Source organism: Camelus ferus, chromosome 1, assembly GCF_009834535.1.
Source record: "Camelus ferus isolate YT-003-E chromosome 1, BCGSAC_Cfer_1.0, whole genome shotgun sequence".
NCBI classification, from domain to species: Eukaryota; Metazoa; Chordata; class Mammalia; order Artiodactyla; family Camelidae; genus Camelus; species Camelus ferus.
Genome location: NC_045696.1, coordinates 83,040,147 through 84,048,095, shown reverse-complemented (window position 1 = coordinate 84,048,095; position 1,007,949 = coordinate 83,040,147). Strand labels below are relative to the sequence as shown.

Genomic DNA, 1,007,949 nt, shown 5'->3' with positions numbered 1-1,007,949 from the left:
GTGTGGAAAAAAGCGGAGTGGCTCCCAGCTTCGGAGTCTGCCCGGTAGATGGATGCCTTCTCTGTACCTTATTCTCGTCTCTGCAAAACTGAACGTTTGTCACTGGATATTCTCTCAGTGCTCCCCCGGCAATACCGTTCTGTGAGCTGGTGTTCACAGGCACATGGTGACACAAAGTACATCCCCTACAACACAGAGATGGAAGAGCCCCTCAGGCTTTCCTGTGCCAGTTTTGAAAAAAATGGAATATCATTCCTGCACCCATTAGTTCATCCATCTCTCCATGATTCATTCCAAAAGCCATTTACTCAGAACCTCCTGTACCTTGAGTCCCAAATTGGACCTCGGGTCTACCCCCAGGGGGTTTACAGTCTTGTTGGAGCAACTACCTGTTTGGTGCATCTTGCATGCCAGTTCCAACGTCTTGCTGTTTACGGTGCTGTGTGGGGAGGAAAGCTGAAGCTGCGTGTAGACACAGAGGAAACGAGTGGCATTGTAAATTACAGATGAATTATCACAGGCACAGGAGGGCCGATGGGGGCATGTTTACCACAAACTTGGTTTTCCTGGTTTAGCTCTGCATGTAAATTAGAAAAACTTCTTTAAGCCCTAATATGATAAATTCCCCTGAATTATCTCACACAGGAACAAAATTTGTCCCCTTACCATCCTAATTAGTGAATTAATAATAGTTTCGGTCAGCTGGAGCAGTCCCATAAATGTTTTATAGTGATACTCGGGAGAGCTGGGCTTAATTCCACAACCGACACTAATGAGGGAAGGAAGAGGAAACAGAAAGAACATTCTGTGGAGCTGCACCAGGAGAGGTAGGTGTCCCACTGGCTGACAATGCAAAATTCTCTAATTATTCTAAGACAGTCGAACCGCCTGGCCTACTTAACTTTCATAAAGAGGCAGCTCTAAATGTTCTCATTAGTCAAACCAGGAGAGGGTAATGAGTAGCTAACAAATTACTGAAGAAGTTAATCAATTGACACTGCTTTCTTTCTGTAAAATCATGACATTCAAAATCATTCTTGATCATAAAGTCTTCAATGCCTGTAACTTTCTTTGTAACCATGTGGTTAATTTTCAGGTAAAACTTCCACCGCTTTTTCTGTAAAGTCTGTATCTAGCCTCTTGCCTGTACTGAAATGTACCTTCTTGCTTGCCAGGAATTAATGATGATGTTGGGAAAATCTGCCACGTGCCCAGTCCCATACCAGGCTCTGTGGGGAACGGCGCAGCGATGAAGACGGTCTGTGCTTTCAAAAAGTAGAAGGTTGAGTCTGGAGAGAAAGCTGACTGACCCACCCTTGCTCCCCATCCTGTAGGGAACAGCAGACCGTTGCCAGCACAGTGGAGTGCCAGGTGCCCGAGGGGACAACAGAAGCCAGTAATGTCCTCTGGCTTTTCCCTTTTCTGGAACCTTGGAACTGAGACTTTTTCCTCCTGAACAGACATCACCATGGGTCCTTATCACAACTCCCAGTCCAACCCCAAAGCCCTGCTCTCTTCCTCCCACCAGCACAAATGCAGACCTCACCCTTCCTCTAAATTTCCCTTCCCTTTGTTTGCCCTCCCCTTACACTGAGGCCTATTCTTACTAACAGCCTTGACTTTACCTAGAATTCTCCTTCCACTTCCTCACTTTGACTAAAGCCAGCTCCCCACCACCACCACCACTAACCTGCATTTGCCACCAAACTATCTCAAGTTTGAGGCTGCTTCTTGTCCCAGCCCCCGTTCCCTGGGCCCAGTGGAAGGGTGTCTTCTCATGGTCTCCTTGCTTCTTGAATACACATCTTCCCAACAGGGTCCCAGAGGCCAGACACCAACCCCCTTGCAGCCTCCAGCTCGGTTTATACACCACCTCCTCCCAGAGCCTAAGAGGAAGCACCAGCCCTGCCTTTGGCACCTTTTAAACCCTCAGTAAGTATTGGTTTCTTTCCTTCCTTGTTCCGGATCCTCCTAGTTCAAATTAATTACCTCTTCCACTCTGCAACCACAGCATCTTGTTTATACTTTAACCGCAGCACTTTTTCTTTCTGCCTTGCAATATAGTTCCGTCCCTGTGTACCTCTCTCTCCCACTACATTAACTCCCTAAGAACAAGGACGGTACCTCGCTGACGTCCTACAGCTTTACGTCGCCCAAAATGGAGCTTCGTACAAGCTACACGGCAGTGCACATGTGCTCATTTGTAAACCCGGATGGGCTGAAAGTGAAATTCTACTATGGCTTTGAGTTTTCAGGGCAGAGTTCTGGAAATGGTGGCGTTGAGTCTGAAACAGAGTCAGAATTCCACACGCACACACACACACACACAAATGAATGAGGGAAACAAAACTTGGGATTGTGTCTTCAAGCCTCTTAGAAGAAACGTCAAGCAACGCTGAAACAAAGCATTTAGTTTTACACATGCAACTTCTATGTATATGTGTTGAGGCCCTACCCTGTCCCAAGCACTGCTTCAGGCACCAGAAAAGCAAAAATTAAAGAGACACAGCTCTGTGTCCACCATTGCTCGGAGACACACATAACAGTAAGTGTTGGTTTTAAATTAGCCCCATCTTTTGAGAAAGCAGGTCAGGTGCTTTGTTAACTCTTAGGCAACATAATGTTTGCCCTTTCTGATTTGCTGAACAATTTCCAAAGTAAGACAACTGTTTTCATAACAGCATTTCTCAGACTGTTCAAGTACTTGAACAGTGAGAATTCATAAAATAATGGTATCATGAAATAGCTAAATACACCATTTTGCAATTGTACGTCATCATATGTCAAGTTCTAGTCTAAGCAAGCAGTTGTAGCCAAATTTTAAAATATATGGAAGTGGAAGGTAAAATTGGGAAAATCCTAATAATTGACTCTAGCATTCCTATCCATTTGAAAAAAGCAATTGTGATTTTATCAGTAGGCACATAGGATCTATTGAACTGAATATTGAGAATCAGTGCTTAAAAATATTCTCAAGTTCAAACTTTTAATGCAAATTCTGGTAAGTCTTCTCAACAGTTAATCACCTTTTGAGCCCCTCTTTGCTTTAACAAAGCCTTGTCTTTGAAAACCAATGTCCATGTTCAAAGTCACGCCTGGGCTTGTTGTTTGTCAGCGGGGTTTTCACTAGGGAGCCACTTTCTAGGGCAATTACTCTGAACTAAGTTACCAAATTCCTTTCTGTTGCCTCTCTGAGAGAACACTGCATTTTATTCCACTCGGAGCTTGAGAACAGTTTGTCAAAGTCACCTTGATATTGAACACTTGCATTCATGTATAGAACCACTAAAAAGTAGTCATAAAATCATTGCACGAAAGGAGTCGCTGAAATTCCGGTAAACATCTATTGATTTCCTCCTTGAAGAAAGAAAGCAGGTAGGTGGTAAACTAACAATTACTGAGTCCCTATTATATGCCAAACACTGTCTAGGCACTTTCACAAGTGTAGTTTTATTAAGTCTCAGGATATCCCCACAAGATACTTAATAATTTCCCCCTTTTTTTAAATTGAATGTTGGTACTGTCGACTGAAATAAATGCACAGCCTGAAAGTTGAGAGTTATGTTTTATTTGGCGGACATTTCTAAGGACTCGAACCCCTTCGAGCCCGGATGACAGCCTCTCAGTTGGCTCTGAGGGACTGCTCCGAAGAGGTAGGGGAGGAGCTAGGATATATAGGAGATTTACGACAAAGACCAAGTAGTTGGAACAATAAACGATTGCTTGTTATCTAAAGAAAACCAGGCATCTCAAGTTAAAGAATTTAGTGCTTTTCTCTGTGTGGGAGGAAGCAAACATTTGGGCTCATTGAATTCATTCCTTTGACAAGCACCTAGCCATCTAGGGCCAGTATCCGGTCCTTTCTTATTCTGAGTCCCCTCAGGGTGCACCACTGTGAGTGGCTGCAGAGGCTGGGCTGCAGGCCTGTCTTCACTGGGGGGTGGCTGCAGAGGCTGATGACTTGATGGCTTCAGCATTCTTTGTTTACTGATGTGGTTTGCAGTATTTTTCGTTCACAGTACTAAACAAGATTAAGTATCTTGCCCAACTTCACACAACTTGTAAATTGTATAATAATACCATGCTATGTTCTCTGCTAAGACTTGACACTTACTGTTTCATTTAATTCTCTTTTGAAATCCTATGATGTGGGCACCATTATAGTCACCATTTTATATGTAAAGAAACTGAGGCTTACATAGATTAAGTAACTTGTCTAAGATCACCCAGCAAAACTGGAATTCAAAATTTAGATCCTCTGATGTACACCACAGTGTAAAACCTCCTACCGAGTAATCTGCTAAACACCATCGTAAATTCTAATCCAGTTTGGGTGCTGAGATGTTGAAAAGTGAGAAAATGAGAAAGCTTATACTAGGTAATAAAGACAAAGGAGCTTAGAATTTGGAGTCAGAAAACCAGGTTGAAGTCTTAATTCTTTTACTTTCCACCCTATTATCTTGGGCAAGTTGAATCGTTTCTCAAAATGAAGAGTCATATTGTTTACCTCATAGAATGGTTTTGAGGTTAAAATGAGGTAATACGGTGAAAGTTGTCCGTAAATTGTAAAAACATTATGCACATAAATTAGCAGTAATAATAGTACACAGGTAGAGGAAGGGAAATCCCTCATAAACTCAGGGAGAGCGGGTAGGAGTTTACAGAGAGACTGGAATATTGTAATTGTAAAACGGAATGAAGCAAAATTGTCTACATCATGACATTTCATATTGAAGCTGAGAATCTATAATCATTTTCATCGCTCATCGCTCCTAGGAAGTTCTTAACGTCTAAATCCATGCCCAGAGAGATCAACGCTATATCAGTATTTTCAAGGTTTGTTGTTAAATACAATGCCTATGAGGTGTGAGTGTGTGTGTGTTATATTTAACACTTTGAAAAAAAAGTTTTCTGCCTTAGGATTAGTTAGAGCTAACGGCAACTACAGAAGTGTCCTCTAATGGATCTGCTCTGTTTAGCACTGAATCTATTTTTTATAACACCGGGAATAGCTCTTTCCCGTAACCAAACTAGTATAACCACTATCTGTCATAACATGACCCTCTGATTGGTCAAGTGCCCAAATCCCCAGAGTCAGATGTTTTATTTATAAAGCATTGAAAACTCTGTTTTAGAAGGGAAGTGGATTTCTCTGGGTGGTTTAGCCTCAACAGAAGATACGTCTACATAAACATTCATGTATAGATATGCATATAGGCAGGGAAAGACAGGGAGAGGAGAGGAGACAGTAAGAATACAGGACTGGGAGCTTCTAGACAAGTTGCCTCACAAGCAAGGGAGGGCTGAGGGCAGCCCCAGTGCTTTGGGGGAGCCCTGATCACTAACTGGGGTGGCAGAGGTGTCATTTGGAGACAGAAATATCTCGAGAAGACGTAAAATACAATGGGACAAGAGATCTAAGGACAGAGTCAGGAGACCTGGATTTTAACATAGTCTCCCCCACTTGTCCATGAAACACTGGACATTTACCTTCTTTGGGCTTCAGTTTCCACAGTCATAAGTGGAAATACTAATTCCTACACGCCCACTTCAAATACTTTCCCTAAGGCTTAAAGGAGATCATGTGCATGAAAACATTTGCCAATCCAAAAGAGCTATGTAAATATTTGTTAATTGGTTCATTCCTTTCTTTTATGCTATTTTTATGTGACTTAACATGTTTCGGGCATCACCCTCATGATATCAATGGTTATTAGTCATGAATCTTGACAGTGAGGGACAAAAAAAATCTAAAAAATGAATCATATAGGTTAAAAAAAGTTATAGATTAAGTACCATGTGGATTTAGTTGAGAAAGAGATTGCTTAACTACACGTGAGTGGGCATGGTGAATGGAGCAAAGGTGGCTTTGGCAGAGGTAGCATTTGAGTTTGCGTTATGGCTTGTGTTATGTATCCCCAAATTCCTATGTTGAAGTCCTAAGCCCTGATTCCTCAGAATGTGACCTTATTTGAAATAGGGCCATTGCAGAGGTAATTAGTTAAATTAAGAGATGGTCATACTGGAGTAGGGTGGGCCCCTAATTCAATATGACTGATGTCCTTATACAAAGAAGAGATTTGTACACACACATACACACACAGAAGCTTGGTGTGAGATCTTTCCTTGGTGCCTGCAGAGGGAGCATGCCTGCCATCACCTTGATTTCTGATTTCCAGCCTCCAGAACTGTGAGATAATAATTCCTGTTGTTTAATTAAGCCACTCAGTCTTAGCACTTCGTTATGGTGGCCCTAGGAAATTGATACTGTTGGTTATATGGTAATACAAGAAAGATAGTTTAGGTATAGAAATGTATGTTATTAATATGTTTAATGTTATTATTGAAGTAATAAAAATATAAGTGCAATCATTGTAATCCAATAATATACCTATTATAGTACTAAGCACTTAGCACAGTACTTGTCACATAGTGAGCACCAAATAAGTATGTATTGACTTAATGTTTTAATAAACGAAAAGGAGATCACAGAAAGAGGAATGGGTTGGCATCAAATATATATTTTTTTATGTTTCATTCTTCTTTTTTCCCCTTGGGCCAGTCCATTACTTACCGTATACACAAGAAAAATCAGAAAAGTCCTCGCTCCTATGAAAAATGAGGCCATCTCACCTTTGTTTACTCTAAGAAATTCTGTCCAGGAAAGCAAAGGAATAAGAAAAAGGCAATAAAAAGGAATTCAAAACTTGTGAAAATCAAAGTTCTGAAACAAACTGCAATTTAAAAGATGGAAAGCTGTGGTCCCGAGAGAGGACACAGCCACAGCAAGTACTTCTCACTGAACAGAGGGCTCCTGGGCTCCGAGCTCTGACGAAAAGCCTTGGAGACCACGGGCCTCTCTTTGTCCCCGGCAGGAGCAGCAATTGTCAAATTAATATCAGAATCACACTCCTAAATCAAATTGTTGCAAGTGCGTGCATAGAGAAGGCATCTTACAAAATGCATATGGAGCTTTTGCAATCATTGCCTGGACCAAATGCTGTCAGAGAAAATGGATCTTAATTTACTCAGCATATTTTGGTTTCGTAATTTTCAAGATTAATTCTTGACAATGTTTGAAAAAAACATGAGGTCCTTTAAAGGCAAGCTTTAAAAATGCACTCTGGAATGAGATGGGGAGTAAGGCACGTTCAGAGCAGATGATAGGAGTGCTGGTTAACGTGTTCGTGTTCTCTGCAGATGTGTGTGTGTGAGCAGGGGGCCAGGCAGCGCAAGAAACGCTCACCCACCTATTGGGAAAATATAGCCTTGGTAATGGTCGGGAACACACACTTACCAAGTAGGAGGCTAAATTAGGGAAGTGAGTCAGATTTTCAACTAAGGAGAAAATGATACAAATCTAGGACAATAACCAGCTACGTGACCTTGGGGAAGTTACTCAGCCTCTCTGGTTTCAGAATTTTCATTGGTAAAATTAAAAGATTAAATCACACGATCTTTAAATTCCCTTCCAGCATTTAATTTTAAGAAGAGGGGAGGGGCAAGCATAAGAAGGCTGTGAGCTCCGCAGAAAAAGAAAACAGTCTACGTCCCAGGTAATATTACTGCATTCATGCCCACAGTACTCAGGAAACGCCCTTCCACATCTTCAATACTTCTTTGATGACAAATTAAATTATCATATGGACCAACTAATGGATCTGTCAGTCAAGCGTCTGCCCACCTGCCACACGCTGAGCCCAACACTACCTGCTTCTCTCACTGGATTAGTTAGCAGTGGGGATTTCAGCACTTGATTCTCACAAATGGATTCTCTCAAAAGAATACAGTGTAAATGGACTTGGTTATTCACCCAGTCATTCATTTCCCCATACCCTGGTTGATAGTATGGGCCACACATAGTGTTAAGCTCTGGTCATATAAAGTGACAAAGACAGACTGGCCCCTACGCTCATGAAGCTTACAATCTAGTTGGGTACGAGGTGGATTCAAGGAAGAACACACAGGGGCTTCTAATCTGGAGTTGGAATGATCAGGCAAGGAAGATGTGACTGAAAAAAGTTATTATGGACGTAATAAAACGGTTATTATGGACCCAAATGATGAGTAGGTATCAGCCAGAGGAATAACAGGATGTAGAGGGTTTAAATAGAAGAAGCAGTACGTGCAGAGGTCTGGAGATGACTGAGTTCATGGTGGATTCCTGAGGCTAAAAGTGATTTAGTCTGGATGGCTCATAAAGCAACTGGAAGGAGGGCCAGGAGAAGGGGCAGGAGTCTGGCGGAGAAGTTAGCTGGTCTAGATCATGACAGCTGTGTTGAGGTGTTCATGCCGAGGGCACTGGAGCCACAGAAAATTTTAAGCAGAGGATGTAACAAGAGGAGATGTGCATAATTTATGGAAGATAATTGATGCCCAGTGGTTCTCACCTACGCAGTTTTTAAGTGATGTAGGCAGCTTTTAAAAATCTAATACCCAGTCCCACTTCAGGACAATTATTTAAAATCCCTGGAGGTGAAATCCAGGCACTAGTAATTTTTCAGTTTCCTCAGATGATTCTATTGTACAACTAAGATTCAGAACTATTGTATCAAAAGGAGGCAGGACCAGCTAGGAAGCACCTGAGGTAACAGAGCTGACAGTGAATGAAGGCTTTTATTTACGCCAGAAAAGCATCAGAAATACAAGAGTATTTGCTAAGTGTGAAAGACAAAAAAATCCAGAATAAGAATCAGCACAATTCTGAAATCTCTTATTATATGATTTAGACTTTAAAACCATTTTAATATTTTAAATATTAAAAAATAAACATAATCAAATAGGATGGGGAAAAAACTAAAACTGAACACAAACAGAAACAAGCAAACCTAGCCAAATGCATAACATAACCCCAAGGAAAGAAAAAACAAAACAAGTCCAAGGAATGTTTGGACATAGGACCTTGACTACATAACTCCAGTTTAGCGACAAAAAGAACTACAAAGAATCTTGAACTCTAATCAAAGAGTTTTCTTGATTGCAGTGGCATGGATTTCAGTCATTTTGTGTGTTTTTGTAGGGTTGCACAAATAAATGAACGTTGATTTTGTTAGGGATCAGAGTTTTTGTTATAGCAGAAGGGAGATACAAATATGGAACGGGGAGAGGCAAGGAAGAACCCTATGCTGTTGCATTGGAATTATAAAGTATTAGTGTAAACCAAGTGCGTGTGTGCACGCATGTGCACGTACACACAGATTTCCTAGCTCTGACTGCTGGGACACTGCAAATGCAATCAGCACTTGCAGCCCAGGTCTTCATTTCTAAATACCATTCTCCTTGGAGAGATGGATGATTCCTGAGCCAGGGGAGGCAGGGTAGGAGTAATACAAGACAAACCTTGGATATCTTGCTTTGTTAGAAAGAAAGAAAGAAAAGCTTTAAAAATAATAGATACATGAAAAAAAAAAAAAAGGGGGGAGAAAGCACAAAGGAACTCACAGTGGCCAAACTGGGGTCAATCTGAACATCAGAATGAATAATGACAGGAATAGGTAACAGAGAGCTTTTAAGGAGGATCCATGACTCTATACTGATACAAAAATATATAAAGGAGGAAAGTGAAAAGAAGGAAACAAGGAAGAGGAAGGAAGGAAACAGAAAGAAGGAAGGATGGAGGGAAGGAAGGCGACAGGGAGGGAATCAAAAGAAATAAGTCTTGATAGAGTTAGAAAACTACTATTTTACAACCAGCTTTTACTAATACTGATTCAGGAAAAGAGCATCAATTGCAAGTTTCTTTAAAAATAAAATATTTACACAATTTCTAAGTATCTTCCCCACAGATTACTTATAATCACAGAAGGACAAGGGGCACCTTGCAGTCTGAGACTTGTCGGACCTAGGTTTCTGAGAACCAGCTAACTAGGGTGTCCAGTCAAGAAGTGACTCTAATTGCTGGACAGTTTTCTTGGGCGTTTTGTGTTTGGGGAGGAGAGAAGGAAGGAGATCAAGATGAGGGGTCAGGCGGATCCTAATGGATTCTGACCACTACTCATAGAAAAGTGGTGCCTGAAATCGTTTTCCTGTATTTCTCTGCTTTTTTGGTATCTTGAACACACAGTAGGCAAAGGAACAGGTAAAGATTGTGATTCCTCTGTGATTTTTTCCTGTTACCCAGGAGGTACCTGTTGCAAATGTGTTTTCTCTTAGGTATGAAAGAAAAGGGAAAAACAAACACATTTTAAAACTCAGTCTGTCTCTTATTAGCTAATGATGAGTAGAACTGAGGGGCCATTCGTTTCTAAATTATAAGGAAATTCTAATGAGCCAGGAGAATTCTGTGGCTGATGACTGTCCAGACCAGCAGAAAGAACAGTAGGTAATTACACTGCCTAGCTCCTTTTTCTCCCCCTCCTTTATTTCAGTGGTAACCTACCAGCAAGAAAAAAAAAGGGGGGGGGACATATATTGGGGAAATGGAGAAATTAAGAGAATAACAGAGTATTTTGGCATTAGGAAAATAAATATGACTACCTAAATATCAATATTCCACTAATAGAGCTACCCAAACACTACTGTTTGGCAATGCAGGTCAGGCTATTTTGGTCATAAAAGCCAAGCACACTCAGGTAGCCAAGTAATGGGGAATGTTACAGACTGTCGTTAAAAAGAGGGAAAGAGAATGACATATTGGGCACTCCTGGAGAAGTAAGGAAGTACAGGCATATCTTGTTTTTGTGCTTCGAAGACATTGCATATTTTATAAAATGAAGGCTTAGGGCAACTCTGCATTGAGCAAGTCTATTGGTGCCATTTTCCCAACAGCATTAGCTCCCTTCCTGTGTGTCTGTCACATTTTGATAATTCTTGCAGCATTTCTAGCTTTTTTCATTCTTATATTTGTTATGGTGATCTGTGATCAGTGATCAGTGATCTTTGACGTTACTGTTGTAAAGATTCCGACTCACTGAAGGCTCAGGTGATGGTTAGCATATTTTGGCAATAAAATATTTTTAATGAAGGGTATGGACATGTGTTTTTTAGACATAATGCTATTGCTTACTTAACAGACTACAGTATAGTGTAAACATAACTTTTATATGCATTGGGAAACCAAAATATTTGTGTGACCCGCTTTATTGTGATATTTGCTTTATTGCTGTGGTCTGGAACCAAACCTGCAGTATCTCTGAAGTGCGCCTGTGCAGAGCAGCCAAGTCTGATGCAGTACTGGAAGGTCATTCTGGAACCAAACCACGACTAGGAATTGAATTATCTTATCTCAATAGCAGTCAATTGAATTTTAATCTAAATGTAACTTGAGCAGCTCTCCTGCTGTTTGTTGTTGTGTTTCTACACTCTGCTTTTTCACTGCAAACTGACAACTTATCATCTGATCGATTTTCTCCACCTCATCCTTACTCATGGTTTCTGCTTCTTCCTAATGTTGGCTCATGTGTGCCTCTTCTGCTTTATAGCTTCATGGTATTACTGCAGTTTCCTCTCCCCCTGGCAATCAATTTTTAGAATTACCTAGCATAGAATTTGGAGCAAGAATCTGAAGTGGCCTGACTTACCATGGCTGAGCAGAGCTATACTACCAACTGGCTATCTCGAAGGCCATTCTCAGCAATTTTTGTCCTTGGATAAGGTTCTGCCTCTGTTCCAGCTGGGAAGGGTCACAAAGGGACAGGTAAGATCCCCCTCCTTCAGCAGTGGCCATGGAGGGGACTGTTTCTTTCAGATGGAGCTCTGGAAGAAACTATGTAACTCATCTAATGCTTGTGAGTACCATCAAAAAAAAAAGAAAAAAAAAAAAGAAAGGGGAAAGATAAGATATATGTGAGTATGTGGTATTCAGAGAATAACTTCCTATCTACACTTACAAAACCAGGCACTGTAGGATAATTGTAGATGAAATGAGATATTAAATACGTTTGTGAATAGCTGATTTGATTTAGAAAGATGACTGCTATTTCCCTGCAGGGGTATCAAATGACTGGGTTTATTTTCTCAAAGACCTTAGTAACACATGCTTGAAAAAGCTTAGCATTTAAAAAAAAAAGAAAAAGAAAAAGAAAGAAAAAGCTTAGCATTTTCACTTGGAATATAAATGTGACACTGTCGAAATCATAAAAACTCTCTAAAACAATTTTTGGAGAAAGCTTCATAGATGAGAGAAATGCATAAACATTATAAAGAGGTCAAATATAAATGCCAATCAAGAAAGTAGGTGAAATAGACCAGTATTTTTCCATCATAATTGTCCCCCCTCCTAAATCTTAATTTCATTTGGAATTCAATCTACGTAATTTCTTTTTCAAATTCCATTTAGAATAATATCCTGTTGGTAACGTGTAGCTTTTCATGCCCACTTGAAGAGAGATCTTTTCTGAAGCACTGTTTGCTCTCTTATTTAGCATCTTTACAAAATATGGGTATCTTGATTATTCCATGCTGAGTGAAACACTTTAGCACATTCACAAGGTAATGTTACTTAGAATCATCTTTCAGGATGTTTTCCTTCTTCCTCTAATTTCTTGCCTTGCGGCTGAAAGGCATGGTATGCAAATTCATTTTTACAATCTTGTATTTTTTTCATGGCTTTCCTCCCCTCTTTCTTTAGTATAAATTTCAGTAAGTGAGACCATCTATCTTAGGTCTGATGATAGCTGAAGGTTCAATAGTTTTTCCTAGCATTCTCTTCCCTGATTCTCTTTTCTGTTGCACTGCAAGTAAAAAAGAAACCAAACAAAACCTCCTGTCTTCATTTAACATTTTGTCTCTTAATCTTCTCCATAGATTTTTTTACACTTAATATACATTTGATTTTTTTTTTTTTAAGCAGTCTGATGGGTCATTCCTTCAATATTTACAATATTCCTACAATATTTACAAAGGCACTGTGCTGGCTGCTTCACCAGATATGTTGCCTTTTCTCTGCTGGTCTCTGATTGTCTTTCTGTGTATGTTTTAGGGACAACATGATGGTATTCTGTAACATTGTAATGTCAATAAAATAATTTAACAAATATCATTTATTATTTCTAGTTATTTTCCATCTAGAAAGAACAATATTTTATCTTTCTTTAGGCTTATCTGTTGGTAAGCTATAGATTGGACTTTATAGGGGAGAAGAGGAAGTCCAAAACATACCATTGATCTGCCAAATTCAAAAATTAAGGTCATTTTATATTCAGAACTCAAATTACTATAATGACTGTCTTTATAAGTGATGTTACCATCACATTTCAAATACGATGGAATATTTCACACATAAATTACATTTTAAATTCAATTTTTAAATTACCAGTCCTAGGTTGTTCTCTTATCTCTTTTCCCTTTACAATAAATCTTACCAATAGATCCCAGACTCTCTCCTTGCAGTCTGTGAGTTTTTTGTGTCTGCTTGACTGGGCCAGGGGGTGCCCAGATAATCAGTCAAATATTATTCTGGATGTTTCTGTGCAGGTGGTTTTGGATGAAATTAACACTGAAATCAGTAGACTGAATTGCCTCCACGGTGTGGGTGGGCCTTGTCCAATCAGTTGAAGGCCCGATTAGAACAAAAGGTGCGACCTTCCCTGAATAAAGGGAGGGGGTAGTGTGGAGGGAGAAGACTGTATTCTATAAAAGCACATCATCACGTCAGGGCCATAAAAGACAGAAGGCAGCCATGGAAATGATTCAGGGTAAAGGAGGTCAAGGGAAGGCAAACAGATAAATATTAAAATGAAAATGGTAAAATCTTAACAATAGGTGAATCTGGATAAAAGATGTGTTGATGCTCTTTGCAATATTCTTATTCTTGCCAAATTTTTGGTAAATTTGAAATCAGTTGAAATTATTTCCAGATAAAAAGTTAATAACCACCGAATACAATTATATCATTTTGTTTAAAAAAAGTTTGAGGAGGATCCATTTTAAACATCCAAAACACAGCAATGCTCTTCAAATAAAAGAATGGTCCTTTAAAATGAATAAATTTAGACTCATGAAAAATACTTACCACATTATTGTAACTGTTCTCATTTCCCTGTGGACCAAAGACAGCTGTGTCAGCTTGGGGTTGGGAATTAGCATTCTAAATGGCGCATTTTCAGTAATGGGGAAAGAGTATGGAGTCTGGAGACAAGTGCTGAATTCAAATCCTGGCTCCAGCATGTACCAGCTTTGTAACCTAAGCTCTCTTAGCCAATTTCCTCATTTGCAAGTGAAGTAGCTAAATCATGGGGCTGTCAAGAGAATTAAACTAATGTACTGAGAATAATGCTTGACATAAAGATGCTCAACAAATGTCTCCTCTGCCTTTTCTTGGGAGCCACCTTTGTGTTCTCTGGAGATGTACCTGACTGGAGCCACACTGGTCCTTTCCTCCTTGACCCAAAAACACAAACCCTCTAGGGTTATGTAAGAAACTGAATTATTCTGAGAATAAACCTCATTTCTGGAGGTAAATTTCATGAAAACAGAAGCTGGAGATACTGTATAGTAGAATAAAAAGATAGAAGACTTATAAAAACAGATGAATTGAGGCATGACTGGTAACTGATGAGTTCTATTAAAGAGGTAAAGACAAGAGGAAGGAAGATAGTACTGGTTTGTTAGAAAAGTCTGCTGATCAAGAAAAGAAAAACAGTATATATTATCTTCATACATTCAAAAGTCTATTTTGCAAATGACCACCCTTCTACTTCCAAGAGTGAATAATAATTTGTCAAAAATAAATAGTATTAAAATCACCAATTCTTTTTACCAGCTATGTACCTCTAAAGAAGAAAAGCCCATAAATTATGAGACTTCATCCAATTGTCTATTGTTTGTTTGCTTCTTTCAACATAGTTCCTGTTTATATCTAACAGAATGATTTCCTTTTATGTTGCTACTGACAGCAATTCTTTAAAGTCTATTTCTTAAAATGGGAGAAAACAATTTAAAAAATAAATTGCATTATAGCAAAAAAACCTATATTGCCAACAGAAATTTAGTTTAACATTTAAAATCTTTATAAAAGATAAGCAAATTCTAAATTTTTCCTTTATTTTTTATCATAATTGAAAAATGAAATCACTTAACATGAATACTTGATACATAATTAATTTTCCTTAAAACTTCTCTATGGTGAAACAAAACTGTACATATTTAAAGTGTATGTAAATCATGAACCCTCATGACAAGTTCAAACCAACTACCATTGGTATAGCTTGAAATTATTATTAGTTGTGGTTATTTATGGAAAAAAGGTGCAAAGCTTATTTGGGCCCAGCACACCAGAAAGACTTAACTTTACAATGTCATAGAGTTAAAGTGGCAGTATAGTGTTGAAGACACTATAAATTGCCACCTTCTCATAAGTCTCTTAAAACAAAAGTTGGAAAAATACTCAGTACCTCAAATATAATAACTAACAAAAATATTTCCGTTAACTACTTTTTGCCCAGAGTGATTAAGGACAAAAAAATAGGAATTCTTGTTTCTTTATTATCTGATAAACTGCTAATAAGCTCCGGTTAGAAGTTCTTTAGACATTACACCAAGTCGTCTTGGTCTTCTGATCATATATATATTCACATATATATATGCAGTTTTTCAAGTAAAGAAATTGTTTAACAGATGTAAACTATTTATTGAATATTTGCCACCAAATATTGTTAAATACATTATCTTGCAGCATATCGCTTTCAAGTTAAAATGTCAGAAACAAACACCAATATTTACAATTCTTTTAAGGAATGTTATATAATGACACATTAAGGCGTAAATTCTTTTGGCTTATAATTCTTAAAAGAATGATAATAGCAAAAGTGATGCAAAATCTTCAGTGTGAGATTATGAGTAAGCTACATTTTACAAAAATATGGTGTAAGATGGCAATAATCCCATTCAACATCCTGGATTAGATCCCTTCAGGAGGGACTGATAATTTATACAGTCAAACTTTAAAATTTACAGATAAAGGCAGTCCAATACTGCCACTGAGAAGTACATCTCTTAACATATACAACTTTCAGGCCACAGTTTTGAAGGTCTGAAGTATCAAGTTGGTTTGATGAATTAGTCGGTTGGCACTTATGAACACATTTATTGCCCTGTTTAAAAAAAAAAGAACAAGCATTAATTTTATCTAAAAAATTCATCGTTTAAAAATATTTATAGTTAAAATGCCCTACCAACAGTAGCAATAAAGTCAATTTAGGGGAAAAAAAAGGGGGGGGGCAAATTAGTATTGAGTATCCTAACTTTTACTCCAGCTTCAAACTGGATGGTCCTGCATCCATTTGAAACTATCTAGGAACTACTGCCCCCTGGTGGTTCTAGCTGGCAATAAAGTGTTGGTGGGCTGCTAATGATGGGTGGTGCCCCAACAACCAGAGTTTATTTACAGGTCGAACAAATAAGTGGACAATGAAAAGGATTCAAATGTGGTCTCCAGCTGTGGTTTCACAGAAGTTACCAAAATAAAATCTGCTAAAATATTAACTCAGTTTCAAAATCTGTATATCAATGGGCATGATGAATACTTAATGGGCATGATGAATACTTAAGACAAAGCTTATTATTTCTAATCTGATCCATTCCAATTTATTATCTTCTTTCAAAAAAAAAAATCTGAGAATTTTAAATCACTCTTAGAATTAATATACTTTTAGGGGGGAGCATATAGCTCAGTGGTAGGGTGCATATCTAGCATGCATGAGGTCCTGGGTTCAATCTTCAGCACCTCCATCAAAATAAGGAAAGAAAGAAACCTAATTACTTTTCCCCAGAAAATAAATAAATAAAAATAAACATGACAAAACCTTTAAAAAAAGAATTAATATTTTTAATGCAAAATAATCACATGGTTTCAAAATTTAGGAGCTGACAATATATAAAGATATGTTCTTAAATATTACTTTGTGCTGCACCACATTTCCTATCAGCCCATTTTCATGTGACTTGCACATGAAGCTGAAGCCCTAGGTATCCGAGAGAGACTGTTTCCAGGAATCAAAATCTGTGGATGCTCAAGTCCCTTATATAAAATGGTGCAGTATTTGTATATAATTTACACGCATCCTCCTGTGTACTTTTAACAATCTCTAGGTTACCTGTAATGCCTAATACAATGTAAATGGTATGCAAATAGTTGTAAATACAATATAAATGCTATGGAACTTTCTGGAATTTTTTGCCCCCAAGTATTTTCAATCTGCAGTTGGCTGAATCCAGGGATGCAGAACCTGTGGATACAAAGGGTCGACTATATCTTCATCCTAGACATTCCTCAAAAAGAGGAGACTAGAATGAATTAGCTGAATCAATACAAATGCATCCTCCTATTGCAAGATGGCTCAAAGATTAGGATCTATTAGTAATTTTCAGTTTTGAGGAAACAGGCACAAAACTTGTGGCACATTATTTAAACATAAATAATTGTAATTTAAAGAAGCTGCTGAATGGAGAAAAAGTAGTAGCAGGGAGCCTGAATAATCCATACACCTGTTTAAACTGTTAAAAATACCTTTGGGACCAAGGCACTGAACCCAAGTCATTTTAATGTACAAACAGGAATGAGAGTAAATAATTTCAGATTAATGAAAAGTAGGTTCTAAATGAAGGTCTACCTTTTAATATGCTTATTCCACGATAGTTCTTAATCAGAATTAGAAATAATCCCATCAGGTAATTTTTTTTTAATGTGTTTTGGGTATTAGGGTTTAGCAGAGGAGACCAAGAAAAACAGATGTAAGTTTATTTTCAGAACACACCTGCTAGTTTATCAAACTAAGTCAAGGAACATTTTCTCTAGACAACCTGAATAGTATGGAACAACACAAAATCATTAATAGTATTTAGCTCAATATCTTTAATTTATAATACAAATGTTAATATTTCAACCTGTTTGAACTATTAAAATAACTGAAAATTCATGAACCATTCTAATATATTTTTATTATTTTTTAATATTACTACAATAATATTGTAATAGTTTGCCATAGATTGAAGGATCTTAAAATTTCAATGGTGAGACAGATTGTTAGAGGTCCCTGTCAATCATAGCTGAAATAATCACTATTTATTTTTCTGACTTAAAGCACTATTAGAAAATGGCCTTATCCACAAAATTACCAGCTTTCTATTTAAGGTACACAGTATACTGAATACAGAAGTACACAACATATACAGTATACAAGGTACAATGAAGACAGCCTTTTATCAGCTTATACATCATATGTACGTGTGTATCATATGTACAAACACATACAATTTCTCGGTTTTCTAGAGTATTCTACAGCCAACTGTAAGTAAATTTAAAAAATAATGTCCAGTTTACCTTTTTAGTAAACTTCCTGTCTTACAGAAAGCCTCCCTCCTTCCAGGACAGTGGGTCACAACCATCTGCAGCAGTTTAAAATCGCATGAAGCACTGTGACAACACCTGAGCCCTGGCCCCCCTCCAAAGCAATGGAATCAGAATCTCTGAAGGTGGGGCCAAGATACTGGCATTTTAAACACTGAACCCAGGCGATTTTCACGTGCAAACAGGATTGAGAACCATTGTTCAAACTCCGGTGCAGCAGTTCTTAACAGACCTGCAGCATCCGCAACATCTGGAAACTTCTTAGAAATGCAAATTCTTGGGCCCGTCCTAGACCTACAGAAACAGAAACTCTGGGTGGCACCCACAATGACTGTCATAAACCCTTCACGTGATTCTGATGCTACTAAAGTTTGAGCATCACTGCTTTAGGGGTTGATAAAGCAGGCAGTAAGCCAAATCTCCCTTGCGGTAGTTCTGTATGGCCTGCAACCTAAGAATACCTTTACACTTTTAAATAGTTAAAATTAGAAAAAAAAAAAAATCAAAATATGTGACTACACAATTCAAATTTCAGTGTCCATAAATAAGGTTTTATTAGGACACATGCCCACTGGATTCCCTGTTGCCTATGGCTGCTTCTGCACTGCAACAGCTGAGGTCAAGCTGCAACAAGCCCACCAAGTCAAAAATACTTGCCGTCTGTTTCTTTTCAGAAAAAGTCTTGCCAACTCCTGCTTCAGACTAGAGTTATGGCTGGATTATCAACCACTAACTTTATATTTTTAATAGTCTACCTTAGTAGTTGACTTGAGTATTAGTAATACAGTCAAAGGGTTTAACTTATATAGTTTTAATATCATATAAAACAATATAATTTATCTAATTTTAGAAGAAAAGGGTGATAAATGACAATACTTACTTGCCATCTTTAAAATAGGTTTTCAGAGTATCACTGAAACTTTTGGAGTACTTTACAAATTCTTTCTTTTGGTGTTCAAGTGCCTACAGACATCAAATTAATAAAAAAAAAATACTAAGTAAGAAAAGAGAAATAACAAAAGCCAAAGTCAAAGACAGGATATTACACAGAATATGCATGGACCTTGTATTACAAATAAGCATTATAGCATATTTAAATTTAAGGACAAATCCAGTGGTTAATGATACAAAACTCTTCCCAATAATCAAACTGTCAGTATTTAATTCAATAAAGCAAGTAGGTGTAAACCAACACCAAGGGAGGCAGCTTGTAAGGTTTCTGCTGAACTTACCCTGCGGTTCTGGTACTGATATTTCTTGAAGACATTGTTCACTGTATCAAGAAGTTCTTTTATTGCACTAGCTATATCCCTGTTGGGTATGGAAAAAAAGAATCTTCTTAAAATCAGTTACATTTGAAAGAAGTTTGTATATGTATTTTTAAAAAATACTACACTGTTAATTAGCACATGAACACTGCTTCAAGCACAAATACTTGACTGGCTGGTTGAGTGGGGGTTTGGCCTGGGCCCTTCTGTGACACCATCTCTTGCATGGCTGACAAAACACTGCACAACTAACACTAACTCCCCCAAATCAGTAACACTTTATTCAGCATTGCTTACTCAAATTTGTAAGAAAATACCTCTGAGTCTCTTCTTTTCCTGCTATGATTTTTTCCTTTCTCTGGCTCATGCAGGTGAATTTAAGCAACTATATTATCCACTTTGGCTCTCTCATGAACAATTGCATGAAATTTTCCTATTACATGTCACTCATTTCTGTATTTAAATACTTCAAGTTATTTACCTGATAATTTCGATGTTTAAAATATTTCCTCGATGTTTAAAAGTTTCCTTGGATATTTCCTCGGATATAAAATATTCTCTAAGAAGACACATTTATCTACCTTCTAGCTGACAACTGTGTATCCTCCTCCTTCAAATCTTTGCTGCCCATCACTATTTCCTTTAGAAAATATATTTAAATTTCTGGGAGAGATAATATCAGAATATTCTTCTACTCGAAACTTCCCAACAATCCTTTGACTGTATGTGCCAGCACTCTCTCCCCTTTCTAAAGAGAGAGAAGAAACCAGTAGTTCTCATTCGGGATGACTATTCTCATCCATGAACCATTTTTTCTGAATTCTTCTGTCTTTTATATCTATGCCCTTTTCAATTTCCATGTTCTAACTTCACAGCAATTTTTTGGCAAACTGTACTTAATGCAATTCTGCATTGTCAAATAGCCTCTCATTCTCTAAGGCAAATCTTCTCTTTTTCACATCCATTCTCTTAGCTGTTATTTGCCACAAAAACTTGCTGCTCAGATGCAAAGCAAGTGGGAAGATACAAATTAGTGAAACATCAATCTGACCACACCAAACATAATCTTTTATTACCTACTTTTTAATCACAAATGTCAGATTTCAGTTATTTCGTACCTAAAACAGTTCAGCTTTCCTACTGAAAGAAAACCAAAGTGCTCCGCATCCAGACTCGTGTGTGTGTGTGTGTGTGTGTGTGTGTGTGTGTGTGTGTGTTTCATAGCTTATTTCTAGTAAATAAGTATATGGAAATTCTAAAAATTACAAATCTACAGGATTTTGGTATACCATTCTGAAGCAAAAATGACATTTTTACTAAATATTTCAATAAATATTTCTTTATTACTGCCTGTATGTCAAACATTGATAGCAGGCTAAAACATTAGAACATTAGATATTCAAACAAGGACAATAAATTTTACATGGAAATGACATCTCTTCATTCTTTTTTGTTTTTTTGTCTCTACTTCAGTACTAACAGTTTTAAATTAGATTAACTACTCCTTTCATTTATGTTTTCAAGAAAGTTGAATCCTTCACTATTCCCCTGATGGACATAAGTTCCCTAATGTTTTTAAAAAGCAGTGTCATATGACCATTCTATTATGTGAGAAAAATTTAAATTTCAACAAACAAAAATGTCAAATCTCTGAATACGAAAGATTCTTCAAACCCACAGGAAGCTTATTTAAAAGGAATATAATGAAGCAAATTCCAGTGACCAGACAGCTGTTTGTGCACAACCATACTTTGTGGTGTACTCTAATGAACATTAGGAACCTGTCCTTTAAAAAAAAAAGGGAAAAAAGCTCCCCAGTCACTGTAGTGATGAAACAGGTTTTGAAACCACTGTTTGGGAACCCAGAGCCCAGAGCTAAGCTTTGCTCCACTATCTGCCACAGAGTTTTATAACGACCAAGGCTACCTGTCCCTAGGCCCGGCCTTCTCTAAAACACGCTGCAGCCATTTACGTCAAGTATCATGTGACTTGTATACACACAGAACAGCACTTTCATTTATGACACCAGGGAAGTTAAATTTTTGTTCCTTACAAGAGAAAATACCAGCACGCACACACACACACACACACACACACACACACACACACACACACACACACACAAAATACATCAGACAATTAAACACCTAAAGAACTGGGGGAAACCTGGGGGTAAAATAACTAGAGTAATTACAGGCAGAGTGTGGAGTTAATGGATTCTGTGATAACGGACATGTAGCATGGGTACAGTAGGAAGGAATTCTAGCAACTTGCAGGTATTTAGTCGGGCAACTTTGGGGAAACATATACTGAAAGAGAGGATAACAGAAGGCAAAAGACACGTAACACATCTCATCAAAAAACTGCAAGAACAGCAGAGCGCCTAATCGTGTCAACCTGAATTTGTCTAATGTATGTTCATGCAAACACTCTACAGGAAGGTAATTCCTCTGCTGTATGTTTAGACTGGTCTAAACTGGACACCTCTGGAAAAGCTATTTTGAGGCCATGATTAAAACCAAACCCTGTAAATTTTCACCCAAGAATATGCAAATATAGATTATAAAGAGTAAATAAATAAATGCATAGCTTTCTGGTCTATTAAATCACCATTTTCCAATAGTCATGAACTGGAATGTATCATCCTTTTAAAAAAATCACATGAATTAATTTTATAAAATATTTGCATAAGCTCAAATGTAGCCAAACAAAAACATGCATTAATCAAAAGTACTTTAAAATATTTGTTTGCTGGATCATTTTCCTGATCAACTCTACAGAGGGGAAAAAACTTATTTTACAATACTTTATGTGCTGTGAGTGCATGCTAGGTTCTGTGCGAGGCACCTTATATGTATCATGTCTTTCAAATCTCACAACCACTATCCTCATCTTCACAGGCAGAAACCAGAGTCACAGAAGCTAATAAGCATCTTATCCAAGGTCACACAGCTAACTGTTGGAATGGACATTCAAACCTAGGTCTGCTCATATATACAAAAATACCTGGGATTTGTTAGCTGACAGGAATCTTCTCTACTTGAATATAATGTATAGTATTTTGTACAGTACTTGGTTTAGTAGGTATTTGATACATGCTTATTGAAAAATACTGTTGAAATAAATGAAAGAAGAGGGTATCTACCTTAAATATGAGAAAGTAAACTATTTTAAAGAAAAATAGTAACTGAATACTATGTTGTGGCTGAAGGATACACTGCTTTTTATTTGGTGCAATTTTATCCACCCTTTCATTAAGTAATTAACGGTGGCAACAACGTATCAGAATGTATCGATATCTATCAGTGCTGCACCTCAGCCATCCATGCTAGCATAAATGGCTGAATTTCAGTCTCAGAAACAATACGCATGACCAACAAACTTGCCATGACAAACTATCTGTCCCAAACTGGATAGAAATAAATTTAAATTGCCAACAATCTTAACTCGGCTGTGCTGAGTACACTCCAGAAGACAGAACTGAAATATTATTCCTGCCACCTCCCTAAACGAGACAAGACCCTGACTGAACCTCTGTCAATAACTAGGGACAAGACGCTGAGGCTCTTGACCTCAATTTCCTTATGATTAAAATGCGACTGTGAATAAAGTGGATTTCAAAGTGTATCTCTGTACAGCCACACTGGCTTTAGCAGAGGTGCCCTGGGACGTCCTCGAGTGGAAAGAGGGTATCAAAATGACAGGAAGAGGGCGCTGGGCCTACCATCTTCATTCCAGCTTCAACTGCCCTGCTGCTGTCCCTCCTGCCTGCTGGCACCCGATACGTGGGAATGTCCCTTATCACACTTCCTCCAGACAGCAGAAACTTTCTTCCTAGTCAGCAGATTAGATCAACATTATGAATCTATAGCTGGGAAGCTGCAGACAAGTCCCTGGAGTCTATAGCTTAGGTTCAAACCAAGCGATAGAAATGCAGCAGGTGACCATCAAAATAAATTAAACTTAAATTATTTGAAAGTTCTAGAAATAAAGTGTTTAAATGGCTGTGTTCGAGATCACTGACAATTGATCTTTTTATGGGCCAAACATGTTTATATATTAGTTTACATCAAACTAAAAATAAAAATCCATAAACAGTTAACTGTCTTCCTTCTTCACATTATAAAAATTGTTAAAGAAAGTTACTTACTTGATTGTCTGCAGAAACCTCACTCTGTCATTGATCTCATCTGGAATCTTACTGAGAATCTGTTTAAGTGCTCGTGCCTTTTCATTTAGGTCCTGGAATTCTGGCTCTGGTCGTTCAATCATATATTCTGATAAAATAAATACATAATAAAAAAAAATCATGCTCTACGAAAGTTAAAAAAAAAAAAACAAAACCCAAACCAAAAAAGCCCTCATTACTTTCAAACTGCTACTTGCACAAAGTCAAAACAAAATAAAATAATCATCCATCCCATAGAGCTTGTCTCTTGGTAAAACTAGAACTCATCAAACATATTAATAGGGAAAAAATTATAGCATGCACTATATACAAATGCTTTACTTGTGTAGTTCAATTTGACAAATACAAAACAAAAAGCAAGAACTACATTTCTATTTGACATAGTCCCCCCCCCCTTTCAAGACAATAATAATAGCAATAATAAGGAAGGGGGGGAGGAAAGAAAAGGGGAGGGGAGCAGAGGAAGGCCCTTTTATCAAATAGAATTTGGAGGAAGAGCATTTCAACAATGGTATGAAAACTAAAGAAGACTATTCCTGATTACCTTCTACATCATCAGCTGCCATTCGAAGAAGGGACTCTGTGAAGTTGACTTCTACACTTTTTTTCTCTAAAATTTTCATAATGATGTCTTGTGTGAGTCCTGGATTTTCTTTTTCAGCCTATAAGAAAGAGAAGGCTAGTTTTGAAATATAGAAACTAAGCCAGCATTTTAAAGCCAAAGCATAAGTTTAAAACCTGTTTGGCACCTTCTTAAACTGATCAACTTATATAAATAAGGGCAGGTGTTGTGATGGTATCTATTTATGTTTGGTTAGAGCTTGTGCATCTATGACCTTTTATTATAGCGAAGTATATTTCCCATTTGAACATAAAATACTTAACATTTCCTACTTCTCCTTTACATTCCTCCCATCAAACTGATAACAAAGATAGAAATAGAGTATACATATATTTGTAATTTTTCCATTACTTTTTTCAGGAGTTTAAAGACACTGAGTATTTGTAGCTTTTTTTTCATTAAGTAATAGTTCAACTTGAGAATCAAGCAATAATTCATCTCACCTTTTTTGGGGGCAGATTCTTTGCATTTAAATTAACAGAATATCAGGAAAAACAGGATTTCTTTTGGAGGTTTTACTGAAGCTATATGACTCCTTAAACACCTTCCCACACAATGATTTTCATTTCCCATTTTATTTTTGCAGCAAAAATACCTCCTTCACTAGTTTTCAGAACATCATTAATCCTTTTACTACCTCCTGAGCTCGTTTCACTAATGAGCCTGCATTGGTTCTATGTTACTTATACTCCCTGCGGCACTAAAATCTCCTAGTCATTTCAAGACTGAGCATAAAGAGCTTTGAGTTTACCATAGTTAATTTTCAAGATTTTGGTTTTCCCTAGTAATTCTGCCCCATTTTATTATTTAAAAAAATTTTGTAATCAGTCTTAGTTTCTTCTAGGATGCCTGCCAATTCTAATCATTATGCTGATAATTTCCTATCTGTTTTGCCTTGATACCAAACAGCAAATAGAAACACAATTTATGATCTATCGGATGGCAATCTATTTGCTTCCTTATGTGCCAAGTATGTTTAACTTCTGCCTCCTCAATTCCATTCTGGTATCACTGCAGATCCAGCTTCCTCTGTTCCTACTGCTCTTTCCATTATAACATCTTGTTTCTCATTAGATTTCAAGTATGAAAAACTGAAAAGTTGTGGAATGAAATGAGAAAAGAAAATACACACATTTATCTCAATCCTGGGATCATTTTAACTGCTGTCAAATGCTATACAGGAAAATCATTTTGATAGATGATTAATAACAATAGTGTCCTTCTGAATTCCATTTCTTTTATAACCTGTTTTGATTCTTCCTTCCATGAATACATTTAAGATAGAATCTATTTTAATAAATAAGAGTTGCCTTTAAAAAAAAACCTACACAAACATGGCTTTAGGTGGTGTCAATATTACTTGTTTGGCAAACTGCCACAAAATTATATACAGTACACTATTTAAACATGCTAGTATTTGGTGACAGTGGTTTATTCTCCCTAAGTAGCATTAAATCTACCTACATAATTAATTACCTTGGGAAGCAGGGGAGCACTCTCTACGTGATTCCAGAGAATGCCAACAACAACAAAAAAAGTGTCTTTGGTTAAGTTATAAGAAATGAAAGAATGAAAGCCTGAGAATAATGTTTTCAGTACCGAGTTCACTTGGAACCCCAAAATGCCCAAGCTGGAGCATTAGAGAAATCTCACCTTTCTCAGTTCACAGTGCTCTTACTGCCAAAAGAAATACCTAACAGTGCTGCGTATAAAGTTCAAACAATTTAGTAAGTAGTAAGTACTTATGTCCTAACGAAACAGTAGCCTTTAAAAATATATAAATTGCAAGAGAATATTTTATTTCATTCTTAAATAACCATCATGAGATGTGTGCGCCTGTGGGGCATTGCACAATTTCTCAAATGCTGGAATTAGATTGAAGCCTTTTACTCTTGTTTCCTATTGTACACTGATTTTCCCAACAGCAGTGGCCAAAAGTCTAGCTTCACAAAGACATGATATCATCGAAAGGAATGTAGCCCAACCCAGTATGTTCAACCTGCAAACTATCTCAAACTAGTAGTTTACTCAGTGTCAACCTGATGTTGAATATCACTGTGTTCCTTTAAATTTTAAAATATTTCATGACATCCCTCTGAGTTTGCTGAGGGGTTCCAGGGTACCTCAACACAAACTTTGGAAACAACAGTGCAGCATCTTCTGGTTGAAGTCCTAGTTAAGCTGTTTTTTCTTTTAAAGTCCATAAATTTAACCAACGACCCTGGTTGACAAAACATATATAACCATCCTTAAATCAGAGACTATCTATACCTCAAAGGTTTTCCTCAGAATACAACCTTAAACTCTGTGGATGTTCAACTTTTATGAAGAATCCAACAGTGAGAGAAAACTATCCCAAGGGCAGTAACATCCACTTGTCTCAACACTATCAGAACCGCCAGAGGGGAAAGGAATCAACAGCAAAATAGGTATCATAAAGGGTAATATTCACTAGTGTTTTATCTTGAGAAAAATTATTTTAATCCTTTTTTTCCAAATAAAAATAGATATTTAAGCTTGGTAAATATCACTGTTGTTGTGGATCAAGAACTGGAAATAAGGAGAAATATATGTGGCTGGGCAAGGCTTTCAAAATCTTTTTCAGATTAAAGTTGTAGTTGAAAAAACACAAAAATCTTCCTCTTTTTATTGCATACCCTCCTTTAAAATCATTTAAAATTTAATAAATTAAATACAGCAATTAAGAATAAATCAATGCAAAACTAATATGTTTTCCTCTGAATAACTTTCACTATCCTCAATTAAGAATCAGGGCCATGGATAAATTTATCCATTTATTAAACCAGATCTATCATAGTCACATACTTTAAACACACTGCTTGCTTTTTAACTATACTTTAGAGTTAAAACATCAGCTTATTTAAAAGGATATTACAAGAAAAAATTTCATGAAATTCATTATTTTGTCTCTTTTATGAATGTCACTGAGTATATACCATCTTCTACTTCAGAGAGGGTCCTCTTTATGAGGATACACAGGAGAACTTTTTCTGTTCTTGGTATCAGAAAAGCTGACTTTTGCCTTACTGATACTACATTGTGCAATAGATTACTTTTCCCTCTTTGGCCACAAAGACACTTAAAATAGTCCCCACCATGCCTCCCTAATGACCAAGTATACCATTCAGAACCACACTGATACTTAATGAAAAGAAGAAGAGGGAAAAAAAGAAAAACACTAATGATGGTGTTGCTTCACTGATTCTCTTCATTAACCCAATGATTTGGCCGGATGTATTTTAATGAAATTAGTATGTATGTGTAACACAGGCACTGCATTTTAGAGTATTAAACACATCAAAATAGCTCTTATCCAACACACACAATGTAATTTCTTATGGTGAAATAAGGCAGATGGCTAGTGACATTATTTATGCTACCAGTTAAGAGTGGTATCAATAAACTAATCTTTGCCATAAAAAGAAGTCAAGCTGGATGGGTTTATAGTTTCAACTCCAATGAAACTCAAGTATAAATTTATTCTAGACTTAAACATTAAAATATAAGCTGTTTTAGCTACTGATGGGAGCAAACATACAAAAAGCAAATAAAAATGAAAATTTGGGGCACCTTGATATGTATTTAGAATGGGGTGGATTAAGTTTTATATGAAAGACTGCACCCAACACACAGAGTAGGGGTGTCCAAAAGAAATACTATGTAAGAAACAATTACAAGCTTATGTAATGTTAAAATTTTTAGTAGCCACATTAAAAAAGCAAAAAGAAAAAACACATGAAATTATTTCAAGAGTATACCCAAAAAACTATCATTTCAACATGTAATCAACATAATATTTACTACTGTTTGCTTACATTTTTTTTTTTTTTGGTACTCATCTTCAAAATCTGGTGTGTATTTTATACTTGGAGTACAACTTAATTTGAACTTGCCATATTTTAAGTGGGCAACAGCAGCAAGTGGCTAGTGATTATCAACTGAACACCTTAGGTCTAAAGACAATAATTCATTATGAGTGATTCAGCTGTATATTCTCAAATATCCTTAATCTGACGTACAGAGTGGTCTTATTTTCCTGCTAAAAACACTATTTTATACTTATGTTATATACTTAAACAATACAAAGAAATTCTTTTGAGTTATAATTTTATTAAAGTTTTTAATAAATCAAATTAAAAAGAATTTAAAAATATACTCTAAAGCTAAAGAGAGAACTAAAGAAGTCAGTTTCAAAAGCACAAGGTGATGAAAAGCTGAATGCTAAGGAAAGCACTTGTTCTAGCTTGGAAGTGTTTTAAACTTTAAAGGGTACTCTAAAACAGGTACAAGATAGCGGAAAAGGTTTTCACTAGCCCAAAAAACAAAACAAAATGCAATTATCACATGGTAGTTAGATTTATACATAACATATATTTTAATCATCATAATAAATTATCTGTGCCTTACCTTGATGAAAGCTGCTCTCAGTGTCTGAGCTGCAGACAGATTTACTCGTTCTAGCTGCAATAAAAATTTTAAATCATTATTAATATAAATTTTCTTGGAGAAAGCATATTTCTGATATTCCATTCTGTAGTAATCACACTGATACATCCATCATTCAGTTAACCAAAATACTTGCTAATAATTCTAAAGCACTGTAATTCTTCAATAGACAAGCTACCTATAATTTTCATTAGAAACCATGAAAAACTGTTATCAGTCCTTTATTTATTCCTTTAAAAAAAAAGATACTCTACCTTAAAGATAGATTTATTTTCAGACAATCACAATACAAAGTAAGTCCCTACAGAAAAAATAAACATATTTACTTAAGTTTTTGAAAATAAGGAGGGTTCAAGATTAACTCTCAATGTTCTGTTGCAAATACATGGTAAATTATGTGTACTGAATATAAAATGATGGAACACAAAGAAAATATTTATTATTTAAGATTCTTTGTGGTATGTTTACTATCTTACTCCTTTTTAAATGCGTATTTACAATCCCCTCAGTCAGGGATTAAACTGAGATTAGTCTTTTTTATTAACTAGCAAATAGTACTGATAAAAGGTTTGATACTCAAATTGAAGACTGGATCACATGGATTTTAGAGATGCTTGTATCTGTCCTCTATTTTTCATCAGGATTAAAAAATGGTTACCTAAAATCCTGAATCAAAAGTTCAATCCAAATGCATTTAATTTTTATATCAAATGTGTAAGGTTTACAATTCTGAAAGATAAATGTCCTTATTAGACACCATTTAATTTGCTCTTCTATGAGCTACAGAAGGCATACAGTTTCACAGAAATAACTCCATTTATTAAAGAGTTAACTACCAGGCTTAAAATAATTAGCTTCAGTTAAAATTGGATTTCTATAGTCCCTAAGAATTAGGTCAGTTAACTTAATAAACCTCAACATACATATTTTCCATTTGGGACAATATTAAATGTTCAAAAACAATGTAACCTTCATAGATTTTTATGCAAATGGAATATTTCTACAAAAATCTTATAGTTATATATCACATTATGCAATAAATATTCCTTTCAATCCCTTAAGGCAGTGAAAATATAAATTTTCCTTTATAAATGACACACACACACACACACGTGTGTGTGTGTATGCATATATACACACACACATATATATGTATATATATATATAAAATAAATCTCCAACAGTTTAAATCAATTTATTTTCTAAACAAGACAGAAATGCCAGGAACCTTACCTCCCTAAGAGTTACTCACCTTAAGCAAAAGCCAACAAAATCTGCCAAGATAAATAATTTATCTCCAAAAATAAACAGTGGACCATTTAATTTAGTATTTAATTTGGCTTCTACAAATCTTGTAAAATCTAACATTGCCCTGGTAGGTAAAATGGAAGACACAAGGGGATCCAGGTAGGCAAAAATAGCAAAGAAGAAACTAAATAAGGAATTTATAAAATTAATGAAGGTGTATCTCCAAAAATTAAAACTTTCTTCTTCCACAGAATTCATTTAATCATAATGAATCCTTCTGAAGATTAAAATAACAACAGTGCTCCTCCGATCTCAAGTTCTTGTTGTGCAAGGGAGGCAGAGACAGACAGACAGGATGAATGTTTCCTCCCTGATAGGAACCCATTTCCTTGTTCGGGTTTACACCACACTCTGACCTCTTTCGACAAGTTAAAGGTCTGAGTCAGAGGTGTGCCTTCAAGTGTCAGCATTATTAACTCACTCTGTACTGCCCTGGCTGGTATGTAAAAGGGTCAAGGCAAGTAAAAGAGGCCCAGAAAGCCAGTGAAGAACTATAAAATCAGCCAAGATAGACAACAACATCTCTAGATTTCAGATTACACACGTGCACCCTAGGAAAAAAGGAAGGTCAGACCTAACTTACTAAATCGAAACTGTGAGCTGTGAAGTACCTGACCAGAACTCTGCTGAGAGTAGTTTTTGGGGTACAATATGTACCCACACACCTTGCAATAAACCCATCAGGCTTTATTACTCATGATATCCCCATTGCCCAGGGAGTAGCAGGTATATAGACACGTACGTATTTTTTGAGTGAAACTTAATCATTCACTCATAAATTTATCTAAATTGTTCTTGAATCTATAATTTTAGCCTGTAATACTTAGGTAGCAAGGTATATTTTTACTTTCCCTATTAAAACATGCTTCTATTTTAGGCTTTTCACATGTGATAGATGATTTCATAATAAAATCACGTTCACCTTATCTGTACCTTTCATGACAGCATCAAGTTCTGGTAATATCCTAGTAACAGTTACCACTTACTAATGAGCACATATACATTATGGACTTCACTTTATAGAATATCTCTAATCCTCATAATCTGTAACTAGCTACCATCATCTCCATTTTACAGAGAAAGAAACTCAGTTTGCATAAACATACCCAATGTAAAATAGGTAAAAAGTAAATACAGGATTCGTACCAGATGCGTCTGGCTCCAAAACCCATACACAAGCCACCAGAGCAACCCTGCCTCCCTGTACTCATCCTTCCAAACTGGAGACTACCCTATCACTCAATCTCTTCAACTACTTAAGAACCAACATATTTCTGAATTTCTACCATGTGAGAGAAGTCAATGTGAGAGAGACAAAGAAACAGACTCTAGTCCTGGAACCTCAGAAGATTAATTTAAGTAAGCAGCTAAAGGAAACTGATGGGATCACAGTCAGCTAAAGAAGAAAGTAAAAGTATAAAGATGAGATCTGACCTGGTCCTTGGAAGAGTGTGGCCCCTTAAAAATCATCTTCCTTGACAGTTCTCCCATTTAGGGCTTCTTCAGGGTTGGTAACATATGGTGGTATTATGTAAGCTTGGGGCAGACAGTAACTTCTACTTTGTTTCCAATACTTGTACTAATGAGTCCAGAATTTCTCTAGCTTTTGGGATAACGGTCTTTGGCTAGGCTGTGTTTAAAGAGCTAGTGCAATCATTTTTCAGTGGTACTTGATAGTGCATATACCATATTCTGAATGCAAAGAAAAAGGAAGGGACATATGATGACATTTTGCATTAACAGACACTGGGACATGGAGAGGTACCCTGGGCCTCCGCCATGTAGGAGTTCCATGTAACCATTTAAAGAGTACAAAGAACAGAATCAGAGTGAGAGAAAAGGGCACATAACATCTCATCTCACCTAAAAAAGAAGGCAGTGCAACTGGAGGGAAATGACAAGCTGGGTGAGCCTAGCGCTGAGGTCTCACCTCCAACCTCACATTCTGCCTACTTGCAGCTGTGTGAGCTCCTCCTGCAACTTACTCTTCATAGCTTTCGAGAGCATTTACTATTAACTAACTGCAAACTTGTCCAACTTAACTTTCTGGATCATTTATAAAAATATTTTAAAAGCTTATACATAATTTTGATTCCACAGAGAGCTCATTTATTGTATTGCTCCCTCTAGAAATGTCAGTTCATTCCTATACTTAATTTTCTAGTATCAAGCCCGTTTCTTAAACCCATAATTTAAAAATCCACTTAACCCCTTGGTTGCTCAAATTTTACAGAATCTTCCATAAAATCTTTTGAAAGTTTTTTTTAGGTCAAAATAGATACATTAGTTGGTTCGCAACTGTCTATAAATCCTGCTTCCTCAAAATCAGGCATGTTTTCCCCATGCTGACAGCCCTCTCCCTTCTTCTCAGCCTCCGTCCACGAAGATTCTTAATCATAGTCTTTAAAAGGAGTGAAACTGAATCAAGAATAAAAACTTCACACACACCTGCTATGATTCAAATGATAATGAGATGAGTTAGGTCAAAAAAAAAAAAAAAAAAGCCGGAAGTAGGTGGAATAAGAGTCCACCCGTCAACTTTTATGAAGCCACAAAGAGGGCAAAATGCAATCATCTGTTTTGGATGTACTAAGTCCAATAACTAGTTCTCAAAGAATCAGTTCCTGGAGTTGCCAAGCTGCGTGGCAAAAAGGTAAGCAGAGCTATCTAACTAGTATAAAAATATTCTACTAAAACATTGCCTACAAGTGTGCAAAACTCTTACGGTATGATCACAATTTTGTCAGAAAATCATGTGGAGAACTCCTTAATAATAAACAGCTAATATTATATAGTATTAGTACTATTCTATGCACTACAATATATCAACTCAATTATTTCACAGAGTTGTGAGAATTAAGTAAAATACTGATAATCCTCATTTTGCAGATAAAGAAACTAAGACAAGATTATACAGGGTAGTAAGTGGCAGAGGAGTAATTCAAATGCAAAATATTAACTTTGATCATCAGTGAAAGGTGGGATTGTAGGTAAAACCCAATGCCTTCGTTGTGCAGATGTATATATACTAAGCTCAAAATCTGAGGTTGATTCTTCTTTTCAATAGGAAAAATTATATTTCACCTTAAAAAATTCCTTTAAAAAGTCATAGGAAAAGAAGATACATGTCTTTTCCTGGAATATAGTACTGAATCATACATCTTTCCTCCTCCATATATATACAAAGAATCAGTAAAAAATAATACAGTACATGAGAACCTGATCTAAGACTTGGCATGAGGTTTCTATAAACTCATTATTCCACAATGCCACCAGGAGACCTATTTCACAGTACATTTACAACACATGCAATATACTTGGACTCTGAACTCTGCAGCAGCTGATTAAACAAGAAGCTTATTCCTTCTCAGCTATCTTGGCATAGCTTCATTAAGTTTAGCAAGCTTCTAGTTCCCAAAATGCCATAAATAACTTTCCCTTGTGAGCTGGAGTAACAGTACTAAAATTTCTCCAGGTGTAAGGATGTCCTACTATCTAAAAATCTGTTCTGCAAAATGTCTTCTAGACTACCAATGTTACTCTTATGAATGTAACATTAAGGTGAGAATACGTGAGCTCCTTAACTCTTACAATACACTCTGGACAAAATACAGTGAATCATTTAGCTTCAGATTAAAACGTCATCCCTACTATGGTGTTATTTTCTGTAAGATTAACTTGACATCTATTTTATCTTTAAATCTACAAAGCAGACAAAAACAGAGCCAAACTAAACTTAAATTTCCCCATTAGTAGATTATAGGAAAATCCATATTTGAACTAGTTAAATATTAATGTTTAACTGATTAGGTATCTTATTTAAGATACTACAATACACTGGAATGTTAGAGAACAATGCTAGTATTTTATTAAAAAAAAAAACTTGATGGCATGATGTTAGATCAGTAAATTCAATCTGAGAATTAGACTCTGACAGTTTGATACAGTATCTCTCAGTCTGCCATATCAGGCCATTTCATTTTCAAATTTCACATCTAACAATTAGTTCTTGAAACAACTATGAATCATTTGGCAATATGTTCTAATTCTGGGCCCATTAACTCACATATGTTTTTAGAGCTCAGTTTCTGGAAGAGATTTAGTAGTCCATTCATAGCCATTTCTTTTTCTTCCAGTTAATTTTTCTTACACATTACAAAATTAGAAAAGGTATATCACTATTAATTCCAACAGTTCATTTTACCAGAACCCCACATCCTATATAACTGTTTCCTAAAGTCAAGACTCAAATAAGATCATTTTATCATATGTAGGAAAAGGTCACCCAAATTGTTAGGAAAAAAGCTTCTCTAATATTCCTCCTTTATTAACTAAATGATCAAACTGAAGTTCTGTAATGTAAACTGCCCTCCCTTCAAGTAAAGACTTAAAATACTAGATAAATATGGAAAATGCCCCCAAACAACTTGGTCCAATAGCCTACAGAGTTAGTTAGCTACACAGACATGAAAAGAGGGAGCACCTGTGGGTGGAAATGGCATAATGGTTCTTGAAGAACCTGAGAAGTTCAAACACTAAATGTTAAGATAGGTCACTCACCTATCCTTCAGTGACTGTCTCCTTACCTCATACCTGGTACAAGGATAATTAGTTAATAATTTATTTGCTTAAACATCTATGTTCCCTATAACTCATGAGAGGAAGTATATTGCCTTTTTTCCTCCATATCTCTAGACGCTAGCAGACTACTCAACAAATAAATAGTTGGCATTTAGTAAATATTTACTAATCAGCAATGAAGCACTTGCTTCCAATAGAAACTGTACTAGTCTTACAATGACTGGGTAAAGTATTAGAACAAAAATGGTAAAATTAATTACTGACATGTTGGCTGTAGCTGCCAGAGATGGTACAACTACCCCTAAAAGAGCGCCTCCAATGCTACCAGGGTAGCAGGATAACAGGGACAGGTTTTTCAAAAGATGCCTCCTACTTGCTTCATCTTTAGTAAACTTCTAAATTTCCCAACCTCCTTGGCAGCTAGGTGTGGTTATAAATCTAAGTTCTTGCCAATGAGATGTAAATGGAAGTCTTGCGCAGGACTTTGAAAAAGGAGGCTGAATCAGCTGGAAGTAACACCCCACCCCTTGCTCCATTTTTGGCTCCTTCTAGACAACAACTCAGGACATAGGGATGGAGCTTCAGCAGCCATCTCACAAGCTGAAATGACCTTGACAATGGAAGACAAGCACTGGGATGATGAGACAGAAGACAGGAACCTGAGTTTCTGATGTTATTGGCCCTGAACCACTTACCTCCAGAATTTTTTATGTAAAGAAAGAAATTTTTTACCCAAGTCACTGTTTAGAATTTTCTTGTGCTCACTGAACCCAAAATGATTTGATAGACAGCATCTGAAATTCCAAAATGTATGTCTGAAATGGCAACTAAGTCTGTGGTTCTCAAGTTGAAGAAGATGAATCACTCTCTACTGTCCCCAAGACTTAAGACCATAAAATACATCAAATACATTATTAAACCTAATAATGTGGGAGAAATGGTTTTGAAACCCTGAAACTTACCCTAATATAAATACTTCACAAAAAGGGATGAAACGTCATAGCAAACGGTGAGAGCTTTCAGGAGTTAGTAGCAACAATAAGGTTAACTCCACTGATAGCTTTCATTAGAATAGTACAATAGCAAAACAAACCAACCAACCTAATTTAATAGACAAAAGGCTAAAGCCACTGAATTTGGAGTCCTAGACTTTATCCTAGGTATTTCAGAAAAATAATTTCACATATCAGGACCTCAGTCCACTATTAAAAAGAAGGGAGTAATTATCTCTAAAGAACTTCCAGTTCTAAAATTCTCTACATACTTTGGCATACGAATATTCACTTAAAAAAAAAAAAAACAACCTAAAATGTATTGATGTTATTATAAGTCCTAGAAAATCCCTCAAATTAAAAGCAACTACATCTTCTCTAGATACAAAGCAATGGTACTTTCCATTTATCCATAAAATTGTATTTAGTCACTACTGACTATACTCATTAGGATATTTTTGTGCCTGCTCTTCTGGCTACCTAAAATGTGCTAATCCCCAACCCTTCAACACTCTAACCCTTATTTATCTCTTTCAGATGTTAGCATATGTTTCTTTTTCCAGTGAGGCCTGTCTTGGCCCCTAAAATAGGTCCCACCTGCTATTTTAAACACACTTTTTATTTTTTTAAACTTCATAGCACTTATCACAACTTCTCATTTACATAATTACTTATATTCTTTTGTTCAATGTCCCTTTCTCCCACTATAGTGAAACCTCCAGAGGGGGAGCAGTACATTAGGGTTTTTTCCCCACTGTTTTATGTCTAACCCTGGCACAACGCCTAACACATAGATGGAATCCATTTATATAAGTATTTGCTATATGAAGGAACAAACAAACAAGTGAATAAATGAAGCAGACATTAAGGAATTGCAGAGACTGTATGAAGAAACATTTACCCACTGACCTCATTAAACACAGGATACATGACTGCATAGAGGGGCATAGAAACCATGGAAGTGGTCTCAGCTTCATTCTTCATCTCTTCCATTGTCATCCTCATTCAAAAGCCAACTACAGTAGAAAAAGCAGTGCTAAAATGCAGAAGAATCTTCATTCACTGCAGTCTTTCTTCTCTTTTTTGTGATAAAAGAATAGGGCACAAAACATATACTGACCTGGTTAAAGGGAAAGAAAGAACAGAGATTTACTATATTAAGGGGAAACTACTTTCTTTTCCAAATTAGAGTCCCTATCTTATAAAAAGCTCATTTGTTAATATACCTTACTTGTGAAAGCAACCCTCGTCAGTGAGACATCTCCTGTTTCCTCCTCGGACTCAAGAACTGCCCTTTCTTACAGCTAATCTCCCTCATTAGATACTACTTCAGTTCACAAAGTGGTGATTCACAAACCCACTCATCTTGAATTCAGACAGAGTACTCTATGAAGCACTATCCAATAACGACATATCTAATTTCATTATATATAACCTAGGAAAATGTATAACAAGATTTATAATATGAACTTATAACTATGAAATGTGTTATATAAATGTGCATAAAGAACCAAATTAAAGAATTAAGGATAAAAAATTAAGGTGTTTAACATTTTCATTAAAATCCTTTTGCTAACTGTTCATTGATTTGTCACCTAAAAAACAACAGCAAAAAAATAGCAAGCACCAAAGATTTAAGGCAAATTTTACAATTGGGAAAATTCTACCAAATGTGATCTATTTGGGGAAAAAAATTTACTTAGTCAATTTATTTAATATTATTTAATTTTGCCAATGGTAAAATTTTTTTTGAAACTTTCTGAATCTTTGTTCAAATCTGACACAAAAACTAAGAAGAAAAATCCACACTCATAGTTTGTAAATAAAGTATCAAGAATTCAACACTGTAAGAGAGAAATTTTGCCTTGAGGAGTTGAGGAAGTGTGTTGTTTTTTAACAGAAAGCAACTGTATTTAATTCCTTTGCTAGAGTGAAAAATGAGCCTAATTATAAAGAGTAATAGTAGCAATATACCTACGTATTAAATGATATATATTAATTTGTTAAATAAAAAGTCATCAATTTTGAATAATTCCTATCATTTGTGAAGTATTTTCAGATTATAAAACATCTTTCACATGCATTTAGTTCTTCCAATAAATTACTTTACAGTAACCGTTATTCTAATTTTACAGATGAAAAAGCAGACTCAGAGATGATAACTTGCCCAAGATCATACACGTAGAGGCCCAAGACTTGATCCCAGTGCGCTAAATCCAGATCTGATATTCCCAAATCAGAAAACAAAGTTTGAAGTGAAAACCAAGAACCCCAGCTCTCTACCCAAGAAAATACCCAGAAGTTATTCATTCACTGAATAAATGTATGCTTAGCACCCACTACATGCAAGATGCAGTGGGAGATGAAAAAGACGTGGTTCTAATCATCAAAAATTTATCTGAGCCAGACAGTGAAAGACCTAAGCAGTAGGAAAGATACAATCAAAGGGTAGTACTCAACAGCTTAAATAAACTCTAAGAACCTGTCCCATTTTAGAGCTGCTTACTACTCTTCCATACCCCTACCAGCAAAGGGGAATTCAACCCCTACTGCAACAGTTTAGTCCTATTTCTGAAAGTTTTTCCTGTTTAAGAGCTTAACTCTGCTTCCTGACTTCACAGAACCAAATAATTAAATAAAAAATAAATAAAAGGAAAAAAAGGCCAATTCCTAAATTTTATTCTATAGGACAAGACAAAGCCAATACCTGGTGAGACCATTCATATTTAAGTAGACTGTTTTGGTCATAGCAATAAGGATAGAGTGGAGGAACAGAGGCTGAAGGCAGGGAAGACTTAAGAGACCTCGTATATCTACATAAAAGATCAACAGGATCTGAATAATAAGCAAGAGGAAGCAGGTAAGTATCAATCGTGGCCTTGCAGTTCCTATTTGACTACTTAATAACCAACAGGCAATCTGCTTTTCCACTTAGAAATAAACTATGCATACCTTTTCATAATAAACTTGGAACAAGGAAGAGGGGCTGAAATGCTGTGATATTAGTCAAAAATGAAAATGATGGATACTGGATGTACAGTATAGGTAGTAATAAAAGGCACTGGTACCTATAAAAAAAAACAAGAGAAAAACAGCAGTACAGGGCCAACAACAGAACTTGAAGAACTATTTCACTGGATGACAGAAAAAAAATCTTTTATTTATTTAACAAATATTTATTGACTACCTATACGATATGAAGCCTAGTACTAAATACAGAGCGGTGAACAAAACAAGACCTCATGGAGCTTATACTGTGGAAGGACAGTGATGAATAATTGTGAATACATGTAAGGGAGAAGTCAGGTGCTACCCTACTATCAGAGAAATGGATGAGAGAACCAGCATCACAAAAACCAGGTGTTTCAAAGAGAAGACAGAAGGTTTAGATGCTCTGGAACCTGGACAACAACTTAAAAAAAATTACTTGATTTCCTGATGAGGTCAAAAGTAATGCTCAAAGAGTAATGTCACTTGCATACTGGGGGAGGGCACTACCTGAGAGGCTGAGATGGTGAGCTCGTGAGAGAGGAATCTCAGTTTTCAAGAATCTCAGCAAAAAGTAGGTGAAATATTAAAGGAGATAAAATACTGAAGTAGGCTCAATGGGATCATTTCTGTTTTTTACTCTTTTGAACCCAGGTGCCTATCCCTGCATATATAAAGGCAGAGTTGAAGGGACCAGTAAAATGGCTAGGGTCACCTTCAGAATTCCTGCTGACATCTACCTATCTCTACCCAACTAAACCTGCCCAAACACTTCATTTTCACCTTTTTAAATGCTGGCATTAAATTAAAAAAAAAATTTGCTTAATAAGTAGCATTGTACCATGTCAGGAAATATTCATTTAAAATATTTATGATTTAAATTAATTGTCTCTGTGTGTATATATATACATATATATTAATTTCTTGCCTCTAAAGCTAACTTTATAGTACTATCAGCTACTATTTACCATCAAAAAGACAATATTATAGCAACATTATGGGCTATATATAGGTGGTTGGGCCACTCCATACTTAACCACCTTTTAATATTGTTCCTATGGGAAAATATTCCAAAGAACCAATTTATATCTGAACTTTTCAGAACACATATTCACAAATTGGGCCCACACACAGTTTCATTAGTGTTTATATGAGATTTCAATATGGCTTTTTAAATATTAAATTATTCCGCCAATTTTAGTTCAACTTCAAGTTAAAATATGCTGTCATTCCTTCTACATGCTTCTTCATTTCAAACGGTTCAGTGGACAACCTGCAATTACTCCAAACCAGTCCAATGCCAAACTCTTAGTCTTAGGAGTTTCCACCCGGAACTGTCTAACAGGAGGTCTGTTCATTTAAAGAACTGCACCTCTGGTGTATCTCAGCGCTCAGAATCAGCACTTCCTGAAACAGTCTTCCTTTACTCCATCTGGGGGACAACAGAGCCAAACTATTTACTCACATATTCAATGAATAGACAAATGGAAATCTTGGTACTGATGTACACAGTTCTGGGGGAGAAACAGAAGCTTCAGAAGTAAAGTAAATTCTACACTTAAAAAAATGTTTGTACACAGGTCTATTTGTCCTGTTTTTCCCTATAGTCAAATCTAGTACTCAGCCCCCTTATATGGTCCTAAATTCTTATAATTCCTTTCATTTCCCTCCCTAAAGAGGAGTTCTATTTATTTTTGTTGGATCTCCAACCTGCCCACGATCTTTAGCTAAAAGACGTTTATTTATTCCAGCAGTAAGCAGAATCCGTGAGTTACAATTTATAAGTGTATTTCTTTTTCCTAATAGAGACAGTACAGTCAGCATAGCAGGTACATAGCAGACATGTAATAACTGTTTGCTGAATGAATAACTTAATGAGATAAGAGATGGACAATTTGAAAGTCGAATCAGTCTTGCTAATACTTTTCAAATATCAAGCCTAGCAAAACAAAATCTAAGGAATCTAATTAATTTTATTAACAAAGTCTGGACCCAGTTACATTTACCAGTTTTTACCTCTTTTTGCTACCTCAACCTCTTCCTACTATAATAAGCTAAGAGAATATAAGCACCAGATAACTCCAACAGACATTTACATGAAAACCAAAGAAAAATGAAAGTCAGAGATTATAAATTCCCATGTCTCAATTTCATTAAGGCTGCTAGGATGTGATCCCAGGGACACAACTGGTGCATAATTTAATAGTTCACAAAATCCTCAAAATGCAAGCATTTCCAACATCAGTTAACCTTGCTTTACACATAAGCAAAATCCAAAAATTTATCAAGCTTTAAGCAGAAAGCAAAACTTTCTCTATGACAAAGAGTGGAAGAGTGCTGCAGTTTCTAAATGCTCAATGACCTAAGCCATCACCACCACTTCAGGGCCTATTAAAAACACAAATTCCCAAGACTACTTAATCAGAATCTCTAAGGGTCAAGAAAGCTGTACTTTTAGCAGCAAGGCCAAATGATTTTTGTGAACAGGACAAGTTAGAAATCACTGGTATGAAAAGAACAAGGGCTAGAATCAGAAAAACTAGCTGCTAAGGCCAGTCTCAAAGACACGGGTAAAATTAAATTTTACTAAGCACCTGAGACAGGGGTTTTTGGTCCTAATTTTGTAGAAGTTATACTTAATCACTGGCCTTGTTTCCTCATCAGAAACAGAAAATGGGTAAAAATATCATCTTAAAGGCCATTTTAACTAAAATTCAGTGATGATAAAATTTTATTGCTAGTATCTACTATAGTTCCAAAGTAATGTTTTGGGAAATTAAAAAAAAAAAAGAAAAGAAAAAGGTCTCATCAGATCATAAAAACTATTTAAGATTTCTAACAAGGGGACCCTCTTCAATGACTGACAACCCCTTGCCTTTTCTCTCAAGCATATGACATCACTAATCAGACTCATCAGGCTTCTAGGGAAACTGAATTTGTTCCAAGGTGGGTTCAGATCAGTCTGGCCAATCCACATAGCTGGAAAGATGGATATCTGATATCACACCCTACCTTTTAGGGCCTTCCCATGTCAAAATGTTGTAGCCAATTCCAAACAAGAGACAAAAGGTTTAGAGGAAGCAGCTAGGAAAAGGACAGGCAGAGGAATAGGGCAGGAGATCCTACCTAGACCAAAATGAACTTGAAACCTTCATCTCTCTCCTTCTTCTGCAAGTTATATTTTTCTATAATTCAAGGTCCTCCATTCTATAGTTATTTTTTTTTTTAAGGTAATATGGAACTCAACTGCCCTGAACATGCACTACTGCCAGTTTAGTATCCATAGAAGTTTGCATTTAGGGACATCAAGAGACAATCTCTTCTTAATTGTAAGTGACAATTTGCTGCTGTATTTGTTTATATATATCAAATTTTTTCTAGGCTTCCCCAAAATAATAAGTGAACAATCTGTGCAGAGATACAAATAAAGAGCGTATAAGAATTAAGGTCTGAAAATATGGGCTCAAATCCTGGTACTGCCATTCTAAACCATCTTGTCTCAGAGCAAGTCACTTTATTCTTTAAGATGGACCAAAACTGAGCTGTATACTAGAAGGAGATATAATTAGATTAAAAGATGAGGTAATTTCTAAATCAAACCATAAAGCCCCTATGTTACATGACTTTAAGTTACTAAGCACTGTATTTTTGCACTTTTAAATAACTATTCAAAGAAAGTAAACATCCCACAATGAATTGTCACTTCTTTGGAAGATCTAAACTCCAATTTGTAAAGGCACCTCCCGTTTATACCACAATTTCCAAGAATATGACATCATCAGCTGTTTTTTTTTAAAACAAGGTAAAAAAGATATAATCTTCAATATCTCTGTAAACATGACTGACCAAACAAGCATTTGCAGAGTTATTAAGAAGTAACATAGGTTCTAACTAAAACACCATCTGAAAGTTGAGTTAGGATGTTTCTGAAAACAGTTAACAGTGGCAAATTAGAGTACAATGACCCATGAAGGAAAAATCCCTAAAATGTAAAAGGTCTCTAAATTGAACTCCAGTTATCATTCTTTGTTAAGCTCCATACATCTCTCACAGGTGTTTCTTAACTAATAAGCAGACTTGATTCTAAACATATATTTATAAATCAGTCATTTAAAACTTAGTTTATCTTTCTAGAGGATTAAAGTTCTAAGACAGACATCAAAATCCACAAGGTTACCTAAAAGGAAATGGGGATAGGACTGTTGTTAATTATAGTGTCCCCCCCCCCACTTATCCACAGTTGCATTTACTCTAGGTCAACCACGATCCAAAAACATTAAACGGAAAATTCCAGAAATTCATACGTTTTAAACTGCTCGCCATTCTGAGCAGCATGATGTGACCTCATACCCTCCACCCTGAGATCCTCAACCACAGACACGGTCTGCTCCTGACACCCACCTGTGGACATCATGGCTTGATAAACCAGGATCCGCAGAGGCAGATGAGTCTCCTGATGTATCGTCAGAAGGTCAACAGTAGCCTAACACTACATCACAATGCCTACATCATTTCACTTCATCTTATCATGTAGGCATTTTATTATCCCACAGCATCATAAGAAGGGTAAGTACAGTACAATAAGACACTTGGAGAGAGATCACATTCACATAACTTTATTAAAATGCATTGTTGTAATCGCTTTATTTTATTATTAGTGATTGCTAATCTCTTGCTAATTTGTAAGTTAAACTTTACCACAAATATGTATGTATAGGGAAAAAACGTGTACATGTGGGGTTCAGTACTATCTGTAGTTTCAGGCATTCACTAGGGGTCCTGGAACCTACCCCCATAGGCAAGCGGGGACCACTGTAGTTAGCCAACACTGCTAGCACTGTCATTAGAGAGATGAGGAAGAAGCATAGTGATTCTAGAACCAGTCTTGCTTGAACTCAATTCTGCATCTACCACGCATTAGTTGTGTGACCTGGGGTAAGTTATCTAATTTCTCTATTCAACAATCTTCTCATCTATGAAATGAGAATAATAACAGTATTTGTCTCTTAAGGTTGTGAAGATTAAACAAGTTATCACAGATAAAGCACTGAAAACAGTACATAGCACACAGTAACTATTTAATATTAGATATCAGATTAATTACATTTTAATCTAGGATGATAAGATCTCTTTCTATAAGTCAGGTCCTCTATACAATCATCTCGGCAGGGGGGTCAAGGACTCTTAAAAACCAGATAAATGGAGGAAGATAAGTGATTGTAAACCTCCTTAGAATGGCAGAACTCTGTTTTGTTTTTCAAATAAATTCTTTTATCAGATCCTAAATATGACATAAAACACACTAAACTGTTCATTAATCCACAAAATGTATTAAGTAATAACTACGGTTTATCAGCCCTTCCTCTCACAGGAGCCCTTAAACACCACTCTCCGCAATTTGAAAACCACTGCTCTAGGACAATCACTACACAGCATTATGAGCAAAGCACTGTGAGAACAAAGGTGAGTGGTCCACATAGTAAGGGTAAGGGCTGGCAAAAGACACCTGGACCTAAATTTTTTCCATAATTCAGAGTTTCGGATCTCAATCTCATACCGGTAACCTGATCTGTACTGTTGTCACATGCTTATGCATTTACGAGATCTACATGTTAAGGCCCTAAAACCCTAAAATTTTAAAGGGAAAATAGCCATTACTGTACATTACTATGTATTATCTAGTCCAATCTCCAAATTTCACAACTTAGAAATGAAAGTCCACAGAAGTTCACATTAAGAAACTAAACAAATAGTGACATATTTTAAAATATGCTACTGAGCTGCTGTAACCTACTGTACAGGACATGCGAGTCAGCCTGCCCAACTGATGTGCCTTTAGGCTCACCTGCCCTGCTCCTCATGTCCTCCACACTCGTGTCCTCCATGGGTCAGCCAGCTGACAGCCAAGACCCTCGCACCCCACGCAGAGTGTATGGAGGCTTACAAAGCCAGCATGGAACGTGGCTCTGGTTCAAGGTCGCCCTAGGGTTCTCAGTAGCACAAGTTGGTGGATCTTCCATTTGGTGTTGCCGAGACCTCTGACTCACTCACTTTAAAAGTTAACTGCATCACGTCAGTGTTAAGAACTTACATATTTTGGGGTGGTAGTTTCTTAATACAGAAATCATAAAATGGACAAGAAGTAATTAAGTTTTTCTACATACAGATGGACAGCATTAGGTAAGTGCTTAGATTTGAAACAAAGATCTAAGTTTGAATTTTGCTCAGGTGGGTGATATCATTTAAGTTATTTATCTCTCTAAACTCAGTGAGAAATCACTGGAAACACTGATTTAAGAACTCATCTCATGGGGTTATTAAGGGTACAAAATGCATATAAAGTACTTGTTACAGTATCTGATACAGTATCTGATAAACATTTAATTCATATTATTAGTTACTGATACTTTATCTAAGATTTGATGAATCTGACATGGCATCAGGACTGGAACTAGGGTGGGGCAAACCCAATGCCTAGAGCACAAAATTTAGTTCTTACTTGCATGACATAGCAAGTGTCTCCTTAAATTCTGTACCCTAGACCCTTCACTTGCCTCAGTCTAGTCCTGCCCCTGCATAGCATACACAAGGATAGCCTAACACTGAAATCACAATGTCATAAAGGCCACTTCCACAGTATATTTTTAAAAGTTTTTCTCCCCCACTTGCCAAAATGGAGGCATAAATAAATTACTTGTGCCACCCAAAAAGTTACATATATCACCCAAAGCAAATAACAGTTTAGGAATACTAAAAGAATGTGATAATCAAATTTACATTTTAAAACTATTTGCCAAGTCTGTGTTAAAATTACTTTTTATTCTCTTAATGTACATAGATTAATTTAATAAAGAACGCTGTGGCCCAGAAGCAGGCTGGGTAGCAGAGTGAAATCAAGATGTGATCAAAGACTTTCTCAAAATAATCCATAAAAGGGAGATAATCTACACAGGATAATTAAAAGATAACATAATCAAAAGGCTTGTTACCTCTGAATTAGCTGATGGGAAATGGGAACAACAGAAATAATAACTGGCTGGTAAGATATTTCTGCACAACAGGTTCAGAGGAAAAAAGTACACATCTCTTTAGTTGCGAAATCCTCACTTTTTTTTTTCCTATTCAAATGCCTAGATTTTTGTTAAATTCTGGCCTGAACAAAATTTAAATGAAAACAGTTGCCGGAAGGCAGGAAATAAATCTGTCCCCTTAAATATGCTCATCTTTTGCCCATAAAGTTCTTACTTAATCTAGTGGTTCATGAATTAAAGAATGCCTAACTGAACAGTCATTTAGTGTTTGAGGTACATCTTTGTATTTTCCTTTTTATTAGTATTTGTGATGTTTTAATTTTTCCAATATAATGCTAAAGCTTTCCTTTAAAACCCCTTAGAAATTCAACTAAACTTAAGCTCTCATGCTGTTCCTATGTTCTCTATGCTTGAAAGTACAAGTAAAGAGACTATACCACGTGGGTCAAGCTTACTTGCTCTGTATCACTTATAATCTTAAATGTCTACCATTTAACTTAATGACTCCTTATTGCCTAAAGTTCTCTACAGTATACAACGCGTATTTCCTTTACCTTATCAAATTTCTTTGCACCAAAACACTGCCACAAAGGCACTCAAATGTTGATAAAATTATTATCCCCAGATAATAAATGGACTCTGGCTCATTTGTTTAAGAGGAGGTGCTAATAAGGACAAGATTCTATGTTGATGATGACATTTAACTTCACCTTCAGCTCCCAACTGATCTCAAATAAAAATGCTATTAGTCACAAGAAAAAAATGAAGGAGATAGAGTGATAAAATTGCTTATATTGTATACATGATTCCTCTCCTGTAACCTTCATTTGTAAAACTGTAATTCATTTTTCAACAAAGCACACCAAAATTCAGACAGGACCTCAGAAATCTCTCAAGTTTTGATAGTATTGCCAAAATGCCAATTTTACTATAAAGGCATCCACAAGCATCTACTTTTGAGTAAAAGACCACAGCATTATTCAAAATCCTTTGGAATTAAATTAAGAAAGCCTTGCAACAACATGAACTCGTATAGGGAGCAGCTCCAGTCTGGAGGCCAGGTCTGACTCAGTTACCATTCCCAATTGCCTCTTTTTGCAGCAAACATATAAAGTCTAAGAAGGCAGCAGGGGTGTAACTAACGTCTTAGCGTTTTGTCCCTCCTTAACTCCAAACTCCACTGGAGTTCCAGTTCATCCTGAAGGCAGCATGGTTAATTAAGGCAGAGAGGCATGTTTCAGTGCCAGGGACCAGACATTAAGTTAGAGAAACTACCACTTTTCCCCCTTTCTATCAGCTCTGACCAAAATTATCAAATGAACTGATACATGTGCCAGTACTTAATAAATCAGAAAGGCTAAATGCCCATATGATGGCCTTTCCATTCCCTAATAGCCACTAAATTATAAACACTGTACAGAAGTTTTACTCTTTTCCGTTTTCTGGCGCCTAGCACAGTGCTCTGCACAGTCAAAGTCAGCAGCAGTGTTAGCTGGGAGATGCGGAGATGAAAAGTCAGATACAGTCCATGTCCCTGAGGGTGTGCAGTCTTGCAGGGAAGACAGACCATAAAGAAATACATGTCAAGCTGCCACTTCACATAACTCCAGGGAGCACAGCTGTATCACACTATACATACACTTACCCTACGCAAATTCAATGGCCATGCTTGACATTTTCTTCTAAGAAAACAAAAAAAGGAAAATAACTATTGAAATATACAGGTGATCATAATTCCATTCCATGTATACAAGCCCCAGAGTGAAAGAGATAAAACATATGGATCTGCTACTCCCCCCACCAGACTTAGAGCCACAGTGCCTCTCACGATGCCTCTCACCCACTGTGATTCCTGTATCATAATGTACATATTTCTTTTCCAACATGAGCTCTGAATAACAAGTTAAATACATGACCCAGCACTCCAAAGGAAAAGTAATTCTATTCTAATGCTAGAGGAAAAATAAGTTGTGTTGAAGCTGTATTAGTCTCCAATGTGGTAACTCCTAAGTGATTTTTTTTTTAAGAATAAGTTTGAATATAAGTAATTTTTGCCTGCCACGGTGATCTTTGCATCTAAGATACAACTTCTCTATATAATTTTAACTCTAAATCTAACTGCCCCCTAATGGAGCTCAATCACCAACATCATTTTTAATGTAATGATTAAAAATACGGTCTCTTGAGTTGCTCAGCATGGATTCAAATCCTAATTCCAAGCAGTAAGTGGTTTTGAGACCTTGAGAAAGTTACTTAACCTCCCTGTATTTTAGTTTTCTCATTTAAATTGGGGATAATAGTGCCTCTAACTCATAAGAGTTGGTGCAAGGATTATATGAGCTCATGCAAAATGTTTAGCATGATATCTGGCACTTAGTTACTGCTCAATAAATACTGGCTATCCTATTATAACCCAGCTCATTCCAAACAAGATTTAAGGCAATTTTATACATGATATATATTTAAGGAACATTTGATAAATGAACAAACCAACGTTTCATTATTATGCAAGCTAACTTACTTCTGGTAAGCTTATTTCCAAGAACTGGCCTGCATAAACAGTAGCAACTACCACTACTGTTCATATGTTCCAAATAATATGTTCTACTGCTGTTATCCAATAATTCATAAGCTGGCTGACAAAAATCCCCTCTTTATTTGATTCCAGGCAACTGCAGAGTGAGATTAAGATTGAATAGATTCATTTCACTTTTTAGGTGGTTAAAAAAAATTATGCATACCAAAAACATATGGGTGACCCTGAAAAATAAGATGGTAATATCACATTACATTCAAGACACAATTGTGTAGATAAAATAAGAAAACTGAATTTTTCACCTTCATACATTCAAAAATGGACCACCAAACTAAATTGTTTATCTTTCTGCAAATAAATTATTTCTGATTGTTACAATAAAGATGCTTTCATTTTTTACACTGTGTGTCCTATTAAAAAGTAAATCTCTAAAACTGCAACTTTCTATAACATTTCAAAAACAATAATATACACCATCAATCACACTATTTATCTTTGAAATCACTCCTGCAGTTTATATTATGGAGAAATAATTGTTTATCACGGAATTAGCTTAAAATTCTTAGTAACATTACCTATCATAATGACCTTAATAATCCAACAAGATATAAGAAGCAGTACTTTAGTTTTATCCTCCACATATTGGTATGCCAGGTCAATATGAATTTTTTACCCAAGATTCCAATAACACAGGAACCTACTGTCTAAAAAAGTAAGTTTAGGACTTCTCAAAGACTTATAAACTGGGAGCATTACTGGGCTTTCAAGCCAAATATCAGCAATCACTTTTGGACAGTATCTTGTGGGAGACTGAATTGGTAAATTCACAATGGCATTTAAGGTAACAGCAGCTAAGCCGCTGAATTTATTCTATGCCTTTATTATAGTACTGTGAAGGTTTAGAAAATTTGTTTTCAGAACCAAAGACTAACACAATTTATTCCTGAAATTCAGTTTGCATGTTTTGAAAATAATATTTTTACTCTCATAAGTATATAGGTTTAAAGCAAATAAGATATTACCTTAGGACCCTCTGATACATGAAAATTTCCAAGAAGCTCAAACTATAAGCTCCTCTGAAATAAGCATTACTCAATTTTACAGCCACCTTGTCTAAGGCAAGTTATATTAAAGGTAAAATTCAAATAAGATACCATGGTTAAAAAACAAAACAAAACAACAAAGAAAGGAGAAAAAAGCATGAATTTTGCTGAGGACAAAATGAGATAACAATAGGGAAGAAAAGAATCCACTGAAAGTTAGTTTCTTCTTTCTATATTTTATTATAATGAATGTTGCTTGCAAAAGCAGAATGGTGATAAGGTCTCCAAAATGCTCTGTTATACAGAAATTTTGTTGTAAGAGACCCTTTTGCCATTTCCACATAGAAAACTATCCTGATTATAAAGACCTCCAAGAAAAAACAAACATCTTTCTACAGTTTACACTTAACTTCTGTCAATGACTCCTTTTTATCCAAGGTAGGATTTTATTTTATATCTCTTTTATAAACATTTCTGTATTTCTGTCCGTAGCAGAGGCACTGTGCATGAATGCACTCATTCAATCACTTGTTCATAAATGCAGCAAGTAATTACTGAGCATTTATTTTGTGCCACATACTGTATAAGTAGTGAGGTAAGGCACATGACAGATGGGAGGGACCTGCCCAGGTAGCTTACAGTCTAGTGAGGGAGACATTTATCAATTAAACACTGAAATAATTAAGTTCCTATTGTGATGATGTTCAAAGAAGTACAGAGTATGGTGGAAACATAGTGGGAACCCACTCTGGTTTCAGGAATGAGGGGTCAAAGGTCAGAGAACATTCCCCTGAGGAATGACATTTAAACTGAGACTTGAAAATTAACTAGGAGTTGGCTAGACTTGGGAAGGGGAGGGGAAGCAGTCCAGGCAGGAGGATGGAACACGTACAAAGGCCCCCAAGTCAGGAAAAGCTTATGTAGGTAGTAACCGGATGGCACAGTAAATGAGAAAGCCTGGGAATGGAGAGCTAAATAGGAGACAAAAGATAAATTGTGAGCATTAAACAGAGTAAGATGGTAATAGTATTTGAATATTTAAGTAATTTAAGTCTTTTTCTCATGGAAAAGAATCTAAGGGAACTGAGTCTCTATTTCACAATATTAAAGATCTGTAGTCAGAAGACCTGGATTATGTCTTGGTTCCATCAGTTATTAGTTACAAGACACTGCACTTAACCAATATGAACCTCTTTATTTTATTCTCTTTGTAAACAGGTACTCAGTTACCTGTTTTACCTACTGGGAACACAATGATAATACAACAGTCCTGTTCTTAAACACCTCATATGCTCAAAGAAAAAGAGATATATGTATATGGGACACATCCTAAGCCCTGTCAGAGATCATGTTCAAAAGTTGACACAAGGCTCCTACAAAACCCAAAATGAGAACAAACGTGGACACTGGGGAACTGCAAACTACTATAGAAGTACAAGGATACACATCACTCTGTGAGCCCTGTTATTCAATATACAGAGATCCAAAATGATCACAGTACTCCAGCATATGACTGAAAGATGATAAATACAATAGAAACATTATTCCACCATTCTACTGCTCACCATTCCCCATGGGTGAAATATCAAAACTGTAATGGACCTCAGGGCTGTAGAGAAGCTAGCGGTAGAACTGAATCAAGGACAAAAACTAACACACATTAGACAAGTGCATTACATTAATTTTACTCATTTCCAAATTTTCCTGACTTTGGGTTTGAAAGCTCATTCCACAACCTCCCAGCTGCATGCCAAAAGTTAGAAGAACTCATTTCTCACTTCCTCCAACAAAATTTAATTCCTTAACACTGCCATATAGAAAATACTTTAACATTATTGCTTTACTATCACTGACTCATGTTCAGTTTATGATCAACTTAAACCACCGCACCTTCTAACTCAGCATAGAGCCAGTTAAACCCACATAATTTTCCATTTGTTTAGTCAGTCTTCCTTCCTTGTTGTACTGCTCCACTTACTCATGGTGCTAATTATTCCTGATTTTATTTCATTCAACAGTATCATACCTCTCTTCTATTTTAAAAAAGTCATATTAATTTTCACACCATCTTAACTTCAATCATAGGGGAATGTAATAGTACCTCTGGGTCCTAGAAATTTTGCTCTCACAAATCAAACACATTGTGGATAATTTTAATATCTGCAGAGTATATTCAAAATGCAGCATATTTCAATGGTCAATTTATATAGCTGTAAACCATAGTTGATTACGAGCTATCAGTAGATACCTGATTTTCAGATATAAACTTACGGAGAAAGTCTTCTTGTCAATGAACATACTCTTAAAATTCTATTAAAGAACTGTCTAGTAATTATGAACTGTAATTACAATTGGTCATAATAATTATAAAGGATAAGATTGGAACAAGCATACTGCTTTACATTCAATATAAAACACAAATGTCCTATTCTTCCACTCTTTAATGTAAAATAAGGATGAGTTAAAAGTCCCAGATGATGCTAAGAAAATTAAAGTACACTGGAGCCTGATGTTACTATTTACACACATACACATACACACACACACACACACACAACACCAAGTCAAGAAAATGAGGGGAAAAATAAATAAAAATCAACAGAAATGTGATGGTACCTCCAGGAAATGCAATGTATCTTCCCTCATAGTACGAGCACACTAGATACTCTCTTGGTGCTATATTGTTTGAAAAAGTGTAAAATAACTTTCGTGAAAGAATTCCAATCCCATTGCTTTCAGTTTTACAAAATGAGGATAAAAACACTAAGTTAGGAAGGGAAAAAGAGTATCTTTCACCTGTAAAGATGAAATATATTGTTACCTGATTTTCTCCTTTCCCACTAACTACCCTTTAAAACTGTAGCATGCCTCTAATATAAGGAAAAAAATAGGTTGAAACTGATTCTTCTTATTTTTCCAAACGGTTACAGTGTGTGCTGCATTTATTGAGGAATCTCTCCCCAGCTCAAAAAAACTCTTCACTTCACAGATGGCTTCTTAGAAATACCTAAAATGTATTACTTTGCAACATTCTCCACCCTCTTCAAAAAATACCACCTCCCTACTCTTTCTTTCTGGTGCAGCAACTCTGATTCAGAAGCTGAATTACAACTGGATTAGATTAAGATCTGAACCTACCTGTGTGACCTTGGGCACGTCACCTATCCCTACAGTTTCTTCATTAGCATCCCACTGTGAATGCTCTTTGAAAACAGCAAAGGTGTAAACACATCTTAGGAATTAACATCTTAAAGGGGTTAAGCTTCTCTGTTTAGGGTAAAATTACCTCTTTAGAGGGACCACATCATGAAACTGGAACTGAATCCGTAGATCTCTGTCAACATTTGCTGTTCCTTCTATAGTTCTCCTCTTCCCTCAAAGGGCATAACCGACTGACCTCAAAAGCAGCGCCTTCCTTCCTCCACTCCTTCCCAATCCCACTTCTACATCAAGGGGAAAACAGCAGCTTCATCTCCCCGCCCCAAGCCACACCTTCAGAGGACCCCACCCCAGGCACATCCGCCCTCTCCCTTCTCCGGGGGCACCAGAGGCCAACCTCGCCCTTCCCCTCCCGCCCCCACCTAGAGGAGACTTCCTGGAGGCGTTCAGGGCCGAGCAAGGCAGGCGGCATTTACAAACCCGCTTTACGCCACTCGCGTAGGGTAACCTCGCTTACGCCCATAGGGCCCCGTTCCCAGCCCCGTCCTCTCCGCCTGCCAGAGCCAAGCCCGAGTGCCTCAGCCACGGCCGCCGTGTGACCCCAGACCTCTTCTGCTCCGCGAGGGGCTATCAGGACTGGGACAGAACAGTCATACCTTACCGGCAACTGAGGCACTGACTTCACTTCCCACCTTTGGAGCCCTCTTCAACTCCCGGATCAATTCACTCCGGCGACGCCGGAAGGACCCGAGAGGAACCAGGCGTTGTCCGGAATCCTGCCCAGCCGGAGTCGCGCAGGGGCCTATGGGGACTCGTAGTCCCACTCGCCGGCGTCGTCGGCAATTCCTGCACGTAGGAGACTACAATTCCCGTCAGGCTGTGCGGTGAAGCCTAAGGCGATGGGTGGGGACACTTTCGGCCAATAGTAGGAGAGTTCCCTGCCTTTGCGGGAGGAGGTGAGAAGAAGAGAGAGGGTGCACGGAAAGAAGAGGAAGGGAGGGGTCAGCCCTCACCTGCGCCAATCAGGATGCAGGGTCGGCCCCGCAGGCAACTCACCCTTTGTGGGGGCGGGCTAGTGGAGCCGAGGAAGGAACGGGGGTGGGGGAAGAGCTCCGAGTGGGGAACGTGGGGCGGCTGAGCTGTGGACGCCGTACGGGCGGAGAGGAAGCAGCTGGGGAATCGCCAGGGCAGAGGGAGGCGTGGTGTGGGGATGCGCCCTGGCTGAAGAAGCAGTTTCCCCGATAGTGGCCAAGAACCAGGCCCACCGGGCGGCCAGACCTGCGGGTTGGGCAGGGGTAGGTTGCGCCTGGGCTTTTCGTGGAGGTGCCCGAATGGGGCGGGAGTCTGCTCCAGGTGTAAGGTCACACAGGGAAGAGGGGTCCCAACAGAAGGGAAGCAGCAGAGCAGCCGCAGAAGTGCGGGGAGCGCGAAGGTACCAGGAAAGCCGCTTCCCGCCGCCTCCAGCCGGGGCAGCAGCCGGAACAGCAGGGGGAGGAGCAACAGCTGCTGAATTCGCCAACTAGAGGAGGGGGAGGCGGAGCTTAGGTCCCTGTGGCAGCCAGAGGCGCACCCTGGGCTGTAGTTTCCCGGGAGAGAGGAGAGCAGGAACGGGAGCGGAGCGCAGTCCTCAGAGCCTCAGCTCCAGCATCCCGTCAGGGGTTGCAGGTGTGCGGGAGGTAAGCGTGGGTGTCTCTTCTGGGCGTCTGCTCTGCCCGGGAGAAAGCGTTTTCCAACTGGAATTATATCGAGGCACAGCGAAAAAGAGTCTCTGACTAGGGTTAGGGAACTGGTGCAAACCCTTTTAGGTGAAAGATGTACGTTTTTGGACTTTGAGGGGGAATAAAAAGCAGAATGTGGCTTGACTCGGTATAAAGGGCGTGGTTAGTGATTTTGGTTTGAGTTGTACCATTAAAACTGTTCTGGGAGATTTTAAGATTGAGGGAAACCCTGCTCGTTGAGGAAAAGGTGGATGATATTTGGATAGGTGCGTAGCTGGTAAAAAAAACAAAAATTTTGTCATTGTTATAGAATTACTTTAGTACTCTTTCACTAGGAAAATAACTTTGGAGTCTTCTTCACTATCTACCCTTTACGTTGTTTTTATCAGATTGTCCTGCTACTGACCTGTTTTCCAGGGTGGTTATACTGCAGGTTCATAGAATTGAAAGAGATCTCTATAAAAGAAGCAGATATAGGCGGGCAGTTATACTCAAGATGACTGAACCTATCCAAAGTATAACTTTTGCTAGCAATAATGTAAAGACGTATTTTAATAAATGGATACTTAGCTTTCCTTCCAGTGGCTCTGAAATATTGGAACAAAGACCAGGATTCAGCCTACAGTGGGAACATATGGTGTATTTCATTGCTGCTCCTTATTCTCTCATTTGTGTCTGGTAATATTTGTACATTTTTAAAAACAAAAGTACAAGAAAAGCTGTGCAGGGATCTTTTCTGTTCAGAGAGTATGTGCTAGGTGATTTTCCTTAGTATGTGTTATGATGGGTTCAGCTTTAAAACACATGTAATAGTATCATAAAATAATAGTTTATTCTTAGTATTAAACCAAGTGTGGTATCTTTGAATGTAGTTACATACCTATGGATGAAAATTTGTTTTAATACTAGATAAAGATGAAAGTCACATTTACCTTTGTGTGACTATGATAAAATTACAGGCTTTTCTCTTTAGAAAAGTCTGTAAAAAGCTATTTGCCTAGTTCTTTTTCTTTTTCTTTTTGTTACAGAGATTCCTCAGATTACATGGCTTTTAATCATAGTAGCATATTGCAGTACATGTTGCTCTGAAATGCTTTCATTGTGACAGTTGTATATTTCAGAGTCGGCTTGAATACTTTAATCTGTTTTTTTTGTTTTGTTTTGTTTTGATTTTTGAACTAGGATCAATAAAACGGAATAATTACCTTCTATTTTCTTGTTTTCATGGTTTGCTGATTTTCTCATGATTTTTTGGTTTTATTTCTGTAATGTACGCAAAATTCTTATTTGAAAAGAGATGGTTGGAAAGAATTCCCTTCATAGCTTAAAGTTCAGTCCTACTGAGTGTTACTACTGACAATCCTAAGTGACTTATCAATGTATATACTCCAACACCCCCTTCCATACCCTCATACCTGAGAAATATATGGAGGGACAGATCTTAGAAAAATAGCTGCTCTTAGATTGTCCTCAAGTAGACCAGGTACATATTAAAAACAGCAGAGCCTAGAAGAAAGAAAAAGCAACACTAACCACTAAACTTAGCAGCCATGGTAAGGGTGGGATTTTATCTTTGCTACATCATGGGAGAGTCTATTAATCTACACAGCTGATGTGACTCTGTGAAAATGATTTTAGGGGGAAAAATAGGTACTAGGGTGTAGTTGGGCTTGGAAAATATTGTGTTTGCCTTTGTTATTTCTGATTTAGTAGATTGTCCTGAATCAGAGTGTTAGATTCTCTCTCAGGCTCTGCTACTGATTCATCTGGTGAAACTGAATACTTAACTGTCACTGGGTTATTTCCCCTAGGTAATAATAATAATTAATAATAATACCAACAATGACGTTCTTTCGCAGTCTTTATCATAAGATCTGTTTGAAAGGATTTGGTTAAGAATCAGTTAATAATCAAGTAAATGAGAAAATAAATATCAAAACAGTTGAAATTCAGATGTACTTTGATTCCTATCTGTTGATGGGTCTTCTGCTTTGAAGTATCAAAAAGGGTAGAATCTTATTAGGAATGAATGAGTCTGGCATTAAAGTACTGGCTTTTTCACCTGTTTTCAAGATTTGGATTCTTTTAATTTTGTCAGTGAAAAAGATTGAGTTCCTGTATCATTGGGAGTAAGAAAACCATGTTTTTATACAGAAGAAAAATCACTGGCAATATGTGGCACTTGAGTATTTGTTACCTTGAACCCTTGAGACATTTTAAATTGGTGTTCACATTAAATCTCAGATAATCTGAAGACTTCTTGATTGTATGTTCCTGGCATTGAGAAGGTTCGTCATATGACTGTTTATAATTTTATGTAAAGCACTACCTACGTTAAAAGCATATTCTTCTGCTCTCGACTTTTACTATTTGTGTATGGCTATCAGAATGTTTATGTGGTGAGAGAGAAAAATCATTGGAGTGCTGCATGTCTCTTGAGTGGAAGGAGCTCATGGGATTAATGTCCTTTAGCCAAAAGACTTGGTTAATTTCAAATTACAATATACTTTGCACTTTCTTTTAATTTAAAATTCTAACTGTAACCCTATTATGTGAAAATAATTGAGTAGCATGGATTTTTTTTTTCTAGCAGGAGGATTCACTGATACATGAAGCACAAAAGAGCAAGATTTAAAGGAGGTTCAAGATCAAATGGTTTTGGTGCGGGTGGTGGAAGGGGGGGAAAGTGGAATACAAGGGGGAATAGATATGAAGAACACTGTCTTGAGAAACATACTCTTAGCAAGAGAAAAAAGAAATTTGATCTTTTTTTAGTTAAATGCCTATAAGTGATTTCATGGCCTTTTTCCACCAATTATTAATTTCTAGAGGTCGGTACCCATAGTGGGAGACCGTACTTTCCTACATTGTCATTTTAACTAGACTCACACTGTCATTAATTCATTAGGTTTTGAATGATCATGGGTTATTGAAGCAAAGCAGAGAAGATCCGGCATGAATACATTCACTTCTGAGTGAAACTTAGTATGATTTGAACATCATGTTAAAAAGTAAAAACTGATGTTTTCCTCCTTAATAACAGAGGTACTTGAACCAGACACCAAAGATGAACAAGACCCCCCCCCACACACACACCCACCCTATTTTAAAACAAACTCCTAAGGTGAAACACTGCTTTGAGGATCAGGATTAATTGTTATACGAAGGTAAAGATTTCTTTTTGTTTTATTTTCATCTTAACGTCTGTTGTTTTCCGCATTAGTCCCTGAAGTTTGGTTAAGTGTTTTTAAAGTAAGTTATTAGCTCCTGCTCATTCTCAGCAACTTAGATCATGCTCAGCACAAAGAGGTTGCCCTGTAACCACTTACCGCATTAGAAGTGTTGGCCGGTACTTCTTTAACGTACACATTGAGACATTTGCACTTTGACAGACAAGAGTCAGTTGACCTCACAGAATAATTATTATGCATTAGGCCGTCTGAGAGTGTCTTTGTGCTGGTTAGCCTTTGCAAAAGTGTTACTTGGGCCCAATATGATTCAGACTGGGTGAACTGCAGAGACTTACCTACAACTTTGTGTGCCAACATTTCTAAATTCATCCTAGAGACAGGGAGTTATAGGTAAGGAAAAAGGCTCTCCCCGGTGTCACTCAAGGCCTGCGTCTCACAGCCAGGGAAGCCTTGGCTCACCACTGTTTGTCTCAAGTGAAGTACCTTTGTTGAAGCTTATCTTTAAAAAGCATGTTTCATCCTATAAAAATTGAACTTGCTCCTCCATCTTTCTAATCATTCTTTCCAAAAAAAAGAAAAGAGTCAGACTGATTGTGTTTAAGCACATGTGGAATTGGGCATTTATTGTTTTTGCACTTGACCTTCCAGAAACAAATCAATCTGATTAGCATTAGAATTAAGAATTCAAATGTGATTTTTCTTTTATTATTATAAGACCTGGAGAATTCTTGTTAATTGTAAATAGTTATTTAATAGTAAATTTAATAATAGCAGATATTTGCCTGTCTTTTGTGTACTTTTTAATAAGCCTGTACTAGCATGCTATCAGCTATGTATCTATCAAGTACAAATTGGCTTAGAAATGATGATTAATCTTTTCATGTTTCATTGGCCTTACTCTTAATGCTTAGCATGGTCTCTTTTGTAGAGTTAACTGAGTTCCTGTTTTCCTCACCAGGTTCTTAGTATCTTCAGAACTTACCTTAGTATTTACTTTGAGAGCCTTATACATAGTCTGTATTTGGCAACAGTTTATTTAAATATTTGACAATCTATAATGAAGGATCTTTTTACATTTTTCACAAACAAGCAGAACTAGAAAAACAAATTTTTTTAGATATCTCTTTTAGCACTAAATTCAGCCCTCTGCCCACAAGAGTTGCTTATATTGAGCTAAATATAAATATCACTGTCTTTTGTTGGATTTCTGAATGAATAGAGCAAACATTGCTATTAACTACAACCTCGCACATGTGTAAATACATTAGATATAAAGTTTTCAATTCAGTGCCAGTTGGGAGTTGTGTGGTCTCTCCCTGCCTCTAGAACTTTTGTGACTTAAAGATGTACTTTTAAGTAACAGTCCCTACTACACATATATACACACATTCAGTGATTTTTTGCTGGACACTTGGAAATAGGGGCTTAGAGAAAAAGACATAAATGTCATATGAAGTTTTACCTTAACTAAAATGTAACTGCTCTTGAGTGTTTCATTTTCAGTGAAATGGTTACATTGGGAGACCTTACTCAGGCTTATAAAATCTAAATGGCACAGGTATTTATCATCGTTGAGCCAGCATGGGGAAGGGGTGAGTTCTGAGATCTGGCCTTGGCAGTGCTCAGCGCTGGCCTCGTGGACAGCATAGCTGCAGAAGTCTGCGTGGTACCTCCAGTTCTAGCCGCTGCTTCAATGCCCTATTCTGGTTCAGCCTAGGGAACGAGCCTTCTGAGCTCACAGCTCGTAATTTAGTGTGGGAAGGAAGTGCAGATGGAATTTACTTTGATTTAATAACCTCATTTTCCTAAGTGTATTGTTTTTCCTAGATATGCCAAAGTTCCCAGTAACAGTAACTCAAGTGTCAGAAAGTAGTTTCTCTAGCACAACCTAGCAATTTAGTGAGTACCTATCAACTTGTAGTCCATTTCCCCCATAGTGTCTTAGCTTCTTTTGAATGGACCCGGAAGAGCTCACTGAGATACTTTCGATATTTTCCCCACTTTGGATTGCTGCTGTCATTTTCTTAATAACCTAAATTTTGTTTTGAAAAGCTAAGTTTTATGTAAGGTCTTTCAACCCTGTGTAACTTGAAGAGTTAATCTGATTGTTTTTTCACCTTTTAATAGTGTGTACAGATACTGTATTATGATGTATAATTTTTGCCATTCACTTTTATTAAATCAGTTATTGGAGCATTTAATTGTTGTGTACTTCACAAAGCAATTTAAAATCATTGAAGCAGTTAATGTTTTTTAGATACACTCAGCCTTCCAGTTAAGAAACCTCCTCCTCTATGTAATAATCCTAAATCACTTGTTCTATATCTAAGGCAGGTTAAATTGTATTTTATATCGTATGTCACTTGACATACAATGCTAGATGAAACTTGTACGTGCCAGTATTCTCACAGCTGAGTAACAATGGTATAATTTTTGCCTTTGCTAAGTCAGGGAACTTTTAAAAATTATATTAAGAGATATTGCACAAGGTACATTCACTAAATCGAAGTCAGAAAAGTAACTTTTTCTGTTTCAAAGTTTTTGATTTGTTCTTTTAAAAAGAAAATGTCAATAACAAAAGAATAAAAGCCTAATAGTAACTATTCATTTTAATATAATAGCAGATTTTAGCTAATAATTAGTAATATGAAATTAAACATTTTGAAAGAGAAAGAAATCGTATTATCTAAGATTATCTTAAAAGCCAATTTTGGTCCCATTATGTGACCCAAAAGTAACTGACAATTTTAAAAGTTTTCAAGTATGTATCAATTAGAAATGCTTTCATCTGCAAGTTTTACACACAATGACCTTAAATAACAGGGGCTGGATTTTTTTTCCAGGACAAGAAGTTTAGAGGAAAGGAGTTGTTGTTGTTTTTGTTTAGAGGCTCGGTGTTGTCAGGGTTTTGTCCTCATGCTTCCTATGGTGCCTGATTCAAGATGGGTTCTTCTGCAGATCCAGATACCATGTTCTAGTTCTGGGCAGGAAGAATGAGGAATGTTTGTGCCTGTAGAGTCTTTCTCTTCTAATCAGGAAGTAAAATCTTTCCCAGTGACTTCTAGTGAATGTCCGTTGTGGACTCACTGGCCTGTGGCATGTAGCTGCCCCTAACTTTAAGGAATATTGAGATAACAAGGACTTTGGCCTTTGCGGTAGATGAAGCAGGGGAACAGTGGTTTGAATACGACTTTTGGGTTATCAGTCAATAGTGGCAGCCGTAGCCTGACCATTAAACCCATGCTAACTTTACACTGTATTCCTTCTCCTTCTGACTCAGCGTTTCCTGTTTGTTCATTTGTTTGTTTGTTTTTTCCCCAGATTAGAAAACTCTAACCTTCTTACACCAAGTTTTCACTTCTGTGGCTACCAAATTTCAAGTCTGTGGGCAAAAGCATTGTTCAGAGACTGACGGTATCTCTGGTTAAAAGACCATCTAGCTCATACCACATGTAATACTGTCCCGTGCTTTTCATTGGAGACATATTCAGTAACCCTTGAAAGGATGATGCTATTTTAAATCTCCTTTAAGCCTCAAAGTAAAAAAGAATCTTTATATAGATGGCATTAAAAAAAATGGATATAATGTAAATGAAAGAACAATTAAATAATAAACAAATCTTAAAACAAATCCTATCTGCTTGAAGAGGCAAAATAAGCCATTGTTTCTTTTTTTTTTTTTAACTTTTTGTATTGAGTTATAGTCATTTTACAATGTTGTGTCCATTTTTTCATAGAGAGGAACTTATACTAAAACTTTTTAATACTGGAAAATGGAGCTTTTACCCCTTTCTAAAAAGTGAAAAATATTATCAACATCTATATACCATGATTATGACTCATTCTTAACAATAATACTTCATGGGCTTACAGGTTTGATAAATTATGATTCCTTGAGATAGGGAAGTCTGAGGAGAAAATTGGAACTGAGAAAATGGAAACAAATCTTTTTTCTACATTAAAAAAACCCATAATTAAAGATGTTGACCATAGAACCTTGGCTATATTGCAGTTGTCTGCATTTCCATATCAACATCTTTATTATTGTCCAGTTTTTGCATTTCTATTATGTGACCTTAGGTGAGTGGCTTTATTGGGACAAAACTCTCCAGATATACTCCTATGAATTTCTAAACTACTACAATGTATAGCATGGGATTGGGTGCTATAGAGAGATAAAACTAAATACATAAAATCACTTACTCCTTGGCATAATCTTTTGTCAATATAGTTAATAAAAGAAGACATTGCAAGATATTTTCATGTAAACAAGGATATATGATTTAGGATGGTGATACAACAGTTGCTGTGGTAGATGTCCAGAAGCAGAAAAATTTGATCTATGTGGTAATCAAGGCAGCTTTGAGAAAGAACTAGGCCAGTGTGATGTGCTGGTTAAGAGCAGGGGACCACAAGCTGTGGCCTGTAGGCACACTACTTTTTTTTTTTTTTTTCTTTTGTAAATCAAATTTACTGGAACACAGCTATGCCCATTCATTTACATATTGTTCAAACCGCTTTCTTGCTACGACAGCAAAGTGGGGCCATTGTGGCAAAGACCATATGGCCCACAAACTTAAAATATTCCCTATCAGGCCCTTTCTTAAAAAAGTTGTCAACCACTGGTTAAGAATGTGGGCTCCGTAGTCATACAAAACTGGGTTCAAATTTGGTTTTATAATCTGCAACTTGACTCAAAGGATGTTTATGTTGGTGTAATGAGATTTCACGTAAAGTGTATTGCACAATACCTAGCATTTGGTATATGCTCGTTAAATGTTATTTTACTAAATATTAGATTTTATTTTATTATGATTTATTATTTTAAGTGAACTATAGCTTTTAATTCAAATGGGGATTTGAATATCTAAATTTCAGTACTCCCTACCCCTAAAATAAAAGTTCAGGAAAATGGGAAGGGTATCATTCAATTAAAAGAAATTTTCAGGAGTTGCACAAAATATTGTATAGGGACAATGATAATGATGTAAGAGTCAAACAACATAAATGTACAGAATAGTAAAGCCCAGACTTTAAAATATAATTAATAAAGACTGATTAGTATATTAAATATTGTGGGAAGCCATACCAGTCAGTTAAAAGAGGAATTAAGTTAGTTTACTAAAACTTAGGGGAAAATGATATTTAAAAATAATATAATAAAGAGGAGGCATTACTACCAATCTTACAGAAATTAAAGTCATCATTAGGGACTACAATGAATGATTAGATGCCAACAGATGACCTAGATGAAATGGACAAATTACTACAAAAACACAAACTGCCAAAACAAGAAGAAATAGAGAATCTGACTGTAGACTCAAAAATCCTCATATCAAACCTGGCAACAAATAAAAATCATATACCACAATTGGAATTTATTCCAGGAATGCAAGGTTGGTTTAACATGACAATCAATCAGTATAATATACTATAGCAATAGAACAGAATCTCAGTAGATGCAAAAAATCATCTGACAAATTCACATTTTCGTGATGAAAACACTCAACAAACTACTGATAGAAGGGAAACTTCTCAACTTATAAAGGACATCTGCAAAAACCCCACAGCTAACATCTTTCTTAATAGTGAAAGACTGAATATGTCTGCTTAAGAGCAGCAGAAATAGAAGGATGTTTCCTCTATAATCTTCTTCACCATTATACTAGAGGTTCTAGCATGGACAGTTGGCAAGGAAAAGGAATAAAAAGCATACAGATTGGAAAAAAAGAAGTAAATATATTTCTACTCACAGATGAATATATCTTTTATATGGAAAATTCTAAGGAATGCACACACATACACACACACACACAACTACTAGAACTAATAAGGAGCTGGGTTGCAAGATATAAGATCAAGATAAAGAAATCAATTGTATTTTATACACTATCCATTAACATTAAAAAACAAAATAAAAAACAATCCATTTCCAATAGCATCTCAAAGAAAATTATATACTTAGGAATAAGTTTAACAAAGGAAATATAGGACTTATACACCAAAAACACAAAAATGATGTACAAAACATCACTAAAAAAGATTAAAGAAGCAAAAATAAATTGGAAGATAGTTCATGTTCATGGATTAGAAGACAATATTGTTAAGATGGCAATATTCCCCCAAATTAATCTGCAGATTTAATGCATCAAAATATCAGCTACCTTTTTTGCAAAAATTCACAAGCTGATCTTGAAACTTATGTGGAAATGTAAAGGACCCAGACATATATGTATCAGTGGAATAGAATTGAGAGTTCAGAAACAAACCCTTGCATTTATGGTCAATTAAGTTGCAACAAGATAAAGGATAGTCATCAACAAATGATACTAAGACAATGATATCCACATGCAGAAGTATGAAATTGGATGCTACCTCACTCCATATCCAAAAATGTAACTTAAAATGGATCGTAGACCTAAACACAAGAGCTAAAACTGTAAAACTCTTAGAAGAAAACATAGGAGTAAATTGCCATCACCTTGCATTAGTCAACAGTTTCTTAGGTATGATTCTAAAAGCACAAGTGACAGAAGAAAATACAAATCAATTGGATTTCATCAAATTTAAAAGTTGAGTTTCAAAGGACACAAGAAAGTAAAAAACAAGCCATAGGATAGGAGAAAATATTTGCAAATCAAACAAACTTCTTCTCTTCTTGGGAAGAGACTTGTATTCACAGGGCATAAAGAACTATTACAAATCAAAAATAAAGACAACCCAGTTAAAATAGGGAAAGGATTTGAATAGACATTTCTTTCTCTAAACAAGATACACAAATGCCCTATAAGCAAATGAAAAGATACATATTAGTCACAAGGGAAATGCAAGTCAAAACCACAATGGGATACTACTTCACATGCACTAGATGGCTAAAATAAATAAGACTGACAATAACAAGTACTAATGAGGACATGGAGATAATTGAACCCTCATATATCCTTGGTGGCATTGTAAAATGGTGCAGCCACATTGAGAAATGTTAACTTTATATTTAGCATATGACCCAGCAATTCCACTCTAGACGTATGCCTAATAGAATTGGAAAAAAACTATGTCATTGTAAAACCTTGTACCCAAATGTTCATAGCAGTAGTATCCATAATAGCCAAAAAATAGAAACAGCTCAGTGTCATCAGTAAATGAATGGATAAACAAAATTTTGCATAGTCATGCAATGGAATATTATTTAGCCATGAAAAGGAATGAAGTACTAACGGCTGGAACAACATGGATGACTCTTGAAATTATTATGCTAAACAAAAAAAAAAGCCACACACAACAAACCACATTTTTTTCCTTTTTTAAAAACTTTTTTATTGATTTATAATCATTTTACAATGTATCAAAATTCCAGTGTAGAGCACAATTTTTCAGTTATACATGAACATATATATATTCATTGTCACCTTTTTCTCTCCGTGAGCTACCATAAGATCTTGTATATATTTCCCTGTGCTATTCAGTATAATCTTGTTTATCTATTCTACAATTTTGAAATCCCAGTCTATCCCTTACCACCCCCCACCCCCTTGGCAACCACAAGTTTGTATTCTATGTCTATGAGTCTATTTCTGTTTTGTATTTATGCTTTGTTTGTGTGTGTGTGTGTGTGTGTGTGTGTGTGTTTAGATTCCACATATGAGCGACCTCATATGGTATTTTTCTTTCTCTTTCTGGCTTACTTCACTTAGAATGACATTCTCCAGGAGCACCCATGTTGCTGCAAATGGTGTTATGAACAAACCACATTTTATATGAAATATCCAGAATAGCCAAATCCATAAAGACAAAGAGTAGATTAGTGTTAAGGGACAGGGAAATGAAGATGACTGCTAATGGTTATGTGGTTTCTTTCTGGGGTGAAATGTTCTAGAATTAGATAGTGGTGATGGTTGTACAACATTTAAAAACCACTAAATTGAACACTTTAAAAGTGTACATGTAAAAAGTCTAAGTGACTATAATAGAAAATGATTTTTAAAAGTAGGGAAGAATTAAAGAAGACTCAATTATAAGAAACCCAAATTAGCAGATAAAAATAAAAGGAATTACTGTTATTTAGCCTTATAACTTAAGGCAAAATTAATGAAGAGAGACCGAAATCTAGCCACATTTGAGTAAAGTTTTTTTTTTTTTAATTTTAAAGTGAAGGAGTAGAGGGGAACCTAAATAACTCCAAACAGATTAAAAATAAAGGGAGTAGAATTATCAGCTTGTGATCAGATTTTATTTTGTGGCAATAAATGATAGAATGTAATGGAATAATGTATACACAATTGCAGTGGAATAAGTTTCTGATTTGAAATTGCTTATCCAGCTGAGTTAGGATTCAGCGTGCATAAGAACAAAGGAATGATCTTTTCCAGCCATACAAGAGCAGACACACACACACACACCACCACCACCACCACCACCACCACCAACAACAACAACAACAACAATAGGAAATGCATACTTTGGTGGCCAAATTGGAATCAAGAATTCAAGATTGGAACTAAAAAATGATGACACAAATGACACTTAAGTAGTTGTTCCTATTTCATTTTTAAACAATTCAGACATTAAAAATCATTCTTATAAGGTAACTTTTATGGTAGAAAAAACAATAATCTTCTAGACCAAATACCCCAGATCACTTTAAAAACACAGAGAGGGATGTGTAAGAAAAAATATCAAATGCCTTATTTTACAAATCGTGGAGTCAGCTGATGTTGTTTTATTCTTCACATCTGTAGAAAATATATATTTAAGAACAAAGGAGAGAAATATGATTAAAACAAAAAGAATAAATAAGAAGCACGACAAAATACTAAACAAATACATTACAATTACCAATAGATTTAGTGTCTTATTGAAAGATAGGATCTGCCATTCTGGGTGGAAAACAAAAACAGTTTTTTTAAAGTGATAAAGCTAAACTAAATAATATCAGTTTAAAGTAAAAGGATGGCAATGCAATAATAGACAAAAATAAATTAAAAAATATAGGGTGGCCATATTTGTAAGATAAGACAATTCAAAGCAAAGATCTCGAATCTGACAGAAAGAGTAATTTATATTGGTAAAGATGTAATCCACAGTGAAGCTTTAATAACCATGAATCTATTTGTACTGGTCATGTAGAATTAAAATAAGTACAAGAATCTGAAAAAGGAAATATGGCCTTTGGTGTCAGATCTGGGTTCAAGGGAAACAAGTAAATTTACATGTGACATTATGAATAAGGGAGAAAAAAAGTGGACTGGGGAAGAAGAAGTGATGACAGTGACCCAGAGGTGGTAGCAATGATGATGTAGATGCAAGGACTACTTGGGATACAGAATCAACAGTGTTTGTCCCTTTATTGGCTACAGTGCAAGGAATACAGAACAAGTCAGACCTCAGCCCACAGGTAAGAGTGTGCGTGCGTGTGTGTGTGTGTGTGTGTGTGTGTTTACTGTGTTTAAATGCCAGTTTTCCACAATCACCACCATTCTCTATTGTCTTATATTGAGCTAGTTGGTGCCATTTACCTTGCCCCTAGCCCTGGCCGCCCCCAGCTCTGAGGTAAGAGGGTGGCTAAGGAAGCATGATTAAGAAAGTTGTGAGTCTGAGTAATAGGAGAATGAATCATTGTAGTAGTTCAAAAAGTAATAGTTGTATACATTTAAAAATGGTTAAGGTGGAATTTTTTTTGTTATTTGTTTACTACAATAAAAAATAAGTTTAGAAACCTAAAAAAAATAGTAACAATGATAAATCAGCTGAAGCATTCATATGTTTGTCTTTAGAGGATTGGGTTCATTGCTCTGCATTGTTTGCTTCATTTTATAAAAAGCAGTGGCTTTTTGAGACATTGATACATCGCTATGTAAAAATTGTCCCTTTGCCTTTAGGTGAAAGAAGTCAACTTTAATTAAAACACTGTCTCATTTCCTCTCTTTTCCACCTTCAAATTTCTGTTGTTGCTCTGGTTTACTCTCATATCACCTTCCTTTTTATGTCACCTAAATTGGAAAATTTTAGTTTTTGGTTTGACACCTGCTTCTTCACTGCTGCAAAACATTATTAATTATGCTTTTTACCATTATAGAAACATAATGTTCAGCTAGCTAACTAGCACGAATAATCCATCAGTAAGAATCATTAACCATAGCAATTGCTGTTTTTATATAAGTAAAGACAGTCATTTGATTATATGGCTGACAACTTAAAACCATAAACCCAATTTCACTTTAAATATAGTAGTGTACCAGCTGATACTTTAAGAAATGTTTTCTTCTTTTTCTCCTTTGTAATAACTTGTAAATGAAAACCTTTCACAGAAAGGTCTCATTTATCAAATGGATCCAGAATTCCTACCAAAACCTACCTTAGAACCCCGCTTTTCAGTTCAGCCAGATTTCTTGCTGTAAAAATTCACTTCATGCATTCATTAGCATTCTAAGTCCTTATTCAGAGCCCGTTTACTTTTAATAAACTGTTTAATTTACTATTTAATTTGTATATTTAGACAAATTAACAATGATTCAAATAATATAGCCCCTCTCTAAATAAATGAATAAATAAATATATATAAGCCCTCTCAAATTAATATAAACCCTCTCAAAATGAGAGAGAAAAAAACTGGGGAACTGAAAAAGTGTAGTCTGAAAGCACATGTCTTGACACCTCAGTGAAATCCAGTGACACATGGCCCCTAGGATGATGTGAAGTGCTCAGTAGGTATAAAACGGATGAGCAAAGAGCAGTAAGTTCAGAATGAGGACGCTCAGATGTGTCAGAAAGGATAGCTACATTTCCCATTTTCTGAAGGAAAAAAAATAGATTAGGTATCTTGAAAGTTTCATGCAGATGGTAAAAGAAATTTTGGTGCTTAAGTAGTAAATTCATAGCTATTGGCAAAACACATAGCCAGGATGACTTATTTTCAGAGAAATTAAGCAAACCAAAGTTTTGCTTTTTGCATGTCTAATTATATATATGTATTCATCCAAGTATCTAAAATAATGGTTGTTAATGTTGGTATGTTTACTTTAGAGATGTGCATATGAAATGACTAACTGTACATTATGTAGGCTGTCCCTTTCCCTGGTTGAGTTTAGAATGCTCTGAGAAGTATTACTGCATCAGTAGTTTCGTGTGGGAAAAGAAGAACAGCATGAACATGATGACCACACATAGAAATTAATGGAACAGAAAAGAACATTGAGCAATGGCTTTATATCATATATTCCTGACGCTTGTTTGCATTCACATGGAGACTATTATTAGTATGTGAAGACAAAGTGAAAGATTTTAAGGAGGCAGTTGGAGTGCAGAGGGAAATCTGGAGTACTTTACTGTTTTTAGACGCTGGACTTTTATCTCCACCTAAGAACTGTGCTGATATCTTTGTATACATACATTATCCCCTTTCATTTCTGTGGTAATCCTGTGAGACAAGTGTTATTTTAATCCCCATTTCACAGATGAGGAAAATGAGGCATGGAGTTACTTAGGTTACCTCGTGTATCATCACATAGGAACAAGTTTGCATTTGATTACTTCAGAAGTGATCAATATCCTCTGTGTATTTCTATAGAATGTCCCATAGTTACTATATACTGTTTGTGTAATGCATCTTGCATTCTGCAGTTATGAAGCCCTGCATTATTTTTAAAAAATAAGACATTTACAATTATAGATCTTACCCTTTAAATGATAATAACATTAATATTTTAAAATTCTAACTTCAGACAGAACTAGAGGTTGTCCAATGATAATACCAAAAAATCCATTGCCAGGTTCCTTTAAATCAGATATTTCAAATTGTCATCTGGGCAGGCTGAAATCCTCCTACCTCACCTCATTTCTACTGAGTTGTTCTTGCAAAGTTTATGTTTTAGAAAAAATTTTTTTCTTTAGGTGAGGAATACGCTCTTCATTTGCCACAGATGCCACTTCTCTATATTACACTGGCCTAATTCACACATCTACATCTAAGTTTGTAATCCTAACTTCAAATCATGAGTCCTTGGTAAATTTAAAATGTATTGAATTATTAACATCATTTTTTGGAATATGTGTTTGGTAAAATGAGGTAGACTTGTGATTATACAAAGTAACTCAAACGCCATGAAAACAGTTCTTCAAAGCATAGTCTTTACAAACTAAGATTAGGTTACAGAGCATTCAACCATGTCTGTTCATTTCCTTTACATGTTTTCGCCCTGTAGAAAGAAGTAGGAAGTCAGAGACTTTTCTTAAACCAGACAGAAGTTCAAGATGTATGAAATCACAAATGATTACCCTGCTGAATGTGTCGATTTATGAGGAGTAGTATCGTTGGGGTTGTCAACAGTCAGAATATGATGATAAACTGTCAACAGCATTTTCGGGCTGTCAGCTTGATTGCCAGGGTAAAATTAATTGGTAAGGCGTATGGAGCATGACCATGTATGGTTCGTTTTAATACCTTTTACAATATCTAGGGTAATAAAGAAGCCTCTAGTGTTAGCAAAAGATGACTCTCCATGTGTGAAAGGGCAGCGCTATAGAACTGTATACTGTCCCATGATATAGATTTTCTTCCACCTTGCATTCATATTAGGTCGACCTTGATGAAAACGTGGAAACTTGACTATTTTTGACCTACAAAAAAATAGACACTCACATGATTTAACATAATACATCAGCTGTTCCAACCTAGATAGTAGTGTTTCAAACCTGGAAAGTGTTTTTTCAACAGAAACTAAAAGATGATTTTGTTTCTAGGTTAATGATAAACCTAATGATAATGCATTGTGTCCCTGCTTTCTGCCAGGCCCTGTACTCACATGGACAATCATTTTCTCTCTTCATCCTCCTAAGTCTTGCAAGTTTTGGAATTTTCCAGAGCTTAGCCATAGGCGGGCTCTTCACCATACTCCCCAGAAAAATCTCATCCACCCTGACAGCCTTGAATGTGCTGACAACTCCCTTATGTCTCTCTGTCCCAGACCTGTACTCTGAACTCTAGCCTTGTTTATCTAATTAAACTTCCTTAACTCTCAAATAAATGTCTTACAGGCATCTCAGATTTACCTATCCAAAACAAAATTTCTGACTCCCCTCTCTCACCCCTCTCTGGTCTTGGTCCAGCCTTCTCCATTTCGGTGAAGGGCACCTCCACCAATCCAGTTGGTCAAGGACTCAGCCATCCTTCCTTTCCATTACCTATTTCCTCAGTCTGCCTCTTAAATATACTCAGAATCTCTCCACTTCTTGTCTGTCTCCTCTGTAACCACCTTCATCCAGCCGCTGTCTCCTTTCACCTAGACTGTTGCAATAACCACCCAATTTTTCCATAGGCTTCTACTTCTAGACTCCCTGGCAATCCATTCTGTAAATATCAGCTTCTGAAATTGTTCTGCATCTAGGAGAAAATGCAGCATCCTTGCTGCCCATAATGCCCTATAGGATCTGGTCCCTGCCTACTTAAACCAGTCTCTATTTTTCCTTAACCTGTAGTTATTCTTCAGCTCTCAGTTTAAACAACTCTTGCTCAGAAAGGACTTTCCTGGTCCTTTCCCCAAGCTAAAGTGGGCCCTGACATTTCTTTCATATAGCACAGTGTAGTTTTTTCTTCATTGCAGCTAACACAGTTTGCAGTTAGATATTCACATATGTGTTTATTTGGTTGATACAAGCTCCATAAGGCAGGCACCTTGGGTACTGTGTCCAGGGCCCAGGACGTGGTAGGTGCTATCAGTTTGAAGTGACAAACAGTCTATCTTGGATTTTTGTGCTTAAAGAAAACCAGATTGTTCAGAAGAGGATGTGATAATGAGGGGCCTCTGGAAGTGTGTTATACAGTATGTGAAACATGGGCTGTTCTCAAATCTCATCTTCATTTGGGGTTAGTTAACTCAACTTTTCTAAGCCCCTCGATTGTAAGCTTTCGAGAGCAGATGCTTTGTCTATTTTGTTGACTACTGTACCCTCAACACCTCGAAAAGTCTCTGGTGTATAATAGATGCTTAATAAATATTTACTGAGTGAATAAACTTCTCTTTCTGCTTTTGCAGAGTTCCTTTCTAGGGATGCTCCGAGGAGGTTAATGAAAGTAACCATAGGAAGTGCCTGGTACACAGCAGGTGCTCAATCAATCCTAGAAACGCTAATGCCTTTTTTCAAATCATAATTTTGATCTCTTTTTACACCAGTGATTCTCAAAAGCCTTGGGCACCCATTCAGATTGAGAATGGGGGCGGTGAGGTGGGTACATGAGAATAACCTCCATAGCTTTTCCCAGGCTGCTCACACATGCACCTCACCTCCACAGCCTACTGCAGAGTGGCTGTTTCGAGTGTATTATATTCTTCAGATGTGTTGAAGCAAAGGTTGGGAAACACTTGCCTAAATCTTCCCTACAACCAATGTCACTGGAATAACAACTGATAAAAGAAGGCTCTCTATCAAAGGACTGTCAAACAAATTTTCGCCAAGGCAAAACTACTTAAAAAAAAAAAAAAAAGAAACTGTGCAATGATTGTATAGTGATGCTACTTACTGTCTTTCTATAGGTCAGACATATCAGAATGTCCGCTTGTTAAAGTGTTCCTCTAGGTATCTTATTTTGGATTTAATTTTAAAAACAGTTGCTTGCCCATCAACTTTTTTGAAAGGAGGGGGAGGAGACAATAAATGTCTTAACTCTCCATAATCATGTGTTAACCTTACTTCAAGCTCCTTTTTCAAGGGAAATATTTATATTCTCAATGACTGGTTGGAAGAGACTCAGTCATGCCACATTTACCTTTGTGTTATTTCAGTTTAAGAATTTGTGAGCTCTGCAATCAATTTTATATCAGTTAATTAGGCATGAAATCCAGGAGGGAGAGAGGGATGAGGGTTAGAATCACCACAGGATGTCCACAAATCCCAGAAATAGGGGAAGTGAGAATTCATCAACCAATGGAATCACGTATTACCGCCAGACCTTGGGCTGTGGAGGGACGACTTGAGCAGTCAGAATAGATCAAAGTACCTCTTAAAGCCCTCTGCTGGTCTATGATTGTAAAATGTTTACAAGCATTTTGGATTGTTTATGCAATTGAAATATTAAGCAATTCTAAGTGCCCTACTTCTTTGGGGCATATATTTTCATAAGTTTCAGTTTCTAGCATAAAGCTGTGCTTTCTATAGTCTACGGAGGATGTTCAAATTTGAATCTTTTAAATGTCAACATAGAATAACATGAAAGTTTATGACCTGGCTTAAAGGAAACTACAGGGCAAAATCTGAATTTACACATCTTTGGGACACACTGGGAGTGTCACTAACCAGATTAGCCCATTAGAAGTAAAACTACTTCCAGCAGAGCTGCATTCAAGAAGGGACATTAATTGAACACAGCCTCACTCTTCGTTTAGTTACAGCAGAATTCATTTTGCAGCTGCTAAGCTGCAGTGCTCTCGGATTTGATTAGCTAAGTCCTTCCACTTCGTTCTACTTCAGGATTTCTCAATCTTCCATTGCTGGTCTGCGGGTCCAGTTTAGGTTAGAGCTAAGCTGAGCCTGGCCATGTCCCTGCAGCCCCGTCTGCTGCTGGCTTCCTGGGTTCCCACTAGCACTTTCTCTTTCCCTCTTACTGACCACCTAGTTGGCCTCCCCGAGTTACTTCTTTTCCTCCTTTCCTGCTGTTTACAAACACCTTTGAAAACCCTTCCCTACAGCTGCAGGCAGCTCAGCACGCCCATTCTGTGTCTGGACTGATATTCCCAAAACATATTCATTCAACAAATCCAATTCCCGCTCCACTTTTACTGTAGTCTTTCAACTCTCCCAGCAGGTTACTGGGCCACCCCTCTACCAGAAGCGTTACACGTACAACCCCACATCTGCTTTTCATAAGTTTATCTATAGCAGGGGAAATGGTACTTCTTAATCCACAATACATTTCAGGATGATAGCCTGGAAGTACTTTTCGATTAAGAAACAAAGAAAGCACATGGTACTAAGGTGATCGCTCTAACCTGACCTCTTTTATTCTAAAGTTCAGATTTTTATCTGCAACATACCTTCACCTCTGATTTAGGATTGGCAAGTAACCAAGGATACTGGTAAATTCAATATTTTAAAGTCTATTTGCAAGTGAAAATCAGTTCTTGTTTTTAAACAGTGAAATGACGGTCCTAGACTCCTTCAGATGATGCCCACTGCGGTATAGCCATGCTTCGTGAAAAGACCTGTTATTTTAGATTTAGAGGTTGGGGGAGAGGGAATCATAAGAGGCCGTAGTTAGTACTGAAACCTTGTACAGTCCAGACCGATATCACTGACTGTTCTTACTTGGAATTGCAGTAAATATAAAATGCAAATCTGATATTATGGTGTAAGCAGTCTTTTTAAAAAAAAAACTCTTGATTTTCGTCTATTTTTCTACCTCTCTGTATTCTCTCAGATTCTAGCGCTACTGTTGTAGTTTATATTTAGGTTAATAAACTTAAAGCCCATATTATTAGCTAATAAAACAAGCATGTGCTGCAGATTATCTAAAATTGTTTTCTTAATTAAACTTCCAAGTAAGTATATCTGGCTATCAGCCATAAGATAAGGCATTTTTCTTATTTTAGAAGATGTAGAGCAGCATATGCGCCTTGTAATTGATATGGCAGTCATAGCCGTGAAAGCAATTTCTATCCACCACTAAAATTATTTAGATTAGCTATTTGATTTCCATTAATCAAAAGACAAGAAAACTAAGTAACTGCAATATGCAACCAACTGTCTGCCTCCTACTTTAAAAAATAATGTATTCTGAGTCTCAGCTGACTCTTCATTATGTCCCAAGTCTAAGCCTCTGTGTGAAAAATAGAGTTGGTGACTGTATGTAAATGAGATTTTCTACCCGTAGGGAATCACCTCTGTGAGATTCAGTAAGTATTTAAACAGCTACAAAGGATTTATGAAAGAGTAAAGTGCATCTATTACTGATTAGGATATTTTGAGAGAAAGGCACATTAAGCAGTAATTTTTAAATAATCAAGTTCGTGAATTACAGTATCAAATGACTTTAGGGTGGGAAAAAGTCTTGAAGATCAAAGACCAACTCTCCCATTTTACTGATGAAGCCCCAAGCTTTTTCTAATACCACCTGGAACATTCCGCCTTTTTGAAAGGAACTCTTCCACTGAACTGCAAGGTCATTGAAGACAGTGTTTAATTGTTGCTTATAGCCGTGGTGTTTGCACAGTGCTAGGGACGTATTAAATGTTCAGAGTGTGAGTCTGTGTGATGAATTAATAAGTGCTTTTATGAACAAACATGATCACCTGTCTGTTGCACAGGGATTTGTGTTATACAAATCATATTCAAGGTTGATTTTACCTTTTTCAAAAAGTTCTCTCATTATAGTAGCCTAAACTGGTGATAGCTTAATTTCTTCCTGCCCCCAACACACACACACACACACACACACACACACAAGATACAGTTATTGAACTTTGTAATTATGCTTCTGGCTGGCCTCTCTATATTCAGATAACCCACAGATATAAATGTCTCTTAACACCCTTCATGCCAACTGCCAGATGGCCAAATCTCCAGCCGGAGTATAAATGTCAGGTATATTCAGCACAGTACCCTGAGCTTCGGTATTCTTATAACTCTTTTGTCTTCATTCTTGGAGCTGCCAGGATCTGGATGGATTCAGTACCCTGTGTCCTTCATACCCCAGACATTTTTTCTTCTCTAGCTATACATTTTAATTTTTTTCTCCTATGCCGCATCTGCAAACAGGAATTTCTTGGGGTGGACTGATTTTTAGCAAGACATTGATCTGTGTAAGTTGAACCATCTAAAAAGGCCATAACATACCTGGAACAATTTGAGAAATAAAACAAATGATAATGATAGCACTGGAGTATTATGCATAGAATGAAATAAATATCTCTGAGTCCATACTCATACAAATAAACAACTTGAATACATTAATAAAAACGAGACAAAGCATAGCTCTTCCTTACAGTACAAGTCTAGTTGGTGAATGTAGAGAGAGTGACAGAAGTAGGAAAATCACCATTTGGCAATAATCAATGAATGTTAAAATTAGTGGCCAAAAGTTTAGGATATTTGTATATTCTTAATATATTCACTGACAAAATGGCTTTTTTAAACTCTGGAGGAAGCTTAAGGGGACATGACCGCAAAATGCAATGTGGGAACCTGGATAGAATCCAGGATCAGGGAAAGGACATTGGTGGACTAATGGGAAAAACTTGAACAAGGTCTACAGGTCAGTTAATAGTATTACATCAGTGTTAATTTCCTGGTTTAGATCATTGTGCATCAGTCATAAGTAAGATGTTAACATTTGGGGAAAATAAGTGAAGAGTACATGGGAATACTTTCTACTTTTTTTCAGTTTCTAAGTCTAAAATTATTTCAAGACTAAAATTTCAAAATTAAAACTTTAAAAAACTAAATAAAAAGCCTCTAAAATTTTCTGATATTTGAATGGCCTTTTATAAAGACTGCTAAGAAATAGGAGAGTGTTTATGATCCTCACCTGACACAGGAAATAGATGCCTGTCATTTCTGTGATTTGCCCAAGGGCCACCATTATAGAGCCATGTATTCTGTTAGGTGCCGTTGTCCTTGCTACAGCAGCTTCTTTCTCATAGCTCCTTCACAAAGAAGAAGGAGAAGGCGTTATTACTCCCATTTTACAGACTTGGAAACAGAGTTCCAGCAAGAGTAAAAGATTTTCCATCAGTGAGGAGTGCAGTGAAAGCTCAAGTTCAAGACTTCTCACTCTTAATCCGGTTTTCATCCATATTCCATAAACATAGTTATCGCTCTCTTTATTCAACAAACATTTGTTTAGAATTTTCTGGTCAAGACCCCACACTGAACACTATGCATACAAAAATGAAAATTACTTTGCGGAGGCCACCTTCAATGAGAAGCTAGACAGGTAAAAAAAGGTAGGGACATCATTCTGAGCAGGGAGGGTGATAACCTGGCCTGTAAAGACGGCAGCAGAAGCGCACCAGAACTGGCCTTGGAGCCCAGCATCCTCGAGGCTCCTTCATTTACTTCTCTATAAACGTTTAGCAGCCATCACCAGTGAAAGGCTACTTCGAGATTGCTGTTTAAAAGTAAATTTTAACTTCACAGTAACTTTGCTTTGGGAATTGTTTTGGAATTTACCTGCATTCTGCTTCACTGGCAAGCTTAAATTAGTCTTGTTGCCCATCCGTCTCTGTGGTCCAGCTGACTGGCCTTATCAGTTCCTCTGTGTGGTGCCATAAGTCGGATCTTACCAAAGTTATAAGGATACCAGGGAAGCGTGGCTGGGTAACTCATGTCAAGAGAAGATGCACCTGCCTGGCTTTGGAATGCAGCATCCCACACTGTTCTGGCACCAGAGCAGCAGAAAGTAACTGACCAGAGAACAAGTGTGGCCTCTAATCCTATCACACCATGTCCCTGGGTTGAACATACTGTCTCAGCTTAAATTCTGCAGCTGGCAACAGGGAATTCTTCAGTTCTGGGAGCTTGGCTCCAAATTGTGCATGTGTGCATAGACTTGACTGCTTTACAACTTTTAACCTGCTAAACCCCTTAAGTGGAATATCTCTCTTGAATTTATCTAATCTGACCACACATTACACAGTTCAAATTATCTGAGTTTGCCTTTCCTTCGCTGGTTTCCCACACGTGTTCGGATTAGCCCACGAGGGGGATGAATGAACTCAGCATTGTGGGGATTTAAGGTATTCAAATCTAAGATTCATTCATCGCAATTCTGCAAATAACTGTAGCCAGGTTCAGGAAGAGTAAGGCCAGATGATGATTCTCTGTACGGTGGATGGTCTTGAATCTTTAGCTTGGAGTGTCATTGTTTTGGTGGCATATATAACATACGCATCTGTGTTTGAGCAAGATTTAATACTAGTGCAACAGCTACTACTGATGCACAGTTAGGGCAGTGGGACTCTTTGCTTATACAAGAACCTCTTCAACCTGACCTGGAAGGGGAGAAGACAGTGCCTTTTGTATGGTTTATGCAGTTGTGATCTTTTGTTCTGAGCCTGATTTCAGACATTCAAATAATAGACATTGGGGATCACAGGTTTTGTTAAGTTTATCAGTTGCAAGATTAGCTACTGAATTGCAAGAGCTTTGAGACTTTTAAGAATCCAAATAACAAGCTGAAATTCAGTGATGCCAATTTTAGTTTGTTAAACCATTCATTGGCTCCAGGTTGAAAACTTTATGGGCCTCTACTTTATGGCTGAGGAATTTGCCCAGATTCTCTGTTAATAAAACAAAATTCCCAAATGTGTGAATTTCCAGTTGTATCATCAGTTGCATTGGTATAAAAATTTCAGGCTGTGTCAGCCTTACAGATTTGATTGATATGGGAGGGTAGAGGAATGGTGAGTAATACCATTATTATCAGACTTATGTCTGTCTTTAAATAGTATGCTATCTTTCAGCCAAATTACTTGTTCTACATTAACTCTAACACTTGTGTATTCTACTGATGTCCTAATATCATAAGACATTAGAGTCATTTCTGTTGCATAAATGATAGCTTTCATTGCTTATAAAATGTTCTTTGACACTCAATAATGTCTTCTTCAAACACATATTGCATTGATTACATCTGGCAGCCCCATATGGTGAAACTTAGTTACGACCCTTCCGATTAAATTATGGTTGGAAACCCACTTCTGGGGTGCAGCTCAGCGATCTACTAAATTTCTCAGTGACATTCAGAACACGAAATAATTTGGGGAGAATAAATTTGCAATACAAATGGGAGCAGAGGAGAAGGTTTTCAGTCTGTATTAATTTATTTTTCAAAATTCATTACTTGCAGAGTTTACTTTCCAAGCTAATTCTCACCAAAGATGAGTAACACTGCGTTGGCAGGAGTACACACATAAGATATTTCCATATGTTTAAGCAGAAATACCAAGTGCAGTGCTTCTATATGAGTAGAATGCAGTGAAAAATGTTCTGAAGGCAGCTTCTTTAGCACCTGCTCCCAGCCTTGTTCTCAACTGATGACCTGCACCCTTTTTCATGGAGAAAAGGGAACCTATCCAAAGACTTGGACGCCCCCCCCCCCACCGGTCCCCACCAATAGCACCGTGTACTTCGCCTTTTCTCCTGTTCTGTCAATGAACTGTCTGTGCTTCTAAGGCCATCCCCCTTCCTGTGCCCGGTTCTCAGCCTTCTGTCCTCACAGCCCCACTCCTGCAGTGCTCCTCTCTCCTGAGTCACCCATCCCCCTCTCTCCTGATGCATTGCTACTGGAAAACAAGCATCCTGTTTTTTCTCCTACCTTAAGCAAACAAACAAAGAAAACCCTCTCGTGACCAACCCCTTCTTCACCCAGCTACTGCCCGATTTCTCTGTTCTTCCTAAGAGTTGTCTTTGTTCTGAATCCACTCTTCCCGTCCTCCGGTAACTCACTCTGATCAGGCTTTCACTCCCTTTCCTCCCCACCCTCTCATTCCAGCTGTGTTGGCTTCTCACTGATCTTTGGACTAAAAAGACACCCTCCTTCCTCAGACGTGTACTTTGCTGATCCCTGGCCTCTGACCCCAGTTATCAGTGGCTTGCTTCTTCCTTGCAGCCTGTGTTCAAAAAAATCACCTATTCAGTGAAGCCCTTCTTATCTTTTTATATAAAAATTGTGATAGTCCTTCATACTCCCTTACTCTCTTATCCCCTTATGCTGAGCTTTTTTTTTTTTTTCTGGGATATTAACACATTCTAAAACACCATGGAATTTATTTTATTTTCTAAGTAAACTCCATTACAGGGGTTTTTGAGGATTTGAGTGTTTAACAGGTAAAGTTAGTATAGGTCCCCTCTACCACCAAACTGAATGCCCCATGATGAGGGAAGGGGGCTGGGTTTGAAGCCAGCCCTGAAGGACCTTCCACTCACTATCATCTGAGAGGCCTTGGGCTGTCTACCCTCTCCACATCTCAGTTTGCTCACCTGTAAGCGGACATAATATACCTAAATCATCACTCAACAAATGTTCAGGGCAGATTTAGGCCAAGCAATGGGCCAAGCCCAGATGGTCCTGAGTGAGACAGATGTGATTCCTGCCTTCAATGGAGCTTAAGGTCTAGGGAGGAGGTGGATATTAAACAATAGTCCTAGAAACAAATGTAAAAATCACAGCCACTAGATTGTAGAGGAATAAATGAGCTGATGTGTGAAATGCCTTGTCTGTAATTAGTGCTCCATCCCCGTTCCTCTCACTCCACTGCTGCCTTGTTTTAACCTCAGTTTTACTGACAGGCGTCTTCTAGTTGGTATCGTAACAACTTGGTTTTCACACTTGATTGCGTCCTGAAATCTCTCTTAAAAACACAGGCAATCGGGGTTCGTGTCTAGAATTTCTGATTCAAGAGTTTGGTGATGTGGCCCCAACCTGCATTTTCACCACCTCCTAGGAAATTCTGATGCAGACCGCACAGTGACAAGTGCTGATTTAGAGAAATAGTTTTCTCGTCTTCCTTTTTAATAATAGGTTATAAAAACATTTTAAAGTCATGTCATTCTGAATAAATTATTCAGAAGCCATTTATTCTAGGACTTTTGCCTCACATTAATGATATTAATGATCCTTAGAGGCTACACACGCGCTATCTAATCATGCTAGAGTCTCAATCCTAAAATAACTCACCCCCCGAGGACACCTTTTGTTGCCTAGTAGCTTCATTGCAAAAAACACAGAGTTTTAAAATGTCATCCATTTACATGGCTAAAAAGTGAGGAACAGCAAAGAGCAACAACCAAAAAGGAAACTGACCACGGAGAGCCTTCCTGCCACAGACGCAAAGGAAAGCCATCAGCAGATGGTGCTGGCTGCTGCCATTACTAGGCCATGCAGATTCAGATATGCACATCATTTCATTCCGTTAACATCATGACACGAAGGCAAGTAATTTTGAAATATGACATGTGGCTGTGTTCTACGATCACATCATAAACCCACAAAACTATTCTTTTGTAAACGGTCGTAAGGTAGGTTAGAGACTACTCAGTTCAGAATGGTTGAAGGCTAGAAAACATGACTCGTGGGTTAAAAACAAAAGCACACCAATGATAACTGATTATTTGTCTTTTAACCTACAGTAATGTCATAGTTAGCTGTGTCCAAGGAGGAATTTGTTTTTATTATGCCTAGAAAAAGACAACTGCACTGTATCCTGGTAAATATCCTTGTGTTCTCTTTCCGATGGCTTAGGTAGTTTATCTAACATATGTTACATACACTCCTCCAGAATCCACCAAACAGAATAAATTAATATTTTTGAGATGGTTCAAGGGCACCATTATGAATATCCAACACGGAGCCCTGCAGTGATACCCTGACTTTCGTTAAGCAATGCACCTGTAGTAAGTGGTCCTAGACTTTAAGGCCTTATGTCAGGTTTGCGTCCTTTAGGCCTTAGTATGCCTTTCATCAGTCCGATAAATAAGTAACGGTACCTCAGGGTAATTTTACTATAATTAATATAATTAATAATTATAGAAAAGTTCAACCATATCTTTATGCGTTTAAGAGATATTTAAAATCCTTTTCGGTAAAATCCTTATTCATATTCTCTGCCTATTTTTCTACAGGATTTTTGTTGGGTTTATTGATTTATGGAGGTTTCATGTAGGGTAAAGAAATTATCCCTTAGACTGTAATTTAAGATTTTTCAGTTTGTCAGAAGGGTCATAACTTAAGTTTCACCCTATGACTTTACTCATATGGTTTTTGCTGTGCAGATTTTAAGTTTTTGTATAGTAAAATTTATTAATCTTTTCTTTAATGGCTCCTGGGTCTTTGTCACACTTGGGCCTTCTCCCTTTTAACACTGTGTGTCTAGTACATATGTGTGTATAATAGATATAGAAAAAGTATATAAATAATACACAATAACAATGTAAATATACATAACCTAGACATGTAGAATATATATATGTGTATACACAGATATGTTTGTATATATGAACCATATATATATATGCAAAAATATATTTACTTATGAATATGTTTCAAAATTCCTATGATTTCTACCTGGAATTAAAGTTTCAGCTTTCACTTTTAATCCATCTGGAACTTATTTTGATTTAAAGCACAAAGTATTCATCTTCTTTATTTTTTAATACATGGATACTCTGCTCTTCTAACACTAGTTACCACTTACTCAATAATCTTTTACTCCACGCATTTGATATGCTGTGATTTGATGTGATTTTATCATAAACCAGATTATATTTTTTCACCACCCTGTTCTAATTATTATAGCTTTTTAATGTATTTTAGAATCTCATCACTGTTTTTTCTTGCTATTCCTGCTTTCTAACTTTTTCTACATAAACTTTAAAATAGCTTCTCTAATTCTTAAGTTGTTATTTTTACTGAAATTGTATTAAATGTATAACGTAATATAGGGAGGACTGATATCTTTTGATATTGAATATTTCAAGTTAAGAATAAGATCAATTTCCATTTATCCTGATTTTTCCCCCGGTTGTCTCACAATACTATAAATGATTTTTACAGTTTGTTTACCTCAATCAGCATTCAGATAAAGTCCAAACATTGCAATTTGTTGATTGTCTCTCAAATCTTTTTAAAGCCATCTGTCTCCCTGCCTCTCACTGCCCTTTATTTCTACATTTTATTTGTTGAAGCTGAATCAGTTGTCCTGTGGAGTTTCCCACCATTCAGGTCTCGCTGATTGTACCCCCATGGTGTTGAACAAGTTCATCTGTCCTTATTTTAGGTAGACAATTACTACAATAGGAGATGAAATATTCTAGTCTTTTTTGGTGTCTTTCTTAGCAGCGTTTGAATTTTTCTTTTGCGTAGATCTTCCTTATTTCTTTCTGAGAGTGTTCCTTTGGATTTTTAATAATAGAATCTCTATGGAGAACAGTTTGGCAATATTTATCAAAATTACAAGTACTTGTACCTTTTGACCTAGCAATTTAATTTCTAGGAATTTACCCTGCAGGGATAATTGCACACCTGTGAAATGATGTATTTCTGAAATTACTCATTGCCTCATTATTTGTAATAGCCAAAGATTAGAATAATCTAAATTCCCATTGGTAGTAGACTAATTAAGTAAATTATGGCATATCCATGCAGTGAAATGCTGTGAAGATGATTAAAAAAAAATAAGTTCTTTATGTAATGATAGTTTCCCAGATATGTTGCTAAATGAAAAAATGAGGTTGCAAACCAGTGTGTGTATATTATGTTTTTATTTCTCTAAGACAAGGGGAACTATATATGTATAAGATATCTCCAGAAGATAATGTTGGTTGGTTTCACCAAGAGAAATTCACTGACTAAGGGACAAGAGAGTGTGGGAAAGAGAATCTTCACTATATGCCTTTTCATACTTTCTGAATTTGTACTCCAGGAAGGTTTTACCCATTTAACTTTCTTTAGTTAAAGAAGTTTAAGGATTATAATGCATTATATAACAGGTTAAGATCCCCACTGAGATCCTTTCTGTTTAAAGCCTGCTGTCACATTGTTTGGCGCACAGAATTCAAGCAGCGTCAGTCTTGTAGAGGGAATTCCTGCCCATCATGTGTAGCATGGCATAGTAAAAGTAACAAGAGACTGACGCCTTCAGGCAAAAGTCCAGATCCCCTTTCTACTTCTTAGTAAACTTATGAACATGGTAAACATGTCTTAAACTCACTAGGTTTCAGTTTCCTAACCTACAAAACGAGGTTACCTTCATTTACCTTCCAGCTTGTTATGAGAATTAGTAATGAATTGTAGCCTATCCAGATACCAGATCCATTATGTTGTTATTTCAGCTCTAGAATTCCATAAATTAATTGGTCCCTGGGGAGAAAATTGAGGTCAAAAGATGTATTTTACAGAAAGGAAGAATTTCCTTTTTCATTTTAAAACTTAGATATTCCTATCACATTCTTGAATTGTGGTAACAGTGCCCTAGTCTTCAAGCTCCCAGCCAAGCCATCACATGTAGACCCTCAAGCAACACCAGAAGTGAGAACATAGGCACCATATCCCATTCTGTTTGGGTGGCCCCTCGTGCACTTGTCTCGAGCTCAGCTTTGCCTCTCATTGTTTTTCTCACTGGGGCTATAAAACTGTATATTTAAAATGTAATTATACAGCTCTGTTATGGTGTAAAATCTGTGAGGCTCAGGATGCCCATCATTCAGTCATTCTCTGCAAGGTCAATTATCTGTATCTTTTAAAAATCTAAGTTGGGAGAATGATTTCATTCTATTCCAGTTTACTTTTAGACAAGTCTCATCTGCAGAATGGACTGCGACACATAGCTTGGAGTCAGAAAGGTATTCTCTGAAATTTCTCTGACACAACTAGCTTTAGCTTTTAACAATGCTTAAGATATATAAGAAGCAGCCCACAGGTTAACAAAACGAGAAGCCAGTATCCTTGCCTGCACTTCATCAGACTCTTCTGGTGCTTTCAGTAGTCCACTCAGAAGAGAGCTGCACCCTAACCAGGGCAGAGTGCCAGGGCAGTGAGCAATGATGCTCACGACATAAGACCCTTGAGATAGCCCTCCAATTTTACCCATCCAATGATGGGAAAAGCCTTAAGGTGCTATGTAAGGAGCTTGATAAGGGACACTTTCTTATAGTGAGGACTACTAGACTTGGAAGACATTCAGAAGAAAAGAATTAAACCCAGACCTCTACAGATCTCTGAAAATGAGAGGTTGATTACTGTTTGGAGTCGTTTAACTCTGTCTTGTGGCAAAAGTGGAAAAGTATACTATCTCCCTTAACTTTTATTTTTATTTTATTTTTTTGCCGATACAACAGTAACATTGGCTGATTTCCTTGATTCATCTTTCTACACACTTCCTGAAGCTGTTACTATATTGTAAATGTTGTTCTGAAAATTACAGGGAAGCGAAACCAGAATACTTTCATAGAGCCCTTTATGTCTACATACTTATGTTTTACTTGTTTGCCCACACTTGGCAGTAAAAATTACAAGTTGCTTTTTCAGTCATTCACAGTGATGAACAGGAAGAGGAAACCAAAGTGCTTTTAGAAATCCCCTATTACCGTGTGTGTGTGGCAGGTTTATAAATAGAGTTAACAGGTGGATATTTTCAAGTAGCATTAATATGTTAGTATCAGGGAAATTCTAACCTTTAGCCCAGCACACAATAAATGCTCAGTAAGTAGTAGGTTGAAGCATATGAAGTTACCAATATCTGACCACTTGGACTTACAAAAATGTCAGTTTCACAAGATTCGACCTAATATTAATATCCTTCCTTATTCACCTTGGTGCCAGAATCCCATAAGCCTAAACCATCTTACTAAAAAAGCAAGAAGATCTTGGGAATATTCTAGTTATTAACTGAGATAAGGAAGTAGATGGTGTGGTTTAATAGATACTGAGGCAAAGCGAACCTATGCATTTCACCTCAGGAGAGTTCAAGGATGTCCCCAAACCCTCAGATACGCCCTTATAGAATAAGGCAAGAGGGTAAAGCTAAAGGAGCAAAAAATAACAACAGCTGTGGGGACTGCAGTATAGTGGGGAGAGGCGGAGACTCAGAGGATTCCAAGGAAGGAAGGGAGGGATGGAGGGAGGGAAGAATGAAGAGAAAAAGGAAGAAAGGAAGAAAGATGGAACCACGGTGATTATAACCCAAATATAATGTAATAGAAATAAAAATGTAAATACTGAGTATCTGGGATCCTTTGGTGTGTCTGGCCAACAGCCCTAAGCACTACTGTCCTCTACTGAGACATCATCACTTACAATAGTGTATTTACACTTCTGACTCCATTATCAAGACAGGTTTAAGACTGGCTTTGAATGCTCTGAAAGCCTTTCCGTGAGAATTTTTTAAAATTAAAAAAATTTTTTTTTTATTGAAGTATAGTCAGTTTACAATGTCATGTCAATTTCTGGTGTACAGCATAATAGTTAAGTCATACATATACATATATTTGTTTTCATATTCTTTTTCATTATAGGTTACTACAAGATATTGAACATCATTCCCTGTGCTATACAGTGTAAACTTGTTGTTTATCTATTTTATATATAATAGTATCTGAAAATCTTGAATTTTTTCTTTAGGTTGGCACACCAAATAACTTCTCTGGATATTTTAGCTCATTTCTCAGCCTTTTAGGGTACACTCAAGTGTTAGTGAATGATCACAAGATGAGCCAGTCTACTACTCCCTCTGTGGGCAAATAAATTGAGACGAAACCTTACACGTGGGTATTTTTAGATTTTTTTCAGGGACACATCCAACTTTTAAAAACTTTATTACACAAGCAACATTTTCATATTGAAAAATTAGAAAATTCAGTATTTTGAAAGCTCTGAGTGAAAAGTGTAATATCTCTTCGAACAATGTACACCTAACACGTGAAGAAAAATTATCACAAAGACATCTCTGGTGTCACCCTGTTCTCCTCCGTATCCCTGGTAACTAGTGTAGAGCATGGCATGTAGTTGTCAAGGACAAGTATTTATTGAATGAATGAATGAATGAATGAGTGAATGAAATTCTGTATTCACATTTGAAGTTTTCTTGTTTGTTTTGTTTGTTTTTTATAGCATCTGTCATTAAACATCCCTTGTGTACAAAAAGGTGTTCAGTCCAAATGACTTAGTTTCCTCACTTATAAAATGAGGGGCTGGACAAAGTGTTTCTAGCAGGAACATTCTACAGTCTTGTAAACAGCTAACCTTGGGGCTGGGGAGGAGAGCAAGCATAGGGATTTCTTAAACCATCAATGGGTAAGCAAAGACCATTAATGTCTGGCTCAGTTCCAAAATGGCCTTGGGCCACACTTGACCTTGACTGATGATGACTTTTTAACCTGTCTCTCTGAAACTACTCACTGAATTTTGCCTCAGGGCTTGCGTGTCACTTGTTTAGCTTTCCTGACAGTGTTCCAAAGGAAGTCATTCGTTGGCAAGTACAACATCTCCCCAGTTGTGCCAAACAGAATTATTCATCGCCATTTTATAGAAAGCCCAAATCATATTTCCAGGAGGGCTGAGGGCCTGCCAGCTCACTGGTTCATATTGGCATTGACTGCTTTCCTCAATAGTCACCAGCATTAACCAAAAGCCTCTGAAATTCCAAATGGAGACTTTTTATCAGTTGAGATCTCCTGAAGAAAGGGAATATGTTTTTAAGAGACATGATTTATGAGGTGCATGCTACTAATTTCTCTGGTTTTGTTTTAAACACTTGTATTATGGTCAAGAACCAGTTTTATGAAGAGTAGATCCCTTTAGCCTACTTTTAGCTCTGCACTTTCAAATACGGTAGCTGCTAGTCACATGTGGCTGTTTAAATCACTCAAAATTAAATAAAATTAAAATTCTTGCTCCACTAATGTGGCAGTTGCATTAGGCACATTACAAGAACCCAATAATCACAAGGAGCAAAGGGCTACCTTATTGGACAAGAACACATATGTGATATGTTTATCATTGCAGAAAGCTCTGTTGGACCACATTTTCTAGCTTTTTGAATGATACAGAATAATCAATCATTTTGGCTTCTAATTTAAGAAATTTCTTATGGCCTAAGGTAGGAAAAGTTTTAGCCAGAGATTTATTTATTCAGCATCTATTTATTGAGTCAAAACAATTCCCTTAGGGGTTATCTTTGTTGTGAAATATCCGTACCTCCTAGTAGATAGATGATGTTTTGGCCCAGGGAGGTTACTGGGAAAACTTAAAAGCTCCTTGGAAGCCTCGAGTACTGCCAAAGGAAGGAATCTGCTTAGGCACAGTTCATTTTCATTCCAATTAGCCTCCTCTTGATGCTGAGAAATGTATATTAATTATATTAATACATGCCAAAGCACTTGAGAAATTCTGGGATGTTTTGGCACCATAGCTTCCCTTGGTTGTCTCTCAACATTTCCAGGACTAGTTAGTCCCTAAATAATCTTGCTACCATAAACTCTTCCAGGCCCAACTTTCTTCTTGGATGCATGCAAAATACTTGAGAACTTTAGATGTGTAGCAGAGCCAGCTCAGCACTAGCTGCCATGTGATCAGGAATTCCAAGCCAAAGAGTTCTACCAAGTCACTTGGAGGTGCCACTGGTACAGTACCAATTCAACCAATAATTAAAGAAATTTCAGGTATTATAAAAAGACTAATATTGCAGCTTTTTCCTATTCTGATTGTTGGAGTATCCCACGAAAATAAACATTTTTTAACAGAAAAATTTCTAGTTTTAAGGATTTAAAAAATTAGTTTAAGGAAAATTATTTTTTAAAAGGTTATAATCTTGATTTTCACACAAAAAGAAAATAAACAGATATCAAAGATTTTATTTAGCTCATTAATTAATGAGAGACCCTAAAATGTTACAGCCAATTCATAGAAGAACCCAAAAAGCAGATAAATACGTAAATCTATCAGGAATACTGAACTACATTTGCTTGATAGACACAAAACTGGTCAATATCCACAGGGCAATAATCAACTGCATTCCACCATACATATACACTGTGCATTTTTATAGACAAGAATCCTTTGCATAACTATCAATTCTCTGCAATTTAGAGAGTTGTAAAATCATTCAAAGACAGTGAAGTGTTCAAACCCACAGAGTCAGATAACCTGAAAGGGTATATGCTAGATAATGCATAGTTTTTCACTGAAGACACCCAGTAATCATCTTGGTCCATTTCCTAGCCTTTTATAATTTTTGTATGATAAATTAAATCTTTATAGGTTACTCTCTCCATAGTTCTGCTCCTTTGGTTTACCTGGCCATTTCCTCCTAGTTTGAGAGATACCTGATGAGCTTTCTTGATTCAGTAGAACAGGAAAAAGAACATAAAAGCGTGTATTATTGAAAACTCTTAAGTTAAGAGAGTATAGAAAAGGGTCAAAATGGGTGAAACAGCTGAAGAGAGAAGAAAAAGAAAGAACAAGATGAGAAGAGAAATCATTTATATCATAATTTCATAGATGTTGCAATTACAGAATTAAACCTCTTTGTTTCTTATTTCCTTGGCTCTGACCACTTGGTTTTAAGGCATGTCTCAATTTAATAACACCTTTTTTTTTTTTTAGGAGAAAGAACATTTTAAAAGGAAAAACTATACACTTGTTTTAAAAAATAGCACAGTGGAGTATGTTTATTTGTACCATAGCGTATTATTCCCTCAATAGCCAGAGTTTCAACCTAAGCCTTCTTATCGTTCTGAATTACATTGGACTATCATTTATCAGGCACATGATATGAACCTTTTCATAATGCATTTTCTGGTCAAAACCTTTTTTAGTGCTTTTATGATTGAAAATGTAATCTTAAGATATTTCAAAGAATCCTGGTGTATTCTCTAAATTTCCATTTATTTCCATTATTAGATTAGTCCATCCCCACACCCCTGACTTTCCACCCACGTGTACAGCAAATTTTGAAAGTTATCAGGAAGCTCTGACAGCTTAGCACTTGAACAATAGTCCATCACAAATCATGCGTGGGTCATTTACCTTTTCTTGTTTTAAAAACACTATGATTTATTCTGAGAGATCTGGCAAATTCTTCTGCCTTTAATTGTACTGCTTGGCATCCAACAGGCAGTTCTTTGTATATAGCTCAAGGACAAAAGATTTATCTACTAGCACAGATTAACCCAGTGCCTACTCATGAGGGAAAAAAAAATCATGAATTCAAATATATCCACTTTAAAGGACAATCTTTTTAAAAAATTTTTATTGAAGTGTAGTTGATTTACAATGTTAGCTTCAGATGTACAGCAAAATGATTCAGTTATACATATACATACATACATATATTTTCTTTTCAGATTCTTTTCCATTATGTTATTATAAGAAATTGAATATAGTTCCTTGTGCTCTACAGTAGGTCCTTATTGTTTATCTATTTTATATATAGTAATGTGTATCTGTTAATCCCCAACCCCTAATTTATCCCCACCTAAAGGACAGTCTAATTTTTATGTTGAGGTGTTCATTCTTTTATGTGATAGATGTGTTCATTCTTTCATGTGATTGTAAAAAGCATTATTTTTGTTCATTTTTTTGCTCCCATCCCAATGTATTTAGTTGGTAAAATAAAAATTTAGCAACCCTGTATGGTTCCCTCAATTAAAAGATTACTAGTCCTTTATATGCAAAAATCTGAGGATTAATAGTCCAGAGGGCTTTAAGACAGTGTTCTCTGCAGTAGGCATCCCTCCTTAGTTCCTTCCTATCACTGTTCCTTCGTGAAGAAAGGACCTTCTTCATCCATTTGTCTCATCATCTAAAGATCACCTCTCTTTTTCCCTCAGCTCACAACTGTGAAACCATTTTTTTTTAATGTCAAATAACTGGATTCTCAAAAAGCAACAAGTTGTATGTATGAATAATCAACCTCTCTCTAAATTAACTACTCAGGAAGTTTTTGAAAAATTATTCTTTTTATTGTGCTAGCTTTTAGTTCTGTGATTCCTCATACCTCAATTACAAGAAGATTTAGTTCTCTGATCTGTTTCAGTGAAGTGTTTTCTGAAGCAGGACACTCACATACACGTGCCCACAACATGGACCACTGGCAGCAGGAGGAGAAGGGCAAGAATTAATGGTAGTTTATTCATAGCTCGACTGCCTTTGCCTTTCCTAGCATCACAGCACTGTCTACTACTATTCTAGTACTGCGGCCCCTTATTTTTATGTAAAGGGATTTTATTCCATAGCTTGAAGATAATTAGTCTATAAAGTAATACTCCTTGTGAGAGTAACTCGTTTTAGAATGTGTTGATGATTGTGATTAATGGTGGGGCCCTGGCATTTTGTAGACTACTGTTAATACAGTAGCATTTGGGTACCACCTTTTGTGATTTCTCAAGGTGGTATACTTGTTTGTTAATGCATCCCATGTCCAGCCATTGCATTATGCCAGCTTTGGTGACAGTGCCACTTTGTCAGGCTGGAAAGAGAGTCTCAGACTCAATAAGGAAACACTTTATCAAAGGGGATAAAAAATGGAAATTAGCTACTGCCTGTGGGCTCAGATTAAATTAGCCTCGAGAATTCAGAAGCAGCAGCTTCTCTTGTTGTTCCTTCTTATGCAACATTGTGGGCCTGTACATCTCAGCTCTATCAATTCAGCAAATATTTATTTGGCTCCTACTATGTGTAAGGCATTAGGTGCTTATTGTGATTACTCTGGGATATAAAAGCTGAATGTGTTCCCATTTGTGCCTCCAAAACGCCTAGGAAAGCAGATGACACGTGTAGGGGATTATCTGTAATAGAAGGAAGCAGCGGTGTGTGCTATCGGAGAGGTAGAGATAAAATGTGCCAAGATTTCAGAAAAGGGAGAAATAGGTGTTTTAACTGAAAACCAAGAGGGTATGCATAAAGGAAAAGGAAATGGAGCAGAACCTTGAGGGGTGGGTAGGATTTGAACATATGGAACCAGGTTGAAGTAGTTCCAGAAAGAAAACTACACAAGCCAGCATCAGGAGAGGGAAATTCTGGGATATGTATTGCAAAAGGGATTCTGGCTAGAACTGTAGGATCCATGGAGGAGAGTAGTGGGTAGAAAGTAATACTGAATCGCAGCGCAGGGGGTTGTGTTCAAGACCGAAGATTTGGGGCTTTGGTCCCCAGGCACGAGGGAGAGCCTAAGGTTTTGTAAGTGTAGGAATACCTGCTCATAAAAGCACATCAAGACGGTTCATCTGGAGGATGCGCGGTGTCGGATTGAGAAGCGCGGTAACCCGGGTTCAGAGGATGGCGGAGAGGCGTTGGTGTAGTCCTTGGGGATGCAGGCAGGGGAAAACTGCCACCGTGGCCATGGGAAAGGACGCGGGACGATGGCTGGGAGAGGTGCCAGGGATGCAGGGTGGAGTAAGTGTTAACTGTTCGTTGGCCACAAGGGGAAAAGAGATGGGAAAGAGTCAAAGGCTTTGATGTTTTTAGGAAATAAAAAGGAGTGGGTTTGATTGATAAGACAAAGATTCCTGTTTGAGCCGCCTTGAATTTAAAGTGGTGGCAAGAGTTGAAGCCTAAATATCCCAAGAACAATTTGCGATGCACATCAGCAGTGAAGGTAAAAGTGAAGCTGGAGCTAGGATTTTATTTATTTGGGAATCATATGAATGGGGATAATAGTTGAAGTACCTTTTTGTTTGGAGAGAAGTTCAGGAGGAGGAGTGAGAAGAGCACCAGAGAGAGAGAGGAGGGCCAGGAGTAGACCCGTGGAGAAGGCTTCCCGTACCTAGAAGACAGAAGGGGGACAGGAAATCGTCCCCTCTCCTCCGGGAAACAAAACAAAACCACCCAGGAGAAGGGGTCAGAGGCCGCAGAGGTGAAGGGCCGGGGACCAGGGGTGGAATAGGTGGGATCAGCAAGGCTGGATCAGGTGAGCAGTGGGCATGTTGCTTCCATGCTGCAAATCTCGCCTTCAGAAGAAGGACAGATCACCTAGCTGTGGATACAATGTGTTTCTAGAGCAGAGTTCTTTCAATCCTTATCAAGGAGTTTCCTGATATGACCCCTCCCACCATTCACAGCCATACTGCTTCCAGTTTCCTAGCAGAATATGTAAGTCGGTGCCCCGCTGCTCACTCCCCTGGGAAGAGCCCTCTCTCACAAGCATATGGGTGTTCTTTCCAGGAATCCTCTAGAAGCTTGAAGAGACATTAGTGGTTTTGACATCTCTTTCCCCCTGTAAGGGACTGTGGCAGTGCTGTGGCTCCATCAAACATGGCTTCTTTCTGCACTGGACCCTCTGCTGTAGACCAGGGGTTCCCAACCTGAGGTCAGTAAATATGCTGGCCACTGAATGTACTGTTCTGTTCCATGCACGTACATTTTTTGAGATGATTTTCCCTTCGCCTGATTCTTAAAAGAATTCTCTTTTCTTAAAAAGATAAGAACCACTGTAATAGATCGAGTACTGCTGCACAGTGATGTGAGCTCCTTGAAGACAAGAGCCTGTCCTTATGAATTCTGGTGTCTTCCTGATACCTCTGTCGGTCTTGGCTGAGTGAATGGCTAATGGTGTTACATTCCATGGGCTGACAGGAATGAAGAAGTGCTCCTTTTGGCTCGGTCGCCTCTTGCTCCACTTTGAAAGTATACAAACCTAGGAAACATACTTTCTAATGATAATGTCCTTTATTAGTATAACTTATACCTTAAAGTGAGTGCTTCAAATAGACATGTTGTCTTTTATTTCTTTCATAATTGTTCAGTGTGGGGATTGGTATCTTCATTCCGTGAGTGAGGAAGCTAAGACTGAGAGGATGCACGTGACGTGTCACAGGTCATACATCGTATGTCAGCTATGATTATTATCTCATGGTACATGCATGTGTAAATAAAAATGTCTACAAACACAATAGACTTGGCCTTACTTTCTGAAATGCTTATTGGTTGGCAATAGTTTAGTTTTTGTTTTGTATGAATGAAATCTCTTTATTAGCTTAAAATTTAATACTTGTATAAAATGCAGTGCTTTCCCAAAAGTTGTGTTATTGAATGACAGATACTACTGGCATATGGTGACTTTAATTTCTTGGTCCTGTACCAGAAAACATTAAATGAAAGTAATGAGGCCCAGGATTGGGTCTTTGCTGGGTAAAATGTAAGATGGCACATCAGTCAGCAGTGTAGTGACATATGTAAGAGCATGGGCTTTTGAACCTGACTTGGATTTCAGAGTTCCCCTAAACACTATTACATCCTGAGTATTCAGTACTGAATACGTTTCAAGTTCTCTTTCAACCTAGAAGAGCACGTGCTGAATTTCTTCCATCCGAAACTAGAGAGAGGAAAATCATCTCTTCCACTTCTTCTCTCCCTGGAGAGGACGAAGGAAGAGGGAGTGTCACAGCAGCCTCTCATCGATGGCGGAAGCCGGTGGACCAGCAGGGCAGCTGCGCTCTGGCCCCGGGTTCTGTCCCGATGCTGCGTGCATGGTGGAGTCTGTAGCAGGGACTCCGTCCCCGACCAGCAGCCATTCTTGGCCTCCTCACAGCGTGGGTTGTGAGAGTTCATATTTACATGCAGGCTGGGCTTTACCTTCCTAAACAAGCAACAGTTATTTAAACCTTAATACTGAAGTAGGGGTGGGGGCAGGCAGAATGCAGGGGGAATTGGAACTTCTCAGACAAAAAACTAATACCTGAAGCAGAATCTTAAAATGTGAAGAACTTGCAAAGTGACCAGGCAAAGTTCTCTGAAATTAGAATTAGAAATATTTCAGGGCTGGTTAGGATGTTCTGACTCAAAAGCCTGTTGGAAACACGCTGCTCTTAGGTTAAATGTGTTTGCATTCTGTTAACGGGGTGATGGGGACTGTTAGTGCTTCGTGCTAATTAAAATGCAATTTTCCAAATGTGTTTGCTCAGTATCACTTTACCTGTTGTCTTAATGATGATTTTTTTTTTAAAAAGATCAAGAACAAGGAAGCAACTTAATTGTTCGAATAGGCAGTGTAGCTTTCAGTTGAAAAATGCCTACAGTGATAGACAGAGTATGAGAATACAGGAGGGAATCCTGTCCCCAGCGTGTACCAGTCAGACTGTTTGTGGGGAGAAGGGCGTGTGGAACGCTGGTGTGCCAAGAGGCAGGACTATTATTCTGCAGTAGCTGGGCACTGACACTGCTTTCTCTTCCCATGAGAAAACTGTTTGAGAACCAGATAAGCCTGACATTTAGAAACAGATATTTAAATAGAACCGGAGTTTATTCGTGTAAGCTGAGCTGGTAACATAAGGCTGAGTATGGAAGGACAGGGTTGTAGGAGGGAGGCTCCTCCCTGCACAGAGATTGTCACCAAGGGCAGCAGCCTCCTAGGGAACCAATGTGTAAGGGAAAAACCACACAAGGATGTGCTGAATCTGCTTTTTCTCTGGGTTACCACTTCCTGTGGATTCTGCAGCCTCGGCTGAATAAACTGGGGCTCCTGGCAGGTGTGTGTCTGATCCCTCCCCACTGTTGGTAACCCAGCTGCGTGGTGCATTCACTTTGTAAATTGCAGTAAATGGGTAAAGCGGTATTTTCAAATGCTTAACTTCACTCATTGATCTTAAACCCTGTAAATATCTTTTGGTTTTCATTTTAGTTGTCCTGAACCTACATAGTTTAGTGTAAGCTGGAGTAAACTGTTTCAAAGTCATGACCAAAATATATTTGGTGAGGCTATGAAAATTGATAAATTTGCCTCACCAAACATGACCTACAATTACTTGCTGAAAAGGCACCTGTATATATTCAACCCTGTGAAGGTAGGACCAGAGGTTTCTTGTTCCTGGGAGTATCCTCAGAGCTTAGCAGTGTTACTTGCTCATTTGACTATTAATAGACTTAATAGGACCTTCCAACAAGTCCTTTACTGGGGCCTTCATTATAGAGACACTAACACTGTGTATGTTTAAAGACTTTTGGTTTGCTTTACAACTTTGCCAAGAAATTTTTTTTTTTTACCTTTCACTCTATTTTTCTGAAATAATTAATAACTAATACATAAATTATCATTCTCCAGGCTTGAAACTATTCCAGTATGGCTTTCCTTGGACTCTTCTCTTTGCTCCTTCTGCAAAGTTTGGCTTTAGGGACTAGTTTCACTGATGAAACCATTGCTGAGTTGTCGGTGAATATGTATAACCATCTTCGAGCTGCTGGAGAAGATGAAAATATTCTTTTCTCTCCATTGAGTGTCACCCTTGCGATGGGAATGATGGAACTTGGAGCCCAAGGGTCTACCCTGAAAGAAATCCGTCATTCAATGGGATATGACAGCCTGAAAAATGGTAAGTGTGCTTAGGTTTGATTTCGCAAGATGATTTGACTTTAACTTTCAACTCAGTTATGTTGCCTTATGCCCGAGGCAGCAGTATGTACCCAGGGTAAAAAAACGATCTTACTGAAATGGTATGAATAAAAGAAGCATTAGGAAACCCAAGAAAGGTGAATTTCTAGCTGCATCCCTGGCTGAGTTAATTTAAAGGAATAATATCCATTATCATTCTTTAAATAAACTTCACTGTGACAATCAAAAGCAGACATGGTTCTTGCTCTGACAGAGTTTCCGGTTTTGAAGGAGAGGCATTAGTAATCAATTATCACATAAATAACAAGAAATTATAACTATGATGAGTGCTATAAAGAAAAGAACATTATTCTCCAAGAATATCAAAAAAATTTACTTAAAATCAACTGTATCTTGCTATGTTTATGTAGCATCCAATAATTTTCTCTAATGAAACATTTTTATATTGGAGCAAATTTCTGTTTTGTGATCACTTTGCCGTGATGCGCAATTTCTATTTTAATGTTTCTAATACACATGTGGATTAGCTCATTAAAAATTTGAGAGCGAAAACAATTTCTGTTTGATTTTTGAGTTATGAGGTTAAAAAAAGAAGTCTAATGAAAGCAAAACTTAAAGGACTCTTTTGATTTTTAAACTAGGTAATTAAACTTAATTCTTATTTCTGACAGTTATAAAATAAGACAAATTTAATTAAAGTAACATAAGGACTTTGAAAGGAAACAACCCAAATATCTCTACTCTGTAGATTCTACCAACATAATCAATTAAAATGAAAAATAATATCAGCTGATAATACTCAACTGCAGAAAATTAAATCGGACATCTAGAAGCAGCACAAACATTGGAATCTCCTTCCCACGTCCACGTGGGGAATAAGCCAGTGCTTTTCCTCTGGGCCTCTCTTCTCTTCACCCGCCTTGCTGTGTCTCAGTGCTCCTCCACTCTCCTTCATCTTTCACCATGTCTGTTCCACCACTAAACTTGTCCTTTGTCACTTTGCAGGGGAAGAATTTCCTTTCTTGAAGGATCTTTCTCACGTGGCGACTGCTGAAGACGGCCACTATGTAATGAAAATTGCCAATTCCCTCTTTGTGCAAAATGGATTTCATATCAGTGATGAGTTTGTGCAAATGCTGAAAAAGTACTTTAATGCGGAAGTAAATCATGTGGACTTCAGTCAAAATGTAGCCGTGGCCAACCGTATCAATAAGTGGGTGGAGAATCACACAAATAGTATGTCATTTGTTTCTTTTCTTTCTCTAATGTCTTAGTTTTACCTCTGTTTTACTTCTGAAATTATTTGCCCCCTCATTCCTTTTACAGTTTGAATATCAGATTGCATTTAGGTGAGTATCTACTAATTGTTTTGCATAGATTACAGTCTATTTTAGAAGCATTGTTTGTGAATAAACGTTTGAGAAAGGAGTTAAATCTTTTGGCATGTGGCAGATATTGGCACTGATGGTATGAAATCTGTGCTCTCCAGTTGGTGTGTTTTATCCCTATAGTAATCTTAACTGCTGTATGGAATTTTGCTTGAGCTGACTGTTTAATAAGTTAGATCTTGTTAGAATGGGAGTTGATGGCCCTCAACAATATGATTAGGATAGAATAAGAGAGAGTTTAAAAATCAGAGTTTAAAGATGTTTGTCAACTTTTGAACTACAGGCTTGGTAATCAAAAGGTTTATACAGGATTCCTTTAAAAAAGAGCAGCCCATTTTAAGCCCAAATAAATGGAGAGGAACTGGAAAAAGATGGACTTGTCTTAAACTGTGTTTCTAAATCATATTTTTAAAATGTATTTAAACTTTCCAAATGTTTCATATTTTACTATTTGACTTTTCCAATTTTACCAACAAAATAGTTGAAAGTAGAATCTAAAAAATGAGACCAAATTTCAAGTAGATTATTATGGCTGTTCATTAAATTATTTTATGTTGTCAAAACTCCCCAAATAAGTTAATCTAGTAAAGTTTATGTTGAAACAACAAAAGTCCCTGCTCCTATAGCTTTTGTCCTTTAATCCCCAAAACGCTAAGGCACCTCCTTAAGGACCTGAAGAAGGGCTATGACTAATAAAATGAGAGTATACAGAGCAAATGTTGGTCCTGTCTTGTCCACTATGAGATTACAATGTAAAATAAAAGAAACACAATTGTTTTATCAAAGAATAAATTAAGAATAATAGTTCACCTGCATTAAATTGAATTATTAAAAGCTATCTGTTTCCAAACTCTTTTTTAAACAATTTCAACAACCAGCAAAGTCCCAATGTCTTTCAAAGTAGATTTGGAAAGGAATATTTCAAGTGATAGAAAATAAGGTGTTATGAGTTAAACTAACTATTTACTCATCGTTTTCCACTAGTCAAAAGCAGTTGTTATATTTAGGAGAAAGATATCTAATGTACATGGGGGGAAAGGTTTGAATTGGATGACATTTTCATCATGTACATTGTTCAAGAATTAACTTAGAAATGTTTATTGAGTCCTTATTCTGTGTTAAAGAGTTTTACATGCATCATTGCAACTAGAAAGCAGTGAAGCCTGAGATTCTGTTGTATGTGTTTCTGTAGTTTGTGCAAATGTCAAAATGCTAGTAGTGTTATTTTGGGTGGTGTGGGTGTTTTAGATGCTCTGAGTCTGTGTGTGTAACATTTTTCCTTTGAAAACAAGATACTTGTAATTTTCATTGTGAATTTAGTAAGAGGATAAAGTTTCCTTGATCGTGCCATCAGATAGTAGCTTGATTATCTTTTGGCTCCCTTTCACCTTCCAATTTCATATGAATTTTCTACATTCATTTTTCTGCTGCATAGGTCTGTTGAAAGACTTGGTATCCCCAAGAGACTTCGATGCCGCCACTCACCTGGCCCTCATCAACGCTGTGTATTTCAAGGGGAGCTGGAAGTCGCAATTTAGACCTGAGAATACCAGGACTTTTTCCTTCACTAAAGATGATGAAAGCGAAGTCCAAATTCCAATGATGTATCAACAAGGAGAATTTTATTATGGTAAGACATTGTGGCTTTTATTTCTCTCTTCTTGCAGTGTACCCACAAATTTCTAAGAAAGAACATGAAATATTCATTACTCAGATTTCTTGTCAGTCTTGTTTGGGCTACAGTTCAGTTTTCTTGGCTCCATTTTCAAAGACCTCTTAATTAGATCCTTAGTGAATATTATATGTTTTGACAGTTTTCCAATATGTTTCTTTAACTTATAAAGTTGACCACACCCACAGAATGGCTTTAGTCACATGAAAGTATCTGATCTTGTGTAAGAACATTCTGATTGACTCCAGAAAATCATTCGCTTTGGGGTGGTTTTCCGTGAACCTTGTGCTCCACTCAGCTCTTGACTTGGACGCCTCACCACTTTTTGAAATATAAGCATTCTTTTAAAACTTTGCTTTCAGACTTGTGTATGTATGGTCACACATAATTATTCATTCATAGTTTCACTAATTGAGAGTCTATAATTTGTGACGCAAGTCAGCATCCTTGGCATTATTTTCCAGGGTAGTTCATTGGACTTTTCAGGAGTTTATGTTGCTCATCCTTTCTGCACACCATACTGAACTGTAATAACTTATTGTCATAAGCAGAAATGTAATTAGAAACTAAGTAAATGTTAGAACTAGTATTTTATTCTATTTAAAGATGATAGTAAAATTAAATGAATATAATCACAGTAAATCAAATTAACAGTCAAAATAAGAAAGGGAAATAAATACCCATTTATTTGAGAACCAAAATGTTTAATGTGATGTCTAAAGGACTGGGATCAATTATATGAAAATATTCAGAACAAAAGCATTATATATATATTTTTTGAAAATGGGGGAAATTTTTAAGTAGTGGCAGAACCATTTGTTTTAAAGACTTCTTTTTTTTTGTTTGTTTAATGAAATCCTGGTCAATTTAGCTAAGTTCATAGAACACAAAGCCAATTGCCTAATTTAACTAATTACCTATTTTGGAGGTTTTAATCACCGCAAATATCTAGGCAACTTTTGCAGAATGCAATAGATTTCATTTCAGCTGTGCTACCTTGGTGTCAAAATTTTTAGCTGTTGTAATAATAGAAGACCAGGTGTTACATGGTCAGGTTTTCCCTTCTTAGAAATCAGGGGGATATTGGTCAATGTGATTTACATCCAACTTGGATCCAGGGCTCTATTTTTCTAATCAGGACTTTTCATGGTTTCTAATGGTATCCTTTATATATATATATATTTCATTTGAAGCATCTCATTTAAAAATAAAAAGTAAATCTAGAAAGCATGCTATGACACATGTGAAATAATTCTGGGGATCCAAAAATCAAGTAAATTCTGTAGGGCTGAGGATTCACTTGAATTTCAGGGTCTACTTTAAAATAAACCCTCTTCTTCTCAGATGCCTGAATTTCTTATATTCTATACACTATTTTGGAAGAAAGTTATAACAAATTTAAACATTTTATTTAAGCTTTGTTCTGGGCTTTTTATCACCTTTCTTTTCTCTTTAGGGGAATTTAGTGATGGCTCCAATGAAGCTGGTGGTATCTACCAAGTCCTGGAAATACCCTATGAGGGAGATGAGATAAGTATGATGCTGGTATTGTCCAGACAGGAAGTTCCACTGGCCAGTCTGGAGCCATTGGTGAAAGCACAGCTGATTGAAGAATGGGCAAACTCTGTGAAGAAGCAAAAAGTGGAAGTGTACCTGCCCAGGTGAGAGGCTCCTGTGTGACTCCTTCTGATAGCAGGGAGCGAGGGCTATCAACGAAGGTTCTGACTCAGAGAAACTCTTGCCAGTGCTTTTGAATTTTGTCTTGTGTTACTCTCCTCCTTTTCCTTCTCCTTATTCCTCTTCTACTCCTTCTTTTTAAAAATCATTCTTTCATACTCATTCAGAGCTACCCAGAGACACAGGCTCACTAACCAATTCATTCAGAGCTACTTACCAAGACCTAGTTGCAGAAGTGAGTCAACCTTCTTAGCTTCATTTTAGAAGATTTTTCAAGATTGGCTTTGAATATCACTTGCGTTGACAGTCTTCTGAATGCCATTAATATTTAAAGTTGATAATAGCTGGAGAGAAAATCATCGTCAACTTTGATGGAAGAAGTGCAAGCAAGTCATGGGCTAGGGGCCAAGCAGCAACACTAAATCAGCAGGAAGAAGCTTCACATTCTCCCTGTGGCTGCAAATATAAAATCCAGGCAGGGTCTTGATGTTCTGGCTACCATCCACTTCCTCAACCCTACCTCTGGCTACCCGCCACATCAGACTTTTTGTAGCAGGTCCTATCCATGTGCCTGTAGTTACGCTACAGACGTCATGCTCTTCATGCCTCTGGATCTCTAGGCATGTTTTTGCAGTGGCCTGAAGTGCCTTCCTCACGTATCTTTACCAGGTATTGTTTACTTAGCCTTCAGGGTACAACTCCGGCACTACTTTTTCTTGGAAGCCTTCCATGAGCCACGTGATGGAGCAGGTGACCCTCACTTTGCCTCCCTTATGTATCTCCCTGTATGACAACACACTTATGCTACCACCCCACAGTAAGATGATCTTTTTCACAGGTCTTGCTTTCCTTCTGTGAGTTCTCCTAGGGTAAAGTCAGTTCTCTCTCCCATCCTAGAGACACAGAAAGTGTTTGTGAAGTCAAACCTAACTGAAGATATTATTCTGTCCTTGACTACCTTCTGTCCTTCAATACCTTAAACCCTGACAGCGGAGCTAGACCAGGAAACACAAACAACAAATTTATAAACATATGTGTAAATTCTGGGCTAGACAACAAGACACACAGTCAACAGCCACTAAATATGTCCATGTGTGCATGTGTGGAAGTACAGCTCCAATATTCATTCTGTATTAAGAAAATTGTACAAATATGATTAATTAATATGAATATTTAAGGGTGATAAATAAGATATTAGTATTAATATGGAATTACTGAAAACTCATTAACTCATTCATATTTATTCTAATCTTAGGAATTGTCAGTGAAAAGTTATATCTTATATAAGTGTATATTTTACAAAATCTTAGCCGACGTTTGCTTATATTAATGAAGGAGAGCTCTTGGAACTGTAAACATTTTTGGCTAGAAATATATATACACATTATGTTAATGTTGTATATTCATCATGTATAACCACATATAATATATAGTCATTTTTTTTAGCTTACATATAAAACTTAGGGTAAACATAACCCAATTTTTTTTTTTTGGCTAAGATATTTAGCTTGCATAACTTTTCCATGACAATACATTTATTTAGAAAGATTTCACTCTAAATCTTCTCAAGAAGAAGTAGCCAATGAATATCAAATAAAACCAAGATTTTAAAAAATATATGATAATTGACATTCACATATTTAATTTATGAACAATGTACCTTAACTCTAAAAGAATAATTTACTTTTAAATATTAATAATTAAGTTAAAATCACTAAATCAGATTTAAACTCTCATCTAGTGACCTTTTATCATTAATTTTGTATGTTTTCCTTGCATTTTATAAGAAATTCCTTTTGATAATATGAGAAATTCAGTACCTAGTTAATACTTCCCTTATTAAATTCTATGAATTAACTGCAGCATCTCCAAATGCTTTAATCCTGTGAGGATGCAAAGTTATTTAGGAATATTTTAAAAGAATTCTAAATGAATGCTTAATAAGTATTGCATATTGTAATTCAACCATATTCACTAGAAAATGTGGCCTCTGGGTCCTGTCCACTGAGAAATTGAATGTGGCAGCAGAAGAAAATTAAATTTTCATTTTCTAAGAGATACTCTTCAATTATGAAATAGTTTGGCTGGCTTGCTCATATTAATGCCTGTTACTAAACCCGGCACAGTTAATTACCATGTGTCCATTTCTCCAGGAGATCCATGAATTCTCCCTCTGCATGGCTAATGCATAGAGTGGGAGGCTAAATAGCTAGATAAGATAAATTTGGTTTCCGTTTTTAAGAGATTGACTGTTTTCAAAGACCAGTGTGTCAGTAATAAGCAATGGGAAACTGTCTACCTCTCCATTTCACAGCATTAGGACCCACTAAATGTTCAGTGAGGGTAATGATTTATGTGACTCAATGTTAGCAAAGGTAAAAATTTTCTAATAGTTGTGTTCCAGGTTTATTCAAGTGTCTGTCTTAACAGGTTTGTATAGTTTTATTCATACAGAGACATTACTCTGAAAATGCAAGTTTGCATTTCTGAATTTGACCACATTCTTGTCCTACTTGAAAGGCACTTTTATTTTCCATTATACTAGATTTTATACAAATTGCTTTAAAATGCTTTCCTTAGGAGGTATAGGGTATTTGGAGGTGGGGGAATGTGGGGAGGGGAAGTGGCAATAACTTTTGTATGATGTTTTTTCCCCTGAACAATAAATTCTACAGGAATCATATGCTGAATGGAAATTGTATTTTTATCCAATTTTGTTAATGTTGTATATTCATCATATATAACCATATATAATGTATAGCCATATATTTCTTAGTTTACATATAAAAATTAGGGTAATCATAACCCAAATATTCTTCCAATTTACCCATGGTAGCAAAAATAGTTTGGCTAATATATATTTTTATATATATATATATATGAAATATATGTAAAATATCTAAAAGGCACTTTAGAATAATGCCTGCCAGAGAGTAAGCATCATATAATTATTATCTATTATTACTATTATTGTATATTTTTAAGTCCCTATTTATCTGTTATCTATGGATAGCTTTATATATCCTTCTCTCTAAGTAGGATTTTTTAAAAACCCAGTTCTTATGAAATTATCCTCTTCATTGTCTATTCTTACTTTTCAGTCTTTAATGATATAGCTTAGGTGTAAAAAGATTTTTCTAAAATCAAAATCAAAATCAAATCTCTTACTACTTGGAATGCAGGTGGACCTGGCTGTAGTATCTTTCCACTCTCACTTTTGTAGTCTCAGATTTTTCATTTGTGATCAGAGTGCTAGAAGTCAAAGGATAAGTGGTTCTCTATTTTGTAACCAGGAACCATCCTTTTATTTTGAAATGACTGTCTACTAAAAAAGCACTTCAGTTTCATGTTTGTAAAATATAACCAGTGCACAAGCCATCTGATTTTGTTTTTTAACATGAGAGATTTTATTAGGTTTTTCTACAAAGGGTTTGATTAATTGCTTATTCATTTTGAAGTCTCCTTGTATGTAGTACATATTTGTTCTTTTCTAACACTTACTCTGCACATCTACTCATTCTCCAGGGCTTCTGCCCTCTGCCTTCTTCTCCAGTTCATTTAGGTGGGAAGTTACAAATGCAAGATGACATCACATGCCTTTATAAAATCAGCCATGTCTTTGGGTTGTAAAAAAGCAGTGTTAAGGCTTTTTACTTTTAAATTCAGTGGGTGAAATGTAAAATCTTCCTGTAGTTTGTTTGTTTGTTTTTAGATAAGCCATTGTTGGGATTATAGTGATTAGTGGTGGCGGTGCTTTGCAGTCAGAAAGATCTTAGTTCAGATCCTCATTTTACCACCTTCTCTCTAGGTAATTAGGGCAAGTTGCTTAGCTTTTGTGAACTTCAGTTTGTTATTCTGTGGAATAGAGGTAACAATACCTATCTCCTAGGATTTTGTGAGAGTATCATAGGGTTGATTAAATGAGATACTATACAAGAAAGGATTTGCATATTGCTAGGGACATACTAAACAGTATGTGGGAGATGAGAGTGATTATATAAATGTTAGTCTACATTAAGAAGAAAGGTAGTAAATGGATAATAGCTATTTTTAATAATTTGATAAGGAACAAAGACAAGGAATGGATATGTGGAAATTGTTTACATCTTGTCTTCAGCTTTGAACAAACACTGTCATGGATACTTAGATTTTATTTCACTTCAACTTACGTATTTTGCGCTATGCCAGATACTACAAATATTAGAATGAAAAAGACACTAGATTTGACTAATTTACAGTTAATGGAGCAGAGATTAGTACAGCTGTTTAATCAAATTACTCCCCCACGACTAAAATGCAAATACCCAGCACCTTAATTTTATAGTAGTGGGAACCGTATGTGTAGCTGTAATACAACAAGTACTGTTAACAGTATGTGCCCTTTACTGCCTGCCTCCTCCATGCCAGCACCGTCCTAAGACTTTTAGAAGCCGTATTTAATCCCCTCAACAATACCATGAAGTAGGCATTATTATTGCCATTTTCCACATGCCAAAACCAAGGTTTGGAAATTAGGGAGCGTCCCAAATTCAATTTGGCTAAATCACCATCCTCACCTGAACAGCCAGCCTCAGAAGTGTGAAACAAGCCAGGCTACTTTTCAGAAGTAGAAAGAATCCCCGACTGACACCTTCCTTCACTTCCCTGTTTTAGGTGAATCAGAATACTAGTAATATGACCTGGACCCTTAGCCGAGCTCCGCCACTGGTTAGCTGTATGACCTTGGTCAAGTTATTTCATCTCTCTGGCCCTCATGTCTTCTTCTGTTAACTGAGGATAATAATACCTACCTCAAAGGGCTGTGGTGATATTTAAATTAATCTGTTTTTATGCTGTTGGAGCAGTTCCTGGTATATAGCAAGCTCCATATAAATGATCAATAAACAAATAATAAAGCCCCCCCACAAAAACACCTTAAAGCATTCATTCAAGCCACTGAATGTATTCTGCAAGTATCTCATATTTACCTACTCATCCCCCTTTTCTGCTTTCACAGTCAATATCTGCTTTCTGTAAAAAACAAAATAAACAATGGTAAGTCCACGTGAAAGTGTAGGATATAGATAAAATTCAATACTTAGTTTAATATGTTTGCCAAACATTTACTCATCTGTTAATTGGCTTTTTCCTTAATCGTGGGCCTGCTTAAACTGTTTTCCACTGATTATTCCTCTCAGTGTCTGAGTCTTGTTTATAGCAATCATTCCCTTGTCATTCTTCTTAAATCATACATCAGAAATGGTGTTAATGTAACATTTAGTGACTACTACACTCTTAGCTCTTTGAAGGACACAGCCCACTGACTAAAAACTTACGTGTTGATTAGGAGGGAACATCTTTAAAAATAGGAAATATTTTGTTCTAACCAGTTGTTTCTACTTTTTACTTAAAAAGTAATAAAAGCCTTTGCTTTTAAAAAGTGCATTTGTTTGTTAATACAGCCATGTTTGGTCCGTATCTTTCACTAGAAAGATGGGCAATACAATTTGTCGGTTTGGGAGAGATTCCATATTACGACTAATCTGGCTTCCTCCTTAATAATCTAATACCGTTCTGTTATGTAACTCTCTTTGATGTCCCCTCTTTTTACAAGCACAATCAAGTAAGACCAGTTTTAGCATAACTTACCCTCTATAAGACAGACTTTAAATATCAGCACATCTATGTCTTGGCTATTGTAAACAGTGTTGCTATGAACATTGGGGTGCATGTAATTTGAAAAGATACAAGACATGGAAGCAACCTAAATGTCCATTAACAGATGATTGGATAAATAAGTTGTGCTACACACACACACACACACATACACACACACACACACACACACACACACACACACACACACACACACACACAGTGGAATACTACTAAGCCATAAAAAGAAAGAAAGAATGCCATTTGCAGCAACATGGATGAAATAAACCAAAAAGAGAAAGAAAAATACCATTGATAACACCTATATGAGGAATCTAAAAAAATGACACAAATGAGCTTATTTACAAAACAGAAATAGACTTACAGAAGATTGGAGGAATAAAAGGAGAGTTCAGGATTTGTGGATACTAACTACTATATATAAAATAGATAAACAACAAGGTCCTAGTGTATAGCACAGAGAACTATATTGAATACCTTGTAATAGCCTATAATGAAAAAGAATATGAAAAGGAATATCTCTATATATGTATAAATGAATCATTATGTTGTATATCAGAAATTAATGCAACATTGTAAACCGATTACAGTTCAATTAAAAAAGAAAATAAAATCAATAAATCTAACATTATATTCTTGTCCCAGGTAACAAGATGGTATAACTAAATATTTTTTTTCCCTCTGTTTTCTCCAGGTTCACAGTGGAACAGGAAGTTGATTTAAAAGATGCTTTGAAGGCTCTTGGAATAACTGAAATTTTCATCAAAAATGCAAATTTCACAGCCTTGTCTGGTAGGAAATAAAAACCCATTTTATTTATTTATTTTTTTTTAAATTTTATTGAGTTATAGTCAGTTTACAATGTTGTGTTATAAAAACCCATTTTAAAAATGTTTTTCCATAAGAGCTTTTTGAAATGATGATGTTGAATCCTCTATTTTATTATGGAGTTCTGAGGTAAAATATAGTTATCAGTTGCCAGATAAATATAACAAATATATTTAACTTTTATAAGCAAAACTATAAATACAGTCATAACATTATGTTTATATTATTCTGGTCCACGTCTTATCTTTGATAGTAGGTTATATTCGCTAAGACACCTGTCTTATATACATCTTTGAATTGCCCATCACAACTGACACAATGCCTTGTGGCACAGATAATCAATAAATGTGTTGATTGAATATCTCAATATGTCCAGTTATAAGTCATATAGGAAGGAAAGAAGAGAGGATACATAAGTGTCTGCTGTGAGAACTAAATGCTTTTAAGAAGAACACCTGTAAGATGATGTAAATATTATCCTAAGTTTTCAATAAAAAGCAGTGGTTTTGAAGAAGTAGCTTCAAAATACACCTGGCATATTAGGTGTTGAATAATTTACTTTAAATATCCCAAGGGGGAAAAATCCAGTTGAATTATCTGATTCAGGTGCCCTATTCTGGTCAAGATAAAAATCTTAACATATTAGTGACATTAAAGTACTTAGAAATGTAGAATCCTTTGGGTAATATTTTTAAGCAGCTAACCCCAAGACACTTATTGAAATAAGTTATCTGTGAGTGAAAGACTTAGCTTAGATAATGATGATTTTCTGTCATTTCTGTGGAACATAGGAAATTAAACAATCTGTTTCTGATGAGATTAAGACAGATATATATCAAGATAAAAGAAACTCAGTGTGTAAGGCCTTTTTATATGCAATTTATTGAACCCAGTTCTCCAGTTAGAGAGCTGGGATGACAGATTCCTGAGCAGTTCATGTGGTCCACAGGAGAGAAGTTAGCTTTCCTCTCTGGAAGCAGCAGCCTGTAAGAAAGATCTCCCACATTTAGGATCGGGAAGATTCTTTTCTAAACAGCATTCGGCTTCTAGCAATGAGATGACAGTGATGTATTTGACACCACAACTTCGACCCCTCATTCAGAGAGCCTACATCCCAAAGCACTAATAGAGCTTTTCTACGTGTCTACAACATAAATGTTTCTGTCCACATAAGGGAAATGAATGTTCCCTGAGGAAGGGTCTTCGTGGCTCACATCTGAGCTCCTCGGCCTCTGGGCTCTTGAGTGGGGTGGTCACGAGGGTAGGACTGGAGGAGATCCAAAAGGTAATGGGTACATTGTGCTGGAGTCAGAAATACATTCGTAGCTGAAGCAGAGGATACTTTAAAGTTCTTATGCTCCTTTCCTCAGGAACTCAAGAGAATCTGTCTACTATACTGGCCAAATTCCAACTGGATAATTACATTTTGCTTCTTACCATGGCTCTATTTTTGATTCGATTAGAGATTCCTCACTGTCTCACCTAAACATCGAGGCAGTTATTTCACACACGTAGAATATTTGCTGCTTTTCATTCCCGAGGGAGTTATCCTGCAGTGGCCAATCAGTTATTGTGGTCAGTGTAGGTGAAATATTTAGACATATCTGGAAGGCTTATAAGGTAATATTTAATTGTATTTACTATGTACAGAGACAGTAAAGCATAAATGTACACATGAGTAAAGATTTGAAATAACACTAGGATCTTTCAGAGTTGATACAGTCCACGTGGGAAGTCCCTGCTCTTTGATTAAACTTCCATCAGAACTGAATCCAGTCTCAGCATCCTGCTCACAGCTGTGTTCCCATCCCTGGCCCGGGCTGACACAGAGTTGGCGCACAGTAGATGTCAGCTAATGGAAAAAACGGGGGAGGGAAGGAGAGAAGAGTTTTATCTGGGGCCACTTTGTACGTTATATTTCTTGGAACATTTAACTCCTTAAAATATCAGTAAGAAATCCAAGATTGGTTACTCTCAAACACTACCCAATTCAGACCTTCAGGATAACTGATTGAAAGCCAACGTCTGAAGCTTTCAGTGAGGATTCTTTGATTCTTAAGTTCCTGGTTTTGCCAGCATCTTGGTAGTCCAGTCCCAGCATGCCAGCCACCCCAGGTAACATATTCTTAATTTTCTCTTCCTCTTGCTCTCTCTCGCTCACACACACACACAAATTCACACATTACTCATGAATCATTCATTTGAAAACTTTCTAGTGACACAACCATAAAGCTTACCTCTCTGCTTCCTCTAAACTCAGTAGCATTTATTCTCTGCATCTCTGTGTTTTGGGCACCACGTGCTCTGCCTTACATGGTTGGTATCCTTTTCACATGTTTAGTTTCTTGCCTCCCCAAATACATGAAAACCTTGATAATTAAAGTATTTATGACACTTAGTAACCTCCACAAGTACCCAGGGAAATTATTAGCATGTATTTGATTATTATTTTCTGCTTTAATGAGACTTTCATGGTGTTTAAGAATATGCGAATTAATTATATTCAACGCCATGTCCATTCCTTTCATTTACCAAGTCTTTGTGAGACAGATCATGTGAACAAGGTACTATACATAAAAATGAAGAAATGATTAAGGTATCATGTCTACTCTGAAGAAACACACAGACCTGAGGGAAAGACATAAACAGCTGGATTTAATAAAAGGAAGAGTGATAGGAATGACCATATTGCCTTTCAGAGAATATTTGACAATAGCTGGAGCTGGAGACCTTTCCAGTTGTCACAACTAGGAGGAGCTACTGGTGTCTAGTGGGCAGAGTCCAGGGCCGCTACATCCCTGGGATCCACACTAAACAGGACAGCTCCCAAACAAACAATTAAACCCCTCCCAAACGTCTATGATGATGAGCTGAGAAATCTTGTGCTAGAGAAAGCATTGTGGAAGCTGAGAGGGGGAAACATTAAAGGGCAGAATGGCAGCATGTTGGGTCAAAAGATGAAGGAGAAGACTGTATTGTTTTTCTCTCATTTTTTTTTCTTGAAGCAAAATTGGTACATAACATTATATTTATTTCAGGTGTACAACAGAATTTGATACTTGTGTACAACACAAAGTGATCACCACATCAAGGCTAGTTACCATCCGTCACCATACGGTTGACCTACCTCACCAATTTTGCCCACTCCCTTCCTCTGGTAACCTTCTGTGGCAACCACCAATCCGTTCTCTGTATCTCCACTTCAGGGGGTCTTTTTCTGAGGTTTTGTCTTGTTCTTTCATTTGGAACATACTCCTCTGTTCCCTCATTCTGCTTGACTCTTTCTGTTTGCTTCTATGTATTAAGCAAAACAGGTACTTCTCCCAGTCTTGAAGGAGCGGCCGTGTGTAGGAAATGAACCCTGTTGTTGAACTTTTCCCTAGCTCTTGGTTGACTCTTGAACCTTTGTGATTGACTAAGTAGCCTGGCTTATACTTGATAGATCCCAGTTTTTGATGGTGTGTGAAGACCTATGGGTGTTCCAGTAAAAGGGATCTCAGTCAGCACCTAGTTTTAGGCTGATTGGAAGCCACTTCTTGAGACAGCAGCTTTTTTTTTTTTTAATGGAGGTATTGACCTTGTGCATGCTAAGCATGTGCTCTACCACCGAGCTTGCCTAACCCCCTACTTCATGCAGCAGCTTTTAAAATATGCAAGTACATGCAGCCCTGTGGGATCACAGTTATAAACCCTGCTGGCCTCCAGACCAGATCTGAAGGTGTCCCTGGATGACAGTTGCAAAAATCAGGGCTTCAGATGAGTGAAAGAACTCTCTCTGGAGAGTTACTGGCAAGTTACAGCAAGTCCAAGGGAAGGCTCAAGGATGGTGTCTCCCTGCCCACGTTCCCCGAGCACTCCTCTGTAGCCTCTACACCTGTGGCAAACGTGCAGCCTGCCCCTCAGGTTGGAGCTTCAGGACAAGGAAGAGCGCCTGTCTCACAGGCAGACTGGGGATGGTTTTAGTCTGCTGTCTGTGCAGTGCCCTGGGGGCGGGAGCCTGCACAGAATCGTCTTTCCGATGATTACAGTCCTTTGGGGCCCAGAAATGCAAGCCCCGCTGGCCCCAGGGCCAGGCAATCAAGTGGTGTCCCCCGTGTGGACGGTGCTCCCCCACCAGCTTTAGGAACGCGGTGGAAGAGCGCTGGCCATGGCGCACAGACGCACCCAGCTTTTAGCAAAGCTGTGCCTGTGTGTACCCGCCCGCACTGGCCAGGTACAGGGAGGGGCAAAAATGGCATTCACCCATGCCTCTGCTCCCAAAGTCCCCACTGGTCCCCGCTTCTCTAGCCGATGCTTCAAGATTAGCAAATGAATCCCCTTCACGTCTAGTCCAGGCACTTCTCTAACTGCTGCCTTTGTGCTGGGTCCTGGGATAGGTGAGACTATGTGCCAGTCCTCTAAAAGGACTATCTCGGGTCTCCACAGCCCCCTGGGTCCCCTGGACACAAACTGCTTTGGTTTCCAAAGCCAGATGTTCAGGGGGCCTCTTCTCTCCAGGGCAGATGCCCTGGGGTGGAGTGCCCAATGCAGACCTCGAACCCCTCGCTCCTCAGGGAGTAGCTCCGGACTTGTGAGATCCCTCCCTGTTGTGCACAGGGGGTTTTTGGTGAGACTGACTCTGCCTCTCCTAGCTGTCCTCACGTGGCCCTTTTATTCCTTGTTGTGCCTCCAGTTGGTCAGCTAATCATTAGCTCTTTTTCAGCATTCTAGTTCCATATGTAACTTCAGACTCGGTGTGTCTGTGGGGGGGCGTGAGCTACAGATCTTGCTATTCCACCATCTTAGACCGCCCCTCACAAGTATGTATTTAAGCTTTTACACACGCAGAACGATTTTGAACAACATCTTAGAAAATGATAGCAGTGGTTTCCTCCAGAACCCTAGACAGAGGCTGTTAGATAAGAGAGGAGTTTTTGTTTCATATACCACTGTGCGCTGTTTTGAATGTGACCTTGTGTATGTATGACTTCTTTAATTAAAATTCTTACTTAAAAATTGGGAAAATCTTTTAAAAATAATATTATCAGTAGAGTTTGTCCATTCAAAAGAGCCCAGAAAACATTTCAGTACTCTTGGGACACTGCTACCAACTCTTGAATTATGTGATGAAATTTTTATCGTTGTTCAAAAATGTGATTTAGCAGAGGATAGAAAAGAAAAATACCCTGCTTTACATTCTCTTGCTTCTGGAAAAATCGAGTGACTTGAAAGCCTTTTGCTAAGGCCTCTTGAATCCACTGTTTCATTTTCTGTTCCACAGCATCTACTTTCATTTCAGACTCTCATTACTGTTGCCCTCGACGATTTCAATAGCCTCCTAAATGGTTTCCAATCTCTCTTCCATCTAATCTGTATTACCTACCACGGCCAAGACTAATCGCCTTAAAACTCGCTCTCGGTCATTCCAGTTCCTGTTCAAATCCTCCTTTCAGCCTGCAGTGCGCTGTCCACTGCCCGGCAGGGCGTTCAGACCTCAGCTCCCTCCAGCCTGAGCCCTGGCTGGTTCCTCACACGCAGCCAAACTGAACACTCGCTCTGCTCCTCACATCCCCCCAGATCCCCATCTTTCTGAAACCTCTCCCACCTGAAATCTCTTCTGAACTGAGCGTCAGGTCTAAGATCCCCAACTTCAGTAAGTCCCTGTGATGCCACCAACCAGAAGCAATCCTCCTTCCTAAATACTACAATAGTCGATTATTTTCCTTATGCCACATACCACATCTAATTTCATATTATCAGTGTTTATGCATTAGATATCCCCTGCCAGAATCTAAACCTCCCCCACATTGATCCTTGTGTATGTTTAAGAAGCACCCAGCACCGTGCTTTCTGCTTTGTACTCACTGAAGGAAGGGATGAAGAAGATGAGATACTCTGCATTTATTGTGTTTCTTTCTTCCAACCTCAATCTGATGTCCATTGCTTTTGACGCTAAATTCCATTAACATAAAACATAGTAAGGACTCATACAATAAACATGGAATCCAGAGAATGCTGAGAATCATTTTCTTCTCTGGCTCTATTTAAAATGCTCATCTATGTGCAGGGAGGATTCTGTTATATAGAGTAGGGCTATTTTTGTAATGGAAATGAATGACTGTCAGCATTTGGATTAATAGATAATCCTCTTGGAAGGTGTAAGGGGAAGGAGAAAGAGAGTACTAAATCCTTCAGCACAAAGTACAAGCTTTAATAAAGGAGCCAATAAAATAAAGGAATTAAGAAGACACAGCAAAAGCCGTATTCAGGTCAGACTCAAGTGATTAGATTTATGCTGGGCTGACTCTTACATCCTGCCCTTGTTTGTTCTCGTTCTCCTTCTACCTGTAAGCCAGAGGGCTGGGCTCTTTCTCGTCCAGCGCCCTAATTCCAGTTTCCCCCTACTTTCTTGCTTGGACGGTGGCCACGGCTAACAAAGTTGATCTTCCTGCCCCCAGCTGTTTGCTCATCCGATTCACGCTTTACAGCTGCTGCCACAGATACCTTCTAAAATCGAAGCAGACGTATCTTATTACTTGCGGACAAAGCCCAGGCTCTCTCGCATCATGGTCCAAGCTCTTAAAAGCAGGCAAACCCCCCGCCCCTCCCCTCCTGCTCACAGCCCAGGCTTCAGCTGGACCTTCAGGTCATCACCACTGCTTCTCTCACTTTGCAGATACAATTCTCAGCATGGAATCCTCTTGTCCCCACCTCTGACTTTCACTCTTCTACTTGTTCTCCAGGAACCAGCCCAAATGTCGCTCCTCTGAGAAGCTTCCGCTGACCTCTCTCCCTTCCTAGATGGTTTAATTTCTCTCATCTAAACTCCCACAGTGCAAGGCGCTTTCACACGTTTTACCTGTTCTTGGATTGTTTGTTCTCATACCTGCCACTGAGTTGGGAGCTCCTCAGGAGCCCGACTGTGTCACAGACGCCTTTCCGTCCTCAGAGCCCAGCATGGTGTGGGGAGCAGGCTACATGCTGGGTGGGTGTGTGCCCTGAGGAAATGGTGCTGGACCCCACCTTGCTGCACGTTGGGGGCTTCTCTCAAGCCTCTGGCCCTCCTCAGTCCCCACGCTCCAGCCACACAGACCTTTTTTGGGTCCTTGAGCACACCTGGCTTGTAGCTGCCACTGCACTAGCCTTTCCCTCTGCCGGAAACTACCTCCAGTCTGCCCTTGGCTGGCTCCTCTGTCTTCTTTAAGTCTCAGCTCAGATTAACCTTCTCAGACATGCCTTTCCTAACATCTGATGTCAAGGAGCTCCTCTTCCCTGCCCTAGCCACCAGCCAACACATCACTTTCTCTTCTTAGACTTACCATAGCCTGAAATTGCAGTCATCTATTGATTTTCTTCTTTATTGTCCCCGTTATTTAATGTCCCCTTTCTCCCATTAGGAAGGAACTATTTAGATCACCACAGTATACCCGGTGCATCAACCATGTCCGGCATATAGGAGGTGCTCAGTTACATGAATAAATGAATGAACAAAGAAATGAGAATTTACTGATCTATAACAAAATCTATCCAGAAAAACAAATAAACAAATGCTATTCCTACCTTGAAGGAGCTCAAATTCTAAAAACCTTTCTAAAGTTCATGGGTGGGGCTGAAGCTAAAAATATTTTCACAACTGAAGTAGAGACATATTTGGTATCCTAGGGTTCTGTTATGGAACTCTGTTGATTTTGTTATTTTAAGCATGTCCTTGGTGACGCAGATATCTATTTAAATTGGCTGTTTAGGAGCAGTGCCAGAGAGGAGGTAGGGGCATCCTCTTGCACCCTGGCCATCCTGCCCGCATTATGTTCACTGCAGATACTCAGAGCCTTTGGTGTCCTGCACAAGTCCTCATACAAGCAGGGTACTTGATAAACATTTGCTCAGTGACTGAATGAATGGTTTAGTATTTTGCCCTGTTTTTTTGCAGAAGAGCTTGAATTATTGCCCAGCTCTTCTCTGGGGAACCCAGGGTTTGCTGGCCCAGTTCCCATCTTATCCATTGTGAAAAGCTTTGCTCCATGCTGCCTGGAGGAAAATAGGGCCAGTCATTTGGCAGCAATGTAGGCTGTGGCCCGAAGGAGAAGACTGCTTAGGGCCAGTGGACGGTTTTTTTTTTTTTTGGGGGGGGGGTTATCTCTGTTTGCTACTGATTTATTTATTTTCAGTTTCAGACAATAGTTAACTTTTCTCTAACAAATAAGATGAACTCATCAGTGTAAATCTCTTTAATTCCACTCACATTATGATTCCTCAAATATCTGAGTGAGCCCTTGGTGCCTGGCCATCTGCAAGAACTTGGCAGGAGATGTTGAATAACTCAGGAAGGTCCAGGACCTTGCGGGGGCAAGTGCATGGCCTGGCAGGAAAGATGGCCTTGACCGACACACAACTACATGAGGATGGGCACTACTACGGGGCAAACGCAGAAGCTCTGATCTTACTTGTGTTCCTGCACGACCTAGTCTCCTCTAAGATGCGGTGGCAGCAGACACATTCATGCTTACACCCCCTTCAGCTTATATTTTATATCAGTGTGACTGCTTGAAACTTGTCCCAAGAGAAAAAGTTTTTTCTTTTGTTCCCTCAGTATTCATGATGTGATTTCCTGCTTGTTACATTTTCTCCTACTTGTATATCTAAAGGGGTGGTGTTTTTCTGAAGGTTAAGTTTCCTGAGCTCTCGTTTACAACTGCAGACACATGCTGTCCGTGGTGTAGCAGTTAATCACCCCTGGAAGCTGGAACATCGGTTTCGATCTTTATTGTGCTGTCTTTGAAATGTATATGATGACACTGGTCTGTGGGATCCCATCCCTTCTGCTCCTCTACTCAATTAGAGTATTAAGTTTTCTGGTGTGCGTGTGGTCTTGGTATTCTTTCTCTCTTTGGGGCAGTTCTCCATCAATCTTCCTAGACCATCTATTTTGGATTAGTGTCATATGTTTTATTTATTATAAGAATAAACTTTATAGCCATTAATTGTGAACAAAATTGTAGTCATGGTGCCTCTAGAGTGAAGACATCCAAAGTTTTACAACATGAAACAGCTAACCCCTTTCATTCAACAGTTACTAAATGTTGGGTTAAACCCTGGAAAAGTACGTATTATCAGGAAACTCCCTCTACTTAAGTCAGTTCATTCATTAGGCTCATTAAGTGCTAAAAGCCAGGGACACTAAAAGGAAAGACACAATCCTTGCCTGAAGGAAGCTGACAGTCCAGGAAGAGAGAGAGAGCTATGCTAATATGATATAGTGCAAAGGCTTAAATAGAGTTAGAGCCTGGGTTCAGCGGGAAAGAGTGGTCAGTTCTACTTTAGGGGTGTGGTTTAGGAATCAGGGGAGAACGGAAGAGTCCCAAAAGGTTTCAAAGCAGAGCCTCAAAAGTAGATTAGGTGTCTCACTGTACAAGGGTTCAGGGAGTTTGTGGGGAAGCAAAGACACAGAAGTGATAAAGTGTGGTGTGACCAGGCCCCTGCAGTTCAGATAACCTGGAGCACAGCGTGTGGAGGGAAGGATGCTGAGGGAAAGAGGTAGAGGCAACCTCATGGAGGTCCTCGTATTGCTGAGCTGTATGCAGGTGTGTTATATACTGAAGGCGAGGTGGGAGGTAGAGCAGGCAGGAAAGGGGAAAGGGTTTTAAGTAAGGTAGTGGCGTATTGGTTTGTATTGGCTAAGCTCATCCCAGAGGAAGCTTTAATGTGAATTGCAGGCAGCTAGACCAGTTCTTAACTGCTATGTCATGATCCACTGACTCCCTACAGACTCATTTTTAAAAATGCATTTATATATGTTGCTGGGTTTAATTTTCTGATTTAAAGAAACTTTACCTCCATGTTAACAGGTGAGTTTGGCATATGATTTTCTTTTCTTCAACAGCCTTTGTTCAATTTTAATAGCAAGCTAAGACTACCCAGAGATGAATTAGATTGCTTTTATTCTCTTTATAGAGCCTGGAATAGTGTTACAACAGAAAATTCTGTCTGTTTCTAGAAGGTTTGGTTAAAATCCCCTAGAAAACCATCTGCTTGGAATCTTTTATTTTGAGGAAGGGGAAAGATTTTCAACTACTTTAATGGTTACTGGACTATTCAGACATTCTATTTATTTCCTTGATTCAACTTTATAATTTATACATTTTAATAAAATTGTCCAGTTGATGGCAAATCTGTTCTTTTTCAAAGTTATCTGCATAAAGAAGCACAAGAAACTTTAGAAAGGGGAATGGAAATATTCTTAATCTTATTTGTGGAGCTGGGTTCACAGATAATACAACTTCCAAAATTTGCCAAATTGTGTACTGTAGATAGATACAGTTCATAGTTAATAAATTATACTCCTTAAAGTTGATTAACATTTATCTGCAGGAAATTATACGTAGTGGTTTTTTTGTGATTTTTAAAAATTCTCTTTATATCTTTAGTTCTGTTCTTTTTTTTAATCTTAATATTGTTTATTTGGGTACTCTCTCTTCTTTGTGAATCTTGTGAAAGGTTTGTCCGTTTCTTTATCTTTTAAATAACTAGCGTTCTGGGGAGAACCCTCAGTGTCCTTGCTTTCTTGCCCTTTCTGCCATGGTGCCTTGCAGCATCCCCCACCCCCACCCCCTTCTGTAGGTGTGAATGGGAGGTTAGAGGACTAGAGGAGGGCACATTCGGGGCAGAAGCCAAGGTTGAAGGGATGAGATTCCTTCTTTCGGGGTGCCTAGTACAGTCAGCAGATCAAGCTCAGGGGCTACTGGAGGCAGTTTCCTCTGTGAAACTGATGTGTCTAAATGATCACCTGGTGTCTTTGAGAACCCCCCTCAGAGTATCTGGACAGGGCTTGGCTGGCTGCGTGGACACCTCTTGCTCTTTAGGAACGGATGCTGTCAATTCTGGCTCCTAATGCATGACCCTGCATTGAAACGGGCAGCAGAATCTGAAAATAATAGAGCATTAGCTAACTGCTAAATAGTTAATATATTTTACTGTTTTGGAATTCACTGTTTTTGCCAACTAAATTATTTTGACTAGTTATTTAATGCAATTTATACTTTTCATTTGTTAAAAAAAAAAAAGCCAACTAGTCTAGATTTGAGGGAGCTAATTATACTTAATTGTTTTGTGTAAACCCTTTATTGCTTTTTATTTTTCTTCTTGTCATCAACTGCATCATAATATATGTGAGACGCACTGTTTCATAATGCAGTGCTTATATCTTAATGCTAAATATGAGCTGAGGAAAGAATATGCCTATTAAAAGTATAATCAGAGATGCCACCAGTTTGTCTTGGGGCTTATTCCAAATAAGCAGGTGCTTTTACTGAACGGTGGATGCTGGGTATCAACAGCAGAGTTACTAAGCTCAAATTTGAAGTAGACCTCCTGGAATTGGAAAAAAAAAAAGGTATAAATTTGAGTAATCCTTGATCTTGCTTCCTTGTACTTTTTTTGGATTTTTTTCCTTTAAAAAAATTTAATCTATTTATTTATTTATTGTGTGAGGGGGAATTAGGTTTACGTATTTATTTTTAGAGGAGGTACTGGGGATTGAACCCAGGACCCTGTGTATGCTAAGCACGTGCTCTACCGCTTGAGCTGTACCCTCCCACCCCTTTTACTGTTTTTTGCTTTATTCCCCCCCCCCCGCAAGTATCTTTTGTTTCTTTCATTTTAATCTTGGGGAAAAGCTGGAAACGCAAGACTGAAAGCTGTTGTACTGTATAGTTTGCTACGCCTGCCAGAACGAAGTTCCACAGACTGGCTTCAGCAACAGACATTTATTTTGTCATGGTTCTGGCCGCTGGAAGTCTGAGATTAAGGTGTCCTCGGGGTTGGTTTCTTCTTAGGCCTTTCTCCTTGGCTTACAGACGGCCATCTCCTCCCTGTGTCTTCACATGTTGTAGTAGTCAGGGTTCTTCAGATAAACAGAACCAACAGGACGAATAGATATACATATGTACATATAGTGAGAGATGTTACCAGGAAAAGGGAAATAAGAATTACCTCAGTTCTTAGTCACCTGGAAAAAAAGATTTTTGATGAGAGACAGAAAGCGTGATAGAAGCAAGATTTTCATTAGTGAAGTAAAAAAGGTAAAAGTCCACTCCCGAGAACTGGGAGCGGGCCAATCCAAGAGAGGAAAAAAGGCCACTGCGCCCTTAGTTTTCCTATTTTTATATCCTGGTTTTGTGATTGATTGATTGATTGACAACTCAGGTTCCTTGCCCTCTGGCTGACTGACAGCTCAGGTTTCTTGTGTTCTGGACCCTTCCTCTGCCCCCTGCCCAGTGCTCATTTCTACATAAACTACCTAACATTCCCCCCTCTAGTCTTAGGACCTCAAATCTTTGGGACGTAGAGGGCAAGGACAGAGGACAGTTCTAGCTACTTCCTGCTGATCTTGGGCAACGATGGAGCTCTTTGGGGTCCCAGACAAGGTGGCTGTCACTGGGCAGGTGGTGAACGAAGGGTCAGTGTCCATTGAGGGGCTTGTATAACAGCTGTCTTGGCTGATTTGTTGATTACCTTGTTATATAGCCATTTGAAGTTTGACTCTAGATAAGAAGAAACATTTTATAAGAAGGTTGAAAAGACAGAGGTCAAATATATAGAGCTAATCCTAGCCAAGGGATGAAGGGGACAAACAAGGGTGATGCCTACGTAAGTGGAAAAATTGTCTTAGGAAAAAATTTCTGTTGGTTTAGGTTTTAGAAAGCAGATGTTGGAGTGTTAGTCCAGTAAACTAAAGGAGGAATAAAAAGAGGGACCCTAATGTCAGGACATTTTAAGTTAGTATTAAAACAGTTTAGTGGGGGCCTAAAAAAGAAAAGATTAGAGCCAGTAGACATTTAAGAAAAAGGTTTATCTAATAGGGATCCATAGTCCCCTAGGGTGATGGAACAGTCTCACCAGAGTGTCGCTTGAAAAGCAGTTGCAGATCGCTAAGAGGTTCACAAGAATACGTGGAATTTGAGGTATCTTGGGTGCCAGAGTCCGAGTTTTTAACGGATTGGTCTTCTTGGGCCAATTTCTAAGGTTTGACTTGGGTATGATGTATCCAGCTGGCAATTCCAGGAACTTTTCCTGCAGTGGGGGAGGACAGAAGAACAGGGTAAGGCCCCTTCCATGCAGGTTGAAGCTGGGAGGCTGGGGAGCCATCCTTCCAAACTTTGATCAACACCTGAGTGCCAGGGGGATACAAAAGAGATGCTGTTGTCACTTGAGGTCCTGTTTTTAACCCAAATCCTCTCAAGGTGTTCTGGAATTGATTAAGAGCCTGGGCATATGCCCCTAAAGAGGTGACTTCATTATCTACCAGTATTTCTGCCTGAATAAATGGCCTTCCATAGAAAGCTTTGTAAGGACTAAGGCCCAGGGTCATCCTACGGGTGACCCTGGTTCGTAAAAGAGGCTTCTTGGATGAGCTTCCTAAGAGCAGCCTTAAGGAACTGATTGTCCTTTTCAACTTATCCTGAGGAGAGGCCTCCATGAGCAATGTAGATTATAATGGATTCCTAAGGCTTTAGAAACAGACTGGACCATCGAGGAGATAAATGAAGGCCCATTATCACTTTGTAGAGAAAGAGGGAGACAAACCTGGGAATTATTTCGTGTAATCGTTGTTTTGTTACCCTCTGATGCCTTTTCAGTTCTGATGGGATGTGCTCCTACCCATCCTGGGAATGTGTCAAAGATCAGTAGGTATTTGTAACCTTGATATGGGGGGATCTGAGTAAAACCAAGTTGCCAGTCCTCTCCTGGATAATACCCTCTATGTTGAGCAGGTCGAATTAATTGGGGTTTTTAAGGCTCCCTGTGGGTTGTTAACCGCACAGGTAGGGCAAGGGTTGATCACTCCGTCTATGGGCTTAGTCCCTTTCCTTTAAACACCCTTGAGATTAGCAAGGGAAAAGCATCCTTACCCAAGTGCGTAGCTTCACATAAGGCCTTTGAGACACCCCATTGGAGATCCTGTGGTAAAAGTAAAACTTCTTCCTGCTGTAACCAGCCTGAAGATCCAAGTAAAAATCCTTTCTGTTTGCCCCAAATCTCTTCTTCTTGAGTACAATGGGGGCTTGGTAAAGGCAGGGTAGGAACCAGTGCCCCTTGCAGGGAGGCTCCTGAATGGCAGCACTCGTGGCTGCAGCATCAGCTGTGCTGTTTCCTTTTGCTGTTTCTGAACCCCCTTTGTGATGGCCCTTACAGCGAACCACAGCCACTTGTCAGGGAAGCTGGAGGGCCTCAAGGAGGCCACGGATTTGGGACACATATTTTATGGGACTATTTTTGGCTGTTAGAAGTCCCCTTTCCTTCCAAATAGCTGCATGAGCATGTAAAACCAGGAAGGCATATTTTGAGTCTGTATAAATGGTGACCTTTCCCCTTCCACGAGCTCTAAGGCTCGTTTTAAGGTGATCAGTTCAGCCAGTTGTGCTGAGGTGCCAGTAGGCAGTGGCTTAGCTTCCTGTAACCTCATGGAGGGACAGAACTGAGTATCCAGCTCTATGTGTTCCCATCTGTGATAAAGCTGCTCCCACTGGTGAAACAAATCTCATCAGGGTTTCCAGGGGTTGGTCGGTGAGATCTGTTCTAGCTCCTAGAGAAATGGACAGGGTCTCGTGATATAGGCGAAAGGGAAGAGACTCGTCTGGTGATGGCAATAGTGTAGCAGGATTGAGTGTCCCACAAACAGAGACAGGGACATCTGGGTTTTCCAATAATAATGCCTGATATTTAAGAAGCCGAGCATCTGAGAGCCAGAAATGTCCCTTGCCTTTTAAAAGATCAGAAACTTGATGGTTAGCTTGTATAGGGGCCCCCAGAGATAGCTTAAAAGCTTCCTCCAGGAGAGTGGAAAGGGCTCCCAACACTCTTAGACAGGAAAGCCAGCCTCTAGCAGTGGGATGAAGCCACTTGGAGAGGTGTCCCATAGGCTGCTGGGTAGGACCCAGCCGTTGGGTGAGGACCCCCAAGGTCTCTCATGAACATATAACTGGAGGGGCCTTGTGGGATCTGGAAGCCCCAAGGCTGGGGATCTCACTAGGAGATTTTTTCATTCTTCCATTGCTTCCTGTTGGGAAGGACCCCACTGAAGAGGTACTGAGTCATCCTTACCCTTTAAACTGTCCCATAGAGGTTGGGCTATACACCCATAGTTAGGGATCCAAAGCCTACAGTAACCTGTTAGTCTGAGAAATGCCCTGAGCTGTTCTCAAGTAGTGGGATTAGGGAATTGTAAGATTCCCTGAAGTCATTCAGGGGAAAGGCTACAGTTTCCAGGAGTCAAGACAACTCCTAGATAAGTGACCTCTTGTTTGACCATTTTGGCCTTGGACCTGGAAACTTTATATCCTCGCTCGGCCAAGAAGTTAAGAGTTTGGACTGCATGCTGGATGGCCTGTTCTCAAGTAAGGGAGCAGATAAGTAGGTCATCTACATATTGGAGAATAGTTCCTTTTTCAAGCTGTAAGTCCTGTAAATCTGGGCCAAAGCTTGCCCAAAGAGGTGAGGACTCTCTAAACCCCTGTGGTAGTGCTATCCAGGTTTGGTGGTGTTGATACCCATTGGGTGAGTCCCACTGAAAGGCAAATAAATATTGGGACTGGGGACTAAGGGGTACACAGAAGAAAGCACCTTTTAGGTCTAAGGTCATGAACCACTGTGCTCCTGGAGGGACGTTCCCCAGTAACACACAGGGGTTCAGAGCCACTGGATGAAGAGGTACTGCTGCCTCATTTATGATTCATAAATCCTGGACCAGTCTAGGTTCCATTTTTTTAATGACCAGGATAGATGTGTTGCAGGGGGAGTTAACAGGAATTAAGAGTCCACACTGTAAGAACTTAGAAGTTGTTGGCTGAAGGCCCTTCCTTGCCTCAGGTTTTAAAGGATACTGTTTTCAATTAGGGAACCAGGTAGGATCTTTAAGGGAGATGACAACCGGAGGAGCCCTCCTTGCCCGCACTGCGATGCCTTGATCCCAGGCAGCGGGATTAATTTTATCTCCCAGGCCTCTGGGTGGGGAGGTCTCTCTCCTTCCCCAGGGAGCAGCAAGAGTTGTACAGAGGTGGAAGTTTGGGGATTTTCTCCCAGGGTAACTCGGGTTCCCAGTTTGTAAAGAAGATTTCATCCCAAAAGGGGGCTAGGACATTCTGGCATGCATAAGAAAGAATATGCGAATGAGCATTTGTCCCATAAACAACAAAGGGGGTGAGTAAGGAATCTTAAGGTCACTTTACCTGTGACTCCCATGACAGTACAGGATCTAGAGGAAAAGGGTCCAGAGAAAGAAGTTAGGACAGAGTAGGTGGCCCCAGTATCCAAAAGAAAATTTACCGTCCTACCTGCCACATCCACTCGTACCCACGGCTCCAGCCCAGTGATGGAGATCTCTTGCATTGGGGACACTGGAGGAGGCTTCTTCAGTCCTGGACAACCATCTGCAGGCCTTGGGCTGGTTTTCCCCCGCAAGCCATTTGGCTCGAAAGACAGAGGGCCGCCCAATGACCATGTTGGCTACACTGAAAGCAGGCAGGTCTTGGAGGTTTGTCCCTGTAGGGACATTCTTTGGCCCGGTGACCAGGTCGGCGGCAGATGCTGCATTTGTCGTTGGACTTACTTGCACTGTTGGGGGCCGGGTATGTAAGGACGGTGGCTGCCCTTGAAGGGCCGCTATCATCCGGGCAGTCATAGCCTCCTCCCTTCTTTCCTGCTCCTGAGCCCTGTCCTCTTGCCCCTGATTTCGATTATAAAAAACTGTGGCAGCAATGGTTAACACTTCATCAAGAGTTTCTCCAGGTTCCTGGATCACCTTTTGGAGTTTTCATCTAATATCAGGGGCAGACTGAGTGAGAAATTCATCCTTTAGGATAATGTGTCCCTCATATGAGCTGAGGTCTGAGTTAGTATACTTAGTAAGTGCCTCCTGGAGCTGCTCCAAAAAGGCAGTGTGTTTTTCTCTGGGCTCCTGACTAACAGCTAACACCTTAGAATAACTGATAACTTTCTGTCAGGCTGCCCGGAGTCCTGCCTTAACATAGATTAAAAAATGGTCTCTTTCCCATTTTTGGTTAAGGTCATTATAATCCCATCTGGGGTCCACTGGGGGAACAGCTGTTTCCCCTGTGGGGTACTTGTTGTTAGACAGATGTAGGCTGTCTGCATATTTTCTGGCTTCTCTAAGAACCCTTTCCCTTTCTACGTCAGATGGGGTTTGGCAAGGATAATATAAACATCTTTCCAGATGAGATCGTATGCCAGAGTGAGGTGTTGAAATGCCTCTATGTTTTTATCTGGGTTATCTGAATAGCTTCCCAGATCAGTCTTAATTTGTCTCAGTTCTACCAGAGAGAACGGCTTATGTGTGAATTGAGGACCAAATTCTCCACCTGTTTCTACCAGAGGGCAGGTCAAAGGTAATGGAGGAGCTGAAGGCAGTATCTTTCCTGAGTATGAGGGAAATGAGGGGTATGTGGTAGGGAGAGCAGGGCAGGGCGTCAGTTTAGGAGAGTCCCCCTCTCTAGGGGGTGTCAGGGACAGTAGGTTATTAGATGAAACTGTTACCTGAGTGGTTAACTTACATTCATATCTTTTACTTACTGAGGGACAGCAATGATCTCCCAGAGGATGTATGGTATTTCAGACCATTTGCCTTGTCTCTTACAGAAGCGATCAAGCTGGAACAAGATGGTTGACTTTATGTTCCCGTTTATAGGCCATGCTTCCTCACAGGGAAGTCGATATTGTGGCCAGGCAACATTACAAAGGAATATAAGTGTTTTTCTTTTAAAGGTTTGTAGAATAAAATGGTCCCAGTTGTCCAATATGCAGCCTAAAGGAGTCCCAGCAGGGATAGACTCTTGGTTTCCCATCTGAAAAACAAGGGTAGGATACAGGGGGAGGGTTTCAGAGCTTAGCATCCTAAGGTGAAAAGCCCACGGACTAGGCTGATGTCTCAGCCTCTGTCCACAACCAAATTCATCCTCGAGTGTAGCCATGGATCAGCAATGCCTGGCATCCTAGGGTCCTGATTCGGGGATGGAAGGTGATGTCTCAGCCTCCACTCCAGAAAGGGGGAAACGGCCACAGTCTCACTGGGTGCTGGGTGTCTCCGTGGTCTGATTGGAATGATCTCCTTTAGTTTAGCCAGTGGCTGGTCACCCCACCACGCCTTGTGTTCTCAGTTCAGCTGCCACAACTGGCCCCAGGAGCTTGTGCTCCGCTGGTTGGCTTCAGGGAGGGAGAGGGAAATGAAGGATTGGAAAGATTAAGTTTAAGCATGCCATCCGAGTCACAGCACCAAAATTAATGTTACCAGGAAAAGGGAAATAAGAATTACCTCGGTTCTTAGTCACACGAAAAAAATATTTTTGACAAGAAACAGAAAGCGTGATATAAGCAAGATTTTTATTAATGAAGTAAAAAAAAGTAAAAGATAGTACACTCCCAGGAATTGGGAATGAGCCAATCCAAGAGAGGAAAAATGGCACCGTTCCCTCATTTTTCCTGTTTTTATATCCTGGCTTCATGATTGATTGATTGATTGACTGACAACTCAGGTTCCCTGCGTTCTGGTTGACTGACAGCTCAGGTTCCTTGTGTTCTGGATCGTTCCTTTCCCCTTCCTCTCCCCCTGCCCAGTGCTTATTTCTATCTAAACTACCTAACAGATGGATATATGCATTTGTGTGTGTGTATGTATGTATATATATGTGTGTGTGTGTGTATAGAGAGACAGAGAAGGAGAGAGAGAGAGGGGTTAAGAGATTTATTTTAAAGAATTGGCTTGCACAATTGTGTAGGCTTTGGAAATGTAAAGTCTGCAAGGTAGGCCAGTAGGCCAGAGACTCAGGCATGAGTCCTAAGGCTATCAGCTGGCAGAATTCCTTCTTGCTTGAAGGAGGTCAATCTTTGTTCTATTAAAGTCTTCAGCTGATTGGATGAGGCCCACCCACATCATGAGGGTAATCTGGTTTAATTAAAGCCCACCAATTTTAATGTTAATCTCATCCCCAAAAATATTTGCAGAAACATCTAGAATGATGTTTGACCACATATCTGAGCACCACGGCCAAGCCAAGCTGACACAAAATTTAACTACCATGCATGGCCTTCCCTCTGTGCCTATCTGTGTCTAAATCTCCATATCTTATAAGGAGACCAGTTACACTGGATTAGGGCCTACCCTAACGACCTCATTTTAATTTAAGACTCCCAAATACAGTCACATTCTGAAGTCGTGGGGGGCTAGAGCTTACGAATTTTAGAGAACAAATTCAGCCCATAACAGCCATTAATTTAAAAGTAAGCATAAACAGAAAGACAATTCAAAGGGAAAAACGGTCTTCCTAATACTAAAAATGTGTATTTCATCCAACCTTGGGATAAAGCACATTTTTGAATCCTCAGATAAACCAATCAAATGGAGTGGGAAGTAACTTTTTTATATATTTACCTTTCTACAACCTAGAAGACAATTTTGTTTTTCTTTGCCAAGGATATTTATATTATCACAGTAATTGGAGTTTAGATTTTTTAAAAAAAATTTCTTATTCTGATTATATCTGGATATCTACAAGATATTTTGTGTTTTAAAATCATCTTGCGTTTTAAAATTTCAAACTAGAGAGCAATATGTAAAATGTCTTTATTTTGAATTATGAACTAATTTGAACTTGCTGTTAAAAACAGAGCCACGTTTCTGCTTTTTCTGGCAATGTAAGGAATAAATAATGGGAAAATTACCAATAAAAAATGAAGGGGAAAAATTAACAAGGGAATATAAAATAAGGACAAAACAGAAAAGACATCTTTAATGGTTCTCTCAAATCATAAATGTAATTTTGCAGCATTATCTCTTGTGTTTTGTATCAGTATCTTATGTCACTTACATTTCGCAAATCTGTTTAACTAAAGGGTAAAACCACTTCCCTATCTGATATCTCAGAAGCGCTTGTTTTTTTTTGTTTTTTTGGTTTTTTTGCAGATAACAAAGAGATTTTCCTTTCCAAAGCAATTCACAAGTCCTTCATAGAGGTTAACGAAGAAGGCTCAGAAGCTGCTGCCGCCTCAGGTGCCAAATGATTGTTTTCTAAGATCTCACTTTTTCTAGATTTGCATTTTAAAAGCAATCTTGAGTGGGGGATGGGAGTCATTTTTAGAACCCAGCCAAAAACTCCTGCTCTTAGAAGTCAAGTTAATGATGAAGCAGCTAGAATGTTCCAAATAGGATCTGAGGCGTGCACGCACCCCAGGGCCCCATACCGAGTAACTTCCATCTCTAATGAGAGGCGGGAGGGGACTGTCAGTTCTACAGAGTAGATTTTCCTGCTGTGCTGCCTGTTTAAATATGTTAAAGATTTCCCTGCTGCCCAGTTAAACATTTTTCTTTCTACCTAATTATTTGTGGAAGTCAGTTCTTAATTTTGGCAGTGAAGAGCTTCAATTTTTTAAAAGTATATGCACAAACAAGAGTGTTTGATAGCATGCAATAATTTTAAGTTAGGAATAAAATAATAATTTTAAATAAAGAATTTAAAAATTTTGACTTAAATTGTGAGTCCAAAGCAAAATGGTAAATGTCTTTGATTATTTTGAATGTTCTGACTTCCTTAGTTAAGTGAGAAGGATTTTTCTGTTGACATTTTTCTTCATTTATTTGTTTGGATTTGTTTCAATATCATGTTCAACAGCCATCATCAAAATTTAGCAGGATTTTTCCTTTCTCTGGTAAAATGTAACGTATCATATTTGCACACATTATTTTTAACTTCTGCATACATTTGTCCATTAAAAGGATCTCATCAGCTACAATGGTGTTTTCAGGAGGAGATAGATAGTCGTCTCAGGCATCGAGAAAGCTTAAAATCCTACGTAATTTAATCTCGGTCTTTCCCTGGCAACAAACCACCCTGCAGCGAGGATAAAATGATTATCCCACAAAAGGGATCTCAGGGGAATTCAGTTTCCCAGCTGTAGGAAACACCATTGCATCTCTCACTGCTATATTTTCTCTTTAATCATTGCCGTTCTGGCCACTTAAAAGCCTGTTGACTTGCTAGATAAAAACCCCCATTTCAGATAAAAGAAATAATGATTTGAGAATATAAAGAAACTGTATTTGTTTTTGGTTTGGGGTGCTTTTTGGTTCTTTTTTCCCCCTTCCCTTAACTCAAAGGTCATTTTAGGAAAGCAATAAGTATTTACCTGAGACAGAGAATAAAAATTTGTTAACAGGCAGAATAAACTGCCGTATAATTTTGGTGGGATGGTGGGAGGAAACTTGGTGAGTGTGTATTTGTTTCTTTTTTAAAGATCAAGTAGAAATGTTAACACCTTTACAGTTTCTCTCTCTCTTTCTCTCCTTTAAAATCTTGTTTTGTATAAATCGTTACCTTTGCATTAACATAGATGGTTTGGAGAAATTACTCATTAGTCCCTGCACATCCACAGACACGTAGTTACTTTCTCTCTGCACTACAGGAATGATTGCAATTAGCCGGATGGCTGTGCTGTATCCTCAAGTTATTGTCGACCATCCATTTTTCTTTCTTATCAGGAACAGGAGGACAGGTAAGAGAACAGAACTTTATTTAACAGACCAAGAAGAAACACTTTTTTCAAATTGAAAACATTTTCCTGCCTTATATATCAGATAATCTCTTGTGTTCAAATGATTTTTTAAATGAAAATAATTTATTCACATTTTTATCTTTAGATTATTGCTAATTGTAAGCAAGAAGGGAAAGAAATATCTTATTCTTTTGTTCACTTTCAACCCAATGCAGGTACAATCCTGTTCATGGGACGAGTCATGCATCCTGAAACCATGAACACAAGCGGACATGATTTTGAGGAACTTTAAATCGTTTTAATTGAATAACAAGGAAAATAGTAACTAAGCACATTATGTTTGCAACTGGTATATATTTGAGATTGGTGTTTTACAATAATATATCTTAAGATGATATTTAAAATATTTAAAATAGATCCCAATAAAAACAATGTATGTAAATTATAAGCCAACTTGGCAAGGAATGTTACCAGTATTATTGCAGTAATGGTCCTGTCATGTCTTTGTGTTTGTTGTGCTAGTATTTAAAATAAACGTACCTAGTGAACATGTGAACAGTTCTGTTTTTCATTTCAGAACTAGTAGTATAAAGGTACTTCTGGTTGAAACTTGGAAACAGTGATGTTTCTGGACATCTTAAGTCTTTCATAATCATGCAGAATCCAAGCACCAAAGTAAATTAGCATTGCACACTTATACATAACAAGCAAGAGGGAGGTGAAGACAAGCACTCCACAAAAATTTTAATTACTGTTTCTCTGAAGACGGTGTATAGTGTAATATAAAAACATGCAAACTGAACATCTTCTGTGTGGCTGCATGACAAAACTAGTTAGGAAAAAAAATAGGGTGATGCAAACCCATAGATTATAGCAATAGTTTATTTATTATGTCTTTAAAAACCCACTTGGCTTCAGATGGGTGATGGAGATCACAAGCCTGGTATATCACCATGTTTTGCTGCTACCAGTAAGACTGGAACTACAACATAGTTCCCCAAAGTCCCAAAATAATCCATATGAGCAAATTAATAATAAAAATATGCCCTCTGGTATGTCACTGGAGAGTTAACTAGAGAAACTGTGCTAGCACAGATACTGGAAACCAGCAGGTCATGGGCTGAAAGCTGCCCACAGGGATGTTCTTTTTTGTTCTATGTAGAAGGTTTTGAACTTGAGTGTCTGTAAGTGGAATATCACATTCCTTGTTTCTCCCATTGGTTAGCTGATGGCTCTGGGATGCATTTGTGTTTGAGACCTCCTGAGAGTTATAATAGATACTTTGCATAATATTTTGCTCTTATTTTCTAGTATGAGATGTAGTTGATTCCAATGGGAACAGTGTCAACTTCTTAAGTTCTCCAGTAAAATTATTTTGTTATCCTGTGGCTGAAATAATGGTATTCCTTTAGGAGGAAGGGGGCAGGGGGGAAAGAATGGATTCATCATGTTCCATAAATGCAGCCAGGTCCATTAATGCCAGATTCTGGATTCTATGATAATGATTTCAGAAGAAGTTTGAAACATTTCAAAATGTAACAGAAACCTTTGTATGTGCCTATCTTGTGTGTTAGATATTTTGCTATGATGATGATGATGATGATGATGATGATGATGATGATGATGATGATTAACTTTAATTCTCTTCAGGAGAGTTGTGGTTTGGAGCAACGAGGCCTGACCCTAGCCATATTGAATTCTAAACTCTGAGGAAAAACTTGAACATTTGCATTTTAAAACAAGTTCCCTTGGTGATTTTAATTCACACTAAATCTTGAATATTGCTAAATACAGGATACATGTGGAACACTTACTTGTATACTAGTTGTTTACATATGGTTAATTTATAGAAAATTAGATCAATCAATGAAGTATCCTAAATCAGTGCTTCTCATATTTATGTGTAATGGAGTCACCTGAGGATCTTATTTTTCAAATATTGCAGATCCTCATTTAGATCTGGCGTTGGATCTGAGATTCTACTTTTCCAACAAGTTCTCAGGTGATGCCATCGCTGTCGGCCCATGTATGTAAGTTGGCAGCAAAACTCCACTTAACACAGGTTTACATGTTTGATATTTTTATATATGGAAAAAGAAAAGCTGTATAATTTTCATACCACTTGGAGAGATTCAGGAGATAGGGCTGTAGTCTATATTAAAAGTGCAATGAACTTATACAAAAAGAAAAAAAATGGTTTTACTCTAAAGCTTTTTCCCCCCTAGTCTACACTATGGAAAGATACAGACTTTCTCTGCATATTAGAACACTTGAAATATAGTCTTTAAAAATATAGAGACATTTATAGGCAATGCTCACAAAAGAATTTCTGAGTACCCAACTCAAGGACACAATACTTAACACTGAATCTTTTGCCGCTTATATTTTCAGAAGACTCATAGTTTATTCATAAAGCTGAGGTTATTGTAGAACAGTGTTCTTGTTTTTATTTATAAGGCACACAGACTGGGGTAACTAATGTTGATTCAGTATTGATATTCTGAGTTTGTGATATTCTTTTTTACTTTATCACTACTTCTTAAGCACCTATACATACTACTATATCTGTGTAGTCATTAGTCAACTAAACAAGTCACTTATAAGGAAGAATAAACCTCATTAGAGAAGCATGTGGATTTTATAAAGTACAAAATGCAACTTTTATTAGCTGACATAGATTAAGCTTTACTATTCAGAATGTTTACCTTAAAATATTTCAATACAATTTAGATGTCCTTTAAATGAAAATGGATTCTGCCTTATTATTAGCATGTTTGTGGAATATTTAAAAGTTGAGTACTTGATAGTACCAAGTTTTTCCTATTGTTTGATTTTGTTTATAATTTCTTCAATATTTCCCTTTCTGTTGAAAAAGTAAATCTTTTTAAATTGAAGTCTAATTGATTTACAATGTTGTGTTGATTTCTGGTGTATAGCATAGTCATTCTTTTATACATACATATATTCCTTTTCATATTTTCCATTATAGGCCACTGTATGGTATTGAATATAGTTCCCTGTGCTTTGTTGTTTTATTTTATAATATAGTAGTTAGTATCTACAGATCCCCAGTTCCCAATTTATCCAATTTATCCCTCCCTACCCCCTTCCCTGCTGGTAACCATAAGTTTGTTTTCTATATCTGTGAGTCTGTCTCTGTTTTGTAAATAAGTTCAATTGTGTCTTTTTTTTTTTTTTTTTTTAGATTCCACATATGGTATCATATGGTATTTTTCTTTCTCTTTCTAGCTTACTTCACTTAGTATGATGATCTCTAGGTCCATCCATGTCACTGCAAATGGCATATTTTATTCTTTTTTATAGCTGATTAGTATTCCATTTTATATATATATATATATATATATATATATATATATATATATATATATATATAGCACAACATCTTTACCTATCATCTGTCAATGGACATTTAGTTTGCTTCCATGTCTTGGCTATTGTAAACACTGCTGCTATGAACACTGAGGTGAATGTATCTTTTTAAATTAGAGTTTCCTCTGGATATATGCCCAGGAGTGGAATTGCTGGATCAGAGGGTAAGTCTATTTTCGGTTTTTTTAAGAATCTCCATATAGTTTTCCATGATGGCTGCACTGAACTACAAATTACCCAGGATATTTTTCACAGAACTAGAACAAATAATGCTAAAATTTATATGGAATCACCGAGACCCAGAATTGCCAAAGCAATTGTGAAGAAAAAGAATGAGGCTGGAGGAATAACCCACTCAGACTTCAGACAACAGTACAGAGCTACAGTAATCAAAACAGCATGGTATTGGCACAAAAACAGATCTATGGATCAATGGAAAGGAATAAAGAGCCCAGAAATATACTTACACACCTACTGTCAATCAATCTTTGACAAAGGAGGCAAGAATATACAATGGAGAAAAGACAGTCTCTTCAACAAGTGATGTCAGGAAAGTTGCACAGCTGCATGTAAATCAGTGAAACTAGAACACTCCCTCACACCATACACAAAAATAAACTCAAAGTGGCTTAAAGCCTTAAACATAAAACAAGACACCATAAACCTCCTTGAAGGGAACATAAGTAAAACAGTCTCTGATATAAATTGTAGTAATGCTCTCCTAGGGAAATCTACCAAGGCAATAGAAATAAAAGCAAAAATAAACAAATGGGACCTAATTAACCTTAAAAGCTTTTTGCACAGCAAAGGACACCATAAATAAAATGAAAAGACAACATACAGAATGGAAGAAAATATTTGCAAGTGATGCAACTGACAGGGGCTTAATTTTCAGAATATATCAACAGCTCATACAACTCAACAAAAAAACAAACAACCCAATCCAAAAATGGGCAGAAGACCTAAACAAACATTTCTCCAATGAAGACATACAAATGGCCAATAAACACATGAAAAATGCTCAATATCACTAATTATCAGAGAAATGCAAATCAAAAGTAGTGAGGTATCACCTCACACCAGTCAGAATGGCCATCATTAAAAAGTCCACAAATGATAAATGCTGGAGTGGGTGTGGAGAAAAGGGAACCCTCCTACACTGTGGGCGGGAATGTAGCTTGGTGCAGCCATTATGAAAAAGTAAATCTTTTTTTAGCTTCTTTTTTTAAATTGAGGTATAGTTGATTTACAATATTATATTAGTTTCAAGTAGACAACATAGTGATTCAGAATTTTTATGGATCATACTCCATTTAAAGTTACCATAAAATACTGACTATAGTCCCTAGGCTGTACAACATATCCTTGTAGTTTATTTATTTTATACATAGTAGTTTGTACCTCTTTGTCTCTCTATCTTGCCCCTCCCCGCTTCCCTCTTCCCACTGGTAACCACTAGCTTGTTCTCTATAGCTGTGACTCTGTTTCTTTTTCTTTATATTCATTCATTTTATTTTTTAGGCTCCACATATAAGTGATAACATACAGTATTTGTCTCTTATTTCACTTATTCCACTTAGCAGAATACCCTCTACATCCATCCATGTTGTAGCAAATGGCAAAATTTCATTTTTTATGGCTGAGTAATAGTCCTATAATATACATGTATATGTATATATACAATGTATAACTTATACACACACACACACACGTATGTATTTATATAACTTAAAGATATATGTGTGTGTGTATATATATAATATATATAACTTCATATACATTTATCTGTTGATGAATACTTAGTTTGCTTCTGTATCTTGGCTATTATAAATAATGCTGCTGTGAACATTGGGGTGCATGTATCTTTTCAAATTAGTGTCTTCATTTTCTTTGGATATATATCCAGGAGTGGAATTACAAGATCATATGGTACTTATATTTTTAGTTTTTTGAGGCAAAAAATTAAAAAGTATAGTTCAGTTCTATTTCCTTTAACATGTATAAATTACCACACACACAGACACATACACACATGCAATGTGCACAGACAGTTTATGAAAACTTTTCTGTTTTTCTCATATTTTTGGGAGGAAATAAAAAACAATTATACATCTTTTGCTTTTGCTTTAAATCATTTTTTGCAGCTTCAGTGAGGTGTAACTGACAAAGAGAATTATATATATTTAAAGTTTACAACACAATGATTTGATATATATATAAACTGTGAAATGATTACCATGATCAAGTTGATGAAAACATCTATCACCTTACATAGTTATCTTTGTGTGTGTATCATGAGAATACTTATGATTTACTCTCAGCAAATTTCAAGCACACAATATAGTATTCTTAACTATAGTCACCATGCTGTACATTAAATCTCCCAAACTTACTCATTTTATAACTAAAATTTCGTATCCTTTTACCAGTACCTTCCGATTTCTCCCATCCCTCAGTCCTGGCAACTAACATTCTATTCTGTTTCTATGTTTTATATTTTTTATTTGATTTTTAGATTCCACATTATGAGTGAGATCATACAGTATTTGTCTTTCTCTGTCTGGCTTATTTCATTAGCATAGTGTCTTTCAGATTCATCCCCGTTGTCACAAATGGCGGGACTTCCATCTTTTTATAGCTGAATAATATTCCTTTGTGTGCATATACATTTGTGTTTATATATGCATATATATGTTACACAGGAATTATATATATTACATTTCTTTATCCATGCATTCATCTCTGGACACTTAGGTTGTTTCCGTGTCTTGCCTACTATGAATAATACTGCAATAAATGTGAGAGTACAGATGTATTTTCAAGATATTGATTTCTTTTCCTTTGGATATATATTTTAAATATTAACCCCTTGTCATATGTATGGTTTGCAAATATGTTCTCCCATTTTTTTGAAATTTCTGGGGTTTGTTTTTGGGGTGCTTTTTTTTGTCTATTTGGGGAAAAATAAAGTGTTTTTTTGTGACATATGGCATGTTCCAAAAAATGTTTCTTTGGCAGTCATCACAGCTACTAGCTGATACAGCAGTTTTTTCTCTTTTTCAGATAGGAGACACTGTTTCATCTCTCTCCTTTTCTGAAAGTTTTGTGATAATTCACAAACACATAAATCTGACATTTGTTCACATAATTGCTCTTTGTCTGTTATTCAAGAAAAATTGCTGATGGAGAGATTATCCTTTGAGTGACTTCATCTTCAAATATTTTCTGCTTAAATATTTATAACCAGATACTCATGGGAAAACATGGGCTGTGGAATGTGAGAGAACCAAGTTTAAACATCAGATCTGTCACTTACTAGATGTCTGTCCTTGGAACAAGTTGTTTAATTTTTATCTGTATATTCAGATAATAACATCTACATCACAGGATTATTTGAGGATTAAATGATATACTGTGGATGAGAAACAGAGTAAGTACTTGACACACAGCAGTCAGTCATGAAAGGCTAGCTATTAGCTTTAACATTACCTTATTTCAGCTCTTCTAAGGCACATCATTCTTCACATTTTAACATTTATGAAAATGGAGCGATCAGTGGTGTTTTACAACTGCTGGTAAAGGTAACAGTCATGACTTAGAATGGCATGGCCTGTGCATGCAGTAATCCTGTTGCATGATGCTTAACTGTAATCTCTTGGCTTCTCAGTCAACAAACCATTTGAGAAAGAATCATAATGACTATTTAAGGAAGCATTGTGAATCCCGGTTATTGTCTAAAAACCTCTCATTGATTTTTCTGTAAGATAAAGTGCCAGATTCAAAACTTGTGAAATTGGTGTCAATACCCTAGAAAAAAGTCTTAGAGACAAAAGTTGCGCCCTGGGCAAGACTGTGTCACCAGTGCTCTTAGTGGCTTAGAGGACAATGGACAGACACGGACATCAGTCACTGCACAGAAAGTCACTTGGACTAGACTCTGTATTTTAGAAACATTGTATTTTGCTTATATTTTCATTTTAAGATATACTTAAGTATGATATATAATAAAAAGTATTTAAATAAGTCTAAAAGACATGTTTCGAATGAGTTTGAAATAAACATTCTATTTAACGTGTCATAGTTGAACTGAAAGTGATTTTTTCTTTCTAAACAGTACATAAAACAAAGGAGTGTCTTATAATTGATGTCTTGAATTGGGTGAAATAGCATATTACTCACAGCAAGACTTGTTAAGGAATCATATTTATTACAGTACACAGCAAGTGGAACTGTTGTCACCTGATAATTTCCAAATGAGATTGCTTTCACTGGCTATCATAAAGGTTATTCAGAAGTTCAAATTCAAAAAGAGGGGAGGGAGGGAGTGTGTGAGAGAGGAAAGGAAAAGGGAGTAGAAAAGCAAATATTCACAAGCTACCTGCAGATGGTAACTACTTTCAGCAAAATGACTCTACAGTACCTGAAGTACAGTCATTAAGAAACATCTGAAAGAAGAATTTTTCTGACACCAATTGTGTAGAAGTGAATGCTAATGACTGGGATGTGTGTGATGAGGGCAGAGGGGGTGGGTGGGAATATTGAATCTAGTTTTTTTTTTTTAACTTATATCTCTTAATGTAGCTTCATACATTCTCACCTTACATACTGTACATGCTAATTAGAGGCAGTCCATGAGGAGGCTGATAATTATCAGATTAAATGGCAGAGGCTGAATTTTGCTCTAAACATTTTTCTCTTTCAATAAAAATCTTTCCTGCAATAAGACTGTTTTAATAACCTGGTCTTAACAACTCACAGAAGCGATAATCACACAATACTTCCTTAGCAATAGACTTCTAATTTTAATTACATTGTCTTTGCATAGATCAAATTGAAACCAATTTCTAGGGCATTTTCTATGTCATAATGGTGCCAATGGAAGAAAATTTAAAATACATGCTAAGGGTTGATTTTGAAAGAAAATATTTTTTCTAATTGAAATTATTCAGAAATATTTACTTGACCCAAATATGGTAAATGCATTTTGTTCATTAGGCTTCTACTTGTAGTTTCTGAGTTTTTTTCATGAATACCTATTATATTAATGAGGCTAAAATTCTTTAGCAAGAACTAGTGTTAGATTTTTCACCTGGGTAAGTTTCAAAAGGGAAAATGACATGCCACAAGATGTCACTGTAATCCTAATAAACTGATGAGGGTAGTGACCGCTTTTATTTCAACATTTAAAGAAGTTTGGTGAGAAAAAAATCCTCACAATAGGGACAAAGCAGTTGGTAATGTTACAGTCTATCTTTTGGAATCTGCACATAACTATACAAAGCGCACACTGGAATGAACCTCTGGCATTCAGTGGCAACTTCCATAGAACAGAATAAGAATCTTTCACTCTTTTGAAATAAAATCATCATCATTTTTATGACACAATTCTATCTAGCCTATTTCTGATTCAGATTTGAAGTGGAATAATACTTTTGACTCATTGGAAGTAAAAACTCCAAGTTAAAAGTCCAGTAAAAGCCCTTTATACCTATTCTATGATGTCTTTGATGTCTAGGGAAGAGTCCATTGTCAGCCAAGATGGAGATAAAACGGACAAAAACACAGTGTTGGCCATAAAAAAAAGTAAAAGAATTCTCTCTTGGTCAGATACTGGAGACAAAAATCATAAGTGAACTACCGATTCTTGTTAACTTCCCCATTGAAAGTCTCCTGATTTACACCCTATACTCAAAGTACATAGATTAAAGAGGAATCTATGAACCAGTTTCGACTTTAGTGACAAACTCATGGGGAAAAGTGCATTCCATTGGTTCTTTCAAGGTCATTTTTACCATGACCAGCTGAAAGAGTAACACGTCATTTATTAAAGAAAGCGCTTCTAAGTCTTTGAATGCGTAAAGTAATAGTATTTTCAGAATCTTTAGGTTGTAGTTACAAGGGACTAATTGTTTTTACATACATGAATTTGGAGGCGATTTTAAGTTGTCCCTAAAAGAGACTGTCTCAACTGAAACATTTCAAAAAGCAAATCCTTATAATTAGGTATAGGTAAGCCTTTGCCACAGTAACTTTGGTGGACACTTTTCTTTTTACTGAAGTTTTTTTCATATTTATTCACTTAATTACTAATTTATCATGCACCTGGTACAAAGATGAATTAGACACAGAGCCAAGAGGCTCTTAAGGCTCTTGAAATCCAGCTGAAGGAAGCAACTGGGACACAGATGAGATGGTGAGTACCCCAGGAGGCAGAGTAAAGAGGTCTGGTCCATATAAGTCTCAAACAGGAGGCAACAAAAACATTCAGATAATTGTTTTTTCACTTGATAGGCCGATTAATCTTCTCTACCGAAAAACACCTGCCAAAAGGCATGTTTTCATTTCAGCTTGATAAATTTACTTAACTGATCAGATCAATCACTTCATTGTTAGAGAAATGTAAGAAGTTACTTCCTTGAAGATAGAAAACATTTCTAAAGAGATGCTCGCTCAGGTAATACTCATGTAGCTGCATAGTCATCTTGAAGTCTATACTTGTTTGCTTCTGCACATAGCTTATTGCAAAAAAGTGCTTATCTATTGAATCCCTGGTCTGTGAAAAAGGAAAAGGTGAAAAAAATCACTTTAATGGAGAATAAAGATAGAGCAAAGCCTATGAGTTTATCTTGTCAGCTAGAAGTTCTCTCCCTATGAGTAGAGCATATTTTTGATCCTGAAACCTAGTCTCCGGCATTAGGAAAATGGCTTCTCGCCTGTGAGAGGCCAGGTGTAGACCTACCTGTGGGAAGCCTCAGGGTGGGCATACATGACAGACTCCTTGGCCCCGACATTCAGGCCCAGGTAACAGATTACTCCAGTGCTGACACAGAATTTCTATGGCTAGAACTTGTACGTTATACAAGGTGACAGAGTTCCTAATTGGGGGGTGTGAAGCCATGGACAGACATACAAGCTGTTTCTGGGCAGTGACCAGGAAGTAGCCAGGTTCACAGTCCTCACGGTCTTCCAGTCTTGGGGAGAGCTCCCTCCAAAAACATCACGAGGACCACCGATCCCTGGGCAGCCTCTATACGGGAGGCAGGGAGCACTGTGCCCACCCACCCACGTCTGCTGTTGTTTGTCTCTTTTGCACAGCTTCTCTGTTATTTGGGGAATAAACTGGCCACTAAACTAGGCCCAAGTCATTCCTGTACCCACCCTGCGATCCCAGCCATCTTCTTTGGTCTGGTCTAGGTCTAACACCTGCTATAGCTTCCTCCTGAAGTAAACATTTCAGCTACTATCAAACAGAAGATATTTTCTTCAGTGAATTCAATTTTTTAAAAATTTAAAACCAATTATTAGAACAAAAAGCCTCAATAGCAAAAAAAAAAAAAAAAAAAAAAAAAAATCCAAATAATCCGATTGTAAAATTGGCAGAGGAACCAAATAGACATTTTTCCAAAGAAGACAAACAGATGTCCAACAGTTATGTGAAAAAGCGCTTGACATTACTAATCATCAGGGAAATGCAAATCAAAACCTTTTAGAATGGCTGTCCTCAAAAGGACAAGTGATAACAAGCATTGGCAAGGATGTGGAGAAAAAGGAACACTTGTGCACTGTTGGTGGGAATGTAAACTGGTGCAGCCCGCATGGGAAACAGTGCGGAGGTTCCTCAAAAAATTAGAACTAGAATCATCATATGATACAGCAATTCCACTTCTGGGTATATATCAGAAAGAAATGAAATCACTATCTCAAAGAGATACCTGCACCTTTATATTCATCACAGCATTATCCACCATAGCCCAAAACAGAAACAACCTAAGTACTCATAGATGGATGAATGGATAAAGAAAAGGTGATGTACATATACAATGAAATAGTGTTATTCAGCCATAAAAAAAGCATGAAATCCTGCCATTTGCTACCACATGGATGGACCCTTACAGCATTATGCTAAGTGAGATACTATATGATCTTACTTAGATGTGGAATCTTAAAAAACAAACACATTGAAACAGAGAACAGATTGGCGGTTGTCAGAGGCCAGGAGGCAGGATGTTACTTTCAGGAAGAATTTTCAAGCGCGGGCGCTGTGTACAGCCCTCTTGCACAGGCCCAGGGTGTCAGCTAATAGGTACTGGTGGGAATGTCACTGCTTCTCCGCTCTGATTTCAAGAACCAAACATTTGCAACAGCTCTTTGTTTCCTGGACCAGGCAGGCCCAGGACACTGCATCTTTTGCCTGATTGTCTCTCTCTGAGAAACTCAAGTGCACTTAAGAGACTTGACTGAGACAGATCACCCTTTAACACCCCCAAGGCTGAGGCTGCCACAGGTATTGACAACCCTTATCCCCATCACTTCTTCCCAGGTCTGAGCCAGCAAGAAAGGCTGTCAGGCAGCATAATCAGATATCCTATTAATGAATGTTTATTCATTGATTAATTTATTCATTATTGACTGAGCACCTACCGGGCTCTATGGGGTCACAGAGAAGCCAGAAAGCTTGGCTCAGTCTCCACCTTCAGAGAGCTTACCCTCTTGTAGAAAGAGTTAGGGGGAGAGACAGACATGTACTAAGGCAATTAGGATCCTGCGCAGTGTGACAGAGGAAAGCTCAGGTGGGTATCAAATTAATCAAGCTGTGCAAACAAGATTTGTGCATTTTATTGTATGCAATATAATACATTTAAAAATATAGTTTATTTTTTCCATAAATGGAAAAAAAATTTTAAATTAAAAATATTGTTTTAAAGGGGGCCAGTTAAAGCTTTTTAAAAAATAGGATTTGTTATTAGCCTTCCCCCTCCTCTGCTGCAAGAATCACTTCTTTTAGACTCATTTTCATACTGCATTTATTTAAATATATTTAATTGTTATTCTGATTTTTAGTTTGGGTCTTTATTTTCTCTTGAAAATCAAGATGTTTACTGATCCTTTATAAACTAACCTACTTGGGGGTATTCACGGAATTCTCATTTCACAGGCATAACACAAATTAAAACAGTGCTAAGTTACTTTGAAAATACAACATGGAATGGAAGTTCTAAATAATAACAGAGCAGATGAGGAAAGACTTACAGGCAATTTAGCAGTTTTGTGTGCATTTCTCCACCAAGAGACAGAGTTCAAGCTATTAATATAGGAACTTGGCTCTGAGAGTCAGTTTCAAAATCAAAACAGAGCTGATAAAACTCCAAAACCCAAAATGTCAAGGAAAAACAAATAAAAGCAAGAGCCTAAATACTACAATGACGATGATTAAAAAAATAGAATAATTTTTAATAAAATAACAGGAAAATAACAGATCAAATGTGATCTTTGAAACATACATTTTTAATTGCTTTCCAAAAATAGATAGTTCTATTTTTTAGAGTTAAAATGCTGACACATTCAGTAAATACTGTGAGTAAAAGAGCAAGCAGTAATGTCTCTGGTATTATGACTGTGCATGTCTAGAGGCTGACCTTAAAATCTCTCTACGTGGAAAAACACAGAATCAGTGGTCCTGTAACGGTGACTATTCAGCTTTGACTCTAACCAAGATCACTTTTAAAAAATATTTTCGGGGGGGGGGTAATTAGATTGATTGATTGATTGATTGATTGATTTTTATTTATTTATTTTTAATGGAGGTACTGGGGATTGAACCCAGGACCTCATGCATGCTAAGCACGCACTCTACCACTGAGCTATACCCTCCCCCAAGATCACTTTTTATTTCACTATTTTAAAGGAGGTATGACCAATGTTAGGATTTGGCAATGTAAAGATTTTGGAAACTTAACCTGTGCACACCTCAGGAATGGAATATTTACCTCTGTGTATTTTGCACTTCTGACTAGCCGTTAAAGACATCCTGGGATGCCTAATTTATTCTAAGGTAATGGAAGTGCAAGAGTTTTCTGCTAGAAGCTCCCCTCGGCCCCCAAATAACCACTTATTTGCACTTAAAGAGAACCTGGTTCAAAGCTGCATTTTATAGTTGAAGAAACAGAGACCCAAGGAAGTGCAGCTCTTGTCCAATGTAAACATTTTTTTCAACTTCATCGTGTTGACACTAACTGTGCACTTTCTATGGGCTGGCCACTGTGCTTTACAAGGTGAACCATTTCATCCTCTTAATCCTGAGTGCTTTTCTCATTTCCTCTTATTGCCTGAAGCAGTTGTACACTGTGCTCAGGACCACACAGCTAAAATTTCAGTCGCGGGGGTTCCTTCCTCAGAGCCAGCATTCTGAATCGCTGCACCAAACTGCTTGTTGGTTGTGGAGTCATAGTTAGAACCCAGAGCTCGAGACTACCAAGCAGAGTCAGCAGGGTTATTAAACAACCTGTCACATTTTAGGCACTCAAAGATATTGCTGGGCAAATGAATGAATGAAAATGAAATGCACAGAGCATAGGGCTATGTCTTCACAAGTTTGTATGCAGCTAACTTTCATCAACACATTTTAAAGAGTGACTCCATCCATATAGTTAGACAACAGTTTCAAAATTACCTTTTGAAATTACCTTTACATTTCAAACACTATGTTAACGGAAAATAAAATATAAGGCAGTTCAGATAGTGAAAATGTGTATTATCTGTAAAAAGTTGTGACCTGGGAACATGGCTGAGATATATGAGTGTATACTGAAGAAAATAAGAATAAATGTAAACAACAAAGAAATAATCAATGATAATACTAAAACTATAACATTTTAAGGAATTAATGTCAATTTTTTGAAATTTCTAATAAAAATGATCTATATAGAGTATAATAATGTATATATGAACATATTTATATTTCCCTACATAAGAATTGATTTATATGCCAAAATACTGCCATCTGATACTTCACTGAAGCTTTAATATCATCTAGCAGGTACTGAGTGAAAGGGACAGCAAGTCAGACAAGAATCTATTGTAATCTACCATAATCACGTCTATGATTTTCCAGGAAAATACCAAGTTAAAGGAGATATTCTGCCCACATTCCTTATTATAAAACACCCAAGTGTTTCTGTAACGTCTACATTTTGACACCAACATGTCAGACTTCTCTCAAAGCCAAAAATCAATATATTCAATACCAATTTATTTAACAAATATTTACTGGCCATCTATTATATGCTGGGCCCCTAGGATAGAGGAGTGAGCATTGTCTTACCTTTTGGTTCAGAAAAATAAGTAGCTCTGTGTCAACTTGATGGGTGAATTGTACATTAAAATTCAGTTGACCTTTAAAAAAGGCTGAAACAGTCTTTTTCTGCTAGATGTGTGATTGCCTAGGAAACTTCCATTACAAAGAAGCTAAAATAGGTTTTTGTTTTCTCATTTACATTCTTCTTAGTATTTCAGAGAGTAAATGGTTTTTTAAAATTAAAGAAAAAATTTTAAGTTATTATGAGTTTAAACAGAATTTACCTCATATATATATAAGGGAAACTTAGCCATGAATATTTACATTTTAGTAGCAAAATGAGATAATCCCTGCAAGATATTATTTAACATATTATTTCAATCCCATCATGTAATATTTTTTACAGCTGTTCAATAATCTCAATAACTTTCATGATTTTGTAGAAGTAATATCTACTGTGTAAAACATGAACTAAATGTCCATCAAAACAGGAATGGATGAATAAATTATCATAGGTTCATAGAACTGAACATTATGTATCATTTTAAAAATAAAGTTTCAGAGATTAATGTAAAAAAATCTCAAAAACTTAGTTTTGAACAACATACCCATTTGTGTAAAATTTTAAGCCACACAAAACAGTACCATATAGTACTAAATGGATGTATATAGTAAACATATAAAAACCTGTGTGGATTGAGAAGACTAGAAATGAGATCAAGGATGGGTATCCAAGGGAGGAATATATCAAATGTATCTGTACTACAGTTCAGCAATGACCCCTAGCAGAAAAATCTAGGGGATTCTAGGGCTCATCTGCCTTTCCTCAAGCATCTCCATGCTGCCTTTAGTCTGATGTCAGAAAGTGGCTGTTTCCTATAATTTATTTTTAAAGTTGTTTAACCCTCTTATTTCCTTCTGGTTTAAAGTGCCAATATTATTTAATTCTGAAAAATAACAGAAAGAAAGAAAAGAAAGAAAGAAAAGAAAGAAAAAGAAAGGAAGAAAGAAAGAGAGAGAAAGAAAGAAAGAAAGAAAGAAAGCAAGAAAGCAAGAAAGAGAAAGAAAGAAAGGAAGAAAGAAAGAAGGAGAAAGGAAAGGAAAGGAAAGAAAAGGAAAGAAAAGAATGAAAAGGAAAGAAAGAAAGAGAGGGAGGGAGGGAGGAAGGAAGAGGGGTGGTGGGAGGGAAGGAGGGAAGGGGAAAAAACCCTCTGAAATTGACATAATGAAATATTGTTAAGACCTGACACTCTGAGTTTTCAGTTTTGTTATGTTACATTCTTTACTGCATGTTTGAACTATGTCATAATTTTATAGAGTAAATTATTGAAGACAGAAAGAAGAGAACATTTGAAAAAACATGAAGAGCCAAAAGGAAAAAAAGAATTTATCATTATTCTACCACCATAAGTCTACCATCTAGAAATAACCACTTCTACATTTTGTTGTGTATTCTACAGTCATATGGGTGGGAAATGGCACCACACTTTTTGTTCCCATTTTAAAAATTATCTTATGCACATATATTCAGAATATTAAATATTTATCCTCACATCCTTCCTGAATGGCATTTTATTGTATGTCTGTAACATGCTTTGTTTAATCAATCCTCCTTTCCTGGAAATGTAGGCTGTTTTAATTTTCATAATTTTAAATAATGCTTTAATGAATGTTCTTGTACATGTATTTTTTATACATAGCTATGATAATATCCTTGAGATACAGTCTTATAAATGAAATTTCTAGGTCAAAACTATATACAGTTTTTTGGTTTTAATCATGTTTTGAAATTGCTTTCCAAAAAGATTATATTGAGTTATATCAACAGAATATGACACAGTCCATGTTCTCAGAGTAGCATTTATTATTTTTAAAAATCTTTAATAGTTACATGAAATAGAATTTTACTCTTTAATTTGGGAAAATTTTTCATGCCTTTTGTCTATATTTTAACTAGACATTTGTTTTCTTACAGTTCTGTAAGATTTTTACATTAAATACATTAACCTTTTCTCATAGGTTGTGAGCATTTATTTCCTCTGGGTTGTATTTTGCCTTTTATTTTGGTTTAGAATGTTTTTAATGTCTTGAATTTTATAAAGTTAAATTTATCAATATTTTTCTTTATGTTCTCTGCTTATGTAATAATCACTTATGTATTCTTTAGCATTTCTGTTTCATTTTGCAGTTGGATATTCAACCCATATGGAGTTTATTTTAGCAAATTTAGTAAATTTAGAGCGTGCACTCTACCATTGAGCTATACCCTCTCCCCCCTCCCTCCTTTACTTCTGATAATATGCTTTCCTTATTTGTCTCTTATTTTTCTGGTGGCTCCTTCTCAGTCTTCTCTTTTCTTTAAACTATTAGTTTCCCCTTGAACTCAATCACCCCATGGCTTCATTTACCAACTCCTAAATTCATGTCTGTTTGGCTCAGATATCTTTTGGGCTTCGGAATGTCAAACTCAATGTGACTGAATGTAACATTATTATCGTTCAGATTTTCCTTAATCCAGCTCCTTCTATATCTCAAGAAATGATGGATCTGTTACCCCAAAATGGGAAGGGAAAAGACCCCAGTTCTTGTCATATCCGAAAGATAAGAATTCAGATGGGAGACAAAGCATTGCTTAGTGAAAGATTTTAAAGGATTTATTAGCAAAGGGAAAGTACACCTTCAAAAATGGGAAGCAGGCTGATCCAAGGGCAGATAGCAATGCTGGTCTTTGGTCCTCTGTCTTACACCTTCACTTAGAGGAGATCTCTTGACTGATTGATGGCTCTTGCCCCTGGAGAGCTTAGTCATGCTCATCCCCTTTTGCACATGTCTTTGCCCATGATGCACACAGAAAAACCCATGGTGGGGCCTAAAATCTGCAATGTTAATTACATTACAATGAGCGTTGGGTCATGTCCAGTTAGGTCCTTGTCGCTGCTGCGCAGTTGCTGCTGTTGGGTTTTAACCAGTTTCTTGCTGGCACTCGTTTAGAAAAAGTAAAGCCCCTTTATGCTGGAGGCAGGCATATTGCCATCTTCTGGATCATCCTTCCTCTCCTCCACCTTATCTGCCTGGTGCCCCAACTTAAATACCTACTTAACAGTTCCACCCTATTATTTATTCCAGAAATAGAGATATCATCTTGATAACCCTCTCTTTGACTAATCATCAAATTAGTCAATTTAGTCTCCTAAATACTTTTCAAATATGTCTACTTCTTTCTATCTCCACTGTCAATACAATGGTCAGCTCCGTCCAATAAAATACAATGTAATCCACACATGCAAGTCACACAGATAATTTTTACTTTTTAAGTAGCCATGTTAAAAAACTAAAAAGCAACAGGTGAAGTTAAATTTAATGAAATAATTATTTAACTCAATATATCCAAAATATTGTCATTTCATCATGTCATCAACATAAAATATTATTAATGTAATACTTAGATTTTTTTTTCTTACTAAGTCTTTGGAATCTGGTGTGTAATTTATACTTACAGCACCTATAATACCTTCTATGATCTGACCCCATTTAATATCTCGAATTTGTGTAATGTGCCAAGCTTCTTTTCATTTCATAGCCTTTATAAAAGGCTGAAATATTTTTGCTCCTATTCATCCTTAACTTTTTTTTTTTTTTGGTACAGGGAGGTAATTAGATTTATTTACTTATTTATTTTTAGAGGAGGTACTGGGGATTGAACCCAGGATCTTGTGCATGCTAAGCATGTGCTCTACCGCTTGAGCTATACCCTCCCCCACCCTTAATTTTCAACGTGCCACTTACTTACAGAATCCTGGATACCCTTTTCCTCTCGCTTCCCCCAGAACAGCTTAGAATTCCAATTATATAGTCTTACTGCACACAGTGCTTTTATTTCATGGTAAAAATTATTTGTGTTGTTATTTGCTCAGTTTAGGCCTCCCATTTTGAACTATTAGTCACCCTCATTCATCTTTATAGTCCGGCACCAAAAACAATGCTTAACGCTCAATAAGTCTATGTTGAATATACGAATTGGGCCCTCTTACCATTATTCATGTGAGAAAAAGCCAAGGTTACTAAGATGGACTAGACCGATTATGATTCACATCCCTGGGCTAGGGGAGAGGCTCTTCTTCCTTGAGCACTGAGCTATCTCACCCTTGAACAAAATTAATGTTTTGTTAATAAGAAAAAGGGAGAGATGGTTATTGGGTAGACCAGTATTTTCTACCAGAATTTCTAATTTATCATTCTGATAGACTGCTCACCTACTTTGGCTTATATCAGCCTCGAGAAAAGCAAGGCAGAGCCGACTGGTGATAAATTTGTGGATGAAGGAGTCTTGTTTTGTTTTGAACTATAAAAATAAAGAGGAAGAAATAACACTGTGTTTGTCAGGGTTCTCCAGAGAAACAGAACCGATAGGATATATATAAATATACATAAGAGGAGATTTATTATAGGAATTGGCTCACGTGGTCATGGAGGCTGAGAAGTCCTACAATCTGCCGTCTGCAAGCTGGAGAACCAGGGAAACTGATGACATAATTCAGGTTGAGTCTGAAGGCCTGAGAACCAGGAGCTGGGCTGTCCCAGCACAGAAGATGGATATCCTAGCTCAACAAGAGACTTTGATCTTCTTCTGCCTTTTTGTTCCATTAGGGCACACTCACGTTGGTGGGGGCAGATTTCTTTACTCCATTTACTGATTCAGATGCCAATCTCTTTTGGAAAGACCTTCATGAATGTACCCAGAAGTAGTGTTTTGTCAGCTATCTGGGCATCTCTTAGTCCAGTCAAGTGGACACATAAAGTTACCATCACACATGAATTATTAACCAATATTCACAAACATTTTCCTGCATCACTGCATTCAGTTGTCCCCAAAATTCTGGACTACCTTATTAAGTTGGCATTGTTACCATTATGTCTAATTTACTTAAGAGAAATGCCAAATCAGGAAGGTTAAGTGATTTGTCCAAGGGAATTTGGAAATTAAATATTATGACTTGGGGAGGGACACAGGTATTCTTATTCCCAAATCCAAACTCTTTTCCCTATACCAGTGGTTCTCAGTATCAGCCTCACCAAGGAACTTGTTAGAAAATCAAATCCTCGGGCCTCACTCCAGACCTAAAGAATCGGAAACTCTGGGAGTCCAGCCCAGCAAACTATGTTTTACCAGGTGATTCTGATGCACACTTAAGTTTGAGAACCACTGTACAACACCATACCACCCACATTACCTTCCTCTAAGTTGATCAAAATTTTTTCTGGTTATTTTATGATTTGGTAGAAAAAGAAAAACACTGCCTTGTCCTAAAGATCAACCTAGGAGATGTTGGTATGGGCACTCAAGTATATCATAAGAAGTCAAAGTTGTACTTATCTTAATTCCAGATTCACAGGGCTCTTGAAATTAAGAACCCACTCAATGGACTCCATTTCCAAAGTCACATTCCCGAATTAAATAAGTAGTGGCCAGTTACTCCCTGCACATAGCTCGAGTTACATTTCTATGTGAGCAGGCAAAGAGAGTTAGGGAAAGTCTATCTCGCAGAACTTATCTTCTTTTACTTAAAAATGAATTATACTAAACTTTCTCCTCTGCCAAAAGAAAGTTTACTTTCTGGTTTCCATACACTTCTGTGACCCAAACTTCTTATCACAAAACCTGCAATATTCTCTCTTTCTTAAAAAAAAAAAAAAAAAAAAAGACGTTTCAGAGGTTAATAATCATCTCTGAAAGATGCCCTAATTCTTGAACAAGATAGATTTGTCTTCCAATGTTTCCTCTGTCTTTAGCTATATTTTCAGGATTACAATAATTCTAACCCACAAATCATGGGCATATGCCCTGCTTACTATCTAATCTCCACATTTCTGGCATATTTGTGAGAATAAAAGGAACGATAGGCCCAGGGTCCATGTCAGGCCCAACTGATATGTTGGCAAAGCCAGTCCCTCCATCCTAGTTTTGGAGCCCTGGTTACTCTGCCAATAATCGTCTGACCAGCATCGTTATCCACCAGCTTTTGCTGCTGCTCGGTTTTCTCTGAGTTCTACTCCGTCATACTTTACCACACTGTCCTCCCCTAACAGCACATCTTATACCTCATTCCCTTAAGCTTTACCTCCACACAAGGAGGGAGCACGGTGCTGACTTTGAGGTCAGGCCAACTGTCTACAGCTGATGACCCTGAGCAAACTACTTAGTCCTTCAGTTCAGCTCCTCATCTATTAAATGGGCATATGCAGTGGCTCTCAAATTCTAGGGTAAATTAGAATTACCTGGAGGGCTTGAAAAAGAGAAAAGAGTGCTGGGCCCCTCCACAGATTCCGACGCCGTAGGTCTAGGGCGGGACCTGAGAATTTGCATTTTTAAAAAGGCCCAGTTGACGCTGACACTGCTTGTCTAGAGACCACACTGAGAACAGCTGAAATAATGTTATTAGGATGAGAAATGCTATTTATAAAGCATCCAATTCAAAGTAACCACCTAGTGAATGTGAGTCTCTTGCCCTCCACCTCTATTTTACACGTCCTCAAAGCAAAGGAAATAGATGATAAAAATGAATTAATGACATTGGATTTGAATGAAATTGAGCAAATGCAATTACCTTTGGGCAAGGACTTTCTGGAAGCAAACCAAAAGAGATATTTCAGTGGAAATACACCAAAGGAGATATTTTAAGTAAATGAATCTTTAGATGCTATTAATAAATATTGGCAAAGGCATCGAACAAAGGGCACTCTTATACATAGTTAGTAGAAAAATAAAAATACATATAATTTTAGAGGGAGATTTGGTTGTACCTACCAAAATGTGAAAGATACTTATCTTTTGACCTAGCATTTTACTTCTAGAAATATATTCTTCAGACATACACACAAATGCAGAGAAATATAGTGCAATATATTTGCACTGCAGTTCTTAAACTTAAGTAGGCAAGAAATGTAATTTTTTTCCTTTAAGTCAATTCATACATCAAGCCCATTGCACCAGGGGATAAAGATAGATCTAGTTCATTTCAGGATTCATTCCCTGACATTTTTCTGGAGTTGCATCTGAGAACCAGGAGGCATGTACACATACAGGGAGTATGTGTAGATAGGTGGTCTCATGTCATAATCCACCCAGGCTGTCATCTCCTGATGTGGCCATCATTCTGTTGGTACTTGGTAGATTTTATATACAGATTGCTGCTACCTTTGCACAAGATTTCCTTCTTGTGGTCCCATTCCTTCTACAACCCCATCCCATGCTGGGCAGCCAGACACTTCGAGAAGCTGAGACCCTCACTCCTTTGATGTCACTTTCAGTTGCCTGGGAGTGTTCTGATGTTTTTGTGTCCTGTAACTTCTGAGGTTGTCTAGGGCTCTAATCATCTACATAATTACTTATTTTAGTTCCACTAATAGAGTAGATTAATAAAGTTCAATCGCTAGGTTTGAAAGTGTCACAGGTTAACATTTGAAATCTTGTATTACTTTAGTTTTTGTCAAATATTGAAGAAAGGAAGATAACCATTTTGATGGTGAAAAATCTTGTTTTCAAGAAAGTCCCCAGATGCAAGCCACTCCTTAATCAGTGACTCAGTGATTATAACTTAGCAACATGCAAGTCTGTGTTAACTATATATAGCTCTATTTTTGTATGCATTGAAATGAGCCTCTGATGGTCAAAATAGTTTTATATTTTCAAAATCATAGCAGCTGTTTATCCTTAATTTTGAGAATAATTTGGGGAGCTATGTACTCTACTTTTTGTTCAAAAGACAGGAATGACTTCACTGTTTAGATGCAGAAAGAAATATGTTAAATCATTCAACCAATGCCACTTGGAATAGACTTCTTTAAAGCATATTTTGATTGTGTAACTGTTCTGAACTAAACATGGCTTGCCAAATCTCTGGTTGTTATATAACCTCTGAGAAAATACAAAAGTAAGAAATATAGAAAGACTTAAATAAAGGACAATAGGTTGAGGCATTTAGCATGTGTTTTTTAAGCACTCATAATGTGCCAGATGTTGTAGATCCAAAGATAGATTGAACACAGTTCTGTCAATGAGATCTTAGACTAGGTGGAGAGATAACTGAGTAATAGAAGGTTCCATCAAACCATAAATACAAAGTACAGAGCCAGATAGCTTTTATCCTATCCGAAGAAAAGCTTCGCATTGGAAGTAACATTTAAGCTATGGTAGAAGAGAAACATATTCAAGAAACAGGTACAGAATTACACCAAGGCAAAAAAAAAAACAAAAACAAAAACAAAAACAAAAAACTTATTAATTAGATTGTTAGCTCTGTGTTGAAAGGAAGAATGTCTAACTTACCCACTAGATCCTTAATGCCTAGAAGAGTGCCTTGATACATAAGAGATAACATATATTTGCTGAATGAGTGAAAGCATGACTTCAAGCAAAAGTAAGTAGTTGCTGGTGGTTCTATCTGGTTAAAGCACAGAAATATTGGAGCTAACAGATGAGAGGCTAGAATGCTAGATACAGACCAAATGTCATAACTATTATCTTCTAAGGAATTACAATTTTGTCTTGCAGAAAATGGGAAACCATTAATAGCCTTTGAGTAGGGCAGTGACACAAGCGAGGAAGTAGTAAGATGTTGGGACTAGAGCTAAGTGCTTGGGACCAGAGCTCATAGGTGAGGATCAATGCTAAGTGCTTATACTGTAAAAAGAATAGTCAATTATTCAGGCAACAGGCTTTACCTTGACCTCCATTGACCATCACCCTCCTTCCCACGCACACATACAAGCAGTACTGTGGAAAATGAAAACAGGGAGTACAGCATTCTTGGTGAGGTGGAATATCTCCTCACTTAGCCAGGATGCCTGGGCAACCCTATAGCCTCCGCACCCTCCTCCAAACCCTGTGTCCCTTCACAGGAAGCCAGGGGAATCAAAGCGGTCCTCTTCTGTTCTTTCAGAGGGCCACAGGACTTGGGAATGATGATCCTCCTCCCTTCGACTTGTCTTTATAGGAAAATTACAGAACAGTGCCTTTTGCTAGGCAAGCTATTATAGCAAGCCTCCTGTTTTCATGCATTTCTAGACTAGAAGGACAGATCAGTCTCCATGTTCCAGTTCAAGAGCCACATTCAAGCTTTCCCTATGATTCTCTCACCCCGTTCTCCACTGCACTCTGATGCCCTATCAGTGTGGTCCCAAGATCCTGCAACTCATTACACATTCAGCCAGGGATGGAAGCAAAATGCATAATTCCACCCTTTGGTGTGACACACACTCAAGTCCTTACTCCCAACTCCTGCCTCCAAGCCTCATCACTTGACTTGAAGGTGGATGAAATATACACTCAGGAAGGAGTGGGGGAAGTCTCTTTCTACAAACATTGCCCTTGGGAGTGCACTGTCTGGTTGAAGCTGGGATTGTAGAAGAAATAGTTCCTCCACATCTTAATTTAGAGGGTTGTTTAGCCCAATTTCTGACTGCTGTCTTTGGAATCTGGGGCTGACCAGCGTTTCTTGTCCTACCTGTAGGTCTGAGAAATCAGTTTTAGGGCAACAGGGAAAGTTTCACTCAATATTCAACACTGGTTCCCCAAAGAAATACAATGTAAGCCACACATGCAATTCTCAATTTTTCTAGTAGCCACATTAAAAAGGTAAAATAAAAGAATTAATTTTATCATATGCTTCACCCTAACTTATTCAAAATATATTTCAACATGTGATCAGTATAAAAAAAGATCAGCTGGATAATTTTCATTTCTTTTTTCATTCTGTCTTCAAAATCTAGCATGTATTTTATAATTACAGCACATCTCAATTTGGGCTAGAATCATTTCAAGTAACTGGGAGCCATTTTGGGCAATGTTGTTATAGATTATCTTGTGCTGAAAGTTAACAACGGTTTCTTATTGCTCATAGATTAATTCCAACTTTCTATTACAGATATATTTGTGTTTTAGACAGTTGTCCTGAAGGGTGAAGGGGAGGGCACCTTCTCTCACCACAGGCTTGGAGATTTCATTCTCTTAATATGTCCTCATTTATTAATCAATTATTCAGAAACTCAGTTGTTTTAAAATATCCTTTAAAAATGAAACTTTTTTCTAACTCAGGTTACTGCCTAATTAAATAGGGACAAATGTCTAGAATAACTTTGCTTTGAACTTTGTATCACAGCTTTTAAAAAATTGATGAAATTTATTATCTCTTAAAATACAAATCAAGTTTTTCTTCCATAAAGGCAGCTCAATATAGCCCTTTGCAGGTGGATGGGTCTACTTCAATGGCCTGGTAACTGAACACAGGCTGGATATGCCCCATCTGCTCTGTTTCAGCTTTATTTCTTCAGATTGAACAAGAAAAAATCAGGAATGAAGAGTAAAATTGAAGTCATTACTCTTTAGATTTTTTTTTTTTTTTGATTTGGCAGTTTGCCTCATTCCACAGAGACTTTACGAACTGCTATGTCTTAACTTTTTGAAGGTGAGAACTGTGATCTGATCTGTATTCTGTGGGTTACTTAGCACACTGAGGGTGCCCAATAAATATTAAACAGGAAGACTTTATTGAACCGCTCTGCACCATACACTTCCTAGTTCATCCGTCGTGCCAACTTCCAGTGCAGAACCATTACGAATAGATGGGTGGTTGGACAGATTAATGAGTGAATTTATTTGATAGTTTGCTGCCAAAATTTTGCTACCTATAATTAAATCACATTTCTTGGTCTTCACCCATGAATCACAAGGAGAATAGTCTCACTTACATTAATAAAAAGCCTAAGTCTGAACAAATACAGACTAAGCTCCTTGTCTCTGAAAATTTTAAAGTAGAGGTTAAAGCCCAGTAAACTCCATTTCCATCAACCCATAAAACCAGAACCCCCCAAGTGACCTTCTGGCACTTCAAAATCAAAGCACTTTAACAATATCAGGATATGTAGAAGTCAATACAATATTGACTTCAAATTATTCAACACTAAATGATATTCAGTATGGTTTTAATGCTAAAAGGGTTTTACTTCTTCAAAGCTATTAATTTATTAAACTCAGTGATTATAAAATATTTTATAGAGCACCTATTATGTTCCAGGCACTGTCTCCAGACCTGGAAAACAGGTCCTGCTTTAAGCAAGTTTACAATCTATTAGAATATTTAACTCAATAGGCTCTTGGTTAAAATATTTCAAATGTTTAATCAACTATTTTAATTTAACTTAAGTATTTAATGATTTAATTCATTTCTACTTAATAGAAAATCCAAAAAGTAGGTATTATAGCAGGACAATGGCCAAGATGATTTGATTATAAAACTAATGTTCTTTTCACAGCACTGTGACAAGCACTTGTCTATCTAGTCAATGTGTTCAGGATTAGGTTAAGAAAGTTTCAAGATCCCTTCCAACTTGAAGACTTTTTTTTTTCTGGCTCTGTAATAAAATATTGTAATCCAAATACAGTCTCAAGAAATATGAGTGTCAATTTGAAAATGAAGATAATAAGGCTAAAGATAATACTGAGAAAGCAACCAGTTCCTGAAGGGTTCTTACAAGTTTATGAAAAACTTGACCATAAAAATGCAGTATTATCATATCTCTATAAATATGATTAAGATGACAGAAATTATATGGTAAACTGAAAACTTTCCATTTTGTATTCAAATATATTAACCCCTACTCTTCCAGAATTGTTCTGAAATGTGTTTCCCACACTACTTAATATTTGATTGTTTCCCTATAAGTCATATGGTGCATTTCATGAATGCCTTTGACCTCCTCAAATAGCATGACCTTCTCCCTCCACCTGAAAACCTCCCACAGCTGAACTGCTTCACACTACTCTTGAAGCCTATTACAAATATATTTGTGTTTTAAAAGGCTTGACTCAAAAGGTGGTAAAGAGGGCAGGGAATGTGGGAGGCAAAAAAGAAGTTGGAAAAGACAATCTCTAAAAGTCAGGAGACCATTCAATTATTTAAAAAAATCACTTTTTTGGGGAAAATATTTGTTTAAAAAATTCTGAAAGACATATTATAGCTCCAGCCTCACTGCCTTACTTAAATAAAGGCTAGTTTCCAACATTAACTTGTCTTTGAAATTTGTATCTTAATTTGAAGAAAAGTAGGTAAATCTACTATCTCCAAAACCATCAATCAAATTTTTCTGTGTACTGAGGCAAGGCAAGCATCCCACTTGGAGATGAGAGGATGGATACCCTCAGCACCACCGCATTCTGAGCTCCTGGATCATCTCCTTAGTTCCATTCTGTACTGTAACCGCTTTCTCAAATTTTGGCTTCTTGAAGAAGCTGCTGATACCTCAAAATCAAAATGATACCTTCAAGTGCTTTTCCTGAACTTCTCTCAATTTCATATATCCCAGTAGCATTTATTCAATAATTTTATGTGCCAGATGCTGTTTCCCAGGGATGCAGAAATAGATGTTTTACTCCTCGCTCTCAATTTACTCCCAGTCTAGAAAAGAAGAGTGACACAGGAAAAGAAAAATGGAGTTAAGTGTAGTGATACAGACATGCATAGTCTAATGAAAGTATCATGAAAGGGTCTCTAGCCTTGACTAGGACTCAGAGAGAAGGTTTCCTGGGGAACATCATGCCCAAGGGAATGAAAAAGAGCAACTGGGATTCCTCAGTGAGGCACGGAGGCAAGTCGCCCCTGCGTTTTTCTGAATTTATACCCATCATGAAGCTCATTATTAGCACATCCCATATGCTCCTTCTCTCCCTTTCTGGAGAGTGAGTTCCATGAGTCAAGGCCCATACTTGGCACAAATTTCTCTCTTTCCCAGGGCCTAGAATAATGTCTTTCAGACATATATTCTGAGTCAAGCAGTCCCATTCTGCAGTACACAGGTGATTTGGGATTAAGAGATGTACAAGCCCAGTGAAAAAGTTATATATTAACTACATCAGAACTACATCTTGCAGGACTGGACATTTTTCTCACATTGAAGCAGATACAGACATCTGAAACCTTTAAAGAAATAACTGAGCAATTCCCCATTTCCATTTGCTTACTAAACCAAAGGCCATGAAACAACTCTAAGGCAATCATTTTGATTTTGTACCTCGAGCACACTTGTCAAACCTCACCTAAAACAGGGTAGACAACACAAGCGAATACTGAATGGTGCTAAAGAGGGCAGCTTTCCATACTATACATCAAAATGATAGCATTGAAAATCGGTGCAAGACAAAGCAACTTCAACCCCAAAAGACTAGTTGAATTGTAGCTTCCTTATTCCTCTTCTCTCTCTTCCACAGTCAGCCCCAGGAATTCACAGCAGGATACCAACACATGTGTTTATATTTGAGTATTAATGCACACAAAATCCTGGTAAAATCCAGTCCTAAATGCTTATAGCAATTGTCTCTGATTAATATATTAGAATCAAATAGCTTATTATTTTTCTCTATTTTCTTTTTTATTTATTTATTTTTTGCAGTGGGTATGTACTACATTGATAATCAGAGGATCTATTATACTATTAGAACTTGAAGCCCAGCTTCTTTCAGTCTGTGCGCATGTGATGTGCATCCTGATAGGGCCTGCGGGTTTCTTTCCATCCCCAGCCCCATGACTTGGACCCTGGCCTCTAAGCAGTGTATTTATCATAAGTAGGACATCCTCATGAAAATTTTAAGCTCAGGGAGAAAGAGGATATTTGAAATCAGAAAGAGCTGAAAAAGGCACTTGCTAGTTTATCTGCACACAAACTCTGGCTGACACCTAATTTTTTATTTCTATGCCTGCATTCACTGAAAAGCCCAGCTTTACGTGGAATGTTCAAGTCACGCATTAGGGATGCAGATTCCTATAGCAAGTGATGGGTTTTCTCTTCTTTGACCTTCAAGCAACACAGCACAATCATGAGATAATATGTAATTTTCTCAATTTTGTGGATGTGACTCTAGACTGTAAACTCTTTGAGAGAGGCCTTGTTTTTTCCTCTTTGTAACTCTACAGAGATAAGACTATAGGGTATAAAATAGAACACCCTACTCACCTTTTCAGTATCACAGTGAGAAAGTTGGGTGCCCTGGGGAATTTGAAAATGCAACATTTTAAAAGATACTTTCTGGTCCTTTTAAAAAATGGCCTCACCAAGCAGATGTATATAATAGATATTTGGAAATCTTCCTTGTGATGAGCGTACCAATCTCTACTTCACTCTAAACAAAATGATGGTGAAAGCATATGCTGTTATTGTAGAAATCAAGCCGTAGAAATATAATAGACTGTCTAAATCAAACCTAGAAACATAAGAAAATAAATAAAATTGCCTCTTTCTGAGTAATTTCTGCATTTTTGTTAAATATTGGCTTGCTTATAAAAGATTGTCGCCTTTGGAAGAAGGGAAATGAACAGGTCACATATCTGACAGGTCATTGTCATGTTGAAAACAGAAGTCCTGAGTGTGAAGCAGTGTTTCCTAATGAATTTAGAATATGGTATCATGACATTTTGTATGCTGAGAACTGATTCCAGTCTCTGAAAAGGATAAACTCATCAGGAATAAGTCCTTCGCTATCCAACTGAGTGGCATTTACATTACATTCTTCAAACAGCAGGGCCCCAGGGAACCTTGAGAACTCCAGAGGTTAGAATCAGATCCGGGGCCCCAGGCAGGAACAACACAAGCCACGCACACTAAGAGCAATTCTCAGTCATCCAAAGGACTTGGTGTTAAAGACTTTTTCAGGAACTTAAACCAGAGAAAAAAGTAGAGAGCTGGCAACCATACACCACTCAAAAGATGTTAGCTTTAAAACAATTTCATACTTTTTCTTGGCCTAATTCTAACTTGAACAGAAAGGAGATGGTCTGGTAGGTAGCGTTTCTCAAATCTGAACATGCACACCGATCACCTGGGGGGTCCTGTCTCCCAGGGGATACTGATGCTCCATGACTTAGGAGTGAGTAGCAAGTGCCTGGAATACCATAGAGCCCTGCATGGTACACTGAATCTGTTGGGTTCCGAAGGATTGGAAAAGCTCTGCCTTTTTTCAGAGCCAGCTGTTTAAACCAGCAGAGGTGGCACTGGGTCGGGTGTGTGCAGCCCCTGAGGTGACAGGAGGCTCCAGGCCCAACCTGGGCTCTGTCCTGTTGGTCAGTACCTGGCACATTTCAGCCACATCTGATGCATGTGATGCTCAAGGAGAGGCCAGCTGTGTTCCCTCTGGGCTGGAGACTGAGGGATGCCAGGAACATAGCTTGGACAGTGGAGACCAACCTCATACCTGCTGGCACAGCACAGTGACATAAAACATTGTGTTCTCTTTTAGAAAAAGCAAGGTGGAGTGCAGGAGGGAACGCTAAGCCCCTGTGGTTGTGGCTTCCTAGACTCCAACTTTTCAGAAGAATGTGTCCCTTCCTTCTGTCCCCACTTCTTTGCACAAGACGGAGCTAGCTCATTGCCTCAGTTCACCAGCCCATCACCTTCATGGCTTCCCAAACTCCTCTCTAGGATCAGAAAGGTGGTAGCCTCTGACTTGTCTGTACTGCAGTCTTTGACTACGACCTCTACATGCCGTTTTGGCTCAAGACACCTTTGTGCAGATCAGAAGGTGACTCTTCACGTGGGAATGAAGATGTGGGCAAACCCAGGCACAACTTGGCGGGTGGAGCCGGGCTGGGTGGAAGGTCCAGCTGGCCCCAGGCGGGCACTTGCACGAGGCACAGCCTGCACCGCTGCATCAGCGCCTTCCCTCCATGAGCACACGATCAGCTGCCAGTGAGCAGATGATGGTTTAGGGGCAAAAGTGCTTGGAGCTCCTCCAAAGTAACCTCATCCCCAAATCCTGGTGACATCTGGCCTTTCTTGGCTCACGTAGGGCTCCACCTGTGGGTGAGGCTGCTTCATCCAGAACCCTGTCTAACTACTTGCAAAGCTTGCAGGAGGCCCCGAGGAGAACTGGGAAGGGGCCTGGGGCTGCTGGTCATCCAGGAGCAGTCCGTGTAGGGTGATGCCCTAACAGCCCCCACACCGCACTGAGACACCGCTTTGCATCCTAGTGGGGACTCCGCCCTGGGCCCTGCAAGGCCAGAGCAGCCTGACTCATCGTGCTGCCTGCACCAGAAAAATCATCAAAAATAGGCAGGAATCCTTGCCAGGCCTGCCTCACCATGGATTCTGTGCAGTAAGCCCTTAAATACACTAGGCAAACCAGAAGCCTAAAACAGTTCAACTCAGAATAATAGAAGTTGGTCTTCTTCTCCTTCCTCAAGTTGAATTCTTAATTGTTAAATGTCAGGCTTTCTTTGTTGATATAAAAATGGTCAAGGCCAGAAATCTATAGATTTTGGAGTGAAGTGTTTATAAAATTAATTAATTTGCCATTAATGGCCATCTGATTTCTACTGTGATCTGGTGGTTGTTTAGAAGGGTATTTTCAGTTATTTATCCATGATTTTGTTGTTGGTGCCTAGTTTTATTAGACTGACTGAAGAATATGGTCTCTGTTGCTCTCTGTGAGATGAAGTATATGATTCACAATTGTATATACTCTGAAATATAGGAAAATAACACATAATTCTCTGCCAGTAAAACACAGATGTTGTAAATATATGCGTGTGTGTGTGTGTGTAAATGTCTGAAAAGGAGTCTGCTGACACTTTTTAATGCATTGCATCTTGATTAAATTACCTTTGCACTTCTGAAGAGTTCTGTTTTCTGTATTTTTGATGCTGTGTGCCTGGTGAATAAAGATATAAACTTTGCTTTGGACTTCAGCTTTTACCATGATGAAGTAACCCCTTTGTCTCATTTAGTGCACTGGTGGTGTAGCTTGCTTTACCTGCTATATGGATATTGTCATCCTTCTTGCATTTTTATTTGCATTTGCCTTTGTGATTCTGCACATCCTTTACAACTTTTGTCTTCATGTTATTTTGGGTGTGTACTGATAGAAAACATGTATTTGTGTCTCTTTGTAAATTCAACTGGTAGTCATTGTTTCACGATAGGGAATTTGGTTCATCTGAATGTACTGTGAAGATTAATATTTTTAGTCTCATCATATTTAATATTTACTATTTATTAATGTTTCTATTTTTACCCCTCCTATGTTCTTGCTCATCATATTAAGCTTTTTGCTAGTCCTCTTAAGTTTCTCTTCTATCCTTTCACTCTCTCATTTTTAAATTAATGTTATTTTCTGATTTCCCATGCCTCTAAGTATTACCTTATTAGTAATAAGGTTAATAAGAATAATATTATATGTGTCTTTACTAACATAAAATTAATAAGTAACTGTAAACAAAATATTTTATTTGCCATCATCACCTGGCCCCCTCTCCCCTCTTACTCCCTTGAAGAGGAGACATTTCCACCTGCCTCTGCCCCTCCATTCTGAGTGAATCCCCACCCTTGCCAACAGCCAATGCTTGGGTTTTGCAGCAATGGTTTCATATTTTTAATATTTCATATCCTGGTGAAATGTTCTGAGACAGCATTTTCTTCTGTTTAGGAATAAGTACTCAAAACTTAAATATATTCCACTCATCTCATCTTATCCATCTATTTTATCTCTGTATTTTAAAATCCATCTCATGGTTCAGCATTAGGAAATTCATCACTAGGATTCATTAAGTAAACAAATTAGAGGTGGAACATCATATTGCTTTTTATGCTTTTGGTTTTAGTAATATCCTTTCACATTCATAATCCAGATCATGAGATATGCGAGATTTTATTCACCAAGGCTCTCCTTCATTACTCTTCCAAACTGAAAAAAAACCACTGCTGCCATTTTAGTCAACAGTTAAACTTGACTATAAAGTATTCTGATACGAAAGGAACTGCAGCTCACATGATGATGACACTCAAATCCCACTTGGCAAGTCACCAAACTAGCAGATTCTGCAACATGGAGTCTCATGAGCTTTAGGGTGTGGATGTGTCCAAGTCCTCTATGAGAGCTGACATTAAATACTTCATAAATATTGTACCTTCCAGGAATTCACATTTCTTTATTAATGTATAAATGCAGAATTGTGAAATCTATAGGAAATAGCTGAATCATTATTTCATAAGTATCTCCTGCCTATTAAAGCAGGAACTATGAAATAGCTCAAAGGAAGCACTGAGAAATTTTCTTCCATTATATTCAGTAGTCTGTGTCTGTCCAAATTACATATGAAAGGATACAGACAAATATAAATTAAAGTTAAATTTTGTAGAAGAGGTTGAAAAACTCCCCCAGGATATATTAAATGTATAAACAGAAAATTGATGTAAGTCATGAGTTCAGTTCTAAATAGACTGAAGGATCACAGCAGTTTTGTGGACATTTTTCTTTTCTTCTCTTTCTACTTTCCCAGACTTCAATAAAGAGATTTGCTGGGAGTAATAAAAAGATAGATAAATTTTAGTGATGCTGAAGGCCTGTAAACAAATTCTCTTGTTTGGTAAGAATGTAATTTCACTAATGGTAAGGGTGTAAATTGGTATAGATTTTCAGGAAAACATTTTGAATGTGTATATACAGATCTTTCTCAACTTACGATGGGGTTATATCCTGATAAATCCATCTTAAGTTGAAAATATTCTAAGTTGAAAATGCATTTAATACACCAAACTTATCGAACATCATAGCTTAGTCTAGCCTTCCTTAAACTTGCTCAAAACACTTGCATTAGCCTATGGTTGGGCAAAATCATATAACACAAAGCCTATATTATAATAGAGTGTGGAATATTTCATGTAAGTTACCGAATACTGTACTGAAGGTGGAAAACAGAATGGTAGTATGGGTCTAGATGGCTGTAAGTATACAGGTTGTCTACCCTTATGCTCACGTGGCTGACTCGATGCGGCTCACTGCTGCTGTCTGACATCACAAGAGAGTATTACACTGCATGTGGCTAACCCAGGAGAAGATTAACATTCAAAAATCCAAAGTGCAGTTTCTACTAAACATGTATAAATTTCATACCACCAGAGAGTCAAAAAATCATTAACTTGAACCACTGTAAGTTGGGAACCACCTGTATTTTTTTTTTTAAGTGCATACATACACTTTTCAAAACTTAATGTCATTAAAATCTATCTTAAGGAAATATTTAGGTAATTGGGCAAAAATGTATGTAAAAGTAGATTCACTCACTGTTCTCAATGGAAAACAATTTGAAAAAATGTTATAAACATCTATTAAGAAGGACCTATGTATTGCATATTCATATATTCTGTAATTTAAAATGTTCATTTAGATCTCTATATATTGATACTAAATAATACCCACAACATACTATGTGAAAAAGCACAAACATATGGAGAACTATGCCTATGTCTAATTAGAGAATATCTACATATCTATTTATGAATACATGGAAAAATATCTGAAAGGCCATGGACTAACCTTATTGGTGGTGGTGACTTTCTGGAATGGGGAATAAGTTGACCATATTTGTTATGCTGTGGGTATTTCTTTATGAATGCCAGTATTCTTCCTCTTTCTTATTTTTTCCCCTTTATTGAGGTTGAGCTATTGACTCATTTGAAATGAATAAGACATTCATATTCTGATGAAAGAGAGAAGAGATTAAAATTAGGATAAACATGAAAAAAGATGGGAAAGGCATTTTAGAGTTTATAAAAATGTGGATACTGGCACTTTTTTGTTTAAAATAGAAAAAGAGAAGAAAAGAAAAAAGTCACTGACTTTTATGAATGCTACAGTTTTAAATTCATTCCCTTTTGAAGTAGCAACAAAACAAGGATGTTGGCTGTCACTACTGTTATGCAATATTTTCTGGTAAAATTATTTATTGCTCTTGTAATGAAAAAAAAAATCCTGTAAGTTTTCTAAGCCAACACATTACAATCAAGACTAGATTTTACATTAATGTGGTCAAAAGGTTAAGTAATTTCATTGCTAAAATCCTCAAAAAGTAGAATGATATAGATGACAAATTATGAAATAGTACTCTAATATTTAGTAGGAATACTGAACACTCTCTAGTAAGGGACAAAAGAGGGAGACACGAGGGAAGCTCCCAGAAACAAAAAACAGCATTACACTTGTTGATGAAAAATTAATCAGTCCATCTAATAAAGAAATGGAAAATTTTATTCAAGCCAAATTTGAGGATTATAACCTGGGAAGAGCATCTCAGACAGCTCTGAGAACTGTTCCGCTCATTAGAAGTCAAGGCACAGTTATAGAAGTTCTCTGAGATGGAGGGCTGTACATCAAATGATATATTGGTGACAGTTTACACAGTCTGGATCTAAGCGCCATGTGACCCCTTATGAGATCAAGAAGGAATGTTATCTTTAAGGAGTTGTCTTATGATGCTAAGAGAATGTTGCTTTTTACAGCTGAGCAGGTATTTCTGCCAATGGGGAAGGTCTGGCCCATGCACAATGTAGATACACAATGCACAGTGCGGGGAAAGAGGAGGCCAAACAGCACAGAAGATATTTTTTTGTTTATATTTTTATCTTGCCATAAAATATGAATTTTATTTCACACCCTAATTGTAAATATTTTTAACATATAAAAATGCAATCTCCATCTTTTTAGCTACACATATGATTGATTCAGGTGCACACCAATAAGTAAGATATACAGGGTACATCATAGTAAGACTTCTGGTACTTTCCTAACTTTTTTTGCATTTTTTTCTTATTTATTCACATGTAAATTATTCTTTTTACACATATATTCCTTTCTACTAAACTTGTAGTATTTAATTCAGTAAGTAATAGTTTTATTTTTGAGATTACTAATAAATTAAAATATTAGTGACAAACACAAATTTTTTTTTCAGCTTTACTGAGTAAACACGAATTCTTAAGTTTACGAACAGGTTAATGATTAAGAAGATACCAAATGTTAGCTGGAAAAATGCTTCATATACCCTGCTGGTTAGAGAAAAATTGTTAGACTCTCAATAAAATGACACGTCCTTAGTATTTCACTGGACAAAAAACAAAAATGGAACCTCTTTCAAATGTATACTCACAGCATACATTTCAAATAGCACTTTTGAAGTTTGCTAATTTATAAATATAAGTTCCTTCTCCCCCTTCCTGCTTCACAGCAGAAAGTCTCCTCTCCCCATCTAGAGCATCACAACTCTTGCCTGAGTCTTACAACTCTCACCTCTTCTCAGAGGTCACAAGACAAATATTGATCATTAAGATGCTTCAAGGAATTGAGGTTTGCAGGTCACCTAGCCTCAGGTGGTAAGACTCTCACCCTGCATTCTGTTCCTAAAAGCAGATATTTAGTAAATGACAAAGCTGTGTTTTGAGTTGTATTCTGTGGTGACTGCATAGCATAGAATTATTCAAACGTGTTATTTTAGCGACCAGGACAAGTAGATTTGATGTAGGCTCCCTTGTCACCAGAGAGCATAAATAATTCTGCAGTCAATGTGTCTACCCATATTACAGTTCAACAAATCCTTTGAATATTGCTTTCCTAAATTATTCTTGAATACAGTCAGTGTAAACTGCCTATGATTATGATATTCAATTATGGCAAAGTTTTAAAAATTTACAATTTAGGAAATGTTGAATTAACAAAAATAAAAAAAACCTTTTAATAAAAGCGATTTAAAAAATCGCTAATTAGTCTAGGTCAAAAAGATTTTTGCAAACTTTTCAAGTATCTTTTTTTCCCTAAACCCACATTTTGTTATTTTCTTTGGAAAAATCTGCAATCAACGACTGTCCCCAAGCTTCCTTGCCTTCCTTACACACATTCCTGCCTTCCTGTGCCTTTATTTCAGGAAGGATGGATTCAACAAGCCACGGGGAAAACAAGCAAGAACTCAAACTCGAGTTGAATTCCTAATGTAAAATAAAGACATGACTGAGATTGGATTAAAAAAATGTTTTTTCAAGTTCCAACTTTGTTTTTTGTCTCAGTCTCCTTGGTGGTTTCTCACCTGCCAGTCAGAGCTGAAAAGCCCCTTCCCTGTCAGTGTGGGCAGGGATCGCTAATATATCATCTGCCTTTGAAGTGGAACAAACATCCTTTACTAACACAACTGATCCAAAAAGAAAAAGAATATATTAGAGCAGACTGCGGTGGTTGTCAATAAAGATGTTTTCATCACAGCCATTCATTCACAACATCATGAACAGCTGCAGTGTTCTCTTATTCAAATAATAAATACCTTTCCCACTCAATCATGTCTTTATAAAGCTAGGAGGCCCTATTTAAACTTCGCACTACTTGACACTGAAGATACTTCTAATCACAATAAAACCTCATATACGCAATTATTAATCCAATTTGCATTTTTTTCCCTAAATTTTACCCCTTTAGGAACCCATGTGATGCTGATGATGGACATAATGATTAAGAATTTTGTTGATGAAGTCTTTTCACGCCTCAGTTAAATCATCAAAAGAACTGATATGATGAGACCCACCTAGTTCACAGAAGTTGTGAGAATAAAATAATACAGCTAAAGTGTTAAAAAAAAAAAAAAAAGGAACAACAAACTCAAAATGGAGTCACTTGCCCCAGGACAGCAAACCAAGACTTAATATCTAACCTAGTTGCAGTTTCAGCCATTCCCAGGAATGTGACCTTTATTAAAACTAGTCAATCTGGAATTACCTGCTTGGTAGACCCTGCCTTTCCCTAAAGGAAGGTGACCCTGCCTGATACAATCTACTCTTCATTAGAAATTTCCTTTTTTCACACCCTTCTGCCTATAAAAGCCTTCAATTTTGTACAGCTCCTTGGAGCTCCTTTCTACTTTCGGGATGGGATGCTACTGATTTGTGAATCATTGAGTAAAGCCAATTAGACCTTCAAATTTACTCAGCTGAGTTTTGTTTTTTTAACAATGGAGCATGGCAAAATAAACACTAGCTGATTTTCTAAAATCATAATTTAAATGTAGTATTTGTGTTACTTTATCAAAATAATTGAAAAATATTTTATTCGCTGTGAAATAAGCTTTGAGTACTCAAAGATTTCTGCACAAACAACTAGGTACTTAGCACCATTTTTTGAGATACTGTTCCATACTGCAATCTTACAGACAATTGTCTTTATAAAAATGTGTTAAAGTGGAAAAAATTAAGGAAAAACAAACTTTAAGAAATATTCTTCATTGAAAGTCCACCTTACATTGAAGAAGAAACTGTGATAAGCTGTCCTCTTGGGAGGGACTGCCCAAACAGAGCAAATTCCTGACTGTTCCCACTACTTGTCTGATGCTTAACACTGTTGACATTAAAATATGGCTAGCAAAACTTATTTCCATTTTCATTGACCCAGTCTTACAATTTGTTATAGATTCTAAAAATACTTAGACATTATTTTAGGAGACAATTCTTATTACACATGCTACTTGCATAACAGTATTTCAATATCAGAGACTTCTACCCCATGAACAAATATTTTTGATCCAAAAATTCAGCATAAATGACCTAACAAAGAATTATTTTTCTAATAATAGACATTATGGGCTGATCTGTTGCCGCCACTCTACAATAGTAACTACATTGTATTTTATTGTCCTGTGTTCAGGGAATGTTGCCTGCTGTTCTGGTAAACAAATAATAATGACTGCCATTCCAGTTTTATTAGGATCAAACTACCAGTCATCGCACACACCCCCCCCCCCCCCCCCCCGCCACCTTCCTGAGTGTGTACCCTGAGGGGAATTCAGGATGGAGAAAACAGGAAGCATTCTCCGGTTTGGGTACTAGCCTTAGGTAGTTAAGATGCACATCTAAGGAATAACTTCAACAAGCCCATATTCTTGCATCTTTCCATACATAAAAAAGCACTAAATTCATTAACTTGAGATGTCTGTTTTTTGTTATTAGCAGTAGTCTTCTGATGTTTGACTATATATATATATATATATATATATATTTTTTTTTTTTTTTTTCCAGCAAAAAACTCCTGTATATCCTGGCTACTCCCTTACCTCTTTGGAGCAATTCCTCAGAGCTATCTAAGAGGCTGTCTTCTGGGCTAAAGTCCTCAGCACAATCCCCAAACAAAACTTAACTCTCAACTTTTAGGTTGTGCTTTTTCAAAAGTTGATGTTTCTTACAGAATGTTGGGCATGGAAGGGTTAAACAGTAATCCTTCTGAGCCCGGTCAGCCAAGGAGAGAGAGGCTAATGATGTTACATATGCAGTGTCATGGCATTCTCATTTCTGTTCAATGAGGGAAATCTGCTTTCAATTCAAACTCCAATAAGAAAGCTGCTCTTCCAGACCAACTAGGCTAAATAACCCATCAAGACAGCAGAGAAGACAATGGGTAAGACTCAGAGGAAGCCTGCAAGAGAAGGCAGTACTACCAGCAGAGAGAGGCTGTAAGAGCTGCAGCATCATGCAAACACAGAGAAAAGACATGCCTTGTTAATAACAGCTCTTAACCCTGGCATTTTGTACAGAACAGATGGGGAGGGAAGCAAAGCTCCCCTAGAGGCACTCGGCTGTCCTCTCAGCAGTCAGTGCGTGACCACTCAAGGTGAGGGCAAAGGGGTAGGAAAGTCACAGCTCTGGAAATAAACGCGGTGCCCATAGCAGACAAGGTGCAACGGAACTTGGAGAGCAGAAGGAAGACAGAGACCAGTCTGGGCTGAACAGAGGTCAATATACAAATTGCACAAATCTAGCAATGCATTTTCACTTTAGGGAAGGGGCACTGAAAACTAACTGTCAATCTACATTCTTGTACATGTGCATGCTTATATCACATGTATTAAAACAAAAGTCATTCTTCAGCTATATTGTGAGTTCAGTCATTGTCAAAAAAATGCTCTTGTTGCCTTCTTAGAATTTAATCACAGTCTTTAATTATCTGATTTGTTTACGGTGTATGTTTCCTGGTTGTCTCTCTCCTGCACTAGGATGTCACTGCAGGCCAGGAGAGAGGGCTTCTCTGTTGTATTCACCTTGATGTCCCCAGAATCAAGAACGACGCCTGGCACAGAGCAGGCACGCAGTGAGTATCTGAACTACAACACGTGCCAGGTGCTCTTTTAAGTTCTTTAATCCTCGCATCAACTATATGATTTAGGGTCTGTTAACCCCATTTGGAGAGGAGTAAATTAAAGAATAGAGAAGTGAAGTCGTTTGCCCAAGCTTAGGTGCTAGTAAGTGGCAGAATCAGAATTTGAACTCAGGCAGCCAGTCCCTACCACTCACACTCCAGCTACTACCTCTACTGATTATGTATCTATTCATATGTGTATATATTCATTGCATGAATAAATGAAAGCTTATTTCTGCCTGGGTGCATAATACTTTAAATTGTAACTAAATCTTTTCGAATATAATTCAGACTTCTTCTGACCATAGACAAAGTAATGGCCTATAATAGACATAATGATTATCCCATCACACACCTTGTACTGCATCTGTTTTGTTTTTTTTCTTTTGCAACCTCAGTTACACTGCTTTTTTATTATCATGGTTTTATAAAACTATACGACTGGAAAGGTACTGCATTCATAAAGAGTTGTGCTTCATGTATGCTACACATTCAGGCATTTTCATGAGTAATCATAATTTTTTTAATGCAGCCAGATAGCCCCTGGTTTGTGAGCCCATGTCTTTTGTGTTGCATCGTATTTTGTGACTAGTTCATTTTGTAATGTTTCCTGACTTAATTCAGTCAGTTATTATTTTCTATAAACTAGGATTTAGGGATACTTCATGGAGTATCTAAAATCCAAAACTGAATATTTGAAATTGGAAGTATCTGGGAAAATCCATGGTGTTTGCACATCCTTGACATAAATTTTACAAAAAGTGACATATTTTCTTTCCTTGTCAAGTCATGCAAGCAGTGTCACACTACCACCAAAACTGACTGAAAAATTTAAACATTCATGCAATTGGTTTGGTGGATGCTTTACCAAATTTGCTAAACTACCAGTTACTTATTAATCCGTCACAGAATAGTCAATAGCGTAAAATGATCTATACATTGTTATTATCTAGAAGATCAAATAATCTTGCAGCCAGACAACACCAGGTGTGCCAGATTAACCTGCCCCTTCTTCCAAGACAGTCCTGAAGGGACTCGACAGCCTTGGAGCATTGTTGGACAAACGCTGAGGTAGACAGATTCTAAATTCCTTTTCAGTGCTGAAGTGCTACCGTGGTCTGAGAGCCCTCAAGCCTAGAACAGTAGGTGATAGAGATTAAATTTAAAGAGTAACATACTATAATTCATTGATAAGTGGCTATTGTTATTCATCTAATGCAAACAAGTTTTAGCCAAATTCATGCTTTTTGAATGGACTTTTGAACACATTAAAATATTTAACTCAATGGTTATATTCTTGCCTGATATGAGTAAATAATAAAATTCATTAAGCTTAACAATTTAATTAGTATGTTCCAAACTCCCCACCACTCACCAACTGGGTGGCGTTGGTCCAATTACTTAACCATTCTAAGCCACAGTTTCCTCAACCATAAAATGGGAAAGAAAATCATAACAATTTATTAGGTTGTTAAAAAGGATTAAATAAATGATGCCTGTGTCCTACCTGACATGTAGTAAATGCTCATTACATGTTCATTAATAGAAGTACCAGTAATAGTAGCTACCATATTTAGAGAGCCACCAATTCTGTTTTCCAAGAATTCTGTTAGAATTATGTTTTATTTTGTTTCAGTTGTATTGCTGTATTCAACATACAACTTCCATTTTTAAAATTATTTAATTAGTGAGCCAGGGAAAATAAACTTAAGTCAAGAGGTTGACTGAACTGACTGAGAACCTCTAAGGAAGATAAAACTGAATGTGGTCTTTTGGGTTGTTGTTGTTTAAATAGATTTTGGACAAGAGAAAGAAATGAAGAGATTCCTTTCAAAAGAAAGCCCAGTTTGGCAGTGAGAAGACGTTGGGGTCAGATGAGTAGAAGGAGAGTCAGCAACTAACTTTCTCATAGTGTGGAAGAAACACTAAGAGTCCTCCAGAGTTGAGGGACTGGACTGGGATATGGAGGGAACAACAAAGAAGAGACAAACAAGAGGTTGTCACCATTCATCACTTCTGTCCTGAATAACTTTGAAAATAAAGTTGTAGGAACAAGGAAGAGAGGAAAGTCACCAGTTTATTCCTCCCTTAAGATGCAATTAGAGGAAAGCATGCAGACTGTAATAACGCCAGGTTGGGTTCTCTTAGCAGCAAGTTTCGCTTAGTTTTATGGCTCTCCAAAGTTCTAGCCAGCTCCTGCTACTAGAAATTAAAACATGTGGCAACAGTAGCCCAAGCCCTGGAGACCTCTAAATGGCTTCTGAGAGGGTTCAGTATAAAGTTAGAAGAGTCTAGAGAATTCACATTTGAGCAAATACTGGGAAAGAATAAACTGGGTTAGATACCACTTATTCCTAGATTTTATGTTTGTCCAACCCTCAAATAAGATTTTCTTCCATATTAATAACAGGAATAATGGACATAATTTGTTTTGTACAACTTCCACATTCTAGGCATAGTATTAACCACTTTATTCCATTTTATCTTATTTAATACTCACAACCTTAATGGGCAGGTGGAATGAACTCCATTTTATAGCACAAGAAACCAAAGCTTAGAGAGACTAATTAACTCGCTCAAATTCACACAGCTGGTGACTGGCAGAAATGGGATTTGTACCTAATTGATGGCACATTTGATGGTGAGCATACACTTTTATATTTCACAGTAACTTCACTTTATTTTGAAAAATCCTTGAAATATATGTTCATTGTAATAAACAAAAAACACTATTAAGCAAAATAAATATATCTTTGCATTAAAGGGTTTAATTGCTTAAGAAAAGTTGTTTATTTCAAAATTCTACTCAGCAGGTTTGCACACTTCTCTTCCTATGGAGGGTTAACATCTTGAGGATTTTCTCTTGTCCATCCACTCTACCTAGAACAGATCTTTGCTGACATGGGCAATCAAATGTATGTGGACCAAATAAGTCCAAGAGAAAGCTGCTTGTTGGGGGTTACCACACCAGCGTGACATCACATTTCCTAACTGTAGTTCCCAGAGTTGTTCGCAGAGTTAGGTGGTAATTCTGGATACGGAACATTGTGATGCTGTAACAGCTTCCAGAAAATTTGGTTAAGAGTGAATGGAAGTGTTGCCTCCATTTTTTTCTGCTCTCAAAACACCTTTGAGCAGTAACTTATTTACAAGTAAGATTTTTTTTCTCTTCCATTTTTTCTTTACTTTTTGAATACTGTACTTGGTTTAGAGGGAAATACACTCAATGATCGAAAGAACAAAGAGAATATGGTTGACAAAGAATAAAATAATAAAATATATCAAACTTAGAAAGTTCAGGTTAGGGAATTTGACTCTTTAGGTAAATTCTTATTTAAAAAAAAATTAGAAAGGAGAAGCAAAAGGTGAAGATATCCAAATAAAATTCCTGATCAGCTGTTTCTTTTGATTGATAGATTTTATCACATATTTGAGCTGCAATATTTATTTATCAGGAATAAGAACGTTTTAATCGTAAAATTATGTAACATTTCTTCTAACATTTGATCTTATTTTCTTCACATGTATGCTTAAGAGTCATTCCTTTGTACATCCAGACAAGATCTTTGTTGTCTTGGGGAGCTACTCCTCTCTTATTCCAAAATAGGGTCCTCATGGGGGCTGTCAATCACATTTTCCCACCCCAAGGATGGGGCATGGGTGCCAGACTGGGGTCAATCTCATACTTCACCTTTCTAGTCATGGAAATTAGCTGAGGGACAGATGTAGGACTCAGGTCAATTGGACTACTTTCATGGAATTTTTCTAACTGACGCTGGCAGGAAATAGCTTTGTTCCTCGCTAGTTACTAGACTGTAATAATATAAGCCCAGAGCTATCTGCTACCAGTTCCTAAGATGGAGATCACAGGCCTAAGATGATGAAGACAGCAATCAGAAATGGGAAGGGGTGTGTGTGTGTGTGTGTGTATGTTTGTGTGTGTGTGAGAGAGAGAGAGAGAGAGAGAGACAAAGAGAGATCCACTGTCTCTGAGGCTAAATCTGCTTTTCAAGGTTTGTCTTTCAGAGCAAATAAACTGCCTATCTGTAGAGCTTGTTTAAGCTGAATCTTTGTTCTTTAACTAAGAGTCCTGACTAATAGCCAAAACTCAGAGTGCTAAGTAAACAAAATCTGCAAGACATCTATTTTCTAGCTTCTATTCCCCTTGACATCTGTCCTGAAAGATTTGTATAAGAAATGTTAAAGTCTTTTTGGCAAGTGCATAAAAATTATATGATTCAACAAATGTATCACATGCCTCTTCGGGCCAGGCATCGTGCTAAGTGCTGGAAATACAAAAGAAACTGGGGCAAGGAAGTGCCGTATATTCGTGGCAAAGGCACACGCGAGAGCCAGACACGACCAGCTTGTGTAAGAAGGGTTTTAATAGATGCCTCTGGAAAGTGTCATGGGAACTCAGAGGAGCAAGCAAGTTCAGATATGTGAACTTTGAGTATATTTTGAAGAACTGGCAGAATTTTGCCAAGCAGAGGACAGAGAAAAGGGCACTGTGGGTAGAGGAAATAGCATGTTGCAAGGGCAGGGACATACGAAAAATGACATGCCATGTTTGGGGACGAACAAAACTTTTGATGTGATCACAACATAATGTTGTGGAGTTGAGTAATGGTGAGGGATTTGGTGAAACAACTCAGCAGAACTGATTCTAAAAAGTCTTAAATGCCATGCTAAGAAGTTAGGACTTTATCCTATAGGCTGGGAGAAGTCACCTGAACTTCTTCATCAGACGAATTACATGATCAGATTTGGATACACACGTATGTAATGAACACTCATGTTTCCATCACCCAGTGAACAACTATCACCTCGTGGGTGAGGTTGGGCAATGCTTCATACAGTTTAGAGCAATTTGCATTTCTTTTTCTATGAATTTTCTGCAGATCAGTTCTTGGCCTTTTTCATCTCAGTTTTTAGAGGTTCTTTATGTATTAGAGATACCTTTGTATTATATATTAGCATTACTTTCTGGTATATACATTGCAAATATTTTTTTCCTCAGGCTGTCATTTGTATTTTTTACTGTGTGTATGGTATGCTATATTTTTACTGCAGAAAAAATGTTAATTTTATATAATATAATAAAATTTGTCAATCTTTTCTTTTATTGCTTCTAGATTTTGAGTCATATTTAAGAATGTTTCTATACCCTGATAATAAAGAAATTCACAAGCGGTTTTTCAAATATATGCATGGTTCTTTTTTATACCTTTGATTTAAATATATGATCTGTTGGGAATTTATCCTGGCTTATGGTATAAGAAATGGATCCAATTTAATTTTTCTCCATATGGCTACCCAGGCATCACAACAACATTTATTTAAAAGTCCATCTTTTACCCAGTGATGTGTGATGCCACCTATACTGAATTTCCATATGCAATTGGATCTATTTCTGGATTTTCTATTTTTCCGTTTGGTTTGTCTGCCTATTCAAGGGGTAATATCAAATTATTTGAAATATAGAGGTTTTATAGTACTGTAAACAAATCTGATACGATTATTTCTCCCATTCCTTAAGTTAGGGAGAAATGACATCTTTATGATACTGGTCTCTCTCTTCCCTTCCCAGATTGATATGTCTTTCCATTCATTAAGATCTAGTTTTTTTCAAAAGTAATTTCCAGTTTTGTTCATATAAGTTTTGGACATTTTTGTTAAGTTTATGTTAAAGCCTTTTTTCTCTTTTCTTATTTTCTATCACAAATGGGGTTTTCTCTTTAAATTTATATTGTTTTGTTTATACACATATGTTTATGTATGGGTTTATAAACATATATACATATATGCTATTAATTTTTATATCCTTATTTTAAAACTTTTTACATTATTCAAATTCCTTTATTGATTACTGTATTTTTACATGGATTCTTTGAATTTTCCAGGTATATAATCATATCTTCTCTTAATAAATATAGTTTTATCTCTTTGTTTCCTATTAATGTTCCAGAATTACTTCCTCATGTCTAATTGCATTGGTTAGTATCTGCAACATAACGCTAAATATTATAAATATGGTAGGTACCCTTGTTCTTGACTTTAGAGAAAAAACACTACAACATTAAATATTAAACATTAAAGTCTTCCCAGCTTTTGGGATGAGGCAAGTATATTGTAATACACTAAGGAAGTTTACTGAGTATTTTTAATCTGAATGGGTGTTACATTTTTGTTTAGTGTATCTACTGCTTCTATGGAGATAATCACATGATTTTTCTTCTTAGTTCATTAGTATAATGAGTTATAATAGTGGATTTCCTAATATTGGATCACTCTTACAGTCTTCAAATAAAACCAATTTAGTCATACCTATTTTTTAAAAACTGCTGTTGGATTATTTTGGTTAATATTTTAAGACACAGATTTGTGTTTTAAAGATAACTTCTGGCAAATTTTGATAGAAATTGTGGAGAGAAATCTAGGCAAGAAATTACTGATGTGATAGGAGTTAACTAAGATAGGAGTTACTTGTAATTTCTCTGTTTCATGTCAGCCTTCCCCAGTACTGTATACTACCCATCTTCTTCATTGCTCTGTCTGCAGATCCCATTACAGTTGACAATATATTTCCTCAGTGAATAAAAGAGGATGGATTAACCAGAGGGAATTAATCACCCCAGGTGATATTTACCAGGTAGAGGCAACAGGATATAGAGACTGAATAAAGGTGAAAGAATAGATTAGAGAGATAAAATTAGATAACATTATTGCTATTAATAACTTAAGCAGGGAATTTAAGAAAGAGAACTGATTTACGGGTGGTAATATATTGATTTGTAAGATTTAGATCTATCACTTTAAAGTTTCTTTAAAGACATCTGAGTGAGGACCTCCAGTGGATATCGCTCTATTTTCTGAGAAAAAGTCCTAGATGGAATCCTTATTAGGTCCTTACTTTTTGCTACACACTGTGCTAAGTACATTACATGAATCTAACTTAACTATATCTAAGGATTATTATCATTCTCAAATTCCAGGACAGAAAATTAAGAGAATGAGGTTACGTAATTGATTAATATCAGCTAACCATTAAGTGGTCAAACTAGTGTTTGAGCCCAGGCAGCCTAATGCCAGAACTTAAATATAATCCCTGTGTGATGTTTCTCCTGGGATTGGGAGAAAACCAATTATTCAATGTAGTTGGAACACTGGGAATAAATTAAATGCTAAAAAGTGGGTAGAGCAACAGTGAAGAGAGATAAGAAAAATGCTGAGAGCAAAAGAATTCAAGAAGGCAGAAGAGGAACCCAGGGGAGAGACTGAGAAGCGGCAGGCAGAGAGGTGGGAGGAAAACCAAGGAAAGAGTGCATATCATGGAATGACAAAGGAAAGAGTGTCTGGAGTGATGGAGCGTTCCAGTAGGGAATATGGTTTATTTTCTGACTCTGACTCTTTATTTTTAAATTCCGAAATTTCCCAATATATTAATTCCTATTTTTTCAGTATTTACCCTCCCCCAAAAAAGATGCTTGGTGTGAAATACTGCAGAATATCCACAGCTATCTTAATGAAATGTTCACAAAATTATCAAACGGAAAAATTCCCTTTATCGTAACTGAAGATTAGTATATTATCTTAGGAAAATTATAAATTTACAAAGGTTCGTATTTGCTTAAATGTATTTCAAGTTATCATTCAAAATGTAAGTAATATGCAATTCCACAAAAGGAATTTGGTTAATTAGAATTATAATCTCAGGATTCTGGAATTCAATTTTTATACTTGGGAGACAAAATTAAACACTGCCGTATTACATTATTCTAACAGCTCAGGTTTCTTCCTCCTCACTGTACTCTTCAATTGGAACTGCCATATAAGGAATAAATAACCAAAATAGTGATCAAATGAACAAATAATTTATCAAAGTTTTTTTTAACGTGATATAACAAGTTTAACATAGCAGTAAATATATTAGCTTTGCTTTGTGATCTTTAAGTCACATCCTTCTTTGTAAGATATAAGATGTAGAATCACTGTGGTTATCAGTTTGGCCTTGGTTGAAAACATTCCAGTACAACATTGCCATTCATCTTCATAGTCATTTAAGTGCAATTTGTTACTCAGTTTTGTGATTTAATTTTATATTATATGGAGTTGATTGCCTTCTGAATCATCCATCTTGTATACATATAGGGGAAAGCTTTAATCCTTCCATCTCCAGGCAAGGAAAATAGTCATAGAAATCAAGACCTCAGAATGAGTTCTTCAAGAGCAGTAAGGACGAAGAGGATGAATCAATAGGATTTTATGTTTCCACAACTTAAAATTTTAAATGACTTTATAACCAGTTTCCTTTCATGAAAGGCTTTGTTGACTACGGTAACATCTGCCATCTAGTGGCTGACTTAAGCTATTATATAATGAACTAGAAAATTTTATTTTTATGTAAATAATACAGGGGAGGGCAAAATGTTGGTCATTGTAGTTCATCTACATTTTTTATGTTGCCAGCAAAGTAGGAAACGTACAGATTTTTATTTAACAAACTATTTTTTAGGGTCAAATTTGATCTAATAATAAGTTACTCCGTTTAGTGTAGGTATCTTCAAAGTAAAGGAGAAAAATAAAAACAGAATGAAAAGAAAAAGAAGAAAGAAAAATAAAATAGTATTTTTTAACTTGCCCCAACAGAAGTTATAAACAGTATATAATTTAATTACATGTCTGAAATTGTTTCAGTTTTAGGTCAATTCCATTTTATCATTGAACAAATGCTAATTTACTCTTGAAACCTAATTAGAATAAATAAAGCTAATATATTTAAATAAAAACATCACATAAAAAAGAGTGTATAAATCTCCGCCTTTATTTATTACTATTGTTAAACTATTACATACATATACCTGAGCATCTAAACTGGCAGAGTTGACTTTAACTGGATAGTCTCCATGCCAAAGGTAGTGATTGATTTTCTGTCCTTATCTCTCTCAGTTCTCAGCAGCATTTGACATGGTTGACAGACCCTTCCCTCCTCCTGGAAGCGCTTTCTTCACTTGGCTTCCAGGATGCCATATTCCCCCAGCGGGACCAGCTACACAGTTTGCGGGCCCAGAGCAAGATGAAAATGTGGGCTCCCTGGTTCAAAATGCAAGGAAAACAATGCCCTAAGGTAGTAAATCACAAAGCTTTTTCCTTTCTTCCACTGTCTCTTCCTCAGCTTGTCATACTGTTTTTTTTATTTGCTTTCAATGTTGTTCATAAATAAAGAAAAATTTAGAATTTAAATCATCAACGTGAATTTTACCATTCAACTTTATATTATTCAATGCCAGATTTAATGAAAATGTGAGCATTTTAGTCATATGAATTACACAATTCATATTTTATAGCCCATGCATGCATATATATTTGATTCTTCTCAGAACAGTGAAAATGCTGCACAAGACTAATTCAATTATTTTTATTTCCCTTCTTGAAATGCATGCATTCTATCAATACTCTCTATCTTTGGCTAATAAATGAGAAAGGACTGAGAAAGGAAAAGGCTTTATGGGATCCTCTGTCTTTCCCTTTCCCTCTGTGTTACCGTTTTCAGTGTAAGTGGGTGGCTAATACAGGGAAGTAACAAGTAAGAAAGGATAGGATAGGGTTCTTCGGTTGCTCATATTTTAGATTATCATTGCCTTCTGTCTGCTCTGAAAGCAAATTCTGGTTTGAACAGAAAGCACAGCCTCTCGAGGCTGTCAGCACCAACACCACCCCTCATTCTGTTGTAGGTGGAATACGCTTACCTGTACTCGCTTTGAGTTTCACTGCACACCCAACCATCACTGGTCCCCTGGAACTCTGTGCTCACTGAGTATCAGGAATATGAATGGGGTATCAAGGAATGGTGGATACACATACTGTGTGTATCTTCTCTCCTCACTTGCACATTCCATTGTCCCAACAAATTTCATCTACAAAACACAAGTTCAAAGATAAAATTATTAAGAATTGGTGGCAGCTGGGCAACCAAGTATGGGGCCCTTCTGAGTGGGAGGCACAGGTCACATGCCCCTGAACCTGATCCGCTTCCTGGGTTTTCCCCTAGATCACTGGCCGCACCTTCTCAGTCTTCCTCATTGGCTCTAGAATGGTGACTTGGGTCAGCGCTCAGCCTTCTTCTTTTATTTATTTATTCCTCAGGCGATGCCATCTATCCCCTAGGCTTCAAACGTTATCTATGTGCAAATTACTCTCGAATTTGTACTTATAGCCCTCTGAGCTCCAGTTGTACATATCACAGTGTCCTCGGCCTTTCCACTTTGATGTGTAAGGGGCATCATATATCATCTCAATTTCCCCACAAACTTCTGCCTCCTCTGTCATCTTAACTCACTATACACTACTCACTTCATCATCTAAACACAGGACTCTTCTTTGATTATTCTAATTTCCTTACATCTAAATCAAACACAAATCCTATCAGCTTTACCTTTACAATATCTCTCCAATCCACCCACCTGTCTCTGCCTACATGGAGAGAAATCTGAGACATCACTATTTATTTCCAGAACTGCCATCATGGCCTTTTAACCAAACTCCTTGCTTCCATTTGTTTCTCTGCAGATCCTTCTCCACACAATAGAAGGAGTGATTTTTCTAAGAAGGGAATCATTTCACAAACTTTTCATGCTTAAATTTCTTGAATGGTTTCCCAGGATATTTTAAATAAAATCCAAACTCATCATACGACACTCAGATCCTGTCCCTTCCTGACCTTACGTCCTACTGCACTGTACCTGGTCCCTTGTGTTCCAGTTCACTTTGCCTTTTTCTTTGCTGTAAGCACTCCAAGCTCTGTCTCATCTTAGAGCTTCTCCATGTGCTGTGCTCTCTGCCTGGAATACCTCTCCCCACTCCTAACCTTTACATTGCTCACTTTTCCAGCCGCTTCAGCTCTCTGTTCAAATGTTGCCTTCTAGGGATTTTCCTGGCTATTCTACCTAAAATAGCATCCTAGCCCTGCTCCCTAATCTTATATACTCTGCCATTTCCCTGTCTTATCCTTTTCAGAGCACCTAACTCTAACTATACTCCTTACTCATTTGTCTGCTTCTCTGTCTCACGCACCAAGATATAAACTCCAAGAGCACAGGCACTTTGCCATTAAATGCTGTATCTCCAAGGCTTAAAACATGTAGAAAGTGCTGAATATTTGCAAAATGAATAAAGGAAGGGATGCTTTAATCTTTGTATTCCTGGAACGTAGCATAGCACAATGTTTCATTCAATGTAACAGCTCAATAAATATTATATATAATAATATAATAAATACTGTGGAAGGAAGACTTTCCATTTCTCACTTTATTAGTTTGTTAGTTCTATATAAAATCATAATTAGCTTACTTAGCACTGTGTAATTGGCATCTAAAATATTATTTCAATGTTAGATGAATCCTGCCAACATACTTATATTTAAATTAAAAATACATATCTTATTATTTTACTACTATGGCTAAAAACTGCTTTTTATTGGAGGATTAATGGGATTAGGGCTTAAACTGGAAGAATTTTTTTTTTCATGGTCCATGATAAGAATTGTTAGTCTTTTTGTTCTTTTACTCTGATCTACTCTACTAAAAAGGTACACAGAAAAAGTATTTAATTTTCTATTTAGTTGTAATAATCTCACAGGCAAAAGTCAAAATGAGATTTGAATTATGCTTTGTTGACAGATGACTGATTGCCCAATGAATAGCTAAATGACATTTCATTGCTTTTGTTGATAAATATGACATGGTGCTTTCATCTATCATGCACGAAAACTGGTAAAATATAATTGCTATAACTTTTGGAAAACAAGCACTTATAAGATCTCTTTAAGTGCAACAAAGGCAATATTACATCTCAATAAGACTAGCCCTGTTCTAACAGACACTCAGTAAATATATAGTGAGTGAATTTCCATGGCTTTTTCATTTGTAATTCAGAATACACATTTAATGAAATAGCTATTTTATTGTGAATAAATTCAGAGATCTGGAAAGTAAACATAAGAACTTAGAGTAGGTAGGTACAGCTAAATGAGCACAGCTAAAATAAAATTTGTGTTTACTTGTTTGCTTATCTAACAGCAATCTCTTACTGAACCACTACTCCACACTGAATTACACATCTTCAGAAACAGTCACCTTTTTTGGGGTTAAAGTTCAATAGGCGTTTATTAAATAGCTCGTATCTGCAATAAGAACTGTGCTACTACTTGGGAATGTAATCATGAATAAGATACATTTTCTGGTTTCTGAGATTCACAGCCTAGTGGGAAAACTAACAGACACCTTCTTATTTCAAAAAATTACAATATACGGATACAATGGAGATATTGCCAAAATAACAAGAAAGTAACTTGGACTAAATCATCTTGAAGGACAGATAGGACAGTTAGGCTATGAGTTAAGGTATGGGAGAATGTTACAGAAAGGGGTAACAGGATGAGACAAGACACATGTGGCCTGGAAATTTTCAAAATGTTCGTAATTGGTTACCATGCTAAAGGTCTTAGACATCACCCCATAAGCAACATGGAGCCACTGAAGGGTTTGAGACAAGGGGATGACATAGGATAAGGTTATCATAGCACATAAACTTAAAAGTTTATAAAAATTGCTTAGGGATCTTCTTAACTGTGAATTCTCATTTAATACATCTGGTGGGACCTGCATTTCCAACAAGCTTCCAAGTGGTGTGCTGGCTGCTTATTGGTCTGCAGACTACACTGCGAGTGTGAGCATTTTAGGCAACTGTCCTTTAGGAGTACCCCACAGGGGCAAAGATGATAGTATAGGTGAGAGATAATGAGTGTCTAGGCTAAAACAGTGGTAGTCACTAAAGATATTTTGAGGGCAAACTGGAAGAATTTTTTTCCTAACATATTTAATGAAAAAATTTTGAAACACACAAAAATGTTTAAAGTCTTTTACAGTGAGAACCCATATACCCACCACCTAATTCTACAATCGACATTCTATTATATTTGATTTATTCATTTCTCAATCCACTCATCTATCCATCTTTTTATGTATTTCAAGGTAAATTGCAGGTATCAGTATACTCGCCTGCAATAGAAACAATTTAACGTTGATTTAAAATAGAGGTGAAGGAGTGTGGGTTGTTTCTTAAGTTTATGCTTGATGAGGAAGAACGTAGAAATAAAAGGTTATGGGGAGAACTGGGAGATGCTGTGTTGAGTTCAACTCAGTAACACTGAACTAGCGATGGCAATTTAATATATGCGTTATGCATATATACATATAACGTCTATAACTCTAGTTAAATTTGTCAGTTAAAGATACGGACTGGGAATCATTAGCTGGTAGTTAAAATGAGAGGAGTAGAGAGTGCCCAGATGTAGAATGCAGAGACAGAAGAGAAGAGGATCAAGGATGATATTTTGGGGAAAATGACATTTAAGACATGCATAGGGGTAAAAAGATAAAATAAAGGCTAGAAGGGGATTAGGGATATCACTCATATGTGGCATCTAAAAAAGAAAAAGAAAAAAGAGGACACTAATTAATGAACTCATCTACAAAACAGAAACAGACTCGCAGACGTAGTGAACAATCTTATGGTTACCAGAGGAAAGAGGGTGGGAAGGGATAAATTTGGGAGTTTGAGATTTGCAAATGTTAACCACTATATATAAAAATAGATAAAAAGCAAATTTCTTCTGTATAGCACAGGGAACTATATTCAATATCTTGTAATAACTAATGAAAAAGAACATGAAAATGAATATATGTGTATATATGCATGACTGGGACATTATGCAGTACATCAGAAATTGACACATTGTAACTGACTGTACTTCAATTAAAAACAAAAGGATTAGGGAGACAAGAAAATCAGCAGAGAGAGGGACAGAAAATGTTTCCCTGTAAATCTCCTCACTGCTTGGGAATATTGTGGCTTTAAAAATGGTGATATTACACTTTATATTTATGATATGATATAATCTATGCCATATTATATTTATACATTTATAGTTCAAAATGCTGACATTATGCTTTTAGTTAATCTCAACTTCACACTGCTTTATGTACATACCAGCAGGAGTAAAGAGCTGTTCAAAGAAGATCATACTAAGTCACTTTCTCTATTCTCACTTACTGAAATGTGAACAAATGTTCCTTGTTTTGCCTGGAGTAGGGAAGGCAACTAACTGGTCCCCTGACTCTCATTTCTCAGGTAAAAGGCCCTTTTCTCTAAGGGTCATTGACCCACAGACATATGTTTACAGCATAGTGAAAAGTAACTTCCAAATTTAGACCCTTAGGATATTGGAGGTGGTGAGTATAAAGAAAATCTATTTTTACTTTAGATTTAAGAAGGACTCTAAAAATTCATTCAATAAATTATTTTTAAAATATTACATTTTGGTTCCACATTATGGCTATTTAATGGAGAAAGAAAGAGTTAAAGTGGGGAAAATATGAGAAAGAATTATGTATGGCAGGAAGGAAAAAAATGGGCTAAATCAAGCAAAAGAAACAGAAGGAAAAAATGGAGACAAGAAAAATAAAAAGTCTTCCCAAGAGAAATAAATTTGTGTTTCGTGGGAGAGCTATGTATTGTCTAAGAAGCCCTAACAAACTTTTCTTATCAAGGACCTGGGAGGCCCTGATACAGCTCTGCTCTGCCGAAATTACTAAATTCTATCATTGTAGCACAAAAGCAGCCAAAGGCAGTAAATTAAAAAAAAAAAGCACGTGGCTATATTTCAATAAAACCTTACTTATAAATCTCAGGCAGCCTTCTGAATTGGCCCACTGGCATATTTTGCTGACTTCTGCATTAGAGCAAAGGTCAACAAGGGGTTCCCTAAACTTCTATAAGGGCCACAGTTGACTCTGTAGCTTATTCTTCGTTGCTGTTCGGTTTTTTGTTTTGACTTTACAACCCTTTAAACATAAAAAAACATTATTAGCTACAGGCCCTACAAAAAGTAACTCTGGGCCAAATTTGGCCAGTGGTCAGGGGTTTGCCTGGCTGCTGTCTAGTGCACACACCTTTCTGTGTTACTTGATTCTAATTTGATGGGAGGTATTTTGCAAATCCATGCATTGTAAATAACTGATACAGTGCAGGATAATTTTTGTCTGTAGACATGACACAAAAGTTCTGTTCCATAGAGGTCCAACTGACTTCCCTCACTCACTGTAGAAGAAGCTAGTTTTGCTTCTATTTGCATGTTCATTTTAATAATCCTGATTTAGAAATATATCTGTTCTTTAGATTTCCCTTTGAATTGACTGTAACATCTTACCAGTTTCACCATTAATGTGTTAAAAAAATTTAAACACATGTTCATTTTAAAATCTGAATGAGAATCATGATTTTAATTTTTTTTTAATTACCCTTTGAACACCGGCATAACCCTTATTTCCCACAACACCTCCCAGGCTTCCACTAGAGGCCTCAGTAGTGGGAGTGGATTTCACCAGCTACCTTGAATCTCACCTTTTACAGCTCTATCCATTCCCTGACACCTTCCTCCCTGACTAATACCTGGTCACTCCTCCACAAGCCCCACCTCAATCCAAATTATTTGTTTGAAAAACCATCTCCTTCTAACCTTTGATTTAAGATGGCCTTTTCTTTTGTATATATGCACAAACTTACAAATTTCAATTTTGGGAGAGCAAAGATTATTGTGACAATTTTCAAAAATCTTGACAATGAAGTAAAATGGAACTTAAGACCCACTTTGACTTGGGAAGTGAGTAATCCCACCCCTGGGTCTATGTAATGACTTAAATGCCCATATACTTATGGACTATTATTCAGAAATAAAAAGGAACAATGGCCAGTACAGACAACAATATCAGTAAACCTCAAATGCATTGTAATAAGGGAAAGAATCCAGGTTCAAAAGTTACATACAGTATGGTTATATTTTAGTGACATTCTGGAACATGGAAGACTGTAGGTACGGAAAACAAATCACTATTCACTAGCAAATGGAGGTGGGGGGAAGAGGTTGGCTACAATGGTACACAAAGGAAATTTTGGGAATAATAGAACTGCTTTCCTCTTGACTGTGCTAGTGGTTACACGACAGTATGTGTTTTTCAAAATTCATATAGTAGTCAAAATACATGAAGTTATTATACAGAAATTATACCTCAATAACCTGACTAAAAATCTATCACTGTCTGTATATTTACTTTCCTGAAAAATGAAAATTTAACTTTTTAAGTTGGAAAGTGATACCTAAATATACAATTTACCACAAAAATAAAATACAATTTAAACTGATTTAAAGATTTAAGTTATAGCCAAAAGAAATACTCCACTGTCTTTTCCCTAGCTTACTGAGAGTTTTTTTTTTTTTCATCATGAATGCTGTTGGATTTTTTCAAATGTTTTTTCTGCATCTATTGATTTGACCATGTGACTTTTCTTCTTTATTGCTGGATTCAATTTGCTGATATTTTGAGAAATTTTGCATCTATGTTGCATCTATGTTTATGAGAAATACTGGTGTGTGGTTTTTTTCTTGTAGTGTCTTTGTCTGGTTTTGGCATTAAGGTTCATGCTGGCTTCATAGAATGAGTTATGAAGTACTCCCTCTGCTTCTGTCTTCTGAAAGAGATTGTCCAGATTTAGTAAAATTTTTTCCTTAAATGTTTAGTAGAATTCACCAGTGAACTATCTGGCCCCTGGTACTTTCTGTTTCAGAAGGTTATTAATTATTGATTAAATACCTTTAATAGATTTAGGCCTATTCAGATGGTTTATTTTCTTCTTTGTGTGACTTTTGGCAGATTATGTCTTTCAAGGAACTGATCCATTTTATATAGGTTATCAAGTCTGTGGGCATATAATTGTTCATATTCTTTTATTATCCTTTTAACATCCATGAGATCTATGGTGATGTCCCTTCTTTAACTTCAGACATCAGTAATTTGTGTCCTCTCTTTTTTTCTTAGTCTGGATAAAGGTTTATTAATTTTAATAATCTTTTCAAAGAAACAGCTTTTGGTTTTATTTTTTAACCACACTAAATTACCAAAGATGCCCAAATAACAATGCTTTCTCACCTCCAGTGTTTTGCCTTTGCTGTCTCTTCTCTGGAAACACTCCTGTCCTTTTCTTCGTCTACCTGACCCCTGCTGAACTCCCAGTGTTGGCCTACAGGCCAGCTCTTTCAGAAAGTCGTCTCTAACTCTCCACCATCCCAATGCACTGTGTCCCTTCTAAGTGATTCCATACTGTTCTATGGTTACTTTTGTTATAGCACTTTCCATGCTAATTAATAATTTCCTGTTACTTTTTTCACCTTTGCAATGTAAGTTTCTTCTTTAAAAAAATCTAACTTGTTTACTACTGTATTTCTGTCACTTAGCACAGTGCCCAGCATACACAGTAGAAGCTAAATGCATTTTATTAATGAACATGATAGAATTTTTGATCATCTGAAAAATAGTTTAAGTTTAGGTGAAAGCTGTTTATAACAATTGATTTATCCTATGATTTAATAATCGATGACCATTCAGCATTGTGGCCTTAGTCACCGTATTTACTGCTGTCAAACTTTGCCATTGGAATATGGGATGAACAATGAATCCTATTGAAGAAAATGAGAGTAAATATAATTTGATTTTTGTTTGGTATTTACTGTAATTCTTTTTAATCACTTCTCTCAGAGCTGTCAGGCTACATAGTGATTTCAGTTAATTAAAATGATTTCAAATTCAATGAAATTACTTGATGCTTTTAGACATTTCTACCAGGTATCTCACATTAAAACAAGAAAAATGAAACTTAAAAGCAAGGCATTCAACACAATAAAGCCAGAAATGGAGTCTTATTGTTAGGGATTGTCAATAAGCACTTAATAGTGATTTTACTTATAAAGAGAGGTGAATTGAATTCAAAAGGAAAGTAACAAAAACATTATGAGTTTTCAGGAATAAGCTGTTTTTTACAAGTATATGTGACATATGCCAACATCAGTATATTAACCAAAATTTGGAAATTAAAAACTAGAGTGCCATAACAGTATAGAGTATACAGTGGCTTCATTTAATGTTGAACATTTGTTAATATCCTTTCCCCTGAAGAAGCAACTCATTATGACTGGGAAACATCAGTAATTTTAACAGGCATCAGTAAAACAAAGGAGAATCCTTAGCACACATCATATATTTTTTGCAAATGAAAAATTTTAAAAGTGGGTTTCATTGACATTTGGCTGGCCGCCATTTCTACTGTAGAGAGTATAATCTTTAGAACTTACCAGTTAGCATGTGTTAGGCTAAAAAAGATGATGTATGTATGAGAAAGATTCTAATATTCCAAGAATCAGCAGTGCCATAACATCAGATTTGGGGCAACCCCAAATATTATTTAGTTCACTCTCTCACACCTTTTAACAGAACCATCCTGTACTCATATTTTAGGTCTCCAGAACTGAGCTGCTAACTTACCCCATTATTTATCTGAAAGCAAGAAAGCTTTTCTTCATATTTCACATAAATCCCTCGTTTACACATGATGTTATCACACCGTAACACGTGAGTTATATTGGTATGACATGCCCTATGGCCCTCTGTGAGTTTCAGGATGATAAATCTGCTAAATAAAGAGAATGTTCCTACTCCATTACACACACTGCAGCAGACTGTTTCCTTCTTAGAATGGACTCCAAAACAGTGACTCCCAAAGACCCAAAGATGGGTTAAAGTTAGTGTCAGCAAAGCCAAGGGTAAACTGGGAAAATATAGTAGAGTTTCATAAAGAGACATTTTTTTGAGACATTTTGTTAATTTAAAGGAATATTCTTTAAGATAGTGTTTTTCCTCTTTGGGTTACTTAATAGATCTTTTAATTTTAGAAATGATGATGAAAGTATATAGTATTTTTGTTGTTTTCAGTTACCATATTTGGGGAAAAATTATCAATTCAATGGCAATTCATTAATTAAAAATTTTTTTTCACGTTATAAAATACTCAAATTGGAAATTGCTGTTTTACAATATGACTTTGCAACATGAACTACTTTAAAGTAAGTTAATTTTTAGATTAAAAATTTGTATTTTATATATATAAACATACACATGCAAATATACATACATGTTTATATAATTACGACAGAAGATTCTTCATCAAGCAAAGATCATTTAAAAAGATCTAAAATGACAAAAACCTAACTCATCTCATACTTTCTATTAATCATTATTGTCTAATAACAATTTCTTCCAGTTTGAGTTTAGAACTCTCCTAGTCTGTTTTACAATGGGTGCTGCTCAAGTCCTCCGTCTGCCTATTTCTCTTTGGAGGTAAGATCTTATTCTCTCCTAACTAGAAAAGTCATCTCTCAAAGAACTTCCAATTCACTGGTTTCCTAGCACCACTGAGTACCTATTGTGTGCCAGACCCTGGCCAGGTCCTCAAAATTCTGTTACACTAAGCTTCACACCACGGGAAAAAGAAAGGGCAAAACTTTAATTTGTCTCCTATTTGATCTTACAAGGAAATGGATGCTTTTTCCATGATTATTTTCTCCCCAGGAGAAGAGAATGTGAGGCAGGATTCATACGTCTGTCTTAGAAATACACCATGAAATTTTCCTCAGCTTTTCCCTTGATTTCCGATCAGTTATTCATTACACAATTATAGGAAAATATACATTTCTTTTTCTGAAGATTACAGGTCAATCAGTGGGGAACGAAAGCGAATTCTCACTCAAAGAAGGCTCTTGAAATGCTTTCCGTAAGATGCCTGTGGAAATACACAGGCGTTTCCCAACGGTGACACTATGAAGTATTCTCCAGCTTAATGACCGCCTCCCAGCCGTGGACTGTCTCCATCTTCCGTATCAGAAGGATGACTTTACACCCTTGTACTGTTGCTCATTCATTTAACCAATACTTACTTCAAGCCCATGATATTCTAGTCACTGTGTTTGGCACAAGAGATAACAAGGAGTGAATGATATAGACAGGGAACTTACTGCAAAGATCAACATGCAGGAAAAAATAGAGGAAGGCTAGTTAGCTGGTCGTTTGTACATGTTTTTAAAATTTTGGTAGAGGTATTTAAGGTTGTCCCCAAGTAATCTTGTTTGGTGGGTACTCCTTATTAGGCACCGTCTTCAAATCTACCCTCTTCATCTCATGCTTCACGTCCCTGGTGCTTCTGCTCCTCCCGCTCTGGTTTTGGAAATCGGTCTGCCCTTTCCTGGTACCATATCCCGAGTTCATTTTCCCCACCAGGCCCTGGTTCCCATTTCCATGGAAACTGCTAATACCTAAGAAGCTTCTATCAATCCAAGTCTTACATGCAGAAATCTATTTATAAAATAGATAAAAGCACAACTCTGCCTGAAATGTTGAAGGGGGTGAGGGAGCTCGGGGGGATCACTTTGCCTATCGAGGGCTGCAAATCACCAGGAATTTCATGATAAAGTCTGATAAGTCAAAATACATCAGGAGGACCTCTAACAAATACACAGGTTCCTTTTAGAAGGGTTTTCTGAGTATCAAATACCCAGTGGTTTTTCAATATTTCTAAATAATGCATCCCTGTAAAGAAATAACGTATATGGAACTCCCATGTATATAACAGATTAAAGCAGCAGTCCATTCATTTAAGTTCATTTTAAAGCTCAAATATACATTACTTATAAAGACAATCAGTGAGAAAAGCAGGGCTGTCTCCATGAGCACAGGAATTTGAGACTGAGGCTTATAAATGGCTGCTGTAGTTTTATTCTACTTCTGCATCATTTTATTTCTCTTCTCTTTCTGCTTCCTTTCTCCTTATCCTCCTGCTCCTCCTTTTTTTTTTCTTCCTCTTTCTCTGTGACTCTCTCTCTCTCTCACACACTCTTTTTCTCTGTGTGTGTGTATGATTGACATATAATAAATTGCACACATTTGAGGTATATGATTTGGCAAGTTGTGACATACGTATACACCTGTGAAACCATCATCACAATTAAGATAATATACATGTCCATCATCCAGAAATGTTCTCTTGTACACCTTCATAATCCCATTCTTGCCCTTTCCCTATTCCCTGCCTCATTCCCAAAAAAACACCAATCTGCTTTCTGTCACTATAGATTACATTTTCATCATTAGTTAATTCCTTTTTATGCTGGGTAATATTCCATAACTTTTAATCCATTCACTTCTTCTGTTTAGACATTTGGTTTGTTTCCAGTTATTGACTATTGCAAGCAAAGCTAATTGGACATCAATGTATAGATATTTGTATGGCATATGCTTTTATTTCTCCTGGGTAAATAGTTAGGAGTCGAATGAATGGGTCTAAGGTTAGACATATGTTTGACTTTTAAAGAAACTGTCAACCTGCTTTCCAAGTTGTATCATTTTACATTCCCACCTGAAGTATAAGAGAGTTCCAATTTCTCTACACTTGGTATTTTAATTTTAACCATTCCAGTGGGTGTGCAATGGTGTCTTGTTGTGGTTTCAGTTTGCATTCCCTTAATGACTGATGAAGTTGAGCACCTTTTCATGTGCTTATTCACCATATGTACTTTGGTCAAATTTCTGTTCAAATATTTTGTCCATTTTTTTCTGTTCCTCTCTATCCTTTATTACTATTCAGAGTTTTAAAAAAGAAATTCTGGATATATTATATGTGTTATCTGCAAGTATTTTCTCCAAGTAGTTTTTGTCTTTTCGTTCTCTTACAAGTGTCTTTCAAAGAACGTAAGTTCTTAACTTTGATGACGTCTAGTTTATCAATTTTTTTCTTTTATGGATAACACTTTTTGCTAGCATTCCTTGGTGTGTGGCCTCTTTCCATCTTTCCAATGGCTGGCAAAGTCTTTCTCTGATACTGATTCTCTTTCCTCCCTCTTGTATTTAAAGACACTTGGGATTACATTGGGTCCACCTGGATAATCCAGAAAAACCTCGTTGTCTTGAAGTCAGCTGATTCACATCCTCAATTCCATCTGCTAACTACTTCCCTTTTTCCATGTGAGGTAACACAGCCCCATGTTCCAGGTATTAGGAGGTGGACATCTTTGAGGGACATACTATTCTCTGTAACACAGGAAGGATTGTGAATCCTTCCATTTAATGACTCTGCTTTGTTTTATAAGACCTTAAGATTTCCCTTTCTCTTCTTTTTCTCTCCATCTCCCAATTTCCCAAGGGAAGTTCTCACTTACATTTTGCCTTTTTTCTCTCCCAGAAGTTATGTGTTTCAAAGATTCCATTTTACATCATGCCTGTGTCTCTATATCTTGCATCTTTGAAGTCTTTTTCCTGTAGTCCTTGCTCTGATGTACCTGGATACTTTTACAATATTTTCTATTTAGACTGGAGTTAATCTTTTTAGTGACAGTTTTAGATCTACTTTGGACTCCGTCCCTTTTCTGCCCTTTCCACAATTTTTCTCAGACTGCCTTTGCTTGCCCTAAAATGTTTCTGTATAATTAGGCTGGGGCTGGCACATGAAAGACACACTCAACTTTTTTTTTATTCATAGCTATTTTGAAATTTTAATACTCTCTGTTCTCAAGTTCTGCTGAATACATGGTTTTTGTGTAGATATACTTCCCATTTTGTATCATTTTTGGAGGAAGTATTAGGGATCTGGTAACTAGTCTGTTGCCATCGTATTAAGTTACCCACAAATTCTATCTTTTGTTTTGATTTCACAATATTGAGAAAATACTTCATCAGACAGAGAAGTACTTGTAAATGGTAGTCTTTTTTTACTAGCTCACGTTCCAAATTTGGGATACTTTTTCTTTTAACTGGTCCTGAAGCTTAAGAAAAAATAGAAGGATTTTTTTTTTTTAAAGTGAATTTTTTGACAGCATGTACCAACTGTTTAGTTGTTCTTAGCTGATATTAGTCAACTTGGAAGTTGTCAAAAAACCTTAGCCAGTTTGAATCTTGACTGTTTTGGGGACGTTTCAAAAGTACTTTTAATTTTGAGATATTACTTCTTTTTTTCTAACATCAGATACATCAGTGCCTTGTAGTTCCTTGTAAAGGTGCTGATCCTTTGTTTGTGAGACAGGTAACCACTGAAATGTTTGATCAGAAGAATGATTTTTATATTAACAGAATCACTCTGGGTGCTGTGTTTGGGGATAAAATGTGGGAGGTATGGCCTGAAACAGAAGACCACTGAAGTATCTGTTGTAATGATACCATTAAAAGAAAATATGGGGTCTCATAATAGCTATGGAGTGGGTGGATGGTCAGATTCTAAATATATTTTGAAGACAGAGCTTACAGGATTTCACCTGAGATTGGATGTGATGTTTGAAAGATGTTAAGAATGATTCCATGATTTTTGGTTTGAATAGATGGAGAGTATTAAAGGGGCTAATCTGGATAGGAATTTATTTTTGGAATATTAAGACTGAGGTGACTATAAAACATCCAGAGGAATTCAAGTTGGCAGGTAAATATATAGATCTGGGATCTGAGAGAGAGAGAGGGGTCTAGGACGCAGTTATAAATACTGGAATCATTAGCATATAAATTGTTTTTAAAGCCATGAGACTGGGTAAGATCATTAATGTAGTGAGTTAAGAGATAAGGAAGTCTGAAGACTGAGCTGTGGTATTAAGAGATTGGGGAGATGAGTAGAGAATAGCAAAGGAGATCATAAAGTAGAAAGAAAACTAGTGGAGTGTGAGATCCTAGAAGCCAAATGAAGAGGGTGCTTCAGGGAGGAGACAGTAACTCGATGTTTCTAATGCGGTGGATAGATCAAGGAAATGACCATTGAATTTAGTGACCTGAAAGTCAATAGTGGCCTGTCAAATGTAGTTTCAGTAAAGCAGTGGAGTGAAAACATTACTTGAGTTGAAGAGAGACTGGGAAGAGAACTGGATGCAGCAAGCATAGACAATACTTGCAAAGCTTTTCCCACATGTTGTAATGGGTATAAAGCAATGGGATGAAGCTGGATGGAGAAGTGGACCAAAGGGTGTTTTTGGTTTTCTTTCTGCTTTAAATGAGGAATATTACAACATGTTTGTATCTCTGTGGGAATGATTCAGTAGAGAGAAACTGACGATGCAGAGGAATTTGTGGATCAATGGTCTTGAATAGAGATAAAGGAATAGGATCTAGTTCACAAATAAAGATAGAAGCACTGATGTCACCCCTGTTAATGAGGAGAAAGCAGAGCAAACAGGCAGGTAGATGAGAGTAGGTGGATAAACAGATGATGGTGCCCTGTAGAATTTCTTCTCTGATTGCTAAGTGAGAGTGAGGATGGGAGCAGAGATCTTGGAAGTCAAAAAAAAGAGGAGAAGGTGTGAGAATCATCTGGGACACTGCATCTGAGGATTCCAGCAAAGTGAGATTCGAGACACTGGAGTACGAACAGCTTTTGCCCAAGGGGGTGGAGGTATGGGATATAGTTGTTTTGGGCTAGAAAACTAAAAAGATATATTAAGACCAGATGTGATTTATTTATCTTATCTGATTCATTTTGGGATAATATTGGTCTATAATTTTTGGACTTGGGAAATCCTGAGGATGCTTAGAAAAGGCAGCGGGAAAAAAATGTCTAACGTTTGGCATCTCTACTCCTATCATGGGAGAAATAGTCAGAAAATTTGAGGTGTAATATTTTAGATATTTGATAGTTTTTTTAAACTTACACTAATCTGAAAAGAAACTAATCAATTTGTGGATCTTTATCAAATATGTCAAATTATATTTTTTTAGCATAGAAGGTTTTTATGCTAAGTTTCAGCCTCAAGCATTTTGAATGGAAAATTAAAGTTCTAAGAGGAACTTAATGTGAAGGAGAATATGTTTTCATTCTTTTGATATGAGATACATCTATAAGGTTACTGACAATTTTTAGTCTATGGATGGATTACCACTACACGGAAAAAGGAATGAAAAAAAAAAAATAATGCCTTTTCCAAGACATGCCAGATATCTTGTTTTGAATAAAATGGTTTCCCAAATGTCTTGTTCTCTGAAGCAGTAAAAACTATGAAAGTGTTTACTGTGCTTTTGGCAAACGACAAATTCTCAGTCCTCAAAAGCACAGCTAACATTTTTCCATTTGGGGGAAGTATGCATGCAAGCAGCAGGTTTAGAGAACTTTTGTTTTATCAGCTTATGAAGTTAAAAATTCACAACCCTATCTATACACACAGTAGGCATTCTGAGCAGACTTGTTGGACCAATAAGTGAGTATACAATACAATATAATATTCTCTCCCTTTTCTGTGACAGGTTGTAAAAATTTGCTTTGAAATGAAAATCTACTATTTCTTTTCTTGTGCTGAACAAGGCAGAATTCCTGATCTTCAAAGTGTTTTATTTGTACAAGGTTCAAACTGGAATTAAATAACTTCTCTTTTGCTCCATCTGCTTGCTCTGAAACTACAGAAGAGAAGCAAGAAACCAAATACTGAGGGATATATTGCAGGAGTATCACTTCAACTAAACCCAAGCCACATTGCAAACAATTCAAGAAATAATAGAGCTGAAGACAGGAAACTTTTCAGGGATGCTAGGGCCGTCTGTTCCCTCTGCTATAATTTATGGTTTATGTAGTCAAGGTTCAATTCTGCTATAGTTTAGGCAACTCCCTGGAAACAATGATCACCGTTACACTGCTCTAGGAGCACAGGAATTCCTTTGATGAGTGCTAAGAGATTGGTAACAATATCTCCTAAAGGGCCAGGTTGCTAGGTAACAGCTTGTTTCCTTGGTCACAGTGAATACATGGAAGACCCCCAAAAGAGGCTGCAGATTCTTGGTGGACAGCTCTCACTGCCCCTCCTGGGAGCAGGATGAAAAATGTCTTCAGAAAAATAGCTTTGTGAAGGCCAGGGGAACTTTACGCACCAGCAAGGCATGTCCGAAAGGTAAGCAAGTGAAATGTTAAAGGTAGCCTTAGTCATTTCTTAAGAAAAACAAACAAACATAGGTAGTGTTCCTGGATTAAATTTCATTTGAAAATGTGAAATCATGCAACCTGTGTTACTGATGATGATTGCCGGGAGAAAGAAGCCACTTTCCCCCCGATACCAGGCGATGCAATTCAGGCGATCATTGCTGTAACAGAGAACCGGACTTACTATCTAGCAGCAGTAAGCTTTATAACTACACCGGGCATGTAGTTTCAGAGAGCATGTGTGAATTTCAGGGGGAGAATAGATAAAACAGCCAAAAGGAAATGTCTGTTAGTTAATAGCCATTAGTTATGAGTTAATATTAGTTTGTATCTATTAGTTACATTTAAATGAAATTACTACCACAAAACAGGACTTTCACTAGCTCAATAAAGCCACAAAACAGATTAAATAAGAGGCCAAAACCCAATCCTTGTTTCCTCACTCCTAAATTTTACAGCTGTTTCATAAACGTTTCTCAGAGCATGTAGACAATATACAATTAGGGGAGTTGTAGGTTTTTTGAATTTTTTGTTCTGATATTGGTGTTTTAGTTGGCTCTCATCTTTAAAAAAGTGAGATTTTCACCTTCAGTTTTCAGGATGAAATACACTGTAGCTTCATGCGTATGTGAAACTTATTTATAGCTTCCTAAATTTACTGACTATAGTTAAAGATCGGAATCTTGCTTAGGGGTTTAGACACGAAGCAGTTCTGTAACAGAAGTTTTATTTTTGTTAGCAAAATGTGTACATCTCAAGCAGTGTCTGGGTGTTACATTGATTTTTATGTTAAAAACTGTGTCATAATTGGAAGTGGGAATGTGAAACAATAGTTTTTAAATGGGTGGAAGTTCTGTGAATAATTATAAGCTTTATTTTTTCCTACTTGCTGGCACTCTTTAAAACACTGTACCAAGAGGAAGTCTATTTGTCAGCTCTGTGAAAAGACGATCTTTATGATCAGTATTATTATTTTCAAACTAGTGCATTTTTATAAAACAATTTTAGAGACAATGTAAAAAAGGATGCCCAGGCTACGACTTAAATTTTAATCTTCAAATTTTGAAGGATGAAGGAAGGAAGGAAGGGAGGAGGCAAAAAAGGAGACAGGTATGGAAGAAAGAAAAAGAAAAGTTTTCTTAGTGCCAGTATTTGTTCAATCACATTTCTGTACAACATGAAACAAGAGTCTTTGTCATGCTACCTTCCTAACGGGCAATTTCATTTGGAGTTTTACAGTTTTATCTCTGTTCATAAGATCTGCCTAATCATATGTTATCCTTTAGCGTCTATATTCTTCATTTCCATAAGGGATAGTAAGACATTCCTCAAGTATTGAGAACCTTCTAAATACAAGCTATATATGTGGTTACAATAAAGTTCTAAATTTTCTAAATATAATTTTGTAAAGGGAACATAAAGGTATCTCAGGCTATCTTCATTGTTTCTGGTATTTGAATATACCTTTTGTTTCATATAAATGTTAGTGAGCCCACTAGTAGGTATTGAAGTTTCCAAGCTTTCCCTCTAGAGAAGTCTGATACATGTTTGTTCTTTTACTTTTGTTGTACCTTAATTTGGGGGAGTAATTGTGTTTATAAGAAAGCACATGGGGCTGAAGCAACAGGGACAAGCAAAATTTATAAGAATACAGGGTCACATAAAATTAAAATCTGACCTATTCAGGTAGAAGTAAAAAAATGACAATTTTAGTCATATATTTCACAAAATTACAATTTGTTGTTCTATGTTTTTAGCATCAATAATCTAAATGATTTCAGATACATCTGTTAAAATTCTAGGCTTTGGGTACTAAAATTTGGGGGATATCTGTAAAACATACAGTTTTTTTAGAACAGTTCATTGCTATATTACTATTTACTCAATTTATGGGTTTAGTTCTTAATTTAGAGCCATCAGAAATTTGAACGTAATAACTTGGTATACCAAATTTGCCATTTCAGAAACATACACAATATAGTATAGAACAGCTTCTTGATTTCATGAAATCACCTTTCTATTATCCTTCTATTTCTATCTTATCTAGTACTTTCTATTATCTCATCACCATCTCTAGCATGTAGACAGCACAATCAACACCTGTTTTACAAGAGGATAAAATACAGGCACAGACGGGACAGGAATTTTGGATTTTAAAAGATAAAAAGAATGGCCAAAGAAATCAGAGAGGCTAGACCCATATCTCCTTTCATTCAAATTTAATGCTCTAGAGTCCATGGTAATTTTCGTCTCATCAGTACCCTCAGAAGTGCCTGATTTGAACAAAATCCTACTAGACTTGAGAACCTAGCTCAAGATCTGGGGGGAAAAGAAGGATTTGAGGAATTAGGGTGTGTCCTTTGCTTACTGAAGAATACGACTGAGCTTTTCCTTCCTTCTAAATACAAAACTCTCATGATGCAGCACTGAATATAAACAGAACATCCAGAAATGGAGCCGTGCCACTCTGACAACGTGGGTGGGTGAAAGGAGCCCCCTGACCCTCTGGATGATGTGTGTCCAACCCAGCCTCCCTCACTCCCAGAGCTCCGCTTCACCTCGGAAACTAGGCCATCCACCACTTCCTCCTTCACTCTCCTTACAAAGCCATGTAATCACTAACTTGACATTTTAATTAAACAGCACCCGCTGCAGCCGACAATTTATAAGGCTTGCAGATTCGTGATTGTAAAGGACATTGTAATCTTCTGACAAAAGGGGCTCGTGAATGGACAAGTTACATTACTGTTGTTTTCATCCTGCAGTCTCAGCTCACCTGATTCCTTCCTGTTGGCCATTCAACACTTCTTTAAACCAAGGATAGATGGCCAATTCAGATAATGCCACCGATTTTAAGGACACCATAAATCACTCCTGACAAATGCTGTAGTTTTAGCCATGGACACCTCCTCTGTGGCAGTTTTATATTACGGCATTAATAAAATTAATCTCTCCTTCATAAGGGTTTAGATGTGTAATTTATGATAACTGTTTGTTTACTGCAGGCAGAAAGATTAAAAATGAGTAAGCCAATATACCAACTAAACTGCATGTCTCATTTTATTTTCTTTTTGGGAGGGGAGATAGACGGTTTTAAAAACAGTTTGATGTTATTGGGAATGGTGTTCTCATAGGCTCTACTAGTAAAGGCTTACCTTTTGTTTTCAGTAAATAGTCACTGCTCAGATTTACACGTTCTATTAACCACTAGTTAAGTGGAGCAATCAGAATAAGAAAAATCAATATTAATGATTTTCCTTAATAACAACTGCCCCTTAATAAATGATACAGATTTGCAGTTATTTAAAGAGTCACAGAAGCTTATCTGAATCTTATTTGAATCCTAGAAATTAAGAACACTTGGTCATTTACTCATGTGACTTGGACAAGTTATGCCACCTCTCTGTGCCTCAGTTTCCTCATCTATAAAATCAAAATAATACTGTTACTCACTGTTTGGTGATTGTAATGATTACATGAGTTAATCTATATAAAGTTGTTAGTACAATGCCTAGCACACAGCAAGGATTCAATAAATGTTATTATACAATTATTATATTGGTAATAGTAACATCATAGCAATAATGTTACAAAACAGAACAGAAAACCTTTTCACTCAGGCAGAGTCCACATTATCTTCTGAATGTTAAAGATAAGGAGCCACCCGAGGTGCTAAGTAACTTGCCTGAGGTCACAGCAGTAGCTGTTGTAGATTCCTAGGGCTCACAATTTTGACTTCAGTGATATGCACATTAAGGCAGATGGAGTAAAGTTTGGGTTAGTTATATAACCTGGAAGATGCCCTATTTTTTTCTCGTCTTTTTTGAACTAAAGGATCAGAAATGATCTTACTTTGTTGATCTTTCTCCCAAAGAAGCAGACCGAAGAAAAACTGCATATGGCATTATGATAGAAGTAACGGAACAAAGAAGATTTTGAGAAAGCCCCAAAGGTTTTACTAAAAGATCCCAGCACACTGCCTTTCAGCACTGCCCTCTGGTGTGGTGCTCAGGAGGAATATAAGAATGTGAGGGGGGGAACCCAGACTCTGGGGACCACAAAAAGATTCACATAGAAAGAGAGTTAGGATAATCATCCACTGGTTAGAATCTTCTGAGAACTTAGTTGAAACTCTAGACCAAATTCAGTTCATTCCATTCGGGGGGTGTGAAGGGGGAAGAACAGAGAGAAATGGTGGGGATGTTAGTTGCTTACTTACTTGTGTTACCCAAGTTTTAATTACCATCTGTTACTAATAAATGTCTAGTAGTAGTCAGGATAACAGCACAAATAGTTCTTCTAGTTTAAACCCCAAATCATCCAATATAAACTAAGATGATGAGATAATTTTCAGTTACTTGTAAACTTGACCTTGAAGCTGTTGCACTTAGTCTTCCAGCAATTCACAAGAAAGATATAGTGAAAACCCAGTCAACGGGACCTTCCTTATCAGATCTTTTGGTTACGTGAACTCACCTTTTCCCGTGCTATGCTCTGATGAGATTCTATAAGCAAAATAAGACCAGTTCTTACACTTAAGGTTAAAAAACGAGTGAGAGAGGGAGACTTCCAGGTTGTTCTATTGAGTCAGCCTCTCACTGTGTACACATCACTGGAGTTTAGAATCACAAAATCAGTCACTGAAGAAAGATTTAGTCATGTTCATTATCCTTATTTTCCCAACTTCATTTTCGCAGAAAACAGCCAGCATATTTTAATAGAGATAAATAAACCCAAAAAAGTCAGTTAGACTTTCAACCTTTGTTCATCTCCTGAAATACTATCCCATTTTGCCCATTTTTTTTCCCCTGATTTTTGGCCCAAACTCTTGCTATAGAAGGCAGAATTTACCTGCTCTGGGAATAATAAATTTTGCACAATGTAATGTTGTTCTTCTGATGTCTGTTAATTTGTTTCGATGGCAAGATATTCTTTGGCAAGTTCAAGAGACAATATCCAACCTATTAAGAGCTGCTCAAGTGGGAAAGATCAGAGAGGGATACATTCTTCTGACTTTTCCACACAACTGAGACCAAATTCTGGATTTGTTATTTAGTGGCAGGTGGAGAAATAATTTTCTCCTTGATAATAGGGCCTAGTTGTTTTATTTTCCCAATGGTACAGTGGTGCTATTTTTAGAATATGATATAATGGCCATGCTCTTCTACTGTAGCACATCAGTTAATAAATGAAAAATGAAAGACATTTCTATTGCACTTCATGAAGGAAATCTCAATATACAAGAGATGTGTCAGTTTCTTGTAAGCAAAATTGCTATAGAGCTACATAATAACTGTGCCATAAAATATAGAATGCTGTCTCAAGATTCTTGGAGCCTGAAAAATGATCTATCAAGAGGAAAAGGAGGCCAGAAATAGACATGATTTTTTATACTTTACATGAAAAACATCTTCAGGTGTTATTTTTAAATTGGCTTAAAACAATGTATAGAACCAATTAAAGAAAGAGAAACATAACTATTGCTGGAGAAAGGGAAAAGTGCAAGGATCACAATGAATAATAAACTGGAGAATTAGTCTAGGGGAGCAAAAATGACATTTTATATCTCAGTGGCATAACAACAGCAATAGAGACCTGAACCGTTGTTAAGTGAAATGTTTCTGTAGTATTTCAGAGAAGTAAAATTGATTAATGAACCTGACTTTTTGTTTGCCACCAATTTGAGGATACATAAGAGGTCTGGGGGAAATTTCAGGGAAAATTTAAGGTCTAGATTAATGGGGAGACCAGTAGGGAGTTTAAGGATGCTTGTTTGTGGCAGATCTGCAGTAGTACCTCTATTAGGAGTGATAATCTATTATTAGGGCTGACTTCCTCATTCATACCCTATAAGCATGTATTTGTGTGTGCCATTAGATTTACTCTTCTTAGCCATGCAGTCAATGCAGACACCCTTACTTTGGGGGGGAAATTTGTCTAAATGACTATTAGCCATGTAAATGTGCTTAGGACTACGACAGAATTCCTAGGGTATCGTTTATCTCTCCTCTAACTGGAAAAGTCGCTGCATATAATTTGTTGTTATTTTTGTTTTATACAATGGAATTTACATTTAAAGACTTTAAGTATTTTTTTTCACTCAGCTCCTCAGGTCAAAACACAAGCAGTCAGGAGATCTGTCCATCTAATTCATCCTACGGCTCCGATCTGAGTGAATCACACACTAGGTCGGCTCTCTCAAGGAACAGAACATTTTACTCACGTTCAGATTCTGGGATATCATCCCTGGTAAATATTTTTAATTAGCCCTTTACATAATGATAAGTTTAAAAAATATATTTTACTATACATTTTAACATTTTTTAATAAGTGTGTAAACTTTTAAAACCTATCTTTGTAATTGAGGGGAAAATGAAAGGGTGATTCTCTCAGTCCCACTCAGAGAGAAAATAGAAAGAAGCTGAGGTGGAGGAAGGAATATGAAGGCGATGAGATGAGTAGAAAAGATAATGACCAGAGAAACAAAAATGGCGCCCCTTCCTTTACCCCACTGATGTCTCCAGTCTAAGATTTATCTTCTTCCTTTCTGGGATGCCCTTTGTCCACAAGATAAAATTTTCTCCTCCAAAACTCATTACTTCCAAGACTTTTCTCTAACCCATCTAAGTGGAATCACATGCGCTTTTTCCTCTTTTCTTTCATTCAAAAATTTTCCACTTATCCTCCTGAATCAAGATGAGTTACTTATATGTCTGCCTCCCAAATTACAGAAAATGAGTTTTTCACGCACAAATGCCATATTTTACTTAACCTCATATCCTCAGTGTCTGACAGGATGCCTGACACATAGCAGGGGTACAATATATATTTTTGAACAAATGAATGAACTGAGATGAAGCACACTGGCTTCAAAAATATTTATTGAACCAATGGATTAATCAATTGGTCCATCGGAATTAAAGAGGAAGAAAGAACAGGGTAAGATACAAATATTCACAATTCCTTTAAGAAGAAAAAACAGTCACAACAGCAACACATTGACAGCCTTACATGGATAGAAACAAAGAAATGCAATGGTTCATTTTCCTACAGTGTCAGAAACTCTCAAATCAACTACATAACTCCTTAAAAAAAAAGGCAGATTTTGTACAAAATTAGATGTCAGTTGAAAGATGGAAACTTTGTTCTCAAATGCAGCTTTAGCTTAGATTCTCTTTTCCCCAGCAAGAGCCTCATTAAATAGCACAAAAAGGCAACGGGGTGTGGCAACTCCAGCGAATTTAACTTCTAAGAAATTTTTATTCTATGATAGAAGCAAGCAAAAAAATTCCAAAAGCACATAACAGGTTGGGAAAGAAGCTTCCATAAACATGTAAACTGAATAACCAAGAATAGGCCAGGGACTATATTTTTCAATAATCTAAAATGTACTGTGCTTCTTGTTTTTTTAAAAAACAGTTCTGAAGAACTCCTTGAAAGTACGTTAGCAAATCTCCAGATTATGTCAAAGAGCTGCTTAAGTGTTAATTAATATCCCTTTTTGTTTGTGTTAACCTTGAAACTATCACAAGCTATGTAAGATACTGAGAATTCTGACTGACTACAACTTCAGTAATAGTAAACAACATAAACTGCCCAGATGTGATCTTAGCACATATTCTGGTCAGTAATATACTGCCCAGAACAAGGAAGATGACCAGACCTGAAATATTTTATTCAATACTGGCTACATTTGTTTATTTGGTTGGTTGGTTGTTTTTTGCTGGCTACATATTTTAAGAGCAGTATCAAAAAATTGGAACTCTTCCCAAGGAGAACCACATTTTTCCTGGATATTTAATAATTTATAAATCATGATCTGTGAGTAATAATTAAGTGACAAAGAGGATGACAACTGTTATCAAACACTTAAAATAGCCACATGTGGAGGGCTCCTTCTGTGTAGCCTCAAAGGCAGAATTTGTACAATTGGAACAAGTTAGAGGGGATTATTTGGGGTCCATATAATGAAGAGCCTTTAACAACTACAACTATTTAAGATGGAATGAGATTCTTCAGGAGGTATTCTGTAAACACAAAGGACAGTTTATCAGAGGTGGTGTAAAGTGGATTTGTGAATGGATACGTTATTTCTGCTGTCATTTATCGTCAACTGTAGATCAGCTGCAGGTGTTGGAAATGCAAAGCTGAGTAAGAATATGTAATTTAGATTGGACTGAGATGACTTCTATGAGCACACTTGTAGGTACTTGGAGTGCAGTCTGGCTGAATGTTTGGTATGGGTTTGCATTACTTGTACACATTAAAGTAAATGACTGTATATTGTTAGATGATATTTCTCTTATCTCTCATTTTAAAGCTTCCATCAGATTCTTTTAAGTACCTCACTTGGCACAAAGTAGAACAAAATGACATTCAAGGAAGTCAACTGCGTTGCCCGAGAGTAAGAGAAGGTAAAGGAACAATCGTGTGTGGTCTCTGTGTACATGTTCTGAGTAGACTTCTTGTGGATTAAAAGACATTACCTGGGGGGGGGGGGGACGATACAACTTGGAAGTAGAAATATTTCCTTTTTCAAGACCATAGACTTGTTAATATAGTGAAACCACCTTTAAAAGCATATTCTTTTAGCTGATTATATAAATAATAAATGTTCAGAATTAAATACTGGAAAATTGAGACAGAAAGAAGAACCTATAATTCAATTATCCAGAGATGGTCACTGTGATTTTTATTTCCAGTCTTTTTTTTGAAAAGCACATAATTCTGTACAAAATCTTGTGAACAATTTTGAGTTTTTTCACTTATCTTGATATTGTGAGCCTTTCTTCCCTCCATGTTGTTAAACATTACCCAAAACAAGTTTTTTAGAAGTTGCATATCTTTCCATCATGAGGGTATTATTAAATTTATTTAACCAATGATCTTTGTTGGAATTTTATGATCATGAATAACCCTATCACTTCAATGGATGACTTTAAGCTGATTAATCCTACACTGGTTTTTCAGAAAGCATAAAAAGAGAATCTAAATAAACCAGGTAGTCTCATTTTATATTTTCACTAAGCATTTTAAATTTGGTAGAATAACCAATGTTTTACCAATCCTTTTTTATCCTATCAGATTTACAAGTGTACTAGTGTGACAGTCTGAGGAATTTTTATCTGTAGGCCTGATACACCTAATGCTTGATTTCTGTAAGTAGCTTCAGTAGATTATAAATTCTGTAAGAACAGAGAATGTGCATTTCTCTTTTGCAACCTCCATAAGCTGGTGAAATAATCTTAGACAGAATTCCTGCTGCAGTGGATATTTAGTCTTTATAACACATCAGCTGTCTTGGCTACCTTACATCCGAGGTGCAGTTACATTGTCTATCGTACAACTGTAATATTGATTTAAGAAAAGTTGCTTCAGATACATTCATCTACCTATTTCTCCCTCTTAATTGCATTCCGTTACCTATGCAATACCTTTCTTCTTTCACTGAAACTCAGTTGACGAAGTGATTAAAGTAACATCATTTTCTAAAGCTCTGAGTTAAATGTGTTATGTTTTAACTCTGTCAGATTTATTTACAGCTGAACAATGGCTCCTATTTTTAAAATATTATTAAATAGTACTACTAGAGGTAAATTAGAGCTTCCCTTTGGGGATTTTAGAGAGAATATTTTTCAAAGAGCAAGAAATTCTGAGGAATTAGGAAGGAAGGAGACCAGAGGAAGAAACAGCCATGTGTGTCACATGTACAAAGTTCACCAGCAAAAGAAAGAGAGGGCTACGTCAGGGACTACAGAAGGCAGAGTTTAGTTGGCTCTTAAACTTCCATTTGTGAACAAATTACCTGGAATTGTGTGGAAAATACAGATTCCCAGGCCACATGCCCAAAGACCCTGATGTAGTTAGCATGGAGTGGGGCCCAGGAATCTACATTTGTTAAAATTATCACATTAAATTCTGTTGCAGATGATCCGAGGGCCATCCTATGAGAAACACTGATTTAGGGGACTCGGGGAGACGCAGGGAAGGAACAAATTTGGATAGGAAGTGAAAAAATTGAGAAAAGAAGGGTGTTGGCATTTATGTGTGTGTGTGTGTGTGTGTGTGTGTGTGTGTGTGTGTGTGTGTGTGTGTGAAGGGAGTGGTCGATAACTGTGGCAGCCACAGCAAGGCAAAAAGAATTGTATTTGGAGCACAGGTAGAAAGTTGAGGTTTAGAGAGAACTGCAGAACTCAAGACACTGAAGGAGGTGACAGGAGAATAAAATGTAGCAGTAAACTGAGAATAAGCAGATGTAAAAAGAAGTCCAGTGGCCTCTCTCCTTCCCTGATTTAAGCAGCCAAGTCATGTGCTGAGTTGTCACTTGGTGAAACTGATCCCTCATGATGACCACAGCGGCCATTCATGCAGAGCTACCATTGCTCTGCAGAGATAAGGCACATTTTGCTTCCATAGATCATTATTAACACACTCAACCCCTCGCAAGTGACTGGTCACAGAAGGAATGGAGCATGATCCAGGGGATGAGAAGCAGCGGAAAATCCCATCACCTCAAACCACGAGGAAAACAGATGTCCCTTGCTCTTGCCCTACATTTCCTTTAAATGCTTTTGTGAGCTGGAGAACAAGTGCATTTCAAAAGCATTCTGATAAGAATGACCCTCCTTCAAAGATTAGATCCTGAAACACCCATCAAAACTACTTCAGTTGATCTCAATTGCCCCAACTGTATACCTAGGACAAGTTCCTAAGAAAAGAAAGGCTAGCTGGTGTGTGATAAACAGCAATTTCCCAAGGCTTTGATTGCCAGATCAAGACAGACTTAACTCCTCCCAATTAAATGAAGTGAAAGAGCAAACTGTTGGCAGAATTTTTTAAAGAATAGATTCCTTCTGTTTGAAAATCCCCCAGCAAGTTAATTCAGTCACTGCTGTTAGGAGTTACAAATCCAGTGAGGGGACAAAGGACACGCTGAGAGAGGGCCGGCGAAAGCCCATGTGCCTGGCTGTCAGGTATTACAGACCTTAGTTCTCGGCTGCTCAGAGGTATCTTCAATTACCAACCGAGCCTGAGTTTTGTTTTTCTTAGAGTCCAATTTAATACAACCCCTCGCAGTGGAAGTGACCTTTGGGTTCCAACTTCAAAGAAATCTTTGAAAGCTGCTTTAAAAAGAAATAATTGAAAGAGCAAAAGATCGATGGAACTCAAACAAACAATACAGGGCAGAGTTTAATAACTGGGGTATCTACTGCACAAAAAAGCTACCAACTTTAGCGGGGTTTAAAGACAATAGAGCCCAAGGTCTCCCCAGTCAATCAGATGATTGGATCCAGTTTTTCCAGTTCTGTAAGTTTTAACTTCCATCATCCTAATCAATGAAGAAGATAATTTCCCAGCACAAGGATATTTTATTTGTAGAGTTGTTGGGATACCACCACCTTCAGGGGTAAGTGATTTCTTGGGTGACAACACTGCAGTTTGTTATGAGAGAAACGCCTGAATGGGCAGGTTAGAGCCTTAGCTCCCACCTGCACCTGATGAAAGAACTGATGTTTTTGTCAAAATAATGAAATATTGGACTCCTTCTCTTATGGTCGTCCATAATTACTTCACAACTGGACTCATTATGTCCCATCACAGTTCAGACAAACTTTCTACGGAAGCTAAGTTTGTTACTTTCAAACTTTTCACCCTTGAAATGATGGGAATCATGAATTCCAGAAAAATAGAGCTGGGGGGGAGTGTGTACAAATGGTGCCAGGTATGACTCCTAGAAATGCAATTATGTTGGAGTCGGGAGGAAATTGAAATCATTTAGTTTAGGATTGTTGTCAGGGGCTTGGCTGGCGTCAGAACAGAGTGAAGATTGCCTGAGGTAGCATGGTAAGTGTAGGGGTCTGTGGCAATCAGAAAGCATATTTTGGTCTAAAAGTATCAGGAATCAGTGTTTTTATAAAGCATTATCTTCTCACCAAATTCAGCCCCTGATGGGCCCTTGATTCTAATCTTCCCCATATTTTTGCAGACATGGAACACTGAAGGTCAGAAAATTAAAATTAATCATCTAGAGTCACACAACTGCCTATTACTTAACTCCAGACTGGAAACAAGATGTTTTTTCCCTAGCCCTGGAAGTTTTGTGCAATCCTGATCTGGAGGACGATAGGGTTGGAAAATAATGGGAAATGAGTTTGAAAATGGAGATTGGGATAAGATCATAGAAAATGTTGCTTGACAAACAAGGCTTTTCCCCCTTTACTTAGTAATAAGCAATAAGAGATTTCTGAAATGTTCTGAATATGTGAGTCCTATGGTAAAAGCTGTGTTTTGGGAGAGCTGGATGGCAATTTGTGTCATTCACGTTGAAGAAGAGAAGATTACAAACCAGGAGATCCAAGAGAAAGTAGTTCCAGTTCAGGTAAGAAGATATGAAGGTCTGGACACTGAAAAGGAAGGCACAGATTCTCAAGGGGGAAACTGAAAGGTCTAGGGGGCTAATTGAATTGAGAGACAAAAGAGAAAGGAAATCAGGAGTGACTTCATGATCCCTAAAGAGAAAATTATATAAAGATTAAAGTCACTTTACTGCTGATTTTTCTCATTTGCCTGGGCTAGAAGTAACTGATGCAGGATTAAAGGTTAACTCTACATGTTGACTTTTTCTCACAGTTAATAGAGGTCAGTCCTCCCTTTTAATCACTCTAGAAAATTATCAAATTATCTCTGAACCTCAAAATATCTGCCCAGAATTCAAGAGAGGCTAATAAAAAAAATACAGATATTACATATTGTAACTATCACATTTTTCCTAGTAAAGTGCTAAACTGCATTTAAAAAGAAATCTGTAGGTGAGAATTTAAGCTAAAGTTGACTTTTGGTCACCTGTAGAGACCTAGACCACAGGCTGCAAAACTGTGAACGATTTAAGTTAAAATAATCTGCAAACTTAATTTTTTTCTAACTATATTCACTTTACTGTAAATTAAAAAAAAAGATAAAAAAGAAATAAAGTTGCTGATTTGTTTGCTATTTCCTCTCTTGTATAACTCATCTGGTGATGAGAAAGCCTAGGAAGTAAGCCCATCAGAGATGGCCACAAGGCTTCCTGAAGCAGGAAGAGAAACAAAGGAACTAAGTGGTTTAAATATTTAATAATCATCTTTTGATTAATTTATTATTGTCATACCTGCACCAAATAAAGCAAACGTTCAGCTTTATTTTGTTTGGAAGACGTGAGAGGAAATTCAGCAAATTTCAGGAAAAAATGATTTTCAACAATTAGTAAGTGTACAAAGTGGTCAGGTCCTGGATCCTTTTCAGTCCACGTCTCTCCCTCACCCCTGTTAGGTGGGCAGGAGTGTGTTAAATCATGTAAGTCATATTTTGTTTCTGCTCACACTGTTTGGGCATAAGAGTCCAAGCCTGTCTCCTTCAATCCTGATACTGAGTGGTAGTTTAAAACAACTGGCAAAGTATCCAGTGAGGATATCAGTCCTGTCCTAAACCTACTTCCAAGATCTCACTTTGTGATTTCTGACCAGGACCCTCTGCAGAAGAGTTGCTCTTCAGACAGGAGGAGTGTTCCTTGCCCCCACAGAAAAGATTCCTTGAAAAAAACAAATGGGAAACATGGTTGCAAGAAAACTGGGAGGACTGCACGGTGAGAGCTTAAAAATCAGAAAAAAAGCTTATTTCCTTCATTGATTAAATTTTGGCACTTAAAAAAATTTTTTTAAGGGCAGTTGCCAGTATAAACAGAACTTTAAGCACATCTTTAGAAGTTTCTCTGAAAATAGTGGTATTTGGGCTCTCCATCTCTTTCCCCACCCTTTCTCTTCATCATGACATCTTACTTATTTTCTAACCTTTATTTTATCCTGATATTGCTGAACTTTGGAAAAAGTTTAAAATAGTTGGGAATGAAACTGGGTTTTTTTTTTTTTAAATCAAATGTTGAGCCACAATCCTTATCAACAACTTTATGATGCAATCTAGAATACTTTGAACAATGCAGTAAGCCAAAAGTTTTGACGACCTGGGGCAGCAAGTTGGGTCTGAACAGAGCTATCTTGGAAAAAAACTTTCACCAGTGAAGGACATGAGCTGTGACTTCTTGGTGCTGAAAATGACTCAGCTGACTGAGCCACTGCATTGAAACAGTTCCTGCAATTAACCTGATCACTACCAATGTATGGGGCTGCCATTACTCTAGCTTCTGATTCCAACTGGAACAAGTCGTGTTTAGGCAGAGGACTGAAGGTTTAACTGCGAAGGATAAGCATTGGGAGCACTAAAAGAATAAATCAGCTGTTTTATAACAGAGTAAGATGCCGATATTTTTGTTTTTGAAGTGATCAAATTGTTTGCGAAGATTTCAGACAATCTTCCAAAAATGAGACTGAGTTTAAAACCTGTTTGTTGGGATCTCCTGATGCCTCTTTTGTTCCACAGATTGATCTTCTATGTCACAGAATGATAGAATTAGGGATGGGAAGGAGCTTCAGGGAGGGTCTGGTCCAAACTCCAAACTTTCAAAAAGGAAAGGGAAGTCCAGAAAGAGAAATAATTTGCCCAAGGTTATAACCTATTAGCGGAAGATAGGAAAATAGAAGATGGTTTCCCAGGATAGTGCTCTTTTTTTTTTTTAATTAATTTTAATTATTTATATATAATGATACATTCTACTCTTTAAAAATTTAAACAGTGCACTTATTTATTTGAAAAATTTAAACAATACAGCTAAAATTTTGACCTTCAAACCCAGAATTCTCTTTAGAGGTAATCACTGCAGTGTGTATATGCATTTGTTGTTTATAGCTGCCATTTAAAACGTGGATATACTGTAAAGGCCGATGGAACCTTGCTAATAAATTATCATAGAAAACTTAATTGGCCTTTAGGTAGATACTGTAAGAGAACAGCTAAATAAACTCTCAACTATCACAGAAATCCTCATTGGGAAGTAGTGGTCAAAAAAATCCTCTCTGAAATAAACTCTTGTCATGGAAAAGAATCTGAAAATATATGCATATATATACATGTATGTACATGTATAACTGAATCACTTTGCTATACACCTGAAACTAACATTGTAAATCAACTACACTTCAATTAAAAAATAAAATTAAAAAAAAAGAAATGGAAAAAAAAATCCTCTCTGAGAAGGTGACATTTAATGTAGAAATGATAGATATGATCTCTTATAATTTCTTTGGTTTTATCTTAAATTAAGACCTTTTATACTATGGGAAAATGAAACTTAAAGCATCAAATTTTATATTTAATATCTAAATATATCAAGACCATATCTTTTCAAAGCTAGAGATATCTGTTTTTCTTTAAAAATAGTAAATTATTTTGCTTCAAATTAAAAAAAAGGATTATCATTTTATTCAATAATTTCTACTGGCAGAAATTAATGGTAAAATTTTGGAGACAAAAAAGTTAAGTTGACTCTTAGGAATAGAGTTTAGAAGAACAATGCTACTACTGAGAGTGGTTTTGATTTCCTTGACATCAAAGTTGACTAACGTTAAAATATACAGTATCTCTGAAATATGCCAAGTCATTTTTATGCATGTATCCCTAGTTATTTTTAAACAAAATCATAGTTTTCATCTTTTGAATGATGGTGTCTTACTCTGAAATTTCTATAAATGTGATTTCTAAGTATTTCCAAGGAAGCTAAAGATAACTAATCATTCAAACCAGTCATTCCCAAACAAAGCTTTATCCCTTCCACTCTCTGCCCCACTAGAGAATTTCAGAATCTATTTGAGGGTCTTTCCCTTTCTCCCTGCCCCCCAACCACCTTGTATGTGATTCTAATCAGGATCCAGTCAAGACCTTCACTCTCCCTCTCTACCTTGAGAATCTCTGCAGTAATGTGAGTGTCTGAATATGTGAGTACTTTAGGAGACAAAAAGCTGAAAACTGCTGGTTTAAATAACATATACAACACATTTGAAATTAGTAACTATTTTTAATAGTTGACAAAGTACTTGCTCTTTCTGTTTGTTTTTTCCCTTCAGAATTTGAACCTTTCATTTCAGGATTTGGGGGACCCTTATCAAGTGGCAAATTTTAACAGGATTCTTAGAAGACTAATTCGAGTTGAAACCCTCTGGTTAGTGGATAACTCACTGGTGGATTTAAGTGCCATAAGATTGCCAAGGTACCTGCTCCCTAGCATGTCCAGTTACTAAGTTAAAGTCAAGTCGTTGCTATTCGGGTACATGTGACCATTGTCTGTACACTCTGTGGCTTGGCTCATGTGGTCAGGTCTTGAGAATGAGAGTGCTAAACGAGCTCCTTTTTGCAAGGCAAAAGGGGAAATTTATAAATCAAAATGTCACACTGTAGAAGGAAAAATCTATTCTTTTTCAAATTAATATTGTTATTATCAATTTTTAGGGGAGTAATTTGTAATCATAGAACAGGTTGGCAGAAAAGCTTGCCATGTTCCTAGGGTTGTAAACTGAAAATACAATTACATTATACATACATTATCATTGTAAGATAGTGATTTTTAGTCATATTTATTGCACACTTGTGGGGAAAGACTCTACAGGAAGCTGACAATAGTCTTGGCTTCAGGGTTGCATTCTAATGGAGGGGTGGGGGTTGCCAATCTGAACAGTGAAAGAAACAAACTAAAACAATTTTAAATTTATCTGGACTCCTTGATCTCCCAAGGATCCCAAGCTCCTGACATTACAGATAATCTGCGTCTTTGCTAGGGACTGCTTGAGAACTCTTTGTGCAGAGCTGCCCTTTGCTTCCCCAGGCAGATGGGTAGCTGGAGTGAGCTTTGGTAGCCATCAGAAGGGAAGACAGAGGCTCTCAGAAGAGAATTAAGAGATGAAGGAAATCAAGCAGCCACAAGAAGGAAGGAAAAATCTTAGAGCAGGTTAAAATACAACTCTGAGCTTGGACTGAGGCAGGGCAACAAAAGAGATCATCACAGCTGCACAGGATAGGGAAACACTCAGGCAGACAGAGGAAGTGGCAGACAGAATACACAGTGTGCTCTGGGTATCTTTTGTCATTTTCAAAGCCCCTTCCCATCTTTAGGTAGACTTGCACAGCATTTGATTTTACTTATGTTCTTTTTAAATGACACATTTAAAAATACTTAAATAAAAAACTTCCGTTGAAATTTAACATTACTATCACATTAATTTATTCAGTTACTTCATGTTGATTTGTTCAGTTTTTTTTTTCCCAGACTCTCTTCTAGGGATACGATACTGATGCATTAGTTATATTTTTCTAATACACATTTAAATAAACATAAAACGACAAAGGATTTGAATAGTCACATGGCATACTTTAGAAACACTGAACTAGAAGACCATTAATTTGGAGTATCTGAACTTGACTTGTTCCAGATCAATGAACTTCCAAATCTTTACTATCTTACATAAAAAAGAAGAGAGAGAGAAGCCCCCATCATTAAAGAAAAGACTTGACCCGATTTCAGTGTTCTCCAGATACACTCTTTTGGCCTTACTTTCTTTAGAAATAAGATGTATAATGTAAAATTCTATAATTGCAATGCAAACTTTACAACTGCCAAATCAATGTATCAAGAGAGAAGAAAACTGATGCATGTATATTCACGGCCTCCTTCCCTTCTGCCCCAGGGAAAAACCACTTGTCTCCCCTGACATATCTGACTGACTGATGATCTGTGGTAGGGTGAATCTGGGAGGCTGAGAGAGCGGCAGGATATACACTGAAAATGAGAGAATGACTAGCAGGTGAGAAAAGAACAGATTTCGGAGGAGGACAGAGAGAAGGGCAGAGAGACAGGAAGTGCTTGGGCTGGGTTTTCAATTAAAAATTGCAATAGCACTGCTGTGCATCTAAAAATTATGTGTAACCTGGGAAAGGATGGAAACCGAAAGTTATCAAAGATATGACTGACTACAAAACAGCCATATGGAGAGGGAATGGAAGAAAACAGGGAAGATGAAAATAATGGATGTGAAAAATTATAATTTTTCAAAGTAAAATTTGTGTTTTTCATGCTGCTTGTGGCCACCCTTTCTCTGTTTAGCACCATCTTCACCGCTATCAACAATTATTTACCAAGTGTCTTTGTGGGGTCTGAGGTTCATAAATAAGTACTCTGTGTTTCTCTCAGGGTATTAAATCCCAGCTTATGCATAAAGGAATTTTTCCTTAGGGCAAGTGATAGATTTGGAATTATTTTCTCTATTTGCACAGTTTTATACACTTACGGTTTTAAGGCAAAAATATTAAGAAGCATTATCTGTCAGGAAAGTGTATTCAACCTAAATGCCTAACACACATTTCTTTTCCCAAGGACAGCTTTTAGGTTTCTTTTATACAAAAAAGTCTCTTTTTTTCCTAATTTTAAATGCTATTTTCTCAATATAGCATTGATGTACAGAAAAGTAGAAAGAAAGGAAAATAACTATAATTTCACTACTTAGGGGCAATACTCTTCACAAGTTATTATGTTTCTTCGAGTGAACTTTTGTACTACTGGGATTATATGCAGCCATTCACTCCTTCATTCAGGACTTACTGAGAATACACCATGGACCAAATACTATGCCAGGTACAGAGAGTATACACTGGAAAAGGAAACAGATCCCTACCCTACGCAAGCTCACAGTCTTATATGTCCTGCTTGTTTTCTCTTAATATTTTAATATAAATATTTCTCTTTCCTTCGCAGCCAAGTTGGTAGGAAATATCACTGTCACACCTTTGAGGGGTTATGGTCTAGGTGAGACTATTAGTCCTATGCACGATTTGGTAGTTAACCATCCTCTTTAGGAGACAAATGACAAGATATTTATATTTTCTATCCAGCTGCAAAGTTTTAAATATGAACAAAAACCTTCTCACATCTTTCAAACAATTGCCAAAGATACCTCAGATACAGCATTTATTCTTGGCGGAAAACCACATCGAGACTCTGACTTGCCTCTCCAGTTTACGGTGCACTCCACTGAAATCCCTTACACTCAAGAGGAACCCTTGTGAATTTCACCAAAACTACCGGAAACGGTAAGGCCCCTAATGCCTTCAGTCACCTTTTATATTTCACTGAATATTATACTTTCAACAGTTATTCCCCTCTTGCTTAAATCTGATTGGCAAATATTTATCTTATCTACTATGTGTTGAACATTTCATGCTTCTAAATTCACCTAAAGAACTTTGAATTGATCTGTGTGTGTGTGTGAATGTTCAATCTTTAATACACTTTTCTCTTGGTTAATTTATGATTGCTCTATAAATTTTAGGCTCCTTTTGAAATTTGACTTTACATAGACTAAGATGCTTTACTTTAGACTTTCAAATCCTATGTACTTTCTCTTATAATATTTAATAGATATTGTGTCTTTTAAAAAATGTTTTAATATAGAATCTTATCAAGGTCCATGTGACTATCTTATAAATTGTTTATCCTCTGGCTTTATTTTCATCCCTTTGGGCCACAAGGGCACCATTAATTGAGTATAAAAAAGTAATTGATTTGATCTACTCTAGTGGCTGAAAGAGCTGGAGCACCTGCCAAGAATAAACCATTTTTATTTCTTTGTCACTATTGGGGACATTCTTAATGACAATAATGGAATCCAAACAACCTTAGAGCGTGCACCAAGTAATACACCCATCCATTTATCTCCAGCTAATTCCCAGCACCACTATTAGTGTACTTATGGGAATTAAAAGGGTAACAATGAGCAACTGAATTTTATTTGTATTTGCCCCTAGATGACCACAAGTCATTTTATCTCTCAGATTCAATCTGTCATACAAAGGAGTACATCATCTCTAGGCTCTGTTCCTGTTCTATGATTATAGTCCCTTCTCTGCATCCAATTTCAACAAAAGACAGTTCTCATACCTTCCTTTCTCACACTGCCACTTTCCCATGACAGCAGCTATATTCCAGAGGCTTCTATAATGTTAGACTCTTCAACTCGTGATGTACAATGAAAACTGTCAAAATAAAAATTCTAATCTCTGTGGGTACTATATAAATCTCATTACTGTGATTATCTTCCCTTTGTAGTCTGAAAGCAAAATTTCATGTTCTGTGATAATAAATTCTCAAATTGCTTTTACATAAGCAAAACCCAGCAGCACAGTTGCTTTAATATTGAAGTAATATTTAACCACTGTAATGTTCTGCAGTTTAAAATTCTGTTTCCTACAGTCAAAGGTTTAGCTGGACATTTCAACATCATTCATTAAAAAGCACATTTCTAGTCATAAAGATAATTTATTAGTGTTATATTTCAGTTTGGTTAATTTATATGTGGGATTTTAGAGAACACTTTGGTCCCAACTCAGTCACTTACCGCCCTTCAAAGAATGGCTTATAACAATACTGTTAGATTAATTGTCTGGAATCTGATATGCCCTGGGGTCTCACTATAAACCTGTCTTCAAAATTCATGATGTGATATAGAATTATGTGGGAATGGGGGATTTAATGAGGTTCTTCTATTTTTAGAGTATTCACTCTATTTGAGGTGGATATACACTGACACTCCGGCTATAAAAAAAAGCCTGTATTGTTTTGACTAAAGGTAGTGCAGGGCTCCTTTAAACAGAAAGATGTGGTCATTTTAAAGTATGAGTTCCTCCTGCTGAGGAACTAAGCTGAAATCTCAAGTTCATCCAAATTTGGGTTTAGTTTTCTAGCTAAAAATCCACACGAGGATTATAACAGCGTTCATTTTGTCACTGGGTATCTCTGTGTCGAGGATGTAGGCAAGACCTTCAATGACCCTTTACGTCATGATCAGAATTACTTAAATATAAGCTTTTCTTGATCATTGACACCTACAATCGTGACAGTCTTTCCCTTCCTCCTTTGTTTCAGATCCTCCAATAAGAAGACAGCACAGTTCAAAACAGAAAGGACTTAATGGCAGAGCTAATAATGTTAAGTCCCAGTAGGTAGAGGGCAGCCCCACTTCCTGGGACACCCACAGGCAAACTCTTCTACCATTCTTCAGAAGTCAATGTCATCTTAGTTCACCTTCATTTGACTTTTTAAAAAGAAGTAGTGACTAAGAGTTCCTGCCAGCTAAGCCTGAACATTGGAGCCAGAAGACTGAGATTTTAATCTTTGCTCTGTCACCTACAGGCTTTATAATCTTGGATAAATTGCTTAAAATGGGTGACAAAACCCAACCTGACAGAATTGTTGTGAGGATGAGATAACATGCAGAAAGCTAAGGAACTCATGCAGCCAGTGGGAGCATTTGAGGAGGTCAGCGCCATCATTAGCTGACCTGCCTCGTCTCCTGAGAGGTTTGTGTCTTTCATCTTGGGCAAATGCTGGTGGGCACATGTCTCTGGCCTAAGCCCCCAAAATCCTCTGAGCTAGAAAAGCTGTCCCTTGGAAAGAAAATGTTGCTTTATAACACTGCTAGGTATACGACTACTGTTTAACTGGGTTGACATGAAAGACCGCTTTCTGAATGTGGAAGTGACTGTCTAAATTTGAAATATGAACTTCATATATGCTTTCAAGAGAAAACAACTCAGCATGAAATTATTTTCCACCCCCTTTCTTATATCTCTCAGCTAGAATTCTTCCTTAACTATCACTAAACAACAAGGAATTGTTTTACTTTTACTTTTTTTTTTCAAATTTAACTTTGTAATATGTACATATATCACAATCTCATTCTTTCTTTCATGGTTAGATGGCTCAATCCACGCATTGATTTTTTTTTCTTTACAGGGCTTTGTAAAACTTGGAATGAAATTCTCTTATAAAAACAGACTGTATGCAGCCCCACTTCTTTGCTCAATACTTAGAATCTCTGAACTGTCTAATCGCTCCCTGTGAGGGCAGTCTGTGGCAGGGTCATCAGGACAATGAATAGTATTTTATTGTAACCTCATTGCAAAGATAAGGAAAACAGAATAAAGTGATAGCTACTTATCTTTCTTGTAACAATAGGCAAAGTGCACTCATTTATAGAGAGTAAGTGAAATACAATGCTTTTGTTCAATACAGTTACTTTTTTTTCTTTAACTTTTACTTTAGAGTGTTCTCCTGTTTGCCAAACTTAAAAATGCTGGATGGGATCCAGAAGCTACCAGAAGACTCTTCACCACCGGAAACCAATATTTTTTCAAAAATGTGTGTTGTGTCCTAATGAGAGCTATATAGAAAGAAAACAATCACATTGTCTTTAAAAGTTAATAAACAGGAAATGCACAACTAAATATTGCTACTTGTTATATATTTATGTATATTGCTTTCCTTTAAACCAGTGATCTTCAGTTTTTAAAATTTTATACCTTATCAGTAAATAAATTTTGAGCACACACATAAGATTATTAATTTTTATTTAGAAATTGTATACATAAAATACTAGGTAAACATGTAGTGTGTATTTAAAAACATAGAATAGTAGAGATCTTTAAATTAAGGTATAAAATTTAGCATGAATAAGGGCTCTAAGGTTTTTCCTATGCTCCAGGGGCTCATTTGATCCACCTTTCGGGCTATGAGCCCCTTTCTAGGAGAGTACTGCTTTAAATCTAACTAAAGGAAAAGGGACAATCAGAAGTAACTTGTATGATTTTAAGCTCTATGCATTAGATTCTTCATTTTAAACTTTCTGTCATCTGTTAGTGACATTCACACAATAGAAGTCTGGAGAGTTTCTAAGCCATTGCTATTCCTTAAATGCTTAGAAAATACACAATAATGATAAAGCTGCTTTTTATTCACAGAATTTCATAGAAAGTGATTTAAAAACTGCCTTCCCTCTATGTAAATGAGTAAGAACACAGTCAATTTAATTGCTTTCAAAATTTAGAGAAAGGTCAACGTCTAGATCAACTTATGACCTTATATTTTTTCATTACTTTTAAGATCAACTTAGTGGCAGAACTCAAATTTTCCCAAGATGGTTTATCAATTAACTGGAGATCCTAGCATGAAATAAGTGAAATATTTTCTGGATTATTTTGCCAAGATTGAATGCTCTTTGTAAAATTATATAACAAAGATTCTACTAAGACTAAGACATATTCCCTTCCCTCAAGAATCTTACGAATGATTGAAGACAGCACACACATAATACCTAAAATACAATGGAATACATTATGAACATGTATTTTATGAGTAAATCGAATACAGAGATTTAATTTTAAATTGTGGGAAACCATCTGAGATGGACACTGGAGAACAGAAGACTTCCACAGGTAGCTGGTAGTAGCAGGCTCTTGCAGTCACGTGACACAACATGAAGAGAGGCACAAAGACCAGAAGCTGTGTGTAAGTTAAGAATGGACCTGGCTGCAGAAGTCAGAAGTACATTGCTAATGATTTAAAAAGAGTAGTATTAGTAAAAATAGTGTAATTTTTGAATATCTACTATGTATCAGGCACAGAACAGATCCTATATATCTATTATTTAAATCCTCAAAAAACTAGGAGGTTCCAATGATTGTTATTTCATCCACTAGAATATCTGAGGCTCAGAGAGGTGTGACACAAGATAGGTCACACAACTGTCACGTGGCAGAGCCAAGATTAGACCCTGAACACTTTTCAACACTCTTGCTGCCTCTTCTAATAATTTGATTCCAATTATAAATTCAAGATGGTATTTTTGTGTTTCCAGGGACAGCTTCATCTTCCATCATTCATCATAAATCCTAGCATTTAATCACAATCAAGGATTCATTGTTCCTTGAACATACCTGAAAATTTCCTTGTTCAAGTTTTTCCTTCTTTCTGAAATACTTTTCCCTTGAAAGTACCCCTGAGAAAATTTTATTTTTCCTTTCAATGCTCACTTTGGATAGTATTTCATCCAAAAATCTTTCCTCTTCTTTTCAATCAGATCAGTTTCCTCTGCATTTCCATAGTACTTTTTAAAAAAAAATTGGTCTTATGGCATGTTTTCTTAATAATGGCTCAACTTCATTTAAAAAATTTTTTTAGATTTTGCCTGCTTCCAAAAAAGGGGGGCTTTAATCATGCAATAAATAAGAAAGAGGGACACACTTCATTTTAAATGTTTACAAATGTATTCTGCCTCTTTAAATCAGAGTGCAAAAACATTTTCTGTAAAGGACCAGAAAGTAAATATTTTAGACTTTGTTGGCCATACGGTCTCCATCCCAACCACTCAACTTTGCCATTTTTAGTGTAAAAGCAGCCGGAGGCCACATGTAAATGAATGGGTGTGACTGTGTCCCAACAAAACTTTAGTTTACAAAAGTCTGTGGCAGGCTAGTTTGCCGACCCGTTTTACATTTTAAAGTCATATGGTTGATGGCTTTACTCTTTATCAATATTCATTGCCCTCCCTGGAAGAAGTGTATACTAGACCTTTGCCATCAGTCTCTAAGATTCCGTTTGCTGCTGTACCATGGCCTAGGTTTCCCTAATTAATACAGCTCCTTAAAATCAGGGACTGCAATTTAACTTATTCAGTGATGTCTTTTCCTCCCAAAATAGCATAGTACACATGAAAAATGTTGACTGAATGGATAAATGCCCAGTATAGGAAACCATGAATGGGGTGGTAGAAATACTAGGCAGGGTACAATTACAATAGTGTAGGTGAAATGAGCAACAGTGTTAGAAATAGACACAACTTATGAGGGCATGAAAACCTGGGAAGTTATGACAGCCAACAAATTGTATTATCATTTAAACTAGCTTGAGTTGAGTTGTCTATTACCTGCAGGCAAAAACATTCTAACTGCAAGGAAAATCATGGGTTTCTTATATGGAGGAAAAGAGGTCCTGAGTACTGGATAGCTATGGGGAAGAATGGTTAAATGCACTGTAATTAAGGTTCTCAAGATATATATCACACTATTTCTTAGAGATAATCTGTGCTGAGCTGCAATCTGATGTTCTGATCTTTAGATAATCTGTGCTGAGTGGCAATCTGATGTTCTGATCACAGGTTCTATGAAAAGTGTGGCCAGAAAGGGTTAACATAAGTTGGTGATGCTTACCTCTGTCAGAGAGAATCTGACTGGACAGAACCCAATGGACTGAACAGGAGTTACACCCCAAATTGAGCTGTCTACTCATTGTGGTGGCAGCAGCTCTAATAGCTATCAGTGATGCCATGTCCAATAGTGGTATTACTATTATTTCAAATAAACCTGCTCACTTGACCTGTGTAATACTTCTTTGCATTCTTTATAATTCCCAAAGATCTGAGCCACTCTCTCCCATGGCCCAACCATATTAGCAGGCATACTGTGTTAGGAAATATGCAGGGATTTTTTCTTTATCAGCAACAGAGACATGTTTGTGGCAATGTGTGCATAGGTGCCAAAGATGGCTAACTTCTGTCCATATTCTATTTAATTCAACAGAACCATACCAAACATCCATTCTAAAAATTTTAGGTACATCCATCCCTGTGAAATATTCAGTGTCTCTCCAATACACTGGAGGTGATCAACATAAAAGGATTTCCTAAGGCCACTTAATATTTCACATCTAAGTTTGTGTCCCAATTTCATTCTCCTTCTGAATGGCACCTATATGTAGGTTCATGATTATCTAGCTGAGTTAGTTCAAAATAGTGGCAGGAATTTTTAAAATTTAATTTTATAACCATTTTTTTTTATAATTTCACATTTTTATTTTTATTATTCTTTAAATTCTTGTATGGGGAGATAATTAGGTATTTATTTATGCACTCTACCACTGAGCTATACCCTCCCCTCACTGTAGCAGGAATTGTGTAACTACCACAACTTTCTGAGACAAGGCACAGTGCAAGTAACTCCTTGGTTAGAAAATAATTTCAGGGACAGAAGCTCATGAAGAAACCTTACATATCAGCTACTCCAGCTCCTCACCAGCATCCAGTGAATGCTTGGATCAACTCTATATCACCCAATAAAGGATTTTCCAGTTCACGTTTGAACAGACTGAGGGATTAGAAACACTTGAGAAAACTATTTTGAATCCATCCTAATCTTTAGGAAGTTCCTCCTTCTATTGATCTGATATCTGCGTTCTGCAACCTCCAACTAACTGTTTAAATCTTTCAAATAAACGTAATTAATTCCATCTTGTAGGGAATTTTTCTCAGCTTCCTGGTTATTGAAAGTAACTTGGTATTTTCTCCTACATTACAATGGAAATGTAATTGGTTAAACTAGGATTTTGTGGAGTGATGAGGTGAAGGAAGGGTAGAAAAAAGCTAACTAGAGAGCCCGAAAGCAAGGAAAGGATTTTGTCTTCTTTAAGTCCCATATACACCCAAAGAGGAAGCTTACCAAAATGAATTCTCTGTGCCAAATTCTAAAAACTAAGTTATCAAGCTTCTTTTTCAATTCCTTTAGAAGTCATCTGCTTCCAATTGTTATTTCTTTCTAGACTAGAACAATTATAACTAATTGGTTGTCATCATACTACCAAACTGTGTTAATGGATGCCCATCTTTCTGAAAGCTAATTGCAGTCATGAAACAAAATTTCTAATTAGTTTCAGAGCTTTGGAGCAGATGCATCAAAATTTGAATCATGCAGGTGTATATTTGCTTACCTGGGTTTTTTTCTCTTCAAAAGAAACAGTCTATGAGTTCTGTTCAGAATTTCTAAAAGATTACTCCAAAACATTACAACGCATTATGAATGTCACAGTGAAATCTACTATTGCTAATAAAAAAAATTTTTTTCCTCCAAACTCTGTGTCTTTGAGCTGTAAATATTTTAAACCACTTTTCATTTTATAGTTTATCTTCTAGTTCTTTTTGGCAATGTCTAAAATGCAAGTTCCTTCAAGAGCAGGATTCATTTTAGTATCTCATTAGACCCCTCAAAACATAACTTTGTTCTCAATGAGTATTAAGTGGACGAGTGTGAAATTTGAATATATCCTCCTTGAAGTTAAATCTCTAGGGCTGGAAAAAACCTTTAAAAAATTATATCTAAAAAAAAACACTATAGAGCTGTAAAAATATTTTGTGAATACCAAAAGTCTCATGGAGACAAGAACTCCTCAGTGGGCCCAAGGTTAGCCTTGGGATTGCTCCAGGCTTCTTTCCTGCCCATCTCCTCACTCCTTCCGTGACCAAAGCAGCCCTCAAGTCAGCCTTTCTGCCTTCCCTCTTCCTCCAGCCCAAGGAAAGAGGGCCGGATTACTTGGACACTGGTAACTGACTCCACTGAGTTTTTTATGGGTGGGGCTTTCAAGGGGGCTTTGATTTTCCTTTTCCTAATTCTCTTCCTTCCACACTTGGAAAGTGGTAAGGGCACCAGCATTCTCTCCTCTCCTTAGGGCCTTTCCCTCCCCACCTCCTCTCCCTTCCCTTCCTCTCCCCTCCCCCTTTCTCTCTCTCTCTGTCACACACACACACACACACACACACACACACACACACACACACACACACACACACTTTTTCTCTCTCCTGCTCCCTGTCAGCAGGAGACTGCCCTGGTCTGGGCAGTATGCCCTTTCCCTGGTCTAGGTCTACTCAGCTGGGTTAATGAAGCAAACGCTCTTTTCCGCTTCTTGTCTCCACATTTTCCTGAGCTGGCAGGTATAGCTTTTTGTTTTATAGGAATGGTCATTTCCTAATATCAAATCTGGGCTCAGTAAGATGGCACCCACTTACATGTCTAGCTGGGGTGTAAGTTCTACTAAATCTCAGTGCAATTTACTAGACTTCGAAAATGGTTTTGGGGCAGAGACTAAGTTTATAATAAAATGTTATTCTATTTAACTGGTTATTGGTCTCTTCATTTATCACCTTCCAGAAAATGGTGGGAGGTATTTTTCTGGGGGAGGATTCTGCTATTCTTGAGTCCCATGGCCAAAGTACCATTTTAATAGCATGCCAATCTGACCCTACTCTCAGTATTAGAGTACGTGTTTGCATATATGCTGATAGATTTCATATGAAACATTAAGATGAGTTTTACTTAAGTAAAAATTTATAAACAAGGAAAACAATATCTTGACTAAATTCTACAGATTCCACTCTTACAGATTCTCACTCTATTGCCAATATGGTCAGAGTTAGTTAATGTCCTTCTCTCTGCCCATTGCACAACACAGTAAGCTAATAACACAGCAAAGCTTTGTTGTGTGAATTAATGATTAAAATAAGGAATCAATATGCATGTATATTTATTTCACACAGAGCTGTGAAATTCAAGCAGATAGCTGAATATTGCTCTGTATTATTCAGAAGAATTATGGTTTCTCTCTTTGGCTTTCTAAAATAAAAATAAAGACAAAGTAATTGATCACTGGGTAAAAAGATCTAGGATGCCTTTCAAATGAATTTATATTAACTATCCACAGGGTATACTGCCATCATTTTTTATAAGTAAAACCCATTTTGATGAAAAATTGTGTTTTAAAAGGTTCATTTATTTTCCTTTTGCCAATGCACACCTGTTCAATGACTAGATATATTTTCCCTGCTTTTAAAACCATTATCTGTCTACAACACATTTTTAAAAAGCTGTGTGTCATTTTCTCTCAGTAAATTATCGTGGATAAACATAGAAAATAGCCCACTGGTGAGAAGAAATAAATGTATGAAAAGCAAATGAATTTTATCATGCATTGTTGCCTTAATTCTCCAAATCTTGGGGGGAAGGTTTATGCACATCCCTGTCCTTGCATCTCCCATACTTAACTCTCCATGGCTCTGGACCTACACAAAAAAGCGTATGTGATCTAGCTCTGATTTAAAAGCTGTAACAGTGGACATTTCACTGGATAAAAATCTGATATATAATATTATAATATTAGGAGGGCAGCTAACATTTACTTAGAAGCCACAATATGCAAGACTCTGTGCCAGCATTTTTAGATCCCGTGCTATCACATGTGTAACTTCTGCCCCATCCTTTGTTTAAAATGTAATTCCAGCAGTACATAGGTTTGAGGATTTGAAAATCTCATACTGGCCCTTCAGTCTACAAATTGTCTCCCAGGAATTTTTTTTTTTTAATCATTTGAGACTTTAAATCCACCTAGGAGCAGGTATTTTTCTTTCCTGAGTCTTCATCAGGGCTGAGTGGAAAGGAGAGAGAAGGAGGCAGGTGTGGTATAAGCACAGCAGACATATCTCAGGTGTGATGATGGTTAATTTTATGTGTCAACTTGACTGGGTCATGGTGCCCAAAATTGTTGGCCAAACATTATTTTAGATGTTCCTGTGAGGGCTTTTTTTTTTTTGTCTGGATGAAATTAACATTTAAATCAGTGGACTTTAGTAAAGCAGAATGCAGGCTATAATGTAGGTGAGCCTCACCCAATCAGTTGAAGGCCTGAATGGAACAAAAGACCACCTCCTTTACTCTCTGCCATTCACCCCCACCCTAACCACCCACCTCCAAAAATTCTGCCAGCAGACAGGCTTCAGACTGTAACTGCAACTTTGGCTCTTCCCTGGGTCTCCAGCCTGCCAGTTCACCCTGCAGATTTTGAACTTGCCAGCCTCCATAATTGTGTGAGCCAATTCCTTAATTATAAATAAATACATACATAAAAACATAATAAATAAATAAACACACACACAAACACATCCTATTGGTTCTGTTTCTCTGAAGAACCCCGGCTAATACACCAAGTAACCAGCCTGTGTATCTCTTGTTTGCTTCCAGTTCTCTCTGAGCCCTCTACCCCTCAACCCTGGAGAGTGGTCCATCAGTGCTGCTTTGACTCTAATTTCTGTGTGGTCGGAAATGACTCAATATATCCTTAATCCTGCCTCTCCTGTGGTACACTTAAACACCACACCTGAATCCATCAGCCTCTAATTTTTGATACTTAAAGATTTTGGAATACAGAAAACTCTTTTCTCTCTCAAGTGCCTAGTCCTTGCCACTGAAAGTCTAGTTTTTAAAACTATTCTTTTTATTATATACTATTTGAAGTTTTATCTTGAAAATCAAAGCTGGACACTGATTTTTTTTTTTGTCCTTGTGTTTTATCTGCCCACCCTAAAGCAATGGACATTCCAACATCTATGCCTCCTAGGATGCAAAGGCAAAATGAGTCATGAAAAAAAATTAATTCATGGGCTTATATTTGTAAATATTTTCACTCTGCAAAAGAGGGGCATGAAATGTGATTCTTGGCCCTGGCTTTACTTTGGAATCACCCAGGGAGCTTCAAAACTATCAATGCCCTAGCTCCACCCACAGAGATTCTGACTGGGTCTAGGTGAGGTTCAGGTGCTATTTTTTGCTAAGCTCTTTGAGTAATTTTTAATGTGTACCCAGGGATGGGAACTGCTGGTGTCAAAGAAAGATCATGGGACTGGGCTCCAGTGCTTGCTTTGCCACAAACTAGTTCTGAGACCTGGAGGGATGAACTTCACCTGTCTGGTTCAGTTTGCTCATATGAAAAATGTGGAGTTGAGTTCAAGGACTTCCATGAACTTTCCAACACTAACATTCTATAAATCCATCACAGTGAGAACTGAAAGGGTGACCTTGTTCTGTGAGCAATTATAGTATCACAAAAAGAGTTAGTGCAGCCACACAGATAAGGTTTCTACTTTGCTTTGAAGTAACATATAACATCTAAAAGAACTCAGTGCTCCTTTCAATACAATGGTCTTCCCCTGCTGTAGACTGTTGGATTGTTTAGGTACCAACATCAATTTAGAAGCACTGCCTTATGCTGCTCTACATCCTCCATTGCTTAGCTAAGTCCAATGAGATAAGCCTCAAATATCTTCTATGTTGAAGTATGTGTCTCAAAAAAAAAAAAAAGTAAATAAATTGTTCTACTCTCACTAGTAAAGTATTTTGAAACTGTGAACTGTGTACAAGGAATTTCGTGTGCATTAAGTAACACTGAATTGTATGGTAAAAGCTTTCTCTTTTTAATTGTTTTATTTCTCTTGGTTATTCAAGTAAAAAAATCTTCAGTTTAGTGCTGGGATATCTTTATGACATTGCTAATACTTACTAATATATTTAAAGAGAGAGATGGTAAATTTCAGGCTCAGTTTCATGCAGGGAACAATATTTAGCTAATATTTAATATATGATTTATTTTTACTCTAAGATGACAGGTGGATTTCTGTTTAAATAGATAGAAAGCTTCCTTTTAAAGTTCTTTTATTCCAGTAAGGAAGAATTCACTTCACTGATATGCAAAGATAAAGATGAAATTATTGAAAAATACATATTTGGGAAAAGTTGGAGAAATGGAGGAGAGAGCAGAATATCCAGGGGCACCAGCAGTCAAGCAGGGATGAGGATCATGATGAGAGGCCTGAGTAAAGCCTGAGCTGGGCAGCCAGGAGCCGTGGGCATAAGCAACGAGTTCACAGCAAGAGCAGGTTCCTGGGCAAAGGAAAGGCAGATGCACTGGAAAACATTCCAGCTGAATTTGAAATGAGTCTTTTGGGGGAACCCAAAAAAAGAGAAAAGTCTAGAAAATTGTACAAACCTCAAGGAAGGTCATTTCTCATTGAAAGCTACTGATTAATGCAGCAACCTTAGAGGAAACAGCAAAATAAACTCATGGGTTAAATTTAGACTACTTATTACAATGAAGCAATATATCTGTATATACTGCAAAACATTTCTTCTTGTATTATTGTATGTAATCGTCATAACTTGTCCATGAGGTAATGTTATTCCCACCTTATGGCTCAGGAAACTGAGACTCAGAGAGGTTAGAGTGACTTCTTTAACATCACTCAGCTAGTTAAGTATTATTGCTGGCTCAATCCCAGGTCTTATGACTACCAAACCAATGGTCTTCCTACATCGCCTCCAGTCTTCACTCCTTTCAGTATAGATCTACCAGGCTTCATTTAACAGACATTCTCCAACCCAACTTGTGTTTTCATCAATCACAATGGACCTCACAAAAGGCTAGTAAAAAAAACTGGTCACATGCTGTCTGGAAGGCAAGATTACTTTCACCTGGAGTTTAGACCTAAAATTCATCCTTCTCATCCTAATATATGTAAAGACCAGACACCACCATTCCCTACTGGGCTATCATCTCAATAGCAGAAGTCTTTCAAACCTACAAAAGTGCGGTATCTGGAGAGACACACTTCACGTTAGGGCGACTAGAGGCAGGCAGGAGAGGAGGGTGCCTGTGTGGGGCTGGCATGACTCAAGATTAAATGTGGGGGAACAGATATTGTTATTCTCTGATTTACAGAACTGAATAAAAAATCAGAACTATGATTTGTTTCAGAATCTCTAAATGTTAGTATTTCTGCTCCAATATGGATCATTAAGCTAGGATCTTGCACCATATACCTGCACTAATCATCAGGACGGAGTGACTGTTCTTTTTTCAAGAGAGTAAGGATTAGAGAGAACTACCATGTCTGTTGCCAGAATAAACCTTCATAGGTTTTAAGGGTTTGTTAAATGAATAAATGAATCAGACATTTTTTTAATTGTAGAGACATTTACGGTTGGAGAACAAAAAAAAGTAAAAAGGGGTAATAATTTGTACATAACTATAGTTCTTCATAGAACATCATCCTCCACTAAAATGCCATTTTTAAAGCTTTTGTGGTATTTTACCAAGACATCTCAAAAGACTAAATACATCACTTTTGGTGACAGAGCGCCGAATGGTGAACTTGAATGTAAAACTCCAAAACTATTCCAAGAAGAAAACAAAAGAGACACATATTTTAGATTTTTAAAATTATAATCATCTACAGCAATATTATTAACATCACCACCACCACCACAACCACCACCATCATCATCATCAAGGGCTATCTAGACACACATGGCAGAGAGGAAGAAAATCAGATTTAAAAAAAAAAAAAAAAAGAACGCCAAAGAGGGAATGCTTTCAGCAAAATAATCAATACTAAATGACACGTTCTTTATTTATGCTATTTTAATCTTTCTAGAAATTAAACAAAGGTGAGCCAAGTAGGACAGAACAAAGGCCAAGGTGAATAGAAGAGTAACTGATAGATGTTTAGATGTACAGTGATAGATGTATTATCCATATCCTAAAACAATCATGCCCCAACCCTCATTTCCCACCTTTGGAAATAACCTATGGAAATTTCACTCGGCCGATGTGCTTCATCAAAGTCCTCACTTGCTTCACAGAAAATTGTTCAATGACAGGACATGTCATAATAATCTATAAAAACTCTATTGTTCTATACTTCTAGTTTCTATTTTGGGCTTTGATCTCATCTTCCATTGGAAAACATGTTGCATTAATTCCTTGCATGGAAACATTAAATATCATTAAAAATATCTCAGCTATCAGCCAAAGAAACAAGCCTGGCATCTTGTTGAAGGTCTGTGAAAAAATGAGACAGAACTGGTTTTTACATTGTGGAAACATTAAGAGTTTGTTTTATAACTCAAGCATTGTTGGTAGAATTCTCCCCCTGGATAACCATGGAGCATGTATAGTTGTTTACAATCAGCTTCCTTATTATCATATAATAAAGGGAGTAGTCTGGAATTTAACATAGTCACCTTTATGTTAGTCACATTTTTTTTTTTTTTACTAATTAGCTTGTTATTTAGTTCCACTGACTTTTTTTTCCCCTTGAGGTAAGACTTTATTAATGTTGGAAGCAGTGAGTTGATTTACATTCTGGCACAAATTTCTTAATCTGAGCAACTGCTCCAGATTATCTTCCTGTCATTACAGCTATGGTATCAGAATTTATTCCCAAACTAACATTAAACTCTGAACCACATTTGCTGACAGAATAATCACCATTATGTTCAAATCATATATGTAACTGAATTGCCAGGTTGGCAATATCTGTTCATTTATCAACTTACAGTGAAAAATAACTTTTCTAGCTTTATTTGTTCTGACTTGGCTTTCTATATCATTCGCCCATTCCTAAATAGGCTGTGGTGTCACTGGAAAGTACTTTAGCTACCTTCTTTGTGGCAGAGTCACCCAAAATTTCCAAACAAAAATCTTTATGTATTATTCTGCCTAAGCCTCAGCAATTGTATGTAGTGCTACATTATTAGTAACCCACAAAGCACAAATGTTTGCATGTGAAACATAATGTTTATATGTGAAATAGTGAACACACACTTGTCAGCTTTTCATCACAATATTGATTTCTACATACTTACAATCCCATTTTCTCTACTTTGTTGTATATTACATTGTTACAAGTCAGTTATCAACAGTTTGCACATCTGGCACTGAATTCAGAACCCACTTTTGACACTTAATTATCTATCTATCTATTATCCACCTATCTATAGAGAAAGAAAGTTTGAAAGATTTATTTTAAATGTCATCTGTATTTTAAATGTCACCTCTCATTATGTTTTCTCAAAAAACTCTGTATGAATCAGATTTTTTTTTAGCCATTTCCATTATTCAAACCCTAATATTCTCCCTTTTATTTCAGGAAGTATATACTGGTATAATTTTCAGGTAATCCTTGGCAAAGCCTCTAACCTCACCTCAAATTTTTTCTTTAGTAAAACTAAGGAAATTGCTTATTATAAAACGGTTTTTTAAATACAAAATCTGACTGTTTCAGCATCTCCTTTTCTCACCCAGCATGAGAGAGAATAACAGTACCTTCTTAAAGGCTTTTAAAAAGATCACACAGGACTCTTCCAGAAGGGAGAGGAAAAGGTGGTAGCAGCCCTTTGGGAAAACTGAGTCCCCTGAATTTCAAAGGGGAAGGTATTTGGGGGGTTTCGTGAGAATTGGCTCCAGCCTCACACTCCTGCAGCAACTGTGGAAGGGAGCAAAACTGCAAGAGGCATGATGCATCAATGAACCTAGGGAGTCTAGATCCAAGACACCAAGGCTCTAAACTTGGCAAAGTATCTGCTGGCAGAGCTTGGCAGAGATGCAGCCCCGCAGATTGCCTCCAAAGCAGCATGCAAGTCTACCAGGGATCACTCCAGGAGAAGAAACCAGAGAGCCCTTGCCAAATTTTCTGGACCTCATTAGATTCCCAGGGCCCTTACACATCCTGGCAAAGGAGAGGGAAACTCAGTGATAAATGATACTGAGTTTCCTACTGTTTTGGCCAGATAGGGACTCAGAGCAGAAACATAACTTAGAGAAAAGAAGAGCTATAGAATTTGCAGATTAATACCCACCACACATGCTATAGAATAACAGCTAGCAAACCAATTTCACATTCAGGAGATTTATAAAAGCTTTTTAATGCTATTGGGTTTGTAACAAGCAATCTCAACACATTTACCTCCTAGATAGATCTTCATAGTATTCATACAATTATTTGTTTATTATTGAATTTCTTCTATGTATTAGAAACTGTTCTAGATGCCATGGATATAGCTAGGAACAAAAGAGACAACAGTTGCTGTGCCCTGTGGAAATCCTTTTTAGTCATTTAGGCAATAAGTTACGAAAGCATGACCTGTAGTATGTTAGACAGTAATAAATCCTAAGGAGAAAAATAAAGCACCAAAAGGAACACAGATAGTGGAGTACAGTTTTCAATTTTAAGTGGAGCAATCAGGCAAGGAGTCTCTTAGAAGGAGACATTTGAACAAAGCCATGAAGGAGGTAAGGAGGTGACCAGTATTGACATGTGGAGGGAAAGTAATCCAGGCACAGGGAACAGCACAAATAAATTTCGTATTTGAGGAAATGCCTGCCATGCTGGAGGAAATGTGGAGGCCACAGTGATGGGAACAGAATGAATAAGGCATGAGAAATGGAAGATAAAACCCAATAGGCAATGTTAGTCCAGATCATGCAGGGCCTTGTAAGCCAATGTAAGGATTCTGGGTTTCACTTAGTGAGACAGGAGTGACTGGAGGAATTTGTATGGGGGAGTGACATGATTTGACATAGATTTTAAAGGGTCATTCTGGTGACTGCAAAAAGCATTTTTTCCAGCAAAATCCAGCTGCATGGATTAGTATTCAAGATGAAGTAGTCACATGTAAAAGGAAGTTTCACTATTTAATTCCTGTTCCTTTGTATTGTATTAAATTCTTTCTTCTTCCTATCTGATCCACCAATACTGTCATTATTAGTAGACACAAAAGCCATAATCTGTATTGTTGGCGGGAGTGAGCAATGAAAGGTTTCCTAAAAAGCAACTATATTTATCCTCTTTAACTGGTTTTTCAGGGCTTGGCTGTGAAAGAACTGCTGCTGTGGGACAACGACAACTGCAGCAATGCCTTGGAAGGAAATGTACTTCTAGGTTGCAGTGTTATCAGTACCCACTGATGCACGACAGTACTGCTCACTAATTCCTCCCCTCTTATTTGAACAGTAAAGTTACTAACTAAAAAGAGTAAATTATTCAAATAAATACGGTGTTTTTACTTCCCTTTTTTCTCTCTTTTGGTAGAGTCACAAATGTAGGTATTTAATTTCATTAACTGTATTTCTCAATAAAATTTCTCAAATTGTGGGTAGGAGGCAGCTAAAGGAGCGCTAAATGGAAATTCATTGCTTTAAGTGTGTTTAATAAAAAGGAAGAAAGCTCTAAAATCAATAATCTAAGCTTCCCAAAAAGCTAGGAAAATGTAAATTAAACATAAGGCAGATAGAACAAAGAGAATAGCCAAGATTAGAGCAGAAATCAATGATATAGAAAATAGAAAAACAATAAAGAGAAACAAAGAAACCAAAAATTTGGTTCTTTGAAATGTTCAACAAAATCGAGAAAGTTTTAGCTAGATTCACGAAGAATAAAAGTGAGAAGACATAAATTATCAAAGTCAGGAATGAAATGAATATATATATGTATATGCATGACTGGGACATTGTGCTGTACACCAGAGATTGACACCTTGTAATTGACTGTACTTCAATTAAAATAAAATCAGGAATGAAAGAAAATATATTACTGCAGACCTGCAAAAATTAAAAATAGTATAAGGTAATATTATGAACAACTTTATGAACTCGATTAAACAATTTTGATGAAATGGGTAAATTCCTCAAAGAGATACAAGTTACCGAAACATATTCAAGAAGAAATAGAGTATCAGAATAGATCTATAACAAGTAAGAAATTAAAATAGTAATTTAAAGTTTTTCTCACAAAGAAAATCCCAGGCCCAAATGATTTCACTGGTGACCTCTATCAAACATTTAAGGAAGAAATAATGCTAATCTTTCACAAGCTCTTTCTGAAAATAGAGGAGGAAAAAACAGTCTACTCAATGTGAGGATTGCTCAGTCAGGGTACATCTCAATTTTGACCCACAGACCACATCACTACTTAAGACATAAATGCCCTTCCTTTTGATCTCATCAGTGTCATGAAAGAAAACACACTTCCACAGAGGGAAGTGGCTTCCAAGTTTCAGCGATATGAATGTATCATCTGGGTGGATATAATTTCTGTCCACTCAATAATTACTTCTTGAAACAGAGTGACACAATACAACTTGTACGCCAGAATAGCTACAGTATCTCAAAGAGTAGTTCACAGTCATCAAATTCTGCCCATCTCTTCTGAAATTGTTTATTTCCTTGAAATTGCTCTACAATTTTTTGGATTCTGTTTCCTTTGACTTCAAGGAATTCTATAATAGGAAATCAGACATGTCCAGTATTTTTGCAGTAAACATCTTTGCCACAAGCAGTTTTGCTGCACAATGAATTGGCCCAAAGGCAATTAATTTCCCATTAAAGATAAAATAACTAGGTGACAGTTTGGTTTGACAGTTTGGTTCCAAATGGTTGATAGTCTGGTTTCATTTCTCCATTGATGCAGTACTCCCATTTTTGTATTATATAAATTATAGGCATCATAATGATCTATATAGCTGTGTGTAGACATGGTGGTTTTAAAATAGTGGGTGATAACAACAATCCACGTATATGGATTTGATAAAAAATTACAGTGATAAGTAAACTTACTGGAAGTGTGAAATGAGAGAATGTAAAACCAGGTTACATATTATACTAGAAAATAACTTATCAGTTTGCAAATCCTTCAGTGAGCACAGTCATCCCTCCCACCTGTAAAAACCAAAAGTTTACTAAGCTATGCAAATATAAAAGATGCCATTAGTAATTCACAATAGTCCTTGAGAGCATTAATTATCCATCCTTTAGCTACAACCTTCAACAACAGCTTGTTCTCTAATGCAGTCTTTCCCAAATTTATCACATAATGTTACAAGTTTAGGCAAAAGAAGAATCAAGCTCTATCTTGACTCTGATATAGACAGAAGTTTGGCACAGATTCTGGCTTAGACGATTTGGTGAAATATAAGAACAGGGCATGTGATGGAGTTATATACATTACATATATTGACAACAAACAGCAACTTCTTGATCTGTTTGTGTTACCTCAGATTTACATGTAAATCTCAAGAATCTTACAGACTTTTTTATATTATAAAGAACTTATCTCTAACTTAGATCCTGAATTCTTAATGATTGACTTTGAAAAAGGAAGTAGTATTGTTTTCTCCAGATATACTCGAATACAATTGTAATCAGGACTCCACACACATTTTAAATTAATCAAAATAGTTTTCGCATTTTCATTTTTCACAATAAAATTTTTGGGTTTTTTTTTAAGGTTTCATTATGTCCTTTTTAATGTCCCTCTTTCATTTTGTTATTTTATCTTTCATGGCAAAATTGTTATGGCCAATTAGTTGTGCAGAGAAACTATTTGCTGGAAATTGCTTGCAGTGAAGATTCTTACCATGAAAATACCTAGAACAGAAATGAGGTTCCTCTACAGTGGCTATTTGTATAATCTACATATAACCCATGCCTATTAGTCTGGTTTCTCCAGAGAAACTGAACCAATCTCTGTACAGATAAAGAGATTTGTTATAAGGAATCAGCTCATGTAATTATTGAGGTGAGAATTCCACCACCTGCAACTGGCAGGCTGGAGTCCCAGGAGAGCTCATGGCATAGTTTTAGTTCCAGTTCACATCCAAAGGCAGGAGAAAACCACTATCCTAGCTTGAAGACCATCAGGCAGAGAGAGTAAATTCTCTCCTGCTAAGCTTTTTTATTCTAATCAGGGATCCAACAAATTGGACAAGGCCCATCCATACTGGGAGAGCAATCTACTTTACTCAGTCAACTGATTCCAGTGGTACTCTTATCTAGATAAAGGGACACACCCAGAAAAATGTTTAATCAAATATCTGGGTACTCCAGTGGCTCAGTCAAGCTGACACATAACATTAAGAATTATACCATGTCTTATCAAACAATCTGCCCACGGTAGCAAATGAGATCACAATCATGCAACAAATATTTGTTAATTCTTATTATGTATTTGTTTCCAGTGCAGGCTCTGGAAAAACAGTAGTAATTAAAATAGACAAGACCTCTGCCTCATGGAGTCGACATTAAGAAGAATATTCCATAGTTCATAGGTAGTGGCTTTCAACTGTCTATTGAAGGGCCTCCAGGCTTCTGCAAAGTTACCCCACCCTACATTGTCCAAATATTCTAGAAATTTAGTCAGTTAGTCAGCAACTACTTGTTAAATGAATGAATGTCAGCCATTTCCTTTGTCTCTCACTTCCGGGGCCTGTGCTGTATCTGAGTCATCAGGTGCAGGTGCCTGACATCTGACATCCATGGGTCACAGCTGACTTAGCTCTTGATGGTCACCACTGTCACCCTCCCAGGTATGCCATCCCTGCCTAGGACTCTGAAGACGCCAAAGGGATCTTGGTTCCTTAGAGCCCTCAGCTCAGTGGGAACGGGCTAGGTTCCATGCAGAAGTAGTGGGGGTGGATGGACTTGAGGGCCCCATTATTCTCGCTCTCTGATGTTACACTATGACTCGTGGGTAAACAAAAAGGGCTGTTTGTACTCAAATCACTTAAAGAGCGGCTAAAACAAACACATTTGTGATTTAAAAAAAAGATTTATAGTCCCTTACACTTATTTGAATCTGAAGGAGGCAGTGAGCTAGGGAACCGAAACTGGGACCCATCGCAGAGACTTCTTTAAAGTTTAAAGTTAACCTATAGCTAGCCCCAGAAAATTCTTCTTGGGTAATGGAAAAAGCTACCTTGTGGAAACAAAGCCCTGACGTGATCTGATTAATATATCCATATTGTTTAAGAACCCCACTGGCTTGACTTGTTTGCTCAATTGAGCTTGACTACATTGTTTGAGGGTCTATAGTTAACCTGATCTTGTTTTTGCAGTGTTTGTTCCACAGAGCAGAACAAACTGGAAAGCAAGGAGGAAAAGAGCAAGCAACGAGAAGGAGACATGAAGCCACAAAGAAGACAGATAAAAGGACCTAGCCAGGACCCCAAAAGCCAGAGCTCATAAATCCAGCCACCTGGGCTTATAGCTCTTGGACTCGAGTGTCTTTTTCACACAAGCGTCTTTTCCTCTTTTCTCTTTTTTGAGCAATAAAGCAGCTTTCACTCTGACCCTTTGTCTCCACTGTGAATTCTTTCACAGCTGGAAGGCAACAACCCACTCTTTGGGGTCCTCTCCCTTTTAGGGGGCTCCCCAATCTGCTAACAAATCCCAGGAAATTGGAGGAAGGTTCGGGAGGAGGCTGAGAACCTAAGTAACGCAAGCCATGCTGTACACAAACTGCCTGTCGGCTGATGAGTCTTTGCCTTTGGATCAGCCCCATGCATCTGATGCCTCTTTCCCTTAGGATGATTTATCTCCTAAGAGGTGCTTCATTCCTGATACAAACAGATTTCTGGTGAACCACTGCCACTTGTCCTCCAGACATGCCTGGTCATGTTTTAGCCCCAGTAGCGCACACAGCTGCAGGTCAAACTGACACCCCCACTACTCACATAATCAGTTTGAATCTGAACTACCACCTCCTTGAACAAATCAATAACAAACTTGTTTGCCCTCCCTGAGGCTGTAAGACAAGTGTGTTTGATGTCTTGCCATCTCAGTAAAAAAATTCAATCTTGTGAGTCATGAGGGATCTGACAAGTTGATTCTATTTGAGGCCTTTAATCCCCAAAGTTCTTGATTTTAAAAAGTTCCTCTGCAAAAAGTTCCTGCTGTGTATCCTATGTGACTAAAATTTAAAAATTATATTTCTAGAATTTGCTTTATCTCCTTCCAATGAGCCCTTCAAATATTTATATGGTAACATTTGAAAGCCAAAACAAAGTTTCAAACTTGGTATCTCCTTTTCTGTTACACAATACAAAATCCGACTTTCCCAGTTCCCAGCACAGACTCTCCTAATGAATGATATAAAAGAGGCGTGACAGGCCAGCCTCCTCGCTGGCCTGGGCAAGCTGCTAAAATCTTGCCTTTTGTCTTTACATTACAGGTGTTCCATTTGTGATAAGTTAACTCAGCTCTTCCAGGTTTAGAACACATTTCTCAAATTCTTCACTGGCAAATGAGTTGATCCCTTGTAGTCTTTGTGTACCTGTATAATGAATTTTATTTTGCTTCGTTTTGGTATTGACTAGATTATCAACAACGACCACTTATTGAGAGCTAGGCATAGTTGTAAGACATTGTCTCCAATTTTTATAACAACCAGATATTATTCTTCACATACAGCAACTGAGGAAACAGTGGCTGAAAACATAACTTTACTTACTTGCCCAAGGTCACCAACCAGACACTGTAAACTGAGGTTTAAAAAGGTTTTGCTAAATATCTAGGTTCCCTGTGTGTCAGTGATACTTAATACAATAACGCGCGATGCCGTTACAACACAGCTATGGTTAGAAAGACAAGAGTGAAATTTTGTGGTTGAGTTAATGCTTAGGAAAGATGTTTTGAAAACCAACCTCCACACAGTTTCCTGTGTTCTTTTCACTGATAATGGCCTACATGAGGGAGAAACAATGTTCTTAGCTCTCTTCCATTAGAAATGCACAAGAACAACTTGCAGATGGAATTTTGCCCCATATTAACTCCAACTGAAGCCAACCCTATTTGTTCTCATTTGGCATCAAATTTTAAACATGGTCACGAATATGCTTTTATGTTTAGTAAAAATACAGATGATGTTATAGTGGAAGCAGTGGCACAATACTGAACACTGTACTTGGTGTTGCTATAGCAATATTAGAATATGTAAAAAAACAAAAACAAAACCAAAAGGGGGCATGTTCAAAGTTTTTAAATTGCAAAGACTTTACCCTTTACTAATATTTACCAGGTGGGAAGTCAATGATTAGGAGGAACAGGAAAAAAAACAAACAAACAGGAAAATGTACTAAAAAATTATTTAACTGGGAAATTAGACAAAACTGGCAGTATTACTACAGTTGGATTACTATGGGTTGTAAATTATTGATATTACTGCTGTAAAATTTCTCAGGGGTGAGAAATTGTTATCTTTCTGAATATTCAACCTATATTTCAACTAAAAGGATGATTAATATTTTGAGTAAACTTGACTCTGATGTGGTTTTAGACACATTTATTTCAGTGTCTTATCTCTCTTCTGCATACAACTTGTCACCAGTTAATCTTTCCAATAAGTTTTTCTGTTAAAAACAATTTTTTTTCTTTGCAAATATCAACCACATATAGCTCTTCAGGGAAGAAAGTGGTCATAAAAATGGGGAAATTAATTCGAAACAGGAAAAATATCAGAAATCATAGCTCTCAGTGTCAGCTGTTGACCCCCAGAAGAATCAAATACTAAAGCAAAGCTTATTTTATCAGATTTGCTGCAATGAGTGAGAATACCATCTTGCCAGAAATTTAAGTTTCCTAAGAAGAGGGAAGCCAGGGGAAAATATTTGAAGGGCTTTGTGGCATAGGCTGGGACATTTTAGGTGGATATTGACAAGGAAGAGGACTGACTGAGTTTGTGCAAAGCTTAGGACGTGCCAGCCTTGGAGTGGAAGGCACAGTGAGATGAGGCCTGAAAGTGCCGGTGAGTAAACCAGCAGTCCTGGTAAGTTAGTCGTTTCGGTTGTTTCACCATTTTAGCTTGCAGTAACAGTAATTTCCTGGAGCAAACGGCTAAGTTAATTTTGCTTGATCACACGATTACTTTGCACAGGGAAAGAAAGTATGTTGGTTTCTGGTGGACCTGCTTATTTAACTCTGAGGCCATCATTGCCACCAAGCTGATGGGTCCTTGGCTGTAGCACTACTTTGAGGATGTCTCGTCAGCCCCTGTTTCACCTACTCTAAGAACCACGTATAAGAATGGTCCCAGGGAAATAATCCCACTATGTGACCCTGCACCTACTCTCTCGCCTCATCCTCCCACCCCATCTAGCTGGGTTTTGGGTCTATTCCTAAGTAGTCTATTCCTGACCCAACTCTTCTGCCACAAGTATTTGAAATTGGAATTTGGAGTACTTTGAAAATCTATTCTCTTTTGTTGATCTGAATACACATAAACTCCTGAGTAGCTATATTTCATCATATAACCTGTTTCTTAATTACTCTCATTTCTGTATAAATATAATATTTAAAAAGTAACAGCCCCCAATGGAGCCATGTGGGACATCCCTTTCCTGGAGAACACTGGCTCTCTTGAATATATTTTGTCTGGAGTCCATAATCTTTTAGTCCCTTTTATTATTTAAATAGTCTCATTTTGTCATTTAAAGAGTCAGTACCAATTATTCTTAAAATTCAGCCTCATTAACTAATTTAATGCCTTTTTCCTTTCCCCCTTTGCAGGCTGTCTATTTCTCATGCAGCTTAAAGAAGAGGTTTAATCTACTCTTCCCACATTTCCCCCTCCACCTTCTCTTTTTCCTCTGGTGTTGGGGAGGAACAGAGTTAAGGGAGGGTATACACATATCTCAGAGCCAGATGGCAGCCCTCTTTTGTTCTTTATCACTGTTTCTTAACACTGTCTGGCCAACTAATTCCCACAAGATGCCGGTGTCTAAATATTGGCTTTATCCTGGGATGCAGGTTTCCTCCCTCTCTTCCTTGGTGTAGAAGTTCTGGCCTGGGTTTGACCTCTTCCTCAGTTCCTGCAAACTTTTTATCCTGCAACCTCTTGCTGCTGGGGTCCTAATAAATGACTCTCTAGGACAGGGGAGCTGGTAGAATTGATCAAGCCCATGATCTTTCGGTGTCCAGTCCCTAAGATGATTGTTAGAAAATGACAATGAGAAAATGATTAGAAAATTTTAAAAGACACATATTGACAAGGAAAAGCAAGACAGGAAACAGCAGTAGAAAAAGATAGCATGATTTTTTTTTGCCCAGAAACAAGATAATTTAAGCTGCAAAACCCCAGACAAGCACCAATTGGAGATGTCACTCGGATGGGAAGGGTGAAGGGGAGGGCTGAAAACAGGAGGACTTGTTGAAATATTTAGATGCGATGCTTAACCCTCCACATCCAACTCCACACCCTGCATTGCCAGGCAAATACTCCTTCCTTTCCTTGGCAGAAAACTCAAGATTCAGTTTTGCAGAGAAAAGAAAATGAATTCAAGAGCATTAGATTTAGCCAAGGTAACAGAAGAGGCACAAAAGCATCATATTAAACACAAGTTTTAACAGAAAGAGACACTCTATACTAGTCTGCATGGGCAGCCAGAACAAAACACTACGGACTGAGTAGCTTGGGCAGCAGAGATTTATTACCTCACAGGTAGAAGTCCAAGGTCACAGTCCGGCAGGGCCAGTCTCTGTGAGAGTTCTCTTCCTGGCTCGTAGACAGACGTCTTCTCACGGCAATGAGAGAGAGAAAGAGCTCTCATGTGTGTCTTTATAAAAACACGAATCCTATTAGATCAGGACTCCATATTACAGCCTTGTATAACCTTAATTATCTCCATAAAGGCTTTATCACCAAGTACGGTCACATTGAGGATCGGTGCTTCAACATGAATTCCCTCCAACACGTTTTACAGCTTGTCTCTCAAAATACTGGCAGCAGACTTTATCCTTGAGGGAAAGCAAGGTAGATTCTCTTCTGAGGAAACTGAGAAGCCAAAGGGAAAAATAGCTGTGGATACTCACATTTGGAGAACCTCTGAAGAGTACCTTACAAGAGGCTCACCAGTAGATGAGCCCCACCTGTGCATGGAGAATGAGGATTCTAGAGAATTTTTTCTTAAATACGAACAGGTATCAAAGAATTATCAGGTATTTGGGCCTCAGATAAAAAATAAAGAAGCCAAAATAAACAAACAATGAAACTCTAGGAAAGAGAGACAAATCAGGGAACATAAGAAAATGTAAAAAAAAAACAAAAAGGAATTGATCCCTCAGAGATATAAAATAAATCATAGTGTTTATGAAATAAGAGCAAGAAGTTATTTAAAAGAGATATTAAGGGAATAATAAAAGAGCTTTAGAAATTAAATCTGTGTCAGTCAAGGCTTGCCAGAGAAATATAAAGAATAGGAGATTATAATATATATATGTTTCCACAAGAAACTGGCTCATGTGAATATGGAGGCTGAGAAGTTCCAAGTCCTACTATGGGCACTGTTTAGTAACTGTGATTATAATAATTGATTCAGGAATGAATCATCAATAAGTTTTAAACCAACCAGATGAAAGTTTGCTGGGTAACAGTATGTACATACTTAGTAACTTTATAGCAGAGAAATTGGGTAGATATCACTCTACCAAAATTTTCAAAGTTAACATCCTGAGAAATGGGGCACAGCAACATCCCATGCCTCACTGAGAACACAAAACCATTTCTGCGGATTTCCTACCAAAAATCATTACTTGGATCCGATCATGAGAAAACATCAGACAGGTCCGTATTGAGGAACATTCTACTTAATGACTTGCCTGTACTCTTCAAAAATATCAGGGCAACAAAAGAAAATAAAACATTGAGGAAAAATCACCTGATTGGAGGTGAACTAATGAACTGTTATAGGTAAACACAGCACATAATCCTAAACTGAATCTTGGACCAGAAAGGAAAAAAATGCTTAATATAAAAGCGTTATTGGGAGTTTCTAGCCAGGTAAATTAGGCTTTTCTAGATGGAAACTAAGAAGTAAAACTATCTTTATTTGCATATGAAATCACCTTTTATGTAGAAAATCCTAAGAAATCTACCACAACCTACTAGAGCTAATACGTGAATCCAGCAAGGTTACAGTATACAAGATCAATATACAAAAATCAATTGCATTTCTATACACTAGTGGTAAACAATCTGAAAATTAAGAGAATAAATGCATTTATAATAGCATCAAAAAGTATAAAATACTTATGAATAAAGATAACAAAAAAAATGTAAGGCTTATACATTGAAAGCTACAAAACATTGTTGAAAAGAATCAAAGAGCACCTAAATAAATGGAAAGACATCCGTGTTCATGAACTGAAAGACTTTATGTTAAGATGGCAAAACTCTCCAATGATCTACCAATGGTTTAATGTAATCCCTTTCAAAATCCCAGCTGGCAGCTTTTTTGTGGAACTTGACAAGCTCATGTAAAATACAAGGGATTCAGACAGTCAACACAATCTTGAAAAAGAAGAAAGTTGGAGGATTCACATGCCCCAATTTGAAAACTTACCACAAAACTACAGTAATCAAGAACGTGTGGTAATGACATAAAGAGAGCCATATAGATCAATGGAATAGAATTTAGGGTCTAGAAATAAATCCTAACATTTATGAGCAATTGATTTTAAGCAAGAATACTTGCCAATTTATTGGGGAAAGAGCAATGTTTTTCAATATACAGTTCTGGACAACTGAATACTGCATGCAAAAGAATGAAGTTAGACTTCTACCTCACATGGTAAATATCAGAGCCTTAAATCTAAGAACTAAACCATAATAATCTTTGAAGATGTAAATCTTTATGACTTTGAATTAGGTGATGTTTTCCTGGATATGAGACCTAAAGCACAAGCCACTAAAAAAAGAAAATAGATAAAACTGGACTTGATCAAAATTTTAAAATGTTGTACTTCAAAGGACACTATTGTTACATAATAACTTTTGCATGTATAAAAAACTTACAGTTCAAAGACAGTATGCTTTTAAAATGGGAAATATTTGAATAGCCCATTCTACAAAGATATACAAATTTTCAATAAGAATATGAAAAGATACTCAGTATCATAGGTTATTAAGGAAATGCAAATCAAACCACAGTGAAATACACTTCACACACTCTAGGGAGACTATAATTAGAGACAGACAATAACAAGTGTTGACCAGAATGCGGAGAAACTGGAACCCTCATGTGTGGCTTGGTGGAAATGTAAAACAGTACAGCTGCTTTGAAAACCTGATTGTCAGCTCTTCAGAATGTTACATAGTGAGTTACCAGATGACCCTGAAATCCTACTGCTAGGTATCTACCCTCCAAAATGAAAACATATGTCCACAAAAAAACTTGTATACAAATGTTCATAGCATCGTTATTCATAATAACCAAAAGTAGAAACAATCCAACTGTCCATCAACTAAGGAATGAATAAACAAAATGTAGTGTATCTATAAAATAGAATATTATTTGATAAAATAGAATATTATTTGGCCATAAAAAGGAATTAAGTTTAGATAGGTCTTACAACTTGGATGAACCTCAAAAACAGTATGCCAAATGAAAAAAGCCTGCCACTACATTTTTTGAGCTTGTATTTTGATTAAATATTTATAATAAAGAATTGTTACATGGCATATATTTAAAGAGAAAATAAATAGAAAAGAAAATTGTCATCAATTCATGCTACATCTAAAAAAATAAAGGCTACTGAATCTCGAGGAAAGCCAAGTAAATTTAAAAAAAATATATATATATATAAAAATTTATTAAAACTTTGAAAGTATTTAACTATTTATTGAAGTCAGGGAAATAGGTAAATTCTTAATATGTCAACTCTAGAAAACAACTTCCAGGAATTAATATATCAAAGGATTAAGAAACAAATCTTTATAAAATATTTTAATATTACATTCTTTGTTAAACTGGGACTTAGACCACTTTTGGTATAATTGAACCAATGCTATGATAAATTAGTCAGCAGTAGCACATTCTTCTGTATGAAATGGCCAGAATCAGCAACTCTGTAGAGACAGAAAGTAGATTACTGGTTGGCTGGAGCTGAGTGGGAAAAGGAGGTAAATGGTAATGGATGTAAGGTTTCTTTGCGGGATAACAGAAGTATTCTAAAATTACACTACTCTATAAATAGACAAAAAGTTACTGAATTGTAGACTTATACCAGGAGAACTTTATGTCTTGTATCTCAATAGAGCTATTAAGAAATAATATGCACGTACAGAGACAGACTACACGGTAAATGTGGTAAAACGTTAACAGTTAGGGAACCTTAGTGGCAGGCATATGAAATTTTTAAATTTTGAAGCTTTTCTGTAAATTAGATTTATTTTAAAGTAAAAAATAAAAATAAACTTTATGGTGCTCTCTCACTTTTTAAACTAAATGCATGTATCATGGTGATAAAATTTAAAAATTATAAAACAGATATAAGTTTAGAATGAGGTAAGGGATAATATGGTCTAGTTAGGACCACTCCAGGACTCCAAGGGGCACCAATCATTAGCATGATAATGGCCAGACATTCTCCACTAATCTGTAGCTTTAAATTCAATAATCAGGTCTTATATGGCAAAATGGGCAAAACTCTAGAGTTGGACAGACGTGTGTTCAAATCCTGATATCACCAATTTTTAGCTGGTTACCTAGGAAAGTTATTTATGCTATCAGGTACAGTAGGCACCTACTACAATATTGCAATGACTCAACCCTTTTATAAGGCCCTCCTCCCTGACTGTGCACGTGAACTGTGATTATGCCAGGATAGCCACTCCCATGAGTGGTTTATGTCATATGGCATAGTGAGCTTTAACAAAGTTAATTTTAAGAAAGGATAGACCTAAACTGACTTTTACCTATCTTTTTATTTATTGAAGTATATAGTCTATTGATATGATGATTTCCAGTGTATAGCATAGTGATTCATTTATACATTTATGTATATTCTTTTTCATTATAGGCCATTACAAGGTATTGAATATAGTTCCCTGTGCCTTGTTTTTTTAATCTATTTCATATACAATAGTTAGTATCTACAAATCCTGAACTCCCAATTTATCACTTCCCACTACCTTTTCCCCTGGTAACCATGTTTGTTTTCTATGTTTCTGTTTTGTAAATAAGTTCATTTGTGTCTTTTTGTTTGTTTGTGTGTTTTAGATTCCCCATATAAGTGATATCATATGGTATTTTTCTTTCTCTTTCTGGCTTACTTCACTTAGGATGATCTCCAGGTCCAACAATGTTGCTACAAATGGCATTATTTTATTCGTTTTTTATGGCTGAGTACATCCGAGCCTTTTAAATGTGGGTCGTGAAGTCAGACAGAAAAAAGTCTAAGGTGTAACAGGAGACATTCCTGCTGCCAGCTTTAAAGATGGAGGGGCAGCACGACAAGATGGGGGCAGCCTCTGGGAGCTGAGAGGGACCCCAAATGACCCAGCAAGGAAACTGGGATATCAGTTGTACATTCTCATGAATTGGAATCTGCCAACGGGCTGAATGAGATTGGAGGTGGATTCTTCCCCAGAGGCTCAAGATGAGAAAGCAGTCCAGCCGACACCTTGGTGTTATTAGCGTTGTGAGATCCGGAGCAGAGAACCCAGTACTGTGAGCTAATAAATGCGTGTTGTTTTAACTTGCTAAATCCGTGATGTTATGTTATGAGGCAATATAAAACTAATACACAGAGTATCCATTTTCCTCACATATAAAATGAAAATAATAGCACCATCTACCTCATAACATGGTGTACTTTTGTCAAATGAAATGATCATATAAGACATTTCACAGACTTTCCTACAGTACATGCTTAATTTAGGTTAGCTCTCATTAGCATTAGCATTACTATTACTTTCATTACTGAGATCAGGTAAATCTCAAGAAGAAATTGGAATCTTCTTCAGTAAATGTGTAATAAGCTTTATTTATTCATTAATGTGCCAACCAAGATATTTTGGCATCCCCAGGATATGAATAGTATTTCTAATATCATCCATAATTAAAGCTGTGGCTTTTATTCAAAATCTGATTTATCCCAATGATGGCATTTCTTAGTGAAAGAGAAATTTCTGAGTCCTTTAAAGTTTTCATTCCAATGCTATCTCTGACGTTTGGATGATGGGTGGGAAATGATGGAGACAGCAGAGAACACTTATAAGTGTCCCCTGAATATGACATTTAAAATTTTATACGTTAACTGTAAAACTGAAATACTTCTTCCAACTAACATCCCATAGGTGGTATCCATGAAACGCACAAGCCAAACTACCCAAGTAAAGTCACACTTGTAAAATGTACTGAATAGTTTTGTGTCACCTAATCCCAGCTATGGGCTAACACTCAGTGTGGCTGATACCCATATTCTAAAATCAACTGATTGTGAATGTACACTTGTGCATGTGTGAAGACAAATAGTACTTACTCCCAGTGGCATTCGTCTTTAGCAATGAAGCAGAGCTACTACTGCTAACCCATATTTATGTTTCATAATATTACCAAGATTGCCATGGATTAATCCTCCTTATTACTGAGTAAGGGCTGCGTCCACTCCTTGATCCTCACTTCCTATCAAATTTAAAACTGTATCAGTATTTTAAGATCTCAAAATTAACAGAGGTGTAGCACTGAATAATCAGATCAATAGAGAATGGCATAGCTCACAAAAAGATCCACAGATCTGCAATAAAGTTCTACAAAAAATAAAAACACTAGAGTAATGAAGTTGGTACATATCTTCTCATCAAAGTAAGGCTTTCATTAAACTGTGTAACTGTTCTTGAGATTGAGACATAATTTTGAGAAAATCATTAATCAAGAGGCATTAAATACCTGCCTGTGATAAACAACTTTTGATAACTGACATCTCTAGCTAAGAAATTAATTTTAAAATTTATTTAAAGCCTTATTCAACTCTTCTCATCTTAGACATAAATCTATTCTAATGCATTGGAGTCATTTCATATTGCCTTCTGTATTTGGAATCTAAACAACATTCTTACTTTAATCATTCTTCAGACATAACTAATTTTTGGAATGAAGGTTTATTCATTATTTTTACAAAATATCTTAGCTTATCAAAAGGAATGCTGACTTACAAGATTATTTGTATGTAACTTGCATCTTGAAATTTACATGCATGTAACATTCAACATAAATTCCTAGTTGGACAGAATGGCATATCAATAAATCAAGTCCAGACTAAATCCTGATATCTGAATGATATAGGGTGCATTTCCATAACCAAAAGAGCAGGGGGTGTGATTTTCCACATTAAAAGACTCTGAATGACTTAGCCAAGATTTAGTAAACTTGTTAGACATGGATAGATATTTGAGAGTATATTCTTCAGATATAGAACAATAAATATAAATTTGACCTACATATTTTATTATTAAATATCACTTTAAATGGCCCTACTATAACATAAATAGAAAAGTTTGGGGATTTGTTTATCTGCTTTTAAAAAGAAAATTAGTCTCGCTACTTCATAGCAGTATTTCTAAACCAAATGTGCTTCAGACAATCAATTAATCCCTGTGGTTCCCTTTTAGTGTGTGTAGGCTTCTTGCTTTACATCAAAACTCAATATTGTTGAATCCCCAAAATTATAAGAACCATAAGATTATTTCATTGTCATTTGAGATTTAAATATTGAAAAGAAACCCAGTAAAGGGTAAAGGGTTAAAAATTATTTTATCTGAGTAGTGATAAAAACATAGTTTTATTTTTATTTAATTTGACAAATACAAAAAAAAAAAAAAAAAAAGAAAAGAAAAAGAAATCACTTATAAATGTACCGCAATGTTGCATAAACATTGACGTGTACTCTCTCACCCCCTACATCTCACACTGGAGCTGTTAAGTTATATGAACAGTTTGGGGCATGTCTTTGTCCCATGTTTTCCTAAATTTACACAGACATATTTCTGAATATTTACACACACGTTTGCACACATACATTTTTTTTTTCTAAAGGGGTCTGGATACACATGTATGAAACTTATGTTTATTTTTTAATTGCAAATACTCTATGAACATATCTTCAGGTCTATACATATATATCTACCTCATTCTTTTCATTGGTTGCATAACACTGCTCTCTTCCTACCACGCTATATAATTTACTAATTTATTATATTTATTGTCTATTTCTTCACTAAAACATAAGCTTCACTGGGTAAGAATTTATTTGTTTACTGCTATAATCAAATGCTTAGGACAATCTTAACATACGGTAGTTTCTCAATAAATATTTGTTGAATGACTCAAGTTCTAAATAATATAAATCCATAACTTGTTTTGCTCGACTCTTATTAATGAACTTTTTTTGTTTATATTCTTTGCTATTAACAGAAATGCTCCAAGGCTGTCTTTACAAATATTTCTTCCCTTGCTGAGACACTTATTTCTTAAATTCCCAGAAGGTGATTGCTAGGTTATACAGATTATATGCTTTGAAAAACAGGTATTTCCAAATTGCTCTCTAAAAATGTTAAATTGTTACATTCTTATCACAAGACATAAGTAGGCCATTTAGTTTTATTCTTCATAATTTTCTGCTTTTTATATTTTTTATACCCAGTAGTTATTTTCTTAATCAAAAGAAAGCATGATTAAAGAGAAAATTAGCTTTTATTTTCTCGATCATCCTAGAAAAATAATTTAACAGTCTAATACTTGAAAATGACAGATACCATTTGGACTGCAATACTCTTCTTTTCATTCACTTAAATTAGTCCAGCATTTAATTTTAAAAAATTGTTATTTCAATATCTGTCAATAACCTACTACCAAATAGGTATCTTATAATATGCTTACTGGAGTAGAGAAATTAGATAGAAAGGCTTAATGAATTTTTCAAAGTTGATGTTGCTTTACAATTTGCACAGAGTAGCATGAAATGTTTTTTACAATAAATAATTTTTGATTAATGATAAGTTATTAATAAATAAACATATTTGCATCTCATTTAATGCTTTTACTAAAAGTTCAGGAAGAAAAGAATCATATCAAAATTTTAAGAGTACACAAAATATATTTGTTTCCAGATCTGGAACACTTGTAAGCAGCCAGTAGACTAGAGGAGGTGGTAATTTTTTATTCAGCTTTAAACTTTACCCTATTGCTCAGTAAATATGACAATAGCTTTTGTAAAACCTTGTTCTTCTAGAAAAATGACACTATTAACCCAGAGTCATTAAACTGGAGTTGCTTATTCAGACTTGAAGATAAACTGCTCTGAACCACTCACATACATTTGCATCCCACCTACTTGGAAATAGAGTGCAGCTTATGTCAGGGTAGAAAAATTCCATGTATGAAGGGAAGACAAACCAATAACTAATGGGACTGGATCCTTTGTCATTGCTTCTGTCCTCTAACTGAACTCACTGATCAGGGACAAAGTTCTGTGTCTCCTAAGTAATTCAGAAGGTAACAAAATTTTATAACCACTGAACTTCTTTCTGACTTATATGATAACAGCTTATAAGTAATCAAATAGAATAGGAATAGAAAAAGATTCCACTTTTATCAACATCAAAGAATCTTCTAAATGCCCTGTGTGCTTGGCATGATTTTAGGCTTATATAAAGTAAGCAAGTCCTGGGTGGTGGAGTATAGCTCAGTAGTAGAGCACATGCTTAGCACGTGGGAGGTCCTGGGTTCGATCTCTAGCACCTCCTTTAAAGAAAAAAAACCACAAAAAACAGTAAGCAAGCCCTGCCCACAAGGAATCTGCATTTTGCCTAGCAGCCAAGGAGACTGAGAGAAAGAGGTAAGCAAGAAAAGATGGCAATTTGAGTAGGCAGTATATGTAGAGATGACTTTTTTGATGCTTCAAATCAGTATTATTTTAGAAATTATGACGAACCAGTACTCTTGTTAGGGCAAACACAATGAGATGATGAAAGAGCTGGCAGGTCTCAAGTAGGTTTCCTAGACAAATTAAATTCCCTGACATAGGGATCCAAGACCTAGGTCATCCTTTAGCATTCTGGTTTTTAGATTTCTCCTCAAAAACATATTTACACACTTTAGATTGTATCATTCAGAAGGGGGGAGGGTATAGCTCAGTGGTAGAGTGCATGCCCAGCATGTACAAGGTCCTGGGTTCAATCCCCAGCACCACCATTAAAAATAAATAAAACCCTTATTACCCCCCACCCCAAATAAATAAATAAAAATATTCTATCATTCATTTTTTTCATATTTTCATGAATAAAAAGTTACCTTTTCAACTTTCTAAAAATACTTCTTAACCTCAGGTACTTTCATGGATAGACTTCAAAAGGCCTATATGTTTCTTTAAAAAGGCTTTTGTGAAAGAACATTCTCTGAACGGTATTGTTTTCATCCTAACAAAGTCAGGGCACTAATCAAGTCCCTTGCTGGTTAAAATCAATATCCTCCTTGTGTTATTTAAAGGAATTCTACCAAAGATCTCAAAGGTATTAAGCTACTGTGAAATTTTTAGATGAATTCTTAAAAGATGTGTCCTTATATTTAACCATGCTCTCTGTACATTGTTGTCCCACCATTTACCTTAATATCTTTTTCTATGCAACTTCCATTTCTCATTCCTTTATTGGAAAGGTACTATCACATTGCCGAACCTGGTGGATAGTCAACCAAAGATTCACTAATGACTAAACTCTGCAGACAATGATTGAACACCTTCTGTGTGCAGAGTAAAATGGTAGCTGCTGGGGTAAATACAAAGATGAATTAATCACAGACCGAATTCTCCTAACATTCACAATCAAGTGGCAGAGATGGTGACAAGACATATCACTCAAGACATGCCTTGAGTGAGATATTGAGTAAAAAAAGGAGGAGGAGGAGAGAAGGCAATCTTTAGATACTGTAAGTTCCTAATTTACAGTTAGTACAGAACTTACATAATTATGAGTTCCACTGCAAAAAAGAACTCTGCGAACTTTCTTATTTAAACATTTAATACATCTCTCATTTATTTGTGCTTCATACCATTATTTACCGAGTGCCTCATGTGTGTACAATACTGCATATGGATATGCCAGAATAGAGAGATGTAGTATGTAAAAATAAAATATTAGAAACTTAAGGATTGCTATTTTCATAGAAGTACTTTTATAGCTTGACCCAGAATTTTCTACAGGATCAAAGCTTACTTTCATAGAAACTACCTGTTATATTTTATTTAACAATTTTTAAATCACTTTTTTATTTATCTTAATATTTAAATCTTAAAATTTACCTTTTGGGACTTTTCATTTCAAAAAGTCTTTGAATTAATGGGAGAAGCCAGGATTTCTGGCAGTAAACTTTTTTAAGCACAAAAAAGTCATCATAACACCAATGACTCTCAGTATTTATCTGGCAGATTTTGTTAGAAATGATAATATCCAAAACAGGGTTCTAATCCTCCTCGCTGGTAATACATACTAAGTCATAAGTCCAATTCTTACAGTTCACTAGATTTCCTTGGGCCCTGAAGAAGAGAATCAACATTGTTCACATTATTTTGATGATATCCAAAATAGTTCACAAACTTGACACTGTGAAATATTTAGCTCCTTTTAAAGGTGGCAAAGTATATTCAGATATGAAAATGCCCACCTAATGGGTGCAGACACCCATTATACTCACTTCAGTAGTGACTATGAGTTACAAATTAATTTGCATAAAATGACAATTAAAAAACAATTCTTTTTTATTAAAAGGAGAAGTGCTGCTCATAGAAAAATGCAATGGGAAAAAATACTCAATTTAATACCCAAAGGATCAAGTGTGAGGAGTGAACAGAGAATTTGCAAGAGTGCATGGATTCAAAATCCCAAATATCCGTTATCAGGAAGATTCTGTAAGATGTGCTTTAGCAAAATGTGACTGTAAAACAATAAAGAGGTAGGTTAGAGCCTAGAAAACAAAGGATCCAACACAAGAAAGCTACAAAATGGAGTCCTACCAGGACGCGTGCCTTAGGCTAGAAAGCAACCAGTACAGACTAAGGCAGTGAAGAGGGATCAGGTCTCCAAATTATCAGATTTATTTGAACATTTGAAAAAAATAGTAGTAATGGGTGTTTGAATGATCTGACAGAGAATTTTAAAAGATAGGTCAAAAATCAAACAAAACAAGGGGAGAGCAAGGTAATTATTAATTGCAGGAAAAGCAAAAGGCTAAAAGAAGTAAAATAAAATAATAGTACACTACTTGGCTTATTAATACATAGCATCTACAGAGTAAACACTGACCAATAATTGAAGCAAATATTTTATAAAAATAGAGAAGATATAGGAAGGGAAGAAAGGCGAATGTAAAAAAGACAAATCCATAGTCAATAGGTAATATCTAAATGTGATAAATAAAAAGTTATATACTCATATAATTTATATATGGAGAAGGGGAAAATACCAGATCAATCAACTAAGTTGTAGAAAGTGAATGTCTCTGGGTAAAGGGGCTGAAAAGGAAGAAAGATGGAAAGACGGCTCATGTTTATTATAATCTTTTTGTTTTTAAAAAATGTGTTATAGTATTTTGATAAAAAAACTTTAAATATTTTTAATTATCTTTGAAATACCATAATACATTCTGCCTAATCTAAGTAGAGAAATAATTTGTTAAAGGATATTAGGGAATGCATAGGTTCATTAAACAAGTTAGTGAAACAGGGTAGAGGTCAAGCATACAGGAACACACAGAGATTTGGCCAATAAAGAGACTTCTACTGTGAAAAGCTGCATATCCCAGTTACCATTCCAGAAAAAAAAAATGGATTTTACATACTCAGGTTGCTTACTTTTGACTGTCTTCCAGAGTGTAAATGACAGAATCTAGATTCTATGCCCCTAGCCTGGGGCAAAAGAGTCTAGAGAAGTGAGTTTTCTGGATTCTCCATCAGAGAAGCAAAGCTTCATAGTGTGGGAAATTATCAAAACATAAATAAGGCATTCAAAAGAAACCAGACAGCAGCCAACAAATGGCAATGTTTGCTACACCTAGATAAGTCAATTCCTTTCATTGAATGTATGCTTTTCTTCATTAATATCTGGCCATTTTAATATAAGCATCATTGATAATTTTGAAAAAAGTTCTAAGAAAATGTTATTATCCTGGATTGGTAACTTCTGGGAACTTATTATGTATCCTGGCAGGCTAGATTATCTGAGTACAAACTATACAAAGGATATGAGTATCGATTCTGGGCCTGATTATTAGAAGCAAGTTTGAACAGGCAGCTGAGTAGGAATAAGAAACATCTGGTTATACAGAAAGGTGTAGAAGATCAGATAAAAAACTCAGTATCTTGGGGACTAGTTACAAATTCTGTCATAAGAATGGCTTTCTACTGTTTTTGCTCCTACATACCACAGACTAAAGGCTATTTTTACTTTAGCTGGAAGTTGAGCAACTTAAATTTTGGTGACTGTATTCCTCGTTAGCTAAAATTATCATAAATTACTTCACTTACTATGTGATAGTCAACTATATTTAAAAGTAAACACATAGATTTGTCTCCAGGGTAATGTGCACAGTTAGAGACAGTGAAAACATAGATAACAATACAGATAATATAATAATATTATAATAATATAGTATAAAAATTGGAATTTTTATTTGATGAAATGAGAATTCAGGTTTTATTTACTAATTTGAGTCAACAAATGCCAAGATATCAGACTATCCCAGCAATCCTAAATTTTATATAGAAAACAACTCCCAGGAAAAGTATCATTCTAAAATTCTTCAGACATATCAGTCCTTCAAGATAGAATCATAAATGTAGATATTATCCCAGTAGTTATGCTCTGCCTCCAAAAAAATTATAACAGTCATTGATTCCCAAATGCACAGTGCAGAAGTAAATTTAGAGTTGATCTGGAATATAACACCCTTATTTTATAGACTATAAAAACAACTGGAAAAATTCATACCTTCATTTTATATAAGTGAAAAGAAAAGCTCAGAAAGTAACAGCAATCACATATGTATGGAAGAAAACATTTCAGAACCCAGATTTCTTGATATCAAATTAAAGTGGAGCCAGGATATCATTTTGGACATTTTTTGCATTCTTTTTTTTTTTTCTCACTCAGACATCCAAGGAAGGAAGCTGCCAATATCTTTCTTAGAGGACAAAGTACATTATCATGTCATACAATCAATGCAATCAAATTCATCATAGCTTTGTATGCATTCTTAATTGCTACATTATACTGCCACTTGACAAAGAAGAAATATTTATGATTATTGAACACAAAAAGGCCAATTTCAGGTATAGTACAAGATAAGTAAATTAAAATGAGAGGAAATCACAGTTCACAGTTATAAAGTCACTGTGAACACTGAATAAATGACTAGTGAGCCATTGTTCCTAGGGGAAACTCAGGATTAGGTTCCTGCAAGCTTTTGGTCACAACGTGCTCTTCAACTGATAAATATAAAACTTTGTTTAATCATATGCAGAACCGCTTTATAATAAGGCAGTAGCTGAGAACATTATCCTGACGATGGGTAAAGTGACCATAAATTTCCTCAGGCTTCAGCCTCAGAACAATGCTGTCTACTATGCTTTCTTTAAATCAGTCAACATCTTATGCATCCACAAATGTAGCTGCCTTTCTATCTTTTCCACAGCTTCATCATGAACTGTAGATGAGACTTTCGCATTATCCAGAGCAGCCTTACGTACAGATAAGTGAATTTCTTCTCCCTTTTTCTGGTTATATTGTACTGTTGATTCATTAGCATTGAACTCACAGCCAACAGCACTATAACTCACACCTGGATGAAGCTTACCTAACACATTTATTTTCTCCGGAAGGCACATCACAGTTTTATTACACATGGGAACTATAAACAGCACTTCAGCACAACACTAGGGGACCATTTAAGCAGCAAAATTACCAACAAAAAGCACAAAAATGTGGAAATTGTGGCACTAGATTGAGTGTGGAAAGACACTTGTTTACAGTATGAGAATTGAAACAAGAAAGCAGAGCGTGGCCTAGTTTGACCTCAACTGGGAATGTATGACTCATAATTCAACTCAGGAATCTGAGAGAACACAACAGAAACAACCTCTGGACATTGGCTGTTGGGACGTTCCCAATCTGTAGCCCTAATCCAAACCCTAACTAGGTTCTATCCTGGGCTTGTAATACTAGAATGGAGGGGCACAGATCAGACATGGGCTTTGCATTATTTGGTGCCATTGCCCAGGTGTCCCAGGAGAGAAAGAGACAGTATATAGTAAAAAGAACATGGATGTTGGCGTTAGAATTCCTACTCACGCACTTAATACTTCTGAGGCGGATTTTCCTCACCAGCAAAACACAGACTGTTCTATGTACTTCAAGTATTCTTGTGAATTCTAAATTTATTGAGGCAGTAAAACTGCATAGTACAGAATAGGCAGACACTTGAAAAAAAATAAGTAATTGTTCCTTTTGCTTCCTTGCACAGATGACACAATCTAGAATCAGGCTGATTCCAGGGAAAAGGGAAATAAGTTTTCTTTATAAGTATCCTAGAAGCTAGAGGTAATCTTGTGGTTCTACCTAATCATGACATTAGACAGTTGATAAATTATAGCTTACAATGAATTTGCTGTCATAGCAGTAAAAAAAAAAAAAAAAGCAAGTTAAGCAATTAAAGGCGGGAAACAAGGATTTAATTTTGGGATCCAATTTGGAACAGAATTAAGGTGATGCAGGAGCCTAATATTTCATTCATCTATAATATCTCCAGGCTTGGTAGTGATTAGATGCCAAGTCATTTCCTGGCCTCTGTAATAGATAATAGCTCTGACACTGTGTCCTTTAACAAAGTGCCAGAGGAACAGCTCAGTATACTCCACGAGGAAAACAAATCACACCTTGTCAGACCTATACAATTCCTGGATTCTGCCCACCAAAGCACTGACATGATCTGATCTTATTTTACTTAAGAATTCTCAGGGGATCTTAGGATAAGAGATTTTTGCTTTATCTTGAAGACTAATTATATTCTTTAGAAAGGGAGTCATGAAAACTCATGTTGATGCATAACTGGGAGCAAATTATGAGGCTTCTTGTGAACTCAGTGAATCTTAGTTTCTCACAGTTGAGGAAACCACTTGATTATCAAAGAGATGATCTTCTAAACGTTCTGTTCCCTGGTCCCATTCTGATTTTTGACTACCTCCTAATTCTCTAAAGCTGCAGTTCCCCCGACTGTATGCCATCTCACGGTGATGCAGGAAACTCACAGGGGAGCTGTGGAACTTTTACATTTTTAAAGGAAACACAGTGATATTTAGCATCTGTCAGCCCATGAATTACAAGCTTGAGGTAATTTTCAGACCACAAAACATTCCTTTGGGTAACACCATCTTTTAGAAGCTGGGTTTTCTGCCACAAGTACTACACAGAAAGTAATGAGGAACAGGAAGTAAGGATAGTGGGATCCAGTTTGACTCCAAGGTTTGAGAAGTTGTGCAGTGCACAACAGATGCACACGTCCCATTAGGAGGTAACTGTGGTTATTCAAGAATGATATATTTTTTCTTTCAATTTATGTGAATTAGTTTTTTCAAATGGCTACTAAGTTGCTAGCACAGAAATAGTTATGAAGTTGTTTGGATCTAATTACTTAAACACTGACCTGTCAGGTATTTCTTTGGGCCTAAGGATGCTGTGGGGAAAAATATGCTGAGACACAAAGGGTCCCATGAACAGAGGAAGTTTGGTAGCCTCTGCCCTGCAGCCCTGTTCCACCTTGTCAAATACAGCTCAGGTCAGTATTTTATCTTCAAAGGCTTATCTGTCACAATAAACTGCCTGAGGAGGTGGGTATTCCCTTTCATTGAAGCAGATAAAGTTAAAATAAATTTTAGGTCATTAAGATCTTTTCAACCTACTGAGCAATGCCTGCTATGGCTCATGTTAAATATTTATCACCTGAGGACAGCCATCTGTTCTTTCCAATTCTCATTGGCCTTAGCTTCCTCTCTTCTTGCCAAAAGTATTAGACGCTTGATGGTTTGATTTCCAAAATCACGATGTTTTGGGATTGCCTACTGTATGTGTTTATTTATCAATATTTATTCTATCTGACCTGCTTTCTGCATTTCTCAAAGCAAAACACCCACATCTCATAAATACGCTCTTAAATTTCTAATCATGTTGCAAGCTGCAAGTACTTTAATTATTTTCCTGTTCTGCTTACATTGGGAAGTAGGAAAATAAATATTCAGGCTTTATCAGCCACTCATATTAGAAATAAGGCATAGAAACTCAAAGTTGTAATTGCATATTAAAGATCCCTAGGAACCTGTTTGGAAGGAAAACTAGGAAGCTTTTCACTTTCTTCTCAATCTTCATTCTCTCTGGGAGAATTCCTCCCACTTTATTGCTATCACCGGATGGCTCCCAAATGTCTATCTCCTCCTTTATCCTCTCTTCTGAATTGAAGTCACACATTCCACACTGCCAAGATATGCCACAAGCCCCACAAGCATCCTGGGCCCCAAGTGTCCTCACCAACTCTCCTCTCACACTGCTCCCAACTCAGGCTCAAAATTTTCCTTCTTTCTTGTTCCCAACAACCAAAGGATCTCAAGTCTCAGCAATCTATCTCTTCATTCATCCTCTATTGTCATTGCAACTTCCCTGGTTTAGGCTTTTATTTCTTCTTACCCCAGTTCGTTCTTTACATAGCAGCTAGGTCATTTGCTAGACTGAAATAGGCCTATGCCAATTTGCCCCGGCTTTATTGAGATACAGATGACATGTAACAGTGTAGAAGTTTAAGATGTACAACATAATGATTTTATGTATGTACTTACTGCAAAATGACTACCACAGTAAGGCTAATCAACACATCCATCATCTCACATAGTTCCAATTTGATGTATGTGTGTGAGAATTTTTGAAATCTACTTTCTGAGCAACTTTCAATACAGTATTGTTAACTATGGTCACAATGCTATATGTATTACAACCCCAGGACTTAATCATCTTACAACTGGAAGTTTGTGCCCTTTGACCTTCACCCATTTTGCTCACCCTCAGCCCCTTACAACCACCAATCTGTTCTTCATTTCTATGAGTTCAGTTTTTTAGATTCATATATAAGTGATACCATGCAGTATTTATCTTTCTCTGTCTGACTTATTTTATTTAGCATAGTGCCCGCACACTTCATCCATGTTGTCACAAATGGCGGGATTTCCTTCTTTATATTGTGCAGAACTAGTTTTAACTCATTTTAACACAATGTGGCAACAACAGAAGAGGTGGCTTCCCCATACTGGGGTTAACTGGATGGTCAGTTTCTGTGGTTGTCTCTCGAGACATTTGGAAGCAAGGCTGTCTTCCTTAGATTGACTAAGCTCTTGGGGTTCATGGTTCTTTTAGGAAACAAAGAGGGATAATAAACTTCTTGAAAATCTATTATATGAGGGGTTCAGATGATTTCATTAGAAAAAAATACATGACCATACTTGTACCCTTAAGCTAGGGAAGAGTGCTTACTCTTCTCTAAGTAGAGAAGTATGGGTTGGAGAGGGGTTGGTTATGAGGGGGGGTGCAGGAGATGCCCTCTGGATTTCCTTTTCTCCCTTCCATGTGGAGTAAAAATTAATAACTTTGAGAAGGGGAAACAGTAATCAAGTACCAGGAAGTGTCACTCTTCAGGCCTAGAAATGGACTAGGAAATGCACAGGAAGCGGCTCCTTTGTGACTGACACACTAAAATAATTCTCTCCATTTCAGTAGGGATTGTTTACATGTCAAATGGACACTGATGAAAACTTACATAATTCAGTAAAGATGACATGACGTTAAATATTTTAAAACCAGAAATCCCAGAACCTTTTGAAAATTCTGCTCAGACTCATCTTTTTTTTTTTTCCAGCACTAATAATAATATTTGAAGTTTGGTGGAAAAATACCCAATTTTTTAAAGTTCATTACTCTTGTTCTTGCTATTACAAAGCCTTGGTTTTGATGTTCAAAATATCTGGTTACCAGATAACAAATAGTTCAGCATGAACACCTAGAATTTTACATTTTACTTACTTTTTTTTTGAGTAGATAATAAATTCACATAGTTTAAAATTCAGAAGGTGCAACATGGTAAAGAGTGAAAGGCAGGGTTGTCCTGGAGATGGTTCACACTAGCACAGAGGGCTGCTGTTGTAAGTATCTCTTCCCAACTCTCCATGTACATCATGGAGATCATGGAGATCATGGACATCACCTTGATATACCAAGTGGATGTGGTGGGAGTATTTATACTACAGAAACTGGCAAATACTACAAACCAAATCCCCCAACTCTACCAAGTTGTTGAACATTCACCAGAACACCAAGGTAAAAGATCTCCTCCCTCCTCAATTTTCCACCCAGCCATCTAATTTTGCTCCCCACTTACAACTACCATTACTTGCGATTATTTGGATGCCTTCCCAAACATATTTGGGGCATACCAGCAATAGATTACATGTAATAAATATGTACATTTACTTATTTCTCCCTTTGTAACGCACATAGTAACATTTCATATATGCTATTCTGCCCCTTGATTTTTCACTTAACAAAATACATTGGAATCATATTGTAGGGGTGCATACAGTGTTTCCACTCTTTTTTTTCATGCCAGCAGGGTAATCCATTCCATGAGTATACCATGATTTTTATTTAATCCAACATATTGCACCCAAAGGCATGTGTATTTTAAATTTTGATAGAGACTGCCAAATCCTCTTCCACAAATATTCCAACTTGCACTCCCCTCAGTGGTGTCTGAAGTAAACATTTATAATTAAAATGCATAACCATCCTATTATACAGTCACATAAAGGTGCTGTTCCATGTTAGAGAGAAATACTGTTTTCTATTATTCTGCAATAATTACCGGATTGATACAGGATGCTATTGTTTTGTTAAGTGAAAAGCCTTCTTTGACTAAAACTCTCTTCTGCAACTTCTTTCTTCTCACTTTGTGCAAAAAGGCTTCACTCAAACCCTTAGGAAAAGTAAGTTATAAGATCTGACAGAAGAGAGATCTTTTTTGTATTCACTTCTCCACGTTCCTTTTCCATCTCGTTACTGCCACACACACACACAAAGCACAAAATGATGTACAGAACTTAAGTTAGGCAGTGATTTATCAGAAAGAGCAGGAACATGCATTTAAAATGTTCATCTTGAAAGAAAAAGAAGGAACAAGTTTTTTTAAATGACTTTACTGTACTTCTAACAAAAGAATCGATATCTGGCTTTTGCAGGAGCAATCCCACAGTGAAAATAAAATCACTCACCCTTGTAGCTTTAAACAAGCTTCTATGTGTAGGGAGAAAAGTTCATTTTCTAAAGAAGCTTTAAAAAATAATGAGAAGTGGAAATCACTCATGTTCCATTCTTATAAAAGGCTTGTTTCTTGAAAATGAAATAATTAATGCACTATTCTTAACATCTGAGGCCTTAAATAATTATTCACAAAGTTTACTAAACACTCAAGACTAAAGTCGAGACATTAGCCAAGAAAATTAAGAAAGAGAGAGCGAGCAAGACTGCATTTCATAAAGTATTATTTAACTTGAAGGCTACATACAGGCAAAATGCTAGTGGAGTTGTTAGAATAAGCTTTTCAAAAGCTACAGGCAGGTAACCAAAGAAAAGACACAGGATATTTTCTTTAGATGAAATAAGGTGAAATGCAAAGAGAGAAAAGTCAACATTTCACAACCACTAGCAGCCTTCAGATCGTGTCCCCTAAGCCATGGATCCCACCACATCAGGTGCTGTGGCAGTCTGTGGTTATCTATTACAACGAAAAAGGAGACGATGATACTCACAGCATCAGCTAATATAAACTAACAGTACATACGCTATAATACATGCAGGTGAAGGCATTTGCATACATGCTTAAATGAAACCCTCTCTGTTGGTTCTCATGATCATGCTTTTTGGCACACTGACCCTAGAAACCTATGGTCCAGCCCTCAGGGCAAAGGTCCCCTTTACACGTGTATCTCATAAGATCATTCCTTTTACTGCAGCATGTGTTCACTTCTGGCCTTCCATGTATTAAAAATGTATTTATAAAAATTAATTTCGAGCCACCAAAAATAGTTCAGAAACAAGGAGTTGAAAATGCACATATGACTCAGGGTCACATACGTGTTAATGAAACTCTTCAAGGTCACTGTTAAAACATGTGGTGAGGCAGAATGAGGGGAAGAGAATAACGAAATAAAAATCACAAAGGAGAAGAAGCCAGTGAACAAATCAGGAGAGATCAAGGGGAACCCTGCTGGAGGGTCACTGCTACCCTGGAAAGCATCAGGGGAGGCAGCTGAGCGGGGGGCCACCTGCGGAACCTGAGCCAATCCCCCAGCCTCTCTCGGCTTCAGTTCCCCGATCTGTAAATTGGGGAGATGCAGGGCACTGTCTAGATCTGATACCCTATGGTCTCTGCTATTATACTTGTGCAGGTTTGTGAAAGGAGGAGAATGGGGCTGAAAGGCATGGCCAGGAATATTAACTCCCACCCTCCCCTCTGACATCATCTGAGCCATACATGATCTGTGAGCTCTCCTCTCCACGTCCCAGCCCTCTTGTACTAAGGTGGAGCCGTGGGCCAGATCCCGCCAGCGAGCTGCGAACAACCCCTGTATCATTTATAGGCTGAAGCATAGATGGCCCTCCAGTTGTCTCCCTCCCAAAACCAATTCCAAAGCCTGGGTCCCTGAATGATGAAGTCGGAGCAGAGGCCTCTACCGCCCTATATGGGGTGTGTAACATGAGTGAGAATAAATCTTTGCTGTTGGTTGTTACATACGTATCAGGAATACCTCATCTTACCATGCCTCACTCTACTGGGTTTTTTACAAATTGAAGGTTGTAGCAACTTTACACTGAGCAAGTCTACTGGCACCATTTCTCCAGCATCATTTGCCCACTTAATGTCTGTGTCATATTTTGCTAATTCTTGCAATACTCTGAACTTTTTCATTATTATCATATTTTTTACGGTGATCAGTGATCACTGATGTTACTACTAAGGCTCGCTGAAGGCTCAGATAATGGTTAGCATTTTTTAGCAATAAAGTATTTTTAATTAGGGTATGTACATTGTTTTTTTAGACATAATGCTATTACACACTTAATAGAGTACAGTATGTATAAACGTAACTTTCATATGCATTTGGGAAACCAAAATATTCATGTGACTTGCTTTATTAAGATATTGGCTTTACTTCAGTGGCCTGGAACTGAGCCCGCAATATCTCAGAGGTAGGCCTGGATATGTGTATATATGTTTATATCTAAAGTCTGATGCATAAGTAAAAACCAACAGCAAAGATTTATGTGCTTCTCTGGCTATCTCATCCTCTTTGCCCTCCACGCCCTTGCTCAGCCCGGAAGAAGACCTCCTAAAAGGCTCTCTGTCAGGTGCCCTTCCTGACTGGTGACCGGTAACAGCAGAGCTGGCCGTCACTGAGTGCATGAGCTCTGCCCTCCACAGCTACCTGGTCCAGATCCACTCCTCTTTCCTTTCCCTGCCCCTCTCAGCATTTCTGAGTCTTGTGTGGGTCCCAGAAACTCTCAGGGGCTTCTTTCATGCCTCACAGGTATGAAGGGGACCCTTCAAAGCAGCTCTCAGACCCAGAGCCCTGGAACCTCTGTTCAGCTACCTCCAGCATGCCATGTGCAATCCTGAGCATGAGAACTGGGAACTCCCTGGAGGCTCGTCACATCCCCAGGTAATGGCCGAGCAAGTGAGCACCAGCCTGGACATTCTGTTTGAATGATGATTCCATTGTCCCCTCCTCTTCCCTTTCTAGAATTTCAAATCAAGTTGGGGAAGCCAAAAACTGATGTCTGATGTAGACTGTCAGAAGTCTAGCTTGAAGAATCCTCATACATTTTCAGTTGGCATGTAAATCAGTACTGCCGCTATGGAGGATAACTGGGTGGCATTTAACAAAGTTTAATATACACGGCCTTGGACAGCAATGCTGCCTTTAGATTAAAACACTCCAGATAAAACCATGCTCTCATAAAACGACTTTTTCATGAAGTTATTCATTATGAGATTGTTTGTAATAGTGAAAGATCAGAAACAATGTAAATAACTATGAATATGACTGGTTAAATAAAAATTATGGTAAATTTATGCAATGGAATATAATGAAGGCATGAAAAATAATGAAGTGGGTTTTTATGTGCTGATTTGTGAAATCTCCGAGCTGTATCTGGAGGGTTACACCAAAACCAATAATATTGATTGACCAGGCAGACACAAAAGGGGGGAATAATATTCAGAAGGAGGGGAAACATTCACCAGATATTTTTTATATCTCTTGAATTTTGAATTATGTGACTTTAAAATCTATAAATACCTATAAATACATTTTTATCTTCAAAAATATTTAATTAAAAAATATACTTGTATCTTTTTTCCTTAAAAAAGTGTGCATAAAATTATGTAATTATATAAAAGACTGCCCCAAGATGAGCAATTATTTTAGAATATCTACCTTGCCCTAAAGCTATAATTGTTCCAGTTTTAATGCAAGAAGAGCCTCAGGGCAAAGAGAAGTGATTATGAATTCCTCAGAATAATCACTTACTGGTACCAGGTTAGTGTTTTTTTAAAAAAGTGCCATCTCTCTACGTACACTCAACAGTTGGGATTTGCACCATTCTTTACTCAGACTTTTGTGTGTTAAGTACTTCTCAGTTCCTCTCAATATTTTCATTAAAACTCATTCTAAACCTCTTATTCTGCCATTTTTGTGGATTACATAAAATTACATCACCTAGATATAAAATGACACCTGCAAGGCAATCTATTGGTGGTTCTCAGTCAACAGCAGCCAGCAGTTTTATAGAGAGCTAGCATATACCACGCATGCTCTAGGCTCTTTGCTGTATCTGTTTGCTCAGCCATCACTATAACCCTATTAAGTAGGTACTCTTAGTATCTTTTTACAGACGAGAAACTGAGGCACAGAGATGTTTACCAAGAGCACACAGATAAGAAGTGATGGAAGGAGGATTCAATCCATTTAATCCCTAGATCCTGCTCCAATGATGGTGATGATTATACTAATATCTATTGAGCAGTAAACGATGCATCAGGCACTGTCCTAAACTTTTCCACGGATCAATGAACTTTTGAGGCATTAGGCAACTTAATCCTTACACCAATTCTATGAGTAAGCATTGTTATCCTTCTATTAGACATGAGGGTATCTGTCTTAGTTCTGGCTGCTATAACAATACCATAGACCGAGTGGCTTAAACAACAGACAGTTATTTCTCAGCATTCTAGAGGCTGGGAAATCCGAGAGCAAGATTCAGGCAGATTCAGTGTCTAGTGAGAGCCTGCTGCTTGGTTCACAGACGAAGGTCTTTTCATTGTGTCCTTACATGGTGGGTGGGGTGGGGCATAAACATTCAGTCTATAGCAAATTCAATCCCTAGCAGGTATCAAGGCACAGAATGTTAAAGATCTTGATCACATTCTTAACCACTATAATAGAGTGTTTCATCACCAAACCAAACCATGAGGCAATAATTTTATGCCCATCTTTCAGTGAAATTCCCTAGTTCACAGTGTAATGAGAAATGGAGACAGAGTTTGAAACCAGCCTGTCTGCCTTCTACAACCTGGGCTCTTCCCGTGACGCAACTGTGCCCTCCCTAAAGAAGGATGCCTGGAGCCCACAGCAGACCACTGGGATCTGGCACTGTTTTGTCCAAGTTGTCTAACCTCTCTGAGCTTTCATGTGTGGTTTTGAAAGGAGAAAGGAGGACCACAAGGTCTCTACAAAGAACCCAGGAGGTTCTGCCACCCAGCCTTCCCACTCATGCCTTCTCTCAGTTTAGAAATTCTACACAAACGAGTCTCTATTAACTTCACATTCTGGCACTACAAGATTCCAGAAAAATACATTCTGAGCATTTAAGAGCAAGATTCGAAGTTACAGAAGAGAATCACCCCTGGGACCTGGTTCTCCAGGCTGTCTGGTGTATCACAGTACCTACTCAACACCGCTCCACCTCCACCTCCACCTCCACCACAGTCCTGCGCCTCTGCTCTTGCTGAGCCTTCTGCCTTCACTGCCTTGTCCTTCCCTTTCTACTTTGAGGGCCCACATCTGTAATATTCTTCAAGTCCCATTTGAATTGTCTTCCCTCCTGTGAATCTTCCCCATTCTGTTCTCTCCCCATATTAGAAGCAGTCTTTCTTGCATCCAGTTTCATTTTTTTCTCTAAATGGATGTCAAAAGCACAGAGATCACTGATATTTCATTTATTTTGTGCTATCATTCTAACAATTTTTCCAGTCAAAAAACTCATCATCATCTCAGGTCAATTTTGCCTGCTACCCTAGAAAACCCATCTTAATTTTTTACATGTGAAATCTATAAGGAGGTTATTTCTTTAACAAGAATCCCAGTTCCTCTGACTTTTTCTAAAAGGGTATTTTACACATATTAATATCTTGGTTGCTTTTCTCTGCCTCTCTCCAACTTTTCTCTCTCCCTCTCAACCCCCTTCTCAGTCTCCCTCCTTCCTGTCCCTCCTCCCTCCTGCCTTTTCTCTCTCTCTCCTTCTTCCTTTCTTTTTAAATCAGCACATTTAATTAAATTTAGCAAGTATTTATTGAAGTCCAGCTAGGTAGTGGACTCTATTATTGGTGTTATAAAGATTTAAAAACTCAGAAACCCCCTCTCTCCCCTCAAGGAATTTACAATCTATGGGGAAAGAAATATGCAAAAACTAATTATGACACAATACAGTCTAAGGCATGTTTGGGCACTGGAGATAAATTCTTTCAAAACAAATAATGCAATACACACACAAAAGCTATCTTAAAATCAAGCTAAATAAACTTATAAACATTTAAAAATTAGTTACTAGTTCTACTAAAAAAGAATCCAAGATACAAAATAGTTACAATTTTAAAGTTCTTCCAACTTTAGGAAAACAGAAAACAAGTCCATTGCCATTATTAGTTCAAAAACTAATCGGATAACTTTATATCTAAAAGATAAAGTGCCTTTATCCTACAGCTATTTATGCAAAAAATTAGTATAACTTGCATTTATGGTATAAAATTTATTTCATTTATTTTTTTAGGTTGAGTAGGTATTAAGTAGCATTTTAATGGACTCCAAGTACTCTGTGACAATAATCATAAGACAATGTTTGCTTTATATGGAGGAGCTTCGAAGTGGGGCAGTACAGTGAAATGTGAGAAGGTATTTAGCATCTCAGGAGACATTTTTCACGCTAACAGGCCTAGACTGGCTTATTTTACCCCTGGCTTATATTCTCACATTCTAGAACAGGCAGCTTTGGGATTTAAGCATTTGTACAGACTTCAGTGATCCATCTTGGCCAGACGTCTGCTCCTCATCTATCAGTTGAACCCCCACTGAGGCTATAGTTCCTTCCCTGGCAATGTTAACAACAATTTTATTCGTTTGTTTGTCTGTCTCAAATGAGGTCTTCCATATTTTATAACTACCACCATTGCACACAAAAAAATAGGTCTTCCTCCACCTGTTGACATTTTAAATTAATAACATAATCAATGGATTGATCTACTTTTGTTTTGAAGAAATACAAATAGTCAAAATGACACTGTCTAGGTAACACAGTACATTTCTAGCAATTGGTATTATAATACTTTTGTTGTTTCTTGTTACCAAGATCAGAGCATGTCTCAAACATGAGACAGTATGCTTAGCGAAATAAATCAAAACAATACAAAACTGTGGCTCAAGCACACATATGTAAACAGAAATAATTATACATATGTATATGTAAAGAAAGAAGAATCAGAAAAAAGAGGGGTTGTCATTCAACCCACCCCTTACTTTACAAACAAAATCCTACTATCTTGTTGGTTTACCTTTTTTTCCTTAGCATAACCAAAAGCCTACATTTTGAAATATCTTGTACATTGCAAAGTTACTTAATACAAAACTCAGTGAACAACTGCTCTACTGAAAACAATTTTGGATAATGATTGTCGCTACACTGGTGTTATTCATTTGTAGTATCAGTCACAGACATATTTATAATGTTCCAATTCATCAGCTTAAAAAATTCAAACAGCATTTAAGTGAAATGTACTAGAGCTTGTGTATTATTAATGACGACAGAAAACATAAATATAACTCCTTCTTTCACCCAGGGTGTCCTTAGAAAAATTTGCAATGCGTTTTATAATTATAGTCACATAAACTATGCAAAAGAAAATTTAAAGTAGAACACAGAGGTTTGATTTATTTGTATTCCTTTTCAACACTGTCTTCCGATGAGGCTTTGAAATAATGAGTACCATTATGTTTTAGTCAATAAAACCAATATTCTGTTTTTAAGAAATGAATTTTAGAAAATTTAAACATACTTTAACAATAGAAAAATAATATACTGGCTGGGATTCTGTGTGAGTTTCAAAAATTCTGTCAACAGCATAAATATATTTTGGAACAATGACGTATGAAGACTTTTATTTGGCCTATGAATTTATTTTTCTCTCTACATGTTCTATCTTGAGGAACACTGATAGAACAGTTTGCTTCAGCCAGAAATTTTTTTTAATCAAATAAAGTTTAGGGTTTTTTTTCTCTTTATAAATGTAAAAATTCTAGCCACAGAAATTTTGTATAATACAGAAGAGTAGAAAGAAACATAATTGCCCATAGAACTACTATTAGTAATATTTTTGGTTTAATTCTTTTTGGGTTTTTAATGCATAATTTTGAGTTTGGTGTTATTTTTCTCCCCTGGTTAGAATAATACAATTTGGTATCTCTTTTTTTCACTAGCTGAAGTGCAAGGAAAGGGACATCAGAATGATATTCAAACTCCCATCTCAGTTCTGTCTCTGATTTACTTTTGTCACCTTGACAGATCACTTATTTCTCAAAGCCTTAGGTTCTCATCTATAAAATGTGAGTAATACTGACATTTGTCTTTGTGATCTGACCTAACTGAATATATGTCCTCACAATTATTACATTCTTTTTGGTGACTACTGGTGATCTGCCATAATCAGGACTCCTCTGCAATTACCTGGCTGTCAGAGGACCTGCAGCAATGAGAGCAAAGCTCAGACTAATTTCTTTCAAACATAGGGACATTTCATGACACTCAGGAGCACCAGTTCTCTGTGTCTTTAGGTTACCTTTCAGTCGTTTTCTTAGAAGTTACACTCCAAGGCAAACATGTGAGCCCTATTTAAAGATAAGGATCAACTACCCATCTAGTTGGAATAGATGATGACATCTAAAACGCTACTCCAGAGATGTTAGGCTGCTGGACTTTCCAAATTTAATCCACCATTTAGGCGAATTTACAGGTGTCTATAAAGTATTTCTAACTGATCAACATAGTTAGAACATCATTCATTTCACCCACGAGAAATAACCACTAACATTCCTTATGTTAACTAATGAACTCTCTAATAAAAAATCACATAGTGATTATCTGAAACATGGTATAGATACCCCTAGGGTATAGATTCCTGATCAAAGTCTTTCAAATATTACCAATCACCTATGGAATGTATATTTCTGATCTGAATATTGAATTGTTGGCCAAATGTCTTTACATTAGAAATAAAAACTAACATACACACATTTATAGCCTACTATCTAGGATAAAGTACTTTAAAGAAATTTATGGACAATTAAAAACTCTTATATACTGTCATAAAGATTGAATGAAGTCATTCAAATACTTACTGAGCTCCTAACAATGCGCCAGGCACTATTCTAGGTTTTGAGAATATGGAAATAAAGAAGAAAAATTTTTGCTCTCTTGGATATTATATTGACAAGAGTGCCTAGGCACTGTGTTCTCAATAAACTTTTGTAGAATGGGTAAACGGTTGATATTTGGGGGTTTTTTTTGCTATCATGAACATGTTGATGATGATGATAATGATAATTTATTACATACCTACTGTATATATAGTGTGATATATGTATATAGATATATATATAGTAAAGATACATATATATTTTTATAGCATGAGCATTTTTTCTAAACATTATTGTTGATTACTACATAGTATCCCAAAGTTTGTAGGCAAAGCAATTTGCTTAACTATTCTCCTATCCTTGGCATAAAGCTGTTTTAAATTTTTTATAATGAAAATAGTATTGTGAGAAACACAATAGATTAACTGACTTTTGTGATGTAGCCTATGAAAAGCTACATAATAAAACTACTATAATTCTTCTTTCCTACTCTCACCTATATTTAAATTGATGCACTATTTGTCTCTGAGGGCCAAGCAGCTCACCTCTCTGGCAGCGTTGTCATGTGTCCATATTTGATACTGCAAATTTTAGTTTGTAAAAGGATAGCTTTGGCAAAGACATGGGGAGGAGTCACATGCTTGCATACTTAGATTAAAAAAAATATATATGTATATATATATATATATAGTGAGAAACATCTAAGTATAGGATTCTTTTCTTTCTCCTGTTGTTCTTCCTCCTCCCTTTCTTTCTCCTTCAACTCATTCTTTTTTTTTTAAAGAAGTGTTTCCTTGGAGAAGATTCCCAGAAACCCTATAGTCTTTTCCCACAGACGACCCCTCTAATATCGAAGCAGCCCTGGGTCACACAGCTCTAGCAGCGGACCTTTGAAACCACCGCCTGGCTCTGCTGCAGACAGCTTTACCACATGACATTTCACTCCACGCTCGCAGACTTTTGTGTCACTTGGTAAATGAGTCAGAATCAATTTCCAACCCTGGAATATACTGCCTCCAGATGCTACAGTGGCCACCAAGCATCACGATCCCTCCTAAGGGGTGGGAGGTGTGACATACAGCAATTTGTTCCTTCTTTCTGAAAGGATATCCCAACATGCCCCAGACCACAGGAGTCTTATAACCCACACTGATGAGGACAAGACCCTGAGCCTTCAGAGGGGTATTTCCTCCCTTTCTGGCCTTTAATTTATTTGCCAATTCTTGCTTATCGGTCTAATTAACATATCATTGGTAGAATGGACCAAAGTGACGCTCTGCACTTCATTTCAATAGTCCAGGTCCTTTGGACTTTATGATGACAGAAAAGGAAAGCTATTTCTGACTCTCTTCCTGACAGCTGGAAAAGAATGAATTCACCAGGTCAATGGCTGTGTTCTATATACCTTAGGTCAGGTATTCTGCTCTGGCCAGGATATGACATCTGGCACAGTTTACTCTCGTCCTTCAGGATTTGTCTGGTTTAATAGAATATGGTAGGGATCACCAATTCTGTGTCCTTTAATGCAAAGGCAATGATAATCTCTACCATTCCCTGTGGGACTTAAAACTGTTATGATTTCCTATTTTTGTAGGGGATAGGGGAGCAGTTTTAAAGGCTTCCACTTGGTCTTTTCCCTTTTAATAACTATTATTCCACAGACCAAGGAATCAATATGGAGGATCTGCCAACTCCTGAGTATGTCTATTACAATTATTTATTTAAAAAGTGGGAAGTGCCCATTGGTGGTTCTGTGACCACTATGAGAAGGACCTGGGCCAAGATTCCATTTATTATCTGACTCCACCCACCCTCACTATAACAGGGGAATTGCTACTTTATAGGACCCTTCCTGGAAGGACTGGGGAACATTACCATGCATCTTTCTCCTAGGAACTCAACCTCTATTTCATTAAGTGGTTTCTAAGTTTGAAAACTAGCTCTTTTCTGGAAGCTGGGCAAGGGATTATATTATATTATATTATATGAATATATGCCATTGACTTTAAGATCTCAAAGATTATAAAATGTATTATTATTCTATTTACCATTAAGAAAAAAATGAAAAATAACTATGTTACAATGCTTTCTAATCACATATGCTGTAAACTGCTTAATGATTTGAGAGATATTAAATTACGGAAAATACATATGCCTTAAAATCAATGAAATATGTATTTATTTATTGTCTGCCTTTCCCACCTAGAATAGATTCAGGAGGAAAACAGAAGTTTTGTCCTTGTTAATGATCAGTATGTGCCAAGCACCTAGAACAGTGTTTGGCACATAGGAGATATTCAATAAATATTTGCTGAATTAATACAGGAAAAAAACTGTAGACACTATATCCCTCCCTCTTCTATCACTCCCCACCCCCAGATGCGGTCTACAATAGTAGTTCTCAATTCTACCTACATACAGAATCATCTAGGGAGCTTTAGAAACACACAAAAGCCTGAGCCTTATCCGAACTAATTAAATCAGAATGTCCTGAAGCAAGATACAGACACAAGCATGTTGTAAAAGTCGTCCAGGTGAATCTAATGCACACTGAGACGCTCAGCATGATCCATGCTGCCCCAGTAGTAACATGGACACACGCAGCTGCCATGCACCTCCACACAGCATCTTCATCTCCATAGGTAGAGATCTGATCACTTGCTGAATGAAAAAAAAAAAAAAAAAAAAAAGCCTTCTAAAGGAAATCACAGATATTCCTTTAGAGTAATAATCCAATACATTCTATCAACTCTCTCATTTGATCTGCAGTCAGGTGGGAAAGGGAGCACAAATATTATCATTTCTAAAGTTAGAAAGAATCTGAATCTCAATGATTTATTCAAATGAAAAGGAAGGATGTGCACATTTTTTTCTTTTCTGTTTTATGATCTCAAAAAAATCAGAAACATTGCTCTCAATTATCATTTGTCTCTCTGTATTCAAACAGCATTTCTTTTTTTTTTTTAAATTGAAGTATAGTCAGTTTACAAAGTGTCAATTTCTGGTGTATAGCATACTGTTTCAGTCATACATATATATACATATATTTGTTTTCATATTCTTCAAACAGCATTTCTTAATGTGTTAGCCTTAGTGAAACACTAAGGGAAGATCTGATTACTGTGAGCCATTCATTCATGCAACAAATACTCACTGAATACTGTCCTGTTTGTTGGGTGCCTACAACGTCCCACCTGTTACTCTAAGGCAGCTGAGCTCCCCCTGTAACTTTTTTTCTCTCCAGCAACCTGTACCTTTTCCCAGCCTCTTGCCTCTCACCACCCTCATGACCTTCCTTTGCCTGCCCTGGCTCAAGCTGGTACTTTAGGGATAGCAAACAGCACAAGTCTATTCATAGGATTCTATTGTTTGGATGACTGTTAATTTCCTGTTATTACAGCATCCTACTCTCTTCATGCTTTACGTAATGATTCTCTCCTCTTTCCTTCCCCTTGTTAGTTTTTACTCAGTGAATTTGGGGCCCCATGAAAACAGAATGAAACATGCTAAGAATAATATCCAATTAACCACCGGAGGATTAAAGTTTGAGAATGGGGTCAATTTTGGTTTTCGTCTTTCCAGAGAAAGCAACTTAGATTGCTAATGTGCTAGAAATCATTTTTCCTCAAGGGTGAAGGGAGCCATTATATTCTCATTATTATTTTATAAAATTGGGAACATTTGCTAAAATTATAAGAGGGATACTTCCAGCAACAGGGAAATCTGCACTGAAATGATCTTATGTCCATAAATGAATGGGACTAACAATAAACCATTTTCCTGAAACAACGGTAGACGACTCTTAGAATCAAAAGTCACTGTGAAGGAAAAGCTGGGCTGGTCTAACAAGATAACTCACAGGTCTAGGAATGTGAAGGAGAGGCTGGGCTGGGCTAACAAGATAACTCACAAGTCTAAGTATTGAAATACTGATCTGAGTTCTGCTGGACTAACTTGTAAATCTAAGTTAATTAGGGTTGGTTTGCTGTTTATGTTTCTTTACTAGCCAGCTGGATTTTCAAAGATACATATCTGGCTTTGGAATGTTGGTTTGCTGCCTCCCCACCTCCACTTCTGTGATGATAATGCTGCTAAAGCTGTTCCATGCCTATTGGCCGAATACCCCAAGCTTGTACTTTACCCTATAAAACCTCATGCGCACGTCTTGGAGGTGCTCAGAGCTTCGGAGCAGAAGCCCCTCTAAGCCCGCCGGCGTAATACATCTGAGTACTCCAACCCTCCGAGTGGTGCTTGTTTCTTGACTGGCCTGTCGTTTCCGTAACATGACAAAAATGTAGGCAAAATAGGCAGACTGTCATAATGATCTTTAGGGACAGATTTGATTTCCTCCTGGGGTATTATAACATTATTAAAAAGTTAATAGGATATCAATTGTCATTAGAAATCTTTAATCCCAAGGATATGTATTACACAATTCTGGTCCTCATTAAAGAAATGAACATTATCCATAGGTATTTGCATTTATATAGAAACGACCATTCCCTCCTTTGGTTTTTATGTAGTTTCTTTTTAAATTTGAATGAGGATGGGGATGCAGAATCCATTGTTCCTAAGTACACATTTAAAACCATTACACAAACATATGGTTTGTTTCTTAAATATTTCACAAACACGGTCCACCTAGCCCTTCATGTTTTAAACATACTTTTTTGGAAATGTTATATACTATTTCCTTCCTAAGTAAATATTTATTATCACCCTAAAGGATCTAATATGACATGAGCTGGGTGACCATACATCCGTGTTTGCCGGGGACAATAAGGAACAATTTAGTCCTGTCCTTACCTTCATAGCAACTATAAGAAACACTTACAGGAAATAGGTGTGGTAGAAGAATATGAGGGTACAGTTAAGCATTCAGGAGAAGGATGCAGCGTGAAGCCTACCTTTTTCAGGTTGAGGCCATTGTTAACTTGCAGCTGTGGAACAGCTGGTCCACCATCCTCCAGTGAGTGGTACAAACAGATTTATCATGGGTTTCCAACTCAGTTGCACGGTAACAAATACATAGAGGATTACAGCTATAGCAGCAGGCTTTGCATGCCTTAACCACCTCATTTCACTGCCTCCCACTGTTTACCACCTATTATTTCCTTAAATATTGCTGGTCAAGCCAAAGAAATAAACAAAAAGCACTGTCCAAAAGCCAGTGGTGGAGTTGCACTCGTATAAAATTGTGGTCACCCAGCCTTCATTTCAGCTTCCCTACTAGCCTTGACTGGATTAGGGGAAGAAAACATTAAAATCAGGGTAATTCAGCTGCCGTAGTCTGGTATGTTTTCCTCCTAATGATCTGAGGTGGATACAAATACTACTGCCTTCATTTACAGATGAGGAAACTGAGATGCAGAGAAGCTTACCAACCTGGCTAGTAGTTGTGAACCAAAATACTGCAATGTGAATGAAAATACTGCAACCATATCAGTAAACAAAGAATGTTGAAACCAAGTCATCAGCAGCTGCCACCACCCCTCAGTGAGGACAGGCCTGCAGCCCGGCCTCTGCAGCCACTCACAATGGTGCTCTCTGAGCGGACTCAGAATAAGAAAGGACAGGATACTGGCCCTAGGTAGCTAGGTGCTTGTCAGAGGAATGAATTCAGTGAGCCCAAATGTTTGCTTCCTCCCATACATAGAAAAGCACTAAATTCTTTAACTTGAGATGCCTGTTTTTCTTAGATAATAAGCAATCTTTTATTGTTCCAACTACCTGGTCTTTGTTGTAAAGCTCCTGTATGTCCTAGCTCCTCCCCTACCTCTTTGGAGCAGTCCCTCAAAGCCATCTGAGAGGCTGTCATCCTGGCTCAAGTCCTCCCACCAAATAAAACATAACTCTTTTAACTTTTAGGCTGTGCATTTATTTCAGTCGGCATAGTAGCAGGCTGTAATGCCCTCACCAAACTGCCCCTCTCTCTTTATAATACAGTATATCTTTATTTAAGAGCTTTTGAAGAAAAGTACTGTATCTTTTTCATTTTCCTTTTCCCAATATTTCATGCTCTTCCTTATGTACTGCAAGCAATCAAGAAGAGATATGACAAATATTTTCATCAATAGTAATCACATTTTAGATAAATGAAAGCCAATATTCCACAGAAATGTGCTATGAGAATAGTAAAAGTTCAATAAACTTTCTTGCTTCTTCCTACATAAAATGTATGGAGATTATGCCAACATTTCCTAAGGAGAATAAGTACTATTAAGTTACTTCCTAATTCTTTAGTCTAATAAATTCAATAAAAACTAAACAACATACTTCCCAAATAGATTGTTTAACTGCCACCTCAAGCACATGAGTGTCAAAAATACATTCTGAAAAAACAAACAAACAAAAAACACATTCTAAGCCCCTTTTTTAAACTGTTGATTTTTTCTTTGTAATGGATAAGACATTGCACTGGGTTGAATAATTGAAGACTATCCCCCTAAAATTCATGTTTACCCAGACCCTCAGAATATGATCGTATTTGGAAATGTCCTTTGGAAATGTAATTAACTAAGATGAAGTCATGCCAGATTAGATTTGTTCTTATAAGAAGGTGATGTGCCTACATGGAGACAGAGACAATACAGGGAAAGCACCATGTAAAGACAGGGGTAGATTTTGTACTGATGTACCTACAAGCCAAAAAATGCCCAGGATTGCTAGAAGCCAGGAGGGAGGGATGGAGCAAATTCTCCCACAGACCCTCCAGAAGGAACCAACGTACACAGACCTTGATTACAAACTTCTAGCCTCCAGAACTATGAGAAAATACATTTCTATCATTTCAAACCACCCAGTTTGTGTTAATTTGTTATGGCAGCCCTAGGGAACTAACATAGACACTAAAGTCAAATTTTAGTGTTTGTTCATTATTAGATAGAAATTTGCCTCTGCTTCAATTGTTGAGGCATTAGCAAGAAAAACTATTTTACAAATATTACTGTTTTTATTTCTGTTGTAAACATTCATTGTTTTAATTTACCTAAAATGATCACTTTTCAAAGCAGTATTTAAATATCTTATTTAAGTTTCTGAATAAGCTTAATCTCTGACAGTTAATTATGTGTTGCTATGTAGTGATGTGAACTAGTCCTATATTTTCTCCATTAATATTAGCAATAGATTGCTTCATTCCTGCCTACCAGAGAAAGCTTTGGGCTTCTCATATTGTACAACTCACTTGACAGAACCTTGAGTCAAAGGCAAGTCAGATCTATACCAGTGTCTCTTCAAAATGATGATCTTTCCCTCTTGATTGCTTACAAAGATAACAAGAGCTTTGGAAATAATTTTAAGAGCTACATTTAATCCATGTATTAATTGGATATTAAATTACTGAATCATGAAGTTGCCAATTATTTTACTAAATTGACCAAAAATTGCTCAAGTCAGTTCTGACTGTATGAAGCCATTTATAATTATACAAAACACTTCAGCCATTTGTTTTATTTACTCACACAAATCCTCAGGAATATTTTCAGTTTCAAATAAGGACAAGGAAAAATTATTCATACTTAGAGTTTTACCTCTGATACCACTTGGCAACTGCATTAAATTCTGAAAATATAACCTAAATATACTTAAAAATAATGACAATGTTAATTGAAATCAAGAACTGATAATTTTTTTCTTAATTTAGCAATTTCTTGGCTTTCTAAGAAATACCACTTAAGAGGCTAAGTGCATTTCCAAGCAACAGGGAGAAATACATGACTTTTCAACCAGTATAAAAGTAGTATTTACAGTTGGAATTTGTTTTTCAAATTTTACATTTGTGACTTCAGTGTGTTTGAATCACTAGAAAAGCTTACTTGCTGTTGGCATCACCTATAGACTTAAAGATATACTGGCACTGTGTCCTTGGGGAAATATCACAGAAAGTTATGAGATAACAGTGTGATATGAAGGTGATAACTAGTTCTTTATTCTAGACATCAAAATATAAATGACAGTTCATTAATTTTTTATACATAAAGGAAGTATTAGACTAGTGGTACAATAATTGAATGGTTTGTCCTCAAATTGTGGGCTGGGGAATATATACAAGTAAATGTTGTAGTTCCTCTTAATTCATCAGTTATATATATGGACGAGGCTGCTGAGTTACCTCTTCATTAAAACAGACTATATGCTTGCTTATATCAGGCTGTCAAATACACACAAAATGAATGCTACGCTGTGAAGTTTTTATGGAATATATTTACTAACGTCTATGGCCATCTTAAATGGCTATTGAGAGTTATATTAAATGAGGATGCTCTCTAGAAATAGACATTATATAAAAAGTAGAACTGATCTCCAATCTTCGAATGTTTGCTTTTCTAAGCTGTCTAAAAACAAAAAGTATAGCATTAATATTCTTTCCAGAAGCCAGTTACTAGCTTAATGTAAATTTTGTCTTATTTGTTACTCTCATGATATCAAATTTTTAAAAATAATAAAAAGGTCAAGAAACCTTGGGATGTTGGCCAGGGGCCAGCTGGACCTTCACACTGAATCCTGGCTCACAGAATCTTGACCAGGCTACTAGTGTAAGAAGAATGGATGGTGGGGTGGAGAGGAAGGGGCCATGGCCAAGTTTGTCTATGAACAGGAAGCACAGCTCAATTCAAGAGCTGAGAACAGGAAATGCCAAAAAAGATTAAAGCCTGCATATTCTCCTTCTATGCTATATGTATATGCACAGGTATTTATTAATTCAGATATCTGCCCTCAAAACCAGAAATATTTATAGCTGTGGAGCCAAAGGAGTAAAAATTGGAATCATGGTCTCCGGTCCATTAGCCTTGACTGTGCCCAAGTGCTTTCCTACAGCTCTGAGGCAATGGAAGCCAAGACACGATGAAAAGGCAGAATAGAAGAGGCTCCCAGGGGCTGTTAAAACCCATTCAAAGTAGGGGTGCAGGACAAAAGTCCTAACCCAATTAAGAAATCAGGGTCAGCAACCTATTGGGGAAAAAGTACTATTCCTAGACTTTGCAAAGGTCAGAATCTTTGAACTTTAATGCAAAATAAGTATATTTTTTACTTTACTCACAACTAAAGACAAACAAGGCAATCAGGCTTTAGGCAAATCTGTCTGCCCTCTCCTTCTCTTTCTCCACCCCCGAGGCAGCCAGCATTCTCTGGCTCTTCACCCAGAAGCAGCCCAACCCCATGTCACCAGGATTCAGTGACATGCATTTAGCTACTTGAGATTCTGTGGGGGTGGATAATCTACTTCATTCAGACAGAACTCTGTACCAAATCACTCATTCCTCATTGAGGACTTGAAGCCTTCAAGTCCTTGTGTTCAGTTAAGGACATTTCAAATATTAGTCAAAAAAAAAAAAAAGAAAAAAAAAAAAAAAAAGAAGAAGAAGAAAACAAGAAGAAGAAGAAGAAAGAAAAAGAACAAGAAAGGAGTACCTGGGAGAGTTCATGGAAGTTACAGCAACCCTGTCAGATCTTGGACCAGAAAGACTCGGAGATGTCAGGAGAAGGTTCCCGGGGCTCTCAGACAGGGATGCTCCTGACCTGGGCTGTCCTGTCGTGTAGCCAGCTCGCAGTATGCAAAAGTCAAATGTGTACGCACACATTGCATTCAAGTGCATCTTCAAAGTGGGGAGCCAAGAAGTCGTCTTGCAGTCTCCTCCTGCGTGGTCCCATGCAGATTAAACCTGTCGCTTTCAGGTTCAGCATTGACGGTTCTCCCCTCTCTAAATGTATGTTATAGCTAATTTTCCTCCCAGTTCAGTTTCATTCTTCTTAAACGTGTTTTGCGCTCTTCGGCCCTTAGTAACTTAGTCGCACCTCAGATTACGTCGCGCTGCTGCTGTTGGAGGAGGCCGCGGCACGGATGCCATCGCCCTTTGACCCGGAAGCTGTGCCGCGCGCAGCCGCCGGAGGCGCCTTCTCACCCTCGTGTGCGTCCTCGGCGTGTACGTTCGCCCAGCATTGCCACAGCGGGTGCTGTTGCGAGGGCGCAGCTTCCGGGGAGCCTAGAGAGCAGTGTGATGTTGAGACCAACATCTGGACGGTATCCGGGACTGAATCCAGTTGAGGCCTCTGTATATGAACTTTTAGGATTCTGGCGGCGGGTGCGAAATTCTACACATCTTGCGACAGCCCGAGACCTTGTATGTAAGTTTCCTTGCTTATGAAAACCGCCACTTACCAAGCTGGAGTGGCTTGCTTCTTTCTTTTCTTTCTCTCTTTTTTTTTTTTTTTCTTTATTTTTTTGTGGGGGTCAGGTAATTAGGTTGGTTTGTTTGTTTATTGTTTGTTTATTTAATGGAACCCAGGAGCTCGCGCGTGCTAAGCACGCACGGTACCACTGAGCTATACCACCTTCCACCCCCGCCTCTTTCTTCCCTTTCTCCCTGCCCTCTGTGTCCAGGGGCCAGCTTCAGATTTCACTCTGGGGGCATTCCCAAAACTGGAAACCAACACCTACTTTTCTCTCAGGATTAGCAATCTTTCCCATAGCTTTTGCCAGTTTGGAGATTTAAATGTATTGAACTACCCTCACTTAAGCACAAAGTTTGCATCAGGGTCACTATGTTTTCCGCCAGGTCTTGGAAAAGTTTCTAGTCTCGGATTTAATAGACTAGGCTGAATAGCACATGTTAGTTAATTAGATCTGTTGTCCACGGTGTGAATAAAGAGCAGGACTGGCCACCTAAATCAACCACCACCTCCTACCCACCCAGCCCATGCCCAAAATAACAGAAGTGAGAGGCTGAACGAAGTAGTTGTGTTGCTTTGTGATTTCCTTCATTTGCATTTTGCCCGATTAATAGTTCTGTACATACAGCATATTTTCCCATGTCTCTAAAGCTTTAGGAAGTACCTTAGTGAGTATCTGAATAAACTCTGCTTAGTTGGCTAGGTTTTTTTTTTTTTTTTAAGTTTAAAAGGAAAGGCCTTTTTTATTAAACTTGTACATTTTACTTTCTTCTTTTCAGAACTCTAATAAAAACTTACGTTTCTGCTTACTTAAAAAAAAAACAAAAACAGAAAACAAACCAAGGAAACATCACTTTTGTGATGGGATAGGAGGCAATAAGATTTTTTTTTTTTCTAGTTGAAGAACGATTTTATTGCTTGAGTACACAGGCACATTTATGCAACCATGGCAGAGGCTGTGGATGGCTCGTATTTCCAGTTGTGGGGAAAAGTCATTTGGTCTTATAATATGGAGCCAGCCGGTGAATACAGCTCTCAGTCAGAATCATACCACATTTGGCATCTTTATCCTAGGTCTCCAGATGCCCTGGGATGCCTTGGAAGTGAGTGAATGGTGAAAGATTCAGCCAGACCTGTTTGTGTGGCCATGCCCTTCCACTGAGACTGTTCGCATAAATTTTTCCTTAGCTAAAGTAATCATCTCATTTTCCCTCATATACTGTTGATTTTCCATAAGGCAAATTCATAAAAGTGAAACAGTCCTGATTATTTTAAAGGAAGGATGTGGATGGGACATTCAACTTGGGTTATGACTCAGTCCTCTTTGGCCAGAACAACTGCTTAATTTATTCTTCTTCCTCCAACCGGAGTGTCTCAAATCACTGGAGACGAATTAATTCATACTGTTTTTTTTAGATCTGTGGATATTTCATATATTGAAATCTCTGATAAGACCTTGCTATCACCTAACAGTATCCAAAGGAAGAAGAGAATAAATTCAGGTTTAGTCTTCTGGCCTCCAAACTCAGAAAGAGTCCAGGGCTTCCATGTCCTGTCTCTTTCTCAGTGAGTCTAAAGTATATCGAGAGAGAAACTTAAGAGTCGGGCTCATCAGATGGTCAGAGGAAGGTTTAGTGATCCCAGCCACAACATGAAGGTTTCTGCCATTGTTCCCATTTTACCAGTGGGCAAATGGAGGCACACAAAGATCAAGAAACGTGTCTTGACTTCAGAAAGCTAGAGAATGGAGCAGGCAGGGGTCAAATTCATATCAGTCTCCTTGCCTCATGGCAGGAAGAAACATAGGCACCTGGTTATATTCTTCCAGAGTGTGGTAACTGTGATTTTCTCACCATTAGTGCATCATGATAGCAAGATATCGAGTCATGACCAACACCACCACAAAATAGAATAAAATAGGAGAAGCACGAGTTGTTCTTTGAAACTTTTGTTTCCTTTATGTAATGTAATCATACATTTTCATGCACACTGTTTTGTTTTATAAAATATATTTATTTCTTCCTGTGATCCTACTCGGAAATGAAACTAATTAAACTGCCAAGCTAGTCTCCTTTTGGGATTCTTTGTTATTCTATAAAAATCGGTTTATGGGTTGGGGAAACATTGTTTTGAGGCAAAGAAATTGCATTTTGAGTTTTTTTCCTCCAAGAGTAGAGATTAATAGAACTGTTGACTCATGCCATTCTCCACTGGAATATTCGAAATTCCCCCATGTGAATCTGTGAAAGATAGCTATAGCTTAGTATTAGAGTATTTATAATTTACTTTAAAATACTGCAGCAGAGGCAATGTGGTGAGCTTATACATGTGGATGTGTGCACGTGTGTGGTGAGGAGGTTTGGTAACTTAGGACGTTAACGCTGGTGGTGCCTTAGCTATGAACGCACGTCCCAGAGATGGTGGATCAGCCCTTGAAAGAATCTAATCCAGTGACTTCCAGCCCTGGTTGTTCATTAGACTCATCTGAGGCTTTTAAAAATAATTTTATAGTTATATTTTACTTTTAAAATTACCATACAATAAGATGGGCCTTTTCTTTTGTTGCTATTGTGCAGTTCTATGAGTGCTAATACAGGTACAGATTTGTATACAGCTCTCACAGTCAGAACACAGAAGAGTTTCACCACCTAAAAAACTCCCTTGTGTGTATTACATCCGTTTAGGATTGCGTCTCCCAGTCAATCTTGATTTGTTGAGCCGTTTTGAAAGAATACGAATGCCTAGGTTCTGCCCTTAGAGTTTCTGATCTGATTAGACTGGAGTTGGGGTTGGGGTCTCTTTGAAAAGTTTCTTTAGTGGCTCTCGTCTGCTTCCAGGGCTGAGAAATGAGTGCTCTCTCATCGGGGCCCACAATCTGGAGGCTGCTCTCACAAGAGCTTCTACTCGCTTCAGCTCACATCAGCACCATATGTTTTGTTAAATAGGATGGATATTAAAGACTTTTTTTTTTATTATTGTAGAAATGAACAGTGTTCAAAATATGCAGGTGAGCTGGAAGTTTTGCACAGGTACCTTCCCCTCCTACAAAAAGGCCTGGGCACCCGCTGAACCCAGCACCCATGGCAGAAGGTCATGGGCCTCGTGCGGGGAGACCATAAGGCACAGGATCTGACCAGATGGTGAGCTGAATCCTGTTCCTAGAATGTTACAGGATCTGCACAAGCAAATCCTTTATGCCTCATGCTTGTCTCAAGTACCTAAAAGGATAGGTACCTGGGACTTCACTGAGACCTCAGAAAAGTCTGATGTCTGTTTCTGCTTGCCTATACGTATTTGCTTTGCAAATTTGGTCTGAGTCTTGCTTTCATTGTAGTTTATCATCTGGTAAAGAGGTGTTGGAGAAAAACATTACTCTTCCCACCTTCTAACTCACAAAGCAGTCGTTCTCAGTCTTTGTTGTACATGAGAAACACCTGGGGAAATTTTTAAATCCCGATGCCCAGACTACAGCCTGGGAAAATTAATTCAGAGTCTCTGGAAGTGAGACCCCAGTATCATTACTTTAGAAATTCTCCTGGTGTGTAGCCAAGTCTGAGAACCACAATTTAGAGGCTGCTAATATCTGGCAAAAATAATCTACTTATTTTGAGGAAATAAGTTGGCTTAAATTTATCCAGCTCATTAGGTTGAACTCCCTCCTGCCTCCCTAGCACATGTGGGCCTGGCTTCCAGCAGAGCTACTGGTTAGATGCTCAGGTCCACCATACAGCTGCACATCTTCACCCCTGGCCTCTCCACTCAGTCATAAACACCCTTAGAAGATGTGTTTATTATCTACTGTTGTGTAACCAGTCACTCCAAAACCTAAAATAATAAGCATGTGTTATCTCATAGTTGTTTGTGCTTGGAATCTGGGAGTGACTTACCTGGGTAATTTTGGCTCAGGGTTTCTAAAGAGCTTGTTATCAAGTTGTAGTTTGAAGGCTTGACAGGGGCCAGAGGATCTACTCCAAACTCACATATGTGACTGTTGGCAGGAGGCCTTGGTTCTTCACTGGCTGTTGCCCAGAGGCCTCAATTTCTTGCCACATGGGTGTAGGTCTTGACATAATGCTGTTTGAATATCCTTTTGACATGGTAGCTGGTTTCCAAGAGACAGTGTGGAGGAGGCTGCATTGTCTTTTTGACCTAATTTCTGAGTCACACAACATCACCCTTTCCTAATTTTATTTGTTAGAGGCCAGTTATTAAGTCTAGCCCATGCTTAAGGAAAGAGAAACTGAACTCTACCTCTTGAAGGGAAGACTATCAAAGATTTTGTGGCTAAATCTTAAAACCACCACGCAAGATAATTGGATAGGGCTAAAAGAATATAAAAAGTGCTTGCATTGCCTGTATATTAAAAAAAATTGTCTAATTCCACTGGGATGCATCAGCTTAACAGTAATCAGATACTTAGTGAATGCAAAAGACTCTCAGAGTTGAGATCGCAAATCTGATTGTGAATGTACTAATGGACAGCTGTGGCAATTGATTCCCATTCCTTAAGTCTTCAAAAGGAGAAAGAACACATCAGACCAAAAGAAGGCTTGTCATCTTGCTCAAACCAGTTTTCCAATGAATCAGTTCTTTACAAGAGATATACTTTATAGGGAATGCCGTGCATGTGTTAACAGAGAAACAGAAATGACATTTAATTTCAAGCTCCACTGGAAACATACAGGAAATGGGGAGCACAAGATCAGCCAAGATGGTAAAGGACAAAAGTATTTCATTTCCAATTACTTAAAATAGTGTACAAATGCAGCAGCTAAGAAGATGTTGAGTGCCCACCAACTTAACAGAGAAGGGATTAGAGGAAAGAACTAGAGAGCCTTGGTACCTGAAGATCTCAAGATGCTCTGTCTTCTGTTGAAATAATTGTCTTCACAGCAAGCATTTGGATCATACAAACCAGGTGTCTACAGTGTGTAGGCTGCATCACCCTGCTCTCTGTTTATGTAAATGAAGTTTTATCAGAACACAGCCAGGCTCACTCCTTTGCACTTTGTCCCTGGCTGTTTTCACAGAACAACAGCAGAGTTGAATAGTTTCAAGTGAGGCTCTATGGCCCACAGGGACCAGAAGATTTCCTATTTTGCTCTTTAGGGGAGATGTTTGCCAGTCTTTGGTATAGACTAAAAATGGGGATATGGAAGTATTCTTAACTTCATGACAATACCCCCAAAGCTTTTAGGACAGATTCTCTGAGCCTAAAGACAGATCGAGGAGAAACAATGATGATCGAGAGATTGGCAAAAAGCATGCCATTGTTTATTAAAACTGGCTACATTTAGGGGACGATGATTAGAAGTTAATGAAGAGTACTTCCTCTCACCCTAATGCTGTTCCATCCCACAAATAAAACCTGATGTCGGAGTAAGTCAGGATTCTTCAGGTTGTAAGTGACAGAAAAGAACCTTAAACTAGCTTGAGGGGAGAAGGGGAGGGAAATTTATTGGCAAATAAAATCAAAGGAAGTCACAACCTGGGAATTTGAACACCATTCGCTTTATGACTCTGTCTCTTTCCCTTTCCTGCCTTCCCTCTGCTCCCCTACCCACACTCCAATCTTGTCCTTCTTTCTGTGTTGGCTTCATTTCTTCTGCTGCAACTGAGTTTTCTCCATGTCATGAGGAGTATGACTCCTGGAAGCTCCAAATATACGGATTCCTGTCATCACCAGAGCAGTCAGAGAGCATTTCTTTTATCTAGCCTCACTATAGAAATCCCAGAAGATCAAGTACCCTTTCTGGTTGGGGGCCCACTCCAGTGGCTGCAGGGTTAGGCCTTTCTACAGATGAAGAGCAGGAGAGGAAATGGTATGCAGGCAAAAGGACAACCAGGGATGAACACGTAGCCTACTCCATCATACCAGCTGGCCCTCCCACAAGAGCTGGTCACAGGACCCAAGGAAATCCCAAGAGGATATTGCATATACTCACTGGCTTAGGCTTGGCTCTTGTAAATCGTAATTATTTAATATATTCTGATTTGAAAACCTCTCTCAGTTTCACGACTCCATTCACCTGTTTCTCAATAAATTCTTTATTCTTCATGCTGCAATTGATGCTTCTTAGAAGACAGACATACAATGACAATTGACTCTGTCTTTTTTTAGGTCAAATAACTTCAGTTGTTTCCTCCTCAAAACCCTATGGCTGAGACTTCACTTATTTATTTATTTTTTTACTCCTATATTTGTTTTTGCAAAATTTAAAGCACTCCTTCTTTATACGTGAAACTCAAAATGTGACACTAGATAATGATCCATACAACCCTGGCTGTATTTGTAGTTAACGTTGGAATCAGATTCACCCGGGAAGAAATTCTAGCTCTGCCACTTATTTGTTGCATGACCTTGAAATCATCAATATTCTTGTTTTACAGATGAGGACAAGAAGATTTTATTTAGTAAATATTTATTGAAGGTATCAGTGCTTGGGATTCAGCAATGAACAAGAGAAATAAGCTCTCCACCCTCCCAGGACATGAATGTGAAGGAGAGTCTAGACAAGTTTACAGGCTGTTGCCATCCATGGTGGGAAGCACTGTGAAGTGACGTACAGGATTTGACAGGGGGACATAGAAGAGACATACACCCTAGACTGGGGAGGAGGGTGAGTAAGAGGTGGACCCTCCCAGAAGAATTGGTATTAAGGTGAGACCAAGAACAATGAGCTGGGTAAAGGAGAGGAGAGCAAATAGGGATTGAACTGTGTTTTGAGGGAGAGTAGGTAGAAAATTTATTGTGATGCAAGCGAGCATGATGATTTAAAGGAACTGAACGTTAGTCCAGTCTTAGTCAGGAATCTTCAGGTGGCAAGTGACAGAAATCCATTTCCAACTAGCTCAATTGGAAAAGTAGAATTTATTGGCTCATTAATCAACCTGTGGGTAGACTTGACTGGCATCAGGGATGGCAAGATATAGGGGCTAGAAAAAATGCCACAGCTCTCTTCATCTCTACCTCTGCATTTTGCTTGTCTTCATGGGCTAGGTTTGTTCTCTACTTCTGAAGACTATTTTCTCCACACAACTGAGAAAACAGACACCAGCTGTCCTGAAATTACAACACAGTAGCTTTGCTATTGGAAAGGAAAGAAAGAGGTGCTATCTTCCATTGGCTCCAGCATGCAAAAATGTCAATAATTGTGCAGGGGCTGGAATTTCATCCACCTTACAGGCTAAGAAGTTAGCCTGCCACAGTTATATGGATGCTGGTAGAAGACTCCAGACTGCTGGCTCAAAGACAAATATTCCTCATGGCACAGCAGGCAAGGTGAGCTGCATCAGTCCCCCTTCGATCCCCTAGTATCTGGGGACGATGTGGAGCATCCCAAATGGATGTTGCACACACAGTGGGCTGGTGTCACAGCTAAGGATCTCTGATCCGAGGAAACTTTCCATCTTATAAAGGGACTGCTAGCAAACCTGCCCAGATTCCACCCTGCAGGGACACAGTATCTTCATTGTTCTAGTCAGGGAACAAACATGCCCTCTGACCCAGAAGGAGATACTGTCTCTAGCATCTAGCTGTTTGATAGGCAAATATCCTTGACAAGGTAGTCTAGGATAAAAGCTGTCACAAGATGTGTAGAAACAACATGGAGAATTGCCCTCCAACAAAAAAACCCAGGGAAGGAATTGAGTTGGTGTGTCTTGAGTCATGTGCCTGTCTTGGAACAAGCACTTTGTCCTGAGATATGGGGTAGTATTATTGGCTCTGGTCAGATCAACTTCCCACCCAAGGACAGGAGTCAAGGTCGGTTACTGAGACATTAGTGCTTGACAAAGATGAGTCACACTTATTATGATTCAGCATTAGAGTGTAAAATTGTAAGGCTGAAAAGTTAAGATGGGTTATAAAGAATGATGTAGGTCATGTTAAGGAGTTTGGAATTTTTCTGATGTGCAGTAGTGATTTATTAAATAATACTATAATGGGGGGTAGTGTTAGTGTCATCTTTAGAAAGGTTTTAGGAATTGGTAGGAGAGGGTACTATTACAATAGTCCAGGTAAAAGATAACAAGGGCCTGAACCAGGACAGCAGGGTTGGAAAGAAATGGGCAAATATAAAGAGATTTTGGGAGCATCTATAGGGAGAGAAGAAAGAGTCAAGGACAAACTTTGTTTCTGTTTTGGGAAACTTAGTGAATTGAGACTCATAACCTAGAGAGACAAGTAGGCTTTAGGAAGGAAAGAAGGCAAATTTGGCTTTGAAAATGATAACTTTGAGGTAGGATGGCTCATAGAAAGCTAGGTCGAGGGGATGGATTGGGAGAGCAGTCTAAGGTGTGAGAGAGAAGAGGACTCGAGAGAAAAGGCTCCCAGACAGAAGTTGAAGAACACTAGTATTCTGGAGGCAGACATAGGAAAAGAAACCTGCAAAAAGAGGTTGGGGAAGAGTAACCAGAATGATAAGAAGGAAGCTAGGAACAGATAGTACAAGAGAAGCCAAGGTAAATCAAGAGTAGAAATAGACCTTATTTTTTTTTAATGGCTGTTCAACGTGCCATTGTATCATGTACCACAATGTAATGAGAACCAGAAAGAAAACAAAGAACTCAAAGCAGTTAAACTACATCAGATGTTCCAGGAGAACAAAATTGTTCCGTTGTAAGAAGGGAATTCCATCACCCTTAACGGGTGGGTCCTTTTCACACACTCCACACACTGTGAAGCCCTTCAGTCAGCGTCAGTCATTTTCCTTTAGCCCAGTGCATCGCTGTGACTTCCACGTGGCTCAGATTATACTCTTACTCCTAGATCTTTTTCAGTTCCTCTTACGAATATCCAGTCATTACATGTGTACTAATAGAGCTTTTTTGTGCTCCACTCTACTTGTCCCTAATAAACATGCCCCCCTTTCCCCCTTCTGATTATGTCACTGGTACCAAATCCTTTGACTTACGGGTTACACCAAAAGTCACAGATTAATTGGCAAGATGAATACAAGTGACATTTTATTTCTGCTCATCTCATCAATGTAGATCAGCTCTGGCTGATCAGTTCTCCAAACATTAGCTGAAATGGCCCTACAACTTATAGGATGGTTTGTGACTGTTGTATTCGCTTTCTGGGAAAGATTTAATAGTGTTTTGTTTATTTTGTATGTGTGCACACATGACACTCTTACCTCTCTCTTTCCTTCCCCCAGAACTAGCTCAAATAAAATAAAAAGTCTTAGCTCTTTCTTTAGAAAAGGGGAAAGAAACTCACGTGCCAGTCCAAGTAGAGAAAGAGATAAGGAAAATAAGAACAGACTGGGAAAAGCATTTTATAATTTCATTAATACACACTGGTGCCTCTTGAAATTTTTCCTTTTTTGAAAAAGAACTGAAAATGGTATAAGATCAGAAACTAATAAGGAATCACATACTTTAAAAGATTTACCACTTGCTTTTTATAGCTTTATTGATTATTACTAAGTTTCAATATGTTTCAAATAATTAAATACTGCAACTGAGACATTAAAAATACAAACTAATTTACCAAAATAATTGTATTCTGAATATTATATACAATATTATACATTTTACATTACATAAAGGGTTTTTATACATAAAGGTAAGATTTGATTTATGACTACTGAAAATCCAAAATACATTTGAATAAATTTTTATGCATACATACACAATCTCAGCTGGGATAATCAAAATCATATATGAGTGTGGTTACTAAAAAAAATTACATTCTTACAACAATGGTAGAAATTGAAATGCTTTTATTAATTTGAGAGTATTATTATGAAACCACACATATATGAATGATATAACCTAATTCCATATATTTAAAAATCTTTATGCTTGAGGCTGAAATTCATCTCTATCCCAAGGGAAATTTATGATTTTTAATTTCTTGACTGTAAGGGATTTTTATAATTCATAATCATGAAAGTCTCTATTCTTGGGCATAATGCAGACCCAGTCCCCTCAAATAGAAAGGTCATGAGGGTCAACCACATCCCATGTGTATTTCACCATAGTTTTCAAAAAAGATCCTACTCAGTTGTACAATTTGGTATGTCTCCATATTCATGTGTATCATCCGTGATTATATACCGAGGCACAGAGCTGACAGGGGAGGTATGTATTACTGTAGAGAACTAGATACTAACGGATACTGGGTGACTTCAGGAAGAAAAGGAGGGGTGCTCACATGGAAAACACTGCCCAGACACACTAAATTAATTACTAAACAAGGTGTCAGTCCTTCAGAAAGGTTAATAATACACTCATGTGTCATACCTTGTTTGAATACTGAAATATCCAAGTCCAGAAAACTTGTCAAGTGAGTTTTAGTGCTATCTCACTTTTAAATTTAATAAGAGCTGTGATTTTAAGTAAAGCCAAACATTTTTCCTAACTGATCTGAAAAGCTTGAAAAACAACATCTTTATAACAAAAATGTCTTTCCAACTGTATGTCACTGTCCATGGATCTTATCCCAGAGATACACAGACTGGTGAAAATTCTATCAGAACTACACACAAGAACCTTGGAAAGACAGCAGTTAGTAAACTGGCCATTCTCCTTAAGGTTTTGCACAGCATTTTTTAGTATTCCCTATTTTGAAATCCTGCATTTTATCAAAGGCAAACAACAGAACACTTGGAAACTGGAAGACAGAAAAGTAGCAAGTTGAAACATATACAAAAAATCAGTGTCCTTTTCAACATCCCATAATCTATGAAAAATGAGATTCAGAGCCTGTCTGCTTTATTGTTTTTCTTACTCGTTCATGTTTTGCTTGAATATAAAAAGAAGCTCTAAACTAGGTTATCAAAATATATTCATATAAATGTATGAGCATTTCTAATACAAAAGTTAAAAAAAGTCTAAATTCTTAATTTTTGTAATTAAATATCCTAGAGTTCAGTAGGCAGAGTTATGTCTGAGCAGCTTGAAAAGGCCGTGTGGGCTGAGCGCCGCCCGAGGCGCCGCACGGCTACATTTCCGCTCTGCGCTGTGACTTCTCAGCAGCTGGAGCCCCGTCCTCCTCCTCTTCTTCCTCCTCCTCCTCGTAGTGCTCCTCCCGGCCTTGGGGGCGGTTGTCCTCTCGAACCTCTTGCTCTTCTCCATCATTGTTTTTCTCATTGGCCTTAAAGTTAAAAGAGAAAAGAAAACTAAGAGATGGGGCATAGAGTTAGTGATATAAATGATTCCCTGTTTAAAAAGTGTGAAGTTATTCATTTTCGGAGAAAGGAAACAAGTGAAGAAAAATGTTCCAATAGGCAACGATGCAATGGTCTTTTCTAATCTTCACACTGTCACAAAGTCTTCTAATTCTCAGCTGGCCTATTAAAACTCTGTGGCATCTTCGATGTACCCAACTATTTGTATGTATCTGCTACACACACACACACGCACACACGCACGACAGAAATATATATCCCACACATACATTTTCATCATTTTCACCATAGGTCTCTTCAGCATTATGCTCCAATTCCCTTTTTTTCTCTTCGGTCAAATCTTCCTGAACCTGAAACAAACCAGAGATACCAGAGGACACTTTTACCATTTCAACACTTGCAACAACATTATTTTTATTTCCAAAAAGCTCATTCAAAGCAGCAAGGACAAAATTAAAACTAAGAATAAATTTGTAAAGAAAGCCAGAGTTCTGACCTGTCTGTTGGCCATGAAGAAATGTATAATATGCCTACTACAAAAAATTAATGTGATTCTGAATCTAGGACTTTTGTGTTTTGAGTCTATGATTTGTCTGAATAAGAGTTAACAGTCCAACCATAACCCCTGAAGAAATTCAGCTTATAAAATTTAAAAACTCCCCTTTTCCAAGTGGGAGAACTGTGGAAGTCTGAAGGCTTTGACAGAACGTAAGTTCTTGTAAAGACAGGAACCATCTGTCTTACTCAGCTAAGTGCCTTCAATACCTAGATGCATACGTGGTGCACTGTAATTGCTTAATAAATAATGTTGACCGAATGAGTCAATGAATGAATTAATGAATGAATGCAAAAATATCTGCTCTATAAAGGCACAGAAAAGGGGCACCTCTGCCTATACATGACATAGTAGAAAACTGAGGAAAAACTGTGTATATTCATTTCTATAATTACGGATAAACTTCCCTGGCTACAATATCTAGAATACAATCATTTCAGTTTCTTCATAAAATTGTTATTAAACCACCTTGAATCCATACATCTCCTTAGTGTTCCAACACATTTCTCTTTTAAGTAGTTTTCATTTGTGTATGTTACTACTATTATGTCATTGATTTTGACTATTTTTTTCAAAATGCAAACCAAAGAAAGCATCCAAATATTTTTGCTACATAATCTCAATTTACTTATTACATTCCAGAAAAATAGAGGGTAAAATATTTTCTATCTTAACTATTTTGAAAACCATACATATGCCAAAAGGTTTAAGTTATTTGAATACATTATAAAAAATCCCTGACTACCAATTCAGCATAACGCAGAGTCCTGGTACCAAAAAGAAACCCGATCTCTCCAAGGACAGTGGTACAAGAGTAAATCTTCTTGAATAACACACAAAATTACCTAATTTGGGGGGAAGGAGGTATTAAATACCCCAGAAATGGGCAAGGGAAGGAAATCATGCAGGTGTTATAATTAAGGAACAACAAATTAGTAAGGGCTGCCTCTAGGTGTCCAGTCCAGGTGCAACAGGATGAACCGCAACCCACCAGACACGCCTTGGAGGGACGCTGGCCTGTTAGGACCCTACAAAGACGACCCTTCTAAGATGCTCTAACAGAGCCCAGCCTTCATGAACCTCTTCTAACCCACCTGTTGTTGGCTGGACTCGTGGTCCCTACACCACACACTGGCACCAAATAAATACATCCGGGGGACAGGTATAGAGTATATTTTGCACTCACTGTCCTGGTAGGGTGAGCTAAAAAGAAGACACCCCTGTCTCACCGGCAGGCTCTGTGGTGAGACATCAGTGGCCCATGACATCTCTTCTGCCCTTAGTCACAGAATCTCATCACAACATTCCCGAGCGCATTGCGATGACAACAGTGAAGCACTTATTTCAGACTATACTGAGGTCTCACTAATTAAAAAAGTGTCCTGGACCATTTCAGTGAACACGTCTTCCATAGCCTTAATGATGAAGATATACTAGTGAACACTAAACATGGTTTAGTTGGGGTTGGGAGGGAACTGCCTTGAAACTGTGGCATGGTGAAAAGAATATATCAATCAGGGGTGAAAAACTTTTTTGGTAAAGGGCCAGGTAGTAAATACCCAGGCTTTCTTGGCTGTAAGGTCTCTGGAGCAACTACCCAACTCCACCGTTGCAGTGCAGAGGCGGCCTCAGACAACGTTTACAAAAAGGCACGGCTTGGGCTCCAGTAAGGCTTCACGTACAAAACAGGCCTGGGCTTGTAGTCTGCCAGCCCCTAACAGAAACGATGGAGTCAGACAGACCTGGATTACAGCCCTGGCCCCACAACTCTCCAGGATGTACACACAACAAGGTCATTTATGTTTACTATGACAATTTTCAAGGACATACAAAGACAATAACTCAATAAACTTCTTATCGCCATCACCAGGGTTCCAAAGTTATCTCGATGTTGCCACACTTGCCTCACCTATCACTTTTCTTTAGTTTTTGATGAATTATTCTTAAAAAGTCTGCATGTCATGTAATTTCCCCCCTACTCATCTCAGTAAATATCTCTAAAACAATGGGGTTTTCTTATATAACCATAATGTCATTATCATGTCTGATAAATAATTCCATGGTATCATCTACTGTCTAGTCCACGCTTACACTTTCCTAATTGTCTTAAAAACATCCACTTGTAGTTGGTTTCTTCTAAAAAACATCTACTTGTAGTTGGTTTCTTCTAATCATGATCCAGACAAAGGCCAAATTTAACACCAGTTCCACTCCCCTCTTTTTTCCTTAATGCTATATTGACTTGTTGTCCAGTAAAATTTCCTGCGTTCTGGATTTATTTGCTTCTTAACTCATTTCTGTAGCCTCCACATTTCTGATAAAAGGAAGTTAGCTTAAATGTATGAGTGAATTCAGATTCAATTTGCAAAGCAAGGGTTTTTCAGAGGTGATGTAGATTTCACATTTTCATCACATCAGGAGGCATATAATGTCTGTCCCAGTTTTAGTGAGGCTAAGGTTGGTCAGTGAGCTCCAATATTACAGCCTGATCTCTCCATGGTAAAATTCCCTGACCTGCATTCGTCTGGTAATATCCACTGATGACTGCTCCTAAATCAACTGGTGACCTTCAAATTCCCTCATTCCTTCTGTATTCACAAACTTATATAAAGAAAAACTTGCCCGTATCAACTATTTACTTACAGTGCCAGGTATACGGAATCATGATGGCTTTTAAAATTAGACCTGGGTGTGTCTAACATGGTTCTAACAATAACAAGCTGTGTTACCTTTGAAAATTTAGCTAACCTCTCTGAAGCTCAAATTTCTTATCTGTGAAATAAAAAGTTTAGATAAAGATCAGTGATTTTTAATTTTCTGTGTATGTTTGTGTGGTAGGGGGAATCATGGACCCTTTTAAGACTTCAGTGAGAAAGCCTTTAGCAAATGGGCACAGATACACATCAGTCTGCAGAGAAGTTTCAGACTCCTCGAAGTCCACCTGCAGGCCTGTCGCAGGACTGCTTCTCTAAACAGCATGTCCCTGGAGCATCAGCATCAGCTAAGGGGCTTGGAGAGAACTCTGACTCCGAGCCCCATCACATGGAAGATGGAAATCTCCAAGGGTGAGGTCTGATTCAGGAATCTGCACTTTTTTACACACTTTCCAAGGTAATTCTTAGCCACAGCAAATCCTGAGAGCCACTAGCTTGAATGACCATGAATGCTGGGTTAAGAATGTGGCTAGAGAGATAAGCACCCTTTCGTGAGTTCTTTTTTCCTCTTCTCTTGGGATCAACTGTAGAAAATTTAGGTTGTTTACCAGTTGTCAATATATTCTGTGGTGGAACCACTAATTTAAGTTACTTCTTAGTTTAGGGATTGTACAAATGAAAATTTTGTGATTTTTCAACTTTATAGATATACTTTTACTACTCTAGTAATATATTCATGTTTGGAGCAAAAGTAATTCAAACTCATCTTAAAGGCATTACTGAAATAGAACAAAATGATACGGAGTTTCCCATTTTAAAATATGCTTAGACTAAGAACCAGAAGCCAGATGTTACTCTTTTACAATGTAGGCATGCCAATTATGTCTCCTACACTTGACCCTCTTTAGTGTCCTGCTAAAGCTGACGCAGACAGTTTGTTAAAGATTTCCCAACACCACTCCTCATTACTCATTACTGAAACCTAATGTTTTAGGTATTTTAGAAATAGTTCCCTATGTGAAGTGGCAAAGTTTAATAAATAGTCTAAACAAAACAATAAAACAGGTCTCCTGAGTCTGAAATGGGCTTTGGCTAGCTACCCAGTCCCTGTATGTATGCGTGCCTTTCTCAGAAGGTTGCACCTTAAGTAGTCAGGAATGCTGAGATCCAAAGAGGTGGATGGGATGAGACAAAGAAAGGCCTTCAGCAATGCCCACTATTGTGATGGACATCCCTGCTTGCCGGGTAATGTTCAGCGGGAGAGCTTCTGCCATGTGGACAGCTTCCTGATGTGGTGGTTCACAGGCTGGCCTACCACTGATGGTAGCCAGATAACCTCGTACCTGCTCTTTCCTAAGTTTCAGATCAATCTGTTTTCAGTTACACTGGGGAAGCTGAGCATTTGGGTTTTTCAAGCAGTTGTTTAATCTCTGTATATTTTAAAACATTTAAATAATTTGAAAGCACACATAGCACTTTTTGGTCATAATTTGTCTGGTTTGCTCATAAAGAGATAAATCTGGAAAGGAAGCAACATGAGGATTCACCATGTGAATGTCTTTCATTCTAAAAAATCCCAAATAATCAACAATGGATGCCTGTTAACAGCCATCATTTTTAGGTCTTAGAAGGATAGGGCTGTTGCACTAAGAGAAGACAGGGGTAGTGCAAATTTCCTAAAATCACATTTGCTCTGGGTCCTCTACTCTCAGAGTTCAAGTCAGGAGTCTGATGGGCTGTACCTCCAAACAGGCAGAACCCTGGCAAGATGCAGTTTCTCCCTGGGGGGAAATGTGACAGAAGTCAGGTTGACCGTGGGCTGGAAGGGAGGGGAATCTATGGAAGGCAGCAATAAGCCTTACCCTGCTGTGGTCAGCTGAGGCACCTGAGAGACTCAGGCTGCAGGGAGATAAGATCGATGCACATCACACAGCACTTTAGGGTTTTCAGAGCGCCCCACAGATGCTGTCTCACACACACAGCACTTACGAACAGCACACTATGTATTCTCACACACTGCACCCCTCCTTCCTTCTCTCATTTTGTGGAAGTCTGCTGAGAACTGCGTCTCTATTTCTAGTCCTTGACTGGTATTTGGAAACTCTTCTCCCTCAAGAGAAGAACTGAGAACCATGGAAAGAGGTAGGAAATCCAGTAACTAATCATCTTAGGAACTACCAGAAAAATAAAACACAGGGAACCAGGGACCCTCGGGGGGCAGAGGGGAAAGTCACCCAGGGAGGAAGACATGGGCTTCCGCTGGGAGCTCATGAGAGGGTGCAGTGACCTGGAGCCTCTGTGACAGGGTTAGAAAGTGGGACAGAGGCACCAGAGCCGGGAGCTCTGGGCAGGGAACGAGGGGCCAGGCGCAGGGAGAAGAGATGGCTCTGGTCAATCAGCCCACCGGAGGGAGGAGCGGCAGTGGCCCGGGGAGCGGCTGCCCAGCAGGCTTGGCACCAGCCTCTGCCTTTCACCATCCCCCTTCCCTCCTCCTCCTCTCTGCCTTATTTTCTTTCTATCCGTGATCCTCTTGGATCACAGGATTGCTCTCTCCACTTTTAACTGATAGAATATAGATGTAAAAAAGTAATCAGTAAATACTGATTAAAATTTTATGTTGACCCTTCTGAATTTTTAAAAAGAAACCAAGGTGAACCCCTTCTCTTTTCATCCCTCAAAGATTCCTGGTATCTAACATAATGAAACAAAGCAGTATTAGTCTAGACATCCTGTTAACAGGAGAAGTCCAGATAAATATCTTTTTCTTGCCAAACATCTTAATACTCAAGGCTGCTGGTTTCTCTAACAGTCTCTTCTGATGACGGGGCTTGAGGTCTTGATAGGGATGAACAGCAGGATGAGAAAAGAGAGAGAAAAAGATCAGGCCAGGTAGAGTGCATGTCACTAGAGGTGTGTGTTGCCAGTGGCTGTAAAGAAGACATCCTTTTCTGTTCTCCTGATATAAGCACTAATTTTAGCATTAGCTCTGCAAAGCTGGCGAATGCAATACAAAGGAGACAGCAGACCTAGCCCAGGGAACTGTGCCTGTGAGCGCAGAGGCACGTGCTTTCTGGCTGAGAGGCGCCTCTAGACCAGCGCTTTAATAATTTGCTCGACCACCGACTGGTCGAGAGACCGTACGTGGGGCCTTGGCATCACCCATATCACATTCCTGAGAACTGAGCTTCAGCGGTCCACGCGGCAGAGTGCTGTGACTGACCAGCCATGGCAGCAGCCTCCATCCATCAATTATACGAATGTGGCGCCATGGCAGATGCCCTGTTAACCTAGGTAACAGTAGCATGCCAGGAGATTACAACAGAAAGCAAACTAAGATGAAACGTTAAGGAATTCCACCCAAATGCATTTTCTTCAGCTGTGCTCCTTGTGTATTTTTCCTTTTCTTTTGTTTGTTAAATTTAATTAAGACACTAAATTCTTAGGAGGGAAGAGTCTAAAAGTAGAGGCAGTAAACTTTTTTAAGTGTCTCGAGGGTGTTGTGTCTCCTCTGTTCTTCTTTTCTTATGAGGGGAAGGGAGGAGAAAATATTCCTGCAAAGATCACATAAGCCCAAGTCTGCCATTGCAGGAAGCCGAATGTCTTCTTAATTAAACATTTCTAGGGAAAACCAGAGAGGGGGATTCTATCTCCCCGTTTTGTTATCTTTTCATTGCCATGGTCCATTTCCCCTGGAAACCACCATTTCTTATCCAGCCCAGGGCTTTCTGAACATTTTTACACAAAGCCTCTCAAAGCCCACGCTGCAAAATTTGTTTCCTGCGAGTGTGAGGCTCCTGCACCCCACCTTCCTACCTCCTCTTCCCCCTCTTCCTGGTACTGCTCATCCACGTTGTCCTCCTGCTGGTCTGGATTTCCTGCCATCTGTTGAAACAAAAGGGGAGGCTCAGGTTACTGGACGTTGGAGATGCCTTTTCCTGTTATCTGGAACAAAGGACAGGCAGGCCCATGACAAGCACACTTTCACAGCATCAGTGGCTGGGAGATGAATGATCATTCCCACAACACAAAGCCCAGGATCCCATTTCCCTCTCTGAGTGTGGGCATGTCCTTTCACACGATGGACTAAAAACCAACCAGAAGCAAACCTCCTGTCCATACAGGTTGTGACCGACTGTTTATGTAAACCAGGCATTTATTGAAATATCTGGGTTAGAATCCTCCTCCTTTGTGGCATCGCTTACCACCAAATGCTCCTCCACCTCTGCATTCTCTTGCTTTTGATGACTCTGCTTTTGTTCTTCATTTTCATCTGGCAAATTTTCTTCCCTCACTTGCCCGGCTTCCTCGAATTCATCCTCGCCTTGGTTATTAGGGTCGTCTGCTGGGTTTATATCCTCTACAGCTGCCCTCTGTAAAATTGTAATGAAAAGCAAACCACCACTTGAAAATCCAGGATCAAGTTTAATTTCATTTGAAAGGCCACAGACTGGCAGAAAATGAAATTGTCCTTCACTAGAGTGTTCAGATCTATCCTTGCTAAGACTCACAAGTACCCATCCCACTGTCTAAAGATAAAACCCCGGCTGCATTTGTCAGAGGCTGATGAATCAGAATGAAGTTCAAACAGCACTTCTTTCCTGCAAGCGATTCCAAAACAGTTCTCAGAACTCTAATATCACAAGTAATATGAGTGTAAGTGGACAACAAGAAAAACAGTTAATAAAAGCCAAAGGACCAAGTAGGGGAAGTCATTAAAACAAGAGATTTAGACAGGCAAACTGACTTCTCTCCCTGGCATGTTGATTTTTACAGACTAGTTATCCTTTGTGAGTCAGCTGTCAATGTAAGTGGGTGAAAAGCATTTGAGAGAGGAAGCCCACACCAGAAAGGCCCCGAGAAGAGGGCCTGCGAGGAGACAAGAGAAGAGCTAATTTAAAAAGGGATGACCACTTTCTAGTGTGGAGTACATTTCTTTATAAACACTGTGAGGCTGAGAGATGTTGCACTGACAAGAGACGGGAGAAAAGGGACTGAGCTAACCCAACCTTTAGCAATCTATTTTGAAAAATCCCTCCCTGGCCCGTCCCACCCCCCCAAGTAGTTCTCAGCTATTGTGTTCAATGAATGCCCTTCATAATACCAACTCTCGAATTATCTCGATTTTGCCACTTATGCTCCCAAAGCACCTTTCAAAATAATACATGTCCTCACAAAGACTTAGATTTTGGAGCCTGAGCTGGACAGGAACGGTGACGCTTGCAGGAGCTTTGCTGGCTCATCAACAGGACACTCAACTGAGGCAGCAAAGCTTCCCAGAGCTGGTGGGGCCTCAGAGTAACGTGCAGTCTGTCAGTGTTCTCCAGACAGCCAGATTCTACTTCAGTTCACTTCAGAGCCCTGAACGTGTGCCAGAGCTCACTGCAGTCGCAGCTGACGTGCCATCCGCACACCCCCGGCTACGTACTCCATCCAAGAGCAAAATGACACTTTTCTTGGGAATATCGCGAGTGACAAATCATCATCTTCACGCTAGACTCCAATTACTCCACAATCTCTTGTCACATGGATTTCTTTTTGTGCATTGTCAATACATTGTGTGGAAATATAGAAAAAAATGTGTTACATTTTCTTGAGGAAAAAAAGTACCAAATGTCTTTGGCAAAAGTTCATAAAAATGTACACACTGGCTCCAACTCTAACCAAGTTTTAAAAAAAAAGTCTTAACAAGCACAGTTGTTCCATTCAAATAAAATAGATAATCAATAAAATCTCAGGCTGGACAAAAAACTTTTTTTAATTTAAAAATTAATAAATAAAATAGGTGAAGACAAAAAATAGGGACAAGCAGGCTAGTAATTTCAGTAGAAAGGCCAACGTTTCCCAATGTGTTATCTTGAACAAGTTGGCTGAAGAGAGGAGAATAAAGGATCATAGAGTCAGGTGGCCAGTCGAAGCACATAGCATGTCCCAAACATCAGTGACTGGACCATTCTCCCTGTCCCTATCCCCTCCATTGCTCTCAGGACACTCTCAGGCTTTTACATACTGGCTGTCTTGCTCTCTTATGAACCCTCTCCTTCTTGTCTTTACATCCTCTGGCTCTCTTGCACTCCCCTGTTATCTAAAGCTCTTGCTCCTTCTTGAAAATATTTCAGGGCTAGGGTTCCCTGGAACACACTTTCAGAAACGCTGACTTGGGCTGGTAGACAAATGTGTCTGCCACCTCTCCATGCAAGTTCCGTCAAACAGCTGTTTCCATCCAGGTGGCTTCAAGCAGCTCTCAGGAAGACTCTCTCAATGCTTATCAAGGAACAATACAGATCCTCCTACTGGTCCACTGGATCAACATAAACCTGGCCCACAGGATAGCACAGACTGAATTTTATCAACGTGATGGTTGATTTACTAGCACAAGATGACAAGCAAGCTAGTAAGTTGTAAAAATCATCTATACATAAGCACAAGGACACACTGACTTGTAGGAAAGGCCTAGGCCCTAGATCACCCAACCGAACTGGGAGGCCTGGTCTTTTTTGGATAAAAACAAAGAACATTTTGGGTTATTATATCTCTACCTACTAATATTCTAATTTTTCCGCAGCATCATTCTTCTTCATTTCTCAAACAATACATTCTTATCCATATATTTATTAAAATAGTCACTGGACTGCTGGGAGATTACAGAGAATCACATGACACCCACTTACAGACCGCTCACCATGCTGCATAACGGTTAACTCCTTTCTCTGGTTCTCGTTCCAAATCTCACACTTGCTTTTTTTTTTTTTTTCCCATCTTTCAGAATTACTACATATTTCAATGCCTCTTTTTGCTTTTCCGTTTTAATTTTATTAATCCAAAAGTCCCCAGAGGGAAACTCCTTGGATGTTTTCCCAGAGTAACCTTTAACCTATTTTCATCACAGTCCACCCCACCCCAAAGTTTACAGTTAACTACACTGCTCCTATCATAGAGCTCTGCAAGTCACCTTCCTTCTGTGCGGATGAAGTAACAGACAGACCTGGAGCCTGGCGTACGGTGTCAGGCAAACTTTCACGTTCCCTTTCCACCTTGTGAGTTCCCAAGTGTCATGAACGGAAGAGAGGATACTTACATCTGCCTCGGATTCTGGGTCAGCTTCGGGGGGCCCTTGTTCTTGAAGCTCATGTCCATTCTCTGGGTCTTCTGCCTCGTCTTGGTGCTGGTTGTCTCTCTCATAGGCTAGCAAATCAAAGGCCTCATATCAGTCCAAATGAACCAGGCAGGATTCTTCCCTTTCAAAGCTAAGGAGAGCCACCAGTAGGCTCTCCTACAGACCAGTTCATCCACTCACCTCTCTAGCTCAGTTAGCTCAATGTAAGGCTTTAGCTTTTTTGGAAAAGTCACGTCCTTTTTCCAGGCTGCGTGTCTACAGAAATCGTGTGAGTAAGTGACACCATTCTAACTCTCTAACTTCCATTTATAAACTTCTGTTTATAACAGAAGCTGCAATTTTTCCCCCATTATGCAAAAAACAACAATCAAAACTTTCTCAATAAAATAAAGCCCAGTCAACTGGACATCACTAAAATGATCAACTAATTCTTTAGTAATGTCAGAGAAAATGGCAAGGCACCAAAAGAAGAAACTGATGCTACTTCAGGAAATGACAGAGAGAACAACCCCATCTGTGGAGCTCAAACACAAATTCAGCCCATCTCGACCTCTCTGCGGTGGCAGCGATGATGACACCACGAACGTCGCACATCTATACTCACACACACGTTTACTTGCTAGTTTTTGAAAAAATATTTCAATAAAGAGAACTTAGATAAAAGCACACAGAAAGAAGAACAAATAACTTTTCCAGTCAGATATAAGAGAAAAGTTTAAATATATGGCGAGTATTTAGTCTGTGGAAAATAAAGATGCAGGTAACTTACCATCAGGTTTCAAGTGCACCAAGGGATCCATTAAATAGAGAACAAATCGTTCTCTAGTCTTACTGATAATGGGACAAAAAAGCTTTAAGTGCTGCATGGGGGGACATAAGGAAAACAATTTCTGACTACAAGGGCTGTAAAATACCAGAACGGCTACAGAGGGAGTTTGGGTAATCACCTTCCTTCAGCTGCTTTAGGAAAGGATACATGTCTAAGTGTCAGCGCTGCCAGAGAGACGGTTCCTGTTTACTTCTATTATCACAGCAAGCAGTATTTGATAAATGACATACTAGATGTGCACCATAAACGAAAGCTACTGTTGACTTAATTTGAAAAACTTTCAAGGCAATAATCTAAACACCTCCAAGGTAAGAAGATGTAGAAATTTCCCAAAGCATAACAGTCCTATGACAATGGGTCAGAAGTAAGTGTTTAGTATTCAAAAAGCTTAATCTACTATTTCCTCTCTACTCTAAAACATTAGAGAGGAAACAGGTTATCTTGTGTGATTTGGGCTACCAACGTGCTGTTTGGGAGGATTAAGAAAAACGTAACAACAACAACAAAAGATACATGGTACTCAAATCTTTGTATGTACAGGTATTCCTCACTTTCTGAAAGTTCGTTTTATGCCACTCTGCTTTTATGAAAGACTTACACTAGTACTTGTTTTGGTGAACCAAAAGAAATCAGAAGAGGATTTGTGATTCTATGAAAAAAAAGTGAAAAGCAAAAATAGTGTTCAGAGTTTGTTCTGCGAGCGAAAGCCTTTACAGAGGCAGCGCACACCCAGAGCAGAGCAGCAAGAGTGGAACCCCCCGCTCCTTCCCTGGGACCCACACTCAGCATCTCAGCTTCGCGCCCCCAGAGCTTTGAACTGTGCCTATGAGCACCCGGGCTCTATCTTGATTTATTCTGCATATCTGTTAGCAAGACGCTTGCTAAGGTAATTACTTCTTCCCTTTACACCATTCCTGCTTATGAAAGGTTTCACAGGAGTGTTTTACTTTCAGGTAGCAGAGGAAACCTGTATGTAGACGTGCATATAACTCTGAGTTGATATTATATATTGCCAAGCAGTTTTATTTAAACATTAATCATCTAAGAAGCCTCACCACCTCCTTCCTCTTCCTGGACGCCCTGGTCCTCTGCTCCCTGAACAATATCATTATCCACAGCATCGTAACGAGCTTGCTGCCTGCAAGGGAAACAAACATCATGCACTCAGCAACACAACTTAAATAGCACAGTTTGACAGTAAGTCATTTATCTTTAAAAACAGTTATCGACAAGTTTTTCAATAATTTTTTAAAAGCCATAAAATATTAAAGATTCCCAATACACTTTTGAAAGACACCTTAAAAACGATAAAATACCTTTCAAACGATAAAGCGAGCACACAACCTGCTAGGTTATTTTGAGACATAAGCTGTCATTTTGTAAGCCAAAAGAAAACGTTGATTACTTTGAAAATTAAGTATTTGGAATTTAACATTCAGGTGGTAGTTCTGCCCCAACGACAGGAGCCGCTCAAGTTCACGGGCAACAAATACACGAAGCTGTTTTTAATCTGCTTATAAGAACCAGAGGAGGGGCCGCCCAGGCCCAGGGGGAGGCTACCGTGGCTGCTCAGGGTGCTGCAGCCGGCCCTCCCCAGGCCCGGCCTGCCTCTGCCGGGCCGCCTCTCCGGCGAGGAGCTGGTGCTGGTGCTGGTGCTGCTGCTGCTGCTGCTGCTGCTGCTGCTGCTGCTGCTGCTGCTGCTGCTGCTGCTGCCAAGCACGTGCCCCTGCAGCCTCTGCTGGTGCAGAGCCGCCTGGTGCTCCCGCAGCCGCCGTGCCTCCTCTGCCCGCCGCGCTGCCAATCTCTGCTGTTCCAGCTGCTCCTCATACGGTGACTGGAACCTGGTAGCCGGCTTGGCAGAAGGATACACCTGGGGGACAGTGAGCCGGCGCTGAGCAAGAGCAGTGAGGCCCCCCGGGCCTCCCTTCACTGCTTCTCAGGACACACACGCAGAAGGCGGGGCTGGTTTATCACTGCCTGTCTATAGGGTGAACTGTCATCATACAGTAGGTCCACCGCCACCCAGCTGCTGGACCTTCTACTTCGCGACTCTCTGATCTCCCTTGGCTTCTTTTAGCAATTGATCCTCCCATTTGCTGGCATTAAGGCAGATTTTCAGTGTGCTCCCTTCTCAAATGGAAGAGGGCACAGCAGAAGAAATCAGTTTCCAACCTTAATTAAATTTATATTCAAAAGGCTCTGCCGTAAGTGGGCACTTACTAACCTCAAGACTAACTGGGGCAATTTATGAGCTGAAGCTGAGGTGAAGGCCTCTCCACAAAGAGCTGAAGACCTAGGAAGGCTGACTAACTCTAGCAATGTGCTCAGGCTAAGCACAGCCAAAAAGGGGGCAAATTTTAGATTAGGCTGGAAAAGCAGAGAACCGAATTCTCTTCAAAGAAACCAAAAATGGTTGAGAAGACAGGGCCTTCTGATTAAAGGAAAACCTGATATAGAAATTCTTAAACTCTGCTTCCATTAAGCAATCTGCATTCTCTCACCTACCCCTGCCAAAGTAACATGAGCATGTACAATTCTCACCAAAGGAAAGAGGGTGCATGGCTGAGGGCAGTTAAAGCCAGTGGGGAATGATCATTCATGAAAGCTATGAAGGACCCAAGACTGGGAGAGGCTTCTCCATGCTAAGTTTGCAATAGTACAAGAGTGCACCTACAGAGGCCTCCATACCAGCTCAGCCAAAGCCTCCAGCAGCCTGAAGTTGTGGAAAGTGTGAAGCCAAACAAAGCTTCAGGGCTATAAATAAAAGGTGCCCAGCATCCATGTAAAGGCCAGGTAGTCTATTGTCATGCATCACCTTAGAGGTTATGTAAGGTACCTCACCGCATTCAGTATTGCTTGCAGTTCTTTTAAGGTATCATTTATAATAATAATGGATGCTTTTCATAAATCGTACTTATGTGAGAGGAGAGTGCTCAGTAGGTGGAGCCTGAGCAGAGACTGGTAAAACACACTCACCCAGTGGCCTATCCTTAAGTGATAAGTTCAGCTTTTTGATGACTTAACCACCCGGAAGGTGAGTGTGCAAAAGCCAACATACGATTTGACAGTAAGTGAACAGGGAGGAAAGTACCTTTGAACACAGACAAGGAGTCACTTCTCAGCCTCAAGATGCCCATGGGACTTGAGCACAGACTGGGAAGGTGCCCAAGCAGGTGCGTGTCTAGTCTCCTGCTCGGTTAAAGGGGTGAGGCCCGGGTCTCCCTTACTCTGCAGCTATTGACAAAGATGATACATACACACATGGATACATACACACACCGTCTGCTCCTTCTCTGTTCCCCTATCATCTTTCTGAGGCCAGGTAGCTATGCTACCAGCACCACAATGGAATATTTAAATATGTGCATACACCACTTAGTGAAATCACCCAAACTTTACTGTAGAGATTGTCATACATGGGAGGGCATTTTCCTTAATAAAGCTGACCCTTGACCAATGTGGGGCTGGAGGAGCTGACCCTCTGTGCAGTGGAGAATCTTCCCAGCACTTTCAGTTAGCCCCTGTATACAGGGCTCCCCCACTGCCTCCCCATTGGGGCTCCCCTGTGTGCGCAGTGCTCCCTCTGCAGATCCAACCAACCAAGGAGCCTGGAGTATTCACCATGGCGAAAAACCGTGTGTAAGCGGAACTGCGAGGTTCAAACCTGCTCGGTTCTAGGGTCAGCTGTACGTAAAAACAAAGCCACGCCTGCATCCTGGCTGACTGGCGGCATGACCTCATACCTCCCGAGCGGGCCCTTCCAGAAGGTTGGCTTCTTTGTGTTCACGCTGTTCCTTCCACTCCCGGTCCTGCTCTTCCGGGGACGGATCGTGCTCCTCCTCGAGATGCTGGGCCTGCCCGACCTGCTCCATGGCCTCCTCTTCCAGGGCCTTCCTGTGCTCCTCTTCCACCTGCCGTGCCTCGGGCTCCCGGGGCCCGGCTTCTTGCCGGCTCAGCTCTGCGGGAGCCCGGGGTTCTGCCTCCTTCTGGGTGGGAGGGTAAGGTTTCGTTTCTTCTGCTCTTCCAGGGACCGCTTCATGGTTCCGCCACACTTCGCTATTCCGAGACACCTAGGCCAAGCACATCACTGGAAATGACACTCTTCTATTTCGAAAGTAGTGATAGAATTTCTTTATTACCATGTCTACGGGGTTACAACATAAGCAAAATCCTGGAGTCTAGAAAGAGAGTCCTGACTGAAAAGCATGGCTGCCATGGAGTCACTTAACTCTTCTCACTGTGTAATCTCACCTACAAAATAGAGATAACAAACAAAATTTCATCGTGGAAGGAATACCATAAATAACCTAAAAGGAAAGCCTGTAAGTGACCACAACTCAGTAGACCCTGCCCTCAAAAGCAGTCTAACTGCTGTTCTCCCTTAAAATAAATAGGGTAAAACCCTCACACTTCAAATCATCAAATATTTACATAATTTTCTTCAGTATAAATTTTGCTTTCAATAATTATTTGGAAAGAGAAGGATAAGATCAAATTGAGGATGTTAGGTTTGTTTTTGTTAGTTAATATTAAAAAAAAGAATGCATTACTAATGGACATCCATGTTAGCTAAACCAGTGCCCATTAAACCAGATACAATTTAACATTTTTAATGTATTAAAATAGTATTTCTTTGTAAACCAGTAGCATTTCTTTTGTAAATATTTTGTATTGTTAATACAAAACAGAAAGCTCTGAACAACAACAACAAAAAATACATGTCTGTTTACAGAGAATTCTTCTAAAAGTGGTTGATTTAAATCATTTTCCCGTCAAGTTTCAGAAATTTCTATATGGTCTTCATTACTTAGAAAAGAGGGGCAAAAGAGAGAGGATATAATATCAATAGAAGAATGTGTCACTACCCCCGACCCCAACCTTCTTTATCAGAAAGAATACCTTCTTTGGTCAGATTGCTCTCCCATAATTGAAATTAATGTGAAGCCTGCTTCTTAAATAAGCAGAAACATAAATAAGAAACTGGATTGTATAAATCAATTAATCAAGGAAAAAAAAGTCCCTTCTCAGACATCCGAGGGCAACATTTAGAGGTGTAATTTTACCAGCCTAGCAAGTTTGAACTGACACTGCCCTGGCCTGATAGGAAATATCTCTCCGAAGAGCCCTAAGTGCTTTCACACGCCTGCCATTGATCTCCAGGGCATCCTTGTGAGAAAGGTTAGAGCAGATAACTATTATCTCCGCCTCACAGACAGAAAAACTCAAAGTCTGAGTCATTAAAAGATTAATCCAGTAAACTGCTAGTGAAACGGGGACAGAGAACAGAACCGGTTCCCAGGCCGGGAAGCTGGCTGTTTCCTTAAGTTAGGAGCGACACACCGATGCAGACAAAGAACACCCACGATGGGACAGAAGCTGTCTGGGGAGGAATGCTCTTCATGGACTGAAGATTCACATGAAGTCCACTCACATCAACTTAATTTTTCCCGTAAGATGATAAGAAGGAGACTTGGAGCAAGTCTTCTCAAACATTCATTGTTAAAAACAACTGTGTTGGGGGGGGGGAAGATAACCATACTTGCCATTTTTACCACACGTGTGATGGCAAAAACAACCTCGTAAGAATTAATGACAAAGGTGACACTACTTTTGATGATCCACTTGTGAGACATTATTAAGCAACAAGGCTTAATTTCTACAAAGAACAGGAATACAAAAAAGCGTATTCAGAGACTAGTACGTGTACTCTTGGCAGTTTTACGAAGGGCTTTTAATATAAACTTCGACATAATTCTGTATGGACCAAGTACTTCATCAAGTTCAAATACATTAGCAACTTTAATACTTGAGTGAGCTGATTATCACATAATATCCTCATGATCACTTAAACTTCTTACTCTACCTCCTGCCCCGGGGGAAAAAAAAAGAAAAACAAAACCTTAAAAAACTCAGACATGACAGCTGTCTTCAAACAAATATACCCACATGAAGAAAGACAAAGCCAGTACAGTCTTTCCCAGAAAACCAGCAGTCCTCAAAGTGCACCTCCCCAGACAAGTTGACTCAGTTAGAAATGCAGATTCTCAGGCCTCACCCAAATTAACTGAACTACCAACTGTGGGCTGGGGCCCGGCTGTGTTTTAACAGCCCTGCTGGGGACTCTGATGTATGCTAAAATTTGAGAACCAGTGTTCTGCAGGAAGAGTTGGCAATTTTTAGAACAGTTCACCTGAGGACAGCTTGACAGTGAAAGCGACCCCAACCACAGACACCAATTCGTGCCTCTTACCTCCCGTGCCTCTCCGCGTGACTGGTCCCTTGCTGTGCTGTCACCTTGTGGAGAACGCACCTGGGTAAAATTTTGCTGCTCTGCTTGCTCTGGTTTTCGAAAGCTTGGAATCCTATTCAGGGTATCTTTCAGTTGTTTATATTCTGCAACTTGAGTCTGCATACAAATTGCACAATTGGATGCAAATTGCACAATTTGAGGAGGGAAAAGGGTATCATTCATAGATGGTTCGCTGCAAGACTAGACAAAAATATTACACCTAAATGCAAAGTAGGAAAAATATGCAGGTTGTTTCCATGCATTAGCTATACTTACTTCGACATGCTTAATCACTTTTCAGCACATGCAAATTAGAATTAGAGTTAAAGGGAATGGAAAAAAAAATCTCTAAGACAGATGTTAGTTTCCTACGCTACATTAAACTAAGCCAGAATTTTTATAACTTTCTAGTATAAATATCATTAAAAGTAAGACAGATATGCAATCGGTTTTATGACATTAAAATCTATTTTAAAATTCCACAGTTATATAAATATAAGTGCAGATATCTTTACCAACATGGTCTGAGTCTTTTCAGTGCAAAAGATGTATAAGTTTAAAATAAGTAATTGAAAATATATGTGTATAATCACTCAGGCCACCTACTTCTCCCAGTCAATTTGTGCTCAAAAAGGGTCCCTTCCTCTCCAGAACACTTAGACGATATTGTGCTCCGCAGTTTTGGAAAGCAGGAGCATAGGCATGAAATGAAGCTGGATTTTTATTTTTCAATTCTGAATACCCTTTTCTTCTAACGCGATAAAGGCACTAATGTAGGCATAGGACTAGAATATACTATATATGTGTATCTTTGTATATATGTGGTAGGGTGTGTGTGTGTGTGTGTAATATTTTTGATACAAGAAGCTAGAAAGACAGGAAAAATCAAGTACTTTAAGAATATCACTAGACTGTTTATACCTCGCTCATCATATGCACCAACATCATTATCCTAAAACAGAAATGCTGTGTGTGTGTAAACACCCACTTACATAAACATATACCAAGAACACAGAAATCGCTTCTGAACGAGCTTCCCCGGACAGGGCCGCCTCCCTCGGTGTGCACAGCAGAGCGAGAGTGGAGGCTGGAACCCAGTCGTGCTCCTGCTGCCCAGCTGTGCACCTGCATGGCACTCTCCCCCTCCAGGAAGACGTGCCTTTCTGTCTTTTTCTAGTTCACACAGAGGCGAAGAGGTCTGCTTGCTAAACTGTCTCAGGGGACTGTTGCTTTATAATTTATACGAAGGTGTGCCATATGGCTAACAGCGGCCCTTAGCCCACAGACCTATCAAAACATTTGCAAACCAACTTTAGAGGTCAAAGAAAAAAAAATGGCATCCACATTGTGATTAAAAAATAAGACACACATTCTACCCCATCTTCTTTTTCCTCCTCCCAGATATAGCATCTTTGAAAGCAGCCATGCCGTGGTTCTCAAATATTAGCATGCATTAAGAATCATGTTAAATCATGGAAGGAGCATATTACAAATGCAGGCTCCTGGACTCCCGCCCTAGGAATTATAAGTCAATAGGTCTGGGGCAAGGCCCAAGTAACTGTAATACAGGGCAGTGTCCACAAATCCCAGCTTAAGAGTTAAGTGTGACTTTGATGTCAGGGGGACCTAAGCTTCAAGCTTGGTTCTGGGCACTGATCTCGGGCCAGGTACGTACTCTGTTTGATCTCACTTTATTTACTTACAAAAATGATACAATATTATTTAACTCAAGAGGTTGTAAATATTAAGCAAAATTCTGTATATAAAATTATGATGATAATCCCTGACAAACTGTAAAGTCTCAAATTCTACTCTGTTCCTGCTTTCTCCATCAATTACATTTAAAAATCAGGTTATCAGGACAGAATCCCATAAGATGATTTATGTGAAAAATGAAGATGCCTGAAACAGCATTTGTTGTCTAAGGAGATTTGGCAAAAGTTTTAAAATGGGGGTAAAAGAGCAGGAGAAACTTGGAGGCCCCAACAAAAGGAGCCAAAAAGAGAAATAGAAAATTCTTAAGTTATCTGTATATATGTAAGTTAAATATGGGTTTTTTTCTATTACAAAACCTTGTCAGTAGTACTCTCAGTGTGCTTACAGCAAAATTTGTTTTGGGTCATCAACTGAACTATTTTACTTATATTTTTCTGAATTTTCAAATTGTTGCTTAGTGTAACATTTATGGCCATTATAGTACATAAAGTATTTAAATTGGTTGGTCACATTTTTCAGTGTCAAAAGTAGTTTCATGTAAAATACTACTACTTGGCAAAAACTTTATAAAGAAGGTTATGAATGTAATAACATCCTCTAAAGTCAGTTTAACTTACACACGTGTGAAGAATCACCACACAGCTACAGTTTTGTAAGGAGACACCCAGTCAATGACAGCTCTGAAAAGGGGTCCCACAGACACAGACACTGCAGCCTCTGAGACGGATCAGCGCGCAGCATATTACACTTTTAATAATTTTATAAAGACAAAAAATAACACATGGTCTCCTGGTAAGCACAGATAGTTGGTTTTTCTTTGCTCTTTCCTTTTAATTCTTCCAAGAGAAGAAAAGTGAAGACCAGTGATTAAGACATCACGGCGACTAAGGTGCCAGCCATTCCTATTCCTTTGCTTCGACTAGAAAGCTGTAAAGCATTCAGTGTGACGTTCCGTTAATAAGCTCTCCAACACTTGTATTTGTTTGTTTGTTCACTCAGAAAATATCTACTGAGGGCCAGCCTTGTGCCAAGGACTGTTCTAGGCTTTGAACAAATGAAGCTTACGACTTTTGTCTTTCCTTCTCTATTGACATGAGTTCTCTTCTGATTTTCTGTAATTTGACCAACAGCATATAAGCCTGTTCCCAAAAGCACTGTGTACAGGCTGGGAGCAAGGGAGGGAGGGGCAGAAGAGAAAGTCTGACAACAATTTATTTAGGTACCTAGCATCGTAAAATCCTACAGATCACATAGCAAGAGTCATCGCAGGTCAGGCAGTGGCAAAAGACCATGTATATGGGACAATCCCTGTGATTTAAGCAAATATTAAACTACTGCCTGTAGGAGCTGGTGGAGGGTAGAAACAGTCATATGCACCACACTGCCAGTGCCAAAAAAAAAAAATCGAAGGTTTATTTCATGTTTCTTGATTGAGTTTTGAAAGCATGCATGATCTTCAGGAAAGCTCTGTCTTAAGGAACTCAGTGAAGATTGGCTTGTAAGAGACTCCATGCAGAGAGGAATTCAGAAATGCTAAGCCGACTTTAAATAAAGAACCCAGAGGCTGCTACCCTTCTAACCTGTGCAGCAGCTAGCGCACTCTTGTGGTCTTCCAAAGTCACTACAAGTTGTTCATGCTCCGAGAGTAAATTCTTATGCTGTTGCTACACAAAAAAGAATTTTACATGTTGAGTTTTAACATTCTGGGACAAACTCCTCCTGGGCAGACAGTGGTACGGCCACCCAAACGTTGGTTGCTTGTTTGTTTGTAGCTGCAGCAGCATTTGTTAAGTTCAAAAATCTTTACAGAGGGAAGACTATGATGAATGCAATATTCCACAATCTGAAACGTGCTACCCAAATATCATAATCACATACAGTGAAATCAAAACAAAAAGGAAAATATCGTTCATTATTAACAAACCTTTGCAAAAATAAAAAGCTTACTAAAATGCAACCATCCAGCAAAAGAGTCATTCCAGTACTAATGGACATGTTGGGATTTCCAGATTATCATTTAGTTTACGATGCAGAAGTGGTACAAGTATTGGGCACGGTTTATGCAAAGCCCAAAATCACTGTGTGGACTGTCAAGCAGGTCAAGTGGGAGCGACTTTTAGAGTCACTCTATCAGTGGAGGTGGGGGCTCCGTGGTGTAAAGCAGGCAAACACTATTAAACCGTCAGGTGCTGGGTTTTCCTTTACCTTGACGTCCTGAAGCTGTGTGTGCATGTCCTGGTGTGCTCTCCTCAGCTGTCTGTTCTCTTCTCTCAGATTGTACACGGTTTCTATTTTAGAAAAAGGAAAATCATGCGTAAAGCCCTGGGACGTTCAGGCTCTTGATTCTATTCTTTTCACATCCAAATCCTCACATCACTTTTTCTAGGATTTGTTTTAAAGTTTGACTGTGCAGTATTTGGAAATTTTGTTCCAAATCAACGAAAACTGTAACGTTTGGGGATTGTGGCATGGATTCAGCTGGACAACCCACTGCAGTCTGGTTCAGTAGTTTAAATACTTTTAAATAAGCTACACGTTGTAGAAGAAGTTAAGGATTTTTTAATTACTCAGGAGTTAAAAGTGAAGTACTTATGTTAATACGCAAGCCTGCAGGAATAAAATGTAATGGGTAGGGTTCATCTAAGAATTTTAGTCTCTTCACAAATTAAAAACAGAGTTATGAAAAGCACAAACCGTATTTCTCAGAGCATGAATAATTTCCACAGTCCCCAAGAGGTATTTCAGTTACAAAGGCAACTCAAGAAATAAGAGACAGAGCAACACCCCATCTGCTGAAAAACTGTCAGTATATTTTCTTTCTCCTACCATTGAGTTCTTCATGAGTCCAAATTCTCCCTCCAAATGCTATAGGACAGATCTCTCCAGGGCTACGCTGTGAGACTGTAGCCATCAGAGTGAAGTCCTAAAATCTCCCCAGCCTCAAGCCCTACTGTTCTGGGAACAGCCTCAGCGACTAAAGATTCTAGACCCACTTCTCTTACCTTCCTGATAATTTTCTCACATGTTCTGTAATCGGACATCAGATGTTATGAACTGGCAGCCTTTGGGCCAAATATAAATTCACAAACTTTTTTTTTTTTTGGCCCCTTCAGTGTTGGCCTATATACAGTGTCTTTTGCATTTGAATAGCTGGCACCATTTAAAAATCAAGAATTTGCGTCTGGTAAGATCTGGCAACACTCAGACAATTCTCACATGACAGCACTCAGCAGAAGTTAAACGGTGGCTGGGGGGCCACAGAATTCATTTTCCAGTGGGAGATCCTTTCGAGAGTGAAAGGGGATGCTGTTGAGAATTGAGCGGGGACAGTAGCAGGAATGAGCCTAGACTGTGCTGGGCAAACCACCCCCAAAGTGGCAGCCACTCACTGCAGACAGGATTTTGAGTCTCCACAGAGGCTCTTGGCACTGAAGGAAAGTGCCAGTCACCATCTCTCCTCACATTTTCTGTCCGCTTTCACTTCATCATACTTCCTGCTTAGCCCCTGGGCAGTGGATTCGTGGCTGGGTTTGGGGAGAGATCAAGAATAAGGTGGGAAGTGTGGCCGGTGGTTGGGCTGCCCACCTCCATGTATTCATGGATTTTCTCAAAAGTCAAAACAGGACACCAGTGGCGATCCAAGAGGACCACTTGTGTGCCGCTGACTGGATGGGGCCCCAGTCTCCACACACGCACACATGCGCTTCAAACACCCAAACCTGGCTGACTTTTAAAGGAATTCAGTTTATAACCTTAATGGCAGTAGCTCCCGTGCCTTTGCTGTGTCACCTTGAGCAAGTTACTTAACTTTAGGAGGCCTCAGTTTCTTCATTTGTTAAATTAGACTCAATATAATGCCTACCTTATAGGCTGCTATGAGAATTAAGTAAGATAACTGTTTGAAGAGTTGCACCTGGTACTGGCACATGGAAAACATCTGCTGTGTCAGCTGTCATTGTAACAGGATTGAGAAGACTCACCATCAAAGCTTATGTGCTGTCAGCTCAGAGCTACGCGTGTCCTAAGTTCTCAATTCCCTCCCGTATCACATTCATCTACCAATGGCTATTCGGACTAAATACTGCATGGCTGACCGCTACAGACCCGTGTCTGTCACAGTGTGCTTTACCTCACTATCTTAAGCTTTTCTTAGGGATCGCAATCAAACAAAAGTGCTGATGTGAAAACTGCTTCCTTATCAAAGTGTCATCAAGGGCGGTGTCAAGTTAACTTGTCCAAAGTCTCTCTGAGAAACTTCTTCCAAAAAGTAATTGGTACCAGAAATACTGTTCTCCATCTCGCTCCTTCTCTTACTCTCTCTCTGATTCCATCTCTGTCTGTCTCTCCCTCACCCTCCCAGGTATTGGGAGATTCTCTCTTCTGATGACAAGAGCCCTCTAACTTACTGTATGTCCCCTTTATCCTGGTCCCAGGAAGCTCAGACCAGGCCACCAGGCTGGAGTTACCTGAGCATGCAGGACTCATATACAAGTGTCCTCCTATTTTCCATGGTTCTGATTTCTTGTTAAAATTTCACTATACATGTAACTTGGTTTCAAAGAAAGGAGTAAATACACAGTGGACATAAGAAAACATGCCCTTTAGGGCGACTGCTAAAATTAAATTAACTAAATTACCACTAAAATTAAATTAAATTATGTGAAGTATACTAAACATAGGTTAGGTACCTAGAAAATTTTATTGCTCACTCCTTAATATAGCTACTTAACATCGGTATAATTAAATGTATTTACTCAGCTTAGCTCAAGTTTATAAACAGTATGTCCAATAAGCCAAACGTCACCTCCCTCACCACACACAGGTGTCGCTGCCCCAGGGTGGCAAGTGCTGCCTGGACTCTGGACCTGGCTCTCTCTTCCCTTCTCCTACCTTTGCGAGGACTTCCGGTGTCCAGTCTTTCTCCCTTTCTCTCTTTCGTTATCTTGACTCATCACCACCTGCCACACCACCAACAAGCCAAGGCCCCGACATGTCTACGTCTCTTGGGGACCATCTGACATCGGGCCCAACTCCATTAAGACTGCCTGAGCCCTCTGTAAACTGCCTCAACGGCTACTTAACGCCCATGCGCCTTTTTGTTGTAACCTATTCTGGCGGGGTATACTTACAGATAAAACACTGCAAAAAAAAAGTACAGAAAGGTCCAAAGGACCCACACAGCTTCTTCCTATGATGACATTTTATATAAAACCAGGGAATCACTTGGCACAGTACAAGCAACTCGATTCCAGAAGACCTTACTTGTATTTCACCCTTGTTTTTGGAAGCACTGTGTAACTTTTTAAACCAAATCTCACACTTCAAACTTATTTAGAATCCGAATAAGTGACTATAGAAGGTGCTACTTCCCTTTTCTAGAACTCACACGTACTCAGAGGTGATATATTTTGTTCCACATGACTGTGAAAATACCTGCTGCCGCTGCCGGTTACCGTGTACTAAAGGTCTACCGTGTATCAGTAACTGTTCTCTACGAGGCCGATACGTTTTATCCCATTGTCACAGATGAGGACAATGAAGCCTGTGGTGACTTACACAACCTACCCAGGGTCACGTAAGTAGCCACTGAAGAGGCCAAGTCCGACCAGGGCAGGCGGATTCCAGAGCCTGAGCTCTTTGAAGCTACTACGAGTGACCCACAGGGAGTCTTTGGGCCGCGTGGTGACCTGCAGATGCATCGCTGTGAGGGGAGCACCGATGGCATTTCGTGGGTGGCATCAGAGATGCTAAATGTCTCGTAACACACGTACAAGGAGAACCGCCTTGCCCTGCATGGCCAACGTGCTCTGCTGAGAAACACTGAGTATTCTATTCTGTTTCCCCAAACAAACCCAAAGAGACAAGTATAAATGTGAAATGTCATAAAGAAGTAAGAAGTAGCTGGAAAGGACCACATGATAATATAAATCAATCACCAAGCAGCAACAACAACAAAAAACCCAAAAGTCTACTGTTCTACTCAAACATTAATAGGCTTATTCATTTCCATACAGACGGGCTAATTAGATTTCCAAACACCTTTTAGCTTAGAAAGCTCTTGTTCTTTCTCCTGCTGCAGCTGCAGGTATCTCTGCTTGTGGTCATTAAACGTCCTGCTGAAGTCCTCTCCTTGTTTGCGGTGTTCCTCCTCCAAGTCGCTGTGCTGCTTCTTCAGCTCCTCGTGTTGACTCTGCAAAGATGAAAACTTGAGCAAAGACGTACATGCTCTCAATGACACAGAATCTATCTCTAGATAGAGTAGCCTTTCTCTTGCAAGAAAGGATGTGCAAATGAAGAAGCAGGCTTCATTTTCCTCAGGTTGCTTCAAATTTGTGCAGCTCCCTTCCATTTCCCTTCCATTTCAAACAAATAGTCTGGGATCGTGGCCAAGGATAATTTTCTCCTTAATTTTTAACATTAATGTGAACAACAAGAAGTTGGAAGTTAGCATGAGAGATGAAAAAGGGTTGGCCCTGGAGAAAGTCCCAGGGACTCAAGTTACTGTGGAAACCAGATAAAGCCAATGGAAAAACTCCCCCTCTACGGGCATGCTAGACTGCCTCTTTCAATCTGATATTTTCCCAGCAACATTTTTTATTTCCCTTCTTTGATTTTCAGCCTTCCTGATAAACCAGTTTAAAGAACAGGGGAAAAAAGACTTTTTTTCCCTTTGGGGGAAATAATAAATCGACTGTTTATAAATGATTCTTACTTTAATTACTCCTGATTATAATACTAAGCTGTAATCACAATATAGATAAAGTCTACAGCCTCCAAATGCTTAATGTGAAAGGGTGGTCTCCTTTAATTCGTGTATTGCTCTCTTGATAATAGGAAAGACTCTGGTTTCAATAAAAAGCATATGCCCTACAGCAGGAAAGACAATATCGAACAAAAAGCTGGGGGCCGGGAGGTAAGCGGTGGAGAGGGTGCGTAGTTTTCCCGTTGTGTGGGGTGCACAAGGCTGCTGCTCATCTCTTCTGGCTGGACAGAGATAATGAATCTCTCTCTCTCTCTCCCCCTCTCCCCACCCCTCTCTCCCCCCCCCCACCCCCCTTGTCTCTCCTGACATAGAATGAGTTTTATCCAAGAACCAAGGAAGGAGAATCTTTAAATATAAACTGTGTTCCTCTGGTAGGTAAAAGGACACCAATTTTAAACATTAGTAACACGATGGAAGCATTTTAATCCTTCTACTGCCTCCAGTGTGTCTAAGATAAAAGACAGTATCTAAGGAAAACCACTCTGAGAAATGAGACAAAAAAACAAACAAAAATCCTTAAAAGATAAAGAACAAAATTAAACATTAGGTGATCAGAGAGCCCTGATTTATAAGAAAATACCATATTACAATACAAATCAACTTTCTGTTAACTTTCCTTACTGAGTTAATCCTTTCCTTCCTTCATGAAGAACAACTTTAAATTACTCACTTTCAACATCTGATGTTGGACATTCAATGCGCTGTATCTACTATTGGAATCTTGCTGTAAATTAAAAAGCAAATAGTTAACACAAAGATAACATATCTGGCTCTTTTGCTAAATAGAACTTAAAGCTCTTAATAGAAGAATTTCACTCATTTCACTTGTGTAAGCTAACATGAATTCTAAGCTTGAACCAGAATATTTCTAAGACCATCTCCTTACTTAACAGCAGAAATGAAGTTTCAACATTCCTGTAAGTCTGCTCGACTTTAGTAATGAAAAAGCTGGACATGGAACTATGAAACAGTGGCTTGACAGGGCCCTTAGAGGTGATTTACTCCCTCTCATACTCAGAAGAAAAACAGGCCCAGATGCACAGACACAGCACCACGTGTGGCTAACACACAGCGCTGGGTGGCCCAAGGGGAGGGGGAGATAACCCAACAATGGCCAGGCCTCACAAGCTGAGTATGGCTCCAGGGAGGGGAGAGAACAGGCGTTTTCCTCCCTTGAGATTCAGTGGGTAAGAAATTCTATGTATGTTACTTTACCCCAATTGGACTCCAGCTCCCAGTGAGAGACAGAAAGAGTAAGCAACAGGCCGAGAGCAGACACTTGCTTTAGTAGTGGAGCCAGGACTGAAACTTGAGCCCATGCCTGCGGCTGAACTCCGTGCCCCGGCAGCACGTCTCCGTGTGTCGGTACAGCATCCTCATGTCTGCACCTCACCGGTGTCCAGTGCAGTCCTGGGCAGCCGTAACCAGTCAGTATACAAACAACACCGGAAAGTGTTCTCTCCCCACACTGCTGTGTTCTCAGTGCCCCAGGCCTTGCTTCACCCCATCGCCAGCACGAGCGCAGCCTCGACTATTGCTTTCTTTCATGATCTTGCAACTTCTAAAGTGAACTGCATTTTTGCTTTATCACTTTATTTTATTGCTTTACTATTTTACTTTAATTTGTGGTAAGTTACGTTATAAAATGCACAACAGAATGCACACAGTTTTGGTTAGGGCTTTTAAAAGCAAGTAAGAGCTGAAAGCTGACAGCCTCCTACCTATTCAAAGAGCGGACTTCTCAGTTTTAATACTGCAAAGCGCCAGTGGTTTATATGCTTACATATTTTTCTTAGAGTAAGAGAAAAACTTGTTTTTCTCCAGTGAATCTGGACTTGAACATTTTTAAAATGCCAATATCATTTATTCACTTATTCATTCCAGAATTGTTTTTGAACATCTGAACATGTGAACTCTAGGCCTGGTAACTGTGCTGGACTTTACACAGTAATGCCTGTGCGAGTGACAGCAATGTCATGCAAAGGCAAGTCAAAATCGGTATCCCATTCTAGAGCAAAGAGAGACCACAAGTGAATAAGTAAGTAAAAACCACCTTCTCTTTATTGTTGAACATTAGGGCTATTTCCAGTTTACCACGATTGCCAAAGTATGATAAGCAAAGAAAGGTAGGTTTTAAAAACACAATTTTTAAGGGCTTTCCTCTCGGAATTTTTTGGCGGAAGGAAGGAAGGAAGAAATGTATTTCAGCCCTGTAATCCTAATCATCAACAGAGTAAAGGATTTTGTGACTATATTTCCCTCTCTTTCAAGTTTCATGAAATAAAAAATTAAGAGAGAAAAAAAACTCACCCTTCCCTTATTTAGTGTTTCTTGTGCTTCTAACTTATAAACCAGAAAATCTAGAAAATACAAAATGGAGAAAAAGAGCATAAGTTATTCCTTGTGGAATTTTTAGACATCGAAAAGAATAAAGGCAAATTTTATTCAGAATTTTAAAAATGTTTTAGGTTTAAGACAATCCACTTGGTGACTTATACACTTAACTTTGTCTTTTAAGGCTTTAGAAAGAATTGAAAAGAACTACTATACAGTCTTCCTCTTTACCTTAAAGCTGTGAATCTTGTATCAACAAAATCCACATCATAACCAACTGACTGAAAGTGCATTTAGAATGTGTACACTGTGACGAGCTCTCCTTGAGATCAAGGACGGAAAAACATCTAAGGACAGAGATAACTTACTGCTGGCCGCTAGGTGGCACATGGAAATCACCCAGGACCTGAAAAGTTTCACTCCGTGGAAACCATCCTTAATGCGCTTAAAGCTTTATTATCCACTAGATGGCTCTATAAAATCACTCTGCGATTGAAGACAAGGAAAAATCCAAATCCTGTCAAAGCATTTCAATGATCTTAAACTTCTCTTCTTCACACAGGCTTAATCCAAGGGTCAGCAAAACATCTTAGCCCATACTGCCCTCCCCTGTTCTCCCTCCTACCCGCACTGAGGTAGTCAGACGGAACACCTCACTTAAACCTCGAGACTTACCACAAAACATGAAGAAAGAAAAATAAGAATGCAGGTTACTTCAAATCACAAGCGATATGAAGTCCATGCTTTATTGAAAACTTCTAATAAAAATCAATAGCATTGCCTAATACTTGTGCTAAATGTTAATTTTTCAAACCAAACCAACTGGTTGGTGCCAATAAAGCCTTTATCACAAGACAGAAAAACAGGTGCACAACCTAAAAGGCATCATCATATGAGATCGATTCATTATGTATAAATGCAGTCATATGTACATGTATATACAATATTTGTCATATTCTGGACAGTGCATGCTGTTACTTTCCTGGGTATCTGTGGACAGAAGTTCTAGGTGTTAGCAACGTATGTAATATTCAAATGGAAAGGTGTGTGTTATTTTTGAAGTAATACATATAACCAATATATGAACAACCTCAAAGCAGCACAAACTGAATGAAAGATTCTAAATCCAATCCTGAGCAGGAATTATTTTGTTGCACAATGTATAGCATATTGCTTGATATCTCCTTCTCTGTCCACGTATGAAACAGACTTTGGGTGAGTTGAAAAATGTGTTAGACAAAAAATAGTAAAGCTAGTACATGTTACTTCAAAGAAGAGTATGATAAAAAAAAAACTTAGAACACCATTTATATTATTTATTTACCTTCCTTTGCTTTTTTATGTTCAAGTCTTTCCTTCTGCAAGGATTTCTCTAATCTTGATCTGTGTTCATACACAACTGGAAAAAAAAAAGTTAAAACTCATCTTCAAAGAATCAGAAATTCTAAAGTAAAATTAACATCAATTTTCAAAACAGGAAGAAGTCAGTTTAGAGTCCTTTCACAGTTAAAATTAAAATGCAGGCATTACTTAAGTTCCACTTCCGAGTAAAAAATAGACAGACTAATAGACATAATTCTGGGCCGACTCCTGTGCAGTCTGCGCCTCTTTATAGAACCAACGCTGTGGAAGAGGCTTCCACCTTCTTGGCAGCTCCTTGTCCTCTTGCTTCTGGAAGGTGAGTCTCTGAGGTTCTGTGTCTCTACTAGACAAGCATGTCCAGTCTCATGACTTCAGTTCCCATCAGCGCAGCATTTACCCCCACATCTGTATGTCTAGTTCCCACCTCTCTCCTAGGCAAGAGGAGAGCATTTCCACCCAGATATTCCATACGTACTACTGAGCCAACATGAGTGGAGTCTGAATTAAAGCTGCTTGAGTCAGTGAGGGAACGCGGGCAGCATACTGACGTTGGCTGAAAGAGGCCACAGAAACAAAGGCAGAAGGGACCGTCCCCATGAAAGAACCTATAGCAGCACCCACAAAAGAACAAGTTAGGCTTACATCGGTCATGGCAAGAAACCAAAGGCAAACTGATGTCAAGCTGTAGGACCTTCCCGAACTTCATCAACCCTACCTACCCAGGCTACTGAAGGAGACAGAGCTGCCCAGCGAGCGGGGGAGGGAGGGCAGATGTGTTCTGGGGAAAACAAGGAGAAGCCTATCCATCCCAACTCCCCCCCCCCCCCCCCGCAGGCCTCACGTCTGCAGCAAACAGGAGCTGCAAGAGAGGGGGAAGCTTTACCTCTAAATGAACAGAATACGTATCAGCACACAGGACTCGACCAGACACGATACTTACTAAACCAAGACTGTGCTTATGGATACACGTTATTGAAAGATTTTTTTTTTTTTTAATCTGAGAGAAGCTAAAAAGCAGTGAAGTCTGTCCTGGATGTCATGCAAGGACAGAAAAACTAGCCCTGGAGAGTGGTTGGAAAGGGAAGAGGAGGAGAGAATAAAGTAAGTTTCTAGTGTGCCCTTTAATCCTGTTTGTTCAGCATTATGGTCACATATGATCTCATTCCCTGGCAGGATAAGCCAAGCCGGTTATTTGGTTCTCTTACCATCCCTTGCTCCCCATGACCACCTACGATGGAATTTACTCGTCAATCACTGACTGACCTTGTACGGTACAGACAACTGCCCAACACTGCTGGCCGCCCAGAGTTGCCATGGTTGCAGCAACTCCCCTCCCTGACGTCTGCTTGCTGCTGAAGGACTCCCCTGTCCCTCCTCCACCCTTTCCCCACTGCCACCCCTGCCAGTTACCAGCCATTGCTGTCCTCCCTCCAACACGGCCATGTCTCCAGGGTAACTCCCCTTCTTCCCAGCACTGCAGCTCTCCTCTGGCCTTCCCACACAAACCCTCCATTCCCAGGTCCGCGTCTAGGACTACCGCAGTGCCCGCCTCTACTCACACCTCTGCTAACATCTCGCCCACAACCCCTGGAACGCCAGCCACCACCCAGACTGGTATGGCGTCGTCCCCTGATTGCTTTTCTGCCCCAACTCATCTTTCCCCTCATCTCAGCTTCCCTTTAATCACTGAAATAACCCTTGCCCCATTCCCTTTCTCCATTTGGGTTCCTATTCTATTCACCAGATGATCCCTCCCGCCACCCCCGTGCTGTTGCTATAAAGGAATTAACTGCACTCCTGTTAAGTACCTGGCTTTGCAGTATGAGTAGAAATGCAAAGTGAAGAGACACGGATCTTGGCCCCAAGACGCTCTAGTCCAACACAGGAGATAGGTAATTTTAAGTAATTAGAACTAAATGCATTTGGCATAATAGAAGTATATTTAAACCCAGGGAGAGAGAGGGGTAACCCTGCGTGGAGGAGGAGTGAGGGAGGATTCTCAGGGTGGCACTCTCTTAGCTGGCTTTGAGAGTGAAGAGCAATTTGGTAGATGGGAGCACTGAGGAGAAAGGCACTCCTGGAAGACATCACAGGGACAGAGGCAAAGAGGTACTGAAATTGGAGTGAAGGTAGTTTTGTTCCAAAAAGCCTGGTTCAAATCCATTATTGAGAAATGAGATTTTTTTTCAAACATATATGTGCACAGTATATGTCTCAGCCAATTTGTAAAAGCCTATTAAAATCAAGAGGCTCCTTGGATTGGTACTAATACTACCATCTTAAATGACATTTGGAAGGGGGGAGGCAAAATAAAGATTAGTGCTACAGAACCTCACTAAGCAAAGCCCTGAACTGTGTGCTCATAGCCTTTCAGAATTTCAGTCAGGTGGGGAAAACTTGCAGGGAAATAGATGAATTACAGAGTTATTATGATTCACAAAGGCAAGAAGAGGATGCCATGGGAACACCTAAGCTCCCCAGCTGGAAGGAGAAACATTCCCTCATCTCCAGACCACTGGCCAAAGTTCCCACGGTCTGGGTAGAGGGTCCCAGGAACATCACCGTGCTGGTTAATAGGAAATCTGGCTGCACTAATTGGACATCTTATGGACAATTTCAGCTAGCACGTGCCTTATTTTCAAAGAAAGGAAAACAGGTAAAGTAGTCAAGATCTTGCTCTAATGGAACCAAAGTGGCAGCAGAGGTCCCAAGTCTAGGGTGCTCCTGGGTGGAGGTCAGGACCATGAGGGGGAAACAGCTCCAGTCCAACAACACCCAAGATAAAAACAGAACAACAACAACAACAAAAACAGCAGCACAGCCTAGAAAACGTATGTGAGGGGCTGCTCACCACCCATCCCCAGCCACCTCTGACCCTAAATAAAACTAATATTGTGGAAGGGTAAGGATGGAGAGAAAACACTGCATTTACAAATTACAACCCTGTGAAATTCTTCTTGACTTATTAAAATACAGCAGCAATCACTGTAAACTCAGGGTCGTAAACTGAACATTATGTGGTACTCGGTCATCGGGTGATTATCTTTGGTTTAGGAAGCAGAGAACTCATCAGCACAACTTCATCTTGGAAAAGGGTGGGGGCTCCACCACCTACACCAGGCGGAGAGGGAGTGTGGGGCTGGGGGAGTGTGGGGGGAGCTGGTGCACGAGCTTTATTCTCTTCCCTGCGATTCAGTTAGGAAGAGAATGTGCCAACAGCTGGTCCAAAGTACACACTGACCAAACTGAATCACACAACTATCTTTGACAGTTTTCTGCACAATAGTTATTTATACGTTCAACATATTAATAGCAGTGTGTCTCAGGAGCCAGAAGATCCTAGAATATGTGGTTAGAAACTTTAATAAGACACCTGAAGAGATGCTATACAATGTCCACAAAGAGGCGATCAGGTTTATCGATTACAATCCACATTCAAAGGCCCTGGGACATCTGAGACGTATTCACCAACACATAAAATGGTATCACTAATAGCACGACCTAAGGCAAGAATAATATGGTTTTTGCAAATGCAGCAGAAAAAAAGATGTGGCAAACAGAAATAGAGGATATATGTAGAAACCATGAGGTAACTGTACAATTAATATGATCTGACTCAGAACTGGTCAAGTCATTATTAGAGTAACAGCTTCCAGTCCTGACGTATAACTTTAGAATTCAGAAATGCTGTGAGGGTTGGAGACCGTCGCCAAGGAGGGAGGTGCGGGAGCGGAGCAGCAGGGACCCATGGCAAGGTGGAGAAGAGCTGTTCTTCGTCAGGCTTAGGAAAAGGAAAACAAGCCGAAAAGGAGTCTTAAACTATAGGCTGAGGAAACCACATTCAGTAAAGTGAAGTGAGAGTAAAAATTAACCCTTAGAAAGGAAGGGAGAAGGAAAGAGGCTGGCGATAATGTCCCGGTTGAGGGTACAGACGTCCCAGATCATTCCTTACGGGGCGAGTGGCTGAACTTCTTTGTACTTCTGTTCCCTTACATGGTGCATGGGAGTAACACTAATGCCCATCTCTTTGGGTGGATGTCAGGGCTAAACGGGTTAATATACACCAAGTGCTTCAAACACTGCAGGGCACAGAGTAGATGCTAGAAAATACTAAAATATCTTTTCAACTATCTGTGATGGCTTAAAAGTGCCAGACAAGGAATCAGGTGATTCCCTGAACCCCTTCAACCCTGAAGTTAAAATCTAATAATAACAAAGTAATTATACACACACACAGATCTCGAGAGACACTTGAAACAGCAATGAAATATTGGTCTCAGTTTCCTTTTACTTAAAACAATTCCCCTAAAAAGAAGGATGTTGTGAATAATCATTCTAACAGCTTAGTAAAACCTATAAGCGTATTTTTAAATAAAAGTTCAAGGACAGTAAAACAGACCAGATAGAATTTTTGTGTTCTTACTATCTCTTCTAGAAAACTTCCCTATCGATGAGCACACACACAGACCTACACTACCCTTAATTTTTTAACATGCATTCTCCAGGTTTTTGAACTGGTGATTTATCTAGAGACGTTTGCTGTTTTGCTGAAAAGGAGGATTGCTAATCAATCCTTGTCCCTACCTCTATTTTTCTATTTCTATTCTGAAGTCAAGGGCATCAGTCAAGAAAAACTAACACTGCTAGAACCTCTGCAACAAAAAAGGTATATAATGAATATTTTCAAAGCACCAAGCAGGTTCAAGGGAAAAAAAGTATAAAAATAATGGTTCAATCTGGCCTTCAAGATCGTTAATGCAGACCAACACTGCAGCAGGGACAGGATGTGAATCACAAGAACTCGTGAGACAAAGATGAAAATCCATAACACTCAACATCTCCCCTGCTTACTGACAAAGAGCTTAATATTTTCCATTCAGTCAAGACTGGAAAGAGTTTTTATTTCCCCCTTAAAGCACTTGAGAGTTTAAAAACATGCCAGCTTCCCCCAGCAATTTTCCATTTTAACTCTTACTTCCATCCCTCTATCTGAAAGAAATTAGCTGTATACATCCACTTAGGAGTAAAATACACATCTATTACATTTCAGGGCAGACTCTTCCAATCCAGAAAGAAAGCAACACTCTAAATTTAGACAGAAAACACTGTAAAATGTTTTAACACCTTAAGCCAATAGAGGACAGCATTTCTTTGGCAGCCTGTGAAATTCTGCTTTCAGTCCTGACAATAACACTTTTATCTTTACTTAAAAACAAAAACAAACAACTGAGTCTTGGTATGAAAGACACCCAATTCAACTTGAGAAAACATTGATTTTTGAGGACCTTTATCATTTTACAGGTGATAAAAATTAAGATGAACAAATCTGTGCCTTTGATCACTGTGGCTGAAGATTTTAAGTAGGATAGCAACAGATGACAAAAAAGGAAAACAAACTGAAATCAATATAGTTCTCAGAACACAATACTTCAGAAGTTTTGTTTTATTTTTGTTTTTAGGCCTAAAATTGTAGACATTTATTACCTGTTTAAGAGCAGTTTTGGGTTGTGGTTCTAACTGGCTAGAAGAGGGGTGGAGGCCCACCACCCTCACCTCCGCTCAACAAAGAGTCAGAAATTAACACCAAGATACCATCACGGATACAGTTTCCCAATTATCCTTCCCTCCTTCTTTCATAATTTCACCTCCTAAGAAGTCTGAGAAAGAATAGCAAAGATCTTAGAAAACAACCCACATAAAGCAAGTAAAAAGACAGAAGAAGGGGGACAGTGATGACCGTTTTGAGGATCACACTGGATCCTCCCTCGGCCCTGGGAGTGAGCAAGGGCCCCCCTCAGGCTCTTCTTCAGTGTCTCGGCCGCCTCTTTCCACGAGGTCTCCCCTCGATCTCCGAGCATCGTATCCTCCTGACTCCAGTGGGACCTCTCACAGGTAACTCGGAAACCTCAGGTCCAGCTTTGGCTTCTCACCTCATCCCAGTTTTGCACCTTCCAGTTCAAGTCAACCTTGCCAGTCCTCTCGACAACTTATGGCTGCATTTCATTATTAATTAAGCCTGTCCTGTGGTTGGTTCCCTCTGCTAAATTATAGATTCACATCCCTGGCCTGGGGGCAAAACCTTCCAGAGGCTTCCCGCCACACCCTGAGTGAAACCCAAAGCCCTTGAGATGCCCTGCCCCACCGCCCACCCTGCTCCAGCCACAGCAGCCTGCGTGTGATCTCCTGAACAGGCCAGGCCAGCTTTCACCTCGGCACCTCCGCTGCTCCTTCTCCAGGTTCCTGCCTGACGAGCCCCCTCACTTCCCTCTGATCTTTACTAAGAAGATACCGTCTCCTCAAGTCCTTTCTTGGACAGTCGATCTAAGATTACAGCCTGCTTCCCACCCACACCACTTCCAGTCTCCTTCCCCACTTTATTTTTCTCCTTAGCACTTAACTTTCTTTACTAGATTTTTTTTCTTTGCTTTATTTATTGCCTTTCTATCCAACTAGAATATAAGCTCAATCAGGGCAAGAATTTCTGGTTTGACTTATTTCACTGCTGTATCCCTGGTATACTGAGTAGTAGGCATTTCGTAGATAATCAGTGAATGAACGAACTATACGTGCCAGGAAGGTGGCGAATGGCTACCTTTTCTTTCCTTCTCTTCTATAAGTACCACTACTTCAGTTCCAATCCCCCAGTTCCTAATATCTAGTATTCAGTAATACTTGTGCAATGAATGAATGCATTTAGGAGATACTTCATTCTCTCCTTCATTTGCCTGCCATCCTTCAAGTCGCAGCATTTTTTAACTGAATTTCTGTATCTGTTGGCTCATTAGTACTCATATTCCCAGAGAAGAGACAGACAACAGAACAGAGATGAAATATAAATTTTTCTGTTGATGTATATAGGCTCATATGATTAGCATTAGTTAAACCATAGCCCTGAAATATAGAAGCTTTCAGAATACTGAGAGAAAAGAAGGACAGTCTGACTAGGCATTTTTCTACTGCATGGCAATTGCAGTTTTTTGGGGGTTTTTTTTGCACAATAAAGTTCCTACAATAGTTCATGCAAGTGTCTATTTTAAGTTTGAGAATTCATACAGCTTATGAAGTCATTTAAATGGAAATTTTAACCATGGTTTGAATTGGTGCTTAACTACCTTTCCTATTTTGGATAAAACTATACCCAGGCTTTCCCTCATGACACTATCTAACTGAGATCTGGCTTTTTCAAACAAGTATTAACATTAGCTGACATAAGATGCATGTCTTCACACAAGTCTCTTTTTGGCATTTTTTCAAGTGGTGGGCTGCTAATAATCATTCTTCTTATTAGATGAAATCTACTCAATCACTTTTCTCTTAGCTGCTTCGAGCCCAGCAGCATTCCAGGCACCTTGGGAGAGCCTTCAGGGTAGGATTTACTCTCATAAAAGGTTCTGATCAATACATTTGGGTTGAGAGAGAAGGTTAGGACAGGTAAAGCGGTAAGAAGACAACTGGAGATCACCAAGGTGAGGGGAACCAGGCTGACGGGGCGCCCTGCTGAGCCCGCAGATTTTCACACACAGTCTCTCAGCAAACCAAGAGGAAATGTACCCCCCGTCCCATGAAAATGCGGGACTCTATAAAGTAGAAGTTACACTTCTCAAAGGAATGAATAAGCACATATGAGAACATATGGGAAACTTATGTGCTCACAGTAATAGAAGTAAACATTATTCTAAAATTGGATGTATAGAAATAGACCCTCTAGAGTAATATTCTTAGCTAGCAATCAGATTTCAGCTGGACAGCATCACAATATTTCAGGAAATAATGCATGAGGGAAGAAAAAGACGGTTAGGTTTCTGGTCATCCAAAATTGACGCAAGTGCTCTTCAGATGGGCTAGAATATGCAAAAGCACACTGGTTTTATAATGGGAGTAAAAATTTCTGCATAAACTTTTCAAAATCGATGTGCTTGAACCAAACATAGAAGACATTTAATTTTCTTAAGTTATCTGATTTTTTCTTGGGAATTCACCTCTATGGACACTTTGAGTAATGCCAGCAAAGAGGAAAAAACCTAAAATCCAGTACTCAAGTATCAACTCCTAAAAAGTTTTTATATGGTATAAACCTGTATCTCAGAGAATACCCACAACACAGGCAGGATGAGCTGGGCTGAACTGGCTTTTCCTTCAAATCATCACAGCAGTACACGAGCAACCCCATCTTCATCCAAACTCTCTGTATCAAGTTTTCACTCCAAAATGTGAAAATATGCAACATATTTTGGAAAAGGTTTCATAAAAATCTGGCTTATAAAGAGATGCTATATAAGGTCTCTTATCTGTTGCATCCTGAATATTTCATTTAACAAATCAAACAAGTATTTACTGAGCATTTAGTATATGCCAGGCATTGTTTTGATACTTGAGAATACATCGTGAGCACATAAAAAATATCTGCCTTTGGGGAGCTCATATTCTGCAGACAGATAGAAATGATAAACATAACTAATAGTATATTAGAAGTTAGTAAATGTCATGGGTGAAAAAAAGAAAAATGTGAAAGAGACTGGAGGTGTGGGAAGGATGGGTCAGGTTTCACTTTTAAACACGGTGGTCAAGTCAGGATTCACTAAGAAGGAGACACTGGAGCCAAGACTTGAAAAAAGTGAAGGAGTTACTCCAGATACCTCAGGTTAAGTGTTCCAGACAGAAGGAACGGGCAATGCAAAGGCCCGTTCTACTGTGCAAGCATACCTGGGATGTTCTAAGAAAAGGAGAGGGACTGGAAGAGTCGAGGTGGAGAGAGCCTAGAAGGTCAAGGGTGAAGGTGGGGACAGGGCAGATAGCGACAGGCCTTGTAAGACCTCATGAAGACTTGGCTTTTATTCTGAGAGAAATGGGGAGTCACTGGTGCATTCTGAGCAGTAACATGGGATACTGACTTTGAGTTTAGAATAATGATCAGTCTGACCACGTGGGTGCAGAATGCAAGCAGGAAAGCTAGTTAGTAGCAGGTGTCTGCAGTCATCCAGGCCCGAGTATGACAACAGAATAGGACCAAGTGCAAGTTGCAGCCAATTCTGTGGTTAAACTTCAGGTAAGCCCAGTGCGTGTAACCAGCTGAGATGGGGAAGGCCACCATGGACTAGGTCTGTGAGGAAGGTCAGGAGTAAGCCTTTACTGACTGCAGAGTAATTTACTCAGCCTGTAGGAGTCAATCTAGATTCCCAAAGGCAACATATGTAGGGATGTTTTCTTCCAATGGAGGCAGGAGAAAGAACAATCCAGAAAGTGGACAGAGAATGTGTAAGAGCACTGGGGCAAAAAACCAAAAACAAGGTATTTGTCATATTCCTCAGACTTCCCTGAAAGTAAGAACCACCTGGAGTGCTTGTTCATTGCATAGATTCCTTGGGCTCAACCTGAATCTACTGAGTCAGAACTTCCAGGGAAGAGGCTTGATTTTCTGAACATTTAACAAGTGTGCCCCGACTCCCCACTCCCCACCCCTCCCCTCAGCCCAACTCCTACTCCCCACGAACTTTCATAGGAGCGTTCTGGAAACAGAATGTTTAGCATAGGTTTGACATAAAAGTGGGTAATCTGGATGGGGAGAGAATGAATGGGATAGGGCTACAATGGACTTAATCAAATCTGCATATAAAAAATAACTTTATGAGTAGTGTAGAAGACATAGTGATCCAAGAGAGTAGAGGTTGACGGATTAGTTAAGAGGTAATTTCAATAACCTAAAATAAACTTCCATATTGCCCAAATGCAAGATGATCTCCAGTTTTGCCAGTAAGACAATCTCATAAAAAAAAGTGGATTTTTTTTCCAACTGGAATATACAAAATTTTAGAGAAGTAAAAATGAGTGGGGAGTGAAAAAGAAAATGAACAGGCACTTAAGGATATCCTAATGGCAACTAAATATTGAAAAAGTGGCCAACTAAATTAGTTATCAGGGAAATCAAATTAAAATCATAATGTAACACCACTGTCCTCTAAGCTGTATACTTATGATTCATGTACTTTTCTGAATGTATAGGTGTTTATATAAGATCTTGAGCCTTGTTATTTTCAGTTACTTAAGTGCAATTAGTAGTGAAATACAAAACATTTAGATAGGTCTCTTTTTTCTCCGTCTGCATCTCCCCCAATTTGATTCAAACTCTCCACAGGCATGTCCGACATGTGTGTCTGCATCACCTTGGGTCAGTTTTTTTTGTCCTCTGATAGTTCTCTGAGGCATACTCATCTTCACTGCCGCTACAGCACTGGTGCAATCTGTCTGACGCTATCATGGGAAATGTCCTAAGTCACAAATATTTTGTAAAAAGTAGGACAGGACATATTCACTTGTCTTGTAGGTGCAGATTCGTGCTTTCTGTAGCCCTAGCTCCTGAATGTATTGGGGGTGTTTTTTGCTTTGTTCTGTTTTTGCGGGGAGAGGGGTAGTGAAAAGGCTTATTTATAAAGATATTTTGCATTTGCAATTGTGAGGACACATTTCTGGGAATGAATATCCACACTATCTTAAATGCTGCCGCACCAAAAATCAAGATTTTGTCAGGTGCCCTCCATAAATATCTAACCTCATTAAACAAGGTCATTTTGGGCCAATGCGTCTTCCTCACACAGTGCTCTGCTGTTTAAAATAAAGCAGTTGGGAAAGCACCCAGAAATAGCAGAGGCTTTGTACTCACTCCAGTACAACGAGACCCCCTCTTTTCTGAGCAGCAATTTTGCAGGGTGAAGGAATCTTGCCTTAGAATAGTCAAGCATATGCAGTAATCACTGACAGAGGGAGAGGAATGCGTGGAAGTAAAATATATTTCAGAAATAAGTGCAAGATGCCTGAGTGACTGGCTCACAGTGCACTATGAAAGTGGATCCAAGGATGGTGTCGAGATTTCTGGTTTGTGCTACTACCGTGTGAAAGGAGATCCAGGACCAAGGAGGGCGGTGGGGGTTTGAGGGGAGAGGAGTCACGCATCCCATGTTGGACATGTTTCATGTTTGACAGGGATATCAAGACAGTACAGGGAGATACGCAGAGTAATGGAAGAGACACTTGAGTTGCTGGTAGCTGAAGGTCACTGCTGGGAAGGTCTATTTCACTGTCACTTACAAGTCTAAGAAGACCCAACACAAGGACCCCTGTGAGGTAAATCCCAGCTTCTCCTCCACAGCCACCTCTTACTCTTCCTGGCTTTTTTTTTTTTTTTTTGGTCCCACAACCAAACTGTTTAACCACGTATACAGGTTACCACTGAAGGAACTTAGAAAGAGACTGTAGGGACAAAGTCAACACCAAATGTCTAAAACCTGCTTCACCAGTTTGATTGGAATTCTTAAGTGATATCCTGCATTCTCTTTCCATTTTTGAACATTTTAAGTTCTCCTTTGAAATAGGAGCATAATTAACTACAATTTCTTTTCTTTTCTTATATTTGCTACAGAAAAAATGAGTATTTTCCTGTGGTTGGTTAAGAAGATCACATGTGGTCCTAAATAAGAGTATCTCCTGCACTGATGTACCAGGCACTGCCTGATTTGGTGAGGGGAACAGGGTGGGGGTTATATTTTAATCACTACTCACTGCACAGCATGTAAGAGCCCTTAAAAGCAGAAGGCAGAGATCAATGGGTGAGACCCTAAAGTTCAAATAAAAACATTATTCTTTCTTCATCCTTAAGAAAGGATGTATGGATTTTATAGGGATAGTGGGAGACTTCCCATGATGATGTGATGTGAGGAGGCTACAGAAAGTTTTGTGAAAGCTTATTCTGGTGAGTAGGCCCTGAGATACTTCCATCATACTGGCCTCTATCATGCAAACACAGTCACCCACGATGTGACACGCAACAGTGAGATAAGGGTCTGCCTTCACCGTGGTCCCTGGAGGAGTTCCCAGGCAGTCTGGACGACCCACGTCTGTTCTCCCATGGGGCCCTAAGCAAATCTCTATCCACAGTCTGATTAAAATACTTCACGTATAGATTTGTCACTCCTACTCCTTTGTGGAGTTACTTATGAGAGTCAGTGTTTTTACAATTTGTGCATATTGTCACTGAGCCTTGAGTCTGGTGCAAGCTGGGGACCCTCTGATTGTTTACTGAATGACTAAACCAAGACAATCAGCACATAATGTTAACAATGTACTCTTCATATCAATTTCATAAAATTTACATACAAAATGTGTAAGTGGTTACATACCAAGATAGATTTCTGAGACCAGCTTTAAGAAACTTTAAATTTGAAACAGCTGACTTATACCAACGTAAGCATAGGCATTCACTGGCAACCTCTAAAAGTTTCTTTATAAAAGGTAGAGACAACATATCTAATATCTATGTTGTTTAAATTAACAAAGTGCATGGGGATTTCTGGAAGCACAGTAAAAGCAATAGACAGCCCAGATCTTTAGAAAGGTGCATGACGGGACGTTAAAAGAAAGCAAACAAAATCTTTGATGTCATCAGCATTCTAATCAGAGTTCAGACTTCCAAGTTTTCTTTTCAGCCCATTCCATACTTAGTATTCATGTTAAATCCATTGAAAATAACTTAAGTAGGACTGAGATGGATTAGCCTAGAAGAAGAAAAAAAAGAGAGAGAAAGAAAAAAGAGACAGACTGACAGAGAAGTAGAAACAGATGGAGCCAAGAGATAATTTAATGAGAATTTTTCAAGTAATTTAGGGAAATAACACTGGCCTGAGCCAAGATTCCTGAGCTCCTTGCAAACCAAACACTAACCAGTTCTGGGCTCACATTTAAGAAACTTTACCTTTTGAATTCTATTTCCTCAGCAATAAAATGAAGCAGTTGGATGTTTGAGTCACCAAGGTTCTTCCAATGCTAAAATTCTAAATATGCATATTTGTTTGTTTATTTAAATGAAGTATAGTCAGCTACAATATCAATTTCTGATGCATAGCACAATGTCCCATCCATACGTATATATACATATATTCGTTTTCATATTCTTCTTCATTAAAGGTTTAAATATGCATATTTAAAGCAAAGGAGAAGAGTGGCATCAGCAATACACTATCATTTCCAATTGGTTTTGCATATTCTTAGTGAAATAAATCTGAATAAGATAGGAAAGACTCAGTTTTGCAGAAAGGCTCTGATTTTTTCAGTAAAGGTTTTTGATAAAAGAATGCTATTTTGGATTTCTTTGTCATCTATGATTTTCAGTAAGTTGAAAACTATTACATATAAACTAAGACCCTGTGTCACACGTAAGGGGTCCCAGAGTGGGGCTCTCTTTTTCTACAGGTATGACTCTAAAAAGTGCAAACACATTATCCTTCTTTGATACTGAATGAATTAAAAAAGCAGTAAAGTGCATACAAATCCAGTCGCTACTCTAATTGCAAACAAGTCTAAGGAGCATGTTTGCTCCTTTGTCTCCCTGCCTGATAAATGTTTCAATTTGCTCTCCCCATAACTGACTCTTCCACATCCTGAGAAATAACCAAGCATATCTGGTGAACAGCCTGAACATAGAGGTGGGAGAATGCAAAGGCCAGGTGTTCCTTGGAGATTTCTGCACGTGTCTACTCGTACATATCTGCAGGCAACATTTAATGGTAGAACAGGACAGATGCTAGAAGTCCAGAGATTTGGATTTAATTTTTAATCTGAAAAATATTTATTTTTATTTTAAATAAAAAGTACTCATTTTATTTTATATACATTTTATTTATATTTATTTTATGTCCTACTTTCCTTACTGGTCAAATAAAGGGGCTTAGCAACTGGTTTCTAAGGCTTCTTCCAGCTCTAAAATTCTCTGACTCTCTGATGTGGTTTAACAGGCAAGGATACAGAATCAGAACTGTGGAATGACCTGGATCTTGCAGCATAATAGTGATGTTCAGAAAGAATGCTGGCCTGACTGAAACAGGGGGACCCAGCAGGGCTATAAAAGAAGACAAGAGGTGGGGCAACATCTTTATTTGGCTAAAGGGCTTAAGTCCCTTTGCTTCTGCAAAGTATCTGAAAATGATTAAAATTATTTTGACAGCTGCAAGTAATTGGGAGGTGGGTAAAACAGGAAGTGCAGGCACACAATAACCTCACTGGTTCCAGATTCAACCAACTCAGTATTTATAGTAATTTGGACATGGGTATCTGATGTTTATTATTAGTCTACATTTTGACTTTCAAGCATTATAGAGTAAAACTAACTATAACTATAGCTCAAAACAAGACTCATTAGCATACTAGACACTTCATCTCTGATGTTGTGTTATTTCTCCATTGACTAAGTGTAAATCAGAATTTCTCAGGAAGAGCAAACAGTTATTCCACTAAAGATCTTGGTTCTATTCTTTACCACCTTGTAGATAAACCTACCACCAAGAGGTTAAATATATTTGCAGATAAGTGTTCATATATTCAGGGAAAAAATGTCCTTCAAAACTCACTTCGGTAGCAACCATCATAAACTCTGCTTTTATAGTTCTTTACAATTTATATACAAAGAGCTTTTACACCCAATTCACATGTAATTTATGGGAGAACAAGGTGCTGTTTGGAAATTACTCCTATCTACTCATTAGAAGATCTAGTGACCTTTCTTTAGCCATTAGCTCACCTTACATGTACAGTATTAAAAACTGCATTTACTTAAGAAGCATTAAACTTTTTGGTGATTTAGTGTGGGTCTCAATCCATTATTCCAAATTTCTGAGGAGCTACTTCATAAGAAAAGGAATCCATTTATTATGGTAATTTTGTGACTGTCATTCAAGAGACTGTGAGAAGTAAAGGAAATTATCATCTTTAAATTTACCTTTAAATCGTTGATACAGCATACCTGCCACCCCATTATAAAGCTGTGCAAACCTAAGTATTTAGATAAAAGAAAGGATTTTTTTGTACCTACTGCTAAATATGAATTATCATAGGAGACTTGGGACAATTTTTAGTTAATATTCATGCTTGGTTTGTTCATCTTTGCTTTAGAATTTTGAGAACTCACTGGGTAAGTTTTTTTTTTTTAACATTTTAAAGAACTCATTTTTGAGTTCTACTTTTAATGAAGATAATTTTGTGCTACTTTGTTACTTACTCAGTGACTCAATAAAAAGTACAGTACTTATAAGTAGCCTATCCCTTGAACACCATAAATTTATGAATTAGGAATTGTAACCCTGGATCCAAAACAATAAACCTAGAAATACACATTAGGCAGTTACTTAAATAAATACATAATTAGCAGTATATGTAGGCAAACAAAAAAAAATAGCACTAAATAGTTATTACAGCTTTTTTCTGAGGCTACCAAACACATACACACAAACACACACACACAATATATAAAACCAAAAACCAACAAAAAAAACTCCCTCTAATCTAAACATGGTTGCCCACGTACTGACAGAACTCAGTAAGTCATCCCCATACTAAATACATCAGAGTAAACGATACAGCCATTTCAGAGGGAAAAAATAAGCCAGGACTCATTAAAAAAAAAAAAAAAATTTCTCATAAGGCAGAAATGACAATTCTACATTATCAATATGCAAAATATACATATTTATCTGAGGTGCAGAAAGTATTTCCATCACCTTGTCTTTCAGTTTCATGAATTTGAAAAGAACATAGATGAAACCTACCAAGAGCATATTAATATTTTCTGGCCTGCTGTTTCACTAGAAATACACAAAAATACTTTTGTAATTCCATAAAGAAGTAGTAAAAGATGTTATGAGCTTAATTTCTCATTCTAAATTTAAATAAGTTTATAAAATATCACTATATATGATATATATCTGATGAAAATATATATCTAACAATATTGCATTATAGAATTGAAATAACTTTCACAAGATTTTCCTTACAAAGTCGATGATCAGAAATTAACCTACATAATAAGATAAAGCAAATATTGATAATTCACTGGTGTTTTTTTCTGGTAGGCTTACATTCCTTATTGCAATGGAAAAACCTGAAAGCAAACAAAAAAAAAATTACTGTGGTTACAAATTTTCTTTCAATACTCCAAGTAAGAATATAAAGTGGGGAAAAAATCTCTTTAAATTTGGCTTCTGAATGGTTCTGTTTTTCAGAGAAACTTTTTTCCTGAATTCTGAAACCAGAAACATGATTACCACTTTACATATCCATTTCTTGCAGTAAAAAAAAAAAATCTGTTACTTTTTTCTGTTTCCCCAATAAGATACTGCAATGTTGATCAAATAAAGGACAGATATTTTTTAAGTCATAAAGGGAAGCTTCATTTCTTTTCTTTCATCCATTTTTTCTTATGATTTCTCTAAAACTTAAAATGGAAACACGTATACATGAAGCAAAACATCAACTTAAGTTTAAAAAAACTTAACCAGGTTAAACTGAAGAACTGCACATCCACTTGGCTTTGATTCTGTAAATAAACACTAAAATATTACAGGGATTGCTGTGGTTGTTGAGAATTATGAATGCCTTTTCTTCTTTTGTTACAAAATTTTTCTGCACTTTTCAAATTTCTACACAAAAATAACCTACTCAAATTTGTCATAGTAATTAATTATGCTGATGCTCATTTTACCATAACTTAACTGAGGGGAACTTTTTTTTTATTGTACATATGCTCTAAAAGAAAGGGAAAGATCAAAATCTATTGATGAGCTCATTGTCATGTCCAAGGGACAGCATACATTTAGTTGAACTGTCTTCATAACTGATGTATGTTTCCAGTACTAGAAGAAAATTGTTGTTTCCACCGATGACTATTCTAACAGTGAAGTAAAGCAATTAATACAGTTTGGAATGCTTTTCAATAAAATAACTCAAAGCAAAAAGTTATTTTTCTTTAATGATTTCTCTTCCTTTTACCAGAAAAACAGAACCAACAACAACCAACTCGGCACAGAGCTTTCAATACAACTTCAGATTCAACAGAATGATTTAAATACAGAGACCAGAAACCACATGGGTGGAGAAGGAAATAAGTTTTCTATTTAACACTGACAACTAAATTCAGCAGAATATTCCATTTCCTGTATTCCACTTAATCGAATTTTACTACTTTGATATTCATAGTCTCCGAGTAAAATGAATTAAGAATTGAAACAGCAGCCTTTCAAAGATCATTCCAAAATACAATTCACGAGATAAATAAAAATGCCCGTTAAAAACATCAAGTCTTTTAATATGTTAAAATTACTTTCCCCAATGGAGATCTTAAAAGGATGTCATTAGAGCTTTATGTCCTATTTGTATTTTCTAAGTTAGTGTTATATACAAACGCTGATGTAATGTACCTTGTTTTCAACTATGAAGCCTTCGTATAGAAAGGTGAAGTTACTAACTCACAAGTAGTAAGACAAGTAATTTGCTTTTCTGGAAGTTGTACTTTATCAACTAATTAAAATATGGGTGAGGTTGGCTGCCTTTTTCAAAATGTCTATCATGCACCAGGCACAGAATAGATGTTTTCACCAGAGTCGTAACTGCAGAAAGCAAGCATAACCCTTATTTGAATACGCAATGAAACAGGCGCAGTGGCTAGGTAACCTGTCAAACATCATCCACGTATTTAATTATGGAGTCCACATTTGAACTCAGGTCTACATTCAATCCAAATTTTGGGAAAGTGCATAGTTTATCTTCCTGAGTTGGGTGTTCACACTGTGGCGTCATTAAAGTCTCTAATGTAATCTACTTCATCAAATACAGATTCAAACAGGTTATAAAATCCCAAATGAATTATTTTTAATGTTCTCTTCCAATGATATAATTGATCAATAATTGCCTGCTTTTCAACTCATGGAAACCACCTTTGTTTTTATTAGGGTTATTACAGAAGTAATGAAAAAAAGAAAAACCAATTTCTGAGGCCTGCCTAAACAGAGGCATATGGATTTGTAACTTGAAAGGGAAAGCTTATTCATTCAAGGTAACACCTTTCTGATTAAAGGTTAAATCCATAGTCTGAAAAAAACTGAAGTCAGGGAGTTCCCCCCCAACTTCTTTACATTTAATAAGTTCACTCTTCTTTGTGAGTGGAGGTTTTCTACATTAAATTGTTAAATCTACTTTTATGACCAGTCCTTAAAAAAAAAATTGATAGTGAAAACAGCAGCTTTCTTTCCATCCTACAGGCCAGGAGCTGGCACTACAGACTCAAAGAGTGGTACTCAGAGAGTGGTACCTGGCGCACACCTGCCGCACACTGCTTACAGCAGTCTCCAGTGCCAGGGTAGGGATGATGGCCAGTGGCACAGACAAGCATGGCCTAATGAAGCCTTCCAGCTTACATCGTCAGAGTTTCTGAATGTCCTGGCACACCCAAAGGAAAGGGAAGGGATGCTAAATTGGAAAGAAAACTGAATTGAGGGTCGGCAGATTTTCATTCCAGTTCCTTCTCTCATTTACTACTTCTGTCATTCTGAACATACGACCTTTCTGAACCTCCTTCTTCTAATCCATAATGTAAATACTAGGGCCTAAAATTCCCCTGTACGGCACAAAATAGGTACTCAATGAATTTCAGCTGAATTTAAAACAAGAAAAAGGCAGGATCTTGTTCAGGACTCTCAAGGCATGAACAATGAATAAATACAAGAAATGCCACATTCAGGAGAGAGCCACCTGGAGTGACGACCGTCACTGGCCACGGTGAGACGGTCCCCCCGACGGTGGGTGGAAACCAGCCCAAGAGGAAAACAAGGAAACGCAGCAGCAGGAAGAGGCCCCAACTGTGAGATTCTCTGGGGCACACCAGACAATCCAGCAGGCCAGGGAGATGGCCCATTTTCCTTGATGACTACAAGAGAATGCTGATTTCACTCAGTTTGCTATTGAATGAGTCACACGGGTGGTCAGACTGAGAAAATATGTGAGGGAGTGGAAAAATGTAAGTAATTACACAGATGTTGTAGAACTTACTTTAAGTTAAAAAATTCCTTGCTCTGAGTGTTTTGCTAACTTTGAGTATGCACAGGGACTGATATGTCCCCCCGCCCCAGGAAACAAGCCCCCACGGCCTTATTCTTCTCGAGGGCTGAGATGCCACTGACTGAGTTCCACTGTTGTAAACCCCAGGCAGGGAGTGAAACACCACGTAGCAGTCAAACATGCTTTAGGGGATCACAACTCTAAAGGATACTTAGAGAGTGAGTTTCATTTTATGACCAGTCTGGGACTCTGGGTTTTCCCCAGGGCCAAGTTACTGTACCGATATGCAGGGTAACTCAGCCCTGGACTGTTTCTGAGTTGTGCTGAGTGTCTCAGGAAAGATAGGTGTCTGCAGGACGGGTCTTTCCAGTCCAGCCTGACACTGCTTAGGATAAGCCTGGACATCGTGTCAACATGGCATGCGCTGTGGGTGCTGCTTCCCAAGGCGTCTGTCACCAAGTGGCAGAGTGTGAAGCCCGTCCAACCCGGGGGATGACTGGGGAAGGAGGATGGGACGGGAGGAAACTGATGCCAGGTAACATTCGAGGCCTTCAATGTATTTACTCTTTACACCAACACGGCAAGAGACGATTTTATTTTTTTTAAATTGGGCTCAGAAAGATTCAAAACCTTGTTTGAGGACGTAAAACTAAAATTGGGCAAACCTATGAGTCAGCTGGACTTCAGAGCCAACTACGTATGATATATGGAACAGGGACAAAAAGTTCAGTAGAAAACCTAAGTAAAATAACATCTTCCCCATGAAGACAAGTGGTTAAAGTACAGGTGAGTGCCAGAAAGACAAAAAAGTGAACCAGGAAGAGCTAAACTGAAAATAAAACCGCCTCCAAAACTTGATTATTTGAAAAGTTTTTTCAGAGTCTCACTTATTCTTATTATAAATAACTCTTATCAAGTTTGCTTACTGGGCTTTCAAGTCCACAGCAAAATTAGATGAAGCAGCTTTAAGGCGAGGGAGACAGAATGACTACACCAAGAAGCAGATAACAGCCAGTATTATGGAGATAATCGTTACTCAGGGCACTAAGTCCATAGATACAGATTGAAGACTATTTAAAGGACAGGCAACTGCTCTATACATGATGACAACCAAATAAATGAAACACAATTCCCTATATTTTTAGTCATTTCAGCAAGGTGATCTTTAAAAATATGTAACTAAATAATTTACCATCTCTACTTCTGTAAACCAGGCTTCCTGACTTTTTGTTGTTTTGAAAATATGGTTTCTTTCCTTCTTACATTCTGAGCATGCTAAAAGAAACACAGTATTACAGCATAAAATAACTGCACTGACCCTAAGGTATCAGAAGGCCTTCACCCTGCCTCTCGCCCTGTAATTTTCCCCTCTTCTTTGTTTTACTTGCTTTCATATGGCTCGCACCATAGTCTGCCCATCCTTGCTAAAAGAACTCCTCGGGGGTGAGGACTATGTCTTACTTACATCTGTAACTTCAGAGTATCTAGCACAGTGCCTTCTACATAAGGTAAACTACTTCATTACTTAAACTAATGAAATTTATGTTCAGTATACTCAATTTTAGAATACAGGGATGCACGTAGAAACAGCTTCCATATGACATCGTTAAAATAAAATTCTAGGGCTTTTTGAAAAGGCAAACCTATGTATTCATTTGTCAAATAACTATCTCCTATATTTCAGGCATTGTTGTAGGCCTAAGGATTAAAATGGTGGACATGAAACACCAGTTTTCTGAATTTAAGTTCTTATAATCTCACAGAGGAAGACAAACAAGATATAATGAACAAGGAGATACAATATGAGATTGCAGAGAGTCATCAGTGCAAATAAGGTAATAATTTAGGATAATGGGAGAGAGGGTACTTGGGCTATCATCATTTTCAGCTTATTTCCTTCTATAAAGGAAGAGATGTAGCTATCACTTCTAAAGATTGCTCAGAGGCTAAAAAACATGAAAGATGCAGGCTTCTCAAAAGCAGCCGTCCACCTGCTGTAGGAGCCAGCCTTCCAGATGGTTCCCTGTGATCCCCACACCTCCCGGTACTCATACGCTGTGTCCTGCTCTTCTACATTGGACCAGCGTTGGTCTCTGTGACGGACAGCACCCAGCACAAGTGCTGTTATCTCACTTCCTCACATTCAACATCCCAAAGACCGGTTTCTGTGTTGGGCTCTTCCTCTCAGGTCGTCACTCCGTGGGAAGCCAGCTGCCATGTCATGAGACACTCAGGCAGCCTATGGAGGGGCATTCCACAGTGAAAAACGGAGGTATCTGACCAACAGTGAGAACTGACGCCTGCCAGCAACCACGTGAACGAGCTGGGAAGTGGATCCTCCCCCAGCGCATCCTGGGATGACTGCAGCCCAGTCAACGGCGTGGGTACAGCCTCAGGAGAGACCCTGCGCCAGCTCTATTCAGCTAAGCTGCTCCTGGATTCCTGACCCTTTGGAAACTGCGTGAAATAGTTAATGTTTGCATATGTCTGTTGCTTAAAGGTGCTAAGTTGGGGGGTAATTTGTTATGAAGCAATAGTTAGCTAGTACAGCTGCCTTTGCAGTTGACATCTGAGCTGAGGCTAGAATAAAAAAAGAGTCTGTCAATGATGAAGAGACCTCAGGGAAGAAGGTTCCAGGCAGAGAGGATATCAAGTACAAAGACTCTGAGAAGGGTCTTGGGGTGTCACTGCAACAGCTAAAAGGCCCACGTGGTTGGAATCCTGTTGGTAAAGCACAACCAAGTGGTAAGAAAAAGTGAAATTTTCCTCTAAAGAGAGATGGGAAATAGCATCACCTAACTTATATTTTACAAAGAATAATCTTTATGAACTACTGAGCTACTATGTGGGAGGTAAGGGTGGAAGCAGGAAACCAGGTAGAAGCCTGCTGCAAATCAGCCCAGTCAAGAGATGACAGTGAGTCAGACAAGGATGTTAGAAATAGAAATATCACAGATTGGTAAGATTCAGGATATGTATTTTGAAAGTAGAGTCAGCACAACTACATGAAAAGCATCCTTTAGTCTACACCATGCCAGTAGGTTTTTGAGTGACTGTGATAACACCAGAACAGACCTACAAAGAGGAGAAATGAGATATGATTCAATGACTCTTCCCTTTACAAGATAATTAAGCAGTCAGTAGAAATGTTCTTTTTGGTGTCTGTTCTGATTGGTGCCAAACAGACTGATTGAAAAAAAAAAAAGTATTTAAGCAATCAACTAGTGAAGTGAAAAAAAAAACAGTTAAGTAATAAAACAGAGATGAAGAAAATCAAAAATACCGCCAGATTTTCTTTCCACATCAACATATTTCCAAAGGAGCAAAGTTAATGACAAGGAGTATTTCTTTAAGTTAAAGAACAAATACATGGTAACTGGCCAATTATTCACTGGTTTCACAGAGTGTCAGAGTTTCACTTACAGGGCTTAACAAGAATCTACATGTTCCTACTCTGAAATTTTTCTGAGCAGACATTGTTCTCAAATAGCACAGAAATGAACTTGTTGAAAAAACCTGTGTCTTCTTACTGCTTCTTCCTATTGTATGCACAAAAAGCATGGCAGGACAACTCACAGGAAAAACCCATTTCCAAATCAAGGTCATATTTGTGTATCTAGGAAACAGCCTTCAGCTTCCCTTTTTCAGTAAAAAATCCTGATATTCTCAAGCTGAGACATGAAGAATCAAGCTTTGAAAAGTAGAAACTGCTATCAGGATTACCCTCTAAAGACGACCAGCACAATTATTAACTGACCAGTCACACACACACACACATATATACAATCATACACATACAATCTCATATTATATGAAAGGAATTAATAAATATGCAACTTAAAAAATAAAAGTGTTTTAAAGAAATGCTTAGAATTACACAAGTCCTTAAAAAGACAGAAAGACCGACAAACAGATAGACAGGGCATCTGTCTCCATAAATTTTCCTTAATTTTTTCCTAAGGCCTTGTGTATAAAAATATATAGCTGCCAAAGAACCTTCAAGTAATTACTAATGGCATAATTTTTTCATTTAATTTTTTAAAGAAAAGAATCCCAGTGAATATATAATGTTTTTTTAAAAAGCCAAGCATTACATATATCCATGAGAAGTCTACAAAAAATTTTAAATATAAAAGCCTATCCACGGATCCATGTTCTAAGTTGTTCTAGTTTTTTTAACCCACATAAATTAGTGTATAATATTAAATCCTATATTTTATCGCATCAGCTTTTGCTGCTAAAAGCAGAATATTAAATGTTGAAGTACTCTGGTAAAGAAATTTCACTCATTCTATGTCACTGAAAGAGTGGTCATAAAATCCAATAGAAAACCCTTTAGCTTTAAAGGATACTTCATTTACATTCTATCTTTCAATGCCAACACCTGTAAAATTATTATATCCCACAAGAAAGCCTGTGGACAGCAGGTGCTTCAGAAAAAATTTGTTGAATAAAAGAACATATTTACCTATTATCTTTTGTTTATAATTTATGCTATGTGCCTTTCCATTATGAACTCATTCTTTCCTAGAGAAAACCCAAATATGACTAAAATTACATTATTTAATGTTATTCTTTTTAAAAAGTCTATGTCACATCACTGTAAAATGATTCTGCGAATGAAAGCTTTCTTATCTCCCACTCTACCAGTTTTGAAACTGACTATGGTAGATGGGATCATCGTTCTGAATTCTTCACCCCTCACTACTGTAATTATACATCCACACCCTGCCATCCACACAGTAGTGCCTACCACTGTGGGAAGAGTATTATTCCATGCCCCAACCCATCAATGCTGGGACCATGTGTCTTGCTTGTCCAACAGGACGACAAAAATGGCAATAAGCCAGCTCCAAGCTTGTCTGCACCTAGGTCCCGGCAGGTCAGGCCCGGCCAAGCCCAGTACACAATGGTCAAACCACAGGCAAATTACAGACCCATGACCATGAATATGCTTGTTCTTATAAGTTGCTGAGATTCTGAAATTCATACAAAACAAAAACTACTGTGCTGATGCTCAGCATCTTTATATGGCTACTCATGTAACATTAGCTGCATCAAACCATGCTTCTCTGATTAACCTATCCTAAATCAATACTAGTGATTTTCTTTGGCTATCTTCTATTTCAGAAAACAGAGTAAGAAATCCTTCCAATAAAGGAATATTTAAAGAAAAAACTGTCACAGAAAGACATTCATTCTATGAAGTCCAATTTTTAGAAATAAACTATATTATATTCAATAAAATATATTTGAAGAAATCCAAGTTATAATTTTGTAACCTTAGATGTTTCTACAATTTACCAAGCAGTTGTCTAAGTGAACTGAAAGTAAGACATGTCCCCAGCTGTCTGATGTACTCCAGAACCACTTATTTGGTTTTTTGAGCAGTTCCTGAATAGCTTCCCTTCAAAAACTCACAGGTGTAAACTAAGCAGTGTTGGGATGGGGAGCCTGGATAAATTAGTAAAAATCTTGAAGTAAAGAAGAGTTCAGTAAGTACAACTTTATTACTTTTGAGTATCAGTACTTTCAGTGCTGGCCTAAATCACACAGTAGGAATCATCTGTTAATTTTTTGTCTAGGATGGTATCTTTCCTTTTAATGCTCCTAAGTGATTTAGAAATCTGTTCTTTTAAAAAGTAGGGTAGGCTTTTGTTTACTCAAATGTATTATTAATTTTTCTATCATAATTTGTATGAAGACAAACTGTAGTCTTATACAAGTTCAATTATCAAGTTATACATGTAATCTTAATTGAGAAGTTCATGAATCAGTTCCAGGAAAATCACTGCCTCTTTAGCCATTTGTATATAATAAAGCAAAACTATACGGTGAAAACTGTCTATTAATAAATTGCTGAGAATGAGTCACTACCTGTAATTCTTATTTTCATTATTGTTCACTGTAAGCTAGCATCTCAGAATTTTAAAATGACAAAATTTTAGCTCAGAAAGAATCTTAAGGCTAGTTCAACCACCTACCAGACATCTGAGTGAACTCCACAACATTGCTCCCAAATGCTTAGTCATCCTCTGGACTCCTCTGGTGAGGGGCAGTGTTCCCAAATCAGGGGGATTGTGAACATGTTTCAGGAAATTAACTCAGCAAAAGGCAGTAATCTGGCCTGTTGTAATTTCCATTTTTAAAATAAATTAATTGATTACTTTAAAAATGACCCTTTTACACAATACAGATGGAAAAAGAATGTATCAAAGGAGCGGGAATGATGGTGAACAGAGAACAGATAAGCCAGTTCACATCTGGGCAGATCCTTGGGCAGCTTATCCTCTGCTGAATGACATCAATACTTGCATTTTGAACGTTAAGTTTTAGTTGTTTTTATTTTTGGTCATATTACAAAATATGGACTGATGATGGTCCGGTGCATACAGACAGGATGCATGAGGATACAAATTAGCACTAGTAGAGGAGAAATAATGAGATAATGATTTTGCAAATGCACTCAGAATAGTCCGTAAGTAGCACTGTCTTACTCAAAATAGTCATCAAGCACATCAAGAAGCAGCCAACCCTCTGAAAAAAAAAAAGTCAGAAGAACTAGAGTGCTCATAGCATCAGGACCTATTACCCAAACGTCCATCAAAAGTAGAATGGATAAATTGTGATAGACTGACAGGACGGCACACTAAAAGAAACAAACAATCTATAACTGCATGTAACAGCTTGGAGGAATCTCACAAGCGATGCTAAGCAAAAGTAGTCAGAAACAAAAGTCTATGTTGTTTGATCTCGCTTATGTAAAGCACAAAACCAGACAAAATCAACCGATGGCAATTATCCTTAGTGGGTGGGGGACAGTTAATGACTAAAAGGAGTGACTAAAAGGAAACTCCTGGGGTGCAGACATTGTTATGTGCTTTGATCGGGCTGCTGGTTATACAAATATGTTTGAGAAAATTCATCACACTGTCTTGCTTACAATTTGTACACTTTAATGTGTGTGTGTTACAATTCATAATTCAATAACTAAAATGTCCCCCAAAAGGGTAAAACATTAGACCTGACTGGGCTATTCACACACCCAATGTTCTATTTGTGAAGTGTTTGATTTCCTTCTTACTGAGTCAAATAAAGGAACTCAATATATTAAGTCTAAAAGTAATTTTGTCTAGTTTTAGAGCTACAATATGTAACTAATTTTGGACTACATTTTAATTACATCTGTGTTGAAATCAAATACAGTATTAATTTGAATGTGTTAAAAATTGTCTTCTTACACAAATAATTCAGAGACAATTAAATGGTCAGTGTCAAAATGAGAAAAATAATTTTAGTCTTTATATATCATGAATATTAATATTATCTGAAAAATTACCTTTAAAATTATATAATCACTGACAATACACAGAACTAAATTTCCATTTACCTACTATCACTTCTGTATCATGTGCCAAGCAAAAAATGAGGAAAAATAAGTTCCTACAGGAGTTTGTGAGATTATATGTTACAAAGAAAAGGTTCTGAGAATTAACAGTAAAGTTGGGCAACACGTTAGTAATGGAGAAAAAATACTGTTAGAACTGTGGATACTGGCTGACAAATTTCAGACTTCACACCACCAAACTGTGTGAGCTCTGTTCGTCACACTGTCTGGTCAGCCCTGTTCAGTAGAAGTACACCATGAATCACATTTGTAGTTTTAAAATTTCTAGCAGCTGCATCAAAAAAAGTAGAAAGCATATGTGCATTGCAATACACTGATATCTAACGCCACCCAAGAGTTAATCAAAATGTAGTTCCACCAAAACAGTAAAGTTGTGTTTAACAGAAAAATATTTCACAATTTTAAATTTAAATTAGCTAAAATTTGAAATTCTGTTCCTAGTCACACACTCACTGCACTTTAAGTGCTTCTGCCTCACAGGACCAGTAGCCACCACATTGGGAAGCATAGCTGTCAAGTCAGTCTGTCTCCCTGAGGCTCACTTTCTTCACTGATAAATGAAGAAGTTCTTGGAGAGGAAGAATTCCTAGTGGAAATTTTTGCTAACTGAAGCCTTAAAAGCTCCATTCAAAACACAAGCCATTCAGCACACAGGAATGCAGCCCTGTGTCGAGGGATCCTACGACTTTTCAAAGTCAGAAATCCGGATGTTTACATAAAATGTCTTTCTTTTTCCATGAAGACAACTACCGTGAAATTTTTCCAAGCACTGTGTGGGCCAAACCAAAACATATCCATATGCTGCTCTTTGCAACCTGGGTTCTACAAACATTCCTTCCTGGTTTACCAATCTGTGATTTATTTAGGAGTGATTTGGCTGCTACATCTGGAAGCTAAAAAACACAGCTGGAAAATCAGTTGAGAGGTGAGCTTCAAAGCCCCCCTGTGAAGTCAAGGTGAAGTTACAGAGCCTGTGGTGAAAGTTAGCAGGACCCCAGTGTGTGCTTAAGCTCTGTCTACACCTTGGGAGGCAGAGGGGTCTGAAGAAAAAATTACCCTAAGGTAAAGGACAGAGCCCATGCCCCTAATTTTGGACCAAGGACAATGTGCCAGGGAGAGATGGAAAGGGTGGTGAAGCCAAGTTCCCCACAGTGATCATCGCTCTCAGTAGCCTGGGGCTCAATCCCATGGAGCTGCCTCCACCCTCCAGGGCACGTGAGACCAAGAAAGGAACAAGGTAAACAGGAGGCTGACAGTGGAAAGCTACAGAGGTGAAGCAGGAAGTGGCAGCATGAGCAGCCATCGGCACCTTCCATGGACACAGAGATGGGAGGAGGCACGGGGTGGCAAGAGGACTCCAAGGAGACCAGTTCTCAAGTCCAGGTGAGTCTCTCTGGGAATATTCTCCACTCCAAGGAGGCAAAGTCAGAAACTCTGTTTTGTGAATACATACTGTCAAAACTTCATTTTAGTTCCAGGGTGAAGGAGCCTTGGAAACTGACTGATTAGTAAGAGTCCTGAGTTAGGATTCAAGCAATTAGAGTATTAATCCCAAGTGTGTCACTGTCTTGCTTTGTAACTTCTGTTTCCCCAATTTAAAAATGATAATATAGTATATGGCTTTACTCAACATCATAGGGTCTTCAGGACCAAATGATACCATGAATATAAAGCAATTTGAAAAGTAGAAATTTCTCACGTGATACGAAGACGATTTTTTTTTTATTATTTACTAGGCAATTACTAATGGATTGTTGCAAAGCAATTTATTAAATGTCACTTAAGTTTCTAATCAAGATTCTTACATTGGAGAGGGATGGAGTGGCTTAGGGCTTTAGATGAATAGCAGTGAGCACTGACCACCTCATTACAAACTTGGCCACCTTCTGGAGGGCTCATGGGGTGAAACGAGGGGAGGTCAAATTCCAAGATGGTCTTGGAAAAAAACCTCAGAAGGAGGAATTTGCCCTAAAGCAGTGGTTCTTAACCTTTTTTCAGGTCACTGATGCTTTAAGGATCTGATAAAGGCTATGGCTTCTGTCTTGGAAAAAGACACACAAAACTGACATACATACATCAGAAAGTTCATAGATCCCCACAGATTACAAATTGAAAATACCACCCTTAAGGAAGAGAGGGTCACAGACACAACACAATGTGGTCTGAGGACTGAGTGGTCACTGGGCAGGAGGCAGTTTTGAGAACAGCTGGAGGCCTACAATAAAAACAAAGCAGGCTTTCTTTAAAGGCTTAGGCTCTGCTCAAAGTACTACTACCATGGGACTCCCAGATGAAGACTTCTTGGGGGCTAAATAAGGCAACTTGCAAGCACTCACAGAAACCATCATTCTAGCCAACTGGGGTAGCAGCTTCTGCCTCCGTAGACAGTGTGAACATGAGAGAGCATCTTCAAGCTTAACCCACCTGGCCCCTAACCAACCCAGGGAGCAAAGAATAACTGAGAGAAAAACGTGCAGCCTGTAAGTCTCCCTAAGAACCGCACTGCACAGGTTAGCACCACGCTGTGGAACATGCAGAGAATTCTCCCATTTTGGTGGTTGGAACGGAGAACAGAGACCACATGTCACAAGGTGCTTACAATCCATGTATCACCAAGAGAGGAAGTCCACAGCAACCGAGCCTAACCGGGAGGATCATGGCTGTAAGCTGGGGCCACACAGACAGCAGGGGCCAGGAAGGGGGCCACTGAGTCCCTAGAAATTCAACAGCAACTCTGCACTGACAAGAACAGAACTCTCCTTGATTTCTGAATGGAACAGGGCCTCAAACATTTTGACAAAATATTCTCTGTCACCTCCTGATCTGATCTCTTATAGAAAGATGTCTAGGACAGTACAATGGAAGTCAAATGGAAAATAGAAATACTGATCTCACATTTAGAAGTCTGTTTAGAAGAGAGAGGCCATTACTATGAATCTAAAATCACAACTGTTCAGAAAACATTGATGACTTTTTCATAACATGCTCTTATGCTCTTTTTTATCAGTATTACAAAAGAATACCTCACATGTTGCAGTATGTAAAACTTGACCCTCAAAAGAGGGATGAATGAGTAAGTTGAAATTACCAGTCATGCAAATAATGCTCTTTCTTTAAATCAAAGATATTTATCTTTCCAAGACCAGTTAAACTCCGTTAAAAAATAAATCTCCTGACTATCAAATAATGAGGTCTTCACCAAGGACTGCAGTCTACATACAGTAAGAAGGCACATTCAGAAGCAAATGAAAATACTGCATAGACACGCACTGCGCTGCGTTCCTGTCTGCTTGCCAAAGAAATACAGTCAGTGTAGAAATGGGAAATTTTCACATATTGTCAATGGATTTTGAAACTCCCCAAGGACAGGATGGCTTCCACTTTGGGACTTCCCCTAACAGTTAGGTTTGTACTTCAGAGAGTTACCTGAAAATCTCTGTTAATTTTAATTCTTTCAGGTCAGATGGTTTAAACACCAGATAATCTCCCTCTGAAGTGCCATGGTTGCAAATGCCACTTCTTGCTAATACGTCAAATTAAAAGCTAAGTCACATTTTAATATGTAGTGAAACATTTTTATGGAAGCCTTATGTTGGATTTTCCAAGAATATCATTTAGAACAGGACCTGGTACTTAGCAAGTACTCAAAGAATGTTAGTTTATGATGACTTTGGTAATGATACTGCCAGCAATGACAATGACCCTCTCACCTGTGGCAGGCAGCTGCTACGATGGCCCCCGATGAGCTCCACTCTCTATTATTCACGCCCTCACAAACCCCTTCCCTTGGGCAGGCGCTGACCTTAATGATTCGATTCTAATGAGCAGAACATGGCGGAAGTGATGAGTTATCACCTTCAAGATTCAGTTATCAAAATACTTTGCCTTTCATCTTGGGTTTTCCCACTCTATGTCTCTCGGGGCTCTCCTGCCCTGAGGCAGGCCAGTTAGCATGTGCTAAGCTGCAGGTGGGAACTGTGGAAATTCCTGTGGGAAGGCCCAGATGAGTGAGATTGGAAGCGGATCTTCTGAGGCCTGCCAACAACCACATTAGTGAATTCTGTAGAAGATCCTTCAGTCCCAGCCGAATTTTGAGATGACGGTGACCCTGGTCAGCAGCTTGGCCGCAACATCATTGAGAGAATCACCCAGCTAAGCCCAGATTCGCTTCCTGCAGAAACCGTGATGTGGTGTTTCACTAACTAAGCCAGTTTACCTTGGGGATATTTGCTATGCAACTGGATGACTAACCCAGATTTTGGAACTGGGGTACTGCCATTGTGAAAAGCTAAAAGGTGGCAGTGGCTTTGGAACCATGTAGTGGGCCTACCAAGAGTGGGAGTGAAAGGGTAGAGTGCCTTGAACACCCTGTTCAGAATTTTGGACTTTGAAGAGATTTTTAATAAGGGCATGAATCAAAGTGAGGAAAATTATACTGGAAACCAGAAATTATGGAGTGGCAGAAGGTTTCATAATACCCATCTCTGTGTAGTTACCTGACCTGCAGTCCCTTGCAGTTGTATGAGAAGTCGGAAAAAAAAAAGTGCTCGATGAACTGGGTGATTCAGCTAAAGATTTCCCAGCAAAGTACTGAAGCACCTGGTTTCTCCTTGCTGTTTATAGCAAACTGAGAGAAGATAAATTGAGGGAGGGACTACTAAATAAAAAGGAGGCAGGACTTAAAGGTTTTGAAAATTGTCAGCCTCTCCAGATGGCAACCAATGCTAAAATTAAGAAGCAGTTTCCAAGCAAAGATCATTTCCAGGGAACTGTTTGAAAACACACGGTCTTAAGATGAGACCAAGGGTATAGCTTCTGAAATCCTTTTGGTAAGCCCTGGGAAATGTGACATCTCAAATATTATTCAGTCAGACCACAGACTCTCCTACAAGTTTAAGGGTGTGACTCACAGATCCTCCCAACAGGCTGCTGGTAAATTAAAGGGCATTGTCTCCTCAGGAGCCCAAAGTGGAGAAGGAATTATCTCTAAGAAACACGTGGGTGTGTTTTTTGTCTAATAAAGTAGACCTCGACAAGTTTCAGAGGAGAAACACAAAAGTTATGAGAGGATTTTATATGCAGAAACATTCCAGTTTGGACTAAAAGGGACTGAGATGGTCCCAAGTGAAAAACATCCATAGATCCCCAACATTCCACTGGCAGGAGGCAGGCTGAGAAAGCTCACCTGCACACACGTGCCGTCTCGCATGAAAAAGGAAGGATGACTCAGGCAGTAGAACTAGTAGTCCAAAGGGCGAAATCAAGAACCATGGAGAATTATTCCCAGGGTTGGGCCTTGCTGAGAAACTTCTGTCTAACTGGATTTCAGAATTTCCATGGACCGGTGACTCCTACACACCTCGTATTTTCCACGTTTTTGAACACAAGTATGTAGGTATCTTAGGCCTGGCGCATCGCCATAGGGTGGTTGTGCTGAGGTCTGATATCTGGACTCTCTAGTTTCACAGATCTATGAATGAAGAGGGGCTGGCTGCTCTTGAGAAGCTGTGCCTTAGGAACTGCAGCCACGGAGGCTCCCTCATGCCCGGAGCAAACTGAGACAACTTCTGGACTTTGAGCTGATACCTACGCGGTAAAGAGGATTTATTTTTCATCCTCTAATAAAAGTGATGTTTCACATCAGTACCATATAACATGTTTTACAGCATCAAACCTTTAAAAGGTTATGAAGTCCTTTTAAAAATTCCCCCTAAATTTTGTTTGTTAATAGGTTGAAAGATTGATGCAACAGGAAGAATAGATTTTTAATAATAAATCTCACTAATGTAAAACTTGATAAACTAGTCTACACTCACCAAACTAATCAAGCAATTTATCAGCTGCTCAATTTTAATCTGTTTAGAATATTTATTTTATAGTATCATTGCTGTTGTCGAGAACATACAAGCAATATCAAAGCTCTCTTAAATATCTTGATTTGTAGATTTCTTTGTTGTTTTTTTTAAACAAAAATTCCACTTAAAGAAGGGGTTTCAATGAGATGTGAAATGAGAAATGGAATGTTTGACTCTCCTAAAATGATTATATATTGTTCTTAAACTCACTTACTCTCCAAGGAAAGAAAAGGTGTCATTCAAATGTTCTGAATGCCTCATCCTTCAGAGTGACAGCACATCTTTTACTTTTCTATTCACTACCTATCATATTGTGACATTTTATGTATGAAAAATAGTTAAAGTAATATTTTTTTAATGTCATACTATTGTAACAAGCAGTTTATTTCATGCCCATGTTCCTCCAGGCTGTGGGCCTATTTAGTGAGGCTTGTTAGTGCAGGGCGATGGCTGGCATGTCCTCTGGAAAAGCACCCACAGGCCAATAAAAACAAAGAACACAAGTGGGCCATTCAGAAATACACAGCATTGTTTAAAAATAGCAACACCCATTTCTGCTGGAACTGAGAAGAGGGTGCTGCTGGTCTGCAGAGGCAGAGCGGGGTGAGGAATGCGATGTTGTCCTGCAAGTCAGGATACGTGGGCTCCTGCTTAGCTCGAGACACATGCTAAGTGATTCATCCACTTCAGGACTGTTTTCTTAACTGTAAAATTCAGAGTCTGGATCATTAAGTGACTTGATCACGTAACGTGTTTCTAAACCTCAGACATGCAGGCACTCCTAACGTGAGTTCTTACTTTATGCTCGCAAACCCTATACAGGTACTGCGGGTTGCCAAATGTTCACTGTTTCCCCTAAAATAAACTTCTAAAAAGGAAACTTTACACTACCACTTTGTAAATGAAAAACCTGACTTATGTGGCATTAATGGGTGGTAACTGTAAAATTTAAACGCCATAAAACAACAAAACAATTATTAAATTCCAGCTATCAGGCTGTTGGCTGCCTGAGCTCTGCTCTCTTTGAGAAAAACAAATGAGCAACCATATCTAGGAAGAGGTTCTAGTATCAAACTGAGAGTTTCTCCTTGACTTGTCAAGAAAACACTCGAAAGAGAATTCAAAAGGGCATAAGTTTCCTATGCGATCGATGTTATTTTATGCATCTGCATACCACCTAAAATTACCCCCAGTATCCACTAAAATCACCTTTCATAACAACCAAATGTCCTACACTCTGGATATGCTGCATCATACAATCACACCTATTACTTCTGATTCTAAATTTTATCTTGAATCCTCATACAGCCCGCCTAACCCACCTTCTCAAAACCGTTAATATTGTCATGAGAGACACTAAAATAATTTTGAGGGCAATGGAGTACTGTGGAAGAACGCAGGCTAGAAAGTCACATTAGTGTTCCAAGTTCAGCTTCATTAGATTTGACCTTGACACTGGAAGGTTAATTAACCTCTCTCAGCCTCAGATTGCTCCTTCACAATAAAGAGCTTGTGTCATTGTTAAGTGAGAAAATGCACGTAACGTGCTCAGCACAGCGCCTAAATGTGGTAGACATTTAATAAATGGTACGTTTCTAAAATAATTTAATTTCTTCAAGGACATTTTCAAAATTTTATCAAAATGAATTCGCTTCAAATAACAGTGGTTTGAAAGAAAAAATACAGTTGACTATTTTTCTTTTATAGTAAAGTTATACATAAAGTTATACATGTAGCTTCCAAACAAAGCTACAAACCCACAAACCACTGACTGGTAAGAGCAGCAAAAATATTTTGTCCTCAGTGATAAAATAAGAATACTTAGTTGTCAAAATGAAAAACAGCAACTCTTAGCTGCTACCATGCACAGTGTTCTCAGGTCCTTCCTTACCAAAAAAGGGTCAATACGGCAGAAAAGACCGAGTAAGAGTGTCTCAAATCAAACAAAAGTTTCAGCCAAGTTGGGCACATGCCTCTGAAATGAGCCACATTTAGGCCACAACTAATAACTCTATTACCTGCTAGATGTAATAAGCAGTGAGGAAAACAAAAAGCAGCCCAACACTAACCCTGCAGTAGCAGTTCTGGGTACCTAGTAAATGTCGTAGCGATGCTCTCTGAGATTCGTGCCAGTCTCATTAAATGTACTGTTTCTAGTCCATGCAAGTGTGCAGGATAGACATTGTTATTCCCAGCAAAGTATGAAGAATCCAAGTTCAGAGAGGTTACACCACTGGTAAACACCAGAGTTGCATTCAAACAGTACCTGATGCCAAACCCACTCCCCCTTCACTATTCCTTGTGTCTTTTTTTTTTTTCAGGACATGAAAGTATGCAAGAATCTTTCTCAATGCTTTGAAATGTTATAAACTGTTATCAGTCCCCTTTTTTGTCTCTTCTGTCTTCTAGTTTCTCCCAAATCCTCTGCATTTTGGTCAATCCAACTTCAGTCTTCATACCCCAACTCCAATTCACTCATTCCTTTAGTCTCTAAAACCTGGTCTTGTGCCCCAGCCCTTGGTAAGGCAGGAGAGAACTTTAAAAAGCCAAGGTAAGGCTTCCAATCTACCGGGGACTTAACCTAAAGGCTCACAGACAGTGAGCAATTCTCTTCCATGGTCAACCAATCTCAGTGAGCTCCAATTTACAGGGATGACTAAGACAGGCACAATGTGCAGAATTATACATAGTTTTGAAAGTCATATATATTTAACAGAATGCTTAATTGAGTCATATTTTCAAAAGGTATCTAGAAGCTTTTATCTTTTATTTAGGGAATGAATTTTAAGGCAGGGTTTTACATACAAATAAAACTGACTGAACTTAAATAGTTTTTACTTTAAATAAAAACAGCTTGATAAATTTCTCCTATTAACTGCAAGGTGTAGGTACATCAGCGAAAATATCCACTGAATAGACAATATCTAATTGATGTTTATAAGTCCTAACTTTGCACTTGAAAACCGGTATCCCTACCGTGCATTGCCTATACTTGTGGGGCTAAATTACTGAGGTCTGCGAACCATTCTGTTGTACATGAGGTCCTCAATAGCCCAAAATGCAAGCTCCACCCTTCTAAGTGCCGTACACCTGGCTAACGCTATTGATCCTCATGACAACCTATTATAAGCACCATGATCCTGATTATTACATGTAATGAAAGCAAGTCACAGAGGTGTGAAGTAACTCAAGATCACCCAGCTGGTAAAACAAAGATAAGACCTCAAATTTAAGTGCTCTGGCTCCTCGGCCCACATCCACTACATTTCACTGCCCACCATATATAAGCACATTCACAGGCAGAAAGAAAACATCACATAACTATAGACCCACAGTTTATTGAGCACCTACGACATGCCAGGCCCCTGTCACTGGAGATGAAAGAATTAAAAAAAGCCTGGTCCTGAGATGCAGGAGACTATTTTTTACAGCAGATTCACAGAAGGTTGAAAACAAAGAAATAACCAGATACAATATGATGTGTTCATGTTCAGGGGAATGAGTCATCCTACCTGTTAGGGGAACATGATGCAAAGGACAACTAACTTAAACAACAATGTCACCCTTAGAAGCACCAAACTTACTTATTAATAACTGTAATACACTTACCTGGAATAGGCACATTCAAAATACTATATGAACCTTTCCTTGATGATTTCTGGTCATCACAGGGAAGACCAAGCCACTGCAATTATGTAACACATGTTTTAGGAATGAGGGACTGTTTGCCCCACTTTTAAAACAAATTAAATAGTTACGTCCCTCTCCAAGGTCTTATTGCACAAGGTCATTGCCTACCTCTGGCAATCACACCCCCTCCTAACCTGACATGATGTATAGAGAGTTAATTAGTAACCAGACTCTTAATTCTAAATTTAAATTGTCAGGGAGGGTTCCTTCTCCAGAGTATAATGCTTGGATTTATGCCAGTCTACCTATTTTTTTTTTTTTTTGATATTCATTTAGCTACAATAAAAAAAAATAAAGGAGCTAATTATAAAAACAAATTCTGCCAATTTCAAAATTTTACCCATGGCAAACCTGGGAAGAGAAAGATCAAATATCTTATCTCAGATAGCGACCCTGATGATAACAACAGCTAATCTTGCGTGAGTGGTACCTACTATGTGCTAGGTATATGCTAGGAGCTTTACTGGTGTTAATTATTTTATCCTCACAGTATTTTATGAAATAGGTCATTCTAATCTCCATTATATAAATAAGAAAAATGAGGCCTAAGATCACACAAAAAGTTGCAGAGCTCGAAGTTGAATTACATGCTTGGGGTAAAAGGAAAAACCCTCAGAAATCCTTGCAGCCAAGCAAGTAAAGTAAATGTGTGACTTGGCTCAGTCTTAAGATCACAGAGCGGCGGTTCTCAACTTTGGCTGCACATTGCAATCACCTGGGGAGACTGCCAGGTGGGTTCCGCCCCCACAGACTGTGACTTAATTGGTCTGGGAGCCGCCCAGGTGATCCCAAAGAGTAGCCAAAGCTAGAACCACTGTTTATAGACATAGAGTACTGCATGGCCCCAAAAGCAGAGTTTTTTGGTGGGTTTGTTTTTTTTTTTTTTAATTTTAAGTTAGTTAAACACTGAGCTGATCAAAGGTTGTTATTCCAGCCTCTGTTACCAGAGGTAACTACTTCTGCCCCACTCCTTAGTATAATTAAAGCAGAATATGGGAGGAAGATAGATAGATAGGCTGGCAGACATAGATATTAGTTTTTCATGGAAGGAGGGCTGCCTAGTCTTGAACTTTCCCCATGTCACCCCCACCATATATTTATGGAACTGTTCTATTTCAAAAGGCACTTGGAGTTAGACGTAACCTACTTTCAAAATAGTCTCTGGTATACAACCCTTTCTTAAACAGAAGATGACCTAAAGATGCTCATTTAACAAATGTATACCTTCAGATTACAGGGGTCAAACTGACTTAAGGTTTTTCAAGAGGTTTTTTTATTTTTATTTTTTACAGAAGCTACTCATAATTAACAATGATTTTAATCCAAGCCAGGTCAAGAGATCTCAAGTAACTAAACAAGTCTTAAGAAGGGAGAGTCTAATGTCCAAAAAAAAAATCTATGCAAGTGGTATATAGCGCCGCCAACCAAAATGTCATTTATCATTGGAAAAGGGAAGCAAAAGCTGCATACCATCAGAAAACCTTCATTAAATGGCCTGCAGATGTGAAATCCAACGTAAATGCTATAGAGTAGAAGTCAGTTGTGAATCCATTAGAAAAAGAAGAAACTGTAGCCTGCTCAGGAAATAATTCTTCATGCATAATCATACTGTAATTGTTGCAGCACCACAATTCAAGAGGAAATGGCAAAAGGGTAAATTAAGAAATGGACTGCAAGGCCACTCATTGAAACTAGCCGCAGTGTTTTTCCATCTCCTGCAGCAAAGCAAATGTTTTGTATTTTAATAGTCTGGTATTACCACTTACCACCCCTCTTCCTCACTACTACCACCAAAAGGCACATGAGAGGAGAAGATGCCGAGATTGATTTTCTAAATGGAATATTGCAAATACAGACCATGACCCAGAAATCAGGACCTCAGTTCTAGCGCTCGGAGTTGAAGCAAATGTGCTGCTTAGGTAAAACATTCTGTTGTTGCAACCTTATTTTTGTTTTTTTCAAAAAGCAGAGACAGGGAAGTGAAGTCTGAGAAAGCAGACAAAAGTGCTTAGGATTCATTTTCTCAACACAGTTATATTTTGTTGATTGAATAAATATATACATTGATCCCATCATGAGTGTCAGGCACTGTGCAGTGCTGGGATGTATTGGTGAATTTGACAGGACCTGCTCCCATGAGTCTCCTAAGCTAAGTGAACAAGGCACCAACCTTGTATAATCCACAATACACGCCCTTCCAGCCACATGTGTGAAAATCCAGTCCTGCCATTGTACTACCAGATGACAATTTTTCCCTTGGTCTAACTGCACTGAACTTCACAGGGAAGCTGCCAGTGGCTTCTAAGTAAATAAGTAAATAAATATCCACACTTCGCGTATCAACAGTAACTCACGGGTAAACTTCAACAAGTTTTCAAGAAAAATTTTTTTAACCTAAGACTGAATAAAAACCGGTTTTCTGTTTAAACCAACCCCAGTTTATATATTTTCACTGCCTGGGGCTAAACAGCTTCAGTAAGCTAAAAATACTTCCCTTACTGGGAAGAGCAAACAAGACCAAGAATCAGCTGTGTATCATTTTCTCTCATGTTAATTTTTTTTTTTACTACAAAACATTCAAAATATCTAAAACAGAAATGGAATCTGTTTCATATTTGTACAAATATACACTGACAGAAACATCCACCCAGCTTGTATCTTCCTAGTAGTATGAAATAAGCTATATTTGCATTATTAGCAAAGACTGTCAACATCTCACTACTCACAGTCCTTTTTTATTATTATTATTATTATTATTATATTATTATTATTATTAGTTGGGGAGAGGGCTGCATAAATGTTGAAAACTAAGCACAAGTACAAAAAAAAGCTTTCAAAAATATGTATAGGATGACTCTGCTTTTAAGAAGACCACATGGCACTTACTTTGCAGTCATGCATCATTTATGTTCCTGAAATTTACATTAAATGCGATTCTAAAGTAGAAGGACAGTCTTTCTGCAGGTCTTGCTCATGTTGTGTTTGCTGTGTGTCCTGGTCATGTTCCTCCTCTTGTACTTCTCAAGGCTAACACACACACACACACACAAACACACACACACTCCTAGCTCTCTGGGACAAACTAAAAGGTCCTCAGGAAGACAAATAACCCCCTCCCCAAATATAACTGCAGGACAGGAGTAGTAATGTGGACTTTTCCAACATATCCAACATCTCCAAAGTCACATTAATGAGTTAACAGAAATAAGAAACTAGCAGGTCTAGGCTGGATTCGACTGGGCCATTAGTTTGGGCTGCCTGGTCATGGCTTAATTTCCTTTGAAACAAAACAGCCCAGTTTGAGGAATCTCTGCCAGACTCCCCATTTCTTAGGCTACCGACAATGTCAACTGGAAAGCAAATACCTAGAAACCAGGAAACTATGCCACACCAGGATGGGCTGGCAGGAGCGGAGGGAGGGCTCATGGTTTGACTGCCCGGATTGCAGCTGGACTTTTGCCAAGTGTTGGGGTAAAAGACTGTGTGCTCCCGCCCATCCAACGCCCAGTGGGACTGGGATGGTGCTGGCGATTTCAAATGTAACTGCCGGAGGAGGCCGGAGGATGGGGATGTGTCATCTCCTCTGACACTCCGGGATCCGGCGGCCTGACTGGGCTCGCCTCTGATGTCCCTGAAGGTCAGAGGTGGTACCCACAGTGTCAACGGCTCACCAAAGCCACTTTTCCAGCCCGGGAGGGAGGCGCGGGGCAAAGTTGGCCACTGGCCGCGCGAGTCCCGTTAATCGTACCTTGTAACTGGGCGGAAAGGGACTCCTGGTGCTGCTGGTACTTGAGCGCCACCGCCTCGGCTTTCCGCAGCTGCGTTTGCAGCTCGTAGTACAGCATCGCTCCATAGAGAAAGCCGAACACCACGGTCAGCAGCAGCAGCGTCTGGAAGATCCGCTTCTGCTTTCGGGAGCACATCCCGTTTCCCATAGTCCTGCCGGGACCCCGCGCCGCGGCCGTCCCCGCCGCCGCCGTCCTTTCGTCCCCGCGGCCCGAACGAGCGCCTCAGCAGCGGCCGCCGCAGGAGGTGGTCAGACGCTGCATGAGGAGGAGACGCGAGACACAAAAGCGGGACCGGAGGGGAAGTGGCGCCCGCTCAGCCCCCGCGCGCCGCGGGGCGCGCAGCCATCGACGCCGCCAGGACAGCCGCCGCCGCCGCCGCCGCCGCCAAACTTTTGCGACGCTGGTTCTGCGCGAGTGCCCGGGCCCGGGAGGGGGCCCTCCGCATACTTCTGAGCGGGCTGTCCCCGCGCCGGTCTCCAGACGCCGCCTTGTCCTTTTCCCTCTTCCCCACTTTTCGGCCCGGCTGCCTTCGGCGGCGCTCAGAGTCCTGCCCCGGCAGCTCCCCGCCCCCTCGCGGCGGCTCCCACTGCGCGACTTCGCTGCCACCAAAAGGAGGGGGTGCACGCCCAACAAAGGGAGCCAGGCTCCGGGCGGCGACTCCGCGCTCGGCCCGTGGGGGTGAGTAGAGGGATGGGGACCAGCTGCCCCGGCAGGGTTTGGGGGCCGGCGGGCCGGTGTCACTGATGGGGTTGCGGAGCCTTGGCCGCCGCCGCCTCCCACCCAACTTACGTGTCACCCACGGCCCCGCTATTCTGGCCAACGGGATTCCGGGAGGAAGTCCCACTCGGGCTCCCCGCTCATTGGGCCCGTCAGAGCCGCCGCTCCCTCCCTACGGGGAGGCAGTGCCGGGCTCGATTGGACGCCGGCTTTGTCCGTCCGACCTCAGGGCCGCGCCTTCCCTCCAGCGCGGGGGCCGGCGAGGGGCCCCGTGGGCGGCGCGGCCGCCCGGCGCGGGGGTGCACCCACGTGAAGTGCGAGCGGTGGCGAGAGGCGGCGGAGCCGGCGGCAGGGAGGTCGGAGTGTGCCCCGGACGAGTCCGGACTTGCGGCTGGGCGAGATACGGTGCGCACGTGCGTGTGTACTTGGGAGTGTGTGCGTTTGTGATGCAGCCCCTGGCACGCACATGAGGAGAGGACTAGTGTATGAAGTGGGAGAGAGTGAGTGGGAACAACTGTGTACACTCTACCGAGCACTCATTCTTCCTTTCCCTACCGGGTGGGCAGATGCGGCAGGCACGCGCCTCGTCAGCACAATCTTCGTAGTGAGCCCGAGATGCCTCGCCTGCTGGGTCTCGCCGCATCCGGTGTACTCGCGCGGATGCGTGTATGCCCACAGATGGCAGCACACGAGCCGGGAGACTCAAGCACGCTAGACTTAGCGCCCAACTCTCCACGTGGGTTGTGGAAATCAGCTTGCCTTTGGCAGAGAGGAAAAAGAAAGATCTCGTATTTTCCCCCGACTGAAAAGAGAATAATTTAAAAACAAATCTTACAGTGAAATGAGTATGCATTTATTTTGTCATATGTATTTGTTTTACTGGTGGCAAAAATACATCAGTTACGTTGCTAAATTACACTTTAAAGGCCAACAAAAGTTCCCTGTATAAAAACAAGTAAAGCAAACATAACAACTACAAACCTCTTCAAAGAAAATCCATAATGCACTAGTTCTTTCTACGTACTTGAGGGGAAAAAAATTGAGATTATTTATAAATGATAATTTTGTTTCTGCTCGTGACCTAATTCTAAAAAAGTAAATCATTTCTCAAATGCCTCAGTAGTGTCATGGAATTTATCATATACTGCATAATTTTATGGTATTCTAACCAGATTTTAGTCATCACTATCAATAATGGCCAGTGACTTCTCAAAATAAAGGTAGATCTGTTTAGCCCCAAATACCACAGAAAGGCAGACCCTGATGTAGAAATTTTTTAGGTGGACTCTGAAGTTAGAGGATACTAAAAGCCATAAAATAAATCGAATTTATCGCTTCACTAGCCTGTGACATTTATACTACCGTGAAAACTTAAGTGTGCCTGGCATGTGCTTTTCCCTAATAAATGATAATTTGTATTATATGGTTTTAAATGCTTTCATTTACAAATATACTCACTTATCACAGCCAGGTTAAGTATTAGGCTCATACACTGGTTAATAAAGAAAGCAAAGTTTATCAAGTTACTGGGATAGCTCTAGGACCTTCTAGAAAGACAGGAGCTCAACAGGATTATTATCCAGGACAGAATCCTGCTCTTTCCGTCTCTATCTGCTGTTGAAGCCAGAGTCTCATTCTTTTTAAAGTTATATTAACAAATTACATCTTATCCATAAGAATGAGAACCTAATTTAAAAAGAAAAAGATCTAAAGATTCCGTGTTTTGTTCTGTCATATATAGCCTTATTGAATTATTGAATCTACCACTTTTTAAATTTCACTTTTTCAGAAAGGTGTGTCTCTTAGAAATTGAGACTGGATAATTCCTGCAACCTCGTCAGAATTCCTCATAACTAAAAATTCCTTACTGTTGTCTGTGTACAATTCGCAAAACAAACTCTTCCTCCAGAAAACACTACCAAAAACTGCTCTGGAAGGAATTAAGTTTTATAGCAAAAATCCTGGCTCCTACGTGAATAGATAACTATCCTAGCCACAAAAGAAAAAGAAATTGTATAGAAGACTGGAAAATTATTGCTCATGTATTACACAGTATGCAGCATTTGGTTGTTTTTCAGAATCTTGGAAAATTCCTCTGCTTCTGGCATACATGATTACTCATTTGAAACCTCTGATTCTTTCCCTACTGATTTCAGACTCCAAAGGTATTCTTTGCCTAAAGCTGCTGGCTGACGCTACAGAATATAATAAATGTAGGTGATAAAACACAACTCAATATTTTAGTCATAAAATTTGAAAGAGAACAAAAATTATTACCTGGACTTACCCATTATTTCAAATTCAAGAAGGGTATGTAGAAGTACATAAAATCGCTAATGGCAGTGTCTTTATAGTATTACTTTTCCAAGGTGAAGTATGCTGCTAGTTTCTTGAAAATACCAGTATAGAGCTTTTCAGAGGCCGACATTGCAGGAGCTCTCCAAGGCCTATGAGCTGAATTTACGTAACATTTCCTTTGGGTATGAGCTGTTGGTACTGGTCTTGCTAAATTTGTTGTTAGTTCTGTTTCACTTTTGTTTCTTTAGCATGTAAAAAAATAGTATTATATAATTATATTTTTATTGCCATATATTTAACAATATGTATAATTTAAAAATTGTACATCTTGAGAAATTTCACCAATTTAGTATTTTATTTCTCAGGCAGGAAGAAATTGGAGAGATTGAAGACCTAACATTTGAGAAGGGCTAAGGTAACACTTGGGAACCTTATGATTCTCTCCAGTTTTAGTAAATTTGTCATTTTAATAAAATTTATTAATTTTCAAAATAGGGGAAGGCAAGAAAAATATAGTTGAGCTAATTTATAAAAATAAATGAATTTAAATTAATAATGTTCAGGATCCTAGAGTAAATTTTTCATTTAAATCTCTTTACTTCCAATTGAATTCAGTATTTTTTTTAATTTGCAAGTGAAATCAACACTAAAAAAAAGGTGATGGACGTTAAATAATATTTTAAAAATATGTATCTAAGTGTGGTGATGGATGTTAATTAGACTTATTGTAGTGATCATTTCACAATAAAAAGATATCAAATCATTATGTAGTGCATCTGAAACTAATATAATGCTATGTGTCAATTATATCTCAATGAAAAATGAGTAAATAAAATTTTAAATGACATTTCAGTGTCAATAAACCAGTTTTAACCTTCTCATGTGAAAATTGCTGAAATCAACTATTTTTTTTCTCTGTAGGAAACATCACTATTTATCTTTCCCTTTTGGCTCTCACCTACTTAGCACACAGGCTTCCTGCATGCCACCTATACCTGACCTGTTGAGAGGTAAAGGAAGCTACATTCAAGGTATTCTGTCTTTTTGAGGATTCTGTGAGAGATGTTTCATAACTCTTTTTTATTAGATTTTACTAATGACCTAGTGGTCATTGTTAGCAGATCAACAAGCTAAGTCTGTGGCTAAGTGTATAACAAAGCAATCGAAACCCCCCTCAGTGTGTTAGTGGTGCCTTGCTTAGATCTGTCTCTAAGCCGCCATCTTGGTCACTTTGAACTATTTAAGGAGTTAGAGGAGAGTAAAGGGGAAAGTAGATGATTACGTGAAAACTAAAATGCTTTTCAATAAGAGAAACCACACCATCAACACCGCCAGTAAATACTCTGTGAACAGACTACTTTGATAATGGAGGAAATGATTTAGAAGGCCCTATTGCAGCAAGATGTGTAGCTAGGCTAAAGAAAGAGAAATTATCGTTTCAGACATCTTTAACCTTCTAAAGTGGGCCCACCCAGCATACCCTCAACTTCCAAGTTCTAAGGTGGCACAAGAAATTATTTTGAATTTGCTGCTTTATGTTTATTATAGCTAGCATATTAATTTTAGAAAATAGTTTAGTTGCACAGAATGTTAGAATGAATGGAAAAGGGACCATATGTGGGACTGAGAAGTAAAGAGAACTTCCCAAATCTTCTGTCACCTGGTTCAGGCACCTTTTCACTAGCTCGCTGCCTTCAGTAATGCAGAGATTTCAGATAAGCAGGTGGGCCATGGAACGGATCAGTGGCCAATGAAACATCCATTTTTAATGTTCCCCTCTAAATGAACAGTTGGATTCTTTAGTATAAAGGAGGTGCTTGGTTTATCCATGACATTTTATATAGTTGGTATTATAATTTTAATAGGCTATATGATAGGTATTTATAATAATAGTAATTTCTTAATTGTCATGAGACATGGCTGGTCATACTTATGATGTATCCAGTGCTGAGCCCTGGGTCAGATATTCAACATTCAGTTTCAGAACTATTCCTAAAGGAAATCATAATCAGCTTCGTAAACATGCTTTATGCTTTAGTTTCCGGGAAAATTTTGAGTCAAAACAAAGGGAATGCCAGTGTTTTCACTTAGAAATAAAGTAGAACAAACTTTCAAATAAATATAAAGAAGAATCGAGTTACCTCAGGATAAAGTTCTGCTCAAATTAAGACTATGAAATAGAATCATTTGTCTTGTGTTGCTCTGCTCCTTCTAGTCTATTCTCTAGTTCAACTGTTCAACTCCTGGCATCCAGCATCCTCATAACTACCTTTGGCTTCCCAGAATCCTCGCCAATGACTGTGCCCTGTGCCAATGACATTCCCCACTTCCCACCCACACTGTATACATTGGACTTTCCTGCTTGAAGACCAAGTATACTGACCTAAAATAATCCTTCCACAGTCTTGAGAGGGAGTTCAAGATGGCCTGAATTCACTTCTCGTGGACACACATATGGAACAATTCCTTCTGAAAAAGACCTGAAAAGCTAGTTGAACAGCTTCTCCACAACAAAGGAAGAAAGAGCCACATGCAGACAGGTAGGAGAGGCAGAGATACAATCTCACCAAAAACCCACCCTCTGCACGGTGACCCACAATCAGGAGGGAATGTCACAAATACGGAGCTTTTCCCTGAGGAGTAAAGGGTTCATGCACCACATCAGACACCCCTAACCCCTGGGACCTGCACTGGAGAGAAGAGCCCCCAGAACTCCTGGCTTTGCAAAACCAATGGGGCTTACACCTGGGGGACCCATAGGGCTGTGCGGAACTGAGATTCTGCCCTTAGTGGGCTTGTGTGCAGATTCACTTTCCGCAGGACCCAGCATAAAAGGAGACTGAAAAGTGCCTAGCCTGTTTGTGATGAAGATTCATTGGCTAATCTCAAAGCATCTGCTGGAGGGCCAGGGGCCTACTGGGACTCTCCATGAGGACAGAGGCACTGGTGGGCACCATTTTTGCATTACTCTCCCTCTGCTTTGCTAGTACCTCAGGCTCATGTAGTCACAGACCTCCCCAGCTTCCCCACTGAAGCCTGAGGCATGCCCCATGCCTGTGCTCTTCCACTCCCTTACAAAAAGCAGTGGGTGCTCCCCAGCCCTGAGCTCTCTCCCAGCCTTGATAAGGCTGAGGCATGCCCTGACCCTGCACTCTCCTGCTGCCTCGCGAAAGCCGCAGGCAAACGTGATCCACACAGGAAACGTTCTGTGATTGCCTGGCTCTGGTCGCTGGGGCTTGCATTTCTGGCCCCACAGGACTAAAACAACTAGAGAGACAGTTCTTGGCTGGCTGCCACCCCCAGGGCACTGCACAGACGTTAGACTGAAACACCCCCCCCCCCCCCCCCCGCCAGTCTGCCTGTAAAAAGGCCTATTTACTTATCCTAAAGCATCAGCCTCTGGGCAGACATGGGTTTACCACATATCTAGAGGCTTCAGAGGTGCTCTCGGGCATGTAATCTGGAGGAACCATCTTTGTGTTCTTCCTTGGCCTCACTACAGTTCACTGGTACTTCCCAGAGAGGAGCTTATACACTTGCATGAAGCCCCAGTTTTTGCACCTGTCACCCATGGGAGACTTCCAGATCAACTGGTCTAAAGACCAGCAGAGTTTATGAATGAAGTCCCATAGGACCATATATATCTGCTATACTTTAAAAAATGCTGCCTGAGGGGCTGGCTTCCAATCAGCCTGACTGAAGTTCCTCCCTTTGGAACACTGACAGGTCTTCGCACACCATCAACAAATGGAATCTATTAAGAATAAATCAGGCTGCTCAGACAATCAAAAAAATGTTTGAGAGATTGCCAAGAGGTAGGACAAGGTTGAACTATAAGGTTCATCACCTACACGAGGCCAGCCCTTAAGACTGGGAGAGGGAGTTGTTGCATCTGATGTGTAAAAATAAACACAGATAGTCAAGCAAAATGAGGAAACAGAGGAATATGTTCCAAATGAAAGAACAAGACAAAACTTCAGAAAAAAGACTGAAATGAAGATAAGTAACCTGCCAGATAAAGAGTTCGAAGTATTGGTCATAAAAATGCTCACCAAACTGGGAGGAAGAATGGATAAACACAGTGAAAACTTCAACAAACAGATAGAAAATGTAAGAAAGTGCCAAACAGAAGTCACAGAACTGAAGAATACAGTAAGTGAACTGAAAAATACACTGCAGGGTTTCAACAGCAGACTAGATGAAGCAAAGAACAGGACAGCAACCTGGAAGACAGAGCAGTGGGGCTCAGCCTAATTAAACTTCAGTTTTAAAAAATACAAAAAAAAAAAAAAAAAGAAAAAAGAAAAGAATTCTTTCTCAAAATGCCCATTACTGTCTTTTCCTTTTCCTCAAGTAATTACTTAATCAAAGGAAAGCAAATTGAGTCTATTAATTAATAGAAGGATATTAAAGAATGAATTATTAACTTCTTATTCCTCCCAAGAATTTTGTGGGAAGATGTGTTAAATTAAAGGGCTGAACTCTAATGGCAGAATCCTAGACAGCCTGATGAGAGGAGGCGTGATAATTGTGGACGAAATAGTTTGACTTTTTACTATTTAGTTCCTGATTCTCCTGCCCAGTTGTAAAGGGGCTTGGGAACGTTTAAAGGGTGACTCAAGATGCCCAGTGCCTGGGTCCAAATCCCATTTAAGTCACAAACTATAAGGTCAAGAGTAAGTCAAGCACCATTAATTCTCTCATCTGTAAAGTGGAAGAGATAATCATATCTGTCCCACCTAGTTCAGAGGAATTTGCTTCAGAAAGAATAAGCCCACAGGATTCAAGAGGTTTGCAAACCTTCAGACTTCATTTAGGTAAAATTGAAAGCTGTAGAGGTACTCGTCATTGTCCACCTAAATTTGTTGGTACGTTTATGGGAAACTGCAGATTTGTTAAAAAAGTTAGCTTCAGCTGCCAGTTAAAAATGATAATTTTCCAATGATAATTATCCATGGAGCTTCTTTTCTTTAATTGTCAAGAAGGGGTAAAATTATGAATTCAAAACAAAGGACATTTCTTGTAGCACCCCTATTTCAGCCAGATTTCTAATTCTCAGCTTATGATATATGGACTTGCATTTTCATTACGCTTTAAATCTCAACAAGTTTTGAAGCAGTTACTGTGCACAAGGCACAATGCAGGGAGGGCAGCAGAAGGTGGGGATCTGATGATCAATGAACCATGGACCCCTCTGTGAAGAGCCTGCAGATGTGGTGCTTATTTGTTTAAAGGCTAAACTGAAGTTCTGGTTGGAAATTAAATTTCTCAAGGGGACTGCAGAGCAAGGAAAGAAGAGGCCTCATGATATAATCAGGCTATTTCTAAAGAAGGCCTTTTAGACAAGGCAGTTGGAACAGGTTAATCAGTAGAGTCACTTACAGCTGGGAAACATGAGTGATGCATAAACATCCTAAAACATAAATACCTACTTTCCTTTAATCCTCTCTTGATGTGGGGCCAAGGTCTTTGCTTTGTGTGTGGATCTGCTGTTGGTTGGAGCTCAGCTTCATCTTTTAAGCCTCAGAGCATCTTTCAGATTCCAGTTGCAGCTTCACTGAGTGGTGCAGGAACTTAAAGACACGTGCATGGTAAAGCCACTCAATGTAACATATGTCTAGAGCTGAAAAACTTTTTCCTTGGCCTTGTGTTTCACCTAATTTGACTACAATTTTTCTGTAAGCTACCAGCCATTATGGAGCTTTTCCAAACCACATATATTCATTTTCATAGAAACAACTTTTTTTCCACTCTCATATCTCATTAGTTTACATAATATTTGGTTAAATTACATAATAAAAATAGCAAGTGTGATTGCATAAACGGTTTTTAGAACAAACTATTTGCCTCTACTGAGCATCCAGCCCAGTCGGCGTGCTCAGGCCAGCTGGAGGTTAGTTGTTGTGCTGGGGGTCTTCAGCCCTGAAGGGTGGTGGGGGCGGAACTGATTTGCAGGGAGAGGGAGAGCCTCCCCTAATCCAGTGAGTTCGTTTCCTGGAGTTAAGGGCTCCTACTGTCGTCTCAAATGCTAGTGAGATAAAAGGAGGAACTGGTGATTCAACCAAAGGTATATGAGAGAAGGAACAGTGAAAGCAAAAGTCTTAGGAAGAGAGGGGGGGTGTAATAGAGTTACAGAGAGGACAAGTTAAGATAAAACCTAAACAAGGCCATAAAGTTAACCGACTGGGGTGGAAGCTTGCCATATGTTGGGGAGTAAATGAGTAGCAGACAAGTAAGGGAAAAGGAGTAGTAAGGGTGGGCTCCTCTTTCAATATGTTTGGCTGAGAAGGAAGATAGATTGGGGGGATTTCGAGGAAGAAACTAAGTTGAGGAAAAGTTTGGTTTTGGAGTCTGTTTTTGGATTAGCATACACTTAAACATTTTGAAAAGGAGCTAGTAGAAAAGAATGCTACTTACTACTTTTAAGTAATTAAATGAAGAGGGAAAAAGGCAGATATTTTTAATTGCTCTTGAAAATCTATTTATTCTCTATAGGATAATGATGCTTTCTACTCATTCACAACTTTTAACATTATTGAGCATATACCCTGATCTTAAGATTTGCTTTTCTCTAAGGATCGAGTGGATAGCACACTATACAAAAAGAGGGCCAAGTTCCCAGCACTAGGCTGCTAGTCCATGCATTTCCCCTCCCTCCTCTCCCCCACCATTGGCAGTTAAGTGCACACGCCCACTGAATAACTTCATTTGAGACTCTAGTATCCCTCTCAACATTTGCCTCTAACAATCACGTCTAGCACTGTGCCTGGTACCTAGTAAACACTGAATATATCTTTATTGAATGAGTGAGTAAACTTGGCACGCAAGATGGAGTCTATTTTTGGTATCCACCATATGTCAAAGTAAATAACAGAGGGGTTCACAAGAGAAATGTTAAAGAGAGGCACAGAAAAGAGAGAAAAAAGTTCTAGGAGAAAATGTTAAGTCAAATTCATTTGATTTTAAATGTGCTACAACTTTCTAGGCAGGGAAGCTTTAGAAGAAATCACAAAGGAAAACAAATGAAAACAACACTAACAATCTCATAACTAATAAAATTAGCAAGTCTTTAAAAAAAGTTTACATTGAGATTAGCTTAATGTGGTAAAAATATTTTTAAAAGATATGCTACAGGGATAACTATGAATTGCTTACACATTTTCTGGAAAGCAGATTGACGATACAGATCAAGCACTGTAAAATATTCATGCCTTTTGATTTAGTAATTTCCCTTTCCAGGAACCTATCCATGGAAAGTAATCTAGAACACAAGAAAACATTTTTGCATGCAAAGATAATCATTTCGAAGCTAGTTATAGAGAAAAACAGGAACAATCTAAATGCTGAACTATTGGGAAATAGTTAAATAAATTATGGTATAAATGGTATATTAAAATATTAATCAGCCATTAAAACTGGTTTTTCTACCTTAGAATCCTCAGAAAGGGTCCCTGGAAAAAGGAATTATGTGAAATAACCATTAGGAAGCATTTCTCTGAAAAATCAATATAGTAGCAGAAAGGATGGCAACAAGCAGTCCCATAGAAAGTAACTTTTGCTCAGTCTCTCAGAAGAGCTCTGGAGGAAGTATAGCTCATACCCCAGAGTTGTTCCCATCAGGAGCCTGGGAGCTGGCATATTTATATTTCTGCTCCATGGGGTTATTAATTAAGGGTGAGATGGAGGGGAGTAAATTCCCAGGAATTTCCCTGCCCTTTATGTGCAGACATCAAAGTGGCCTCCACAGCCTGAGTTACAGGTGCTGGCTGTGGGCATGAAAGCACACTGGAAGCCACTGTGCAGGACGTGGTAAAGGTCTCCAAGCAAATATGAATGGAGCACTGATGGATCTGCTTTACAGGTGTTTTCAAAGTATACTCCATGAGAAAAGGGAAGCCTCCTACACTGTTGGTGGGAAGGCAGGTTGGTGTAGCCACTATGGGAAACAGTATGGAAGTTCCCTAGAAAACCAAAAATAGAGCATTCATATAATCCAGCAATCCTGCTCCTGGGCATATATCCAGAAAAGATGAAAACTCTAATTCGAAGAGATGCACGCACCCCACTGTTCATAACAGCACTACTTGCAATGGCCAAGACATGGAAACAACCTAAGTGTCCGTCAACAGATAAACGGACAAAGAAGATGCGGTATATATATACAAAGGAATGTTACTCAGCCGTAAGAATTAAATAATGCCATTTGCAACTACGTGGATGGACCTAGGGATTATCATACTAAGTGAAGTATACATACAGGGAAAGACAAATCTTGTATCACTTAAATATGGAATCTAAAACACAATACAAATGAATCTATATACAAAACAAACAGACTCACAGATGTGGAAAACAAACATGTGGCTGGGGAAAAGGGAGGAATAAATTAGGAGTATGGCATTAACAGATACAAGCTACTATATGTAAAATAGACAAGCAATGAGGATTTACTGTATCTTGCAGGGAACTATATTCAATATCTGATAATAACCTATAATGAAAAATGATCTGAAAAGTATATGTGTAACTGAATCACTTTGCTATACACCTGAAACTAACACAATATTGTAAATCAATTCTACTTTGATTAAACAACAACGATAGAAAAGAACATTCCATGATATGATGGAGGCTAAGTGAAAAAAAAAAACTACTGAAAGTTAGTTTCAAAATACTTTATAAGGGGTCAGATTTATACTACAGCCTGAAATAACTAGAAACCTGTACAAAATATATGAAACAATGGTTTAGGTGTAAGGCATCAGGCAGAAGTAATCCCACAGAGTGAGGAAACGGAAGAGGTGAACCTAATGATTGCTCTAACTACTGCCTGGAGAGAAGGCAGCAGGTCGGAGCAGGAGGAGTCAGGTGGCACGCGGTCATCTCCCTAACAGAGGAGACAAAACCGGGAGACTGCAGAGGTATTTTGCATTAGGGAAAGCTGGGTGAAGGGTACACAAGAACGATTTTTGCAACTTTTCTCTAAATCTAGAATTACTTCAAAATAGAAAGGTTTAAAAATAAAGAAATAAAAAAAAAAAAAAAAGAGAGAAATACACCATGACAACACTAATCAAAAGGAAGACAGAGTGGCTATGTTGTCAAAGTAGATTTTAGAGAAAAGAATATTATCAAGAATAAACGTGGTCATTTCATGATGATAAAGGGGTCAGTTTATCAAGAGGACATCATAATCCCAAATGTTTATGCACCTAATAGCAGGTCTTCTAAATACACGAAGCAAAAACTATAGAACAAGGAGAAATAGACAAATCTGCAATTCTAGTCAGAGCCTTCAACAGTCTTTTCTCAGTACTGGATACAATAAATAGCTAGAAAATCTGTAAGGATGTAAAAGACCCGAGGAATACTATCAACCTACATGACCTAATTGACGTTTATAGAACATTCCACCCAAACAACAACAGAATCATGTTTGTTTTTTTAAGTGCACAGGAACTATTTACCAAGATGGACCATGTTCTGAGATGTAAGCGTCTTACTAAATTTAGGCCATCCACGTAAACACCACTTCTGTTCAATGGTGGAGTGCTGCTGTGCATGCCTTTGTGGCCTGGTGGGTCAGATAACATGCTCAGGTCTCATGGTAACTTGGTCATCCATGGTTAAGCATTCAGTCTCTAAGGCCTAGTAACAGGCCAAAAGCTGTTCCTCAAAAGTAGAGTAGTTATTTTCAGAGGGATGATGGGGTTTTGCTCCAAAATCCTAAGGATCTGCACTGTGATCCACCTCTAGGGACTGCTGAAGGCTCCAATCAGCATCCCTCTCTGCCTCTGACGATTCGGGTACCATTGGATCTGCTGGGTCATGGGGCCCAAGGGGCAGCCTTGACCTGTTGCGGAGCCTTCTTGTTTGGGGTCCCAATCAAAACGAAGTTTTAGGGACACTCAGTTAATGGGCCAGAGTAACACCCTCAAATGAGGACTAAATTGCTCCCAAATTCATGGACTCACTTGGCATTGTGCCTCTTTTCTGTTTGTACGAGGGGCCAGATGCAACAACTTATCCTTCACCTTAGAAGGGTTATCTTTCCATGCCCTGCACAGCTGAACCTTTAGAAATTTCACTGAGGTAGAAGGCTTCTGCATTTTTCTCAGATTTATTTCCCACCCTCTGACATGCAAGTGTCTTACCAATAGATCTAGAGTAGTTGGTACTTTTTGCTCCAATCAGCATAATGTCATCAATGTAATGGACCAGTGAGATATGCTGTGGAAGGGAAAGTGATCAAGATCCCTATGAACTAAATTGTGACTTAGGGCTATAGAGTTGATGCACCCCTGAGGTAGGACAGTGAAGGTGGATTGCTGGCCTTGCCAGCTGAAAGCAAACTTCTTCTGGTGGTCTTTACAACAGGTATCAAGAAAAAGCATTTGCCAGATCAACAGCTGCATAACAGGTAGCAGATGTGTTAATTTTCTCAAGCAGTGAAACCGTATCTGGTACAGTAGCTGCAATTAGAATCACTCCTTGGTTAAGCTTCCAGTAATCCACTGTCATTCTTTAAGATTCATCTGTCTTCTGCACAGACCAAATAAGCAAGTTGAATGGGGATGTTTTGGCTACTATTTTCCTAGTTAGAGGCAGTTCCAATGGCTTCCACTTGACCTTTCCCACCATAATAGCCCTCACTCCTGGACAAGGAGCCAATGTTGGGGTTCTGCCAGCTTCTGATTATATCTATTCCAATTATGCATTCCAGAACTGGGGAAATAACCACAGGATGGGTTCAAGGACCCACTGGACCCACTGTGAGAGGGATCTGAGCTAAAATTCTTAGACCACCTACCCTCTGTAAGCCCCTCCTCTGACTGGTGGACCACAGTGATGTTTCAGGTCTCCTGGAATTAGTGTCAGTTCAGAGCCAGTGTCTAGTAGTTTCCAAGAGGTCTAATTATTTCCTTTTCCCCAAAGTACAGTTACCCTGGTAAAAGGCTAAAGGTCCTTTTGGCAAAAGCTTGGAGAAAGACTAACAGTATAAATTTTTGGCAGTATACCAGGGTCCTTCCTTAAGGGGACCCAGCCTCGTCTGTATTCAGAGGGCTCTGAGTCTGAAAACTAATTCAAGTCTGGGAATTAGTTGAGAGGTTATGACTCTTTTATAATTCAGGTTAGACTTTTGTCCACTTTCCCTAGAATTTGCTGCTGCTACAGATCAAGTAAGATGTAGTAAGCTTCCTGTCTGCCTCACTTCTTGGAGCACTATGATCAACCAACCAGTGCCACAGGCCTGTGGAGTCAGGCTATTCAGACTGCTGCTTGACTCTGCCATCCATCATGGCAACCATGCCCATCTTGCTTTTGTTGGTTGAGTGCCACCACTTGGCCTTTGCCATCCCAGGATCTAATTACTCCCATCGCATTCAGGTTTCTCAAGTCAATGGCTGTAGTCCTCACTACAAGGTCTGGCCTATAGAGACCAGTGATTACAGAGCTCTTCAAGGATGCTGGGGCTTTGTGCACAAATTTATTTCTCAGAATGGTGAAAAGTATGTCTTCTGGACTCCCTGGTATGTCTCCTGGTATGTCACCTGGACTCTCAGTTGTGAGTGAGTAGGTCTTAAATGACAAATCCACTGATTTAACAAATCTACATTCCAAACTCCTTAAGTCTTTGAATCCTTTCCTCTACATTAAACCAAGGCGGGCCTGGCATTTCTAATTTGCTCACAGTGGGCTACCCTGTGGTCCATGTTTCATCCAATCAGCCAAGCAGACAGTTAGAACTCTAGCCAACTCCCCAAGCTGTAACATTAAATCCAGAGTCTCTGCTTAGTAAGCCCATATTGATAATTTCAGCCTGATCTATGTTTGTTTCTTCCACCACTATCCCACACCCTCAGTGTCCATTCCCATGCATGTCCCCTAGATTTCTGTCTGTGTAAATTTGAAAACTTACGTAGTTCTTTTGGAGTGCAGCCCCCTCCTCACAGTCAAACTTTGTACCTTTGAACCTTAGGAGCCTGCTGGGACCTGAGTCTAGTTAAGAGGTCTAGAAGCAAAGAGGGGTAGTGGAGACGGGTGCTGAAAAGAATCAGCTTTGTGTTGCACAGCAGCCCTGTACAGGAGAGCGTTAATTTCCTCAGGCAGTGCGGAGTTTATCTTCTCCGATGGAGGGGTGGGGACAAGTGGAGAGGCTGATACCCTGGGCGTAGGGAGGCTGCTTCCACTGAGAAAGAAGACTCATCAGAATTGAGGGGCTCAGATTCCCCAGCTTCCTCAGGGTCTTCCCACACACTCCTCATTACAATTAAAAGATTCCCTTTCCCAGTCAGTGCCCTCACTTTTAATAGTAGACACCCTGTGAAGCTGGGAGTTCAACTTGTAGTTCAGTCAATTGCAGGATGAAATTTAGTGTTTGATTTTCACCAGTCTCAGCCCTGCAGCTACAGGAGATAAAGATCACCTTCAGGACACACATATAAGTGTTTGGCTCATTTATGTGATGCTTGAACTGGGAATTAGTATCCCTGAACTCATCCTTTTCTTTTACCACTTTGTCCAGCCACGTTAGGGGAAACCAGCCAACCTCACTATATTCATTAGATTTCCCAAAATGTTTGACAGCATTGTATATGCAGCCACTAATCTCCTTGCTTCTTATAAGTGGTTGGTTGCTTTGAAGTATAATGAAGATATTCTGCATATCTGTATTGCCAGATCATGCCATAGGCCGTCAGTGCTCTTGTTACTACTAGAAATAGAGTCATTAGCATCTTTCAATTTAATCTGATTAGAGAGCCAATTAAAAAAAACAAAACAGAACCAGTTCAGAAAGCATCCTTAAAATTCTGTTCCTCTAGAACCACTCTTAGCACCAAAATCTGTATTAGCCAGTGTTCTCCAGAGAAACAAAACCAATAGAACATATACAAATATTTTTTTCTATAGAAAGAAAGGAATTTCTCATACAATTAAGGAGGCTGAGAAGTCCAGGATGTGCAGTCGGCCAGCTGGAGACCCAGGAGAGGAGACGGTCAAGTTCTAGTCTGCACCCAAAGGCCTGAGAACCAGGAGAGCAGGAGAGCAGGTTTATTGTATTCAGGCCTTCCAGGGATTGGATGAGGCCCACCACACTGGGGAGGGAAATCTGCTGTATTCAGTCTATGAATTTAAATGCTAATCTCATCCATAAACATCCTCACAAACACAGCCAGAAATAATGTTTAATCAAATGTCTGTGCCTGCTGTTGTCCAATTGTGTTGACGCATAAAATTAATCATCACATGGAGGATGATCAAGAAAGGAATCAAAGACAATTCTATGTTTTCTACTTTAGATCCTTGCCTGAACAATGGGTCCATACTTGCTGAAGAGAATATGGAAAGATGAACAGACTTGAGGTACCGGTAAGAAATTCAGTGCTGAACATGTGGAGCATCTATGGCACATCCAGTTGTAAATATATGGCTTTGCATTTGGATTGGAGGTAAAATGTCGACAGCTACTAGTATATAAGCTTTAGAACGAGTGGATGAAATTTGCCAGAGGAAATCTGGATTGAAAGAAAGAGTCCAGGGTGAAGAATGGAACCCTGGAAAATTACAAACATGAAAGGACAGGAGAAAGCCAAGGGCTCAAAGGCAAAATAACAGAATGAGGCCAGGAACCCAAGGCAGGGGCTTCAAAAGTAAAGGAAAGGAAGGGCACCATCCACTGCTGAGGTCCAGTCTGGTAGATACTGAAGGGGGTCCAACAGAAATAGCAAATAGGAGGTCTGTGCTGTCTGCAGGTAGAAAAACCTGCAGACGTGGGATGGATTGAAAAGTGACCCTGCAAAGGACATAGAGACATGAAACATACACTTACCCTGTCAGCAGCTTCGATTGATGGGAAGTGAAGAGATGACCCAGGATGCAAACAGGTTAAAGATTTTTTTCCCCAAAATGCTGAAGGAAGATCAGGGGCGGGAAGAGGATCGATAGGGAGCAAGCTCCCTGGAGAAGAATGGGCTCCAGAGAAAAAATAGGCCCAGAGCATATGAAAAGTTTGGTTTTAGACATGCTGGTATTACTGCCCATTCTTCAATATTAAATTGCATTCTATCATAGGTGATAAATAAACATTTCTATGTTTTAGATGTTACCTTTGTATATGTGCTGAGGAAATTGCTTAATTTCATGATTTCAAAAAGTATCTAGGTCCAAATGGAATAATATATTTGAAATTACTGTGTAAACTCTGAAGAACTATATAACTGCCAGGAGTAAAGTCACTGGGAGCAGTTTGAGAGAAATGTAATTTCTGTCCTTTATTCTCTACCTAAGTAATAATAATTTGTCCCAGGGCACATGTTTCTTTTGTAAGAGGTTCACAAAATCGTAGTTTCTTGCCTTTCTTTTTTTCTCTCTCTCTCTCTTTTCCAAATACCTTCCAAATATCTCCTCTGCTTCCTATCTTATAGACCAGTGTTTTTCTGCCCTGCTCTAATGATCTTTTCAGAGTTCTCTATTTTGCTCATTTCTGCCCCGTGAATCTATCCTAAGCCTAAATTTAATTTTTCTCATACACTGATTGAAACTTCACTATTCTAGTCAAAATCTTGCAAATGGCTTCTCCAACTTCTCCTCTGCATTAAATACAGAATAAAGTCCACATTTCTTAGCCTGGGATTCAAGGCACTCCCTAATCTGGTCTCCACTTTTCTCTGCAGCCTTCTCGCTAACTTCTGTCTAGTACCTACTTATATTCCACTCCCATCAAGTTGATATGTTTTGCTTCTTGAAGTCATCTAGATGGACCATATCTTTTTATACAGCTTGTGCCTTTCACAACTTTCAGAGGCACTGTTCACACTGCGTTGTGGCTGGTGCCCCCTGGCTTTGTACAGCATACAACCTGCAGAAGTGGTAGCGGCGGCCCCTGTTTCACAGCAAAAATACTGCTCCAACTTCTGAACTTCAGTTACATCATGATCTGGATTTCCAGATCCAGCTGAATTTCCCTCTCTATTCTTCTTCAAACCTACATATAGAGAAATTGTAACTAGATCAAATTCAAACTCATAAGCCCAGTATTCAAAATCTTCTTAAGCTAACTTCTCTGTGAGCATCTCACTTTATCCTCAGCATGAATGCTCTATTATGAGTGAGCTGTTGTCTATAATCATTTCTCTAGATTGAGTGCCCACCATCGAGCAATTTCGTTCTCTTTCCTTTCACCCTCACTCCTTCCCACCCTCTTCCAACAATTCAAAAACAATCCATCCTTCATTAAGTTAGACAGTTTCACCATCTCCATAAATCTTCCGGTGCTTATTCTGCCCCATAATCATCCTTTCTTTCCTGACTTAGTATTGAGGTTATAATCTGTGCTGCAATATTTAACACTTGGTTAATATCACATCTTATGCTCATTTGTCATGCATCTAATTTTGTCAGCGATCAGTCAGACCATGATTTTTCAGTGGTTGAAACTTTGGCTTTTATGACATTTGTATCTCTTGAGCATAATACACAGTCTTATAGTATATACTTGTTGATTTGATATTTTCACTAAAATTTTAAAAAGATAAAACTCTTATATCAGTCTGTAGGGTTCTTAAAAAGTTAATTTGTAATTTGTAGTGTAATTTGCAGAGTTTTGGGGGGTTTTTTGGTCTGTTTTTTGTTTTTTACTGTCCAGAAGCTTCTTTAGTCTTTGAGTTCCATTAGGAAACTATGCGTTTATTCTATATCTGGATGTGACTTGATGAAACTCAAGCGAGCCAGTGATTGTCTTCCCTGGAGTATGTGACTCAAGGCCACTGGTGTCTTTCTTGACCACCCGGTGGAAAATATCTCCTTAAAAAATGAAGACAAAGAAATGTGGAAAGAGCAGAGAGATAAAGGGGAACTGTAAGGACCTTCTGTGAATGCCTGGATCCTTTTATACTTGACGGTCAGCTGCATCCCTGGATTGGCCATTTATATGAGTCAATAAATGCCCCCTTTTAGGAACTCAGGCACTTTGAATTGGGTTTCTGTTGTATTGCAACTGACTCATACATATGTAATACCATTCTACTATCTTGCATTTTGTATATGCAAGCACTGTGTTAGGTTTTGTTAGTGATATCCACTTGGGCAACTAACTCATTCTGTCCTTTAGTCACTTTACAATCTAGTAAGAGAAAAAAGGTATACAGATAATAATACATCACAATACAATGATAGGTGCCACATTAGAAACACAAAGGACTACAGAAGTCAGATAAAGGACTCATCTCTTTTGTTTAAAGGGATCACAGAGGCTTCATGGAGAAGGCAACATTAGAAATGGTCCAAGGATAGTGCAGGGCTTTCTCAAGGAATGATAAAATATCTAATAATACGGGAGTATAGGTTTTGAATAGTGAGGATTAGAAACTAAATTGGAAAGACAAATTGAGGCCAAAGAGTGGATAAACTTAAGAATGCTAAAATATGGGCTTCATTAGAAAAAAGGGAGCCATGCCAGGATTTTGAAAGGGATCAAAGGATTGTGAAATACACCTACTATTAACAAAAAGAACATTGAAGCTAGTCTATAATGCGGGAGCTTGGGAAGGGAAGTGTAGGAATTATACTTGAATTATAATTTTTGTAAATCTCTTTCTTTTCATAATGTTTTCTTAAATATCTCTATTAACATCTGTCAACAAAACATTTCTAGCAAAGTGTATTCAAGTATGTGAAGGGATTTGAATCGGTATCTTACAGGTATGTTAATCATTTACACTATCTGTATTCTTCAGAGATTAACCCTTTGCCCAAATCATAGAAAAATCATTACTATGACTGAGTTTGAATTATTTTTTGACATTTTTACAACATGTTTAAACCTTTAATTATCCATTCAATTCAAGGCTGACGATGATTACATTTACTTGAACTAGCCATAGGCTTGAAAGTAGAGTGCATTCTTTGGGTTGTGTTATGCAAGGTATTTTTAGAGAATAGATAATCTTATTCTTTTGTCCTTTGTTCGGCTATACTTGGCACTCAGAAGCCGTGCTTTTGCATTGCATGCACACGCTTAGAGAGGAGCTTAGAAAAGTTCTCTTTCACCAAATTGTGGGCAGAAAATGACATACTGTGTAGCACAAGCCAAGTAAAGAAGCGAACTTCTCACAGAATCACGAGACGGCCCCATCTGTAATTCTGGGTGTAGCTATGGTCTCATGCCAAGTCTTTGCTCTAGGGGAGCTAAATCGGACTCTTTCCCAGAACTTCCGAGAATAGTTGTATCCGTTGAAGGTCCTGATGCCAAGTGTCTGATGACCACTGGCCCAGACTCACAGGAGTCCTTTCTACCTGGCAGCTGCCTAGCTCGCCACAGGTTGCTTAGGAGAGGCCATACTGCTCTTTGACAAAGCAGTGTCTTAATCTGAAAGACCAGGACCCACTCTGATAATCTTGAGATTAGTAGCAAATTATGTTGTGGTTACTATTGGTAGAGTCACAAAAACTTCTTAAGCATTTTAGAAAGATTTCCACTTGAAATGTGTTGAAATAGAAAATTTTGTGTGGAAAGGTAGTTGTCTGATATCTGAGAAAAGATAGCTGGGCTGGTTTTCTCTCCTTGGTGACCGACCCAGTACAAATCACCAGGTAGGCATTTCTGTGTTGAATTTGTATTGCAAGCTGAAAAGCTAAACCAGGTTCATGTTTGACCATCTTCAGGGAGCAACTATATCTGATTTGAGTTCAGGAGATAACCGATCTTACACGCTTCTGATTCTGATCTGCCGTTGTGACTGGCCAGACAGAGAAGGGCTAGATCACCTAGGAATAAAGTGGGGCACTGAGAAAAAGCAGTAGAAGGTGTGAAATTTTAGAGACAAGGGCCTGAGAGAGGCGGCTGTTTCTTACCGTGGCCCTTGAGGGAATAGTAGCTTTACCGTTGTGAGCATGCCTAGGGGGCTTCTGCCTTTTGTTTATTTCTTCTGGCTCCTATGCACTCACCTGTGTTAATATTAATAAATTACTCTTTGCTTAAACACTTCATGTAAGGGCCGATTTTCCCCACAGCCTGGAACAGCGCCACCACTACCACAAGATGAAGCAAGCATGAAAGAGTGACAAGTGCGCTGGTGAAGCAACACTCTCCTTTATTTTCTTTACGCTTCAGATAATAATGACTCTAGGGGAGGAAGAGAAACTCCAGAACGACTTTGTTCTCTTCAAAGCCTGAGCCTCAGGAGGAAACATAAGACAAGACACCTTTCAGGCTGAGGGGCCACAGAACACACGAGCCCTGTGCCTTTATTTTATTATATTGATGATACTGAGTTCAAAAATTACTTCATAAAAAACAGCTATGGATAGTGGATAGAAAAAAACCCTCAGTGGTGGCACTTAAATCAAAACTTTAGTTTGTTCATAGGCATTTTCAGTTGCATTGCCTCTTGAAGCGTGCAGAATTTTAATGCATGAGAGGGGAAAACAAGTAAATGAAAAACCTCTGGATTTTCATCATAAAATCAAATAAATAAAGGGAATGTCTTCATAACTGTTAGACATACACGGATGAGTAAAGAGTTGCTGAGATTTCCTATTAGTTGACGTGCTGGTTTCCAGTAAAGAAACCAACGTGTACCCTTGGACTGTTGGTCAGAGCACCATGGAATGAAACCGAGTGGCCAGTGATGTAGTTTTAGACGAGCACCTGGACCAAGGAAGGGAAGAAAGGAGAGGGAGGGGGAGGGTTTTCTCCAGGAGCATAATCTTTCCAGGTCGGGCCCCTCTTTTCCAGGCTCACCCACAGCCAGGCTCCCATCCTAACCACGGGCTCCTCGGGTTTTGGCTTGCCCACCTCCAACCAACTGCACACTTAAATAAGCAATTTCACCTCTTCTCCCCTTGATTACATACCAAGAACTGAGTGTTATGTTCTGAATATATCCCCCCGAGTTTATATATTGCAGCCCTAACCCATGTCATGACTGTGTTTGGACATAGGGCCTGCGACAAGGTTAAATATGGTCATAAGGGTGACGCCCTATGAAAGGAAGGAATCTTTCTAGTGGCTGGCTGGTTCCAAAAGAAATCAATTGATCACCCCTGACATGTTTATTGTGGTGATTTTTTTTTGTACCTTCGTCGTGTAGGTACCAGTGACTTCAACTTTCAAATATTCAGCTGCGTGACTTCAGAGATGTTTGATACAAGGCAACCGATTCTCTTCTATTCTAGCACACATTTGGCCAGTGTAACACCAGTAGCCCTTTACCTTCCTGTTATTGATGCGCTGATATTTCCTGTAGGTACCAAGTCATGTGTCAACACGAACGTCCATTTTATCTCCTTTTGGAAGTAAAAAGGAACAATTATCCAGCATCTCAGCTAATTATAATATGTGATAGGCGGGCTTTGGCTTAACTCTGTGAAGAGCATGACCAGGTCTGTTTTTTTGAATTTCTGATTAATAAATTCACAAATCCCTCATATGCTTCTAGCCCCTCTTAGGATCTCTAACAGTTTCTCCTGCCAGTCTTCTGAAACCTCACCAATACATTTTTTTTTTTAGCTAATATTTACCAGTTTGACCATAAGAAACAGGGACACCCATTCTCTTTAATCCATCTGATCCTGTTTATAGTAATATCTTTGTTTATATTTTGAGGTCCATGTTATAAAGCACATTCACATACTTCTCATTGAATCATCACGACCACCTCCAAGGGTAGCTTATATGGTCAGGTCATGCCCTCCCTTAGCACCTGCTTTACCTTTGCAGGATTTTCTAATTGCCTGTTTAATTTTTTTTAATTTTAGTAAAGTACAGTCAGTTACAATGTGTCAGTTCTGGTGTACAGCACAATGTTCCAGGCATGCATATACATACATATATTCGTTTTCATATTCTTTTTCATTAAAGGTTATTACAAGATACTGAACACAGTTCCCTGTGCTATACAGAAGAAACTTTTTTAAAATCTATTTTTATATATAGTCAGCCTGTTTAATATTGATCTATGTGCCTTGCGCAGTACTTGGCATACAGTTGGTGTTCAAAGGAATGGATGACTTGATGAATGAATGAACATTTCTGTCCCTATTTCACCCCTGAGAAAACTTGAGACTCAGAACATCTGAGTCTCTTGCCTAAATTCAGAGTTAATAAATAGGCTGAGTCAGGGCTCATACTCTTCTGGACTTCAAGCCCTTCCTTTTTCCAACCCAGCTGCTAGACTGCAGAGAAAGCACCGAGACAAATTTCTCAAACAAATAGAATTGGTAGAAGCCAAATAGGAAGCGTGATTGTGTTTTAGTTTCCTAGGGCTGAGGAAATGAAATACCACAAACTAGGTGGCTTAAAACAATCAAAATGTGTTCTCTCTCACCGTTCTGGAGGTCATGAGTCCACATCAGGGTGTCAGCAGGGTTGGTTCTTTCTTGGGGGCTCAGAGGGAGAATCTGCAGTCTGGCTGTCTTCTGGATTCTGGTGGTTGTCAGCAATCCTAGGCATTCCCTGGCTTGCGGCAATACCCACCCCCCCACCCAGTCTCTGCCTCTGTCTTTCCATGGCTTTCTACTCTATGAGTCTGTGTATCCTTTGTTCTTCATAAGGGCAAAGGTGGTTGGATTTAGAGCCCACTCTAATCCAGTATGACCTCATCTTAACTCATACCTTAATTACATCTCCAAAGACCCTGTTTCCAAGTTGGATCATATATACAGGTACCAGGGTTTAGGACTTCAGCATACCTTCTGGGGGAACACAGTTCAAACCACAACGGAAGATTTTTTTTAAGGGACTACTGTGTGAATAATTTAAACATAGTTGAATTATTTCCACAGTAACACTTGCCATAGGACTAAGGTTGTAACTTTATTAAATCACTCAGTACACCATTTCCTCAAGTGTGTTTTATAACACTTGTCTGCAGGATATTAAGAGGTACTGCTTCGAGGGAAAGGGGTTTTATTATTAAACAGTTTTAAGAAACAGTAGGTCAAAGAAAGTTAAATAGCCTTCTTGCTACGGGACTCCTCGGAGCCATTAATATGCCAGTGTGCATCACAAAGATGGAGTATGTTTCCCAAACTGATACAATGACAGATCATTTTTTTAACTTGAGTGCTGTCCCAAGGAACACCATTTATGAAACCCTACTTTCACAGTTAACATTATGTTGCAGCTATCTGTTTACAAATTTGTCTCAGTAGATTGTAAGCTTCTGAAAGGCAGAATCCAGATTTCACTAATTTTTGAATCCTCAGAGCACGCTTAGCATCTGGCAGCGACGGAGCCCTGTGGTTGTACAGGATGCAAACAAATGATGCTTCCTGGACTCATGCAACCCAACCACACTGGACATGTATATTATAAGTTGAGATTTTTTTCAGCCATGTCACAAATCTGCCCTCTCTTCCTTGACCGTAAAGAGGTTACCTTTTCTCAGATAGTAAGAAATTTGAGAGGGGGCAGTCCAGAACCATGCACAGCTGCTCAGAATAAATCATTGAGGACACAGATCATCTTGTTTGCAACTTCTGTAATAGGAGGGTTTCATCTCTGTTGCAGAATGGCTGCTTCACAGCCAGCCATCACTTCTGGGCTCCAGGCAGGAAAGGGAAAGTCCATTCTTTCTTATTCTCTTCCTTCCTTCTTTCCTTCTTGCTCTTGCTCTCTCTCCCTCCTTCCCCACTTTCTCCCTCCACCACCCCCTCTTACACCCCCCTCCTTTTAACATTTAAGAAAATAATAGCTTTCCTAGAAACCACACCAAGAATTTCAGCCTATATTTTGTTGTCCAGAAGTAGGTCACACAGTCCCCCCAATGCAAGGGAGTCTAAGAAGGTGTTCTTTTAGGCTCATTGTCAAGCCAAAAAATGGGATCCCATTGGCAAAGAAGAATGAGAGAAAGGCTTTTGAGTATCAGAGTCTTAAATCCTGTGCAATAGGTTTTTTTTGTCACTATTGTTATTGTTAACTGTAGTAGAGTTGTGGCTATTTCTGACCTATTTATAGAAAAAAAGTTTTTCTTTAATTTAAATATTTTTCTATTTTTAAATTCCATAAATAAGACATTTGTTTCAGTAATTACTTAAGCTGTTAGGTTATATAACCAACTAGTAATAAACTATCTTGATGAGGGAAAAAATGTGTTGGAGAGTGTCCCAGGAATTCTGGACCCAGAATAGTAGGCTAATTGAGTGCTTATGCAATCATTGGATAAACTCACAATACAACTGAACAAGGAATTAAATATATAACCCCAAAATATCCCATTGATTCACTGCATTGGGAAACCAGTATTAACTTACTGCATCCTATTGATCCAACATGATAAACAGATCATTTTAATGGGGACTTTGATTCCATCATGGTTCAGTTTCCAACATATGTAGGAATTTTATATCAGCCAGAAAACAGCTAGCAGTCCTTGGGCCATGCTGGTCTGATGTTTGCTTTACCAAGTTGGTGCTGTTTCCCTCTGAGAGACAGCTATCCTCAATTAAAATCCTGCACTGTTGGCTAAGTAACAGGCCAGCAACCAAGATTTAAATTGTGGAGAAAAAATTCCGAAGTGTTGTCTGAATAATAGGAAGGAGGAACTCAAAAATAGAAACTGCTTTCTGCTGTGATCACCCTTGCAGCCGTTAGAGATTTTCCCATTGATTCTGGGAGTGTAGGACACGCAGATTAAAGATAAAGTAACTGTAGCAGCATTGGCGTGACTTTTTCTGTCAATTTAATTAATTGGAAGTTTGTGAAACTTAGGACTTTGATATAGCTGCTTTATTTGTCTTTCATTCTATTCTTAGGCTTTCTGTTCCTATTTAGAAGGTAGTTCTTTTTTTTTCCCATTCTTTTTTTAATTGAGCTGGTTTACAATGTTTTGTCAATTTCTGGTTACAGCCTAATGTTTCAGTCATACATGTACGTACATATGTTCATTTTCATATTCTTTTCCATTATAGGTTACTGAATGGAATATTGAATAAAGTTCCCTGGGCTATACAGTAGAAACTTGTTGTTTATCTATTTTATATATAGTAGTTGATATCTGCAAATCTCGAACTCCTATCAAGACAATTAATCGAGGAACCGCTCATGATTAAACATGATGCGATAGCACCTGTGGCTTCTGAGACGTGAATGCAGTGAGACTGACCTCACTCTCCCTCAGATGTCAGCTCAGGAAATCCTATTTCTAGGGAGAGAATGAGGGTGCTTTTGGCATTGTCACATCTCCCAAGAATTATGGGATTGGAAAGAGTATAACACCCTCCCCAAACTGGTTAAGATCAGACCCAGAAGCTTTGTCCAATCTCAGCCCCTAACTCTGGGCCAGATTCCCTGATAGACACATGGTACATTTTCACTGTGTTTCACTTCCTTAAGATTCTACAGGTAGCCCTGTGGATTGTGCTGGGGACACGCCAGGGCTTAGGCTCCTAGACAGCTTCTCGGGGCCCTTTCTTCATGTCTATGCCTGAGGGCCTTTGCACAGGCTGTTCTTTTTGCCTAGAACATTCTTCTCTCCCCTACTTCCTTTTGTCTACATTCCCTTCAGGTTTCATTTTAAATTTCCTCTGCATACTAGGTGAGTTTTTCCCAGTTATGAGCTCCTGAATACACTTCTAGCTTACTTATCATATTTATAATTGTTAATAATTTCTAAATTATTTGACTAGTACCTTATATTCTTCCTTGGGTGCAACTAAATAGGAGGAGGTCTGAGAGGATACAGGAGAGGAATGGAGAGCTGTGCAGCTACCCCAGCATTGGGCTTCATTTTCTGTTTTAACTCTTATAACGATGCATTATAATAACCTCTGTACATGGTGCTGGCTTCTGTCAGACTGCCAGTGTCCCAGTCCTGAATACTTGTTCTCCTGCTCCAGCCCTCCTGGCATTGGCTACTCCAATACCCCAGGGGCTGACAATTTAGACTCTAGTCATCTATTCATGAAAAGTAGTTAACTTTTCAAGCCATCACGTGCCAAATGCCAAACAAATCAGCCAGTGTGACAGATCGGTACTGTCCATTCTGGTGGCCTCTAGCCACGTGCTGCTGTCAAGCATCTGAAATGTGGCTATTCTGCCTTGAGATGTGCTGTAACTATGAAATACACCCTGGATTTTGAAGACTTCAAATGAAAAAAAAAGAATGTAAAACATCTCATTAATAATTCTAATATTAATTTCATGTTTAAATAATATTTTGGTTATATTCAATAAAATAAGATCTAAAACCCATTTCATCTATCTCTTTTTATGGTTTTTTTACCCCTTAACAAAGGCACTGGGATCGAACCCAGGACCTTGTGTATGCCAAGCACTAGAGCTACACTCTTTTTTCTTTTATAATACGGCTACTGAAGTTTTAAAATTTGATATGTGGCTCACACTGGTGGCATACACTATATTTCTATTTGACAACTGCTGTAGAATTTCAGAGAAGTATTCTTTCTGGGTAATGCTCAGTAATTCTGATGAGCTCAAAGTGAGGAAAATGCGATCAATGGAAAGAGTTGGGGAAGGCTAGATCCAAAGTCATAAGTGCTTGAGCCTTCATAGGAGACATTGCATCGCCTATATGTCCAGGAGTGAGGGCTCTCATCCAGAAGTAGCTTTCTGTAAAGTTTTTGAGTAAACACAGCAAACCCTAGAGTACGTAGGAAAGGAAGAATGTGAAAGACTTGTGGCATGGCTTAATGTTCCAGAATAAAGAAGAATGTTTATCTTGAGTGGCTACAAGTGGCAGTCAAGGTGAGAGGCTTGAAGAGAGGTGACTGAAGCGTTGAAAGACAGAGGAATGACAAAGAGTAGCAAGACTAGAGAAGTTGAATTGCAAGGGCAAATGCTGCAAGGACCACAAGTTGGTCAGAGTGACTCTACTTAGATGGGTCAGAGAAAGTGGCTTAGGACTAAGTGTCTTGTAGCTTCCCTTCTATCTGGCATTAGATGTGTGGCATGGACCAGACCTTAAAGCTCAAAGGTTGCATGGAAGATGTGACAGTAGTGGACTGTGTATGGCCTTCAATGCTAGACTACATGCATTTGATATAACACGAGGGAATTTGAAGGGTTTGACTAGGAGAATGTCAAGTGATGTAAAGAACCTTTCACAAAGACTCATCTGGAGGTAACATGAATGGATCTATCAAGGAGGGGCTGGAGAGTGGGAGACAAACTAAAGATTTCAAAGTTTTATGTAATAGTCAAGCAGGGCAATTGGGGTAGGAGAGAGGAGGACTATGAGGTCAATTACAGAGAAGGTTACAAAGGGTAGGGAGAGGATATGTGTTGGAAACAGAATTAAAGAACCAAAGAAGGTTCCAAGGTCTTGCACCTGATTTATTAGAAGAACACAGAAACATGGAAGTCAGGAGATTTTTTAAATGGAAAAGCATTATTAAACAAGTCGATTTTGAGGTACTTGCAGGACATTCAAGTGGAGATACGCCATGGACAGTTGGAAATACAGCCCAGGGTGAAGAGCAGGAGCTGAACATTTGGAAAGCATCTACACAGAAAAATACAGTGCGAATGGGTGGGTCACAGTGAAAGAGAAGTAGCAGAGGGCCTGAAGGAAGAGCTATAATTATGGAGGCAGAGAGTGAGAGAGGCCAAGAAGGGACTCAAAAAAGGGATTGGCAGATGCACATGCTATATATAAAACAGAGAGACAACAGGGCCCTACTGCATAATGCAGGGAACTATATTCAGTACCTTGTAGTAACCTATAATGAAAAATAATCTATATATAAATATATGTGTGTGTGTTGTGTGTATAACTGAATCACAGTGCTGTACACCAGAGACTAACACAACATTGTAAATCGACTATACTTCAATTAAAAAAAAAAAAAGATGGCCAAGACAAGGTAGTGTCACAGAAAGCAGAGGCTGGAGCTGGTCAGACTTGAAGGACAATCAGCCCTGAGATGGCCGCTGACGTGTGCCCATCATTGTGGGGAGTTCAGTTTCAATTGAGTGCAGGGGGCATATCTGGCAGAAAATTTTAATGGTAGCCTGCAGACATCTCTAATTCTCTTTCTCAAATTATTGTAAATACATCCATGAATTTATCCAATTCCTTCATAGACCGACTTAATTATTTCTTCCCACAAAGATCTGAGGGAACTCCCTCTCCATGACTTGAATATATACCATCTTTGCAGGACATTCGAAGACAATATGCATTAAAGGAAATAAGTTTGACAACCAAATGAGATCAGGATCGGAGCTCTGGAGACTAGGTTCTCGTCTCAGATTTGTCATTAATTAGCTCTGTGATCTTGGGTAAACTGCTTAATTTCTCTGGGCCTAAATCTCCTCATTTATAACAGGGTGAGTTTGAGCTATGTGCTGTATTTAGCATTTTCTAGATTTGTCTTTAATTTGTCTCTTCATAGATTAGTTTTTGATTATAAAATTTTAAAGGCAAACATTCTCTGTTAGAAGAATTTTTAAATTGGGCATGTTTCTCAATATTATCAGAGCTTTCTCAATAAACCACTAGCTAACTATGTGTATTACACTCCTTATCTCTGTTCTTCATGTGAGGTGGAGAAGCAGCTTATTTTGATAATCATTTTAGTGCCCAGAAGGGGTGACACATTAGAATAAAGAAATAGCATAAAGTCTAGAAAAATAAATTTAAATGCTACACAGTTTACAAAGCATGTCATAAGGAAATTCTTCATATTGGTTGTAGCAGTACCTGAAAATACTGAAGATACAGAGTTAAAACTAGAGGGCTGAAATGTTGTAACAGGATGTGGAAGAGAAGCAAGACATGATATTAATGGAAGTTTACTATTTTTAGCACTTGCTTGGGGCACAGTCATGTCTCTCAACAATATAAAGAAGTTGGTAAAATATTATTAACTTCTCAATCTAGTACTATGTGAATGAATTGCCTATTCAAAAATGAAACTAAGAACAAGGAAAAAAATGGTAAAATTAGTATGGTTTATTTTTAACTTTTGATTAACCGATACATCTTTTCCAGTTGGTTATGTAAACACTGTTCTTAGAAGATTTTTTTGAAATTATAAATCTACTTTTTAAAATACATATTTTGAAGATTGGCTTCAAGAAATCAAAATAAAAATTAGTAGCTTATATGACAGTGGGGATGATGGAACCATAGCTCATCCACATTTGTGTGAGTCGTGAAGACCTTGCTGAGCACACAATTATATAACTACTTCCCAGGTGACTGGCTTCATGAAGTTCTTCCAAGATTCTGTGGCAATTCTGGGTTTCTGTCATCATTGTTCCACAGTTAAGAAGGTGTGGTTTTTCAAGAGTTTTTCTCTTTGATCCATTTGATGTGCAGAATGTTCTTAATATTCTCCACCCTCAAAACAGCTTCCCACCCAATTATTTTTTTATTACAAAAAAAGTAACATTTGAGAAATCTCTCCATGATTGAAATGTTAAAACTATGTCTGTGTTCAGTATGAACATGATGGCTGTGCATGTTCCAGTCAATATTTCTGTTTTAAAATTTGGTGGATGCTTAATGCATTCAGTGGATGCTATTGACTGCATTAATGTAGTCCATTTACAGAATTCCTGCACATTATAGTAAATGTATCAATATTAGTTAACAGATAAATCCTCCAATCCTCCAAATGAGAAAGTTGAGGTCCCCTTTGTAACATTGCAAAAGAACATTTCTCTCAAGAGTCATAATGACTTCAAATAATTTTAAAAGTATATCTGTTTTTTGTTTCCAGTTTATATAGAAAAATTGGTTGATTCCTTATAACTTGTAAGTTGAATGGGAAGTTTCCTCTACTTAGGTTGAGAATTGATTTCTGAGAAAACATTAAATCTGTTAGATTTGCTTTTGTGTATTTGAAACATGGCTCTTAATGTTACATGGGATTTTAGTAAGGAATAGAGTTGTCATGCCAAATCCCACTTCTGTAATGACAACATGCAGGGGCACGAAGTCATATGCAGTTATATTTGATTAGCTCTAGAGTGTGGAGGTTCATGACCACAAATAGTTATTTCTTAATACTATAAATGGAAATACAGAGTGGGCATACCTTCTAAAATACTACATGTTACAGTAAAGTATGGTTTATTAGTCACTCTGTGAATCTGGCATTTCTTTTAATAATGGCATTTGTGTTTTGGCAGTAACAAGTTAAATTTTATTAAATGATGTTTATTATTGTGACCCTGAAAATATATAAGATTTTAAAATACCCCTGACTTATCAAAGAAAGATTAAATTATATTTTCCAAGTCGCTTCAGTATTCAGAAAATTTTAATTCTTTGAAAATATTTACTCTATGTATAATATAGACAATAATCCTCTATTTATTAGAATATCTAATTCCTAGACTATGTTGAAAAAAAAAACCCTTGGAATTGCAGTCATTTTCCATTTTAAGTACTTCTTTAGAGCATGTTGAAATTCCTGACATACTAATTGTTACAAAATGTGACTAACTTATTTTCCTTTTATTCATATATTCTGTGGAAAACATAAAGTAAAGAGATTTGAATAGTTTTCTATTCAAAACCCAAAATGGTGAAACACTGTCAAGTTATTTGATTTCGTTAAGAGTATCATTATTAGGAACCTTCTTTCTCCTACCACAGGAGTTTATAATTGAGTAAGAAATAATTGGACTTTTCTACGTGTGAAAAATAGACTCTCTGAAAATCTTGACTAGGGCCGAGGGTATTTTTTTTTTTCTATATAGTTAAAAGCAAGAGGAACATGTAAGGTCCAGCATTAACAGTAAGTAATGTGATCAGTGAATGTATATAAATCAGAATATGAGAAGGATCTTGTCCCATAATGAGAGAGAGATTAAACCAATAAACCAGGTGCTCTATTCTGTTTTGCTTAGAAATTAGTAAGTAAATAGGTTCAACTGTAGGTTAACTAAACTCTGGGTGTTAAATCAACCACTTTCAAGCCCCTGAATTCATTTTTCCCACGGGGTTAACCTCCTTCACTTAACCCGGGCTCAGAGGCCCAATGGAATTTACACTAATCGAAACAGCGCTGGCAACCTACCCCCTCAAAAAATAAAAAAATTAAAAATAAATAAAACCAGCCTGTTTCAATACAGGAAGAAGTCAGGCGCAGACTTCAAGTTACCAGTGAGTTACCATTTGCACCGCCCAGCAGGGCAGACCTTCTCCAAATATACCTTAAAACAAAAGAAGGGACGTCGCATACCATATTGCACCCGGCTGGAATCCAGGGGAGATGCCAGCCAAGCTGACAGGACTGGTAACAAGCCTGACTAACTTGTTTGGGTCCCAGGATTTACTCTTTCAGTGAAAAAAAAAAAACTATTAAAAGGTGGAATGTATCTGTGGCACAATTTCAGCTGTCTTATGTGTTCCTTCCTACTTTTATTTTGTCCTGGTTTGTGATGTATTATATGACCCTAGACGTTGAGAAAGCTCAGATCTGGAGATCCTTTCAAAGTTTGTTTCAGGAGATGAGAGTACCTAGAGTCATAGCCATTCACTAGTAGTAGGTTCAGATCCCAGATCTGCCAAGTGTACGTGTGGCAAGTGTAACCGTCCCATTCCATGTTTCTCATCTGTAAAGTGAGATTCGTAACACCTTCCCTGCAGAATGCTACTGGATGTTTAAAACCCAAATGTACTTGAAGCACTTGGCACATAGTAGGGACTCAATAATGGTTGTTGTGAATCTCTTTTTTCCTTTTCTTTCTTCTTCTTAAGGTAGCACAAGGCTACTAATAATGTCAGATTTTCTGCTTTGGTGCTGTTTAATTTCATCTCTTTGATTCTTTTTTTCCTCATTCTCTGAAACTGAGCCCTTTGCTTGCTATTAAATTATATTTTAGTATCAGGAAATGAGCTTTCATTTTATTATTAAAAGAAAAGTGTTTTTGTGTGTGTGTGTGCTGATACTTAAATGCTGTACTGAGCATCAATTCATATATTCTGGCCAGAGTTTCTTTTTATCATGGATCTTAATTCCTGCATTTTACCTTTTCTGAAATGGTAAAATGTTGCAATGTTTTCAGTGTTGCAATGGGGCTGTGGTGAGGTAATACGGTAGAGAATGATGGTACTGGAAATTGACAAGTTAAGTTTTCTTCTCTCTTCTGATCTTTTCTTAATGTGTGGATTTATTTGCTTTCTTAACTGAATTTAAGGGAAAATATTTTCTCTCTAATGTTTCTAAGAAGAAAAAAATCAGGATTTTAGATCTCAAAGGGATTAAGATTTAAGTACAATGCATTTCAATCTCTTCCTTTTATAAATGTTGAAAATGAGTTACATGGTGGTTAAATATGTATTTAATGATAAATAAATTCTTAAGAATTCAACAAATATTTATTGAGTCTGTCACCTGCCAGACTCTGCAAAGTGGGATGGCAATGCAAAGACACATAAAGCACGCTCTCTGGGAGCCCAATGGAGGAGACAGACAAGTGCACAGAATTTATAGGTGCCATGATACAGCCAAAAATATACTGTGTATGATAGAGCACAGAGGGAAAAAAGAGACTGGGATGGGAATCAGGAAAGACATTATCACAGACATAGTATTGAAGCTGAAAGATCAATAGTATTGACCAAAGGTACTGGAATTTGAGCCTTTTTATTTGCAGCTGGGTCAATGAATGTCATCAGTCAGGGACACAAATTATTCAGAGAAAGGCGATATTCAGAGGAGTGGGTCTCAAAGTTGACTTCGCATGCAATCACCTGGAGAACTTTTAGAGTGCCTATTTGGCGTCCACCTCCAGAGTTTTGTTTTTAATCTTAAATAGTTTTACTGGAACAACAATTGCACTATAAGCACCAAAGCAAGAGCTGATTTGGTTCATCTGAGAGGAGATCTGGACGTTAGTATTTCTGTTTGTTTGTTTGTGTTCTGCCAGTGGTTCCAGTGTCCACACAAGGCTATTACAGCTCTTCTGTGCCTGGTTTTCCTCTTTACTGTTTGTATCTTCTGACCACTTCATCTGGTCCCTGACCCAGCTTTCTGCCCTGGACTTCAGACCCAGTCTTGTGAGGAATCACAGCTTGTACTTCTTGGATCCTAAACTAAATCTGGCAGTAAAGGCCCTATTCATGTAATCCCCGTGAGTATGGAGTGCTCTGTCCGTAAATCCCTGCATTTTGGGGCCAGAGCCAGCTTACAGTTAGAGAAGTTAGCATTAGAGCTGCTTGAGAGAAAAGCCTCTCGATCTCTAGCTAGTCTATAGCCCTACCGAAGGATAAGAGGTCATCATTTTCTCCCTCAAAGTAAATAAAATGTCAAAGGATTTTCTTTTACAGATTTTTAAATTGAGGTAGCATTGGTTTAAACATTATGTAAGTTTCATGTGTACAGCATTATTTTTATTTTAATTTTGGGGAGGTAATTAGGTTCATTTATTTATTTTTAAAGGAGGTACTCAGGATTGAACCCAGGACCTCCTGCATGCTAAACATGTGCTCTACCACTGAGCTGTACCCTCCTCCAACATTATGTTTAGACTTCTGTATGCACTACATTGTGCTTACCACCAAAAGCTTTGTTTCCATCTGTCACAATATAGTAGATCCCTTTACCCATTTCACCCTCCCCTACCATGCTCCTTCCCCTCTGGTAACCACTGTCTGTTCTCCATATCTATGTGTTTGCTTTTTGTTTTGTTTTGCTGCTTCATTTAGTTATTTTTATGTTCCACGAATGAATGAAATCATTCTGTATTTGTCTTTCTCCATCTGACTTACTTCATTTAACATAATACCCTCAAGGTCCAACCATGTTGCTGCAAATGGCAAGATTTTATCTTTTTTAATGGCTGAGTAGCATTCCATTGTGTGTGTATACACCAACACACACACACACACACACACACACACACACACACACACACACACACATCTTCTTTATCCATTTGACCACTGATAGGCACTTTGGTTGTTTCCATATCTTGGCCATTGTAAACAGTGCTGCAATGAACATAGAGATGCATACATCTTTTCAAACTAGTGTTTTCATATTCTTTGAAATAAATACCCCAAAGTGGACTAACTGGATCGTATGGTAGTTGTATTCTTAATTTTTTGAGAAATCTCCACACTATTTTCCATAGGGGCTGGACCAATTTGCATTCCCACCAACAGTGTATGAGGGCTCCTTTTAGATTACTCTTTCAATCTCCTTACTAATTATTGAACTATTCAGATTTTCTGTTTCTTCAGGAGTCAGTCTTCAGAGGTTGGTTGATTGTAAGAATTCATCCATTTCTTCTAGGTTGTCCAGTTGGTTGGCGTATAGCTGTTCATAGTATTTCTCTTATACCCTTTTGTATTTCTGTGGAATCTTTTGTAATTTTTCCTCTTCCACTCTGATTTTGTTTGCCTAAGCTTTGCCTCTTTTTTTACTTACTGAGTCTAGCTAAAGCTTTGACAATTTTTTTTTTCAGAGAACCAGCTTTGAGTTTCATTGATGTTTTCTATTGTCTTTTTAGACTCTATTTCATTTATTTCCATTTGATTTTTATTATTTCCTTTCTTCTACTGGCACTGAGCTTCACTTGTTCTTCTTTTTCTGGTTCCTCTAGTTGTAAGGTTAGATTATTTATGTGAGATTTTTCTTTTTTTTTGAGTTTGGCCTGTTGCTATAAACTTCCCTTTTAGTACAACTTTTGCTGCATCCCATAGATTTTGGTATATTGTGTTTTCATTTTTATTTGTCTTCAGATATTTTTTCTTTATTTCTCTTTTGATTTCTTCATTGACCCAGTAACTGTTCAGTAGCATGTTGTTTAGTCTCCACGTATTTTCCAGCTTTCTTCTTGCAGTTGATTTCTAGTTTCACACCATTGCGATCAGAAACAATGCTTGATATGATTTCAATCTCATTTAATTTCAGACTTGTTTTGTGTCCCAACATATGGTTTATTCTTGAGAAAGTTCCATGAGAGGTATGCGTATTTTGCTGCATTTGGGTGGGATGTTCTGTATAAATCTATTAAGGCCATCTGTTATAATGTTTCACATAAGGCTACTGTTTTCTTGTTGACTTTCTGTCTGGATGATCTATCCATTGATGTAGGTGAGGAGTTAAAGTCCTCTGTTATTACTGTGTTGCTGTCAATTTCTCCATTTATCTGTTAATAATTGCTTTATATATTTTTGGTGCTCTCATGTTAGGTATATATGTATTAATAAATTTAATGTTTTCTTGGTGGATTGTCCCCTCTGTCATTGTATAATGTCCACATTTGTCTCTTGTTACCTGTTTTGGCTTGACATTTATTTTGTCTGGTGTGAGTATGACTATACGTGTTCTTTTGGCTGCCATTTGCTTGGAGTATTGTCCTCACATCTTAGGCTATGTTTGTGTTTAAAGCTGAGATGCCTCTCCTGGAGCCAACATATATTGGGTCTCGTGTTTAATCCATCCAGTCACTCTGTGTCTTTTGATGGTGAATTCAATCCATTTACATGTAGGGTGATTATTGATAAATGAGGACTTAGTGTCATTTTATCTTTTGTTTTCTGGTTGTTCTACATGTCCGTTGTCTCTTTTTCCTTGTGTTTCTGCCATTTTAGTTTGGTGGTTTTCTATGATCTTTGTCTCACTTTACTCTTTTTATATTTTGTTCCTCTGCTCTAGATTCATGTTTTGTGGTTACTGTAAGGTTTGTATAAAACATCTCATAGATAAAATAGTCCTTTTTCTGCAGATAACGTCTTATTGTCATTTGGCAAATAGGCTCTATCTTTTAACTTTCCCCCTTTTCAGCTTTTGTTGTCTCAAATGATCCCTTTTTATATTGCAAGCTCATTACCAAATTAAAGTAGCTATGTTATTTTTACTGTCTCTCTCCTTTTAACTTTTATGCTATCATTATGTGTTTAATGATCTTTTCTGATATAGAGTTACAATTTCCTGATTCTATCTATTTATTACCTTACTCATAGTTTTGTGTACTTTTTGCCTTTTCATTTCAGGCAGAAGAGCTCCTTTCAACCTTTCTTGTAAGGCAGGTCTAGTGGTGATGAGCTCCCTCAGCTTTTGTTTGTCTGAGAAAGGCTTTATTTCTCCTTTATATCTGAAGGACAACTTTGCTGGAATAGAGTATTCTTGGCTGATAGTTTTTATCTTTTAATATTTGAATATGTCATTCCACTCTTTTCTGGCATGTAGACTTTCTGCTGAGAAATATGCTAATAGCCTAATGCAGGTTCCTTTTGTAGCTTAGTGCCTTTTCCCCCCTGGCTGGAAAGTCTGTATCGATGACTTTTGACAGCTTAAATAGAATATGTCTTGGAGAAGGTATTTTTGCATTCAGAAAATTAGGTGGTCTCTTAGCTTCATGGACTTGTCTATGTAGTTCATCCCCCAGGTTTGGGAAGTTGGTAACTGTTATTTCTTTAAATAAACTCTGCTCCTTTCCCCTTCTCTTCCCCTTCTGGGATTCCTGTTATCTTTAAGCTGCCTTTCCTAATGGAGTCAGATAGTTCTCATAGAATTTCATTTTTAAAAAATCTTAGTTCTCTCTCCTCTTCTATGTGAGTCATTTCTGTATTTCTATCTTCAAGCTCACTAATTCTCTTCCATATGATTGCTCTATTTCCAGTGCTTTCTGATGCATTCTTCATCTCATTTATTGGGTTCGTCAGTTCCAGAAATTCTGCTTATTTTTTAAGAATTCACTCTGGTAAAATGTTCTTTCTGTTAATTAATGTTATTCCTGAGCTCACTGAATTGCCTTTGTTAGTTTTCCTGTAGTTCACTGAGTTTCTTCATGACAGCTATTTTGAATTTTCTTTCAGTTACATCACAATGTTACCTGACTCTAAGTTTGATTTTTGGAGAATTGTCATTTTCCTTTTGTGATACCATGTTACCATGGTTTTTTCACAGTGCTTGGTGACTTGTCCCTCTGCTGGCGCATTTGGAGCAGCAAACACCTTTTTTATTTAGGTAAAGCTTTTTAAACTTTGATTCTAACAACGCAACAGATTGGTAATTAAAGACCTTTCATTTGTTTTTCAATGGGTGGCATAAAGCACAAGTTTTTGGTTTCTCTTAGCTGAGCTGCCTCTAGCTATATTAGAGAATTGGCATTTTCCACCTTCCATTTTCTCTGCCAGAAGTGTCGCTGGTGCCCTCATCCTCACTGCCTGTGCCTCTGGTGTCACTGGTGCCTTGCTGCTGCCAGTGTCATTGCTGTTGCTGCTGTCCCTGGCATTGCCACTGGGGGAACTGGGATGGTAGGTGCCTCTGCTACATCCAGGGTCACCTAGGTCATGGGCACTGGAGCCATGATGAGGGGAGGAGGAGGTGGGAGGAAGAGTCGGAGTCACAGGTATCTCCACCACGGCTGGAGTTGTTGGGCTCAGGGGTGCTCCTGGAGGTGGCGAGGTGACCAGAGTCGTGAGTGCTCCTGCAGCTGGAGGGCCGGGTCATGGGCTCTCCTGCTTCCACTGCCCAGCTCCCTGTGCTCACAGGTTTGGATGCATCCAGGAGGCTGGAGTAGTGTGTGCATCCTTCCCAGCTGCTACTAGGTTCTCTGAGGCTGCAGGCTCAGCCACTGTGGTCAGGGGGCTGCGACCATGGGCACTGTCTCCACTGGCCCCCTGGTTCTCCCTCCTGCGTGCATTCCAGTCCACCTGCCTGCACATAGGCAGATGTGTGGATCTCTCTGGTATCCTGGTGTGCTGGGCAGAGGGACCTCTGTTGAGTTCTGCATCTTCTACTGATTGTAGATTGAAGGGGAGAAACAAAAGTTTTTCATGCCACATGGCGCTGACAGACATCAGTTTCTTTATAGTTTTGATGGCCTGATTTCCAAGCTTCCTGTAATACCTGGATTCAGTGAGAGAGGAGTCGAAAATCTTTGTAGATGAGGCAAAAGTTGAACACATTTTACTGAGACACTACGAACCAAGTACAAAGCAGAGATTGCCTGTTTCCCAAAGCATTGCCCACATCAGAATTACCTGGGGAAGCTAAATACAATTTAGTTCCTGGCTCCTTCTCTAATCCTATTGAATAAGAATCTCTAGAGACAGACCCCAGAAGGTTAACATCTTAACAGTCACCAGATGTAATTCTGATGGGCATCAGGTGGGAGAATGACTGAACAAGGGTGTTATTTTATCTGAAATAATTTTTGTAATCTGGAACATCTGTTTTTCATTATGCTTCACTGATTCTTATTTCAATTTATTATATCTGAAGGAAAATGTGTCATATGCAGTCAACAGAACACTATAAATAACAGTAAAACAGGAAGTGCATTTCAAATATTTGAGCAGGCAAATATGTTGCTTATTTTTGTACCAGGATAATATAAAAATGCAGGGTGTAGTGAGGTCACTGAAGAGCTAAGGAAGGATCGTCTTTTTAATGTCTGCAGCATGGATTTGTTGATGTGATTTCATGTTAAAGCAGTGATCTTTGTTGACCAAGAGCACCCAACAGAATTGGCAACAAGGAGAGAAAGTCGCAAGGTGCCCAGGAATCGTTAATGTTAAAGGGCTCCGAAGACACTGCTCATGAGTGATGCTGGTGAGAAGTTCTGCCTTAAATGCTCAGATTTGCAAAGGCTGTGCTGCCCCGCGTGCTCGTCAGGTTGGGGAGCAGCTGGTGAAATCAGACAGCTTGATGGAGTCAGGTGAACTAGGGGGAAGGTCTCCTGCTACCACTGCTGTTTCTCTGGCTTAGTGTCTCCTTTTCTCTCATGCATCCGTTCACCACTACTCTTCATTTTTGCTGCCTAAATTTGGACTCTGTTCTACCTACTCTGAATTACTGCCAAACCTCCTAACTGATCTCCCAGCCTTCCTTTTTTTTTTTTTTTCTTTTCCTTCTACCTGCTGCTACAGACCCCTTTCTAAAATTAGATCTGTTTTAGTTTGAGCTTAAAATCTTACAATGAATGGTTTCTCATTGCCTACAGAGTCAAGTCCAAAGTCCTCCTGGTGCCAGTGAAGACACCCTGGCTCCTGCCAGCCGTTCCCCTCCTTGACTTGAGTCACTCACCCTCTTATATGCACTTTGCAGCTGTGTTTCACCACATCGATTATAGTTCAGTGAGCCATTTGTGAACTTTCATCCCTGTTTCTTCCTCATAAACAAGAGCTAAGCAGTGCAACAAATCAAACCTCCTGAAAGTACACATTCTGGCCAAGGCTTTTAAAGGAAAAAATGTAATATTTTTCCTCCCAACATCAGCTCATATGCTCCCAAACTACACGACTGCTAGTGGGAGAGAGAACACATCATCTTGATCCCAAGGACTTTCACCTTAGTCTATGGAATCCCTCCTGGGAAGTCCCTCTGATCGTTATATGAGCTGATGGCATCTTATGACAGTCCTTTTGACAATAGGAGCTTTTCCTGGACTCAGATCCCTTCCCCATTATCCAGCATGTCCTCTGCCCCACATATCAGCTGGAGGGAAGCTGAAGCACCTGGGACAAAGGGAGAGGGCAGTCACATGGAGTGAGTCATAGATAAGGAACCTGGAAGAAAGGAATCTTGCAGCAGTCATTACTCCAGTCTTCTGATTCTGCCTAGATTGGGAGTCTAAGGTACTTAGAATATTCCACTAGAAGACATGGCGACTTTAATATTCTCTCTCCTGTTTGCTCAAGACATACCTGGTTTAAATATTAATGAGACACAAAGCTAATAATTCTGCTCAATTCCTTTTCTCCTTTTCTTCAAAAAAAATCCCCAGCCGTCTGCAGATGCCTAGATGCTTGCTTTCCAACAGGATTCTTAGATGCTTAAGGGCAAATATTCTTTCTGCCTCTCAAATAAAAATTGTTTTATTAGGTTGCTTGACTTAAAAAATTATATGGTAAGCTTTAGGGGTTTTGTGTGTTTGTAAGACAGAGATAGGCCAAGAGCAGAATGTGATTTGAAAGCAATTGTGAAACAGTGCCATTAAGGACAGCCTGTCCTTCTGTCCATCCTTCCTTCCTTCCTTCTCTTTCCTCTCTCCCTCCTTCCCTCCCTTTTCTTTCTTTCCTTCTTTCAGTCTCTCTTTACTCTCTTCTTTCTTTCCTTGCACTGTACCTTTTCCTTTCCTCTCTCTCATTTTTTCCTTTTCTCTCTTCTTTTTTTTTCTTTTTGCTTCCATCCATTTATCAAACAATACAATAGGTCAGGCACCATGCTAAAGATAGAGATTAGAGATAAAAATATGAAAAAAAAATCCGCGACTGCCTTTAGGGAGCATACAGTCTAATGTTGGGAGAAACATACAGGTATGCGGTCAACAGCGGTGTTTGGGCTTAAGCTGATGGTCTTTTTTAAAGGAAAGAAGGCTTTGCCCTCCCCTATCCATTGATATATTCATTCTTCCACGGCACTATGATACTCTCGTGGTCCTGAGCACTGTAGCTCCCTGTTCTATAGCAGGAGGACTGAGTGCTGATAAACAGGCTGGAAGCAAGAGCAGGTGAGAATGGCCTTAGGGTTCATGATGAGGGACTTGGCCCCTGTCTTGAAGTCTGAGAAGCCACAGCTAAAGAACTTGAAGCAAGGAAATGAGATGAGCTTATCATTAGACAAAGAAGTCCCCTGGTGAGAGTGGGGAATAGCCAGGTGCGGGGGAGGCATGAACAGAGGTACCGAGACTGTTTAGGAAGGTGCTGCTGTTGTCTGGACGGTGATAAAGGCCTAAGCTCAGTCAGCGGAAGCCGCGCCCGGGAGAAGATGGTAAGTCTGAGCCCACAGAAGCCACGTGGGTGGGTGGCACAGAGGGAGGCGTCCAGAGGGCGCCCAGGGCTGTGAACACAGTATCAGTGACACAGGTACAGGTCATGGGAGGAGAAGCCCTTGGGCTGCGGTGGAGGGAGCATGAATTGAGATTCAATTTTGAGCATGTAGAATTTGAAATCTCTTACTGGAAATCCAATTTATATTTAGGAGGGAATGGATTAGGAACTCAGAAGAGAGATCAATAAAAGATGTAGCTTTGATGCTCTGTAGGCGATAGTTGAGACCACAGGGGTGGATGCAGCCAATTGGGGATGCAGGTTGCGGGGGAAGCGGTGGGGTGGAGGGAAAAGACCAGAATCCTGGGAAACACTAATACTTAAGGAAATAAGAGATGGCAACTAAGGAGACTGAGATTAAACAGCCTGAGGGGTAGAAAGAGGGACTAAAGCAAGTGATTTCATGGGAGCCAAGGAAGAGAGGTTTCAAGAAAAAATAAATAAAGCCAGCATTGAATATTGTAGAGAATTCAAGTCATAAAGGGCCTGGAGAATGTTAATTGAATTTAGCCATAAGGTGGCCACTGGGGACCTCAGTGAGAGGCTTCCATAGATCAGGGCAGGCTGTGGAACATGAAATTGCAGAGAGAAGGGATGGGGGCATTGGGAAGATAGACAAGAGCTAGTGAGGGCGACGACATGGTGACACTGGACAGAACTAGCAGACGGCAGAGAGGCTGAGAATCAGGGGTTTTGCTGGGGTGAGGATGGCCTTCTGCGGAAGCCCAGGAGTTGGAACTAAAGGGGACAAAGGTGTGTCAGTGCTGAGCCACCACAGGGACAGACAGAAGGGGCTGGCCGACCTCGGCTGGCATGGAGCCCACCAGGCTGCGGTCCTGGAGCTCGCGGCCTCAGGACACTGAGCCCACCTTCTCCTCTTTTGTAACCCAGCTCCGACACTGCAGAAGCAGGAGAGGGAGGAAGTACACCCTGGGCCTCTCTCTCTGTTCATGTCACCGTCCTCCCACCCCACCTCCCCAAAGACTGTCCTTGCTCAGCCCACCCCACTTGCAGTACTTGAAGCAGAAAGAAAGATGTGAGCTCATTTATGGAGACACATTCACACTAAATTCGACTCCGGGGCACATTTTTATTAGTTGATGCCTCTGGGTCAAGAGGTTTTTTTTTTTTTTTAATTTCTTGTTTTATTATTTCTGGAGGGGTTGGAAAAACATGAGGATGTCTAGATATAAAAAAAGAAAAAGCCCAAAGAGAGAAGAGGAAGATTCTGGAGAGAAACAAGCTCTGAAGAGGTGAGAGGTGTCAGACACAGGGCAGTGGTGAAGATGGGGAGAGCCGTCCGCTGGGGCGGGAGGGGCTCAGAGCTGCAGAGGCAGGCCCTGGCCTCTAGCTGTCCAGGGCAGGAGGCGCATCTTGGGCCTGGGTTGTGTCCCTGGCTTGGCTGAGAGTGCCTAGGCGCGATGGGAAAGCTGGGGAACAGACCCCGGAGCAGTCAGTTATATGAGTCAGTTTCCAGGGGAGCTTTTTCTTTGGTGAAACGATGGAGGAGAAGCTGTGGGTGGCCGTGGGGTGGCGGCAGTGAAGGTGGGAATGGGGAAAAGGGAAAAGACATTGACTGCCAGCTCCTCCGTATTTCAGCCCTAAGCAGAAGGACCTGTTTTTTCGAGACACGGAGGCACCGGCTGGCACCAGGTGACCCTGTGAGCTGGAACAGTCTCACTCGGCACTTGGATGACCCTGCACTTTGGTTCCTGGCACCACAATGACAGAGGCCTTGGGACCAAAGGGATTCGTGGAACACAGGGAGGTGCTCAGAAGACACCGAGTTTGAGATGTTTATTGGCTGCGGCGGGGCTCCGTATCTCTCAGTTTGGGGTGGGCACTCCATGGAGATGTCCAGAAAATCACAGGGCTGCGGTCCTGAGGGAGCAGACGAAGGAGCAGACAAAGGGAGCACACGAAGGCAAGGGCTATGCTAGTGCGGGTTACATCTTCGTGAAGAGAAATGCTGGGTCGTCCCGAGGGAGACGTGAGTTGTGGGACTTGAGAGGAGGAGTGAAAGTTAACGGGGGAGAGGACACAGCTCTGCCTCGGGCTGATGAAAGACAGCTGGAGAGTGCGGAGGGCCTGGCTGGGCAGTGATGTGGGTTTGTGGCCCTACCACTCACCTGATTTTCATTAGTGGTTAATAGCTTAAACATTTGAAGGTGAAAAGCAGACAGCCAGCTTCATCCAGGCTTGAAATAAAAGAAAGTAGAGGGACAAGTTTGCAGTAAGACTCTAAAAGATGTCCAGCAAGGCCTGGTGCGGGCGGGCGCCTGGAATTCCCAGCACTGAACCGGAGAACATGGGTGGTTGTAGGCGCAGAAAACTCCTGTTCTGTAAAAGGTTCCTGTGGCTGGTGCAGCCTGGGGGAAGTCTTTGTTACACTCCTAGTAAGGCCGCCTACAATCGCATTAGCGTTTTTGGCAACCACATCACCCCTTTGAGCTTACAATCAACCAAAATCCCTAAATCTTTCACACGTGCTGTTCCTAAGCCGGGTTTCCGCCATGTTGCACTTGTGAAATTAATTACTGTTTTGGGTCTAAAAGTAGGGCTTTACATTTATGGCTATTCAATTTCATCTTGTTAGATTTAGGCCATTGTGCCAACTTTCCGAGAATATTTTTCCTATCGATTCAGATTTTCACACATTTCCCCCATCACTTTCAGTGAGACAGAACCCAGAGGAATTCCTTCTGCACATTCGGAAGTGGCACATTTACCCTGTGTTCTGTTTTTCAGTCCACATCTTCATTTTGTCTAAAAGGGACTTGGTCGTATTTCTTCCTAACATCATGATTTGCCAAACTGCATTGGTTAGGATGTTTTTGCTGCAGGAATGAAACTGAATCAACCTGGAATAAACAATAAAGACATTTATTAGTGCACAGAGGGAGGGAGGGCTCCAGGCACAGCACAGCCAGGGCGGTGACTGTTCTGCTGTTTGGAGTTTGCTCTACCTTCTCCTGGGTGTTGTCCTCAGGCCAGTTTCCCTTGTGGTTGTAAGCTGGCCGCCAGCGGCAGCGCGGATAGCGTGCTTCCTTGTTTGTGTCCAGACCAGGGTGGGAAGGGGAGAAAGTGTGAATAGAAGACTGTTCTTTTAGTTTGACTAGGACAAACTCCTAGGTCACCTTTAGAGTGACCAGCAGTCCTAATGGGCTTGAAAGTGAGGGGTGTCCCGGGATATAGGACTTTCAGAGCTAAAACCAGGAAAGTCCTGGGCAAGCAAGGACAGTTGGTCATCTAGAGCCTACACCTAGACCAGTGACCATCATTAGGATAAAACCTGATTCTGCTTGGCTTAACCCGTTGGCACAGGGATGGGCACTCATGGTAGGTTCGTACGCGTTTCTGAAATTGGCTTTGGCCAACCTGTATCAGATTCCATGGGGGCCGGTATGGGGGAAGCAGATTCCTGGGCACCAAACCTATTGATTCAGAAGCCCTAGGCATGGAAATGGGAAATTAATTTTTATTATGCACTGAACATGGTGGTCCTACACACCAGTGCTCAGAGAAACACTGGTTTAGACCTAATAGTACTGACTCCTGAAGCTTGGGTCAACACCCAGAATGGCATGGCTGCTACGCGATGGGGCAGGGCTGGGGAGGATGCTGGGGAGCCCCACCCCCTGCACACCTACTCTAGTCCCTGGTTTTCCTGTTAGGTAAGCCTATCTCCTAGAAAGGAAGGAAGTTGGTATGGGATTCCTTGTTCTTAAGAAACCACCTGGCTTCCTGGTAGTGCCCAAGGGCATAGGTGAGACTCCCCTCACAAGGTGTTCACAAGCCATGCTTCAGAGTCACTGTTGCTTTTTTCCTGGAATCTGTATCAAACTCGCAAGTGGCTAGCTTGCAGAATCCATGATCTTGCTTTTAAAAAAATTTTTTTGAAAGTCGAAATAGTATTTCCTTGTGTTCAGTCTCTGGGGAAGCAGAGGTTAAGAGATTGAGCTCTGGTCAGGAAATGAAGCAAAGAATCTGATTTCTTCATTTGCATATACTGATTTTTGCATATATTTCTTAACTTCCTGAAACTTATTATCTGCAAAAGAGAATAATTATAGAACTTTAACCTCATTGGGTTGTTGAATTAAATGAGATAATATTTATAAAGTTTTAGCACAGTGTTTGCCTCGTTAAGCAGTCGGTAAATTTTGATAATTAATATCCTGCCTCCTTAGTCTTTCTTTCTTTGAGATATCCTGAGTACTGAGGAGAACCAGGCACAGTGCTTGTCACTGAAGAACACAAAAATAAGGAGCTGTCCCTGCTATCAGGGGGTTCACAGTATTGGCATTATAATATACTGACACTGAAGTAGATTTATATACCAGATGCCAGGATAGGACAGAGGGAGAAATGATAAATTCAGGGGATGATCTGGGTCTTGAAGAATGACCAGGAGTCTTCTGGATGCACATGGGAGAGCGGGAGACCAGACATTCCAGGGAAAGGACAACGAACATGAATAGAAGCACAGGACATGAAAGTGCAGGGCCCCTTTGTGACTGTAAGCGGTTCTGAAGGCTGGAATGCAGGGTTCAGGTCAGGAGCAGGGGGAGATGATATTATAGGAGGCAAGGGCTGACCCAGGGCCTTCCAGCAGAGTTTGAGCTTTCATCACACTTTGTTTTGGAAAGACCAATCTGGGGACAGCGGATAAAGAATTGAAGGGTGATGAGGCAGAGAAATTTAAGAGCTTGCTGCATTACTCCCAGAGAGAGTTGATGAATGTGAAGCCGAGAGAGAGATTAGGAACAGGGTGGAAAGGGTGGAAAGAAGAGCTGTAGGGTAGGTACATGTGACAGGACTGGGTGACTGATTAGGTGTGAGGTGAGAAAAAGGAAGATTTGAGGGGAATCCCCGTTTCTGTCTTGAGTGGATGATGATGTCACTGTCCAGACGGGACTCCTGGGGGCGATGGTGGTGGTGAGTCAAGCTTTGCACCTGCTGAGTTTTAAAGTTCCACGGGAGACATCCAGTTGGAGATGCCCAGTGGGTTGTCCGTACCTGGGGAGTAAGTTCTGGGCTGGAGAGATGGCCGGGGGTCAGCAGGGAATGGCCTTCTGGTGTTATAATCGGTGGGTGGCAAAAACTGCCTGAGATGATGCTTCAGCACAGTGTGTCGGTTAGAGTGAGGACAAGAGCCCTCAAAACTATGAGATGCCACAAAGCCCAATGACGATTGATTGATGTCACCTGTGTGTCCTACCTGGGTCCAGGCAGGAAGAATTAAACATATTTAAGCTTAATTTTTTTTCACTCTACCCTTTCCAAGATTTTTCATTGATCTTTCTAGTCCCTCACTGGATAAGTAACTGAGATTTTTTTTTTTTCTGAGTTTTGTTTTTTTTCAGGGTAAAACTATGATAATATTCAAAAATTTTAAACTACATTTTGAGAAGCTGGTTTTCCAATTAAGTTTGTCTAGCTTCTTTGGAATTTCTCATAGCTATTTTCTTATGTTCTTGTCTAAAATTCAAGCAATTCTAAATAGAAAATTTTTAAAAACGTAAGTTAGAATATTAACTTCTGATGGAGAAATAGGGATGAGGCACATAAAAGTGAGACAGGCCTGAGAAATCTATGCAGAAGGGAGGAAAACACGACAAAATCTATGTCCAAAGAACACTTTTGAGAAAGTGAAATGTGTTTACCGCAGCTGTTTCGCCATTTAAATGAGCTGAAGCTCAGTTCTTGTCTTTTGCGTCAGCAGTGGCAGAGCCAGCCCAGGAAAGATTAGAGGGAAAAACTCCAGCAGTTTTTCATACAAAAAAATGTATAGAGAGTCTAAGTGAAGTAGTCAAAAAAGACCTCTGCCAATTACAAACCAGAAACCATAGGCCTTTTTTTTTAGATTCCACATATGAGTGATATCATATGGTATTTTTCTTTCTCTTTTGACTGGTATTTATAAAATAGATAAACAAGTTTATACTGTACAGCACAGGGAACTGGATTTGGTATCTTGTAGTAGTTTACAGTGAAAAAAATATGAAAACAAATATATGTATGTTCATATATGACTGAAACATTGTGCTATACACCATAAATTGACACAACATTGTAAACGAACTATACTTCAGTTAAAAAAAAAAAAAAGAAAGAAAGAAAGAAGGAAAGAAACCATAGGTCACAGGAGAAAACTCCTGCAGCAGTCCAGGGAGTAAAGAACTCCAGATAATGGGCGCCACCTAGTGGGAAACTGGAGGATTCAGGGAAAACAGACCACAACAGGATTTCAGAATTTGGAGATGGCGTAAAGCAATTATTTTGAGTTTTATTCGCTCTTTCAATAAACATTCACTGAGGACTATCTAAGCTCTGGGCACATTAATAAGTTATAAGCATTTTTTGCTAATGATTTGCATTTAAGTCCACAGACCTAGATGTCCATGAACTCCCAATTTCATTTTTCTATAACATAATTAGTATCGTTTTTGTTTTAAGTGTATACTTACGTATTTCATTTTCCTTGGAGAAGTTACAAATTGTATTGTGTCTTTAATTTTGTTTCTTGCATGTTATTTGTTAGATATGTAATTGATTTTTTGTGAGTTTATTTTGTATCCTATGACCTTGAAAAACTAATTTATTAGCTCTAGACGATCATGTTAATTCTGCAAAAAGAGAGTTGGTCACCAGAGGGGAGGGAGGGGGATGAGTAAAATAGGTGAGGGAAATTAAGAGGAACAAACTTCCAGTTACAAAGTAAATGCATTATGGGGATGAAATGTACAGTGTGGGAAATATAGTCAATAAGGTACAAACTTCAATTATAAGATAAACAAATACTAGGGATGTAGTGTACAATGTGATTAATTTAATTAACACTGCTATATGTTATATACAGAAGTTGTTAACAGTAAATCCTAAGAGCTCTCATCACAAGGGAAAATATTTTTTCCTTCTCTTTTATTTTGTATCTATAGGAGATAATGGATATTTGCTAAACATATCATGGTGATCAATTCATGATGTATGTAAGTAAAGTCATTATGCTGTACACATTAAACTTATACAGTGCTGTATGTCAATTGTATCTCAAAATGGATAAAAATAGTATAAAAAGCAACAGTTTAAAAACCTTGATGAAGTTTAAATTATCAAATTATTTTGGCTTTTGTGATTTTTAAGTCTTGAATATCAGGAAATCTTTGCCTGAACCAGTGCCATAAAATTTATCTCTTATGTTTTCTTTTAAAAGTTTGCTAGTTTTAGATCTTATGTTTAGGTTATGATACATTTCATTATAATTTTTGTATATGTTATGAAATAACAGTCAAAGTTCATTTTTTGCTTATGGCTACCTAGTTGTTCCAGTACCATTTGTTGAAAATTTTATCCTTTACCTTTTGTGTTGCCTTCAAATATTTGTCAAAAGTCAATTGTCCATGTGTGTGTGGATCCATTTATGGATTTTATCTGTTCCTTTGGTCTGTAGTTCTATGTTTAAGCCAGTGAAAGTTTCTTTTCATTGTATTTAGATATTAGTTATAAAATCAGTTTGTCAATTTCAACAACAAAAGCCTGCTAGAATTTTATTTAAGATTGTGTTGAATCTACAGATCAATTTAAGAGAAACTGACACCTTAACAAAATTGGTATCTCCCCATTTACTTAGGAATTCTTTAATTTCTATTAGCAATGTTTTGTCATTTTCAGTGTATGTGTTTCACACATTATTGATAAATTTACCTCTAAGTATGTCATGTTTTTGATGCTATTGAAAAATTTTTAATTTAAATTTTCAGTTGCTCTTTTATAGTATGTAGATTATAACTGATTTCTTTATTGACTTTGTGTCCTGCAACCTTGCCAAATTCATCCATTAGTTCTAGCAGCATATTTGTAAATGACTTAAGATTTTCTACATAGACAATCATAGTACCTGTGAATAATAAAAGTTTTACTTCTTGTTATCCAATTTAGATGCCATTTAGTTCTTTTTTTTTTTTTTTTTTTGCATAGAACTTTGAGTACAATGTTGAATATAGTGGTGAAAGTGAATATACTCGTCTTGTTCTCAACCTTAGGGAAAAATATTCAATCTCTTACCATTGAATACTATGTTAGATTAAAAAACTTCCGTTTGATTCTTAGTTTCGTAGGAATTTTAAATCGGAAATAGGCTTAAGTGTTGTAAAATGCTTTTTCTTATCTATTAAGATGATCATATGATTTTTCTTTTTTAAATTGTCAATATTGTATATTTCTGGGAAAGACCCCAGTTGTCAAGCTATATTAATCTTTTTATATATTACTGGATTCCATTTGTTAATATTTTGTTGAAGATTTTTCCATCTATCCAAGCAAACATTATGATTTCAAGATCTGATCACCTTGGATATGAATGTACTTAGAAAATGCCTTTGAATCAGAGACTTCTTTTCTCCACTCTAACCTTGAGACTGGCTTTTTAGTATACTTTTTCACTACCACTTCTTTCTTACCTTCCCCTCTTATATTTACAAACACCTAAACAACTCCAAATAGAGCTAGAAACTCAGGGACTAATGCCAGTGACAGAGAAGAATCAAAATAAAGCACAATCATTTGTTTAGAAGCAAAACTAGATACACACAAAAAATTTAAGACCTTAAAATGTTCTTGGAGTTCATACCAGAATCCTTACATAAAAAATATCTGCTAAGTCATGATTCCTTAAATAAACCTATCTTCCCCAGCTACCAGCATTCAAGACATATAAAAACAATTTATTATTAAGATATATTAATCTGGTTTTGTTTTATTACAAATGTTCCATAGCATTTCTCTCCTCTAGTTTCAATCATAAATCTGCAGTTTCTGCATTTCATTATGGACTAAGTAAGTGTGGTAGACTGACCGAGGAAATTAACCTCTAACGCAGCATTTTTTTCATGAAAAAATGCATTTGAAATACTAATCTCTCTTTATTCAAAACCAGATTTCCTAGGAATCTAGTCTACATTTATTGCCACTTGTTCCTCGGTTTTCATTCCCTGCTCACTCACTGCAATCTAATTTCCACACCATTTCCTTCCTAGAGTCTAGTCTTGCTGAAGGCACCAGGGACGTCACATTCATTGTAGCTGACCACCTCTTTTCAATCCTTACTCTCCTTGATTCATCTTTACTCTTGATAGTATTGGTTGCCTATTTCTCTTTGTTTCTAGGATACTTTTTCTTCTCGTCCTCTTAATACTCTGACCATTTTCTATTTGTGTTTCTACCTTTTCCTCTGACTCTTCAGGGCTAGGTTATTGATTTTTTTTTTTTTTATCCCTAGGCATATTCTTGCCCAATATAGACATCATCTATTGGGGCAGTCTCATTCACTCTCACAAATTCAGCTCTCTAGACTTGTACCCCTTACTTTTCTCTTGAGTTCCAGTCTCTTGTTTCCAGTGCTGAAGTATAGTTTATCCTTCTCTGCCTTTCCTTCTCTGTCTCCGTGGAGTCATCCACTCCACTGAACATCAACTCAGTTTCTCTTAGTTACCTAACCATTAGCTAGGGCCATTCAAAGTTGGACTTAAAAGTGACTGCAGTCAGTCCTAGAGCTGTTAAAGGTCCGCACAATGCCTTTTTGCAAATTTAACAAAGTCACTCTCATGCGTGAGATACCGTACTTCTTAAAACAATGTGTAATAACTTCCATCATGTAATGATTTATAATGAAACATTTTGTGCAAAACTATAGTGACTAAGGTGTAAACGACACTCCTTTAGATAGTGTGCTGTCTTCTGTCAGGCAGTATACAAACTGTACAGATGTATACAATGGAGTAATATTTCATATCCTTATGGCTAAGAAAGAAGGGGTCAAGATGGTATTCACCACCCCGCTGGGGCCCTACCAAAATTTAAAAAATTCTAAGGAATCTTATGACTCCTGTGACTTTCCAGTGGTTCATGGAGAAAATGATTAGTGATGTGAATTATTGGGAAGAACAAGCTTAAATAGATGATATAATTACATTAGAAATATCTTGCAGGCATATGAACAAATGTCTTGGTGATATAATCTCAATATTGTTCCTTGACTGATGTCATGAAATATGTGAGATGTTCAGTGTCCAAACAGCTGCTAAGCATAAATCCTAAGAAAATATAGCTCATAATCTTGCTGGCATGCCCTACAACAAATATCTGAGAGTTCAGAAAGTTTTGGGGATTCACTGGTTTGCTAAGCCTTTCAGTAATGTGAACTGTAGGTTCCAGACAATCAACAAACCATCGTGAATATAATACATGAATGAAAACAGGCATCTAGGACATTTTAGGGAAGGCAGAACTTACTATCCTGTGGGGCTGTTGAGAGTTTGTAGCTTTTCTTTTTCTGAGCATTATTTAGTCATTTGGGAATAGTGTCTGATAAAAGGTAATGGTGGCAATTCCTGGCAGAAGACTGCAGTGCTCAATAGGGCATTCCCAAGGGAACGGGCTGAGGGAGTGCGTGGTGGGGGTTAAAGTGAATATCTTCACGTGTGCTTCCAGATTACTGCCAGAAACACTCGGGACAGTTTTGCAAGCGGCTGGGTGATATGTAATACTTACTGGGAAAATATATATATATATATAATTATTGAAGTGTAGGAAAGTCTAGTTATTTATTATATATGCATATACTACATTATTTATACATGTTAAATATGGTTATAAAATTAGATCATACTGTATGCATTTGCATCCTTACTTTTCATTTGTCTTGTCATGAGCATTCTGCCCATGTCAATTATATGTTCCAAAATCATCACTTAAAAGTCTGTGTAGTAGCTCATTTTGTGCTATGATGTAATTTGTAATTTTGTTTTTACTATGTTTGCCTTTTAAAATCTTTATAAATAACACAGGACACAGAAACAGAAGAATTATATTGTCTGTTTTCTGAGGGGGAGTTAATTAGGCTTCTTCACTGGTTTCTACTTGGAGGACGTGCTGGGGATTGAACCCAGGACCTCTTAGGTGCTGAGCACGTGTTCTACCACTTGAGCTGCAGCCTCCCCCCAGAAATAGAAGAATTATAAAAGAATCCAAAATCCAGAAAAAGATTTATGTACAAAAAGTTGAACTACTTCTTTGGTATACACTCCTGAAGGGAGATTTTGTGAGATGGTTGAATCAGAGTGTTTCTGTGGGCGTTGGTGTGTACTTTTAACTTGGTTTCCAGAGAGGCTACACAGCTTCTCTTTGACAGACTAACTTGAGTGCTCTATGGGGGGAAGATAGTAGGTGTAACGTAACTGGATGTAAACAAGGATTTGGAAAAGACTTATTTCATCCTTATGGAAAAGTTTGAGAAATGCAGAGTAGATAATAGTTCAATAAAATGGATTTAATGTACCCATGGGTGCTGACTAAAATAAAGATACCAGCTTTAGAAAGAGTTTCTAGAAACTTGCCACTGGGATCTCTTCTATACAGTATTTCTTTTAAAATCAATGATGTAAATGATTATGTAGAAAAGCTGCTTAGAAAACTTAACGATCAAGAAAATTGACATCTAGGAAGCAGTTGTTTGGTTAAACTTTGGGGCACCAGAATATAGTAGTTAGCTACATGGGATTTGGAGTCCAATTGGATTTTAAAGATCAGCTTCACCACTTGTGGGCTTTGTAACTTTGGTCAAGTTACCTAACCCCTCTCAAGCTAGTTATCCTTTTTTTTTTTTAAATAAAAAGGACCTCATTTTGGAGCATTTTTAAGGTCACGGCAAAATTGAGAGGAAGGTATAATAATTTTTCATTTACTCCCAGTCCCCACACATGCACAGCCTCCCCATTACCAACATTCCCCACTAGAGTCAAACATTCTCACAGCTGATGTACCTGCGTTGACTCATCATAATCACCCAAAGCCTATAGTTTGCCTTGGTGTTGTACGTTCACAGCTTGGTGTTGTACATTCTATGAGTTTAGACAAATGTATAATGACACGTATTCTGCCTATTCACCCCTCCCTCTCACCAACGCTTAGCAACTACTGATCTTTTCACTGTCTCCATAGTTTTACCTTTTTCAGAACGTCATATACTTGGACTCATACAGTACACAGCCTTTTCAGATTGGCTTCTTTCACTTAGTAATATAAATTTAAGTTCCCTCCATGACTTTTCATGGTTTGATAGCTTATTTCTTTTTAGTGCTCAATAATATTCCATTGCATGGATATACTACAATTTATCCATTCACCTGCTGGTGGACATCTTGCTTGCTTCCACATTTAGGCAATTATGAATAAAGCTACTATCAATATTCATGTGCAGATTTTTGTGTGGACATAAGTTTTCAGCTCCTTTAAGTAAATACCAAGGATCACAGTTGCTGGATCTTATGATGAGAGTATGTTTAGTTTTGTAACAAAACAACAAACTATCTTCCAAAGTGGCTGTACCATCTTGCATTCCCACCAGCACGTAATGAGAGTTCCTGTTGCTCTACATCATAACCAGCATTTGGTGGTGTCATTGTTCCAAGTTTTGGCCATTCTAATAGGTGTGCAGTGGTATCTTGTTTTTAATTTTCATTTCCCTGATGACATATGTTGTGGAGCATCTTTTTATGTGCCTGTTTTCCACGTGTATAGCTTTGGGGAGTTGTCTGTTATGGTCTTTGGCCCATTTTTTAAATCAGGTATTTTGTTTTCTTATGGTTGAGTTCTAAGAGTTCTTTGTATGTTTTGGAAAACAGTCCTTTATCAGATGTGTCTCTTGCAAATATTTTCTCCCAGTTTGTGGATTGTCTATAATTCTCTTGATACTATCTTTAGCAGTTTTAATGAAGTCCAACTTATAAATTATTTCTTCTTCCTTTGGTGTCTCATTATCCTTTTAGTTATGACCCTCCTACCTGTTCTTGTTCTTACCTACTTACAGAGTGTGGACACATTTTTCATGAAGCATTTTTAATTATTAATTAATTAATTAAGTGCACAGTTATTTGTATAATTCCATCATGGTAAGATTGCTATTCCCCTTCACTAAGACAGTTAATTTCAATCAGAAGATTTATGTTTTCCCTCCCAGAGGTGAGGGACTAGAGAGTGGAGGAAACTGGGAATAAATAAAGACATTTCTTGTAGCATTGTTGTGAAAAATGAAAAATATAAAAGACATAAAATGCTTAACATGCTTCCTATCACACAATAACTATATAATTAATTATTACTGATCCAAAGACGTCTTGGCAAACTGGAAAAATGAGTCTAATTAGTAGGATCAAATATGCTAGGGAGAAATATAAATATATGTACCTGAATCCAAAAATGACAACATTATTGAGTATAAGCTTTAATGATAAAAATATGATTGATTTAGTTAAATGCAACATCAGTAGTATGATGTGTCTATCAAAAAAAAAAGTCAATACGACCTATGGCTGCATTAGTAGAAGTAAAGTGTTTAGAATCAGGGAGGTGATAGTCTTGTCCTACTCTGTGCTAATCACACTGTGCCTCAAGCAATGTGTTCAGTTCTCCACACAAGATTTTAAAGAGGCTGGGGTCTGGGTTTAGGATTAACATCTATTTTGTTTTTAATGTATTTGCTTAAATTGTTGGGATTTTTCTCCCCTAGTAAAATAATTTTGAAGAAAGGATTTATTATGTTTTATGTGGAGAAGAGAAGTTTAGAGGGATATGATACACATCCTTAAGTATTTCAAAATGTAAGATCTGGGCAAATTAAATAAAGTTCATTTGGGTACAAGTACTAGAAGTTAGGGAAAGCTGGAGAATTTCACAGGATCTAAGGACGACCTGAACAGTTAGGCATCAGTGAGGCAAGAGTCAGGGAAGTTTCAGTGTTTCACTCGGTAACAGAGCTTGAATCTCCTTTTTCTGGACGCCGCCAGGGACGTATCTCAGCGCCAGCATCCCAGTCTCTTCCCAGTTCTCGGGAGAGAGAATCTGACCATCCAGTCTGGAGCAGGTCCACTCCTGGGTCAAGCATGTATGGCCAGGTAGTGAAGTGGGCCTCAAACTTAGGTTCCTAGAAGTCAAAACCAAGAATGGACACTTCATGTACTCCCACTAGAACAGCCTCCCTTTACTTTCTTTTTTCTGTCTTCTCTGAAGTCCAGATAGAAAGATGTTAAAAGTTTATTGACATTTACTTCCTTTTCTTTCAGAGTATTGGCCTAAATCCATTATATGACAGTTGCTGTTGATCTGTGCTTAAGACTGAGCAGAAGGAAACGTCCTTTATTGAGAGATTGCTTTTCCTCTGAAATTGATGATTAATGTGATGCACCTTAAAGGGTAGAGGACTATATTTAAAAACCCTGTGCAAAGGGTGACTGTTGGATAATGGAGCTGCTTTCGATCTAGGTCTGCAGACACAGTCCCTTTTTAGACTAATGTTTTAGAGAGCTAGTGAATACATAGTATTTTTTAATACAAGAGATGAGCTTTGGGTAACTGAGATTTACAATGTAACTTAACTGCTAATCCATGAGTATAGAAAAGTGAATATAAATTTCATGGCAAAAATATATCAATTTTGAAAAACATTTTAACCAATATCAATGGCTTTTAATAACTTAAAACCATCTGGGTTTTTTAAAAAAAAAATTCACTGAGCCAGGGAATTTTAAAACGTCTTTTAGATACTATAATGTTGTAATTTGAGAGTTGGCAAGCTTTTTCTTAAAGACCAGACAGCAAATATTTTCAGCTTTGCAGGCCATACTGTCTGTGTTTCAGCTCCTTGGTTCTGCCATCGTAACCAACAGACAGCTACAGACAGTATAGAAACAAATGAGCACGGCTGTGTTCCAGTGAAGTTTTATTTACAAAACCAGGTGGCAGATGGGATTTGGCCCAAGGGCCATAGTTTGCCACCCCTGTTTTAGCTAATTATGCAGTTGTATTTGTTTGGGCTTTTAGGAGCTCAGACCCAACTTTGCAGTCCGCTTCCAGCATGGACCGCACCGCCTGCAGGCTGCATGACAGTCTGTTCATGTCATCTTTCCTTTATGCCAGTGTTCTCAGCCACCTTTAAGATATTCTGTTCTATAGTTAGTATCTCAAACCATCACATGAATTCATTTTTGAAATTAGATTGATATAACTGAATTAGATTAAACATAGCTTTTAACTGGGAATTGACTTTGTGTTACTGTAGATAAAATCCTCAATTCATAAGGTGTAAATTTATCAAGCAAATAGCAAAACAGTACTGTGGTAGATACGAATATCTGTGTCGGCCATGGTAACTGTATCTGCCTCGTGCTATGGCAGCTGACTTTTACCATCTCTTTCTCGCTAAAACTCGAAGTCTTCAAGGTGGGACTGACGTTTTCTGGCTCTCTGCATTATTCATCTTCTTCCTGGATATTGGAGAAATATCATTTTCTGTATATTATATGTTGGGCTATATTCATAGGACTTAAAATTAAAAACACACAAAGATAAAAATTACAATCCAGACCTCCCCCGACAAAATCCAGTGGTTCTGGCAGGTCTTTACTTCAGAGTCTCACAATGGCGATTCACACGCCCAGTGCCTCTTAGGATTAGATGTACTTCAGTTTAAAAAGATGTCTGCTTTCGAAATGGAAATGAATGTTTCACAAACCAGTCATTCATGGACAACCTTCATAATTTTTGTTATGTTTTATAAAACTTTTTCCTTTTAACTTAATAAATGTAAAACAAAACTATGCATTGTCAATATAAACAGAAAATCAGTATCATTTGTCATAGAGAAGGTAATTGAAAATATAAATATATCATTTATATCAGACCTAATTTTGTCTGTTTAGTACAGGGGTAATTGCTGCATTTTTGGAAATACTGGTTTAAGTAATTTCTGCTTCTTGCATCCCTGCTAATCTTAGCCTAAATAAGCAATCAATCGGTTAATCAATCAGGAACTAAGACTTTACTCCCCACAATTTGCTTCTACCCCTGCCCAATCAATAGCCTTATTAATTTCTTGAGGCTCAGTATCTAACAGAAATTGACTCACCTTAAGTTTCCTGCTTCCTCAAATTACTGGGTCCAAATATGTCCTGTAGATGTTGCATCCTTCTTGTCAACATCCACCCAAGGATCACAGAAGACTGAAGGAAGGATTGCACATGGCAAACACACAGATTTCCTTTTTAAAGAGAGAAATGACAGTTTCAGACCTGAATTTCTTTTCTTGGGTATATTGATTTCTAAAAATCAGGCTTTTTTCCCCTTGACTAACTCGACATTTAATTTCTGGAAAGGATGTTAGACTTTTATGATTAATGTACACAGAGCTAATCAGAAAATAGTATCTTAAGGAGTAAAAGATGGTCCTACCTGTCATTTCCACATTACACAGAGCAAGCACACTGCATTTTTTTTAAAAAAAGCATTACTTAAGATTATGTAATAGTTAAGACTTGGTATCATGTCTTAAATCTCTTTCTTTATGATGCAAAATTGATTTTAAATAGACCAAAATATTGTTTGTACTGTGGAGGTGTGGATTTAATTCTCGATTACTCTTATAATTTGAGATAATTACTAAAAATATTTGAAAGAATATTAGTCTAAGTTTTGTCAAACCAGCAGGTGCCCCCTGAATCTTTGCCCTTTGCTTGGCAGAGAGGACTTTATGGAAAAGACACAAAAATGTGACCTAGTTAGTCTGACACAGAAGTTGTCCTTCTAAATTTGAGATCGGTCCAATTGGCAGTGTGATATTGACAGGCTTAATCCCTCCAACTAACTGCCATTTCCACCACTGAAAAGGATTGCAGGGGTCACAATGTCCATCTGTCATCCTTTCCAATGAGTGAAACTACTTTAGATTTAATTTAAAAGCCCACGACCATGCCCCCTAAACAAATGGTAAAGTTGCTTCATGTACTTTTGTAAGACACATCGCTATCTGTATAATGAGGACCTACTGAACCCTTTCAGGAACTACCTACGTGTGTTTGATGTTTCACCTGCACCCAGCAGGGGATAGAAAAGCAGTCAGAGAGCAAATGTCTATCCTAAGATTAGTGGTTTAAATTCTGCTTGTCGATATCTGTCTCATCATTATAATAATTCATACCTACCCCATTCATTTTGTGCCATGTACTGTGTAAACAATGTGTATAATTCTAACAACAGTCCAGCACAATGGGTAATTATACTCATTTTTCTGATGGAGAAACTGAGACTAAAACGTTAAGTACTAAAGCAAAGCTAGCTTCATGTTGAATTCCAATTGGCACCCCAACCAAATATTTCTATTTTACCCCATAACCTTCCCTTTTCATTCTGCATGCCTTTTAAGTCTGGAGTCTACATGATTGCCAACTTTAGAATGCCGGAAACTTACTCTGTTTATTTAGAATTTGAATCAAGAACACTAAAGCTGCCAATCAGAGCTTCTGATTGGCAAGAGATGACCAGGTCAGCAACCTTGAAGTCATATGATGTGATTAAAAACAACTTTTAAAAGCTTTGTTTAACCTATATGTTCTGATTGAGGGGGTCCATTGGCCTCAAGCTGTGTACCACACACCTCCACACATACACACACACAAATAAAGTTGTTGCAAATAAAGATTCTGAATTCTCTACTTTCCAGGAATTTCTAGAACACTGGATGTGGCTTGCCTATTTAAACCATGATTCCAACAGGGTCTTTCTGCTGAAGTCTGTGTCCTTGACTGGACTTGTGCATTGATGGCGACCCAGGTTGATTCCATGCTCTCCTAGAGAACATCTTCCCCAAGCCCCTCCCTCTCAACCAGCGTCCAGCTTTGGCCTCTGCTGTCACTGTCTGCATCAGGGTACAGGCTGTTAACTGGCAGTAAGTGGGCCGTGCTTTCCCCTTCCACGTGTATGGTTTATCTAACCCAGTGTTTTTGTTCATTGTTTTTTAGCATCGTGACCACATTTAAAATGGAGTGCTTTCAGGAGCCAGACACAAGATAACTTATTGTATGATTCCACTTACATGAAATATATAGCATAGGTAAATCCATAGATATAGAAAGCAGATTGGTGGTTTCCAGTGGCTGGAAGGAGAGGGGAAGGGGAGTGACTGTTTAATGGGTATGATGTTTTATTTTGGAGCAATGGAAATGTTTTGGGACTAGATAGAGGTGATGGCTGCACAACATTGTGAATGTACAAAAAGCCTCTGTTCACTTTAAAATGGTTAATTTTATGCTATGTGAATTTCACATAATGAATGAATGGAGTGATTTCAGATTTTCTGCCTTTCTTGGGAACCTTTTCTTGCATTCTCGCTGTGTAACTGTCAGCTAGAGCCGAGTGGCCACTACTCCTTTAGATGAGAGGATGTGCTTTAGGGACCACATTGCCAGACTCTGAGTTGCTGACTTGAGTCTGAGAGTAAGAGTCAGGGTCAAGTTTCTACCTGCCCTCGCTGCTGACTTTACTATAGCAGAGAGCTATTTCTCTGTAAGCACCGTCAAAAGCAGGAAAAGAATATCTGATGAGAGAGCTACACCTTTCAAGAAAAAAAAAAAAGAGGAATCAGTGGAGAACTAAGGAAACAGATTTCCTTTCTAGAAAATAAGGATATTCTCTTATGTTTCATAGGCAAAGGAAGCATATCAACGTTGAACCACGGTCAGGTGGGAGCCTCAGTCCTTTACGCACCTCCAAGGTGGGTGGAGGGAGAGCAGGAGAGAAAGGGAACCAAATGAAACAGAGCCCTGCAGTGGCAAAGTGCAAGCGCATAAGACAAAAAGAATCCCTTCTCCCCACTACCCCTCTTCCTCTGCGTGGTGGCAAGAAGACAATGACTGGTCCTCCCTTTCAGGGAATGTCATGGAATGATATCTGACATCAACTGAAGATATTCAGTTTGGATACTTTTACTCCTCTAAGGTTTCTTCACTAGGAATCCTGTGTGGTAAAGAATTTAACATTGCCCAGAAAGAGTGCTGGCCTTTGACCTTGGCTAATTGGGAATTAGAATTACAGGCCTGAGGAGTGTCTTTGTTTTCCTGGGCCCTGGTTCATTCACCAGATAGTCTAATGCTATGATACCTGGTGGGGGCTGGCCAAACTCAGATGGTCTTAGGGTGGGGCTGGCCACACTAGAAAACCCAGCAATATTAGTTAGGGTTATGCTAGGTCAGACAACTATGTGGGCAGTGAACCCATCAGTCATAGCTATGAGATGGAGCCTCAGTGGAAACACTGAGCCCTGGGTGAATGTCCCTTTTGGGCAGTGCTCTGTATGCACTGTCACATGCTGATGCCAGGGATGTATAATGCATCCTGACTCTGCGAGGAGAGGACCGTGGGAGCCCCATGTGTGGTACTTCCCTGGACTCTTCCCTGCGTGTGTCCCTTCTTGGCTGGTCTTCATCTGTATCCTTTCCCTGTAATAAACTGCAACTGTGAGTATAATAGTTTTTGGTGACTTCTGTGAGTCCATCCAGAAATGATCAAACTCAGGGTGTTTTGGGGATCCCCACAAACTTGTGTCAGAAATGAGAGCAGTCTTGTGTGTTCTGTGTGCCCTCTAATTTCACAGTTGGCTAAAATCTTCACCATCCTACTCTTGATTTTTATTTTAGTACACACACATATTATATTGTGATTACTCCATGGCAGTAGAATTCATGAGGACAAGAACAAATGTTGTCTCCTACTTTACCCACTTCCATACTGTTGTAAATTCTTGTGAGTATGCATTACTTTATAATAAAACCATTAAAAAATTTAAGATTCTCATCTTCTCAGCATTACTCCTTTATCAAGCAAGAAGTACCATGAAGAAGGAAGATGGTTTAAAAAGATAACAGAAATAGTGAATGTGGAAACCAATCACAGAAGTACATAATTAAAGTGAAATTATGCACTATACATTATAATTTATTTTAATCCTTGGCAATATTTTAAAGAAGTATATTGAATTGGGTGTACAATGTGCCTGATTTTGAATAGCAATTAGGTCATTTAAACTATAATTAGAATTTTAAAAGAAATCATCATAATTTCTCTAAATACGCACACTGAGTCATAACATTGCTTTATAGAAACCACATCAGAAAACTATTTAAATAAAGCTTGGAAAGTTTCATGAGTTTATGTATATATTGAACAAAATAGAAGTTTTCAGTCTGAAAAAAAACTCCTCCTCTCTAAATGCCAAATTTGGGACTAAAAATAAGTATTTGGAAACAGTATTGGGAGATAGTAGTGTTTAAGAAGCACAGAAAATACTACAATAACGTAAAATAAGCATCTTCTGATTTCTCCTTCCCTTCTTCCCTCTCCATCCTGGGAGGTGGGGTGAAGTGAGGCCTTGCACTGAGGCCAAAGGTGGAACTGTTTCATGATGTCAAAGACAAAACTGTGTCAGAGACAAAATGAACAAAGTCTGTTTATTCATAAACTGGGCAAGGGAACCCATGTGTCATCACTTTCATTTCAGCAGGAGTCCTAAGTGGTAGAAAGGAGAATATGTTTATAGAGTGAAAGAAGGAAGCACGGTCTTGGGTTGGCAAGCATTCATTCTCTTAAGGTGGGACTTTTGGAAGTGGGGAGACTTGCTACTTGTACTCCACGCAGACTCCTCATTCCTTGGCTGGCTTCAGGGGTCAAGTGACCCATCTGGGGACCTTTCAAAAGAGGAAGAAATGCTCCCTGTGAGGGGTGGAGGTATTCTGTAGCTAACCATTTCCTGGAACAAGTCGGGGTCCACTAGGTCCTCTTTTTGAGGTCAAACTATCATAATGGTCCTCATGGGGGTGGGCAGAGACGGCTACCATGGCAGACAATTTCTCAGTGAAGTACAGGGTTGGACAGCCATGAACTATTATTCTAGCTGGAATTGTATATTCTTCTTCCGTTTCTACCATTTCTCCTTCCACGCCCTCCCTTATCCACTCTTTACTTTGACATCTTTTCTGATCCTTAAACATATGACACCATTTCCTGCCCTGAAGCAAGGAGCAGCGAGAACAATTTGAGAACGTGGAGCTGAGCATTGGAGGGAGAGACTTACCATGTATCTTTTTATACATTCTGATTTTTAAACCATGTGAATGAATCACCTGTTCTAAATATTTGCAAAAACATGTACAGCAGTCACTTAGCCAGCCGCCATTACTATACCTGTGTGTGTGCATGTGTGGGTGTTTGCCAGAAAGTGACTTTTTTCCACCTTCACAGTTTGTCTGAGGATAGAAGCTTAAGCTGAAAATAATTCCAGCACAGAATTTTGAGTATACTTTGCTTCATGTTTTTCTAGTATCCAGTGTTCCTGATGAGAAATGGAATGCTCTTTGTTTTTCGTTTTTTGCAGAGGACCCATCTTCCCCCCTCCCCCGCCATGGAATCTTTTAGAACCATCTCTTTATCTCTAGTGTTTTTTTTTTTCTGATTTAAAAAATAATAGTAAAATACAAATAGCATAAAATTTACCATGTAAACCACCTTAAGTGCACAGTTAAGTGGTATTAAGTACATTCATATTGTTGTACAGCCATCACCACCATCTCCCAAACTTGTTTCATTTTGAAGAACTGAAACTCCATATCCGCTAAATATTAACTCCCCGTTCCCACCTCCCTCCAGTCCCTGGCAACCACTGTCCTCTTGCAGTCTCTATGGATTGGACTCTTCTAAGTGCAATCATACAGTATGTTATACTTTGTGTTTTTATAGCACTTTTTAAAAACATTTTTCTCAATTATTTATTTGTTTATTGTTTCTTGCCTCTAATGCATTTTAAGAATAGGGACATTGCTTTTCTGATCATCCCTGTAGACTCAGAGTCGAGAGCAGTGCCTGGAGCAGAGCAGAAGGAGGGTTGATGAATGTTAGACGGTGCCCAACGAGGCAGCTCTTCCTCGGGGAGGAATTCTCTACACCGCTTTCCCAGAAGAGGTGGGAACCTGGTGGACATTTAACACGTGGTCAGCCGTCTGGGATAGGGGGTGGGCTTGGATTTGTTCTCTGACTTGCCATCTTTGTCATATTATGATGGAAATACCAAAACAACTCCCCGGTTTGTATAATTAGGATCAAATTCCTACTGTAAGACAGTTTAGGGAAAATTCTTACGATGCAAAATTGAGTGGAGTTTCTTAGTTGGCAGAGAACTGGTCTTCATCTTGTCTCTTGTCTTGAAGCATCAGACAAATACACTCATCCTCTACTTAGTAGAACCTTGGCTATGGTCTTGTTAGGGCACCAGTCTTACTTTCCTCCTGAGATAGATTTAGGCTAGACAGGGAGCTCGGCCACATTTTCTTAAAGGGCCAGATACTAAATATTTTGTCTGTCTGGGTCATCTGACTTCCGTCCTAACTACCCAGCTCTGCTGTTGTAGCACAAAGTGCCCAAGGTGACAGACAGTACATAGAGGGATGAGTGTGGCTGAGTTCTGATAACAACTTTTCTTATGGATACCGAAGTTTTAATTTTCATGTGTAATGAAATATTATTCTTCTTTTGATTTATTTTCTACCCATTCAATTAAAATCATTCTCAGCCCATAGGCTGTATAAAAATAGGCTGTGAGCTCGATTTGGTGCAAGGGCAGGAGTTTACCCACCTTGAAGGAAGGATTACCTGTGAAATATAAAACATAATTCCCAGATAGTGTAGGTCACACAGAAGACAGCATAGACATGCTTGCATTTCTTTTAGTGGAGATGTTCTTAAAGCCAACAGGAACAAAAGACCTTTGTTAACTCATTTGCAGCAGTAACCGCTGTGTATATAAACACAGTTACACTAAAACATGCCACCGCAGGGTAATAACTTTAGCTTCATTCCTAAAAGAAATTATTCTCGCTCTACTATTAGACACTAACTGAAAAGCCTACATTGAGTAAAGCTGAATAAGTTATTGTCTTCATATTGGAAAGGAAAAGTATCATGTCACGTTGGTTGTACAGAGAGTCCATGCACACATATAAATTCTCTTCATTGCCCTTGGTGTTCTTTCTCTTCAACCACTCAGCTTAAGGATTCAATCTACAACATTCTACAGGAGTCTGCGTGTGTATGCCATCGGAGCTGAAAGATGGGAGAGCCCAGGCACAGAGTAGTTAGGAAACTCGCCTGAAGTCACACAGCTACCACACGTGGAGCCTGACTCAGACCCGGGCAGTATGACCCAGGTGTTTGCTCTTTTCCCTGCTGTGCTATTTCTAAACCATCACACCTTCTCATTTTCATGCTAATAAGAGTCTCTCTCTCCAAGGGAAATTGTTCCCTCTATAAAAAGAGAGTGAGAATTTAAAACTATTTCATCTCCTTCAATAAATAAACTGTGATACATAAACATTCAAGTTTTAAGTACAGGCTGTCTCACACTCCCATCAGCCTGGCAAAGTGAGTCCTGACGGAGCCCGACTCAAGGAAACCACCTGAGCTCTCCACACAGACCCCAAACAGCCTTGTTAGAAGGAGGTTTAGGACTTTTGTTTTGTTTTGTTTTTGGTAAAACCAGGATAAAAATTCATTCTTCAATAGAACTGCTCACCTTGCCAGCTTTTATTATATATGAAAAGCATAACTAAATAAATAAACTTTCAAATTGGTGCTAGTAAAACACCTCTTAGACAGAAATGTTTCCATCTAATACAAAGAGCTGAGCAAACGCCGTGCTGTTTTTAAGTACTAATTGTAGAATATAATGCAGGAGCCACTGTCTCTTGGAGGAAGGATGCTGGAAAAGGTCTGTTCCAGAATGCTGAATGTGGGGGCTGGCAGGTAAGTGCCTTTGGCAGTTAAAACAATTTTCTCTTCATCAAACGTCCCTGGGAAACTGTATTATAAAGAAATGAGACTCTGTGGTGATAACGGTTTCTTCTTTCTCGGTAGTTAATATGTTTTTAATCTCATAATTTATCATTGCCATTGATAAGTTTTTTTTAAAGGTGGTGTAGGCTAACCTTGAGTAATAAGGATAAAATTAGACAGAAAACGCCACTTTTTGATGAGGCAGTTATTCACTGTTCTTTCTTCTCATATTTTCGAATACTTTCTACATCTTCAGTCACTTCTATCCCAAATAATAAGTAAGAATAACTTGAACTTATACTGCATGATGTAACTTATGAAGCGTCTTTACATATGCAAGCTAAGTTTATCTACACAACACTACAGGTGTTCTTGCCCCTTTTTATGGAGGAGGAAACTGAGATGAGGTGAGCTGACTAGGACAGTTTTCTGCCTATTCCCTCCTTTTTTGAAAATGGATCATTTTATTACCCTCGGTCTCATAAGAAGACATTGTAGAGAAATGAGACCATTATGAGTATTCTATAATTCTTCCTGGTAAGTGGTAAAGATATTTAACGCTGGGAGGGATAGGAGAAATAAATATTGCTGTTTGTCCTTTGACTTATTTCTCTTAATAACATTAGCCACTATCTACTGAGTTCTTACTCTAGGGTAGGCTTTATAAAGAACGTTTAATGTACATTAGCACATTTAATCATCACAATCCCCTAAGTGGTGGGTATATAATAGAGATGTGGGAAAAAAATCAGAGAGATGTAGAAACTGAAGCTGGAGGTATTCATTCACTTCAGATTATACATCTAGTAAATGATGAAACAGGGTTCAACCCAGGCCATCTGACCCTAAAACCTGAGCTCTTCTATGTTCTCTGCTAATTCTATAGAATAACAATACTTCCATTTTGAATTTTCCTTAGCTCTATCATTTCATGGCCCTTGTGGGGGACCAAGTTTCCTATATCTTATATAAAAACTAAATAGTTTTAAAAAATCTGAGATTTGTTGTAAGCTATGTTTGTTTGTTTGTTTGTTTTGTTTTGGGTAACATTATCTGCTGTGGAGGTTAGAAAGATGAAGCTTTGAAAAGGCAAGTTTCAGGAGCTTCAACTTACTGGTGTTTGTTTTGGGATGTGGGATGTGACAACTGGCGGAGGCACAAGAGAGAAGATTAGCTAGCTTCAAGAAGCAATGTTGAAAAAGTGGGTGCGTTCTCATCCACAAAATCTCAGTGGGAGTTTCCATAAAAATGAGTCAGGCTTAAGACGGGGGCAGCCGACTCCCACGGCATCTTACATGTGGGCCATGTGCTCTCCCGAGACTGTTAACAGCAGCCCCAGACCTTAAAAAGCATGACTCCAGAGCAAGGGTTCCAACAGTAAGGACAGATTTGGCTAACTTTACCCACGTGGAATATGGATGGGTATACGGCAGAGCTCGGACTCAAGCCCACGTCCTTTAAATATATGTTTGAAAGTAGAACATTAGTTTCATGCAGACAGGACCTAGGCAAATCACAGGGGGCACATTTACAGATTAGCATTCTCACCTCTGGGCAGCCTCGTTTCCCAGACCCCAAGCACTCAGGGCCTGCAAACTCCCCTTGGGAGTGAGAAGGCTTTACTCTGCCACCCATCTTTGAGGATGGCAGTGCTCCCAACCACACCCCCTTCCTCTGCCCCATCAACACACTGTCCCTACATCTAGCTCAGCAAATTGTACTGGACCTGCTGATGACTCATGCACGGTAAGGTTTGAAGGACTGACAGCTAGCATCTCCTGCCGATCAGCGTTTTAATGTAAAGGCAGAATCCTGGTGTTTGCTTAGCAATAATGTTCCCCTCAGAAAAGAATTTTGGGTGGTGGAATTTCGGCAGTGATACACGGCTTAGGGTGAGAAATGGGGTAGGGAGGAGGGGGGAGCTACTTTTAGGAGGAAGCTCATCTTTAGGCTGGAATCAGCAGAACTGGCTTTGAGTCTAGAACATACAGTCCCGTAGACTGTGTGGTCATGTCCAAGTCATTTAACTTCGCTACTTCCTAGCTTCTTTCTCTGTAAAATGGGGCTAATCACGAAGTCCACGTTAGAGGGTTGTTGTGGAAAGTACGTGAGCCCTTGTATGTGAAGCATGGTGCTTGTTGCATGAGGATTGCTCTATAAATACTGACTGTTATGTTCAGCCTTGGATGGTCTAGAAGAGTTGACCAAGGAGCTAGGATTGGGACTGGTTCTAATGCATAGCCGAACGTAACCAAATGTAAACAGATGGCTAGAATGCTAGTTAGCAAATGGTGCCTAACCAAAAATCGGCATACCCAACTCCTCACATCTACCTACATGTGATTTTGTTCATGAGTTTTCCTTGTGTTCTGTTATGTGGCACAGTGTTCCTTACAGAGGGATTGCCACGTAATGGTGACAAATAACTGCTCAGTGTTTCTTCTTACGTGTGCATTTTAAAAATTGATTTTAACATAAGAGTTATCACCAACACTGATTTTTACCATCTATCAGAATATGGTTTAAGACAAGCCATTCTAGTCAATAAAAGTCTAAATATTCCCCATACCAGAGATTCTCAGAATTTAGTGTGTATTAGAATCACTGGGGAGGTGCTGGTTAAGAATTCAGTTTCATGGGCTCCTCCCCCAGAGGTCTGGGCACAGAAGGTTGAGGATGGAGTTTAGGCAGCTGCATTTTTAATAAGCGCTCCCAGGTGACCTGATATAAGTGGTAAGACACGCCCATTTCAAGAAATTCTTTTCTATTACTGTTTTTTAAAGTCTGGAGAGAAACAACTGCTTATCTGGCCCAAAGTGTCCCATATTTCCGCAGCCTCATTCTCCTTTCAGTAACCTCAGTTCAGGAAATTCGATGGCCCAACCTAGATTTGCATGTGAAAGAACAACTTACCTACCAGGCATCTCCAGGGACCAGGGACCAGACTTTGAAATACTTAGAAACTTGCATTTGAATCTCAACCAAGACACTTTTTCTCCCGATTCCCAGGCTTAAAGTATCCATACACATGCATAATTCTACATCACTCTTTTCTGAGTGAGACATTTTGTAACCGTGATTTTTAAAACTTTGAACCTCATTTTCTTCTCTTTGTTTTTTCCCAGAAAGACCTTAGTGATTCTCATTTCTGAGTTAAGATAAAGCGAAAGATGGGTTATGTGTGCTGTAAGGTGTGATAAAGGGATGCTGATCAAGTACTTTAAAATGACTGGACGAAAACACCTCATGTGTACTTGCAGCCTCAGTGCCATAGCTTCAGCCAAGGGTGCGACTTCTGGCTCATGGTGGGGGATGGGGTTGCCTCCTCTACCTCAGAGCGCTGTTTTTTTGGCAATGAATCCTCAGGACCTTGCATTTCGATTTCATTTCTTCCCTCCAGCAAGTACAGGAACAAAGCATTTTCCTACCCCTTAATCAAAAGTCATAATGCCCCTGACTCTTCTCTGGGCCTCCCTAGAGTGTTTTAAAGACAACAATGAGGCCTTGGGTTTAGGGATGTATTGTGAATTGTACCATAAGTTAACAAGCAGGGGAGACACTTGTAACTCATAGTTCAGTTACTGTGTGACTCAGGACAAGTGACTTCACTTTTTTTTTCCCCGAGTCTTGATCCCAGGAGTTGTTTTGAGAATTATTGAGAGAGCATTTAAAACATGTGCAAAATCTTTAGCACTTGGTAGGTAGTCAACGATTGCCAGTTATTCCTATTACCTACTACTGCGTTTGCCACACCTAGACGGCAAGGCAGTGCAACTGCTATGGTAACAGATCTGGGCTTCCAAACAGCCAGTGAGACCTGAAAACATAATGGGTCTAGTATTTATTCTTAACGGCCTCCCATGATTTAATCCTTGAAGTATTTTGTCCTGTGGAAAAAGTAACAAAGGAAGAAGGAAGATGGTTAGGAAAGCTGGCTGAGCTAGACAAGGAGCGAAAACCAGCATTAGAGAGAGTTCTTGGGGAGGCAGCCTGTGACTCACTGTGCGGGCAACGACTCCTCTGAAACAGCCTCAGATGGCAGGGCTCGTCTGTGGCGCTTCCTTTCTGTCATGTTCTCTTTCGTGGGTCAGATAATGCATACGTTGAATTACGTTGAAAACTTAGCCCAAGAGCCTAAGTCCTTCTTTTACTGACAAGTCAGGAGCCGTGTTACCCAGAGGAAATGCCAGGTTACTGAATTTATTCAGATAGCTCTTTAGAATCCTCTGTTACTTTGTGTGGATTTCATCTCTATAGATGGCACATCTGGGATAAAGTGACAGCTTTCTAAAGACTCCCTTTTTAATAATGTTCTAGGGCCCCGAGAATTAATTATTTAGCCATCAATCAAATGTGTCTTTCTCACTTGGATACTTTGCAGTTTCAAAGGATGGGAGTTGGCAAACTTGTTAGTGCATGGGAGTCTAAACACAGCGAACATTTCTAGGACAAATTCTTGTCCGTCTTTTGGCATGGATGCTGATCTTACATATTTTTTGTACTAATCTCCTTGGGAACTTGACTCAGTAAATATTTATTGAAGGGCCTACTCTGTGTGCTGCCAAACGCCGAATAGAGCCATCACATTGCCCTGGGAGCAGGCACGCGTGTCACACAACAGACTCAGGTGTACAAGAAGGGAAGTACATCTTCTTTACTAGGGAGAGGGAGCAGACAGATCAAATTCGGAGGGTTTTTTCCCTCCCTTGCCCTGAATCTTTTCCCCCTTATCATCCAGAAAGGCAGGTAGTTTGCTGCTTCATCCCTTCCAGGGAGTGTCATGATACTTTCCAAAGAAGAAGTCACAGCAAACCTGCCTAGATTTTGTTTCCAAGGGCTTAAGCCAAGGTTCACAAACCCAAACACTTAGAAGGGTCTGGCAGATAAAACCAGATGGGTCTGTGGTGAGCTGGAGGGCGTGTGGTTTGGATAAAGGAGGCGGCTGCTGGGTTGCCCCAGCTTTTGTTCTGTGTGATGTGAGCCCAGAGAAGCCAGACTTCCAATTGTTTAAAGGAAATCCAACACTCATACAAAGAGCTTCTGGCCCAACCTGTTTTGGGGAGAAGAGAATTAGATGAAGAGATACATTCCCCAAGAATAAAAAGGGTTTTTCCTGTTTTTTTTTTTTTTCAGGAAGTTAGGTAATTTTGTGGGCTCCATAGAAATAGAGAGCTTTACCCATAGCCTCAGGCAGCCCCTCAGTGGGGGGGGGGGGGGTGACTTCATGGTGCTCTAGGGAGGTGGGATCCCAGGCACTGAGATTCCCAGGGAAGTGTCCAAAAATTTCACTCAGCCAGTAAAATGAGCTTTGGTGTAGAATCCCATTTTAAGAGGAGAAACTATGAATATATAAAAACAAACTTAAAATGCTTAATTGTTTGCAGAAGATAGTATTATATTGAGCTGCCCACAGCAGAGTGGTGAAACATAACTGGTTTCAGTTACTGAGTTCAAACCATGAATCTCAAATTTGCTTGCTGTGTGTCTTGAGGAAACATACGTAAACTGTCAATGCATCAGTTTCCCCACCTTTAAAATGGAAATGGTACTTAATGGTACTAAGGCTACCTCACGGTATTATGAGAACTAAGGTAAATAATATATGTAAGTCTTGTATGTTGAACATGTAGACTCATGAGATATTACCAGAAAGCACCTTTATTTTAATCTTCCACTGTTCTTTTAAATTTTTTAAGGCAGGGCAGTCCTGCTGCTGCTGGACAGATAACACAGGGTGATAGATACATTTTCTGCTTCATTTGAGACGTTAAGTTTTTTCAGATTTCAAGGTTGCAAATTCTATGTCAGTTCTGAAAATGGTCTGATCCCACGTGACGATTAAAACTCCAAATTTGGCTTAAAGTTCGCTCTGTCCCATCTGGTGCATGGGAAGGGAGGGGAGGGAAGCACTCACCTGTTCGCAGCTGCTGTCAGACGGCATTGTGCACACTGGGCCTGGCAGTGAGACCTGGACGACTCCTTGGCCATTTTTAAATATCCTTCCGGGCTCCCCAGTGAGAATCTCCGACTGATGCAAGCAGTGCACTGTCCTCCAGCCCCTGTTTTCTTTTCCTCTTCTCGTCCGGTGGTCCCCAGAGCAGACTGTTGCTTGCTGTCCTGTTACTTCCCCAGACAGTCCTCTGGGATAGGTTTTAAAACACCTCCATGCTGGCACGTGGTGGTTTTTAAAATGTCATTATCATTACTACAGTTGGAAATAACACATTTGCGAGGATTGTAGTAAAAGATACATTTATCTAGTTAGGCACCTTGTACATTTTTAGGTGTTTTTCTTTTTGTAAATGAAAATTTGACAATTTGATGCTTTTCCCAGGTACCTATTGTAAGTGCCATACATGAGCTTACAAAGTATAAATGGGCTAACAAAGGATTCATTAACTAAATATCTTTATGAAAAGGGCATGGGAGGCTTCCTGAAGGAGGCAACATTGGAACTGGGCTGTGGAAGGGGAGGAGGGTCTTGACACTATAGGCCCAGATAGCGGGGAGCAGGAAGGAGTAGAAAAGCAGAGACAAAGGAGGTGTGTCTGGAGCTGACCCCCTGCGGGTGACAGGGTGTCCCAACAGACTTCGATTATGGGTGGAGATTAAAGCTAGTGTTGACTGAGGATTCCCTGAGTGCTTCATTTGGACAACTTCATTTATTCCTCTCAAATCTGTGAGGCAGCTCCTGTGAGTATCCCCCTCTTATGCTAAGGACACTGAGCCTTAGGGAGGTGAAGGTAGTGGCAGCTGGGGAGGACAGGGGCAGGGAGTGGAGCTGCAGCCTCCGGGCCGGGGCAGGGCCACGCCTCATCCTGCGGGAAAACTGGGTCTTCACAGACGGGCGGTCGAGGGCTGCCGCCTAGCCGTTCACTGGACACGCCCTACAGCCCTCCCCCCGTCCCCCCCCCCCCCATTCCATCTCTCCCTCCTGCAGACCCCAGAGCCAGCCCAGCTGCCCAAAGGAGATCTCAGATGGCTCAGGTGCTCCAGGCTTGCACTCGGACCACAGTGCGCGACCCTCCAGACGCGGGTTCGTGCTGTCCGGCTGCCCCATCCTCGGCTCTGGCTAGTTTGGCTTCATTACTACTGGCTCCCCTCACTCCCAGCACCCTGCCCCAATCTCGACTGCCACCCACTCTCCACCTTACCTTCTTACTAGTAGTTCCCTACATGTCTCAGCGGGTTCCACATTATATGACTTGGGGAGATTAAGAATTCCTTCCTTCCTTCCTTCCTTCCTCTGGTCCTACTTCTGTGCTTCCTCGGGAACGCTGCATCAGGTTAGTAAGTGAAGCTGCTGCCCTGCAAACTGTCCACCAGATGGCACCAAAACATTGTATTCCAAGTAGTCCGCCCTCGCTACACCTTCAAGGAAAAGATCCCGAAAGTTGAGCTAATAAAGCGCAGCCCCAGGTGCGAGTTCAACAGAAATTAAAATTCCCTCTCCAACTTCTCAGAATGTTTGGTGTTGGATTTTGTCGAGAGAGAGACAGATAGACAGAGAGATAGAGGGAGGGAGGGAGAGAGAGAGAGCCTTTCTCAGGAAAAGATCTTTATTTTTTATTTTCTCCTCTTTAGATTCAGCTTAGAAAGTTGTGATGCACAACATTACAAAATTAGGAACATGAATATTTTCAAGGACCCTGTCATTTTCACTCGTGTTTGCTTCACTGTCCTTTTCCTGGAGCTAAAGCTCTGCTTGTTACAGAACCGCATGTCGAGACTGGAAATAAAATAGCTCCCTCTTATCAAAATAATCACCGAGATTAAGTGAACACAAATATGTGCATCCAGCGTCCTAGCTAACGAGAAGAGTAAAATTGACCATTTTCTCCAATTTTAAAATGTAATTGTCATTTTTTTACCCAAAACTTAATTATCATTGACACAGCAAAAATAGTATGAGTGACCGTTTCAATTATTGAAACAGTCAATAAAATTAATATGTATCGTCTTGGTTTTATCTTTGAAGTTGTAGGAAAGATAATTTCTTCTTCAATCAACATGATTAACAATTATGTTGCTGATGACATAGTCTGAGAAACTTTGAGGGTTTTATTGTTGTTAGTAATATTTTAGTGGCTTAAAAATACCACAACCTTTATAAATTAACCTTTTTACTGGGTGATCAAATGTCTGTCAAAATTTAGTCAAAATTTCATGAGAGGAAAGATCTATAAGGATTTGTTCTGTCAGATTTGGAGATCTGAGTACTAAATGATTAATGACTTTGCCAGGGTGAGGGAAAATGGATAAAGGAACAGTAGATATTAACTTGTGTCATTTTGATTCTTCTTTGGAGGGGGAAAAAGTGGTCTCTGAGTGAATGCACAGCATGAAATGAATTTTAAAAATGAAAGCATGTTAAGAAATAATTTGATGTTAACTCTAAGTTTTGTGTATTCATTTTTATATTTTGTATATATACTCTTGTAAAATTCGGCCATCAATTGTAACATGCACATACATATACATAGAGTACATAAATAATTCTTATTTTGCAAAGGCATGTGTGCATGGTGGTTGGTGCTGTGTGGTTGTTTTTTGTTTGTTTGTTTGTCTGTTTTTTGCTGCACAGAACAAGATGATTCTTGCCTTAGAGCTTGGATGCATGTCTGGCGGCTTCCTTACCCGAGGGAGTCATCAGAACGCCCACAGTTCCCAAAGTGCTTTGGGATCACTTAGGCTAAAAGATGTCATTTATTGTGAAGCTATCTTTTTTTTATTCCCAAGGGAATTTCATCATTTTTGTATTTGTGAAAACTGTCCATGTGTCTTTCTCAAAATGCAATTATCTGAAAGAAGCAAACCAACACAGAGTGGACCCCTTGTCTTCAAAGTCGTTTTATTAAGAGTAAATTAGACTGGAAAAATGATAGTCTGAAATGCATTTCCAATAGATTGCTGTCAGCCTTGCTACCTGTCAAACAGAGAGGCCTGAAGTTTCACAGTGACATATGGATTAGCCCAGTCTTCCCTGCAGCGTGAAAACAAAAGACAATTGGTGATGCATGGGGCAAACTCATCTTAAAACAGAGATATCAACAAAGGAATATGACAGCATGAAAAGACAGAGTGCAGTCTGCTGTCCACATTTGCAAAGAGATTCTGTCTGAATCCATAACTTCAATACACTGAGTCAGAAAAAGAGAAAATACACATTAAGTGTAATTGTTCGTTGGGTACTTTGCTTTAGCAAATGCTGAATTTGTCGGAAGGGAGGAACAAGTAGGGACAATGGATAAAATCACTGCAGTTATATCAAGTCATTAAGAAGAACCATATGGAATTAGAATTATTTGATTTTTTTAAAGTCATCTGTCATAGAGGCTTTAAATGAATGTTCAGAATGCTCATCCACCAATCAATTGAAAAAATAAAGGCTGGACTCACAAAAGACCCTCAAGAGCAAAACACTCTTTTCCCAGTTAGAGCTTTAGACTAGACTGGTGAGGTCATGTAGGTCAGGGTTTGTTTGGCAAAGAAGTGCATATCAAAGTTAAAGAAAATCATACAGATCTGCTTAGCTCTGTAAAAATACAGTATGGATTTTTTTTCTTTAACATCCCATGTGAACAATTACATAGAACACTTGTCTGACCAGTAACTTTCAATTAAACAGAAATGAAAGTTCCTCTAATAGCCATTTTAATCCATACATCCTAAGGGACTCAACAAACAAGTGTAATAACACGATACAGAAGTTACTGAAGGAAAATGGTGCATTGAATTATAGAAACTGCTGAGTTTCTAAATTTAGGATCAGATGCTGAAAAAACAAAGTAAGAGAGTTTTAGAGTTATGCATTGCCCACCAGAGATCCAAGCAGGACTCAGAAGGAAAAGTTCAGAAAAGGGCAACTTTGGGGTATCCTGAAGGGGTCTGCCCACTGACCCACAGAGGTCAGTGATGACTGCTATTTTGTCAAACCATCACCTGTGTGATGACATCCTCTGGCAACAGGGCTGGCTCTGGAGATAGAAGTAAATAGCCCCCTACCAAGGGTCACTGGGGTGCCCTGGTGCCTGAAACTCCTAAATCATGTGTTAAGTGTTCACGGATATTTTACGTACGTGAAGGGTGGGAGCATGTTTTCTAATTAATATATTAGGGAGCTTCAGGATATCTACGTCCTTTTGAGAAAAGTGCAGGGTCCTGAAGTTTGGGAAATGGAGCAAACCAGTTTTGGGTGTTGTCCGTGGCTGAGCCAGAGGCCACACATATAAGATACTACATCAGAGGTCAGGAGGTTTTAGAGGGGGCTGAGGACATTAGAAGTCAGTAGAGAAGCAGCAAAAAAAAAAAAAAAAAAAAAAAAAAAAAAATTAAGGGTATCAGTGAAAGCATTTCCAAAATTCATAATTTTGCCTTTAAGTAAAGTTCTATCCAAAGGATTTAACTTGCTGCTATTTGCTTTAGTCCCATATAGAGTTAAACATCTGTCGGGAAATTACACAGGAGTCAAATAAACGTGTTTGTGGTACATTTTACATCGTTTTTAAAAAAAACACTTGGGTTTTCATTTAATGTCCCTTTGTTTTCTCTATTGATTATGTCTCTTGTCAATAAATGTCTCTCTTTTCTGCATACCCATAGGAATCAGCTTTGATTTCTCATTTTTGGAGTCTAAACTCACACCCCTGGAACCACAGTGTGTGCTCTTCTGATGTAATTGCTGTTGATTGTGTTGCTATTAGGTTTGTTCTTCTTGTTGCACCGGTGTGGTTACACTGTTATCTCAGCATTAACACACGCTGTCAGATAAGATGATTTTCAGCTGCATAAAACAGATCATAGTCAAGTATCCAAATAAGGGTTTATTTTTCTCTCACAGAAAATAGACCAGGGACCAGCTGTCCAGGACTGTTACAGTGACTCTTGGTGACCTCAGAGTCTAGACGCTTTCTCTCTTTTTCTTCCAGATATCCCCAGACATCTTCTGTTTACATTTTGCTCACCAGAGCTGTGCGTGACGACCATCCCTACCGTGAGAATGCTTGGGAAGACAGCTTTCAGCTGGTCACAAATCCAGTGCTCTCTTTGTATGCAGGAAGGAAAGACTGGATATTGGTAGGTAACTGTCAGACTCTACCCTGTGCTGACATCTCCAACAGAGTGTATGCAGAATGGAGTAGGAAAATGCATTTCTAAAAAGGTCCCATATTTAACCCCTAAGGGTTCAAGAAAATATCTTGGGGGAAAATGTAGAGCAATGGATGGCTGGTTGAAAATTCTAGCTGGGAATGTTGAAGAGGTTGGTGTTTGGTCCAAGCCCAACTCATAACAGTTTCATCAAAATATGTTAAATATCATCATCGTTAATCTTATGACTGTAGGCCTGGCAATCATTTCGTTGCTTCTGGCCCAATCTTCACACAGCTGTTCTGTGTGATCTTGGACAAGTCATTTAACCTTGGGCCCAGATTTTTTTTTACTTCAGTAAAGTGAATATAGTGATACCATCCTCATGGGAAGGTTGTAACAAGCAAATAACAGAAGTATGTAAAAATCCTTTAAATGGAGAATCATGACATCCAAGCGTGAGATAGTATTAGTGTTACTGTTTCTGTCTGCACTTTTTTTCCCTTTTCTATTTGTTACTTTTACCCTTTACTCTCTAATTACTTTCTCAGATGAAACTGGTACAGGGTAGAGTAGATAGAAGTTTGGGATCTTTCTAAAACTTAGGGCTGACAAGCATGGATGGTGTTCCATCAGTCTGTGGCCACTAGCGCTCAGATATTTATCTGCAAGAAACTGAGCCGTGGTCTAAAATCTTCCTTGTGATTTTTAGCTCAGATGGAAAAATTGTGTTTTCAAGCTGTGTGTGCCAGAGACCAGCATACTATTCTGACATGTTACAAGTTCTAACTGCTTCCTTTTGGCTTTGAAAAAATATTTAAATTGTCTACCTTTATGATAAACAATTCCCATTTAAAACAATCTCAGCTTGGAGAGTCCCCAGAGGGGAACAGTGCAGATTGTCTGCCTATGATGCTGGGAGCTGTGACTGATCTGAGTTACCCCCTGCCTCTGCCCTGGGGCAATTCCATGTGCAGTCGGCCTTAACAGCGCCACGGTTCCCACATCCTTTGTCGGCTTTAGTCGCTTCAAGTAGTCTCTGGCAAGTAGTAAAGAAACGGTTTCAGTAGGCTACTCCTAATTTTTAGAGGCTTAGGTAGATTCCAACACATTCCTTTTATGCCTCCTACATAATTTTCTATTTGTGCAATCTATTGAATTTCTATTCCAATTTTCCATAATTTTACTTAAGGGACACTTAGTACTTGATAACAGCTTTTTCCAAATTGATGCATCAGAACTTTTGCTTTTTCACCGTTAATTCTAAGCCTTAAAAATGAGGCTGAGTAATGGCTGGCATTTTTCTTTTCTGTGGGTTGGAAGGAAGAGTTCTTTGCACTTGGCTTCAGCTCTTCTTCCGGCTGTCCCTCGTTTCTGCTCTTCTTCCTACCCTCCTTGTAGACAAGATCAGTGTCTCTCAAGATGCCAGCTCCCACTTAGGCAAGGCACGTGGCCACCATTGTCTTCTAATGGCCCTGCGGTTTGGATCTCTTTCTCAAGGACACGGGTCTGGGGGACTTGGTTGGTTGCATGCTGAAGAAGTGGTTTACAATCAAGAAACCCACTAGGGGTTTACTGATAAATAAGAAGGCCAATATACTAATTTACAATCGAAAATATTTCTTATCATGACCAGAATACTTATGACTCATTAGCAGGCCTCCCCCAACCGGTGTGGAGCCTGGGGTAAGAGTACAAATCGCGGCCCACATACCTTCAAAGTGTCTATGAATAATAAATTAATACATGATTGATTCAAATACGTTCTGTCTTTCCACACGGCAAATAGACCTTCATTATAATCTGGAAGGCCAGGTTAGGATTAGAATTCCGTTTCCTTGTGGCAAGGAGCCAGCATCACGGCTCCCAGCCTTTGGGCCTGTCCTCTTGAGCCTCTGGCCCGTCTCTTTTCATCTCCTTTTTCCCCTGCCCTGCCAAGGGTCTCGTATCTATGCTGTGAAAACCTCGGTCTACACAAGCACGGGTTCAATCCCTACCACCAGCAAACAGCCGCCCACTGGCCATTCCTCTGTCTGCCTTTGGGAGGTGAGAGCAGGGAAGAGCCAGTACAGACAACTGAGGCAAACTTGGAGCCACCTGGGCGGGAAACGCGAGGGTCCTGGCGCTCAGAATGGGATGCTAGAGGCAGCTCCCTGCCCAGAGTAGACTTCAGTTGTCTTCGGTGCTCTAGGCTGGTGGCCTGGACTCAGACTGCCATGTGGGGCCCTCCTGACACTGACAAGGTCTCTACAGCCACTCTGTCCTCGCTTCAGCCCTTGCTTGGTTTGGCTTCATCACCATTCACTTCCCTCCACCTCCTTACCAGGAACTGCCTCCCTCCCACCCTCTCCCTGCCCCTCCACTCTGCCCAGGAGGCTTTATATATGCTGTCAGATCCTTGTCTCCAGAAAGGACAAAATTGATTGCATTTAATCAAACAAATTTTAGGTCTGTAATCTTGAAACTCCCCTGAGTCACCTTGCTTGGATTGGGGCAGTCCTCTTAGCTCCTTAGTCACCTATTCTTAGGAACTTTCTGAGTTTATGTACCTCTTATCAATCTCATCTATTGGATTAGCGTCCTTAACCACTATGAGAAATCATTAAGAACTATTTCCCTGGTTACCAAGATACTCTTAGTATAAATTTCACCCCCCCACCATATTCTTAAGTAAAGACAGTATAAATTCCTCCTCATTATTATTAAATAACCACTTCAAGTTCTTCACAAGAATCAGTGGTTCTCAAACTCTAGCAAGGATCAGAGTCATCTGAAGGGCTTGTGAACGCCTGATTGATGGCTCGGGGAGTACGTGTGTACGTGTGAGAATCTGCATCTGTGACAAACTCCCTGGTGATACTGATGCTGCTGGTCCAGGGGCTAGACTTTGAGAACCACCACTCTGTTCACGTCCTCTCCCATAGTTCTCCTTCAGAGCAGCACGTCCTATCTTCCAAGCTTGCCACCTGATGACATTGTTCTGACGGGAATCACCCGTGCTCTCTGATGCCTAAGTCCAGTGGTTAATGGCCAAAGCTAAAGGACACTTTTCATGTCCAGTAGAGTCTTAGGAAATTTCTGATGCATTTGATATGATTGACTTCCACTGCCATATCCCTTCTTTGAGTTTTATGTCACATGACTTCTGGCTCTTCTAATGGTCTGGATGCTATGCTTTTCTTGCTTCACCTGGAAGGCCTCTACCCATCTTGCTTTCTAGACGGGGGCCCAGTGTCCCTTCCTCAAAGAAGCGATACCTCTTCTTGTCCCCGAAACATGGATGTCCCTTTCTTTTTCTTTCCCATTCTGCCCCACTGTGCTCACATCACTCTCTCTAACAATATCTAATAGTCTCCTTACTCAGGAAAAGTTTTGATCAGTTTTGTCTCATTCTTCCAGGTATTGCTAAACAGTAGGCATGAAGCCGTCTTAGGATTCCTGATAACCCCACCGGATGCCATTGCCCCCGCCCATTCTCTGGGATGCAGCAAAGGTATGTTTATGTGAAGCACATAGGAAGGGTGAAAGCTAAGTCTCTGGACTGGGATGGATGTCAATTGCTGGGCACCCCCTTGACGGTGCTGGTTACCCATGAAGGGTAACTGCATCCATAGATGCAGCTGCCCGCGGCAGGACCTGCTAGCCTTATCTTGGGAGCATGCAGTGCAGGCCTGGTAGTCTGAGGATGGAAATTCAGCCCCCATTCATCTCCCGGATGCCTGAACAAGCCATGGTGGCCCTGTGCTGAAACTGTTGTTCAGTTTGCATGGCTTTCGTGGGTCTGGCCCTCTCTTCTCTTTCTCATTAAACTCTCTGCCCTCATCCTCTCCACCTTCATCTCTCCTCCCTGAAAGAAAAGGAGAATCTTTATCTTTCGAGCAAATGTTTTATCCATTATAGGAGCTCATTGTGTCCTTAAGGCTTAAATCTTTGGAAGCAAAGTCAGGAAGAAGGAAGACTTTTTTTTTTTCCTTCTTTGCTTTTTCACCCAATTATGACACTCTCCTGGGTACGATGCCGGGCACAGATCGGGTGCTTCTCTGTAGAATGATGTGAGGGTGAGAAGTACTCTGTTTGCAAAAAGAAAGTATGCTGGTTACTATGCCCAAACATAGCTTATGATGCAACTCACTATGCCCCTAGGAAGCGAGACTGTAACCACTCTGTGGCTAGGAACTCTGTGCTGTTCATCTTTGTAGCAACGTTGCCTATCACACCTGTCATGCCTGTCACGTTTCCTAGGGAATCACGAGATATCAGTCATTTTACACAAAATGATAGCCTATTGCCACCATCTTGAGAAGAAGTTCAAAGAATACACAGTTAACCCCTAGTATTAACGCATCCTTGGGGCTGTAGGTCAGCAGGTCGGAAAGAGTCTCCTGAATAACCATTCCCTCCCTCCTCCAAAGCCCTCTTTCTCCCTCTAATCCAGGGTCAGCAACAGTAGTAAGAAAGCCAGCAGCAGCCACATATGTGTAAGTCAGGCTTCTCTCCATCTGCTCCCTCCTTAGGGAAAATCTAACGCTAAGATGACTTTCTTAGGGGAGGAAGCACAGCTGTTGTCACCACCGTCTCTACGGAGTCACAGGATAAAAAAAAGACAAAAAACAAAAAACAAAACCCGCTTCCTTTGCCCCTAAGCACTGGTTTCTTTTGGTCACGTTCTGAATGGCAGCGATGATTCAGCTTGCTGCCGGGGTGCTGGTTCCAACAGCACCTCCTTTCGTGGCTCTGGCCTCCGCCCCATTTATCGCTGGTCCTGGGAGCCAGGGAGACAGGACTATTTCTATCTCAGGCATCTGTGTTTCTGATCAGCTGGTGGGCTAGGCCAACCGAAGTGTGAGGAGGAGCTGAAACGACTTCACGTTTGTCTAAAGTCGGGCGTTCACTTGGATGAGGAGCGGGGAAGTGTGTGCCGTGATGCTGCAACGCCTGGGTCGCGGGGCGGGGACCCCGGCGGGGACACCGTCACCCTCTCTGGGAGTCCCGGTGGAATCCGAGAAACTTGGGATGTGCATTATGGAGGAAAACTTTGGACAAGTCTTCATATTTCTCTCTCTAAAAATGAAACTGTGTCTGGATAGGATGACTTTTTATTTCTCTGACTCTGAAAATAAGATTAGAGCTTGGCCAAGTGACCTTAGGTTTTTTATTTTAGTTTGCCCATCTATGTGGAGGTCCTGATTTTCCAGAGGAGATTTAACTTTAAAAATTAAAATTTTGTATTAATAACTCTCAGATTTTTTTATTTCTTTCATGTAATGTCATTCTTCTCAAGAAGGAACACTTAACTCCGATTTAGTTAGTTTGAAGAGCCTGACGTCAGTATAATTTCAATGCTCCCCAGGCCTGAGAACCACTGATTGAAAATCCATAAGAGCGTCTCACTCTAAAATGTTATTTGAGGAGTCAAAGATTTACCAAAAACTTACTGTTATAATCTACCGAGTGGTTTCTTGCTCCATTTTGTGACGGTATATGGTTGGCATCTTTAAATTTCATAATTCACTTTCAGTACAGAAAGATACTGAAATTGGAATATAGGGCCGAATGGATTGTTTCCTTTGTGACTTAACAGTAATACTATGATAACTTACACTTCTATGGTCCTTTACATGTTATCAACAGCTTTTATACAACCTCATTTTATTTTGGAAACAATTTCACTTGGTCAGTGTGTTGACATTTGTAATGAGATGACAGAAATATTTCTGGAATGCTTCATGAGGAATATTATGAGAAAAGTAGCTTTTCTTTCTTCACACAGTCCACCTGATGGTCCCAGCAAGAGATTAGAGTCAGGAATGTGAAATAGGGTAACACCTGACAAACCCAAAGATGTGTAAAGCCGGCCCCTTCCACCTCGTGTGGGAAAAGGAAGGAGGGATGGTGATCGGTCAGACATGGTTGCAATGCCTTCCTTTCTCTGGGTTGCAGACCTAAGAGGGCACCTGGGAGAGTGGCCGCCATTTTGAAAGGAAATCTGTAAGCAGAGCTGTACTCTGGTCTCCCGTTGAAACATAGGAATAGAATAGAAGTGGAAGCAGGACATGATTGTGCAAAGTTCCATGGGGCATGGAAAGGATGCAGATGTTCTCCTGGCCCCTACAGGAAAGCAGGACGTTGAGAGCCATTGGCTTGCTCGGAGGCTATGAGGTGGAGAATGCAGGCAGAAGTCAGAGGGCCCTGAATCAGTGAGAGCTAATGTAGGTCCAATCCTCGGGGTTGGGGGGGGGGTTGGGGGGTGCAACTGCATAGCTATTTTAGTTCTCTGTTAAACTCACGGAGACTGCTCCAGACTCCTGGACTATCGAACTGCTTCCTCTTTATCAAAACTTGCCTGACTGTGTCTCTTCTGTGCAGACACTGATCTAGATTAAGTGGCGTCTGAATGATTTAACATGTCTGATTCACACTGAGAGGTGTGCAACAGAAAGACCATGTGCTCAGACAGACCTTGTCCAGTTCCAGCTCTTTGTTGTTCGGTCTCCTTAACGAGTTGCTTTACTCCTCTCAGTTGAAAATTCTTCACTCAGCATCAGACACTTACATCTAGCTCTTAGAGTGATATGAAAATTAACTATATAACTCTGCTTATTAATTTTGGGTTCTTTGGCTCATTGCAGAGCAGGGCGTAGTTTCTAGTGAGCACAAAATAAGCAATTGTTGAATGAATTGAATGAATGGCTCAGGTAGAAGGCATCTAGCTACAAGTGGCAGACATGCCAATGCAAGTGCTGTTCAGAATGAGTAAATGTAGAGGAGAACATAATTAAGAAAGTCCAGAAACTTGGCAATGATTAGTTATGGTTGAATTGATAGCCTCATTTTTGAGTGTGTGTGATTTTCTAACTTTGACTTCCTTCCCATGCTGACTTCTTCATACTCCTACTAAGACAGCCACAAGTGTTCCAGACAAAGAATATTCAGAGACCAAAAGGACGTTTTTGGTGACTCTGTCTTTGGAGTGAGGAAATGTCTGTCTTTCCCAGAACTCCTGTCCAAGTGCTCTTCTTGTCTCATCTGATCGAATTGTAACACATGCTCATTTTGGAGCCAAACTCTTACGTAATGTGGTGAATGGCTCAAACCGTGGGTTCCTGTGCCCATCACTTGCAAGGACACAGGGATTATCCTTTGAATAATCAGTTTCTGAAGCCAGTAGTGGGGCCAGTTCTGCCTGAAGCACCTGGGTTATGTATGGAAGGGGTGGGTACTTGGACCCAAATTAGGGTACTTTTTGGAAGGAGAAAATAGATGCTGCTGAGACAATCAAAAACTAATATTTACCACAATATGTAAGCACCAGCCACCATATTTGACATGTTTGAGCTCAGTGAATGCTGCCTCCATTTCTTTTATAAGGACGACTTGTATAAGGACTCAAAGAAAGTGAACAAGTTTTTACTGATGGACAGTAAGTAGTTTAGTGGGATTGGAGGAAAATGGAGAGTCATCAAGCAGAATCCTAAGAGCATGGACTTACCATATGATCCAGCAGTCCCATTCCTGGACATATATCCTGAGAGAACCTTAATTCAAAAAGATACATGCACCCCAATGTTCAGAGAAGCACTATTTACAATAGCCAAGATATAGAAACAACCTAAATGTCCATCAACAGATGACTCGATAAAGAAGTTGTGGTATATTTATACAATAGAATACTACTCAGCCGTAAAAAATAATAAAATAATGCCATTTACAGCAACATGGATGGACCTAGAGATTGTCATTCTAAGTGAAATAAGCCAGAAAGAGAAAGAAAAATACCATATGATATCACTTATATGTGGAATCTAAAAAAAAAAAAAAGATAAACTTATTTGCAAACAGAAACAGACTCTCAGACATAGAGAACAAACTTGTGGTTACCAGGGGGAGAAGGGGGTGGGAAGGGATAAATTGGGAGTTAGAGATGTGCAGATACTAACTGATATACAAAGAATAGATAAACAAGTTCATGCTGTATAGCGCAGGGAACTATATTCGATATCTTGTAGTAACTTATGGTGAAAAAATATGAAAACGAATATATGCATGTTTGTTTATGACTGAAGTATTGTGCTGTACACTAGAAATTGACACAACTTTGTAAACTGACTACACTTCAATAAAAAAAAATATATATATATATTTACAAGAAAAAAAAAAAAGAATCCCAAGAGCAAACATATAACACACTCAAATGAGGCGAATTTTTATAAAAGGACTATTTACAAAAGCAAAGGGAACCAACCAGGGACAGAGAGGCACTGCAGTGTTAGCAGTGAGGGGTGTGATGCTACATCTAGGACTGAAGGGACAATGGAAGGAAAGCGTTAATAAACCTGGACAGAGTTGCTGTCAGTTAGTCTTAATAGAAAGCGTCGGTGTTGGGAATGGGAGGGGATTTCGCCCCTTGGGGGACATTTGGCAATGTCTGGAGACGTTTTAGATTGTCATGACTGATGGGTTGCTATTGGCTTCTAGTGCGTAGAGGCCAGGGATGCTGTTAAACAGATGCATATGATAAAGAATTATCCTGCCCCAAATGCAATAGTGTCCAGGTTGAGGAACCCTATTTCAGAGAAAGCACTGTGAAAACAGAGGGCCGCTGTAAGTGTGACCTTTGCATCTAAACCCAAGCAACCAGAGACAGCAAGGGAGCTGGGGCAAAAGCTACCCCTCCCTCCTGCTGGCCCATATCCCAGTGGCTTCCATTGAGTAATAGTCTTGTTTTTCTAGTTCAGCCTTGTTTAACTGGTCTTGGTGGCCTTTGAAAACCAATCTGATGCTTAGAGACTAAGCCTATTATAGAGAGGTTCATCATATAATTTTCATCTTTAGTTTTACATAGGGATTTAACTTTACTTTCATTCATTAAGAAAACAGTCATTGTAGGCTGTCCTATGCAAAGAAATGAAAGACTTATCCTTCACTGATTTTTGCCATTCTGGCCTCTGGCCAGCATGTTTGAGAATTAAATGGGGTTTTTCCCCCTTATAGACATTTTGCCCTTAAGTAAGTATGAGCAAACTTTTGTGTAGTTTATTGTAGTTATTGTCTGAGCTTGTTATTTAGCAATAATTAATGAGGAAGGAGCATAATAAATGGAAAAGATGTGCGACGTTCATTCCTTTCTTACGTTACGCATCTTTGAAGGTGTTCACCCTCTTGTCTAAGACATGCCACTTCAGGGTGTTTCAGTTGACGGACAACTAGAAAGAAGATGCTCTGAAACTTAAACAGATTAAAATAACTCAAGACCTCGTGACTCTTGACTAAGTAGTAAAGCCATACCAGAATGATCACCGGGACTGGGGCCATCTTAAGACATTCAAGGCTCTTTTGAGTGTGATTCAAGATAAAAAAAAAAGTCTTGTGAGTGAAGAAGGAAACCTAATTTCATGCTTCTGATATTTAGCTTCTTGTTTGTTTCTTTCTAGAATCTGTACTGTTAGATTTATTTATTTACAGCTAAATGAACGAAGTCATTTAACATACTGTAAACAAATATGGACATATTTATCAGATTGTATCTGTAAAATATCTTGGAGATTTATATTTATTTTATCTTAAAATTCAAACCAAAACAACTGCTCAGTTCATGCAGTTCTAATGAGCTGGTGGCAACAATGAACAGGAGAAGGCACAGTCCAGGAGACCCTCGTAACTCAGGATGCACTCCCCCCACCCCCCATACCTACACAGTGATGGAAACGACACGCGCAGCTGCACGGAAGTAAAAAAAAATGCACTGACAGTTGCATCCTGGACCTGGAAATGCCTGTGTAGAAATGCAATTCTGGAAGACCTGTAACACATTTTTTTTGGTTACTCCACCTGAATTTCTGGGTGAAGCTATAGTAATTTTGAGGTTTTTTTTTTTTTTCAAAGCAAAGTGAATAACGGGGCATTAACTATAGACTGATAAAATATCATCGAAGCACGCAGGGAAGATTGCTTAGCCTGCTGCTCGTCCCTCAGCTGAAAGAGCGTGGCCTCTGTTTTGTTTCTGACATCCCAGGGAATGGAAATGAAGATTCCTAAATCGAAAAGAAGAAGTTAGAATTTCAGGAGACGAACAAGCGACCAAAGCTACTAAGACCCTGAGGGATTAAAGATGTCCTTCTAAAATTTCATTATTGTGTCTCCACGTCTAACCTCCCAGCTGTCTAACAACAAAATCCTTCATAATATAGCTACCTGTAAAAATCAAACATTATGAACCACTTTTTTTTTTTTTTTTCCGAAAGAGAATATACTCAAAATGTTTTCAAAGCTTCTTTAAGGGGGAGCCAGATAGTGACAACCTCGGAGGCCTCAAAGTGAGATCCAGGGATGGGCTTAGCACAAAACCGCCCTGCAGAAAGGCCACATGAGCCACCAGAGAGGTCTGTGGTTAGAGGACATTACATCGTGGACGTAAGTTCGCTAAATTGACCCCTACTTCTCCATCCTTTTGCAGTGGAAACATTCCTTTGAACAACCAGGAAGTAAACCTAACTTTAGCTTCTGTGTTTTGCAGTGAAGCAATCTATCAATTACAGCAGCAGACACACCCTCACTTCCCTGTAACTCCAGGCCAACACCTCTTGTCACCCTCTACATAAGACTCCAGTGACTTCTACGCATGCTTATGTATATTTGCAAACCATCCATAATATACATTTAAAAAAAGTTTGAGTAGGGACATTGCTCTGTATTCCAAGTTGTCTCAGGCTATTCCGTGTGATGAATGTGCTGATAACTTTCTGCTATTTTTCTTCTATTTGACCAATCACCTCTCAGTATGTCTTCTAGCTCCCATGTCACACACAGTCACAGCTTATCTCTTCATCATACAGTGTAGCTCAACACACTTTTACCTCTGAAACTGCATAGTGTGGCAGAGGTCTCTTCCATTATGCCTTTGCCCTTTTTACTCATCTTCCTGGACTGGGAATCCTAAAAGTGGCAATCTTGGAAGGCAAGGAAATGAATCACAGGTCTTACGACACAGCTGCTGTCCTTCCAGACCATATAAAAGTGCTTTCTATAAAAGTGATGGATTCCCTAAGCCTGCGGTGCATCTCCTGGGACACACTCCACTCTGCGTTCACGATCCGCCTGACCCTCCGAATAGCCCTGTGGAGCCTAGAGCTGAGGGAACCGGCACAGACATACTGATACTCCTGCTATTGCTTTTGCTGTGAGTAATAAAGGTCTTTGTCTCTGACCAAGAGTCTTTTGTCTTTTGTTAGCATCCACAGAACCGTGGCAGGCTACTTACTAGCTTCTGTAGTTATTTCATTCAGTGTGTTACTGCTTCCAGCCTCCCTCCACTCTGTCAAACTTAATCTCTAAGTAGGGTAAAACCTTCATCTACCTAAATGTACAGGCTTTCCTTTCTTCCTTCCTTCCTTGCTTCCTTCCTCCCTTCTTTCCCTCCTTCTCTTTCTTCTTTTCTTCCTTCCTGGCCTCCTACCAGTGTTATCTAGCTCTTTATTTAACCATCATCTACTATTTTTCACTTATTCAACAAATATTTACTGAGTGCCTCCTATGTGTCAGGCATGTTCCAGGTTCCAGGTTTGTGTAGCAAATACAACAAGCTAATATCTCTCATTTTTGTCTTTTTATCTTTATTTGAAAAAATTAAAAGTAGACTTCAAGGAGTAGATACAAATAGCATAATCCATACTAGATATAGGTAAAGAAGAAATGAAAAACAAAGAGAAAAGGGTAAAGAAATAAAATAGTGCTTAGGGATGAGATTAATACAAAAAGATAAAACATACTTCTTTTTGCTGCACACTTGGGTCTTAGGTTTATGCCAAAGTCCAAGTTCTCCTGAGATAGAAAACATTCCTATAGTGGTCAGATCTTCCAGAAAATCTCAATGCCCAGTCACAGAATTATCTTCCCTGTGACATTGCTTCAGAATGGAAAGTGCTTTGCTAGTCTGTGGGAACAGCTAATCATGGGGACCCGGGGGCGGGGGGGGCGGGGAGTCACAGAGTGAGAGCCCACCTAAGCCACGCCCACTTCCTGGACTTAGGTTCCTCATTCATAAATTGGCCTATTGTGCTCTACGCTTGTGTGTCTTCTTCACCACTGTGGTATTCTATGTGTTATGATACATAAACGCAGGGACATATGAAGGTGAAAAGTGATTATGATTCTAATCTGGGAGATTAAAACATGGCACTTTGGATGGGTTCCTGTGCGTGGAGAAAATTCATATTAATTCCTTCACTTGTCCTTCATCACACCCAAGTTCTAGCATTTCAGATCCTTAAGATTCTAACTTGTTCTTTAAGATATCCTTCATATATTCAACTATTGCAATAAGGGTTGCTCAGCATGTCGCTTGTTAATAAAGGACATCTGCATTTGTTTTAATGCTTATTTAAAAAGAAACTGGGATTTAGTGCTTGTCAGTACTAATGGAATCAATGGTACTTTAATATTTGTTAATGGCACTTCAGTGCCCTTAACAGCAAAAAGCAGTGAGGTCATTAGCCAAACACACTGTTGCTCCAAATGAAAGAGAAAGTGTATGGAATCTAGAAAAGGCAAAGATGGCACGTGATTTTGCTAGTGTCAGGTCACTTGAACCTAAATAAAATGCATACATTTTTCTTCTTTGCTGTGTTTTAATCCAAAGAGCAAACAATTGTAATGGCTGATGTTGGTGACGCTATCATGCATCTGATCAAAACAAGAAAAACAAACTTGCTAAGTGCTCCTCCTTATGAAATTTCGGTGAGCTGCCAACCGTCAGCTGCTAGCTTTAGGAAAGTGTTGTTCCTCCCCATTGATGTAAGTATCTTCAAAAGACCAAGTAAAAAGAGGGAGAGAGGGAAATGTATGCTAAAAGAGCAGAGAAGGGCAGTGCATTGGGTTGGAACATAGCTGTCTGTATTAAACTCAGCAAAATAAGAAGGCAAATGACTGGTTGAGGACTTGACTTGTATACCTTGCTTTTGAACCTCCGAGGTCCCCTCTACCTTGCACCTGAATAGAGTTTGATCTTTTAGTGTTAATTTCTCCATGCATCCACTACAGCTGGTGGCAGATTTTATAATTTAGACATTGTGTGTTTTAAGTCAAAGATTAGAAGTAATGTTATAAGAAAGTAGGACGTCATTACCTTCCCCCCAAAAGAACTATTTTTTCCAATTGATATTTCTATCAAAATGATTCTAAATATTTCCTAATATGGCTAATCTTTAGATTTTTTTTAAGTCTAGTGAAAATTTTCTGCAGTTAAAAGGTTAGTCAAGCATTTTGAATTAGTAAAGAATGTGCCTAACTTTTGGAATATTTTGTGTAGTTACTGGAAAACATCTATTTTTTTAATCTCTCCATAACATTCATGTTATTCTTCTTTGGGGTAGAATATGATAGACTTAAATCCTTAGCTGAAAGAATGTCACTTGAATTCTCATGCAATTGATTTTTAAACTTTTACTTAATGATTTATGGTCTCTAAAAAGATCTTCTTTGAAATAAAATCTTTCTCAAGTCTTGTACAGAATGAATAATTTTTGGCATTTTTGGAAGCTGAAAGGATGTCTAATGATTAAATGTTTGAAATACTAAATTAGAAATCAGGAAACTTAAGGTATTATCTCAGCTCAACACACCGTAGTCTCAGATACTGTGCATTGCTGAGTTGTTACAAAACCCAATAAGGCAATTTTAAGAAAGTGCTTTGTACTTTTTGGAAGAAAGGTTTTATATCAATATAAAGCATTAATACAAGTCGCTTGAAGTGCCATTGCCTGAAATCTCGGAGTCAATACAGTATTCTCTATTGCTAGTGTCTAGTTACATAAAACACTCTAGGATTATGCTGTCAATTTGGTATACACGCAGGGTTTTTGTTAACGCACACTCTAAAAGGGGATGCTGAACGATGAGATCAATGAACTAGTAGAAATCAGTCTGTATGTGAGCAACATTTCTTCCTGTATCATCCCGCCGAGTTTTCTAAAGGAACATTTTCCAATCTTGAACTGCAACAGGTTATATTTACTTTCACATCACAGAGACACACATAGTGTTTAATTTTTTTTCTCTTTTTAAGAACAATGGAAAACAAAAATCAGTGGTCTTGAATATTTTCACAAAGCAGGGTAATAATTCCACTGTGAAACTATACCAGATGGCTGGACATGAGTCAAACAGCAATGAATTAAGTCAATAATGCTACAGCTTCCATCCAGAAAGACCGGACTGCCTGGAAGGCAAGTTTATGTATAACACAATTTCTGCTATAAGACAGAAGCTATTTTCAAATTTTAAAAGATGTATTTCAGGTGGCATTCTTCACACTTTAACACAGGGCCATTTTCTTCAACGTTCTCTTTGGAGTGAATAGCTTATCATCCTACAAAATGAGAATTCAGGGCACATGTCAGACTTTCAAGGAGGGACACTGGGAGGTGATAATGCCCGAAAGATAAATTGGAAAGATACCATAGGCATTAGCCTGTGTACATTCTGTTTTCAATTTGCGTAGCAGCCACGGCAGCACTTTCGGAGCAAGACAATGAGTGAAATGTAATTGTTGGCTGTCCCCTGAAGTCCTAACAAGGACCAAGAGCTGGATTCAAACTGACTTGAAACCTATCCTGGGACCATTCCATTGATGCCTCACTTTCATTCTATAATTGGGCCAAGACAAGCTTTAACATAGCTTAATTTCTGCCCTCCTTAAAGCACTGATGAGAATGGCTCTTGAATTATAGCAAAATCTTTTGTGTTTTCTTGTTTACGAAGGACTTGGCAGATGCCAAGACTTTAGTCCTTGGTTCTCATTTCTTAAATGGGATGGTGTTGATACTGTAGCCAAAAGAGGCATTGCTATCATCTTATGCTTCCTTTTGTTTTTTTTTTTTCTTTTCCTGTTAACCAGCACAATAATAACAGTATAAATCAGCTCATTTGCTAAATAGTTTTCTAGGCTGGCTTTAAGAAGACTTTAGTTTTAACTAAGACACTTAAATCATTCAACGTGAGCTCACCCAATACAGTTTGGTACTTGAAGGATATAAATAAGACATTTCTCATCTTAAGGCACTCAAAATAAATCTGGATGGAGGAAGTGGATAGTAAAATTAAAACACTTGGATATTAATATGAAAAAACCCAACTCAGGTTTTATCATAGGAAATTCATTTTAAGTGGACAGAAAATGTTGCAGATTGTTTTCTATTTGGCCTTCCAACATTAGTTATTGCTAGGAGTGAATTCGGAAGGAGTCTGCAATGAGGAAAAATTGTGAGGTGGAGTTAAGTAAGAAAGGCTTGTCTTCTTGGGAATATGCAAGCTGGTATCTTCTAAATTCAATTTTGTATTTTAAGTCATGCTTTGCAGGGATTTTCCAAAATTGGTTCAACCAACCAGTAAATCAAAAAGGATTCATTAAAGCATTTCACTGCAAGGCACTGTTTATAAAAAAAAGTAAGCAGATAGCATCATTTTAGGACTGAATTCTGTACAGAGAGGGCCAGCCCGTGGGGTCAAGGTTTTCTAGAGGGAGAAGCCAGGTGACTGAGAGCTTCCTTGTCCACAGCCAAGTGGTCAGAGCAACTTCACTCCCACGAGGACAGCCAAGTTATTGCTTTACTTTTTCTAAAGCTCTTGCTGACCCCGAGGGCCGCAGTGTGCACTTCTCTATCTGAGCTCTTGCCTCTGTGTTGAAACCTCTTGAATGTATCTATACTAGATTCCAGGTTCTGCCCAACTCTAACTGTCTTGTCAACCTGTTCCCAGGATTGTTCTTTCCAATGGCCCAGGCTCTTGTGGGATTTCCAATTTAAGTCTGTTTGGAAACTTCCCTCACATCATACTCCAGATGTGTTCGGGTCCAAACCCTCAGTGCAGGGCACTCTTCAAATTAGCAGGTGGGCCTTTGAGTCTTGCAGAGTTCAGACCCAGGAGCAAGGTCCCTAAATAGGTGAACCTCTCTTTTGAGCAGTGATACCGAGGGGGCAGCCCCATCGAGTCATTCTGAGCCACCATCAACCACAGCACAGAGGTCAGGGTCCCATAGCTTTTGGGAGGGAGAAGGAAAGCTGTGGTCTGCCTCGTTTGCCAGGAGGCTGGCATACTCTTATTTGAATGGCTTCTGCAGAATTAATATAGATCAGATAGCTTGCTTTCTTTTGAGGCTCTTACAACCAAATACATAAGACAGTATAAAACCAGAGCTTATCTGGATTTAAAGAAATGGAATCATTTTAAGAAGAAAGAAAATTCTTGCCTCTGGAAAAACAAGGTACAAATAGCCATGAAATCTGACCAGTGTAAATTTATTATTTGCTTAAACAAGAGGGAAGACCAAAAATTCTTATAAACCCAACAATTTCCTAAAAGTATAGCTCTATTTATTTACTTTTGTACTTAGTCTCTGCTTGTGGTTTGGGACACTTCATTTAAAACAAAAAGTTAAATAAAAATGTTTCTTGTAAAAAAAGAAAGAAAGGAAAAATGAATGTCTTCGCACTAGCAAAAGGCATGCTATAGAAAAGAATTTGACAGATGGAGCTCAGGCAACAGCAAAATTGGTTAGGAGAACCTGGGGTCAAGTCAAGATTCGCACACAGTCTTGAGAGCAGGGTGCATCAGACTGTATCAGGAATTCACACAAGGAGGCACCAAGAATCCCAGAGGGAGATTCAGGATATTAAAGTCAAGGGCCAGAGCTGAGTTAGTAATCAAATGAGAATTCGGGTGTCTTGAAAAAGAACAGGGATATCAGGCAAGGTGGCTCTTAACAGATTTCTTCCATATCAGCCAGCTTTCAATGGTCCAGTCTAATTTGTAAACAGATAAACCAGTGATGTCTTCAGGGTAGCTGAGGCTTCTGACACAATCACTGTGACAAAATTTCATTATGTGAGGATACTGAGAGAAAAATGCACATAAAAACTCGTCCAATAAGTCCATGTATCTAAAAGGCATTCTATATTTTTCATAATCTGTTTGTCACATGTGAGAAAGATTCCCTTCAACAGGAAAAAATGGTTTCAAATTGGATATCCACTCCGAAGTATGAAGACCCTGTATCTTTTTGCTTTCCTCTTATGTTACCCATCAAACAGCAAATAAAGCCGTGTGCATAGGTTTGGGGAGAGTCCCCAGTGAGGGCTACTGTGAAGACAAATGGTTAATGTCTGCTCTCCCAGCTGCTCAGTTAATTACTGTAATAGAAAACATCTTGAGGGAAAACACTGCATACAGTTATTAGCAATTAACCCACAACTCTAAAAATCACAATTCTTACTAATAATAGAACATTGCCCAGCCAGCCTAATTATACTCTCTACACAAGAATCTTGTATTTCCAGAAAATGTGAATTCTTGTAGGTTACTACTATTTAAAATGCAAGTAGGAAATTGGGATGAGGAAGATTACATGGAGGAATGCAAAATGGAGCGGAGTAGATGGAAACAGAGGGGGCATGATTTATGTGGTAATAGACTAATTCCCAGACGTGCAGATGATTCAGATACATAAGTCAAAGGAACTTCCCTCTGAGTGTTTATGACATTACAGAACCCGGTGGTGTTGATGGTTAATGGTACCAAAGTGGTAAAGAAGGTGGAATAAAATAATGCAGGGCAGGAGAAATCCATCAAATAAAATAAACGGGTGTGGCATTGCTTTGTTTTTCCTTCAATCATGAAATCTTCTTAGATCCTGCACAATCATGAAGCACAAATGCTTTTCCTCTCATTTGGATATGCTGCTTCTGTTGTTTCCCATATTGTGGACCAGTCTTCTTGCCTTTCTAGAACACCCTGAGTTTATTCTTGGCTCAAAATCTTATTGCTTGCATTACTTCTGTCTGGATATTGGTCTCTCGGATTTGGTATGACTGCCTCCTTCTCAGAATTCAGGTATCTTCAGGCCTGATCACTCTACACGATAGCCCGCCTCCCCTTTCTCTTTCTATCCTACAGCATTCTTTCATTTTTCCATACATACACCTAATAGAGTAGCCTATTCTGTTATTTCTTAATTCTTCACATTAGGCTGTATTTATTGACTTCCTTCCTGTTTTGGATCCATCATACCCCACTTCCCAAACCTTCCTTTCCATTATGTTTTTAGTAGCTGTATCACAGATCTGCATCGATATTTGCTTTATTTTATATATGGCATATTGTTTACAACTACACCAAATAAAGTCTTAGGATATTTACTTTCTCAGTAAACTTTGTTTTTTATACAGTTAATAATCTTGCTGTGTTTTTTTCTCATTCATCAGTAATTTTCTCCTCAAGTGCTCTGCTGCCTAGAAATAATGTCTATGACTCCCAAACACATTAAAAGACCCTCCTCCCTTTTGATCTTCTAGAGATTTTTCCATACTCTTTACTTATTCGCAGTTGGTAAGATGCTTTTTAATTCTGGCTCACAGTTTGAGTTATAAAAGTTCCCTTCGTCACCTTCCTGGAAATAGTATTTCCCATGTTTTCTGGTTTCCGTATTTTCCTTTCTTAGCTCACTTTCTCATTTTTGCTGGGACATTTCCTCCACTAGCTTCCTGTGAAAGGGTATTTGAGTGCTCAGTTTTTTTGAGCTTCTATATGTCTGAAATGCTCTTCTCTTAAACTTGAGTGATAGTTCAGCTGAGTCTGGAATTCTAGATTGAAAGCCATTTCCCTCAAAACTTTGAGGTTATAGTTCCCTTATTTTATATCACTGTGTTTGTTTTCAGAAGCCCAGTGCTATTTGGAATGATGTCCTTTGCATGTGTACTATCTCTGCCCCTTTTAGAATTTTCTCTCTGTCTATGCTGTTCCAAAATGTCATGATGATGTGCACCAGCATGAGTCATCATCCCACGAACTCTGTGCACTCAGTCCGTCTGGAGATTCATGTCTTTTGGTTTTTAACTTATTTGTTTGATAATTTCCTTACCTTTGTTTTCTCTTTTCCTCTCTTTCTGCTTCTCCTGCATTAATCCACTAATTTTATTTCTTTTTCTTTCCTAGTTTCTCTCTCTCCCTCTCCTTCTTTTACCGTCTGGGAGATTTCCCTGATTTATTCTTAACCTTTCTATAGATTTTTTCTTTCACTGTAATTATCCTATTTTTAATTTCAAAAAGCTTTTTCTCAAAGTGCTCCTTTTCCATAGCAAACATTTTTTGTGTATGTGAGTGTAATATATCCTCTTTCTGAAGATAATAATTCTATTCTGGGAGGGAAGGAGGGTTTTTCTCCCCCCTTTTCTTTCAGGTTCCTTTTATCTGTTTTTTCGTGTGGTCTTCACATACTGGAAGCTTTCTTTATATCTGGTGATCCTTGGCTGATTATATTTAAGAGGAAGCACTACAAATATTGTTGCAAAGAAGCTCCGTTTTGGGGGTGGGAGTAGCCATGTGGTAGACTTTAATGGAGAGTTATCAATCACTGACCTTTTTGTTGGGGTCTCCAGAAAACAATCGTCCAAACTCCTGCATGGTGTAAGATATACACCTGGAAATGGGTTTTCTGGGGACCACAAGTGAGAAGGGCCATGAAGGGCCTTCTGTTCATCCTGTGGACTTTCACCTAATGCTCCTGTGTTTAACCCTCTGCTAACCCTCGTTTTTCACTGAGTCAAGGATAGACCCCTGAGGTCCGTTTTTCCAGAGAATATGTCACCTGGCTCTTGAGGGGTATAAGGAGAAGGGAACATCAGGAAGTCAAGAATCCTACTTATCTTACAACCAGATCCCACATTTTAGGCTCAAACATCACCCACTCCTTCCAGGTTTCTTTAAGCACAGAATCTCCCAGGCATTCTCTCTGGGGAACTAGCTCATTCTCCTCTCCTAGGCATTGCCTTTTACAGGCACCTGCCTTGTAACTTTTGTGACTTCCGTCTACCAAAGCAGTTCGTAATCCTGCTTCAGGCTTCTGTCTTCCAAACACTTCTTGAAGTAGTCGATCGGTTGTCTCTGCTCTCATTCCTATCGGTTGATAATATCTTAAAACATTTCTTTACTCTTCATTTAGTAAAGTCTAGGGAGGGAGAAGACACAAAATAGTGTGATCAATTTACTATATTAAACTGAAACACTATGCTTTTTTCCCGCAACACAGCATCTATTTTTTAAACTAGTTGCTATATTTATCTAAGACAGGGGTTTTCAAACTTTTGTGTGATTCAGAATCATTTGAAGGGCTCGTTAAAACAAATTGCTGTGCCCCATCTCCAGACTGGCTGATTCAGTAGTTGGGGGAGGGGCCTGAGAATTATTTCCAACAAGGTTCCGACCTATGCTGATGCTGCTGGCTTGAGAACCACGCTTTGACAAACACCGATTTACATGTATGGATTTTTAGTTTAATTACCACTGGTTCTGGGCTTTCATATCCAGAGGTATGTGCCTGCTGAATGCCTACTCATCCTTTATAAGTACCCCATATACATCCTCTGGACCACATAGAAAGCATATCCTGCTCCAAACTAACCCCTTTCTCCTCTATATTTTATTCTACTTGTTATACTAATCACATTGGACAAGTCACATGTCTGACTTTCGTGGAAGAGAATAAACTCCATGCATGTAGCGTCTATCTTATTATTTACTTAGATTCTTCTACCTCTTCCTCCATCTTCCCTTTTCTCCCACTTCCCAGCCTTCTTCTCTTACTCTTCCCCCTGTTCCTCCTTCTCATTTCTATTACGGGACTCATTGCCTCACATATAGAGGCGTGATGAACTGAAGTTATGTTACCATGGGCAATAATACGTAGGACATAAGTGCAGAATGGTTTCTCTCAGAAATGGTGAATGTCTTAATTCATTCATCAGTATGTCATGTAACTGATGACAGGCAAACTCTTGAAGTCAGGCATGCAGATTACAGCAGCTTTACTTAAAGTGGCTGATCTGTGAACTCTTCATTACCTGGTCCTGAGGATGATAAGGAGCTTACCTCAGAAGGAAATCGATGGACCGCTTACTTCATTGGGAAACTCTTGTCATTAAAAAAATGTCAACTGAACTAAACGGCTTGCCTAGTGATGTAGTCAGCTTTCATTCTGGCATAAGCTTCTCATCTTGTCAGGGACCAGTAGGAAACAACGTTGTAGTTTGGCACTGGTCAGCAAACAGCACTTAAAAAAAAAAACTTAGGATATAATTCACATGTTTTAAAATTTACCTTTCTAATGTGTACAACTCAGCGCTTTTTAGCATTTTCACAGTAGTACAACCATTATGACTACTTAATTCCAGAATGTTTTAATTACTCCCCAAACAAATCCTGTACCCATTAACAGTCACTCCCCATTTCCCACTCTCTCCCAGGGCCTGGTAACTACTAATTTACTTTCTATGTTATATTTCTATGTATTTGTCTGTTCTGTACTTATAAATGGAATCATAAATAAATATGTGGCTTTTGTGTCTGGCATCCATATTGTAGCATACTTCTTTCTTTTTATGACTGAATACAATATATTATACTGTATGGACATACCACATTTTGTTTATCTGTTCATCAACCAATGGACATTTAGGTTCTTTTCACTTTTGGGCTTTTATAAATAACACCGTTACAAATATTCTTGCACAAGTTTTTGTGGGGACATATGTTTTTCATTCTCTTACAGTAGACTGCTGGATCACATGGTAGCTCTATGTTTAGCGTTTGGAGAAACCACCAAAATATTTCCAAAGTGGCTTTACCACTTTACATTCCCATCAGCAACATATGAGAGTTTTAATTTCTTCACATCATTGCCAACACTTACTGCCTCTTTGATTATAACCATCCTAGCATGTGTGAAGTTGTATTTCATTGTGGTTTTGAATTGCATTTCCCTAGGTGCTAATGATGTTGAGCATCTTTTCAATGGGCTTATTGGCTATTTATATATCTTGGAGAAATGTCTGTTCAAATTATTCTCCCATTTTTTATTGTTGAGTGGTAAGCATTATTTATATAAGCTAGATACTAGTCCCTTATCAGATATATGATTTACAAATATTTTATTCCACTCTATGCATTGTCTTTTCCCTTTCTGGATACTGTGGTGATTGCACTTTGGGTACCACAGCTCCATAGATGAAGTTGCCTGTCTCATATGCTACATAAAACAGTCACAACTATGGAAAATATTCCTGGTGCCAATGTGTACTATGTTTGTAAGAAAATGTAGGATAATGAACTTTCCAATACATTAGCTTTGGGCTGGTGACTTGGGGCCCCAGCTACAACTTGGGCCTGTCCCTCTAGAAAATGTCTGACGTTGCTGCCTGTTGTCTCATGTGGGGCTGAAATGGATACGTCCAGACCCACATTAGGTTCGATACCTTTTCCTTAGGTGGGTATTTTTACTTATTTACACCGAGGTTCATTAGCCACTAGTTTGCTCACTTACTCACTCTTGTGAAGTCCTCCTCTGATCTATCTGTATTGAGTTAGAAAGGAGTGGAAAATTCTATACTATCAGGGACTGATTTTGATCTTTCCTGGATATGAAAGCTTAGTTTAGAGAAGGAAAGCTAATGGCACAGTATGGGTAGCTTTCTGCAGCCTTGGCCTAAACAGCTGAGTCGACCATGAAGCTGTGTTGCTCCATCTGTGCTTCTTTAGGATCAGCTCTATCCACATTCTTAGCACGGTCAGCTGTAGATGCATTGGTCGTGGCTGTTAGGATTTGATCAGTTACCCAAGGCATTTAGACATGAAAAACAGGAATTCAGAATAGAAGTTTCAGGGAAAGCGATTTTGGTGTTCACTTTTTACTCTTTGACAGAAAAAAAATGTGAGGAAATGTGAGCCTTATGCAAATAATAGTAAGAGAACTCTTCATATATAAGAATGAGCTCTAAGGCACCCCACATAGCCAAAGGAGTCTTGAAAAAGAACAAAGTTGGAGATCTCACATTTCCTGATTTCCAAACATACTACAAAGCAACAGTAATTAAGATGGTATGGTACTGGCAAAAAGATATATACACCAATAGAATAGAATAGAATAGAATAGAGAACCCAGATATAAACCCTTACATATATGGGCAAACAATTTTGACAGGGATGCCACAACTACAAAAAGAGGCAGTCTTTTCAACAAATGCTGCTGGGAAAACTGAACATCCACATGCAAAAGATTGAAGTTAGATCCTTATCTTACACCATATACAAAAATTCATCTCAAAATGGATTAAAGAGCTAAACATAAGACCTAAAACTATAAAAGTCCTAGAAGAAAATGAAGGCGAAAATCTTTAAGATACTAGATTTGGCAATTATTTATTGGGTATGACACCAAAAGCACAGGCAGCAAAAATAAAAATAGACAAAGAAGTCTACATTAATTTTAAGAACTTCTGTGTATCAGAGGAAACAATCAACAGAATTAAATGCAACCTATGGAATGGGAGGAAATCTTTGCAAGTCATATATCTGCTAAGGGGTTAATATCTAGAATATATAATGAGCGTCTACAATTCAGCAACAACAAACAAAAAACAAATTATTTGGTCAAAAAATGGACAAAGTATAGTTCTTTAAAGAAGATATACAAATGGCAAAAAAAAAAAATACATGAAAAGATGCCCAACATTACTAATTGTAAGAGAAATACAATTAAAACTACAATGAGATATCATCTCACACCCATTAGGATGATGACTATCAAAAGAATAGAAAATAACAAAGTGTTGGTGAAGATAAGAGAAATTGGAACCCTTGTGCACTGTTGGTGGAAGTATAAAAAACTGCAGCTGTTATGGATAACAGAATAGAGGTTTCCCCCCAAAATAAAAAATAGACTTAACATATGATCCAGCAACCCCACTTCCGAGTATATATCCAAAAGAATTTAAAGCAGGATCTCATAGAGAAAGTTGCACACTCACATTCATTGCAACATTATTCACAATAGCCAAGAGGTGGAAGCAACCCAGATGTCCAACAACAGAAAAATGGATAAACAAAATATGGTATGTACTTAACAGTGGAATATTATGCAGTCTTTAAAAAGAAGGAAATCTGTCATGTGTTACAACATGGATGAACCCTGAGGACATCATGCTAAATGAAACAAGCCAGTCACAAAAGAACAAATACTGTATGATTTGACTCAAAAGTCTAAGGGAGTCAAAATCATAGAAACAGAGTAGAAAATTGTTTGCCAATGGCTCAGAAGAGAAGGGAAGGGGAAATTAGTGTTTAATGGGAATAGAGTTTCAGCTTTGAAAGATGAAAAAATTCTAGAGATCTGTTATACAACAACGTGAATATACTTAACACTACTGCACTTTATATGTAAAAATGGTTAAGACAGTAAATTTAATGTTGCATGTTTTTAACACACACATGCACACACACACACAGAGAATTAGCTGTGCAAAGTATAGTTTCTAAAAAAGTACAAGTCAAATGTGTAAATGAGCAAATCTTCTAATTGTGTTCTAATATATGTAATTCTGGAGTTGGTAATTCTATTATAATTCACATCTGATTGGTCAAGTCTTTATGGCCCATGAGTAGCATGGTACTGAGAAATTATATATTAATTACTAGACAAATATTTTAGGGGTTTATGCTAAATTTATCATTGTCCTTAAAAAGAGAGCTTTGGTTTGTAGGGACAAAATTTAGTGGCAGATGAAACTAAAGTGAGAATGATTTTTCACATCTTGGTGTGACAATCCCAGTTGGTTCCTGGGTGAACTTCATTCTGTTTTGCCTGACATCAAGATTTCAATGTACATGGCTCATTAGTACTTGGAGGCATTTCTATAATGGCAATTTATTACACTTTCAGGTGACAGAATCTGTCCTTTGAAGAATTGCTTTCTGACCTCCTCCTCTTTCAACCCACAACACCTGCCAAATGAAGTGGCCTGCTCTCTTTTCCTGTCCCCATGCTGACACTGGAAGTTTTTGTGTGCAGGAGAGCAGGGCTGAAAAGCTTTGGCAGGAAGGTTTTTGCAGCAGTCTGCCTGTCGAACTGCATGGATCAACAATTTCTCAATTAGAAGAAGATAGACGAGAAGATAAAGTAGGTGGTGGCTGTAAAGCTTCAAGCAGCAGCTGAGGAAGATTTTGAGAACATCTGGTCGGAATCTATTTCTTTTTAGGTAAGCATTCCTTTTTACAACCAGCATCATAAAGCATGAAATTGGCTTACCCCGCCTCCTCCTAACAAGGGAGAAGCTGGTTAGATTTATTACTCCTTTGATACAGGTCTGGAGAGAGTGGGGTAGCATGTGGCATTCCCACTGGAGGTCCCCCCCAACCCCAATCCTTTGGATGCCTCTCAGAGAGAACATTTGTCTGCTATATCAAATTTATTTTTAAAAACCTGTCCAGGTTGTCAGTGTAAGAGATCATTCACAGAAATGAAACCCAATTCACGATATTTCTCTCCCCATCCCCACATGAAATTTACGTCCGAGCAAGGGATGCCATCAATACAAAACTTTTCTCTCTTAATTTTAAAAATTGGTTCTTTGTGTATGTGGCTCATTCTCTTGCTTTGTCATTTTAAAATGTCTTTCACTTCGGGCAATAAATACTGATTGAATTGTTTTGTCTGTATCTGGCTTCATTTTTTGTGTTCACAGCATCCCCAAACCACCAAAATGCATTGTTCTTTTAATATGTAAGGCTGTAACTAACAGGTTTCATAATGCACCCCTTTTTTTAGAGAATAGCATAGTCAACCAATCAAACCAAATCACAAATTATTTAAATTGTGTGAATAGATTGCAAAAGGAGAAGTGAGTTCAAATTAGGGTCTTCTAGTTCATGGAAAATTTTAAATCCTTATACTAGAAGAGTATGTTTCATTTACTAATAATTGCTTACATGGCATTGTGTTTCTAATATCATCCATGCTAGAATAATTTGAAATCAACCTTACTTTATGACATATACACAAATATATTTAATACACATATTTAGCCTGTCTCATCCAAAGTGCTTTAAAAGTTCATCTATAATAAACATGCTTTAAACTAACGTACATAAAAGGAAATTTTTCTGACTTGGGATTTTCAGTTTACTGATTCACTTGCCTTGCACCCAAACTAAACATGCCCTTTACTAAACAACCATGCAGTCAGGTAATTTGTATAGATTCCTGTATTTCCCCCATTATTTTTTAGCTCTTAAAATAGCTCTTAGTTTCAGCTGTGGCTTACATAAAATTTAGCCTCATAATAAAGAAGGTCTATTATTTATGCAAGGCTTTCTGTAATATAAAGAAAGAAAATGATTAGGAACTTTTTACACTCCAGGAGGGAATGAGATTAGTTGAAGATAGAGCCCTGCAGAGTTAAAACTAGTCAAGAAGCAAAGAAAGGTTTAGCAAATCACAGGAATTTCCACGTACAGCTCATCTATATTGTCATCTTCAGGTATGCTATACATTTTCATTAAAACAATTAAAATCAAACTGGATTGAAATAACCTGGAGTCTTTAGGTTTCATCCAAAAGACCAACTAGAAATTGAATTAAAGGAAAGGATTAATCTTTTCACCTCTCCTTACTTATCCAGAAGGGAGGAAAACAGCCCCATCTTATGAAGTCACTACACTCAGTTCAGGAGTCACCATTACTGTGAACAAAGTTTCTTTTTCTAACTTTCTACCCCACCTGCCCTTTGGTCATTTCACTGTTCATTTAGCACCTCACTAGAAAAGGGAGAGGAAAAAGAAGAGGAGGTGAAATTAAGCATTCAACTTTGTTACTTGGTAACAAAGGTGACAAAGAGGTTCAGGAGAAGTTAAGAGTTAAAAATAGATGTTAAAATTATCAATGTGTTTCAAGGACTCATGCTGGGCATGCCATTATCAGAACTAATTAAGAGTTAGCCGAGTGACAATGCATTTCTGTGACAGATGTCAGCACTGTCCCCAAGTCCACTCTCTCTGCGACTAGACAAAGTCTGGTCCCTGTATAACCAGTATTTAGGGAAAAAAGAAAAAAGAAAAAAAAAAAAAGAAAGAATCCCTGTTTTATAAAATAAGGGGTTCAAATAACGATTTCTACTGTGCAAATGGCTTCAAAATTGTGTTTGTTAAAGATGTATGTTGAAAGATAGATAGCATCTAGTTGTATATTTATCATTTTCACTTTAAGTTAAACTTCAATTAAAAAAGTGAAAAATAAAAGTATGTCCAGGAGAAACAAAAGACGCTGCAGGGTGGTATGAATTCCAACTCCACAAATCAAGGAGGGCAAAGTCACAGAATGTGAAATAATTCAGGAGTGGTATGGTTCTATCACACCCTCAACTTTTTCTTTCTTTTCATAGAAACCCCAGAAGTTTGCCCCTCAGTCTCTCGGGTAAATGCCCAATTGCTTCTTTAGCTGCAGAAAAGGCAGAAAGAAAAGAAAGGAGAACAAAGGCTCAGAAGACTGACTCTAAGAGCCAGACGGTTAATTCAACTGTGAAGTGCAGAGGGGAGACCAAAAGACCATTTGGGGAAGATCACTTTAGGGCTTCTAGGACTGAGGAAATCAGGTGGTACCACTTTAAATGTGTAACTATGAGTGAGTCATTGGAGAGCCACTTTCCGTAAGTTTGGGAATCAAAGAAAAAAGTTGCCCCGCTGCAGATTATTCCATTCCCTGCAGGGCTAAACTGCAGATTATGGCTTCGGAGCCGGGCTGTCCTTATTAGAGGGCACAATGCACCATAGATTTTTATTTTCACGAAAAAGACTCCAGAGGTTTGTGGCCTTCCAGACAGCAGCTGGCGCCGGGCAGAGGCATCGCTTCGGGCCGGAGCTGCTGGCGACCGCGCGACGCTTGGCTGTGCGTCCCAGGCAGTCGGGCCAGCGCCGCAGCCACAGCCTCGCGTTCCGAGCAGACGCTGTTCCCTTCTGGAAGGGCTCTGGGGGCTCGCGACTGACTGCTCCTCAGCAAACTAGAGGGAAGAGGAGCTGGTTTGAAGGAAAGGAGGAAGTAGATTTGGAAAAGGATTGGCTCCTCCTTATAACTGATGTCTGAAGGGGGTGAGATAGATGGTGGCCAAATAAATGGAAGGGAGAGGATCCCATTTGGAGTAACGAGGATTTCTGGATGAGCCGACGATGTGTCCTGCAACTGTCGAGTTGGCAGGAGATTTGACTCTATCAACTGCTGTTTGGTTCCCACTTCAAACGCACCTCCCCCCAGCTTGTGTTCTGACCGACTCCGGAGACTTGGGTTGGGTGCGAGCAGAGCAAGAAAGAATCAAAAGTCAGCCTTCCTTTGGTCTCTGCTTGTGGCAGATGCACAGCTGGCTTGGTTCTGAGCAGGTTGGTGTCTGAGGGGAAGCCAGAGCTGCTTCGCCTCTTTGGAGGGTTTGGGTATGTGTGGTGGGGGGTGGGGGTGGGGGGGTGGGTAGGAAGTGGTGGGGAGCAGAGTTGGGCGGGAGGATTGAGCAGAGCCCCCTACGTCGCGTCTCAGATGCCCTTCCAGCCCCCAGTGTCCAGCCACTGCCTCACCGCCTCCGGGCCGCTTGTGGAGAGGAGGGGTGAGGAGGGCGCGGGGGTGGGGGGCGCCCAGCAGCGCCAGCCCGTGGTGGCGGCGGGGCTGTCTCTTTAAGCGCTCCAGAGGGGCCGGGCCCGGAGGGCTGCGAGCGCGTTTCCATGGCACCAAGGCTGCGGGGGCTGCGGGGCCGTGGGGATCGCAGGTTTCCAGTCGCTCCCGGCGGAGCAAGGGTGCGCATCTCGCCGGCCCAGGCGCCTCGGGGGCTGGCCCGGCCTCAGCGCCCGAGCTCTCCCAGTCGGCGGTGCTGCCTAGTGGGGCAGAGCTGCTGCCGCGCCCTGCGCAGGGAGACGCACCTCGCCGGCCCCGCGAGCCCCGCACACCAACTTCTGTCCGGCGAGCTCAACTTCTGTGCCGGGCTCGGACTCGCGGAGCCGGAGTGGCGCTCGGCGCGCAGCCGGGGTGGCGGCTGATGCCGCTCCGCCCCGCGGAGATGACCTGGCGACTGTAGCTCTGGTGCTTCTGCGCCTGGGTGGCCGCCGGCTGGCCGCCAGGCAGCGCCCTTCAGCTCCGGCCGAGCATGTAAGTGGTACCCGCGCGCTCCGTGACGCGTGGGGAGAGCCGGCCCTGTGCGCCTCCTCCCACCGCGGACTTGCTGCGGCCCCTGCGACCCGAGCCGTTCCCTCCGGGAAGGGGTGCAGGGCGTGAGCTGCCAGCGGGCAGCGGGCGGGGTCCGTGGGCTGTCCCAGACCGAGCGCGGCGAGAGCGCGGTCCTCAGCGCGTCCTCGGGCAGAGACCGCTATCCAGGGCTGTGTGCTTCCTACCTGACTGATACTTTCTCAGCTGCTGACAGAATTTCACCACCTCCCACCCCCGCCCGGTGTGCGTGTGTGTGTGTGTGTGTGTGTGCGCGCGCGCGCGTGTGTGTGTGTAAGAGAGAGAGTTAATTTCCTGTTTGGAAGAGTAATTGACTAATTACAAGTTCCACTTTCTGAAAGGGTTTTGAAAGAAATCATGTTGAACAGAGAGTTTCTTGACATGTTCTTTCTAGAGACCAATGGTCTATATCTATCTATCATTTATTATTATTATTATTTTCTGGAGAAATATCTCATAGTCCGGAGGAGTGGGTTATTCCACAGGTTTGATGAGAGGCGAATCCTGCCCGGCTCATTTGCCGAAGTGAGGAGCTGGGGAGGCGAGTATGTCAAGGGCTGAATGCGCGGCCACTTAGATGCTAACCCGGTTAGGAGAGAACTACAGAATGGGGAGATGACAGAAACGCATCCTCTGAGGATGGGGCATGGTTTTATTTCCAGATTAGAAGTGATGAACGCTAGGAGATACTCATTCTTGGTCACTGTGTCAAGCATAGCGAGAAGCTCAGGGGAAGTCTGAATGTTTACCAATTGCTGGGTCGCCTTGACTGCCTGAAGAAGTTTGCACTGAATTCTGTAGCATCAGGGGGATCATCCCCTAACTGTCTGAGACAGAAGCCAAATCTAATTCGGCTTTTCCTTTCTGCTCTTGAGCGGTTATGAATAGACGCCAGAGGATTTTGAACATTTAAATGTGTATGCTACTTCTTTGCTTCATCTTTGATTTTCTGAAATGTGAATGCTTCATAACGGAAAAATGGTTTATATAAGTACACAAAGCCATCTATACCTTTCTGGGTCTTGACTTTTTATTGTCAGAAAAATACTATTTTTGGATTCACTTTCTATTTCCCTATTTCATCCTTCTCATGTGAGATTCAATTTGCTACCTGGTTACTGCAAATGTCACTAACTATAAATCTTGAGACATGGCCAGGGTGCAGTGACATCGTAGAACTTCTTTCCTACATAGTTTGTAAATACATTTTTGGCAGAAATGCAAGGAGTTTCTGGGTAGGTGATTTCTCTTACATTGATAAGATGTATCTTGTTTATTTGAAGAGAAGGTTGATTTAAGCTTTTCCTCTCCAGTTTATCTCAGAAAACACATCTTACTTTGGGTAGCTTGTGTGTGTGCATAAGCCTCCATTTCTTAGACACTGCTTTTTAGCAAGCTTGCTGGCTAGCCATGCTCTTACCTTTATCAGTGCTGTTATTAAAGTGGACCCTAGCTGGCTTATAGGTATCTACCCATGCACATGAGACAGAATAATCCCTTTGGGGGGCACTGAGAAATAACAGAAATACCACGACACTTTTTATGTTGCTTAGCTGTTTTACCTTTTTTTTAGTATTGATACTTTTGTTGAAAAGGCTAGAAGGATGACATTGCATTTTTTTAAAGGACACTGCTACTGTAGCTCATTTATCAGGTGACATGAGATTGGATATTAAAACCAATATAAATTCTTGGGTGTTTAATAGAGATGCTGTTTCTGGGAGTTATTGAGATCACTCTGATGACTTGTAGTACTTTCTGAAAACTGGATGGGAAGAATCCAATCAAATTTTTATTTAGTCTTCCCTGGTATTAGAGTTAATGGTTTCTTCAGCAGAAACCATGTTGGAATTTAGTGCTCGGTTTTTACAGATGCCTTTGCAATTGTTGTAGGCATGCAGAATCCAACCAGGTATAGCACTTGGCTTCCACACACCTGTCTATCTATTAAATTGAAGAGAATTCTTCCTGAGATTTTTATTGACCTCTGAAATCCATTATCGGTGAGAGTAGGCTTCTAATGAGGTGGGGACCACTAATGAGAATGCATCATCCTGCTGACTGGCACTTATAGGTCATTAACACAGGTAAAAGTTTCATGCAGCTGATATTGCACTTGAGCAGATTTTGGAGCTGGGGTGACACTGAAAAGAGAAAATGACTGTGCAGCTAAATAATGGCGTGCCTGAATGTAATGCATTGTATTTATGGTACATTCCTCCACAGGTAAGCTCCTTTCCAAAGGAAATTTTATTAACGAGGCAAAACATGTATGGCATCCAGGTCCTCCAACTCTCATGATAATTGATCTGTCTGATGACCTTATCTTATCACATTTAGGAAACCTTGTATAACTAAGGTTAGACAAATTGATAAAATCCGTATTCCACAGAGTGCCTCAGTACCTATTATGCCTGTTGACATTGGAAATCACAGGTAATTAATGCTTAACCTGTTTGAATTCTTAACTTAGAAGCCAGGCAAATTTCTAACTACTTTGTTTGTATTATTTTATTCTATCCTGGAAATAGCCCTACAAGGTATGCCCTATTTTCGTCTCCATTTATGATGAAGAAAGAGACACAGTAATGTTAGGTTCATACTCCAGGAATTCACAAGATTTGGATCCAAGCAGTTTGAATTCCCGTGCCAGAGTTCTTAAAAAATACAGTCCCTTTCAGAGCACTCAGGCCCAGCTTGTGTTTCTAAGAAGTTCTTTGTAATCACTGCCTGGGGTTCTCAGTGGGAGTGTGGTTGGTACCTTCTACCTAGTGTTATTAAGGAACCTGTGGGGCTTTTTGGACTGGATGTGGAAGGTGCAAGTTTCTATTGGCATTTGGTACTAGGTATGGAGGTGGGTTGGGGTGCTAATTGTCCTGTAGTGGCTAAGATCATTCGTCACAAGGAACATGTGATTTCTCTCCTCCTCACTGAGTCTTTTCATAAGAAATTATCCTGCTGTCTCATGGCTGTAGGTATTTAAGTATTAAAATGATGGGCTAGGCTTCAACTGGGAATTGTGGACTGAGGAAAGCTATCCTTGGCAAGTACATTATGAATTGGAGGGTTGTAACTGGTGATGGCATTTTGATAAAGGGATATTGAAGAGTTTACTTATGTTAATGGTACTCTGCAAATATTTTCTAAAGGATTAAATAGACAAAAATAAACTCCACTCCAGATCTTTGAGACATCAAAGGAAATTGACTGGCTGTAACGCACTCTATTAAAATTTATCCTTTCTAACGCTCTCTTGTAAACACTTGCATAATTATTGTATACGACATGATGGAAGTAGTAAGCTTGGGTGTGCAGCAGATAGATACCATGCAGGCCGAAGTATATAAAGGCTGATCCAGTCGCTGAAGTTCCTGGGACTTGAGATAGAGCCAAGTAGAGAAGGCTATGTGACACTTGGGGGGAGTTTTAAAAAGGTGTGGCCACTTGGTGACTCAGCAGTCACCTACACTGTTTAGGACATCTCACAGCCAGCCATTCCCTGCCGCAGGTATCCATCCAATACAGGTTGACGTACAAATCCAAAATGTGCCTGATGTGATACAATTTACCCACCCAACTGCAGCCCCAACACATGCATACGGAGCTGTTTCACCCCAGCCTTCTATAGCTGATGAGAAACGTGTCATCAGAGTGGCAGAGGTTTAGATTTTTGAAGAATTGATGCATTTAGAAGTAGAAAAAAGTACAATGCTGTAATAAACTGTAATAATCCAGAATTGTGAAGGGGAATTGACAGAGTTGTTTCTTGCACCACACACCACGTTGGAATTTGTTTCGTTTTTTCCTTCTGATAAAGCAAGAGATTGAGCCAGTAAGAGATGTCTGGGGCTAGTAATAGTCTACTTTTAAATTTATAAATAATTTAACATAGCCTATGGTCTGTCATTTACTCAGTGTACACAAGTTCAAAAATGTTTTTCTTTCTCGTGAGGTCAGCCACACTGAGTGAGTGTAAAGCCAAGTGGAGAAGGCTGTGTGCTCTCTCTATGGGCAAAGCTTTATTTCCAGCAGTTTGTGTTTATAAATATCTTTAATGCTAACAGCGATCATCTGAAGTAGATCATACTGTCATCTCTGTTTTCCAGACGAGGACACTGAGGCAGAGAGAGAGAGGTTAAGTAACTTGCCTGAAGTTTCATAGTTGAGATGTGGTGGGATGGGCTTTCGGAGTGTTCTGTCTAACTCCAGAGCCTTGTTCCTCAACACTCTTTCCTGTGCTGGTCCCTCTGCCCTTGACCTCTCCTTCCTCGGTTCTCAAATTACCAGCCTCCCTGGTCCTCCTACTGTATTCAGCAATAGCTTACTCTTTCTCCTGTTGCCCCAAGTGGCCCTAAACTTCACCTCTGCCGTGTAGTTTTAGCAGTCAGCGTTAACCCGTACTGTATTGATGACATTGACCTGATATTATTTAATAGATAATACTTTGTCAGGCTCTGTGTCCGTCAGCTTCAGTATATCTTTTTTATGCATCTTTACTTCTTTCTTACGTATCTCATGGGAAGAATTTTGCACTTTTTTTCAAAGTAATCCCTTCCCTATATGTTCCACATTCCATCTTAAATTCTTTTCTCTATTAATCATCTCTTTTTTGTATTGCCAACTCTTTTCTATTATTTTTCCCTTTTCCCCCCATGTGTCCAAGTCTCCCTTTCTGTGTCTCTCTCCTTTCCATGTTTGTGATCTGTCTGTGTCCATATGTGGATCTGTCTTGACCTTGCTTCTTTTCTCCTTCACCTTCAGTTTCTCAAGAACAGCTCTTTGATGCTTGTCAGTGACCTTATCACTGATCATTGAACCCACTGCAGTCTGGCCTCCTCTGCTAAAATTCCTTCTCAGAGGCTGCCTTTTTTTCAGAGCTCACCCCACTCTCATTTTTCTGTAGCATATATATTACTGGCTATTCCTCTTCCCCGCTTCTCTGCTGGTCCTTTTCCTTTGTACACACACTCAGCATCATCTGCAGTTCTTCTTATGCACTGGCGCCTGCTTTCTCTCACCTTCTATCTTTAATTCTCTTCCCATTCTGTATGCTTTACCTGGTTTATCTCTTTCTTTTCATGGGCTTCCATCATATGTTCTATTTTGAGGAAACCCAGATTCGTGCATCCAGCCCTGCTCTCTTCAGAGCCGCAGACTTGCATTTTCAACTATAGAATCATTATCACTCTGGGTCTGAGACTTAGAGTGTCCATAGAGCATCTCTGGTTATCATCGTCTCCCCCAACATTTTCTCCCTCTGTGCTGCTTGCCTCATCTTTGAAATTGTGTATCTGTCACTTTTCTCCCAGTTTACCTTGAGCTTTAGGTGAGATGATCATGAAAAGGCCTTTGAGTATGATGACTGGATAACTTAAAATTAATATTTATATTCCTATCAGGTGCCAAATTCTATAAACACCAGCAATGAAATATCTCTTGAATGAGTTCTCTTTCCTGTTGCCATCACTCAAGCCCAGCCATCTCATTTTGTCTCCTGGACAATTTCAGTTGTTTCTTGGATGGTCTTGTGTTTCCCAATCTCTCCATCCTCTTCATTTTTTATTATATATACAATTTAATTTCTATCAGAGTTTGTTTCTAAAGCAAAGTCCTACTAACCTCATTTCCTTTCTTAAAAACATTGTGCACAGAATAAAGTTCAAGCATCAGAATGTTATTCTTAAATTGCACTTATTAAATGCCAGGAACAATTTAAGGACTTTCCATATTTTAACTTATTTAATCCTCACAACCCTATCAGAAGGTAATATTAGTACTACATTTCATAATAAGGAAATTGAGATCCAGGGAAGTTAAGGTTTTCCAGAGAAATTGCATATATGGGTATGAAGCTCAGGAAAGTTTATGTAGTTAATAATTTTCAAAGCTAGGAATATGAACCTAGTCTGTTTGACGGTAGAATCTGCGCTCATAACTATTACACTGTATTTAAGATTTTATCTTTCTGGTATTATTCAGTTTCATAAACGTTTATTGAGCGATTAAAGTTTTTTTTCCTTTAGCTCCCTTCTCCTTGTCAAGAACTATGAAGTGTATAAGATTTTACTCTATGTGCAGGGTAACAAGTTAGTCTGCCACAGTTCATAGCTGCTTTTGGAAGACATGAGACTCCTGGATCAGAGACAAAGGACTTTCTTAGTCACGTCAAAACAGGTAGCATGAGTTCGGGTTTGCATTGACTCCCCTCCCCTCCCCATATTCCATGTGGCAATCAGGAGGGGCCCAAATGTAGACTGTGCACACAGTGCATCTGTGTCACAGCTGAGGAACCCAGGCTTTAAAAAACTTCTAATATTATAAAAGGGCTGCTGGCAAACTTGCCCAGCTTTTGCCCTTAAAGGGAGATATCATCTTTATTACCCTGCTCAGGAAACAAGTCTGACCTCAGCCCTGGCAGGACATACTCTCCAAATCTTCCAAGGCTGTTTTCTATACAAACATCCTTCTAAAACAAAAGCCATCAAAGCTTCTTCACAAGATATGCAGAAATGAAAGAGGCCTTGAAGAATTGTCCCCCAGTACTCCTAACATTTTCCTTCCCCATTTCAGCAGCATGAACTTTGCAAAAGCGTAAATCTAGTTTTGTTCTCTTTTGTTAAATCCAGCACTTGATTTTCCAGTTCTTTTTCAATAGATGGGAAGACTCTGGAACTAGATGAACACAGAGGTTTAATGAGCTGACTCATGGGGCTCTGTTCAAATCCCAAGTATCTGTCTTTTCTCCACTGAAGCTAAAGTCAGATCACTAACCTAGTTGCTTCATATGTAGCTGATTTCTTTTCTTGTTACTTCCATTTGACAAATATTTATTCAACGTCAAGTACTTTGCTGGGCTTTGGGGATACAGACAGGAAAGGGTGATCCCCTGTCCTTGAGCAACTCAAAGACTTAGGGGGAGATCAAAGAACAGACCAGAGCCTAGTCAAGCAAAAGTTGGCAGAGGTGTCACCTGGCTGGAGGGAAGAAAGAAACCAAGGGCTCAATGTAGGTTTTTAAGTTAATTTTTCTTAGCTGATTCACTGAGTAGAGATTGGGTGGATGGTAAAGGTGGTGTTGGTGATGGTGTGTTCTGGTTTGTGAGAAGAGCATGTACAAGTAGAAGGAGGTGAGATCTCTCCTTTAAAAAAAGAAAACCCATAAATCATTTTCTTAATGGTATGTCTGGAGGGAAGAATATGAAAGGAGTTGCAGTGGAGGATGAGTTTAGGGCAGCCGTGAGGGGATAGTTCAGGAAGGGTCTTACATATCAAGTTGAGAACCATTGACTTTACAGGGGACCAAGGAGGAGTCAGGAAGTGACTGACTAAAAGCAGGGGAGGGACCTAATCAGATCTGTGTTTATTGACTGAAGAGTGGGCTGGAGAGGGAAGAAGCCAGCAGTGAGGAGCCCAATCAGGAGGTTCCTTCAGTAGCAGAGGAGCAGTGACACGAGTCTTACAAACAAACGAAATGGTGGTAGTGATGAAACGGAGGAACAGATTCCGAAGATTACAACCAGGAAGAGTTGATGAATGTGTGGAAGCGAGGGTGTGAGAGAGAAAGGCTTGAGGCGGCCTCTGGGTAATGGAGAAAATCAGAAACTTAGGAGAGGGAGGAGCTTTGAAGGGAGAGGAGGGCAGGTTCAGCGGTGACCATGTAGGGCACTTAGGTGTCTGTGGGACCTCAGGTGGCAATGTTCTGGGGATGCTCCACAGAGGGGTCTGAGGCCTGGGAGAGTGGTCTGCGCTAGGGCTGTATGTGGGCAATGAAGTGACAGGTGACAAGCACGTATAAAAAGTGAGAAGAAAAGACTTACTGAGGAAGAAAACTCGGGGAATTTTAATATAGGAGAGGAGGACAGATGAAAAAGGAACCAAGGAGATTAAGAAACTGAGAAGGAAGGAGAGGGTGTATGTGCCAGGGAAGGTCTCAGGGATGTAAAATAAAAGAGGAAAATGGAGGGTGTCGCTACTGAAAAGTAATTGACTTGGAGTTACCCAAACAAACCCGATGGGAAGAACTGTGTTTCAGTCAAGCACTTAACTCTGGCAGCCATCACTTTGGTCATGGTGACAAGAAGTGGAAACTCCTGGAGAGTCTGCGTTCTTGCCTGACGAAACATTTACTCTGTATCCACCATCATTCTCAGTCTCATTATTCCCATTGCGGGAAATGACAGGAGAAAGGACTTCCTGCTGTCCTACTCCAGCAGAGCTAATTACAAATGGGACACAATTTAAGATCAACTCATAACACCCAAGGCAGTTTCCTTGATTCTGCAGAGATTGTAAAGATGGGTCAGATAAAGTCTTCACCCCTAAGGAACTTCTAAAACTGTGTTCTTTGTTGTAGGATAGTTAAGTGCCAGAAAGGACTTAGACCAAAATATTACTGTAAGGAAGGGGAAACCAAATTCACGAGAGGAAATCTTGGAAAGCTTCATGGAAGTGGTGGCATAGGAAGGTGAGGTAGGATTCGGAGCAGAAGAGCGTTCATTCCAGGGAGGGAACAGAGCACGGTAAGGCCTTAGAGGTTGTTGGAAGGGCAGAGTATCTTCCGGGGGTGATACACACTGTGGGTGGATGGTATTGCCATCAGTGCCCCCATGCACTTGCTGCTCTGTCCTCACCAGGGTACCCCAGGGACCCCCAGATGCACGCTATATTTTCCTTTACTCTCAGTGAACTTCCTGCCTCCTTCATCTCTTCCAGGCTAATCTCAATGACCCAGCACAAAAGTCATCTATTTCACAGATAGTCCCAGGTCCCTCAGATAGGATGAATTGAATGTATGTCTGTCTCAGCAACCTGAAGTGACATTTGCATTTGTCATAGGTATGTGAAGATCTCTAGTTTCTTTAAACAAATCTGTTTGATAACCATGTGATAATGATGAGGACATGTCTGGAATAAGTAAAGGCTTTTCCAGCCAACTGTTTGAAAAGTCAGCTCCTGGTATATAAATTATGTGGCTTGTCGACTCGTGATCTGGGAAATGTTTTCTGTCACTCTTCAGTGGACAGTTTTCAGTGATGTTAAGTGTTCTTCCTCACTGATATGGTTAATTAAGAATTGACAGTAATTCTGAGCTTTAGTGGTTTTTACTCTTGAGGGAGGAGGTAATCCCAGGAGACTTGAGGCTTGGTTTCTCTGAATTACTAAGAAAACTATTTTCAGAGTCTAGTCTAGTGGATAAGGATCAGGAGAAAGGCAACCTGATTTTGAATTTTTCTTTTCTGGATCTCAAAGTACTAATCTTCATTTGCAGTACTTTTAGATTTTTGTTACACTATAAAGAGTTTGATTTACAGACAGAATTATGTGATAATAGAAGAATAGTCCAATTCAATTGATTCTTTATTTATCGTGGAGTTTAAACAAATTTTGACTATTCCAGCTTACAGAGTCCCAAAGATAAGGAAACTGTTCTTAGCATGAATAAACTGGGAATGTATCTTGACATCAAAAATTTATTTTCTAATGCCTTTCACGGTTTTCTCATGCTGAGAACCACTTCTTATCTTCTGAACTTTTGAACTCTCTCTGTATTGGGATGAGCAAAAATGAACAGGGTTTCCTTTCAGTGGACTGAAATACCCCATGTAAAATAAAACAAGTAGAAACTCAAGACACAGCAATACACACTGGCCAATTATGTGATAACAGAATAGAATTTGTATTGCGCTTTAGGCATGTGATATGCAATACTGAAATGAATTTTGAAATAAGAAACACAATAGGCAGCGGCCATTAGAAGGTATGCCTCGCATCTCTTGTAAAGCACATCTTGCTTGAATTCAACTGACAGTAACAAGTTGGGACCAGGAAACAACTCAGTCAGCATTCTCCTTCCATAAATCTATTTGCAGTAGAAACCCCGTTAACATTTTAATTGTTGCACTGCTGAAGTTGCTTTCAGTGCCACCTTTAAAAGGGCTCAGGTTCGTTAAAATTTAAGCGATCGGGGAGTTTATATTCTAATGACCCTAGTGATGGTTGTACAGGCTCTAAATATATTTGTGGCTCACTGGACAACTGAAAGGTTCTTTGCAGTGGCTGTGTGCTCCCTGTAGGTTCTTGCGTTGCCACATTTCCACCCCACCAGAAAACTCTCCCCGTTTCTCCCTCATCTGAATCCTAGGGTCTCCTGAAGTCCTGTTGAACATTTTCTGTCCATTTTTAATTAAGTGTCCACATTAATTCTACAGCTAGATTTTCATTTCATTGAGGGCAAAGCATACGCCCAATAATTGTTCGTCGAATTTAAACTAGTCACTGATAATCTACCTTCAACCCATGTTTCTGCAGCCCCCTATTGCCCCCACAGATAAAAGAATGTACCCCAAACATGTTATTTATAAGCACTGGGACTTCTTGTCCTGGCTGTGCTACACATTAGCTGGATAAGACTGTCACCTCTCTGGTCTCTAGTTTCTCATTTGTCTGTTAAGACAAATGTTTCAAGAGATGCATGTGCTTCAAGGATTAACCAGCTTTAAAATACGTCCCTAATGTGACTTGTTATATATAATTATTTAACATTGGCAATTTAAATGTAGGGAAATGTCTGCCCAAGACGTTTTTTCTGTTTGACTTTAGTCAGTGTTAAGTCCTCCCTGATAAGATATAGTTAAAGATCATTTTTCCCTGAAGAATGTTTCTGGTTGATAATAATGAAATACTCTCATTTGCTTTTAGAGATAAAATATTTGATTTTCTAAGGGAAACTGAGATGGAGACATATAAAGACGGACACCAAAATGATCCCCTACACCATCAAGGTGCATTAAAAACCATGAAGATCCAAGATCATCTCACTGTAAATTGCTCCTTGGGGTGCTAAGGATCTATTCTTCATCCTGGGATTTGGTAGTGATATTAGGATACACATTATTCAACAACAGTGATAACTGGAAGCATGTGTTCACTTATCCTTTCTACCATGTGACTTGTGTGTGTTTATAAACCTGAAGAATGAGGTGAACTGTGTGGTTGTCAGTTTCTGGAAGTGTCTCCTATGGACTTTGCCCACACTGTATGTTCAGTTTTCTATTTTGCTTTTGAAAAATGGTTTTGGACTCACTGCCAGAAGATTTTGGTCAGTGGTAGTCAATAATGATCAGAGTAGATTTTAAGGAATCTTATGCCAAAACGGTGTCTTTAAAGGCCAAATCTGCACTAGACCTTCTTGAAATCCTTCTGTTTTAGGAGGTGTGTATACTCAGATTCACCAACTCTCTTTTGTCTTGTAATTTTCATAAATGTTATTTCTATTTCCAATAGCATTTTGTCTACATGGTATCAGCACACGAGCTGCCCTTTTTGTGCCTTTAATTATTGACCCATCTTAAATTTGCATAGTAGACTGGTTTACCTGACAGTGTGTGTTCAAGTCAAAAATAGTTTCATAATTTCTTACACGTAATTTTGAAATCCAGAAAAGCTCTAAATGCCAGCAGGTACTTTTTTGTTGTTGTTGTTATTTGTCAAAAACTAATTTTGTGGCAAAACCTACACTGAGCTGATGTGAGTCTAATTAGAGATATTTTAATTCAGTATGAAAATCTATAAGTTTCTTTGAAGAAATATTAATGTGTTTGGTTAGGGTGTGACTTCCAGATGCTTTTAGGCACATATGTACCATATTGCCTTTCTAGGTCTGAAGAATTTTGAACTCCGAAGCAGTTTGGCCCCAAACAATTTAAATACTTCTAACCTGTATTTGTAAATATGATATTTGAAGAACACACCGATTTTCACAGGGTAATTTAAATTTTTAGAAGTTTGCTTATTTGGACAATTCTTTTATAAAATGAGGAGTTGCTTTTAAGCAAAGATGTTTAAGCAAGCCCACCTATTTTGTTTGTTTACATTCTGGATGTTGGTTGGTGTAAAGCAGCCAAGGTTCAGCTTCTTGTGTTCTCCAAAATTAAAAGAGGGCTTTATCGTAATATTAATGGATTTTTTTTTTTTACCTGAAATCCCAACATTTTATAACACATTTTATAACATACCTTGTCCAAAGTGGGAAAAAAAAGTTAGGTTTTGTCATTGAAAAAAATTCCCATTTTAGTAATCAGAAAATAGAGATTAGATAATTCCTTAAGGGGAATGCATGAGAAGAAGTTCTGTTGTCTTTCTTTTAAGCCTGTTGCTTCTCTATGAAAGAAACAGAGTCAGTGATACCCACCGAACAGGATCTCCATGCCAGACAACGTAGCAAGGGCTTTTTATACCATTTCATTTTATTTCATCTGCACAACAAACACTGTGCAATTATACTATGCCTCTAATATTGAGAAATCATTATTTCAGGTTAGCGATAAGGCAGAAAAAATTACCCATTTCTACAATTTAGGTATTGTATTCATTCCAGTTTCATTCTCTGTGCAGTAAGGGTAAAACCTCTTTGGTCCCACTCTTGGTTGCTTTTTATGATGTCTAATTCCAGGGGGTAAACTGGTCTTTTGAAGGCTAAGGTGGTCTGGTTAGGCTCAGTCTGCTGGACGCCCTCGTACCAGATTCAATATTAATAGAAGTAGACTTTGAAGTCTTTCACTCTCCTCTGTCTCATAGACTTGCCTATTTCACTTTTTCTGAAATGTATTTTGTTTTGTGAAGTCCTTATTTTGACTCCAACAAGCTGTTTTATTTTTTAGAGTGCATTTGTGATAGACTCTGGCTATTAGTTTCCAAGGAGAGTCAACCGAAAAGCCTAACTCACTTTGCTGTAGTCCTGGCATTTCCTGTTAAATATGCTTATGATACTCTCTTTTGTACATGGCATCTGCATGGCCACGTGTTGCATTATTAATGCCCCCCCCCCAAGGCTTTGCTTCTTGCTGTGACTACTTTAATTATCTCGGGGTCTCAGCTCTTCATCTGGTAGCGTAGGTGGGGCAGTTGTGTTTCTGGCGTGACTTTCAAGCATAGGCAGGAGAGAGGCCCGTTGGGAAGAAAACAGGGGTCCTCTTAAGGTGGGGTGGAGTCCCTTGGTAGCGAGTTCTGGTCCCCATGGAGATAGGTACTTCAGGAGAGCCTAAGTTCCTGGAAGTAAAGTTAATTCTAAGGGACCCTAGAAGCCCAAGGAAGGCACTTTTACATCTGACAGACTAGCCAAAAATTGAACGTGAAGAAGAGGTAAATAGCCTCACAAAGGAGGAGGGTTACACATGGGCAGGATTGTAAGTGAGGTTTCCTGCCTCTGTTCAGTGTGGCAACCAGAGATAGTAGGGCTTTTGACCTACAGACAAATTAAATGCCACCTGTCAAAGAAGTGAGCTTTACGGCTGATTCTTTGCAGTTGTGTGAGATGGCAAACATGTTTGTGAGGAAGCAGCTTGGAATGGAAGGTCTGAATTAAAATGAATTATTGCTTGAAGGAAAGATAAATGCCTCTTCTGATTGAACCTGAGGCTAGCAGTGAATCTATTACATGAACATATCATCACTGTCTGTTTCACTGTGTACTTTATTTGCCTACGAAATAAAACTTGTTTTCTCTTGAAAACCATCTTTAAAATTTCTGTGTGTTAGCAGAAAAATGGGAAACAGCCTAAATGTCCAACAGTGAGGAAATAGTAAGGTAAATTATGGTATTTCCTTACGATGGAACATTTATGCAGCTATTAAAAACGATGTTTACAAAGAATTTTAATGCTCTATAAAATGCTTATATTATAATATGTCAAAAAAGAAGCAGGATACAAATGTCTGTAACAGCATGATTTTATATATAAATGTACAAATGTAAAGACAATAAGCACAAAAGGAGGGCAATGCATCAGAATGGTTTAATAGTGTTTATCTCTTGGGGGTGAATTATGGATAATTTTTATCCTCTCGTCTACAGTTCTCAGTTTTTGCCAACTTTTCTGTAATGAACATCTATTACTTTTTTCTTAGGAAAGATACTTGAAAAATTCTATTTGCTTCTGAAATAATTTAGTGACTTGACATATATTACTGACCAGAGCCATTGAAGGCAACTTTGTAAGTCTACTGTAGAGGCCACCAGTGCCCCCCAAACTTTTTCTGATAAGAACTGTTATGGTTCATTTGTATTTCATTAGGAACATGTCATTGTGTACGCTCTATCTGGGTTGCTATTAGTTATTCCAGTGATGGTTAAAAAAAAAAAAAAAAAAGGTACAGGCAGTGTCCTCTATTTAAAGGCTCTGGGAGCCTCCCAGAGCAGGGGAGAAGATAGCTTTACCACATGGGCTTCAGTCTTGTGGTCTGGCTTCCAGTGAACTGACATAGGCACATTCAGGAACAAGTAGGCCTAAACATTGCTTCTTGGGACCAATAGTGACTCAGCGTTGCAGTCTTGCATTTAATTTACTAGATGTTATTTGTGCTGTGAATTACTAAATACTTTAACAAATTTATCACCTTTTTTTCCTCTGCAAAAGATGAGATTAACCTGACTTAGTTTTTAGGTGACTCTTGCTACTGTAACCAGCTGATTACATGTAGAAATATTTTGCTTACCTAGAACTCAATTTTCTGGCAGCCTGTCTACCTGGGAAACAACTGAGAATCAGAAAGTAAATACTGGTAGTAACGTAAATAACAACAGCTAATCCTTATTGGGTACTTGTTATTGTTTTAAACCCTCATTATCTCATTTAATCTTCACAACAAACATATGCAGTTGTGTTGCTCTCCCTAGCTACAGATGAGAATGCTGAGGCTCAGAAAAGTTGAGTGGCTTGTCCAAGTCACACTGGTCACTCTGGAGCTAGAAGCTAAACTGCATTCCAAAGCTTAAACATACGCTTAACTATTACAGTAAATAAAAAGTGCAAACAGATGTTACAACGCCTCTGTTCAGAAAATGCTAGATTTTACACTTCAAGTTCCCAAGAAAGGATCACTTTATTTTTTAAATGACTTTGGCAGATTTGCAAATAATGTATTTGGAAAAAGGAAAAGGAGACTTCTAGAAGCAGAAGTTGATAGCCAAAAAAGACTGTAGACTAATAGTGAGAGGAGCTGAAAAAAAACTAGAATATATTCCCAAGATCTCTGAAAGTATTCTATTCTGGGTGAGTTAGATAAGGTATCTTGTTCACTTTATTAAGTTTATCAATGAGTAAATATGGAACTCGATGATGGTAGATTTGTCTTGTCAATAAAATGTTAATTTCAATATAGTCCTAATTTTTTTCCTTTTCACAAATCTTATAATTTTATTATGTAATTTATACATTTTATTGTGGAAAGATTAGAATATAGAGATAAGATAACAAAATAAATGCCTCGCCTAATCTCACAACCAGAGATATTCCCGGTTAACATTTTGGAGGAGTTACACGATATAAATACAAATCTAAATCTAAATGTAAATATGTATGTTTATGTTTTAAAAAATGGGACCATGCCTTACTTTTTAAAATTGTCTTCCCTTTCTGTCCTTTGAGCATATTTTTAAATGCCCTTTGATTATAAAATCAAAATATGGATTTTTCTTCCAGAAAGGATAAAAAAAAAAACCCTGAAATATTTATTTGATGCTTTAAGGAAAATGCATATTAATCCAGAAAATTATTTCATATGAATCAATTCATTTCCTAATTATGCTGTATCAGTGAGGCACTGATGTACTGTCGTTATCTTCATGCCGCAGAGCTCTCATTGTTCTCTATGTTTAGATTAAACCTTTGAAAGTAACCTTTTTTTTTGTGGGGTGGGGTAAAGAAAAAAGGATCAATAATGAGGGTGATAATTTAAGAGTGTTTTGAAAGGAAGAGCATATATTCCCTGGCTGGAGCTGATGTGATTTAAAGCCATCTGCTTCTTTCACTTGAAATGCAGTTAGCTTTGTATCCATCAGCCTACTTAATTCAGGGGGAGGGGCAGCACCGCTTTCAAAAGCTGTGTTTCCATTGGCTATTTCGCTTGACAGAGACTTACTGAGCACCTACTTGGTGTGGGTCCCATGTTAGATGCTTATTTAATGCAGAGAGGCACAGGATGTGCTCCTTGTACCCAGAGAAGTCCAGTCTAATAATGAAAAAAACAAATAAAAAGATGATTACCATTCAGTGTGATAGGTACAGGGAGAGAGGTGAGCATACGGGGCTACTGGAGCACTTGGGAAAGGTTCTTTGGGCACAGAGATACCTGCATGGAGAAGTGGATTGAGAGTGAGAAGGTTGGTTACTGGGGTGAAGGAAGGAGGGTGATGAAGTATGTTCAAGTAGAGGGACCGCATGTCTAAAAGATTTGGGAGATGAGAGAGCAAGCATGCTGTGTTTAGGGTCAGGGAATTTAGGATATAAGGTGGAACAAGGCTTGAGAAACGCCCAAGGCCTCTCAAGGAGGCATCGTGTGCCATGCTGAGGAGTTGGAATTTTATCCTGAAGCAATGAGAAGTTGTAGGAAATGTTGTCAGTGGAGTCTTGAGGAGAACAGCTGTGGTTCTGGGAAATCACTCTGGGAGCTGTATGAAGAGGCTCTCAGTTGTGATAAGAAATGATCAGGATCAGAGCAGAGTTGCTGGGGAGAAAGTAGTTGAACTGATGAACTTGCTGGCTGTTGGATGTGGGAGGCAGGGGAGTGGGTGGAAAAAGGGATGATGCCATCATCTCCAGGTTAAGTGAGTGGGTACACGGTGGGTGTCTCCTGCAAGTGAAGAATGCACAGAAGGGAGAAGATTGAGAGGCCAGGTCAAAGATGGTGAGTTTGTTTGGTATTTGTCCAGCAGGCAGGTGGATGTGTGCACCTTGACATAAGAGAAAGCAGTGGACTAGAAGCAATAGATTTGAGGTTGTCTGGGAATACAAGTATGAAACTAGGCAAGGGGGTAGGATCACTCCAGGAAGTATCTGTCGATTCAGAGGGCTTTTTGAGGACCACCTTCCTTGAGAGGATCAACATAGAATAGAAGTTAAGGGCCTGAGCTCTGCTGTCTGGGTTCAAATTCTAGTTCCACCAGTTACTAGGGCAGGTTCCCTATTCTTTCCTTCAATTTCCTAATCCATAATAAGAAGATGACACATATTTCAGTCATGAGATTGTTGTGAACCATAAAATGAGTTAATCTATTAAAGTATATGTAGTAGAGCCGGCTTGTAGTAAAGTTCAATAGATTTAGCTTTACTCTACTTAGATTTTACTTTTACTCTGCTTGGGGGTGGGAGGAGCCCTGTGTGAGTGGTAAGGCATGGTGTTGACCTGCAGTATATGAGATCACTGTAGTAGTTTCTGCGGTAAATCAGAGCACCGTGCAGGGAGCCTCCTGAATGTGAGAAACCCCCTCCACGTTGGCTTGGCTACTCTGTAGTCATGCTGACCAAGCTACTCCCTATGTGACCACCAGTAACACCTTTCATTTGAGTACTTTTGTTTTCAAAGGCAGAACAGTGTATTGGAAAGAATGTGAAGCTAGAAATAGAAAACTTATTTGTTTCACTCATTCATTCATTCATTCATTTATTCCTTCAGAACTATTCATTGAGCACCTACTGTGTTCAGACAATATGCTATGGGCTGGAATTACAGTCGGCTCACGAGAGATGGAGTGCCTGGCCCAAAGAGCTGGCTTGCATTCCAGTGAGGGAGACCAGCAATTAAACAAGCAATCAGGCACCCGCAGGGAGAGTAAAGGCCACAGCTCTGTGCAGAGAGGTCAGGGCATCTTCCTGAGGAAGTGATGGCAAGACTGAGCTGGAAGCTAGGTTGGTATTAGGCAGGTGGAGGGAGCAGGGGGAAGAGCTTTCTAGGTAGAGGAAGCAGCTTGTGTGGACACTGTGGAGTTAGGAGAGGGTCTGGCACTTTCCAGGACCTGAGAGAAGTTGGGTTAGGCAACATATGAAAATTCTCTTTCTCCGACTAGTTGAGTGCGGTTGGGCAGCAATAACTCTGATCTTCCATCTCCTGCTGACCAAGGGCAGAAGTGGGAGGAGGATGCCCTGGGAGGCTGCATCCTCAGAGTGTGGACATGAAAATGGGATTTGAGGGAAATGACTGAGAATCATAAGGAGGTTGGATTAGGGTGCAGGGAGAGCAAGGGAGAAACTAGAATCAGGATGGTCTGTGGGAGGTTACCTGCTGATGAGACCATTATGGTGGAAATGTGGATGGAGAAAGGAGTGCTGGAAAAAGACTTTTTGCTAAAAGACACGAGATGCTCGGCTGAACAATTCCTTGGAAATTCCTGGAAAGATGACTCATTTGGTGTAATGGAAATGTACTGATTTCAGAGGGATGTATTTTAGAGGACAGAGCCAGAGGACAGCAGCTGGAAAGCCAATGGAGCGATACAGACGATGCATCACCGGAGAGAACTCAATGAATTTGTGTCAAGGGATTTTAGAAGGGAGTGTTTAAAAAATTAGATTGAATTCTAACTTTCCTTTGATGAATGCTCTTTTAAGCCCAGTGAACTGGGTAAATTCTAGGCTTAACAAACAATAAAGAATTCTGAAGTATTGTCTGTGACTGGCCAAAGCAAACCCTAGATGCTCTATTTCATTCTTATTGCCAGTTGGTGAAGACTAACAAACGTTTGAAGTTTCCAATATTCTGTTTGGGGTAGCATAGTGGAAGACACTCACGTTCCATCGTAGAGTTGTTCCTGGGCAAATCAGGGGAGACTTGAACCTTGTGCGAGGATTTTCTAGCAATTATTTGCAGTAGACTGTGTGGAAATATAGCTCTGCCGATGTGCGTTTAAATTGTGAAAGAGATGAAGGATGCTGTGAAAATGCACCGCGCTGCGTTTGTTAGGAAATGGGATTGCCCCGAGGAATATGGCCAATGCCTGGTGCAAACTCACCGCTGACCCCCCCCCCCACCCCGTGCCGACAGGGGGCGGGCTCACGCGGGTCGATAGGCAATCACGGCGTGGCGGGGGGCTCTCTGGGGGCGGCCGGGCTGCACCCCTCCGCGCCGCGCGCTCCGCGGAATTCAAGATTGCCTTAGCGTGCGGCCAGACACCTGCCTGCTTTAGCATTGAGGATGTCAAAGAGAGGAAACTTGGAATCTTTAAAACAATGCCATCTTGGCTTGTTACGATTTGGCTATCGTTTCATTTTTCTCAGTGGTCAGTGGAGGTTGTTTCCAGCCAGAATATCATTACTATGTGTCCTTCAAAAGACTGGTTTATGGTTGCTATGGGAACCGGATTATCATATTTTGAAAATTAGTATATTTTAGGGCCCTAGACACTGCAACACTGTGTGTGTGTGTGTGTGTGTGTGTGTGTACATGTATCTTTCATGTAGGGAAAGAAGGAATAGAATCGTTTTCATCTATTGTTTCTAAATAAAGTGAAACATACACCTTTGTTGGATGAATTGTGGAGTGTGGAGTGTAACATTTCATTCACTCATTCATTCACATTTACTGCGTGTCTCCACTATCTCATTCCTATGGAGTCAAAGAAACAAATGCTGAGGAAGGGGGAGGTTACTTTTTATGTGATTACAGCTCTTTTCAAAGTTTCCTTTTTCACTTCTTATAATAAACATTAACTGCACACACACACACACACACACACCACTTCATGGAGACTTTTGATGATTTGATTATATCCAGTTTTACTTCCCTCTGGAATGCTGTATGTTGGTATATGAGATTGGAGGGGATTGCGGGGTACCATATTCCCTGAGAATCTTATCAAAGCAAGTCGAGACCCTTTTTGCTTCTAAAATCTAGAGTCACTCACTGGTCACCTTTCCAAGGATGAAAACATTTTGCATTTCCTTTTTGCTTCTTTCTGCCCTTACTCCCTAGGGACAAGGGGATCCAGCAGCCACAGGGCTGGAACTCTGGGCTTCCATTTCTTTGATTGGGAGTCGACCCCTTCACGCCTCCACTGCTTGTGTTGCCCTCCTCTCATCCTTGATTCTGGTCCTCGACTGAGCTTGAGTATCTTCTTACATACTCTCTTAGGGAGGTGGAGGCTTCAAACTATACTGAATACACACTCCATTTTGTATCTTTTATGCTTTTTAGGCTGCAGTCAGAGGGTCATTTCTCCATAGTGACTGCTGTGTTTTACCCATTTAGATCCTGGCCAGTAGTCATCCTTTATTCTTCAGAAGTTGCCACCTACACTTTAATTTTTAGAACCTTGCATAACTCATGTTTCATTTAAGTTAGTTCTTTGTCCTTCCAAGTGCTTAGACATAAGTTCTTGACTCCTGTTTAATTTACACCTCGTACTCAAACCTGGGAACTTCACCTTTAAAATAAATCCACGCTTTGACCACTCCTCACGCCTGCACCTTCACTGTAGTCATCCTGGTTATCGTATCCCGGCTGGGTTACTGATTCTGTCTCCCAGCCGGCCGCTGCCTCTAAGTCCTTGCCCCTTTTCTCCGCTCTGTCTGGGGAGTGATTCTTTTAAAATATAAGTCAGATCATGTCAGTCCTCTACTCAAACCCCTCCACAGGCTCCGCCTTTCTAAGAGTAGAACCATTGTCTTCTCTGTGGCCCACGAGGTCCTGTGTGATCCAGCAACATCTGTTCCCACAGCCTGGCTCTCTGAACTCATCTCTTTTGTGTTCCCCTGATTCTAGGCACGCTCTCGGGACCTTGCAAGAGATTTTGCCTCAGGGCTTTGGAACTTGCTGTTCTTTCTGCCTAGAATGCTTTTCCCCAAGATGGAGACACACACTGCTCACTTCCTCACCTTGTTCAGGTCTTTGCTCGAATGTCACTTCCTCAGTAAAGCTTCCAGCTTCCCCAGAACTTAACCCTCCTCCTCCTCCCTTCCTTATTCCATGTTTTCCATAGCACTTAGAACAATCCATAAACTGTGTATTTTGCTTATCTTGTTTATTGTCCATTTCCTGCTGTAGGATGTAAGCTTCATGAGGGCAGGGCATTCTGTCTGTTTTGTTCACTGCTGTATCCCCAGCACTTGGAAAAGTACCCAGCATGCAGTAGTTGCTAACAAATACTTGTTTAACAAAAACAAAAAATTAATACTGTCATATTAATAGTCATCATATTGCTGTATTGCTTTGTGAAGTATCCATTTCTTTTGGAAATAGCTGTTCTGTCCCTGTTCAAGTGTTGATGACATACTCATCCCTAAACAGTGGGGCATCACCCCTAACATGAGCCTCTAGAACACAAAGATGAGGAAGAAGCAGGTGCTGTGCACAGGGGGCTCAGAGTTGAAGAAGGAGGGAGGTAGTTACAGGAGCTGGTACAGTAGAGGCAAGCTCCGGTGGCTTTTGGGGAAAGGTACACATGTTTAGCCAGAGTCTGGGATATGCCAGGCACCTTGCTAAGTCCCTCACCATTAGTCTCCTGGTTTTCTGATGGTGAAACTCAGCTTCAGGGAGGTGACATAAATTTTCTAAGGTAATACAACCTGCAGGTTAGAAGTTAAGACTGGCTCTGTCTAGTCTTTTTTCCCCCTAAAATCATTCTCTCTTAATGTTTTAAAACTCCCCAAGTTGTGGTGCCCCGAACAGTAAGTCGTGACGTCGGTCTGCTCGGAGAACATGACGGGCTGAGACGGAAGGAAACTGTCCCTCTTTAGCTTCGCAAAAGCATCTCAATATGGAACTTAGCTGTTCATTTTTCTCCTGATTTACATTTATAGGCAGTTTAAAAACAAGCAAAACGAACTACTGGTATTTTGGGACACATAACAGGCTGATCAAACTTTAAAGATACGCAAGGAAGTAATTACCATAGAGTCAGGTGGGATCGCTGTTGCTCTAGGGGGAAGAGGAGGGAGTGTGGAAGGGAACTGGGGGTGGTTCTGGGGTGATGTCAGTGGCCTGGGTGGTGAGTACACAGGTTTGGTTTATGAGGATTTGATCTGCTGTGCACGTACTTTGCCCTTACTTTTCTCTGTGTCATTGTTCATCACAAAATAACATACCATTTCATACTTCACCATTTTGTCTTTAAGAAGAAATGAAGTGAGGGAGGACTGCAGGTGTGAGGTCTGACTGTATGAGAAAAGGCAGCACTGAAACTCTGAGGTCAAAATTTAAAACCTGTGAAGAGAGAGAGCAAAAAGTCTCCTCTGTCTAGTCCTAGATCCCAGGCTACAGCAGATACGCCACTTTGCTTCCTTGTGGGGAGGAGTGTTTAACTCTGTACACATGCCTGTTGCTTCTTTCCTGGTAGCCCTAGATGCAGGAGGCAATGTGTGCTTTTAAGACACTTAAGCTTAAAGGCCTTTGGCCTTTAGGAGGGAAGGAGATTTTTGAATTCACATAATTATTTCTAATGATTAAATGTTCTGAAATAGTGTCACCAGACCATCATAACTGAGGACATTCATTAGGGACTCACTCTTTAAGGGTGTTCTTTGTGAAGTCTCTGAGACCTCTAGGCAAAGTTCAGATGCTTTGTTTTCTATGCACCCATAGTACCCACTTGCATATTTAGTCGTTATCAGGTTTTTGGGTAAATGCATGTTTGTTTAAATATCTTCTTCATCAGATGGTGGAATGCCTTAAAGGTGGAGTTTTTATCTTATCTCTCTGAGCCTATTGCCTTTGAAAATGTTTGAGGAAAACAAATCCATAGAAAGAATCCACAATTCAACCTATAAATCCATACAGAGCATCCATTGCATGGATAAAACTGGTGTCTCTCAATCTCCATCTAATACAGCAGGAATTGGGGACAAAGGGAAATTTTGTGCTATTTGTGAACCATTCATGCAGAGCTGGGCAGTGACAAGACGTAGGAAACATTGATTTCTAAAGTGCAAATAAATGGTAATGACGTCCGGAGAAAATCAAAGAAACAAGGTTCATAAATAAAATTCAGGCATTACTTTATACTTGACTATGTGCTTTCACCAGGATTGTTAATTATCACAGAATTCGGTGAGATGGGTATAATCCCATTTTACAGACAAGAAATCTTCAGAGAGTTTAGGATAACTGTGAACTTGACCAGATCACACAGATAAACGGCAGAGTCTACATGGAAACTTCAGATTCCAAATCCTGGGCATCTTCCACGCTACCATGTTCTTTCCAAAATAGGAGACTTTGGTGTCAATAAGAATCTGTAGGACACTGAATCTTTATTCATGGTATCTGCAAAAATGAGTTATGTATTGTTTAGCTCACATTTTTTTCTATTCCAAAATGCTTTCATATATGGTTTAATATGACTCAGTGCATGTTAATCACCTTTTATAGTCTGTTCTTCTTTCGTCTGTAACATGGGATTATCCATCTCTGCCTCACTGAGTAACCTGAAGTGCTTTGAAATAGGTCATCTTTTGCAGAATCCAGATGGATACAACTGTTTTATAAATTTGGAAATTGGCTGTATGTTCTTTTTTTGATTTGTCTTGCATATTATGACCTTTCAAAGGTTTGTGGTTAATCCTAGAGTAACACCCTCCCAATGTTACTTGCCTAAGAAGCTATTAGTATGAGATTTATATATGATGGGAGGTAGATGTAATCTTTAAATCTAAATACTAGTAATGCGAAGTAGCAGATATTAGTATAGAAGTGACAGCTTCCTTAAAGATATCAAGTGAACTTTCTACTTAAAGTTAATACAGCAGGCCTGCAGGGGCAGTAAAGAATAGATGGGAAGTCATGTTTCACACCTGCATACTCAAACCATCCCAGGTCTGAGTTCCCTCCAGCGTTATCAATTACATTATAGTTCTCATTTTTCTTTGCACTTCAACCAAGTTTCCAGACAACTTGAAGTAGTTAGATGATCAAGTATATATACCATATATATATGTGTGTGTATATACACACACACACACACACACATATATACTGTGTGTATGTATCGATTGATTGCATTTATCACAAGCCACAATGGGAAAACTTGTCATAAATATCTCAATTAAATAATATACAAGCTCAATATACATCTCATGGTTGAAGTTTGGCTGAATACCCTGAGCTGCAATTTTTCACTTCATATTGATTGGATAGCCTCGTGATTGCAGAGAGGCTGAAAGCAGCTCTCTAGAGAAACTCCATCCGTACTGTGTATGTGCAAGTATGTTTATCTGTGAAGCTAGGGTGAGAGTGCTGGAGAAGTTCATGAATTAACTATTGATCTGAAATCTGGAACTCACTTGAGATAATTTTTGGAGAACATAGGAGCCTCTGTGAGATGACAAAATGACATAAGTTGAAATGTTCGTTACAGATCATGATAATTAGTAATACTGGTTAATCATATACTCTGTAGGTTACTAAGGGCAGAACTAGATTTCTAATTCCTTTCTTTTTTTTTAAATTAAAGTATAGTCAGTTACAATGTGTCAATTTCCTGGTGTATAGTATAATGTCCCAGTCATACATATATATATATATATATATATATATATATATATATATATATATATATATATATATATTCATATATATATATATATATTCATTTTCATAATCTTTTTCATTCAAGGTTATTACAAGATACTGAGTATAGTTCTACCTCCTTTTCTTGTTGTTTAAAAAGCAACATTTATACCCTTTGTTGGCTCAGTACTCTTTCATAAGGAAGTGCTTCTCATCTCACAGAATAAGCTAAAATGTGGGGAAACAGCATCAGCATGAAGATGTTCATAACTGCCTAGTTTATAAAAAGGAGAAACTGAAAGCAGGACATCCTATAGGACGTGATGCATCCACTTGACAGAATTTGGGAGGCATTGAGAGTTACGTTTATGAGGTCTTAGCAACATGGAAACTGCTTTGATATGATGCTAGGTGAAAAATTGTTTCATGTAGGTAAAATTGTAGATAACTTACTATTGTATTTTTCACAAATATGTATATGAAGATAGATTTATGGAAAGTAGTAGTCACTTGACTACTCTCGTTAACAACATTTTGCAGATCAGTACAGTTAAATAACTTGTCAAGTTTACACAGCTACTCAGTGATAGAGGCTGGACCTAATCCCAGGATTGTCTGCCTCCCAAGACCATACCTTAATGTTATAGTAAACTTGTAATATTGCTTCTTGAACATTTAAAATATACACATCTATTATAAGGAAGATTAATGAGAAATCCAGAATGGTGCCATAGAAGTGTTTTTCTTTGACGTCATTTGTTCAACTTTAATTTTCTTTCCACCTTCATTTTCCCCTATACCTCTTCATTCATTCTCCCCTTTCCTTTCCTATTCTTTCTCCTTCCTCATACTTTTGTAGAAGAGGAAAAAGTTTTTCTCAACTCTCTTAGGATCCTTGGCTGGGTCTAAAAATTAGATCAACAAAGATTTACAGGAGTAAAGCATACACATTTATTTATCAGTTTTACGTGATACTGGATCCTTCATAAGGAAATGAAGACCCAAAGAAGTGTATACCTGAGTGTTTTTATGCTCAGTTTGGTGAAGAGTACACAGTTGTGGAAAGATATGATAGGATAAAGAGTAAGAGGTAAGTGTAGGGAACTGTGGAAACTTAGTGATGCTGATTCCTTCAGATTCTTCTTGGATTCTCTCCAACTCAGCACATTAGGCGTCTTGGATGCTCCTTCCCTCTGGCTTTGGGGAGGGTGCCTCTCAGGGGAGGGTTATCTGCTGGGGAGAGAAGGGAAAGTGGAGAGTAAGGTCAGAGAGCTGTTCTTGCTTCTGCTGTTTTCTCAAAATCCCTCAGTTTTCAATATTCAATATGTTAAGATGCTGTATTTTTGGGCAGTGTGTCCTGAACTTCATCACTTTCAGGTCCCAACCAGCAAGAACCACATTTCTACTAAGACCATGTTTTGGTGGATAACCAAATCACTGCGTCACCCAGTCTCCCCTCTGTTCCTAACTGATCTTCTTCCAACCTTGGTCATTTCCTCTTGGATAACTCGTACCTATCTTAGTTTATTTCTTTTTGGTTGAGACTACTGGAAGTGGCCAAGGAAATTTCCAGACCCTCTTTGGGGGTGACACTCATTTAGTCTCATATATTTTAAATCTGAGCAATTGGAAATTTCTACTCCTGTTCTTTAGTTCTCATTTTAGGAGCTGCCTTTCTTGGAGGTAATGACTGTGTGGAGTAAATGTTAACTGTTTCTAGAGAATTTATACTGATTTGGCCTTTTAAAAGTTTTAAGCAGAAAACTGTTTTCCCTGACCTCCCAGGGGGTAGTGGGTAGAGGTTGAAGATGTTTGTGTTTATCTCGTGTTTTTAATTAACATGTTTGTTTTTAGGGTGTCTTTTCTTCTCTGACATTTCTCCCCCTGGACTCAGCAAGTTTTTGAATCTTTGGTTCTCCTGCCATGAGAATATCCTCTGAGAGAGGCCCGAGAGATGTTAAGAGACCCTGGAGATCTCAAGAGATGTTAATTAGTTGGAGTAAATAAATGGCTTGTTTATTTGTATGCGCATTTTAATGCTGTCCTTTCCTTTTTTAAATTAAGAAGTAGAGAATGTGCTTGTGCTTAAATGTAGTGTAAAGTTTCCCATATTCCTTTGGGTGTTGGTGCATTTTCCCTGGCTGCAGAAAATATGTTCAGAAGAGTTTTATCTCTTGAGAATGTTTCTCCCCCATTTTATTGCCTTTTATTGCCAGTCCTACCCTGGCACAAAAATATCATCTGAATGGTAGTAATATTTTATAATCCGCCATAGTCACCATACTTACTTATTTTAAAAAATTACACAAGACTAAAGTTGAAGAAACACAGCTTTGGGAATTGTCCATGATTTGCATAAAACTTTTCATCTAAAAGTGTAAAAATTAGAGTGACAGAGTAAGAAGGAACCTTTAGAATGTCTTCCCCAGTCTTATCTTCAGGCAGCCTCACACTTTGGACAGCTCAAGAAAATGAAATGCTGTCCCATTTTGGAAGCCATTAAAATTATTTTCAAAACTTTTCCTGGTATCCATTTTCCAAAGTATAATAAGTCAAGCTATTGGAACTTTCATATTAATATTTTACTTAATCTCTTGCAGCAGAATTCAAACTTGTTATTTTACATCCTATTCAAGAGAAGCAATACGGAATAGTGGTTAAGAGCATGAATTCCGGCATTAGACCTCCTGGGTTCAAACCGTGTCTTGGCCACTGAGTCCTGTGTGACCCTGGGCAATATACTTTACCTCACTTGGCTGTGGTATTCTCTTCTCTAAATTTGGGTAATACTACTTATAAGAATTTAGTGAGATATTACATATAAGATACTTATAACAGTGCCTGGTACATAGTAAGCACTAAATGATTGTTATTAGATTAGACTTACCATTAAAAGAGGGGAGTGGTTTTCAGACTAGAAAGGGTAGAACAGTAGTTGAAGGGAATGGAATCTCAAGATGTCAGGAAGATAGTAAGAAAGCCCCAGTATGAGATTTTCAAACTACAGTAATTTCATTTCAGATTGTTAACATAATGTGTATAGGTTATAATGGGACCATTTTTGGTAATCTTCCTGGAAGCTTGGAGATATGTCTGTAGACAGGCAAGAAATAAACGATATTTTCAAAAAGCACCCAATGAAACCTAATGATAATGTTGTGGACATGATGGGCTTGATTATAATACTGTTAACTGGATTTGCAGATTTGTACTCATACAATTACAGTGTTAATTAATGGCTCATAAACATTTTTTGTCCCTTCAGAAATTTGAAGGCATTTACAGTTAGAATACCAATAATGAGAGGAATAAAATGTAAATACAAGTAGAAAATCAGCACTGTAGCGCAGCAGAACTGAAGCAGGGGACCCACGTTCTAATTATATGTGACCACTGACCTTCAGCTTTAGCTCTGAGGTTCTTGGCAGCCAAGATGACAACAGAGATACGGTCAGTTGTATCACTGTTATTATCCCAAACTAGAAAGTAGATAGGTTCCTCAGGGGAATTCTCCCTAATGCTGATTTTTAAAAGAGATTTATCACATGGGACCATAAATACTGAGCACTGGTTTAATAGGCATTTTTTTCAGTGATATGTTTTGAAGCAAATGCTCCTTTGTAAAATAACCTTAGGAAAAATGTCTAAAGGTTATTACTTAAGTGTTAGTTCAGCAAAGGCACTGTTATGAAAGGCTGAGTTAATTTGGTCTATGTATGTGAACTTCATGTGGTTTGACTTGATTCAATGTGTAGTTTAGAGATTGACTGTATCTGTTTCAACAGTGTTTTCAAGCCACATCTCTTGGCCAGAGTTTGAGAGGAGCCTGATAACATGATCTAGTTCAGAAAGGGACAGGAGTAGGAATATTTTTGGTTAGGAGTTTTAGCAAGACCAATATGCTTTAGAAATCAACTAGGAAGCTAGTTAAGTCAGTCCCCTATGAAGACAACCGTAATTTATTTCTACACCAAGTCTTGAAGCTCTGAGTTCAATAGAGGTTCCGGGGCACTTGGCTGGGTGAGGGGGTGAGCGAAGAAAAAGGCTTGAGGGGTAAGACGAAGCAGTTAGTGTTAGCTTTACTTATTTTTGTACATTGGGTTTCTGCAAAAGACCGTGGAAAACAATAAAAGAAATTATTTTGTTTAAAAATTGAGAAAACTACTATCATGTGGCATGGCTGTAGTGATACTGGTCTAGTTACTCATCCTGACAGTAAAAAAATCCAAAATAAACTCTCTTGGATTTTAACGAGAACTTCTGAAGATCTAGCCAAATGATTCATTGCATAGAGTACCTCCTGGAAGGAGTGTGCAAAAGGGGAAACAAATAAATAAATTCAAATTGTCTTATGATGAAAAGTTTCTAAAGATACTGATTTTAATTTTAGAGTAATTAATACTAATCTATAACTTATTAATTTTGACTTTGGCTAGAAAGCAGAACAAGTGATGTATTTCTAGATCAACCTAGGATTCTAGGTTCCTAGACCAAACTAGGATAATGAAAATAAAACCATATATCAACATACAGGAGAATAATTACTTTTCCAATTTCTAATTTCTAAAATGGAAAATGCCTGTAGTTTATTCGATTATTTACAACAAACAGGACTCTAAAACACAGCAGCCATACTCCACACACCAGTGGAGATTACTTGTTTTGCTTTGAAAACCCTCATTCCTCCAATGTAAAAAAAAAAAATGCAAGTTCTGCACAAGTATCAGTAACTGGGTGTCCATACTGATACAATGCAGCTTGGGTTACACCTGGTTCCTGTCTTTAGAGTTAAGGATAATTCAAGGTGAATAAAAAGCTATCTTTAATGTGTTCCGAAATGGAAAAATGCAGATAAATACAGGTGAGGCCTGTCTATCTCTCAGCCCCTCCTCTGTACTTTATCCTGTCTTTAGACAGAAGACTGGTCGTATATTAGAGTCTTTTACCCTTCTTCAAACTTTTATATCCCTAGTCCTAGAAATTCCGTTAGAATAGGGTCACCATTAATTTGTTATGTAAACTGGGACACCTTTGAATATGGAAGTGGTTAATAAGCAAAAATGGAAGAGACTCTCTCCTGGACAAACTTCATGTATAGTGTCCCCAAATCTAGATATAAACAGGCGCAGGAATCCTGGTGTGCTAAGGGTTAAAGAGATGGAGAAATGTTTGATTAAAATTAATAAAACACATTCACTATTTACCAGCTGGAATATGTAAAAATATAAATAAGGAAATATAAGTCACCTGTGACCCTGCTCCTTGGAGATTCAGTTGTTAGTATTTGGGTGAGTGACTTTCCACCAGAATCTTCGTGCATTGTAAAGAACATACGTCATTCTTTATTTTTTAAAAATCAGAATCCTATTTAACCACTGCTTTGTATATGTTGTTTTTACTTAACTTTAACCATAAGCATTTCCCCAAGTCGAATATTATTTTTATGATACTTTTTTAAGGGCTGAAAACTATTTTATCTTGTATTTGTACTATAATGTATTAATCTCTCCCTATCATTGGCATTTTGAGTTACTTGTTTTTTTGTAATTATAAAATATGATGACCATCTTGGTACCTCATCTTCAAGTAGAAATCTCATAACTTCTTGAGAATAAATTCCTGGAGGTTGAATTACTGAGTCAAATTTTTGGGGCTCTTGATATGTGTACACACATATGTATGTATATACATCATTATATATGTATATGCACACATATATGTATATAAATGTATATATATGCACACATATATGTTATATCATGCACATATATGTATACATGTACATATATATAATTTATATTGTCCTTCTGCAAAAATACACCACCTTAAAATATCACCAGCAATGTGTATATTAAGTTGCCCCAAATAGTTGACTTTTTCCTTATTTAATGTTTTTAAAACCAGTACCTAAAATGGAAAAAATCCAGTAACTAAAATGGAAAAAAGGTGTGTGTGTGTGTTGTGTGTCTGTACCCAGGCATCTCATAAATTGCTATGCAGCAAGGAAGTAGAAAATAACTGCTTCATTGAGACTCTCTTTGCTTTAACTTTGGAGAAATCATGAAATTTTTAATTTTTATCTCAGTGTTTTTTCAAAATGACAAGCAGGATGTCTGCATTTGGTTATGAAAATACAAAAAATGTACGGAAGTTTCTTACATGTCCAGGTGGATTGAAAAATGGAAGGGAATTTGGCTTCTAAGTAAGTGTTCAGTTAGTGCTTTAGACTAAGTGCAAATCAGGTGGAGTAAATACCACGGTGGTGTGAAGATCAGGGCTTCTCCCTTGAGTGGACATTCCAAACGCGGTCAGTGGGCAGTTTGATGGATGAGAGCAACATTAAGTTGGGGAGTGATCTCTTTGCTTAATAGCAGAAAGTAAGTCAAGTTATTTTTCAGAAACTTAAGTCTATCAGCTTGGCCTTGTTCTTCATGGAGGAGATGGCTAGACGGTGACAGGGGCTCATCCTTGATCAATTGTGATCAAGACACAGAAAGCGAATAAAACATAGAGTCCATTCTAATGGATCTCAGGAGCTGTAGGCAGAACTTTGACTGCTCCTCAAGGATTTTTGTTTGTCTGCTTTTAAAATTTATGGTTGTTATCCACAAAGTCCCTTCTCACTCTATTCTAAATAATCTGTTGGGAAAAATTCCAGCTCTGGCTCGCTTTTCCTTGTTCTTCAAACTGAGGGAAGAGAGTTGAATGATCCATTGTTCCCAAGGGATCCTTATGTAGCCATGCCATGTTCAAGGAGTTAAGGCAAGAAAACTTCTAGACCTGGTTATAGATCCTCCATTGTACTCTTTGGGGACTTCTCTGAGTGCATCCTCTAACCTTCTCCCCTTGTCATGAGGACATTTCCTGAGGCCTGTACAGTGTCCAAGGTTGTCTAGGACAGAATCTCTAGACTCCGGTGAGTGAACTGTCTATCAGGGCTTGGTTGGCATATAATATGAGCACACGTATTAATAAGATACTTCCAGTGTGCTGCTAATACATGTAAATCCTCTAAGCTAATAAGCCCTTCTGGATTTCTCCATTTCTCCATTAAGATCACGCATATCTTGAGGGGAGGTGGCCACACTACCATGTGTGGAGATTGAATTAGCAACCACAGTTCACCAAGCTTAAAGCTGAATCTTTGAATCCTTCATAGATTTCTAAAACAGGAGCCATCAGCGTAGACAAGATAACTGTGCAGGCAGGACAAAAGAAATAGGACATCATTGGCAGAGATACAATTTGACATTCTCTTTCTAGCAGATAAAAAATATAAAAGGCAATATTGTCCAAGAGAAAGCCAATATAATAGAAAAGACTTTCTTGGGAAATAACTGAACTACCCTCCTGCCCTGGCTAATTAGACAGAGGAAAATGACTGTGCTCCACATCCACTAAGGATAGAAAAGGAGAAGACTTTAAACTGCAAACTACAGTGTGAAAGATTCAGACTGGATAGAAGGAATTATATTCTGGTGGGATGGTTAAGCATCGGAAAGGGTTACACAGGAGACACTGCAGGCTTAAAAGTGGGGCAGAGGAGTTACAGGTATGCCTGACCTTTGAATGTATTACAGTAAAAGTTCTTCAGAGAGCACTTGGCAAACATGTGAAAGTAGACACCCCCCGGCTAAAAAGAATTCGTAGGACTTGTCAGCAAGAGGAACAGCAAAGAATTGCTCCTAGGCTGAAAAAACATTATCTCAGGGACAGCGGAAGAGTGGGGTGCTAATGCACATCAAAATATAGAAGAGGCACAGAAGGAACTGTCTAGACAAGCAAAACACACTGTGAAAAAAGGATCAAGACAAAGGAGGAGGAATGAAAATATTAGCTTTCTGTGTTTATAGGAAACAGATATGTGCTTGTAGAAATGTTTGGGTTTGGTGGCTGGAAGATATGTAAAAAATGTAAATATCTCTTTATTTTAAACATTTTGAATTACTATCTTAGAAGAATATCAAATAGACTCTTAATTGGCTGAAATATTTGTGTGCCTTCAAAGAGAAGGGTGAAATCACTGGTCTCCTGGAATCAGTTCTTAAATCATGATTCCTCTATCATTTTTGTGATTGTTGGTGCTGAGTGTGTGCTGTGAGGTTCTGAGTGCATGTGGGTGTCATTAAACAAATGTTGACTGAGTAGCTACCGAGGAAAAAGGCACGGGATACAAAAACATAATGCATCTTTCAAAAGGAGCTTGCGAGCTCCTCAGGGAGATTTGACAGTAGCAGACACCTTAAGGACCCCTGAGAGGTGCGTGTCCACAAGAGCTGAGAGCCTACGTGAGGACATACAAGGCTTCCCTGGAGGGCTGGCCCTTGGGCTGGGCCCTGAAGGGGAGATGGAGTCTTTGACTGATGGAGATGTGTAGGCATAAGGAGGCAGGTGTCCTCAGAGCAGAGAATGGTGGGGGGCAGTATACAGGAGCTGTCTGTGTAATGTGTGGTGTCTCCTGAGGAGGAAAGAGCACCGTGACCTTGGGGGAAGAGAGGACCAGTTAGGCAGCTGCTGAGTTAGTTGAAGCAAAGGAATGATGGCTCATCCTATGTAAGAGACCTAGGAAATGAACATGATGGAGTCGTGAGGGAGAAGCTGTGAGACAGCTCCGGGCAGGTGAAAGGGGGAAGGCAGAGAGAACCAAAGACTGGCTGGTAGAATATTGAGGCCATTGATAAAAACTAGGGAGAAGGAAAGGATATTGATAAGCAAGTCCTTGGAATCGAAACTTGCTTCTCTTTTGGCTGCCTCTCTTTTTTTCCCATCCCTCCTTCCATCCCTTGCCTGAAGCCTCTGCTTTGTGCCTGGCTCTGCTCAATGGAAAGTAATGAAGGGAAGTAAAATCATGCAAAAGACATCCCCCTGCCTTTTAATTGCTCACCGTCTAGGTTGGGGAATAGCCTCTCTGCATACTGAGGAAGTAAGTAGCACACATTTAAAGATAATACAGCTACTGTGTGAGTGCAGAAGAGAAAAATGGTGGGTTGAGGTCTCTGTCCTGCAGAAGCTAAACTTAGAAGCAAATATGCAAAGTGTACTCCATTTTAGTTTTGCATCAGGTAATAAATGAGGTCAGGCTCATCGGTGCTGGTTCCAGTTTGCTGTGAACAGATTTCTCTTTCAGGTATCCTTGAAGATGTTGGTGTGTCTCCGTGTGTTGTCACCCACATATTCAGGAGATCACAGGAATATTAAATAAGTTTATGACAAGCTCTTCCTGCCCTCTTGTTATTTATGGAGATTTCTTTCCCCTCGGAATTACTTTGCAGATGCTTTATTTTGAAAGCTTTCCTGTATTTCAAAAATATTTGTTGAATGAATGAATAGAGTGACTTTTTAAATTAATTTAACCCCAACTTTCAAATACAGCTTTCTTAGGTGAAGCCTTCGAATGATTTCAGGGTTGGATTTATCATGGTAATGTCTTAGCAAAGGATTCCAGCTTTGGATTTCTCATCGGGCAGCCATGAACTAGAAATCTGAAACACCACACACCTGTTCCCTGTCTTTAAAGGACCTGTGACTTCAGTAGAAGCTATGAGAATTTATTTTATTCAAAAATCTTAAAAGAATCCAAAATGGGCTGATTATTTTGCACTCTCCTCTTAACAGCACCCAGGGATAAATACCGGTATCTTTTGTTGCCATCTGTTTTCTAGCTTCTAGGTCTGTTTTTATGTCCTGTTTCTATTCTGTTAAAAATCCTACTCTATTTATAAAAAGTACATATAGTTGGCAATATGAGGTTTTTTGCATCTTCTTGTATTTGATGAGACAAACTATGAGATCGTTTTGGAAGACATTGTGATTTGTGAGATTTGAACATGAAAAACCAGGAGCAAAGGGAAGAAAAGCAGTCGGGATATTTGCCAGATGGAAGATACCTCACTGCTCTTTCAAGGCCAGTGAGGGCCACTTGATGGGAAAAGGCTCACTGAATATAATCTTTTGATATTCACTCAGGGCAATTGCCTACTTCATAACAGGGTACCTACTGTCCCTAGAAGGAGAAGATAGTGATTTAGTGTGGGCCACTAAAAGGCATTTTTTCCCCCCTATTGCTACTCTTTTGGGTCTATGTTCTCTAATTAAAATTGGTGTTTTGGAAAAAGAGAACATGAATTCTGAATACAGTAATAAATTTTATCCTTGCCTCAGATGGAATTAAAATGACTGCAGACTTGAAATTTCCCTGCCTCTGAAAACTTAATTTGGTATTTTCTGTTACACACCAAGTAGTGATTTGCAGAGGCACAGACTGTAAGATTAATTGAGGCAGCCATCTCTTCTGGCGCATCTAATCTTACATCTAATTATCTGATCATCTGAATCGCAAATACAGTAGTTAAAGGGTGTCTGTTTAAAGGGCAGCCGCAAAATGTAAATATTAAAAAGGAGAGCTCTCTGGTTTTCAGGAAGCAGACACGGAGATGTATAATAGCCATTATGTTATTCATGGTATTAGGTCAGCAGGTCACATAAAAATGTGGTTACATTGTTCTATCACTAAAATGCAGAGATAATTCTGAAGTCTGTGCTGGACTTGTTTTGACAATTAACCTCCATTAGTATTCTAGACCACATAAGAGCAAAACTCTTAAAAGGCTCTCTTTTTCATGAATGTACTGTCAAATTGACTTCGTCATTTAAATAAGACTGTAGTCACAGCAAAGGATGAATTGATATTTATACAAAGCATAACCTTAATTAAAATATTATGAGCAATTAAACCCAGTGTTCACGGAATTATTGTACATTTATATGTAATAGAGTGAAAACATTGCATGGGACTGTTAAGCCTTTTGTATGAATCTAATTAACTTTGACAGGCTCTGGGCTTTTCTCCCCCTTTTTTTCAGAAGTGCTGTAGAATAAATGTACTTGCATCTGGAAAACTTCAAACAGTTTTGATCAGCAATTCAGATCTGATTTAAAATGTACGTATTGAGATGCTCTCTTAAATACAGACCTGATAGACGTGCAGGGCTCAACTTGTCGTAGCAGGAAGGCAAAGGCAGAAGGGGGAACAGCTGTAGACTGCAGTGGCCAGTGGGTATTGTTTTTGTCACCATTTAGTGTCAGGTCGCTGCTGCTGTGAGCAGGTCTTTCTATATTAGGTTCTGGTTAATGAAAAGGTGAACTGGCTTGGCTGATTCCCTGGAGGGCGATTAGGAGGCAGATTAATTCTCCTCACCCTTACACTTCTGTAGCCCTGAGGGGATGAGGCACCAGGATCAAATCCAAGTTCCCACTGAGTCCCGCTGACTTCCTGTTTCATCAGTAAGGAAACAAGTCCTCCTGCAAACAGTGAATTATGACATTGAGGACATCACAGGTTTTGTTCTTCTGTTGATTCCCCAAAATCCCACTAAGGGTCAGCCCTGAAAGCAAGACAGGAATTTCCCAGTCTGATTGCTGTCGTTCAAAGGTAATAACAGTAACACCCACAATAGCTATGTTTTATTCAGCACCAGTCGCTTAGGTGATTTGCAGACATTATTTTATTTCATCTTTATCGCTTCTCTTTGAAGAAGATACTATTTTCAGTTTACTGATGTGGAAACTGAGGCCAGAGCATCCATCATCCTTCCTGAAGGCACATAGTGACGAAGTGTTAGTTCTGTTAAAACAGGAGATAAACTATATAAATTGGCGTTAGATATTGAAAGAGATGAAAACTAAGTGCAAAAATGTAACACAATAATGTATATTTAATATGGACCTATTTATATAAAAAATACAAAAAAAAGGATGTGTGGATGTATATTTATGCTTATGTATATACACACACACACAGACACGTGTCTACAAATGGGCATAAAAAGAACCAGAACTGAACACACTAGATGGCTGACAGTGGTTATCTGAGGTGACTGAGCAGGGGGAAGAACAAGTAGAACCATTTCTTCAAGTTTTTAAAAAATTAATTGCTTACATTGTTATAATTGTTCATTCAGGTGTGGCTTGGGTTTTTACAAACTTAAAGATCCAGAAAGGACTTCTGCCAAATTGAACATTTTAAAATGGGAATATTAAAAAACAAAGTGGTGGCAGCTCTGATTTCAACTAGGGCTACTGAATGTCCAACATTTGTGCTGCTTCTACTAAACCTTGTGGCTTTTTAAAATGTGTGATTAAGGTTTAAAAAAAAATCCCTTGAAAGGGGATGATGGATCTCCTGACCTCTCTTTGGTCCTCAGAAAATCCTGCTTATACAGAGCTGATTTGGGGATGGATCAGAATGCCATCCTTAGTCTATTCAAGCCAATCAATATGTACTGAGTACCTGTGATGCCCCAGTGGCACTGTGAAGCCCAGAGGAGCTGCAGAAATGCTTAAGGCACCGACTGTGCCCGTAAGGTGTTTAAGGCATCCTGGACAGACAGACTCACGCCCAAAGAGCTGCAAGACAAAGCCTAGAGTTACACGTACGGTGACAGCGGGAGAAATGACGCATGTGGGGCATTCAGGATGGGACAGTTGTAAGGCTAGGGCTCACGTAACAATTTATTGGGTACCTAGGGAGATGTCTAGGAGCTGGGCATGATGGAAGATGCTAGGATGGGGCCCCTAGTCCGCAAAGACTATGTAATGTTGTAAGAAAGAGAACATGGGAAAATAATAAAGAGCAAGAAAAGCCAAGAATTATATGTAATTGACTGGTACATAATATAAGTTAGGCCTTAAGTGAAATAAGAATTTAGAAAAGGGGGTGATCCCTGCAGGAAAGAATTGTAGAAGAGGGTTTCATAAGGAAATAAATGATAGGACCAGTATTTTTCTGTTTGGCGGTTGCTCCATAAACAAGTGGTGGCCAGGAATTGTAGATTGCACTTTGAAATTGGCCTTTGAGTGTGGTGTCTCTTCATTTCAGCACTGGAGCAGCAGTTCCTGAGACTCAGAGATGGGATATATTCAGTGAGCGGTGGTTCTCTACCTTTAGTATTTGTCAGGCTCCTAAGATGGTCAGATCCTTGTCACAGCTGGAGAATCATTGGGAACACTGAGCTGAGATGATTTCTAGATGTGTCAGTAGTGTATATTTCATGGTTGCAAATTGTACAGCGTGTGAGTCGGACACAATGGACAAAACTGGATCTGACTTTTGACCTCTTTAGAGTAAAATAAAAGGTTTTAATTTATAGAACTGAAATTGGTTAGTTGCCCTATGACCATAGGGAAAGGGTGTGTGTGCTGCTGACGGGGTTGATCTTCGGCAGATCTCTAGGGCTGCGATTCTCAAACTGTAGGGTGTGTAGGAATCACCTGGAGGGCTAGTTAAAACACAGGCTGCAGGGCTGCGCCTGAAGAATTTCTGATTCAGTACATCTAGGTGGGGCCCAAGAATGTGCGTTTCTTGCAAGTCCCAGGTATCGCTGCTGCTGCTGCTGCTGCTGCTGCTGCTGCTGCTGCTGCTGCTGCTGCTGCTGCTGCTGCTGCTGCTGCTGCTGCTCAGGACCACCCTCTGAGAACCACTCATCTAGGAGATTCCCTCACCGTGTAAAACTGCCATTACTTTTTTGAATGTAAATTTGAAGGGGAAAAAAAACCTATTGGAGGATGGATCCTCCTTTGCAGTAGCCATGATTCTGTGGAAGATTAGAGCATCTGCTGTATTTAAGTGTTTTCGGGGAGACAGATGATAGCTTTCCTAACTTACTCAAATAGTTTTTCAATGAGAGAATATCTGTTATAAAACTTTTATCTGAAACTTACCTCATCTTTGTCTTAGACTTTTTGACCTTAGGAAGGTGGCATCATCTGATAATTGAAGATTATTATCTGTATTCTCTACTTCCTCCCATCCCATATCCTCAGTCTCAGCATTATATTGCTTTAGGACCCTGATCCTGACCTTAATTTAATTTTGATAAACAAAAGGATGTTGAATAGTAAGGCCAATTATCTTTGATGAGAAGGATGAACTCTTTTAACCTGTACAAGAAAGATTTAACAGAAGACATCCAAGTTCCTGAAAGGAAATTTATCTGACCCAGACATGACAGGCAGAAGTGACTTTAATTTAGCCTGCCTCTTTCAAGTAAGGCTTTCTGTCAGATTTATTTGGATGCATTTTGGTACCATTTGTGTTTCCCAGTTAGCAAGTTAATGCCCTGCGTAACCCCTGGCCTAGAAAATAGTTGTGTGATGTTTCCCTTGACATTGGGGTAAATTCTAGTTTTTATGTAGCCTGAGACTTAGGAAATCTGGGAGGCCCTCTTAAAGAATACATATATCCCTCATGTTTGCAAATCTTACAAAAACTCATGTCAATGCAAAAATACTTTTTAACTTCTTCCAGGGCTGGAAGTGGCCCAGGCTAGTGAGGGGCCTGAAGGTTAAGTTTTGTTGGCTTCAAGGACAGTTCACTTCCGACTGTATTACAGGGCCCTGACACAACCGCTGATACAGGGTAGATACTTACGGAAATTTTGTGGAGCGAATTGTGAATTCTTCATTGACGTATCTTCAAAGCAGTGTGATTTCCATTATTTTTGAGCTATTGATGTCACTCTCTGTAACTTGATGTTGAACATGTATTAGTACTAGGTTTTTTCTTTTTTTTTTAAGAGAAAGATAACACAGGCTCTAAATCAACTATTGTTTTTCTATGTAGAATCAATAGCATATTCACAAGGGGCCTCCCATCATAAGCTAAAGAGATGAGGAGTGAAGACAAAACAGTGATGAATGACTTAGGCCAGGAAGGATGTCAGACCCGACAAATAGAATTCAAAGCTGGTTGGCTTGGAATCCTGACGATTCTGTTGTTCTGTCTTCTAAGTTTTAGAGGAGAGAGGGCTGGGAGGTTTGAACGGTGGAGAATTTGCTCCAGGGAAGTCCTCAAACTCTGGATGAGTGTAGTGGAGCTTTGGCTACGCAGAGCCCTGGGCTGGGGGCCAGGCTCAGGCGAGGATGGACCCGCCGCAGGAGAGCGCACGCAGTCTGACCCTGGGGTGTGCTCAGGGCGGTTTGCCTCCTTTGCCTTCCAGTTTGTGTCTTCAGGTAAAGATTCACAAGTGTTTCTGCTTTGAGATGGCAGTCAAAGAAAAGTAAAGGAAAAATAGTTGCAGCTTTCTCTTGATTAAGATCAATGTGGTGGTTCAGGTCTTTCCAGAGGTTCTGAAAGAAAATATCGTAACAGTGGAGGATTAAGGAGGTACGCAAGACAATTTAAAGATAGTCACAAACATTGAAAAGGTTTTTCTTAATGATTGGATTTGGAGTTGTGAGGGGATCATTTAAAAGGAAGGAGGATCACATTATTAGTCCATTATATCCCTGATCAATATAGACCACCCATTCCTTTAAACTAGTTTATGCGTAATAGCTAATAGATTGCCCAGGGAAAACAAAGTCTCATTTATAATTGCTATTTGAATATTTTATGTAAAAGTTAATCTTCCGAAGACTCAGAGAACTCATTGTAGATTAAAATAAGAAATGAAGATTTGCATTTATAAGAAATTAATGATAGTTCTGAAATTGAAGAACCATTTAGTGCTGGGAGAAATAAATACAAATTGTAACATCTATCTGATGGAGTTTTGTTTAGATTGCTTCTGGTGATAAACCATCTATAATAATATAAATCAAGGGCTGATGTATGCCATAAATTTGCAATGTTTAGCATAATTTTCGTTTGCATTTCATACTAAAGTGACACCAAGAAATATGAGATTAATAGTTATTAAGTGAAAATGACTTTCATGTCTGTAGTCATTTTTAGAAACAGTTACGTGTAATTCGTTTAGGGAGCAGAGAAAATTAATTTGCAGCTGTGGTGGGATCCAGCACATTAAAAACAAAGAGGGAAGTGGCATATAGTAATAAAGTTTTGGAACGTAAGGGTGGAATTCACTTTTAACCTCTCCTTTTGATTTCTCTCTGGCTTCTCAACCTTATGGTACCCTTCAGGTCACCACACTTTTGTTTGTTGACTTCAGAACATTATACTAATAGCTTAAGGAACAGGAAAGTTGGTACGTGTTCTCAAATCATGTCATAACACTGGAGAACATACGCCTAACCCTACCTGGGGGGATAGAGGGTCAGATGGCAGCAGCGGCAGGATGGTGCCTTTTATTAATTTTAATTAGTGTTTTCATTAGGGAGTGTCACAGTAGATTCGGATTTTTTAAAAAAAATGACACCGTGTCTACTTTTGTTTGTTTCACTGCACTACAAATCGGCAGTGAAGTTGGAGTTCAAGTCTATAATTTTTTTTTTTTTTGAGAAATCTAGCCTCAGACTTAATTATAAGCTTAAACAGATATATAGCTAATATTTCCTAAGCATTTACCGTGTTTCAGACTCTATTTGAAATGTTTCATATGTGTTAACTCATTTGTGTTATCTTGAGTCCTGGAGCCCTTTTTAGGCGAAGCCGTGCAGCTCCTTGTTTAGGTACTGCTTACTGAACTAGGTTGGAAGCCCTAGTGTTTTAGGGGAAAGTGGAGGACAAAGATCATATTTAAGAGTTTATAAAAAATAACTCTGACTTCTCTGACTTCTGGTCTATGCTGTATAATATATTCATATTTTGAGGCCCCTCTGCTCAAACTATTCAGCAAAGCTAGATAAAATATTTTAAAAACATAATATAATAATATTGTGAACATTTAAAATTAGACCTCTAGGCAGACCTGAGAGGGGGCAGAAATGCCAGGCTGCGGTGAGCTGAGGTCCAGTGTGGGCTTGCTGGGCTCCAGGACTAGAAGCAGACAGAGTAGCTCAGGGGCTTGAGGGGCAGGAGGAGAAAAGAATTAGGAGCCATCCCTTCGTGGCCGTTCCTCCTTCCACCAGCTGCTGCCTGGGACAGTGATTTCCAGAAAGCTGTGCGCTTAGCACTGGGAGGAACAGAATCAGCCTGTGACCAGGACCTGAACCAAGTCACCTGCTACCTTGGCTTACAGGTCCCTAGAGGGCCCGACCATCTCTTAGGGGCAGTAGCTCGGAGCTAACTGGCTCTGGACTGAGTGTCCAGGAAGACAGGTGGAAGGAACTACCGATCAGCCAGAGTCACTGATATGGAAGACATCTCAGTGTGCTGGGTATAACATGGGACTGTTTTTATTTTTTTCTCATTATTTTTTCCTAGTTGTTACTTTCAGTTATGTTAAACTGCCTCCCTCTTTCCCATCCTTACAAGTCACTAGCTGATTCCCAAGTTTTCCAGTCACTTTCATTTTTTTTTTTAACTTATTCTAGCTCAATTTCAGATTTAAATCTCCAAAATCTGGCTCCTCCTTTCTGCCATCCCAAGCTACAACTGTAGCCCTGGTGGCTTGACGTGATCAGCTGGGGCCAAGGCTGATTGTAGTCTGGCTCTGAGGCATCTTCTTTTCCTCCTGTTTCCTCTGACAGTCCCAGCTCTCCTGGCTTGGGAAGGGTCAGGGCAAGAGGTGAAGGAGGCTGACTTCCTGCTAGTCGTGGAGGCGGTGCCTGATATTACTTGGATTTGGCTTGGTTCTGTCTGAAGTTGGTGGCCTCTATTTTAGGTGCCCTGTGTTCTTGGGGGAACTAGTCATCTTCAGCCCAGTCTGTTTGAGGATCGTCTCAGAGAGGAGCTGCACAGTTTCCCTTTGGGTCCTGCCCATGGTCCACATGCCCAACAGCTTCTCTGGTTGGGTGTGTGATCAGTAGCTACGTGGGCTTCTTCCTCTTCTCTCCTCTCAGTCTTATTTGCACGAAACCAAAGTGACCCTCCCAGTTTGTGTTGAACTGAGATTGAATGGCGTTATTGCAACTTGGTACCTGCAAGCCCTACTTTATGAACTTTTTCTACAGGGTCTCCCAACTTTGATTCACACATCCATGGACCACAAGACTCCACAACATTAGGAGACTCATGCTAAGTACTTCTAAGAATGCACCTACCAATGTAAAGGTACCATTAAATACTAGAAATATAATTTAGAACTAGATCAAGTAGAATGTTGAGGACAGAGAATATAGAAAATATTTTCCATCCAACAGAGGTAAGAATGTGAGAGAGGGATCAGGCAGAGAGAAAAAGATAAATGTTTAAATGCTTCGTTTGTGTACAAAAGTATAATGTACAAAATTGTAAGCTACAGATAGCTTAAGAGAAAAGAGAAGGGGTTTTTAAAGCCAGCAGCAATATTTCAAACAAAAGCCACACTCATCCTTTATGACATAGTTCATTCAGTCCCATGTAATTCTCGTTCTGCTTGATCCTGGATTAGCAGTTTCAGGAACCGATCAGCTTCTCCATTAGAGTTGTAGAAATCGTGACTTAGTTCAGTGGTGTGATCTCAAAGTTATTTAAGCAATGCCACCAGCAGCCTCTACCCCAGAGTACCTGGCATAGTCCTTTCTCCTGGGTTTTTAGGAAAGTTCCTTTTTGTTAAGTTAAACACCCTGGCCTGTAGCTGATTGCTGGAGCTTTCAGGAAAGCATCAGAGTAAAATAGTAACTATCCGTCGCTGAGAAAGGACTTAAAATACCTGTGGTTAAAGATCTCATGAGAGTTCATTATAAAAATAATGCAGTTGGCAAAGACATCTGGTTCTTTCTGAGACATGCAGTATTTTAAAATGAAAACTGGAGCTATGACTGATACCATTTCCTGTTGTTTTCTGTTAGCTGGCAAAACGGTACCAGGACATACCATGGATAGTGAGAATCTCTAGGAACTTCATACAATTTCTGAATACTTATATTAATACTATTTACCCATACAAATATAAGCCAGGAAAGGGTAAGCATCTTTTCTTAGTTGATAATAATTTTCATGCAATTCAACTTACCTAATTAATTTTTAATATCTCTCTTTTCACAAGGTGAAAGAACAAATCCTTTGAGATTTTCTGGGCCCTTCTGGGATATTTCAAAGTCAGTTCAAGACCAAGATTTTATTTTGGATTTGACTTTGAGAAGGCAAAAATAGCAAAGTTGCAAAATGCCAACAAGTCTGAACACTTGATTAAATAGGATCGTAAGTCGCTCTGAAACAAAACTTGGTTATCTATTCAACAAAATGACAATGAAAGACTATAAAAGCAATTCTTGGAAGTTGCGAGATAATGAGATAAAACTTAGCTCTTTCAATAGTGAGAAGACTTGGTTCTCTTAAGCAGCCAAGAACATGATAATGACAACACAGGAAATTTTTCTGAAAAGACCCAGAATCTTTGTTTTCTAGGCAGATTACTTAAAGGTTGAACAGAAAGTTTTTACAATCCCTTATTAAGAGCAGACCAATAGCCCAAGAAAATTTTGTTGTTTAAATAGAGAGAGAAAACCAAAGCCCTAGTTTTGCATTCAGGTACTATTAATAAAAAACCTCATTTTTAAAAACAGTATAAAAAAATCAACCCATTCAACCTTAGCCAGCTTTGACCATTCAACATAAAATTCCCTTTCTGCAAATCTTGTACATCTTTCTGTACCATTCAGGTTTTGTCCTGTTCTTTTCTTCTTTCTCATTGTGGGACAACCAGTCATCTGACTTTAGGACATAATTACTCTCCTTTTTCTTTTAGCAGTAACACATCCTTCATTCCTTGTATAATTTTCATACCAAGTGGTTTTCCTTCGCTCTGTTATTTCTAGTATTTTTATTCACGTTTTTATTATGATTTATTTTTGTCATTAGTAACTGTTAAGTACTTAATTAGTAACTGTTAGAGACCCCCCCCTCAAATTTATGTGTTTCTAATTCCTAGTGTGAGCATATTTGAGGAAGGATCTTTAAGGAGGTTATTGAGGTTAAATGAGGTTATAAGGGAGAGATGCTAATCTGATAGAACTAGTGTCCTTAGAAGAAGAGGAAGAGACCCCGGAGACCTGTCTGTGTGTGCGCACGGAGGAAAGGCTCTGTGAGGACGCTGTGAGAGGCAGCTGTGGTTAAGCCAGGAAGAGAGTTCTTAGCCAAAGCTAACCTTGTTGGCACCTGGATCTTGGACTTCCAACCTCCAGAACTACGGAGAAATAAATGTCTGTTGTTTAAGCCAGCTGGTCTGTGGAATCTTGTTATGACAGCCTGAGGACACTAATACAGAAAACTTCCTGTTACAGATAAAGCTAGGAAGTAGAGAGCTGTGACTTGTCTGTCATGTATCAGCATATTGTAGCAGGTTAGCAAAATTTACGAATATACCATCTCACAATTTTAAAGATACATGCTTCTTTATAGTACAATATCTCAATGTGGCAAAAGATTATGTTTATTTACAGACTCATATCTTTGGCCTCTTTACATTGAATACAAATAAGAAGTCCAAAGTACAATACAATTTAACTTAAGCTGAATAATGAATGTGTCAGCATTTGATCCTATTTAGAAATGATTTAGCTACTTAATGAATATCTATTACTTAACTTACCATCACTTTGAGGCTACAAGTTACCAAAAAGATTTTGGGGCAGACATATCATAAAACATTATTTTTCTTAAAATAAAGTTTTCAAAATAATGACCCAATATGATTAAAATCGAATTTATTATATTTATAATTTTAAATGTCTAGTAGATATAATATTGGCTTATTTGACTAGTAAACCTGGTAAAATGAAATTTATGCTTGTATTATACTCAATGCTGATATCTCAGAAGACAAACCCATTTTTATTAAACCAATAACAATATTGCACCAGTCTTATTTACCAAAGATTACCCAAATCACATGGATTTGAAAAATATTTGGGATAGTTCCTATACTTCCCAGAGGCTTAGAAATGTTTAGTTTATAAAAGAGCTTATTTTTCTCTAAGTCAATTATAATAGAACTCTTTTAAGGGATTTTATGAATTAATTTGATAATGCCATCCAGACGTAGGAAAATACCACATGTACGTAACATACAGCAAATATAAACAGACAAACAGATGCAAATAGAGATATTATGGATTTCATTCTAAGATTTTAGCTGTGAGTCAGGCATTGCACGGTAATGCAAAATACACTAGTTTAATAAGAGTTGGTTCTAGACTTTGCCCCACTTTATATTTTATCTTAATTGCTTTTCTGACAGATGGAACAAGTTGTTGCCTGCTCAGTATGAGAGCAAAATCTTTCTGCCAATATTTACAAAGAAGATTTTTAAGATTTTTCCTTTTGCCCTGATGTATAATCTTATGGAGGCTGTAGAATAAAATTTAGGCAAGAGATTGGAGAGACAACAAGTAGCCATCTGGGTGTCTCCAAAGTTGTCCGAGTGGATGAAACATCCAGTCTGTTTCTAATTGGCCCCCTTTTCCCTTTTAGCCTCAGGGAGTTGCTTTTGGGGGTCACTGAGTCCCTTGAGAATCCCTAAAGGGAGCCAGGGGCCTAAAGTTGGAATGACTTCTGCTCTTCAATTGTTTTAAGCAAGTATTTTAGGCAACTTTGATACTTTTTCTGTTCTTTTCATTTTATTTCCTATAGGTACTAACAGGACATTTGTTTAGCATGAAAGCTCTTAAAAATCCTTTAAATAGAAAAGTTTTTCTAAAGGAATCCATGTGACCATTGACTGTTAGGATCCGCATAGGTATACCCATTCCAAATGTGACTCAAGCCAGTAAGCCTTTTTGTGGCTTAGTCATGAACACAGTAGGTTTCTCTGAAGAGAGCTCAGAAGATTCAGCCTACGTAATTCAAAAAAATCACACCCACTGTAGCTGAAATGAGGGAAACCAAGTTGCCATGGGTATTGAGAATGCTTCGTTCCAGTCTCCCACAAAAGTGAGGCACCTCTAATCACAGACCTGCTAATCATGACACCAGCTGGGCGATAGGGAGATGAGAAGTCTCAGCACTACGAAGGCAGTGGGGAAGGAGCTGACAAGGGTCCTTATGGGTTGAGACCCTTTAGCACGTAGGCTTAGACAACCTCTCTGAGAACTGGCAGTGATTGGCAGGAAGTTCTGTTTGTGCACCTCATGTCTCGGGCCCCCAGCCTCATGGTTGGCTACCTCCGAGCACAGACCTGACAATCTCAGTGTCCTTGCAGGCAAGGACTTCTGTTTCCAAGCCGAGCTCTCAGGACACAAAATTGAGACAGAAGGGAAAACTCATCTGGTTTTATTGGTGACCCAGAGCAAATTTGTCCAACCAGACACTGGTCCAGTGAGAATCGCAGACTCACCAGTATATGATGGTGGCTTGCATAGGCTTACAGAGTCTGTGCCTGTGTTCTGTGCTATGTCTGTCCTTCTTATGACAAGACACACTTTTAGACATCACAGCGCAAAACACCAGCACCAGCACAAAAGACAGTGACAAAAAGACAGAACACAGTGGCTATCTTTGGAAGATCCAAAGTGAGAGTCACAATACCTAAAGGACAAGGCTACTTCTAACCGGAAAGTTTTCTCCTGTAAATCTAAATTTTGGAAAATTTCTTTTTGAAAAGACAAGAGGCTCTTAGCACTTTGGCTCAACCGGACCCCAAGCAGAGATCTGAGAGTCTGAGAGTAAGAAAGGTTACTTTTGCCAGCTTGGTCAGAGATCCCAAGAGCTCAGCTGCCGTCTCCAGAGTGAGCGAGGATTTCCGACCATCCAGCCCTTGTTGTTGAAACTGTTGGGAGGAAAATCTTTTTCTCTACCAGCTTAGGTTCAAGTGTTTAGGGGCCCGTGAATTAACTGACAACAGAAAGATTAATAGGAGAAACTCTATAGGGAGTAGCTCTCTGAACAGCTAGGGATAAAGGTTTATATACTGGCTTAATAAGGGGGGGGGGAGGGTTTAGAACTTCAAAGGATGCAAGGTTCTGATGAGGTTTGTTTATACAGATTAGCTTTGAAATGTCCCACTTCCCCAGGTCAGTTGCCCCTGTGAGGGGAGACTTCCCCAGGGTGCTGGGTGGGGAGGCACTTGTGGCAGACGACTCTGGTAAATCTCTACTTCAGTCAGAAAGGAGAAGTTCAGAAAAGATTTCTTGCTGCACCTGTAGCTCAAATAGTTTCACTTTGATGCAATCTTTATAGCATTCTGGCACGTCGTTGGTCCCTTCACAGGGAACCCTGGAGAGGCTCAGCATTAAGCATTTAGAGTGGAGGCAAGTGACACACAGGGGAGATGCGTGGGGCTGGAGGCTGAGAGTTGTTTGAAAGGCTGTATGTAAAGTTGGTAGAATCCCAGGTCCCTTTCTCCAAACTGCAGAGCTGGACAAATAGCTGTGCCCTACTCCCACTTGGGGAGGTGGGGTGGTGAAAGAGAGAGAGAGAGAGCGACAGAGAAAGAGAAAATGGGAAATGGGATTGGTTCTTTTCTCTGGAGAATGAGAACCAGAGAAGCTTCAGGAGGGTGCAGACTGGCACTGCCCAGGGGTGAATATGGGCTAAAAACAGCAGGACTCCCTTCCACTGTTTGGTCCCCAAGCACCAGCCACAAGCTGTCTGCTTCCACAGGCAGGAAATTGGGGCTACTTTTCTGGAAAAACTGAATGACCCTAAAAATCAGATTTCCATACATGGGCATCCAGGAGCTTCTCAAAAACAAAGTTCACCCCTAATCACCTAACAGTGAGCCCACCAGTTATAAGCCCTTTCTATCATACAGAACTCCTAGTCAGCTTCCGTGCCTCGTGCTTAAATACAGACAGGCGGCAATAATCTGATCCTTGAGAAAGCCTAAAGCATAAAAGGAAGAGACTAAAAGAAATCTTGAACTGAAAAAGACTTGGAGGAAACAAATATTTCATAAGAAAATATAAGAAAAAAAGTTGATCCGTAATTCAGTTGTTTATGTAAGGAGACTGACATCAGTTGCTTATAGTCACAAACTTAGAAACAACTAAATGTGTATCAGTAGGTTGCTGGCTAAATGAATTCTGCTGTATTATTCTGATAAGCCCATACTCTGGAAAAAAATCAAAAGGGTTAAAATAATTCTACAAATTTCAAAATGGAAAAATATTCATACCATTTTGTTTGCTAAGTTAAGAAAATACTTTTTACACAGTATAAAAAAACAGTAGACTGTGAACCCATGCATGCAAAAAATATGTTTGTGTGTCCCCAGAAAGAATTGGATATTAATATATCAGATCATTAGCAGTGATTATATCTGGGAGGATCTTAGTGGCAAACTTGACTCCCTATATTTATTCCTTGTTCAGGCTCTTTTAAATGCTAGAAATTTTGGCTTTTGTAGTTAAGGAAGAATATTAATTTTTTTTAACTGAAACACACTCAGGACACCTGCAGAATAACCGAGTGACTGACTTTATTTAGCCATATCTGCTTGGGAGTCAAGGATGATACTGCTTTACCAAAACATTCCCAACATGAGTTAACCTAAAATAAACTCATCTCAACCAAAACTATGTTGCTTGTTAACTATGGTTCAGTTGTATAATATGTGAAGTTCTGAAGTCACAGTAACGCTTCTTATGATGTTATCAGAGAATTTACTTGGTGACAATCTGGATTACATGTGATTTTCTAGAAACTTTAATCTAATACATTTTCCTTACGATGCATAAAATTTGTGCTGTGTCTTTCCTTGTTAACTGGTGCTGCTGGTTTTGGATCTCCTGAAGGTACAACTTTCCCCTGGGGGCTTCTTTCTTTGTAGGAATCAGGAAAACCCTAAGAAAGGCTTGAGAGATTCCTGGGATTTGGAGGCCAATTGCTGGTTTGGGCTGGGTGGTTAGCTTGTAGGGCCCAGGAACAGATACAGCCTAAGTCATTGTCAAGGAGGAGAGCTACAGTTGGTGTCAGAGAGGATTACAGGTCCATCTCCAGGTCCCATCTGTAGCAAATGAGACCAGAAATAAAAATTCTATAAACTCTCTGTGGTTTCCAGTGTCCTGAGAATAACATCAAAACTCCTCAGGCTGAAAAAACCCTATTTGCCCTACCAAGCTCTCATCACTTGGGCCAAATTGGCCTTCTTTCAGATCTCTGGAGGCCAAGCGTCTTCTCCTTTCAGAGCCTCTGCTCATTGTGTTTCTTTCCACCTGAATGGCATCCCCTGGCTCTCCTGTGGCTGACTTCTTTCATTTCACCCTTTCAGGTCACAGTGTCAGCTTTCCCAGTGAGGCTTTCCTAATTAGTGAATCTTAGTAAGCTTCCTTTATCTCTGTTTCAGCCCCTGATTGCTTCCATCTTAGCACTTCACAATTTGTATTTATTTAGGTGCTTTTACTTACTTTCCTTTTATTTATTTAAATTAAAGAATTTTTTTTTTTATTGAAGTGTAGTTGATTTACAGTGTTAGTTTCAAGTGTACAGCAAAATGATTCAGTTATAGTGCCAAGTGACCGTGGACTTCCTTTCCTTGGTACACTCTGCTGCTGAAACCGTCAGTGCAGCACCCATGTCCCTCTCCTTCATCACTGCACACCTGTCAGATTTCCAGCTGCCAGCATTTGCATTTCCGTGCCTGAAAACTTAAACTTTGGCTTCTGGACGCTCACTCTGCCTACCTGTGCTTCTGCCTGAAATGCTGGAGAAGATGTAGCCTCGACCAATCACTGATAAGAATTCGTGTATAAATGCCCCGGCTCCCTCACTCATTTAGGGAGCTTGTCACTAGAATTGTTAGCTGGCTTACTAATGAATGTTTTTATTGGCTGACTCTCTTTCTCTGTCTCATTTCACCATTTCCTTACTAGTGTTTTCTGCGCTTTCCAAGTAAACTACTTATACTCAAACCTCAGTGTGAGGGGAAGCTTCTGGTATGTGTGGGTGACAGTAAGTATTTGTTGAATGGATAAATGACTGGATGAATGGTTAAATAGAATAATAGATAAAAAGTAGGTTACAAAATAGAGTTCAAGGATTCATGAGGTGTAAGCTTTCAAACTATTGACCGAAAAAGCAAATGTGTGGTGAGCTCGTTCTAATTGGAATTAGTTGGCTCTCAAAAAACAGGTAAGCCTACATAACAGTTTAGGTATAGGCAGTTTACAGTCTAATATGGCATTTAAAAGATAGGGTTTCTTTAGGCTCCCTGCCCAATTCTTGATGATTTGCTGGATGCCTGACTTATGTGAACTTATACCTTTATTGTTTTATTACAGTATTTACCTAAAGCATTAGTGTGCTGTGCAAACTCATAAATAACGTTCAACACGAATTTTATTCAGTTTAGGTGAAGTTAACAGTCCAAAAATTCACCTTTCAGAAATATATCTGAAAGTGAGAATTGGACTATAAGTGAAATCAGATGGTGAGATTTAGCACCACAGAAAGAAGTGATCACAGAAAGGGACGGTGGCTGTGGAGGATGAGGTAACGGGTTTTAGTGCGGGAAGCACTGTCAGACGCTTTTGTCCTGTGTCATCACTGGACAAGTTCAGAGTTGCTTAGGGACAGACTAGAATCCTGAATCAGGAACTCGTTTCTGTTTTCAGCAGATTGTGCCTATGGAGACTAAGCTAGACTGGGAGTTTCCTGATGGCACAAAAGAACATCAAAGTCTGACCTTAGGAAGGTCAGTGTACGGCATGCAGGTGACTTTGAATGTATGAAAAGTTTAATTATAATTAGTATTGTTTTCTAACGCGAGACAATTGGTATGGACTAGTAAATCATTCCTCCCTAAGGAAAGCATTCTTCGAATTACAATAGAATTTAATTCTGATGCCCCAGGTGATAGGTGCTATCTAGCCCAATGCATTTAAAAATTAAAGCTTAATATGTCTAAAATCTTCTAAATTTGTATAAATTTCCTATAAGGAAACACTGATAGAATGGTGCTGGTTGAAAAATATTTGTGTTTAAACAAGCATTATGTGTAAAGCTGAACTAACTAAACATGCTAATGGAAAATATTGTTCAGAAACATTTTCCAGGAAAAATTTAACTTCTTTTGATGAATCAGCCTGCTTTTTCTTTATGGATATTGAGAATCTTGCAATTGTGTGTCTTTTTACATTTTGGCTACCAAAGAGCTCAGAACATCATTTGCACCTCGATTTGCTCAAGCACATGGGAACGTATGACTTTTATATTTGTCTTTCTAAATTTTCCCTTGTTTTAAAAATCTATTCTGATTTTTTTTTTCCCCTGGGCCTGATTTTTTTTTTTTTCATTGCCTGTGTTTTTCTCTCCTTCTCTATGTAAGTCACCACAAGCTTTTTGTGGAAAATGAAGGAACAAATGATTCATGAATAAAACATAAAGCCATCTATTTTTATTGCATTACTATTCTTTTTTTTTTTTTTAAGGCCAAATGTTTGTGAAGAACAGAAACTGATGGTGGTGGGACTTGCACACCCATGTGTCCAAGCATCCACACACACCGTCAAGACCTGGAAACGGCTGCACGGGCCCAAGATGGTGTGTGGGTTATGAAGGAAGGTAAGAGTGCTTCTGCTATTTCCTCTTAATTCCTCAAAATCAAAACCAAAGCCTCAGCTGCATCTGAAGATTTCACCCCAAGACATTTTAGAAAATAATTACATAATTAAATAAACATGCACAAGATACACCCACCAGGAACTTTTCTGAGTTATATATTTTCCTTTAGGAACAGGATATATTCTTACTTTACTTGAGGCCTCATTTATATGTGAGCTATAGTGGATTAGATGCCTCTAATTTTACCTCATGACAAGATAGGCTACTGAAAGCTGAAAGTCAGCAGGCTGACAGAAACAAGGAATATTGTGTTGGTTTGCTAAATTTACCATGACTTGGATCCAGGGCATCTACGGTTGTGAACCACCATCTGACTTGCCCTTGGTTCTCTTGTAATACCTTGAAACCTAGAGATTCTTACCTGTATTATGGCCTTTGAGTTAGGGTTCACTCAGCTGGCTGGGGGAGGAGAGACAAAGCAAGTACATGCTTCTATGTTAAGGCTTCATAAGGATTTAAAAAAAAAAGTCTTAAAATAGTTTTATGAAACATCTAAGTACCTCTTAATACAAATAGTCGCTAATGGGTTCAAGTTTTATATAAATGAATCAATTTGGTCTGAATTCAGGATACTTAAAGTTAAAAAAAGCATGGCTTTAGATTAATGAATTCTTCTCCTCCTCCTCCTCTTCCCCCCTCCCTTTCCCTCCCCCCTCCCCCTCCTTCTCCTTCTTCCTACTACTACTACTGCTAAAAGAAAGTTGAGGACATTTGTAGATAACTGGGTTTGCCATTGTATAGAAATGGCAGAACACTGATAATATAGGACTAAATAAAATAAGACTGCATCATGTATAATTGTGAATATTTACATATACATTTTGTATTCTTATCAGATGAATAGTTTTGTTGTTCTTCTTGTTGTTAGTCTAAACTCTGGATCTTTAAATGAAGTTTAAATTGGAAAGCCTCTCCTGACTTTTCCCAGCTGTATAGCACTGGGAAAGTTCCTCTATTTCTCTGTGCCTCAGTCTGTAAAGTTAGAAAAATACCACCACACATGGGTATTATGAGGACTCACTGAAAACGTATTTCACACATGTGGCATCATGCCTGGTACATAGTAGGTACTCAATACGTTTGTTCATTAGAGAACCTGCTTTTGAAAATGGCTTTTCACGTAGATTTTTTGGTCCTCCTCCCAGAGGTTTAACCATTGTTGATATTAGACTGAACCAAAGTAAGTTCACTACCTGTAGACATTCAGACTTGAGAAAGCAAACATGAATGAGGAAAACGTGTTTTATATTTTTATTTTCAAGAGCTTTGTAGTTTTATACATTCCTTTATTCAGCAGATATTTATGACACTGAGTTTGGAGTTGAGGCTGTGTTAAAAGATCTTTGGCCTTTTTCCCAAACTTGTATCCCTTTGGTTTGTATGTAAGTATGCTCACCTAGACTTATATCCCTGTTGGAGAGATACACATCCAGAAATACTAGGAGACACTTCAAGATGGTGAAAAATTAAGTGCCATAAAAAATGGTATAGCCATTAAGCCTTACTTTTGAGAGGAGAGAAAGAGTGATATACATGATGGGGAAAGAAAAGTTGGAGAAAGTGAAACTTGACCTTGACTTTGAATGAGGAGGTTTGGGCTGGGGATATGGGAATAGGTATGTGAGGGGGAGTGAATATACTGCTTTGGGGATGAAGAATAAATATGACATTAATTTGATAGAAAGGAAGTTTAGCCAGTTTAGAGATGTTTGGTATTTTTTTCTGTTAAGAGGTCAGCACAAATAGCTATAGTGTAGTGTTTTCAACCTTTTCAGCCTTTTTTGGTCATTTCCCCCCTACAAAAGAGCCTTTGTAAACTTTAAAAAAATTTTAGTAATCATCCCCTTTCCCCATGAAGTTTTAATAACACTGATGCGTTTTATTTCTGTTTATGTACTGTGCAGGTTTGTAGGACCACTGACTCTTGTATTAGCTAAGATTGTTTTTTCACCCTTCCTACCCAAGAACTAATTGCCTCCCCCTTGTGGGGGATGTCACCACTGTTGAGAATGCGTGCTGTCGTGGGACCAATATATGAGGGGCCTTCACTGTCGAGTTGAAAAGCATGTGCCTTGTTATCCTGCAGGGTTTCATTATTCTCTTCATAATTTGGGGTTTCATTTTGGATAGCCTGAGTAACTCTTAGGATAGTTTCTGCTATAGGTCTGGAGGTCCCTGTTAATTTTCAATAACTATACCTATATTGAATCTTGGTTACATATTTAGTGAGGGGTGTGTGTGAGTGCATGCGTGCATGTATAACATATACAGATAATATATTTGTGTGTTTGTGTATAAATGGGAGGATTTAGGTTGAAGGGAGAAGTTTTTAGTGGGTTTAAGATGACAGCTTTGGCCTTTAGAGGAAGCAAGACTAATCTAGGTTCTGTATTTCTTAGGACCTGGTCTTACACTGTCTACAGACAAGGATACAGCATGGAGCAGCAGACCATCTACAGGCGCTGCCCTGGTTGGAGCTGGCGGGACAGTGAACCTGGCTGCCTCCGCTGTAAGTTGTAATTCTTCCTGTCTGACTCTCTGTCACTAGGAGTAACAGTTTTACTCTGTTTTGGGCTTCAATCATATCATGCCTGTCAAGTTTTAGGTATCTTTAGAATCACCACAGATTCAGAGCATCTCTTTGGACTGAAAATGCACACACAACATGTGCAAAAATGCACAAAAAGCCTTTCTGTGAAGTGTTTCCAATGATAGGTCTGAAATCAGAACCCGTAGAACGGCTGCTTTATATTCTGTCTCCTTATGTAAAAGACAGTTTATTTAAAGCCAGACAGGTTACACCTTGATGTCCATCTCCCTTTTCTGTTTGCCCCTTTCCCATATCATCACATTTGTAATCCACAGTTGATTCAAAAGTCCGGAGGGAAATCACCGTACTAAATCTAAATGGGATTTCTCGACTTGTGCTTGTCATGATTAATTGCAGAACTCTGGAAGCAGTTTACTTTTTAAGATGAGGTGTGCGGTCCTTTTCTAAACCTCTGGTGAGGATATTCCAGAACCTATGGAGTATGTTTGACAGCACTCCAGCAGCAGAAATAGTGGCATTGTATAGTTCATCCATGCCAGGAGAAACGGCTCCAGTTAGAGACTCCTTTACCTGTGTGTTTACCGTAACTGCGAAGTCACTTAAAATGCTTCGGTGTGTTGCAATCAGTGCAGCGCCCCAGCACAACAATTCATCTTTTCTGTTATCCTGCATCTTCGGGACTTTGTCGGCATCCTGGTTCCTTCCCCACTGTGCTTTCTGCTCTTGAAATAGCTTAGTGAAGTGGCCTCAGGCTTCCCATGTTAAGCAGGCTTAATGTGAAGGGATGCACAAGGGTCACTGTATTTGCACGCAGGGCTGGGCCACTGCAGCTGGCTGATTTAAGCTCAGCGCATCCATCTGTCCGCGATATCATCTCAACTGTATTACACAGTCTGGGAAATTAATGACTGTGAGATGAAAGTTTTATCTTGTTGTATGGCATCTAGCACAGTCTTTTGCCTCTGGTATTAGTATTTCTTGCTGGTTTTTTATATTGTTTTGGCTACACCATCACATGCTCCATGGATTTTCTTTAGATGAGTGCTACTCAAACTTGAATATGAATACAGATCACCTAGTACCTTGTTAAGATGTGGATTCTGATTCAGTAGCTCTGGAATGGGGCATTTCTACAAAGCTTCAAGTGATGTAGAAGTTACCATGTACAGAGTTCTACAAGGCTTTATTCAGACAGCATTACTTTGTGATGAAAACACTGTTTTCCACGGAGGGGCTATGGAGGAACTGGTACAGGTTTCTAGATTACATCTATATTAGCAACATGGTGCTTGCCTTGGGGATTTTCTTTCTTTCCCTCAAGTCCATTCTCCCCCACCTCCTTGTCCACCTTCCTTTTAGCTGTCTCTGCAATGGGGACTTGTTTCAATGGAAGGAGATACTCAGAGGGTGAAGCCCAGCGGTGCCAGTGTTCCAAGGGTTTTCAGGGACCCCGATGTCAATATGGTGAGTCGCCAACAAGGCCATTTTATTGTGATTTGATGCTGTCTGCCTTGCTTTTGGGGACAGGTCATGTTTGTCGATTCTGACTAATGGCAGAGTTATCCCTCCGGGGACTGGTGAGCATTTAAAATGAGCCACTAAGCAAAAACCTACAACCTACAGAGTACTTAGCCTCACAAATTATGCTTTGCAGTTTAGTTTTAATTATTCACTATCAGAGTTCAAAGGGTAGCGGTAAGTACAGAATACTCTTATTTTGTAAAGGAAATGGCAGCTTAATAAGAAAACCTCTTTCTGACCTCAGATGTTAAATCTTTAACGGAGCCATGGTTTGGAAGCGCTGGTATAGTATTCTTTTGTGAGATTTATGTGGTTTGTGAATAAACAAAGTGGGTATTAAGACAAATGCAGTGTGATGTGATATTTACTACTTTAGTGTCCTTTGTTTAAAAAAGAAAAAAGCGCAGAAAAACCTGACACTTGCATGATTCTCAAAGTTTCAAAACCTGGTAACCTAGTTTTCAAGGATGGAGCTTAATCAACTGTCAGCTTTGGACATGTACCTTTAAGATGTTTCTTGTACAGGAAATCTTCAAAATGGCCAATGATTTATCTTTTACTGTATCTGCTCTGAGATTGGGTGGTTTCAAAAGGAGTTGTTTTGACTTGATCATCTGATTCTGGTCTCCAGAGAATGTGAATGCGTCTGCATTTATCTTTGCAAGGCAGAAAAAACAAAACAAAACCTATTGTATAGAAGTTAAAGAAATAGGTGTAAAAAACTAACAAAACTATCGTATGAATTACCTTCTGCTGATGTGTTTGCCTTCTCTTATCCCTACCTGAATCTTTGTCAGTGGAATTGGAAGGTTGCTGAGAGCTCATCACTCATGTCCATTTGCCTCCTCTGCCCTTGGCGTAAGGTTCAGGCTCACGTTTTTCATGGGTCACCTTAAAAGCTATTTTTCTTGTAAATTAATCTTGATACTTTTTCTAGGTTGTTTGCTTTTTTTAAAAAAAAATTGTGAATTAAAATAAAGCCAATTTTCAATACCAATTTATTCTTTGACAATGGAACACTGATTCTGAAATAGAGGGCAGTGTATACCTTGAGATCTGAGGTGTATCTTCAACTGTTCCCATTATTTTTAAGACATTGACAGACCTGTATGTTGATCCATGAGATTGAATTATTTGCCCTTAAGTAATTGTTTCAACTATGTGGGCAACACTGGTTTCTTCGTCTTGATCAGTAGCTCAACACATGTCATTAATTCATTAAGAATTTAAAAAGTAATTAATTATTACTTTATTAATTCATTTGTTTTAGTAGAATAAATCTTGCAAAACATCAAGTCCCTGAGGGGAGAGGTAATTAAGAGACATATGGTAATGATAATGACCTAGAAATTACACCTGGATTAATTTATTCTTTATTTTTCTACATCAGTACTTGAATATTTTGATTATTTCAATTTCTTAACAATTTTTATTTACCAAAGTAATTAAGTAGCTAGATTTTGTAGTTTTTAGTTTTGTGTTGGTGAAAATACTGGATTATTTTAAACATAGGCAGAATCAGTGTGTGTTTTCCACAAGTTTGTTTGTATACCAAAAATTTCCATAAGTCACTGGGGGAGACCAACCTTACAGAATACCATTAGGAGTCTGCATTGCCTTTTTTAGTGTTGTTGTCCAAATGTGTTTACAAGACAGTTAAGAATGAATGACATGAACTGAGTCTTGACAGTGGATCAAAAATGAAAATTAGAAAAGACTGTTTTTAAAAAGAATGTAATTGAAAGGGCATATACATACTCTATCAAGCAGGTGGATTATAGTCTGGAGGTACTGCCTATAACCTGTCTCTTATCCAATGGCTGGATTTGAGTTCTGAATTATGAGTGTATAATCCTTGGTCTGATTGACATTACTCTCTCTAAATATGGTGTGTGTGTGTGTGTGTGTGTATATATACATATATATATTCACTGTTTTTCAAATTATATAAACAACGATTCAAATGATAAAAATAATTCAAATCCTAAAAAATTTAAATTATTAAAAATTAACAGTATATACAATATAAAAAAGTAAAAATGTATGGTTCTTGTGCCCTTAGAAAAACATGTGGTCACTTTTTAATGTATATTTAGTCATAGTCATACAATATATGATAATTAGACAATATATGCAATTTTAATTAAATGAGATCATATATACTGTTTTGACATGAATGTCCCTCTGTTTTTCTTACGTTACTTTTTCTTCTCTTCCCATCCAACTTTCTCTTCCCGCCCTAGATTACAATCTTCTGAATACTCTTTTGTATATTCCTCTGGTCTCATAGGATCATATACAAACAGTTGCATAAGATTTCATGGTAGTGATGTGCCATACATTTTAAACTACTCATTTTTTGATGGACATTCATTTTTTTCCAGTTTTTTTGGCACAAAGATCAGTGCTGTAATAACATGCTGCTTTTACTTCCATGATACAGATTCCCAGCAGTGGGACTGTTAGGTTCAATTACTTGTGAAGTGATTTTTGGGCCACGGTAATGACTTTGCCAGTTTACTGGTTTTGGCAGACTAAAAATCTAGATGAATGCAAATTATTTACTTATTTTTTTGACAAGTTAATGTAATAGGGAATTACTTGCATCTTCATCTAAAACTGGAGATCTGATAAATTAAAATATCTAGAGTCAGAGTAGACATGGGTTGCTTTTATTATAGGCTAAAGTTTACCTTATTTGACATGTATGGGGAGAAAAGGAAGTTTAGAAAATGAACCAGATGACATTTCAGAAATGGAGAAAAGAATCCAATCCCAGAGAGAGAAAGGACATGCTAATAAATGAGAGAAACGCTTGAAGTTGATAATGATTATAAAATTGCTGATCTACTTAACCCATGTGAAAAATCTGCCTCTAATAAAGAAAAATGAAGAAAATGAATTTGGACAATTAGGAAGTAATGAAGAGCTTTCTAAAATAACTATTGATTAAAGGAATCAAAGGGAATACTTTGAAGATCTGAACACATGCAAATCAAGCTAGATAGCTGGTGGTGAAACAGTCTCCTTTTTAATTCTGTGGATCGAGGCAGAACAACTTGGAGCTTCATTAACTGATTTGTATCACATGCAAAGTGACTCCTTTTCTCCTCAGCACTTACTCCGTCTTCCCTTTCCCTGGTAAGAAGTTGAGTTATAATGTGCCTAATGGTTGGATGCTAAGACTCTGAGCTCTTCTTATTTCTTTAATCTATATATTCATTCATTCATTTATTCATTCATTCTTCTAGTCAGTCTTCCAGTTAGTCAGTAGCTATTAATACATCAGGCTATGTGCTAGGTACTGCAGACACCAAAACAAATACAGCATCCTTAGTGTGGTGGGAAATAGAGACCAGGAAATCAGTGATTGTAACATCTCTCGCAAGTGCTATGCTGGAGGATGGTTCTGTCCCAGAGAACACAGGAGAACAGGAGAGCGTTGCTCTGTGTGATGCAAGGAGATAAATGAAGTTTTATGAGAAGATTTGAAAATAAAAAATACAACTTAGTCTTAAGATAAACAGAACAATAATATGAAATGGGGCATAGGAAATAAACTGTTTCCCAGAGACATTAAAAGCAAAGCAAGTTCAAGGAACAATAATAATACAAGTAGTTCTCTTGGCTACAGTAAGAGATGCACATGGGACATGGCAAAAAAACGTGGCTTCGCTTATGTCCAGGGCAGCAGTTTCTTAATTTTTCTTCGTCCAGCCAAACTGGCTCTTCCAGAACCTTATGCAGAGGTGGTTACTGGATCTTCAAGGACTGTGTCTTCCTTAAATCAGGTTCACTGAACAGACAGTTTAGCAGACAGAGTTTCTTGAACATAGAACACTGCTGGTTGGTACTCTATCCCTAGGCCAGAGTCCCCAGCTGTCTCCATTACTTCAAAGAGTGATATTTATGCACCTCAAAAATGGAGTGTTGCTGGAATGCTATCCAGTGACATGAAAAACCCTCACAAGTTCTGGGGTTGAAGTTAGGTCACACCAGTGACCACTTGCACTGTATTGGAGAAGTCATTTTATATCCCTGAGCTTTGATGTCACCATTTGTAAAATAATAATGCCTCTAATTTTCCTGACCACCTTCCATGAACCAGGCACTATTCTATATTTACATGGATGAAATTATTAATCCTTACAACAAGTCTATGAGGTTAATACTCTTTATTTGTCCCATTTTTGTATCCAGCTGAAGCATCCCAACCTATCCAAAGATCAGACAACTGGGAAGTAGGGGATCTGGCATCCATGTCCAAGTGCTCTGGCTCAGCGTCTGCAAGCTTAAGCTTTAAGCCATGGCCTCTTTGTAATAATCCTTGACATAATTATCTGTTAGTCGTGTTGTTATCTGTGAGAGTCATATGAGGTGATCTGTAAGGTAGAAAGCGTTATCCAACCATTACTTCTTTTTGTTGACTGTAAATTCCTGGAGGATCTTTAAGGGAAGTGCACACAGTGACGTGGGAAAGGCTTCTGCTGTTTCTTCGGTTCCCATCCTGTGGGAAATCTGAGCAAACCTTGGGTGTTGGGTCACCAGTGGTTTTCAAGCAGCCAGTAGGTTCCAGTCAAGGAGTCCAATGAGCTCTCACCATGATAGATCTCATCTGTTCTATGAGCAGGTAGAATAGGAGATTGGACCAAAGTATTTTCTTAAGACGCCGTGTCTCCAAGAACATTTTGAATTGGAGAAATGGTATAGATTGAATTGTATCACCCCAGATTTGTATTTTGAAATCCTAACCCCATAGTAGTTCAGAATGTGACCTCATTTAGAAATACGATTTTGCAGATATAATTAGTTCAGGTGCTATCATACTGAAGTAAGGTGGGACCCTAATCCAGTATGACTGGTGTCCTTATGAAAAGGGGGATTTGGACGTAGAGGCATGCACACAGGGAGAATACTATGGGAAGATGCGGGCAGAGATCAGGGTGATGCATTTATAAGCCAAAGAGTGTCAAGGATTGCCAGCAAAGCACCCGAAGCTGGAAGAGAGGCATGGGAAGGGTGTTCCCTGACAGTACACACAGGGAGGTCACCTGCTGACACTGTGCTTTTAGACGTCCAGTCCCTAGAACTGTGAGACAGTAGGTTTCTGTTGTTTAAGCTGCTCAGTTTGTGTTAGTTAGTTACAGCAGTCCTGGAAAACTAATCTAGGAAGTTTAGAAGACATTTTCTCTTTATCCACAGCTTCATTTCGTCAGTAGGCCTATTGAAATGAGGAAAATGGGGAGAAAGTGGCAGGGGGTTTATAAAGAGCAAATCATGCTAAGAAAACTTAATGGCTTATTTTAATTGAGTTATAAAATTAGTGTGGGAAGAAGATATAATTTGGAAAAAATGCAAAGTCACTAATTGAACATGCTTATTAATCTGCGATACTAAATGAGCATTACTAGGAGAGAGTATGAGATGAAATGCAGGTTATATTGTGGAGATAAATTGATATGCGTTCTTAGCATGAGCTGATAGGGTAAAATTCAGAATTACTTTGTTCATCATAGAGATGCATTGCCTTAGAGACTTAAGCCCTCAGCAGGGTTCTAGCAAGTCCATAGTAAGGCGACTGCATTGTGCTTTCTATAACTTGACAGAAGGTTTTGGCAGTATTGGCTGGAATTGAGACAAGTACAGTAAAGGGACAGATAGACCATTGATGAGGAAAGTAAAGAAATTACTTTTGGACATCTTCCTGTGGGCCTAGTAAAGGGCCATCTTATTTGGAATCCATACAGAAGGTTTACTACCCTGACACTGATTTGAAAATAGAAGCCTTGGCAATGCTTTTACTAACATACCCTTCTAGGTATGCTCTGCATGGCTGGTGTTAGCAACCATAAGATGCAGTTTAAAAAAGAGAGCATGAGAATTGCCTGATATTGCAAGTATGACAACCTTAGGAGAGGATGACCTAGCACCATCCAGGTCATTTGATTCTGCGGGGTGTAATTAGTGATGGGCTAGAAAACGTTGAAGATGGATAGTAGTGACAATAATAGCTAACTCGTAAATAATGTTTTCTGTGTGTTAAGTGCCGTCCTAAATGTTTATACATGTCAGTTCATTTGCTACTCATGACAGTCCCATAAGGTAAGTGCCATTGATTGTTCCCTTTTACAGTGACACATCTGACGTAAAGAGACGCTAAGTAACTTACGTGAGGTCGTACATATAGTCAATGATAGACCTGGGGTGTGGACTCGGGCAGCCTGGCTCCCGAGTTCGTCCTTTCAGTCATGATGTGATGCTGTTTCTTTAAAATGTAATAGCGCCCCTGATATGAAAAATATAGTTGATATCATTTCCCTGAAAGGGACATAAGGGATTTATAGTTTATTTTTAGCACTTAAACCTGGTCAGTATGCTGAGAAAACAATCTTCCTGCAAAAGGTATGGGCTAAATGATTTTCTTTAAAGCTTTACTCGTTATATACATACGTATGAGGGACTCTTGGAACCTGTGTGAGAAATATACAGCTCTGCTGTTGAAAAGGCTACATTCTTGTTACAGAGATGGGAAAACAGATCATTATCATGTGATGAATGGTGTTCTTAGAAATACACTAAAAGAGACCCAGGAACCAAGTCATGGTGGGGAGCTGGACTTGAGGAGTTATGCAAATAAGATGCATATTAATACTGTGCTGCTCATTATTGCCAAGCTGATAGTTTGGATCTCAACTCCTCAGCTATATAATGCCACTGAAGATACTAAGATGAGCATCTTTATGTAAAAATGTATTTAAAACATATAGCTGTAATACAATGGAAAGAGATTGAAAATCCAAAGGAAAGGAAAATGTTATGTCATTGAAATGGCCAATTCTTGCATGTAGTCATTTGTCATTTCTTCTTTTTCATTGCTTGCTGCCAAAAGGTTTTTGTTGTTTTTGTTGCTGTTATAGTTTCTTTAAATATCAGACTTCTGTTATTCTATCAGGTACACAATAAAACTTAAAAATGCCCTTTTTGGTTTTTTGACTATTGTAAGTCCCATTTTCTCTTAAGAAACTTGATAAGCGTAGTTTGAAGGAAGAAATTTGGATAAAAAAGTTAACATGCTATTTTGCAAAAATCAATACTGTTCATTTTTTGGGGGGAATAGCATAACTGAGTTTTTGCATGCCATTTGAATTTGAATTTGTGTGTCGGGGGTGGGGGCTGGGGTGGAAGGTTAGATTTTATTTAGGGTTATTTATATCTGGGCATAGTGAACTAGGCAAGAATTAACAGCATGACCGTCAGTAATTGGGATGTGTCACTTAATTTGGATGGTGCAACTTCATTTCTTAGACATTTTTGAAACCATAAATTCCTTAGTCTATTGTAAAAGCCGACTAATACCAGCTGTAGATGGAATGGAGTGTCCACATTTCTCCATTAGCGTTTAGGCTGGTTAGTGTTAGAAACTATCAGTATGATAAACACTCATTAAAATTCCCTATAGTGATCAGGGTGCTGGGTAGAGAAAAATGAAACTTCTCTTCAGGAGTCTCTGCTTTCAGGGCAGTCCAGTGAGGCTGCATTTGGGGAGTGCAGGGAGGAGGAGGAGGAAGCTCCTGGTGGGTCTGCTACCTCGGTGATGTCCTCCCAACAAGGGGGTCCTGGGGACCCAGTCAACCTGGTCATGGAATTTTTGAGGGTTATTTAAAGGTCCATTTCCTGAAAAAGGCAAAGTAGGAGACTGGAGGAGATAAAGCCAGAAGTCAAATTCCAGGGAAGATAAAGGGTGGAGAGTATTGATGGGAAGAGAATTGAGAGACTAGACGATACTGAAGGTGCAAACTTCACTGCAGATTCGAGTCTTTTCTCACCAGGAGCATCTGTGTAGGGCGCCCTCTTCCTTACTGTCAAGCTAGTATAAAGCTGGATGTGTGGGAAATAATGCCTTATTATTATATTTTTTAAACATGAATAATCCGCTTTACTATATTTCTCAAAATGTATTCTCTAGATCACTGTTTCCATTGGATTTTAAGGAGTGTTGCAGGAAATGAAGTTTCTCTGTTCAAATAAGTTTGGAAAATTCTTTGTCAAATAGCCTTACACTCTGTTCATTCTTGTAGGATTTTCCAGAGCCTTCAGTGTGCTAAGGTGTATTGTGACTCTCAGAAGTGTATCTAGACTCCTGTGCATTCCAAACCCGTGACTGAATATCCCTTTTATGAGGGTATCTTGAAATATTATTATTTTTGATACAATTTTTTGATTAATATTCTTCAAATATTATCATTTTGTAGGACCCAATTGCTCTGGGGGATATATATGTGTGTATGCATAGATATATATATGTATATATGTATCTACATTGGCAAAATTGAAAATAAAAAAGCTAAAACCTTTTTCTAATCTGTTCAACTAATAATGTTATATTTATATAATAGTTAAAAAAAAACATACATTTAACAGGATGCTTTCCCATATGTTATCTCAGCTCAGCCTCACAACCACTCTTCATATTATTCATAAATTAGAATTGAAGTGATAGAAACTCAGAAAGCGTAACTGATGTGCCTGAGTCACAGCTTGTTAGCAGCTGAGCCAAGGCTTTAACTCAGATCTTTAACTCCAGTGTTTTATGGCACTGATTTGTATTGTCCCACAGCTGCCTGGGGATAAGCGGGACTTGCCGTGGGCCCCAATAAACACTTTTTGTTTTTCGGCTATAATATGAATTGTCCTGGGATAATTAAGTGGAAGGGGCAGAGTGGGGTTGGGGAATTCTCTCTCCTCTTTCTCCATTCAGGCCCTCATGCAGTTTTCATAATTTATATTTTTCTCTTTTCTCTCCTTCATCCATCAGAACTTAGCTCCATTGCTTGTACTAGTAAACAACTTCAAGCTAAAGTTGGAAACTACTGATCTAACATACAGTCCACCCTCCATATCTTTGGGTTCTGCATCCACGGACACGGAGGGCCAACTGGACCAAGCCATTTCATTTAAGGGACTTGAGTACCTGTGGATTTTGGTGCCCTTGGTGGGGTCCTGGAACCAGTACCCCATGGAGGGATGGCTGGAGTAGCTTAACCGAAGTGGTGACTGAGTTCTGGAAGTCAGCAGGTAGTGCGGTCTTGTCATCCAGGGGAGCTTTGAAGAATGCTCTGAGTGTACTGTGTATCCTACTGTTCATGCTCTTTCCATCCAGAGGTGCAGAGCTAGCTTCGTCTGTCCCCTCCTGGACAAATAGTAGAGGTTGGTGGCTATTCACTTCTTCACTACTGCCATCAAGTGAAAAAGCTCTTGTCAAATTTGTTCCAAGCCCATAATGCCAAGGTCTGAGTTTCTGACTAGGCATCATACTGCCTTTTCCACCTACCACCCTCCTGTCCCTTGCTGCCGTACATATTCTACTATAAACTAACTTTTTAAATCTCTATTTTATTAAATACATCTTTGCTGACCTTCATAATGCCCAAGAGGATAGTTACAATCATAATGAATATATTTACCATTGAGATGAATGCCCCAAATCAAAAGTTTATGAGAAAAGGAAGAGATACGGTAAAGAACACAACCTTATGCAAAAAGACTCTGTCCTTTGACCTCAGCTTTAGGGAGGTAATCTCTAGACCCTTGGAATATAATTATATGATAGGAATATTTACCTAGGGGTCTTGGGTCACTGGATAGTCTAACAATATGACATAGGGTGGGGACTGGGCACACCTGGATAGTCTTAGGTTGAGGTCTTGCCACATCTGAAAGACCAACAATGTGACTTATGGTAGGGGCTTCGGGTCACTATCAGAGGAACTGGAGATTGGAGACTGAAATCAACTAAGTGGGCAATCAGTCAGTCAATCAATCATGCCCATGTAATGGAGTTTCCATAAAAACTCTGAACATAGGGCTCCGCTGAGCTTCCCTGATTGGCAGCAGTCCATGCATATTGTCACACACTGATGTCAGCAAAGTAACATGTTCTGGTTCTACAAGGAGAGGAGGATGGAAGGTCCCTTTTTGATACTTCCTGACTCCACCCTATGCACGTCTTTCCTTGGCTGATTTTAATACAGTAGCTTTTAGTACTTTTTGTGAGTCCTTCTAATAAATTATTGGACATGAGGGTGATTTTGGGAACCTTTGACCTTGGAGTTAGTGTCAGAAATGAGAGTGGTTCTTGTGGGGACAGTTCCCTCTAAATTGTCAGCTGGATTAAACTCTCTCAGAAGGGGACTCTCTTCTTGCGTCTCTTCTCCTTCAAGAATAAAGTGCTTTGGGTCTCTGTTCTTTCTAGTGAGTGTGGGGCACGAAGGAAATTAAGTAGCATTCTGCAGCTGCTTTAGGTGGGTAGAATGATATTGGATGAAGGCTTTCCTCATCACTGATGAGAATGGTAGTATCTGGACTGCCTAAGTGGGTTGGAAGTAATGGTTTAACCCATCTGTTTTTGAATCAATTGGCAAACCACAGAAGACAAGTGTAAAAATAACATGTTTATAGTCTGTTAATTCTGAACAACGCCTGAGACTGAGGGGTGTGGGGGAGGGGAGAGTAAAGTACATGAGACCTGAGATTTTAAGAACCTGCCTGCATTTTTAATGAACATTTGTTGAAGTCGTTGTAATGGTTTAAAATTGTTTTAGAAAAATAAAATAAAATAAAATGGTTTTAGGGACTGCTTCAGAACATTTGACTGGAGATTTAGTTATGTCACTTAAATAAAGGCAATTTTTTTCATTCTGACAGAGGAGATGATATGTTTTGTTCTGTTGTGAGTTCTCATGACCCCTGCTTAGCTTTCATTTATCACAAATCATCTTCTCCAGGATACTGCAATTGCTGCATTGTTGAGTTGCTTATATTACATCTAACCTTGGCAAAGGGTCAAAATAAATCTGTGAATTAAGCAAGAATACATTACAGCTGGCTGAAGAATGTGTCAGGAATACCTGAACAGAAAACTAAAGCTACTTTTCCCTACAGTCTGTGTACAAGTTGATGGGACTCCTTTTCCACCTATTTGGAGTTAATAGAGAAATACTGTTCTTCCTTTTGGTCCTAATGTGAGAAATGTCCATTGTGAGTAGAGCACTCTCATGAAATAGAGAAAGCACGTGGTTGCTGGCCTTGGGTTACTCACATGTGCAAAGGAGGACAGTCTCAGATAGGCCTCAGCTGTGATGATTTCCACTCACCCAGAAGACATACACACACACACACACACACACACTGAGAAACTCACATACCTTGACTATATAAATGTGTAGTTGACAATGAGTTAGAGAAGGTCTGCACATCAGGTACCTCAATGGTAACTTCATTGTTAACTTAGAGAATTATGGATAATGCTGATGGCACCAATAGAGGAAGCCACATGGCAAAGGACTACAAGAAGAAGAGTGAGCAAGATGGAAATTAAAATTGAACGGAAGCAGATCAAACAAAGGACTTATACTGGAGGAAATGGGAATTGACTCATACGCTAATGTAAGAAATATACAAAATAATATATTAGACATATCTTGAAAAATGTGATTCAAAGTCCTTTCTTTTTCGAGTTTTTTCCTTATTTAGATAGTCCTACTTTATGACAGTGGCACAATTAAAGAAGGAAAAATGTGTTTTCTATGTGTCCTCTGAAAATTTTTTTCATGACAAGCAGTGATTAAAATTTTATAAATACATCAGGGAAAATAAAATCCTTGAGGATGAAGAAGGCTTTTTCATAGCCTATTAATAAATAAGAAAAGTTAGGTAATAAGGAAATTAAAGCTGAACAAACCTAATAGTTTTATAAACAGGAAATGACAGATGACGTTTTGCGTGATTCAAAGTCCTTTTTGTACTGAAAAAGAATGAATAAGTCTAATGAAGTCACTGACATGATACTTAAAGGGTATCCTGCAACTCTGTTGAGATGTTACATATTCATTTATTCATTCATTCAACAGATCATTATGCCTGATACTTAGCTAAATCTTTTGACCGTAAGGGTTAAATGCTCTTAGGGTTTAACCTAGGAGCAAGGAAAGGGAATTTTCTTGATGGTTAAGAGAAATGGTTCAATGTCTTCTGAAGCTTTAAGCCGAAGCTAGTAGTAAATATTTCATTGCCTTCTTAAATATTTTGAAATCCTTCTAAAATGTACATGACCTTAAGGTAATCACATTTTTCGGAGAATAAGAACAGTCTTCAGCCATTCTGGATCAGTTGTATTTTACTATCATGGAATAGTAAATATTCATTCAGTTCAAGAAAAATAATGGCACAACAACAACCAAACAACGTTTAAAAACGAAGGAAGATGGTCCTCATCATACCCAAAGATCCACTGTTACTGTCAGAAACTTCCCTCTTTGTTTAAAAAGGGGATATTCCCTACTCTGTTGTGTAGAAACATAGAATACACTCTCCTGGCCCTGAGTCCTGGAAGAAGTAATCAGGTTGGACAGAAAACAGACTTCCAGGAGATTTCTAGTGGCTTTAAACTGTATTATGGTCCTTCTGGCTTCAATTTATCTTTGTTGTGAAATGCCACTTGTGGGAACCAGATGGAAATCAGTAGTCGAGACTCAATATTGTGATTCTAAACAGGCTTTTATGTTAAAGACAGTTTTGGGATACCTGATGATTAATAAAGAGAATGTATGTGTGCCACTTATTGAATTACACAAACATTTTTGCTAAGCAAAAAGAAAATGCATGAAATCCAACTTCAGAGGCTTAAAGTGGCTACTTCAGTCTATTTATTTGTTTTGGGGCATGATATTGAGCTCTACTTTATTTTTTTTTAAACACTTTTTTTCTTTTTTAATGAAAAAGGAACTTTCTGCCCAGGGAGGTAGTAAGTTTCCTCTCGCTGAAGATGTACATTTAGATTATGAATGACCATGTGGTAGGATCAGCATAAGGAGCTTGCAAAGTCAGAGGAAAAGATGACCTTTAAGTCCACTTCAAAGTCCAAAGTTCTGTGGTCTCTACATAGTGACTTTGAGGCCAGGATTGAATCTTAGCGGCTTTTTATCTAGCCCCCAGCAAGGTGCCTGAAACAAATTGAGCTTTAAATGTGCCTATTGAATGAGTGAATGAATAGATTAGTAAGAATTTTGTTTAGCCTGTTGTGGAGCTTTAAGTTTGAGGCTGCAAAATTAGGCTCAAAAGTTGATTTCTTTTTCTTTGAGTCATTTTGTCAGCCGTTTGGGTCCTTGTCTCAGGATGAACAGTCCTGCAAGGCTGTGGCTGTCTGATCAGCCCTGCTGGGCTTTCTCTGGGAAAGGTAGCTTAGTCTCAGTAAAGTTATCTTTTGAGAAATAAACTTTTTATTCAAATAAAACATTTCGATCAATCAGTCACCAACATTGGCATGTATTTTTAAAGATGTACAAACTGTGGGGCAAAATCAAAAGAAATATAAATACCTAGCTTCAAATTAAATGCCATTATTAAATTTCAGAAGCGATTAATCACTACCTAATCCTACTCTCGTATCCTCCCAGGGATTAAGTAACCAATTCATTCTACAATTTTTTTGGAGTTAACAATCTTCCCAGCTGCATTCATGGCTTTACAGTGCTTTGGGGCTACAGAGCAACTTGGGCATCAAAGCTTTTATTTCAGTCTTTGATCCTTCTCTTCAGGTTAGACCTTTTTCTGCCTGCTTGCAATTTCTGAAAGAGAAGGCATTAATAATTTGCCATCGGAAGACTTCCAATTTCATTCTCTTGTTTCTTTGTCTACTCTGCAACTTTTTCCCCCCACAAAAGGAAAAACAGTCTTTTTTGACACTATGTGCTTGGCTCTAGTAACTCAGAGAATTACAGAAGCCTGCCTACGTCTCTAGTATGACTGACTCCCTGTGTTGGCATTCCCACCTGCCCTGACCTGTTTCTCTTGCCTAATTCCTAACCCTGTAGCCAGCAGTTGTGAAGTTACTATGTGTTGAATTAAGATTCCATTTTAATAATTCTTGCAGGATTACAGCAGTCATAATGGATAGTTTTAAGCTAGAATCTTTTAAAGAAAACCAATCTGACCTTCCTTGTACCTGAAAACATTTAAGCAGAATAGAACTGAGTTTTAAAATGTGGATCTAGGGGATTGCTAAACAATAATTCAGTATGATTCCTTCCCATTGCAGGAACTCAGTATATATTTATTATTGAATAAATGAGAGTGAGAATCTCAGATGCTTGCCATATTTCTCTTTCCTGATTTTAGAGAGAAATTGTTGGGTTAAAGGAAGAGAATATGCGTTTATGGCTTACGCTTCTTTTGTATCTCTCTAGAGGTGATCTTGGTACTTAGATGAAATTGTAATGGGCATTTGAAAATGAAATCTTTTTCCACATTGGCTTATTTCAGACTGAAACTAGTTGGATGCAAATCTGCCTATCTAATCTTCTTAGTAAAAATTTGCTTTGATGTTGTGGTTTCATAGTCTAGATGTGCCTCTTTCTCATTATGTCTTCTGGCACACTGATATTTGGGGAGACATTTTCATTTCCTGTGCCGGCTTGACTAGGGATGGGTGGGGGAGGTGGGGGGGGGCAACAGGGATTGGTCTACGGGATGCCCCTGCTTGATAGTTGCTCACAAATGCCTGCATGCGTTGAATTGCATGTCTATATCTGCAGGCATAAACCTTTGGAAAGCATCTCTGCCCAGGCCACCCTAGTGGCATTCTTTGTCTTCAGTTATGCCCCTTTAGGAGGCCTCTCTTCAAAGAGGCGTAAGTACAAAACATTTGCTCGTTACTGTTGGCAATTTAAATTCATACCAAATTTTTGTAATTAAAGTATTTTAAAAATTTCTATTTATTGTTTTATTTGCTGACAGTTTTCAGGTTAAAATGTGAATGCTGAAGACAGTTTATAATTATTCAGATTCTCTAAAGTACTAAGATGCCAGTTTAAAATAGCAGAAATCATCTAGCCTTGCTATATGCTTTATCATAAAATGTGACTTTTCCAATACAGCAAATATGCTTTTATATTTGAGAACAAGAAGAACACAGACATATTTTGAAGGTAAAACATTTGAAATGAAAAGGATGAAACTGAGAGAGATTTATTTGAAAAAGTCAAAGATATGGTGGGGGGAGTCTGCCAATTTTGTTTGTAGTTCTTCAAAGGTATTTCTTCAGGCTGGTTGCAGTTGCAAGAGGATTGATTAATCACGCTGAATGGCTTTATATTTTCAGTACTGAAATGGATGGGTGCTAGGCATAAGTACAAGATCGGATATAAAAGGGCCAGTCCACCACTATAGTTCATTTTAATATAAACCTCTAGGGACCTCCAATTTCATATATAAAAGTTAAAATACATTTGGTGTTTAGTATATACCATATGATAGTATAAGTATTTTAGAAGAGAGGAGTTTGCATTTTTCTCCAAATCAAAATGGAAGGGACAGACTGAGATATGAGTACATTTACTCCCCGTAGCAGCTCTATGAAAGAAGCATTATATTACCATTTTTGTTTTAGAGATGAGAAGATGGAGGCAAGGAGCAATAAAATAAATTGCCTGAGATTTAGTGTGTGTGTAGGTGATGGGGCTCAAAAGAAGAAACCATGATCTTAACATTTTTCTGCCTCTTAGTCTTAGACTTGATGCCCCTGTGAATTCGTTTTCGCAGTTGACGCCACTATGTTTCTGGTCCCACAAAGCTCTTGCCATCCACCTTGTCAGAGATCCCATAGTTTAACTGGACAATACAAATTTTCTTGCCTATGGCTTTTAAAATGACTCCTGGACAGCAGGAATATCTTCTATAGATTTGAAAAGATGTTTTAGGCTTTTATCACATTATAAATCATAGTTAATGCCATTTATCGGGAATTTTATTACCCAAACATGCACTTGCCACAGATTCAAATGCTTTATGGAGCCGATTTAAAATTGAGGATCTTCTGCCACTTTTCACTCTTTCTAAAAAGGAAACAGCAAAATGATGATTGAAAAATCATCAGCTAGCTAAGTTCTGGTGGTAATAGGCCATCTTGAGGAAGCGCTCACAAGTTTCAGAAACTTCTACAGCTGTTCATTCAAAGATGTAGGGAGATAAACAGTGCACAAAATAGCAAACAGAGGCACTGCAGCCTGCAGGAGAATTGGGATTTCATTGTGTGTGTCAAAAGTAAATGAATTCAAGAATAACCACTTGAAAAGGAATTCTCCCTTAATGTCTTTGGTGCAAAAATGTGCTCAGATTGTACTGGCTCTGAAGAGTCAGACTCAAAGAAGTAAATTACTTTCTAGCTACCAGCTTTCAATTGCTACTGGCTCAAAGTGCTAGCTAACCTTGTAAAAGTGGAGCAGAGAAGAGGGTAGTTTGCATTTTTCTCCTGAGCAAAATGGAAGAGACAAACTGAGTGAGATTCCCATAGTGGCAACAAGATTTCTGATGGCAAAAGTTTATAAATAGGCATAAACATCCCATTGCAAGCCTCAACAAGAACCACTTAAGTGTCCTGTATACATTTTTCAAGCAATTTTTCTTTGGAATAAAGGGTCTAGGAAATGGTTTTGAGGTGTGAAAACTGATGTTTATAGAGAGTAAACTGTTTTCTTTGAAGGCTTTTCAAGTATATCTTCAGCAGCCATGTAATTATGTAAATTTGTCCGGGATAGTTAGAGCAGTCAGAAACCAGTACTAATGAACCGATGGGTCATAGGCTCCGCAGTGGTCTGGCCCAGTGCCTTTCAGCCAAAGAGAAGCCTTTAGCACAGTCCCGGAAGCATCGATGAGGCTGCGCTGTGATCTGTTGGCTTTCTTTGGTCACAAGAGGACTGAGGACATAAAAATCAAACCCTTTTCCCAGGAAATCTATCTGAACTGCATGGCAGTTACATCCTTTGTATCTCATTGGCTAGAAATGAATATAGTCTACGTTCTGTAAGGCAGAAGACTGCTGGTTTTTTTTTAACCTGTGACTTGGAGCATAGTAGAATGCACATGGCGTCGACAAGGCAGGGTATCTTTCTAAGATGAGTTCATTTGAATGAGTTTAGAGAATCTGTGTCTTCAGTCACAAAATCACTCTGAGGGATCACATACTTTTTGGATTGTTTCTAACTTGTTCCCATCCATAACATGGAGGTAACAATGCCTAGTTTCAGGGTTGTTGAAGGATTAAATAAGAGAATGTATGGGTAGTACTCACTTCAGAGCCTGGCAGGTAGTAAGTACCCAGTAAATGGTGCCTCTTATTATTTTCAGGAATCTCCAACAAATGTCAGTATTAACTAGGTGCAGCAAACACTACTTTGAAGCACTGATATGAATCAATGGAAATGCTACACCACCATTTATATACAGAACAGCAATACCTGGGTTTGATGGATCTCAGGAAGTCAACATGCCCTGCTGCACTGGAGCAGACAGCACAGGCTTTAGTGAAGAATTCTTTGACCATTAGTATAATCTGGTTCATACCAGATGTTGAAGAACCAAGAAGTAGGTACATATAACATGTAGCACCTGGATGAAAATGTGCTAGAAATTCAGGAAGCATTCAGAGATGAACTCCTATAAATATACAAATGCGTTTCAGGAGCCTACTGGAAGCTATTGGGCAAAATGAGTGAAAGAGAGCATGCAGACTGGAGAGAACAGCAAGGTGATACATCTTCTGGTACACAATGTTTGTTTTTTTTGTTTGTTTTTTGTTTTGGTGGGAGATGTGATGGGCGATTAGAGCCATGCATTCAAAAGAGCATGGGTTTTGAGGTTCTAAGCCCTAGCCCTGTTTGTGTCGTAGAATCTTTGTGTTTTCCTTGGGAAAGTCACTTGGTTTCCTGGGCATGATCATCCTCCTTCGTATGAGGAAGAACTTCAGCTTGATTTCTAAGTTCTCTTCCTGCTCTCACATTTGATGGATTCTGTGGATCAGAGAGAGGCAGGCGATAGTGCAGGCTATTTGCTGTGTCTGAATTAGCAACCTTCATGCTCCTCTCCTGTTATTGAGAACCCACCCTAAGTAAACCTAAGTAGTCGGCGCTCTGGTGATCACAATGATAAATAGTTGGGTTCTGTTCTCAAATCTTAAAACCAGGGTGAGGAACTAGCTACTTACACTGCTGAGAACGTTGAAGCTTCAGGGTTGAATGGGACATAGTGTTAGGTTGGTTCACTTACCAAAAAAAAAAAAAAGATAGTTTTGTTGATTTTCTGGAAAGAACTGAGAATGAGAGACACCAAGGAAAGAGGAGGAAGAGAGGGAAGAAAGAGATCAGTAGATAGTGACCCCAAAGGAGGAATAGGAGGAAGAAAGCAGAACGTAGGAGGAAAGCAGAGCTGGTCAGAAAAGGGTAGAATTGGGCTCTCTTCTGTTCCCCACAGCAGATGTTAATACCATTTATAAAACTCCTTCCCACTGAGTCCACATTTGGCTTCAGGAGCCTTTTGAGCACAGAATTCCACAAAGTGACTGTCAACAGGAGTGGACACGTGAAAAAGAAATTGCATTTTGGAGTTAGGGAATGAGTTCGGGTTTGTAAGTGGTAAGCTTTTCAGGCCTTAGTCCAGATTTTTCTTGGAAATTCACTCATATTTCACCAACTTACTTTTCTGACCTCTCAAGTCCTATAGCATTTCTTGTTTGTCTGTTATCTGGCGTTTCCTGTTTGTCTGCTATCTGGCATTTCCTCCCTGCTGTGGTCAGTAGTCTGTTTGTGGTCTGAATCTTGTCCTTCCAGCTGGATGTGAACTCTTTAAGCCTGAGATCATGTCTGACATGTCTTTGCTCTCCTCACAGTATATACTTGACACTTTAAAGTTCATGGTTTCTTTGTGACTGTGGCTTCTCTGTATTTTGTATAATAACTCAGAAAATGGTGTAACTAGTTTTGGTAAAGCTTTTATAAATAGTTAACAGTACAAATTTTTGCACCAAAATGAAATGATTTAGAATGTGTATTTCATAAACTATTTTGAACAACGGGCATGTTGGTACAGAAGGCTGGGAACAGACTAATCAATAGAAACACATGCTAATTTGTTGAATGTTAGGTCATTTTCTAGTATCCAGGTGGGCACATATGCCCCAAGATGTCAGGGCGAATTCATGGAAAACCTCAGTCTTCTGGCACATCTGAGTGCCAGGTCTGACCCAAGTTAGTGACAAAGGAGACTTGATCTCAGATTGCTGGGATCCTGATAAAGGTGTGCTCTGATTTCCTTCTGTTCTGCTTGAATTTTCCAGTTGCTGAATTTGATGGAGAAAACTATTCCCATGACATTATGGCATGAGTTTTTTAAATGACAAGAGTGTTTCCTCCTCATTAGTGCAGTGAGAGACACTAATAACTCATTTACTGAATTCTTAATATTTGCCAGGCATTGTTTAAACCACTTTACACGTGAACTGCATATCCAGTCTTTGCGGTGTCTCTGTGAAGTCAATACTCGATATCACTTCTTAAACCTGAACCACAGAGTAGTTATGTAACTGGCCCAAAGTCACACAGCCAGTAAGTAGAAAAGCCTGGATTCACAGGCAGCCTGGCACCAGAATCCAGGCGCTTCACCCATATACTCAGTCTCTTGAGGTGAGTACAGGTCCCAAAGGGCTTGTCCTTGATTGGCTGCATTAGCTAATCAACATTAGCTGATGGCCTCTGCTGCTCTCAGTGGTGGTAAACAGAAGGCGACAGTGAATAAGTGAATTACTTTCGGGAAAGTGAGCATCCGTAGAAAGACAGCTTCATCTTTTAATCTGGGACAGTAGAGTGAACTGGTTAAAATGGTGTCCTGGAATTAGGCTGTGTGAGTTTTTAGTGAGTTCTGCAGATTTCCAGCTGGTGACTTGGGAAAAGTTATTTATACTCTCTACCTTAGTTTCTTCATCTATAAAATGAAAAGAGAAACAGTTCTTATCTGATAGGATTATTGAATGATTAAATGAAAGAATCTATATAAATTACTGGATACTGTTCCTGACAGGTAGCAAGCCCCCAATAAACGCTGTCATCCTCCTCATCTCATTGCCATCATCACTGATTTGGCAGAAGGGAATAATGCCTGGCAGCCAGGTTCATTCTTCATCTGCCTTCATGTGAAAGGGACAAGTTAATCAGATAGTCACCTTATTGAGTGGACTTTTTCCAGACCTCGTTATCTTCACAGGACAACCAACTGTATGTGCATCTGTATCTACAAGTACATAGTGAACGTAGCGAATAACTAATGACCCAGTGATGATCCTGAGTAGTAAAGAAACATTACCTAGCATTCACTTCATATACTTTATACATGACTTGGTATATTTTGCACATGACTCACAGTATATTTTGGAAGTATTTCCATTAAAAAATACATTTAGGGTATGAAAGTTTAGACTTAGCTATTTAGAAATCCTTTAAAAATCTAGAATGGTTCACTTTCAAAGAATCCCAAATAACACCCATTTTATTTTGCATCTTAATGTGCTACCATTTCACATTCAATTATAGTGTAGGTTATCAGTTAGATCACAAAAAAATACCCAGGAAGGCAGGAGGGCCTGCTTTAATCCCACAGCTACTCTGTGACTGAATAAGGCGTACTGTGACCATCCTTTGGAGTGGGTGTGGAAGTGGAGGATGAGAGGTTGGGTTGGATGAAGCCATCAGCCCCAGATGCACCTTGCTGGGGATGGGGACTCAGAGGTTGATAGAGCACCTGTTTATGCTTATCGGCTCTGTAACCTTAGGGAGGTGATTTAACCTTTCTTAGCCAGTTTTGTCTCATGTTAAAATGGGCACTGTAAATCCCACTCTGTAAGGTTCAAGTGAAGATTAGAGTATGGTACATAAGATACCTGGTACATGAGAGGTCACCTATTCAACAGGTATTTCCAGCTGTATCTCATGTGCTGCCATTCAGAAATGGAGGCTATTCTTATGATTTAGGGTGAATGTGCCAGGCACCATGTTTTTAAAACAAAACCCTCCCATTGCCAAGAAAGGAAATGAAAAAGACTGTTAGTATTTTGAAATGCATGATTCAAAGGAGTTGTGCCTCTTCTTAAAATGTCTATGTGCTTGTATATATCTAAGTTTTGGTAAAGAGATATAGAAATAGCCAGAGTTATTGAGACACAGAGGACTTCAAAGCCTCAGCTTTGAAAACCTATTAGCATGGAGGGAGAAGTCTCGGGAATGGGAGATACAAATCACCCTGACGTCAAGGGGCCACGGTAAACACAGAACTTGTTACAATATGGGGATTCAGAAGAACACCAGCAGGTGACCACTGACTGAGTGTCAACAGCTGAACAGGGGTCAGAGCAGATCCCGGGCTGAAGTGTTTTCCCTGAGCTTGTCCTGCTTAATGAAGTGAGGCTGTCAGTCCACACTGAACTCTCACTTTCTCTGTGAGGCCTTCCCTTGCCTTCATATCTAAAATCACCTCCAATCCCTGCTCACTTCCTGTCCCTTGCTCAACTCCCCTGCTCCCCCCTTTTCTCCTTAGCATTTAAAATTGTCTAATGTACTGTCCATCTGTTTTATTGACAATTTACCTCACCGATGGAAACTTGTTTAAGGGTAGAATTTTTGCCTGTGTTGTTCACTGATGATCCCTGTGCGCAGAATCCTGCCTTACACATAGGAAGCACTCAGTGAATATTTACTGGATGATATTTGCATAAATTCTAATTATCGTGGGTGAGTACTCCATTTAAGTAAAGTGCTGATAGTTCATCGCTCAGTATTGATTTAGTTATTTTCAGTCAGTCTGTTCTTGACCTTACCAAGCTCTTTTGGGAATTGCTAAGGAGAAATATGTTAACTGATGGATGAAAACCTGACATTCATAGTTAAGGGCCCTGAGTCCAGAGTAGGCAGACAAAGGCCCCTCCCACCGAATGGCATCCTAAATAAAGCATCATTTCCACATACCTTGATTATATATACACAGTAACAAACCATATACGTTTCTGAGGGTGAAGAAATATGAAAATCAACTTGTAAAGTCATAGGATAGTCTCAAATAGGTAGGAGAGTGATCATCAGATGTAAAGTGTGTCATCGAGCATCCTGAGATTGGCGACATTCTGTTTATGCGGCTAAATCCTTAAGGCTCACAATACCTGTAACGGCAGAAGAATTTGAAGTAGACAGTCCGGTGGGGCTGGTCCAGGATACACTGACGACCATTACAGTTTCTCTCTGTCACTTTCTTCTATGACATTGAATTAGTTTCAGTTGTGCATTAAGTATTTTAAATATCATTGCCAGTATTTCCTAGGAAGGATACTTTTTTTTCTTTCCTAATACGTGATTAAAAGAAGAAGAATGTTGAATTTTTAAAGGTAAATATTCTTATACCAAGGGACATATGCCTTTGATTTTGATAATTTTTTTTGATGTAAAAATTCAGTAAGCAGTTCCTGTGGTAGGCAGAATAATGGCTCCCCAAAGATGGTCGCATCCTGATCCCTGGAGCCAGTGAATCTGTTACAGAAGGGACAGTGCAAATGTGATGAAGTTTCAGGACTTTGAGATGGGGAGATCACCCTGGGTTATTTAGGTAGGTGTGATCTAATCACACAAATCTTTAAAAGTGGAGAACTTTTCCCAGCTGCGATCAGAGAGAGTAATCTGAAGACACTATGCTGCTGGCTTTGAAAATGGAGGAAAAGAGGCCACTAGCCAAGGAATGCAGACAGCCTCTAGAAGTGGGAAAAAGCACAGGAACAAATTCCCCTCTAGAGCATTCCAAATGAACTTTTAGTCTGTGAAAAATAAAGCAACTGCTGCTGTGCTTGTGCAAGTAAAAGTATTACTTAGTACAAAAGAAAATTACTTCCTTGCTAATAATGCCAAGTACTAATTAAAGGGCTTATATTAAAGTGCATTTTGGGTGCTCTGTGGTGCCATCACAATTTACAAATCGGATGGTCTTGAAATGTTTGAACTGTGACAGGTTATTTTAAAGTCCAGTGGAACATATTCTTTTGCATTGTTAGGTCAGAAGCTATGAAAACACTATCATTTTAGTGGGTACATTTCCATGTTTGACAGTTGTGCACTATGTCTTGTTTACATATTCTGGAGTTAATTTTTCATAAGTGGTAAATTGTTGGTTAACATGAGATTTTGCAAGAGAAATCTGAAACTGTACCTATAGATTGAACATAATGTTAACGTGTATTCGATCCGGTGGCTACACACAAGTAAGCGATGCATTGTCTCTGATTCAGTATCCTCGTGACCCAACTGCATTCCTTTGTGCGAATAGTATTTATAGCAGTTTAATTCATAGTATTCTTTAGCCCTGAGTTTTGTTTAATCTAGTAAGGCTAGTGAAGTTAATTATGTTGTCTAGAAGTGGAGAAACAAACCCACCAACAATCACTAAGATTGCTGCTAATGTTGATATGATTGAATTCATAGTAGAGGCAGCTGGATTTAATTATCAGCTTGCAGTGTTGTGGTTTCAGCAGCAATCGCTGAGGAATGGATAATGCAAGTAGCCTTCAAAGCCACGTACATTAGAGATAAAAACCTTGTCATTCAGGCAGACAGCTGACTGAACAAGTATTACAATGAACAAAGATTTCCCAAGGGAGGTTGCAGACTAAGGTTTGGTTTTGTCTCCTTGGCTTCGATTCAGGTATGTCAGAGACACAGGATCTTACTCTTTCTAACTTAATAAAATGTTACTCATTCTTAACATGAGGGGTGGGTTGAGGGAGGTTTTTTGGGGGGGCATTGTGGCAATTACATAAATCCTTTGTTAGCTAATGACTTCATTCCTTATTCGGCTCATTTATGGGGAGAAATGCTGAAAAGAATCCTTAGGTTCTAATTATCTTAGTAGCATTGCCTGAGTACCAACTTAAATTCTGTCACAGCTATGACAGAGCTGGCTAAGAGCGACAGTGGCTACTGGCAGCAGAAATCCAATATTTTCCCTCTAAATCAGGGTTTCCCAAGAGCAGTACTCTGGACATTTGGGGGACCAGATAATTCTTTGTTGTGGGGGACTGTCTTGTGCCTGGTGGGATGTTTAGCAGCATCCCTGGTTCCTATGCTCTGAATGCCAGTAGCCCCTCCCCCAGTTGCAAAGACCAAAAATATTTCCAAATATTGTCAAAAGTGCCCTGGGGAGCAAAATTGCCCCTCGTTGAGAACCATTGCCATTACATCTGGAGAGGAATATAGGGAAGTTCCTTTTGGAAAGTATTACAAGCTTTTCTTTCTAACGGTCCCTTGGTGCTGTGAGCTTCCTTTTCCTTGAGAAGGGCAGGTCTTGTGCTTCGTATTCCCAAGAGAATCAGATGCTTGCAGAAAGTACTAACATCTTAGAGTTTAAGTGCTTTGTGTATACACACAGACACATAGACACAAAGACAGACAGACCCCCTCTGACCTTTATACATGAGCTCTGTTTGCTTTTATAAGTGATATCCTTATGATACTCTAGACAGAGCATTCAGAAGCATAACGTCTCTCAACGTAAATTCTCTGGCTGGTGCTGCTTCTCCGCACAGCAGTACTTCATACTCTAGGAAGCAGCCCTTTAGCTACATAAGATATGAAGCAGCAGGATGCAATAAGGAACCAATGAATCTTTAATGAATAGTTTTTAATAGAAGTCACATTGTTTTAATAATAGGGAAGATAACATGTTATTAGTGCTGGCAATTAATTAAGGAATCTTGCCAAGATAATTGGTAATCATTTTGTTAATTTCTTTGTGTGATTTAATAAATACATTTTTTTTTCCAGTGTGATAACATTAGCTGAATCATGGCTCCCTTTGCATGTAGCTTAGTTACCAGATTGAGGTTCAAAAATGGTGAGGGAATTTGTCCTGTATTGTGTTGATAAATAAATCAAAAGAATGATTAAAATAAAAAGATTGCCTGTTTTTAAAAGGTATGATTCGAAAGGAAATTGGGAGTTTGGGATTGGCAGATACAAACTACTATATACAGAGTAGATAAACAACAAGGTCCTGCTGTATAGCACAGGGAACTATATTCAATGGCTTGTGGTAACCTGTAATGAAAAAGAAAATAATGTATGTATATATAAAGCAGAATCACTATGCTGTACACCAGAAACTAATACAACATTGTAAATCAACTATACTACAATATAAAAAGAAAAGAAAAGGCCCTCTTAAGCCCCATGTGGATGATTTTGGTTTTGGTTATATTTATAATCCCTGCTCTTCTCAAAGCCCCTACCTCAATAACAGGAGCTCACAGGTCGGGGCAGTTTGAACGCAGGAGATAGAACCCTGAAATCTGAGTTCTTTCCCTGGCTTTCTCACCTGTCTGACCTTGGGCAGGCTGAGATTTACTCTTCCTGTTTTCTTAGGTGTAAAGGAAGATAACCCCTCTGGCCCCAGCCAACCCTCCATATAGTGTTCTAGGGATTAATTAGAGGAGTCATTTGAAGTCAGTGAAGTCATTCTGCAAGCCTCGCAGAAAAGCACTCTCTCTAACACAAGCTATTTCTCGGGTTTCTTCTTTCTCTTCCTCCCTCTGCTGGGCAGTTCTGCCTCTTCTGTCTACTCTCATCTAGCCATTTAGCTGCTGGGGGTTGATTAAACTGTTACTCACACTCTCTTTCCTGGCTTGCATTAAAGGAACAGTATTCGACTTCATTTTGTTGAGAGATTTAAGCCCTTCCTTGTCTGACAGACTTTAAATTCACCTCTTAAATGCGTTCCTACAGGCCCCAGACACAGTATCAACAAAGTAGAAAACACCAACTTTGTTTCTTAGTCACCTCGAATAAAAATGATGCCATTTATTTGTAACAAGTTTGGAATATTCTGATAACAAACGCTATCAGTTCTGAAGTACTGCGGTAATGGGAATAGTATCTGTGCTATTTTTTTTATGGAAAACTTATTTCTAACAGTTTCCTTTTTTTTTTTTTTTGGTAAATCTAATTGCTTTTGGTTCACCAAGAATTCATGGGCAATTGCTTTTCTCACTACTACAAACATATTGCAAGTGGAGCTTTTATATTCAGGGTTGCTGACCTGAATCTGTTTCCTTCACAGTAATCTTGTGCTGTTTCCAAGTTTAGGAAACTGACAGAGTTTGAAAAGACAATCTTCATCAGTCAGACGATGGGTGCTACTTTTGCATCCTTTACACATAATTGTCAAAAAAATCCCATTAATACTCAACCACGGGCCAATGCATGAAAATGTAATCAAGACATTGCAGAGATGACTCAGAGACAAACAGGAACCCTTATTTACGACCGCAATTTACTACTATCCCATACAGACTTGGTGTTCTCAATTTCTGAAGAAATTATCTGTATCGGACATGTAGACTCATGATCCAGAGGGTATAGGAAATGTCACTTTATGTTAAAAAAGAACCCACCTCATACTTAGCTTTGTGCTCTACTCCTTGCAATCATAATGGTGTCTTTCCAGGCTTAATTGTGTTTTTCAGTCTGGGGAAACGTTTTAATTTTTTTATTGGTTGTGGTAGAGTTTCAGCAGATTCTTGGGAAGCCCTTCCCATGTGTTTCCTGATGCAGTTAACCTGCAGAAAGATGTATATGCTTCTGTGTGTGTGTGTGTGTGTGCACGTGCGTGTGTTTGATGAGAAGGAAGTGGCAACAGTTGATTTCAACTGAAGGAACACATTTGTGTCCCTATTTAAAGTGGGTACAGGTCAGAATATTTTAATGCACTAAGCCATTTTTTTCTTCCTATTAGGCCTTGGACTTTGAAATGTGATGGTTTAAATGGATTAGAAAGATGAAGAGAATAAAGGAGAAACCAATTTATCCATGATTTAATCTATATGGTAAAATCCATTGGAATTCAAAACTTCATAAGGTTAAACGTCAGTAAAAATGATGGTTCCTGGTGTAGTCAAACTAGTTTCCACCCTTTATTTGATTGCCTGGACACTAGAAGGGAGGGAGCTCTGCATGCATAGGCATTCTGGTTTAATTTTACTCCCTAAAACCTTTATGTGTAATTATTTTTAAACCTCAGTGTTTATGAATAAAATGTACCTAGAGTTTTGAAAAAATCCTCTAAAAACTTTGAGGTTTGAAAACAGCAGAAAAATATCCTATGTATGACAGCTTACCCTTTGAAAAATAACTGTGGGCCTTTCAAACAAGTAGTTGTGAGGTCTGGCTCCTTAGGTGAGGGCTGCTTTGTTGATTGACAGCCCACGAGTCTGAGGCTGTCCAAGGAGTCCATCTTAAATCCAGCTGTAAATCACCAGTGGGGCTGAAAACAAGCATAGATTATGTGGTACAAGTATTTAGGTCTGAATTCTAATATTTATGCCTCACCTAAGCTACAATGTGTTCTGGAGAAGGGTGTCTGGGCTCCCTTCTTGGCCCCATGGCATCACATTCCTCGACGATATTTGTTAGAATTGTCCAAAAAGGTTTTTGTGAGCAGATTTGAAGCATATTTTCTATTGGAATCTGAATGATTTTTAAAAATCTGTAATTGTACTTTTTGTGTCTCTAAGTAGAGGAGCTAACTAAAAAGGTTTGGATCATTAAATAAAAGTGAGTGATACCTTCACTTCCCAGACACCCCTAAAACCTGTGTCACATGTTTTGATATCCAACTTAGTGCTTTATTTACTGAGCACCAGCCCTTAATTTTATTCTTAAGTCATTTTCACTGAAGTTTGCCTCCTCTTGGTAGTGTGGGATTGATAGTACTCCTGCAATACGTTCTTTGAAGACTGGAAATGTACGGTATTTAGAATTTTTTTAGGGTCCAAAATTTTAAAAACTGAAATAGTCTTCAACAACCATTTCCCCAATGCCTTTATTTAAAAAAAAAAAAAAAAAAAAAAAAAGGACTGAGCATGACCTAAACCTAGCTTCTCATCTTCCTGCTGAACTTACTGCTCCCAAGGGCTTCCCTTCTCCTTGATGGTAACAACGTTCGGTGGCTCAGGCCACACATCTGATGCCAGTCTTGACTTCTCTCTTCCTTTTACATCTCATGCCCAATCTTTCAGAAATATCCTTTTGATTCAGTGTTCAAATTAAGTCCGGAACCCATCGCTTTTCTCCACCTCCACTGCTACTACCCTATGTCCAACTCCCATCATCTTTTGCTTTGATTATTGGAGTGGCCTCCTAACTGGCCCCCTGCTTCCACCTTTGCTCTCCATTCCCTTCTTACAAAGGAGCCAGAGTGATCCTGGTGGAAGCGTCGCCAGAGCGTGCTACTGCTTTGATCAAACGCTGCGCTGCACGGCTCCCTGCTGCCCCACTGCGGATGAGAGTCTACGTGGTCTGCTCCCGCCCCCGCCACCGTTATCTCTCTGAACTCTCCTCTCCTCTGACTTCTCTTCCCTCTCCCCATTCCAACTGCGCTGGCCTCGTTGCTGTAAGCCAGGCACGTCCCTGCCTCAGGCTGAGCAGTGGCTCGTGCTCTGTCTCTTAGATACCTGTGTGGTGGGTGCCCCCATCTAATGTCTCCTTCCCACAGTGTTGTCAATTATCTTAAAAATTACAGTTGTTTTCCGGTTCTCTCCATGCTCCTTGCTTTGCTTAATTTTTTTCTCTAGCACTTGCCGCTGACTATCAGACTGTACAATTTACTTGTTTTATATTTTCTGTTGTCACTGACTAGAATGCCAGCTCTATGCAGGCAGGGATTTTTGTTGGTTTTGTTCAGTGTTATATCCTAGCCTGAACAGTGCTGGGCACATAGCTTATGCTAAATAATAATCGCTCTCTTTTGTTTACTGCTTACTGTGGATACATTTTCACTTTCATCATTTAACTTATTCTCCTCTGTGCGCCTAGGGCTATTAGACACAGGAAGAGCTTGGTCTTGACTCATGAGTGGACTTCAAACAGATAGAAACAAAAGGCATTCAGGCAGCAGGAAGAGAGTTTGCAAGATGCTGAGAAGTGAGAGAGAGCAGAGTGTGAAGTTTCAGGGGTGAAGGGCTGTAAGAATGTAGGAAAGGAAATGGGAGAACAACATTCCAAGGTCAACGGCAGACAGATTATCAAGTGCTTGTACATCATGCCGGGGAGCCCAGATTTATCTCGTGGGCAGTGGTGAATCAATAAAAGATTACACGAGGGTTGATTTGCTCAGATAAGCATTTTGGGAAAGAAAATCACTGCAGTGTACATTCTTTTGAAAAAATATGAACTCCTCAAATGTATAGACGAAAATAGAGAACACTTTTTTTCTCACATCATAGTTATCATGAAACAGTCCCCTGGAAAGGTTTATAACTTAAATAAATTTGGATCAAAGTTACAGACACAGCTACATTTGCACATCTGAGCACGAACAAGGGCTTGTGTGACCTATGTAAAATGAATGCCTTTGGACCCTATCACAGTTTTAGGAATTTTAAGAACTGACGTGATGTTCCTTTGTTGCCATCACAACAGGCTCGTTACTACTGCACGTCATTATCATTGAGCGTGCTTTGATATTATTTGCCGCTAAAGGGCAAATGATAACTTTCCTTTTAATTAGCAGCATTTTCAATTACTTTTCATTCTACATTTATAAAGAAAAACTGACTAAAAGTTTTCAGTATGAAATCCACTTGCTTTGTGAAAACAAAGACTTTTCTTTGTGGCAGAAAAATTGCCCCTAGAGGAAGAAATTTTATTGTCAGAGGAAGTGTTGGAGGATGGTATTTTAGAGATAGTACAAGGGTTGCTAACAGTGATTGCATTTTTTTTCCCCAGGTAAGGAGAGCCTCAACCAGGTGGACAGTCTCTGGAAACAGCCACATGTTCAATTAAAATGTTTTAGCAAATTTAGTGAGAGTCGAGTAGTTTTTCATCTTTATCTCAACTTCCAGCACATCAAAAGAATTTAGCTTTAATTGCCTCTTATAGGAATTAATTTGTATGGAAGCCTATCTCTAAATAGCCAGAAAGGCCATGCCCAAAAGCCAATCTTCTCTCCACACTTGCAAGTGCCCCAGAGAGATTTGCTCACATGCAAACAGACCCCTATTGGGTTCCTATTAGTAGAGCTAACAGTAACTTACTTTAAGTTGAGATTTTTAGAAATTCGAATAACTTTTTGTCCGTTAAGGTTCTTGGTTCCAAGCAACAGAAACTGGCTGCTTATTTTAAGTCCCAAAGGATTTCACTGGAAGGCTAGTGGAGAAAGAGAGGGACACACCAACTGATGGGGAGGGGCAGAGTCTGGGAGAGAAAATTTGCAGAAACCAGGGAGCTCTGGGGGGCAGAAACTACAGTCAACAGTGGAAGTCTGGTTTGTGCGTGGTGCAAGCTGCCAGAAGCAAGTGCCTGATAGGCTGCCCAGTAGCAGGCAATGGAAAGCTCTGCCCTCTTCTTTTTAGAGAAAGGCCACAGTACAAGATAGGTTCTACTGCCAAGACTCTGCCAAATGGACAGTTTCCCTTAAAGAGAGACCATAGTGTCCATAAGCATTGGGGGCTGGGGTAGGGGAGGTTGTATGCTGTCAAAATCACCAGTATATGCTTTAGGTTTTTCTATTGTTTGTTGTTTTTCTTTTTTCTTTTTCTTTTTGATATGATGAGGAGTAAGGGTTCTTCCCTTTGTAAATTGGTTTAAAATATCCATATATCAGTATCTATCCATATAGTATATAGATTTTTTTTTCTTGTGGAAGAGGAGTTGTTGGTTAGAATGGAAAAAGGAAGATTTGATACAGACCAAATTAACTGTCTGCCTATAGTAACTCAGGAGTATCTGTAGTACTAGATTCAAAATTGTTGTTTTGAATTACACTCAAATTTCCTTTTTTTCCCCTTGACCATCATTCCTGAATTATTAACAAAAAGGAAACTGGGTACACAAAAAAGTTTTTGTATGTCTTTCTTACTTCAAATCAGATCAGGATCAATGGGAACCACTGATTAAAATTTGGCAGGTGTATGCATACACACACACATATGTACATACTTGTGTATTCTGTTTACTATCCTTAACTATGTAGAGTCAGTTGCAGGCCTGATGTCTTTAAACACTTCAGTGGGTTTTTCTTAAAAACAAATAAGTTCTTTTACATAATCACAGGATAATTATCAAAATCAGGAAATTAAGATGGATACAATACTATAATCTATAGACCTCCTTCAGATTTCACCAGTTGGCCAGATGTCCTTTATAGCAAAAGGAAATTCAGGTCCTGCGTTCTGTTCTGTTGTTATGTCTCTTTGGCCTTGGTGATATGGAATACTCCCTCATTAATCTGAAAGAAAATATTTCATTGTATATTAAGATACTAGTACTTTTGAATAATGTAGACTTATTTTGTAGAGTTTCCCTCATTTTGGTTTTGACTGATTTCCTTATGAATGGATTTAGGTTGCATGCTTTTGGCAGGAGGATGACAAATTGATGTATTCTCAATGCATCATCTCAGACAGCGCTCGCGGTCAATGCCCATTCCTAGAGATTCTTTTGATCACTTGTTTAAGTTGGCGCCTTCACCGCTGTAAAGTTGTTAAGTATTTGGTTTGGAAATATTTTCGAGTGATGGAAATAATCTGTTGCTTCTCAAACTTACATCTACTGATTTTAGCATCTATTAATAATTAATGCCAAATACTGATTTTTCTAATGTAATTATTCCTTCTACATTTATCAGTTGGACTTCTGTTGTAAGGAAGAACCTTCGCATTTATTTGTTTATTTGAATATCTAGGGTGCACTAACTAATGTTTATTTAGTATTATAATCTTCTCTCTCATTTATTGTGATGTTCAAATTAGCCCAGATTTGCCCATGTTAGCTCTTCTAAAGTGGCTGTGGTGGTGTTAGTGCCTCCCTGCCTCTCCCGGGTAGGAAGGCGCTGTGCTTGTAGTCCCCATAGCACAGCACTGTGTATAACATAGATACTTAATAATAACTATATTGAATTTGCCAATAATTTATGCACTGTTTTCTCTAAAATTCTCAACCTTCACCTTTTGTAAAATTACCTTTTTGTAAAATAAACTTTCTAAGAAACCAATTCAGGAAAATATACAAAACTATGTTGTTATTATTCTCCCATGGAGAATGCCATGGATTAAATAACATTTGTATTTTTCCAATTTTATCTACATTTCATTTTTCTCCTTTTTAATAATTTCATTTATATATATTCTATATTTTACATAATGTAAGATAATTTGCAAAATTTAGAGTAAGTATGTAAGTGGGTCCCGTGTCTGAAATAACATTTGGACAAAGTGGTTTGTGTGTTACCTGTCCACTTGCTATCTTAGGGGGTGCGGGGAAATTTGGGGCCAGATGATGACAATAGAATTTTTCTTCTGTGATTAACTTCTGTCCTGCCAGGCATTCCTTTGGAAATGGTTTATAATCTAATTCCTCACACTCCTTCCAGAGACTGATATTTTCAAAATTAATCATCATTCACCTCTTACTTCTTTTATGAAAAAATTGAAAGTCACAAAAGAGACAAAATACCAAATACCAAAGTGTTACTCTTGTCTTGTGATATTTTCAAGGAAGCCTTCAACTTAACCCAGACCTAGTGAAATCTCTTGAGGGGGTAATGTTAACTCGTCCAACAGTAACAGAGTGCTTATGTGGCAGGCGTTGTGCCCAGACCTTCATAAGTTACTGTCCATCTTCAAAAGGCTTACAGTGTAGTTAGAGAGATACATGATCAAAACCGAAAACAAGGCAGTAAGGGCAGTGTCCAGGATATTCTGGACCAAGAGAAAGGTGCTCACTTCACCCAGAGGCAGCTGGTTAGTGAGGTGCTTTTGAAAATAAGTGCTAATCAATGTGTCCAAGAAAGGAGAGATATTTCTCCATATCTTTTAGAATGATTGAAGTCAAACAATAATTTATCCTAAAAGAGACTAATTTATTTGAACAAAAGTTCTGATCATTTTAAATCACAACCAAGAATGTTGTATAACCACTGTTAACCAGTTTGTGATCTTGTCTTATCTGAAATATTCGTTCTTGTATAATGAGGTGGCATAATGGTCACCTAAGTGAGTGAAAATAGCAAATGAAACCTATCTAGAAGGTTATAAAGGCACTTGATTATTTTCCATATGAAATAATTGGAAGATTATGGATTCTTCATATTGAAGACTTGAAAGATACTGAGGCTGGCTTCTGTGTCTCCCTGACGATGTGCAAGGATAAGCTTCAGGAGTGTATGAAATCCTTTAAATTAGAAGCCAATTTTTTTGTGAATTTACATTTATGTATATTTTTCTCTCATAGGGTCTATAGCTTTTATCAGGTTCTCAGTGGATTCCTCAAATCCCTCTAAATTAAGAGACATTTGTGGAGTGGTATGTTGAAAGTAGCAGTAGGCTGCAATTACAGCACTACACTCGCTGTACTCAATGCAATCTTAGACCAGTAATTTAATCTTTCTAATCTTAATTTTTTTTCCAAAATAAGGGTTTTAATTCAGGTCAAGTCTCCTCAGTAGATGTATCTCAATGAACACGTGTCTTAAAGAATTTTGCAATCTAGGTGAACACAAGTGAAGATTTTTAACCATTGCAGTGTTGGCCCTCACAGTGTATTAAGAAATTTGAATCTTGATTTTCAGTTTCCCCTGAAAAATTCGAAGACTTATGTACTCTTGGCCCACATTACAGCCCAGCAGTCATTTGGACCAGGTCAGTGCTAATGTGTTTGGACAGATCTGTGCACCCAAGTCCTCCACAGTCGCCACCATGCTCTATAGTCTTCCACCAGCCCGCTCCACTCCTTTATATGGTTTTCCTGCTACTGGAAGCATTTGATATGGTGTCCTCAGATATACACACTACACTCCCAGCTGGAGGAGGAGAGCGGGTTATAGGGAGGTGACCGATATTAGGAAGGCATGCCTCAGTGTGCCTTTACTGAGAGAATTCTGAAGTTTTCTGTTTTCCAATGTAAACCCTGATTATGGAGGAAGATTTGACACTTTTTACTGAAAAGGGTTCCCTGCTTGGAGTAGATGGTAGAAAGTGAGCATCAACTTGTATTGCTCATCTTGTATGACACTCTTAAGCATTTGCCATCCACTGATGTTTTAGGATGTTACGCTATGTCAGGCTTAATAGATCCCAAGTTAGAATAGAGAGAGAGGGTCTGGAAAAGTTGGAGAGGGTATGATAAAACCGCTCAGGTCCTATTTGTTCACACTGAAGATGGAACCTGAAGAAGTTGTGCATTTTAAATAACTTCATTGACTTCATTGATCAGGGGTCCACGAATATTTTTGTAAAGGGCCAGAGAGGCAACACTTTTGGCTTTGTAAGCCATACAGGCTCTGTTGCAAGCACCTAAGCCGCCTTAGATTGTGGCTGTGTCCCAATAAAACTTTATTTATCAAAACAGGCAGATTTGGCCTGCGGGTTGTAGTTTGCCAACCCCTAGGCTTGGCACTCATTAGAATATGGAGTCGGGTCCTTAAAGGGGTTTAAAAATCTTGAAGAGTAATCACAAAGATTAAAATAGGGTGCGAATACAGGAGGCATTAGAAAAGGCCCACAGGAAAAGCAACCTGGGATTGCTTAGCTCCATCAAGAGGAGGCTGTTGGAGGACATAATTTATGTTTGACATAAAAGATAATTTCCTGACAATGAGAGTGGCTACATTTTAGAATGAATTATGAAGGCAGTTTGCGGACTCTCCCTGAACGGTTGTAAAAATAGTATGAATTTTCATCTTTCTGAGATGGCTTTCTATAGAAATATGAACAAGGATAATCTGTAGGCACTGGGAGATGAATGACTTGGAATGTAGAACTCTCTCTGAAAATAAATTGGAACAGGATTGGACAGAAGCAGACCAACAATTCAGAATTCTGATCTTTATATCAGTACTTGATGCATTTGTATTCCTAGGTAAGGATTTTTAAAAAAACATAATGCTCCAGGGAACACTGCTGATTAACATATAATAAAACTATTAGTAGTGAGTTTAATAATTGTGAAATGCTACATAAATTTTAAATATCATATATAATATCTATGTAACAGATTTATCCTTAAGATCTTTTGAAATCCCTCAAATACATTTACCTATTCTATTACGTTACCTGTGCAGAAACTTGTGATTTTGTAAAGGGAGAAATCAAGATTATGCATCTGTATTTCATTTACTTGGTCACATTGTGCGTCACTAACTTAAGACAGTAATTGCAGCAACTTTAATTGGTTTTGTATTACTTCCTGTCTCACTTATATCAAATAGATTCATCGCAAAATATTCTTATAGCATCAGAAGGAACTTTGGAGGAAGTCTAGGTCAAACCTTTCATATTTAAGATAGAGAAATTGTAAGTCTATCTTGGGTTTCACTGCACCTGATAAAGAAGTAGAGTATCAACTATCTTGCTTATTCCACAAGACTTTTTCAGTTTGGCATGTTTTTTGGGCCAAATTTTTTTTTTATCATAAGACATATGAAATTTAAGTTTCATAGATTTACTTAGCCAAAATATTATCATTGTGTGTAACTTGTTTAAGTTTAAATACCCAGTTCTGTTCCAGGACTGTGCTATGGTCCTGGCTGTTGCTGCTTCTATTTTCTTAATGGGTGTTGTGTATTATGCGAATCTGTGATGTCCATCCCAATAATAAAATAAAAAAGTAAGGCACAGTAGTAAAGACTGCCATCCCATTTGGTGAATTGAAGATTCTCTGTTTCCTGTTACAGGGGTGTTGGGGAGGAGTAGCTAGGGGGCAGATGTGATGACTATGTTATACATGTTAGATGGTAAATAAAATTCAATCAAGAGAGAAGACCTCTTCCCTGTGGTAGGGATTAAATTGAGCATAATTGCAAATTGAAATTTTATCTGAGAATGTCTGTGTCTTTCAGACATTATATAATGAAAAAAGACGGGAGGCATTTCTTTTTTAGTACAGTGCATCATGAAAGAGGTGTGATTAACTTACCAGGGCAGTTACACTCTGTCATTCCTTCTGCGTGTGATTCAAGTTGCTCCCTTTAAAACAGTTAGTTAGGGAGGCTTTGACACTTGTTTCAGCGATTCCACATTTAACCAAAAAGTTTTTGGAATGCTTAAATTGAATTTACCTTACGAATCAGTTGTTAACTGTTTATGTTTTTGTGAGAGGAATCATCAGTTTGTGAGAAAAATCAGCCTCATTAAATTAGTCACTACTCCAGTGTGATAAGCAAAAATGTCCTTTTCCAGCTTAATCAGTTGTAGTGAACAGACCTGACCCTGAATGATGCTGTTTCTGAAAGTTAATTTCATCTTTATGGGAGTTACTAACATTGATATCAAAGAATGTGTAGTAGCCTCTGAATGCAATTCCGAAAGAGGAGTTCTCCAAGCTCTCAGCTACAGCAGCATCATAGTTGGAGGACTGATCTCCTTAAGATGAATTCTGTCTGGTCCATATTTACTTTTTAAACCTTTAAGTATAATTTACACGCGGTAAAATGCACAGATAGTGAGTATGCAGTTCCATGAGTTGTAAAAACTGCAACACATCTGTGTAACCCACTCCCCCATCAAAATTAACAGTCCCATAACCAAAGGTTTTTTCTCCCTCCTTTCCATTATTCTCTGAATTGAACCTCCACCAGAACCCAGACAACTACTGTTCTGCTATCTTTCACCATAGCCTTGTTATGCCTGTCCAGAACTTCATGTAAATGGCATCATAAAATACGTCTTCTGTCGTGCCTGGCTCTTTCCCTCAGCATAATGTATTTTGAGGTCCATCCATGATGCTGCATGTATTGTCAGTTCATTACTTTTTATTGCCAAGTAAGAATGCTTTTGTTATGACCTCTTGCTTTATGATGTAAGTTAAAACTATACGGGAGGACTGGACTATCTTCTTAAAAGTTAGAGAATATTTTGACACAACATTGTAAAATGATTATAAATCAATAAAAAAATGTTAAAAAAAAAGTTAGAGAATAAGGTCACATTTAATTATTTTCTTCTCCATGTAAACCAATTCTTACTATAGCACATCCTACTACACAGAATATTTCTATATAAACTGTTGAATAATGAACAAATAACTTAATAATGGATGAATAAAATTATTCAATCACACTGACAACTAATTGTTCACATATTTTGCCATAAATATTTTTGGAAAAAAATTGTATCAGAGTCTCAGAGTTTTTTTTTTTTTTTTTTTAAGAGTCTTAGGGTTTTGAATTGATACCTATCTAACACTTACTAATTTCATTAAATGCATTCCTATCAGGAGCTCACTATATGACAGATAAAATACTGTATGAATTTTCTCATGTGTTATATGAAATTACATGTGAAATTTCTAGAAGAAATGAAGCATCAGTAGCTGATCTAAACCTACACACTTGTTTATAATTAATGATCACCAGTTTTCCTACAAATCTGTCACTCTATGGGCTGATGGGAAATAAAAAAAAATTGAGAAGGTGCAAGATCTGTTAGAAAGGTGCAGGTACTGAGAAAAGTGAGCACCTGTACACCGTTTTTCAAACATTATTTGTCCTAGAGGCTTTCCTTTGCTGCTTGCTGTTGAAAAATGGGCTCCATGGGGTTGAAGCATCGTGGAGACTTTAATTAAGTTTTAATTAAGTGTTTTCCATGGTTTTGCATAATAAGGAGATAATATCATATCTAATTCCTGCAAAATCTAACATGCAGCCGGGTAATCAACACCTGAGGAGTCTCCAAGCATCCACACTGTTCAGTATTTTTCTATTAAGTGTATTTTAAAAGGATGATCTTTACAATGTTTTTAAATGTGCTTGTTAGAATCAGTGAACTCGGAATCTCTCCAGGGGAGAAGAATTTTAAGTTTTGCTTCAAATTTCGTTGGTTTAGTATATGGCAATTTAATGATTTAAAGCCTCTGAAATTAGTGTGTTTCGGTGTTTGCTAATTAAAAAGATCTCACAGATGCACTTTTTTTTTTTACTTTTAACAGTTTATTGGGGATAGAATGTAAGATGTTGCATCACTTTCAAATGTGTGAACATGACAGAAGTTGCCTAAACTCTCCCTTGCTCTGTAATTGGGGATAGTGATATATCAAAACAATAGGATTGTCGTAAGGCTTACATGAGACATTATCTCATAGTGTTTCATTGTCACATACTGGTTAGAACCCACATTTAGGCGTTATATCCAAATGAAGTTAGAAGGATAATTGCAAAGATCAACGAACAGTCTTGAGCATTTAGAATATGTCACAGCTTTGTTATTCTTTTTCATTTTTAATATTGTAAGCCTTAGACAAATGAAAGTATCCCATGCTTCTCTTGACCTTTGGGAAATTGTAGTTTAAAAAATCTATAATGTGTAATGTAATCCAATTGATCAAACATAACACTGGTTGCCAGGGGCTGTATTAAGTACCAGGAATACAAAGATGGATAATTCAAGATTCCTCGCTTCCTTTTCTCTCTTCAGCTTTTTTCCTTGCTTCTTTTAGCTTTTCACTCAATATACATTCTTACTCCTAATTTCAAGAACTACATTTTAACTGTAAATGAATAGGTCAGACTGGACAGTTTCTAAAATCTCTCCTGTGTCTTCAATTCTGTGCCTTCTAAACCTGTGCATTGACTGCTAACATGGATCTGTGCAAATACTGAAGCCGACTTTGTTGAGAAATGCAGGGAATTTGAAAATTATTTTATATCCAAACTAAAGAAACTAGGCTTTGGGAGTCAGACAGGCCTAGGGACAAATCTTTACCACTTAGGTAAGCCACCAGATCTTTTTGAATTTATCTCTGTGGAGGATTCCATAAAACAGGAATCCTATTTATCCTACACATACTACTTACTTTATAAAATGTTATGAAGATAAAATGAGATAATGCATGTGAAGTACTTAAACAGAGGTGTACAGAATATAATAAACTCAGAATAAATGTTAGTCATTGTTATTATGGCCGTGTGAATATAGGTCATTTAATTATCTAGAAAAGTATTCATAAAAATGGGTTTGTCCTCATTTTACAAGGGAAGTTGGTGGTGATGACAAATTAAATGTATTTTCTGTCTGTTCTGTTCAAACTTTGAGATTCTTTGGTGGCAGAGGAATGTGGTGCAGTAGAAATGTCTTGTATCTGGCATCCTCATTGCTCAGCACAGTACGGAGCACAACAGCTCTACCACGTGTTTGCTGAGTGAAAGAACAAATGATTGGCTAGAGGAATGAATGAAAAGGATTCCACAAGATCATCTGTCCTCTATACACTAGGAAAAGAACTCTTACTCGAGACAACATCAGTAGGTAGTTGAGGAGGGACCAGAATCCAGATTTGCCCTCTTGTTGGTGTTTTTCCATAATTCTACAGTCTTTTGTTTCTCACAGTGACACGAATTTGTGGATATGTTGCATCATGGTAGCTTCATGAAACATGTGATACAAGCACATTTTTAGCTTATCTGTAACAACAATCCCAAGTACTAAGTGGGCCAGTTAACTTTAGTTTTCTATTTTATTTTCAGAAAATGTGGGACTAGCAGAAAATAGATGACCTAGGATTATGGACCAAATTTTAGTGTCCAGTAAAGGTGACTGTTCCAGGGGAGGTGCTTCTCACCCAAAGTTGTAATGTTATCTATTCAGAGTCAGTAGTGGCCTGATGACTTTGAGCTGGACTTTCCAACAGCGCCCTGCCGCTCTTTGGCATGCCCCTGGACCCGTTATGATTATGGAACCCCATTAAGAAGATTCCCTTTGAGATCTCGAGATAAAAGACCCTGAACGTGTATCATTAAGAGTGTAACACTGGGCCAAAGTCATGCTTCCTTTTATCTGTCTTTGATCTTAATGATCTGAGTTTGGGCCAGAATGGAGTTACGCTCTTAGAACAGCTGCTGGGGTATGAAAGAGCATTTTTGAGAGGGATAGAGAATGAGAAAGATGAATTGAAATCAGGACTAGTGAAGTCAATTCAGCTGCTGGGTGTAAAGGAGCATTTTGAAATCTAGTATGGCAGTGCACTGATATTTATGGCCAGGTGTCTTACATTAAACCTATCTTAAAGTATTAAAAACTTGAAATGCATGCATCCTTTACATCCTTTTCCCTCCCATATTGTGTGTGCAGAGTTAGATAGAAAGTGAAAATATAAGGAGGAACTAAAGAAACAGCCAGTAGGAAAATCAGTTGAAATAATCCAGATGCTTCTACCATTTTAAAAGTCACGTCTAGTTTGCTCATAAAGCCCTGAGTAGTATGAGAGATGTTTAAAAAATCTTGGAGTTTGGTAGTAGAAGAAAAGTGGTGAATTTATAGATCTTAATCTTGGTTGCTTGGATTGTCACATTATACTATCTAAGAGTGGAAAAGATTTATTCCAGCTGCAAAATTGTGGGTTAAAAGAAATGTCACACTGAAGTTTTTTTTCCCCCTTATTTAAATGAATATCCATATGCGCTGAATGTTATCAGATTTTCAGGCTTTAGAAACTGAAGGCTCTTTATTCATAGGACAGGCTTTGCAGGAGCTACTATAGTGCAAATTCATCCCCAGAACTCTCCTAACATACATATATTTCTCTTTGGAAATATCAGCTCTGGGGTAGCAAGAATAATTTCATCATGGCCTTCATGGCTTTTGGCTTTTGTCTGAAAGATCCAGAAAGTGCAGAGGTTATAATGTATTGCTTCAGTGACAGGAACACTTGTCCCTTAGGATTAACATTTCAGGAACTTCTTCATGTGTTACAAAGCCACCTGCAGAGAGTGTTTGAAAGTCACTGGATAGCTGACTTCACCCACAGGGAAAGTGACAGGGACCTGGCGTAGATAGAGCCTTTTCAGTGGAAACCTTTAGACATAATTAGATTATTCTAGCAGGTAGTGGATTCCTGTCCATCTAGCCATCTCTAGAGGATGCTGGGGGCTACCATCATCACATGACAGCTTTCACTGGCTAGTTGCCACTGAACTCCGAGTTAACTTTGGGGACCTTTGAACTGCCTTCAGGGTGTGGGGTAGGAATGCAACAGGCTCAAGAGACATTTTAAAGATTCACTCTCTATTTGAGTTGGCCCTAAGGATTCAGAAAGGACCTGGGATAGTGGAGTTGATGGAGTTGATTCTAGGGTCCTCTGAAATTTGAATTATCTATAAAATACTGGTATGACATATAATAAACTATTCATATAATACTGGTATGTATTATTTATAAAAATATTCATAGAATACTGGGCAGATATCATAAAGTATACATAAAATATTGGTGTTGAAACATGGCTGATACTATGTGTGGTGGTTAATTTTATGTGTCAACTTGAGCTAAGGGATGTCCAGATAGTTGGTAAAACATTATTTCTAGATGTATCCTTGAGATTGGTTTTGGAAGAGATTAACATTTGAATCACTCAACTGAATGAAGAATATCTTCCTCACTTGTATAGGTGGGCTTCACCCAATGCATTGAAGGCCTGAATAGAAAAAAAAAAAAAAAAAAAGGCTGGGGAAGGATGAGTTTCCTCTTTTTGCCTGACCTGGGACATCCAGCTTCTCCTGCTCTCACAGAACATTGATACTTCTGGTTCTTGGGCCTTTAGACTCGGAATGAATTACACTACCATCTCGCAGATGGCAGAGTGGGCCTTCTGGGACTCCATAATTGCATGAGCCAATTTTAATAATAAATCTCATCTATCTGTGTATCTATCTATGTATCTATGTGTCTGTCTGTCTGTCTGTCTATCTATCTATCTATCTATCTATCTATCTATCTATCTATCTATCTATCACCTCCCTCTCAATGGTCCTATTTCTCTGGAGAACCCTGACCCGTCCAGGTTCAGGTATCAAGGCTGGCTCTACAGGAGCAGAATTTTAAGGATGAGCTTATAACTTTGTTCTGTTATTTCTGGAATTGGCTCTCTAATCCAATTAGACTTAAAAGACGCCAATGACTCTATTTCCAATAGTAAGGAGAGCAAAATAGTCCGTAGTATGAACTGTTTACAGGGATAGATAAAATATCTGCTCTGGATACTCCTAATCAACCATTCATAAGAAGCAAGGAGCCAAGTGATTTTATATGTGATGCTTTTGAACATTATTGGAAAACTTAGAAATACCACGACATTGGTTGGCTGCTCCTAATGTGTCTGGACAAAGTGGTGAAAGGCTACGCTCAGGAAGTCACACCTCCAGCTCAAGTACTAGCTGTATAAATGATCTCATAGCTTCTCTGTGTGCCTTGAAGGAGAACCTTATCTCCTGTGGCTGTAGGGCTGAACTGGCTGTGATTGGCTGAATTATGATGCAAATTGAATTTCCAGCCTCAGGGGGTGTCACCGTTAAAGTGATGGCATTGATTGGAAAGAATGGGGTCCTGTAAACTGAGCTGAGGTTCTGTGGGAAGAAGCTGATCAAGCTGACGATGTTGAGCCCCTAAATTTTGATGAGTCTTTCTTTGCTAGTGGAATTACTTTCTCATCCACTGTGCTAACTGTTGTGGGCACACATGGCGATGGGCCCGTGACACAGGTTGGTAAAGAATTACCGGAGACAGAGAGAAGTTTAGGAGCGTTTAATAGTTATGCTGCTGTAGGCAAAAGGGGGCCCCGCTGGTGAGAGGTGTCCGTGTGAGCGCCAAGGGTGAGCGTGCAGGGTCTTTTATGGAGGGGAGGCGGCTGTACACACAGAGAGTAGGGGCTGCGTGATCAATTCTTGCAGTGGTTCCTGATTGGTTGTAAGGTCTGTCAGGGACTTCTCTGAACAATAGGTTTTATGACTTTAATAGGGGCAGGGTGTGAAGCCTGTCGCCTAGGGCATTGTGAGAGGGGCTATCTCCTGGGGCGGTGAGTTTTGTTAGGGTAAACACACATTAGGGAAGCTGTTTTTATCCTTTAGAAATGCAGGTATGCGGAGGGTCCTGCAATGGGGAGTGGGGGTTAAGGTCACCGAGAGCCCCAGGGGAGGGGGTTTCATGACTCCAGGAAATGCCAGCTGGCTTCACAGTAAGGGCTTCCCCACTCCCGGGAGCAGAGATCTCTCTCTGTTGAGATCTGACTGAAGGGATTAGTCCTGCCTTGTCTAAGGAAACAGCAGTGGTCTCCCTGAAGCAGACGCCATGCAGGACAGTGCCAGTTCTCCTCAGCACTGACCCCGCTCACTCTTCTTCTCAGGCTTCTAGACCTATAAATAGACTCAAGTCCCAACAGGCCTCTAAAAGAGAGGTACAAAGTGTGACTTGTGAGGAAGTGTGCTACACTCCGAAATAATGTGAGTGTTCAAATGCATACAATCAGAAATCCAGGGAACATGTGTGGGAGTGGATGCTAAGGGTGTGGAATGGTGGTGGAAGGCACATAGAGGTGGATCAGGCCACATTTATTGAAATGGACCGTCTAAGCAGAGATTGTGCATTTAACGTTGCAGCTATGGGAGTTAGAAAGGATTTAACAGTTTGGTTGGGCCAAAAGATGGCCCATTGTGAACAAATCAAAAATGATCAAATTTGTGAAGGGAGACCCAGCATTCTTGAAGAGCTCTGGGTTCACTCTTCTCTGTAGGCCAGCCTTACAGTGGGGACTACAGCCACTCAGTTCGAATGAGAGTGGTTGGATCCCAAGGTGGTAGAGGCCAAGTGGCAGCCAGGTGGACGTGGTTACCATAATGGACAGCAGATACATTGATAAACACGTAACAAATAGAGAATTTAAAAAAAAAAAAATCTCTTTTGGGGGTGTAATTAGGTTTATTTACTTATTTAATATTTTTAGGGGAGGTACTGGGGATTGAACCCAGGACCTTGTGCATGCTAAGCACACACTCAACCACTTGAGCTATACCTTCCCCCCACAAATAGAGAATATATTTTAGATATTCAGCTTCTAGTGTCCATGCTGTTCTTTAAAGCTGACCCAAATATGGAGTAAGACTTCACATGGTGGGTAATGGCTTTGAAATACCTCAGCAGACTATGGATGAATTGGATTAAGAATGGTAAACTCCATTTCTGATGAGCCACTGTCCTAAAGTCTAAAAGAAAATCAGTCTGGTTTGTCAAAATGCTTTTTCACATTCAGATACATACGAGTGACTGTTTCATTATTTCAGCGGAGCCCAGTGTGGGTGAGATGTTACAAAATATCAACAGTGAGGAAATCCAGTTCTTTCAAGTCTGTGTTTTTGGCCGAGGCTGCAGAGTCTCCCAGTGGTGTCTGTTATAAAGCAACAAGCAGGACTTGGCAGCGAGTTAGAGATAACATGACTTACATCCCAAAGACCGTCCAAGCTGCATGCTAAATTTTCCCCATCTGTCACCAGTCTCCTCTGTCCCATGTCAGAGTCAGATTTGGAATTGGTGACATTGGAGGCACTTGTTATGCCTGTCAGAACAAAACCCAAAGGTCTTATTGTTCATGGCAGTTTGGATGTACCTGAACAGTAATTACTGTTCACATGGACTTCCTTGTGCTGTTCTCCTGTTTCATGAGCTTCCATCTCCCCTTAGATGGGTCCCAGTGTACATGGTATGGAAGAGTAGAATCAGCAAGAGATGGTACCACAGATGATTTTTAAATTACTTCATGTGAAAGCCAAAGAATGCTAGTACTTAACATTTGATTGGACTATATTTGTTGCTTATTAACCCAGTAGTTAAAAGTAAATGATTACAGAGCTGTAAATTTGTTTACAGAGAAACTATGGTTTGAAACATTTAAGTTTTAAGTTTTATGAGTATACGACTGAAGATACTACATTAAAACTTATCCATTTACACACAACAATATGGATCAATTTCTTATGCTAACCATACACAAGAAAGTAATACTAAATTTGTGAATATTGTCATTGAGAGTAGAGTCTTACTTCACTATTCATTTTTTAGCACCTAGCATTAAACATATTTTTCATTTAGTCAAACCAGTCCTTAGACATACACGGGTTAAACAGAGAGGGTACTATTACAGTGACCAGAGCACATTTTGTTTTTATTTTACTGTTGTTGTTAAAGGAACTAAAAAATAAGATTTTGGCGCATGTTGATACATAAAAGTCTTTAATTTAATGTAAATATTTAACTTTATATATTTCTACCAAAATCTAAATTTATTTAGTATTTCTGTTTTCCTCCAGAACAAGACAAGAAACTCTGCTCCCTGATCTAGCCCCATCAACTTTTCCTACTATCTTTCTAATGTCTGAAATGTTATTCCCTTATATTTTTAAACCCCTTCAAACTAACTTTTTATACTCAGTGTTTAATTAGAATTACTAATATATCTTGTAATTACTTTTGTCACTGTTTTATACATTCCATTCCTTCTTTCTATGCCTTTCTTCTTCCTCAAGTATGTGCTTTGCTAATTCTTGTGGGGGGGCTCTGTTGGTGGTAAACTTTGTCTTTAAATGCCTGAGACAGTCTCTGTTTCACTATCACTGTTGTAACGTTTAGTTTAGCTGGGTATGTAATTTTAGATGGAGAGTCACTTACTTTCAGTATTCTCTGTCTGCTCCTGTAGCTGCTGAGATGCATGCTGTCAGTCTAATTGTCTTTTATTAGATTATTATCTTTAGCCTTAAGGAGGCTTTTAAAGTTTTTCTCTTTGATATGTTCTAGTTTCATTACCGTGGATTTAAATGTGAATTTATTTTTAATTCACCCTATTTTCTCTGAGTTTACTCTTTCTGAAGATGTATTTTTCTTCAGTTCTTGAAAATTCTCAGTCATACTGGCCATTATTTTCTCTTTAATATTGCCTCTTTATCATTCTCTCAACTTGCTACTTCTGGAACTCCCATTCCTAGTGCGTGTGATTTACTAGAGTGTGACTACTAGTGCTCACCAATATCTGAATAGTTATTCCTTAAAGGGCACATGGGTGATTATACCTTTTTGCTCCTTGCCATTAAGAAGAACTGTAAAAGGTAAGCACAAATGATGTGTGTCATTTGCAGGCTGAGGTAGGGGACAGGCCATGTACAGCTTTACTCTTTTTTGCTTCTGCTTCAGCAATTATGGAAGAGGGTCTTGAATGATTGATAAGTGAACATTTAGTAAGCCACGGAGGTGTGGGGATGTTTGTTGCTGTGATGGGGCCTATCCTATCCGGAATAAAATTGGGAGCCTCTGAGTTTATGCTGCATGTCTCATAAAATTATCTTTCATAGTTTTTATTTATTTATTTCTCAGGTACAATCTTTCAATTGAACAATTATTTCTTTAACTATATTCAGCTCAGGATTAGTCCCTTTTTAGTTCTTATGCTAACAACTGTACTTTTCTTTGCGGATTTATAACCCTTCATCATAGCCAATCTATTCTTGGCTTATAAAGATTGTTTATAACTTTTTATACTTGAATTACATATATTATTTCTCTATTTCTATGAGTGTTTTGAACATACTTGTTTGTAAATAATTCTCAGGTTAATAGCTTTCTATTTTGCATTCCTCTAAAATGAATTCTTTCAGTTGTCTAGAATATCAGCTGTCTTTTGTGGGAGTTTCCTCGTTTTTCTCGGCTAACTCATTTTGGGTAGGAGTTTTGTTGTTGTTGCTGTTATTTTATTTTTAATGCTCTTCTCTTTGGACTTCTATTCCTTGCTTGCTAGTTTTTGCCATTACCTGTATCCAGCTCCCTGGAGCTCTCTGTTCAGAACTAGGTCGCATATGGGCGTGTTGGGTCTCCTGTCCTACAGAGGCGCTGGTGTGTTACAAACCTGGTTTCTGAGCCAGAGAATGACTGGACAGAAGGTCGGAGTAGGAAGTGGTCTTGGCTCCCACTCACTTCCCTGACTGCTGATTGGTGGACTCTCAGCCCTGGGCAATGGCCGCCATTTTGTCAAGATTCCTTTTATAAGTCAGAGAAACTAAACCCAATCTCTGGTCTCACAGCCTGAGTCTGGCCCTGGTCCTCTGACGCAAGCGGAGCACTTTGAGCTCCTATTATTCCCGCTTCCCATGTTGAGATTTCTAGTAGGCTACTCTTACTGTTTGTATTTCTGTTCCAAGATGTTTATTTTGTTCCTGAGTCCAGTTTTGCCTTTTAAAATATTAAATCTATATTATATAACATAAAATTATATATTTATGTATGTGTGTTTCTTTCATTACTATGGATTTGAAGCAGAGGGAGTGAGTATTTGTACCTGAACTCACAATTTTCTCTTAATAAAAAATCAGTCTTTAATTTAAATGAGATTAAACCTCTGACTCATCATGTGGTGATCCTTCTCTTATTACAAATTAGAGATTTCATTTTGATTTAGTTCCCTCCCAGTGGTTTTTATTTGATTTTTAAAAAGATTTTCTGAGAAAGTAGAAGGTTTTGGGGTGAAGGGTGGACAATTTAGTGAATCCAGTAGGCCATCAGAATCATTAAATGCACCTACTACTCAACTTTTTCTTTTGTAAAGCAGGTAAGTGTGTGTTAATTAAGCTTTTTAGTCTTCCCATACTTATTTTTCTTTTTACCCTTTATTCAGTAATAGAATTAATCATAACTTAAGGAAAAAAACAAATGAAGAGATATATGAACATCCAGAGTAAAATCACTTAATAAAATGTTGGTGGCAGCTAAGTGAAGAGGTTATGCTACGTTCATTTTCTGTGTTGCTCTGAGATGAAAATCAGACTATTTCATTCTGCATTGCTGAGCCCTTAGGTGCCAGATCTCTGAGGTTGCATAGAGTATAAAATGCAATATTTTTCCAAAGGAGTACTTGTGGAGATGGAACAGTGTTTTACTTTCAAGATCAGGTTTTCTTTCATTCTTCTTTTGCTGAGTGTTTACTATCACATATGTGTTTCCTTTGAGAATTTTTTATAGGGAATCAAAACATTGAAAACAATTTCAGGGATAATTTTCCACATTACTATAGAAGCTTCTCCTTTATTAAAATACTTAAAAATAAGCTTCCCCAGTGCATTTACTCACTTTTAAATAATTTCTCCTTTAAGCAAAAATATTTTACTCTATAAAGGGTAATCATTTTGGTGGAAATAGTTCTAAAATGCATGACATAAATGTTAACCTTCTGAACCGAGTTGAATAGTGTTCTTCCAGAATTCATGTTTACCCTGAACTTGCGAATGTGACTTTATTTGGAAACAGAATCTTTTCAGATGTGATTAAGTTAAGGTGAGTTCATCCTGGATTACGGTGGGCCACTACAGAGGGTCAATATAATGCCCATGTAAGAAGAGAGAAATCTGGACACAGACACACAGAAAGGAGAGTGTCAGGTGATGACAGGGACAGAGATTGGAGTGATGCACACGAGTGCCACGAACTGCCAGCAATCACCAGAAGCTAGGAGAGAAGTGTGGAATAGATTTTCCTTCACAACCTCCAAAATTTGAAATCAGCCGTACTGATACTTGGCTTTGGACTTCTGCCTCTGGAAATGTAGGAGAATGCATTTCTGTTGTTTTTAAGCCATCCAGTTTGTGGCACTTACATTATAGAAACTCTAGAAAATGAATACATCTTTTTACATAGCATATTTTACTGAACATACACAATCTTTCTCTATGGTTTAAAAAATTTGAATAGTTTATTCTACTGTCATGATGTTCCAAACAGCCTTTGAAGTGTTCTGGACTTACCTTGCCCCTCAAAGAACATGAATAAGGCAAATTTGATATTCTTTCTGGCCTTTCTGTCTTATGGTCATCAGCTATTCTATTTCTATATAGATCTTTTATTTTTCCTTCCTCTCTATGTCTAAATAGATGTCATAGTCTAAGAAAGACTGAGAGTTTCCAGGAGAAAAAACCCAACTAACCTAAGTTTGTTAAATCAGTTTTTGATTTTTACATAAGTATATGGGCTCAGTTCTCAGTTCTAAGAGTTCTCAATTTCCCAAAGTGTATTTGGCTATAGAAGCTCTGGAAAAATATGATGGGGATGATGCTGGTGGTGTTTGCGATATTTATGGTCAAAAGTGGTTTGGGAAGTGCTGACTACTGTACCTCCTTTGGCAAATTCATACTCTCTTTATATGTGTATGTATATATATGTGTATATATATATATACTTTAATATTTTTACATATTTTATATTCATATACCTATATATACACATGTTTTGTAAAGACTTGAAGAGGTTCCAAAAGTGAAAAATCTTGTTTAAACTAGTACTTGATACTAGAACCCTGTCTTTGGTATCATCTATCGATATCTAAAGATTCTACAGAAATCACTTTGATAAACACTGTCTTAAAGAGCAAAATGTCTGTTCCTAAGAAACAGTTTCTTCTAAGCCTAGAGCTCACACGTTCTTTGTGGGTCTTTAGCTCTGTGACTTTGTTTTGCATATTTGAGGTTACTGAAAACCAAAGTGTCAGACACATGAGGAGTTTTGAATTGTTCTTGGCAAGAATTGATCTTCCTAAAGTACCGTTTATTTAGATAGGAGTTTGGTTTTTTTGTTTGTTTGTTTCTTTGGGCTTTTTTTGCATTTATTTTCCTGTCATAATCTAGGTGCTAAGAAAGATTAAATAAATCTCTATTTGAAAAGTGCTATATAAAGATGAAATTGAAGGCAGGTGAACAAACAATGTTGCAGTTGGACTAAGGTTTTTTTTCTTTTTTTTCCCTCAGTCTCTATATTGAGTCCCTTACATCTTTAATGTTGTCTTAACTTTGAGGCTGCTTTTGAGTTAGTGCCAATGCTTAATTACATGGCATCTTGTCTTATATCTAACTGTTTAAATTCAGAAACTGAACAGGGTTGCTGAAGCAGTGTTATTGCCAGTTTTAGGAAGAATTAGAACAAGCCATTTATGCATCAGTCAGTCGGTCTGATGGAGTATCTTCGATGTATCAGGGGCTAGTGATACAGGACCCTAAGGGAACACACACCCTAGTGTGGAGAGACCGACAATAAACAATGAGTTGATAATATTTCTAGTATGTTAGTTGGGAATAAGTGTGATGGAGAAAAATTAAATAGGCTGGGGGTAAGAATATCGGTGAGGATAGGTGGAAGTTTGCAATTTGGATGATGATGGTGAGAAAAGGTATCATGGAGAAGGTGGAATTTGATTAAAAAAAAAAAACATGTTAGGAAGGTAAGGAAACAAGCCATGTAGTTCTGCAGTGGGAAAGTGTAGGAAAAAGGAACAAAGCAAGCCCAGAGATGGAGGGTGTCTGATGTCAGCAATAGCACAGGCTGGTAGGTACAGAGCAGAGGGGACAGGACATGCAGAAAAGGGCATAAGACCGGAGAGATGGTGGTGGGCATGGCCTGGAGGTCTTTTAGGTCGTTAGAAAAATTTTAGCTTCTACTCCGAGTGTGATGGGAAGTCATCGGAGAGTGTGGAGCAGGGGAAAGACATGATCTAGCTGACATTTTACATTTTACATCATGCTATTAGGAGCCTGGTGACTGTTGGGTTGTTGGTGCCCAGGCTCATATACCGGCTCTTATAAAGGCATTTTGAAATAGACTGATGTTTCCCATGGAGGGGAACTCATGCTATGAAGGCAGATGTCATAGGAACTATAGGAATAAATTGCACTTTTTCATTTTCTTTTTAGAGAAAAATGACCTAGGGATAACAAAGGAGTCATGGTAACGGGAAAACGTTTTTAGACAATCTGAGCTGAAAGTTTGTATTCTTTCCTTTAGCTCTCTGGCAGGAAAGACTGCTCAGGCTGATGTATGTCATTACCGGTTCTGAATTCATCATTTGTTCTCTGGCATTTAATTGCCACCAGAATAAAAAATTCTGGTCACAACAAGTTTTATATTATGGAGATTCTGGGTGAAGTTAGAAGCCCAAGATATAAGCTTCTCTACCGTCAGTGTGTCTGAATATGCCATTGTTGAATAGAATTTTGAAAACTGGTGAGTAAAGGAATGGAATCAGGAGTCTGTCCTGCTTTTCTTAAACAAATGATACCTCAGGGTAACCAAATGGTTGATGAGAAGAATGTTCTTGTTATAGAATTACATCAGTTAATAAAGAAGAACCATCCGTAGATGAACCAACCACTTGTAAAGCTTACCCCCATCATCATCCCTTCCTGCAGATATCTGTTCTTATTCCATCCCATCCTGTCACCATCTTTTCTGGTCAGTATGTCTCATATTGTTAGATGTGGCTATATTGAGCAGTGAGATGTGGATCACTTCTAAATGAAAATAGTAATCGTTCACAAAGACATGGGATTTCATGAAGTCCACAAAAGCAGTGCTGGAGAACTCCTTCAGCTACCCTCAACATTATTCGTCAGTAAGGGTCTGGCAGAGTTATACTCGTTATCATTTGAAGGAGAAAAAAAAATCACCATGGAGGATCATAGCTAGTGCTCTTAAAGTGAAAATTTTGAAATGTCAAAGATTAATAATAGTAATAATGGTTATCAATTATTAACGTATACCACGCACCACATGTTATTCCAAGTTCTTTACATATAGTCTGAGTTGGGCTGTTGGTTTGGCTACGTGTGGCAAAGGGTCACAATAACCCTTTTGTAGATAAGCTAGACATTTATTATTTTTAGCCTGAACTGGTAGAGTGGCTCTGTTCAGCAAGATTCTTGAAGTCTGGTTCCTTCCATGCTGTTGCTCTGTTTCCCTGGAGTGTTTGCCTCGTGGACCGAATCCAAGAAATCTCACTCTCTTTGTGCGTTTCTCCTGGTCACAGGCTTCTTTCCTTTCAGGGTTCACACTGGAAGTTCATGTATCACCTTTGCTTTTCTACATTGTTGAGTACTTAGTCCCTTGGCCAGATCTAGCTGCAAAGATGGAGGCAAAATGTAGTATTTATTTTTGCTGGCCAAGTGCTCAGGTGACCAGTGTAAGGCTCTGCCCCTTGGAAGTTATTTTATTTCATCTTCATAATAATCCTATGAGTCAGGTGCAATTATGATCCCTGTATTATACATGAGCTATCTTAGGCATGGAGAGGCTTGACAGTTTCCCAAAGTCAGGGAAGTCCTTATATGTTTTTGAAAATATGTCTTTTGTTATGACCTTGCTTTGAACATCAAAAGGAATGTCAGGGTTTCTCAACAGACCACTTTTTTTGTTCTTTTTTCTCAGATAATGTAGACTGATACTTTTGTAAGATGCAATAAAAATATCATGCAATTGCTGTAAAAGTTTCTCAAACCTATTCTCAATTCTATACATATCCTGCTGTAGACCAGAAAGAGTAGTCTGTGAACTGACATCAGTCCTCAATTTGTGTAGCCCTGAATTAGGCTGTGTTGTTTTAACAATCAATTTTATTGGAAAAAAATAACACTACTCTCTCACCCCTGACATGTTTGATCCAATCATTGTTTGCTTTAAAAACTAGTGCACAGTTGTAATTACACACACACACACATATACACACACACATATATGTATATATATATAAACTTTAATTTTTATAGTTTTTAGTGTAAAGACGTGTAAAGTTTTAGAACCTCATTTTATTTGTAATTATCCTCAGGGACCTCTTCACGTACATTCACAAATGGTCTCAGAGACTTTGTCAGTCATGAGAGTTAAGGGAGCCCTTAATTTCCAAAAAGAATTTGATTATACTTATGATAAAAGACTTAAGTCAATAAAGCTATGAAATAAACACAAGAAAATTTTAAGAAGTCATATGCAGGAGGGTTAGCAATTATGGTTATCGTCTAGGCTGGTTAAAGCTATTTCACATCATGTATAAATTCTGCTCTATTGGTCGAGGATCCCTATAATATAATATTAAGAAAGATGTAGAGGCCAAGTGGGTTCAGCTGGGAAAGCCTGTCATGCCTGATTAATGATGTCTGGAAGAGGAGCAGGTGGGGTGGCAGGCGTGCCCTGGGTTTTCCTCCATTAATTATTGTGCTGGGTCTGAGTGTCCAGCAAAGCAGCAAAGGGAGAGCATTCTACAGAGTGGATTGTACTCGAAGAGATGGTTGCATTTGTAAGAAAGATGGACGTTTTCTTTGTTCTATATTCTAAACTGATTTTGTCTTTCTAGATGGAAAGGATATTGAAAAATACAATGAGTGGTATCCTAAAGAATGATTTTTCAGTAGACGTCCAGTTATATGCCTTTTAAAATATATCAACTCTTGATTATCCAAGAGACTATCAGAAAAAAGAAGCAGGACAATTTTTGTGAGAATTTCCACAAATACTACACTGTACTTATAAAAAGTAACAAAGAAAGCTAGAATAAGCATAGGAAGGTTAAATAATCGATCTGTTGGACCGTCCCTTCTCTCTGTATAAAGTTACAGGTTTATATCTTATTAGAAAATCTTTTTACTTTTCCTCTATGGCAAAACTAATGACACGACATTGTATTGAAGAGGAAGGGGTTCAGTAATGAGGAACAGATTGGACGTGTCAGGGAGATTAGACACCCCTGTTGCAAACTTCTGACTATAACCAATGCCCTAACATTGGTTTTGACAACCTGTGACAATGGCAGAAGTGACAGGGAGATGATTTTCATAATGCACAGAGGCAGTAGATGTAATTGTGTATCCTGAGTGACCTTCTGCTTTCTTCTCTGGGCACCCTTCCCACTTCCCACCTCTTCTTTCCTTCTTCCACTTACCCATTTCTCTTATTTTGTCACAAGTCCAATGTTTTCTACCCCTTTCTCCTATTCCTGACCTTCGCAGAAGTATTAAATTATTGAATTTAATAGGAGACAGATTAAAGATTCTCTCTAACCTACTTATATTTTTTCAGTTGACAGGACTTACTTTAAGTTGTTAATTGCTTAAGGTATTACCTCTTGGTAGTAAAACCTAGTATTGATTCTATCTCAGTTTAGACTTTTCTCTAGTACTGTAATGCTTCAAGCTCAAAGTAACACTTTACTTGATTTTCTTTATTCAAAATTAAAAACTCATCATTGCTGTTCATACCATAAGTAACACTATATTATAAATAACTCTCCTAATGGGTAAATGAATTTTAAACTTAAAATGTTAATGGGGGAGACTTCTACTTCTGGTTAGAATAGAGTAGCAGAAACAAATCTTACAAATAAGTTTCTCTGACCACAGTGAAATTTAATGTAAAATCAGGAGCAGAAAGATATTTGAGAAATCCCCCAAAACATTTGAAAAGCAATTATAACACACTTCTAAACAATCCAGAGGTCAAAGGAGAAGTCAAAAGGGGAAATAAAATGTAGTTTGATGTGAATACAAATGAGTACATGACAGAATCAGAATTTGGGGGATGCTGTTAAAGCAATACTTGGGGGGGAAGTTTTAGTACTCATGCCTGTATTGGAAATGAAAAAAGGCTCCAATCAACAAGTGTAGCTTCCAACTTAAGAAACTAGAAAAAAAGTACAAATTAAGCCCCATGTAAGCAGGAAAAAGGAAATACTAAAGATCAGAGAAGAAATCAGTGAAATGGAAAACAGAAAAACAGCAGAGAAAATCAATGAAACCAAAAATGAATTCTTTGAGAAAATTAATAAAATTGATAAACTCCTAGCCAGGCTGATAAGGAAAAAGAGTGAAGATGCAACTACCAATATCAGAAATGAGAGCGGTCACATCACTGCAGATGCTACACATATTAAAAGGACAGTAAAGGAATATTATGAATAACTTTATGGCAGTATATTCAACAGCATATATATAATGGTCATATTCACTGAAAAACCAAAGTTCACTCAAGAAGAAATCAATACCCAAAGAGCTCTTTATATATAAAGAAATTACATTTTAGTTCATAACCCTCCAACAAGGAAATCTTTAGGCCCATAAATTGTCACTGGTAAATTCTGCCAGACATTTAAGGAGGAAATGATGCCAATTCTGCACAGACTCTTTTCTAAAATTTGAAAGAATACTTCTCAGCCCAGTCTTTGTGACCAGCATTGTCCTGATACCAAAACCAGACAAAGATATGCCAAGAAAAAACAAAGAAACATGAACGAGTAGTATTCTTCATGACCATTGATACAAAAATTCTAAATAAAATTTTAGAAAATCTAACCCAACAGTAAATTTAAAAGATAATCCAAAATGCCAAAGGAGATTGTAATGTAATATAGCTCACCATATTGACAAAGTAAAAAAATAATTATCCTTTCAACAGATACTTACAAAGCATTTAACAAATCCAGTATTCCTTTCAGTGAAAGTCTGAGCAAAGTAGGAATAGAAGAAAAATGCTTTAGCTTGATAAATGGTATCTACAAAAATCCTCCTGTAGCTAATGTTATAATTAATGGTAAAACAACTGGAAAACTGAATGTTTTCCTGGAAAGATGAGGAACAAGAGAAGAATGTTCACTCTCACCACAACATTATATAGATGTTCTAGCCAGTAAAATCAGGCAAAAAAATAAATAAATAAAAGGTGTCTTGATTGGAAAAGAAGTAAAGCTGTCTTTACATGCAGATGGCCTTATTGTCTATGTAGAAAATTTGATAAAATCAGTGAAAACAATTCTAGCACTAAAAAGTAGGATTAGCAAGTTTGTAGGATATAAGAAATTCAATAATTAAATATATTTTTGTGTTAGCAGCAAACTATATGATATTCAAACTAACCGAGCAAAATCATTTATAATAGACTGAAAAATATGATATACTTTGGGATAAATACAACAAAAGATGTGAACGTACTGTACACTGAATATTGCCAAACACTGTTCTGCTGACAGAAATTAAAGAAGACCTAAACAAATGGGGGTGATATGTCATGTCCATGGGTCGGAAGATACAATACTGTAATGAAGTCAGTTCTCCCCAGCCTGATCTGTAGATTCAATGAAATCGCAATCAAAATCCCAGCAGGACTTTTTGGAGGGGGGGGCGCAGGGGGTTGAAATTGACTAACCTATTCTGAAATCATATGGAAATATAAAGGATGTCAAATAGCTCAAGTAGGTTTGTGATGGAAGATGGATCGAAGGACTAAAGTACCTGATATCAAGACTTATTATAAATCTGTAATAATCGAGACAGCATGGTGTTGGCACAAAAATAGCCTAATGTATCAATGGAACATAAGAGAATGATCAGATATAGAGCTATACATGATCAGACAACTGATTTTCTAAAAAGCTGGAAAACCAATTCAGTGGACAAGGGATAGTTATTTGTTTGTTTCCTGAACAACAAATGGTGCTGGAACTATTGGATATTCATAAGCAACCAAAAAATAACAGAGAAGAAAAATAATTAATTCAAAATGGGCTATAGACCTATATGTAAAACAAAAATTATAACATTTCTTACAGGAAGCACAGGAAAAATCTTTGTGATCTTTCATTAGGCAGAGATTCTTAGATATGACACCTAAAAGCACAATTTTTTAAAATTTAAGGACAGTCAGTTACAATGTGTCAATTTCTGGTGTACAGCACAATGTCCCAGTCATGCATATACATACATATATTCGCAAAAGCACAATTCTCAACAAAAACCAAAAAACTGAAAAATCAGACTTCATCAAAATTAAAACCTTTGGTTGCTGGAAAGACACTGTTAAGAGAATGAAAAGATAAGTAACAAAAGGGAAGAATATTTTTATGAAGCATACATCTAATAAAGGGTATGTATCTTGAATACATAAAGGACTCTCAAACATCAACAACAACAAAAAAAGCTAATTTTAAAAACTGGCAAAAGATTTAAATAGACACATCATGAAAGAAGACATACAGATGGCAGATAAGCACATGAAAAGATGTTCAACATTTTAAGTCATTCAAGAAATTCAAATTAAAACCGTAAGGAAGTATCACCACACACCTACTAGAATGTCTACAATTAACAAGACATAGTGTTGGCAAGAATGTGGAGGAACTGGAACTTTCATATGCTGTTGATGGAAATGTAAAATCGTACAGCCATTTTGCAAAGAATTTGGCAGTTTCTTAAAAATTTAAGCATATGCCTATCATGTCACCCAGCCATTCTCCTGGACATTTACAAGAGAAATAGAAGCATATGTCCATGAAAAGATTTGTACATTAATGTTCATAGCAGCTTTATTTATATTAGGCATAACTGGAAAAGCCCCTAAAGTTTATCAACAGATGAGTGGATAAACAAACTGCAGTATACTCATACAGTGCAACACAACTCAGCAGTACGAAGAAATGAACTACTGCTATATATCCCATGGATGAATTGCAAAATAATCATACCGAGTGGAGGAAACCAGACAAAAAAGAGAACACACCACATGATTTCATTATATACATTGCAAACTGATATTTGGTCCCAGAAAGTAGATCATTTTTAGCTTGGTGGGGCTAACGGGGTAAAGGAGCGGGACTGGAGGGAGAAATTACAAAGAAGCACTAGGAAACTTTTGGGGGTAATCAATGTGTTCATTATGCTGATTTTAGTGGTGGTTTCAGGAGCATATACATGTGTCAAAACTTATCAAATTGCATACTTTATTGAAGTTTATTGCATATCAATTATACATTAGTAACACTGTTAAAAATGCTAAGTATGAGGGCTTTCTGCTGCCTCTGCCAGCTCTTAGGGAGTATCTTCCCAAACAGTTAATTTTAGCTTTGAGTAAAATGAATAAAGATGCATAATCAGTGTTGCTTAGTACCAAGCAGCCATACTCTGGTGAATCCTTTTTCATCTTTGGAAGTGACTCTGTAATACCAAAAAAAGTCTCCAAATTCAGTTTTTAATCCCCAGCATAGATGAGACCTTAATGCCCTCACCAGCCATCTGCCAGGTGCTCTGTCATCCCAGCTATGTCTGAACAGGGAACTCACTCCTTAACAGGAATATATAGCAGCTTTGGACTGTTCTTGCTTATAGATATTTATTGGGTATATTGATAAGTTTCTACTTATATTGTTATTGACTGGGAGGAAAATACAGATTGTTACAGAAGGTCTTTAGTATCTGAAAGCCCAAATCTGAGAATAAGCCTTCTTAAAATTGCAGCACGATACCCTGGCAGTGACTGCCCGAGTACATCCCTCTTTCACTGCCACCAAGGAGAGAGGTTCAGTGTGAGGAATGTCAAGGGAATGGCCCAGCCAGTGGGGTGATGAGTTCCTGACCTTCACCTGTGCTTCATTCAAAATAGAATTATTTTGGTCTGTTTTAATATCCTGCTTTTATGCAAGTTTCCTGGTGCACAAATCACCAGAGTGGTGGAAAGAACTTGTTCTTTGAGAGAGAAGAGCGAAATTCCATCTTTCCTACGCATTTCCATTTACACATTAGTACTGTTCGGAAGCCAGGTTAAGTGACATATTCAACTATTAGAATTGAGAGCTACTGCATCAGCACCATTTCGGTACCAGTTGACTAGGGCTGCCAAGAGAACACACCACAGATCGGGTGGCTTAAACATCAGAAAATTATTGTCTCGCAGTTTGGAGGTTAGAAGTCCAAGATCAGGAGTCAGTAGATTCAGTTTCTTGTGAGGTTTCTCTCTTTGGCTTGCAGATGACTTGTCCTTTCACTGTGTCCTCATACGGTTACCCCATGGTTCACATATTGTCTGTGCCTTAATTTCCTCTTCTTGTAAGGACACTGGTCATACTGGATTTGGGCCCACCATATAGCCTCATTTTACCCTAATTACCCTTTTAAACGTCCTATCTTCAAATACAGTCAAACTAAAGTACAGGGGATTAGGATTTCAACATATGAATTTTGGAAGGGACATAATTCAGCCCACGAGAGTTTCATTTTTATAAAATGACCTACTTTTCAAGATTCTTTTTAGCAGTGATAAGATAATCTATATAAAGCAATAGAAAAGCATCTGGCACATTATAGGTCCTCAGTAGATGATGATTATTGTCATTGTGAAATAAATATACAAATCTGTGCTTGTCTGGAGAAAATGTTTTTTAGACCATTTGATGTCCTAAGTGCCAGATTTTTTCCCTGTAATTTAAAACATTCTAAGATGTAATAGGAATCTATGAAGACATCATAGAAAATGCTATTCAGGTTACAATGCATGTCTATTTTTAACATGTTGAATTCAATGGCAGTGGCAAGACTCAACTTTTATTTACACAGCTCTTCACTCAGCTGAAGAGGAACAATAGCTCCCAACGCTAAGAGCTCTTCAATTAAGGAGCCCACTGAGGAGCTCGGGGTGCGTGGAATGTACAGAATGACAGTGGTGGCAAATTGCACAGCCTCCAACTTCCCTCATGTTTACCTCCACTCCAGAGGAGAAATGAGGATTTGTTCCACTGCATTTTAAGCTGAGGTCAAGGGAACAGTTGTTTTTGTTCTGTTCCCTAGTGAGAAATTTAAGAAGTCTGAAATTCAAATACATTAGTGAAATGCAAATAATTTTACTTATTAATGGCCACTAGTGGTCTGTAATCATCACAGCTGATTATGTAAATAAATCATTTATGAGAAGAATTTTGCAGCATGGAATCCACAAGTTTTCTAATTGTTTTCCCTTCATATAGTTTTAGCCATATCTAATCTTGAATTGAGTTAAGGGACCAGAGTTTGAAAGAATATAATTTGAAGGAGCAGAGGAGCATCTGGTAATTATAAAACATCATGATACTCTTTAAAATTCTATATGTTACTCATAATTTCTAAGCTCAATGATCTGTGCTGTTATATTAATTAACTCTCAAAATTCTAATAGCTGAGCAGATCACTTGATTTCGCTTGCCTACGCTACTTTATGTTAATTAATGAAAACCATAAATTCAGAGCCCTTGCAAATTGTGCTGCTTCATTGCATTTAGTGCTCTTGTAATTCCAACTCTTAATTAAATAATGAGCCTCCAGAGCACATTCCTAGCTGTGAGTTATACTATGTTGTGGATATAGCTGGGATTTCCACTAGCCAGTCAAGCCAATCAATGTTATGTCTTTCTAACGGGTAGAAGAATGTATTATTCAGCCTCGATGCCTGATGTGATGAGAGACATGTAATGGGGAAACCCACCTTTGTTTTGACCAGGTTGCCAGGATTGGATTTTCGTTTGCTGTTTCCTGTTGAGCCCACCTGGATTGGCAAGGGTGAATTATTTTCCTTCCCTGTGATTGGCGCAAGCCACACTTGTATAGAGACAGAGCCATCGGCATATGGTGCGCTCTTTCCCTTACTTAAAGAAGCCTCTCTTTGTCATTCATTCGGAAGTCAACAAATAGGGGTTGAGCATCTAGTACCTGGGGGATGCAGCAGTGAGCAAGACTGCTCCTTTGAGAAAGCAATTAAATCTCCTTTTACATCAGTTTTTAAACCCTGAATCATTTCAATAGAGAGAATCTGTGCAGTATGTTTGTTGAGAGCCTCCACATTCAAAGGAATTTTAAAAGCACAATATTTGTAAGAATTTGTAGTAAAAATGCATAGTAGAGGAATAATAATTTAAGCTGAATGATCTTATAATTGATGACAAGCTTGGGTTTTACCTATGTTTATGGCACTCATCCATTTACCCCCTCATTTCCTGAATACATTTCCTGACTGATTTATCATATTTTACTTCTTATTTGCAGGATCTTTTATTTTTTATGAGGTTGTTTAGCAGAGTGAGATAGATCATATTTTGTTTTTCATGGCATAAGTTATTCAGCTGTACCGTTAGGAAGTAAATATCCGTTACAGTTTACTTTTAATGAGTGACCAAATCATTTTTCAGACACTAAGTTTTACAGCAGAAGAGTAAGCGTTCCACCAGTGGCAAGATCACTCAAGGACCAGAGTAACCCAGAATAGCAGGAGGTACTAAATGGCTGAACTCAGAAGCAAGAAATATTTAACTTGACAGACACAGCTAATTCTTGATTATTCGTGAACCATGTTTCAAATTGATGTATTATCCAATATTCTTTCTCTTTCCTCTTGATCCCTGCCCTCAGCCATTTATTTATTTCTGGCAGAGACAGTGAAATAGTCAACTTTACTACTTGTCCCAATTTAAGACAATATATTGATTAATTGTGATTCAGAATTATATGTAGTAAACTATTGATTAAAAGGAATTCAAAATTATATACAATAAACTTTGGTGATTATAAAATTTTGTTGACTCTTACATAGTGCCACAGAAAATATGGTTCACAAACTATTACAACATGCAGTAAAAGAATTTGAGAGAAGCCTTTAAAAGTGTTAATAGCAATTTGCCTTTCTCAAACATTCATGTGCATGATTAGTGGACTCATGTTGAGCAGGGTAGAGCTATATTAAGAACTGAGGGTAAACAAACAGACATTCATCTTTCACTACAGATGTGTTAAGAAGTAATGTTATAAGATGCCCTTGATTGATAAATGCTTCACCAATTTTAAGATGTGTCCCAACTTTAAAGATGTTGAAATGTGAGGAAGCTGTTATCTTAGAATTGGTGGTTTTCCATTATTAACTTATTCCTTTATTTCTCCATTGGGAATTTCCTTTTGGGGGTATATCGTGATGGTGATTATTTCATATTCTTGTAGTAATTTCAATAGTTGTGTGATGTAGTAGAAAATGAGTTGGTTTCGACTGCACAAAGACTGCCATTTACTGGTTTTACGACCTTGGACAAGGCTCACATTCCTTACTGGTGAAAATGAATAAGAAATAAATCCTAAGGTTGTTCAAACTGCTTTCTTATCTTAGCCTGACTAATGGAAGAGAGTACTTGAAACATGTTTCCTTTTATTTACAATTTAAAAAATCAAATATGTGTATGCACACATACAAATAACTTTTGGTGCCTTAATAGAATATAAATTAATGGTTTCAGAATGTAGCTATGACATTTTAAGTATTTATCCTAGAAAAATTATACTAATTATATGGATTCAATGGTCAAATATTAAAAATAAGGTCAAAAATTACATCTCACAGTTTTGACTGTTCTGACTCCCATTACAAGTAATAGATGTAAGAATAAATATTGCAAATAAATTGTTTGAGTATTCTCTTAATTTTAACTAGTTTTTAAATTATTTATCTGTTGAACCAAAATATTTGATATACATCTTCTACAGAAATAATATTTTGCTAACCCAGTATTTTAAATTACTTGAAATAATTACATAATCCAATTCCTTACTAAATTTTTTAGTAAGCTTGAGTCTTGTTTTTAAAATTTTAATACTAACTATTAGCTAATGAAGATTTCTTTGGCATGTGTAATATTTTCTTTAGGAAAATAAAGCTAACTAAATAATCTTGACCACCACACTTATAGAAACACATTCATATTTAGGTAGCTTTTATTTTGAACTCTCTTATTTTATCAGCAGAATTGTATGCCAACACCTGAGTTAGTTAAATGAACTGGACTCATGCTTGATAAGTATTAATATTTTGATATTATAAATTGCAATAGAATAATAGCACTTTTGATTCATCCTAGATTGTTAAGAAATTTGAACTTATATTTGAAAATGAAACAAAGTGCAGAAAATAGACTTTCTTATTTACCTTTATCTTTATTCCAGTAATTAGCTAGCATATATTTTGGTAGTATATTATAGTATACAAAGTATTTTGCAGGTATTTTAAATACTTTTACAATTATAAAATTATGTATGTATTTTAGAAAATTATTATTACTTTCTGTTCCATGTGACTTTATTTACATATTTTTCCAGCTTTATTTTTTAAATTATTATTTTTTAACTCAATTATTTTACTATTCACTGACAGCTATTGTTAATGTTACAATGTGTTTTTTTTAAGGATTTAAAAATTTTTTTAATTAATTAGATAATATTGTATCTTTTAAAAATAATATTATATAACATTTATTCAAGGTAATGAAGGTCTCCTGATAAACATCATCCATCATATGAATGTATTAACATTTAGAAAACTATTCACCTTTTATTGAATATTTAGGTTGTTTTCAGTTTTTAAGTACTGTAAGTAAGGTTCTGCTCACATCTTTAAGTAAGCTTCCCATGGTCTCTTTTGATCACCACAGCAACTCTGTGGGGTAGGCAAGGAGTGGTTTATCTATATATTTTTTCATTGCTGTCAGAGAATGCAGAGGTGAAAATCCTGACCCAATGCCCCCAAAACAGGAAGCTTAGGTGCCAGTTGATAAACCCAGATGTTTAATATTTAATTAATTGCTTGTTCTCTTAAAATGATATCATCATTAAAAGGGCCTAAGATAGAGGTGGTACTCATAAAACATGTATAACAGCTGTATAGCTGCTGCCTCTGCATAGAGTTGGTGACAATGTCCTGGATTATGTGGCATTGTTTAGATGAGGTCTCTGTGCCAGTGGTGTTGGTGGTGATTGTGATCTGTTGAGGGATGAGACTGCATATAACATAAAATTAATAAATGTATACAATAGAGTCTTTGACAGAATAATGATGTCCCTGTGCAACTAGTGAAAATAAAACGGGGTCCTGTTTAATCCACCCAGGTCAGATGAAATCTGGTAATTAAGAAGTGAACAGATGTGCAGGCAAGGCTGACCTCATGTATGATTAACCAGAGACACAGAAGATATATGACTCAAAAATTGCTATGGGTACAAATTAAACAATCGGTATTCCACATAAGCATTTCAAATTAAACTACAAAGCTAAAACTTAGAACATTTATCTTTTAGAAAAACCAAACATAGTCTACCCCTTAGTTAGGCTAGCATTGCTGTTTTCCCTAATACCCAGTAAAAAAGTGTAGTGTACCATTTCCCCCTAATGGTATGGATTTAATCCTATCTTCTGTTTTAGGGGCTGCTCTTTAATTGAATCAGGGGAGTTATTTGTGTTTCACACGAGGAAACTTGGCACACATCACAGGCAGTGGACAAGCAGATAGGGCTGTAAAGAGTGTACACTTGGCCCTGAGCAAAAGGTAACTGGCTCATCGGGACGTTTCACTTCCCAAAATGCTGAGGGCAGCTGAGAAGTTAGCCACACAAAGACAAGTGATTTATGGTGTTTATGAAGTGCTGACATGCCCGTGGGTTCTAGCCTCACTGCCAGATGAGAGAGCCACACCAGAATAATTTCTGTAAACATCCCCCTGTACCCATTCTGGCTTGGTCCCTGTGACCAGGTGAGCTCTCTTTGCTTTTTTGCCTCCTGAAATAAGAATTCTAACTTGATTTTTCATATCCCAAATTCTCCAAACAATAATACTGTTCTTCAAAGGTATTTCAAGGCAGATTTCACACTTCCTTTCAGGGACCCGGACTTTAAGTCTCGATAACAATACTCATTGCTGTCTGACCAAGTCACAGGCACAGTGATTTGAAGTAATATACATTTTTTGTTCTTTCATGAGTTGTAATATAATATGCTTAAAAGTTTCTGAGCCTCAATTTCCTTTCTGCAAAGTGGGAAAAATAAATCTATCTAGAAGGGTTGTTGTGAAAAGTAAATATGATCATACACATAAAATATTGTGAATACTCAATACTTGGTAGCTATTGCTATTTATATAAGGGGTAGTCAAAATGATAACAGAAGGAAAATAGATTTTGGTTGTCAGTTACATTCATTTGGAAGTTTTATTTTTGCCACATATCAGCTGTATGACCTTGGGCAAATATTTAGTCACTAAGCTCAAATGTGTTATTTGAAGTTTCTCTTGAGTTCTTTAGATAGAAGAGGAGCAGAGCACATGTAATTTGGAGAATACTTACAGTGTCAGAACTCTTCTGAAATTATTTAAGAGCAAACTGAGAATAATTTTATCAAGTTGTTAATTTCTTGGAGAGTACATGGTGGAATTTGGTTGTCAGTATTTTGTGATGAAGGTATGTATCATGAATGGTTGACATTCACTGTTGCAATAGTAATTTAAGCTCATATAATGAATCAGTTCAAATCACTGAGCATATTTACCAAGCTGTACACATAATTAACATTTTAATTCCCCCGAATATCTCATCTCATTATCCACAGTGCTTAGGAAAATGTATTAAATAGACTCTGGCAACCAGCAAGCTTAGGCTCTATCAGAACACAAGAGAAGGGTATTAAGTTTCTTCTAGTGACCAAGTGAGTTTGAGTAGACTTTTGTAATGGGGTCAGGGAAACGTGTGCATGTTTTTACAATTACACTCACTGATCAGAGCTTTGAAAGAATAGGGGTTGGAATTGGACTGAGAGGGTGAGAGTTGGAAGTGAGAAATTTTGTTTAGAAATGTTAATTTGTTCTAGAGCAAATTTAAACATTTCCCAAGCCAACAACTGGTGATTTTACCAAGGTCCTTCCACTCATGCTCACCACATTCACACCCTCTATCCCTGCTCTCCTTATTTTTAAATAGTTGAACTGCCATTCAGATTCTACGTTCTGATTTCTTTTGCTTGGCATTTCTTATTTGCTTTCTATATTACTTCTTTTTATGAGACATTTTCAAAAGAAGTTAATTTTCAGCAACAGTGTCAATGTCAAATAAGAAGTAAACATTCAAGTTTTGAGGTAAAATGACATCTTGTGACTAGTCCCTGAATTTTTATTAATATTCCCTTTGGGACATAGTGAGGGAAAAAAGCCAATTCCTAACATTGAAAGCCAAGATTTCCAATCGGTCTATTGCCAGAATGTGGGGACAATTTGTGATAATTACTGAAGTGAAAAAATAAACAGATTAACTTGGATAGGACTCATTGCAATTCACAAAATTGTTGAGGAGATATGTAAATCTAGCCATTCTCTAGTACAATTTTTGAAAATATAAATAGAAACAACTGTTTTGAAAAATTTAATCACTTTAGAGAATACTTCTTGAAATTGAGATGTTAAAATGAGGAAATCTTTTTTTTTAAAGGAGGTAAGTTTGAGTTAAGGTTTAATTAGTTAAACAAAGACAAATCTAAAAAATAACGATTGTATAAAATTTGATAATAAAATTTTCAAAGTTAAAAAATTTTTAAGTACTATGGACAATGTAGACATAATAATTTAACTGAAAATAGATTAAACTGAGAGATTATATTAACTAAGACCTGAACAGAGAGAGTAGAGGATAAAGAGAGGTAAAATGTCTTTAATTCTTTGTCTTGCATGGTGGAGTGTCAAAAGCTACACAGTGTCTTTTGATTATTGCAAATTTGGGATCTATAGTTTAAATATTTAAAGATAACCATTAGTGGAGTTAAATATTCAGTCCAGCTTGCAGATTCCTGGAGAATATAAAAAATATTAAAAGTTATAAATCAAAGTAAGCATTTTAAAACAGCATAGAACTACATAATGAAATACTAAATCTTAATAGTTACAGCAATAAAAATAAATAAGTTAAAATCCTTGGTTAAAATATAAAACTTTCACATTTGGTTAAAAACTAAAGTGTGACTGTCTCCTACTTGTCCAAGAACAGAGATTAAAACAAAACAAAAAAAAAGGTTAGGGTAATAACCTAACAAATGCAAACAGAAAGAGAACCGAGATGGCAAATTTAATTTCAGACAAACTTATTTTCCAAGAATAATTTATTTTTCTTTGATTTAAAGAAAAATTATAAGGTGAAGCTATACTCACTAGTTTGTTGTATTTTTTATATTCCACATATGAAAGATATGATACAGTGTTCATCTTCTTCTGTCTGACTTATTTTACTTAGCATAATATCATCCTAGTCCATCTATGTTGCTGCAAATAGCAAAATTTCATTCTTTTAAATAGTTGAGCAGTATTTCATTATATATATATTCCACATCGTTAGCCATTCATCTGTTGATGATAGCAAATAAACCAGTTTACATTTCCACCAATGGTGTGTGAGGTTTTCCTTTTCTCTCCATCCTCACCAACATTTGTTGTTAGTGTTCTTTTTGATGACAGACATTCTGACAGGTTTGAGGTGATATGTCATTGTGGTTTTTATTTGCATTTCCCTGATGGTTAGCCATGTTGAGCATTTTTTTTCATGTGTCTGTTGGCCATCTATCTGTATTTCCTCTTTGTAAAAAATGTCTCTTCAGATCCTCTGCCCATTTTTTAATTGGGTTGTTTTTTTCATGTTGAGTCGTATGAGCTGTTTATATATGTTGGATATTAACCCCTTATCAGTCATATCATTTGCAAATATGCTCTCCCATTCAGTAGGTAGTCTTTTCATTTTGTCAATGGTTTCCTTTGCTGTGCAAAAGCTTTCAAGCTTCTTTAGGTATCATTAGTGCTTATTTTGGCTTTTATTTCTTTTGCTTTAGGAGACAGATTGCAAAAAATATTGCTACAATTTGTCAGAGTGTTCTGCCTATGTTTTCCTCTAGGAGTTTTATGGTTTCCAGTTGGTGAAGCTGTAAGAACAGAAAAATAAATGAGGTAATTACAATTGGATATACAAAGAAAATTTATAAAAATAAATGTTTTAAGGGAATTTAATATTCAATGCAACTAATAAAGGATTAAGTAAAATAAAATAAGCACAACTAGGATAAAATAATCAGGTTAAAATCATATTGAACTTTGAACTTTGTACCTTTCAAAGACTGGATCCTTTTTTAAAAAACTGAGAAATAATGACTTACTAATTTCTCAAACTTAATTGAAATGTACAGGGTGCATTCTTTGATAACATAAATATTTATCAAAGGAATGTTAAGGACGACAGGCCAGATATCAATTTTTTTTTTTTGAGGAAAAACAGTTCTCCAATACTAAGGAGCTATACATTAAGTGAGGAAAATGGAAACTGGAAGTGTTTTAATTTAGGCTGTTTAGCCAAAATAGAATGTAAGGGGAAAATCTTAGTTTAGGTCCTTTCGTTGTTAACTAGGAATTAATAGTATAAATTAACAAAGGATTTAAATTGCAAAGTTAGAAAAAGTAAAACAATACAAGCCTAAAGAAAATTAAGTAAAAATAATGAAACTCAAGGCAGAAATCAATAAATTATTAAAAAGAAAAACAAAACATGTAAGAACTTGTTCTTTAGAAAACAGCAATACATTCAAGAACTTTTTCAGTTAAAAGTCAATAAGAATAAAAGATAAAACCAATGTTGAAAGTTAGAGGGAGCATACAGATATTATAAATGAGATATTACAATTTATGAGCATACTATATTAAATTCCAAGCTATTATATTTGAAAACATAAATGAAACATTTCTGAAAATATACCAATTTTCAAAATTTACTCCGGCAGAAATCAAAGATTAGATAGACCAAAAATCCTAACAGAATAGTACAAAATAAAAGTCAACCATCCCCTCCACACAGGTTTCTGGAGATTTTTCACCTGAGTCCAAAAAGCATCTTTGTACATACTGTTGCAGAACATGGAATATTTAAAATATTAAACATCCCATTTTAGGAGACCAGCATTAACTTTGATTACTGAAGATGATAAATTCAGTACAAAATGACTATGGACCTAACTCATAAATAAAAATAGAATAGATATGGTGGCAGACATATTATTAATTTTATCCTTGAACCATCTCAATTCCATCTCTTCCTCTGCTAATAGAATCCTTATTTTCTTTGTGCTGTGATCTTCCCAGCTCAAGGTGATTAATCATGATGGGTCGAACTCTAAACTAAGGATGACAGTTACGTTCCTCTTTGCCAGCAGTTCCCGTTCCCAGCCCGCCTTAGAGCCTGAGTACGACTGGCTGACTCAGTTCTAGCTAATGGAACTGAAGAGGAGCTCTGCTGGAGGGCATCTGGGAAAAGCTGAATTGGTGCCCTAATATTAGGATCAGATAAGAGAAGAAGGCTTGTTAGTGTTTTCTGGAGTGGCAGCAGACATTTTGCAGACATGAGGTGTCAAGTGAGAAAAACAAAAACCTTTGACCGTTAAAGATGGTGAGGGACCGATGACATAATTGACCGGTGAAAGCAGGGTGAAGTCACTTCTGTTTTCCTGTTAACTGAGAGAACACACACACATACACTCACACATACTACATGCCACTGAAACCGTTACAGGTTTTTTGTTTTTGTTTTAACAGCTGGAAGAGCTAATCTGAAATAAAGGCCAAAATCCAACATAAAATACTGGCAAAGAAAAGAAAACACACACACACACACACACAACAATTTGTGCAAAACAAAAAACCCACCATACTTTAACAAAATTATTTGAAACCAAAAAGTTATTTTAAGAAGAAAAAATGATCTAATAATAGGAACTCTGTTAAGGTGATAGCACATCACTAAACCTGATGATGCTACAGAAATTAACATTCATTACTGATTTTTTAAAATGTAAGTAAATTTAGAATAAATATGTTAAATTTCAAGAATAAAATTCTGATGACTTTTCCATTAGATGTAGTTGAAGCGAGTTGAGGGTGCTCATTATTATTGTTATAATCTAAATACTGTTCTGGAAGTTCTGGTCAATGAAATATGTACTGAAATAGAAATACAGTTGAAATTTTGAAAAGGAAATTAATACTGTTATATGAAAAGAATATGATTACATGCCTATACATCCCTAGAGAATACACTGAATTGATAAGAATACTCGTAAAATGGCCTCAGGAGAGCTAGATATTGTCTGATCTAATGGAGTTAACAGAGTATACACAGATCCTATAGAACATGGTGACAATGACACTGATGCATCTAAAACTGAGGAAGTTTATCTGGACACAACAACTGTAGTGGGCATCCATTTCTATCCAGGGGAAGCAGACATTGGCTCTGAAACAAAATAATTCCAGTCACTATGAAGGTCTGTTGGGCTGTGTTGTAAGGTGATTTTGTTATCTTTCACCATGACTTAGATGAAAATATCCTTAAAAGCATTTACTATCTTTTGTTCTGATTTCTTCTCTAAGTAGCAACATTCTGATGAATTACTTGTCTTCTCAGGTATCTTGGTTCTGGGAAGGCATGTATGTGTGTATCCTATGCATAAAGTCTTCCAGTATTTTCATTACTAGTAAAGGACTAGTTCCATAAATACATTAATAAATTCGAACTCTAGTTAACCACAGTAGAACAGGAAAGATACAAACTGTTCAATAAATGGTATCATGAAAATTGATTACATGGAGAAAAGGCAAGTGAATTATCACATTCACATATACATGTCAAAATGAATTCTACACAGATTGAACAGAAAATTTTAAAATAGATAAATGAAAATAATTCTAAAAAATCTAGAAAGAACATATGCATGAGTATTTAACTTACACCCCGGGTTTAGGAAGAATTTCCCAATGGGAAATGATACCTAGCCTAGATTAGTAGATGATATTCACCAAAAATGTACTTGAAATGTAAATACCCCAAAGGGGACCTGCAGGCACTTATTTTGGGAGGAATGCCTCCTCTTAAAAAGCTAAGAAAAGAGCGATAAAATTCCCAGTACGGTTTCTGCACTCACTGCCCCTCTTGGATCAGGGAAACCTAGAGAATTTTTAAGATCTTTTACAAGCTGTGAGATTCTTTGGCTGTTGCCTTTAAGTGCCCTGGTCAATCTTGTTTTCCTCTAGGAATGATCAAGTCAAGACAAACATTTCCTCTTCCTGTTCATGATTATCCCCTTGTCTCTTCACAGTCAGAGACCAGATAAACCTCAATTTTTAAGCCTTTGTGTCAGGACCTGCTAGGTGCCTAGAGCAGGGAGAGAGGGAAAGAAAACAATTCTGCATCTTAGGGGGAGGCAACGGTATTCTTTGAGTTTCACCCTGCCCCCTGCTCCCAGCACTTTTCCATACCCTGTGGATGAGGTCTCCTGCCCTGTGGTGCCCTTGCTTATCACCGTTGCATGTGACCTCATGGTGTCTGTCCACAATAAAAATGAAGAAAAAGATGACATGAGGAGAGGGGTAAGGAAATCGAGTATCCTGGATACAATCAGTGGTCGTGCTGGAGTAAGGCAGCCGGAAGACCCCAAATATCCAGAGGCTTCGTGGGAGACCACTGCCCCCTCATCTGAGCTTCGCCTGAGAGAGGGGTCTGGATGAAATTCTGTCCCTATTTAATGCCACAAAAACAAAGTCTTCCCTGTTGTACACTGCCACTCTAGGTGCCTTGCCAGGTACCTAAAATTTTATCCCAGATCTATGGAATGGTTCAGAATTATCCTTCATCACCTAATGTATAAAATGCAGATTCAGGTATAGGAAAAGCATTTTAAGGGTATCAGTATATAATGTATAAAAGTGCAGGATGTCTGAACATTGTCCATATCTTTGTTTATCAACTTTAGACTAAAACCCAGCAAACACGATTGAAAGTGTTATGATATTTCAATCATGTTTGCTGATTTTTAGTTTTTAGAGTCAATCCACAGGCAAAGCACAAAATAAATACACTTATCTGGGATAACTTAAATATTATAAAACTTGACAATATAATAATAATGATGATGATGATGTAGCAAATTTGATAAAATGGAGGATGAAAGAGGGGAAAGTAATGAAGACTACTAAATTATTTTTTAGATTGTGGTAAATAATATATATATATATCTGTATATAAAATAAATCAAGAAACGAAGAATTGACAATAATAAGAGTTTACAAAGGTTGGTAGGAAGGTTGGTTGTTTTAAACCTCTCATTTTGTAAAGGAAGTTGATAAATACTGTCTAAATTTGATAAACAAAAAATAGGAGGGTAAAGGCCATAGATACTGATAACTGATTGTCTATAATGAGTGGGACTGGAAGGATGGAGGGTAGAGAAGAACAATTTTATCTTTCATTTTTCCCTTCTATACTTTTTGGACTTTGGTTTTTTTTTTTTTTAACAATATGTAAGTGTGTGTATACATATGCATGCATACATAATGTAATATTTATATATACATGCATTTAAAAAGAGGAAGATGGATATTGTGCCTCTTGGATTTTTCATCTGTGACTCTTATTACTCTTTTTGTCCATTTCTTTACTGTTTTGCTTTTCATTCTTTGAGATTTTCTTTCTTTTATTCTATAGACTACTCCCTTGATTTTCAATTGCTTTATTCTACCATTAAACCAATTATTTTCAAACCGTGGATCACAACATATCAGTGAGTTATGGGTCCTTTTTAAGAAATAAATAGAATTAACAGAATAATGTAATTTAGTGAAAGTTTATATGTATAACATATATATACATATACACAATGTGTCATAATGTTATATATATTTACTTGTTAAAAAAGCTTTCAAACCACTGATTTAGTCCATAATTAATTAGTTTTATCAGAAAATTTGCAAATCTTACCCTTTTTGCCCTTGAACTGCTCCCTAGTCATAGAAGACCCTTCTTGATTTATGAATGTAATATCCTCTTGGCTATCTCTAAAGACACTAATATTTTTTAAGAATTATTTCCCCCTAAATTTTCTCCCAGTTTGTTAATTTATTGCTTTATTTGATTCCTTATTTTCATGCTTTTAATATTCCTTCAGTGTCTGGTGAATTTTTTTTAATTAATTATTATTTTTTTTTTTTGGAGGGAGGAGGTAATTAGATTTATTTATTTATTTATTTTAACAGAGGTACTGGGGATTGAACCAAGGACCTCACATATGTTAGGCACATGCTCTTCCCCAAGCTATACCCTCCCCCCTTGTCTGGTGATTCTTGTTTGACTGTTTAGATTTATGAAAAAAGGACTCATTTAATTAGTAGAGCTTGCTTGCTTGGGGTTATAGGTCTGTGTCCCCAACAGCCCTTGAATGCGAGATTCTAATTTCAAAGTCTAAAAGGCACAGTCTGTTGACAGGAGGCGCTGCATAGCAGTGTTGCTGGGCAGCGGGTACACCCTTCATTGCCGAGTAAGGACTTTGGGAGGTGGGAATCTTACTGAATTTTATTTCTGAGTCAAACAATGTATTCTTTCTTGCTGTATATTGGAGAGGTTTGACATGACCTTAAGCCATGTTCTTCTTTCTCTCAGACTTTAGCACCCACATGTGGAACCCTCTTCTGGGAGGTGACCTATTTGCTTGGGAGAAAAATTCTTTGGGCTTGATGGAATCCTGAGGGAAAAGTTACTATCCTCTATCTGTAAAGAATGAGAAGGGGCTATCTGGTCCAGCTATTCTAAATACACATAGTACTTTAATTAATTTACTCATGTGATGTATCTTGGCTCCTTTCTGTCATTGTACTCACTGACTTTGAACTTGACAGAGCTCCCTTGGGGAAGAATCCTGCTAAGCACTGATGTTTGATGTTGTGGTTTTCTTTGCTCTGCATTATCCTATAATCAGATTACATCCGATTTTTATGTTTCGGGAATTCCTCAAATATATGAAGTAAGTTGGCACCCTTCCTTCCATTTTTAGAAACAGCCTATTGAATGCAGAAGCAGATACAAGAATCCAGCTGTCTTCTGTTAAGTCAGAACATTCAAGATATTTACAAAATAACAACCATGATATTATTCTCACTGGTTCTGGATAATATAGTTATTTTTCACTAAAAATGTGTCATAACATGTACTAGCTTTATTATTGTTATATTTAAATAATGACTAAGTTAAAAAAAATTCTCAGCTTAAATGTCTAATATGGTGGCTACCGATAGGTACAAACATAGGCAGAAACACTTTGGGCTCTTCAGTAATCTTTGAAATGTAAAGAAGCATTCAATATTTCTACAGTTTCCTTTAACTAGTAGTATGCACAATATTAAGTGATTTGCCCAAAGCAACATACTTCTAAAAAGCAAAGGCAGGACTTGAACTAATATCTGATTGCTCCAAAGTCCTACTTCCAAAATGGTTCTACATTCAGTCTTTGAAAGCTAATAAGTTTTTTCAGATCTCTGTCAATATCTCATCTTAAATAATTTCTTGCTTGATTGTCACTTTCAAAAGTCTGGCATCCAGCAGGTTCTGAGTAGTGATAGAGTGTGTTTATGCATAAAACTTCTGAGGGATCTTGTATACATGTCTGAAATATCCTTGACATCCCCAGCAGTTATCAACCATTCTTTCTTCAGATAGAGTTGACTTTCAGTTATCACACCTGTGCCTATTCAGGCTTTTAGACACCCTGTAAACAATTTTTTTTTCATTTCTTTGTCTCTTCCAGATTTGAACGATCTCAATTCTTAGTGAGTGTATTGTTATCACAATTGCTGTTAACGATTGCTATTGTAGATTACAAGTAAAACAGGTATTGTTAAGTGGCTTCTATAATTTGTTACTAATCACTATTATAATGTATCTCATGCAATATTCACATCAGTATTGAAATTTCAATATTCCTATACAACACTCATTATGACAATGCAGTCTCCAGTGGCTTGTGATGGTTCTCCCTTGCTTATAGTTTCAGTTTTCACACGAGAATATGCCAAATTATGATACCCACCAGTATGACTTCTTTCCCAAGCCATGAATTATGCAGCTCTGCAGCTACTGCTGACTCTTCTGGGAATTTATTGCCTGTAGCCTGTCCATCCCAAGTGGATCACTTCTCTCTTCCTGCCAAACCCCTCTCGCTGCCTGGACTCTGGCTCAGTTCTCTCATTGTGGCCCCCAGAGCTCTACCAGCTTTTTTTTTTTTTTTTTTTTTTTTTGACTATTTGTAACAATTAAAAAATGGTGCCCCTTCCTCAGGGCACATGCGGTCGTGAAACAGAGACCCATGAACCCCTCATCCCCTCTGCCAGGACATTGTGGAGACGACACTCCTTGACTCTGAACAACTTCTGAGAGGTCATATTGGGAAAATGGTGGAGAAATTTTGTAATACTGATATTTGAACACCACCATTTCCCGTGCCTTCTAGGTAGTCTCCCACTTCCTAGATAAGAATAAGAATACTCTTTAATTTTCAGCAGAAAACATCATCTTTGCCACTTGCATTTCTGGTCTCTCTAGGAAAAGGTGTGTTACTTCAACACAGAATACCTGTGTGTTTCAAGCATTCACTCCCTGTAACTTTAGTCTCAAATTGTCTGCTCTCCAGATTTTTACAAAAACAGTCTATATGTCATTTTGCTATATATATTTGTCAGTCCAGCGATGCTATGGACTCAAAGAAAATGAATGTCCTCAGGGACTGACCTTCATTTGTATCCTCTCTCTGGGAGATACCCTCTTTTTACACTGATGCTTTTGCTTGCTTCTCGGTATCAACCTTTACTTGCCCAGACCCTTCCCAGCTGGTTATTTCTTGACCCTGACAGTTTCTTCTATCCTTCTGGCCTCCTGATCTTGGATTTCTCCACCTGGAAAATTCTCCATGGAGAGATCTACTGCAACCTTATCCTCACTCAGGAGGTCTGGTGTCTTTCCCTCATGGACACTTTGTAAGCAATCTGTGCTACCACACTTGTTTCTGGATATGAACCTAGAGGTGCCAAATATCCATTCTTCTGGATTCTCAAGCTTTGGTAAGGTCAGACCTCCAGGTAGCCATATTTTTGGAGCCCATGCAAATGGTTTTACTCTGTGCTTTCACATAGTGCTTTAGACTTCACTGAGAGACAGAGTAAGTTATGTTCATATGGTTCATATCAAGGTATGGTCAGGAAGGTTCCTGTAGCTTTTAGTAGTAGCATATGAGAAGACCCTGCCCATTATAATTATAATTATTTTTTGATAATCTTTAAACAAACATCCACATGAGAAATTTTTCTTAAAATATTATGCTGAGTAGGTGTGTCTTCCCTAGTGAAATGGTACTTGTGGATTATTACATAACGAATGGTGACGAGTCTGTGGTATCCCGTGTTTTGCATTGTCCACTAGGAAGCATAGAGCTATAAGCTGTGATCATTTTGCTGTAAGTATATTTAGCATAGGTTTCACCTTTCTATTTTATGTTTATGAGATTCCTTAACTCAAGCTGATGACTTAAATTACTCTATGATTTTATGCTTTGCCTCATTCCAAAAGCCACCTAAGCACGGAAATATAAAAATAATGATAACAGAACAAGAGCCATGCAATAAAAAGAGGATATAGTTATAGAGACCCTGCAGGGTTCAGAGAAATTAAAGGAAATTAGAGATAATAAAATAAGCTAATTTTGTCTGGGCCAGCGATAGTATAACTCCACATCATCTTTTCTGCAACACATGAAGTATTTCCGCGAGTTTTACTTCTACCTCAGTGGCATTGCTGTCCTCTCATCTGGACTCCTGCTGAGTGGGCTCAGATGCCGGCCTTTCATTGAAGTCTCTTCTTTCTGGCCCATCCTGCTTGGTCGTTAGAGGGAGTATCTTGGAAGGAAGAAAGAGGTGCTAAGCAGTCCTTTCCAGGTCACAGACCTGATGGAGATTGCTATGGCACAGAAGTGTATGAAGTTTTACATACAGTCACCTGCATCAGCATGAAAATGTTTGCCTGTATTAATTAAATCTCTTTCAAAAAATTGTTTAAAAACAGATGTATACTGACTGATGATTGGTAGAGGCACTTGGATCTTGTCAGTACTGTCTTATTGCATGGGGAGTTTATAGACTGAATTTTTTTTGTCTCTGCCATATTTTATTCATTTTTGTCCGTCCATTATGATTGCCTTTCAGTTGTGGAAGAAACTTACTCCTTTTCTTTTGTTTCCTTTCTGGTCACGTCTTCTTACAGAGCCCAGGAACTCCCTCTGAGGCCACTGCTCTTAGATGACTTGTCCCAGTGATCTTTATGTCACAGCTTAGATGATTTTTTTTAAAGTCAATTATTATTTTCTATAAAATGAAATGGGAAAACTTATTTTTAAAATACAAAACTAGGGCACACAAGAGTTAAGTGTTTATCAAAGCTTCCTAGCCAGGAGAGCCAGAGTGAGAAGTCACAGCTGTGAGTGACGAGTCTACGGCTTATCTCCGGGGACTTGCGGTACAGGTTTCTTGCCTGTTTCTTGACATTTCTGTGGACTTGTTTGTAACCTTGGTAGTCGCAGTGTGGGAGAGAGGAGGGGGAAGAGGCGAGCTAAGTAAATAACAGTCTAATACAATCTCTGTCTTCCAAGAAGACATTTTATGATCTTTAATGTATTCCTGCCAAAGGAAATAAAATATTTAGAAATTCACATAGAAATTCAGAGAATCACCATATGCAAAATTATCTTTTAAATCTCCTATATATTTATGTAGACAGAGAGATGTATGTTTTTCTTTTTTTATCTACTCTATCCCCACTCTATCCTCTTTGACAAAACTCAAATTGTATTTTAAGTGCTATGCTTGGTTGTGGCTGCTGCCATTTTTGGAAAATTTTTCATTAATTTTTTTTTCAAAATTTGTTGCTTTGAAAGGCCCCCTAGGGTTATGTAGGGTATAGGTCTACACAATTATTATCTGCTGTCAGCAAAACTGAATAGCTGGGAGGGAATAATTATATACTCCCTGGTGCCATAAGCCACTTCTGAACATCTTGCAATATATACTGGATTCATTTTAAAGTGGTTGTAACTAAATGAATCACAACCTTTTGGGGATAGGGTAATAGATATTATATTAAGACTGTGTATAGTCTGTAAGAAGCCAGTATATTAAAATCTGTCAGAAAAGGTCATCATTGACTATGGGTTAATATCTGTGGTCAGTACCTTCGATAGTGCCAATGTATGTTGACACTTATCTTTCAAGTGGCTCAAGGCAGAAAATGAGATCTGGAATTTTAGCTGAAGGGTGTGAACCAGATTGCCAAAGTTCTCAGTAAAGAGAAGTTTCTTTTCTTATCTTTCCTTTTTCTTTTTTTCTTTTTTTTTTTTGGAATGATTCTGGGTATTTTAACATTAAGGTATATATAGGATTTTACAGTCTTTGGACCTTGGGATCCAGGGAGAGAAAGGATATGCCCTTTTCTTCTCACCCTACCCCCAGCCAATTACCTTTGGAGAGGTATCAGCTGTGTTTTGCTAATGAGCATTGCCGGAGGACGTTCTGGAAGCTCACTGAACACGGGGACTTGTAAGCGTCACAGTGGAATCAGACAACCTGTCAGTCTGTTTATGCGTGTGCTGGTGTTTTCTTTGCAAAGCATGCAAACCAATTAGAGTGAGGCTCTCTAAGAACGTTTCTGAGGAGCTGGATGCTTCTTTTAATGTCTGGCGTGGGCATCTGTTGTATTGGGGGGAATGAGGTGAAGAATTTTCTGATCAATTTTTAGAGGAAAATTAGGATGAAGGTAAAAACCAGTTTTGTTTAACAAGGATTTAGTAGAGAAAATGATCTGAGTCCCATATATCTGTACAGTTTGAAAGTTCAAAAGAATGAGGACAAACATGTTTCCTTGACCATGCTTTTCATTAAGTGCCTATTGTTTTGATAATTAGTTCATTACAGAGGAGAGATGTGAATGGTGACCTCTGTCCAGTCTGGCTCATGAAAAACAAATGGACTGATTTCCTCCGGGCAGTGTGATCAATTACCAGTAATGAAGCTGAAATGAATGATCCCGGTATGCCTTTGTGCATTTTATTTTGCAAGGAAATCAGTGTCTTCTGCAGTCTGAGAGAAGGCTAGGACTTAATACTACCTCCATAATATTCTGCCTTTCCACCCTCCCCTCCCCAAATCAAGACTTATGTCAGATAAATTCAACTGTTGCCTTAAGGAGGAATCAGGTAAATGTGGGGCAGAGATAGCAGAGTTACATTTCGAAGGTTTCCTGTTACATGAATAGCAGTCAGTTATAGAACAGGTAACTGTCAGCAGTTTTATTTTAATTCTTTGCTAGATGGAACCTCAGGGAGGAAATGTTCTTGTATGTAGTGAGGAGTTCTTTTTTCTAAATTGTATGATGATTGAAAATTGTGGCTATCATTAATTGTATTTTTACTATTTGCCATTATAATAGGGATGATGGCAATGATATGTAGAAGCTGATACTGAGAATTTATAAACATTTATTGCAGAAGCTGGGACTTAGCATCAGCATTCCGGAATACCGCCACCACATCCCATTGAAAAACTGACAGGGGTCCCTGACATGGGTGGTACCTTGGTATTGTCATCTCATTCTTTGTCTGTTTCTTTCTGGCTGGAAATGTTGCACTTAGTAACTGAAACCCTCTAAATAAGGGATGTGGGACAAACGGGATAAATTTTAACCTCAGTTTAGTTTTGTGTGTCCTGTCTGTTTCCTGCTTGGACCAAAATCTACTTTTAAAAAAATTATGTGTTTGCTTTGTTATAGTAGTGATGTAAAAATAAAAAGTCTGTGAAGACTTAAACTCATTATTTGCTTCTGATGGTTTGAGTGAAAAAACTTTGGGATCTTTTAGCTCCTGGTCCACATTACTGCAGAATGACAGTGTGTGTACAACATGTACTGCTTTAATCCCGTTATTTGTAGGAATATCTTATTAAAATTGTGAATGACAATGTAGCAGTTCATAGTGTTTTAGAGAGGAAAGAACTGAATAACTGTCATCAGTAGACCCAATATGAGCCTTCCTCATTCTGTCATTTATTAGCCATATGATCATGAAGGAGTTACCTAATTTCTACTATATAATCTCCTGATCTATTCTGTAAGATTTTTGCATTAAACAGCCTATAACATCACTTCTAGCTCTAATATTCTATGCTTTAGTGATTGTTAACTGTAATCATTCATTCATATATTCAGTAGACAATATTTATAGTCACCTGGGTACCAGGACTTTACTAGTACCATCTACTCGTAGTGCCTAAGAAGATTATAAATGAGAAACAAACTACTTTTCGGAAGCTTACAGACTAGAGGAGAAGACAGACAGGTAAATAACAGACAGGTAAATACAGTGTGGTGGAAGCTGGGGAAGACCCACCTGTTTGTCTACTTCTGAGATATGTATTTAAGGAGGTATCTCAGCCTATGGACATTACACTCCTTCTGGGAAGACAGATGAAAAGACTTAGGGTCAGACCCTCTGTCAGTAGGGTTCTTCTTTATGGGAGTTTTTAAAAAAAAGGCAAGGAGCTCATCCTAGGATAAAATAGATGCCTGCCCTTTATCTCAAAAAGCATGTCAGTTTTCAGAATTGACAGATATTTTGGTGTCACTCTGGATGATGCCCCTAAAAATGTGCTCCAACCTAGCTCTGAAGAGGTAAGTTCAATTTTATCAAGAGACAGTGAGAGAGAGAACTGAAAAAAAGACAGCATCAGCTTTGGGAGAGCTGCTACACTGGTGGAGATGGAAGGTTTCCTTTTGTGTGAGGGCTGCGTTCCTGAATACAGAAGGGACATGATAGAATTAATAGCTATGGAGATAATACCCCAGAAATGAGATCAAGGCCAGTCTCTGGGCAAGAAGTGGTAATAGCTTCTGTGGGAGCCCTCAGGTACTATACCAGCAGCGGTAAAGGAAAACTTTAAATTTAATGATCTTAAAATGTTCTGTGTGTGCTATAGCCCATTTAACGGGGCCAAAACAATCCTTTGCTCCTTTCAACCCAAAAATTCAACTTTGTATTTATTAAGTTTGCCACTAGCTCCTATATTTTATCAGATCTAACATGCCATTAAATGTGGGACATGCTGTTATGATAGGTATCACTAAGAAAGAAAAACATACCAAGTAAACAAAGGTTGTGTTACTACTTTATTTTATATGTGCTGAAGGAGCTCTTTAGAAGGCCTCTGAGTGCCAGGTGAGTTTCCTGACTCTGCTTTACTCAGCTTAAAACAAAGAAGAGTCTCTAATGGTTGCACTACCTTAGCTGGCAGATTTCAGAGCCAAGCAGCAGTGCAGAGAAATCCACCTGGTCCTGCAGCATGTTTGCTTAGCGTGAAACTCCCAAGTTTATAGTCCAGGGGTTCTCAGGAGTGGTTTGGAAAGGGAAGGGTGGAAAAAAAGAACAACTGTAATCTCACAGGGGGAAGGATTGGCAAAGCGGTAGCAGAGCAATTTGTAGTTGCCAGAAAAGGCTGGATATTTGTAAGACAGATCCTGATTTCAGAGATATTAAAATGTGGAGGAAAATGTGCATTTTTGAGTAGAGATAATAGGATGTGTGTGGAGTGAAATTAGTAGGAGCTTTGTAATGTCACTAGGTATTGAGTGTTGAAAGGCAACTAGGCTACAGAGAAAAATGAAAGTTGGTAGAACTGCTCATTCTTCTCTGTGAATGGGAGAGGGGAGAGAGAGAGACCAGGGAACAGTGAGACAGACACTGACTGTCTTCTCCTTTGACGATGAGCTTCCTGGGTTGCTTTTCAACCGTTTGGGGAGCCCAGTAGTGGTCAAGGATCTGACTTTGAGAATGATTTGGTGGTTTAAAAGACCACCATGGTGCCTAAGAGCCATCTGGGACTAATGAGAAAAGAGACATAGCATCAAAGTGGTGTAGTAGGTGAAAAAGTTAAAGGAATTGTTATTATTTGTGCTTTGATTGGAATTCATGCACTTCATTGACTTATCTCAGGTTTTCTTGGGCTTTAGAATCATGAATGACATGATGGAGAAAGATGATAATGTATATTCCTTTCATCCCCCATCCCTCTTGGAGTAAAAGCTTTTGTGTGCGTAAGGATCAGTTGGAGAGCTGGTTAGAAAATGCTCAGCCTGAGCCCCAAGTGAAGAGCTTATGGAGTCCAGGAAAGGGGTATGATCCTGGACTCTGTATCTTTCAGAAGCATCCCTAGTTATTTGCAGTAAAAGTAGTACGTGTGTTACGTTTTGGGGAATATAACTTTCATTGCTAACGGCAAGTTTTGTTGTTTAGGTGGTTTTATCTATCTACCCTTAAGACTTCTCAGTTAGAATTTTCCCTTTTTCTCCAAGAATCCTCAGAATTGGACACTTTTTTTTTTTTTCCCCACAGTAAATCTCCTTACGGGCAGATTAAGAACACTATCTTTGGCCCAGTTTAAACCGGGTGGGTGTTTAAAAAATTAGATATTAACCCACATTTTCTTGGCATAGAAATATACTTCTTCCTAGAAATGTTTAGATTTCATATTGTAGAGACAAGCTAAGTGCCTAGAAATACTTTCCATTGCATCCAGGCACTACCGGGCTGCCCAGCTGCAAACATCATCCCGACATAAAATGCTCCTTGGCTTTGAAGGCTACGGAGACACATTCAGTCTTTTCTGAAAGTAAATAACAGAAGATGCATTCATGTGTTAAATTATTTGCTTGGTAATACATTCCAAGAGAGAAGAAAACATACGACAACATTGTTAGTTGGGTGACACAAACATTTGTGATAATGCTCAAGCACATTTTGCAGTGTCTAAGGTGGATGGTTGTGTGGCGTGGATGGAAGTATGTCAGCTGGCATTTAGCCCATTGGTGAAAGGTTTGGAGCATTTGTGTTGGGTAATTTTATGATGGATTTAAGAGAATTTGTTTTCCTTCAGAAAGGATATGATGCATGCAATATTCCATATGTAATTCTTTGAGTAAGAGATAATTGCACTGCACATTAACCAACTATTTGCATTTAATTAGCAACGGTTTCTGCTACTGTAATGTTTCTTTTCAGTAAATGTTTGGAAGTGTATTTGTCTTATTTAGTAACTTTTTAAAGATGTTGCCACACCTCAGTGCTTCTCAAAGATTATCCAAATGTCCTACTCAAGGAAAACATTTCTCAATTACTCAGCATTATAAGCTTAGTTTCCTCGTCTACCTGAGGGCTTGCACTAGGTGATGTGTAATATTCTTACCAGCACTCATGTGCAATTGCAGTTATGTATATGGTGTTATTGAATATATTTTAGAATTGCAGTCCGTTACTATTTAGTTTATGTTCCTTTTAGGAAGGATATGTGGGAATAGGTTCTAAAGTAGGACCTTTCAAATCGACGTGCTTGGAAGACCTGCCTCGGACTCACCTAGAATGCTGGCTGAAAATGCAGATTTCCTTGGTGTTAAGGGCCAAATTGTGTCCCTGCCCTCCTCCTCCCCCCAGTTCTTATGTTGAAGCCCTAACCCTCAATATGACTGTATTTGGCAAAAGAGCTTTTAGGAGATAATTAACGTTAAGTGAGGCCATAAGGGTGGGGTCCTAATCTAATAGGATTGGTGGCCTTATATGAAAAGGAAGAGAGAGATCTCTCATTCCACATGCACCAACTAAAGGCCAAGTGAGGACACAGAGAGAGGGGGGCCACCTGTAAGCCTGGAAGAAAGCTCTCTCCAGCAACCAAATCAATCGGTGCCTTGATTTTGCACTTTCCAGCCTCCAGAACTGTACGAAAATACATTTCTGTTGTTTAAGCCATCCAGTCTGTGGTATTTTGTTATAGCAGTCCTGAGTTGACTGTGACACTTGGTTCCACTCCAGTTTTACTGGATCTAAAATACCAGAAATGAGGTGGCTTGGGAATCTGTATTACAGAGAAGCCCCTCCCCCTGACACATGTAGGCAGCCAGTATGTGGTGAGCATAGAGGAGACAATAGATGGTATTACGGCAGCAGGACGGCAGGGGTTGGGGAGTGAGTATGGTGGAAGTATTTGGTCTTAAGGTTTAAGTATCTGGGTGTCCAAGACCCCACTCAGGGCCAGGGTCTTGATGGTAGGCTATGGTCTCTGCTTAGACAGCCAATCAAATGCTGAGAGGGTATATGGAAAATGCTAATGACCTCTGGGAGAAGACAGCCGCACCCTGGGCTAACCTTGCCTCCCAGGGAACACGTGGCCACAGGATCTGATGGATCTCAGGACTTTGACTTTCCCATGCAGGGTCATATGTCATGTGAGAGCCATCTGAGTAAACTCGTCAAAGGCCAGAGATGGATGGGATTTGATACTGCGGTTGTCTCTGAAGGTGCTTTTTTTGTCCCCTCTCTCCAGGTTCTTGGCAGTCCTCTCAGACAAGGTTTCAGTTTCCAGACCTTGCTTTCTTCTCTAGCTGTGATGTCGTCCTCTTCCACAGAACTCTGGGCTTGCTCCTCTGTGCGCCCGCACACTCACACTCTCGCCGCCATCATAGTAAACTCGTCCTGGCCCAGCCCTTAACCAGGGAATTGATAAACTAATCCTTGCAAATATATTAATGGATTTTCAGATGATGACTTTTCAGGTAACTTATTTACATTTTAATAGAGAGCCTTCAGGAGGCAAAGCCTTGAAACACCAAGGAGTTATTCTACTGACAAAAATTTCAAGCCATTTCCCTCTCAAATTATATGGGCAGCTGTCTCATTGACTTAAGTCCAGAAACAACCCAGCTCAAGGTATAAATAAAACAGGACCGAAGCAGTTCTATTCAAGGTCATAAAAAGAATAAAAGAACTGAAAGAGACTCACTATCCCCTGGCCCAACACACGCGCCGCTGGATGCCATCCCTTCCTGTTCCTGTTTATTCAGGGATGTGCTTTACCACAAGTCATGTTCTCTCTTTTTCCCTCTCTCTTCCTGTCTCCCCTCCACCTCCCCTTAACTCCTCTTTCTTTGTCCATTTCCACTTAAACTTGTTCAAATCTCTCCCACTTAAGACCCAACACCCTTGTCTCTTCTCTGTGCTCTTGAGCAAAATGTTTAGAAAAATGAGTGTAGAGATCACTGTCCCTGTGTTTTCTCTACTACTCATTCTGCTGCTTACAACTCTCGCCCTTTACACGGCTCCAACTAAGCTCATCAAGTGCTTCCTTTACGCTAAATTTAATCAACACATCCTAATCGTTAGACCTTGAGAGACCTCGCCCACTGCGAACTCCTCCCATGTTCCCTAGGACAACACCGCCACACAAACACCCACAGCAAGTGTGTGTCCACCACACCCAGAAAAGAAAATTCCAAATTATAACTGTAACAACTCTGAGAATATGCTCGTGATCTCTAATTCCTTTCCACCTGGGCCCAAATACAAAGATCAGAAACTACTGGTAGGAGTGGTAGGGAAATGGAGCTAAGATAGAAGGAGGGATCATAGCGTTCCCCCACTGCCTTTGTGGATTTCCAGATCTAGAGTAAGCTCCACCTGGGAGACAGCAGTTTTCTTAAGGCAGGCTTTCTCAGCCTCAGCACTACTGAGATTGCAGGACAGATAATTCTTTGTCGTGGGGGCTGTCCTGTGCATTGATCCCCAAGCATCAGCCCTGGCTTCTACTCAGTAGACGCTGGTAGCATCCACTCTCCCCAACTGTGGCAGCTCACAGTGTCTCCAGACATTGCCAAATATTCCCTGAGGGCAATTCTTTTACCCCTCTCTCCTACTTGAGAACCACTGTTAAGGGAAATGAAGTTTGGAGTTTTAATTACTGCACTGGACAGGATATTCAGATTACTGAAATGATCTTTTCTGGTGACTAAAGAAGAGAGAAGTTATAGGACCTGCCAAAACTTCACACAGTGGCAGGGATGTGACGTTTTAAAAGATCCATACCAAAAAAAAAAAAAAATCTGAAAAAAAATCTTAAAGATTTCTCCCTCTACTTGTCTTTTGAAAAAGTTATTCTACTTACTTCCTTATCTAAAGGCTAAATGTATGAATTTAGATTCTAGTTTGCCCCAGATAGTTTTGTCCCAGCTTAGTTATTAATAGAACCTCCTTTCTCAAAAGTGTCCCATTTTGGATGGAAATGACAGGGCCCCCTACTAACTGTTTTCTCAGCCACATGAAAGCATCAGGAGGGAAGGCGTTTCTTCCTTGTGCGCTGCTGTATCCCCGTGGTGCTGTCAGTATGGCGGCTAATTTTGTGTCAACTTGACCGGGCCAAGGGGTGCCTAGATTAAACATTATTTCTGGGCACATCTGTGAAGACATTTCTGGATGAGATTAGCATTGGAGTCTGTGGACTCAAAGTGGCTTGCTCTCTCCAGTGTGGGTGGGCAGCATCCAATCCATCGAGGGCCGAAATAGAACAGAAAGGCAGAAGGAAGAATGGGCCCCTTTTTGCTTCCTGCTCGCCTGCTGAACTGGGACGTTGATCTTCTCCTCCTTCCTTTGGACTGGGATTCATGCCACTGGCTCCCCTGGTTCTCAGGCCTTCAGACTCAGGCTAGAATCAACGCAGCCCACTTCCCTGGGCCTCCAGCTGGCAGACAGCAGATGGTGGCACTTCTCGGCCTCCATAATTTTGTGAACCAATTCTGCACGAAGAATCCCTTTTTGTATGTGTACCTATTGCTTCTGCTTCTCTGGAGAACACTGCTCACTACAGCCATGGAGTGGTCAACGAATAAATACTTGTCAAACCTCCAGTAAAAATAAAACTCAGTGATGTCATGTAATTCATCAGCGGGACTGGCGTGGCCCCGAAGGAGGCGGGTACAGGGAGTTTCCCTCTGCATGTCAGGGTGCAGTTCAGAAGTCCTTCTGAGGGGATTCTGAGGTTTCCTGGCCACATTTCAGCCAGGTCACCTTGCCCAGATTCCCAGGGAGGAGAGTAGGCTGCTTGTACACACAGCTGAATGCATGTCACTGTCATTGCTCTGCAAGCCTACTTATATTTTGAAAAGAAAATCACTATTCATACTTTATTCATTATTGGTAGATCAGTCCATGTGATTTGTCCCTAAGGGGAATAAATGAGAATAGAATTTAGATTGTGAAGGATATTTCTTCTATAAGAGTGCAGTGTGGAAGAGGGGTCTGCCTTAAAGAATTGTTCTAGGTGAATCTCTCTGTTCCTTCATGTTTACTCAGTTCTTCATCACCACCGAGCGTGTACTGGCACAGCCATGCAGACGCGTACACACTCTCAAAAACTTGTGCATACTTTACCTGGTTATTTTCAAGTTCCTGTGTTGGAGTTACTTGCTGAAGAAATTGAGAAATGCTCTTCATTTAAGGAGAAGTCAGGAGTGATATGCAATATGACTGGTAAAATCCTCAACTTGGCCTTTAATAAGAAGTAGATGGCATAATTGGGGTGTCCTTATCATCTCCTGGAAGAAAAGCTTAACATCCTAAGATTGTAGCAGACACATTTCTACACCGATGCCCTAAACAATGCCTTAGCACCTCTGGAATCACTGATATGTTTCCTTCCAGAAATAACGGTAAACCTCTGGAAGCATTTATGATTCAAACAGATTGAGAATTAAATAATATTATTTTCCTACTCTGAGAGCTTTTGATTGTATTATTTTCATTGTATTAATTATAATACTTGTGAATCAGTAGCCTCATTTTATGTTTGAGCGAACTGTGACTGTGAGAGTTTAGGACTTAAACACGGGTTTCCATGACCCCAAGCCATTGCATCTTCTGGTATTTCATTAGAAGTCTTTTGGCCAATATCAGAAGGTAAAAGAACAAATGTAACATATTTATCACATTTAATATGGTGAAATCCTTATGAAGATTCTCGGACAAAATTACTTATCCACACCAGGCCTCTATATTTTTATCTGCAAAGTGAAGATAGTAAGAGTAGCTACCTTATAGGACTGTTAAGAGACTAAAATTAAATAATGTATTTACAGAACTTAACAAAGTCTGTACACAGCAACTGTTCAGCAACTTTTTATCAAGAGCAGAGCAAGAATGCATTTGATACACCTATAAATTATTTTTTATATATATAGGAAATAATTTAGGGACGTTAATAATTCTTTAAAAATTATTTACTTTTGTGTCATGGTTAGGTATTTAGCAAGAATCTGTTACTTTGCAGCAATACGCTAGGTATCACAGAGAGTGTACGGAAGCATCTTGTCTGCTGGTGAGCCCCTTCCGTCCTGGTTATGAAGATAAAACACACACATAAATTAAAGAACACCGAGTTGTGAGATTCCATCTGGAAGAGCAACAGGGGTCTGGTGGTGGTGCTAGCTGGCTCCTTAAGAAGTGTAGACTATGGAGAGAGGGAGGGAGGGAGGAAGGGAGGAAGGGAGGGCAGCGGGAAGGGCGGTGGTCATGAACAAGGCTATGGAGAGGTCAAGAGCAAGGCCCTTTGCAGAGAAGCAACCAGACAGAGGCAAGACACTGCCTTGGTGGAATTAAAAAGGAAGGAACGCTTTTTTTGAGTTGCTGCTCTGTTAAGTGTTTTATCATTTCCTTATAGGAATTTTGAAAACTGAATTTCTAAACTAGACCTATTTGGAATTGCCTGTTTTTCTCCCTTCCATACAGCAGCGCAGGACACCGGGAGCCTCCAGGGGAGCCCAGACAATAGACTCATGGTGTGGATTTGCTCCACATAGACTGCATGTACAAATGCAAAGACTGGCCTCTGAAATATTTTATATTTACATGTGAAATAGCTTAAATCGTTTGAAAATGTTACTTGATTACTTATATGCATTTCCAAGTAGCCTCCCTGCCTACCTTTTGAACTTCATTTTCACCAGACCGGTGGAGGATCTTAATTGGACTGACTAGACTCCTTTGTTCCATAACACCAGTGCTTACCTGTCACTCATGTCTTCTAATGTCTACTGCGATGGCTGGAAGATTGCCTCTCTTTAGATAAACTTCTGGAGAGATTTTAATAACTTTTAAACCTTTGTACTTGCATTTGTCCTATCCATGCTTTCAAGTGTTCTTTCATATCATCTTTTAACAGATTTATTGAGATAGAATTCACATACCATCCAATTCACTCATTTAAAGCATATGATTCAATGGCTTTTAGTAGAATCATAGAATTGTTCAGCCATTACCACAGTCCATCTTAGAACACTTTCATCATGCCAGAAAGAAGCCCTGTACCTTTTAGCCACCATCCCTCACTCCCTCCGTGCCCCCAGGCCTAGGCAACCAGGAAACGACTTTCTATCTCTATACATTTGCGTTCTGGACATTCCATACAGATGGAATCCTGTTATAAGTGGCTCGCTTCCTTCACTTGGCGTAATGGTTTTAAGTTCACCCATGTTGTAGCATATATTAGTACTTCATTTCTTTAATATTTCATTGAATGGAAACACCACATTTTACTTACCTTTTCATCAGTTCATGAACACTCGGTTCTTTCAACTTCTTGGATGTTATGAATATGGCTGTTATGAACATTCATGTGCAGTTTTTCTGTGTGAGCATGTGCTTTTATTCCTCTTGAGTGTATTTCCAGGAATGGGATTGCTGGATGATATGGTAACCCTGTGATTATCCCTTTCATGACCTTCTGAACTTGGAGATGGCCTCACAACATACCTATATCCAGGCACACCAGACACACGCCTCTGCCCTCAAATGCTCTTGTTTTGCTTGGTTCCACTGTAGGCTCTCTGCTCTTCTTGTATTCATAATCTCCTTTATGTCTTCTTACAAATCCAGTGCTTAGAATACCAACCAAATGTTTATTTCTAACCCAGACTACTTCTCTGGACTCTGGATCTCTATATCCATATGTTCAGTACCAGATCTTTTTGAATACTCCATAGGGACTTCTAAATCAATCTTTTATTCCCCGCTCTTCCAATATGCTCCTCCTTCTGTATATTCTAACTGGGTGAATGACACATCCTCATAAGGAATCCAATAGCCATGCTAGCCTTGTTCTTTCTCTTATACAATCCATCACCAAACACTGTTGACTCAGTCTCCTAAACGTGACGAGTCTTTCCCCTCACTCCACCCTCACTGTCATTGCTTTGGTTGAAGCTCTCAAGTCCCTGCCATGCAGTAGCCTCTTAACATACCATTCTGTAGACCAACCACTTCCTCTTCTATCTGTTCTTCCCGAGGCTGCCAGAAATGTTGCTCTGAAACACACATCTAATCATATCCCTCCTCTGCTAAAATCTCTCAGTGTTTCCCCATAGTCTACAGAATAAACTGCTATCTACTGGGCTTGGTGTACCAAACCTTTCATAGCCTGACCCCAGCAACCTTCGAGCTTTGATTATTGCCAGCTTGTGTCCAGATGAAAAATTGTCAAGGACCCCATGTGAGCTGAGGGTTTTTTCACCTTCCTGTCTTCCTCTACCTAGTTTCCTCCACCTAGACTGTCCAGTCTCTCAGCCTCTTTGTGGTCTGACTAAATTCCACTACAGTTCTTTTTTGGGGCAAACAAATAAACATGTATCATGAAAAAAAAGCTTTTTGTTCTTTAGGATATTTTGAACCTTTAGCAAAAATATTCCTTAATCTCAGTTTGAATTAGTTTGGTTCCTAAAGCATCTTGTACCTTCTTTCATCATAGACATTATTGCGCTGTATTTTAAATATATCCCTTTACTCACCTCACCTGACTTCCTCAATTCACTGTTAGTTTCTTGAGGCATAAAGCCACATCTGTTTGCCTTTGTCCTCTCAGCACTCTGTACAATAGTAGGTAGGAATAATATGTTGAATGAATGCATGAATTCTACATGCACCAAGTATTCCAAACCCTCAGATCTGCTTGTTTCAGATTCCCAGTGTTTCATGTGACCCAGCTTCCTCCATGCCTACAGCTAGTGACAGTATTAAGTACGTGATATGTGATACGAATGTGGTCCTCTTTCTTATACTTGCTTTCCTGCCATCTGCTCAGCTCGCTTTTCTTTCTGGTTCTCATGGTTATTCTTGCTGTTTTGCCTCAATTTGGCAAGGATGGCTGCTTAGACTGAATTTCCAAGGCCAGGAGACTTGAACTCACTCTGTGACTTGTGAGGGTCTGTGTGTGCCTGGTCTTCATGCTGCCATCTTATCATTCTCTGCAGCCTTGAAGGTAATTCTCTTTGCAAATGGATGTAATAGGAAATGAAACATTTCCCTCTGCAATGGCTATCGCTTAATGGCCAAAGAAAAGTCCAGATAGTATTATAAGCTTTCTATGAGTTTCTTCTGATTTTCCCTTTAAACAGTTGAAAATTACTAGTTAGACTTTGAAAAAGGAAGGGGAGGGGTATGATACAGGAGTTCCACCCCTGCATACCTCTTTTCCCACACATAGTTCTAGAATCACTCTTTAAACATTTGCTTCATTGTAAGAAAAACAGCTTTTATTTCAGAATTTCCCATTGGGCTTCCACTTCCTCTCATTAAAATGAATGTGTTTGCAGTTTGGAAGAAGAATTATAGGGCCATCCTTTTGAATGTTGAATGGAAAAGTGAATACATTTAAAGCAGAAGAGGCTCCTGCTTGTATTCTCATAAAATGTGAAATGCTGTATAAAAATATAGCCAACATCTAGTTTCAAAAATCTATTAATAGGCTGTTAATCAGTCTAACAAAATATTTCAATTTTTTTTGGTCATTTGAGTTTTGATCGATAGCTTTAAAGTTCCTTTTATTTGGATATTGATTAGCATGAGGTAGAGAACAAAACAAGAAAAAAAATTAGCTTTTTAAAAATATTCCATGGTGTTCCAAATAGACAAAATAAACAATTACGTTGGTGATTGTGTAATTTAGTGTTTATCATCAAAAAGCTGTATTTCCGTGCTTTTTATCTCTGGTTTAAAGACATTTTGTAAAGATTTCAGACAACAAATGGAAAATCTAGTTCATAAAGCAAAGAGAGATAACTTGCATTGTGAGGACTGGAAGTAGTTACTCCACAGAATTCTTTTATTTTAAATACAGTGTTTTGAAGAAAGACGAATAGGTTTTCAAGCCTATCAGTTGTCCCAGACATTGCCAATAAGGTCAAGTCTGGAAGAAGTGAAAGCGAAAGAGAGAAAGTAGTAACTTTCGTAAGGAGACTTTGTTTATTCCAGGAGATAAATGAGATTCACAGATGGATAGAAAAGACATTTGCATTAAGTGTCATACGCTGAATGACTAGTTTGTAATTTGCTTCAGAGGTTTCCTTTCTGAACATCTGAAGTCATTCTCAGCTCTGAAAATTCCCAAAGTGTGTTTCGGAATTATTTCCTTCATTACTTGTAAATCTGTGTCTTGAGATTACCACCCAGATAGTGTTAAACTTAGAAAAATCAAAAAGAATCAGTTTTCTAAATCTCTTGGAAAAATCCAACGTGCCGCTAAGTTCTGTTTTTTATATCTCTCCATCCTGGAAAGAGAGATGACCAGGAGAAGTTTGGGTTCAGAAGCACAGATTTATTGCATAGACCTGGGAACCACCCTTTATTGGTTATCACAGTCTGAAAACAGCAGCAGCAAACGTACGAAAAAGCCAAGGGGCTGAGGAAGGGTGAGGGGCAAAGAAGCAGCCTCTTCTGTTACTTCTGTTGACGCTTGTCAAATGAAATTCTGTAAACACAACTCGAGGTGTACAAAGAGTCAACACAGACTTGACTTTCATAGCATAGCATGTGAATACAGAACACGCTGGGAAAGATGTTTTATGAGGAAGCAGTCTTTTGATGGAAGGCATCCCTTAAATTTTATGCATGGCTGTATAAAAAGAGATAAACTGAAAGACCAAGTCATTTTCTAAGTTAAGAGAAAAGACTTATTGAAATGACATGCTTTTTCTTTGCTCTGGAGTTCACACAATGAGGCAAGGCTTTGGGAGAGTTAGGTTAGAGCTTTTCAAATATATTGACAATAGCAAGAGATGTTTTGTTTAGCTTCTGAGTAGATTTTTTCCTCTCTCTTTTATGTGTTACTGTTAAATAGTCTTTCCGATTTGTTGTGTCGAAATGGAAATGGTTGTCAGTGACTCAGGTCTTACCACCAATGGTGTAAGTTTGATGTAAGAATATGCACTTAGATGAAGCGACAACAGCAACTCTAATTGTTGAAAATTGCACATCAGGCATGTAAGGAGTGTACCACGGAATTCGAAGGAGGTCGAAAGTCCCCCTACTCCCTTCTTTCCCAGCTAAAATTTCTCAGCAATCGGAAGCCTAATATCCCCAACATGTATATATTTACTTGTTTGTTTGCTCATTTGTTTAACAAACATTTAAAGGCACCGTGTATCAAGCACTGCTCTAAGTACTTAAGAGAACTCACTGAGATAGTGATGCTTATTATCCTTAATTTGCAGATGAGACAATGGAGACCAAGTAGGGAAACATTATTCTTCCAGGACCACACACTGTTAGTATCCAAACTCAGGTAATCTGACTCCAGGATCTGTTCCTTCAGCTACTAGCTGTAACCTTCTGCTGCTCCAGGCTAACAGTTTATTTATACGGGTTATTTTTTAATGATGAAAGTACCGTAGTAAAGAGGGACAGTATATTAATAGCCATAAATACATCACTCTGAACAATGTAAAGGTCTTGGAAAGAGCTGACTGGCTTTCCCAGAGGCGAACTGAGACCTAGACTCTTACTGGAGGAAAGGAGGGGCTGAGAGGTTTAAAACCCAGAATGTGAGTGGAGTGAGAAGGCTCCAGAAACGCTCTGGGTTTATGTGGGAAGTGGAAATTGTGGAAGGTAAGATGGGCGCCCACATGGGCTGCTTTACACACTTGACCCTTTTATAACCTGAACCAGGTCTGGCCACCCTAATCAATCTGTTCTTTTGTCTACTTTGTTTCCTTCTGAATTTTTTGTTCTGCTCTCTGTCCTCCCCTCCCCTTGTCTTTCCCATCCTTCTTCACTCATTAATGCCAGGATTATACGTCCTATGTAGCTGGCTAAGACTTGTTGTTTATTGAGCCTAAAGCACCTGCGCTCTCATCTGAAGCACGCTCACTGTGGTCCCCGCGGGTAAATTCTGGCCCACAGTGGTGTGTGGATTCGTGCTAGAGTACATTGTGCTGTGTTTGTGTTTTTGATTGAGTTGGTGGCTCTGTCAGCCAGGATGAGATATTTACAGCACACGCACGAGCACAAATGTGTACACTTGTGCACACACACGGACGTCTTAGTAGTTTAGATAGCACAATTTTCTTTCTCACTCATGTAGCACATATATAATGACAATTGCACTGAATTGTCTTCACTCTGGACCTACCTTGATGAAGCAGCCACTGTCTGGAATATTAATAGTTGCCAGAGCAGAGAGAGAAGAGCTCTGGAAGATCATACATCTACAATTAAAATCTGGTTTACAAGTCACTAAGCAGAACTATTCACATGGTCCTATCCAGTCAGGAGGAGGCTGAATGGTGCAATTCTATGTGCCCAGAAGGCAGGAAGCCCTGTGACTCCTACCATTGTAGACATTTAAATTCAGAGAACCCACTTAAAGATTGGAAATTAAAAAAAAAAAATCAAAATTTGACAACATTGCTTCCCAATCCCTGCTAGGAAGTAGTTGATTAGAGCTAAAATAGCAGGTTTCCCTTCGGTGTAAGATATGTGGCAAATCTCCCATTTACTAGCTCCCCTCAGCTCCCTGATGAGGTGTCTGTGTCCACATCCATTGTTCTTGTGTTGCTCATTTTCTTATAGAGGGTTTAATGAAGGAAGTACCTGTTGCCACATCTATCACAAGTTAAAAAAGACAAAAAAAAAAAAATGAACCCAGATTTCAAGAAGAATGGAATTGCTTTATTGTTTTTGTTCTTATTGTTATTTTGGTTTGGTTGATTTTTGGAAGCTAAAAAATGTTTCTGGTTGCTTAATATTATTTATTCTGAAAAAAAAAAAAGTTTATCAAATGTATTTGATTTTTCCCTTAAGGATACCATTGGTCTAAATAAATCTGGGATAGGGTCCATGTGGATTAATTTATTTTTTCTTAAAATGTCTTTTTAAGTTTCACTTTGGGCTTAGGTTTAATAAATATTATTCAGTAAATATGGTTTGTTGCAAATGTGAGGTTCCAGTAGTTCAGATTTGAAAAGAACAACAGCCCATGTGGATTTTGAAATAAACTCTGTGTGGCATGCTTTTTCCTTCCTGCTATTTCAGACGTTTTAGAAGATCTAATTTTTCTTAAAAAAATTCTCCAAGAAAATTAATTTACATTCTTTTACATTTTCATCTTGACAGCAATAGGGAAAAAGTTGAAGTGAGTTGATATTTACTTGCCAGATAAAACAATTATTAATGTAAATAGACTGAATGCGAATTTTGTTAAAAAATTGGTCAGCCTAATGTTTTCGAAGTTTAGATTAATCATTTTTGGAATTTTTGAATGCATACTTGAAACGAAGATTAAAACATTTTTCAAATGGCACTGGACACTACTGAAGTCAAACCATAACCTTTTATTTGATATTTCATATCAGAGGGTAATCAATTCTAAATGATCTACATTTCAGGAATTGGTTCAGAGTCTAAAATTTGATATTTCACTTACCACTACTGTGAGAAGACCTGTACGTATTGCAGAGAACAAATATATTTTTTAACATTTTACTGTTAAATTGGGATGAAATATGCTATTTTACTCTGACTATGAAGTGTCACACTTTAAAGTATATTAAAATTTAGATAGTTCAATATGTATTACCAAATCATATGAATGGCCATGGACAGCTGAGTGAATAATTTTGAGGAATGACAACTCAATGTGCTATTCCTTTCAAATGAAAGCTGTAGAAACTCAGTCTGCCTAGTCTACTTTTAGAAGTTAATATAAGTTCAGTCTATTTTCATATTTCAATTGTACCTGAATTTAAAATGCCAGGTTTCATCCATCTCTTATGGTAACTCTTAAGTCTAACCATTTCCCAAAATATTTTCTAAAGTGCATATAAAAGCCTATTGGGAAAAACAAAACAAAACAAAACAAAAAAAAACCCTTATGGTATATTGGCTCTTATGCAGGTTAATCAAAGTATGGATGGTTAAAAAGAATCTTCTTAAAACAAGGTTATTAACATTTTGAGTGAAGGTACATCTCATAGTGAAGTATGATGGGCTGGCTCCATCTCTCTTTCTAAAAGAGGAGAGTTGAAATCATAGCATATTCAGGCAAATATAAGTATCCACGGTTTCTGGAGGAGAGGGGATTTCGGGATGGTGAGCCCTTTAAGAATTTTTATCATGTATGTGACTAAAAAGAATATGCTTTTACTGTACTCACAACTCTGCTGATAGCAAATGTGTGTTGGTTTTCCCTACACCAGCCAATTTACTAACTCTTCAAACACAAACTGGGTGTCCTCCAGTTCAGTTCTGACACTACCAGGAGTTGGAGCGGACTCCTCAGGTTAAGGGCTCAGTCTCATAAGGCTGCCCCTCACTTCAAATGCAGTCTCAAGTTCTAAGTGTTCATCTGTACTTCTGACCGACTGACTGTAAATTGGGAATCCCCACAGCCCCCTCCTCAGGTTTAATAATTTGCTTTAACATCTCACAGAACTCAGGGAAACACTTTACTTAGTGATTTAACATACAGGATACAGGGTACAACTCAGAACAGCCAAATGGAAGAGATGCATAGGGCACGGTATGGGGGAGGGGTGCGGGGCCCTGGACATAACACCCTCCCAGCGCTCTTATGTGTTCACCAACCTGGAGGCTCTCCAGACCTCTTTGTTTAGGGCTTTTATGGAGACTCCATTATGTAGGCACACTTGATTAAATCATTGGCCATTGGTGACTGAGCTCAATCTCCAGCCCCTTTCCACCCCTCTGAGGTTGGGGGATGTGGCTAAAAGTTCTAACCTTCTAATCACCTGTTCTTTCCTCTGGCAACCAGCTCCCATCCTCCCAGGCTCATCTCATTAGCTTAAACTCAGATACGGTTGAAAGGAGCTTGTTATTAACCAAATACCTATGGTCAATTAATTCTTGACAAAGGAGGCAAGAATATACAATGGAGAAAAGACAGTCTATTCAGCAAGCAGTGCTGAGAAAACTAGACAGCTATATGTAGAACAGTGAGATTAGAACATTTCCTCACACCATGTACAAAAATAGACACAAAACGGATTAAAGGCCTAACTGTAAGACCTGAAACTATAAAACACCTAGAAGAGAACATAGAGAGGACACACTTTGACATAAATCGTAGTGATATTTTTTTGAATCTGTCTCCTAAGGCGAAAGAAATAAAAGCAAAAATAAACAAATGAGACCTAATTAAACTTAAAAGCTTTTGGATGGCAAAGGAAAACATCAACAAAACTAAAAGACAACCTATGGAATGGGACAAAATATTTGCAAATGATGATTGATAAGGGGTTAACATCCATAATATGTGAACAGCTCATACAACTCAATATCAAAAAATCCCAAACAATCCATTTAATAAATGGGCAAGAGACCTGAATAGACATTTTTCTAAAGAAAACACACAGATGGCTAACAGGCACTTGAAGGATGCTCAATATCACTAATTATTAGAGAAACACAAATCAAAACAACCATGAGGTATCACCTCACATCTATCAGAATGGCTATTATCAAAAAGTGTACAAATAGCAAATGTCGAGGAGGATGTAAAGAAAATTCCCACCTTGTACACTGTGGCAGGAATGTAAATGGCGCAGCCAGTATGGAAAACAGTATGGAGGTTCCTCAAAAAACTGAAAATAGAGTTACCATATGACCCAGCAATTCCACTCCTGAGTATATATCTGGAAAACTGAAAACACTAATTTGAAAAGATACACGCACCCCATATGCATATCAGCACTATTTACAATAGCCAAGACATAGAAGCAACCCAAGTGCCCATGAACAGACAAATGGATAAAGAAAATGTGGTGTGTATTTGTGTGTGTGTGTGTATATATATATATATATATATAAATATTTACCATAAAAAATGAAATTCTACTGTTTGCAGCAACGTGGATGGATATGGAAAATATTATGCTTAGTGAAATAAATCATACAAAGACAAATGCTGTATGTTAGCACTTATATGTGGAATTTAAAAAACAAACAAACAAATGTATATAGCAAACTGGAAACAGATTCACAGATACAGAAAAGAAAATAGTGGTTACCAGAGGGAAGAGGAAAGGCAGGAAGGGCAAGACAGGGATATGGGATTAATAGATACAGATTACTATGTATGAAATAGGTAAGCAACAAGGGTATATTGTACAGCAAAGGGAATTATAGTCATTATCTTGTAATGCCTTTTAATAAGTATAATCTGTAAAAATACTGAATCATTATGCTGTACACATGAAACCAATATAATGTAAATCAACTATACTTCAATTAAAAATAATAAAGTATAGCAGAGAGAAAAAAAAGAGAATAGCATGTTATAAATAACAAAAGAGACACTTCTCTTTCCTCTACCATTCAGGAAATTACAAGGGATTTAATAGAAGCTCTATGCCAGGAACTGGGGATGAAGACCAAATACATATTTTTTATTATATCACAATATCACAGTTACTTATCATCTTTTCATATTAAGGGCAATTGATCACAATATAGAGAATCCCTAAGCTATTACTAGTTCCCTATTGTTTTTCCCACATTATTTATTATCATCCATAATACCCTATATGCTATTTATTTGATAGGGACTTGTCTTCTTCATTGAATTTTAGTTTTCTACTTTCAGCATTTTAATCTGCTTGTTGAATTTCTTGTCATATATATTCTTACTAGTTTGTGAAATGCACATAATCTCTTAGTAGGAACACCCCCACCATTACCTAAAATACAGTCTGAAAAATGTCGAATCTTTCCTTTTACAGTGTTTTCCTTTCTTTTTCCCTGAGATCTTTGAACTTTATTTTCCTGAATTTTGAGACTTTTGTATGTATCGTAAGTGTTATATGCAGCTCGTAATACCGTGTACAGTGGTGTTAGCATTTTCTCCCAGGGTCTCAGTCATTTCCTCAATCAACCATTGAGTAGGAATGGTGTTATGAGAGGTACTTACTGCTTTTTCAATTTCCTGAGAGATTAAGCTGTCAGCTAGGCAACTAGCTCTACTCTCAGCGGATGAGAACAGCCAGCTAGATAGAAAGCTTTCTCTACTTGGAGCCAGTCTGAGTTCATCCTTTCTTTCATCACTATTAGGAAAGCCCTGTTGACACAAACTCCTGGTTACCTATTCTTCAACTGCATGTGATAGTATGGTTTCTGATAAATAGTTGCTCAATAAATGTTTGTTGAATAATGTATTGAAGGATTGACTCTAGCCCAGTCTTCTATGTACTGAGACCTCTTCTGTTTCTTTCCTTATTCTCCCATGTGCTTTCTCTCCCCTCTCCCCTCTGGTTTGTAGATCTCAGTGCCTGTCTTCTATGCATCAAGCAGCATTTTATACAAGATGTCCCTCCTTACCGGTGTGTTGAATTATGTGTTCTATCCAGTGTATTAGAGAAACCAGTGAGTTTGTTCGCTAACAGTATTACATTTTCAACTTTATTTATTGATTATTCATATTCTATAAATTTTCATTCTCCTTTTTTTAAATTTTAAGGGTTGTATTTGACCATCTTTCCAGTTTTTTTGTGACTGAGAATAGATGAGTTCCTCCTCCGAGTTACTCTTTTTAGTCTATGTGTGTTGCCCTTCATAACATCCAATTGTATGATTTTATTTGAGCATTTTATCACTTTTCTTCCACATTTCAGTTTGAAAGATTCTGCTGAATGCCTACTTTATGCCCTCACGTCTTCAAATTTTAAGTAGCTTTTACAGTAAGAACACACCGGAATTACCATAGGAATTTGCATATTTAAAGATGCTTTCCAACGCGTAGAAGCGTCAGTGTATGTTCGTGGCACAAGTAGTTAAAACACGTGTGTTGTGGATTTGAGCAGAGACCTTTCACCTAAGACTCAGATTACCTGATTATTAAAACACACTTACATCTCAAATCCTCAGTTCTCTTATAATGTCATGACCTTTAACTGGAAGAAGAGATGCAAATACCACTTGTTCTCACAAATACTTAAGCCATTAGAGGAGCATTTTAGATTTCTTTAGGCTTTTCCACTTACTCTCAGAGGATTACCTGAATTGATGAGCATCTGATGGCTTTCACACACTTGGGCAGAAAGAGAGCAAACCTCTCTATTAGCTGTCAGATAGATAATAATATATGGTGCCTTCCCTGTGTTTAGCAGCAACTGACTAAATCATCATCCACAATTCTGTTCATCTGCTGGCACCTTATAGTTTCGTGGCATATAGAAAGCTGTGACTTAAAAAAAGTGGCCACCTTTTTCAAAAAAGGCCAGTCTTTTATCTGGAACGTGACTTCAGAACTCCAGGGATGTAAAGCAGTGGTCTTCAACCTTGGCTGTACAGGGAGAGCTTTAAAAAACTTCCAATGTCTGGGATCCATTCCCAGAGATTCTGAAGTGAAAATCTGGGGCATCCAAAGTTTAAAAAGCTTCCCAGGTGATCTTAATGTGCAGCCAGCACTGGGAAAGACTGCTGGAGCTAGTGCTTCTCAAACCTCAGTGTGAATTCAGATCACCTGGGCATCTTGTTAAGCTGCGGCTGCCTCCTCAGGTGGGAGTCTTTAAGAGAGAGCCTAAGAGCTTGCATTCTTAACAAGCTCCTGGAGGAAGCAGACGCTGCTGGTTCACGGACCACACTGTGAGTTACAGGCATGTAGAATTTCTTTCTCCCTTCTTTGTCGTAGTTTTCCACTCTCCAGAACTTTGGTACTAGTTTTAATTCCATTATCATGTTCCTAGAATCTTTTTCTTTCCTACTTTGTGGGTGGTTGCTCACAAGTGTTTCTAAGAACTTGCTGCTTCCTCATACAGCAGGGCCTAGAAAGGCATTCCTGGACCCTTGTGCCTTCTTTTTTAGCAGGGAGGCCAAATTGCATTTAGAGTGCACGTAATTGGTGAGTGCCTTAGGCAGGGAGATAAATATAACTCTGGTCACTGGAAAGTTTCCTTCAGTGGCCCTATCTCCCAGGTCTCATGTTGAAAAGCTGTCTTTTGTAGCTCCCCTTGGAGCCCTTTTTGTTACCTTCTGGGGAAAAAAACCTGCATCCAAGTGATCCAGGCAACCTTCTTCCCCTGAAGCTAACCTCTGCTTAATTGTTTGTTGTTGATAATGAGCTCTAATTTGCCCCAGCTCTCTTGAACTTTGAAAACGATATTCCAGTATTCAGTGTTCTGTTTTAAAACTCATAGCCCTGACACAACATTGTAAATCAACTGTACTTCAATTAAAAAATGAAACAAACAAACCTCATTGCCTTTTCTGCCTCCTTTATTTGATCTAACTCGCCAAGATTTAACTCTGAAGTACGTTGAATGGTGGCTCTCAAATTTTATTGGAGATAAATATCCCTTGGACTGCTGATTAACCATGATGATTCCTGGCTCCATCTTCAGATGAGATGGAGGTTCTGACGATGGTCCAGGCCTTGGAGAAACACTGTTTTTGACCTGGCATCTCAAGCTTGAATGTCTATTAGAATCACCTGGGTATCTTGTTACCCTGCAGATTCTGGTTTAGCCACTTTTGATGGGATATTTCTAACAAGACTTTAGATCCCAGGAGCCACAATATTTTGAGTAGTACGATTTTTAAATCATATAGTTAATACCATACAATTCAGACTTAAAAGTAAATGCTACCTTTAATCTAATATAATGTATGTCAAAAATCTTTGATTAAAACATAAGCTTCTTAAGGGCAAACATCTCAAATCACAGAATACGAAACTTGGAAGAGACCTTCTAGATAATTCAGAGATCTCTGCTCACATTCAGCCCTAAGATCCAAGCCTTCAGCTCTGTTTAAAGCAAGCATTACATTGACCTCTCTTGTAAAAAAGGATCTGATTTTCCAGTTTTTCCTCAAGCTCCACTCAGCTTCTAGGGGCCTTTGTGTTTGGCGGTCTGTTTCCTTCACTTGAGGTTCAACAAGAGAATGCTGTTGGTCAGTATCATGCCATTCAGTGCTGAAGAACAGAGAATGGACCTAAACGTGTCACAAGCCTGGGCGTGTAGCCACCACGTGATGCCTGTTTGTTTATAGCTTAAATGAAATCTGCATCAGAGTGATGATTTTGAAGGTTCTTTGGGCTTGTAGTTCTTATGTAAAAAACATAGCCCTGGTTTTGCTTTAGTATTAAAACATCAAAAGTTACAAAATCTGTCCTGGATTCATTGCTGATGGATATAAGGTTAATCTTTGCCTTTTTCTTGCTTCAGTAGCTTTAACATAAGACTGATCCACCTAAAGCATCAATAAAGTCATGTTGAAAGGAAGCCTCAGCTTTTCAAAACATCCTTTACAAGTAAGATAAAATTCTTTCCCATCATCTCCTGTGAAATTTATTAGAGTCAAGAAAAATAAAAGACTTTTATTTGAGAGGAAAACTGAATCTAAAAGCCTGGAATGCACTGAGCAGATACTTTGGAGCTGGATAAGGCTGAATTTAATCCAGATCCTGCTGCTTGCTGTGTGACAGGTCCTAGACAATTTCTTTTAGTACTTCTAAACTGATTTTCCCACCTGTGAAATGGACATGATAATAGCTACCTGCAGAACTATATATAATTAGAAAACATGATAAAAATATTTTTAACATAATTCATAGTAAAGAATAGTCATCAAGTTTCTTCCTAGACTTGTTTTCTTACATATTATTCCCACTATATATTCTCATTGTTTTCGTATATTTTCCCTCTGAGTTAAACATCTAATTTTAGTATTTAAGTCTATTTAAGTCCTGGAAATTTTACACAGATGATTTTAAAGACAAATATAGTTGGAAAACTGTGGTAAAAACATTCAAAATTACATATTATAGAAACTTTTTAATAGAAGCCAGGTCAGGTATCAGAATACAGTTTATGAGAGAGAGAAGGTGATCAATTTGTGCTGAATTAAAAAATTAAAGATAATAAGCTTTTTAGAAAATAATTTGCTAAGATAAATCATTGCTCTGTAATGTTTGCTATAAACTGTATACTGTTCTTTTAAGGACATTTTTGAAAATGGAAAACCACTAGTTTATAGTAGAGAGTTTTCTTATTTTCTTATTTCCTTTGAAAAATAATTTAATCTCCTTATGTGCATTTTTTAAACCCAGAAATCGTCAACCAGGGAAAAGTTTGCTCCCCATACTCCCAAAGAGGACATTTGGCAGTGTCTGGAGGGGGGTTGCTACTGGCCTGTAGTCAAGGCCAGGGATGCTGTTCAACATCCTACGATGCACAGGACAAGTTCCCCACAATAAAGAATTGTTGGCGTAAAAGGTCAATAGTGCTGAGATTGAAAAACCCTACTTTCATCTACAGATTGATTAAAATAAGTGGTGCAGTGCTAAAAATGTGTGGTTCTTAACCATGCGTTCTCAAGTGAGGGCAACATGGTTTTCAAGAGAACAAAAACTGGTCCACGGTGGGCAAAAGACATTTTAGATACTATCATGGATTATGACCCACGAAAGGTCAATCCTACTGAACAACATAAAGAGATATACAGTATATCTGTGATGCTAAAATTCCATAAGGGTGAGGCTGGCCTAGTCAGGGAGGAAAAAGTCTAAGTAAGCTTTTTAGAGGGTTATAATGAAAAAGAGGTTGAGAAACATTGTTCAACCAAATGACCGCAGACAGGTCATTTTACTGCCTTGTGCCTTGGTTCCCCATGTGTGCTTAGTTCATAGGGTTATCATGATGGTTTAAGTGATATTAAGCACCATTTATTTCTTGTGCCCACCATGTGTTAAGTCTAGACACTCTCCTTTTTCTTTAATTTTTAGAAATTGTCTTTATTTTTTTTTTTACTTTTTTATTGAGTTATAGTCAGTTTACAATGTGTCAAATTCTAGTGTAGTGCACAATTTTTCAGTTATAGATGAACATACATATATTCATTGTCACATTTTTTTTTCACGGTGATAGATACTCTCCTTATATTGGCAGTAACTGACACAACACACAAAACTAAGTCAGGTATCATTATCTCTGTTTTATAGAGGAAGAAACTGAGGCTTGTGTAATCTATTTAAGGATTCAAAACAAGCAAATAGAGAGGAGCACATGCAATTTTGTATCTAACTGACTGCAAAGCCCTTTTCTCTTTCTCCTGTCTTTCCTTAGCTCACCCTATACAGGTGTTACCGCAACATGGCAAGTAATAAAATCAGCACGTGTCTAGGATTTTCTCTGGGGAAGTAAATATTATGGTTAATGCTTGTGGCTTTTAAAAATTACACCCAGCCTCAGGAAAACATGTTCCTTCTCCCTTTCAAGATTCACCTTCCATGTCTCTTCTTGATCCCAGCATTTCCCGTCTCCTCTGGGACCGAGAACGAGTGCCAGAGATTTTTTCTCTCTTCTTTGCTTGCATTTTTCACACTGTCACTTTGCTGGCTTGTTCTCTGCTGCCTATAACTTGCTCAAGTCTTTTGAGTCTTACAGAACCATTCCTCAACACCATGACCCACCTAAGATACCACCTTATTTGACTCTTTCCCTTTCCGGGCCTTCTCTTTCTCTTTCCCATGGCTGCCTTTACTTCCTGAGCCTCTGTGTGCTCTTCAACATCCCTGAATTATGCTTCCACTCCTGATCACCAGATCTCATTGAACTTGATCTGTTTCTGGGATTTACACTCTGGACACTCCCTTCTACTTGAAACTCCCTGCTCTCGTAGTTTCTGGGACTTGTTTCTCTCCTAGTTATTCCCCTACTTTTCTGGCCATTCCTTGTCAGCCTCTTATGCCCATACGGCGGGGATGGTGGTCCACAGGGCTTTGTGTTGGCCGTCGTTTCTCCTCACACTGCACGTTCTCTCACTGCTCTCCTTGTGTCCCAGCCTCTTGGATCTGAATCTCCGGCTGGATATCACTTGTGAGCTCCCCACCCATGTAGTGTCATCCTGCTACCTATTGAATATCTCCGGGGGGGGGTCCCCCAGGCTCCCCAGATTCATCTTGTCTGACAGTAGACTTACCCTTTCCCTTCCCCCGCACAGTGACTTCTCCCCTGGTGATTCTTTTCTTGATATTGACACCACCATCCAGGCAGTCACCCACGATAACACATGTACCAGGCGTAGTCCAAAACATGGTAGCCACTAAATAAATTGTAGTCTTTATTAATTTAATTCTCACATGATGCTACGAGATAAGTGCTATTATTATTGCCATTGTATACATGAGAAATTGAGTTACAAAGTGACTGAATGGCCTGCCCAGGGTCGCTCTTGCTTTCTGCATTTCTCTAACAATGACCAATTAGTAAGCAAGCTTTTTTCATTCTACAGCATTTCCCCATCTCCTACTGTGTGTTCAGGTTCATTTCTCAGTGACCTGTTGTAATAACCTTCAGTGGCTATTTCTTCTGCAGTTAAGTACTGTGATATGATGTTTGGATGGAACTGCAAAAAATGGAAGCCACTGAAGGGTTTTAAGAAAAGTAGTATCACGACCTGTACATTTTTTAGAACGGTCACTCACACTCTAACCTGACCATAGTGTAGGTGGATTTCTTCAGGTCAGAGTGAGTGATCTTTCTAAAAAATGTGTCTGTTCATGATGGTATCTTTCTTAAAACCCTTCAGTGGCTTCCAGTTTTTGCAGTTCCATCCAAACTTCGTATCCCAGCATGATGGGCCCTCCAGAGCGAGCCTATTCTTGCATCATCCCTCTCCATGCCCCTGCTGTAGAAGCCATGCTCAGACCACACAGATGAGGTAATTCTCAAATGCATCATGCTGTTTCACATTTCCAAGACTTCATTCACACTGCCTCCTCTATTCAAAATGCCCTTTTCTTTTTTTTCTTCCTGAGGGATTCCTACTCATCCTCTACGGCTGACATAAAATGGCAACTACCTTAGGAAGCATTTCTACCTGAAATCTCAAGGGCCTCTGAGCACTTTTTCCTCCCTGTGAACTGTGTATGTACATTTAGCCTAGTACTTTTAACAGTTAAGTTGTCCTAAATTGGGTAGAGTGGTTCAGGGTTTGGACTCTGGGTTTGAACCCTTAGTCCAACTCTTGACAGCTTTGTGTTTCTGGCAAATTACTCTTACTTTTATCTATATTTATAAAATGGGGATCAAATAGGGCTACTTAGGGCTGTTTAGAGCCTTGTCTTCGATAATCTCAGAAAGTGTTTGGTACATCAGATACGTGATTTTCCTCCTCTCAACATTCTTATGGCTTCCCATCATATTTAGCATAAAATGTGAACTATTATTACCACTTGCTGTCTAAATATAACCAGTCTCATTTGAGAGAGAGAGACAGTTTGGAAAGTGAAGGATACCTGTACTTACCGTTGCCTTTACAACCCTGCAGGATCCAGCCATTGGCTCTCTTTCTGATCTGATTTCTTACCACTCTTCCTTTGTTCCCTCCCTCCACCTTCATGTACATCCTTGCTCTTCCTTGACCATGGCATGTCGACTCCTGCCTCAAAACCTTCCGCCTGCTATTTCCTCCACCTGGGTTGTTCTTCCCACTAATGTCCATATGGTTCCACACAAGCCATTGCTCAAAGGTCACTCAAGCAATTTAAAGTAGAACCCACTTCACTTTATTTCCCTTTGACCTTTAATTTTCTTCATCACAATTATCATTTCTTGGCTTAATCATTTCTTGTTTTTGGCCTCTCATTCACTGCAATGGAAAAGTCATGACTTTGTCAGGACTTTCTATTTATTGCCAAATCTTCAGATCTAGAACAATGCTTGACTTATAGTAGACACTTACAGTAGTTGGATGAATAAATGTGTAAATTAGTGGATTGTGTTATTATTATTATTATATTTATTAGGTGGTTCCTGAAAGACAGAGATCAGATCCTTTTTGACTTTATATACCAAGTTCATTGGTTTATAAACTCTGTTCCCTGAAGCCTTAAGGGTTTCTTCCAATGTTCTTCTGGGTCTGGGTGTCCTGGCTTTAGAGTTAGAGTAGCTCCAGTTTTGTGTGTTGTATATTTTGATCTGTAGTAGTGGTTTCACTGCTAAAAGACTTTTAAATCCACTGGCCTAGTGTAATTCTTAACACAGTCAAAAAGCCAGTCAATAAATATTTGCTGAATGAATAAATCAGATAGAGTGAAACTGCCAGAAATACTGTCTTCAACATATAGAGTAGTAGCTGACATATTCTTGAATATCCTATCTATAGTAAAATATACCCAGTAGCATTAACCTATATTTGTTCATCCTTGCAAAGCTAATTTAGATTTGATTTTAAAAATAACATTTAAAAGTGTTTTTCTAATACAGCCTAATGACTTTTCTGCTTTTGTGGCATGACTTTTATTGTTTTCTTGATATTACTAAGTAGTCAGTGAATACCAGTGCTAGGTATGTTAATAGCACTAGTTTAATTACCCACCCTAAGATAATTACTCTATTATTAGCAAACTAAAAGGAAATGGTGATTCAACATTCTCTACACCTTACCAAAATATTTCTTCCTAAAAATGTTCTACATCTTCAAAATATCTAGTAACATTTGATTTGGATGGGGTGAATTTTTTATTTGTGCTTAATGACTCTTTTGAAAAAAATTACATAATTACATTTGACTGACAAATATATCTAATGCAAATAAACTCATTTGGTTTGATAGAATTAGTAATGGCCATAATGAAGTAAAATTTTAAGTTGATTTTACCTATTTTGTTTTGTTTAATGTAAAATGTAAATGGTTAATACAAATGTTATGGCCATAAAAGTGTCCAAGAAATCCCACATTTTTAATGCAGAAGGTATTTCTGGTATTTGTGACTGCAGTAACTCCTATTTTCCAGGATCTCTCTACCACAGTAATTTCCAAGAAAGCATTTTGATTCTCCCCAGGTCCCACCTTTTCCTCTTTCTGAGGAAGAAAGAAAAGACAAAGTGGTAGTGATGCCAAGGAGGATGTGAGATAGAAGCTGAGAATACACAGAAATCAGGACAAAGGTGAATTGCATGGTCCTCATAAGGAAGGAGGAAGCTGATTTGGGCCATGGAACAGATGTGTGTGTTACCCAGAGCCAGCTTGCACTGGAAAGAGCTAGAGGGGTTGAAAGTCACGGGGAGGCAGTTACTCCCTGTTGGGGGAAAAACACTGCTATATTCCATGACTAACGCGAGCTGAAGAAAAATGTGTTGAAGTAACCCAGGTGGCTTCTTAATGAGCAATCTAGTTAGATTAGAGAGAGATCATGACTTGGAAAACCGTATTACCTAGTCCGATTGAAAAGTAGGAAAGGGGTGTGATCAGCACTGGAAATGCATTTGAATGACTTCATCCTGTTGACAGCAAATACGTTTGGGCAGCTTTAGATAATTGAATGGGTCCTAAAGGGAATGTTTCTTAATCTTGAAGTTTAGATCTCTCTCAGATCACAGTGATATTTTGAGCCACAGGAATTAAAAAATGCCATTTATTTTTCAGTTTAACCTGTGATTAGCCTTCTGACAAACGAAGCCTTAAATCTCTTCACTGATCCATGTCAGAAGCAAACATATATATACACATTTTCACATTCATACCCACTGTTAGAGGACTCCAGTGACAAGCCAGGCAATATTCTACACATTTTAATTAAGCATTAATAATAATGCTGAGAACAGCATTATGAAGTATAGGTATTTACGTTTGAAAAAAGACCTTACAGATGATCTATTTCAACACCTTTGTTTTACAGATATGGAATCTGAGATACATAAAAGGTAACACATTCAAGGTCATACAACAAGTTATTAGTAGGAGTCAGGTCTAGAATCAAGGTTTTTTAGTGCTCTTAGTGCTTTTGGTGCTCTTTTAGTCTTTGATAGGACTATGGACAAGAGGTCTGGTTAGGGTATTCAATATTTAATTAATTATCCATTCATTCAAATATTCATCTTATATATTGTGAAGTTAAGTCTCAATTTACACAAGACACTAAGAATCTTTATTTCACCTAATAAATGCACTTAAGTCTGTACATTTTCCTGTGAATATAATTTTGGTTGCATCCCATAATACTATCATTCTCTTTACTTTAAAATTGATTATAATTTATTCATTATTATTTGGTTTCTTTTGAGTAAACAGCCCTGTTAGGGAAGCTTTTTTTTAAAAATAAATTCCTAGTTTTGTTGCATTGACCTTTAAGGTTAGAACTATTTTTTTACGTTTGGAATTATTTGTTATTTTTATAGCTAAATACGTAGTGAATTTTGGTAAATATTTTGTGCCTGTTATGTGTTTTGACTTCAGAAGAATGTGTATGTGTGTGTGTATGTGTATCTATGTCTGTGTGCATGTTTGATCACATTTGTTAGGTTATCACATAGTTTTTGTCCTTGATCAAATGGATGTGGGATAAAATCCCTGTCTTATGGATTTGCCAAATCCTTCTTGTATTCCTCATTTTGGTTGATATATTTCAAGACTATTTTATTTGGTGTATAAAGGTTAATGACATATATTTGGGGTGGATTATATAATCATCAAATATCCCTCTTTGTTCTTGAATTTAATTTTGATTAATATTAATATTGCTATTTATCCACTTTGTCCCGCTTTACACATTTGTTTGATGTGTATTTTCTATCCCTTTATTTCAAACTTTCTATGACTGTGTTTCACCTGTATCTTCTATAACTAGTACATAGCTGGATTTATTAATCTATTTCCTTTTGATTTGTAGTATCTTATTACTTTGTTTTTCAGTTGCTGTCTTTATTATTCCTGCTTGATTCCTCTATCTATTCCTGCTGTTTTTAAATTGGGTTTTCTTTATTTTGTATTTTCTTCTTTCTGATATTCGTCCCATTTTTATTATTCATGATTACCCTTAAAACTTTAAACATGTACTTAAACCATTGGTGGTTTAGCATCTAATGTTAATTAATATTTATATATCCTCATTTTACTATAATTATATGTCATTTCACAAAAAAATTAATACTTTTTTATATGGTCTCTACTTTGTTACATAATATCTATAAAATTACCAAATATTTCCTACCATCTTTAGAATTAATGGCCTAGTTTATAATTCCTTTGTTTACCATCTTTTCTAATATTTCACATTTTTCTTTCTTGGATCTATTTTTCATTTATTGAAATGCATCCTCAAGTTATTCCTTTAAGTAGTATTTGATTGCCTTCAAGATCATGTTTATTTTCTCCTACTTCAGTGCTGACTTGGTGAGTTACAGCATTTCAAGCTTATAGTTATTTTCCCTCAGAATGCTAGATACCTGCAAAGTCTTAAACCAACAGTATTGAAATCTAGGACTTAAATAGAGAAATTTAAGTCAGACTGTAATGGAGGATACTGGATGGAGTCTGAAAGGGCCGACAGGAGCACAGTGAAAAAAGCAAGATTGAATGTCACTATCATGTCAGTGGCAACTCAGGATCTGACTGCAGTCTCCCCGAAGAATTTGACTGGATTGCCAAGTGCCAAGGACTCAAAAGAAGAGCCAGTTAGAGGGACCGACCATCTTGCAGGGGAACGTTGGAGAGGGAAGTCGGGCACCTGTGCTTATTGTACTTGGCCCAGAATAAGTTCTTTCTAGGTGCGCATCAATCAGCAGGCTGTTTCCAGACGGCCCTTGTTAGTGGAAAGACCTGTCTGCAGGAGGCAAACATCATTACAGGGAAAAGACAGTATCAACCAAACTAAATCGAAAATTATTCAAGGGGAAAAGCAAAAGTTTTCATAATCTGACTGTATGTGACATAAAATACTGGAATGCACAGATGTATTAGTTCCTGAGCCTGTCATAACAAATTACCATGAACCTGGTGGCCTAAAAATCAGAAGTGTATTCTCTTACATTCCTGGAAGTCTGAAGTCTGATATTAAGGTGCTAGTAGGCCACACCCCCTCTGCAGTCTCTGGGGAGAATCTTTCCTGGTCTCTTCCAGTTTCTGGTGGCTCTTGACATTTTTGTGGCTGCCGCACTCCAGTCTTCTGCCTGTGTTGTCTTCACATGGCTTTACTCTCTTCTCTGTTCACTCTTCTCTTCCTCTGTCTCGTAAGGACACTTGTCATTGGGTTTAGGGCTCACTTTGGCACCCTAGGATCATCTCAGCTCATCCTTTTTCCAAATCAGGTCACATTCACAGGTTCTGGGTGGACATGTGTTAGGGGAGATATTAAACTATGCTACATACAAATTCACTACAACATACAAATTCATGTTTCAGTCTAAGTACCAGTACAAACCATGATGTATAAGTGAGAGAAGGTCTGAGGGCTTATTTACATGGTTGTAATGTGAATAATGGAGACTTGGCTTTGAAATGAATAAACACAAATTGCTCAGTATTTTGCAATTCATATTATGTCTCTAGGACATTGATTCTCAAAATGTAATATTCATATAAAAACACCTGGGGTTTCCTATTAAAAATTGAGATATTTTAGGCTTCATTGCTAGAGATTTGGATTTAATAAATCTGGCATGAGACCCAGGAATCTGCATTTGGATAGACAGAGAGGGGAAAAAAATATCTAAATTTTGCAGGGGCAGGACTTAATAGAATCTTGAGAGGACTCCTGTGAAAGAAAATAACACAAACTGACAAGTATAAAATTAAGTACAATGTCACAGTAAAAATTCCAGAAGCTGAAGCTTGAGTAGTAGCTTTTTGGCAAATCTGCCCCAGCCGGTACCCTCAAGAATCTAGCATGTGATCTGTGGACCACTTGTATGTATCTTTTATTGTTCATCATCTCTTGCTGGAATGCAGAGCTTTTCCAAATGAAGCTTCCCTTTGCCATGTTATCCTAAAGTCAGTTATTTAGAGGAGGCCCTTAATGTTATTAGAATTATGACTACATTAGGGGATGGATTGATCCCTGGCATTAAATTTTAAGACCTGTGAACTTCAAAAATTCCTCTGATACAGTCCTTGTTGCTACTATTAGTATTCCCTCTTTAGAGTTTCTATCCTGGAAGCACCTTTGGATAGAAAAAGGGGCATGGGTTAGAATCCCAGGTACCCCTCTTTGAGACTCCTTATGCACAAAATGAATCCCTTACCAGATTACTCCAAGGATTAAATGAAGTAATATGAATGTCTGACGCGGGCTGCACAGTTTCTTGGTAAATATTTCTTTCTTTACTTGAGGTTTTTTCTTTCCCCCCTTCTCACCTCTGCCCATGTTCTCTAAAGTAGCTTTGTCTCTAGCTTTACTGAAGAGCTCTTGAAGAAAGAACTTACAAAGTTCACTCTAGAACTTTGCATTTTAGTTATTACCCATTCCACACATAAACAGACCAATGAAATTCTGTTACTTTGCCTATAAGATAGAAAATTTTGGTTCATTATACTAATGGGTAATATTTAACATTTGTGGGGGGGTGGGGGGCTTTGTCTAGGTTAGGCTCAGCTGTCAGTGCTCCTCCATACACATTACTGTAGTCAGTTCCCATGGGAAACCTATAATGTAGACATGATATCTCCCATTTTTACGATGAAAAAACTGTTACAAAGGCTTACAAAGCTTTATGTAACTTGTCCAAAAAGTCAGATAATGAAGAAGTGGTAAAATAAAGATAACTACTCTGACCTGAGCTGGGGTCATTTCTGGGCTCCTGCTGTAATTTCAGGATAATATTCCATAGACCTGAATCAATTTTAGTCATAATAACCAATTTCTCCTACTTAACTGCAAACTGTGTGCATTAGCAGTGAGTGGTAAAAGAGTGCTGTTTGCTCTCTTTTAAATACTGGTACAGAGATTGTAGTCGCAGGCACTTTCAGCCAGGAAGTTACTGAGAACACGGCTTTCAGTGATTGGGTAGAAATGCTTTTAATTTCCACCTTCTTTTGGCAGTTATACTTTTTAAATAAAATTCTTTGCTGTACATTTCAGTTTTACTAATGTGATTATGTGGTCGAACATCAAAAGGTTTCATTGCTTAATGACCAAGAACCAAGCATGTCAGGATGCAGGAGTTGGAAATGGCTTTAAATAAATCAATTTCAAGTGAATTAATCTTTGAAAACAGTGCTTGAGCGTTTTCCATATGAAAGTTATTTCCATTATGACTTCATAGAGCCATTCAAAATGTCTTTTTGATGTTTATTGTCTTTATGGTACTGAGAGTGGCTGCATTGTGTTATAATAACATGGTTTATTTCTGCCTCTAAATTATCTACGGATGAGAGTGGATTTATATAGCTGTGTAGATTTGCCCAGTGTCTCTTCAGTATCCTCCCAGAATCACTCACACATCGCCTTTGGTCATATATGTATCTTTGTGGAAAAGACAGCAAGCACTGAATCACAGTGATGCGCCATTTACTCTGTAGTGCTTTATGTATTGTCACTACAGTTGTGTGTTCACAGGCAGCTTGGTATACTTAAGATTTACTAGTCATTTGTTTGGTTCCAAGAAGTCATCAGCGATGATGCTGTTTATTAAAGTTGCTGAACGAATTATATTTTTTGTGCCTACAATTTCAGTGATTCAAGATGTACCAGCATCTTCCTTTTTGCCCTTCCTCCCTTCTTTTCTCCCCTCCCTTTTCATCTTTCCTTCATTTCTTTCTTGCTTTTTTTTTTCTTTCCAAAAAGCAATATATCTTTTGTAATTTGTTGGGTAACTTCACTGAGAACCTGAAATCGTTTTTCTTAGAAATCCTTTTCCTTCCAATTTTTGCCTTTGCATTTATATTGTCTCTGTGGTCCAACTTAATATTTAAGTCTCAAAGCAATTCACACTTTTCGAGCATTTTCTTCATTGGTATTATTAAACTTAGATTTTTATCTTTCCCTATCCAATCACTAAATTGATAAGATCAAAAGCTCAGTTATAGATATGAGATTTCTTTGAGAATAAGTTTTTTAAGTACTTAGTATATATGGAAAAAAAAAAGCCAGGGTCTAAGAAAAAAAAGAAACCTTGCTAGAAAAACTTAATACTTCCCACAAACTAATAAAATAATTCTCTCAATTTCCATTTTAAAAGAACACAGCTTCTGAATGTTTTAGGTAAACATTACAGAAACCACTTATTAAAATTATGCTTAAACATATTTTTTTGAGTAGTCTTAGGTGATTTTATTCAAGCCAGCTTCCTGGCATATACCTGGAACCATTAAGTATCCATGTTGTAATGTTAACTTGTGATATTTAAAAATTTTTTTCATTTACTTAGAGGGTTTCTTCTCTGTCTCCCCAAATGACAAATCTGTTGTTTATGATGTGAGTCAAAGTACAATTGTGCCATGATGATAGTGCTTTATATAGACCATGGGTGATAACATTTGCCCTAGGCAGAATTGTCAAAGCCTATATAAGATTTGTAATTTGTGCTCATGACATACCACTTCTAATGCTGATAGTCCCAGATAAGTAAATACAGAATATGTAATAAATATCCTTTTATATCTTCTCCTCTGTTTATCCCTGCTTCCTTATATCTTCCCACCACAGTCTTGAGTTAGAAATGAAAATGCAGAAGTGATGAGCGCTTGAGGGTGGCTTTCAGATGTAGACTTCTGGTGCCTGTGAAGAACTCTGTCACATAATTCAGCCTTTTTTGAATTGCATAGGCTTTGAATCATCAAATTTGAAGGAATTTGGCAGTTATTCAGTCCTCCATCTGTCTCCAATAAAAGCCGCTCTTATTAAGTCATCCCAGTGAGATGGGAATCTATGCTTTCTTTTAGGCTTTGAGAGAAAATGATTCAATAATCTCCTTTATAACTTATTTCAGTGTTTAATAACTTGAACTGTCAAAAAAGATTTTTTCATCATTAGCCTAAGTTCTTTTTGTTGTCATTTAAGCCCAAAAATCAGATGAACAGCCTCATAGAATTGATCTACGAATGCAACATCAAAGGACACAATAATTACAATCCAGGCTGTTTTGCATCAGTCAAGCCATCCTAATTCTAAAAGTCCAGAACGGGGACTCTTATTTATAGTGATTAATTTTTAGTATTTAATACTCCTTATATTGATAAAGACAAAATATTGCTGGGTGGGCCTCTGAATATCTGTTAACTTACCTAAAGCCCTATTAAGAATGCTCTTTCTTAATGATGTCCATATTGTTACCCTTTCTGTTTACTGTGGGTGAAATTGTGAGTCTCCAGTCTAGACTTATTTCCTCTGATCAGCTTCCTGAGCCCCTTGGTTCAGGTTTGCCTCAATTCCATCTTAGTTCCACAACTCTAAGCCTATTCATTTTTCTTTCTTTCTATACTCAGTTGTAGGCATTGGTCCCCCAACTTCTGTCATTACTGTTGTCATGCTGTTGGCTGTCCCTGCTGTCAGTCCTGGAGATCCTGTCCCTGATGCTCTCCTTCCTTGGTAACTTTTATTGCTGCTGCTCCAGTCATGCCACTTGGTTAGTAGGTGTCAGAAGCATGAACACTGCTGGGCCTGATCCTGGGACAAGAACCAGAACCAGAAATGAATACACCATCTAGATGTTTCGCTTATAGGTATTGTCCAAAATAGATTCTATTCTGTTTTCAAGAAAAACTAATGCTTATTAGAATTTACTCAAGAAGGAAAAGGCTTTATTTGTCTGATGTTTAAAGTTCATCCCAGAGTATTCCACATTGATTGGAGTGGTTGAGACTCCATCAGGTGAGAGGAACCGAATTCAGATCTGTTCAGGCAGAAATGTAGACTGTGTTAGCCTAAGTAATCAAGTGCTGCGAAGGCAAAGGCACATCTGGTATGAGGAACATCAATATTGGAGAGACCAAGTGACACCAGAATTCTCTCCATCTCCCTTCTTTGATGGAGGGACCTCTTCTTTCAAGATAAGCTTTCAACATAGGACATCTGGTGCTTCACAATGCATAGCTCTTCCACTCATCGGGTACTAGAATTCTTCCCTTAGCTAAAGTGTAGAAAATTCTGACTTTAATGAGTGATTTTGATGATTTTAAGCAGGAATATATCTTGATGTGGTTTATATCTTAGAAGAATCACCTTGGCCACTCTGTTTGATCATGAACGAAGGAGCGTGGAGAAAAGAGAGAAGCCAATTAGGGAATCATTACAGTAGTTCAGGTGACAAATAATGGTGGCTTCGGGTAGGATGGTCAGTTTATAGATAATGAGAATGATTCAGCTGGGATATATTTTGGAGGATAACTAACAGGTCAGAATGATGGCTGGTAGTAAGATGTGAGGAATCAAAGAGAAACCAAAGATTTCTCCTATGTTTTTGGCCTAAGAAATGAGATGGGTGGTGAGAAAGAAAGCCCTTGTGAGGAGCACTGATGGGGAACAGCACTTGAAGATCAGTGTGCTTAATAAATATTCAGGTGCAGTTTTAACTGGCCTCTGATTATCCAATTTTTGAGCTCAGATCAGAGGCAAGAATGGAGATATAATTATTGGAAAAGAGTTATGTGATTATCATTATATGAAAATAATGTTATTCTTTACCCAGAAAATCTAATAGAATCATCATGAAAATTCTTAGAATTGGAATAAAGGAATTTAAGAAAATGGCAAAGCAAAAATAATTGTAGTAATATTTTTCTGTAGCCTAGTAATAATCGATAACCATGAGAAGATATCAATCTATTCTGAATTGCAGAAAAAATCCAGAAATTACCCTAATATGCAATACATAATACCTTCCAGCAAATATCTGCAGATTTTTTTCATAGATTCAATCAAATGGAGAAATACCATGTCTTTACATCTGAAGACAGACTATTATAAACATTTTATCCAATTTCAGTTGATACCCAGTTTTGCCTCTTAGCAGAACCAGAATGAAGTGGAACAACTGGTAAGAACAGCTTTATAAAATATAAGACCTCACCCCTCTGCCCGTAAATAACTGGACTCGTCGTTAACTCACATAAAATGAGTACTGTGCTTACTGTACCAACTGAACATTTTAGTGTGTGATTTTTGACTTTGTATTATAGAAACTATTCCAGTTAGATGGAAGAAGAAACTTGATCTTAATATGGGGCTTGGGTTCATGCAAGAAGGCTGGAATCACTGAGAAACTCAATTTGGGGAAAGAAGAATCACAAGTAAGCAAATAAATGGCTACGAGGAGATATTCAGGGCAATGCAGCAGACCGGAAGTGAGGAACAGAAATAAGACATGCTCCCGTGCTATGAGAGAATAAGAAGTTACCTCCGTGCCCCAGTTTCCCTTTCAGACCCTGTTATGGACAGCCAAATTTGTGTTTCCTCTCCTCGTATTTCCTATCCTAGGTGTAGACCGCCCCCTGCTCCCACCTTAGGCAGAGTCAGGAATTCTGATTGAGGTAAGAAAATGATCACAGATGCAGAAAAATATTCATAAAATTATTTAATAGGAAAATACAACTTAAATCCTTAATAAAGGGACATGATCAAATTATAGTATTCATACAGAGGAATATTATGCAGCCAATATAAGTATATATTCAATGACAATTTAGTGACATAAACACATGCTTACATTATAGTACTATGTTAAAAGCAAAAGCAGAATACAAAACTGAAAGTAGATATAATGACACATTTACATATGCATTCACATCTGCCATCAATCTTACCAGCCTAAAATGTGATTTTTTACTATATGTTATGTCTATACACCAGCCAACCGGCCAGAAAGCAGGCCCATCAGTTATCTCTGAGAGTTGCTTGTGGGTAGGTCTACTAATGTTTTGTAACAGGTCCTTCTCTGGCCTTTGTTCTGGTCTTCACATCTTGACCTTGCTGCCTGATGGAGCTTGTGAGATCTCCACTTTCTGGGACTGGCTGGTAGCTAATGATTATTAGCTGCTGGACCAGTCTAGGAGTGGGGACCCTTCTCTCTCTAATGCCCCCACAGCACAATCACTCCAGACTTTGCTAACGCCATAGGAGTAATAGAAGTAGAGCACAGATTTGCTCCTGTCAGTGGCGACTCACAGCAGTTAACAATCCGAATGTAATCTCCTATTATTAGCCTTCTCAGAAGGTCTCCACATACTAGCTTAATTCCCAGAAATGGGAATTTCCAGGCAGGTTCATATCTAGAATCTGGTCTTAATGCAGTGCAGCCAGGGAGAGCCATAAAAAGAGGAAGAAGACTTTTCTGCCTGAAGTCAAATTCCCCCTCAATGTTCTGGTCCAGAGTGGTTGATGATGGAAACATTCACTTCCCGCAGAGGAAATTTTTCTCATAAATAGGATGCATGGATCCTCATGACCTCTATGATAATCACAGTAGCCACAGCACACTTCCCGAAGTCATTCAGTCTTAACTAGCACTGATGCAGGACGACAGTGCCGTCCAGGTCATAAGCCCCTAGACTCTGAAGTGATGGGGGGCTGATGGGGAAGACATGTCCTGTCTGCCATGATTGAATCCCCAAGTTTCTCTGCAACCCAGTGCTTGTGTAAGAGTACATCATGCACCAAGGATACATTTTATCATCGGATAAACCAAATGTGGATTTAGGGGACAAAAATATTGTCTAACTCTGCAAAGAACCCCTAACAGTGGAAGTGTACCAACCAAATGCCTGATTAACTAAAAAGCTTGCAAAAGTCATCCCTTGCAAAAGTAAGATTTCCTTAAGGGAAAATTCTCTCTTACCCTAGAATTCATAAATTGCTTACAATCTCCAAAAATTGTATTCAAAATAAAATAAGGTAGTCTTCGATGGTCATTTGTGAATAGTGGTTATCTCTGGGTATTGAGATTATACTTTTTAAAATTCTGTTTTTAAAATTTCCTGTTGAACATATATTATTAAAAATAATTTTAAGTCTATGTTGGAGTGTACTTTCATTTACTATAAATAATTAATAGTTGTTTGCCTAGCTAGCTTATTAATGGCTTGAACACCAATGACTAGATAGAGTTTTAATTTAAATGAAAAATTCCAATTCTGAAGAAAAGCAGATACTTCTGTTAGTAGAGTGATGATTATGTCTGTAAGAATTTTAGTCAGAATTTATAGCAGTTAAGAAAAAACTAGAAAGTAACAAACAAGATAAAATCTTATAAGCCTCGGCCAATTAAATCAGAACATTATTAACTCTCTGTTGTTTGAAACTTGAAAGGAAGTTCATTTTATTTTGTGTGTGTTTCTATTTTGGTGATGAAGGAGAGATTTATACAAATGAAGTTAATCACTGAACTGTCAAATGAACTATTTTAAAGTACAAACCCATGGATAATTCTGTGCCATGGGCCCTGAGGTCATCAAAAGTTTCCAGCATTAATGAGATTATTATATCATTATATTATTATTTGTGATAACATTTCATATATTAGGTTTAAGTAACCATCTCGGCTCTAATTTTTGAGCCAATTAATCATATATGCCAACGGAATTCAAGTTGAGTTTGTTTCAAACTCAGTTCCCTATGACTGTGGTGGAAGTGGGCAAAAAACTTTAGTTCAGTTTTAACTGCACAATATTTAAAAGAATTGAGCTCGTGAATGGAATCTTGTGATTGGAAATGCCAGGAGGTCAGTTAGGAGTTCTATAGGATTTCTGTGAATTAAAATTGAATTTTGGTGAATCTCCAAGTAATGTAATAAATATTCATTTTATAGGACTAAAAACATTGTTGATTTGTCTTTCTCTTAAAGTAGTCTGGAGTAGATCATTTCACTAGATTTTATAGAAACCACTATACCTTTTTGAAAGTACAATTTCTTAATATAGATTTGATGGCAAAGCCTTTATCATCCTCTTTTATTGACCCAAATAAAACTCTTTGGAGATATTTTTATTTTTATTTCTTTTACTAATGTGATGTTTCTTTGGTTTATGTTGTGAAATATATATAGACCATGTAGTTTGGGATACTGAGATTCAAATGTGTATGCTTTATCTACAGTGAAACAGCTTTTTCACAAATGCCATAAAAACAATGGTTAGAATCACACCTGAAACAGAGATGTTCTAATTCATTTGAGGTGTTTTAAAACAACTTACATGACGTGGTTGCCCTTGGACTTTTACTTCCATCCATCAGTTGAAATGTCAACTTTTAAATCATTTCTTAATTTCACTTTCTCGCTTTCTTTTTCAGCAAAATAACTTATTCATCCTTTTACTGACCTTGATAAATGGTTCTCTTTGTTATCAGAACAAAGTAACTGTGCCCTTTAACTGGATAATTATCAGGAAACTGTGAGATCAAAGAAGGAATAGTTAATTTTATGTCTTCTACTTTCTCTGAATCTTCTATGCTCTTTGAAGTCACTCCTTATCGACCAGAAAAGAAAGCCTACCTTAAGTGTGGGCATACAGGTCAGTAAACACAGTTTCTGAACTCAGGCAAAGGCCATCGTTTAAAATAAGAATACAGTTTTCCTTTATTCTTGAAGAGGTTAACTACATATGTCTTTTTTTCTATCAAGCAAATAGCAAACAGGTCAAATTGAAATTTTTTCCATTAATATTCATATATTTTTTATAATTCAGTATTGAATTTGCCTATATGAATTAAGTAAGGACAAGTCCATTTCTTACAGAATAAATATATTAGGCCAAAAGCTATAATCTCTGTTTTCATTTTACAGTTACCTCCGCATAGATAGTTAGCAAAAGGACTTTGTTGTCTTGGATTTTTTTTTCCTGCGTACATTCTTATGCATTAGGTAGCTATCTGTTCTACTGGATAATTTCTGTTAAATAAGTTGATAATCCCAGAAAATGAAGCCTGGTACATTCATCTCTTGGGTCATTACTGCCTCCTGCAAGTTTTGGCTAGTGAGGTCATCTTCAGAATACCTCCTGACTCAGTGTTCAGAGAGACTGTTCATCTAAAACAGCGCGAGGTGATAAGACTCATTTCCCCCCACCTGGTGAAAGAGAACAATCTCTTTGTTTTTGCTCAGAAGTGCTATGTAGAAATGAAATGATACACCTGATATTTTGTGACTAACCCTTTCTCTTACAGAGTTACTGTTTTTCATGTTTTTAGTCTAATATATCTTGGCAAACAGTGAAGCAGGTAACACTATCATTTGGCTTTAATGACTGGCTTCTGAAAAGCATGACCATTCATCAAATTTATTTTTAAATTACAGTTCCCAAGGCCATTCACAAATATTTGTTGAAACCATGTTATTACTGTAAAGATTAATTGTGGTAATTCCGTTGTCTAAGGGTTAGATAAAGAGACTCCTTTTGATGAAATAAGTAATAAAACATAGAAACAGGCAGTTCTATGGTTCAATATTCATGTGTCTGTGCTAGAATCTCTACATAAATTTGATAAGTTTTACAGATATTTTCTGAGTGAAAATATGCCAATACTTTTTCAGCACACTTACATACCCCTCTGGTCTTCAGTCTCGTTTGCTGTGTCCAATAAATTTTGATATCTCCTGAAGGACCATTGTGGTTTATTGGCTTAATGAAGCAAGTTGGAAAAAGTTTTGTGCAGCACCTTTCTGTGCTCTGGGTGTTTTATAAAGTTGCAAAGTATGTTCCAATTTTAAACAATTCCCAGTGATGAGTTTATTTCCAGCATGGGCAAAACTGGACCTGAGGGAATAGTCACATGAGTATCTTAAACACACACACCGGCTCTGTCACCTCCCTTAGATCATGTTAACTGCCCCAAAGAGAGAATCCCACAAGCGGCTATGAACAGAGTATTAATTTCCTCTTTTGGAAATTCGCCAGGATGTCACGGTCAGCAGAACTGTTTGGGGAATGGGTTGAGAGTCTGACGATTAACATTTTGTCATACAGGAGAAGATCTCTTAAAAAAGAGTTCTTTCCTTATGTAGATTCTTTCTCAATGTATAGATTTTCACAGCTAGAACCTTTGGTGTTGGATACTGAAGAATTCTGATTTTCCTTACTGAGATCAATTCCTAAAACAGGAATTTTAAAATATACTTCTTAATTTAGAGATACGAAATATGAAGAAAACAATATATAGGCCTGTTTAGTGTTTGGAAAGGACAGATGAATCTTGAAAATGTCCTAACAAGCATGAATAGGAGTATGTAATCTTTTGCTCTTTTGTTGTGATTATGATTTTAAAACCACTGATTCCTAGGCTTTTATTTGTAGCTTAAAGGATACATTTTAATGGACATTTCATGTCATTATTTTATAATTTTTTCCTAGTATATATTAAATTATTCTTCGGGTACCAATTATTATTCCAGTACCATTAAAAGCTTCATGTCAGAAAATATGTTCACTATTCCCTGAGAAAGGGAATAAGTCTCTAAGATAACCTATTAAGCTAATGGAAACACTTGACTTCAATGATCTGGCTAGAAAAAAATTAGAAGTGTATTGCTAAAATAGAATTTTTTTTTAAAAGATAAAATCACAGCTCTTATACAAATGTAAAATGAATATGTCAAGAGATTTTATTTGACTCAATTAATGAGAAAACCAATAAGATGCTATAAATAGTTCAAAGGAGAATTCACAAAAACATATATATGAGCAATAAGGAAAGCTGCAATGAATTTACAAATAGATGCAAAACTGTCCATGAGGCAATAATGAATTGCATTTCACAGGACTCGATTCATTTGCATTTCCATAGACAGGAGTGATTTGGAATATTTTCTGTTTTCTGTAATTTACAGGATTTTAAATAGCTCAGGGACAGTGAAAGGCAGAGGTAACCAAGAAGGGTGCCCTAATCAGGGCATCCAGCCATCGTTCCAGAAGCCTCTCCCAACTTTTCCTAATAGTAATAAAGCTGCTCACACGTCATCTTCCCACAAGCTTGCTCATTAGACAAAATCCATGAGTTTTTTGTTAATTTTTATAAGAAAATATCTGGCAAAAATAGTTCGATTAGATTCAAACCAATAATTTTAGGGCAGCTATTAAGAACTATGATTCCCAGATGAGTAGAGAATGCTTCCTGCGACAGGAGACCACTTAACCTGTTGAAAGCAGCAAGGTCTGACGTGTTACGTGCTCTCCATAAATTATAACGTGCTGGGTGAATGTGGCAGAAATTTTGACCTCAGACGGTCAGAGAGCATAGACCTTAATGATATTAAACATTTGACTTAAGTACATATGAGAGGGATCTTTTCTTATCATCCACGTCTGATTTTCCTCAAGTGTAACTATTGCAATTGAGGAGAGACTTTCTTCATGAAGACATGCTAGTGGAGAATGTTGTGCTGTGCCTCAAACCTATGCACACACTTGTAACAAAATTGAAGCACTCTGAGTAGAGAATTTCTAGATCCAAGACACTGTGCTCTGAAGATGTAGGGGAAAAAAATCATGAATGGAAAAAAACGTTTTAAAGGTCAGAGATGGAAAATGGGAAACCCAGTTTTAGAGGTGCCATATCCAAATCTGGGGCCAAATGAGCATGGGCAATTCTGAAAACCAGTGGAGAAGGCTGACAGTAAACATGATAAATGTCCAAGAGTGGAAATTCTTTGACATTGAAGATTGTAAGCTTGGTATCTACTTACAAAGGAGAAAACTGAGTGTATCCTGAGAGAGGTTAGTAAAATTCAAGACTTACTTAGTTCTCAGGATGCAACAGTAGTCATTGAGTTCATTAGGATATATGCATATTTTTTTTTCTTGCTTTACAGGGTTTTTGCCTGGTGTATTAACACCAAAATGTAGCCAACTTTACCTATGACTTTTTTTTTTTTTTTTTGTAATAAGGTTTGAAAGCTTCCTATATTCACTTTTCTGAGCTCAGGGAACTCATATGGTGGCAGATTTAATAGATAAGTCCTGTCCTACTCATTAGTGGGGACAGATGTTTCCCCAGGACTACTGAGAGATGGTCTTAGTAATAATAATTGCAATAAAAAATCTCTGCTTTATTAAGATGTGCTTCCGAGGGAAAGTCTCTCATTTTAAAAGATCAAGAGCTTCTAACGTGTCCTACTCACCAGACTCTAAGTCATCTAGTGCATGCTGGTGAAGTGTCCTAAATACAATTGCTTGGGACCTCTTGTCCTTGACTGGCATGTGATGGACTACCAAAATGAATAAAGTAAAGGCAGCTGAGAAGTCAATTTTGGCTTCTGCTAAACTAATGACAAAGTGAATTGTATATACTGATTAATTTACACTCTTTTTTTTTTTTAAATAAAATTATGCATTTGTAGTCTGTCAGTTTTGGGCCAAGTGTTGTGGAGGTGTTTTGGTGTAGTATAGAGACTGGATTTTTATTTCTCATACTGTCATTTCCTAACTTTGCAACTTCCTTCTTGACTGGAAAGGAGAAAATTTCTAGATAAAGATGTGTGTTTTTTTTTTTTTAATAAACATTGTATTTTCCAATGTAAAGGAGTAGAACATAAGATTAAAGAGGAACATTTTTGCAATCTGAGTGCAGTAGACATGGCTGTAGAATTAATAGACTCAGGTAAAACTTGTCACCTGATAAAAATAAAGATAATAGGAATCAATTCAAAATGTATGCAGTTTGCATCTACAGATATTAACCTAGAAAGGTTTGCACAGATGTTGCTGATAGAAACATAGGACTTTTAAGAAATAGAGATATTTTCTAAATCCAAGGAGAAAAGGTTATGGTATCATCCAGATATTATCTAAAATATAATCAGATTTTTTCTTCCATCTTGAGGTAATGTTAAAATAAATGTTCTGGTTGACTGGCAATAAGGGATATAAAAAACAAAATAATTTACTTTCAAGTTGGGGAGAGACCCCTCTCTAGTGGATATAAGTATTTGGAAAATAGAAAAGTGCACTCTAGTATAAAACTGATTTGATACTTGATCTGGGGTCAGGAGACATGTGTTCAATGCTATCTTGCCACTTTTTAACCAACTATCCTTAGGAATATCGCTTAAACTCTATCCTCTTTCCTCATCTTTGAAGTGAGGTCACTGATACCACCACAGGATTGTTATAAGGAATAAATTAAATAAAATTACCTGACTTAATAAGTGTACAGTCCTACCACATAGTAAGTGTTCAGTAGGTACTTACTGGCATTACCTCCTTCTAGAATCTGGTTGGAATGACTCATGGAACAGTTCAGTTCCTTTGCTATAATACCATGATAGGCATCCTTGTCTTTCTCACCATGGCAGAGAGGTACCACTTCATGTCGTATCAGTGACAGATCCATGTGCCATCAGCTCCTGGATAATGCTAGGATGTCTAGGTGAAACAGTGAAAACTACCAAGATGTATAATTTGAAAAAGGCCTCTCAATTGATTCTGATGTGATTCTCTCTAATTGGAGAATTGGCATAATTTAATTACACATTTTTTTCTGAAGTATACTGATGACAAGAGGAGGACCTGTGAATGAAATGCACAATTTGTCCTGCTCTAGAAATTATACAAAGTGTAATTGTCACATTATTATTGTGAATTATAAATTAATCACGCATCATCTGCAGGTGAGCTGTTAAGATTCAAACCTGTAGACCTGAGGACTCAGAGCATCAAGGTGGTGTGTGTGGCCAGGGAACTGACTTTTCTCTCACATGTTTTAACCTACTTTTCTGCCCAGAAATGGACTATACTTTTCCCTCAGAAATCTGCACTGTCCAATCAGCCAACCGTCTCAAACCAGAGATAGTCTTAGGCATAGTTTTAAAATAAGTGACATCCCATCAGTGGAACTAGAAACCCTTTCTTGAAGGCTACTTACTAGTTTCAACAAAAGGGGAAAAAAGTTTAGTTATAGAGAATGGACTCCTAAATATGTTGTTTTTCTTGGGCACATTGTATATGCTGAAAAGTTAATGCTGTTTTTAAAGTTAATTCATGATAATTGAACTGAAGTGCAGGGAAAGTGCTGTTAGAGAGTCTATTTATGAACCCTGTGCCCTCTTTGTCAATTCCGTAAAAGCACCGTTCAGTAGAAGAAAGGGGAGTGAGCTGACTGCATGGTGTGCACTTAGCCATACGTGCGTCCTTTCCCCTGAAAATATCTGTTTTTCTAAGTGCTTTTCTTTTAATCCGTCCACCTCACTGAGTCAGCAGGCCTGCGAGGCCCATTATCACTCCACTTTGAAGATGGGGAAGGGCTGAGAAGATGTATTTTGGTAGTGATTCACCACGAATCACTTTTGTTGCTCCGAGGTGTGGGTCGGAGTTGGCCGTATAGGTCAGGAGGAGGAGAATGTAGGACAGGTGAATTAAATAAATCAACTACTGTTTGGATGATCACACTGACAAGTATTTTGAATAAATACTATGCCCAGTCTTTGTTGGAGTGTGGGATATTGTTTTTTCATGAGTACTGCTGGGAGTGAATCCTTTATAGGAAGCATTACTCTTCACCCAGCAATTCAGCTTTACAACGGCAGAAAGTTGGCAACCACCTTTGTCTTCAACAGTAGCAGGTTAACTGACTTAGGCTCTATTCAAACAATGGAGTACTAAGTAAGCGTTAAAATGATGGCCTAAAATGATATTTAATTACATGGAAAACTATCCTTGATAAATTAAGTGAAAAAGCTATTAAAAGACTATACAAATTTTTTTTGTTTCTTTTAAGAAAAGTATTTATGTGGAAAAAAAGACCACTAGAATATGTGTATATTGTAAATTGACTATACTTCAGTTAAAAAAAGAATATGTTTATAATATTAACAGTAAATTTTTGGTGATGAGATTTAAATTTCCTTGTTCTCCTTATTACCTTTAATAACTTAAGAAATTATAGATTTATAAGAAATTATAGACAAATAATTTTTAAAAATATACTGTTGTATATAAAATAGATAAACAACAAGGTTATTCTGTATAGCACAGGGAACTATATTCAATATTTTGTAGTAACCTATAATGAAAAAGAATATGAAAAGGAATATATGTATGTATGTGTATGACTAATATTATGCTGTACATCAGAAATTGCCACAATGTTGTAAACGGACTGTACTTCAATTAAAAAAAGCAAAAAAAAAAAAAAGTATGTGCAAAGAAGTCATGTTTGTAAGCAAAAAGAAATTAGAAAGCAGGTGAGGCTGATTCCACCATTTTTCTAATTAATTACCCAACTGTGTTACATTGCTCTCAAGAACTGAACCTTCCAGAAACCTCTTTGCAAATAAAACCATATTAAGGGAGAAACATATAATGACCCAGAACATGTAATTGTGAAAGAAATGAGGAAACCTCATCAATGAGTAAAGGCTTAAAAAATAATTGAATCCACAATCGCTGCTTATCCTGAAAACAAAATCAGATAGTAACTCTTTAGAGGTAATAAAGGAGAGTGCATTATTTTGTGTAAATCTATGTTTTAAAATATCTGTAATACAAGATGTTTAGCATATAAAATATTTCATGAGCTAACAGAAAATCATGCAAAGACAGCCTCAGCTTGTCCTGGGGAACTGGCTGAGATCCTCTCAGCACTGTCTACATGGGATAAAAGTGGGTGGTCTGAGGGATTGGGCTGGTGGTGTTGGAAAGAACAGAGAGTCAGAACGGCTTTCTGTTTACCTCATTGGATTGTGTGACCTCTTTGGACCTTGGGTTTCTAATCTTAAAATTGGAGAAAATAGTAATAAATACCTATTAAAGCTGTTAAATAAAAAGCGTATTTAAGGTGCTTAGAAAATGCTTGCCAAATAGCAGTGATTCAATGAATGTTAGCTCTGTGCTTGAATTTGAAGTCTCCCTTGGTGATTCACATTTAATTATTGAAAAGGCTAATGGCTTCAAAAGTAGCCATTTTAGAGACTGAATTCACAGCAGGGAGAGAGACTCAAGCATTACTCTTTCACAGAACTCCAAGAACAGGTCTTGGGCTAATGTATTCAATTTAGTACCAAAGGGCCATGGAACAATGAGTTTTCAAATTTCTATCATTTGTTTGGGTTCAGATTTGACTTTGATAAGTTCACAAGTGCAGAGATTCTTTCAGGTAGAGAATGAGTTGGGTTTTCATCCTGGAAACTTCATATCCAGTAAGTTAACTTGATTGGCAGGGATGCTACGGGAGAGAGTCAGAAGCAGAATAACAAGTTGGTGGCAATTAAAGACTGAACTACTGAATAAGGAAATGAGGTTGGAATTTCGTCATCATATCTGACTTCCATAATCTTTACGTTGAGAAAAAAAAAACATAGCTCACTTTTCAAGACTAATTTTTGTGGGGGAAAGACAGTGCTAAAACAGTTTTAGGAAATTACATCCTCTGAACTGTTGTATAAAACAGTATTCTCTCTGACATGTAGTTTGCCTTCAAACCATTCAGAAGAGTCTGAATGGTGATTGATCTGAGTCTTGATCTGAAAAATTCATTGATCGGGCAGCATCTGGACTTGGTGATGTCTCTGGTGGTACATCCTTTCAACCATGACACAGAGGTGAGGGCTTCTTCTGGGGTCACAGTGACCTGAAGGTTAAATTCAGCCTGTAAAAGCAGAGTCTTACTGGCTTTCTTTAAGTCCATTTTGTTTTAAAATCATTGCAACTTAGATTTTCTTTTACCTGTTTTTAAGTCACAATAATTCTGAAATAATCATTTTACCAATCATCACAAAAATGTTCTCTAAGGCTTTCAGGCTACTCTATAAAACAGAGCAATTCTATGATCATAAAAAGCTTTAAACATCTAAATTTGGCCTGGGAAAAGAGCACTCTGTATTATCTTTTCCAGACTGGTAAAGCACATAGAAATGGATAGTATTCGACATATGGAGTTGTTCATTTTGGAGAACACTTGCTATCAGATGTTCTTAAATAACAGGATGAAGAACACATGCTTAATTAGCTCAATTGTCTGTGGATAACTGTGGTGATGCTCAACTTTTTGTTCAGTTTCAAGTTTACGATGCCTTGGAAATTCTCTCTGAAATTTGCTATAATATATAATGCTTCCACAGTGTGCTTTAATAAAATTATCCAGCCCCACTGAAATCCTCCTGTAGTCCATGAAAATATTTCTACTTAGCAATAATATCACATAAAGCTGCAGCCCTATCTTAAACTTACAATTTTATGGACTATATTTTGAAGGCATAGTATGCTGCAATTTTTATTCAATTGTGAACACATTTTCCCATTGCCTTTTTTATAAAAAACAAACTACAACCACCTTTAGCCTTTAATATTAGGCCTTAATATCTCTTTGGGTCATCTAGTCGTTGAATGGCTGTTTGAGGTGTTATGAAGTCAACTGCTTGTGATGTTAACAGGAAGAAGAGGAGATAACCGTGAGGAACTGGCATAGTTGCAGTGCAGCACCAGGGGCCTAATGTGTGCATATGTATCAGTTTCTCATTGCTACAAACTTGGTGACTTAAGAGAACACACATTTACTATCTTACAGTCCTAGAGGTGAGGAGTCTGAAATGGGTCTCACTGGGCTAAAATTGCAGTGTTGCAGGGCTGTGTTCCTCCAGGAGGCTTTAGGGGGAGTCTGTTTCCTTGTCTTTTCCATCTTCCAGAGGCTGCCTGCATTTCTTGGATTTTCTCCTCCTTCCATCCTCAATGTCATCAATGGCCAAGCAAGCCTTTCTCACTAGGCCTCACTCTGACACTGGTTCTTTTGCTTCCCTTTTCCACATTTAAAGGACCCTTATGATTATGTTTGGCCCACCTGGATAATCCAAGATAATCTATTTTAACATCAGTTTATTAGCAACCTTAATTCCATCTGGAACCTTAATTCCTGTTTTTCATACAATAGAACGTATTGACAGGTCCTGGGGTTTAGGGCATGGATATTTGTAGGGTTTGGCAGTTATTCTGCCTAACATGGAATGAATTTCCATTGTTAAAAGAAGCTTCAAGGCCATGTTTTAGGTGAAATATCTGGATATTTAAATATTTGAAACTAATTGTAATTTTTGACTCTGTAAGATACATAGCATCTTAGTTGGTCCATTTTGGCCTACAGTCTGCCTGTTAAAACCACTTGTCTATCACTAGCCTGGCTCTATGCAGAGCATCGTGTCTTTTTACTTATGGTTTTTCAATCTAATTGAGGAAGTAAACATTTAAGAATGTCTGTAAAGCAACCTGTGAACAACCCAGTATAACGAACACTATGTAGGGGCTTAGGGGATAGTCAGTGTAGGGTGAAGCAAGGTAGTTCTTCAAAAAAGATAAGTATCTGGATTGACAAAAGAAAATTTCAAAGGTGTTATGATTAGGTAGAAATAGACTATGAGGAGAATAGGGTGTGTATTGATGGACACACCTAGGAGCTGGTCTTGCTGGAGTAGGAGGGACCAGACTGGGGAGATATTAAAAGATACAGTAGCCCAGTTAATACACGGCTTCAAGGCTTTCTTGAAGCCTCTTCTTTGGCTTTATTTTGAGATGTAATAAGTTGGTGTTTTAGGTTCTTGGGCCAAAGAAACAGGTACATATAATACTGGCTAAGAGAGGTTTTTGAGAGTTACTATAACAGAAATGAAAGCCTGAAGACCAGAAAGATGACTGTTTCAGTTATCTAGGTGTGCAACAATGAGAAATCTACACTAGGGTGCTCAGTGTGTATGAAAAAATATCTGAAAGACTTTGCAGAGAAAGGATCAGCAGGGCTAGTGAATGACTGGCTATGAGGAGCGAACGAGATAAAGGTAATGATAAGATTTCAAGCACAGGGACCAGGAGGACAGTGGCACCATGGAATCATTGGCTAAGGTATATAGATTTGGATAGTTAAAGCCATTGGATTAGATGTTTTGTTGTTGTTGTTGTTGTTGTTGTTGTTGTTGTTGTTGTTGTTGTTGTTGTTTCCCCAAGGGAAAAGAGCATAGGGCCAAGGACCAAGCTTTTAGAGACGCCTATATTAGACAGTGGAGAAAAGGTGAGGGAGTAGAAGACAGAGGAAACCAAAACTTATCCTAACAGTGCCTGTACACCCCAAGGAGGGGGTGCATTTTAGGGTAAGGTAAAAGAGAATTCCATGATAACAAATACAGGGGTTTTTTTTGGTTTTTGTTTGTTAGTTTGTTCGTTGTAGTGTGAGAATTGTTAGACTGATAGAGAAGTTGAGAGAGCAAGATAAAGAAAACTTGTTCAGAAGGGTTTGCAGTGGAATTTGAAGCAGGAATGGAATACTCCTTAAGGCTGAGAAGATGAATTCCCAGGTTTGTTAGTCTTGAAGTGCTGACAAGGTAGAAAAGGCCATAGAAGAGGGGGAGCACTGTTCCTGAGGAGGTAGGTGCAGTCGGCACCTTGTGTCTACCAGATCACGGCTCCTCTGAGATGTGCTCGTCCTACCCTTCGGGTGAGCCCAGGAAACTCCTTTCTGTTTTGTGACCTCACCCTATTGGTAGCAACATATTTTCAGAGAGAGGGAATGGGCACCTGACTCAACCTAGGCCAATCAAAATCACTTTTGTTGGAAATTTCTCTGAGCCTGAGAAATGTGCCATCTGTTTCTGTGGGTGACAGGAAATGAGGACATGTAAACTCAGGTTCTGAACATGCTGCTTTATGTACATACACATCACAGCAGTGAGAATCAGTCAACAGATGGGAAGGAGAGAAGGCAAGAGAGGCAGAAAGAGAAGGGGGAGCAGAGTCAGGGAGGGATGCAAAAATTTGAACACCACCTACGTTCCTGCTGGCTTTCTTGTCCCTGCTTTGAATGCCTTCTAAAGTCTTCCCTCTTCCTCTGGATTTCTGTGATGAACCCATTATCTTTCCCACACTTTCCCTTCTTGAATTTGACTAGGTTGAAGGTATTCTGATACTTTTACCCAAAAGAACCATGAATAAGACCCTAGGAAAGGCTAAATCTGGAATGCTGGCTGACGTTTTGAACACAGTTCTTCCTCAGGTAACAGGAAGATGGAGAGAATTGGTACAATGAATGTTCTGGGAAACCAGAAAACCAAGAGAGGTACTTTGGAAGCTCACATTCTTCACTCTACAATTAGTTCAAGCCTCACTTTAGAAATATGTCTGAGAAGACTTCCTTAAGGCACTATTCTAGGTAAGGTGCCCCTTCAGTATGTTCTGTCCCACAAGAACACCCCAGCACAACATTAACTATACTGTATTTAAGGTGTGTCTGCATTTGTCTACAAGAACCTCTAGACTTTAAGCTCTGTGGAGTCAGGGACCGTGTATATTTGTTGGAAGAATATTTCATATCATCCCAATGGAGACTAGTACATCTCTATTCTGCACAAATGAAACAGCTCTTCCCTGAAATGTTTACAGAAGAAATCTAGAGTTGATCTATGCAACATCATGAGAACATGCCTGAAGATGGTAAAATGCTGCCTAATTTGTTATTAAAATTGTGAGGTATTTAAAATAATGTATTTAGAGATTTATTTTGAAAAGTTGTTGATTTCTTTATTACAATTAATTACTTTCAAAAGCAATCTCAAGAATTCATTATGTGATCATTTTGGCAGGTCTAGATCTTATAAATACAAATATGGAGGGAAAGAAAAAAGACAGAAGGTTCTCGATAATTTGTGATTTGTTTTAGCAGAAAATTTGTTGTGAAATATAATGTGCAGTTAGGGGGAGTGTGATAGGAAAACTGAGGGGGGAAATGCAGTCCTCTTGTAAAATGAGTTGTGAACTTGACTAATCTGCAGTGGGAGTATATAGCTCTTGCAAGCTTTGGACCCAGAAGCCCTTCCTTCCAAGCAGGTCTTCAAGCCATTTCTCACCCTGCTAATGATCTCAAAGTAAAGAAATTCGACATGTAGCTCTTCTTCACAGTAAGGCCCAGAGTCCTTTGATAGTAAGAGGAAAATGTAATAGTGATGTTACTGTGGATTTAGTTTGGGTCCAGCACAGATTATTTTGGAATTTTAGGCTTTAAAAAGATGGTAAGCTTAACCTTTATTTCCAAGGCTTGATTATTGTAGACTCATGACAGAGGCCTTAGACAAATGTATCATCCTCTTAGAGCTAATTTTAGCAGAATTGACTCATGTTTGAAAACGGTTTTGAAGATGCCAAGTCCTAGAATAAGAACACATGTATTCATTCATACCCACTCCCTGCTTTGCCCTGTCGTGAAAAGCAGCCAGTGTATAAAGCAGGGGCCTTCCTGGTCTCTCCCGCCATGTCCTTCACGTCAATGCTGGCAGGTATCAGATTGTCAGTCCCCCTCTGTCTTTCTGCGCACACTCGAGCTATCTGAATCAATTTTTTTCCCCTCATTGAAACCCATTCCATCATCTTCTGAACATATTGATCTTCAGTCATGCACACACTCATCATACTCTTCATGGTGTTTCTGCCTGCAGGCCTCCCCTTCTCATTATTTCTGTATTGGTCACTCTGTCCTTACAGCTGATGCCAATCACGCCTCTTATAAGTGCATTTCAAAGACAGTGAGCCTCTGGTGTTTCACTCACAGGAAAATAACACTGAATCTCTCTTTGTACCTGTAGCATAGATTCACTTAGCTGATTTCAGTTGACTACTAAGTCTAAATTTTTAAGAACTTTTATAAAAGTACATGCACTTTCAACCCCTCTCCAAGTTCCCTTTTCACCCGATACACAAGTGAGAAGAGACAGGTTTTGTGTTAGGAGCACAGAGAACAATTGTACCACACAGGACAGAAAGGATCAATATTAATCATGACCTGCGGTCATACTACCGTTGGCTATGATCATCTCAGATCTACTCTCTGAGAGGGGCCCAGCTGGCTGCATTTTTAAAAATAGAAGACCCTGTGGGGGAGCCAAGAGGTGGTCTGGGCACTTCTGGTGATTCTGGTTGTGACACTGCATCCTGACAATTCTGCAACTCTGCCTTTCTCAAGAAGATGAGGTGTGCTCACTGGATTTCTAGCAGAAGTTTTCACAAGATTGTTACTAGTTTGTTGTGGTCAGTGTGTATTGATCCTGTAATACCTATTGGACAGATTCTTTAAATCATTTGGTCCAACTAGAGTCAATAAAAATAATAACAATACTGGTTAAATCTGATTGAAATGTTTTGAAAAGCCAGGTGTTGTGTACCTTGCTTCATCTCATTAAATGCTCAATCATGTAAATTAGCTTCTAGCCACATTCTGCAGGTGAGGAAGTGGTGAACTAGAAACCTTAACAACACATATCGTCAGTTTTGAGATGCATGTTGTCTTAGTTAATTCACACTGCTATAACAAAATACCACAGACTAGATGGATTGTAAGAAGCAAACATTTATTTCTCACAGTTCTGGAAACTGGAAGTCCAAGATCAAGGTTCAGTATAGTCAGTTCCTGGTGAAGACCCTCTCCTGCCTCGCAGGCTGCAGACTTCTCCCTGTGTCCTCTCATGGTGAAAGGGCCAGGTCAGGCCCCCTTTATAAGGGCACTCATCCCATTCGTGAGGGCAGAGACTTCCAACAGCCCTACCTTCTAATACCATCACCTTGGTCATTAGGCTGACAAAGTATGAATTTTGAGGGGGACACAAACATTCAGCCCATAGCATCCATTTTTCACATTTTCACATCTCTCAAATTGGACTGTGTCTTACTATCGATGCAGTCTATGAAGACAACTGGCAGTTTTGTTTTATTTTTCTGAGCAGCACACAAAAATACTTGTATATCTTACATCACTAGTGGTTTCAGTTTCACAGAGTATGACCACCTTGTGCAAAACCCATCCAGTCAATATAAGGTAGAGCTGACTGGAAACCCCATGCTCTGTTCTCAAACATTACACTTCTGAGAAAGGCAGACTGGAAACGAGGTGGAGGCATGATAGCTAATTAGAAGTCGTATGTTATTTACAAAGTTGGTGACAATTTTTCCATTGCAAGCATTGACATTGGTAAAGGAATTGTAAAGAATTTTATTATTCTGGGTCCCGGTGTTTAGGGAAAGCAATTAGGCAAGTCAAAGGAAGCTATCTTAGTGGCCCTGGATGGAGAAGATAACCTTGGAAGCTCCTTTCAGTTTCCCGAATTCCGATTCTGATATTTGCTATGAGGATTAAGAGGAAGACCTTTGAGTCTCTTTGTTTTTAGAATCTTTTATTCTCTGAAATTCTTTCTGTCCTCTCTTCTGCAGTCCTGAGCAGTCCTTGAATATACAGGTTATCCTCCCAGGATTCATAACCCAATTAATCAAAGACAAGGGCAACCATCTCTTTGCTTAGGGATGGACAGTTTTCTGTTACCCATTAGGAAACGTGTCTCAGAAGGCATTTACCTTTCTTCACTTTCTGTTCACATATGAGGGAGAGAGTAAGAAAGGCAATAAATGGTTTCTCCTCCTCTGCGTGTCTCAGCATTCTTGTCTGGCTTCTCATGTTCCCCTGCCTCCTGTTTAGTAGCACTTCAGAATGTCTGCCAGTCTGTTTTAGAGACAGTTTATTGGCTGTGATACTGAGAAACATGCAACTTATGTTTCTTAACTTTTTTCTACTGTATTTTCCTTTCCAAATTAATACCACAAATGGCAACCATTTTAAAAGTGGGAACTTGTCAGGAGAATTGGAAAAAAAAAAAAAAGTCATCCACTCCCAGACTTCTGTGATATGATGTTAATGAAATATTTTGGTGTGCTGAAACCTCAATTTAACACTGGCCTGGTAAGGGAAACTGTCTTGTAATAAGTATCTTCAAGTCGCAGAAACTCTTGAAACATTTCCAAAGATAATCCGAGTTTTATAATACCAAATTTCATCTTGCAGTAAATCATATGAAGAATTTCAAACATGTAACACCCTCTCTTATCAAAGATCAATCTCACTTTAGTCATTATATCAAACTTCTTACTGATCTTTGATAATGATAAATGCTTATCTTGGGAATCTTTATGTAACCAGGTCATTTGTCGTAAGACAGATATTCTTAAAACCAGCAAGTAGATACCAAATTCCAATACTCTAATAACAGCTTTTTAAATAACAAGATTCTCTCTTTTTTATGACTTGTGGGTCGTTTTAGACCTTTTAAAACCATTACCCTGGATTTTTTACTTACTCTTTGCCCGAGGATTATTTCTTTTTATCCAGCCTGCAAAAAGGTAAAAGTCAAATTCCCACCTGAAAAAAATTGGGGTTTCCAAGCAAGAGGAGTTGCTTTTTGACTCGTTCTCCCCCTGCCTGCCTTGTACTTTCTCATCCCTTGTCTGCCATCCAATTAATGCACATCAGTTTTGTTTTGTCACCTCTGTTGAGAACTGTGATTGAGTGATTAGTCCAATTTTATGCTATTATCTAACCATCACACATACGTAATTGAAACAAAATGCGGCAGACAGACTTGCCTGAGCCTGCGCTTCAGTAATTTCTCACAAAGAGTTGATGTAACCATCACTTCTTTGGAAACAAAGATAACTAGGGCCAGCTACATGATTTGTGGAGCTAAGTGCAAAGAAAGAATATACCACCACCACCACCACCACCACCACCAAAGCGCCACCTGGAGGGGAGGGAGTCGGTCCCCTTTTCCCATAGTCAAGTGGACAGGTAACCTCCAAGGGACTGTAGCCCCTAGCACTAGGTATCTGATTGGGGGTGGGCATGAGGTTCCTGCCAGGTGGGCCCCTTAGTAGTGCACCGTGGAGCTGGCAGCCTATCTGAGTGTCAGGGTACGCCTGCCCTGCCTCCCTGCACCCACACTCAGGCTCCCTACCAGGGGCCAACCCAGCTGCCCCTGCCACAAGCAGAGAGTAGCAGCGGCCCATAGTGGGGCAGGGGCCGGCCTGGAAGAAAGAGGCAAGCGCCCTTTCAGAGGATGCAGGACGCTGTGTGAATTGAAGTTCCAAACTTCTGGTGCATGCTCTGTCGGCCCATTGAGCTTCACGTACAAAGCACAGACTCAAAGATAAAATCATTAAGAATTTCAAAATGGTGACCAGAGAGCATTAAAGCCATTTGCAACTGTACTGGATGCAGAACCTTGAAACATTTCCTGAAGGTTAACCGCTCCTTCTGCTGTGAACTACTTACTTCAACGACTGTATTTTTTGCTTAATGTTACAAATATTTATTCACAAGCATTTCCTTTCACTACATCATCTACTGAAGAGCAGTCTGGGGGAAGAAGTGATACCATTTTTGGAGTTTCTACTATTATATTTATAACTGCAATATTGTATATACTAGGTTTGCTAATTGGACAAGCCAAACAAACAAAAATACATGACTTATACTAAGTGAAGTAAGTCAGAGAAAGACAAGTATCATATAATATCACTTATATGTGGAATCTAAAAAAAATGGCGCAGATGAACTTATTTACAAAACTGGAACAGACTCACAGACAGAAAACAAACTTGTGGTTATGGGGGGGAAGGGAAGAGGGATAAGTTAGGAGTTTGGGATTTGCAGACACTAACTACTATATATGTAAAATTGGTAAACAACAAGATTCTATTGTTTAGCACAGGGAACTATATTCAACATCTTGCAATAACCTATAATGATAAAGAATATGAAAAAATATGTATGTGTATAATTGAATTAATATACTGTACACTAGAAACTAACACGACATTGGAAATCAACTATACCACAATAAGAAAATGCCTGGCTTAAGGAATGCTTCTTAAACCCTATCTTCTAGATTATTTAGTTTGGAAATGGAGAACTTATGTATACAATTTGCTAATATCTGCTTGAATGTGACGTCACTTTTCGAGTCTGAAGGCCCACAGACAATGTAAGAAGGCTTATTTTCCTCTGTGCATGTACCGTGCTGTTAGTCGGTGGCTTTCAACCCTGGCTGCAGATTGCAGTCACCTGGAAATCATTTTATAAACATTGACACTTGGGCCCTTCACTGTGAGATTCTTATTTAATTGGGAGATGAGAGTCGATATTGTAGCTTTTCAAAAGCTCATAGAGTGAAAGGGGAACGTGGAGAGGGGTGAATGCTGGGTGTGGACTGGGGCCGTCAACCAGAGCCTCTACACAAGCCCCTAGTAGGGCTTGGCCCTCTCAGAGCCTGGCGTCTGGGTTCCAAGGGGGAGTCTCCCAACAGCAAATACTAGGAGATCTCAGCAGAAGCTCCACGGCTTTCTCTGACCGAGCCTCAGAAATCCCAAAGCATCACTTCTGTCACATTCTACTTGTTACGCAAGTCAGTAAGGCCAACTCAGGTACAAAAGGAGAGTGGACTCCGCCCCTTGTTGGTGGAGTGTCAGGATCACACTTGAGAAGAGCGTGTGGGGTGCAAAGCAGTGGCACAGCTGTCTTTGGGAACACAGTCTGCTGCAGAGGTCATGGACCCTTTAAAGTCACTGTAGGGAGGACTGCAATATTTAAAAAAAAATCAAAAAGATTACCTAAAGTGTGCTTTGTTCTCTATTTGTTTTTCACTTCATATGCTAGCCTTTTTAAGAGTTACCAGCCTGTGATTCCTACCTCTGATTATAAAAGTTCTGTTCATTTTTAAAAATGTTTGTGATGATAAAAGAACATTATAGAATTTTTGAAAGTGAAAGCAGTGATAAATTAAACAGCAAAATCCCTCTGTACCGCTGTATTTTTCTTCCCAGCACTCCTTCACAAAAGGCAGAATATGAAATCTAGGATTTGGACGGACAGTCTAAACCTCTAATCTTATATCTGCATGGTCAAAAACCCAGAACACTGAGAAGCCAAAATGCTATCAAATCTTACCTTGGCACTACCTCCTGGTTTCTACCACTTCGATTAAGAGACTCATTAATCCTATGTCCAACTTGATTCACTGCAGCCACCAGGCTTTACGGGAACAGGTGTTCGTCATCCCTGCCTTGCTTCAGGTCTTTCCTGGGCAGGGTAATGTTCTGGAACTTTGCAGAGGAAGACATCTGAGTTCGGTTTATAGAAGCACGATGTTTTGGGTGTTGTTTTGATGTTATGTGTGTTCAGCCAAAGTTAGAACACAGTAAATATTGAAGTTTTCTCATTCGGCATATTTATGATATCTGTTGAGCAACCTAAACCCATTTAGGCGACCTGCACTGAGTGTACAGTACACATAATATCGAGATATTTTATGTGACTCTAAAGAGCATTCATCTTTGCTGGGAGCACACTCAGCAGCACTAAATGCAGGCTACAGAAACATCTGTGCATTTGTTTTATCTTAGGTAAATTTATGCTTATGTCATATTTTCTTTCCAAGAACTTCTGAGCTATAATTAGTAGCAGAATCCTTGGAATAGATCACTCGGCCAGTCTTAAAGTATAAACTGGTGCATTCATTTCACGGGCCAGGATTCAGCCATAGGAGAGAATCAAGAAGTTGTACCACAGGCAGTCAGAGTTACGGGTACTGTGCAAACGTGTCAGTCTGTTATTATTATTTGGGGCATTATTTTCTTTTTCTGATTGTCAGCCTCCTTGTACCCTTCTACATGGTCTTTTTCTTGCCTTATTTTTTGAATAAATAATCAGTACTCTTCACTCTTCCTTCATCTTGACATCCCTTTGGCTTTTTACTGTGTAAGAATGAACACCTCCCTACTTTCCATTTTTCAGTGTGTCCCCCAGTGAAGGACCACCTCCTTTAATATCACTCAGAGTACTCAACAAAAAAATGGGGGTTCTTGGGCCTACTGCAGATCCATGGAACCAGTTAAATGCCCACAGAACTGCATTTTAACAGGTTTCCCAGTGGGTTGTTATTCACAAGAAATTTTGAGACTAGCTGCCCCAGAGCCTTGCTACTGAAAGGGCAGTTCTAGGACCAGTAGCATGGGCATCCCCGGGGAGCTTGTCAGGAATGCAGAATCCCAGGCCTCACCCCACACCTACTGAATCAGAATCTGTGTTTGAGCAGTGGGCCCCAGTAACTGAGACGCACTGAAAGTCTGAGAAGCACTGATGTTGAGAGTTCAGTCCAAATTCCTAAGCTCATCAAACAAGGCTCAACATAATAGTTACTCCTATGTCTCCAGCTCCTTCTTCTGCCCTTTCCCTCTTTCCTTTCTTCCCAATGAGGAAGATGAGCCTTTTAAAATTGTGGATATTCTGTCATTTTTGAGCTACAAAAATAGCAAATTAAATTTAGCTTCAACCTAAATACTTACAGCTCCTTGTATAAGCGTTGCTCTTTCATGATTTCTTGCCTTTGGACAGAATGGACTTCTGCTGCAATCTCCCTTTTCCCACTTGGTGAACTGTCATTTGTTCTTGACGTCAACCCTTCTATAAAGCTTGACTTACATCTGCACATCTGAGGTCCTTGCAGTATTTTTTTTCTGCCTGTTGTCCTTTGCAATGCCTTGAATATAGTGTTCAATTAATATTTGTTAAATGAATGAGTGAATACATGAAAGAATATTTCACATGTTTTCAAACTATCATCTCCAACACCACAGATTTACTACTGATAATGGATGCTTTTATTATAATTTCTTTTATAACAGCTAACATCAAAAAATTAGTACAAATATATCTTCCAATTTTCAATATATGTAAAGTGATATATAAGTATACTTTGCACCCTGCAAAATATATGTCCCTCAAAAGTCATAGCTCGTTACAGTCTTAGTCAAACAAATTATGCCTTTAAGGGAAATGCTCATCTTTCTAAGATTTGAATCCTAAAAAGTATATTCTTTTTATAAAGTGTTGACTCTTCTTAAGATGGTAATAGTAACCCCTAACTTTACCAATTTTGGAACTGGGTTTGTTGCTACTGTTACTGAAATGGGAGAGGGTTGGCGGGGCACCTCTAATTTTATTCCAGAAGAAATGGGAAAACTAGAGAACATCTTTACATTTCAAGTTTTTTTTTTTTTTTTCCCGCATGATATAACTGTGACAGAGAACACAGCTTGGATCAATTTCAGCTTGGCTTAGAGAATATACACTTAACATACGCTCTTTGACTTTGGCAGTGATACCTTGTGATTTAAGGAGTTTCCTTCTGGTTGGCAAGTTTTTCTTCAGATGAATGTATCCTTGATGAAAATGAGATCTTAATGAAACCCTAATTCAGACACTGCATAATCACACAAATACTCTATGTATGAAAAAAAAAAAAAACTGAAGAGAAATTTTGATTTACATCAAATACTAACATAAATTTCCCCAGATTGCTTGCCAAGCTCCAGTCACCTATTTCAATTAAAAAAACTTTATTATTTTTTCCTGCTTGCAAGAATGTTTGTTTATTATTAAAAAAAAATTAATTCTTTGGAGATACAGTAGGAAGTTCAAGTCTGTGGTAATAATCACTATTAAAATCTGAGCATGTACTCTTCCAGGTTGATTTATCTGTGGATACTACAGTATGTCTGTCATAATCCAAAGAAGCATGAACCACTGGATGTAAAATGCACTGCCGGGAACCTTCGTGTTTCTGGTCCCCGGCAGTGAAGCATTTGTGATCTAGTGGTTCATCCTGTATCTGGGCCACACTCCTTGAGGACAAGGGGTGCACTTTTTCCTTTTGGTGTTTCGCATGAATATAAACATTATAGTTTATTAATATATACTTTCAGCAGTAAAATATTAGAAATTAATAGAGTATTAAATGAAATGATTACTCCAGGGTTTCATTTAACTCTGTGTGTATATCTTTTTTCTGGATGTTGTGAAGTTTTAGTATTTATTCTTTTTCACGAGCAGATGATTAGCAGGATTTTGTGAAAATTCATTATTAAATAGTTATTTTTCTTGTCACCTGGGGAACATTTCTAAGTGGAGAGCACTAATGTGTCTAGGATTCTTTGAACTAAATTGTTTCTAAAAATGGAAACTAATGGTCTCTTACTATTGAGTTTTGTTAAGCAAGAAACTGTGAACCCCTTTTCATTCTCGTATTGTGAATTTCACTATTTCTTATTTGACAGTAGTTGTTATGTCTACTCAAATGTTAGTGATTTCTAATTTCTTAAGAGTTTGTCTCCTAGTTGCTTAAATTGTCATCGTTATCTAGAAGTTACCGCAAGTGAAAATCCCTAATCTCCATTTTATTTTCCAAGATGTGTGACTTACAGAAAATCTACTAAACCCACTTATGCACACATATTTATTCACTTACAGATATTGGAAGCATATTTCAAGTTAAAAGTCAAGGCCTAAAAATTTCTATTGATTAAAATAAATGAGAGTAAGACATTTGAGACCCTTGAATAGAGAATGCTATTCAGAGTTTCAGTGACTGTATGATAATTATAAAAAGTGGACCCAATAACCTTTACTCTGTGAAATTCTCTAAGGAAGGAAAAAAAATTAAGTTATTACCCTAATAGGATATTGTTCTTTAAGATGATTCCTAAAATGGACTTCTCGTAATAACTACCTTGGAAAACTTTTGAAATGTGATTCATCAGTAGCTCTGGACTAGACTTAAGACTTGGATCAAGGTCAGGTATGAAATCACTTTGGTGAGCAAGAATATTACGCCTGTTACTGAAATCTGAAAAGATATACACCAAATATTTTTACTGCATTTCTCTGGTGACTGGAAGATTCTTTGTGTTTATATTTCCTTCTATCTTTTTAAGAAACTGAGATGGAACTATTTTACCCTCTCCCTGTGTGGTCTAAGATCAGGAGTGTAAGAGGCAAAATTCACCCGTGCCTTGGGCTTTGAAGTAACTGGATTTTGAATAATGAAGTTTGTTCCTTCTTTGGGGATTCTCTTTCATATGTAACTTTAAGTTAATTATCTTAAATATTTGCTCAATTTATAAAAATAAGGAGGAAATATCTTAAGCTCATTACTTTGCAACAGTGAAGCCCAACTTCGTTGTGTTCTCCTTGGCTTTGAATTGTCACGGCTGTGATGACCTTGTGCTCAACAGCAGCAGTGACCCCTTGGCATCCTTGAGTAATCTGGAGATTGGACACGAGTCCGACACAGGGTATTTTATTGTTGTCTACCATGAAAAAAGGGTGTGGTTTTAAAAACTCAGTAACCAAATATACCCAGCACTGTAATGGAGATGTTTCTTGCCTCTTTGGGGCTTTCAGTCAGCAGAATTTCAACTCTGGGGATTAGGATTTATGAAGGGGAAGAACAGGGAATTATGAGAGAAGCAACAAGACAAGGTAGGTTTTGTATCAATTCAGAAATGCCTGTCCTTTGAGGTTTCACTGTCATCTGTAGCACCCATATAAGGTAACAGCAACGGAAGTCCAGATGGTGCTGGCACTCTATGGATGTCCCAGCACAGAACATATCACTCTAGGTATCCGTCATGCAAGACATCCCCATTCATTCGATCACTTACTCAACTGCAGTTTTTGTACTTACGATGTGCCAGAGACTACCCCAAAGGGCTGGAAGACAGTCCTGAACATGACTGAAGAGCTCCCTGAGCTTCTCAGGAAGCTTACAGTCTCATCAAGGGAAAAAGGACAATAAACTAGTGAGTAACAAACTAAAGTCATTTCAGATGGTGGTTAATATATAAAAATAAAAAGGGCAGTGTGATGGTTAGTGCTGCGTGTGGTGGGGAATGTGACAGTTTGAGAGCACACATGGAAAGCTGCTTTCAGGAGGTGACGGGCAAGTTGATAACTGAATAGTAAGAAAGGGCCATTATGTGAAGATCTGGGAGAAAATCTTCAGGGCAAAGGGAAGAGAAAATTCAATTACCGGTTGTGGAAACAAGCTGAGCATATCCCAGGGGCAGAAGGAAGACCAGTTTCTACTGAAGCATAGTAAATGACATGGACACATTATGGAACAGCAGGACAAGAAGGGAGAGAAGTAGTTTGGGAAGCGTGTGGGGAGCCACGGAAAGGACGTTGTCATTCAAAGAGCGCTGGAAAGGCACTGAAAAGTTTAAGTAGCTGAGCAACCTGATCCAATTTCTGTTTTCAAAAGATGATTTTGGCTGGTGTGGAGAGTGGGTTTTAAAGGGAACATGGATGGAGCAGGAGGAAGCTCATTAGGAGGACCCCACAGTTGGCAGAAACAACATGAGTGTGACTTACACTAAGGTGGTAGTAGTGGAGATGGAGAGAGAGGAACGACTTGAAACACATTTTGGAAGTGAATCCAGTGGGTATTGCTCTTAGCTGGAATCTGGAGACACGGGAAAAAAGGTCACTCCTCAGATTTTAACTTGAGACCAGGGGGATGCTGGTAGAGTCCAGTACGAAATGGGAGTCTATGGGAAGAACAGTTTTGCACAAAGAAACCAAATGTTCTCATACAGAGCTGTCAAAGATGCTGTTGGGCTTTGTCTGGAGACAAAAGAAAGAAGTTTGAGTCAGAGTTGTAAGTTGAGGAGTCTTCAATGGATAAATGTTAATTAATGCTACAGGACTGGCTGGCATCACCTCCAGAGAGAGAAGAAGGAAGAAGGAAGAGGGCTCAGGACCAAGGCTGGGGCAGCCTGCCATCTAGAGGTTTGGCAGAAGAGGAGAATCCAGCCAAGACCTTGTGACTTTTCATCAGGTACTGAGCTTGGAGGAAAACCAGAAGAGTGCTCTGTCACAGAAACCGACAGGAAAAAAAAAAAAATTCAGAAGGAGATGATAGTAATACCCTGGACTGTCTTCTCATCTTCATCTTAATGAGAAGATAGGCCAAAATATTATTATCGGCTCCTACTGAATGACGAGGGCTGGTAATATGAATGTCATAGGTAGGTTTTGTAAAAGCAGTTCGGTGGAGGGGAGGCAGATGAAAACTGATTGTAGAAGAGTGAACGGGAGACAAGGAGATGCAGATGCCAGTAGACCACTCTTTTGATAAGTTTTTTTACTGAGGAAGTGGAACAGAGAAAGGCAGTGGTCAAGAAGGAAGGTATGAGAAGACCAGAAACGTGTTTTCTAAGAAAGAGACTTCAGAGTATTTTGTATGCTCGGGGAAATACTCAAGCTGAAAGAGAGAAAAAAAAAGAAAGATGCAGGAGAGAGAGGACAGCATTGCTGGAGTGATGTCCGCAGGAGGTGACTTGGGCTTAAGTGAAGAGAGCAGATGTCCATCTGAGCAGGGCCAGGATGTGTCTTCCAGAGAAGGAATGTGAAGAATGTGGCTACAGATGCAGAGAGATGCAGATGGCAGGTTTAGTGATGAGAAGATGAAAATGTTTCTGCTCTGTTGCATCCGTGTTTTTCCCCCATAAGATGTCAGGCACTGAGAGTGGCAGGGGTGATTGAAAAGACAGGTTTGTTGGAAGGGTAGATCAGAGGAATACCCAAACGATCAACCCTGTGTACCTTCTGGGGGGGAGGCTATCACCAATTAACCATATTTAATAGAAAAGGAAAGATGGGATGACAGCAACCTTCAAGAGTGCCTACTGCTGATCATAAAGAGGAAGCAATACTAACCATAGTAGTGGTGCCCCCTAGAGTCTGACTGCTGCATTCCCAGGGCTACTAAGGAGCAACTGCTTCTAATTGTTGAGAAGTATGGACAGAGCCACTTCAGTATGATTTTCTTTTAAGAGAAGCACCTAAATTTAGTGAGAATATTTGCACTATGAGTTTTGCTGTGACCTTATTGAAACCAAGAAAATATTTCCTCTTTAGGAAAGAGGGGTTTCAATTTAATTTGCCGCCTTCTTCCCCATAAATAAGGGATGCACATCCCTTTCAGAGCCAATGAAAAGTAGCTTTAAAGTATATATTTTTAGAGCACTGAAACTCACATAGAGTGATCTTCATCCTCAACCCCTTTTTCCTCTTTCAAAACCTTTGTGTAAAGATCGCAAGGCGGGCACCACCTGCCCAAAGAAGTGCTTTTGAGAACAGATTTGATGATGCTTGATAAAATTCCTTGTCTAGAACCCAGTCTATCCTCATGAGAACAGACCATTCTGATGTTACAGTTTCTTGAGCATGGTTGTTGCTCTTTTCTGGATAACTTTGAGAAGTAAAAAGGAAGATCAATTCTGGGTATGTTTCCACCGATACCTCTGAGAGAGGTATAATCTGTTTGTATCGAGGTTGCTTGCTTATTTAACATCTGACAGGCAGGAAGCCAAACCTGGGTTTTGCGATAGAGGGAAAAAAGTTACCTGCCAAAAATTTCTACCACCCACAAACATGTGTGTGCTGGTATGCATGTGTGTGTGTATGCATGCATGTATTCCCCTTCCTCGGGACATTGGTCTTCTAAGGATGACATTTCGCTATGTAGTGTGATTACTTTTCCCAGAGTTACGAGCATTTAGTGGCTCTGTTTATTTGCATTTTTAATATTCTTAAATAACAGAAAATAACTTGGGGATCTAATATATCACTTTATCCAGTGCAAAAAAGGAAATGGGGAATGGCATATCCCTGAAATTAGATACTGAAGAAGTACAGATTTAGAACAACTTAGTAGTTTTTATTTAAGTTTTAAAATAATTTTTGAGAGCTGAGTTCTGATTTACAAGGTGATAGTAATGGAAGTTTAGCTTTAAGTCTTTCTAACTTTGCAGAAATCTGAAATCTGTACCCTCTGGAGAAAAACAGAGGCACACACTTAAAACATTGAAATGGTACCTGGTTCCACAGAGTAAAGCCAATATGACCGTAAATTTTAAAGATTTGTGGACTGGAGCCAATTTGTAAAACATTTCTGACTCTTCAGTGGTCTTATTAAAATGCAGACTCACACACACTGTGCTGTAATGATATGTATTTAAGCACCAAATTTATATGCCTTTGAGTTTGTTATTCTCATTTGCAGAAGGATTTAAAATATAAAATTCTACTTTTTTATTTAATAATTATTTTATGCCTGGGTATTGGAATGTTTATTATTGGTTAACACTCATCCCGTGTAGGTACACATGTTATATGCATACTCTTTGGAGACATGCTACTTTATAAGGCTAGGACATAAGTATATACATATTATTAATGTACAGCTTCCAGTGTATATCTATGATACATGATATTTTTCTTCGCTCTTTTAGAATGATTGATTTTTGTCTCTATGTAGCTTTTATGGTTAGATTGAGTGATGATTTTCTCTCTCAGAGGTATCAGTGGAAACATTTCTAACTGCCTGAGGCAGTCATATGCCACAGCTGGCACCGTATTTAAGCTACTTCCCCACATAAGTGCATAATTTTGTCACCTGGTGATAAACAGCAAAGAGCTACAGAAGGAAGTTTTGCAAAAATAGTCCTGTTTTCACTGAGCTAATGCTGCAGCTCTGTCAATTAGGCCTTTCAAGGTAGATGAAAACATTTGTTTGCAAATTAAACGACTTAGCAGATTTCGTCAAGACTCAGCAAAACTCAGAAGGCCATTTCCTAAAGATGCAGCCACGTTCTTACTGGGTATAGATGAACAGACACTCTTTGTGACATTTAGCGGCTCCTCAAATATTGGAAAGCTTTTAAGTAAGGGAAAACCAACACTCTTAACTTAGGGAAAGTCAAAGAAGATAACAAATGAAACAAAAAAATGATAAAAAACATGAAATAAATAATTTTTCACAAAGGTATATACTGAAGAAAACAAGAAAGTGAGTGAAGTAATTAATTTGAGTTGGTAAAGCTTTTCATTTCATTTTTCAAGTTATAGCTCTGACTTCCTTGTTCCTAAATGATAAAGCGTCTTAATGAAATAAAGTAACAGGAGTATTTGCTGTCTGCATTAATATGATGCCAACAGTTTAAACCCAAGATGATGATTTAGTAAAATAAATAAATAAATAAGTAAATAAATAAATGAATGAATGAATGAATGAATGTAAAATTAAATTAAATTGAAAAACCCCAGCCATCTGCTTAAAGTGACATTTTGGGAAATACCAGAACAAGATCTATTTTTAAAGTTTTGCACTTTTGAAATTACTGCCTATACCTTAACAGTCCCCTCAAAATATATTTCTGTTTCAAAGAGAAGAAATACGAAAATGTTTGCAGTCATGCTGTGCCGATCCACCGTATCATGTGATCCCCTCCCTTGTTTCCCAGTTTTGTCTTCTCCAGGGCACCTGCTTCCAAATCTTTCCTGACCCTTTGTCACTATTCAGTCTTCCCAACTTGGGGTCCCATTCCTTTAGAGTCTCTACTTTCTGCTTACTAATTTTTGCTTTTAATGTAAAACAATGCCCTCTTTCAGTGGATATTTGTTTCTTTGAAAAAAACCACAGTTCAAGGCATCAGCAGACACGTCTGTCCCTGTGGGAGCTGGTGGAATGATTTGCTGCGCCTTTCCCCCTCTGTCCTCACCAAATTACGCTGGGGTTGAAATCTGCTACTTTTGCTCATGCATCTTGACCCTACATCTCTCTACAGAGAATTGAACTGTCAGCCTTTGAAATAACAGAATAATTTAGGTGATGAGGTTTTATTTTTTTTCTTCTCGGAGGATTACATTGAAAAACATACTTCTTTATATAGAGAGATAAAACCCCTGTTCTAAAAAAAATAGTGAAATCAGTGCCTTTCAAAATAGCATTTATGAATAAAGAGAATAGTCATGAAATACATGTGGGGTGAAAGTCTCTTTCAAGAGCACTGATGGACAACAAGATCATTAAGCTTTTGGGGGAGCAGAAGAGTGAGAGAAATAGGGCAGTTTCTAGTTCTGGGTAGGTAGTAAAAGACATTTTCTCATGAAATAAAAATTCATGGTTATTTTTGTTAGATAAGAAAATTAGATACTGAATTAGAGGTCAGTGAGTAGCATTACTTTTAGGAAATGTTAATTTTTACTCTGAATTCTGGAAAAAGACCCAGAAGTAGTAGTCAGTTTGCTACAAATGTCTTCCAGATTTTCACAGGCCCCCATGGAGGGTGTGTAATGGACGAACATGGGCCACCAGGTCAGCTCTCAGCTGGTCGTTGAGGTAGTTTGTTCAGCTGGGCCAGCTGTTGGGCAGGCTAAAAATAGAAAGACTAAAACAGTCAATTTTAAGGGACAAAGGCCTTAATGACAGTTAATAGGAATTCAAGATAATGTCAACTCTTCAGATATTCAGGGAGGGCCAAAAAATAGTGCAATCAATGCCAAGTTTGAACAGTAGATTCCATCCAGGCACAAGCTAAGCATTTGTAGCTCTCTGCTGGTTGTTTCCGTCAAGAGAAGTTGAACAAAGTTTCAGGGATTTGGAGCTCGAAACTAATCCAATGCAGGAAACCGTATTTAACAAAAATAATACAAAATTATGAATACAGAATCAGACCCAAGTTGGAAGGGGCTTACGGAAGTGAGGAGGCTTAAAGCTTAAGTTTTAGAAACTTCATACTCAATCTGTCTCTGAGTACAGAGATGGTGCTGCTCTCAGCTTCAAAGGCAGGTCCTTCCAGAGGGAGTAAGAGCCACTGCAGGAACAAGACAAGGAACTGCATCGTGATGGCTCACTAGTTCACAACCAGAAACTGAATGTTAGAGTCACATGGGGGCCTTAAAAATAAAACATGCCTGGGCTCCAGGTTTCCACCCAGTTAGTCTGGGTTGGTGCTAAGTCATTGGTGTTACTTAGCCTCTTTCCTCCATGTAGTTCTGAAATGCAGCCAAGTCTGAAGTCTAGGATCGTTCATAATAATGGCGGTGAAGATGATTTTGTTGCTGTCACATATAGAACATCTACCTCGCGTGGGAAGATACAGTATCAAACACTTGACAGGCATTTATCTTCTTAGCGTTCAAGACCCCCAGACTTAGAAGTAGCATCACCATTCTAACATGAAGGATTCTGAGGCTCAAGGATGTGCCTTGGGTCATCCAGCAAAAGTGAGATCTAAGTGCAGGAATCAGGATCTAAACTCCAGCCTTGCCAGTTTTCTAGCTTTTTTTTTTATTTTTTATTGCTCTATATTTCTACCTTCTTAGATGATAGCATCTTTGTGGGGGCCAAAGAAAGTTCAAGACCTCGCAGAATGAACCCAGGAGCTAACTGACTACCAGTAGGGGAATGTGTAAGGACTGCCTGCCTGCCAGATAAGTTCTTGGAAGCACAAGAACTCACAGGCCCATGGAGCAGAGGTGACTGTTAACTATTTCTGGATCTAAAAGTAGTTATATGGAGGTTCTTCTTCTTACTCTCCTAACCCCAGCAATGAAGGTTAAATACACCATCAGGCACCACAAGCTTTTCTCACACCTTTTCTCCTCATTCTCTTTTGTTGCTCACAGAGTTTCTTGCTTCCTGGTTAGATATCACTGCTCCGGTCTGTAGATTCCTTTTTTATTTTCTGCATTAATGCCTTCCATGCCCCTCCTCTTTTCTCTCTGCCATCAGCTGTAGGCTAATAAAATGTGTTTGTATATATCTTATGTGTACATGGATATATATTTATCTATGTATACACAGGAGTTTCCTCCCAGTTCCTGGCTGAAGCTCTTGAGCTCTGTTATTCAGCTAGTCAAAAGCTGCTCTCAATTTCTTACAGCACTTAGCTTTAAAACTACTTGCTTCTGTTTTGGTAACTCCTTTTTTCCTGATAACTGGACAATTCCATATTCTAGGAGCTGGATGAGTCCACATCAGGCCAGGGGCAATTTGAGAAGCATACTACCATACTGCACTCTAAGTCAGCTGCAACTACTGACCACCAGTTCATGTCCCAAAGCAAGTTGATGCACCATCTTTTCCCCATCTAGCTGGCTAACGGCTCCAAAATCAGCCAGGATCCCCACTGGCCAATAAAATCCACTGTTGTCCATCCACGTGTCCTAACTTGCCTGGCCATAGGAGAATTTCCACGGTGGGTATTACTTGGTCACTTGCTCTGGTTCTCTTGCTCCGAGAATAAATAGACAGAAGAGATGCAGAAGGAGGAGCACGGGTGGGACTCAGAATCCTGGCTTTACATGAGGCTCTAATTCTTTGTAGTCACTGGGTCTTGGGCAAGTTAGTTGTTCTGTCATCGCCTATATAAAGTGAGAATAGATAATCTCTAGGTCCATCAATATCACTGCAAATGGTATTATTTCTTTCTTTTTTATGGCTGAGTAGTATTGCATTGTGTGCGTGTGTGTGTGTGTCTGTGTATGCAACTCACATCTTCTTTACCCAATCATCTGTCAGTGGGTGGACATTTAGGTTGCCTCCACAGAATCCACTAGAGATTATTGTACTAAGTGATGTAAGTCAGACAGAGAAAAACAAATATCATATGATATCACTTATATGTGGAATCTAAAAAAATGGCAGAAATGAACTTATTTACAAAACAGAAATGGACACCGAAGATGAACTTATGGTTACCAAAGGGGAAAGGGGGAGAGGGATAAACTAGAAGTTGGAGATTAGCAGATATAAACTGCTATATATAAAACAGATGAACAAGGTCCTACTGTATAACACAGGGCACTATATTCAATATCTTGTAATAACCTATAATAAAAAGAATCTGAAAAAGCATGTATGTATGTAGAACTGAATCACTATGCTGTACATCAGAAACTACTGCAACATTGTAAATCAACTATACTTCAGTAAAAAAAAAAGCAAAACTTAGGAAAAAAGTATAAAAATGAAAAAAGGGAAACAGAATGCCTATCTGATGTAATTTTTTAGATTTAATAATGTGAAAAACTCTTTTGAAACATGATTGGCACATGGGGATGTCTAATATATTTTCAAATCTTATTTTTAAATAAAGATGCTTCCTTTTATCAAGAAAGATGTCTGCTATTATAATTTACTTTAATAGAAGTCCCCTTTCCTAGGATATCATTTTTTAAAAGTTTCATGACCCTGGTTATACTTCTCCTGTGTGACTCTAATAAGCTGTCAAAAAAAGCTGTGCACATTTTTTGAGGGATGAAGTATAGATTTAGAGATTCCAGATATTACTAAGTTTTGTCACTCCCTGCCTGCTGATTTGAGGTTCACTGTCAACTCTAATACGTAAATCAAGAGAAATCATTAGAAATATCTCAAACTCTCCTTTCTTGTTAGTATAACAGTGTAATGTGTTCAGTAAGTACTGATTTATGCGTGTTACCGAATTTTTCCTTTCTATACTGAAAATGTGCTCTTTTATTGCTTTCAGGTAATTGAATCAACTGAGAGAACAAAATATTTTGTGATGTATATGGAGCAGAAATAAAAATATATGGTACTTTGTATCAGATATGTATATTTTAGGGAAAGTAATATACATATTACATATTCATTCATTCGTTAGATCAGTAAAGTGTTACTGAGTTCCTACTCTGTGCCAGAAACTGTTCTAGGTGCTAAAGGTATAGTTATGACCAAATCAGGCAGAAATCTCTGCCCTCACTTAACATAAATTCCACAAACAATTAAAAGGCTAAAACATGCAGATGGATTTTTTCCTTATTTATATTGCATACTTATTATGACCAGTTAGCACGTGTTTGTTCTTTTTGTTTGTTTTCACATAATCATTTGTCTCATTAAATAGTAAATTTGTGAGGGCATGATTATGCTTTATTCTATATATGAGGAAAGGGCAGCTTGGTGGGGTCCTAAGCTCTCACAGCAAAGTCAGTAGTAGAGTCGACCGTGGATTTCAGATCCTGCAACTAATAGTGACTTGCACTTTCTGCTGCTTCTACAGTCCTTATTTTAATATTCTTTCTTCTCCTATGATTTAACAGTAAATACCATTGCCAGAAAGAAAAACTGAGAGATCGATTTTCTTCTTACTTTGCCACACTGCAAGTACAAAAAGTGCAATGATATCCATCCCAATTGATGAACGTAGGTAAATTCACACATCTTAGAAGAGGAATAAAACAAAATTAGGTGTATTAATCAAACATTCATACACCTCTGGCAGTAGCTTACTTCTAATGTGGACTTTTAAATTTTGTTTTTGCTTTTTACTGGTCTAGAGACCACAAGAATGTTGTGTTAACTACACTGGCAGTTTAAGCTAGGTTTCACCTTACGCTTTTGCTTTTCTGCTCTTGTTAGTTTTACAGTTAGCATAGTGCAGTCGTTTGGCTGTTCCTCATAAGCCATCTTCAGTGGGCTTCTTCATTTTTAGTTAACAATGAATAAGTTTCTACAGGTAGATAGATGCTCCCTCAGAAAGGTGACAATGGTGATGATAATTTAGAGTATCTTTGAACATGGCTTTGGGAACAAGAACCATCTTGTGAAAAAAAGTCTACATTAAAGCATTTTTTGCTTCATAATCCTTTTATGAACTATTTCATAGATGTATTTATGCAGAGAATTTGCAGATTGAGGGAAAACACACTTTTATCTGTAAGACAATAATAGCGTTCAGCTTCATCATCAGGAGCAATTGCTGAGCAGCTGTAATAGATTCTTTAGCATTGATTGTGCATCACTAAATGCTGATAGTATAATCTAGTGTTCTCGTTGCTGTGCAACAGTAAATAAAATGGTCCATTTCTCCTCTGTCTAAGAAATCTCCTTTAAGAAGGAAAGGAAAAATGTCAGTGTGAGGAAGTTGGGAACAAATATTCATCACCGACAAACGAGAAAAAAGACTCACGTGTCAGCATAGGCGCACATCTGATACTTCACTCCCCTGGCCTTCTTCAGGTTGCCTGTTCAGTGCCCTGAGAGCCAGTCGCCATTCTATGAAATGTATAGATGGAGCAGAAAGGTCAAGGGCCCTCAGAGCTTGATCTCTCCCTCTCTGAGCATTGGCTTTCAACATGAACAAAGGAACAAGTCAAGTCACAGCGAGGTGAATTCGATGTCAGGAAGGGACATTGTACAGGTTTGTTTTATTTATTTATTTATTTATTTAAGTGAAGTATAGCCAGTTTATAAAGTGTCAATTTCTGGTGTACAGCGTAATGTTTCAGTCATACATATACATACATATATTTGTTTCCATATTCTTTTTCACTATAGGTTACTACAAGATATTGAATATAGTTCCCTTGCTATACAGTAAAAACTTGTTGTTCATCTATTTTATATATAGTAGTATCTTCAAATCTCCAAATCCCAATTTATCCCTTCCTACCCCCTTCCTTCCTGGTAGCTATAAGTTTGTTTTCTATGTATATGAGTCTGTTTTCATTTTGTAAATGTGTTCATTTGCCTTTTTTTTTTTTTTTTTAGATTCCACATATAAGTGATATCATATGGTATTTTTCTTCTCTTTTTGGCCTACTTCATTTAGAATGACTATCTCCAGGTCCATCCATGTTGCTGCAAATAGCATTATTTTATTCTTTTTAATGGCTGAGTAGTATGCCATTGTATAAATATACTACAACTTCTTTATTCAGTCATCTGTTGATGGACATTTAGGTTGTTTCTGTGTCCTGGCTATTGTAAACAGTGCTTCTGTGAACACTGGGGTGCATGTATCTTTTCGAATTAGAGTTTCCTCCAGATATATGCCCAGGAATGGGATTGCTGGATCATATGGTAAGTCTATTTTTAGTCTTTTGAGGAGTCTCCATCCTGTTTTCCATAATGGCTGTACCAAACTACATTCCCACCAACAGTGTAGGAGGGTTCCCTTTTCTCCACACCCTCTCCAGTATTTATCCTTTGTGGACTTTTGAATGATGGCCATTCTGACTGTGTGAGGTGATACCTCATTGTATTAGTTTTTTATTTTAATTGTACAAATGATATAAAATATGATAATAAATTTTTAAGAAAAATTTAAGACATAATTGCATAATTTAATTTTTTTTAAAACACTGTTTTTACCTATTGGCCTCACTAGCCCCAAGCAGAACTAGTGTTGAGATATTGTTCATTTTTGGAACCTTATCATATTCTTTAAATTACTTTTGTCATTCAGTGAACATCATAAGTTTTTAAAATTTCAGTCTTTCTAACGGCACTAAAGTTACATGATAATTGGTAGTTTAGCTCCTCTCAGTGTCTTCATGACTATCATAATGAGTATCACATGGTAGGTGCTCATAGATGATTGTTGAATGACTGAGTGAAACCATAGATTCATGTTCAAACTACTTTCTTTTCCAAGATTCTCTTCTGGTCCCTACCTACCCTTCCAAACTAAGCTTTTCTTTTTTTTACTTAGATACAATTTATATACCATAAAATTCACCATTTTGAAGTACACAATTCAGTGATTTTTGTAGTATATTCACAGAGTTTGCAATCACACTCACCATCTAACTCCAGAATATTTTTATTCTCTCCCAAAAGAAACATCTACCCCTTCATAGTCAGTCTCCTTTCTCACCTCCCTCCAGCTCCTGGCAAACATTCATCTACTTTGTCGCTATAGATTTGCTTAGTCTGGACATTTCATATAAATGGAATATACAGTATATTGCCTTCTTTTCTCCCACTGGCTTCTTTCAGTTAGGATAATGTTTTCAAGGTTTATCCACATTTTAGCTTTTATCAGTACTTCATTCCTTTTTATGGCTGCATAATTTTGTTGTATGAGTACACTGCATTTTGTTTATTCATTTATTAGTAATGGACACTTTATTCATTCATCAGTTGATGGTCATTTGGGTTTTTCCACTTTCTGGCTATTGTGAATAGTGCTGCTATGAAAATATATGTACAAGATTTCTTGAGAACGTATGTTGTTATTTCTCTTGGAAAGATGCCTCGTTGTGGAATTGCTGGGTCATGTGATAACTGTGTTTAACTTTTTAAGGAATTGATTTTCCACAGTAGCTGCATCATTTTTCATTCCCATCAGCAATGTATGAAGCTGCCCAAATCTGCACATTCACAACAAAAGTTTTCTCCACTTTTAAAATAAAATTATAGCCATCATAAATGGGCATGAAGCGATACCTCACTGTAGTGTTCATTTACATTTCCTTAATAATGTTGAGCGTCTTTTCATGTGCTTGTTAGCCATTTGTATTTCTTATTTGGAGAAATGTCTATTCAAATCCTTTGTCCATTTTTAAATTGGGTTATTTGTCCTGTTGAGTGGTTAAGTGTTGTTTACATATTCTACATACTAGACTGTCGTCGTTTTTACTTGTGATGAGGTCCAGTTTATTTGTTTTTTTCTTTGGTGGCTTGTGCTTTATGGTGTCAGGTCTAAAGAATCATGACTTCGTCTAAGGTCATGAAGATTTATGTCTATGTTTTCCAATAAGAGTTTTATAGTTTTAGCTCTTAGATTTAGGTCTTGAGTCCATTTTGAATGAATTTTTGCATAAGGCATGAGGTTGGAGTCCAAGTTCATTCTTTTGCACTTCTATGTCCAATTGTTCCATCACAATTTGTTGACACAAACTGTTTTTCCAGTGCCTCCAAGGCTTTTCTCTCTCTATCTGCTGAAATATAATTTCTCCAGGTGTGGCTCTTCATGATTTAAGGCTGTAATGTGAATGAACACTTTTTTTTTTTTAAAAAAGTTGATAGTTACATATTTATTTTGAAAAAAACCTTTCATTTTTATGCCTGACTTCCCATTTATGGTAAAACATAATTATTTTGGTAAAAATAATATTGATTTAAAGAAAAATACTAAGAACACCATGATATGGAAGGTATGTGGATTGACAAAAATAATGTAATGACAGTAAGGTAGGGTTAAGAAAAATATAGAAAATACTGTTTAGTATGTTGTAACTAGTTAATCTTTAGATTAGGTACTAGGAGTTACTACATACTGTTGGATGGGAATGAGCTGTTAAATCTTTTTAATTAGTAAGAGCCACAAGTTTGTGAGCGCTCATTATGTGCCAAACAGTGATACAGGCACTTCCTCATAGATTATTACTGGTTTTAATTTAGACGCAATTAACTCTCCTAAAGTCACGTGACCAGGAAAGAGCAAAGCCAGATCGTGAATCTAGGCCTCTCTCACTTCTCAGCTTCCTCAGTCTCCTCTGTACTAAGCTACCTTTCACCTTTTAGGTCACATAAAGGGTTTAAGCTTTAAATCAGAGGAAGAGCTTTGCTGGTGGTGGTCAGGCCATGTGAGCATCAGGGGTCAGGCAAAGGACTAGCAGGTGGGGTCCCCAGTCACCCTCTCAACACAGTTGAGACAGCTGTTAGACCAACCTCTTCCCTTCCTCTTTAACCACCCTCTCCCATCTTTTTTTCCTTTTCCTATTTTCTCTTTGGAGAGAGAACCAAGAATGAACATTTTATTTTCTCATACATGTGTGTAGTTACTCTGCATTTACTGAGATTCACATTTGAAATAGAGCTACAGTGATTAAAAATTACATCTTCATTGCTTTCATGAGTTATTACAAAATGTACATAATCTCAGGTTCTGACACTTCACTTTAGTTCTGTAAAATTAATCTTGAATCTGTTCATTCATTTTCTTCATGCCTTCTTCCTCCCACCTTTCCTTCCATCCTTCCATCTAAAGCACTAAGAAATCTGGAATATTAATAAAAAGAAAAGAGGAACAGCTTCTCCATTATTTCTCATTATACTGAGAGACAATGAGAAGACACATTGGCTTTTGAGTTTAAATCCTGAGACACTCCACTAATTATTAAATCTTTATGAGTTTTTTTTTTCCATAAAGTAGAAGCCATAAAATCTACCTCATAGGATTATTCTGAAAATTAGATGAGATATATATATAGTGCCTAGTCATATAATGGGTTCCCTAACAAATGCAGCCATTATTAATTTTATCGTGTATCATATTATGTGATATTATCATCAGTGTTATTAAATCAAAATTTTGGCAGAATTAGAATGCTTAAAAATCCATATATGATGAAAAATATTGGTGTTCTGTTGATTGTTAAGTGGCTCCTCCTATAGATTATTTGAGACTCTTGGATGTAATGGAAACACCTGACTAGTATTCAGAATGTACAGCTATTGGAAATGTGCTTACGACTCTTAAAATACACTATTTTGTCCTTTTCTTATTGAATGTGATCTTAATAAATCTGTTGGCAACACTGATTTATATTTTTAATAACCAAAGATACATTAGCTAAAATAAAAGGGAAGAGTCATGATTCTTGACTAACCTGTTTCCAGAAATATCCCGCTGGGTTTTGTACATTGTCTTTAGATTAAGTAAGATACACTATGCAGGGTTTGTAATTATATTTCTGTAGAAGAATTCGAGAGCAGTTTGCAAACCATGATCCTCTGAGCATAGAGCGAGAAATTGTAGGTATTGTTTTGTCACTAGAACCTGCCTTGCTGTACACGACTAGGGTGATGTAAAATATGCTAGTGTAATTTTCAAACATTTCAGGCTGGTGTGGTGCACAGACAGTAATACATTTTATATTGCTACCTAGCACATATACATTCTTAACAACAACAACAAAACCTTTATCTTTGCCATGTGCAATGTCCTGTATTTTCTGGTTTGTTCTTTTCTGTTTCATTAATTAATGTCACTAAATTGGTTTCACAACCCACTAATATGTTGCAACCTGCAGTTTGATAAACACTTCATTTCAAGAAGTAACCACTTCACTTTTGAATTCCTTCCAGAATCAAACCAAGGAATTGTTTGAAACACCTAGAAAAATCTTACGGAGATTTATCAACTTTTTTTTGGTATTTTCCATTTTCATGCCAGATCATTTTCCTTGGTAATATGCCCCTCCTCCTTTCACATTGGTTAAAGGAACTTTTGATTAAAATATGAGTAACAAAAGCACTCAGATGCATCGTGGAATTGTATTGTATTCCCTTTAAGTACAATAAAAGATAATTCCACTGAATCTATATTATGCTCTTTCATTTTTTGCCTTCATGATTTCTATTAATTTTCCTGCATTTGATAAGGTTTGCATTTCCTATGAAGTTCTTAATGAGTGAATTGTATTGAATGTCATGTTTTAAATGTAAAAAAGAGTATATTATCACAATGAAAAGGAAGCATGTCGAATAAAAGAGCAGACGGGCAGGGCCTGCTTGATGTTCGGAAGTTATTTTTGCTGTGAACTCCCGTCAGCCTAGAAATCATAAAACAGAAAAGAGGCTTGGTTCAGCTCACACGCCCTTAGGGGATGTATGGAAAAGGATTTAAAATTCTGATAGAGTAACTTCAAAAATGTAGCAGCTGAAATAATTTATTTCACTACAGAGCAACCAGCTGAATTTTTATGTTGAAATTATTCCTTTTGAACTTGCACGTGGTAGCAGGAAGGCCAGTGGTCTCTGCACTTCTGGGCTGCACAGCTCTGCCTTCCTGCCCTGAACCAAAGGGCAGAGGCTGCTCTGTCCCCCTCTGCCCTTTCTCACCGATCATTCCCTGAATAATGGGCAAAACAACCAAAAGTCCATGATTTCAAAATAGCGGGTGAAGAGAAGGAGGCTGAGGGTAATGGAGAAATTTTTCTTTTCTTCCTTAGGAAAAGTTGCCAAAGGTTAGTTCTGGGCATTGTGTGAAAGCAACAGAAACAATATTGGACTACTCAGTACTTGGGCATTTTCTCCGTGATGACTACCATGTTCCATTAGCTAGATTGTGACATTTGATCTGGGCGGACCTTCAGATCATCTTAGAAGAAGAAATAGAAAAGTAGTGAAGAAGGCAGGGGCCACTGCTAGTTGCTGATACATAACATTCCTTTTCATTCTCTGTGCTCTTTACCAAGCCATGCCTGGGCAGCTGCATGCCTTTCTTTGCTCTGAGTGACACTGAGATGATGACCACCAAGGAAAAAGAGACTCTGTTACCTCTGGATGACGTTTCCCAACCTGACCCCATCTATGATAGCTGCATGTTTCATCTTGTGTAACTAAGGATATACAGAATAATGGCAATGATGAGGCCAATAAACTATAAAGCAAGTTTCCATTGTATTAATCAAAAGCAACATATTTGATAAACAGTGTATTTCTATGTATATGTATAAGAGTATATGACCTATCATGTAACCAGTCTATAAAAAATATTTACACATGAGAATCCCCAGACACTTAGAGGGATAAATTTGGAATTCGGGATTAACAGATGCGCACGACTATATATAAAATAGATAAACAACAAGGATCTATTGTATGATGCAGGGAACTACATTCAATATCTTGTAATAGCCTATAATGAAAAAGAATCTGAAAAAGTATATATGTACATATGTACAACTGAATCACTTTGCTGTACACCTGAAACATTATAAATCATCTATACTTCAATTAAAAGATAAAATTAAAAAAAAAGAGAGAACCCCTACAGCCTGCAATCATTCTGCTTAACTACAGTGGTCTGAAATTCACAAGTTGGAAACCATTGCTCTAAAATTTTAAAGATTGCTATCAATCAGATGGTGAAAATGCAGCCCAAGGAATCCCTGAATTAATTACTCAAATGGTCAGAAATTAAACAATAAAATAAAAGCAATATGAATAAAAAATACATTGTATAACTTTCCTTCATTGGTATTCATACCTTGAGACAAATAGCAAAAGCCCAAAAGGACAGAATATTACATGCTTGTTTTTAGGTAAACATTTCCCTGAAATCTACAGATTTTTTTTTTTTCAGATGAGGTCGCTCTATCTTGCTTTGATGTAAAGAAACATGAGAAAATATGCTGCTGTTATGAATATTTGTAATTTTAATAATTTTCTGTGCTAATTACCTAAATATGTTATTTATTATTAACAATTGCTAAGGTAGATAATTGAGACCAAAACAAACGAGAAAAGACACGATGACAGCAACAATATCAACAAACCAAGTTTTCATATACACTTGCGCAGAGGTGAAACAGTCAGAATTAGCGTACATTTTCAATTTATGTTGCTGAATTTTTAGCTTAACTTTTTTTTATTTAAGGAGGAAATGTATCCATTTAAAAAAAAAATCTATGGTCAGATACAGAACTTGAAACGTGGAAAATTCTGCTTTGAGGTAGAGGTTAATATTGAACCACCTGATGTTTTATAGTTAATTAGCATTTCTCTAATGTTGAATAGAGATAGTCAACTGAAAAGCGACCTCTAGTTAATAAAGTTTCACAATTGAGGGTAATTTTTGTCCCCCACTAAAGAATAGCTGGATTGCATTCTATGCTAATGAAACTGTTTTCCAGTGGAGCATACGGTGATTTTCATAATTCTAGTCCTGGCTGGGATGTTGAGAAAATGGTGCATAGCCAGAATAATTGAAATGGGATTTAAGGACATATTTTGGAAGGCTTCTATTTTTCAACATGGTTGTTTGTGACTGCAGTTACTTCTGAAGTTTCAAAAATTTCAGACGTGGGAGTAAATGTGATGTTGAGGGAAGTTTGATTCAAGTTCTAACTCTTCTACTATCAGCTCTGAGATCCTAACCCGTTTGTTCAGCTTCTCTGAGACTTAGCTTCCTTAACTGTAAAATAATGTGATGTTTACCTAGCAGGATTGTTAAGAAAGTTCTATATTAAATCTAAAGGATTTGTCATGCCAAATTTAATAAATCACAGTTGCTATTATTATTACCACTAGTATTGTTACCAGTGTAATTCACAGGGTGATTATCATTATTCCTGTATTATTTAGCAGTTTATCCTTTAAAATATACTGAAAATAAACTCCTTTCTAAGGAAAGTGTCGGATTAAATATATTCTATATAAAATAAACAAATGCAGCCAACGCAGGGTTGGTATGATGAACCAATCATTGTGAAATTTGTAGTAGTGTAGTAAGCTACCTCAGTTTCTCTAATATGATGGAGCAGATGAGATTCCAGAAAGAACCGGATTGTCACATACATGCGTTACTTGGTCATATTTAGGACTTGCTCTTTTTTGAAGGCATATTGCTCCTTTGGCAATTCTATGCAAAGCTGTGAAATGCCTGTACATCTCTCTGAATGCGCTGGCATCCCGGGCTAGACTGCTTCCTTAATATCATCTGGATGACAGCACTGATTTTGCCAAGCGTATTCCAATCCACAATATCCTTTCCACTGGAAAACAAAAGTATTTCTTTAATGCTAAGAAAAGAGCAGGGTGGGTGAAGGCAAAAGGAAGTCTATCATAGACTTTGCATGGAAAAAGCAAAAGAAAGAAGAGCTTAGGGCACAGGTAACTTGGAGGTGATAGGCGTAGGTCTCTCCACAAGATGGCACTCACTCTCCCTCCTTTATTTATTTTTTTTTAATTGACAAAAATAAATTTGTTACTTGTTTTCTACAGTCATAGAACAAATATATTGTTGGTTTATGTATCAAATGTAGCTGGTTTCAAGTATTAAAAACATCCTATCATGTTTCTTACTCTTAGTAGTAATCAGTACAATTACACCTCCTCTAATGCTCTATTTCGATATGAATACACTCACTATCAATTCTTAGAAAGACATACTTACCCCCACTCCCACTCCCAAATGTAACAAAACTCATATTAACCTTCTAAAAATACTATTCTAAAATCTCTATGGAGTACAAATTATTAAAAACACAATTGATAAATCAAAAGGTACAAACTTCCAAGTATGTAACGTTCAACATGATAAATACAATTAGCACTGCTGATACGTGAAAGTTGTTAAGAGAGTAAAACCCATGAGTTTTCGTCACAAGAAAATTGTTTTCATTTTAAAAATTTTGTATCTACATGAGATGATGGATGTTTAGTAAACTTATGTGATAATCATTTCATGATGTATGTAAGTCAAATCATGCTGTTCACCTTAAACTTACACAGTGCTGAGTGTCAGTTATATCTCAGTAAAACTGGAATAAAAAATACCTGAGTAAAATTCAAACGAAGACTAAAAAGAACCAGAATGCCCCCCTACTACTTTTTGTTTTTATCATGATCATTTAAAATTTTAACTGGATGTACTTTTCCATTTGAAAGAAAATCTCTGATACTTCCATATAAACATGAGTCAGAATGATCGTTACCTCCAAAGAGTCTTGGGTCTCCCTACTCTTTTTAGTGACAGGAAATGTCACAACTATATTCTTGTCACTTTAAGTTGACTTCAGCTGGAGTCTGTGCAATCATTTAATTTTTCTTAAAACAGAAGAAAAAGCAAAACAGTTTTTAAAACTGTAAAAAAAATGTTATTCTCTCAGTTTCATTAAAGATAGACTTTGAGCGATAAATGGTAAGTAAATAGATAAATAAAGGGAATTTAACTGACAACTTCATGCTTACATCTTTAGCACCTGCATCAGATTTTCTTTCAAAAGATTTAAAAGATATGGAGTGTATGTGGGCAAAATTACAGCTTGTTTGATTTGTTAATGTGATGATAAGGGACCCTTACTGAGAAACTTGTATTGGAACATAGTTTCCAGTGTCTAAATTTTTTTGGTAGACTTTAGAGTAGTTTATGGTTTCTATAAGACAGGTTGTTAAAGGTTATCGTAAATTCTTTCATGCCTTGATCGTAACAACTATTATTATGGAGACTTTGCCTCACTTTTTAGGATACCAACTCTGTTGGAAGCTGATACTGCAGAATACTTGCCACCACATGGCAAAAGTCACACTTTGAAAGAAGGAGGCAGAAAAATCTCCAGGGGATTCTAAGAAGAGAAAAATATTATACAGAGAGAAAACTAAGACATATCAGAATGTTCATAGAAAATCAAAGCTAAAGCTTAAATGATTTTAATGAAGATAATAGATACTGCTGTAACTTGTTATCTTGACTAGACACTAAACTAATATTTATTAGCTCACTCACACTCCCAGCATTCCTGGTGCAACCAACATCATTATCCCCCTTGTTAACAGACAAAATAGCTGAGAACAGAAAGGTTAAATGGCTTGGATTTGGAGGTAGGATTTAAACCCAGTTCTGATTTGTTCAAAGGCCTATGAATTTAAAGATTCCACACCCTGGCTCACTGACTTAGGGGAGCATAGAATATTAGAATTTGACTACTGGTTTTAAACATCAGTAATATTTTATGAGTGTAGATCAGTTGTTCCACCCTTTCAAATTTTAAGGGAAAGTACGCTTTCAAGAAACTCAAGAGAGAGCGTTTGATTGGATGCAGGGAGGAAGGTCTTGATTTCCAGGGTGTGGAAACAGGGAACAAACTGAAAAAGGAGCTGTGTGGACTCTGAATTAGAGATCTTCAAGAAGCAAGTGTTCATAACCACCTTTTCTGGTTGTATGGATCAGTCTTCTAAAGAATTTGAGGAACTACACAGGTATCTCCTTTTAGAGGTTTTTGTGATTGTAAAATATATTTGATACGTATTGCACTCAATCTACTTCATTCCTCGTTCACTTCTCATCTGTCCGTAAAAGCCCTAGACCTTTAAGTCGTTGGCATTACTTGATGTGATCACTTTTCTTGTTAAACATTTTTTCACATTCTTGACAAACTAGGCACATAGTCTACTTTCAGTTGCAATAACTACACAGAAGTCTGTTTTGTTCTTTGGTTTATCTTGCTATTCATAGACTGTGGGATATTTAGATTTTTTTCCTTGTGTTTTGCTATTTTGAGTGAGTGTGTGCTGTCTCATTTGGCTGGGGGGGGTGGGGGCTGGGGGGGGTCAAGAGATACATGATAGTTTCTTTGAAATAAAGTCCCCACAGTAGAATTATTACATCAAAGTATATTAATAGATTTTCACTCTTGTTAAATATTTCCAGATGGCTTTTTAGAGAGAACTAACAGCTTTTTAATGACTTCAACCACGTATACATCATAAATCCCAAACTCAAATTCTGAATACGTGAGCTTTTCTTAGTTTTCCAAACTGGTAAAATAAGTGAGTGCAACTGAGCAGGTGCTGGACAACTGAGGGTGGTGAGGTCAGAAACAGCCTGGAGGGCACAGGTCCATCTAGAAGGGACAGCGTCCCCCACTCAGCTCTGCCTGGGTGTTGCCATGTGAGAGGACAGTTCCAGTGTCGGTACAGAACTTACATTTTTATGGAGACTCTGGAAATCCAGGTTTTATATGGAATCTCCCAACTTTTAAGCCTTGGCAAAACATTTGAAGTATTTTTTGAAAACTGTGAGGAAAAAAATGTTGCTGGTCTGATCCAGCCAGTTGACAGGCCTCCAGTTGGTGACCTTGAAATATACATTCTAATTCCCCGAAGTCCCACGTTGAACTTTATCATTTTTTAATTTGATTTGCCATGTCAGTAGGTGTGCAGTGATACCTTAATGTTATTTTAGTTATTTTAAATTGTTTGTAAGGCTGTATTTCCCTCCCTCATGATGGTCCTCTCTCTCATTATTCATGTGAAATTTTGTGTACCTCTGTTTGTGAGGGGCCATCTGGGTAGTGATTTAGATAACACATCAGTTCTTCATACACACACAAATGTGTGTGTGTGTGTGTTTCTGTGTGTGTGTGTGTGACACTGTGTTTTAATCAGATCTGTTTATTGCATGGTGTCATGTTTTCTTCTTTTACATGTTATGGTTCAGATGCTTTAGTTTTACATATTGATGTTAATCCTTCCTGCCCTGATGAGCTCCTAATAGACTCCATTTTTTCAGTATCAGAAATTTATCTCTTCTCCACAGCTGGAGAGGAACTGTTTTTTTCCTTCTTTCCCCTCCTCTAGTTTTCTATAAAATGTTAAACTCTGACACAACTGGAATTAATACACTGTGTGGTATGAGGAATGACTCTAAGGTAATTTTTTTCTACATTGATATCACATTGGCCCAATACTTTTTATTAAATAGTAATTTATTTCTCTATTGTTGGGTATTCTTATAATCATTTGAATTGATTTTATCAATCTCAGTTGCATTCCATCAGTCTATTTTCATGGGTTTTGAACTCTTTCTTAATATATAACTACTGTTTTGTGATTTTAAGCTCTGATAGAATATAACACACAGAGACATACCGAATTATTTTATTATTTGGACAAAATGATCTCTTCGTGTCCTCTAACATTTCCTTTCGCCAGAAACGGTGTGTTAACTTCTAAAGCCAACTAATATGGTCAAGGAGAAGTAAATGTTATGAGTTGGGAATGAATGACAGATTATTTAGGGTAACACAATATGCCAAGTGAGTTGTGTCAGCTGATGCAGTGGCATGATTGACAGTTTTCAGTGAATCATTTTATGTATCTGTGAAATTAGGAAGTGAAATCGATGGTCTCTGAGTTTCCTTAGGATGCTAGAATTTCTGTGAGTTTTTTTTTTTCCTGAAATAACTGTCATCATGTGAATGACCCCATGTCTGACAACATACATCCTTTGTGATGGGAAGAAAAGCTGGGCCACCGTCTCCTCTGGGGAACCTTCCCTATCTGCTGCCGCAGCCCTCATGGCCAAATCTCCCGCAGCCTCTCCTGCTCGGTACCCCCGTGGCACCTCACGCATCACTGCACAGGCCCTGGAACAACGTGGTAGAAGAATGATTTCTTAAATGAATTCAGTCCATGTAAGGCCTGTGGAGTGACCTTCACTGTTAACAATACTTTCCCCTGTGGGTGGAAGCAAGAATAATTTTCCAATCCTGGGAAGTCTGAGGTTCTGGCATCACAGGAATTTGCCTGAGTTGCTTTCAGGAGGCAGCTTCATCCTGGCCACGGCTCAGATGTTTGAGATCGGAGGGAAAGCTAACATGAGAACTGAAGTACCTGATAAGCATAGTGACAAGATGAACATATGTAGATTCTTTGAATTCTCGTCTTAGTCTAGGATGAACAGCAGGACCTGTAGAGACATACAGAATTAGAAACTTAGAATTTCTGAGTCTCTATCCAAAACAACATAAAGGATACCCTAAAGTTTAAACTTAAAGCTGCTGCGTCTTGGCACTGAGATTCACTGTTCACCGCCGGTGATAAACTGGTTAGTCCTGTTACACAAGTGTGCGGGGCTGAGGCTCTGGGAGCTGTGTCTAGACAATGATAATATATAACATAGTAAATAGAAAAGAAATTTTCCCATCTAGCATGTTTTCTGATTACATCTTAAAGAAGAACATTTTGGTAAATATGTCTAAAATGAAGGTGGGGGTATTTTGCAACTGTAAACCATCCTTGCATAGCAGGGATGTAGTCCATTAATTCTCAGAGCTCCAGGCAAGGCTGACAATTCATAAGTGGTAAATCCAGAGAGTTATGAAGATATTAAATCTCACATCTGGTGAGAAAATGTGTTATTTCACTGGGTTGATTGATGGACACTTTCCCATTACAGTGCAATTTGGGAAATCGCACTGTTAATTGCCAGGGTTTTAGCAAAGCTCTGTAGTTCAATTCCAATTACTTTAGTTTTGAAAAACAGAACAGCTGGATGGTAAAATTGCCTGGAGCTGTCACCGAGGGAGGGCACAAGCCAGCAACCCGACCTCTGCCATTCCTGACTTGGATTTTCTACAGGACTGTTAGTTAGTGAAATTGCAGGCTCCTGGTAGTATGTCCCTTTGCCATGCATTTTCTTCTGGCTCAGAAGCAAGTCTGTTTGCTTACCGCTCAGGTGATCATCACCCCGTCATCTGGAGCCGTCCCGTTACTACTCATTTGCCTCCCTCTTCACAGGGGAGAGATGAGAAAAGTGAAATCTCATCATTTCTTGATCCCTTACTGCAAGGTGGTCTCTTTCTTGTTTTAGAGCGAGCGTGGTTTTAAACCTCCTCTGCAGAGTTTTCTTTTGCTGTCACACTGACCTTTCAAGTCTCTGGCTAAGGGGCAAATTACATGTCTCCACACACAATCTCTTTGTCTCTGGCTAAATATAGAAAGAACGACTCCAGTTGTGTTTTGGAAATGACCTGGTGCCAGCAGCTAACTGTAATCAAACTGGGCGATTCAGCCCCCGACTCCGCGTGTCTCCCCCAGCTCACTGGCTGGCTGAGCTAGATACAGAGCAGATGTTTCCTTTGGTTAATATCATGTAGGTTCCAGGAGGCTCTGCCTTGCTTGGTGCAGCTGTAAATATATAAGGGGCTTTCTTCAGGAGTTTCAGGATTTAAGAGCCATCATGAAGTGAGGGCATGGCAACTCAGATAAAATCTCCATGAGGACAAGGTTGGGGAAGGGTTTCCAGGGGAAGTATTTGTGAAGAGAAGGAGCGCTTAGTTGTGCAGATGGGAAATTTGGAGAAGACAGTGTCTTGCCTTCCAAGAATCTCTTCTTACTTTTTAATATCTATGTTGAATACTGTAAATTCAAATTAATAATTTGTGATGCCCTGTTAAATTAATCCTCTTGAAATATGTGTTCAGTGTATTTTGACAGGGCGAGTTGAGGGGCAGGGGCTACAGAGAATGAACCTTTTCTCTCTGGAAACTGTCCTGAGCAATGTACTCCAGCCCCAGACCTACATAATATTTAGCTAAACAAATATGTGCCCAAACTACTGTTATTCTTGGAGGAATCCTTTCTGGGAAACTAACTCCCCCTCCCTCCCTCAGAGCCTTGCTCTAAGGTGACTGTATATCTCTGTGGTCTGTGCCTTGTTCTAACACAGTTATTAACAACCCCCCATAACTCAAAAGAATCGTGAGTTGTAAGATAAATTATATAGTCACCCTCCTCATTAATGTATGTCTTCTGAACCACAAACAGTGCTGAACCTGAGAGGAAATGTGGTAAGTAAAATGTTCTCTGTCCCCTTGATTTCCTGTCCTGTTCTTAACCTTTGTGGACAGATACTCTAAGGAGTGATTCATCCCTCAATCAAGCCGCACATAAATTCCCAAAGCCGTGGAAATTTATGTCTGATGGAACCCTTAAAAACAAACAAATAAAAAACCTCTCTGCAAAAGCAAGGGCCTGACCATCTTTTCAAAAACCAAGACTTCATGTTGTTCGTCAACGTTCATTGGTGTGTCATTTGTCATTGTTTCTTACTTTGTATTTTGCATCAGTGGCAAATCTGTCACTTCTGACATCTTGAAATACTACCTTTCTAAGCTGTTGAATTATCTCCTCTAACTCTTTTCTTCCTGACACTGAACAGCCCCATCACTTTCTCTCTTCTCTTATAGATCCCTTTTTCCACCTTCTCACCCCTGTTGGTCTGTCTCTGTTGTTTTCTGAAGACTGGGCAGAGCTTTTGAACAATGTGTGTCTTGTGGTGAGCAGAGGTAGGATTGTTTATGTGACCTTTTTGAGGGACCCCGAACGCTGCACTACCAATGCACATTTTTTTCAGTAGAGACTGGACTCTTCACTGCAATCCTCCAAAGCCATTTCTTGACAGTACAGATTTTAGTATCTTGTTTTCAGTGTGTGCACTAGATATTTTTCTTCATTGAAATTAATTTATAGTCAGCCTTCTGGATCCACAGTTTCTGCATCTGTGGATTCAATCAACCATGAATCAAAAATATACAGGATATGTGTACATGTAACTGAATCGCTTTTCTGTACACCTGAAACTAACACTGTAAATAAACTACACTTCAATAAAAAAATTTTTAAAACATATACAGAAAAAAATTCCAGACAATTCCAAAAAGCAAAACTTGAATTTGTGGCACACTGGCAACTGTTTACATAGCATTTACATTTGTATTGGGTATTATAAGTAATTTAGGTGATTTAAAGTAGATGGAGGATGTGCATAGATTATATGCAGATACCACGCCATTTTATATGAGGGACTTGAGCATCCTTAGATTTTGGCATCTCTAGGGGAACTGGAACCAATCCCCCGCAGATACTGAGAGACAACTGTATTTATACTCCTAACAACAGGGGCCATCTATTTAGATTCTAGTTTGTGCTGTCAACCAAAAATACAATGCAAGAGGCTGCAAATAAGGAAATAGTTTATTTGGGGTTTTAAGAATTGCAATTCGGGAGACACAGATTCTGGTAACCTGAAAGAGTGTTCTGAGGAAGGGAAAGAGGGGCTTATAAAGACAAAGAGCCATCAGTTTGTTAAAGGTTGCCTATTGAGAATTGTGATTAACTCTGACACTAGTCAGAAAATATTTGTCCTTAAGGAATCATGAGTTACTTTAGGGTAAGAGTCCGAGAAGTATCTTGAATTTCTGGCAGGTTTTCTGGATGACTTCATCAGGTCAAGAGGTCAGATTCCATTCAGGCTGAGAGGTGCATAAGTCGTAATACTTCCTCAATGGCCTTCTGGCTCCGTTTGAGAGCTTTCTTAGCGATCCCGACTCTGTTTTGATTTTCCTTTCACAGTTCTCAATCTCGACCTTCTTCTAGAAAGTCCCTGAGATTCAGCTCTGTTCTATCCTCTCCCTTTGCAAAACTGTTGCTGCATAGAAATTTGGATTCTTTTATTTTAATTTTTAGTAATTTGGTTATTCTAGTTCCATAATCATTTCCCATGTGTGATTTTTGTCTCCCTGGCTATATTTAAAGCGTACTGGAGAGTAAAAACCATGTCTTCATGCACTTTTTGGATTTCTTACAGAACTGAGGTGAACATCAAGTATATGAAAACTTTGCCGTGGTCAGCTTGACAGATCCTTGGCCAAAGATGTCAGTACCATTCTTGGATAGGGGACCTGTTTTAGTCAGGCCTCTTTGATTAAAAGCATCCGAAACCATCTCTAACTTAAGTAAAACTTACTTACGTGACAGTGAGGCTGTTGCTGTGACCTATGGAAGGGTTATGGGGGTTGCCAGAAAACTGAAGCAACAATAGAAAACCTAATCTTAGAAACAGCTGGACGTACGGCAGCCCTAAGGTTCCACATAATTGTTATTAATAAGAAAATTCTTTGATCATTGTGCTGTTCAGTTCAAGGTTCAAATTCTAGGAGGGAGATCAGGTCTTATATTCATTTTTTGAACAAGGAAGGGTGGGTGTTACCTTCATGACCGGGACCGGGATCAGCATTACCTTCATGACCGGGACCGGGATCAGTGTTACTTTCCTGAACGGGACCAATGAGTTGGATAAAGACGTCAAAAAGCCCTACCCCTACAGCCTTCTCTTTGTGTATGCTACTTCAGGCTCCACGCATCTAAAGGTGCAATGAGGCATTACCAGCCACCGAGTGTCCTTTGATCCAGGTCACTGATGTTTCTTTTACATTTCTTACCCAAATAAACATGCGTATAACTCTACTACTCCACAATGCATTTATTTCTAGATTATCCTACGGCTTTTCTCCATTTAGAAGTTTTACTGTAAGCTTTTATATCCCTGTGGCTTCTACTGGATTTCTATGCAGGTTAAGGGAATGAATGACAGTGCAAAGCTGCTAGCTCTGATAGAATGCTGTTAACCAGGGGAATTTATGCATGATTTGAAAACTTTAAGTTATAACAGTTTTGTATTCCCTTTAGTCATATGTTCAAAGTAATGTGCTGTCCTGTTATTCTTCCCAGCTGAATTTTTAAACTGAAATTTCTTAACATGGGTGAAGATAGTAAAAACATTGTTTTCTCTATTTTTTCTATATTACCTCTTCTCAGGTAAGATCAACCTAAATTCCTAAAACTTAGAAGTTTCTACAGAATGTTAATAAATAGAGTTAATATAGTCTAAAGTAGCCTCTTGTTGAGTATTAAAGAAAAAAGATGATTGACTCGGAAATTATTATGTCCCATATAGTAACACTATTTTTCTCTTGTATGATGACAGTATTGTGCTGATATAAAAATCGCTTTCATTAATTTATGTTATTGTATTATGATACATTTTATTAATATGTTATTTGTTAATATTTAACATAGTGTTTTATTGTAAAATTGACAACTTACCATTAATAATTGAATTAAAATAATTTATGTGTTTTAAATCATGATTGAATTATATTATAGCATGGTGCCTTTTTTTTTTTTTTTTTTTTTTTGGTGGGACTTGTCATTTTTTAAAAGACAACCTACAGGAAAAAAGCTGATACTAACTTTTGTTTGTAGTGCAATTATGACATTATGAAATACTTTCATACTTGTTACTTAATTTTTGGTCATAACTGTGACGTGAGAATGACAGGTGATTTAGCTTGGGGGCTTTGAGTCACATGGTACCAGTTAACATGGAGACAGAAATCAACCATGTGACCAGTCAATCATACTACATAATGGAGCCCCAAGAAAATCTCTGCACACTGAGGCTTGGGTGAGCGTCCTTTGTTGTCAACACTGTGTGTTGTCACACACGGTTGCCAGGAGTAACATGAAGAGAGGACAAGGGAGCCCCATGTTTGGTACTTCCCTGAACTCCCCTCAGTGTGTTTTGTCTCTTGGATGCTTTTCATCTGTATCCTTCCCTGTAATAAACTGTAACTGTGAGTGCAGCAGCCTTCAGGGAGCCCTGTGAGTCCCTCTAGAGAATTATTGAGCCTAAGGGTAGATTGGGAATACCCCAAACTTACAGTGAGTGTCAGAAGTGAAGGAAGATTTGGAGACTCTGCCCTCTAATTTTGCAGTTGCCTGAGCTCCCAAGAAGTTGGCCTAAACTTTCATAAGAAGAGACTGATCCATTGGACTTTGAATTAATATAGTATTGAAATCCTGAAGTTATTAATTTTCCTATCCTATTCTATCGTGCCAGTTATTTTGTAAAAGAAATGAATTATGGTTTCAATTCAGCACATTTATGCCAGACTTTGCCCCTATATTAACTATTTTCCAAGTTTATTAAGATAAATGTATTTGTTTAAAGAACCCAGTCAATTGAGACCATAATAGTTTAAAAAACTTTTCTTTTTAAAAACTGTGTTTTATCATAAAATGTTTTCAAAATAACTAAAGAGAAAGAAGAAAGAAAAAAATTAAAGAGGAAAAAATCCACACATATGATAAAAATTCAAACAGTAATAAAATTTTAATCTATGGGAAAGTAAATCTCTTGCCTTCCTCCTCTCATGGAATCTTTTAAGTTTCTTAAAAGAAGAATTACTTCCCCCTTTTAGTTTTTACATTTATGTATCTATTAATGTTAGAGGATCCCTTTTAGACTGACTGAAGTCCTTAGGGTTCTATTTGTGTGTGAAATTTCAAGCCACGTATTCACACACAGTTTCTCAATGTCCTTTCTGTCTCCTTATCAGCAATTAGCAGGCCCCACTTCATTTTGTTTCTAATCTCTATTTACATTGCTTCTTTTATTATCCTTCTTTCATGCCTGCTAGCTACCATTTCGTTAGCCTTTTTGATTTGATGCCTCTTTTATTTAAAAATATTTGTTCCTCTTTACCGTATCAGTTCAACTACTGTTTGATTGTTGAATACCTACTATATGTGAGACATCAGTGTATATTTTGAGTTACATTTTGGAAAAAGCCAAATCTTAGGTAATGAGCCTCTTTACTGTGCTTTCCATTCTGACGTTAGTTTTGGGGGAGGCGGGGTGTGTGTGTTGCCAGCCATCAGGAATGAAGTGTATGATCATCTCAACAAATACTGTCACATTTCAGCTGGAGAAACTGAATGAATTAAATGACAGCTAATTTAAGGCAAAGCAGGAATCAGAGTGTAGGTCTCTGAACCTCAGTGTACAGCATTATGATTGCATTTCCTTTTCCTTCTCCATATTACTGGTTCAGAAAAGTCCCAGATTCAGAGTTTTCAAATTGGAGACTTGCAAGACACCTTCACACAAATTACAACTCCCTCTAATTTTGAATACAAAATTGTGTGTTCAAGGAACAAAGGAGTTCATGGCTCTAAGTATTTAGATGACCTAGCAACTTTCTTAAGAATTATGGAAACTTCTTTTCAGTGTGGTTGCTAATTCATCTCCAGCCTGCTCTATGCTAGTTAGGAGTTGTCAGAATTGAATGTTTATCCTAAAACAGATGGGAAAGATTTGTACCTGGACTTGTTTGAATCTGGATAACTAGGACTACAGTTGGCATTCACAGTGATGGTGAAATAGATGGTTTCTGCAGAGGATACAGTGGGCAAACAAGCTTTCTTTAACACAGTGTGTTACTTTAGGCATGTTCTCTTCCTTTTTACCTTTAACTGATAAATCTAAAACCAAGAAGGTATATAACTTGTTTTCAGTACTAGACATGCCAAATCTTCAATTTCAGATTCCGTCCCTTCTCAAAAGTTTCCACGGAAGTCACCTGCATGCCAGAGGGAAGTGACTTCCGGCTGGAGGACACAGCAGCCTTTCGCAAGCAAAAGTGCTTTGAAGTAATAGCCTTTTGTTTGTTTTAATTGAAAAATTATGTCTTACATGTTCTTTTTTTTACTAAAATAACTGTTTAATTTGTCACCCCAGAGGTATGTGCCATACTTATTTTGTAGTTTGGCATATTTCTATCACATGTGTCTCCTAGTTTAAGAAGCACAGACATAGAATATGTGAATTTTGGAGGCCATAGGTTTTTGTTCATAGATGGTCTCAGAGGTTTTTTTTTTTATGTATTAATATAGGTTGAGAGTTAGAAAGAAGAGACCTACTAAGGAGCATTTCCCAAATATATTTTACCGTAAAACATTCTTCATGCCATTCACTTCCTGGCATCTTAAGGAATGAGTGTTCCAAGGAACACAGTTTGGGAAAGGCTGTCTAATTCATTTTACCTCTCTATTTTATTGTGTAAATACATTTTTTTCTTAAAACAATTTCTCTTAATTTAAAAGTTAGATACTATAAAAATTTGTTCTGTTATAATATCAGAAGTTTTCTGTTTTGTTATTTCTTTTAAAGCTTGTCATAAAACTTTGTCTGCTATTTGGATAAAAATTTTTACGAGATCTTCTCAGTGTTTAAGAATAATGTTGTCCTTAGATCACCAGCCTAGGATAACTTGTTACCTGGATTTTGACACTAAGTGCTCTAGGATTCCAACCTTTTTAGTCATATAATCTCTCTTCACCTCAATTGCTTGTTTAAAAATGTAAAACATTACAATTAAAAAAGAGGTTATATCTGTCCTATCCATTTCACAGTGCTTTCTGTATTGTATTAGTTAAATTTACTGTGTAAACTAGAAAATATGACAAGGCAAAATATTATCAATATTTTACCATTGTTACATGACTCACCACATTTCCATGTAACCTTTTATAAACGTTGGTAGAGACTCACAAACATGGCTGAGAACTATTTGAAGAAAAGTAATGACAGATCATTATCAAATGTGAGTTTCTTCTAGCAGTTTCTTCCATCATCTTTTTAAAAGAACCCTCTCTATATGTTTATATAAGTTAGGTAGCTTTAATTTGTTTCTGCTTATTTGCTCTCAGCTATCACAGCTACCATTCCCCTGGGAGGCTTTCTTTTTCTTATAATTTATTTTTAAGTGAGATGGCAAAACTGCTTTAGTTTAATGCATTTTTTTTTCCTACAGGTTCCCTGTAAGTAGCATTTATGAGCAATTTCAGATTTCTTGTGTTATAATGGCATTTTAAAAAGATTATCCTTAGGCATTATGATGGTTTCAGAATAAATCTATCTAAAAATTTCATCTTTGTTGTGAAAAAGAAAGCTCCTAAATGTCTTTAAACATAGTCCATCTTTCAGAGACCTTCTGTCGGGAGACAAGTTTGTCTCCTGAGTATATTGAACAATAGTAATTCGTGGCATTTATTCAGCCTTGTGCATTTTCAAAGCAATCTGCAGTCATCAATTCATTTAACCACCCAGCAATCCCAGCACTGAGGAGCAAATGTAGTCCGACCACCACTTGAGCTGGTATTAGCACCCCAAATTGCCTCTGTGCTCACACCGCCCAGCCTTGCTTTGAGTAAAAATCACCCTTGGAACAAATGAAAGGCTAAATGTAAGCTACCCCCGTCTACATCTTTGTCTTTTGTTTGCTCATAAGTGAAATAGTCTATTGCCGTTTCAGTGGGAGCTGTCTGTGTCCCCGGTACTCCTCAGAGATCGTTTGCTTGTGTAAATATGACGACAGGCTGTTGTGAGATCCTTTTAGGGAACATTTTGTACTCACCCATTTAAGGTCCAACTCAGATGTTATTTTATAACTGCAATGTTCCATAAAACTTCTCCTTCTGTCTTCCCCTGACTTAATTAATTTCTCCCTCCTGTGTTCTCACAGAATTTTATACATACTTCTGTTACAGCTCTTGCCACAATCTTGGTGTTGCTCTAAGTCTAGACTGGGAACATTTCTATGGCCTGAAACTGTGTCTTATTTATAAATCTATCCTCATCCCTTAACACAGTGTCTAGAATATGTGGAAACCCAAGCGTTTTTAATTTCCATTTTAGAACTTAGCTTCTCCAAGTGGCTTTCACTGAACCATTTACACTTTACTCTTGATGTAAAAAGTTGATGAGGTGGAGGTAGGGGGATCCAAATTAGATGGGTTTAGGGCAGTTTCCCTGGCGGCATTGCTGTTTTGGCTACTTTCTCAGAATGATGAGGTGAGATTTTGGTGAAGCTGAGAGGAGGAAACCAACAAGGGTGTTTGAAAGCTCCGAGGCCAGAAACGGCATAACCCACTGGACTGTGAATAGCTTTAATGATAGTGGCCATCACATGTCGGCCTTCTCTTCGTCATCATCACTGCCATTGTCATCTTACAGTTACCATTTACAGGTGCCTGGTGCCGTCCTAGGTGCCTTACAGACTCCATCGCACATTATAATCATCATGGCTGTGCAATGTAGGAATTGCAAGGTGGCCAGGACTTGAACCTCATGGCATGAGGACTGCATCTTTGTGTGTTGGGTCCTGCCACTTGGATACCATCTCAGGCTTGCTTCTTGGAATACCTGCCGATTGTATTGCTTCCCTTTTCTCCTTTGTCTGTGAGCCTGCAAGTGGTGAACAACCCAGAGACTACATTCAGGGATGCTTTTCAGTTCTCAGATTCTGTTCAGAATCCAGACATCCTCTAAAAGGCCTCCTGTAGAAGGAGTTGCTATTAACTGCAAATGGAGCTCTGATCACAGGAGGAATGAGGACAGGAGCTGAGACCATTATTCTGTATTCTAAGATGTCAAAAGCAGACCATAACAGCTTTTATGTTTCCATTCCTTGCTTTGAGGCCTACACCTTGAAGGCTACCTTTCTTCTCAGGCCTCCCAAACGGATTTTATTCTCAAAATTATAAAAGGCAGTGCTATTAGTGCGTGCTCTTGCTGTTTAAGGAAGTGAAAACTTTTCAAATCTTGAGTACAATGACTTGGGGTGTGTTTAATTTACAACAAGGCAGATTGAGCTCTATTGCTTGAGGTTAAAGACACGATGTGTTCCTTATAGTGCTTTGGACCATGTAGTGGCTCATTGCAGAGTCAGCGGGAACCATCTGAGAGCTGCCTGACACAAGATGGAGTCACTTGCAATTTACATTAATCAAAGAAATCAATGAAATTTGCAAAGCTTTGCGGCTCTCTGAAGACTTAGGGGTTACTTACAATTCCAGCAAAAAGCGACAGACTGTATTGAAGGTTCCATTCCATCTCCCATCCCTAACACATTGTGTCGTAAAATTAATTCAGGGGGCACTTCATTCATATGAAAAAGATATAGAAGTGTGTGATGTGGGGTGGGTGTGTATGTGTGTGTGTTTCTAGGTCTTTTTTTTTTTTTTTTGGATGTGGAACATGCATTTGGAGATTTAGAAAATATATGATTATTATTATTTCTTCCTTTTCCTTTCCTTTTATTTATATTTTCGCTCCCATCAGTTGCTTACATGTCCTTGAGTAAGTCTTCCTCCTTCAGCAATTAAGTATATTTATTTCTACATTAATTTTACCGGATTCATCTTACGTATAGGTTGTTAAAAATTTACCAGTAAGGTTATATGCTTTCTTCATCTTGCCCTATAAACATTTTTTCTTGGATTGTAAAAATCTAGGTTAGAGGTCATGGGTAATGAATGGCAAGGCATGAAACTTTGGAAGTGTTGAAATTTCTGAGCACCCAGAATCGGAGGAAAATAATACAGAACTTTGAATCTGTAGCTTTGTCACATTAATGGATAGAAAAGTAGTAACTGGCATTAAAATGTGCTGTTAAGTACCAGAAGCTCTGTGATATCAACATGAACATTGTCAATATGATTCAGTTAACAAAGGTTACCCCGAGTAACACAAAAAATATGGTGACTTTCAAAAATATATACAGGCTACCTATGAAGTTGCAGAAATACTAGCAAGAGTTATAAAAATTCTGCTTAAGAGTAAAAGAGTATCTTTTGGATAGTGGCAAGTGAAGGGTAAGTCATGGAAGCTTCTTAATTAGGGTGGGAAAATAATAGTTCTTTAATAATACATCAGGGAAAATTTAATAGAATGGTTGGATTTCAGAAACAATTTAACAAAGGCAAAATGATAAATTACAAAGCAGAAAATATGGGAAGTATATTTGTCACAATGATTAGGTTTCGGAAAACCTCTCAAGTAGCCAACTGAGAGTGTGAGTTATTTGAGATCTAATGAGGAAAAAAAAATAGGATCGGGAGAAGGAGGTAAGGAGTAATCCACTGAATGCTTTTATATAAATATTTTATGAACATGAAAATAAAGGCAGCACACTAAATATACATCATAGTGATGCAATTTGTAGTCCTTAGTAAAAATTTTTCCCATAGTAAGAATTTCCATCTGCCAATCCCTTTCTCATAGGAGGTATTTTAGTTTATTTTATTATTATTTTTGTATTTGGGTTAGTTCCCATTTTTTCCACTGTAATGAAGAGTGTGACATTAAGTATTCTTTAATATTTGTGTGACATAGTAAATATTTTAATATCTTATCCTCTGTCTTAAGAGACTGCTTTTAAATATGCTGTGCCCTGTTTCAGTTATAAAGGTACGGCTCTTCCAGCCACCCTCCCAATATCTCATGGGTTCCGATGGAATCACTCTGAGTTGCTGACCCGTTGTCCCAGGCTCTGTGGGTCCTCTCCTCTCCCTCCCCCCTCCCTTCCCCTCCTCTTACCTCCTCTCCCCTCCCCTCTCCCTGTCTTCTTCCTTCTCTCCCTCTCTGTGTGTCTCTCCATCTCTGTCTCTCTCTCTCCCTCTGGGGAACATACGTGTTTCCAGGACTTCACAGGGGTAGAGAGTCAGGGAAGACAACCTCTTGCTCTGCTTTTCCTTATTTTTTTCAAACAAGTACCCACAACTCTCATCCTAATTATCCCCCCGTGTGAAGGCTGAACATTTAAGCATATTTGAACCATTTTTCATAATTACTGACCAGATATTTAAGAGTATGTTCACATACACAGTACTTGAATTTCGAATAAAGAACTGCGTATAGAACTTGTGTACTAATACAAGTAAATAAGCCTCGTTTGCTCTCTAGAGCTCGTAAAAATGGTAGTCTTAGAAAAATTTTAATTGTACTAGACACAATATGCTAGACATATTTTTAGCATTACAGGGTAACCTTTATAGCAAGGAACCAGCAGTATTAAAATATTTTAAAAAGTGTGTGGCTGATGCCAAAACCTTAGGGTCCCCACCTGAAATTGTTTCCATCTTTCAGGTTCCCTAATTTTGACTCTCGTGCCTCCCCTCTTCCTCCTGCCTTTTCTTCCCACACCTTCACTTGTTTTCATAAAGCAGATGTGGAGCTTGCTGGCCAATGTGTGGCCCCCAGATGCTATGACTCCTCTGGGAAGACATCCCTAACAGGGTCCTAGAATTGATGCGCAAAGAGCTCCTGTCTTCCACTAAAACGTGGTATCATGTGTTCCAGAAGGGTCTAGTTCAGTGCTTGGCTTTTAAGCTGACAGCTCTGCAGAGCTTAAGGATGGTGAAGGCCTTTTCAAGCTTTTGAAGACTTTATATGTGTAGGGGAAACAACACTTGACCTCTTCCCATGTTAAGTTTTCAGCTGTGAGTCTTGAACAAAAAGATAGATTAACCAAAGGAACACAGTTTATTAAGGCACGCAGCGCACATCACACCTGAGAAACTTTCATGAGGAGGTGCTCAAAATGGTGACTTAGAACTCTGGTTTGTACACCGTCTTCAACAAAGAGCAATAAATTTGTGGAGATACGACAGGACAGAGGAAAGTGGTTTTAGGCTCCCAAGGGCGGCAAACTGTGGGAAGGTAAATATATGGGGGGGAACTAATGGAGCTGGGATTGTTTACAGATTCCTCTGATGCCATCTCTGCGTTGGTAAGAATCTATCTTGAGTAAACGGAGAATTTATATCCTGCTTTTAGGCAGAACAGAGGGAGGATAGAGAACTTTTCCCGCGTTTGCTACCTCCTAATTGCCTTCAGCTCAAAATAATTTTTATGTCCAAGAGGCATGTTTGGGGGCACATATTTTGGTTTCCCTCAAGTGCATGAGTAGAACCCTTATTTCAGTATACTTTGGAATAATGCATATCTGCTCTGTCTTAAATTATTAGGGATTAAGACTCCAGGGGCAGGTGATTTCAGCAGTAATTGAAGTTTGGAGAGAAACGATGGCCCTTTTCTGAGTCTTTCCCCCACTCTGAGTTTTCATAGTATTGATGTCTGCATACTTTGTATCACAACATCCCCTCCTTCTGGCAGACTTTCTCCTTGTTTATATTTAAATGAGCGATGGCTGAGAGTCAGGCTTCTAGATTCTAGTCCCAGCAGAATATTAATTAGCTTTGTGGTTTGTCCAAAGATACTTCAACATTCCTGGCTTTAGTTCCTACAAATGTAAAATGACTCCTTCTTTATGACCTTTCAGAGAATGTACGGTTTAAAAGGTCTTAAATTCCTTGCATTTCTGGTCTTCAGGTATAGATTACAATCTCCATTAGGCCATGACATCTATATCTGACATGTCTAGAACCGTGCTGGTTATTATAATTTAGGTACGCAAGAAAGTGAATTCATTGAAAAGAAATAAAGTATTAAGGAACACATTCCTGCCATAATTTAAGGACTCTTCTATCTTAGCTCCTTGTTCTCAGTGATGCATGTATTGCTGATGTAATAGGGTTAAGTCTGAAACTGTTTTTGGTGAGACCAGCCTTCTTCAGACCCAAATTGAAAGACTGTAGTAACTTGATGTTTTGAGCCTGTGGGCTCTATATCTATACAGATAAAGTATAGATAATAGCGGAATTGTAGTGAATTCGTAGTATTTCCTACTAGGCAGTAGAGAAAATTTAAACCCCTCCTCCCATCATCTGCCCAAAACCCTCCTAAAAATAACAAATTTAGTTCTACCGCATAATCTATCGAGGACGACCCATTCCTCACCTGAGAATTGTAACGTTTTATTTCACTCAGTTGGGGATGATGTAAAGGAAGACTCATTTTTCTGGTGAAACGGCAAAAGGAAGCGGATTTCTGGCTAAGGGGTTTTCATTGATAGTAGTTTTTCCTTCTTTTCTTTTTTTCATCAAGAGCCCCTGAACATTGTTAGTTGAAACCACACCTACCACAGTTAGAGTTAGGTGTGTGGGAATATTATTAAGAGTACATTTTCAGTAGAAGTCTCCAGAAAGTGTTACTGCTAATCTTCTGAGCCATTAGTGGTATTCATATGATAAAATGTTACTGTTTCTCTTCTAATTTAAGTGCATTTCTGAACATACCTCAAAGCCAAGCCATGCTGGGTTGAAATGAGGAATGTGATTGGATTTGATTTTAATAGAACATTACATTGATGGAATTGAGATTGACCTCATTATGATTCTCAATTCCATACTAGATCTTTGCTTTAGGCATTAAAGAGCATATGGTAATAACTTTTTTTTTTTTTAAGCTTTGCTGCTAAAGATTTAGTAGAAAGATTATCTGGAATACTTTTTATCAAATATCTTATTTAAATAAGAGGAATTCTTTAAAGCATTAGCATTAAAAATTCACAGAACGCAGGAAATTAAAGACAGAAAAATCTATTAGGTTATCTTCTCTCCCCTAAAAAAGGATTACATCAGAGGGAAGAAGCTATGAAAATGAAAAATAATAACTGAAACAATTACAATATCAACACTATACATGAGAGAGGAAAGGATGTATTGGATTGGTTAGGGAAATCAACTGAAATAAATATTATATTCTTTAAGAAGTCTTTTACCCCATTTTTATGTGTTAAGTTTATATGTCTGAAATATTTACAGTTAAGGCATCAATTCTTTTGGTTGTTTTTAAACCTAAGTGATTTTGAGGCATTTGTTTTATATAAATAAGCAATCGAAATTAAGATTTGATTGAAAATTCTTAATGCAAATGATCTGCTTGCAGTACCTTGTTAATATACTCTGCCTTTTTTATTTTTGGATTCTCAGCACAGAATTCTGTTCAAATACCACATATGATATTTTCATTTTGTTATATAATATACACACAGATTGAAATGACTTGAAGTCTTATGTATTAGAAAGAAAGACATTATTAACCGGCTTATAAATAGAATTGTTTCTGATTTTATTTTCAAGAACTAATGAGCTTTCATCCTACTGAACATAAGGTAGATGGGTGCAGAAAAGGAAAACTTGACTTTTTTTCTTCCATTCTTCTTAGATTCAGTGTCTGGGGTCCTGCAAATGAGACTGACAAAAGACAGATTAACAAACGACACACAAAGTTTATTAACATGTGCATTGTGCACAGGCACAGATTTCATTGGTGAAAACTTGAAAGGGCAGTTAGAACTTGGGCTTATAAAACATCTTAATAAAAGAACAACAAACTTGCAGAGAAGTGGCAAGACACATAAAGAGGCCTTGGAGTGTTTAGGAGTGGTGGATTGTGAAAAAGCTACATATACGGAGAAACTAATGTAGAGAAGGGCCGCTTAGCGCGGTTGGTTTGTGTAGACTCTTCCCTGGTGCCGTCTCCTCTGCAGGGATCAGAGCGTTCTCCCTGGTGCCCGAAGTCAGGGACAGAGGCTCATCTTCCCCAGGGGGACTTACATATTTATGTTCTGCTTTCAGGCAGATGCGGGGGTGGGTAGACATCTCATCTTGTGTCTGCTTTTTCTAAATTGCCTTCTGCTCAAAATAATCCTTATGCCAGAATGATGTATTTTGGGGTGGCATACTCTGAACCCCTTCATGGCTAGGCAACACACTTTAAATTTGTCCACTTAGATCACTGATGCTTTAAATTTTAATGATCTCTTTTGGATGACTAGATACCTTTTAGGAAAATGTTCAAACTTTTCAATATTCCCTATGATGCGGGAAAACAGATGTGGGGCAAGAGAAGGGCCGTGTCCCAGTTCTCGGTTGAGCCCCTGGGACGTGCCCCGCCAGGTGTGGGTCCTTGGCTTCGCGCAGGAAAGAATTCAAGTGCGAGCCACAGTTGAGTGAAGGTAGATTTATTCAGAGAGATACATTGAAAGGCAAGAGAAAGGCCACGAGGTGTGGGGGTTGGGTGCTCAGATTAAAAGTAGGTACACATTCCATAGACAGAATGCGGCCGTCTCTGAAGAGAGAGGGGCAGCCGTGAGGCACCCCTGTTGCTGGTTTTTATGGGCTTGGTGGCTTCATAGGCTAATGAGTGGAAGGACCAGTCTAAGGGGATGGGGCGGAAGTTGGCCATTTCCCACTCTTTGACCTTTTGTGTCTAGCCTTGGGACTGCCATGGTGCCTGTAGGCATGTTATTCACCATGGTAATATATTACAATGGGTGTATAGTAAGGCTCAAGTTCTGCTAGAAGTTAAATCTCATCATCCTGAGCCTCAAGGCCTACTGAGGGTTGAACCTTTCACCATTTTGATGCTAATTGCTGTGGCATTCCTTGAATGGCTGTGCCCTGCCCCCTTCCTGTCTCACCTACTCTGCCTCTGCTTCTCCCACTGGGCGTGTGTGGCTTTGTTTCTTGTGGTGAGGGTATCTCTACCTAGCAAAGGTGTGCTTGGTCTGGTTTGCTTATGAGGCAGGCACCTGTAAGGTAGGACTGGTCCCATCTGGACATTTGCGTGGAATACTGGCACCCACACTAGGAACCTCTAGCCCGGCAACGTGTCACTCGCCGTGATATTCTGTATTCTGTAGCCTTTTCACAGTTCTTGTTTGATTTCAAGATTAATCCTTCGGATTTAGGTAAAATTGATGGTAAGGGTCAAGTAGCCTTAGCTTTGGAATGAGAAGATATGACTGAGCTGAGTGAAACAGGTGGTATTGGACTTATTGAGCGCCAGCGAACCTACAAGTCCTAGTCAATTACGACCAAGCGAGCAGCAGGTCCTGGAGGATTTGCCCTCTCTCCTAAGACTTGCCTTCCTCACTCCCTGTGGTCTGCCAGCCACTCAAGCCTCCTTTCAATTACTCCATCTTGTCAAACTCCTTCTGAGATGCTGGTCTGTCACCCTAGAAAGCTCCTTACTTCATGGTTCCTTTTTGTCCTTTATTGTCTCAGCACAAATGTCACCTCCTCTGTGGTCTATGTCTTTTATTCACTGCTGTGTCCCTAGTACCTAGAATACTGCCTGACATAGATCATAATGCATAGTAAATGAAAGAAATTTGGATGAATAAAGTGATACCACTTAGTCTTTACAATAACTTGATGACGTATACCTTGTAACCCTCAGTTCACAATGGGAAAACTGAGGCTCAGAGAGCTTAGGCAACTTGTCTGAATTTATCCTGCTAGTGTGAAGCAGAAATGGAATTCTAATTCAAGCCCAAGTGGATGCAAAGCCCATCTTTGAACACTGAGCCATACTGTCTGCTTCTATAGTGTAAATTCTGTCACATTTCTAGTAGCTTGGTCCATATGTTAATAGACTAATGTAGTATATTTTTCTCTAAGTGCTACCCAGAATAAGCATATTATGTATATAATTTGAAGTAGATTCCTCTCCTCCCATTTTTTTGTGAGAGCAGAATCGTATGTGCATATTCATTTTTCTTAAAGCCTCACAAAGAGGGTGGTTGAATTGTGCTCTTAACAGTAAAGCTGAAAATGTCATACTCACCCAGGTAAGGAAATAATTTTCATAAATAATTCAAAGAGATGGAAACATTTTTAGGCAGTAACAACTTTCTGTAACTCTCAAAAATGTGAAATGTCTTATGATATTTGGCTTTAATGCTCAACTCTAATTGGAAAATGTTATCATGGTATAATATGTCATTTCATTGAATGAAAAGTTCAGGTTGAAGAATATAGAGTTATTAAGGAATAACCAAAGGCTTTCCTGATAAGTTAACAGCAGTTTATTTGATTTTGGACAGAATCCCAGGTCCTCTTCATGACGGTGATTGTGCACAGTGCTTCTTCCTCTCCAGGCCACTGACACAGCAGGTGACGGGCAGCACCATCGAAAGATTTGATCACTCTCCCTGTAATGAGAGCTGGTTTCTGTGCCTCCACTTGATGTGGTTACTTTAGAGTACTTCTGGCTGAATACCTCTTCTCTTATTTTATGGATGAGAGAAGGAAAAATAGAAGATTTCTTTTTCCATCATATTTCCAGCCATACATGTTTTGCTTCAACAACTTGTCCAATGGCAGGTAGAAAACCTGAGCAGCTGCTGGGAAGCACATTTCTGTAGATTGATCCACAAAGGACAGACTGCAGAGCACTCTGAGGGGTGGGATCGGAAAATGAAGCCAAATCAGCAAAACAAAGCAAAACAAAAAGCCCGAAGCAAATTAATCATGACAAAACCTGTATAAAATCAGGAGAACAAACCGTTGTACCTTGAACCTTCAATAAACAAATTCATTTTGAATTTCACTAGAATGGAAGGTTGAAATGCAAAACTGGTTCTATGTGTAAAGCAAACATAAGGAGAGACTGACTTTCAGAGAAATTAATAGTAATAATTGAATACTTTATTACATAATTTATAGTTTAAAGAGGTTTACTAAACCATTGTCATTGTAAGATCAGAAAAGTGACAGATTTTCTCTTCCTTAAAAGATAACTTTGTTGTCCCTTGTTTATTTATTTAATTATTATTCTTTTAAATTTTTATTTTATTGAGTTATAGTCAGTTTACAATGTTGTGCCAGTTTCCAGTGTAGAGCACAATTTTTCAGTTATAAATGGACATACATATATTCATTGTCACATACTTTTTCACCGTGAGCTACCACAAGATCTTGTATATATTTCCCCGTGCTATACAATATCATCTTGTTTATCTATTCTATATGTACTTGTCAGTATCTACAAATTTCAAACTCCCAGTCTGTCCCTTCCCACCCCCGCCGCCTCCGGCAACCACAAGTTTATATTCTATGTCTATGAATCTGTTTCTGTTTTGTATTTATGTTCATTTGTCTTTTTCTTTTTCTTTTTTTTTTTTTCTTTCTCTCTCTTTTTTTTTTTTTTTTTTTTTAGATTCCGCATATCAGCAATCTCATATGGTATTTTTCTTTCTCTTTCTGGCCTACTTCACTTAGAATGACATTCTCCAGGGACATCCATGTTGCTGCAAATGGTGTTGTCCCTCATTTAAATAAATATGATTCCACTAAAATGAAATGCTCACGTTTGGTAAGATCATAATATTTGGACCATAATTTAATGTTTTTGGATTATTATTAATAATTACTAATTATTCTTAATAATTCTGGATTATTACATACTAATAATTACTTAAATTTTGACACAGAAACAGTTTTTAATGCAAAACTATTATGTTGATAAAGAAGCTAAATTATATTAAAAATAAATCAGCTCTTACGTTTTACTACTATCTATTTCAGTTCCTTAGAATGTTTTCTGTTTAGTAGAACCAAGTTTATTTGTAATCACTTACTCCAGTAACCATCTGTATTGATCGCATGGTGAAGAGCAGGGGGTTTATTTTTTGTTTGCTTTTACATCTCTTGGTGAAAAACAGAATGCTAAATTCTTAGTGTCATGCTCCAGAACTCAAAACCCTGTCCTTGTGACACCTTGTTTCTTCTTCTCAGAACTAGTAATATGTTGTTGTAATTGGAGATACTCTTTTGAGGGGGAGACAGAAGTGCAACTCTACATAGAACAAAACTGGCTCATGATAATAACATGCACAAGAAAACAGGAAACATTAGGAGATAGAATTTGCTGAAATGCGTATTTATGGGTAATGGGGCTAATAGCACTTATATATGAAAACTCTCCGAAAACATCTTTGCTATTTCTGAGGGTGTAGGCAGGAAACTGAGGATTTGGGGAGCCCCACTCAAGTTTTCATTGCATCTTTCAGTGAATGGTTGGGACAAAGAGAGATAGGAAGGGTTGGGAAATAAATAGTTGGTTTTGAATTTCAGAGCCTAGGTTTAAGACACGTGCGGTCTCCGAATAGGGATGAAAAGAATAGCAGGCAGATTTCTTCTCTCACCATAACTCTGTAATAGCTTTCCTGAAAATGGAGTGGGGCTGCATCAGGAGATAGAATTCCTTATTTCTGGGGAATGTTGAAACCAATGAACAACTTTTTGGTGAGAGAACTGTGAAGGGGGCTTAGGCATAAGTGATAGGATTAGATGATTTTTAAATGTTCTTATAATCTGAAATTTTATTATTTTGTTATGTTTTCTGTATTAAAAAAATTTTTAAAGGTCTAATTTTATAAAACACCAGACCGGTTAACCTAGGTCACAGGATATAAATATAAATTTCTCTCTTTTGAAAGAAGTTCTGTCTCCTATGTTCTAATCCAATAGGCAGAATAGAATATTTACAGAATTGAAAAGAAACCCATATTTTATATAACACATTATCTCAAGCAGAATTTTTTAGAGAGTAGCATTTCGTGTGACCCCACACTGGGGAATTATGATATTTCAAGTTAGCTCTATTAGGAGGACAAAAGTAGGGAGCAAATCCTAAACAATGGAGTAGGGTGGGAAGGACTGGCTCTCCCAGATGAGAGGAATGCCGGATGAGGAAGGTAAGTTTTCACATGCTGGTAAAATTGTATGCAGAAAGTGAAGTAAAATGTGTTAGACCAACATTCTAGCTCTCATGAGACCAAATATAGTCTTTTATGACAATTGTCATAGCACTTAAAGTTCAACCCACAATTTATCCAGTCTTTTAAGTCAGTTGTATTATGTGTTGAACCCTGTGGGACAATGCTTTTGATTTTATAATGAATATTAATAGGGAATGAGACTTACAACCAAGGTTTCTGAGATGTATTTTGTAAAATTGAAGGATCTTTGTTTTATGTTGCAGGATTCGATTGTGACATTTTAAAAATATAGTTGTCGGCAAAAAAATTAGTCAGTTGATCCATTAAAGAAATGGAAAATTTTATTTGAACTGAAATTGAGAATTATAATCCAGAAAGCTCTGAGAACTGTTCTGCCAGTTAGAAATCAAGGCACAGGTATGTAAGTTTTTTTGAGACAGAGGGCTGTACATCAAATGACCTATTAGTGACAGTTTACATAATCCAGATCTAAGTGTCATCCTGGTGGGTCATGTGACCCCTTACAAGGGCAAGAAGAAATGTTACCTTTTAAGGAGTTTTGTTGATGCTGGGAGGATGTTGCTGTCTATGGTTGAGCAGGTATTCCTGCCAGTGGGGGAGGTATGTACAAGGCATAATGCAGATACACAATGCATGGTGCAAGGAGAGAGGAGGCCAGAGGACAGAGAAGAAATTTTTACGTTTAAATTTTTCTTGGCTTGCCGTAAGAGATGAATTTTACTTCGTATATTTAATGAGTTAGTACTTGAGTCAACATATTCTAATTTAATTAAACATAATTAAAGACTCAAAGAAAGTAAAATATAAGCTGTCTACCATAATATGTCTCTTAATTTTCATTTTTGTTTGAAAGGGGGGTGATAGGTAGGTAGGTTTATTTATTTGTTTATTTTTAGGGGAGATACTGGGGACTGAACCCAATACCTTGTGTATGCTAAGCATATGCTCTACCACTTGAGCTATGCCCTCCCCACCTTTAACTTTCATTTTTGAATCATTTCAAGGAAAACCAAGTTGTCACGTGTAATAATATACTATAGCTTAAAAACCTCTCCTCATGATGGCTGAACTCAAGGCCTTTGACCTACTAGGTAAGGTTTGGAGATGACACATTTTCCATTGCCTTCAGAAAATAATTCATACTGCCATGGGCCCTTAGAAATGTCCTTCTTTTCTCTTCAGTTTTGGGTATATTTCTATGCTTAATGAACTTTATAGCTCATATGGCATCTAAAGCTCTTTCTACCCCCATGTTCTAATATTCTAGTCTATGTTTCTTTTCTTAAGGATCTGCATCATTTTTTTTTTCTGTATTAGAATTTACTTTTTTCTATGTTAATAGTTAGCTCAGTGGTTTGGAAAATAGTTGTCAAAAGGGTGAGATCTTATGTAAAATCTTTAATATTGGGCCTTTTTTTTTTTGCTAAGCTTAGCCAGCCGCCTTGGAAATGCACATTATCAATTAGTTTTGCTGAACATGGCTGGAGATATTAGGGGGAAGAATGTGACTGGAACAGCATATCTGTCACCACTCCAAGAGAATCCATTATAAACACATCCCCTGGGGGTCCAAGTGACTTCTACAAACAGAGGAAGCTCTCTCATTCAATAAGATTAGGACCAGTAGTTAGCTGGGTAATAAATATGTTGCTTAGAGCATGGAATCCAAAGTTAATACTACATGCAACCTATAGCATTTATTTTAACTTAAGACATACGAATATACTTTTAGTAATGAAGTAAGACTTTTCTTTGAATACTGGCTCTCTTTTGTTTGTTCTGTGTTGTATTTTTTTAGCAAAAGCCACATCCATTTTGTGTCCTCTCCATATCCAGTTTCATTTTCTTGAAAAAGAAGTGAGAATGTAAAAGATGCTTGCAGAGTTATCTGTGAAAAATCCTTTTAGGTTTTCAGGGTTTTTTCCATACCTAATTCAACAGTGTTTTTTTCAACTATCCACCTTTAGCAAGTTTTCTCAAAACTTTCAACTAGCTCTTCCTAATTTAACACTCATATTTTATTAATGTTTATAATATTTACTCAAATTTATAGAATTATAAATTATGTTCTAAAAGAAGAATGTAAATGACTCTTGTGAAGATGCTCCCCCCTCATTTCCATACCAAAAAAGAGTACCAGCTTTATCACTGTAGACAAGACAGCACCAGGAAAAAATCTACACAAACAAACCTTACTAACTAGCCTTTATCTACCATTAGTTTCCCCATATATTTACCTTCCTACAATTGGCCGCCCTTAAAATATCAATTCCTTTTTCTTTGCTTTGTCACATTTCTACAAAACTACTGCTCTTTGTTAAGATTCCATATAACCGTGAGTTCTAACCACCTGTTTGAGTTACTCATCACCAAGTTCTCCCATGTGTATGTACCGTGTACACATTAATAAATTGTTTGTTTTTCCCTTGTTTATCTGTCTTTTGTCAGTTTATTTTATAGATCCAGCTACTGAACCTAAGAGGGTAGAGGAGTGTTTTTCCTCGCCTTCACAGGCAAACAACTCAACTGGTGGGTGAAGAAACCAATGGTGAAAGAGTAGTCACTAACATGCCGTGGACATCGGCATTGTGTTTCAAGAAGAAATTGGAGACTGAGGGGGAGTCTGGCAAGTCACGTAAATAGAACTCAGTTAAGAGAGCTTCTAACTGAGTGTCAGAAGTTAGCGTTTCAGGTTCCTTGATTACAGACTCCTCAAATGCACTGTCTGCATCTGATGCATCTTTCTGTTTTCTGTTTATCCAGCACAGTGCCTGGCACATCACAGACATACACATTTGTTTCTTCATTGGATTCATACATTTTGTCCACATAATCATCCCAGTGGGAAACTGTTCTCTCCAAGGGTGTGAGGGGTGGTTGTATTTTGCTTTGTTTTCTCTCACGCTCACTGAGCAATAAGGCAAAATTAACATCCTGTTTGTGTTTCATTTGGATTGCCATTTGGTCAGCTTGAGTCTGAGAAAATTTATGCGCAGTTGTTTAAAAGGGTCAGTTTATGCTGAAAGCTTTGGAATTATCTTAGAGCCATCTTGAAGCCACTGAAAATTGCAATTGCAGTCATAGAAATGCTCGGAAACAAATGAATCGAGTGACATTTGGTATACAATGTCAAAACATGTTTGAATTACTCCCTTGAACACAAGCATTGAAAAGAGCTGGCCATTAGTGGATTACAGGATTTTACTAGATGTTAGCTTTCTATAAAAATGTATTTGTATTTTATGAAAATTGTACATGTTCATAGTTTCAAAATTCAAAGAGTAATAAAAGACCTATTTTTATTTTTTTAGAAAAGCTCTGTACTGACCCACCTGTCTCATTCCTTAGTCTTTATTCCTAGACTGGACCTAATTTCTGTCTTTCATAGCTATTTTTTCTCATATGTAATTCTGTGTTTCTGAATAATACAACCATATTGCTATTTTCTGATATTTCTATTCCAGTTGTTTGTCTTCCCAGTAGAGAAAATGAGAATTGAGCTTTCTTTTTGTCTATCTCCACCTTTTGCTATATACCTTTTTTCTCTCCTCCATTCTCCCAAAATTTATGTCATGTGTTTTCATTCAATCAATATTCAGTATTTATATAACTGTATGAATATTGATCATAGGTAAGCCATTTAGTGTACCATTATGATTACATTTTTTTCTTTTCTGACTAATTTTTGGAGTCAGAAATTGCTTCATTTTTCTCATTTGTTTATTTTTCTCTGTAACTATCACTAATTTAATGCAAACTTTCCAAGAAAACTTACAGGCTCCCTTCAATAAGGTCAAACACAGAAAGGAATCTAACAGTCCTAGTTAGAGATAGCTCTTTCGGGGTGGTCCAACCTACTGCTCCAGAGGGTGGGTTTCCCCTATGGTTGTAGCACAGCTTTTGCTTGGGAATTCTCTTCATCGTTGCCCTGGGAACTTCCTCTGCCTCTCTCTTGTATTGGGTCCCCTGTTATCTGAATCTCCTTGGCTAAGTATTTCTCAGGGAGAACACTTTTCAGTAGCTTCTTGAGAAAGACTGATTAAAGGGTAAATTCCTGGGAATCTTCACTGTCTCAGAAGGTCATCTTATATCCCCACATGTAATTGATCATATGGTAGTTACGGGGTTCTAGGTTGAACACAGTTGCCCCTCAGAATTTTGCAGGCAGTGCCCCATTCTATGCTTGTCTACCTTCCAGTCTGAGAAGTATGATAGTCTCTGTCATGTATGACTGGTTATTTTTAAAAGCTTTTTCATTTTTCTTTAACTGATGTTCTGAAATTCACAATACAGTATCTAGATGTGAGCCTTTTTCATTCACATGTGCTCTGTGTTTGGCTGACTCTTTTAATCAGAAATGCATGCCTTTGATATGGGATAATTATACTCTGTTTTTCTGGATCATTTCTGGTCCTTTATTTTCCTTTTTCTTTCTGGAACCCTAATTAATCAGATGCTGATCTCCTTGATTGGTTCTCTACTGTATATAAGTTTTTGGTCTCCTGTTTTCCATCATTTTTTTTTTTTAAGTATACTCTTTGAGAGATTTTTCCAATCTTTTAATTGGATTTTTTTGGGCAATCATTTTAATTCCTAAATATTCTTTCTTGCTTTCTAAGTGCTTCTGTTTATAATTTCCTGATCAAATTATGTAGGTGCACTATCTGCAATCTCTCTTCTTCTTTTATGTCTAAAGATACACATGTGCAAATACATACACACTCACACATGCACACTTGTTTAGCTGCTGCTTCTTGCACTGTTTTTTCACAAGGTTTTTTGTTTGGGGGCCTAACCTTGGTACCACACAGTACAGAAAAGGCTGATGAGAGAGAGAGAGAGAGAAGGAAGCCATCTTTGGGTAAATGGACAAGGACTAGACTTTTTTTATTTTTGCAGGGGTCGGGGGGGCATCCAGATGTCAGAATCTCTAGGCCTTTTTTGTTTGTTTGTTTGGGCCACTTAGTTTCCCCAGAAAAGAATTCTCTGCTTTCATTCAATATGGACTAGTATATTTAACCCTTGTTTTCAGTGTAGTACTTTACTCCCACACGTTGCTGGTGTCCCTGAATCTTTCCAGGAAATAAATTTCGTCTTCTGGACGTTTACATTAAGAAGAGGTAGAAGAGTGATTAGGATGTGGAAAGAGCAATTAGCAGTCTGAGTGGACCGTGGGATCTGAGAGTCTGCATATCCTGATGTGGGCTTAAGAAAACGATCCTGCTTTTGGTCCTCCCCCGAACCCTGAACTTCCAGGGTCTCTGGTAACTAATTTCTAAGTCTGTCAGGATTGTGCACCTGAGCTTGGTTTCCGCCCTCCTGATAAAGCCACTTCCCCGCCTCAGACAGTGAAGTCTGTCTGTCTGGCTAACTCAGTAACCTCACTTCTGTCCACCTTCTTTCTTCCAAAATTTGGTGTCATCTCTTGTCCACTGATGGGCATCTCCTTTTGTCTGTGTACTTCTGGGTTCATACTTGATTCCTTTATTTTCATTTAAGTGAGATTTGGGGAAGGAATGGGAGAAAGATTATCAGAGTTTCTTCTACCATTAGTAAGAAGAAACCATTCAATATTTGCTTTTAAAATGTTAAATTCATTATACAGTAACTGCTGTTAATTCATTTATCAGTTCCAACCTTTGGTTAAGGGCATTTTGACTTCAAATATTAACTTCCCCAAATTACATACTCCTAAAACCACCAGAACCATTTATCGTTTACTTTTATAACTTGAAAAATAAGCAGTCTAAGAGCTACTGTTAAGTGAAAACAGTTAATTTGCACACTGTTACTTTTGAATGTGGTTACTTTAGATAATGTTCTTAAGTTTATCTTATCTTATTCCATAATAAGATGTTTTAATGCACATCTGATTCCCTATCATTCTCACAAGTATTTGCATTTAATGCTTTGTTTTCTTTATCTGATTTCCCTTATGAAATATTCACTTTAGCAGAGATTATTACTTATTTTCTGAGTCAATGATATTTCATACATGTAAATATTATAATCTAGTTATATGGTCGAAATACTTCTGCACACATGCTTAAATTGTTCTCTCTACTAACATAATTTTCCATTGAAATATATTACTTTCTTTTGAAGATAAAATGTATTAAGGGCATCTTCTTTTTAAATAATGTATAAATTATAAATCTGTGCTTATAAGTTTATGATGCCTTCAAGTAGGCCACATTGTCAGTGGAAAACTTATGATGTGAGTTTGTTGTTATATTGCTAATAAAATGAAAATTTTGTTAGGTTAGGTAAGAATACATTAAAAATGAAACTTAAAGTTAAATAGAATGCCACCGAATTGTGTTTGTGTTCGAATTGAAACAAAAAGCAGTATTTACCCAGAATTCTCTGAAGCAACCATTCCAGATGAAGATTTTATTGAACTTGGCAAAAAAAAAAAAAAATAATGATAATCATATTCTTAACTAGAATAAATTGTTAGAGAAATGAACAGCTCCATCTCAGTGACCAGTTTTGCTCTGCTTTTCAACCAGATTTTGGCTTTAGCTGAGTATAATCGATGGTTTAATTATTTCTTGGTTTAAGGGGGAAGTTTAGTCTGTACTGTGTAGGATGAGTAAACAAAGGGTTTTTGTTACTGTGCCTCAGTTGAGCTGGTTCAACACAGAACTTACTTGAAGAATCCTGACCCCAGGACTAAACAGTACAGAACCAAAGACAGAGTGATAAGCTAAATAATGCTACCCAAGTCCGCATCCAAATCCCCTGACCCTGTGAGTATGTTACCTTATATGGGAGAAGGAACTTTACAGATGTGATTAAATTAAAATCTGGAGATAGGGAGAGTGTCCTGGGTTATCCAGGGGAGCTCAGAGATGTAATCGCAAGGGTCCTTATGAGAAGGAAGCAGAGGGAGATGAGACCACAGGAGAGGAGAAGGGGGATGTGATGATGAAAGCGGAGAGAGAGGTGAAGATGCTGTGCTGCTGGCCTTAAGGGTGGAGGAAGGGGCCGTGAACTAAGGAAAGCAAGGAGTGCCGCTCTAGAAGCTGGAAAGGGTGAGGAAAAAGGTTCTTTTCTCAAGTCGCAGAGGGAGCGTGGCCTTTCCAATACCTTGACTTTAGCTCAGCGAAACTCAGATTTCAGTCTTCTGGCCCCTAGAACTGGAAAGAATAAATTTGTGTTGTTTAAGTATAACTTGTTATAGCAGCAATAGGAAACTAATGGAGCTAGTTATTCCCCAAATTATTGCAAAGCAATATAAAACCAAAAATAGAAAAGAAAGAGGCCAGAAAGTCACATTTCCCTACAGCCATAACCTACATCTCTGCTGAAGGAAGGTTCCAGTGGAATGTCTGTGACATGTTCCAGCGACCACTCTTTTTGTAGAAAGGTTTCTGAGGAGGTTTTCTATTAGGTGGAATAGTTAGTGAAATGGTTTGTAGAAGTTATCAGAGGTATCCAAGCTTGGAAATATCCTTAGGTTCAGCAACAGAACAATTTTGCTTTAATCCCTCCTGGAATTTTCCTTTTTATACCTTGTTCTCTAGGGAGAAATGAAGTGAATTATACAATTTAGTAATTATAGAAGAACTTCGGGCTAATTTGTTTCTTGACTTTTTTAGAGATGGCTATAGCAGGTTTTTTTTTTTTTTCCTACAAGTAATCATGGGAAAAAATGAGAAGTAAATGTATGATTTTTATGAAATGTAATGGGGAGAGATTGAACTGTGAAACACTTATAAAGATGCAACTTTAAAAATGTATTACTTGTAAATTGTATGCAGTTTACATAGACGAAAGCAAGCAGAGTAATCAATTCTTTTGAATATTACATAAATTTCCATATCAGTTATCTCTCCATACATAACAAATCACCCCAGAACTTACTAGTTTTAAACTGCAGCCATTTATTGGCTTATGATCTGCAGTTTGGGCACAACTCAACTGGTGGGTTCTTTTGGTGGCCCTGCTGGAGCTCACCTGTGAAGCTGGAGAAATTTGACAACTTATCTGAGGCCAGGGAGTCCCAAAGCATCACATTCACATGCCTGGAGGTTGACGCTGGCTATTGGCTGTGGCACCCTGGTTCTCCGCTACATTGCCTCAGTATCTAATAAGCTAGACTGCATTTCTTCACATCATCATGGAAACATTCTAACGGTAAAAACAGAAGCTGTATTTCTCTTAAGGCTCAGCCTGCCATCAGATTCTCTTGGTAAAAGCAAATCACAGGGGTGGAAAAATTGAGTCTGCTTCTCAATGGACAGAGTGTAAAGTCACTCTGCGAAGGATGTGGCAATGGGATAGCGCGGTTCGTTAGGATATGCTGGTGTAATAATTTACCACACATCTCTAAAGCACACAACCTCCACTTGTTGTCTACCCAGACAAGGTGTGCCTTTGTTGTTTTCTTCTTAATCAGTGATGATGAGTGATGAGAAATAGTAGGCATGGGGGGAAGGTCTGTGGAAATTTGGTTGGAGAAAGCAAATTACTTGAATAGTTGAGAGTGTACATAATGGGCACTTGTTTCTTCTTGCTATTTTTTTTTTCCACCACTTTCCTTCAAATATGTTCTTTGACTGTAGAAATACTCTTCTATTTGCATCCAGAAAATGTGAGATTATTCAAATTACTTGACAGAAAGTACTGAAGAGCAGAATCCTTCAACCTCTGGTTCTATGTGTGTGTGAAGGGGAAGTGGTTAAATCTACAGTCTGGGGATGTAGGCTGTGAAAATGGATGTTGGGACTACTAGGAGATTGCTTTAGGGCACTGGTTCTCAACCTGGCTGTGCCTTCCATCGCCTGGGGAGCTTATAAAAATGTTGATGCTCAAGTCCTACCCCAGCCCAGTTACATCAGAATTTCTAGGTATCCGTATTTTGTAAAAGCTCCCCCAGAGAGGCCAATGTGCAGCCGGGATTTAGGACCACTCACTGCTTTAAGGGCTAGAGATTTGGAGGAATGCTTTGAAATAATGAGGTTTGGGGGCATAGTGTAGAAAGACTGGGCTTGGACAGGAGCCTCCAGCAAGAGCTGATAAATTGACAGCGCCTCCGGGTGGGAAAATGATTAACCTTTCTGTTTGACTGGATAGGAGAGAAAGTGTCCTAATTTTCTGATGGGGCTCCTAATTTTTTAATAGATTAGTACAAGGCAAAATAGCCCCAATGACAGCACATTATTTTGAGCTGGTGGAAGTAATCGAAACTCAAAGTGGACTGGCCAGAGATACAATAATGATAAAAGGATTTTCATATACCAAATGCATTTTGTGTTCTCTGTTTAAAAGAACAAAATTCATAACTAGAGGTTTGTAATTTGTACTCTCTTTCCCCAACTGGGATTATTCTCAACTCACTTATAGCTAGAGCTGAAAGCATATTGTTTAAAAGTCAGTGAGGTTTTTCAGAGGAGCAAGGGACTATGGTACCTTCCTTAATAATTCTTAAATATATTACCCCCAGGAAATGGAAAAACATACCTGCAAATAGTATGCAAACCATTTGTCCTGTTGGACTGTTTTATGTAGGAGAGAATTGTTAGCCAGTTGGGGAATTTACAAGGCTCCCGAGGAATCTGGGATGGATAGAAATGCAGCTTGTATATTGAGGCCACTGCAGTTTTGCTTGATAGTAGCAAAGCTCTTTTCTCATTAATTATTTTCCATAGCAAACAGAGTAAGTGTTTTTTCTGAGCTACTCACAAAGGACTAAATAATCGGACTATTCATTTGTTGACCTTTAAAAGTGGCTGATTAAAAACAGTGTCTTGATGGTTCAACCCTGTCATCCCAAATCAAGACTTGATTGTGAGTGGGGATACTGATCTCATGCCGTGCTTGAAGTGAAAGATTAATGTCTCAAACTGGGTGAAACCATCAAGCAGGTAGTGTTTCTTTTTTCCCCCTTAAAAAGTAATTACCGGTGGAGTAAAGAATACGTGCAGGCATTCAGAGATTTAAGATGACATGAAATCTTTGGAGTTAGAGTTATAAAAGTTGATTTATACTGGAGGATCCAGAAAAATGGCTTAATGAAGCTATCTCTGTATGTTGAGTCTGTTTACTTCAACCCAAGTCTCTAGGATAGAAAAATAAGCATTGAGATGAAAAAGTCCATCTGAGGAAAGCACTCTACATTAAGGCTGAGGATTAAAAATAAAATAAAATGAAATTACCCCTTTGATCCTGAAGCTAAATCTAAAGTAATCTGTGGCAAAAGGCCTTTTGTGTTTAAGGATTCCCAGTTCTTTGAGGTGGGCTGTGTGCTGTGTTTAGTAAAGATTATGTGACTGATCACTCTTCACATACTGACAGCCCCCTGTGGTGCCTTTCATCTGTGTCTCAGGGGGGTGTAGTAAAGCTCTGTTTTTCTGCGTAATGGCCACCTGTTTTTAAAAAAGGTTGCATCAAACTTTCTTGGAAATGATGTTAGGGTGCATAATGCAGAAGCTGATGAGACTGATCTGTATGTAAACTGTGTAGTACAGTGAATAGCAATGAAGTGGGGAGGACAGAGCCCCAGGCAAGGTAAGATATCTGCTCAGTTGTTACATTTATCAAGAATTATACTGAAACCCAACTCTGATTATGGGCAGTGTTACATCCTGAAGTAAAGATGATGAATAAACAAGAACAAGGAAAGATCTTCTTCTTCTGTGATATGTACACATAAATGAGTTTTACAAGTTTATTTTATTTCCCTAATTGATTTCATGGAGGAATCTTATTGAGTAAATATGGGGAGAGCAATTTTTACACCAAGCCCTAGTGTAAAGAGGAGTGAATGATTACTAGAGGTCATCAAAGTAATTATATAGCATGGAAATCAATATAAAACTATATTGCCATATTTATTTCATTTATGATCCCGTATGGGTATGGTTGGGAATGCTTGCAATCTTGCTATAAACTAAGCTTTCCAAATAACAAAAAGGTAAATATCTTTTAAGTCAATATCAAAATACAGTTAAGAACTGAGATTTGATAAAACAATATAAAAATCTTAGTAAGCGTTAAAATATTTCTAATATAATCGTATAACTTCTTATGGCCTATGCAAAAATTGGCATTCTTTTTTTCTTGATTTTTTTCCCCTTTACTTTCTCCTTAAATTGGTAGTGCTTGTTTTTCTGCCCTCCAGTCATGACTGTCTCTCCATGCTGTCCTTGGATTGTTTTGGCTATTCTTTTGGTTTAAAAATCTAGGATTTTCAAATCTATTATTTCAAGTGTACCATATTTAAAATCAAACTCTTTATCTACTGTCTTTAAATCTCTTTATGTTTTCTTGTTTATTCTCAGTAAATGGCATCTCAATCCACACGTTCAGATGGGCTGGAAACCCAGGGGCCATCACGCATCTTCCCTCCACCCCAAAACCCAGCCTTCAAGCTCTGTTGATGTTCAGTGTTCTTTTGCCCTTCACTGCGGCAAGTCTAAGTTTAGGACCTCCTCATTTTGCACCTGGACATTGCAACAGCTTTCTAACTAGTCTCTAGGATCCCACCACTTACTGGTAAAACATCCAGATCCTCTGGCATTGCATTCAGGGCTGTTCACAGCGTGGCCTTTCTAAGCCTAATCTTTCTCCAGTTTTCTGCAGTTCTACCCAAGCCCCTCCCTCTAGTTCTCTGGTGGTAATGAACCTCTAGAAGCTCTTGAATCTTTCATACCTCTTGCCTTTGAACACCCTTCTCCTTCTTCTTGGAAGGCCCTTTCTGTTTTAACTGTCCACTTGGTAAGTCCCTTTTTCTCTTTTGTAGCATCATTCTTCCACCCCACATCAGGTGTTCGTGATGGGCCCATGGAATTATTACGTGGCCTGTGCCCTCTGAGCAACTGCTACCTTGACATGAAAGTTTCTACAAAGAAGTTAATGTTGGCAAAATGCCACTTGCGAATTAAAGCATAGTGTTTTGAGAAGTAAAGTCCGGTGGACTTGTTAAGAGCTAGAAACTGTTAATAGTGGTGCTCTGTCCCTCAAGGCTGGTGTACTTGAGAGGCATGGTGTCTGCACCAGGCTCTGAGCTCCCGTATGTGTGTTGGAGCAGTGCGTGGTGGTCATGGTGATTATGGTGGAGGGGAGAGACCTAGACAAGGTGGGTTTTTCTGTCTCAGGAAGCCAGAAATGTAAAAGCCAAAGAGGCTAGTATAACACAGAGTCTTTAGAGAGCACTGAGGATCAAAGCTAAGATACAAAATGTAAACACCGGGTTTAAATGCTGGTGCAAGGGTTGACACAGTGAGATGGAGCTGCGTAGGGAGTGGGAGTAGAACTGAACAGGAGCAGGCAAGGAATAGAGTCAGGTGATTTCTGGGCTGCTGTCAGGAATCTATGTTTTATTTTTATTTGATTCTCTTGTCTGGACCATAATTGCCTTTTGCTAATTTAGAACTAAGTGTCGTGTCAGTGTGGTTTTTCTCTATTACTCAGTTTCTGTTTTCCTTTTTATACTGAAAGATTGCGATGCACATTTGTAACATCCTAAATTAACAGAAATTGCTCAGTCTTTAGAATTTCTTGAAATTATATAGTACGCTTTTTTTTTTTTTTGAAAGCACTACATTTTCTAAATCAAATTTGTTAGGTGGAGCGTTAGGTATTATGAGGAAGTTCAGTGGATTTATGCATTGGCAATGTATCTTCAGTTGTGTTTTTGTGTCTTCTGCTTGTGGTGGCTCATACAGATGTACTCAACGTTAGAAGGACTGTATGGAAAAGCGTACTTTGTAAATGCAGTTTGATGGTGGAGAAAGGTAGACACTCAAGTTTAGAATGATTGGTGTAAAGTCCCATGGATGAGACTGTGCAGCTGAATTTCCCAAATGACAGAAAATAGGCAGTAAGGAAATATATACAAAATAAATTTCAAGAGTTGTTGGATGTTTACCTGTCACTGCAAATTATGTTGGAGACAGTATGGATAATCTGAATGGAAAATTGCACCAGAAATACCTTCCTCTGAGCCATTGTTAGTGGCTCTTTCGTCAAATGTTATTTATCCAGTGATTGTATTATATCCCCTCTTGCTTTACTCTTCTGCCTTCTCCTGCTGACTCTTCGACTTCAGACCTCTGTAGGAGCTGCCGGATATGCTCTCCTGGCCCATGAAATCAAGCGTGGGTGAGACCTGGTGCAGAACAGGAAGGCGACCCATACTTGGTTTCAGAGGCTGTGAGAACACCCACGGTCTTGAGAGAAAGAAAGCCACTTATGTTTACCACAAGCCTTTCAGAGAACAAAAACTTCAAGGCAACCTTATCTTATTACAGACAGAAACAAATGAGAAACATAAAATTCATAATCATTTTACATTTCTGGTTCAATGGGAATTTTTTCAGAACTTTCTAAAGGACAGGAAGCAGATTGACCAAAAATGATTTGATGCTTCTGTTAATGATTTTTAACACACTGTGCATATATGTAGCTTCTTCCTCTTTAAGGATATACCTCCTCTTCCCTGACCCTTCCGGCTGGGATTGTCAGTTGCCCATACTTTTGGGATAATGCCTTCCAGGCTAAGAGAGATGTATGGGGTTGCAAGGACAAGAGTATCGATTTTGCGGGGGCCTCATTTATGCTTTGGCATCTACCCACCCTCTCTCTAACCATGTATTTTTCACACACCCAGCTCAACTCACAGCTGCTTGCCTATAGGGCCAAAAATCTTTAGTTAGTGATCTGCCAGAATTCAACTTTCCTGTGTAGGAGATTGGAGTTGCTTCAAATAACCCATCTGGCAGGATGAAGAGAAGTAAAGAAACTGAGGTAAATAAAATATATATTGTTAATACTTGGATGCATGCATTGCATCTTTGCTGAAAATTCGTTTGTAGGCTATATTTGGTGAGCTGATGCCTGTCATTTGTACTGGTCTGTCTTCTACTCTTTACTTTGCTGGGAGGGTCGAGCGGGCATGGGGGTGTTGATAGGCGTTGTCATCTCTTAGACCAGAGGAACCATTGCAGAATTGCTTTTTATTTTCTCAATCAGAATTCTGAAGACCTGGATCCTTGGCATAAAAATTTAAGCTGGAAAGGCAAGTTCTGCCAAGTATATATTACATACCTCCTGGCCGTGGATTTTGGTGGGCTTACTTAGAGAAATACGAAAGTTGTTTCCAATAAAGACTTATTCTGTATTTCCTTAATTGACTTTCATATCTGTACATGTTCTATTTATAAATGATATTACTTTGTTCCACTTAGGACAGTTTAATCTGTAAATATGCAAAATTAATAAAGGACACATCTCCATTTTGTGCAGTTCTGATTCTTCAAGCAGATTATTTGCCCAGACTTTTCCTTTGTTGCAAAATGAGTTGAAGAAAATCAGTTTCTTTTGAATTGTTATCTCAATTAAAGAACTCCTCTTGGATGGTAGAGAGAGATGCTGTCCGGTAGACTTTTCTGCAGTGATGGAAGTGCTCCACCATGTTATAGGTCTAATGTGGTAGGCAGTGGTCACAGGACACTGGAAATACGGCTAGTGCAATTGAAGAACTACATTCTTTAATCCAAATAGCTGTATGTGGTTAGTGGATACTGTATTGACAGCACAGCTCTGGAGGACTTTAGTCATTTAGACAATGCCTTCTAGGTTAAAAATTCACCAAGTGCATCATTTTTCAGTTCACTTATGAATTTCATAGATTTTGACTAGTAACTTCAGTTTATATATTTTAGAGCAGTTTTAACTCATTACTGCCTCCTTATACAATACACTGTCCTCAAAATAGTGAGTGAAAACAAATTTTCAACTTTTAAACTATGTCTATGGATGCCACTTTATTTTTAATAAAAATACTCAACAGTTTTCTGCTGAAAGCTAAAAGCTGGCCAATTACCAAGCAATGACCACACAGCAACTGAGTGCTAGTTAGTCTCAGCCAGTATGGCATAAAATACTCCGTGAATTACAAAAAAGGATTTGATGTGATTTGTCTCCTCAACAATCTTACAGTATTGCTAGAAAGACAAAACTAGCAGGCATGAAATAATTAAAAATCAATCAGTGCTAAACTCTATTATGCAAAATAGGAGTGGAGAAGAAGGTGAGATCAGTGTAACCATAGCAGCCAGTCTCTGCACTTTAAAGTCTAAAGGATCCTTAGAAATCATTTATTCTGAATTTTCAGACATGATGCAGTTTTATTTCAGTGAGCTTCCCCATTCAGAGTTTCACCACCAGCTAATACCATGCCCAGAACAGGAATGAAGGTTCTCCTGACCCTCAATCTGTTGGTCTTTCCTCATTGCCTTTAAGGCTGCCTCCTAGAGGAGATTGTTTTTTAACAATTCATTAAAGAGAAAGCTTGAGGTCAAGCAATTACAAGGCAAATTCCATTTCAAATATCAGTTTCCTCTAGCAGAGTGTTATCAAAACCTAGTTGTTTACATAACACATTCCTAAGTTTTGCCATATCCTTCTAACACCTGTACATTATTTATAGATATTTCTTTTATTTTTAATTTAAAATTTATTACAAGAAAAATGGAAAACCAATATCATTTATCATAAATAAATGGTAGCTGGGGAATAAATGCCTGAAAAATAAAAGCTAAACTGTGCTATAAATGCCTAGGCAGTCACTTCATCGAAGCCAGAGGACTGTTCTTCTTATAAAGGATATTAATAAGCGTTGGAAAAGCCATAGATGCAATAGTCTCATATTACTATAAAGTAATTTATAGTAACAAATTCTTTTCTTCACTTCCAACTTTAAAACTGTGGGTTTTACCAGGTCTCACTGCTGAGTCTATTACTTCTCATTGCTGGCTCCTGGCAGTTTAAGACCAAATTAGGAAGGAATTAGCCAAGGACCCTTAGTTCTGCACCACACACATATATGTCTGTATGAATTTGTGTGTCTGTGTTGGTTGATGGTGGGGGGTTAATGGTGATTACTCATTCACATTATATGATGGTATGAGTTTCCTGATTGTTTTCTTAATTGAAACAAAGCTTGTTTGATCTACTGGATGATGTTTTTGTTGTTACTTTTTACAGACAAAGTAATTGTATAATGAAATAATCTTTAAAGATACTAATTAAATGGAATTTAGATAGATTCTCTCTCCATCTACAAGTATACAATTCTATCATTCATTAAATGAAAAAAACCTTTTCTGGTTGAGAGTGGAGCAGTCAGGAGTCCACAGGTAACTCTGTGGCTTAGGGAAATAGTTTATTAGGGGAAAGGATGACATGCATATTTCTTTAAAAGGTGGAAAGGGCTGTCAAAGTATAGTTTTAAAAATCCTAAAAACATGACTCTCATACAAATAGCAAGTAAGAATACAGTATAGTTTATTTAACTCATTAATGAGAGCACCTTCAGGATGATAAAGCTGGTTTAAAGAGCCTTTGGAGAAATGAGACTATAAAGTTAGTTGAGACAAGTGTGGTAAATAGGTTTGCTAAGTTAGAGAAAATACCAACAGAGCAGTAAAATCATAACCTTTGAATGTGATCTTTTCTACCAGTGAGAAATCATTTGTATCTCTACAAGACAAAAAACTACAAGTTAAAAGTAATTTGACCAATTTTGGACACTATAGTAAATAGTAAATCAAACCAGGGTACGTCTCCCAAGTGTGGTACTTACTGGGAATCCAGGTGTTTTGCCCCCTAGAGGATATTTGGCAAAGTCTGGAGGTATTTTTGGTCTTGGCAAACTGGAGGGTGCTATTAGCATCGAGTGGGTAGAGTCCAGGGATGCTGCAAAATATCCTACACTGCACAGGGAGCCCTCCCTGCCTCCTCGTGCCCCTCAACAAAAGATCACCCAGCCCAAATCTCAGTGGTGTTCCAGTTGAGAAGCTCTGCCCTGAAAAAATCAAATAACCTTTGTTAGGCCTGTGAGTGCTCCAGCACAACATTGAAAGAACCCGCAGTCGTCCTTTTGCCTTATTTCCAAGTTTTGGATAATTTTTCTCAACAATGCAAAGAGACTTTCCATGCAATACAAGTGTTTTTAATAGACACTTGATTTGTATTTTCTGAACATTCCCAGAGGAAGCAGACCCTGTGAGCCAGGCTAGAGCTCTGCTTTGTTTTTACATTTCTTGTCCCTCTCTTTCATTCCATTGTTGCTTTTTCGCATTTCCATTTAAAGAAAAAACTAAAAATAAATGGTGAAAAAATGTTAAAACATGCATTATCTGTCACTGTGACCATTTTAATGAAGGCTTCATTCCATTTTCTACAGGACGTTTTTCTCAGCTGACTGTATCTTTTCCTGATTGACACTTAAGATTCCTGAAAGAGAAATGGAGGCTGATGCACAATAATAGGAAAGAAGAGATACTAGTAAAGCATAGATTCTCCACACTTCTTCTGAGTAAATTTCCTCTACAGCTGGGCAGTGAAGGAAAGCTGACCTATTCTCCACGAGGAAATTCGGAGCTGCTCGCATCATGCCCTAGTCTGTTTAACACTAGTGGACTGAACTGAGAGTCAGCAATCAAGGGCAGTCTTCCCTTATACCTCCAACTTAGTGAAAAGCTAGTAGTGGAAGGAAAATTTATTCCTAATCTGCAATGATAACCCAACAGCAGCTACTGTCATTTTCGTGTGTTAGTTCAGACTTTTGCTAGATACAGCCTCATGTTTGTTTGTTTTTTTTTTTTCTTTCTAAACTAATGTGATTTAATTCAACATATGCTTTCTGGACTAGGCACAGGCACACAGAGATGAGAATGAAGGCTTGCTTCTGCACCGAAGAAACTCTTAGACGAGTACCTAAAGTTGTCATTGTAGAAAAATATGCAATTTTATAGACTAACTTTTCACTTAATATTAGACTTTCAGCATTTTTTCATGCTGCCACATTGTCTTCTTGATTATCACTTTGATGGTATGGTTTAGATGGGTTTAAAGACAGTTCAAATTTCCCATAGAAAATATGGTATAATGTATGGTTACATTTCTATAGATGTCTTAGCAGTAAGATCAAGAATCATATACAGGAGTAAGATTATTCTCCACGTCACCCAGTACAGTACCTGCTACTTGGTAGGTGCTCAGAAAATGTTTGCTTTTTCCTTCTGTCCAAATCCTGGAATTTTTATACTGGAAAGAGCCTTGGGTGTAGACACTTTTCTTTTTCTTTCTTTCTTTTTTTTTTTTTTTTTTATTTTTCAAATGGTAAAGAAACTGAGACCTAATTAATTTAACCAGGCAACGTATCGAGCTCTGCACTTGAACCTAAAAGATTGGATTCAAGCCCTGTCTCTGCTCCTTATTGACTGTGTGACATTAGATATGTCACTTTACTTCTTGGGGAATTTTTCTGTATATTAGTGGGGAGGGTTGGACTGGATAATAGAAAACACTTCTTTAAGATATAACATTTTTTGCTTCTATCCAAGATGTCATGTTAACAAAATTAAGATATTGTTTTATCTGGCCTCTTAAAGAAAAAAAAATCTAATAAAATGAATCTTAATTTATCAAATAAGCTCACTATTTAAGGAGCCTCAGGATTCTATAAAATAATACACAGAAACAAGAAAAGTAACATTTTAAGGGCACACTCTGCATTAAGGATGTCTTTAAATATTTTGTGTGGGTTTCCACTATTAATCCTCAGTTATGCTCTCGGTAGGTGGCATGCTTCTCATTTGAGGAAACTGAGTTTATTTGAGGAAACTGCAACTTGGGGAAGTTACCACATTGTCCCAAATAACTCATCTAGCACACTTTCTGGTATAACATGCCAATGTCGAGAATATGGATGTGTTCGTTTAAAAGTAAGTGGCAGTATTTTTCCTCCTTTAAAATTCTACAAGGACCGTTGAGAATGGTTTTGTGCACTGGGACCATCTTAAAAAAGCTCTTCAGGGAAGTAGGAAACAAGTTCTATCTTATCTCATGTGACTTGTTCCCCTAGCAAGGAGACTGTCAGAATTGTTCTCACCACTCTTCAGAGAAATGTCAAACCTTAAGAACTGGTGGTTCCTTGAACTGGAAGGCCGGTGCTACAGTGGGAAGCACTCTGCAGTCAAGAGCAGTGTTCTCCAGTCTTGTCAGTAACTCGGTGTGTGAGTTGCCTGATTTCCAGGAGGCCATCTTGGAAAGTGAGGGGGACGCACCGGGTGATCTCCAAGGTCTCGCACTGTCTTCGACCTCTCCTCCTGCGTCTGTTTTCTTTCGCTCTTTGCTGTTTTGTGTCTCAGTGGCGGGGGTGGGGAGGGCGGTGGTCTGCAGTTCTGTCGGCAAGCTTTCAACTAATCCTCTGTTTAGTAGCTTCAATTGTCCACTCTTCTCTGCTTGTACAATTCCCAAATATTTTTAGGTTTTATCTGGCTAGTGGGCTCCTTTCTGTGACCACTCTAAGTCTTCACTTCCACTCCACTTTTTTCTCTATCTGCTCAAAAGAATTTCCAGAATTGTAGTGAGAACTCTAGTTCAGAGGCAGCCCCTTCCCCATTCTGGGTTTTGTGTGTTAAGCTTTGTTATCATTATTATACCTTTTCAGCGATTTCAGTATCATTTCTGGACAGAAAGAAGATAAATACCTGTAGGGATACACTATGTTGTAGCCTTGAGAAAGTTAAGTGGGGAGTGAAGATTATGGATAAATTGGAGTGAAAGGTAAATGATGTCACTGGAATGTTCCAAAGGAAATGTGCCTCCAGAGGGACCCCTAGATGGCTAGAAATGCATCAAGAGAAGACGTGGGAGTTAAGATGAATCACAAGAGAATGATAGACTTTTTCTTTTGCACTGTGGACAGCTGGATGAGATAATGAAGTCATTCATTAACTCAGTAGATATTTACTGATGACCTATTGTGTGTAAACTCTAGCCCGGGTGTCAATTCCCGATGCCCTGAGGACCAGTAGGTATAGCTTCTGTCTTCTATTTGCTTGTGAAATTGAGGTACAGCCAGAGGCTTAAATAAACAGAATAGAAATACAACACAGTTAATGTTAATGAGAAGATAATCATAATTTAGAAGTCACTAATGGCCCAAACTGAAAGGGAAAATCCTATAACACATATTGTGGTTAATATTTTATAGAGTGGATGCTAATTACTTTTAAATGAATCAGGGGTTTGAACAATATTCATCAAAGAGTGGTTTCTATGATATGTACATAAACTAATCAGGGGTTTGAAAAATATTTATTAGAGAGTGGTTCCTATGATACTTCCAATCTGTGATTAATATGTGGCACATAATTTCAAGAATCATGTTTTGAGTATCTAATCATAAGGCATATGAAATGTGGAGCTTTAGAAGGGAGCGCTAATTAGGGTTGGGATTCATTCCTATTTTGGAAAATATAATAAACAAAAGGCAATGATGCATCCTTATGCACCAGCCACGACAGCTCAAGGCATGGACAGTAATCCACAAGGAGATGCACTGTAATGCAAAGGTAGTGCCTTGTGAGGGGCAGGGGCCCAGGTATCCCTTGGTTTAGAGAGGAACATGGTTCTCTATAGGAAGCAGGCTCTCTTGAAGATCATAACCACTTCTATCCAGGCTTTGAAATAATGAGGATGATGGAATGTGCCAATATATAGACAGGATCTCCTGGGGAAGAGAGAACTGAATGAAACAAACTGATGTTACTGACCTTGGGACTTCTCTACTGCTTACCAGTCCTTCATCTACTCATGCAATTCCCCTTATGGTGTAGCAGGACAGGGCCTACAGAGGGCCAAACCTGGGTCTCCTATTCTCTTCAAAAACCTTTCAAGCTCAGGAGAATGAGGCCATGAAATAGGAATTTACTTCTGGGCACTGCCTTTATTCATTTTTAATAAGAAATTGTTACCAGGCACACGTCATGCTGTTACTAATTTCAAATTAAAACTCAGACTATGTATGACCTCTTTAAATCAGCTATTTTCCAATTCATTTATTTTGGCTATAATTATGACTGATTGCTCAGTTTTTATTGGAGTAGCTATGGTGTGGTTTAATTTTAGTTGAGGCTTGTACAGTAATAACCGGGGAATCTTTTCCACATAAATGTATAAGATACCTATTTTTACCTATAGAATTAAGATAACAGACTTGGACACCTGATATATTTCTCCTTGCTGCATTGTGGAAAATAATTTGTCTGTTTATTCTGTGGCTATGTCTAGGCAGCTCCAATAATTTGAACTTTGTTTCATTAAAAAAAAAAGGAAACATATCAGCCATATATTTCTCAATGTCAGTGCTTAATTTAATATTGACATTATATGTGTGTTTGTACATATGCACATATACATAATATGTGACGCAGTAACATATATAAACATGTCCAGAGGTTAGAAGAAAGTATTCCTTGATAAGAAAAATTTTTTAAACGTGCTATCCTTCAAGCTGTCACATTCCCATTCTGAAGAAAGAAGCCTGTCCCCTCTTTTTGTATATTGAAATTAGAAAGGGAACTTCATTGACTGTTTTTATTGTGTTAAAAGCCTCAACCTTTCTGTTTGACACTGTGTTCTATTTAAGCTCATCTTTTATCATCCGACAGAAATCCATTTTAAATATTGTTTTGGAAGCCAGATTTCTGATGCTCTCCACTGCTGCTAGACCTTATTTTTGTGTGTGTGATGTACTGCGCAAAATTGTCTATTGATATGAAGCAGGCTGCAGAGCGACTTTTCAGCTTGGATCACTAGAATGAATCGATTTTTAACAAGCCCTCGGTAGGGCGGCAGTTGCTGATGTTGTGTGTCTAGCAGCTTCACTGAAGGGCTGCATTTGACTTGCTGTTGCTAAGTGCTCTGTCAGTGAGCTAGTCTGTGAAGACTTCCTCAACCAACTGGAGATCTTTTATTGGGTTAGAAACTGCTGTTACGTGTTATTTACTGATTAAAAAATAATTATAGGCAGTCTCCATTACCTAGACTCATCAATTTGCCATTAGTGCTACTTGGAGTAAGCTTTGAAAATGGGAATGAAACTCAAAGCTAGCTATCCCACTGAACACGCCGATTAAAATAAAAAGGTATTTGTTTATCTTGAATATGCAAGGCTAGTGGCAGAATCTGTTGTGATGTGACTTTCCCTTAGTTCTTATTATGTGTTATGTTCAGCTAGTAGGCTTGTTGTTGTCTTCACAGGAAAAAGCATGCAGTTTCCAGAAATGTCAGCATCCTAACATAATTGGAAACATGAAATCGTAAACCGCTGGTTATTTATGTCCCAGTTGTGAGCTATACTGTGGAACAGTATGCTAAGCTGGGCAATTAAAATTATCACTGGTTTCCTGAAAATAGGAAGAGAGTTTTTCAAATCTGCACTAGGGTTGTCAGTTTCTTTCCTTTTAGTCTTTACTTGATTTCTGTGGTCACTTAATGAACCAAACTGGGTAAAATGTCAACAAAGATAAAGTCTTTATTTTTAAAAAGAATTCTCATTACTATTGCTGCAAGTTTTATTTATCAAAGTATTTTACCCCAATTTTCTTTTCATCTCTGTTAAGGAGTTACTGCATTAGAGGATTTATGTGGATAAGTGTATATGAGTAGTATGAGCTTTTTTGGAATATAGAAAAGGTTTGTTTTTCTAAGAAAGTTTTTAGCCTAGCTGTCAGGTATTTTGGCATTGTCCTTTTCTTGCTGAATTCCACTAAGATATAATGTCCTTTAAATATATTGATGGCATGACCCAGAATATTCATCATTTCCTCTTTCCATTTAAAAATACAGTTTAGGTCTTTTCATTAATCTTAGATTTTCATCTTGACCAAAGATTGACAATTTTAAGAGTATTTTTGACAGCTCTGACTGTCAGGAATAGAACAGAATCAATGATTAAACTGGGTAAGTCCAAGAAAACCAACCTGACATACCAAAGAAAAAAATTATATTTCTGGTGTTAGAAATAAATTTGTCAAACTAAAATAATTGCATTTGTCCTTAGCCCACTTTTCTGAGAAGTTATCAGCCACTTTAACGCCATGAAAGAATTCAGATCAGAGAGGAAACAATATTCTGCAGTTTCACAAGCATAATTATGTCATTGATCAATATAAAAATTCACTCTCCTATTAGTTTGAGTTACAGCAAGAATGGAAGGAAATCAGGATCATAATAAAACTTTGAGTTTTGTTTTACAGGCAAACAAAATATGAATGGGAACCAGATATTGGCAAAATTGCTTATAAATTCGTCCACACTGTTTTCCTTCTTGTCTTCTTTGCCTTTGCTTTTTGTTTTGTGTGTTAGGTTGATCAGAAGGGGCCCCCAGTTCTGGGTTTTTCTGTTAACTGGATGATGAAGCACCAAAGGTGGCAGGTGCATGGGACACCGTTTGTCAGTATTTTTCTTGTCTGCTCTCATTTTGCTCACTGTTAATAAGATTGATCAAAAGAAACAATTCATTGAGTTTCTGTGTTTATCGTTTGCTTGGGTGGTCTCTGAGTTTCTGAAGTCTTTCAGGAACACATTCACATTTCATTCTTAAACATGTAAATATAGAGCAAAATTTAGGGTCTGGTCAAGGGACATGGAATGGACTGTTTTGTTTTTATCTGTCTGTTTATTCTTCAAGTTAGCCAGGCATGAATAGCCCTCAGCAGCCTGGCTCAAGCCTGCCTTTTGTGAATGAAACTTTGCTCAAACGCAAACCATAAATTTACAATGATTACCCATGCAGTTGTTAGTAACAGAACTTCTTGGTCCTCCCTTATGAATTCACAAAATCAGATACTTAATGATTTACCGCTTTCCATTTTTATCATACCCCAGAGTAAAATTAGTTACTCCCTTTAAGTCTTTTCATTTCCCTTTCCTCTTCTTTGGAAGAGGAAAAATACTTTGTCCCAATCGCCACTTGTTTGAAGACCATCTTTTCTTGAATGATTTTCTCAGAAAATACGTGACGTTTCCATCACTTTCCTAAAATGGCAATTCTACCTTCCTCTCTGAAAACATGTTAGAATAAAAGATGCCTGACAGCTGATTAGGAGAGTGACATATATTTTACCTCCTTTCAGATGAAGCCTCCTAAAAACGTACTTACTTAGCAGGGGCAGTGACAGCCTGTCCGGCAAAAATAATTGATATCCTTTCTGCTTATTGTAGAAGAGAAACAATGAAACAAGAAAGACCTTTCTTATACCTTCTGAGATGAAGAAGCTAAAAGAAACTGACTGTCATTAAATTAAGGTTTTCTTTTGAGCACTCTTGCCACTGACATCTTGAATAATTGTAGGAATTCTTTGCCTCAGTGATGTTAGTAATCCGGCTTGGTGTGTTTGTTTTCAAATATTTCTGCCAGGGAAACATGCATATTCTGTCTTTGAGGTGGACTAAAAATATTTGGAAATTAGCAAATTTATAAATCACTATGTATCCCTGAAATATAATTCCAGGTAAATATAATACATCTTAAGTATTTCAGATTAATATACACAAAAGTCTTTTCTAAATGAAAGTTCGTTTGCTTTTGAATGAAATTTGAACTGAATGTTGGTTCCACTACTTATCAGCTAAGTACTCACAGGGAAGCCCATCACACTTTCTGAAATTTTTACTTTTTGAAGTACATAAAATTGGCCATAGTACTCACTTCATAGGGTTGTTTGTTGTGAGGTTTATCTGCAGTCATGTAAATGTTATTAAATATTATGAGATACATTGAAAGAAATGTGGTTTTGGCACTTATCTGTACAAAAAGCAAGAATAAATATGTATATTTATATATATATATTTATATTTGTCTGTCTGTCTGTCCTGCATTAAGAAACAAAATCCGCTTGATTTTTTTCAAAGAACCATAGCCAAGTCAAAATTGTTCTTTTAAGCACCACAAACATTTTCCAAGGAATACTTACAACATTAATTTATTAAAGATTTTATTATAAATCCCTTTTTCTTCTTAGCGTTTCAGCCTACTGTAGATCACACAATCATCTCAAGAGATATTGATGTATATGTTTTCTTGTCTTTTGAAATGCAATAATGGTGTCAGTGTTGCTTGTTCTAAAGCTTGAGAGAGTGTGGTTGTTCACTAGTCTAGAACTTCTGGTACATCTATGTCAAATCTAGGGAGCAGGCATTGAGCTACTTTGCCAAGTCCTGTATTTTCTAGGTACTGTGGAATATCCTTGCTAATAAATTAAAGCTTTCTGCTCTACATAAATCCTTTCGTGAAAGATGCCATCTGGTCAGAGTGTGGTTGTGGGGCATCTGTAGAAGTCATGCTTTGTTGACCTAATGGAAGCTCTGTCTTCAGAGAAGTAGAAAATTGGTTGTTTCTGTAGGTTATAAAGTTCCAGACCGTTGCTTGCCACCCGAGAGCATTAATCCCATTACATTGGTTATTTCCATAGTTAAGGAGAGGCTTGTCAGAGTGCTAACTGTCCATGTCTCTTCTTCAAGCCATTAGGTAATAAATTGGATATAATGTGTAATTTCTCAGGTTTTTTTTTAATATCATGAAAGATATTATATTAAATTCTGTGTACTCAAATGTTCTTCAGCCATCGCATATAACCTCGTGTTTTCTCACCTGTGAAAACTGCAAAAATTCCCAGTTTTCAGGAGAGACTCCATTTTCCCACTGGGTTTATTTGTTTTCTCCCCTTAAGAATGTTTGACTTTGTGGAATCATGTATAGGGTTTTTTTTTTTTTTTTTTTGACTTGGTTAGATATACATTTTATTAACTCTGCCCTTGAGACCTTTAATTCCTAGATAGCAGTTCAATTTTTAATGAATCCTGAAAAATCAGAAATTTTGCTTAAATTTTATATTGTGCTGATAACTTTTGAGGAACATCTTTTATAAACTTGAAGTTGAACGTTATAAATCATAAACACATGAACTGAAACATTGAGTATGCACATAAAATATTTCTTGAGATACACGTTAAAATGTTTCATATTTTTCAGCATATTGTAACCTATAAAGCACATTTAGTTATATTATTTCACTTACTTTTCATTATTGTTTGTCTCATTATGGAAATTGTATTATTTATTTCATTTGTGAATTGAGGAGCTTGTAGTGAAATGGTAGACTTGATCAAGGAAAGGTCATATGGCTGGTTAGTGGCCAAAGGCCAGAGCACAGATGTAGCTGAATATCATCTCTGCTATAATACACTGAAGGTAATATATAGTTCCTATTATCAAAGAGGTATTTTGCATAATATAATCAAGCTTGCTTTCTCAGTAATTAATGGCTGTGTATTGCTTTCTGATATCATGAATGAATCATGTTGCTGAAGAATTTCACAAAAATATCTGTCCAGTCTACCCACTGCCAAAAATTCAGGTTTAGAAGCTGCCTTGTTGCAGATACAGGCATTCTGTTCTACTGCATAAAAAATTGTGAATGAGGACTTCTTCTTGAACAACAGCAACAACAATTTCAACTGGAATGTTAGATAACTGTATACAAAAATGCTATGTTATAAAAGACCAAGACAAATTTAAAGCATCCACCATATTACCAGTTGCAATTCACTACATTATATTTTTTCTCCCCTTAGGAGAACAATGTAATTTCTATCATTGCAGATTCTCAAAAAGGATTATAACTGAAAAAGCCACACAGTTTTCAATCAAAATTTTACCAGCCTTTTGCATCCCCCCTGTTTTGGTTGAGAATCAAAGAAGAGAAACTGTGTTCCCAGTGGAGAAGCCACAGGGAAGGCTTTCTGTAGAAGCCAATGTTAAAATGATGCCAACAGGCAGATGGAACCCAAGTCTGAATGAGAAAACCCTGAGCCAAGCCTCTTGCTGTGGCTTTAATATAGCCCGATTGTGCCTTGATTTCCTGTCTTTATTACTGAGATTCTAGTTATTTATGAATTGAATTCCCATGTGTTTATCTTGCTGTTATTGTAAAATGCCACATGATATTTTGTGCTAAGTCAATAAATGACTCATGCCACCACTGTATTTACTTTGAGTTTCTAATCTCTGTGCTTCTACCCTTTTTCTGACATGTTCCAAATCTCTCCCTGCAAATCAGCTGGCCATGAAGCAGAGCTTCCTTTCAGGAACTGACAGTCTGCTACTGCAGACAGAAGTAGTGAACTGGCCTAACCACCAATTCACACCCCAGGGGACTGTCCACCCTGGGAAGAGATTTGCTATCTCGTCTGACACTTCAGTTACTTTAAAAATTACTCCCAGGATTTGGACTTCTTGCAGGTAATTCTTACAGAAACATGAAAAAAAATTGGTTATTTGAAGCTTGAACTTAAAAATAAGGAGAAGCAGTAATGCAGGATTGTTTGAATTGGAGAAATAGATAATTTCAAGAAGTCATGACATAAAATTTCTATTTTAGAGGATTTCAAACTCTTTTGAACAAGATCCACAATAAGAAACACAATTTACAATGTGACTTCTTATATTCATATAATACTACAATTGAAACCAAAGTTTTATAAAACAATACTTTATAAGATTGTCAAAGTATAACATTTTTAAAGTTAAAAATATGATTTTCACACAAAAAGAAAATGAACACTGTCAAAGATTTCTTTCAGTTTATTAATTAATGAGGGAATCAATAAGATGTTAAGACTGATTAAAAGATTATCTGAGGAACTGGGTATTTATAGGCAATTTAATAAAAGTTGTTAAGATGGCTAAGTTAGACACCAAACTAGCGAATGTGCTAATATACAATCAGTCATAACTTTAGGGTTATCTTTTCTACTAAACATAAATTATTTTAGTAGCTACTATATAAAAATCTACACATGAATGTGTACTTTCACTAACCCTGGGACCCTGCATCAGTAGTAGAGTCAAGCAAAGTTTCTTCCTCTAAGTAATTCTTGGTGGGACCCCTTAAATAATAATCCTGTATGGTGTTGAAAAAGAGACTGCCCAAATGTTTTGCTCATTTCTTCCAAATTTGTTTAATTTTTCTTCATAGGATACACTCATATTTTCTGTTGTGTTCTATTTCATTTTCAAAAGCTGTTCTATCTCCCTAAATTATTTTCATATGCAATAAGTAACTCATGACTGGGTTTAAATACTACCACATCAGTGTGTGTGTAAGACCCTCCCCCCCCACAACACTGCCAGACAGAGGCAAGTTTGTTTCTGTTTTACGAATAAAAAGCTAAGGGAAGGAGGAAGGGGAGAAGAACCTCAGTAATCTGTCTTCAGACATTCAGACAATAGAATGTCTCAGCATTCTATAAAGTGATAAGACTTTTTAAAATTGAAGTATAGTTGATTTACAACATTGTATTAATTTCTGGTGTATAGCATAGTGATTCATTTATACATGTATATTCTTTTTTGTTATAGATTATTACAAACTATTGACTATAATTTCCTGTACTGTACAGTAGGATCTTGTTGTTTGTTTTATATGTAGTAGTTTGTATCTGCTAATCCCAAACTTCTGATTTATTCCTCCCCCCATCCTTTCCCTTTTGGTAACCGTAACTTTGTTTTCTATGGCTGTGAGTCTGTTTCTGTTTTGTAAATAAGTTCATTTGTGTCATTTATTTTAGATTCCACGTATAAGTGATATGATTCTTTATAAAAGTCATAATTCTTTTCTCTCACAAAGCACACACTTTGCTAAGGTTGCAACTTAGGCTCTTTTTCTCCTTATTAGAGTAGAATTTAGAGTTTTTACAGCTATGAAAGAAGGTAAATTAGTTATCTGGAACTACTGCCCCATTTTACAGGAGAATAAACTGATGTGACTGGGTCCATCACCCCACAGTTCCTGGGGAAGCCACCATGTAGCCATGGCGCGAAGAGGACAGTACTTGGACTCAGAAGGGTGTGAGCCTCATCTTGGGTGACAGCCGCCAGATAGAGGACCTCAGGCAAAGCTCTTCCCCATCTGAGTAGCTGTATCTCTAAAATAGAGAGAGAGCTGTCATGAGAAGTAAAGGGTGTCAATGTCTTTAAAAAACTAAAGAGCACTCTGCAAATGTAAATTGCTTATTCCAGTCACTTTATCCAGTGTACATTTGCCCATCCTTGGATACCTGCTAATCTATGAGATCTAATTGTTGACCTATTTGCACATATTTGCTAGTACTTGAGATCATGGGTACAATGTTCCCTACCTACGTCTAGTGCATTTTGTAAGTGCTTTCTCTCTTCCACACACAGTTCTGTATTAAAATATTTAAAGATGTGCTAGCTATTATTGCTATAGATCATCACTGTAAAATGCTCTAAAACTTGCAAATTAAAAAGCACCATTCTGATAAAATGTGCTACTATTATATAAGACTTTCCACCTGTAGGGGCTTCTAATTATGCTTTCCACGCATAAAAAATGCAACTAGAAAAACTGATAAATGGCCAACAGCTACTTTCCCACTGACTATACAAAATTTCATTATAGTAGAACATTTAACAATTTAATTCTGCGCTCTCTCAGGAATAGTCTGTAAAATGTTTTGCTTGGGTCTCTTTTTAAGCACTGAATTCTCAGCTTAAACAAAAGGTACATCGAGCCTTTGCCATAAGCAAAGCTGAGTTATTAAATAACAAGAGGTGAGCTCGGAGATGACAGGTAAAGACGGAAGAAACACACACAATCAAAACATGCCTGAATGTTTTCTTCTCTCTTTCTCATTCTTACATGGTAATTGTTGAGGTGGAAGTGAGACAGGTTTACTGCAAAGGCTGCTTTCCTGATTGCTAAGGGATAGGTTTTAAGATATTCTGTATATATTAGAAAAAAATATTCTAGGTGTATTTATGCCTTTACAAAGTGCTTCAGACAGGTGAAGTAATGGGTCTCCTGAGTTTTCTCTTTTTCAGTGCTTTCTTCCACCTTTACCTCCTTCCCTGATTCTTCTGATCACACAAGAGAAAACAGAAGGCTTCATTTAGGCACTAGTGTGTCTGTCGTACTTGCTGCTTCGACGCTGGGTGGGGGCTGTTCTCCTGTTTTATAACTGGAAAAGCAGATACCAGAGTGATCGTTTTGGGACCTCTGCAGGCAGCAGAGTGGTGCCAGGACATGTGAAGGCAGAATCTGCATCTGAGAACCAGCAGCAGTGGAGCCTGGGAAGGCAAACCGGGGGATATTTATTCACAACTTTGCAGCATGAATCCAGAAGGCTTATAAACCATTATAATCCTCAGAATCTTCCTTCAGTTTCTCTGTTATGTGACTTAAATCACCACTATGCACATCATTTCCTGCTGCTAACTTTTAGGATCTAAATCTCTTCTCTTCTAAAGATCCTGGGGGAAGATTAGTTACTTCATGTATACCTGGAAACATTTCCTTCTTTTATTCCTATTAAGATATTCTGACCCTCGGCTATTGACACCCTCTTAGTCATATGCCTGATCTCCTCTTTACCCCACACTTCAGCCACAGCACACACCACATACTCTCCTGCCTTTGCAGAGGGAAGGCATTTGGTGTAGAGAAGATCATGGATTTGGGATCAGTTCAACCTTTGCTGGAATCTGGGTGCTTACCAGCTACATGCATTGTACAGAAGAGAAAATGCTTTCTCTTCTACTCTCTTATGTTCAATATCTGAGGCACTGCAAATTAAACTGATAAATAACAGATTAACAGGATAGATGGTTTATTACATTTCTACTTCATAGAAAAATAGTGAAGATCCAAAAGAAGTGGCTGGAATCTAGGGGCTTATATACCATTTTAACAAAGAACAATGCATTTGTAGAGAAGTGACGATAAAGGAAAAGAGGTTTACGCTTCTAGGGATGGCAAACTGGGAAGGTAAATTTGGGGGAAAGGAATGGCAGATAGGACTTGTCTGTAAGGTGTGTTAGGTAGATAGCTCTTGGTGCCCCCTCTGGGCTGACAGAAGTCTGGTGTAGGCGAACAGAGGGAAACCAGAGCAGAGCAGAGAGGTTTTTTTGAGCCTGCTGTTTCTCAGTTGCCTTCAGCTCAAAATAACCCTTCTTCGAAAGTGGGTGTTTGGGTGGTGTATCCTGATGCCCTTCAGCTTGAACAAGGTCGCTCACTTCTGGGAGCATCAGCATCGGGCTCCCTAAAACAGAGGGAAACCCCATGTGACTGTTGTGGGAACAACTGCCTGTTACTCGCTGCCTTCCCAGGGCTCTGCCCCCTTTTCAAAGCTTCTGAACAAAGTGCTTCTCTACTCCTAGTGTTCCTGGATTTTACTCTTCATTTTCTCTCTCTCTCTTTTTTTCTATTAAGTACACTTAATACCCTCCAGTTGGGGAATCCTACTTAGAGACTGGGGAGAGGGGAAGAAGCTGAGGTAGGATTTTAACAAGTGGTAGGAGACTGAGGAAGTGTAAACATGTATCGTTTTTGTGTTGCCCGTAGCCCCACAAAAGCCATATATAACTTTGCCTATAACCGCCCCTTTAATCTTCCATTTCCTCCATCCACAAACGGTGCTTTTCTATAAGTCTCTGCTAAACCCAACTCAGGTTTTCTCTCTTTATTGAGTTTATTTACACACCAGAGCTGGAAATAACTTTTCTCACCCCAGACTTCCACGGAGATTCCTTTTTCAATGTTATTTATTTTTATTGTCCTGATTACTTCTCCATACTTTAGGATAGGTGCATGGCTTAAGTCTCGTATTTAACTGACCCATAGAAGACCTCCCTCCCAGTATTTTACAACAGGAGCATTAGATAAATGAGTGTACTTAAGTGGTTGAATTCAGGCCTGAAAATAGAAGTATTAGATTTGACTGAGCATTATGGATGGGCGGTATCCTGGTACTACCACTATTCTGCCAGCCGCTAAATGTTGTAGAAGGAAGATAATCTCTGAACGATGAATTCATTCTTTGCCCGTGTTGTCTGTCCTTCACTTAGGTTGCCCATTGTGCCAACAGTGTAGCAGCTTGAGAGAGGATTAATTTCCCTAGATGTTTTCATGGATTCACTGCTTGGTAGCTGTTCTGACCACTGCTGATTTAGGCGGAATTCAACCCAGGAACCTAACAGTGACATCTGCTGTACCTCCCCTGAGTTTGTGAGGCCCCTCGTCTCCTAGTTTGGAAGTTTCAAATGAAGCTCCTTTTTATCCCTCACACTTCGCATACACTGTGTTTAAAGCTAAAGCAGAACTGCCCCCCCCACCCCAAATCTAACCTTCTCTTGAGTTTTAGAAATTGAATAAGAGAAAGTCAGTAACTGACTTCATTTCAGCTGAATTTCCCATAGGAGGGCCAGAGGTGAGTCCCGGATCATGTTTTAAGTCATTTGATGAGAATGAATCTATGATAATCAATGGTTTAAAGCAAGATAAATTTCCCCATTATGGCAACTGAATCTTGTGTTAAAATATGACACTTTACTAAGGGTTACTGCTTTATTTCTTCAAGACTTTTTGTGAATTACCTTTCGGAAAACACCGAGACTACACCTGTACATTTTACTTTTTCAATAACCAAAAAGGACAGTGTGCCCTATTTTCAAGGAGAAGAGAGTTATTCTAGGTGAGAAAAATGGATATATATTATATATATATATATATGAAATTAAAGTATGATTTCAGTTATCTAGAAGATTAGCCGATAAATCTCTCTGTGTTACTATAATTGACTCCATTTGCAAATTGAAATTTTGCAAACAAAACTCACTTGCTACGTTCTTGACACCACTGCCTTTGTGCAATTAAATTCATATGTATGCCTCAAGGGGAAAAAAAATGGAAAACATGTCTTTCTTTCACCATCTATCTCTGTCTTACCATAAATTTATGTATTCATTGTGATTTTTCTTTTAAAGGAAGGTAAAGCATGAATGATTTTCCTTGTAACATAAAACATTCTGATTTAATTGTTTTTAATAGTTGATTCTGGTTTCTGACTTGAATTGTGTTCTTTTTGACAAGCATCTATTTCCTGATCCCCCTTGCCAACCCCCCTTCCTATCCTGTAGCTTGACAGGAAGGCATTAAAAGACTGGTGAAAAACTGCCTTATGCCTCTAGCACTCTGCATTTTACCTTAACAGTTACTCAATAATTATTTGTTGAATGAGAGCTTAATTCTCCCTTTTGTGGAAGGGCTTGGTGTGTGGCAGACGGCAGTAGATGGCAGGTGGTGGCTTGCGCAGACGGTGTGGGGCTGGTGAAGCGGCGCACCAAACACCAGTGAGCAGGGAGGCCCGAGGGCTAAAGCGATGGATATGCTTGTGCCCTTGCCCTGGAAACCTCAAGAACATCAGCTAGCCATCCAGGATCCCTAGATTTGTGAGATCCATGAGGTTAGAGACTAACCCTTCCTTTGTTCTCGTCCTCATGTAGCTCATGCATCTGACACAAATGTCTGGGGACATAAAAAATGCTGTTGATAAACTTACTGTTAATACAAACAGAAATAAGATTCTCTAAATGCAAAACGGAGTGAAATAAGTCTGCTTTTAATCTCTGAAATGCCATAAGTTATTCGAGTGTTTTGAAGGATGATTCTCTTTTGACAGAAGACATGTACACACACACACACACACACACACACACACACACACACACACACACACACACACACACACACACAGAAATATATTTATTAAGGTTATCTGGATAATTATGATAGAACCAAATAGCAAAGTTGCCCATTTATTTATTTTTAATCTTGAGTGGCATGGCAGTGGCTCACACTGTGCAATAAAGTATTTGGTGATGCAGACACAGAAGGACTTTTAAAATTTCTATTTTGGGAGCAAAAGTAGGATTTCTAATCAGTGCAGCACCCTTTAAAATCATTCAATTGATGCCTGTGTGTTTAGGGAGAAAAGAAATGAGGAACATGAATAGATTTCCTGAGAGAGTTAGAGTGAACAGTGATTAAGCTTAGAACATAAAATTACCATTTATGATTAGTTCAGTTCAATTAATTCCATCTATCTATCCATCCCTTAATTCATTTATTCAGTCAACTAGCATTTATTGAAAAACCTATTTTGCGTCAGGCTCTGTGTAAAGCCCTGGGGACCCAGGGATCAAAGACACCATCAAAGAATTAATAGCCTTGTGGTAAAGACAGAGATGTAATTGCAGTACCTGAGGGGAGCATGAGTTTTCTGCTGGGGAGTAACAGGGAACCTGGAAGCATCTAGGGCAGGCAGGTGGTGCAGGCAGTAAGTCACAGATGACGCGAGAACCACGTGGAGGGCGAGATGCTGAGTTGCTGAACAGTGACTGAAACACAGTCCCCAAGAAATAGAAGATATTCCCTGCCCTCAGGGAGTGGCCAGTTCTTATTTCTCTTAATTTTAATGCGTATGTTTCTAGACAGTCATCTTTGAAGGTATTTTTAGTTCTGAATGGCTTCAGTGAATTTTCTCGGAATAAACACTAGGTATGTAATCCTAGTTTTCCACTTGCTTGTTTATCCCAAGATTCCTGGTTTGCACACTGCCATTCCCCTCTACCAAAGAGTTCCATGACTATTAGGATTTTTGCTCAATCCTGTATTCAAGGGGTCACCTGGAAGTACAGCCAGATAATCCAACCAACGATTGTTAAGTTTGGTGACTGTGACATGTTCATAAATTTTTGAAATGCTGTAATCCTGTTTGTCCCGAGAAAACTCTTGCATTCCTGTCTCAATTAAATCTCTCAAGCCAAGCAGGTTTCTGCAGGATATAATCCATTCATTCAGGTGTCAAAGGCCGGAACCTGTTTACATATTCACAACCCTGATAGCTGTGTCTGGAAGAAAATAAATTTATTTCTGAGTCGTCTGGGTTCTGCAGATATTGCAATTACTATTGTATATTCCAGCTTTCTCCTAAAAGACTCATTTAGGGCAGTTCTGAAAAATACTGGAAATTCAAAAATAGATTGTAAGCTCTTAGGGCAAAGACTATGTTTTGATTTTGGTTCTCCTTACTGCTCTGAAAGTGCTGTGTGGGCCTAAAGCAGCTTATAAATATGTAAATAAAAATAAAATGATTAGCTGAGCTGGAATAAAGAAAAGAGACTCTTATAAAAGGACGTTTACGAGAGAAAATAACCAGATTTGAGAAAATCCAGCCATTGGGAGAGAATGTTCTGGATTAGGTAGCTCTAGTTATATTTTCTTAGATTCATCACAATGGGAATAATATTTGTTTGAAGTTACACCAGGGGCTTTCAGAGGCTACACGCACACCAGTAATTCAATACATGGCAAGGAGCGTAATTACAGTTCTGAGTTACCTTTTCAGTCGCTTGTGGTGGGGAAATGGCAGAACACTAAGGAAGGGGAAGAAACGAGAGAGCATAATCAGAGAGGGATGAAACAGACACACGATCGAGCTTGGCATATTTGAGGGGACTACCCTGTGGACACAGGCTCTCAGAGGAAAACTGGTGAGAAATAGTTGTGGGAATTTCTTGAAAAGTAAAACATATGAGAGTATTAAAGGCAAAGCACAGGGATAACCATGTTGATGAAAAGGAAGATCGGAAAACTCCTAGGAGGTCGCCTGTAGAGCATCGGGCTTTTTTTAAGATCTGAAATGCAAAAAAGCAATTATCTGCTAAATTGAACAAGGGCAGATCAGCAAGGACGAGAGGAAGGGAATGGTAGAAGCCTGTGGGGTGGTCAGAGAGGCCGGGACACAAAATGAGTTCCAATTAGAGCAGGTCACCAAGGAGAGGGAACCAGCCTTTGGTAGCACGTTTGAAACAAGAGCAAGGCAGGAAGGAAGGACAGGCTCCCCAGTTAACAAGGAGAGGAAACACAGAACATGACACAGAGAAGCCTTAGGTTTTATATCTATTTATTTTTAGATTATGTCCAAGAAAATAAACATCTACACTAAGAGACTGAATACAACCCACAAATAGAAGCTTCGAGGTAGACCTTACAGGAAAGATCAAGCAATTAAACTTTACTCGTTTTAGCTAAATGCAGTAGATTATCTATAATATTCAGTGAGATGAATGAGAGAATTCTTTCTAAAGAGTGCTTTTTTACTGAGTCGTTTAAGCTTGGATAAAATTCTACACATCAGAGTTTTGAGACATCTTTTGGGAGAACTCATCCATTATTATCAAATAGCTGGAGGTGAGATCATTGTAACTGATTTTAAATGTAGAAGATGCTGGAAATATGTTGCTTTCAACCAAATTTCTTTCCATTCTTAAAAAGAGACTGGACCATTTCTTCCCAAATCAAGCATTCATGTCTTAATTAGCAATAAATATAGGCTCTTCATTAGAAAATTAAATGAACTAACTAAATAATTTTTTTAGAAAATTACTGAGCTTTAAATAAGAGGTGTGTCTATACTTTATATTATTTTCAATTAATACAATACAAAGAGTAAGCTAGGGATCATGTTTTATATCTAGAAATACAAGAGTATCTGAAAATAGTATGAGTAGATGGTCTCTAGCCCCTTCAGATTAACACATTTTACTAAATATTTTCTCACATAGACATGTAACCAGTCTGCTGAGCTATTGAACTCAGTAGGCAGCAATACGAAATGGTTTTGGTTTTCCAGTCTTCGAGTACACGTTTGTGTCTCCTTTTGTAACCTCTTAATTTGGAGAGGTGGAAGACTGTGGTGATTGACAGCTAGAACCTGAACCACCTGGTTCCCACATAGCCAGTTGTATAACTGCAGGATAGTTACTTAACTTTTAATGCATCATTTCCCACATCTATAAAATGGAAGGGATAATAGAGTTGGAGAAGGAGAATATTTTCCTCTGTCCTTCTACGTTCTTTGGCTGGTCTAAGAATTCAGTTGACATGAGACAGATTAACAGAAGAAAATCAGTATTTTAATTACGTATGTTTGGGGGCCCCATAAGAAAAATGAAACCCAGGGACAAGTTTGGCAGCTGAGGCTTATATGCCATCTGAAAGGAGAAGGGGTAAGCGTTTGGGACTTCAAAGGGAAAAAATTTACCGGAAGATGGGAAAAACAAATGTTTGATGAACAAATGCTTGCTATGCCTGGCAGGGACAATGGGACACAGAGAGGACTTTGATCAAAGAAGCCTTGCTGAGCTCCCCCAGTCTACCACACCGTGCTCACACTCTCTGACATTAGCTCTGGTGATGGCTCGCTTCCTGGGATAGGCCCCCGATCTAAATCCTTTCAGGCTATTAAGGTGGAGGAGGTAAAAGCTCTTCCTGAGCCTTTTGTTTCTTAAAAGCAACCAACCTGAAATAATCCTCACGCCAAAGAGACACATTTTACCGTGGCAAATATTGCCCCTGTACAATAGTAATTTGAAAGATTGCTGTGAGAATTCATTAGATTTACCCTATTTAAATCACAGTGCCTAGTACCTAGTAAACGTTTGAGAAATGTTAGCAATCATATTATCTCAGTGAGAGTCCACATTTTCTGGTTGTGCTTGGTTATTAAAAATTCATTTAATATTTAAAAATTCTAATCTCATCTCCTCTGTCTCCCTATTGAGATTTGATCCTAGATTTCGAGAACTGCTTTAAAGAAAAAGTCTTCTTTTAGGTTCTAACTCTTCTGGCATTGAGACAAACATTGGGGGAAAGGGAAGAATTCCCATGAGAAAGCCAGACTTGAGGTTCAGGCCACAGAGAGGGGATTGACATGGTAGGCAGCGGTGGGAAATGCAGGAGCTGTATGGCAAGGGCCCCTCACCTGGCTTTCTTGGGGGGTACATATATGTGTTCTTGGGGGAGGTTGCTGTGGGAATTCCCCAAAGCCTGGTTCCTTGATGGAAATTCTGGCTTCTGCTTGCATCTTTGACTCTTTATCACATTTGCCCTACTTCCTCTTAACTGGTAAACCCCATAGTGGGGGTTTCGTCATCAGGCAGGCCACAGCCTTGGGAAGGCACTAGTCATACAGCCAGGATGCTGTTTTTCTGGAGGTCTCTCAGCAATCATAACATTGCTGTGCCAAGTGATAAGAATGCAGACCACTCCGTCCACCCTCAGCCCTTTGCTTATAAAGGTTGGGGGCCACTGGGTAGCAAAGCTAGTGTGAGAACCTCTTAAGAAGCCCCAAATGTTGGCAGTTCTTTTTAGAACACAGGATACTCAGTATCTATTTAGTCTTAGTTTGGGAGCTAGTCATCAATTCCAGGGCAAAAGGACAAGTCCCCTGTCAACTTGTCACAGACATACAATAATTCGAGACCAAGGTTACTAATTGTAGCCTTTTAACTTTAGAGATTCTCTTTGTTTCATTTCACTCTGCTGTTGCCCAATAAGACCGTTCCTTGTTTGGGTACTGCTTATCTGATTTATCACTCTCCACTTTTGAGTCTCATGTATGAAACTCATTTTAATGACATCTTATGAATTCCCATTAAGAAAAAGTTAAGCAGAATGACTTATGTGGGTAATTTCAAAGATTACAGTCTATTACAGTTTTCCCAGCCCACACATATGGTTTAACTCCATTAAATATGCTTGAATAGCAGGTGTTTTTAAAAGATGTTTATTTATTAGATTTATGGGCAAAAAGAATAAGATTGAGAAAGTTCCAATCATTGGTTCCCTATTCCTGCACTCCTGGCCCCATGTCTCCTCTCACATATGAGTAGTATGGATGAATGTGGTTGGTTATGATGCAAATTGCTCCTCTTATATTATTGCTCCACTCTTTTCATCCTTTTTTTTTTTTTTTTTTTTTTTTTGGATTTCTAAGAGAGAGATGGACCAAACAGTAGGTAGGAACCAGCATCATATTATGGCAGAAATGTGTCCTCAGTTGCAGCATCTCTGGAAGCAAATCACATACTCTTTATAATGATCATTCCAGAATTTTATTGGTTGTGGGTAGAGCCAGCTTTTCACTGGTCCCTCTGCCCTAGTACTTATTACCCTTGAAAAAGATTGTTTTATCTCTAGTTTACTTTCTTTATCCCAAGATTCATATGGAGGAAAGGAGATCCGATACTGTATCTTTTTTGAAAAGTTATGTTTAATGATTCAGATCCTTACAAATATGGCGTTGGCTCCTAACTTCCTTTATTTTTTTCAAACAAGGTGGGGTATACCCATGAGGAAAAATATCTAATACAGACTGAAATCTGCTTCAGCTTTTGTACTCTGCCCATCAAGTTTCAATAATAAAAAAAAATTTAAGACGTCTTTTCAGCAGGACACTGCCATTTCTCTGGGTACTTCCTGTAATAATTCATTATACCAATCTTTCCTTTGATTTTGTGCAGTAGTCCCTTCTCAATTTAAGTCTAGTGTAAGAAAATTGGGAAATAACACTTTAATCCTGGAGGACTGATTTCATTAAAGATCTTATTATGTATTGGTGATCCAGTCTTGCCCTCTTAAGTCTGGCTCAGAGATGACATTGACGAAACTGCTCCTGTCATTAGAAGTCAGATCTAACACAGTTGTAAGTCCCAGAGGCATAGGAGCACTGAGTCATGTCAGGAGACTCCAGATTATGAATGATCATTCTTGGTTTCTACCAGTTTAGAAAGTCATACAGTTTCTCTGAGCCACAGCCCCAAATAGAGCTCAGTAGCTCTTTTCTGTTGGTACTGGGTTAGGGTCTCAACTCATAACTACCCCGTAGGTTATCATTTGTGTTTCCAATAAAATTTACAATGTTTTAATAATAGTTAATATTTACTGAGTATTTATTATGAGCCAGGCACAGTGTTAAATACTTGATAGGCATTATCTCATTTAATTCTCACCACCCTTTGAGATTATATATGAAGAAGCTGAACACTAGAGAAAATAATAATATTCCTCAAATCCTAAAAGTTTATGAATAGAGAGAATCCGGAACTTTTTGGCTTCAGAGTCCACATTTTTAAACAGACTACTAATATTGCTATTAAAAGTACTTGGACTGTGTTCCTCATTTTTTTTTTTTTATCAATTAGACCATTTATTAGGGAGGGACGTAATAAGGTTGAAAATTTTACTGCCAGGTTTTCATATCTACATTGCAAAATTATGTTTTTTGACTGTGTCTCTCTGATAGTCCAATAAATCTTCATTTTATATTTGAACACTGTTTCACATGGCAGAGGTTGAGGTTCTCAGGGAGAACAAGTTATCAGCCTCATGGATGATGTTATTTGTTTAGTTTGTAAAGCTTGCATTTGCTTTGTCCTCCTGTTTTTGCTCAGTTTTGTTTCTATTGACATTTTTCTCTTTTCTGCGCTTAGCGTCCTTGGGCTTGATCTGTTTATCTTTGTTCCTTGGAGTTCATTCAGTTGCCAAACTTTTATGAAGCATCTGAGTCAATTAGTGTTGTTAACAAGTGGTTTAAAATCACGACCTGAAAATGGCACTTGTCAAATGAAAATTCTTTGAAAATGCCAATTCATCTTGTAAGGAAATTGTTTAGTCCTTTTATTAACCAGGAACAAAGTGTAGATACTACTGTTAACAATAAGGGGTGCCGTTCACAGTGATCCTACCCTGTGCCAGTGGCTCACCTGGAATATACTGTGAAAGCTGCTGTCACCCCAGGGCTTCTCTTTTTCCTGTAATTATGTTCTTATTTGTGACACAGCAGCTGCTTTATTGCAATAGAAGAATCATATAAATCAGAATTAGTTTAAATAAACCGGAGGGAAAATAAGGAACAGGGAACAAAGAATTCTTTTTGTGATCACATACTCAGCTGACTAGAGAAAACTTCCTTTTCTAGCCCTCCTCAAAGACTTCAAGGAACCTGAAATCTTGGCGAAGTCTGGGCTAATCCAGACCTGCTAACGTCTAGGTCTTTTTTAAAGCTGTCCTTAGGCTAGTTCTGCCATCATTTTGGAGCAGGAATTTTCTAAAATAGGTTCAGATTTTGGGGGGATTCTTCTGATTCTATTAAACAACTGCATAGGATGTGTGCATCAGTCTTTTTTTAAAGGTATATTTGTTAGAGCATATTAATAAGTCAAAAGGAGAGCAGGTCCTACAAAAATTTAGAGGCACTCAGCAGGAGGTGTGTTTGAGAAACATGTGGCTAAACACAGTTAAACAGTCGTCTTTCTGACAGGATATCGCAGAACTTTGAAGATACTAGTGTGCAAAACAAATCTCTAAGAGGTTAGTGACAATGTACTTTCCTTATATTTAACCTCCAAAACCTTCTTCAGAAGACAGAAATGGAGATGAGTGTTCCTAGGAATGCTCTCTGCCACTGTAGAAAATGTTTGAATGGTTCCCGCCCGCTTGGGTGCAAAATGTCCTATTCCCTCTGCCAGCATAAATAAGTCTTAATGAATGTTTTCCACATATTTCTGATGGAGTGTAATTGTTACGACCATTTTAGAAGACAATTTGACAATATGTATAAAGAACCATTAAAGTGTTCGTACCCTTTGACCCAGTAATAATACTTTGAAAATACATCTTAAAGGAAAAATCTAAAATAAAGAGCATGATACATGACTTTTATTTTTAGGTTAACATTTTTTGACAACACATCATGTTACTGGAAACAACTTAAATACCCAAGACAAGTAAGAAAATTATACTGTATTAAATGTGAATTACAGTACAGTCATTAAAATGATGATTATAAAGCTACAACAATATGAGAATCCTTCAAAGAAGTCAATAAAAAGCAAGATACAAAATTATAAGTACAGAATGGTTTTGTAAATGACAAAGCAATGGAAAATTTTTGCAAAGAAAATACAAAAAATGCTAATAGCAATTATGTTTTTTGAGGCTGGTAGGTCTATCGATGATTTTATTTCCTCTATTTTTCTATTTTTTAAGAACAGTATGGTTATTTTGTATTTATAATAGTACTTTAAAGATTTTTTTTGAATAATAGACAAATAGAGGCAGTTACCCACTTTTTGTATTCAGACTCTGACTTCTGAATATGATTTTTTAAAATATTACTTACGATAGTCTATCATTCTCCCAATGCAAGACACCTACCTTTGAGGGGCAAGGGAATTCCTCCATCCAGCCAAGGATGCTCCTGCTTAGATCTATCTTCATTGCTAAAATGGGGAGCTTTTATTATAAAATTTCAAATATCTGTGTGCCCTAAATACATGGACCTCAGCATTCTGCTTTTTGAGTTCTCCATGAGTGACCGGGTAATAAGATGCAAAATGAAAAGACGCTGATGCAAACATTTGGTCTATTTCGTTTATATGAGCTTTTCTTTTTAATTCCTCAAATGAGCTCTTCAGTGTCTAAAGGTATTTCACAAAAAATTTTAACATTGTTATTATGGAAATAAAAGGGGAGAAAATCAATGATAAACATCCTATAGATGGAACACATTTGATTTCAATTTTTACCAAACCATTAGTTATTAAATCCATTGTGAAGCTCTCTGCAACTTGCTTAAATTCGTCACATTCCTGACTTCTGGACAAGTGCCTCAAGTTTTCTAACACTTTTTGATGAACTTTTTTTTTTTCCCATCGTACAGAACTTGTCATTTAAAGATGCACCAGAAAAGAAACTTTCAAAATATTTCTGCATTCAGTTTGACATCAGAAGCTTGCCTTTATTGGTTTGAGTTTTGAAACAGTAAAAGGACAGAAATGAGCCGTTCTATAGTAATAAAAGGGTCTCTTGGCTTGTGGTCCTGGAAATATTTGCTTATAGAGACCCTTCTCATTCTTCAAATGAAAATTGAGGTATGGTTTACCAACGTGCTTTGGATATACATTTTCACTCTGCTCCGTGAAACTCTCTTCATCAATTTTTCAGTGACCTTGACTGTATTTTGTAATTCTGAAATCTCCTTGGGGAATATTTCAAGGATAAAGCAAATTCAATGGAATCTACCTCTAGAGAAATCATGTTAAGATGCTCAGCTATGATGTAGAATATGTTCGACCATGAATAATTAAGAGATGCTTACACAGTTAGTAGTTTGTCTCCCATAGCAGGTGGTCTAGGGAAAGGCATGCAGGGCTGGTAAAATGGCTCAAGAATGCCTTCAATTTAACTTCCCCACTTCAGCATCGGTAGAATGTTCACTATTACTTCATACTTTTCATTCATGGTTTCAAGATGGCCTTTGTACCTCCAGGCATCTCAGCTCTATTCCATTCTCAAAGATGATGCATAAGCTAGGATGGGTTAGTGCTCGTATTAGGAAAAGTCCCCAGAAATCCTGTGCAGACTTCTGTTTCCATCCCATAAGCTGCCACTGTGTCACATGGCCACCTCTAGCTGCATAAAAGCTTTCTGGCCTCTATAGAAGACAAAAACAGCATGAGGGGAATGGGTGTTGAGTCATCCTGCCTTCAATAATTAAGTTTGCCACATACTTCTCTAGAGCACACCTTAGAACCATAACATCATCACAAGCATTTTTTTTTTCCCCAAGTCAAATTAGATGTTTCAAAGGTCAAACTAAAAGTTATGAACTTCACTTTCTTCCATCAGGTGTGTTGCCTGGTTCTTACCTAAATTGTTGCTGGGTGAGGAGGCAGCCAGAACAAATGGACTGCTCCCAGCTTCAGCAGGGAGAACTCACAGTTGACAAAGTGGGAGTATGGGATAGAGAAATATTAGAACAATTGTGGAACTATTCAAGTCATGAGATAGCATGGGTTCGTTGAAGATAGACCCAAGGAGCTTGTTCTAGTTACAGTAGAGTATAATAAATAATGAGCATAGCCATGGCCTCTGAGTTCTCAAAAGGAGGGAAATTATGTTGAATATTATTTTTCTAATAAGGAGGAAATAGCAGAGATATTTATTTTCTATGCGTTCATAGTTGAAAATGTAATATTAAGTAATATTAAGCAAACTGATAGACTATCTAAAATACTTTGTTAACTGGAGATAAGTTTCTAAGACTTAGATTTTTGCGAGTTTCCACTTTTTTTAAATGAGGAAATTAACATAGTGAGTGTATTAGGGAAAAAAATCCATCTATGGTTACTATCATTTCATACAAAAGATCATTTTAGTACTTAAAAAAGGAATGACACAACCTAAGAATTAAAAAAAATATATTTAAATTAAGGAAGAGTTAAACTTTATTAAAAATTATGATTTTCCTTTTTTTTTTAAAATTTTGGTACAAATGAGCACAAAACTTGCTTACAGATCGGTCTAGGGATGGTGGTTTAGGGGCCACTGACTGATTGGGAAAGATTTTGAATATCTGGGGTTTGCTCATTTTTGCACCTTCTACAAGCATATATGCAATTCAGATCTGTTTCGTGGCTGTTCTGTGTTACTGGCCCACTGTCAGTCACACACATGGTGTGAGTTGTTGTATGTGGCAAATACAATCCCTTTCATCATCTAAAGTAATTGTCTTGCTTTTGGGATAAGTCTGAAATGGCAAGCACTCTACATGTGCTACCATTCACCCAATCCTATGCCAATGGCAAACTTACTATTCATGGTAATTTTTGCTGCTGAAATTAGAAATGGTATCAGATCCTGTCTTACCACAACGTGTAGGAAGCCACATTCAGTCCACTGGAACTAACACGTAAAATCCCTTTGTCCTTCTTGAGTTAGGTATTATCCCAGAAGGCTGTTGTTAAAATATGCTGGTTACGTGAAAGGGGAGATTACTGACACATTAGTTTGGATTAATCAGCTGTTACATGGCCGGAAGAAGAGTACCAACGGAATAAAAATATAAATCAATTATGTTTTAAAGGCTGGGGATGGAGGAAAGACCTCCGGGGACAACAGGAAGGCAACCTCAGAGAGGCAGTGAGGGCACTGTCCGATGCATTGGTTTGAGCTCACACAGTTCACCTGCTCAAATGCTCCCAATGGCTTCTCATGTGCTTGTCAAATTCAACCTGGATTTCCACCAAATACCCTGCAGAAACTATAAACTCAGGCAAACATTGATCTGTTTGCATCTCTGGGTCCTGATGTGGCTCTTCTTCAGCCTACATGCTTATGTATTTCAGGTAATTTTATATAAGGAAAACTAATATAAGAGTAATATATATTGTGGACATTTGGAAATGCTAGCCATCTCTCGAACATTAGGTCTCCCAAGAGTTCTTTCCAGAAACCCTCCTTATTATTTTTCTATCTCCCAAGTAAGAAATGAAATTTGTTTACTGAAGAAGTAGAAAAAAAAAGGTGGTAAAGCAACTTTCTCTATGCTTCTGCACGGAGCATTTTCAGGATTGCAACGAACCACACTATTACACAGAACAACTTGAAAGTGATTAAACTGTGATAGAACAGAGTCTAAAGTATATGTTTGTTTAATTATAATTTTGTATTTAAAATTAACTTAATTGAAAATAGAAAGTAATATAGGGACATGAAAAACAATCACCCATGATATGACCATACTAATACAAATGTTTTGGCATCTTGATACAACATTTCTTTCCAGACTCTTTTTTAACTGAAACATTATAGAACCATTATTGAAACATTACAGATAGTCACAACCTAGAAAATACTCATGAAATATTATTATATTTATCATTGCTAAAATATATTTGTTTTTGCTCATTTAACAAATAATTATTGCATGAATTTTCATGATGGGTACACTGTGCTAGTCGACTATGGGAACCGTTATTTGTTTTTGCATACTGTGATGCTATATTTGTACACCTGCATACATGTGGCTTCATAGTTTTTGAAACCTCATTTAACATGAATGTATTCCAATTTACACAATGTCATTGGTAACTTAATTGTTATTCATTTTTCAATAAATGAAGGCATATGCATTTCCTATAGCATCTTATTAATGTTAACATATTTCTTTATAAAAATTTAAATAACCATGTGTACTGATATCTGAAAAGGAAAACATCCTTTTATTATACCTTATCTTTTTTTTACTTGTCATATTTTATAGGTTAAAATATGATATATTGTTATTGTATTAGTTTGCTTTGTTTGGCTTCTAGTGAATCAAATGGTACTTTTTAAAATGTCGGGAATTGCAACCTTTTGTAAATTGCCTGTACAGAATTTCTTTTTTAAAAAAAAAAAACTATTTAGTGATTTTTCTTATTAATAATGTTTTTTCATTAGTGAGGATGGTAATCTGTTATTTTGTCATTTTTCAAACACTACAAGTTTGTTTGTTCTTGATCCATGTGTTTATAGCACGCAAAAGTTTAGAAAACGTTTCCTGAGTACAAATTCATTGATTATCTTTCTTTGTGATTTTTCTAACTGCTGATTGTAAAAACTCTTCCCCCCTTCAGAGATTCGATGAATATCCAATTCCAGTTTTTCAATAGTTTGTTTTAAAAAGTATTTAACTCTGATCTACCCAAATCGGTTTTGGTAAATGGTGTGAGGTGAGGCTCTAAATGGATTTTACCCTAGACTGCTTATCATTTACTCAAACACAAATTATTGAATAACTTACCATTCCCTGGTGACTTGTGATGCTCTATCTATGATTCACATTTTACAGAGAATACAACTATTTCTGGTCTAAAGAATTACTTAGGTTTAAATTTTAAAAGTCAAAACACTTTTTTAAAATATGCAAAATATTGTGATATTCATTTCTAATGCAGGGTACACATGGCAGACACTTTGAAATAGCTCTCTGAAGTGAGAACACTGAAATCATTATTATAGTATCAAGCACAGAGTATGCTTGCAATATTTCCTTTGCAGACAGAACTTTGAGACCAGCATACAAATGATGGGTTAGCTTCAGTTGTGTCTGATTGTTCTCAGCAATGTTAAGGAGTCCTATCATAAGCACAAATATGAACAAATATTTAGCTAGAAGGATGCTAATAGGAGAATTATTGATAATACTGAAAGAATATAAATAGACTGAACTCCATTAATAAGAAGTTCTCCATATATATCATGACACTTCCTTGCAGTTATTAAAACATTGTAGAATGGTCATAACCTGGAAAATAGTCATAGAATATTATTGAGTTAATAAAACTAAGTGGTTCATAAAAGAAAGTGTGCAGTGTGATCCCATACTGGTAAAACAACATGCATGAAGTATTACAGTCATATATGTATGTATTTTTTGCTCTAAAGAGGGGAAAATAGTTAAAAGATATCCAACATGACATTAATGAAGATTGCCTTGTGGACATATTACATGTCTACATAGCACACAGGTTTAGGCTGCTGCCTGCACTGGTCTTTTCCTTGATCCTCTGATTTTTCACTATAAATAGACAATTGGTTTTAGATGAAATTATTTTGAGGAGGTTGGTTCAACAGCAGAAAAATTAAAATGGCAGGTTTCACTTTCTTAGGATACTGGGTTTTTGTTCAGATAGGGAAATGAACCTCTGGCACCAGTGCTACTGTCTTGTCTTTCTTTGGCTATGCCATTAATGGAAGTCAGTGATACATTTTTAGGAAGCACTCAGCATCCTTTCCAATACACCCCAAAGCATCATGTCATTAATCTCTAAATTCTGCAGGAAAAAATGAAAAGGTTCATCCCAATAAATGAAACCTTGGGGTAAATGGCCATCCTGAAGAGTCCATGCCTGATTCTGTTGCTGCACTATTGGCCACTGTCTGAGGAGTTTTCAAGTGACTGGTGGTGACAAGACCAAGCCACTCAGTATAATATGTTTGGCGTCCTTTGAAAATTCTGTCCTCATAAGAAATATATGAGTAGGGTTTTGCTATTTTGGTCCTTTATTGGTTTGCTGACCTTTTGGGACATTGATAGTATTCTCTTATGTTAGATAAAATTCTGTTTAATATTCTTAGAAAAAAATATTTTAAAAGAACAGATTAACACTAGGCTCTGGTGTTCTTTATACACATTAAATTCTCCTGAGTAAAGAACCCTTGTGAACGTGAGAAGAAGAATGCATGTTTTATTTGGGCCGTGTGAGAAGCCTTCCTGCTCAGAAGGCTGGTTTTACCTACTGAGTAATACAAAGCATAACTAAAAAGTAAGCAGGGAAACCCCCACAAGCCACATGGGAAAGGCAGTTTCATCACTTCATAGTCACATCTTGTATTTCCTTTATTTCATGCTGTGACAATCTCAGAAAGGGCCATTGGAATTGGAAACACTAATTAAAGCTTTGAATTCAGTACCAAATAGTGATACTAACATTCCTTTTTGTTAACATTGTAGGTGCAGGTGATCATTGGGGGAAGGGGGGCTTCCTTTCTGGTGACGTGTATGGAAGACTGCTGTGAAAGGAGAGCTGGTTGCAGTGAGGAGGGAGTGAAAAAACTGATAAAATTCATTTTAAGTGTTGGATTTATGTAAATGTGATAGTACAAATGCAAATACAAGCAAATGCAACAAATGATCCTCTATTGGATCCTAGGTTGGGATTTTTTTAAAAAGTTATAAAGTACAGTATAAGAACAATGGAGAAATAAAAGTGGACTACATAATAAGCAAACAGAAAAAGTTATTTAGTAACCTGTAGGACACAGGAAAATCTGCAAATTCAGAGCAGATGCCAGAGCCGCCAGGGTTTTTGAGGGCCCCTGCTGTAATAATTTATTATCTGAGCTGGGAGAAGTCTGTGAGGTCCCCGGGACTGGGGAGGCAGCCCAGTGGGTGGGGGGCACTCAGTGTTCTCAGGACAGAGAATACTTTCCAACTAGTACAGAAAAACATCAACATTTTAACAACCAATACACATATCAGCAACTATATTCTTATAGAGTTTTTTCGGGGGGAGTTTATGTCCAGGATTTCAGATTCTGAAGTGTTATTCTGAGCTTAAGCATCTAACATTTTCAACTCTAAGAGATTTCCTCTAGCATTTCCTGCTGTCCCTTCCCTTTGAGCCCCAAGGTCCTGCTTTTTTTTTTTTTTTTTTTTTTTTTTTTTTTTTTTGGTGGAGCTTGGTTGGTCTTGCTTCCCAGCTCAAGCCCTACGAGGGGCAATTATTACTGGCCTTGTGAAACCACCAACAAGATCATTTCCTCTGTGGCTTCTGATGGAAACTACTGTCAAGGTTCCGACCCTGTCAGAACTGGAGGAGTTCTGTTCCCAGGAACCCCTCCTCTGAGGCTGATCACCTGTGCCCATGGTCACCTGTTCGTGCTTGTCTTCAACTCACTCAGCAGCTCTGATAGCCATGCTGAGCCCCAACACCCAGCCTGAATTGGAGGAAACATGACTTACCACAGGCACCTTTCTCAGTTATCAGTTGGAGGTATCAAGATACACATTTGTTTAGTAAACAGAAAACCCACTTGCCCAGGGAAGACACATTCGTTATTCCTGAATCTCGTTAATGGTCTGACTTCACCTTTGTGTTTTAACATGTCTCCTCTTATCCAGTATCTGACTTGCCGTCTCAACTCTTTGTCACTTTGGAAACAGAGAAAGTTTGTTTCTGAGCATTGTTTGTTTCCCACTGACCTACGTCTGATTTAGCCTTATATAACTTGCTCTAGAAAAGAAGTCTTCTCTTTGTCAACTTTAATTCTGTCACCCTAAATTCATTTTAATAACTTGTTTTGATCAAAAAGAGATTGCTTATAATTAACCAAATTGAAAGATTCTTCTTTTTTAAAATAATTTTTTAGCATGCTATTTTTTTTTCTTACATAAAGTCCCTATAAGTTTGTCAGGGGGAAGAAGTAGGAGAAATAATCCCTGGGTGAGATAACGTATTAACTGATGATTTCACAAAAAGAAAAAGAGGAGCAATACAGATACAAAAGTGGAGATATTGATAAGTTCTGCTGAAATTAATATAAAGAAATGCAAATTATCATGAGAAAAGTCATAGGAGAAATGCTTCTGATGGCTCTTCTTTTAAATTTAGTTTTTAGTCCTACAACTACCTTCCTGAGATTTAGAACTTTAAAAATAAGCAAAGAATAGGAATCATTTTCCAAAACCTTTCATAAACGTGGCATTGACTCATTGATATACAGCCCATTAGCCTAGAGTTTCATCTGTTTATCTATCATTTCACTTATCTGCTGCTTTCCCCAGGGCATTTGATAAATGGGAGACCATTTACATTTGGTGCATTAATGACCTTGGTAAATTTTGAAAATGCACCCCCACATTGTATGTGTGTGTATATATACATATATATATATATATTTCAAAGTACCTACCTACTGGTTCTTTGTGGATGCCGAAGGATGAAATTGCATAGTGCAACTCCATTACTTGGGCATATTTTTTAAATAAAATTCTGAAATTATGGGAGTTTATGTTGTCATATCCATAACAATAAGTAATTGTGTAGGGGTTAAAATATACCCAGAGCAAAAGAGGCAGGAGAACATTGTTCAAAGCAAGTGTGATCTTTTGGGGGTTTTCTGCCTCTTTAGAGGCTATTCTCCAAGGTCGTCTTCATCAGTCATGGTTACAGAGCACGGTTCTTTTGTTCGTTTGCTTTAGTGTTGATGCTATTGTGTTACTGTCATTTTCTTACTGTGATGTGTTGAAAGAGAAATTTTTTTCCCAAAATCTTTTGTTGACTTATCCCAAAATGTACAACAATCCAAGGCAACACACTATACATGTATCCCAGTTATATAGGACATATCTGTCTATCTATATTTATATCTATATGCATATTTCCCTATTTCAGCTTATTTGTAGTCATTTCTTCTATGGAGGAGGTGGGTAGTGGGGTGGTAGAGGAACACATCAGTGCACCCTACTCTACTATTACTCTAGCCCTGGAATGTACTTGGAAAGGTAAAAAAAAAGTCATTGATTTATAGTCCTCAGTGGTTAAGTTTTTAGAGGGCAAGAATATATTTTATTTATCTATATATCTTCTGGTACCTAGTACAGTGTTTAGCACACATGAGGCACTTAGTAATTTTTGGCAAATGAATGAATGAATGGATGGATGAGTAAATGAATGAACACTTTGATTTACTTAGATGTTACCAGAGCTATTTTCAAATCACATGGCAAATAGTCAGCACACAGACTGTAAAGAAGAGGAGACTCTGTCAGTGAGCCAGAGGATGCTAAATGTCAAAGAGAAAATTGGAAATTGTGACTTCTGCATGGACAGTTTCATCTTAGTGCAAATCTACTTCTCTGACCCTTGTCTTTTTTAGGCAGAGCTCACCTGAACACCAGCCAAATGACTAAGGTGAAATATGGGTTCTCCCTTGTTAAGTCTAGACTGGAGCAACCATTTTATCCCGGAAGTGTGAGCTGAAATCTCTGTCCAAGGGGCCAGGATTACAGAAAAGCAAACTGAGATTCACATACCAGAAGGGAAATATAAACACCAGATATTAAAGGGCCAGAAAAGGGAAGCCAGGTCAAGAACACAGACCAAGATTTGCCAGCCTGTTAGACACAGGGATCACAGTAGAATAGGTTATTGACAATCAAGAAGGAAGAAAGGGGCGGAGTCCTGGGCAGTTGCCTCCAGCCTATGATCACATCTTAATTTGATGAGCTTACTGATAAAATATGAAGAAAGATTAAGCAGAGCTGACAAATGTATTGAAACCTGTCCCTCTGCTGATGTGCCACCTCAGCCCTTCCGATTGCACGTTGGACTTTCTCCCCTGAGTGTTTCTTTGGCACTGCATGTTTAATATTCCTAAAAATGAGAAATAGCTTCTCCTGTATTTATTAATGTCAGAAAAAAATAGCAGAAGATTTGGAAATGGGCAAAAGAGATGACCAGTATTTGTCCCCTCAGTGGAGTGCTGGGCATGCCTAGGGGATTCTCTGGGGATTACCTAATTCTGTAGGCGTGTGCGTCTTTTATTGTCTTTCTGTCAACTGGGTTGTTTTATAACTCTGAAAGTGTAGGAGCTGTAGAAAACTGATAGTCATGCAAATGATTCTTCTCCACAGCAGTACAAAGGTATTTTGTACCATAAATACACATTTGATTACTGTACTATGGAAAAGGCACAAATAATCTTATTGCTCTTTATAATATATTAACCAGTTAGTCCTGTATTAGCAAGTTAATAATAGCATTTCTGATCACCCATGTTTGGGATGTGTGTGTGTGTATTACTGGCTTTGTCATTAATTAACAAGTTGAATAAAATCTTTAACAGGTCTGTTCTATGTGTACAGGAAAGTCATGTTTTTAACTTATTAGAAATTATACTAACATCCTTATTATCAATATCTCTATCATGTGAAGCACTTGGCACCACTGAGCTTTCTCATTCCCTGACTCTCCTTTAGAAAATCAGTTGCTGAGTTAAATACACTTGACTTGAATTCCCGTTCCCACTGTCAGTGAGCCAGTTCAGGTCCCACTTGTTTTGTACTTGGGCTGATCCAATGACCTGATACTCTCCAAACTGATCTTCCAAATGGGTCCCCACCACTGTCACAATCCAAACACAAAAGCCAAATCTTTCCATCTAACCTCAAGTCTTCAGGACAGTCTCAGCTCACAAACTTTGTTTGACTTCCTATTGACTGGAAAGATCAGGTCCCCAAACTTTCATCTCCTTAACAGTAGAGATCCGAAGTATCCTCACAGCCTCACATCCACTGACCCTCTGGTGTTAGTTTGCTAGGGCTGCCATAACAAATGACAGAGACTGGATGGCTTAAACCACAGACATTTAATTCTCCGTAGTTCTGGAGGGTAGAAGTCCAAGATCAAGCTGTCGGCAGGGATGGTTCCTTCAGAGAGACTTGCTCCTTGGCTTATAGATGGCCAGCTTCTGCCTCTGGCTTCACGTGATCTTTCCTCTGTGTACATCTGCATTCTAATCTCTTCTCATAAGGACATCTGTCATATTGAATTAGGACCCAACCATATGAACTCATTTTCCCTTGATTACCTCTTTAAAGGTCCTGTCTCCAGTCACATTCTGAGGCATTAGGGGTTAGGACTTCAGCATAGGAATTTGGAAGGAACACAGTTCAGCCCATAACACCCCTGTAGGAGGGAAGAAAATAAATGTCTGTTGAATGCCTACTGAATGAATGAATCAAGAACTGTGTTTTATGCTTTCACGTAAGTTAAAAAATCCCAACCCAATTTCTACTTATGTCAACTCATCTAAAACACCTTCCTCTGTAAGAATCCTGGTGTCCTTATATCAAATGTGGTATATCTTTACTTTGAAACCTCCATGGTACATAATTTCCCCCTTTTATGCTACTTTCCAATTTTGCCTGGTTTTCTGATCATTTTGTACTTGTGTTTTTAAATAATAGATTATTAATTTTTAAATAATTAATAGTTTTATTTAATTTTAATAATTATTAATTTTTAAAGGCAAGACTATTATTGACTCTTTTAGGATTCCCTTGAGGTGTGTGACCAGTTGTCTAGACTATAAATATTTGTTAATTTAAGAATTTAAAGGAAGAAGAAAAAAGTTTGTAAACGAAAGAAGGCAAGGTGACCAAATATTTTTCAAGGAGGACAGTTAGGGAGGGTGAGGCAAGAAAAGAGAAGGAGGGATAAGAGAGCTGTTAGGTAATAGTTGCAATTACAGATCTTTCAGTTAGATTCCCACTTTGGGAATCTAGAGGTTCTAATACCTTATCTTTTAATTGATGATATTCTTAGTAAATCATATTCTGTTTAAATTGTTTCCTGCCTTTGAGCAATGGAGAGCGTGATGATTCGTGGATCAAAATGATCTTAAGATTGACCCTCATTCCCACCGTATCATGTTGATTGGAAGATCTGATTTCAATTAATTTGTCTTTCACCATCAACTGACTTGAGGGGACAATTTATTGTGTTGTGGCAAATATATTCTGCAGTTCGGCCAATCCGATCTGGTTTGTGAAGCATAAAAAGATGTGAAGGTCTCAGCTAATGTGCGTTGCACATGTCACTTTATCCAAACTCAGCCTAAGACTCGTGAGGGTGTGATCCGTAACTCCTTCTACTGCCACCAGACTGTGATATTTATTGCTGTGAAAATTCCCATGACAAATTTGTTTCTGTGGCACGTTTACCATTATAAATTGACATGGAGCCATAGATGTGATGGCTTCAGATTCAGCAGCCCCAGTTCTTTATTATTTCTTTTTTCAAGTCTTAGACTTAGGCTGCTGTGAAATTTTTAGAAGTGCCAGTTTCCTTGGGTTATTTTAAAACTCACCAGCAAATCATTCTTTTAATAGAGTATATTATTCTTCAAACCTTTTTCTGAAGTAAAGACTCATCTGATTTCTAAATTTAACAGTATGCTCTTATTTCAAAATTGTAGTCACCATCCACTTAACAAGCATCTTTCTCATTATTGAAATATTCCAGATGCTTCCTTTCAAAAGAAATCAGAACCTAATGTAAGAATCTGTACAGGGGCTTTTGTGGGGTGGGGATGTAAACATGATCTCCCGTAAAGTAAGATCTCCTAAATTGAGAATTATAGAGTTGAATTGGTAGCTTCAGTATATGGGGCTCTGTGCTGTGGCTGAGGGACACAGGGGTGAATGACACATCATTCTGACTCTCAGAAAGTTTACAATCACCTGAGGAAAGACAGAAAGAACCATATATAAGCTAAGCACTGATTCTTAACTGGGAGTGATTTTTACCCCTCAAGGACATATTGCCAATTGAGATGGGGATCTCCCTCAGGAACTCAGAGATATACACATAAAGATTTAGTGGAGCCCTGGGCTGGAGCTATAGACATGAGAGTCGTAATATGATAGTTGTTGAACTCAAAAAGACTGGTACGATTACCCTGCAACAACGTGTGGATTATCAGGGCGCTGGGTAAGGGACACCTGCATTTAAAAGGAGACACAGAAAGAGAACTCACAAAGGCAACTGAGAAAAATGTTAGTATAATAATATCAGCAAACTTTTTTTAAAGAGCCCATATGGTGTGCAAAATGCTGTGCTAAGCACTTGACTGATACTAGTCTTCATAACTAGCCTACTGTTGTCAGCTCTTGTGAACAGTGAGTGAAGGAGGGATCAACACCACCCGCCCTTCAGTACAATGAGGGCTAAGCGTGCCCAGAGATTTGGCAATTAGGAGGTCACTGCAGTCTTAATGAGAGTGGTATCTCTAGAGTGATGGCGCTGGAAGCTGGAGTCCAGTGGTTGGAGAAGCCAAGGGTTGATGTGGAAGCAGGGATGAAGAAGTTTGCATTAAAAGGAGAGGAAAGAAAGTGGCAGCATTTTAATGGAAACAGACTAAGGGGAAAGCATATTTTTAGGCTGGAGGAAGGTAAGAGGTGCAAATATTGTTTATAGACCTTGAAGAGACAGATGAAGATTCCTTACAGACACTAAGAGGACTGGGAAGTTTGACAAGACAGGATAGAGACTTGAGAGGCAGTTCCTGGGGTCCAGCTGAACAGGGACGGCACTTTCAATGGACTCAATCCATCAGTCCCTTGGAGCCCCTTTTTGGAATCTCTTCCCTCTTACCCATTTTGGATTTATCTGGACTGTTCTTTCAGGAGGACCTTTGAGTGTCACATACATTCACTTATCAGGACATGATGCTACAAAAACAAATCACATGAATGTTATACTACAATCTGCCTTCTCTGTTCCTACAAACCGGGGAGTTCAATGCCCAGAGGCAAATCACTGTGGGACTACAGCCTGTCCTGAGAAGAAGCCTCCCCAAATGAGTATTGCATCGTTTGCTTATTCTCTGTAGTCATCTTACCATAGCATGTTAATGTATTTTGGACATTTCTTTCCATTAATGCAATGCTAATATGGAATAATTTTTCCTGCCTCAAATATTTTCCTATTTCTGCATCTTAGTGTGGCCAAGAAAAAATGTGTTGTCTATATCATTTCTAGTCTCTCCTACTTATTTAACTACTAAATTTGAATACCTGCAATGTACTAGATCCTAGTTTGCAGGATACATACAACATAGGTCTGGCACTTGAAGAGCTCGCAGTTTATGAGAAAAACAGATTGGTAAATAACCATCTAGAATAGGAAAGAATAAGTGCTTTAATAGATGTAATATATAAAGTGATTATGCAAGCCAACGCAGTAACTACACCTCCCTCCCCCGTAAAAGAAGTCTTCTACTCAAATACTGAATTACTTATATTTTTTTTCAAATGGGCTGTCAAGAATAGAAACACCCCCTTTCTTTGTTTGATGAGTTTTCTTTCCCTCTTTCTTTCCCTCTTTCCTCTCCTTGGTTCTTACCCTGCCAATTCTCAGCACAGTCTCCTTTTATATTCTGAAATCCCACTTAAGGGACTTTCTCACTGATTATAATGACATAGGTCTGTTTTCACAGCTGCAATCTGAAAGTTTCTTAATAATACCATGTTTTAAACATTATTCTGAAATGCTAGAAGGTTTGAAGGTACTCAAAAAGTAAACAGTCGGCTCATATAAAAGGAAGAGAACAGTTGTAATATAAAACTTTCAACAATTTGTATAAAATCATTGGCACTTCATTGAAAATCTCAAGCTCTTGAGACAACAAAACTTCCCCCCAAGGGGAACTAATTCACTAGACGTGTGTATACATTAGAACCAGATGAAGGAGATGCGGTGAAATTGGGAAGACAATTTCTGGGCTTATTAGAAGCCGGAGACCAGGCTTTTGTATTTCTACTGGATTCTTTGGGCTTGGTAAGAATCATTTCCCCAGCAGAGCAGATTTGGGAATTTTCATTTATGTTCATGATCACCTTTGACGTCTGAGACTCTGAGGACCTGACATCTCATACTATTATTATTACAAACAGAGTTCTCAAGCTGTTAAGCTCAAATTGCTACTTCGGTGTTAACAAGAATGGTGCCACATGGTGAGCATATGCTGTTTGTGAAAGTAAATGATGCTTTAAGAATGTTTTACTCTCCAAAGGAAGTCTACTAGCAGATATCTTGTATTGAAACTCTGTATATTCTCACCTGACCATCGTAAACAATGTTTGGAGAGTCAGGGTTGTTACTTGAGAATAAATCAGGGAGCTCTTGAACATTTGGGTGGATATATTCACCGTAAAGCATGACAGACATTTTTCCTATGTTTATCCTTTTAAAAATGTATGCATTTCACCACAGGGCTCAATAGATCTTTCAGAAGGCATCTTAATAGCACTTCCTTAGCACAGAAGTGACTTATTTCTTTCAATGAAGGATTTACTTAAATCTACTGTTTAGGCATTTAGCATTAGTATAACTAGGTGTAGAATTCCTTTACCTTGGACAGACGGAAGAAACTCCCAAGACTAATTAAGCAATTTAAATGGTGAATAATGCTATTTCCCTATGCATTTGCTTTGTGAGTTAAAATGATGAAGATTTAATCTTCTTTTTCACAGTTTCTTTTGTCTGCAAAACTAAAGATTCACTTTTATAAAAGATTTCCCTTTGTTTTGTTTTAGAAAGGGATTTGACACCTGAATGGTAGTGGTAATGAAATTCTCTGTGGGTTAGGCTTCAAGAAAGAAATATTAACATGAAATTAATGAAGTATTAACAAATAAATTGAGTTCATAATGGTAACCATCTCCCTATGTTACATGTGATAACCGTAGACGTATGTGTGAGTCGTTTGGAGCTTTGCATCTGAGCACTCATAGCCATCAATGCATTTCTAAAAATAAGACAATGGGGGAAAGCTATAATAAATAATTTTATCAGAATAATATTATGAATCCTTCAGCTATCACCAGACTTTTTTCCCTTCAAGCAATTTATTTTCTTGTATAAGGACTAATTCTAATGTATTACAGCCTGAAATTTGAGATTAACTATAAATACAATTCAAATCGAGTAAGAAATATCACTTCCCTTCTCGTATCCTATATATTCTCATTCTTCACAAGGAGTGGCTGCAGCGTACAAGGTGCCAGGATAATCGTGCTTAAATTTGGCTCTTGCAGATAACTTCTGTGCACAGACTGATGGAGAACCATGTGAAGCAACAAAGGAGTTTAGTCCTGATGCAGTTACAGACGGTGAGCTATTGAGAGTATCAGAGCAAGAGTATGATAATATGCAAATATCTCTTAAGGGCAATTAGTCTGGAAACCAAGGGTAAAATGGGAATGACAGATTGAAAAGATGGAGACAAGGAGACAGTGTTTGTATCACAGGGAGAACCTGGCATCCACTCAGAAACTTCCTTTGCTACCTGTTGTGGCTCCAGGCAAATTACAGTGGAGAAAAGGCCATTGGGCTCACATTAAGAAGGCTCACCATAAGAAGACTTTAAGAATGTATTTTTTTAGAAAATGATGGAAACAGCTATTAGCTTTAAGAGAATTTGAAGAGGAAGGTTTTGGAGATGTAAAAAGATGTAATGAGTAGAGAGAATGAGAGCTGAAGTAGGAAGTGGAAAAAAATGAAAAAATAGCCAGAGAATAGTACACAATGAACATGAGTGTGTGTCAACTTTGGGGAGGAATTCGAATCACTGAGACCTTAAAAAAGTCAATTCCTCAACCAAGTAGTTTTCACTGTTCACTGGGGAGTTCACTGTTAATATGTTTAAACGTATCTTATGTTGGGGATTCAGCAAATGTTTTGATTCTCTGATGATAAAGTTTGTGAATGAGTCCATTTTCCCAAATGACAGCTGTTTCACGAGGGCCCATAAAGGAGGTGACCTGGGAGATCCCTTGGTTTCTCTTTCTAAAGGCAGGAGGGAGCCAGTTCTTTGTTGTAGCAAGAAACTGGAAGAAAAGCATCAGGGGAAAATGGAAAGTTCATTAATATTTTCATGAGTTAAGTTTTATGGCTCTAACTGTCCCCAGCAGGAAGGGAATTCGTGGAATCAATGTCTGTTGGGAATCGTGAGCGGGGCGGGGGGAAGAGACAGAAGGGAAGGATACTTAGAGTGTGTCTGTGAAAGTGAGCTAATTTGTCTGCATACCGGGAGCTGATTTCTATAGCAAGAGTTTCTCTGCAATTAAAATGCTTTAGATGCTTAGTTTCAAAGACATACAGGTTGACCAGCAGTTGAAAGAATTTGTAAGTTGTTGGATAATGATCTCAGCCTAGCTCCCTCACTTCATCCAAACAGAACTCTTCAACCAGCAGCAGTAATTACTTGGATTTTAGCTTTCGGGCACCAGACAGTGACTCGTGATCAATAGCAGCTCTGTCATTTGGGAGATGAGGCCGCAGGTGAAAGGTGAGAGACACTTCTCACTTCCCAAGCCTCAGAAAAGCAAATCTATTCTTCTGTCTGTGGTCTGCTACACTAGCAGTGTATGTGTGTCTGTGCATGTGTGTGTGTATAAGTCTCTAGTCTATTTTTTTTTCCTTTATAAAAATAATTTAAACTTGAATCTATGATATGCTAAATTCTAGTTGATTTTGTTTTTGAGAGACCCTGGTCCTTAAAGAAAATGAACTAGGAACAGTGTCTAATTTTTCCTTTTATCTCAGATCTTTACTCTTATTGAAATTCTTCTCTATTTTAAAAGTCAAAGTGGAATTTAGTTCATATACAGCTTAGAGAGTTTATTTTCCCGATCTTCTCTAGTTATGGAAAATGTAATATTTGAAAGACAAGTGTCTATCACAAATCAAAATTGATGTTTAAACACAAAAAGTACATTTGCCAAATTGCTATTTCTCCCTGGTGTTCCTTTAGGGACATAGGAGTACAGTAAGTGGAAATGAATTCTTATCACATGCATGCTTTTCTCCCTTTATCGAAATTCACTTTTTTATTTCAAGTTTGAACATTCCGGACTTTTTTCTCCCAGTCTTATTGCCCCTACTCCGTCCCAGACTTTTTCCAGTCCTATTGCTGTGGCATTTTAATATATTTTTTTCCTCATTTTGAGAATTGGTTTTCATTGTTGTGGTTTCTGTTGTCTTTGCCTCTTCCCGGTATGTTTGCCAAATAGACCAGAAAATCTCTTAACAGTTCGTGGTAACTTTGCTCTGCAGTAACATGATCAGCGAACGATGCTGCATGAGGTGCCTTAGACTGAGTGGGGGACAATTTACCTAAGACCACAGGATCAGGGAAATCAGACAGTTGCTGATGAAGATAAAAATCATAACAACTGGGATAACATTGAAAGAATACGTACCTACAGAGCACAGAAGTACATTTAAAATGTCATTGTATTAAGTGTCTGAAGACCTACTAGGTTTTCAGTCTAACTTCTCTGCTTACCAACGAGGCAACTGTGGGAATGTAACTTAACTTCACTGTGTTTCATTTTCCCTTTGGAAATATCTGGATCATAACAGCCTGCAAGGATTACGATAATGAACGCATGAATCCTTATGCAAATGGTGCTTTGAGTACCATTTATTCTTAAGGCCAGATTGTGCTGGAGCTGTGGATGAGAACTGAAGTTGCTAGAAAAGGGCCATGAGGAATCGGATTTTTTTTTTCTTCCTTTATATTTCAGGTTTTGCAGGGTAGCACTAGAATTTACCCTTAATTTGATTTGAAATCTAGGTGCTGTTTTCTAAGCAGAGTGACAATTTCTACTTACTGCTTTTATTAGCTTGACCTTGCTTTCCAATCCAAGTACTCACTTGTCCTTCACTCTCTAAATAGCAGATTCTTTCAGAAAGCAGAGTCTCATTTTCTCTTACCTTGGAGATGGCCATGGCGTTACTTCTGCCCTTGCTTGTCTTCTAAGTTGAACACATGAACTCTGCCCAGCCCATCCTCGTGGTGAGCGCATGCCTCACCTGCTTGTGCGCACCGTCCCCCCCCCCCCAGGCAGCCCGCTCCAGCCCTCTCAGGCAGCCCGCTCCAGCCCTCTCAGGCCGTCACGGCACTGAAACCGTGGTTTAAGAAAAGCTCTCAACTTACTGAAAGGCTGTTCTTCACAGTTAAAGGGTTGGTTCTCAAGATGGCCTAGATGGGTTTGTGCCATTTCTCTTCTCTCTACGCCGTATGCCTAGATGAGAATGTTGAAAGACGTTGAGATAAAAGTGAGGGTTCTAATTTCCGTCCTCATTTTTAAGCATCCAGAGGAGACCAGTAAGGTGGGTAATTGCTGATCATTAGACTCTTGCACATTTCAGTCGCCATGTTACTGCACAGCAATTTATGCCAGCTCTTAAAGTATAAAGCTTGTTTGTCCCTGTGTTAATTTATCAGCCAACAAAACACGCATTTGCTGTGACAGTTACATTGTTCACAAGGGTTTATGTTCCATCAGGCCCTTCTTCTGGGGCGCATCCTGGTACCTGTGATTTTAAGCTACAACAGGTGGCATGAAGATTTTCACCTTGGCATAAGTGTTGTCAGAGTTCATTCATTCTTGTTTTTATTGAAGTATAGTTAATGTGCGAACAGTGCATTCATTCTTTTTTTTTTTTAAACTGAAGTATAGTCAGTTTACAGTGTGTCAATTTCTGGTGTACAGCGCAATGTCCCATATGTTCCTTTCCATACTCTTTTTCATTATAGGTTATTACAAGGTATTGAATATAGTTCCCTGTGCTATACAGAAGAAACTTGTTGTTTATCTGTTTTATATATACTGGTTAATATTTGCAAATCTCAAACTCGCAATGTATCCCTTCCCACCAGGTAATCACAAGATTATTCTGGACCTTTATTGTTTCCTCCCCTGTAAATAATACTCACTATCTGGTTGTCTTTGGTGAACCAGCTTTCTCTGGGCCCCTCAGCTGACCTGTGGCTTCTATAACCACCAGCTTTCCTTGGCCCCTCCGTCTCAGTAACTCTGTTCTCCAGTCTGTCTCTACCCTTTGCCAGTCCAGTGATCTCTGAGTTAGTGATTTGGCTTATTTAGTTTGAAGTGCCCCATACTCCAGTCAGGTTTTCCCGTGAGGACGTTGGGAGCAGGGTTGGTTCTAACCTGCTTGGTGCAGCTCTGTCATCAAAGAGAAACTTTTCTGCAGTTAAAAATGTCAGGGTGATGGATTCCTGAATATCTTAAGCAAGATTATCATATAGGTGAATATATGTGCATTGTATCAGGTTGAGTCTGGAAAAATGATTATATAGAGATGTTAAAGAATCTGTGCAAAGTATTAACGTAGAAGACGTGTACGTGTCTGGGTAACCTTCTAATGATTCGTACTATTTCTCTATTATACTTAAATGAAGTATCCAGGGCAAACACAGATACACTGTCATAATGATAAATTATATAGTTTAATCCAACTTCACCAATGAGAACTCAGATACCTTTTACAAACGTATTGCAAGAACAGCTTTTTCATGTTTGCTTCTAATTCCAGCAGAAACACCTAATTATAGAACAACATTAACAACAATAGAAAAAAAGGTTTGCTTGGGGAAAAAGGCTTTCTGAGTAATCAGTGTAAAGCAGAAATCTCTCGCTGGGAATAACGTGGGCTGGCCGGCCAGCCAAGGTTTCTGTGAAGGGTTTTTTTTTTTTTTTTTTTTTTCGCTTCCGTACTGCCTGAGTGACCTCTTCTTCTCATCCGTCACTTAATCAGGAAATCAAAAGACAGGAAGCTGCAAGACAGACTCTTGTTCAAGATAAACCCAGTGACCTCGTAACAGGTTACTGAATCTTCTGTGGGAGTTCAGCTGACCAAGTGACTTCTTATATTTGGGGATTTATTCATGAACCAGCAAAGCTCTGGCTGATGCCACCGGCCCTGAGAGTGCTACTTCTGTTCATGGCTTCAGCTTTAGGCACAGCTGTTACAGTCTCTTCTCTGCAGAAACTCAAATGGAGGGCATTACCTTTAAATTCAAATATTTCAGACAAAACAGAGCTTGTTTTTCCCTATGAGCATATGTGTGTCTTCTATTAATCCTAATGAGCCAGGGACATTCTGAAAAGAACACCCTAATAAGGTAATAGGACTGGGAATTTTGCTGAACAAAAAATGGGTTTTCTGTGGGGTGTGGGGAGGAGGTGGAAAAAGAACAAGAAAAAAAGACCTTTATGTATTAAATGGTTTAAAGATAAAGCATATAAAATAGGAATGCTTTTATTCCTTTGTATTTTCTGAGAACAGTTCTGCCCTTGAATCCACGGAATGGTGCAGATACAAATACATCACATTTGCCTGCTGTGATTAAATTTCTCTAATTACACAACCACACTTGATATGTGGGCCTGATGCATCACCTCTTTTTTTCCCCCTTTGGTAATCATTGTTATATCCGTGCTCTATAATCAACGTTCATCACAGCTAATTAGAGTTTCTTCGTCTGTTGTTTCTGAGATCTGACATGCCTAGAGTTCAACGGCAAAATTCATTTTTAAACATCCCTGGGCTCTGGAGGAAAAAAAAAAAAACAACAAATGAAAATTCTAGGGCTGTATTATTCACAAATGGCTTTTTGAAATTTTAATGTACTGTGAGTTTCTTATTTTATTGAATTTAAATGATTACTCTTGGTAGAGGAGGCCAAGTCCTGCATGATTTTACACGAATCTCCTATGATTTACAAGTACCTCCTTGTTGATAAAGGAGCTGGCAGTCTTCCTCATTGCTTAGGACTTTGTAGATTTCTATGTGACACACAAGGACAAATAATTTTGTTGTATTAGATAGATATTAATGTTGATTTCTCTTCTAAAAGGAGTAGAATGCTGCAGATTTATATCATTTACAGGTTCAAAGCTTATATTCATTCTCCAATGCAGTTTTCTTTTGGTAAATGTTTTTAATTACGGACACTTTAAGTGTGAAATTATAGTGGTAGGAAAGCTAGTTAAATTTTAGCTAGTCTATTACAACAAATTTTATCTACTTTCTGGATGTTAATTTGAGGCCAAAGCTTTCAACTCACTGCTCTGTTTTCTCATCTGGAAATCCCACCTGCTCCTGCAACCCCTTATTAAGGCAATTGTAACCTTTAAAGCTTTGACAGAAGGGTAAACCTAAGCAGAAGTCAGAAATTCATGAGCCGTGTACATCCACCCTCTTCATTTTGTATTATCTTACCTTGTTTTCGACATTTTTTTTAAAGCTGCACTTTCACTGCTGCTGTTTGTGCCTGTACTTTGGACTGAGTCATTCTCTCATAAACAAACCTGTGTTCCTGAGCAATCATTTTGTTTCCTGCTCCTGAGAAGTGCACAGTACACTAGAGGATCTCAGCCTGTGAACACAGAATTACAGTACAATCTGAAAAAGTGGGCTAGAAAAGAGGTAGCTTTGAAGCCATGGCAAGCTTGAAGAGGGAATGAAAAATCAGTGTGAACAACAGGAAGGCTCCCCAGGAGCAGTGATGCTTAAGCTGAGACTTGGAGACGTTAACAATAGTAAAATTTAAATTAAATCACATTAAAAGTCAAATTTATATGATGACAGTCTCCGTGCTGGGCACTGAACTGTATTAACTTCTTTACTGGAACATTATTCTGTACACCAGAAATTGAACAACATTGTAAACTGACTGTACGTCAATAAAACAACCAATCAAACAAACAAAAACTAGATTAACTTCTTGACACCTCAAGAACTCCAAGATGTGCCATGTGTTATACCTATTTGAAGGTCAGGAAACTGAGGCACAGAAGAGTTAGCTAACTTGGCCAAAGTCTCTGTGGCAGATTTTATTTTCCAAAGATTCTGTAGCAGTGTCTCCTCTTCTGCATGGTCTTCTCAGACTTTGCCATCCCCACATGAAGAGAGGGAGGAAGTCTAATTCCTCTGCTTGAGTCTGCATGGGTTTGGGACTCTAATGAAACCAAGAGAACGTGGCAGAAGTGATTCTGGGTGCCTTCTAAGGCTAGGTCAGGAAAGAAGAGACAGCGTCCACCTTGGTCCTTGGAACATTTGTGCCAGAGCCTTGAGCTGCCACGCTGCCAGTCCAGCTGCCCCAAGGCCATTATGCTGTGAAGAAGTCCAAAGTTGCCTGAATGAGTGGCCACCTGGGGAATCTTGAGATTACAAGGAGGTGGGGAGGGGGGGTACCTGGCTAGTCCCAGCAGCTCCAGTCCCCCTCTGCCCTTCTGGCTCCAGCCACTCGATGTGATTGTAACCTCATGAGTAGAGCCAGAACTGCCTCTCAAGCCTGCCCCAAATTCATGATCCACTGAAACTGAGATAACAAAATAATTGCTGTTGTCTTTAAGCTACCAAATTTTGGCGTGATTTTTTACACAGCAACCCTACTGGGAACAGTCATAGCATGAATAAGTGTATAGCCAGAATATGGACCCAGACTCCAGAGCTGCCAGAAAATAAAGTTTGAGAAGATTTATGCACATTCCTTAAGGTTTAAGTAAAATCTTCATGTGATATGAATGTGTTGTAAAAACCTCTCCTTCAAATCAATATTCTGAGGGAGCAGGAAATGTTATTGCAAAGTGAACTTTTTCTTTTATGATTGAAAATTAAAGGAAGGAAGAATAAAAGCATGTTTAATGGGATCGTAAACACATCAACTGTCATAATTGTAAAAGCTGACTGTCCAATGATTGGGTAGATATATGTTGCATCGTCTGGGTAATGATTTCCAGCTACATTAAATGATATGGCAGTTTAGATAGAGGGAGGAAACAGTGAATTTTTTTTAATGGGGCAATAATTTCTGAATAGGCAGCTTGGAGTGGAAAAGACTGAACCTGCTTCAGAGCCAGAAAGCTTGGATTTTTAGTAAGCTTAAATTTCAGTCTTGCCTTTAGTTTATTTACAGCGACTTGTTGAATTGCATCTCCCACACTAGCCAGTAAGCTTACTTATTATGGGAATGAGGCTTTTCTTTAAGAAAAATAATGGGTTTGTTCCTTGGATCTTTCATGCTCAGCATAAAGAAGATGTCCATTTACTAAGTGAAAGGATGGCATACAACATAGTCTTGTTAACTCTCATCACCATGCTATACATTAGATCTCCAAGCACCATTCATCTTATATAACTGAAACCTTGTACTCTTGATCAATATCTCCCCATTTCCCAGTCCCCTGGGTCCCTGGCAGCCACCACTCTACTCTGCTTCTATGAGTTTGATTGTTTTAAACATGAAAGTGAGATTTTGCAGTATTTGTCTTTCTGTGTTTGGCTCACTTCATTTAGCATAATGTCCTCCAGGTTCATCCATGTGTTTCAAAGGGAAAGATTCCACCCCCCCCTTTTTTTTAAGGCTGGGTAATATTTCATTGTGTGTATATACCACATTTTCTTTATCTGTTAATCCATTGATGAACATTTAGGTCTCCTTCTTCTCTTGGCTATTGTGAATGCTGCTGCAATGAACATGGAGGTGCAGATGTCTCTTCAAGTTTCTTCAGATTCATTCCCAGAAGTAGGATTGCTGGATAATATGATTGTTCTATTTTTAAATTTTTTTTTACTTTGCAGAATGTACTTTATTTATTTTTTTGGCAAAGGGGAAGTTTAGGTTCCTTTTTAAAATTTTTTTCAAAGATCTCTTTGAATATTTTTTTTGAATTGAAGTGTAGTCAGTTACAATGTGTCAATTTCTGGTGTACAGCATAATGTCCCAGTCATGCATACACATACATATATTTATTTTCATAGTCTTTTTCATTAAAGGTTATTACAAGATATTGAATATGGTTCCCTGTGCTATACAGAAGAAATTTGTTTCTTATCTATTTTTATATATAATAGCTAATATTTACAAATCTTGAACTCCCAAATTTATCTTTTCCCATCCCCGTGTCCCCAGTAACCATAAGATTGTTTGCTATGTCTGTGAGGGGTTTACTTTCTACAATAATATAAATAGCTCATACAACTTAATAACAAAAAAAATCAAAGAAACAACCTATTCCAAAAATGGACAGAACTCCTAAACAAGCAATTCTCCAATGAAGACATACAAATGGCCAATAGGTACATGAAAAAATGCTCAATATTGCTAATTATCAGAGAAATGCAAATCAAAACTACAGTGAGGTACCACCTCACACCAGTCAGAATGGCATCAGTCAAAAGTCCATGAATGATAAATGCTGGAGAGGGCGTGGAGAAAAGCGAACCCTCCTACACTGCTGGTGGGAATGTAGTTTGGTGCAGAAAAACAGTATGGAAAACAGAATGGGAATTCCTCAAAAAACTAAAAATAGACTTATCGTATGATCCAGCAATCCCACTTCTGGGTATATATTCAGAGGGAACTCTCATTTGGAAAGATACATGCACCCCAATGTTCATAGAAGCACTATATACAATAGCCAAGACATGGAAGCAACCTAAATGTCCATTGACAGATGACTGAATAAAGAAGTTATGGCATATTTATACAATGGAATACTACTCAGCCATAAAAAGTAATAAAATAATGCCTTTTGCAGCAACATGGATGGACCTGGAGATCGTCATTCTAAGTGAAGTAAGCCAGAAAGAGAAAGAAAAATACCATATGATATCACTTATATGTGGAATCTAAAAAAAGAAAAAAGACACTAATGAACTCATCTATTTTTAAAATTTGAGGAACCTCAGTACTGTTTTCCATAATGGCTGTACCAATTTGCATTTCCCCCAACAGTGCATAAGGGTGGTCTTTTCTCTACAACCTTACCAGCACTTGTTATTTATTATGTTTTTGATATTTGCCATTTTAACAAGAGTGAGGTGACATCACATTGTGGTTTTTGTTTGCATTTTCCTGATGATTAGTGACGTTGAGCACCTTTTCATATACCTCTTGGTTATTTCTATGTCTTCTTTTGAAGAATGTCTATTTAGATCCTTTGCCCATTTTTAAATTGTGATATCTGGGGATTTTACCATTGAGTAATATGAGTTCCTTATATATGAAATCTTCTTCACATGAACACACATACCCACACACAATGGCAATTATAAAGAAGTAATGGATGAGTTATTTACCTTAACTGTGGTGATCTTTGCATAACGTAGACGTACATCAAAACATCAAGTTGTATACATTAAACTTATACAATTATTTGTACATATCAAAGATATCTAAAAAATTATTAGAAAAAAAGAATAATTATAATCTCATAGACTACCAGTTGCCTTATTTCTAAAATATAAATCAATAGTTGAATTTGCAATCCCAAAATTATCATCACTTGTCATACCTTGGACTGGGAAATTTTCTAGGTCATAGAGGGACCTATGCTTCATAAATAAATGAATAGCTATGGTTAAAATTTATCTTCTTGACACATTGGAGGATAGATCATTGTTATGGATAAAACAAACACTATCAGCACTAATGTGACATCTGTTCCTCCCATTGTCCTGTAATGATGCATGAATAAAAGAAAATTTAAGAACCCAGCTTAAAGATAGATTTAGAATATCTCATTTTACTTCAGGCAACAGAGGCTTATATGATTTCTTAATATTTTTCTGGGATAGACGTTTCTCAGCCATGGCTACCTCAATTTGGAAAGTTATACTGTTCCATCACTGGTAATAAGACCTACTGTATTTCCTTGATTTGTGAAGTTTAAGTGTAACCCAGAATGTGAGAATATGATGCAAATACACAAATGTTAATTATGTGAAGCAATATATAATTGGTAATTATAATCATTAACCATGACTGATTTGTGTTGTTGATAGTTTAAGGAAAGTATAGGCCAAAAGAGCTAGTTGGTTTTAGTTCCTCATCTGATTTTTATTAGTTGTGTTGTAGATTTATTGTGACTTTTTTTTCCTTCATGGACAAGAGCTAACAATTCAGTAAGACCGTGTTTTTCAGAAACCTACAACTTTCCAGCATATCACACAGTGGAGCTATTTTTTTGGAGCTACTTGGAAAAAGTGATATAAAAACAGCATAGGGTTGGAAGGACATAGCTCAAGCGCTAGAGCACATGCTTAGCATGCACAACGTACTGGGTTCAACATCCAGTACCTCCTTTAAAAATGAATAAGCAAACTTAACTACCCCCACCCCCCCGCCAATAAACAAAACAAAACAAACAAACTGCATAGAGAATTTGAATTAAAGGCAATTATGCTTGGGAGTTTACCTTACTAGTAAGTGTTATTTTCGCAGAACAAACACACAATCCTTTAAAAACAAAAATGCGCATGCTAAATTGGGCCAAATGCATCTAGAGAAAGATGTGAGTAAAATGGAAGCACTTCTAATTTTGCTTTTTTAGTCTGTGCTGTGGCCACCTCTGTTCAGTATTTGCTCCATTCCTGAAAGCAGTATTAGCGATCCCTAAAATCCAATAATCACAGACTAAATGGATCATGTGATTTTAGAATCGAAGTATATTTTAGGAAAATGATCAGATATAAGGATTCAAATTCACAAATTTGTTTTAAGGTAGAAATCAATAGCTTATTTGTGCAGCTAATTTAACAGATCTTTTATGTGTTTGCATTTCTATTATATGTTTTTTGTCCTACAACCAGAAATGCAACACTTTTCTTGCAAACATGATATTTAATTCTTGAAGAGACTGCAGTATGTCATTACAGATGGATTGATAGCCTTGATGATATCATTGAACTCTTGTCATGCCTAACCTAGAAGACTTGCTATATGTCAGGCAATTTTTGTCATTCATCTTGCTTTTGAAAGGCCAAATTTATTTGCAACCTTGAATGACATTGGACACATGAAACAGCCTGAAACCTATCATGCAGTGAGTATTTTATAAAACTGCAATTTTAAATCCTAAGTATTAACTTGGTTTTCAGAACCATCCTCAAAGCCAATGACTTTCAAAAGTTTTTACTTATGAACACTGATTTTTCAGTTGATAAAAATAATATTATATTTTAATTTTTTTCTGAGTACTGGAGGTCACCAAATATGTACTGTGCTTTCTTATTTACTTATTAGAGAAAAGTAAAAAACAGAATTGGAAATAAATGTTTATTTTTTTATTTATTGATGTCAATATGTAACTGACTACTGAACAAACACTAGTAATGAAATCTATCTTTTGGTTGGATTATTCAGCCAATTAAAAAAAAAATCTCAGATTGTACATGAATACAATAGGGTTGCATCAAAATGGTGTTTTAAGAGGAAAAAGCAAAGTTGTTTTTGAGTTTTCTGTGTGTAGAGCAAGAAATATGGTATTTGTTACTATAAATTTATAATTCTATCCATATCAAAATGGAATTCATGTTCAATACAAATTAAACAAAAAATTGAGTGCTTTCTGTGATCAAGGCTTGAATTCTCAAGTATATCATAATAAAAGCACATGTTTAGTTAATAACAACAATAACAACAACAACAACAACACTATTTAAAGGGCTTATTTTAATCTAGAAACTGTTAAGTATTTTAAATGCATTATATAATTTAATCCTCACAATAGCTGTAAAAAGTAATTACTTTTTTCCCTTGCTGTATAGATAACAAAATTAACTATGAAGTCAGCATCCAATATTTCATAAAGGAGTTAGTTTACTCCTGTGCTCATTTGTGCCCTGGCAGATCAAGACTAAAGCTTGATAGAAAGCACCATTACATTTGGAGTCGGGACCTGCCCAGGGAACTCAAATGCTTGTTACATGTAGTTGTCCTTAAAGGGTCTCCACTTAAGCCCTGACAGGAGATTCTGGATATAGACAGTGTGACATTCTCTCCTTTCATCAAATCTTCAGTACATAAGCATGGGTCTGGTTTTCACGAGAATATGTGATCTCCTGCATACCTTCTGCGGAGGGTATTCTAGAATGCTATCCTTATCATTTGAATGTGAAGATTTCTCCAGAGATCAGAAGCATTCACATGCATTGCCGCTTTCTCAACTATGGAGCATGCAACTTGTTGGATGATATAGCCTTGGCCACGGGAAATGGACTGAATAAAATGCCAACATTCTGTATCACTGAGCAGCTTTAAGCTCTTTACAAAGCAGCTTAACAAGCAAAATCTTAAAGATTACTCGTCATTTTTAAAAAGCACACTACATATTCTAAAATTCAAGTGAACACAATGAAGTGATATAATGGTGCACCACGGCAGAGAGCATGTAAAAGGGAAAGGAAGCCTTTTAGCCTTAACTTAGCAAATATGTTTTTTGCACTTATTGTGCTGTTTTTCTGAAAGTATGCTCACTGCAAAAAATCTGGGAAGCAGGCAGGTGCAGAGCAACAAAACAGAAACTATCCACAATCACTTCATTTAAAGATAAGCACTTCTAGTGTATTTGAGTATGCCCTTGCATTTAAAAAAATGTTTGACAGGTAAGCAAATATGTGGGATTACCATTATATATGCATGTGTAAGTATACACACCCTTAGTCTTGACATTTGCAAAGGTAAATAAATCTTCTCCTGGAATATGATTGTTAATTATTTTATGGTGGTCTTTGATTGATATGTATTATAATTTGCATACTACTATTTGATACTTAGTTTCTATTTTACCTCCTCTGGTATTAAAAATACATAAAACATAATGGGCACTTGTCATTATCTCCTTAGTGTCTATTCTTGAAAGTAGAATTGCTGGGTGGAAAAGTCTATGTGTATTCTGATTTTTGTAGACACGTGAATCTCAGAAACTATTTCTTAGTTTGTGCTCTTAGTAGCAAAGTATGGTACAAACCTTTCATCACACCCTTATAGTCCTTGCACAGTAGCATTGATTTTAATCTTTGTAAACCTGATAGAGAATTAGTATTAACTTTATTTTCATTTTAATTTCTTTGATTAACAATTAGGTTCAAATATTTAACATTTATTGGATATTCGTATTTCTGATTTTTTTCCAATTGATTTCATGTCATAAGACCAAATTTCTGTTTGGGAGAGTTTACCTTTTCCTTTTGATTTATTGCTAACTTTTTATATATTAATGATTTCTGCCTTTTTTGCCTTTTACGTGTCGATGTTGTTTGCTTTATTTGTTATTTGTCTTTTAATTTTGGTCTCTCAGAGTGGGAGATTTTAAAGTTTATGAAACAATCTATTAGCTTCTTTCATTTATGTTTTTTACTACTGGTGTTATTTTAGAGACAAAAACATTAAACATATTTGTAAAATATCTTTAGCTGTTTCTTTTTTTTTTTTTCTTGCTACTCAAATTCTTCTTGAGCAGAAGAAAGAGATTTAAGTCCTTTTAATGTTATTTTTATATATTAATCATTTTGACCAACAGAACCTTTAATTGTCTTTTATTTCTTAACTCTTGCTAATGTATAGGTCTCATCTTATCAGTTTGATTATGAGTTTTCTGAAGGGCCAAGTTTAGTTTGACATTTGTTACTTTGTGCACAACTGTTAGCATTTAAGGTAAATAGACACATGTGGAAAGGGGTCCTTTCACATGATATTTATTATCTTCATATTTCAGCATCAAAACTAGGTATCTTCAGTGACAGTTTTCTTTCATATTATCTCCCAGAGATATATTTATTCACATTCTTTAGAAGTAAAAGACCTTGCCTTCAACTCCCCTGTAATCAGATGCTAACAGTCTAGGGAAGGGATTTTCAAATATTTTTAGTAGCAAAAATAAGCACTTTATTCAAACAGACTTTAAGTCGAGAGCTTCCCGATATAAAATCAATGAAAGCAGTTTTTCGCTTCTTGAGTTAGAGGTGATCAGCTAGGGGTGGGGGGTCCTTCTCTTCATCCAGCCTCTCCATGTCTATCCTGATCTTCCCTGAGAGAGATCTGTGAATTTGGGATTAGGGATTTGAAGCCACGTCTTTCAGACTAGGAAGGGTAAAGCCAGATGCCTTCAGAGCCAGTCAAATAAAATAAACGAGATTGCTCAGCGAGAAGGAATAGATTATGGGAAAGACTGTGGTGAACTGGGAAAACACTTAGAAAGGATGGGTTTGGTCCAAAAGCATAAATTATTCTCCAAAGCCCTGTTCAGAGCTATGCAAACCAGCATTATTTTCCTTTTAAAAATTCTAGATTTATTTCAGGTAAAACCAGGTAGAGGCAATTTGGGCCATATTGATTTAGCTTTCAATTGAAGTAATTTTGCCATCATATGCTGCTCCATTAGGTCTCACCTTTTAAAAGTACAGGTCAATATTAGTCAAAAATTGATGTAGAACATGTTGGCATTTTTGGAAAAACCTCTGTTGAAGACTTTGTCATTGTTTCATCCAATGATTCTTATGTTCAAATTTCCATAAGAGTTTAATGCCAGCAAAAATCTGTCCCTCCTCAAAAACAAATATTTCCTTTCGAACAGTCACTGAAAATTATGTAATCCATGGTTTTATTCTTTTTTTTACTGTCTGTTAGACATCTCAGACTTATTTTTTAAAGTAATGATGGCACAGGTAATATTACAACCCAAACTAAAACTTTAAAAGACATAACTCTACCACTGTTAGGTCAAATTGATAAAGGATAAAGAATGTGCGGCGAGAGGATGGCTGTATTCCAGGTCTCAGTTGAATCCCTTGGATGTGCCCCACTAGCCAAGTGTTGGTCCTTGGCTTTGCGCAGGAGAGAATTCAAGAGTGAGCCATGGTTGAGTAAAGGGGGATTTATTCAGTGAGATACATACTCCATAGACAGAGTGCAGGCTGTTTTAGAAGGGAAGAGAAAAGCCAAAAGGTGTGGGGGCTAAGTGCTCAGTTTAAAAGGTATATACTTTATAGGCAGAGTGTGGGCCATCTCCGAAGGTGAGGGAGGGAAAGGCCTGGGTCATGGTGGGGGGGGGGGGTGTTTAAAGTAGTTACACAATCCATAGACAGAGTGCAGTCCAACAGACTCAGCCGGGAGAGCGGCCATGAGGCTCAGTGTTGCTAGTATTTTATGGGCTCAGTAACTTCATATGCTAACAGTGGGAGGATTATTCCAACTACTTTGAGGAAGGGGTTGGGAATTCCTAGGAACTGGGTCATCACCCACCCTTTGACCTTTTATGGTCAACCCTAAGACTGGCATGGCGCCTGTGGGAGTACCATTTAGCGTGCAGCTGTATTTCAATGAGTGTATATTAACCAATTTACTCAAGCTCAAGGTCTGCTGGGAGTTGAATTTTACACCGTCTTGATGTATCATGCTTTTAGTGACTGTGCCCTGCCCCCTTCCCTCCTGTCTCAAGATTATTTACTTTTTAAATCTTTCTAAGCTTTCTCCATAAGAATAGATGGCTTCTATAGTTGCAACTAAAACATAGAAACAATGCAACTAACAGTTTTCCATATTGCTTTCCAGCCATCACAATTACAACTTGTAAGGACTGCATTAAAGCGCTCCATTTAATTTACTTAATTATTTCCATGTTGATGAACATTTAAGTTGTAATAAATGTTTTGCTTAATATATATATGACTTTCAGGATTTTTTTAATGGCCATACCTTTTTGCTTATTCAACATTATGTTAGTGATTCCATCAGTTCCTTATAAGGTCTGCATGATATTATGTATGAAAAGGTGTCTAACACAGTCAAATTCCATTGGAATATATTTTTGGATGAATTCTTAAGAGTGGAATCACAGGACCCTTGATATCTAACCTATTCCAACATATCTCCTTTTTTGTTTTCCAGCAAATTAAGCTTTAGAGAATAATATCCAAACTTGTATGTAAACTTGTACCCAAATATTCTTTAGGAAGTCACTGTTCACGGGCCTTTCTCTCTGTAATAGACTGCAACACGAAGCTCAGGACCTATTTAGAGTCTTGTCCTCTTTGTTAATCATTTCATGAATTCCTGGCTTACTGGCTGAGTCAAGCTGTAAGAAAAATAAACAAGCACATAATATCTCAGTTAACGGAGTTTTCTTTGGACTAAAATAAGGAAAAGTAAGGAGGATCAAGAAACAGTGTAAATAGGCATTCTTTTACTGGCTACAATGATCTAAATAGTAGCAGACCAATACTCTTGCCGAGAACAACTAGAAAAGTTTCATGTAACATAAAAAGAAAAATCAGTCATCTGCAGGTATCAGAGAATATCATGGCATCCAGGAACATCAGTGAGGATTTTCCCCTTGCGGGACTGATTCATAAGTGACGTAGTAGGAAATGCCGGAAGATAAGAAAACTGCTGCTAATAAGAAGAAAAGGGCAATCATCATTCTCACTGGGCTGGGAAGGTGTGAATTGGAATTCAGAGCCATCATGGAAGCCAAAGTTTCAGGAATCAAGCTACTGGAGAGAGGGAATACCAGAGTCGAGTAACAGAAAAGCCACGGCAAGGATGTGATCAGAAAAAAAAAGTATTATAAAGATTATTAATTAGAAACTGGAGATACAGTATTAAGAAGGGTTAAGAGAATGTTAAAGAATATAGGAATAGCAGATGTAGGGAACAGCCACTATGTCTAGGAGAGTACCCAAGAAAGGAACAAACTTAGAAGCATTCTTCCAATCTTCCACCAAGTTGAAATTCAGAGCTCATTGAAGAACTTGTAGCATAAAAGTTTGCCAAGGGGCTGCTGCCCAGGGATGGTGGGCAGGAACCTGCCCACTGGGGTAGCAGTGAGACTCACTGGGAAGCTGCCTGCTGGAGCATGGGTGAGACCCGCTGGCGGGGTTGCTGCTTGCTGACAGACAAGCTTCCCACTGACAAGGAAGCACCGTGCTGGCAGCCACAGTGAACATACCTGCAAAACGGAAAGCACTGGAACCAAACTGATAAGTCCTTTCTCTTGCAGTGTTTCTCCAGTGACCTCTATTAAGAAGGCTTACCATTGTACCAGCTGGCAAAGCAGAAAGGTTTACAGAGTGCAGTTTCAATATCATAAAGAAAGTAAATAAAGAATGGATTTATAAAAATGAGAAAATTGATGACAAGATGGAAAATTTCACTTAAGACGTAGAATTTATAAAAAGAATCAACTGTATATAGTAGAAATGAAAAAGAAAATAACTTTAGTGGGGAAAGCAGTAGATGGAATTAATGGTATTTCATAAACAGTTGTTTGTAGAATTAATAACCTGAAAGACAGATTAGTGGACTATATCTAGGTGAAAGCAAACAAAGAAAAAAAAGGTAATAAATCAAAACAGAAAGTAGCATAAGATGAATGATGTAGAGGTCAAAGGTCTCAGAAACGTGTATTATGCAATACTAGAAAGAGGAGAGGGAAATGAGCAAAAGCAGTATTTGAACATATAATGGTGAGAACAGTTTCTCCAAAACTGAATGAGAGACATTAAATCACAGAATTGTGCTGCGTCACAAACTCCAAGGAGGGAAAACTACAAAAAAAAAAAAAAAAAAAAGAAAAAGAAAAAGAAAAGCCCACACACTTTAAAGCATATCATAGTAAAACATACCAGAAACAGGACAAAAAGAAAATGTTAAAAGCAGACAGAGAAAAACAATCATATTACATTCAAAAGGAAATGTAAATGATACTGGAATGTCATGTTTGAAGTGCTCACAGAGAAGAACTGTCAAGCTACAATTCTATTCTACTGAAGATAGTTTTCAAAACTGAAGGTATGATACATGGGGAAGAGGCAAGTATGTGCAGATGAGTTCCAAATCATTTATGCATAGACCCCGCCCTTGAAGAGGGAGAAGTATAACTCCACTCCTTAAATGTCAGCTGTGCATAATGACTTTATTCCAAGGAGTACAGTATAGAAAGGGGGAAGAATGAGAGTAAACTTAAGAGTAAAAACACCTGCCAAACACTATGTTAGCCTGGGGCTCAAGGTCGACATCAGCAGGGCTAAGTCATATGCTGATAGTACGTACCCTTGATAGGATGTCACGAAAATGGCACTTCTGTGGTCTTCCTCCTCAGAACACATAATCCCAGTCTAATAATAAGATAAATATCTTAAAAATCCAAATTGAGAGACATCCTATAAAATGCCTGACTAGTACTTCTCAAAAGCGTCAAGGTTATCAAAAGCGAGGGAAGTCTGAGAGAGTGTCACAGCCAAGAGGAACCTAAACATGACAACTAAATACACTGTGATCCCCTGGGAAGGGAAAACTAAGAAAGTCTGAATAAAGTATGGACTTTAGTTAATAATAACGTATCAATATTGGCTCATTAATTATAACAAATGTACCATACTATTGCAAGGTATTTATAAGAGTGGAATATGGAATAAATGGGATATATGGAAACTCTGTACTATCTTTGCAACTTTTCTGTAAATCTAAAAATGTTCTAAAATTTTTAAAGTTTATTTTTAAATTATGGTGAAAAATGTTATTTCCTAACAAATAAAATCTGAAAAAAATTGTTGCTAGCAGATCCCTGTGAAAAGAAACACTAAACGCAGTTTTCATGCAGAGAAAACGTTGGTTGAAAAAGAAGCTCATAAATCCAGGAAGCAATGATGAATACCAGAAAAGGCAAATGTGGATAAAGCTAAATTGTTAATTGACTATATAAAATAATAACAATAAAGACTTATGAGTTCTAAATATCTGAAGTTAAAATGCATGATAACGATAATATAAAAAGCAGGAAAAGCATACAGAGAATTAAAGTATAAGTTTCTAGCATTGTCAGGGAAGTGGCTGAAGTACTAATTTATATAAGAGTTTAATAATAGATGTCATAATATCTAGAGTAACCACTAAAAGAATAATAAAGGAGTCTATGCTGACAACCTAATAAAGAGTGCACATAGAACACTAAAAATAATACATTTAAAAGGATGTAAAAGTGAAAGGTAAAAGTAACATAAAATATAAGGAAATTTAGAAATATAATAAAATGTTAAATTTAATCCAAATATGTTAGTAATTACATTAAATGTCAATGATACAATACGACAGTTTAGAGATGTTAGAATGTTTGAATTAACACATATAGATATAGATACATGTATATAGTTTCTCAAATATATGAATACAAAAAAGGGTAAAAGTAAAATTTAGAAAATGAAATGTCATACAAACACAAACCAAAAGAAAACTGACATAACTACTAATATCATAAAACCTCAATTTTCTTGCAAGATGTTTGATCCTGTCCACACTGTCCGTAAGCATATTAGGTCCATGCCAGATGGTTTTGGACAAGACCAAGTATCTGGGACCTTTCACCAAGTACCAGATGTCTAATGGAAGTTATGGACAGGACCAAATATCAAGAATTTTTGGGCATAGACAAAATGACTTAGGGACATTTTAGACAGGGCCATATTTGCTAACCTCTCAAGTTTACTGAAAGAAAAGTAGCTAGATATAAAGAGGAACCTTTTATGACAACAAAGGGTTAATCTTTTGGAAGTTGTGGCAATTCTAAACTTGTATGCCACTCAGCACTTGAAAATATATAGAACAAAAATTGCAGTTATTAAAGGACAAATTTAAAATCAGAGAGAATTTACTATGCCTCTCTCACTAACTGATACATAACAAGTGCGTAAAAATTTTTCAAGGATATAAAGATATGAGAAACATGAAAACATGGAAAGTGCAGGAAAAAAATCCTTTTCATGAATACAGTCACAAAAATCCTAAACAAACTATTAGCTAACTGAATCCAGGAATATTGAAAAAGTGCAGTGTATCATTACTGGCTTTATTTCAGGGGTGCAGAAAATTCATTGTTATTCATCACATTAGCAGGATTAACAAGGAAAACCATATAATTATCCTTACAGATTCAGAAAAGGCAGTAAATAAAACAACACCTATTTATGAAACAAATACTTAGGAAACTAGAAGTAGAAAGAAACATTCTTAATCTGATAAGGCTAATCTATTAAAAAAAACAAACCTACAGAACACATCATACCTACAGTGAAATGTTAAAAACTATCCTTTCAAATTCAGAGCGATACAAGCATAATCACTGCCACCATTTCTATTTAACATTCTATTTGACCCACTAGTAAAAGAAGCAATATTTTAAGCACTGGGCAAAAGGACAAAATATTTGAACAAGCACTTCAAGAAGATATTATCCAAATGGCCAATAAATGAAAAAAGGTGCTTAACCTAATTAATCATCAGGAATATGCAAATTAAAATCACAATGTGATACTATTATACACTCCCCAGAAGAGATAAAACAAAAAACAAAACAAAACAGAACAGAATATCCCAAACATTGGCAAGGGTGAGTAGCATCTGTTCTCTAATACACCTCTGGTGGGAGTGTAAATTAGAATAACCTCTTTAGAAGACTGTTTGGCTGTAACTGCTAAAGCAGGACTTATACATTTTAACCCAACTCCAGTCCTAGATACATTACCCAACAGAAATGTATATATAAGTTCATTGAAGGCATGTATAAGAATGTTCATAGCAACATTCTTTACAATAACTGAAAATAGCTTAAGTCCCATCAGCTGTCAAATGGATAAATAAAAAGTGTGGTATATTCATACGTATGAATAATATGCAGGAATAAGAATGAACAAACTACAAGTCCAGTCTCATAATCTCATAAACAGAATATTTGACAAAAGAAGCCTGACACACAAAAATGCGCATTTGATGATGATTCTACTTATATGTAGTTCAAAAAGGCAAAGCTAATTGATAGCGTTAAAGATTGGGATGGTGGTTACCTTCAGCTAAGCAGGGTGCCAACCATGGTCTGTTTCTTGGGGTTTCATTGCTATATCTTATTTCTGAAACCTCATCAAACTCTATCCTTAAGACTTATATATTTTTTCATGTGTATGATTCATGTCCATGAAAAATTAACTAAAAACAAACTAAAGCATTCTCAACAGTGCACAGCACTTCTATTCAGTTGAGGTGCCCTGTGGCTCACTCTGCCTGGTACCTCGTCATCTCTCAGCATCAGCTCTCTGCACTCCTGGTTCCCCAGTTATGGGGACTCAGCTCCTCTTTGTCAGTGTTTCTACTTTGTCAGCTTCTTCGGCTGTTCCCGACTAACTCACTCTCCCTCCCTCTCTGTCTCTCTCTTCTTCACTCTCCCATCCTCACTTGCCCCTTCCCACTTCCTCTCTGTCCTCTCCACCTTGTCTCTCTCCAGCCGCACTCATCTCAGGAAACAAATACTATTGTTGGCTAGTAGCATGCAGTAGAAGTGGCTACTTTGAGCAGAACAGGCCACTCACTGTCAAACCTACAGTTGGGTGGGAATGTCTCTCAGTTGGAAGCTGGATGGGGGTGTACATAAAACTGAGTCCTATCTGTAAAGATGCTTTGTGGCCACAGGTTAAAAAGTGGGCTGTGGACTCATCCAGCATATGGATGCAACCAAATCACACTTCTGCTTAGTCCTGAACCCCAGCTGGATTTTAACCATTGGAAACCATGAAACTACCCTTTTACATTTCTCACACTTTCTTGCACAATGCCAAATATATAGTGGTTCGTGCTCAGTAATTATTTACCTGAGAAGCCAGTGACCACATATTTAATGGATAAAAAGGTGATCTGGTGATCTGACTTCTATTTCACCACTCTTTTTTCAATCTTACCCTCAGATGATGACTCGGATGTGGAATTTGTGGATCTGTACCGTAAGCCCCCAAATTCCAAATTCCTTAAGACTAGGCAACTCCTTAGTCTACTATTAAAAAATATTTCAAAACCAAAGATTATGACCTGTCTTTTTCTTTTTCTTCAAAATTAGAGTGTGTTAGCTCTAATTAGAATAAGATTGTATAGTTTTATCTTGTTTCATCTGAGGTCAAAAAAATGATGTCACTCTGGGATGGTACATTTTTAGGAACACCAATGAAGTCTTTCTGTATTTAGTTCTAGGAAGCTAATTCTGTTTACATATTCAATTGCAGATATAAATGAGTGCACCATTGACAATGGTAGCTGTCAGGACCAATGCTGTAATACAATTGGCAGTTATTACTGCAAGTGTTAAGCTGGCCAGAAGCTGGAGGAAGATGGCAGAGGATGTGAAGGTAACAGTTAGGACTGTCTGCTCCCTGATAAGGAAAGAGAGAACATCTCTGTAATGCAAAGGAGGGAGTTTGTCTTTGATCCAGAGCCAGTTGAAGTGCCTGTGCTGAATGTTGTCAAGAGCAGAGATCTTCCTCTCATGTCTAGATTACAAAATTGTAACCCTAAGAACACTTCAAGTAGCTTATTATAGGAAACATATGATTATACGCTGGTTTGGTTGTGTCACGTTCTGATTATGGAATTTCAATCGTTCATTTAAATCCCTGGTTAAAGCACGTATTTTCGAAAGCATTTTGCTTAATTCTAAAGTGAAAAAGGTGCTTATCATAAAATGCTCACATGATGTTACAATAGAAATGGAGGGGCACAAAACTAACCGCAGGAATAAAAGTCTTGGTGTAGAATTAGCTTCTTTTTTTTTTTTTTTTTTTGACAAACTTCCATTTTCTGTCTCCCTTTTAAATGAATTCCTTCCTTCCTTTATTTATTAATTCATCATTTTGTTCAGTTGACAATCACTGAGTTGCTGTTCTGTATCAGGCATTATTCCATGCTCTGGGGATATAAAAATTAATGAGAAATAAATTCTGCCCTGAAGGAGCTCACTGATTAGAGGCAAAGATTGAAACATAAGCCGAAACTTTACAGAACAGTGTTTGAAGGCATTATAGAATGAGGTTAAGTGCATTGGGTTCAAAGAGACCTGGATTTGAGTCTCAGCTCTGTCACTTACAATTTATGTAACCTTGGCCATGCTACTTAATCTTGCTAAGACTCTTTCCTCATCTGTAAAATTTAGGATAATGGTAGTTCCTAAAACCACAAGGAAGTTGCTGTGGGAGTTAAATAAGATAATGCATCTAAAGCATTTAGCAGAGTGGGTGGTTTATAGTAGGTATTCAAATGATAGCTATGAATTATACTTTCATTTATGACCTCAGCTATTTCCTATATTGGGAATGTAATTGGGACCAGAGACTTCCTTTTCTTCTTCTCTAAAAGGGGAGATACCCAAACTAAATTGATCCCCTATACCATGCCTTACAACTGTCCTTTCTGACTTTTTTCCCTATCTAGTCATACTATTAAAATGCTTGAGCATTTTATGTATTCAGGCTTTTTCTTAGCTCACACAGAAATGCATTTATTCTAACTATGTCTTCCCATTGACCTTACAAAATCACACATTTTTTTTCCCCTGACAATGTCTATTCCTAACGGAACATATGTGAATAAGTTGGTGGGAGAAAACAAAACGAACAAAAGACATCCAACTGAAGGTGTCTGGGGCTGGGGCTGTGGGTTTGGTTAGGACTGCCAAGACAAGAGAGGTAGTCGACATGAGTAGGTTGGAGAACTTATCAGATTCTCAGGAAGCAGGGTGGCTCAGTCTTGTCCAGAAAGGCTCTGGCAGGCAGCAATAGGAAGGGCTCCAAACAGACAACCAGATGTTCAAAGGCAACTGCATTTGGGCCTTTCTGAGACAGGTTTCACCTGAGGCAGGGTCCTCTGTCTGTTAAGGGTATAAATTTATAAAGGCAAGCCCTAAATTCACCCAGCCTTTTTTTCACTCAAGTGAGATCATCTTTATTTCCAACGAGATTGTTTGGCATTGGTGTTTTCAGTATCCATTCAGTGTCAGAGAACCAGAGTCATCAAGACCTCCCTGGTGTCCAGATGACCACTGAAGATAGCACGGTCTGCCTGGTGAGAATATTATTTTCCCAACCCCTCCTTTGCCTGACAGGCAGCCGTCTCTTTGTTTCTTTTTGGCAGAAGTTGTGACCATTATTATAGAAACATTTCGGGTGCCCAGCACATCAAGCCAGTGTTAGGTTTGATAATTATTGTTACTATTTTTATAATAACTATTAGGCTGGTAAGGCATGTTAGACTTTATATCTGCTAGTTCACTTATATACAGTTATCTCATATTTTAATTGAAATTACTCTTCATATAAACATTGACATACTTAGAGAAGTGATGTCTATGCTCTCATTTAACTGATACCCATTTGTGTAAACTGAGTAAGAGTAAGATCAGTATTTGAGTGAATCAAGAATTTAACACTGAGTGAACATTGACTTCCTACTTAACGAGGTGGAGAACCGGGGATGGTAGTATGGGGTGGGGCCACTCACCTCTCCCAGACTCATACTTAGCATATTTTTCATTTCTTTAAATGGCCATTTTGTAGACATGGTGATGCTAGAGATACATCTTGCTTAACTGTTGAACATGCAATGATCTCAGATTTGTTTGTATACATAATTCAATAAGAATAATAGAGGTCATTTTGAAATTAAATGCATTGTAAAGCCACTGGAAATGAGTATTTCAATTCATGTGAGTGCACTAATGAGTCATTCACATTTATTTACTGGATGCTAACAGTAAAGGTCAGTTGGTTTCAAAGACCCCTGTGTTGAATGTCACAGACATAGAATTAAACAATTATTTGAAAAGACTTTTTCTTTGCATTAATATAAATTGGATTTTAACTTATTTGAATTTGCTTTTTAAAATAAAGATCAAAATTTTAGTAGATCTTTATTGTTAAAATTATATTAAAATACTATTAAAGTGTTTATTAAAATACATCTAGAGTCCGCCTTTCAGTGGAACTGAAACGTTTGTAAACGGCCTTGTTAGCTAATCTTGGTTTTTAACCTTTTCTCTAAAGAGCTATAAACTTGTGGAGGAGTCTTCTGATTAGCTCAGTTAGATGAGTATCCTCTTCCTTCAAGCATATCACTGAACCTAACGCGTGGTTTCTAATTCATTCTTCGGGTAGATGATTATAATGTGTTAATTAAAGAGGGGAGTGACTGCATACCCTTGGGCACTGTGAGAGTATGTATGTATTGAAAGGACATAAGGTTTTTCTTCTCTAATTTGTTAACGTGGGTTATAATATGTATAGCTTTTCAAATATGAAACCATCTTTGCATTTCAGGAAAAAAAAAAAACAAAACTCCTAACTGGATTTTATCACTTTATTTGCTATTAAATCCAATTTGCTATTATTTTGTTTATTATTTTTGCATCCATACCCATGAGTGAAATAGGCCAGTAATTTGTGTTTCTTACATGTTTTTATGGAAGCAGTTCTCAACTGGAGGGATTTTGTCCCCCAGAGACATTTGGCAACGTCTGAAGACATTGATTTTCACAACTGAGTGGAGAAAGTGCTGTTGGCATCTAGTGGTAGAGGCCAGGATACTCCTAAACTTCTTCTTCTGTTACTCTGATTGTCTTTATGTTGGACCCTCTCATTCTCTCTCATATGCTGCTTTCTTTGACTCTCTTTAGAACATAAGCTCAATCTTACTGTGTTTCAAATATCAACAATTTAACTTCACATTTTTAGAAGTCTCATTTTTCTCAAATCTCTAAGTTCCTTTCTGTTGTATGCTCATTTTTATAATTGTATCCTTTTCTTTTAATATTTCACACATAGCCATTCTGTATTCTTTGATTCCAACACCTAAGGTCCTCATGGGGGAGTCTAAATCTGTTGTTTCTTATTTCCAGGCCCTTAGTCAGACTCTCTGTCCTTTGATGTTGTATATACCTCTAACATGACACTTCTCATGGGCACAATATTTATTTACACATTTGTACTGTCTTTTAGATTGGGAATATCTCCTGGATAAGGGCAATGTCTTACCACTGTTTCATACCCACCTCGCAGGTGTCTAGTACCTAGCAGAATTCCATAAATGCTTTCTGAATGGATGAATAGGTGGATGAATACATATCCTTCCATTCAGACATAAAAGCATGCAAGCCTACGGTCAGTACACCTTTTATTCATTTTCTTATGTACAAATTTTAGTCCTGTTGGCTTTGTCATTTAAAGTCTGACTAGTTATGCCATTTGGTTATCTGTAAGTCTTTGTGCAAATATTTACTGATAACAGGTCTGTTTCGTTTGAAAGGGCAAATCACATTTTTACTTCTGGAGGGCAAATCAGTGTTAGCGTAGTTTGAGCTTCCTGAGGTTTCTCCACGCAGCTGGTCTCAGTTACTGGTCAGCAACATAGCTGCTGTGATTGTTTGATCGTGGTAGTGCCATAGAATCAAGGAATTTTTCCTAAATGAAAAGGTAAATACGTTCATTTGTGTCCTTTTAAAGATGCCACATATGAGTGATATCATAGGGATAAAAGGGATGGGGAGGGATACATTGGGAGCTTGGGATTTGCAGATACACACTGCTATCTATAAAACAGATAAACAGCAAGGTCCTCCTGTATAGCACAGGGAACTATATTCAATATCTTGCAATAGCTTATACTGAAAAAAATATGAAAAGAAATACATATATAAATGTATACCTGAATCACTATTCTGTACACCAGAAACTAAGACAACATTGTAAATTGACTAAACTTCTATTTAAAAACATAATAATAACAAATAAATACATAAATCCCAGCTTAAAACTCACTTCATCCAAGAAAACTTTCTGGACTTTTCCAGTCTCTCCAGTCCAGCAAAATAAATAAAACTTGCTTCCATTATGTTTACCAAAAATATAAATAAATAAATGAAATGGTAATTAACATTACTGTACGTTTTAATAAGTGAAGTTACAAGGTAATGAACATTGGACAGTTGGGATAAAGTCTTCCATTTGGAAGAAATAAATGAACATAAAGGTATATTGTTTAATGACTTGGCTGTTAAAACATCTAAGAGTAATTTGATAATATTTTTAGCCAGTTTTTCCCTGAAACACATTAGAAATGATAACGTGAATAAACAATGTAACTCAGCAAGCCATTGTTGTCTATATGGAATTATAGAATTTGGGGCTAATGAAGGCTTCTATAGATGGAATCGTATGGAAATTAAATGATTTGAACAAGTTTGAAATGCAGATTGGTGGACAAAGTGACACTAGGAACCAAGCTTTCTTACTTCCCCTTGATGAGATTGACAGGTAGCATGAACTGAGAACAGAGCACATTAATCAGAACTGTGGCATCACAGTGCTACAGGGGCCCAGAGACCCTCAACCCACAGAGGCCATGGTCTACAGAGGTGGAAAATTAAGACCTGAAGAAATTGACTGATTTCCTCCAGTTCCCAGACAATTTATTTAGAGAGCTACGAAGTGAATCAAGTTCTTTTCCCAATTGCCATTCTTCCCAATTGACTGATCAATGTGGTCAGTAAATATTTATTGGGTAACTACTAACTAAATGCCCAGCACTATGTAGGGCAATCTGAGAGTGCTGGAGTCATGCAAAATATGGGCTCTGCTATCATAGGGTTTCAGTGTCATTAAGCATCTAGACTGAAATTACTGCGTAATATTTTAAATGAAAGTATGAGTAATTATATTATATGCTTTGAGCATTCACCCAGGTCGGCTCCTTGCCCCCAAGCAGCGCTGTGTCTAAAACCAGCCAGTGGTTTATCCTCGTATTAGAGATCTCCGAGGGGGGAGGTCCTGCAGCTCTTTTCCACAGTCAGTTTAATAACCCTTGCTATCAGGAAAGCCTTTCTTATGTGCAATCTACATGCCTTCTGCTGAAGTTTAAGCCTTTTTGATTTTATTTTCTTCTTAGCTCAGAAAGACTTAACTAATCAGAATCCTCCTTTATGCTAGTTCTTTCCATACTTATAGCTCACTTCTGTGCCCTCCTCAACAAAGTACAAACACTGTTGGGATGCTACATAAATGAAGAACTATTTGAGAAAAGTCTTACACAGTCTATCCTCATACACTTAAGAAAAACTTACCTTTTTTGAATTTACTGAGACACATTTATAATATGGAATTCATTATCTTTAAGAAGCGTGAGCCACTTAAGATTCTTGGGATTTATTATATTTGACACTTAAATGTATGCAAAGTTCTCTTTTTCTTCATCCGTCCATCCGTCCATCCATCCACTCAGCAAACATGTCTGACCGATACGTTGTGGACCATGCTGAACAAAGAGCACACACTTTGGGTTTGAATATTGACTCTGACATTTACTAACTGTGAGGCTTAGGGTAATTTACTTAATATCTATGGGCTGTCCCTTCTTCATCTGTAAAACCCAGAATAACAGTCTCTAACCTGACATAGACTGAGAGATTAAATGAGATGTCTGAAACTATCTCGGTGGTGGGAAAGCCTCCTTTCCCCTACTTCATAACCACGTGAAGAGGGATGTTTATTAGGGTAACAATCCTGACATCTCTTTCCCCCCTTCCTCTCTCCCTTCTTCCCAGGGGAGGAGGAGCTAATTACCTCATCAACAAGTTTGGGGAAAGAAATTGTTTAGAGAAAGAAACTGTAGAGTTCGGCCCACCTTCCTGTCTCCTCTTTAGGACCTGCAAATGCCTGCAGGAAATGCGCCTGCTGGTCTGCTCTCTGTGATGTATATTTAGCCAGGTCAGGACCCCATGTGGGAAAGACAGGTTTTCCAGCTACACCTGTGACCAGGTAGCAGCATTGGCCAAATTCTGCATACATTTTTAAGAAACCCTGAAATCCTTTTCTCCAATTTCAACTTCAACAAAAATAAAGCTGATATTTTGTCTACATCTGCCTACTTGGGATTAAATCTCAATTAATTCAAAAGTCAGGCAGGGAAGGCACACTTGTTATCATAGCCTTTCGCATACTAACACCTTGCCTTTGCTTAATGCATAATACATGCTCAAGAAATTTTCCTTCTTTTCCTCATTTTTTAATTTCCTCCTATGCTATATGTTGCTGCAGATAAAAATATGTGTAAAGTTATCTTTCTCTCTCCAAGGAGCTTCCAGTTCAATAAAGGAGATAAGATGGATACACAAACAGCTTTAGTGTAAGATAGCAGAGGTAAATATATGGCAGGCACAGGCCAAGTGCGGTGGGAATTAACCAGAGAAAGAGATAAACCCACCGTGGAATCGAAACGGACTGCAAGGAACAGGGACAGACACTAATCATTCAGTCCCGGACTGAACAGCCCTCCTTCCATTTCTTTAACTTCCTTCAGAACTCTCCTGTTGGGGTGCTTCTTAACACCACCGGTCCTGCTGTCACTCTCCCTTAAGCCTCTTTGACACTGGAGGCATCTGAGATGTGAGCCGCAGAGCTGCCACTCCACACCGTGACGATCCTTTGTAGAAACTCTGAGTGTATCCTTAAGGATCTGTGTCTTTTCATCTAGAGAGAAAACATATTCTTCACATCTGAAACTCTGCTATGAAAGTGGAAATCCACTTTATCTCTTTTTAAGTTAATCTTTTAACTAAAGCCCATCATTTCTGCCCTAGTAATTCAGAGTAATCATTTCAACACCCGAGCTTTCAGCTAATACTTATTATAGTCAAAAGTGTATTTGGAAGTCAGACAAGCTGGAAGAGACTATAACTGATAGAGATTCTCCAAGCTGAGCTTGGCTCACTTTCCAAGTTTTATTAGAGACATACGGATTTGCAGCATAGCTCTTTAGGTGGTGCCAAAAGAGGGAGACCAGAAAAACAGGCCCCCAGAGTATATGGCTGACAAGCAAAACATCTCTTGCTGGGTCCTCTTGTTGGTAATACTCCAGGACAAAAATTAACTACAGGTAAACCTACTGCCTCAGTAGCCCTTGCCACTTGCAAAGACAATGAAACAGAACAGCTGATCAGGGCAGTGGCTGCATGGGCGTGTCTGTGAGTGATGGGCACAAGAGACCTTCTTTCCAAAGCGTGGCTCATGATCCTTAAACTTTACTGTATACCAGGATGCACATAACATACATTCATTATTCTTAAGAATGAAACCTTTTCATTTCATTCACAATTATTTTGCGTTTTTCTATTTAGTCCTCTTAAAAATGAGCTGATCTTTTTGAAAGATGTTTTTGTTCCACTTTTATTTTTTCCAAGAAAAATTCCCCAACTGAGGCACCCTACCTGAAGTTCTCAGATTTGTGTTTTCTCTCTAGATATTTTTTAGATTATGGAATCATGCCTACCAAAGGATAAGTATGACCCTGCATTCAAAAGAGTGATCTTTTGAGACTTCTGAAATGTAGAGGGTTGGTTCTTACCTTTGCAAGACCCGTATTATTTTCTGTTACTATCATAAAAATGTAATGGATAACTGATTTTTTAATTTTCTTGCTATAAGAAATTCTCTATCAATTTCTAAATAATGGAGACTTTTTTTTTCTTTCAATAAGGAATCATTAAGGAGGACTCTGAATACATATACACATATACATACATACATACATATATATTCTTAGGGGTACCCTACATATATATGTACATGTCTATATAGACGTAGATATATTATATATTTTATCAAGAAATAAGCCAGTTAAAATTGACTCATTGTTTTGCTATTGGCTTTCATGTGTCCATATTTTTAGTGACCTTAGCTGAAGACCAGAACTTCCTCAATATAGGGTCTCATAGAATTAAAACTGCTCATTTCTGAAAATAAACTGTGTACCTTAGTTCATAATTTCAAATTAAGTTTTAGTTTTTATTATTCATTCTAGTTTTCCATTTGTTAACAAGCCAAGTCTGCACTTCTTTGATAAAACTAATATCAACATAAAAGGACATCACTCATTTTATTTATTGTGGATACACTTGATGGATATATTCCACATGCATTGCCAGTAAAACCAAGCAGAAGATGGGAGGATGCACATTTCTTTGTATTTTCTCTTTATCTCTTCTATACAAGTGTCTCATTGGTGATAGTATATCCTTAAGAACAGTAAATACTACCAATATGCCAAGTGCTTCATGCTGTTACAAACATAAGCGTTTATATATTTTACCATTCCCCGTAGGTAGGAAAGATATATTTAAAAGAATCATATCTGAGGATTTTTCTATACAGCATTGCTCTCTTTTTACCAAGGGGTCTGGTCGGCCTCTGGCATTGTATAAAAGCATACACTTCTGTGATTTTTTATCAAAATACTCAGGGTAATTGATCATAAGTTAATTGTTATTTGCAGTCTGTCTAGCAGACTGAGAAAAGCAGTTCGATTTCTCTAAAACCCTTTGATAACTCCCTAATCACAGACCACCTGACAGTGCTAAGAGGTGCTTCTCATCACAGGAGACCTTCACCTCCCAGCTGCATACCTGTGATGGGGAAAGACGTCAGCCCTGGTTGGTCTGAGTTTGTCACTGGGTCCTATAGTCCCAGTGGGTCCATTTCTGGGTTGGGATGGAGAACAGCAGAACCAAGATGCCTCAGGCTTCCCTCTATGTGGGTGTGAGGTCAGGGGCAGGAAGGAAGAGAAACAAGAATAATCCTTGAAAAGGATGCATTTTTACATATGTTTTATATTGTAATTAAGTACATGTTTCTCAGTTATAAATTTCTCTAGTTCCGACAAGCCTACAGATGTGTGACACTTCAAATGTTGCAGCATTCCCAGCAATAGCACAAACCATCCAGTGGAGTCATGAAAAAAAAAAAGTATTTTCTCTGCCTCATGTATATTTCATATTTTTTGAGCATGACCAAAATGACCCATGCTAATTCATCAAAAAATGTTGACAATACTAAGGGAAAAAAAGTGGTTATAAATTGCTTTTCACTGATGAGAGAAAAAGCTGGTTTAAAATAGTTTGTTATGTATCTTTGTGCAAGGTAACTGTAAGCTTTTGCATTTAAATCAGTGATTAGAAAAGATGGGGTGTCTGTAAAGTTCAAGGGACTAAAAGACCTAAACGAGTTATCTATTTATTTTATATAATTCCTTATATTTTAAATAATCATTACATTTTGGAGGCTTGACTGAGCACTGGAAACATATTAAAACTGCAGCTGAGAAAATTAGTTTAATGGTAATTCATTAGATGCTGTCCTTATTAATAGTGAACTGATTTAATCCCTATTAAGAGCCCTAAGGCACGAGAAAGCAAAATAGCTATGTAAAATCTTAGTGTTCTCAACAGTCAGAAGACACCACAGTTCAGTGTTTCTCAAACTATAATGTACTTAGATCTTGCCAAAATGCAGTTCTCTTTCAGCCTGACAATCTGAATTTCTAACAGGCTCCCAGGGTATAGACCGTAGACCACCCTGAGCTGAACAGCCTTTTGTTAGCTTTTTCTCTCAGTTCATTTGTCAGATAATTATTTAAGCCCTGGCTAATTAAAGCCATAGCAAGGGGTTACAAAATGGTGTGATAACCTGCTATTCTCAACATTTTAAACACATTAAAAAAAAGACAATTTTATTAAGATGTAATTCACATACCCTACAATTCATCCTTTAAAATGTACCATTCAAAGATTTTTATTTTTTATTTTATTTTTTACTGAATGAAAGATTTTTTTAATTATACAGTGCTTTATAATTTTCAAAAGTTCCACACACATGATTTCATATAATCCCTGTGTTGTACAGTACATCCTTGAGCCTACCTTACACCCAGTAGTTTGTATCTCCACCTCCCTCACCCCTACATTGCCCACCTTCCCACCACTGGTAACCACTAGTTTGTTTTCTGTATCTGTTAATCTGCTTCTTTTTTGTTACACTCACTAGTTTGTTATATTTTTTTAGATTCCACATATAAATGGATACCATATAGTATTTGTCTTTCTCTGCCTGACTATTTCACTTAGCACAGTGCCCTACAAGTCCATCCATGGTGCTGCAAATGGCAAAATTTCACTTCTTTTTATGGCTGAGTAGTATTCCATTATATACATACCACATCTTTTTTAGCTATTTATCTATCGATGGACACTTAGGTTGCTTCCATACCTTGGCAATTATAAATAGCACTGCAATGAACATTGGGGTGCATATATCTTTTCAAATTAGTGTTTTTGTTTTTGGACATATATTAGGGGTAGAATTACTGGGTCATATCTGACTTGTACTTTTAGTTTTTTTGAGAAACCCTCATGCTGTTTTCCACAGGGGCTGCACCAATTTACACTTCTACCAACAGTGTATAAGGGTTCCCCTTTCTTCACATCCTCGCCAACATTTGATATTTGTGTTCTTTTTGATAATAGTCATTCTGACAGGTGTGAGGTGATGTTTCATTGTGGTTTTAATTTTCATTTTCCTTGTGATTTGCGATATTGAGCATCTTTTCATACACTTGTTGACCACTTGCGTTTCCTCTTGGGGAAAATATCTATTCAGTTCTTCTGTCCATTTTTTAATCAAGTTGTTTGTTTTTTTGTTGTTGAGTTGTATGAGCTGTTTATATATGTTGGATATTAACCCCTTACTGGTAAATATTTTCTCCCACTCAGTAGGCTGTCTTTTTGCTTTGTTGATGGTTTCCTTTGGACAGCTACTTGTAAAAGAATGAAATTAGAACATTCTCTAACACCATATACAAAAAGAAACTCAAAGTGGGTTAAGGACCTAAATGTAAGACTGGATACTATAAAACTTCTAGAGGTAAACATAGGCAGAGCACTCTTTGACATAAATCACAGCAATATTTTTAAAAATTTGTCTCTTAAAGCAAAGGAAACAAGAGCAAAAATAAACAAATGGGATCTAATTAAGCACAATGATTTTTTAATGCATTCACAAAAATATACAATCATTACCACAGTTGATTTTAGAACATTTTTATCACATCAAAAAGAAAACCTGTCCCCTTTAGTATCATCTCCTTATCTCCCCCTGTTCCTCTCTATACCTAAGCAACCACAAATCTACTCTTTGGCTCTATAGATTTCCCTATTTTGGACATTTATATGAATGGAATCATACAATATATTTTTTTGATGACTGGCTTCTTTCATTTAGTGTAATGTCTTTAAGATTCATCCATATTATAATATGTGTCAGAATTTTCTTCTTTTTTAAGGCTGAATAATCTTCCATTTTATGGGTATACCACATTTGTTTATCCATTTGTCAACTGATGGACATTTTTGGGTTGTCTCCACCTTTGGGCTATTATGAATAATGCTGCTGTCAACATTCATGGGCAAGTTTTTGTGTACATATTTTCACTTATCTTGAGTATATACCTAGGAATGGGATCACTGGGTAACTCTGTGTATATATTTTGGGAGCTTTTAATTTAAAGAAATAAATAAGATTTAGAAATATAACTACTTATGTGGGTATGCATATAGATAGATATATATTAGGCAATTGGCTTCATGAGAAGAGTTCCATGGTTAAATAATTTTGGGGAACACTGCATACAAAGCTCTCTTAAAGAAACCTAGGCAAAAGAAGAACCATTTAATTTTGTTTAACCCACTTTCCCAAACATGTTAGAAAGCTTATTTGGAAATCTTTGAAAGTGAAATAGTTACATCTCAAGGATGTAGTATTTTGTAGAATGCATTTTGAGAAATCACTTAATTCTATGTTGTGGATATAGAAGAACTATTGGATGAGGCAAAGAGTATATTCAGGGAACTTGTGAATGATTTGTTTGGGCTAGACAGCAGATGGCTTCAATTCAAGAAGTACATTCTGTAAGTACATGGGAAGGGGTATGGTTTTCAATGGGAGATATTTGAACAGAGAAATAATAGGATGAAACTGTGATTTCTAAATGTTGTTCTGGCCATGATATGGAGAATGATGCTGAAAGACAAAAAGATATAGAAATGTTAGGGAGACCATTGAAATGGCCCAGCTCTTGACATTCATAAGATGCATAAAGAAACAGGAACCAGTAAGCTCTGATGACATACTGGACCCAAGGAAGAAGGGAAATGCCAAAGTCTTTGTAAATAAGGTGATAAATAGTATGGAATAAAGTATAAATAGCAGACATGCCACATGCAATATGATAGAAAAAGTACTGAACAGAACCATGACATTCCAACCAGATGTATTAGACTATCTGTATAAAAATGTCTACCATTATAAGAACATCCAACCCTTTTCTTTTTCATTTCTCACTTGAAATTCTGTCCTTGATTTCTGTGTGTGACCTGCCATAGGCTTTGATATTGCCATCCGGCAGAGCCTGCTCATTGTCTTCATTATGGGCCTAGGCTGTTTTAATGCTGATTCCTATTTTTCTTCATTAAACATAAGTTAAGTCAATTTCAAATTAATGAGAGGTAAGATTAAAGATGAAAACTTCCCCTGAATGTTATCAATTATGTTGTTGGGCACACTACTGAGCACTGCTCAAGTCTGGTTGTATGTACGTTCTCTTTTTGAAGAGGTGACCTGCCTTCACTTTGGTTCCTGTTGTTCTACTTACTGTTTTCCTTTTGTTGGATGTCAGTGGAAAATGGAACTGCCAGATGGTTTGCCACAAGTGAGCAACAACATTAAAAAAAAACAAAAAACTCTTCATATACAAACAAGTTAGCAAACAAAAAAGAATGTTAGCTTAAAAAAAAAAAAACTTTTGCCTAAAACACAAAAACACAGGCAGAATCTTAGGGTGTTAATTATATACCTTTATTTATATCAAGAGGAGTATGAAAATTATGGGTGATAGTTCTTAAATTAGGTAGATTTATAAGTCTCTGAGAGCTGTGCATTGTCAGTGCACAACGTGCAGATAGTCCTGTGGCCAGCATTTTTTCTGCAGTTATAGCTGTTTCAGCCTCCATTCATTTTGCAAAGTGCTACTCTCCAATATCAGTAAAGATTCGCCCTTGTGGCTCACATGAGTATGAAAATCACTAATGTGGACATCAGGAAACCACTTCGATAACCACTAAAAACTCAGAATATATCCCTTCCCTTCCCTGGGCCTCAATTTTCTCATCTGTAAAACAAGACATTTGGGTTGAGAAATCTCAAAGCATCTTCTGGGTTGTAAATTCCATAACTCAGAAAGCATAAACCTACAAATTTCAATGTAATCCAAAAGCTGGAATTCTGTGAAAGAGGCCAGGACGTGATTTCTAGAGGCTGATGACAGCGTAAAGACTTCTTCCCTGAACGCCCCAACTTCTCTTTATTAGCCCTCGGGCTACACCGAGAACCTAAGATATCTGATAAGATGTGAGATCGTATCAAATTAGAGGATGGAAAAGAGTAAACCATAAGCAGCAATTAAACTTTAGTGGATATAAGCCATGGATCCCACCTGCCTTCTAAGCATAGCTTTAAGATAACATCACTTTCCATATAGGTCTTGTTTCTGTGTCTCTAAAGGAAAAAAAAAAGTTCTCTTGGATTCCCACAGCTCCAGCACAGCAGACACCCACCTTATATTCAGCATATCCATGTTGAACTTATTGTCATCAATTATTTTTATCAGTAGTCAGTCTAGAGGAAATATTAGATAAGAAAATAAAGCACTGTATTTTATTTCCTCAAATAATTCTTTGAATTGCTCAGTTTTAACTTGAGAGAAGTAGCTGCTGTCTCTGTAAATTATACATATATGTTAATAAAAATGTAAGTTCCTTTTTGTCCAATAAAATGGTTTACATTTTCTGTGCTGAATATCAGGAAATTTTAAACTATATAGGGACATATGATTCTTATTTTAACACAAGAATTAATAAAAAAATTTTGTCCTGTTTTCTGGGCATACTTGAAACACACTCACATAGTTCAGTTAATATTTATCATAAGTTAAGAAGCATATCAGAAATGAAAAGTAACAGTTATAGCTTTAAGGGGATGGTAACCTTTTAAAAAGTCACTTTTCATGAGTTATTTCGAATGTGTTTATAATATTGGCGTAAGTAAGGGTTCCAGTGAGGCCAAACTCCAGAATTTGGAGAGCTAAAGACAACTGGATGTCTTGAAAGTCAACACAAAATCAGTTAGAGTAAGAGTAAACAGATTTAACTCTGTTCTCAGAGAAACTGGAAATGCCAGCCGCCACCTTAAGTTACCCACAGAGCTTGAAAGAGAGTTTGTCAGTCAAGGGTGGTTAGGCATAAAAATGAAGAAAGAAGATAGCTCATCCAAGCATACCCAGGAGAAACGGAGCCTTAAACAACAAACTTGGAGAATTCCAGTTCTGTGTGCCAGCGAATAGGCTAATTTATCTAAGTATCATCTAATTCCATTTGTTAGAATTCTGTGATAGATTATTATCTGGTTCCTGTATCGGTATCAGCCAGGGTCCATGTAGAAGAGACAGAAACATACAGTAATTTGAACATGGGAAGTTTAATACAAGAAATTGTTAATCATAACAGGAGGTTGGAGTAAAGAGGAATTGGCCAGTAAAAAATAATAGAAAACTTGAAAGAACATAGGATTACAACTACTACCCCAGGGCTGAAAACTGGAGCACCCAAGGAAGAAACTCCCCAGGACTGAGACCCAGACATTGTTGGAAAGGGTGTGGTCATGGCTCACTGGATGGCAGAGAGGCCACTGTGGGGCCACTCCTGCAGAACTTGCTGGAAATGTGACTTCTGGAACTTGCCTGAAGTCAGCTCCCTAGGGTGCTGGACAAGACTGTTCACGGAGAGTTGTCTCTTCGAGGGAAGCTGCTGGCTGTTGGTGCTGCTGACCGTCGGTCACTGCAGGAGCCGGGAGCTGAGGAAGCCACCTGCACCGGAGGAGCTGTGCACAAAGGCAGCATCCTAGTGCTGGAGAAGCCGCCCAGGCTGCAGAAGTGTGATGCTGGACAAATAGCCTGCCTTAAAATCGGGGCAGTAGGAGAGCCGGCACCCTGCAAGAGCCAGATGCTGGTGAAGATTTCTGTGCTAAGGGAGCCAGGCACTCAAGGAGCTGCATCAGGAACCTGCCTAGAGAGGGTGCTGCAGCCAGAAAGGGGAACACCTTCCTTTAGTGTGTCTCCCCAGTGCCCTCCACGAGCAAGGCTTAACATCGTGTCTGCTAAGAAAGGAACATTGCTTAAAAGGCCCAGATCCATTTTCAGAGAGGGCAAAAAAGTGAATTTGGAGCTGGGAAGCAATAAATCAACAATCGGCAAAAATCCCAATTACGCTCATCACTGCAACCATCCCCGCATACGGGAATTATAAACACGTGTTCTTTGCCATGTGTACTTGGGTACTCCCCTGAGGACAAGGTCACTTCCCATATCCTTTGCCAACTTGGTCATGGGACTTGCTGGGGCCGATAGCGTTCATGTGGAAGTGATACAATGCAGTTCTAAGCAGGGTTTTAAATATGAACGTGTGGTTCGGCCCAGTCTCTTGCCTCTCTGCCCTCTGCTGTGAAGAAAGCAAGTCCCAGACAGAGGCTTCTCTTTCATCTGGGTCCCAGGATGAGGTACAGAGCTGGGTGCAGCCACAGCCAACCTGTAGACTACTAAGAGAAGAAAGGGTATTGATGGTTATGCACCCCTGAGGTTTTGTTTTTTTGTTTGTTTGTTTGTTTGTTTTTTTACTGCAACAAAAGCTGACTCATGCAGTTCCCATGCTTGACAAACAACTCTGGATTTTGATTTGGCTAATAATGAGCATGCGGCATAAACATCAGTGTAAACCATTATGTTATTCTCTGATTTGACATATTCACCTGCCCTAAGAAGACAGAATGAAGTGGCAAGACCTGCCCTTGGATTCAGGGAAGTTCATCCTAGCAGTGTCAACCTGAGAGAAATCTCGAGAGAGGCAGCTAGCTGGTGTTTGTCAGGTGACTTCCCAGCCTAGCTGGGGTATAATTCCCTGGTGGAAGGTTCGAGACGGAAAGGTTATGGTCCACTGTTTCTTCACTGAGGAAAGCCCCACTACAATGCTGTCACGCTTCTCTCTGCCAGTTTTGATGATCAGCTGTCAAGATGATTGTTTACTTCATTTTTCTTTATGGTGATCAAATGTCCCCAGATCAGCTAGGTCCTGAGTTGTGGTTTATCTTTAGATGACTTGCTTTTCTTACCTAGACTCGATAGACTTCTGCACAACTTTCTATGGAGGAAATGGCTTTCTGACAAACAGTGTTGTATAAATTCTTCTTCAGCGGTCACTGTACTCTGGCAACTTCATATTCACAGAGACTTTCTCTTCTCTCGTGGATCTATTTGGAAAAAAAATATATTTTAACTCACTGTTCTACTAACCATTATAACTATAATTGATCTCTTACCACATTGCTATTAATATTATATTTGGTAATCTCAAGACACCCCCCCAACCACACACACAAAAGCACACACAGCACACAAAAGCTGCCATCTGAGATTAGATACTTCAGCTTTCATTCAGCTGAAAAATCATGCTGCTACTCAATTTTCTTAATTAAAATCAGAAATAATAATTCACATGCTATGATTTTAATCATTGAATAAAATAATGAGTCAAATACTAACATGTATGTAAAATATACATATAACTAAAGAAAATTTAAATAGTTCTAATACTTTGAGTGTGAGAGATATTCCTTCCTATGGATATTAAAAAAATATTGGCTAGGGTTTTCAGACTCTATTTCCAGAATAATGATTAGTCCAAGAATTAATTTAAATTAGACAAGTGAATGAAAGGCATCATGAGGAGACAGAAAAAAGCCTCAAAGTCTAGTCCAGTTTCTGCCATTGTACTTGCCGAATCTCAGTTTTCTCATCTCTAAAGTGAGGATAAAATTTATATGTGTCCTACCAGACTCACAGTTTTTTTTTTTTAGAATCAAATGAAAATGTATCAGTGAAAAGGATATGTAAATAGTAAAAGTGTTTGTATATGTGAAATTTTGATACTGTGAGATGATCGGTGATGTACTAGATGCTGTATTGGTACCTTCCTAAATCCCATTGAACCTAGAGCCTAGATGGGGTAAGACTTACACAGAAGAGTAATCTTCAACATGTCTCCTACCACGGAAAGAAACACAAGATACTGGGATAGGCCTTAAAGGTAAGAGTAGGTGGAAATGTAATTTCTCCTTTTTCTGGAGTCGTTAAGAACCTAATTATAATTTTGACTACCAGGAAGTATCCTATTCCCCAAAGTCCCATTTAAAAGAAAATGTGGTCAAGCAGTGGAGACATTTACTGCAGATAAGCTCCCTAATAATTATATAGTATATCACCAACATGGGAAGAGTCAGAATCGTGGGAAAGAGGCTTAATGTAGATGGAGGTGGGAGGGGAAGGATGGAGGAAATATCTTCAGCCCACAGCCACCTTCTCTGTGAACTTGCTGGGCTCCATTTTCCCAAGGATCTAGTGAACACTTAGTCTCTTTGATTCTTCTGGTCCCCTAGCCCTTTGGGCAAACTCTCTGTTAGAACTTCACATGGTTTAGGCTATTTGTTTGTTAAATTGTCTGTCTCTCCCATCAGACCACAAATGCCTTGAAGTTAAGAATCTTGTCTTAGTCCCCTAGCAGCCCTGACTGATGCCTTGCCCAGGGCCTGGCATGTAGCAGATGCTCAATGACTGTTAGGACAAGGGGTGAATAGGCAGAACGTAGATCACCATGAAGTAATAGGAAGAGACAGGATTTAGTAAGGTTTTAACAAAGCATTGCTCTTCTTGAACATTAAGGAACTTTTTTCAAGACACAGGACATTACAAATTTTATATTAAAATTTAATGGAAATATTAGTCCATCAACTTGTAGATATTTTTCCGGTAGACTCCTGGAAACATGATTCATTTCTAATATCTGAGTTCGTATGTTTATGTTAATGCATTAAAAATAGACTTAAAACAATTATAGATCTTATTCAAAAGATTTTTTATTTTTTGGAAAAAGGAATGTACTTTTAGACTAGACTACGGTGGAGGAGGAGGTATTGTCAAAGTCAGAGAGGTATGTCCGCTACATAAGCCTAAAGGCTTAGGAATCTTTGTCATAATATACAGAATAGTTGAGTTATTTTGTAAAAGAAGAGTAACTTTTAAAGTTGTTTGGATTGAACATATTCTAAATTATAACATGGTATTAACTTTCTTTTTTTTTTTTGCTGTTTTAGAGATAATATGAAACTCTCAAACATTTTTTAGTATTTTTAAGGTAGCTTAACTATTAACTATCTGTAAATGGGTCACCCCATTCTTAATCTTAAGCATGACAAAAAGGTGTATGTAATCCTTGAATGCGCTTACAAGAAATGTTAGGAGGCACACTATAGCTGCCAGGCTGTAGAGATTTGACTTTCAGTGGAAATGTTTGGTAAGGTAAATCTTACGTTGTCCATTACCTTGACTGCTATGTGGTATAAATTCTTTGCCTGCTAATCACAAATCGCAAGATCTGGGAAATGGAGCTCCCTAGAATAGGCTATATATTTTTTATTGCCATCTCGAATCAAGCTGATGTCGTTTATCATGAGAGAACTAATAAAAGTCACATTCTGTATTGAAACATCCCTGTATTTTATGGACCCGTCTGATATACCCTTAATAAAGTTATAAAACAATCCATAATAGATTTTGCAAGAAACTCAGGTCTGCCAGCCAGTACTCTCATTAACAGCCCAATTTGAAGCACTACTTTAGGCATGATTATCTGCAAAATGTTAGTGGGATTGTTTAATATTAAAAGACTAGCTGAAGGGTCAGGAAGCTCAATTATTTAAAAAATCCAGTTAAATTGCTACTTAGAGTAATTTAACAAACAAAATTGCATTTTGTTCTTATTTTCAAAGTACAGACTTGTATCCATTTCCTCAAACACATAGTTCATTGAAAATGCCAGTGTTTCTAAGTGATTCTGCATGAGAGGAAATAGTGGATTAACATAGAAATACCCCTTAGCTTGTTAACACGCAAATGAATTCCGAATGACACCATGCTCACACGATGTTTGCCCATTTGACTGTACTTTATAAAACAAAAAGACCAGAGCCTTTACCTGACCTAATGTTCGCAGAATGGACCAACAGTGGGCAAATTCATCATATGTACTTGTCTTTTCCATATAATTGTCTTTTTTACTGACTCCTCTCTCTAGGGAGGGTCTCCTTTGTTGGGCCTCAGACATGTACACAAAAGTGTTTACTTACCTAGACTTTCCTGCCTTAAAAAAAGATGTTAGAAAATTAAAACATGAGGTAATCATCAAAAAGAAGGAGACAGTACCTTTGTTGTGAAGGAAAGTTCTCAGGCTGTGTGAATCCTTGTGTGTATGTGGCAAGTGTACGTGTGGGTGTTAGGCCTGGTACTGAAAATATCTTGAGTGAACTTACGGCAAATTATTAAGAATATGGCTTCAAGATCTGGGAGGATAGGGGAGGGCAGTCAAAAAGGGAGAGGTTTTATTTTCATTTGTTTCTCTATACTGTTTACATTTTTTTTTTTTTTGCCTCGAGCATGGAACATTTTGTAATAAAAACAAAACATTTTCAAAATGGCACAATTCAGTTCCCTTAAGCCTCACTGTATTTTACATCCAGTAAAAATATTCAAACCAAAAAGTTGATGAATATACACTATTAAATTGAAAACATGCAAGCAAATTTTCATTGATAGTTAATTACAATGACAGGAAATCCAAGCCATAGTTACTAGACTACCAGGACTCACAGTGGACTTAACAACAATTAAAAAAGCCGGAAAGGGACTTTATACACTTTCTGCTAGTTATCCTTCTCTGCTGCACACATTAGTGGAACTTTCGCCAATATTCAGTCTTCATTATACAGCTTAGACGTCAGACACCATTTACCATTGTATGCTTTGGGCATTAAGTTTGGCAACATACTCAGTTCTTAGTATGTCAGTCGAGCCATTAAAGCCATTTTGGATTGGTTTTTAAGGTTTGGAATTGCAGAATTTGAATATTAATAATGTATTCTTGTTCATTATTATTAGTTTCTAAATCACATGTCTAACTGTTGAATCTATTTGCTTTAGTGTTCTGATCGTTTATCCAAAATTATTTTAAATTCCCAAAGATCATTAGACCAGATGTAGGGCAAAGTTACAAACATATATTTAAAATCAGTTCTCCTCCAGCATTCATTGGCTGTCCTCATTGTTTCATCCCTAATGATTACCTAATCCTGCCTGAGACAAGGAGGGCAAGATGAGATAAATTAACATCCTGGGCTCCTGGGTACAATTCAGTCAATGACAGTTTTACTTGCCCTGCAGAGACAATCTAGTTTCCTTGGAAGTATTACTTATTTTACTCATGGAAAATGGTGTGCTCCCGTACCTTACCATGAAGGGTAGGAATTACAGAACCTGTTTTTCACTTTGATGTATCTGTTTGCTTTTTTGGATATTGCTCCTGGGTTATTACTGTAACTGTTACATTTCAAGCACTAGTTTATATGATATCTCTATATGCCAAGCCGCACCTGGACTCTTCAAATTACACTCTGTGTATGACTCACTCCCATTTGTTATTGTCACGGTATTCTCTATGAGCAAACCTGCAATATATTTTTAAAATTTTGTTGCTCAGTTAATGCTAATTTTAGCTTGTTATTTTCAATTTTAAAGGAGTCAGAAACACTTTCTTTCAGGTTAATGACACCCTTTCAGGATGATTTCAGGATTTATTTTCATATCTTGGTTGCAATTCTTTTTCTAAAGCTAGAAAAGAATAATTTAGGATCATTTAGGAGGATCCATCAAATGATTTATAATTTGGAAGCCCTTAATCCAGGCATTATTTTTTTTGACATAAATGAAAACATTAACCAAATTTTGTAAGAATGTCCTGCTTTAATGAACTTATTCTTTTTAATAAAGGCAATTTATTAAAGGCATTACTCAATACTTATTTGTTTTATAACATGTATTATATAAATAAATGTATACATAAAACATATTTTTGATTAATGTATACCAAAACTTGGTTCAGGAAATGTAATCCATATTTTCTTCTTCTCTGGCAAGTAAGCAATATGAAATATGATCATAATAAAATAACTTAAGGGATTTAATGGCATAAAATCCTCCCTTTTTATAGTGAGGTTAATGAGATGGTGGGCTAAGCCTCTCCAGGTAGACATGGGGAGTTTCTTGACCTGGTTGAGGATCAAAATCTGTTCTCATCCTGGCTGAGTTTTGGTGTACTGGTTGATAATGTGTACTCCACTAAAATATCAATCAAAAAATTCTGGGCCCCATAGCTGGGTAGGACTTCAAGCCATGGATAGTTACAATTATTTCCAGGAGTGTCCCTGCAGATGGCTGCCATGGACACTGGGCCAGGTGACTATTGGGGTCACAGTAAGAAAATCATTACACTTATTGTACAAACTAGGATACTTTGGAGAATAAAGGGTGGAGGGCTACTTAAGTAATTAAAATTTTATAGTTTTAAGTATTAAACATACAAAAAGCATTATATGCCATAAAATGTGTGTGATTTATAACACATAGTAAATGAAAAACACCAGAGTAGTAAGGACATTCATACTCCTCTCGCTAAGCGCTGCGGCAGGACTTTTCAGCCTCCCGTGAATGAGCCTGTGATTTCCCTGGGTATCCACCGACCCTGTCAGCTGAGGGCCTGCTGAAGCAAAGGGACTGTTGGAGTCAATCTCCTGTAGAATTAGAGAACAAGATGACTGTGGCTGATACATGGGTTACATCTCCTTCTTATGGAATTGTTGGAAGAATTAAATTGAATGGGATAATACGTGCAAAATGCCTACTGTCCCGCCAATCTGAGTGCCCGAAGAATGTTAGCTTCTTTGTCCTTTGTTCACCGCTCACTGCACACTCGCACCAAATTCACACAAACTCCCTTCACCTTGTCTTTTTATGGTTAGTGGTTCTCGTGTCTGTCTTTCTAGACTCAAAGCTCCCTGAGTACAGGCCCCCTTTCATGCATCTTTTTGTCGACCCAGGGCCCAGCACACTGTTGGAGCACAGAAAATAAATGTTGGCGAATTGATGTTTCTGATTCTCCCCAAGGAAGAGCCTGCTTTTCTACCCATCCTGCTTAAACAGGGAGAAATAATGTGTAGTAGAGGATGGCAATCACTGGGTTTTTGAGCTTGAGGGCATGAAGTGTTAAAGGCATGTGACTTTCTTTGTTCAGACGGACACTGCCAGCTTCTCATCTATAATTTGGTTTCCTGAGTAGATCTACTCCCCAGGTACCTGACTCACTGTGAAGAACAGTCCAGGTTTTTAAGCTACTAATAGATCCATAAATAGGAATTCATTTGAACCTGTGCGTCCTTGCTCTCTCAGGCCCTCAGTGTGAACCACCACATTCAGACCTCTGAATCAGCCGTGCTGAGAGTCGGAACACGAAGCAGAAAGATCAGGGCCGGGGTCTCTGAGCCCGAGCTACTCAGCTGAGTCTCCGGGTTATTCTGACTGGGCACGTGTATACCCTTTCAGGAGCTGAAAGGGCAAGGCCGCCGTGGGCCTTTACACGGCGATCTCTAAGGACATCATTAGTCTATGCCGAATTTCATTTTTGTTTTCAGGTTTTCTTTTACTCTAAATTTTATAATAATGTAAATAAACACTCTTTGTTGAATAACACTTTGTAATTCATATAATCTACTATGTAGGTAGAAGGTATTATTATTCCTATTTCCAGTTGTGAGGAAAATGAGGCTTAGAAAGATTAAAAGATTTGCTTGTGGTCAGTAAATGGTAGATCCAGACTTTTTTTTTTTACCCCAAATCTAACAGTCTTTCCACAATGCCACCTGCCTCCACTTACATATTGTGCAAAGATATTTATAATCCTTCTAATGTAAAATTTAAGTTGCAAATGTATAGCTAATATCCCAGAAATGCTTCCTTTGATAAATACAAGACAAATTAGATAAGAATTTAGTGAGAGGTCATTCCATTGCTTTATTTTATGTAATTATGGTCTCTTTTTTATGACTATGACCTAGATCCCAGGTTTATCCAACATTTTTTAATGCTTGTTCCAAACTAAGTTCAAGTCTATTTAAAATTTTCTAGGCTGCTTTGATTTGTTTCTGGGTCATGACTGATGTTTGCAGACATTCTGAATCTGGAATCATTGAAAGGTTTTATTAATGAATACTTCTCAAGCTGTTCATCAGTGAAAATAGCACAAATGCATATGGATGTTAGTCTCTGGGTAGCAAAGTATGTCATCCTGCCCAGCTTCCCAGAAAACCTGGGAAGTTTGGCACCACCCATAGCCATTTCTAGGGGACCTGATTTAATGCTGTGTTTTTTTTTCTCCAAATAGACACATGGGTGAAAAATTCACCAGTAGAAGGAATTAAGGAATCCATTGGACCTAGAACAGTGGATTAGAAAAAATTTAAAATTAGTTAGAGGCAAACAGAAATGACAATAGATTTTGATTATTGATTTTTTTTTCACCTTACCTGCTCCTTTGACTCTGTATATAGAAGAATCTTTGCTTATGCTCTGGAGAGAAATAGTATCTTCTTTCCTTTATTTCCTTACATTCTTTCTTTTCTTTCCTTCCTAATTTTTTCTTTTCTTTTATAAAATATTCTTAAAACCATGGATCAGGATATACTTTATTATATCACTTTCTTTCTTAAAATAGTCTTCCCTATTATAAAAACAATATATGTTTCTTACAGAATACTTAGAAAATAGAGATTTTCAGTAAAGATTGTATGGTGAGTTTTCATATTAAATTCGTTCATCCTCTCCAGAGATTTGATAGTGGTAAATAGACCATATTTTTTTAATTAAGTAAGAATAGCCAAACTAAAAAAAACCACACACACTCACACGCAAACACTTTTCCATATTAAAAAAAGGACACAGAATCACAGAGTTGTAAATGAGTGGGGATGGGGTTGGCTAAATCAGACCTGTGTGGCTCAAGTCTGGAAACAGGCAAGACACCAGGAACTGGACTTAGAGACTGAAGTAACCAAATAGTGAGGTCATTAGTTTGCTATGGCTGCTGTAACAAGTTACCACAAACCGAGTGGTTTAAACACAGAATACACAGATATACACACACATGCATATACATGACTGGGAAATTATGCTGTAGACCAGAAATTGACACATTATAACTGACTATACTTTAATAAGAAAAGAAAAGAAATGTGCTGTGTCATAGTTCCTATGGCTAGCAGCCCGAGGTTTAGTGTCAGCAGGGCCATGCTCCCTCTGAAGGTGTTAGGGAAGGATCTGTTCCAGGCCTCTCTGCTACTTGTCATCCTTTGTTGGCAATATATGGTGTCCTTTGGCTTATAGACGCATCACTCCCATCTCTGCATTCATCATCACATGACACTCTCCCTGTGTATCTTTCTCTTCACACACATGTGAAGAGAAATCTTTGTAAAGATTATAAATATTGGATTAGAGGCTAATCCTACTCCAATGTGACCTCATCTTAACTAATTACATCTGCAATGACGCTGTTTCCAAATAAGATCACATTCCGAGGTGCTGGGGGTTAGAACTTACACATTTTGGGAGAAACATAATGCAACCTGTAACAGCATGGTACCAAGGTCAGTCTCTTGGCAGGAAACCAGGAGCCAGGAAAGTATTTCCCTGGCTTTGAAAGGACCATGACTCAAGCTGCTTGTTCTAATTTGCATACTTCAGGTGTTGAGAGGGAGTCAGAACCAGGCCAAGGCACCTGCTTGTTCGGAGACTGTCTATGGCAGCCCCATTCCAGGAATGCATGTGCCCTAATGCAGTAGCTGTTCTGGAGTGTCCAGGTGCAGGTGACTGCAAAACCGATAGATGGAGAGGAATGAGCTCAGAGAGACAGCAAAGAGAGTTAAACGCTTTCATGCAAATTGAAGTCACCAACCAAAATTCTGAAGTCCATAGAAAAAAATCAATGTTAAGGAAAAGAGCTAAAAACTCAACAGTGAGAAGATAAATTTAGTTCCATCAACAAATGAATAACATACTAGTCATAAATAGCTTTTAAATAAGTATGTTCAAGTTCCCCAAAAAGAAAAAGAAAGGAATACTAAAAGAAAACAGTGAAACAAAAACTGGCAGATGTAAATCCGAAAAAGGGATCATAATATAAAATTCATAGAAATTGTGGATGTGTTTGTGTGCATATGTATGTATATGTATTATATATATGTGTATCTTAAGAATTAAAAGTTAGTTCTGAAAGTTTCATTTAGCACATAATCAAATGATTTGAAGAGATGAAAAATATGAAAGAAGAATTAAGATATATAGATGTTATATTGAGAAGTTTCCATATCTGTATATTAGGAGTCCCAGAAATAAGGGAGAAATGGCAGAGAAATAATGTTTGAAGAGATAATGGCTGAAAAATGTTTTTCCAGAATTAGAGAAAGATATATATTTTCAGATTGGATATGGACACTAACTATTGTAGAAGTAATTTAAATTCATACCTCTCTGCATTATGGTGAAACTTCAGAACATCATAAATAAAGAAAGAATTCTAAAAGCGACAAGATAGAAAAGACAAATAGCCTAAAACGACAGATAATTTGTCATAGTAGAATCTAGAAAAAAAATAGAGCAAGATCTTCAAAATGGTGACGAACACACAGTCAATCTTCATTATTTGTGAAGTCACCAACTCACTAAAATTTATTTGTAACCCCCAGTCAATACTCCCAGTGCTTTCACAGTCATTTGTTGACATGCACCGAACAGCTGAAAATTTGAGTCACCCAATGTGCATGTTCTCTCATGAGGTCAAAGAGGGCAATGGTCTGCCTTATTGTTTTAGCTTTCGGACTGTAAACTTACTTTTAAAAAGTCCTTGTTTTAGATGAAGATGGTGTTAAATGAAAAGTTTAATGCTTCATATAATTGTGCGTTTTGTTGGTGATTTTGCTGTTCAAAATGGTCCCAAAATACATATTGAATATGGTGTCTTTAAACAGAAGCACACATAGAACAACATTATGTATTGTGTGATTGTCAAGAATGTTGTGACCAGAGACTTGCAGAAACATAACACAATATTCCCCCTTGCAACAATGATTAAATCTCCCCTAGGAATTAGAATCCAAAGAATCAAGTATATTCTTGTATACTTGAATAGGGCATCCCATGCTCAGCAAGAAGCCAAAAAAAGGTAACTTATCACATGGACACTCTACTAATTTGATTGTGGCACCTAGTGTTTTTTATTCTTTTTTTTTTAATTGAAATATAGTCAGTTATAATGTGTTACTTTCTGGTGTACAGTATAATGTACCAGTCATGCATATATATACATACATTCATTTTCATATTCTTTTTCATTAAAGGTATTACAAGATATAGAATATAATTCCCTGTGCTATAGAGAAGAAATTTGTTGTTTGTCTGTTTTTATATATAGTGGTTAACATTTGCAGATCTCAAGCTCCCAAATTTATCCCTTCCCACCCCCTTTCCCCCAGTAACCATAAGATTGTTTACTATGTCTGTGAGTCTGTTTCTGTTTTGTAGATAAGTTCATTAGTGTCCTCTTTTTCCTTCCTTTTTTTTTTTTCTTTTTTTAAGATTCCATATGTGAGTGATATCATACGGTATTTTTCTTTCTCTTTCTGGCTTACTGCACTAAGAATAACTATCTCCAGGTCCATCCATGTTGCTGCAAATGACATTAATTTATTCTTTTTTAATCACTGAGTAGTATTCCATTGTATAAATATACTACAACTTCTTTATTCAGTAATCTGTTGATCGGCATTTAGGTTGTTTCCATGTCTTGGCTATTGTATGTAGTTCTGTTATGAACATTGGGGTGCATGTGTCTTTTTGAATTAAGGTTCCCTCTGGATATATGCCCAAGAGTAGGATTGCTGGATCATATGGTAAGTCTATTTTTAGTCTTTTGAGGAATCTCCATACCATTTTCCATAGCGGCTGCACCAAACTGCATTCCCATTAACAGTGTAGAAGGGTTCCCTTTTCTCCACACCCTCTCCAGCATTTATCATTTAGTGATGGACATTCTGACTGGTGTGAGTTGATACCTCATAGTTTTGATATGTGTTTCTCTGATAATTAGCAATACTGAGCATTTTTTCATGTGCCTATTGGCCATTTGTATGTCTTCATTGGAGAGTTTTATTAGTTCTGCCCATTTTTGGATTGGGTTGTTTGTTTCTTTGTTATTAAGTTGTATGAGCTGTTTATATATTCTGGAAATTAAACCTTTGTCAGTCTCATCATTTGCAAATATTTTCTCCCATTTTGTATGTTGTCGTTTTACTTGTGGTTTCCTTTGCTGTGTAAACCTAGTGTTTAAATAGTTTTGGATTTTGATTTATTTCTTATATTGTCAGGCGAGTAACAAAGAGCCCATCTGTAAGAAATGTCTCATTTTTTCATTGACCTAGGACAGGCATCACTTTTCTTGGGTATTAATTGTTATTTAGAGATTTTCATATACTTCAAAGTTAGAAGTAATTTCCTTGAGAAAAAGCACTTGCTGTCTTCCTTTCAGACTGTATGTGCCTTCTTGGCATTTCCTTACTCCCAGTGTTAAGACTTCTGCAAAAGCCAGAGAGAGAGCACTTGCTTAGCTGCTAACAAGAAGCATCTGTTTTCTATGGGAGATCAATCATTATTTTCTGAATTTCTTTTTCAATAACCTGATTTTCAACATGCGTCATGTCCTGCTGAGGGGATGTTCAGGGGGCCTGTCATATACCAGAGCTGGACACAGCTTGAGTTTTGAAACAGCTGACCTTCAACTGGAAAAAAGGAGTCCAGCATTTTTTCTTTAATGATTTTGCTATTGTAATGATAATAATTGGTTTTACAGAGACAAATAGAATGTAGATGGAACTCTGTTGGACAGAAATTTAGTGTCCGTGGGGATAGGGCAGAGCTCGGGAGAATTCCTAAGTTCTCTTTGTTACTTCAGGCTTTCTTGTTGGTGTTGTTTCTGTGTTCTCCTCAGGATAATGCCTTCCCCTTTATCAACACCTGTTAGAGCCCCAGTGGTCTGCACCTTATCAAAAGCACAATAAGGAAAGGGTATGATACCGCCAATTTAATTCCTAGTATTACTGGAGGTAAACTCTCCCGGAGAATTTTATTTAATTTTTATCAGTTTGTCTTTGGTTAAAGGGATTTCAGACGTTCTGAGGTAGGAGAGAGAATTTAGATGAATCCTCCCCAAATCCCTTAATAATAACGAAAATAATAAAAATAATAATAGAAGCTAACATTTATTGACTTCTCACTGGGTACCAGACCCTATGCTATTGACGACTTTTATTCTCAAGGCAAACCTATGGGTTAGGCGCTATTACAAAGCTCCATTTTTACAGATGATAAAAGCTTAGTGGCCTGTTACCAGCAGCCTGGACATCACCTGGGAAGTTGTTAGAAATGCAAATTCTCAGGCCCCACCCCAGACCTAAAGAACCAGGAGCTTTGGGGTTTGTTAAAAACAGATTGCTGTTCTAACAAATCCTCCAGGCCAGTTGGATATCCTAAAGTTTGAGAACCAGTGCCTTACACTGTGCCTTTCCAGTGGAACTTCCAAGACGCACAAGGGTCTTTTTTTGCCTCGTGCGAGACAGCAGGAGGCTGTGCCTTTGTTTTAGGGCCTAAGAATGTGCCTCAGTCATGAGAAGTGTTCATAAATACACTTTATAGTTGTGGGTCAATGTGCAATGATTCATTCTGTGTAGCTCTATTGAAGGTGATGAGATGATCCGATAATTCACAAGCCCACTTTATCCAGGTGTGTTTTCTTTTCTTACGGATTGAAAGATTGGTAATTCCTTTCAAGCAGACATCAGGCTACTGCGACTCCAGGGCCAGTGTGCAGTGATGGGGTTTTCACTTGTGAAGTGGAGCAGTCTTCTGAAGGCCTCCAAGCCTGAGCAGTGCACTGGACTTGTTGTGTTTGTGTTTTGAAAGGGTGGGGGTCAGGACTGTAGGGGAGAGGGCTTCTGCCGCACTCTGGGTATTCAGGGCGTGCCAGATAAGAGGAGCCAAGCAGACAAGCTGTGAACACATACAACAAGCATCAAAGCTTGAAAACTCAGTTAAAGCAACAAGATAAGCCATGTCTTAAAGTGCATCATAATTAATAAAATAATTTATGCAGATGTCATTAAAGATGTTGACTCTGGCACTGTGTCCAGAGCACTAGAATAAGAATCTGCAGACCAGGGCTGCTGTTTACCATTTGCTTATCACATGCTGATGGATGGATCATTTAAGCTCCCAAGCCTCCTTTCATCCATAAAATGCCCTACCTACCTCATAATTTTATTAAGAGAATCAGAAAGCACAATGAACAGATCTTTCTACTGTAACATGTGTTACTAAAAACATTCACAGCCCTAAAAATAATGCAACGTTAAAAATAGGAAGGGCATGACACTAAAAACACGCAACTTTATAACCTGAACTATATGTAAAACAACCAAACTCATAAAAAATACTACTGTGATTCAAAAGACCAATTAAGTTCCTAAAAAAGAAATTCTGCAGTAAATATAGGATGTTATCTTAAAGCAAAGAAAAAAAAAAGGGAGAGAGAGAGTAGCTTGATTAAAGGGAAGTACAAAAGTGCTGAAGTTTTGAACTATAAATTTTGAGGACTGATCAAAATGCACCACGTGCATGGGTACGTGCTTCCAAGAGCGAGCAGGTGGCCGACCCAAGTGAAGAGGAAGAACACAGAATGAACGGGCATTGCTGATGGTACCACAGTCTGCCGCGCTTTCTGTATTTCAGGTGTGTGATGTGTATTTAACTGCTGGGACTTGGTGGGGCAAAACACTAATACGCTGTAAAAAATTTAAATTTGAACCAATGCATTAAATTGACCTAATTCCCTATATACCAGTATCTTATTCGCTAATTCTTCTTCTAAGAACACTTGAAACTAAAACAGGCTGTATTTCAAAGTGTTGCAAAGCATAGCACATAAGCAGGCTAGTTTCACTGGCATTATTTTGTCTAGGTTTATAAAGAAAGGCCCCATACACCCAACACCATCAGAGCAACCAAGTCTCCTATGAATTTTTCATTAAATCTTTGACAACACGCAAATGGTAGTGCACTGAGTGGCTGAAGGAATATTAGCCAAATGAACTACTTGTGCTCTTTGAATTCTATTCTGAGTGATTGGGATGTATCTTTGGATAAAGCAATCAGTTGATCTACCATTGTTTATGAAAAGTCTACAGTGATACCAAGATCATCTTGATATCTCCAGGAGTTAGTCATTGAGATAACCGGGCCTTCTAGGGGTATTTTTATGTTTATGCACCTGATCTTTTTAATTTGATGGAAACTTTTCTAAATTAAAATCAGAGGAAGTGAAAAGAATACATTGCAACAGTAATGACCAGAATGCATTTCTTGTTGCCGTGGCCTCAGAAGTCAAGAGAGAAAGAAAAGGCTTCTCCACCCATTCCTTCCTCTTGTCTGCTTTCCCTCACCTTCACACAGGCGCCCCTTCCCTGGGTTTTGGGCTCATTTGCCTCGTAAAGTAGTTGCCAGGCTGCAGGTTTTGAAAGCCTATGCACCTGAAGGGAATGTTGCTGGACTCTGGGATGTGGAGATAATTCAGGGCAGTATAAAAAGGGGGAAGAGGCAGAAGCAGCCTGAGGAAGAAGTGGGGAGAAATTGCTGAGCACTTGGGAAGGAGCTGGGCACGTCAGTGTCTCTAATGGCAATAGCATCGTGCCCCATGGCTGCAGAATGCCAGGGACTGGACAGAGCCCCTGGAAAGTGGCCTCTTAGTACAAGGGCTCCTAGCATGGCACAAAGGCCCGTCCCATTCCCACGCGTGGCCCAGGAGTGACAGATGCTGCCTGCAGAGGGCCCTTGAGAAGCCTGCATGTGCCTGTCGTGGAGAAAGAGAAGGACCGCATCCTAAGACTTGTGTCACCCTGAGGAGGAAGAGCCTCTTTCCGCAACTGAAGGACCCAGAAAGAATTCCCTGTCTGGTGGAGATAAGTGCAGATTATACTTGGTTTAACAAAGAAAGTAAAACTGAGGTGTCTTATCTCGTGTGGTGTGGAATCTAGTGAACATCTAACACAGACATAAAACATCCGGGCTTGGCTTCTTACGCAGTGCATGAAGTGATTTAACTTTGTGCGTGGGCCTTACATGCCGGTATATTTACCTTTACAAAACAGTGAAACATGCCACTGCTTTTTAGAAGTACTGGATTGGCTTTTTATAGTTACTTCACCTCTTCTTCATTTTAACTAAATGTCTCCTGATTTCTGATCCGTTCCTCTTATTTAGCTCTGGACTTACTTTTAGACAAGAAAGCACATTAGAAATGTAAGCGACACATTGGAATATTAAGGAGTAATTTTGAAAATATACTTACAACATGAGAAAATGATTATAATACACTATGAAGTGAAAAAAAGCAGAATACAGATTTATGCAGCATGATTTGAAATTTGTATTAGAAAAGGTGTGCTATAACTAGAGCCTCAAATAGGGCTGAAATGGACTTGAGAATCTCTAATTAGCCAGAAGTGGGGGTACTGCCAGGTTCAGGTCCAGATGATTGGCATGAAATGGGAGAACTTTGCTTAGCAGAAAAAAAGAGGAGGGGGTGGCGGAGAGAATGCTTCCTGCAAGGATGCCTTGAAGGAAGATCCAAGGAAATGGAAGGATGACTTTGGGTTCACCCTAAGGTTCACTACCTGATAGAGAGATGTCTGTTCAGAGAGACTGAAAAATAAATAAAGCAGAAATTGAAGTAGACATGATGTAGATAGAGATATGGAGGCTGAGAAAGAAATTCATAAAGGTAGAAATACAGATACAGATCAGACACGTGAGACTAGAAATAAATACACTGAAACTGGTAACATACTCTCTCCCAATGGTGACTTTATGGGATATTTAATTTCCTTTTTAAAAATTCTTTTTTTGTAATGCCCACCTTGTCAACAATGGTAAGGTGTTTCTTTTAGAATCATAAAAATGTATTTAAATGTTTATGCATGAGTTAAGTTTGAGGGAGGGAAGAAGTCTTTCTCTACCCTTTTAGGTTCTTCTGGCTGGTCTAAGAGGTAAATGGACATGAGACAGATTAACAGGAGAAAATCAAATTTAATTTGGTGCATTTGAGGGATTTCCTAAGAATATGAGGCCCAAGGACTAGTTAGGCAAGTGAGGCTTGTATAGTATCTGAGAGAAGGAGAAGGCAGTAAGGACTTAGGATTTCAAAGGGGAGGGAGGCAAGTGACGTGGAGATGAAAAAAATGAATGTCTGATTAAAAAAAAATATTTATTGGGCCGCAGAGACAATAGGACACAGAATGGACTTTGCTCTCCCGGTCCCGCTGAGTTCCCCCTACCACGCCTCGCCCATGTGTTTGTAGATGTCTCTGGTGGTAGTGTTTTTCCTGGATCAGGCCCTTTTTCTAATTATTTTAGGCAATTAAGAGGGAAGTAAAAAGAAAGACTTCCTGAGACTTTTGTCCCTTAAAAACAATTGGCTCAAAATAAACTTAGAGCCAAAGAGACACATTTTGGGGTGGCAAGTTTTATTCCCCTACCTAAGCTTTGAATAAGCACCCCCCAGCACCCTATTTTCTTAGATGAAGAAGATAGTGGGCACTCTAGGTTTTAAAATTCTCATTTCCACTTTTCTTTATGAAGAGAAGTTTGTACTGTGTCATGCTCTGCAGGGATGGGCATGCTGGCTGATACACAGTGATGTGTGCATTAAACCAGTTTTAGGCTATAAAGCTTTTGGACTGTACGAGGTTATTCATATTTTTCCTTTTATTAAAAATGCACATATGTATGGAGGCTGCTTAAGGGTACAAGATAGTGAGTAACCTCTAGACAGTAAGTTCTCATGAGCGGTTTCTTTAGATTTTATCCTGGAATCCAACCTGTAATCTTGATCTTCTTTACTTCTTTTTTCTCCCATTGAGCTCAATGAATGACATAGTTTAAAAGAGTAAGTAAATTTTAGAATGAGGATTACCAACCACATCAGAAGGAGGATCTTAGTGAGCTAGAAACCACCCAAGAGTTTATCAGCTGGAGTTGTCTGTGCCTCTTTTATGGGAAAGGTAAGAACTGAGGAAAAGGAAAGTGAATTAACCCTTTCTGCTGTTCCTTAACATTTCAGAAAATGAGTATATATAATGACTCATTATCTCCATCCCTTAGGGATGTTGTCAGGGTTTTTAATAAAGTATTCAGAGAGGTTTGGGTAAGATGCTAATGAACATGCTAAACTGTGTTCACTGGTTTTTCAAACTAATTTACCTCTCCCTTTCTGTGTTTAGAACTGTTTTTAAGACCAGTTGCTATATTACTTATATTTTCCCCCATATCCATTAAAAGTAATTATGTTTAGGGTCTTGAACGTTGTGAAGTTGGTATGAAGGAATAAACAACAGCTTTTTAAATATTCAAGTTGCTCCTAATCAAAAGAAAAATTTTCAAAAATTGGTAATAGAAAGATTCAGCATATTACTTTTGAGATGACATTTTGATAATGTGATTTAAATTGGAAAGATATGCATTAAATTTCTGTGAAAATGTTCATCAGAATATTAGACGTACATTTTGATGTAAGAATATTTAAAAGTAATCGGAAGTATTTTTCTAGGCTCAAAATATGTTTTTGAATAATTAAGTTTGTCAAACCCTATTATTAGATTTTTAATAAAGGAATGAAAATGGCACCAAATGTTAGAATTTAGTTTCAAATAATATATTTTTAAAATAAATCTTTAATATCCTTATTATATAATTTATGTACTCATACCAAATATTATTACTCTTATTTTAAGAATTTTTTGAGAGAACCTTGAATGTATTGTGTTCAGAGTTGATTACAATTATAGTTAAACTTTTGTAATGGGTGATTTACATAAAACAATTACCAGGTGTTTATAGTAAGTCAAAATAACGGCAATTCCAATAAGGAAAAAAATAGAGTTCTCTTCTCCTTGGAATGTAAATTAACAACTAGAAATTGAGAAGAAGTTCTCTTTCCCTTGTATGACTTTCCAGTTTTAAAAATTACATCTTTAATTAAAAGTGCATTCAATTCACAGTTCATAATTTTCTTTTTTAGATTTCCTCTCGAAGAAAAGCCTTTTCTTAGGGAAGTTTTGATAAACTGCATTTTAAGTTTCTTGATGATGAGGGCTAAGTTTTAATGTTTTGTGTCTTCTGCAAAACCTCACATGGGGTGGTTACTAACAGTGATCTCTTATTAATTTAGTTAACCGGAAATTTATCTGCCATTATACATTCCAAAAGCACATTGCAAAATAACCTACAATTTGGAGTGTTTCTTAACTATGTCTATTAGAAGTAATTTTCTAGATGTTGTTTTAGGTATTTCTTGGTTAAAAATTTGTCATTCTTTTGCTGTGTCTTATCTTATTCAGTTATAATGCCTGTGGTTGTCCAGGTTCCTAAGCAGGCTTCCACATTAATGACCTCAGCACTTATTTTCAAGTATCGGTAGTTTTACTTGCATTTAATATTAATAGGCATCGAGTCCTTATTACACTTTTATCTCTCTTAATTATAAACATATTTTGCTTTTGCCTCATGAGAACCGTACAGAGGGAATTCAATAATTTCCTCCAAAAGATTTCTTCTTACAAATTAATAGTAAAGTTGTTTCATAGAAATACATACATTATATCAGAAATATGTTCAATATTCACAGGAATATGAAAATAAAAATTATTTCCAACATTCACATTTTACCATATTTTTGAAATTTTTTTTTCTGGTGAATTATTTTGTTTCAAATCTGATTCCTTGCCTGATTTTTAAATAGACTGTCACCGGATAGGCTCCCAGGAAGCAGACTGTGAGATGGAGATTGATGTGCATGCATTTTATTAGAAGGTACCCTAAGGATGGAGAACTGTGGAAGGCAAGGAAGGGAAACAGGAATGGGCAGAAAAAGAAAATGGGGTGTGCTACAGTCATACAGAAATTTCAGTGGATCTCATGGGAAGTTCTGAAGCTGAGATGGCTCTTCAGAATTGTGCTAACTTGGGGCCAAGGACTGGGTTTCATACTCTACACGGAACAATCATGAGATTTGGGCTGCCCCCGAAAGGGGATGAATCCTTGGATAAAGAAGCTGTCTCCCATGTAGGTAGGTCCTGAAGGGGGATGACAGCTGAAGGTTGCACACTGGCAGCACTCCTGACACCCAGCCTGTAGGTCCTTCATTCCTAAAGGGGCATCTGGGTGGCATATCATAGCGTCCAGTACACGAGTCTATACCACGAGCAGAGCTGGACACGTTTCCCTGCCTCTACAGCCAGCTGTTCTGAGCTGAGGCACACTCACAGCCCTGGCACATGGAATCCTCGAGCAGATGCTGCTTTCTTTTCCTACGTCTTCGTTTCCCTGACATTTTGGCTTTCTTTGCATATTTAGAAGACCAGCCAGTGATGTGCTTTGTTTTCTCAGCTTTTGTGCCTTAAAAATCAGCGTGAAAATTGCCCATAGATTTAATGACAATGCATCTGCTGTATTGTTCTCTATGGGTAGTTCCCCTAAAAATATTTAGTAGATCTTAAAAGAGTGTCTCTTTTGACCTTGTTTAATTTGAATGGACACTTTTAATTAGAGCCTGCAAAATTTCTAAATGTGCCATATGGTTTGCATAAAAGATTAAGAATAGAAGGAAGGATAATTATTGTCTGTGGAATAGCTGAAAGAATGTTCAGCTAGCCAACCCGCAAATGTGATTCAGATGTAAAAGACAAACTGAAGGAACAGTAATCAGTTTTAAATTACATGTAATGATTATTCTCTGGCCTTTTTATTTTCTATGGAATTTGTAGGTAAAACCTTAATACAAGTGGTAAACAGACACCACCGGAACAACTTACATGTTTTATAGTGATCAGACATGTGTTTGTAGCAGTTACGTGGGAATATATTAAACCTTGAAAGAAGAGCATTTGTTCTCAGATTATATCAAAATTTTGAAAAATCTGAAATGTGGCTTAAATATTGATGCTCTTTCCTTAAGTTTAGGGTTTGAAATGTGGGCAGTAGGCCTTGCCTGTGATGCAGCTCAAGTTACGGAGGAAGTTTAAAGAAACCCTAGAAAAGGCTTAATTCTAGTTATGATATCACATAGAGAATTTGTAATTTATTCACTCTTTGATAAACACGGATTAGCAGTCAGGTGCCATGGGTGATTTCAGTTGCCAGTTTTGGTGATATAATGCAAGTAGTTTTTAAAATATAGAAGTGATTCATTCTCATTATATGTATAAATGTATAATGAGAAGGTGCATTCTCTCTTCAGTAACCTTTTCTCCCCTTTGTGCTCACCCTTCCCTTTAGGCAGAATTGATCACTGGTTTCACTTCTGTGTGCATCCTTCTTGGCCTTCTTCTAAGCATTTACCTAAACATCCACATACATGCATCTGCATGAATATGTCTGTGTATGTATTCATAGATCCTAAACATTTGTGTAAATATATGTGTATGTATGTACACATCCATATCACACCATATATACTGTTCAGGAGCCTTCTCGCTTTCTCTCCTCTCTCTCTCTTACTTAGCATTATGACACTGACATATTTTTATGCCAATTTAAATAGAACTTTTTATTTTGAAACTGCCGCAGAGTATTCCATAGGGCTGATTGACCAATTTTACTTAACTAGTTCAAAGTATGTAGGTTAGTGTTCTTTGAAGATGTCTTTATTTAATTTATTATAGTTAATTTATTATTAAATTAATTTTTATGTGGATAATTTTTATGTCTTTCTAAGATCAAAGTGTACTTTTCTCCATTTTTGATGCTTAAATTTTGCAAATTTTTAACAGTAAATTATTATTTAGCTATTTCTTAAGACAGGATATTAATTGTAAAATAAATCTTCTAATATAATCTAAAATATACTTTTAAATCCTTCTTTTCCGTATGTTTCTTTTCTCTGAAGCAGCCTCTTCTGTGCTTTTCTCTTCTCTGAGAATGTTAAGTTCCTCTGTAACATTATGTGATACATAATAACAAATGCCAGGTTCTTCAAAAATAGATGCAGTACTATAAATTAAAGTCTACCTGTAAAAAAAGTTTGTATTTTAGGTTAAACCTCCCATTTTTGAGACATGCATTATAAAAACCTGACCTACTAGAGCACATTCTTCCAATTTCTAATCAATGTCCATTCAACCAGAGCAATAACTGCTTCATAAGCTAAATTAGAGTGCCTTCTTATAGCTGATAATTCTTGGTACAGCCTTTTGAGCATCAAGTGCAAATTTCAAGAGAATCCATCCCTAGACAAATTCAGCGTTATCAGCCTGAATCCAGGCAGCTTTTGCTTCCCTTTGAATGTTACTAGCCTGTACTTTCCCATCTCTTTCATTTGTGCTGCCTTTGTGAGTCCACAAAATCATGTTCAGAGACACTCGTGGAAGAAAGAGCATAGGGGCCAGAATGCCTGTTTTCTTCACTAAAGCACTTCAGCCCTACACATTTATTTTCCCTGTTCATTTCTCACCAAGAACCTCATCTATGTCTTGTTTGCCTGCAGTCAGAAACTCTAAAACGGTAAACCTGAGAATGTATTTTCCTTACCCTGTCACATCGGGTGCTAACAGAGTTGTCCCTTTTAAAATCAGATCCACTCTCTAAAATGAATGACTTCAATCTTAGTCCATTCTGTGACGCTTGTTGGAATATTTCCAACATTGCCAACAAGATTTTTGGCATCACTGACTCTTTTCAATTAAAGATGTTTTTCTTGATAAATGAATTGTTTTATTAGATCTCTTTTATGGTAAGCAAGTTATCTTGCTTCAATGTGGGTGCTTTTGTTTGTATTCATGTATATTGTCATTAATTTATTTAATTAATGAATCTACTCTGCCCGAGATACCAGGCTAAGTGCCAGGGGTCGTTGACTTTAGCCCACGTGAACATGGTTGTAGGCAGTATGGTATGAAGGAGAAAAAGCACTAGACTGAGCAGCAGAAACTATGGGTTTGCCTCCTGGCTTTGACATTTAGATGCTGTCTGACCTCGGCCAAAGTACTGAACTTACCTCGGCTTCAGTTTCCATGTCTCTCTCGCAAGGGGCTTATAATATGTTTTTTACTGATGTCACAGTAATTAAATGAATTTCAACTTGCTTTATAATTGATTATGACAAATGATAACTATAAGAAAATAATTATCCATGTTTTCTACCCCTAGTGAGCTTATAGTTGAATGGAGGAGAATAAAAAAGTATTTACAAATAACTGTAAAAGCTAGAGTGTTTGTAAGAGGGAAGGACAGAAAACATGCTGTAGGAGTTTTCCTGGCAAGTAAGTCATTTCCAGTTGGGGGAACCCAGGAAGGCTTTATGAAAGATGAGGAATTTCAGCTGGACCCTGATGGATGGTAGCATATTGGCCAGTGGGAAATGCAGAGATCACTCTTGATGCATGGATTGGAATGAGCCAGGACCTGGAGTTAGCAAAAAGCTACTGCTATACTCAGTGACTCAGTTTCGTAAGAACCTTGAGTACCTAAAGCAAAGTAATGGGATGTAAGTTGAGAAAGGAGGGTCATAGCTCAAAAAGAGCTGACCTGGAGTCAGATGTCAGGAGTTTACAGCCCATCCTGTAGGCATTAGGGACACACTGAACATTTTAGAAATTACCAGTATGCTAATAACTTTCAGACGTCTGGTCATAAAACTCTCCTGCATAAGGGATAACTTTTTAATGTTGTAGCAGAAGTACAGCTCTGCCAATATAGCTAACTTACATGACTAAACTGAACATGTGACATCTCAGTCTGAAGTATCTGCATTTGAGTTACCTCATTGATTTTGAGATTCCTGAAGGACTTTTTAAATAAAAGAGTACATACACCAAAGAAATCTCTTTTAGGAAAGAGGCATTAATCCCAATGGAGAGTTTCAGTCTCTACCGTGAAAAACGCACATTACTTGTGGGCCCAGAATATGGAATATTCCAACTGCAGATATGTTAAGATCTTTATGGGGCATCCTGTTAAACGTCCATTTGGTGAGTAATAGGATGGAGTATAGAAAATACCCAGGACTGGGAAGAAATATTCAGGAAAGTGAGAGAGGATTACTGAAGTGCCAGGTCAGCCAATCCAAGCTAGGAGAGAGAAACGAGGAGGGAAGGAGGTTGTCAGTACTATCGACATCTACAGTAAGGTCCAAAGCACCAGGTCTGTGACTCTGGGACAATCTCAGGTAAGCTTTGATCAGGCAGTTTTAGCAATGGGGTGAGGGAGATGGCTAAGCTACCAGAGGATGTCAGTGAGGCAGAGACAGTGATTGTTGGACCATTGGCTTTTAGAATTGGAGCAGCAGCAGCAGAACGGTGAGGGAGGGATTGGAACACGGAAGACCCAGGGAAAAATGACTAAGGGAGAGAGGGAGAGTTAAGGCAATAACTGATGTTATGAAGTCTAAAGGACGAAGATGGAATCAGATCGAGGGCATTGTGCAGACAGATTGACTTTAGAGCCCATAAAAAGAAGAACAAGGGAAGTGGAAGCAGGAGGCGTTTTGTGATGGAAGAAGGAACACCAAAAGGGTTCTCATCAGCTTGCTCGGGGTCCACAATGTGATCAAAGGGGAGCAGCTCTTGGAACCTGAGAAGTGTGTGCAGGGTGACTTACATAAGTCCCAAGGTCCAGTGCAAAAATGAAAATGTGTAGTTTTTGTTCAAAAAGTAAAACAAAAGTGTTATTATAGGTACTAAAATATAAGACTTCTATTTTTTAACGTAATTTCTCTCTCATCTTGTCCTGATGTTTTTTTTTTTTTACTTATTATTGTGCTCCTTGGGCCTGGGGCATGTGGTTACCTGGGGAAGTGCAGATGCTTACAGGGGCCAAGTAGTCCCTCCTTGCAACTCAGCACATGCGTGCCTGAGCACCGGCACAGTGCCCTGGCTGCTGGCTGCAAAGTTATTCTCTTCTTCCTACCAGCCAACACCCCTCCCCACAATAGATGGGCAAACCCTAAGGGTCCTCTTTGCTTGGACATGCTCAGTACTTGTTCAAGGCTAGGTGGGAGGCTCAGCCCTGCAAAGTCGCCCTCCAAATGTGCTATGTTGTTGCCAGTCTGGAGTGTGGCCACCTGCTACTGTAACTTGCCAAGAAGTCACAGGGATTGCTCACCCAGCTCTGACCCTCTCCCAACCCGTGCTCAGGCACTCACAGAGGGGTGGGGGCAGGAGAAAGCATCAGTGGTCAGTGGGTACAGGTAGGGAAGGAAATGGTGGGCAGCCTGGCAGAACCATTCCAGAGTGAAGGGGAGGTGGTAGGAGATGGAAAGATGGGTGAGTTGAGGGTCCAAGTCCCTGGTTTGTGCTCCGTTGTCCCACCTGACTTCGCTTCCAAAACACAAACACTGTATTAGATATTTCAAAATCGTGAACATAGAACATTAAACCCTAAACACTGGGCCCTTCTGAGCCCAGTGCCATCTGCCATTGTATTTGTCACATGCCCATAAAGCTGCCTCTGAGTGTGTGTGTGTGTGTGTGCACGTGTGTGTCATATAAAAGCTCAGAATATTCACTGTAGACTTCAACAGGGCATTGACATGAGCTGAACTGTTTGTGAGAGTTCCCTCAGGAATGCTAGCCCTGGTTGGTGTCTTTGGAGGGCAAGCAGAGTAGATGGTAATATCATATTATGATATTCATAGACCCAAGGCATTTTTACCTTAATGGACCCTTTCAGTCATAAAAAAAAAATTCTAAGGTGTATTTTATGATTGAATGATATATTTTACATTAAAATACTTTTTCAACCTAAGTATCATGGGTCCTACGACTATGCCTCATGAGTAATTCGGCCCCTTGTGGATGGTCGTGTCGTTCGGATCTGACACATTATCGTGGGATGGGATGGGTCAGGGAAGGGATATCCTGGCTGAGTGGAAAGAAGAACAGGAAGTCTCTAGGGAATGAGGAATTGTTAGGTGAGGGTCTGGAGCCACAGTGGAAGGCGAGGGAAGTAGTCAGGAGGAATGATTAATAAGTAAATAATGGTGTGGAGTCAGAGAGGGAAATAGTCTAGGTCCTGTGGTGTTGAAACATGCAGAAAATGAAAAGGTTCAAAGCTTTGGTCTAGAGAAAGGCCAGTCATGGACCACCTAACTTTTATTTTTATGTTTAATATTACTCTTTGTATATACACAATATTTTAAGTCATCAATAGGTAATTCCCTAGAAAATAAATTCTAGGGGAAAAAAAGGCTCTTTAGATGATTCTTAAATTTTAAGAAGGAAGATCCTTAAATTATACTCACCCAGTTCCAGCTTATTTGGCTGTGATTAAAGAAAGAAAATGAGAAAAGGGAATATTGTTTTGTTCCAGGTGGGGCTTTTAAATGTAATCAGCGAACCAATTTTTGTGAACAGGAACTTCAGGGTTTAAATTCAGCACATTTCTACTTAATTTACAAGTACTAATATTTCTGAGATAATTTTAAGCAATGTAACATCAGATTATATATGAGCTATTTTATAATAATAGAAGTCACATTTAACTACAGGTTAAGTGACTACATTAAAAGGGAATACAATTATTTTAATGGATTTCTAATTAAATGCTTAAATCCTGGATAGTCTAGAGGTGCACTTTAAATTAAATTGATTTTCTTGGAAGTTTGGTTGAAAGCTGTTGGCAAAGAGGAAAAAAAAACTGAAAAAAAAAAAAAAAGATTCTGTTTTTAGTGTGTGATACTTTGTGACAAATGGTACCTGTTTGGGTAAACATCAGACAAGGAAAGTTACAGAGAAACTTTACAAAGTTACAGAGATGTGATTTACTAATGGATGAAAAAACATAAAAATATATCTTCCCCCCAAAGAAGTAAAACTTACAAACAGACATAAAATGTTTATTCTTGAGATCAATAAAGTGCAAAGTAAAGGTCACAATTTTGCTAATTAAGTAGCAAAATGTTGTGTTGTTATATTTGTACTGTTTTGCATATAATTTTTATGTTTTAAAATAGCTTTCTCTGATGAAAAAGTGCATCATTATTGAATTTTTTCTCCCAAGTATTTTGTATGTGGTTGTTACATAAATACAAAAAGACAAAGGGGAGGAGAAGAAAAAACAGGAGGAGGAAGAAGACATAAGAAGGGTAAAACCACGAGCTCTCTGCAGTGGGAAGTGTTTAATCAGGATATGAATAGCCGTTTGTTAAAAATTTTAAAGAAGAGACTCCTACAGTGTGTAGGAGTTGGGACTAGTTTATCTTTTAAGGTCCTTTCAAATTCTACAAATGGCTAAATAAGTTCTTCCTAGCATTTTAATAAAAATTTTTACTAGAAAAGAAATAAAGGTGGCATTAGGAATGGCACACAATTTAACTATATTCAAACAAACTCAAGCTTTTATAATACAGAGAGCAATTTTAAGCATTATATGGAAAAGGTAGTGCTTCTTCCTAGTATGCAGCTTGAGCAAAAGTCCGTGGTGAGATTGTTTCATCTGGGTCACATGCCCTTCCTTGATCTAAGTGTGGTTAGGGAGATAGAATTCTCAGGTTGTCTCAGCCGGGTTCCTGTGCCCCCCTACAGTTTGGTGATGGTCATGGGACAGGACAGATGGGTGGCAACAGCCCTCACTCTGCCCCAACCCACAAGAAAGGAGCTCTGTAATCAGGCAGAAGAGAAGAGAAAAAAGGTTTGTGCAGATAAAATCATCTACAACCCCCTAAAATCATAATATCAATTTATCACTTGGTTTCTATCAAACCCCTATTCATGGTGTGAATTGTGAGGTTTTTGGATGTTATAAAATTGACTGTTGAGGTTGTGATGTAGAGAGGAAGTTGATTAAAAGGGGATGGGGTTAATCAGGGATAGTAGAAAGGAGAGGCTGGTTTCTGAGCTCCTTTTCTGAGTCTTAATTCCCAGGTTCTGGATCCTCACCCTGCTCCCCCAGATGCCCAGTGACCTAGAGTGTCCAAGGTCCCACATCGGCTACTGTCCTAGTTTCTTTGCTGGCGGCCCCAACTTGTGTATTTCTCCTTCTCTCACTACCATTGAGAGATTTTACTCTTTCCTTGAAACTGATACGTGGGGATAAAGCTAATCAAAATCCACCCTGAGGTGAGAATGCTAGCATCACGTTCACTTTCCCAGCAGTGTTTTCACATTCACTCATAAAATCAATGGAAAGAAAAGCTCCCCATCTATCATCCATCTGTGTCTCATCTATCTACCTACCTATCTATCCATCCACCCATCCATCCATCCATCCATCCATCCATCAATGGAACCCCAGTGTGTATTCTGTCCCTTTGTATCCCAGCACCTGGGAAAAGATTCACCTTTCAAGCAGTGACCTCTAAAGTATCCCGAGCTCCAGGTGCGCCCCCACCCCCCATTTGAGACTCTTAGAGTTAGGTATTCAAGGGTCTTCATAATTTCTAGACCAACTTAGTTATCTCAATCAGGCAGGCAGTCAGCCAACCACTATTCATTGCCTGCCTCTAATTTCCAAGCCCTGTGTTGGCCCTCCATCTCCTGTGACCCTTCTTCTCCCTCTCTCAATGTGTCTCCATTCACCATTTGTTTAGGAAACACTTACGCAGCACCATCTAAATGCTAGAGTTATGTTAGACCCCAAGCAAAAGAGGAGACACAGAGCCAGTCACTGTCCAAAAGATTAAAATCTCTCAGAGGATCATACCATTCATTCTTTTAGAGTGTGACCTGTGAGTTTGGCTAAAGGTTTCTTTTTCTCTAACCAAATGCCCAGGGTGAATGCTTCTCCACTCCTGGAAATATTATCCCTAGCTCTCAGAGCCTACAGAGGGTTTGGCTTTTTCTTGAAAACTGGAAGAGAATCAGTGTATTTGGACTGTGAGTCGAACTGAATGTAGAGAAAATTTAACTAAGAATAATAAACTATGATGTGAAGAGGGTATGGCTCAGTGGTAAGAGTGCATACCTAGCATGCACAAGGTCCTGGGTTTGATCCCCAGTACCTCCATTAAAAAGATAAAATTAAAAAGAAAAAAAAACCTAATCACCTCCCCCCTCAAAAAAAAAAAAAAAAAAAAGAAACTATGAATTTTTGTTCAGCTCAGTTTTACTGGCTCACTCGCCTTCCTTTGCCATTTGTGCCCAGTACTATGAACTACAGAAATGGTTTTGCATATCATTAAGTGTATGTCAAGTTGATGTTTGTGGTAAGCTCTGTGTACATGCTTTATTTTCATTGCTTGCTGCTCCCTCAGATAGAGAGCCTGTGATGACAATATTGTATCACAGTGTACCAGAGCCTTGTCACCCTGTGTTCCTCAGGGATGATATTGGGTCATGTTATAAATGAAGCAGCAATATAAAAGATCCAAGAAAGCCTGACCTTGGAAGCTCTGTTTTCAATAAGAAGAAAGAATAGGTTATTCTGGGCTTGGGAAAAATTTTAAAGAAATAGTCGTCCCCAAAGGCTAACTTGCTATCCACATTTTGCACTGTAGCCAAAAGATTTTATAATTTCCCAATCTACCAGATTGTTTTCAGTCCTCATTTTATTTGATTTACAGCAGAATTGATTTTGTTGTTCACTCCCTTTGAAAAAGACTCTCCCCCTTGGGTACCAGGATTCTACACTGTCTGCCTTCTGCTACTCGTCTTTCTCAGGCTTTTTTGCTGAGCCCTCTTCTTCTGCAGATTAATCTATCCATTACTCATCCATGCATTTTTCCACCTTTTCAACAAATATTTATTGTGCATATATTATGGGCCAGGCTCTGACTTAAGTGCTAGAAACACAGTGATAAGCAAAACACATACGATCTCTGCCCTCAAGGAGCTAATGCTGTAGCAAAATTGTTGGTTCCCTGGGTTGTTCTCACTGTTCTTTAAAATATCATGAAGGCACACTAGCATGACATCATTTCCTTCCACCTTCCTGAGCTAACACAAAGGATCAGATCATCAAGTCAGGCCCTCACTGTTCTTTAAAATATCATGAAGGCACACTAGCGTGACGTCATTTCCTTCCACCTTCCTGAGCTAACACAAAGGATCAGATCATCAGATCAGGCCCAGGAAGATAGAGATCTATCCAGTATCATGCTTTATTCATCATTTCAAGGCTGCAGCAATCATCGGGCATAAGTGAAACAAGGAGAAACCGGGACCATCTCTGTGGCTCCTCAGGTCCTCCTGCTCTGCAGTGGACATGCTCTCTAACCCAGAGTGTTAGCTGATTATGTGTATGACTCCTGTTTCGTATACTATCAAGAACTGTGCAGGGTCTCAGAGTCTACTCTACTTTTACACTAACCAGTTAGCCTGGGACTGTTTCATGGATGATGGCAGAATACATGAGACTCCTGGGTCAGATACAAAGGACTTTATTACTCCTGGCAAAAGCAGTAGCCAGAGCTTCATTTGTTCGTGTCAATTCCCCATGTCCCCCCAGATCCCATAGCCATGACACAATGGGCTTGTTATGGATGCGTACACATGCGGTTGATTGCATTATACAAGGGAAACACTGCACTCGGGGAATCCACCCCTTTTAGAGTTAGTGGAAACAAGCCAGTTCATTTTCTCGGGGGAGATGTTAACTCTTCTCTTTGTGCAAACACAGCCCTGAAAAATAGCTTGAGTAAATAGTGATCAGGCAAAAATATATATAAAGGTGCTCAGGGCCCATGGTGGATTATTTCTTCCAGCATATACTTTCTCTTGGAATGCACTAATGTGATTTGAGATTTTCACTAATTTGAGAATTCCCTCTCTCTTTTACATTTTTTAAATCAACACTCTCTTTTGGTCTCTTCCCATCAACATTTAAACTGCAAGTCTCCTCCACCTTGAAACCCTCTCTCTCTACCGTACTCTCCTGTCCAGCTAACCTCCTCTTCTCAATAGTCAAACTTATTAAAACACCTGTCTTAACTTTCTGCTCCCTTTCTTTGTCTCCCTCTTCTTCTTCAACCCAACACACTGCAATCTGGGATCAATCTCAGCTACTCTATTGAAGCACCTTTCTATGTCTCAGCTTCGTCCTCTGCAGGTCAGAGTAATAGTAGTATCTACTTCACAGGGCTGTTTTGGGTGTTAAATGTGTTAACATATGTTAAGAGTTCAGAGCAGTGCCGGGCACACTGCTCCTGTTCAGTAATGTTAGGTGCCTTGTTATTATTAGTGTCCTCCTCCTCATCAGTGTCATCAGTGAAGTTCTTATCGCTAAATCCAGTGGGCACTTTCTAGTTCCTATTTGACATCCCTGTGTTGACCACTTTTTCCTTCTTGAAACTCCCCCTCCACTGGCTTCCAAGATGTCAGACTCTCTCAGTTTTCCCCCTTCTTCTCTGGAAGGTCTTCTTGGTCAGATGTGTATATTCTGCCTCAGCCTGTGTTAAATGTTGATATTCTTAAGGTCCTCTGTTAACCTCCTTTCTCTTCTTTATCTACGTATTTTTGCTTAATGATACTGTCCACTCTTGTGGCTTGAATTACTGTGTATATGGAGAGTCCCAGTACTCTGTACCTTTCTATTTACTTATTTAACAGACACTTAAAGGGCATCTTCCATGTACCAAACACTGGGATTACTGTTGTGAGTAAAACCAACAGGATTCCTGGTCTCATGGGACTTAGTCTTTAATGCGAACACAGATATCAATCAAATAATCACACATTTGTATCTACAACTATAGGCGAGTTAATGAATCCAAAGGGAAGGAAGCTAGTCCTAAGAAAGTAAAACACAAACTCTGACCTAGGATGAAGGAGAAATGCAGGCCTCCATGAGGCAGTGGTGGACATCTACAAGAGCAAACATACTCACTAAGTAAAGGAGGCAAGGAGGAAATAAAAGGGAATACAAAGTATTCAAAGAACTTAAAGAAGGTCAGTGTTGCTAAACCACAGAAAGAGGAGAAGAAGAGCAGGATAGAATTGGAGAAAGAGGCAGAGACCAGACCACACAGGGGTCTGCAGATAGTGTTGGCGTTCAGCTTGATCATAAGAGCGATGGGAAGGGATTGGAGGGTACGAAACTGAGGCAGGAGTGAGGGAGTGGTTGACATGATCACATTTTTGGTTTGGAAACATTATTGTGGTGCAGCATGAAGATATTGGAGGACCCAAAGGTGATGTGGAGGGGGCTTTAGTTTGGATTAGAGTGGTGTCAGTGGACATGAGAAATGGACAGATTTGAGATGTTTTAGGAGATAAGCTGGATATAGTACAATCTGATATTAGGTCAAATATGGGTGAAAGAGAGGAAAGTATCAAGGATGACTCCCAAGTTTAGGCACGTGCGGGTAGACAGATGGTAGCTGAAAAATCAGCCCACATTTTCCTCCTGATTTTAGTCCATGTATTCAGTTGCCTATGATATAACCTTAACTTGCCATCTCACTTGCCCATCAAACCACGATGTCCAAAACAAAGCTACTCTTCTAGTATCAGATATTCCCTCTTCTGTGCCATTTTGGTGAATGCCACAGCCATCCGTCTAATTGTTCAAGTCAGTGGACCTTGGCTCTTTCTTCTCCATCACATACAGTTCATAACCAAGTCGTTTTGATTTTCTCTCCTTTATCTCTTTTATATCTGCCCACATCTCTCTATTTCCACTGTTGCTGGCTTGGGTCAAGGCCCTATCATCTTTCATCTGGATTTTGGCAATAGTTATTACTTGGCCTCCCTTGTTTCAGTCTCCCACTTCTCTAATCTGTTCTTCACACTATTGATGCCCCTGGTCCATAAGTAAAGCCATGATTCCTTAGTAGGGCAGAAAAGGCCCCCCATGATCAGGCCCTAGCCACATCTTTAGCATAATCTTTTTGCCTTAAATAACTATACAGACCAGATCAACTTCATTGTCTTCAAAAGCATGTACTCTCCCATCCTCAGTGCATGATAACAAGTCTTTTGAGCTTTGTTTCTCCCTAGTACTTGTTTGCCTCTTTGTGAACTGGATGGTTTTTGCTGAGAAAGGCCACCTTTATTGCTGGGTGAATGTCTGGGCTAGAAAACCAATAACATTAAAAAAAAAAAAAAAAAGCTATAGCAAGACCAAAGGGTAGGGAAACCATAGTATCTGCAAAGTTACCAATGTTAATTCACTTACTACTATTTTGGTTCTGAGCATCAAGCTAACTGAGGTTGTAGCTACCAAAAAAGGAGCAAATGGAGAAAGCAGAGGTGAATGGTTGGGGAAAAAGCTAAGGAAGGGCCACTCCCAGAGGAACTGTGAGGAAACCGTGCAAGAAGCCTCCTTCAACCTGTCTGGCACTATCAGATGTGTCACAACTTTGCACAGGCAGTTTGATAGCCCTTAATATTTGTAATGAAAAATGAACCAAAATTGAGACAACTCTCCAAATGCATCAGAATCTTGATGAAATGTAATTGCTCCAATAGTACTATAAGGAAGAACTACATGACTTGCCCCAAGCCTTGATGAAATATAGATTAAAACATGCTACTAATTAGAGGACAATAAGTCTATTTTTGGAAAGTGTGTGTTGAGATTGAGCTGCACTTGGTAACTTCCTCCTGCACACCTGCTTTACAGTATGCATGCGTCAGTTAGGATGATTTCTTTTATAAGCACTAGAACCATGGGGCTTAAAATGCTTAAACAATAAAAGGGAGGGGGTTGAATCACTTAACTGAGAAGGTCAGAGGTAGGGAGGACTTCAGGCCTAGTTCAGTCAGGGCTCTATCTCCTGTTCTCTGTGAGTCTTTCAGCTTTTTCTTGTTTGCTGACTTTATCTTTACTGTATCTTCATTCATGGGAGCAAAATGTCTACTGTAGAAAGGCTCACATCCACACATTACAATTTCCAGAACAAGAGGGTCTCCATGTCCCAGGGTTCACAACCTGTATGTTGAGCGTCATGCTGATTGGATCACATCTGAACTGGTTCATTCATTCCTGAGAGAGCCATGTGCTAATGAAGAAATTACCGGGTCCAAACACTGTGGCAAATAGAGGTAGGATTATGTCAAGTAGAGCCCACCTCAGATCTGAGACAGAAGTGGTATTCGTTAATCCCACATAATTGGCATGGCTTCTCTAAAATGAAAGGGAGAAAATCCCCCAAAGGAAAACCTGACGGTTATTGAGTATTAGGGAAGAATAAAAATGGATGAATCTCAAACAAACACCTCATGGATAGTCATTCTAGACACAGTTTGAATTTGTTCATTAGCAAATGAAGAAGTATTCTGTGTCCTGGACTTTTTAAAGCAACTTGTGAAGGGTCAAAAATAAACATCAAGAGTGAAAAGAGAGCAGGTGGAGTAGAGCCCAATCCTAAGAAATCCCACTGATAAACGTGGGGGGATACGGAGACTGAATGGCATGGCCGACTCTTGAACTACACATTCATTCATCTGTTTGTAGAACATATATGGGGTATCAACTCTATGCCAGAAAATGCTTGATATAGCAGGATCCTTGACCTTAAGAAGTCCATTCAATCAGGAACTACAGACTTACAAGTGAAAAATCAGCCGTTTTGATAAGCTATGGTGTATCAGAGTGAAAGCAGAGTAGAGCAGTGTGAAAATAAAGCCACATGGAAAATCTAGTGGAATCTTCAACACAGCCTTTCATATTTCCTCTAAACCTAACACTTTGATACAATGCAATCCTTAACATAAAGCAACCTAGAAACACTTATTTCCAATCAATGGGTTTCTGAGAACAGCATATTAAAAGGCAAATGGAAGAATAATTTATCTTAACTCTGGCTGCACACTTTTAAGAAAAATAACATGAAACAATCTTGGTTGTTTGGAAACAAAAGTGGATGATTGTTGTCTTGGGGAGCTTTTATGTGCAAAATACATTTGATAATAATGTGAATTCCTTTAAGCTATTATATTCTGTAACCGTCTAGGGAAATAGTTTTAGGGATAAATACAGCAGAAATATTTAGAGATAGAACATTAAAACTGAAGAATAGCAGATATAGTTGATTCTTTTTAACATTCTTTTACAGTATAAAAATCATCAAATCCTTGGTCCATATCACAGTGATAATGCTGAAAAAATTCTAATCACTTTATCATTATTCCCAGCAGTGTCCTGGAGCTCCAATTCTAAGGGCAGGGCTTTCTGTAAGCACCTAACGTGAAGACAGAACTGAGAAAAATTTTGGAGAAATGGTTTCTTCAAATGAAGTATACTTGATAATAACATTTTAATGCAATATTGACATTTGTAGTTTTTAACTCTGTTGGGCAGAATCTTGATGGAAAAGAAAATCACTTGTGACAGCTTCAGTGTGGGTGTCTAATATCATGGCAATTTAACCCAGTTTTATCCTATATCAGAGGTATTCCATCAGAAAAGAACTAAAATGTCCTTCGTGTTTTACAGAAGAAAGTTGTTTCTCATAACACATAATGCTAAAATTGTCTTAAAATTATTAACTATTATTAAGCAAATACTATGGGAAATATTGGTGGTTTATTTTCAGAGATTTTTGATAAATAATTTAATACATGTATGTAAGTATAAACACACTGTCTTGGTCAGAGTATTGGTTTATCATCTATTTAGGCTGAATTGCTTTGCTTTGGCTGAACAACTGAAAAGCTGAGCCAAATCATGACATTCATGATGTGTGTGGCATTTACAGTTGAACAGAGGATGATCTACACTCTCACTACTCAGAGTAGGGTCCCCAGACCAGCAGCTTCAGAAATGCCTTGGATCTGTTAGTTCCTTCAGCACCAGATCTAATGAATTAGCATGTACATTATAACAAGATATCTAGGTGATTAAAGCATTAATACATCAGGGGATCTGAACTCTGACTACACATTGGAATCATGAAAGGTGCCTTTAAAATGTTTGATTCTCAGTTCTTACTCTAGACCTATTAGATCAGACTTTTTTAAAGGGAGGACCAAGGCATGGGTATGTCTAAACACTCACCAAGCGATTCTAACGTGCGGCCAGATTTGAGAACTGTTGGTTACCCAGTGCCCAAGCAATCAGTAAATTCAGTGTATTCTGAAAGGACAAGAAAGGAGAAAGTCAAACCAATTACTTTGCATTTAGTGCCACTCTATAAATGATTGATTTTTTTTTTACCTGTTAATACGTTGGCTTAGCTACTGTGTGAACACAGCCTATTATGTCTCAGCCTGCCCAGAAGTGTATTGTATTGTAAATCAAGAAGAGGAACACTTTGCCATCCAAATTAATTAAAAGAAGATTTTAGGTTTGTTTCTCTACTTTCTTTTGCCAACCTCATTCTGCAACCTGACAGGTAGGTCTAAATGCTGAATCTCAGACACTGCATGTTTAAACTACTGCACTTTTGAGTTAGCCACCCTCTTTTCCGTGCACTCAGTTCTCAATTTTTACCTCAAATGTCCCCTTTTCACTGTAGCCCAAGTGTATTTTCCATTTCCTGAATTCCTGTGTTGCTCAGTGCTTCTGTCATGTGCTCTCATTTTACGGTCTTGTAGTGTTAGCGCCACTGTTTAGTGGAGTACAGTTACCTGTTTAATTTCTACACATAATCTCAAGCATTAGCAATCTATTCCAAAATCGTACACATGAATAGGAAAGGAAAACAGAAGTCATGGCATAGTACATATGACAGCCATTATTATCCCTTCTTACAGATGATGATACTGAGTCTCAGAGAGGCAAGACGACAGGCTAGTAAGTGTCAACACTAAGATATTTTCCCCAAGGCCATCTGACTCAAAGCACAGAGGAAATTTGTTTCGCTTTTGCTTGTGTGTGTGTGTGTGTGTGTGTGTGTGTGTGTGTGTTTCTAATATGTTATGGTACTTTAATTATAGTTCTGGGCCAGATTAAGACTATGAACACGCTGAAAACATACTGAAAGAAGTCTCATCCTTAAAATCAATGTCCACTCTTGTCGTTGGAATGAACTCAATGATTTTTCTTTTTTACAGTCACTTGGTTTCTTTTGTCAGAAAATTATTGAAGCTTGATGGGTAGGGGCAAAAGGAGGAGCTCTTATTGTCTGTCTTTCTTTAAAATTACTTTTAATACACAAGTAATACCTGAACAACATTCTTGTGAAAAATCAGAACAGTATGGAGATGAATGAAGTCTCTCGTCCAGCACCTCCACACGCACATCCCACACTCCACCCACCCAGTCTAGGTACCTTCCTTCCCTCTTCACAAGTAATCGTTTTATCTGTGCACACTCTTTAAGACATTTTAGGGTATTTAAACACATATATGTGATATATTATAATAACTCCAAATGATGGCAAATATTGGTGTGTTGATTGTTACGTTGATAAAACTATGACTCTTGGGAATTAAGAGTTTGATTAGTATGTTTAAAGGAAAAGACCTGAGAAGGATATCTAATTCAGGGCTTGACAGATTCAAAATTATATCTCAACCCTGTGGAATAATACCCTAAAGCTAGAAAGATAAAAATTTAGCTAGCATAAATATTAAAGCCCTGCACAAAGTACTGGTAGCAAATGGAGAATTCTGATTTAATATTAGTTTATATGGAAAAATGTAGCAGTTTGTTTATCACAGACTCAGAATTCAATAAAAATTCTAATACTTCAAAAAGTCAGTATTTCTTATTGCTAAAATAAGATTCCTTTAAAAACATCAGCAATTACTCCAGAATATCTAAGTTTAGAAGGAGAATACTAGACTGTGTAAAATGCCTATAATATAGTAAACTAGTCATTTTAAAACGTGGTACTAATTTTGTGATTTATGTTCTTTATGTTTGGAAAGAAGGTCCCTTGGTGCTCATCACCCCCAGACCTGACCAGACAGCCATTTTTTCTTCTTTTTTATAACAAAAACTAGTGCCAATGAAAAGAAAACTCATTTTTACTACAGTACAAAACATTCCTTATGATTTCAGCATAAAGAGGTCCTATGATAAGACACTGGAATAATCTTCCTTCTCAATGTTGATGTCTTCCCAAGTAAGGATCTTGCCCTGTGGAATTAAATCTCACTCACTATAAAGCTAATGATCTATTATGATAATTTTGTTTTGTTTTGTTTTAAGAATGTTTATGCCCAACATTCTTTGACAGAATACTTGGAACTGGGGGCATGAGAAGTCAGGGACATCCTCTGCATGAGACATGTGCTTCCCCACACTAAGTCTTGACCTCTCTGCTTGATTTTTTTCTTTGACATATCAAAAAACAGATTTTGGGTAAAAAAATTCTCCAAACAAGAAAATTTAAAAGCCTTAAAATCACCAGTCATATGAAAAGCTTTCTGTATGTGTGTGGATATCTTCCTGTTGTGGGTTTAGATATTTAGGTATTGATTGTACAGAGTACAAGGAAGTATAGGTTCTGAGAGAGAAACGGATTTCCCTTTCCTAATGGTAGATGAGTGTAATATGATTGACTTTATGACTGACTGATCATAAGACATAGGTGACCGTGAGTCTTGACCTCTTTTCATACTTTCTAAGTTAAAGTTACCTCACACATACACATGCTAAGTATTTCAGAAAACGGAATCCTGAGTGATAAGGAAGAATCTGAGTCAATGGGGCAAATGTATTGATGTCTTTTTAAGAACTCCAAACCATGGTTTTATTTGAATTTATCTATCTCTGCCCCGACATCCACCATAATACACAAGGAAAGTCAAGGTCTTAACTCTGTTACTGACTTTATTCAACAGCCTCAGACCAATAATAGATGTTTATCTACTATGTGCTGCTCCAGATAGAGTAGCTCATTTTAATTCTCCCCTCCAGGTTTCCTTCCCTAAGGAAGGAGCTGTATCTCGGATCTGTCTAATTAATCAGGACGTGAAGAAGAGAAAATTGTGAAGCAATCCCTATGCTCAATTTTGCTGGGCTTTAAAAAGCTCAATAAAGTTTCTATCTACATTTTCTTGTTTATACTGTAGAGTAAAATGGATCAAACAAGCAAAGATTTGTGGCCACAGAGACAGCGCCTTTGTACAATCTAACACATACTGTGTATCAAAGAAATACTGTGCTACTTCTCTGAAGCTGACATTGGAATGACATTGTAATCCTGGCCATCTGTCTTCCTCCTCTAGATGTCAATGAATGTGCTGTGGTGAATGGTGGCTGCCAGCAGCGCTGTATTAACACTCTGGGCACCTTCCACTGTGAATGTGATACAGGATACAGACTCCATGCTGATGGACGCACCTGCATAAGTGAGTAAATATTAGAACCAGCTTGACGTCGTTTTCAATGAAAATCGACCTGCCCATGTAGGGGCAGGAAGAAAAGGTTTTTCTGTTATAAAAATCTCTCTAGAAGCTGACGGTTTTCAAGTACAATTCTATCTCTTAGAATAAAAAAGATATTTTGCTATTAAAAGAGAGTACAAGACAAAAAAGATGGGGTAGGAAATACAGAAATTAACATTCATAAGCAAAACTTCAATCTCCAGATGTGTGACTGTTTCCATAGCGTATCATTTCTGCCATATGCAGTTCAGTATACATTTGTTAATTATTGCATATATACGGTAAGTTTAACACCTAGCCACACTGAAGAGAGGAAGCTGGGCTGTTACAGTCACGAGCTGCAATGTTCACTCAGTTCAAACCAGACTCAGAACTGGACTCACTGTAACAGCAAAAATTGTAACAGATTATATACTAAGGATTTTCCGGTTGCTCAAGAATAGTTAAAACTACACACACTAAATCTGAGGTTACTCTTATTTGATATACTTATTGTATATCAAAATATTCTTAGATATCAGTTTTAGGCAGTAGAACTATTATTTTAAGTCTTTGAATGTTTCTGAATTTTATAAATTTCCTAATATGAGTATGTACACAGGAAGAAGACACAGAATACCTTAAAATATTATGCTTCCTGCGTGATTTATGAATGTTCTTTTTTGTTTTAACTGAAGCAATTTACATGAAAGTGTGTTTTTTTCATTGAATGAGATCCTCCGATGACACAAGCACATTCTGATTTCATCTTCAGGTCCCTTTTAAAAATATCTATTATATTGAAAGAGTAGCTCCTTATATATCACAATTTAATTGCTGGTTTAATTTACATAGGGATTGTTAACTTGTCCATCTACTCAAATTATTAGTATTTTGTAAGTGTTCTGTAATTATGAAACTTGGAATAGAAATCAGCCAATTTCACCCAATTCTGTAACATATGCTTCCTCTTTCTTTTTCTTAACATGTCTTATAGGACATGAGAGAAGGTCAGGGGAAACAGGTAAAGATGTCCTAGTTGTAGGTCTGATTTTGATATGAGGAAATGGAGGTTCTGAGAGCAAAAAAGGACTTTTCCATGTTGAGTGAGGGCAGAGATACAGGTCATACTGTGGTTTCCCGGGAACTTGATATCATAATGACTACATCCACAGCAGGCACCCGCAGTGGGACAGCAGCACGTGCATGTTTATGAAATCCCCCAAAATCCCCTCCTTTTTGCAGGATTTCTGCTCTTAGCAACAGGGATCCCTTTCCCATCCGCACCCCCAGCCTGTAAGGTCTTCAGCTGGTAACATCCTTAAACTGCCACTCTAACCATAACTTCTCTTCGCCACACAATGTTTAGGAGCAGGATTACCAATACATGCAGGTGGGGTATTTATCAGTAAAGGACGAGCTGGTGAATTTTTGTGTCTGTTATAAATGTATTTTGCAAAGCAATGAATTATATAAATCTATGATATCTGGTCTTTTTGATAAGGCAAAATAAACACTCTAGCAACCAACTAAAAACCAACTAAATTATATTTTCAAGTATAATTAATTTTCTAAATTCTGGCAGTTATTAGCTATTTCTTAGTAGAAGGATTTAGCTCTTTCCTTGTTTCTCACCACCACTGCCCTTGAACTTTCCAATTTTTGTTTTAATGACATCATGTCAAAAGTGGACTTGGATAAGAATATTATGCTTTACCTTTTTTATTGCTTTTCTTTAAAATCCAGTTCCTATTGTGCAAATACATGGACACTATGGTAATAGCATATTTACAGCTCCTTAAGCTGATCATATCTTTGTGCAGAATTTCAACATAGTGTGTATGTATATGTATACATAGTGTGTATATGTATATATGCAGATATATCGAGCAGATTAAGCTAAGGAGCAGTACGGATTTCATGACTGCAGTCATTTTAAAGCGCTCAACCCCTTGGATATCATTCTACAGAAGTACTGGACTGAGAGCCCAGAGACTGACCTTTGAGGAAGTTTTCATGCGTCTCTCATACATTCCCTGAAGTTTCGGTTTCAAAGAATGGTCTTAAGAATCTCAGTTGACACGATTACAGCAATCATTGTTAAAAGGAGCTCAAGAAGAATTTAAGCACTTTGTATTTAACTACTAATAATGCAAGCTTGAGGACAAGAACTGTTTGCTTATTTCTTTTGAAAGAAAAGGTTTACTGTAGAGAACTGAGTCTCACATTGGTTTGTATTTTAAGTAATATTGTAGGAAGGGTTAGATATTTTTAAAAGTGGGAACATTTTTTAATTTTTATTTTTATTGAATATAGTTGATTTAAATGTGTTAGTTTCTAGTGTACAGCGTAGTGATTCAGCTACACATATATATTCTTTTTTATATTCTTTTCCATTATAGGTTATTACAGGATACTGAATATAATTCCTTGTGCTATACAGTAGTACATTGTTGTTTATCTATCTTATCTATAGTAGTTTATATCTGAACTCCTAATTTACCTCCACACCCCTTTTCCTCTTTGGTAACCATAAGCTTGTTTTCTATAAGTCTGTTTCTGTTTTGTAAATAAGTTTGTATCATTCTTTAGATTTCACATGTAAGTGGTATCATATGATATTTGTCTCTGTCTGACTTACTTCACTTAGTATGATACTCTCTAGGTCCATCCATGTTGTGCAAATCGCATTGTTTTATTCTTTTTTATGACTGAGTAGTATTTCATTGTATAGATAGATACCACATCATCTTTATCCAGTCATCTGTCAGTGGACATTTAGGTTGCTTCCATGTCTTGGCTATTATAACTAGTGCTGCTATGAACATTGGGGTGCATGTAGCTTTTCAGCTTAGAGTTCCCTCCAGATATATTATGCCCAGGAGTGAGATTGCTGGATCATATGGTAAGTCTATTTTAGTTTTTTGAAGAATCTTCATAGTGTTTTCCATAATGGCTGCACCAAACGACATTCCCACCCACAGTGTAGGAGGGTTCCCTTTTCTCCACACCCTCTCCAGCATTTATTGTTTGTGGACTTTTCAATGATGACCATTCTGACGTGTGTGAGGTGATACCTCACTATAGTGTTAATTTGCATTTCCCTAATGATCAGTGATGCTGAGCATCTTTTCATGTGCCTATTGGTCATCTGTATGATTTTGTTGTTGGTCCATGTTCCATGTTCCATGTTCGATGTCAGTTGTCCTGTTAAGCCTTTTCTGGTTACCCCAGCCAAAAACATTCCTTCTCTTTCTTGTAATGCCATATAATTTAGTGTTGCCGTAATGACGCATTATAACATATAGTTTTATATCTGTGCATTTGGGCTTCAGACCAAATGAAAGACACTGATGACCTTCTAATTATCAGTTTCAAGAGGAGTCTTTTCCATGCCTTTCTCGATGGCCTCTGACACTATTAACCACTCATTTTTCTAAATCTTCTTCTTGACTTCCTGACAGCACAGTTTTCACCTTTGACAGCTGCCTGTCTGTACTTACACACTTATTACCCAGTTCTGACTTTTGATCATCTTCCTCTCTCCTTGCTATGGGCTGAATTGTGTCCATCCAAATGCACATGTTGAAGCCCCAAGTCCCAGTGTGGTGGTATTTGGAGATGGAATATTTGGGAGATGATTAGGTTTAGAAGAGCTCATGAGGGTAGCAGATCCTCATGATAAGATTAATGCTTGTCTAAGAAGAGATACCAGCGAACTTGCTCTCTCTACCATACTAGGATCTAGTTGGAGGGTGACCATCTGAAGCCAGGGAGAGAGCTCTCGCCAGAAACCAGACCCTACTAGAACCTTGATCTTGGACTCTCCAGACTCCACAACTGTGGAAAGATAAATTGATTAAGTCTCTCAGGCTGTGATATGTTGTTCCAGCAGCTCAAGTGGACTAGGGTGGCCATCTCTTCCCCTGGGTTCCTTCTTCTCCAGTCTGTCTCCATTTTGCTCTTATGCGTTTAGACAAAAGTCAATACCTATACAATATCTGGCAAGTATTAGTTAAATGTTAGCTATAATCATAAAAGAATGTATTATAACAGAATAGCTGTTATTGTAACAGAATTATAACAGAATGTATCATAACAAAAAGATATCAGGACTTTACCCAGATGGATTCATTTTTGGGGGGGAAAAACTCAAACTTGAAGTGTTTCTAGCTTTTGGACCTTGGACAAAATACATTATCTTTCCATAGCTTGGAATTGGAGATTTTCTCATTGTTGAAAGGCAGACTTTAGTAGCTATTACTAAATGTAAGTAATGATAACGTAGACTAAACTCCTTCTATTGCCAGTGGATATCTTTTAACAGCCAGGAGCTAGATACCAAAATAATCATATTATCCAAATTTTCTGTATTTATCTGTGTAATTTGCATTTTAAGTAACTTGTAAGGTTTTAGCTATAATTTGGTGTCCCTCAAAATCTTTCTTCTCTTCCCATTTTTAATAACAACCTTATGAAATAGACCCAGCTCAAATCTCCAATCACAATCATGTCCTTCCTCTGCTGTTTTTCTTGAAATTGGCCTTCTCAGAGGGGTGAAATAATTAAATGATTGAAGGTTTTAATGCTTGCATAGTTCTCTTACTGCTTTTTCATGCCTTCAGCACATCAGTTTATTAACATCTGTACTTACAAATAAACAAATGGAATCACTGGTGTCTGCACAGAGAAACCTCAGATGAACAACATGTTAATTATTTTAGTCTTCACTGCAAGAATTCTTTATTTCCACTTGCTGGAATTGGTCAGTTTCTGTTTTTGTTCAGTGGTTCCTTTTATTCTAAGTGATGTGAGGGAAGGAAGAAGAAAGGTTACTAGAAGCTGGAAACTAAAGATTTTTCTGTATGATTAAGTGTGCAGCATGGTAGAATCAGAGGTTATATTTTAATTCTAAATAAATATAAATTAGGTGAAAGAAGAGGGTAGATGTACAACCTAATTAAATAAAGATATCCTTTGTGAAATTCTGAGCTTGAATAAATTTTCTTACGTCAAGATCTTTATCTTCTACATTTTAAGATAATGCAAAACTTAGAAAAAAAGAAGATTGAGAAAACCATTAGATGTGGTGGTCTTCACACAATGGATTCTTTTGTTTTTGATCTCAGTGTTCTGATCAGTTATGTCTAAGTTTTACTTGATAAAAGAAGTGGAGGATTCTTTCCAGGGAATGAAAAGAGATTGCCCTCAAATCGGAGATGAAAGAAGTTAAAGACGTTCATTGTAACTACCTTTCAATTAGTTGCATTATTTATGAAGACAAATTAGAAACAGAATTCATTTCATATGACAGCTGATGTCTTGAATAGGGCTATGTCAGGTTAAAAAAATTGTTTAGTTTGTCAGCTTGATGGCATCTCTCAGTCATTATCAAATTCATCTCCCTCGCAATATTAATCACTTTTGTGTGGTAGGTGATAAATTTAATTCCCCAAAATTGAATCTAAAGAACACTTCTCCTCTGCCCTCCTCATCCCCTGTCTGTAGCCTTGACAAAAAAAAAAAACAAAAAACAAAAAAACAACTCATGAACTTCCCAAGTTTTTATCCGTTTTGTTGATGATTAATCCAATTCAAAACCTTTTTCCAAATCCAATAGATTTTAAGAATGCATTTAGCAATCTTTTTTTCTACAGTTTTTCTACAGCCTTCAGACTTGGGAAGGTAAGACTGACAATTTTAGGCAGAGACAGACTGAGGTCTGAATTCCACTGCATCATATAAGAGTTGTGTGATCCTGGCCCAGTTTCTTAATCTCTGATCTTCAGAGTCTGTATCATTCTTTATCTCTCTCTCAGTCTCTCTGATTCTATATCTAGTAAAACCAGGATATAATTCATAAAAATCAATCTTAAACATTGTATAAGGACAGAAACTTTTGGAATGTACTTAAAACATTCGAACGGCTGCCCATAGGGAATCGGGGAGACTAAAAGTGGATTCTGGGGCTAAAAGTGAACAAATAGAACAAGGGAGGCCCTTCCAAGCACCAGGGAGTGATAAGAATTTTCCTTGAACTGAGAAGTATAATAAATTCTACCTTCTGTATCCAAGGTTAAAACAAAACAAAATGATGAAATGTTAGCAGAGTGGTCTTCATCCTTGCCAGCTGCCTTTTCTTTTCCTCTTTTGCTCTGTGTGGAAAATATCTTCACAGGTCTGCCTTCAGAATAATCTCTAGGATTTTTTCTAGTTATATTTGCAAAATATTTTTAGAAGTAAGATTTCTATAATATATATTGCATCAAGTAATAAAACCTGAATTTTAAGCACTGAATAATTTTGTTTTCTTACATTTCCTAAATGATTTCATAGTGCCTTATGGAATAGCCCCTGGATGGGATGAACGTACATATGAAGAGCTGAAAACAGTACCTGGCACAGGGTCGATGTCCAGTAAGTGGTGGCTTGAGTCAGTCATTTATAATTATTATGTGTCTACTCTCACATTATTGTCCCACAATCAGAGTACCATTCAGTGCACAAAGACCCTGAGAATGGGAGATCCTGAATTGTACAGGAGCATAACTTTACATTACTTGTTTGTGATATTACAGAATGGGCTTTAGGACTGTGAGAAAAATAATACTAATCTGAAAACAGCATATCTTGGGAAAAAATTTTTTTCCTTTTTCAAGGTGATAATATTAAGTTAACTCTACCACATAGTCATCCCGTATAGAAGCTGTGTGACTTTGAGCGGTCACTTACCTGTTCAGGAACTGTTTGTCTGTAGCAGGTAATGAGGACAAGTTACGATGCAGGTGTGCAGTGCCTAACACAGAGCAAGCAATCAATGAAAAAATAGCTCATATTATTAGTGTTAGCTCTATATTTGCAGCTGGCTGTAGGCATAGGACTAAACAAAACTACGGAGGGTCAGACACTAGACTTACAAACTTGCTTTGGTGATCAGATGGCTTCCATTGGACATCTTTGTTGCTAGCTTTTTAACAAACATACATTCATCGACTCTTCTAATAACTCTTGTTTTACTTTCCTTTTTTTTTTTTTGCCTTCTATATGCTTTTGGAGTTTTAAAGCAATAGTCACAGCTGTATTTTCACCATATAGTAAAATATTCTCATTCTCATTTATTACTGGGTTGAAGATTTATATCTCCCTGTTTCTGAAAGCACTGGAGGCAGCAAGCTTTAGGCAGCTTATGCATTTTCACAGGGTCCAAAGTGAAAAAAGGCATTAAACGTAAAAGAGTACTGCCTCCATCTAAAAGAAGCAGAAGGATTAAGTGCTTGCAAATACCAGATGTGAGCCTGAAACTTAAATCCCAATCTAGTGTCTAGATTTCTAGCTGCATAGAAATATAGTATAGTTTTCTAGCTGCTGACAAGAAAAGAGCCCTGCGGTTTCAGCGTTCACATTTTCTAACAACAATAATCATAGAGACATTTTTTTAATTCAGTGACTTCAAAATCTATTACTGAATGCATGTCTTTCATTTTGCAGAGAAACAAATTTTCAGCTAAAGGCCCTCCCAACTTTTACTCCCACCTTAGAAACTTTGACATTAACTTTCAGCTCTGCCCACTTTGTTCTTCACTAAGAAGAAAGGTGCTCTGCTGTTATTTCAGGCTAATCTCCACCTGCCCTCCTCTTAGAACCTTGTCAAAATTTTGGAGGTGAGCAGAAGGAAAGGACTATATGAAAGAGGTGGTAGAATCATCACAGAAATGTAAGGGAACCCAGAGAACATTATGTCCTGTAGCCCCAGGAGAAGAGACTGGCAGGAAGGCAGGAGAGGTCATTACTTCCAAGATTTAGGGAAAATGACTGAAGAGCATTCCTTGAAACTAACAGTGGATAATTTATGAATAAGGCTGGCAAAACGAATCTTAGGGAGTAGTTTTGTTTTAAGATAGAGTATCTTGCTTCTAATATATCCTTCTTTCTCCTCTATGATCAACTTTTTCTCTATCTTAAGACAAAGTTCCTATCAAAACTGGTTTTGCCAGGATTATTCATGAATTATCCACTGTTAGTTTCAAAGAATACTTTTCAGTCATTCTGCTTAACATCTTGACTGTAATGACCTCTTCTTCCTTCCTGACACTCTCTCTTCCTTGAGTGGTAAGACCCAACTTTGTCTTGGTTCTCTTCCATCTCTGGGATGACTGCTTAACCATTTTTAGTCTTTCTCTCTGTCCACCTCCAAAATTTTAATGATCTTCAGAGTTCTGGCTTTGACCCTTTCTCCACTCCCTCCTGTGTGGTCTCTTTCACTTGCACAGCTTTACCTACTGCAGTTAGCTAGGATTGAATGTTGTCCACATCAGTAGCACTGAATCAGATCACTCTCCTCGTTCTTGAACCCAGAGGTCCAGCCACTGCCTGACCTCCTCACTGAGGATGTCCCCCAGCACTGCAAACTTAGTGAACCTAAAATTAAGTGTATCTCCCTTCCTACCCTCCACCCCACAACTTTCTTCTTCTCTGAGTAGTACTGACAGCTCAGGCCACCCATTCTCCAGGCCAGTCTGGTAAATCTGGAATCACTCATGACTCCCTCTCTCTGATGCCACCCCTCAGGTTCCCCAGTGGGACCAACGGGCAATTTCTCCATAGTATCTCCCTAAGAGCAATCCCATTATGACTACTTGCATTCAGGCCCTTGGCATTTTTTAAAGAAAGTTTTATTGTGATTATCTGTTTACTGGTATCATCCTTCATACTTGCCCCCTTTAATCCATTATCTTAATGACTGCCAGAAACATCTTTTGAAAATATAATAAAAAAAATTCTTACCATCCTTAAAAATGCTTATTGTCTCTATATATCCTTTAGAATTAACCCAAAATTCTTATTATGGCTTATAAGATGCCTCAAGATCTGACTCGTGGTTACTTTTGACTTACCTGCCATTTTCTACTCTGTACTTCATCCTCCAGATACAGACACACTGAAATTTGCAGTTCCTTAAGTATACCAGAAGTTTCCACATTCCCACACCTTTGTCTTAGTGTTCCATCTGTCAGACACTCCCTGCTTCTGCAGTGCTTGTCCCTGGGTTTGAGTGCAAGTCAACACGTTCCCCTCTCACCTCACAATCTTTCCTCATCTCCCCCAACTTCACTTAACTTCTCCTCCCTTTCAATGCAAAGTTTGGAATCACCTCTTCTGAGAAGACTTTCCAGATCTACTCCCATATGTATAATCCAAATTTGTCAACTGTTTTAGAAGATTTAAAGATTATTTCAATGGTGGGACACAACATAAAGACACTCAGATAGATGAAAGGAAGAACTCTTTGTTACTTAAAGTTCCAAATGAGAGAAAGGTGCCATTCAGGGCTACCCACTGGACTACATCCAAAACAAAATAACAAGCTAGTTGTTCACAGAGGAGGCAGCTTATATGGCCAGTGGGGGTGGATTCAGGCTAAGCTCACAGTCCTCCTAGAGACTGGATATTTTAAATAATTCCACAACTCCAAGGAAGGGGCCATCCCTGGGTGTTAGGTATCTGGGAACCTCTGACAGTTGGATATGTGTGTATCTTCACTCTAGAATGTCTGATAAGGGAAGTAGTTGGGGTGGGGGCTTAGCAAACTGACTGCAAAGGGGGAACTGAGAATTTTGAGCCATGACCTCAAACCCAAGGCTAGACAGCACTTGTGAAATGTTACATTATACCACCACATACAGCCAAGGGCCCATCTCTAACACAGAGCCTCTCCCAATGGATTTATCCTCTCGTCTATTGCCCCCAATAGAATTTACTCTCTTTTGTATTCTCAGTACCTAGCATGTGTCTGAAATAAAGTGTTTACTTTTATTAGATGACTCTGTATTGATTCCGTGTTTAAAATATACAGATCCTTGCAACAAATTATGCTTTGTTTAGATGTAGGAGCATTTTGCCTCTCTGACAATCTGCTTCTCTTTATTAGATAAGAAGAATTATACAATGCATGGCTTTGGCTCCTAGGAAACCCAGCATGTAGGCTTAAATGCAGAGATTCCATTTAACCTATATTCCTAATTTAGCTTTCTCTACCCCACTTCGTAACATGGCTTTTGTTTTTCTGCAGTGGTTATTTTTTGTGCCTTCTCCCTCCTTTTAAGCCTTAGCTTTGGTGGTTCTATTATAAATATGTTTTAGACAGTACACTGCCTCAAATTATCTTTGTAAGTAGATGGAATATGCATGTAATAGAACCAACTAAATTTAAGCTTAGATTTGTCACTTGGCTTCTTGTGAAAGTCTCATGGACAGTATTTGAAACCCTAAGTATAACACAGATATGAACTTGCCATTTGGTGGGATGATTTGCATATTGGTTCTCTGAAATCCCAGGTCTCCTGTCAATGTCAGAGCATATCTGGGGGACAAAGACTGGCCTCTGAACCACAAGAGTGGGAAAACTTCCTCAGATTTTGTAGAGCCTAGAGCCTGGTGCTGAGCAGCCACTTTGTAAAGATAGGATATTTGTATGATTATGAATGGGAGTCCAGGGCAAAGCTGTGATCAAAATCCAGGGTGTCATTTCCAGTCACAGGATAAAGACAAGGAGTAAGACACAAAAGCCAAGGGAAAGGGCTGGGGCCACTAATCCTCGGTACCTACATACACATTCTGAGAATTTGAGTTCTGAAAGCAAAGTGGTGGGGCTGTCGACAAGCACGGGCCCAAGGTAGGGTTCAAGTTTGAGCCAAAGAAGGAGTTAGGCAAGAAAGGAGTTTGAACTCTGACACTGAGAGCATTTTAGGGAACATCTCTTCAGTAGTCATGAGACAAGAATAAGACCATTGACCTAACAATCAAGTCTGCATGTCTCCTGCCCCTGCAGGCTTGCTGGTTTGGGTGGATTAAGGCTGCTGGGGCACGGAGCATACCCAGGGAAAGGCAGGGCTCCTTGAGGCTCAGTCCTCTGGGTCGAAGTGTCATCTAGATGCTGTGCAAGCTTAGTCCAAGTACGTTCTTTTCAGACACATTAATTAATCCAGAGATTCAAACTCTTGAATCTAAGTAATTAGACTTTGGAAGTAATTTTGGCTATGTCTGCTAGTAATAATAATTACCATGATTTAAAAAATATTATCTCTAATCCTCCCAACAACCTTAAGAGGTAGATACGATTACTCTCGTTTTAAAGATAATGAAACTGGGGTTCACAGAGGTTAATGTTACAGCTTTGGAATCACAGGCGTGGGTTTACAGGCTTGCAGATTACCACTCTGAAATCAAGCATGACGGTGTACTGAAGTGTGCTTCACACTTTTTGAAGGGGAAAAAGGAGTTGAGTACATCTGCCGTGTAACCTTTGCTAAGCTGCTCTCTTCTGGGCTAGATGGTATGGTAATTTAGTCTTATTTCATCCCAAGTTTGGGAATTTAAGAAGATTCTCTGTGTTCCCTCTTGGAAATAAAAGTTGGCTCATTCTGTGAACTCCCACACTGGTTGGTCTCGGCTGCGGTGGGCTGGCCTTCTGTCTGGGCAGGAATACAAGTCAGACTCTTAAGCTTTCACAACAGAATGTCAACCTTGCCTCCCTGGTGTCTGGTGTCTAAACCTTATGGCTCTCACTTCAATCGACAATGTAGAAATTCTGCACCGCAGGCCTGTGTTAGAGGATTTGACTGTGAGCTGAATGGGAGCCAGCATTCATCCAAATCTCCCTTCAGACATCTGAAATACAGAGTGCATAGCAGAAGGATCATAAGCCTTGGCACCGAAAGCTCTAAGTCAGAATCTCAGCTTTGCACCTACTAGCTGTGTGAGCGTGGGCATGTTGTTAAATGATAACAATGGCTAATATTTATAGAATATGTATGATCTATTGGGGCACTGCATTAAGCTTCTATTCACCGTTTCATTTAAACCTCATAAAACCTGGGGAAGTGAGTTCTCTTCTTCTCACTGTTTTAGCAATGGGAAGAAATAAGACTCAAGAAAGTTTAAGCAACTTGAGGAAGGACACTCAGCTTGTGGGTAGTAGACAATGGGATATGTCTTTTGGGTGGAGTTGACCAGTTGAATCCAGTGATGTTCAAACAAATAAACATGTCTGTTCAAAAGGAAGGTGTTGGGATGTTTGGACTTGCTTTCGTAGGAAGGAAAAGACACCAATTAAAATGTAAAGGACTCACAATGCAGAGCTGTGTGGAAAATGGATTAGGCAGATATGGAATCAAGGAGAACCTGTAGAGATTCTTGCCTTAAGGCTGGACTGGTGAGAGGTCCTGGTACTTTGGACTGTCACAGTCAAGACACCAGAAAGCTGCAGGGTTTTTTGTTTTTTGGTTTTTTTTTTCCTCTATCTGTTTCCAACCATATGAATTTTATTTTACAAAGTAGTGTATCATACACAATTTTATAGTTTAATTTTTCACAATTTTAAAGTAGTTTTATCAAAGTCAGTATAACCATTTGAACATACATGCTAAGAACATGGGATTTGCATCAGATGCTAAAATTTTGCTGTATTATTTAATAACAACCTAATGATTTGTAATGAAGTAAAAAGAAAAGGGTTCCAAGACTTATTCTTGTTTGACATTGTTCAGATTTTGATTGGAAAGTTTTATATTGTATGGTTTCGTATTCACCAGAAGCCTTCATCATGCTGGCCCCGACCAAATGAAAGCCACAGATGATGAGCCAATAGCAAGAGTGCCTTTGCCTGTTCTGCTTTGCCATAATCTCAGTGCCCACGTTCATTTATTTTAGAAATGAATACAGTACATGGCTCAAACTTTTAATAATTGCAGTGGAATGGTTTGAGTGATTTTCTGCCTCTATTTTCTCTATTGTATGTTGTGAAAAAAATATCTAAGATTTCAGGATTTCTCCTGGATTCAAGGGAAACAAATGCATGTTTATTGTAATAACAAACTGACTAATTACTCCTCTTTTGTCTGGGAAGAATGCATTGATTCCTACAACTCACCTTTTTAAAATTCTTGAAGTTTCAAAACCGTCAAATTTCAACCTGGCCTTATTTCCAAAAGAAAATGATTTACTAATCTCCCTTATTTTTCATTATAACTTTTATATGAGACCTGGTGGTGTAAGAACTACAGTATTTCATCTCTTGGTATTTCCGCAGGACTAGTGATGGTTGCTAAGTGCCACGTCACATACATTCCAGGACAATGGAAGAAGCAGTTGTGCCCTCGGCCTCTGCAGCTCCACTCGGAATATCAAAACAGACTGTCCTGCTTTGTCACACAGTTGCTTAGGACCACGGTATAAGGAATTTAAACTTGTATGGAATCATCGAAATAGAAAATTTAAGATGAGGAAGAACAGGCTTCCTTCATTCCAGTGACTGACATAGTTGCTAACCCTTCTCCTTGTAGAAAGCATGAATTAATAATTGCAGAATCTCCAGTTCAGTAGGATACATCTTACATTGGAAGCAACAATTACGAGATCAAGAATAATTGATATTCCATGTAACCCATTAAAACAGGTCTCATTTAATGCAATATGGTTTAAAATTGTATCTCTTTCAAGTCGGCTAACCTGAATGTAGGCACCCTTTTTTGCACTTTACAGCAAAACTGAGCAATTCCCTCAACCATCTCCATCAGAGGACCTTGAACCGAGAGCACGTGTTTAATGATGCCTGGACTAGCTATTGATTAAACACTGGCAATGTTCAGAGGAATTGAGAATCAAAAAGCCTCCCCACGGCCAGCTCTGCCATGCTCACTTCTTAATAGATGGCAAAGGAGGATTCTAAATGAGATCTGCTGCCCGGCTCGTCCTCAGAACTCCACAGGCAGTGGGATTAATTTCTGTTTCACAGTCCTTTCAAACTACTGTATCTAAAATGTCCAAAATCAATACAGATGTCCTTCCTTTTTTATTTCCTTGTTCCTTCTTTTTGAGGAAAAAAAAAATTTCTCGTATGAATTTAATGCCTAGAATGGTAACACTTCAAATGTGGAATGAATGAAAGTTCACCATTAATTAATACATAAAGAATAGAACAAATGCTGGGAAGATAATTCAGGCTGAGTAATTCCCCAAATCAAGCAAGCAAACAACAACCAAAAGGTTAAAAGAAAACGGTGAGTAAGAGAGGATAAAAAGGAGAAAAAGGATTTGAAGCCAGAACTAATATTCACACTGCCATTGCTCTGTTGAGTTGGTTAGTATCCAGAGGCTCAGATATTTTTAGGGTATTCTTTTGTCTGGGTGGGAGATTGTGACCCAGAGCTGTGAAGTAAGGCTGTTTCTACACTTAAAAAAATGTGATTTTCAATGGTGGAACCACCCAGCTGTTTTACCTTCAACAAACATTGATGGAACACCTAAAGTGTGTCAGGCACATTGCTTGGTGCTTTCCCTTTTAAAGGTGTTTAATCTGCCCCCAACAATCCTGTGAAATACTCATTATAATCTTTTTAAAGATGTGAAAACTGAAGCTCAGAGGAATTAAATAAATCTCCTATTATCAAACAATCAGTAAATAGGCGAGACTAAAGTCACGCTGCTAGAAACGGTCAGAGCAAGGATTAAAGTCCAGATATTTTGAATGATATTCTCTTGAGCTAAATACCATATAATACCATCCTTAGCTTAATAATACACATTTAATGAAATTTCCTGCGTGAAGCTCAGATTTTTTTTTATTGTTGTTTGTTCTTTTCCTTTTTTTTATATTTCCTAAGGATTACATCCTCCGGTTAAAAAATATTTGGAAGGACAAACAAACAAGATAAATAGGGAGAGAAGAGAGGAGCACTGAGCAGCAACTGGTGTTATCTAGGCTTCTTTCATTTCAGGTTTTTCTCTTCGTAATTGAGGCCCTGCTACTTTTTGTTACCTGTTCGTATCACAGCGCACATATTACACACAGACACACACACACACCTCAATGTATAGCAAGCTAAAAGCATTTGCAAAACTCACTTTAATTGTGGCAGATACCTTCCGATATTTACATGAATGTATATAAACATGGAATCTTTTTTCTCTTCTAAGTAATACTGACATTAATATTTATTTGCATGTATGGTCTAGATATTTTATTGTTTTGTGGGCAAGATTTCAAGCAGGAGGATTAAAGTAGAAGTTAAAAGAAAGCATATTTTAAAAAATCCTTGAAACCTATTGTTAAAATGTTTTCAGATTTTTAATACGATTTACTGATCCATTACCACTGAATGATAGTTCCTAGCTTATTCTTACTGGCATCAAATTTTATTGTCCCTTTCAATGCTTACAAATTTGATAACTGAAACCATGCACATACTTTTACTTCTTAAGTTTGGATTCTAAAAATATACATGTCATTTGTATTTCTTTTTATGAGTTTGCTGCTAAGATACTTAGTCTAATTTTTTAAAATTGTGAATTTCATCTTATACGTATATTGCTTTATCCAGCAAACATAATAATTATCTGTCATATTTGTTACAAATGTTGTCATAATTTTTGAGCATAAAAGGAATATGTGTGTATCACAATTTAGAATATATATAAGAAAAAATAGAAAATAGTAAAAAAATCAAAACCATCACTCAGAATTAACCAGTGTCAATATTTTTGTTATACTAAGTGAGAATTTGGGTACTGAGATTTGGAAAGATTCTTGGGGCAGAACTAGAGACAAATCTAATAGACATTCCGTGTACTTCCAACACTTTTGCTGTCTATCTGTCTACCTACCTACCTATCTGTCTGTCTATCTATAATCTATCTATTTATTAGTATCAATCAATCATCTATATGGTTTTAAGAGCTCTCAAACTAGGACTGCCTGCTCTCTTTTCTCAGCAAATGAGATTGTATCTGAATTCTTTGAATTGTAATAAAATGGAAAGCTGGGACTCCAAGGGAAGGACTCATCAAAGGGCTCCAGGGCTCTGTATTCCCTAATTCTAACAATGCCACACTTCATCGACCCTAACATAGCTGCTGCAAGACGCTGGGGTTCTTTTCAGTGCCCCAGCGCTAGTGCAGAAGAAGTTCTTTGTAGAGGGCCGCTAGTCACTGAGGTTTTCCAACGGAGACAACCAAGCAACTGTTCCAACTGAGAAAGCTTCTGACTTTTAACATGGTTTTGTTCAGGACAAGAAATTAAGGGCCTGTGGCCACATTAATTCAATATATTTTTAAACTTGGGGGCATTAGTGGATAATTATTTCCATGATATTATGTACAAATGCATAATTTTTAAGACCCTCAAACATTGATCTTAAAGAGGAAATTTTGAAGAGAACAATTAGGCAAACATGATTATCAATCTTCAAAAAGGATGATTAACATGATGCAGAATTCCCTATCTTTACCGTAGGTTTGGAAAGCAGTTTCTTAAAGAGGGGCATGTAAGCCTCGAGGAGACAATGTCCTCAGTTTGCTAATCTGTCTTTCTCCCACAAGCCAGAAAAATGACAAAGCGTTAAGAGCCTTGAATGTGAGTTAGCATACGTTTCTTTTTCTTTTCCAACAGAAATGAAATCATACTTTATAAAACTTCTGGAAACTCTCTTTAAAATTAATATATGTCCTCTTCAATGCTGTTATAATTTGACAAAATCATTTTTAATGACTGACGCTCAATTTTATGTTAAAGAATGTCTTTAATGACTTACCTGTTTGTGGACTTTTTCGTGTGTTCTCTCTCTGTTGCTGTAGTGAACACAGTCACTGTTGAGCACATTTATAGCCAAATCTTTGAGCATCTCCAAAATTATTTCCTTAGAATGAATCAACATACATAGAATGACTACCTCAAAAGTGATGTTTATTGTCCACTTATCCTCCAGAAAGTAATCTAAATTTCTATCAGCCATATTTTGGGAAAATCTGCCCTTTTCCTTTATGGCCAAACAAGACTTACACAATATATTTTATTTTATCACTTTTCCCAATATGATAGGTGTCATTGTTTGGGTTTCCTAAAAAACAGACTTCAAGATTTTTGTGCAAAAGTTTTACTGGAAACAACACAAGTGAGGGATTAGGAAACAGGACAAGGCCGAAAGAGAAATTGAAGTGCGATGCAATTTCAGCAAGAATTCTGCCAACCTTATCATTTGAGAGCTAGAGTGTTCCTTCAAAATTGTCCAGTCTTGAGGCGGGGCACTGGTACTTGATACCCTTGAAACAAGCTGTAGGCTGCCTTGGGAGGCGAATGACCTTGAGTGAGGAGCTTTTCTTCAGCTGAGGGCAGCTCTTCTGGAGAAGGACTTGGCCATGAGCTGTGTGCTGCCAACACGTCCAGCAGTTGAGGAATGAACGTGGTTCAACTGGGAGGTGTTGCCAGAGCTGCTACCATGCTTTGTGCCACTCAGATCGACTTGCTTTTTGTAATAATTAGTGGGAACAGGTCCTCCAGGATTCTGGTTGCTTTCTTTCCCAGGAAAATTTGCAAGAGTAAGATTAGTGAAATGAGCCGCAGTCCCTGCCACGGCAGCTGGTCTAGAGGCTGAAACCAATACTTAGCATTTTCTTCTCATTACAGTTGTAGCTTTTTCTCACCCTGCTTCCATTACCAAGTGTTGTAGGTAGAGCTCTCTGGGAAACAGACTAGAGGTGTGCACACAAGACATTTACTGAAGAGCACCCTTGGGAACAATACATGTGAGAGGTAAGGGTAGCAGAATGGAGAAAATGGCTGAGTGAATTGAGATGCAGTTGCAACCAGCATCAGGCAATTCTGTGGAAACTTCAGAGCTAGAATAGTTTTTCAGATTGGCCCCATCTTTACCCAAGGTGGCAGGAATTTGTACTAGTACTGGGCCAGTCATTGGAGGCAGGCTGCTCAAGTAGGGCATGGGACCTTGGGCAAGGTGGCTCTCTCCAGCTGATGACACGTCTAGAGAGGGACTAGCTGAAATCCATCAGCTGCCAATACCCCTAGTGGCTGAAGTAATGAACATTCCAGTCCCAGATAGGATCTGGGCAATGCACAGTGATATCCCTTACAGTAGTTTAAAATGGCATCTCATAATTACTGTAATTTGTATTATTGGATATTTGATATGTCTATTAACATATACATTCCTTCCTTTTGAATTGCCTGCATATTTCTCTCTTCCATTTTTCTACGTAGATAATATATCACTGATTGGGGCTTTTGTCACATATGTTAAAATATTTTTTCATTTTTCATTTTTTGCTTTTCAGCATATTCATGTTTAAACTGTAATAGCACAATATTTTTATGTCTTCCTTTTACATTTCTTTCTTCCATTTGAGTTTTAAGAGTCGTATCCAGCTTACAGCTAAATACAGAAAAATTTTTCCAGTAACTTCAAAGTTTTATTTTGTTAGATTTAAATATTTAGTCTATTTGGAATTTATTTTGGTGTATGTTGTAAGGCAAGGACTTAAATTATGTGTTTTCCAAATAATTCAACAACTATCCCAGCTCCATTTTTGAATGATCCTCCTCATCTTTAATGATTGCAGGCTTTCTTTGTAACATATTAAGTATATTAGGTTCTTTGATATACCAAGCTTTGTCTATAAGACATGTTGCATCAGTCAGCCTGTTTATGCTAAGGTTGTAACATATTGCCTAAATTATTATAGTTTTATACTATGGCTTACCACTCCATTGAGCTAACCCACCAGAGGCAACAGGTTATTGACACAGGAATAGATGATTATCGTTGTCTTAGATACTGAAATTTTTATACTTTTTTGCTTATATGGACACATCTGTATTTTTTCACTTCTGTCCAATGGTCTACATATTTTGCCATTTGACAGATACTTAAACGCATTTTGAAAATGTCACATTCTTGTCTTCTCTTCCCCTCCACCTTTTTTTTTTCTTTACAGTCAGTTTTTGAAAACAATTATTTAGTTGCATGTTTCTTTTAAAATTCCCTATATATTCTGTTTCAGGCCTGAGCACATGATACAACATAAATAAATATTTATCAAGTGTTGAATGAATAAGATCATTTACTTTCTGTGTCAGCTCCTTGGCTCTTCATTTCTCTACAAGTCATGTCGAGAATACTTTACAATGTAGTAGGAAAAATTTTTTTAAGTGTTATATTAAGGGAGGGAGAGGGTATAGCTTCGTGGTAGAGTGCGTGGCATGAGGTTGTGGCTTTATTCCCCAGTACCTCCATTAAATCAAACAAACAAACAAACAAACAAGCCTAATTATCTCTGCTACCCCCCAAAAACCTAAAAGTGTTATATTGAAGTACACTGAAATAACATATAGATAAGTACTTTTCTTTCCTTTTTTTCCCTAAAGAGATGGTATTCATGAAGCTTTGAATATTTAGGCTGGATTTATAGAGACTAAATTTGAAGGCCTCCAAACATAGTTGAAAATTTTGGAACTTGTAGGATGAAAAAGCTAGGGAATCGTTGTTTTTGTTTATTTGTTGTTACTCATTCCACATGTGTAGTGAGTGTAGGACTGGCTATGTAATTTACAGGGATGAGTACAGAAATGAAAAGGTGGGGTGCCTTGTTCAAAAAGTATTAAGAATTTCATGATAGTGATGGCAAAGCATTCCACCAAGTGTGTGGCCCTTTTGCAGCTGCATAGGTTAAACACTCACAAAGCTGGCCCATGACTGAGCATCACCCATACCTTGTTCTAAGCCCTGGCATTACAGTAGGGAGGCAACTGACATGGTTACTGGCCTTGTGTAACTCACAGAACATGGATGAAAGCAGAAGACCGTTAACTTATTTCTCTGAGCAGTTCTCTGTTATCTTCCCTAATTCAGATTTAGCTTTAGGAAATTGATTACTTGACACTCATGTCCGATCTCCAACGTAGTTTTTTGACTGCCATGTCCTTGGCTGTCATTTAGCAGAATTTGTTAAATGACCACTGTGTGCAAGTCACCCTACTATGAGCTAGATGAAGATAAAATAAAATTAGAAGCTTATTTTTATCATTAAAAAATTGATTCCCAATAAAGCAGTATGAAAGCCCTTTGCAGAGAGTTTTTTCATCTCTATAGTGGGCATGTATGTATGATGAATTGTAGCAGCAGCAGCTGAAAATTTTCTTCTCATTACTCTGACTCCCTGAAAGGATATTGTCCTCCAAATGTGAGAAGCACTGTCACTAAGGAAGAAACGCACTTCATTAGGACAAGAATGCTGTAGATAATGATTGTGTGGTTTGTCTTGAGTTCAGGACTAACATCTGTGTGATAGTTTTCTTTGGGGGAAGGGGATAATATCAAAATATTTTAGCCAAAGAACCTCAGGAATTGATAGGAAATAGACAGAAATAAATTTTCTTTAGCAATTGATTCCTCAGCATGCTAGTTATGCCCAAACAAGCAGAGGATTTTTTTTTTTTGACATCTGTTTTACTTTGTTTCTTGCCTCTTCCTGCATTCAAGCTGTCAGCTCTTGCTCTGTTAACAATGAGGGCTATAAGCCGTAGTGTGTTCAGATCACTGATGAACACTACCTGCCTTTCACACCACCAGCTGAAATGAGACAGCAAACACTGTGAGAGGAAGTCACAGTGAACACACGTTACCTGCTGCAAAGGAACAACATGTTGAGAGCAATAAAATTTTTTCCAGCCCTATATACCATTTTGCAAGATCGTGTGTTTGAAACAATCATTTTCCCCCTACCACCTACTTCACATGTTGCTTTCCACAAACAGCTGTTGCCTTTTTGGTCTCTGAAACCATTTGAGGCTCTAGGTTCATATTCAGTCACTTTTAAGGCGGGGCAGCCAGCTTGAGCAGTGTGATTCATGGCAATGAGCTGTGACAGAATTCAAGAATTTAAAGCGATGTTAAATATCCCATTGAGGTTATAAGAAATCACAAACAAAGGTTTTTGGAAAATGTGGAAATGCCCAAACTAAGCAGGATGGGTGAGGCCTTTTCTTCTCCACTGTCTATTTTGTTACTTGTACTTCAAGAAGAAATGGTCTGCAGACTCAATAGGAAAAACTATATGTATTCACAGTAGTGTTTTTGATAAGTAGCATGTCTTCTCGCTTTTATTTTTATTTAATTAAAATTATCTGAAAAGACTCTACATGCTTACTTGAACTCATTCAGTAGGGAGTTTAAGGGGGGGCTTTAATCTTCCCCCCATAATTTTCATCTGTTTCCCAGTTGTACCTCCAAATGATATATATATTCTTTAATATAGGCAATACATTTTTCTCAGTCCTAAGTAAAGTGTAAATAAACCATCCTTTAAATTTTTGTAATTTTTATTAATCTCTAGCATAAAATCTAAATATAAATGGCTCACTTGCTTTTACAAAATTGTGGCTTCAAGAATGCATTCTCTTCCAAACAGGGTGTTTTTCCCAAGATCCTTCTGTACAGAAATTCTGGAATCACTGCTCATTCCCCAGATGGTTACAGCTTTTTTTTTTTTCCCCCCCAAATTAGGTCTTTGGGATTTTTTTCTTTTCCTAACTTCCCATTTTTTACCCCCTGTCTAGTCTCCTAGTCAAAATATCTCCAACCTGGCAACAAAGGTCTTCTTACTAACCTACCTTATGATCTCAGTAGTGTATCACCGCTCCTCCGTCCTCAAGCCTTCTCACTACCAAAGATATGAGCTCCCTTCAGTCTGCATGTTCTGGGGTTCCTTACTTAGAGATCTTTCTTAGACTGCTTGAAATTATGCAAAAGAATGACAGCTTTTCATGCACCCTAGAATTTACTTTCCTGACAAAAGACTAGAGGGCAATTGGGATCAAGTTCACGACACTGCAAGGTGGGTGGGGCAAGGCAAAGATCTCCATTATGTACTGAAAGAAAAACACACCCTAGCTATTTTAGCACAGTTGACAAGAAGTGTCCTTTGCAACTAAAATTATGCATGATTTATCTGAGCAACCGTGCACGTTTTGAGTTGGGGATTGTTCTGCTGCAGTCATTCGTTGTAACCAAAGGAAAGCAGCAGAAGCCATCTTGCTGAGGACTAGCAGAGGCGGGTCTGAATCTACAAGTGTAAGGTCACGGTCTTACCCAAGAAGTCCACAGTTTGCCAGCAACGAATAAGGAACAAGTGGCAATTTGGGACAGAAGTGGGAAGAAGAAAACGAACATATTAAGGTTTCTTGCTTTTAGAATTATGTGGGTGAACTATAACTTGATATAGTATAGAGTGCAGACAAACTTTCCAAGACTGTGGTTCTGCTATCCTTGGGATGAAATCAGGGACACAGAGTTGTTTTCCTCTGGTATCCTGGTATACTTAGTAGGAAATTCCAGTAGCCCCAAAGAAAAGCTGCCTTCCAGCTACTATTGACATTTTCAATTACTCTGCATAATTAAGTGCTGTGTTGACATAATAAGATTCTCTGCCTATAGTCATCTAATCCTAATCCAACAAAAGATGGGAAGACTTTTCTTGATTTGTTCAACAAACATTTATGGATTGCTTCTTCTTGGTGGCAGTGAGCCTGAGAGTGATTTTTCTGCCCCTAGGAAGATATTCATCATAAATTGAGTTGAGAAGCTCGTTCAGCTGTAAACTGAAGTTCGGTAGTAACATGTCCCTTCCTAGAAGTAGACCATGGAGTCCTGAGTAAGACAAGATGTGGAAGTGGGACCGTTTTCCAGCCACTGACCTAGACTTTCTCAGCATGGTTTAATTACTTTATTTCAAGTTAATATTTGGGACTTTACTGTCACACATATTTTTCTATCAAAAGCTATTGGGATTATTTAAATCATATTCACTTCTGTTTCCAGTTATGAAGTCATATGGTTGAAATTGCATTGATTTAATCACATGGATTTGTACCATTTTTAAGAGAAGCTCGAAATCATGCAACTGCACCAAAGGAGTTGACTTTAGATAAATGTTAAGTCCTATGGGATGATTCATGGTTCACCTAAATTTTTATCCAGAACCACCCACAAATAATCCTGTGTCTGTTGGAAAGACATTTGCAGTGCTCACAGACACAGGACTGTGATTTTGCTGACAACGTGTCACTGTCCAAGACAGTAAAGAGAAAGCAACAAGAATATGATTTTATATATATATATATATGGACATCTTAGAGACTGGCAGTGATTTAGACCATACAATTCAGCATCTTAAAAGGAGTACCAAAAAAAAAAAAAAAATCAAAAGTATCCCATCACCATTTGGTAGCAGAGTTAAAGACTTGAGAGTAAAGACCCCACCAACTGGCCTCCAACCCACACACAGAATCACTGGCTTTAGAAAGATGTATGTAAGGTTTGACTGCTTCACTACAGAGTAGTGCCAGCTTGTTATGAATTGGGCGTTTTATCTGTTCATCACTGGAGGTTTGGAACAAAGCATTGGAAGAAAAGGAAGTGGGCTTCTCTTTTCTCTAGATCGCAAATGTTTTCTGTGCTATGTATTACTGATTGAACCCTTTGTTGTGGCTCAGTTTCTTCTTATCAACTTGTCCTAAAATTCTCTCCATTAACTGAAAACAAGAACTGCAGAGATCTCCAAGCAGAAAGGAAGCTGGGCAAGAAGAAATGCGGGCTAGGGCCAAAAGGATGAACCAGAGAAGAGAACAGGATTGGCATGATTGGTTTATATTCCCCTGGGGTTGATGCATGGCCCCCAGAACACAGTAGTGGGAAGACATCGGTCTCCAGTGTCTGCCACATGACCCTTCAGGACCCAGCTTATACTTCCTCTTGCCCACAGGCACCAACACGCAAACACACAGACCTCCCCCATAAACACTCTTCAGCTAACTTCGACACATGCATTCATTTGTTCAGCTCTTATTTAGACTGGGTATTTTTGACTCCCTCTCATGTTCTTACTATTGCTTTGCCTTTTCCTTTTTCTTTTTTAAGCAAATGATACGTATCTGCTGAACTATAGAACACCAATGGGTAAAAAAAAGAAAAAAAGAAACTTCACCTTTAATCCTACAGCCTCAACACCAGTGGATATTTGGTTTCACTTTTATCATGTTATGGGTTCTTCCAGAAAATATATATACTTCTGGGGTTTTGTTTTGCTTTTATCAATTTTGGGATCATATTGATTGTGTGGTTTTATAACCTAAACTGTTTTTTTTCTTACTCCATATCTTATGAACTTATTTCTGTGTCAGTTAAAGATAATTCTACTACATTATTTCCAATAGCTGCATAATATCCCATTGAGTGAATATAGCAAAGTGTCTTTAATAATTTTTCCACTATCAAATAACAAGGATTTTTACTCTTATACTTTTCAAAACAATGCTGCAATGAACACTCTTCTATTTTTGCAAACATTCTCAATTATCTCCTTAGGCTAATTTCTTGAAAATACAATTATGACATCAATCATATGGCTTTGATATGTAGCCAACTACAATCATAAAGCCATGTTTTATTCAATTAGGAATGTCAAGATACCATTCATTCTCAACCTCACCAGTTTGATGAACCCAAAGGTATTTTATTATTCTTATTTGACCTTTTTTTTTTTTTAACACATGAGGTTGAAATTTGTTTGTTTATTTCTTGGCCATTTGAATACATTTTATATTACATTGCCTTTTTTATGCCATCTGACATTTTTCAATGGGCATGTGCTTTTTTGTTGATATATGAAAAGATATATTGTGGATATTAATGAACTCCTTAAAATAACATACATTCTGATATTTTTCCAATTTATTTGATTTTTTCATAGTTATGTAAGTTTTTCTTAACATTTTAAAGTATTTTACTTTGTGTAATGTATTTTCTTTTATGTTTTCCCCCAAATAGAAATTTTACTCTGAAATATTTCATATTTACCAAAATACAAATTTTAAAATGTAATTTAAAATTAAGAATAAATTTCAAATATATGAAATCTCTACTACTGAAAGATAAAAGTATAATTTTCTCTTAATATTTTGTGTGTATATAATGCATCCACTGTATGGAATCCTAGGAACTGTTTTTATTCACACTTCTGATAACAAACATGTTGGTTTTCCACACCAAGAAATTCTCCAGTTCTCTGCAGACACCAACTGGGTATCAATTCACTTTTGACATTAACTACCTAGAGTTAACACAGACCCCACGGATTTAAGAACTCAATCCCACAAGTCTGCCTGCATTTCTAATCTCAAGTCCCAGGCTTCCTATACTTCTGACCAAATGGCTATAAACTCGGGGTAGGGGGGTCCTATGAGTCCCTCCTTAGGTTCAGTAATTTGCTAGAAAGGCTCACAGAACTGAGGAAGGTACCTTACTTACTACTACCAGTTTATCATAAAGGATACAACTCAGGAATAGCCAGGTGGAAGAGATACTGGGGGTGGGGGACACAGAATTTCCATGCCCTTTCTGGGCACAGCTCCCTCCCCCACCTCAATGTTTTGACCAATAGGATCTCTACAAACTCCATTAATTAGAGAGTTTTATGAAAGTTTCATTACTTAGGCATGATTGATTAAATCCTTAGCCATGGAGATTATCAATCTCCAGCCCCTCTCCCCTCTTACCCCTCTAATCTCCCTGGATTACAGAAGTGGGGATAGAAAGGCCTGAAAATTCCAGTCCTCTAATTACATGGTTGGTTCCTCTGGCAACCAGATCCCATCCTAAAGCTATCTAGGGACCCATCAAGAGTCATCACATTAGCATAAATTCAGGTATAATTGAAAGGGACTTATTATGAATAACAAAAGAAGCTTATCTCATCCTTATTACTCAGGAAATTCTGATGATTTAGAAGTTCTTGTGCCAGGAGCCAGAGGATGGAGACCAATTGTGTATTTCTTGTTATATCACAACATCACAATTGCCATAGCTTACTTAAACAGTTCCTGATAAATAGAAACTTTGTCTTGGTACATAATCTTTGGCCATTTGTTGCATTATTTCTTTAGGTTTAATTTCTAAATGTGGAATCATTGACTGTAAAATATGTGCCAATTTTTGGCTGTTGATACAATTTACTAATCTGTCTTCAAGAAAAGGGAACCAGTTTACTTTTCCACCAGTATATGAAGGCTAGTTCTTTCATACCAACACAAGATATTGTCATTCTTGTTTATCTTGCATGTGGATAGACAAAAATAATTTTATCAAGTTGTAAATTGTGAATATAAAGGTTTGCTAGGAAGAGTGGAGGACGCACATTTTAGGAAGCCTTGGGAGTCAGGCTGAGCTTAGATTTGATGTACGGAAAAAAAGCAAGGGAGTCTGTATCTGTTGTCAGCTTGGAAATGACATAATAAAGTTGATATTTAAGGAAAATCACTTTGATGATTAAGAAATCTGTAATGATTCAAGTATGATTAAATAAGTGTCAGCAGAGATTTAACAGGAGGATTATAACTGAGTTGAGGAAGAAAATAGATGATGTGATGAGAGATTAAACATAAAGAGATCATTTCAGTGTTTCCCATTTGGGACTTAGGAATGCTAGTAATGTCTTATGATGACAGAGAAGTTGATAAGAAGTTATCGGACTGCTGAGTTTAACGAGATGGGGGTGTGTTGAGGGCAGTGAAGGGAATATCCATGTGGGGGACCCGTTTTAAGTTCAGTTGGAAAGAGGCAGGCCAAGCAGAGGAGAGGGCTCAGGAAGCTCCACAGTGTGCCTGGAAGAGTATTAGAAACTGTCGTACTTGCTTTTCTGGCGTTACAAACCGAGGTGTAAAAGAGATGGGCTATTATTGGGTTGAATTTTCCAAAAAAAAAAAAAAATAGTACGTAAGCTTGTAGTAAGTGGTTAAGCATTTGGAGAGTAAAAAGAACAGCTGAAAATGGCTTTGTTGAGAGAATTAGAATCATAGATAAAAATAATCTTAGAGATTTAGTTTGGTTCATTAGTTTTAACATTAAATTCTCCTAAGAACTTACTTGCATTTAAGAGATTTAGGAATTTAAGGAAGGTAACTCAAGGAATATATTCTATGTGTGTGTGTATGTCTGTGTCTGTCTGTGTGCGTGCATGCATGCACGTGGAAAGGGGAGGATACGAGTGGTGAACTGTTTCAGGCTTTTCATCCGTTATTTAATTGGAACTCCACTTTTAACCATTTAGTATATCAGGTTTTTATGTAAGATACAATTTTGAAAGGGTTAGAGTGGCCTTAAAAGATTTGAAACCTAGTAATCCTAAGTTTACGAATGGGGAAAAATTGAGTCCCAAAGAGACTAAATCCATCCATTCATTCATTATTCAATGACTATTCAGTGAGCACCTGCTTTGGGCCAGGGACTGAGATAGGCAGGCACTGTAAGCCCAGCTGTGAATAAGAATGAAGTCAAGGGGAAGAAGTAGACATTGAGCATAACACCACACAAATGGGTGTGAAAATGCCAAATGGCAGTTGGGCCAGGCCCAGCCCTGACCACCAGGGTGTCCACAGAAGCCACAGCTGAGCCACAAAGTCAGCTGGGCCAAGGGCCGGCCCAGCCCACCAGCATATCCACATCAATTGCAGCCCAACCACAACAAGAGGGCACACGTGGCTCTGATGACCAAGGGAGATTGCACCCCTGGGCCCCGCAGGGCATTTTCTATCTCAAGCCACATATTTAGGGATCACAGCTGATATACCTAATATATAGAAACAAACACAGAGAGTTAGACAAATTGAGGAGACAAAGGAATAACTTCCCAACAAAAAGATAAGACGAAACCTCAGGGAAAGAACTGAAGGAAGTGGAGGTAAGTAATATACCAGATAAAGAGTTCAAAATCGCAGTCATAAAGATGCTCACACAACTCAAGTGAAGAATGAATGGACTCAGTGAGAACTTCAACAAAAACATAGGAAATATAAACAAGAACCAATCAGAATGGAAGAATACAACTGAAATAAAAAAATATACTAGAAGGAATCAACAGCAGGTTAGAGGATACAGAAGAACAGATCAGTGATCTGGAAGACACTTGAACAGTGTTACCTCGTTGGAAGAGCCAAAAGAAAAAATAATTTTTAAAAATGAGACAAGTTTAAGAAACCTCTGGTCCAACATCAAGTGTACTAACATTTGCATTATAAGGGTCCCAGAAGGAGAAAAGAGAGAGAAAGGGATAGGAAGCATATTCACAGAAATAATGGGAATGGACCTGCCCAAACCCTGCAGTGACATCTAAAACTGAACTGAAAATAAAAATCACCTCAAAGAAAGCATCAAGAGGTTAATGAATTTAATCAGGGGCTTGCAGATGTAACTCAAAGTAAAATCACTGTGTTTCCAGGTCGTTAAAAATAATTGTTTCCTACTTCAGTGGTAGAGATCTTGGTGTTGAAACTGCACCTTTTGTGTTTTCAGTAGACATTGACTGCTTGCTCTTACTGTCCCCAGCCTCAAATTCTATTACTTTATACTGACTACTCTGAGTCCCCCTCCACACCTCTCCTCTCCCTGTGGTCTTTTTGGTGTCATTAGCATCTCTTATCTCAGGAAGTATTGACAAACTGAAAGCAGCAACTTCTACTGAGGTCCTTTTAAGTTTGTCATGGATCAGTATATGTCCAGCGATTTATTTTATTTTTATCACTTTACCCTTTCTGTTATAAAAGCAATATGTATTCATTGAAGGAAATTTGGAAAAAATGCATAATAAAATAACACAAAAGAAAAATCATAGAAATCACCCAGAAGTAACAGTTTTTAACATATTGGTTTATATTTTTTCAAGTATTTTATTTACATAAATAAATAAAATAAGCATATACTATACCTTCTATTATAAAATTTGCATTATTAAAATACTTTAAACATTATTTCATATAACAAATTTAATTATAAAAATTTAGCTTTTTATATATGATGCTTAATGACTGCACTATAATTGTAGCTTACATTTATTTAGAATTACCTTTGGGTCAGACACCACTGAAAAGTGCATTTATATGCATTGACTTATTTAAATTCACAGCAATCTTATAAAGTAGGCACTGTTACCATCCCCATTTACAAAGGAGGAAATAGAGCACAGTAGAGGTTGGGTAATTGGTCCAAGATTTCATAGCATGAAAGCGGCAGAAGCAGGATTTGAACCCAGGAACTGGAACTCTGGAACCCAAGATTTATCAAGCTGACTGTATAATGCATGGCATACTATTGTTTTTTATAATTGCACTATTTCAATATCCTGATGTAGGATAATTGAGCTTGCACTTCTAATTATTTTAAAGAAAATTGCAATAAGTATTCTTACAGATAAATCTTTGCTCCCAATATGATAATTTCCTTAAGATAAATTCCTGTGATTGAAATTGTTAAGAGTTCAGGGTTTATTTGCACAATTTATGGCACCAAATTTTCACGCAAATTTAAATCTTAAGGCAGTTCAGTCTAACACACTCATAGACTGAAAACTGGAAGCAATAGAGCACTAAATTCAAATCCTTTTTTGATTCCCAGCAAATCACATCACCACTGTGTAACTTGTGGGAAACAAGCCTGATAATCCTGTCCTGACCTTAGAGTTATGAACTGTTTTGGAAGTCTGAAAGATGATTCATATGAATTTAAATGTGACAAAATCTTTAAAGCACAGGTGCCTTGCATATATAATAGGCTTTCAGTATGGGGTTGATGACTGACTAGTCCAGATCTGGAAAGTGTCTTCTATTTCCTAGTTTTCTGATATTTGACCTAAGGAAATGTTTGCCTGAATATTTTGAATTACAGAGATCATCTAGAAGCTGAATAAATGACATACTGGAGGATTGAGGTCAAATGATCTTCGTTGACCTATTGTACCTTTTGAAAATATATCAAGGAGTTATATCTACCGTTGCTTTAATAGAATTTCCAAGTGAGCCTGTTTTCAATATTGGTAAGCCTGGAAATGCCTTTACATGGAAATTATTGATGGCAGATAATAAGCTACAGTAGCACTTTGGAAACTTTTGAGCTTTTTGTATTTTAACATTTTCCTAACCAAAAATTTAAATAAAAGCTCTAGCATCTGTATGTATGTGTGTGTGTGTGTGTGTGTATATATATACACGCACACATTTGACTTTCCTTGAAAAATGTAGGATCCCAATTTATAAACCAATATTCCAACATTTCTTCTGCACATTAGAAAGAAAATTCTTGTGAAATAATTTCCACCTTTGGGAAAAGCTAAACAACGCAGATCCATTTTCATTGTTCTCACTTTTGAAATGATCCAGTGTTATTGAATTCTCTCCAAATCCCTTATGCACATCTCTTACCTCAGCCACCTAACCAGCAAGTGCCTCCATTAAAAAAAAAAAAAAATTGCTCACAACTCTGGGATAAGTTTTCCCTGGTCAGCACTCCAACTGAGTCCTTGGGATTGGTGCTACCCCCTTACTCAGTTTCAAATACTCCAATTGCCACTGCTGCCTTTGTTCACAACCTCCTGCCTTCCTGTATGCATGCACCATAACTGAGGATTTTGTTCAAAATCCTCAAACCTATTTTTTCTCATGGTAATGCCTGGTTATTAAAGAAGTTGTACGCCCTAGTGGTATAAAGGACTATGGGATCAGAGATAGATCTGGGTTGGAATCCCAGCCCCCTCATTCACTGTGATGATAAGCTGTTAATTTAGACTCATTAGTATTTCCTCATTTGTGATTTGGGCATAATAATCATACATATGTCATAGAGTTGTGAATGAAGATTAGATAATTAATGCATGCAAAGAATTTAGTAAGTTGCGTGACTCACAAAAATTTGCTAGAACCCTAAAGAGAGAGGAGTAATTTTCAGCTGCAGAGTTAGGGACAATGCTGTTCCTTGACAGTCAGGGCTGGAATTCAGTTACTGATGATACCAAAGCCTGTGCTCAGACCACGTATACTCTGTCCAGTGTAAACTTCCCAGGGCCTTACGTTGCTGGCACTCAATGCTTGCTTACTGAGTTTTAGGAATCAAATCCTGTGTACCCTCAAATTTTTCTTTAATGCTGTTTCTACCATCTCCCAGGAACAAAACCCCATGTCCCCCTTGGCTGTTCTGTCCTCTTTATTTATCATTGTTGTCCAGCTTTAATTCTGTCTCATCCCGTATCTTCTGAAGCCCTCGTCATCTGGATACACACTGCCCTTTACAACTTATCTTTGAAAGTGCCCCGCTTCAATAGCCATCCCAACAGAACCCAGGCCTCTTCTCCAATATAGAGCAGGGGTGAAGAAACATGCCTCGGAATCCAGCCGCTTCAGTTTGAAGCTCTGTTTTTTCCACAAATCCCAGTTCGGTCACTTTTTAGCTTTGGGACCTTGAATACATTTTCTGCCTCAGTTTCTTTATCTATAAAATGGTTGTTTAAATTGTCCCTACTTCATTGAGTTGTTGTGAAGATTAAATGAATGCATGTAAAGCACTTGCAACCATTCCTGGAACATATTAAGCCCTGTGTACTTATTATCCATAATTTTAATAATTATTAATCCATAATGATAATCATTTTTACTATTTGTCAAAGATTTCCAAATGTAGCTCAGAGTTATTATCTCTTCAGATCATCTCCTTGTTCCCTGCTACCTTTCATTAAATATTTTTCCTTATCTTCCTGGAATGATGTATGAGAAGTGCCTGAAACTGGGCTTAGCACAAAGCAAGCACTCCTAACATGCTACCCACCCTTTTTTCCTTTGAGTCTCACTCTCTCAGCAATCAACCCAGCTTGCACTTGACTTCCTTCTTGAAAGTTTCTTCCTTTGGGTTTTGAGACCCTATTCTTCCTTGGTCTGGTTCTTTTTCTAATGCTTGATCTTCTCTTTCTACTTCTTTTCCCATTTGTCTGTACTTGTTCGTCTCCCCACATAGTGTAAGTTCCACGAGCGGGGTGGGAATAGCGTACTCATCTCTCTCTCCCGGTGTCTTACACTTAGTAAGTACTTTTGCTGATTTTAGTATTTGTCTTGATTCTTTTAACTCGCTACATAAAGTTTTTTTTTTTTTTTTTTAATTCCCTCGACCCCAGTCAGGTTTAGCTACACACAAGCCTCATACACTCTGGATTTCATACCACTCACGGTTGTTTTACTTCAAACATGTTAAATTCCCAAATCTCTCTTTCTGATGCCAACAGATTGTTTGTCTGTTTCAACTTTCTTTACTGTAGTTTCACTAATAATGCCTCACTTCTACTGAGTGTCTTCAATATTCCAAATGCTGTGTTAGTTCCTTTACATACAGTAATCCACTTAGTATTTACCCCTTGAAATAGTTGTTGTTATGCTTTTTTTATAGATAAAGGGCTTAAAATTCCTAGAAGTGGCTGTCCCAAGGTCACCTAGCTAGTGGCCTTGGCAGAGTCAGGTGACAAACTCATCTCTTTGATCTTTTCTCTCTGCCATTTTGAAACATGGCATTTAACATATTAAATGTCAACCTGAATATTCTAGACAATAATTATTATAGCAATTTTGAAAGAAGAGAATTTTTAAAATAATATACTTAACTTTAAAAAAATGTTCAGTTTCTGTCCACTGGATTTCTCATTGCATCTATTAATGCCTCACAAAGCAGATAGTCTCCAAGTACCTCAGAGAATGTGACATTTGACTACCAGACCTCTTGTCAGAGCTGGCTGCAATTGTGTTGGAAATTGGCTCTCCAGCTGGGCTGGACTGCAGTTAGGAAACACGATAGTAGATGGTGAACTGCCACTGCTGGGATGTGAAGCAGACATGAATGTTAAGCAATAGTGTCCACAATTTGCAGCCCAGGAACTGCCAAATTGACAGCTAGACTAAACTATAGCGGCATAGGAAGATGTGGCTAGTTTCTTCGTTCAGTCAATACAAAGTCTTATATTGTACTCTGATGAATACAATCTCACTGTCCCATAAACCGAGATGCTGTCAATTATGAATCTCGGTTAGATTCTCAGCCAGCATTTCATGTCTGAGCGCCCTTGTAAGCCTCATAATGGCCCTGACTCTAGTTGGTCTGGATTAGCCTTTCAAGTGAATGTGCAGTTCTTTAAGCATGTAGACACTCCAACAGCAGCCGCACTTCTATCTGTGAACTAAATAGATTTCTTGCATTTTATCTAGGACTAGATGAAAGGGATCCATAATGCTGTGCTCGAAATAAATCTTGACTCTCTGAGGGGCTTTAACAGATATAGTGAAAGTAGGAAATGAATAATATTAGTAATGAGCAAAACTTAAAAAGAAAATCTAAAGGTTTGGCGGCGGGTGGGGGTGAGGGTTCTGTCTCCTTTTAAAGGGCGTGTACCAAATGATTCTTTTATCTCGTGTTTGCTTTGAGGATTTCTTTCTTTCAGGCTTGGGATAGTCATTTGGTAGTTCACTAGATAGAAAATTTGCTTGTCTTCTTCACCATTCTCTCATATGTTGCTTTGCCATTCATTTGCTTCCTGCAAGGGACATTTCCAAGTTCCTAGTATATGAAGTTCGAAATGAAGAGTTTTTTGATACAAAAATCAAAGGTCCCTGCTTTCAAGAAGCTCATGGTCTGGTGAGGGAGACAAATGCATAAAGGGTGCACAGTGGTAAAGATGTACGTAACGTATTACTAGAATCCCAGTGAATAGCACCTAAGTCAGCCTAAAGGACTTCTTCAAAAGTCAAGAGGAGATGATATAAAATAAAAGTTTGAAAGATTAGGAATTGTTCTAGAGAAGTGCCAAGGTCGCAGAAATCTGCTACATAGAATTATTGCACAAACAGAGAACATGTATATTTCAAATATACAACAGCTAAGGAAGCTATTGGGATTTTAGATGGATATTTTGTTATCCATATACCCATATAGCCAAGTAATTTTCAGTAGGAACACATTTCTTGGACTAGAACGTATTCCCTGGTAAAATGCCAGTCTACCCTTATATATGAAGATGTGCATTGTTTAGCCATTAATTGTTTGTTAAACATAGATATCTCAACCTTACAAATAGAATCACTGGCTTTCAGACATCTTTGAAAGTCAAGAAGTGAGAATCTAGAGAGAGATGAAGTCAAGGGATTCTGACTGGTGAATACCTTTAGCAAATGCTCTGGAGCCAATGAGGATGTACAGGGAGATTACCAACATATACTTTTGAGAAAGTCATTTTGTGAAAGTGTTACCTGAGAGTATTGGGAGGCCTTGACACTAAGAATGGAAGCAACCAGGTCCTTTCCATGGCATCTTTAATACTTCTGTCTTCAACTATCATAAGACTGATCACTGGAAAATCTGAGAAATTATAATAGAGCATCTTTAAGGGAGAAAAAATTTCTGGTGTTGAGGTTGAGCTTGAAATTTGTGTCACTGATTGTAATTAAATAACATTTAGCTGCCTCAGTGTAAATTTGTACAGATTCTAAAAGAAGTTTTTCTTAAAAATTTAGAAGTATAAATTGGCTCATATAGTTTGCAAGACAGGTATGTATTTAATTTTACAAATAAGTCAAGAATATCTCTCTGGCTGTTTATCCAATACATCTTTTGAAAAGTAGAAGAATATGACAAAGACTCACTTGAAATAAATATTTTAATCATAGGCAAGTTCTGATTTTTTAAATCATATTTTTATCTCATATTTATTAAAAACCTAAATAAGGTTTTAAATTGTACTAGGAATACATAAAATAAAAGTTTTTTACTTAAACATTTTCCAAAATTGTGACTAATAATCAAGTCTTTAAGATGATTTCCAGTCAGTTTAAGCTGTTCAAGCTAAATTGCAACGTATTATTTTACACTGCAGTTAAACTAACGCATTTAGTGAAATCCATGCCAACTCCTACATCCAAATTACCTTCTTATTTACATTCTTCAAGTTACACAGGAAGTTAAGAAAGAAACAGCAATTTCTTTTGAATTTGAAATGCCTTACCTGTGCATAAGAATGCAAGGTACTGAGAGATTTAAGATTATAGTCAGTGAAAGATTTTATCCTATGTGGCTTTAGGGCTACCATTTTGAAATGAAACATTTTCTTGATAAAATACACGTATTTTAACCATCTTTAATAAAGAGAAAAAGATGATTGAATCAAGACTCAGGAGACCTGGGAATTTCACCTTAGACCCTACCACTTCTCCATGTAAAATCTTCAATGCTTTACTATTGAACTTAAATTAATTCCAAAATCCTTATTGTGGACCACAGTGTCTTACATGGGCAGCCAAAGAGGTCTCCCTGTTGTTCTTTGAGTATGCTATGCCTTTTCTACCTCAATGTCTTGAGACCTTTTTTCCAGCCAGGCTCTCCTTTTCAGCTACGGTCTCTCACATTGTCCTGTTTATTTCCTTCACAGCACTCACATTAGTCTGTGATGATTTTTCTTGTTGGTTTATTCATACACTGTCTCCCTCACGCCACAGAATGAATGTTCCAGGAGGGCATGGACATGGTCCTAGTCACTGCTATGCATCTGAAGTCTACCCCTGTGTATCTGTTAAGTGTCATGGATGATAACACTAGATTTTCCACCAATTGGCAGACCACTACCTAAAACCAAATTTCTGATAGCTGCATCCTTTTTCCATCAAACCACAATTCATAAAGCACCTTCTATATAGATGCTAGACATATGGGCAGATCAAGTTGTATGAGTCAGGTCCCTGCCTTCAAAGAATTGTGTATAATCTATTCAAAGATGTAAAACATGTCCTGTAATTGAGTAATTGTAGAAGTTTTGCCTTTTAAATTTCATTGTCCATATATGTTCATTAATGGTATATATAAATGCAATTTATTTGTATGTGTTTATCTTGTGAATTTGTCTCTTTCTCCTTCATTTCTGTCAGCTTTTGCTTTGCATATTTTGCAGTTCTCTTATTCGGTGCATGTACATTTGGGATTGTTATGCCTTCTTGGTGCACTGACCCTTTTATTATTCCTTCTATTAATATATAATGTCTCTTTCTGTCTCTGACGATTTTCTTTGCATTGAGGTTGACTTTAATTGGTATTTATATAGCCATTCCTCCTTTTTTTTGATTAATGTTTGCATGATATGTATTTTTTCCATCCTTTTCTTTTGACTTGCCTATATCATTATATTTGGAATGAGTTTCATGTAGACGGTATATGGTTAGGTCATGTTTTTTAATTCGCTCTTCAAATATGGACCTTTTAATTGATGTAATACAATTTTAACCTTTTACATAAATATCATTATTGATATGTTACAGCTTGTCTGCCATTCCTGTTTGCTGTTTCTGTTTTTTTTTTCTGTAACTTTTTCTTGTCTTCTTGTTCATTACTATAACATCTTTTTGAATTCTATTTTGTTTTATTCATCACAGTTTTGAACGTATCTGTTTACCTAGCGTTTTACTGGTTGCTCCAGATATTAAATTACATACAACTAACTTATCTGCTGGTAGCATCATTTTATCAGTTCAAATGAAATGTGGAACCTTAACTTACTCTCCCTTTACTCTTCTCCATTTATATATATAATTATTTAACTGTTTCCTATATGTGCATTTAGAGCCACATCAGACAATCTTATAAGTTGTGCTTCAGTCATTAAGTATAATTCAGAGGATTCATGAGGGGAAGGGAGGTTTATTGTGTGTGTGTATATATATATATATTTTTTTTTCTTATTCTTGCTCTTTCTTCCTGACATTCTTGTTCTTTTTTTTTCTCTCCTGATGTTCCACTATTCCTTTTTCTAAAAAAATGTTTTTTCCTTTCTGTTTAGAAAAAGGACATTATTCTAGAGTAGTCTGCTCTAGATAGATTCTCTTAGTTTTCCTTTATGTGGGAATATCTTGGTTTCTCTTTCATTCCTGCAGGGTAATTTTGCTGGATGTAAGATTCTGGATTGTTTTCTTTGATCAGTTGAAAATGGTGTCACTTCCTTCTGGTTTCCATGATTCCATGAGAAATCTTGTGTTATTTTACATTTTTCTCTTATAGAAAAGTGTCATTTTTTTTTTCTTGTTGCTTTAAGGATTTTTCCTTTGACTTTAATTATCAGAAGATTGACTATGATGTGTCTTAGTGTGGATTTCTTTGGGTTTGATTTGCTTGGGCTTCAGGCAGCTTCCTGGATCTATAGATGTCAGTTTTTTTTGCCAAATTTGGGAAAAATTTTTGCCTTATTTCTTTGAGCATATTTTCAGCCCTACTTTTTCTCTTCTATCCCCTAAGACTTAATTGACACAATGTTGTAGCTTTGTTATAGTTACATAGGTCTCTGTAGCTCCTTTTTTTTTTTTTTTTCTTTTTCAATTTGTTTTCTCTCTGTAGTTCAGCTGGGTAATTTCTATTGTTTTATCTTCCATTTGCTGATTCTTCCCTCTGTCCCCTCCATTCTGCTTTTTTAGCCCATTCATTGATTTTTTAAATTTCCTTTATTGTATTACTCAATTCTAAAATTTCCATTTGGTTCTTCTTTATACCTTCTATTTCTTTGCTGAGACTCCATTTCATTTGTTTTAAGCATGTTAGTAATTGCTCATTGAAGCATTTTTATAATGGTGGCTTTAAAATCTTCATCAGATAATTCTAACATCTCTCATATACTGATATTGGCATTGACTGATTGACTATTTAAATCATTTTGAGATTTTCCTGATCCTTGACATTATTAGTGATTTTCTATTGAAACCTGGACATTTTGAGTATTATGAGACTTGGGACCTTATTTAAATCTTCTATTTTAGTTGGTTTTCTTTGACACGTCTCTGGGAGGAGTAAAAGGAGAGGATGCTACCTTGTCATTGCCCAGTGGAGGTAGACATCCAAGCTTCCTATCTAGCTTCTGAGGGCTCCTAAGGAGCATATACCTCATTACTGCTGTGCAGGAATGGGAGTTTTAGCTCTCCAGGAGGCCTTCACTGACACTGCTTGGCTAGGAGGTATAAATGTGCCTTCTTACTGTTCCCATGTGGCTTTCATGGACACCATGGTGGAGTGGCCTCCTTATCACTGAGTGGTGGTGAAAGTTTCCTCTAATAACACACCAGGGAGAGGTGAAAAAATACCTTATTACGGCCTGGTAAGAGGGACAGTCTGGGCTCACCACTCAACCTTTGGTATCGTGGGTCGGGATGGAGTTACATTTTTTTTTAAATGACGTTTGGCCACAGCAGAGCATTATTTAGTAGAACTTTGCTGTCTTGTTAGGCTGCCTCTTTCCTAGTTCTTGGCTAGAGAGTCTCCTTCTAAAATTCAAATATCTGCTTGATATTGTCCTACTGGTCACCTGCACTTTCTTTATTTAAATTGTTTAGGACCCTTTTTCCTTTCTGTTCTTCATTTTGGATAATGTATACTGTTATGTTTTTCAGGTTCTGTAATTTTCTAATGATGTAATCTGCTGTTAGTCCCAGTTAGTGAAATTTTTATTTCAGATCTTGTATTCTTCTTCTCTAGAAATTCCTTTTGGTAACTTTTAATACCTTCTATTTTTCTCCTTATTAGATGATTTTTTTTCTTCAAATGTTCATGCATATTGGGTTTATTTATAGTACCGTTTTAGTATCCTTATCTGCTGATTTCATCATCACTAGTATTTCTAAGTCTGTTTTTATTGAATGAGTTTTCTCCTGGTTATGGGTCATAATTTCTTACCCTTTTTGCATGTTTATTAATTTTTATGTGATACAGAACATTATGAATTTTACATGGTTGAGTGCTGGCTTTTGTTGTTTTCCTTTAAAAGTATTGCACGTGTTTTCTGGATGCCAAGTTACGTACAGGTACAGGCTCTTCCGGGATCTCTACTGAATGCCCCATATAGTTAATGACGTATCTTCAATCTGGCTGCTGAGAACTGGTTCCTGGCTATCTGTGTGCTCTGGGAATTGTTTGGCTAACAGGTATCCTAATTTGTCTTTCCAGTGTGTCATTCTTTGCCTTACTTCATGGAGATTTACCCTATGCATACACGGAATTACATTTAGTCAAAGGATCATTTATTTACATTTAGTTCCGTGTATACACAGAATTGCATTTGGTTCAAGAGGACCATCATATAGATTTCTGGAGTTTTTTTCCTCTATACAACACTCTCCCACCACCCCAGCCCCTTTGCAACACTCCACAAATTCTATTTGTGTTACCAATCATGAACTCTGATCTGCCTCTTTAATTTAGGAAAATCATTGAGCTCTCCTTTGGTTTCTCTTTCTTGTGCTATAATCCAGAAATTTCCTCCAGCAAAACTCAGAGCAGTAATTTAGCTTTGTTTCTCTTCGCTCATGGTTCTACCTCCTGTGCTTTCTGTTGTCCAATACTTACAAACTGTTGTGTCACGTGTTTTCACCTGGTTTTCTAGTTGTTTATGGTAGAAGGTAAGTCCAGCCATGCTACTTTTTCAGGGTCAGGATCCATGCTTGGGCAGGCCCCATTTAATGCTGCCATGTAAAGGACACTGTCCTTTATCTCTAAACACAAAAGAAGCATTAGAATCTTGACTGAAAATAATGTTTGTGTCCCACATGCTACTTTCAAATGTCCTCCTCTAGTCTGCGACCAAGAATAAAACTGCAAGTTTATAGCCAAATGCTTCATTGTAGGAGATTTTTTTTTAAAATGATTCTTCTAGAGTCTAATCCATATGGGTTAAGTTTGCAGTTAAAATCAGTCTCAAAAACAGAAGGGACTTTTGACAGTGCAGTGGTTTGCTGTAGGGAGGTTATACGTAGCCATTTTCTGGAAGGATAACCCCTCAAGAGTTGGAGACCTCGGGCACCAGGAAGGCATTAAGAGCAACAGGAAATTAAGTAAATTTAGAGAAGAGGTTTCCAGGGGTGGTGGTTAATGAGAAGAACATATCAAAGATATATTGCAATCTACCTTACAATCTTAGATCTGGTGGAATTGACCTCTCACTTTTTAGAGTTAAGAGGAGAAGTTACCTATCCCATTGTCTTAAGAGCTGGTGGTAGAGGATATGGAAAGTAAGTTTCTGGTATAAACATCGCTGTGTAGGTCAACATCATTTTCTTAACCTGTGACAAAATGTACAGATACAATCAAGAAAGCAAGCGAAAACAAAAAGGTCCAGCAAATTATATTTTTTGTGAAATTGGGGGGCAGATTGAATCTGTATACTTGAACATAAGAGTTTCATGGAGAGCTGATACTGAGCAGAAGCAACACAAGGAGAAAAAAGATGGGGAAAGATAAGAAAAGGAGGAAGGAGATAATAAAGATTAGAATAGAAATCAATGAAGTAGAGAATAGAAAAACAAGAGAAAAAATCAAACCAGAAGTTGGTCCTTTGAAAACATTGATAAAATTGACAAATGCTTAGCTAGACTGATAAAGGAAAAAAGAGAGGTGACTTAAATTACTAAAGTCATAAATGAAGGCGGGGCCTCACTACTGGTCCCAAGGAAATTTTAAAAAGCGCAAAGTAATACTATGAACAGCTGTATCACAACGAACCTAGATAATTTAGATGAAATGAATAAATTCCTAGGATGACAAGAACTACAGAAACTGACTTTTGAAGATATAGAAAATCTGATTAGACATATAATAAGTAAAGCTAGACTTATCATAGTGACCATTTCATAATGTATTTAAATATCAAATCACTATGTTGTACAGCTGAAACCGACATAATATTGTATGTCAACTAGATTTCAATTTTAAAAAAAGGTAAAAATAAGTAAATAAAATGGTATAGTATTTGCATGTGACCTATACACATCCTCCTGTGGGGTAAAAAAAAAAAAAAAAGAGGGCTAGAATTAGTAATTTTAAAACTTTCCATAAAGAAAAGTTCAGGCCCAGATGGTTTCAGTGGTGAACTATACCAAACATTTAAAGTATAATTAGTACATATTCTTTACAAATTATCCCAAAATACAGAAGAGAGCAATTCCCAGCTCATTCCATGAGATCAGTTGATACACTGATACCAAAACCAGGTAAGGATATCACAGGAAACAAAACTGCAGACCAATATCTCTTATGCATATTTTTACATATAGATGTAAAAAGCCTCAACAAAATACTAGTAAACCAAATCCAACAATGTATAAAAGGGATTATGCATTATGATCAAGTAGGATTTATGTCAGGAAATCAAGAGAGGGTCAACATCTGAAAATCAATTAATGTAGTGTAGTATACTGTATAAAAAACCATCTCTCGATAGGTGCAAAAAAAAAATACTTGAAAAAATCCAACTCCCTTTTATGATAAAAGAACTCAACAAACTAGAAATAGAAGAGAACTTCCTCTACCTGATAAACTGACCCTATGGAAAAACACACAGATGACATTATACCTAACAGAGAAATCCTGAAAGCTCTCTCCCTATAACCAGGAATAAGACAAGGACATTTGTTCTTTCCACTTCTATTCAACATTGTACCAGAAGTTCTAGACAGATCAAAAAGGCAAGAAAATAGGAGCCATCCAAATTAGAAAGGGGGACGTAAGGTTTCTCTATTTGCAGATGACAGGATCTTATAATAGAAAATCGTAAGGAATCCACCTTTAAAAAAAAAAAAAACTATTAGAACTAATTAAGAAATTCAGCTAAATTGCAGGATAAAAGATCAAAATATAAAAATCAATTGGATTTCTATATATTGGCAATGAAAAATCTGGAAGTAAAATTAAGAAGCCATTCTGGTTTACAATAGCATCAAAAAGAATAAAATACATAGGAACAAATTTAACAAAAGAGTGCAAAAATATTTAATGGAAACTATAAAACATTGTTGAAATAAGTTAGATACTAAAATAAATGGAGAGACACCTCATGTTCATGGATTGGATAACTTAATACTGTTCGAATGGCAATAATCCCCCGAACTGACCTACAGATTCAATTCAGTCTCTCCCTGCATAAAAGCAAAGATCAGAACAATGTATATTGTATCTGTGATTGATAGATAGGTAGATAGATAGATAGATAGATAGATAGATAGATAGATAGATAGATAGATAGACAGACAGACATTTAAATTACTTATATTTCATAAAGAAAGTCTGGAAGGATTTACAATAAGCTAATGAAAGCATCAATGTATGATAGTGGTTGGGTTGGAACCGGGTGAATGTGGGCATATGGTAGCTTTATATGCTGTTCTGCTTTTTGTATTCTGTGCATTATTTTTAAAAAGGGAAGAGGGAGCAGGCAGGAGTAGAAATTCGCACCCCAACAACTGTAATGTAGTCAAGGCTGATACAGAGTCAGGCCAGAATCACTTAACTCATCAATTCAATGTATAAGCTCTGTGTGGAGGTATCCTTGGTAGGATGCGTGGCCTCGCATTCCTTTGGACGTCCCGAGAATACGACTAAGACTAACTAAGACAAGAGCAAGTGAGAGGAGAAGGAGGTCGGGGCTAAGTCTGGTGGAATCTGAACTTCCCTATGCCATCTCCATGGCAGCTGTAGCCAAGAATCTCCCATGTCGCTCTGGTTGGCCTTCTCCTCACACCGAGGTTGCTTAGCCAATGGCATAGGAGATCTAGAGGCAATAAAAGGCTTATCTGAGAATAACTGCTCCTCAGAGGAGCAGAGGAGGTGGAGAGAGAAGGAGGAGAAAATGCGAAGGTAGATGGAGATGTTCCTGCTGACTCTCTCTAACTTTGGGTACAAGAGCACAGCAGACATACTTTTGAGAAGCATAAAGTTAGCCAATTCTTTGGCTTTGATCTGCATTTGGATTTGTTCAGATTTGGGAGCTCAGATCACAAAATGGGAAGCCTTTTGTTGAATTGGTTTCATCTGAAAGTGGGGAAAGAACTTTCTGGAGTTTTTCCCCTCTTTATATGAGAAACCCTGTGGTCCTAGTTCTCTTACCTCTTCCACACTTCCACTCTGTATTTCTTTCTAAAGGTAATGAATTGCCAACTATCACTGCTGAATTGCTTTCAGAGGTGGACCCCTGCACGGGTAGGAATGGATATGCCCACATCTGTCAGAGTGAGAATGGCTTGGCCAGGTGTGCCTGTCATCCAGGGTACCAGCTGTCTGAAGACAAAAAGGCCTGTGCAGGTAGGACGTTGAAGCTGATGGATTAATTGGGTAATTGTTTGAAATTTTGTGGTAATTCAGTTTTGAATAGTCAGAACAGCTAGGAGAATGGTGTTTTCATTTATGCTTAAAAAGGAACATTTATATTCTTATTTGATCATTCTGAAAGGTATTTTATGATACTATAAAAACGCAGTGAAATTTTTAGTTACAAAAAAATGATCTGGTGTGGTTTCAGAATGAATGCTTTTTGCTTTCTTTTTCTCATTCTGCAGTTAATTTCAGAATTAATATTTCAAAACCTTCCATAACCGCACAGGGAGTTTTTTATTACATGCTACAGAAGGTGGGGATAACCTTTGAAAAACAAGTATGTGCAAATGAGTGTTCTCAGAAGTTAGGAATAATTAAAACTGAAAAAAAAAAAAAAGAAACTCTATAAATACAAGGTTACATATTTCTGTTTCCTAGAAATAGCAAAACAGACATACTTCAATTCAAAGATGAAAGTGATAAATTACTTCAAGACCAGAACTGATAAATGAAGCCATTCCTGTGGGACAGTCTTTGTTTTAATAACTTCTGAGAAATCACAGAATCCTTCATTTTTATCACGACTTTGCCATGAAATGAGAAACAGTTTATTTGGATTAATTATGAAAATACAAAATGTTTCCTGACTTATGGGACTGATAAACACTTTGCAAAATTGCAAAAGAATTAGATACGAAAATTAGTATTAAGTTAGGTTTTTTTTTTTTTCTTTCTTTCTTTAAGCCAAAACTAAGATAAAATTTTTGGTGGTGTTAACATACTTTTCTGACAAAGAACATTTCTGTTTTGGTCCTCTGTTTACATAACACCTACCTTGCTCAACATCTGGTAAAGAATAAGATCTCATTCAATATTTGTAGAAAATTGATAAATACATACATATATAGATATATACATATGCACCTATATATATCTATGTAAAATCTTTTTCAAATTTTTATTTTAATATCTGGTGCGTTATTCCTAGGAAGTCTATCCCCAAAGGCACTGCCTGCTTAGGGTTTTACAAATACCTTAGAAGGAGTACTTGTCTCAAGAGTCCTAATGGGGATGACATGCTGGCCAGTATAAGGAGGAAGTTCTAGTTGGGAAAATGATGGTGAGACCTGTCCACTTAAAGGGAAGGAGCAAGGACTACCTGGGCTACAAAATGATGTTACTTGACTATCGGTGTCAGGAGAGAGAGAGGGCACCAGTGTTTAAATGGCACTGCCCTGTGACAATCATAGGTACAACATCCACTGTGGATTTCTACTGATGACAGCCCCAGATCTGCTTTGTGTATGACCACTTATACTGTGTACTTTAAATCAGAGAGATAGCATTTTCGGTGAAGAATTTGATATATATTTCTAAAGACAAATTACAATGACTTTCACTCTGTAGGGGATAGAAAAGGCCTATTTGTTTGTTTGTTTTCTGTTCTCTTTCTTTGAATTGACAGATATTAGTAAGTTCTAATAGAGAGAAGTGTTTAAGAGCCTAAGACCAACACTAGAGTTAATGTCATTAGCAGTTGGTTTATTTGCACATATGGAGCCTATGTGATACTTTATTGTTACACTTAATGTTGGCGGGGGGTGGGGTGGGCAGGGGATGCTTTCCAGTTCATTTTTATAGTTTACAAATAAATTTTAATTCCAGCTTGGAAGTCACCACTACTGTGTATCTCTTTCTGCAGCCATCAACAAGTGTGCTGAAGGGCTCGCTCCCTGTAGCCATCGCTGTGTGAACACAGTGGGATCTTTCATGTGTGCCTGCCACCCTGGCTTTGAGCTGGGAGCTGATGGAAAACAGTGTTATAGTAAGTGGCAACAGTTGCAGCCCAGGAAATGTGTGGCATTTTACAAGTGTTAAACAACAGTAGTGAACAAAAGAGCTGCACTGAATATCTTGCCAAAGCAGAAGCTCCTGAGAATGTTTGCCACTGGGGTAGGGTCGGGTGGGAGCTGAGAAGGCCAACCTCTTTGTTTTAATTTGAAGATGCAAGGGTCCAGAGTCCATCGAAAGTGGTTGGCATCATGATCCACAGCGTGGACCGCAAGGGCTAAGTCTCAGGTCTTCCGGCTAGGGGCGCTCTTGGACCCAAGGCTCTCCTTTGTGAAGAGTCTGTCTTCCTTCACCACATCTGCAATGAAGTATTTATGGAACACTAGTAACTACGTTGTAAAACTCAGGGAGAATGAACTAGTGGGAGAGAAGGAGCCAGCAGCACAAAGAGCAGCTCTAGATTGTGGTACCGTGTCTCATTTCCGGTCTCAGTTCCAAAGATGCTCTTCCCAGTTCTCTACATGTTAGTAAACCATCCATTCCAGGTCGAAGCCAAAAATCCAATCATGCAAAATCAGTAAGGGACTGAACTGAAACTGAACAAGGATCTTTAGGTTCCAAATATTCTACCCTTTCAAGTTCATCATGTATTTGTATATATCATATGTCTCTTTATCAGTTTTAACCAAGGAAGAGGATAAAAATGGTGATGAATAGAATAAGTAATGTTGTGTTCTTACCTAAGCTCTCTCGTGAAGAGACATTTTTAACTTCACTGAATTCTTCATTCTCCTCCACTGCATGAAATTTTATGTTTCTTTAATGCCTGGGTGGCCAACGTAGCCTTAAGGTCTGTTGGTATATTTCTACTGCTTAAAGACAGTGCAGTTTCGCTACAGTGATATTTGTCTTTTAAAGAGCAAACTAAATAAAATGGGAGAGAAGAATTAACTACTAATTAGGATACAGCTTCTTCTGAAGTGAGTCTTTCTCTCAGTGCCCTGAGGAGTCCTTTCAGGCAGAGAGAAATGTGGATGGGTTTTTCTTTCTTATAAATATTTTGGCTTTTTAATGTGGCCAGAGGTTTAGGAGATGAGTATATTTTACAGATGCCTGAAATAAAATCTTCTGCAATCTGACTGGTGCGTTCCCAGTTATCATGAAAGAGGGGGCCATTATTGCTAATGAGTTATGAGGTACAGGCCTTCTGTAGAATTTACTTGGGAAAGCAATTTGCCCTAGAGTTGAATACATTTGGTAGAAGTGTATTTTTACATTTATTTCCCTTATGTGAATATTTGGCTAAGTTCTTTGTGTAGCTCTCACCAGACCTCAGTGTTTACTAAGTGACTTACAAAACTTTCTTGGTGAAAACTGGTATTTTGAATTGTTTCACAACTTGTAGGTGGAGTAAATGTTTTCAGAACATGGTGATGTTTAACAATGAATTATGTGTCCTTCATATAACAGTATATTTTAGGTGAATATTGTTTTAACTTCGTTTTAGGGCAACAGTATTTTGTATTTATATAGTGTCTTCTCAGAGGCCCTCAAAATACTGTATAGCATATACATCAAATCCTCAAAATATAATATGAATGAACTATCACTATATTGTGATTAGAAAGTGGAAAATTCCAGATCTCACGTGGTTAAATAAAACTTCCCCCAAATTAGCAAGCAATATATAGTGAACTTAAATTCCATACATATTTAATTCATATATACTATATCGAGTAAATAATGACTATTTGCTACATATGAAAAACTATAGGGATCATTTTTAAAGTTTTTTTTTTACATTATATATTTTTAAAAATATGATGGTTAAACATCATTTTCATCTGTATCAGGAACACAAAATCTCAGCTTACTTCCGGTGGCCAGTTATAGATCTGAGTATGCACTGGTTTTAGTCCCATACTTTTTATGAAGTTACTATAATGTCATTTATATTTAAAGTAAATTACACCAGCAGTCCTAGAGCTGCATTGATCACTGGAGAAAAAAAAAAAAAAGAAACAAGAATAGCAGCCAGAATTTGGAATGTTTCCCTAAAGAGTATGTTAACATATTGTGAAAAATATCAGTTCCCTTAATTATTTCAATCTCTCCTTTAGTTTTCTAATTGTACTTGGTCCTGAACTAGCTGTTTCTAAACCCAAAGGCGTTCTTATTTTCAACAACAAATTGATTCGCATAATCCTTCTTTTGTTTATTTAATCATTCAAAACCTGTTTTTGAACATCTGTTATGAGCTGGTAATACAAGGCACAGAGGAGTGACAGGGATGTGCACTGGGTGCTCTGGGAGCACCCTCTGCCTGCTGTAGACTGGAGGCTGGGGTCAGGAGGATGGCTTCTGTGCTGTGACTGCACAGGGACTGTAGCAGGTACCTTGGCAGTTTGAATGGTGATACAGGCTTTCAAGGGATGCCACAATCTCAAGTACCCTTGTCCTGTTCTTTCCCATATTTCTCCTTTCAAAGGATTTAAGAGTTCAGAATGGAAGGAAATGAATCAGTGTAATCACTCTCATAAGAGGTGTGTCCAAGCTACACAAATGAAGAACAAGAGAGGCCAAATGGTGAAAAGAGCAAAGTATCTAATTCCTTATTTTAAACAATGATTCAAAGCATCCTTTTGTTTTTCATTTTCTCATTTAGAAAATGATTGATCATAATACCTGTACAGTCAGGACAATTGGCATCCATCTAGTGAGGCTGAAGTCCCCCCAGATGCCCCAAATTAGTGGCACGTACTGGGATCAGCAAATTGGTTTTCAGAGTAATAGTATGTTTATGTCATAAGTGACTCTCATATATATCAAACTGATTCGCACACTGGCTTGATACTAGTTACATGTAATCAGCTAATTCATTGGTTTTGTGCTATTTTTAACAGTATTTCCATGTACTCATAGACTATAAAAAGGACAGGCAATAACATACCATTAGCTTGAGAACAGAAATGTCAACTGGCAGACATCCTATTTGCTTTCTGATCATTGATTCAGTACATACATTTTTTTTATGTCCTAAAGATACTGAGAATTCCCAGAGGTGAGTGCCCTTTAAGATGTGTTTAAATTACCACTGGTGAACTCGTTACCTTCCTCCATTGCTCTGTCAATTGAACATTGTTTATAGATTTATTAGTATTTCGATACAGTACAGACATTTACAATGCTTAATAACCTTCAGACTTTTATGAGTTTAGAGTGTTAACAGGTTTCCAGTAAAGTCTGTCATCTTCCCAACCAAAAACGTGTACCCATGGTGGACATACATTCAGATTTCTCTGTTGTTATGCTAATAATCCTCTTTTGCTTGTTTTGGAAAGGGATTGAATTGGAGGTTGTCAATAGCTGTGAAAAGAACAATGGTGGTTGTTCCCACCACTGTGAACATACAGTTGGTGGGCACCGTTGCTCCTGTAACCATGGACACCGGCTTGATTCAGATGAGAAAACATGCATAGGTAATGTATGGTAAATGCCATCTTCCTTCAGAAGTTGTCCTGGATTCATTTAGCCCTTTCCTCTCTAATACTTAGTGCTGTAACGTAGCCACATCTCTCAAACTGCAAGGAGAAGTAAATTGAACAGTGTCTCTGGCTACTGGATAAATGTAAAAGAAATATTGACAGAAGATATTATTGTGTTTAGATATTTACTTTGAAGTTAAAGGAGATTTAAAACATATTAACAATATATATGGACTTAACAGTTTTATTTCTGGAAACTGTTCCAAGGCTTATCTAACCATTTAATGTAATTCGTAATTCAAACAACAAATGCTACCGCGCACCTACTTCTCTCCATCTCAAACAGAAGCTAAATCACGTGCACAGGGTTTCAACTTGGTGATGATTTGGAGGCGTGTTCACCTTTGTTGTGGCAGGTAACTACATTCCAAAAGAAAATTTTAAAGGGTATTATTCTTTGGAAGTCACAGCTCAAGCCCATTTTTAATGGATAGCTTTTTCAACATATTAGAACTTATATCATTTGCGACAATGAGAAGAATAAATTCCACCCCAGCCTTGCTTTATAATGAAATGTTTAATCTAGAACTTCTGAGAAAAAGAAACATCTACCAGAAATAGGGAAAGCATCAAACTGTATTACTATATGCGCGAGGTCTAAGGGAACCTACAAGCCTCTAAGGCAATTTTCCGTTATTCAGGAATTACGATACCATATTTGCTTGTTTTCTTTTGTGATACTTTATATCGTCTTTCTTAAAAATTACAATATGAGTACTAAAAAAATTTTTTTGACCATTTCATGCTACTCAGTATGGTTAGACATGTTGGAGAACCATAAAAGAGAAGGTAAATTTCAAAGGCCTAAGCACTTGGGTTTTTGGGTTTTTTTTTGGCACTACTGTGACAGAGTGAACTTCAAGGGATTTTGAAGTTCTCTGCTTTCATAAATTATTTAACCAAAACAATGTCATTACTTGTGTATCTTGATCCAATATTACCTTCTACATTTCTCAGAATCTACAGTGTTTAACTTAATGAAACCAGGTGCTTGCCTTACCTCTTTTTATGTAATGAAAAATATGCTTATGATTTTCCACCTTGCTAATATTTGTTTCTTTGGGGGAAAAAAAAGGGCTTCCTTCCGTCTTTCCTCCCTCCCTCACTCCATTCCTTCCTACTTATCTTTCTCATCTGACTATTGGATAAGGGAAAATGGAATTTTGCTAAACCTTTTGTTTGCAGCTTATAATTTGGTATCTTTTGTTATTCTTTGAAAAGTACAATTCAGTAAACTTCTTATTTACAGCCAGAAAAATCGCATCTGCCAGGGTCAAAATGTAGAAAATTGCATATTTATGAGATTTCAGCAGTCAACATGACAACATTATGTTCTTTATGGCTCAAATTTATTTCATTTTCCAACAAATAAATAACACTCATTCCTAAAGACCAAATATTCACTAGAGTAGAGGCAATGACTTGTTTGGCGTGTACATATACATGCTTTGCTTCTTTGCTTGAGAACAGATAAAAGCCATGGATGCTTTGTAAAAACATTCATGCATGAGGGAAATGAAATAATTTTCCTTTTATCTTATTTTAGGATCAACTTTTTTTTACATGAGAACATAAAAATGAATGTGAAAATAAGTCATCCTGTCTGTATGTGGTCAATCTTGCCCAAATGCCAAAATCTATTAGGGCTGAAATCTAGAAATGTGTTAACACAATTTGAAAGACAGCTACACAAAATGCAAGTGTCTGACCAGCAGTAAATTCACTAAATTTAACAGTGGGTAGTGATTAGAAAAAAGTTTTATTCTTATCTTTGAAACTTTGTTCAGTGACTGTGTATGGGGGATAGATACAGAAGGTCAAGTTTTTTTTTAAGGTTTACTTTTGATGCTTTTCTGAAATCACAAGTGAAATGTTTAATTGTTTTGCCTAATTACAATTAATGCTCTATTTATGATTAGGGCTAAATTTTTATGTACAGGTGAATTTCTCCACAGCGTTGCAGTATCTGGTATATTGGCCAGTGTAGGAAATATATAATCATCACAGAGGAGGAAAAGTAAAAAGAAAAAATAAGCAAGCAAAGATTTTACCACATATGATCTGAAAAGGAATAAAGAAATTTAGGAAACAGGTAATGTAAGGGTTGAAGAGACAGGACATTTTAAGAAAGGATGGATGGGGTTTCAGATGAGTTCCAGACATGAGACAAGAAGTAGCCCAGAGGAATGATAACAGAAAAAGAATACAAAACGGATCATAAGATAATAGATGGAGGAACTCATCTTTCCAGTTACGTGACACAGTTGTGCTCCTTGCTAGTTGAGTCCAGAGCATCATGGGACAGGTATGTTTAAGGTTTTGGTGGCATCTGAGGAGACTTCTTAAAAAATCTTGAAATAAGAAAACCCCCAAAACATAAAAGATAATGTTTTAGATAAAATGAAACTGAATTTTTAAAAGTTTTTTTTTTTGTCCTCTATATTCTTACTATTTAAACCAAAGGACAAAGGAAGGCTTAATACAAGAAACGAAAAAAATATAGAGAGTTCTGTGAGTAGCACTGCTTGTGACATTTTGCAGGAGAAAGACTGTTTTGTGTCCAAATGACCTTCATTTAGATATTTTATGGTGACCCCTCACCTTAGCTGATGGATTGCATTTTCTTTCCTTCCTTTCTCTTGTCTGCATCCCCTTACATTGGTACCCTTTCCAAGGTTAATTGAGACACTGACCTTTTATATCTGTGGCTGCTCATGTAGTTATGGAGCAATGGGATTTTGTAAACTCAGCACTGACAGGCCACCCAACTTAACAGCTCAACAAACACAGGGGGTTGAACTGAACCAAGGGCATATAGCCAAAACCCCTGACTACACAATTCCCAGGTGTCTAGCCTGGATGTAGCATTGGGTGAGGAGTCTGTTGCTACTTCTTAGCCAATTCTATGAGAAATGATCACCTCAAAACAGGATAAGTTGATTATCCTTTGGCTGATAGCTTTCAATTTGAAGTCTTCTGGTGCGTTTTGATTTTCCCTAGGGCAATTATATCTTAGGAAGACATGTGCAGGATTATAGAATTCTAAAGACCTGAAGATCATCGCTTAGAAAGCTGTTTATCTTTGATAGGACATTCCAGGATAATGGTGTCACCGATTATAATAAAAATTTATCCCAGTCAAAGCATCATCGGAAAGTTCAAGCAAATGCCCTGAAATATTCTGTAATTTAACACATAATATTTAAAATGACCGTCTGCCCTCTCTCCAAATTGCAGTTAACCACTTCTCTTCCCAGCGGTGTGAATTCCTTTTGCTTGGGAATGTTCTTCCGTCTGAGGTTGGCTAAATGGAATTTTTGGCTCGTCTTCTCAAGTTATTTTGTTTTTTTTTTTTTCCTCTTCAGATTCTTTGTTTATTCAGTCAGATTGCTGTTTAAACTGGAAAAATAGCAGAGATCTCTTTCCCTGTGCTTATAAATGCGTTTGGAGATTATTTACATGCTTTTCAAGTAAATACCAGGCAGAGGGGAAGCATGCAAGACACATAAACCCAAATGCGGGCCTTGTTCTTTGTGTCATAGTTTCGTCAGTGTCTCTACTCTGCAGCCCAAGAAATAGAAAATGACGATGAGTAAAACTGTTCTCATTTAGAAGTGAGGCTGATCAGCACTTCTGTAGGTTGGCTGACTCCCTGTATCTTCAGTAACAGAGACCTTGCCCTTCAGACCCTGGCCAGTGTGAGTGGAGAAGCCTGCTGTGCCCAGCTCTGCACCAGCTGTTTAGGACGCTCCGAACGCAGCTGCCAGGAGGGCTGTGGGCTCAGTCCTGATGGCCGTGGGTGTGACGGTGAACTCCCGAGTCCTAACATGAAATTACTGATGTGATGGGGCAGTTCACGCAGGAGGAACCCTGGGGCAGAGGGTTCGGGTGGGAAAGGGAAGGCTTTGACACTGAAGTGACTTGGATCTCTCTGACGCTCTACCATGTGCTGTTGTGTGAACTTGGGAGACACCAAGTGCTCTGAGCCTCAAGTCTTCATCAGGAAGGTGAAGACGATAACGGCAGTAGTGCATCAATGAAGGAAAGTCATTCATGTAAAGTGCCCACCACCCAGATAGACATCGAGAAATCCCTCAACTAGACTAGCTATTGCGATTATAGTATTCACCGACCCATAAACCCCTTTACCTAATGTACTGTATGTGCACAAGTGAGAGATTCCGGCAAGCCATACACAGCACCCTGTGGTAGGAGTCATTCATGGCAAGCTTGACTGGAATCAGAAAGTTGATTACTGAGAGTCATTTTAATTAGAGGACCGTAGCAAAAGGATAGCCAGTTCATGAGCCACAGTCCAAATCTTTGTCAGAATCCTTTACAGATCCAATATGAATCTCGCTATTGCAAGTTTTAAAATGAATCACTTAACAGTTTTCCAACTTATTGGTTGAAATTGGTTCACTTACCTTTTAGATGACTTTTAGCTGATAGCTATATTCTTATAATATCATAGGAGAGTTCGAATTTAAGGAGTAAATTGAGTTTTTTATACCATTAAGAAGAGCTCATGCAAGTCATTGCTGTAAATTACTTTTAAAAGTTTACCTTAAATATATATGCTTTAAATTTTCATTTGTTCATGATTACCATTATTTTGGACTATAGTTTTCTTGAAATCAAAGCAACGATTAGAAGATTGATATCTATTTCAATGACAGTCAAATTATGAAAGAAGACTTTGATGCCTCAGATAAAATAGTGTTTCTTGGCTTAAATAAATGAATTCTTGAATTCTGTTGGGGATAATAGGTGTGTTTCTTCATATCGATGCCAAGCTCCCCAGCCTGGCAGTGTAGATAACAGCAGAGAACAGCCAACTATGATATCTATATATCCTAAACACAGTAGAGCATATTACCACTTACCACATCCCGTCCAATTAACGGGGCCAAAAAAAATTGACTTTCACGTACCATCTGCTCTTCAGCAGGATGAGCCAAGAAATGATTGTATGGCGTGAATGTACATCCTTGGGTACACACAACCACATGGGAAGGGTATCCACAATCTGAGGCCAGGCCTACAAACTCAGCTTCATAACTGAACTTATAGTATCGCGAACACATTGATCAAAGTCCGGGCTCAGACGTGGACAGACACCGCTAAGCCATATGAGAGCAAGGCCTGGGATTCTTCCATTTCTCAGATTTGTCACAGACCTTGTACAGAATCATGTATGGAATAAATGCCTCACCGTAGGTATTGAATAATTCAGTAGTGAATGAACATTCTGCAAAATGGTGCACAGCCTGAGACCATTTAATTTAACTTTTTAATTCTTCATTAAAACCTCATGAGCAAGCTCTCAGGAAGACCTTGTCTATGTAGACAAGCTATGGTAAACTTGGAAATGAGTGAAGGGAAAATAATTGGCCGGGTATACTGGAGGGAGAATTCAGGGCTATGCTTCTATATGGCAAAACATTATTACTGGTTAATAAAGGGAACAAATAGGCCCATGAGTTCATCACATCTATTTTATTTCTTGATGCCTAAGAGTAGACATTGTTTAAATTTTCTTAGATGTAGATGAGTGTCTGGATGTCAGTGCAGTCTGTGACCAACTGTGCATTAACTCTGTGGGGACCTATTAGTGTGCTTGTGAGGACGGCTACAGAATTGGAAGTGATGGAAAAACTTGCATCTGTGAGTTGCTTTGAAGAATTTTATCAAATCTCTTCTAAATGCCTTCGACCATCATCGTGTTCTTCAGGAGCATGGAGACCATCTATTCTCTAACTCAGCCTGTCCTCCCCTTTCTCTCTTCACAGGCTGAGATCTTTCTTTTCCTTTGTTCTCTCTGCAGCAGTTTCAACTCAGTGGCTCCCTGTTTCTCACCTTCATTTACAATAGACTGTTTGAAATGGTCTTCTCAAAGAGTGTTACCTTTCAGCCACCCCCTCCCTGCCTTGGCTGTCTACTTCAAACGCGCTCATTTCTCTCACTAACCCTCACTCAGTTTTTCCTTTTTTTAACCAGCATGTTGAATCCAGCCATTTTCCTGTGTGGTCTTCGCTTTAGATAATGATGAGCTAGAGGAAGAAGGAGAGGAGGTACACTTTGTGAGGTTTCCAGGTCTTCAATTCAAGAGCCCACCTCCACTGCTTCCGTATGTGGCCACCTCTCTGCCTCTCACCCACCAAGATGAAGAAGATAAGGAGGAGGAAGGAGAGATTCGAGGACAACTGAAGGCTTTGCACAAAGTTGGTGTGTGAAAGAATATATCTCATTATAGTCACCTCTTTTCTCTATTTTTAGATAATTCCCATAAATTCTTTCATAGACAATCACATTATCAATATTTAATGCCATCAAATGTTTTAAGGTGATGTTAGCAAGAAAAGTGGGACCAGAATTACTTCTTCAAAGCTTCCTATCGAATTCATCATCTTTTATCTTTCTTCCCTTTGCACAATAAATGGTTGCTATGTAGGTATGTATGAGGGGGTGCAGGGTGGTGGGGGCTGGTGAAATGCAATGCAGTGAAATGGAGCCAAAAAGTACTTTGAATTAACATAACGGAGAGAAGGATTGGGACCTTTCAGTTTTAACAGCTGAACCTCTGCTAGAAGTCTTTTTTTTTATATAGTTAGAATTTACCTGAAATAGCCTTAAAATCTAGACCCCTCCTGGATTTTAAAATGCAGAGAACCAATGGTTCAACATGCTTAAGTGGACCGAGAAAAAAATATCTTTACAAATGTGAGCAGTTTTTCTTATATATCCACACAACAGAGCTCAAGCATCAAATCACTTCTGATCAAAATAAATTAGCATAACCTCTTTCAAAAGTAACAGTTTGCTGCCAGTCTGCTGCTGCTTTTTCTTTTCTTTGTGAGGCAGAGCTGCTCTTTTTGTTCTCCCTCTATTCGCTGTATTTTAAGAGGATCAAAGCTTAATGATTGCTTTAAAATGCATTCAGTAAAATGGCAGATTTGTTTATATGCTATGGTTAATCATAATAATATCAATTAAAACATCTGCATAAAAATGGAAATGCTTTAGTGTTCCTTAATTAGACTCCTGATACTCTGGCTCCACAAAGTCAGAACAGAAATAGTTCAGGGCTCCCAAGGCAGTCAGAACTTGAGTGGCCAAGATCTAGAGAGGAGAGAAGCTTGGACAAGTATGATGGACAATCTGTGCTGCCTTCCCCCTTGCGCCATTTGCTAATGGATGGGCAGTGCAGGCAGAGAAGCCCGGAAATCTACAGACAGCTGCTGATAGGGGGAGGAGCTAAGCACAGTTAGCAGCAGTATCACAGCGCTGGAGAGGTAGAAGTTGGAATTCAGAATCTGCCAAAGTGGAGAGGCCTTGCTAAACATGGTAGGCTTTCAACTGGGACGTCTGAAAGACTCCACCTAGAGACAGGGGGAAAACTTGAAATGGAATAAGCCTTAAAACAACTGAAATCAAGTCTCTCCATCCTCATTCAGATTAAGGTAATTTCCCTCAAGAATAGGATGGAAAAACATATTCTGGTACACTTATGCAATAGACTACTACACAGCCATAAAAAATAAACTGTATACAGAACATATGGATGAGTCTCACAAACATTGTGTTGAATGAAAGAAGCGTGATACCAAAGAGTACGTACATACTTTATGATCCTATTTATATGACGTTCAAAACTAAGGGACAGTAATCCACGGTGACAGAAATCAGGATAATGCTTCATTTGTAAGGCTAGTGAGTAAGAATCATCAGGCCACCTCTGAGGTTTTGAGCTGCTGGTAATAATCTGTATCTTGATCTGGGAGGCAGTTACATGGGGTTGTTTACACTGTAGGGGGAAAGTAGGAAGTGAATACTTGAGTTTTGTGCACTTCTCTGCATATGTTTATTAAATTGCAATAAAAAGGCTTACTTAGGGGAAAAAACAAACAAACAAACAAAAAAAAAACCCTTTGCATCAAAAAGCCTGGAACAAAAAACACTAAGGTGCCAGGAACATTGATTATTTTTGTGTTCAGAAATCACTGGTAATTTCTTTCCCTTTTTTTTTGCATTCTTAAATATTCTAAATACTCTTTAGGGGCTACATTCCAAGCTCTATTTTAAAAGGTTTCTCTCTGCTCTTGCCTTTTCCTGGGACTCTTTAGGAAATAGGCCCAAGGATCACGTGTGTTTGTTTTCTCAGCGGTGGCGGGTTTCGTCTTCCCTTTCAGTGATGTAAACAGCGTGGGTCAACTAAGATGGCATCGCATTCCAGTCTGTTTAGATCACACCTTTGGCCGCGATTGCAGTCAGTGCTGTGCCAACTGCATGAATGGAGGCAGGTGTCAGGAAGGAAGGAGTGGGTGCTCCTGCCCTGCTGGCTGGGGAGGAGTTCTTTGTAATGAAAGTAAGTGATACATTGGAGATCCGGTAAGATGCGTTCTCCTTTGCTGCCAGCCAACTACCGGTGATGAGTTCTTCTTTACGTGTGTCCTCCCTAAAATGTTTTAACAGGGTTGACGATTGATCTGGGTGAAAAACCAATTTATTTGTTGTGGAAAAATATTGTCTACGAAGCCCTGAGGTTTCAAATGGAGCATGTGATTAAAAGGGGAGATTTTGTGTTCCCTGGGAAACTTGGTGTTCTGACTCTTGTTTATCCATGGAACGTAAAAGTTAATAAAGGATCCTAATATTCTAGGCCTATAAAAATCCCTCCATTTAAATAAATCATTAGGCCCTGGCAAGCTATTCCCAATGAAGACAAAGATGAAAGGATTTGTGTTACGAAGCACAACGAATGGAACCGCTTGACTGTTCGCTGCCGCTTTTTGTTTGTGTTTTCTTTTCTTTTTCTTTTAAACAATATGTAAGTACAGTCAATGACACTTTTAACCTTTTTATATAAATCTCTCATGAGAAAATGTCAACGATTGGAAAATAATACCTCTAATAAATTTTTTCCTTTATATTTTAAATGGAGTCATACTTGCAGGCACTAAAACTGCCAAGTAATAAAAACAAAATATATTGCCTGTCTTTATTTCTTCTTTCTCTTTTTAAATTTCCCTTATAAATTTTTTAATAAAAGAGTTTAGTCTTTGTGGGTGGCTCAGAAGATGACGTGAGCAGATTTGCTTTTGAACCCCCCACATATGGGAAGAAAGAAGACAAATGTTGTTTCTATCGTGAGATAGATGCAAAACTTGAGTTATAACATAGTGAAGTGGTTGCCCCAGAATTACTAGTTAGAGTGTTGAGGATCTTCCTAAAGCATTGCTCTGATCATGTTTCTCTGCTGCTCGTTTCAGGAGTGTCCCATTTCCTGGTGCATAAAGCTCACGCTTCTGATTCAGTCATTGGCAACCATCTCGTATCAGGCGCTCATAAATCCTTTTTTCTTTTTATCCACAACTCTTTGACCAGCTTATCATCTTCAGCAAACTAAACCACTAACTACTTAATGCTTTGGACTTTACAGCTTTGTGCCTTTTGCTAAACTGCCACCTTTGTTCATTGCCATTTATTGTATGAAGCTTTATTTGATGGCCCCAGACTAACCACAACTATTTATACTTTTGATGGATTTAAAGTCTCTCTCTCTCTCTCCTCTTTGGGTTAGAATTAGCTATGTTCCTATTCCATTTCCCTTACTAGACTGGGAGCTTATCAGCTTGACATAGTCAACTGTATAAAACTAGAATCAAATTAATGTTATTGCATGACTATTAGGAAGTAAATGTTTATCCTATATTGTAAATTTTGTTCATAAATATACATCATCCAAACTTTTGATACCTAACATGTCAGCATGAGGAAAGAAACTAATAATCTATTGCAAATGCATTTGGATAAAACACCTGTGACACTAAACTAATATAGAAATACTGAAAATGGAATTTCATGATATAATGAAAAGAACATGACCCCATCTTTGGCTTTGGAATCCCTTGAGGTTCTTTTAAGTGTTCACATAGTCCGAGGAGGCTGTCTCAGAAAACAGAAACTTGTATCTTCTCTGCATTTCCTCTCTGTCGTTCATTCTTGTTTTTTACAAAAATGAAAACAAAACAATCCAAACTGGAAAAAAAAAGTGCTCATAAATTCTTTAATGGAAAAGGAGAGTGAGAACACTTTCTTAAAAAAGTTCCTATAAACTGTAATAAATGGAAGTGACAAATCATTCATCATTAGTATTTCTAAGAGTATCAGCTCTTCAAATGCAGCAAGGGACATCAAAAAAAAATATTCTGCAGGGGTCTGGACAATTAGTTTTCCTATGGAGTGGCTCTTCTAGCCAGATGTCTTTACTGGTCTATAATTAAAGCAACTATATTGACGTCTTAAGAATTTCTTTAAAGCAATTTAAAAATTACCACATATTAATTTTAATGGCACATTTCAGAGCTCTGTTTCTTTTGAGAAGATTTTATGTTGACGATCTTATTAGTTATTGTGAGACTCCACCCAGTCCGAAGAGGAGATTGGAATATTTTCCTATGGCGAATCAGTGGGCTAGTATTACACGGGAGGATTCATGGCTTCTTCCAAACCACCCATCTACGGCCATGTTTGTTTTAAAATTTTCTTCTCCAGGATAATTGCTCTGTTTGGTGCTAATGAAGTATTTAGCAAATCCCTCTACTCCGTGATACCATATTCTTTTTGTGGGGGAGTGCCAGACAATAGTGTTGGTTTGCCGATGTTGACGCCTTGCTATAATCCAGATACCATGCAAGCTATTTAAACTTCCTTAGCTTTGTTTTTCAGGTCTACTTTTTAAAAAAATTACTCCACCTATAGCTGCTGTAAGAATTCAAAGACTTACTACGTGTAAATTAATAGTGTAGACCTCAACTGCTGTTTGCTGCCAGTTTCCTTCTCTCATTCCTTTTGTTTTCCTCTTTCCTTTTCATTGTAACCTCAGGCTTGAAAGCAAAGAAAAAAGTGGATAAGAAGCCAAGTTTCCATGTTAGCATCTGGAGTCATGTGGGTGGGTAGATAGAGGGGTTGATGTAAGTATAGTTTTATGATATTTAGCCAATTATGATAAAATGGCCATTAAGATGGTTACTGAAGTTACCTCAACAGCTGTATTTACTGAAGTTAAGCTAAAGTCATAGACATATCCCCCAATTTATTTATTTTTAATGGATTGCTAAATACTTCCCCCAAACCAACAAACCAGAAAACAAAACGAAACAGTTGTTTTCTTGACGTCATCAATCTTTGACAGTGCAGAATACCTTGAGGCCCCCCAAGACAGGCTTAGCTACACTCATTCCTCGTTAAAAACACATGACATTTTTTTTCTGCATATTCTTCCCATTTTTTCAAAATAGGGGATGCAGTTTGTTTCTCATTAAGATTAGTGACAGCTAAACAGCAAAGATGTCTAGGTAGTTCTGAAACTGTGGGTTAGAGTTTAAGGAACAGGTAAATTTTGCATGTGAACCTTGTTAGCAGTCCTTTAGTCTGCATGACTTTAACTAGCTGTATTCGAAATTCCCCCAGGAATGATGATGCCATTCAAACACTAGGAACATACCAGAGACCCTTCCCGGGTCTACAAGTTACAAAGATTTTAATTACTCAGAACCCATTCTGATAGTAAGACAGGCTCCCGGCCATCTCCCTTTGTACCACAGTGAGTGTGTTACGCTGCCTGTTCGCCCTCTCCATTTTCTTCATAGCTTTTTACCCCGAGACCAGGGGGAAAGAGTGCAATGACATCTGTGGCCGTGAGAACGGAGGCAGCTGGGCAGTGCCAGTGCCCACGGGGCTGCACGGGAAACCCTGTGGAGACGGTAGGGAAAGCCGGTGCTGGTCACACGAGACGACTCTTCCAGTTCTTGAGATCTCTAGTGGGGAATAAACAAAATGAAAGCTACATCTGTATTTTTCAAGGTGGTCTTTTCTGAAGAAGTAAAGACGACAGTGTGTATACACAAGAGTACAATGGCTTTGACTGACAACATGTGTAACAGAACAAAATACGTGGTTCTTAAACCTCCAAGTCTGATCTAAGCAGGATGAACTGTGATACAGAGAAAGCTTTTTTCCTCCCCTGAGCAAAACATTGAGTTTGTGTATGCAGGTTTGGACCTAAGGACTGGGGTGAATTTATTTGCTTTGCGTAATAAAAGAGAGAAAAAATGGAACTCTTTGGGCAAATCAGGGAGGAAGAGAGATGAAAATCAGAGAAGAAAAGGAGAGGAGAGAGAGAGGAAAAGAGGGGAGAAATGATGGATGAAAAACTTACAAAGTCCAGTAAGTGCTGTATGTGAATTTTTCATGGAAACCAGTCAAGAGACCACATTTTCTACTTGAGTTGATAAAACACACACACAAAAACTGCTTGTACAGACCCAAGAGCTGAAGGCGGAGAGTCAGTGGAGATGTAGGTCTTCAGGGACTGCCAGAAATCATGGCGAGTTTATTACATTCTCACAGATCGTGGAACTAGGAAGATGGAACCCAAGTTTACTTCACTCTCTAAGAAGTGCAGGAAGGCTTCTGCTGGCATCTGACTTATTTATCCCCCGAACACTATTCATTTATTCAAAATATATGTATTAAGTGTTTGCAAGGCATTGTTCCAGGCTTTGTGATACGGTAACAAAACAAAAATAAAAAAGACCCTGGCCCTTCCATGTGGAACTTACAGTCTTGTTCAAAGCAGACGTAGGTCACAAATGTTGGTAGGTATTTCAAATGAAATATTAATGCATGCTTGGAGGTCAGACCATGAGGGCAGATTGTGTGAGCCAGGAAGAGACTTCTAGAGAAGTGACACTTCAGCAGAAGCCTGCAAAATGAGGAGACGCGAGGCAGGGAAGGAGAGAGGGAAGAGCATACAGACTGAGTGGGCCCCGTGTCACCAGACACTGAAGTAGGTAAGAGTGACTTGCATTAGAGGCACCCTGAAGAAGCTCAGCGCAGCTGGTGGAGCAAAAGTCAGTAAGGGAGAGGTGAGTGCCACACGAGGTCAGCCAGTGTAGTGGCTCATTGGTCTTGTTAAGTTTGGGGGTTTTCATCTGAAAGCAGTGACAAGTCATTGCAGAATTTTGGGCAGAGAATACAAAATCATATGCGTGGTTTTTAAAAGCTTTCTCTGGCCTCGGTCCAATTCCGTTGGAAACCTCTTATCTTTGGCAAGCTCCTTATTTCATGAAACAACAGCTCTAGCAAGGCTTGCATGCGGGTTAATATTTGCTTTGTTTGTCTTTCCACCCTCCAGGATGCCCAAAAGGATGCTTTGGGAGCAACTGCAAAAGGAAATGTAACTGCCCACAACGGCCATTGCCACAGGGTGTATGGCGCGCCTGCATGTGTGAGCCAGGGTGCTGTGGGAGGTTTTGTCATCTGAGTAAGTCACAGACACTACCTTTTCTCTCTGCGTGAAGCAAGGAAGCTCAGAAAACTACCAAAAATACATCAGTGTCAACCTAAAGACAGACACCCAGTGTAAGAGCTGTGAGTTTAAGTTTTATTCAGGATCTTGCTGAGACTTTAGCCCAGGAGACAGCCACTTGTTTAGCTCTGAGGAAACTGCTCCGAAAAGAGAGGGGAAAATCCAGTTTATTTATCTATATTTCAGTCCTCCCATGCACATCTCTTTTAATTTTAGGGTTGACTTAATTGGCACCACAACTGTTGTATGATGTTTATACATTATCCTTTATGTCAGATAAAATGCCTTATATATTATTAAAGAGTGAGTGCAGTCACACACTTACTATATTATTCATCCTGAGTTCCCCACCCCTGGGTGCACTGTTGGCGGGCAACCACCAGGGGGTTAGGGCTTCACCTTCGTGGAACTGGGTGGTGAGCAACACGTCTCTGTTCTTCTTTGTTCACACTAGATGAAGGGAAAGAGTAGAAAGCATAACATATTTTATATGGTCATATCATACATGACAGTTGATGTTCTAGTCTTTATTTAGCTTCCTTCCATTGCAAGAATCTATATTTTCATGAATGAAAGAAAAATGTTTCTGGAGTCTTCCTATTTTTTCCTAGTTAGTGTTCACCTTAATTGTTGAGAGAGGATTGTTAATAGTTCATTTATGTGAACATCCAACACTTAAGGAAGTTGAATATCAAAGGCCAAGACAAGTATCTTTTATTTCTTGTGCAGAACAGTATCATTCCCTGAAATTTCTAAAATATACTATTCACTATGCGTTTTGACCAGCTATCACGTTTTGTAAAAGATGTGAGAAAACACAATCACCAGCAAATATTTCAGCCCATCAGTAACTTTTAAGCTGTCTCCCGATGGGACAGCTCTGGATGTCCACCAGCCGTCTCACCTTGAAGCTGCACCTTGCTCCCCTATCTGTTCCATGTGCCCTCTTCTGAAAATCCTTCCTGAGTGACCCTCAGTAATACCATGACCCACTTTTAATAACAGAAACCTTTTGAGTCTTATATATAACTCACTCTGTCCCTGGCAACTGAGACAAGGATCTCCCTCCATGGTGGCATCATAACCACCATGTTCAATTATCTCTGCTAATAACAGCAGATATTAACAGATGCTAATAATTTCCATCCATCAGAAAGTCAAGTGGCTTATTTTGTTCTCTCCAAGCAGCTTTCCACAGCAACACATATATAGGCATATAATACAGTTGCCTTGAGCCTGGAGGGCACTTGAAGGATCTTTTATTTGAGTCCCTTGGATACCTGTAATTGGGGGGGGGGGGAATTATGTTTTGGAAAGGGAATTGAATTACTGTAGGTAACTCCTCATAGAGAAAACTAAGGGTAAGTTTTCCTGAATGCAAAGGTGGGACTTTGTCAAATTAGAATTCCTGTGCTGACTACCATCCCTAAAACTCAAAATAAAGGAAGAAAAGCCAAGTACCATTTGCCAAAGATGTGGCCAAGATAATGCTTCCGTCAGGGTGAAAGTTCTGTGTTATCTACATGATGTAAAATTATTTTGGATTACCATATAATGAGAGGGAATGAAAACAGTGGCGAGCCTTCTCATCAGGGCTTGTCCATCATCGCTCTGCTGTAGCAGGATGAATATGGGGTCTGACAGGCCTTAGCAGTCCTTGGAGAATATTAACTACAGGCACCAATGGAGCAGATTGAGAAGCAATTTCTCTCCCGGAAGCACCAAAGCCTTTTAAGTAGTTCAGGCTTCACTGTTCGCATCCAGTTGCCAAAAATTAAATGAATTGCCTGATTTGAAAGACATTTGTTTCCCTATTTTTTTCTTGGCAGTCAGGATGAGCCCCTTGTTTTCCCCATAATCAGCCCCCGCAGAACTACGTGCCTGTGCACTCACAGTGTGAAAGAAACAAAGCATGGTTTTCAGGTGACCGGTTTGCCTCCACCTGCTTGCAGGCTGTCCCAACGGGGCCTACGGAGCTGGCCACTCTTCCGAATGTCAGTGTGTGGAGGAGAACACCCTGGAAAGCAGTGCCAAAAATGGCAGTTGCACCTGCAAATCTGGTTACCAAGGCAACAGATGCCAGAAAGGTAGAATCTGATGATAAATTTTCTTTCTTCTCTAATAACAATGCTCAGCTTTTGTTTCGCACCATATGATCACTAATTAGTTAATCCACCAGAGTCCTCAGGAGATCAGTGAGCTTTATTAGTTCCCTGTTTGTTGGTGAGGAAACCGAGACACAGGGCAATAAAGTTATTTAACCTTGTCTTCTCAGCCTCTGCTGTTAGCTGTCTGCTTGCTGGCTTGAGCAAAAGAATAAAGATCACGTTGCAGAGAATCTTATTCTAAGAAGATGAGAGCTGGCCAATCACTCGTTCAAGTTGAGCCAATCAACTAAGGGCTGCCAGCTTCCAGAGTTAAAGGCTAGTTTTCTTTACATCTAAAGACAGATTATTCAAACAAATATAATAGAAACCATAGAAAATTTTGGAAAATTTAAATATGGTTGTCAGTATGGTCCTTTCTCAAATTTCCAGATATTACATAAAGAATTTCTTTATAATTCTACAAATATAAAAGTTTATGTGCAGCATAATTCCAAGGATAAGTGTCTTGTATAGATACACGTGTGTGGGTGTATGTAAAATTTGGAAAAAGGTATTCCAAGATGTTAGTTTGTGGACTCATGGTTTGTGGACACATGGAGTGCTTTTCTCCGTGTATTTATGTGGCTCTTCTCATTTTCTCAAAAAGTCTTACATTACCTTTTCACTGAATCTTGTCAGCACCATACTACTTAAAATTGCAACTTGCAGGTCTCCTTGAACTTTTTTATTTTTCCAAAATGCTTACCACCTTCTGACATACCGTACACTCTAATTATTATGTACAATATGTATTGCCTGCCCTTCCTGTTGGAAGCCAAGTTCCAACAAGGGAAGGATAGCTATTCACTTTTTTCACCACAATATCCCCAAGCTCCCAGAACAATCAGGACATATAGAAGTTGTTCAATATGTATTTTCTTAAATGAATATATAAATGTGAATCTTCAATGTTTATCCTTTATACATTTTTCTCATGTTATCATACATTCTGAATTAAGCACTTGTTACCATTTTCTTTAGGGGCAATTATCACGCCTTTTTTTTCTCTTTAATACATAGCAAGACTGAACATAGAACAAATAAAACGAACATAACCAATGGCAGGTGAATTTTTTGCCTTTGAAGTGATCCAGAGCACTCTTGTTTAAAATCAGGAGATAATAGGTTTGAAAGGAAGCCATCATATTGTTGGGTCCACTTACAGGGGCAGGGACTGGGATGGAAGATCGTTCTTGGCTCTCGGCTGTTACACATTGCTGTTCACGTGGTCATCTTCAGAGAGTCAGCGAGGCTTGTCCAGGCTGACTGAAAGGCAGTGAGAATCTTCCAGATTGTCCTGTGGCGTGGAACTGACTATGGAATTGGAGTGTATGAGCAGAAATGTCCATCAGGAGTTCATGGAGAGGGGGCCATTTAGATAGCTAGATTGTGACTTCTAGGCAATGGGGAAGAGAACTTGGGGAAACAGAAGCCTGACATTTCAGGGAAGTGTTTAATGTGGTATGAGAGTGGGTCCTATTCTAATATCTAAATCTCCTCCCACTTCAACTGACATTTAAGCCTAGAGTCAACCCCTTATGTATTCCCCAACTAGCGATGTCATGCCCTGGAAGTCAACGCATGAGGAGATAATACCGTATACACACACCTGGGTAAATTTAATTTATTCTGATAACATTTTCTTAAAGCATCTGCTGAATATACTATATTGGAAAATGCTTCTGAGATGCCCACTGTGAAGGAAAATGAGTTGAAAGTGTATGTAAATCAGCAAAATAGAGAGGTCACCATAATCTCAGGAAAACATATTATTTTTCAATCAGATAATTTTGTCCAATTCTAATATTTTTGTCTAACCACAAAATGAAATTATGAATCAGACCGGAGCAGGTGAATGGGATCGCCATGATTGGCAGCTGCAATCAAGGCAAGGCGAGCTCTCTGAGAGCTGTGTGTGATGAGAATCAGGTCTGTTGTTGTTCTCTTTCTTTTTCAAAAGAGTGATGTAGCCCAAGTGCTCCTGGAGCCAGACATATCTTTAAAAACCTTGACTCCAGCCCTGTGTCTAGATTGCAGATGAATAGTTAATTAAAGACTGCAAATTGTTTCAACGGCACTAATGAACAGCGCTCTCCACAATCAGCACCAGGCCTCGCGTAGCCCATCAGTGATGACTTTTAAGAGCAGAAGAGCTGGTTCCTACCCTAATCTGTGAAACAGCAAAAAAGAGAAAGAGGGAAAAATTTAAAACAACAGCAACCAGTGTCTGCCTTGTTTTGATTAGTTTGTAGCCTGAGGTATTTTGGACCCCAGCTGTAGGCAGACCCGAGTGCGGCCCAGCAGGGCTCTTGAGTCCGTCTGAGGGGGCCTATTCAACCTGTCACCATGAAAAGGACAGATTTTGTTCCAGTAGTTATGAACTTTAAATTTTGAACACTGGCAAGTCTCTGAGAACTGGTTAATTGACTTGAAAAGTGCTGAGTAAGTACTGTAGCATAAGTTGGGTTTAGCGGCTGAGAGCGCCAGTTTCAGAGGCCAGATCTGAATTCAAATCCTCACTTTGCTATATATTAGCTCTGTGACCCAGAATAAGTCACTTAACCCCTCGGAGCCTCAGTTTCTTACCTAAATGGAGACAAAGTTGCTCATGTCGTATAGTGATTGTTACGGAAATGTGAACTGATGTATGTAAAGTGTTCGGCACAGAGTAAGTGAACAACAGATCATAGCCAGGAATGGTATGAGCATCCCAGAAAATTCAACAATCCTGTTATTCAGAGACTTGGCCCTGGACAAGAGGATACTTTGCAGCCCAACTTGGTTTAATGTAACTTTCCATAACTGTTGCATGTTTAGGAAAGTTTCACAGATTTCGCTGTGTTAAAAAGCATGTTTTCCACCAGGTTTCTAATGCCAGGCATTTCAGTGGAGGCAGAGAGCTCTAAATGAGCCCTCAGTGGTCCCTGCAGCATCAGCCATCCTTTTCCAGTTCAAAGGATATTCAGCAAAGCAGCACAAGTCCCTCTTTCTCCACCGCATACATCGTACAGTCTGTACAGTCTTACAAAACACACAAATTACAAACCTCTAGGGTGATGATTCTGGCTTACAAAATAAGTGAAGACCGAGAGAATAGGATTCAGGAAACCATTTGGGGACAAATTCCCAAGCAGTGCACCTCCCGAGCTTCCTTTACAAATTACATCTCATTTCAGATTTTGTTCTGTGGAACTGCCTCCAAAGATATATATCAAAATCGCTTCCATTGTTACTGTCTGAAAAATCACATTTTCAGCAAAAAGCCAACCTCTGTATCTGTGTTTCCAAAGTGACAAGATATGGCATCATGTTGATTTCTTCAGGGAGTATTTTTGGAAGTGCTATAAATCCTTAGAGGCTACTCTGAATGCTTCTTTCTTTGCGGTTCAGTCATCCACACATCCACTCACACACACATTCACATGCATACACATGCACACTTTTCCAACTCACTTAGGCAACAGCAGAAATCTGGGACCATCTTGAGATTTATTACAAGTCTTAGCTCCTTTCTTTTTCTCTCTTTTTATTTTACAAGCCTGTCCTGATGGCCTCTGGGGACCAGGGTGCCAGTTCTCCTGTGGACCCTGTGAGAATGGAGGTCAGAGAAAAAAAAAAAAAAAAACAAAACTGGAAACTGCAACTATCTTCCCCATTACACAGGAAAAGCCTGTACCGTACGTAAGTCATTAACCTAGACAAAATGACCCACGAAGTCATTGAAGTTGTTAGTTTTATAAGTGCTTATTTGTAACTGCTGTATGAGCTGTGATGTTAGTTGGGTACACGTTTTAACTGTCTATTGTTGTGTAACAAACCATCCCAACACCAACACTTTGTAACAAATCATCCGAACAATGATTTATGATGATTATTTTTTTTGATTCTGTGGATTTATAAGATGGTTTTCCTTCTGGTCTCACCTGGAGTCACTAGTGGCTGCTTCCAGCTAGTAGATCAGCTGGGGCTTCTTAACCAGGGGAATCTGGCCTTTCCTGTACATAGCGTTTCTACAAGGTTAGCTTGGGCTTCCTCATAGCATGGCGGATTCAAGACAAACGTCCAAGAAAGAGCATCCCCAAAGTGGGAAAACAGAAGCTACAATGTGTCAAAAAGTCTACCTTCAGAAGCCACACATAATTACCTCGGCCACACTGTAGTGCTTAAAGCAAGTCATAGGACAGCCAGATTCAAGGGGAGGAGAAACAGATCTACCTCCTGATGAGTCACAAAATCTCTGCAGAAGACCTGTTAGCTGGGAGATATGATTGTAGCCATCTTTGGAACCAACTGATCATAGCATACAACTTAAAGTTTTACTGAAAGGCACTATAAGAATTTGCTAGACTGTATTTAATCATTCTTGTTAGGGTGGGAGCAGATTATAGACTGATAAAAAGTTACGAGTTAAACTGAATCTGTTTCAGAGTGCCAGTAGAACTATGACCTTTTATGTTTGTCACTCTTACATAATCTGTCAACCCTGCCCACGTCGCCTTCTCTACTCCATCAGTGGTGGGACAGAGTAACTCGAAAACTTGAGGAAAGCAGTGGCTGGATGGTAAGAATGGTATCTTTTTTTTTTACATTACTATTTCAAATACAAATGGTTTGACAAAGGTTAGCAAAAGTCTATTATTTGAATTGTCTCTGATGTTATGAGGTGTGAACGGTGATCTGAATTAGCTTCAGTGTTTAGGACTTCCTAAAAACCAACAAGCAAATAAAACCAGAAACTTAAACGTAAATATAGAATGTAGCACCAGGATAATATTAGCACTTGGCTAATCATCTGATCATTGGGGAAAATGCATTACTGCCCCTCAGGAAAACCCTCAAGCAAGAGTGGTAGGACAAGGTCGTTGCCTGACGATTTTTCTAGATGTAACGAGATTGTCTGTGCTTTAGGACTGTCATTCTGTGCTGTTGACAAGCCTCTCAAACAGGATAAAGTTTGCTGGTGCAGCAGTTGGCTATCCCTAACCTACTTGTTTGCTTTTTTTTTTTTTTTTTTTTAAAAAAGCTTAAAGGTAAGAATTTACATATTCAAAAGGTAGTTACTTGCTATTTCCACAGTGAAGTGACATTTTTCTCTTGTCTAACTCAACTTCAATGGAATAATTATTAAGCAGGTAGTGATATATCTGTTCCAATTGATATAAATAGACTATTTAGAAACAAGTGAAAAGAAAGACAAACTGCTCATTCTTCAAAATATTAATTTTAATAGTTACATTATAACTCTCTTCCCTTCTAGGATTTCAAACCCCAGGAGAATATTCCATAATAATCCTGAGAGATTTGGGATGACAATTCTAATTTTATTGGCAACCTGATACATGAGATAATGTATTGAGTTGGGTAGGCAAAAATATTCCCCAACTCCTAGTCCAGTTTAATTTTAGTGTTACATGCTATTATCTGATTTTGCACACACAGATACAAACACAAATTATATAATTATCATAATTGGATATTTAGGGAAATGAATGGAAGCAAATGATGGGACTTATTAAAAATGCTTCATGTGTGCTCCACAAGGGATGTGTGTGGCATTTAAAAAGGGGCTTATGTTTGAAGAAAAGCATACAACATTTCTCTAAATACCCTGTAATGGTGCTTACAGAATTTTCAAACCTAGTTACTCTGCATAATGAACTGTAAAAATACTTACTGGCTATACAAGGTAATATGTTTTAGAGGCAGGAGAGACCAAAAAGCTATTTCTAAAAATAATGGCTTTATAGAAATTCCGATTTTTAGAAGTTATAAATACAAATACTAGGGCAAAATAATTTTTTTAAAGGGTTTTATTTCACTCTGTGAGAAAATCCTCAGGATTATGGTAGATTGTATTTTTTCTTTCTGCTTCCTAAACAGCATTGAGGTTGGGGGCAGCTGTGGTGCACAGACACTCGCACTCCTGATGAGAATGTATCGTCTCTGTGAAGGTTTAGCCTCATGTATTGGGCTTCTTACCAAATAATCTCAGAAGTGATCCCAGCTTTTTCTTTATCCCAGCCTTATTTATAAGAGTAAAAATATGGAATAGAAATAACGTAAATATGCACCAGGAGGAGAATGAGTAAACAAATCCTGTAACACATCAGTGGACTATTCTGATGTCATTAAGATTCATGTTTTTGGAAGAATGTGTAATGTCAGGAGAATTGACATTAAATTGACATTAGATGTTTTATATAGAGAATGGTCCAACTCCGCAAAAGCCTGTACCCACGTATGCATGTGGGAAATCATGGTAGAAAGGACCGCAGTTATTATCCAGATGGTGGGACTGTGAGTGAATATTTTCTCCGCTTTACAGTTCTGTCTTTCCCATAGTACTCCTTTACTGTTTTTCCCCTTTACAATCAAGGGAGAAACTACATCATCTTCAGACCGATCATTCACTAAATATCTAAGTAAGGTAATAGTTTGTTCTTAAGGTGTTGTCTCGTGGTCTTAACAGTTCCCATATAGTCAAGATGTTTTTTTCTTCAAATTGATCTTGTTGATCTTTTAATTTAAGACTGTTTTCTCCCACTTCAGATGATGTGGATTTTGAGCATAGCTTGGCAGCACCTCTAAAATACTTTTAAAAATTAATAAATGAAAGAACATAGTAGTGTTTCCTCTGAACACTTCATTTCCCTTTCTTTGGGAATCCCAGTTTCTATCCCTCGGTCATTTTGTTATTACTTCTCTAAATTCTGCCCTATTTTTTATGAGCATTTACAAAATAGGCCCCTTCCCTATTGGAGAAGAGAACACTAGAGAGAATGGGGGAGACGGTGTGTGAGAAGGGAGATACCAGTTCCAAATACAGATTAGCTTTAAACATTATATGACCAAACATCATGAAATAATGAATTATCATGAAGTGATGATGGTCAAACGTCATTAAAGGCCATGAAAACCATATTGAACACAGGTGTGAACTTTCTGTAGACAGAAGCTGATAAATGTTTAGCTACTGGGTTCTCTGAAATATAAAAACCCTGATTTGTATCGTTTGACGATTTCCCATGTAATCCTCCTACCACGGCGACTTCAAGCAACCAACGTGATGTCAGCTGGCTCGCAAAATTCCTGAAAATTTTCAGGTTGCAATTTAACAACTGGCTTTCTGAGCTGGTAATAGCAGCTCCAGTATACCACTAGCTAGCAAATAATTGTATTCTGCACACTTTGAATGATTTCTTAACCTTTTGTTTCTTTTTTGATACTGAGAAATGATTACTTTTCAGGTGTTGATTTTACTCTGCTGTTTCTAAACAGGTAACTAACTTGACCTTTGGGGTTGAATTAAATAAATCAACAAATGGTTTCAAGGAGCAAAAAAATTGCTGTTTAGCTAGACTATTTTATTTTTGATACAAAAAATAATCACTTAGCTTAATTGATTTGAGATTCAAAAAATAACCAAAAAAAAAATGTTGCATCACTTTATGTGTAGACTCAGTCCCCTCAGTCTCTTTCTCTAGGACTCATGTAGCTGGAGTATTGACTCAGATTTCCAGAAACCATTTGATACCTCAACCACTAATCTGTTTTCCAACTTCCCATAACACACCAACCATAAACCAGGGCTGGCATTTCCTTTATGACACACTGTTGTAAAAAAGAAGACACGTATCTAAGGCAGAAATCAAAGAGTACTTGTAAAACAAAATAAAACAAAACCAACACATAAAAAACTATTAGAAGAACAATTTTAAGAGCGTTAAGCATCACCAAGCACCAAGAGGTGAGGTGTAGTAACATGCCTTAACCTCTCTGAAGCCACCTTCAATTTGATTCTTAAAGTTACTGTAAAATAAATTGTGTTTAAATAATACATCTCCCATCCTTCCCAGCAGTGAGATGCATCTCCTTTACCAATCTGGTTCTCGGCAGGCGGTCCAGCCTGATGAACTATTAGCAAAATGTCAGCTCCCATGGAGACGTGCTACCGAGAGGCAACACTGAAGCAGAGACAGGACTTTCAAAACGCTACTGTGCAAATTCAGTTTTAAAATAGGGATGTGGTTGAGAACTGATGGCTGTGTCATTACCTATGCGTTCATCTCCCCATCACCTGCGGGAATGGGAGGGAGTCGTGCAGCGACGAAAGGGCTTTAAGTTGAGCACTGGTGGGTCCACTTGCTGCTCTTTCCCCTACGCTTATCGCCTTCCACGATGTCTCACCTAGATCTTCTTAAAGAAGTTAGTCCTGTCGTTACTTTGTAGCCCTCAACGACCTACTCAGTGCCTTACAAAATTCCACAGAGACTTTTGGGCACTAAAGACGCATCATCATTTTTGACTACTCTCTTCTGGATCCCACATACCCTAGTCTTCCCCACAAGCACCCTGTGCTTTTAAAATATGGCGCTATTATTCATTGCTCTTCTCTTAAAGAAATGTTTCTCCCTTCATTTTGTTGCCTATTAAAATCCCTCAGGGACTTTTATTTTCCAGTCTATGCAAACAAGCAAACAAAAACACTAAATCCCTGCCTTCCATAGCATTGCTCAGCACTTTGTATTATAATTGTCTGTTTATACATGATTAAAACCGTCATTCATTGTTGTATTCCCCAGCTCTTGATTTACAAGGAATGCTCATTAAAAATTTGCTAGATTCAATTAAAGAACATTTTTGACAACTTAGTAAAGCAGTTTAGGATTAAAGTTTCATAGTAATAATGTACCAAGTAAAAAGAGACATAAGAAACAGAGTTTTTGGTACTGAAAAATACTCAGGAGCCTACACTAAACTGGAGGGAATCACCAGGGCTTTTAAGATGGCAGCAGTGGTAAGAGGAGAAGGGAAGCCGAGGTGCAAGCCAGCACCACAGCTTCTTGGTCTCTACTCCATTTCTGAAAGCACTTCTCAGAAGCTTTTTTAAGAATGTGACAGACGACAAGGTGCAGAGTTGTTAGTTTTTATGGGCTCGGTAATTTCATATGCTAATGAGTAAGAGGATTACCCCAACTGAGTTGGGGGAGGGGGGAGGATTTCCAGGAAATGCCCTCCACTGCCTGCTTTTTGACCTTTTATGGTCAGCCTGGGAACCGTCATGGCGCCTGTGGGTGCGCCATGAGGCTTAGGGTCTACCGGAAGTCGAATCTTCTGCCATCTTAGTTCTAACCAGTGTGTCCTGTCCTCAGTTGCTGTGTCATTCCTTCAGTGGCTGTGCCCTGCCCCCTTCCCTCCTGTCTCAAAAGGATTTGATGACTAAGAACATCCAACACTGATGATTTTTTTTAAATGATTCTTTAGCTTCTTCCCAAAATTCTAGACTTATTTCTTTCTGTACTCACCTCCAATATACACAGTCCTTTCTCCTGAATATAGCAGGGCCACCTTAGAATAGTGAATAAATGTCGCCGGCTCTTGGTTTTTGTAAACAAAAGGAAGGGGTTCAACTAGATAATCGGTAATATATAGTAATATTTGCATAATAATATATAATTCAATGTGTAGTAAGTAACACTGCATGGTAAATATAGGCATATCCCATATAGTGATAATACATTACTCAAAGCTCATGGTAATTGAGCACCTGTTCTGTGTTCCCTGTGCTGTGCTTGTCATTCATTCACTCACCTAGTCCTCAGAACAACTGAGTTTGGTTCTATTACTATCCTCGTTTTATGAATGAGGATGCTGAATCTAGGTGGAATTAAGTAGCATGTCAGGAGTCATGTAATTAGTCATTGAAGACTAGATAATTGGTAAAGTTGATACAAGCACTAGATATCTAGAAAACTAGACTCTAGTTATTAATATTGTCATGTAGCTGCCTGCTTGTAAGAAAAAAGAAAGAAAATAGAGAATATTAGATTCCATAGAAAAACCTCAGTAGTCAAGAACTTTCATTAAGGTTATTCTTTTTTTTGGCCTCACATTTTTAGGTTGCAAAAAGAGTGACTGACACAGCCAAGAGCATTGTAGGGCTGTCAAGTGTCATAACAGCCTGTGCTCAATTTAATGACGGAGGGACGAGGTTTTTTGTTTATCTGCGTGCACCTTGCCCAGTGTATTTCCACAGCCTACGCTGCCTGCTGCACCATATCAGCAATGAGAGTTCTCAGTGGGACCTTGATACCAGCCAGTGTACCTGCCTGTCCAGCTGGACTGAGCCTGCTGACAGATACTGTAAATCAGAAGCTGATTATAAGTCCTGTTCATCCTCTAACATAAATAATGACCCAAAGAACTTTCTTCGCATTTTGCACTTGCTGAGAGTCTCAATTCCTTTGTGTTTCTATAGAGTAATCTTAACTGCATTTAAAATTCTTTTTATGTGTTGGTAAATATATCTGGCTAGCTGTCTACAGTAATCCATGATTACTCTTGCTGCTCACTTCCAGAGCCCTAAACTCAATATCTGGCAGAGGACAAAATAAATTCTTATTTCGACACAGTGAGTCATCCAGAAGTTCTACCTTCCAGTACACACACCTTTCATATATATACCCAGGCCCTTTGTGCATTACTAGTTTGGCTCATGGTCCACTGTATTTTGGAATTTTTATCTACTGTGATTGAATATTTAGTTTTACTTGTTTGACATGTATTCATTCTAGGACTGTGATTCCTTAGTATTTAAACATAAGGGCCGGTATGACATGCAGAACACTTTATTTTCTAATTTGCTTTTTGATATGATTATGTCCAGATATCATTGTTTCCTTCACAAGCAAAGATCTTCTAAGTCCTGATCTTCTATCTTTCTCTACTTGCAACAAATACGTATTTATTCTGCCTAAGTTTCCTCATCTGTAAAGGGGGAGTAACAAAGGACCTATCTCACCAGATTCTTAGGAGGATTGAATAGGTTAATACAAATTATACCTTTGGAAGGTCCATATGGTGTAGATTATCTGGAGAATTTCGCCCAGTGCTTTGAAGGTGAGAGAGGTCTCAGGTCATAATACTCACTGAGTTTTAATTTTGTTTTTGTTTATTGAGACTTCTATATCACTTGCCAGATGCTATATGGGATACTAAAAAAGATGTCTTCCTACCCTCAAGGAATTCATTCAAATTTAGTGATGAGAAAGGTGTATAAACCACTGAATGTAACTATATTTTAGAAGAGGATGAGATAATAGATGTATGATAGGAAGTTGTGATTAATTCCATTAGGGGGAATCCCTGAAGGCTTCATTGAAGTGGGGAGATGTTTGCTGAACCTTAAAGGATGAGCAAAAACTTGAAGGGTGGGCTTGTATGAAGTTCATGCCAGGCAGGGTGACCAGCATGAGCAATGGCCTCATGGTGTGAAATGGACAGGCATTCCTTTCTTAGGAGCATGACTGGATTTAGGTCTGGGTGTGATGGGAGATGAAGGTAAAAGGGGTATAATAAGAATCAAAGGACCCAAAGCCCTGTTTGCCACGTGGAAAATTTGGCCCTTCTTCTGGAGGTAATTAGGAGGGTCTAAACATTTTTGAGGAATAAATGAATGTGATCTCAGCCACGATGTGCAGCACACCATCACATCTCTGCTCTGCTCAGCCTCCCTGTTGATTCATTTCCCCCTGTCTCTTTACGAGGTCTCAGAGATCCTATGACTTTTCTAGTCACTCTCAGTCTTCGTTGCATAATCTGCTTAAAAAGCATAGTTCTGTCTTACCAAAACTTCCATTTTTAATCCAATGTAAAGCTTGTTTTCTTGCCTAGCCTTCCTTGCAGGCCTCACTCGAGCTCAGAAGTAGGGAATCGAGAAATGCTGGGCCTCTTCACTCCATCCTCACCCTGCTCTTGGCCTCCACCCCTTTCACTGTGGATCCCCTTCCAGCATGACCTCTATGGGGCCGGCAGATGTCCCTGGAAAGAAGCTCCTGTGCTTTGCTGGTGGAAGCACCTCTTTCTGGTCTCTCCTCTTCAAATGTGAGTCTGCTACCAGCTCACGAATCTCTCAGTTTCCAGGAGGCAGGTATCATACTCTCAAAGTAGTTCTCTCAATACCCTATACTTGGCTTAAGGTGAAGGGAAAGCTTTCCATGGAGTGGAGAGGAAGGCAGCCGACCTCCAGCAACTCCAAAGATGCTGTCCAGGACAGCAGTGAGTTGCTGCAACCTGGGACCAGACTGCCTGCCTTCCTATCCTGGCTTCTCCACTTATGCTGTCTGTGACATTAAGTAAGTACTTAATAATCTCAGTTTTCTCATCTGTAAAATGGGACTAATGAAGGATTTATCTAGTCAGATTCTTATAACCTATGGATAGGTTAATACATATTATAGCTTTGGACAGGCATTTAGCACATAAGTCGATAAATTATAAGCTAAAAAACCTCTCTTCTTAAAGAAAATCTCTGCCAATCTTTAATTAACTCATTATATTCCCTCAAAGTGACTGAACAGATAAGTATCACAAAACTAGATTAATGCTTCCTTAACAAGACCTGAATACGTTGTATAGCACACCTTGACTTGAGGTCTCTTCTGCAAATCTGAGACAACAAAAAAATTCCATTTTGTAGCCTGCTATCTAGTCAATAATTTTTTTTTTGCTTTTCTTAATTTAACAAAAAATTTTATTCAAGTATAGTTGATTTATAATGGTTCCAGTGTACAGCAAAGTGACTCTGTTTTATATACATTATTTTTATATTATTTTTTAGATTCTTTTTCATTATAGGTTATTACAAGATATCAAATATACTTCCCTGTGCTATACAGTAGGAACTGTTGTTTATCTATTTTATGTATAGTAGTGCATATCTGTGAATCCCAAATTCCTAATTTATCCCTCACTCCAATTTTCCCTTTTGGTTACCAGTAAGTTTACTTTCTATGTCTGTGAGTCTATTCCTGTTTTGTCAATAAGTTCATTGGTTTCAGTTTTTTAGATTCCACATATAAGTGATATCATCTGCATATGATATTTGTCTTTCTCTGTCTTCTAGTCAATAATTTTGTAACCCTCACGTTAACCTTGAGTGATAGGGACTAATATTACCTCTTTTCCATGTAGGGAAAGGGAGGCACAGAGAAGCAGAGTAGTTTGCATAAGGCCACGTGGTGAGTAAGGGACGGGTGTTAGGATTGGAACCCAAGTCACAGGTTTTAGTAAGTAGATAAGGAAAACGATAGATTACTGAGTTTGAAAATTATTTAGTAGGTATAGTTTGAGATGTGCTGAGTGGGACATACGTGAGCAGCACTGTTGGAAAATCAGGTCCTAAGAACTCAAAGGAGAGATGGGAGCTAGTAGTGTAGAAGTGAGAACCGTCACCAGAGAGATGGGTAGGGTGAGATGAGTAAGGAGAAGATGCTAAAGGGCAAAGCCAGGAACTTCGCTAACTTCCCTACACTTAGGGGAATCCAGGGAAAGGGAAACCAGTGAGTGAGACTAAAGATTTACTTGGAGCAGATGTTACAAACTGTCAGCCTTAGAGCTGAATTTGACTTGTATTTTGAATGGCAGGCAAATTCTTTTCAAAATAATGTGATTCGATATTTAAAAAATCAGAAGATGTAGGAACTCTGGACCTATATTCCTCTGTATGGGCAAATGGCTCCGTTTAACGAGCTCACCCCTCTTTATGGGGGCAGGCACTCTCCCACTGGTCGTACACGCTCCCAACTCCCTGGGGATTCACCCGCTGAGACTCCACCTGCTTTCTCCTGGGGGTTACCTGCCTGGCTCTCCAAGGACCTGCATTTGTGACTCCTGCCTTAGAAAGATGGGAAAAGGTGGAAAGGAAATAGGAGAACTCAACGATACTATTCCAGAGAAAGATGACTTTCAAGAATAAAAGGATAATCACTGTCCCATATGCTGCTTTAAAAAGGCAAAGAAAAAGATGGAGGACAAGCATAGGATTTATGATTTAGGACAGTAATTTTTGAAAAAAACATGACATGCAATTTGGGAAGAAAAATGAATGGTAGATGAGGAAATTAAAATAGCCCTTGTAGACTACCTTCCCAGAAAGCTCAACAAGGAAGGAAACAAAATGGTTAACCCATTTTTTTCCCTCTGTCAACAGAATGTTTAAAATATTCTTGCCTCTTCAAGATGTGTTATCCCTTCTGGTCATCCGCCTACATCATTTTCCTGTTGATGAATCTTATTCATTCTTGATCTCTCTCACTAATGAAGGTCAGGCCCAATGTAGTTATGATAGAAAAGATTTGAAATCCCTGAGAGCTATTCATGTTGAAATGAAATCAAATACTTGGAAATTTGCTCTCACGTGAAACTTGCAAGGAACATATTTAAATAACTGTGCTGATAGATACCTGGAGAAACACATAGCTTTTAAAACTCATTAAATTTTTCTATTGTCAAGTTTCAACTTCTTCTCCCTCTTCCTCCCTCTCTTTCACATTCACACACATACAATATTTATATCATGTATCCTGACACAATTTTTTTTGACATTTTAATGTCTCTGAAATTAGGGAGTCTTAAAAACTGATAGCACAGCAGTACATAATTATACTGTAACTTTCTAACATAGTCTGTTTTCCAGGAACACATTGAAGGAAAGTGCCTGTTACTACATTACAAATAATTTCTATCTCCCAGGCCCAAACATAGATGGAATATGAAGGGAAAAAATCAAATGAAATATGTGTATTAATTTTCAAACAGTTTGAAGTGGCTCAATTTTAAATGCCTGACGGATCATAATAGTTATTTCCAAGTTGGAATAAATAACTGCCTGTTGGCTTCAGAGACAATAGTGATGCTCAGGCTGAGATATGTGTATTTGCTTTTTTTCTATAATAATAATGACAGGCCCAAGACACTGGGGGAAAAAAAAAATCCTTCTGCTATTTTAAGATACTGTCTATCTCACTAACTGTGTTTTCGTGCCATCATTAATCAATTGTCTGAACAGAGAGAAGAAAGGGAAGGAAGCCTGCAGACCACTTAATGTGCCTCACTTTAGCACAGCAGCAAAGAGCTCAGACTTCCTGGATGCCTACCTTTGTGAGTCTCCACACAATTAATGTGTTTCGGAAGCTCGAGCTGAAACTTTTCAAACCTTTAGGAAGAAGATCTGTAATATCACTGAATTGCCTATGAATTCTTACAAGGATGATGTGTGTTAGCTATTACTAGGAAATTATATTTCATTATATTGTAGAATCTGAACTATCCCCATTGTATGTTGCTAAATTTTTATTTAAATTTTAAGAGAATGCAAAATGGTAGTGCTAGCATGCCCTTCTATAGTGTACTTAGAAGTGTACATGTTTATAACAAACTAAATATGACGAAGCAGTCTGATGACTCTAATAATCATATCATGATCAAAACCGTTTAACATTTTTATGCTTTACAAGCATTTTTCACCTCCATTATCTTGTTCAAACTTGGAAATTATCTAAGGGGAAACAATGATGTCTACTTCAATATTACAATACTGTTGAAACGGTAAAGAAGCCAATTCAAATTATATTTAGTCTCTTAAATTATTATTGCCATCAGTCTTGAATTATGTGTTCTTTGTGGTTCTAACATGAAGTCTTAATATTGCACTGTCTTGGATGTTATAGTCTTTTTTTCTATTCTATTTTAGATTTTTGAAAATGAAAAGTAAGACAATTCTGGTTGAAAACATATGAAAAGACTAGATGATAAATAGTTTTAAGAAATGCCCTGCAAACGTTTGCACAAGCCAGACTTCGTAAAGTGGCACATTCCACACACTTAGTATTCAAGTCCATTATCCACCTGACAAGATAGTAAAATATCCTACTCATCTGTTCAGGGCTAATTTTTCAAATTTTAATAATTTTATTATTAGTCCCTAGCAAGGCCTTTTAAAACTTTGCAAAGAATATTAATAACTCATTAAAGATTAATTACGTGTCAACTTTGAGGTCAAAGAGTTTGAGTGTGTTTTAGTTATCTGAGTTAAAATGTATCTGCTCTGGAAAGAACACACAGTGTAAGATGCTCTGCCTTTCTCACCAACTTCAAGTTCTTATTTATTAAACACATACATGTAGACATTAACTCAGAGGTCTTTGACAATAATTAAGTGAGAAAATGATGGCCATGTACATACTAGTCAAGAAATTTGGTACGGAGGGCTGTCCTCCAAGGAAGACAGGTGACCTCTGGAGCCTTGTGTGACTTGGTTTGCTAACTGGAGAATCAGTCCAAGATATGCCAGTTATGATGAAGTCTTCCTCACAGTCTAAAATCCGCATCTTGTTTTCATGGAGCGTAACCATAGCATTTAGTTGAGTAGGAGTTTGGGAATAAGATGATCAATGAAAAATAGATATCTAAATGGGGAATAGAGGACTTTTGAGATATGAATAGAAAAGGGAGATGAGGAAGAGAAGACAGGTCTTAAAGGAGTTGGTGTCAGTTCTTAAATAATTCTGGTTTTGATGGCTTCATAGGGCCAGCAAAAAATGAATAATCACAAATGTGAAAGCCAGCCAAAAAAACCTCATTAACATTGTTCTAATCAAAACTACTTATTTAAATTACGAATGTATTTCAAATGTGACTTCTGGTGAATTATAGGTCATTTCCTTTTCATTTTCCTAATTTTTCAAATTGGAATAACAATAATTCCCTTTGGTGAAGGATTGCTGTGAGGACCAGGGTTACTATATAAAAACTGCTCCACAGTCTTCTCATGGTAGATCCTCAATAATTAGTAACTCTTACTATGACAGTTAATTTTCTGAATATCCAGATACTGCTTTCCAAGAGATTTAAATTTAAAAAAAAGATAAGCTGGTGAACTGTGCTGTGTTATTTATGTAAATTTCTGTAGTCATTTTCACTACCGATTTGGGGGAAAAGACAGTTTCTCTGTCTTTCAGAGGGTGTGTTTGTCTCATTGTAGGTGCTAGTAAGTCCATCCCCAAAGCTTTCTGCCTTCGTTTCTTTATAAAAAATGCTTTGGGGGAAATTATATTCCTTCTTGGACTTCTGTAACTTAAATGAAAGACTCTGCCAGTCAGCACCACCAGCTTTCCCTTGGTCCTGGCACACAGCACATGAATTGGTTTCCAAGGCAAAGCATTCAATAATGTGTATGCAAAGTAGTATTTTTACATAGCTCTGAATGTCATATCCAAATGTAAAGCTGCCTGTTGCCTCAAGTGTGAAATTCACTCTCATTTGAATTTTGTGTTTCTTTGCAACTAGTGGTGCTGGTATTTGCAGACTGGGCCATGAAACACATGTGGCAATGGTTAGAAGTAGTAACAACTATGACCTCTCCTACAGTTGCCTCCGTCTTCAGGAAGAGGGTTTCCTGTGGTGGCCACCCCGGGGCCAAAGCAGGAAATCTACAGGAGTCAGGGAATAGGATTTTTTCTTTTTAATTTTTTTTGGTCTTGATGAGATTTTACAGTCTCTTCCAAGTTATAGCTTTTTCAATATGTTGTGATCACCAGTGTTTTTAGAAAGCTCATGTTTAAAATTATATGGTTTCTTTTATCACTTGAATTCAAATATGTAATAGATTGGATACCAAGTTATTTTCAGATTCCTTTGCCTGGGAACAGTCTGCTCAGCAATTAGAGTTTGGTTCTTAAGAAGAAAGAATATTAGGATGTTTGTCTTTGCTCACTTAAGAGAAGACCACCCTGGGACCAATGTCCCGGTTGGCATCTGTCCGTGATGATTTGAAGATACTAGTCATTTTTCTGAGCACATTTCATCTTGAGCTTTTGAGGTTGATTTCAGTTCAAAGTGCCAATTGAGAATGAAAAGGTTACTAGAGAGTTTGCCTATTCATGATGCAACTCGCTTTTCATCTGGGTCCCCAGTCACCTCGTGCCTGGATCACTTTTAATCTTCCCACTGCTTTCCTGTACCAGCTACTTGTCCTTTGAACTACCTTTTCTAATGCAGAGGGTCAAGGACAAGAAAGCATTGTCTCTGAGGTTAAAACCAGACCTCCTGTTTAGGTAAAGCAGTTTACCAGAAATTTGGGTTTATAAAGCCATTAACTGTAGTAATTGTATGGGGCACTTTGAACTGCTCCTCATATGAGCTAGCAAAAAATGGTAATAGTAGCTATAATCTAGGATCAAAAAAGGAATGTAAGAAAACATCTTTTCTTTAAAGAGGGAATTTCTCACTGTAATGTCGGGCAAGATTACATAGCTACTGCTCTGTAACACATTGCCTCCAAGTTTAATGACACAAAACAATAACTATTTATTATTGCTCAAGAGTCCATGGAATTAAAAAAAAATAAAGTCCATGGATGGACTGGGCAGTTGTGCTGTCTTGGCCAGACTCAGCTGGACTCTCAAGAGTCTGTGGGCAGCTGGCAGGTCTGTCTGGTCCAAGGTGGCCTCTGAGGTCTAATCTCAGAACCACATGCTGTCACTTCTCTATGGTCAGCTGGCCAAGTCACAAGGCCAGCTAAGATCCAAGGGGTGGAGAGGTGGAGAGGTCAGCTCCACGTCTGGAAGTGAAGAGCTGAAAGTCACATTGCAAAGGTCAGGGATTCAGGCCTGGGAGGAGAACTGGGGGCGTTTTTACCATCAGTCAACCACAGTTGCTTTCTCAGATGAGGAGGGGCAGTACTGACTAGCCCCTCGTATGCTGGATCACACCAAGTCTTTTATTCATGGCAATCTCCACAGGGCAAAAGCGAGATATGAGGTTGGAATTATCTCTGGCCCTCAGTGAAGTCAGCATTTGAGAAAAATAACTAGAGAGCTCCATATTGTGGCTTTGCCCTGGTTAATACATTTCTGTGTTTGGTTTACAATGGACATAATTTCTGTATTTAATGGAGGCTTGATTTTACTAGTTCTGAAAATGTTTCTTCTTTTTTCTTTCATATAGGTGTGTATATGTGTGCATATGTGTGTTTATGTATATGTGTGTGCATATATGTGTTTCTCTATGTATATATGGATAGATGTACACACACAGGTACATTCTTGTTCCACTTCTGCCAGCATGCCAGCATCCTTGTCACTCTTTGGCACTGTGAGGCACCACCTTGACTACTGATTATTCTAAAGTTCACTGCCCAGAGGAGGAGATGTTACCTGCCTCACTGGGGCCAAACAGTTACTTTATAGAGAGTGAAGATGTTAATGAGCATGTTTACACATCCTTTCATGCAATAGTTCTAGTCGAAAAGTCCATGGGCTCAGCAATAGGGGACTTCCAATCTGGCCCATAATTTTGCACCTAGGGTGGCTGCATTTATAATCTTCTTTTGGTTGTAGTATTGTCATCCCCATTAAGAATTTAATGAGCACCACCAGGCCTAACTAATGCACGGAACACAGAGGTAGCCACATCCTCCTGCCCAGCAAGCTGTTGCTTGATTACAGAGTGGCTGGTGTGCCAGAGGACCAGGGGCCTCCCCATTTTCACTTACTTCATAAATCTAGACACAGACCTCACTTTGGGGCTCGTATTATTAAGAGGAGACTACAGAGGAAAAATAAACCCCATTTGGTAAAGTAAACGTTGCGCCTGCTTCTGTAACTGCCCGTGGTTTATTACTGCTGTATGCTATTTCCTGCCGTACTTGTAACAGTGATCGTGAGGGACTTTTTAAAGACTTGCTGATGCCTCTTGGGCAGGTTCAGGATCATACAGTTTATAAATAATTCTACCTACATATCTTATATCTTCAGGATTCCTCCTGCCTTGCTTTGCTTGTTATTAGTGTAACTGCATGAAAACGGGTTATTTGGATATTTGCCCTGTGAGAACTGTTGTTTATTCTTCCGTCCAAGTCAGGATCATGTGTTTTCCCTGCTGTAGTCATTTCCACAGCAGGTGAAGATTCGTCAGTTGAAGTGAGGGACACAATATAGGCACAGATACACTTCTCAGAAGCCACTGTGATCTCACTGAAAATTCTTTTGTTTGCTTTTTAAACTTTTTGTGGTGGCTTTTATTTAAGGATTCATAACTGGCTATTTGGACCGCAGTTTAAGAGTGTGTGTGTATGTGTGTGTGTGTGTGTGTGTGGGGGGGTGTTCACATCACAGTGACATTTTATTATACCTCAGGTGCATATATTTTATAGACATCACCCCCTCTGCCTGCAACAGAAGTTATATATTAGAGTCAGCAAAGTATATGTGATTCTTTTTAGTTTATATCGTTTTAATTCTCCGGAGACACTTAAAATATAAGCTTCTATATTCAAGCTTTATTTTTTGTCACCTTCATTTTGAGGGAAGTTAGAAAAAAGTATAAAATATCATGTGTTTACAGTTAAAACTATGGTTTTTATTTAGAATTCAGAAATGTGCTTATGTACCAAGGTTTACACAAAACACCTGTACAATTTTATTTCATATTTTACAAAGTATTTCACTAAAATATCTGTTAAAAATACAAATTAATGGCCCCTTGTCGGGCCTGCTGAATCAGACTCTCTGGGAATAGAGACATTGTATCTTCACTTTTAAATCAATCCCCTAGATATTGCTTATGCATATTAAAGTTTGAGAAACACTGCTAAGCTTATCCTAGAGTTAAATTTAATTATTAGAAAATGATATACTGGGATCTTATTAATGTAATTCCCTAGAGAATTTTCTTCATGGTACACTGATTCCCTATTTTGGGCTTTATTTTTATCAAGAATCAGTATAGGAAATGACAACATGTAAAGTGATTCTGTACTTTTACTAAGCTATCATCAAATGATAGTTTTTTGTGTTGTTCAGAGGCCCTCACTGAGAAATTCACATGACACTTCCCCCTTCAACCTAACTAAACTGTGTAATTGTAACACACGTATAGAAAAGTGAATGAATCATAAGAGTTCAGTGTGATACATTTTTGAAAATGAACACATCCATGTCACCAACACTCAGACTGTGGAATAAAATACTGTCAATATTCCTAGAAGCCCCCTTATGCCTCATGGAAGAGTAACTATCCTGACTTCTAGTGCTGTAGATCCACTTTGCCAGCTGGCTTTTTGATCTTTATGCAAATACAATCATGATGTATGTGCTCTTGAGTATCTGGTTGCTTTTACTAAACATATTTGTGAGATTCATCTGTAATGTTGGATAATGTTACAGTTCGCTCATTCTTAGTGCTGTTTAGTATTTCATTTTATGAGTATTCCACACTTTCCAAGTTCATTGTTGATGGATGTATTAGTTATCTATGTCTGCATAGCGAATTACCCCTAATCTGCAACAAACTTGCACCTTTAAAGAACAAACATAATCTTACACTGTTTCTGAGGATCAGGAACCCGGGCGCAGTGCCACTGGGGGTCTCTGACTCAGCGTCTCTTACGAGATTCTGCTGAAGCTGCCAGCCAGGCTCAGTCTCTGAAGAACTGACTGAAGCAGACTTCTTCCAAGTTCACTTATGCGTCCATTGGCCAATGGCTTCAATTTCTCAGCTCATAGGTCTCTGCATGGCATTTCTCATAATATGGTGGCTGGCTTTCCCAAGGGAGTTTTTGAGACAGACAGAGAGAGAGAAAGAAAAGAGAGAAAGGAGGGGAGGAGGAGGGAGAGCACAGGAGAGAAGCCAAAGTCTTCGGTAACTGACTTTCAGTGTGAGAGGGGACTGCAAAGGAATGTGAATTCCAGAAAGCAGGGACGTTGCAGACCGACTCCGAGGCTGGCTACCACCGTGGTTATGGGAGTAGTTTTCAATTTGGGGCCAAAAAGAATCGTAATATAAAACATTTCTTTATATATATTGTGCCAGTCAGTACATCAGGCCTTTCTGTCAGGTATAGTAGGGGAATTCCTGCATCAGACAGATACCACCAAAGAGTTTTCCAAAATGCTTGTAAAATTTTACACTTTTATAAGAAATACTCACGTTGCGAAAACACTTGATAATCACATGTATTTTTTGTTTTAGCCATTCTGGGGGTGTGTTTAATGGTATCTCATTGTGATTTTAATTTGCACTCACCTGAAAATTAATGATATTTATTCCCTTTTATATGCTTATTGTGATTTGGATTTTCTCTTTTGTGAATGTCTGTTCTAGTAGTATGCCCAAGTTTTAAGTGGGTTGCCTGCATTTCATTATTGGCCTGTAAAAGTTCTTCCTATCTCCTGTATAGTCCTTCATAGGCTGTATGTGTTACAAATATTACAAATATGTGACATACATTTGCACTCTGTTACTACTAATATCCTTCAATGAACAGAGGTTCTTAATTTTAATATGGTTGAATTTTTCATTATTTTCCTTTTTGTCTTTGTGTTTAACTTTTTGAGCCCTGTTTAATAATTCTTTGCCTACTCAAGCTCATGTGTATATTTGGTTATGTTTTTTCCTAAAAGCTTTGTTGTCTTATCTTTCAAATTTAAATCTACAGTTCATCTAGCAATATAGAAAGGATAATATGCCTTGCCCAAGGGAGTTTATAACAGGAATTCAAAGGCAGTTTTGCAGTTGAAAGTCAATCAGTGTAGAGCACCACAGTATTAGGGGAAAATAGGACCAAAAATTACACGTGTTAATAGATGCAGAAAAGTGTCTGAAAAATTCAACACTCATTATAATAAAACACACACCCATATACGTACATATATCCATACACATATTCTTAGCAAATGAGGAAAAGTACTTCCTAAGTCTGATTTTTAAATAAATCTATAAAAATAAATAAAGCAAGCATTATACTTTGTGGTAAAATGCTAAAATTATTTCCTTAAGGTCGGAAATACAAGACAAGAATGCTGTTATCACCACTTCTTTGCAAAATTGCCCTTGAAGTCGCATCCAGTGTAATAAGTCAAGAAAAAACCTGCTAGAAAGAAATACTTAAAATTCCCATTATTCCTGGACTACATGATTATGTGTCTAGGAAATCTCAAAGAAACTACATACTGTTAGAACTAAAAGGTAACTTACTCAAAGAAACTACATACTGTTAGAACTAAAAGGTAACTTTAGCAAGGTTACCTGGATACTGTATCAATGAAGAGAGATGAATAGTATTTCTGTATCCAAGAAGCAAACAAATAGAATATGAATTTTTTTAAAGATTCAATTTATAATTTCGTTCGAGAATGTCAAATATTAAAAAAAAGATAAATTAGATGCAAGGTATCTAATGCCTGTAACTTAAAACTACAAAATATTGTTGTCAGAAATTTTAAAAGAGCTCAATAATGGAGACATATACCATGGCTATGGATTGGAAATTTCAACCCACAGTGACTGATACTGCTAGCTCAATTGGGATCAAAATCCCTGCCGTTTTGGGGGATTAGGAAGCTGGCTCTAAAATATCTTTGGAAAAGTAAAGATCTAAGAAGAGCCAAGACAATCTTGGAGAGTAAGAACAGAGCTAGAGAACTTTCATTACTAGATGAAACTGTAGTAATTAGGTAATGTAGTATTGGTCCAGATATGGATGAATAGACCAATGGAACATAATAAAAAGTTCAGCAAAATGACCTTATCATACAAAGTCAATAAATTTATGACAAAAATCACCCTACAGTGCAGTAGGCATATAATGGTCTTTTCAATAATGACATTAGATCACTTGAATTCTCACATAGGAATAAAAATAAAAGAATCTTCACCCCTGCCTCACATCACACCACAAGCCAAAATATTTTAAGTGTACTAGTACAAAGATACGTGTCCTTTCTTTAAAAAAGTGGTTTTTTTTATCAGTTAGAGAACTATATTTTTATTTATTCATTTGTTTTTGCTTTAGCTATCTAGAAAGTCATGGATAAAGTATGTCTGATCATAGTAATTTTCTTTAATCTAAGATTTTTGTCCTTTTTATCACAAGATTCTTTTTCTTTTATCCTTGTTTTAATGATCCTATTTTACAGGACTTTGCTTTTTGTGCAAGTTATTTTAAATCCTCTTTTTTGAAATAGACAGGGTATAAATAATGAATAAATCAATCAATGAAGCAAGTTAAACTTCTTTTGAAATTTTGAAGCCTGATTGAATTGTCAAAAAGAATGATAGCTCTTGTAATACTCCTAGTAATTGCACTTTGATAAAATTATAACTGTCCAACATCATATTGCCAATACATATTATGCATATAAATATTACACGGAATATTCTTTAAATGTTAACATATGTATCAGTGTTAAAAATAAGTAGCATTTACATGGAGAAAGAAGCTGCTTTTTATAAGCTGCCTATAATATAGGCATGAACCAAAAAACATTTCATTCGTTTCTCTTTAGTCCTCACAATGGAGGAGTAAGGAGGGGAGAAGGAATAACTGTTTAGAAGGTAGAAAGTGTAATGATATAAGTCTTTCCACCCCTATTAATGATGAAGAACACGGGCTTTAGAGTTACCAAACCAACCTGCACGGGAACCCCAGCCCTGCTACTTTGTGACTGTGTAATCCATCGACAGGTTACTTTACTTAAGCCTCAATTTCTTAATATCCAGAGCTGGGGCTAATAATACCTGCCTCATACAAGCTTGACTCTGTGTTTGGCTGAATATATTCATGAGATGTTGTTTTGCAGAGTGTAATTTTCTAAGTCTTACTATCCATCCTAATTTAAATGGATGATCTTGAGATTCTGGAAGAGAATAAAACTTGGGACACCTATATGAAACAAGCTAGCTGAATACGGAATAGCTCAAGTAGGAGAGCAGGTTAAAAACTCAGATGATGCGGGGCACATAAGCAGTTCGGAACATTGTGTGCAGCCCACCGATTGCAGTGAGGACCTGGGGAGTTGTAACCTGGGAAACTGTAGATGCTGTTGCTGTTCTGTGAAGTGCTATGGCACTGGCGGGCTCTCCGAGCTCCCATTCCACTTCACGCACGTGGCCATAAAGAGCAGCGCGTGTTACCCTCATCAGAGCAGTACCTGCATCCCAAAATAATATTTTAATGACCTCTCTGGTCTGCATTTGGGGAGATCATTTTAGAGTTTTGTCTTCTACTAGGTTAAGTCATCCTCCCAGTCAGATCCCTGCATTTGGGGAAATCTCTTTCACAGTGTCCTTCCTAGAGAGTATTTTATCTAATTCAGAATGCCCAGAGGGAACCTTTGATCCAAAATGTAAGGTCAGGAACCAAATTCAGAATCAGTGTGTCTGTGGTGGAGGGAGAAGCCTGCACGTGTTCAGGAGGATGGACAGGGACAGGCTGTGGAAAAGGTGGTTTCCTTCCTTCCTGCCTCAGTCTGGTTGTTGATGTTTTTAGGTCCCATCACCTTTAGCAAAGACAGATTTTTGTCACCAAACATAGGAGCTGAACCCTATGTTGCACGGAAAGTTTCTAGGTACTTTTCCCTTTCTATTGATACCCATATCTAGTGGCATTTGCAATGGTCTTATTTAACTTTTCCCATTGCTCAGGTGACAGAACACCATATCAGGATGTAAATAAGGGAGCATTTTTGGTATTTAACACTAAGTCAGCCCTTCCTTCTTCCCCCTTCCCTACCAGGGACCCACCATTTCTATTGACAGCCCAGAATATTCTGTGATAGGACAGGGAGGGAAATAGTGGATTATGTCCTTCACTTCAACAAGACCCTGTTCTAAGAATTCTGTACACCTTAAGTTGAGGTTATATAGATTACAAAGTACAGATTAATAGCCAAGCAGCCAAATTAAAATGCACTAAAGACCTAATGTCACCTTAAAACCTCACCATAGAAAGAAGAGTTCTGAGTAGCTACTTTGGTAAACAAATCTATAAAAGTTCAATTTTTATTGCTTGTAAGAAGTTGATAGGCATGCAAATATCTAAAATTAAGCAAGGCTAGAGGAAAAATAAATTCAGTTTTCAAAAATGATTAAAGTCTAGAAGCGAATTTGCCATCACGGAGTAATTTGCTAAACTGAAGCAAGAGTTACTTTGGATTGAATTTGTTGCATAGCTCATGCATGAAATGATCTGTTGCTTGTTCTTGTGAAGTTGTTTTCACACTAAGAAACAGCAGAGGGGGAAAATGTATTCTGTCTAAGGCGCTGTAAAAATATTGAAAGCTCTGACTGAGGTTTTTGGTAGAGGTATCTGACTACAACTTGTCATTTACACTTTATGGGGCAATAATTGTTAAGCCAAAAAAAAAAAAAAAAAAAACGCAGAAGCTTAACTTTCAGAACGATTTATTAATGTAGACTGGGTTCAGACACCCCATTCAGGCACCTTGAGACTGTCACTCATGTGATTACACTGCCATCGTGTGGTTTTAAAGATCCTTTTCCATTAAAAAAAAATCAAAAGGAATGATCTCTTACTTACAAAAAGGAAATTATAATAATCTGAGTGTCGTCTCTGCTTTTCTTGCTGGTGGTTCTCCATGGACGATAGTCCATGGATTACCCCAGGTAGAACAGGGGGATGGCAACGTGGGGGTGGCAGGCTACGTAAGATGCTAATAATTCTGTAAAATTCCTCAGGGATTCGGCTCCTGCCCAGCAAATGCCATCAGGACTTTTGCTAGGATATACCACCTTTATTGACCTTTTCTGCATGACTCTGGCATTTATGATGTATGTTCAGAGAAATCTGAAAAATTCCCTATAGATATCAATCGGTACATAGATCTCAAACCAAGTTCCCCAAAACAGCAACGTCAGTATCCCTGGAGAACTTGGTAGAAATTCAGATTCTTCAGCTCCATCCTGTACAGAATCAGAAACTCCGGAGGTGGGGTCCAGAAATCTGTGTTTTTAATAGGCTCTCCAGGTGATTCTGACATTTGCTGAAGTTTGAGAACCACTGCTATCGACAGTTGTGCCTTTTGCGGGGTGGATTAACACGTATATCCCCAGATAGAGCTAAATTTGGCAACACTTGATCCTGGGCCCTGAAAAATTCCAAAGGAAGATGGAAGAGAAGGGCCCCAGGGCTTCCTGTGAATATAGCCGCCCAGCACCTGAAGCCCCCCTGGGAAAGAAGAGCAGAGCATCTGTCAGGTCCCCATTCTCTTCAGCTGGGATGTCAACTCTTCTCTTTAACTCCGCCTGGGGAAGATGCTACCATCAGGAGCAAATCTTTCAGTCTTTGGGGATTATTGGAGCATCCTGGAGTAACTGTCTAGTATGAGTAGATATTACATATAAGGCCACTTTCTCAGACATTAAAAATACAGTTTTAAGAAGGGAAGCTAAAAATGTGAAGGCATCTCAGGTTCTAAGAAATGCTAAGGAATACTGGGATGGCATGAAGAGTCCCTGCCATGTCACACAGGCCTCCCGGCTCCTCGGGGGCCGCGCAGGAAGGCTGGGTCTGCGCTGCCAGGACTTCTGATCATTTCAAGAAAAGCCAGAAATCAGAATTTTTATGTGCAATATTCCAATTTGTAAGTGTGAGTACCATTTTAAGTGCAAGTCAGATTAGAAAAATCAAAACATATTTACCTGTTTGATTCAGTCTGCTGACTTCCCAGATTGTAATCTCTGGGATGCACAGTTAAGGAAAATTGTGGATGTCAGCCTCAAGACACATTCATGGCCATGTTCCCATCTTATACGTAAGTGATTTGTAACCATGTGATTTTATCTCTGTATGTGTAAATACACATCTACGAAGCAAGGAAATCCCATGTCTCAACACATGAGGGAAATACTCTGTTCAGCAATGAAGTAGCTTCAAACTGAATAAAGATCAGTAATCTGAAAGATACAGGAATTCAAGAAGTGCATGCTTTGAGAAGAAAACAAATGATATTTCTACTAATGTGAGGTATGCTTTTACAGCATTTTTAAATTTTATAAATTTCACAGCACTTAAAAAGTAATGCAGATTTAGGAATGACTTGTAGTGTGACTTTTTCTTAGGGACATATAAAATACTTCAAAAATATCAAGCACGTGAATAAATTTAGGAGCTCACTCACTTGGAGCAAAAGCCATGCTTTAATTTTATATATATATATGTATATATATATTATTCCTGGCTCTTAAAGGAGCACTTCATAAATAGCTACTGAATTAACAGATGTTTAAGCATTGGTCCAGGTGTTACCAAGTGAATTTGCTTTACCAGGCATGCTCTCCCTGGCTTGACCCTCACTGTGGTCACTGCATCCAAGATTCAGAGAATGCTGCCTTACTTATTTCACTGCAACTTGTAGACTTTCTGAAAGACTTTAAGAATAAAACCAACTTTAGATAGACTCTGTTTTTCTCTGTAGTTTTTTTCCCAAACAGTAAAATTCCAGCAGCTCCACTGCTGACCTTATCTTTCAGATTGTCTGATGGAAGGGCTAGTTCTGGGTGGGTTACAGTATTCACTCCAAACTGAAGATCACTCTAGTCACTGGAGGCCGATGCCTGGATACAGTCCTACCCTTGTGTACAACAACAGACTCTCTCGGGGAGCTAGTTCTTCAGATGTGTTGCCAGGTTTAATGAAGATTCCCTAACCGAAGTACCACAGTGCCCCATAATGCACCATTGTGCTTAGGATTCTGACCATGGGAATCCTTTACTTTTCCTCCTCGTGGACTTTGGGTTTCAAGACTATCTCATAGAGTAAAATGTGTATTTTCTCGGGAGGGATGAGAACAAGATGTTTCCCTCATCCCCTCAGCAAATATTATTGGGAATTTGTCATTGGAAGTGGAGGAAGCCAGATGGAGATGTTAAAGACTTCTACACGATTCCTGCCCAGGGGAAACCCAGAAACCAGGAACCAAAAAAATCACTGCACAGCAGTATAATTAAGGTGGAAAAAATGCTTGCAAGTCACTGAGAAAAAAACAATCAAAATCTGCCCCAAAGACTCTAGAATGCTTGCACAAGTAGTTAATATTTGAACTGGGTCTAGCAAGATGAATAGGCTCTTACCTGGTGAAGGAGGAGGAGACACAATGTGAAGAAATGCTGGATGTTTCTTGTGACTAGAGTGTTTGTCAACCATTGGCTCTTTGAAGCATAGCACAGTCACAGTGCCCCTGTAATGAATCCAATAGTTATTCTTTGCAGGCAGGAATAAATGAATGGAAGAATGTTTTGTATGTTTGCAGGGTGGCGTGAGTAGTGGAAGAAATAAGACTAAAAACATTGGTTAGGGACAGAGACCATGGAGGCAACAACACTAAAGAATCTAAATTGTATTCCGTAGATTAATGTCATTTCTTGCATTAGGATCTACTTAAATCACGATCTATTGAGGTGCTTTTTCATAACACAGATTCCCGTTCATCTCATCACAGATCAACTGGATAGGAATCTCTCAAGACTGAACGAAGAACTTTTTTTGCATTCTGTGAAAACTGCTGCTGGGAGCAATGTCCAATTCTTAAAACATTATTTTTAAGCTTTCTAGATTGCTCAACATTTTACGAGAACTCCTCAAAGGCTATGGAAATTCTCCCTAGAAAAATATATATGCACATTCATTTTTGCTAATAATTCCAGAGAGATTATGAAACCGCTGAGATTAGCTCATGGACTCAAGTTAATAACCGCTGAAACTAAGCTGGCTAACAGCTAATGCAGAAGAAGTCAGAGGAGAATCATCATCACTAGGAGTTAGAGTGAGGGAGGGCTTTCAGAGGAAGTTAAAGGGTACAAACAAACTGCTCCTCCTGAACAATTTTGTCTAAGACCAACCTCATTTCATTCTGTCCGTGTTTACCATAAAAGAGACATGCTCACACTTAAAAAAGACAAGAATTTATCTTGGGGGCCAGGGAGCTTCTTGGTCATTTCCATCCTAAGTAAACCATTTTACGAAAAATTGGAATGTTTCAAAAGGAAAAAAATAAAAGGTCTTCACTGAGCATTTAGAAACTGTTGTTTTGCCCTGTTTCAAATAACAGATGAAGTTGTTGGCATTCTAGAAAGTATATGAGCTAACTGTGTATGTACTTAACGCTTCACATATTTAGATTGTATCTAAAAATCTTGGTCTCTCTCTGATAATCTAGCCTTTGGGAACCACAGTACAGTTCTATTTCCTCCGAAACTGAGAGCTGTATCTGCAAATAACAACTAAAATGGTCTATTACTGGAGATATGTCACATGGAACAAGATAAAGTCTATGAAAACAGTCCTTTAGAAAAGTCATGGCTGAACTCTAATGACCTAGATTATTTAATGCAAACATTGTGTGCAATTTTGGAGATTTAGGGCAGTTCTCCCTACTGTCAACTAAAACAAGCCTGCCTGTGTAAAACCAACGTGGAAACAGCTCAGAGGCCCAACTTGCTAGTCTTTGTACCTGGAACAGAATCACTGAACTTCATCCAAACTCAGAGCAGAGTTAGTAAAGCGGGTGACAGAGGGATTGCGGTGAGCTGTGCTTTCTGAAGTGCGGAGCATTGTACAGAGTCAAGGACTTAACAGTGTATTCAGCTAACAGCATGTGACTTTATTTTGTAAGCTTTTAACTTGTTTGTTTTATGAGGGAGAGGTAATTAGGTTTCTTCATTGATTTCCGCTTGGAGTTGGTACTGGGGTTTGAACCCCTGACCTCTTGGGTGCTGAGCGTGCGCGCTCCCACTTGAGCTATACCCTTCCCCTTATTTTGTAAGCTTTTAATCACTGATTCACCGAGAACATCCTACTGTGCTGCTTAACCTGCAGCTTGTTTCTTTTCAGTCAACATTATTTTGGAAGTTAGTTTGTTAGTTATGAGTTGACTGAGTCTGTTTCTTTTAAGTGCTTAAAAGGCTACTGTTGTATGAACACGCCACAACTTTGTCCTCCACTCTCCTAAAGGGAGACCTGTTGATTGTTTGTGGTTGTTCACCATTACCAACAGCGTTTCAGCAAACACCCCTGTGCGTGTCTCCTGACGTGCAGGCAGCAGGGTTTCTTTAGGGTTTGTCCTGAGTGTGCATTTTCTGAGTCACGGGCTGTTCCATCTGCAACTTTGTGTGGTGATGACAGGCTGCTCCCCAGGGCAGGTGTCCCAGTTACGCGAGAGCTGGAGTTATGTTCCTTTGTTGTCCAACTTGTGTCAGACTTCTAAAGGAAACGTTTTTATTTGCATTTCTCCGATTACTGCTGAAGTCTGGCAGGTCTTTCTGCATTGTCTCTTCAAGTGTGGTCTTCCGTGAATTGTTGCTTAATGTCCGATGCCCATTCTTCTGTGGGCCAAGCGCTGATCCCGGCTCCTGGGATATACCCATGAACAAAGCAAAGAGCTCTGCCCCCTTAGAGCTTGTATTCTAGCAAGAAGAAAACCAATAATGAATAATAAACATAAAAACAAGTGTATTTTGTTGAAGAATAAGACAATAAGTGCTGCTGGAAAAAAGACAAAGTAAAACAGGTAAAGTAAAGGAGATTGGGAGTGCCGGGTAGGCAAACCAGTTTAGGGTCGTAAAGAGTGGTCAAGGGAGACCTCCTGGTGAAGGCAGGGTTTGAGTCAGTTGGGAGAATTAAGGAAGAGGCCAATGTGCCAGAAATGGAGAGACAATTAGGAAAATCAGAAAAGTAGAGGTGTTACCGAGTCCAAACTCGTTCTGCTCGCCGCACGACAGGCCAATAAATTGGGAAGCAAGGTGTTGGGGCAAGGAATAATGAGAAGATGGCAGACTAACGTCCTGGAGAACCATCTTCCCCAAGGCAGAATTCAGGCTCTAAAGAGAGGACGGGGTGTGGTTGCTTGTTGCAAACTTCTTGGTGCCAGAATCCTTTGTTCAAGCTGTCCACGTAAGTCAGGTCATGATGTTCCTATAAACCTCCAACAGGTCAAATGTTATTCTCTGTTCTGCAACTTTTTAATCTATATATAAATGGGAAAGTGTTATACCCTTAAAGGTCAGAGCCTTGAAAATGAGCTATCCTGTATATTTCAGGCTGTAGGCAACATTCTTTTCAAAAGAACCAGCCAAGGAAACAGAGCACAGGGTTAAAGCCAAAGGAACAGATCTAATATGGAGTCAGATTTGTTCTTCCCTATTGCAGAAGGAAAGGATTGTTATGTAGGGCCATGTGGGCCACTGGAAAACTTTGGCTTCTGGTTGAATATTATGGTTCCGCTCAAAGTTTCTGCACAGAGGAGTGACATGACCTGGCATGTTATACAAGGAACCCTCACATGAAAGTCTCAAATGCTTACATACTAGAGTTTCTGCATAGTGAGGAACTTGGCTAAATCTTCCCTTCCTATCGGAACAATTTGACTAAAGATCAGCTAAGACTGGGAAAGGCTGAAGTGGATTGCTCCTTGTGCCTGAATGAACAGCTGAGGTTTAGGACTTGGGTAAGCAGTGGGTGAGTTCCCACTGTGACTGTACACTTTTCCTTCTGGTGGCTCTGGGCTGTTGCCTTTGACCTCTGTTCCTTAGCTTACCCATTTGTTACTCAGGAGTAAAGTTACTCACTGCTATTTTTGCCTTCCCTCTGCCAAGCTCTGGGCCAGCTGTTGTTAAAATATTATCTCTGGCAGTGCAACGTGTGGTCAGGATTGTCATCTTCATTGTCACCTTCACAGACCTAGGATAGAAGCCAAATCTGGCCAATTCCAAGTCGCTTATTGCTTCATTACACTGTGCTGCCTACTGTGTGTGGCTGGCAGTTAGAGGATTCCTCTCAACTAGATGGTAGTGAGGATTAAAACAAGATGAATAATGCATAAGATTAAGATTTTTTAAAGAAATAATTATTTTAATTTCTGTAACTTCTGAAGTATTCAGCTTCTATCTCCTTTGAAGCTGGCATATAACAAGAGCTACTTTTCTCTTTTCCTATTTGTTTTGATACTTGAAATAAATACATGGAATGAATTTTGGATCTTCAAAAAGCTTTATCCTAGTTCTTTGGAAAAGGAGAAATTTCACTCTAATGTGCTAATCTGATATGCTAATGTGTTACCAAAACCCAGTTTAAGTGACTAGTTCAAAGTGTTCTAACAGATTTAAAATTTTGAAAGAAAAATAATTTTTACCCCAGTAGATTGTGAGTAACGAATAATGTCTTATTTCCTTCCACCTGAGTGAGAACACTCCATGGGCTGACAAATCTGTTCTCAAAATGTATTTGTGAATTTTTGTGCTTCAGGTGATGGAATACACATTGTCCCAGCCCCAGATGGGTTGTATCCATTTGCAATTGAAGGCAGAAATTTATGTCTCCAATTCAAGATGGTTCAAAGACAGCGTTAACCAAAGATGCTCACGTTATTTTTTCCATAACCATGCAGAAGCCCTGTAAGAGTTTTTTTTTTTTTTTTTTTCCTAAGCCTAGAAGTCTATGGTAATACATATTGCCTTTAGGCACACTTTATTTTTAAACAAACTTCAGAATAGACAGGTCAGAATAAATAATTTCAATGTTAGATCGTAATAAATTGCTAGGCATATCATCAGTTACTACAAATAAATGTTCGTGTCTGAAACAGGGAACGCTGGGTGGATGTGAACTCAACTACCCAGTCATTAAGCAGTGACATGAAACAGGACTGTTCACTGCCAGGTTTACCTTCCAGCTTTGTCTGCAAGAATTCGTTCAAGTTCACCTCAGTTGGGCAGACTTGGAATCTGGAGATTAAGATGATATGCATGTATGTGACTGTGTCCAGTTGGAATAACATTTTATTCTTGCAGATCATTTTTTTTTATTAACAAAAACAAAAACAAAAGCCAAACAAAGCAGACAAAACAAAGTTTGTCTAAAATTATATCAGATTATCTACTTTGGAAAATTGACCTCTATAAATTCATATCTTAAAAATAAAGAGATCAGAAGATCGAAATGATGTCCCAATACATTTCCCCTCAGGATAGACACAACTTGAGAAAGAAAGCAATTGGCAACCTTTATTACTTGTCTAGAAAAAATTTTTGCCTCTTCAGGGGAAATTAACCCTATTTGCTAGGCTGTTCTAACCAAATTTCCCTTTGTCACACTGGAAATTTAACTGGTAATATTAGTGAGCTGCTCTTGCTTGATAACATTTCTGCCTAAGTATTTAAAAGGTAAGGTTCCTGTGCCAAGTGGTCTGATTATGACTTTCTTTGCAAGGGCAGAAACACTAGTTTACTTGTTCAAAATGGTAAAGAGTTAAGATCAGAGTTCATAACATGAACTTACCCCATGACGCTGCCTCTCCCTTTCACTTGCTGAAAACAGGCTTATGTGAAGTGAATTCTGAAACCGAATCCGCTGAATACACTCAGCATTTGGTATCAGATTTGTACTGTGACATTCAAACTCCTGCCATGGCTGTTGCAATGTAAATAGGAAATTCTAAATGTGTTTTGAATTGCCCCTTGGGGAGTTTTGCCCTGAGAGACGGTACATTTCCAAGGTAGCCAATACTTAACGTGGAGCGAGCCCAGTGGTCGGGCTGGAGACGGTTCTGCTTCAGAGCACCAGTTGACAGGAAACTCTGCACGCCTTCAACCGGACCGAGGGAATTTGGCGGTTGACGTAGCCATACATAGCTTTGAAATAGTTTCTCCTGTTAGAAATGTTTTAGATTAGCCCGTAAAAATAAGCGCCTTCATTATTCACATACAGAGATTCAGTTTTGAGGTGACAGCTGCCTACATAGATCCTACTTGAGAGACCCGCATACGCAACGACTGGTTTTTAATTAGCAACAAACTTTGTAATTATTAGAAGTCAGCCTTTCCTGTACTTAAAGTATCTATGATAGCAAATACACAGGTGGCAGACGGGCTCCGACCTTTCCCGTGAAACGCAACTGATCAGGTGGGTACTGCTGTGTTGCCCATAGAAAATGCATCATCAATTCAAATTGTATTAGGATGTTTCCAAGACTTGGAAAGCAGAAATTAAATTCAAGGGCACTAAGTTTACATATATATATATATATATATATATATATATATATATATATATATATATATATATATATATATATAGTTTTGATGTTACCTGATATAAATTCTAGTTGATTCTGCCCATAAATATAGTCAGATGTTGAGGTTTCTTTAGAATGTGGGATTCAGTAAGAGAAGTGCATTGCTCAAGTTCTCCACTAGAGGGCCACAGCTCCCACCTCCCTTGTGTGTCTGGGCCAGGGATCAAAAAAAGGTAAATACTTTTATGTTCTTATTTTCCCACCAAACTCATTATTTTTATACTTGTATATATTCTAAGTGATGGTACAGAAGTGTATAGAGTGAAAAGCTTCCCTGCCAATTTCCCCCTCCCAGTCCACTGCACAGTTTTCTTTAAACAGAAATGTAATTGTACCAAACATTAATTATATGTCTTGCGTATCTGTTTTATTCACTAAATTATGAATTGTAGGAATATTTTCCTGTCAGTTCATACAGATCTACATTTTCTTCCATATGGTTTCAGAATATTCTACTGTATGACCCTAAATTGATTTGTTTAACAAAACCCCTATAGATAGACATTTAGATTGTTTTTAGTATTTTTGTATTAAAAAAAAATACTGCAGTGAACATTGTTTCATTTATTTCTTTGCATGGATATGAGAGTTTCTCTGAGTGTTAAATTTCCTAGCTGCATAATAGCAAGGCTTATTTATTTAAAACTTTAATAAATTTTGCAAAGTGTGTCTATCTCAAAACAAAACAAACAAACAAAACAAAACAAAACAAAACAACAAGCTGTGATTTAGTGATTTAAACTCACACTATGTGTGAAAGTGCCCTTCAGCCCTAACCCTGGCAAACACTGGGTATGCTAAACTAATCTTTGCCAGTCTGTTAAAAGGAAAAATAGTATCTTGGCAGTATTCTTTAAAATGTCTAGGTCTATGATAACTAACTACAACTAATAAATTAAATTGAAAATTGAAAAAAAAATTGTGAAATTTTGCTTTACAGATTTTATGGGAAGATGGAGGTAAGATGACCAGTTGTTAATGGTTGCAGAAAAAAACATCAGCGGGCAAACTGACCTGGCTTCCATAAACTAGCGATAATAAAGCCAGTGCGAGATCTAAATAAATATTTAAAAATTTCCATGACACTTTTAAATCACTTGAAGAAAATTATTAGAAAAATTCTGTAAAGGAAGGTAGGTGGATATTATTGTTTTTAGCATCCAGATGAGACTTTGAACAGTGTTGTTTTCACTTCACTATTATGATTTTCAGTATAAAGAACTTGAATATGTGAATTTTACTTCACCTTCTGAGCCTGTTTCTCGCTTTCTCCTTAGAGACTGCCGTTCACAGCTTGCCCATTCTTTTCTCTCCATTCTAAACTACAGCACCCACCCTTTCCTCTCAGTTTTGAGCAAAGAACAAAATGCCCAGAATTGAAATGTCAAGTATTTTTTCCTAACAAATATTTTTATTACGAGGTTAAATATATACCGAAGTAGCAGGTTAAAAATAATTATAACAAAAGTTGGCAAGTTTGTTGTACCAGTTTTGTTCATTTTCCTGGGACAGAAACCCAATTCCTTTTGTGATAGCCATTTATATCCCACTGGACCCAAAAATATCCCATCAAGGGACAAGCCCACCCTGGAAAATTGCAAAGTTCGTCTGCTTCCCTCCCCACCCCCCTCCCCTGTCTCAACCATGTTGCCCCCATTTGGGCACCTTTCCTCCCTCCACCCTCCCCCTCGCTGAGTTTAGCTTTATCCCAGTGATCTGCACTGGAAGGGAGCTATCTCCGCTTCACTGTCAGTGGACTATGTCTTCCAGGGTGTGGAGAGTACATATAAATAACATTCAGAGACTCAAAGGAGAGCTTCTCTTAAGGGGATAATTTAGGGACTAGAGAGCAGGAGGTATGTGTTTCAGCGCAGAATATGTCCGAGATGGTTTCTGTGCTTACTTTTTTGGAGCATCTCTGGGTCTTTGTAAATGCAGAATTCCAGATGTAGAATAATAGAATGGTAAGGAGCCACTAGATGCACTGGGGTAGGCTTATTTCTTTCAACTTAATAGTTTGCTCTAGTGTGTGTGTGTGTGTGTGTGTGTGTGTGTGTGTGTGTGTGTGGTTTGCTTTTGGTCACATATAGTTCAAGCTTTAGAACAGAAGATTTTAAAACACATTCTAGCCTTCTTGGGTGTAGGAATTTTGTTAGATTCTGACCGATGCTAATTGAGGATATAGCCCTCTCCTTCCCAGCTGCTTCTCCAACCAGATGAAAATCAGTGTGACTTAAGTATCTCATTAATTTCTTATTTTGAGGTCTCTAAATTTTTAGGTTGTTCTATGCAAGTTCCATTTTTAGTAATTAACTGTATATTTGAAATAAAAGAGATCAAATGGGGGCAGATTTGTTACTATTAGCTGCCAACTTATGAACTTGAAAAATATGGCATTGCTCAAAAAGGAAAATACATATGAATAAGGCAAAGTGAGTTAGTTATATACATGGGTATGGGTTTTGTTTGTGAGAAATGAGTTATGTATATGGGACGAATTCAATGAATTCCTGAGTGTGAATGTTATTGTAAAAAATAATAATTTAATAAAAATTTATTTATACAAACCAGAAAGGAAAAAGATTTGTGTAGATAAACTTGAATTTGTTTCTGCCTTGTGCTGTAACTTTCTGTATTGAAAATGTGATTTTTGATTATAAAGCTCCAACTCTGCAGTAATTTCCTATCAGTTGTATAAAATAACCTTTGGACTTAGTATTTTAAATTGTTGTATATTTTCTGTAACAGATATTGTACATAAAATTCTCCATGTTCTGTGTTAGAGAAGTAATGAATAATTTGACAGGGGATCAAAAATGGTTTTCAATATGATTGGGGAAACTATTTTTAAAACATTAAGAAGTTTCTCAGTGGTTGGAAAGTTTATGTCCAGAAGCCTAGAAACAGGGTTGGTTCATTTGCCAGGCACTGGAGTGGTACACAGAAACAGGAACAGTATTTTAGAGAGGAGAGGACAGGAGAGGAGAAGTGGAAGGAAGGAAGGAAAAGCTGATTTGTTATTTCCAATTTTCAGCTTGATCAGACGGAGTTCTGGGGGTCGAATTGTCACCAGGTGTGTTACACTGTCAGTCCATCTCTAAGCTCTCCCGACCGCTCCCTGGCTGGTTTGGAGCCAAAGGCAGCAATGGAGGTGGCCTGAGCAGTTCCACCCCACACCTTGTACAGAGGGGCATCTCACATGCACCTTTTTTTCTCCAATAGTTTCCTGCGCTTTAAAATGGGTAAAATTCTGGTTAATGAACATATACCCAAATATAGGTGTTTTTTACACTCTGTTCTCATGTTGACTTGCGACTACTTTAAAAATATTGTCATTTAATTGCTATTTGGGGAAAGAGGCTGTATATTTCCAATCCTTTGAAGGTGAGAGAAGCTCAACTCCATAGCATGAACACAACTGATCAGCTCAATTCATTCAAATGGAAAAAAAATCAGACCAGTTAATGCAGGCAAAATAACGAGGTGCATAACTGAGCTTTTCACGTTTCAGCCAACACTTTTGACAGCAGGTTGGTGAAGTCGCACAGTAGGAGGCACATGAATGCATTCATATTCTTAGGTATACCTGTGCCTTGCCGGTGTCCTTAGGTGCACACACGCATCGTTAGCATCCTCAGGTGCACGTGTATGTCACTTTCTATTAAGTTGCATTGTCCAGAGACCCAAAGAAATGTTCATATGTTTCTAAATAACTAGCTTGCGCCAATGTTAAAAACCTTCGGATTTCACAAGCACTTGCACTTTGGCAAACTCTTAAAAGGAGAAATGTCTCTAGTGTTTCTGGGATATATCATCTTTTGTTGAAAACGCTGAATTACAGAGCATTTTGGGAAGAACCTCTGAAGAGCTTATTTGCTGTTTGTGTGGAAAAGGGCTTTTTTTTCTAGACCAATTGTCAAAAAAGATTTTGTTTTGTGAAATCAGTACATTTAGGGAGATATCAAGAGCAACGATGCTGAATCATCACACGCTTCTGGCCGGGTCGAGAGAGTTGTCTCTCCTCCCAGACCTAAAGCAGAAAGTAAACAATGCCTGCAGCCTTCTGAAACATTTGGATTAGTGTTGTCTCATCAGTATTAGACATTTTTCAACATTTAATTTTAATTTCGTTTGGTTTTTAAAACTGGACTTTATAAGTATTTTTTAAAAACATATAGGCATTTTAGTTTTTGCCTCTAGTTTCCAGTTCAAACTTACTGGAAAAAGTAGAGCTGGTGTCATATACCAAAAACAATAATGATCTGTTATTATTTAAACTTCCAAGTCTTTCTTTTCCTCAATTGTGGATCCACACTGCCTCAATTCAGGTCAACCAGCATTTAATAAAATTGCAGTTTAACTCGTGACATGATGAGATTTAACATGCTCGTAAAATTCTTACTTGATGCTCATGTTTGGCCTGGCCTTAGCGCTCGCCTAACCTTGCTGCAGCCCTCCTTCACTTACCAAAATTTATCTTCTCTGGAACAAATATTTTCCCATCTCCTCATAGCAGCCTTTTTACTCTCTCTCCTCTACCCTTACCTTGCTCTAAATCTTGCAAGTAAGCTGATTAAAACAATATATTCTAACTTGGTTTGCTGGTAGGAAGGAAATTAAGACAACATCATGCATGCTACTGGGTAGTTCCTCTCGTGTCTCGTTCATGCTCCTAGAAAAACTTTACTCCCAAGGACTCTGCAGTTAGCAAGCTCTCAGAATGACCCTATTTATTCATCAAACTATTTGAAATCATGGCAAAGTTTGTTCCTCCATATTTTATTAAACTCAATTAAGTAATGGAATCTTTTGTCATCAGTCTCAACTTCATCTTCCATGGAAAACCCACTGCCCTTTACAGTTCATGAGATGCCAACCATTCATTTCTTTGTGGTGTTGAAGGTAATTTGATTTATGTCTTGCTCTAGTTAAGATGCCCGTGTCTTCAAGCATTTTTGACTTGGAGTTAGAGGCTGAGGTCAAGTTAACAATGGTAATCTGTCTCTCTGTAAGCAAACAATGAATCACCATTTAGATTTTAAGACTATGGTAAGCTTTGACTTGGCAGCTTGGTTCAAAGGTTGTCAGCAAAATGTATGAAAGCGGCCTGCATCTGGGACCTCTGATCATTGGATGTCAAGGATTTCCTAACAAGGCCACCAATATAGTTGTGAATAATTGGTAAGAAGAAGGAGTGGTTAAAGAAACATTAGTCCCGTGCCTTATTTAGACTGGATTGATTTGATCTAGACTTAATAACAGTAAAAGCTCTTCTAGTCATTCCCAAGGCGCAAATGAAAATGCTTTCAGATTATTAAGAAAGAATGTGACATATTGAGGACAGTATGTAAGGAAAGAGCGGTAAAATGAAGTTGTTCATTTCAGTCCCTTACTTTGGAACAAGAAAACTGCCATTAGGAAGGGAAAAAGCTTCATGGAGATTTGCAGTATTTTATTACTGATTGAGTTGAGTTTGTTTTGGAGCATTAGCAGCTACAGTAGCTGAAGTTGAAATGAACAGTTCATAAAAGTTAACGGCCAGTATCTTTCAAGTATCTTCTTGTTCTTATCTTTAAGGAATTCACACAAAGGGGTGACTTTGAAAGAGTGAAAACTCTGAGATCTAGTCAAATTTGAGTTTTTCCTAAATAAATTCTGTGTCTGTCCCATAGTAAGCATTGAACTGATATTTGCAAATTGAACGAGTGAAACTTAAGTGGATGTTTGTGAGTGAATATTTATATGTCTGTAAAATATTGGCATTAAGAAAAGGCATTTGCTTTCACAAGCCATGGCCTAAAAGCAATGATTTTATGATTTGAACTGACGAGAAGCTGCTTATTCTACAACCTTTGATATTATTGCATTATGCAAAATAACATTGCTTCCTTTGTGTTTCTGTTTTTGATGCTTCAGTTTTCCATAGCGATAAAGGGGGAATAATGTTCAGGGTAGACATCTGTTTGCCAGGTGAGGGTTTGAGCTGATCACTAATACAGATGTTTCATTAGTGTACGTGAACATCATTTGTTGACTTTCATTGACCTTAATATTGATATGAAGAAAATTTGGGGGGAAGGGATAAATCAGGAGTTAGGGATTTATAGATGCTAACTACTATATATAAAATTGATAAGTATTAAGGTCTTAATGTATAGCACAGGGAACTAACTATATGCAATACCTTGTAATGGCCTATATAAAAAAGAATATGAAAATGAATATATATGTGTAACTGAATCACTGTGCTGTACACTAGAAATGAACATAACATTGTAAATTGACTATACTTCAATTAAAAAATTCACTAAGTATTCATTTTACATGCATACCAAAAATTAACACACTAGGATAATAGTCAAAGAGCAATTGCCTCTCTTCTAGTAGCAAATCTGAAAAAAGAAAATAATTACTATTGCTCATGCCGCTCCTGGATTCTATAAACTTTATCGTGGCTATACGTTGAGGGGAGTATTCCCCCACTTGAGCAGAAGCAGAAACTCTCCAGTATTTGGGATTCCAGGGCCTCTCGCCTACTACGTAAGCACCCCTATACCTGGTCTGCCCTCTTTGTCTAATCACCATATTGCTCTTCATCCAAACTGTGAGTTCAGAGCAGATACTACTGAAAACTTCTGCTACCATTTCCAAGTAGGATTCTTGCATCCAGCGTGATTGGTGCTATCCACTAACTCGGTGGACTGGACATGGGTCTCCTTCCTTCTATACATTACTCCTGTCCTTTTAATTCTATGGATCTTGAGGAGAGCAGTGATTAGTGACATAGCATGTCAAACTTAGTATCTAATTGTTGTCATCGAGAAGCAGAAAATGATAGGACCTAATTTTACGGATCAGTTACTGTGGTTTTGAATGTAATATAGCCAACTTATCACATGCCCATACTGGTGTAGAACGTGCCAGATTGCCATCACTGTAGGTGCTTTACTGATCACTTTCATAATAAAAAGTGTTTGAAATGTAAAACTAAATAGGGCTATAGAAATGACAAAAACCAATATGGCCCTCAGAGAGGCAACTTTCCCAGAGTCGCATGGGTAAGAATTGATAACTCCCAGTGGTCATGCTGGGTCTCCTCTCACCGTACTGTCCTGGTTCTGTGAAGTGAGGCGGGAACATGGATCTTAGGTCCTTTCTTAAGGGCCCCTAAACCAACAGGGTATGTCCACATCCCCCTGCTGGTGTAGCGACTCCTGGGAAGAGACATAACGTCACTTTGAGGAAAACGGTACTGAGCCATCAGTGCTGACCCAGGCTGTGCAAGCTTGGGCAAACGACTTCACATGCGTTGCCTTAGTTCCTTCTGTAAAATGAAAAGAATAATAGACGCTCCCTCACGGATGGCTGTGGTCATGAAATGAAATAATACAAGGAGAGGGCTTACAACAGATCTGGCACACAGTGTCAGCTGTTTAATCACGAGATTTTCCTCAGGTTTCCGAGACATTCATTTCTCAAAACCTGCTATGTGGTCGTTCTTACCTTGTTTCATTTCTGCAAACTCTTTTCTCCTTCCGCTTGAGTTCCTGCATTCTGAACACCTGCTGGAGATCAGAGTCTCCTGACCACAATTTTAACTGTATAACTTATTTTCACCTTTTGGGGGCTGAATAAAACACACGAAAAGATTGAAACATAGGTGTGAATGAATTAACCCTTGGTTTTCAGAAGGGATATATTTCTTCTGTGGGTGTTAATATAATCCATCTGTATTAAGTTGAAATGTTAAAGTTCCAGAGTTTTCACTTGTTGATTGGCTTTTATCTGGAGCACTGATGAAGAAGACATGGTGTTGCTAGGTATTCATCAGTACTGTCCACACATCTGGAGAATGGCAGCCACCAAGTTCCACCAAAGGGGCAACAGGTCATTACCAGTGCCCCAGTGAGATACTATGCCGACCACGGCATATAAGGCACCCACTGCAAAAAGGAACACTGCCACTTTGACTTCAACCCTGAAACACTCCAAACATCGCCTTCAGGAGTGTGCTGTGTATGAGCACGTGCTCAGAAAGCGAGCCTGGAAGCAATGAGCCAGGTGGAACTTGCTTGCAGGACCTTTCCCAGCTCCACGGTTTTAGGCTCTTTTCTCTTTTCTGATCCACATGCTGCTCTCCGATCCTGGAACCGCTGGATTATCCAGGCTTTGCAGCTCTTGCAATGCCCCTGCTCTGTCAGCCTGCCCTCTGCAGCCAGTGCTCTGACTGCCAAGGTAAACTGAAAAGGCTTATTATCAAAACCTAACAACGGCTGTGTGCTGATTCCGGTTTGTTTATTTGCTGTGGCCTTCTGAAGTCGGTGTCGATGTTTCCTCACTCATCTGTACCTGGTACACGAGCATATTAGGCCATGTTGGAAGAGAGTTGCCATGTGGCAAAAACAAATGATGAAACAGACAGTGAAAGAAAGATTTAGGCACAGAGAGAGCATTTCCTCGAATCTCTTACACAGTCATCCGGTCCTAGTCACTCCACCTCAGGAATAATCTCTGGGCTCGACCCCTCATCTCCATCTTTGTCCAGATCCCCCGTTCAAGGTTCTGACTCTCGCTGTGATGCCTGCAGTGCCCCTCCCCACTGGGCGCTCGTCCTCCAATCTGAAATGCACACTCCTCAATCTGATGACAACGTTCCTATGGCAACCTGTGAGAACCAGATTAAGCCTCCAGTCTGATATTTAAAAAGCGTCACTTTTAAGAGCCAGCACAAGTCTTCAACATCACACTAGTTCCTAAACCCTGTCCTCTGGCCATGAAGCAAATGTATGTATCACTCTCCCTAAAAGACTTGACTCATTCATTCTCTGTCTTCTGACTGATGAATTTCTACCCTTCTAGACCCAGTTCTAATGCTGCCTCTCTGAAAACACCCTGATTCCCTCCTGACAGGGTTAATTGGTCTTTTCTTTTAGATTCCTTAGCCTTTTTTAAAAATTGTCTCTATTCGTAGCACTTGTCAGAATGTTCTGTCTCAACTTTTCACATGTCTCCCTGAATCAGTCTCTTGGATTCTGGAAAACAGATACTGTTCTTCCTCAATTTCATATGATCAGCACCAAGCACAGGCCCCTGTGAATAATGTAAATGGTGAATAATTGTGTAATAAGCAAATGAACGCATAAATGCGCCATACCAGGAGCCAGGGTTCTGCTTCTGTGTCGGAGCACCTTTGCACTCAGTGGTGCATATTGGACTGGGGGAGCATTCCCTCCTTCCCTTTGTCTTTCCTTCACCAAATGTTCATTGATCACCTTCTGTGTTCTAAGTTCTATGTGAGGTAGCAAGCACATCAAAAATAATAAAATACTGCCCCTTTCCTAGAGGTGCTCTCAATTTTTATATGAAGGAAAAACAATAAAGTAATAATGCAGTTTGGGTACCAATAGGTTAACGGGAACCCTCTTCATGTTTATAACTGGACTGTGGAGATGTCTCCTTCTCCCTGAGGACCAGAGTTTGAATGAGCCTTGAGAGCACATGATCACCTCCATTTTGTGCACAAGGTCTTGACTGCACCTCCTCCCAGAGTCTCAGTGGCCCCTGGAGAGTGGTGTCTGGTGTGGAGAATGAAAGGGTCATTTATCTAAGGGTCAGACCCCACGGGTTCTGGTTTTAGCTCTGCTGCTAAGTAGCTACGACTTTGGGTGGACAATTCAATCTACTGGACATCTTATCTGTAAACTGAGGGTGTTGGGCTATACTCTAGATCAATGGTTCTCAACCAGGAGTTCATCATAGGATTTTTAAAATACATATATTCAATCCCTACCAAAGATTCACTGAATTAAAATTAAATCTCCCAAGCTAAGGCCAGGCCATGTATAGTTAGCGAAAAAAAAAAAAAACAAAAAACAAAACACCACACAAAACCAAAAACCAAAACCAAAACAAACAAAACAAACTTGCTGGTGGTTCTGAGAGGCTCTGACTGAGCTGGATCTGCCCTTGATGATATCTTGGTGTCTGAGGTCTCTGGGCCTCTGTCTGGCAGGTCCCCACCCTGACTGGGACAGGGAGTCTCTAGGCCCACACTAGTCTTTCTCCCTTAATAGGCTGTGAGAACCAGAGACATTGTTTCAAGAAACAATCAGATCAGTAGCTGACATCATAGGTCTTCCTGAAAGAGAGGAAAGAGATGCAGAACACAGATAAGACAAAAAAAAAAAAAAAAATCCCCAAATGCTTGTGGGATGCTGGTAATCACAGCCAGCACCCCAGCCATCTGCAGCGTCTTGAACTTTAAGATGGACCTAGTCATTCTGATGCCCTCACTCCCATATATTTATTCTCTGACTGAGGCACAAAGATCTGAGTGAGCTAATGCATCAACCCATGAAAAATGAACAATTAAAACAATGAAGTTGTCAGTTCTTTTACCAGATTGCAAATAAATAAACCGCCTGTCAGGCTGGCTGCTCTGCTGGACCATTAGTTTAATACAAAGACATTCTGAGGAACGGGTGGATGACAGCTGATCTATCACCAGGCCTTTGATAAAGACTTGAGCAACATATGCTGTCATAAACCACCAAAGGTCAATCCCAATTTGTGAGAAGCAAAGTATTAGATGGAATTTGAATACACCTTTCTGTCCATCATAGGATTTTTTTTTTTTAAGCTAGTGGGATGGTGGGTACTTGTTTTGACAGTTTAAAACACTTTCATTTTCTACTTCTGCTTATTTGGCTTGTCCAGGACACTGTGCTGGAGTAGATGGCCTCAGAGATGGTAACTGGCTCAGTGGAAAGACCTGTGATCTTGGGACGCCACAATGTATCTTCTCGCCAGGCTGGACAGGGTCTTCCCACAGGAAGTGACTCTGTGCCTTGTCAAATCCTAAGGCAGTCATGGATTGCTGAATAAAAAGCCAATTTATTGCACTTTCTTATATGTATGGTTTGAAAACTACAAACCATCTCAGAAAATGTTTGCCAGCCAGATATTTCACTCATGGAAAATAACTATGTAAGGCATTAGATAAGACAACAAATAAAGACAAATTCATTCCATTCTCTAGTTGATATCTCATTCATCTGTTTGTTCTTGGTTTGTTTTCCATTTTTTATTGACACATAGTTGATGTACAATAGTATTTCTCATTTGTCTTTGAATTTTAGTGGGAAAAGGAAAGATATGAATGATCTTTCAGAAATCATCTTGAAGAAGATAATTCTTATGTTTTAGAAGCAAAATGTACAATTAGAAATTTCCCCTATAGTAAAACTAGGTGAGAGACAGTGTTTTTTGAGGTTTTCAGGATTAACCAACTTGTCTCTCTAATGGTCTCTGTCTCAACTTGAATTTCGCAAAGCCGATCCCTTGACCCTGCAATTTTTAATAAAAATCATTCAAATGCCTGGGAAGTCAACAAATAAAAAATACAATATTTCCCCTTCAAAAATCTTTTGGGTATTTATCTCTATTCAGGTTAAACCTTCATGTTCAAAGTGATATAAATTCTACCTTAGTCAAAAATAGTCACTGTCAATTCATTCTGATTTTTGAGTATATTCATTGGTTAATTCAAAGGCTGAAATAGCTTTAATATGGAGAAGGGCTTAAATCTACACAGAAGCCACCCACAGAAGTTTTGTGGTCCTTTGGTTGTCCAGAATGATTTCAACTAGAACGAAGTATCAACTATGTTACTTCAAACTGGTTTGACCAGTTCCTTCAGGGGCCTGAGTGGCTGATTAGTAAACAAGGTGAACAGGAAATTTTTAACATAAAACTTTCCAGGCTGATTTTCCTACCTGCTAAGTTAAGCCACAACTTGGCCTAGTGTCCAACTTTGGAAACTCTTTGATGTTCTAAAAAAATCAGGACCCTTCTCACTTCCTGAGAAGAATCACCAAGAGAGTGGGGAAAAAGATCAGAGCGCATCCTCAGGCCACCGTGGTTTTGCTGCTAATCTTGCCACTGGTTTGCCATGTGGGCAAGTGGTTAATGTCTGCTTATCTGATGTGCACAGTGACCCCTGCTTAAAAGAGACCTTACACGTAAAAACAAACACTGTTCTGTAGACAAGGGGAGACTCTCAACTTGTTTTTTTTTTTTAAACAGAAAAATAATGTTATTCCACAGAGCACTAATGAGACAGGAGGAAGGCAGCAGGGCACAACCATAAAAAGAATGACACAGCAATGGAGGACAGGGCAAAAACTGGTTAGAACTAAGATGGTGGACGAGCCAACTCCCAGGAGACCTTGAGCTTCATTATGCGCTCATTGTAATCTATCAGCTGCCAAATGGCCCTCCCGCAGGTGCCAGGACAGTTCCGAGGCCATAAAAGGCCAAGGAGTGGGCAGTGGCCCAATTCCTGGGACTCCCTCCCCCTCCCCCAAAGTGGTTGGAATAACCCTCACGCTTGTTAGCATATGACGTTACCAAGCCCATAGAAACTAACCACCCCCACACCTTGCGGCCGATCTGTCTTTCCGATCTGTCTTTCCGAGACACCCTATGCTCTCACCTGCTGCCTTTCTCTTTCTTGCCTTTCCGGACGGCTCGCACTCAGTCTATGGAGTGTGTATCTCCCTGAATAAACTTGCTTTCACTTTACGATGGCTCACTCTTGAATTCTTTTCTGCCTGAAGCCAAGGACACTCACCTGATGAGGCTCATCCCAGGGACTCACCTGGGACCTGGAACATGCCATCCTCTTGCACTCCATTTTCCTGCAGCACTAAGAAGAGCAGGCAGTTCATGGTCTAGAAACTTCCACTGTGATCTGCATTTAGTCTTTTATTTCTGTCAGTTTTAGCCCTTGAAACATCCCTTCTTCCTGAGTCTCACTGTAAGTGTATCTGGGTACTCAAGCTGCTTCCCCAGGTCTTGCTGGTTCCTGACCTTCTCCCAAGAATCCCAAGCCATTCTCAAGGTGACATTATATTAAAACTCATCTTTGGATCCATTAACTAAAAAAAAAAAATTAATAATTGATCATAGATTTTCCATATATTTTTATATTATATAGTTTTTAGAGTATTTGTATTGATTTCTGTAAAGACTTGTGCAACAGGCTCTTGTTAAGAACATAAGTCTATGTAATGACACGATCTCTAAGGATAAATTAGAGGCTGCTTAAAACACTCGGGAATGCAGAGATTATGGTAGACTAAAAATGGACCCTCAAAGATGTCCTTGTCCTAATTCCTGGAATCTGTCAGTATGTTATTTTACATGCAAAGTGGGAGTTTGCAGGGATGATTAAGTTAAGGATTTTGAGATAAGAAGATTTTTCTGGATGGCCTGGTATCAAAAAGGATCAGAGTAGGAAGAAGCAGCTAAGCTGCTGGCTTAGAAGAGGGAGACAGTGGCCACAGGCCAAGGAATACAGGTGGGTTCTAGGAGCTGGAAGAGGCTGGGAGACAGATCCTCCCCACAAGTCTCCAGAAGGAACACAGCACTGCCGATACCTTGATACTAGACGTCTGACCTCCAGAACTGTGAGACAGAAAATTCGTGTTTTTTAAAGCCACTAAATTTGTGAAAATTTGTTACAGCAGCCATAGGGAACTAACGTGGAAACATTTATAATAATGTAAGCCTGACCACTGCCTAACATACACATATACGTATCATTGCCAACACACTGTTTAGGAGTGTATCAGTAACTCCTATGTGTCTGGGGCTTTCCCCCTGGAAATATTTTCTCCTTCCTACTCTTCTTTCCTTCACCTCCCTTCCCACTACATATGCTCTCGCTAGTGATTCAGATCTGTTGAATGGTGATCTCCTCAAAGGGAACACCTGGAACTGAACACAGCCCATCCTCTGCCTGCCAATCCATGTTGGGGTCCCTCATGTTATTCTCTCTCATAGCACTCTACCCCCTTATAACATTTTAAAATTAGACATTTTTTGAATGATCATTTTATCATGTTTCTCTTTCTACTGTTGCAAGCTTGATGGGTACAGCACCATGTTTGTTTTTGCTCACTGTTATGAATCTGGCACATAGAAGGTATCCAGGAGATATTTCTTGGCTAAATGAGAACATTCCAGAATTCTGCATGTCTTGTACGATGGATGGGAAGCATGCCCCATAATGCAGTCCATCTGGGATCATGGGGCAATAAACCAACACACCACCTTCTCTTTCAGAGGACATGAAGCAGGCTTTGCATTAAATTTTGTTTTCCTCTGAAGTCTGAGGCAAAGTCATTATTATTTAGCCAGATACCAATTGATACTTTTCATAGTGTATATATAATCTAAGAAATACTCTAATATTTCTCAAAAGTTCTCTTTAATAACATTTAGAATGCTTTTTCTTGCTTTTATTTCCATTTTCACTTAATTGCTTTTCAGTAAATTCCTTCAAAGACACTTGAACATCTATTTAAGAACTAATTTTAAGAACTTCAAGAGATCAATTTTTCCTGAGTAATTATTTATACCTTCTGCAATTTTGATTCCACTGGAGTTCAAGAATCAAAGCTAAGGACATGCCTGAGCTCTTCTTGGGATGGAGAAGTGGTTAACATTTGTAAATTTTTTTTAGTGAAGCTTCAAAACACAGTACAATTAATGAGAATATGGTTAAATTTTACTTACATGTGTTTCAGAAACTTCATGTGATTTCAATGAGGTTTTTTTTTTTTTTTTTGAAAAGAATCTTGCAGACTCATGTAAAGATAGTTTTTGAATATTAGGTATTTTCCCCATATTATTCTGAATGTGTCTACGGTTTTTGCCCAAATACAGTGTCTTTATTGAAAAGTTGATTCTGATTTTAAATATAAGGGTTTCAATGGAAAGGAAACACACTTTACTGAGGTACTATGAGATTCCTATATGTCACTATGTCTACTAGGTTACTCCTCATAGCAGTCTATGAGATAGATTTTATTAATCACACTGTACCGAAGAGGAGATTGAGGGTCTTAGAGCTTAAATAACTGTTTAAAGTCAGTAACAAGGTCCATAGCCATGCTGGGCCCAAGTGACTCAAAGTTCACACCATTTCCTCTAGACCACACAACCTTTATGATGGTTCTGTATCTCAGAGCAGATCCATCGGAATGTCACTCCCCTCAAGCCCAGTGCCAGTTGGCCCCATGCCTCAAGGTGGGAAATGGCTAACTAGATGGAGATATTGGCACTTACTACACAAACCCTGTCGTGTTCAGCACAGCCATCTGACCTCCTCGTGTTACTGATCTCCTCAGAGCACAGGGTTTTGTCTCCGTATTTGCTGTGGGAGGATCAAGCTTCATGCTCACGTAACCCCCTGGCAAAAACAGGTCTTCCCAGTGATGGGAAGAATTTGTAATATGTGCAGCTCTTGGTTTCCAAAGTTACTGGAAGCCTTTATGAGATACATTTTGATTTTTCCGACTGTTTGTGAGCCTTTCAGTAGGGAGCGCCTTTCATCACGTCACAGTGGAACGCAGGGGATGCTTTCCTGGGTTTACTGACGGCGACGTGGAGGAAGTAAGAATTTCACAAACATCCACTCCCAGTCACCTCTGAAATGCCACGATCAGTTTTCTTGCATAGCCACTTATTAACAAACAAAGTCAATAAACTTTTCAGACAGCAAAGCCAGATGTGCTTTTTGGTATACCTGGCAAGTTCAGGGTAAGTGCTTTTACCATACGTATTTGAACAGTCAGTGATTCTTAGATAAAAGGACGTCTAGACCAGCAGTACACTGTGTAAAGAGCTGTTCCGACGCCGAGTCAGAGTCCACCCAGTGCTCCCTTATTTGTACGTATCTCAGTCAAGAAAGGGAGGGGGAAAAATCTTCTTTTTTTGATTCATCACCTTGTGTTTCATTAGTTTTTTGTTTTTAATCTTAGGCAAGCAACCAATGGCCCTTAAAGTAAGAATTTCTGTCACTGCTGTCATTTTTTTACTTAAAAAAAACTGGAAGATGAAATATTCTTAAGGATAGTGATGCTAAGAAAACAAATGACACCCCAGGCACACAGGGCAGCCAACAAAACACATGGATGCAGTGAACAAGACAATCAATAACCTCTCCAGTATGAGGTCTTTTTAAAAGGTTTATTGTTTCATGCTGCCAAACCCCTAAGGTGCTAAATTAAAAGGCTGATCCAGGAATTATTATTCCACTTTAAGTCTGCAGTAACCTAAATGGTCTGATTTTTTTAAACTGAATTTGTTTGAATTGTCATCAGACACAACCATGAACTCAAAATGTCTACTTCACTCCGTATTGTAAGCTGAAAAATACCGAGAAAGCCTTTCTATTTTCTTAGCAAAGTGGCACGATATTATTTAGAAGTTGGAGGGAAAGCTTTTACTGCTTGGCCTGTAAAAAGAAAACAGCACGAACCAGCAGAGAAGCTGACAAGTGACACGAATACAGTACATGCTAATGCGCAGAGAGAAACAACCTTGAGGATTTAAACCGGCTGCACCAGAAAAAAATATCTTTACCCAGATATGTGGTCCCTCATGAATTATACTATTATTTTAGTTGATTTTACCTGACATCACCCTATGATTTTCTTCAGTGACAAGAAAATTGCAGCTGGCCCTTGACAGTCGGTCACAAATTGACTGAACAAAACAAAATCAAACAGTGAAGTAATCCCCAAGTAAATTTAATGAAACCTAAATCCCAAAGGGCAGCACACTTCTGTAGGCAATGGTCTTATTTAATAAATTTCCCCCTGCTTTCACTTTTAGAGCTATATTTACACAGACAAATTTAATTCATTGGGTTTACATTTCCTCCTTCCCTTAGTTTGTCCACCAGGCACATGTGGGAGGGACTGTAAACAGGTATGTCAGTGCCCAGCAGAGAATGAGGAGTGTCACCCAGTCACCGGGAGATGTACCTGTCTGCCTGGCTACCATGGAAACCACTGTCATCTCCGTAAGTGTGTTCTGTGCTTTGGTTTATAATTTATGGAGGAGACACCGGTAGGGTGGGTCATCACTCAGAATGTTAAAGAGCAAATGTTAATTCAAGCTTCTAATTCCTAGCAAGTCTTGTGGGGATTTTTAGTGGAATGGTTGAAAACACTTTTCTGTGTAGCTCGTTCTCCTGTTTTGCCTTTTCTATTCAAAATATCCCCAAGAAAAAGACAAGAAAGAAAGAGAGAAATAAATAAAGAAGAAAATATATACTGATTATTATAAAGCAATACATAGCAAATGGCATCATATTTCGAGTGATTCATCAAGTAAGTTGGTTCCAGGATCTGCTTAGGAACAATCAAATTAAACAAATTGTTATTCTGGAACAAAAACAATGACTTGCTTAAATGACAGAGTGCCAGTTGGCTCATTGTTGTGTAATAAAAAAGAATAGTCCCTCGGACCAAACACCTTATATTGATTTGTTAGGACATTTTAACATCGAAACGGTTACAGGAGAACACACGATAAAAAGTCCCAAGGAGCATGTTAAAATGTTCAGTCAGCTACTTAATTTTTAAGCTCGTAATTATTTATGATGTACTTTTTATAGGTTTAAGAATAAAATGATTTGGCCTCAGTTTCGTTTTTCCCCCAACTTGGCCGGTGCTGCTCTCTCTCCTCCCTGGTCGCTCCTATAGCAGATTGTTTTTTCTTCTTTCCTTTCCTAATTCTGCATGTCTAAGGATGATTTTTGGATCCCCTCCAAAAAACGCCATCCATAAAACATAGACTCATGGTCAAGATATTAGTTTTCATTTTCTACAAGCCATAGATATGTATTTTGAATATCACTTCTCACATTTGTCCCAATATTAAGTAATACCAGCTAAAAACACAATAACGCGTGTACGAAAATGGTTTCATACACCCACAGAACCCATAACTGTTGCGTTATTCAAACTTAAAATGAAGAACTAAAATATAAAATGAGTAAAATTTCAATTACTTTTTGGTCACGGCAAATTTCAAGCACCCTCGTAGTGGAAGAAAGGAGTTACTTCCTCCCATCTGATTCTGTCACATTTCTCGAGAAGAATTTCTTCTTGAGGGCAAGGATATTTTCATCTGAATTAAAGGAAATGAAGTTACAGAAAGCTGGTAGTACTACCGTTCCCGAAGGCGAGCTACCTTGGGTTGCAGGAGGGGAGCTTCACCTTGTAAAAGCAAAGCTGAGGCCGGGAGCCGCTCCCTGACTAGTCAGATGGGCTCGGTTCCAGGCAACACGTGGTTGGAAGCTGCTGCAAAGGTTCCTTGGCTACATCCACTGTAATTACAGGACAATGAAAAAGGGTTCAAGAAAATATCCATAAAAGGTGTAGCTGGCGCAAGAGCAAAAGTTTCAGCAGCCAAAAACAACCAGGCTTTCATGTTCTCAAGTTCCGAGTGGAGAATCAAAATGTTCTCAAGGCAGCGGTCAGAGGAAGCAGACAAACTCGCAGTAGGAATCTCACCGCTTGTCCACAGTTCGTAATGGGCAGGTCAGTCCCCATCTGTGGCCGGCGTGCGGGCAAGCACAGACAGGCTGCTCGGTAGATGGCAGCTCACCATGCTGTGCATTTTCTGGCTGACTGGAAACTGTAAAGTGACTACAGAAGATGGACATTTTCTGTTTCTCCAACCTGCACACTATTTATTAGACCCCATTTTGAGAGGATTTAAGGCACTGGAGTCCTCTAAAAACTACAGGCAGGTCTGTTGACAGTATTCACAAGAACACTCTTACACTTGGCTTAGGTTGCTTTGAGAAACATGGGCCACAGGATAGCTCACCTGTGCCAGGAGGAGGATGTCAAGACATTCGCATGGAAACTTGGCATTCATGCTCTTGCTCCTAGCATTAAAAATTCAGACAGACCAAATCTTAGCATCTCTTTGTAAGAATAAAACAAAACTGTGTAACAGTGGCTGGTGGATGTGTGAGTAACCTGGTCAAGTACTGCTAGGAAAACAGACTGAAAAACAGATTCATGCTTTTCATTTGCTTCTGAACTGTGTCTCAGGATACAGTTTCAACCTTGCTTGTTTTAAGTGCCTAATAAAACTACCAAGTGTCACTCACATCATCATGGTATATCATTAGCCTTTAATATTTAAAGAAATCAGAACTGTGAATTCATTTCCAAGCTTCTTCCTAGTCAGTCTCCTTTGTGCAGAAGGGATGGTGCAAGGTTGGGGAAAAATCGGAAATTTCTAATGGAAAAGAATTAAATATCCCTTGCTAGAGGAACAAACTTTCCTGGGAGAAATCACTGTAAAGAATAGAGCAAAGGCCAAGTAATGATCAAAATGGAACTTTAGGAAATGAGGGAGGGGAGACCACACACTCAAACAAGCCAAGTGAAATCACTGCGTCCTGGGCGTGCGTTTCCTTGTTAAATTTAGTGAACATCTGAGCAAGGGATGTGTGCATGATTCCAGAAGTCAACCTTTCACGTAGCTACAGGGTTATATGAGAAAGTGGAACTGTTAGTGAAATAACTTATTCTTGGGGAAAAAAGTTATGGGTACTTTTGTAAACACATACCGTACTTTCATATAAATTTAACGAGTTGTGGGACTAAGAGGTTAGTGCATATACTGTCTTTCAACAGATGTTATACTCATTAGTAGGTTAATTTCATCAAGTTCATTGTCCCAATTTCAAAAGGATAATTAAGTTGAAGGCTATATACCAAGAAGGAACAGCAAGGAATGATTTTATCAAATGCAAAACCACCATTCAGATAGTTTGAAAAATGAGCGTATGTCAGAGAGAAATTATGTATTCCAAGTAACTTCAACTCAAATGAAAATGGTTTCAAAATACAGATTTTTACATATATGTCATATAAATTCATCAAATAATTACACATAACTCTTTTTTCCTTTTAACTGAGATTCTGATTCTTTTATACCCATCATTATGTCCACAGTTTAATATTTTCCTCATTAATAAGTATATAAGTTTCACTTTACCAAGTATTTCCCTTTTCCCTATTTGCACAATAGTTTATGTCACATTTCACTTCCCAGTTATGTGTCTACAGCATTTTCTATACCAATCAACTCTTTAATTTAACCTCCTTTTTTGGAAGCAACATGCTGGCAGTACATACCAGACTTCATTGTTTCAGACTACATACCTTTAGCTTGCTTTGTATTTTCTCTAATATTAAACAACTAAACGTTCTTTTTTAAGCATCAAACATAGTAATGATAAAAACTGTACTTCCATAAAAAATAACTTAAAAAAAAGCAATTTAAAAAAATTACATTCTAAAAGATTGACCCAGATCAACATGAAAGCATTTTAGATCTTGGTGAACAAGAGAAGAGAAGATAGAGACTCTTTTTTTAATCACTAGTCAGTTTTTAGGTATACTCTATTGAATTTTTGTGAGGGAGAAAAATAACTCCTTAGGAGGACTAAAGAATGCTGTACCAAAGAAGGGTTCCTTTGCTGTGAGAACTGACATCCCTTGGAGGGAGGGAAGAGAATGTGAAATGCACTCATCAATTTCATAGAAAGAAATAAAGAAATACAGCAGCTACAACAGAGAAATAGCCCTTGGTAAGAAGTGATTTTAAGTGTTTGGCTTTCATCTCCATTGTGGAGAATTTCATTTTAAAACTCGAAGGGAATGGAGAGAAGAAGAAGCCATTCTTTGAGTCTGAGACTCAAGGTGAGACCATGGGCTTTAGGACAGGGTATACATGTGGATTACAAACAATCTGAATCTCAATAAAAACCATTCTTTGGCTTCTAAACCTCTAAAGCCTGCTACATGTGCAATACTCAAAAATATTCTGTACCATCTTATTCTTACCTAAAAATACAAGATAAAAGGGGAAGGAAGCAAGTGTCATCTAGTCTCCAGTTCAGTCAATTTTAGTGCTGTGCTTCCAAGTGAAAATGTACTCCAAGAGGAAGGACTTAAGGCAAATACCACACCTTTGGACTCAAGTCAGGCAGGTAGGGAAAGGCCATATGTCCACCAGCGATCCTGCAACCATGAGTGAAAATAATGGCTACCACTCGCTCGGGAGCTGTCTGAGTTTGGCAATATGCTAGATGCTCTACTCGTGCACACAAGGGCCTGGGATTCTGTTGTCATCCCCTTTGGGAATGAAGACCCAGAAGTTCAAATAAAGGACTCACTCAAGGCCACAGCACTAGCAAGTAGAAGATATAGGGTTCAAACCAAAGTCTATTCAGAATTTCCTACAGCCTTATATTTTAAATATATGACAAGAATAAGGAAGGCGATCTTTAACAGGTGAAAGAATTTCGTGCAGTAACTATTTCAAGTCACTTTACCCTGAAGGCTTCAACTTCTTTATCTTGAAATAAGAGTTGAACCAGATGGGTCTGAGGTCTCTTGAAACAAACTTCTATGATTTTAAGACTTCAAAGTATAAGACATTTCATAGAACAGGAGAAGGTCACAGTTGGACGTGCTTCAAAGTTAATCAAGTGCTTGCATCCCCACTGCCATTTCTCTGCTAGGTAGTCATCCTATCTCTGCTTGAACTCCTACAAGGACGAGTAACTCATTACCTCCTGAAAAAGCCTTATTCCAATCCTGGACAGCTCCTTCAGAAAGTAGTTCTTTACTGAGATAAAATCTGCCTTCCTCCTTTTCTACAAGACTTTCTTTCCATGTTTGAAGACAAGTTCTATCTTCTTAGGTTGATTTTCTCCTGGCTAGCTAAACAGCCCCAATCTTTCAATCATTGCACAGATAATGTGGTCTTTAGGTCACTCTTTGCCTTGTTCAGTCTCCTTTTATAATAAAGTCTGGCCATTTATCTGTCTCTTACACAGGTATCATCATGGTAGGTCATACATCCATGGATATGACAGTAGAAAACTGAGACACTAAGAGACAATGAAGATGCTTCCTCTATGCTTGCTGCCATTTTGAATTCTTACTGGTATTAAACCGAGATCGTTCCAGGTAAAACAATCTATAACACTTAAGCATTAATTGAAATCATGAATTTATCTGGGCTGGAATGAAATAGACTTCTTTGGTATTTATTCTGAGCATTCTCTAAAAGTAGACAGATGTCCAAGGAAGCTCAAAGTTAAGAATTCTGTATCTTATTAATGAACAGCATCAGGAACTTTACATCCCTCTCTATATTTCCAAGGCATCCATGCCTTGAACCAATAGCTTGAAGGTAATTGAAAATACTAAAGAACAGTAATTGGAGTGTTGAGTTAACCACATGTCTATAGGCATGAATTTAAACACTGGTTGTTTCAAGTTACATTATCACATGTAATTTTGTTCTCCTTCATTCAACAGGATGCCCAAATGGCACTTATGGTCCATATTGCCAAAGGAAGTGTAAGTGCCTGAATGGTGGGAGCTGTGACACTGTGACTGGCACCTGTGACTGCCCTCCTGGCTTCATCGGGGCCGACTGCAGTCCAAGTAAGTCATTCTACCTCCTATGAAGTAGATATGCTAAGTTTGCTATATGGTAAAAGCAGAGGTTTTGAGAGCTGCAGAGTCTTTTAAGAACTGCATGTACAGAGTAAATATTGTTGCATTTATTTTACATGATAATTGCAGTAACAACAAACACCAACTGACCTAAATTCTAGGTTGAGGAGTACTAACAGCAGGAGTTTGATTGAGAGCTGAAGTCAGTGAAGGCAGCCAAAGAGAGCCCTTTGGTCACAATCTCTTGCCTCAGCAATGCTGGACTCAAGTCAGGATAAGAAAATGTGTTTGGCAAATCTGTTTGGCAAGATCAGAGCAGACTGGAGATTCTTACATGCACAATGTCAAACTCATTGTCCAAAGTTCCACAATTTCATTTATCCTTAGTAATTTTCCAGCTCAAAATTGAGTAGTTTCCTTACTTACCAATAAATAACCAGTTCCCAAAAATCTGAAGACCTTAACTGCCTATCATAAAAACAACTATTGACATGAAGTTTAAGGGACCCAATATAAATTAAAGATTCCTTAAAAATGAGCGGGATTAGACATTGCAGGGCTATCCTTAGCAAATACATTTTGCTTTCATCAGATCTGCGATTTTCTAAATGTTTGGACAGTTTGCAAGGTCAGGATGATCTTCAGGGAGGATGGCAGAGGCAACGAGGAGAGTGCAGGGTGGGGATGGGCCTGGCAGTGTTGTGTTCTTTGACCTATGTCTTGCTGATGAGAATGTTCAATTTGTGATCCTTCATTGATCTGGGCATTTATGTTTTTTGTGTACTATTCTGTGTCTTGTACTTCACAATGAAAATAGTGAAAGAATCATCAACAGATCTCAAATTAAAGGTAGGACTGTAATTGTGGACTTGAGATTCCTTTATTTGGAAGAAGGATAATGAAGTCTGTGATCAGGCGGGGAACTAAATCATTGTGTTAGGGATATCCAGGATGCTTCCCTTCCTCAGGAAGGTAGTTGCTTTGTCTCCTTTGTATGAGGGTAATTTTAATTCCCCTGCTTCAGTACCCCTCTGTTCTGAGGATAAAAGGTGAATCAGTCCTGGCTCTAAGCAGCAGAAAATTGAAACCTAGTGGATACGGCCTCTGAGGCCTCAACGGCCAAGTTATCTTTGAGTGAAAGCCAACCCATAAACATCTCCCAAAGAAGGTTCTGACTGGCTCCTGTGTGTTTTGTTCTTCATGGAGAATGGTTGGAGAAATTTTCGAATTTCCTTAGGCCAAATCTTCTTCAAAAGTTATGGCTTCCCTGAATCTTGGGAGCAGTTCTGTCTTCAGAAAGCTGTGACCTTGTATCAGAGCACTTTTCCTTCTTTGCTTTGATGGCTAAAGAGGTCAGAGCCAAATTCGCAGTCCCCCTTTTGCAAGTTCAAAGAATTACGATATTTGTTTGTGTATAAACAGTTACTGTATTTTCTCTTCACTCGATTCTCACATATATCTACTTTTTCTGTGTTTTATCTGTATTTTGATAAAAGCATCTCAATGAAGTTGTGGAATCAGGTTGCAGCAAAGCAAACAATTCTGTGTTAATTTATGAATAAATCATGTAATAAATTAATTTAATAGATATCATCTATTAAAGGTAATATAACAAATTTATTGATTTTTAGTCAATAAACAATACAGTTACAAATAAATTAATAGATACATAAATAAATATTTGGAGATATGAGCATAATGCATCCTGTATCAGTGCACAGAAGTGTAAGGTAAAATTCCAGAGTAGACTTTAAGACGAGATGTCCTCAAGGTTATTACACACACACAGATACACAGAGAAGCTAAGATAGCCATGCAGTAAAGCAGGACTCAGTCTATAAGTGTCATTTATATCATAATATATCTGTAAGTATTGGACACTAGGTATTTGGATGGAATTCCTGATGTCAACTAAAATTGCACTAAGCAAGCAACCATTTAAACAGTTCCTTTTTTCTCTTGTTTTTTACAAAGTAACTTTAAATTGAAAACTGAATGGGAGGCAAGTCAGGGAAGCCTATTTGATTAAAAGAAAAGGTCATGTATTAACATGTTTTTAAAAATCTTGACTTGAGAAATGTTTTAAGAAGCAAAATCTGGTTTCATTTTGCTCTGCTTTGTTTTGCTCCTTTCTGCAGTTTGTCCTGAAGATCACTATGGACAGGACTGTGTCCAGCAGTGTTCCTGTGGCTCAGGACAGTGTGACCCAATGACTGGAGGGTGCCAGTGTCCACCTGGCCAAATGGGAGCCAGGTGTCAGCCAGGTAACAATGACCACACGGTCACCTTGGTCATCGAGGCACTTACTAAGCTTAACTTTGAAGGCAGATGTGGTGCCAGGGAGTAGAATTACATGGGCATTGTCTACAACACTTTCTTCGTAAGTGTGGCTTTAATGACAGGAAAGTGCATGCTCCTGCAGAGTTATTCAAGAACTAGTCTACCAGGGGTAAACAAAGATTGAAAACAAAAACAAAGAATAGTTCATGCATATTGTTGAGTAGGAGCAAATTTTAAAATAACTTTGGCTAAATTTTGTAAAATTACCTCAGGTTGTGTGTTGAAGGTGTCTAATTACAAGAACCGAAGAGCTTTATATCTTCAATTTTCAGAAAACCACTGAAAGCTGTTAAGAGCAATGAGAGAGAGAGAGAAAAAAAAAACCATGATTTTTGTTTAAAACTGCAAAACTTTCTTGTCCTAACTCATATTATTTTTTGTCATCATCATCATAATCACAACAGAAGAACTGTCAAGTTCAATGACAAGACATGCATAGAGGATGCTGAGCCCGACAGTATCTCTTGAGTGGGGCCAGCAGAGGGGCCACTTCTGCATGGCACATACAGAAGGGCAAAGTCAATGACCTTTTGTTGAAAATCAAGAGCTGGGTGGGTGGGCAGGCTGCAAAAACTTTCTTGAACCCCACTGGACATCACAGAGTGGCAGTTTTAAAATGGGAATAAAACCAAGAAGTGCACAGACATATTATCTTTTCAACTCTTCACTAGGGTAGTGGGGACTCTATGGTTTGTAAGTAACCTTGCAGCTAAAGGCAGTCCAAGTCTACACACGCGCACATGAACATCCCATGCTTTTGTGGTGTATGGAATGTTACTCTGGGCCAAGGAGGGGCCCTAATAGCTAAAATCATTTTTCTAGCTCCAAATCCATAATACCGTCCTAAAAATTGCAGGTGCACAAAAAAAACTAATCTGAAACAAACAAATAAACAAACAAAAAAAACTGGTGCATAAAAACACCTCCCCTCATCTTGGAGACAAAATATAAAACCATTCAAAGCTTTTTTTAGTGCAAATTCTGTAAGAAGGATATAGTAGAAAACAAAAAGCAGAGGAACGGAGAGCAGAGAAGTTTTGTTATGGAGCTCATGAAAATATTAACCAGAATTTCTTCCAAGCATTCGAAGGACTTAATGAAAAAGTGTTCTCTATAAATTGTGAGTGCAATGGAGAGATACAAGGGTTCATGGGATAAATGAAAAGACAACAAAGGTAACTGAAAAAGTAACCTGGCAGAGCTCAGAAAGAAGTGGAAGTGAAAATTAAACCTCACATCATATAAATGTAGACCACATTGAATGCAGGTAATAGGAGAGTGGAATCTGCTGATGTGACAGCCATGTACACGGAGAATATATTTCAAGGAAGTGAGAACAATGAAATGGAAAAAAATAGACAAATATATAAATGGAAAAGAAAATATTAAAATATAATCAAGGTTTTTTTTCCCCCAAAATGAAAGAAGATCTGTTGCTACAGATTGATAGAGTACATTTCTATCCCTAAAAATACTAGTTAGGATTGATCGTAAGCAAGGAGAAACTCTATTGGGATTTTAAGAAAAAACATGAGATCTCGTATGAAGAGACGGGGAAAGTCAGTCTGGCCTGATACCTCACAGCAGTATTGATTGCTAGCCTATGGCTATCGAAGCCTACAAAGGTCTAGGGAAGAGCTATGACTCAAGTATTTTATATACAGTTAAACTGTTATTCGAGTAGAACATGATGGAAAATAAACAATAATGTTTCATTATCAAAAGCTGCTGGGAATACAGTAGTCATAAAATGTTTTGAAGAAACCATTGGAAGATAAATTGAACAACCAAATAAAAAAAATGAAAAATCTCTGAAAAAGAGGTTTAGTGACTTAAATCTAGTTTAATTGAGGCTGAGTTTAAAACAAATATAAGAATTATGGTTACCTGGTATTATATAAATATATAAGCATTTTACAGTATAACAACATTGAGGTTTTAGCATCGTGAGCATAAGCTGAAAGGGAAGAGAAGGTAGACGAGTTGAAGTATGTGGATCTTCTTATTTCTCTATTACACTTTGTGGGATGGGAGGGACAAATCTGTGTCAAAACATACTGTTTAAATGTGGCAACTCAGTAAGTATGTTTAAGTGTATAAAGGTAAATGCTGGAATTCAGAATGCTGTCATTGAGAATGTAAGAATAAAAAATACAGCCCAGTAAAATCAGGGGAAAAGAGGAATGAGAAAAATTTGGAGAAAGCAGAAGCATATTAATTCCATCACCACTCATACTGGTGAGTCAACATATACTAAACAAATAAATTCATTATATTAATGCACTGTCTAAAGATTACATAAAATTATAAGACTTGCACTTAGAAGAACTGGAGTACACACCCATTTTCCTATTCCTCTCTCTAAACACAGTAAAAATTCTAGACACTATATAGAAAACATACGGAACTCTGAAGTGTGGAGAGAAGACAGCAGAACTGCTACAATTCTGGGGACCTAGGGTCAGCATGATGGTGAGTTCCCTGAGTTTCCTTTCTTGTCTCATACGCTGGACTGGTTGCTGGAGAGGCTCTAACCCAGAAGGGTCAATAGGCGCAGACAGAAAAAGGTCCAAGGTCAGCTTGCTTTCTCTAGTTAAAATATCAGGAAAAGGGCAGCCAAGCAAGACAGGAAACTCTTAGACAATAACGGGTCTATTCCCAGCAAACAGACTAAAACCATTTCCTCCACCCCAGCTCCATTAGCAAAGGCCAAGTGAGGATTCTACCCTTCAGATGCCGCTGGGGTGTATGAGGCCCCCGCACCCTGCACCAGGATGGAGTGAGAGCAGGCCTGGTGGGGCTGGGACTTCCATCCCTGCCAGGTGGGCATGTACCCGCCACCACGGCAGCGACAGTGGAAACCACGTGGAAGGCATGAGCCTCTGCCTCTACCAGATGGTAGGGAGCCCACACCGCTCCATGCTAGGGTGGTGTCCGAGGAGGTCGTGGGGACAGTCAGGACTCTCACAGCCACCAAGCAGCAGCAAGGCCACCAGCGTCCGTGGAAGTCGAGTGGCAGCCATAAGGCGGCCCTTCTACCCCTCAGGTGGGTGTCAGCAGAGGCCTCGTTGGGAGCCTGGGCTCGGGCCCTGGCCCAGCAGAGACGAAACACACTTATCCTTGCTCCCCCCTTGGAGACAGTGTGGGGAACTTGGACTTCACCCTCTAACAGATGGACCTCTTTCCTTGCCAGTGTACTATCATAAGAGACTTGCTAAAACAGAAGATTTAAACAAGATCCAGAGTCTCATACCATAATATTCAAAATGTCCAGGTCCATTCCAAAATTATTCACTCTGTCAACAACCAGGAAAATTCCAACTTGAATAAGAAAAAAATAATCAACAAACACCAACACTCAGATGACACTGATGTTAAAACTAATTGATAAGAGTTTTAAAGCAGCCATCATACAAACGATTCAGTGAGCAGCTCTGAACATACCTAAAGCAATTTTTTTGTTAAATAGGAAGGTTCAGCAAAGAATAAGAGACATACAGGAGGACCAAGTGGAAATTTTAGAACTGGAAAATAGAAAACCAAAACTTTAAACAAAACTCAATGTTTGGGCTTAACAGCAGAATGGAGAGGACAGAGGAACACATCAGTGAACTCAAAGATTAAACAAATATTACCGAATCGAAACAGCAGAGAGGGAAATGAAAATGACGAAAGAAATAAGAAGAAGAACAGAGCTTGGGGGTCTGTAGGACTGAAGAAGAGCTCGAGCATTTGTGTCATCAGAGTCCAGGTAGAGATGAAAGGGGGCAGGACTGAAAAAGGAGTCAAGGGGATGACGGCTAAAAATGTCCTAAAGATGACCAAAAAAACCTGTAAACCTACAAATCGAAAAATCTGTGTGAATGCCGAACAGGATCAACCGAAAGAAATCCACAGAAGACATATCAACATCAAACTTTGGAATTCTGAAAAAGAAAAAAATCTTGAAAACAGCAAGAGAGAAATAACACCCACCTTAGCCTAGAAAAAAAGCGTCCAGAATAAAACGAAGCTAAATAAATGGGGACAGACACACCAAGCACATGGAGCAAAAATAACGCAGCGGTCACGGCATCAATATCCAACAGTGCCCGTTTTCATAATTAATAAGTCAATTATGTGTATGTTAACAGGGAATAAAATCTATGGTAAGAGGGAAAAAAAGAACATGAGATGGGGCTTGAGAGTGCCAGGTGGGTTGAAATTTTAAATCAAGTGGTCAGCGTAATTAATTCTCTTTGAAAGAAGTGAGGCCTATGATACAGAAAAAAGCTGATGACAATGATTTTTTTTTTTTTGAAGGAACACTGGAAGACCAGGGCACAAGGATGGAATACTTTTTTCCATAATATACCTTTATATACTGTTTGAAATATTTAACGTGTAATTACAATAACTTTTTAAAGTTTTTTTTTTTTTTAATGGAGGCACCGGGGATTGAACCCAGGACCTCCTGCATGATAACCATGTGCTCTCCCACTGAGCTATTACCCACCCCCATCCCAACAATAACTTTCAGAAAGCAGTAAAGTTATTTGCACAATTCTGTGTGAATATTTTTTCTGAGACTTAGACCTGTGGAAAGAAACATTTCTAAGTGCTCCTCACTTTTCCAGTTATGTTTTTTTGTCCAAAGTCTTATCTTGAAGTCCCATACTTTCATAGATTCACCAGCTTCAACAATGCATTTCCGCATTCAGGTTGGAAAATGAACAGGCCTCTTGGCTGGTTAGGCTGTTTTAGAAGGGTGAAGGAGAGACAAAGAAATTTTATTTTAATGGTATAAGACTTAGTATCATTGATCCTGTTTAATTTGCCTTAAAGGCAAAAAACCAAAAGCACATACGATGACGATTCAGCCATTAACTGTACAGCCATACTGTATTTTTTTAGCTAAACGAACTCAAAATGCTTCCTTCACTTGATACTAAAGTTAAGCACACCTATTTAGTTAAAGACAAGAAAGAAAGCGTCATGCAAATTAAATCCAAGTATGTGCTCTGTTCTATTATAACCAAATGCTCTGGGGCAAGCTAAATTGTGTTTCTTTCTCTAATGTCTCTCCTGCTAGCTCAGATAGAAAGAATAGGTGATGAGAAGTCAGAAGTTCTAGATTTGAATCTTGGTTATCTTTACTGGCTGCTTAAGCCTGAGCAAGACTTCAGTTCCTCAGCTTCAGTTTTCTCAAGTGTAAAATAAGAATACTGTTACCCACATCAGAGAAATATGTGTAAGCATTAAATGAGATAATTCATGTGGAAAATATCATTATGTAAAAATACTATAAACTGGAGGGTATAAATGGCAGGCCTTTGGCCAAATCTAGCCGCAAATGTGTTTGGTTTGGCTGACATAATTTTGGCTTCCACAGTGCCATAAAACAATTTTAATTAGTTGCCAGCTTTCAAATATTGGATGATTTCATATAAAATATGGATTTTGAGTTTGCCTGAAAAAAAAATCATATTAGCTGGCTATATCGGGCCCATATTCTTCATGGCAAAACCAAGTAAATGTGAGTAATGGTTACTATCCCATTGGTACGTCCTGTCATTCAGTTATTCCCCCCTGACAATGAAGGCTCAGTTTCCATTATGTCTGGTCAGCTTCTCTCACCTGTAGCTTAGCTCCTCTTGCTAGTGCATTTTTGTTTGTGTCACCCACTACTCTGTGCTGAAATGTTTTTCAGATTACAGCACAGAGACATGAAGAAGCAAATGACTCATCTGTCTTCTTTATTGATTATAAGATTAAATGCATAAAATCTCCCACTGCCAATCTGGGACTGACCTCTGTTTCTCTATAGGGCATCTCCAGTTCCTAGAGTACATAGTTATGAGTTCGGTCAATATTACAGGAGTGAATGAAAACATGAATGAATGACAGTGGCGTGCTACCACGTGAAGGATACAGCTGATGGGTTAATTTGTTTTAATTTGAACATTAAAAACAATGTTTTTGCTATGTAGAAATGATTACTGTCCCTGAAACAGAGAAAAACGTTTGCTTATGGGACATTTTTATGCAGCTTGTTATTTTTTATTTTTACTACAGGATGCCCCCAGTTGTAAGTTAAAATGTACTTGTAAAACTGGTGGCCTTTGCAGTCCTGTGGATGGAAGCTGCAACTGTGCCCCTGGATGGACAGGAGATGATTGTGACAGAGGTAAGTTGATGACTACCTTCTTTCATTCAGTACAGATCTACAGCAGACTGCTGATGGTTGATAAAATATAGAAGAGGCCTGTAAAGAGGCTATTTTCCAATAAGTCTACACAAGTTGTTTGTAACTATGATTGCATTTCCAGTAAAAATAGTGTTATGTTACTACTTGATTGATTGATTTTGTTACCTTGTTACCAGAATACCACATGAAAACTCTTAAAACTCTTAAGTAATTGGAATAGTATTAATATGAAACAGCTCCTTTGAGAGCTCAGTCCCACTCCCCCTCCAGCCAATGCTTGAGGAGGGCAAGGTGGAGGATGCAGGGCCTTGGGCAGAGCCAGTTCACTGGGAGCTTGTGCCCAGTTGCAGAGGGTGAAGAGGAAGACTCTGGGAGCAGAGGTCTCCAAACTCCACCTCCTTGGGAAAAATTTAATCACACTCTGTCATAAATGTATTTTTATTAAAAGTGACATTCCTATGTTTCTCCATTCATATGTGTATTATAAAGGTTTAAGGTGATAAAGAATAGATAAAGATAAATACTGAGAGCTGTTCTACTGCTTCCATTTGGAACCATGATAGATTATTTTGTACAACACTGGAAAGCGTGCATCCTAATTAGGGCACACTATTGCAGGAGATAGTGTTGTGTTTTGGCCAAAGAAGCCAGAAAGGGTAGTGAGGGAGAGCATGGGTGAGAACACCGTGTTGGGGCCTAAACTTGGGGCACCCTGAGTGAAAAATAATCCACAGTGAACTTCTACCTAGATGGTTCCAACTCTGGGGGCTCTGGCTCTTCAGACTTGCCGCCCTGACCTGCTCCCACACGGGTGTGATTACCCCCGTCCTTCACCATTAATCTGACTGTCACGGAAGTCGGCACAGATGAAAGCCCCTTGCAGGGGGAGCGGACGGCCCCGTATGCCAAGCCTCGCTCCGCTGATACCATACTCTGTGCTTCTGTTAATTCACAACCTTTCCATGATTTTCCCGCCTGAAAGTCAGGATGATGACACTTTGAAATGACAGCTCTTCTAAATCTAACATTTAAGACCATTTTTTCATGGAATTTTTTTCAAGTTTGGATACCCTCCCTAATTCATGGGAGCCAGCTCCTATCAATTTTGTGACATTTGGGACTACTAAATGAGAGGAATAGCAGTGTGTTTGGAATAGATGTGTTCACATTGGTTTTGTTTTTAACTTTAAAGTTGGATAATTCTCTATCATTTTGGGATGTGGGACATTTTAACTTTTGACTCTATCATTTAAACTTTTTATTATGGAACTTTTCAAACATACAAGAGTTACTGAGTCATAGGTAAAGACAAATGTAATTTTGCAACTGATTGACAAATTCTCTTCCATGTGGGGTTGTACCATATTGCAGCCTCATAAGCTTTACATAGAATGCCTGTTTCCCTGCAGGGTTATCAAAAGAGTATGTTATCAAAATTTGGGTGAGAAATGTATTAGTGGAGTTCTAATTTTCATTTTTATTATTATAAATAATGTTCAGCATCTTTAATGGGTAAGGACTTTTTGCATTTCTTTTTCTATTAATTGTCTATTTACACTGTAAATAGTTGTAATTTTGGTGTGCCTATGGAAAGAGTTGAACTCAGGGTCTTTCTACCCCAACATCTTGACCATTACCATTTCTGCATGGCTTTATTTCTCCAACTGGATAATTGGGTTTCTTACATGACAGCTGGCCTCTTAAAACAGAAGTTGTCAGGCCTTCCTAAGATAGGGAAGTGATGTAATATCACTGCCACCACATTCTATTGGTTCTAGCCCATCGTGGATTCAGCTCGGATTCCACCAGGGAGAAGATAACACTTAAAGGTGTGAACCATCCTAGAACATGTTCTTCATTAAGAGCATCTTGGATTTCAGATTCTGCATGATTCAGAAGATTTTTTCTTTTTTGTAATAAAATATATCTTTCTTCTCTCTATTTTTTGAGTTATAATTAGGAATGTATTCCCCATTCTCAGGCTTTAGAGGAATTCAACCATGTTTTCTTTTAACACTTGTATGATACCATTTTTGACATTCAATTCTCTGATCAATTTTAAATATTTTTCCTGGCATATGGTGTGAGGAATAGATCCATTTTCCCCTTGCATGGCTTTTCAGTTATCATAATGCAGCTTTTACAAGTCTGTGTTCCCCACTGATTTGAGATGCAGGATGCGTCAGATACTAAACATTTACATGCAGTTGAGTATGGTTCTGGATGCTCTGTTCTATTGATCTGTCTATTTCTGTGCAAATGCAATACTGTTTTTAATATGAAGTCTTTTATTATATATATTTGAAACTGACAGGGCTAGCCACCTTTCACTACTCTTCTTTTTCAGGGGTTTCCCTAGTACTATTCTTATTTATTTGTCCCAAATGAAATTTATAATCAGATTGTCTAGGTGCAAAAAAAAAGTCAGGTTTTTTTGTTTGTTTGTTTTTTGATTTTTACTGTTTTGTTGTCCTCTGTGTTTACTCCTTTAGGAAGAATTAGTATATTTATGATATTAGCTCATCTTATTCAAGAATAAATATGGTCTATTTCTCCATCTATTCAAGCTTTTTTCCTCCAATAAGTAAAATGCTGGATTTTAATGATATGGCTATTAATTTTTCAATTTATTCAATGCTTTTACTCAATTTTTAATGACATTATTGTTCAAATGTATCTTCTACATTTATGAAATTAATAATATGATTTTTCTCTTTAGACCGGTAAATATGATGGATTTATCAATGAATTTTTATATTATTGCAAGACCTTACATTCTTAGAATAAATACTACTTAGTTGTGCTATATTACTAAAAATTATGCTGTTGATTTCAGTGTACTTATGTTTTTTATAAATGTGGCATTGATAATCCATAAGTAAAATTGAGATGTAGTTTTTCACACATTTTTTCAGGCTTTGGAATTGATGTTATACTCACTTAATAAAATGTATTTGAAATTTTCTTTCCTTGTCAATGCTCTGGAACAGTGTAAGCAGTAAGGTGATTATCTGAACTGTAAAGGTCACAGAATTTCTCCTTGAAGCCTAGGATTGCTGGGATTTTTTTTTAATTGGACTATTTTACTATTTGCTCCATTGTTTTTTTTATTACAATTAGCCTGTTGAGGTTTTCTGCCTCAAATTAGGACCATTTTGGTAAATTGTCTTCTGTAACTTTTCCATTTCATTTACATTTTTATATTTATTTGTATTATACTTTTATATTTATTCCTTTTGATAATCATTCCATATTTTTAAAAAATTGGGTATATTGGTGCCTTCTCTTTTTTTACCTTGCTTTTGTTGGCTAATGATTTGTCTGCCTTTTTTTTTTTAATTAATTCTAGTGTTTTTTTCTGTCTTCAAACTCATTACAAACTCAATTATTGCTTGGGTGGGTCCTTTTTCAGAATGTTTTCCTGGTTATTATGGTCCAGGCTGCCATTTTAATTGCACATGTCAGAACAATGGGATTTGCAACAGGATTTCTGGAAGCTGTGAGTGCCTCCCAGGATATTATGGAAGAAACTGTGAACATGGGAAACCAAGAAGATGAATGTGCATGTTATGGTGCTGTTAAGTTTTAAGCTTTGAAAACTGTTTTTTTAAATCATAAAAGTAATACATTCCCATTATATCAAGTTAGATAAACTGCTAAGATTTTAATATATATTTTTGCAACATATTTCAAAGCTCTAATTTAAGTTTTAGATGTTGTCAACTGTCAAATCCTACTAAGCCTTTCGAGGGTTAGATCTCTTGCCAACCACACTGATGTTTCTTGTGTTAGAGAACGTAGAAGCAAAGTCTTATAGTTTTTGTTTGTTTTGTTTTCAAAATTAGACTAAGAGATACAAAAGAAGGAAAAATGTCTACTCAACGTCCATAAATTTTATCCTACATGCAGTGGAATATCAAGGAAGATTTTGAGTAGACAAGGGACATCACTCTGGTGAAATAAACATGTAACGTGGGGATATTATTAATCATGAGGAAAAGGAGCTACTAGTAGTGTCCATGTAGGAAACTGCAGTGATAGTCTGGGATTTCAAAAATCTATCCTGGGATCAAAATGGAAATGAATGAACAGAAGAATATTTTGGAAAAACAATTGACTGTATTTGACAATTGATTTGGACACGTAGCTGAGGATGATGTAGGAATCAAAATTAACTCCAAGGTTCTAAGCCAAGCAACCTGGGAGAATTATTTAGACAAATGAAAAAGTCAAGCAAGCCAACCTTTATGAGCTCAGTTTTATATACAATTAAAATAAGGGAGATAAAGGAGATATGACTTTTTAATGTATTGTCAACAACTATTGTACAAGAACAAACAGAAGAAACCCTGCACTGGATCTTCCTTTATTATTCATTTTGTAAGAGTAAATAAGATTAGAAAATGGAAGAGTGTATATTATATAAAATCATTCATTCCTTATCTGGTTTTGGTTTGGCTTCCTTCTTCCACTCTCTGTGAGTTTTTCCGAATGTTGGATCTGTCCTGAGTAGCTCCATTCATGCTGAAGAACTGTCACCCACGTGAAGCCTAGGCAAATCCAACTCTAGGTGCTGGGGAAGGGGGATTGGGGGACAGAGAGAGAAAAAGAGAGCAAGAGAGAGAGGATAATTGAAGGGTGAGGAAACTGTGTGCCCCTTCTAGTCCCGTTGGTGGGTGGTGAGCACAACCCCAGAGAAAACTCAAGGTAGGAAATGGGAATCCTTGGTCTGCAGTCAAATGTAGCTCTCATGTACCTCCCTCAGGCAAGCATCCCCTGGGCAGAGGACAATTTGAGCATTTGAAGAAATGCATTTGCTTGGACCATATGGTCTCTAAATCTAAGCCAATCACTTCTGATGTTCAGCCACAAAAGTATTGATCTTCTCCAACTGTGTAGGAAAGACAGGTTACACTGGACTTACTAAGAACTAGTTCTCTGTTGTACTCTATGGGCTATTTAGGAAATTTTTCAAAGATTAAATTTCACTGACTTTAAAATGTAACTGCTTCATAAGATGTGAACCTACTGTGTATGCATCATATTTTCTCTGTTTTCTTTTCCCTTTCTCCTTCTTTCTCCCCCTACCTGCCCCCATCACACCCGCTTCTGTCATCCACTTGTAGGATTTCAAATATCAACAGCTGTATGAATCACCTCCCCCAGACACTATCTTATTTATTTAAAGAGTTTTAAATTCTCGCTAAATTTCGCCTGCATATGAAGTTTGAAAACATGGTTCTTTTAGGTGTTTAGGTTATTAGACAGTTTTGGTGAAGTGTTTGTCAGACTATAGCACATCATAGCAAATAAATTTGATCTACTTGAAGATATTTTAAATTTTCTTCTGGACCTTTCTAGACTCATTGTGGGCAATGGCACTTAAATAGTCACTTATCTGTATGACTGAAATACTAGCAACATGCCTCTCCATGAAATTTTTCCCTTGCCTTCCAATTCTCTGCTCCCATCTCCTTCTTGGTCCTGGGAAACAAATGACCTAGAACATATCCTTTAATTTTCCCCTTATTTATTCTTAGAGCTGAAATAGCATTTTGACATTTCCACTTTCTAGCCTGCCTTCCTGGATTTTATGGTTTGAACTGTGCCCACATCTGAGACTGCAGAAATGGAGCCAATTGTGATGCAGCAAGTGGACAGTGCATTTGCCTAGCTGGTTTCCATGGCAGCCAGTGTGAAAAAGGTATAGCCAGAGTGTTTTTAAGCATGTGAATGTGAGAACCCTGTGTGACTGTGAGATCCTTCCATCTGAGGGCAAACATGTACACCCAAATCTGAAACATGGAATAATCACCTAAGCCTCTGACTCGGACACTGACAGGAATTCACTCTATGGTTGATATAACGAGTTCTGATTTTATCGCTAGTTGGTGAAACTTTTTATTCTCCCCTAAATGAAACTATTTAATGTCTCAAAACACCACTAAAGCAGTTAGTCTTCAATGGACAAAGATTCTGCTCTGAATGAGAAATCTTTCATTAAATGCTTTTAAAAGAATGGCATGCACTGAGTTCAGTGGTACTGAAACAGACCCAAGAGCTTTACAAAACAAATCTAAATATGTGAATTAGGCATTCATCATACGGCAGCCATGAATGTGGATGGAGGTATAGAGGTGAGAATTTGGGCCACTCAGTTTGAAATAAAATATGATGAATCCCTGACCCTTTCAAAGCAATGCCAAATTGCTTAGCTCTCAGTGAAAAACTCCAAGTCTCATTTCAGTCTATACTGTTCGCTCCTGTGCATATGGTTACACCAACCATAAGAGTGATAATGATGATACAATGATGGTGGTCATTTGACTTTGTGTGAACCAAAGTTCTTACCTTTAAAAAGGAACTATATGTTAGTCCCATACAATGTCTTCATATGTCACTAGAACTTTACATAAAGCGTCTCTTGTCCAGCCTTTAATCCACTCATTTATTGTTTAGTAGCTCTATATGACATGCCCCTATTATGTGCCTGTTACTGTGTTAAATTCTGGGAACTTAGTGAAGCTTACTTCTTCTGGAGAAATAGACAGTAAATAAATAAATAACATTTTAAGGAAAAATGTTGAAAGTAATACACTTCGCTAGTAGACTCAATCTCATTCCTTAAATTCCTATCTTCAAAAAGCTTACATATGGTTAAAAGGGACAAACCAGTCTTGAAGGAAATCAATTTTAAGGGCTGCATGTAAAACCATGTATCAAATGAAGTTTCTTTCTGAGAATTCCAAAACTTTCCTCTCTTCTTCTGACTAATCCATCTCACATTATCATCTCACTTTGCTCTTTGGGGCTCAGTCTTGTGGCAATTTTATCTCTCGTCTCAATTTAGATGCATCAGTGAAAACTCAAGGGGTTAAATTTTCAGCATTCCTCTTTCCTGGGTAGAGTGTTCACCTGGACTGTTTGGAGACAATTGCCACCAACTTTGTGACAGTGACAGAGAAAGCTCCTGCCACCCAGTAACTGGAAAATGCCTCTGCTCACCTGGAGGACTGGAGCCAGATGTGATGTTGGTATGAACCAAAGCACCTCAGGATGTCCCCCTGACTCATGGGATATTTGGAGATATACAGACATTTCCATACTGAAAATGTTACTCGATGAACATCGCCCTACCACTGCTGGTCACCTTGCCTTAGTCTGATTAATCAGGGTAGGTAGTTGTTCCATTGTTGGCACCCCAAACCAGCACCACAGCTGGCAGAAGACAGACCCCAAAATGATGCAGTTAAAAACTGCGATTCGGAGAAATAACTAGAATGAAGGCAATTAAGGTTCGGTCCAGGTGGTGCTCTTAAGAACCCAGTTCTCAACTATTCTTTGGGAATTGAAATTCATACTTTTTCTTTCCACTCACAGAATACCCTCAAATGTAAAGTTCAAATTCTTCAAGGAAGAAGCTTTTAAAAAAAAAAGGAGAAAGTAGATTGAATGAATCATTGACTTATCCCTTGCTATTAAACTTAATGCATGCTTACTAGGTGAAAAGGTTTTATATTAAATTCGAAATAGCCCTGAAGGACTGACCCTGCCACAGATATGACCAAAATAGAGATTTTAACCTCAAAATTTACTTTTCTCATCCGCCAAAAAGAAGGGTTGAGGCTATGTATTTCTAAGATCATTTGCAGTACAAATCTATGATTACGCAACCTGGGATTTCAATAACGCTGAGAAAGTCGTGGTAACCGTCCAGGCTACAGGAGAGGGCTGTTTGTGCAGCACCATCTCCCACACCCCACCTTCCTTCTGAGAAAGAGCAATGATGGCTACTTTCTTTGAATGCCAGGCATCACCCCAAACACTTCACTTGTGTTGATTTCATCCTTAGCACAGCCCTGTGGGGGTGTTGCTGTTCCTATTCCTGTTTGACAGATAAAGGGACTGAGGCACAGAGAGGAAGAAAGTGGCAGAGCCAAGATGAGATCCAAAGTAGTCTGGTTTCGTATCTTGGGTGATGCTATTGGTTGACCATACCGTTTGTGTGATGTAAGTATCTGTATGTGGTCCAGAATAAGGAGCCTCCAATGGCCCATTAGAGTCTTGTATCCCTTCCTATCCCTACGTCTTCCCTTTTTTTGTAGACTTACAGAATAAGGCCAAGGGGTTTTCGATATTGACTCTGAATCCTTTAGGATCTTCCAGTTCAGGAGCTTATAGATACCGACATTTCTTTTCTGCAGAGACTCTTCATTTAAGTCTCTAATCCTTGTGTCTCACTGCACTGCAAGCTGCTTGAGTCTGTCTTTTATCAAAAATGCTTAGAATAAAGTCTAGCACATGATAGCCTTCAGCAAATTTTTGTGGAGGTGATTCTTGCTTCCCTACTCAGCATTCTTCATAGAGTCATGATAGACAGAATACCTGAACTTTGTCAAATAAACTAAATCTTTCAGAATAAACATCCACATGACATTTTGATGAAGCCGCATGACACATGGCACCAGTAAAGTGCTCACTAAAGGCAGAGTGCTTATAGTATGTGTGGCTTCATTAAATCTTAGAGAAAACCACTCATGTTTATTGAATGCATGTTACATGGCAGGCATTTTATTTATACTATAGTATAGCACCTTTACTGTTATCACCATTCCCATTTTATAGATGAGGAAGCTGGGAGCTGAAGCCTCAAAACAGGTTAAGTAACTTGCTCAAGATTACACAGCTAGTTAAGTGGGAGATTGGGGATCTGAAACAAGCAGTCTGGATCCAGAGCTAGACTTTGAACAGCCCCACTCTACTGCCTCTCAAGGGAAAGAAAGGATTAGGAATCCCTTTTGGTTGTCTGCCTGCATTGTCCATTAACCACGGGTGCTGTTTAATTTAAATTTAGGTCCATTTCGAATTCCTCTCCTTAGTCACACATGACATTTCAAGTGCTCAGTGGCCACACATGGCTAGTGGCTACAGTATTGAATAGGTCAGGGGAGAAGATTTTCGTCATTGCAGAAAGTTCTATTGGACAGCATTTAGCAGTGGCTTAAAACAAAGCAGTAAACCAGAAGAGCTTATGGACAGGCTGGAAATGAAAGCCTCACTCGATGGAATTTCTGTGGACTAAATTTCCTATCACACTGTCTTCTTCATCCACAAGTAAATTGTCATGTGGTCTTGGATCCTATGTATTAACGTGTCCATTCTCAGTGGGCACCTCAAGGCCTCTCTTGTTGTGAGCTCTTTGGGGTACCCACGGCTACACAGACGTGCTGCAGGATCTTTTATTTGCATTTTTATTTTCAATTAGGCCTAGTTCATCTGTGATATTAACTGTGAACAGCTGTGTCTATGCAGGCACTATAAAGATAAAAGACCTCATTTTAATTTGAACTCTGGTAAAGACCCTATTAAACAGCTATAATATTAATTCATAAAAGAATGTAGCAGCTTTTTATTGGATTACTTCCCCACCCCGTTGGTAAATTAACATTTGCAGACATTCAAACAGATGTCTTAAATACACATCGTTATTAACATGAAAATGTGGTATTTTTAAAAATTAAAATCAGATTCTGAACTCCTCAGGAGAGATCCTGACTCATAACTGTTTCAAGCAAGAAAACTAGGTCTCACCACCAAACTAAGTAATCATCCCACACACTGGGCAGAGGGAGATGTGTTAGGTTAAATTTGAAATGACACAGGCTTTTTTTTTTCCCCATGAAGTTTGATGGTTTAAAGAACAGATTCATTTCAGAGCAGTTTTTGCATCACCTTCACAGCTTCTTTTACCTACATGGTGTTCCTTGATTTAGAAGGGATTAAATTACTGTTTGCTCACATTGCACCTATGTAAAAAGGGTAAATTGCAGAATTGGTATGTTTCCCTTGATCTCGTATTTAAAATCTAACAAGTTAATTAAAATGAGAGCTAGTCCACACCCTATCCTACCTTCCTTATCCAAGAAGGAAAAATAAAATCGAATAAATATCCAACTGCTCATGGAATATTTAGGGTGGATCTCTAACCTAGCAAAGAGAATTTTGAGGCAATAAAGAAATGCTTAGCAAACTTTTGCTCACAGATTCGGACTTTGCTCTACCACCTGTATCTTTATATTTGTATTGGTGTCTCTGAAGTTTTCACTTTCCAGCCTTCCACTTTCTGATCTGGGCTTTCTTCTGCATATGCTTGACATCTTTTGTCTTTCCAGATTGTAGGGCAGAATGAGGACTGAGCACTAGGTGAGAATTTAGAAATCCAGCTCTGTCATTTATCAGGGATTTGAGAAGGTCCCTTAAGACACATCAAACCTTAGTCTATCTCTTTCTAGAATGAGAGCTTACCTCACTGCCTCTCCTACCTCACAGGAATTCGTTAGAACCAATTAAGATAATGTATTAGGAGCCCATTTTGAAAAATGGTATAGAGCTAGGTGACTGTTGTTCTTGCAAAGTTAAGTTTCTCTGGTCCTTAAACGTTGGTAAATTGAGTTATTTCCCAGTCTTGCCTGACTGCCTGGGAAATATGAAACCATTTTCTGTTTCCATGGGTTGGGCTTGGCTTTCTTCCTGACCTCACAATCCTTCAGAAACAGAACCTGCTAATTCTCTGCTAATTCTCTGCTGGATATCAGACTGAGACCAGAGACGCAGGCTGGGATGTGATGTCTGGGGGGACCCCTTTCAGTCCACGTTTTGTTATTTTGATAAAGCTGACACTTTCTAATCCCCTTTCTTCATTTCTCTCCCGATTGCAACCACAATGCAATTCAACTTAAAGATAGTTACCTCCCTTTAGTACATATAGCAGGATTTCACACAGAGGGATCCATGGTCCTTTTGACACAGTTTAACAGATGAAAGAGTTGAATTTAAAGTCATGTCATTTTCAATAACATAAGCACAAATAATTGTGTTTTTAACTTAAGGACGAATTTCCTATAATTGTGTACTCTGGGTAAGTATCGCCTTTTCTGGACCTTAAGACACCTAATCCATTTGCTCCGTGTCCCTCACAATGGACTGCTATCAGCTCTATTGAATAATCTAATTCTGAAAAGACACTGGAAAAATATAAGTTGCTGTCCTGTTTTCTTTTTTCAACTTTGTCACTAACTTCCTTGGCACTCCCCAGCCTCCTCCTGTTTTCCATTAAAGTCCTTACTTTTCTTATATAACATTCTTGCATGGGGAAAAGATACGACATGGTTAACCAGAATTCTTTACAAGCCTATCATTATCTTACTGAATTCCAAGAAATAGTAGTAAAAAGACTGTGTGATAGAAAAGCATATTTCAATTGGTTTTATTTTGACTTTTCACCTCACAGAATGCAGGTCAGGCCAGTATGGACCTAACTGCTCTTTGAAGTGCCAGTGTCTCCACACAGCTGGCTGTAACCCCCTCAACGGGATCTGCACTTTCCCTGCGAGGAGAATGGGACCAACCTGTGCAGAGGATGGTTTGGACAACCCTCAATAACCAAATACTAACAGCTTTTCAGTGGATGAATAGAATGTTGCTGAGGTTCACCCACGGTTCATCATCTTAACTTTGGCAGAGAAACGTACTTACCCAACCATCTTCGGCCCAACCTCGCCTGTTGTGAGGTGAAAAACAGGACGTCTCAACTTTATGGCCTCCAAGCATACGTTCCATTCTCTAGCCTACCCTTCCCGACTTCCTTTTGCTGAAGAACATGCCCGAGAAAAAGAGAATGTTTTTTCAAGATCCCAATTGTAGTAACATTTTGGACTAATAAATGAAACTCCTTTTTTATATGCACAGGCGGTATTTAAATTTGGAAGTAAGAACTGCTTTTCAGTTCAGGTTGGACTACACTGAAATATTCACACCTATTCACTGAAGACCTCAGTGGCCATTAAGTAGCTGGATCCTCTTTAGAAATGTCTAGAATTTCATCTATTTATTCTCAGTATCCTGCTTCACAGCTCAGTCAGCTTCAGATTGTTAAGGTATTGTATTTCAAACACAGCTTTTGGTGTGGGAGACCATTAAGACGTTAGCCACATAAAGATCAGGGTGAAAGCATGACGTCCACACTTACAATGAATCATCAAAATGTTTAGTGGTGTTCTCCCCTTCACTGGTCAGTGGACAGGAAGGAAAAGTGAGTAGAAGTGATCAAGACAAGTGCTTAGCCTGCTCTGGGGGACACAGATTCCCCGTAGAATATGGCCTGATTGGAATCAGGTTTTTAATCCACATTGTAGTCTTGACTCACATGGCTCATCCTTTGGGTCAGTTCTACAGCCATTTGTAAGCATGAGTCCTTTGATAAGCCCCAGAAAGATACAGCAATAAATATCATCGTGTTTTTGCTCTCAACTAGTTGATCAGTATTTAGCATTTCATATGACAGGTTAATTCACATGAAAGAAGAATAATTTTCTTGATTGGAAATGTTGTTACTCATGTTACCCATCCTTTGGGGGATAAAAATAGAGAATACTGAAATTATCTGACTAGATATTTGACTTAATGCATAATGTCTAGTGTAACTTTTAAAGCAAAACTTAAGATTTTTTTCAGATTCTTTTCCATTACAGCTCATTACAAGAAACTGAATAATATATATATGTATAACTGAATCACTTTGCTGTGTGCCTGAAACTAACATTGTAAACTGACTACACTTCAATAAAAAATAAGAATTAAAAAAAACTTATTTAAGATAGAATTGATGGAAGGTTTATGAAAAATACTTGGTGTTATCGATTCAGTATAGTTCTGATCTCTACTTAACATTTATCTTCCTATATCTCAGCACGTATAACAGAGATACAGCATGACTACAATAGGCCGCCATGTCAAATATAACATTATTAAGTAATATAAAGGAATTGATTAGCTAGCTCTCTAAGAAATTACTTATAAATTTGCTTTGGTCTTAAAAGAGCTGCAATCAATTTATCCTTTTTTATCCTCCATCTACAGTATTTGGAATTAAAATTTTCTGTTTATATTTAAATTCACTTTAACTATTTGTATCTGATTGACTGAGAGCTATGCTTTATTGTGATTATTTGCTCATCTTCTTTACCTTTTATTTTTCAAGCTTCTCTCAACTATCCTCATCTGACCTGCAAAGAGAATAGGATATATAAAAGCAGCATTCTTTTCTGGGCTGCCATCCACCACTGGACTCCATTTCAAGACTAAAACACACACACACACACACAGTGACTGCAAATAGGAAAAAAATAAGTAATCAGGTTTCTCTTCCTTATTAGAGATGTTGTCACCTATTAAGACAGACAAGAATTTGGCAGGAAAAAGAAAAGTAAGAGATTTCTTTAGGTTGAATTTTTTTTTTCTTGTGTATTGCTTAACTCTTTATAAGTGAGAAGCCATATGTAAAATGTTAAGCACAGTTCTTGGCAAATGGCAGATGGCCCATATATTATCTCCTCTCATCCTCTTTTCCACCTCAAGCTCTAAAACAAATTATGAGAGTGGGAAAGCAGAGTCATAGCGTGCACCTGTATTTGCACTAATGCCTGACGGGTTAGACAAACTGAGTTTTGCTTTCATTGTTATACCAGCCAACAGGAATTAATGCAAGTTACTGCAGCACCCTCCCACCTTTTTTTTTTTTTTTTACAAAATTTTTATAGGTTTATTTTTCATATCAAAAAGAAAATAGAAAAATATTTAAAGCCCAGGAGGTTTCCATTTTTCTTTTAGTCACCTTAAAAAATCTTAAGTGGGACCCTGCAAAAGTTAATAGTCATGTGGTAAGTCATCCCTTCTAAAAATATTTCAGTTCTTCTCTTTGAGGACACTAGCAGATGTCTAAAAATCATTGTAGGCAATGACATTTCATTCATGGACCAGCATATAATAAATGTTAATCTTAAATAATTTAACAGATGGAAAATTATAAAATAGAATTTCCTTGCAAAGTCATATAACAGAATTTAAAAATTCACTTTTAATAACTGGCATGTTAAAATGCTTTAAATTAAGAAAATAGCATACAATGACCCATATTTCTTCATTAATTTTTTTCAGTATCTTATAATGACTCACATTTCTGAACAAAGAAACATAGCATACTTTTTTACTTCTACAAGGATTTACCTGAGCTTTCTGCATGTCAACAGCTATTCAGGTACAGTGAAATGTAATTTGGCTACCAAGATATAATTTGTACAAAATTTTTAAAAATTCAATTACTGTTTAAAGTGAAGCATGATTTAATAGGCATATTCTCTTTAAACTAAAGTCCGATGACAAATTAGAATCATTGTCATTGGGTAGAAATACTTCATATAACTCCTTCTACTTTTCCTCCCTATATAAGCTGCCCTTTGAATGTAGAAATGCTGACCCCAACAGAAATTCGTCTACCCATAATACCCCTTTACAAAGGTGCCTACGCTGTAATGTTTCAGTCTCTTTTATTTGAAATACAAGATCAGAGTGGGGATTACTGTGCTTTTCTGCAATAATATAGCTCATGTTTAAAGAAAAGTGAGCAGATGGATGGAAGTGAACTGGCTAATTTGGAGTTTCAGTCTAAAATGCCTGGGATATACCATTTCAATTTGACACCTAACTTTCCCCCTACTCTTTCTAACTTCTACATTCATTTATTGAGTTTTCCAGATGAGACAGCTATTTGACACAGGTTAAATTATTTTTAGAGAACTTGGAAATCATTCCAAGAGTTAGTGGCAAGAATGGCATTTCCTTTGTTAGAAACAGCAAAGAGGGTTTGGCTTCTCCTGGGCCTCCTTCACCTTGGCTTCTCCAGGACCTGGTAATACAGATGTAGCAAGAATTTAAAAAAGCATTTTGATGAAGTGAACAAATAATAGCAACTGTCTACACTCTAGGAGTTATGTATGCAATTCAGTTGAAATAACTTTTCATGGTTCTATAACAACAACAAAAAAAATCAAAGTAGCTGAGCTTTTAAAATAGATTTCAAAGTGATTCCAAAGTTTGGACCCTTTGCTAATCATGTGGAAACTATGTTCTACTTTTTCTGCTTATATTTTAGCTTTTCTAAATCAAAAAAACACAAAAGCCAATAATTAAAGTCTAGGAGATATATTTAAAAGTAGTACACTTCTCTTTTTTATATATTCTTCCAAATACTGACATACATTTTCATCTCTAAATCTTTTGTCAGGATTACATGAAACACCATTTAAATATTCCTCATTTTAATGTTTACGTGCAAATAGCTCAAATTCTGAAGAATATTCATTCAAATGACTAATATTAATACTTTTATTAATATTCTTCCAGTGAATATCTTAAAGCTACATAGAAAATTTTATAGTAATGCCTCCACTTAAAAAATACAAGATTATCTATCAAATATAATTTTATTATTCAGACTTCATGAGAAAAGGTCAACAATAGTCCATCAGACCAAAAGATTCATGTGAAGAATTGGATATGAAGCGCTTAAGTGTTGACAATATTGGTCTCTTGAAATGTAGAGCATTGGTTTGTGAATAAAATTCCATATGTAAGGTTAGGATAAATTTGGTAGTGAGTGTTTAACATGCATTTGATGGATAATGGAGCCTGTGACTGATGAGATGTATAAATGGTCCATTGGTAATATTTCAAATCATTTATTAATTGAAAAATGGCCTTCGTTAGTGTCACATTTTAACCATTACTTAAGAAGCAGTTTTCTGTATTTTAGCTCTCTCCTGAATTTACTAATTCACTCAGAAGTATTTATTGTCTACAACACTAGGTACAATTAGGGGCATGAAAAAAATAGTGGTCAGCAAGATGGATGTGTTCCCTGCCCACAGAAACTTACAATCTAGTATATGATATTAGCCAAGGAGAACAATGTTTTTAAAACATTCTTAGCTTTGCAGTGAGTTTTATAGTTCATCAATCCTTTTATAGTTCATTAATCCTTTCCTAAGTCTATTTCTCACAAATTTGTTAATTCTCCTATATTAATACACACTTTGATAAAACAAATGTATTTTACCTAACCTTAAAAAAATCCACACACCAGGTTTTACTCTTAATGCCACTACAGGAAATGAAATATTTTTTTAAAAACTCATGAAACACCATTTTACATTTATAGAAAACTATATTATTTTTTGCAATGTGAAAGGGAAGTCCACTTTCAAATCTGTTATTGTAGCTCTAATAGCATGGAGATTTGGGTAGTGGAAGTAGAAGAAAAAAGAAAATATTTCTTTTATTCTTTTCAGTAACCACTGCTGCTTTCTCTGTTGGTCAAGATAAGCGTTTCCCAGTGAAAGGGGAGAGTATTTAGACATTTTGAAGAATCTGGTTTTATAACAAGGCAAGTAATTCTCTCAAGCAATAAAAAATATGTTGCTATTTTAATGTTGTCTGAAAGCAACATTAGATTACTTTTTTAAATTGTGGCAAAACACAACATAAAATTTACCAACTTAACCCTTTTTAAGTGTACAGTTCAGTGGTATTGAAAACATTGCATTGTTGGGCTATAGTCATCAAAGATTATTTCTTTTAACATGGAAGACCTTCTTGATGCCAATTGAGTAACATGCAGAGGCTTCAGGACAGTTTGGTCCACCTGAATAGCTGAACTCATGTCCTGCCTAAACTTGTGAAATTTTTCATATTCTGTGAATACTTTGATTATTTGAAAACATACAGTCTATCAGTTTCTTCCTATTTGCTAGGCATTTCTGAAACAAAGACATACTTCATCTTTAAACTGTTAGAATTTCCTTTAAAGATTGTGCAGCTAGAAAAGCAGTCACTGTTCAGTTAGCAAATCACACTTGTAGCTCATCCACTTCACTGCATTTCTAAAGTTACTGAAAAAACAGTAAACAATCAGCAAGCTCATTGTGTGCTATGAAATATCAAGCAAGCTTGTAATTCTGCTTTGAACGACCCTCATGGATTTTCCGTATTTGTACCCTTTTCCTAAATATCTGCTTCCTGGACTCGACTGTGGCCTTGAGGCAGACACAGTATCAAGGCTATGGTATGGCAGCTCCCAGGCCGTGAGGCCTCAAGCAATGAGTATTCCATGGAATTACAAATTAATGATATTTAATAAGGAGAAAGTGGGCAGAAGAGGAGAATTGCTTGGGTCTTATAGTCAATAACAACACCTAGAATACTCTGGGTTAAACATGTAAATAGTGTCCTTCACTGTAATACTTGTTTGGAGCTTTAATATAGATTTGTGAATTTCAAATAGGAAGGCACAGTATGCAAAGAATTCCAAATTGCTTAACTAGGTATTTCCTTTTTTGAGGGGTGTTTTGAAAAACTAGTGTCTCAAGAAATATCTTTTGTTAAAAATGGGGGAAAATGTATACTTGAGTGAGTCCTCAAAAAATGCTTGGTCTGGATACCCTGATCACACATTTTTATGGTGTTTCTACTAATTGCCTGAGAGAATTCTAAGCGAGGCTTGTATTACTTTATAGTTTCCCACAGATCAGCTATGAGCTGGTAAGTATTTCTCAAAAAGGAGCTTTGAAATGCAAAGTAAAATGTTGATGAAACTTTTTAAAGAGATCTGCCTTTCTTTTTTTGTCTAAATAATATGAGAAATTAAGGGAATACTTTTTAAAAACATTAAAGACAGTTAGGAAGGTGTGAAATAAGTTGTATTCTTTTAAAATGAAACATTGTAAAAGTTATACAGAAATATGTGTTAGAAAATACAAGACTATAGTTTTGCTAACATCTGGGCATTTTATAGGAGTTTTACATACCATATTTTGAACAACCCAGGGGGGTTATTTAAATGCATTAAAAATTCCAAAGCAAGAATGTTTACTAGCACATTGGAATGAGTATCACTTCTTTTTGAGAATTGCTAAATGGTTATGTAAGTTGTTGTCATGTCATAATTGAAGTGTATGGATTCTAGTAATACTAGAGTTGTTAAGATCTTTTGTTCACTAATGATCATCATATCATTTACTAAATGTTTAACATAAATTATCCCCAGCTACACACAGACACACACACACAGACCTATTTATGTGGACGGTGGTGAAAAGGTTGTGGAGGGTTTCCTTTTGGATTATATATTTAGACGTGTTCTGTTAAAATCCATTAAAATTTCCAAATTATTCCAAATAAATGTGTCGACCGTAGTATTCAGAAAAAAAAAAATCTTTCTCACTTGTAAACACCTCCATTTCTACATGACTTGTATATGTACGTATACTTACTTAAACTTAAAAACTAATCAGATGCAATCCCATATGAAACACAGCTCATATCGGATCAGGCTAAAATATATCCTCCGTTCATAAAATTTGAGATGCTCTAACCTAGCTGTATTATGTGTCAGGTCATCAAACAAAACAAGGGGATCAACCCTTCTGGAATAGAGAATCCTCTGTACTTGGAATCATAGAAACACAGAACTGGAAAAGACCTTAAAGCTCCTCTAGTCATTTTTCACAGGAAACTGAGGAAGGAAACTGAGACTCACAGAACCAAAACATTTTATCTCTTATCTCTGGTCTCATGTCTTTCATCTCTTGCCTTTGGATTCTGTCTTTTCCAAGACGTATGAAAAATTCTTCTGGCTTAGGAGGGTCAGTGAACTTTGCTTTACAGAAATCCCTTTGAATTTTAGCTTTAGCGTCAGAGACCTTCCAAACTTGCAATGTCACCATTTATTAAATGTCTATGCTGTATCTGGGAGCTGTAGTTTTATAACAGATGTAAGGGGCTGAAGCCAGTGAGAGGTTCACGGTCCTCTAATGATTTCATTGCCTCCTCCAAAAAGTAATCTGAATTTTAAACATTTTTATAACTTCTTTAGCATATTTTATTCAACACTTATATTTTATATGTTTAAAAGACAGTTTTGCCTTCATACTTTGGCAATATCTTATTTGCCTCAGCTATCAATTTCTGCAATAAATGATAAGCATAGTTCCTAGATTCAAGCCACACACACCTGAATTCTTTAAGTTTATTATATAAGAGCCAAAGAGACCTCTGAGAAGCTTTATTAGTAATACCTCCTCTTGTAGCCATTAGGAAAAGCTGCATTAACTTTTTTTTTTTCCATTAGTGTAAGACCGCTTGAAGTGGAAACCTCAGTGATAACAATGAATCTATTCCAAATAAATTTAACTAACCAAGTGTGCTGCCTTATATATACTTACTCATCAAAGATATATTCAAGGAAATGTAGAATAATTAAACAAAAATGGATGATCCAAATATGTGCATACTTCAAAAGCAATGGTTATCAAACCTGATCAAGAAGCATCTGAGTATCACGGTGCCCAAGGTGGGATATGAATTATTGGAATATTAGATTATATTACATGATGGGGAATCAGAACTTAGAGAAACTATAACTCTGTGATAGGTATGTGGTACAGAAATCTTAGACACAAATGTATGTGACCACAAACATTTATTAACTGTCTAATAGGCACAGTATCACCTAAAAAATTCTATCAATACATAATTTATGATAGTAGGACATTCACTTTGTCAGACTCAACAATTATCAGGCATCAGTTTTTTAAAGGAAAAACTTTTATTGGTCAAAATGTTAAAGAAAATTTAAATAAATGTGAACTGAGAAAATACTGGCCATATTCAACTAAGGAGGGAAACCATTTCCCAAGCTTCCAGCCCACCATCGTTCAGTGTGAGAACTGTTGCTCCAAAATCTATATTGTGTTTTGTTGATCAGTAATTTAAATAATAGGTAAATACGGTAACTGTATTTCCATCTACAAATGTATAATTTTTAAAAGTAGAAAATGTAAAACTTTACTCAATAATGTACTTTTTTACAAACTTGTGTATTATAAAAATGGTGCTTTTTTATATAAATGTTTTTATGATATATTTTATCTGTGATAATGTATGTGTTAAGAGTCATAAGCATAACAAATATTGTGGACTGAATTGTTTAAACTTGAGATGTCAGTAGCTAGCTTATAAGACAAAAAGGTTAAATAAGTCTGACATTTCTTTGGTCCCCATCAGTTGATTTGACAACATCAATTCACTAACTGATACGATGTTTTTTCCACTCTGATTATTTGACTGTGTTTGTTGTGACAAATTAATCTTTTTGAGAGGTTTTCCTTTCCCCTTAATCTCCTTGGTCTATTCTGGTATTTATAGTTTTTTCTTTTGTTTTTTCTCTTGGATGTTGTATCTTGGTTCCTTTTTTTTTCCTGCTTTGTAAATAAGAACATTTTATCTTTTCTAACTCACAGAGTTGGTGCCAAATTATTTGTTCATGAGGGAGTACTTCTTAAACGCTGTAGTATCACATGTATGTTATTATTACCCATTTCACTATTATTTAATCAAGCAAAATGCAGTGAATCAACTGACTCAGTGTATAGATAAAGTGGTTTTTACAGATGTTTCTTCTCAAACTGATTATATGTGTTTATCTTTGGATAATAACAATAATTATTTAATTGGCTAATGACATTTATCAAGTCCTTAATATACACCAGACACCGTAATAAGCATTTTTCAAACAATTTACTTAATCTTCATAATAATTATTTGATAGATATGAGTTTGCATCTGATTTTTCTTTTTAACAGTTGGAAAAGTTGAGACTCAAAGGAATCTAATCTCTTGCTGAGGTCATACAGCTCCTACATGGACAGAGCTCAGGTTTGCCTGATTCTGGGGACCAAGCTCTTGACTGTGCTGTACATACAATTCTAAAACACTACTGCAGAGGATGAAAATCCATACATAGCTGAAAATCTGGGAAGGTAAGAAAATGAGAGTAGGTTCATATTTCAGATTCTGATCAAGACACATGGATCATTTTCAACCACGATCATTTTTGGCACATAAAAAAAAAAGTGTGTGTCTTTTTTTTTTCTTGACATGTATACAGACAATGATTAAACAAATGGTATCTCCGAGTGGCCTTAACATTAGACAGAGAGCGTTCACATTAATTCCATCTGTACCTTGTTCTCTCCCAATTCCCAACCAGATTCTTAAAAATCAGAATAAAAAAAAAATATTCCTAGGGTAATCTAACTAAGGTATTACATGCTTTGGTTCTTAGCTGACAACAATATTTCCAAACAGCTTTCTCTCCTACTTATCTGTCCACTTAACTTCAGACTTTACAGACACGTTTTACTGGGAAAGGTGTTAGGTTTTCTTTTCACATTTGTGGGAATGTAATACTCCACTTCTCAAGACTCCTAGGGCTAAAGTTTAACACTCCTCATTTTAAAACTTTTGATGATGACCCTTTGACTGCACGAGAGATCCATCATCTCTACCATCTCCTTCCAACTTGCATTTTTCCATCCATTCTGCCACGTGATCTCCAGCCACATCAGAGAACTTGCTCTTCCCTTGAATTCGTCATGCCTTCATGCCATCCTCTCGACTTCAAATACTCGTTATTCTCTGCATGGTGAAGTTATTCACCCTTAAAAGCTCGTTCAAAGTCTAACCTAGTCCTAAACTCCCCACCCAAAAGTATAAAGAAGTTTTCTGTTTGGGCTCCTACAGCCCAGAAGCTGGCACATAATGAGAGGGAAACAGTGATTTATGGAATTGTCAACTACATTAAAAATGAATTAGAGACTGATCTATCTGTCAGGAGGCCTCTTCTCTCTTACAAAATTTAAAGCTCCTTGTTTAAATTTCAAACACTCATTCCCCTTGTGGCTATAATTGGCTTGGACTAGCAATAGCCAAGTGAACATGTGTGGACAGTAGATGCCAAATAATGCAATTTTATTGAAATATTCATGTGGCTTTTGTGTTGGCGGGAAACTATACTGCTATCCCAGCACATATACATGGTTCGAAAAATGCAGCATAAGGAAAAACCCAGATCCCATCTGCCAGGCAAAATAGCTATAAAGTGGAGAAATCAAGCTTTTAATGAATCCACTGAGAGTAACTTGAGTTATTTTTTAATGTAAAAGCAAATAAACTCTTGGGCAGGGCTGCATAGCCATATAGTATACTTTTAATTTATAGCTAGGCTAAATCCAAATCCTGGTTTTAGCTAAATTAGAATGTTCCCAGAAGAGAGAATGATAGACAACACAAGTGGGCTTATGCTGGCCTTCGAAAATCGGGCTTATTGTCCAAGGGACTAGAATTCCATCCTCAATTCAAGACAAGTAAACATTTCTCCATATATTCATGAAACTCACTGTGCGACTTGGCTGGATTTCTCTGTTTTCTTTAGCACATGTCCACAAAAACAAGAGTGTTTCTCTTCCGTATTCCACTCCGAATGAGTGTGGGATAAGATCAAACACCTGTTCTTTCTTCTTTCTTGGCCAACATTGTCCATCTCCATTTTCAGACTACCATTTTGATGAATGCTTCTTTCCTACTAATAGACTCATTGAAAATATAACTAATTCAGAGGATTTTTCTGGTTAACAAAGAAAGATTCCCTGTATTGATAAAAATTAATTATAATTTACATCATGGAAAAGCTAAGACATTGCAAGCAATCAGAGGTATTTGGGTCCTGTTACTACTGAGATGCTTTGTTCTCCTTAATACTTCACAGCATGGAGAACTCTGCAGAAATGTGGCTTTGAATCATTCATTTGTCCTGTACCAATTGACGATCCTGGAGAGCAGTTTAACACGCCTGTCTCAGGAAGGGGATAACTCAACTCAGGTCCCATTTGTCCTACAGGGTGTTGTGGGCATGTTCATGCTATCACAGTGAAGCCCTACAGGTTGTTCGAGTAATTGTACATGAAGGCATTTTAAAAATTCTGTGCCTCAGTCTTAGAGTCAGGAAACCTGAGTTTGTATCCCAGCTCTACCTCTGGGCAGCAGAATACTTAATCTTTTAAACTACATTTTTCTCCTCTGGATAGAGATGGACAAATTTCTTCACTCAAAGTTAACAAGAAATTTAAATGAAAACAGAGAGCACAGCGCCTGAAACACATAGATAATAAATATAAGTGGAATCTGAACTGTGCAGGGTAAGTTCCCCTCTTAATAGTAATATCATTGACCACAATAATAACAGTGACCTGATCTTGCAGTCTTACTGAATACAGAAAGCTGGTCTAAGCCCTGTTGGGTATTAGCTCCATAACTCCTTTTTTGAGGTAGTTACTTTAATTATTCTGTTATTTATATAAAGCCAATCTGCAGTCTCTTCTAAATACTGTCTTGTGCAGGGCAGAATGTTCCAAGTTAAAAAAAAAATCAAAACATGGAAAGTGACAGTGGAAAATTTAACATGATCTATTTGAAATTAGAGGCCCTTTCAGAAAATTGAGAATTATGAATTACAGTTCTTCCTTCTATGATATGTCTTTATATTCCTGAAGCAAAGTAAAAGAAATTTACATATTTAATATTTATCAAAGAAACATGTCCAAAAGGCTAAGTCATCCCTCTAGTATTCACGTCTTTGAGTAGAATAAGTTGTCTAAATATTGAAATTGCCCAGAATTCTAAATATCTATACTGTTATTTTTACTAGAAGATAAATGGTTATTGGTATTTGGAACAAAGTTTCTAATACTATTTGCCTAGTTCCTAAAAGAATGGTGTTATAAGAATATTTGCTTCCTATCTGGGTTGAAGAAGAGGTGAGGATGTCGCACTCTTTGGGGAATCATACAATGGGCTTCCTGAACTAGAGGGCTGAGATGTCTGGGAAGGTTGATTCAAGAACGTCTTTGACCATTTTTGAGTAACATGGTGTGGAAATTGATGGACTAGAGAAAAGAATGGATAGCATGGATCGTGTCTAAATGTGTGATCAGATGAGCGTTAGAAACATGAGCCCATCTTATTCTTTCCCATTTGTCTTAAGCTCCTGCAAACCCCAAGCCAAGGGAACTCCGCCCTACCATTATGGTACAAAATATGTTGTGGTAATAAATTAGACAAGTCACTATATTCTTTCAGTTCCTGTCTTTAAATCAGAAGCTTTATCATGAGGAATTTACTGCTCTTTTAGCATTGTTCTTAAGGGCGATTTGCCCCTGTGACTCCCAGCAAAAGTCAGCATTTTCTGTCAATATGGGAGGGAAGTGAGAGTGGGGTGGAGGAAAAGAAAGTGAGGAAAAGAAAAACCAAGACTTCTGACCTCTAGAGTGTTGGGCAAATATGTTAGCAATGTTTAAAATAATAGAATCCAAGGCTTGAAAAGACCTTAAAAACCCCATAGTCAGTTCTCACTCAGTGAAGCAATTATTTTTGTAACCATATGTCTGCTATCCCTCCAACCTCTTCTTGAATGCCCTATGTAATTCTTGACTCTCAATCTGTTCCCTTGCTGTTAGAAATCCTTTTCTTAAATTAAGACGAGTGCTAAACTCCATAGAACTTCCAGTCTTTGGGAAATAAGCCTTGTCACGTCTCTGCTTGACAGTCTTCCAAACGGTTGAAGCCAGCTTTAATGTTTCATCACGCTTTTTCCCTCCAGGTGGAAAAGCATCAGTGCTTTAATCACTCCTGTTATCATTTGCGAAGCAACTTTGAAAGTGTCCCAGTTAACAGTGAGTCCTCGTAATTGCCAACGCTGTAGCTACTGTGTGAAATACATTATTATATAAAACTAATTGCCTTTCATAAATATTTAAGTTATAATTTTGTGTGTGTCAAATCATCTGTAATCTCAACCCTAAGATAACCACTGTTTACATTTTCATGTGCTTCTTTTCATCTTAATATATTTCATATCATTTTTATAGAGCAGATTAGATATATACTTTTGAGCCCTGCTTTGTTTCTAATGTTAGGTTTCAACAATTTCCTGTCTCCTTAACACTCTTTGAGAAGCTGCTCGCAGTAATTCATCTTAAATCTAGGAGTCTAGATTCTGTCCTGATTATATCTTCTTCTTGACCCCTTCACCCTAAGTATCTGCAGAAATTCTTTATGAAGCACGTAGTCCACATCAGGACTATGGCTCTAAAGACTTGAAGTACTTGGCAGGTAATCACTGATAACGCAACACTTCAGGTACAATAGAAAGCCAGTGCTGTTTTATTCAGAAAGTTGGTTTAAACTGAGAACACTTCTCTCTCCTTTGTTGACCAAGTCTTCCTTACTGAAAAGACACTTCTGAAGCAGATAAAGAAATTTACACTCTCTATTCATGAGGTATTTACTCTTTGTATTCTCCTGATGACACACTGAAGGCCATTAGCCAAGGAGACTCTCTCCTGATGACAGAGGTGGATCCCCAGTGAAAGGAACCAAGTGAAGGTAAAGCCGCACGAGTCTTGGTAACCATAGTTACTCCAAGTCTAAGATTATAAATGTATTGTTTCCACTATGAAAGATGCATTAACATTCCTTTATGGCCAGTCTTCGAAACCTTGTTATCATGGCTAGCCTGTTTACTTACTTATCTCTTAAGGGATGGCTAGGCTTAATTAACACTTAAACATTAACCTTGAAGGTATGTCCTGGGAGGGCCAGAGACAGGGGACAGAGTTCTTTGAAAATGAGATGGAGTAATCTCAAAAAAATGCTCAGATTCTGAGAGGTGCAAAAACCTTATCTTATGAGCCTCTTCAAGAATTTGCTCCTACCGACCCAGGAAATTCTGGAAATGACCTCCTACATCACTAAACATGCACCTGAATGAAGTGAAGGGTGAAATGGGGGCACTTTGGAAAGTAATCCTTAAAAATAAAATTCCTATATACTTTGCAGCTAATCATTCATCTAGTTGTAGCAGATGTTTTCTTGTAAATGGTAAGAAATATTCACAGTAAACCACTGGAGTGATTCATATATTCATAATAATGAAGTAGAATGTTCTTTAATGACTAGGCTGTCACCATATTTGGGGAAATGGCTTCCTCAGGTATTTTTTTCTCCCTTGGTAGCAAACATCCTGAAAACCACACAATTCTGTCATCTGCATGAGACAATGGCTATCGTAAACCACTATCCAGATGATAAAAGCTTTGTAGTGTTGCTATTTCCATGGGTTTTTTTGAAGAGAGAGTTCCAGTATGAGCTGTCCCTAACTATTCATAATAAATTTCCAAGGTTAGGAGTTTTCAACTGGCTTTCCAAAAATATTATAAACTCTAGTGTTAGCCTTATTTGAGATCTTTTCTAAAGTTTCTTCCTGCCTTCTAAAACAAGGAGAAGCTTAATTCTCAGCCAAGCAGGACTGTATCAGTTAATATGATAACTCCCCAACATGACATCACATGCTTACCTGACTCCTATGTGTCTGCAGAATTTCGCTTAAACATAATTTTCTTGATGAAACTTTCTGTTTTCCTGCACTAAGTTAACTAGCCCACCACCCCACTCCCTCATCATGTTTTACACCCTCATATTACCCTCAGTTTCTTCATGACTTAGCACGCTTTTAATCCTTCCTCAATACCTGTCTTCTCCACCAACTTTAACACTGTGTTGAAGCAGAAACTTTATCTGTTTTCTCAGTGCTGTTTCCTCAGAACCTAGCATAGTGCATTGCACATGACTAGCCCTCCATAAATGTTCATCGAATGACTAGAATTGATGCATTAAATATACTCGGAGTTTTTGAAGCATAAGCTTTTACATAACTCCCTATTTCTGGAGTGTGGGCTGTGTATAGTGACTTCTTGCCAAAGAATATAGCATGAAAGACAGGGGACAGGAGTAACTTCACAGTGGAGAATTCCGACAAACACTCCATCAGGTAGGTGGTCAAGGTTAAAGTGACAGTGATAAGTCATGCTGGTAGTCCATACCCTTGATAGGATGTGGTGAAAAAGATACCTTAGTTCTGTGACCTTCCCCCTAAAGCTCATCACCACCATGAGGAACAGCATGAGTCAAATTCCACAAAATACCCGACCTGTACTCCTCAAAATGATCAGCGTCATCAAAAATAAGGAAAGTCAGAAATTATCACTACCAAGAGGATCCTAAGGAAACATGACAACTAAATGTAACATGGTGCCCTGGGTGGGATAAGACACTGGGTAAAAACTAAGAAATCTGAGTAAAGTATGTGTTTGGTCAGTAATAATGTATCAATATCAGTTCATTGGTTGTGACAAGTGTGCCCTACTATAGTTAAGATGGTAACAGAGGAAACTGTGTAGAGGAATACTCTGTAGTAGGTTTGCAATTTTTCCTTAAATCTAAAATTGTTCTAATTTAGAAAGTTTTTAAATGACTCTTCAAACCTTAGAAATTTTATGAGATTAAAATTCTTGTGGTCATGAGTTGAATTCTATTTACTTTCATTGTTCTGAAAAGAATAGGGACTACATTAGTTTTCTAGGGCTGCTGTAACAAAGTACCACCAACTGTGTGGTTTAAACAACAACATTTTCCTCTTATTTTTGGTAGATAGAAGCCTGTGACCAAGACGTCAGCAGGGCTGGTTCCTTCTGAGGGCTGTGAAGGAAAACCTGTTCCTTACCTCTTGCTGAGCTTCTGAGCGTTTGCTGGCAATCCCTGGCATCCCTTAGCCTGTAGATACATCACCTTCATCTCTGCTGTCATCTTCGTGTGGTGTTCTCCCCACAGACATATCTGCTTCTGTCTGAATGTTTGTTTTATAAGGACCCAAGTCATTACTGGATTAGGGTTGACACTAATAACCTCAACTTAAATCATCTGCCAAGACCCTATTCTCAAATAAGGTCACATTCATAGGTACTGGATGTTATGATTTCAATATCTCTTGGAGGGATACTGTTCAACCTATAACAAACACAATCTTTCAATTCTAAATTTCTGTTCATCTAGGAAGTCACCTTACTCATGAGGTTATCATATGAAAGTGGTAGAGAAGGACAGTACTAAAATTGTCTTGTAAGCCTGGAACTGCTACTTGCTGACAGTGATCTTGGATTTAACCAACTATTGACCCTTTTGTAGGGCCAGATTTCAGGCTGTACTGCATTTGAGTTGACACAATCATAGCTAAAGCTACAGATAGAACTTTTAGCTACTTACATTAACAAGAATTTAAAACTCAAATGAATATAAGTATATTGGACTTCTATACGCATATTTCTCTCTTCTTGTCCCCACTCCACTTGTCCATCTTCCCCACTTCCAACCATACTCAATAGTCAAAGTGTTCTAATATGATTATAAAGCACAGAAACTGACCAATCATAAAGAATTTCAAAACACCTGCTCAGCCCAGCCAGGCCTTTTGGGGATGATATGCAGGTAATCAGGAGCACTGCCTGTGGAGTAAACCGCGGGCCGCTCAGCCAACCAGACTTGTAAACCCCCTTATGCAGGCAGTTACCCTATCCACCTCACCCCTGTTACAATGGGTGTCCTGCTATCACTCCTTTTAAGGTGAATTTCTCCATTTGGGCTTCAAATCACATCACTTCAAAAAGTCACAAAGTAAACAATATAAATAAGTAAAATATGTATTTTAGACAGTATGTTAGGTAGTAATCACTATTAAGGATAAAAAATAAAGCATGGAAAGGCAATATGAAATGTTAGTCTATGAAATTCTAGATGAGGTTTCCAGGGATGGTCTCACTGAGAAGGTAACTACAGAGCAAAGAACTAAAAGAAATGGGAAATTCAGACGTGTGGATACCAGCAGGGAGACAACCAACAGTGTCCCAGGCAGAGGGAAGAGCTAATGTGAAAGCATGAGGGAGGGAGCGTCCCTAGGATGCTTGAGGACCAGGCAGCTGGAACAGAGAGGATGGAGGGGAGAACACTGAGAGGTGACATCAAAGAGCTGTCAGGAAACCAGATCATTTAGGAGGTTGTTCAACATAATATTTTGGTTTTTACTTGGAGTGATGTGGACATCCATTGAACTTTTTTTGAAAAGAGGAATAACAGGAAAATGATTATGCTTTCTGGGTAGAGAATAAATTATGGTGAACTAGGGGCAGATAAGGGAGACTATTGTGTTAATCTTGGCAAGAGAAGATGGTGTCCAGGATGTCAAGATTGAAGTGGGAAGAAGTTGTTAGTTGTTAATTTTGGATGTAATCTCATACAGAACAAAGAATTTGCTGATACAACGCATGTGGAGAGTGAGAAAGAGAGTTTAAAAAGAGCAAGATTTATGAAAGAATTGATTGCTATTTACCTGAGTTGGGAATGACTAAAGAAAGAGTTAGAACTTTATTGGGGAGAGGCAGATATCAGGAGGCCAGTTAAGTTTGAGATACCTATTAGATTTTCAAATGAAGATGTCAGATAGGTTCTTGGAGAGTTGAGTTCAAGATTTAGGGAAAAATTCCAGGGTGGAGACTTAGGGTTCAGAGCCATTGGCATATAGATGGTATTTCACACATGAGACTAGATAAAGTGACCTAAGCAGTTAGTGTAGGAAGAAAAGACAAGTGTTCCAAAGACTGTGCCCCCCAACAACTCTTAATTTTTAACCTTCCTCTGATGTTCCTCCTGTGTATTTTCTGCAGACTAATCTCCTTTACAAATAACCATTAACGGTTGGCCTTGCTCAACTGTATGTCAAATTTATAAAGCTACAGTCATTTAAAGAGCATAGTATTGGTTGATAAAGATATAAGTCAATCAAATGAAGAGCATCAAGATTCTCGCCAACAGACAGATGCATATATGGGCACGTGATTTCCAACAACAGTGGTACTACAGCAGAGGGGAAAGGTGGGCTTTTCAAAACATGGTATTGGGAAAATTGGCTGTGCCTAGGAAAAATAAAAGAAACTTAACCTTATTTCACACTGTACACAAACACCAGTTCTGTATGTATTATAGACTTAAATGTGAAAGGTAAAACAAAAACGCATCTAGAAGATAATACAGAAGAATATATTCATAGTCTTACTGTAAGTGAAAACTTAAGTGGAAAACAAAAGCACTAATTATAAGGAAAAGAGTAATAAATGAGGATATAGACTAAAACTGAACACTTCCGTTCATCAAAGTATACGGTCAAGAGAGTTAAAAACAAAACACCAAGAAGAGAGACACATGTTACTGGCAAAGAGGTTTTTTTCAGTTTGTGCAAAGAACTCTCACCTAGGTATAAGAGACAGGCAGACAACTCAACAGAAAAAGAAAAAAAGATAACTGAAAAGGCATCACATACACACACAATGGTAGCAAATATCCAGTAAATAGATACAATATATGAAAAGATATTTAGCTCATTAGTAATTCAGAAAGTACAAACTGAGATCACCTAATGAACGGCTAAATCTTAGAATACTGATAATAATAAATATTAGGGGGCAATGGGAATTCTCATACACTAGTATGGGGTAGTATATTACTACAACTACTCTGGGGAAATGTATCTGCTAAAGCTAACCATATTTTATGACCCTATAATTTTACCCTTTAATATATACCCAAGATAATGCAGAACATGCATGCCAGGAGAATGCAAAAAATGTCCTTAGCAAGATTATTTACCATAGTCAAAACTGGAACAATGTCCTTTAACAGTACAGCTAAATAACTTGTGGCATATTCATGAATGGATGGGTGTAATGTTGAGTGAAACAGGCCAGGAATTAAATATATATGTATATACTATATGACTCAATATAAATAACATTTAAAACCAGGAAAGACTGGAGTTTTTAACAATACGGGCTTTGGTACTAAGAAAAGCAAGGAAATTATTATCTTAACGTTCAAAGTATTGCTGATTTTGATGGGGGAGAGAGTGAGGGAGAGGGGGCACATAGGAGCCTCCTGGGTACTGACAATATTGTGTTTTGGTTGTAATGATAGTTACATGGGTATTTATTTTGTGATAAGTGATAATTACACTCTCAGAAAAGAAAAAATAGTTGAATTAGTAAACTAAAAGATCAGCTACAAATTGTTGCTGAATTTCCCAAGTTTAAAAAGCCTGCTTACTGCAATGTCATATTATATGTTTCTTTTTACTTTATGGGGTCTATTCTAGAAACTGGTAGAGCACTAGAAAAGAAAACAAAAGAGGGACACAGAGTAGCATGATCGTATCAGCCCCAGAGGAAAAGCCTGTGATCAGAGAGAGCGAATGTTTTCTCACTTGGCAATCCAGTGGATAGGCATTCTCATTGATCTTGGAACCACACATGAGCCAAAAAGGAAAGCATTTTGAAATCAATTATTAATATTTACTCTCTTAGTCCATACACGCTGCTAGATTGGAATACCACAGACTGGGGAGCTTATAGCAACAGGAATTCATTTTTCACAGTTCTAAGAGGCTGAAAGTCCAAGATCAAGGAACCAGCATGGTCACTTTCTGAGAGGACCCTCTTTCTGGTTCATAAGCAGTGTTTCTCTCTTTGTCCTCACATGGTGGAAGGGGCTAGGGAGCCCTGGGGGGCCTCTTTTATAAGGCACTAATCCCATTCATGAGGGCTCCACCCTCATGACCTCCCAAAGGTCCTACCTTTTAATACTATCATACTGAGCATTAGAATTTTAACATATGATTTGGGGGAGGGTGGGCAATTTTCAGACCACAGCCTCTACTGTTAGGAGATGTTTGCCATACTTTTCCTAAATTATACAATTCCCAAGAAACAAATTAACTCCAAATCCTGCTAAAAGGTGAATTTGGGGAAGTAATGGTTCAGTTAAGCCTTGGCTTAAATAAAAATCTCAAATGCTGTGATATAAACTTAGCCTGCATTTTACCTTCTGAATAAAAAGAGGGTGTACGTATTTTGAGTATGAGTGTGTGTGCAAGTGGAAGGAATGGAGTGGGGTGGGATGGGAGGTGGAGAATGATTTCTCACTAACAGGAAATCATTAAGTACCTACCCAGTAGAGAAGACAGGTTATGTAAAATTGACTTGGAGCACAAAGATTTCTCTCAGAATAATCTTTTTATATTTGTATTTAAAAAGTGCTATTGGCTTAGAATAAATATTGGAGACCACTTGGAAAAAATATTGGAAATGGCACCAACTTGGAACCAGAGCCTTGGTTTCTAATTTCAGTTATGTCACTAGTTAGGTGTGCGAAATGATGCAAATTACTTTTCTTCTCTGGACCTTTGCTTCTTCACCTGTCAAGCAAGCAATTAGGACAACGTGTTCTCTGCATTTCCTTCCAGCTCTAATCGTCTCTAATTCTATGATGGGGACCATCTGATTAAGTGGAAAAACATTAGCATCAGGCCTTTGTGACACAGAATATGTTACTTAGCCTTTCTGAGCCTCACTTCCTCATCTGGAAAATGGGGGCAATTATATCTACATCATTTGATTGTGAAAGTTAAAAAGAGATGAAATTTTCAGTCACTCTGCCTGGCATTTAGGTCTTGATGAACTTTCAAAATGGTAAATTATAATTAGGGCTGAAATCATCTGCATAAAATTACCTCACCTGCTTCAGACTCCAGGAACTCCCTTTTCTTCTGATCTCAGAACCATTAGTGTCTGGGTGAGCTGTTTGGTAACCCATCCATCATGTGACATCTCCTGCATTTATGTCTTAAATATTACCTACATATTATATTACATTACTTGTAGTGATAACAGTGGCCATTGACCAGTCACTGACTGTGTGCCAGGCAATCCTCATAGCTGCAATGTAAAGTAGATATTTCTGTGGTTGAGGGTTAGGGCCAGGTCATATTTCATTAAATACCTCCCCAGCACAAAGCCCAGCACCCTGAATATGGCAGATGCTCATTACATGTATTTTTGATTGACTGAAATGTGGCAGTGGGTTCCCTGCATCTCCCTCTAATGTATGTAGTTACTTGATTTATAAGAAATTTCTGTCCCTTGCTGTGGTCAGCTATTGAATTTATGTTTGACAAGAAAACCATAGAGTTTGGCAACTCTGCAGTGATAGGTGATGTGTGATTCACTTGGGGAAGAATAGACATTTTCTATTCAGACTTTGAATTCCTGGGTCTTATGGTTAGTTAATCATGTCTATAGGAATGCATGACTGAGCAGACAGAGTCAAAGGTAGGAGCCTTTAATCTAAATTGCTCCATTGTGTGTTTCCAGATACCATCTTGTTGCCCATTGGTAATATTTTCTAAACCCACTGCTCAAATGCATGCGGTGAATACAGTTTGGTGTTTGTTCATCTTAAGAGACATTCTGTAATACAGGAAGCAGGGTCCAAGCTGGAAGCAGTGGGTGCCTAAGATCCAGGACATCGTGACCCTTTGGAGCAGCCAGGAAAGTCCCCCAGTAAGTCACATTTGTCTGTATCCCAAAGAAGCTGCCTGGGTTGGCACACAATGGGAGACGCATGGGAACACGCCCTTCTCAAAAGAAGCTCCAAGAAGAAATTGGAAGTGGTTCTGGAAGCTTCTCAACAACAGAGGTAGGGGAGAGCTGGCAGGAATCACAGAGAGCCACCATTCCAGCTGCTGCTCTCAACCCTTGCCCCCAGGAGGCTGGCACAGTAGTTCCTCCTTAAGTAATTACTCCTGGCCTCCGTAAATTGCCCCCAGGTTCCCAGTGGATGTTTTTCTTCACCCTCCTTATGAAATCACGAGAGTCTGGGCAGCGGTGGGGGCAAGGAAATAGTACGGTAGGTGCTGAACAATCCCGGTTTCACCAGTGGGAGCAATGGCCCTGTAAATCCTTTCAAAGAGGGCCCACCAGCTCCTTCAGAAGGAAGAGGCAGCCAGTGACATGAATACGATTATTGTAATAGAGCAAAATGTGTGACTCATGGGGATTCGGTTAAATCCAGTAAAAGTGAATGCTACAGTTAACCCATATCCCTGGGGAGTACTAACCCTGAAGCAGACTTATTAATTAGGGCTTCTGAGGGGCACAGCAAGGGCAAGGGTAGAGGGGCTTTTTTAGTTACAGAGACAGAGCTCCATTCTAATCCACTTCTTTCCATAGGGGCAACTCTGGTGTGTATATATATATATATATATATATTTTTTATTGAAATATAGTCAGTTACAATGTGTCAATTTCTGGTGTACAGCATAATGTCCCAGTCATGCATATATATGCATATGTTCATTTTCATATTTTTTCATTAAAGGTTATTACAAGATTTAAAAAAAAATCAAACAGTTTGAGCTACATTCACACCAGATCTCTGTCGTGCCAAAGAGCATTTTCAATTCAAAAGGAGAGTAGAAAAAAAGTTTTTTAAATGAATCAGTAGGTGGAGCTCTTTCTTTTCATTTATTTTTCAATCCCAGGTCTCATTTTTAGTGAGGGACACAGAACTTTTGAATAAAAACACAGGCATTTTAAAAATGAAAATGCATATACGATGTGCTTTCCTAATTGAAAGGGTATATTGTGAAATCATTACTGTCACAGAACATTTGCGTTGCATGCGAATGCTTAAGCAAAGAAAATATATAAACCTAAAATGACTTTAGCAATTTGAAAGTGATAGTGGACATCTGTGTTCAATAACTTTTTGCTGGTAACTGATGTTTAATATTTCATGTCAAATCAAGAAGAGTGATAGAAGGTTTTCGAACACAGAGATGGTTGGCATTTTTGCAACACAGCCTGCCCTTTGTCATATTCACCATAAAGAAACCTGCTGTAGTGAGGGTTGAAACTGCACCAGAGCGACTCCTTTTTTGGAATTTATATAAACTTACAAAATACACGGGTTTCTATTTTCCTTGAGAAGGATGTCTATAAGAAAAAAAGGTTAAAAGACTTCTAAAGCTTATTATTTATTTAAGAGAAAAAGGGGTGTGTGTGTGAGTGTGTGTGTGTGTGTGTGTGTGTGTGTGTGTGTGTGTGTTGGGGGGGTGGCGGGTTGTAAGAAATTACAGAAGAATAAATCATCTTGAACAAATCTTACCTTTGTGTTTTCATCAGTCCTGATTCTTTCCTAGTCTGTGTGCAGTGATGTTTGGGAGCTTGGTTGCCAATAGAAACATACCTTCCCAAGGCTCACAATGAAGTATGTCTAGATAGTCTTTTAATGTTTATGTAGTTGGGTAGGATGGGGGTGGAGAGTGGAGAGTAGGGAGCAAGAGCTTTTAACTTTATAACTTTACAATTTCTTTTTCCGCATCACCTTAGGCATGCAATCTTGATTCTAAATGCACATTTGTCTTAGCAACAAATGTGATAAAAGGAAGGACTGAGGGGACAGCTTTATTCTTTGAGCTGACCACAAGATTAGCACTTAGTCCTGAAAATGGTCACCGTTAACCTACTAATTATAAGGCATGCTGGCCTCAACATCTTCTATTCAATTCTTAGGAGGCTGGACCCTGTAAACTGCTTTGAGTGGCATATAATACAAAGTAAAATAAGAAGGCTCATAGAGGTTGAGATGCTCTAGACATCTAAGCATATTCATGTTGATATAACAGGACTGTATATCTATACAAGGACATATTCCCCTTCCCTCCCCTAAAACTAATGTGGTCCTAGAAGGACCAGATCCTGATGCAGGCATATGCTCTTCTTTATTCTAAAGAAACTAATTCTAGCAGCAAAGAAACAAGATGTGGAGAGAATCTAGAAAACTACATTAACTTGTCTGTGTGCTAAAAATTAATCTAATTTAGGTTCAGGAATAGAAAGAAATAAGATTAAGTGAGTTATTTTTTAATAGAAAAATGGCCACCAAAATCTGTTGGAGCTAATAAATGAATTCAGTAATGTTGCAAGATACAAAGTCAATATATACAAAACAAGTTGTGATTCTATACCTTAACAATAAGCCATCAGAAACAGAAATTAAGAAACCAATCCATTTATAATTATATCAAAGATAATAAAATATCTAGGAATAAATTTAACTAAGAAAGTAAAAAAAGATATGCACACTGAAAACTATAAGACATTGATAAAACAAATTGAAGAAGACACACGTAAATGGATATATATTCTGTACTCATAGATTGAAAGAATTAATATGATTAAAATATCCATACTACCCAAAATAATCCACAATTCAATCCAATCCCTATTAAAATTCCAATGGCATTTTTCACAGAAATAGGGCAAACAATTCTAAAATATGTATGGAACCACAGATCTTGAATTACCAAAGCAATCTTGAGAAAGGAAAACAAAACTGAAGGAACCACACTTACTGATTTCAAACATATTACAAAGGTATAGTAATCAAACACTATGGTATTAGCATAAAAACACACAGATCAATAGAACAGACTAGAGAGCCTAGAAACAAGCCTGAGTATTTATGGTCAATGAATTTATGACAAACGAGAATACACAATAAAATAGAATATACAATAAGGAAAGAGCAGTCTCTTCAATAAATGGTGTTGGGAAAACTGGATAGCCACATGCAAAAGAATGAAACCGGACCCCTATCCTACCCCATAAACCAACATCAACTCAAAGTGGATTAAATACTTGAATGAAAGACCTGAAACCATAAAATTTCTGGAAGAAAAAAATTTTTTTTGTATTTGACACAAAAGCAAAGGCAACAAAAGCAAAAATAAAGACATTGGACTACATCAAATTAAAAACCTTTAGCACAGCAAAAGAAACCATTAACAAATAGAAGAGGGAACCTGTGAATAGAAGAAAATACTTGAAAATCATTTATCTGATAAGGGGTTAATATCCAAAATATATAAGGAACTTATACAACTCTGTAGCAAAAGAAAAAAAAACACAAAAAACAGTTAAATTACAAAATGGACAGAGGAATTGAATAGATGTTTTCCCAAAGAAGACATACAAATGGCCAACAGATACTTAAAACTTGTTCAGCATCACTAATCATCAGGCAAATGCAAATCAAAACCATAATGAGATATCACCTCACACTTACTGGAATGACTTTTATCAAAAAGACAAATGATAACAAATGTCAAAAAGGATGTGGAGAAAAGGGAAGAACGCTTGTGCACCGTTGGTAGGAATATAAATTGGTGCAGCCACTATAGAAAATAGTATGAAGTTTCCTCAAAAAATTAAATAGCACTACCATATGATTCAGCTATTCTAACTTGTGAATATATCTGAGGGAAACAAAATCACTATCTTGAAAGAGATGTGAACCCTCATGTTTATTGCAGCATTATTTATAATAGCCAAGACATGGAAACAACCTAAGTGTTCACTGGTGGATAAATGGATAAAAAAGTAAAAAAAAAAAAAAAAATGCAAACACACAATGGAATATTATTCAGCCATAAAAATGGAAATCCTGCCATTTTCAACAACATGGATGAATCTTGAGGGCATTATGCTAAATGAAATAAATCAGACAGAGAGACACACAGAGAGAGAGAGACAAATACTGTATGATCTCATTTACATATGCAATCGTAAATAAAAACCAAACTCACAGAAGTAGAGGACAGACTGGTGGTTGCCAGAGGTAGGGGGCAGCACATGGAGAAATGGATGCAGGTGGTCAAAAGGTACAAATTTCTGGCTATAAGATTAGTAAGTCCTAAGGATATAGTGTAAAGCATGACTATAGTTAACAATACTATATTGTATATTTGAAAATCACTAAGACAGTAGATCTTAAAAGTTCTCATCACAAGAAAAAATAAATTCTGTGTGAGATGATGGATGTCAACTAGACATTAAGGTAATCATTTCACAATATATACAAATATCAAATCATGATACTGTATACCTAAAACTAATACAGCATTATATGTCAATTATCGCACTGAAAAAAAAAAAAGAATGAGGCAGGTCTACATGTACTAATATAGAAAATCATGGAAAATCTCAGCAACATGGAGAAAACAGAGCATATAAGAGACTAGGAACATGCTCAGTGACATGACAGGGTCTAATGACAAACCAGGCTAATTTTGCAGCCAGAAAGGCATCTCTGCAGGCAAAAATTAGGTAACTGGACATAATAAATCACATGGAGAAGGTATAATAAACTCCTTACTTTGTTTCAAAGTAGCATTAGCCAATAATAGGACATTTTACATTTTGCTTTGTTTTGCAAAATTACAATCATCCTGTCACTTGATCGTGATGAATCTCCTGAGGATCAAGGAAGTACAAGTATCTTCCTTATTGGGGACATGGGGGAAAAGATGGCTGAACAATGAATTGTGCCCAAGATTACTTGGAACCTTTGTGAGGACATTTGTCCAAAAAGCTAAGCAGTGTGGCTAGGGCTCGCGGTAGTGCTCAAAGGCCGCACAGACTAGTAGCCTGTCTCTTTTTTTCTCTTAAGACAGGAAGCCACAGTTGTCTACCAAACTTGGGCATTCAATGAGCAGCATGCAGGGAATCACTCTGATCTCACTGGCAGATGTTAAAATGATAGAAAAATGCAGATAACATACATGGGAAAGTACACCCTTCTCTTTCTACAGCTGCCAGGGTGATCTGCCTTGGGGCTTAGTCTGTTTCCCATATATTCCTTAAGTAAAATCCCAGCCATCGTGGCTGGTTAAAAGAGTGAAAGAAAAAAGATGTCATCACTCAAATGTTTCCCGTGTAGGGTGTGTTTATTAGTCATCAGTCTTATATATCACCATTCAATGGAAAGGTCCACATTTACAGTAACCATGCGCCCCTTCATTTTCTCCACGCTGCAACTAAGTCTGGACAATTTAAATGCCTCTCTAAGCATCCATTTGTGAGCCAGTGTAGCTTCTTGCCAAGTGATTGTGGCAGTGAAGTCAGGGGAATGAACAGAGCTTTACAGAACAGCTAGGGAAAATGATCTTTCCAGCAACATATCAAAATGCCCCATTTGCCTCTTCATCATCAGAGAAGATCCAAAGCTCAGTCACAGAATACCACCATTCAGAAACCTGATTCTCAGTTTATTAGGAGCCTGCTTTAGCCACCTCACGGCGAATCAGCGTCATCTGCTGCATATGAAAGAGCTCGGCTTTTCGGTTGTTAGTTCCTGTTACCTATTTTATTAATAATCACTTGTGTTCTTTTCAATTTGAGACATTAACTGTCTTTTAAATCAAAATGAAATGTGTACTTGGCAACTTCTGACTCAAGTATTTGGTTCCCCATAAATCCTGGAAATGACACAGTGTGCACTTTGCCTCTGGTGCACCTCTTCAAAAACCAGAGTTATGCAAGGAGGGACACTTGAGAGCCAGGGAGCCTTATCCCGTAAAACCTCCCCAAGTTCTGGGAAGCAGTGGCATGTTGAAAATGACAAGAGCAAAGCTGCTTAATCACGTGGAATCGAGTGTGTGTGTGTGTGTGTGTGCGTGTGTGCTCGAGTAGGCTAAATAAAGAACCACTTCCTAGCAGTCTTAAGCAATGATTTCCTGGAGTCCAATTTTCTCCTAGTTTGTTTACACTTTCATGATAATCCATGATTTTCAATTCTGATTTTATTAGGATCATGTTTTTCACCTTCTTTATCCCACTCAACTTTTCAATCAATTACATAATTATAAATTTCTCTTCTCCAAAATGTTCTCTCACCCAATTAAAAGACAAAGGTATTTTAAAATTTTACTTTTTCCTTGCTCTCACCCTTGGTCCTACCACAAACACAGTAAGGGGGCACATGTTTGCTCAGCCCATTGCAATTGTCAGAATTCCTTCACCTTTAATCCTTTAGATGAGCTCATCAGATAGATAAGAAAGGTATTCTTCCCCAATTTAGAGAGAAGAAAACAGGTGCAAAGGTTAAGAATTGTCCATTTCTGGAGTTGTCCATGGGCATTCAAGGGCAGGAGTCCTTATTCCTAATATGCCCATAATGATAATCAAAGCTACTGTATATGGAACAGTGTACCAGGAACCACGGTCAGTGCTTTACATTCTTTCTCTCTCGGGTGAATCCTCACAAGACACTAGAAGGAATATATTAGAACCTGGTTCGAAATATGAAGGCGCAGGCTTCAGAAAATCAGAGTGCAAACCCAAGTCTGCCTCATTCACAAACTGCTGGTGTAGTCACCGTGCTCTGGACTCCCCCAGACCAGTGCATGGACTGTACTTGTCATCA

The 1,007,949-nt window shown here is 38.2% G+C and overlaps 6 protein-coding genes, 6 long non-coding RNA genes and 1 other non-coding gene across 36 annotated transcripts; 7 read left to right on the top strand and 6 right to left on the bottom strand.

Moving 5' to 3' along the window:
* Positions 1-15,403: 15,403 nt before the first annotated feature.
* PDCD10 (programmed cell death 10) lies at positions 15,404-53,273 on the bottom strand. 4 transcript variants are annotated; one of them, XM_032484873.1, is made up of 10 exons: positions 53,132-53,226; positions 52,598-52,754; positions 38,666-38,781; positions 36,623-36,833; positions 28,794-28,847; positions 24,288-24,405; positions 23,705-23,831; positions 19,519-19,597; positions 19,167-19,249; positions 15,404-16,031 (listed from the first exon to the last, which is right to left on the bottom strand). In XM_032484873.1, exons 4-10 carry the CDS (start codon positions 36,716-36,718, stop codon positions 15,950-15,952), a joined length of 639 nt encoding a protein of 212 aa, XP_032340764.1. In that variant the 5' UTR covers positions 36,719-36,833; positions 38,666-38,781; positions 52,598-52,754; positions 53,132-53,226; the 3' UTR covers positions 15,404-15,949. The 4 variants fall into 4 exon arrangements, with proteins under 4 accessions (XP_032340764.1, XP_014413962.1, XP_006183879.1 ...); XM_014558476.2 differs by lacking the exon at positions 38,666-38,781; XM_006183817.3 differs by lacking the exons at positions 38,666-38,781; positions 52,598-52,754 and having other exon boundaries at positions 53,132-53,273.
* Positions 53,274-53,457: 184 nt separating this feature from the next.
* SERPINI1 (serpin family I member 1) lies at positions 53,458-128,497 on the top strand. The gene is made up of 9 exons (XM_006183814.3): positions 53,458-54,146; positions 94,900-95,167; positions 96,193-96,423; positions 98,011-98,205; positions 99,704-99,908; positions 106,274-106,371; positions 126,356-126,442; positions 127,852-127,941; positions 128,157-128,497. The coding sequence occupies exons 2-9, from the start codon at positions 94,918-94,920 to the stop codon at positions 128,231-128,233; spliced, it is 1,233 nt and encodes a 410-aa protein (XP_006183876.2). The 5' UTR covers positions 53,458-54,146; positions 94,900-94,917; the 3' UTR covers positions 128,234-128,497.
* Positions 128,498-193,116: 64,619 nt separating this feature from the next.
* Positions 193,117-215,463, top strand: LOC102521160. The gene is made up of 8 exons (XM_006183813.1): positions 193,117-193,233; positions 199,367-199,511; positions 201,583-201,676; positions 206,765-206,883; positions 209,255-209,397; positions 212,070-212,267; positions 214,099-214,160; positions 215,278-215,463. Exons 1-7 carry the CDS (start codon positions 193,223-193,225, stop codon positions 214,142-214,144), a joined length of 756 nt encoding a protein of 251 aa, XP_006183875.1. The 5' UTR covers positions 193,117-193,222; the 3' UTR covers positions 214,145-214,160; positions 215,278-215,463.
* Positions 215,464-251,208: 35,745 nt separating this feature from the next.
* LOC116666636 lies at positions 251,209-251,284 on the bottom strand. Its single transcript, XR_004323569.1, has one exon. It is a non-coding gene; the product is annotated as a small nucleolar RNA SNORD61 (small nucleolar RNA).
* A 34,477-nt stretch (positions 251,285-285,761) lies between these two features.
* On the bottom strand, positions 285,762-356,593 carry GOLIM4 (golgi integral membrane protein 4). Of its 2 annotated transcripts, XM_032484815.1 has the most exons (17): positions 356,375-356,593; positions 316,766-316,840; positions 315,418-315,467; positions 313,778-313,831; positions 312,384-312,534; positions 308,550-308,632; positions 307,925-308,008; positions 304,590-304,745; positions 302,083-302,409; positions 300,060-300,209; positions 299,900-300,027; positions 299,398-299,477; positions 297,472-297,578; positions 294,599-294,766; positions 294,210-294,278; positions 287,456-287,536; positions 285,762-287,152 (listed from the first exon to the last, which is right to left on the bottom strand). In XM_032484815.1, exons 1-17 carry the CDS (start codon positions 356,559-356,561, stop codon positions 287,000-287,002), a joined length of 2,103 nt encoding a protein of 700 aa, XP_032340706.1. In that variant the 5' UTR covers positions 356,562-356,593; the 3' UTR covers positions 285,762-286,999. The 2 variants fall into 2 exon arrangements, with proteins under 2 accessions (XP_032340706.1, XP_032340711.1); XM_032484820.1 differs by lacking the exon at positions 307,925-308,008.
* Positions 306,797-331,069, top strand: LOC116665381. Its single transcript, XR_004321979.1, has 3 exons — positions 306,797-306,871; positions 318,689-318,695; positions 331,059-331,069. It is a non-coding gene; the product is annotated as an uncharacterized LOC116665381 (long non-coding RNA).
* LOC116665379 lies at positions 333,861-355,136 on the bottom strand. The gene is made up of 3 exons (XR_004321975.1): positions 355,126-355,136; positions 352,793-352,796; positions 333,861-338,247 (listed from the first exon to the last, which is right to left on the bottom strand). It is a non-coding gene; the product is annotated as an uncharacterized LOC116665379 (long non-coding RNA).
* Positions 356,594-357,342: 749 nt separating the features above from the next.
* On the top strand, positions 357,343-458,452 carry LOC116665336. 19 transcript variants are annotated; one of them, XM_032484793.1, is made up of 11 exons: positions 357,348-357,536; positions 372,731-372,800; positions 394,266-394,325; positions 405,076-405,126; positions 415,739-415,910; positions 419,855-419,974; positions 421,056-421,215; positions 421,740-421,810; positions 432,769-432,916; positions 436,328-436,421; positions 437,747-439,093. In XM_032484793.1, the coding sequence occupies exons 7-11, from the start codon at positions 421,207-421,209 to the stop codon at positions 438,013-438,015; spliced, it is 591 nt and encodes a 196-aa protein (XP_032340684.1). In that variant the 5' UTR covers positions 357,348-357,536; positions 372,731-372,800; positions 394,266-394,325; positions 405,076-405,126; positions 415,739-415,910; positions 419,855-419,974; positions 421,056-421,206; the 3' UTR covers positions 438,016-439,093. The 19 variants fall into 19 exon arrangements, 17 of the variants coding, with proteins under 17 accessions (XP_032340638.1, XP_032340625.1, XP_032340645.1 ...); XM_032484781.1 differs by lacking the exons at positions 394,266-394,325; positions 405,076-405,126 and adding exons at positions 359,795-359,844; positions 360,351-360,460; XM_032484776.1 differs by lacking the exons at positions 394,266-394,325; positions 405,076-405,126 and adding exons at positions 359,795-359,844; positions 360,351-360,460 and having other exon boundaries at positions 415,686-415,910.
* A 3,013-nt stretch (positions 458,453-461,465) lies between these two features.
* Positions 461,466-959,226, top strand: LOC102518431 (EGF-like and EMI domain-containing protein 1). Of its 2 annotated transcripts, XM_032484700.1 has the most exons (14): positions 461,466-461,924; positions 513,401-513,533; positions 515,993-516,102; positions 517,504-517,608; positions 838,795-838,917; positions 881,565-881,723; positions 883,438-883,560; positions 886,868-887,005; positions 900,273-900,401; positions 902,399-902,533; positions 906,132-906,274; positions 907,107-907,154; positions 954,041-954,172; positions 959,024-959,226. In XM_032484700.1, exons 3-14 carry the CDS (start codon positions 516,030-516,032, stop codon positions 959,036-959,038), a joined length of 1,323 nt encoding a protein of 440 aa, XP_032340591.1. In that variant the 5' UTR covers positions 461,466-461,924; positions 513,401-513,533; positions 515,993-516,029; the 3' UTR covers positions 959,039-959,226. The 2 variants fall into 2 exon arrangements, with proteins under 2 accessions (XP_032340591.1, XP_032340596.1); XM_032484705.1 differs by lacking the exons at positions 954,041-954,172; positions 959,024-959,226 and adding an exon at positions 948,016-948,305.
* Positions 554,894-572,960, top strand: LOC116665331. The gene is made up of 3 exons (XR_004321907.1): positions 554,894-555,131; positions 557,643-557,645; positions 572,949-572,960. It is a non-coding gene; the product is annotated as an uncharacterized LOC116665331 (long non-coding RNA).
* LOC116665329 lies at positions 592,937-611,272 on the bottom strand. The gene is made up of 3 exons (XR_004321900.1): positions 610,323-611,272; positions 605,836-605,840; positions 592,937-592,947 (listed from the first exon to the last, which is right to left on the bottom strand). It is a non-coding gene; the product is annotated as an uncharacterized LOC116665329 (long non-coding RNA).
* Positions 728,969-752,066, top strand: LOC116665328. The gene is made up of 4 exons (XR_004321898.1): positions 728,969-728,978; positions 745,835-745,841; positions 751,365-751,370; positions 751,993-752,066. It is a non-coding gene; the product is annotated as an uncharacterized LOC116665328 (long non-coding RNA).
* LOC116665335 lies at positions 772,646-795,756 on the bottom strand. The gene is made up of 3 exons (XR_004321908.1): positions 795,624-795,756; positions 778,576-778,580; positions 772,646-772,656 (listed from the first exon to the last, which is right to left on the bottom strand). It is a non-coding gene; the product is annotated as an uncharacterized LOC116665335 (long non-coding RNA).
* Positions 959,227-1,007,949: the final 48,723 nt, after the last annotated feature.

What these genes read in the sequence shown, in the direction of transcription:
- PDCD10 (XM_006183817.3), bottom strand. Translation starts at nt 36,718, where the DNA reads ATGAGGATGACAATGGAAGAGATGAAGAATGAAGCTGAGACCACTTCC. An exon ending in GGCAGCTGATGATGTAGAAG is followed by an intron (nt 23,832 to 24,287) that starts GTAATCAGGAAT and finishes TTATTTTATCAG; the next exon opens with AATATATGATTGAACGACCA. An exon ending in ATCAGTACCAGAACCGCAGG is followed by an intron (nt 19,250 to 19,518) that starts GTAAGTTCAGCA and finishes TGATGTCTGTAG; the next exon opens with GCACTTGAACACCAAAAGAA.
- SERPINI1 (XM_006183814.3), top strand. Translation starts at nt 94,918, where the DNA reads ATGGCTTTCCTTGGACTCTTCTCTTTGCTCCTTCTGCAAAGTTTGGCT. An exon ending in ACAAGGAGAATTTTATTATG is followed by an intron (nt 98,206 to 99,703) that starts GTAAGACATTGT and finishes TTTTCTCTTTAG; the next exon opens with GGGAATTTAGTGATGGCTCC. An exon ending in TATCAGGAACAGGAGGACAG is followed by an intron (nt 127,942 to 128,156) that starts GTAAGAGAACAG and finishes AACCCAATGCAG; the next exon opens with GTACAATCCTGTTCATGGGA.
- LOC102521160 (XM_006183813.1), top strand. An exon ending in AAAACTGGGAGGACTGCACG is followed by an intron (nt 206,884 to 209,254) that starts GTGAGAGCTTAA and finishes TTTTCCCTTCAG; the next exon opens with AATTTGAACCTTTCATTTCA. An exon ending in CACCAAAACTACCGGAAACG is followed by an intron (nt 212,268 to 214,098) that starts GTAAGGCCCCTA and finishes CCTTTGTTTCAG; the next exon opens with ATCCTCCAATAAGAAGACAG.
- GOLIM4 (XM_032484815.1), bottom strand. Translation starts at nt 356,561, where the DNA reads ATGGGAAACGGGATGTGCTCCCGAAAGCAGAAGCGGATCTTCCAGACG. An exon ending in CACGCGGAGAGGCACGGGAG is followed by an intron (nt 302,410 to 304,589) that starts GTAAGAGGCACG and finishes TGCTTGGCCTAG; the next exon opens with GTGTCTCGGAATAGCGAAGT. An exon ending in CAGCACCCTGAGCAGCCACG is followed by an intron (nt 299,478 to 299,899) that starts GTAGCCTCCCCC and finishes TTTCCCTTGCAG; the next exon opens with GCAGCAAGCTCGTTACGATG.
- LOC116665336 (XM_032484730.1), top strand. Translation starts at nt 400,101, where the DNA reads ATGCTGGGTCGTCCCGAGGGAGAC. An exon ending in TGGGTCGTCCCGAGGGAGAC is followed by an intron (nt 400,125 to 421,739) that starts GTGAGTTGTGGG and finishes AATATAATGCAG; the next exon opens with GAGCCACTGTCTCTTGGAGG. An exon ending in CTGAATGTGGGGGCTGGCAG is followed by an intron (nt 421,811 to 432,768) that starts GTAAGTGCCTTT and finishes TTTTTCTTCCAG; the next exon opens with ATATCCCCAGACATCTTCTG.
- LOC102518431 (XM_032484700.1), top strand. Translation starts at nt 516,030, where the DNA reads ATGGAGCAGCAGACCATCTACAGGCGCTGCCCTGGTTGGAGCTGGCGG. An exon ending in TGGGAGGTTTTGTCATCTGA is followed by an intron (nt 900,402 to 902,398) that starts GTAAGTCACAGA and finishes ACCTGCTTGCAG; the next exon opens with GCTGTCCCAACGGGGCCTAC. An exon ending in AGGAAAGCAGTGGCTGGATG is followed by an intron (nt 907,155 to 954,040) that starts GTAAGAATGGTA and finishes TCCTTCCCTTAG; the next exon opens with TTTGTCCACCAGGCACATGT.